Source organism: Aedes aegypti, chromosome 2 (genome assembly GCF_002204515.2).
Source record: "Aedes aegypti strain LVP_AGWG chromosome 2, AaegL5.0 Primary Assembly, whole genome shotgun sequence".
NCBI classification, from domain to species: domain Eukaryota; kingdom Metazoa; phylum Arthropoda; class Insecta; order Diptera; family Culicidae; genus Aedes; species Aedes aegypti.
In genome coordinates, this window is record NC_035108.1 from 313,284,274 (window position 1) to 314,389,778 (window position 1,105,505).

Genomic DNA, 1,105,505 nt, shown 5'->3' on the forward strand with positions numbered 1-1,105,505 from the left:
GTAAGTCAACCGAAATGACATTCGTGTTTACATTTCTTTTGAATCTTTCCGATGACATCACGCTTGTTTTGGAGCCAATTGATACCTACATAATTACATTTTTTTCAACAATCATGTGCTCTTGAATAAACTAAAGCATATTAGGAAAGTTTTTTTTATATTAATTATAGTGGATTTTTTCCCTGGGCGAGTTCGTCACTTTAGAAAAGTTATTGCCAATAGTATTTCATTATTTATCCAGAAATTACCCTTCTTTCAGATATTAGTTCTTCTTTTGAGTTTCGCTATTGGAATAAATCTCTGCACTGAAGATTTTGATATATTTAGTACAAATTTACCCTTCCTTCAAACGTTTTATGATTTTTATTCTAAATATGATGTAACCATAATTTAAGGTATAAAAACTTATTGATTTTAAATTTAAATAAATTTTAATTTCTTCTATAAATAGGCTGTTTTTTGGAGCTATATTTTTTAAATATTTGTTTCCGACTGACAAAAGGGTGGCAACCAATAATATTGATCTGGTCAAGTTATCAGCGAAAAGAGAATTGATTGCTGCAGTTACTTCGATGGGTTGTGCTTCTTTTGTCGGTCCCCGAATGTCGTTCCGTACGCCAGTTCCTTAAATGCTAGTTCCCCGACTGCCGTTTCCCCGATTAGCCCACTTCCCCGAAAAGTGTTTAGCACAAATAATTGTCGTAACTTTAAACATTTCAAGGTGGTGAACGAATTGGTCATCTAATATGCACCATTCTCTATTTATTTGGCGGTTCCTTCCAGATGATGAGAATTGCAGAATACCTCCTTCTTTTGGTTGTTTATCGTTCTTTCTCATTCACTATCTAGCCACTGAAGACTATTATAGCACCTATTGAAACTGCATCACTTTTCAGGGAAACCGGTAAAACGGGGTAATGACATTCGGGAAAAAAGGTCATTCGAGGAACTGGCATTCGGGGAACCGACATTCGGAGAAACGACATTCTGGGAAAAGTAGCACAATCACTTCGATGATTCTGAACACAATTTTTTGATGTCTTTTCGTTTTATTATGCAGCAAAAATTTTTGGCGTCTAATCTTCAATTGATTTAATCATAAATGTTGTCTCCATTTAAAAATAAACTGTTCATTATATTTATACTGTTTTAAATTTTATTATTAAGTGAAGCTAAACGTTAACCATTTTTATATTTTGCAGTGTTATCAATTCTTGCAAGACGTGCTGTTATAATGATAATTACTTTAAAACCTGCCAATATTCAACATATATATTTTTGAAAACGCATGATCTCCTTTCGAGATATGCCGGAACAAAAAATTATTTCAATCACAATTTTTTCCTTTTATCGTTAGCCGGTGTTTTTGTTGTACACTCCCAAAATTAAAATTTATATTGAATCGTTGAAAAGTTTTGCCAAAAATATTTTCTTTTAAAAATGTGTTGTTTATTCGACTTATGCTGTGAGAAGTTTTTTTTTGTGTTGGAGCCTTAAACATTTTAAAAGAAAAATAATCTGTTCTCTATGAGCGATTTTTGAATTTTGCTGCATCAATAGATCTTTAGTTTAGAGCTTTTAACATTGAGCAAATAATTTTTCGCTTCTTTTACCAAGTAACTTTCATCAAGTGTTACGTCCAAATTGGGACAGAGCTTGATCTGCAGCGAAATATTCTATGAGCATTATAATTTCCTTTATTTCCTTTATTTCCTTTATTATTAACTGTGAACTTTCTTTGTCAATTTAATATCTTCAAATCTGTATATCGCAACAAGCTCAAAGATAGAGTTCTGAAATGTCGAGAAAATCATTATTCCGAAAAGATCTTCCACCAGACCCGTCACGAGTTTTAGTAATTGGCTCGGTGGTGCTGATCTCGATAAAAAGCTTCAAAAATGCCGATATTCATTCTATGTCAATTATTATGCCAAACAGCCATTATGCCAAATGACCATTATGCCAAACCACTTTATGCCAAACGGGGTACCAACCATTTAGTGTCCCCTCCCCTCGACACATATTGATGCAAGGTGACAAAAGAAGAATTTAAGATTTGTTCCGGCCTTATTCAATAGTGCATGTCTGAAATCAGCATTAACATGACAAGTGCTCAAAATTGAAGTGAAATCGAAAATCAGCTCTTTTGCCACCGCTTGTTTTTGATAAGGCGATATGGACGAAATAGCACCCTCGGCAAATCCTGTTCAAAATTCAATTCCGGCCATTTGTTTTTCCAAGATTTATTCTTTATAAAATCATACAAAATCAAAATTGCTTAGGTTTTTTGAAACTACATTGTGAACCGAAGTATCTACAGGTCATAACCGAATTTGTTTTTATATGTTAGTTTCGCCCTTTTGAATAAATCATACAGAACTGTATTGCGGAAGAGTAAAAATGCGGGAAGGCTATCAACGTGTCGTGTATGAGCTGTTCGGTAATCCAATCCTCATGATTATTAAATTAATTAACTCATTACGCGTGGTAATAGGCAAACAGTTTCGCACTCGCTCTGCGCGTGTGTGTAGTAGGGTGCTGGATCCTATTCTTGGCACTGTTGATTCACTTAGGCAGGAGGGTTGTTTGAAAGCTACTGAGCTCATGCTCGGCTACAATATGCGTCATATTAAAATGCTTCTTATTGCGAAGTTTCAGAAAATTTGACCAAGAAACCACCCTCCCCTCCCCTGCGTCAAATAAGCCACGAGATAAAAACCTGACTGTACCATCATATGGTTGCGTATGGTCATTGGCTTTGCGGACGATATCGATTTTATTTGAATCGATTGCAGGGCAGAGAAAGAGACCTCTGAATAGGAAAATAGCGAGAATAGCCCTGATCATGACCTTGTGGTAACGTCCACGGACATAAAGAGCAGCCATGCTGAAGGTGTCCGTGTGCAATAAGGTTTGTGAAAAACTATGAGAAATTTGAAGCATTTGTTAATTTAAAACCAAGTCAGAAGTCAGCAGCCAATGTTCCCATTCCTCTCAAACGATACCAATTCAACGCACAAGTGAAACGAGCAGTCTGCCGGGAAATTCAAACATGCCCACAAAACGCAAAAATCCCACATCGGCAAACGGTTTCACCCCATGTCATCGGCAGAATCTCCAGGATTCACCCAATGCAGCAATGCATGACATAGGTTATGGGTCCACTGCCAGATGCCATAGAAAACGTTGACATGCTTCGGTCGTTCCCACTGTTTGAGGCTGATGGGGCAGTTAAATTACTGTGCGAAAGCGGTTGGTTGTCTTTGTTACCTACCCAGAGTGCAAGCAAAAGCCGGTAGAAAAAGAGCTCCAATGACAATACTTCAACCCGATGGCCATTTTCCAGCACGACCAAGTTAAGGCAAACGGCTGCTGGAGAGTTTGGCCTTACGAGTGGCATGAGCAGCCTATTTAATGCACTTATAAAATGTATGAAACATATCAAAAATAATCGAAAACAAATAAATAAGAAAAAATATGTTTCACGAAAAGGTTGAGTTGTACCGGTTATATAAGGAATTTTCTGAATAATAGAACAAGCATTGCCATCACCCCACAGTTCTGAATCAATCAGCGTTGAATTTAATCTTTTGAATTCAATATAGAAAAATATGAATCATAAAATTCCTATATAAATGCACGAAATTGTAATTTGGGTTTATAAACAATTAATAATGATAATAAATCTTCGACCTGCTTTAGTTAAGACTTCAGAGTCGAGTCTAGTACACGACACTCAATACTGCCTTACAGTTGAGGTCGAAATACGTGTATCTGTCAATGGATATATACTCTAGTGGAATTAAATGGTATAGTACCATGCCCACACAGTTACGGATCACCCACAGTGACGGATCACTTTGGCGTTCAACATCGGATAACTTGCTCAAAACATAAACGTTGCCGTAAAACATATTTTTCCTATGTTATACTATTTGTCTTCTACCATTTGTAATGTTAAGCACAACATTCAACCGCTAAATAACGATGTATTTGACAAATATTTAGTTGGTACCACACAGCTATCATTATATGGTCGTTTTCTGTAAGAAGTTCCGTCAGCATTCATAAGCTCCCACAGGTGATAAAATTCAAATGTTACAGCATAAAACATGCTCGTTCGATTCGATTTAGTATGAATTCATCTTTGGAAAACATTTTCCTTGATTGTTGATTCTAAATACCGAATATAAGTACCGTAAAACGGGGTTACTTTGATAGTTTTTTCGAAGAAAACTTGAATATTTTTGCATGCTGTTTCAAAGATTTACAATTCATATTTTAAAAACAAGTACTGGTATTCTAGCTATCGATTACAGTCGATAAATTGGCAAAAGATTCATTTTGAATGGATATATAATTTTTCATATGCAGCCATTCCATGAAAAACCGATCTAGTGGGTCACCGAATTCCGTGAAAATTTGCTATTTTGTTCCTTATCCGAAATAAGGATACACATATTTTTGGATTTTTTGATTAGGGTGACCATTTCCGAAATAGGGTGACCAGAAAAATCGTGATTTTGCAAAATTTTTATTTTTAAAAAAAATTATAACTTTTAAACCGTTTGACCGATTTTCAATCTTTTTGGACGAAATGAAGGCTAAGGATTTTGACTTTTCAGGAAAAATATAAAATTTCACAAAAAGTGTGTTTTTTACATAAAAAAAACTCAATAGTTTCCGTTTTTTTGTGTTTTGCAGGCCTCGGGACCAAAGGGGCTATTGCTGTTCTCATTTTTTTAGTTTTTGAGATATATTTTTTTGAAAATAAAAAATCAGTCATTTTTCATCGGCACACTGTAGGTCTCAGCGCATTAGATTTTTTATTTAAAAAAAAAAAAACATAACTTTTGAACTTTTTTTTGGAATGAAAGCTTAAAATTTCAACTTTTCAGACAAAATTGAAAAATCTGTTAAAAATATGTTTAAACGTGAAAAAATATAAAAATTTCTAATGGAAAAAAAATACTTTTCAAAGTTTTCTATTTTTTTTCTATTTTTTCTGAAAAGTTGAAATCTTAAGCTTTCATTCCATAAAAAAAAAGATTGGAAATCCGTTGAGCTGTTCAAAAGTTATGATTTATTTTAAACATTAAAAATTTAATGCGCTGAGATCTACAGTGTGTGCCGATGAAAAATGACTGACTTTTTATTTTCAAAAAAATATATCTCAAAAACAAAAAAACAAACATTGCTGAAAATTTGACAGTAAACGTAAAATTTTCTGAACTTTCAAGGAAAAATGAGACCAGCAATAGCCCCTTTGGTCCCGAGGCCTTCAAAACACGAAAAAATGGAAACTATTAAGTTTTTCCATGTAAAAAACACAATTTTTGTGAAATTTTATATTTTTCCTGAAAAGTCAAAATCTCTAGCCTTCATTTCGTCCAAAAAGATTGAAAATCGGTCGAACGGTTCAAAAGTTATAATTATTTTAAAAATAAAAAAATTGCAAAATTGCGATTTTTCTGGTCACCCTATTTTGGAAATGGTCACCCTAATCAAAAAATCCAAAAAAACGTGTATCCTTATTTCGGATAAGGGAAAAAAAGCAAATTTTCACGGTTTTCGGTGACCCACTAGATCGGTTTTTCATGGAATGGCTGTATAATCGGAAGTGGTTTTCTGTTTTGGGGTAACTTTGATAATGGAGTATGATTCGAACAAAATTGAATGAATAACGAACATTTGTAGGACATTGCATACCTCTAGACGTTTAAAGTTATATGGAAATTTCCAACTTAGATTACAAAAATGGTCCCAGTTTGTGAATATGCTTTTCGCTAAGAGATTTGAGATCGTATTCAAGTTCTATGATAACTAGGCTATCAAAGATAAGTGGCCAACTATTCAAAACTATATCAAATAGTGATCGTAAAACCGATTGTTTGTAAGCGTTTTGAAAATGATAAAATTGTGTAAATTTGTTAAATTCGTATAAAAAGCCTAAAAAGTTCTTGATTCAAATGAAAACCGCTCTTACATGAAGTGTCATACTAATATTCTTTAGTTTTCATTCGTTTTGCTTAACTGCTTAACAGAAATTATGATATTTCATTTAGTATGCGGTGGGTTACGCACTATCAAAGTTACCCGCATTATCAAAGTTACCCCGTTTTACGGTACTTCTAACACTTGATCCAAAATATGGACCAGGAAATGATGTTTACCACGGTTATGGATCACTTCCAAAGAATGTAGATTTCAGCCATTTTAAGCATTGGATTACACATTTTCAGATAATAGCACTAAGGATAAAACTAATAGAACATCAAGGTTGGTAAATTTCATTTTTAGCAGACAAAAATGGGTGGAAAACTTGGTGTGGAGCGAAAACAGTACAGTTACTCAGTTACTACAATGCAGTATCACAAAAAAGAGCATTTTACTCTTGTTTCCAGCTTTAACACTGCTAATTTTTGCAGTAATATGTGACGCATTGTTAATTTTCGCCAAATCATGCAATACAGATGCATTGAGTTGAAAATCTCTTGAGTTTGCGTACTGATCCGTAATATGTCACAATTTGATCCATAATATGAAAATTGATGCATAATATGCTTTTCAGAAACCGATACAATTTTTAATTTTTATGCAATTCTATGTAAATATTACACTCAAAACAGTTTACTAACCGAAGTTCCAATTCGATACGATTCAAATCGTGCTTTTAAATTACAATTTAACGTTTTCCATGTCGTTTTATTGAATTTTATAGGTTGGACTCCACACAATTTGATCCATAACTGTTGGGTCATGATACTAAATTCGGGTTTTCATTTACTTATTAATAATGAATAATCTCTGAAAGCGCTTTAAAAAAATCATGTTTAATTATAGAATTGCCCTTGTATTCAAGCATTGCTTAATAATCTTAAAATAAATTGCTGCTATTTTATATCTTACCATTACAAATAACAGTAGACAATTTGTAGGATTTTCAAAAGCATGTCTTACTTCAACCTATATGTTTTAAGGGAGATATTCGGTTTTAATGCCAATATTATTAAAAAAAAATAATAAATTTCAGCTATTTCACTAGAAAAGCAATATTAATTTTTGTTTGTTTAAATTAATCGGTCCGTGTTCAGACAGACCGGACTCGATGTTTTTTTGACGTTCTAAAGATACGTTATACTCATAAAAACACTCAGCCAATAATAAGAAGAACAAAAATTGTACATTAGAAGAAAAAATTTGAACGGTTTTGTAGGGTTTTTGGTGTCATTGCGTAATTTTAATATTGGTTATTTAGATAATTTTAATTAAAAATTTCAAATCAAGATTTCTGCTAGGGATTTTTAGGACAGAGGTGCAGAATTCTTTCAGGAATCGAGCCCTGTACTCAAATTTGATGGACAGTTCGTTTTCATAATAACGGTCTGGCAGGGCACCATGTTACTAACACTTTTTGAAATTTGTGAAGCTTTTGACATATTTCATTGTCGCAAAAACCGTTTCCCGAGTCGTAAGGCTACAATCAAACGCAGCCTAACGTAGGTCCGGAATGAGAGCAAAACAAACAGCCCCAAATCGTATTCCCGAAACGACACCACCGCCGCCGATGATTGTGTGAGAATTTTCGGATGCTTCCGGCTGAAAGGAGACGAAACGGTCCTAGAAATAAGGAACTCCTCGTTCGGCGTTCAGGTGAGCAAGATTGTAATGGGCATGCAATGCAATTTGGGCAGTCCTAGACGTTCTTCTAGTGGCGTTGGTGGTGCTCCCGTAACCCAGTGGCCGCCCATGTAGGTGATAATGAGCGAATGCTCAAGCTGAACTTCAAAGACTACAGTTGAATGAATGATTCTGTTGCTGGATAACGAGCAGTGTCAGAACGCATGCGTCGGAAGTTTCGTAGATAGCACCGATATACACGTTCGGGTGGAAGATTTCCCCTCTGTTTGCAGTTACTGATAAGCTCCCGGGTGAGTTCGGCTTCGCCACTGGTAGTTGATGCTAACGTTCCTTAAATTGTAACGCACCAAAGAAAAAACACACTGCTGATAACGTGTTTTCAAATATATCTCCGATGTTCTGGAGAGCTTGAGAGAGAGAGAGTTTGAGCAGTGGGGCAGTGTATCATCCGAGAATGATTATGTGTGCCATAGATTGATCGAATAAATATCAATCGGTATCGCAATAAAAACTTTAGGCGGAAAAAGATGAGAGTATAGGTGATTTTTTCTGTCTTCATAATTGATTGATAACATCGATAACTGTAGCAGCAACGAATGAAATGCTTGGCGTGAGTTTGGAAAAGGTATATTGCTATAATATTGCTCCTCAGGTCTCCAAAATAGGTCAGTGGCAGATCTATTTTTGCGACTAATATGCATTTTGTTGAGTTTTCTTGGGAAATGCTTTGAAGAACTCTATAAGCATACCTTGGTATTTAAATAAAAATAATATTTGCAATCCCATGGGAAGTCGTTGTAATGATTTCTCACATATTTTGCGGCAAGCGTAACTTTTGAAGGCATCCAAGTGGCTGTCTGATCAACTTGGTTAAAGACCACTGCTCTTGATCATATCATATCGCATAAAAAAATCTATAAATACTACTTATAAGTCTGTATCAGTGGTAGAGGTAGAAGTTGTTGTTCTTCGACCTTTCGCTATGGATTCGTAGAAGTAACGGGTTGAGGAACAAAAAATCGCCCAATAATGAAGTAAGCTAGTTTTTCGTATCGTATTCGTAACAATCTCAGAAATATGATATCGTTGTATCTTTGAAAAACTGACTACCTCCATTATAGGAATATGTTCCAATAATAATGGAATCTACTCACTTCTGTTCCTGTAATAGATGAAGATGCATAGAAGCCAAACCTCAAATTTTCAAGAGCTCAAATCAACAAAGCTGAAAACTTGATCGTTTGGTCACCACCAGCGTGTGACCAATCGATTGAGTTTTCAGCTCACACCGCTGGTTCTCTACAAAGCAAATTGCTTATCTTCAGTGCAGAACGCTGAAAAATCAGCAGGTTTCTACTGAAACTTAGCAAAAATGGCGTATAGATTTGTGCTCTTGGAAATTAGAGGTTTGGCTTCGATGCATCTTCACCAAAATACTCGCCACCGTCGATGAGGGTGACAATGAGTCTAGGGGGTGAGATTGGGTCAAAATGAGAAAATATGATTTAAGAAATATTCTAGCCAATATCACTCATATTACTGAAATTAATATCTCATATACTAGAGAACATATCATTAAACATCACTTATCAATATATACAGATTTAAAAATAGTAGTTTTTGTTTGATATAAACGTGTATGTTCAAACTTGAGAAAATTTACACTATTATTCTCCTGTGTGAAGTATCATGCATGTTCTTCAACATCTATTGTTAGAGGCCGTCCATAAATGACGTAGCAATTTTTTTACTGGTTTTTTTACACACCCTCCCCTCTCGTAGCATTTAGTCACAAACGCTGATACCCCCTCTTGGAAAATACGTAGCATATCAAGCACTCCCCCCCCCCCCCCCCCTAAATTTTGAATTTGCTTTCCTCATCGTTTGGATCAAAACGAAACATTTAAAGCCAGGAATTTAACACAGAGTCATATATTATTTGATATTAATTAATGAAAACATAAATCAGTTTACGGAACATCCTACATCCAAAGTATATTTTTTTCAAAAGTGTGTTGAAACCAGGGACGAAAATAATCAATCTACCCTCGCCTACATTGATACTTGCTGGGTAGAATCTTCGTTGATTTTTATTTGTTTTTATCCTCACCTTGACAAATCAACAAAGATTGGCAAAACGCTTGCGCAAGATTGTCAGTTTCCTTTAAACCTGCTGCTACTCAATCGCTTTTTGATAATCGGAAACAAAAAATGATATTCATTCTAACCAGCTTGACTTTTTTACATTCCCCTTCGGGAAGTTGTAATTTTTGCACGAGATACACTAAAGACGCGTCAATATAATCCATTCCGTGCATCGGATCCTTCATTACCCGTATAGCAGCATATTTTTTTAATTAATTTGAACCTCATTGATAATCAATTTTCTAAAACTGACACTCTTCTGCTTCTGATAATCAAAAACACCAACGACATACGGGCATCGTTGTTTGTTTTGCCCATCTACTTTTGTGCCATCTTCATTGGTACAATCATATTGGTGGTGGTGCGATTACTTTGATGGTGGCATAAATTCAGTGAATTGAGTATAGTGAGCATGATTTTTTTCGTCCCTGGTTGAAACAATGAAAACATACTGTTTGTCTTACTGTTAAATAAAAGTTGTATACGGTAAAATGCACATGTGAGTGTGTAGCGCAAATTGCAAGAAAATTTAGCAGAAGGTAGGGGAAGACGGGATAAGACCGCCCACCTAAGCAATTTAATTCATATGTCAAAATCAGAATCAATAAATTTCATGTCATAAACAGCATGTCGTTTTTTGAAGCCTTAGGCATGATAAAAAAATATCATAGGTGTTGTATTTCTAAAAAATATTTAATTCTGGGAGCTTTAAAAAAGTGATGTCTTATCACGAATAATTTTGGTGACGGGATAAAACCACCTACCCACGGGGTAAGAGCGACCACCACGATTTTCGTACACAATTTTGCAAAAAAAAATATCAGTTCCCAGATTCTAAAAAGTATAATGTTTTATGAATTCTACATTGATTGACGTGGATATTGAATCATTTTTAGGGTTAATTATTTCAGAAAACTCAAATATGTACTTATTATTACCTTGAAACACCCATATTTTGGAAAAACTATGCGAATTTGGCTTGTATTTTTCACAAAATTGATTTAATTTGATTTGAACAATAATGTACAATGTAGTTACAACTTTTAAAATGGTTCCCACAATTAGGGGAATTAGGGGCATAATGGACACGTTAAGCAAATGTCCGATTTAAGACCATAAAATGGAAATGTTTTTAATTAACCCCCAGCTAGTTTTCAAGTTTGATGTTAGTACGACGTGCTACATTAATTCATGATGATAAAAATCATATCATATGTCAGAAAAGCGAGATAGAAAATTGGGTCGAAAACAAGGCTGGTAAAAAGGTATCGGGGCGAAATGAACACTTGCATAAAATTTAGTGATTCCAATATATTTAATGACTGTCAATCGTTCCGATTTGTAAAAGGGCTCTTCCTCAATCATAATAGCTAAAATGAACCTTCATTGGTTCGTTACTTTGCTCAAACATTAGATTCTTCCACGGCCTTGCTTATGTGCTGATTTGAAACTGGGAAAAACTTTAAGTCAAATTTTGAAGGACAATTTAAGCAAAAAATATACTTCTATACAGTCAAACATTTAAAATGCAATACAGATTTCATGCAGTGTACGAACTTTTGATGAAGTATGCATATTCTCAGATATTGAGGGGGTGTCCATTTCGCCCCGTATGTTCATTATGCCCCTAATCCGCCTATTTGAAATAAATTAGGGGTGGCGGTCTTACCCCGTCAACAGTGGTCGGTTTTACCCCGCTTGCGCAATTTTCATAACTGTGGCCTTATTTCAAAGCTTAATAAAGCATATTTTTTCATTTCTGTTAAAGCATGGACGGGTAATTTGTTATGTTTTTCCAAAAAAAATCCCTTCCGAAATCCTCAAGTGAGCATCTGTTTAATTTAGATCAAATTCACTAAATGCTCCGAAATGTCAAAAAGCTTGTGTTTATGGAAAGTGCTTGGTGAACTTTAAAGAAAATTGCTATTTTCATGCCAAACTGAAGGTGGTCCGTCTTACCCCGGCGGGCGCTCTTACCCCGTCTTCCCCTAAGTTTATATTTCTACCATTTCTTAAGATTTTTTATCTTCGCATCATTCAACTATGTTTGGACACTTTGGAATATTTGTACTGCTTGGGATAGATTACTCAAACCGTGGTTTATAGACTAAAGGTAAAGATTTGCATTGTTTGACAGAAAAGCAACTTTTTGTGATACATTAACATTAACAGATAACTTTGTATGACTGTTCTGATCATTAGGCAAACCACAGACAAACAGACGTCACACTCTCATTATAGTCCATCAACCACCTTTTTAACGGTCGATTCAAAAATATGGTAGATGGTCAATTCACCACCAGCAGCGATCGCATCGTTTTTGTTCGTGTTTGACATTTATGCACTACTGCCATCTGTTGGTCCGTCGGCCAAACACATCGATTTTAGTATTTAGCGTACATGTCCTCGTGACTATGACTTTGTGCATAGGTCGATTTGTGAATTATGCTTTAATGTACATACTTTTGAAAACCGAATCCAAAACTTTTTGCATGCTTTCGAAGTTAGTTTAGTTATTCTCAATCTGTACATAAAACACATATAACTTCAAAATGGTTCAGACTTAATTATTCAACAAAAACGAATGAACAAATAATATTTTCTTGGATTATTTAAGTTTTCCGCTGGAAATAGCATTTTCACTATAAAACTAAATTTCATAAAGCATCTTGTTTAAAATACGAGTTGAAAAACTATTTAAAAATTGTTGCAATGCCTTTGGCAAAGGTTCAACAAATGATAAAACCACTTTCAGCTTTAAAGATAACGTTTTACTGACCAAATATTGAATAAAATTTCATGTTTTCTAAATAGATGAAATAACCGAATTTAGTACTATACCATTTAATTCCACTATAGTTTGTATCTTTTGACAGATACGCGTATTTTGACCTCAACTGTAAGGCTGTTTTGTTCATGTTTTCATTAAAAAATAATGTTTTTGTGCAGTTTTTGCTAAATAACTTGATCAAAACTTTTTTTTTAGTAAAATGTATTGTATACACAGTTTTAAAACAACTAAATTAGCTTCACAAGCCTGTGAACAAATTTGGTAGCGGTTGAGTACTCATGAAGTTGTGGTCAAACAAAGATTACATTTTTAGTAAAATGAGAAAACATATGGAGAAAACTACTATTTACTCAGAAAAGTTTTGATTTTAGACTAATTAGATGTCTAAAACAATGTTTAAGAATTTGATTTTGAAGAGAATGACGCAATGAGAAAAATTAGAAAACTGGTTGAAGAACAACGAAGTTATGAAAGTATACATATAGGTATTTTTTCATAACTTGAAAATTCACCTTCGCTTGCGCCACCTCTAAATGTTAATGTTAGGCTCCAATTTAGAAGTTTGTCTATCTATGCGATTTTAATTAAAAAAATATGCTGCTATAGGGGTAATGATGCACGGAATCGATAATATTGACGCGTATTTAGTTTGCTTCGTTCAAAAATTATAACTTCCCGAAGCGGAATGTATAAAAGTCAAGCTGGTTTGAATGAATATCATTTTTTGTTTTCTATTATCACAAAGCGGTTGAGCAACAGCAGGCTAAAAGGAAACTGACAATCTTGCGCAAGCGCTTTGCCAATCTTTGTTGTGTTGTCAAGGTGAGGATAAAAACAAATAAAAATCAATGAAGATTCTACCCAGCAAGTATCAATGTAGGTGAGGTTATATTGAGTATTTTCGTCCCTGGTTTAGGGACAAAATGTCGAAAAACAAAACATCACAAGCCAAAACATCGAATGCCAAAAGGCTGAATCCCAATACGTCGAAAGGACAAAACGTCGAAAGCGGCGAATTTTCTACAATATTTGCCAAGCATATTTTATTCACATTGGGGTCAATAAAATGGTCGGCGTTAAGTCAGAGTGGACCAAGTACAAAACATGGGAAAACTGGATTATTCTTTCATTAGATGCGAAATTACTTTACCTTTATTTCGCTTTGATCAGATCGGATGAATGTTGTAAACTACGAGAGTTATGTAACAAATTTTCTTTGGATGATCAATAAAAATCTAAAAAAAAGTATGCAGTCAGAGTGGACCAAGTGCTTATTACCATAACAGCGAGAATGATCAGCGTGCAGAGGAATGCGGGAAAATGAAAAACATTTCAAGATATTTGTCAGATTTTTCGACATCGAGTGATTCTTCTATTCATCCATCAATAGAAATTTATAGATATTACTTAATTCGATGCCTTTAATTTTGATTTTTGACCATCTACCATATTTGGATGAGTGGTCAGAAATTGCATCAATTTCCGTGCAGACAGAGCGGACCAAGTGTTGAAAAGCAATAAACTGATTGATTATTGATTTTTTTTGCGTAAATTTCAGAATCCGTTAGAAGTTTATGGTAGTTCTATGGTGTACGTATGGAATGTCCTTCTTCTTCTTCTTTCTGGCATTACGTTCCCACTGGGACAGAGCCTACATCTCAGCTTAGTGTTCTAATGCGCACTTCTACAGTTATTAACTGAGAGCTTACTATGCCAATGACCATTTTTGCATGCGTATATCGTGTGGCAGGTGATACTTTATGCCCTGGGAAGTCGAGAAAATTTCCAACCCGAAAAGATCCTCGACCGGTGGGATTCGAACCCACGACCTTCAGCTTAGTCTTGCTGAATAGCTGCGCGCTTACCGCTACGGCTATCTGGGCCCCGGATGGAATGTCCTAGAACCCGCTTATTGGACCAGTATATTTTGGTCGGTACTTAAGATTTTCACTTGGTCCACTCAGACTGAACGCATATTTAAATATTTCTGGTCTTCAATGCCCTCACTCTACAAAACCTTAATTTTCAAGACATCGTAATGCCACTAATTTCGGGATTGACGATATGGATTATTGAAGAATTTACAATACTGGTGTCGAAGGGTCTTGTTAATCTGTTTATCTAAGAGTTATGAACACAGTTTGACCATGCAAGCATTAAATGATTGTTATTTTTCTAGAAATTGTTCAGTCAGAGTGAACCAACTCACTAAACGGTGGTCTTTAGTTCAGTCAGAGTGGACCAAGTACACATTAGACTGATGCAAATTTTGAAGCTTTTGCTCCCCTACGCTTAAACGATGTCAATTATGATGAAAATGATCCTCCCAAAATTTGAAGTGATTCGGAAGAAATTTGGTTGTGCACAGGCTATTCGAAGTTTATATGGAGATTACTATGGAAAACACCAATCTTTTGTGTTCAGCCCTCTAACACGTCATCATAATATTTTAGGTAAAAGTGAACACACACATCTTATGTGAAAACCTTCCAGCTACAACTTTGCCGAAGACCACATTTCGATGGGATAAACTTTCCACCTTCGAAAAGCACACTTTATTGTTGAAAATTTTAGTTTGTTTGATATCAGAGGATGGAGGAGTTCTTAGAGAACGTGTTTTTCATGATCACAATAAAATATTTTGCCAGGGTGATAGTTTTGAGGGCATTTGCGTCTTATAGGTTTGATATGCCTTTATTTTTTGTTAAGGTTGAATAAAAAATAAATACGGAGGCCTATAACAGAATTTTGAGGATGAAATTTGTTCCTTCGGTTAGAGACAACTTATATCAATACTAGCTCAAAGGTTTTGAGCAAAACGAAGCCGCTTATCACACTTATACGAAGGTTGATTCAAAGCTCTCAAAAATGAGTCGTTTTTTCGAAAATATGCTTAAGTCTCCAATAACCCAGGTATGAACCAATTCTATCATTTGATATGGGCGTATGCTGGAGAAAAGGCCTGTGAAGAATCCCACGTCATCGTTGATGTTTTAGAAGCTTTCATCACACAGATATTCAACTCGACGTCCGCATGATAAAATTTGAAGGTATGCTTCCAATTCCTCTCTGATAAGGTGAAAGTAACAGATAAAGTCATATCCAAAGCAAAAAACTGAGTCTAAATAGATTTAACAATACCTGAACAAAAATTTTAACGAGTAAAAAAATTACAAAGTGTTAGTTAAAGTCATTTTTCTTAAAATATTCAAAATGTCACTTGGTCCACTCTGACTTAACACCGACCAAATTTGCTATGAAAACGGTCGGCACATAATTGATTATTTATTCTTTCGCAAGAGAATCATTCTTCCGCGAAATTTCGTTTCCATCATTTTTTTACTTTTCGACGTTTTGTCTTCTCGACATTTTGGAATTCGACGTTTTGTCTTTCGAGGTTTTGTCACCCAACCAGTTTTAATTGGCGTGCTACAAGGCAGCGTCCATAAAATATGTTACGCTAAAACTAAATTTTCGACTTATGAGGCCTCATCCTAATGCTTTTTGTATAAACAATATTTAAATTTTGTATGCGCCGTAACGCTTTAGCTTACCTCCTCCAACCGTTTCAGTAGTCTTGAGTATTAAAGAGTTAAATAATCCAAGGCCTAAACAAGCATTCCGTCTGACTGGAGTATCTCAAACCAATATTTGAGCTGCACCAGACGATGTGCTGAGCATTAGCATCACTGCCTTTACATTATGTTTCTTAAACCCTTTAAGTGCAAGATTCTCAGCCCGTTGTTCATTGAGCTCATTGCATTTTTCTTTGAAACACTGAAGCTGAAGCTATAAGGGTCAGATGTTTCAGTTAGGTAGGTTGCGAAACGCTCCGTCAACCATTAACGTGCTGAATTTCCCTCTACGGTATCGGATTCCATCTATCGTCACACCCGAGTGTCGTCATACTCGCTTGCTAGAATACCCATAGTCTACACTAACTCCTAGAGAGTGAGCTCCTCCATTCAAAAATTTTGTGCAGTGCCAAACATGTGACAACATTTAATGTCAGCCGGTATAGAGTAGCAGCTGCAGTTAGAATCAAATTCCACATTACTTTGTAGTCCACCTTTACGCTCTTGCATCTCTATAGCTAGTCATCTACATAGAAACGACACTACGGTGGTTGAAAGTCTATAACACAGTATCGGAATTATTTCGCTTTCCACTCTGATGCAGTTTTCCTTCTCTTGGACACTCGAATTTTCCAACTCAACTTCTGAGAGTGAGTGTCCCGTCAGCATGCATGTGGCATTGAATTCTCACTGCTCTGCTCACCGGTTTCGGTCTCTCTAGTCGGAATTTGATAACGCAGCTGCTCCACCCGACCGTCGGCCCAATCTTTGGTCTTAGGAGAAAGATAAACGATGGGAGGCTGGACGACCGGGAGCTGTGTCGCGCTGATTCAGAACCTGGCGTGCGATTTCGGAACTGGCTAGGGATGCTCATGCGACATGGATATGGATGGGTCTGTAACAGACTGCGACAGTCGGCTGCCAGGAAGTGGCCGTTCAGTTTCAATTCGTCGGTGGTTCCGTTCGGACGGTTTTATCGTAGCGCGCCTAGGACTCGTAGTAGGATTCACTTGAGCAGTTTAGGTTCAGGATCTCTGGATTGTTCGGGTGTGTAACCGGACTCTGACTGGCGGACACTTGATTTTGGCAGATTTATTGCACACGGTCATGAGATATTGATATCCGGAGTGTATGAGCGCGTCTCTTTTCGGTCCGATTCCGATAACTGACGGTCGATTCGCGATGGCCGATGCAAACAAGTGGAACTGACCTTGTTACGGGCTACCGTTGCCGTTGTATGGGATTACAGCTGTGGCAGTGGGATTAACAGCTGATTGCAGTGGATTGGGCTAGACCCGTATGGTGCGAATATGTTGCATGGATGGTAATGCGTACTGCAGAGGAAGATAATTAATGCTTTTGTGGATTGAAACGGGAAATAAAAGTGAACAAAACGCAAACCAAATGAAAAAAATTGAATCAAAAAAAGTATCGAATTAACACGAGAAAGTGATGAAAATTCAAGACAAATCCCTTTTTACTTAAACAAGTTCGCCAAATTTCCTAATTGGGTAGACTAGATTACCTCGTCAAATGACGCAAAAGAAGCTGAAGGTTGCCGCAAAAAAATGTATTTAAAGTGAAAGTGAAATCAGAAGCAATTCGCAATCGAGACATGCAGTCTTCTTTGCTCGAGCTTATCGTAGATGTTAAGCGGTGGTGACGGAAACTCGAGCGTAACGTTCTTAGTTGTGAAGTGATTCGACGAATTAAATTAGCATTCATTGAGCGAGAAGTATAAATTGGATTCGCAGCATCGGCACAACGACTACTGCAGTGCGTAGTTAGTGGAATAGCAAATTTTGTTCCCAAGCTTCCTTCAAACAGCTGGTTGGTCGAACCGCGGGGTGATATCGAATAGTTCAGAATTCAGTGAACGAATAGTGTGTTTGTGTTGTTTATAAATAAAGTCCGCTTGAACGCCCCGTCTATCGTCTATCGTCTATCGTTGGTCTGGGTGTGCACTGTGAAGTGTTGTTGAATGGAAAATACGCCCACTGAAGATTAAGTTGATAAAGTGATACGTCTGCACGGTGGAGACGTTCGCTGTTATAACAACACCGATCGGGTATCATGTTCTAATTTTAGCGGTTTAGAATCACTCATTGTGAAAGAAGAATCAAGCCATCGAGGTTGACAAACAGTGTGTGTTGTGAGGTGACAAACATCTGAAAAATTCGAGTGAAATACCAGGCAACGATTTTCGAGTGTATGTTGTTGCAGTTTTTGCCTCATTGGACGGCCATTGACGGTGACCTTAAGTGCTACACCTAACGAAAGAGCAACGACTTTCCGAATTGCTGTCAGTTGGTCAACAACGCCACCGAGGGACTACGCTGCGATCACACGGTATGGCGCGAAATGTAAATGAACTGAAATTTATGACTATACGCTATTTTTTATTGACTGTCCTACGTCGGGTTTGGCAACTGTTTTGGTTGCTGAATCGCCCTTCTGAGAACTAATTAGCACGGTTATTGAGCCTCTTCGATGCAATTGATGGTGCATGGAAATGAAATGAAACCATTACAAAACAGTCGACTACCAAGAATGCATTGCAAACGAATCATTGTTTTGGTATTCCTGCCTATATAAGTTTTCTTCGGCATATATTGAAAACATTCGACCTGTTCAAAACCTAAGTGCACCAAAGTTTGTCACTTTCGGTTTTGATTTTTGTAGACATAATTTCAAACTTCCTTTGTTTTTAAAGATTTGCAAAGACAGTATGAGATTTAACAAACTGTAAATAGTTTGATCCAAACAGCAACAGATATTTAGAAAATTGTTTCCAACTTGCAGTCCTCAAAAAAGCTCACTTCTTCAGGATAAATAATTATTCGCAACTGTCGAAAAAAAAATTAGCCTCTGTTGTTGTCGTATTTAAAAAATTTAAAAACTATATAAGATGTACACAGCTAAAACTATATTGTATAATTTAGTGTATTTTCATGCAAATATTTGAAATACCCAAATAAACAAATATTTCAGCTATAAATCAATTATTCGCAATAAAATTTGCATTACTTTTACACGATTGTGTTAAATTCAAGCATTTTTATTTCAAAATTTAATGTACAGTCAACTCTTCATAACTCGATATTGAAGGAACCATCGAGTTAGGGAAGTATCGAGTTACAGAACACAAAACCAATGCAACTGCGGTTCAAGGGACCATCAAAGTAGCCATGAAAACCATCTTTTACTATGGTTCTCTAACTCGATATCGAAATACCGAGTAAGGGAGAGATGACTGTATATCCAAAAAAATACCTGTACTGCCGTAACAGTACGTTAGTTTTATTTGTCATTATATCAGTCTTAAATTTACTTTAAATTGAAATTTTAATATATATTTTGGTATCAAAATTGTGATTTATATTTTTCACAATGTTAGCCAATCAATTTCCTTTTTTTCAATTTTGGCATAAACTTTATCATAAAAATAAAATAGTAATATCAAACTTTATTGACTTTTAATTAGATCTAGATTTAACTTCAATAGCGTTCGAGTGGTGGAAAAACTTGAGCAATATGCCAATATTTTAAGTTATTGATAAAAAGAAGGTATTTAAATCTATTCACGTTCCATGAAGGTTTATATTTCTAATTTTGTTTCGAAATTGGTGTTCTATGAGTTATCACCGAATCATAATTTGCATCTACAGTGAGATATCAGCATTTATAGAATGTACCACCTAGAATTTTCACATTTTCGCTTCCTCTATTCTTTGTGGTCCTTTCATAGCTTTGTTCAAATGCATCTTGATGATTTATCAGAATTTATTTTGATCTTTGTATACTTTGAGTAGCATACAAAAATGGTTAGCAGTAAGTCAAATTCTTTATCATTCCATACCATAATATTGAAATCAATTTTGAGAAAATCGTCTTTGAAGTGTCTTCAGCAATTGTATGGGAGTCAAAAAATAAAGTGTCCAGCCATTTTGCCGAACGCTGTTTGGCCGAATGCCGTTTGGCCGAAAGAAATCTGGCCGAACGGGTCGTTTGGCCGAATAACACACAAATCAATCAAATTGCCTCAACGCTGAATCTGCCCAATAAGTAATTGATTTGTTGATTTGTATGATGTGACGGGAAGTCATGTTTGTCACTATACAAGTGCTCCAAGAGAACGATAAAATTGACCCGTTAATTCAGGTCAAGACTCTAAGCCGCACAGGACTCTAAGTCGATGGTTGATTCACATCTGGGTTCCCAACGGTTTGCTAGGGTTTCAAGTGTCTTTAATAATTTCATCAGTAATGTTTCCTTCTTTCAAACATAGGCTATTCTTTCGAGTTATACTGGTTCCTTCACTATTGGCAATGACTTAGCTTATATTTCTATTGGGAAGTTTACCTTCTTTAAAGCATTGGCAGTTCCTTGTAGTTATACTGATAAAACGATTATTTGCATTGCACTTGCTTAAATTTTCTAAGAGATGTTTCCTTTTTTTGCTCATAGGCTGTTCTTTTAGGAGTGGTATTTTTCATAGTTATTGGAATTGAGGATTTTAATACGTTCATAAAGTGTCCTATTAAAAAAAAATCAGCGCGGGTGGTAAATAAGCTGAGATGTCATTATACTCTAAGTTTAAGATAGCAACGTGTGAACTGAACTCTGCACTATTGCTTGCGTATAGCGACTCGGTGAACACTTACGTAAAAGAAGCTCACTCTTTCTCCGTTGTGAAAAGAAGAAGCCAAAACTTATGGTCGCTAGAACTATGAAATATTTCATTTAGTATGATTCGAAGAAACTAAGCTACCCAATCCAGCAGAAGTACGAAAAAGTCATAAACCGTTTTAGTTACTGTCAAAAACTGACTACAAACGCGGTGCAGAAACCTCTGCTGGCAGCTATTACTTTTAGCAAAGAAGTTAATAATTGCTTACATGTAGGATGTTCTTCTTTCAGCAGTGAGCGTTCCACTAAAGAGCTAATTATTTGAATATCAACGATGATTTATCCTTCTTTTAAATATAAGCTGAATCAGTTCTTTGAAATTCATTACAAATGCATGTTCACTATTGTTTTTAATTTCGGCCAAACGGCATTCGGCTTAATAATCCTTTCGGCCAAATGGCGTTCGGCCAAATGACCTGGAACTAAAAATAAGCAAATCTCCTACAAATTCTGTTATTTTTTTCTATTGGATAAAAAAAATACCTCAAACTACAAATTTGTGGAATTGTTCTTGAATTAAACAACAGTGGAGTCTGTACAGGGTTTCTCTTAAAAAATCCGTCTCAAATTGCTTTACTTATCAACGTCAGCTAGGTGATTATCACCATTCAAAACCCGTGAAGAAATCTCTGGAAAACACTGCTGAGATAATTTGAAATTCATTAGAGAAACACTTTTGCTGTAATTCACGATAACTTATAACCATCGATACCCTTTCTGAACATTTTGAACCCCTCGATTTTGAAGCTATATTAGCGATTTAGTGTATCCTCGATCATATGGACTTACCATTCTGTATAATTTGATTGTATATACGTTTTACCTCGATTGATTCAAAAATTTTATATATCCTAAAATGATAGCCGTAGCGGTAAACGCGCAGCTTTTCAGCATGACCATGCTGAGGGTCGTGGGTTCGAATCCCGCTGGTCGAGGATCTTTTCGGGTTGGAAATTTTCTCGATTCCCAAGGCATAGAGTATCTTCGTACCTGCCACACGATATACGCATGCAAAAATGGTCAATCGGCAAAGAAAGCTCTCAGTTAATAACTGTGGAAGTGCTCATAAGAACACTAATCTGAGAAGCAGGCTTTGTCCCAGTTGGGACGTACTTAACGCCAGAAAGAAGAATATATCATTTTATGTGGTTTAACCAATTCTAAACATGCGTTATGTAAATTTTAAATTTGTAAGGGGGTTTTCCTCAAGTGCAAAATGATTGTATGACATTTGCCAGAAAACCATTTGCCAGAATCAATTTGCCAGAATGATTTTTGCCAGAAAACCATTCCCCAGAATGTACCATTCGCCAGAAAACCATTCCCCAGAATGGACCATTTGCCAGAAAACCATTCCCCAGAATCATTTTTTGTAATTCGTTTTTAACCTTGATATCAATTGATCGACATATTTGTGAAGATGCATCGAAGCCAAACCTCAAATTTTCAAGAGCGCAAATCTAGAGACCTAAACAGCCATTCCAGCTGAAAATTTAATCGATTGGTCACCACCAGCGTGTGACCAATCGATTAAGTTTTCAGCTCAAACCGCTGGCTGGTTCTTGAGGTTTATGCTCTTGAAAATTTGAGGTTTGGCTTCGATGCATCTTCACCTCAAGCCTACCGAAATTTTCGATATTTGTCATTTTTGTATCTTGAATATACTCATATTATTTGCACTTATAGCATGAAACATTGTGTAGTCAACTTTCACATTATTTACATCAAGAGGATTGGACTACTAGCACTGCACAGCTGCAGCGCAAAATTAATTAAAATTTAGCGTCACTTCTACAGTACTTCACTCGCATCGTAAATATTGCTCCAAATAATGTTTATATCTTTGTAATATTATAACAAGTATAAAACAACGCAACTGATCGATCCGTATTATTTAGTCTATGTTGTCAAAATTCTTCGCATACAATTTTATGCAATTTTCACTACTTACATAGCTGGTCTGAGAACAAAAAAGATGAAACGTTTGACAGGAATTAGTTTAGTTGAATAATTTCTGAAATATGAATAGTGTATCTTTGCGGAAAAAAATTGCAAAACAACTAAAAAGAACAGCCTTTGAGTGAAAGAAGGGAAAATTATGTTTGAAATATGATCAGTTTAGCGCCAATAATCATTGGAACAATAAAACTCAAATGACTACCCAATGTTCTTTCGGTCATATATTTAAATACATTATTCAGTCCTTGAAAAGAACGTTAAACTGTTTTATTCTTAATAATAATTTGAACCGCATTATTTATTGTTTTAAAGTAGTTTTACAACATTTGCGTCAGGCTGCCGGAAAACTCTTCAATCTTCAGTGTTTATCCTGATTGCTAGTTTTAGCTATCTGGAACCGGAGATATTTTGAAATTCTTAGCAGGACTGCTACGTGGCCATGATTAATGGTGGAAACCAAAAAAAAAAAAAAACACACATATATTGGTTTCTCATATTCTGTCGCTTGCTCTACGAAACAAGTCGGTTATGAAGATTAATGTTTTCGGAATCACTCAAGTAATCTTCAATGAAAAATTAGATGAAGGTCATGGTAAATATTCCATTATTGAATCTATTTCAATATAGTTTTTTTCATTTGAGGACATATATTGATTGTCCATTTCCCGATATTTGCATTTTTTCACATAAATCCTTTTTACAGACATTTTTATTGACAGCAGTCCAATATTGATTTTTTTAGCTGTAATTATTTAAAATTGAGATGACATAACCTTGTTTACATTACTTCCATTCCTTCTGTTAACTGCAGGCAGAAACACACAGTACAATTATAAAGACTAGCCAATAATATACAGAAGGGTAAATCTCCTATGAAGCATATAAGTCATTGAATTAGTTAGCCCTAAAGAACAGCCTAATCTTCAAAGAAGGAAAAATCATTAATAGAATGTTGAAAATACAGTTGCCTATAAGGGGTTGTCCATTAACAACGTGGTCAATTCTTTCGGATTTTTTACCACCACGGGGTCTTTCGTCCATACAAAAATTTAAACAGAATTGTTTGTATCATGGTCATTGGCCAGGCCCCCTACCATCCTACTATAAATGATCACATGGTTAATGGACGACCCCTAATAGCTTGTATAAAATTGATGACTATTTTAACATTAAAAAAAACCAGTTATTTCTCAGAAACTATGAAAACCTCGGAAATCTATTACACCTTCTTCTTCATATCTTGTGTTACGTCCCAACTGGGACAGAGCCAGTGGCGCAACCAAGGGGGGGTTTTGGGGGTCAAAACCCCCCCCAGAGCAGATTTTTTTTCATAAGAATTATCAAATATATTTTTGAAATTTAATACTAAAATCCACAAAACTGGAGCAGTAAGTTGTGTTAACAATTATATTGTTCTAAGTTGTTGCTTTCTTATTTGAAGACCTTCGAGGAGGACTAAATTTTCTCGCTTTTTCTGATAAATAAGCTACAGGTTTTTGAAGAGAAGTTTGTCAAACAAACATATCGAAACCGCTTTAAAATATGCATTTTTCATCAAAATTTGATCTTGAAAAAAAAAAAAAACAGTTGGCTCAGCATTTAGCCGAATTTTATGACTTCCAGAGAGCACGTGAATTTCCGGATAAGCAATTCATTAGTTTTTAATGATAACAAATAAAAATCCTATGAAAGATTAAGGCTCAAGAATCCATCATTCAATCATCAAAAACGAAAAAGCAGTTTTTTCGTTCAAATTTAAAGAAATCTTCATGAAAATCTATCATTGCAATCCAGATAGCAAATGTAATGCAATGATAGATTTTCTCGAGCATCGCATAAATTTCGAGCAAAAAACTGGTTTTGAACATTTGTAAAATGATGATGGTGATTTTCCTCTTCATGGTTCCGTTGCTGAAAATTCACAAATTTTCGTCTGCAATCTGGAAATGCTTCAATATCTGCAATGCTATTTTGCCTTCGGCAAACTGCTAATGATAGTCGCAATGCTTTTACTGCGACTTGCGCTGAAAGATCATTCTGTTCGTTGAAAAACTTGAAAACGTATGTAAGGAACAGAACAGACGAAGGGTGATTTTCAAAGCCAATGTATGTGCGTGCCTCCAAATGTAGCCTAGAAAAACTTCAGAACAAGCTACGAAGAATGAAGATATGAATGATATAAGAATATTTTAATCCTGTTTTGTCATACCTATTTTAAAATTAGAATCTAAGATAATATTTGTAAAGAACGAAATGTTCTTTGGAACCCGAAGATTTTTCCGTGACTAACAAACGTATTTCGGAAAACTTTCACTAGATAAAACAGTTTCCCTTTGAGAAGCGTTGTAACTCTATTTAAAAATGTATGTTCGAGGTACAAGAGAATAGCCTAATTTTGCAAATGGTGTTAAGTTTTTTGTTTAATGTTAATCTAGCAATATTTTGCAATTTTTCTCTTCGAATTTTTTGACACTCGTTTCATTTTCCCAAAAACACATTATCTTGATATTCACAAAACCCCCCCTAGAGCCAAATCCTGGTTGCGCTACTGGACAGAGCCAAATCTCAGCTCAGCTCAGTTCTTACGAGCACCTCTACAGTTATTAACTGAGAACTTTTATTGCCAATTGACCATTTTTGCATGTGTATAACGTAATGCCGATATGCATATGCTCTATGCCCTGGGAAATCGAGAAAATTTTCAATCCAATAAAATCTTCTCCCGGTGGAATTCGAACTCACGTCCGTCAGCTTGCTGAATAGCTGCATGTTTACCCCTACAGCTATCTATATAATAAGTTTATGATATCATTATTAGTTCAAAACATTTTATCAAACAAAAAGCTGAAAAACTTACGTCACAATTATTTTGCATATAATTATGTATCGTACGCTGAAAATCATAATGATTCGAAAGATTTTACACACCAAAATATTGCTACACAAAGCAAAGTAATGAAGTCATATTTTTTCTGGGAAATGGTCTTTCTGGGGAATGACTTTCTGGGGAATGGTCCATTCTGGCAAATGGTTTTCTGGCAAATGATCCATTCTGGCAAATTGATTCTGGCAAACGGCTTTCTGGCAAATGGTTTTCTGGCAAATGTCATACAACCGTGCAAAATGCTTATAGAGTGGGGTCAAATTTTGTCACAAAAGTTTAATAATTATACAACAAAACCGTTACAAGATGAGAACGGTTAAAAAATATGATGACTTCAGTGTGAATTCTTTAGTCCTTGGGACTGTCATGCTATTGTACTTTGTATGGTATCATTTGACTACAAAGATATCTATCGATACCAAACCAAAATGTATTCCTTAAGAATCTTGTTTACAGTATGACCCTTTATAATGCGGTAATATCAACAAATATATATAGAAGTCGCATAATAATGAACGCACTATATACGGTTCGAGCAGACTATAATATGAAATCGATATATTTCAAAATCCAAATAACTTCGAAGCATGTGGTCTGTAGTAAAGTTGTTCTGGAGGTGGAGCCAAGGGGCCGATATGATGGCCATATTTTGTTGCCTCTTATCGAACGCAAGCAGTGCTCACCAATACTATTACGCTATAAGCAATGCAGCTGGTGTGAATGTGGGAAAATGAACCTACACAGCTAAAAATATGTTGTAAATTTAAGTTTATTTTCATGCACATATTTGGAGCGTCAAAATAAACGTAAATTTCAACGACCATTAATTTTCAATTGAATTCACTTTAAACTTACACGATCATGTAATATTCAACTATTTTTAGTTGAAAATTAAATGTATTACAATTTAAATTTACATGATTCTGTAATAACACACGAATTTGATTCATTTCAACAGTAGACTTCAGTTTAAATCACATTGAAAATTAAATATTTTTTTTCTGTGTAGGCACACAAAATCTACGTATATTGTTTGTTATTATTTCCATAGCGTAGCTCGTGGTTTAAAATAAAAGTAAGTTTCATATATATTATCATAAAAACCACAATGAAGTGTTGTTTCCTTCTTTGGGTGTCGATTCTCATAATCAGAAGAACAATTATCACGATGATAACATTTCGCATCACAAGTTTCCAACCAATATCGATGCGCGGGATAGATGGCTAAATGCCATTGCGATCGCGGATTAAACCACTGATAAGTAAACCGAAGACTTTCAATGCACATTCTCACATACCAGCTTTGCGCAGTTTTTGTCTTGTTCGGCGCATTTTGTACCATTTTCACTCATACGGAAGGTAAACATTCAACAAATACATGAGTGTGCGTGAGAATTTCAACTTGAGTATAAATTTATGCTCCTGATAAGAAGGCACAACAAGACCTGTCAAATACCATAGTGAAAAACTATGATGCCATCCCTTTGGGTGGAGCGCTATCTGATTAAGCCACTAGGTGGCACTAGTGGGCATAAAACTTTCTCATTTGTTTTGCAAATATCTCAAGCCTGTTCATTTAGATAGATGGCATTTTCGACAAAGTTGTTCAGTTATTCAAGGGCAATCATTGCTCGAGTAAGTTGATTTGAAATTTTGCCACCAGGCGGTGCTAGTGAGTTTGAAATTTTTGTTTTGCGAATATCTCAGGATCCTGCCCATTAAGAAAGATCGTATCTAGGCAAGTTGTTTTTAGTTGTATTTTAGCCAATCTTCGAATCTTAAATAAGGATATCTATTGAGCTAATGAACAACTCTGCTGAAGACGTCATGTTTCTAAGTGATCGGACTACTGAGATAGTTGCAAAACAAAAGTTTCATGCTCATTAACTTCACCTGGTGGCAAAATTTAGAATCAACTTGCTCGAACAATGATTGCCCTTGGATTACTGAACAACTTTGCCCAACACGCCATTTTTATAATTGTTCAAGATTCTGAGACATTCGCAAAACAAAATTTTCGTGCATACTAGCGCCGCCTGGTTGAAAAATATCGAATTTTTTGGCGTGAATATTAATAGCCCTTCGCTTATTAAACAATTTTGCCAAAGACGTCATCTTTCTAAGTGTTCAGGATACTAACCTATCTGAAAAACAAATATTTCATACTCATTGGGGCCATCTGGTGGCAAAATTTTGAATCAACGGCCTTAAACAATGATGTCGATGAGTAGCTCAACAACTTTGCCGAAGACGCTATCTTTCTAAGTGGCCAGGTTTCTGAGATATGCCTAAAACAATTTCATGCGCACTAGCGCCGCCTGGTGGCAAAATTTGGAATTTCTTGGCTAAAATAATGATAGCCTTAGAGTGGCATCTTTCTAAGTTGGCAGGATCCTGAGATATCTTCAAAACAAAAGTTCCATGCCCACTAGCGCTTCATGGTGTCAAAATCTCGCATTTCTTGGCTCCAATAATGATAGCCTTTGGATAAATGTACAAGTTTGACGAAAACGCCATATTTCTAAGTGGTCATTGCAATTCCGAAACAGAATAATCACCGCATGTCAGCCCACGATCTCTTTAACAACTTTGTCGAAGATGGTTTTTATATATTTTATTTAGTTTGCAAGGATTTTCATATTGAACATGATAAACTTAGGGTGTTGTACAAAGTACAACGCGCGACAACTAAAAGGTTAATCACCTTAATTATTGAAATATAAGATGGCACAATATTGTTTATACAGGTCGGACTCGATTATCCGGGGACTCGATTATCCGGAATTTAAGACTCGATTATCCGGGATTTGCGTTTTGGTGTACTTGTTTTTCAATTTTCATGCATAAATGTTAGATAATTCGGTATTGCAATATACAATATGAATGTTTTTGCACTCTAGAACGTTTTTAAGAAAAGGGGGGTTAGAACAAGTGGTTTTTGTGTATGCTGGTCATAATTAGTTTTTCTTGTAAAGACTCCTACTGTCCCTAGAAAAAACTTCTGGCTACGCCACCGCGTCAGATAAATGAAAAAACAAAAAAAAAACATAATATTTAAGTTATTTTATCAAAAATTTCAATTTTTCTCTTAGTGATTCGATTATCCGGATTAAATAAAAAAATCGATACTCCGGATAGTCGAGTCCGACCTGTATAACATTCATTGCTTCTATTTGCTACAGGCAGCAAAGCACCTTTTCAGTACAATTATGAAGAGCAGCCAATGATATAAAGAAGAATTAATCTTCTACGAAGCATACGAGTCCAGGTTTCAGTTAAACCTAAATTATTAAGAAGGAAAAATCATCCATAGAACGTTGAAAATATAATTGGCTCTAATGACTTGTATAAAACAGTCTGGAAGATGATCATCATAACATTGAAAATAATAGCCATTTCTTAGAAACTATAGAAAGCTCAAAAGTCTATAATATTTTAAACAACGTCTGTTATTAAACTGTCGAACATAATATGTATGTCTTACTTGGAGCAAACTGTATATCCTCATATACCATTTAGTATTAGGTTGTGAGCTTAGTTGATTAGCAAATGATTGATATCCTCATGTTTCAATTTACAATTTACATGTCAGAGCTCTCAACTGTTTTTCCAATCGATTTGCTTGCGAAATTTACGAAAAAAAACAACATATGTATTCATATATTGTATCTGCTCATAACGTCCTTCATCTGTTCACAAATTTTTTCGTCTTCCGAGAAGGTCCTCATAGAATCCCATTTGCTTCGCTCCACACAGACGCCAAAACAGGTGTCTCCTGGGGAAGTAAATTGTCAACCCACTATTCGCTTTCAACATAAATTTTATACACTGTCAACACGGGGCATATCCTGTGACGGCGGCGGCATTTTTCTTTTCCGTTCAGCAAATCAGCATAAAAATAAACAAATAAAATAAAAAACACGGCAGATGGATACCCAAGCCCATGAATGATGACTGGGGGCTGCTAAGCGACCTCGACAGCTGTGGGGATTTCCAACGCTTTGCACAATACGCCGCTTTTGCGTCACTGCTGGGCTCTTAAGGCAATTTCCCTTCAGTTTTTTTTTTCGAAAGGACTTAGACGAAGAGCTTTGTCTAGCTAGATGATCCCGCTGTATGGTGAGAGTGCCGATAGAGCTTTTTGGTCGTAAATCTTAACGGAGGAAAACAGATACAGCCGTTGCCTTTACAGTACCAATCGGATAGAGTGGGGCTAGTTTGAGAGGATTGAGTAAAGCTGTAGAGTAAAGGATGTGTTTTGGTTCGGCTTATTATTTTGGTCCATTATTAAACAAGTTGTATGTAAAAACAATTGAAATACATGATTTCTTTTCTCGAGATTTTTAACCCTAAGGACTCGGGTCGAACGGCTACACTTTCTTTTCGAAGGAAGTCGTCAGTACAACCTTGAGGTTAAAGTTTTTTTTTCCACTTAGAAATTGACAGCAAGAAATTAGTTATTTCTTCAAGAGGAAAAAATGAACAAAAACTTTAGCGAATTTTTTATCAGCATCATAATTAAGCTTTTAGGACAAAAATGTGAGAAAAAATATCGATCAGCTTGTTTTCTAACTTTTATATTAATTCCGCCCAAAAATTCTTGCATAGTACTTTAGTTTACTTTATCTGTCATTTTTTCAAAAACATCTCTAAATTAATGGAAGAACATTGTTTCGGCATATTTCATAGACAAACGTCAGATCAAGCGTTAAGATGAATATCCATAGATCAGGATATAGGATATTATATTTGGTAAAGTAATACTTTTCTTACTTAAAGCAACGTAATTCTGCTAATACCGTTCTATAACACCACGTCTGCAATGGCAGTTGGCCAAGTCGGGTCAGAACTTCATGGGACCTTTGTGTGATTCATTGAACGGCTAAATTATTTTCTGAAGATACTCTTCTCCAAACTCTTGTCTATTTATAGCTGCTGCAGTAATAAAAACCTTTGGTTTGCTTCCACAACCACAGATAACTTTCAAATCATTGAGTTGCGTGTGAAATTGTCTGAACTTATCGGAACATCTACTTTACGTTTAAAAATGTAAAACAAAATCCCACTTATTTTGGGTTTTAATGTAAATGTGCAAAATTCTCATACATACTTATACGAATGAGTCAACTCATACAACTTATACGAATGAGTCTTACTGAAATTATTATTGCGGCGCTCAATTTATTTTTATATTTTCAATATAATATGCGCGCAATTCAAAATTCAAGTAGGCTTAGACATTTTCGTTCTTCAAGGTCGCGAATTTTCCAAATTTTCTTAATCTGAAACATTTGCGATTTTTATTATCAATGCGTGGTATATCGACATTTTCAGATAGTCGTGTTCCGTGGATTTTTTTTACAGAGCAAAGTTCAACTGTGAAAGCTATTCTTCCGGATCAAAAAGCAGTAAAAAATGTTTCACTATGACCACTGGAAACGCCATAGTAATTTAAAAAATGTAAGTGGAACATACATTTGGATTTTTCAAACAAAATGATCAACTTTGGTAGGCTAGATCTCTATTGTTTATGGACCAATATAAATAAAATTTTTGCAGCACGTCAGCATCTGAACTATAATATATATTCTTGAGTTCAAAAGTAATAACAATTGGACTGAAAATTTCAAATGACTTATCTCAAACTAGGAAACCCCCACACAAAAACTGTTTGGCAAACTTGTTTATCTTATCTGAATGTACAATGATGCTGAAGATATTATGAAGCTACTTCTTCAATTTTTGGTGTTACGCAAATTATTACAACTCACTTGCAAATCTCATGAATAAAGGTAACAATTTTATATACAACAATTTCTTTGACTTAGTTTACAATAAAATGGAAACGCCGAGGGTCCAAAATATGTACTTTGAGGTTCCAAAATACATTATGGTGTCTAAAATACTAAACAACAGTTTTTTTTTATGTACTATCCCCGACTAGTGGATTACAAAAGAGTTGTTACAGGTTTTGGTACTCAATAAGCGCGTTTTTTGTAACAAAATATGTTATAATTTTGGCAGGTTAGAATATACAATAATAAAATATAACACAATTTCCTCTACAGTGTAGAGTCTACACTTAACAAAATTGAAAAATATGTTATAATTAAAAAATGTAGTTTCCTCATTATGTCTCAAATCAAACAAAAATATAACTCATTTTTTTATTTCTTATTACTGAATTATAACAAAATTTGCTATAAGCAATTGCTCTCAATTTTACAATAATTGTGTTATAATTATGTTTTGGATTGAAACAAATTTGAAACAGCCTTTGTTATAACTGATTTTGTGTTTATTATGTTAAAAGTTCCTCCATCAATTCAAAGTGATTCTAACAAAAATGAAACAAAATTTGTTATTTGTAACGAATCTTGATATAATTGAGCTACAATTTTGTTCTAATCCATTGGTCTGGTATAACACTGTGAGCATTTTTATTTCCCAGAGGAAGCTTTTCTCTACATTTTGACATGTTTATTGACTTGGTTAAGCTGTGTGAATAATTAATTGGTACATAAACTCAAAATCACCATTACTCTATGTTTTTTAAAGGATATTTCTTAAATCTCATACAAAAAAGCCCTTTTTCTCATAATATTTCTTAGATAAATCGAAACACTCAAAACTTTGCTTCAAAACACTTAAAATAACTTTATTTTTATTTGGAGGTTTCTTGCATTTTTTTTCCAAATACTATTTCAAGGATTTTAACATGAATTTTTCGTACGAAATTCCTTCATGAATTTCTGCCGTCTCATGAGCATTGCAATATCTTTTTCTAGTAAGTACGTCGAGAATTTTTCACAAAACTTTAAGGTTTCATGAACTTGATCAACAGTATCTTCTAATTAGTCTTTTCATGATAAATTTATGAGCAATCACTCCAGGATTTTTTTCAGCCATTCGGGAAATTATATTTTAAGAGTTTTTGAACAAACTCACAAGATGGATATTTGAATGAATTCTTTCCAGTCATGAGTTTTAAGAAGTGAAGCCAAAACACCATTATAAGAAAGGTTATGTTGAAGCTTCAAGAATTCTTAAACTTAAGATCCTGATTTTTTCTAGGGAATTTCAGGAAATAAGTCTACACACTACTACAGGAACTATACCAGAAGTTTTACGATGATTAACCAGGAACTGCACAACGAGTACCAGGAGCTATAAATTTAATTTCTTTTTCTCTTAGGATTTCTTCATGTTTTAGAATTCCTTTACAAATTACTTCGAATATTTTGGAACGAAGGTGTTTCAGGAAAATTTGAGTTACTTGTAAGAAAACTTCCCTAGCTTTTGAATTATTCGAAAATTTTCTAAGATTTTTTTAGGATTATTTTGGGACTATGATTATTATTTCATGAAATTTGATAGAGGAATTGATTCTTTTCGAAAGTTGTTCCAAAAAGTAGTCTTAAAATTATTTCTACAGATATTACAAAGATTGTTCAAAATACATTCTACAGTTTTCTTCCAGAAATCAACTAATGATGTTTCTAGAAATTTCTCCAGGAATCAATTAATGATTAAAGAAGATCTATAAGAACATCTTGAAACACTCATCGCAGACGATGGAAAACTAAATATTCCTTCCTGGATTTCATTAAAATTAGTCCAGGAATACCCAAAGATTTTTCATTGGAAATACTTCAAATTTTTATGGAATTTTTTCCGAGGAATTTTAAGAGACGTCCTAAAAAATTAACAGATATGGCTCAGTTATTCTAAACACATTCCATCATGATAATAAATCTTCAAGCTGTTAAGTGAACTACCTGTAGAGAAATGAAAAACTGAATTAAGTACTACAGTAATACCTCGATATAACGTAACTCAATTTTAATTTCGTTACGTTATATCGAGGTTACGTTATATCGAAGCAAAATATTTTTTTTGCAATTCCGTTGCAAATCAATCAACTTTTCATTGAGAAGTTGATCAACATAACGGCCTACTTTTCCTACCGAAAGAAACAATGCTGAAAAGTGCTACTTTTCAGCACTCTTTTCGGTGCTGAAAAGTAGCACTTTTCAGCACTCTTTTCGGTGCTGAAAAGTAGCACTTTTCAGTACTGTTTTGATAGGCGTCAACCCACTCTCTTCATGCCATGCTTATTCTGCGCGGCGTGTGAGTCGAGACGAGTCGTTCTCACCTAGAGTGTCGTGAGGCGACTAATGTTAATTAAATGGAAAAGAGTCGACACCTCACCTACTCGTCTCGCACAGAATGAGCACAATTGCATCTAATTCTGTCGTATAGCAAGGTGGCAATTCTCGACTCGAGTGAAGTGACTTTCCATTTGGTTTACACGACGAGTCACTTCACTAGAGTCTACCTACATCCGTTGTGCGATCTGGTTCCGACACAGGTTACCGACTGATGTGGGATCAGATCGTCAGCTATTGTCTGAGCGTTCTTACCTGTTTATTCTTCCAATAGGGAATATAGATCTGCACGATACCGATGGTAGCGAGAAAATTTGTGACATTCATGGGTACTGCTGTATCACGGCCTACGTGATTGAAAAATACTAAATCGAAACTACGCTTGGCTGTATGCCCATGTGGGTTCTATTGATATGTTTTTTTGTGCTTCTAGAGTTCATCCAGTTGAAACGGCATTTTTCAAAATAGCAAAAAATGTTGTATGCAACTCGTTGCAAAACTCGATTTTTTCAGCACTCGTTGTATTTATCCAACTCGGCGAGCCTCGTTGGATAAATGTACAACTCGTGCTGAAAAAATCATCATTTTGCAACTTGTTGCATAAATAACTATTTTCTGAATTTCGTTCATCATGTATTGTTTGGTGAGAAAATGGGTCTTATATTGATATTATTGAACTAGCAGGCATTTTCAGTTTATCTCACATATTTTTTTAAAATATTTTTCCGGACGGGGTTGGTGGTCTGATGGCTACCGCTTCTGCTTCATATGCAGAAGGTCATGGGTTCAATCCCAGGCCCGTCCCTTTCCTCGTACTTTGTAGTTGTATATCTCTCACTTGCTTCTATCTTCCATTCTAAATATATCACACTCAAACTATTCGTTCATAGCAAACGCTAGAACCAGAGACGGACAAGAAACCGTTTCCCTAACGCTTCCTACTTCCACGTGCCTTTCTTACGCCTTTCTTACGCCTGATACTTAGGCAGTCTGCTAACCACAAAAGCAAACCTCTCTGCCATGCCTTTCCCCAAATCCATACACTCCCGCATGAACTGGCGTGGATGCAGAGGAATATACGGTCTACGTGGGAGCCAGTTCAATGCATCATCAATTCCTCCCCCTTCCCCTCATTGGTCTGCATTCTGACGTGGCAGGTGCCATTGTTGCCTAAAAATAGAAGATCACCAGCACTTATACACTGAGGATGCCTGTTAGTCCCAAGCAGTCATTCGGTTGGTTCCTTGTATAAGTGCAGCTGATCTGGCGATACTGGAGTGCATCCACGGGCGGCCAATCAAGCTCAAGCTCAAGCACATATTTTTTTAAAATATTTTTCCGTATGTAATTTTTTTTATTTTTCTTTTTGTTTTATTTTTTACTTTTACCTTTTTATTGCAGTAATCCCTAATGAAATGTATTCAGGAAAAAAAACTTTGCAGGAATCCTTGAACACTCGGAGAAACTATAAAAGAAATTCATAAATGAGATCTTTCAGAAATCTTTAAAAATGTTAATGTTGAGCAATCCATGAACATTTCTAGCAAGCAGTTATGGAATTTCAAGAATTTTGTTATGAGGAACTCGTGGTAAAACTCCTAAAGCAAATCTTTTTGTAATTTCTGGACAGAATTTTAAAATGAATGTCCCAAGAATTCTTTGAAAAATGTTTTTTTTAGAATTCATGAAGAAATCACTAGAAAACTATCAAAAACAAGAACTATCTTCGAGTAATTTTTCATGCAAAAGTTTCTGAACGAATACATTGTGGAATTTTCGGTAGTATTTTAGGAAAAATTTCTGGGGGATCTCAGGAGGAGGATGCTCAGTTTTTGAAATCCGTAAATATGTTTTTGTAATAAAAAAACATCCATAAAAAATTTTCTAGACTTATAGTCTTCAAGAATTACTTGAAGAACCCAATGAAAAAGAATCATTGGAATCTTTCTTAAGAAATTCGTGATGGAATCAATGAAAGATTTCATTTCACATAGAATCCTTGAAGAACCTAAAGTAGTATATAGAATGGTTTCTGCATGAATATTTATAAAAAGTTCTGCAGAAAATCATAATTAAATTGGTGGAGAAATGCCAAGAAAATTGTTCTTCAGATTTTTGGACGAATACCTGTACGGTTTTTTAAACAATTTGTAGAGCATTCCAAGAATTATAACTGGATTGTCCTTTAAAGTGACCGCTGGAAGAATTCATGAAAAAATGCTGAAATAATTTATAATTTTCTAGACTCCGGAAAAATATAAGGTATCATATGTGGAATTGTTTGAAGAATTCATAGTTGAATCCACTTTGTATCCTGGAGAAATTACACATGAATATCAGGAGGGTTAATTATTTTAAGAATAGGTTTTAAGTTTTATACATGAATACCACGACAGTTTAAGATAAGCCCATGGAGCAATTATTGGCGGAATATCTGGAGGCATCTTCAGAATCCGTCGAGAAATTTCGATATCGATTTATGACTGTATTCAGTGATAGTAAATGCTTGAATTGCTCTGATTTAGTATTGGTAGGTGTTTGAATCTTGAAAAATGTTTATAGCAGTTCATAAACCATGTTATATCGAGGTAAAAATTACGTTATATCGAGTTACGTTATGAAGAGGTTACGTTATATCGAGGTTACGTTATATCGAGGTATTACTGTATACCATTTAAAGGTTAAGGCAACTTTTTGTGTCACGTTAAGGCATCTCCTAGGTGTTACGGAGTTATGGAGAATGGTTCCCAAATATCTGTTAAATTTGAAGTTAATTTAACCAACTAGACCATGCTGAGGCCCAGATAGCCGTAGCGGTTCCGAACAGCATGAATAAATCGGGTCCGAATGAATAATTTCTCAAATAAATTTATCTGAGGTGGTCTTAATGGTCTTGAACTAGAGAATCATAACTTCTTTCGAAGTATCAAATAGATTTGAAGACGTTAAAATTGAATTGCAATTGACTGCCATTTCCTTGTGATTCGATGATATATTTCAGCGAAACATTTCAACCATATCGCCATACAAAAACTGAGTGTTCGGAATATGAGTCTGTTCGGAATTTGAGACAAAACGGGACATTTGCTCTTGCCGATTAAAATGAATATTCCTTTAATGACGAATAAAATTCAAAAACCCTGGCTAAGCAAAAACCGAGTCTATGCAGATTGAATGATATGATACAAATGGTCGGCGTTAAGTCAGAGGGGACCAAGTACAAAACATGGGAAAATTGGATTATTCTTTCATTAGATGCAAAATTACCTTACCTCCATTTCACATTGATCAGATTTGATGAATGTTGTTAACTGCGAGAGATATGTAATAAATTTACTTTAGATGACCAATAAAAATCGATAAAAGTATGCAGTCAGAATGGACCAAGTGCTTATTATCATAGAAGCGAAATTGATCAGCGCGCTAAGGAATGCGAGGAAATGAAAAGCATTTCAAGAGTTTTGTCAGATTTTTAGATATCGAATGACTGTTCTACTCATCCATCAATAGAAATTCAAAAATAATACTTAATTCGATGCATTTGATTTTGATTTTTGACCATTTACCATATTTGGATGTGTGGTCAGAAATTGCAACAATTTCTGTGCAGACAGAGCGGACCAAGTGTTGAAATCAATAAACCGATTGAATATTGCATTTTTTGAGTCGATTTCAGAGTCCGATAGAAGTTTATGGTAGTTCAATAGTGTATGTATGAAATGTCCTAGAACACGCTTATTGAATCATTATATTTTGATCGGTACTCAAGATTTTCATTTGGTCCACTCTAACTGAACGCATATTTGAATATTTGTGGTTCTCAATGCACTAACCCTGCAAAATTTTAATTTTCAAGCTATCGTAATGCCACTGATTTCGGTATTGAAGAAATGGATCCGATTGCAGTAGCGAATGATTATTTACAATCCGATTACTTACGAGTGGCATTCGTATTTGAGAGCTGATGAGCGCGAAATCCGTACATTCCCCTGACTGCATTCAGTGATTGAATGGCGAACGCGTTCTTTTGTGTCTCACATTTAAGAGCGGAACGGTTCTCTCTCCGCTCCGTGATTCTTTTGATTTTCGGTTTATCACAATCGTTTGCGATTCGTCGGGATTGCGTTCACCCTAGTAACGTTCGGCGATCACTGAACACTTGGTGACAGTTGATACCTTGTTATATTTTATCGGTAGCGTTCGGGTGAGTGAGTGAATTGTCCCATGCTTGATGAGGCCTTCCTTAGAGTTGCTAGAGTACGCTGCTACAAAGCAAAGCCATGCTGAAGGTCTATGGGTTCGATTCCAGCTGAGAGGCACTAAGCTGAGCTGGCATACTCTATCCCAGTGAGAATGTAATGCTGAGAAGAAAAAGAAGGTAACCAGAAACTAGGTTCTAGGGTGACTAGAAGTCAAAAATAAAAATGAACTTCGATGGTTTGCATAAGGTACCGTTCAAATTAGCACAATTATACCTACAATGCTTGGTCCCAAAAGGAATATACGAAAATTCGTTGTGCTACTTTTCTTAAAATCTCGGTTTCCCGACTGTCATTTCAATGAACGTCAGTTTCCCGAATACCCCTTTTCCCGCTTGGAACTCATAAATGTCTTTAGGGTCAAATGGTTCAAAATGCGCACATAGGGTAACATGGCTCAGTTTACATATCAATGAAATTAAGGATATTTACAGTACTTACCGGGTAGGAAATGCTTAAAATCACTCAATTGGTTGTACAGTATCATTCGGTTTCAGACGTTTTTTTTTTGCGACAAAATCCATAAATCAATAATCAGTGAATCAATAAAGTCAACCATCTTAAGCTCGGTGCGTATTCGATCAAAGCTAAGGGAACAACACGATAGGGATGTTCCGATATTCTCAATAGGTTGTTATGTCGATGCGAGTCTTTAGACAATCAACATTTTTAGAATCAAACATAAAGTGGATAGAATCAAGCTCCAGAACCGTTCTAAGTATTTTAATAGGAGGTATACCGGATACCAGAGATAGCGTAAGGAAGGAAGCAAATTATAAATCACCTTAATATCTCTCATTTTTGGCAAAATATATGTATATGTTTTGTTTCAAATATGCCTTTTCGAATTATGTGTTCAATAAGAATGAGTCAAATAGTAAAAAAAAACATTATTTTTTCAACGAATTCAGCAATTTTTATTAAAAATACTTTTTATTCCTTAAAAACAACGTCGATTGCTGGGAGTTGTGTTTGATCCTTTGACCTTGACGTTTGCTCTTGCGGGGGCCGGCGATGAGGGCAAGATCAAACATGTCGAGCGTCGGTCGAGTAAAGTGAAAAAGTGCCGTGTTCGATTAGTTCTTTTTGATCCTTCGACCTTGACGCTTGCTCCTGGGCAGTGCGTCAAGATAGCCCGAGCAGTCGTCAGTTTTTTTCCACACGGGTCGCGCGCCGTTTTTCTCTGAGTGCTTTTGTATAGCCGAGCAAACGAATGAAGCTGAAAGTGGATTGTTGCTGCTCAAGGATGACGGATCAATTGGTGAGCTCGTTTCATGCTACTATTTCTAATATATATAATATGTATGACTGCACCTTTAATCGTTACAACGGTGAGACGTAAATATGATTTTTCAACAAACTTTGAAAGGCTCGTCACTGTGAGTGTCGACATAAACTCTGATTCATAAATTATTTATGTCTAATTTTTTTTTTCAAAACTCCTTTTTCTTTTTATCTTTATTTTTGTAATTTAAAAACTTTGAATGGTTCGACACTACAAGTGTAGACTTGCGAAAGGTTCACTTTATTCAACAAACTTTTAAAGGTTCGTCACCTCAAGTGTCGGCATAATTTATATATTGAAAATATTATATTTACATATAAGCATGTTTATATCTTACAAATAATTATTTATCATGGTAAAATCGCTTATTAAAGTGAATCCTGTGACCCAACGATCCTTCCCATTAACAAACATCCCTCCCAGTAACCTTTGTGGAGATGCAGAGGCAAACACGGTCTCCAAATAGCAAAGGTTACACACTGACATTCCTTCCCCCAATCACACCTGACTGCAAGGACGTGGCCGGCGCCGTTATTGACCATGTATAAATAGAGGCACTGAATTATGCACACTGAAGAAGATTATGGCCAATCCCAGACGAACTTCTTGTTGATTCTTTGCGCATTTTCACTGACTTCGGTCAATCACGGAATAGCAACCATTGATATGTGTAGTCAGTCTAAGCTAAGCTAAGCTTAGCTTAAAAAACGTCGATTGCTGGACGGCACTGATGTCCATCTTCCAGTTACAATTCTGAACCCTCGACCAACTTGCCCCTTTGCCGTCCCATTGTAGATTTTTCGGCTCCCTCAGTGACCTAGTGTAAAAAAATAATTCACGGTCGACGAAGATCAGGAATTGGCTTGCTTGGGGGTATCCAGTTTTTCACATATTCTGATTATACGTTAAACATCGAGCCAAAACCCAAAATCTCATAACTTTACGTGCCCTGGAACTATGTTTAAAACACGTTTGAGGTTAATATGGAAATCGCTTTTAAATCACCCCTCGGAAAATTTTACTACGGGACAAGCTGTCATTATGTAAATTGAAATGTCATTGGATTGTCAAATTGAAATCTTTATTAATCATTTATAATGTCAAAATTTAGATATTGAAGCGCAATAAGATTGTGTTATGCTTAGAAAAATGCGCGCTTTCCATCGTGCTTCGAAAACCTGTAACTTTATTTATCGTTAAGGAACCCAATGGACTACATACATGTCATGATTCGCTACTCACCACATGCGCTAGTGTCTATGTACGAAAAATCGCTAACAGGTAACGCGAAAAATATTTGTATGGCGAAATTCATCTAACGAATTATTTCTCAAAAGTGGGAACTATTTTCGAAACAATATTTGGTTCCGGTTGTGCGTATTGATTATGGCTATCACGCCTGCCGAATACTTTTTTGATTAAATATTCCATTCACAAGATATTTGAATTAGATGCCTTTCCCCATACAAAATTAAACGAGAAAACTTTTGCTGATCATCTGTGGACATGAGCAAAGCAGGTAATCCATTGTATCCGGAAGATGGACGTCAGTGCCGTCCAGCATTCTTGTGAGAGCATCGCGACTAAGAGGCATTGCACGGCTGATCAGGCCCTTTCTCCAATATTCATTGACGTTTTTTTAAGAATAAATATTATGTTATTACAGTTAACTCTCCCTTACTCGATATTCCGTATCTCGATATCGAGTTAGAGAACCATAGTAAATGTTGGTTTTCATGGCTAACTCGATGGTCCCTTGGATCGCAGTTGCACCGGTTTAGTGTTCTGTAACTCGATACCTCCCTAACTCGATGGTCCCTTCAATATCGAGTTAGGGAGAGCTGACTGTTATAAAAATTACTATATTAATTGAAAACTGTACGATTCAAAAAATTTCCATTTTTTATCGAACACCCGTTATTTGCTAATAAAGGAGGATCGCAGTAGGACTAGCCGCGAACGGTCGTGATTTTTTTTGCTAGCCACGTTATATTTTGTGCTCTTGTTTATCGCGATTTAGCCGACGATTTGGCTGGTGCTACGCCATCCGGATGGCAGTTCGGAAGATGATATTGAACAAACGTCGATAATTAAGGCCGCACGGGACGTCATTATAAATTTGAGGAAGCAAACCTCAAGTACCACTCTATATATTGATGAGAACAATTTATCATATGATTCCTCATATGTAGTGCACAACCCATTTAATTTTCAGCCTCATCGGTTCACTAAAACTTGAGATTTGCTTCTGCAAAGTTTTGATGATAGTTGTTAGAGTGAGACAAAAGATAGGGAAAATAACACGGTCTCTCGTGTTACCTTCACAGTGAAGAAGCGTTTCAGACGCGTTCCGTATGATAATTTACAGCCGATTTTAAAAAGCTTTGTTAATTGTTGTGCATCCACGTGTTTTTTTCCGCATCTGCGCTCGCATTTCGGCCAAAGGTACTACGCCACCGTACGAATTCGAGAATTGAAAAAATAAGATATTTTTGTGGTTATGTTAATTGTCTATCTTATACAATATGCGCAAAAATAAAGCATAAATGGTGTTGAGCAGTGCCTTTGGTAAAACAAAAGCAAGCGGCTTCGTTTTGTTTTGCGACGCCGGACTCGAAGTTTTTTTTTCGTTTTCGCGTTTTGTCGGCAGTGTGGTTTGTGGATAGTCAGTTAGAAAAGATGATCAACTGCATTTTTTTTGTCGATTTCTCACGCGGGGCGAACATTTTGATGGGCAGTGCTAAGTAACGGCTCAAACAAGTGTGTTCGTTTATGTTAAATTGTGTTCACTGTTAGAAGAGCAGCAGATTGTAGAGGAACAGGAATTTGGTGTGTTTGTTCTAATCAGCAGCGCATGATTGCAATGCGTAAATAATACATTTGTCGACCAGAACGTCTACCAAACGTATCCCATGGCACTAGCCTTTCCATTAACATTCCACAACATCCCGTAATACCTATGAGAGGTCGTAGAGTTATCTGCATCTTTATTAAGTAGGTGTTCAATTGATCATCCTTTCCCATTCCCCAGCTTTGGCAAGGACGTGGCCAGGACAGCTCTCGACTGTTGGAGGCTGCGTCAATCTTGTCTAAGAGTTAAAGGTTAATTCCAAATCTCTTACTTTGGTAACGGACGGGATGGAGGCAACCCTCATACAATGGTCTAGAATTGCACCACCTACGAATTAATGCTAACGCTAACACCCGTTATTCGCTAATAAAAGCAACGCCTTAACGTGCTTAGATCAAATAGGGATAGGAAAAAATATGTATTCAGTTCCAGAATAAACATTTTTGTTTTTTAGGGTTCATAAATGAAAGGAAATTAAATACACATTCAAAAAAATCTCAGGAAATGCTTCTGTTACAGCTCACCACACGCTATGTCTGAACCAGACGATTATAAAAATCGAATGTTCATCGGATGTTTCCCACTAGATTTTAGTATTTGGGTTATATTTTCATAATCTGAAAGTTTTAAAATATTCCATCGGTGAAATTTTGATTTTTTTCACTTTTTAGCCATTTTCTATACTAAATCCCATGAAAATCAAGTTTTCGACACATTTCCGCTCATACAAGATGCATGGAAAAAAATTCACCGACGTAATATTTTAAAACCTTTCGAGTTTTTAAATACATTCGATTTTTATAATTGTTTGGTTCAGACATAGCGTGCACTCTAACCTTCCCACGGGTGTCCCATTGTACTTTGTACTTTGAACGAACAACCGGAAGAACGCGCCGATAAAGAAACTAGCTTCTCAGTTTTTGACCGGTCCCCTCTCTATGATGGCCCGTTTTTTTTGGCGGCTCAAGAAGGCGCCAGTGGAAACTTTAGTTTTATGACGCAATAAAAGGCTGCCTCGCAAAACGGCCGATTGACTTAATGGGGTTCGCTCCTCTAGAAAGAGAGAAAAAGAATGGAACGGGAGAGTGTATGAAGTTATGTATGATGAATGTGACTTTGACAAATTTGGTTCAGAAAAGGCATTTGCCAAATCCGGATGAAGATAAGAAGAAAGGCTAAGGGGGGAAAAAACTAGCTGACGATGATGATGATGACGATGCGCCATGTGGCGGCTTGCTTCTGAGGCGACGAAATTTCGTGTCATTGCTTCGAAGGCAATATGTCACAACGAATAAATGCGGTGGTATCTGGTACAAGGAGAGCCACAGATTAAGATGAATATAATGCTTTGATAATGTCCTGGGGGCTTTGAGGGTAGCGAAACAGTTCACCACAACATGGGATGTAATTTTGGTTTGCAAAGATTTGTGCATGAAATAAGAGACAACTATTGTATTTCAGTTAGGAAAGATCATTAATAATTAAAATTAAAATCCAAATTAAAAATTTGGATGATAGTGTTGTCTAACATAGAACACCTAGTGTTCGGACCCTTAACTGCTTTTGGACACTTAGCTCACTTTATGCGCCAAATGAATTCCTTTCTTTTCTATTCCGTTTAATTTCTTGACGCTATACACTTGACGGTTGGTTTTCAAAGAGTTATGCACTAATTTCTTCGTACGTTTGTAGCATTCTGGTAAGTATTTTCTTCTCTTCTAGGTTCACCAAGGATCAGGTAAGTTCACGAGGTATCTATCTTCTTTTCAGGTCACACAGAACACAATCGATGTAAAGGGAAAACAGGTAAATATTTATTCAACAGTTACTACTGTGCACTTTATTCTTCTAGGACCGGCGTATAGAAATACGTAATTAATTCGGCGAGCTAGAGAAAAACCGGCGACCGTTCGTGATCGATCTTTATTGCGTACTGATCATATGGCGAACAGAGCGATAGCAACAAAACCAAAAAATTTATTATTACCTAGGCGTATATACGCACCACAACTGATAGCGTTAAGCTTTTCGAGAGAGTGAATTTGGTTGGGAGAAATTATGCTACCGTCTAGGGATGCTCAGAAGGAGCCAAATATTAAACTAATAATGTTTGTACTTAACATGCCGGCCACCTAAATTCTCTAGAGCAATTTAAAAATTATACTGACTTGATCTACTTATTCTAACACATATTGATTAGCACATTTTACAATTATTTGATCATACGAACTACGTTGTGTTGATTGAACTAGAAGCGTATCGTGTTGGTTGATCCGTTGAAATGTTCTCGAACGGTAGCAAGCAGATCCTCGATGACTGTCGCTTATAGTCTGCACCATTCGGGGTTCGTACCTTCACTACCCTAACCACTCCGTCCGGGCCAGGGTAGACTTCGACGATGCGTGCAAGCGGCCACTCGATGACCGCATCTCCTTCCTCCTTCAGGACCACCATTTGACCCACTTTCAGTTTAGTTGCTTGTGGAAAACGTTGATTTTGATTGTGGAGTTGCGAGATGTACTCCTGTCTCCACCGCTTCCAATGTTGCTGTACCATTTGTTGCAACCCTTGGTAGTGTTGGAGCCGATTCACAGGGATGTCCGTGTAGTCTGGATCGGGGATGGCCAGCAGCGACGACCCGGTCAAAAAATGTCCAGGTGTAAGGACGTTGAACTCATCTGGATCCTCCGATAAGGGTGTAAGCGGTCGAGAATTCATCACCGCCTCGATTTGGGTGAGTATGGTCGTCATGTCCTCGAACGATAACTTCTGCTGGCCCAGTACTCGAACTAGAGATGTCTTAGCGGACTTCACGGCAGCCTCCCATAGACCGCCGAAGTTAGGTGCTCTGGGTGGTATGAATTTCCAGACGATTCCTTGCCGTGAAGTTTCGTTGGAAATCGCAGTCTTCGCATCTGGGTCGTGCAACAGGTCGTAAAGCTCTCGAAGATAGTTGCTGGCACCCTTGAAGTTCAGACCGTTGTCCGAGTGGATTTCAGATGGCAGGCCCCGACGGGCCACGAATCGGCGCAGTGCAGCAAGGAAAGCGGCAGTGGTGAGGTCCCCTACCAGCTCAAGATGGACCGCCTTCGTAGCGAAGCACACGAAAACGGCTATGTAAGCCTTCTGCGCTGCTGCTCTTCGGTGGACAGGTTTGAGGTAGACAGGGCCACAGTAGTCTACGCCCGTGACGGTGAATGCTCGGGCAGGGGTTGTACGAGGTTTTGGGAGTTGACCAGGGGGTTGAGTTATAGGGACAGGGTTGCTTCGAAAGCATCGGATGCAGTTCCGAAAAGTAAAGGTTGCCAGTGCCTTACCACGAAGGGGCCAGAATTCTTGACGGATTTGGGCCAGCGTCATACGGGGGCCAGAATGGAGTGACATATTGTGGTAGGCGATTGCCATTTGCCGTGTGAAAGAATGGTTGCTTGGAAGGATCATGGGGTGCCGAACAGTGTATGATTCACCGGCCAGGCGTAGCCGGCCACCAACGCGAAGTATGCCGTGATGATCGAGAAAGGGATGGAGCAGCTTTAGCGATGAGTGGGCAGGTACGAGTCGATGGCTGGCGAGCGCTTTTATTTCTGCGGCGAAGGGTTCCCGTTGAACACATCGTATTAGTGCGTATTTGGCTTCTTGTAAATCTGCGGCAGTCAGATTCGGGGATGCTGGGGGCAATCCGCGATGCTGACAATTCCGGATGAACTTGAGGCAATACGCTGTAATCCGCAGGAGTTTCCAGTAGCAAGAGTAACGGTCTAGAAGTGGATGGAGTTGAATTGATTCTGTTGCTACTAGAACGTCTTTCTTCTTCTCCAAGAGTTCCGCCGCTGGTGCCTCGTACGCTAAGTGCTGCTCATTGTTCCAGTGTTGGTCAAGCAGTGATAACCAGTGTGGACCGTGAAACCAACTCTGCATATCGACGAGGTCCTTCGGCATTACTCCTCTTGACGGAAGATCGGCGGGATTTTCGGTCCCCTTCACATGATTCCATCGATGTCCCTTTGTGAGCTCCTGAATGTGCGCAACTCGATTAGCGACAAATGTAGGCCAGACATATGGAGGCAGCTTCAACCAGGACAGCACAACCGTTGAATCTGACCAAAACCAGGTCTCGGTATCCTCCATTTTTAAGGCTTTGACAGTTGCACGGTAGAGTTTTGCAGCAATGTGGGCACCGCATAGTTCCAACTTCGCAAGAGTCGTCTTCTTCAATGCGGCAGGTCGAGATTTGGCTGCCAAGAGTTCGACTTTGATTTGCCCAGATTGATCGATAGATCTGGCGTAGATACACGCCCCGTAAGCAGCCTCGGAAGCATCTGAAAAGACGTGGAACTGGACCAACATGGGATGGTTGGTGAAAGCACGTCGTTCCACCTTGATGTTTACAAGAGCTGGTAGTTGTTCGTAGAACTTTGTCCACTGATCTGATATTTCCTTGGACAATGGATCATCCCAGCCTTGTACAGCTATCCATAACACCTGCATGCGTATTTTGGCCCAAGAGATTACTGGAGCCGTAATGCCGCTGGGATCCCATAGTTGAGCGATGACAGAGTACACCTTTCGCCTAGTCCACTGCCCGTTTACAGTGAGATTCGAAACGTCGATGCCCAACAAATCCGGCCCTGGTTGCCAATGAATCCCAAGCGTCTTTACCTGTTCTTGGTCGAAGTTCAGCGTTGACTGCGTTCCCAAATCTTCCACAGCCAGTCCTTCCAACACACGTTTTGCATTGGAAACCCATTTGCGCAGTCGGAAACCTCCTTTAGGCATCAACTGCTCCAATTCCTGCCGTAATGCAAGAGCTTCTTCCTCGGAATTTGCGCCACCGATGTAATCGTCGACGTAGAAGTCGTTTGTGAGCGCCGCTTTCGCTCGTGGATGCTGATCACCTTCGTCTTCCGCTAATTGATGCAAACACCGAGTTGCCAGAAACGAGGATGGAGCCAAGCCGAACGTGACCCGGTTCATCTCGTATGTTGTAATCGGCTCTGACGGCGAGAATCTCCATAGAATCCGCTGTAGAGGAGTGTCATCAGGGTGCACCTTCACCTGCAGGTACATTTTTTCGATGTCACCAACAAGGGCGACGGAATGTTTCCGAAAACGCAGAACCAGATCGAAAAGTGGATCTTGAAGGACTGGTCCTACCATCAGCGCCTCGTTCAAGGAATGGTTAGATGTCGTCTTGGCCGATCCATCGAATACCGGCCGAACTTTCGTCGTCGAACTCGCCTCTTTTATGACCGGATGGTGAGGCAAATAGCAAACGAGCCGCTTATCGTCCTTCAAGGCATCTTCTGGAACAATCTCCATGTGATTTTGGTCCAAATACGCCCTCATCGCTTCATTGTAGCCCTTCCGTAACTTTTCGTCCTTGTCCAGCCGCCGTTCCAACTGTACAAGTCTCCGCACTGCCATATCCTTCGATTCGCCGATCATCCGCTCGAAACCCATTCGCTTCGGCAGGCGCACTACGTATCTCCCCGTTGAGTCACGGGAAAATGTATTTCGAAAATATTGCTCGCAGTCCTGCTCTTCCTGGGTTTGACGGGGTACATCTTGCAATTCCTCGATCTTCCAAAAACGCTCGATTTTCTCATCCAGCGAGGTGTCAACCGTCACGTGGCAGCAAGGAACTGGATTGAGTTTGCCCAGATCTGCTTTACCGGCAGCGATCCATCCGAAAACGGTATTGACGAAGAGTGGAAGTCCATCACCCACGCGTTGTATTTGAACTCGACCGTCATTCAACAACAGGAACTCGTAAAAATACTCCAACCCCAGCAGAAGATCGATAGGAGCACGCTCGTTGAAGCCTGGATCCGCCAGAACCATATCCGAGGGTAGGTTCCATGCATCGATAGGAATTGTCGTTGCCGGTTGATCTTCTGTCACCTTCTTGAGGACCAAGAACTCCATTGGAACAGAATAATCCTTGATACGCGAAACTATAGTTGCAGACACAGAACTGCTTGTTTGAATCTGCGCGCTGCCGATTCCGGAAATAGGTACGCTAGCTCCTTTCCGCGGCAGTCTTAAAATCTGACACAACCTTTCCGAGATGATATTCGCCTGTGACCCGCTGTCCAGAAGCGCCCTCGCCGTATGTAATCGCCCATTGCGATCCTTCACCGATACGAGAACCGTTGATAGGAAAATATGCACCTCTCGAGACCCAACAGCTACGTTCGCCGCGTAGATGGTAGCGACAGAGCTCTGTACTGCCTGCCGAGGAACTTCCGTTGCCGATGAAACACCAGAACCGCCCGCTTGCGATTGTGCTGAGTCCTGAGCGCCTGCCGATGAACCAGAGCCCATTGCTGACACGCCAGGATGGAGTAGACTGTGGTGCTTCTTGTTGCACGTACGGCAACGGTACGATGACTTGCAATCCCGACTGTAGTGATCACGACGGAGACAGTTACTGCACAGCTTCTTGGAATTGACGATCTGGAACCGCTTATCCAGAGCCAGCTTTGCAAAAGCCGGGCAGTTGGTGATATAGTGTGGCCCGTTGCAGGATACGCACTTCATCGACGAATTATCCGACGCTGTATTCACCGTTAGCTTTGGGTTGAACTTCTTGAAGGACGTACCAGGAGCTGTAGGTTGAAAACGTTGAATATCAGGACGTTGATCGACCGCCACAGCATCCAGAATCCGGGTTTGACCTTCCAGGAACTCCATTACGTGCCGGAAAGTAGGATCCAGTTTCTTCAGCGCGTATTCTTCCCAATCCTTCTGAGTAGAATCATCGAGTTTCGACACCAACAGCTGCGTCAGCATCGCCCCCCAGCCCGCAGATACTTCCCCCAATTGATCCAAAATCTTTGTATGCCGGTCGAAACAGTCGATGACGTCATGAATCCCACTTGCTGACATCTTCTTTAATTTTGGATATTGCAGAAGTGCATTTACGTGGCGTTTCTTCTGCAGATACACGTTCGAATAACGTTTGGTTAAAGCAGCCCAGGCAGGCCCGTAGCTAGCCTCGCACATGGGAAAAGCATCGACAACCTTGAGCGCGTCTCCCTTTAATGACGCTCGCAAGTAGTGAAAACGTTGTATCGCACTGAGATCAGCATTGCTGTGGATCAGCGATTTGAAGGTGTCGTAAAACGGCAACCATTCGTCAAAATCCCCTTTAAATTCTGGCAAATTTATCTTTGGCAATTGTACGCTTGCACCTGCCCCCACAGGTGGAGTAGCGGAGGTGGAGGAGAAGGATGGGGTGGTAGGTGGCAACTTCGATTTCAACCCTGCCCTTACCTGGAAGTACAACTCCTCGAAGTCGGCCCTGATTTTCTTGTGATCGTCCGCTTTCTCCTCGTGTTCCTCCATCTCCTCTATCTGCGTCTGGATATCCTCGAATTCGTCCCATTTCTCGTCCAGCTTTTCAATGCGCGCTTGTACTTGGAGATCGTGGGTGGCTGGGTCGTAGTTCTTCAGAAACCGGACTGTCCGTTGAAGAAAGTCTATGATATTCTCCCGAACGTGTAGTTTCGGCTTCAGTTTCTTCACCATGGTATAGCAGTCGACGTCGGCAATCAACTGTGAAGAATTACGAAGCACAGCACCACAAAGAAAACAATAAATGGATTGGAATGAGGCTCACCTGAGAGCCTATTAAAATAGGCCTTGTATTTATTTATCAGCCAACTGGAAACTAACAGCAATCGTCCGAAATGTGCCTCTCAACCTGTCACCAATGCGACGCGCAGCGATGACGTCACCAGCGAGCTATCCAACGATTCTCCAAAGCCGTAGGATTCCTGAGAGCCTAATGAATTAGGCCTTGTATTTATCTTTCTGCCAACAGGAACCAATAGGAACCTTCTAAAGGTTCGTAGAATGTCAGCCAAGTCTACTATCCACAGCGAACAGGTCACCAGTATGCAGCAATTAATCGTCAAAACTCGTACATCGGTAGCAGCGCAGGACCGAGAATCAAAAAATTGGTTGCAATTTGATCCGTTGAAAAAGCGCTTCAGCCAAGTACTCACCGTGTGAGCCTGGCAGTACAGGCCTTGTATTGCAACCGTATATAGAATACGCGCCCCCGGTTACCAGCATCCGCTTATACTGATCCACCAGAACCACCGCTTTGGTTCTGTCCGGTCGTCGTATCTTCAATTGGTTTGAAATATCAAGGCGTACAGATTTAGGCACGACCAATCCGCACCCTCATCAACCGCAGGCAACAACGAAACGAAAAAAAAAAAACACACCGCGTGAGTCTATTCCCACATGAAACGTATAGCACAGACTTCGCTCACTCTACGGCAATATCGCACCCCGATGGTTTTCTAATTATCACAGCGCTTACGTAATAACACAGCCGAATAACGAATATCGTTAAGGTTCCTGACCTCTTCGTAGAGTCGATGACCGTAGATAGAAGCCGTCCAACAAAGCGAGGTCACTCACGGAACTACAATAGTCCTACGCTACCGAGACTTGGCGCACAAACGATGGCGGCAAGATGGGGTCCAAAATCACTTCCCGCGGCACATATCCTGGTCACGGCACCATGTTCGGACCCTTAACTGCTTTTGGACACTTAGCTCACTTTATGCGCCAAATGAATTCCTTTCTTTTCTATTCCGTTTAATTTCTTGACGCTATACACTTGACGGTTGGTTTTCAAAGAGTTATGCACTAATTTCTTCGTACGTTTGTAGCATTCTGGTAAGTATTTTCTTCTCTTCTAGGTTCACCAAGGATCAGGTAAGTTCACGAGGTATCTATCTTCTTTTCAGGTCACACAGAACACAATCGATGTAAAGGGAAAACAGGTAAATATTTATTCAACAGTTACTACTGTGCACTTTATTCTTCTAGGACCGGCGTATAGAAATACGTAATTAATTCGGCGAGCTAGAGAAAAACCGGCGACCGTTCGTGATCGATCTTTATTGCGTACTGATCATATGGCGAACAGAGCGATAGCAACAAAACCAAAAAATTTATTATTACCTAGGCGTATATACGCACCACAACTGATAGCGTTAAGCTTTTCGAGAGAGTGAATTTGGTTGGGAGAAATTATGCTACCGTCTAGGGATGCTCAGAAGGAGCCAAATATTAAACTAATAATGTTTGTACTTAACACCTAGAAATGAATGTAATGTTTAAAATGATGAATAACGATGATTCAGAAACACCTCAAACATGTCTGGAAATATTGAAAGGTTCTGTTCTAAGTCGAGAGAAAACTGAGACTGCAAAAACTCCAGTTAAAAATAAGTGAACCACATACAAAAGTTTCCGAGTTCATACGCGATAAAGATTCAAATCCCTCTATTCAGCTTCGCTCAGCACCACCTTTCACGCATTCAAACAACGCCAATCAATCCGGTTGAGGGTCCTAAAGAAACATTTGTCTGACTCCACATTAGGCGCGTAATTGTACACATGTATAAATCTTATCACGTTATCGCATTTATTTACCGGCAAAAGTTTGCCCATTTTCACCCATAGCAAATCATTTCCCGGAAAATTTATATCCTTTTCGATGTGTGTGTATGTGGGTGCGAAAAGCTGAACGCAGCAGCAGACCTCTCCAGCTCATAAATATTCCATCATCAAACGGCTGCTCCACTCGAGAAAACCCCCAAAAATAAAAAGTGAAAAAGGCGTGCGTACCTTTTTTTCTGGTCCTCACGCTCCGATTTTTACCGCAAAGCTGGAAGAAAACTTTATCAACCGGAGGAAGCCCCGGGTTATGATCATGGGCGTAGCTAAATGGGGGGAAGCCTTGCATCCACAGACAACGAAAAAGATTAAACAGCTATACGAAGAACTATTATTTTCATTGCTATAATGTAATTATTGCGTAATGAGAAACTTCGACATCTTTGATGTCCACCGAAACTCTATGCTTCTGCATTAGATCTTCTTATAGATTCCGCATGGAATTTTACATAAATTTAACCAAGTTTTTGTAAGCAAAACTACTATTTATCTTAAAATAAAACCTTTCGTGAAAACTCCAGGTGTTTTCTAACTTTTTGCTCTGAATTACTTCATTGCTTCTTTATGGCACTTTTCCTGATAATTGTCATTAATTCTTAAACTTCTGTTGATTCCTTTATTGATTTCAGATAATAATGTACATTGGTTCCCCAAGAATTTTCTCAAAATCTTTCCAAGCATGTCTCCATATATTTCACAGCGTAACAAAAACGACATTTTTGCGTGTCTCAAGGATCAAATTATGTGTCTCTAGTAGATTTGGGGCTGCTGAATTTGATGCCTTTCTCAGAAATGTACCTGCTCGTCACAATTTTTAGCTACATGTCGTTAAAGTTGCATTAAACACTGGTTTCGTTAATGTTTACATGAAATTTAAACAATGATTAATCAAAAAGGATTGTAATCTTATCCACCAAGCATGCAAAATAGGACTTTAACTTTCATTTCAGATATAATTTGGTTGAAATTGAACGGTTAAATTTGGGTTAAATCGATTTTTTCAACATGCTTGTAGTCTCTATACAAACTTCTTCGTTTCCCTTATATGGCAAAATACAATACTTTTCTAAACCATCGAAAAATAACTTTTGAGCATCGGAAGTATTATGAACTTTGTTGATAAGTATTGTTGTATACATGAAGCTTGAGTTCTGAGGCAAATTAAGCGAATAAAAAGCCATACAAGCTGGAAAAATTGCATGCAAGTTGGCTGAAAATTTAGCATTTTCAACAGCCATTATCTCAAAAACTAGACGTGCTATGATATTTCTGAGAATGGCAATGGATTCAGCAACCTTTAATTTAGTAAATAGCGGTATTTTAGTGTTTGAGACAAAACCGTGTTCCGTAGTGTTATCACACAGTTTGCCCTTTAAGATTTCCCTAAGGATTTCAATCTCCAAGAATTTCGCAGAAAATTGTAAATCTCCTTTGGATACGTCTTCTAATTTTCCTGGCATCCATTCTCACATCCAGGATTCACTCCAGATATTACTGTGAAGTATTTTTACAGTACCGTGACTGTAATTGTTATTTATGCAACAAGGTAAATACAAAATGATGATTTTCTCAGCACGAGTTGTACATTTACCCAACGAGGCTCGCCCAATCAGGTAGGCTGTGATTCATGCATTCTACATGACTGTCACAAATTTTCACCATCGAAGCTAAAATTACTAAAACTTATTGTTCGAGAGAAGCCAGGTAAGATACCGGATAACTTATAAAGTTATTCTTAATTTGCCAAATTGCCTACACCTGTATCCTGAATCAGTGAATGAAATTTTCGCGGAAATGAGACGAAAACAGGCATTTTTCAAGCAACCCGACAATTAGTTGCCGCCTTTATCTACGAGAAACAGATATCGTGAACTGCTATAATTGTTGATTGTACTGACGAAAAGCCAAGATCGATCCGATCATATGCACTGATCCAATTTTATCGGCTCTAACTTTATCGCGATAATTATCACAAGAAAAATAACAAAAATGTTTGCCGCCGACGGGGTTCGAACCCATATCCATGAGCAAGAACGCTTTCGAAATGCGCGTGCACCATAACCACTAGACCACGCCAGCTGTACGAAGAGGGAAAGAAATTTGGTATATAAAAGCTACATGCGGAGGCGAAGGACAATCAAAACGGCGAAACAAGATTAGAAAAGAAGGAAGCCAACTTCTCGTTTCTGGTGATAAAATAAATTCGCTGCTGCAGATCTCGTGAGAGCACACTCTCGCAGTGCTGGACGGGTAGGATATTAACGCATGTCTCTTTTCTCCGGAAAATCGGCTTGAGCGATAGGCTTATGATTATCGCCGTGACCGATAATTTCACTCCCTGATCCTGAACCGTGTAGATCCGCGCTTCCCAAACTCGGTTTTCGCTCGAACGGCTGGTGCGCCGCGAAAACCGTGTTTGGGAAGCTTTGGTTTGGACGCATTAAGTGCCGGTCTTTTTGAGGGTAAAATAGCTTAATGTATTGTCTCATCTACTTTTGCTAGACGATCCTATGTCGAATCAGAAACGCTCACCTGAGTCGGATTTGGATCGTTCAACGGATGTAAAATGAAATATCAATCATTGAAAAAATCAGAGCAATTCGATGAATGATTTTAGTTTGAGTTTAGTTGATTACCAAAACAGTACTGAAAGTGCTACTTTTCAGCACTGTTTCTTTGATTAAGAAAAATAGGCCGTTATGTAGTCCATCATCTTTATGAAAAGTAGGCCAATATATAACGGAATTGCAACTGAAATCAGTGCTGTAATGATTCATTACGCAACGCTTTCTCACTACGCAACTGTTTTGAGTTGCGTAATGAATCATTACACAACCATTTTTCAGAAATTGTAAATTGTAAAAACGATGGTGCATGCATCCTGATATAATTTCTGATACCCTTAAGTGGTCTTCTACGAAATTGCAAAAAAAAAAGTTGTACATAACTCGTTTCAAAACTCGTAGGATAAATTTACGAATCGTGCTGTAAAAATAATCATTCTACAACTTGTTCCGTAAACTACTATTACAGTGGCTCCATCCCATTACCCCGAACGCCACTACCCCGAAAGCCACCACCCCGAATGAGTCACAACTCCGAAAGCCATTACCCCTAATGAGTCATTACCCCGAACGCCACTACCCCGAATGAGTCATTACCCCGAATAGTATGAGATACAGTGCAGTATCTTGTTTTGCGGGCAAAAATACGTCTCTAATGAAAATTGGTAACTAATGGCGCGAAAAATTCGTCGTTTAAATGTTCATCATATATTTTTCTTCTTTTATATGTCAGCTTTTCCATAGAAATATCTAGTTGGCAACAATCTTCTTCTCATTCTTTCTGAGACAGTGCCTGTTTATCAGCTCAGTAGGTACTTTCGCAGTTCAAGGGTTCCTTCACAAATTTCATAACGCCAAAAATGGTCATTTTTTACACCAAGCCACCCCTCGTACTATTTTTTGTATGGGAATTCTACATACTGTGTATGGGCTGTAACATTTTGAGGACAACCACCTACAACATTTTTGCCCCCTTCAGCGTTTCGAAATTTGTGAATGGATTTTTAATAAAATAAGCTTATTTATTGACTTAAAGATTTCCTTGTCAATTTACCATTCTTGTAAGTGTGCCGCTATGTCCAGGGACGTCTAGGAAATGTTAAATGCATAAGATTCGCCACCGGAGGAATTCGAACCCATAACCCTTAATATGGTCTTGCTGAACAGCTGTGTGATCACTGGTATTTGGACTTCTTGGTGGTGTTCATATTTCAATTTTGGTTTTAAACAAATATTTTCCTTTCTTATGAATAAAGGTTGTGCCATAGCATCACGTTGTTACAGTGATCATTCACATCATAACTGCAAACATTTCTCCAGAAATTTGCCCTTCTTTCTTAAATAGGCTGTTCTTCTTCAAAGTTTTCGTTGGATAAGCTAGTCACTAATATTTCCATACAGAACAGGTTTTTTTTAAAGGAATATATCCTGAAGGCATTCACTAAAGTAAATCCTGCTATGATTCTCATAAGAAATTTTGCTTTTCTTTCATCTTCGTCTATTGAAACAGACAGGTTTCTTATGGATTTGCTTACCACTTTTATGCCATCATCATTTCTTCATTGTCTTGAATAATTTTTTTTTCTGGTTATTAATTCAAATTCCAAATGATTCCACAAACCAACGATAGTTTTTACTGTAGTGGCAATCAGAGGCCGCCGTTTTTCTTACATGTGCAAGTGTATTAACGTTTCCTTGGTATAGTGGAACGGTTGTCTATCAGGTTGATCTTTAAGCGGGTTCCATAGAACAACACTTGCAGCGACTATTTCAAGGTGATCTTCCATTGCCATTGTTTACGAAACAAAATTTTAAGAAGATCTGAAGGCATATAGCCCGACGACTACAAAAATGAGTAAAGGAAGTGGGTACTGACGTCCAATAAGAAACTTTACTCAATCCTAATTTTGTGCATATTATAGCTATCCTTTCCATAATAAATTCACTCTTCTTATTGAAATAGGTTGTTCTTCAGAGCATTGCAATGTGGCTGTGTAAATCTCACCATAATTAGAGGACAAATCCAAACATCTCTATGAAAATCTCCCAATCTCTGGAGTTCTCTATGAAAATCTCCCAAAAAATAAGAGAATTTCTGAATCGTCCCTGAAATATATTTTCTATGGATCTTTTGGCTGTTAACCAGAAATTCCACAAAGAATACCTCTGTGATTTTAACATCTTTTTGTACACCAAACATTTCTACAAAGTTTCGGAAATTTTCGCAAAAATTTCCGCTAGAATTGGTTTGGGAACTCGTTAAGCGATTTCACCAAAAATCTTTCTATGAAGATTTTCAAGTTTATTTTCATGATACTTCCATGAGTGTTTATCAGTAAACTTCTCGAAACGCTAAGTACTACAGAAAGTTAGTCAAGCATATCTCTAAAGATCCATCAAAAAAGTATATTGGAAGTTTAGAAAAAGCTGTTGAATACGTTTGTCTTGGATTTTACAAGAAGTTGTTTCAGAAATCACTGCAAGGTTTAAAATAACTTTTTTTCAGAATTCCTCAAAGACTCATTGCAGGATTCCTTTCTGTTTTTTTTTCAAAGAATATATGACAGGTTTCAAACAATGATTTATCTGAAGATATGTTCCTAAAATTTCTATAGAAATATTTGAAGTGTCGCTCCAGATATTTCTCTTTCAAGAAACAAGAAATCCATTAAGGATATTACCAGATTTTCCTTAGAGTTTGTGGTAAAAACTTCTGTGAGAATTTCTTAAGGAGTACTTAAAAATTTCTGCCAAATATGCTGCAAATTGTCTGTTTTTTAATATTTATAATATTTTCACTTAAATCGTTGTGGAAAGAGATCTCTGGAAAGGTTCTGATGAATATCCTGGAAGGATTCTGGCAACAAAACTAGTTTCCAATGAGAATCCTAGAAGAATTCTGATGCATATCCTAAAACAATTCATACCAGATTCCTTAAAGTATACTGTTGGTAATCCGAGTAGAACAGCGAAGAGAATCCTAGATTTTGATGAGAATTCTGGAACGGTTATGATGAGAGTCTAGGAAGGATTATGAAATTCTTGATTTCTGACTGGAATCCGGGAAAAAATTAAACCTCGAAGGATTTCGATGATTCTGACGACACTTTTGGAAGGATTTTATGATAATTTTCAAATCCTGGAAGGATGTTGACGGAAATCAAATTCTAATGAGAACCCTTGAACCATTCTGATTGGAATCATTGAAGAAAATTCTAGGAAGGTTTCAATGAGAATCGTAGAAGGATTCTGATGATAATATTGGGAAGATTCTTATGGCAACCCTGGAATAGTTCTAATAATAATCCGGTGAGGATATGGTTGAGAAATCAGAGAAGATTCTGATAAGAATTCCATGGAGAACTCCAAAAAAAATTGCATGAGGAACTCTGAAAAACTGCTTGAAGAATCTCCAGAGGAATTCCTGCAAGGACTCCAAAGCAATTGCTGGAGGAACTGCTGAATATTTTATAGAGAAACTCCGGAGAAATTCCTGAAGGAACTTTGGAGGAAATTCCGGAGGAATTCTGAAGAATATCCTGGTGGATCTCCACAGGAATTCCTGGAAGAGCTCCGAGGAATTGTTGGAGGAACTTTGAGAGAATTCCTGAAGAATAAATGAAGGAAATCCGAAAAAATACTCAGTGGAGCTCCGAAGGAATTCCCGTCGTAACTGCGGTAGAATTCTCGGAGGAACTTGGAAGGAATTCCAGGTGGAGCTCCGAAGGAATTTCCAGTAATTTTTTGAAAGAACTTTAAAGAAATTTATGGAGAAATTCAAAAGCCTATCCTAGAGAATCTCTGAAGAAATTCATGGAGGAATGTCCGGTGCAAATTTGAAGAAATTTCTGGAGAAACTATGGAGGAACTCTAGTAGAAAATTCCAAGAAGAATTTCCGGAGAAAATCCCTGAAATTCCTTGTGAAAACCTTAAGAGAAGTTCCTGGGAGAAATTCCTGAAAGACTTTCTGGAGGAAATCATCAGATCTATTCCTGTAGGAAAGCCTGGAAGAATTCATGGTTGAAATCCTCGGAAGAATTGCTATTGGAGTTTCCTGAGGAATCCCTGAAGGAAATTACCAGAGGAATTCCTTGTGAAAATCTTAAGAGAAGTTTTTGGGGAAAATCCCTGTAGAAATACTTGGAAAAATATCTGAAGGAATTTCTGAAGAATATCCCCGGAGGAAATCCCTGGAATAATTCCTGGAGCAAAACTGCGGGGAAATTGCTATTGAAAATCTCCTGACGGATGTCTGGACAAAATCACCGGAGGAATTTCTGGACGAATTGCTATTGGAAATCAGCTCAGGAATTCCTGGAGAAAATCTCCGGAGAAATTTTTGGTGCAAATCCCCAGAAAAATTCCTGGAGGAAATCTCCGGATAATGCCTGGAATAACTGGAGAAAATCCACAGAGAAATTTCTTAATGAATTTCTGGAAGAAATCTCCAGAGGGACTCCTGGACAAAATCTCCGAAGGAATCCTTGGTGGAGGAAAACTTCGAAAGAATTTCTGGAGATAGTTCCCGGAGAAATTCTTGGAAGAAAACCTTGAAAAAATTGTTTTAAATCTCAGGAGGGATTCCTCGGTGAAATCTCCGGAGGAATTTATGCAAGAAATGCTCGGATGAATTCCTGAAGAAAATATACCGAGGAGTTTCTGGTGGAAATCTCAAAAGGATTTTCTGGAGGAATTTGTGGACGAAACCCAAGGAGCAGTTTCTGATGGAAATATCCGTAGAAAATCCCGGAAGAAATTCCTGAAAGAAATCACCGGATTTTCGTAGAGGAAATCCTGTAAGGCACTTCGGTAGAATCCCTGGGAGATCTCCTGGAGATTTCTGTTGGACTTCGTTGAAGATTTTTCGGAATTAATCCTGTAGACATTCGTATTGAATCCTTGGACGAATTCCTCCAGGAATTTCTGATGGATTCCCTCGAGAAATAACCTTTAAGATTTTCTCTAAAAATTTAAATATTCAGAAAATATGCGCAGGTTTTCAAGAGTAATTCCTTCAGGGATCTGTTCAGGAATCGATTTCTCCAGTGTTTTTTCCGGTGATGTGTTCAAGCATTCCTGCATGCATTTCTTCAGGAAATGTTTCAAGAATTCCTTCACTCATTCATTCCTAAATTGTTGCTGAGATTTTTCCAAGAAATTATCTGAATAAAGACGTATGAATTGTTGCCTCTTAAGAAAACATATAAGCAATTCTCGCTGAAACCAGGCCGCCATCGGCACCTGTTGTTAGAATTCCAATTTTATGTGATTGATCGCTAGATTTCGATAAAACTTCAGGGTGGTCCTCTCGGTTTTCTCAAATTGGTGGACCCCTCGTACGCCAGCTAGCTAAACAATTTGACAAAAAGCCCATGTTTTCATAAATGTATTTCTACACGTGATATGTCTCATATTTCCCTTAGAACACATAGCAAACTTAGTGGCATCGTTTAGAGAAAGGATATAGCTTTCATTTGAAGTTGAAAAAAGTTCAACGGCCATTTTGAATTTTGTTAGAAAAATCGATTTTTCACTATTAGCGCACCGCTCGTTCTGAATTCTGAGATCATCATCAGAAAGCTGAGGCAAATTGCGTAAGAAAGGCTACTAGGTGAGCAATGGTATTTACCCTATGAAATGAACGATTTTCTAAATCATATTCCACGATTTTGACGTATATGGGTAGTGCAATCAATGCAAACATTATTTTGTGTGCAACAAAGAAACAATTACGCAATTACGCATTTTTTTTCTCAGCTTGATGATGGTGATCTCAGAATTTAAAACGAACGGTGCGCTAATGGTGAAAAATCAATTTTTCTAACAAAATTCAAGATGGCGGCCAAATTTAACATGGGCGCCAAATTTTTTTCAATGTCAAATGAAAGCTATATCCTTTCTCTATACGATGCCACTGAGCGGTTCCACAGAAAATGACGACTTTTTTCCCAAATTTCATTTTTATATATTTTGATTTGGATGAAATTTTGCACATGCTTTCTTTATGCCCAAAAATGCCTTTTTGCATCATCGGCTCGCCATTTTGACTATAGCCTTACTTTTGAGAAGGGCCTAAGAAAAAAAATCCTTAATAATTTTCAAAAAATTATAACTTAGAAACGGTTTGTCCGATCAGTGTTGTAATTTTTTATATATCGAAAATAAAGCTTAAAAATCAATTTTCTCAAAAATCGTATTTTTGTTTTTTTTTTATTTTTTTATATGTTAAAGTAGACAAAAAATGAAATCTTTTGCACAGTGGGTCAAGATGAAGAAATCATGGACAAAAAAGTTATGATTTTTTGAAAATAGGTGAATTTTTAAAAATGGTCATAATAAACTTTTTTTAATATTTTTCAGCTCGATTTTATGAAAGTACGCAAAATTTACAAAAGTAAACCGACATTCGAATTCAAATGGAACCGCTCCACTAAGTTTGCTATGTGTCCCAAGGGAAATATGAGACATATCACGTAAAAAAATACCCAAGATATATAAAAAAATGGACTTTTCGCAAACTGTTTAGCCAGCTGGCGTACAAGGGGTCCACCAATTTGAGAAAACCGAAAAGACCACCCTTAGGTTTTATCGAAATCTAGCGATCAGTGACATAAAATTGGAATTCTAACGATGGGTGCCGATGGCGGCCTGGTTTCAGCGAGAATTGCTCATATATGCATTTTGGGAATTCACTAAAGATTCCTTATTGTTTCCAAGTGGAACAAATTGTTCAGTGTTTTCCGCCAACATCTCTAATGTTTTCTACGTTAATTGTCTAAAGATTCTAGCAGGCATTTTACTAATGTCCATTGACAAAAGTTTTTCAGGGATTCTGCAATGAAAGAATTCATTAATATTACTTTAGAAAATTCTTCATTAATTCATACTGCATGAGCCCCATCAGTACAGTGTACATACATTTCCTTGCATCCTCTCTTCCTCATGTCCTCCCTTGCGACGCCTATCCACCTATTCATTTCATCATTTGTAAAAAATCTTCTATAGACTCCCTTTTCCTTTGAGTCGCATGACCGATATAGCCATAACAAATAATATAAAAACAATCACGGTCGATACCTTCTCTACATTATCGAATGCGTTTTGCAGGAATCCCTGATCGAATCTTTTGACGAACTCCTGAGAGGATCCAAAAATTCCATAAGGAATTCTACTTGTCATTTTCTTGTTATAATATCATCGTTTGAAGGCCATTCGAAGTCTTAAAAGTAACTTTACAATATTTGCTAGCTATCACATTGAAAACATTCCCAAATTTGAGTTGTTTTACGGGTTTAAATCGTGTCGAAAAGTTGGTTGGAAAATGGGAGTGGTTTAAAATGATGAAATGATTGGGATAGAATGCCATTTAGTATGAAGATCGAAGCGTCAGTAACCATGCTTTCCCATGAGTTTGCTCTGTGGCATGGAAACGCTTATTCGTTAATAAAATCATCGGAAAGGCTTATGACTTAGGCAAAAAAGTAAAAAATTGTGGAATTTCACCAGGAAATTAAAGGAAAATCCATGAGTTTATGTCGCAGGATTATTGCAGAAACTCTTGGGTAAACAAATTGAAACGTTATAGGAATGATCTAATGAGTCGGGCCATTTTACCCTATCAGTGTGTATTGAGCCATCTTCCATTGACATTGACGGATGCGTTAACGTTGACGTTGAAGTTGAAGTTAACGAACCATAGTGGCCAACGCTCACGGGTCACGGGTTTGTTCATTTGTTGTACTAAAACATTTCATTTCCAACCAATAGAACAGTGTTCTTCTTCTTTCTGGCGTTACATCCCAACTGGGACAAAGCCTGTTTCTCAGATTAGTGTTCTTATGAGCACTTCCACAGTTATTAACCCGTATAGGCCTGAGTGGAAGCCAAAATACTGAAACCCTCACCGCTCAGAGAATTCTTAACGGATTAAAATGATTTTTTGTCAGTTCACTGGCCCACATATCTAGTTTCTAGAAGTGGCCAGAGGAACTCGGAAATATTTCTGTGGCCGGAGTTATTCCGGTGGGTCACTGGGTCAAGTCGGGTAAAAAAGGGCAATTTTTTAGGACATGCAAAGTTACCTTCATTTATTTGCAAAGACAATCATTTTAATTTGCATAAATCATTAAGAATTGACATTCAACATTATAAATGAAGAGTTTTGCACCGTTTAAAATATACCGGATGTGGTCATTCGGACGTAGTGCCTGGAAGAACCGGCTATAGATTTGTTGGATACTAATTCGTTTCAATTCTCGAAAAGAAGAAATCAAACATAATTGTGCACTAAATTGCATTCCCATAAGCTTGTCACAGATGTTCAGATACAAATTGACCACTTTATCGTAAGTTTGAGGCGTCTCAGGACCCAAAAATGGTCATTTGTAGGATAAATCATATGCAATACTTATAGTTATTCAATTCAATCGTTTCTCAAAAGTTTTACACTGATGCAGTTTTCTTAAAATTCCGTCATGTAGTGGCCACATTATAACCGATTCCGGAAAACATCTGTGACTTGAAATTTGCCTACCTCAAGGGGCACATACGCACAGTACCCTTCTCACCCGACCTGACCCAGTGATCCACCGGAATAACTTTGACCACAGGAATATTTCCGCGTTCTTCTGTCCACTTCTAGAGACTAGATATATGTGCCAGTATACTGAGAAAAAATCATTTGAATCCATTAAGAATTCGCTGAGCGGTGAGGGTTTTAGAATGTTTGCTTTCACTCAGGCCTATACGGGTTAACTGAGAGCTTTCTTTGCCCAAGTTGCCATTTTCGCATTCGTTTATCGTGTGGCAGGTACGATTATACTCTATGCCCAGGGAAGTCAAAGAAATTTCCATTACGAAAAGATCCTGGACCGACCGGGATTCGAACCCAGACATCTTCAGCATGGCTTTGCTTTGTAGCCGCGGACTCTAACCACCCGGCTAAACAAGGCCCTTGCACTCACGGAATTGAAATTTCAATCGCGTAGTCTAAGGATTAATCCCCCCTCTCCATCTGATGGAAATCCTAACTGTGCCTATTGATGCCGACCGACCACGACCCAAAAGTGCGTAAAAGTACCAACCGAAGCAAATAGTACCGCAAAAAGTCGGGAAAAAATCCAACCCGTTTTTAGCTTCTGACCTGAGGTTAGATCAAGATTTGATGTTGATACTGCTCAACCCCCGAGGAATAGTTTCGATGGCTAATTTCTCATTTCCGCACCCCATAAGTAAGGCCAGAAGATGTGATGCGACTGGAAAGCGGTGATCATCAGTGTGACCTTCGGCGTGTAACAAAACGATGATAACAAGCAATTTGTCACTTCCCGTGCTTCCTCGACTGGCTGAAACTATCAGAAGTATAACTTGATGTGTTAGTTAGGGGCCCATATAGCCGTAGCTATACAGCAAGACCAAGCTGGGGGTCGTGGGTTCAATTCCCGCTGATCGAGAATCGTTTTGTAAGAGAATTTCTTTGACTCTCAGGGCACAGAGTATTTTCGTACCATGCTTAAATTGTAAATATTATCATTTTTGCCATACATCATGCCATCATAATAACTTATGATACAATTTTGTTATGATGATTGACAAAGCTTACATTATGTTTTAGTTACAATAAGATTGTTACAATATATGTTACATATTTTGTAAAATGACGTGTTATGAAATAAATTGTAACACATTCTGAAAAAATCTTTCTATGAGTCATTTACGGGAGAGTGTTCTATCGAAATATGGTATACTTATGATAAAACTCTGATATAATCCGATAGTCGGGATCCGTTCTTGACTTTCAACTTGCTCAAGATGATGATTCCGTACCGTCTGGCTGCTTCTGGAGGATGGATCGAACTTTCAACAGCCGGAGCATCCGTTCTTCGCAAATCAGCCCATGTATTGTGCAAATATATGGAAGAAACATTTTCTTGTCAGCCAGCTGCCAGGGAAAAGACGGAAAGACTACCACTCGCTTCTGCTGGCTTCCTTGAATTGTAAATCAGCTTTGACGCGCCACCGCCAACCCCGCTTTCTTATCGTCTCATCGTCGTCCGCAGGGAAATGAAGCGAACGAGAGAATGATTATTCGTCTGCTGTCAAGCGTGAAGGTTTTTTTTTCTTTCATGTGCGTCTCCTGGAATACTGGGTACGGTGTGTTCCACGACAAAGGTTTATTACAAAAAAATTGGCATCGCGAAATTTTTTACCATTCAAAAATATAGGGTTTCAACTTGGGACCTTCCTTAGCCGAGTGGTTAGAGTCCTCGATTACAAAGCAAAGCCATGCTGAAGGTGTCTGGGTTCGATTCCCGATCGGTCCAGGATCTTTTTGGCAACTTTGGCAAAGAAAGCTCTCGGTTCATAACTGTGTAAGTGCTCATAAGAACACAAAGCTGCGAAGAGAGCTCTCTTCTATTGAGGACTTAATTCCAAGAAGAAAGAAGATGTAGATTAAAAATACATTAGCCATGAACATGTTCCAATACTTGGAAGAGTGTTTCAAATCAAATTACGAGAATTACCAACTTGGAATTATGCGCTTTCGTCATTTTTTTTTTTTTTGAGTTTAAAGTTTTCATTTGACCAGTTCACTTTTTATTTATAAAATTAAGTTTTTGTTTAACCAGTGATTAAATTTGGATGTTATTGTTTATAGACAAAAATTTAAAACTAAATAAGGCTGATACAAATATTAAATTTCTTTTATGTCCGAGACCACTTGGAAGGTACGAGGGGGGGGATAAAAATAAATAAGGAACAAAAAAATATAAATGAAAAAAAAGTTATTTTTTCGAATTTTTATTTTTAATGATAGTTGTTAAACTGTTTTTAATCGTCCTCTGGATCATTATTTTACTTGTTTTTTACTTTGTAAATTGAAAAAAACCTAGCTGATGTCAAAAAAATGATGAATCTTTTTTTTTCTCCCCTTCAAAATTTTTGGATTTTCGAAGGGGGGGGAGACATAAAGGAAAATTAATATTTGTATCAGCCTAATTGGTGTGTTTTTTTGGGAACAAGTTGAAGGAAAGCTTTAAACCTATTTGTCAATACATGAAAGATTCGGCGATACCTATTTTTTGTAATAATATTGCTCTGTCAGACACGCCGTGCGGGATGTAACGGTGCAAACCTCGCCCGAGAATGATGTTCCCTGGGAGTTGGAATAATATTTTTCAAGAAGTTACCCCTCTTGCAGCGGTCTGGGTAATTGGGAAAAACTGTTGCTCCTGAGATAGGAGGTAAATAAGGTTCAAACAAATTTTCAAGCATTATTCAAAAAGTTTTCGTTCCTCTTGTTTGCCTCTGATACGACGAGTAAAGGACGGATGAAGAAAAGATTCAACCCTCTTGGAAGTCAATCAGGATCAGTAAGGATTTTGGTTGAATTTTGCGCTGAGGGGCCGTTATGAACAAATAGGTGAACCTATAGATTATAGAAGATAGTTGATTTAAGACAGTTGGGACAATTTTTATAGGCAGCGTATAAAATATAGCGATTGTTTTTGCTGTAGTTGGGGTCTTCCTTAGCTGAATGGTTAGGGTACGCGGCTACAAAGCAAAGCCATGCTGAAGGTGTCCTGGTTCGATTCCCGGTCAGTCCAGGATCTTTTCGTGATGGAAATTTCCTTGACTTCCCTGGGTACCTGCCACGCGATAAACGGATGCGAAAATGGCAACTTTGGCGAATAAAGCTCTCAGTTAATAATTGTGGAAGTGCTCATTGAACACAAAGCTGAAAAGCAGGCTTTGCACCAGTGAGGACGTTAATGCCAAGAAGAAGAAGATTTGGTGTAGATTGACATATATAAAAAAAAATTAAAAAACATATCTGCAAACACTTAATTATTATAATCTATGCTCATGCTTCGCAAAATGAACTTTCGTCTAAAATAAGACCACAAGTGCAAAAATAACACTAATTGATTTCAAAGACTCACACTAACACTCGTTATTGAATAGATAGCCGAAACTCGTTTGCAGAGGAAAACTTCTAACTCATGTTAAGAATAAGCATTTAACTTCTCCTTGCAATAACTTTTCCATGCATATCCAGCAGCGAATGTTGCACAAAAGATTTCCCTTGCTATTGAAATAAAGTTTTCCAACACACACGAACGATGGGATCAGGATCATCCGTAGTTCTGGAAATCACACGCTGCTATAATTTATTCATATGGCTTTGACCTTTTCGTTTCAATGTGAAAGAACTTTGAGGATGACCTTAAAAGCTTTGAAAGGAGCTTTAGTTCTTGCATTTCGGTTCTAATAGTGAAACCAAATTGTTGCTCTTAGGCTTGCGTATAGTGAGAAGTTTACCATGATTAGTGAAGGTTGAGATTTTTTGATACTAAACAACAAAAATCACCGTTATGTTGAAACAAAGGCATGCAAATTCTTCTGGAATCAAAGTCATGTTTTTATGTTTCGTTATTTTGATCTTTTTAACCAATTGTCTTCTTCATTTCGTAAATTAACATTCAAGCATACAATTTTGAAAGATAAGGACTATTCATTTTATAAAGTGGACACTTTGTTTATGCTATATCTTTTTTATTTATTGATAAAATCTAAATCGGTTTTCTGTGCATCGTTCAACTATTATTCTACATTGCTATGAAAATATAAGAACTTAGAGAATGCTTTTGGTTGGAGAGCTAAGCAGTTTTTCCGAAAACTCCTAAGAAAAGCTGTTCTTCAAAGTTTAACATTATTTTTCGCAAAACAAAAATCCTTATTTTTATGAACAAATTGTATGTTTGTATTCATTACTATTCTAATAAAGGTATGGCTTTAAAAAAAATCAATTATATTCCACCATTATCTGACATTAGGTAACTTTAGTGATTTACCCATTCATGTCCAAATTTGCTGATACACCATCCTTTCACTACCAGCAAAAGATAAAAGTAAAAAGCGTGCTCAAAACTAGTTTGGTTTACTTAAAAAACTATATTTGTACAAACGAGAGCTAAATCGTGCGTTTAAACCATAGCCTTAAGTACAAATTTTACTGTTTATGGTAGTTTTATTAATCTACAGCAAATCGTAAATGGCATTCTCCAAATATTTCAATTGGTAAACTCAGGATAACATATTATGAAAATAATATGTGGAAAATTAAATCGATTTTATTACAGCAGTGTTGCCAGTTTTGATGATTGTCAATGTATTTTGAAAGGTTTCCTAAGAATAAAGCAATTGTGTTTCTATTGTGCTTTAAATGTGACGTGGGGACTTAATAAGTAACTTTTTGAAGGCGTAAGTGATTTTTCATATTTATATTATATTAGGACTTCCGTCATGACATTCTTTTAACCAAAAAATTCTACTCATATCAGTTCCCTTCAAATTTAAAGAATTTTTCTCTAAAATATATAGGCGAAAAATGATTTTTTTTTTTTTGTTGGGAGGGTTAAGCCACTGCGTCCATTGGATTGAACTTTTGTGGCATGTCCCTTTTTACTATTCGCATCATTGAAGGAACTAAAACTGTCCACCATGAATCAAGTGAACAGCCTAAGCACTTTGACGCGTCTTTTCCCAGTCAGGCAAAATAGAGTTAAGAAAACCTACAACCTTACTGGGATTTCCAGTCCAAATTTCACTTGGTGGTAAATAACCCCCGTTTAGAAATTTGGATCTGCGCTTGTATAATGCACTACAACTGCAGAGCAGGTGTTCCGAGGTTTCGCGTTCCATATTACAGAAACGACAGATATCATTCTGAACCTGACCAATATTCTTTAAATGATATCTACTCGGACAGTGTCCAGTTAATAGGCCAGTGTATATACAAAGAACTCTCTTGTTGAGCTCTAAGAGTCTTTTTGTGATAGTTTCATTTGGAACTAAAAATCTTTTAGATTGATTACACCTTGTGGTGACCATCCAATTGGTCATCACCCTTTGTCGTTCCCAGCTTTTTAGTTCCATATTTAGTGCACAGTACGATATGCCACAGAATGGCTCCGGTCCAATGAACTGTGAATTTGAACCCTGTTTAGCAAGCTCGTCTGCCTTTTCATTTCCTACAATGCCATTGTGTCCCGGAACCCAATACAAATATACAGAGTTTTCTTGGCACACCTTTCGCAATGAGAGAATGCATTCCCAGACAAGTCTTGATGAGCATTTATATGCGCCCAATGCCTTCAACGCAGCTTGACTATCAGAAAAAATACAGATATTTGCATGTCTGTATTTTCTCTTAAGACAAATATTAGCGCATTCTAGTATGGCAAAAATCTCCGCTTGGAATACTGTTGGATAGCTTCCCATCGCCACGGAGACGTTTGTCCCAGGGCCGTAGATTCCTGCTCCAGTTTGTGTCCCAATTTTTGAGCCATCTGTGAAGAATTTTATGGAGCCTTGACGAACATTGGGACCTCCAACATCCCAATCCGTACGCGTCGTATCGCATACATTGTAAGGGATATCAGAATTGTCCACAGTTTTCATCCAGTCCTCATGCATAGTCATCACTGGCCCACAATGGATGTGTTGTGAAATATTCAAGTGCCCAACAAGATCACCTGATTTGAACTTATTTAATCTATTAAGCCTTAGAAAACTCTTCTCCGCTTCTAATTGTACAAATTCGTACAACGGTAGCAAATGAAGAATAGCATCTAATGCTTTTGACGGAGTGCTTTGCATCGCTCCCGTTATAGCGATGGACACATGACGTTGTACTTTTGATAGTTTTGCTTGTGTTGTGGCCTCTTTTGTTTTTGGCCACCACACTAGCGAAGCATATGTTAATTTTGGACGAATTATGGCCAAATAAATCCACATTATCATTTTTGGTTTCAAGCCCCATCTTCTGCCAAAAATTTTGCGGCATGCCCAAAATGAACTTGTAGCTTTATTAGTCACATATTCAATATGAGCATTCCAATTCAGTTTAGAATCCAAAATTACTCCTAAGTATTTGACTTGTTCACTAAGGTGCATTTGTACTCCTCCAAGCTTCAAAGCTTTTAGGTTGAACTTCCTTTTCTTAGTAAAAGGGACAATTACTACTTTTGAAGGATTTATGTTAAGGCCCTCCTGAATACACCAAGAATTGGTTATGTTTAGGGCCAGTTGCATTCGTTCTGAAATGATATTGTCAAACATTCCTCTCACAATAATGACTATATCATCTGCAAATCCTACAACTTCGAAACCTTTTTCTTCCAAGCTTTGAAGAAGATCGTCAACTACTAAAGACCACAATAGAGGCGAGAGGACTCCTCCTTGTGGACAACCTTTTGTAGCCCTTACTGTTATAGACGAACTTCCCAGCTCGGAAGTGATTTCTCTTTTTGCAAGCATATTATTGATCCAGTTAATGATATTCTTGTTGAAATTCCTTCTCTTCATTGCACGAGTCATTGAAGAATAGGAAGCGTTGTCGAAGGCTCCTTCAATGTCCAAGAATGAGCAAAGTGCTATTTCTTTCACTGAAAGAGTTTTTTCCACTTTTGTTGACTTACCAGATTGATAAGCAAACTGCGAGTCAGATAATGGACACTTGAGCATGTATGTTGAATTGATGTAATCATACAACACTTTTTCCATAGTCTTTAACAAAATTGATGAGAGACTAATAGGTCTATATGACTTCGGATGCATTTTATCTCGTTTTCCTATTTTAGGAATAAAGATAACCTTCACTGCTCTCCAATCAGATGGAACATAGTTTAATCTTAAGCTCGCCTTAAACATCTCAATTAGAGGCGAAATCAGCACTGCTTCTCCGTTTTGAATCAGTGCTGGGAATATTCCGTCCACTCCTGCAGATTTGTAAGGTTGAAAAGATCTTATAGCGTGTTTCACTCTTGCATTTGTAAATATTACGTCTGCAAGATCTGGTTCAGAAATTACTGTTCTATCAGATGACAAAGCTTCGACAGAACACCTTTCATACTCGATTGGTTCAGAGTTGTTTGAATCCACACAAGAAATTGACCCAGGAAAATGAGTTTCCATAATCAAATTTAAGGTTTCATCCGGAGTTTTCGTAGAAACTCCGTCCTCTCGTTTCAACGACCCTAGCTTGAACGTGTGATCTTTGGCCAGCGCTTTCTGTAGTCTTGCGACTACAGGAGTAGCACTTATATTTTCACAAGTTTGAATCCAAGATCTTCTCTTAGATTTTCTTATTTCCCTGTTGTATTCAGTCAAAGCTCTCCTGTATTGAGCCCAGTTTGTTTCGCTTTATTAAAAAGTTTACGAGAGAGTTTTCGTAACCTTTCAAGTTTAGTGTTCCACCAAGGCACGTCTCTACTAGAAGAAGATTGCTTCATAGGACAATTAGTATGGAACGAATGAATAATTTTCCCCTTTACTTCTTGAGAAAACGACTCTAGTTTTTTAATAGAATCAATGTTTTCATCCTTTGTAAATGAGTTGGAATTCAAGCACTGTGCATATTGTTCCCAGTTGGTTTTCCTGGGATTTCGAAAAGCAATACGCGGATAATCACCTCCGCTCCACTCAAACATAATGTGCTTATGATCGGACAGGGAAGTTTCTTCTGACACGTGCCAGTTTGAAATTTTATCATAAATTGCAGCATTACACAATGTCAAATCCAAAACCTCCTGTCTGATTGCATTTGAAAAGGTAGGTTCATTACCCTTATTACATATATCTATGTTACTAGAACACAGGTAGTCCAGAAGACATTCACCACGGCTATTAATATCCGTACTACCCCATACGGTATGATGTGCATTAGCATCACAGCCAATAATGAACGACTTATTGATTTTTCTGCAATGATTGACGAATGAAACGATCTCAGGAGGAGGAACCTCTAAAGCGTCACCAGGGAAATAAGCTGAGGCTATTACAACCTCTGTAAATCCTCTAGTGGTCGGTACCTCAACCATGACCGCAACTATGTCACGTTGTACGAATTCAGTTAAAGGGTAGCATTTCAAAGTGTTATTAATGAGTACAGCAGTTCTGGGTGAACTCTGATTACCATCATAAAATAAGTTACACTTATTGGTTTCAATTCCAAGTATTTTTCCTTTATTATACCATGGCTCTTGTATTAGTGCCACGTCCAATCCCTCCTTTCTGAACCTCCGACTCAAAACAGAAGATGCACCTTTTGCATGATGGAGGTTCACCTGCAGGAATTTGATGAACTTCATATTTGTGATTATTTATGTCACAGAAAATGTTTTATTGTTGTGTGTCTTAGGCAACCTTTATGACGTAATACTCTTGAAGAATTATAACCAACCATGTCACCTGTGACACAACTTTTAAAACTTATCAAGACGTTTATCATCCACAAAAAAAAAAAAATAAATAAAAATTAAAAAAAAAATGACAATAAGTTAAAAAAAAAAACAATAATAATAATAAATAAATAAATGAACAATGAGTTTAATATATTTTATGGATTACCGTTATTGGATTTTTTTTTTGTTTTTTACTTTTATTTTAAGCTTATAATTTTCCAGCGAAACTAGCAGCACTGATTTGATGCAAGTTTCACAGATGTCATATCATCCAAGTTTTGACAAAATGTTGCATGCAACTTACCATCCAAGCATATAATAGCATGCTATGCAAGAAAATTCTTGCTGTCACTATCATCATGCATGATGGCCGTGTTCTTCAATCGTTTTATATCTTTTATTTACCGTCACACCAGATTTTTGTATGAGGAAAAGTCGTTTATTTTCACTGTTTCTCACTCTTACACACGCGAAAATCTTCAAAGCGGTTTCTAATGCACCTTTTGCACTGCCACTCATGATTTTTATACCGGTAATTAAACATAGAAAGTCAATTTCTATGTGAGCCGGAAAAACACTTGTGCACTTGAGAACAATGGGCCACGAAAAAAAAAAAAAAAAAGAAAAATGATTTAATTATATCTGTAAAATTATTATTCCAAAAATAACTTGTTTTTTCCATCAGGCTTCTGACTGATGATGCTTTTGAAGAACAAGCCTTTTTTGAAAATTAAAAATATAAATTGTCGGATTTTCCAGCCAATTTCTAACAATCATTGATTTTGATAACCTCGAAAAATCGACCTTTCTAATCGTTGTTCCATATTCGTGTGAAATTTAATTATTTTGGAGAATTTTTATTATCACAATATTGTACAATACTAGTCGAACGATGTGCAGAAAACCGATTGAAATTTCATTTATAAATTAAATAGATACAGCATGCACAAGGTGTCCACTTTATAACTCAGACAAGTGAGTTAAAGTTAAATGCTCACAAAAATCGTCATCAATAAATGTTTTATCTGTATATAAATCAGTATATCTGATGAATGTACAACTTTTGTACCATGTACGCATAAACTTCGTCATACACCATCGATGCTAAAATAGATTAACATTCAGGTTGACGGTAGTTGGCTGGTGTATGTCAATTGCCGTTCGTTTCAGTTGTCTGAACACGCTACTTGCGGTCGCATAAAACGCAACGAGATAAACTTTGCTGCTTCCTCTCTTCAAAAAAGGATTCCAGATTAAATGTAGCTTCCGCCCGGTTAGTTGGTGGTTGAATGATATTCGTTATCATTGCAGCAATCATGCACTGAAGAAGAGTCATGATGTGTCAAATCATATCTCGATTACAGTCGATACCTTTATGACGATATTGAAATCGAAGAAATCAATTGAAATATGACTCTTGATTTTGAATTTGGATTGGATTTGGATTGGATTTGGATTGGATTTGGATTGGATTTGGGATTGGATTTGGATTGGATTTGGATTGGATTTGGATTGGATTTGGATTGGATTTGGGATTGGATTTGGATTGGATTTGGATTGGATTGGATTGGATTGGATTGGATTTGGATTGGATTTGGATTGGATTTGGATTGGATTTGGATTGGATTTGGATTGGATTGGATTGGATTTGGATTGGATTTGGATTGGATTTGGATTGGATTTGGATTGGATTTGGATTGGATTTGGATTGGATTTGGATTGGATTTGGATTGGATTTGGATTGGATTTGGATTGGATTTGGATTGGATTTGGATTGGATTTGGATTGGATTTGGATTGGATTTGGATTGGATTTGGATTGGATTTGGATTGGATTTGGATTGGATTTGGATTGGATTTGGATTGGATTTGGATTGGATTTGGATTGGATTTGGATTGGATTTGGATTGGATTTGGATTGGATTTGGATTGGATTTGGATTGGATTTGGATTGGATTTGGATTGGATTTGGATTGGATTTGGATTGGATTTGGATTGGATTTGGATTGGATTTGGATTGGATTTGGATTGGATTTGGATTGGATTTGGATTGGATTTGGATTGGATTTGGATTGGATTTGGATTGGATTTGGATTGGATTTGGATTGGATTTGGATTGGATTTGGATTGGATTTGGATTGGATTTGGATTGGATTTGGATTGGATTTGGATTTGGATTGGATTTGGATTGGATTTGGATTGGATTTGGATTGGATTTGGATTGGATTGGATTGGATTTGGATTGGATTTGGATTGGATTTGGATTGGATTTGGATTGGATTTGGATTGGATTTGGATTGGATTTGGATTGTATTTGGATTGTATGTGGATTGGATTTGGATTGGATTTGGATTGGATTTGGATTGGATTTGGATTGGATTTGGATTGGATTTGGATTGGATTTGGATTGGATTTGGATTGGATTTTGTAACACTTAAATGTTTTGTGCCAGTCTAATAATATTCCTTTTTGTTCGTAACCAAAAGATCAGCAAGCTTCAAGAGTAGCTTTTGTGCCCAAAAGAGTAAAGCTTAAGTAAGTGTTGCGCAAGGTGCATAACCAAAGGCGAATGAACTGGACGCTTAGGAAACAATCGATAAGTTATGGAATTTTCCGCAAATTAACTTGTACCTGGTCCTTTGAAATTCGAAAACCCACCAATCGGGAAAAGCGATTCAGTGGAAAGTTTTTAGATTATTTTGAGTCCTCCAGAGCTGACCAATAAAAAAGATCGTACAAAAAAGACTGTACACGATTAGGTGGAAATTACGTCGTAGCTTTAAGGCTCGAACAAGTTTATTGTGCGCTTTCCATTTTATTCTGGTGGAGTCAGTTAAAGTGAACGGATCATTTTCCGAAGTAGTAAGCTTTTCTTCAAAAGTGAAAGTCTTTGTTCGAAAGTGAACTTATCGTTAATTTTTGAGCTTTGAATTCGAACTCGAAGTAAGTTCGCGAGTTTTCCATAATTATTCGAATAAATTGTTTAATCGAGTGGTTCAGTATTTTGAATTTTCAGAGTTTAAATAGTTTGACCGGTAAATTGAATAAAGTGAATAATTTATTGTGATTAGTCAGGTAAGCCTTTAGTGAAGAATTATTATGAGATTCATGTTAGTGAGAATTTATCACGTTGAATAGGCAGCGTCAAGCCCATCCAACGTGGGCAGCTTGTCCAGGCTGGTGCAAGATTTCCTGGATTGACCTGAGTACCACGTGTTCCCGTGCGAAGTCCCTTCCTGCGTGTGATCGAAGACTGTTCCGACTAGTGGGCCATTGTGGGTGGAAAATCAGTTAGCTTTCCACCGGTTCGATAAGCTCGGACGTGAGCTTGTGCCCAAAGTGTGTGGCCGAGTCGTTGATCCAAAATCGAGCAGTGTTTCGACGATTGGACTCGTTTCGCCAAAGCGTGAGGCGTAGAGCATACGCAACCCGCTCTCACTCCACCAACCTCCAGGGACGCATCTACCCTAATGATATTGCCCACGCGCGAGTCAAACTACTAGCACACGTTCCAATTAGATTCCGACGAAGCTTTTCTGCCGTCGAGGGACGATCAAGCCATCGCCGTTGGAGCACCACACCGATGCAGCTAAGGTCAGATCCACACTAGCTCTTGAACTGATTAATAGTATCCGAAAATTGTATATATAGAATAAGAAAGCTAAATGCGTGACGTCACCAGACTAGATACTAGGTTTTAATGAATTTTCACAATAAATTGAGAGCTTGCATATCGTTTCAATAGGTCCTATGCAAATAACTCTCTAAATTCATTTTTCTAAAATAAATTCGTTTAAATTTACTTTGTTTCATAATATTTATTTCGAGTTCGGATTGAAAACGACTCTACTATTCTTTTACGTTTATTTTTAGTAATTATTTAGATTTGTTGGTTCCTTAAGTTAAGACCTTTTCTGCCGCTCAGTTCTGGTTGACTTTTTCTTTTCTTTTTTGGTTTAGTTTCCGGTTTTCAGTTGGTTTGTAGTTAAATTTTCGTTCATTTGTCCTTTCGTGTGTGCCATTTTGGAGTTTTTGCCTCTGTATTGAACTATTTGCGACCTGCCCTGAGAAGGGTCGTCTCATACCGGGCTTAGACAGAGTAACGGTCCTTCGGAAGTCGAAGGTGGCGCTAAAGCCGTTGCTTGAGGAGCAGAGAAGAACGTTACATTTTGGCGCCCAACGTGGGGCCTTCGAAAAGCAATAGTTTCCTATTTCAAACCAATTTAATTATTTTTCTTTGACTGGCTTTGTACATATTAAATTAAATTCATTGCTTAATTGAACTCTTACATAGTATTTTCAGTTACTTTTTCAACATATTCTGTCAATTTCATTTTGTTTCTTCATTACATGCGCGGCTAGGTTTAAGTTTGATTGATAATTTCGGTAATTAGTGATTAAGTCCGGTCGGTTATTAGTTTTGGTTTTCGGTTATTAGTGTCGGTTTTCGGTTATAAGTATTATCGGTTTTGTGTAAAATTTTCAGTGAATTGTGTTTGAATTTGTTAAAAAAAAAAATCTTTAATTTAAATTTTTTTTTTCTTTTGAATTGAATTTTGGTTTGTTTGACAATGGAGTGGTATAAAATAAACGCGTGTTACTTGGACGAAAGTGAACTTAATTATGAACTTTTGTTACGTGACTATTCTACGCGAGGATCGCTCGAAGAACGTAGACGAGATCTCCGTGCGTTACTTCGTGATCCACAATCGGAACGATTAGTGCGAGTAACGGAGCACATGATGGTTGATGACCTCTGCACAGTACCAAGCAAGTTGAAGGAGATTGCGGACATCCTGTTTCGTGGATCTGATCCTTCATGCCTTTCTCGCTTGGTGCACTACCATCAAAGGATTCGACGCTACCAGCCCCGTACTCGTCGTCAGCAAGAAGATGTGCAGTACTTGCTCGATCTGATTGCCAGGATAACCATGCATTACTATGGCCTTAACTTCGACGATACCGTGCGTTCAGTACCAATTGCTGAATCCACAGTTCAGGTACCTCGGTCAGACGGAAATACCGCAGGTGCACCGTTCAGTGTGATCATTGAACCTCAATCCATTTCCGAAAATACCGCTGTTGAACATGAGATTACGCAGCGTAATCAAGAGTCTCCCTGGCTCATGACCTGGAATGAGGCAGATGAAGCGGTTGGAGGGAACATGGAACGATCGGATGATACGACGGGTGTGATACCAGCACTCGTTGAAAATCTTTTGAATTTTCGGAACCAGGATCGAACACAGACTACCGGAGCGGTTCCGCGTCAAGCTAATCCACCGGATGCCTCCCCTGAGCAGTGTGGTAATCCTTCATCAATAGCACATGAAGAGGGTCCTACATTTGACCATGTCCACGGAGTGGAGACTGGAGCCGTAACTGAACCAAACGTGTTCCGTCCTGCAATTCCATTGCGGGGAATGTCGGCGACCATCGATCGTTCAAGGTCTGGTTTGTCAACGCCAGTTCCGAACCCTATCCGGTCTAGTCCGGTATCGAATGCCGTACCTGAAAATATGAATTTGCAGAATAATGAGTATGTCCATGTATCCGAGATTTCAACGTACGTCCAGAGATGCTTCGATCAGTTGGTTCGTCAGAGGTTCTCAACGGTTCGGTTGGACCCAGCCGTTGATGCACTTTCGAATAATCTGGCCGAAATGAATTTCCATCCTAGGACTCAAGCTCTACGTGACAATCGGAATACCAGTGTAAATCAGACATTCAGATTCCCTGATCCTTCGCCTCCGTTGCAGTTATCTGGTCCTACTTTGGAACATCGTAGTACCCCTGATCCAAATCTAAGTGGCTGGAATACGATGAATTCCACTAGTCGACCAAGAAATGATTTCCGATCCGCAGCTAACTCTGGTGCAGGAAACGTCACGTTTGCTCCGATGAACCAGATGAATTCTGGCAGGTCGTCTACAAGCGTTTACCCCAGACGTTTGCCGCATCAGCAGTGCAGCATAATAGAGAAGTGGCCGAAGTTCACTGGCGATACCAATTCGGTCCCTGTCACGGATTTTCTGCGACAAATAGACATTTTGTGTAGATCGTATGATATTACAAAACCAGAGTTACGAATGCACGCCCACCTACTTTTCAAAGATGGCGCGTACGTATGGTACACAACGTATGAGGAAAAGTTTACGTCGTGGGAAATGTTAGAATCTTATCTTAAGATGCGGTATGACAATCCCAACCGGGATCGCATAATTCGCGAAGAAATGCGGGCAAGAAAACAAAGACCTACAGAGTTATTCAGCGCCTATCTTACGGAAATGGAAATGCTAGCCCAAAGAATGATGAAAAAGATGACTGAAGCTGAGAAGTTTGAAGTAATTGTGGAAAATATGAAGCAATCGTACAAACGACGACTTGCGTTAGAACCAATTCACTCGATTGAGCATCTGGCGCAATTATGCTTCAAATTTGACGCTCTCGAGTCGAATTTGTACTCAACTGCAGCACATTCGAGGCCAGCAATCAATCAACTAGATTGTGACGAGAATTACGAAGATGAACAACGTGAACTTGAGGAGACGGAAGAATTGAACGCTCTCAAGGCGAGATTCAATAAACGATTTCCAGTGACCAAACCAACCCCCGGAGATAGCAAGGATAAAACTAAGCAAACGATGTGTTGGAATTGTCAAGGCGTTGGTCACATGTGGCGAGAATGCGATAAAAGAAAGACTATCTTCTGTCACATCTGTGGATTAGCCGATACTACGGCCTATAGGTGTCCAAACAAACACGAGTTAGGCCAGAAAGAGGAATTGCCAAAAAAACGAGTAGGCGTGGGCAATTCTGGGAATCCTTGCCCTCAACGCAACGATCCAGAGGTTCCCAAACCCTTCTATAACATCTTCAATAATGTTCATCGAATCAACACAAAGTTTTATCGTTGTCCACACTTGAAAGTCAAGATACTCTCAGAAGAAATCGAAGGCCTTGCAGATACTGGCGCCAGCCTAACTATAATTAGTTCGGTTGACTTAGTTAACAAATTGGGTTTGAAAATTCATCCGATAGCTGTTAAAATCTCGACAGCTGACGGTACAGCATACCGATGTCTAGGCTTCGTCAATGCACCTTTCACATATCAGGACAAAACTCATGTGATTCAGACAGTTATTGTTCCAGAAGTTTCAAAATGCTTGATATTGGGCGTGGACTTCTTGAATAAATTTGGATTTCGACTTCTTCCTCCATCTCCAGCAACAGTAGCAGGAGGTCAAGATGAAACAAGTAGTTCAAACACCATGCCATTTGCAGATGACTACTTTGGAGATCGCAGTAAAGAAGTTTGCTTCCAGATCGTGCCTAGTTCGGATAATAATTTGTCAGATCCTACGGAAAACATCGATGAGAGTTTGGAGATGCCAACCGTAGAATTACCACAGAAGACCTTTGAAACCTTAGATGACCTAAGTACAGAACCTCTCCTTTCGGACATGGAAAGAAAAGCCTTGTTTGAAGCGATCAAGCAGTTACCAGAAACTCATGAAGGCAGCTTGGGTAGGACGCAGTTGATACAGCACCGTATTGATCTGTTACCAGATGCCAAACCCAAACGTATTGCATATTATCGCTGGTCACCTAATGTCGAAAGTGTCATCGATGCCGAAGTGGAACGAATGGAAAAGTTAGGAGTTATTGAGGAGTGCCATGGTCCAGTTGATTTCCTCAATCCGCTTTTACCCATAAAAAAGGCAAACGGTAAATGGCGTATATGCCTGGACTCCCGCAGGCTGAATCAATGTACCAAGAAAGATGACTTTCCATTCCCGAACATGATGGGAATTCTCCAGAGAATTCCCAAATCAAAATACTTTTCGGTGATTGACTTGTCGGAGTCATACTACCAAGTGCCGCTCGAGACTTCAGCGAAGGACAAGACTGCGTTCCGTACGAACAAAGGTTTATACCGATATACTGTCATGCCATTCGGGTTGACAAACGCTCCAGCAACCATGGCCCGATTGATGACGCGTGTATTAGGTCATGATTTAGAGCCATATGTATACGTTTATTTGGACGATATTATTATCGTGTCCAACAGTATCGACGAGCATATAAGGCTTATTCAGATTGTGGCAGAGAGACTACGTAGAGCAGGATTAACGATAAACCTCCAAAAAAGCAAGTTCTGCCAAAAGAAGATCAAATATCTAGGCTACGTATTATCGGAAGAAGGTCTGTCCATGGACGTAAGCAAAATTCAACCGGTTCTCGATTACCCAGCTCCGAAAACGGTTAAAGATATTCGCCGGTTATTAGGACTTGCCGGATTTTATCAGAAATTCTTGCCAAACTATTCGGAGATTACAACCCCTATTACGAATCTGCTGAGAAAGGGAATGAAAAAGTTTCAGTGGACTGAAGAGGCAGACGCTGCTCTCCAAAAACTTAAAACGGCCTTAGTATCTGCTCCCATATTGGCAAATGCAGATTTTTCATTGCCATTCATAATTGAGACTGACAGCTCTGACTTGGCTGTAGGCGCAGTGCTAGCTCAAGTTCATGACGGAGTACGCAAACCTATTGCGTACTACTCCAAAAAACTTTCGAGTACTCAGCGACGCTATAGTGCCACAGAGCGTGAATGCCTAGCAGTTCTCTTGAGCATTGAAAACTTTAAACATTTCATTGAAGGGTCGCAATTCATCATCCAAACTGACGCGATGAGTCTAACGTTCCTAAAGACTATGTCCATCGAGAGTAAGTCTCCAAGAATTGCTCGATGGGCGTTAAAACTCTCAAAATACGACATGCTCTTGCAGTATAAGAAAGGGAGCGACAACGTACCTGCCGATGCACTCTCTCGTGCAGTTAACACTATTGATGTGACATCTAGTTCGGACCCGTACATCACCCAACTAATTAAGATGGTTCAAACCGTACCCGAACGTTATCCCGATTTTCGTATATCAGACGGAAAGGTCTATAAGTATATAATTGGGTCAACTGTATCTGAAGATCCATCCTTCCGCTGGAAATACGTTGTTCCAGTTGTTGAAAGGAGAGAAATCATCAGAAGAATTCACAGCGAAGCCCACCTAGGGTTCGTCAAGACACTTTCCAAAATTCGCGAAAGGCATTATTGGCCACGCTTAGCTTCAGACGTTAAGCGGTTTTGCAGCCAATGCGAGATATGTCGTGAGTCAAAAACACCCAACATTAACGTTCAACCAATCTGCGGAAAGCCCAAGCATTGCTCTCGCCCTTGGGAACTAATATCAATGGACTTCTTAGGCCCATATCCAAGGTCCAAGAGAGGTAATGTTTGGTTGCTTGTGGTTAGCGACTTTTTCTCAAAATTCGTCATGGTACAATGCTTGCGTTCTGCGACAGCTACGTCCACTTGCAATTTCGTTGAGAATATGATTTTCAATGTATTCGGCGCACCATCAATTTGCATTACAGATAATGCAACAGTTTTCAAATCTGAGCTGTTCCAGAAAATGTTGCAAAGATTCTCCGTGACCCATTGGCCCCTGTCCGTCTACCACCCCAGCCCTAATCCGGCTGAGCGTGTCAATAGAGTCATCGTGACAGCCATAAGATGCTCGTTGAACAGAGAAAAAGATCACCGCGATTGGGATAAGGATGTACACCAAATCGCGAAAGCTATACGGACTAATGTTCACGAAAGTACGGGTTTCAGCCCCTACTTCCTCAATTTTGGGCGAAATATGATAAGTTCTGGTAATGAGTACGAAGCCTTGCGAGAAAGCGAACCACCTAAAAGTCCCCAAGAAGTCAACAAAGACATGGAACTTCTATACAGCAAAGTTAAAGAAAACTTGCTTAAGGCGTATCAGAAGTACAGCCATCCATATAATTTGAGAGCTAATCGGAAACACCAGTTCGAGAAAGGAGACGTGGTGTACAAGAAGACCATGTATCTCTCAGACAAGTCACGAAATTTTGTAGGCAAGTTTGCTAACAAATTCGAGAAAGTTCGCGTGAAAGAAGTCGTTGGTACGAACACCTACGTTTTAGAACGTCTGGATGGCCAACGAATAGCAGGGAGCTATCATGGTTCATTCTTGAAACGAGCGTAATACGTAAAGCTATGTCGGTCCTTCGCGAGAAGGTACATAAACAACAAAACTATTACTGAAAATACTCAATGAGGTTCCTAAACTACGTCCAATGTTCGAGATGTCAGCTAGTTCTGTTTCCTCACATTGTCGACTAAAAATATTCTGTCCAAAAACACAAGCTATGACTGCATTACGGCCGCGTAATGCATATACGACTCCAAATCTAAAATACACATCTGTGGTGCAACGATGCAGTCCGATCTGAGACGTCCTAGTGTTCCCTCGATCGTTGACGAACTGGTAAGCAACTTGAAAACAACAAGCTATGACGGTGCATCCTAATAGGCACATAAACCAAAAGTTTGCAATGAAACACTCTTTGAGGTGAAAAATACATATTGCCGATGTTCGAGAAGTCATCCTAAAGGTTTCCTCACATCGTAGACCACTTTTAGGCAGTAGAATAAGTCAAACAAACCTAGAATAGAAATCCAATTAGAATTTTGTTTATCTCGTTCCGTTTATATTCGTGTTGAGCTGTGTTGCATTGCTTGCAACTTATATAGGTCAAAGATGCACTTCGTTGACCTTGACCAAAATCGAATAATTTCACTTTGTTTACAAATTGCAATAGCCCGGGATCACAAAATCTGTTCAATATTTCCAATGTTTAACCATAGATGTCATCCACAATTCACTCCATAGTTAGCATAAAGCCGTTTCAAAGTAGTTTCCGTCGTCAAATCGCAGTTTAAATCCTGAATTTTGAAGAAATTATAGAATTAGTTTACCTCCATTCCATCAGCACAGCTCGCGTTCGTTTTTTGTGTTGATCGATTTCGTGTTTCGTTTTTGACAGATCGTCAAAAAGCTTTCGTGTTAGAACCCGGTACTGAAAGTTCGGGATATGTGTGAAGCGTTTGTCGAGATGTTTATGCGTTCGTGATTCGTGTTTTTGCTATGACATTTTGAAATGAATGATTGCGGTTAATTAATAAATGAGTGATTTCGCGTATGATAAGTTATTAAGTAATCATGTATATTTTCAGACCATTGTTCTGAAGTACGTTGGTTATTCGGAAGAAAATATGCTCAGACATTTCTGAGGGTAATTCGGTTTTAGTCAGTAATTCGTTAGTTGAAGATGCTCAGACATTTCTGAGGTAAATTCGGTTTTAGGTATTAGTTTTCTCAGACGTCTCTGAGGTCATTTCGGTTAAGATAAGTTGGTTGAATGAGTACGGTTGTTTGTAACGCATGTGAGAGTTCAATATGGCATAGCAGGACCAATCATTTGTTGTATTTGTTTAGTTTACTAGTTCAGAATTCTTGTATGTTCTTCGATGTAGTTTGAATTAAATTAGAGTTTGATGTTTAATCTGTGAAATTAATAAAAATTTTGAAATTAATTTCAAAATTTTTATTATTATTAGTGTAGGCGAATATGTAACACTTAAATGTTTTGTGCCAGTCTAATAATATTCCTTTTTGTTCGTAACCAAAAGATCAGCAAGCTTCAAGAGTAGCTTTTGTGCCCAAAAGAGTAAAGCTTAAGTAAGTGTTGCGCAAGGTGCATAACCAAAGGCGAATGAACTGGACGCTTAGGAAACAATCGATAAGTTATGGAATTTTCCGCAAATTAACTTGTACCTGGTCCTTTGAAATTCGAAAACCCACCAATCGGGAAAAGCGATTCAGTGGAAAGTTTTTAGATTATTTTGAGTCCTCCAGAGCTGACCAATAAAAAAGATCGTACAAAAAAGACTGTACACGATTAGGTGGAAATTACGTCGTAGCTTTAAGGCTCGAACAAGTTTATTGTGCGCTTTCCATTTTATTCTGGTGGAGTCAGTTAAAGTGAACGGATCATTTTCCGAAGTAGTAAGCTTTTCTTCAAAAGTGAAAGTCTTTGTTCGAAAGTGAACTTATCGTTAATTTTTGAGCTTTGAATTCGAACTCGAAGTAAGTTCGCGAGTTTTCCATAATTATTCGAATAAATTGTTTAATCGAGTGGTTCAGTATTTTGAATTTTCAGAGTTTAAATAGTTTGACCGGTAAATTGAATAAAGTGAATAATTTATTGTGATTAGTCAGGTAAGCCTTTAGTGAAGAATTATTATGAGATTCATGTTAGTGAGAATTTATCACGTTGAATAGGCAGCGTCAAGCCCATCCAACGTGGGCAGCTTGTCCAGGCTGGTGCAAGATTTCCTGGATTGACCTGAGTACCACGTGTTCCCGTGCGAAGTCCCTTCCTGCGTGTGATCGAAGACTGTTCCGACTAGTGGGCCATTGTGGGTGGAAAATCAGTTAGCTTTCCACCGGTTCGATAAGCTCGGACGTGAGCTTGTGCCCAAAGTGTGTGGCCGAGTCGTTGATCCAAAATCGAGCAGTGTTTCGACGATTGGACTCGTTTCGCCAAAGCGTGAGGCGTAGAGCATACGCAACCCGCTCTCACTCCACCAACCTCCAGGGACGCATCTACCCTAATGATATTGCCCACGCGCGAGTCAAACTACTAGCACACGTTCCAATTAGATTCCGACGAAGCTTTTCTGCCGTCGAGGGACGATCAAGCCATCGCCGTTGGAGCACCACACCGATGCAGCTAAGGTCAGATCCACACTAGCTCTTGAACTGATTAATAGTATCCGAAAATTGTATATATAGAATAAGAAAGCTAAATGCGTGACGTCACCAGACTAGATACTAGGTTTTAATGAATTTTCACAATAAATTGAGAGCTTGCATATCGTTTCAATAGGTCCTATGCAAATAACTCTCTAAATTCATTTTTCTAAAATAAATTCGTTTAAATTTACTTTGTTTCATAATATTTATTTCGAGTTCGGATTGAAAACGACTCTACTATTCTTTTACGTTTATTTTTAGTAATTATTTAGATTTGTTGGTTCCTTAAGTTAAGACCTTTTCTGCCGCTCAGTTCTGGTTGACTTTTTCTTTTCTTTTTTGGTTTAGTTTCCGGTTTTCAGTTGGTTTGTAGTTAAATTTTCGTTCATTTGTCCTTTCGTGTGTGCCATTTTGGAGTTTTTGCCTCTGTATTGAACTATTTGCGACCTGCCCTGAGAAGGGTCGTCTCATACCGGGCTTAGACAGAGTAACGGTCCTTCGGAAGTCGAAGGTGGCGCTAAAGCCGTTGCTTGAGGAGCAGAGAAGAACGTTACAATTTAGATTGGATTTGGATTGGATTTGGATTGGATTTGGATTGGATTGGATTTGGATTGGATTTGGATTGGATTTGGATTGGATTTGGATTGGATTTGGATTGGATTTGGATTGGATTTGGATTGGATTTGGATTGGATTTGGATTGGATTTGGATTGGATTTGGATTGGATTTGGATTGGATTTGGATTGGATTTGGATTGTATTTGGATTGTATGTGGATTGGATTTGGATTGGATTTGGATTGGATTTGGATTGGATTTGGATTGGATTTGGATTGGATTTGGATTGGATTTGGATTGGATTTGGATTGGATTTTGTAACACTTAAATGTTTTGTGCCAGTCTAATAATATTCCTTTTTGTTCGTAACCAAAAGATCAGCAAGCTTCAAGAGTAGCTTTTGTGCCCAAAAGAGTAAAGCTTAAGTAAGTGTTGCGCAAGGTGCATAACCAAAGGCGAATGAACTGGACGCTTAGGAAACAATCGATAAGTTATGGAATTTTCCGCAAATTAACTTGTACCTGGTCCTTTGAAATTCGAAAACCCACCAATCGGGAAAAGCGATTCAGTGGAAAGTTTTTAGATTATTTTGAGTCCTCCAGAGCTGACCAATAAAAAAGATCGTACAAAAAAGACTGTACACGATTAGGTGGAAATTACGTCGTAGCTTTAAGGCTCGAACAAGTTTATTGTGCGCTTTCCATTTTATTCTGGTGGAGTCAGTTAAAGTGAACGGATCATTTTCCGAAGTAGTAAGCTTTTCTTCAAAAGTGAAAGTCTTTGTTCGAAAGTGAACTTATCGTTAATTTTTGAGCTTTGAATTCGAACTCGAAGTAAGTTCGCGAGTTTTCCATAATTATTCGAATAAATTGTTTAATCGAGTGGTTCAGTATTTTGAATTTTCAGAGTTTAAATAGTTTGACCGGTAAATTGAATAAAGTGAATAATTTATTGTGATTAGTCAGGTAAGCCTTTAGTGAAGAATTATTATGAGATTCATGTTAGTGAGAATTTATCACGTTGAATAGGCAGCGTCAAGCCCATCCAACGTGGGCAGCTTGTCCAGGCTGGTGCAAGATTTCCTGGATTGACCTGAGTACCACGTGTTCCCGTGCGAAGTCCCTTCCTGCGTGTGATCGAAGACTGTTCCGACTAGTGGGCCATTGTGGGTGGAAAATCAGTTAGCTTTCCACCGGTTCGATAAGCTCGGACGTGAGCTTGTGCCCAAAGTGTGTGGCCGAGTCGTTGATCCAAAATCGAGCAGTGTTTCGACGATTGGACTCGTTTCGCCAAAGCGTGAGGCGTAGAGCATACGCAACCCGCTCTCACTCCACCAACCTCCAGGGACGCATCTACCCTAATGATATTGCCCACGCGCGAGTCAAACTACTAGCACACGTTCCAATTAGATTCCGACGAAGCTTTTCTGCCGTCGAGGGACGATCAAGCCATCGCCGTTGGAGCACCACACCGATGCAGCTAAGGTCAGATCCACACTAGCTCTTGAACTGATTAATAGTATCCGAAAATTGTATATATAGAATAAGAAAGCTAAATGCGTGACGTCACCAGACTAGATACTAGGTTTTAATGAATTTTCACAATAAATTGAGAGCTTGCATATCGTTTCAATAGGTCCTATGCAAATAACTCTCTAAATTCATTTTTCTAAAATAAATTCGTTTAAATTTACTTTGTTTCATAATATTTATTTCGAGTTCGGATTGAAAACGACTCTACTATTCTTTTACGTTTATTTTTAGTAATTATTTAGATTTGTTGGTTCCTTAAGTTAAGACCTTTTCTGCCGCTCAGTTCTGGTTGACTTTTTCTTTTCTTTTTTGGTTTAGTTTCCGGTTTTCAGTTGGTTTGTAGTTAAATTTTCGTTCATTTGTCCTTTCGTGTGTGCCATTTTGGAGTTTTTGCCTCTGTATTGAACTATTTGCGACCTGCCCTGAGAAGGGTCGTCTCATACCGGGCTTAGACAGAGTAACGGTCCTTCGGAAGTCGAAGGTGGCGCTAAAGCCGTTGCTTGAGGAGCAGAGAAGAACGGTTACAATTTAGATTGGATTTGGATTGGATTTGGATTGGATTTGGATTGGATTGGATTTGGATTGGATTTGGATTGGATTTGGATTGGATTTGGATTGTATTTGGATTGGATTTGGATTGGATTTGGATTGGATTTGGATTGGATTTGGATTGGATTTGGATTGGATTTGGATTGGATTTTGGATTGGATTTAGATTGGATTTGGATTGGATTTGGATTGGATTGGATTGGATTGGATTTGGATGATTGGATTGGATTTGGATTGGATTTGGATTGGATTTGGATTGGATTTGGATTGGATTTGGATTGGATTTGGATTGGATTTGGATTGGATTTGGATTGGATTGGATTGGATTTGGATTTGGATTGATTTGGATTGGATTTGGATTGGATTTGGATTGGATTTGGATTGGATTTGGGATTGGATTTGGATTGGATTTGGATTGGATTTGGATTGGATTTGGATTGGATTTGGATTGGATTTGGATTGGATTTGGATTGGATTTGGATTGGATTTGGGATTGGATTTGGATTGGATTTGGATTGGATTTGGATTGGATTTGGATTGGATTTGGATTGGATTTGGATTGGATTCTGGATTGGATTTGGATTGGATTTGGATTGGATTTGGATTGGATTGGATTGGATTTGGATTGGATTTGGATTGGATTTGGATTGGATTTGGATTGGATTTGGATTGGATTTGGATTGGATTTGGATTTGGATTGGATTGGATTTGGATTGGATTGATTGGATTTGATTGGATTTGGATTGGATTTGGATTGGATTTGGAATTGGATTTGGATTGGATTTGGATTGGATTTGGATTGGATTTGGATTGGATTTGGATTGGATTTGGATTGGATTTGGTTGGATTGATTGGATTTGGATTGGATTTGGATGGATTGGATTGGATTTGGATTGGATTTGATTGGATTTGGATTGGATTTGGATTGGATTTGGATTGGATTTGGATTGGATTTGGATTGGATTTGGATTGGATTTGGATTGGATTTGGATTGGATTTGTGGATTTGGATTTGGATTGGATTTTGGATTGGGATTTGGATTGGATTTGGATTAGATTTGATTGGATTTGGATTGCGATTTGGTGGATTTGGATTGGATTTGGATTGGATTTGGAATTGGATTTGGATTGGATTTTGGATTGGATTTGGATTGGATTTGGATTGGATTTGGATTTGGATTTGGATTGGATTTGGATTGGATTTGGATTGGATTTGGATTGGATTTGGATTGGATTTGGATTGGATTTGGATTGGATTTTGGATTGGATTTGGATTGGATTTGGATTGGATTTGGATTGGATTTGGCTTGGATTTGGGATTGGATTTGGATTGGATTTGGATTGGATTTGGATTGGATTTGGATTGGATTTGGATTGGATTTGGATTGGATTTTGGATTGGATTTGGATTGGATTTGGATTGGATTTGGATTGGATTTGGATTGGATTTGGATTGGATTTGGATTGGATTTGGATTGGATTTGGATTGGATTTGGATTGGATTTGGATTGGATTTGGATTGGATTTGGATTGGATTTGGATTGGATTTGGATTGGATTTGGATTGGATTTGGATTGGATTTGGATTGGATTTGGATTGGATTTGGATTGGATTTGGATTGGATTTGGATTGGATTTGGATTGGATTTGGATTGGATTTGGATTGGATTTGGATTGGATTTGGATTGGATTTGGATTGGATTTGGATTGGATTTGGATTGGATTTGGATTGGATTTGGATTGGATTTGGATTGGATTTGGATTGGATTTGGATTGGATTTGGATTGGATTTGGATTGGATTTGGATTGGATTTGGATTGGATTTGGATTGGATTTGGATTGGATTTGGATTGGATTTGGATTGGATTTGGATTGGATTTGGATTGGATTTGGATTGGATTTGGATTTGGATTGGATTTGGATTGGATTTGGATTGGATTTGGATTGGATTTGGATTGGATTTGGATTGGATTTGGATTGGATTTGGATTGGATTTGGATTGGATTTGGATTGGATTTGGATTGGATTTGGATTGGATTTGGATTGGATTTGGATTGGATTTGGATTGGATTTGGATTGGATTTGGATTGGATTTGGATTGGATTTGGATTGGATTTGGATTGGATTTGGATTGGATTTGGATTGGATTTGGATTGGATTTGGATTGGATTTGGATTGGATTTGGATTGGATTTGGATTGGATTTGGATTGGATTTGGATTGGATTTGGATTGGATTTGGATTGGATTTGGATTGGATTTGGATTGGATTTGGATTGGATTTGGATTGGATTTGGATTGGGATTTGGATTGGATTTGGATTGGATTTGGATTGGATTTGGATTGGATTTGGATTGGATTTGGATTGGATTTGGATTGGATTTGGATTGGATTTGGATTGGATTTGGATTTGGATTGGATTTGGATTGGATTTGGATTGGATTTGGATTGGATTTGGATTGGATTTGGATTGGATTTGGATTGGATTTGGATTGGATTTGGATTGGATTTGGATTGGATTTGGATTGGATTTGGATTGGATTTGGATTGGATTTGGATTGGATTTGGATTGGATTGGATTTGGATTGGATTTGGATTGGATTTGGATTGGATTGGATTTGGATTGGATTTGGATTGGATTTGGATTGGATTTGGATTGGATTTGGATTGGATTTGGATTGGATTTGGATTGGATTTGGATTGGATTTGGATTGGATTTGGATTGGATTTGGATTGGATTTGGATTGGATTTGGATTGGATTTGGATTGGATTTGGATTGGATTTGGATTGGATTTGGATTGGATTTGGATTGGATTTGGATTGATTTGGATTGGATTTGGATTGGATTTGGATTGGATTTGGATTGGATTTGGATTGGATTTGGATTGGATTTGGATTGGATTTGGATTGGATTTGGATTGGATTTGGATTGGATTTGGATTGGATTTGGATTGGATTTGGATTGGATTTGGATTGGATTTGGATTGGATTGGATTTGGATTGGATTTGGATTGGATTTGGATTGGATTTGGATTGGATTGTTGGATTTGGATTTTGGATTGGATTTGGATTTGGATTTGGATTGGATTTGGATTGGATTTGGATTGGATTTGGATTGGATTTGGATTGGATTTGGATTGGATTTGGATTGGATTTGGATTGGATTTGGATTGGATTTGGATTGGATTTGGATTGGATTTGGATTGGATTTGGATTGGATTTGGATTGGATTTGGATTGGATTTGGATTGGATTTGGATTGGATTTGGATTGGATTTGGATTGGGATTTGGATTGGAATTTGGATTGGATTTGGATTGGATTTGGATTGGATTTTGGATTGGATTTGGATTGGATTGGATTTGGATTGGATTCTTGGATTGGATTGGATTTGGATTGGATTTGGATTGGATTTGGATTGGATTTGGATTGGATTTGGATTGGATTTGGATTGGATTTGGATTGGATTGGATTGGATTTGGATTGGATTTGGATTGGATTTGGATTGGATTGGATTGGATTTGGATTGGATTTGGATTGGATTTGGATTGGATTTGGATTGGATTTGGATTGGATTTGGATTGGATTTGGATGGATTTGGATTGGATTTGGTTGGATTTGGATTGGATTTGGATTGATTTGGATTGGATTTGGATTGGATTTGGATTGGATTTGGATTGGATTTGGATTGGATTTGGATTGGATTGGATTGGATTTGGATTGGATTTGATTGGATTGGATTGGATTTGGATTGGATTTGGGATTGGATTTGGATTGGATTTGATTGGATTTGGATTGGATTGATTGGGATTGGATTTGGATTGGATTTGGATTGGATTTGGATTGATTTGGATTGGATTTGGATTGGATTTGGATTGGATTTGGATTGGATTTGGATTGGATTTGGATTGGATTTGGATTGGCCAGTTGGATGGATTGGATTGGATTTTGGATTGGGATTTGGATTGGATTTTGGATTGGATTTGGATTGGATTTGGATTTGCGATTTGGATTGGATTTGGATTTGGATTTTGGATTGGATTGGATTGGATTTGGATGTGGATTTGGATTGGATTTGGATTGGATTTGGATTGGATTTGGATGGATTGATTGGATGGATTGGATTTGGATTGGATTTGGATTGGATGGATTGGAATTTGGATTGGATTTGGATGGATTTGGATTGGATTTGGATTGGATTTGGATTGGATTTAGATTGGATTCAGATTGGATTTTCTTATGCTTACCTGTCTGTTTTCAGGAATCCTGGTAGTTTCCACAGCTATCACGATTTCAACAATTCTTGGAATGGTTACGTCGCATCGCCACTTTTGCGAGAACATATAACAGAAGTTGGTGTCATTCGCCAGTCAATTTCAAGCATATTTTTGTCTTTTCTGCTATCATCCACAATGATGGTGGTTGCCTTCGATCTCACCTCAATGTTCTCCGAAAATGAGAAATGAGCCCCGACCATTGGGTTGCAACAAAATTGCATCACATTTTTATCAAAAGTTGTTAGAAACAACAAATTTTGTTTTTATTTTAATTTTTTGCTTGAGCCGTCTGAGTTGATTGAGGAAGTTATTACACATTTAAAAAAATTGTTTTAGTAACAAAGGCTGTTTTACATTTGTTTTGATTCAAAACATATTCATTACCGTAAAATGGGGTGTTAAGGACTCGTGGGGTTTTAAGGGATTGAACTTCTCAATCAAGTTCGACAAATCACAGAAACCTCGAAAATCGATATATAAGTCGTCTGAAATGCTCGATTTGTTCAGAGGATTGTGAACTGCATTATGTAATAGGAGCTGTCTATTAATATGAAGTATTGTGGTTTCTAGAATTTGAAAACCTTTCAAAACATTTTTGTTCGAATTTTATGGGCTAAATACATTTATCTACAAAACCATGAAATATATTTGAGAAAAATTCGCGAGTAAGGTAGAAGATAAGGAAATTTAATTGAGATCATAGTACAGACAAAAACTTCAAAAAATTATGTCTGGGTTTCAATTTTCAGAAACTTTTATGAAAAAAGTCTCGTTTTGAAAATAAGTGGGGTGTTAAGGAATTATCTATTCTAACTTTTCTAAGTAACTAAACTCATTAAATTTATGCCTTAATATATTTCAATACAGCTTTGAGTTGTTCCGTCAAGTTGAACTACAATGTAAAGTTAAGGGATCTATTTAGTAAGTCACAAGATATCTCCAAAAATGACTTATTTCAAAATTTGGTAAAATTGGTAGGAAAATCAAAATAAAAACTGATTAATGTGAATATGGTTTTTTTATGATAATATTTTCATAAGTTGTTCCATCACACTGGAGAAAAGTTTGCATATAGGAATAATTATCTTATTTAAAATGGTTATGGAGCTAATAATCCTTTTAAGTTTTGAGATTTATTGGCGTAATTTCGGTCCGCGGGTTACATTAATAAATAATCGTTTTGATAAAAGCCGACGTTTCGAGCATTTATTTGCTCATCTTCAGAGCAAACTACAATTTACAAAAATATATACTATTTGTCTGGTCAAGTCCGAAACATTGATTAATACTATTTACATCATTGATTTGTTTTTAAGTCAAGTGGGTTTGGACAAACATTGCTTGAATGGCTAACAACATTACACTTTTTTTTTTGACACTTTACACTGAAAGTGCATTCGTGTCATTTCATACAACTTACAAACATTCATTTTTTCTTCGATCTAGTGATCACTGTCCATTCTACATCAGATTTCTGGGTGCCCTGGTTACATGATCGTTTTGCAACATTTTCTTCTCTCGTTCCATTGCTTGACTCGGTTGACAACCGCCGCTTCGCAGAATCATTCTCCGCTGCCCTTTCGTTTTCGAATTCATCGTCGTTGTCGTTGGTATTCTCCTCTCCGTCATCGTTGTCGTCGTCGTCGTCGCTTGGATCTTTTGGTGTATCAATTGCGTCGCACTGTTTGCCGTTGTTCTTTTGCTCTCTAGCCGAGCTAGATGATGTTTTTTGTCGTAGCTGTTGTTCTTGTTTTTTGGTAGTACGACCCGTCGGACGATCGCTGTTGTTAGAGTAGCTAACGTATGTACCCTCGTTGTTCACAACTATGTGCGATGGTATCGGCTTGTCCATTCTCATTCGAACAATTCTTACTCCGTTCGGTATACCTGAGAAGTAATTCTTCCACAGTTCGTTTTGTATGGAAATCACTTTCCCGTACTGCTGTAGGTGTTCGATGATGGTATTGTTGCTCATTTGAGGAGGCAGATCGTGGATCCTCACGGTAGTTGTGGGTCCATCAACGTACACCGGGATGTAATAATTGATTCCTTCATGTATGAAGAAGTAGCGGAGGTGATGTAGCTTTTGTAGCCGTGGGGCTATGCCTGCGTCATTCATCTCGATGAATACACAGTTTTTGACGTTATGCAGTTGAATGTTCCTTACGTCGGCCATGTCAAGCTTAATGACATCCATAAGGAATTCTTCAACTTGTTCTAGTATTGGCCGTTTGGGGAGGACACTGAAGTCCACAATCAATGTATTTTTCCTGTATGACGACATCTTGCATTAATGCAAAATGTCTCGCTATAGGAGTCACTGTACACTTGATGAGCTTTGTAAAAATACGTCTGTCGCGAGCGAAGAGCGGTTGCCAACTGAACATTACACTGCAATTACAAATAAATTTCGGACATAATAACTTAACTCACATAATTTTAATTTGAACGGAGCACAAACTTATACAGCTTTCACCCGAGCACATCTAAACAGGTTTGACCTAAATTACGCCACTAAATCTCAAAACCAGTCTAGACGGTCGATATTCCATTAAATTTTTTAAGTATTACCTAGGTCCTAGATAAACAATCATAGTATGAGGTTATTTCCGAGCTTTTTTTTGGAAAATATATAGTGTGCGGTATAGTGTGAGCGATTCCGCTCTGTACTGGAAACTTTTCGTTAGGATTTTTCCCGATCATGCCACTGGGTGTTACATGCAAATCCGTTATTTAATGTGGTGCTTTATTTAAAAGGCAAATTGGACACTTACCCTATTCACATTTAAAGCTTGTTGAAATTATCCATCTTTTGTCAAGTCATGACAAGCTTGCTCTGCACTGTTCTAAAATACGAATACTGCATATAAGTATAAAAATCTTTTCAAGACAATTGTGCGATACACTGATAGCTTGCTTGAAAATGGAATCAATAGGTATGAGAGATTTAGCAGTTAAAATAAAATGATTAGCGTTTTCAGGAGTATCAACTTGAATTATATTGAAGTAATATCATCTTTAGATTTAACAAGACCTTTAGAGTTGAAGGGACACATCAACGATGTTGACCAAAATAATATTTTTTTGCTGTTGGCAGAATATAGTTTTATATACAAAGCTCAAATTCCATTTTGCATTTTCGTCAAAAATCACACATTTTTATGATTATCTCAGAAATCTGCCATAGGATCGTCTTCATTGTAATTGGCTTTTGATATACACGCCGGGAGAATGGTAGGACTATATTTTGTTCAATTATTGGCATACTAGAAGTTGCTCGAATTTTAGGTGGAATTTTTTTTTTCAGCCCTTACGGTATACAATTTGTTATAAAGAACTTGAGGTCAACACGACCAGAGGATTACAACAAAATTTAAGCACAATGACATTAAGGTTCGTTACAAATAACAAATTTTGTTTTATTTCTGTTAGAGGCACTTCGAGTTGATGGAGGAACTTATACCAGAGTTAAAACAAAATCAGTTATAGTAACAGAAGATGCTAAAAAAAATGTTTAAGTAAATTTGAAACATAATTATAACACAACGCAATTGCTTATAACAGATTTTGCAATTATTCAGTTGGATAAAATAACAAAATTTGTTATTTATTTCATATGATTTGAAACGTAATGTGTTACCTTCTTGTTTAAATTATAACACATTTTGTTTCAATCTTGTTAAGTGTAGAGGAAATTATGTTAGATTTTTTGTTATTTTTACTACTAATTCAGCCATTCCATGAAAAACCGATCTAGTGGGTCACCGAATTCCGTGAAAATTTGCTATTTTGTTCCTTATCCGAAATAAGGATACACGTGTTTTTGGATGTTTTGATTAGGGTGACCTTTTCCGAAATAGGGTGACCAGAAAAATCGCGACTTTGCTAAATTAATATATTTTGAGAAATCATAACTTTTGAACCGCTTGACCGATTTTTACTCTAACTGAGTAACAAAATCTGCTACAACTGTGTTGTAATTCACTGATCGGGAATTATTGCTTGTAGAATATAACAAATTTTGTTATAATTCTTATGTAGAAAATAATACAAAGAGTTATATTTTTAAATTTCAAACATAACGCGTTATATTATTGTTTAAATTACAACATATTATGAGCAATGTATATAGCCTGAACTAGAACATATTTTGTTCGAAAAAAAAATCTGTTATCTAAATAACAAAGTCTGTAATAATCCTGTTATTATCCACTAATCGAGCAGCCTTCGACGGAAGGAATAAGTGTCAAAGCATGCAGACTAACAACGAATGCCAGTGTCAGGGTCAAATGGGATATCACCGCATGACACGACCATCAAATTCATTATATAAATCGCTCGTTTTAGGGGGAAATCGACGGTGTCGACTGTGCACCCTCACACTTCTCGACGCTAAGCCAAGAAAAGAAAAAAAGATCTTCACATTCTTCCAAGTCAGTTTTTTGTGGGGGATCTTTCAAGTGAGGGGGACAGCACTGATACCAAAGTATTTTTGTGGTGTTTTTATCAGTCCATTTTTGTTTGCATTTGATGGGCTGACTGTTGAGGGCAGATTTCTCATTCTGTGGGTAAATAACTCGATGAGCTTTCCTTCTGGGAATTTACGCCACATATAAGACTCCGGTGGATGAAATGACAACGTGTCGAGTTCGGTTCCGGGAAAGAAAACTCGTCTCGAACGGGAATATGAAAAGGCCAAAAAACGTGATTAGGATTTGTGAGCTGAATCTGATTGGTTGGTATGGTTATTTTAGCTTCAATGGCAACTGAGTGATGATTGATGTGTATGGAATCTAAATTTTGATTAAGATATGCTTTATTGGAAATCTATGATAAAATAATAATTAACGATTTTGATATTTTTTTGTAAATTATCTTAAATTTTGCAAAATTCGTGTATTACCAGTGTACCAGTAGTCACTCATGTCCCCATTACCGCTCATTAATCTAATCTAATCTAAACTTATCTGAAAAGCCTGTTGGAAATATAGTCGAACGGATGACAAATAAAAATGTTATTAATTTTTGACAAAAATAGTTGCAAACTTCTCATGTTACGGTAAGCAGATGATTTCAAATCACCTCCAAAATTTTGAACTGCTGTCTCTTCATAAATTTAACTGAATCTTCTCATCTTAAATTTACGAACTCTTGATTCAATCTGCCCTTAATAATTCCCTTTCACATTCCATTCCTTCGACCTGTTCTGCACCACTTGAAAATACCTTAACAAGAATACCCTTATTAGACAGCTCGGGATAGGTTAAGATCACCGTGAATTTCACAGCTTATCTTTTTCGCTTCTCGTCGCGACGATAAACGAGACCGAGAGCCTACCTAACTACTATATAACCTTCCGTAGATAAAAAAGGGAGCATAAGCATAGCAGCTGGTGCTTCGAGTGGAAAATCTTATTAAAAAGTTTATTAAATATGTCCAGGATTAGATTTGATATAGCGAATAATTTCTCGACGTGATCCTTTCGGTAACCCCTCGGAAGCAAACCGATGGAAATCAGGCAAAGCATCCAGGACAGGGGGCTTCCAGCTGGATTGCTCACACTTGCTCGCACTTGGCGTTCCCGGTTGCTGCTCGTCCTTTCAGTAGCAGTTAGATATAACTTTTCCGGAAACTTGTTAATAATATTGCGTTTGCCTCTCCCTCTTCGGGCCCAGTCGCGTTGTATGCTCTCGGTCTAGAGATGGGTTCAGCTCAACAAATTCCGGCACACAAGGACCAACACCAGCGTCATCCATCGTAAGTCGGACAGAGTATCGGTCAGTTTCTCGGTCAGTCAGTCACGGTGCTCTTCACACCGTTATTATTAGAAAGAAATCTACATCAAATCTGCATTCGTCATACGAGTCTAGTATATGACACTGTGGAGACGGCCTTACAGTAGAGGTCGAAATACGTGTATCTATCGAAGGATATTAACTTTTTTGTTACAAGGGAATATTCTGCAGCCAGACTTCTGAGAACTCCACTCCACCGACGCAAGCGATACGGTATCTTGATTAAAAGTTGGTTTGATCTCTGAGCAGTATTTTGAGACAAAGTTTTGGGCTACCTTCTGTTTGAGATGTAACTGACAAACAAATATTTTCAAGTATTTTAACGTTGAGTGCAGTTGTTAATCGTCATTAAATATATTCATTGCCAAACCACTTTAACGGATATAAGGATATATTGAGGGCTTACGTTATAGTTATCGCAATTGCAATGTGCCGAGCATAAGGCGGACTAGGATTGGGGAAATGATCCTAGTCTCAACGGAAGATGCCAAGCAGAAGGGTGCTGCTTATAAGCGGCTAGTACAAGAAGTACTTGGTAACGAAGTTGAGGTGAGATCCTTGACTGTGGAAGCAACTCATCAATGTAATGGGTGTCCTCGATGAAATTGCCACACTATGAAATTGCTCCAACTTTTTAACCATTGGGTAGAATTTAATGAAAATTTGGGTGGATTTAGTTCATAGTGCATTATTTACATCCTGCAAGTTTTATTTTTTTTTATTTTATTTATTTGCTACATTCATCTAACATCATTGTCTACATGAATAAAACTTAAACTAAACAAACGCATTTAAAGTCCTATGATCAAAACTCGCGGAAATGGAGTCGGAAGAACAGCTCGTGCGTGATAAAATCTTGCGCATTCATCACGAGAACATGGATCTCTCGCATCGTTCCATCGCTAAAACGTTGGGAATCACGAATTCCCCAGTGTCGCGATTGATTAAGCGGTTCGAGGAACGATTGACCATCGATCGGAAGCCTAGAAGTGAAGGAAAAAGTATTCCTTACAACATCAAAAATCACAACCGCGTAGTTTGAGCCTTCAACCGAGACCCGAACGCCTTTGTTTGGGATGTAGCTAAGAACCTGCACCTAAGCCGAAGTTTTGTCCTGAAGGCCAAGACTAAGGCTGGGTTTCGAACGTTCAAAATACAAAAGGCTCCTAATCGCGACGACAAGCAGAACAAGTCCACCAAAACCCGTGCCAGGAAGTTGTACCTCAACATGCTGACGAAATTTGAATGCTGCATCATGGACGACGAAACATATGTGAAGGCCGACTTCAAACAGATCCCCGGCAACCTGTTTTTCACGGCCAAGGATAAGTTCAGCGTTCCGGAGCATGTCCGCACTCAGAAGATGTCCCAATTTGCGAAGAAATTCCTGGTTTGGCAAGCCATCTGCACGTGCGGGAAGCGGTGTGCACCTTTCGTGACCCAGGACACGATGAACGGACAGGTGTACATGAAAGAGTGCCTCCAGGAACGGCTGCTTCCTCTCCTGAAGGCCCACAACGTCCCAACAATCTTCTGGCCGGATTTGGTTCAATGACGCTCCGACGACTCAAGCCGGTGACTCGCTACTGACTACTCAGAATAGTTCCCGATGGTGGATCTATCCTACTCCGAAAATTATTTCCCCGACGGCGGAAGATCTCCCGATCCGATGTTATTCAGGCAGATGCCGAGGTCGGTCCTGCGATTCCGGAGCAGGGAAACTTCCGGTTCACAGCTGCCCCGACGACCATTTGCCTTTGCAACTACGTGATCTATTCAGCTAGCCCCCGACAGTGAACTTAACCTACTCCAAAGCTGGCCGAGCAGATGCCGAGGTCGGTCCTGCGATTCCGGAGGAGAGAAGCTTCCGATACACAGGCTCCCCGACGATCATTTGCCGGTGCTGTTTCGCGATCTACTTAGCTAATTCCCCGCGGAAGATCTAGCCTACTCCGACTCGATAGTGGTCGGTATGGTGCCGAGGTCAGTCCTGCGATTCGGGTGAAGGAAGCCTTCCGGTTCGCAGGTGCCCCGACTACTTATTACCTGAGAGAGACTCGCGAAGAGGAAAAATATCAACGTCATATGCAGCCCAGTTTCCTCTCTCACGAAACGTCAAATGCAGCCCACCGTTTTTATGGCTGAAAAAGTGAAAAGTATTGTGTTCAAAGTAAACTGTTATTAAAAACCTCAGTCGGCGGAGCAGTTTTTTCCAAAGTTGCTGATAAATCTAAGCAAAAGATTAATTATTTCTAATGGCTGCTACGTTTGCTGGCATGAAATTTCACTCAAACGGCTATCTATGATTCGATGTGATGCAAAATCAATCATTTTTTGCTGAGAAGTTCGTGTGAGGATTTGAACAGCATGCGCATAATTGATATAAACACAAAGTGGAATAAGAAAAAAACTCAGCAATCACAGAAAAAGAAGACCGTCTTCGCGAGTCTCGTCTCAGCTTATTACCAATACGACGCGAAGCTCGAACTACTCGGCCTATTCCCCGACGGAGGCGTTAGCCTAGTCCAATCGTGGCCCGACGCCCTCTAGCCTTCTCGCCATTTTTGTTGCAGCGACGACATGATATGCGTTATCGCTTTGTTCACCGCCAGGCTTGATAATACTCGTCAACATCATTAGAGTTCGGTGAAATACTCTAGAGCAGTGTGCTGCCTTTGCCTCTTTGCGAGGGAGCGAAAAAATGCTAAGCAGAGAAGCAACGAAAAATGAGCGAGGAAGATGCAGCACAAAACACAACAGAGTAAAATACCATCAAAAAAGGGTGCTCTCACAACTCCCCGAGGACTGTCTTGTTCAGGCGGCAGACTCAAGAGTTCTTTTGAAGTGTGAGTAAAGATGAGCATAGCAACAAGAGAAAGAGGGTACCTGAAAAAATCCTCGCATTTTTTGCACTCGCACTCGAATTGAGGATCTGTGTTGAAAATTTTGAGTTCAGTTTTTTCTCCTCAGAAAAACGGCAAAATCGCCTCCTCTTTGTATCGCAGAGGAGTTTCTATCAAGCCTGTACACCGCGTGCCACGTACTTACGTGTTGACACATTTTCCACAGGATGTTGTCGGGGTTTAAATCTCCGTCGCTGCTTCCGATTATTTCGTTCCACACTTCCGCGTACCTTGGACAGTAAAAAATTACATGTTGCGGGGTCTCCTAGATGTTTGGGCAGTCTGGACAGTGTGGGGATTCTGCATGCCCGATTCTATGGAGATACTTTCTGAAACATCCATGACCTGATTGGAACTGTATCAGGGATGAGCCGGTGGGTCCATCTTCCTTTCTTCGCGCAATCTCACTCGTGTTGTCACCTCACCATAGATCCGACCCTGGCCGTCTTCCGTACATTTCTGACGTCTCTTCGTTGGTAGCACTCGATATCCTCCTACAAAGTGATGCAAATGGGGATCATACCCGCTTTAACGCATACTGAATCTGACAATATCGTTCTATACGCACTCGCGATTCACACTTCCGTCAGCCGATTGCTTTGTTCAGCTTTTCGCGGTTCCGCTTTGTTTCTAGTGCCTTGCCCCAAGCAGGAACTCCATACCTCATTATCAATGACGAGACGTTAACTAGCAGACGCCTAGTACTGCTGCTTGAACCACCCAAGTTTGGCATGATTCTCCCTATTGCGTCCATTGCCTTCTTGGACCTTTTGCATGCGTAATCAACTTGACTGTTGAAATCCAGCCGATCGTCGATCATTACTCCCAGGTGCTTCTACCCGCGCTCCGGTGCTATTACATACCTTCCAACGTTGACCTCCATCTGCTAAATCGCCTTGCAGTTGATTACTAGCAGTACCTCTGTTTTGTTGTGAATTATCTGCAGTTTGACTCCGCTCATCCAGCCCTCGATTGCGTCAATCGTTTCCATGACTGACATCTCCACTTCTTCCAGCGTCTCGCCCATCACCGTTCGTGTCACATTTTCCACAAAACCAACAATCTTCACCTTCCTGGGTAGCCGCAGTATCAAGACTTCTTGGTACATCCCGTTCCAAAGAGTTGGACCGAAAATGCAACCTTGAGGGAGGCCCAATGTCACTTGCATTGACTTCTGCCCTTCATTTGCGGAATACAAACTGCATCTGCGACAACCCGCGCTCACTTTCTGTACACTTTGTCAGCTTTTTAAGGATTAATCTTTCCAGGAGTTTTTCAAGCGTATCCAGCAGACAAATGGGCCTGAACGAGGCTGGCTACCCTAGCTTTGGCAGCAGTACCAGTTTCTGGATCTTCAATATTCCTGGAAAGTTACCTTTTTCAAGAAACTTCCGCAACACCTTTCTGAACATGTCTGGATATGCCAGGATGGCAGATTTCAGCGCAACAATTGGTATTTCATTTGTACCAGGGGCTTTCTTCGATTTTAATCGCTTTGTCGCTTTTACAAGCTCGACACATGCCGTTCCATAGCGATAGCTTCTGCGTCTTCACCGTACGGCGTTAATGGCCAGGACGTTGGATCGTGTTTCAGGAAGACCCTCCACGATCAACTCCTAATAATAGGCTCTACAGTAAAGGAGAAAAAAAACTCCAGCTTGTCAGGGCAAGGCGTTGCAGAATTCGCTCTCATTTGAGTATGGAGCACGATCAAAGCAAGCAAAGAAAAACATCCCATCTGTTGCGGTTCACGATCGTCAATGTATCACAAGTTGTAACAAGTCGGATAAATGGAAGCAGCTACCGAGATCCCCAAAGAGAGAGCGATGATAAAATCCATTTTTCTCGCCTGTTTACCGTGAGGGGTAGGTACTGGCACGATAAACAATCCACGAACTTCCAATAGCATTAGTGACCCCCAGGTTTGGAGCATGTTTAGTGGGGTACTATCCCCCCAATCTTATTAAAGTTGTAGCAGTATACGATAAACAATCTCTCATAATGTGCAGCATATTATGATAGTTACAGAGAGCGATACGCGAGAGATTCTCTCAATTTTCTTAGGATTCAATCCTTGGTCAGGGCACATCTCAGCTGGTGTCGAAGGACCGTGGATCTTTGCCATAACGACTCGATACACATTACCCCACGGATTGGTGTCTGCCTCTCGGCACAGCTCCTAGTTGCTAGCTTCTCGAAAAGCCGTCCTTCGCTCCCTTCTCTCCATTCTGAGCCTTCCTTCTGGCTATGAGACAAGCAACACGAAGAATCTTGAGCATGTCATTCCACCAGTATGCTGGTCGCCGTTGATCCTCGGCTTCAGTTTTCGTGGCATAGTTGCGTCACAAGCCGTTACCATCCTTTGTGTTTGCTCGGTGGCGTAGGGTATCGTTATCGCCGTCTTGACAAAATGCCTCAACGAATACTTCCTTGTTAAAGGCTTTCGTCTTCCACTTCCGCTGGCTAATTATTCTTCCCATTGATGGCGCAGGGTTCCGTTGACCGATGTGATAGCGAACCGCTAGATGGTCGCTATGGGTATACTCCTCACAAACTCTCCAATTCATATTCGCCAACAGTGCAGGACTGCAAAATGTAACGTCAATGATGGATTCCCTTCCGTTTCTCCGGAATGTGCTAACGGAGCCTGCATTGCACAATCGTACATCTAACTTCGCTATGGCTTCCTGCATGATATATCCTCTTGTGTTGATCACTCTACTGCCCCACCCCACTGCCTAGGTATTGAAGTCTCCTGCAATGAGTATCGGCTTCCTTCCGATCAACTTGTCAGTTAGCTGATCCAGCATCTGGAGGTGCATAACAACTGCATTTATCACACCGTTGATTTTGGCGAAGACGAAGCCTTCACCTGAATTGTCCACTTTTTCCTGAATAGGGAATCTGCCCATAGCATGTATCGCAGCCGTTCCCGGAATCCGCCACCCAGTTGCCGTTATCAGGTGGAACTTGATACTGCAATTGCCATTCCGAGCTCTGTCTCTTTCGAAGGAGTCACCGCCCATTCAAACACCGAAGCTTCCGATCTCTTCGCCACCTTTTTCGAGAGTGTTTTTAGTAAAGCATCGCCCGTTCAACGTCGTGATAGTTTCGAGCAGATACCAGTTCATAACATAACTCTACCGTTCATTCAGTTTTCTGTAGAGGAAGTTCAGAATGCTCTTGAAGATCTGGATTCTACAAAAGGACCTGGTACAGATAATCTGCCCCCTTTGTTCTGGAAGAACTGTGCAGCTACGCTCGCAATGCCTATCACTGCTGTTTTCAACCGCTCGCTTCGTGACAGGAGGTTTCCAAGTGCGTGGAAGATGGCATCTATAACACCGATTCACAAGTCCGGAAGCTACAATTGTGTCGCAAATTATCGCGGGGTGACTATACTTTGCAGCCTAAGCAAAGTGTTTGAGAAGCTGATACACGCAGTTTTGTACCGAGCTGCTGCTCCGATCATCTCTGACAACCAGCATGGCTTCATGAAGCACCGCTCCACAACATCGAACCTTATGTGCTATGTGTCAGCTGTATCCCGTGAACTTGAATCAAGGCGGCAAATCGATGCAGTGTATGTAGATTTTGCAAAAGCTTTTGATTCAGTACCGCATGATATCATCTGCAGAAAACTCAGTCATCTTGGTTTTCCGGCGTGGCTTACTGACTGGCTTTGCTCCTACTTAACCGATCGTGAAGCTTTCGTGAAAGTGAAATCCACTCGCTCCAGGACATTCAATATTCCATCCGGCGTCCCGCAAGGAAGTGTCCTCGGTCCGTTGATTTTTATCATTTATGTAAACGACCTTTATGAGCTGCTTTATTCATTTAATCTTTCATATGCGGATGACTTAAAAATTTTCCGTGTGATTGCCTCCTCTGCAGATTGTGTCGAACTACAAGAAGACATAAATCGACTGCTTATCTGGTGCGACGATAATAGCATGCGCGTAAACAGTAAAAAGTGCAAAGTAATTTCCTTCTCACGATCCAATAGCATTTCGCTCCATCAGTATAACATGGGACCAGATTTTTTGGAAAGGGTTGACTCAATATGTGATCTGGGTGTTACAATTGACTCAAAATTGAGATTCAACGAGCACATAAGCATCATAACTGCCAAAGCATTTACCGTGCTTGGTTTCATCCGTCGCCATGCTTCCGGTTTTACCGATATTTATTGTCTTAAGACGTTATTCTGTTCTCTTGTACGCAGCATTCTTGAGTATGCATCACCGGTTTGGTCGCCATTCTAGGTAAAGCATAATCTGCAGCAATTGAACGTACCGTAATCCGGGGTAACATTGATCAGCGGGGTAAAATTGATCGCAATGACCCTCTTCGTAAAAAGCTCGAAACAACATTTGTTGATGAAATATTTTCAATGCATGAATGGCGATTCTCTTTCTTCTAATCATGAGCCAATAAACAATAGGGTTTTTGCGAAAATAAAGTTGTGTTCATGCGTAAATTTTTCAACTTTTGTAAACTATGATTTTCATGATTATGGATGACACCATAAAAGAATCATGTCTCACATGAGTTCTGTAAACGATATGAGCAAGAGAAATGCGGTTGTTACTAAAAATGACATCGCCGAAAACGGCTCCGTTGTCAAAATTTTCATAAATATGTTCAATAAAACATAATTCACAAATTATTGTAAAGCGTGAAGAATTTCCTTAGGAAATTGCATACATTCAGGCGTATTCCACAATTCAAGGTGTTTTTAATTTTAAAGTAACTCAAAAAGTAAATGACTTATAAGAGTTTGACCTTCATATTCGGCTTCAGGGACCATGATTTTAGTAAGTAATGATATTTTAAATATTACCGAACGATGTTTTCATGGTGTGATCAATGTTACCCCATATCAGCTAAATCAAAAACTCACTTAAAACATTTTTTTAAACATGCTTTAAACTTTCAGAAAACAAAATACAGTACATGAACACGAGCAATGGGTGGCAGTACTTGTTTTAAAAATATAAAATTTGCAACACATGCATTTTCAAATCAAATGTCTAAGAAATATTCAAAAAAATGATCAATGTTACCCCGGATTACGGTATCCAAAAAAGCTTTCTAAGGTTTGCTTTGCGTCATCTTCCTTGGAATGATCCGATAAACTTACCGAGCTACCCGGAAAGACTTAAGTTAATTAACTTAGAATCTCTCTCTGCAAGGCGCATCAGATCGCAGAGATTATTCATTTTTGACCTCATCACAAACAATATAGACTGCCCTGATCTGTAAGAATTGATTCCGTGGAATGTTCCTTCCAGACGTCTTCGTAATTCAGTGTTATTCGTGATTCCTTTCCATAGATCTAATTTTGGATACAGCAACTGTTTTCATATGTGTTTGCGTTCGTTCAATGATGTTTGTGACGAGTTTGATTTTAATATGTCCAAAAATGTATTCAGTGTTAGAATAAGAGGTTTAGATTAAGTAGTTATTAAGAAATCAGTCTGTACGGCGTAGCCGAGATGGTGCATAAAATAAATAAATAAATAATAGCCACGTCACACCTATTTTCTGTCGTTGACTGCCACAACAGCTGCTGTGCGGTGTCGCAGTGGTTCAGATTGATCAGCGTTATCTCCATTAACATTGGCCATCTAACGTCCTTTTTTAGGCAGGGCAATTGATGCCACCCGCTTGATGATCGTTTCCATCCTCTGGAGTGCACAAAGCATGCACTTTGGGCTCTGCGTGCAGTCTTTCACAAGATGACCCGTTCCTCCACAATTGCAGCACATTTTGGAACTGTCCTGCCTGGTGTCCAAAGCTTAAGAACTTGAAACATTTTTCTGGTTGCTTGTTTAATCGCAGTGCGACTCTCAATCGGCATTTCGACCATCCAATCGACACTTTGCCTACTTCCATTACCTTGTTCGCAACGTTCACCGATAGACGAAACATCGCTGTGCCTTCATACACCTTCCTCAATCGGATCGCACGTCGCCTAAGTTACACTGTGACTTAAGTGCATCAACTTTCTGTTTAACGTAATTTCGTCCAGATCCTTGCAGACAAGTACAATCTCCGCAAACTATCAATTGTAGGATTCGCCTTCAACTCAAAGAGTATCTCACCTTTTCGAGTACGTCTGATTTTGAACACGTTTTCGTCCAGATCCCTTGATAAAGGGTCTTCTCTGACGCTTTGTAGAAGCGCTGCGTACGTCGTGGCATCGTTAGCCTTGGGGGCGGCTTTAAGATAACAAATATTAACGGCGTGTTCTATTGCAGCTGTAACGCGTTCCCAAGGTGGTCGATTGAGGACTTTCCCGCATGGTCGACAGAATGATAACCGAACTAGCTAATCGGCAGCTAGTAGTGATAGCTGCACCAACCAAAAACTATAAGGGTACATCCCTATGGGGTTGTACGAACTGGAGATGTAGGACCACGATGGTTAATTTAACTGAATTTCGTGTCGTTCTTGTTGCTCGTTTTGACTTCATATTGTTTTCAGTGCTCGAAACTTTCGTAAATATTTATGCATATAACGATTTGCAGCCAAGTGTAGTGACTGCACTACAGATGAGTTTATCACGAGCCGAAATCTCTGATCAACAGCTCTGAAGGCTACTGGCTACGAGGTGCTCCTCGCTAAGCGTGTTCGGAGGAGCTCTTACCAGCTTGAAAGCGAAAATGGAATGAAACCGAATCCGGCGAAGGAAACCTGCTTTAAACCCTAAGATTAGCAGATGATGCTCCTCCCATTCGTGCTCTTTTCTTCTAGTCGACCAATCTGGAAAATGGGTATGTGCCAATAATGTGTTGGGCTTAGAATTACTTGAAAATTGCGAAAAATGATAATGCGTGAGAAATTGATCAAACAAGAATAGTTGAAATGCTTGACATTTACTAAATATTCTCTAGTTAGCTATTGATAATCAATAGTTTTCTTTAGTATGAAGGTGAATTTCTGACTAATGGGTTCCAAAATGATGAAAATTGTTCAATCAGAATTTCTCTTGAAAACCATTCTAAATATGTCGCAATTTTGTTACACGTGATAATTTTTATAATCGAACTGCTCCCATAAAATATGGCAAATCAAAGAGGCTGTTGGAAATGCAACTCTAGTTTACAATCGTTGTGAAATGTTGAGCACTCACCCCGACGGCACAGCAGCAGCGTCCAAGAATAGTCTCAAATTGTCGTGCCATCAATTATTCATAACAAATTAAATTTTGTACGAAGCTGCGAGATTGATTGAGGAATATAAGATGTAATAAGGTCGGAAATATTATTCCTTCAACTCTTTTCCACAAATCTGATGGCCCTGACAAAAGCCGATGGCTTTCTTAGCCTCGATATGGTCACAGATAAATAGCACTGCGGGATGTTATCAGTTGATTGCCATGGTCAAACGGGGAATTTGCTTATACGACGAACCAGCTGAATGGTTCGTGACGTGGATGGCGCACAACAGCAACGGGTTGTGGATTCCCTGGAACAAGTCGAAATCCAGAAACGATGCTCACTCTTGAAATCTTGAGCGATTTCACCAGTCCGATTAGCAGCATCTCCTCGGATCAGCAACTCTGGGGGCTTCTGGTTTCTGGTTCCTAACGGGCTTGCTTCTTGACCACCGATCACGAGTCGAAATCTGGGAGCGCGGATTGATTTGCGGCGGCGATGACGATGGCTTGGACGCTTCTCCGAGCGGCAGTAGTCCGCCGCTCGGAGAAGCGCCCAAGCCATCGTTTTCGCCGCCGCAAATCAATCTTGCGTCTTCCTCTTCCGACGATACAAATTGGACTGTGACGCGGGTGCAAACGCAAAGCGAGAATGACTCGCCCGATCAAGATTGATTGAAGGGAGGTTCAGTGATCTAAGCAGTCAGTGGGTGCGAAGTGAGGTCAGCGACAGGGGAGGTGAAAGAGACAGCTGGTGAGCTGGCTAGCTGGCGAGTATGTTTTCATGTATCGTTTCTATGGGAATGTTAGGGATTGTTTACCACAGAAAACAAATCTTACCGGTAAGTGAAAATTTTCTCCCGCATTTCTGAGTTACGTTTACATTCTTCGTGTGTAAAACGGGAGTGTTTTATTAATTAAAGTGCGGAAAAGCTACTAGAAAGCTACATTTCTTCAACGACTAGTGAAATTAAAAGCCGAGCGAAACGAGATGGAGTGTGGCTGTGAAAAATGTTTGGAGGTACGTCTTGAGTTAGCACTTTCTAACCAAAACAAACCCGCCAGCTGTTCCCTGTATTTCAAAATGGCGAATTCAGCATTCTGACACATTGAAGTACCTCCCTTCTAGATACCTTGCGCCCGATCGTGTTCGCAGTCCGACCGCAAAAAGAAGACTGAGGGAAGAAGCAGGGACCCGTTTGCTTTTAAGGCTCCCCCAAATCTACGCGACTTTTTACGACGACAGCGACAAAAAATCCTCGCGATTTCCTTGTTGTGTCGCTGCAAGCACTCTTCTATGAAACCATCTTGACTGACACGACGCGAATCGCTGCGAAATCGCGTCGCTGTGACTTAGATGCGCTCATCAAACAGTGCATGCAGCGTAATCGCGACGATTTATTGTCGCTGTCGTCGTAAAAAGTCGCTTAGATCTGGGGGAGCCTTTATAGTGGGAAGCGATACCGTCGAAAAATGCTCGAACGTGATTGGTTGGATAAGGAAGGGGTCAACATTTATCAAATTTTCAATTGTTAAACAAAACAAAATTCACTTATCAGATATATTACTTACAATGCGTTGATACATTTCTGATCGAATGATACTAAAATCGTAATAATTGGTTCATAAACAACTGAGTTATTAACGTTCAAAATCTCCCCTAATTTCGTTACATGTCTCATTTTCCATACCGTAATCCGGGGTATCATTGATCAGCGGGGTAAAATTGATCGGAATGAACCAGCTCGTAAAAAGTTCGTATCATCGTTTATTGATGAAATATTTCCAAAGTATGAATCGCGCTTCTCCTTCTTATGTTTATGAGTTAATGAAAATTAAGATGTTTTCGAAAATTGCATTTACTTCATGCGTAAATTTCACAACTTTTCGAAACAACGATTTCAATGGTTAACGATGACACTACTGAAGATTCATGTCTCACATAAGTTGTACAAGCGATATGAGCAAGGAAATGTGATTCTAACTCACATCGCCAAAAACGATTCCGTTGTCAAAACAATCATAAGAATGTTCTATTAGGCTTATATTGGCTGAAAATGAAATAGTCTTGGTATTGTCTAACTTCAGGTTGGTAGAATAGTCAACGGGCCAAATATGAGAAGAATCTTCGAACCCTCCGCGGGTCGTACGTTGGGCAGCCCTGCTCTACGTTCTTATAGAAATTTATCCCAGACCTGCACTGCCGAGAATCGCAAGTCAGTCCCATTTGCAAAAAGTAAGAACTGAGAAAATGGCGTGTGAAGTTTCTAAATTCGTTTTCCATACGGATATTCAAAAAATTCCATAGAATTGTAACATGCTCAAATCTGAATGAAACTTTCACAATTTGTTTTTCACTATGATATTTTTCTGAGAAAAATATTAAGATGATCAAAATACGATTTATTTTTGTTAATTGTCACACGTTGCGGAAATCTGTAGTGGGACTGATATGCGGATACTTTTCATTATGGGACAATTTGACTTGCTGTTTTTTCCTATTATTTTCGAACAAATCATATTATCTAATTAGTGCAGCTGAAACAGCATTGGAAGATGTGTAAAAAACTAAGCTCAACTCAATTTTGACGAAAATGCATATGGGACAGACTTGCGATTCACGGCAGTGCAGCTTGGCCATAGAAAATAGCTGGTGAGATTTCGTGGTGTCAATTTTCTGATAATAACGGCCTAGGAAACACCGCATCAGTGGCTAGGGCTCCAGACTCAATTTTCTGCTTCCCTGATGGAATGATTCGGCCAGCTGCGCTCTCATCGAAAGGAAGAGCCCTGTCCATGATGCACGAGGTTCGAATCAGACAAGGCCGGAGCAATCACTTTATGCTGAGCATTGTTTAAGAACTACATTTATCGAACGATCCTTCAAATGGGAAAAGTTATGTGGCTGCTGATGGGAAAACGAGAAAGGTTTTCGTTTCCATGGCCATGATGAGGCTGTGTTTGACATGAAAAATATGTGTTCAAAATGTAGTTGTTGATCTGAAGTTGTTTTTATGTTTGAAATTAAGAAATAATATACATCTAACGGAACAAATCTTAATGGATCATTGAATGTACAGTCACCCCACAGTTATGGATAGCACACAGATATGGATCAAAGTTGGCTTAAGGTGAAGATGAATCGAAGCCAAAGTTCAAATTTTCAATAGCACGGATCTGGAGAACCAAACACCAGTTTGAGCTGAAAACTTAATCGATTGGTCACTAGCTGGTGGTGACCAATCGATTAGGTTTTCAGCTCAAACGGGTGTTTGGTTCTCCAGATCCGTGCTATTGAAAATTTGAACTTTGGCTTCGATTCATCTTCACCTTAAACGGAGAATATCTCATCCAATAGAGCTGCAATTACGCAGAACATATTTTATCTACGTGAACCATAAATCTGTACAGCATTGCAATCAATCATAACATCTTCTAGCATATTTTATTCGTTCGTATGAAATAAAATGTTATCCGTATTCACAGAATCGTTGATTCATAACTGTGGGGCATTGAAACCCGTACCACAGTTATGAATCAACAATAAGACGATTCCGAAAGAAACGCCGGAACGTATACTATCACTAACACACCATTCGTTTACTTCACAGATAAATTGCTTTTATAGTGTTCTGATTCATAATATGAGTCGATTTGATCCATAATAAGGACCCTCCTGTTCCACTGATCCACATCTGTGGGATGGACAACGTTTGAAATTTCTATCGAAATCGACACTTTCTCGTAAATAATCGAAATTTTTTATGTGTTTTCTCGAAAACAACTATATTCGGCATAGCCGGGCGGGTAATTTTGTTTTGTACAAGGTCACCATGATTTGTAATCATATTTTATTCTAAAATATGATCCTTAGCTGATCCATAACTGTGGGGTGACTGTAGTTTTTGTCAGTGCTCACCGTAGCAAAACAAAGGCGCCACTGTATATGGGATTTAACATTGTGACAGCATTGCTGTCCTGTCAAACACACAAGGCTACGGTGGCGCTATCTATGCTTTCCATAGCGGCCGTTTTGGTTATTTTAATGATCCATTGCATCGCCGAAATATCTACATTTCAGCTCTAAAACCAAAAGCATGTTTCGGAACTTTTTTATATATGTTTTATAATATCGTCCTAGTAGTTGAAGAATGTACACCGATTTCGATTTCTTCAATATATAAATGCGATATAGCATAAAAAAGGCATTTATTGAGTGTCAGTTATTCCGATAAGTAAAAGAACTTCACAATCAAAATCTTCCCGACAGGTTTGTTACTACTATTTGAAAGAAAAAACTTCCTTAGGGCCTTCCTTAGCCGAGGGTTGTGCTACTGTTCCCCGAATGACGGTTCCTCGAATGTCTTTTCCCCGAACGCCAGTTCCCCGAATGCCAGTTCCCCGAATATCCCGTTTCCTCGAATAGCTCATTTCCCCGAAATAGATTTTGGCACGCATATTTGTCATATCTTCATACATTTCAGGGTGGTGAACGTACTGGTCATCTGATATGCACCCATTCTTTATTTAATTGGCGGTTCTTACGAGTTTTACCGTTCTCAGCATTTTTGGCAACATGTGTATAGTCGAGAATGACCAAACATGTACCTCCTTCTTTTGGTTGCTTATCGTTCTTTTTATTTACCATCCTGCCACTGAAAACTATTCTAGAACCTACTTGAATTGCAGCCACTTTTCGGGTAAACGGGCCATTCGGGGAAATGGCATTTGGGGAAACGGGTCATTCGGGGAACTGGCATTCGGGGAACTGGCATTCGGGAATCTGACATTCGGGGAAACGACATCCGGGGAAAAGTAGCACAATCTTAGCCGAGTGTTTGAAGTCCGCGGCTAAAAAGCAAAACCATGTTGAAGGTGCCTGTGTTCAATTCCCGGTCGGTCCAGGATCTTTTCGTAATGGAAGTGTCCTTGACTTCCCTGGACATATAGTATCATCGTGTCTGCCACACGATAAACGAATGCAAAAATGCGAACTTAGGCAAAGAAAGCTCTCAGTTAATAACTGTGGAAGTGCTCATAAAGAACACTACGCTGAGAAGCAGGCTCAATGAGGACGTTAATGCCAAGAAGAAGAAGTTGTAGGAAAAAGCGTAATACAAACAATCATTCATGTGCCTTAAAATACTCTATCTCAAATTACTTCGAAAAAAGTATAAACGAAAACTCCACATGCCGTCCCATTACCTAGAATCGCAAGTAGCTTATTTAGCAAATCGACTATACTGAGGTCATTATCTAATGATTTCTTTTATTCATTGTTTCCGTTCCCAGAATAACATTTGATCGGCGCTGAGTAAAAGCAACAGACATCATCCACCCACAAAGGGAGAAGAAAAAAAAAATGCTCCAAATAACTACAAATCATCGTCGCCGGTCATCGTTAGAGGAAAACCATCATGTCTTGGGCCAATCATCTCGATGTTTTGAGAAGCTTATCTGAAGGCGGTGGTCTATTGTTACAGCAAAATACCGGAACAGATCGGGCCCCGCCTCGCCGAAGCAACCTGGACAACAATCGTTCTGCGGAAAGTGGAGTAAAAGTGAAATCGAGCGTGGTTTAAATCGATACTAATCACCCGGGGTTTACTGATTGATTGAATGAGGAAAATATCGTCTGGAGTTGGATTATATTGGAATAGAACTACTATAACAAGAATAGACGTTAGGGAAAATTTGGCTTTTGATTAAGATAGTTTGCATTATGTTCAGCGAAAATTTTGTTTAGAGACATTGTCAAGGTGATACGGAAACAAGAATTGTTTAAAGTGTATTGAAATTGGGGATTAAAGTGATTTTTGAAGAATACATGCTGGAGGCATCCAACTGACCTGGAATTATATTTTGTGGTAAGTTTTTCTTCTATTGAGTTAATTCTGGTTAATTAATGCAATATGCTTCTCACACATGTCGGTCGTGTCATCTCTGCTTTTTGTTAGCTCCTTTGTTTGAATTATTTACGAGCAAGCAATCATCCCCCACGAGTCCTGAGAATTAAGCTAATGAAATTGAAATCAATCAAACGTTATGTACATAATGGACCACATTTAATAAGAATTTATGGTACATTTGCAAAAATTTATTTCACTATAACTGATATAGTTGGGCAGAGAGTATGCGACTGGTGATTTCGACATCCATGGTTCGATTCAAAGTGCCCTCTTATCTTTTTTTTTTACTTTTTTTCCCATTTATGTTGCAAACAGGCTTTGCTGCGGCGAAATGGTAATTTATTGGCATGAGCGTTGCCAGGATTTCCCAAGGATAGGAGTGCTACCTCAAGAATTCATTCCCGATTTTCATGCAAAACGATAATCAAACATAATTTCTGCACCCCCTTTTTGCCCGAAACAATAAATTATGATGGGCACCCTCCTTTTGGTTTAGTAGTGAGCAAAAAGGAGTTCAAATCGCTTCTTGGCTTAGCTTAGCTTAGCTTAGACTGACTACACATATCAATGGTTGCTATTCCGTGATTGACCGAAGTCAATGAAAATGCACAAAGAATCAACTAGAAGATCGGCTGGGTTTGGCCATAATCTTCTTCAGTGTGCATAATTCAGTGCCTCTATTTATACATGGTCAATAACGGCGCCGGCCACGTCCTTGCAGTCAGGTGGGATTGGGGGAAGGAATGTTAGTGTGTAACCTTTGCTATTTGGAGACCGTGTTTGCCTCTGCATCTCCACAAAGGTTACTGGGAGGGATGATTGTTAATGGGGAGGATCGTTTGGTCACAGGATTCACTTTGATAAGCGATTAGACCATGATAAATAATTATTTGTGAGATATAAACATACTGTAAATATAATATTTTCATTTGATATGAACAATATGTATGTTGAGAAAAATTATGCCGACACTTGAGGTGACGAACCTTTCAAAGATTGTTGAATAAAGTGAACCTTTCGCAAGTCTACACTTGTAATGTCGAACCATTCAAAGTTTTTTTTTTTAATTACAAAAATAAAGGTAAAAAAAGGAGTTTTGAAAAATAAATTAAGACATAAATAATTTATGAATCAGAGTTGATGTCGACACTCACAGTGACGAACCTTTCAAAGTTTGTTGAAAAATCATATTTACGTCTCACCGTTGTAACGATTAAAGGTGCAGTCATACATATTTTATAGATTAGAAATAGTAGCATGAAACGAGCTCACCAATTGATCCGTCATCCTTGAGCAGCAACAATCCACTTTCAGCTTCACTCGTATGCTCGGCTATATAAAAGCACTCAGAGAAACTAGGCGCGCGTCCCGAGAGGGAAAATAACTGACGACTGCTCGGTCTTTCTTAACGCACTGCCCAGGAGCAAGCGTTAACGTCGAACGATCAAAAAGAGCTAATCGAACGCGGCACTTTTTCACTTTCACTCGACCGACGCGTGACATGTTTGATCTTACCCACATCGCCGGCCCCCGCAGGAGCAAGCGTCAAGGTCGAAGGATCAAACACAACTAAACGATCACCTACACTTTATCGTTTTTTCTTCTTCCGAAAAACGCGAACCGAACACAATTGATCCAGATTCCGTCGCTCGCCCTCAAAGGAACGTGCAACAGATTCAACGGATCAAACACTACTCACAATAAATTATGATGGGCGCCCTCCTTTTGCTTTAGTAGTGAGCAAAAAGGAGTTCAAATCGCTTCTTGGTTGAATTTTTTGGCTTAGTAGTGCGTCCATTAAACGCTTCGGAAATTACAGATTGAAGAAGTTTGAAATTTCAATATGTAGAGTTTCTATTACGAGAATATAAAGATTTCATACGGTTCCTCCAAATACTCCCTAAGATTGATTCCACCAGCATTTCCTCTAGGAATAACACTCGAATTTCTCCACTCATCTAGCATGTATTCCTCCAAGGAATCTGATAGAATATCCCTCTATCTTAGGATTGATGATGATGATGGTCCCGCCACATACCCCTACAAAGGTTTGAGTTAGACGAAGATAATGATAATAATCATAATAATTATCAATTTAATCAGATATTGCATTTTAAAGAAGTTTTCGACATTCAACCAGAGAGCCTACTAATAATCCAAAAAATCCTTCAATAATGCAATTATTCAATTTTTTTTACAAATCATAAAATAGTCATTTATACCTGTATACCGCGCGCGCGTGTGCTGTAGGGATTTTCGAAGGACTGAATCGCATTATATCAATAGAAGCCTTTAAATATTTTTTTCTTGAAAACTTTCAGGAATGTTTCTGAGCACTGATTAAGATGCTTTCAATGTTTTTTTTTTTTGAGGAATTAATTTAACATATTTTTAGGGAAAAATCTCAAATTTCATCTTATATATTTTTCTTGTGATTCAAGACATTTCTCTAGACCAGCGGTTTTCATATGCAGCCTTGGCATGTGCTCCGCGAGAGTTTGGAAATGTGTACCAATGCCTTGAAATATCTCAACTTTTTGCTTAAAAATACAGTTTAAAAAAAATAATTTTCATTCAAGACCACTGTTTCGATCTCTAGATTTATGTACTCTTGAAAATTTAGGGGTGGCTTCAATTCATCTTCGCTTTATGATGTTTTCGACGTTAAGGTGAATAACATAACAATGTTTTTACAAGTCTTATACTCACGATGTCAGAATCTCTATCATTTTTGAAAATTCATGTAGGGTGCCGGTGCCATTAGTGGACTACCTAAACTATAAAAAATCATAACAAAATAACGAAAAGCCTTAACAGAGATTTTTCGGCGTCAACAGAAAGATTTCAACCTCTACTATATGGGAAAAATATAAAAAGAGTGATAAATCTAATTTTTTAACATAAAATCGCTTGAGCCACTATTGGTACACGTGTTCTAGTAGTTGCGCTAGTGCTCCAGTAGTAGACGTTCGGGAATGATACAAGGAATTTTTAACAAAATGGTAAATTTTTACACAGGTTTAACATTTTTCCCTCGAAACAGCAACTAATATCTTTCGAATGAAGCATAAAGATCATCTCTGGGACTTTTATTCATTTTTGTACTTCCATTTTAAAAACTGCTTCTATCCGTTGATCCACTACTGGAACACGACGGCGACTATTGGTGCAAGGGAGCAATTTTTTTGCGTAAATTTAATTATTTATATGACTTTTTGATAGAATAAAAAGCTGAAATTTGGCAAATCGACTAAACTAGAGGCGATCTATCCACCAAAAATAACACATGTCGTTTTTATCGCAAAATGTACGTTTTATTCCATAGTCCAATCTACTGGTACATTACAACCATTGGTACCGGCACCCTACCTCGAATATTTTTACGAAAACTTTCAACATTTAGGCTAAGATTTTGTTATTGAATGGTTTAAAATATTATGTTGGAGAAAATTTTCCCATGCATTTTGTATGGAACAGCTTTTACTACAAAATTGAGTTTAGCTAAATTAAGTAGAGAAAACAACACTTAATGTTGAAGAAATTCAATTTACCCTGACAGAATATTTTGAATTTTTCAGTGAGTGAAAGTTTTGTCGGAATACTTGTTCTCGTCGAAAAAATATCAGAGGAACATGCAACTTCGATAATAATTTAAATTTTATCGTGATATTAAATTAAAAGTATTTCACAAAAAAAAATATGAATATTTTCGTAAGTGCTGAACTTGTAACTAATCCCTTCAAACACATGATTAAAGGCTAAAAAGAAATATTTCGCTACAGCATTTGGTCGAACTGAAAAAAAAGAACTCAAAAATGTCTTAACGAAAGCAACTCTGCCGTATTCAAAACAAGAGTTTTAAAACATTGGACAACACATTTTTTCATTAAGATGCCTTATTATTACAGTTTAATCCTTAATTAAAAAAGCTTTCTCAGTCAAATAAAACAAATCTTTTAGGATTAGAATAAAAAGTTTAAAAAATCAAAATTAAGGTGAAAATTAATCGAAGCCAAACCTCAAAATTTCTCTAGCATAAATCAGGAGAATCGAACATCCCTCCGAGCTGGAAACTCAATCGATTAATCACCAACAGCAAGTGAAAAATCGATCAAGTTTTCAACTCAAACAAAAGTTTGATTCTCCAGAGTGTTCTTAAAAATTTCATGTTCAATAAAAGATTGGCTAGCATAAATCTTACTTCACGTTTTTTTGTAGGAATTATAGGGTCGATTCAAACTTGTAAAAAGCCTAGATTTCAAACGGAGGAGTGATGGAAAACAGGTGCTCCGCGCAACAATTTTATTTCAAAAAGTACTCCGCGAGCCAAAAGGGCTGGAAACTCCTTCTATGGACATTACTCCTGCTATTGTTTTCAGAGACTCTGTCACAATCTTTCCCAAAAGTTCTTCCATCGATCTTTTCCCAGAGTAATTTCTCTGGAGATTCACAATAAAAGCATCCAGATCTTCTTCTTCTTTCTGGCGTTACGTCCCAACTAGGACAAAGCCTGCTTCTCAGCTTAATGCTCTTATGAGCACTTCCACAGTTATTAACTGAGAGCTTTCTATGCCAATTGATTATTTTTCCATGTGTATATCGTGTGGCAGGTACGAAGATACTCTATGCCCTGGGAAGTCGAGAAAATTTCCAACCCGAAAAGATCCTCGACCGGTGGGATTCGAACCCACGACCTTCAGCTTGGTCTTGCTGAATAGCTGCGCGTTTACCGCTAAGGCTATCTGGGCCCCTCAAAAAAGCATCCAGATGTTTCTTCTAAATATACTGATGACATTCTATCAGGAATTCTTCGAAGAGTTTCTAAGTGTTTTTTTAAAGTGTCTCTTGCAGAAACTTGTGGAATCTAATTAAGGGGGCAGGATCCGTCATTGATTTTTGAATTTTCGAAAGCAGTTTTTTCGTTCAATATCAAGAAAATTTACAGGAAAATGTGTTCACTGTATTCTATTCTCCAACTGAAACACAGTGAACACATTTTCATCGAATAATTTTTAGTTTTGAACAGAAAAACTGCTTTTGAAGTTTCGATGATGACGATGATTACGATGACGGAGCGTTGATCGTTAACAAGATGTTGAGAATTTTTTTAGAGGAACTCTGGAAAATTTTCGAATTTACTATTAGAACTTTGAAGGAGTTTTTAAAGAAGTCCTCAAGAGATTTAAAAAAAATGTTCATGCATAAATATTTTGGAAAAAATCTTCTATAAAACCACAAGTATTGCCTGGAGAAATTGCTGTATGGATTGCCACAGGATCTCTTTATGCCAGGCCTACCCAATCTTTTAAAAACGCGGCAGGTCAAAAATTTCCCTATCTTTTGTATCGAATAAGAATAGCCAAATTTCTTTTGAAATAATCGACGAGTTTCTTAACAAATACGAACATCCCAATAATGATTTAGTAGGAATCCCACTCCATATTTTTGATGATCTTGTGAAGAAGCTATATTCATAATTATGAATTTAGTCCAGGAATCATGAAAAATCCTGATCTAAATTTTGTATAATAGTTATGCCATAGATGTTATAAGAATCCTACTCAGATATGTGACACAGTCTTACACGCCTTTATTTGAAAATCCTGCATAGGATTATGTGAGATGACATTTTCTAATAATCAATTTAACGATGATTTCTGTAAAATTTGTTTCTCGAATATTCACATAATCTGCATTCTAAAATCCTGTTCTGTAATCTCAGAGATATTTGTTTAGGATTATATATTCATCCTGTTAAGAATTCGGTTAGAAATCCATACAAGATTATGTGAAAACCCTGTCCATATTATTGAGAAAATTTGATTTTGAAGAATATGAGAAATGAATGAATGCTTATGGGTTTATTTATTTATGTACAGAATTTTGTAAGAATCAACTTTTGCGATGATATTTTGATCAACTAATCAAGCTTTATCTCATAATATTTTATCTTAGCTTGATTGAAACTCAGTTTGTCTTACTACTATTAAAGAAAAAATAGCAGATGGCAGATTATTCTTGCAATCTTAAATAAATATTTGTTATTATCAAAGAGAATGATTTTTTATGACTCTCAAATTCAAATATGTGTCGATTAATTTACACGCTCATTACTTCAAAGAAGAGTTCAGCCAAATATTCCAGTACAGTCAACTCTCCATAACTCAATGTTGAAGATGCCATCGAGTTAGCTGCCGTTATACGCATAATTGTCCCATGTTCCAAAATATGCAATCGAGAAAAACGCGTTTGAAGATTTTAACACATTTAGGCCTCGTATTGACCGGGTGTGTGGTAAATTAAATTAAAATCTTTACAATAGTATAAAGAATAGCGTGTTCATTAGAGTCAAGAGTTTGTGTTATGGGAAAAAAGAAAATTTTGTTACGAAATTCAAAGTGGGACTGTTATGCCTAGAAATACGGGGTTTTTGGTGAATTTCTACGCATAACAGTCCCACTGATTATAGTGACACATTATGAGCTAAGTATACTGCTGCGTTCTTACGTATAGATTGTACCGAATGTAGAGGACGTATATCCTCAAGACTATGTTAAGGCACCTAATGAAGGCTCAAGTGACATGTGCCAAACGGAGCCACGTGTGGGGATGTGAATAAAAAAACATTTTATAGTTTGGGAGCAAAAGTTTTCTGTATGTGTGATAATGAGAAAATGTATGAGTTAGTGAAAGAAAAACTGGATGAGTTAGTTAGAAAGTTCATAAGACGTAAAAATTCCTATACTGACTCTTCCAGCTGCAGGCTTGACAAAATCTCATCTTCGAATTCAAGGTTATTTTGCGGAGTAAATATTAGACTCAAAATACATTACACAAATCTTCACACGATTTGACATTTCTTTGGACTTGTTTTGCAAAACCATGATATTTGATACCTCGCAAATTAAGTTTTAGAACCGCAAACATATTTGCCACTTGCACCGAAGAACCAGTTATCCGTAATAAGCCAGGTCGAGGTCATCCAAAATCTCTTGAACTTTTCTTCTTTTGACTTGATTTGCAAATTCATGAAGTTTGATATGTCGCAAGATACATCTCAGAGCCGCCAATATAATTACCATTTCCTCTGGAGAACAGGATATCCAAATCAACCTGGCATGTTATCAAGTCATCCAAAAACGTTTAAATTACCTTTCTTTAGCTTTGATTTGGAAATTTATGAAGTTTGATGTTACCAGCTGGGTTTCGGAGCCGACAATTTAGTGACCATTTCCCTCTGGGAATCGAGAACTCGGAACAATCCGACATGTGGTCAAGTCATTTAAATACCGTTCAATCACCTTTAGACTTGGCTTTAGACTTGAATTCATGAAAATTGGTATGTCGCAAGCTAGGTTTCAGATTCGTCAATATAATGGCCACTTCCACCAGAGCAACTAAAATGCATAAATTGCGAAATTTCTAATAAAGAGCGAAAAACAAACCTAGACATCAATCATGGTGCATGGAGCTTTAACTGTCCAATCTACTTAAAAAAACTTAGGTTTTCAAGACAGTTCATTGACTATGCAAAATAGCAATCAAATGGTATCGCGGACATTATTTTTCTTAATATAGCTGGAATTACAGCCCATTTTGATGAGCTTGAGCTACTTGTGGACAAGAAAAAACCAAAAATTGTTATGCTAACTGAAACACATTTGACAGTTGATATCGATGTTACTGAATATAACATAAGAAATTACAAGATTTGCTGTTACTTCTCCAATTCAAGACACACCGGGGGAGTAATGATGTACATTCACGATTCTCTAAAATATCAAGAAATTAGTAATGAAATGGCAGGGCAAAACTGGTTTGTGGCTATAAAAGTAGTCAAAGGACTAAAAAAAGGAGTATTCGGTTTACTTTATCACTCGCCAAATGGTAGTGATAATGAATTCCTAGAATATTTGGAACAAGAGTGGCTAGAAAACATACTAGAAGACAATCAAATGAATTTGATTGCAGGTGATTTTAATATTAATTGGCGTATTTCAAATGACAGTAGGAATCTACGTAATGTTACACAATGTTTCAATTTAAGTCAAAAAGTGAAGGAAGTAACTAGACGCACCAGATTTTCGGAAACAATTATAGATTTGGTATTCTGTAATGAAGAAACGATTCAAGTGTCAGTCGAAGATGATAGCAAAATATCTGATCATGAAACGTTAGGGATTCGTTTTAGTGGCAATGCCGAGCCTGTTGATGATTTTTTGACTATTAAATGCTGGAAAAAATATACAAAAGAAGCGTTACTGACAATTCTAAGAGAAAAATTTCAAAATGATAGCCCTAGGTTATTAGACGAAAAAGCAGATATATTAAAGATTATTTTAGAAGAAAGCGTAAATCAACTTGTTGTAGTTAAAAGGATAAAATGTCGCTCTCGTAAAAAATGGTATAGTTTGGAATTAAAAAACCTGCAAATTTTAAGAGATGAAGCATACAAAACGGCGAGCTCAAGTTGGGATGAAAATTTTTTATTTATTTATTTATTTTATTTGGTCGGCCACCAGCGCAACTAGGGCTATATGGGCCGTCAGAGGACAGTTATATATACAATATTTCAATGATTAATACAATAAATATAAAGATACACTAATAATACAATAACACTAATACTATAATAATAACAAAGTGAATAATTAAAAACCTAACTTAACACCTTTAACTTTAGGAAACATACAATGCTTTCTATTAATTTCATATATTCTTTTTTCAATGTTTTGTTCTATATTAGATTGTACAGTTCAGTTTCTTTCATAAAACGAATAACATTTTTCATACCAACTAAATCATCCTTGAGAGTATCTATACCATGGATGCACAATTTTCTTCTTATCATGGAGTATTTTGAGCATTCATCAAAGATATGCCTGACAGTTATGGTTTGCTTACAAGAATCACAGATTGGCGGATCATCTTTAGACATCAGGTAAGAATGGGTGTAATGAGTATGGCCTAATCTTAATCTCGTTATGACAACCGAATCTCTTTTACCAAGCGTATTAATACAAGGCCAATAGTGTGTTGAATCACGAATCTGGCGATATTTATTGTCTGTGATATTTTTCCATACATTTTCCCAAAATTGTGAAAACCGCATTTTAGTAAAATTTTTGAAATCTTTAGCTAATAATTCTCCTTGCTGATCTGACTCAGATAATGCCTCTTTTGCCGCTTTATCCGCGATTTCATTGCCCCGAATTCCCATATGGCTTGGAACAAAATAAAATTTAATTGTTTTATTTTTTTGTTGGCATTTACAAATGTTAGCAAAAATATTTTGTATGATAGGATGATTAGAAAAGGGGTCAGATAGTGAAAGCAATGCGCTCAATGAATCAGTTATTATAATAAATTTGTCATAATCAGTGAAAATGATTTCTTCTATCGCATGTAGTATAGCTGTTAGTTCAGCGTTATACACAGAACAATTATTTGGAAGTCTGATTTTCTTCGTTATTTGTTTGCTTTCATCAAATATTGCACAAGAAGTGATCGAATTTAATTTCGACCCATCTGTGAATAAAAAACGATAATTGGAATATTTATGGACAATTTGATTAAACATGGACATGTATACCTTAGGATTTGTAGTTGTTTTACGAAAAACACTAAAATCAATATTGATATCGGGTTCAGAAAGCAACCATGGAGAAACTTGACTATAATGTTCTGTTTTAATAGTTGGTAACTCTACATTTAAACGATTTAAAATTTTAGTGCACCTAGAGTAAAAAGTTCGGTCTTTAACATTACGGCCTGCCGACAAATTTTGCATTAACTCTAGCATAGGATGGGTTTGATTTTTAAAAATTCTTGACATTTGAAATAGGGTATGCTGGTCTCTTCTTGAACTCAAAGGTAAAAAGCCAGTATCCACTAAAATACTAGCTACTGGAGATGATCGGAAGGCTCCGCTTGCTAAGCGAAGGCCTTGGTGATGGACGGATTCTAGAGATTTCAGAAGGTTTGATGATGCAGAGGAATATACACAGTCTCCATACTCTAAACGTGATAATACAATAGCATTGTGCAACTTAATTAATGTTTTTCGATCAGATCCCCATTTAATGTTTGACAATGTCTTGATAATATTCATAGCTTTTAAACATCTTTTCTTAACATTTGCAATGTGAGTTCGCCACGATAGTTTTCTATCAAAAATCATTCCAAGAAACCTTACTTCTTCAACTTCCTTGATATTTTCATCGTTGATACGGAAAACCAAATTTGTGCTGTGTTTCCTCCTTCTACAGAAATGAACGCAAGATGTTTTTGATATTGATATTCTAAAACCGTGATTTGAGAGCCACTTTTGCATTTTGTTGATTGAAGATTGGATTCGTTTCTTAATTGAATTCAGGAAGTTCGATGACATATACAACACGATATCATCGGCATAAAGCAACATTTTACATTTAGAGTCGATTTGCTGGAATATATCATCAATTGCTAGTAGAAACAAAGTAACGCTAAGAACAGCACCCTGAGGGATACCGTTTTCCAATTGATATGGAGCTGAAAATGTGTTTCCTTGCAGAACCCGAAATTTTCGATTTTTGAGAAAATTATTTATAAAGCATAACATGTTACCATCTATTCCTATATATTTCAATTTATTCAAAACATGGCGACGCCAAGTCATGTCATAGGCTTTCTCCAAGTCAAAAAATATCGCATAAGTATGATGTTTTTTGAGAAGAGCTTCTTGGATATCGGATTCAATGATAGTTAAACTGTCTGTTGTTGATCGTCCGCGGCGAAACCCAAATTGGTAGTTGGATAAAATATGATTTGTTTCAATGTGCCAGATTAATCTTTTGTTAACAATTCTTTCAAGGAGCTTGCAAAGACAACTTGTCAGCGATATCGGACGATAGCTGGAAGCCAAAGAAGAGTCTTTTCCAGGTTTATTAATAGGAATCAATATGGCTAGTCGCCATTCATTAGGAAAGATTTGTTGTGTCCATATTCGATCGTAAAATTTTAATAAATATTGTTTTCCTGATTCAGATAAATGTTTCAACATTTCATAATGAATCATGTCAAATCCAGGAGAGGATCCTTTAGTCGAGTTTAGGGCTGATTTAAATTCGAAAGTCGTAAATGGTTTATTATAGGCTTTTTCATTGTTCGTAATAATTAGTGGAGATTTTTCGATTATTGATTTGTGTCTTTGAAATGAAGAGGAGTAATTTTTAGACGAAGATATTTCTGAGAAATGTTTTCCTAAGAGTTCGACAATATCAGTACGGCTTGAGAGAATGGAGTCATTATGTTTTAATGCTGTTATTAAATTGGATTGGTGTCTCCCACTTATACTCCTTATTTGCTTCCAAATAAGTGTTTGCGGGACATTAGAGTTAATTGAAGCTACCATATTTCTCCATGATTGTTTACTGTGATATCGCATGAGAGCCCTTGCTTTAGATTTAAGGATTTTATATCGTTTTTCATTTTCAGATGTTGGATGTTTTTTAAAATAGTTTAAACTATGTGTTCTATCTTTGACTGCTTTCGATATTGTATCATTCCACCATGGAACTGACTTTCGTCCAGCTTTGGCAGAAGATTTTTTAATACAGTGATTTGCTGCATTTATTATCGTTTCAACAACGTGGGCATTCTGATCATCAATTGATTTATTGAAGAAAGCGTCATCAAAATTTGCGATTAGTGAAAATTTTTCCCAATCAGCTGTTTTTAAAATCCAATGAGGTCGCTTTTCATCAACTGTACGAGTGTTGAGAGGCGTTATGAAAATAGGGTAATGGTCACTGTTACAGGTATCATCAAGAACATTCCATGAGAAAAGGGTGCTTAAAGAAGCCGAGCAGATAGTAAGATCTATGCATGTTTCGTTACCGTTGGAAGAATTTAAACGTGTTCCTTTGCCATCATTGAAGATATTAAGGTCGAAATTAGAAAGCAGATTTTCGATAAGCTTTCCCCGGGTTGAATTCACCTTCGAACCCCAAAGGGAATGGTGAGCATTAAAATCTCCGAGAATAATAAACGGCTTTGGCAATTGAATTATTAACTTAGCAAGTTCATCATATTCGATAAGTTCGTTGGGAGGAAGATAAATGTTACATAGGGTAAATTTAAATGGATATAATAGTTCGACAACAACCACTTGAAGTACAGTATCTACATTGAAACGACGAGAGACGAATTGAGATCTAACCAATGTCATTACACCGCCACGCGCTCGGTCATTATCAGATGTAAAATCACATCTATAGAGATCAAAATTTTTAAAAGAAGCTGAGTTACGATGTTTAAGGTGTGTTTCTTGTAAGCAAATTACCATTGGATTATACTGGGCATCCAAGACTTTAATTTCTTGAAAGCTATTGAAGAATCCATTGCAATTCCATTGTACGATTGAGTTTTTACAGTCCATTACTGGCAAGGGAGATATCATAATCAGACGATCTACTACTACCGCTTGAAGAAGATGGGGCAGCTCTCATTCTCTTCACATCGAGTTCATGTTCATCTAATTCATTCGTATCTTGAGAGAGAGGACGGGATGTTTTCGCTACTTGGTATTCCATGCCTATTGCACCAACATGATCTGAGCCAGCATGCACTGAGCTCGGCAAAGCGAATTGAGAGTCTACTCGTTGTTGTTGAGAAGGAGAGCTAATCGATAAGGCTTTTGGTTCATCCACTGGAATTTGAGAGATCGAGTTCTGTACCTGTACCTGACTGTTCCTGACTATCTCACTAAAAGCGTGTGTGATGGTGGGGTACCTAGCTTTGTATAACTGTCGAGCTTCCCTAATGCTAACGTTCTCGGTGACCTTAATACGTGTGATTTCTTGTTCGGCCTCAAACACCTTGCATTTGGTGGACCATGACGCGTGTTCTGAGGAGCTACAGTTCCTACAGTGTGTTTTTCCTGAGCAATCATTGGACGTGTGACCTACCTGACAACAGTTACTACATACCTCTTCCTTCAAACAAAATTTGGACGAGTGACCGAAGAATTGACACTTGTAGCATCTCATCGGCCGGGGAATGAACAAACGCACACTCAGAACATGGTATCCGATTTTGACACTCTCAGGTACTCCCGAAGACTTAAATGTGAGAATGTAGCTGTTGGTGGCGACCAGCTTACCGTCCCTTTTCCGCTTCATGACTTCGACATTGGATACTCCTTGCTCTTGAAGATCTTCCATAATTTCCTCTTCCGTAGCGTACCTGAGGTCAGCACATGTTACGATTCCTTTTGTCTGATTGAGCTTGGCGTTTTCCTCGACAGCAATTTCCATGTCAAACATCATCTTACCACGAAGAAGCTGGTTGGCTTGGCTGATGTTTTTCGTTTTGACCAACAACGTTCCATCCCTCAACTTGATAATGTTAAGTGGTTCACCGCAGATGCTCTTGATCCCTTTGTGGATGAAGATCGGGCTGACCTTCTCAAAAGAACCATCCTTCAAATCCTTGCGTTTGATTACGATGAACTTAGGACCTTCCCGATGACCATCGAGCTTGGGTTGCACTTCAGTTGCCTTTTTTTTCTTACCTCCTCCCTTTGGAGGGGCCATTTTATTGGCGGAACTGTTCTCGGCGACAGCAGTTGGAATGTCACGACCTTCACAAAAACAATAGAGTAATACTTAACAAAGCGGAGTGTCGGAATAAAAAAAGTAGAGAACGATATTTCCAATCAATAGAGGAGCACACTTGATATACGTCCTATCCGAACGAGAGTTTAACTGCGAATGTGGGATGAAAATGATTGGCAGCATTATAAAGTATTACGAAATGAGTATTCACACTCTATTAGAAATGCAAAGGCAGAATACACACAGAGGAAAATAACTCAAAACAAACATAATAGCAAACAACTATGGAAAACTTTAAAATCGTTATGGAAAAATCGTGAAAAGCCAGCTAGGTGTGTCAGTTTCAATGGGTTGAATACAGAAAATGATCAAGAAATTTGCGATAACTTTAATTCATATTTTATAGAGAGTGTTCAAGAGATAAATAATAGTATAGAAGACGTTCCTGATACTTTCAGTGATATAAATTCTCAATTGCCAGAGAGATGGAGTGTATTTCGTCGTATTTCAATTGAAACTTTGAAGAATGCTATATATAAAATAGGTAACTCGTCAGGAATAGATAATTTAAATCTGCAGGTACTAAAAGACTCATTTGAAGTAACAGGTGAATATTTACTAAATATAATAAATGAATCCCTTGAAGCCGGAGAATGCCCAGCAGTATGGAAACAATCAGTTGTTATACCGATTCCAAAAGTATCTGGAACAACAAAAGCCGAAGAGTTTAGGCCCATAAATATGCTACCAATTTATGAAAAAGTATTGGAAATAATTGTGAAGGATCAACTGATAGTATATCTAAATAATCAAAACATATTAATCGATGAACAATCTGGATTTAGACAGAAGCATTCTTGTGAATCAGCACTAAATTTACTTTTGTATAAGTGGAAGCGAATGATTGAAGAGAAAAAGACAATTATCGTTCTTTTCTTAGATTTGAAACGAGCGTTTGAAACAATTTCACGCCCAATCTTGTTAAAAACATTACGTCAATATGGAATTGCTGGAAAAGTCCTGAATTGGTTTGAATCATATTTGTCAAATCGAACACAGTCCTGTAAATACAATGATACAACTTCTGCACCAAAAGTTGTACCATTAGGAGTACCTCAAGGTAGTGTTTTAGGTCCATTATTATTTATAATGTACATAAATGACATGAAAAATGGAATCAAATACTGCGATATCAATCTGTTTGCAGACGATACTGTTTTGTTCATTGGGGATGAGGATCCTGCGACAGCAATTAGAAAAATTAGAGAGGATATTGAAACGTTGGCTAAATGGCTGAAATTTAAGAAATTAAAATTGAATGTTCAGAAGACAAAATTTATGATTGTAACAAATAAGAAACAAATAAATCGTGAAGAATTTAAACTTGAAATTGATGAAGCTGAAATAGAAAGAGTAGACGTATTCAAATATTTAGGGGTTCATATTGACCAGAAGTTGACATTCAAGGTTCATATAGATAGTTTAGTTAAAAAAAGTGGCAAGAAAATACGGTATGTTAGTACGTCTGAAAAGTCAGTTAACATTTTGGAGTAAGATATTTTTATATAAAGCTTTGATTGCACCACACATAGATTATTGTTCATCGGTTCTATATCTTGCAAGTGACATACACCTGAAAAGACTACAAAAATTGCAAAACAAATTTATGAGATTTATTTTATGTTGTAATAAGTATACTCCTGTTCGTATTATGTTAGACACACTGCAATGGCAGTCCGTTAAACAACGTGTAACTTTTAATGTACTTCTGCTTATATATAAACTGACGAATAATCTTCTACCAAAGTACTTGTGTAACATTATTATAAGAGTAAGAAATATACACCAGTACAGGACAAGACATATTGATGATTTACGTGTTGTGCCGTTCACAATGACGACAAATCAAAAATCTATTTACTACAATGGAATAAAAACATATAATCAGCTGCCACAAGATGTGAAAAATGTACGAACGCTTAGTGAATTTAAACGAAAATGTTCAGAGTGGATTAAAATAAGTGAGCTTGAGCTTGAGCTTGAGCTTGATTGGCCGCCCGTGGATGCACTCCAGTATCGCCAGATCAGCTGCACTTACACAAGGAACCAACCGAATGACTGCTTGGGACTAACAGGCATCCTCAGTGTATAAGTGCTGGTGATCTTCTATTTTTAGGCAACAATGGCACCTGCCACGTCAGAATGCTGACCAATGAGGGGAAGGGGGAGGAATTGATGATGCATTGAACTGACTCCCACGTAGACCGTATATTCCACTGCATCCACGTCAGTTCATGCGGGAGTGTATGGATTGGGGGAAAGGCATGGCAGAGAGGTTTGCTTTTGTGGTTAGCAGACTGCCTATATATCAGGCGTAAGAAAGGCGTGCGCGTGGAAGTAGGAAGCGTTAGGGAAACGGTTTCTTGTCCGTCTCTGGTTCTAGCGTTTGCTACGAACGAATAGTTTGAGTGTGATATATTTAGAATGGAAGATAGAAGCAAGTGAGAGATATACAACTACAAAGTACGAGGAAGGGGACGGGCCTGGGATTGAACCCATGACCTTCTGCATATGAAGCAGAAGCGGTAGCCATCAGACCACCAACCCCGTCAGTGTTCAGAGTGGATTAAAATAAGTATAGATTAAGTTGTCATTTTATGATTTTTTGTTATTTCTATTTGTAACACTATGAAATTTTGTAAACTATCTGAAGATAAATAAATGAACTACTACTACTACTACCAGTGAACCGGTATTCGGAACAACCCAGCAGCGTTGGCTTTACATCCTATATGGGTGGCCAAGTCACCCATATAGGATGTAAAGCCAACGTAAGAAGATATTCAAAACGATTTTCCCAAACAACAGCTAATTAAAAACTGCGTACTGAATATTTTGTTTTAGATCAGCACTGCGAATTGTATAGTGTGACAGTTATGCGTAGAAATACAGTAGTGGGACAGTTATACGTAGAAATTGAACAATGGGACAAATTGACTTGACTTGCTTTTCATTGAGTTTGCGAACAAAGTTAATATTTGGTAAGTGTTTTCTAAAACTATACGTAAAAATAAACTGTTTAATGACAAAAAGTCAAAATTCACGAAAAGTAACATGGGACAATTATGCGTATAACGGCAGTTAGGGTGGTATCGAGTTACATAACTGTGATCTAAGGAATTATCGAGGTAGCCATGAAAACCAACTCTAACTATGGTTCTGTAATTGTAGTATCAAAAGTTGACATTATTTTTAATCAATCATTCATGAAATCAAGTAAATTTAGTAAACGTTATGAATCACGTTACTGAAATATTGACTTGTAATTTAATCGAAACTTCAAATAATGATTGGTATGTTCTAACCTTAAATTAGTAGAACAGTTAACAGACCAGATATGAGAAGAGTCTTCAAACTCGGACCGCACAAAATGACGTCGCGGGCCGTACGTTGGGCAGCCCTGCTCAATGTAGTAATGATTTCTAGAATAATCCGGAAATATATACAAGAGAAATTCCTTAACAAATTCCAATTATCGGAAGTATTCTGTTTTTTTTTTTACTTTTTTAGATGCTCAAAAGTTATTTCTGAGGATATTTGTAGAATTTCAGTCAAATTATTTCAAAGAACCCGTTGAACAATTGTATGATGATATCCTGCCTAAGTCAATTCTTGGAGATGTTCCTAGTAAAATTCTTGATCGAATCTCGATTTTAGATATAATATCTGTAGGAATCCTTAGATAATATTATAAGCTTCTACTTCTGGTGGAATTCCTCAGAATTATAATACAATGTTGGACAAACCATTAGCAAATTTTTCGATTTTCCGTACCAAATGACAAACATTAGTGGGCTTGAGTTATTTAAGGAGCGATTTGAATGAAATTTTCAAAAGATGTTAGGCTTTGAGTGATTTTTACAATCACAAAAAGAAATAACGGTTGGGTCGAAGTGATTTTTTTTTGACGTTGGATAACGTCTTACGGCAACATACTGGGGTACAATTTCGAAAAACGAAAATCGCTCGCGTCACGAAAAGTTGTTAGATTTTGACTGTTAATAAAATATAAACGCCCGGATAGATTTTCGAAATTCTTGCACCAATCGTTTGGAAATCTTTCTACAAATTGATTTCAATAATGAAAACTATTGATTTTCATGACTAAACTATTGATAAATGGGTAAATATCGAAGCATGTCTTATTTTCCATAGAAAAGCACATTTTTCTTGCTGTTATAAGGTTTTTAAGTGTTGAAGTTTACATGTACGGCATTAGAATGAAGAATCCATCCCGGTTTGCCTCGCATTTAGCGATGATTGAATAATGCCGTTGTCGTTGTCGCTACCTACATGTAAATGCATGCTAGAGCGATCAGTATCAACCTGAGAGTACCGTTTTGTCTCAAATTCCGAACAGCCTCATATTTCGAACAGTCGCTTTTTGTATGGCGATTTGGTTGAAATGTTTCGCTGAAATATGTCATCGAATTACCAGGAAATGGCAGTCAATTGCAGTTTAATTCAAACATATTCCAATCGATTTAAGATCTTGGGAGTAGTGATGATTTTCTAGTTAGAGGTCAGCAAAACTAGCTCAGGTAAATTAATTTGCGAAATTTTTCATTTGAATACGATTTATTCGCGCCGTTGAATTTGAATCTAGGTGTTCGGAATATGAGACAAAATGAACACAGGGTTCGGCATTTGAATCAAAATGTTGTTCCATACTTTTACATAAAAACAATACTAAACAAGCTTAAATGAACATTTTTTTCGGCACACTCAACAACTAACAGTCAGACTTTACAAAGAAACTTAAATTTACACAAATATCATCTAATTTATGCTCATGTGATACATTTGAAGTCACTGTTTGCCTCAAGTGTTCGGAATATGAGTCAAAACGGTATCAACTTGTCAAACAAAGAGCTAAAACTATTTCGCAACAGCCATTTCTCTCCGTTGGAAACCAATCAACCAAAATTATAATTGATAAATAAGTGAATTAATTAATCAATTAAAAGTAATACATCAACATCGATTTGAGCAACAAGGAGTTCGCGTACTTTATGGAGAAGTACCTCACCCACAAACTGGTTTCGGAACCCACTAAAGCAACCAATCTTTGTGGATCAGGTGTGGACCTAACGTTCAACCGGAATATTTGTTTGGAGAGCATGCTTCTTCTGCCATCGACCGATTCTATCGGTGTTGAAGTGTTAACCGAACCAACCAAATAATAACACACAATGTCCATAATAGATCAGAATTGACACGCAACAAATAGTCAACCCTATCGTCGTAAAATTTTAGCTTCTTAGTCATTCCCTTTTGAGGAGGGCGTTGCTATAGCCCAGAGGGCGGTTGTACTCCCGGGCGTTAATGAGGGAGTCTCACAAGAAAATTGTATCAAATTAATATATATTCCAAACATATGAGAACTAATATGCATTTGCACGTGTTTAGTTTGTGTTGAATGCTCATTCCAATTAAATTGTGAAACCGAAAAACAACTATAAATTTAAAAAAAAATGGATAATGCCGAGCCCTTCAGATATATCGGAATATCTTTAAAACCAGGGACAAATGATCAAAGTTCACACAGATTCTCGAAATGGAGAGCAGTGCTGGGAATGGTAATAGTAGTAGGCTTGAATTTTCGCGAAAATCACGTGGCTCTCCAGTACAGTAGTTCAAAAACGTGAATCTCATCAAGTAGTCTATGTTGGGTGCACGAATTTTCAAAACCATGAGTGTCATTGAAGGCTCTTAATGCGGGAAATGCAGCGGGAAATAGAACATTTTTCTACAGTAGTTTTGGGTTGCCCTTAGCAACGGGTGTTTTGCTATTTTCAAGGCATTTTGCCTACAGCAGCGATGGGCGTGAGTTTCACTGGCTTCGCTGACTGTGATTGGCTTTGCTTGGCTACTGTAGAGTGAATTTCAGATTTTTTCCCAACCCTGATGGAGAGTATTTGCTTCAAGTCAATTTGTCATTTCAACATGATAAGTATCGTCATACTAAATAACTTTTGCTTAATATCAAGATGGCGTCATAATACAATATAACCACCAGATTTTTTACCCAAAATTTAATCCCATTTTACAGTTTACTTGAGGAATGAACTAGCGATTGATTAAGATTACTTATCACATGTTGTTTTCATATATTTAGAAAATCGTTCATTTCCTACGGCTAATACCATTGCTCACCTAGTTTTTTCAGCTGTTCTAACTCAGTTTTTTCTTAGGAATGTTTCAAATATGACGTCCATCATTTTTCAGGATTTCTAGTCCCCCACCCCCTCACGCTTTTTCCAATACCTAATACATGCACTGTCACACTTTCGTAGACCACCCCTTTCCCTCAAATGATGGTTGTCATTTTTAGGTGACCCCTTAGTAAGCTTTTTGATGGTGACCACAAAATTAAAAACGAATGGTGCATGAATGGTGAAATTATTTTTCTGATGAAATACAAGATGATCAAATTTAATTACCAAAATTATTGCATATGAAAGCTACATACTTTCTCAGTTTGATTTTTGTTTTACGATGTATGAAAAGAAAGAAAAGTGAAGAAATACCTGAAATATACCAAAAAATGAGCTTCTCTTCAAACTTCTAGCTAGCGTAAGAGAGATCCACTAATATGCCTGCTTCCCCCTGACGAGATTTCCGAACAAACAATTTCGCCAGAGATGTCATTGATTGAAATAAATACGCCTCAAAATGCGGCTTATGTGGAATTACCGAACAGATTTGCCTGCAGTTCTTATGGGAAAGGCTGACGAAGAAAACGAGGATGCAGGCAATAGTCACAAATACATGAGATACTTGAAATATTGTAAAACGTTTCTCAAAAGTTTTCAACAAGCCTGTGATATTAGACAGGATTGAGCAGCGCATAAATTTAACAAACATAGTTTGTCTGCGTATATCCGAGAAAATTACAAATGAATCGTGGCATCGGCTTAGACTGCTGAAAATACGTTATATTACTTTATATAATAAATATTTTTTTTTTTCCTGTTTCTGTTCGGGATGAACCACTGCGACCAGTTTTCTTTGATCTTTTGTGGTATACCCGTGTCCTTTGTTTAGTGCATGTCGTTACTATTGAGAAATAATGAAGTAGTCGTTTTTTATACAAATATCATTCTTTACCATTTTGCATAAAGCCTCTTTAGAAAAAGATACCACTATTTATACCTTTTGAAGAAAACAGTTTGTCACCATTAAACTCTCAAAAGCGCGCCCCTTAATCAGGTTCGGCCACTAAGCAGGTTGAATGATACTGATTTCGGCCATGCATCGGTACTCTAACGTATCAAATTATTGCTTCTACTTATAAGGTTCAAAGTCGTTTTTTGAAACTGTGAACAGGTTTCATCCCATGAAACATTTAAATTCCTTGAAACAAAAAGCTTATTTTAGAAGTTAAGAGGTCTGCTACTCCACTGATTCGGAATCGTTTCCCTCCTAGATATCGAAAGATAAACTCTTGTACTCGGAAAGAAATTGTCTCATGAGTTGAAACCAACCTCAGAAGCTGAGCCATTTTTTCACTTCGACCTCCTCATTATCTAGGACAAATAGGTGGGTCTTAGTGCCTTGTTACTCTCTTACACTCTTCCGACCCGAACTTATAAGTACTCACAAGAACAGATACAACAAGAGTACAATATGGTAGATCTTACCCCGTAACGCACCTCGAAAAGGTGATCTACCCGCGTTACGGGCAAATAATAAATATAATCGAAACATTAGGTTCACGAACAAATCTCGCGAAACATTACTAAAGGAACAATGTACAAATGAGAGGCTCTCTTTGTTTACTTTCTCTTTGTTCAATTACTGAGTCACATAATCCTCTTCTGTTGTGTTTTTTGTTCGAAACGCTAGTCAAGGAAACAGCCTTTCGATCTGTAGTGAAAAACTTCCCAAAAGCTTTAGTATTCCACTGTTATAATAGAAAGATAGCGAGAGAGGAGAGAATCTCTCATTTGTATATAGTTCCTTTAGTAATGTTTAGCGAGAAATGCTCAAGGTGTCTTAAAGTAGGACATCTAGAAAGTTTGAACCTTATTTTTGGATTAAACAAGAGGTTCGAACTTCAGCCAAATATATCTTGAAGTGATACCAAAGTGCAAATAAATTATCAATTGCCCTGGATTTCAAAATATCACGCTATTGTTTATTATAATAGTTTGGAGTTGGATCTATTGAAGGATTTTAGAATTGTTAATTATTCATCACAGCAGGTTTTCAAACTCATTTCAGCAAATACCGTTTTTGATGAGTACTTGATAATGAATTTTCGTCACTATCGCATGAAAAATATTGGCCCAAAATTAACAAGAATACGAAATGATGTTTTTTTTCTGCTGCAAAATTCCATGTATCTCATCAAACTTTAAGAGTTACTAGAGATGATTCGATCGATTGTATCATGCTGTCGCAATTTCAACATATTTTTTCTTTTCACACCAAAGGAATATCAGAATTTCAGAATTCAGAGGTGACAAAGGGCCGTACAGATCAAAAATTTCAATTGATTTTCTACAGGGCGTTAATTTGCTCCTGATTACTCCATAGTGTTTCAACAGCTTGAAAATATCGATTGGTGTCCTACAGAGCGTAAAGTTGTGTCTGATCTATGTGGATTAAGGTGAAATTTCTGCAGGGCGTTGATGAAGCTTTGAATTTTAAATTATTGTTCTACAGGGAATTAAGATGAGCCATCTGAGACAATATCAAATTACTCCAGTGCGATAATACAGCTCGGGTTAATTCCGGCCCAGGTAACCAATAAGCATTAAAATAAGCCGCGCGGTAGACTGCTTTTAGCATTTTTATTGCTCCTTGCCCTAATAAAGAAGTTGGATTGCTTAGCTGCCTTTAATCGACAGAAGCAGTGCTCTTTAAAACCTCTCGGCTATTAATAAGCACTCAAAATGCACGGGATGTTTTCGAAACAGAGCAATCGAAATGCTTCTCTACTGCTGTGTGAATGTCATGAAAGAGGAGTACAGATGATATGTTATTGAAAAGACAACATCCTTTGTCTCTCCTCCTCTCTTACGGCATTACGTAGCCTTCTTCGTTTGTGTGGGCTGCTTTGACAATTTATTGAATCGATGCTATCGAGTGAAGGAGAAAGATGATCGTCAAGACGAAATACGCCAGCATAATTAACCATTCTTTAATTTCAATAGGAAGAGGTATAGAATAATAGATATCACAAAGATAAAAATATGCAATAAGCCGATGTTACAGCTACCGGGAAACAAAATTATTCAACACCCGATACGATAAATTACCATTTCGTTTCGATTTCAAATGATTCAAGGGTGTATAAAGAAATTGAGACATAGATAGTTTGCGCATAGGTGCACAACCAAAATTATTTCATGCAAATAAAACGTACCTTAAGAAGGTCATAATATCATTGCGCAGCATAAAATCTTATACAGCAGCTCCTGCAACGTGATGCATTGCCATCGGATGACGATATCTCAACGGGTCATGGTTTCGAAAAGTTACACTTTTTTGACAATCGAAAGCAACGTTCCTGAAGGTGTAGCATTAAAACAGCACGTTATTTCGCCAAAACCTGCATTGACAAAGCACTAATGGCAGCTATATGTTTAATGAGCATTTAATGCGTTGCTGTGAGGACACCTATAGTGCTGGATGGATGCTAGTTTAAGTGCTTTTTGGTTACTTGGGGATTGATGTCATAGAGGGCGTTAATATACAGCTGAACTAAAATTTACTCCAAAGCATTTATACAGCTTGACAATTTTGATAAATACCATACAGGGCGTTGATATGCATATGATCTTTGTGAATTAGGTCAATATACTTCAGAGCATTGAAAAAGTTTGGAATTTTAATTGATGCCCCACAGAACGATGAGATGCAGCCGATCTACGTATAATAAAGTCAAATTACTCCAGAACGTTGATACTGCTTAGAATTTTCAGCTTATGTTCTACAAGTCTGACCTAAATGAGACATGGTCAAACTCCATGACGTTAATGAAGCTAAATAATTTTGATTGATGCCATAAAGGGCGTTAATATGCAGCTGATCTATGTAGGATAAAGTCACATTACTCCAGGGCCTTGATACAGCTTGAAATTTTCAAATAATACAGGGTGTTTAGATGCAAATGGTCTACAAAAGACAATGTCAGATTACTCTAATGCGTATTAGAAGCTTGTATTTTACAATTGATATCCTTCAGGGCGTTACGATGCACCTAATCTTCTTGAAATAAGATCAAATTACTCCAGAACGTCGATACAGCTTGGAATTTTTAATTGATTTGGGACGTTAAGGCGCACTTTATCTACATAGGATAAGGTCAAATTTATCGTAGGTACCACTTAGAGTTTGCAATTGATCTTTATCAGGGCGTTAAGATGCAGCTGATCCACATAACACAAGGTCAAATAAATTCACTGTGTTGAAGCAGCATGAAAATTTCGATTGATTTTCCAAAGCGGTTTTAGATCCTCTAGATCTTGCAAAGATATAGGTGAAATAAAGTCAAATAACTCCAGGGCGTTGATATAGCTTACTAATTTTAATTGATGTAGGACCAATTTCAATTTGATACAGGACGTTCAAATACACCTGATCTATTTGGAATACTGTCAAATTTCTCTTGGGTCAATTGACGTTATACAGGGCGTTAAGATGCACCTAATCGACATAGGATAAGGACAAATTACTCCAGGGCGTTGATACAGCAATATATTCATTAAATGATGTCCTACAGGGCGTTAAGATACAGCTCATCTATTTGAGGCAAAATCAAATTACTCCAGAGCGTTGAATATCTCGATTGATGTTATACAGGGCTATGAGTTGCACATGATCTACATAGGATAAAGTCAAATAACCGTAGGGGTTTGATACAAGCAAGACTTGCTTTAGAGCGTAAAGATGACTTTACAGCGAATTAATCCAGGGCGGTAATAAAGCTAGGAAGTTTCAATTGATGTCCTACAAAGCGTCAAGATGCACCTGTACTATATGAAATAAGATCAAATTACTCCAGGACTTTAATACAGCATGGAAATTTCAATTGATTTTCTACAGGGCGTTGTTCTAGATCTCGCAAAGATCCATGTGAAATAAATTCAAGCTACTCCAGGGCGTCGACACGGATGGATCGATTTATGCCATACAGGGCGTTGAAATGCACCTGATCTACATAGAGAAAAGTCAAAATACTCCAGGGCGTTGATACAACTAGGAATTGATGTCTTCAGACCGTTAAGATGCACCTGATTTACATAGAATAAAGTCAAATTACACCAGGGCGTTAAAATAGCTTGTAATTATTAAATAATATCCTACAGGGCGTTGAACGCAACTGATCTAATTGAGACAAGGTCAATTTACTCTAGGGCGTTGGTACAGCTTAACAATTTTGATTGATGTTACACAGGGCGTTTAGTTGCACCTGATCTAAATGCAACAGAGTTAAATTAATTCAAGTCGATGATACAGCTTGAATTTTCAACTGATGTCCCAAAGGGTGTTAAGAAAAAAATCTGAGGAAAGCTTCTTAGTCGTCGACTAAGCGCGACTAAGCAGGACGACAGGGCTGCATAGTATGGGAGTTGATTGGATTTTTATCAGTATAAATGTTTCATAAGTTTATGACGGTCCAGGAAATAGAAGAAGCTAACGTTATCCAACGTCAACTTGGCGGTCGTATCTCGGAAACAACCTCTTACTTTTTTGAAATCAATTCAGATTTTATTCGTTTGAGATCCATAGGAATAATTTTGACGAAATAAAATTTGGGTGAATTGACGTCGGTGTCCGGTATTCAAAGCTTCTGGGAATTCTCATCAATTCCGTAGGTGCATTTTTGAACAACAGCAAAAAAGTAAATATAACCAAATTTATTTTTTCCGCTCTTGAAAAATACATTAAATTGATTCTGGGAAATGTCCCATTCTGGGGAGCGTCATTATGGAGTTTGACTTTCTGGGAGGACATTTACCATTTTGAAAGAACCTTTTTTTTGATGTTCAACATACTATCTGATTGGACTTAGTGGTCATGCAACAAAACCAAAAAAAAATCATAGAAACCCGTTTTTTTATAATTATCGATACTATGTTAAGAGTCTAAGAAAGTCAGTTGTCAGAATGTTAGTCCTTATTGTTAGTTTTATGTATTGAATGTTAAGTTTTGCAACTGTGGAAATCGATACATCTGCACTTATTCTAAGGCTTTCAAAAACCAGTCTAAAAGTTTCATCACTTGCTTTTGTTCTTTGGATAAAGTCATCCTGCAATGAATTATAGAAAGCAATCTAGATTAACCGGAATTATCAACAAGCTCTCATCAATGAAATTACGTGATTGGCATACTTAAGTAATCATCTCCTGCTAACACGTCCACCAAATCCGCTTCGTGGTAATCTTGGTGCTGCCCGACTGATATTCCTTACGGCTCCTTTTATTTTCCGTACATCAAACCCGGAAGATGATGGCATAACCCTTCGAGACCAAACGCCAAGAAAGCTTAGCAAAAAAACCACCAAGGCACCATAAATTCCTATTCCTTCCCGAATCGGTCTGCTCATCGTAGAGTCATCCAGCCAGTCAGCTTGCGTCGCACAGCCGGAACGAAAGCGCTGTTTCTGCCGTTTTTCGCATAACTAACAATATTCCGCATGTTATACATTATGAATATGATATAATTCAAGCACCAAGCTGGCACGATTTTTCCCCGACCCAAATGGGCAGCCAAAAATTCACCAAAGAAAAAAACGAAAGCTTTGGATCGGGAAGATGATGCACTCTTTCAAACACACATACGTGACTTACGCCATGTCGCATCCATTCTCTTGAACAAGTGAAGGGGTTATTTTTGCTGCCTTGGCCGCATATGTCTCTGGGCATATTTCGCTACGAAGAGACAACCAATTGATATGAAAAAAAACCCTTATTGGTAGCATTATTATGAGCGAATGCAAATCTCATCACGTTGGAAGTAAGTAATCTACTTACCTATGGAAATGTTTGAGTTTGACCTGTTAAACATAAGCGACAATCATTAGATCACTTCCAAACCAGGGACAATAATTTACAAAAAAAAAACTTTTATTTAAAATTCAATGAAAATGATGTATAAGTTGATTAAGAAAAAGGAATGTAGCCATGGAAGAAAAAAAAACAATCAAAATATATTTGTAACAATTCTCGAATCGAAGAAACTCGATAATGCACGTTTCCATTTTTAATGGCATTGGAAGCGAAATTAGGTGAATTATCAGGCTTTGCAGAATTCGCTCTCATTTGAGTATGAAGCACGATCAAAGCAAGCAAAGAAAAACACCCCATCTGTTGCGGTCCACGATCGTCATTGTATCGCAAGGTGTAACAAGTCTGATAAATGGAAGCAGCGAGCGAGAGCCCCAAAGAGAGAGCGATGATAAAACCCATTTTACTCGCTTGTTTACCGTTGGGGATACCGTTTTGATTCATATTACGGACACTTAAGGCCTCAGTGAAGTATTACCCAGCTTGGACCATACAAAATAAATCATTCTGTATGATTTTTTAGCGTTATCGAGCGTCGGAAGCCCTTAACTTCCGGATGGTGGGTAAAGAATACGCGTCCGCAACTTGAATAATTTTAAATAAATCAAAACGTGTGGCCTTTTCATGATTCTTATTTCGGACGCTCCCTCACTTTTGCCTCATATTCCGGACGCTTTGATTCGAATTACGGACAGCTCGTCATAATCATTAATGGAACAGTTAAATCATCAATTGAAATCGTTCAACCACTTAAGAGACGTCTAAGGTAGTTGGGCATTATAAATTTGCAATAATATTTATGGGAAAACCCTAATAAAACGAGCCTCGAAAATGAGAACTTTTGGACGGCGAAAATTGAAACATTTCGTGTGAAATGTTTCCCATACAAACGAGAGTGTCCGAAATTTGAAGCTGTCCGTAATATGAATCAAAACGGTAGGTGTTTTTCTTTACTGGCACGATAAACAATCCACGAACTTCCAGTAGCAATAGTGTCCCCCAGGCTTAGAGCATGTTTAGAGGGGTTTTATCATACACTACTGTCCCCCCAATCTGATCAAAGTTGTAGCAGTATACGATAAACCGTCTCTCATAATGTGCAGCTTGTTATGATAGTTACAGAGAGCGATACGTGAGCGATTCTCTCAATTTTCTCAGGATTCAATCCCTGTGAATTATATTTGCAGATAATTGACCTTGAGGATTGGGACTCACGCATTCGACGTAACAACGTTCGATCGAAATGCTATAGGTACGGTTCAATGCTTCTGATAGACAGTAAACCATTATTGTAGTTCTGGAAGCACGGCGGCAGTCCTTGGGGTCGCTTCTCATTAATCGGAACACGTATTGATCTGAAAGCGAGAATTTATTAATGCGTACACGGTCGAGCAAGACCAGGAAAGCGATGCCGCACAGTGGTTTAGGTTAGAAAAAATCATGGCAAAAACTACGCATTTTCAATGTTTGACAAGTTTTTATTATGACAAGTGTTTTGGAACATTTTTGGGGCGAATACCCTGTTTTGGTTTGGTATTCGTAGAACAAAATGCTGCTTTCCATACATTTTAAGGTGAAGATGAATCGAAGCCAAACCTCAAATTTTCAAGAGCACTAATCAGCACTTATCATTGAATGAAATAAATGCTTGCGAAATTATCGTCATTCGTGAGCAGCCGAATAAAACAACACAAGAACAGCTTAAGAAAAACTCACCACTTTGCAAGGTCCAATTCTCCGCTCCAATACCAATTTCTCACAAAAGCTACGCACCGATCACTCATGCACTATTAAACTCTTGATTTGTATATAAAGCACTCGAAAATACTGAATTTTTATGCTTCAAATCACAAATTAAAATTAATGCACTTTGCTTTCCTCGGCAATCACTTTTTATTACGGGAATAGGTTGCCAGAAAACCATATTCAATTGCGATGTATTTTTTTATTCACACTTTGAATTCGTTGAAAAAATCGAGCACAACTAATTAATTCGTTGGAATTAGGCAGCAAAGCATGCATTGGTAATAATTGAGCTTTTCAATACATTCCGTATCTGAAAATTGTAGCGCATAAACTTCAATATACTGAGAAACATATAAAATATACGCTTTCAATAGGTAAACTATTTTGGCAACACTCCTGTTGTTCTACAGGCAATCAGAGGATGATGTTTTTGTGTCAAGTCATAAGTGCATTGATTTGCAAAGGGGCTATTCTGATTTGTTCATACACTGAGAACAATATGAACGTAAAAAAATAGCCTGTAGAATTTTCAATTTCGCGTTATCTTTTAGCGATTTTTTGCGCATAGACACTAGGGTGCGGCTTATTTTCCAAAAGTTCTCAAAACCAAAAGTTCGTGTGCTCTTTTGAATTCAAATCATTTAAAAAGAGAAACCGCAAAGTTTGAGCCAAAATATTACGATTTATATATTTATTTATTCACCGTCTTTGACTACAGGTCACACAGACTGAAAACTTAATATTATGTACTTTACTTAAATTCTATCTCTTATCCTATGGACCGACGCACGAGTTCACTAGTTTGACGTTTGAGCGGTGCAAAATTCACTAGTTTCCATGGTCACATAAATAACACGGCACCGCTTAAACGTCAAATAATGACATCGTGCACCGGTCCATTAATAATTTAGGGGTGGAGCATGCGTCTTGAAGGTGAATTTTAAAGTTATAAAAAATGGCCTTCAGTGAAGTCACCATAGCTTCGGTTATTTATCACCAATTTCAAATCTTTTAGCATCATTATTTTCAAAATTAAATGTATGAAAACTTTGTAGAACATCAAATTTGTCTTAAATCGAACTAAAAGTAGTTTTCTCGAAATGTTTCTTCATTTTACTGGAAAATTCATATTTGATGACCATAACTTCATAAATACTCAACTTATTTCAAATATTTGTACAGTCGAAGCTTGTAATAACGACATGGCAAGGGAGCGTCGTAATAGAGAAATGTCGTTATAGAGAATAGTGATGACATTAAAATCTTTTTCAAGGGACCGAAAAATGTCGCTATAGAGAGCTTTTGTCGCTATTAAAGTGATCGTTATAACGAGCTTCGACTGTACATGTTTTTGAAGCAAAAAATAGTTATTTTCATACTGTTCATACAACATATGTTTCTAAAAATGGTTTTGGCTTAGTTTTGTAACAAAACTACCCAAAAACATGATTTTTTAAAGAATTTCTTTGTATTATTTATGTTTTTTCCCCAAAAATTACATTTTTCCTTTAGAACTTGTGTTTATAAAGCATTTTGTTTTAATTACGAGTTAAATAGTGCATATATTTTTTTTTGAGCAAACATATCATTGTTTCAAAATTATATAAAAATTGTTGACAAGTCCTTTTCAAAGGTTTATCAAATGAGGAAAACCAGTTTCAGCTTAAAAAATATTGTTTACCTGACAAAAATTAAAAAAAAAACTGACGTTTTTAGTTAAGAAATCATGGTTTTGTGCAGTTTTTGTTGAATAATTTGGTCAAATCATTTTTTTTAGTAAAGTTGAATAAAAAGTATGAAATTAATTAAGTAAGCTTCTAAACCATGCAAAAAGTCATAGAATCGGTTGAGTATTCATAAAGTTATGGTCAAACAAAGATATTATTTTATTGAAATGAGGAAACATTTGGAGTAAACTACTTTTTATTGAAACAAGTTTTGATTTTACACAAATTTGATATTCCACAAAGTTTTCATAAATTAAGTTTTTAAGATAATGGTGCTGAAAGTTTCCAAACTGGTTAGAAATTACCGAAGTTTTGGTGACTTTACTGAAGGCCATTTTTTAAAATTGGAAAATTTACCTTCAAGACGCTTGCCTCCTCTAAATCTTAAAATTTTTGACTTAAACTTTGAGGTTTCTCTTCTAATATAATTCGAATACATAAGAGTACAAGAATTGTTGGTTTTGATAGGCTTTGAAAAATAAGCTGCACCCTAATAAACAGTAGTGTGAGTAGCGAATAGGGGCATGCAAGTAATCCGATAATCGTGTTCCGTGGATTTTTCTTGCAGAGCACAATATTATGAATCAATTAGCCATGACGTCACGCTGCAACTTGTAGGCTGGATTCGCACTTGCTGCAAGACCATGACATGGCAATTTTTACAGCCGAAAGGCTGCCATAGTGAGATTGAATACAAAAAAAAATCGATAAAATAATTTAAGACCAAATTAGGCAGCGTCCATTTATGACATGACGTTAAAATGTACAATTTTCGACCATTCCCCCTCCGCAACGGTCTTTGCATGAAAAAAAATAAATTTTGTGTTTGAGCCGCAACGTTTGAGCCTTCTCCCCCTACCCCTAGAGCGTTACGTAATTTGTGGACGGTGCCTTAGTCTGCATAAATTTAGTGGCGTTGTGTATTCAATTTGACTCTCTGCTATTCTTTTTATAACTGCAATTCTGTTCTCAGTGTAGTCTGTATTTTTCTGCATTGGCTCTTTTAACGAGTAGAACATAATGAGTGACGTTTAATGTTAGGATTTTTCAACAAATACGAAATGTTACCAATACATAAACTAGTTTTTGCGCAGTTTTGGATTGCCGAAGTGAACATTTTTGTTGCCGAAAATAGTAATTGCATTGCCGATAAAAGAACAAGCGCCTCGTGACTTTGGTGAGGAAAAATAGAAGATTAAGAAAAAAAAAAGTGTTTTGTGTATAATAATTAACAAATGAAGAGTGCTCAAGAGTAGTTAAGGTGTCTACTGCTAATTTTTGTGCTCTATTGTTGCTTAAAATTGTCTTCTTAAAAGTTCAGCTGCTTAAGCTGCCAACAATACGTAAGTTATCTCGAATCTCGTAATTTTTCAGTCACTTTTATTTCGTTGCAGCTATTTTGACTTTAGAGATGTATGATCCTGAAACGGATATGACAATTAACAGAAGCAATTCATTGATTTGCTACCAAAAATGTTAAGTTACCTCGAATCGATCAACTTTTGACTATACACCTTTTGGCGAAAACAATAAACGACTGAAGGGTTGCCACGAGATGAACAGCGTACTGTGATCAAACATAGTAAATTGTTTGCACTTGAACACGGCTCTCGTGAGCTCTAGCACTGAACAGAACATGAACAGAACGCGTTCAAATGCATCTCTGCTGGGAACCAGGTTTATTATGTACATCTGCTTTGGAGGTCTAAAACTACGAATTAAATGGAGAACTATTTGTCAGAACTACTTAGATTTAGCATAGCCTACTGCTCTGCTACATATCCCCTCTAAGAACATGTTGAATGGGTCCTACCAGGTCGTTCGGATCAGCTTTATCATCAAGCTCAATCACTTTATTGACCACAGTAATTGCTGGATGCTGTTCGACATCGGTTGAAGTTGGTTGAGGCTGCTCATCAATGACTGCATCTTCAGCACAAGTAAGTATGTTCTTAATGTTCTTTCAGTAGAATTTGCCATATAAGTTGTTCTGACTGACAAACACAGAATTGTTCAGCACTGAATCGGGATCGCAACCTATTAGCATGCGACCTTGTCAGCTTATCACGAAAACCAAGATGCAGGAGCACGTTATAGTTCACGGAAACTTTTCGCTCTATAATTCATCCATGAATTCACGAATTCATGTTGTTCTGGTGATACTCAGCGTATACCATATATCTCCTGGATGGAACTCTCGTTTTACTGTTCCGTGCCATCTGTTGAACAGTATGTTTTGATATTCGTTGCTTTTTATGGGCACTTGAACAGGCCTCTTCAGGAGATCTATTGTTGTACGAGCTGCTCTGCCTAGGCACATCTGTGATGGTGTTTTCGTTTGAGGGATGCATTTGTTTGGAGTGTTTCTGTATGCAATCAGGAACGATTGAAGGTGCTCAAGTGATGGTGTGGTTTCTCTTTCACTAAGTTTCTTGAGTCTGCGCTTGAGAGAGTCAACGAACTGCTCAGCTTGACCAATTGATTGGAGGTGATACGGGGCTGTACGAAGATGGTTGATTCCATTCGCTTGGCAGAACTGCTGAAAATTTCCACTTAGAAATGGTGTTCCGTTATCCGAAACCAAAACTTCTGGATTACCATAACGGACCAAGGTTTCGCGGAGAATGCCCAAGGTAGCTGTTGTGGTGACGCCGCATGTTCGAAAAATGTCTGGCAATTTGGAATAGGTGTTCAATATAATCATGCAATAATATCCTCCTATTGGACCAGCGTAGTCTATGTGGACACGTTGTCTAGTTGGAATACATATTGGCCAGGATTCCAAAATGGTTTTCATTGGCTGTATTCACATACAAACTGTTGGACACCCTCGTCAATGTTTGGCCAGTAAACGTAGCTTCTCGCCAGTTACTTCATTCTGTCCATTCCCGGGTGTCCCTTGTGGAGATGACAAAGTGCTTGCTTGTGAAATTTGGCAGGAACTACGATATATCGTATCCTTCATCCGGCCGATTTTGGAAATACATAAATCTTGATAGGATATCGACACAATCAAACATGTTGGTCGATACATGCTGGATTGCAAGCGAAACGGTCCAACGTTGCAATCTGTTGGTAGTATAATCTGGAATTTCCTTCTTGGATCTTGATCAACGGTTGATGCAAATTGTCGAGGGAGGCTCGTAACTCCTTCGTCTGCTTCATGAATCATCCGTAATAATTGATAACTCCCAGATATAAACGTAGCTGCTGAACGTCATTCGGTGGTGGCATCAGATGTTTCTGGTCGAATGCGGTCTTTATTCACTATGTGTCCGAGGAACTGGACATTTGGAACGGCGAGCTTACATTGGTCGAGGTTCAGGTTAAATCAGTATTCATGTACCCATTCAGTCAAAGACTGCATTCAAACTTCGATCGTGTTCGCCAGGCGTCCAGCTAAAGCTTCACTCCAGGTATGCCAGCAACCATGCTGTCGATGATGCGTTGGAAGGCTTCTGGGGCTGACTTGACTCAACAAACATCTTTTCTTTTTATTGGTGTTGACAGTAAGAAATTTTCTTGATGATTCTTCTACTTCAATTTGCAGGTAGGCATCCGACAAATCCAAGTGAGTGAAGTAGCGAGTTCTCGATATTCAGCAAACAGATCATTAGGATTTAGAAAAGGATGTCGATCAGAGTGTCGTTTAATCCAGATACCGCACACATGGACAAATACGTAATCCGTTTTCCGCGTGACGTCTATCGGAGTTGCCCAATCCGAGACAGGCGAGCTGATGCCTTTGTCTTGGAGCCGCTGAAGCTCCGCGTCCACCTTGAGTAGAACCGTATTAAAAACCGGTCGCTCAGTGCGCATCGTACCTTCGTGCTGTGCGTACACGAATTCTCTCTGCTCTTGGAAGTTTTCTTAAAAACTACCTAAAGCAATAAAACAGTACTTTTTAGTGCTACATAAACAGTACTTTTCAGTGCTAAAATTAAAATCGGTACTTTTCAGTATTACTATTTTTTCTACTATTGATCCTTTCACGATCCTTGTTTGGACCCATGCCTTCGATTTTTCGTTAGACCCGTTAGCGAAAGCTAGCGGTGGTAATCCTTCTTGGACACCGTCTTGGGAAAAAAACCTCTCGAAGGTCACGTTTTCTTTCGTTTATTCACTAAACATGGTTGCAACTACAGGATCTCTGAATTCACAACTTCCTTCCAAAAAAGTGGGATTTAAAACTGTCACTACACGTGGCAAGAATGGAAAAAAGGACGTTTCTCCGGAATGCGAACTTTCTTCCAGGGGTGAAATGAATATTGTTGATAATTGTATCGAAATGAGCAATCAGTTCGATGCACTAGACAAATTTTCCGAACACCAAATCGAAGCAGTCTCTAGCCAAGGCGCTTTGATTCAAGTGAGGAAGCAAAGAGTGTCACCTATCGTGGTCAGTTGTTTCGAATTTGGGAGATTTAGGCAGGAGATCTTGAAACCTATTAGGGGAAACAAGGTTTCCTTCCAGATCGCAAAGAAAGAAGACTGTCGCGTTTTGCCGGAAACTCTTAAAAATCGCGAACTTTTTCTAAAGCATCTTGAAGATAGGAAGCACATTTTTTTACTTATGGCGACAAAACTGAAGGTTTGTTCAAAGTCGTTTTGAAAGGTCTCTCAAGTGACTATAAGTTTGCTGAAGAGATCAAAAATGGAATAAATGATTTACTTGGATTTTCCCCAGTCCAAGTAATCATTATGGAATAGAGAACTCAATCTGGCATTGTTCGGAAAGGGTTTTCTCAAGAATATTATTTAGTTCACTTTGACAAAAAAGATCCAAATAATATTAAAGCTTCAGAAAAATCTAGACTTATGTTTGATGTCCGTGTGACATGGGAACATTTCCAGAAACCTGGAGTAAATTACCAGAACCCCACTCAGTGCCGTCGGTGCCAAAAATGGGGTCATGGAACAAACAATTGCCGCATGGATGCTAAATGCATGATTTGCGAAGGTTCTTCTTACGCTAAGGACGTCTGTTCTGTGGAAGAAACAAATAAGTTCATATGCGCCAATTGCGGGGGCAATCATAAGTCAAATTTTTGGACTTGCCCTTCGCCAGTTAACTCTCCCATACTTGTTATTTCTTATTTCGATATCGAGTTAGAGAACCATAGTAAAAATTGCTTTTCATGGCTACCTCGATGGTCATTGGATCGCAGTTGCACTGGTTTTGTGATTTGTAACTCGATACCTTCCTAACTCGATGGTCCTTCAATATCGAGTTAGGGAGAGTTGACTGTATTAGGTTAAGTTTATTCAAAGCGTTTTCCCCTAATATGCAGATGAAATCAACTCACCTGCAAAAGCTCTAAACTCTTGCCGTAAATTAAGCGCAATATGTTGTTAACAAAATGTTAATAATAGCTGCATTAAGTTATACCAAATTAGGATGATAGTGTTGTTTATGAAATAACACCTAGATATTAAATAAATGTAACGTTTAAAATGAAACTTTAAATAAAAAGAAAAGATTCTACAGATTTGAAGAAAACCGTACCTCTGTGATGCCCGATCGAGAAGGAAGAAAGGCATTGCGAAACGATAGCCATGGATAAATTGAACTTTCGGTTGAAGCCATATCGCATTCGAGATACCGCACGTAAGACGAACATCGTTTGGGAACAAGTTGGCCAGAAACCAGCCCAGTGTTGGAGATTGAGATTTGCTTGGTTTGGGATTAAGTGAATGTGGGAATTGCTGTCTTACGGTACCAACAGACGTAAAGCAATGCATCGGTTGAGATAATTCGCCTCGGGGCGCTTTCTCTCCTCTGAGCTGGAGATAGGATTGATATTTGATTCATGCAACAACAATGCTCCAACGCAAAACCTAATATTTTACCATTTAGCCGTATCGTAATATCAGAAATGGGCAGCAAAATCTAGAAGCCAGCAACGCCGGAAGCATTTAAATTAATCGTCAATCGTGTTGAAATTAATGGTTCTGGCTATTTGTTCCCCATTTACCGGTTGGGTTGGTTGGTTCCACATCAAAAAATCAATTACGATTGGCCAACGACGACATGGAAGGATGACGAGACCCGGGTGGCTCTGGGTACCTTTCCCAATTCGTTTCCAGCTCTCAGGAATGGTTGCAAACTAATTAATTAGAATAGCTTCACAGTCAATTTTAATCCCGTCGCCATTAATTTTTCATTCAACTCGGATCGGACGAGGGATTTCAGCAATTCGACAAAGTTTGGGGAGGAAATCGTGTGTTGTTTGCAATTGAGCAATTGAATTGGCTTGCAGCGGACCGTTTGGTGAGATAATTTATCACAAAATAACCTACCGGGTAATGTGAATTGTTCACGTTTTGTTTTTGGGGATATGCTTGATGTGGCTTTGTGGCTTCATATTTCTATGGGACAAAGAATTGAAAAAAAAAAAAAACAGTAGTGCTGAGTAGATGTATTGTATATTATTAGGTTTGATTCAGTGTGAAGCTATCGCACTGTCATGTCTACCTATCTCAAGTGTTATTAATTGTTCCTTGAGGTTCTGATACCTTTTACTTGTTCGTACCTACGGGATTTATTAGCTATAAATATGGGCTGTCGTAGGCACAGAGGAGAGACTTCCCAAACTGTGGACTGATTAACATATTATTTTATTCATTATTTTGCAGGATATAAAACGCACATACAATACCAATTCAATTGCAAGAAACATCTAGAAATTAAACGGAAGGGATATTTGAAGTTTATAATAATACATAAAAAAAGTTTTGACATTATTGTAACAATTTATGTATATGTCTCAAACATAAAGTCTTTAAAATCACACAAATTTCTTAAATATTCTCTTTCTTAACGGCGATCTCTTTCCCCAAGATAAGGGTAAAAAATAAGTATAATCAACATACCTTCATCACCTGTCCAGGGCACTTATTTAAAGCTTCCGTTACTCTGCTTCCGAGTTGATACTTATCCAACTCTGTACCCATGGCGAAAGTAAAAAAAATATAATGGAGGCAATTTCATCCACTCAAAGTCAGAACATTTCTCCCCGAGAGCTTAACACTACTGGCTTGGTCGAGTATCCTGTCTCGCAGTCTCGACGACTTTACCCCACCATCGTATCGTAAGGGACCGAAAATAGACCGACATTAATGTAATTATTCACGTTCCTTCCAGGACCGGGTTTTTGTGTTTGTTCCAAAATACGAAGGAAAAAATCCCCAAAAGAAGATTTCCGTCATGAATCATTTCTGAGAAAATCCGCATTTGTCACGTTTTGTCCGCGATGACCGCGTTTGGAATGTTGGGAGCAAGGGTCGTTGCTGATTTAAAGATTAATTTTGCCTACCAAAAAGCTTCACCTTTTTGTCTTCTTTTCAGTAAGTGACCCAGAATGAAAGTTCTGCCATTGATTTTTTCTGAATGTTCAACGTATAGTGATTACTATTTTGATTCATATTACGGACACTTAGCCTCAATGAAATAACTTATCGAATAGCATATAAAATTAAACATTCTGTATGATATCTCATAGTCATGAATTTTTAAAACATTTGACTTTTGAATCGTTTGCTAAGATTTGGATTTAACAGAAACTTGTGACCTTTTATTGATTCTTATTCCGAATGCAACCTCACTTTTACGGACACTGATTAGAATTTCAGACAGCTTTTCTTCTTCTTGGCATTGACGTCCTCACTGGGACAGAGCCTGCTTCTCAGCTTAGTGTTCTTATGAGCACTTCCACAGTTATTAACTGAGAGCTTTCTTTGCCAAAGTTGCCATTTTCGCATTCGTATATCGTGTGGCAGGTACGATGATACTCTATGCCCAGGGAATTCAAGGAAATTTTTATTACGAAAAGATCCTGGACTTGCTTTGTATTCCTGGACTCTAACCACTCGGCTAAGGAAGGCCCCAGACAGCTCATAGAAAGCAAATTTGGAATACTCAAGTTATTGATTGAACTAATTTTTATTTTCGTGGATTGTAATAAAAATGCTTATTTAAACAAGCCTTCAAATTTTGAACTATTGAACGGCGAGTTTAGCAAGTTGTTAGTAAAAGCTTTCCCTTCAAAGTAGAGTGTACGGAATTTGAAGCTGTCTGGATTTTGAATTAGATTGGTACATCGCGTAAATAAAAATTATATTGCCTCTGGGTTTTGTGAGATTTTTAACTTTTCAGATACACGTTTCATTTCACTAGAAGCAAAAACACCTCATAAAGACAAAAGTACCAACCATCAAAACTTCTGCGACACATGTTTGCATTTATTTTATACTTTTTCGTAACAATAAGAGTCACATTATGAGTCGTTTCATTTCAAGATCTGATTAGTTGACTCGGAAGTAAGACAAATTTCTGTCTGTCTCAAAATGTTTTTGCGAGGAAATCTCACCAGAATGCCTCTGCCTCATGTCTCAAACACTCCAATAAATGACAATCACTCGTTGGGCCATACTTTCTCGCAAAGTAAACTATGTAAAATATCTTCAGCAAAACTTTTCACGCCCAGTTGTTTTACTTTTGGTTGACCAGCGAGGAGGAAAACTTTACATCGGAATCGTTTTTATTCCCGGCTGTGCACGAATGGCTGCTGGATTCCGAGAAGCACATCTGTTGCTTCACCCTTGAGCTCTGTGGTGCGAATTTTGTCGGAACATTCAACCTGAAAAACAAATCTTTGGGTTCAGCCCGTTTTTCTCGTTCGGAAAACTTTCCCCGAATGGCAAAAGAAACATTGGATTGATAACGTAGTTCTTGCGAATCTTGGACTCAACTCAATTAAATTCATATCACTTACAATTTCTTCTTTGCCATCTCGGCGTTACGTTTATACTGGGACTGATCTAGCTTCTAAGCTTAGTATTTTAAGAACATTTCCACAGTTATTAGCTAAGAGCTTTCTCAGTCAATGTTGTCATTTATGGATTGGTATATCGATGTTACTTTGTACTCAAGGGTATAAAGGGAATTTCTTTTGCAAAAAGATTCTGCACCGTCCAAGAATTGAACCCATTTAAGCAGCATGACATTGCTCTGTGATTGCAAACGTTACCACGAGGCTAAGAAAGGAAATCAATCATCTTATGAGAGTAAAGTTTCAACCCAAGTAAAGAACGCCCAACAATTGTTCACGAAGACCAGTTCCTCGAGTTCACGAATACCATCCTCAAATAGCTCGTTTGCCTGAACAGCCCAGTTTACCGAAACAAAGTACTCATTATTTTCATAACTGTACACTTTTGATATGCACCCTTTTTTATTTATATTTATCTGATTTGGGGTCATTTAAAGATAAACTGTCCTGAGAGTTTTTGGCGGAATGATTATATATATATATTTGTCATTGCTTCCTTTTTGGGGAACTGACGCCCAGGAAAATGACATTCAAGGAAAAGTAATATAATCTTACCACACTATATACACAGCAAAAAGTATTGAGTAAAATTTCTTCAATTATCGTGTGGCAAGCACTCAATATGAAAAAATCATTGATCAGTAGAATTTCAACTCGACACTCTCAGCTTGATAACTAAAGCTGCAATTATTGCTATTTGGGAATGGTTAGAGATCTCGTCAGAATGGCCAATCATGATTCCAATTTTCGTTTGGAATGAGTATTCCAATCCATACAATCTTCTGAGCAGGACAGCAATGTCGCAAACTCGTTTTTATTTTTTCGTGACATATACCTACCTTGATACCTTAAGGGCTACAACGTAGCATCACGCCATTGCCGGGCGTATTGTAGAGCTCCATCTTTGTCGGTCTTGGGCGAAACTTCTCCAGTTGTCCCGAACGTTTAGGGTCGCCAGGTCCTCTTCCACTGCGTACAGCCAGCGTATTCGTGGTCTTCCCTGAAGCCGCCGACCTCTACCTGGTTCCCTGCTGAATATTATTTTCGCAATTCTTTCTTCCGACATTCGCACTAAGTGACCAGCCCACTGAAGTCTGCCGAATTTTACACGCTTGATAATATTCGCATCTTTATACACTTGATACAACTCGTGATTCATGCGTCTGCGCCACACACCATTTTCGAGTTTCCCACCGAGTATTGTCCGCAGCACTTTGCGCTCGAAAACACCGAGAGATTTCCGGTCTGACTCTTTCAACATCCACGCTTCGTGCCCGTAAAGAGCCACCGGAAGAATTAATGTTTTATGCAGGGCGAATTTTGTTTCCGTTTGCAAATTGCGGGACCTAAGCTGGTTACGTAGTCCGTAAAAGGCCCTATTCGCAGCCACAACACGTCTTTTCACTTCGCGGGAAACGTCGTTGTCACATGTCACAAGAGTTCCAAGGTAAACAAATTCTTCAACAACTTCAAACACATCCCCATCAAACACTACCTCAGCACCTACACCACCATGCCTGACTCTATCTCTACCTGCAACCATGTACTTCGTTTTGGTAGAATTAATGGTCAGGCCTATCCTCGCTGTCTCCCTCTTCAGAGGCACGAAGGCCTATTCCACTGACCTGCGATCGATTCCAATTAGGTCTATGTCGTCCGCAAAGCCAAGGAGCATGTGCGACCTTGTGATAATAGTGCCATTTCTCTGCACGCCAGATCTCCTAATAGCACCCTCGAGTGCAATGTTGAACAGTAAATTCGAAAGTGCGTCTCCCTGCTTCAATCCGTCTAACGTCACGAACGAGGTTGACACCTCGTCTGCGATCCGAACACTTGAATTCGAATCATCCAGCGTAGCACGTATCAGCCTAATTAGTTTCGTCGGAAAAAAAAGCTCATTTCTTTTCACTGAGTCGTACGCCGCCTTGAAATCAATAAACAGATGGTGAGTCTGCAAGTTATACTCCCGGAATTTGTCTAGGATCATTCGCAAGCTAAACATCCGGTCCATTGTCGAACGGCCCTCACGAAAACCAGCTTGGTATTCGCCGACGAAGGACTCCTCGAGCGGTCTCAGTCTGTAAAAAAGGATGCGCGACAGAATTTTGTACGCCAAATTCAGCAGGTTAATTCCTCTGTAATTGGCACACTCCAGTCTGTGCCCTTTCTTGTAGATAGGGTGGATGAGGCCATCCAACCAGCCGGTGGGCAATTCTTCGTACTCCCATACCTTCAGAAGTACTCGGTGGATCGACTGGTAAAGCTGCTCGCTTCTGTGCTTGAGAAGCTCGACCGGGATCTCGTCCTTCCCAGCAGCCTTCAGCTCGCTGATAGCCTTTTTAACTTCTCCTATGGTCGGTGGGTCCACAGCTTGATCGTCATCATCTATGTTCATCCTGTTCCTCGCTACATTTCCATTCTCGCCGTTCAACAATTGCTGAAAGTGCTCCTTCTACCTGGCAGCCACCGCCGTTTTATCGGTCAGCAAATTCCCTTCTCGGTCATTGCACATGGCGGGCACTGGTACGGTATTGTGGCGCGCACCATTGACTGTTGCATAAAATCTCCGCATATTATTCCGGTTCATGCTTTCTTGAGCGTCAGCTACCACACTTTCTTCGTGCTGCCTTTTCTTTCTGTGGTGGATTCGCCTTTCTTCGGCTCTCGCTGTCCCGTACCGCTCTCTGTTCTGTCGGGTACCGGCCACAAGCATACGGCTTCTGGCGACATTCTTCATGTCTGTCACCCTCTGGCACTCTTCATCAAACCAGTCGTTTCGTCTTCGTCGTTGACCAGTGCCGATCACTTCCCGCGCCGTTGTTGTCACAGCTTCGTGGATAGGGTCCCACAGGCTGTCGACGTCTCCAGCAACATTGACTCTTCCCAACTGCTCGTCTAGTTGCTGACGGTACTGCGCAGCTACCCCATCAGTCGACAAGCGTTGTATATTGAAGCGTAGCGTTCTGTGTGTTGCGGAACTCGTGACGCTGGATAACCGCGCCCGAATTTTAGCTACAACTAGCTAATGATCCGAGTCGGTATTAGCGCCTCGGAAGGTCCTGACTTCAATGACATCTGAGAAATGTCGCCAGAAATGTCAACCAGGCATCGTCAATCGGGTGTCGCCAGGTGTGTTTGCGGATACTCTTTCGCGCGAAGTATGTACTGCTGATTGCCATCCCTCTAGCAGCAGCGAAGGTTACTAGCCGCAGGCCATTATCATTGGTAACGATATGAAGGCTTTCCGTTCCAATGACGGGTCGAAAGAAATCTTCTTTCTCGATCTGCGCATTTGCATCGCCGATGACTATCTTGACATCATGTTTTGGGCACTCTCCGTAGGCCTTATCCAGGCTCTCATAGAACTCATCCTTCATGTCATCGGGCTTATCGTTCGTTGGCGCATACATGCTGATCAGGCTGTAGTTGAAGAACTTGCCCCTCATTCTCAACACACAGATTCGGTCGCTTACCGGTTTCCACCGAATAATTCGCTTCATCTGCTTCCCAATCACTATGAAGCCAACTCCTCGTTCTGCTCTGTCGCCACCGCTGTAGTAGATGTGGTACTTGAATGAAGTGTTGGCGATGGGGTCCACTGCTCGGAATTCGCGTTCTCCGGTTCTCGGCCAGCGTATTTCCTGGATAGCTGCCACGTTCACACCGACATTCCGCAGTTCACGAGGCAGGAGCCCAACACGCGCGGGTTCATTCAAAGTTCTCACGTTCCAAGATCCAACTTTCCAATCGTTGTCCTTTATTCGTTGCCGTAAAATCAATCCGTTTGCTCTACTTTTGCCTTTCTTGGTTGATGAAGAGTCTTTGATAGGCCACCTAACCAGGGTTGCGCTACCATCGTGCCTCCTCGGTGCTGATACGATACAGCATTGTCCGCCTGTTCTTTACAAGATGGCCACGGTCATAGCCATCACAACCATCCACCTTTATCAGGGCTTTGGACCTGTAGCTCTGGTCCTCAATAGTTTCAAGTTCTTTCGGACATGCTACTATGGTGAACCGTCATGCGCTAGCGGTGTTATAAAAAAAATATGAATTATGAATCGCCAAAAGATGCTGATTCTTTATATTGTTTTTTCTAATTTATTTAAAAGGGAATGGTAGTAGAGTAGGATAATTTTATGTTTCGGAGGCCCATATAGCTGTAGCGGTAAACGCGCAATGCGCAAGGAAGGTTAATTTAGTTTACAACAATGCCGAAAAGTAGGGTTCAGAAGTGCGACTGAAAAAATCAAAGATTCTGCCTTCTTTCAACCAAGGACAGCTATTTTGAGTTACATTCTTCTTACAATTATGAGTGTTAAAGCAATACACATTTTAATTTAAAATTTAGCCCTGAAGTGACAAGCAATTGTTCCAAGATATACAGGCATGGCGATTCTTTGCGTTATAGCTGCTAGATCATCGCTTCTTGTAATCTTAGATTATTCTTTTTATAATTGACATTGCAGTGAATGCTAACATTATGATTTCAAAGTAGGTTTTTTTTAGTTAATTGTAACCTCTGGCGGAGTTTTGAATGAGATGATCGTCTAAATTTTGAGTTACGCCCTTTTTGAAATGTAACTAATAAAATCTCTAGTTTTGAATAGATTAATTGGGAATTCCAATACCGGTAAGCATGTTCAAATGTTTTCAGTGAAACATTGCTCTTAAATGCCGTCAAAGTCTTCACAATTGACTGATTTTTCATAGACTCAAGCGATATAAGTCATTAAGGAGCCAATTTTGTAATGTTTTTCTTCTTCTTCTTCTTGGCATTAACGTTCTCACTGGGACAGAGACTGTTTCTCAGCTTAATGTTCTCCTGAGCACTTCCACACAGCGTTGCCAACCTTCCAGATTTGTCTGGAATATTCCAGATTTTTGAGGTCCAATTTTACAAAAATCTGGAAGATCCAGATAAAATTTGAAGTGAATTTGTAAGGTTTTATAAATAATTTGTAACGTTCTCCATATACGACATGATCGATCCAGACTTTTCCAGACAAATTTTCAAAATCTTCCAGATTTTGGAAAAATTGACTTGCCATCCCTGCTTCCACAGTTGTTAGCTGAGAGCTTCTCTGCCAATGTTATCATTATCGCATTCGTGTAGCAGGTACGATTATACTATATGCCCTATGGTACGATTATACTCTATACTCTATCGTTACACTTGCAGAGCTTAATTTTACATGTCTTTCTTAAAAATCAATACTCAAATTAAAACTTTCTTGAAAAGATTCAACCCCATAACCTCGAATTTCATTTACCCGAATGTCATTCACCCTAGAATCATCACCCTGAACGCATCATTATGCAAAATGTGCCAAATTTATAATTACCTTGAATGACGTTGCCCCGTGATAATGGAGTTCGAAGTAATACCGTAATTTCGGGTGAAATTGATTATTTTTCACTGTTTTCCTGGTATGCTTTCTAAACTGTTATCAATATCATACAACTAAATGCAGGAAAACAAGTACGACGGTGAACCTCATTGGCTCATGAACCGAAATTTTTCAACAAATGTGATGTTAGTGCCAAAAATCTGGTCTAAAATTAAAAATCGGGGAATCCCATTTCGGGGTGAAATTGATCACTTGTCAATGTTATTATTGTTAGTTTCGAAATCAACTTTACATACTTAATTTGGGCCTCCTGAATCCAAATCTGCTTGCCAAATTCTTAACAAGACAATATTTATGGAAATAATCAATAATTAAATTTCAAGAATACCGCGAAAAACGCCTAAATGTAGGCAATTTCCAAAGGATTTCCCTACTTTGTTGCAGAAAATGAATTTTTCAACAAAACGAGCAAATTGGTAAGAGTTTTGATAGTAAAATCTGTTTTGGAGATATATTGTTAGCATCCTTACAAACTTTCAGGTTTACACCATGTCCAAATCCTTGTTTAGAACTAGAAGTTTATAGATGATGATCAATTTCACACTAAACTTGATTCTAGAATTATACATTATTTTCATAGAAATAAACATTCTGTGGCACAAAAAACTTCACTATACACAATTAGACAAACAAGGTTCATTTACTATTACTTGCAATGAGCTTGGTGCACTATTAGTAAGAAATAAAATCGCGTGACACGGTGATCAATTTCACCCTACTGAACAATTACACCCGAATTTACGGTACCATTCTAGGAACTGGAATTCGAGGTCATGGTCTTAAGGTTCATGGTATTCGAGGTAATGGAATTCAGAGTGGTATTTTTTTTAATAAGACTTCACTTCCAGTTTTTGTTACCAGAAAATCTTAAATTGTTCTGTGGCCGTGTTGGTTACCTGCTTATCTATCTACCATAACAGATTTTGAATCCTACGCAAACTGATGGTTTATCTGTAAACTTTTGTTTTTTTTTTTCGATCGAAAAAACTGTGTAGAGTTAAGACTCTCCCACTGCTTTAATTAGTGAAGACAAACGAAAAATAAATCATACTTTGCTAATCATACTTTTCATAGGTGACAAAGCCAAACATTTAAAATTAAACTCTGTAGTGCTACGATTTTAAATTTTGTTGAACAAAATAATAAGAGATGTACTATTCTTTGCATTATTTTTTTTTCCATTTTGTATCACTATATGACATTGAAAATATTTGAACATGCTTAACGGTATTATGATGTATAGTTAATATGATAAAAATTAGTGTCTTCAATTGTTACAAAAGGGCGTATTTCCATACTTTGTTGATCTTGTCATTTGAAACTCCTCCTAGAAGTTACAATTAACTAAAAACACTTACCGTAAAACGGGGTAACTTTGATAGTTTTTTCGAAGAAAACTTGAATATTTATGCGTGCTGTTTCAAAGAATTTTAATTCATATTTTTAAAACAAGTACTGGTATCCTAACTATTGATTGCAGTTGATAGATTTCCAAAAGATTTATTCTTAATGGATGTATAATTTTTCATATAATCGAAAGTCGGTTTTCTGTTTTGGGGTAACTTTGATAATGGAGCATCAATCGAACAAAATTGAATGAATTACGGAACATTTGTAGGGCGTTGCATACCTTCAGGCGTTTGACGCTATATGGAAATTTCTGGCTTAGATTACAAAAAAGGTCCCAGTTCGTAAAAATAGTTTTCGCTAAGAGTTTTGAGACCGACTTCGAGTTCTACTATAACTAGGCTATCAAGTCTAAGTGACGAATTCATTATCACTTCATCAAATAGTGATCGAAGAACAGATTGTTTGAGAGCATTTCAAAATTGCTAAAATCTAATAAATTTTCCATATTTGCATATAAATCCTCAAATGTACTTGATTCCAACGAAAATAGCTTTAACATGAAGTGTCATACTAATACTCTTTACTTTTGCATTCGTTTTGCTAAACAGATTAACAGGAACTTTGTTATTTCGTTTAGTATGTTGAGAGACTCACACTATCAAAGTTACCCGCATTATCAAAGTTACCCCGTTTTAAGGTACTTTGATTCAAATTCTGATGGTACCGTCAAACGGGGTAACGTGCAACAGGGGTGAAACTTGCAACACTTCGACATGTTACCGAATTGTCGTTTCGTTTAGCCTTGAGTTAAATTATTATAATTTATTCCGCCATTTATTGACCTCAGATATACAACAGAAGATTTTGGCGAGAGTTTGGATGTTGTTTTTTTATGGTTGGTTTGCTGGAGCGGAGGTATGGATTGTATGAAATAAATGCTGAAAAACGTTCCTCGTACAACACAAACAGTAAAAATACGTCATTCGAGACATTTACTATCAGTTACAGTACTTAGTAGTATACCAATTGACAACATAAAAGTTTTAACATTTTGATGGTTAAACACTATAAAAATTCAAAAACGTTTTTGACTACCCTTGTGGGATAACTTGCAACAGCAATTTTGATCTCAATTGTTTGGTATTTTTTGCCTTTTAAGCGTACATTTGTTGAGTAACAATAAAATATTTGCAGCTTAATCAATTATATACACATTTGGTACTAATTATTAGGAATTTTACATAAACCACATTATTATCAGATTTAGTTTTATTTTTTTCATGAAAATAATGAATTATTTTGAAAACCTGTATAAAAATTAACTTGCAGATCTGCCACTGGGAACGTTTTGCATGAAATATGATGAAAGTTATGTCAAAATACCAACAGACACCATTTTAAGACGCTTTGTGATACGTCGCTTTGATTTAAGTATGTTTAAAAATTAAAAAAAAATGTGAAGTATAACCTAAAATACTATTGTATTTGTAGAAAAGTTGCATTTAAACGTTTCAATGGCTTTCCAATAGCTTCAAGAATTATGAAACGCTAAAATTTCCCCGTGTAGACACCCGGTGCGATGCGAATGGAGTTGTCAATGGAATTGATTTAATACTCATAATTTAATCAATAATAACTAGTTTTCTAAGAGTAGAGTTACCTGTTTCTGATTATTATCATGCTTTTACTGCAGACAATTATTAAATGATCATAATAACACGATAAAGGTTAAGTTTTTCATAGTTTACTTTAGGTAGCACTGTGTGTTGCATGTTACCCCACATCAGGGGTAGCATTAAAAATGTATATTTTACGTCTTTCCTGATCCCAGAAAACCAAATACTGACAAAATTAATACCGAATGGCATTCTTTACGTGGCGATTAGAGTACCAGATGGCTTATGTCTCATCTGTATCCTCAAATTTTTCATCCATATAACTTTGAAGTTGAAAATTGTTGCAAGTTACCCCGTTTGACGGTATATTTCTTCTGATGATCACGGCCTATCAAAAACCGTTTAAATATCTCAGATTTCCATTCAATTTGTGGACTTATACAATCAAAAGGTTGTAACTCCAAAACGGGCCCAACATTTTTTTTTTAAATTTCGCCCAGACATGTAGCCCAGACATGGGGCCCAGATAGCCGTAGCGGTAAACGCGCAGCTATTCAGCAAGATCAAGCTGAGGGTCGTGGGTTCGAATCCCACCGGTCGAGGATCTTTTCGGGTTGAAAATTTTCTCGACCTCCCACGGCATAGAGTATCTTCGTACCTGTCACACGATATACGCATGCAAAAATGGTCATTGGCACAGTAAGCTCTCAGTTAATAACTGTGGAAGTGCTCATAAGAACACTTAGCTGAGAAGCAGGCTCTGTCCCAGTGGGGACGCAATGCCAGAAAAAAAAGAAGAAGAACATGTAGCTTAACTATAGAAACGACTGGTGAGCACAGATTCGATGGAGATTTATACTGATAATAACGGTCAGGGGAGCACCGTGGATCCGATTCTCGGTCGGTCCAGGTTCTTTTCGGTATGGAAATTTCCTTAACTTCGCTGAGCATAGTGTATCATCGTACTTGCCGATATACGAAAATGGCAACTTAGGCAAAGTAACTAAGCTCTCAGTAACTGTGGAAGTGCTCGTTGAACACTAAGCTGAGAAGCAGTCTCAGTCCAAGTGAGATCGTAATGCCAAGAAGAATAAGAAGACGAATTACGATAGGCACTGTTCACTTATCTGCAGCATTGAATCATGTTAACTTATACAGGATGATTGCATAATGTTAACTTAGACAAGAATGTCAATCTTCTGGAAGACTTACAGTCACACTTTCCACGAATACATTCATAATGTATGGCTCATCTATCTATATAAATAAAAATGGAGTGGTGTTTGTATGTCACGAAATAACTTGAAAACAGGATATCCGATTTGCAAAATTCTTTCACTATCGTCTTCTTGAAGGGCTCCGACGTGTTCGTGTGACGAAAAAGTTTAGGGAAGTTATTTGGTAAAACGGGGGAGTACTAATATGTAATTTTATATAGGAGATACCATGACAATTTTCAACAGCCTACTTGATGACTTGATGGCAAGACGAAGTTTGCCGGGACCACTAGTACCATCCTACACGAGATATGAGCTTCACATTTTGTTTCTGACATGTTATTCAAAGTTTTCCATTGGAGTCACTTTTCGGCCAAACGGCATTCTGGCAAATGATCTTTTCGGCCAAATGACCCAGAACAAAAAAGCAAGTAACAAAACATAGATAGAACTATATAATGAGATTTTAAGTGGATTATGGCTACATGGTGGCCCTCCAAGGAGTATTTAAATTTTCCTGATTCTGAAATAGAAGCTTTTGAAGAATTTGTAGATGATGCGTAAAAGCAAAAGAGAAAAATTATCGTGATGCAATTTTCTTTTTTGCATAAAGGGCTGAAGTTAAAGCGATCAATAATAATGTACGGGAGTTCACATATTAGTTTTTAAAAAACACTTAACTTTCCCGATTCAAGTTTATTCACTAAAGTTACATATCGCTTTTACTAAACTGCTTCTGATTCGTCGAATGTTCACTGTAGACTGTGTGTTCGAGCCTGACTTGACTGAGGGCGCACCTGCGTCCTCCGAATGGGTTCTATGTTGAATTCCTGGAGTCAGCAAAAGTCCACCGGATGGTAACTGGCCACTCTGTGCTGCGTTAGCTGATCGTTGTTTCCACGCATCGATTGCTGACAGTCATCAATTCGTGTGGCGTCAACAGAGTGTTGCCATGTAGGGTCAAAGTCCGATGTCACCAAGGGTGATAATGCTGACTGTGGTTGCCAAATTCCTTTAGGTCGGTTTTTGGGTATGAAGTGCGAAGTCAGCATCTAGTCCACGATCGATAGATGATTGAGTATCGTGGGTAGAGCTTGGATATGTCTATAACTCAATACCCCTACAATAATGGACAACTTATTAACTTCTTTTTGGTTTCACCTAAAAATGAAGTCCGAATAGAATGGCATTTTCTTGAAACTAAGCAGCTTGTTAAAGGGTGGCCTGTGGCCTACTAAGCAGCTGCATTATGTGAAGTAGAGCATGAGCATGATTGGCCGCCTCATTATTATAACAAACAAAAACGGCGCCGGCTGTGTCCGAATGCAGGTCAATTTGGGGATGGGAGGGAAATGTTGACGTGTTACTTGCTTTATAGAAGCCGAGGAGTCTTCTGTACTTCCACAAGAAAACACTGGGAGTTTGGATATGGGAAAGGATTCGTTTTGGTAAACGCTAAAGATATAAAACGCGCACAACGCGAGCGGACACGCTTGATTCGGATTCCATCGCTCGCCCACAAAGGTGCGTAGAACAGATACAACGGATCAAACACTACTCAAAGCTTCATTATCTAATCTAGTTATATGAACTTGAAAGTCAATAGAATGCAGTTGGATAGTGTTGAAATTGGACACCACAAGCATAAGACCAGTCGATCATGTTTCTAGCTTGTCCGTATGTTTGTTTCTTCAAAGTTTTGCTCTTTAAAATTTGAGGTTTGGGGCTTCGGTACATCTTTACCATAAACATATATTTTGTCTCCTGCCAGATCCCAGACAAATGTTCGACATCGTACACTGATAGCTATATATCTCATCAAAAACTTACATTTAATGTGCCATTATCGATTAATGCATCTACAACCAATCACTCACCTTACAGCACATCTGTTTGCTCAAAATTTTATCCTCGTCAGTACCTACTTACACCATACTTACACGCTGGAATTAAACCATAAACTTACTTTTCCAATTCACCACGCAACGCAACGACCCTCACGTACCACATCCGGATGCGGTGTAATGACTGAAACGTCGTCCCACTTCCCGTGATGAATGTTGACGCAAATTTATAGCAAAGTTAAATTGAAATTTGCACTCACTTTCCTGGGGGAAAACTTTTCCTCAGCAACAACGACAACACGCGACAGTGTCTCAACATAACCGTTCATCGTCGTCGTCGCCGCCGTCATCGTTGCTGAAGTGTTGGAGATCTGCCCAGTTGCGCTGTCGTGTTGCCTTGCACACGGAAGTGGAAGCCTGATATAATTTGCACCACCCCAAATCCATTCATTGTGCCATCAGTGCAAGAACAGCTCCGTGGGAACAGTGAAGCCCAGATATTAAAAACATTTCTATTCTGTTCTAATGAAATCAAAATATTTTGATCTTAGTTACATTGTATCCTTTTCATTCATTTAGTTGACATATATAAAAAATACACTGAATCAACAATTTTACGTCACAATGCAATGCTTTTTTCGTAGCCACATCACTCAAACCTCGGTCGCCACGCTCACCAAATAGTTTAGCATCATTCAGGTGTTCATTAAAGTGCTACTTCCACATTTCGATCACTTCACATTCGTTCGTCAAGATGGTCCCATCTCGGTTTTCTGCACGGTGCCTTTCCAGGATGCGTTGAGCTTTCAATAGTACTTCCATGTTTCTTGAAACTGACAGAGGTGCTTCATTTCCACTCCGCTTCCCTAAGGCGGTGTTCTATTTCTCGAAAGAGGTGAATCTGCCGTTCCACGTTCAGCCGGGCTCCTTGCTGCAGCGGAGCAAAAATAATGAAGAAACATTTGTTCATCAACTATATTTAGAATTGAAGATAGTTGTGGATTACTTCGTCGATATTGAGACGACGTTATGATGGAGTTTTTTTCATTTTGTCACCAGTTGATGACGCCCTAAAATGACGCACTGCATTTGTTCAACTTTGTATAAGAAAGATATCAAACTAGAAAATATCCTTGATTGAATCTAACTTCGTTTCGCAAAAAAAAAGATCCCGTCATAATTTCAAGACCTCACTGTATTTCTCAAGACGTTCTGCCAGAAGTTCTGTAGTTGCAATAAAGTTCCCGCGAGTTGTGGCGTCTGAATTTCCTCTGCCAAGGTGCTGATGATGTTCCGTCACCTTTCTCTCTCGCTCGCTTTTGTATTGCCGTCGGTCCGGCTGGATGCTCTGAGAAATTAAGACGGATTGCATATTTACCAACGACGAATCCTTACATTTGGCAAAACTTTCCCATTCGGTGCTTGGGCAAAGTTTAACCGGTTTTCTTCAACGAGCAGAGCCGATTGTTTCCAAGACGTTGATTGAGCTTGATTAGGAGAAAATGTAAAACTTTATTTCCATTTAACTTGGCTGAAAGTTGAAATCAAAGCATTTCGGTGTCGCATTATCTGATGGCACCAGGGAGAGCGAGAGAGATGGAGAGAACCTGGCAACGTTGCAAAATGTGATCCAATTTGGGATATTTCTTCCGCTAATGGCTGTACGGTCGGTCCGGGAGTAAGGGTATGCGGTTTTTCTGATTATTCACTAAAATACCGTGTAAACGGAGTTCCGCGAAAAACCAACGAAACCAATGAGGCAAAATATTTTTGTTATTAGATTTTGTCTTTTTGTCTTAAGCTAATCAATTTAATGTTATTTTTTGTTATACGCAAAACCAAACTGAATTTCGCGAAACATTGCACTGAACTCTGAAAAAAAAATGTCTATTTGGTATCTTATTCCAAATTTGTAGTGTCTTTGTGAATTTGTTTTCCAGGAAACGAGACCTGAAAAAAAAATTCTCCTCGCATTATAACGCATACTGAAAATTGGAGAAAAAATAAATAAATTTGAATATTTATTTTGCAACAGTAGAAAAGCATAACAAATTTAATATGGCGTTTAAACCATAAAATGGCGCTAAATTGGTACCATATCATCCTATATCTGCATGATGAGGTAAGTATGTTTTCTGTATAGTTCAAATTGGCGTAATTATTTGTGCCCACCTAACAAATTCTAATCTAATCCTGATCAACTTTCTAAAATACTGACACAACAAAAGTTTGAAATTCAAATATTTAAGGTGAAGATGAATCGAAGCCAAACATCAAATTTTCAAGAGCATGAATCTGGAGAACCAAACATCCTTCTAAGATGAAAACTTAATCGATTGGTCACTAGCTGGTGGTGATCAATCGATTAAGTTTTCAGCTCAAAAGGATGTTTGGTTCTCCAGATTCGTGCTCTTGAAAAATTGAGGTTTGGCTTCGATTCACCTTCACCTTAAAGCAATATTTGAATTATTTATTATGGACTGTTCGAAACATCTTCGGCTTTCATTTTTTTACTCTCTGTGCGTTTCTGTACATTTTCGAACATCAACATTGACATTTTAACAAGTGCTCAAAAGCATGATCCAGAGAGTAAGTTGAGTTGACTGACTTCCAGGCTATCGACATGAGAGGAGACACAATCTTCTATGGTGACAGAGGGCCCGATTGGTTTGTCAGATTAACCCGGCCCGGGATATACAGTCTACTGTCAACCGCTGCAGTTGAAATAGGGGATTTCCAAGGTATGCCGAGGATTCATCCACTTGTAAAAAGAAATCCTCAATCTTCTCTACCTCAAGAACCTCATCAACTAGAAGATTGGTGTCTTCGGCAAAGATATTCAGCAGATTGTGGGCTACCCGGAGGTAGAAACAGTAATGACAGTGCCATGGCCCAATGTTATGAAGTGTGCCATGGCCTAAAGCTGACTATGAAAACTACACATATCGCATACCCTTAGTCGGGAGGCCCGTCCACAGCGAAATTGCTTCTTTCGGCGGGTGCCGAAGGTAAACAGCTCATTCGTCCCCCGCAGCCAGAAGGAAGGCAAAATAAAATTAATTTTAATTGGTAAAAACCTCACATACACGCCGAGAGAGCGTAAAATGCTTTGAAGTTTTTCGCTGAATCGTTTCTTTTCCGGAGCTAAACGTGATGCCGTGGCAGCATGCAAGCTCGCTTCTCTCTCTCCAACGAAAGGCGATAGCCTAAGTGGCAAAGTTTGGGAGCTTTGTTTCGGCAATATTCTGCTCGTTGAACTCACGAGGTGGGGTGGCTAACTTTTATTTTTCGTTATTTGCAGACGAAAGCAGGCGAACCAGGAAACAGTCTTCCAATTAAATGCTATTACAGACCCATAAAATGGAGGTTTACGGTTCGGTGACGTGTTTTCTGTTTTCCGAACAATCTCACTTGTCCAAGTGAAGGGATTTCTGTTCGCCGGATAAGCTGGTTAGACGAGTTTAGGGAAAGTGTTATTCCGTACAAAGTGCTATCGTCTGCAACAGTGGAGAGGTTGCAAGGCCATTGGCCAATAACGTAATGATTAAGGCACGATATTTTTTAGGAATATTATACATATAACAGTTCTTACATAAACTAATTTAAAATCTGTATTCAAACTCAAAAGAGATCGAAACTTTTTTGTTTATCGTAATGGAGCATGTGGGAAGTTGCTATCATCATTCATAGGCTTATAAAACATCAAATATTTAAAATTATTAAAAATTTCTTGATATATTAAATGAATAAAATATTTGAAATGATACTTATAAATGAATAGAAAAAGCATACTATCAACGATGGGATGTAACCCGTAGTACAAACAACGCAGTGAATCCATGTTACACTCTAGAACAGTGTTGTTCAGACTCATTTCCCCGAAAATAACATTTTCCGAACAACGAAGCCACGAACTACTGAAACCATACTCTATCCTCCTAAGATAGAAAAGCAGATGATTAGGCTTGAGTACTGCACACAAAATCGATCAATTTTGATCCCAGAGAGCCACAATTCAAGTTTTGGTGAAATGAAATGAGTGAGTGAGTGGGTGGGACCATCAGGGCACCCGATTGAAGCGAGATGGATAGGAAGAGTGAAACTGTCAACTTCCTATCGCTAACATTTCGTGGAAAAAGGGCGGGCTCTTCTTCCCATCTATTGGGTCTTTCTGACAAGCAAGGGCTTGATTGTACGACTGTTCGTGTGAACTTACTTTTGGAAGGAGATTCTTTTTCCTTGCGGGTTTCGCGTAAGTGTCTCTGCTTACGGGTCCGCCATTCGTTTTTGGCCCTTCAGACAGGAGTATGATTGAATACGAATAGTCATACAATCTTGAACAAATTGTTTTGTTAGAATAGGCCATTGCTACCGGTGGATACCTTGCTACAATAGATGGCAGCCTATATCATCATCATCATCATCAATGAAATGAGTGAGTGAGTGAGTGCGAATCATTTCACCGAAACTTGAATTGCGGCCCACCGGAATCGAAACTTTCGGATCCCATGAGCAACACTCAAGCCCAACCACCTCCCCCTCCATCTCAGGAATACAACGCACAGTTATAACAGTTCATGGCTTCACAATTCGAATTTCGGGGAAATGAGTCTGATCAACACTGCTCTAGAACAGTCCAAGCGAATAATGAGATAAGATTATCACTTACATTTCTCTACACTAATCTGCCCAATTCGATATTAAGGGGAATTTCGTGTCATCAATAGAACCCCCAAAACATCTCACAACCTTCAATAAGGATATTCTCCCGGAAGTTATTTTCTATCATCCATTGGTATGACCTAGAATCGAGAAATGAAATCCCAAATGGGAAATCCCTCTGGTTAATTCCTCACTTCCAAGGCTGTGGCTTTTAAGGGCCCGTTAAGGCAACTGAGAACATTTCTGTCTATATCCGCTATCCACTTGAAGTTTTTGTTTGTTCGGTTGGGTGATCTTATTAAATGGGAAATGGAGACACGAACATGGAGTGCGGCATGGCATTCGGAGAAGATTTATTCGACCAACATCGACAGACAGCTCTTTATTGCGCCACAGCCTTTCACTTTGTTCGAGGTTGGGTTCATCGTTTTGCTGCGACTAAATTTTGTGACAGCCGACCTCCCGGGAATTGGTTATAGTTACGGTAGATGTACCAGTATTCACCATTTCGTATTATATACCATTCTACGATACAAGTTATGGCAACATTCTCAGAAGCCTTAAAATTTGCTGAATAAAGATAGAAACAAATATTTGTCTATAAATGTTTTGCTCCTTTGTTCCTTACATCAAAATAGTGTTTCTGTATGCGCCTGTATAGGAAATCAATTAGGATGGTCAAATCACGAGCAGATATTGAAAAGATGGCGAATACTGGTTCAAGATATCCTGTATTCACCACTCCAATCTGTACGAATAAAAATGGAATGGTGTTTGTATGTCACGAAATGGGTTGAGAATGGGGCAACAAATTTTCAACATTTAATTAATGTTCTGAATAGTTATTGTTCTTCTTCTTCTTCTTGGCATTACGTCCCCACTGTGACAGAGTCTGCTTCTCAGCTTAGTGTTCTTATGAGCACTCCCACAGTTATTAGCTGAGAGCTTTCTTTGCCAAAGTTGCCATTTTTGCATTCGTATATCGTGTGGCAGGTTCTATAGAACTCTATGCCTAGGGAAGTTAAGTAAATTTCGATTATGAAAAGATCCTTGAACGAGCGGGAATCGAACCCAGACACCTTCAGCATGGCTTTACTTTGTAGCCGCGCACTCTAACTACTCGGCTAAGGCAGTGTTGATAGACTCACACTCAAAATCTCAATCAATATGCTCTCCCGTGAGAGCAAACTCATTACAGATCTGCTTCGCAAATCTCACGCTTGAGATTTTGATGCAAAATCAACTCAATCAACTCAAACCGTAAAAAATGATTCAGTCGCAAAACCCGGCAAAAATTCGTGAAACCCGAATGATGTTGTTTACGTTAGAAAGGATTAACATATTTTTACCAGACTAACAAGAAATTATTGCCGTGTGTGAGTAAACTGTGGAAATACGAGACAATGAGTTAAAAAGGTGAGCAAACTCATCCATGATTTTTTGACTGCTGAGTTGCATGATTGACAACTCACACATAAAAAATCTCAAGCGTGAGTTGTGAGAAATTGAGTTTTTCACAAAACTGGGCTAATGGAGGCCCCAATACAGTAGTTCTTGTATTTTTCCTGAAAAATATGAATTTTGTTCAACGAAATTGTCTTGAATAACGTCAAGCCTTTTGATTGGTTTACGAAAAAATAATCCTTAGGGTGTTGAACACTGGTACGCCTACCCTATGTATCGACTAACAACAACTGATCGCCATTATCGGTTTGTTCGGTCGGTTCGAGTGTGCCCCCGCAGGGATGACAAACGGCTCGCAGGGAATGAAATGGTTACAACATTCCATGTCAATCACAACGTACGATTGCAGATAAAAATGTGGTAGTTGATGTGGCGCCACATTATTCTTTCAATATGTTCGAGTGGCTTTCGGTCTGCGAAATATGTCACCCTTCCAAGACAATTACATTTTAGGCATAGTTATAAATAATTTGATGGTTTTGGTCCATTCAAAATGAATTGTTAAGCAATCTTTCAACTGCAATCGATAACTGGAAAAACAATACTTGTTTAAAACTATAAATTTAAAATCTTTAAAATTTAATGCAGGAATGGCATTTTCGGAGGAACTATTGCATTATGTAGGGCAACTTCAATAGTGGTCCAAATCACCGATTGGGTCCAAATTTATGGACCATGTTGAAAAGTGGAACAGGCTAACTGTCTGGTCCATTTTTGGTCGGATTTGGAACAAGATTTAAGCTGTTCCAAAAACAATTTAATACGTTTGTTTACCCGATTCGGATTCTTCTCGCTGAAACAGCCACCGTCTTAGTTCTCACTCATTTGAGGTTGGTAAAACAGTTAATATTCCATCGCTGCTGTTCTTTTATAAAACAATGTTCATTCCTCTTCCATTTCCATTTCTTTGAATAATCCTCCAGGAATTCTAGCAGAGGCCTCCAGGAATCATCAGGTTATTCCTCCTTAAGGAATTTGTCCATGGATTCTGCCACGTTGCTACGGGAATACATCTAAAGATTTTTCAACGAAGTCCTCCTACAGAAATCTACAGGACCTGTTCCAGGAATTCTACTGTAGTTTCCTAAGAAATTCCTTTATAGATTTCCACCAGGAATTTCTACAAGGATATCTCTGAAGATTTTCACCAGGAATTTTTCCGAAGATTTCCTCCAGGATTTCCTTCAGAAGTTTCTCAGGATTTCCCCCAGAAATTTCTCCGGGGGTTTTCTCCAGTGATTCCTCTGCAGGTTTCAAATGATTCTCCAAGGAATTTCTCCAGATATTCCTCCGGAGATTTTTCAGAGAATTTATCCGGAGATTTCCTTCAGGAATTCCTTTAAGGACTTGCACCAGGAATTTCTCCGAAGATTTTCTCCAGGATTTCCCAGAGGATTTTGTCAAAAAATTGCTCTACGGATTTCCTCAAGAGATTTCAAAGATTCTTCTGGGAAATGCGGAGATTTCCTCCAAAAATTTCTCCGGAGATTTCAACTAGAAATTAATCTAGGGATTTCTCCCAAGAACACCTTCTTCTTTCTGGCAATACATCAACACTGGGACAGAGCCTGCTTCTCAGCTTAGTGTTCTTATGAGCACTTCCACAGTTATTAACTGAGAGCTTACTATGCCAATGACCATTTTTGCATGTGTATATCGTGTGGCAGGTACGAAGATACTCTATGCCTTGGGAAGTCGAGAAAATTTTTAACCCGAAAAGATCCTCGACCGGTGGGATTCGAACCCACGACCCTCAGCTTGGTCTTGCTGAAAAGCTGAGCTTTTACCACTACGGCTATTTGGACCCCTGGAACACCTCTAGAGGTCTTTTATCCCTGACGATTGGCTCCAGTTATTAATCCGGGGATTTTTCCAATGAGTTTCCCCGGAGTTCGCTCCAGAATTTTTTTTTTCCAAAAATTTCTCCGAGGATTTTCCCTAGTATCTACTATGGTAGTTTTCTCCAGGAATTCCTCTGAAGTTGCCAATAGCAATTTGTTTGGGGATTTTGTCCAGCAGTTCCTTCGGAGATTTCATTAGAAAATTTCTCAAGATATTCTCCTTCGGAGGTTTTCTCCAGAAATTCCTCCGAGGATTTTCTCCAGAAATTACTTCGAGGATTTTTTAAAGAAATTTATCCGGAGATTTTTATTTTTCCGAATTTTTTTGGGAATTTCATCCGGGAATTCTTTTGGAGGTCTTTCGGGAATTCCTTAGGACCCCTCTATTTTTTTCGAAATTTCTCCAGGAGTTCTTCGAAGTTCCTCTAGTAATTCTTTGGAAATTCCCCGGAATTCCACAAAGAATTTTTCGACATTCCTGCTATGAGTTTCTTTTAAGAATTCTCTCCATTTACTTCGGGAAATCCTCCATAGTTCCTCAGAAAATTTATAAAAAGTTTTTCCGGGAATTCTTTTAGACGTTCTGTGGTAATTCCCGTAGAACTCCTCGTGCCCTCCAGAGTTTCTCTTTTTCTTTATTTTTTTCCAGAAATTCTTCCGGATTTCTTACAGCAATTCCTTTGGATTTGATCAAGTAATTCCCCAAAATTTCCAGACTTCAACCAGGAGTTTGTCCAGAAACTCCTTTTGGGTTTTTTCCAGAAAATTCTTAAGAGTTCTTCCAGCGATTTCAAATGGAATTCAGAGAAGTAATTCCAGAAAAGTTCCTCCGGAGCTCCAGCACGATTTCCTTCGAGTTTTCTCCTTAGTTTCTGTAAGGACCGGGCATCCGGTGTTTCTCCAGGAAAATCTCTATGGTTCCTTCAGGAATTCCTTTAGAGCTTCTCTAGCATTTTGTCTAGAGTTCCTCCAGGAATTCCTCTAGAAATAACTTCAAAATTGCTCCAGGAATTCCTCTGGAAATTACCCCAGAGTTCCTCCGAGAATTCATTCGGAGCATCACCTGTAATTTCTCCTGTGTTGCTAGAGAAATTCGTTCAGAAGAACTTCTACAGAGTTTTTTCAGCAATTCTTCTAAACTTTTGCCAGTATTTCCTAAAAAGTTCCTCTTGAGCTCCATTCCTCTCAAGTTCCAACATAGTTCCATTTGGATTTTTCCGTAGTTTTTTCAGGATTTTTTTCAAGAACTTTTCCGGATTTTCCACATGAATTCCTCCAACAATTCTTCTGGAGTTACCCCAGGAATTCCTCAAAAGTTCCTCTAGGAATTCCTTCAGAATTCATCCGGAAAATACTTCAGAGGTACTCCGGGCATTCCTCCGAGATTTTTTTTTTTCAGTTTTCCTCCTGCAAGTATTGTGGAGTTCCTCCAGGAATTCCTTCAGAATTTGTTTCCAAATTTTTGCCGAGAATTGATTTTGAGCTCCACCGGGAATTCCATCGGATTTTCTCAACGGATCCACCATAAATTCTTTCAGAGTTCCTCTACAAATTTCTCGGAAGTCTACGAGGAATTCTTTTGAAGATACTTCAATATTTTTTACAAAGTTTCTCCGGAATTTCCTCCATATTTCCTTCAGGAATTTCTCTAAATATTATTCTGCAGTTCCTCCAGCAAATTCTTCGGAGTTCCTCCAGGAATTCCTTTGGAGATTTCGGAGAAATTCTTCGGATTTTTTTAGCTTTTATGAAATAATTGTACATTGTACATATGTATTGTAAAGGTAGAGGTATGTTCTTCCTATGTATCCGAGTACTAACTATGAACACATCTCTTTTCGCAAATCCATGTCTCTTTCGGACTTAGATGCCAAACCCCCAACACAGTTAGTACTCGGATTCAGTTTGGCTTTCTATTCCGCAGAATCATTAGGTGTTCTGTAGCTTAGTTGGTTAAAGCGCCGGTCTAGCGTACACGGAGTCGTGAGTTCGAGTCTCACTAGAACGCGTATTTTTTCGCAAATTCATGTCTCAATTTGTCAAACAAACACACTGTGTCTTCTGATTGCAAGTTTCCAAATACTATCTTCCAGAGTTCCTCCAGGAATTCATTCGGAGCTTCACACAGAATTCCACCTGAGTTGCTTGAGAGATTCCTTTTTTCTGAAATTCTTCTGGATATCATCCATAATTTCCTTCGAAATTCCTCTAGAGCTCTACCTTGAATTCCTTTGGATTTCCTTTATAGTTCCTTTCGGAATTTTTCCATAGTTTTTTTTTTTCAGGAATTCCTTCAGGAACTTTTCCAAATGTTTCCCAAGAATTGCTCCAGCAATTCTTCTGGAGTTCCTTCAGGAATTCCTCAAGAGTTACTCAAGGAATTCCTTCAGAGTGGCTCCGGGCATTCCTCTGGATTGTGTTTCTATATTCTTCCTGCAATTCTTACGGAGATTGTCTAGAAATTGCTTTTGAAGTTCTTTCAAAATTTTTACCGAGAATTAATTTGGAGCTCCACCGGAAATTCCATCGTATTTTTTCCACGGTTTCACCAGGAATTCTTTCAGAATTCTTCCAGAAATTTCTCGAAAGTCCTCCAGGAATTCCTTTGGAGAGGCTCCAGAATTTTTTACAAAATTCCTCCGGGATTTCCTCCAAAGTACTTTCAGGAATTTCTCTAAAAATTATTCCGCAGTTCATCCAGGAAATTATTCGGAGTACCTCCAGGAATCCCTTTGAAGGTTTCAATGAATTTCTTCGGAGTTCCTCTAGGAATTTGAGAGGGCTTCCTTCAGGAATTCTTCAAAGTACATGAATCGCTTAAGGAGTTCCTCTAGGAATCGCTCCGGAACTCCTCCACCGAATCCTCCGGAATTCCTCTATGATTTTTTTTCACATATCTTTCAGGGATTGCTTTAGAGTTCCTCCGGGAAGTCCTTCGAAGCTCCACCAATAATTCCCAAAGATTTTCTTCAGGGTTCCTCTACAAATTCTAAGGAAGTACTTCCAGTAATTTCTCGGGAGATCTTTCACGAGTTCCTTCGAAATTCTTCCAGGGATTCCTAAGGTGTTCCTCCAGAAATTCCTTCGAAGTTCCTCCTGGAATTCCTGCGAAGTTTCTACAGGAATTCCAGGCTTCCTCCATATGTTGGGCATATGTTTCGAAATCGTTCAATTCTTGTATATATCCATTCAGTAGTAAGATCTATCATTTTCTCCTTCGAACTGTCCAAGTAGAAACTTTCTCATCTATATCTCTCTGTACCGCACCAGCCAGCATAGCATCGAAAGCCCACCAGGCATCACGTCTTAATTATTGATTATCCACAAGCAATATTGCTCTTTACACGTGCCATCAATAATCTCACTCTGAGAGCAAAATATTCCTTGGCCTGCCCTGGGGAGACGAAATCTTTCCCTTTTATTTTCCAGGGCTCTATCTCGTTCATCTTCCTTCATGACTTTGGGGATTTACTACTGCATGAGGGGCTACACATCCACACGTTTAGCATTATTTCCTCGGGGCTTTCACTAATCCTCGACAGAGTTATGGTGCCGAACGACTTAATAATAGATTGCGTAAACACATTCGACACCGGACTGGGAGGGGAGGATGTACGATGTCTTATTGATTCAGTTCTATCAGAAGTGCGCACGATAAGAGTATATGAGGGTTTTGTTGGTTATTTGTGTCTTAAGGAGAGGGTTAGGTGAGTCCGAGTACATATCTTTAATTAAGTGATTGTCCATGTTCCGGAAACTTATGCACGTACGAGTCCAAGCAGAAAACTTCGCTTTATATTGTGAGAATGTATGCTGTCTCTGTACGACTAGAGTAAGTTTAAGTTTGGTTGAAGCTTGGAAGATAACGTTCATATTCTATCCATTATGGAATTATTTCCGAGGACAGCTTACAGCTTAATACACCAGTAGAAGAATTGCAATTACTCAATGGACGGGTGTTCAATAAAATATGAGATTTTTTTCAGTCATATAGTAAAAAACATTTTTTTTTTCAAAGAGTTCAGTATTTTTTTTTGTAATAAGAACATAACGTTTATTCTTGGAAAAAAAAGTCAGCCGTACGATGAAACTCAGTACCGATTCTCTTACCAGAGCGCTGGACATCACTGACGTCCATCTTCCCTTTTACAATTCCGGATCCTCGTGGAAACTGCTTTGTAAATTTGGCCCGCCAATTGTTTTTGTACACTAGGGCACTGAGAGAGCCAAAAAATCCTCAATGCGACGGCAGTTGGTCGGGTTCCTTTCCTTCGGCACGTACAACGTTCCGTAAAACCGTACAACACGCTCGTAGAGTGCTTGCTGTTTCGACGCCATCTTCGATTGAACCGACATACCACCCATTTTAAGGGACTCCACAGAGCATTTTTCTTGAAAAAAAACTGAACGATCCGTTAGTATGCACAGACCCAGAAGTAGAGTCGGAATTTGTACCTCCCGGAAAATAAAACTCGGATTGAAGCAGGAATTGAACTCTCTCTCCTATTAAACAATATACCTGAATGTCTGATGGTAATAACCCTATATAGCCCCCCCTATATAGATGGTAATAGCCCTATATTTATCAGATCTTATTGAAAGAAGCGGCTACACACTTGGAATAATACGCGAACAACATTCGATAAACTCTTTGTCCCACGACAAACAGTGCATCGGATGCTTCAAATATCCACTCTACGCGTGGGTAATGAGGTGTTCAAATCATACTGCTGCGAGAATAACGGCCCACTTAGATTATTCTAATACTGTGTTGTTGATCGCTAGAGACGATTTTTTTCCATTCTTGACGAGGAATGTAGGCAGATTCTGGAGGAGAAGAATGCAGCGCGGGCGGTCATGCTGCAGCAAGGGACCCGACAGAACGTGGAGCGTTATAGACGGAAACGGCAACAGCAGACCCGCCTCTTTCGGGAGAAAAAACGCCGCTTGGAGGAGACGGAGTGCGAGGAGATGGAACAGCTGTGCCGGTTTCAAGAAACGCGTAAGTTCTATCAGAAGCTCAATGCATCCCGCAACGGCTTCGTGCCGCAAGCCGAGGGATAAGGATGGGAGCATTTTGACGGACGAACGTGAGTTGATCGAAAGATGGAAGCAGTGCTTCGACGAACATCTGAATGGCGCTGAGAGCACAAGCAAGGAAGGACGGGACAACGGAGGAAATGCCTTCGTCAGTACTGCGGGCGATGGAAACCAACTTTTAGGGAGGTTAAGGATGCCATTCACCACCTCAAGCACAATAAAGCTGCTGGTGAGGATGGTATCGGAGCTGAACTCATAGAGATGGGTTCGGAGAGGCTGATAAGCACAGTCTGGGAAACAGAACAGCTACCGAAGGAGTGGAAGAATGGGGTTTTGCCCCATCTACAAGAAAGGCGACAAGTTTGATTGTGAGAACTTTCGAGCGATTACCATTCTAAATGCGTACAAAGTATTATCCCACATCATCTTCCGTCGTCTTTAACCTGTAGTAAACGAGTTCGTTGGAAGTTATCAAGACGATCGACAACGGACTAGATCTTTACTGTAAGGCAAATTCTCCAAAAATATCGTGATTACCAGGTCCTAACGCATCACCTTTTCATCGATTTAAAGGCGGCATACGATACCCAGACAACCAAAATGTACGTATAACGAAATCACCTGGAGGCTTTGTATGTGCAACATTTCACTTATAAGGTGTCGCGAAAAGGCCTTCTACATACAAAAGTGGAGGCGATATGCGTGCATACATTATGTGATGAATAATAACATACAATGCGAGTGTATAAATTTTCTACCGAACTAACCTGTGATCTTATCCGACTTAACTTATGATAACAAATGTTGATTTGACAGCTGCTACGGAGTGATCCGATTTTGTTTGTACTAGTGTATGAAACGAAACAGAATGTACAAGTGAACTCAGAAAAGAAGTGTTTTATGCGAGTATGAATAAGTATGAAATAGTATGAATAAACGAGTTGTAACGTGAACTTTCATGCGATTTCTGGTTGTCTGGGTAGTATTGCACGAGACTGGTAAGAGCGACGATGAAAGGTGTGCAAAATTGTGTGAAGGTTTCAGGCGAACATTCCAGTTCATTTGGATCCCGCCGGGGACTACGACAAGGTGATGGACTTTCGTGCCTTCAATATTGCGCCAGAAGGTGTTATACGGAGAGCCGTTCTCAACAGCCGAAGTACAATTTTTACAAGATCCAGTCAATTTGTTTGTTTCACGGAAGATATAGACATTTTCGGCTGAACATGTGAAAAGGTGGCAGACCTGTACACTCGCCTGAAACGCAAGGCAGCAAAAGTTGGACTGGTGGTGAATGCGACCAAGACAAAGTACATGCTAGCTGGTGGGGCCGAGCGTGACAGGACTCGCCTAGGTAGTAGTGTTACGATAGACGGGGATACGTTCGATGTGGTCGACGAGTTCGTCTAACTTGGATCCATGCTGACGGCTAATAATGACGTTGGCCATGAAAAACAGAGGCATCATCAGTGGGAATCGGGCCTACTATGGCATCGACAAGAAGCTGCGGTCAAAACAGATTCACATCCGCACCAAATGTATCATGTACAAAACGCTCTTAAGGCCGGTAGTCCTCTACGGGCAGGAAACGTGGACGATGCTCAAGGACCTGCAAGCACTCTTAGAACGTCGAGTGATTAGGACGATCTTTGGTATTGTGTGCCGGAAAACGGAGTGTGGCGGCGAAAGAGGAACCACGAGCTCGCCCAACTCTACGGCGAACCCGGTATTCAGAAGGTGGCCAAAGTCGGAAGGATACGATGTGGACAGCAACCCTGCAAAGATGGTATTCGTGTCGGATTCGGTTGGTACAAGAAGGCGTGGAGCGCAGCTTGGCGGACGGATGAAGTGTGCATTGGTTTGGCGAGCGTGGGGCAGAACCGAGGACGGAGAGATGCGGCCAACAACTGAGTATTGTGGTGTGGAATTGTTGATTCGGTTGAAAAAGATATGGGCACCCTAAACGTCCGGGGTAACTGGAGAAATATCGTCCACGACCGACGAAGATAGAGCTCTACAATACACCTGGAATGGCATGACGGCACACTGTAGCCATCAAGGTACAAGATAAGGTAGGTACAAGACAAATTTTCACGAAAGAAAGGCCCAGACACAGTCGTTGAACCACTTTGAAAATCAATCAGGTACGATAGAATTTGGTATTGCATGTGATAATCTCAGTGGGAGTAACAAGCATAACAGGTTAAGAAAAGCTCATTTGCCTTAGTGTACGATACTTGATATGTATAGAAATGAATATTTTCCAATACCTTTGACCCAGTCTATCTCAGTTTCTGCTATGTTCGGAATGAAACACTGACTGTGTCCCGTATCGTACCGTAGACAGATGCGGTTTGCGGTTTTTCTGTTTCTGGTCTCTTCCTTGTCATGCTGGCAGCAAAACATTGGACGGCGACGGATTCCGCTTCACGCTGTCGATAAAACCGCAAGCGCTCCGATAATATTGTATCGAGGGAAAGTGAGATCAATTTGGGGATAACATTGTTTACATTTCAAATCTCCTGTGTGTGTGTTTGTGTGTGTCTGGGGTGCCCAGATTGCGAGGGATGCGGGAAATGTTGGAGCTATGAAATTGAAAGGCTGGAAGGCGGCAACATAACGTAAATCGATTATGTTTTCGAGCACACCCACCGAGTGCGGGAGTTTGACGATGAATTTATTGGAAATGTGTTTATTGGTGTTTTTTGACATCTTTGGGTTCACCTTACCGTCATGGCCTTGCTCAAGTTTTGCCACTCAGATTCTTGATATTCATGCCATTCAAAAAAGTATATTGAAAAAAGACACATTCTCTCGAGCTAACCAAATTCGACGCTTCTACCCAGACTTCAAAGCATATAACACCAAAGGCAATACTAAAGAAACAGTAATTAGTCCTGCGTATTGTGAATATGTATCAAATACAGTTAATATCCAATAAATTAAACACATGTTCTGTCACACTTTCGTTCACCCAATCACTCCTCTAAAGCTACCGATAAATCCGCAAAGATATCAGTCAAACTAATAAGCTGCTAATCGCTTTGTGTTCAGTCGTCTGACACACGTTTCCGTTCCTATGTTCCTATGGGAATGTCGACAACACCACCGGCCCAGTGGCTGGTGAATGCCTGGGGATCAATCAAGACCGACATTATGCTGTATCATTATAAGCCGTGAAATGTGTGGGAGGTTGTCTCAAAGCATAAACTTGCCCTCTTGGACGACTGATGCCTCGCAAAGTGTTATATAGCATGTTGAACTGTACCTTAAGCTGGCTGTTCCATTAATTGCTTCATTAATAGCTGATCCTCGAACTGAGGAGTATTAGGTCATGATGCATATCATGATTTTCCGTCAATTGAAACTGTTTATAAGCTGTATTAAGATACTGTTTTAGTAAGTAAATGTGTAGCTTTGCTGTAATGCTGTATCTCGAGTATTCAGATTTCTGAGATAGCTTAACTGGTAAGTGTTGTGCAAAATTTGGGCAGTTGTACAACGTACGGTTCTAAATTTCTAAATGAATGTTTGTCCTCTGAATTCCTCTATCGGTAGCATGATATTTTTACCTTAACAATTTTTGAAATCACGAAAACTTATTTTCATTTTCGACATTTTTGCAACATCTTTCAAATTTTCTCGGAAAATCCATTTTTCAAGCATCTGTGATTTAATTCGCTGGTTATCTTATACTAACAATCAGTGCTGGGAATGGTAATAGTAGTAGGCTTGAATTTTCGCGAAAATCACGTGGCTCTCCCAGTACAGTAGTTCAAAAACGTGAATCTCATCAAGTAGCCTCTGTTGGGTGCACGAATTTTCTAAATCATGAGTGTCATTGAAGGCTCTAAATGCGGGAAATGCAGCGGGAAATAGAACATTTTTCTACAGTAATTTTGGGTTGCCCTTAGCAACGGGTGTTTTGCAATTTTCAAGGCATTTTGCCTACAGCAGCGATTGGCGTGAGTTTCACTGGTTTCGCTGACTGTGATTGGCTTTGTTTGGCTACTGTAGAGTGAATTTCAGATTTTTTCCCAACCCTGCTAACAATATACTAAAATTGGGGTACCGAAAATACTTATAAAAATACGTTTTTCTAGACCATGCTCTTTGATTCAAATGAGGAAGAAAAGAGTGCCAATAGTAGTTGGTATGCCTGAATTGGCTGGATTCAAGCAAATAAACTTTAATTCTATTAGAGGAATCAAGGTTTCCTTACAAATTGCAAAGAAAGGAGATTGTCGTGTTTTATCAGAAACTCGTAAAGATCGCGAATTTCTTCTCATCATACCCATTAGGTAAATTATAATCATAACTTATTCAAACTTATTTACTTAGAAGCAAAAGTTCTATTCACCAGGTTCGTCATTCCATATAAAACTTCTATTTTTTTTTATTGTGTTTCCAAGCTCCATCTATACGAACAGAAGAGTATTGGTTATCACTTATAGTATATTCTTCAATATGATAACATGACAAGTGTGTTACGCTCCACACCAGAAAGCTTATTTTAGTTTCTACCCACGCTCATCTGAATGAAAACCTTCCTTACCCCCCTCTGAAAATTGAACAAATTTTTCGCAGGAATCACATCATGCACGAAAAGCTCATCTTGTATGCATCTTAGGTGCTACATTTCAGGGTACCGTACTCCACTATCTTGCAGCTCTTCATTGCAAGCTACGGCGGGAACCTATCATCCCTCAAATCGAGAGACTTGAGCCACCGGGAAAGTCCTTCAACTCTAATCTGAAAACCGATTGTGGTTTATCTACACCGCCCCTCTTCGGCCAAGACACACCTTCTACTCCTGCTTCTTAATACAACACCGGTTCTCGAGGGCTGACGGCAATGGCTGACGATGATGTGCATATGCAAATAAGTGAGAGCGTCTTGGATTGGGTGTGCATTTGAAGCTTACTGTCGAGATGCTGTGCCAGAGGAGCTACTGTAGCACTGCGAAGTAGTAGAAAGAATCAACGCTCCTGCGCCAACAGAGCATACAGCCTTCCTCCAACAAGCGATACCAAATGCGTACTCATTAGGGTGCGATTCATTTTCGACCGTTCTTAAAATAAAACAGTACGGGTGCTTTTCTGAATTCAATTCCCAAGAAAGACCCTAGCAACCAAAAGTCTGAATAAAAGGGCATGAACAACTACCGTAAAACTAAACACTGCATATGCTTTACACTTGGATTAAATCGACAAATTCATGTGAAATTTCGAAAAAGTCACACGTCTCCTCGGTGAGAATCGAACACACGACTCCCTGTTCACTAGATAGGGCGCGTTATCCTTACACCACGATCGGAGTCATGCACGTAGACGTTAACCTGAATTCGATTTCAACTCGATTTCAATCACGTGGTCTTCTTTCGCAAAGCGCAAAATGGTAATGCGTAGGAAACTTAAACAGATAGTTTAGAGTTGGAGAACATTCAGTTAGAGAGGAATCGACTTACAGAAGGATCAAAGTATTGTAGATTGGAGGGTTAGAGCATTCCATTGAGTTGGAGGAAGCATCGAGTAACAGAATATTGAGAGAGTTGACTTATTAAAATTTTCATCAAATTCAAGTCTTAATTTTCACTTTGTGCAATAATGTTTCTTAACATACTAACTCAAGTTATAATAAAGTGTATGTGAACAGCAAGTATAAGATTCACCTTCCAAACTTCTATGAAATCAATTTTCTTGAAAAGTTCCTGGTTCAGACAAATCAGCAGAAGTATCCTCTCCAAGTAACGTGTGTTACTTCGTCAAAATCAGCGGCAATGTGCTGAATGATTGCTCAACACTCACTTGAGTGCCTAAGAACAAATATACAAGCTGGAAAAGTTCTGGATTGGAGGGCTTCATCTGCAGCCTATAATCTAGAAGTGTATCCGGCCCCAATACATTTGAATTTAGCTTCAAACACGAACCACAGGACATATGTAACAAATTTGGACAAACATTTCTAAAGGGCACATCGATATTGGTAAACATTGGCTTTACAAGACGGTGCTGAGCTCAATTCAACTCGATCACGCTCACCAACACCACTATCAGGAAGAGCTAACACCAATTTTTCTGATAGTGGTGTTAGTTTGCGTGGGCGGGCTTTAAAGGGCTCAACAGAAACGTTTCTGAACAAAGGCTCAAGGTTCTTGGGCCCTTTTCAAATGTTTGTCCAGAAATCATCGCGAATATATAACTGAATCACACTGCTTATCAAATGATGCTAAATAAGCTTCGAATGACTTGTCACCGGATAGAATTTCTCATTATTTGGAATGAATATATCTCGCATTCTGTTATACAAGTCGATAAAGTAGTCCCGATAATAGAAATAAATAACTAATTTTGATTTAATGCATCATTAAACTGATACTTACTAGAATGTAGAATGTAGACGACATCTTATTTATGGGTTCAAGGCGAAAAAATTGGAATTGGTCCAAAAACACCGTGAAAAAGGCCAGTGTCCGACTTTCGAAGCGTCCAGCAATTCGATGAGCTACTTGGGCACTTCCATGATTCACTTTGGCATGGGGTTTTTTTCTCGGTCGGATTTTATGAAACTTTGCAATAAGAAGCACTTCGATACGACGCATGTTGTGGCCAAATATGAGATCAATAGCTTTCAAAAAACCCCACAGCTGAAGTGAACCAAAAGTGCCAATAATTGGATCCGGCTCCCTATTGCTGCAAGAAACAAAGGATTGTTCTGTAGCTTATTTCTCCGTTCACCCATTTTCTGCACAATTATCAATGCCGAACTATCCTTTAAGTTTTCAAGCTCAAAGAGCGTTTCTCCCAAACTAAATAAAAATCTCTGAATGTTATCAGCGAACCTTCCAATTTCACAGTTGCTTCAGCCACTGGAGAATATATGATACAAAAGCGCTCTTTGAATTCCCACAATTCATCATCTATAATCATATCCGATTCTCCCGCTGACAATGATTAAATGAATTCTTTTTCTAATAACAAACTTTCAAGCATCAAATAAGTGTGTTTCATCGGGTTACGCAGATCCAGTTTTCGAACTTTCTTCTTACTGACCACTTTTTCTCAAGGTTTTAACAGCCTTTCGTGCTCTATAAAACAGCGGTTATAAATTCGCCTCCTTGTAAGAATTTTTCACGACCAGTTACAAAATATGTTCCGCACGTCGTACTCCCTGTAATATTGGCTCTAATATTTCCATCTTTTTCTCTGCTCTTTCTTCTAGGTACATTTTTTACGTTTTCGTTATCGTCGTTGAGCTGAGCATCCGAATCATCATCCTGAGATCTTGTATCTTGTATCACTGTATGTTCAGCTAGTCCAAATCAAATGGAAATCATATCATATGCATTTCAATCATTTCAAGGGTTTGAATTAATATTCGATTATTCTTTACATATTGGATGTTTACACATATGAATTTCCTTTCCATTCTTGTTGCCAGATCTATCTTCACTCATACAAATATGTCTTCAAGGTGAAAGTTCACTGTGCTCGCAGTAAGGTATTTCGTAGTATTCGTGAGATGATTCATGTCCCTTATGTCGGAAATTATGAGCTTTGTTCATTTCTAGCTCATGAGACGAAGCGCATAAGCCGAAGCGCACGAAACACAAGGCACATGTGCTATACTGCCGTTATACGCATAATTGTCCCATGTTACTTTTTATTATTTTTGAGTTTTTGTGTCAAACATATATTAATAGAAAACAATTTCTTAAAATGGTCGGCGTTAAGTCAGAGGTGACCAAGTACAAAACATGGTAAAATTGGATTATTCTTTCATTAGATGCGAAATTACCTTACCTCCATTTCACTTTGATCAGATTTGATGAATATCGTTAACTGCGAGAGAAATGTAACAAATTTACTACAGTTAGAGTGGACCAAGTGCTTATTACCATGATTTTTATTTTTGACTATTTACCGTATTTGGATGGATGGTCAGAAAATGCAACAATTTCGGTGCAGACAGAGCGGACCAAGTGTGAAAAAGCAATGAACTGATTGATTATTGCATTTTTTGAGACGATATCAGAGTCCGATAGAAGTTTATTGGACCAGTATATTTTGGTCGGTACACAAGATTTTCACATGTTCCACTCTGACTGAACGCATATTTGAATATTTCTGGTCTTCAATGCTTTGACTATTCAGAACCTTAATTTTCAAGCTATCGTAATGCCACTGATTTCGGGATATAAGATATGGATTATTGAAGAATACTGATGTCGAAGGGTCTTGATATACTGTTTGTCTTAGAGATATGCACCCAGTTTGACCATGCAAGCTTTGAATGATTGTTATTTTCTTAGAAATTGTTCAGTCAAAGTGAACCAACTCGCTGAACGGTGGTCTTTAGTTCAACCAGATTGGACCAAATGCACACAGTCCATCAAAAAATCGTACTATCAGAAGTTTGGATTATGATTGTTCATTATTATCACTTCACATCATATTGTTTGAAAGTAACACATAGACGTGTAGTTATATTGAACCAACATTTTAATGAGTTAAAAATTAAAAGGCGTTAGACTTTAATCCCATTTCTCCCAAAATATGAAAAATGTCGCTTGGTCGACTTAACGCCGACCAAATATACTTTGTTCGAAGTTTCTATGAAAAGCATTCCAAGTCAATTTGTCCCTCTGTTGAATTTCTACGCATAACTGTCTCGTTACAACGTTACTTCTACGTACCGTAATCCGGGGTAACATTGATCATTTTTTTGAATGTTTCTTTAATATTTCGTTTGAAAATGCAAATGTTGCATTTTTTTTATTTTTAAAACAAGTACGGCCACCCATAGCTCGAGACAATATACTGGATTTTGTTTATTGAAAGATTTAAGCATGTTAAAAATAATGTTTAAGGCTATATTTTTATTTAGCTGATATGGGGTAACATTGATCACCTATGTAAGCAACGTTCGGTAATACTTAAAATGTCGTTACTTACTCAAATCATGGCCCCTGAAGCCGAATATGAAGGCCAATCGCTTACAAGTCATTTACTTTTTGAGTTATTTTAAAATTAAAAACACCTTGAATCACGGAATACGCCTAAAGGTAGGCAATTTCCTAAGGGAATTTTACATTTTTAACAGTAATTCGGTAATGTTGCCTAATTGAGCATACTTATAAAAAAATTGACAACGGAATCGTTTTCGGCGATGTCATTTTTAGTAAGAATCACATTTTCCTTGCTTATATCGTTTGCAGAACTTATGTGAGACATGAATCTTCGGTAGTGTCATCCTTAACAATTAAAATCATTATTTCGAAAAGTCGACAAAGTTACGCATAAGATAAACGCAATTTTCGCAAAAATATAAACTTTCATTAGCTCATGAACATAAGAAAGAGAAGCACCATTCATGATTTGGAAATGTTTCATCAATAAATGATAATACGAACTTTTGATGAGATGAGTCATTCCGATCAATGTTACCCCGCCGATCAATGATACCTCGGATTACGGTATATCTGTCCCACTATATATATCTCAGCACCAATTTCAATCGAAATGCAAGATTTGTAGGCTTTATTAGGCTATGTAAAATCATGTTTACATCATTTTGTTACTTTGGCTTTACATCCCATGTGGATTATTATCTGTTTCACACCATAGTAGACTAAGAGTATTGTACAGTAGATAGACATAATGATTGATAGGCTAAACTATGCCTAAATTCAATAATTTGCTTAGCCATACATATTGGTAATTGTAGACCTTAGATGTTCCAGTTTTCCGAGTTCATGTCTAAATTACATTTCTTCTGTTGCTTGTATTTTTGTGCGGTGTGAAGTTGTATTGATGTTAATGATTTTCCTTGAAACTAGAACCAATTTAAAATTGAGTGCCGGTAGACGCATTAAGATTCGTTCGAAACCTCCCAATTATAGCCTTTCCAGTAAAACTGGAGCCGGAAAATACCATTAAGTCATTTTTGTTTTTCCAAATTCATCCATGGATATATTAGGAGTCGTCCATTAAATACGCAAGAAGTTAGGGTAAGAGTGGGGCTTCGAGATTTCTTGCGTATCATACAAATTATTAGTTACTGACAGTCAGATAACTCTGGGGCCATGTTCCATCGAACATTATATTCAAAGATTGATGATGTTTATCTTCAAAAGTGAAATAGCAACTTTGGCAGACGAATTTCTCCATCAATAACTGAGGAAGCACTCTAGTAACACTAAACTGAACAGATTTCTTCGTCCCAGCTGAAATGTGATGTCAAAAGTAGGAAGATTTTGAAAATTTGTCTGGAAAAGTCTGGATTTCTAATGTCGTATATGGAGAACCTTATAAATTATTTATAGAACCTTTACAGTTTTTTTTCTGGTTCATCCAGATTTTTGTAAAATGGGGCCTCAAAAATCTGGAATATTCCAGGCAAATCTGGAAGGTTGGCAACACTGAGTAGAGGATAATTTTTATAATTTTGTAAACTTTACCCGACATTGATAAACCCTAAGTTACATGTTGACTAAGACGTACAAAAATGTTCATGGTGTTATTTCTTGTCTTGACGAATAATTTTGTCCAATTTTCGTGATTATGAGCAAGTGCTTTATTTTGGTGGTGACTGGAGTTAAAAAATGTTTTCAACAAAAGAGCAACACAAAAGCATGGAGTTTTGTAGTAAAATGCCTTTTTTTAATGTTAATTATTCATATTGAAGCTTAAACTGGAAATTCCACTAGTTATCATAGAACTTGAACATGTTCTCAAATCCCTTAGAGAAAAGCATTTTCATAAACTGGGATCATTTTTGTAATAGGTAGGTATGCATTGCCCTATAAAAAAACTTCGAACAAACTATCGAAGCTACCCGGTTTTACGGTACTTTGTAGTTGTATCTTTTACTTGCTTCTATCTCCCACTCTTAATCTACCACATTTCAACTGCTAGTTCAAAGCAATCGTTACACGGAAACAGATCCATTCTCAGAATCTGGAATCGAAGTTATGATTTTGGGAATAAATTGTGTTTTATGTTATGAAAATTGTCCATAAATAATATTCACAAAAGCATGGATATTATCTTCGTAACACAAACCGTGCGTTACAATTTTTCCGTTGACAGCAAATCACACACTTAATTTGGAATGCCGAATCTCGGCTTATTTTAACCGAGATTTGCACAGCCTAGTAATCAGCAAGTAAATTTCCTGTTACATCAGAAAAGAAACCGAGTATCAGATAAAAGTGCTTCGTTACTAAGCAACTGGACAATTTGTTAGCTTAATCTCGGTTAAAATTGCAAAATCAAGATTCGCACAGCCGAGCTCGTGAACAAATCTAAGGGTGCATGACTATGATTCGCAAAATCATGAATAATCGAACTAGGAATCATGAACTGAATTCCGGAAAACGAAAGTATTATTCATGAGTATGAGGAAAAATCGTTTATAATTCGATGGCTTTTTTTGTAGGTCATCAATAAAAATCATGCATAAGGAATCCAAAATAAGGCTGCCTTTTAACTTACTCGCATTTTCTCGGGCATAAGCCAGCTGATTTATGCTTGCTGTAAGTAAGCAAGCGACGAGTAGCATTTGCAGCTCGATCTATTGAATGGATCGACTGACTTGTGCTGAAAAAATGCTAGTAGGTTGGAAGTCGGACATTTTTTGGATCCCTACTACTTTGCCTTCTACTTTTGCCACTTACCGTCTGTTCGGTCGAAATCCGGTCCACTGAGTTAAATTCGCAAACACTGCTTAGTATACAACAATAGCACTTCGCAAATCTATACAAAAAAAAAAACAATATATAGTTTCAATTTTAATTAATAATTCAGAAATTTCACATTTTCTAATTCTTACGAACAACACTGATACGTCCGATCGCCATCGACACAGAAAGTTTGCAAACTCAGGGTGTTAATGATTATTATTCATGAAAACGTTTGACTTGTTAATTATATCTTATGTTTTCGTCATGACATCATAAATTGGATTCATGATTTCATGAGATATTTTTTTATTCATGATAACGGGAGCAGATTTTTTCAAAGTATAAAAAGAGACGGATCGCTTCCGGCATTCTTCCATCATTATAGCACGCCTTTCCTTACGCTTGATACATAAGCTGTCTGCAAACCAAAATCAAGCCTCTCTTCCATAAAATTAGCTATATCCGGTCTGCTTTGGGCTAGTCATGCAACATCAATTCTTCCTTCTTCCTCTCATTAGTCAGCATTCTGACGTGGCAAGCGACACCATTGCCTAAAAATAGAAGATCACTAGCCAGGGTTGGTAACCATCGGTTTCGTCACTGACCGATGACGAAAAGTTGAAAAAAATATTCAGTGCGTAAAAGATCGTCATTTTCTCTGTCTCCAATGACTGACAAGGAGACCACGACGAAACAAAGCCGCAAAAAGTCCACGAGTAATATTTTTCGTCACTCTTCCCATCACCCCTCCGCACTGAACCAACATAAGTTTCTAATCGTCACCGAGCACACAATTGCAGACAAAGAGAATCTGTGCTATGAACTACTAGTCAACAAGGTGTCTTGTGTTAGCAATTGGGCAAGCTCATTTCAAGCAGCTGTGTTAGCCTTGCCGGTAGGCGCGTGCTACCGATAATCTAAAGGTTTTTTTTGGTCGGCTTTTCATTTGGCACCGATTATTTGTCTGTCTTTCTATTCAAGCTGAACATGTTCAACGAAAACACAGACAGAAAGAAACGGCAAAGATTTTTCGTCGCGACGAGGTGCTTGGTAGCTGGTAGTTGGGCGTCGTTCGTTGCGCTGAGCTGAGGTAGTGACGAAAACTTTTTATTTTTCATCACCGTCACTGATAGTCTGTCGAATCCGGTGACTAATAACAACCCTGTCACTAGCACTTACACACTGAGGGTGTCTGATAGTTCCAAACTGTCATCTGGTTGATTCCTTGCGTAGGTGCAGCTAATCTGGCGATATTGGAGTAGCAACCATATCAACGCCATCAAAAAAAAATAAATGTTCTGGGGTCAATGTCAAATAAATCATTGAAAACGCTTGAAAATAACGTCTTTTTGTATTGCTCAACGACGCAACATAAAGTTTTAGAAATGATTAACACTACTGTAAAATTTATTATTAACCCCTCCACCGGCAGCTTAATTTTTTACCACTAAAAAAAATATTCAAATCTCAATAACTTTTTTGTTTCTCGATATTGTTGCATCATTTTTTCACAAGATCTCAATCAAACTCTTATAGTTTAAGAACTCGTGTCGATATCAATCATTGATGATCTAGTTTTGAAGATATTCCAATGTTCCTTGGGGGACCGACATTCTCCATATAAAATGTCTTTTTGCTGCCATTTTGTTTTTGGTCAATTTATTAAATAAATAAAATGTGTACTATTAAAATTACATACAAATTGGTTCAGTATTCTTGGAGAAACCTGAAAATTACGATATGAGGTTTGAGAGTTTTCAAGATTATTATTTGTCCAGCATGCTACCAGCAACATAAATGCACATAACTCAAAGACGGCTACACTAAATTGCTTCATTTTTTCACAACACACTCGCATGATTGCATCATTCCGTGGACTTAGTATCCGAATACGATAAAAAAATCTGTAGCATGAGATATTTACGTGGGTTATGGCTACGCGTCGGTCCCCCTAGGAATTTTGGAATATCTCCGGATCCAGATGACCAATTATCAATATCGACACATATTCTTAAACTAGAAGAGTTTTTTTAAGGGTTTGTGGAAAAATGGTGCAAAAATATCGAGAAACAAGTTATCGCGATTTGAAAATTTTTTTAGCGGTAATAAATAAAGCTGACGGTAGAGGAGTTAAAACCATCATACATTGTTACTGGTAACCAATATTAAACTCGAATAAAAAACAATTGTTCTGCTTGAATCCTAATTCGAACCCAATCATTGTGTCAATGTTTGACACAATGTCACCAACTCGATGGGGTGAGAATGTAAATTTTTCATACATTCATAGTTATGTAAAAAAAACTAATTTCAATTATGGTTTTCAACATTTGCTAATGTATTATCCATGAACGTGTTCCCGTACTTAAAAGAATAGATAACAAGAGCTACCCAACAATCAACTTGGAGATATTTGACTTTTTGACCAATTCTCACCCCGGCGACAATTCTACAAACTTTCAGTAAATACAGTTTTCAAGTGAAATTTTCTAAGAGATTTTTTTTTTTAAAGACACTGACACGTTAATGCTTCCAGTGGGCATTTATGCCCTATGAAGGAAGCACCACACTAGACAACGGACTAGCATGCAACGCATTAGTGCATGCAAAATTAGTTGCAAAATAACAGCATTGTATGAACTTCACGAGGGTCTGTTTTATAACCCAAAAATTCAAGTTCAAGTCGTTTGCGCCAGTTCTGAAAGAACTATAATTTTTTACTGAAACTTTGAGGTTTCCCTCTAAATGTGATTTAAATTCAAAAAAGCTCTTCGTTTTAATAACTTTAAAAATAATCCGCACCCTAGTACCCACATTGAGCCTAGGAAGACACGGATGATGATGACAAGGAGACGATTCCAATGCAATGAATTTTTAAGACCAATGTGCACGTACCAACAAACGGATTTCACGAATGGCATGGGGAATAAGAACATGTTCGATTGTCAAGGTCGATGATCCGCCCGGAGACACTGCTGCTGGTCCGATCGGAGCCTTGTGAAATGCGAACGAACCGGTTTTATCTCCTGCCGGTGGTCGGTGGCGCCTTTTGATGTCGACAAGAAAGGAGATTTGCATGTCGAAAATTGCGAAGGAGGAAAAGGATTACTTTCCAGGGATTATGGAAAGGGATATAAATCAATCGGATTTCGAAAAGAAAGTATAGTTCGGATTTTTGTTATTGCTTCCAGTGTTATGTCTCATACTTTAAAAGATAGTTGAGGATTTTCCTCGAATTGAGTTAGAGAAATTACAAGTGAATGGTAAATAATTTTCACCAGGCAAAATGTTCCTAGAATGGAACGTCTGTACAGCTAGTGTTTTGAAACTTCTCACATACAAATACTAAAACGAATACGAGGAACATGGGAACTATCATTATTGATCATTATTACCGCTCATCTGTTTAGTATGAAACATTACAATTCGTTTGCGTGAAGGGAAATCCCAAAAGATGGACTTATAATTGTGCCAGAAATTTGCAGATGCAAACTTATAGGCATCTTCCATCAAATTTCCATCACAGAGAATGATCTCGGTAGCAACTAATGTAGCCAGCTCAAATTCGGGTGGGAATGTAGCTTTGGAGGAATATACCTGCGTATGATATCCATAGCATTTTTGAGTAGCATTTCCTCAAACAAACGGAAGCCCATGGTTGTGGTTGGCATAAATTCAATAAAACGCTTTTCCCCAAAATTCTGATGACGAGTGATTTTTTTAATATGAGATGATAAGCCTCATTGCAGCATACAGATTCAATGGATCAGATGATAAAATACAAATAAAAGTTGATCAGTGACACCAGTGATCCCTTACCCAGGTTTGCATGCACAGCAACACTCGTTCCACCCGTCCGCCACTCAATTTCCGCCAGAAGCTACCTTATTTTATTGGAATTTTACTCGTTTTCAATGACCTCCAGTCCAGGCATTTCGTTCGGATCGTAAAATTTACGCACCAGAAAAATTCACGGAAGTCTACCAATTTGTTACGGCCTTGCAGTTTGGCAAACAATAACAACCTTCGACATCGACACCGGCCGAAAAGAAGCGCCCATAAATAACGTCAGGCTTTCAGGAGGAAAAAGCCTTGAGGAATGTGAAGGTTCATCGAACAGTTTGAGAATATTGTACGTTTAGTGTGACACAGGTAATTGTAGGTTGAAAGCTGCCAATTTCTGCGTGACGTAATCAATGGACGTTTCCAATTGGTTGCCATCGGAATACGGAAAGTGGGTAAATAAACGCATTACACTTGCTGCGAAACGCGGAAATCATCTTTTATTAACGGCTATGAAATAAATTTAAATTCCTGCAATTAATCACCTTGGAAACGGAAGCCACGGCAGTGAGACTGAAGTCGAAAAAGTGAAGGGTTTTTTTGTCGATGTTTGAGTAGATTACTTTTATTTTTCTTCGCACTCTCGGAATCTGCAATTGACGTTGTAAACTTTTGATTGTATTCTCATCGTTTCAATCAAACTTTAATATATTCAAAGTTTGTTTCGCATTGTTGCTTAATCTTCGATAGTTATTGCATGTAAATTCTAGAATTAGCCTTGGACCTTATACAGACCTTATTATAGCGAATGACACTCTTGTTCACTTATCGTATGGATTGCGATTTGTTTTAAAAATTGATTCAGTCTAAAAAGCTCATTGTCGTGTCCAAGAGGAGCAGCTGATTTCACAGATGAATCGGCATTAGGACGCACATTGGTCCACATTTTCAAATGGCTGGCAAAAACCTCATTTCCTAAATTAGTTTTTAGTTGATAAACAAAGCAAAACAATATTCTACTATATCAGATAGTTGAGAATACGTACAAGAAGTTAAAAATAAACAACTTTTTCTACATGTTCAGACGTTAAATAGCTGCACATGTCCAAAAACTTATTTTTTTACTTCATAACTCAACTAATCAATTTTCACCAAAACCAGTGCAATTTTGGGTTTCAGCATTTTTTTTGTCGATTACTTATTATCATATAGATTTAACATCTTCGTATGCAAATTTATATTCAAGTGTCGTTAACCTTATCAAATTTTAATACTGTAGGTACTTCAAATATTTAAAGAAAAGCTTCTTTATACCGTACAAATCGCTCACCGTCACTCCCCGCGGAGATATGTTACCCCGTGTTTAAGACTAGGGAATCGATTGAAGAAGATTCTTCTTGCCTAAGTTTGCCTAAACAATAGTTTTTTGAAGAAGTTGAGACCCAAAAACCGTATGAAAACAGCATTATTGTTAGAAATTTGCTCTATGACATCCGAAAAGTTGTGATTATTCCCAAAGTAGAGTCTTCAACCCTAAATCATGTTCTAAATCACTTGTGATGGCTAAAAATAGTGAAATATTGAGAATGCGCAATTTCTGCCATGGTTTTTCTAAACTGGACCAATTTGGGACGGTTCAAAATTTAAAAATGTTTGAAATTCCAGTATCCCATACCTCCCTTACCACCCTAACCATAAAAATAGTGTACTGTGAAATTTTCAGCTTTCTAGGTGATGATTTTAAGGTGGCCCAAAGACAATGTAGGTTCGTATGGAAAATACCACGGAGAAATATTGAAAAATATTCTAAACACGATAGTACTGGAATGTAAGAACAAATTTATCATCCTTCAGTAAAAACTCATTCTTCAAACAATAATAAAGAAATTTTATGAAGACAGCAATTCAATCCGACGGACGGATAGGAGAATAGATATTCATGAGTTTGTTTACTATTGTCTAACTTCATTTCGGATTATAGCCCTGAAAACATCTACAAACACCTCAAACAAGATTAGCTCAAAAGGACTTGTTTCTTCAGTAACATCCTTCATTAAGGTTTGGAAAAAATAGTTTTCACTAAGGAATAATAAGTTTTTACTTACATTACCGTGCTGATGTGTTTCGAACATTTTTTTTTAAATAACTCAATAGTAATTTTAAATAAACCAACATTGCCTTTGGGCCACCTCTAAATCACCACAGGAATAGCTAAAAATTTCAAAGATCACTATTTTTATGGTAAGGATAGTAAGGGAGGCATGGGAAACTGGATTTTCAAACATTTTTAAATTTTGAACCGTCCCACATTGGTCCAGTTTAGAAAAATCATGGCATAAATTGCGCATTCTCAATATTTCACTATTTTTAGCCATCACAAGTGTTTAGAACATGATTTAGGGTTGAAGACTCTATTTTTGGAATAGTCACAATTTTTCCGATGTCATAGAGCAAATTTCTAACAATAATGCTGTTTCCCAAGTAGCACTGGTAACAAATGCAATATTTTAGAAAAATAAAACAAATCACATTGCAGTTGCATTTGAGAAAATTTGTAGCATGTCTTGTTGACGGTTTCCAATTTTGGTTACTAGGCTATTACATTGTAACTTATGTTTTGTTTACATTACATAGGCGTTGCATTTTGTCTCGCATGTAACTTATCCTAGAGCTGTCAAAATGAATAAGTTACATTGAAATTAAATTTGTGGTTGCAAAGAAACACATAATAAACTAGGTTACGTATAGATTGCTAAGTCACTTGTGTGTAACAACATGAAGTTGTATGTTTGGTTACAATGTGTCATAGGGGAAGAGGTGAAAAAATGAACAGGGTGGTGAAATGAACAACGACCTTGTCACGCATGAAAAACAAATTTCAATGATTTTTATGACAATAAAATATGTGAAACTCATCTATCTAAGTCTTAATTCGTGTCGCTGCGTTAATAAACATCTCTATTTTTGATATTGTGCGATAGAACTAATTATAATAAACAAATTAATAAATTAGGGAAAATTTCGCGAGTAGACATATCACAGAACATTGAGTTACATTTGTAATGTTCTCTTTACTACTTTTGTGGGGAACGTCAATTTTTGAGACGGATGACGAGGTTTGGTTTACGGAGGCAGGATCCGTCATCAACATGATAATTTTCAGGTTTTTCGTTCAAAATCATGAATATTTTCATGAAAATGTGTTCACTGTATTTTATTCTGTTGAAGTTTCGATGATGACGATGACGGATCCTTGAACGTTAAAATGTTTGGGTCCTCTAGTCAATCCCGTTAATGACTGTATTTTGTTAAGCTCGATGACTTTTAGTCGACAGCAGATCAGTTGTTGTCTTCGTTGTTAAAATTTATTATAGGTCCATTTGTGCACTGTCATAGTTTGTATTACGTGCAAAAAAATGTTAAATTTGCCCTTAAAAAACTTATCCAAGGTGCTAAATTTTAATGAACTCGTGGGGGTTAAACCCCCACCCCCTATTTAATAATACCAAAATCGCTGTTGAATTCAAATTCTACCAAACGTAATACCACGCTGAAGTAACGCACAAATTGGAACCTTACAAATGTATATTTATCGCATTAGCACTATTCAACAATAACATCACTAATCACAAACGCCTGCATTATATCTGCAAGCATGATCGAGTGCGTACGTTTACTGCACCACTAACCGTCTTGCTTCTAAGGCAGCGTCCATTTATTACGTAACGCTAAATTTGGAAATTTTGACCCCCTCCTCCCCTTGAAGTGAAAAATTGCTAACAAAACCGCATATTGTCACCTTTATTCACAGAAGAGAGGATCGATGAAGAGAAATCGATCATTGGACTGGCGCCCTCTTTCGAGCTATTTGAGCACGTCACAAACCATGTGCATTTTTGGATGGAGCATTTAATTTTCATACCTTTGTTAGGTTCCACTTAATTGGCTTGGGGTTTTTTTGTACATTATTTTGTGATTCATCGCAAATGCATCATTTTCCCATTAGAAGCAAGACGATATCCTTAAGGTGTTCATTTTAACACTCCTTCCCCTATTGACAGCATTGTAATTTAATGACAGTTTCAGTATAGTTACACATCAGTTTCAAAATAACATAAGATTTCTGGGTAACTGATGTGTAACAAACGAGTAACTTGCTGACAGTGGTCAACACTACAGACCAAAAATGTTCATATCTATCGTGAATTTTGATATAGAAGCTTGACTAGTTTTTGACCAGTTATTGTTTTCATAGATATTTTTCCAGTGATGAATTCAAATTGTTGGATTCACAATATGCAGCCTTTCTAACAACTTTTTAATAGTTGTCATCACTTTAGATTGGCTGTCTTCAAACAGTTATTCGGTAGTGTATATGCAGCCAGATGAAATTAAATGGCGGTTAATGATAGGCAATCAAGAAAATCCAACAGCGGGATACGAAAAACGTGATTTTGGAATCACAAACAATGAAATACAAATGAGAAACACTACTGATTTGAGTAACAGTGTAAATTTCCATTTTTAATGGCATTTACAATGGCATATTATCTAAGCAATCCACGTATCATGTATTATTCAATTTAAAATTAAAAGATATTTCATGAGCGCGTCAATTTTGAGCAAGTAAAATGATTGATTTCACCACAAATCTAAATCTGCATGTTAAATTTAATATGTACTTGTGAATAATTACGCGTTCCAAGATCATAAGCATAATATTTGTTGACATTCAATTCTAAAATGGTTGTTCGGTTTCGAAACTGTCAGAATGAAACAATAAGTTCAACGCCGTTCCTGTTATTTTGTCGCAGGAAAACCCATGCGTCATCAACAAATTGCATATCCGTCGCCAGTAAACTTCTTATGTAACGACCAACATGTTACATAAGGCTCGACTTTTTGCGCTTTTTCGGTTACATAGCAGTATGTTTCCATGTTACAATGTTTCCTATTGTAACTATTGAATATGTTAAGTAGTCGTTGCTGTTACTTACTTGTAACAAAGTGTGCTGCTTGGGTTTTCATATGGTTTTTAGCTCTCAACTTCTTCAAACAACTATTGTTTAGGCAAACTTAGGCAAGAAGAATCTTCTTCAATCGATTCCTTAGTCTTAAACACGCGTTTGGGTAACATATCTCCGCGGGGAGTGACGGTGAGCGATTTGTACGGTATAAAGAAGCTTTTCTTTAAATATTTGAAGTACCTACAATATTAAAATTTGATAGAAAGATTAATCGCTAGAATTACGGTTTACAATATGTATAAGGTTATATATTCTGAAAACTGACAGTTACTTGACGACGTCATTCCTATCTACCTAAAACAAATTTGTTGAAAAAATTATCCAGTGATCCAGATCTTATATGCTACGATAGGAATGACGTCACATGTTTACAACCAAATTTGATGTTTACATGAGTAAAAGTCCTTGCCTGTGTATGCCGTGGCTAGAACAAAATTGTTGTGTGCGATAAGTGCATTTTTCCTACATCTCCGTTGCGAAAATAACCGTGGTATAAAAAGCGTCCTGCAAATATGGTTCCTAAAATTTTAATTTTCTGGATAATGCAAACATAATGATAATGAATTCCCTTATAAGATTTCGTTAAGGTGAAGATGAATCGAAGCCAAAGTTCAATTTTCCAAGAGCACGGATCTGGAGAACCAAACGCCTGTTTGAGATGATAACCTAATCGATTGGTCACCGCCAGCTAGTGACCAATCGATAAAGTTTTCAGCTTAAACGGATGTTTGGTTCTTCGGATCCGTGCTCTTGAAAATTTGAAGTTTGGCTTCGATTCATCTTCACCTTAAAGAAATAATGTATTGATTTCTTTAGCGGAATTCTATAAAGGAACCATTTTTACCGGACACTTTGAGCAGGGCTTCCTTCAAAACCAAGGGAAATTAAACTTCTAAAAAATATCAAAATAACTAAATGAATTTCTTAATAGATAGCGAGAATCTTTGTATAAAAATAAGGCTTAATTCATATCAGATCTTTCAAAAATGGGCCAAGCTTGAACTACATTTTTCAAAAAAAAAGGTTTTGAAATCTAAAATAATTAGAGGAACATGGTCGAATTCGGACCAAGTAACAGTTTTTTGGACATACCATTGAAACACGATAGACGGCATGGAAAGTTTTAAGTTTTCGTGCAAGCCTGATTCGGCGCGCACAGTTGTCTCAGAGAGATACAGAGTTTATACCTATCTACAATCGGAACAGACACATTTTTTGAAGTCTCTTTACGACATTTCTTGAAGAATTTAAGTGTCATCAAAATCCTCAAGCAATATTGAAAGGTGGCTTCTGAACTTTTGCTATGAATCTCATGGAAATTACTCAAATAATGTCGTGAATTTCTCCTGGAAGAATACAACTCCTTCTTTGTCTACTTTTACCCACAAACTGATTCCGGAATACATTCCCGGATTCAACTTAAAATAATTTACCTAGCCTTCCAAAGTTCCAAAATTTTCCAACGCGATTCCTCTAAAATATCATTGATTCTGTGAATCTCAAACTGATATATTTTGCTAAAAGTACTACTAGAAATTTTTCTTTGAATACTTCTGAAAAGTTTTCTCAAAAATGTTATAGCAAATTCTTTTGCGAAATATTTCTAATCTAAGTCCTTCATATTTTTTTCCAAAATACATCAAAATTAGCATCAGAAATTCTTCTGTTTTTTTTTCAATTGTGCTGCGGCTCTCCGGAATTTACATGGACTATTGACGAGAAGTGTTTTTGAAATATCTTTTGCCTTCGAATCTTCAGAGGAATTTTGTTGAATTACCCTGGGAATACTTTTGCTTCCGAAATAAGCATAGCAGTAAAGCAATCTGTAGCAAAATAAATTGTAGGGATTCATAAATAAACTGGCACGGATCATTCTTTAAACATTTCTTTAGAAATAGTTTTGTCGATTATTATAAAAATCCATATTCTGATATTAAACTCTCTTGAAATTCCGAGAAGGAATTCCTAGAAGAGTTCTGGAAAAAAATCTGGGGAATCCAGAAGTAAATGAAAAAATTTTGCTCAGTTTCAAGGATAATTTATAAAGAATATTCTGATGTAGCTTCTTGAGAAATTGTTTTTTTCATCAAAAGAAAGGTTTTAATTATTCTGCAATAGTTCACCTCTTTAGAAAGGATTATTTATATAACTTATTTTTTGTCGTTTCATGTCATATGTGCTGTTTCTCCAGCTGCAATTTTTTTGTTGTTCCTGCTTCCTTCGCATGACGCTTTATTGAGAAATTTAAAGAAAAAAATGGTAAATACTAGGTGCTTTGAAAAATTGCTGAATTCTTACACATATGGTTCTTGATATCTTAAAGTCCATCAGGAATTCCTCAACAAATTTTCAAAGTATAGTGAAACCTCCGTGAGTCGATGCTCAATGACTCGATATCGACTTTTGGACTACTAGAGACTCAAACTCATGGCTACTATGATGGTCCCCTCAAATAGCTTTCCTAAGCCTTTTTCTTTCATGACTCGATATTTCCATGAGTCGATGGTCCTTTCAGATATTGACTCATGAAAGTTTGACTGCAATGTAAAAATTTCATTTAAAACTTAAATACAGTAAATTCTTACATTACATTCTACCACAAAAAACTTATAATAGTTTCTCAAACGAAATTGTTTGAAATTTTTGCAAGTAGAATCATATTGGTTTCTACATCAACTGTTAGCCATAGTTTCATGAAACTTTGTAGTATATGAAAAACATTTTCTAAGATGTAAGATAAATAAACATTGGTAAACATTCACCCCATTTCAACATAAATCCATCCATTATTCATTTCCTAAATTGTGGACAAAAAGCGAAAAATGCGTCGGTTTTTCTCTGTTAATCGATTGATTGGACTATGAGCAATAGGATGCGGCTTATTTATCGAAATGTCCCGAAACCGAACTTTCGTATGCTCTTCTGAATTCAAATCACATAAAAGGGGAAACCTCAAATGTCGAGCCAAAAATACTAAGGTTTAGAGGTGGCGCAAACACCTTGAAGGTGATTTTTGAAGTTATGATATCAGAGCTTTATTGATGTCGTCATAACTTTGTTATTTTCCAATAAATTTTGAAGTTTTTAGAATCATTCTCTTCAAAATTAAATTTATGAAGAGATTGTAGAATATCAAATTACTCTAAAATAAAAACTAGTATAAGTTCAAAGTTGTTTTCTCTATTTTTTTTTATATTTACTAAATAAAATCATTTTTGTTTGACCATAACTTCATGATCACTCAGCCGATCCCAGATCTTCCTATATGATTTTGAAGCTTAACTAGTTGGTTTTTATAGTATGTAGGGAGTCGGGTTTTATTTTTGACACTTCACTTCGGCAGTGAGATTTTTTGAAGACTACCGAGCTCATGTTTGACTAAAATATGCGTCGTATTGAAGTGCTTCTTATTGCAAACTTTCAGATATTTTGGACGAGAAAAACCCCCCATGACAAAGTGAATCATGGAAATTCCTAAGTAGATCTGCACCCTATACAACGATTTTATTTATAAAATATTTTGACTTAAGGCATATTTCTTCAAATTTGCTTAAACCGTAAACCACGTTTACCCACACGATTAAACCAGATTTAAGGCCAAAGCGGTGGTGAAGAACTAGCTTATTAGTTTTTCAACAAAAACTACCTAACATGAGTTTTTATGAAAAATCTCTTTTTTTATTGTTGATGATTTTTCGCTGGAAATTTTATTTTTACTGTTAAACAAAAGTTTTTGAAGCATCTTGTTTTAACATAAAATTGAAAAATGCAAACGTTAATTTAAAAAAAAAATTGTTATAATATTCATGAAAAATTGCATCCTTCTTGAAGATTTTAGAAGGTGAACGCCTTTTTGAAGGTTTAACAAACAAGAAAATCCAATTTCTGCTTAAGTATTAACAAATAACTGGCAAAAATGTGAAAAACATAATATTTTCCGTTGAAAGTTGATGTTATTGGGTTGTTTGAGCGGTAATGAACTAGGGAAGAAATAATATTCACAAAGTGGATACGTTTGAATCCACGGTTTATTTCAGACTGACTTGACCTTTGCCAACTGGGTGTTATTTATACTGCTCGTTTACAATAAGCGTTTGGAATTTTCCATTGGTTCAATACTTTATTGTTGCCTTGCTTATTATTAGCGTGTTCGCGAAAGCAAAGTGTAACCTAGCCTGAATCTTCGAACATTCTAGCATACTGTCAAAACAATCAAAGCAAAACAAAAACAATAGGTAGCTCTAGTGTGTTCTGTAGGCATAAAGGTAAGTATGATTTCAATAGCTATATTTCTATATTCTAATAACTCAATTCTCCTGAAATAATCTTCAGAGACAAAATTATGCATGTGAAAATACCTGTCGTTTGAAAAATTCGTGAACGAAAAGTGTCGAAACCTAAAAAAAAACTCCAGGAGTAATCGTTGAATAAGTCTTGTACATTAATATTTGAAAGAAAACTTCACAGGAGTTCCTAGAAAAAGGGAATACTTGACGGATTTTATGGTGAATCCTTTAAAGAACTTTTTGTTTTGAAGTTATTACTGAAGCAAAAGCTTTCACATGAAGATGTCATTTTCACGAGATCCGGACAATTTGTTTGCTTCGCGGACGACATGGATATTATTGGGAGAAAATTTGAAACGGTGGCAAATTTGTTCATCCGTCTTAAACGCGAAGCGACAAGAGTCGGAATGATATTAATTGCGTCGAAAACAAAGTACATGCTGGTTGGCGGAACTGAGCGCAACAGGGCCCGCCTAGGAAGTAGTGTTACGTTAGACGGGGATACCTTCGAGGTGGTGGACGAGTTCGTCTAACTCGGATCCTTGTTGATGGCTGACAACAATGTTAGTCGGGAAATACAAAGGCGCATCATCTGTGAAAGGCGTGCCTACTATAGGCTCCAGAAGAAAATGCGGTCAAAAAAGATTCACCCCCGCACCAAATGCACGATGTACAAAACGCTCATAAGACGGTAGTCCTCTACGGGCATGAGACGTGGACTATGCTCGAGGAGGACTTGCAAGCTCTTGAGACGCTCTTCGGCAGCGTGCAGGAGGACTGTGGCTGCGAAGAATGAACCACGAGCTCGCCAACCGCTACGGCGAACCCAGTATCCTGAAGGAGGATAATGCTGGAAGGATACGCTGGGCAAGGCATGTTGCAAGAATGCCAGACAACAGCCCTGTAAAGATGGTGTTTGTGTCGAATCCGGTCGGAACAAGATGGATTGACCAGGTGCACCAGGACCTGGAGAGCATGAGTCGAAGCGGAGGATGGAGAGAAGCGGCGAGTTTTTAACAAGTTAATTTATGTAGAACGAAATAAATAATAATTTCTACTAATGTTACTTGGGGTGTTTCATGCTGAAGTGAAGAATAACCTCAAGAAGAATATGAAAGATGTCAATAATAGTCAGTTTGTGAGAAGTTCAGAAATATTGCCTCTGAGGTCGTTCTTTTCCTCTGACCCTCTGATGGAAATCCTGGGCTTCGGCCAAGGCAATGTTTCAGTTGATTGTGCCTTCTCGAAATTATTTTGTTCGCAGAAACCCATCGTCGTCATATTTCAGTATGAAGTGGATGACCCTTCGCTAATTATTCATCCGTACATTTGCATTTCCCATCCTTAATATACCCGTAAATGGGTTTTCAACTTATTTGATAACTTCCTTCGCCCACTCTAGAACCTGATTACCAGTTAAAAAATACCCAGCTCTGATTAGCATTCGCGGAACCGGAGTACAAGCATGCTTCAATTAACAGCCTTTTCGAAAAAAAAGACCTTTGTTACGATCGATTGATTTTGGATAGAAACCATTTTGAAAGCGTAGTTCAACTCCCACTTGTGTTGCTCAATTCCATGCGAATGGCGATTACTAAGCAAATGCCCTGCTACAACCAATGCCCCTCGATTTAGGGCTGTGAATCAACAGCTGCAGCCGGCCATAAGGGGTGGTGGACAGTTTTCAATTGCCGGAAAATGGAAAATATTTTCCCTACGAGCTTGATCCGATGAGAAATCAATCAATTGTGAATTTTTGATGGATGGTAAGCAATTTGGAAAAGACCAAATGTCAACTCAGTCAGATTGAAACTGATTGAATTGTGTGTGTGTTGGTCTATGATATTTCCGCTTGAAGTAGGATTCGATGTTTGGGCGTGACCTATTGATGGTGAAGGAAAATGTTTCGCTTTTTGTCCGGGGCCAAATTGCACAAGCGAAATGCTGTGGCCGAAAACGATGAGAAACTGAAGCAAAGCTAGTATTATTTTAAAGTCAAATCGGTCAATTTAGATTATAATTGAGAAACATCCTGAAGAGCACAACAATAAAATTCTTCCGTTAGAATAACTTTGGGAAGTGTTTGAAGAGCGATGTTCGTTATTTAAGTCTCCAATAGCACAACTACTTGCAAAATAATTTCTAAAAGTTAGTTTGATGACAGTAATACCCAGTGCATTGAAAAGGCAAAAAGGCAGCCAAGAAAGTAAATTTATCCAATTGTGTTTTCACAGAAACATTCTAAGTTTTAAAAGAATTAGTTTAAAATGACAAAAAAGTTGATAGTTGATCATCCATGAGTTATCCATCCAGGTTTCAAATAAGTTTCGGTAATAACTGTGATGTGTATGAAAATATCTGAAATATACCTTCTTTTAAAACATGTCTGCCTCTGATTTTGATTTCTCATTAGAACAATTGGAACAAATGAATTATGCAACGTGCAAAACCACAAAAAAACTGTGACAAAGTGACTGATAAAATTGTAATTAAATAATATTACTACAATGAATTCATCATGCTGTGTTTGCTAGTCATTGCTTGAGAAAAGCAAACCAGGTTGTAAGTAGCCATTCCGAGTCATATGTGATATGTAAATAACCTTAGCGGATAAGAAAGAAAAGGGTAACTTTTAATTGAACGTAACTTTCATTGTAAAACCCTTTTCAAATATGTAATCTTCTACTTATCAGCAATACAAAGCGCAATGAATCTTAGCCAGACCCTTACCCAAAAACAGCAGCTTCTGCCCTAAGCTATGTTCATACGATTATTTATTTGATTTTTCAAAGAATTTCCACAAACTCTGACCTGCTTGATAACCAAACAAACCTTTTTCCAAGCTACTGTCGCCGTTTTCTAACAAAGCACACGTTGCCTTCCGGAACAAATCGTAAACGAAACCGTAATTGGTTTGCTCTACCGATTCCACAAGCTATCCAGGGCAGTTTGCTGCGAGCGGAAAAGATAAACCAACACGTGATTTGCGCTACGACCCGCTACAATGTGAACAAGACGCACAGTGGTTTGATGTAGAACAAAGTCAGCAAAAACCTCAAACTATAATTAGATAAGTAAATATTGTTGTATTCCTGCTTAAATATTTAAGTTGACGTATTTTCTGCTATGCTTGAGTATCGTGGAAATTGATTTTCATTTTTTTATATTTCTTGGTTTGGACTATTTATTAGAATATAGGTAATAAGATCCTTCACAACTACATTTTGCTAGTACCAATTTACCATTTTATTTATTTGGTTTTACATCAACTAACTTGATAAAACCTCGCCAACAATATTTCGCCAAAACACTCGGTTCATGACCGCTTCTTTCCATTCACGACTGCGATCCACACTCTCCAGATCCTGGTACATCTAGTCAATCCAATTAGCTCGCCGAGCTCCACTTCTTCTTGTTTCGACCAGATTCGAAGCTGTATTCCGGAATTTTTGCAACAAGCTCTGCCCAGTGTATCAATCCAGCTTTAGCCACTTTCTGAGTACTGGGTTCGCCGTTGAGCTTGGCAAGCTCCTGGTTCATCTATTGCTGCCACACACCGTTTTTTGCACGCCACAGAAGATGTTCCTAAGCACCCCGCGTTCGAAACCCCCAAGAGCTTGCAGGTTCCCCTCGAGCATAGTCAACGTTTGATGCCCCTAGAGGATTACCGTTCTAATGGGCATTTTGTACATCGTGGTGCATACCTACCTAATTATATGGTCCCTTCAAGATCGAATTGTGAAGAGTTGACTGTAGTTTTATTTCATTTTTGGTGTATAAGTGGACAAACCAAAACAGCTTTAATTAAATAACACTAGATAGATAACTGTAGACAAGTTTAAATATCTGCCGTGGTAGAACATTTTAAGATTAAAGGGTGTCTCAGAAAGTATGGGCACGACTTCACTATACTACCATTTGAAAACTAGTGAAGATAAAAATTTGATTTTTACATATTTGATTACTGTGCCCAATAAGAGTAGATTGCGATTATTTAATAAATAATTAAATTATAATTGTTTTGATTACGTAACATTTCTTTGAAACATCTCTTATCAGTTCTGCACAAATCGCATTATTTTTGAGAGAGTTTGTTTTACAAATGTTGTTCTATGTCAGAAAGTGCGTATAATACAAATCTGAAAAAAAAATTATCAGCGACGATATGATAATTGATCGGACTATCACTTATTCAAATTGAAATTTTAAACTTAAGCATGTAAAGTTTGTATTGGAACTAGAAATCCGAATCCAGTCGTAGTCGATTTTAAAAAGGTCAAAAACAAATCCTTATATTTACGTAAAAACATGAATATATGAATTGATAAAAACATATTTTACAAGTCATTTTTCAACAAAAACAAAATGTAGGGTCTGTGCTGACCAGATAAGAATTGATTTTCTTAAATCGAAATTTTCAATGTATACGATTTTAAAATCAAACAAATTTATCATAGATTCTGGTTGAAATAGCCTCTAAAAAATACAAGTATATAAAAAAATTGATTTTTTGGAACAGTACTATGATTGTTATTATCAAAGTCGTACCCATACTTTCTGGGACACCCTATAATACGACAGGAATAAGCGCTTGAGATGAAGAAGATCGAAACCTAAAAACGATAACAATTCATTCATTCATTTATTTAGTTAACATTTAAACAGATAACAATGAATCAACAATTTCAAGCCACAATATTCAGTTCGTGCCCTCATCCCTCCATCCTGGGTTCTGCTCCACGCTCGTCAAATCGATGAGCACTTGAACCGCCCACCTAGAACGCTGTGCTCCATGCCTTCTTACACCTACCGAATTCCAAGCGAACACCATCTTTCCAGGGTTGCTGTTCGGCAATCTTACAACATGCCCTGCCCATCGTATCATTCCAGTTTTAGCCACCTTCTGGATACTGGGTTCGCCGTAGAATTGGGCGAGCTCGTGGTTCATCGTCCGCCGCCACACACCATTTTCCTGCACACCACCAAAGATCGTCCTAAGCATCCAACGTTCGAAGACTCCAAGTGCTTGTAAGTCCTCCTCGAGCATCGTCCACGTTTCATTCCCGTAGAGAACTATCGGCCTTATGAGCGTTTTGTACATGATACATTTGGTGCGGATGTGAATCTTTTTTGACCGCAGCTTCTTGTGGAGGCCATAGTAGGCTCGACTTCCACTGATGATGCACCTCCGTATTTCTCGGCTAACGTTGTTGTCAGCCGTCAGCAAGGATCCAAGGTAGACAAACTCGTCGACCACCTCGAACGTATCCCCGTCTATCGTAACACTACCCTGTCGCGCTCGGCCCCACCAGCTAGCATGTACTTTGTCTCGGTCCCATTCACCACCAGTCCAACTTTTGCTGCCTCGCGTTTCAGACGGGTGTACATGTCTGCCATTTTTTCAAATGTTCGGCCGACAATGTCCATATCATCCACGAAGCAAACAAATTGACTGGATCTCGTAAAAATCGTACCCCGGCTGTTGAGCCCGGCTCTCCGCATAACACCTTCTAGCGCAATGTTGAAGAACAAGCACGAAAGTCCATCACCTTGTCCTCGGCGGAATCCAAACGAACAGGAATGTTCGCCTGAACCCTTCGCACAATTTTGCACACCTTCCATCGTCACTTTTATCAGTCTCGTGAGCTTCCCGGAAAAGCTGTTCTCGTTCATGATTTTCCATAGCTTTACGCGGTCGATACAATCTTATGCCGCCTTAAAATCGATGAAAAGGTTATGCGTTGGGATCTGGTTTTCACGACATTTTCGGAGGATTTGCCGAATAGTAAAGATCTGGTCCGTTGTCGATCGGCCGTCAACGAAGCCCACGAACTCGTTTACTGCAGGTGACAGACGACGGAAGATGATCTGGGATAACATTTTGTAAGCCGCATTTAGAATGGTGATGGCTCGGAAGTTCTCACAATCTAACTTGTCGCCTTTCTTGAAGATGGGGCATATAATCCCTTCCTTCCAATCCTCCGGTAGCTGTTCTGTTTCCCAGATTGTGCTTATCAGCCGGTGCTAACAAATGGCCAGCCTCTCTGGGCCCATCTATATGAGTTCAGCACCGATACCATCCTTACCAACAGCTTTATTGTTCTAGAGCTGGTGAATGGCGTCCTTAACCTACCTCAAAGTGGAGGCTGGTTGGTTTCCATCGTCCGCAGTACTGTCGAAGGCATTTCCTTCGTTGTCCCGATGTCCATTTCCTGCTTTCTCAGCGCCATTCAGGTTTTTGTCGAAGTTCTGCTTCCACTTTTCGATCACCTCACGCTCGTCCGTCAAAATGCTCCCATCCTTATTCCTGCACATCTCGGCTCGCGGCACGAAGACGTTGCGGGATGCGTTGAGCTTCTGATAGAACTTGCGTGTTTCTTGAGACCGGCACAGCTGTTCCATCTCCTCGCAATCCGCCTGATCTAGGCGGCGTTTTTACTCCCGAAAGAGGCGGGTCTGCTGTTGCCGTTTCCGTCTATAATACTCCACATTCTGCCGGGTCCCTTGCTGCAGCATGACCGCCCGCACTGCGTTCCTCTCCTCCAGAATCTGCCGACATACCTCGTCGAACCAATCGTTCCGTCGCCTCCGTCCCATGTACCCGACTTTGCTCTCATCTGCATTGTTGATGGCTGCCTTCACTGTTCTACAGCAGTCCTCAAGAGGGGCTTCAACCAGCACACCCTCTTCCTGTAATGCAGGCTCGAGGTGCTGCGCGTATGCCGCTGCGACAACCGATTGCTTGAGCCGCGCTAGGTCGTACCGGGCGGCCGTCGGTACCGTACGTTGTTAACGACGTAGAGTTTTGGGTGCAGTTTGACCATCACCAGAGTTCATGTTAGCGCCACGATAGGTCCATATTCTTGGAGGCGGCGAAATAAATTAGTCGTAAGCCGTTTTCGTTCGTCAGTCGGTGGGTGCTGATCAATAGTCTCCTATAATGATTTTGACGTCGTAGCTTGGGTAGCTGTCGTACTCGCGATCGAGCTACGCGTAAAAAGCGTCCTTATCATCATCAGTGCTTCCGGAGTGAGAACAGTGATAGTTTGTTTTTTTTCTGATTCAACATTAGATATTCTATGTAACTCATTGGTACTATACCAGACAGAAAGCTTCAGAATCATTTTCAAAATTTTATTTTGATTCCTCTGCTGAGCTTTCTTCCTGGTATTACAACAGCTGAAAATTTGTTGGCATATCAAAAGCTTGTTCTTAAAACAAAGTTGTGATTTACTATAAATAAGGGGATAGAGACATTTTACATATTTATTACTTTTGGCTTGAATGCCCTCAATATGATTTTTGAAAGTATAATTCTTATCTAGCATGAGCCCTAGATGCTTAACTTCATCTGACCAATTTATTGGAACTCCTTTCTACGTGACAACATGTCTAGTTGAAGGTTTCAAATAAAGAGCTTTTGGATTATGTGGGAATATTATTAGTTAAGTTTTGGAAGCATTAGAGAAATCTTCAGTTTTTGCAAGTATGAGAAAAAAATATCCAAACTTTTTTGCTATCGACTACAGATGACACGCAGACTTCGTCCTTGGGCAGAGAGACCTGTGTCATCCGCAAACAAGGATTTTTTACATCCCTGAGGTAACTTGACAGATAACTTTGAATTATTTTAACAATTTATGTTGGAAAATCAAATTTTTTTAATTTCACAATCAAACTTTCATGCCAAACACTGTTGAATGCTTTTTCTATGTCTAGAAGAGCAAGACCAGTAGAATAGCCTTCAGATTTGTTGGAACGGATCAAATTTGTTACACGTAAGAGATGATGAGTGGTCGAATGTCCATGGCGGAATCCAAACTGTTCATTGGCAAAAATTGAATTTTCGTTGATGTGGGCCATCATTCTGTTCAAAATAACCTTTTCAAAAAGTTTACTGATGGAGGAAAGCAAACTGATTGGACGATAGCTAGAAGCTTCTGCAGGATTTTTGTCTTGTTTTAAAATTGGAACAACCTCAGCATTTTTCCATTTGTCAGGAAAATATGCTAATTTAAAACATTTGTTAAATATATTCACTAAAAATGAAAAGCTACTTTCTGAAAGTTTCTTGATGAGAATTCAGAAAATTTCATCATCGCCAGGAGCTTTCATATTTTTTAATTTTTTAATAAAAGTTCTAACTTCTTCTCCAAATCAGTCTCACAGGCATTTTTGAAAACGTTCTCTTGATTGAGAATATTTTCGAAGTCCTGAGTAACTTGATTTTCAAGTAAGTCTTTCAATTGTGCGCGTTTTCAAACTGCATGGCAAGCTTTTGAGCTTTTTCGCAATTAGTTAGTAATAATTTGTTTTTCTCTTTCAATGCCGGTATTGGCTTCTAAGGTTTATTGAAAATTTTAGATAATTTCCAAAAGGGCTTAGAGCCAGGGTCCAATTGAGATACATTATTTTAAAAATTTTTGTTTCTTAATTTTGCAAAACGTTTCTTTATTTCTTTCTTCAAATCCTGCCATATAATTTTCATATCAGGATCACGAGTGCGTTGAAATTGCCTTCTTCTCATGTTTTTAAGACGGATCAAGAGTTTAAGATCATCGTCTATAATCAAGGGTTCAAATTTTACTTCACATTTTGGAACTGTAATGCTTAAGACCAAGGCAATCATAGATGGATTTCTAGAAGAGGAAAAACATGTAGGGCTATCAGGGTATTGAATTGAGAAATATCCTGAAGAGCACTCATCAAATAAAATTCTGCCGTTGGAATTACTTTGAGAATTATTCCATGACCGATGTTTGGCATTAAAATCACCAATGACAAAAAATGTTGACTAATTCCGAGTCAATTTTCGCAAGTCAGTTTGGAGCAAATTAACTTGCTGTCCAGAGCATTGAAAAGGCAAATAGGCAGTTATGTAGGCAGTAAGAATTTTCGGTAGACGAAGAGGCGGAGTAGATGTTATCTGTGGCGGTAGGGTCTTTTTTCCATTTGATTTGAAACAAGTAGAATGGGTACTCATAGAACGAACAGGGGAGGAGTTCAAATTACTTGCTACGATATTGGCAAAGGATTTTCCATGGGTAGATACATTCGAAACGGATAGATTCGAACGGCTATCCGACGGGTTAAAATTTGTTTGTGAATGAGCATGATTATGATTTTCCTGATGGATCAAGCTACCTGTTAACTGAAAAATGAGTATTGTTCGATACTCTACCAGGGAAATTCCGGAAATGACCGTTATCGTAACGGATATTATCTTTCATCTGCCTGGCACGAGCCTCGACGACTCTCCTTCGCGAAGGGCAATCCCAAAAATTGGACTTATGATTGCCCCCGCAATTTGAGCATATAAACTTGGTGGTATCTTCCTTCACTGGACAGACGTCCTTAGCGTGAGAAGAACCTCCGCAAATCATGCATTTAGCATCCATGCGACAATTTTTTGTACCATGACCCCACTTTTGGTACCGACGGCACTGAGTGGGGTTCTGGTAATTTCCTCCAGGTTCCTGGAAAAGTTCCCATGTCACAAGGACATCGAACATAAGTTTTGCTTTTTCTAAAGCTTCAATATTATTTAGTTCTTTTTTGTTAAAGTGAACTAAATAATATTCTTGAGAAAGCCCTTTCTAAACAATGCCAGATTGGGTTCTCTTTTTCATAATTATTACTTGGACTGGGGAACATCCAAGTAAATCATTAATTTCATTTTTGATCTCTTCAGGTCACTTGAGAGATCTTTAGAGACGACTTTGAAGGTGAAGATAAATCGAAGCCAAAGTTCAAATTTTCAAGAGCACGGATCTGGCGAACCAAACATTCGTTTAAGCTGAAAACTCAATCGATTGGTCACTAGCTGGTGGTGATCTATCGATTAGGTTTTCAGCTCAAACGGGTGTTTGGATGTCCAGATCCGTGCTCTTGAAAATTTGAACTTTGGCTTCGATTCATCCACACCGTGAACAAACGTTCAGTTTTGTCGTCAGAAGTTAAAAAAAATGTGCTTCTTCTCTTCAAGATGGTTGAGAAGAAGTTCGCGATCTTTAAGAGTTCCCGGCAAAACGTGACAGTCTCCCTTCTTTGCGATTTGGAAGGAAACCTTGATTCACCTAATGGAGTTCAAGATCTCCTGCCTAAATCCCCTAAATTCGGCGATAGGCGGCACTCTTTGCTTCCTCACTTGAATCAAAGAGCCTGGGCTAGAGGCTGCTTCGATTGGGTGTTCGGAAAATTTGTCTAGAACGTCCAACTGATTGCTCATTTCGATACAATTATCAACATTATTCATTTCACCCTTGGAAGAAAGTTCGCATTCCGGAGAAACATCCTTTCTTCCATTCTTGCCACGTTTAGTGACAGTTTCAAATCCCACCTTTTTGGAAAGAAGTTGTGAATTCAGAGATTCACCCTTCCTTTTGTTAGTTGTTGATACCATGTTTAGTTAATAAACGAGAAAGACGTGACCTTCGAGAGGTTTTTTCCCTAGACGGTGTCCAAGAAGGATTACCACCACTAGTTTTCGCCAACGGGTCCAACGAAAAATCGAAGGCACGGGTCCAAACAAAGGTCGTAAAGGGATCAATAGTAAAAAAAGTACTGAAAAGTACTATTTTAGTAGCACTGAAAAGTACCGTTTTTAATTTTAGCACTCAAAAGCATTGTTTTATTGCTTTAGGTAGTTTTAAAGAAAACTTCCAAGAACAGAGAGAATTCGTGTACGCACAGCACGAAGGTATGATGCACACTGTTTACATATAGTTGTTGATCTCCAATGTCGAAGATTGTCCATATGGATCACGAAGGCATCAGGTTTAGGGCCAGAAGGGTTAGGCAACGGATTATTGCACACGATGAAAGTCTGATCAAATGATGAGAGCGCGATGGGTTGCCATCTCGAAGGCAATGGCTTCGGTCAATGAATGTTTCGCTCGTGGAAGCCTCGTGGATGATGACGATGTAGCGTATGTGGTAGTCGTTTCGCAGATGATGATGGTGGTACCACCTCGGAGGCAATAGCTTAGGGCGACGGAGTGTCACGCATAACGTTCCGCTTGACGATGGTGACGATATTAATTCAAAAACGATAAATACTCTCGGAGGCAGACGAGTCAGACAACGCAACAGTCACAGAGATAGTGCACCGAAGATAGTATTTATAGTAGTAGTCATTCCAGTAATTGCATCTGGCGCAATCTCTTCGACAGTGTTAGAATGATGATGAGCAGAAGTGTGGAATGAGTAGCACTACTGCATGCTTGTTGATGTCCAAGTAGTGTTGTCGATTTCTAGTGATGATATGGCGGTCGCACAGACTGTCATTGAAACTGCGTAGTCAATGCTCTAATGAAAATGCGTGGTACTTGCGATGACTGGACAAACTACACTATCGTCTGCCGGTGCGGTGTAATGAAAACACCCCGGCAGCTTGCTGAAGGCCTTAACATGTTCCTCATGTGGCCCTGATACCAGTAGAGGTAAACGCGCAATTCTTCCGCAAGACCAAGCTGAGGGTCGTGGGTTTGAAAATCACCGGTCGCAGATTTTTTTGTAGAGGAAATTTTCTCGACTTCCCTGGGCATAAAGTATCTTCGTACCTGCCCAACGATGTACAACTATGCAAAATTAGTAAATCGGAAAAAAAAACTTTCAGTCAATGACTGTGGAAGTACTCATATGAACACTAAGCTGAGAAGTAGGCTCTATCCCAGTTGAGACGTATCACCAAAAAGAAGAAGAAGAAGTGTACTTTATGTATCTACAAACAACGTGAAATATGAACTACAAAAATTAATTCTCTTGAAAAATAGGTTGCGTTAATTCAAATTTCAATGAAGTTTCATTACTAGGGCAAGTGTACCATTAGTGGTGCACCTAAGGGAAAACTGCTAAAACATTGTGATAAAACCATGAAATATATGATTTTAATGTATCAATCGATAGATCTCAAATCCTCCTATCACTCAAATGTATAAAAATCACGATTCATTTAAAATTTCACTGCAAACAGCCTTGCACCAATAATAGGAACACTGTTCCTTTAGTGGGCTGCAAAATGGTGAGTCGACGGAGTCCTCACAAGTTCCTACCTCATGCTTCCACGGGTCGACGGATGACAAATGACCACCAGCTAAGAGTTGCGTGCTTAGCTGGTAGTGCAGCCTGGGTCATGTAGTCCTTCTGACTTCAGCTAGATTCAGGAGGTACGTCCACCGAGCGTCTGTTCACCAAGGAGGTGCGGCTCAAACAGCGTCTGTCTGGCATCCAGCGGTTGAATAAGAAATGCTCTTCCCCGGAAGCTACACCTAAGATGGCAGCTCCATCACGGCGGATAGGGAACCTTAGGCTAACAACCTACTGTCCCCGAAACATCAAAAAATGTTCAAGAAACCGATAGAGAAAGATTACGAACTGATTTAACGGCAACGACTTTTAGCGCGAAACAACGAACACGAATTGGAACATGGAACGTACTAACCCTAGCCCAGCAGGGTAAACTGGCACAACTCGCCAACGAGGCGTGTCGCATGAAGCTGGAGATCCTAGGACTGAGCGAAGTCCGTTGGCCAAACTTTGGAGAACACAGAATACCATCGGGACAGATTCTGCTATATTCTGGCCTGCGAGGTGAACACGCTCCTCGGCACCGTGGGGTTGGCTTTTTGCTCAGCGCCCAAGCTTACGCCGCGCTTATGAAGTGGGAGCCTATAAATGAGAGAATAATCGTCGCCAGATTTAAAACACGGGTCCGAAACCTTACCATTTTTTTTCTGTTCGGAACATAAACCACTGCGACTAAGATTTGATCTATTGTAGTATATCCCGCGTCCTTTGTTTAGTGCATGTCGTGTTACCTTATCACTATTGAGAAGTGATAAAGTATTCGGTTTTCTTACAGTTGTAATTCCTAACTTGATCGCAGGAAAGCATTCTAATTGAAAGGTTCCGCTATTTATATCCTTTGAAGAATGTGGTGGGTACACTCTCCACAGGTGCGCCCCTTTATCAGTCAAAATCGGATCCCTTGATAAAGCCAAGAAATTACACCGATATTGTCCATGCATCAGAATCCTAGTCCTTACTTCTTCAAACTAGAGAACTAAAGAAATTAAAGATTAGAAAACAAATTGTTGTATTCGACTCATTTTTTTCCTTGTCTCAAGATCATTCTCGGCAACCGGGAAAACCGAGACTTTTCACTTTCAACAAGGTTTACAATTGTAATAAGGACTAAAAAATGTTCCTTTGATTACTATAATATCCTGTCCTCTTCGTTTGAAGCAGTCAGGACTAGGGTTCACTGGTAGATCTTTACCCCATAACGCACCACGAAAAGGTGATCTACCAGCGTTATGGGTCGAAACCTTACCATAGTCCAATGTTATGTGCCAACCGATGCTGCCGAATTGCAGGACAAAGAGAACTTTTACAGTCATGAGCCTATCATGGGACGCCATGGTCTCGGAGAAATGAGCGAAAACGGAGAACTGTTGGCAGAGTTTTGTGGCAATAACGACATGGTGATCGGGGGATCGCTCTTCCCCCATCGTCCGGTTCACAAGGTCACGTGGGTCTCCCGTGACGGCTTTACCGAAAATCAAATTGACCACATCTGTATCAGCCGAAAGTGGAAACGGAGCCTTCTTGATGTGCGGAATAAACGTAGCGCTGACATCGCATCCGACCATCACCTCCTCATCGGCGAGGTGCGTCTGCGCATTGCGCGGATTCGTCGACAGGAGGAAAGAGTCGGACGTCGATTTAACACACGCCGACTGGAAGATGCCACAGTGAAAAGGTCCTTCGTCGAAGAACTTGAGACTCGTGCTGCTAATATTTCGGAAGGTGGCAGCGTAGAAGAGCAATGGACCGCCATCAAGAATGCCTTCATCACTACCAGCGAAAATAATCTGGGTGAGCTACGCACTCGGAGAAAACAGTGGATTACCGATGAAACCTGGAGGAAGATGGAGGAGCGGAGAGAAGCCAAAGCCGCGATAGAGCGAGCGAAACCCGGAGGAGCCAAGGCACTTTCCCGTCAACGATACTCGGCTCTAGAAAGGGAAATTAAGCGCTCATGTAGGCGGGACAAACGAGCGTGGGCGGACTCCCTTGCTGACGAAGGTGAGAAAGCTGCAGCAACCGGCGACATTCGTCTTCTCTACGATATCTCACGACGCCTTAGCGGGGCAAAGATGAATACGACGATGCCCGTGAAAGACACGACTGGACAACTGTTAACCGACCCCACTGACCAGCTAAAACGCTGGTTTGAGCACTTCGAACAACTTATCCAAGTGTCAACCCGGCCATTAACACCTCAGCATGATCCGCCTAGGGTTCGGCGTATTAGTCGCGTTAACACCGAAGCTCCATCACTGCATGAGCTAGAAACAGCCATCCAAAGTATGAAATCCAACAAAGCCCCTGGGGTCGATCGCATATCAGTCGAGATGCTCAAAGCAGACCCCGCAATATCCGCTCAACTGTTGCATCAACTATTCAGCAATATCTGGGACACCGCGACTTTTCCGGCCGACTGGATGCAAGGCGTGTTAGTGAAGGTACCCAAAAAGGGTGACCTCACTGTATGCGATAAGTGGCGGGGCATCATGTTGCTATGTATTGTTCTCAAAGTTCTATGCAAAGTGATCCTAAACCGGATCCAGGAGAAGATCGATGCGACTCTCCGTCGACAGCAAGCGGGATTCCGTGCCGGACGATCCTGTGTGGACCATATTGTCACGCTCCGTATCATCTTGGAGCAAGTCAATGAATTCCAAGAGTCCCTGTATATGGTATTCATTGACTACGAAAAAGCTTTCGACCGACTCAATCACGAAAATATGTGGGGTGCCCTGAGACGCAAGGGTGTTCCTGAGAAAATCATCGGCCTCATCGAAGCGCAGTACGAGGCCTTTACGTGCAGAGTATTGCACAACGGGGTCTTGTCTGAACCCATCCGGGTTGTAGCTGGAGTGAGGCAAGGATGTATACTATCACCACTACTGTTCCTCATCGTGATTGACGAGATCCTGATAGGCGCCATTGACCGTGAACAAAACCGTGGGCTGCTGTGGCAGCCTATTACCATGGAGCACTTAAATGATCTCGATTTGGCTGATGATATTGCTATACTAGCTCAACGGCGCTCTGATATGCAGAGTAAGCTAGACGATCTTGCCGAACGCTCCTCAGCGGTAGGTCTCAACATCAATGTCAACAAGACCAAATCGTTGGATGTAAACACGGCCGGCCCTTCCAGCTTCACAGTAGCCGGGCAAACAGTGGAGAACGTCGAAAACTTCCAATATCTTGGTAGCCAACTGGCGTCTGACGGCGGTACCAAGATCGACATAGGTGCACGGATCAAGAAGGTGAGGGCTGCTTTTGTGAGCTTAAGAAATATTTGGAAGAACAGTCAGATTAGTCAACGCACCAAAATTCGAATATTCAATTCCAATGTCAAATCTGTGCTGTTATACGCCAGTGAAATGTGGTGTGTATCAGCGGAGAACACTCAACGGCTGCAGGTGTTCATCAACAGATGCCTGCGGTATATAATTCGGGCATGGTGGCCACACAACTGGATTTCTAATGCTGACCTCCATCGTCGGTGCCACCAGCAACCGATACAAACCGAAGTTCGACAACGAAAGTGGGGGTGGGTCGGCCACACTCTACGTCGAGGCGGAAACGAAATCTGCAAACAAGCGCTGGAATGGAATCCAGCAGGACATCGCAGCAGAGGCAGACTCAGAGGATCATGGCGGCGCAGCCTCAACAAAGAAATAAAAGAAGTCGACGGCAATTTGACCTGGCCGCAGGTCAAGGCGATAGCTGGTAATCGCCCAGGGTGGAAATCTTTCACGTCGGCCCTATGCACCAGAATGGGTGCCCAGGATCCATAAGTAAGTAAAAGTAAGTTCCTTTAGTGGAGGTATGTTTTAAGAATGGTTCCTTTAGTGGCGCAAACCATTATTGATTTCTAATGGGACACTCCACTGTGGGTACTGATGCACTACTATAGGTGCAAAAGAGCAAAAAAATTAAGCAAAATAATTGTTTTAAATTGTTTTTCGGTTAAAAATCATGGATATTATTCTATTACTCGCATCATTTTCACATCTTACATCATAGAAAAATATCACATAATCATTTATTAGTGCGAAACATGCTAAAACACACTACCTCCACTATTGGAGCTACCTCCACTAAGGGAGCGTTTGCCCTATCCATACTTTAGATTTAAACCACACAAGTTTAAAAAAAACGGGAAAAATATAAACGTTCAAATAAAAATCGTTCTGATTTCTAAGATGTTGACCGCTTTCGAACCACTGTGCAGACGGCGCGAGCACTCGCTGCAGAAAACTCAACAAATGCGCAAAGTAAATAAATGACATCGACGATTTTTCGCGTGCCCCACGTTTCGAACCCCTCCGGGGGACATGGCGTTTGAGTTGCGAAAATTAAATCAAACGTTTCCGCGGCGCGTACGGTGTGATGTTTCGGGGAAAAATTGCGGAAAATTTGCTCTCTCCACTCCGACCATATGCCATCAGTCGAGAGTTTGTCGAGTTGACGGGTGAATAATTTAGGGAAATTCATAGAATTCGGTTTTCGGATTTGCTGCCGCTCCAGGGTCGGGGACTTGTCTCTAATCCGGTAGAATGGCATGATGAATGATCATCACGATGACGGTGGCATATGTGTTGAAGCGTGATTTCGAAGATTTTGCGTATGTGGGGTTTTTATTTTTGGGAAAATTTGAATAAAACGGAATATTCACTTAGTCGTTTAGACGTGCATTCATTGAAACGTATGAAAATCTTTGAGCCAACGTGAACGACATACCGAATAACTCTTGCATAACTATTCAGAAGAATCAAAGAACTGTAACGAAGCATGTTAGGGAAGAACAGAGCATTCGGAAATGGTAAGAATATAAAATAATTCGACTTCGTAAATACCGCGGTAACGTTTCGAATCGCCACGAAATATCGCATACCCCCAGAATAGGAGTTGTCTTAGAGACAACAGAGAAACTTATCGCTCTTTAGAAGCTTTAGCAAACTTTACCAGAATTTCAGTCATGTAAGAGCATACATATGTGCGACCTACATCACCGCCAGATGTAACATTTTTTTTAACTTCATCCTCCCACCAGAGACTGGTAAAATATTCACCAGGCTTCACATCGCATTCTCCGGCGTTCGGAAACGCTCCGCACATGTCCCGAGTTTTTTCCCTAATTCAACTATGCATCATCACCGTATGTCACCGGCAGCCATCAGCATCAGGGTGAGGGCATAAAGCTTGCCCGTGAAAAGCCGATTTTCATCATCGCATCGCCGGCAGTTTACAATGGGATCCCGATTAAGAAGCGGCCAAAACTTCCAAAAATGAATTTAAGATTCCTTATCTATTTTATGAGGCCTTCCTTAGCCGAGTAGTTACACACTCAATCACGATTTGCTTGTTCGGTAATTTTTTATACTGGGTACGAATTGTAAATCATAATACATACCGAACTTTCAGCTTTTGGATTGAAAACTTCTGAAGTTCAGTAATAATTTTAACTTTTTACTGAACTACGGTAGCTGTCGGATCCAATTTTGCAACATTACCAAACAGGTCGAAAAGTCAGTAATAGTAGTTTACGGAACAAGTTGCAGAATGATGATTTTTACAGCACGAGTCGTAAACTTATCCTACGAGGCTTGCCGAGTGGGATAATTACGACGAGTGCTGTAAAAATCGAGTTCTGCAACGAGTTGCGTACAACATTTTTTGCAATTTCGTAGAAGACCACTTGAGGGAATCAGAAATTATATCGTAATGCATTCACCATTATTTTACAATTTTCGAAAAAATGTTGGGTTATGATTCATTACGCAACTCAAAACAGTTGCGTAATGAGAAAGCGTTGCGTAATGAATCATTACAGCACTGGTTTCAGTTGCGTAATGACTATTCCCGCACTGCATACTTCAGTGCAGGAAAGCAGGCCGTTTTATGACAGATTGGCGTGATGAAAAACAGCCTATTACGATGAGAAATTGCAAAAAAACAATTACCGACTATTCAGTAGTTGATGATTTTTACTGACTTGTTGTCAAAATCAAATCAAAACAAACTGATGCGCATGCGGAAATGTGTCAAATAAGAATCTCCTGCTGTAGAATCATCCGGCGCCAGGAAACACGTCTTAGCTTTCTTCTTGAATTCCGTTCGAAACGCATCGTGTAGTGTAATGTAAGAACTCTGAATGTTGTTCAATTGGAACGAAGAACTTTATCTCGTATTCGCTTAACAGGTTGATGAACCCCTTCCATCTGACTACCAAAAACATTCGGTATTGTACGTGCGAGGAACGTTCCCGGAGGATACTACCGAAGGAGTTATTTCGTGGAGAGGTATCACGATTGGAATGCAGAAAAGCTTATTGGACTGCCTTGAAATGCTTTGCCAGTTGTCGGAGGTGTTCAACACTGAAACTCGACCAAGCGCAAGCAATTTTTTATTTTCATCAAGGCAATTTTCATGAGTGTGGGAAATATCACTACAACTGGTGAAACTTTTTTGCGCCGAATCAACTAGTTTCGCCATAGCTTAGTTAAGATGGTTGAGATGCTCATGATGGGCTTGAAATCAAATTAAATGAGCAGACTTATAAGAAACAAACATAAATACATCTAAAGCAACCTATTCTAGCGTTTTATTTTATAATGCACAAAACCAATGAGAGAAAACAAATAATTACTGGGCAAAAGGGTTCATATTCATTACCGTGCAGTCGGTAAAACGACGAAAACAAATTTTTCTAAATAACTGGGTATCACGGTTATATCGGTTGTAAACAAACGAAATCATTACCGACCACACAGTAAACAAAACATGTCAAAAAGCTTTTCTGTTTTCTGAATGTTCGGTAATATTAAGAAGAGCATTTCATTTTACTGGGAGATCCGTAGTTCCAAAACCCAGTAAAATTTTACTGGGGTCGGTAATCTGAATTGGCTGTGTAGAGTCCGCGGCTACAAATCAAAGCCATGTTGCAGTTATCTGGGTTCGATTCCCGGTCGGTCCAGGATCTTTTCGTAATAGAAATTTACTTGACTTCCCTGGGCATAGAGTATCATCGTACCTGCCACACGATAGACGAATGCAAAAATGGCAACTTTGGCAAAGAAAGCTCTTAGTTAATAAATATGGAAGTGCTTATAAGAAGACTAAGCTGAGAAGCAGGCTCTGTCCCAGTGAGGACGTAATGCCAAGAATTTTTTTTACTACTTTTCAACATGTTATACTATATTCAAGCATGGGAAAATTCACTCACTCACCCGAACGCCACCGATAAAAAATAGCAAAAAATCTGCTGCTACCGAACATTCAGTGATAGCTGAATCGTACTGGGTGGAGTGTAGCATGAAAGCGTCAAAACCGATTGTTTAAAAGCAAGAATCGGAAGGAACACGAAGAGAAGTGAATACCAATACACTTGTATCTGCGAGGCACGAGTGAAAGCATTAAGCATCCATTCGCCGAATGCATTGAACTGAGTGAGCGGATTCCCACTCACTGAATCATTCCGTGGTGTGGATTGCCAGTCAGTGAACACTCATCAGCACTCAAATCCGAATGCCACTCCAACGGAATCAGAATGTAAACAATCATTCGGTATGCATTCGGTTGCCTTCGGCTTTTAGAATCGGTAGCGACTCAATCAGTTGCCGTTTTTTGTTTCGCTTGGCGTTCGCCGAAGAAGCAGAATGGGCACTGGAAATTGAAACGTTCGGCTTGGTTAGAGAAACGACTTTCTCGCTCCCGACTGTGCGTGGAAGCGAGTGAGGGAAACACAAGAACTGAGAGAGTGTTTCCCATGCTTGACTATATTACTTATTAAACTCTCATGACCTTTGATAGAAATTGTACTTAAAATTAAATTTTCTCAACTTTTAGTAATATTATATGTTAAACCTAAGAAATATTGATGATTTTTAACTAGAAAAACCGACTCATGTCGCGTCATGTCATCTCCAATTTGTATAGTACAAATTTTAAAACACCTTTACATCTCAAGAAGCTTTTGTATTAACAATATGTATCCTTTCTTCACTCTTCACAAACTGCATTCATTCATCATAAAACATATCATACAATCACACATTAAAAGAAACGTCAGTTTGTCTTTTTGAAACAATCAAATAGCAAAATAGCACGTTAAGATTGGATATTTCTTCGGTTAGGGCGAGGAATTAGTTTCGGCCAAACTTTTTTTTTATTTCCGACCATTGTGCAGTTGCCAAAAGTGAATGCAAATACTCATCGTCAAGAGTACGGCAGAACAATATCCATTTAGCGGCATACGTATATGAAGGAGCCAAATGTTTGACATGATTTGAAGAAAAATACGAAAACAATCTCCTTCCGTTTACTGGAATTGGGAATATCATAAGAATTGCACAAGATTGGTTACAATGCATGTTTTGGTCCTAGATTTTTTCTTATAATATTTTCATAGCTCAATTAGTAGATACACAGCTTTCATCCAATATTTGTTGAATTTTTATTTCGGTCAACATAATAAAATCTACAGTCGAAAAATGAATATTTGAATGGATAAATTTGAAAACCGAAGGGTGTTGTAATATATGCTTTTCGAAAAAGTTATATTATTAATTTTTGTTCTAAACATTATTTTTTGGATTTTTTTTTTAATTTTATCGTTTTGTTTTGAAATTTTTCTTGGGCTCTTAAATTTAGATATCTAAATCAATTAAAAAAAAATCACAAGATTCACATAGGGCGACTTGTTGTACTGTTTTGTTAGCTCAAAACTTGCATCGACACTTTTAGCATATAAGTGCAAGCTAATGCCGAATTTTAAACAATTTGGTCGGCAAAACACCCCCTGACGAAGAAAACAATGAAGACGAAAATACTTAATTTCCCCTATTTTAGGCCAGCTTAAATAGCAAGAATCAAGTTGAAGAAAAACTCAGAGTTTTGTCTCACCCTTAAAAACATATCCACACGTTCACATGACCGTGGAGACAAAACCTCGGTCCTCGGAATTCTCCGGGCAGAATGAAAAGCGGTATCATCTTCTTGCAAGATGTGAAACTGTGGAAAAAGTGGGCGCCGTTTCCTGACATCAAGCCCCCCACTAGGAATGCTCAAACAAGCAGGCAGAGCAAGCATGAGTTACTGTGCCAAAGGCAGCTCAAAGAAGAAACACTTAAAATTTGTTATACGCAGTAATGAAAAAAATAAATGAATAAAATAAAATAAAAAAATCGTGGGTACAAACCCAAAACAATTAGTTCCAAGGAGTTCATCACGCATTGCCCAGGAATCACATCACATTCCTTCTTTTTTCTCTTCTTCTTCTTTCTGGCATAACGTCCCCACTGGGACAGAGCCTGCTTCTCAGCTTAGTGTGCTTAGAGAACTCCCACAGTTATTAACTGAGAGCTTACCATGCCAATGACCATTTTTGCATGTGTATATCGTGTGGCAGGTACGATGATACTTTATGCCCTGGGAGTCGAAAAAAATTTTTTACGAAAAGATCCTTGACCGGTGGGATTCGAACCCACGACCCTAAGCTTTGTCTTGCTGAATAGCTGTACGTTTGCCGCTACGGCTATCTGGGCTCCACACCCTTTCGGATTCCTTAAGAAACACAAATCCATCACCAAAAATTGCTCCAGGGATTTCATCTGGACTTTTTTCAGGGCTGCCTCCTAGGATTCTTAAGATTATACTGCGGTATACGTTTTTGTCTTAAGCACCCTAAAAACGCTATTTACTTAATAAAGGATTGCTGAATCCAATGCCGTTTTCAAAAATATCAATGCACGTCTAGTTTTCGAGATATTGGCAGTTGAAAATGCAAATCAGACGACGTAAGACAATTTTCGTGATTTTTCAACCCCCCTCCCCCCATGGTAAGATTTTTTGTATGAAAATAAAATATAAATTGTATGACGCATAAGAAATCTGAACCAACCCCCTCCCCCCGTAAACCCTTACGTAATTAATGGACAGCCCCTAAGTGATCAGGCTACTGAGCTATGCGCAAAACAAACATTCCATGCTCACTAGCGCCGCCTGGTGGCGTAATTCCGTGTCAGAATGACCACCGCATATCAGCCCTTGAGCTACTGAAGAACTCTTCCGAAGACACCAACCTTCCAAAACATCAGGATCTAGAGATATCATATGTTACAAATTTTGCATTCTTATCCCTCATAGTTCATATAGTGCAAATCAGAAAAAGCGCCCCTACCGATCAAGTTCTGAACTACAAGGATGATCCTCAACTCCTAAAGGTAGATCGTATTGTGCATTGCGCGATTATTTATGCTTGTAGATCGCCGCAGGTACTTCAAATCGTTTTGGTGCCTTCTGCGCGATTATTTCTGATTGTTCAATGCATGATCGCGCAGAAGACACCGAAACGATTTAAAGTACAAGCGTTTTTTTAAAGACACTACACGTTAATGCTTCCAGTGGGCTGTTCGCCCTTTGAAGGAAGCACCACTCTACACAACGGACTAGTATGCAACGCCCAGTGGCACAGTCGAATAACATTCCTCATGAAAAGTTATTCGGCATGTATCGGGAATCGAATACACACTAGATAGTCGGCGCGAGAATTTTTCGCGCCACGCATAATACTTAGCACTGAAACTTCGCCGAAGACAGTACTGTGCTATCTCTTTTGGCATACGAGATATTCAACAACACCCCCAAAGTGATGAAATCCCATAAGCCCTGGGTCTCATATAACGTTCTGGTGTGTCTTATAGGAATGAGCGTAATAGGAGTGCATGTTATAGGAGATCCGACTGTATTTCGGCTACCACCACTAACATACACTCTTTCCTACCCGATCCTCACACACACTGCTTAACGCAACCCTACCGACAAACTTGAGCTCTCCATCATCTCACCGCCCAACGCATCGCCAACTGTCTTGCGCTGATTGGTTGGCGCCTTTTCCAGTCAACATTCAGGCAGTAGTAGAAAGAAGAAAACGTTCATTATAAATAGTGCATCCATTCTCGAAAGTTGGTTCAACTGTCTGAGTCGTCTGTGGGCTGCATTAAGGTTATAATGACGACTTCTTTCGGAGAGGAGATAAAGTCGTTGGTCCCTAGATGAACTAGCCCAGGGCTAAAAATCTCGTGTTTAGACGGGGTACACTTTGGTATTTTGTGTATTTTTTCGTTGGTCGGAAATCAAAATAATTTTATTTTTGCCTTAAACCATGGGTCATGACACGCATATAAGAAAAGTTTTTATTGACTTTTGAGACTATTTTGTATTTTTGAAAATTGTTTGAAAAATTGTGTTCTTATATACTGTGATATCATACCTTTTATATGTTTCTACGATCAACCTATCACAGAAGAAGAGATTGATGGTTTAAAAATAATTTCAAGCTTATTTTTCCGTTATTTACACGATCCAGAAAAAAAATTAATAATTTAATATATATAAAAGATCTGTACCTTATCCCACTAACCCAATATTCTTTCCATGACAACTGTGGAGATGCAGTGGTGATCTCGATATCTAGTGACAACGGTTGTCTAACTAACATTGTTTGCTTTCCCCGATGACTGTAAAGACGTGGCAGGTGCCGTTATTGACTTTTGGATTTTGTGCTCTCGATTTGTGCACATTGAGAATGGTAAGCTAATCCCAATCACCATTCATTTAATCTCTGTGAAACTTCGATAATCAAAAATTGAAAAAAATAAATAAACAAGGATTTGTTAATAGTTTTGATTTTTAAAATATTGTTTTTGTTTTGAAAGATTGTTAAATTTGTAAATGTTGTAAATTTTCCGTTTTTTTTAGTTTTGTCAATATTTTTACTTTTGCAAACATTTATTATTTTGTAATTTCTAAAAAATTTACGAAAGTTGAACGTTTTGTATCGCACTAAACTACTTTGAAGCACCAGTTAACTTTCGTCCTGTTCCTGCAGCAGTACGTGTCTAACAAAAGAACAACGACGGAAGAAAGTGGAAAAAGAATAATATTATTTTCCCATATCGCTATCACTAGGGAAGGGAATCCGGCACGGGGGAGTCAAGCGTGACGATTTCTCCTCGGTTGAGGATTGTTCCATTTAATATTAAATTCCATTTCATTTGATGTTGATTATGGCTTGGTGATTATGCTTATGGTTATTATGATTTCGATCAGATTTTTACTGTTTCTAGCAGGCCACTTGTGCGGATATGGGCGAAAGTAATAACCCAGCGTCCAAGTGGAATGCCTTGCTTGGTTCAACACACCCATTAGTCGTCATGGCTGGTGCCGTTTCCATTGATTCCGAGAAATGAATTTCAGAAGTTTTTAATTGCGAATTGCAGAAAAAGTTGACGACATAATCAGCGACGAAACGGTAACGAGTTGTTTGGTGCTTCGTCTAATCAGATGAAAGAATTTCCACAGAATTCGAATGCTGCTTTGCGAAACGCACAATCTTGTTGATTTGAACTTTCGACCGTGGAGTTTTGAACAACCATAATTATCCTATTGGAATGAGTAATCGTTTTACGTTGAAAAGTTTTGAGGAAGTGAAAAATTATTTCACACGATACTTGAACTGATGAAAACTTAGATTCAATCTACAATCGCTAGCCTTTTAACTGAATAGAGTATGGTAGGGCCAAAATTCGAAATAATCAATATTCTCAGAAAAAAAAAGTATAATGCGCATTATTCGTGACAATAGAAGGTTGCAACAATTTTTGTCAAAAACTATTAATAATTTTATTCGACATTTGTTTCATTGTTCAACGTCGGGTATTCTATGTAACTCATTTATAACACATATTGTACTAGGGAGGGAGCTTCAGAATCATTTTAACAATTTTTTGAATCCTCTGCAGAGTTTTGATTATCTGTTGATAAGTTAAAACAGACATTTTATATATTTGGCTTGAATGCCCTCAATGTGATTTTTAAAAGTTATTTTTTTTAACTTTAACTGACTAATTTCATTGAACCTCTCCCATCGTGACAACATGTCTACTTGATAGTTTCAAATAAAGAGTTTTTGGTTTATGTTGGAATATCTATTATTAGTTGAGTTTTGGAAGCATTAGCATTACATTTTTACAAGTATGAAGAAACAATTTCCAAACTTTCTAGCAATCTACTAAAGATGACAAGCACGCTTCGTCCTCTGGCGGAGAGGCCTGTGTCATCCGCAAACAAAGATTTTTGACATCCCTGAGGTAACTCAAGTAAGTCAGATGTGAAATATTGTAAAATATTATTCCCAGGATGCTACCATGAGGAGCACCAGCTCGTAGAGGAAGTTTTTTAGACTTGGCGTTCTAATAATTAACCTGAAGGGTACGATTTGACAGATGACTTTGGATTATTCTAACATTGTATGTTGGAAAATTAAAGTTTTTTTTTATTTTACAATCAGTCCTTCATGCCAAACACTGTCGAGTGCTTTTTCTATGTCTAAAAAGCAAAACTAGTAGAAAAGCCTTCAGATTCCTTGGATGAATAAAATTTGTAACACGTAAAAGTAGATGTGCAAAAATTGGAAAAGTTCAAAGCATCCTTCCGATAAAGCTATCACTTCCCTTACAAAAATGTCCAATAATATTTAATTTTTATTTTGTTCCTTGTCATGAATTTAAGATCTAAAATTACAGTTTCCACGTCTAAAAACAACGACAAACTATCTTTGATTGCAAACGATATGGTGCGGAAGTCTCTTTCTTCAATAGCATTGCATTGAATTGAGCGAAAACTCTCAGAAATAAATGTTTGCCCCACCTGACCCTATAAAAAATATCTTCTGTGTGGTGATGTGTGATATTTGGTTCCTTTAATAAATAACGAAAAGCATCGTGCAAAAAAACCCCAAGCTATTTCCGATCATAATCAAACCCATAAAATCCCTACCTAATCGCACCCAAAACACCCGGCTAAGTAGGAGGAAAAAAAGGCTTAGTTTGGCCGCAACTTCCAATACTCCATTCCCATAGGCAACCGCATTTCACCCGGCGCGGCAAGGACTGCGAAGGTCGTTTTCGGCAAATAAGCCGGAGGCATAAAATCTCATCAAACTCGTCCTCTAGGAAATTACATTGAGATTCGTTTCTGAGAGGGAAAACTCTGTACATGGAAATGAAAGTGGAAGTATGGAGCACAACGTGATGCAATCCGACTTCAATTTCTTTGGCCGGATGTCGATGGTTTTCCGCACGGTGTCTTTCTCATGTAAATTTAGAAAAAAAAAATCATTTTTTGGAAAAAATAAAATTACCCATCGGATGGCCTGCTGAAATATTTGTCTATTCTACAACTAAAGAAGCGTCAAAATCTTGTGGATTGTGTTAAAGATTTTAAAATACAGAGGAATGTGGTCTCAATTTCCCTTCTCCTTCACTCAAAAACACCCTTGTATCCAACAGCCCATGAGAAAATCTGATTTTCGCGAGTAATATCAAATAAATATTACTAGTTTAAAATTGCGTAAACTCATATTTCTTATATGTTTTGCAAACTTCTTGGGATCCAAACTATCTTCTAAAATCATTGAACTGAATGTTTTGCACAAAATTTTGCATACTGACTTATGAAAACATTATATTTTTCAACACATTTTAACTTTATATCGTCATAAGTGGGTGGCAAACTAGTCGCTTGTATTACTCTTTATTTACGGAAAGATGGAAAAATTTGTAAGAAAAAACTTTGCCAAAGACATCATAGTTTTAATTTAACGCTTTTTAGAGTTGTTCGAGATTTACTGAGGGAGAAATGTGGTTTTCTAGGTAAGATACAAAGAAATTTTTCTAGTTTCAGAATCTGTGTTAATATTGATTATTGGTCTGGATCTGTAGATATTCCAAAAATCTTTGGGGATCCGACGGGTAGCTATAACCCACGGGAATTTCTCAGGCTACAGAATTTTCACCGTATTCGGATAATGAAGAAATTTGGTGAATCCGTCATATAGTAATTTTCAGAAGAATACTTAACCGATTTGTATGATTTTCTAAGAGTAGCTCGTTGTTACCTGACAATGAATAGTCCACATTTTTTTTTTTTTTTTTTTTGATAAAATGACAAAAAAATGGCCGCCAAAGACATTTTCCATGGTCCCCAAAGAACATCGGATTATCTTGAAATTCAGATCACCAATGATTAATATTGAAAGGGATTTTTAAACTAGAAGAAAGTTTTGAGAACTTGTGAAAAAATGGTACCGTAAAACGGGGTATCTTTGATAATGCGGGTAACTTTGATAGCGCGTAACCCACCACATACTAAACGAAATATCATAATTTCTGTTAATCGGTTAAGCAAAACGAATGCAAAATTGAAGAATATTAGTATGACACTCCATATAAAAGCTGTTTTCATTTGAATCGAGACCATTTGAGGCTTTTTACACGAATATTAAAAATTGACACAATTTTAGCATTTTTGAAACGCTTACAAACAATCTGTTTTACGATCACTATTTGATGTACTTTTGAATAGTTGGCCACTTATATTTGGCAGCCTAGTTATCATAGAACTTGGATACGGTCTCAAATCTCTTAGCGAAAAGCATTTTCACAAACTGGGACCATTTTTGTAATCTAAGTCAGAAATTTCCATATAACGTTAAACGCCTATAGGTATGCAATGCCCTACAAATGTTCGTAATTCATTCAATTTTGTTCGATGCATACTCCATTATCAAAGTTTCCCCAAAACAGAAAACCGACTTTCGATTATATGAAAAATTATATATCCATTCATTATAAATCTTTTGGCAATCTATCAACAGCAATCGATAGGTAGGATGCCAGTACTTGTTTTAAAAATATAAATTATAATTCTTTGAAACAGCATGCATAAATATTCAAGTTTTCTTCGAAAAAACTATCAAAGTTACCCCGTTTTACGGTACAAAAATATTGAGAATCAAGAAAGTTATAGGGGACGGAGCTGGTGTAGTGGTTAAAGCACACGCCTCTCACACTGAGGACCTGAGATCGAATTCCATCCCCGAGAGAGTCACAAAAAAGTAAGAGATTGTTTCCGAGATACGACCGCCAAATTTACGTTGGATAACGTTAGTTTCTTCTATTTCCTGGTTTGAGACCGTCACGAACCTATGAAAGATTTCTACTGCTAAAAATCTAATCAATTTCCACACTATTTGTTGCATGTCAATTCTGACCTATAATGGACATTTTGTGTTATTATATGTTTGGTTCGGTTAACACTTCAACAATAGAACCAGTCGACGGAAGAAGAAACGTGAGCGGTAACTTTTGCTCTTGAAACAAATATTACGGTTGAACGTTAGATCCACGTACATTTTTGGTTTCCGCTTCCCACTACACGTAGCGAAAAATTACGTACGAATTTCATAAGAGAACGCTTGTGAATTGCTTTCTAGAATTGGTTTCCCTCTTTCATAATGAATGATTCTTATGAAACACATAACGTCCGGTAATCACAAGAAGTTCTTGTCGGTATCATTAGAGATCTTATGAAAATCTCTCTTTTATTAAATTCAAAGAGCGATTCTCTAAATACATTATAGTCCTAAAGAATTCCATAATTGAAATCTATAATCCTTCGTAAGAGTATCTTATGATATTACACTCATTTGTATTATGAACGCAATGATCGATGGAAGTTCACAAGTTTATCTTATGAGTCCCATTAGCTGAAAGTTTTTTCACAAGTGTAACTAATCATTGTCATACGCACACTTATGAATCTCTATTTATATTATTAGGGGTATTCACTAAAAGCTGCGTAAATGAGAGCCAGCGTAAAGCAAGCAATGAATTGTTTCAAATGAAATATGTGTTTTCGTTTGAGCATATGGTTGTTTATTTTCGATCTTGCACTTATTCCAGACTAGAACTCCCATACTATTTCCGGAATCATAATTTATTTAGGTGAATTTATGCTACAAGTCAACCTTTCAGTATTGTTCAGCCCATGACTAGATATATATAAACTCTATTCATGTGACAGGTAGAAAACCATATGCATTTGATTATTGTAAAATAAAACAGACAATTTGAGGTTCAATAAGATAAGTTGTTATTTATTTTTTTCGGGAATTCACAACGTTACTGAGGAACAACGTTAAGCTAGCCTGTGAAAAACCGTGGAAGACCATTCTATGCAACGCACATTCATCTTTTCTCCGGCTGCTTTCTCCATCTTCGAATCCCAGAATGAAACTTCTCTTTAGTCCAAATAATGCCACACTATTATGTACAATGTTCAAGACACATTTTCTGCTGAATCTTTTGCACAAACAATTGCTTTTATTCATGTTCCTTCCGAAATTATCACGTTTAAGCAATCAATTTTCTGAAAATCAAAAAATTATATGTTGAAATTCGTTTGTATGGGTTCCTTACCATGACAGTTACTAGAATAAGCTTCGCATTCTTCGATTGGAAATTTTCTCATTCCAATCATTTGAAATGTTCCATTCATACGTTTAAGAAAAGTCATGAAATATTTCAAATACACAGTTTAGCATGATATACGCAGAGATTTACGCTTTTAAATAAATACCCCTATTATGTTATTGACATCGCGTAATTCATAAGATTTAGGCATGATTTTTTTTTACAAAAATCGAACTTCATTAGAAAGCCAACGATCAATGCATATGATTACCAAAAAGAGTTTCTTATAAAATTATATCTGCTTATGTTGTGAGTATTGTTTCATAAGTCTTTTATGGGATATTATAAGATTCTCGAAAGAAAAAAATACTTCTCATGTCGTTATTCCATAAGAAAATCTAATGTACCTCATACGTTCCATTTTCTCAGTGAATAATATTACTGATAGAAATTCAGGGGGCCCAGATAGCCGTAGCGGTAAACGCGCAGCTATTCAGCAAGACCAAGCTGAGGGTCGTGGGTTCGAATCCCGCCGGTCGAGGATCTTTTCGGGTTGGAAATTTTCTCGACTTCCCAGGGCATAGAGTATCTTCGTACCTGCCACACGGATATACACATGCAAAAATGGTCATTGGCATAGTAAGCTCTCAGTTAATAACTGTGGAAGTGCTCATAAGAACACTAAGCTGAGAAGCAGGCTCTGTCCCAGTGGGGACGTAATGCCAGAAAGAAGAAGAAGAAGAAATTCATAAGTGTGCGTATGACAATAATTAGTAACACTTGTGAAAAAGAGTCAACTTCCTATCAAAACGTAGGAATTTCATACGAATTTCTTATGGAATAAAGACATAAGAAGCAGCTTATGAGACTCATAAGAAACTTGGGAAGTTCCATCGATCATTGCGTTCATAATACAAATGAGTATAATATCATAAGATACTCTTATGAAAGATCAAAGATTTCAATTATGGAATTCTTTAGGATTATTATGTATTAAAAGAATCGCTCTTTGAATTTAAGCAAAGAGAGATATTCATTAGATCGCTAATGACAACGAGAAGAATTTCTTGTGATTATCGGACGTTTTGTGTTTCATAAGAATCTTATGAAAGAGGGAAACCCAGTCAAGAAAGCAATTCACAAGCGTTCTCTTATAGAATGCGTACGTAATTTTTGGCTCCGTGTAGTGGGAAGTGGAAACTAAAAATGTGCTTGAACGTAATTGGTTAGATAAGAAAGGGGTCAACATTTTACGATTTTTCAATAGTTTGTTGCTAATAATCATTAGTGTTCTCCATTTGAATCAACGCGTAGGTAAATTTCCGATCGATTGATGGATACATATTGAAAATCTATCGATAAATGGCGGTCAGAACTTGACCATTTTTCATTACCGTAAAACGGGGTAACTTTGATAATGCGGGTAACTTTGATAGTGCGAGACCCCCAACATACTATACGAAATAACGAAGTTTCTGTCAATTAGTTAAAAAAAACGAATGCAAAAGTGAAGAGTATTAATATGACACTTCATGTCAAAGCTATTTTCGTTGGAATCAAGTGCATTTGAGGATTTTTATGCAAATATTGAAAATTTACAAGATTTTAGCATTTTTGCAACGCTTACAAACAATCTGTTCTACGATCACTATTTGATAAAGTCATAATGAGTTCGTCACTTACCCATGATAGCCTAGTTATAGTAGAACATGAATTCGGTCTCAAATCTCTTAGCGAAAACCATTTTTAGAAACTGGGATCATTTTTGTAATCTAAGTCAGAAATTTCCATACAGCGTTAAACGCCTAGAGGTATGCAACGCCCTATAAATGTTCAGCAATTCATTCAATCTTGTTCGATTTATACTCCATTATCAAAGTTACCCCAAAACAGAAAACCGACTTTCGATTATATTAAAAATTATATATCCATTCAGAATAAATCTTTTGGCAATCTATCAAGTGCAATCGATAGCTAGGATGCCAGTACTTGTTTTAAAAATATAAATTGTAATTCTTTGAAACAGCATGCATAAATATTGAAGTTTTCTTCGAAAAAACTATCAAAGTTACCCCGTTTTACGGTACATGCTCAATTTTTCGTGTTTTGGAATTCAGGGTGTCGACCCAAATTTGAAAATAAAATTCCCTGACTTTCCCTGACCTTCCAGTCGTTTACCAGAAAAATTCCAGACCATATTGTTTTGTTTGTTTGGTAGAATTTATGTATTAGGTCGTATGAATAAATTTAGCAATAGTGTTTACGATAATTTTCTTCAAGTTGATATGATAAAACTGACCAGTTGGGTATGCACTTTTCAAACTTGATAATTCATATTAATAAACGGTAAAAGCTGAGTAGAAGCTAAGTAAATTCTGAGTCATCTACTGATCATATTGAAATCTTCAAGCGCAAAAGTTGCTTTTAAAATTGTAGTAAACGATGTATTCGGATATTGAACTACTTCAGATATAATTTCACAAGTTTCAAGCATAAAGGACAATTTTGAACACCTTTCAACCGGATTTTTCAACACAATTTTTCATACATAAGACGTCATTCTATTAAGATCATTACTATGCTTTTTTATTGGAAGGACTTTCTTCCTGAAATTTGGCTACTTCTGTTACAATTCTGTTACAACTTTCTTTGAAAAATGGATCAAGGAATTCAACAAAAAAATCTAAGAAATTCCAATTTTAATTCATAATTTTATTTTTCCAAGTATTCCTCCAATACTTCTTTCTCCAGGAACTCCTCTAACATTTCACCCAGAACCTCCTTAAATGTTTTATCCAAATATATGACTTTAATATACAAAGAATTATGTTTTAAGAACTCTTAAGTTGTTCCTCCATAAATTAGTCCAAAGAATTTTAACTAGTTTAAGATTTCTATAGTTACACCTCCAGTAGGCGAATTCCGGCGCGTATTTTCTTTGAAGAAAAAAAAAATCTTGCTGGTGAATAATGGAAGAAAATTTCTTCTCTTTGAAGAAATTGTTCACCTAAAGGAATTTCTATAAAATATTGAAGAATTTCTTCCAGACATGATTTTCTTCCTATAAATAAATTTAAAATTCATAGGAATATTACAGAAATACTTCAAAAAAAAATGTTCAGGGATCACATAGACACCTTTCCAAAATGTATTCCTTTTTTTTTTTCTAAAACTCTTCACCATGATTCTTTACAGGTAATTTATTTTAGTTAATTTTTAGAATTCCTATGTGATTTTTTTAATTCAACCAACCGTTCTCCCCGAGAAATTTTTAACGGAATGAGCTTTGGAATTGAAAAACGCGCTAATAATAAGTTTTCAGATGTTCATTTTAATGTGTCGTGCCTCCAACAATCCTCGATTTAACTCCACCAAGAATGAGTATTCAATGAGTATCTTCCAAGGGGTCATGCACAAATTACGTCATGCTCCAAGGGGGGGAAGGGGTCGAGCCAAGCGTGACAAGCCTTACAAAATTTTCGGAGGGCTCATACAAAAAGTGTGACAAAGGGGGGGAGGGGGTCGAAAAAGTTGAAATTTAGCGTGACATAATTTGTGTACCATCCCCAAGTACTTTTTTCGGGGGTTTGTGCTAACGTAAGAACTTCATGTACACTCACAGAACACGACACGAGAAGGGACATAACACATATTGTTCTTACAAATAAAAAGGAATTAACTACGGGACGATGTCCGAGTACCTTCCAAGTAATCTCACAAACTATTAAAGGATTATCGAGCATCCTTCAAATTCAATTCCAGAAATGTCTGCTTCCATGTATTTTATGGATTCACTCAGATATCTTAGATAATGATCTACTTATTTTGTGAAGAATTCCCTGTATATTCTGAGAACAAAAAACAAACTGGACATATCTGTAAGTAAGCTCCTGAATAAGATCCTGTAGTAACGCTTGGAATTAACGATATTTTCAGTAAATTCAGGAAAATTTTAATTGAAAAATCAAAATTGAAATAGATAGCAAAATGGATAAAAATAAATATCAGAACCCTTTGCGGTATTATCTTTATTGTTTCCAGAAACGACATGATAAAAAATTCAGGAAATATCATGCTTTGCAGATTTATGCTTTTAAAATTTTGAGATACGGTTTTCATCTTTATCTAAATACGAGAATCTTCATTGGTTCTCTATATTTCGTTTTATCAATTTAACTTGGATAGTTTGGGCAAACTTGTAAAGATTGACATGATTTGATGAAGTGGATTCCATTTTTTCCTCAAGATTTTGAAGAGAAGACAATTATTAAATCAAATTTTGATCTAGGAAACTTGAGAACTAAATAAATATAAAGCAAACTACGCCAACTTTGAAGACATTGTTCAGAGAGCACTGTTGATGCTTGTCATTTCAGAAAATTTTGGATTCTAAGAATAAGTATAGGTAGTAAAGTACAACTTACTCTCATATGCATATAAGTTTTTTCTCAATCAATTTTTTTGATGTTGTGGTATTGAATATTTTTCCCTGACTTTCCCTGACTTTCCAGGTCAAAAATCTAATTCCCTGACATTCCCTGACTTTCCAGGTTTTTCCAGGTAATCGACACCCTGTGTAATTACACATACATGTATTTTTTCCTGTTCTGGCCTACAGATATCTGTGATCACAGATCAAAGATTTTTGAGATGGAAAAGATTTTTAAGATTTTTGGACATACCGTAAAACGGGGTATCTTTGATAATGCGGGTAACTTTGATAGCGCGTAACCCACCACATACTAAACGAAATATCATAATTTCTGTTAATCGGTTAAGCAAAACGAATGCAAAATTGAAGAATATTAGTATGACACTCCATATAAAAGCTGTTTTCATTTGAATCGAGACCATTTGAGGCTTTTTACACGAATATTAAAAATTGACACAATTTTAGCATTTTTGAAACGCTTACAAACAATCTGTTTTACGATCACTATTTGATGTACTTTTGAATAGTTGGCCACTTATATTTGGCAGCCTAGTTATCATAGAACTTGGATACGGTCTCAAATCTCTTAGCGAAAAGCATTTTCACAAACTGGGACCATTTTTGTAATCTAAGTCAGAAATTTCCATATAACGTTAAACGCCTATAGGTATGCAATGCCCTACAAATGTTCGTAATTCATTCAATTTTGTTCGATGCATACTCCATTATCAAAGTTTCCCCAAAACAGAAAACCGACTTTCGATTATATGAAAAATTATATATCCATTCATTATAAATCTTTTGGCAATCTATCAACAGCAATCGATAGGTAGGATGCCAGTACTTGTTTTAAAAATATAAATTATAATTCTTTGAAACAGCATGCATAAATATTCAAGTTTTCCTCGAAAAAACTATCAAAGTTACCCCGTTTTACGGTAACACGAATTTTGGGTACTATTCTGGAAAATATACAAAATGATGTCATTATTCTACTTACGTTTTTCTTAAATACTTATTGAAGTAATTCATACATTTCATAAACAATCAAATATCTTCTTGTTTTGGTTGTGTTGCAAGGTTTGCAGTTCACTTGGTAGTTAACACATTTTGCATTAATAATTGTCAACCTCTCTAGAACATGCTGGATATGTTTACAAAACTTCTTGTTAACGGGTTTTTGTCGCATCCCAGATTTTTACTAAGATTTTTGGAGGTTAACTAAAGATGAAAAAGATTTTTTCAACTAAAATCACAGATGAGAGTCGAAAAATATGCGGCAACACTGATTAGAATGAAGAATCCATCCCGGTTTGTCTCGCATTTAGCGATGATTGAATGACGCCGTTGTCGTCGTTGCTACCTACCGTAAAACGGGGTAACTTTGATAGTTTTTTCGAAGAAAACTTGAATATTTATGCATGCTGTTTCAAAGATTTACAATTTATATTTTTAAAACAAGTACTGGCATCCTAGCTATCGATTACAGTCGATAAATTGGCAAAAGATTTATTTTGATTGGATATATAATTTGTCATATAATCGAAAGTTGCTTTTTTGTTTTGGGGTAACTTTGATAATGGAGTACCGTAATCCGGGTATCATTGATCAGCGGGGTAACATTGATCGGGATGACTAACCTCATCAAAAGTTCGTATTTTCATTTTTTGATGAAACATTTTCAAATCATGAATGGTGCTTCTCTTTCTTATATTCATAAGCTAATCAAAGTTAATATTCTTGTGAAAATTGTGTTTACCTTATGCGTGAATTTGTCAACTTTTCGAAATAATAATTTTAATTGTTAAGGATGACACTACCGAAGATTCATGTCTCACATAAGTTCTGCAAACGATATAAGCAAGGAAAATGTGGTTTTTACTAAAAATGACATCGCCGAAAACGATTCCGTTGTCAAAACTCTTATAAGTATGCTCAATTAGGCAACATTACCGAATTACTGTTAGGAATGTAAAATTCCCTTAGGAAATTGCCTACCTTTAGGCGTATTCCGTGGTTCGAGGTGTTTTTAATTTTAAAATAACTCAAAAAGTAAATGACTTGTAAGCGTTTGGTCTTCATATTCGGCTTCAGGGGCCATGATTTAAGTAAGTAACGACATTTTCATTATTACCGAATGATGTTTATATAGGTGATCAATGTTACCCCATATCAACTAAATCAAAAAATCGCCTAAAACATTTTTTCAACATGCTTAAATCTTCCAATAAACAAAATACAGTATATAGTCTCGAGCTATAGGTGGCAGTACTTGTTTTAAAAATATAAAACCTGCAACATTTGCATTTTCAAACGAAACATTGAAGAAACATTCAGAAAAATGATCAATGTTACCCCGGATTACGGTATGCATCGAACAAAATTGAATGAATTACGAACATTTGTAGGGCATTGCATACCTATAGGCGTTTAACGTTATATGGAAATTTCTGACCTAGATTACAAAAATGGTCCCAGTTTGTGAATATGCTTTTCGCTAAGAGATTTGAGACCGTATTCAAGTTTTATGATAACTAGGCTGCCAAATATAAGTGGCCAACTATTCAAAAGTACATCAAATAGTGATCGTAGAACAGATTGTTTGTAAGCGTTTCAAAAATGCTAAAATTGTGTCAATTTTTAATGTTCGTGTAAAAAGCCTCAAATGGTCTCGATTCAAATGAAAACAGCTTTTATATGGAGTGTCATACTAATATTCTTCAGTTTTGCATTCGTTTTGCTTAACCGATTAACAGAAATTATGATATTTCGTTTAGTATGTGGTGGGTTACGCGCTATCAAAGTTACCCGCATTATCAAAGATACCCCGTTTTACGGTACTTGTAGATGCATGCTAGAGCGATCAGTATCAACCTGAGATTTTCAACTTGTCAAACAAAGAGCTCAGGCTTGGGAACTGTGATCACAATTTACCATTGATTCTGCCAGTCAACCACAACACAAAGCAGCAGCCGCAGCAGCAGCATCAATACCACCAGGCGTTGCGCTGCCAACGGTTCACACACTGCTTGAATGTTTTTGTCTCTCCACTATGATCGTTTTCGGGCAGCCATCCCGAGGTGAATGATTGAAAAATATATTAAACTAGCTTACCCGACGTGGCTAGCCACGTTCCAACGAAATTTTAGAGCAAAATGCTACGTATAATCTTTCAAATCGCATGATACTGATGACCGCAAAATCGCCTAAATTTATGTTCTGGCCATACTCACTGGCCATTTACTAGAACGAGGGTTCAATACTGTTGTAGTGTTCTAATCTGAAAGAATTATATCCTTATATGCTGTTGTAGTGATTCTTCTGCTGTGAAATATTTCAAAGTTACAGAATCTTCTAGCATATTCTCCCGAATAGCTGCTACAAAGTAGTATGATTCATTGATATTTTTCAAAATCACAGTTGTGGTGAAAAGACCATCGACTCAGTACAATATCGAGTCAAGGAACAGGAATGTTTTGGAAATCTGCAATTTGTTTTAGGGCGAAGTAGGTCGTCATTGAAATTTGTACGCATCGTTGATGATTGTTGCTAATTCATATCACGATTTCGAATCAAAGAAAATCAGTTGGTTTAGCACTGACACAGCTGAAAAAGTATCAAAATACTTAGCGCGTACAGTGATACATTTTCAAGTCAATATGAACTATCAAGACTGAGTTTTATCACTTTGAAATGCAAGCTGAAAAGTCATCATTGTTGTCAAATGAATGACGGGCTACTTAGCCTTAAGTATGCATCTAAGAGTCGATATCGAGTAATTAAACATCATGGAGATTTCGCTGTAAATTAATAAAATCGTATATTTGGCGAACATTCATCTTTATCTTGCTTTTAAATTTGTCAAACTCGTTTTTGAATCTGAGTTGGAACTGGGGGCACCCGTTTCACATTTTCAACTCCAATCCGATTCAAGTTCGACCAAATTACAATTTTCTTGAAGTTGATTTGTTCACGTTATAGGCATCAACCAAATTCCTATACAGACGACAATGATGAAGTGTTCGAGAATATTCTATGAATTGGAATGAACAAAGTTTCGGAGAACTCCAGAATATTCTGTCAAAAAGCTTTTGTAGGGCTCTACATTTTGCAATTGTAATATTTCGATATTAAAATTGACCGTTGTAGTGCTCTTAAATTACTGTTGTAGTGTTCCACGAAACTTTTCGATGAAACATTTCAAAGCGTTACTGACAGACAGACAACGCTGGGATTTTATATATATGATAATTCAATCGCTAATATATCGCTTGTGTTTTCAATTAATTGAAATCTATTAGTACTAACAGCAAGAGCACAATAATTCTGTTGCGATACATATAGACAAGTTTAATCATATGCCGCCTTTACCGAGCAAAACGTCAAAACCTCGAAAACCGGGAAAATCGTGTTACCACTGTGCTCGAGTCTTTTCATGTTCGTGTTTGAATAAACGTTGGGAAGAAGAAGATTACAGTTTTGAAGAGCCGTGACATTTTTTTTTTGTTTTAAAGTTCAACGCTCCGTCATCGTAATCATCGTCATCATCGAAACTTCAAAAGCAGTTTTTCTGTTCAAAACTGAAAATTATTCGATGAAAATGTGTTCACTGTGTTTCGGATAGAGAATATAATACAGTGAACACATTTTCCTGTAATTTTTGGTTGTTTTGAACGAGAAAACTGCTTTTGACAACTCCGAAATCAATGACGGATCCTGCCCCCTTAAACGGTCATGGTTTGCTTTGGATTTTGATGGTCGCGTAGAAAGATGTGAATGTAGAGGTGGTAAATGTTGGCTACAGTACATTTCCCATCCCTGGCTAAAACTATTCAGCAACAGTTTTGGTGATGTTTTGATTTGGTAAGAAATAGTCGATCGAATCGAAATATGCACACAAAGAAGACTGCAAATATGCTACCGCCGCCCGACCCGACTGACGGGAACCTAGGTAAAACTTTGCCATTTATCTCTGTTGAAAACTAATCATCCAATATTATAATTGATAAATAAATTAATTAAATAATGAATTAATAGTAATAGATGAAATGTATCTGGTTGTAACTCTTTTACGTCGAATGCATTGTTGTTGGGCCGTTTTGTTTGAAATTGTTTTGCAATTCAATTTAAGCGCGTTCTAAACGGATACGACGAGCCAGCTGGATGTCCTTCGGCATGATGGTAACACGCTTGGTGTGGATTGCGCACAGGTTGGTATCCTCAAACAAACCGACCAGTTAGGCCGCGCTCGCTTCCTGCTGCACCATGACGACCAAGCTCTGGAATCGCAGATCGGTCTTGATCAAGAAGTCCTGAGCGATTTCACGGCCGGGCGCTGGAATGGCAACAGCGCTGCCGAGATCAAAATCAAAATCAAAAGGAGATCATGCCAATCATCGTGACAGGCTACTTCAACATCGATTTGAGCAAAGAGGAGAGCATGGAGTTCGCGGACTTCATGGAGAAGTACCTCAACCACAAACTGGCTTCGGAACCCACTAAAGCAACCAATCTTTGTAGCTCATGCGTGGACCTAATGTTCAACCGGAATATTTGTTTGGCGAGCAAGAGTTATCGCTCATGCTTCTTCTTCTTCCATTTTTTTTTTTTTTTTTTGTTTTTTACAAGGGGGAAATCTGCAAACAGATCCCCTGAGAAGATAACTCAGGGAATGCGGGGATGACGCACCAACGACGACCCGCTAAAACCAGCCTATGCACTGTGCATGAGCAATTCATTTAGAATTGCTCAAGTGGTGAACAGTACATCGACATGACCCTTGGACTCAGACCCTCATCTCCCCGGAACCACCTTACGGTATTTCTTCGGGAAGGGACCAGTGCATATAGCACAACACGTGTAGCAGAAGTAGCCTAGGCAAACTGCTTCTCCTAGCCGACTTAAACAATGTTACAAGGGACCAGCCTCGGCAGGGCTAATCCTCTGCAGCCAACTCTTGGTCGGCGCGCCATAGACGCTGCAATTCTAACATAATGTGAGTGACAGCCGTAGTTACTGCATTCCAGCACTCGGCATCCGCACACATTCTCTCTATAATATTGTCGGGGGACGTGTCCCCTCCGCATGTAGTGAGCATGCGACCTCTCACAACAATGAAACGGGGGCAATCGAACACGACATGCTCCGCTGTTTCCTCTACACCAGCACAATTGGGGCACGCAGAAGATTCTGAGTGCCCGAACCTATGCAGGTACTGTCTATAGCAACCATGTCCTGACAGAAACTGCGTCAGGTGGAAGTTCACTTCCCCATGGCTTCTACCATACCAATCTGACACATTTGGTATTAGTCGATGGGTCCATCTACCCTTAGTGGAGTTATCCCATTCCTGCTGCCAGTCTTCTTCTTCCATCGACCGATTCTATCGGTGTTGAAGTGTTACCCGAACCAACCAAGGTCAGAATTGACATGGAACAAATAGTATGGAAATTAATTGGATTTTTATCAGTAGAAATCTTTCATAAGTTCATGACGGTCTCAATCCAGGAAAAAGGAAGAAGCTAACGTTATCCAACGTCAACTTGGCGGTCGTATCTCGGAAACAACCTCCTAATTTTTTTTTTTGGGACTGCTCAGGGCAAACCCACCGTGTTCCGCTCCACATCATCGGTTCAGTTAACAGGCAGCGTACTCCTTGTTTCACTGAGGGTTGATTGAAAAGTTGAATGCAGCACAAAACGCATGTTAGATACCTGCTGCTTGCTGCAAACTGGTAACAATTTCGGTTTCGTGTGCTTTGATCCAGAAAAAGGTTTTAGGGGATTGCTTTCCGGTTCCGTTGTCGTGGACAATGTTGACCCGCATTGGAAATGAAAATATCTGCGATTGGTGGATCCCATACCATGGAACCGGTGAATTGTTTGAAAGCTGAACCGGTGCTTGTGCGTTTGATCAGAGAAATGGTGGAATTTCTGTTTGGAAACGAAAAAAAATTTACTCGCTTGTGTTGAAACGTGCACTTCAACTTTCTTGACGGCCGTTCTATTCATGACGGAGCTGTCTATGATCGCTGTTTTTCCATATGTAAAACTTAATAATCTCTTTAACAAATGTAATATATTTTGTTCATAAACTTATAAATCATGATAACATATTTATTTTCCGAAATTTTGGCACCATTTATGCAAGTTCTCAAAACATTCTTCAATTAAGATTTTTGTAGAGCTATTTATCTTAGTACTTTTACTACACAGCTCGATTTTGTTAAAAAATTATAGAAATACATAGCTGCGCTCAAAATAGTGCTACTATAGGAATCGTGAGTTTTTGTAAAATTCACAATCACGAGGGGTGGTTGCAGGGATCAAGGAATGAATTCTTCAACGCTGATTGTCGCTTTTAACACTTGGTGTGCAATAATCTATTTCACATTTCGTCTAAAATTGTTTCTTCTTTTTTCATTGCAGGGTATGTGATCCTAACAGTGATTGAGTAAGTATATGCATCTTCCGTTATGTTCCATCCCAAATAGCTGTTCCTATTAAGTTGATGCTTTATAATTGACAAAAATCAAATCTGAAATTTACTGTTTTTTAATAAAACCGCAATAAAACATAAATTGTCAGTAGAAATGTACCGTAAAACGGGGTAACTTTGATAGTTTTTTCGAAGAAAACTTGAATATTTTTGCATGCTGTTTCAAAGATTTACAATTTATATTTTTAAAACAAGTACTGGCATCCTAGCTATCGATTACAGTCGATAAATTGGCAAAAGATTTATTTTGAATGGATGTATAATTTTTCATATAATCGAAAGTCGGTTTTCTGTTTTGGGGTAACTTTGATAATGGAGCATGATTCGAACAAAATTGAATGAATAACGAACATTTGTAGGGCATTGCATACCTCTAGGCGTTTAACGTTATATGGTAATTCCTGACTTAGATTACAAAAATGGTCACAGTTTGTGAAAATGCTTTTCGCTAAGAGATTTGAGACCGTATTCAAGTTCTATGATAACTAGGCTGTCGAAGATAAGTGGTCAACTATTCAAAACTGCATCAAATAGTGATCGTAGAACAGATTGTTTGTAAGCGTTTCAAAAATGCTAAAATTGTGTATTTTTTTTAAATTTGTATAAAAAGCCTAAAATGTTCTTGATTCAAATAAAACCCGTTCTTACATGAAGTGTCATACTAATATTCTTTAGTTTTGCATTCGTTTTGCTTAACTGATTAACAGAAATTATGATATTTCCTTTTAGTATGTGGTGGGTTACGCACTATCAAAGTTACCCGCATTACCAAAGTTACCCCGTTTTACGGTACCATGTATTTGAGTACTCCCAAGAAAAGTATCGAGGCAGATAGTGAACTCTAATTTGATTCCCTTAAGAAAAGGAATATTAAGTCAGCTGTATAAAATATGTCTCAGACATTGAAATGTGTTCACAACATTACCACATTTTTTTTTATAATTGCTTGGAACCGGTGGTGTTCTGTCGATGAACACATTAGTATGTAACAAACGTAAAGCTGTATGTAAAGAAACAAAATGCGTACCATCCCGGGAAGGAGCCTTCCTTAGCAGAGTGGTTAGAGTTCATGGCTACAAAGCAAAGCCATGCTGAAGGTGTCTGAGTTCGAATTTCGGTCGGTCCAGGATCTTTTTGAAAAGGAAATTTCCTTGATTTCCCCGGGCATAGAGTATCATCGTACCTACCACACAATAAACGAATGCGAAAATGGCAACTTTGGCAAAAAAAGCTCTCAGTTAATAAATGAAGAAGTGCTCATAAGAACACTAAGCTGAGAAGCAGGTTCTGTCCCAGTGAGTACGTTAATACCAAGGAGAAGAAGAAGATGACCATCCCGGGAAAACAGCATTCATGGAATCGAATGCAGGTGTAAGCTGCTACCAGTAATTTTCCGATCTTATTATTCCGCTGACTTCATCCAACTAGGATTTTACCCGCACTGCTCCATACATTCGGTGCTTTTTTTCCTCCTAATGATGCAAAAGAAAATTCTTTTCATCCCAGATTTTTATCAAACCAACAGACGTGGTTCATTGCCTTCCTATACGAATTCGCATTTCAGTTTCATACGGGAAAAAAACAACCTGCGGGGACGACAGACTACAGTGAGATAACAAGCATGAATGTTCAGTCAGAGTGGACCAAGTGACATTTTTCATATTTTGAGAAAAACGGGCTCAAAGTCTAACGCTTTGTATTTTTTTTATCTCAGTAAAATTTTGGTTCAATATTTCTACCCATCCTTGTGCTACTTTCAAACAATATAATGTGAAGTGATGAACATGAAAAATCACAATCCGAAACTCTGATAGAACGATTTTTTGATGGACTATGTGCACTTGGTCCACTCTGACTGAACAATTTGAAGAAAAAGAACAATCATTCAAGCCTTGCGTGGTCAAACTGGGTGCATATCTTTAAGATGAACATATTATCAAGACCCTTCGACATCAGTATAGTAAATTCTTCAATAATCCATATCTTCAATCTCAAAATCAATGGCATTACGATACCTTGTAAATTAAGGTTTTGAAAAATCAGGGCGTTGAAGACCAGAAGTATTCAAATATGCGTTCAGTCAGAGTGGACCAAGTGAAAATCTTGAGTACCGACCAAACTATACTGGTCCAATAAGCGGGTTCTAGGACAGTCCATACATACACCATAGAACTACCATAAACTTCTATCGAACTCTGAAATCGACTCAAAAATGCAATAATCAATCAGTTTGTTGCTTTTTAACACTCGGTCCACTCTGTCTGCACAGAAATTGTTGCAATTTCTGAGCACCTTCTCAAATACGGTAAATGGCCAGATATCAAAATAAGATCCAAGAATTATGACATGTTTATGAGTATCTATTGATGGATGGGAAGAAAAATCATTCCATGTCGAAAAATCTGGAAAATAACTTGAAATGTCTTGCATTTTCTAGACTTTCTCAGCGCATCGATCGTTTTCGTTGTTTTGTTAAAAAGCACTTGGTCCACTCTGACTGCATACTTTTATTGATTTTTATTGATCATCCAGAGTAAATTTGTTGCATATCTCTCTCAGTTTTCAACATTCATCAAATCGGATCAAAGTGAAATGGAGATAACGTTATTTTGCATCTAATGACAGAATAATCCAATTTTCCCAAGTTTTGTACTTGGTCCGCTCTGACTTAACGCCGACCAAATATGAAACACTAGAAGAAAGGAAAATTATATGCGCGAACAAACATCAGGGACGTCTGCTAGTTTTAATAACAATGTTCAAACAATAAAGAGAAAATGAAAAAAATATGTATTTCTTCCGACTTTTTAGAGCATCCATAATATTTTTCATTCGAATTTGTTAAAACAATTAAGTTTTTTTCCAAACTAAAAATGAAAAATATGGTTGAAAATGTGTATTTTTTTTTAGGGAAGTATAAACTTCGGCAAACTTCGTCTTGACAAAATGATATATAAGTCTTCTCTCTTTTTCCTGATCTTCGGAGACTTTCCAAAACTTTTTTCTGGCACTATCACGTCGCATCCCTTTTCGAGTGCAACTGCCAAAAACTTACGCCAATCCGTTCATCCGTTCTGTAGCCATTTCGTGACATGCAAAAACCACTCCATGTTTTGATTATGTAGAAGATAGTTCAAAATTACGTCTTTTATGCTTCTGGAAGCTTTTTGTTAATGACTTGTTCAGTGCGCTTAGAATACTAAGCCTATCAATCAGGTTCTGTAGCAGGTAACCTCTGTCGCAGTAAGGATTTAATTCCAGAAACAAGTAGGGTCTGCTTAAATAGTACCGTAATCCGGGGGCAAATTGATCACTTCTTCACAACTTTTTGTTGTGTTATCCTTCGGAATTCAAATATTGTCAAATAAATTTCGACAAAACCAGTACTTCATTGATCTTCATCAGTTTATGAAATCGCTTTTCATTGGAATAATATTTAACATATCATAAAAATTGTTTAAATACCAAAATATTAAAATGACACATTGAGGCGAAATTGATCACCATATCACAAAGCAGATTTTAGAATTAAAAATGTCCTCATCTACTAAATTTGCGTCTCCTGAATCTGAAAATGATGTCAAAGTTCTTATTACTCGAGTATTTGATCAGTTTATTGCAAAATTTAACTTTGAAAATCTGCCTAATACGCCTAAATGTAGGCTAAATTTCCCTTTGAAATAAGCACATTATTCGAGATTAAACGGTTTTATAAGCAAAAAACTATATTTGCTATGCTGTATGGTATCAAAAATAAGTTCAGTAGTTCATACTTAATACTCGTCCACTTACCTATATCCCTTTGGAATCGGTGGACCAGGAGGCACTAACGCCGAACCATTTCTTGTTGGGAAGCTCTTCTGGTGTAAAACAGTTGCCAGTTCTTCCAACAGACTACCGTACGACGTTGAGAAGTAGTTGGAACATGGCGATGCATTTGGTCGATGAAATGTAGAGATGGTGGATATCGGAGTATCTTCCGGTGATTTCACGCCGTTGCAAATGGTTCGACCACGTGAGGGATTTGAATGAAGGAGACCTTGTGCTGGTGGTAAATGGAAACGTGCGGAACCAGTGGATTAGAGGACGAGTTGAACAAGTTGTAGTGGGAAAAGATGGACGAGTGCGGCAAGCATGAATACGCACGAGAGCTGGAGTCGATCGCAGGTCGGTAGCAAACTTGGCTCTGCTCGTGGAGAACAGTGAACGATGGTAGCGGTTCACGGGAGGGGGGATGTGATGTCTAACGGCCGACAGCACCTTTCGTTTCAAGTGTTTCTGTCAGAGGTTGCGATTCGACAATGAATGGAAAAGAAAACGAGGATATAAAAAAAAAAACAGCGTTGTGGATTTGAATTGAATTGAATTACTGTTTATTGAAGAAATTTTCTGCCGTAGGCAGGTTCATCCCCAGAACAGCGTAGTGGTAGCATAGTGCGCATAGCTTTCATCGAGTGAATTAAGCGAAGCTTTCCAAGTTTAAACGTTTATTTCCATCTTATTAATCTTTATAAACATAACTTTATACTACTATTTACAATTAAAAGTAAGTAACAATGAATATATTAGTTAATAGAAACATAAAAACGGAAATTTGAAATTTGTAGCCTACTTAATCTAAACGTTGTCTAAGACTAAGAGGGAAGAATTTTGAGGTACAAAGGTTCCTGAAAATTTGTAAATAGAGAAAGAAAAAATGTAAGAACATCATCTTAATAATAAATAATTACAGCTAAATGTATAAAAGGTCTCTGTACACTTATTAACAGTTAATCAAAACATAATTTTATAAACAAGCTTTTGATCTTCTCACAAATTTTCAGGACAGCTTTACCAATATGGACTAGCTGTTCTAATACCAGGAAGAAAACTCTGCAGAGGATTCAGAATATAATTTAAAAAATGATTCTGAAGCTCCCTTTTTGGTATAGTACTTATGAGTTACATATATGTTGTTAACAAAATGTTTATAAAAGCTTATGTAAGTTTTACCAAATTAGGGTGATACCTATTCATAAGAAATGAATGTTATGTTTGGAATGACACCAATGAAAGATTTGAAAAAAATCAAATGATTAATTGGCCAAATTTTTTTGGGACTATTGAATATCCTTTCAACTTATGTACAGTCCGTCCGTCTTGCATCAATCTAAATTCGTCTTTATATATTATATCCTTTTTAAGTAACATACATCTAACTTTTGACCACTTTCCCCTACATGCCGCTTACAATCTAGTTGCAATGCAACGCATCCACATTGATACAAATGCTCCCTGCCAGCTGCAGAGAGATGAAAGCTCGAATACATCATTTTGGTGTGTCCGGTATTGAAGTTTTCGTTCCGTAGGTCAGCATTACGATAGTGAAGACGAACATATTCGACTGACGGGTCGGGTCGGAGAGATAACCTCGAGCTTTTGCTTTCCAAACCATTTCCGAAAGAAAAAATGAATGGTTGGTTGGACTCGGACGATGAAAACGGACTTAGTCGAGAGGACAAGTGGTAAAGTAAATCCGCGCCACTGTGGACCTCTGATTCCGAAGCATCGTGGTGTTTTACCAGACTGTGCTAGTTTTGCCCGAATATTGATCTGAATTTCATTTGCCCGAACGCCAATTGCCCGAATATCATTTTTCCTAGAAGGCAATTGCCCCGAAGAAACCCGATAACCCGAAACAAAAATTCAGTTGAAAATGTGCAACAATAGTCTACACTACTAGAAAAACTGTGATTGCTTATAGGAAGGATATATTTTATCATTCTCGACCCAACATTGCTAAAGACGTCAATACCGGTGAAACTTTAAAGAAACGCCAATAAAAAAAGTGCATATCATATGATTGGTTTATTAATCACTTTGGGGGACCTTCCTTAGCCGAGTGGTTAGAGTTCGCGGCTACAAAGCGAAGTCATGCTATTCGGGGAAATGGGCTATTCGGGGAACTAACATTCGGAAAAAGTAACACAACCGCTTTTTCAATTGCATATCCTTTGTAACATTTTGAATGATCATTGTTCAGTGAATTCTGAACGTGGGATTTGCGTTGGAGTTGGATTAACGTCTTGAAGGTTTCAGCAACGGATTTCGATTCTGAGAACTGCTTAGGTATCCTCGAAAAGTTTTTTTTTTGCGACGCATTGTCTGGAAAAGTTTGTCTACGTCCTATTTCAGATTCAACGTATTAAAAGTTTTACCACAAAGCCGAAGGAGCCTTCAGCCAATAATAATCAAAATTGATGGCCATGTATCGCTCATATTTGAACGCCATCCATCCATACCACATACCGTTTTCGGTCATGCTATCGGTGAGGGAAAAATATGAAGCCAAATACCAAAGCCCAAGAGGTCGTACCAATGCTTCAGCCGTCGTGTTTGCGAAACAAGGAGAGGGCAAAACCAATCAAAGTATCATCAAAATCCGCACATACTCGTTTACCCTTGGAAACTCCGCTTCTGGTGACGTTTTCCATGGATATTGGGAATAATGGATCAAGGTGCCACAATTTCAAAAAAAAATCCTCAACGAAATAATAATTTTAAGGCTTTTACAAACTATTCTTTCAACGCTTCCCCAATTGTCTTTACTGAATAATTTCTGACGGTAGATATCGCTAATAGAAGGAATTTAATGTGGTTATCATAGGCGCATTTTGTCCAACTTCCCCAAATCTTCTGGTCTGGTCGACCCGATATTAACGATGTCTTTCATAAGTGGAAAAGCACCCCCAATGAAGTTGACGACAATGATTATATTGGATCGAGCATGGGTTGAATCACATTTCGGTGTGCACAGGAAGGTTGCGTTGGAATCCTGCCTGGTATTACTGCCGCTGATGAAAGTTCCATACCGTTTGCTTGAATCCAGCCCGAATATGAGAATAAGACCACAACAAACAAAAAACTAATCCGCCGTGATGCTTCATATGGGAAAAGTTTCGGGACGGGAAATATGTCATTTAACTTTGTCATCAGTGCCAGGCAAGGAGGTGACTAATCGGGTCCTATTAAGTGACTTAAATCTTAATTACCACTTATCAGCGGAGCAATCCAAAATTACGGGACACTTTATTGGGGTGTTGCAGCTTGGAAAATGTAAGAAGTTGATCATTGGTGGAAATGGATTATTCTCGGTTAATTATTTTCGATTGGGGACTGTTCGTTTCATAAAGTGGACATGGGCACCTTACTGATATGCTTTTTTTTAATTATTATGAAATTATATAATGTTTTCTTTCCAGATACATAAAAAATGATTTTGGTTGAAAAACTAAAAAGTTTTTCCATAAATACTCAAAAGAATATGTTGTACAGAGTTAAACATTACTTTTCGCAAAACAAAAGCCCTCATTTTAAGGAACAAATTATATGTTGGTATCTCTAGATATAATTGTTGGAAACCAATAATTTTTTTCACGAATCTTCAATACTAGGTCATGGACCTAGGTAGTTACGGAATTTCAAGTATTAAAGAATGTTCTTCCCTTGACAGTTCAATGTTACCCCAAATCAGCCGAATCAAAAATTCAATCAAACAAAAATTCTAAAATGTTTTAATTCGCTACAACTACGTTTCCATATTAAATTTGAAGGAAATATAAAAAACTGATCAATGTTACCCTGAATTAAAGTATTTCGATATTGTTGGCGTACTGTCACTTTAAAACATAGCTCCTAACGGAGCTCATGTGTGAAAATTTAATCCCAGATAAATCGATGGATACACAAAAACCGAAAACTGTTCACGCTTTCAATCAGAGACTAATTGCATCCGGAGTCAATTCAGTTTAAATTAATTTGCAAACTTCCATTTGAAGTGGATTACTTCGGGCTAGATGTTTGCCGTTTCTCGGAGTAGCTTTGTGCATAGGTACCAAATAACGTATAAACAAAAAAGCTGCCTCGCAGCTACCGTCGCTACTGTGATCGAACTCTCTGGTGAATGTGGGGACCAATTAGAACTTAATTGGCAAAGTTTTACTGGGAATTGGTTCACGCAGCCCGCAGCTTTGAATCGGATATAGATGGCAGGGGGAAAAAATCATCGACATCCCGGACCAAAGCTGACTGCGAAAATAAAAATCATGTTCATGCTTTACTAATTTACAATCTATTGTAGGTTGAAACTTTTGCCAATGGCGTTGTGCATATGTTAAACAGCACAAAAAAGGTTCACGAACGATACATGATGAACAAGTACACAGCAAAATATGGAGGCTATGCACCAACAAGACCGATACATATCTGTTTTTTTTTTGGTTACGAGTAAAATTTTGCCTTTTGAGGCAGTATCAAAAGCATGTATCAAAATCTGTTGAGGAATAGTAAGGTTCTTCACAAATTTGCGCTACGGAATTTAAGAAAAAAAATCCGTGAATTCTTCTAGCGTTCCCTACAAAAAAATTTCCGCCTTTTTACTGATTTTTTTCCACGGCATATGCTTGCAACTACTACATGAATTCTTATAATAGTTCTAATATTCTTGCATAAGGGGCCTTCCTTAGCCGAGCGGTTAGAGTCCGCGACTACAAAGCAAAGCCATGCTGAAGGTGTCTGGGTTCGATTCCCGGTCGGTCCAGGATCTTTTCGTAAAGGAAATTTCTTTGACTTCCCTAGGCATAGAGCAGTGATTCCCAAAGTGGGCGAATTCGCCCCCCGGGGGGCGATTTTCAGGTGCAAGGGGGCGAAAATTTATAAAACTGAATTTGGGGGGCGAAAATGTTAGAAAGGGGGCGAAAATTATGGTATGACAGCAATTGAATAACAATAATTAATTCAAAGTTGGTAAGAGACATTCATATTTCAATGAAAGCATCTACATCTGAAAACAAAAAATATTTAACTCATTTCATCTGTTCTTGTGTGTACCTCTAAACGCGCTTGATTTTTAATTATGATAGACAAATTTGACGATTTTAATTGAGATCTGAATGGTTTTTGACTAATATATATATGTATTTTGAAAAAAGAAAATATGTGAGAACTTCTAGCGATATTTTAAATATATTTCCAAGTTTAATGTGATGTTTGGTAGATTTTTGGCGATCTTTGGAATAAGGCAGATTAAGTTTTTATTGCTTCTCACGCATTTGTTTCACTACTCATTTTGATATTTTGTTTTTAAAAATAGGCCTTGGTGTCATAAAAGTGCATGGATCAAAGCCTGAAAAATAAAATTTGCGCTGAACGTTATATTACGGTAAATGGAAAGTTGAAGAATAGTCTGAATTTACTTATATTTTTTTATAAATTGTATTATTTTTATATTTGCGATAATTTTTGCAAATTTGTACAAATCTTTCCGAAATTTATGAATTTTAAATCAGAACAGACTTTAGATTGGGCTGTTTCCAGAACTGCCGAAAATGTTAAAAAAATTCTTAAATGTATTTCTACAACCTAATAAACTTTTGAAAGAAGACAAAAAAGCAAAGTGAACTACAATGGTTTCGTTGATCGAACAGTAGCCAAAATAATAGATTTCTTGATACGAAAACAATTGATGCATAATATAGATATTGCACAACTCTTTTATGGATATACAAGTAGAAGACGTTCTCTTTGGGGTATTTTAAATGAAGTATTATGATTGACTACTACACCCTTTAAATTTGACCAATTTTCAGTACACTTATGATGAGATTTTGATCAATACTCCAACGTAAGTTTACTACTTAATACAAATGATTAAGTTTCGTATCAGGGGGGCGATTCCAAAAAATATTGATCTAAAGGGGGCGAAAGTCAAAAAAGTTTGGGAAACACTGGCATAGAGTATAATCGTACCAGCCACACGATATACGAATGCGAAAATGACAACTTTGGCAAAGAAAGCTCTCAGTTAATAATTGTGGAAGTGCTGGTCATAAGAACACTAAGCTGAGAAGCAGGCTCTGCCCCATTGAGGATAAAATGCCAACAAGAAGAATAATATTATTGCATGAGTTTTTTCAGGACGCTCCTAAAATTGAGTTGTCGATTTTTCAAGATATTTCAAAACTTTCACAAACTTCATCAAACTCTAAGGTCTTCACGCACCCCTGTCTCATCCGGTAGTTTTTCCTATGCTGGTAGATCTGAAGTTCTGGGAGACAAGTTTGGTTACGAAACTAGTGATCGTTAGTTTGTCATATCTGTTTCACTGTATTCCTAATACAGAAACTGTTTTCAGGAATTTCAATTTTATGTATGTGGATTCTATCTATTCCCCGAAAACAAATGTAACAAAATCTCTCGTCCAACTCATCAGTTCAAAATCACAAGACATCCATCACCGCTGCAATCTGCATATCCACCTTGTACCTCATTTGGTTGCAAACAAGATTCACTTCATCCACTTCTACTGCAGCATCCAGAGAAAACAGACAGACGGCTGTAATTTGTGCTATTCAATTCGGCATTCGTGTTCCACCTTTGGGATGGATGTCGTTTCAGGTCCACGTGAGGTATTTCCTTTTTCCGTTTTTCCCGGTCGACCAAGTTACAGTTTGTTAGTTTTCGAGTAACTTTGCTCCCTTTTCGAGCACCAGGTAAGGACGTCATCGGTTGATGGCTACAGGTGCTCCTCTGGCCGTTATTATCGGAGAAAAATCTCCAAATCAAACTATCTAGAATAATATACAACAAAAGTTTATTTAGTAAAATGTGGAAATTGGCTCCGCAATGCCTTATAGCGCTTGAGCCTATGAAAAATCATTTAATTCTGAAAAACTTTCAAAACATATAATTGCGATTCGTTATTGACAACATTTGGACATGCTTGACGGTATTGGAATGCCTCATTTGACTATTCAATATGTATTGTTATTAGAACGGTTCAAAATTAAAAAAAAATGAAAATCCGTTCTTCCAAATTATTCTTACCATCTTTTCCATTAAAATAGTATTTTTCAGCTTTCTAGGTGGTAATTCAAAGGTAACTCAAAAAAATGTAGTTATATATGGAAATTACTATGGATAAATTTAAAAAATGTTCCAACCACGATAGTACTCGAATGTAAGTGAAAACCTTTTATCAAAAAGTGAAAATTCATTCTTCAAATCCAATCGCAACGTATAGGAGAAGAGATGTTCATGAGTTTGTTTGCTTTTATTTAGCTTCATGAGGGATTACAGCCCTGCAAACATCTTCAAAAATCCCAAACAAAATTAATTAAAAAAGGATTTCTTTCTTCAGCTATATCTGTCAAAGGTTTGAAGAATAAGGTTTTACCATGGGATAATAAGTTTACTCTTACATTCGAGCACAAGCGTGGTTGGAACATTTCTACATTGTAATTTCCATATAAATTTACATAAATCAACATTGTTTAACAATACACGCAAACGTCCCAAGATGGATAATTATATCTCGATAATAATCGTTAACTGAGCGTTGACGAAGCAAAGTGGACACCAAAATCATACATCGAACTTGGTTGAAGCGATTAATTTATGGTGATCATATCCTGAGTGAAAGTGTGGTCCAAAATAGAACAAAAAAAAATCATTCGATAAGTGATATTTCGTTCTACTTTAGTTAACCCTCCACTCCCGTCCCCACAAAAGGACCACTACCATTTTATTGCGTTCTCAATCTGTTATGTTTGGCAAAATTCTCTGACATTGGCAGTTGGCCTATTCGTGCATGAGCTCCTCTAGTGGCGGCGGCCTAGGAGGGCCGTCAAATAGACATTTTCCCAGTTTTTTTTTTTTTTTTTGAGGAATTCAGAGCCGTGACAACACTGTTTCTGACGGCCATAAAAGGAAGTAGTTTACGCGACGATCCATTCATGATCGGTAATAGTGTTGAGGATTGGGCTGGACCAATAGAGCGCTGTACCAGCGAAGATAGAGACTCAAAATACGTTTTGCGAACAAGAAACCGAGCTCGCCGGTAATGGCAGTTATGCTGAAGTGGCAGCACAGCCGCAGCTTGATCAAGCGAGACTCGATGCTCTCGAGCAATCATTGAAGGAAAAGCAAACAAAATTCGATTTGTTGGAAAAAGAAATTGCAAAACGGCAAGCATTAGAAGACAGGCTGAACTAGAGGGTCTTGTTTCCCGGACTCGAAAAAATCCCGGGATTCGGGATATTATTTTTAAAAATTTCGGGACAAAAATCAAATGCTTCCAAAACGACTATAGAACGGCCGGAGCGGGTATTGAAGCAATGTTTAGTTTTATAGAGCAGTTCCATAATAACCGAACCTGTTTTTGAAGGTTAAGTTGAAATATAATAGAGATTTCATTCATCAATATTTCACCTATCTGCAATTGAAGTCAATGGGCTTTTGTTAAACTTAATTTGAAATGATAATCAAACGTGATGCATAAAGTATAGGTACCTGTACTGCCGAGAATCGCAAGTCAGTCCCATCTGAATTTTCGTCGAAATTGAATTAAGTACAGTTTTTAACATCTCTTGCAATGAATGCTCTTTCAGCTGCTCTTATGAGATAATTAAGATTGCTCGGAAAAAATATGAAAAAAAAACTGCAAGTAAAGTTGTCCCATAATGAAAAGTGGTATTTTCGTAAATATTCCGGGATTCGGGATTTTTTAGATCTCGGGATTTCTCGGGACAAGACCCTCTAGGCTGAACGAATTTATCGAACAAAGCAGGGCAAAAGTCGCCAAAATAGATGAGCTCCAGAATAAAATTAAACAGAGAGATGAGAGAATAAAAAAATATCGAAGCGCAGAATCACAATACGAAGAAAATTATGTATGGAATGCAAATATAATCAAGGAACGATTCGAACAGTAGCCAACCGCAATCAGATACAGAAGTCAACAAGAAAAAGCACAAACGTCAGAGCCCACCTACTCTTTAAGTCCGATTAGAACCAGATACGGGTCAAATAGCACCCTGGAAAATCTTGAACGCGTCGGCAACGCCGACAGCCGAAATCGTGGTAAGCATATGGATCCTAACGTCTAGCAACCCTACGGACCAAGAAAATCAACACAGTGTATCGCCTACAGTCAATCCAAATCATCCTTCCACCAACCAATTTTTGAACACGAACTTACTAAAACCCCGGTTGCGAGTCAGATTTTTCTCCAATCAATCCTCCCCAACATTTCAAAACTCCCTCGCCAACTCAGTGTTTCCAATACTCAAGCAAGAAAATGCACATGATCAATAGTTCAGAATACCACAACTGCCCCAGTCCAATTGACCATTGGCAGTCACAAACAACCAACACGCAAGCCAATAACACTGCGGAACACGTTTTTGTCTCAAGCATCAAAATACCGCTTACTTTACTTTTGCTGGCTCTACGTCCTTCAAGACATCCTGCAATTTCTCGATCGCCCCACACTTCCAAGATCCGGCTCCACTTGGTCAAACTACCTAGCTCGTTGCGCTCCCCTTCGTCTTGTACCGGCCGGATTTGAGGTGAACACCATTTTTGCGGGATTGTTGTCCGGCATTCTCACAACGTGTCCCGCCCATCGTACCCTTCCAGCTTTGGCGACTTTTTTTGATACTGGGTTCACCGTAGAGTTGCGCAAGCTCGTGGTTCATTCTTCTCCTCCATACGCCGTTCTCACATACTCCACCGAAGATCGTCATAAGCAAACGTCGTTCAAAAACTCCTAGCGCTTGCAGGTCCTCTTCGAGCATTGTCCACGTCTCATGCCCATAGAGGACTACCGGTCTTATTAGCGTCTTGTACATGGTACACTTAGTACGGAAGTGAAGTTTACCAGACCGCAAGGTCTTGTGGAGTCCGTAGTAAGCACGACTTCCGGCAAATGATACGTCTTCGAATTTCTCTGCTGCAGTTGTTATCCGACGTTATCAATGATCCGAGGTAGACAAATTCGTCCACCACCTCGAACTCATCCCCGTCGATCATCACGCGTCTGCCAATGCAAGCTCTATCGCGCTCGGTTCCTCCAGCCAGCAGATATTTCGTCTTCGACGTATTTACCTTCAATCCAACACGGTCTGCTTCACGTTTCAGCCTGGTATACTGTTCAGAAACCACCTGGAACGTTTTTCCGACAATGTCCAAGTCGTCAGCAAAGCAGATAAACTGGCTGGACTTATTGAAGATCGTGCCCCGCATGTTGAAGCCCGCCTGTTTCATAACACCTTCTAGCGCAATATTGAACAGGAGAAGTCCTTTGCGTGTTTCAAACGGGTCCGATAATGCATCCGATATTTTCACACAGCACTGTACACTATCCATCGTTGCTTTGATCAGTCTAGTCAGTTTCCCGGGAAAACCATTCTCGTCCATAATCTTGCATAGCTCTTCGCGGTTGATGGTATCATAGGCCGCTTTGAAATCGATGAATAGGTGGTGCGTAGGGACTTGATATTCGCGACATTTTTGGAGGATCTGTCGCAACATAAAGATTTGGTCTGTTGTCGATCGTCCGTCCAGAAAACCGGCTTGATAACTTCCCACAAATCTGCTTGCCAGTGGCGATAGACGGCGGAAGATGATCTGGGAAAGCACTTTATAGGCGGGCTGGTGATCGCTCGATAGTTCTCACATTCTAACTTGTCACCCTTTTTGTATATTGGGTATATTATTCCCTCCTTCCACTCCTCCGGTAGCTGTTCTGTATCCCAGATCCTGGCTATCAATCGGTGCAGACAAGTGGCCAACCTGTCCGGGCCCATTTTAATAAGTTCCGCTCCAATACCTTTCCAGCTGCTTTGTTGTTCTTGAGCTGTTTGATAGCATCCTTAACTTCACCTATTGTGGGAGTTGGCACGTCTCCCTCATCCACCGTACTGATGAAGCCATTCCTCCTGCTGTCCTGATCTTCCTCCTCTGCGCCGTTTAGGTGTTCATCGTAGTGCTGCTTCCACCTTTCGATCACCTCACGTTCGTCCGTCAAGATACCTCCATCCTTATCCCGGCACATTTTGGCTCGCGGCACAAAGCCTTTGCGGGATGCATTGAGTTTCTTTTAGAACTTACGTGTTTCTTGAGAACGATACAGCTGCTCCATCTCTTTGCACTTCAACTCTTTCAGGCGGCGCTTTTTATCCCGGAATAGATGGGTTTGCTGTCTTCGCTTCTGTTTGTATCGTTCTACGTTTTGACGGGTGCCTTGCTGCAGCATCATCGCCCACGCTGCATTCTTCTCGTCCAAAACCGTCTGACACTCCTCGTCGAACCAACCGTTCCTTCGATATCCTTCCACGAACCCAATGGCACCTTCCGCTGCGTTGTTAATGGCTGCTTTGAGACTACTCCAGCAGTCCTCAAGAGGGGCTTCGGTGAGCTCTCCCTCTTCCGGCAACGCTGCCTCAAGGCTTTGCGCGTATTCAGTTGCGACTTCGGGTTGCTTGATTCGCTGCAGATTGTACCGGAGCGGGCGTCGGTACCGAGTGTTGTTCACAACGGAGAGTCGTTGGCGCACTTCAACCGTCACAAGGTAGTGGTCCGAATTGATGTTTGCGCCGCGATAGGTTCTGACGTCGATAATGTCCGAGAAGTGCCTTCCATCAATCAAAACGTGGTCGATTTGCGATTCAGTCTGTTGGGGTGATCTCCAGGTGTACCGATACGGGAGGCTGTGCTGGAAATAGGTACTACGTATGGCCATGTTTTTGGAAGCGGCGAAATCAATCAGTCTAAGGCCGTTTTCGTTCGTAAGCTGGTGAGCGCTGAACTTCCCTATAATCGGTCTAAATTCCTCCTCCTGGCCAAGCTGAGCGTATAGATCTCTGATTACGATTTTGACATCATGGCTTGGGAAGCCGTCGTATTCACGTTCCAGCTGCGCATAGAAAGCGTCCTTATCGTTATCGTCACTTGCTAGGTGAGGGCTGTGCACGTTGATTATGCTGACATTGAAGAAACGGCCTTTGATCCTCAACTTGCATATTCTGTTGTCGATTGGTCACCACCCAATCACGCGCCTCTGCATTTCGCCCAACAAAATAAAAGCTGTGCCCAGCTCATGTCTGTTGCCGCAGCTCTGGTAGATGGTATAACCATCCCTATACGTATGTACCGTCGACCCTTTCCAGCAAACCTCCTGCAGCGCTACGATGTCGAACTTGCGGACCCTCAATAATTAGGAAAGAATGCGGGTACTTCCCAAGAAATTGAGAGACTTACAGTTCCATGATCCAAGATTCTAATCGTTAGTCCGTTTTCGATGCCTGGGTCTATGCCGATTGTTCCGGTGTGAATTTACATTGTATGCTTCCTGTACTGATGATTTATACGGCTGGCTTGTAAGGCCTGCACCAACCCCCTGTCTCGCCGGAGGATCATCGTGCACAGCACTGTTTAGAGTCCCACGCTGGCACTAGGACGCTGATCAGCCGCTCCTAACATGGAGAACAGACGCTCTGATAAGGTACACCCTCAGAAGAGAGAAGCCCCCCTTCCCTGTCAGCATATGACCAAGGTCCCACCAGGGTTGGTTACCCGATCTTCCCTACGGTTACTCGTTCCCAGGCGGCACCACGGGGAGGTAGGGATAGGAGTTACTGGACAAGAGTCTAAGGACCACACAAAGGGGTCTATTTTATACCTGCAGGTACGCGAAGCACCAATGGTACGAATTGTCCAGTCATTTACCACCCTAAAAATAACGCTATTCACTTAACTAAGGGTTGCTGAATTCAATGTAGTTTTTAAAAATATCATAGCACGTCTAGTTTTTGAGATAGAGAGCCGGATTCTATTCTTGGCACATTTGATTCACTTCGGCAGTGGGGTTTTTTGAAAGCTACAGAGCTCATTGTTTGCAGCAATAAGCGTCGTACTAAAGCGCTCATTATTGCAAAGTTTAATACAATTCGGCCGAGAAAAAACCCCATGCCAAAGTAAATCATGAAAGTGCCCAAGTGGTTCCGCACCCTAATGGCTGTTGAAAATGCAAAAAATTACTATATCAGAAAACTTGCATGCAAGTTTGCCAGCTTGTAAGGTAATTTATTTGCTTAAGGTGAAGATGAATCAAAGCCAAACCTCAAATTTTCAATAGTAAAATAATGTGTATTACTATGAAAATGATTTAAAATTTTAAAATTATGCACGGTGCAGTATTGACAAACACCTATGAACTTCTATTTCTAAGCAAGGATCTGAACACGGTATAAACCTAAAAGTTTGTGATGATGCTTAAGATATACCCCTAAACCAGATTTCATTACCAAAACACGTACCAATTAGCATATGGTTGAAATAATTGAATTTCTTTTAGATATCGCTCAATTCCGTAGGAAATTGCATACATTTAGGCGTTTGTCGCATAATTCTTGAAATTTAACTGTTCGTTATTTATATAAATATTGCATTGTTATGAATTTGACAAGCATATTCGGATTCAAAGAGCTCAAATTTATCAGGTAGAGTTGTTTTGAGAACTAACAATAATGGCATTGGCAAGTGATCAATTTCACCCGAAATGAGATCCTCTAATTTTTTATTTTAGAGATATTTGTTAACACTAAAATGACATTTGTTAGAAAATTTCGTTACATGAGTCAATGAGGCTTACCTTCGTACTTGTTTTCCTGCATTTAGTTGTGTGGCATTGTTAACATTATAGAAAACACACTAGAAAAACCGTGAAAAATGATCAATTTCACCCGAAATTACGGTACCGTAAAACGGGGTAACTTTGATAGTTTTTACGAAGAAAACTTGAATATTTTTGCATGCTGTTTCAAAGATTTACATTTTATATTTTTAAAACAAGTACTGGCATCCTAGCTATCAATTACAGTCGATAAATTGGCAAAAGATTTATTTTGAATGGATATATAATTTTTCATATAATCGAAAGTTGGTTTTCTGTTTTGGGGTAACTTTGATAATGGAGTATGATTCGAACAAAATTGAATGAATAACGAACATTTGTAGGGCATTGCATACCTCTAGGCGTTTAACGTTATATGGAAATTCCTGACTTAGATTACAAAAATGGTCCCAGTTTGTGAAAATGCTTTTCGCTAAGAGATTTGAGACCGTATTCAAGTTCTATGATAACTAGGCTGTCGAAGATAAGTGGCCAACTATTCAAAACTGCATCAAATAGTGATCGTAGAACAGATTGTTTGTAAGCGTTTCAAAAATGCTAAAATTGTGTAAATTTTTTAAATTCGTATAAAAAGCCTAAAATGGTCTTGATTCGCATGAAAACCGCTCTTACATGAAGTGTCATACTAATATTCTTTAGTTTTGCATTCGTTTTGCTTAACTGATTAACAGAAACTTCGTTATTTCGTTTAGTATGTGGTGGGTTACGCACTATCAAAGTTACCCGCATTATCAAAGTTACCCCGTTTTACGGTACCTTAATTTGTCACAGAATTTAAAGTTCATGTTATCAATAAAGTTCATAATACTATCGATGCTCAAATTTTTTGTTGTGTTTAATAAAAGTATTGTATTATGCTATACAAGAGAAACGAAGAGTTTTGTATGGCAAGCATGTTGGAAAAGTCGATATAATCTAAATTTTATCGTGAAATTTCAACCAAGTTGAAATGAAATGAAAGTTGGAGTCCTTTTTTGCATGATTGCTGGATTAGATCACAAATAAGTTTGATAAATCATACCTTAAATTTCATGTGAACATCTATAAAACCAGTGTTTTATTCAACTTTGGCGACCTGTGGCTAAAAATTGTGACGCACAGGGACATTTCTGAAAACGGCATCAGATTCAGCGACCCCAAAACTAATAGAAACACATAATTTAATCCTTGAGACACGCAAAAATGTCATTTTTGTTACGTTGTGTAATCTTTGTGACAGAAGAAGTAAGAAACCTACCCCTTCCCAGAAGAAGGAGTGAATGCCCAAGGTGCAGAAATACAAGTGCCAATACCCATACGCCTTCCTGGGGTTCAGCCGAAAACACGTTAAGGGGTGGTCCATTAATTACGTAAGGCAATTTTGGCAGCTTTTTGACCCCCCCTCCTCCCCCCATGGTAAGATTTTTTGTATAAACATTAAAAATAGGGGTATTCACTTAAAGGCCAATTCTGCGTAACTTCAGCAATGAAAAATTTCAAAATAAATATTCCTTATATGATTCGGTGGAATGTCAAATGAGATATTTATAATCTAGTTGTCTATGGATCGAGGCACTGTTAACGTCAAAACTTCATTTCATGATTTTCCTATTATTTCAGCTCGAAAGTGATCATTTTTCAAGGTTTATTCAGGTTGAATTTTGCCATTTCGTAACGTCATGATTCCGGATTATCAGGGATAATCAGTTGCCTAATATGTGGTGGAAGATAGCCCAGTAATCTATATTTCCTTGAAAGCATTTTTTGGCGACTCGCATGAGACGATTACGGGAAATTTTATGCCCGACTTTAGAACTGTCTAACACTGCATTCAGGTCATCGTTTACCTCACTCAATCGATATGAAGCAAAATGACCAAGCTATGCTCGGAGATTTTCTCAGAACAAATTTCACGAAACCCTACATAAATGTCCTCAACCAAGATCTATGTATTCAATAAGGATTTCCGGTTCATGATAGAGGTTTTCTTTGGCCACGTGAAGTTCCGATTTATGGTGCATGTCCATCTTGCTTCCAGCTGATTATCGAAACTTAAAAATATATTCTCCGTATATGTTCCAACAATAATGACATTTGTCAGTTTGCCAAAGCGTTCTTGGATTGAAATCCCGTTGTATTTCATCATCCCGAAATGTTTCATTGGCAGTTTACGCCTAGGACAGGACGTGACAGCTCAACTAAGACTGCCCAGTTGTTTTTCAGTCAATAACCTTGACGATACAAAAGCCAGTGCTGCCAGTATTCTTTTTAAGCAAATCTTGTAAACAAATTCAAATATCAAGGCCAATAATATAATTGTTTCTTGCACGCTTCATCAATGTAATGCATAAAAGTATGCTATCTTTCTTAAAACTCAGGTTTATTTTCAAAACTGACGGTATTTTTAGAGAAAATTAACACAATTTCTATTGTATTGCTTTCAATTAAGTTTTTTTTTTTTTGTATTTTAATATTGTAGGAGCACATGCCATAAACTTAACATCGAATATAAATAGATTTGAAACAAAAGGAATTCATGAAAACATTTCAAACTTTTGATGAACACTTTAATTTAAGATCTAGCAACACGGCCGGGCTAGCAACAAAGTGCCCTGTTGCAATTCAACTCAACGATGTGAAAGTAGGCCTTTACCATAGGCCTTTTCATGTGACAGATCCGTCTATGCATTTGTTTACGTCGGTGGAGGACCGGTGCTAACACGGGCCTGTCATTTTCATAGAAGAACTGTCAAAGTGCTTCCCGATCAGCTGATTTGAGACGTCATGTGAATAGGCCTATAACGACCAATGAGAAGTGGTCTTTTTTGACAGGCAATTGGTTTCGTGTTTGTACTTTGACCTGTCACGTCTTGTCTTAGGTTTACGCAATGTCTTGAAATATTTAGGATAACCAATTTAGTAGGACTTACGCAGTGGTTTACGCCGTTAAGTGAATACCCTTAATAATTTATATGGCGCGTAAGAAATCTCAAACCCAGCTCCCCCCCACCCCCCACAACCCCTTACGTAATTAATGGATCGCCCCTTGAGACTCTTCCCACTGCGGCCTCTTCCCGTGACAGCACAGCACACACTCCTGAAACAACACAACGACCGAAACGGATGTCCGACGATGTGATTCGCAATTATCAATCCGGAGCGGGGTCCGTAAACCCCACGCAAGTCCTCGCGCTGGCTCTGACTATAGATGAACGCATTCCTATAGCGACAGCTGGTGCGAGGAGACTTGCATCTTCTAAGACAAGTACAATACAATATCCCTCTGAAACAGTTTCTTCTGCACCGTCAATCCCTTCTTCAGACCCACACTAAGAATTGAAATCAAACAACAGTACCAGCTACATCGGAGCGGGGTCCGAAAACCCCAAGCAAGATCTCACACCAGCCCTGACAACAGATGGCTCCATTTCTGTAGCGGCAACTGGTGCGAGAAAACTTGCATCTCAGGCAAGTAGACAATATTCTCAATGCGAACAGCCCTCCTTCGCCTCATCAATTCTCTCTCCAGCCACCAACCAATCTCTGTGCCAAGACGCACCAGATGACATCACCGAAACCTTTACAATTCAATGGAACGTCCGCAGCGTTTGGAGCAACTGCAACGAATTCCCGGAAACTTGTAGAAGACCGTTTGCCCATCACGATATGCCTTCAAGAAATGATGACGAGCCAAGCCACAAACCTGCTAAGGAATCGTTACTGGATCATCTACAATCAGTCTGAAAATCTAGGAAATGGCATTACTGGTCTCGGTATCCGCAATGGCATCCCTTTTCAAGTCATACCTCATGATTCTGACTTGCACGTCTGTATTGTCTGAGTTGGTAAGCCATGGAACATTTCAGTGATACCGTCGATGGGGGTGACAATGGGTCTAGGGGGTGAGATTGGGTCAAAACGGAAAAATATGTTTTGTGAAATATTACAGCTAATAACGCTGATATTACTAATAATTATAATTCATATGTTAGGGAACATATTATTACACATAATTCATAACAATATACATTTTTAGAAATAGTAGTTTTTGTGTACTACATCAATAAACTTGCATGTTGAAACTAGATAAAATTTACAACATTATATTTCTCCTGTACAAAGTATCACGCATGTACTCTAGCCTCTATCGTTGTATTAGTAGAATGTTGAAAGTCTTTTCATTACACATCACAGGTATTTCTCGGAATCTGTTTGATTTTCCAACAAAAAAATAATTTTTTTCGGTACGATGTCTAAAACATTGAAAATGGGGGTGAGATTGGGTCAAGCAAGAACGATAGTAAATGAAATTCCAAGTCCACTTTTTTGACATTTTACGGTGCCGGGTGCTCTCTTTTTTCATTCAGATGTGTTTATTCTTTCTAAATACAGCATCTCTGAAACATCAAACAAGTCTACTTGAGCATTCCGTGCATTGAATAACAATACAACGCATTTTGACAACTTCTCAAACCAGCAACTGTGTTTCGTGCGCAGCAACATCGTAAATTTTTATCAAAAGGGTGTTTTTTTTTCTAAATTTGATTATTTATCAGTGTTTTCATATTAAAGAAACATCTCACGGAAGTACAAATGAGTTGGATCGCTGAAATACTGGGATTATGACGTCAACTTCTGCTTGAAATTTATTGATCGTGGAATGTCGCACCGAAATTTAACTATTTGCGAAGGTTTGAACTAATCACTGTTTCAGTACACCTTTGGGGAAACTGGATGGGCTTTATAGCAATGGGGATGAGGCTTTGAGGACAATTTGAGGGTAAATTTATGTAAACTTGACGATAAATGTTGGGTTTACAGATTTTTTCTCATAGCTCTTCAATTTTCAGTATAATCTTTCTTTTAAGTTGGTTTATCATACTTGTGAAACATCTTAGATATCTTTTTGTCTTGTTTGCATCGTTTTTTGTCAATATTTTTCAGTTGTGAATGGTTTTGAAATCATATTCTCAAAAACAAGTTATTTCAATTATAGTGACCCAATGTCACCCCCTCTATGGGGTGAGATTGGGTCATTTTTCATTCACTTGTGGTGCCGCTGTGAATAAATATTTGTCTTTAATTTTTTGAACAGTTGTTAATGTACCATCAAAGTACATATACACCAAATTTGAAGTTTATTGAAGTTAAATTGCGATAGTTATTCAAAAAATAAATCGCACATATCCCTTTTTGACCCATTGTCACCCCCAACGACGGTATTCATTTACAAGGATGGAAAAAAATCAGCTCTAACGATAAACAACACGGTATCTGAATGGTCCAAGAGGGCCGTCGCTCTTGCAGCAACATGATTTCAACACCTCACCTGAGACGAGACTCGCGAAGACGGTCTTCTTTTTTGACGTTGGATAACGTCTTACGGCAACATACTGGGGTACAATTTCGAAAAACGAAAAATCGCTCGCGTCACGAAAAGTGGTTAGATTTGGACTGTTGATAACTTACTTAACGCCCGGATAGATTTTCAAGATTCTTGCACCAATCGATTGGAAATCTTTCTACGAATCGACTCCAATAATGAAAACTATTGATTCTCATGACAAAACTATTGAAAAATAGGTAAATATCGAGGCATGTCTTATTTTTCATAGAAAAGCACATTTTTCTTGCTGTTATAAGGTTTTGACGTGTTGAAGTTTACATGTACCGTAATTTCGGGTGAAATTGATCATTTTTCACGGTTTTTCTAATTTGTTTTCTATAATGTTAACAATGCCAAACAACTAAATGCAGGAAAACAAGTACGAAGGTGAGCCTCACCAACTTATGTACCGAAATTTTCTAACAAATGTCATTTTAGTGTTAACAAATATCTCTAAAATAAAAAATCAGAGGATCTCATTTCGGGGTGAAATTGATCACTTGTCAATGACATTATTGTTAGTTTTCAAAACAACTCTACATGATATAGTTGAGCTCCCTGAATCCGAATATGCTTGTCAAATTCTTAACAATGCAATATTTATATAAATAACGAATAGTTAAATTTCAAGAATAGCGCGGAAAACGCCTAAATGTATGCAATTTTCTAAGGTATTCAATGATATCTAACAGAAATTTAATTATTTCAACCATATGAGCTAATTGGTAAGAGTTTTGGCGATGAAATCTGGTTTAGGGTTATATCTCAAGGATCCTCACAAATTTTCAGGTTTATACCATGTTCAAATCCTTGCTTATGAACAGAAGTTCATAGGTGTTTGTCAATACTGCACCGTGCATGATTCTGAAATTTTACATTATTTTCATAGTAATACACATTCTTTAACGCAAAAAACTTCACAACACACAATTCGACAATAGTTACGACAAGCAACGTTCATTTACTGCAGCTTACATTGATATTTGTGCTCCATTGCGAATAAATAAAATCGTGTGATACGATGATCAATTTCACCCTTCTGATCAATTACACCCGATTTTACGGTACCGTGATTACGGGTAAAATTGATCATTTTTCATGGTTTTACTTGACTGTTTTCAATTATGTTCAAAATGCCAAACAACTGAATGCAGGAAAACAAGTACGACGGTCAACTTCTTTGACACATGTGTCAAAATTTTCTAACAAATGTGTTTGACGTTGGATAACATCCCTCGTACAATTCCAAAAAACGGAAAATTGAGCATGTAATGAAAAATGGTCAAGTTCTGACCGCCATTTATCGATAGTTTTTCAATATGTATCCATCAATCGATCGGAAATTTACCTACGCGTTGATTCAAATGGAGAACACTAATGATTATTAGCAACAAACTATTGAAAAATCGTAAAATGTTGACCCCTTTCTTATCTATCTTTCTTATCTTATTCAAGCACATTTTTTAGTTTTCGCTTCCCACTACACGGAGCCAAAAATTACGTACGAATTCTATATGAGAACGCTTGTGAATTGCTTTCTTGACTGGGTTTCCCTCTTTCATAAGATTCTTATGAAACACAAAACGTCCGATAATCACAAGAAATTTTTCTCGTTGTCCTAATGACATCTTATGAGATATTCATTAAATTTAAAGAGCGATTCTCTTAATACATAATAATCCTAAAGAATTCGATAATTGAAATCTATGATCTTTCATAAGAGTATCTTATGATATTATACTCATTTGTATTATGAACGCAATGATCGATGGAACTTCCCAAGTTTCTTATGAGTCTCATAAGCTGCTTCTTATGTCTTTATTCCATAAGAAATTCGTATGAAATTCCTACGTTTTGATAGGAAGTTGACTCTTTTTCACAAGTTTTACTAATTATTGTCATACGCACACTTATGAATTTCTATCAGTAATATTATTCACTGAGAAAATGGAACGTATGAGGTACATAAGATTTTCTTATGGAATAACGACATAAGAAGTATTTTTTTTTCATTCGAGAATCTTATAATATCCCATAAAAGACTTATGAAACAATACTCATAACATAAGCAGATATAATTTTATAAGAAAGTCTTTTTGGTAATCACATGCATTGATCATTGGCTTTCTAATGAAGTACGATTTTTGTAAAAAAATCATGCCTAATTCTTATGAATTACGAGGAGCGATGTCAATAACATAATATTACAAATAGAGATTCATAAGTGTGCGTATGACAATGATTAGTAACACTTGTGATAAAACTTTCAGCTAATGGGACTCATAAGAAAAACTTGTGAACTTCCATCGATCATTGCGTTCATAATACAAATGAGTGTAATATCATTAGATACTCTTACGAAGGATTATAGATTTCAATTATGAAATTCTTTAGAACTATTATGTATTTAGAGAATCGCTCTTTGAATTTAATAAAAGAGAGATTTTCATAAGATCTCTAATGACACCGACAAGAACTTCTTGTGATTACCGGACGTTATGTGTTTCATAAGAATCATTCATTATGAAAGAGGGAAACCAATTCTAGAAAGCAATTCACAAGCGTTCTCTTATGAAATTCGTACGTAATTTTTCGCTCCGTGTAGTGGGAAGCGGAAACCAAAAATGTACGTGGATCTAACGTTCAACCGTAATATTTGTTTCAAGAGCAAAAGTTACCGCTCATGCTTCTTCTTCCGTCGACTGGTTCTATTGTTGAAGTGTTAATCGAACCAAACATATAATAACACAAAATGTCCATTATAGGTCAGAATTGACATGCAACAAATAGTGTGGAAATTGATTAGATTTTTAGCAGTAGAAATCTTTCATAGGTCCGTGACGGTCTCAAACCAGGAAATAGAAGAAACTAACGTTATCCAACGTAAATTTGGCGGTCGTATCTCGGAAACAACCTCTTACTTTTTTTAGAAAAATTGGCCTGTATATTAAGATTAAAGTGTAAATAGCAGTTCAATCAATGCCATAATAAATAAAAAAGAGCTCTATAAGCAAAAAAAAAAATTACCACCGAAAAAGCTGGAAATTTCACGGAGCACTATCTATATGGTAAGGAATCCTAAGGATGGTAATAAAGATATGGGAAATTGGATTCTCAAACATTATTAAATTTTGAATTGTTCTTATGCTTATTATGGTTATGCTACAAAATGAGCGAGCTCAAAATTTTATTTATACATAAAACCAGGAAGCTACACATAACTAAAAAACACACATTGAATTAAGACTTCTATTCAATTTGTGGATTCATATCAACAAAAAAGACGTACCGTAAAACCGTAGGTATGCAATGCCCTACAAATGTTCGTAATCCATTCAATTTTGTTCGATGCATACTCCATTATCAAAGTTACCTCAAAACAGAAAACCGACTTTCGATTATATGAAAAATTATATATCAATTCAAAACAAATCTTTTGGCATTCTGTCAACAGCAATCGATAGCTAGGATGCCAGTACTTGTTTTAAAAATATAAACTATAATTCTTTGAAACAGCATCCATAAATATTCAAGTTTTCTTCGAAAAAACTATCAAAGTTACCCCGTTTTACGGTAACTTCAAAACATGCACTTCATTCATAGAAACCGATAAGTGAGCACAGATATGATGGATATTTTTCAGATAATAAAGGCCAAAATAACACCGTGGTATTGTGTAGCAATATACAATTTTCATGGCTGCTTGCACATCGCAAATCGTATTGCAGAAGCTTTCGTTCCGGTTCCACGATGCCAGTGTCTTTCAATGGTAGGTTCGATGCTTTCTTTTCCTGCTCGCTCACAAAACAACAGAACCGATTACGATTTTCCTGATTTGGACACACGTCTGCTGGTTGTGTTTGTTCAATTGATTGGATTGTTTTGTTTTACGTGAATGTGTTTGCCATCGGATGTGCATTGTAGAAATTGGAAGGAAATTTGAACCCATAAAGGAAAAAATCTGTTGAAACAATATTCAATTTGATCGACTCAAGTGTCACGGTACCAATTCTGCAGACATGTGAAGGCGTTGAATCGGAATCAATGCGTTGCAATGCTTCTCCCTCAACACCATATAGAAATCCAATAAACGTCAGTCTTTTTTCTGCGCTGCTAAACTCCAGTGTCACTCCCCTTAACTGACAACCATTCGAAAAGACTCATTTATCAATCATCTTCCGCCCACAAGCAGATCCTTGGTCTTTGCGACAATCATCACACACAACTGGGGGCATTATCATTTGTCGTAATCTCACACTTGAATCTTTCCCAAATCAATCACGTAAACACGATCGATTTCCATATGACATGGCCCCGATTGGCAGAGTCGTTCCATTCTGCTTCCGATACGCAGGAGGTGGTATGTAATGGAAATGTACGATGATGGAACCTGACGAGTTTCCCACTCCGGTTTCAGCAGGAAAAAATCCCTATTCGAAATAACGAGTCTATAAGAACCTACCGATGCACAGAGGAGTAATTAGAAAAAAATCGAGGCAATAATGTCAAATTTAAAAAAATATATAAATGAAAACCGATTTTTGTACTACAACATTTAATTCCCCTGGAATGTGTATCCTAGGTCCAAACGCGTGACGAAAACTAAGCTGCTATTGTCCTTTAACACCGAGAAAAGCCAATAAGTTTCCACACATATTTTGCAAGTTATTCGTTCCAGCTCAGGTATTTTGCCATGATTGACCCAAATTACTCCTGTATGCGACGGAACAACCGCCTTCTTCATGCAGCAAGGTGCTTGTTTTTTTTTTCTTTTGGCTTGCTGGCTGTCATCAGGCATATTCTTCTCGTTGCAATATTGCCTAATCAAAACGTTCTCCAGCGTCAACCGTCGACTGTCATGCGAGATGAAACGCCACAATGTCGTCGAGGGCTTCCTTCTGGCTTTGAGCCACCCATCGAATGACTTCCGCAAGCCCTCGGTGTTTTGGGTGGAAGCCAGAACGGATAAATCAGTTAGGAAATAGACCTGGCTGCCTCCCACACGTATTTCCACTATGGGCGAACGGGTGGACAAAATTCGGGAAAAATGACTTGTTCTGAAAAGTTTTCTTGTTCATTGTTCCATACTAATTACTTCTATGAAGATGTTCGGAGAATAGCGGAGTAAGATATTTTTGTAGTTTTGTTGATACAGTGTGTTAAAATTAGAGTTTGTGAGAAGAATCAGGAGTTCATTAACACACAAGTTATGTGTGGAATGAAATGTAGTACAGAAAAATAATATTGTATACAGTTTTTGGATACTTGTGAAAAAATTATTGAGGAAAAATAAAATGACATAAATATTAATACAGTAAGGCTGTTAAATGTAAAGACTACACTGAATAAAAAAATACATTTGATATTTTTTATCAAAGCTTAAAAAATCTCTAATTTTTAATTCCAAATTGTCCCATGCTAAAATGTGTTTTTAATACTTATTTCAGATGTATACAGGGCCCAGATAGCCGTAGCGGTAAACGCGCAGCTATTCAGCAAGACCAAGCTGAGGGTCGTGGGTTCGAATCCCACCGGTCGAGGATCTTTTCGGATTGGAAATTTTCTCGACTTCCCAGGGCATAAGAGTATCTTCGTACCTGCCACACGATATACACATGCAACAATGGTCATTGGCACAGTAAGCTCTCAGTTAATAACTGTGGAAGTGCTCATAAGAACACTAAGCTGAGAAGCAGGCTCTGTCCCAGTGGGGACGTTAATGCCAGAAAGAAGAAGACTAATTATTAAACTTAAGGTCCAATTCAAATGTTTGTCTCGTACATTTTGGTTTTTGAAAACATAATATCGAATTTGTATAACAAAACTCAAAAATAGCACATAAGACGGTAAACATATTTTTGACCGTTGACCGGATTTGGCGGAAAATCTCTCTAATAAAGATAAAATAAATAAAAAATGTTTGACTGTCAGACTATATGAAAACTGCCCATAGTGAGTACCTCAGGCATCCGTGTATGTGGGAACATAAGTATGGCACATGGCAAAGACGGTGGTGCAGTAAAAGTGCGCATCTTTTACGTGCCTCTAATCCGGTTTCCTTGTAAGTGTTTCTCTCTGTGCTTTATCTTACCATCATTGGAGAGGAACTAAGGATGGGAAATTGGCTATAAATTCAATCTCCCGGATGATCTTGCATTGCGATAATCCAGGTGGCGTAACCCTTCAGGAACCAAGAATCGAGTGCTTACGTGAAATTAGGGGGTAATATTTGTCACATTATATAGATATAATGGAGGTGCAAATAAATTGTTTTTTTTTATGACTTTATTATAGTGATGTAAGATGTAAGTTTTAAAACAAATACTTCTTGTAATAATCAAGTAATCTTCGTGAAGAAAATTATAATGGATTAATGCCAAGATTTCTGGTGAAGCGTTTAAAAATGTTTATGCCTATTCTTTGATGGAGTTTTGAGATATTGGTTATGGAGTGGTTTTCAATATATCTGTTAAGATTTAAATTCAGGAGGTAAGAAGCCAATTGGTGTAAGTGAGAAAAACCTAATTTTGTGTAAATCAACTGTGTAGTTCTTACAGCATTTTTCTATTCCATAAAAACTGTATGTAAGCCAGAAATACAGTTCAATCTTCTACGAACTATGTAACTTTTTTGGCTTGAACTAGCGTGTTTAGCGATCCTTTGATTTTTTAAAATGGCACAGGCCCGTATTTATTCATAGCCAGTAAAATAAGTATTGTTATAATTTGTACCGATGTCATTAGATCCTCCAAGTACTTCATCGAGCATAGGCCTTAGGGTTTACTAGTGTGATCAATAGTCTATCGATTTTCGTCATCTCCTCGTCGTACCCGTTTCGAAAATATCCATATTGCATGGTTTTCCAACGGATTTCCTCAAACGGAGATCATTCCATTACATAATTTCCCACACACTTTTCTAAACTCAATTTATGCACTTCATAAAAAAGTGACGTAAACTGTATTAACTTCGTAAAAAAGTAACGTAAACTGTCTGCGTGAAAAAATGAATTCGTAAATTGAGGTTTTGTGCATTCAATTCTCAATGTCAGTGCCTTCAAGGGGTTACCGTACGGAACGTTCCCCCAGATTTCGGCGAAATCTCTTTGCACCGAGTTAGTGGATCACTGGTTTTTCCGTTATTCGGTACCAGCTATTGTGCTAACGGATAATGCTACTACCTTCACGTCCCGATAATTCCGCAATCTGCTGGACCGCTTCGAGATCCAACAGTGGTTAACTTCACGTTACCACTCTCAAGCGAATCCGGTGGAACGCGTGAATCGCGGCATTAACACGGCAATCCGCTCTTATGCGCGTGATAATCAGAGATCCTGGGATTCTCGCTTATCAGAAATTGAGGTAGTTATTAACTCTACAATACATTCCTCTACTGGCTACAGCCCATTCCGGGTAGCCCGAGGAGAAGAGGTAATTTTGAAAGGAAGTGAGCACTCTCGTGTTGCGAGCGAAGGTGAAACCACGCTGGAAGAAAGAGTAGCCCGAATTAAAGAGCAAAACCCTCAGTTGTTTGCCCTAGTTCAAAAAAACTTAGTAAAGGCACACGCAACATCCACCAATACATATAATTTACGCAACCGTAAACCTGCTAAGCCTTTTGAGGTAGGCAATACGGTGTATAAAAGAAACACGAAGCATTCAAATTCTAACGAATATTACAATTCGAAATTAGGAGCACAATATGTACCTTGTACAGTTGTTGCCAGACACGGTTCGTCGTCCTACGAATTAGTTGATGCGCACGGCCGCAATATCGGCGTATGGCCTGCCCAGTTGCTGAAAGCCGCAGGACAATGACCTTTGACGCTATTGTTGTACCCTGTCGGACGATCGTAGAGGATCCGTTCCCGATCACTGAGTCCGGCTTGTAGCGAACCTAGAATAATAAATTATGAAAAATGACCTTCTCTAGTAATTTTCAAATTGATAAGCCTACCATCTGTCCTTAGCGCATTTTTCGTGGGTGCTCGCTTACCGCGGAGCGACTCCTGACGAAGTTCACGCTTGTTAGGAATCTGTTAGGAACAATTTCAATTACGTTAATTGTCTGCCGGAGGAGACATCCTCAAACGGTGGCATAAAGGATTAGACGCGCGCGGACTCCGTTCCACAGTGGACGAGAGTCAACCGAATACTGAAATCCGGATTTGAATCGATCGACTCACGAGAAGTCGGTCTAAGCAGTTCGCGCAACCGAGCAACTGTTATACGATCGTTCGTACGTACGACATACCGCCATACGCGAGAGTTTGTCTCACGCCATACGCATAACTCTCACGCAGCTTGCGCACGTGTAAGTTATCACGAATACGTCTTGTGATAGTATTTACGGTCACAGTAGACTTCGTTAGCAAATAGGCAACTTGTCTCTGATCACATAATTAGAAAATTAGTTTCATCGTGTCCTCCGTCCGAGTCGGTCCTGTCCCGCGAGACAGTCGGTGGCGTATTATAATGTTTAGTCCAGGATGTGTAACTGGGATCACGGACGTAAAGTGGAGGTTTGTTCTATATAGTTTAGTGTCGACACCGCCCTCGAAAGCCTAGGGAGGTTGTGAGAGGTGAAGATAGTATTGTGATGCTGGTAGTTTTGACTTTCTGGTAATTAGCTTTCTCGCGATGAATTCCCTGCAATGTGCGTTTCGTTCAATTTCGTTTTCTTCTTCAAGTTACTATTATTTTTCCGTATTTAGTGCTATTGTTTAATAAGATATGTACAGTTTAAATATTAGTTTCCTAGAACAAAAAAAGAACAATTGTAAATTATCCTTTTTTTTTCACTGACCAGAGGGGGACTGTTACCGTACGGTAACCTTTTGATTAAAATAGATGTGGGTCTGTAGGGTGATAGACGATGTAAAGCAAGTTAACGTGCAAATTGAATGGTGCGGGCGGCTGGCTAGCTAACGCTCCAAACGCAGTTTAACTAATGGGTGGTTGCGTAACAGTGGCTGCACCAACAGACCGGATGGGGGAAAACGCAGCAACAATACGGGGAAAATGTATGTGTTGAGGCCGCTAAGATGCGACAGAGCTGAGAGGCGAGAGTTGAAAGAAGGCTACCACCCGGGAAAGACGTCCGATTTGGAGAATTTTTACAGCTTTAACTCGTGGCAAGTGATAGCAGCTCGTGGTCGCCAAGTCAGTGGGTGAAACTTTGGTCGACCGCATTATATCTGGGTCGCCAACCAGTAAGCCGAACCAAAATCGGGGTTGGTACCCCACACACCATAACCAAGCATATCGCCTAGTGACATCCTGGGAGCACGGTGCTCTAACCCCAGCAGCGGAGTGCCAAGTCCTGTTCTTGAGGCCCATCAATCCCGCACTGCCTCGGAGTCACCACGTTGAACGGTAAACCCTCTGCGATCCTCAAGCAATCCTCAGCCGTCGTCAGGCCCGCCGGCCAGCCCCTCGATTCCGGCTACTATCGAAACTCGCCTGTAGATCGGTCGCCGAAGACTGCTTCGCCCGCCTTCAACGAACACGCTAACCTGTCCGCCAGCGGAGACGATCCCAGTGAGTGACCGCATGCAGCCACCCTTTGGCGTTTGCCAATCGTGTCGACGATACCCCATCGCGTCAGCATCCCTTTGTGCAGTCCGCCACATAGAGTCCGGCATACTCTGCGTCGAGCAAAAGTGGGAACCTCGCCACCGTCCAGCACCGAAAGTGACCAATAAATTGATGTAAGTTGAATTCCATTCAATTACTGTAGGACTCCCACATCCGAAACTCTCCCCTACTAAACACGCCCTGGGACCCGGGAGACATAAGACGGCCTTTGGTGCCCACCCCGGAAGCGGCCGTTGGCTCAAGACCAGCTGCTTGGGGCTTAGGCCAGTCCCCTTCTGGGACTGAGCATCTTCTCCCGGGGTCAACTCGTTTCAAAGGTAAAAAGGTGTAATACGCCCCCCTTAAGGAAATACTGCTTTATCGCAGTAGCAAATGCATCACTTCTAAAGCGTTTTATGTAAAGGTGTTCCTTATGTAGTTCGTCATGCTCTGCACGCAACTTTCTCTTTGGCAGCGTCCATAAATGACGTAGCATTTTTTGGCCAATTTTTGACACCCCCTCCCCCATCGTAGCCTATTTTCTCATACCTAATACATGGTTCGTAGCTAAATCGTAGACTCCCCCCTCCCCCCTAAAATGATACGTCATTTATGGACGGTCCCTATCCAGGTTACTTCAAAAAAGTGTCCAAGATGTTTTTTGTAATCGTTCCCAATGTTTACGTTTCAAAACAACCTGGGCAATATGCCCCTCCGATAGAAAAAGGTCCACAGCGTTGTAGAAATGTTTCCGAGGAGAATTCCACCACCTGCTAAGCTTACAAGGGTCCATTAGCAGTCGTCTCCCGGTAGAAGTTTTTGTTATAAGTACAATACTAAAGAATGGTTCTCATTCGCCCTGAGGCTTGCTTATCAGAAGCAAAATTTTAAACCAAAAACCTGATTTTTGATATTTTTAGAATTTCTATTGATCGTTTATACTTCTCAAAGAACATATATGCGCAACATCATTTTTTCGCGAATATTTAAGATGTGTAATCATATTTACGTGTGAAAGAAGCCTCTATCCCGTGAAAATGAAGAAGGGCGTATCACACCGAGTTACCCTAGGTGAAATTTTATATTTGAAAAGACGTCAACGGTAGGTGAAACCGAATGGTGCGTGTGTTGCACTCACTCATCGCATTCGCTCTCACTTTCTCGCTGCATTCGCTCTCAAAATCAGACACGCTAAGCCTGCTCAACGGAGCCCATGTGTTAAAACTACACAGAATAAGGCAACCAATGCAGGACTCTCTGGCTGAGTGAAAATTCTGAGTAAGTCGCACTCATGCTATGTGTAACCGATGTGTTGGCCATTGGCTGTGCGTGGATCGATGGAAATGGAACTGTAAGTCATCTCCCGCGCGAGCAAACAGTTGGCCGTTGGTAAGATGGGGAGTTTTCAGGGATTTTTTTCAGCGAAAAGCCGGAAGATGGTCGCAAATGAGAAAGTTTTTTCCCCATTTGCTTCCGCTTCGGCTATTCGAATGAAAAAATCTCAAACATGGAAGTGAATTCCGCATTCCAAGCGTTCCTCCTCTGTGCGTATTTCACTCATTCGGTTTGTTAACTGTGTACAGCCCCCTTTGCACAGAATCTGTGCTGCATGAAGAGAGGCCGATTTTGTGTACTCGGCACTCATTTTTGAGCGGATGAAGTTTAGCGTGGATCGGCTTCATGCTAACGGAGTTTGTTTTTGTTCGTTTTCGCCCTGATCAGGAATAATTCGGCTAAATAGATCATTGAAGGCTGGCACGCTCATTTCATTTGGCACGCACCGCATCAAATAGTGACCGTTTTGGCTATTTTAATGATCCATTTTTACGTCACTACCGTCAATTCTCAAACTATTTAGCAAAGCCATGCAGAGGATAGTGGTTTGGTTGAGGATTTTTAGGGATTTGGAACTTCCCTGTAATATATTCGAACAGATAGCCAAGACCATCTCAGAGATACAGGAATGGAAACGATAATTGAGAAATGAGAGATAAACCACGATAAACGATAAAGTACGATGTACCGGTTACTACTATAAACGCAGCCTGCTATCGGTCGAAAGTTAAACCTAATGGTCATGTTTTAAAAATGTTTAAAAAATTGAACAATACTCTCGGTTCTGATGAGATGATCAAAGGCATTTATAAAAATAATATTAAAACAACTTAAAATATCAAATTTGGAAATACCAAACGCGTTATAATTTTCTATAAAGTATACGATGTCAAAGATTTTATTTTATTAGGTTGGTACTTGTTTGGATACTATTTGCAAGGTAAAACAACAAACAAATCTTTGTCAAATGTATGTTCACCTGTTGATTTCTTTACTTAAGGCTAAGTAACCCGTCATTCGTTTTGGCAGCCATGTTTATTTTACAGCTTGTGATTTCAAAGTGATAAAACTCAGTCAACATATTTATGTAATATTGACTCAAAGAAGTATCACTACATGCGCTTACATGCAGAAAGTATGCTGACACTTTTTCAATTATTTCAGTGCAAAACCAAGTGCTTTTCTTCGATTCGCAATCGTGAGACGAATTAGCCACAATGATCACCTGAGCCGCACGCACATAATTTTTGTCAATATCTCTGTCATTTTTCAACCGATTTTAATAGTTTAAAGCTTTTTTGAGCGCAAATAATGGCGCGTACATGATTGGTTTGAGATTTCACAGATTTTTCGTGTAAGTAAGTTCAGGTGAACCCAAACTTTTGCACCGTACACCATACTGAGGGGTGATCCCAAACTTTTTCACGATGACTTGACTGGCTGTGTCATTGATTATGAATACTTTTTAGATTTTTCCGCCAAAATTTCGTGGGGCCTCTTTAAAGAATATAAGATTACGATTCTAAAGACACTTTGATTTAAAATTTTGGTCGATTCAATGTTGAGGAAATTCGATATGATTTTTCAGTGAAAAATGTCACAACTTCAAGTAAAAATTTAGTATACAAAGTTCAAAGAATGTTTTTGGAGAAATACATACGAAGTAAGAATAACTCTTTACCTTTCGAATGCGGCTTAGAGAGTTTCAATTGAACGTGTAATCACAGAGATATGGTCTGAACACTTTTGTATGTTTTTTTAGGAGGTGAATCCAAACTTTTGCACGGGAGTGTATGTATTGTTTAGTTTTTCGGTAGTTATTCAAAGTATGCTTTCAAAAACTACAGTTGACTCTACCTTACTCGATATTCGGTATCTGGATATCGAGTTAGAGTCCCATAGTTTTTTTTTTTTTTTTTTTTTTTTTTTTTTTTTTTTTTTTTTTTTTTTAATTTCTTTATTAGTATCATTTCAAACATTACATACATTTCTTATATCTAGGTGTTCTGTGTTATTTGACAACACTATCATTCTAATTTGGTAAAACAAATTTAAGATTTAATTAACATTTTGTTAACAACATATTACATTTCATTTGCCGTAGCAGTTCAGTTTTTTTTACAGGTGAGTTGATTTCACCTGCTTATAAGAGAAAAAAAAACGTTTTTAATATACTTAACCTAACTTAACCTAAACATATAACGCATTAATCGTGGCAATAGAAGATTGTAACGATTTTTGCCTGAAATTATTAATGATTGTATTTGACATTTGTTCCAATGTTTCAACATTGGATATTCTATGTAACTCATTGGTACTATACCAGGGAGGAAGCCTCAGAATCATTTTCAAAATTTTATTTTGAATTCTCTGCAGAGCTTTCTTCCTGGTATTACAACAGCTAGTCCATATTGGTACAGCATACAACATGGCTGGCCTGAAAATTTGTTTGAATATCAAAAGCTTGTTCTTAAGACAAAGTTTTGATTTTCTATTGATAAGGGGATAGAGACATTTTACATATTTATTACATTTGGCTTGAATGCCCTCAATGTGATTTTTGAAAGTTAAATTCCTATCTAGCATGAGCCCTAGATACTTAACTTCATCTGACCAATTTATTGGAACCCCTCTCATCGTGACAACATGTCTACTTGAAGGTTTCAAATAAAGAGCTTTTGGTTTATGTGGGAATATTATTAGTTGAGTTTTGGAAGCATTAGGAGAAATCTTCCATTTTTGCAAGTATGAAGAAAAAATATCCAAACTTTTTTGCAATCGACTACAGATGACACGCAGGCTTCGTCCTTTGGCGGAGAGGCCTGTGTCATCCGCAAACAAAGTTTTTTGACATCCCTGAGGTAGCTCAGGTAAGTCAGATGTGAAAATATTGTATAATATTGGTCCCAAAATGCTGCCTTGAGGAACACCAGCTCTTACAGGAAGTCTTTCAGATCTGGAGTTCTGATAATTAACCTGAAGTGTACGATTTGACAGATAACTTTGAATTATTCTAACAATGTATGTTGGAAAATTAAAGTTTTTTAATTTCACAATCAAACCTTCATGCCAAACACTGTCGAATGCTTTTTCTATGTCTAGAAGAGCAAGACCAGTAGAATAGCCTTCAGATTTGTTGGAACGGATAAAATTTGTTACACGTAAAAGTTGATGAGTGGTCGAATGTCCATGGCGGAATCCGAACTGTTCATTGGCAAAAATTGAATTTTCGTTGATGTGGGCCATCATTCTGTTCAAAATAACCTTTTCAAAAAGTTTACTGATGGAGGAAAGCAAACTGATTGGACGATAGCTAGAAGCTTCTGCAGGATTTTTGTCTGGTTTTAAAATTGGAACAACCTTAGCATTTTTCCATTTGTCAGGAAAATATGCTAATTGAAAACATTTGTTAAATATATCAACTAAAAATGATAAGCTACTTTCTGGAAGTTTCTTTATGAGGATGTAGAAAATTCCATCATCGCCAGGAGCTTTCATGTTTTTGAATTTTTTAATAATAGTTCTCACTTCTTCCAAATCAGTCTCCCAGGCATTTTCGAAAACGTTCTCTTGATTGAGAATATTTTCGAACTCCTGAGTAACTTCATTTTCAATTGGACTAGTAAGTCCTAAATTAAAATTGTGCGCACTTTCAAACTGCATAGCAAGTTTTTGAGCTTTTTCGCAATTAGTTAGTAATAATTTGTTTTCCTCTTTCAATGCCGGTATTGGCTTCTGAGGTTTTTTCAATATTTTAGATAATTTCCAAAAGGGCTTAGAGCCAGGGTCCAATTGAGAAATTTTATTTTCAAAATTTTTGTTTCTCAATTGAGCAAAACGTTTCTTGATTTCTTTCTGCAAATCCTGCCATATAATTTTCATAGCAGGATCGCGAGTGCGTTGAAATTGCCTTCTCCTCACGTTTTTAAGACGGATCAAGAGTTTAAGATCATCGTCTATAATCACGGATTCAAATTTTACTTCACATTTTGGAATTGCAATGCTCCGGGCTTCAACAATGGAATTTGTTAAAGTTTCAAGAGCATTGTCAATATCAAGTTTATTTTCTAAAGAAATGTTAACATCAAGATTGGAGTCAACATACGTTTTATATATATTCCAGTCGGCTCGTAAATAATTGAAAGTGGAGCTGATAGGATTGAGAATCGCTTCTTGGGATATTTGAAATGTAACAGGGACATGATCAGAATCAAAATCAGCATGAGTAATCAGTTGGCTACAAAGATGACTAGAGTCGGTTAAGACCAAATCAATCGTAGATGGATTTCTAGAAGAGGAAAAACAAGTGGGGCTATCAGGGTATTGAATTGAGAACTTAGAGTCCCATAGTAAAAAATGAATTTCATGGCTACCTCGATGGTTTCTAGGATCGCATTTGCACTAGTTTTGTATTTTATGATTTGATACACCTCCAACTCGAAGGTCTCTTCAATATCGAGTAAGAGAAGCTTGACTATGGACGGATAAATAAGTTCAAACGTTTTTGAAGAAACCGATAATGAAATCATTGAATTAAAACCTGTAGAAATTCAAAACGTTATTATTGGATTTTTTTCCTGCTGGCGGAATTGATGAAGAAAAATTTGGTAGCGTTCTTAGAGAAGCTCCTGTAGGAATTTTAACGCAATCCTTGGATGATCAAGACAGAATGTCAGAGCAATCAGGAAAGTGGTGGAGAAACACCTCGATAGTTTAGAAATTTTTAAATAAATCTCTCTAATTTTCCAACGTTTTCCTGCAAGCATCAATGCAGAATTTGCTTAAAGTAGACGTTTGATTGTGAAATGCTAAAAGAAACACTTTAAAGAGTTCCCGAAAAAATATCTTTGGAAAAGTGGCAAGAAGAATATTTTGAACAAACTCTGTAGCTGGAATAATTCGTCTAGTGAGTCCACAATGTTGAAAAAGTAAAGTATTGTATAAAATTCTTGGCTACTCATGGTACTATGAGGAACCTTTTTCAAAACGACCACTTCGGGGTCATTTCGTCTGATAACCTCATGAAACAGAAATCGAATTCTTAGGCCAGCCATAGCCCTACGGGTACACCAGAAATAATTCGATAATTGACAGAAGATTGCTCGTCATTTTTTTCTGTGATAGCACATATAATTGCTTGTTGCAAGCCGTGGCCCAAGGAGAACCAGTTTTGGAATTGTTATTCTAGAATCAACTTTCATAGAAATAAACTCCTAAAACAATTTCCTGAAGTTTGATACCGATTCATACCATTCGGGTTTCACAGATAAATACGTGGGGCCAACAATAGACTCTCGGTTAACATGTCCTAGAATTGCCACGTCTAGATCAGCACATCAAATGAACTACCAATAACAAGTGGGCTGGTCGCAAAGCGTTAATGTCTGAGATGCATATCGAGCTCTAGATAAGTTTCTGAAACTTGTTTTAGTTATTTGAAGCATAGAGTTGATGTGTTTGTAACAATAATCAGATAACAGTAAACATCTTTGTGATCTACAATTTCGTAAACCTGATATATGAGAGTATTTTCAAATCCGTGGGTAATAGTTTCTCGTATCGATTTGACGAAAATCATCAAAATTATGCTAAAGCAAACCTAAATGAAAATAGAGTGGTTTAAATGGATAGGATAATGATTGATTATTACTTTGTATTTATAAAACGAAATTTCAAAACCATAAATTCCATGGACCATTGCTCTATAGTTGGAAGGGTGTTTATTTGTAATAAACAGACCTGAAGTCCTTGGTAACATTGGTAGCTGAATAAAAGTTTATGCAGCTGAAAAAAGGCTTATGAAACAAAAACATCAAATATATTGTGTACATCTATATTTACTACTATTAATAGAAATTGAGTCATAAAATTGACAAGTCATTTAGACAATAATCGAATTGCAGAAGAAATCCCAGATATTTCTGTACCATACATGATTTTGTGAACATATTGTAGTTTCTTGAACGAACATCCACCAACAATGTTCAGCAAATTTGTTTCTCGAGAACATAAAAATTGTTTGAAATATGCCAAAATTCATCAGAAAAAAAACGCATTATTCTAAATTATTCACAATTTTCTGAAAAAACTGTACGTTCTTTTAACAGAAAATTATCACCACTATCGCTCGAACCGTTTAAGGATTTGTGTGCACTATCGCTCGAACCGTTTAAGGATTTGTGTGTTTTCAGTTTAATTTTTTCTCTTCAGAAAACAAACCTCCAAATCGCCACCCCATCTAGGATGTGACTATTGTGATTATTGTTTCTATACTATCGAAATATTTCACCCAATCACTGTTTCTGTTGTTTCTATCTTGCATCAAGAAAATAATTCAGTCGTGCATTATTGTTGAATTAGATTTCTGCACTTTATTACCTCTAAATTTTACGAGCTTAACAACAAGAATGTACTGATGGTGACCTTCAAAAATTCAAGAAGAGTAGTAATGGTGAAAAAAACATTGATACTGGGATCGAACCCCGCTTTGCTTCTAATTACTTTTATGCCTAATGCTGCATGAATGCTTCATTTAAATTTGGATAAAATCAGCGAAGATCGACAGCAAATGTTGTACTTCATTATGTAACCTCGTATTGAATGACCTGTATGTAATAAATTGAATTTTCTCCCACCGGTTGGAATCATATCGTTATATGAGATTTACCGCAGTTCGAGGAACATTGATTACGTTCGTTCCAGGAAAATGTCTCCATCAACAAGAGCGTCGATCCAATGATGTGGAGACATAAGGGTTTGCCATATTATATATTCTTATGGATACAGATAACGCAATGATGTAGGACACGTTGGTGGCTTCTGTTTTGCATATCGGCTGCCAGCTGTCGTGTATACTGTCAAAGTTCTGCATTGTTGTCTCATCAGGTTGTAATTTGAAAACTTGATTGCAATTTTTGATTATTATTATCCCTTACCTTGATAGAGTGATATTGTTATATTTTTATTGTTTATTTTCATTTTTGAAATTTTCAGCTCATTGCGAAAATAGTCAGCAGAGGGAATCATGTGTTAATAATAAACAATCTTGAGGTATTGAGTGTTGTTTTCCGATTTCTAGTGCAACTTGATCTTGGATTTATAGATTCTGAAACTTAAACTATAGGGACCATTCATGAGCTTAGCTAGGGGATGCTGGTGGGGGAGGGGGTCGGTTGTCTACATGACCGACGCAAAATACATTAAAAATTTGTTTGCTTGTGACTAAATTAAACCCTCTAATACCCTAATTTTCATTTCCGATCTAAATATCATTTTTAGTTATCTAAAATCGTTCTAAACACGTCGTGGACAATGATATATTTTTATTCACAAATCTATTAATTTTGGTTTTTGATTTTTATAATTTTTATTTTTGAACATCTCTATCCGTTTTCATTTTTTCTTGATGTTTATTCTAGTTACTGATTTTTGGCAATAATAATAATTTACGGTTTTTACAAAACTTTTGAAAGTATTGATTTTTTTTCTGTATTTTTTTTTAATTTTCCGTGTAATTAACGGAAAAACAGGTTTGAATTTTGTTTAATACCACCTCTTCTTCTGTGATAGGTTGATCGTGGAAAAATATAAAAGGTTCGATTTTTCATATTACACGTTGAATGAACCCAAGGCATTTGTAGATTATATAAGAATACAATTTTTCAAACAATTTTCAAAAATGTTTCAAAAGTCATACAAAACTTTTCTAATATGCCTGATATGACTCAAGGTTTAAGCCTAAAAGAAAATCATTTTGATTTCCATGCTACGACAAAATACACAAAATTCCAAAGTGTACCTACCCCGTCTAAAGGCGGAGCTAGGTATTAGAGGGTTAATATACTGTTTGAAAATCTAAAAGACCTAAGAAATCTCGAAAAACCCGTAATAATATTAAATGCTTGACGTAGTCATAACTTTGTATATCAGATTGACCACCGCAAAGAGACATCATCATGTCAAATGTGAACATAATTTCAAAACTATGTAATTTGCACTTTCAGTACCGGAATTTTCGATAAGCGGTATCATTTACCGTCGTGCATACTTTCAGGGGTGCAAAAACTAGCGCCAGCAATGTGCGCTCTCATCCATGGACTGCAGAAACTGACGTGAATCGTTAAATTCCTCGGGTTTCCGATTTATTCAAGTGGAAAATTACATTCAAGTATGGGAGGTGCAACCCTCTTTGGCGTGGAAATGAAAATGAAATGGGAAACATTTCGAACTCTGATTCTGTCGTGCGTTTTCAAGTGGGATGAAAATTTATTCCAGTACTTGTTCTCGAAACGCAACATTGTGAATGTGTGCCAGGGTAGTTGACGAAGCGAAATCATAAAATTTAAGCTGCCACATTGAGTTAGCTTTGAGCGTTCGCAAACACGATAATAATCCTATCCTATCCTATCTGCTTTGAACAAACATGAATACCAGCGTCAAGTCAATTAATGATTCAGAATATTTAAACACCGATAATAGCTCACCCATCGGCTGCACCCACCACTACACTGTGTGATCTATGAGTTATGACTGGTGATAATAAAAACCTTTCAATCACCTATGCACCTGTTCACCCACTTTTGCAGTTAGGGTTAACCGCGTTGTCCTGTTGATGTTGCTTGCATGCATAATTGATTTTGCCATCGCTACCACCAGGCAGAAAAAAAAACTGTACCCTTTTACCTTTCCGGTTGGTTGGCCCTAAGCTACCGTAAAATACTCTACACCTACTCCATAATTGATAACGCTTCCGTTTTAAGCCACAGATGGGAATTTGTGGTGACACACAAATGACTCTGCTAAATTGGAGTGTAAAACTGATGAGCGGTTAGTTTCCTTCGGATAATTATATTAAACTATGTTGAATCTGTTATCACTGATTTTTGTGGACATTTTTGCTTATCAAAACTTCAAAATATTTTTTGCTGCTTAGACGAATTAACCTACAATTTGTGGTTTTCCGGAAGACAAAGTTGGTCATGAACATTGATGAACGTTCAAATTGTAAAAAATGTGATGAGAAGAAACCGAATTTACCTGCTACAATATTTGGCATACGAAAATTTCGACGGAATTATAGTGTTTTATTTCATCGAACTGTTCAGCTGTTGAGATTACGGTGAAATTCACCGTATGAGCTTAGTGTGTAAGATGACTTCACTTTTGGCATAGAGAGCACTGAATGGGGTTCAAAAAATGTCCTCCAGGTTTCTGGAAATGTTCCCATGTCACGCGGATATCGAACATAAGTCATGCGTTTTGTGAAGCTTTAATTCACTTTTGTTAAAGTGAACTAAAAAATATTCTTGGGAAAGCCCTTTACGACGAATGCCCGATTGAGTAATCTTTTTCATAATGATTACTTGGACTGGGAAAAATCCTATTTTATATTAACCTGAACACATCTCTTATTTCATTCTGAATTTCTTTTGAAGAGTTTACTAGCTCATTATCCTGAAAATTAATTGTTTACTCCTCATAGCCACACATTATTACTCTATGCCGGTAACTCTTCCGGCCGGAAGCAATATGATTTAAAGGAACTGGAGAAAGCAAACCATAAAAAAAAACAAAGAAGATATTAATCCCACCTTCAACCGCTAGAACCCAGTATCAAAAACTCATCCGCAACACTAAAGTGAAAGTATTATAACAGTAATAACGGGCACCGCTTTATGAATAATTAATACAGAATGGCTGGATTTTTTCCCTCAAAACTCCGGCTGACCATGGAACAGGATTCCCCGTGTTTTGTTTCCGGCTGTTGTTTTATGCAGGTAAATGGAGGTGCTTAACGACCAGCAGAGAATTATTTTCCTGATGAACGTCGTTTTTCTTCTGCTGGAAATTGTCCGTTTCCGGTGGAACGTAAGCTCACCCTCGAACGGATGTTCTTTCTCGAAGGGCTGAGAGCCCTGAATCTGACATCACACCGCGAAGCTTTTCTTTCGGTGGGGGTGGGAAAAGGGAACTTACTAGCTTATCCTCGCTTGACGCCACACTTGATAATTGAGGACAAAAAGTTAACAACTGAACCGGGTGGATTCTAAACGAAGCTGACCACACCTTTTCCGTACGGATGAAGTGGTCAACCCTGAATGTTTTCATCGCCGAAGGGAAAGCTTACATCATTTATTATCCTCTTTGCACCTCTTTATTGTTGAACATCACTCGTGGGAATTGTTTGAGTGATTTGCAAAAGGTATTTAATAAAACGAAGTTTAAATCAGAAGAGGGGAAACTTCTCTACAAAAGCGTTCATTGCTGTCGGATTGCGACATTGAGTGTGTGTCGAAAATGACAAAATTAATCTTTTTCCTATGTTTCTGTTTTAAACGTGAACAGAACACTACACAGAAAAAAATATTTAATTTTCAATGTAATGTAAACTGAAGTCTACTTTGAAAATAAATCAAATTGGTGTGTTGTTACAGCATCATGTGAATTTAAATGAATATACATATAATTTTCAACTAAAAATGGTTGAGTATTACACGATCGTGTAAATTTAAAGTGAATTTGATTGAAAAATAATGGATTGGTCGTTGAAATTTAGGTTTATTTTGATGCTCCAAATATGTGCATGAAAATAAACTTAAATTTACAACATATTTTTAGCTGTGTAGAAGTTTCAATCAGTGTCTTCGGAATCATAAAGGCTTTTTCCTTAAATATAATCTAGATTTGGCACCATGCGATGAAGAGTTAACAAATATCAGTTCTTCAAAGATTTTCATAGAAATTCTTCAGCGAATCATCTAAGAGTTTTCCTTACAAGTCCTTCAGGATTTTTTCAAGGAACTTGAAAATTACTAGAAGTGCAAAAAGCCTTCAAGGCATTCTTTATTAGGTCTTGTAGGAATTTCTCTCACTATTGTCATCGAAATTCTTTCTATCTGAAATTTCTCTAACGTTTCCGTCGTGAATTTCTCTGACAAGTTCTGCTAAGATTATTCCAAAGTCCGAAAACTAAAGTCTTTCCTTCAGGAAATCTTTCGAGCATTCATTTTGACACTCCAGACATACTATTTAGGTTTTCTCTGATATATCTTTGTATTTCTTAGCGCTGCCCATTTACGGGTTTCTTCAGGTATGTATTCCTTCACACATTTTCTAGAAATTCAGACATACCCTAGAAATTCATTCAAGCATTTTTTCAAAACGGCAGATAATCTCCATGACATTCTCCTAAAATCCTTCTCAATTCTTCTTAACCCGTATAGGCCTGAGTGAAAGAAAAATTACTAAAACTCTCACGAGTTTCATAAATTCTGTTGCCAAGGTCACTTGTTCTTATCGAAAGTTAAGTTTTATGTGATGCATCTGAAGCGTTCTTAAAGAAGTGTTTAAAACCAAAAATGGTTCAAGATCATTTCTACTGGGTGAACATCACTATAAAACCTAGAAGAATATGAAAATCTTCAATAAAACCTTCATAAAAATAAACCAGTTAGAATCCAAATTGTTTCTTGGGAATGGCTTATTTGTCAGTTGGCTCAAAATTATGAGCAATCGTCGTCGTACTACATATTAACATTAACAACTTCCTACAAACATTACAAAAAATCAGTTACAATACACATTTTTCAAAGATCACTTGGTCAATATTAGTTACTGTCATATAGAACGAATTAAAAACGGTTAAATTATTAAAATATTAATGTTTTTTCGGACAAACTGTTTTATCAACCGTCGTTTGGTTGCTACTCAGCTATAACAATGATGCATTCAAGTGGGCAACAAAAATTGGATATTATTTGGTGGAACATGTTCCTCGTCTTCCACATGATGTCGTGATAAACAAGCAACATCTGATCGTTTGTTTATAGTGCGATCAGTGTTCACTATGTGGCAAACTTCGAGCACAGGTAATGCAAAACTAAGACGATGATGATCAACAATTTTTGCGTTGTCGAATGTAAATCGATGGTTCCTCCACATAATGATGGATTAGAGCCGTTTTTTCGTTCATAGGAAGTGGTACGGCTTTCAGGATCGCGTTCTAACAACATCGGATTAACGATTTGAAGTCGTTTTTTTTAAATAGTGGTAGTAAATACAACGTAACTCGCATCACAGCTGTTGCACGGGAGTCTGTATATCAAGCGTGTGCTAGAATAAGGGCGTAAGTCGCATGATCGATTTCTCTTCATCGATCCTCTCTTCTGTGAATAAAGGTGACAAGATGCTGGTTTGTTAACATTTTCCACTTCAGGACGCTAGGCAGCGATGCAATCTTGCGCCCTGAGGCGAAAAAATGCTGACAAATCCACATCTTGTCACCTTTATTCCGGCAGTTCGTTCAGTCCGTGTTGCTAGTACGATATGTGGATGCCGTAAACCGGAGTAACATTGATCATTCTTTTTGAATACAGGTATGTTCCGTTTTTATCAACACGATCGGCGATTTTCAGTTGACAAAAACGGAACCGTGACAAAAACGGAATTATTTTCTTAGACAAAATATTTTACAAATATGAAATGGAAATTGCAGTTTCGTCAGGATAATACACATATTCATCATATAAATGCACAGTATTGATGTTTAGGAGCTGTGAGTAGGTGTAGGTTCATAATAAAAGTTGATTGCAGAGTCCTATCAATCAATATGATTTTGTAATGATCCATTAATAGTTTTGGTTTTCTTGGTTAGAATCAATAAATGTAATATAGAATATTAAAACGATAATCACATAAATGTTCTTTACATCACAAGGTTCGTCATGTTTGTAAAAATAACTACAAGGAAGTGGGGCAAGCTGATCATTTTTTTAAGAAAGATTAAACAAGAAACATATGTTTTTCTACTGTTTATCTTCATCTTTTTGCTTCTTCTTCTTTATGGCATTACATCCCAACTGAGAAAGAGCCTTCTTCTCAGCTTGATGTTCTTATAAACACTTCCGCTGTTATCAACTGAGAATTTTTTGCCAAGGTACATTTTTTTGAATTTTTGGGCAACATCCGACTGATGATTAAATGTGAAGTTATGATGCGAAAGTTTTGAAAATTGAAATGAATATTAACGGTTTCCTGTGCTTTGAATTGACAAATTTAACAGTAAAATAATGTGTTGATTTTTCTTCTAAAATAATAACTACCGATTTCGACAAGGATGTACTAATCGTCCATCTAGAACAGCCCCACCATCGCCTTTTAGCTTTACGTTAGATCACAAATAGACTGGCAATAAACAAACCTTAAGTTCTAGTTTTTGTTGAGTAAAATAGTACCGGGTACCCCCGTTGGTTTGACCTCATTTAATATGAACACTTTTTAATCTGTACCCCGTTAATTTGCACATCGTTCAGATTAAAAATGGTTCAAACGTCATTTAGCTCATGGAACGGAGTGAAGTGAGATGGAACACTGTGGAACGGAACGCAGAATCAAAACAAAACAGTGAAAGAGGTAACCAGAAACACGTTTCTAGGGTGACTAGATGTTCAAATTAAAAATGAACCCCGATGGTTTGCATGAGGTACCGTTCAAATTAACGGGGGTGCACGGTATTAAATACTAGTGGTCCCGTCAAGCTTTGTTTTGCCATCAAGTAGGCTGCTGAAAAATGGCGTGCGATCTCCCATACAAAACGACAGATTAGTCTCCAGTTATTCCAGGTGATTTTTCAAATCGTTTCATTCACTCAAACACGTGGAAACACTTGACCAATGCAACAGTAAAATAATCACTTAAGTCTATTAGGCCGTTCCTAAGACATTTCGTGACGTACAAACACCATTCAATTTTTATTTATATAGAAGTTCATCAAAAAACACACAAGTGTACAAACTCTAGAACCAGCATCACCAAATAAGAACTTTTTGTTAAGAAACTCTTTTGTAAAGTTTTCTGAATAAGCGTATGGCTGTTGGTATAAGAATCCTAATTTAACTTTTAGTCTCCATGTGGGGAACCCCTGTCTGCTCAAAGCTCAACATTCCAGCAGATTTGGAATGACAACAAAATCTTCTACAGATTGCTTAGTTTTGCTGGACCTCTTCCCCTACCCCTTGGAACAGGATCTAATCAATGTTTGCAATGCTATCGAGTTTGAGAGATGAAAGATAACGTCCAAAATTGTCATATTGTCGACAATCTTATCAAAAATAAAATGCCCAAATATTCTTGAGTTTATTCCCAAGTGCATCCCTTATCAAAAATAACTGAAAATAAATGGGATCGTCCATTAATCATGTAAGCGTTTATGGGTGGAGCCAGGGGGATTTGAGATATCTTATGTGCCATACAAATTATTTTGTATTTTCATACAAAAAATCATACCATAGGGAAAGGGGGTAAATATGTCTATCAAATTTACATAGAAAATTCTTTTATGCCATGTTATATAAGAAAAAGGAAAGGTCTCTGCAACTCTCTTAAAGGAGTCAAACCTTATCGAATTGTATATGACTTGACACCATGTATGTACCATGTATCGTAGATGCTCAATATTGACATATTGTCGAAAATTCAACTCTGAGGCTATCAAAAAGCATTTCAATTGCTTCAAAATAAGTAATTAGTTTATATTCCAAACATTTTGAAAATTTAAAAAAAATATTTTTTGTGTGATGAATTTCGTTTGAGAATGCAAATGTTGCCAATTTTTTATTATTAAAACAAGTACTGCCACCCATAGCTCGTGATTGTATACTGTATTTTGTTTCTTGAAAGATTTAAGCATGTTTAAAAAAATTTTTGAGCGACTTTTTGATACAGCTGATATGGGGTAACATTGATCACCTAAGTAAACAACGTTCGGTAATATCAAAAATGTCGGAACGCCAAAATGTAGGCAATTGCCTAAGGGAACCCTACATACTTAGCAGTAATTCGTTTATGTAGCATTATTGAGCATACTTATGAAAGTTTTGATGCCATTTTTAGTGAGAACCGCGTTTTTCTTGTTCATATCGTTTGCAGAACATATGTGAGACATGATTCTTTGGTAGTGTCGTTCTTAAGCATTGAAATCATTGTTTCGAAAAGTTGACAAACTTACGCATAAGGTAAACGCAATTTTTGCAAAAATCATCACTTTCATTAGCTCATGAATATTAGAAAGCGAAGTACCATTCAAGATTTGGAAATGTTCCACCAATAAATGATAATACGAACTTTTTACAAGATGAGTCATTCCGCAAATTAAGGTATAAAGCTGCTTTTGAATACACATTTCGTATATATCTGTTTGATTGTTTTGATGAAGATGGTATAATAATGCATTATCTTGTCAATTGAAAAACATATATAGCATTTGACTCTTTTACCCTCAGTTTTTCTATGAAGATGGATGCAGAGAGCAAAATAAACTCTGTAGCATATAATTAGGCGAATTGGTGATTAATGCAAGCGGGGGAGGAAAATGATAGACATATTCACAAAAATAATGCGCAAATTAAAATTTGTTGAATGTGAATGGCAACGAGTATCGTTTTGTCTCAAATTCCGAACAGACTCATATTCCAAACACTCGGTTTTTGTATGGCGGTTTGGTTGAAATGTTTCGTTGAAATATGTCATCAATTTACATGAAAATAGCAGTCAATTGCAATTCAATTTGAACGTCTTCCAACATATTTTATACCTCGGGAATAGTTATGATTCTCTTGTTCGAAACCAGTAGAACCAGCTCAGATCAATTTATTTGCGAAATTAATCATTTGAATACGATTTATTCGTGCTGTTCGGAATTTGAATCAAGGTGTTCGGAATATGAGACAGAATGGAGACAGTGTTCGGCATTTGAATCAAAATGGTGTTCCAAACTATTACTAAAAATAATACAAAACGAGTTAAAACTAACATTTTAAACAGTACACTCAACAGCTAACAGTTAGACTTTGCAAAGAAAATAGAATTTTCACAACTATCAGTTAATTTATGCTTATCAGATGCATTTGAAGTCACTGTCACAACCTTAAGTGTTCGGAATATGAGTCAAAACGGTATTTTATCTGAACGTCGATTTATGTTATTGAAGATGAATAAAACAGCATATTGTAAATTTTTATATTCATTATTTTGAACACGTACTAAATGCGTATACAAACGTCATTCAAACACAAAACCTGTATATTCTATCCCTTACTGTCATGCTACAGCACCGATCATAAAAATTAATGAATGTAGAACTTCTATTGAAAGCAATTTCTAGCACGGCAGGCCATGAAGGTGTTCTAACCAGCCAACATGTTTGAAAGTTTTTAAATATTATTCACAAAATACGGACTCTTGAACAAAACAAAACATACAAACCAAATAAATTATCGTAGGTGCTAAAACTAATAACCATAACTAAGAGTTTTTACCTACCCTGTACGCATCTGGTGGAATCCACCACCTTTCCTGCTTGTTCATTCTGTAGAAAATATTACACTATCGGTAGTTATCACGGAGCACGAATTGCAATTGCGCATCTTATAAATGGCGCATGAAATTACAAGGAGTTCAGCCTTCAGGGGCCCAGATAGCCGTAGTGGTAAACGCACAGCTATTCAGCATGACCATGCTGAGGGTCGTGGGTTCGAATCCCGCTGGTCGAGGATCTTTTCGTAAAGGAAATTTTCTCGATTCCCAGGGCATAGAGTATCTTCGTACCTGCCAAACGATATACACATGCACAAATGGTCAATCGGCAAAGAAAGCTCTCAGTTCATAACTGTGGAAGTGCTCATAAGAACACTAATCTGAGAAGCAGGATCTGTCCCAGTTGGGACGTAACGCCAGAAAGAAGAAGAAGAAGCCTTCAGTTTTACCGAAAATCTAACACTGCATATAAAAACCATACCATACATGCACAAAGGTTATTGATATTCCGAAACTCTCAATTTAGTTTAAAACAAATCCCGGCGAAATTTCATGCAGTAAGATATTTTGTTTTCATCACACTACTTGCACTACTTGAAATCAATGATTAATCTGTTTTTGTTTTTACTTTTTTTGACAGCTCAAAACATTTCAAGCAATACACAATGTGGGCTTGTATTCTAGCACGACAAATTACGTCTCTATAACATGATTATTACTTATTTGTAATACTGATGTATGGTATAACTAAGATACCGTTTTGTCTCAAATTCCGAACAGACTCATATTCCGAACACTAGGTTTTTGTATGGCGGTTTGGTTGAAATGTTTCGCTGAAATATGTCACCAAATAACAAGGGAATGGCAGTTAATTGCAATTCAATTTTAACGTCTCCAATATAATTTATACCGCAGGAGTAGTGATGATTCTCTAGTTTGAGACCATTAGAACAAGCTCAGATTATTTTATTTGCCAAATTATTCATTTAAATACGATTTATTCATGCTGTTCGGAATTTGAATCAAGTTGTTCGGAATATGAGACAGAATGAACCCAGTGTTCGGCATTTGAATCAAAATGTTGTTCCATACTTTTAAGTAAAAACAATACTAAAACTATTAAAATCAACATTATTATTGGAACACCCAACAGCTAACAGTTAGAATTTGCGAAGAAATTAAAACTTACACAAATATCAGCTAACTTATGCCAATCAGATGCAATCAGAAGTACGAAATAAGTATTGGAAAACATCCAATTGAACTATGAGAGATGTTTCAAAACCTTCAGTGTCTGCGATTTTTCGGTTATAAAGATGTTTGAAATTTAGTATTGTACATTCGAACCAGAACAGCGGCGATGTATGAAAGATGTATTTTGGCCTTATTTATGACAAATTGTGTTACTTGGATTAAGCATTAAATAAATCTTAATAAGAATTCGAGTGATTGAAAGTAGTGTTGATAGCAATGGATAGTTGAATTTGTGCTACAGCAGATATGCAATAATGTTACCTTTATAATGTTGTTTCAATTTGGTTTTGAAAATATCACGATTATTTGTCTGTTCAAGGTATTCCGGGAGAGTATTGTTTTTCAGAGGACCGAAATAAGATAATTTTGTTTGTCCAAAACTAGTCCGTGCTCTCGATTGCGCTAAGCTATTAGCTTGTCTTGTGTTGTAACTATGATCGGGTGTTGTAAGAACAAAATTATGATGCAAGTTTTGGTTTTTAAGTATATACACAAAAAGAGACGATTGCAGTTCGCATAGACAATGTATGGATAGGATACTGTGCAACGTGTTAGCAAAAAAGATGCAGCAAAAGATGGACCGTAGGATAGAGCAGTGGCAATTTCAATATGATTTTTAAACATCGATTTTGTAGGACTTGGAGTTTTTTAAGTTTGGATTAAGAAGCATGACCCCACGCAATTATGGTGTATTGGAAATGAGAATGTACACAACCGTAATAAAATGTCATCAGTGCGTGACGAGGAACAAAGGAGCTTACACGGTACATCATACCACAAAAAAAGCAACTTTACTTTTTACACTTTTAATGTGATTTTCCCAAGACAGTGTTGAGTCCAAGGCCAAGATACTATTCCAAAACATGGATGAACATGATTTTTGATGTTATTATTTTTTTGTTATTATTTGTTTGGATACCGGATAGTTCGACCAGGATTTCGTTCTACCCAGTAGCCTAATAGTGCTTCAGCTCGCTGATAGCCATTTTGATCTCTCCTACTTTGATTCTTCCCAACTGCTCGTCTAGCTGCTGGCGGTAGTGTGCAGCACCCCATCAGTCGACAAGCGTTGGATATTGAAGCGCAGTGTTCTGATGGTTCTGAAATTCGTGACGCTGGATAACCGTGCTTAAATTTTAGCTACAACGAGATAATGATCCGAGTCGATATAAGGGTCTAGAAAGGTCTTGACATCTGACAAATGTCGCCCATCAACTAGCACGTGGTCTATTTGCGGGCAGGCATCACCATTCGGGTGTCGCCAGGTGTATTTGTGGCTATTTTTGCGTGCGAAGTAGGTACTGGTGACTGCCATCCCACAAGCAGAAGCGAATGTTACAAGCTGCAGGCCATTACTTTTTGTAACGGAATAGAGGCTTTCCGGTCTAATGACGGGTCGAAACTAGTCTTCTTTTTTTCTGCGTCGATAACTATCTAAACACCTTAATTTGGGCACTCCCCGTTGGTTTTATCTAGGCTCTTATAGAGCTCATCTTATATGTTATCGGGCTTATCGTTCGTTGGCATATATATGGTGATCAGATTGTAGTTGAAGAACTTGCTTTTCATTCTTAACATTCAGATTCGGTGGCTTACCGGTTTCCACCGAATAACTGGCTTCATCTAGGCTTACGAGATGAACATTTTCGAAAGGAGGACATTTCGTGTGGCTGGCTGTGAAAAAGGAGGACATCGATTTTTTTTTTCACAACATCGTGAGATGCTCTGGCCACGTCCTTGTGACAGGTGGCTTAAGGGATTTTAGCGTAAAATATGGTTTTGGGATTGAAATCATGGCCTTCTGTTAAATAAGCTGACGCAGATGCCATTGGTTCTTCTTCAACATCCCGAATGTCAGTAACCCATATAAAATCTGATTTTAAGCACACCGAACTAAAGAAAAGAAAAAAATACAAAGGAAATGAGAAACCAGAAACAATTCAATGTTTTTTATAATGAAGAATAACGATTCGAACAACACAACACAAGCGTTTGAAAACCTGGTTAATCTTGAACAGGGTTTATTTAAAACAAAAACGTGGAAATATTTGAACAATTAGATAAGTAAGTTATGAATGGATTTCAAATATTAAATTTTCTCATTTTGAAAAAGGACGACATTTTCAACTCAAGGGAGGACGGGAGGACATATGGCCAAAATGGAGGACATGTCCTCCCAAGGGATACCATCTGGTAACCCTAGCTTCATATAAGTAAGTAGATGACAAACCGATAAACCGAATTTAGTACTATACCATTTAATTCCACTACAGTTTGCATCCTTTGACAGATACGCGTATTTCAGCCTCAACTGTAAGGCCGTATTCAGTGTCGTGTACTAGACTCAAATAACACAGTACACTTACTTGCAGTGTACGTACACGGCACTGGAGACGGCCTTACAGTTGAGGTCGAAATACGCGTATCTGTCAAAAGATACAAACTCTAATGGAATTAAATAGTATAGTACTAAATTCGTTTTTGCATCTACTTATAGGTATTCCACTAAACCGCTCGAAGATATATCGCTTCATCTGCTTCCCCATCATTATAAAGCCAACTCCACGTTCTGCTCTGTCACCGCCGCTGTATTATCAAGTGAAAAAATGCTACTAGGAGAGAGAAAACGTCCTCAAATGATCGCTATACCTTTACCAATTTATAGTTAAGAGCCTCAATTTTCTAAATAAGGAGACTTTTATAAAGGCAGATTTTTTTGCCAGCAATCATTTTATTTATTTTGCGAAAAGTCCGAAAAATGTCGGTATTTTTTTTAAGTTAGATAAAACAAAACCTAAAAAATGGGTAACAAAAATTTCATCTGATTGGATTCTTTGAAATGTTGCGGCATTTCATTTCGTACGGTATTCGACGAAATCATTCTAAATATCATACTCTTAATATTTATTGCAAATACTTTACTGCCGTTAAAACCTTAGACCAAAACTTTAAATGCCAGTTAGTTCACATAGATGTTCTGCTCTTCTGGGCAGATTAAAAAAATATTGCTATTAGCAGGCTCAAGCGTAATTGATGTCAAATTAGTTTTGTAATTATTAACAATATCATTTTCAGCGTAACAGCCAAAGGCTGTTCCCATAGAATTGCATTCAAGTGTGAAACACTCGGGACAAAATTGAGAAGATGTTTGTATGTTTTTCTAAATTCTAAATTCTAAATTCTAAATATCATACTCTTAATATTTATTGCAAATACTTTACTGCCGTTAAAACCTTAGACCAAAACTTTAAATGCCAGTTAGTTCACATAGATGTTCTGCTCTTCTGGGCAGATTAAAAAAATATTGCTATTAGCAGGCTCAAGCGTAATTGATGTCAAATTAGTTTTGTAATTATTAACAATATCATTTTCAGCGTAACAGCCAAAGGCTGTTCCCATAGAATTGCATTCAAGTGTGAAACACTCGGGACAAAATTGAGAAGATGTTTGTATGTTTTTTTTTCAGTGATTTCTGTCATTGATTCCGCCATGACATGTTATATATACTGTATGAAATTTGGTTCATTGAACTTGTTTTGCTTCTTTGTTATTTTATAAAATATTAAATAAACCTGAAGTGCATCTTCAACGTGGTAACATCGGAGCATTCGAATGACAAACGCTAGAGAGCTTCCTTGAGTTATCTCGGTGATCTGAGCTCACAACAATCCAATCCTGCAATGTGGTCACCTTGAAGCTCACTCTACCGTCTCTCGACTCCGTGTGCTCCCAGCTCTCAGAAACCACCGAACAGCAAAGAATCCAACCGACAGAACCCAGAAATTCTCCATTCTGCTGGAGCACCAATCATCATCATAAATGCAAAACAAGTACCCAAAGCTAGCACAACACTTTGCGGAGGATAACAAAAGCTCGTTGTGGCGGATTTCGGTTGTTGTGCTCTTTATGGTTGCGCTTATGAACGATTTTCATATTTCTTTGTTGGATGGCAGCAGCCGTCCTGATGCCTGTCGTACTTTCCATCCTATCCTATTTCGCGTCTCGACGAAAGACATTATTGCCAGCCTCCAGAATAGACTAACAGAAGCAGCAGCAGCAGCAGCAGTGTGGCAACCGACAAGTAGCAAGCCATCACCACTTTCCTTCCGGCTAGTTGAGGAGCTAACAGGAGAAAATAGCGAAGCGACCTTTTCCACATTTTTGGTAGACTGCTGCTAAGTCCAGCGATGCCAGATTTTCAGAGCATTGATTCCGTAGATTTAACCAAGAAACCAAATGAAATTTTTGCGTGTCCCAAGGATCAAATTATGTGTCTCTAGTAGATTTGTGATTGCTGAATATGATGCTGTTCTCAGAAATGTTACAATTCTCAGCTACAGGTCGCCAAAGTTGTTTAGAACCTTGGTTCTATTGATGTTTGCTTAAAATTGAAGTTATGATTTATCTAACTTTTTTGTGCTCTAATCCACCAAGCATGCAAAATAGAATTTTAACTTTCATTTCAGATATTCTTTGGTAAAAATTGCACGACTAAAATTTAATTTGATAAATTTTTCGACATGCTTGCAGTGATTTAGCGTCTTTTGGATGCACATAGAAGAATGACGTAATTTTGTGTCACTTTCAGTGATTGAATGTCTGCTGATCTGGAACAAAAACAAAACCTGATTTACTCGCATCTGTCTTGCTCGCGAGTAAACGAAAGTAAATTGATTTTTTAACGTATTCGAAGCTATTCAGAGTCCATTGCGCTTTTTGGATAAAATTTCTGGTTTTCAAGGGGTTTTAACTACAAACTGATAGAGAAAAGAGAAAAAATAGAGAAACTTTAAAGTAGATGGAGTACCGTGTACCTTTTAATTCCGCTCCTAAATGCTTATCTTTGACAGATACGCGTATTTCGACTACCACTTGCAGTCTTCTTCAGTGTCAGTTACTCGTATCCACTTGATACGAGTGGATACGAGTAACTGACACTGAAGAAGACTGCAAGTGGTAGTCGAAATACGCGTATCTGTCAAAGATAAGCATTTAGGAGCGGAATTAAAAGGTACACGGTACTGCATCTACTTTAAAGTTTCTCTATTTGAGATTCTGCTCAGAGGATTCGAACATTCATTAAAGAGTTACAAACTGATAGTTTACTGTCGATTTGGTGGAAATACGATTGATTTGTCTGTAAACTCCACCTTGTTCAGTTATTCGCAAATAACGGGTGCGGGTGTGCAAAGCGAGGGCATTTATTCCGTTGTTGGTAAAGTGCGGTCACTGGTTTCCTTGCGGCACTTCTCTCTCGGGCTGTCACACGGCGGAGCACACGATTGTTGGGCACCCGAGAGCCGAAAGTTGTGCTATTTCGTGCACACATAATCTGTTTTATTGCTATTTTTATAGCATGAATATTTTGCCTTTCCAGGATGACAGCAGAGTCAACATCAAGATCGCCGAACGCCGTCTGACTGAGTTTACTTTAAAGTAACAGAGCACTGCAACGAGTGGTGTACTTCGCCGTGAAAAAAAGCTGTCTCAAAAGATGCTATCGTCAATGTCAGAGAGGAACCACTTTTGGGTTGTCTGGCCTCAGGGAATATCACAATACACCGGGACTACTTGCATATCTGATATATTTGGAAAGATTTATTGTTGAATAGTAGTTGACCTGTCTTGGGATGCTTTTGTCAACGTGTTGTGTACCTACAACCTTGCAGGGATATCCCCTCTAGTATCTCGATGATTATTTTTAATAAATAGCACTCTAATAGAATTAATAAAAATTTCGGGACTTCCGCAGGAAGTTTGTATAATCATAATTAATAAGGTATTCTCATATATGAACTTCGGTAACATATTTATTGAACGCTTAGTGGTTTTATTTTTGGAAACACATTACCAAAGTGGTTTATGGTTTTCGCAGTCAAAACGGAAAGTTTGGTTTTGTTCCACGTTACGGCCTTTATCAAGAGTAAAACTATCGATTTTCGATCTCAAAGTTGCAACTTGTGAAATGATTTGCACAAGGTTGACTGCTTGTTACCACAAGGGCACACAAGTACCAACAAGGGCACACTGCAGTGATATTTTTTTTTTTCTTTTCATCAATATTCTTTTTCGCTAGGCCAGGCGATTGTTTTCATCAGTTATCTCATACTTAGTAGCAAATTTGCTTTGTCCAGTTGGCGAATTCCGGCACGTATTTTCTTTGAAGAAAATAAAACTTTCTTGCTAGTGAATAGTGAAAGAAAATTTCTTCTCTTCGAAGAAATTGTTCGCCGGAATTTACCTACAGGATTAAGAAATCTAAAAGAAACGCCTGCGTTTTGCGTAACAACTCGAAGGAATAATTTATGCAAATCAATCGATCACTGTAGACACGCCATAATGGTAACTAAACTTAAAATATGATTGCTGATTTCCAATTCATTAGATAAAACCGCAAACACTCTATGTTTTCTCAATGACACACTAGTATGAATAAGCGGTAAGCGCGCAGTTATTCAGAAGGACTTGCTGAGGGTCGTGGTTTCGGATTCGAACCAGTCGAGGATCTTTTCGTAACGGAAATTTTCTTGACTTTCTTGGTCATAGAGTACTGTTTTAGTTTCTATTACAGAGATTTTAGGCCTCAGTGAAGTTTAACTCATCAAAAAGCATATGAAATAAACCATTCTGTATGATAACTTTGCGTTATCAAGCCTTTAAAACACTTAACTTTCGTATGGTGGGTAAAGATTTTGATTGTGCTCCTACATTAATAATTTGAATAAAGATAAATATGTGGCCTTTTCATGATGCTTATTCTGGACGCTTTTTGCTACATATTCCGCACACTTTGATTCGCTTTTAGGACAACTATTAAATGTTATAAATAAGTAAAGTAATAACATCAATTGAAATCCTCAAACCACTATAGAGACATCAAAGGCAGATGGGCATTACAAATTATCATAGGTATCCATGACGTATGCTTATTAAAACAAGACTCAAAGATGAGAACTTTAGAACAGCAAAAATTAAAACATTTCGTTTGAAATGTTTCCCTTACAAATTAGAGTGTCCGGAATATGAAGCTGTCGGTAATATGAATCAAAATAGGGGACGGACCTGGTGTAGGGGTTAGAACACACGCCTCTCACGCCGATGACCTGGGATCGAATCCCATCCCCGAGATAGTCACTAAAAATTTCAGTGACGACTTCCTTCGGAAAAGAAGTAAAGCCGTTGGTCCCGAAATGAACTAGCCCAGGGCTAAAAATCTCGTTAATAAAGATAGAATAAAAATATGAATCAAAACGGTATCTTCGTGCTTGCCACACGATTAACGAATGCAAAAGAAGCTCTCAGTTAATAACTGTACAAGTGTGCTCACAAGAAAAGCTGATAAGCAAGCTCTGTCCCAGTTGGGTTCTAATGCCAGAAATAAGAAAAAGAAGACTTCTAATGAAATTACTACAAAAAAAATCAACACAGCGAACACAATGTATCTTTTTAACAATAGAGGAAACATTTTACATATATCAATCATTGCATAAATATTTTATTTTCAAATTCAAATATAATTCGTACTAGAAATTACTGACTCAAAAAGACTATTACTAGACAAAGTTATTTGTTTTGTGAACGTTAGAAGCATGCTGAACGAAATATTTTGATTGATTTTCGAGTTGTTTGTTTCGAGGAGTTTGTTCGAATATTTTATCACACTGTTACAGACTGTATTTATAGCCTCTAAATTGGGATTTGAATGCAAATTTCTCGTAAATCTTAAATCGCAGAAAATTTCTATATGTTCACAATTTCTTAAAGAAAAATCTGCATTTTATACAATTGTTCAATTTTTTGTTATAAAATAAAAAAAGAAAACTTTTATGCAATCATCTCTATCGAACCCAGTAACATCTAGAAGCTGCGACTCCTTTGTGCTTCTACAATCATCCCGTGGACTTCTATGAATGAACGTAGAGGAAGTGGTGGCAAAACGAACAAGGGTGGTAAAATGAACACCGCGCTTTTTACCGAGAAAAAACAAATTGGATTGAATGTTTATAACGAACGGATGATTTAGAGCATAAATCGTAATTTTCGGGTTGATACGTAGATCAATTGAAATGAAAATATCAACGAAAACTAAGATTTTAGAAAACCACGTTTGAAAATTAGAACTGACTTTACTTTTAGTTATGGAGTCTTGAGGTTTTTCAGTGAGGTGAATATCGTTATGATATAATGTCAAATCTGATACCTTCAGATTTTTTTTTGAATGGTTTACAATCATTAATGAATATATTTGCGGGAATGCAATGAAAATTTTTAAAAATATTTGTTTTGCTCAAGTTTTTACATGATGTTCGTTTAACCACCAACAGCTGTTCATTTTACCCACATAGTGCAGGTAAAATGAACATTTGCATCGTTTTTTGGTAGCGATAAAAATATGTGAAAATTCAGCTATTTCAGTTTGAATTCGTGTCGCTGCTATAGATAACATCCCCATTTTTGATATTGTGCGATAGAACTATACAAATTTCTCGCTTTTCCATCAGAAACAAGATGATATCCTTAAGGTATTCATTTAACCACCCCTTCCCCTATTTCTTATTGGCATAATGACATTGCAAGTTCAGTGATTGTGAAGGTAAAAAAATAAAAACATAGGTCATGTATATAAGAGTGTATGAAATATGAAAAAAAAATAACTTCGCTGACAGTGATCTCTTGCAACCCGAGCGACATAAGTTATTCTTCAAATTCATTTATCAATCGAGAAAAACTACACTTATTAACAACGACTTCGCGGACCCCCTATTAACCTTTTGATTTCCGATAAAACTGTTTAAGAGACTATGGGCTGATATTCGGTGAAAATTCAGATTCGGAATTCCGCGCTTCCAAATGGCGCTAGTGTACGTGAAAATTTTGTTATGCAAAAAATCTCAGGAGTCTGTCTACTAGAGTGATGCAAATTTTGAAATGTTGGCTCCCCTATGCTTAAACGATTTATATTAAGGGAAATAGCATCCTCCAAAATTTTGAAATGATTCGGAAGAAATTTGACAGTGCACAAGCCATTTGAAGTTTATATGAAGATTACTATGGAAAACGCCAACTTTTTGTGTTCAGGCCTCTATCTCTTCGACATAATATTTTATGGAATAGTGAACAACCTCAGCTTGATTTAGACTTTGTTATCATTAATAACAAATTATGCTTAATTCTTATCAAAATGTGGTCTTCGGCAAAGTTGTAGCTAGGAAGATTTCACATAAGTAGAGTTTGTTCACTTTTCCATAAATTATTATTATTACGAGCAGTTAGAGGACTGAACACAAAAGGTTTGTCTTTTCCATAGTCATTTCCATAGAAACTTCAAATGGCCTGTGCACAGTCAAATTTCTTCCAAATCACCTCAAATTTAGGGAGAATGATTTTCATCATAATTGACACCGTTTAAGCATAGGGGAGCAAAAACCTCAAAACTTGCATCAGTCTACTGTTCATCTAAAAAGATGTCATCTTTGGCACAAAGTTGTTTAATGAGTGAAGGGCTATCTTTATTTGAGCCATGAAATTTAAGATTTTGTCACAAGGTGGCACTAGTGAGCAAAAAACTCAAACTGGTGTCAAAATTTTAAATCAACTAGCTCGAGAAGTGATATCCCTTCTCTTACTGAACAACATTACCAAAGACGCTATCTTTAAAATGGGCAGAATCCTGATTTTCTGCCGAATAAATTTTCCATGCTCACTAGCAACGCCTGGTGGCAAAACCTCGATCAGTTTTGCCAAGGACGCCATCTTTCTAAGGGCTCATGCTCCTGAGATGTCTGCAAAACAAAAGTAAAAGATTGATGCCCACTAACGCCACCTAGCGGTACCATTAGATAGCGTTTCTCCTCCAGAAAAACTTTACTGAATACCCCAAGTTTCTAAATTATCTGGATTTTAAGATAAAGCGGTTTCAAATTATAGTCTACTCAAACTCGAACCATATACACGGTGTGTTGTATAGAACAATTTCAAAAAATGACAATGACCGTGCGCAAGACTCGATTTGTGCAAAATGTCAAAATAAGGAGAAACTGATAACTTGCCAGTCATGTAGACAGCAGCAGTTGAACAGAAGAAAATTGTGCTTTAATATTGAATTGGAATATCCTACTGAGTCGAATAGTTATGCCTAATTTCTAGTTTGCTCTGTAAGTTGAACTAATGTCCAGAGACAATTTTATTATTGAACTACCCTAGGTTTGCTTCTCAAATATATTTGCTTAGTATTCTGGAGTTCTCATCCTTTTGTCTGCGGTCGCAAGAGAACGATATTTCAATCGTAAGTTCTAACCCATTCATATATATTTGCCTAAGATTTAAATATGATCTTTCCCAATTTAAAGGAATTTCTCTATAAGGAAACACGAATGTAGTAGTAGTAGCAATGACTTCGATGAAGTTAAGATTACATCATTTAATAAACGTTATTTACAGCTCATAGAACTCAGCACAGAACAATATCGTGCAACTTCTGTAAAGTGGTCCGAAATGTCCCAAAAATAAGTGAAAAGAATATGTGAAATGATCGGGAAAGTTACATCAGAATAGTGCTTTTAGAATTTATTATTCTATCTTCCTTATAAGTTTTTCAAAATGTATCTAATTCTCAGTCCCCAATTTGCATCGGTTCATCCATGTGCATAGTGTTTTTCGCTCAAAATTGTTTATTCAGGAGAAATTAACAAGGTGCCATTTGCCGCGAGAGTGTATATTACCGCAGGAACCCTTATCTGCAGAAATAACGAAAATGCGGTAGTTTTGCAACATAAAATTGGAAAAGTTAATGCTAATTGGTCACTCTGTAAGCTAAATTCAGAAACTTGTTCAACGAAGTATTTGGTAAGAAAAAATATGCTGAAAATTGTAATGAAGCTTTCGTCACATTACCAGATTATGTCAGTATTAGGGTCTCAGCCTTTTCCTTCTACAAATACATTCGACGTTGTTGCTAGCAAAAGGAAGGCTGAGAAACCCTTATACATGTAAGTGAATTGGTCTATTGGATTTATGAATGATTGTTTTGCGGCTGTCATGGGTTTCGAGCTGATCATAGAAAGCTCTCTGATACTAATTGTGGAAGTTATTATAGAACACTTGACTGAAATGCAGTCTTAGTTCCAGTAAAGATGGAAAGCCAAAGAGGAGCGGTTCCACAGAAAATGACGACTTTTTTCCCAAATTTCATTTTTATACTTTTTGATTTGGATGAAATTTTGCACATGCTTTCTTTATGCCCAAAAATGCCTTTTTGCATCATCGGTTCGCCATTTTGACTCTAGCCTTACTTTTGAGAAGGGCCTAAGAAAAAAATCCCTAATAATTTTCAAAAAATTATAACCTAGAAACGGTTTGTCTGATCAGTTTGGTGTCTTCCGCAAAGTTTTAGGTTATTGTTGGGACTATTTGTAAAAAAAATATACACTGTAAAATTTTTTTGTAATTTTTTATATTTCGAAAATAAAGCTTAAAAATCAATTTTCTCAAAAATCGTATTTATTTTTGATTTTTTTTTTATTTTTTTATATGCACAGTAGGTCAAGATGGAGTAATCATGGATACAAAAGTTATGATTTTTTAAAGAAAGTTGAATTTTTGAATATGGTCGTAATAAACTTTTTAAATGTTTTTCAACTCGATTTTATGAAAGTACGCAAAATTTACAACAAAAAAGGTACACGGGAAAATCAGGCTAACTTTTACCGTTTTAAAGATACAGCGATTTTAATACAAAATTATGATATAATTTTCAATATTCGGTCATTTTTGACTGTTTTTCGAGACTCATAAGCCTAAAAATTTGTTCATTCTCTGAACGAGCAGATAATTTTGGGATAAAATGTTTGAAAAAATATTGATTTGGTAATTTTTCATGGTATGAGGCGAAATAAAAAATGTGCCCTATATAAATGATTTATTTATTTTTTTAACGAATCACAACTTCAACATTCAACATTGTGATACTTTGATATGTAATTATCAAGAAAAAATGGAACAAAATGTTAAAAGTAAAAAAAAAATAACAAAATAACGAATATAAACCAATCAATACGTGAAATGCATTTATATCGATTTAAGATAATGAAATATTTCCATTCGAAAACAAAAGCTTTATAAGTAGAGGAGTAACGTGCTCAGTTGTCTCACACAAATATACCTGATGTTTTCTTAAAGTACAGCACGTTGGTATATTTTTGTGGTCGGACAGAAACGTACATAATAGTTGATTCAAGTACCCATGTTGGTATAAAAAAGAGCTGATGCAGCAAAGACACAAGCAAGTGATAATCAAGTGAAAAGTAAAAGATAGCTTAGTACAATGAAGTATAAAATGAACACCATCAACAAAGGTTGTGTAAATGTGTTTTCAAAAACGTGTTCAAAAAGTTACCGAAATCTCACAAAAAGTAATATTGCCAAATTAGTTGAACTAGGATTTGCAGATGAAAATCGGCTTAATAAACAATTTAAAATTTGCGATTCGTGTCGTTTACAATTGGCCAAAAGAACAGCATTATCAAGCAGTGATGACTTATCAAGTAGTGAAGAGGAAGATGTTTGCATGGAAGAGGAAACAATAGAAGCATCAGCAACTTCAATACAGTCAACGGATTCTAATATGAATATTCCTAGTCAGTAGTCATTGGAAGCAACGTCAGCAACTTCAATAGAATCAACGAACTCCAACTTGAATGTTTCTAGTAAGGAGACATTAGAGCAAAGTCAGCAACATCGATTGAGACAACGGATTCCAACGTCCCTGAGTACATCCAAAAAGTGAATATCGATATTTTCAATCGAGTCAATATCAAGTATACTCGTAGCGCCAATCAATAAGACAAAAATTAGTTCTACTTAATATGTCACGAAAAAATATCACGAGATAGTCAACAGTATTAGAGAAAACATCTTTGCGCTAAATAAGAAAGCTAAATAGGATGAAAATAGAACCGGCGAATTCTATGAAATAATTGAGCAGCTCAAAGAAAAGTTTACAAGTTAAGGGACGACAAGGGCAGAGCAATTTCAACTCTTAACTGTTTTGCCTAAATCATGGACAGCCGAGACAATTAAGAACACATTTGATACAACTTTATACACGGTAACGAAGGCAAAACAATTACTGAACAAAAGCGGCGTGCATTCTACTATGGGTCCGAGGGCAACCACTGGACTGGATGAAAATATCAAGCACGCGGTTATGCAATTTTACGAGGATGATGAAACCAGTTGAGCAATGCCTGGTCAGCGTGATTGTGTAACAATTAGGAAGGACGGAAAACGCCAAGCTGTTCAGAAAAGGCTCATGATTACCACATTGCGAGAGGCCTAAAACCGATTCCAGGAATTGAACACTGAAATACAAATCGGATTTTCATCCTTTGCTAAACTTCGGCCTAAAAACTGTAAACTCTTGACTAGCTCGGGAACTCACAACGTTTGTGTATGTACCATTCACGAAAATGTGAATCTCATAACCCACAGCTTAAAAAATACGGTTTGTCTAATGAATTAACGCAAAGGGCCCTGCGATGCATTAGGGGAAACAATGAAACGCATGGCTACAAGGGCTAGTCTAGCTAAAGAACGTGAACATCCCATCAAAAATGCCAAGGAATTATTTGATTGGGCTCAAAAGCGAAAGGAGGAGCAACTAACACAAATTTTCTTTTCTTATGCAACTACAGCAGAGTATGAACATATCAAGGAGCAGCTTAATGAACAATATTCGAAAGCAATAACTATTCAGGGAACACAAAAATACCATTAATTTATTCCAGTTTCCGTAGATAAAATAGAAGTTAGACAATTTTTTTTTTCTATCTTTATTAACGAGATTTTTAGCCCTGGGCTAGTTCATCTCGGGACCAACGGCTTTACTTCCCTTCCGAAGGAAGTCGTCACTGAAATTTCTAGTGACTATCTCGGGGATGGGACTCGATCCCAGGTCCTCGGCGTGAGAGGCGTGTGTTCTAACCACTACACCAGGTCCGTTCCCAGTTAGGCAATTTTCAAACTGTAATGATAGTAATAAAATTGTAAACATTATGAAATAGTAAGAAATCTGTATCACAATAGGACGCTCCATCATTGTATAAGAACATGAAATAAAATGCTTTCAGAAAAAAAAAATCCTTATCTCGAAAAAGATCCGAAAACAACCAAAAGTTGTGAATTTTCAATAAATTTAATTTTAAAATCACTGTATCTCGGACACGGTAGCAATTAGCAAAATTTTCTCATATACCTTTTTTGTTGCAAATTTTGCGTACTTTCATCGGGTCAAAAAGCATTCAAAAAGTTTATTTAGACCATATTGAAAAATCAACCTTTTTTTTTAAAAAAAAATCATAACTTAATAGTTTCTGAGTTTTAATTTTTTGAAAATTGTTAAGGCTATTTTTTTTTTTAATTTCTTTATTAGTATCATTCCAAACATTACATTCATTTCTTATATCTAGGTGTTCTGTGTTATTTGACAACACTATCATCCTAATTTGGTAAAACAAATTTAAGATTTAATTAACATTTTGTTAACAACATATTACATTTCATTTGCCGTAGCAGTTCAGTTTTTTTTTACAGGTGAGTTGATGTCAACTGCTTATAAGAGAAAAAAATGTTTTTAATATACTTAACCTAACTTAACCTAAACATATAACGCATTAATCGTGGCAATAGAAGATTGTAACGATTTTTGCCTGAAATTATTAATGATTGTATTTGACATTTGTTCCAATGTTTCAACATTGGATATTCTATGTAACTCACTGGTACTATACCAGGGAGGAAGCCTCAGAATCATTTTCAAAATTTTATTTTGAATTCTCTGCAGAGCTTTCTTCCTGGTATTACAACAGCTAGTCCATATTGGTACAGCATACAACATGGCTGGCCTGAAAATTTGTTTGAATATCAACAGCTTGTTCTTAAAACAAAGTTTTGATTTTCTATTAATAAGGGGATAGAGACATTTTACATATTTATTACATTTGGCTTGAATGCCCTCAATGTGATTTTTGAAAGTTAAATTCTTATCTAGCATGAGCCCTAGATACTTAACTTCATCTGACCAATTTATTGGAATCCCTCTCATCGTGACAACATGTCTACTTGAAGGTTTCAAATAAAGAGCTTTTGGTTTATGTGGGAATATTATTAGTTGAGTTTTGGAAGCATTAGGAGAAATCTTCCATTTTTGCAAGTATGAAGAAAAAATATCCAAACTTTTTTGCAATCGACTACAGATGACACGCAGGCTTCGTCCTTTGGCGGAGAGGCCTGTGTCATCCGCAAACAAAGATTTTTGACATCCTTGAGGTAGCTCAGGTAAGTCAGATGTGAAAATATTGTATAATATTGGTCCCAAAATGTTGCCTTGAGGAACACCAGCTCTTACAGGAAGTCTTTCAGATCTGGAGTTCTGATAATTAACCTGAAGTGTACGATTTGACAGATAACTTTGAATTATTCTAACAATGTATGTTGGAAAATTATTGTTTTTTAATTTTACAATCAAACCTTCATGCCAAACACTGTCGAATGCTTTTTCTATGTCTAGAAGAGCAAGAACAGAAGAGTAGCCTTCAGATTTGTTGGAACGGATCAAATTTGTTACACGTAAAAGTTGATGAGTGGACGAATGTCCATGGCGGAATCCGAACTGTTCATTGGCAAACATTGAATTTTCGTTGATGTGGGCCATCATTCTGTTCAAAATAACCTTTTCAAAAAGTTTACTGATGGAGGAAAGCAAACTGATTGGACGATAGCTAGAAGCTTCTGCAGGATTTTTGTCTGGTTTTAAAATTGGAACAACCTTAGCATTTTTCCATTTGTCAGGAAAATATGCTAATTGAAAACATTTATTAAATATATCAACTAAAAATGATAAGCTACTTTCTGGAAGTTTCTTTATGAGGATGTAGAAAATTCCATCATCGCCAGGAGCTTTCATGTTTTGAATTTTTTAATAATAGTTCTCACTTCTTCCAAATCAGTCTCCCAGGCATTTTCGAAAACGTTCTCTTGATTGAGAATATTTTCGAACTCCTGAGTAACTTCATTTTCAATTGGACTAGTAAGTCCTAAATTAAAATTGTGCGCACTTTCAAACTGCATAGCAAGTTTTTGAGCTTTTTCGCAATTAGTTAGTAATAATTTGTTTTCCTCTTTCAATGCCGGTATTGGCTTCTGAGGTTTTTTCAAGATTTTCGATAATTTCCAAAAGGGCTTAGAGCCAGGGTCCAATTGAGAAATTTTATTTTCAAAATTTTTGTTTCTTCATTGAGCAAAACGTTTCTTGATTTCTTTCTGCAAATCCTGCCATATAATTTTCATAGCAGGATCGCGAGTGCGTTATAATAGCCTTCTCCTCACGTTTTTAAGACGGATCAAGAGTTTAAGATCATCGTCTATAATCACGGATTCAAATTTTACTTCACATTTTGGAATTGCAATGCTCCTGGCTTCAACAATGGAATTTGTTAAAGTTTCAAGAGCATTGTCAATATCAAGTTTAGTTTCTAAAGAAATGTTAACATCAAGATTAGAGTCAACATACGTTTTATATATATTCCAGTCGGCTCGTAAATAATTGAAAGTGGAGCTGATAGGATTGAGAATCGCTTCTTGGGATATTTGAAATGTAACAGGGACATGATCAGAATCAAAATCAGCATGAGTAATCAATTGGCTACAAAGATGACTAGAGTCGGTTAAGACCAAATCAATCGTAGATGGATTTCTAGAAGAGGAAAAACATGTGGGGCTATCAGGGTATTGAATTGAGAAATATCCTGAAGAGCACTCATCAAATAAAATTCTGCCGTTGGAATTACTTTGAGAATTATTCCATGACCGATGTTTGGCATTAAAGTCACCAATGACAAAAATTTTTGACTTATTGCGAGTCAATTTACGCAAGTCAGTTTGGAGCAAATTAACTTGCTGCCCAGAGCATTGAAAAGGCAAATAGGCAGCTATGAAAGTATATTTTCCAAACTGTGTTTCAACAGAAACACCTAAAGTTTCAAAAACTTTAGTTTCAAATGATGAAAACAGTTGATGTTTTATACGCCTATGAATGATGATTGCAACTCCCCCACATGCCCCATCAAGTCGATCATTACGATAAACAAAAAAGTTAGAATCTCTTTTGAGTTAAGATCCAGGTTTTAAATACGTTTCGGTAATAACTGCTATATGCACGTTATTAACCGTAAGAAAATTAAACAGCTCGTCCTCTTTACCATTCAGAGAACGAGCATTCCAATTTAAAATATTTAAATTATTATTTGGATCCATTAGAAAAACGTAATCCAATAACAATTTGATTTGTAAATTTTACACCTACTTGGACTGCTTCAGTCATAGTGGTGGCTTTGAACATTGCATCAATCATTAGATTCAATTGTTCAGTTAGAAAATTAAAATCAGAGGCAGACATGTCATGTGATTTCCCATTGGAATTTCCGGTAGACGAAGAAGCGGAGTTACCTGTGGCGGTTAAGGGTTTTTTCCATTTGATTTGAAACAAGTAGAATGGGTAACCATGGATCGAACAGGGGAAGAGTTCGAATTTCCTGCTACGATATCGGCAAAGGATTTACCGTGGGTAGATACATTCGAAATAGAAAGATTCGAACGGCTACCCGACGGATTAAAATTAGTTTGTGAATGAGCATGATTATGATCTTCCTGATGGGTATGATTCATGATCAAGCGATCGTTAACTGAAAAATGAGCATTGTTCGATACTCTACCAGGCAAATTCCGGAAACGACCGTTATCGTAACGGATATTATCTTTCATCTGCCTGGCACGAGCCTCAATGACCTTTTTGCGTGAAGGACAATTCCAAAAATTGGACTTATGGTTAGCCCCGCAATTACAACATATGAATTTGGTGGTATCTTCCTTCACTGGACAGACGTCTTTGGCGTGAGAAGAACCTCCGCAAATCATGCATTTAGCATCCATGCGACAATTTTTTGTACCATGACCCCACTTTTGGCACCGACGGCACTGAATGGGGTTCTGGTAATTTCCTCCAGGTTTCTGGAAATGTTCCCATGTCACACGGACATCAAACAAAAGTTTTGCTTTTTCTAAAGCTTTAATATTATTTAGTTCTTTTTTGTTAAAGTGAACTAAATAAAATTCTTGAGAAAGCCCTTTCCGAACAATGCCAGATTGGGTTCTCTTTTTCATAATGATTACTTGGACTGGGGAAAATCCAAGTAAATCATTTATTCCATTTTTGATCTCTTGAAGTGATTTATAGTCACTTGAGAGACCTTTCAAGACAACTTTGAACAAACGTTCAGTTTTGTCGTCATATTGCGCTGTTCCCACCAAATCGAACTGCACACTTTGAAAGTGTGACACTTATAAGTGTGACGGCAAAGTGCAACCTCGCGATCTGACAGCATTTTGACAAAGAGAAATGTCATGCAAAGCCACGTGCTACCAAATTTGCCTTTGTCTTTCTCGGTTTTGTTTTGGTTTTCGATCTTCCACCACCACCGAAGGGCGAGCAAGGTTGCCAGATATGTGATCTTTTTCGTTTATTCCATTGAAAAAGTTTATTTTTGAATGAATTTGCGTCATGATTGTTGGCAACCCCCTCCAAGCAAGAAAAAAGTGTGATCAACGAAGTGCACTGAAAATCCATATTTCAAAGCAACCTGCAATAAGTAAAAAATTTGTGCTTCTTCTCTTCAAGATGTTTGAGAAGAAGCTCACGATCTTTAAGAGTTTCCGGCAAAACGCGACAGTCTCCTTTCTTTGCGATTTGGAAGGAAACCTTGATTCCCCTAATGGAGTTCAAGATCTCCTGCCTAAATCCCCCAAATTCGGAACAACTGACCACGATAGGCGGCACTCTTTGCTTCCTCACTTGAATCAAAGAGCCTGGGCTAGAGGCTGCTTCGATTTGGTGTTCGGAAAATTTGTCTAGAGCATCGAACTGATTGCTCATTTCGATACAATTATTCATTTCACCCTTGGAAGAAACTTCGCATTCCGGGGAAGCGTCCTTTCTTACATTCTTGCCACGTGTAGTGACAGTTTTAAAACCCACTTTTTTGGAAGGAAGTAGTGAATTCAGAGATTCACCCTTCCTTTTGTTTGTTGTTGATACCATGTTTAATTAATAAACGAAAGAAGACGTGACCTTCGAAAGGTTTTTTTTCCCAAGACGGTGTCCAAGAAGGATTACCACCGCTAGCTTTCGCCAACGGGTCCAACGAAAAATCGAAGGCACGGGTCCAAACAAGGATCGTAAAGGGATCAATAGTAGAAAAAATAGTACTGAAAAGTACTGTTTTAGTAGCACTGAAAAGTACCGTTTTTAATTTTAGCACTGAAAAGTACTGTTTTTGTAGCACTGAAAAGTACTGTTTTATTGCTTTAGGTAGTTTTTAAGAAAACTTCCAAGAGCAGAGAGAATTCGTGTACGCACAGCACGAAGGTACGATGCGCACTGTTAAGGCTATTTTTAGGCCCTTCTCAGGATAATGTATGTGTGTGTTACTATTGTGGACGTCGTTTGTTTTTGCTCTTCGGAAAATCTGTTGCAATCGTGTGAAAAACTCTGCAGCTGCTCATCGAATGAACTTCAATTGTTGGCCGATCTGATTTGGGATATTTTGCGTGCATACTATGCGCAAATTGATAGTTTCAACAACTATAAACGCGGATAAAATCTGTTCATGAAGCGATTCTGAAGTTTTCTCACCGAACCATCACACAACATCTGTCGTCTGTATTCATCATTGTTGATTGCTACCACTGACTGTCATTAAAATTCACCCGCGCGACACCTGTATCTGAACGTCTCAACTGCGCACAACACGGAAACAAAAATCTATTCGAATATGGAACTAGAATGTGGCAAATGTAAAAACGAGTGTTTGGAAAGCGATACTACAGTTGTTTGTGAAGGTTTTTGCGTTGGTTTTCATCGTTTCCATGCGAGATGTGTTGGTCTGACTGATGACGAGGGAGCTACTTGCTTACATCGCAACGTATTATGGATGTGCAACGATTGCTGTGCGCTTATAGAAGATTTCAGATTTCGTGATACCGTAAATGTAGTTCGATCGAAAGACTGCCCAGTAAAAAACGAGGTTGCAATTTTGAAAGCTGAAGTCCAGAAAATGAGTGAAACCTTAGATTGCTTAGTAGAGAGGGCTGGATTTGTATCGAGTATCGTTTGCACCGCAACTACTTCTAAATGTCCGAAAACAGATGTCCCGCAACACTCATCGATTGAAGATTCACCTCCGTTGACCTCAACAAGGACTGTTTTTTCACCGCCTGTTTGCACGGATGACTCAACCGTCAAATTGCATCTATCGAATATAGCTAACGATGTAACTCAGGATGAAGTTGTTCGAATGATTGCTGATTCGATTGGAGTACATGAGATCATCAGTATCAAATGCCTGAAACCAGTATGGAAGGATGTCTCTACAATGGATTCCATTTCTTTCAAGGTCGAAATTGCTGATTGTCATCGTTCAAGCGCGCTGTATTCTTGGAGGAGGCCAAAGGGTATTAGATGTCGGGAATTCGTTGAATTTTCGAACACTACATGGAGACCTGCTCGTTAATAATATAAAATGATTTTTGCGCCCGTTTCTGTTTTTGTGTCTTTGTGATTCTCGTTATATTTTGTATTGCGGATACGTTAAATGTTGTGTTTTATGTTGTATATCATATTTTCAATGAGACAATCATTTGTCAGTTGAAATAATAGCAAAATAAATAAATAAATAAATAAATAAATAAATAAATAAATAAATAAATAAAAGTAACGTTAGGGTAAAAATGGCGAACCGATGATGCAAATAGGCATTTTTGGGTATAAAGAAAGCAAAATTTCAGCCAAATCAAAAAATACAAAAGTAAACCGACATTCGAATTCAAATGGATCCGCTCAGAGGTGAAATTGGTCCAAATCCATTTTTTTTGTTATAAAGCTATATTGAAATGACACCGTGTTTATAGTGCAATCATTATCATACGATGCCTATGCTCATGTGTCGATTTTACCGCATTATTTAGGGCCATTCTGTAAAAAAAACTTCTGGGTGTTGCAAATGATTGAAGAATACTTTTTGGTTTAGCATCTATATATACAGTATGGCCCATAAAAAAATGCGAAAATTATTTGAACGTATATATAGCATCCACAGGCGTTATTTTCATTGTTTTTGATAGTGAATGTAATTTCTGATTATTGTAGTATATTCTGACATAACTTCGCTATCCAGGACAATTGTTTCTCTTACTGTTCTAAATAATGTAATGAAGCAAATAAGTTCAAAGGGATTTTCCGCCCAAAGCTAGAAACAGCGTCTGGTTGTCGTATACTCTGGTGATAAACTTTCCACCTTCAAAAATCACACTTTATTGTTGAAAATTTTAGTTTGTTTTGTATCAGAGGATGGAGGAGTTCTTAGAGAACGTGTTCTTCATGATCACAGTAAAATATTTTGCCAGGGTCATAGTTTAGAGGGCATTTGAGTCTTATAGGTTTGATATGCCTTTATTTTTCGTTAAAGTTGAATAAAAAATTTATACGGAGGCCTAAAACAGATTTTTGAGGATAAAATTTGTTCCTTCGGTTAGAGACAACTTATATCAATACTAGCTCATAGGTTTTGAGTAAAACGGAGCCGCTTATCACACTCATATGAAGGTTCAATCAAAGCTTTCCAAAATGAATCGTTTTTTCGAAAATATGTTTAAGTCTCCATTTACCCAGGTATGAACCGGTTCTATCATTTGATATGGGCGTATGCTGGAGACAAAAACTGTTAAGAATCACACGCCATCGTTGATTTTTTAGAAGCTTTCATCACACAGATATTGAACTCGACGTTCGCATGATAAAATTTGAAGGTATGCTTCCAATTCCTCTCTGGTAAGGTTAAAGTAACAGATAAAAATCATGTCCAAAGCGAAAAACTGAGTCTTAATAGATTAAACAATACAAGTAATGAACAATATGTATGTTTCATTCACATTTTCTATGTAGAAATTACCATATAACATGATATGACGATTTTCGCATTTTTTTATGGGCCATACTGTAGCTCTGTTGAAAATGGCACCATAATTATCACAACTGTTGTACAAAGTGCAACAACGCGATAGCCTGAAGGTTATCAAGATACAAGTTTGGAGGAATGAACAATTTATGCCTAATCGAAGTTAAACTTTAACAAAAACTCTTGTTTTAATAAACCTAAAAATAGAAAATTGAGAAACACGTTTAAAAATGTATATTTCTCTTGTTTGTTTGAAGATATATATTGATCAGTGTCTCACTGCTCAATTTTATGGATTTTTACGGTACTATGGGTCACCTAATTGGGGCCTTCCTTAACCTAGTAGTAAATTCCTCGGCTACCAAGCAAAGCTGTGCTGAAGTTTTATGGGTTCGATGCCCGGTCGGCCCATGATTTTTTCATAATAGGAATTCCCTTGACTTTCCTGAGCATTGAGTATCATCGTACTTGTCACACGATGTACGATTGCGAATATGCCAACTTTGACAAAGAAAGCTCTAAGTAGAAGGAAGGAAGTGTCTATAAGAACACTAAGCTGAAAATCAGGCTCTGTCCCAGTGGGGTTATCTAATATTATCAAAATTCCTCCCAGAAAAAATTTGTGAGTACGCCACTATCGGGAGTCGTATTTTGTTTTTGAATATCCGGTTTTTTTTTTTGGCACGACGTTTTTGAAGCTTGGGTGTGTATTTGGCCACAAAAAAAGTGCTTCGTAATGCCAAGTTTCTGATCTGAAAATCCTCACATGCCTAACTGAACCAGGAGTCCCAAGTAATTCTCTGCTCTTTATCCTTACAAGTACATCAAAACCACACAATGGAAATGATTTGTCGATATTGCGTCTATACATCCGTAAAAATTTGTTTACTATTTATCTTCAATTTTTCCTCACACAAGCACATGTTGTTTTCATCGTAAAACATTCGATGATTTGATTATTGCGAGGAACAAGCGTTTAATTGCCAACCGACGTACATTCAATCTCATTTCATTTTAACCCTTCAATCACTGTTCCCCCACGAGTCATAATATTTTCTCCAAAAACATCAATATTGCGTTTCAACTTTTATCAATTTCCTCCACATCTCTCTCTCTCTCTTTCAGGACCGTGCCTGCCGATGTAAACCGCAGATGATTTAATGTCATTTCAACGAGTCATCCATAAACACTGCAAATAATTGCATCGCCACCACCACCAATAATCAAACATTGGCAATTGGAACAAGCGATAGCCTCGGTTTCGATAACACCACGTCAACAAACATGAAAAATCATTAGACCAATAGATAAATGTCAGCGGCTCCGGATAACACCCATTAATGCAACCGAGTGCAATCGAATGTATCGCTCCTATGCCGCTTTGCTGCCCCCCGACCCGTTACTCATCAACGATGCAATGGTAATATTGACCCATCATTAATATTCTGCGCCCATGCTTTGCCCACCAGGTCGGTGAGATTATGTTGAATTGTGTTCGACCGCCGGCCACTTCCGGGAAGCTGTCGATGACAACTGGTGGTGCATCGGTCGAGCTGTTTCTGTTGCTGCTGTTGATCGTGCTGGCGAGTAGTTCCGGAGGCGACGTTGGAAGCTCCGATGGAGGAATTGCCATGGACGATTTGGTGCCGTCGCTGTCCGCTTCGTCGCACCTCTGCGGAGGAACGCTGACGGCCAGCCATGGCATCATCCAGACGCCCAACTTTCCGGAACGGTTTCCGGTTCCTATTAGCTGCACCTGGATAATCGATGCGTCCACCGTGGTCGGCAACAACGTGTCCATTGTGGTGTACCTGACGCAACAGTACGTGCTGAGTGGGCTACGCTTTACGGAGTACATGTACTACAGTGAGGACTACAAGGTGCCCAGCATGAATGTGTTCGAACTGAGTGAAGACGATGTGACAAATGTGCCGTGGATAAAGTTCAATAGCCCGTACTTGGAGATTAGATTTACGATGGATAATCTGTATGGGACGCATTTGCGAGCGCTGGATAGGCTGCTGGATGTGTACGGGTTCAACATAACGTACGAAGTGGATACCGTCAAGCAGTACCAGTGTAACGCGTTGCAGTGCCGATTTCTGGGGAACTGCTACGCCAAACAGGATTTCTCGTAAGTATTAGATGAAAATAAATAAAGTACAATTCATTCACCTATTGGCAATAGAGCATTTTTACGCCAATTTTGCAAATTACGCTTTCTTATTCTTAAACGATGATGGTTATTATAACAATCATTCTTCCAGTGTAAAATTGATTTAGAGATAACTGGTTCTGAATACGCCATTTAAAGATTTAATGGCAATTGTTTTAGAAAACACCATTTGGCTTCAATTAAAATTTTATGTATGTATGTGTATGCAGGTAGCCACCATCCTTGCTTGAGTCTTGCTCTGCTTGTGGTTCCACTCAACAGTAGAGTAAAGTGGGGCAAAAGTTCGAGTGGGGTAAGAGTTTCTTTTTAAGATTTCTAGCGCAATTCAAAACAAATCTTATAAATGTCACGGTGGTTCGAATGCTATTCAAGTAAGAGACTTTCAATCCAAATATCATAAAAATCGATTGAGATTTGGAAAAGTTAAGGCTATTTGTTGTTTTTCGACGTGAATATTGTAATTTTTGGTCAAACTTTCGTGGCATGGAACCAATTGAAGATAAAATATTTTTCAATATTTTATGTAAGGGCGTTTCTAGGCCAATCATAAGGTTGCTTTGAGGTGTATTCGTTTTTGCATAAATGCTTGAAAACAATTTTTGGCCCATAGTGGAGTAAAAGTTCGAATCAGCGGGGAAAAGTTCGACCTATGTATAAAATCACGGAAAAATTTGCAAATTGCCTAAAATCCACATATTATCTTCAAACTTAGTTAAATTAGTCTGATCGTGTGAAAACTGTCACCAAAATTTTACATTTCTTCTTAGTTTTGCGAAAAACTGGTATTTTTGAGTATATTACAATTAACCCGGTTTTGGGTAATATTTTGATGAAAATTTAGTGTGTATTTTTCGTCAAACTTAAGTTTACGACTGGTGTAAAGTATGTCTGTCATAAAAGAATTGATATTTAGTGTTTTAGCCAGCGAACTTTTGCCCCACACTAGATTCGAACTCTTGCCCCACCGGTGGGGCAAAAGTTCGAATAAGACAATCAATTTTGAAACTGTTATAACTAAAAATGGGTAAATATTTTGACATAAGTTTGTTCAGCAAAATTATAGCCAATATGTTGAAGGCTCACTGTATGGTATTTGTTTTGTTTTAACTGCTATTGGTTTTCTGGAAACTTTGATTATACCACTACGGTCGAATTTTTTCCCTACCTTACTCTAAGGTCAAATTTTATAACCAATCTGATTTCAACATACTGCTGTATGAAGGGCCAAAAAGGGGGGTGGCGGACCCGTAAGCAGAAACACTTACGCGAAACCCGCGGGAAGTAGAGAATCTCCTTCCAACAGTATGAACCAACAGATTGAGCATTGGAAATTGCAGTACTTGTCGAGCTTTCCACGGGATGGTTTGTTAGAAGAAGGGCGCGTCAAATCGATTACAACTGTTGGAGAGAAAAATATTTATCGCGAGCGACTAACATTCTTCCTCCTGACTCCGATTGGCACTCCACTTCATTGTCCAGTTGCAACTTCAATGATGCTCTGATGCTCCCTCCCTTCCCAGTATATCGTCAGTGTTATGTAATATATAGTAAGATATAAAAAATAATATAATATGAAGAAAAATAAAATAATATAATGAAACATAATAGCACATAATATAGTATTTATAATCCGCTGACCCAGTATCCTGAAAATGGCTATAGAGCGGTGGACAGGGCATATAGTAATAAATACATATAACAATCCTTTAAACACGAATTCACGAAACGTTTAGTCCACTTCATTGTCCAGTTGCAACTTCGATGATGCTCGGATGCTACGTCTCTTCCCAGTATAATGTCTATATAGTACATATGTTATATAGTATATAGTATAATATGAAGTAATATAGAACAATATAATTCAATAAAATAAAAATAATTTAACATATCATAATATAATATAATATATCATACAATAATAATACTATAAAACAATACAACATAATATAATATAACATTATATTGCATAATACGCCGATCAAAGTATATACAAAATTACTAAAGCTGGAAGTTGACTTAGTTCATGTAGTAAGAAATCGAAATAATAATTTGGTGAAAACGAAGTCCTGGACGCAGTGGAATAAGAAGATTAACAAGGCGCAACTGAATCTGAAGAACGTGCTTTGTTGCCGAAGATAAAGGACGGCAGCCATGATCCAAGTAAATTGGCTAAATATTGTGGCGATGTTTTACATAGATAATGATGCAGAACTGATTAAATAATAACTCAAAAAATAAATAATTTAACTAACTAAAAATAAAATACCAAACTGATTAAAATTAAATAATAGTAAATATTGATATAATATGGCCAATCGAGTCCCATTTGTCCATAATATACGCGAGCTGAAAAGCTTAATATGCCTGAAACAGCTTTTTGAAATCCAATATTCGTTGTATGAAAAACATTTGCAGGAACATCTTTCAATGCGGTGATCTTACAGTATGAATACTGACATTCCGAATACCTGCACAGCTAAAAATATGTTGTAAATTTAAGTTTATTTTCATGCACATATTTGGAGCATCAAAATAAACGTAAATTTCAACGAACAATCCATTATTTTTCAATTGAATTCACTTTAAATTTACACGATCATGTGATATTCAACCATTTTTAGTTGAAAATTAAATGTATATTAATTTAAATTTACATGATAATGTAATAACACACGAATTTGATTTATTTTTACAGTAGACTTCAGTTTACATCACATTGAAAATTAAATATTTTTTTCTGTGTGTATATAATTGTAGAACAAATGGTATGAATATCATGTTTTTCCGTTGGAATGAAAATTAGCCTGAGGATTGAGAATTGGAAGCAAATTATTGTAGTAGAGGTCTAGTGATTTGATACAAATGAAAATATGTTCATTTTATAACATTCATCTAATAGCTACGTATTCAACTGTTTTTTTTTTAAATTATTAAATAAAAATGAATAACTAGGATTAGAAATTCAAGGAATCAATGATTATTTTCGTCCTTGGCTGATTTTCGCCCTTAACGCGGACAATTAATAATTATGCTAAATTATGTCGTTAGTTGTGTGTAAAAGTGTACCTTTTCATTTCAAAAACAAGTTCATATATTATCTACGCAGATGGAAACCTTTTTTGTCTTAATGTACCTGAAACAGAAGTGTTGTGAAATCTGAATATTTTTAAATGTTATAAAAATCATTATATACAATATAGTTTTCTGGCACCGTTCCAAATTACGAATCGCTATTATTGATCGATTTTGCCCCATTTTTTCCCTTAAGTGATATATTTTGTATTGATTGTAGTGCCACCATGACCCCCAATACGTAATTTGTAGGCGATGCCTATTATATTCATAATAAAAAAAATCTATTAGTGAAATATTACCGATACCATATTTTAGAAGTAACGTCTGAAGAATATGTTTCAATCCTAAAGCCTACGACATCAATCAGTGATCTGATTTCACTAGGTATCGTTCAAATATTACGTTACGCCTCAGGGGCAGGGAGGGGGTCTTACGAAGTGTTACGGTCAATACAAAAAAATACAATTTTCCATACAAAGGTTGTTACGTGGGGGAGGGAGGGGATCTAAAATTAACAAATTTTGCGTTACGTAATATGTGAATGAACTCCTAACGACATTCTTGTTTCCAAAGCGCAGTCACCTTTCACACGCTCTTCGTATCAAATCTCCGGCCGAAAAGTTACCTATACACACAAAGGCGCTGAAAGAATGAAGATGGTATTAGTTTCCCACCGCCATCACACCAACATAATAGAGAGCATCTTACTGCAGAAACTACATGCCATTGCAGAAAAGATTAGAGATTCAGATGAGCAACTATCACGCACACCACTTTATTTATGTTTATATACGTTTCTGCTAAAAAGTAATGACGCTGACGCTGATGATGATGATGATTATGGTGATGTGCAGGCGCGAGCATTGCGGAGTTTTGTCGTTATGATAGCCATTAGGTGAAGTTTTTCGTATATCGTGCAACAATCCAGAGATATGCACACAATGGAATATTTTTTAGCTATATCTAACGTCGATATAAAAAGCAATAAAATATGATCAATTAAGTCATAAACTTACACAACAATTTGTTGTAAATAAATAGCAGCAATATAATAACACATATTGATTACTTAACAAGTCAAGATATGCACGAAACTGTCAACACGTACATATGATGAATATGAAATTATCGAAATTATACTTAGCTTCGCCCTGCCAATAATTGGCAATATGGAATTATTCCTCATCTCCTAGACGTTGATTACCGCTGCCGTTATCATGCTGCATTCGGCATGATTTTCCACATCCAGATAGGTATACTTCACGCATACACGCTTACCACTTCTTCCGTCATCATTTAACCCAAACGGCGCAATATCTCTGGATTGAACTCGATGATGATGCTGATCTCACCACTACACACATACTAGAACCATTACACAAGTAGCTCCTGAAGGCGGATGTTTTTTTTTTCCTACCACTAACAGCGCTCTGATGCCATTCACATTTTGTCAACATAAATTTTGCACTTTTCCACTTTCAATTCATGTTCAACTTCACTATTTCTATCTTGTTTGACACTTTCCATCTCTTTTACTGAAATCCAACTATGTAACACTCTTCGCAATAATGAAATTAAAGCGGAACAAAAGTTGCTTTGAGGAAAGACACGCATACACGACTTGATCGATTAAGGGAACGAACCGAACTGAGCACCATTTGGCTTCAATTAAAATTTTATACGCAAAAAATCTTCTTGTATACTGTATATCATATGTATATATATATCAAATTGTAGATATTGATCACTTTGATATCGAAAATTGATTCGATAAGTTTGATAACGGGCAGTCATACTACATACTTTCGAACAAACAAATATTTTTATATTTTTAGTTTTTTTTTGTTTATAGTATTTAAAATGCCACCTGCGATAGTTTTGATTTATCTAATAAAACAATCGAAAATTGTGTTTTTAGAAAATCAATTTTTATCTGATCAGCACACAAATTAAAGTTCTTGAATATCACTTTTGTTCATATTAGAAAACATCACGAAACTATAACTTGTCAGACATTTTCAAGAGCAAAAAAAAAAAAAGGATTTGGTGCAAAACTGTTAAAAGATGTTTCTAACAAATGCGATGAAACTCGTATAATCGTTCAAAATTCAAAACCTACTCTTGATGGATGCATGTATTAGTTGTGGTAACCTTCGGGATATCGTGCTGTTGTACTTTGTTGTTGATTTATATGCTATCATTTTGCAATATTTTTTATAAATCTTCATTTACGTGAATTTTATTTCAATCTGTCGACATTCAACCAGAATGTGTTCAGGAATCTTCTTAAGAACAAAACTTGACATTATTGGTTTACAGTATAATTTAACAGTGTGATCGTTTTCGTGTCCAATACAGTGGGATTCCGTTTTTGGCAACAAAGTTGAAATTTTCAGTTGCCAAAAACGGAACCGTGCCAAAATCGGAGCCCATATTTTAAATTTTATTTTTCAACTATTGTTTTGAAAACATCATTAGAATGTTAATATATCATCTTTATGGAATCATAAGGCATCGAGACTTCGAAAAGGTTCAGTTTGAAGCATTTTTCTACTATGCTATGCAGGGTTCTAATGCTATGAATCTATAGCCCCGTAACGTTAATTCTGGCAAACGTTTTTCTGGTAGCGTTTTTACGCCTCAACGTCTTCAAAGTTTCTAAAAAATAACTTTATGTACACTTTTTGTATAAGTGGGCTATGTGAAATCAATAATCGCATAAGTGACCTTTATTTAAAAAAAAATAAAAATTTAAAATTCAGTATGTTTAGAATTGCTCCTTTAATTTATGTTTCTGATAAAGTAAAGCATCTAATAATGAATAATTGACAGCAATCAAAAGGGCATACATATACATGAGATGATCCATAAATGCGAATTGTATTTTAGTAGGATTAAATTTTTTACTCGAAATAATTTTTAATTGAGCTTGATATATGTTTTACATCTACCTTATGAAAAAAAACGGAAATTTACAGGATCCTTTTATGAAACCTCATGAACCAGATAAGAATCAGGTTCTTATAGGGAATCTACAGAAAAACCCTAGGTCTCTGAAGCATCTTGCCAGGCATCCATAGGATCTCATCTAGAATTCTCAGAATCTTGCTAAATATTTTGCTTGGAGTTAACATCTTGGGATTTCGCTGCGATATTGCTGAAAATGCTCAAGTCTCCGATAAAAATTTTCAAATGTTTATTATTGTTAGGCTGCCACTAGCACACCAAAAATTCCTCTGGAAATCTTTTTAAAATCCCCAAGTTTTCGCCAGAAACACTCAAGATACCAAGAGAAATTAATATTATCCCACCTTCAATTTACAGGACGCCCTACAAATCTTAAGAGTTTATTCGAAATCACCAGATTTTGGACAAAATCCCCCATAACCAATTATACATTTATAAGATCCCTCAAGAAGCCCTCAGTGTCCACTTGGAATCTGCAGACGTCCTCATGAATCCGTTAAAATTTCTGAAAAGTCCCCTAAGAACCAAGAATCCCCTAAGGATTCTCCAGGGTAGAGTGAGGAAACTCATAGACTCAGCTCGTTAGGAACATGTTTTTGATGTTGAGATCCGTATCCTTGATTAACAATTTTGTACAGAATTCTGGATCGTCTAACAAATCTTACGCCTTACAGAGTCTTTAACAAAGAGGGAACGTAGCTCTAAATAGTTGGCAAAGAAATATCAATATACACACCAATACCACAGACAATAATTTAAAACACTCTCAGTCATATTTATCGCACGCTTCAATGATATTATTGAGAATATATTGAAGTTTGGACTGTATTCGCAATTATCATGGAGCCGGTGGAGTTCTCAAAAAATAATACATATTTTTACAGTATGAATTTTTTATGGATTACATGTTGACACTTCTTCAGTTCTCCAGCATAACGCAATTTATTTAATGTAATTTCTTAGAAGTTATGATACACGATATTTTGCTGTTTTTGTTTCTATTTCTGCGGTGTGTTTTTACAAGCGCAATGCATGTAAATCCATAATAAAAAAAAGACAGTGAACCAAAAAGGTGAGACAAGATTTATGATTGTAACTCTGTGTGAATTATAGGTTTTTGGTTAATCTTATGTCGGTGCTTGTGTTTTATTCAAACAAGCTGTTCCAAATCTGAAGAATAGTGTTTTTTATTATATCACCTACTGGCAGACTCAAGTGGGCTGGTCACTCAATATGAATGCCTAAGAAAAATTATGGGTCTCTAGTTGAGATACTAGTGGAGATCAGGCATTGCAGAATTAGCTCTCATTTGAGTATGAAGCACGATCAAAGCAAGCAAAGAAAAACATCCCATCTGTTGCGGTCCACGATCGTCATTGTATCGCAAGGTGTAACAAGTCTGATAAATGGAAGCAGCGAGCGAGAGCCCCAAAGAGAGAGCGATGATAAAATCCATTTTTCTCGCTTGTTTACCGTTGGGAATAGGTGTTTTTCTTTACTGGCACGATTAACAATCCACGAATTTTCAATAGCAATAGTGTCCCCCAGGCTTGGAGCATGTTTAGAGGGGTTTTATCATGCACTACTATCCCCCCAATCTGATCAAAGTTGTAGCAGTATACGATAAACAGTCTCTCATAACGTGCAGCATGTTATGATAGTTACAGAGAGCGATACGTGAGAGATTCTCTCAATTTTCTCAGGATTCAATCCCTGGTGGAGATTATTGTCCTCATAAAACGTTGCGAAAGCATGACCAATGACCATCCTGAAGTAAATAAGCGCGTACGCGAGTCCTTAGTAGTGGGTGAAATTTGGGAATATCGACGAGAATGGAGCTCTGGAATCTAATTGGTGTAGATTTGACATGCTTTCCAATTGACTAAAGCAACAGACACGATAATATTTACAAAAAAATTACAAATTTTTATGGTATTGAAAAATGTTGCCAAAAACGGATCCATTTTGTTGCCAAAATCGGGGGATGCCAAAAATGGAGCATGCCAAAAACGGAACATGCCAAAAACGGAATCCCACTGTATATATTCAAGAACAAGTATTTGTGTCGTTCTCTAACTCACATCATGCCATTCAGATATAACATGCATTATGTTCACAGTTATTTCCATATTTATTGCAATCGATTTATCACGAAATCCTGATTATTTTGGAAATTGTGGTACCGTAATCCGGGGTAACATTGATCAGTTTTTAGGATATTTCTTAAATATTTTATTCAAAAATACAAATATTGTGAGATTTATATTTTTAAAACAAGTACTGCCACCCATAGCTTGTGACTATATACTGTATTCTATTTTTTGAAAGATTTAAGCATGTTTACAAAAATGTTTAATGTGATTTTTTCATTTAGCTGATATGGGGTAACATTGATCATCCATGTAAACAATGTTCGGTAATATTGTAAATATCGTTAATTACTTAAATCATGGCCACTGAAGCCGAATATGATGTCCAAATGCTTACAACTCATTTACTTTTTGAGTTATTTTAAAATTAAAAACACCTCGAACAGCGGAATACGCCTAAAGGTAGGCAATTTCCTAAGGGAATTCTACATTCTTAACAGTAATTCGTTAATGTTGCCTAATTGAACATACCTACAAAAGTTTTGACAGTGGAATCGTTTTTGGCGATGCCATTTTTATTGAGAAACGGCATTTTTTTGCTCATATCGCTTGCCGAACTTATGTAAGACATGAATCTTTGGTAGTGTCATCCTTAACCATTGAAATCGTTGTTCCGCAAACTTGAAAAATTTACGCATAAAGATAACGCAATTTTTGCAAAAATCCTAATTTTCAACAGCTTATAAGTATAAAAAAGAGAAGCAACATTCATGCTTTGGAAATGTTTCATCTATAAATGATGATACCAGCTTATTACGAGATGAGTCATTCCGATCAATGTTACCCCGCTGATCAATGATACCCCGGATTACGGTATTCAGTAAAGTTGTTCTGGAGATGTAGTGCTATTTTATGATGCCTTATTTAATTTTGAATTTAGCCGCTAGGTGGCACCGATGAGCATGAAATTTTCACTTTTGTTTTGCAGTTATCTCAAGAGCTTGTCAACTAAGAAAAAAATGTCATCTTCGGCAAAGTTGTTTAGTATCTCAAGGGCAATCGTTGTTCAAGTTACAGTTAGGTCTCCTACTAGGGACTGCCACCCACTTTACGCTTACCGCTATTTTTAAGCTGTCGTCCTATCGATTTGGATGAAATTATGTAGGTAATAAAAATCAGCTCCATCCCATTAAAAACAACTGAGAAATTGCGGTGGAAAGGAAGTGGGTGGCATGGTCTCATAATTTGGCCACTACCTTGTGAAACTTTTGTTTAGCGGTGCCGTGTTATTTATGTGACCATGGAAACCAGTGAATTTGGTCCAATGGCTGCGTTCGTTACATGCGATGCTCGGTATCCAAGTTGCAAAACAACTACTTAGTAACGAAGAGTCTCTACAACTATTTTTACTTTGCTATGCAGGTGTCTAGATGGTCTACATGATTGGTCGAAGACGCGTGATCCGGGTGTTTTAATTTCGATTCTCGTTTTAAAATGTTGTCTTCACTTCAATTATTGCGCTGTTTTTGAACAGTACATTCGGCGGAGCGCATGAGACGCATTGAGAAATATCTCAAGATAAACGAGGAACACTAACATTGGTGTCTCAAAATCTACAGTGCACGGGTAAGCCTGAAAGGATTGTGACTCTTGCACATAAGACTACAGTACGTACACAGTAACTCTGGATGCACTACGACCTGAAAAGTCAAACAAAATTTCACCCCAAAAAGATCGTGTACCAGCTAAAATTGAACCTACCTCAACACGGTCTTTCTGCAAAGATGCGCGTTTCCGTCACGTCTATTTAGCTGTAGCACTTTTGCTTAGTGTAGTGACAACTTGCTTTTTATCTATAGAGCCTTTTGTTCTTCCGATTTTTATTTGTTCATTCAACCTTTTGTCCATTCGACCTTTTGTCCCTTTGACCTTGTGTCCATTCGACCTTTTGTCATTCAACTTTTTGTCCATTCGACCTTTTGTTCTTCGACCTTTTGTCATATATTCCATTATTTTAGTTAGTTGATTTAAAATTTTGCCACCAGGCGGTGCCAGTGAGTATAGCATTTTTGTAGATATCTCAGGAGCCTGGATATTTACAAAGGTGGCGTCTTTAGCAAACTTGTTTATCAAATGCGGGAACACCAAATGCGATAAAATGTTTAACAAGGAAGGTGAAGTCAAACATTGGTTTTCAATGCTAGGTTGCCGGTGATATGGTTTATGTTTACTAAGCATCCTTTGGTTACTTTGTGTTACCGCATTTGAAGCTCAGTCAGACAGAAGTTGCACTTCAAACGCAAACAGCAATACACAGCGTAACAAAAATGCCACTTTTGCGTGTCTCAAGGATCAAATTATGTGTCTCTAGCAGATTTGGGGTTGCTGTATATGATGCCGTTCTCAGAAGTTTTCCAGCACGTCACAATTTTTAGCTACAGGTCGCCCAAGTTATATGAAATTTTAGGTATGATTTATCAAACTTTTTTGTGTTCTTATACACCAAACATGCAATACGCTAAAACTTCAATTTACGAAGTCTTTTTTAACGCTACCCAAATTTAAGTCACTTTTTATAGGAAGTAAACTCAATTTAAGTGACTTTTCTTACGCAGTGCGATGGGCACGATGAGGGGATGACGAAAATCGATGTCCGACGCCATTTTGGAATCCAAGATGGCGACCTCTGGTTTGGGAGAACCGTTGGAAACCCATACACTATGGGTATTTTCGGAACAGGCACGACGAGGGGATGACGAAAATCGATGTCCAACGCCATTTTGGAATCCAAGATGGCGACCTACGTTTGGAGAATATTGTTGACGAAAATCGATGTCTGACGCCATTTTTAAATTCAAGTCACCAAAACCTCAATCAACGAAGTCTGTTTTTACGCAAATTCAATTAACGTCACTAGTTTAACGAAGTAAATTCATGAACATCAGTACATTGATCCATTTGCTTATATTAAGGCGAAGTAGGCCGTCATTGAAATTTGAACTGGGCATCTATGATTGTGGCCAATTCGTCTTACGATTGCGAGCTAAAGAAAATCACTAGGTTTTGCACTGACATTGCTGAAAATGTATATACATACTTTCTATATGTAAGCGCAAGTAGTGGTACTTTTATGAATCAATATTACTTAAGGTGCCTGAGTTTTATCACCTTGAAATTGCAATCTGCAAAATCAACACGGCTACCAAAACGAATTAAGGACTACTTATATATGGATAATATGGACAGTAAGAGGCCTTTGAAATATTGAAGAATTATCTGTTGATGATTAGTTACGCTTGTATATCCTAATGCCCATATTCGATAGAGATCTTAGAGGACCAAGGACATCCGCACAAATTATTACAATACACCGTTTACTCACATGAATGGTTAGGGGCCTGTGAAGCATTTGAAAACTAACCTCTGATCTCCTATTACGGTCATAGATCCCAAGTCCAATATTCAATGGAGTCCTTGGAGGACCTAGGACATCCGCAGAAATTATTACAATACACCGTTTACTCACATGAATGGTTAGGGGCCTGTGGAGCATTTAAAAACTAACCTCTAATCTCTTATTACGGTCGTAGATCCCAAGGCCTATATTCAATGGAGTCCTTGGAGGACCTAGGACATCGACACAAATTATTAAAATACTCATTTTACTACTATGAATAGATAAGGGCCTGTTCCGTATAAATAAACATCAATGGATCGCTAAATATGCCAATAAATTTCAGGTATATATTCTAGGAAGTTTTTGGATGAACTAGAACACCTGTTGTACTCACTTAATTACCAAAACTTGGATCTGACAATACAAACGCTTCTTAAAAATATAACAATCTTCTAGGGTCCAGTATCATTAGACATTCTACTACATAGAAATGATAAATTGATCTCCGTTAACTCATGTAGAATCTTATACCCAACCTCCAATGAGTTCTTGGAAGACCTTAACTTGCACACATTTTAGCCTGATTTACAACCCAATGTATTAATATTATGTTGATGGTGCTTAAAGAGCATATTTTTTCTAAATAATATAAATTAAGTTCATACAAGTAGACTTCAAACGGCAAAACCTTGTTTTACGAACTGAGCTCCCTCGATTTACGCACTGATTCAATTTACGCACCAACTCATTTTACGCACCCCCGATCTAGTTCGTAAATTGAGGTTGTAGTGTATATGACTTGAACTTTCAATTCAGATGTAATTTGGTTGGAATCGCACGAATAAATTTAAATTAAATCGATTTTTCCAATATGCTTGCATCCTCCATTCAATGTTCTTCGTTTCTATTATATAATAAAATACAATACTTTTCTAAAACATCAAAAAATAACGTTTGAGCATCGAGAGTATTATAAACTTTGTTGATAATGATTGTTATACACATGAAGTTTGAATTCAGTGGCAAATTGAGGGAATAAATTGCCATACAAGATGGCAAACTTGCATGCAAATTGACTCAAATAGTCCAATTTTGCTTTTTCAATAGTCAATATCTCAAAAACTAGACGTGCTATAATATTTCTGAAAACGGCAATGGATTCAAAAACCAGTGCTGGGAATGGTAATAGTAGTAGGCTTGAATTTTCGCGAAAATCACGTGGATCTCCCAGTACAGTAGTTCAAAAACGTGAATCTCATCAAGTAGCCTAAGTTGGGTGCACGAATTTTCCTAATCATGAGTGTCATTGAAGGCTCTAAATGCGGGAAATGCAGCGGGAAATAGAACATTTTTCTACAGTAATTCTGGGTTGCCCTTAGCAACGGGTGTTTTGCAATTTTCAATGCTTTTTGCCTACAGCAGCGGTAGGCGTGAGTGTCACTGGCTTCGCTGACTGCGATTGTCTTTGTTTGGCTACTGTAGAATGAATTTAAGATTTTTTCCCAACCCTGTCAAAAAACCTTATTTTAGCAAAAAGAGGTATTTTGGTGCTTTAGACAAAAACGTGTTACGCAGTGTTATCCTTTCCTGTTAGGGCAACCATTGATCGAGCTATTAGATTCTAAATTTTGCCACCATTTTTTTTTTTGCAATTATCTCAGGAGCCATTGAGAGATAGAGCCTATGGCTTCAGGTTCCATTCCTGGTTGCCACAAAATCTTCAAATCCTTGTATTCTTATTTCGGTGGAGATTTGAAGGTGGCCCAATTACAATGTAGGTTTATATGGAAATTACTATGGAAAATTTTTGAGAAACGTTCCAAAACTAGCGTGTTTGTGATGTAAGTTTAAGCTCATCATTTCATAGTGAAAAATCTTTCTTCAAACCTCAGTGAAAGATGTTGCTGAAGAAACAAACCCTTTTTGAGGTAATTTTGTTTGAAATTTTTGTAGATGTTTGCAAGGCTATAATATTATATGGAACAATATAATAACAAACAAGCTCATTAATATTGAATTTGGATTGAATTTCTATCTTCAGAAAATTTCTTTATTATGGTTTACTATGGGATGATAAGTTTGTACTTATATTCCAGTACTAACGTGTTGGGAATATTTTCCAAAATTTCCCCATAGTAGTTTTTTAAGTTCATATCTTACATCATCTTTAATACACCAACTATAAAGAAAGCTGATATTTTTCCGAACACTATTTTTATGGCAAGGGTGGTAAACAAGATATGGGAGATTGGATTTTTAAACATTTTTAAATTTTGAACCGCTCTATTGTAACATCTCATAAAATGGCTCGTTCAAATATCCTTCGGTGTTCTCGTCCTCTCGTGATTGGTAACGCGACTGTAAAGCCAATTGGGAGTCATGGTTCATTTCTACCCGAGGAGACATGTTAATTTTTTGTAAATCCCACTATAATATTCCATTTAATCCGACAGTGAAGTGTATGTAATGTCTAGATGTTAACACTTCTGTTGGGACAGCTGCGGAAAGGTATTTCGGACGATCTTGTAGCACGACTCGTTTTATGTTGGCACATGAGTCAGCTTTTTAGCTGCAATTAATTTTAATTCGTTTAGTTCATAATTTCATTTTAAACTGTGTGTTACTTACATTTCTAATCCTCTATTGGTATCTTGTCCACTGTCCAACAATTTATTTTAACAATTTCAGTAATTTTAGCTAGATTTTAACTAATTTTAAGGGAAATTCTATCAACCCAATGTTCTAGTTATAAGCAATTTTTTATCGTGTTGTGTTTTGCCCGTATTTAGGTAGACAATTCAATATATTGGCATGACATTTCATTCCACATCGTCGTATGTGTTGACGTTACTTGTCGACTATGATCTCCTGCTGCATGTGGATCGAGTGACCCTTTCGCACCACGGTGCTGGATATTCGTCGTTCGGAACAACTTCCATCCCACTGGCTAAACCACAAATAAGAAAAATTAAAATAATTATCTATAATTTATAATTTTTGAAATAATCTTTTTTTATGTCGTTATGATCTTATACAGAATCTGCTTCTCAACCGAGAACTTTCATAGTGATTAATTGAATTTTTTTACACAATCATTATTTTTGTTTTGTATTGGTTTGTCATTTGGCGATCTTTTTAATACTCCATCCCAAACCCTGAAGCCGTTTTGGAAAGAATTCATAAAGGTTTAACGGGAAGATAATCCACTCCCTTCTAAAATTTAAGAAGAAAGACACATGAAATAAAAAATAATGCAGAAATATCTGGAGGAATTCAAGCAAAAATTCGTAGATAAGTCTTGAGAAGAATCTCTGGAGGATTTCCTGAAAGAATTACTGAAAAAGAAACAAAATAAAGCCGTTTCTTGATGACAATCGTTGGAATCATTGGATTTATCCCTAAATTGATTATCTAAAGAAATTTCCTACAAAAATCAAGAAGAACTTCATGAAGGAACCCTAAGGGAGATTCGTGCTCGAATTTTTGGTTTTCACATAGATATTTATGGATAAATACTGGAGCAATACTTGGTACAATCTTTCAATAAATTGTAGGTCTAGTCACTCAAATTTCTCAGATTTATTATTCGCGTCTCATTTCTTAGAAATTCCATAGAACTTTTTTTCTCGTATTTCCTTACAAAACACCTGTAGCATTCACCACTTTTATTGTGGGGATTTTTCTGCAGGAATATGCCTTTTCTGCAGAAATTACTAGCAGTGTTGTAAAGGTGTTTCGGAGCAATTCCTGCCAAAATCAATGTAAGAATTCTTGAAATTAAAAGAATGCCAAGAGGAGATTCTTGAACAAATATTTTATTTTTTATTGGTTTTTCTAGAAGAAATATTTTAGTAGAATTCCTGATGATTTACTTTCAAGAATTTCTGTAAAAAACTTCACTGAAAAAAAAATACAAAATTCTTGAGATTACTAAAAACCATTACAGAAAATCAGTTTTTATTTTGTACATCCACCGATTTTTATTCAAAGTTCCTTTTCTGTGAATTCACAACAAGATTCTTATTAAACTACTTCTGAAACACTCTCAATATACAATTAAAAAACGCTCACTAACATTCTGCATACTCTAAAGAAATTGCTTTTGGAATTACTTCAGAATTTTATCTTGGATTTTTTAATAAATTGTTTTAAAGATATCTTTTGAAATTCTCCAAAGAACAACTCTTACCCCTTTTTTGAAATTTTATCTGAAATTCTTTTGTTTCCTTGAGCAAATAAACCAATATTTTTGAAGAATTATTTAAAACAAAATTTATCTTTGTATTTTGTTTGTAATCAGAGTCGGCGGCTACAAAGCAAAGCCATGCTGAAGGTGTCTGGGTTCAATTCCCGGTCGGTCCAGGATCTTTTCATAATGGAAATATCTTTGACTTCCCTGGGCATAGAGAATCATCGTACTTGCTACACGATATACGAATGCGAAAATGCCCTCCATTACTTACGCAAGGGCTCATGGGGGGAGGGGGTTATTGGGATTTCTTACGTGTCATACAATTTATTTTTAATTTGCATACAAAAAAATTTACAATGGGGGAAGGGGGGCTTAAAAAAGCTCAAAATCTGTCCTGCGTAATTAATGGACCGCCCCTAACCAGTTTTCTCCATGATTTTCTCAATATTTTTCTCTCAAATTCTCCCAAAGGTTCTTCTATGAATGCAATATATTGGCTCCAATATATTGGCAAATATTTTTCCAGAAGTTCTTCCAGGAATAAAGGAATAGAGGCTGGATATTAACATCCATTCATCATGAACATTTTCAATATGTATTCAATATATAAAACTTCATCTGTTTTTTTCTGAAATGTCTACAGATTTTCCTGTCCAGAGTTTCTCTTGCAGCTCTGACATAAAGCTCTTCATAGGTGACTCCAGACATTCCCCAGAGAACTCCCCAAAGTTGCACCATATCTGGCCTTGGTTGCTGTCTTGGTAGTGTTATTCGAACAACACGACAATCCGTTTACATAGGGGACGTTAGCCAGAAGGAAGGTCGTTTCCAAAGTGCGCAATTCAATCAAATCGAGCCCGTGTTATTAGCGGATTCATTTTCTAAATATCAAAAATTAAGTGTTCTGTACACATCAACACGACTTTATGTAATCCGACACTCTTATTCACACTTCCATTCACATGAAAAACAACTGTAAGCTAAAGACATTCCCCCAGTAGAATAGTTTTTCACACCCGATCCTCAAGTCTCAATGATTGACTCAATTGGAATCAATTACCTAAACCAGAGGCCTTTTTCTGCAGATCCATCCCACAACGGTTGGTTTCCCAGGTTCCGATTGGAAATTTTCTCCAAGTGTTTGCCTTGAAACACAAACATATAAACAACAAAGTGTCGGCCCATTCCGCTCCGACAAATCGGGGCACCATCTGGCATCCTGGAAGCATTCCTTCAAATCTGCACTCGTAAAAAAACAAATGTTCTGCAGCAAATGCACAACCATAGCAATGCACTCTCTGCCGCACCAGAGACGGAGTGTAAGTACGGTGCTTGGACTGGGATTGCTTTTTCACCTCTGATGATTGCTGTTGTATTTTATGGAGATAAAAAAGTTGCTCTCCTGACTTTCGTTTGAATTTATATAGAATTGCACAAGAACACTCGAGCCAAAAAGCGGAACATGTGTGGCACAATGTGCAGATCAAAGTGTTCATTTATGTTTGAGAAGGGGGGGGGGGAATTGGGAGGGCGTGGTTTATAACAGACTGGTTGTCTAGTATATTACATATGCCGTTTGCTTATTTTTTGTTTCGAGATACCACAGTGATAGTAACTTTGATCTTTTGCGTTCTTGTTCAATGAATGCCACAGTAGTTCATTAAAGTTGGGAAGTGATAAAGAAAAGTAAAACCTCCCAGTATTGGGCATCTTAACGATCAAATTCAAAACCCTGAAACAATTAAATTTATGAATTCTTGTAAATTCTAGTAAATATATTCAATCTTGAAGAAAATTTAAATCTATTTTTTCAATATTATTTTCTACATTACTTTCATTTCGTACCTTAGGGTGTTCTGTGTAATGCAACATTATCATCTTAATTTGTTAAAATTAAATTGAGCTTTTAATAAACTTTTTCAACAACATACAGCATCGCATTTTCCGCAGCAGTAGAATCTTAATGTGTGAGTTAATTTCACCATCAATCGGAACAACAGAAGATTCCAACCATTTTTGTCAAATATTTTTACTAATTTTATATGACATTCTATGCACCTCATTGGTACTTTACAAGGGAGGGAGCGTCAGAACCATATATTTTGAATCCCCTGCAGAGAATACTTCCTGGTATTACAACAGCTAGTCCATATTGGTACAGCATACAACATGACTGGCCTGAAAATTTGTTAGAAGATCAAAAGCTTGTTCTTGAGACAATTTTTTTGTTTTCTAATAATAAGTGGATAGAGACATTTTACATATTAGCTTAGCTTAGCTTAGACTGACTACACATATCAATGGTTGCTATTCCGTGATTGACCGAAGTCAGTGAAAATGCACAAAGAATCAACTAGAAGTTCGGCTGGGATTGGCCATAATCTTCTTCAGTGTGCATAATTCAGTGCCTCTATTTATACAGGGTCAATAACGGCGCCGGCCACGTCCTTGCAGTCAGGTGGGATTGGGGGAAGGAATGTTAGTGTGTAACCTTTGCTATTTGGAGACCGTGTTTGCCTCTGCATCTCCGCAAAGGTTACTGAGAGGGATGTTTGTTAATGGGGAGGATCGTTGGGTCACAGGATTCACTTTGATAAGCGATTAGACCAAACGATTATTTGTGAGATATAAACATACTTAGAAATATAATATTTTCGATTGACATGAAAAATGTTCAAGTATGAGAAAATAATGCCGTTACTTGAAGTGACGAACCATTCAAAGTTTGTTGAACAAATAGCTAAAAGCAACATTCCTACAGCATATTTTACTCAAATTGAAAAAAAATATCGATTGGCTAGACCATCACATAATATTCTTATGCCGACACTTACAGTGGCGAACCATTCAAAGTTGAATAAAATGAACGTTTTGCAAGTCTACACTTCTAGCACAGACCAAACCATTCAAATTATGTATAAAAATAAAGGTAAGTGATTTTATATAAAAAATATAAAACAATAAAGTTATGAATAAGAGTTTATACCGACACTTACAGTGACGAACCATTCATAGTTTGTTGAAAAATCATATTTATGTAACGATTAAATGTGCGGTCATACATATTATATAGACTTGAAAAAAAAGCATGAAACGAGCTCACCGATTGATCCTTCATCCTTGATTGAGCAGCCACAATCCACTTTCAGCTCACTCGTGTGCTCGGCCATATAAAAGCACTCAGAAAAGAACGCGTCATCCGAGAGGGAAAAAACTGACGACTTCTCGGGCGTTCTCGATGCACTGTTCCTGGATTGAGACATTTTACATATTTGTTACAAAGTTATTTTTTTTATTTAGAATACTTAACATCATCTGACCAATGTATTGGAACTCCTCTCATTGTGACAACATGTCTAATTGAAGGTTCCAAATAAAGCGCTTTTGGTTCATGTTGGAATATTATTAGTTGTCTTTTCAAACTGTTAGGATAAATCTTCAATTTTTGCAAGTATACTCCATTATCAGAACTCCAAGTCAGAAAAACGCCCTGTAAGAGCTGGTGCTCAGCAAGGAAGCATTTTATTAAAATAATATTATACAATAATTTTATACAATATTTTTACATTTGCCTTGCCTGAGTTACCTCAGGGATGTCAAAAATCTTTGTTTGCCTCTCCGCCAGTGGCGCGGGAAGTGCGTAGGACAGGTAGGACATGTACTACGCACATAAACATCTGGGTAGGACAGTCAATGGATTGTCCTACCCACGATTCAACAAAAACAAAAAAAAATCGCAAGTTGAAACATAAATAAGATTATTCTCAGCAAAGCGTGACATGGTTTGTGCGTGACCCCCAACAAGTTCAGGCTCGTGTGAAGAACGTTTGAGAATATCTTTAGTGAAAATCTTGGGAAACTAACTGTAAGAATTGTTACAAGAAATGTCTTTAACCGTTAGAAAAATAAATGGAGAAATCGTCTCTGGCATTTCTGAATCAATCAATGGATGGTTTCTTGAAAATATCTACGCCCAAACCTGTATATGTTCTGGGATAAATTGCCGTGAACATTCCTGGAAGTAATTCTTGTGAGGTCTCTAGAACATTCATAGAGAATTATCAGAAGATTCTTGAAGAATATTTGAAAGACGAAATGGATTAAACTAAGACCAGTCGCATCGTTTTATACTTACCCAACTAACATTTAGTGCAAATGTAAACGTTCTCTAGGCCCTCTTTATACGACTTTATGCTGAGTAAAGGCGCTGTACATACGAACGAAAGCTTCTATGCGATCTTTTTACCAACAAATCTGGCGAATCTACTCAGCTACTTTTAAGCTGTGTTGGCAGCTCTTATTCATACCGATCATTGCTCTATCTCAACAGTTATACGACAAGTAGCTGTGTAACATCTTCGGAAGGCGCTTTCTCAACCATTTCGCAACTGTTGAATAAGTATTATACAGCTTCGCTGTATTATCGATTAAATATTATTTTCAAGCTGTTTCACAGCTTCCGGAATTCATATCATAAGTATCTGAATTTAATGTTCCCAACGTTACCTGCCACCGCCTGGAATCGAACTCACGATCTCTGCATCCACAAGTCTCGACGCTATCCTTGTTGCCACCACAGTCTATATCGAAAGGCAAAGAAAACACACCGTTTTGATCTACATCGAAAACGGTTCACACGATATTTTATAATGATCGTAAAAGATGCCATAGCCGCGCTTACACCACTTCATCAGGCTGTATTGCGCTGTTCCCACCAAATCGAACTGCACACTTTGAAAGTGTGACACTTATAAGTGTGACGGCAAAGTGCAACCTCGCGATCTGACAGCATTTTGACAAAGAGAAATGTCATGCAAAGCCACGTGCTACCAAATTTGCCTTTGTCTTTCTCGGTTTTGTTTTGGTTTTCGATCTTCCACCACCACCGAAGGGCGAGCAAGGTTGCCAGATATGTGATCTTTTTCGTTTATTCCATTGAAAAAGTTTATTTTTGAATGAATTTGCGTCATGATTGTTGGCAACCCCCTCCAAGCAAGAAAAAAGTGTGATCAACGAAGTGCACTGAAAATCCATATTTCAAAGCAACCTGCAATAAAAAGATGCGAAACGTCAAACGCAAACGCGCCACAAGTTGTTGTTTTACAGCATACTGCTGTATGCTCGCTGTATAACCAACGACAAAGCGCTTCTTAAATATATATTGAGTAGCATAACAAATCATATTGTATAGAAGCAGCCGGATTGATGATGGCGAGTTTTATTCCACATCATAAGGTGGCTATCTTTTACGGTGTTGAGTTACAGCTTAGTGAAAGCAGCAAAAGCGATAACACTGACGAAATTTATTCAGCTAAGATTTGTAGCTGCAAAACGTTTGCGTTACAGCTGTATTAACGCTAATCGTTCTATTTTTGACAGCTTTCATTTTTTGCTGCGTTCGTTGCTTCAATTCAACTGTTATACAGCACAAAGCAAATAATCTTGGCTTATAGCGCTAAAATTGTTAGTTGGGTAGTACGAGTGTGATGGTGCTAGCGAGTTCTAAACGTGCTATCACTCTTGACATTATCTATCAAAGCATTGTTACACTAATAACCAGATTTTTTGCTGTTCGTCAATTTGGTATCTAGACATAGATGAGGAAATTTGAACAATTCCACTGCTAGTAAAGGCAAGTCTATTTTTGTCGAATTTGTTTGATAAATTGGTTGGATAGGGTTTAAATATGAAGGATACTGTTATTTATTCCTTATTATGCTCGCATTGAATCATGATGCATAATTATACAGGTTAGACTATAACGGGTTCACCTGCCTCTTCGTAAATTTCGACTTAGATTCCCCGAGAAAAGACTTCAGGAATTATCATATTGATTTTGACATTTTTCGGGTGTTTTCAACCCACCTCTCCCCCCATGGTAAGATTTTTTGTATGAAAATAAAAAATAAATTGTATGGCGCGTAAGAAATCACAGACTCCTTCTCCCCCCATAAACCCTTACGTAATCAATGGATCTTTCTAAAAAAAATCTTAAAGAATTTTTGGAGGAATTCCAAACTTTCCTGAAATAATCTTAGGAGAAACTTCTTTCTGTGTTACTCCTTGGGAAAATCCAGTTTGAATTCATGAGGTATCGATAACGATTTTTTTTTGGAGAAATTCCCTAGGAATATTCGTGGAGAATATATAATTACAAAATGTACTCCTTTAAAAATTTCCGGAGTAATATTTGAACAAACATGAAATAATTTCTGATGAAGTACCTAGATAAATTCATGAAAAAACACATACACAATACAAGCAGTAATACTTGTCGTTATGTCACTGGAATTCTCAAAAAATGAGTCTTATATCTTAGACAAATATGTGCTCTGATGGTATGAAGAATCAAACTCTTATCTCCTGGCTCCTATTAGGTTTCGTTTTGTTTTGTTTGATTCCTGTTCAGTCTTTTTTTCAGTTTTTCGATTCGTTTCAGGTCTCTTTTTTTCAGGAAAAGAACTCTAATTTCCTATTTTTAAGATGTTCAATAGCTACCAGGCCTGTAAGCACTTTTTTAGTCTGGTGGTAGCGACTGGCAGCCTTTGCGTTTTAGTCCCTTTAATATAGTAACTTTCAATTTTCAGCCTAGGATAACATAGGATTCTTTTTTCTTTACTTCACTGTGCTCAAAATATTAGTTAACGTTTGTCCTACCCATGATTTGAAACGTGGACGCGCCTCTGCTCTCCGCCAAAGGACGAAGCCTGCGTATCATCTGTAGTAGATTGCAAAATGCATATATGAAGAAAACATATCCAAACTTTTTTGCAATCTACTACAGATGATACGCAGGCTTCGTTCTTAGGCGGAGAGGCCTGTGTCATCTGCAAACAAAGATTTTTGACATCCCTGAGGTAACTCAGGCAAGGCAAATGTAAAAATATTGTATACAATTATTGTATAATATTATTATTATAAAATGCTTCCTTGCTGAGCACCAGCTCTTACAGGGAGTTTTTCTGACTTGGAGTTCTGATAACTAACCTGAAGTGTACGGTTTGACAGATGGCTTTGTTTTTCGTTTCAAAGTTGAAATTACGACAAGAATAACTTTGATTTATACATATCACACATGTTCTCTGTGTACATATAAACGTCAAAACATCAGAGCATTATAATTCCTTGGGCTGGAATTGCATAATACTAAGCAATTTATATATCCAATGATATTACAATTTGATTTTTGTTGTGTTGTACAATAATGTCAGTACGCTAGAATCGCATTAAAGGTAAGCCTGTTTGTAAGTTTTCCTGAAACTTTCAGTATTGAATATAAACTCATAATCTTCACCTATGACAGGTTTGCTGTATTATATTCCATACCCTTCCCACAGAACAAAGCCTGCGGAACAATAGGTTGGTGGATATCGTTTTGCGGGGGAAATTACGGTGAGCAGAAGATGAATAATGCACCCCAGGCACGTTGAGCAGAATAGCGTAAGGTGATCCTTTATTATTTTACAATTTTTGCACCATTTAGCTCCTTAAACCTGGCCAAGGTTCGGTGGAGTGGGTTAAGTCGATGGATCGGAATTTTCCGCTTTAGTTATACTGGGGTTTTACTCGTTGGTACTCGTACCTGATTCCTAGCAAAGACAGGAAGCTACCGTGGTAGAAAAAAATGAGGACTGGACAGCAGAAGGAAAAAAACAGATAATGTCGACCATTTATTATATGGGACGCTTCACTTCATCATCTATTGTCAGGTCAGCCTCGCTATTCGTGTCCTGCTGGTTGGCACTGACTGTGAGATAATGTGACACACTGGGCTGGGCAGCGCTGGTAAGGATCAATTTAGTTCATTACTATTAGAATTCCTTGCGAAATTACTCCTAACAGTTGGAACAGTGAGTGCTTCCAGGACGCTGTTGGAGAATTACTTGAGTTGTTAACTTAAAGACTTCATTTGGTTCGGTTTCTCAGGTAATGGCAAATTTATGTTCTTGATTACTAAACTTCTTGTTGTTTTTTTTGTTTAAAAGAAGAGTTAAAATAACTATAAGCTTAGCTTAGCTTAGCTTAGCTTAGCTTAGCTTAGACTGACTACACATATCAATGGTTGCTATTCCGTGATTGACCGAAGTCAGTGAAAATGCACAAAGAATCAACTAGAAGTTCGGCTGGGATTGGCCATAATCTTCTTCAGTGTGCATAATTCAGTGCCTCTATTTATACAGGGTCAATAACGGCGCCGGCCACGTCCTTGCAGTCAGGTGGGATTGGGGGAAGGAATGTTAGTGTGTAACCTTTGCTATTTGGAGACCGTGTTTGCCTCTGCATCTCCGCAAAGGTTACTGAGAGGGATGTTTGTTAATGGGGAGGATCGTTGGGTCACAGGATTCACTTTGATAAGCGATTAGACCATGATAAATAATTATTTGTGAGATATAAACATGCTTATATGTAAATATAATATTTTCATTTGATATGAACAACATCTATGTAGAGAAAAAATATGCCGACACTTGATGTGACGAACGTTTCAAAGTTTGTTGAATAAAGTGAAGTGAATAAAGTTTGGAAGTCTACACTTGAAGTGTCGAACCATTCAAAGTTTTTTTTTAATTACAAAAATAAAGGTAAAAAGAAGAAAGTGTTTTGAATAAAAAAAAAATTTAGACATAAATAATTTATGAATCAGAGTTTATGTCGACACTCACAGTGATGAACCATTCATATATTTTTGAAAAATCATATTTACGTCTCACCGTTGTAACGATTAAGGGTGCAATCATACATATTTTATAGATTAGAAACAGTAGCATAAAACGAGCTCACCAATTGATCCGTCATCCTTGAGCAGCAACAATCCTCTTTGAACTTCACTCGTTTAATAGGCTATATAAAAGCACTTAGAGAAAATAGGCGTGCAACCCGTGTGGGAAAACAACTGACGACTGCTCGGGCTTTCTTGACGCACTGCCCAGGAGCAAGCGTCAACGTCGGAAGATCAAAAAGAACTAATCGAAAGCGGCACTTTTTTACTTTACTCGATCGACGCGCGACATGTTTGATCCTGCCCTCATCACCGGCCCCCGCAAGAGCAAGCGTCAAGGTCGGAAGATCAAACATAACTCCATGCCATGGAATCGGAAGACCACACACTACAAACGCGAATCTCTTTTCGCACTCGCGCCACGCGGACCGAAAACAATTGGTCTTGATTCCATCGCTCGCCCTGCAAGAGCATGCTATGGAATCGAAAGACCAGACACTACTCTAAAAGAAGAGGTAAAATAACTATAAATAAAAAAACTAATATTGGTCATTCAAAGAACTGAACTTGCTATGCTAGGAAAAAAAAAAAATTGTTGTCCCCATGGGAAGTGTAGCAGTGGGGTAAGTGGATCACACTTAGATTAAATTACTGGGGTCGGTTAAATATTACTGGGTTTTTGGAACTACCGAAAAATTCAGTCAAATGAAAACTGTCGCCACGCGTAATTGAAAAGCAAATTTCACCATGTTTTATTTTTTATCGATATATGATATTAAAAGAAAGCTCTCTGCAAAATTTCAGTTAAAAATCTCTGTTTTTGACATTTTTTTTAGTTTACTGACTTTTTCGTTAGTTCCAAAACCCAGTTATTTTTACCGAACAGATTGAGAGTGATTATTTGACCATAATAAGCATATACACTTGAATATTTCGAATGTTTTCACACCTTTGCTTCATTTTAGGTTATATTCTCATGTACGCACTGATACTACTGCAAAACTGATACAACACGTGCACTAACACAAGTAAACTTGTTGACTGCAAAAATCAATTCATTTTAAAGTTGTTTTCTGTCGATAAAAAATCCATTATATCTCTGCCTAAAATCGAATGCTATTAGTTTTTTCAAGACATGGTGAGCATTTCAGTTCTAATTGTATGAATCACAATGCAAAAAATGTATTTTTCATAAATAAATACAGATTTATTGGTCATGGTACACTTACCCGCACTTTTTAATGGGATGGGGTAAGTGGATCAAGTATTGTTATCAACTATTGGCAGACTACTTACGTGAATTTGAATAAGTTTTAATGTAATCAAATGTTGTTTTTCTTTTACATTTTTCATTCCTAGTTTGAATTTGCCAAATTGACCTGAGAAAATTTCAATTAATCCATCTTAAAGTGTTGTACAGTCTTTCTAGTATAAAAAAATAAAATTTAAAAATTCAAACTAAATTTTTTGTTGTTTATTTAAGCTGAAATGCAAAAGAGCAAAATATACAAATTCTCCAACGTTTATTAATCGTATCGTACGTTTTTTTGACCAAATCGATTGTTCCAGACAGATGATAAAAATATGTCCATAAATAGAATGAAAAGATTTCAGTATGTCAAACAAAAGTGAATTTAATTAACGAGTGTCTTTCGAAAACATCGTTAGGAATAATCCTCAATTCTTCTGGATAACTCAGGTGTATAAAATGGATGAATTTCCCCAAGATATTCTAATTGCAATGTTTATTTCTGTTCGAATAAGTGTGAACTAATGTACAAATATTTTTCATAATATTTTGATAGAATAAAGTTTTTTTTTTTAATTTTAATGCTATCAAAATATGTAACATAGCACTTATAACAAGAATGACAGTAATATCATTCTTACTATACAAGATTACATCACATTTGTTTTTGGAGTAAAGCTTTTTATAGGTGATCCACTTACCCCACCATGACGTAGGGAGACTTACGGCTTCGGCACCATTCGACTATTATCGGCAACCAAATTTCAAACGCCAAATACACAGTATTTTTCTATCAAAACACATCAGTGGAAACATTCAGATGATTCAGAAGTTCCCCTATAATAAAACTTTTGTGTTATGCGATGCTTATGTGTACAAAGTTTCACGTATAATATGTCGTGAAAAGGCCTTATGCGTACACAAGTGGGGGCGATACCCGAGCAAAGTCGAATAACAACCGCATAACATAGTGATAACAAGATGTACATCATGATTTCATTTTGTTATTTTTTGTTATCAATACGAAGACTCTTGTTATCAACGAATTTTAAGCTGTCAGATCGAGAATGCCACCGAGCTTGAATGACGTCAAATGTTTGTTATCATAATTCGATATTTATAACTAATTGATAACATAATGAGTTATCAATGAGGTAAATTGGCTGGATAACAAAACCTGTTATCAATGTGTTTCAAATGATAACACAAAGAGATATTTATATGATATCTTTAGTATAAAGTTTTGTTATCACGTTTGTTATGTTGCCTGCTTATTCAACCAAAATGATAACAAAGTATGTTATCAAATGCTTGTTATCGGATAACACAACTTGTTATCGTTTTGTTACCCAACTTTGCTCGGGATACACTCCCGTGCATAAGTTTGAGTTCACCCCCTCAAAAACATGCAAAAGTGTTCAGTCCATATCTCTGTGATTACACGTTCAATTGAAACTCTCGAAGCCGCATTCTTTGTATGTATTTTTTCAAAAACATTCTTTGAACTTTGTATACTAAATTTTTACTTAAAGTTGTGACATTTTTCAAAAAACACACTGAAAAATCATATCTAATTTCCTCACTGAACTTACTTAAATCTGTGAAATCTAAAACCAATCATGTACGCGCCATTATTTGCGCTCAAAAAAGCTTTTAACTATTAAAATCGGTTGAAAAATGGCAGACATATTCACAAAAATGATGTGCGGTGAACCCAAACTTTTGCACGATTTGCATCATACTGAGGGGTGAACCCAAACTTTTGCACGATGACTTGACTGACTGTTTCATTGATTTTGTATACTTTCCAGATTTTCCCGCCACAATTTCGTCGGGTCTCTTCAAAGAATATAAGATTACTATTCTAATGACACTTTGATTCAACATTTTGGTCGATCCAAAGCTGAGGAAATTAGATATGATTTTTAAGTGTGATTATTGAAAAATGTAACAACTTTAAGTAAAAATTTAGTATAAAAAAATCAAAAAATGTTTTTGGAAAAATACATACGAAGTAAGAGTAACTCTTTGCCTTTCGAATGCGGCTTAAAGAGTTTCAATTGGACTTGTAATCACAGAGATGGGGGCCCAGATAGCCGTAGCGGTAAACGCGCAGCTATTCAGCAAGACCAAGCTGAGGGTCGTGGGTTCGAATCCCACCGGTCGAGGATCTTTTCGGGTTGGAAATTTTCTCGACTTCCCAGGGCATAGAGTATCTTCGTACCTGCCACACGAAATACGCATGCAAAAATGGTCATTGGCATAGTAAGCTCTCAGTTAATAACTGTGGAAGTGCTCATAAGAACACTAAGCTGAGAAGCAGGCTCTGTCCCAGTGGGGACGTAACGCCAGAAAGAAGAAGAATCACAGAGATATGGACAGAACACTTTTGTATAGTTTTTAGGGGGTGAACCCAAACTTATGCACGGGAGTGTACGTGCATATTTTATAAGACGAAAAATAGCATGCTATGGGAATGTGTTGATATTATTGCGAACTAATCTGTACTCTTACCCAGCTTTATTTATAATTACAAAATTTATTTGCCAGCTGCTACAGATGGATCCGATTTACTATGTACGAGTATGCGGGTATGCGGGACGCACGAAATATACATATGAACTCGTGAAATTGCATTTTATGCGAGGAAACTCATCGATGAAACGATTTCATCCACCATTTAGTGCGGATATGATGCAATTTTATATTTTTAAAAAGGCCATTTTGAACTGATTAAATTAAATTTTTGCAAATGAACAGATTGGATTCCGACATAGACATTAAACCTCATCAACTTTTAGATGCAATACATTTGATCCGATCCAAAAAATCTGAAGGCTGTACTACTGATCTTTCTCTTCTAGACATAGAAAAAGCTTTCAACAGTTTTTTTTGTCATAAAGTCTTTCATGTAAAATTATAAAAATACAATTTTCCAACATACATTGTTAGAATATTCCAAAGTTATCTTTCAAATCGTATAGGTTAATTGTCCTTAAAAATTCCGGTAATGGCAGGTTTACCTCAAGGCAGCATTTTTGAATCAATATTATACAACATTTTCACTTTTCATTTGCCTGAGTTGCCTCAAGGATGTCAAAAATCTTTGATGTTCACAAAAGTTTTTTTGGAACATACAATAATTAATTATATTAATAATACAGGTATGTTCCGTTTTTATCAACACGATCGGCAATTTACAGTTGACAAAAACGGAACCGTGACAAAAACGGAATAATTTTCTTAGACAAAATATTTTACAAATTTGAAAAGATAATTGCAGTTTTGTCAGGATAAGACATATTTTCATTATATAATAAATAAATAACAATGATAAACTAACCTAAAGTTCTAGTTTTTGTAAACTGAAAATAATATTCAAAACTAGTGGTCCTGTAAAACTTCGTTTTGCCATCAAGCAGGTTGCTGAAAAATCTCATGCAACGCAAAAAATGACAGACCAATCCATTTTTTTATTTAGAAGTTCATCAAAAACACAAAAGTGTACAAACTCTAGAATAAATATCACCAAATTAGAACTTTTTGGTAAGGAACTCTTTTGTAAAGCTTTCTGAATAAGCGTATGGCTGTTGGTATAAGACACCTAATTAACCTTTTAGTCTCCATGTGTGGAAGGAGTTCATGTCTGCTCAAAATCAATATTCCAAAAAAATTGGGATGGCAACGTGCATGACGAGGGAACGTACAGTATCAACAGTTTCTTAAATTTGATCCATTTCAGCCCTTTACCCAACTCTTTATGAGGATTACTCCTTTTACCCCTTTAGCAAACTGATTATATTAAGATTCCAAAATTTTCTAAAGATTTCTTAGTTTTGCTGAAACTTTTCCCTAACTGGAACAGGATTCAATCAATGGCTGTTGGCTATTATTTGTACAATGCTATCGAGTTTCAGAGATAGAAGATAATGTCCAAATTATGATGGGGTTTACAGTCTTATCAGAAATAAAATAAACTCGATCAAGTCTCTTGCCGTTGCGCAAACATTCTTGAGTCCGTTCCCAAGCGCATCCCTCATCAAAAAGAACCGAACATATATGGGATCGTCCATTAACTCCTCTACCAGCAACTGCATTTTTTACCGCAACAAAAAATTTAAATTGCGACAACTTTTTTGTTTCGCTAAATTTTTTCACAAGTTATCAAAAAAAAAAACACTCTTCTAGCTTAAGCATCCGTGTCGATATCAATAATTAGTGATCTGGTTTTGAAGAAATTCCGATGTTCTTGAGGACCAAAATATTCCATATAAAATACCATTGGCGGCCATTTTATTTTTGGTCAATTCGTCAAAAAATAAAACGACGTGGGTTATGGCTATGCGGAATTTTGGAATACCTCCGGATCCAGATGACCAATAATTAATATCAACACAGATTCAAAACTAGAAGAGTTTTTTGAGAACTTGTAAAAAAAATTGTGCAAATACTGAGGAACAAAAAATTATCGTGATTTGAATATTTTTTGCGTTAAAAAAAACTGCTGTTAGAGGGGTTAATCATGTAAAAGGGTATGGGGGATGGGGAAGTTCGAGATATATTAAGTGCCATACTAATTGTTTTTTATTTTCATAATTTCATTGGGGAGGGAAGTCGAAAACCGCCAAAATTGTCTTACGTAATTAATGGACAGCCCTGATGTCAATCAAATTTACATTGAAAATTTTATGCCATGTTATGTACGAAAAAGAAGGTCTCTGCAACTCTCTTATGTACGTATTCAACTAATCAGAATTTCTAGGTGTTGCTAGGACGTGGCCAGAGCAACTCTCGATTGTTGAAGAATGGGCCAATCTTGCCCAACAGACCATACTTAGTTTTAAAATTCCAATTGATTAGTGGATAGGAGTCAAACCTTATTGAATCGTATATGACTTGACACCTACCATGTACCGCAGATGGTCAATATCGACATAATGTCGAAAATTCAACTCTGAGGCTATTAAAACGCATGTCAATAGCTTCAAAATAAGTTTTTAGTTTATGTTTAAACATTTTTATAATAAAAAAAAAATATGTGTTGATAAAAACGGAATAATTTGTTGACGAAATCGGAACGTACCTGTATTTAAGATAAATGTTCATTCGTGATATTTTATCTCTAATGTTAGAACCGAGAATTCATTATGGCTTAAAACTTGTAAGACTGGTTACCATCAGCGAGTGACGTTTGGTTCTTCAGATTTGTGCTCTCAAAAAAAAAGGATTGGCTCCCATTCATTTTCACCTTGAGATTCGCCAATACAGTGGTAAGCAGAGGCATACACTGGTATTTGACAAAGTCATCCAAAACCTCAACAACAATTTTCCTATTAACATTCCTTATTTATATATTAACATTCCACCCCCGAAATTATTGGCACTCTTGGGAAGTAACTCGTACCGGGTACGAATAAATAGAGACGTCTGTTCTTAACTGAGAGGTGGATAGGAATGATTTATTTCTGTGAAAACTTATTTAACAATAATCAAGGAAGTCAACGATTACTTCGATACATAAATGAGCTGCGTTGCAACTCCAATACTCCTCCTCAACGCTGCTACTCCAATCCGCACTGCTTCCGTAGCTGCTGAATCTTGACTCGAGGTAATGGCTTGGTCAGAAGGTTAGCCAACATCAGTTCGGTTGGACAATAAACGTAGTTGATGGCTCCAGTCTGCTTCAAATTCTTGGCAAAGTGAAATTTTGTCGCTATGTGTTTTGTCCGATTGCTGAACTTCTCCGAATCCGGCATTTTAAGGCAGCTTTGATTATCCTCGTGTATGGTAACGGTTGGTTCATCTTCTCCGAGGTCCGCCAGCAACCGCTGCAGCCAGAGTGCTTCCTGCGAGGCCTCCGATAGTGCAACAAATTCTGCCTCCGCTGTTGATAGTGAGACGCACGTCTGCTTGCGGGACGCCCAGGAGATTGTTCCGCCGTTGAACTTGAAAACGAATCCACTGTTCGACTTGCGATCATTTCGGTCTTCCGCCCAGTCTGCATCCGCGTATCCAATCAGTCCCGAACGGTCCTCGTGGTGGCTCAGTCTCAGCTTCAGGTTGATAGTTCCCTTCAAGTACCGGACCATACGCTTCAGCTCCGTCCAATCTAGCTGGGTGGGACACGTTATCTTCCGACTCAAAATGGCAATCGGTGCAGCTATATCAGGCCGAGTGTTCACCGCGATGTACAAGAGTTGTCCTACTAGCTTCTGATCAGGGATTGAATCCTGAGAAAATTGAGAGAACCGCTCACGTATCGCTCTCTGTAACTATCATAACATGCTGCACATTATGAGAGACTGTTATCGTATACTGCTACAACTTTGATCAGATTGGGGAGATAGTAGTGTATGATAAAACCCCTCTAAACATGCTCCAAGCCTGGGGGACACTATTGTCATTAGAAGTTCGTGGATTGTTTATCGTGCCAGTAAAGAAAAACACCTATCCCCAACGGTAAACAAGCGAGTAAAATGGGTTTTATCATCTCTCTCTCTTTGGGGCTCTCGCATGCTGCTTCCATTTATCAGACTTGTTATATCTTGCGATACAATGACGATCGTGGACCGCAACAGATTGGATGTTTTTCTTTGCTTGCTTTGATCGTGCTTAATACTCAAATGAGAGCGAATTCTGCAAAGCCTGCTTCTGATACTGCTTGTTGTCTGGGAGAGGAATTGGATTATGAGTTTGCTTACCATAGCCAGTGTCCAACGGAATGTTAGACATTCTTGCTTCTTCCAGACCAACAGACTTCACCACTTCATCGATGTATTTTCGTTGGCTTAGGTGAAAATCTCCTGCTTCATCTCGTAATACTTCCATGCCCAGGTAATACTGGACATCCCCGAGGCTGCTGATTTCAAAGTTTCGCTTGAGGGCTTGTTCCAATGGTTTGATGATCTTCTCATCCTCGCTTGCTACAATCAGGTCATCAACGTAAACGAGGACGTAGCACCATCTTCCGTGAACCTTTCTTCGATACAAGCAAGGATCCGATTCGCACCGTTGGAAACCAGCTTGCTCCAGTACCTCGTTAAGTCTTTGGTTCCACGAGCGTGCAGCCTGTTTCAAACCGTATAGGCTTTTCTTTAATCGGCAGACCTTGTTTTCCATTCCAGCAAATGCAAATCCAGGGGGTTGTTTCATAAAAATCTCCTCCTCAAGGTTGCCATGAAGAAACGCCGTCTTCACATCGTACTGCTTCACCACCATTCGTCGCTTCGCCGCTACAGACATCAGGGTACGGAATGTTGTTTGCCGGACCACAGGCGCGAACACTTCGTCATAGTCGGTCCCATAGCGCTGGCTAAAACCTTGAGCAACCAGCCTCGCTTTGTACCGGGTTACTTCACCGTTCTGGTTCCGCTTCAGCTTGTAGACCCATTTACAACCAACAGCACGTCTTCTAGCGGGCAGGTCAACCAGGTCCCACGTCTCGTTGGAATTGATCGAATCCAGTTCCTCCGCCATCGCCTGTTTCCACTGGTTGCGTTGGGAACTGGCCATTGCTTCCTTGAAATCACAGGTCCAGCAGCGCACACGTACCTGTCTGGTGGCTTACCTTGATTTGTCCTGGTAGATCTGCGAACTTCAGGTTCATCTACTTGCTCGTCATTCGGTTCATCTACTATCATCGTTATAAGTTTCTGGATCCTCCCAAACTTCATCGTCATCGGATTGATCATCACATGGTTCGGTTGGTTCGTCACGTTCTTCAATCTGCTCCAGAGGAATATTACTTGAAGGAATCACCAACTCTTCCATTCTAATTTCATCCACAGGTTGGCAGCTACCCAGGAACTTGACGTCACGACTCACGGTTATTTTTCCGCTTCTTGGATCCAACAAACGATAGGCCTTCGAGACTTCACTGTACCCAACGAACTTGAGCTTGATTGCTTTGCTGTCCAGCTTCCCACGTTTTTCGGTCGGAACATGACAGTACGCATCCACTCCAAATTGTTGAACATGTCCAAGGTTGGGCTTCTTCTTGAACCATCGCTCGTACGGTGTTGAAGGGATTGAACGAGAGGGCAGGTGGTTTTGCCGATATTTACCGGTCACCATTGCTTCTCCCCAGAACCGGTGATCCATGTCACAACGGGCCATTTCCACCAGGTATCGGTTTTTCCGCTCGGCCACCCCGTTTTGTTCCGGAGTATATGGAGCAGTGAATTTGCCGATGATCCCGTTTCGCTTCAGATACGCTCTAACGCGCTTGCCAGTGTACTCACCTCCATTATCGGACCGCAGGATTTTCGGTTTCTTGTTGAACTGCGTTTTTGCCATCTCAACGTACTCTTCCAGCTTCTCCAGGGCTTCAAATTTGTTTCGTATTATGTAGACGACCGTATATTTGCTGTAGTCATCAATAAAGTACCTCCGTCCTCCAATGGTGTAACATGTGCATCACACATGTTAGTTATCCTTTCAGTTCTTCCAAAAAATGACCACACCAATGGTACCCATTTCTGAGAAATATTTGTTCCTATGCCATCGAACTGCCTATGCCATGAAATGCAAACGAGTGCATAATAGGGTGCGGCTTATTTTTCAAAAGTTCTCAAAACCAAAAATTCGTGTGCTCTACTGAATTCAAATCACATTAAAAGAGAAAACTCAAAATCTGAGCCAAAAATATTAACATTTAGAGGTGGCGCAAGCGTCTTGAAGTTGAATTTTCAGGTTATAAAAAATGACCTTCAGTGAAGTACTCATAACTTTGTTATTTTTCAACCGATTTTAAAACTTTTAGCATCAATACCTTCAACATTAAATTTGTGAAAACTTTGTTGAAGACCAAATTTGTCTAAAATCAAAACAAGTTTTAGTTAAAAGTAATTGATTCAAAATTTTTCCTCATTTTACTAAAAATTTCAACTTTGTTTGACCATAACTTCATGATTACTCAACCGATTCCAAATCTTTTTACATGATTTTGAAGCTAATTTAATTGTTTCTAAACCTTCCATATATCACATTTCACTAAAAAAATGTCTTGACCAAGTTATTCAGCAAAAACTGCACAAAAACATTATTTTTTACGAAAAATTCCAGTTTTGTCAAATTCTTGGCAGTTAAATATTGTCTCTTAGGCTGAAACTAATTTTTCTCATTTGTTAAACCTTTGGGAAGGACTTTGCAGCAATTTTTATATAATTTTGAAACAAAATTATGTTTGCATATGTTAAAAAATATATGCACTATTCAACTCGTAATTAAGGCAAGATGCTTTATATATTTAAGTTTTATAGAAAAAAATGCTATTTCCGGCAAAAAAACTTAAATAATCCAAAGAAATTTAATTTTATCATTGAAAAATCATGTTTTTGGGTAGTTTTTGTTGAATACCTAAGTCAAAACTATTTTTTAGAAAAAAATGTTGTATGTACAGTTTTGAAACAATTTAATAAGCTTGAAAAGCATGTAAAAAGATTTGGAATTGGTTGAGTAATCATGAAGTTATGGTCAAACAAAGTTGAAATTTTTAGTAAAATGAGGAAAAATTTGGAACAAATTACTTTTAACTAAAACTTGTTTTGATTTTAGACAAATTTGGTCTTCAACAAAGTTTTCACAAATTTAATGCTGAAGGTATTGATGCTAAAAATTTTAAAATCGGTTGAAAAATAACAAAGTTATGTGTACTTCACTGAAGGTCATTTTTTATAACCTGAAAATTCAACTTCAAGACGCTTGCGCCACCTCTAAATGTTAATATTTTTGGCTCAGATTTTGAGGTTTCTCTTTTAATGTGATTTGAATTCAGTAGAGCACACGAATTTTTGGTTTTGAGAACTTTTGAAAAATAAGCCGCACCCTAGTGCATAAGCATGGTCGATGACTTCCAACTGTGCCCAATAAAATACTCATATTTCACGCAATGCAAACTCGGCGCAACGTCGTCAAGCGACTTGTTGCTAAGAGCCTTCTCCGTATGTTCTCTTGCTCACTCTCTCCGCCCAAAATTTAGTATCGATCACTGATTGGTGATCGAGTAAATAATGAAATGAAATAACTGATTCCCACTACCTCCTTAGGCTAAGCAGGATAACTTGAATATTCTCAATAAATATTCTTGATCAACGATCAGTCCGGGTAGCACGTATTCCTTACCATGAACTGATGACATCCGTAATCAAGTGTTAATGATTCAACTTAGAAAACTTAGAACTCAAAATAGTTCTATATGGCTGACCGCGAACAGGTGACAAAAGTCTGCAGCAAAAGTGCTTAAGAAAAGAGCAAGTGTTAACAAGTGTTACCCATTGAGACATTTTAGTAACCCAAAATCAATATGGGAAAAACAAATTCAAAACCAGTTAATAACAGTGGGGATCCACAATTTTTGATCCAAAACCAGTTAGAAACGCTGAAATGCATGAAAGCCACGACTTGAAATTAACGGTGATAATGGTTATCGTGTGCCTCCAATTAGCCATCACAGTGTACGTGATGTATAAAAAGCACTCCCGTAGAGAGGCCTTGAAAGTTGCAAAATCGGTCGCCTCATTACAGGTTTAAATCAAAGACGAAATAAGAACTCAAAGTGTCTAAGACAAAACGCTAATCGAAGAAAATTGTTAAAAGTGAAAACCCCCAGCTAAGGGACAATCACAACCAATGTGAGTGATACAGAAAAATAAACAGTTCAAACGAAGCCACCATCTATGCCGTGTGCCTAAAAATATCGAAAAGTGTTATCAGCGATGAAGCTAATCAAAGCCCACGAAAATACCGAACGAGTGTTCCTGCGTACTGAATACCAACAGGGGTGAGCGTTGAGGAGAGCGCCTCCGCCATCCACTATCTACTAAACCATCAAGGTGTTGAGGAGAGCGCCTCCACCTGAAATACACTCGTGTGGAGACGCGAGCCAATGTCGTTCATCAGCAAGCAGCAGAGACAGGAAGTTTTCAACAAATGCGTGGGTAAAACGCATGTATCGTGGGTAGTTTTAAAAATTATTTTTTCAAACATTGTTAGATATTTGGTAAATTGTCATGAAAGACAAATACAACTCTTTGAAATTATTATTAGAAGAACTAAAGTCAAAGAGTGAAGTAAGGTCTTCAACCAGAATTCTAAATAAAAGTTAGCTACAGCTACGGAATTATACAAACAAATTACTAGTAAATTAGGTGATAGCGAGCAACATGCACTAATATTTGAAAAAACAAAATTAGTATACGAAACGATAATAAGATTAATTAAAGAGAAAAAGCAAACAAACCTAACATCATTCAAAGGAGTGGCTACCGCGATTATCTTCACAAACAGATTGAATAATCATCTAAAGATGGCGAATATAATGGAAATAGTGAAAATTATTCCGCAGTTAATTTTGCCTTTTAATGGTGATGGAGAGAAATTAAATGGTACCATAGCAGCATTAAATGCATGCAAGGTACTTATCACGAATGAAAATCGTGCTGTCGCCATTCAGGTCGTTCTCTCACGATTCGAAGGCAAAGCCAGAGCGGCAGTGGGAGATAACCCACAGAATATTGATGAAATAATTGATAAACTTACGAACAAGTGCAAAATAACAGTTGCACCGGAAACCGTTATTGCGAAATTGCACGCCACAAAACAAGTCGGTGAATTAACAAAATTCACCGAACAAATTGAGAAGTCAACGTTAGATCTCGAAAGATCATATCTTAATGAAAAAGTCCCGGTGGATACGGCCACAAGAATGTCGGTCAAAGCCGGTGTAAAAGCACTCGTTTCCGGGTTAAGGAGCGAGGAATCTAAATTACTACTAAAAGCAGGGCAATTTACCTCGTTGTCCTCTGCTATTGAAAAATAACAGAAAATGAACCAATACCGACCAACAACGTCTTACATGTCCGCTCAAACAACTCTGGACACAGAGGTAACAACTACGATTACCGAGGAAATGTTCAAAACTCACGAGGACGTCAGCGTGGAAGTGATAGAAGCTTCAGAGGACGTAACCAACAATCAAATTATCGTACAAATTACAATTATTCAAATGGGAACTATCGCGGATACAGTCGCGGAAACGGTCGTGGAAATAGCCGTGGTAATTTTCATAGTTATAATTCAAGAATTTTTTACAATTCCGCACAACCAAATCAAATGCTTCAAGGAATTCAAAACTTTCAACATGAATTGGGGTTTCAACAACCACTACCCCAACAACAACAGATTCAAGCGATACATACTCAACCACAGCAAAACCAAGTGGCACTAGCCCAATTAATACCTCGACGTTAAACAAAATCTTCACTGTTCAAACCGTTTACAGCAACTTTATTTCATTAGGCATAGAAGCTGCACATAAATACTGCACCTTTCTCATAGATTCAGGAGCAGAAATTTCTTTAATAAAAACTGGAAAATTAAAAACATCTGAATTAGTAAACATACAAGAAAAATGCAACATAACAGGCATAAATCTCGAATCCATTGAAACCTTAGGAACAATTTCCACTCTAATAAACTTACCTAACGGAAATAAAATACCACATAAATTCCAAATCGTGCCCCTAGAAATACCTATACCGACAAATGGTATCTTGGGTCGAGACTTTTTGGTCAATTACAGATGCATAATTGATTACGACACTTGGACGTTATCTGGTTACTCTAAACAGTCAGAAAATTTTGAACTAACAATTGAAGATACTTTAAACGGTGATCTAATTCTCCCTCCACGATGTGAAGTCTTCAGAAAATTAGACACACAGCACTTGAAGGAAGACTTTGTCTTAGATGCAACTGAATTAAGAGCAGGAGTTTTTTTGCTCAAACGCTATTATTAGCTCAAAAAATTCAATTGTTAAAATAATAAACACTACAAATAATACGGTAAAAATTAAAAATACTTGTCCAACAACAATTACACCGTTAACTAAATATGACATTTTAACATTCGATCAAACTAAACAAGAGTTAAGGAATGAAAAACTCTTTGAAGAACTTAATGTAAAAGACATTAATATAGATACCAACACAAAACGAAAACTGATTCAACTTTGCGAAAAATATAACACTTAATTTGCGTTACCAACAGACACGCTAACGCATAACAACTTCTACAAGCAACAAATTAATCTTAATGACGAAAGCCCGGTCTATATCAAAAATTATAGATTACCGGAAGCACACAAACAAGAAATAAACGAACAAGTAAATAAACTACTAGATGATGAAATTATTCGGAATTCAATTTCTCCGTATAATTCACCATTACTACTCGTTCCAAAAAAATCCCAAAACAATGAGAAAAAATGGCGTTTAGTTGTCGACTTCAGACAACTAAACAAGAAGATTATAGCAGACAAATTTCCTCTTCCAAGGATCGACGATATCCTTGATCAGCTAGGTAGGGCAAAGTATTTTACTACGCTCGACCTAGCATCAGGTTTTCATCAGATCGAATTGAAAGATGAATCCAAGCAATATACAGCTTTTTCAACAAGCACTGGCCACAACGAATTTAACCGACTACCGTTCGGATTAAACATTTCTCCTAATAGCTTCCAGAGGATGATGACCATCGCTCTGAGTGGACTCCCTCCGGAATGCGCATTTCTTTACATTGACGATATAATTGTGATTGGATGCTCAATAAGTCATCACTTTTCAAACCTGGAAAAAGTCTTCAAAGCTCTTCAAAAATACAACCTAAAACTCAATCCCAAAAAGTGTAAATTTTTTTGCCCAGATGTAACCTATTTAGGACATCAAATTTCTTCTGAAGGTATTCAACCGGACAAAGCCAAGTATTCAACAATTTTGAACTTTCCAACACCAAGAGATGCAGATGAAGTAAGAAGATTCGTCGCATTCACAAACTATTACCGTCGATTCATACCATATTTTTCGGACATCGCAGCCCCTTTAAATAACCTATTAAAGAAAAACGCTAAATTTGAGTGGACTACAGAATGCCAAAATGCATTCGAGACACTTAAGCAAAAATTATTATCACCAGTCATTCTGAAATTCCCTGATTTTACACAAAAATTTATTTTATATACAGATGCCTCCAAAATAGCCAGTGGAGCTGTACTTACGCAAAAACACGGTGACATTGAACTCCCAATTGCATATGCGAGTAAAAATTTTACTAAAGGCGAGAAAAACAAATCGACCATTGAACAAGAGCTTACAGCCATTCATTGGGCGATTACTTATTTTGGACTATATTTATATGGGAGACGGTTTACTGTGAAAACAGACCACCGTCCACTCGTATACTTATTCTCTATGAAAAATCCCTCGTCAAAATTGACACGGATGAGACTCGAGTTAGAAGAGTACACATTCGATATAGAGTACGTGAAAGGCAAAGAAAATGTCAGCGCTGATGCTCTTTCGCGAATTTTTATCGACTCTGATGAATTCAAAAATATTTCGTGTTTACCAGTTCAAATGAGAAACATGACCAAAAAACGAAATACGCAACACAATGATACGACAAATACTAATTCACTTGTCACTGAGATTGATCACCTTAGGGCATATGAATCAGTCAATAACTTAGATGCTTATAATATGCCGAAAGTTATTTTTGACTTTGACGACAATAAGTTATGCATACACATTTTAACAAAGAACCAGAAAAGAATAATTGCTCAAGCGCAAATATTCTATAACGGTAGCAACATTGAATTGCAAGAAAGTCTGCAGACCCTAGATAATATGGCCAAGAAAACAGAAATAAAAACGCTAGCTATGAAAATGAATGATAAAATATTAACACTGATTTCTCGAGAAACATTCAAAAAAGCATGCAACGAAATTTTAAAATGTGCGAAGATAATACTTTACCTGCCAGCACAATAATCTCTGAAAACCATGACACACCTACGGGAGGTCATATTGGTACTGGTAGGGCCCAGATAGCCGTAGCGGTAAACGCGCAGCTGTTCAGCATGACCAAGCTGAGGGTCGTGGGTTCGAATCCCACCGGTCGAGGATCTTTTCGGGTTGGAAATTTTCTCGACTTCCCAGGGCATAGAGTATCTTCGTACCTGCCACACGATATACACATGCAAAAATGGTCATTGGCATAGTAAGCTCTCAGTTAAAAACTGTGGAAGTGCTCATAAGAACACTAAGCTGAGAAGCAGGCTCTGTCCCAGTGGGGACGTAACGCCAGAAAGAAGAAGAAGAAGATTATTAAAATGACTAAAATCAAAATATTACTGGACAAACATGAAACGTACTATCGCAGAGTACATAAAACGATGCGATAAGTGCATAAGAAATAAACACAGAATAAGAATTAAAGAAAATTTTGTAGAAACAACAACTCCGACCAAGTGCTTTGAGTTAGTCTCAATTGACACCATCGGACCACTAACAAAATCAAAACTTGGGAACAGATACGCATTAACTATGCAATGCGATCTGTCCAAGTATATAATAATCGCACCAATTCCAGATAAAAATGCACAGACTATAGCGAAAGCTTTCGTCGAAAATTTGATTCTGGTATATGGTTGCCCGATAGCTATAAAATCAGATCTCGGAACAGAATTCAAAAACGAACTGTTCAAAAACATTTGTGAATTTCTCTTAATCAACCAAAAATTCTCAACAGCATATCACCCAGAAACCATAGGTAGTCTTGAAAGGAATCATCACGTTCTTAACGAATATCTTAGGCATTTCATTAATGAACAACATGATGACTGGGACACCTGGTTACAATACTACACGTTTTGTTACAATACAACCATACATTCAGCCCATAATTTCAGCCCTTTTGAATTGGTTTTTGGTAGAGTAGCTAACACACCAAGCTCCATCGAAAACATCATATCCATAGATCCGCAATATAATTATGACTCGTATTTAACAGAATTGAAATACAAAATTCAAGTAACTGCGCTTAAAGCAAAAACACTTTTGGAAAAAAGCAAAACAACTAGAATAGTAAAACACTCTCAAAACGCAAACCCTATAGATGTCAAGTTACACGACAAGGTCTATCTGAAAAAAGAGAATAGAAGGAAACTGGATAACGTATATTCAGGCCCATATGAAATAATTGCAATACAGCACCCTAATGTTACCATAAAAAATTGTTTAACTAACGAAAACCAAGTAGTACATAAAAATCGAATAATTAACCTTCCGCGGATGTTAAGAAAAACAACTTAATAAGATACTGGGGTCATTATGACCCAGAAATGTATACCCCTATAAATCAGCGAAATATCAACCGAATAATGAAATTTATGCCGCATTCGAAAGATATACTCCTCAAGATTCTGATCACTACCTGGAATACCGGTTCCGGATCCAGTGGCCACCGGGAATCGGCTACGAAGGGGACCATGTTGGCCACGTGGAATTTCAGTACACTCAGTCCAGAAATCTGCAGTCATCACCAAATTGTATAAGATGCAGGCCATATAGGAATGTACTGTCTTCAGCAAACTTGCTTCGGGGACCAAGAACTTCCACATGGGATACAATTTAGTTCAGAACTTGACCACCGCGTGGCGCTAGCGTCGATATGAACTTCCGGTATGGGCTAATTATGCGATAACTCGAGATTGCGAGCACATAGAAGGATGCTGTCTTCGGCAAAGTTGCTCAGGAGAATATGGACTTCCACATGAGATACAATTTAGTTCAGAACTCGACCACCGCGTGGCGCTAGCGTCGATATGAACTTCCGGTAGGTACTAATTAAGCGATAACTCGAGATTGCGAGCACATAGAAGGATGCTGTTTTCAGCAAACTTGCTCAGGAGGATAAGAACTTCCACATGAAATACAATTTAGTTCAGAACTCGACCGCTGCGTGGCGCTAGCGTCGATATAAACTTCCGGTAGGAGCTAATTATGCGATAACTCGAGATTGCGAGCACATAGAAAGATGCAGTCTTCGGCATAGTTGTTCAGGAGGATAAGGACTTCCACATAAGATACAATTTAGCTTAGAACTCGACCACCGCGTGGCGCTAGCGTCTATATAAACTTCCGGTAGGAGCTAATTATGCGATAACACGAGATTGCGAGCACATAGAAGGATGCTGTCTTCGACAAAGTTGCTCAGGAGGATAAGGACTTCCACATAATATACAATTTAGTTCAGAACTCGACCGCTGCATGGCGCTAGCGTCGATATGAACTTCCGGTAGGGGCTATTTATGCGATAACTCGAGATTGCGAGCACATAGAAGGATGCTTTCTTCGGCAAAGTTGCTCAGAAGGATAAGCACTTCCACATAAGATACAATTTAGTTCAGAACACGACCACCGCGTAGCGCTAGCGTCGATATGAACTTCCAGTAGAGGCTAATTATGCGATAACATGAGATTGCGAGCACATAGAAGGATGCTGTCTTCGGCAAAGTTGCTCAGGAGGATAAGGACTTCCATATGAGATACAATTTAGTTCAGAACTCGACCGCTGCGTGGCGCTAGCGTCGATATGAACTTCCGGTAGGAGCTAATTATGCGATAACTCGAGATTGCGAGCACATAGAAGGATGCAGTCTTCAGCAAAGTTGCTCAGGAGGATAAGCACTTCCACATGAGATACAATTTAGTTCAGAACTCGACCACCGCGTGGCACACAGTTATTGTCCGTGCATCAGAATTATAGTCCCTACTTCTTCAAACTAGAGAATCAAATGAAACAAATTGTTCAATTCGACTCCATTTTTTCTTGTCTCGATCATTATCAGATCATTCTCGGCAACTGGGAAAATCGAGACTTGTCACTTTCAACAAGGTTTAAAATGTAATAAGGACTAATAAGTGTTCCTTTCATTACTCGAACATCCGGTTCTCTTCGTTTGAAGCAGTCAGGACTAGGGTTCACTGGTATATCTTTTCTCCATAACGCACCACGAAAATGTGACGTACCCGCGTTATGGGTCATTTAGAAGGATGCTGTCTTCCACAAAGTTGCTCAGGAGGATAAGGACTTTTACATTGGTTACAATTTAGTTAAGAACTTGACTACCGCGTAGCGCTGGCGTCAGTATGAACTTCCGGTAAGAGCTAGTTATGCGATTACTGGAGATTGTGTGCATATAGAAGGATGCTGTCTTTGGCAAAGTTGCCCAAGAGGATATTTTTTTGTCTCTTATAATGAGATTTTTAACCCATAGCAAGTTTATCTTGAGACCAACGGCTTTGATATCAAAAGTGATCATCAAGGGTATGTGATTTGATCCCAGGTCTTCAGCGTGAGATGTTTGAGAACCAACCACAATATTAGGGTCCGCATCACAAAAGAATAAGGTATTCCACTTGGGCTACAGTTCAGTTTAGAATTCGACCACCCGGTGGATTTGACGTCGATTTGTATTTCCGATAGAGGTTAATTATTAGAGGGCGGTTTCACATTTTTTGAGCCCAAACACGACCCGTACCCGACTTACTTAATTTTTTTAAACCCGGACTCGACCCGTACTCAGACCTGATCCGAACCTGAAAAAAAAATCCACTGTTCAAATCCGAATCTGACTCGAAACCTAAACATTTTTTGTAAGAAAAGACCGAGTTTTAAAAATAGATAAATTCATCGTTTCTGATACATAAGGAAGCTTTCCGATTGTTACTCTTATCATAACTCTTACTAAAGTCCACCTTAATCCGCATTTTTACAAGCCCGATTCCGACGTACTCGAAAAAAAAAAAATTCTTGCCTTCAAATCCGACCCAAACCATTCGAGTTTGGGTTTGAAAACCCGAGACCCTACTTATAGAAGGATGCTGTCTGCGGTAAAATTGTTCGAGAGAATAAGGGATTAGTCATGATCATACTTTTATAATTTAACCAGCATTTGGTGCTGGCGTCTATATGTATTTCCAGAAGGAACTCTTTTTTGAAGGTTTTATCTTCGCCAAAGTTGTTCAGTTTTTTTTTTAATTCTGCGTAGTAAATTCCTTGTGACGCTCGTCATTATATTGCTCTTATATGATATGAACTACACGATCCGACATGAAATATATGTTACGATATAAACTACAGTTGACTCTCCATAATATATTCAAGGGACCATCGACTTATAGAATTATCAAATAATAGAATATACCGACACAAAATCGAAGGAACAAATTTCTGTATTTCCAATATTTTTATTATCATTTTTGCAAGAAATCAATATTATTCTGTTGATATTTCTTTACAAACTATTATTTGAAAACATTTTTCGAAGTGCTCGAAAAATCACGTTATTTTTACTGACAATAGTTTTTATCATTTTCATGTCATTACAACTTGTAAGTATTTATTCACCTTCAAACAAAAATTAGATCACGTTTCCCCAAAACATAAAAAAAAATAAAATAGATATTGAGTTATGGAGAGAAATTCACATCTCACGTAACATCAACTTGTGGAGATATCGAGTTACAGAAATATCGACTTATGGAGAGCACAATGTATGGACAGTTGAAGGAACTGGAAAATCCGTCTAGTTATAGAGTATATCGGGTTATAGAATATCGAGTTGTGGAGAGTCGATTGTATATAATATAAAATGAGCTCTATGATATGATATGAACTATATTGTAGTCACTTCTAAAATTCCAACAAGAGTTCAGATACAGATAACGTCATGAAATTGCAAAAAAAAATTACTTCTAGTTTTCTTTAGAAGTTGTTGCAGTATATGTGCACTTTAGTTTTTAATTGGATCCGGAGGAATATTATGACTTTATACCAGTATTTCCTTCTGGATTTCCTCCAAAAAGTTATCTGGATCTCAAGTCGTAGTTCACATCGGAGGTATTCAAAGGATAAAGTCCAGTAACCTTAAATGATTTGTATGATGGATTCAACAGTTATTTACCGAGAGCTTATCCGATGGAATACAAACCCATGCCCTTCTGTCCTCAAAATATCTCCAGAGACTCCCTCAGATATTTCTCCAGGAAATTCTTCGAAGATTCCTCCAAGTATTTTACCAGAAAATAATCCAAGCTATTCTTTACCTTAAGCTCCACAATGATTTCCTCTGGGGTTCCCTAGGACTTTTGCCAGAGATTCTTTCAGGAAGAACTTTTGTTCGCCATGCATGCAATATCTTCCTCCAGGGAGTTGACATGGAATTTTTAAAGGATTCCTACAAGAAAAAATATGTATAAGGATTTCTTTAGAGATTCTGCAAAGGTTTCCAGCAAAGGTTTTTTATTTATTAGATTTTGCAAAGGTTTTTTATTGGGATTCCTAAAGGAATTTTTCCAAGGATTCCTCCAGGATTCGTTTCAGGAATACTTTGAAATTTCTCCAGAATTTTTTTAAGTTATTTCTTCTGGTATTCCTCTATAAAATTTTCCACAGACTTTTGCAAGGATTCCTCCAGGAAAGTGTCTACAAGGATTCTTGCACAGATATCTTCAAGGCATTCTCCAGGAATTCCTCTTGGAGTAACACTTAAAACAATTTCTTCAAAGATTACTAAAGATGTTTCTCTAGTGATATCTTCAGAATTTCTTCCGAGGATTCCTCCACCGATACATACAAAGATATCCCCAAGCAGTTCTCTCGAGATTCGTTCAGAAATTATTCCGGGATTCCTCCAGGGATGATTCTTCGAGAAAATTCTACAAGGATTCCACAAGGAATTTCTGCAGGTGTTCTAAAACTCACGAAGTCCTCAAGGAAATTCCATGAAACGCCTCAAGAATTTCTCAAGATAATCTTCCAGGGATTCCCCAAGAATTTCTCCAGGGATTCGTACTGGGTCTCCAATAATACTCCATGGATTCCCCCAAGAGTTCTTCTTAAAATTTCTCTAGAGATTCTCCCATTAATTCCTGTTAGAACATTATCAGAACTTATGCTAAAATTTCTCCATGGTTTTCATTAAAAAAAATCTCTACATATCCTCTTATAAAATCTCCATAATTTTTTTTTTGAAAATCTATTCATAGATTTCTTTAGATTTTTCTCCTTAGATTTTTCGAGAATTTTTCCATTTAAATATTCCTATAAGGATTCTTCCAGGGATTTATCCAACAAAAATCTACAAAGGTTTCTCCAGCAAAAAATCTACAGGGGTTTTTCCTGGGATTTCTCTAGCGATTCCACCAGCAAAATTTCTACATCGATTCTTCCTGGGATACCTCGAAGGATTCATCAGTGATTCCTCCAAAGATGTCTCCAAGAGTCCTTCATGAATGCCTACACTGCCCATAACTGCTTAACAGCCACATTCGACATTTTTGACAAATTGGAGTTAATACCATGGAGAGTCATCAAATGATAAATACTTTCGATCAACTTACTGAAATCTGTGGGATTGTTCTAGAAAATTCGAAAAAAATACCAAGTTGTTTTATCACATTGGTAATTATAACCGCATAACAGTAACATTGAGATTATAAATGAGCCTCGTAATGTAACAGCAATGAAATTTATACCAGAATTATTTTCTGACTATTCACCTAGTATGCGATATGAGTTGTACAAAATATCAGCCTCAAATAAGCACTCTTGAGTTCCTGGTAATTTTTAGGAATTTTAGTTTCCTCCCATACTGCCATGAAATGTACACTTGGTATTCCATTTACTCAATGCCTACTTTTGTCGAATGTTACAAATATGCAGTTATGGGCAGTACATGAGTCTATCCAAAGACTCCTCCAGAGATTTCTCTATGCAAATCTTTATAGGAATTCCTGCAGAGATTTCTCCAGTTTTTTCTTCAGGAATTTCTCCAAGGATCGCTTCAGAAAAATCTCTACATGGTTTGCTGTAGATATCGTTTCAGGAATGAACTGGTAGAGATTTGACTGTATATATAAATGAAATATGAGTTTCGTCTAAGCAGCCATCATTATAAATAGAACGTTGAAAAAAATAAAGACTGCGTAACTGAAAAGCATATATGATTTTTCGGGGATTTTTGTAAGGAATTCCTCCAGAGCTTTCCTCGAGAATCTCTTCTTGGGCTCTTGCAAGAATTTCTCCAGCGATCTCTATAGGAACTCATTAAATAATTTCTTGTAAAATCCCCAATTGAATGGTAGAATCTCTGGAATAATTCGTTATAGAATTCCTGGCGCGATCCCTGGAGGAAATCTTAGGAATAAATCCTAGAAGAATCTTGAGGGGACTACCAGCGGAATTTCTGAAGAATTCACTGTGGAAATATTTTAAGTAATCCTTAGAGAAACCTCTGACATTCTGCAAAAATCTCTGTAGAGATCTTCTTGGAGGAATCCTTAGGGGAATCTCTTATTTTAATTAGAGGAATGTCAGGAGAAATCGCTTGAAGAATCTTTGGAAGAATCGCTGGAGAAGTGCTTGAAGTAATCTATGCAATAATTCCTGGAAAAGTTCCCTGAGGATGGATTAATTCCCGGAGAAATCTATCAGGAGTGAATTCTTCAGAGTTTTTGCAATTCCATCACAGGTCTTTTTTTATTGAATTCTTCTACGATCTAATTTAAAAACTGTTTTCGGTATTTCTCAAGTTATTATTTTTGGATTTGACGGAATAATAGTCTGATTTTTTTTCTAAAGGATGATTTTGAATTTTCTCAAGAGGATTTTTTTAAAACACTTCAGAGTACTTTTTGATAATGCGTCCCAATGAAGCTATTTCTGGAATTCCTCCAGCTGTTCTTTCTAGTATTAGTCCATAAGATATTTCCAACATTCGTTCGAGTTAATGTATGAATTCCTCCACGGTCATTTATTCAATTGTTCCAGAAATCTATTGAAGGTCTTATCGAAGTTCTACATGAGTCTTATTTGATTCTTCTAATACTTTGTTATGGAATTCTACGAGAAATTTTAATTTTTGGGATTTTTTCATTGGTGTTTGCGAAATCGCTTAATTTTTTTTTTACAAATATTCTTTCATGATAATCTGACGAAGTTTTTCTGAGTTCTTCCTGGCAATAATGTTTTAATACAAAACCTTTATGCAAATTCTTGTACGCGAGATTTGTTGAAATTTCTGCAGATGCTGATTCTAAAGAAATGTCCAGAAATTAACGGAGAAGAATGTTTTATGTTGTCGTTACTATCCTGTTAATTATTTTTACTTACGCAAAACTAATTGATTCTGAATCAAATCAACTACTTCAGCACTAAATTTTACGTTAAATCAAATTCACACACTCAATATTTACATGAGTCAATGGGCCCTTCAATATCAACCCATGGAGGTTTCACTGTACTATAAACTTTTATTTATCTCAAAAACAATATTGATAATTATCACTATCCGAACACATTCACATCTTTATACTTCAAGTCATGCTCGCAAATCTACTTACTCTAACTTGCGAAGAATAGTGTAGGTGATAATCACAACTCCAGCAGAGGATTACGTTCAAATTAAAGTTTATGACGTGCACTTTTTTAAGTAGGGGTAAAAAAATGTAGGAAGTTTCTTATAAAATGTGCTCAAGAGTTCCTTTCGGAATTTTATCTCTTATTTCTTCTAGGGATACGCCCCAGAATTTTTTTTCAGGGACATCCTTATAAATTATCTCCTAGGAGAGACACCCCTAGTACTCCTCAAGGCGTAAGTTTTATTTATTTATTTATCCAATGATTTTAAAAATTTCTCCTTAAATTACTGTTTAGGTCATTTTGGAGTTTCTAACGAATTTCTTTCAGCAATTTGTTTATTTGTTTTCATTTAAAATTAGCCACGTGGTGGTCGAGTTCTAAACCAAATTGTTTCTTTTGTGGAAGTCCTCATCCTTCTGAGCAACTTTGCCGACGACAGCATCTTCTGTGTGCTCGTAATCTCATGTTATCGCATAATTAGCCCTACCGAAAGTCCATATCGACGCTAGCGCCACGCGGTGGTCGAGTTCTGAACTAAATTGTATCTTATGTGGAAGTCCTTATCCTCCTGAGCAACTTTGCCGAAGACAGCATCTTTCTATGTGTTCGCATTCTTGTATTATCGCACAATTAGCCCCTACCGGAAGTTCATATCGACGCTAGCGCCACGCAGCGGTCGAGTTCTGAACTAAATTGTATTTCATGTGGAAGTTCTTATCCTCCTGAGCAACTTTGCTGAAGACAGCATCCTTCTATGTGTTCGCATTCTCGAGTTATCGCATAATTAGCCTCTACCAGAAGTTCGTATCGACGCTAGCGCCACGCGGTGGTCAAGTTCTGAACTAAATTGTATCTCATGAGGAAGTGCTTATCCTCCTGAGCAACTTTGCCGAAGACAGCATCCTTCTATGTGTTCGCAATCTCGTGTTATCGCATAATTAGCCCCTACCGGAAGTTCATATAGACGCTAGCGCCACGCGGTGGTCGAGTTCTGAACTAAATTGTATATTATGTGGAAGTCCTTATGCTCCTGAGCAACTTTGCCGAAGACTGCATCTTTCTATTGTTCGCATTCTTGTATTATCGCATAATTAGCCTCTGCCGGAAGTTCATATCGACGCTAGCGCCACGCAGCGGTCGAGTTCTGAACTAAATTGTATCTCATGTGGAAGTCCTTATCCTCCTGAGCAACTTTGCCGAAGACAGCATCCTTCTATGTGCTCGCAATCTCGAGTTATCGCATAATTATCCTCTACCGGAAATTCGTATCGACGCTAGCGCCACGCGGTAGTCAAGTTCTGAACTAAATTGTATCTCATGAGGAAGTGCTTATCCTCCTGAGCAACTTTGCCGAAGACAGCATCCTTCTATGTGTTCGCAATCTCGAGTTATCGCATAAATAGCCTCTGCCCGAAGTTCATATCGACGCTAGCGCCACGCAGCGGTCGAGTTCTGAACTAAATTGTATCTCATGTGGAAGTCCTTATCCTCCTGAGCAACTTTGCCGAAAACAGCATCCTTCTATGTGCTCGCAATCTCGAGTTATCGCATAATTAGCTCCTACGGGAAGTTTATATAGAAGCTAGCGCCACGCAGCGGTCGACTTCTGAACTAAATTGTATTTCATGTAGAAGTTCTTATCCTCCTGAACAAGTTTGCTGAAGACAGCATCCTTCTATGTGTTCACAATCTCGAGTTATCGCATAAATAGCCTCTACCAGAAGTTCGTATCGACGCTAGCGCCACGCGGTGGTCGAGTTCTGAACTAAATTGTATCTTATGTGGAAGTGCTTATCCTTCTGAGCAACTTTGCCGAAAACAGCATCCTTCTATGTGCTCGCAATCTCGTGTTATCGCATAATTAGCCCCTACCGGAAGTTCATATCGACGCTAGCGCCACGCAGCGGTCGAGTTCTGAACTAAATTGTATCTCATGTGGAAGTCCTTATCCTCCTGAGCAACTTTGCCGAAGACAGCATCCTTCTATGTGCTCGCAATCTCGAGTTATCGCATAATTATCCTCTACCGGAAGTTCGTATCGACGCTAGCGCCACGCGGTGGTCAAGTTCTGAACTAAATTGTATCTCATGAGGAAGTGCTTATCCTCCTGAGCAACTTTGCCGAAGACAGCATCCTTCTATGTGTTCGCAATCTCGAGTTATCGCATAAATAGCCTCTGCCCGAAGTTCATATCGACGCTAGCGCCACGCAGCGGTCGAGTTCTGAACTAAATTGTATCTCATGTGGAAGTCATTATCCTCCTGAGCAACTTTGCCGAAAACAACATCCTTCTATGTGTTCGCAATCTCGAGTTATCGCATAATTAGCTCCTACCGGAAGTTTATATAGAAGCTAGCGCCACGCAGCGGTCGACTTCTGAACTAAATTGTATCTCATGAGGAAGTGCTTATCCTCCTGAGCAACTTTGCCGAAGACAGCATCCTTCTATGTGTTCGCAATCTCGAGTTATCGCATAATTAGCCCCTACCGGAAGTTCGTATCGATGCTAGCGCCACGCGGTGGTCGAGTTCTGAACTAAATTGTATCTTATGTGGAAGTGCTTATCCTTCTGAGCAACTTTGCCGAAAACAGCATCCTTCTATGTGCTCGCAATCTCGAGTTATCGCATAATTAGCCCATACCGGAAGTTCATATCGACGCTAGCGCCACGCGGTGGTCAAGTTCTGAACTAAATTGTATCCCATGTGGAAGTTCTTGGTCCCCGAAGCAAGTTTGCTGAAGACAGTACATTCCTATATGGCCTGCATCTTATACAATTTGGTGATGACTGCAGATTTCTGGACTGAGTGTACTGAAATTCCACGTGGCCAACATGGTCCCCTTCGTAGCCGATTCCCGGTGGCCACTGGGTCCGGAACCGGTATTCCAGGTAGTGATCAGAATCTTGAGGAGTATATCTTTCGAATGCGGCATAAATTTCATTATTCGGTTGATATTTCGCTGATTTATAGGGGTATACATTTCTGGGTCATAATGACCCCAGTATCTTATTAAGTTGTTTTTTTGTGGCGCCATCTTAGAATCACCTTAAGAAAAAATTTTTTTGGTCTTGCGCTTCGTTTCCACAAAATATTAAAAGTCAGGGAATTTCAGAAAGATCCGTTTGATAACAACAGAGATATTGCAAGTTGAAATTCGATTTTGGGTCATTATGACCCCAGTATCTAACTAAGGTTAAATAAGCGAATACATATAATCTTGCAAATGATTTTAATACATAAAATCATTCTTTAGAAAGGGAAGGAATACACATACATAAATATATATCTACATAATTAATACTTACAATAAATAAATAAGAGAAATTGTGAGAGGTTGTCGGAATCAGAATTATACGTTTTGAAAATGCTAATATTCGGTAAACTATTTTTCCTTAGGGGGATGGTGTAACATGTGCATCACACATGTTAGTTATCCTTTCAGTTCTTCCAAAAAAGGATCACACCAGTGGTACCCATTTCTGAAAAATATTTGTTCCTATGCCATCGAACTGCCTATGCCATGAAATGCAAACGAGTGCATAAGCATGGTCGATGACTTCCAACTGTGCCCAATAAAATACTCATATTTCACGCAATGCAAACTCGGCGCAACGTCGTCAAGCGACTTGTTGCTAAGAGCCTTCTCCGTATGTTCTCTTGCTCACTCTCTCCGCCCAAAATTTAGTATCGATCACTGATTGGTGATCGAGTAAATAATGAAACAACTTAGAAAACTTAGAACTCAAAACAGTTCTATAATGGTTTTAGTCCTCATCGGTCCACAAATGTCGGTATGCACTAGATCCATCACCTCCGACGTCTTGGATTCGGACATTTTCGAGAATTGTTTCCGATGCATTTTACCTTGAATACATGCCTCACATAGCTCCTTGCAGCTGCATCCCTTGACGTACACTCCTTGGGCAAAATCTTTGAGCTTCATCACAGCGTCACAATCTCGATGGCCGAGCCGTCTATGCCAGACATGAACACACTCGCTGGCCGATGTCACCAAGGATGCAGACTCTCTGCATTGTCGCACCACGAACAAACCTCCTTCAAGTTCAGCAGTTGCACCAATCGTTCCGCTTCTGGAAATTTTTTGCGCCACTTTCATCAAACATCACGGTGAAACCTTTCTTCACCAACCGCTTGACAGAGAGAAGGTTGGACTTCATCTCCGGAACATACAGCACCGCTTCCAGTGTTATCACTCGGCGGTTGCCTGATCCATCCAGCACTACCATTTCACCAGATCCGCGACCTCTTGATTGCGTCTTCATTCCGTTGGCAACCCAAACTGCTTCCAGAATCGTCTCGTCCAGGTGGTCAAAGAATTCACGCCGGTTTGAGATGTGGCACGTTGCCCCGGAATCTAAGATCCAATGATCCTCACGCCGCGACGCATTTCCGGTACAGAACGCCCAGTTTCCCGGTTCGTCGTCATTTTGCACCACGCTGTTCACCTTCTGTTACTTGGTTACCTTCGAATGTTTCTTCTTCTCTGCTTTCCAGGCCTTGAATTTTTCACAGTTCGCTTTCAGGTGTCCCGATTTCTTGCAAAAGAAACACCGGTCGGAATCCGCCGCTTTCGGTCCCGTCGTCCATCTTGCTACGGCTTTCCCGCTTCTGCCATTCATCGATCAGTTTTCCCTTCACCAGGTTCAAAGTTAGATCTTCTTCCGGTCTTGCCTCCAGAGCGGTAACGAGGGTTTCGTATTCTTCCGGCAGGCTGCTGAGCAGGATAGACACCAGCCACTGGTCGTCGAGAACATTTTTGGGTTGCAGATCGTTCAGTTTTTCAAACAGCTCCGTTAGGGTCGAAATGTGAGCTTCCATGTCACCGTTCTTTTCTAGCCGCAAACGACAAATCTTGCGCATCACGGATACCTTCGTGGTGAGCGTTTTCTTGACGTGGAACTTCTCGAGATTTTCCCAAGCTTCGGCAGCAGATTTGGCCTTCCTGATGTGTACCAACTGGTTGTCTTCCACGGCCAGTCCGATTGTCGCCAACGCTTGATCGTCCTTCGATTTCCAGGCTGTCGTTTCGGGTTCGGGCTTCTTATCCTTCACGGCGGTCCAACTTCCTTCCTTGACCAAAAGCAGCTTCATACAAAAACTCCAGTTGTCGTAATTGGACCCGTTCAGTTTCGCAAATGACTTCTCCATTTTCGTTCTTCAGTTGAAAAAAAATTTCTTCAGACTTCGCAGGTATCGATTCGGAGACTGGGCCCATAACCTATTGGCACTCTTGGGAAGTAACTCGTACCGGGTACGAATAAATAGAGACGTCTGTTCTTAACTGCGAGGTGGATAGGAATGATTTATTTCTGTGAAAACTTATTTAACAATAATCAAGGAAGTCAACGATTGCTTTGATACATAAATGAGCTGCGTTGCAACTCCAATAGAAATCCCTCCTGATTTGAAAGCTGTTATCAGTAGAATAAACTGCGTCAACATTTTGTGGGGCAAACGTTTCTTTTTAAGATGTCTAACGCAATTCAAAATTAATATTATGAATATCACGGTCGTTCGAACGCTAGTAAGAGACTGTCACTCAAAACTATGGAAAATCGATTATGATTTGGAAAAGTTGTGGCTACTTAAAATTATGTGATGTAAATATCGTGATTTAACATCTAACTCACAGAGCACAGTACTTAGTTGTTTGAAATATCTTTTGAATTTTTTTTTAATTTCTTTATTAGTATTGTTCCAAACATTACATTCATTTTTTATATCTTGGTGTTCTGTGTTATTAGACAACACTATCATCTCAATTTGGTTAAACAAATCTAAGATTTTTTTAACATTTTTTTAACAACATATTACCGTTTTGATTCATATTACGGACACTTAAGGCCTCAGTGAAGTGTTACCCATCGAAAAGCATATAAAATAAATCAGTTTAAATGATTCCTCCACGTAATCGAGCCTTGATAATTCTTAGCTTTCGAATAGTGGGTGAAGATTTTGATTCCGCAACATGAATGATTTTAAATAAATGAAAATGTGTAGACTTCCCATGATTCTTATTCCGGACGCTTCATTACTTTTGACTTGATTTCCGGACACTTTGATTCCAATTCCGGACAGCTCATGAAAATCATACATAGAGAAGTCAAATGGTCGATTCAAATCGCCAAACCACTTAACAGACGTCTAAGGCAGTTGGGCATTGTAAATTTTCATATATATATTTATGAAAAGTGTTTATTGAAACAAGCTTCGAAAGTGCGAACTTTTGAACGGCAAAAATTGAAACATTTCGCGTGAAATGTTTCCCATACAAAGAAGAGTGTCCGGAATTAAAAGCTGTCCGTAATATGAATCAAACGGTACATTTCATTTGCCGTAGCAGTTCAAATTTTTACAGGTGAGTTGATTTCACCTGCTTATAAGAGAAAAAAACGCTTTGAATATACTTAACCTAACTTAACCTAAACATATAACGCATTAATCGTGGCAATAGAAGATTGTAACGATTTTTGCCTGAAATTATTATTTATTTTATTTGACATTTGTTCCAATGTTTCAACATTGGATATTCTATGTAACTCATTGGTATTATACCAGGGAGAAAACTTCAGAATCATTTTCAAAATTTTATTTTGAATTCTCTGCAGAGCTTTCCTCCTGGTATTACAACAGCTAGTCCATATTGGTACAGCATACAACATGGCTAGCCTGAACATTTGTTTGAATATCAAAAGTTTGTTTTTAAGACAAAGTTTTGATTTTCTATTAATAAGGGGATACAGACATTGGAACCCCTCTCATCGTGACAACATGTCTACTTGAAGGTTTCAAATAAAGAGCTTTTGGTTCATGTGGGAATATTATTAATTGTGTTTTGGAAGGATTAGGAGAAATCTTCCATTTTTGCATATATGAAGAAAAAATATCCAAACTTTTTTGCAATCGACTACAGATGACACGCAGGCTTCGTCCTTTGGCGGAGAGGCTTGGGTCATCCGCAAACAATCAATTTTTGACATCCCTGAGGTAACTCAAGTAAGTCAGATGTGAAAATATTGTATAATATTGGTCCCAAAATGCTGCCAGCTCTTACAGGAAGTCTTTCAGATCTGGAGTTCTGATAATTAACCTGAAGTGTACGATTTGACAGATAACTTTGAATTATTCTAACAATGTATGTTGGAAAATTAAAGTTTTTCAATTTTACGTTCAAACTTTCATGCCAAACACTGTCGAATGCTTTTTCTTTGTCTAGAAGAGCAAGACTAAAAGAATAGCCTTCAGATTTGTTGGAACGAATCAAATTTGTTACAAGTGAAAGTTGATGGGTGGTCGAATGTCTATGGCGGAATCCGAAATGTCCATTGGCAAAAAATGAATTTTCGTTGATGTGGGCCATCATTCTGTTCAAAATGACCTTTTCAAAAAGTTTACTGATGGAGGAAGGCAAACTGATTGGACGATAGCTTGAAGCTTCTGCAGGATTTTTGTCTGGTTTTAAAATTGGAACAACCTTAGCATTTTTCCATATGTCAGGAAAATATGCTAATTGAAAACATTTGTTGAATATATCCACTAAAAATGATAAGCTACTTTCTGGAAGTTTCTTGATGAGGATGTAGAAAATTCCATCATCGCCAGGAGCTTTCATATTTTTGATTTTTTTAATGATAGTTCTCACTTCTTCCAAATCAGTCTAACAGGTATTTTCGAAAACGTTCTCTTGATTGAGAATATGTTCGAAGTCATGAGTAACTTGATTTTCAATTGGACTAGTAAGTCCTAAATTAAAATTGTGCGCACTTTCGAACTGCATAGCAAGTTTTTGAGCGTTTTCGCAATTAGTTAGTAAAGCCTGTCCACGTTAAATTTCGGACACCCAAATAATGGCAGCAAAAAAAGTTACTCATAATTCAACAAAAACAATTGTTTATTTCAGAATAAAAGAGTTATATCTACAAAATAAACAGTTGACAAGGATGTTAATCCTTCTTTCTGTAAAATTCTCGAACTTTCTGTGGTACACCCGCCATCCGTGTCCGAAATTTATCGTGGACAGGCTTTAATAATTTGTTTTCCTCTTTCAATGCCGGTATTGGCTTCTAAGGATTTTTCAAAATTTTAGAAAATTTCCAAAAGGGCTTAGAGCCAGGGTCCAATTGAAAAATCTTATTTTCAAAATTTTTGTTTCTCAATTGTGCAAAACGTTTCTTGATTTCTTTCTGCAAATCCTGCCATATAATTTTAATAGCAGGATCGCGAGTGCGTTGAAATTGCCTTCTCCTCACGTTTTTAAGGCGGATCAAGAGTTTAAGATCATCGTCTAAAATCACGGATTCAAATTTTACTTCACATTTTGGAATTGCAATGCTCCTGGCTTCAACAATGGAATTTGTTAAAGTTTCAAGAGCATTGTCAATATCAAGTTTAGTTTGTAATGCAATGTTAACATTAAAATTAAAGTCAATATACGTTTCGTATATATTCCAGCCGGCTTGAAAAATAATGGAAAGTGGAGCTGATAAGATTGAGAATCGCTTCATGGGATATTTGAAATGTAACCGAGACATGATCAGAATCAAAATCAGCATGAGTAATTAATTGGCTACAAAGATTACTAGAGTTGGTTAGGACCAAATCAATCGTAGATGGATTTCTAGAAGACGAAAAACATGTAGGGCTTATTGAATTGAGAAATATCCTGAAGAGCACTCATCAAATAAAATTCTGCCGTTGGAATTACTTTGAGAATTATTCCATGACCGATGTTTGGCATTAAAGTCACCAATGACAAAAAGTAAATTTTCGCAAGTCAGTTTGGAGAAAATTAACTAGCTGTCCAGAGCATTGAAAAGGCAAATAGGCAGCTATGAAGGCAGTAAGAATTTTCGGTAGACAAAGAGGCGGAGTAGATGTTATCTGTGGTGGCAAGGTTTTTTCCATTTGATTTGAAACAAGTAGAATGGGTACTCATAAAACGAATAGAGGAGGAGTTCAAATTACCTGCTAAGATATTGGCAAAGGATTTTCCGTTGATTTTGACTTATTGCGAGTCAATTTTCGCAAGTCAGTTTGGAGCAAATTAACTTGCCGTCCAGAGCATTAAAAAGGCAAATAGGCAGCTATGAAGCTATATTTACCAAACTGTGTTTCAACAGAAACACCAAAAGTTTCAATAACTATAGTCTCAAATGACGAAAACATTTCATCATTCATAGGCGTATAAGACATCAATTATACGCCTGTGAATGATGATTGCAACTCCCCCACATGCCCCATCAAGTCGATCATCACGATAAACAAAAAAGTTAGAATCTCTTTTGAGTTTATATCCAGGTTTTACATACGTTTCTGTAATAACTGCTATATGCACGTTATTAGCTGTAAGAAAATTAAATAGCTCGTCCTCTTTACCATTCAGAGAACGAGCATTCCAATTTAAAATATTTAAATTATTATTTGGATCCATTAGAAAAACGTAATCCAATAACAATTTGATTTGTAAATTTAACACCTACTTGGACTGCTTCAGTCATAGTGGTGGCTTTGAACATTGCATCAATCATTAGATTCAATTGTTCAGTTAGAAAATTAAAATCAGAGGCAGACCTATCACTTGAAGTGGGTCCATTTGATGATTTCCCATTAGAATTTTCGGTAGACGAAGGGGCAGAGTAGATGTTACCTGTGGCGGTAGGGTTGTTTCCATTTAATTTGAAACAAGTAGAATTGGTACTCATAGAATGAATAGGGGAGGAGTTCAAATTACCTGCTAAGATATCGGCAAAGGATTTACCGTGGGTAGATACATTCGAAATTGAGAGATTCGAACGGCTACCCGACGGATTTAAATTAGTTTGTGAATAAGCATGATTATGATGTTCCTGATGGGTATGATTCTTAATCAAGCGATCGTTAACTGAAAAATGAGTATTGTTCGATACTCTACCAGGGAAATTCCGGAAACGACCGTTATCGTAACGGATATTATCTTACATTTGCCTGGCACGAGCCTCAATGACTCTTTTGCGTGAAGGCCAATTCCAAAAATTTGACTTATGATTGGCCCCGCAATTAGAGCATATAAACTTAGTGGTATCTTCCTTAACTGGACTGGACAGACGTCCTTGGCGTGAGAAGAACCTCCGCAAATCATGCATTTAGCATCCATGCGACAATTTTTTGTACCATGACTCCATTTTTGGCACCGACGGCACTGAGTGGGGTTCTGGTTATTTCCTCTAGGTTTCTGGAAATGTTACCATGTCACACCTCACTTGAATCAAAGAGCCTGGGCTCGAGGCTGCTTCGATTTGGTGTTCGGAAAATTTGTCTAGTGCATCGAACTGATTGCTCATTTCGATACAATTATTCATTTCACCCTTGGAAGAAAGTTCGCATTCCGGGGAAACGTCCTTTCTTCCATTCTTGCCACGTTTAGTGACAGTTTTAAATCCCACTTTTTTGGAAGGAAGTTGTGAATTGAGAGAGTCACCCTTCCTTTCGTTTGTTGTTGATACCATGTTTAGTGAATAAACGAAAGAAGACGTGACCTTCGAGAGGTTTTTTCCCAAGACGGTGTCCAAGAAGGGCTACCACCGCTAGCTTTCGCCAACGGGTACAACGATAAATCGAAGGCACGGGTCCAAACAAGGATCGTAAAGGGATCAATAGTAGAAAAATAGTACTGGAAAGTACTTTTGAGTAGTACTGAAAAGTACAGTTTTTAATTTTTGCACTGAAAAGTACTGTTTTTGTAGCACTGAAAAGTACTGTTTTATTGCTTTAGGTAGTTTTTAAGAAAACTTCCAAGAGTAGAGAGAATTCGTGTACGCACAGCACGAAGGTACGATGCGCACTATTTTCTTCATAGTAATTTTCATATAAACCTACATCATATTTGGGCCACCTTTAAATCACCACTGAAAATGCTGAAATTTCACATAACACTATTTTTATGGTGAGGATCATAAGAAAGATATGGAGATTGAATTGTCAAACTTTTTTTAAATTTGAACCGCCCTACTATTCATGCGGTTGAAATATACCGTTTTGATTCATATTACGGACAGCTTAAAATTCCGGAAACTCTACTTTGTATGGGAAACATTTCACGCGAAATGTTTCAATTTTTGCTGTTCAAAAGTTCTCAATTTCCTCGTTTTAATAAACTTTTTCCATAAATATCTTTGAAAATTTATAATGCCCAACTACCTTAGATGTCTCTTTGGTGGTTTAACGATCTCGATTGATGATTTGACTGTTCCATTAATGATTATCATGAGCTGTCCGGAGTTCGATTCAAAGTGTCCGGAATATGAGGCAAAAGTTAGGAAGCGTCTGGAATAAGAGTCGTGAAAAGGCCACACATTTTGATTTATTTAAAATTATTGAAGTTGCGGAAGCGTATTCTTCACCCACCGTTCGAAAGTTAAGGGCTTCCGAAGCTCGATAGCGCTAAGGAATCATACAGAATGATTTATTTTGTATGCTCTATGCTGGGTTATATTTCCCTGAGTCCTTAAGTGTCCGTAATATGAATCAAAACGGTATTATGTTTTCGCAATTCAATAAGGGCGATGTTCAGCACTACTTTAGTTCTTTATTTATTTATTACCTTATCAAAATATCGATATTTCAGAAGTTTCAGAATGCCCTAGACCATCACAATAAAATCATATGGAATTTTGCTTCGATTCTTACTACCGTTTTGAATCATATTACGGACAGCTTCAAATTCCGGACACTCTACTTTGTATGGAAAACATTTCACACGAAATGTTTCAATTTGTGCTGTTCAAAAGTTCTTACTATCGAGGCTCGTTTTAATAAGCTTTTTCCATAAAAATCTTTGCAAGCTAATAATGTCTAACTGCTTTAGACGTCTCTTTAGTGCTTGACAACTGCAACTGATGGTTTGACTTATCCATTAATGATTTCCATGAGCTGTCCGGAATTCGATTTAAAGTGTCTGGAATATGAGGCAAAAGTGAGGAAGCGTTCGGAATAAGAATCATGAAAAGGCCACACAAAAGGATTTATTTACAATTATTCAAGTTGCGGAAGCGTATTCTTTACCTTACCTAAGGCCTTAAGTGTCCGTAATATGAATCAAAACGGTAGATTCTATTTGAAAATAAACTCATTTAGTGGCAGCATCTTGACACAATAAACTCACCAGCTATGACAGTTTTTTAGACACGTTTCATGGTTTACCTCCATTTCGTGGTAACTGCCATTATCAGCTGACACGATTCCATTGTGGCTGGATTTCACGGTACCTCTCTTCCCCCCTGTCAAACCGGCAGGAGCAACACGGTTCCGAAGCAATCTCAGAGTCTATTGTCCTAGGCTATTAATTAATTGCCACGTCAGGTCAGGTGTCGTGCTGGACGACTATCAACACCGTCATCATTGTCACCATCTAGTATGGCAGCAGGCATGGGCGTAGCTGGGATTTCCATCAGAGGGGGTGAGCCCGTCAAAAGTTCATTCACGAATTTCAGGCAAAATGATCATTATGCACAATCTTCGCACGTTAACTATGGAAAACATTCACATCCTTGTTTAGTGAGTGGAATTCTCCAAGAATTTCCTAAAATAGATTCACCAGCATTTTTTTCCAGGTTCTTTTTCTTCTTGGCATTACGTTCTCACTGGTACAGAGCCTGCTTCTCAGCTTAGTATTTTTTCTTTGCCAGAATTACAATTACAAGATCCTAGACCGACCGGAAATCTTACCAAGATACAGCATGGCTTTGCTTTGTAGCCGCGGACTCTGACCACTCGTCTAAGGAAGGAACTGTAGATGAAACCTTCGAATAATTGCTGGTAAGAAGAACGACAACATTGCATCCCCTGGCTACGTTCATGACAGCAGGTAAAGGACTACTACCAGTCAGAGTAGGTAGTAGAGTGGCATCGCACCGTTGACGTCCCTTTTTTCCATCAGCGGGTACTCCGTCAAAAAAGGCAACCAACTGGGGCGTAGTATAAAAAGTGGCTCCCCGTGAAAACATGGATCCAAGTGAGATGGACGCCTTCGGTGAGACAAGGACCGAACAATGGGTTGGGAAATAGACTCACCAATGCCTTGGCGGCGGTGCTGGTCAGGTTATGTCAACCAGAAAACGGGTCCACCGCACTGCAACGTAACTTGACTGTGCTCTTCCGGTCGGTCCCTGGGAGATAATTTAACGGTCAATTTGCTGTGGAATTAAAGACTAATGGCTGGCGTGGATGCACGTTCCATGCAGCGATTTTTTTTTGTCGACCGCTGTTCGGTAAAGGATGCTTCTGAGTGATGACGCAAGAGCGGTTGAAAATTTGTCAACCGTGATTTTGCTGGAAAATCGACAATTAGGGTAAGAGGCGTCCTTTTCCCACAACGTGAGTAGATCCCTTTTTCGTGTTGTGCTACCGAATGAGATTTATCACATTGTATTCTGGTTTTTTTTTTTTGTATAAACATGTCAGGATCATTGTGATTTTTTTTCCATTTTGAATGGCTTGATACGATAAATATATAACTCTATGACTTAGTTTATTTACATATGTCCCACGCTATGTTTAGGCCAGCAGATTATGAAGATCGAATGTACCTCGGATGTTTCCCGCTAGATTTCAGTAATTGGTCTATAATTTCATAATCGAAAGGTTTTAAAGTATTCTAATCAATTTTTTCCCATAAATACAATCCATCTCGTTTAGTTACTCTCATGTGAACATGCATAGAGTCTAATAGTAACGAATGATTCATTTTAATTACTAGGTACAAATACAACGCTTGCTGCTCCAATATAACCTGACAGAGATCTGATCGTGAATCCACAAAGGTTTCCAAAAGATTGTTAACAGATCTTAAAAGGACTTTAATAATTCATTGCTGCAAATTCACCTAACCATGTTTTAGATTTATCATTTTTGTACGGTCAGTTTATCCACAGGTTGTCTAGAACCCAAGGAAAACAAAATCATTCAAGATTCAAAACATAAACACCCAAACAATTTCCATACGATTTGTTAATATGTTTGTCTGACATCAAAAACAACAAACCCGATTCAGATGACTGGCTCCCTGTTTTCAGATTTTTCGTCGATGAAAAGCGCCGAAAGCGCTCCGTAACCAAAAAACCAGCCACAACCGATTCTGTCCGCCTCTACGCCGAGCACAGAACAGCATTTGACCCGGAGGACGTTTTCCTACTACACAAAGCGCCATTTATTTCAGCATTAGCTCTGTGTACATGTTCAACAAAACTGCCCGGGTAAGCCACTTGGACAGGATATGTTTGCTTGTTATGGTGAGGTTTCCAAAAAAAGAAGAGAAATATACATACTAAAGCTAAAAGCTAACAGGGGACTGGCCACGCGGTGCCGCTCTGGGAGCCCGGATTAAGTTGTTCCGAACGATGAGGAGGCGTTGAAAGCTAGACGCTTTTCAGCTTTTCAACCGAAGCGCCCACATAACCACCATCAGCACCACGGTGCTCCTCAGAACGTAATTATCTGGGAAAAACTGAATTCACCGGTCGTTTTCTTTAGCTACGCCGCGAGAATGTAGGGGGACTGGGGGTAATTTGCCCACGTTAAGGAAAACAGTGATTTTAGATGTGAAAAACATTGTTTTGTGCTATTTTTAAATTATGGTCGGATAAACAAACATGTTTTCTTTCAAATAGTAGAAACAACTATCCATTTTAGCCTTTCTGGGGTTTATAAACTATTTTTTTAAAATGCTTGCTTAACTGCATATGTATTGTTTTGCGGGGTAAAACGCCCAGCTTCAGTTCAGCGTTAGCCATGCTGTAAACGTACGCACACAATCATACTTGTTTATAGGTTGCATACATCCGGGCGTTTATTCAGATGTTATTGTTCAATAATAGTATACATGCTGATGCGAAAAATGTACATTTGTAAGGTTTCAAATTGCGCGTAACTTCAATATGGCATTACATTTGGTAGAATTTGAATTCCAACGGCTGTTTTGGTGTTATGAAATAGGGGTGGGCGTTTTGCCCCCAGAGTTGATTAAAGTTTAGGTCCTTCGATAAGCTTTTTTAGGACAAATTGACCATATTTTTGCATGTAATACAAACTATGACAGTGCACAAGTTGGCTCTCGGCGATAGTTTTAAAAATTTGGTTATTTATCGACCTAAAATATGACCTTGAAAATCGCACAAAATTGCAACGAAAACAGCGAAAAACGTTTTTATAAGTTTTTATCGATTTTCTTGAGAAAAACACATAAAAATTTATCAATAGAGGCATTTTTATTCATTTGCTATAACCTAGGGCAAAAAAAAAGTATTCTAAACCACACCGTTCGTCCAAATCGAGGGTGGCGCGTTTTGCCCCCTATGGGCATATTACCCCCAGTTCCCCTAATCAGCTTGCTGTCCTCCATCCTTTTTGAAAAGGTCATTTTGAATGGAATGGTGGTGCACATCAATGAAAATTCCATTTTTGCCAATGAACAGTTGGGATTCCGACATCTTCTTCTCTTTCATTATCATCTTGGCATTACAGCCTGCTTCTCACCTCAGTGTTTCATTGAGCATTACCATAGTTATTAACTGAGAGCTTTCTTTGTCTAAGTTGCCATTTTCGCATTCCTATATCGTGTGGCAGGTACGATGATACTATATGCCCACACACTAAAAAAATCTTAATATTAAAGGTGATTTAAGTCAATAAACTGACGCAATAAACCAGGTCACAAATTAGTAACAGACTTATTTTTGTGTCATAGTTGATGTAACGTCAATTGAAAGAGTTCTCTTTCAAAATTATAGCACACACCTTAATTTTAAATTCTAAAAGACATAAATTTACATGACTATACCATATCAACGACCTACGCGTTGTTGAAACGTCAAGTTTGTTTACAATCAGTGGCGTGCCGTGCAACAAATCGATGTCCAATGGAAATCATTAGATTTCTGAACATTTCCTGTGTCTCGTGAAAAGTTTTCTTCCTGCAACATTCAATCGTGAAAAGCTATGAGATGCAGTCACCAACAGGATTGTAGAAGAAAGTTCGCGCTGTGTTCTGGGAAAACAACTTACGGAGGAAGAAATTCGAACGACGGAGGAGGACAATTGCGTATTTCTTTCAATTTTTTGACGGGTATTGATGGATTAGTGCTAGCAGATAAATAAAGGGAAATATATGATTACAAATTGTTTGTTTTTTTTATTATTCTTTCCGATAGTTGAATAAATATTTGGGCAACATTATTACAGATTTATTGAGGTTATGTACAAGAACAATGCGTGTATTAAAATTACACACACGATCTGTGGGTTAGTAAAATTACAAAGTTCGTCCTTTCCATCATCGTGTAAAAATAAGATTGAACATAATTTTGTGTCATTTAGCTCGCTTTAATATGTCGGTGCTAAATGATACAAAATTACAAAGTTTTTTCGAAGTGTGCAGGACATTCAAGGATATTTCAATTACGAAAAGATCCTGGAATCGAACCCAGACACCGTCAGTATGGCTTTGCTTTGTAGCCGCGGACCTTAATCGCTCGGCTAAGGAAGACCCTTTCCAAGATACATTATTATTTTAGGGACTTCAAAACGGGGACATAGGACACAACTGATAAGTACACTGCCCATAACTGCATAACCAGTCACATTCGACATTTTTGACAAATCAGAGTTAATACCATGGAGAGTCATCAAATGATAAATACTTTCGATCAACTTACTGAAATCTGTGAGATTGTTCTAGAAAATTCGAAAAAAAAAATACCAAGTTGTTTTGTCACATTGGCAATTGTAACCGCATAACAGTCACATTGAGATTAAAAATGAGTCTCGTAATGTAATAACAATGAAATTTATATCAGAATTATTTCTGACTATTCACCTAGTATGCGATATGAGTTGTACAAAATATCAGCCTCAAATAAGCACTTTTGAGTTCCTGGTAATTTTTAGAAGTTTTAGTTTCCTCCCATACTGCCATAAAATGCACACTTGGTATTCCATTTACTCAATGCCTACTTTTGTCGAATGTTACAAATATGCAGTTATGGGCAGTACAGGTTTGATGTAGATTTTTTTCTGGTATTAACGATCCGAGAAGCACCCTGCCACCGTTTGAATATCATCGACCCGATCGTGCTGGGCGGTGGACAAACTGGATGTGGGCGGAGGGCAACCGACGCGGCGGCGAAGATGGACTTCCCCAGAAATGAAATAGGACATTCGGGTGGAAGCAACCCGAACTTTTTAACGAGTGTGGTGCAACATATGGCAGCTCTTTGTATGGGATTCGACGGAGATTGCCAGCCAGGCTCTCTCTTGAGGGTGTTTCGTGTTTATGGAAGGAACTTGTGGGCGAATCGTGCACTGGTTTCGTTTGCAAGTACCCATACGGATGTGCAACAGATTTGTGCATTGCTGCTTCGATGCGCTCCGGTATTATATTGTGAGCCATATGTATAATTGAATACAGACATGCTAGATGGCCAGAGCCAAAGTGTGTGACTCTGAAAGGAAGCCGAACAAGTCATAATTAAATATCAGTTTGCGTTTACGGAATGCTGCTCTGTCACCAGTTGTTTGCGTATGATAATTTTAATGAGTTTATAAATGGAAATGCTTGCAGATTTTAACCTGTCATCTACAAGGATTGGCAAGTGAAGTGCTTGTTGACTGTTCCATAACATTTTACCTGGGTCATTTAGGTGAAAATTGTCAGAAAAGAAATACATGTTCAAATCATTGGTACACGCAAAACTTATACGTTCTGTCCATGAACATTTCCTGAAGCCTTGCGATAATTTTAAAAACCCCACTCAGTGCCATCAATGTCAACTGTGAGGTAATGGTACCAAACATTGCTACATGGATCCTTAATGTACGATTTGAGGGGGGGGGGGTGTCTTTAAGGATTCTACCCCATTACCCCGAATCCCATTACCCGAATGCCATTAACCCGAACGCCATTACCCCTAATTCCAAAACCCCGAATGATCCATCACCCCGAATGACATTACCCCGAATTCCAATATCATGGGGAAATGTCATCAATATCATCATGTGAAGATAATTCTAAATTCGGGGAAAAAGCATTCGGGGTGATGGAATTCGGGGTAATGGTACATTGGAGGTAATGGAATTCGGGGTGGTGGCATTCTGGGAAATGGCATTCGGGGTAATGGGGTAGAATCGGTGTTAGCTGTTTTCAATATTGGTAGGAGTCGTCCATAAACCACGTGATTATTTATGGGGGAAGAGGGAGGGTCTGGCCAATGACCACGGTCCTTACAATTTTTTTTTTGTATGGACAAATAACCACGATTCGGGAAAAAATAACTACGTGGTTAATGGACAGCCCCTAATTGGCTTTAAAGGCACAAGCATGGATATTAGAGTGGTTCAAAAAATCGTTTTTGCTCCACACCGCTCATTCGATTCTACATCAAATTCTGAGTGTCCTCCCAAAATTTGAGCTCATTTGGATGAAAACTGAGACTGCACAAGCCCTTTAAAGTTTGTATGGGAATTACTATGAGAAAAGCAACCAATTCATTCAATCGGTCATAGTGTTTGCCCATGTGCTCTTGCGGATTAGAACTATGTTGATACTGTGAGATACAATAATCAGCTACAACTTTGCCGAAGACCGTTTTCAAATCGGACGACCCAGTAATTTGTTATTGATTTTAGAATGAGTTGTAAAACTTTGGCTATAATTATTGGGCTGTTCTGCAGGCATCACTGGATATATGCAGTAAAACATAGTAGCCATGATTTGTGCATGCTCTCTTTCGCGCCAGGTGTAGCAATGTTGCCTGTTCAGAAGTTAAATGAGCACTGCTGAAGAATTTATGATTGGATGTAAATCAATAACTAATTACTGAGGCGTCCGATTTGAAAACGGTCTTCGGCAAAGTTGTAGCTGATGAATGTATCTCACAGTATCAACGTAGCTCTAATCCCCAAGAGCACATGGGCAAACACTATGACCGATTGAATGAATTGGTTGCCTTTCTTATAGTAATTCCCATACAAACTCTAAAGGGCTTGTGCAGTCTCAGTTTTCATCCAAATGAGCTCAAATTTTGGGAGGACACTCAGAATTTGATCTAGAATCGAATGAGCGGTGTGGAGCAAAAACGATTTTTTGAACCACTCTAATGGATATTCCCTTTTATCGTTTACCCATATATCACTGTTGCTTTATTCATTTGCATTGAAGACGTCATTAGTTTAGGAGGAATATATTTTTCTTTGAAGCATTAGCTGTTCCTTCTATTTTACCTTTTCCACTTTCGAGGACTTCTAGTGAGTTTTACTGCCATTCACAATTGAAGATTTTAATGTTTTAACTAGAAAAGAAAACTTTTGAACATTGGTTTCAAGGCCTTATTATTCATTGGGACTATAGTTGGTTTTGTTTTTATCAATGATTTATCCATCTTTTCATCTATGCCAGCTCTTTAAAATGATAATGAAACTACAGTTGGCTATATTAAATAGTTCCTATCCTTTTCTCTGTACTGAAGACCCTGAGAATATTCAATATTCAATTTTGGACAGCTATCGATGCTCTCATTGCTCTTATTACTTTATTATGGCATTTTGTCCTATCCGCGAAATCCCTATGAGGTTCGACCCACTTCTGCTCAGGCTGAGAGTACACAAACAAAAATTGAGCAGGATAAGCGACTACGAATTATAATATTTAGTGTATTCACAATTTCCCAACTGTACCAGGGGAGTTTTTTGAAATTTTCCACGAACACGTCAAAGTTCTTGACAAATGCATCATTGAAAATATCTATAGTGTTTCCTGCACTTTGACGATAACTTCAGAAAATATTTCAGAGATTCCTCTTAATATATTTTCAGGATTTCCTCCAGATATTATCTAGGAAACTTTATAAGTTTCCAAAGAATTTCCAGGTATTCTTTCACAAATGTCTCAAGAAAAAAAGTTTCGGAAGTTTTTTGGATAAACTTTCGAAAAAAAAACTGGGTTTAATTTCTTAAGTACCTTCTGATCAAACTTTTGTTAATTCTAAAGTAACCTTTGATAAATTCCAATGGGATAACTAAAAGAATATCGGATGCAATCCCTGTGGAAATTTGTGTTTTAATGATTGGATGAATTACTGGAATAATTGCTATAGTACTAACTGGTATGAAACCTTAGAAAAACTCGAAGATTCCATGAGGTTTTACATGAGACATTTCTCGAAAAAAATTTGGAAGATTATGAGTAGTAATCCTAAATGAAATTCCCAGGACAAGTTTTTGGAGCAATTTCTAGGAGTAGCTGTGGATGAATTCTTGAGGAAAAACAAATTAAAATGCCTGGAATAATAACAGGGAAATTGGTGTCGTTAGAATTCTTGTGGGGTTTTTTCTATGGAGAAACTTCACCGAATCACCTTATGTCTAAAACTGGCGGACACTTTTGTATTCCTAGATATGGGTTATGGAGATCACGCAAGTGAATCTCAATCATTGCGACACTGCACAGCAACTGTTGTGGCAGTTCACGACAGAAACCAAGTGCGATGTAGCAATAATTGCGGAGCCATATCAGGTTCCCCTCGAAAACGGTAATTGGGTGGCTGATAGAGCAGGTATGGTGGCAATACAGGTGATGGGCAGGTTCCCCATTCAAGAAGTAGTCGATAGCTCACACGACGGCTTTGTTATTGCCAAAGTCAACGGAGTCTTCGTATGCAGCTGTTATGCGCCTCCGAGATGGACAGACGAAGAGTACAATAGTATGTTGGATTTGCTCACAGATACGCTGGTGGGAAGAACGCCGGTAGTCATAGGAGGAAATTTCAACGCCTGGGCCGTAGAGTGGGGCAGCAGATTGACCAACGCCAGGGGGTACAGCTTACTCGAAGCTCTGGCGAAGCTAGATGTGAGGCTGTGCAACGAAGGGGCTTTCAGTACATTCCGTAAATACGGTCGGGAGTCCATCATCGATGTTACGTTCTGTAGCCCATTGTTGTTGGATGACATGAATTGGAGGGTGAGCAAGGAATATTCCCACAGTGATCACCAGACGATTCTCTACAGCATCGGCCGGCGAATCTCCCCAGCGCCGATGAGAATGAGGACATACGAGCGGAAGTGGAAGACAAAGGACTTCGACAAGGAGGTGTTTATTGAGGCGCTGTATGTTCGAAGCAGGGCGAACCTTGACGCAGAAGAGTTGACAGAAGTGGTAGCAACGGCTTGTGATGCATCGATGCCGAGAAAGTTGGAGCCTAGGAACCGAAGGCGCCCAGCGTACTGGTGGAATGAGACGCTTAGTACCCTCCGTGCTGCATGCTTCCGAGCCAGAAGACGCGTCCAGAGAGCAAGAACCGAAGTAGAGAGAGAGGAACGGAGAATCGCTTTCCGTGAAGCTAGAGCTGCTTTCAAACAAGAGATTAAGCGGAGCAAGTCCAGCTGTTACAAGGAGCTATGTCGAGAAGCCGAAGAAAACCCTTGGGGCAACGCCTACCGTATTGTGATGGCGAAGTTTAAGGGTCCGCCGACATCAGTCGAAACATGTCCAGACAAGTTGAGGATTATCGTGGAAGGTCTGTTTCCGCATCATGACCCAACAGTGTGGCCGCCTACGTCATACGAAGACGAGGAAGAAGAACCCGAAGGTGTGCGAATCTCTAATGAAGAGCTACTAGCAGTGGCGAAGGGTCTGAAGGTGAAGAAAGCTCCTGGTCCGGATGGGATCCCCAATGTAGCACTAAAAACCGCGATATTGGCGTTCCCGGATTTGTTCAGGACGACGCTGCAGAAACTCTTGAATGAAGGCTGTTTGCCAGACAGTTGGAAGGTTCAGAAGCTGGTGTTGGTGCCAAAACCAGGGAAGCCACCAGGGGACCCAGCATCGTATAGACCTATATGTTTGCTGGACACACTTGGTAAGCTCCTGGAAAGGATCATCCTTAACAGGCTGACACAAAGCACAAAGAGCGAGAGTGGCTTATCGAAGAGACAATTCGGATTCCGGAAAGGGGTCTTGACGGTGGATGCAATCCGGACAGTTGTGCAGAATGCGGAGAAGGCATCCAAACAGAAGAGGAGAGGCAATCGGTTCTGCGCCGTAGTGACGATTGACGTCAAAAATGCTTTCAACAGCGGCAGCTGGGAGGCTATAGCCTTAGCACTGCATAGAATGCGAGTTCCTGGCTACTTGTGCAGTATGCTAAAAAGCTATTTCCAAAACAGAGTCCTGGTATATGAAACGAAGTTGGGTCAAAAGTCGATCAGGATCACGGCAGGAGTGCCACAAGGCTCAATCCTTGGTCCAACGCTTTGGAACGCGATGTACGATGGAGTATTAATGCTGGAGCTACCTAACGGAGTGGAAATCGTTGGATTCGCAGATGATGTCGTTCTAACGGTGACTGGCGAGACGTCGGAAGAGGTCAAAATGCTGACGACGGAAGCGATTGACACGGTTGAAGCGTGGATGACTGGAGCAAAACTGCAGCTGGCTCATCATAAGACGGAGCTAGTGCTGGTTAGCAACCTCAAAGCTGTTCAGAGGGTTGAAATCAACATCGGTAGACAAGGCATTTCATCAAAACGTGCTTTGAAGCATCTGGGGGTGATGGTAGATGACCGTCTAAATTTCAACGCTCACGTGGACTACGCCTGCGAAAAGGCGTCGAAGGCGGTCAACACGATAGCAAGGATCATGCCGAACGTCGGAGGACCGAGAAGTAGTAAAAGGCGTCTCCTAGCGAGTGTAGCGGTCTCTATTCTCAGGTATGGAGTCCCAGTCTGGGCCGCAGCGGTTAAAACCAAGCGTAATCGGAGGATGTTGAACATCACATTCCGATTCATGGCCATACGAGTAGCGAGCGCTTATAGGACGATTTCATCGGAGGCAGTATGCGTTATCGCTGGCATGATGCCCATCTGCATCACCCTGGCCGAGGACGTGGAGTGTTATGAGCGAAGAGGCACCAGAAATGTGAGAAGGATCGTCAGAACGGACTCGTTGGCTAAGTGGCAGCAAGAGTGGAACAACGCGGAGAAGGGAAGGTGGACTTACCGTCTAATTCCAAATGTATCACTGTGGGTTAATAGGAAGCATGGAGAAGTGAACTTCCATCTGACGCAGTTCCTGTCCGGACACGGCTGTTTCCGGAAGTATCTGCATCGGTTCGGACATGCTTCTTCACCTTGTTGTCCGGAGTGCGAGAATGTGGAGGAAACACCGGAGCATGTAGTCTTCGAATGTCCTAGGTTCGAAGAAGTGAGGAGGGACATGCGAGGAGTCACTGTCGATAACGTTGTCGAAGAAATGTGCCGAGAAGAAGGCATCTGGAACGCTGTCGATAGCACGGTATCGAGAACAATGTCCGAGCTTCAGAGGAAGTGGCGTAGCGACCAACGATCTGCTAGCTAGAGTGAACGCATGAAAAGGAAGAATGGCTGCTCGGTTTCGGGAGATATTCCTTTGCCGGGGAACTCTCTGACGGAGTAGGCTAGATCCACCGCCGGGGACTAGCTGAGTAGACTCGGCGTTGCACCGGTCCCGGGTCGTAGGAGCACCAGTGTACGATAGGCTTCACCGGAATCGCTGGACTGACTTCGGCACCCTACCGGTCGTCCCGTAAAAAAGTGAAGATCAGCAGTAGCAGCAGCAGCAGGAGAATCGGTCTCGGGAGAACTTCCATCGCCGGGGAATTCTTCGTCGGTGTAGGCTAGGTCCACCGCCGGGGACTAGTTGAGTAGACGTGTCACAGCGCCGGTTTTAGGGTCGTCGGGGCACCAGTGAACCGAAAGCTAGGCTCCACCGGAATCGCTGGACTGACCTCGGCACCCTTCCGGTCAGCTCGAAACGTCGAAAAAGAAGAATCGGTCTCGGGAGAATTTTCACCGCCGGGGAATTCTTCGTCGGTGTAGACTAGGTCCACCGTCAAGGACTAGTCGAGTAGAGTACGTCGGGACGCTGGTAATGGGTAGTCGAGGCGCCTACGAACCGAAAGTTATGCTCAACCGGAATCGTTGAACCGACCTCGGCATCCTACCAGCTGAACAAAGAAAAGGAGAAGGTCGTCGTAACTGTGTGAGTACGCGCTCTGAATGAGTGCAGAGTAGTGTACAAACTGGAGCCGAAGGGCTCAGAATGTTGCATGTAGATACTAACAAATTGACGGGTCGCCAATGGGCGAAAATAGGAACTAAAGCCTGTCCACGATAAATTTCGGACACGGATGGCGGGTGTACCACAGAAAGTTCGAGAATTTTACAGAAAGAAGGATTAACATCCTTGTCAACTGTTTATTTTGTAGATATAACTCTTTTATTCTGAAATAAACAATTGTTTTTGTTGAATTGTGAGTAACTTTTTTTTGCTGCCATTATTTGGGTGTCCGAAATTTAACGTGGACAGGCTTTAACAAATTACTAACTTGAGGAGCCGAAGGGCTCAGCATGAGGCAGAACGTTGAACGGTTTTAAAACTGCTAAAAAGAGCCGAAGGGCTCAGCATGTAGAGTAACAAATTGAAGAGGTGCGCTCAGCACGTTAGCCTCCCCTCCGAAGTAATACTGGAAGGTGGTTCCGGAGGGTTATGGTACTAAACCTAGGAGAGTGTTTTTAGTGGGAAAGGCACTTTGTGGATCCCACACCGCGCCAAAAATTACACTGGCATGCGCATGAACATATACAGGCCAGTCTATGAAGATTTTTTAACTCCTAGTTGCATGGAAAAAAAAAGATATGGGTTTGGGATCAATGTGCAATGATAGATTTGCACAAACTATGCTAATTGAGAAAGTTAGTTAAACATTGATGGTTATGTTCTTAACTGAGATTTAAATGCCCAACTTTGAAATACTTGGAAAAGGTAAACAATAGATTTTTCAAAACTTCGCCTGCCCCAATATCGTCCGATTCTGCCGAAGTGTAATCTCAATAAGGTGTGTTAGTTCAAAATTGTATACACTTCACCATAGTGAGATAATTCACCCGAAACCGAGAGGATTCGCGCCAAATCACTGTTTTCAATTTTCACACTTCTACGGGTATTGAAAACTGATACGGTTTCCGGTTTACCCTTTTGTACTGGATTTCAATTTAAAGTTCCAACCCTCTTCCCCGGTTGCTTGGCCGGTATACAGCGAGGATCAAACGACAAAGCTTCCGGTTTATCAACGAGTTGCGGGCGGATTGTATTTGCATTGACCGGTGAAACGCTGAAAAGCTATATGTTTTGCCTCTCATATTTTTTCATTTTTCCTGCCAATTCCCAAATGGTTTGTCGGCAATTGTTATTTGATTCGACTACAAAGTTCTACTCCGAAGGGAATACTAGGAAACTGTTTTTTATTTTTTTGGGGTTAGCACTTCATGCGACTCTGCAGCAGTATATTTACTTTTGTGTAGGAAGAGCAATTGTGAAATTTAACTTTTTTCTATTGGGTAAAAACGCATATCGATGATGATCCGGATGAATGGTTTTATTGTTTGTGTGAACTATCTATTTCAGGCTAAGCTAGTTGGAATGAAGCCGCACTTGTGGAAAATGCCATACGTTCCATGAACCAATAATGTGAACCATGCATCAAACAGTGTTATTCGCTTTTTTGTACATAGTACAGTGTGCAAATCTTCAAAAGGTAATCCCACAGCAACAGCACATTTTGCTTTCTATCGATACTAAATATCACCTGCACGGAAGTGAATTGGAATTCAGAAAAAAAAACTGACAAAGCTATTGCGAATTACATTTCCATGTTATATGAAAGTGGCTCAAAACTTATTAACAATATACCATATTGAAGTTTAGAATAAATTGAATGAATTTAATCATAATGATAATAAATCTTCGAGCTGTTTAGTGGAATACTTACACATAAAAGAAAAACCGAATATAGTAATATATGCACGGTGTCTCTGGTAGAAAACATTAATATATGAGTTAATTAATTTAATAACCATGCGGACTGGATTACCGAACAGCTCAACATAAGCGTCAATTTAACATTAATATAAAAAATCAGTCTTCGCTATACCACCTAGGACAGGACGTGGCAGCTCAACTAAGACTGCCCCGTTGTTTTTCGGTCGATAAGCTTGACGACCCAAAAGCCAGTGCAACTAGTATCCTTTTTAAGCAAATCTTGCGAACAAATTCAAATATCGTGGCTCACAATTTGGTTGTTTCTTGCACGCTTCATTCATTCAGAGCAATAGAATAGCTTATTTAAAAATCAGGTTTATCTCCAAAACTGGCGGAACTGTTAAAGAAAATTGATACAATTTCCATTACATTGCTTTCAGTTAAGTATTTTTTATTCATTTTAGCATTTCGAATATAAATGTTCCGAAAAAGAATTATTTCATAAAAAATTTTCAAACTTTTGATAAAAACTCTATGAGGCATATATTTTATGAACTTGCAACACTGCTAGGCTAGCAACAAAGTGCCCTGTTGCAATCCAACTCAACGATGTGAAAGTAGGCCGTTGCCAAAACGACCAATGGGAAATGGTCTTTTTTGACAGGCTATTGGTTTCGTTTTTGTACTTAGACCTGACACGTCTTGTCTTAGTACCACCTTAGAACGCGACATCTCAAGCAACACGGCCAAAACAAAAACAAGTTATTATCATGGAAATATTTGTCATGTCATGTCCATATGTTAAAACAAGTACCGTAAAACGGGGTAACTTTGATAGTTTTTTCGAAGAAAACTTGAATATTTATGCATGCTGTTTCAAAGATTTATAATATATATTTTTAAAACAAGTACTGGCATCCTAACTATCGATTACAGTTGTAAGATTGCCAAAAGATTCATTCTGAATGGATATATAATTTTGAATATAATCGAAAGTCGGTTTTCTGCTTTGGGGTAACTTTGATAATGGAGTACAAATCGAACAAAATTGAATGAATTACTGAACATTTATAGTGCGTTGCATACCTTTAGGCGTTTAACGCTATATAGAAATTTCTGACTTAGATTACAAAAATGGTCCCAGTTTATACAAATTGTTGTCGCTAAGAGATTTGAGACCGAATTTATGTTCTACTATAACTAGGCTGTCAAGGATAAGTGACGAACTTATTAAGACTTCATCCAATAGTGATCGTAGTTTGTGAGCGTTTCAAAAATGCTAAAATCTTACAAATTTTTAATATTTGCATATAAATCCTCAAATGTACTTGTTTCCAACAAAAATAGCTTTGGCATGAAGTGTCATACTAATACTCTTTACTTTTGCATTAGTTTTGCTTAACTGATTAACAGAAACTTTGTTATTTCGTTTAGTATGTTCTGGGTCTCGCACTATCAAAGTTACCCGCATTATCAAAGTTACCCCGTTTTACGGTACTAGCATCTTAGGTACACGCTATGCCTGAACCAGACGATTATAAAAATCGAATGTACATCGGATTTTTCCTCGCTAGAGTTTAGTATTTGGGTTATATTTTAATAATCTGAAAGTTTTAAAATATTCCATCGGTGAAATTTTTTTTCAGTTTTTAGTCATTTTTCATACTATATCCCATGAAAATCACGTTTTTTAGACACATTTCAGCCCATACAAAATGTATGGAGAAAAAATTCATCGATAGAATGTTTTAAAACCTTCCGGTTATGAAAATATAGACCAAATACTGATCTCTAGCGAGAAAAAATCCAATGTACATTCGATTTTTATAATCGTCTGGTTCAGACATAGCGTGAGGTATCGATTGTAGTTGATAGATTGCCAAAAGATTTATTTGGAATGGATGTATCATTTCATACAAACGAAAGTCGGCTTTCTGTTTACCAATAACTTTGATAATGGAGTATAAATCGAACATAATTGAATGAATCACGTAACATTTATAGGGCATTACATACCTAAAAAAAAAACAACGTTTAACGTTATGTGGAAATTTCTGACTTACCTACATTGTTAGATTAATAAAATGGTCCCAGTTTGTGGAAATTAAATTCGAGAGATTTGAGAAGTTCTTTGATTACTAGGCTGTCATAAATAAGTGACCAACTATTCACAACTACATTAAATAGTGATCTTAAAACTGATTGTAAGCGTTTCGAAAATGCTAAAATCGTATCAATTTTTAGTATTCGTATATAAAGCCTCAAATGTTCTCGATTCAAATGAAAACAGCTCTTACATGAAGTGTAATACAAATATTCATTAGTTTTGCATTCGTTTTGCTTAACCAATTAACAAAAATTATGATATTTCGTTTAATATGTGATGGGTAACGCACTATCAAAGCTACCCATATTATTACGGTACGTCTGAATAGATTGTCACAGTGGCTTACAACTAAAGGTATACTGTAGATTCAGAACCAAAGTGATATGCATACATACTGCGTGTAGTATGTTCTGAGCTACATATTCCGCACTGCCGAAAATCACGAATATTCCTGTATCCGCTCTTGCTGCACCTACGCTACGATTTGGAGTTGCAAGGAAATGACCCCAAATTTGTTTTTAACAACATGTTAACAACATTTTACATTTCATTTGCCGTAGCAGTTCAGATTTTTTACAGGTGAGTTGATTTCACCTGCTTATAGGAGAAAAAAAAAACGTTTTCAATATACTTAACCTAACTGAAATTATTGATTATTTTAATTGGCATTTGTTCCAATGTTTCAACATTGGATATTCTATGTAACTCATTGGTACTATACCAGGGAGGAAGCCTCAGAATCATTTTCAAAATTTTATTTTGAGTTCTCTGCAGAGAATACTTCCTGGTATTACAACAGCTAGTCCATATTGGCACAGCATACAACATGGCTGGCCTGAAAATTTGTTTGAATATCAAAAGCTTGTTCTTAAGACAAAGTTTTGATTTTCTATTAATAAGTGGATAGAGACATTTTACATATTTGTTACATTTGGCTTGAATGCCCTCAATGTGATTTTTGAAAGTTAAATTCTTATCTAGCATGAGCCCTAGATACTTAACTTCATCTGACCAATTTATTGGAACCCCTCTCAGCGTGACAACATGTCTACTTGAAAGTTTCAAATAAAGAGCTTTTGGTTTATGTGGGAATATTATTAGTTGAGTTTTGGAAGCATTAGGAGAAATCTTCCATTTTTGCATATATGAAGAAAAAATATCCAAACTTTTTTGCAATCGACTACAGATGACACGCAGGCTTCGTCCTTTGGCGGAGAGGCTTGTGTCATCCGCAAACAGGGATTTTTGACATCCCTGAGGTAACTCAGGTAAGTCAGATGTGAAAATATTGTATAATATTGGTCCCAAAATGCTGCCTTGAGGAACACCAGCTCTTACAGGAAGTCTTTCAGACCTGGAGTTCTGATAATTAACCTGAAGTGTACGATTTGACAGATAACTTTGAATTATTCTAACAATGTATGTTGGAAAATTAAAGTTTTTTAATTTTACGATCAAACCTTCATGCCAAATACTGTCGAATGCTTTTTCTATGTCTAGAAGAGCAAGACCAGTAGAATAACCTTCAGATTTGTTGGAACGGATCAAATTTGTTACACGTAAAAGTTGATGAGTGGTCGAATGTCCATGGCGGAATCCGAACTGTTCATTGGCAAAAATTGAATTTTCGTTGATGTGGGCCATCATTCTGTTCAAAATAACCTTTTCAAAAAGTTTACTGATGGAGGAAAGCAAACTGATTGGACGATAGCTAGAAGCTTCTGCTGGATTTTTGTCTGGTTTTAAAATTGGAACATTTAGCATTTTTCCATTTGTCAGGAAAATATGCTAATTGAAAACATTTGTTGAATATATCAACTAAAAATGATAAGCTACTTTCTGGAAGTTTCTTGATGAGGATGTAGAAAATTCCATCATCGCCAGGAGCTTTCATATTTTTGATTTTTTGAATAATAGTTCTCACTTCTTCCAAAGCAGTCTCCTAGGAATTTTCGAAAACGTTCTCTTGATTGAGAATATTTTCGAAGTCCTGAGTAACTTGATTTTCAATTGGACTAGTAAGTCCTAAATTAAAATTGTGCGCACTTTTAAATTGCATAGCAAGTTTTTGAGCTTTTTCGAAATTAGTTAGTAATAATTTGTTTTCCTCTTTCAATGCCGGTATTGGCTTCTGAGGTTTTTTTTTCAAGATTTTAGATAATTTCCAAAAGGGCTTAGAGCCAGGGTCCAATTTGAGAAACTTTATTTTCAAAATTTTTGTTTCTTAATTGAGCAAAACGTTTCTTGATTTCTTTCTGCAAATCCTGCCATATAATTTTCATAGCAGGATCGCGTGTGCGTTGAAATTGCCTTCTCCTCACGTTTTTAAGACGGATCAAGAGTTTAAGATCATCGTCTATAATCACGGATTCACATTTTGGAATTGCAATGCTTCTGGCTTCAACAATGGAATTTGTTAAAACAAAGGGGCATGATGCACCACAACATTGAGGCAAGATGCACCATCGTGTTTAAACGTTATTTTATTTATCGTAAAAACCCGAGTTTTGGATGATTTTCGCCCACAAGATGATACAATTGTGCATAAATATGTTAGTAAAGACTTCAAATGACCTAGCTTTTATGATTGTACAGTCACCCCACAGTTATGTATAGCACACAGATATGGATCAGAGTTGGATCAAAACGGAAATATCTCGTCGAATAGAGTTAAAATTACGCAGAACACATATAACCTACATGAACCATAAATCTGTACAGCATCGCAATCAATTATAATATGCGTAAGCATATTTTTTCCATCTGTAGGAAATAAAATGTCAACCGTATTCCCAGAAGCGTTGATTCATAACTGTGGGCATTGAAAACCATACCACAGTTATGAATCAAAGATAAGACGATTCCGAAACAAACGCCAAAACGTATGCTTTCACTAGCACACCATTCGATTAACTCGCAGATAAATTGCTGTTATAATGTTCTGATCCATAATATGAGTCGATTTGATCCATTATACGGATCCTCCTCTCCCTCAAAAAATCGACATGTTTTCGTCAATAATTGCGAATTTTGAGGTATATTTCAAAAACCAAATGTATTCTGCAGTACTAGGGAGGTTGTCCAATCGATTGGAAATCTTTCTACAAATTTACTCCAATAATGAAAACTTTTGATTTTCATGACTAAACTGTTGAAAAATTGGTATATATCGAGACATTTCTTATATTCCATAGAAAAGCACATTTTTCTTGCTGTTTTAAGGTTTTTACGTTTTGGAGTTTACATGTACCGTAAAACGGGGTAACTTTGATAATGCGGGTAACTTTGATAGTGCGGGACACGCCACATACTAAACGAAATAAGATAATATCTGTAAATCAGTTAAGCAAAACGAATGCAATACTAAAGAATATTAATATGACACTTCATGTAAGAGCTGTTTTTATTTCAATCGAGAACATTTGAGGCTTTTTATACGAATATTGAAATTTGACACAATTTTAGCATTTTCGAAACGCTCACAAACAATCTGTTCTAAGATCACTATTTGGTGTAGTTTTGAGTAGTTGGCCACTTATCTTTGACAGCGTTGTTATCATAGAACTTGAATACGCTCTCAAATCTTTTAGCGAAAAGCATTTTCACAAACTGGGACCATTTTTGTAATCCAAGTCAGAAATTTCTATATAACGTTAAACGCCTAGTGGTATGCAATGCCCTACAAATGTTCGTAATTCATTCAAGTTTGTTCGATTCATACTCCATTATCAAAGTTACCCCAAAGCAGAAAACCGACTTTCGATTATGTGAAAAGTTATATATCTGTTCAAAATAAATCTTTTGGTAATCTATCAACTGCAATCGATAGCTAGGATGCCAGTACTTGTTTTAAAAATATAAATTATAATTCTTCGAAACAGCATGCATAAATATTCAAGTTTTCTTCGAAAAAATATCAAAGTTACCGTAAATTCGGGTGATATTGATCAGTAGGGTGAAATTGATCATCGTGTCACTCGATTTTATTTCTTCCTAATGGAGCACAAATATCAATTTAACCTGCAGTGAATGAACGTTGTTTGTCGTAACTATTGTTGAATTGTGTGTTGTTAAGTGTTTTGCGTTAAAAAATGTTTATTTCTATGAAAATAATGTAAAATTCCAATATCATGGGCGGTGCAATATTAACAAACACCCATAAACTTCCAGTTCGAAACAAGGATTTGAACATGGTATAAACCTGAAAGTTTGTGAGAATGCTTGATATACAGTCACCCCACAGTTATGGATCAACTAAGGGTCATTTTTCAGAACAACATATGATTAAAAATCATGGTGACGCTGTACAAAACAAAATTACCTCACTGACACTGCAGAATATAGTTGTTTTTGAGAATACACCTCAAAATTCGCGGTTCTTTACGAAAAAGTGTCCATTTTGACAGAAATTTCAAACGATGTCCACCCCACAGATGTGAATCAGTGGGAGAGGAGGATCCCTATTATGGATCAAATCGACTCATATTATGGATCAGAGCACTATAAAAGCAATTTATCTGCGAGGGAAACGAATGGTGTGTTAGTGAAAGCATAAGTTTTGGCGTTTGTTTCGGAATCGTCTTATCTTTGATTCATAACTGTGGTATAGTGGTCAATGCCCCACAGTTATGAATCAACGCTTCGGGGAATACGGTTGACAATTTATTTCCTACGGTCGGAAAAAATATGCTTAAGCATATTGTAATTTATTGCAATGCTGTACAGATTTATGGTTCACAAAGGTAAAATGTGTTCTCCATAATTGCAACTATATTTGATGAGATATTACTGTTTCAATCCAACTCTGATCCATATCTGTGTGCTATCCATAACTGTGGGGTGACTGTATATCCCCAAACCAGATTTCATAACCAAACCTCGTATCAATTGGGTCATTCGGTGGAAATAATTGAATTTCTGTTAGATATCGAGATATTCCTTAGGAAATTGCATACATTTAGGCGTTTTTCGCGTAATTCTTGAAATTTAACTATTCATTATTTCGATAATTATTGTATTGTTAAGAATTTAGCAAGCATATTCGGATTCAGGGACCTCAAATTTATTATATAGAGTTGGTTTGAAAACTAACAATAATCGCATTGACAAGTGATCAATTTCACCCCGAAATGAGATTTTCAGATTTTTTATTTCACCCGAAATTACGGTACCGTAAAACGGGGTAACTTTGATAATGCGGGTAACTTTGATAGTGCGAGACCCACGACATACTTAACGAAATAACAAGGTTTTTGTTAATCTGTTAAGCGAAACGAATACAAAAGTAAAGAGTATTAGAATGATACTTCATGTCAAAGCTGTTTTCGATGGAATCAAGTACATTTGAGTATTTATATGCAAATATTAAAAGTTTATAAGATTTTAGCATTTTTTAAACGCTTACAAACAATCTGTCATATGATCACTAATTGATGAAGTCATAATGAGTTTGTCGCTTATCCTTGACAGCCTAGTTATATTAGAACATAAATTTGGCCTCAAATCTCTTAGCGAAACCCATTTTTACAAATAGGGACCATTTTTGTAAATTAAGTCAGAAATTTCCATATAGCGTTAAACGCCTAGAGGTATGCAACGCCCTACAAATGTTCCGTAATTGATTCAATTTTGTTCGATTTATACTCCATTATCAAAGTTACCCCAAAACAAAAAACCGACTTTCGATTGTATGAAAAATTATATATCCAATAAGAATAAATCTTTTGGCAACCTATCAACTGCAATCGATAGTGAGGATACCAGTACTTGTTTTAAAAATATAAATTATAACTCTTTGAATCAGCATGTCTAAATATTCAAGTTTTCTTCGAAAAAACTATCAAAGTTACCCCGTTTTACGGTACCCCGTTTTACGGTACCTACCGTTATTTCGGGTGAATCATTTCATGGTTGTTCTTGTCTAATTTCAATGCCAAACAACTGTTGAAAATGCCAAACAACTGAATGCAGGAAAACAAATACGACGGTCAGCTCATGTGCCCAAATTTTCTAACAAATGTATTTTTAGTGCTAAAAATCATCCCTTAAATAAAAAATCGGGGAATCCCATTTCGGGGTGGAGTTGATCACTTGTCAATGCGATTATTGTTATTTTTTGAAACGACTCTACATAATGAATATGAGCTCCCTGAATCTGAATATGCTTGCAAAATTCTAAATAATGCAATATTTAAAGAAATAATGAGTAGTTAATTTCAAGAATTGCAATGAAAAAGCCTAAATGTAGGCAATTTCCTACGAAAATCTCTGATATCTAACAGAAATTTTATTATTTCAACCGTATGAACTAATTGGAACGAGTTTAGAAGATAAAATCTGGCTCGGGGATATATTTTAAGAATCCTTACAAACTTTACTTACTTTGAATAACGCCGTTGTCGTCGTCGCTACCTACATGTAAATGCATGCTAGAGCGATCAGGGTATCAACTTGTCAAACAAAGAGCTAAAACTAATCAGCAACAACTTTGTTGATGTTTTGATTTGGTAAGAAATTGTCGATCGAATCGAAATACGCACACAGAGAAGACTGCAAGAATGCTACCACCGCCCGACCCGAGGGACAGGAACCTAGGTAAAACTTTGTTGGCCATTTATCTCCATTGAAAACTAATCATCCAAAATTATAATTGATAAATTAATAAATTAATTAATCAATTAATAGTAACAGATTAAATGTCTCTGGTTGTAACTCTTTTACGTCGAATGCATTGTTGTGACCCTGAAAAAGGCCGTTTTGTTTGAAATTGTGCTGCAATTCAATTTAAGCACGTTCTCCACGGATACAACGAGTCAGCTGGATGTCCTTCGGCATGATGCTGACACGCGTGGCGTAGATCGCGCATAGGATGGTATCCTCAAACAAACCGATTAGTTAGGCCACTCGCTTCCTGCCAAACTATGACGGCCGAGCTCTGGAATCGCAGATTTGCCTCTACATATCCCCGGATACCACGACGAAGCAGAAGAAGTTCTTCATGGTGCGAAATTTCTTCGAGTATCAAAAGGAGATATGCCAATCATCGTGACTGGCAACTTTAACATCGATTTGAGCAAAAAGGAGAACATAGAGTTCGCGGACATCTTGGAGAAGTACCTTAACCTCAAACTGGCTTCGGAACCCACTAAAGCAACCAATCTTAGTGAATCATGCGTGGACCTAACGTACAACCGGAATATTTGTTTGGGGAGCAAGAGTTATCGCTGAAGTGTTAATAACACAATGTCCATAATAAGTCAGAATTGACATGCAAAAATAGTATGGAAATTTATTGGATTTTTGTCAGTAGAAATCTTTCATAAGTTCCTGACGGTTTCAAGCCAGGAAATAGAAGATGCTAAAGTTATTCAACGTCAACTTGGCGGTTGTGTCTCGGAAACAACTTCTTACTTTTTTCAACAGTGTTGTACAAAATACAACAGCATGACGACTGAAGTGTCAACGATTTAAATCAAGTGAACAAATATTCAATGATTAACATTTATTGTAACAAAAATAATCGTAATAACCCTTGTCATAGAATGTAGACAAAGAAAACGGGTGAATCAAAACTTTTAGCCTCGACTTGACTTTTAATATATTTTACATTTCCATATAACAGTGTTCTTTTTCTTTCTTTTTCAGGTCGTATTACTGTGATTGCTATGCCGGATTCAGTGGAATCGATTGTGGCTATGGGCCACTCTGTAAGGATTCGCACATCTGCGAAAATGGAGGCACTTGCAAGTAAGTTAATTTTGAAAGATAAATTCACACAATTCCGCTCATAAACCAGGTGATTTATCGGAAATAAGTTGGAAATGGTGGTAGATCTCTAAACTGAATGAATCTTTTGTTTCAGGTTTTCTGGAATTCTGGAAGTTTCACATTTGGGTTTATTCTACGAGTGGCGTGAGGTGAGAATTGTCGGTCTCGTATAGCGAGGGGACAATTATCGACTCGAATGAAGTGACTCGCCATGTAAATCAAATGGAGAGTCACTTCACTCGAGTTGAGAATTATCACCTCGCTATACGATACCGATAATTATCACCTCACGCCAGTCGTAGAATAAACCCAATATTCTGAATGCACTGGTTTGCAATAATTCGGTATTTTTAAACCCATTCATCTTAACGTGAAAGCTTGCTGCATTTTAACTAAGGCTAGCGAGGTTGCATTTGCGCTGGAAAGAATTGCCCTATGGGCGGTAAAAGTTGCACTGAACATACATTCAGAGGTCACTCTGAAAAGCTAAGGAGCAATCTTATTGCATTATTCTTATAAATGTTCTACAAGACTAGAAAAAAGTTACACGAGATTGTCATAATTTACTCATAATCGTGAAAACCAAATTAACGCAAAATTTGTGCTGAACTTCCACTTCACTTTTTGGATCTCTTGCCGGATCTATTCCTACCTCTATCTCTACCTGCAACCATGTACTTCGTTTTGGTAGAATTAATGCCCAGGTCTATCCTCGCTGTGTCCCTCTTCAGAGGCACGGAGGCCTCCTTCACAGACCAGCGATTGCTTCCAATAAGGTCCACAAGTCCAAGGTAATGATAGTGCCGATTCTCTGTACGCCAAATCTCCTAATAGCAACCTTGAGTGCGGTGTTGAACAGAAAATTGCGTCTCCTTGCTTCAATCCGTCTAACGTTACAAACGAGGTTGACAGCCCATAGGCAATCCGAACACTTGATATTGAATCGTCAAGCGTTGCATGTCTAATTAGTTTTAGCCGAAAAACCATGTTCGAAATTATCTGGCACAGCTCATTTTTATCACTGAATCGTACGCTGCCTTGAAGTCAATAAACTTACTTGTAGATTAGACATATGAGGCCACCCGATCAACCGGTAGGCATTTCTTCCTCCTCTCAAATCTTCAGAAGTACTCGGTACCAATCGACCGGCATCTCATCCTTCCCAGTAGTCTTACAGTTCTTCAGCTCGCTGACAGCCTTTTTTTAACCTTTCCTTTGATCGGTGGGTCTACAGCTTGACCGTCTTGATCAACATTCACCCTGTTTCACGCTACATTTCCATTTTCAACAACAGCTGAAAGTGCTCCTTTCACCTGACAGCCGCCTCCGTTTTATCGGTCAACGAATATCTTTCTCGATCATCAGTATTGTACCGCGCGCCATTGACCGTTGCTTAAAATCTCCGCAAATCATACCGATTCATGATAACTTGAGCATCAGCTACCACACTTCCTTCGTCCTGCCCTTTTTTATGCAGTGGATTCGCTTTTCTGCAGCTCTCGCCCTGTACCGCTCTCTGTTCTGTCGGGTATGGCCACAAGCATGCGGATTTTATCTAAATTCTTCATGTTTGTCACTCTCTGACACTCTCCATCGAACCAGTCGTTTCGGCTCCGTCGTGAATCAGTACCAATCATATCCCGCGCCATTGTGGTTTGAGTTTCATCGATAGGGTCCCATAGGCTGTTCACATCTCCACATCTGCTCGTCTAGCTGCTGGCGGTAATTTGCAGCTACCCAATCCATCGACAAGCGTTGGGTATTGAGGCACATCGTTCTGTGGTTTCTGGCACTCGTCGATATTAGGGCGCGAAAGCTCCTAACATCTATGACATCTGAGAAATGTCGACCTTCAACCAGCACGTGGTCTATTTGGGAGCAGGCATCGCCATTCGGGTGTTGCCAGGTGTGTTTGCTAATATTCTTGGTACTGCTGATTGACATTCTTTTGGCAGCAGCAAAGGTTACAAGGCGCAGATCATTATGATTGGTAACGGAATGGAGGAAGCTTTCCATTCCAATTACTGGTCGGAATAAGTCTTCGAGCTGTGCGTTTGCATCGCCGATGACTATCTTGACATCTTGTTGTGGGCACTATTCGTTGGCCTTATCTAGGCTCTCATAGAACTCATCTTTCATGTAATCGGGCTTATCGTACGTTGGGGTAGATATGCTGATTATGCTGTAGTTGAAGAATCTGCCCTTCATTGTCAACACACAGATTCGGTCGCTCACCGGTTTTCACATAATAACTATGAAACCAACTCCACGTTATTCTCTGTCGCCGTCGCTGTAGCAGATGAAGTGTTTGCCACCCAGAATCAAGTGCTGTATACGCACGATTTCATTCAAAGTTCTCACGTTCCAAGATCCGACTTTACAATCGTTGTCCTTTATTCGTTGCCGGGTCTGTTGCCGTAAAATCAAGCCGTTTGCTCTACTTTTGCCTTTCTTGGTTGGTAAAAAGTCTTCGATAGGCCACCTAACAAGGGTTGCGCTACCTACATCGTGCTAGAGGGACTGTCCGCAAGTTCTCTACATGATGGGCGGTCATCATGTAGAGTTCTTGTGTTCTACTTTATGGATCCGTAAACAGTTGAGTAGAAAATGGAGGAATAAAAATAAAATAAAAATTCAGAAAAAAGACATGCACAATAAGGATAAAAGTGGCGAAAAACAGGCAATTTTATTGAAGTTCTGCGACCCGGATCGTTTTTTTTCGGATTCTACGCCCGTGTACCAGAACGGGCTAAATTCTGTATGCTGACTTATGTTGCCTATGCTGTGGGCATGATAATTCCTTGAGAAAGGCACAATAAAAGTGTCCGAAACGTCGGATGAACACATAAAATCCGTTTTTGAGCATAACAGATTGAAGACCATAATCTAGAACATAATTATCACAGTGAATTAAAGAAAGGTGAACTCGATTGAGATAAATTGATGACCGACTTATGATTTCATTTAATTTCTTGTACTGAGACCTTTACATCACTGCATGCAGAATTTAGTTACCATTTAAAGTGAACCTTTCTATGGAATTTCAGTATTGAGAGTTGCTGAAAATATTTCGATTTGGAGCACAAGGCGTATCATTTGGTCCTTTGGGGCATCGTCAATCACATGACAACCGCCCAGAATTCTGTCACTGCCCTTTACTTCTTTAAAATGAATTCAGATCCATTTTTAACATTTTTTTTTCTTTTCTCCCTCTTTCTTCTCATATTTCCAGACACATCGGCGACAACGCCGTTACCTGTATTTGCCCAGCCGGCTTCAAGGGTAGCAAATGCGAGATCAGCGAATACGATGAAATCACAGGTAATTGCGTCATTTATCTAGCATAGTCCTCATCATTATTATCATCATCAGACGGAGAATCCAGACTGAGCAGAAAATCCTTTTCTTGATTCGTGCATCGGTTCTATCCCATCATGTCATCACTAGGTACAGTTGGTCCTCGACGTAGGACGTTCTTTATCTAAGCGGTTTCCATGTATGATGATAACTTTTTTATTTTTTATTTCTTTATTAGTATCATTCCAAACATTACATTATTTTCGTATATCTGGGTGTTCTGTGTTATTAGACAACACTATCACAATTTGGTAAAACAAATTTAAGATTTTATTAACATTTTGTTAACAACATATTACATTTCATTTGCCGTAGCAGTTCAGATTTTTTACAGGTGAGTTGATTTCACCTGCTGATAATAACTTTGTAGAGTACTATCCCATAGCATATGAAATAAAAGACTTTTAGTCAAAATGTGAGTTAGCTCTCATTTTGGTGAAGGCAAACACATTGAAGTTGTCATACGGCACCGTATTGAAACCAATAAACAAAGATCCAAAATTTTAAACGTTCCTCATCTACGTAGTAGTGTCACGGTACTATATACCTGAGGCGAAGACGGTCTTCTTTTTCTGTGATTGCTGAGTTTTTTTCTTATTCCACTTTGTGTTTATACCAATTATGCGCATGCTGTTCAAATCCACACATGAATCTCTCAGCAAAAAATGATTGAGTTTGCATCACATCGAATCATAAATAGCCGTTTGTGTGATATTTTATGCCAGCAAACGTAGCAGACATTAGAAATAATTGATCTTCTGCTAAGATTTATCAGCAACTTTGCAAAAAACTGCTCCGCCTACTGAGGTTTTTGATAGCAGTTTACTTTGAACACAATACTTTTCACGTTTTCAGCCATAAAAACGTTGGGCTGCATTTGACGTTTCGTGAGAGGGGAATCTGGGCTGCATATGACGTTGAAATTTTTCCTCTTCGCGAGTCTCTCTCAGCTATATACCATCCCAAACGGAAGGATAACTGTATAACTCATCATTTTCGTTGAACCTTATTACCATGAAGCGATTCAGTGGAGTGTAATTTATAATTCCGAATCTCGATCATCGTTGCTTCACTAGTAACGGCGTGTTCAATATTGGATGACAAGCACGGAGCGTGCTTGTCAGGCAGTTCGTTAATGTCACATCTTATTAATTAGCAATTACTCAGGTAAGCATTTATGCTAGTGCATATTTTATGAATGTTAATTGGTTGTAAAGAGTACAACTTTTAATGCAGCGTTATCTAGATGTGAAAGTAAAATCTAGGGCATGTTCATTAAAAATGCATGTTATTCATCATCTCTAAATATATTTAAATACAGTTTCAAAATATATTCATCGCTCTCAAACGCATAGACATCACAATAACTCAGCTCCCTTTTTGAAAATGGTTTCAACAGTGAAATGAGCATGAGCATGAGCATAGATGACTGTACAATTCGTAGTTGCTACTTCGTGATTGATCGGAACAATCGAAGTTGCACAGAGATTTAATGAACGGGGATGCTTGGGATTAGCTTATCATTCTCAATGTGCACAAATCGAGAGCTCAAATTTTAAAAGTCAATAACGGCGCCGGCCACGTCCTTACTGTCATCGGGGAAGGGAAGGAATGTTAGTTAGACAACCGTTGTTACTAGAGACCGAGTATACCTCTGCCTCTCCACAGTTGTCATGGGGTTCCGGCTTCCACCCCATGCAAAAAAAATAAACCAAATGCTGTATTCTCGCATTGGTCCGTTATTTGGAGTCTAAAAATGTCTATAACCTATCGTTCAATATTGGTTTCGTTGTCAATGTTGTAAAAACGTTACTAGGGAACACTTATTTCCGTTTGAAAAACATTTTCAGACCTGAACTTCCGGTTTGAAAACCCCCCTATCAAGAAAACTAACTCATCTAATTGATTATAATGAAAACCGCATTCCATTAAACCTATTTGTTTCTGACCACCAGCCGATTGAAAAAAAGGTCTGTCCCAGGGCTTTGCGGGTTAAACTATGCAGATTAACAAAATATTAATCGTGTACTACTTGATTGAAATTGAAAACACCTTTTTAATTGATCGATTCAATTGAAGACAAAATATTCATTAAACAAATTAGTTACAATTCCTAAATACAATAATACAAATACAATAAATACAAAATTAATGAATTATTCAGTCATTATTTGTCATTTGTAAGCATTTAAAATATTAGCAAGTTTTTTTTTTTAATCATGGGTCATGGGTAAACCACATCAACAACAAATTGTGATTTTCAGTTATTAAATTCTGATTGCCAAAACAAGCGCTTTTCTAGTAATGTCAGCCATCGTTATCCTCTAAAATGTTCTTGGAAAATAATGTGCAGCGATATCGTTACACGGAACAACAACGATATACCTACCTTCGATGTGCCTTGTCTTCGTGTTCCGTCTTCAAACGGATTACTTCCTATGCTCCATATCAAGGGATCACTGTCAAATAATACGCAGATGGAGCCAGAGCCATCGACCGTTCACGGCTATCTGTTGAGGAATCATTAGCTAAATTAAACAACACAATTTTCAGTTATGGAGAATTGAGAACAGTAGGGACAGCAACTTGGGATGTTCTCACTTGCTTCAAATTTTCATGCGTCTGAAATCAGTTGCTGTTTCAGACACTCCGAATTGAATCCAAACTGTGGAAATAACAACAAACAAAATCAAAGTGCAACGTTCTCGAATAACTCGAACATGAAACGATGAAAATTGAACTCCATCCTTATATATGGGAGTTTTGAAAAGAAATCATAAAGCAGTATGAAACAGAACGATTTTACACCGAACTGAGCTCTTCATTTAACCACACATGATTTACGAGAGCCATGAGGCACTAGCTTTCAAACACTACATGTTTGGATTTAGGTTCAATGATCCATTATTCGTCATAAAGTTTCTAGCTCAGTTCAAAACAAACTGTTTAAGGTTATCAATTTCCCCGGAAAAAATATATATCCATGCAAGATGAAAACTTATGTAAAGTGTTTTTTTTTTATCTTCAATGACTAATTGAACCTTTATATCAAGGTTATAATCATTTTTGTTCACCATTCTCATACATGTATCATGTCAACACGACAGAGTCAATGTTGGAATGAACCGGCCTCTCCACAGGTAGTGGATGATATACTCGTTCATCGGTTGATCGAAATGACTGTTCTTTGAACTATATTCAATTTCCAGCAGTTTCGAGAAAGTCTATTGCAAAATTTCAAGAAATTTTATCCAATACAAGGGAGGCACTTAGTCTGTTCTATGAATGAGAGTGGCTGGGACAGTTACTGGAATCTATTGTAAGCAAGCTCATACTTAAATGGATTCTGTTCCAGAATGTGTAATAAAACAGAACGCACAGGTAGGTTGAACTACATAGAAAAGACATAGGCACAAATATCCATTTACATTCAGATTTCCTTTTTGGGCGTTTCCACCCACTTTACTTCTACCGTTATGTCTCAGCTGTTGTCCAATAATTTTTCATGAAACCAGGTAAGTAATGCACCGTTTGATTTATATTACGGGCCTCTCTGGAGTATAACTCACCGAAAAGCATATACAGCGTTGTCAAGCTTTGAATGGTGGGTTGAGATTTGGATGCCGCAACATTTCATGGTCCTTATGCTGCATTCTTCTCCACTTTGGCCTCATATTCCGGACAAATTAATTGAAATTCCAGACAGCTCATAAAAATCATAATTGGAAAGTCAAATCATCACTTGAAATCACCAAACCACAAGAGAGACTCTAAAACAGTTGAGCAACTTATATTTTCATAGAAATTTATGGAAAATACTTAGTAAATGAAAGGGGGAACTTTTCAATGGCAAATATTGAAACATTTCGTGTTAAATGTTCCCATACGAATTTGAAGCTATCCGGAATTTGAACCTCAACCGTATTACATAATATGAACAATAAAACATTGCAAAAAAATGCCACAAACACAGAATAAGTTTCATCTCATTAAAACTAATGAGGAAGTGTGTTCGGAGGAAAGTAGGTGGCAGCGTCTTAAATTCTAAGTTATAGGAGACCTGACTATATATAGTAAGAATTTACAAGTCCCTATCCCTACCTCCTTGTGGTACTGACCGCGGAAGTTCTATCAGAAGCTCAACACATCCCGCAAAGGCTGCGTGCCACGAGCTGAGATGTGCCGGGATAAAAATGGGAGCATCTTGACGGACGGACGCGAGGTGATCGAAAGGTGGAGGCAGCACTACGATGAACACCTGAATGGCGCAGAGAACACAGGCACAGAAGGTCAGGACAGCGAAGGCGATGGCTACGTCAGCACAGCGGACAGTGGAAACCATCCAGCTCCCACGGTGGGGGAAGCTAAGTATGCCATTCAACAGCTCAAGAACAACAAGGCCGCTGGCAAGGATGGTATCGGAGCTGAACTCATCAAGATGGGCCCGAACAGCTTAGCTGCTTGTCTGCATCGGCTGATAGTCAGAATCTTGGAAACGGAACAGCTACCGGAGAAGTGGAAGCAAGGCGTTATATGCCCTTTCTACAAAAAGGGTGACAAACTGAAGTGTGAAAATTATCGTGCAATCAACGTCTACAAAGTGCTATCCCAGATTCTCTTCCGTCGTCTATCACCTTTAGCAAACGAGTGCGTGGAAAGTTATCAAGCAGGTTTCATCGACGGTAGCTCGACATCAGACCAGATCTTTTCCGCGCGGCAAATCCTCCAGAAATGCCGTGAGTACCAGGTCCCTATGCAATGGTGAATGCATCGAAAACAAAGTACATGCTGGTTGGCTAAACTGAATGCGACAGGACCCGCCTAGGAAGCCGTGTCACGATAGACGGGAATACCTTCGAGGTGGTGGACGAGTTCGTCTACCTCGGATCCTTGTTGACGACTGACAACAATGTTAGTCGGGAAATACGAAGGCGCATCATCAGTGGAAGTCTTGCCTACTATGAAGAAGAAAATGTGGTCAAGAAAGATTCACCCCGCACCAAATATACCATGTACAAAACGCGTGAGACGTGGACTATGCTCGAGAAAGACTTGGAAACTCTTGGGGTTTTCGAACGCCTAGTGCTGAGGACGATTTTCGGCGGCGTGCAGGAGAACGGCGTGTGGCGGCGAAGGATGAACCAACTCTACTGCGAACCCAGTAAGCTAAAGCTGGAGGGGCATGTTGCAAGAATGCCGGACAACAGCCCTGTAAAGATGGTGTTCGCTACGAATCCGGTCGGAACAAGAAGGCGTGAGGCGCAGCGAGCTAGGTCGATTGACCAGTGTACGTAGCCTGGAGAGCGTGGGTCGCAGTCGAGGATGGAGAGAAGCGGCCATGAACCGAGTGTATTGGCGAAATATTGTTGGCGAGGTTTTATCAAAATAATTGATATAAAACTAACTTAATAAATAATAAATGCTTGCGCCACCTCTGAAACTTTTAGGTTTCTCTTTTTGTGTCTTTTCAATTCAGTAGAGCATACGAATTTTCGGTTTCGAGAACTTTTGATAAAAAATGCCTCACCCTACTGGCGAGATATGACAATTGGCTACTTGGGTACTAAGGTTACCGTACAACATTCATTCCTGGCAACACTGTTTAGCGGGTCTTCAAGAAACTAATATATTTTGGCCTAAATTAAGATACGTATTTTTGAGTCTATGGGGCTCTGCACAAAAATCTTTCTCTCTCTTTCACCCCTTCACAAAATGTGTAAACAACAAGGCCAGTAAACGTCATAATCCCATGCAAATTCAAAACAGTGCAGAGCCCCATAGGGTGTCCCAGAAAGTATGGACACGACTTTGATAACAAGAATCACAATATTTTTTCATACAACTACATATTTTTATATTATTATTTTTTCCTTGAGCATTTTATATGTTGCCTGTGAAAATTTTGTTTGATCAAATTACATTTGACATAGAATCTCTTGATTTTAAGAAATCAATTCTTATCTAGCCAGCACACACCAATCTTTTGTGATTTGTTGGAACTTAACTGGTAATTAATGTTTTTGTCTTAATCCTTAGGTGTGGTGAGTTCTAGTGCATTGTATCTAAGATGTTTCTAAATGATTTTTGTTTAAAATTTTATTTGGATTTGCCAGGAAACATTTGATTAAATGGTGAAATTCTCAAAAATCATTAGTTTTTCTCTTCACATAAGAAAACTTCACGAAATCATAGCTTTTCAGGAATTTTCAAAATAAATAAAAATTATTAATTTCAAGTTCACTAATGTCAAACATATATACTTTACGATAGGCAACACAAATTTTAGATTTTTACATGCTTTAACAGATTTACAAGGACGTTGTTTTAACCATTTTAAATATCGATCAAAGCTGAAATCGGATTTTTGGTTTCCATTCAACTTTTATATACCTAAATTTATAATTTCCAATAAAATAAGTGGTAGTCTCTTTATTTATCGCATCGGCAATAATTAATATGCTCTTAAGATATTTATTCTACGCATCTTGTGACCAAGAATAAATTTCGTACAGCAAAGTCGCTCAGACATAACGCGATTTGTGCAAAGCTGATAAGAAGAGCTTCCGAGAATGTAACACAATCAACAAACTGGTAATGAAAAAATCGCTCAAAATTCGAAATCTGCTCTTTATAGGTGAAATAATATAATGTCTGAAAATAAGATTTTTATCTGCGCTGGTCTCGAAATGGCAAAATGATAAAATCGTGCCCATACTTTCTGGGTCACCCCATACGTTTCAGATGAAAACCAACGTGATTTTATAACACAATACACGTCTAGCTGGGCAATCATTGTTTATACTGTGTAGGAACTTCGAATTCAAAATACGTAGCATTATATCTTTCGACCTATATACAATATGGCTTCGAAGACGCTAGTATTTATCAGGTTCAGGAAACTTAAATTTAAAAGATTCTGTCTAATTACGTCGAATTTCATTGTGGCTTTGACTCTCTGTAAAAAAAGTAAGAGGTTGTTTCCCAGATGCAACCGCCAAGTTGACGTTGGATAACATTAGCTTCTTCTACTGGTTCTAGGTTCCCCTTACTCGGGTCGGGTGGCGGTAGCATTTTTGCAGTCTTCTCTGTGTGCGTATCTCGATTCGATCGACAATTTCTTACCAAATCAAAACATCAACAAGGCTGTTGCTGAATAGTTTTAGCTCTTTGTTTGACAAGTTGATATTCTGATCGCTCTAGCATGCATTTACATGTAGATAGCGATGACAACAACGGCATTATTCTAAGTAAGTAAAGTTTGTAAGGATGCTTAAAATATATCCCCGAGCCCAATTTCATCTTCTTAACTCGTACCAATTAGTTCATACGGTTGAAATAATTAAATTTATGTTAGATATCAGGGATTTCCTTAGAAAATTGCCTACATTTAGGCGTTTTCAAAAATGAAATTAACTATTCATTATTTCTTTAAAAATTGCATTATTTAGAATTTAGCAAGCATATTCGGATTCAGGGAGCACATATTTATTATGTAGAGTCGTTTTAAAAAATAACAATAATCGCATTGACAAGTGACATTATTTAAGGGAAGATTTTTAGCACTAAAACACATTTGTTAGAAAATTTTGGCACATGAGCCAGGAGGCTGACCGTCGTACTTGCATTCAGTTGTTTAGCATTTCCAACATTATTGAAACAGACAAGAGAAATTATGAAAAATGATCAATTTCGAATTACGGTACATGTAATCTTCAAAACGTCAAAACCTTATAAAAGCAAGAAAAATGTGCTTTTCTATTGAAAATAAGACATGCCTCAATATTTACCAATTTTTCAATAGTTTAGTCATGGAAATCAATTTTCATTATTCGAGTAGATTCGTAGAAAGATTCCCAATCGATTGGTGCAAGAATCTTGAAAATCTATGCGGGTTTTAGTAAGTTATTAAGAGTTAAAATCTAACCACTTTTCGTGACGCGAGCGATTTTTCGGTTTTCGAAATTGTACCCCAGTATGTTGCCATAAGACGTTATCCAACGTCAAAAAATTCTCGGTGATATTGTGATTTTCACGAATGATTAGACTTTCATGACGTAATTGAGAAGCTGCCAATAATGTACTCATAGTACATTTTCAAACACCATTTACCTTTCGTCCTTGATTTCAGTCGCTACCAGCTGATTTCGACACGACAACACAACCAGCTGGTTCATGAGAACAATGACGATGACTGTAAACATCGGAGGACCAGCTGGTTTTGTTGTGTAAACAAGACCAGCTGGTGAGTCGAGAACAAAGAGAAAATGGTAAACACTGAGCCGGCCGGAGAAAACTGTCATGAACATCAGGATAATTGCATGGGCGGCGGTGATCGAAAAGGGGCAGCGAAATCTGAAAAAGACGAAATTCAGATCACTAAAGTGGTGAAAAAAATCGCAATACGACTGTGATGTTTATGTTCTAGGTTATGGCATTCAGTCTGTTATGCTGAAAAACTGATTTTACATCGAAGCGTAGCATAGACTGACTGTAAATGACAATGGTAATCATAAGCATGAAACGATCTCATCATTTGGTAAACCACCATTGACTGAACTGAATACCTTTTCGCACGTGAACAACGTGAACCGGAAACGATTGATGTTGGTTCCGTCGTTCACCCCACTGGAGCTTATAACCGAATCAAAAGACCTCACTCTTCTCCATAACAGACTGAAAACCAAAACCTCGAACATCAAAATAACGTTAGATGATTTTATTCGGGTTAAACGAAAGGCCATATTGGTGACACCAACTCTCAAAAACCTGAAGAGCACTTTGCATCAGATTGAACAGGGTGCTTATGGACATAGCAGCTATCAAAGCTAGCTAGCTGTCGGCAAATCTTTAACAGAAAACCACTAATGTGGAGTTGCCTCAGGGAGTATATGCTTCGAGATTCCACAAAAGTAAAGTGGTGATGGGGAGTGTTATCAATTGGGGGCATCTGCAAGCTCACAATTTCCGAATCTCAGTTTCAAGCTATTCCATGAAAAGGTAGTGGTTTTTATACACTCAGGAATCCAATTGCAAGTGTAATAATGGATTTTTAGACCCTATTAGTAATTGATTTTTTATTGTAGTCTCAAATAATTAATTGCACAGAGTAACCAAGACTATGTACACAAAAAGAATTTTGTGTATGCTAAGCACATGATTAGTAAATCCAAAACATAACTATGGGGCCTTTCTTAGCTGAGTGGTTAGAGTCCACGGCTACAAAGCAAAGCCATGCTGAAGGAATCGAACCCACTCCCGGTCGGTCCAGGATCTTTTTGTAATGGAAATTTCCCTGACCTCCCTGGGCATAGAGTATCATCGTATGCGATTGCGATATACATACGATATACTTATGCGAAAATGGGAACTTTGGCATAGAAAGCTTTCGGTTAATAACTGTGGAAGTGCTCGTAGGAACACTAAGCTGAGAAGCAGGCTTTGTCCCAGTGAGGACGTACTGCCAATAAGAAGAATAACTATGTGCCAAACCAAATCTTCCTTGAAAAACCCCTTAAAACCACATGGTCAGCGTTATCCTGAATGCCCTGCAGCCCACGCGAAATATGTAAAGAAAACAATTTATTGCCCATTAAAATAATTCCATTACGGTGGACCCCGTCACGTAAGCGGATATGTTTCTACCGGTTGACGGTAATTCCCAGGGAAATCCATGATAACAAATTATCGTCATAACTTGATTTACGGCGGTAATTAATCTGTGCTGCCATTTTTATTTCGCAACGGCCGCCATCCTTCGTTCAACTTTCAATCGACCGAAGAGCGAGCGAGACCAGGGAGAGAACAAGAGTCCATATTTTATCTGTGGCGATTTGCCTCCCGGTATCATTACCTTCGAAACCACCACCGAGATTGCCACCGCCAACGCCAATAAACGAACGAACCGTGCAATCAAAGAACATCATCGTCTCGCAACTCGACGGAAGAAAAGCCATCAATACGCAGCTATTGGCGTGTGATGTCGATGTGGTTGGAAGGTACAGCTAGGTGAGTAGGGGAAAGTGGTGCAAAATGCACTCATGGGATTTACTTTAATTTATGTTTGATTGCGCTACGTCCTTCAAGACATGACCTGTGCCACAATGTTACGCCAACAAACTCGGTCCATGGCTGCTTGCCTCCAGTTTCTCGATCGTTCCACACTTCCAAGATTCTGCTCCACTTGGTCAAATCACCTGGCTCGTTGCGGCCACTTTGTCTTGTATCGGCAGGATTTGAAAAGAATACCATTTTTGCGGGATTGTTGTCGGGCATTCTCACAACGTTTCCCGTTAATCGTACCATTCCAGCTTTGGCGACTTTTTGGATACCGGGTTCATCGTAGAGTTGCGCAAGCTCATGGTTCATTATTTTCCTTCATATGCCGTTTTCACATATTCCGCCAAGTCGTTCAATAACTCCTAGAGCCTGCAGGTCCTTTTCGAGCATTGTCCGCGTCTCATGCCCGTAGCGGACTACTCGTTTTATCAGCATCTTGTACATCGTACACTTAATACGGAGGTGAAGTTTACCAGACCGCAAGGTCTTGTGGAGTCCGTAGTAAGCACAACTTCCGGCAATGACACGTCTTCGAATTCCTCTGCTGCTTCGTTGCTGGTACGTTCTTCCGACAATGTCCGATAACTTGCCCATAATTTCCCATGGCTCTTCGCGGTCGATGATAACATAGGCCGCTTTAGAATCGGTGAATAGGAGGTGCGTAGGACTTGATATTTGCGACACTTTTGCCGCATCACTGCCGCATCATAAATATTTGGTCCGTTGTCGATCGCCCATCCACGAAGCCGGCTTGATAAGTTCCTTCAAATCTGCTTGCTAGCGGCGATAGACGGCGCAAAATGATCTAGGAAAGAACTTTATAGGCTGCGAGAAGAATAGTGATCGCCCGATAGTTCTCACATTCTTGCTCAAAGATACCGACACGTTAATGCTTCCAGTGGATGCTTATATATTAAATATATTAAAGGAAGCACCACACTAGATGACGGACTAGCATGGGGTCCCGACGAAAAATATTCCGGTCTGAATCGAGAGTCGAACCCACACTACTTGGATCGATTAGGCTTAATGCTTGGTAACACTAACTGTACGGCCACGATGCTCACAAAACAACACCTCTAACTTGTCATTCTTTTTGTATAATGGGTATATTACACCCTCTTTCTACTCCTCCGGTATCCCAGATCCTGATCATCAATCGGTGCAGACAAGCAGTCAATTTGTCCACCGTACCGATGAAGCCATTCTTCCGCCTCTGTGCTATTCAATTGTTCATCGTAGTGCTGCTTCCACATTTCAATCACATCATGTTCGTCCTTCAAGATACCTCCAACCTTATCCCGGCACAATTTCGGCTCACGGCACAAAGCCTTTGCGGGATGCAGTGAGTGTAGAACTTACGCGTTTTTTGAGAACAATACAGCATGGAGCAGCTTTTCAGGTTCCAACTCTTCCAGGCGGCGTTTTTTTTTATCACAGAATAGATGGGTTTGTTGCCTACGCTTCTTTTGTTATTGTTCCACATTTTGACGGGTACCTTGCGTCCAAACCCGTCTGACATTCCTCTGACCTTCCGTTCCGTCGATTTCTTTCCACGAACCCAATGGCACATTCTGTCGCATTTTTAATAGCTGCTTTGACACTACTCCAGCAGTCCTCAAAAGTGGGAGAGCTCTTCCTCATCAGGAAACGCAGCTTCAAGGTTTTGCTCGTAATAAGTTTCAACTTCGAGTAGCTTGTGTCGTTCCAGACTATACCGTGGCGGGCGTCGATACCGACTTATACTGCAGTAAAACCAATCCCATACCTTTTTTTCAGATTATTTTGAAAATTTGCAATTGCTTCGATAAAAAAATTTTGTTTCTACGATGCTTCGATTGAAATATGGGTTTTCAAAGAAAGGCTTATATGGTCATTTTCCACAAAACTGGCCATAAGTCAAAAACGAAAAAAAATACAATTTCAAAAATTTCAGCGATTAAAGCTTATGAAATTACCTCTCAAAAATATTTTTTTGAAAATTTTCCACGAGTTGGAGCATGGTTTTTCTGGCTTTTCTTTACGAATTTTCTCAACGGTGGAAAATTTTGTGGAAAACTTTTTCCTGTTTATTTTTATTTATTCCTGAGAAAATTTGCTTTCATTTTCATAAAAAAAAACTTTGTTTCTATGATGCTTCGTTCTTGAGTTATGATTTTTCAAAGTAAGTAGTGTCAGGGGAAAACAAAAAATATCAAACTGAGTTTTCCGGGAAAATATGCGACCCTGAATTTTTCTCATTTTTTTTTATTCATATATTGATGAGCCCTGCCTATGGAAAAAGTGACATGATAATCTGAGACCTTTCGGCCCAAACCCAGCGACATTCTCCCTCTATAGTTTATTATTCATATTCTTCCACCACAGTTTGATCTAAATTCCGTTTCAAATAAATTTTGTCATTGATTTAACATCAGCTCTCCTGTCCGATGGTGAAGCAAATCAAAAACATATTTGTGGCGATCTGTGATAATGAAAACAGCGATAACGGCTTGTTATCAACCAAGAATTGATTTTTCGAAGTCTGCGATGTAATGATTTCTTCAAAAAATTCACCAAGAAATATGTCAGATATTTTTCAGAAATTCTTTCAATGACACCACCTAAGAGATGGAGAAATTATCATAGTGACTCCTCCAGGATTGCACCAGGGATTCCTGCTGCTGTTTCTCCAAATATTTTCATTTTTTTCCTCCTGCAATTTATCCTGGATTTCCTCTAGAAAATCCTTCAGAAACTTCCCAAGGAACATCTCTATGAAAATTTCACCGACAAATAATTCAGAGTTTCTTTCGAAAACTTTTTCAACGATTTCAGTAATTCTTAACAAAATTTTACCTTGACATTATTCAGATATTTTCCAAAGATTTCTCCTAATATTTCCGCCCGCTTCTCGAATTCATCCACAGATTTCTTCAGAGATTGTTCCAATAAATCACAAAGGGACTCCTCAAGGAGAGAGTCCTCCAATTTTTCGAGGGATTCTTCGACAGAATTCCTTTAAGAATTCGTCTAGTAACTTCAACGATTTTCAAGGAATTGTTCTAGGCAAATTTCATCGCTCAATATTTCAGAGATTTTCTCGAAAACTCCTCCAGGGATTTCAGTTATTGCTTCAAAGATTTCACCTCGACATAATTCAGAGGTTTTCCCGAAATTTCGCCAATTTCTCTTTCGAGAATTTCCTCCTGAAATTCCTCCAGAATTTCTCCAGAATTATTTCCAGAGATTCTTCCAAGACTTACTCCTTCATTTTGTCCAGGGAGAGGATCTTCCTGGCGTTTATCCTGGATTTTCTTAAGTGATTCCCTCGGGAATTACTCAAGAATCTACTTCAAAGATATCTCGAGGAATTTTTCTAAGATAATTTTGCCAAGAAAAAAGAGACATTTTCGAGAACTTTCCGGATATTTCTTCGAGGCTTTGTTCAAAGAATGAATATCTGAATAATGTCGAGGTAAAATTTCTAAAATTTCTGAAATATCTGAATAATGTCAAGGTAAAATTTTGTTACGAATTACTGGAATCGTTGAAAAAGTTTTCGAAAGAAACTCTGAATTATTTGTCGGTGAAATTTTCATAGAGATGTTCCTTGGGAAGTCCCTGAAGGATTTTCTAGCGGAAATCCAGGATAAATTGCAGAAGGAAAAAATGAGAATATTTGGAGAAACAACAGCAGGAATCCCTGGTGCAATCCTGGAGGAGTCACTATGATAATATCTCCATCTCTTAGGTGGTGTCATTGAAAAAATTTCTGAAAAATATCTGACATATTTCTTGGTGAATTTTTTGAAGAAATCGTTTAAATATAACTCTCCAGAGAATACTTTAGAAATTCTACCAAAGATTCATCATCATCTCTTAAAATTTCTCCTCCAGAAATTCCTAATGCAAATGTCTCCAGAGATACCTCGTCGAGAAAATCCTTCAGTGATTTCTCAAGGAATTTATCTAGAGAAATCTTTCCATGAAATAATTCAGGGATTGTTTTGAAACGTCTCCAAGAATGTCAGCAATCCTTTCAAAGAGTTCACCTAGACCTAGACATAATTCAGATATATTCTAGAAATTTCTTAACGGGTTCTTCCAGAGAGTCCTCTAGAAATTTCACCAAAAATTCCACCATGATTTCGTCCAAAGATCCCTCCAAGCATTTCATCTGCAATTTCTCTATTTTGCAATTGCTTTAAAAAATTTCTCAAAAGGATTCCTCCAGGACTTAGTAATAGGATTCCCTCAGATATTCTTCAGAGATTCCTTAGAGATTTTTCACCATGTAATATTTTCGAATGATTTCTACAAGGATTTCTTTAAAAAAGGATTTTCATAGGAATAACTCTAGAAGCTCCTTCAGGGATTCATTTAATTTATTTTGTAAACATCTACACAGATAACACTGAATCAACAATATCACGCCACAATACTCGGTTCTGCCCCACGCTCGCCAAATAGATACGCACTTGATTCGCCCATCTAGCTCGCTGCGCTCCACGCCTTCTTATACCGGCCGTTGCTGTCCGGCATTCTTGCAACATGCCCTGCCCATCGTATCCTTCCAGCTTTGACCACCTTCTGGATACTGGGTTCGCCGTAGAGTTGGGCGAGCTCGTAGTTCATCTTGCGCCGCCACACACCGTTTTCCTGCACACCGCCAAAGATCGTCCTAAGCACCCGATGTTCGAAGACTCCAAGTGTTTGCAAGTCGTCTTCGAGCAGCGTCCACGTTTCATGCCCGTAGAGGACTACCGGCCTTATGAGCGTTTTGTACATGGTACATTTGGTGCGGGTGTGAATCTTTTTTGACCGCAGCTTCTTGTGGAGGCCATAGTAGGCCGGACTTCCACTGATAATTCGCCTCCGTATTTCACGGCTAACGTTATTGTCAGCTGTCAGCAAGGATCCAAGGTAGACGAACTCGTCGACCACCTCGAACGTATCCCCGTCTATCGTAACACTGCTACCTAGGCGAGCCCTGTCGCGCTCGGCCCCATCAGCTAGCATGTACTTTGTCTTGGACGCATTCACCACCAGTCCAACTTTTGCTGCTTCGCGTTTCAGGTGGCTGTACAGGTCTACCACCTTTTCAAATGGTCGGCCGACAATGTACATATCTTCCGCGAAGTAAACAAATTGAGTGGATCTCGTAAAAATCGTACCCCGGCTCTCCGCGTAACATCACCTTGCCGTTTTCTCCGGCGGGATCCAAGCGAACTGGAATGTTTGCCAGAAACCTTCATACAATTTTGCACATTCTTCATCGCCGCACTTGTCAGTCTCGTGAGCTTCCCGGGAAAGCTGTTCTCGGCCATGATTTTCCATAGCTCTACGCGGTCGATACTATCGTATGCCGCCTTGAAATCGATGAAAAGGTTTTGGAGGATTTGCCGTACAGTAAAGATCTGGTCTGTTGTTGATCGGCCGTCAACAAAGCCGGCTTGATAACTTCCCACGAACTCACTTACTATAGGTGACAGACGACGGAAGATGATCCGGGATAATACTTTGTAGGCCGCATTTAGAATGGTGATCGCTTGAAAGTTCTCACAATCTAACTTGTCGCCTTTCTTGTATATGGGGCATATTACCCCTTCCTTCCACTCCTCCGGTAGCTGTTCTGTTTCCCAGATTGTGCCTATCAGCCGGTGCAGACAAATGGCCAGCCTCTCCGGGTCCATCTTTATGAGTTCAACTCCGATACCATCCTTACCAGCAGCTTTATTGTTCTTGAGATGGTTAATGGCATCCTGAACCTCCCTCAAACTGGGGGCTGGTTGGTTTCCATCCTCCGCAGTACCGAAGAAGGCATTTCCTCCGTTGTCTTGACCTTCATTACCTGTGCTCTCACCGCCATTCAGTTGTTCGTCAAAGTGCTGCTTCCACCTTTCGATCACCTCACGCTCGTCCGTCAAAATACTCCCCCCAGTAAACACACCATCGTATATGATGGGATATAAGAGTACTAATGTGGAGGCGATATACGTACATCTTGCACGCAGCCTTATGGCGCATGTACGTATATCGCCTCCACATTTGTACTCTTATGCGCTATCGTATACGAGTTTGTGTTTACTGGGCCATCCTTATGTCTGCAAACCTCGGCTCGCGGCACGAAGCCGTTGCGGGATGCGTTGAGCTTCTGATAGAACTTGCGTGTTTCTTGTGACTGGCACAGCTGTTCCATCTCCTCGCACTCCGTCTCCTCCAGGCGGCGTTTTTTCTCCCGAAAGAGGCGGGCGTGCTGTTGCCGTTTCTGTCTATAGCGCTTCACGTTCTGCCGGGTCCCTTGCTGCAGCATGACCGCCCGCGCTGCGTTCTTCTCCTCCAGAATCTTCCTACCATCCTCGTTCAATCAATCGTTCCGTCGACTCCGTCCCACGTTTCCGACGTTGCTCTCAGCTGCATTGTTGATGGCTGCCTTCACTGTTCTCCAGCAGTCCTCAAGAGGGGTTCATCCAGCTCACCCTCTTCCGGTAATGCAGCCTCAAGGTGCTGCGCGTATGAAGCTGCGACATCCGGTTGCTTAAGCCGCCTTGGGTCATACCGGGGCGGCCGTCGGTACCGTACGTTGTTGACGACGGGCAGTTTTGGGCGCAGTTTAACTATCACCAGATAGTGGTCAGAGTCTATGTTAGCGCCACGATAGGTCCTGACGTCGGTAATGTCGGAAAAGTGCCGTCCATCAATCAGAACGTTGTCGATTTGTGATTGTGTCTGCTGTGGTGATCTCTAGGTGTATCGGTATAGAAGGCTGTGCTGGAAGTAGGTGCTACGAATGGCCATATTTTTAGAGGCGGTGACATCAATTAATCGTAAGCCGTTTTCGTTCGACAGCCGGTGGGCGCTGAACTTTCCAATAGTCGGTTTGAACTCCTCCTCCTGGCCAACCTGAGCGTTTAGATCTCCTATGATGATTTTGACGTCGTGTAAAAAGCGTCTTTGTCATCATCAGTGCTTCCGGAGTGAGGGCTATGCACGTTTATTATGCTGAAGTTGAAGAACCGGCCTTTGAGCCTCAATTTGCACCCCCCGATCACGCGCCACCACCACCATCATTAGGAATTTCAGTTATATTTTCCAGAAATTTCTTCAAAAATTTCCTCCAGATACTTATCCAATGGTTTCTTCAAGAATTCACTGGATTTTTTCCAAGGATTTCCTCAGGAATTTCTCTGTATGTTACTCTATGTATTTTTCAAGGAATCTTTCTAAGATCTTTTCAACAAAAAATAGGTGATATTTTCGAGAACATCTACAAGGATTCCATTATTTTTTTTAACAATTTATTCAAAGATTTCACTTAGAAAAATATTCAGAAAATTTACTGAAATTGCTCCAATAACTCGGGAGACTGCTGCGAGAATTACCCCTGGAATTTCTCACAGAGTTTCATCAGTAATATCGCCAGGGAGTCCTTCAGTAGACACTCCACAATTTCTCCAGAAAATTGCTTTAGTGATTCCTCCAGAATGCGGTCTTCCTCGGAGTTTCTCAATGTGTTTTTTTTTCAGGAAATCTTCTAGGGCTCCCGTCAAAATTTTTTCCAAGGATTCTACCAGATATTCTTTCCGAAATTCCACTTAAATCTTGTCATAGAAAGTTGTATGAACCGTAGTATTTTTCCAAACCCACCAGTAAGAACTTCAGTAATCTCACCAATATCCTCAGGAACTCAAACAAAAATTTTTCCAGCAATTTTATCATGGATTCTGCCAGAAATTACACCTGGGGTCCTTTTAGAAACTTCACCAGCAACCCCTCCATTATTTCTAATTCCTTAAGGAGTTCTCCAGGAAATTCGCCAAATTTTTGTCGAGAAAGTCCGTCAGTAATTCTTCCTGGAAAACTGCCAGAGATTTCTCCAGGAACCTCGCAAGGTATTTTTCGAGAAGTCGCTCAAGGATTCTTATAGAAATTCACATCAGCATTTCACTATAAATTGTATCAGGGATGGTTTCAGAGGTTTTACCGGATATTCCTAAAGAAATTCTATCAGGTATTCCACTAAAAATTCCTCCAGGGATTCCTTAAAAAATTTTCCAGGAAATTTGCCAAGATTTTCTTCAGTAATTCCGCCAATGATTGGTTCAGGAATTTTACCTAGGATTGCTTCAAAAATTCCGTCAATGTTTTTTTTTATTAAATTTGCCCTAGTTTCCAAAGGAATTTTCCTTGGATTTTTTTTTAAGAATTCTACCTGGAGTTGCTTCAGAAAGAGCACCACGGAGTCCTCCAGGAATGATAAACCGCTGAAATTTCGAATTATTAAATAAAACGACATAAAAATAGGGCCCATATAGCCGTTGCGGTAAACGCGCAGCTATTCAGCATGACCATGCTGAGGGTCGTGGGTTCGAGTCCCGCTGGTCGAGGATCTTTCCAAGGGAAATTTTCTCGATTCCCAGGGCATAGAGTATCTTCGTACCTGCCACACGATATACATATGCAAAAATGGTCAATCGGCAAAGAAAGCTCTCAGTTAATAACTGTGGAAGTGCTCATAAGAACACTAATCTGAGAAGCAGGCTTTCTCCCAGTTGGGACGTAACGCCAGAAACAAGAAGAAGACATAAAAATTAGGTAAAAAACTGAGTAATTTAAAAAAAACGACGTAAAACGACGTTTCATGACCGTACGAATCATATGGTAGAAAATTGTTTCGAATAATAAAAAAAAATATTGCGAAGGTCAATATTATTTCAATAAACTGTTTTTAGGAAAAAAATTTGATTTTTCATATGAAATATTGAAAACAACTGTGTTGCGTTACAATTCTTTTGTGTAACTTTGTTACATCTTTGTTAATTGTGATAGAGCCAAAGTTACCATTTTGAACCACCTTCCCCTACAACGGAAAGCAGTGAATCACTTTTGCTTCAGCAATTTTCTCGACACTCGGGCCATCAAACTGTAATTCAAACCCACAGCAGCAGGCAGCCTCCGAAGCAACCGACTGTGTATTTTACCTCCGGGAGCAAAAAAACGAACAAAAATCTCTTCAAAGCATCCCCAGCTGCCATAAAGTGAATTATTGACTTCCGATCTAGTTCAGATCACGGGCCAAAGGGGGAGGGGGCTACTTTTCCATTCGCATTGTAGAACTTCTGAGCGAAGTGCAATTTGAGTGAGTTTGCTGACAGGCATTTCGGAGCCGCGTGGAAAGGAAATCGACGACTCTTGGTCCAAATTGGATCAAAGTTTGAAACGTTTCCAGTCGGTGGTGGCGGTGCTAATGACGATCCTGCCTCAGGGTACCAATTATTCCGGCACCGTTTGCCAATCAGGGAAGCGTTGTGAAGAGAATATTGGTACCACTCAATGATTGCCGTTCTGGAATTGGCTTTCGGAGAGTGATTGTGCTTTTATTAAGAGCATTTCTGACAAATTGGAAAAGAATCACTTCGCTGTCTTTATGTTTCCAGTTGAATGGATTCTACTTCAACTAAAAAGATTTCGTTGGCCAGTCAGGACAGTATAATAGAACAGACACTAGAGTGCAGACCACGTGTAAGTGTTCAATGACTCCGCCAGTCGCATAGACTGAAGGAAGCTTGAATGGAAGCATTATTTCCACGCCCAATAAATTATGAAAGTTTCTTAAATAAAATAGCAATAAATCTCGTTAATTTGCTACGATGGCGAACGACCAGACTACATTTTCGCTAAGAGTGTGAACATAAAAGGTTCAATGTACCTTTTGGAAAAACGGCAGACTGTGGTTGCGAGACACGTTCCGGTCTGGAAAAGAAATGGTTGACGTGGGACGAGGATGAGCATTGCCTTATACTAGAAGCCTTTGATAGATTGCTTTAGTGAATTGTCTTACTTCGATATGCTTCATTATAGTTGTCCTTGAATTGAGGAATAAATCTAGAGAGTATCTATATAGTTCACGGTGTGCCAGAAACCGTTATTAACAGAAAAAAATGTCCATGAATTCGGCACCTACCATTCGAAAGATATAGTATTCAAGCATCTTCTCCGTGAATTTGAAAATATTCTAACGAGGGAATCGAAAGTTATCGTGATTTGAAGGTTTTAAGCTATTTTGCGTGGGATATTCATATGTTTAAAAATATTATTCAACGGTGCATCATTATTAACTTGTAAACAAGCCAAGTAACCATCAGCTTTGCATTAAGCATTCAAAACATGTGATATCCAAGCATCTTGCCTGTAAATTTGAAATCATTACGTCGAGAAAATCTGAAGTTACAGCGATTTGTATATTTACCATTATTTCTATGAAGTCTAAATTAGAGCTTTTTTATGGCTTTTTTATATTAGTGCACAGAATTTGCAAATAAAAATGTCCAAATGACTGACATTCGGAATTCAAAAAATGATTATTCAAGCATCTTCGCAGCTAGTTTGAGAATACTTTATCTAGAGACAATACTACTAAAGCACTTTGAAGTTTTGGGCCTATAATAAAGTAAATTTTAAGTATTCAATTACCACGTTCAATGTTTTTACCACTACTAATTGCAACAAATTCTTATCAATATGTTAATCAATGTGATTTAATAGCAAGATTGACCGCCTACTGTTGCTTCTCCGTTATTACAAGAGCAACTATACATGCACAAGGAACCAACGGATGTTACTTAGGATTAGTCGCAGCACTCTCAGTGTGTAAGTAATGGAATTCTCATTCTTTGTACTAAGCAATACCGCGTCCTGATGCGTCCGAATACATGTCAATTGGGGTTATGGAATAAGTATTTACGTGATACTATCTTTGAGGAAGCCGTTGGAATCCTCTGCACTTCCACGAGAAGTCAATGGGAGTTTGGAAAATTGGAAGTGGTTATATTACAGATTCGTCTTGGTAAACAAAACGCTTAATTACAATAGTCCTAGGGATCATCACATCATTTTCACTGGTTATACCCTGATATACCTCTCTTAAAACATAATGAAGTCATCAACATAAAATAAAAAATAAAATAAAAAGTAATCCTTTTATATGCACAAAACATGACTGAATCGATATGACGATACCTTTGATGACGAACTTTTCAATGATTTCGCATGATGCAAATCATGCAGCATCAATCCAAAAAGTAATCTATCAGTATCTAAAGGAAAAGTCGACGCTTATAGTATCCAATAATTCTAGGAACTAAACAAAATATGAGGCTTGTTGCACATACATATTTTGCAAAACATGAAACAAGGTTAATTTATACAATAAACTCCTAGTAACTATTAATTGAACAAACACATATATAAACGTATCCCCTTCGCTGTCATGAACAAAATGTGAACCATCATATTTAACTCATTCAAAACACTAGCACAAAACAATCTCACTAGTTGATAATCTAACCTCGACTGAGCAACATGGTGCCACTTTCAAATTGTTCAGGTTCGCCAATATGCTTATTTGGGCCATAACGAAACACTGCCCCGCAAAACGCGCAGAAATGAAAATTCACAAAAACGAACCCATATGCTTATCATTTAACACTGCATTTCTTCAATGTAAGATATAAGTTGAGTGCAAATCTGTTAAGTTAATTTGTGTCGAAATTATTAAATGCGTGTTGCGAACACTATTTTAAAAGATTTAAAATAAAATCTTTATGACTTCAAAACATGAAAGTACTATAGTTATGTTGTCTTTTGATAAAATAATCTAAAACTAACTGCGAAGATAATTGACTATTATATTTATTGAATGATATCTCAGACGCATATACGTTTTGTGGAGTCTAACAACAAATTCAATGTCTTTACTTCATAGTACGTCTATGAAACATACAAAATCATTCGATCTTTCCAGCGAAATATGCATTTGAAAAACTGTTGTCCGAATGCCTATTATGGACCCTCCCGGGGTCCATAATAGGATTGTTTACAAATTTGACGTTGCGTATTATGGACCCTCCATTTGATTAACATGTAATCCGGCTCGCTGCTGACGAGCCTACTATGGACCCACCTGGAAATGCGTATTATGGACCCTCTTGTGTGGTTTCATTTACAAAATTGTGCAAATATCTGTATTTATGCGTCTCAAACCAAATATTTTGCCTGAAACTGCTGACTAACAATGTAATCGAAGTTCCTCCGGTGGATTTTCATAGGAATAAAGTTGCTTTGAGTGTTAATTTTATGTTTTTCTGTAGAGGGTCCATAATACGCAAAGGGTCCATAACCGGCATCGACTCCCTAATCATAAAAATACAAATCACTGTAACTTCAGATTTTCTCGACGTAATGATTTTGAATTTGCAGAGAAGGTGCTTGGATATCACATGTTTCGAATGCTTAATGTTAAGCTGGTGATAACTTGGCTGGTTTACAAGTTAATAATGACGAACCGTTGAGGAATATTTATAAGCATGTGAATTTCCCTTCCAAAATAGCTCAAAACATTCAAATCACGATAACTTTCGATTCCCTCGTTAGAATATTTTCAAATTCACGGAGAAGATGCGTGAATACTATATCTTTCGAATGGTAGGTGCCAAATTCATGGACATTTTTTTCTGTTAATAACGGTTTCTGGCACACCGTGAGTTCATATGGCTACATGAGGCATGTGATAATGAACACACTTGGTTTCGTTTAGCTTTTTAGAAGTAGTTAACTAGCACCCTAGCCCAAACTAATAGGAGTGCCAACCAGCACAACAGGATTGATGCCAGTAACATCCTGATTATGGTATGCTGGTCGCGATACAAACGTACAAGGCATGGAACTACGAGTAGGGGTGCTTCGCACATTGCACACTGGGCCAGGAGCAGAATTTAGCCAGACAAAACCTCTAGCGCTTTAGGAGTGCATTTTTTCGGGTTGGTGTCAAAGGAGACTTATCTTGAATTTGTTTGTTCTTCAATTTGATGATAAAAGATAGTTGGAAATTTCGCCGCATAGGTGGCGCTGCGATGCAAACTTTTTTGTTTGGCGTCCTAGAGCTTTCGCGTCTTTGGCAATGTTTTAGAACGTATAAAAATACGACAAGTTGTCGAAGACACCAAAGTTCTAGGACTTCAAATAACAAAGTTATGGTAAAAAATGTGAAAATCACTTAAATTTTACGTTTTTTTCTAATTTTTGCGTCAAAATCGTAAAATGTTTCATTTTAACAACCATGCGTCGCTTAATTTCAATAACATGCATATACTTTATGAAAAAAAAAATCTTATTTTTATATAAATATTTGAATTTTTGAACAAATTATTGTAAAAATATGATAATTTTTAACATAACTTAACTCAAAAAGTTGCAAATTTTTGCAAAAACTTATCAATGATCCCAAATACGCTATATTTCATCTACCAAATGTCAAAGTTTGCCGGATGTATATTTTGGTATATTTGAGATATCTGAATTCAAAATAATCACCGTTGTCATATAAATAGAATAGACTTATTATCAATTTTATCATTGTGCTACAAGATTGTTAGACACATTGCGTCAGTCAAGTTTTATTAATCAAATACTTTTTATTAGTCAGGTGTTACAGTATCTAGATATTTTCATATTGTTGTGTGGCTCTTATGTCATCTCCAGCAACTGTCTAATTAGAACTTCGCTATGGCCTGCTATAATTCATTTTTTACATCCTGTTATGACCGCGTCGAGACAGTTCTCTCTGACATAAATCACAATTTACAAATCACTAGTATCAAAATAAAAGTATTTGATTAACAAATCTTAACTGACGCAATGTGTCAAAAATCTTGTAGAATAATGATAAAATTAATAATAAGTCCATTCTATTTATATGAAGAGATGGCTATTTTGAATTAAGATATCTCAAATATATCAAAATATACATCTGGCAATCTTTGACATTTGGTAGATGAAATATAGCGTATTTCGGTACATTGATAAGTTTTTGCAAAAACTTGCAACTTTTTGAGTAGAGTTATGTTAAAAATTATGATGTTTTTACAATAATTTGTTCAAAAATTCAAATATTTATATAATAATAAGATTTTTTTTTCATACAGTACAGGCATGTCATCGAAATTAAACGACGCACGGTTGTTAAAATAAAATATTTTACAATTTTGAGGTAAAAAGTAGAAAAAACGTAAAATTTTGGTGATTTACTCAGTTTTTACCATAACTTTGTTATTTGAAGTCCTAGAACTTTAGTGTCTTCGACAACTTGTCGTATTTTTACACGTTCTAAAACATTGCCGAAGACGCGAAAGCTCTAGGACGCAAAACAAAAAAGTTTGCATCGCAGCGCCACCTATGCGACGAAATTTCCAACTAACTTTTATCATCAAATTGAAGAACAAACAAATTCAAGACATGTCTCCTTTGACACCAACTCGAAAAAATGCACTCCTAAAGCACTAGAGGTTTTGTCTGGCTAAATTCTGCTCCTGGCCCAGTGTGCATTGGGATCAATGCCAGTACGGCCTCAATTATGTATACTGGCAGCGCACGACTAAGGATAAGTAACGGTATATGTACTGGATAATTAGCGTTGTGGCTTAATAGGGTCGGGTGAAACTGGCCTGAAATGGCTAATGGCGCAGGCTGCCCCCTTCCCGTAAAACCGTGGCAGGCCTAGAATACGTTCCAAATCCGTCGCCCGGTTGTTCCAACGGGGCGGGAGTAGGCTCAGATGCTATTACCTGACTTGCGCCGATCTGGCTCTGAACATTGCACCCCATGAGGGAATAGCAACCCTAGCATAACTCCCTTGCTAGCATAGATTACCATGGAGTCACAAAGGCGACTATTTCAGCGGAGATGGATAGCGGCTTTTAGGGGGACCCATAAGAAATAATCCATCAAAACAAACAAATAACGAAATGTGAAGAGGCTTTTGGACCCATCAGTAACTGGCCAAGGTTCCCGCCAAAAAAGGAGACGACCAACATCAACCTAAGTGAGAACAGTGCAGTGTGGGCAAAAGCCTAGATACTGTGACGACGGCAGGCATTGGCCGCTGCAGTGCAACATGTGAGGTGACCGATGGCCCGGGACAAATCAAAGCTATGGATCACAACAGCGAATACCTCCCGAAAAATGCAGGTAGCTGCTGAGCAGCTCGATGTCATCATCGAGTTCGTTTAGAACAAAAGCAATATCAGCAATGAATTGAAAACAATTCTACTGAAATTGTGACAATCAGTCCTAGCTGCAAAGCAGGACTACGAGAAAGCCAAGGTACAACATGGCAAGGTGGAAGGCAAAAGATAGACACTGAGTCGTGCCAGACTAAAGTGTTTCCCTTCACAGGCAACGCGAATATATCTGATGATATTATTCGATACGCGATGCGAAAGAGGGGACCTTCCGAGGATGAATACGTGGCGAAAAGACGTATGGTTGCTAAGGGAAAAGTGACCTATGCGACCGTCCCGGAGCGGAAAAGCTGGCACGAGCCAAGCGCCGCGATCAAGAGGACATGATTACACTGTTACAAACACCAAGCCTAAGGCCAAGAACACAAAGGCAAAAGAGCCACGGGATAGCCCGAACTAGACAGTGCATCCACAGGAACGACGGGCGAAAGGCAACAGCAAACCGTGGATACGAGTTGTAAATAAAAAACAACAGAGAAACCCGAAAACGGAGCACAATGAGAATGCTGAACCGAACACAACGAATCGTAGGAATTAAGGAGAGGCCCTCGTTATCAAAACAGAGGAAGCGAAATACGCCAGAGTTCTGAAGGCGATGCGAAGCACGGAGAAGTTATCGCCATTGGGCGCAGATGTGCGGAGCATAAGGCGGACTAGGATTGGTGAAACGATCTTGTCTTAAAGAAGGACGCCAAGCAAAATGGTACACCCTATAAGCAACTGGCACTAGAAGTACTTGGCGACGAGCTTGATGTAAGATCCCAGATCCCAGATCCAGTGAAAAAATCTGGATGAGGTTACCGATGGAGCGATGGGCTACCCTCAAAGAGTAGTGTGACATCGACGTAGCCAGTAAGGCCATCCACCTTAGAAAGGGCCCGCAGGTCACTCAGATGGTGGCGATCAGGCTGCCGGTCGCAGAGGCCAATAAAGCGAAGAACTTGGGCATATTCCAGGCAGGCTGGTCGGTTTGCCGGCTGAGCATACAACATCCACTTGAAATTTGCTTCAAGTGTTTCGGGAAGGCCCATGAGTCGAGGAATTGCAATAGTCCCGACAATAGTAAGCTGTGCATAAATGCGGCACTGAAGGCCATAGGGCAAGTATTTGTAAGCAAATCACTAAGTGCCTAATATATATCGATAGAGCAGACAACGGACACTTAACGGGCGGACCCAAAAATCCGGGCACAAGAGGAGTATCAAAGCAGCCAAAATGGCAATAACACTTAAATTGAAACCACTGCGATGCATCCCTGCAGTTGCTTTGGCAGTCTCGGAAACGGAAGAAGACTGACGTGGTGTTACTATCGAATCAGCCAACAACGGGAACTGGGTGGCGGATAGGTATCAACAGCTAGCAGCTATAGAGACGACAGGACGATACCCAATCCAAGAAGTATTCTCTATCTCACAGAACGGTTTGGCGATAGCAAAAATCAACGGCGTGTTCTATTGCAGTTGTCACGCGCCCCCAAGGTGGTCGATTGAGGAATTTTCCCACATGGTCGACAGGATGATAGCCGAACTAGCTAAACGGCAGCGATTAATGATAGCTGGTGACTTTGATACATGGGCAGTGGACTGGGGTAGCCGCTGTACAAACCAAAAAGGCCAACTATTAAAATAAGAAAAAAAAAGTAAGAGGTTGTTTCTGAGATACGACCGCCAAAGTGACGTTGGATAACTTTAGCTTCTTCTATTTCCTGCCTTGAGACCGTCACGAACTTATGAAAGATTTCTAAGAGCGCAGCACCAATTTTCGACCCAACAATAATTTTCGACCGATTTTCGATATGGTTTTGGCCTACTTTGTATGAAAATCCGAAAATTGGCACAGAATTCTTGTAGGTCGAAAATAAGTGCTCTTCTAATCAATTTTCACACTATTTGTTGCATGTCAATTGTTCCGAACGAAGATAAACCAGCACCCAGATGTGATAGGGTCACCCGTTCAGCGCACAGCAAGAGGCCACAGTAGAGGCAAGATTCAATCATGCGGATGTATTGCCTTCTGCTGGAGCTGTCACGCTGGATGATTGTATTGAACTTAACTATAGACACACACAAAACAGATTAAAATCTACTAAAACTAGGAAGTGAAACTGAATTAAATTAAAACTATTTGCTAAATTATCAGCTAAAATTTGTACTTATAATAGCTAAACTTGTTGGACAGTGGAAAAACACATCTAGGACTAGAAATGTGAGTAGCAAGACATAACACAAACATGAATTTATAAACTAATTAACGAAATAATAAAATTACAGCTATAAAGCTGACTCATGCACCATGCAAACACGAGTCATGCTATAAGAGGTCCGAACACCTATCGCTGCTGTCCCAACAAACTTTATAGATTTCTAACGAGAAATCTTACGGAGATGCCGGGCAGTGGGATGCCAATGCACCAACAGCATCCAGAAGGTACCGATCTGCAGAGGGAAAGCGATCCTAACCCCAATGTTGAGGTTATGACTGTGCCTGCTGCATCGATCGACACCCGTTCCAGAAGGAGCCGATCATCAAGAGCTAGCTCTCGCGCGTTGCGTGCTTCCGTCGATCTGCAGCGGCTCGAAGAGGAAAAACGACTCGAGAAGGAATTCATCGCCAGGAAGTACGAGATCCTCCAGGCCCAGCTTCAAGATGGAGAAGGTAGCGGCAGTAGTGGTAGAACACGTCGATCCTCCCATGGCAGTTCACAGAGAACGCACGATTGGGTACAGAGCCAATTAGTCCCGATTACCAGTACCACCACCGGACCAACAACGATTCCCGTGGTTACTCAATCCCGGACAGGCACTGTTCCGAAGGATGTTTCCCCAGTAGTGGTTCCAGTGTCAAGCAGTGCCATGACCATGGACGAGTCGAATGCCATCGACATGCGATCTTTGACCATCAACACGATCCCAGTGGTTCCAGCGGTGCCACAGATGCAGCAAACTGCAAGCTCATCGTTTGCTCCGACACGTCATCGGCTTGCACATCTGCAGGCAAGGAACAACGAGCAAGCTTCAGCGATGAATACCAGCATCGACTGTGATGGTGCAGCAGGTGGCTTCACAACAATTTCGACGGATCATCATGCTCTGCCGACCACGGTGAATTTCTCTGTCTCGCCAACACGCACACCAGAGGCTTTGATGGAACAGCTTAGCGAGTTGCAGAAACATGCGGACGATCTTCAACGACAGCTGATGAGTAAGACAGACCGCCAAACTCAGGATTCTGTTCGGCATGCAGATAGTGCTCGGCAATTTCAGCCAACCCAGTCATCGACAGTGAGCGGTATCGCCGAATATATCATCAAGCCACCGAATGTGCCAAGGCCAGCGCGCATCGCCGCTTACGAATTTCCGATCAGCGACGGTAATATCTGCATCACCAGTTCGGTAAGTCAAACGTGCTCCAATACTATTTCAATATTCGCTCCGCAATTAAATGCTGTGAGCTCGATCAATTCCTTATCGACTCGAGCTGTTGATCGTATAAATAAAACACCTCCTCCGGCTGCCGGGCCATGCTTACTTCCCCCCATTCTGCCATTCGTTCCGGCGCATATGAGTACTCCTCAAGCCCAATCTACTCCCCCCTCCGTGCACACAGTCTCGTCTCGATTGTCTCCAATCACTTCGTCTATGATTCCCACATCTGCTCCCATCGCCGCTTCCATGTCTGCTGCCAGTGATGTTGCTCGGCGGCAGTTATTTGGTGGACCAAACTCACAACAACTCGCTGCCAGACACGTCGTGCCCAGAGAGCTTCCTGCTTTCACCGGTGATCCAGTCGAGTGGCCGTTGTTCCTGAGCTGCTACCAAAATACGACCGACATGTGTGGCTATTCCGATGGTGAAAATCTTATGCGATTGCAGCGGTGCCTAAAAGGAAACGCATTGGAGGCAGTACGAAGTCATCTGATGCATCCTTCGTCTGTACCGATGATCATCGACTCGTTGAAGACGCTGTACGGACGCCCAGAGCAGATAATCAACGCTCTCCTCATCAAACTACGTGCAACACCAACGCCCAAGCCGGAAAATTTGGAAAGCCTGATCGGATTCGGTTTGGCGTGCAAAAATCTGTGCAGCCATCTACAAGCAGCGGGTCTTCAGGAACACCTTTCGAACCCCTTGTTGCTTCAGGAGTTGGTGAGTAAGCTTCCAGCCACGCTCAAGCTAAATTGGTCACTTTTCAAGCGCCAGCAAGCCAACGCCAATCTCACCACATTCGGTTGCTACATGGATCAGATTGTGACGGCTGCAAGTGAGGTGACGTTTATCAACGAGACGGATGGGCATCGTAGCAAGCAGGAAAAACCGAAAACGAAGGAGAAGATGTTCGCGAATACGCACGCTTCAGAAGAAAAGAAGGCGTCGTACAGCATTACCGATCGCAAGGAGAACAAGCCGAAGCCCTGTGTTGCCTGTCAGAAGGACGGCCACAAAATCAAGGACTGTCATTTTTTCCAAAAGATGACCCTTGGTGATCGCTGGAGACTCGTTCAGGAGCGTTACCTGTGTCGTCGGTGCCTGGGTTCTCACGGAAAGTTCCCTTGTAAAGCGAGCTTCTGTGGAGAGAACGGCTGTGAGGATCGCCATCACAAGCTCCTTCATCCAGGAAATCCACAGCTACCCCTATCTTCTGAACCTCCAAGAACTATAAGCACGGTAACAGTTCATCGTCAGTTCAAGCAGCCCGTTCTTTTCCGGATACTTCCGGTGTCGTTACACTGGAATGGCAAGACCATACGCACATTTGCCTTCCTCGACGACGGTTCATCTCGAACACTAGTGGAATCGAGGGTAGCTGAAGAACTTGGAGTGACTGGCGACGTGCATCCACTCTGTCTACAGTGGACTAGTGGAATTGAACGAGTGGAAGACGAATCGCAGCTGATACAGTTGCAGATTTCAGGAGCTATGAACACCACAAGGTTCGATTTGAAGGAAGTGCACACCGTTAAGAGCCTCAACCTCCCGGTACAATCATTGGACTTCAACGAGCTTTCCAGGCAGTTCCCGCACCTGCAAGGCTTACCAGTTCAGAGCTACACCGGCGCTGTTCCAACGATTCTAATCGGTTTGGATAACTCGTTCGTGATGGCTACACGGAAGAGTAGAGAAGGAGTAAAAGGTAGCCCAATCGCAGCCAAAACCAGGCTAGGCTGGGCGGTCTACGGAAGCACGTCTCCAGATGCTGAACGGTCCGTGCATCCGTTGTTCCACATTTCTGTCCGTTCACCCGATCAAGAACTCCACGACCTTGTTAAGGAGTTTTTCGCTATGGAAAGTGTTGGCATAATATCATCTACGATGGAAAGCGACGAGGATCGTCGCGCAAGGAAAATTCTCGAAGCCACTACAGTTCGTACGGAGTCAGGCAGGTTCCAAACAGGATTGTTGTGGAAGTACGACGACGTGGAATTCCCGAATAGCAGGCCCATGGCGGAAAAGCGATTCCGCGGTCTCGAGCGTCGTTTAGCTTCAAAGCCTGAACTGTACGACAACGTGAAGACCCAGATAAGCCAGTACCAAGAAAAGGGGTACGCTCATAAGGCTAGTGAAGAGGAATTAGCCAGCTTCGATCCCAAACGGACCTAGTTTCTACCGTTGAACGTCGTAACCAACCCAAGGAAGCCGAACAAGGTGCGACTAGTGTGGGACGCAGCTGCAAAGGTTCAAGGCCAATCGTTCAACTCCGCCCTTCTCGTTGGACCAGATTTTCTCGCCCCGCTTCAAGCTGTTTTGTCTTCATTTCGTCAGTTCGAGGTGGCCATCAGTGCCAATATTTGCGAGATGTTCCACCAGATCCTAATCCGGCCGGAAGACCGATCAGCTCAGCTGTTCCTGTGGCGCGACGAACCATCCAAGTCATTCGAGGTGTTCGTCATGGACGTAGCGACGTTCGGTTCCACCTGTTCACCCTGCGCTGCCCAATTCGTAAAAAACCGGAACGCCGAAGAGTATTCGGAACAGTTTCCACTGGCGGCAGAGGCAATTATAAAACATCACTACGTGGACGATTTTTTGTGCAGCGTTCACTTGGAACAGGAAGCGGTTGAACTTGCAGAGCAGGTGAAGCTTGTGCACTCCAAAGCCGGATTCGTCATTAGGAATTGGCTGTCGAACTCCAAATCCGTTCTAACACGGGTCGGGGAGCAGCAAGCAGTGCCGGAGAAGAAAACGTGGACCGACAGATCGGTTGTGAACGAGCGGGTCCTCGGTATGATCTGGAAGCCGGAACCGGATGTCTTCGTTTTCCAAGGTGTGTTCAGGGAAGAAATTCAAGCACTTCTGCTGGATGACACTGTTCCGACCAAAAGAGAAGTTCTGCGAGTTGTCATGAGCATCTTCGACCCCATCGGATTAGTTGCGGTTTACGTTGTCCACGGAAAGGTGCTCGTGCAGCACATTTGGCGTTCAGGGATTGGCTGGGACGAGCGCATACCTGATGGACTATTGGAGCAATGGAAGCGATGGATAAAACTTTTGCAATAGCTTGATCACGTTGAAATTCCACGGTGCTACTTCCCTGGCTACTCTCCCGAACACTACCGAGCCGTGGAGCTGCATATTTTCGTGGATGCATCTGAAGAAGCCTTCGCTGCAGTAGCGTACTTTCGCATCGTCGAAGGAGCCCAAGTTCGCTGTTCTCTGGTGTCGGCGAAGACGAAGGTTGCGCCATTGAAGCTACTGTCAATCCCGAGACTCGAACTATCAGCAGCTGTTCTTGGCGCAAGGTTGGCGAAATCTGTAATGGAAAATCACACGATTCCCATCAGCCACAAAGTATTCTGGAGTGATTCTTGCACCTTCCTCTCTTGGTTGCAAGCGGATCCAAGAAAATATCGACAATTCGTGGCATTCCGACTGGCAGAAATCCGAGAGTTAACGCGAGTCAACGAATGGCGCTGGGTTCCCTCCCGTTTGAACGTTGCCGACGAGGCGACAAAGTGGGGCAAAGGTCCCGAAATCACCTCTGATAGTCGCTGGTTGCTAGCTCCGAAATTCCTCTATCAACATCCGGACCTGTGGCCGCAGCAAACAATAAAAGAACAGGAGTCTCTGGAGGAACTTCGTCCGATTCATCTTCACTGTGACATCGGCAAAGAACAATTGCTAGAGTTCGCGAGGTTTTCAAAATGGGAGCGCCTGATCCGTGCTGTAGCCTACGCAAGTAGGTTCCTGAACAATCTTCGTTGCAAGATAAAAAAAAGCAACCACTCAACAACACGGAGTGGCTGAGCAGAGATGAATTGCTGAAAGCGGAAACATTCGTTTGCAAGCAGATTCAGCGAGAAGCGCTTGGTGATGAGTTTGCCATTCTACAAGGAAACAAAGATCGTCCTGTTGCTGAACAAATGAAGCTAGAGAAGACCAGCAAAATCATCAAATTATCTCATTTCCTGGACGAGCAAGGAGTTATTCGTATGGACGGAAGAATTGCGGGCGCTCAGCAGGTTTCATTTGACTTTAAGTTTCCTATCATTCTCCCCAAAGGACACTGCGGAACAAAGCTAATCGTGGACTGGTACCATCGGCAATACAAGCACTGCAACTCTGAGACGGCGGTCAACGAGATGCGCCAAAGATTCCACGTGTCGGAGATGAGAGTCGCCTTCAAACAAGCCGGAAAACAATGCCAGTGGTGCAAGATCTACAAAGCGGTTCCGGAAATCCCACGGATGGCTCCACTACCTCAAGCAAGGATGGCGTCACACGTCCGGCCGTTCACTTACGTTGGCGTTGACTACTTTGGGCCGATGTTGGTTAAGCAGGGACGCAGCGAGGTGAAACGTTGGGTCGCCCTTTTCACCTGTTTGACCATACGTGCAGTGCATCTCGAGGTGGTCCACAACCTGACAACAGAGTCCTGCAAGATGGCGATTAGGCGCTTCATCGCACGGAGGGGGGCCCCGCGGGAAATTTTCAGCGACCGAGGGACAAATTTCGTGGGTGCTAACCGGGATCTGAAGATGGAGCTAAGGCAAATTAACACCGACCTAGCAAGCACTTTCACCAATACGGACACGCAGTGGCGTTTCAACCCTCCTTCCACGCCGCATATGGGGGGATCTTGGGAGCGCATGGTCCGGTCGGTCAAAAGCGCGCTGGCATCACTGTCAACGGGAGGTAAGCCGGACGATGAAACGCTTCGTACGCTACTGGCTGAGGCAGAATCTATCGTCAACTCTAGGCCTCTTACATACTTGCCAATCGATTCTGAGGAGCAAGAAGCACTAACGCCGAACTGCTTCTTGATGCTGAGCACCAACGGAGTCAATCAGCCGGCTAGGGAGCCGATCGAAGAAAGGACGATGGCACGCTGCAACTGGGACCTCTGCAGCTAACTGTTGGATAAGTTCTGGACACGTTGGATCAAGGAGTATCTGCCTACGATCACTAAGCGTACGAAGTGGTTCAAGGACTGCAAGCCTGTTCAAGCTGGAGATCTGGTGGTTGTTGTGGAGGACCGGCTCCGGAATGGCTGGCTGAGAGGTCGGGTACTACGCGTGTTTCCGGGAAGCGACGGCCGTGTGCGGAATGCGGAAGTTGCGACAGTCAGTGCAGGAGTGCTGGTTCGGTCAGTGGCAAAGCTGGCAGTTCTGGAAGTCGGTGGTACTGTTGAAGTAAACTTCGATCAATACGGGTCGGGGGATGTTCCGAACGAAGATAAACCAGCACCCAGATGCGATAGGGTCACCCGTTCAGCGCACAGCAAGAGGCCACAGTAGAGGCAAGATTCAATCATGCGGATGTATTGCCTTCTGCTGGAGCTGTCACGCTGGATGATTGTATTGAACTTAACTATAGACACACACAAAACAGATTAAAATCTACTAAAACTAGGAAGTGAAACTGAATTAAATTAAAACTATTTGCTAAATTATCAGCTAAAATTTGTACTTATAATAGCTAAACTTGTTGGACAGTGGAAAAACACATCTAGGACTAGAAATGTGAGTAGCAAGACATAACACAAACATGAATTTATAAACTAATTAACGAAATAATAAAATTACAGCTATAAAGCTGACTCATGCACCATGCAAACACGAGTCATGCTATAAGAGGTCCGAACGCCTATCGCTGCTGTCCCAACATCAATTCTAACCTATAATGAACATTTTGTGTTATTATTTTATTGGTTCGATTAACACTTCAACCGGTCGATGGAGCGGTAACTTTTGCTCAACAAACAAATATTCCGCTTGAAGGTCCACGCATGATCCACTAAGATTGATTGCTGAAGTGGGTTCCGAAGCCTTTCGATACTCGTCGTATCCGTGGCGAACGCGCTTAAATAGCATTGAAGCACAATTTCAAACAACTGCCCTTTTCAGGGCCACAATTGATTAAATAATTTATTTAGTTATCAATTATAGTTTCGGATGATTAGTTTTCAACGGAGATAAATGGCAAATAAAGTTTAACATAGGTTCCCGTCGTTCGGGTCGGGCGGCGGTAGCATTTTCGCAGTCTTTTCTGTGTGCGTATTTCCATTCGATCGACAATGTCTTACCAAATCGAAACGTCAACAAAGCTGTTGCTGATTAGTTTTAGCTCTGAGTTCGACGAGTTGATACTGATCGCTCTAGTATCATGTAGGTAGCGACGGCGACAACGGCATTATACGATCATCTCTAAATGTGAAACAAACCGGGAGGAATTCTTCATTCAAGTGCCGTTCGCAGTTTATCCGACTCATGCACACACTGTCGACGATTGCCCCACGCGCGCACAATGGGAAATTTATTTCCCATTTATGGTTGCGTGCAAATTAGCGATGGACGATTTTGAATCGATGTTCCGGAAATCGATGTTTTCATTCCGATTAATCGATTTTTTGAATCGATGTTTGGGACAACTGAAATCAGGTGAATTGATTTTCTTCACTCGATTTTTTATTTCATTCAACTTGGTGAATATTTCTTAACGAGCTGATAAAAAAGAAACCAAATTTTGAACTGGCCTTGAAGTAGTAAATCTATTCTATTGAATTTAAAAACTGATTTATTCTCATGAAGTTTAAATCGAATACAAATGCATTTGGTCTGATGTAATTCTAATTCGATTCGAATCGATTCAAAAAAATCGATTCAAAGGATTCGATTAAATCGGTGAATCGATTCGGCAGTTCAAATGTAAATCGATTCAGATGTTATAGACAAATTTGCCCAACACTAGTGCAAATGACTGACCAAAATCTGAATCAATCATCAGTAATGTCGCTCTTCACGGTGGAAAATTCTCACAACTCTTTTAAAATGAAATTGTCGTCCTGAAAAGGACGGTTGGTGGTAGTCACCGTCGATCAAACTGGGTTTTCATTCGATTGTTAGACAGAAACACACCAAAAGATCACCGAAGACGATTAGGGGAAGACGGTGTAAGAGCGCCCGCCGGGGTAAGACGGACCACCTCCAGTTTGGCATGAAAATGGCGGTTTTCTTGAAAGTTCAAGCATTTCGCATAAACACAAGATTTTTGACATCATAAAGCATTTAGGGTGAAACCAACATTATTTTTTCAATGACAAATATCAAAAACAAAGTTTTTGCTCGTAGATACTGAATTTGATCTAATTTTAACAGATGCTCACTTAAGGATTTCGGAAGGGATTTTTTTGTCAAAACATAACAAATTACCCGTCCATGCTCTAACATAAATGTGAAATATGCTTCAGTGAAGTGAAATAGGAATTGCAAATATTTAGCATTGAAATGAGGGCCTACTTGTGAAAATTGCTCAAGCGGGGTAAAACCGACCACTGTTGATGGGGTAAGACCGCCACCCCTAATTTATATCAAATAAAATGTCTAAACCATTTTAAAAGTTGTAACTGCATTGTACATTACTATTCAAGTAAAATAAAATCAATTTTGTTAAAAATACACACCAAATCCGCATATTTTTCCAAAATATGGGTGTCTTAAGGTAATCAAAAGTATATATCTAAGTTTTTTGAACTAATTAACCCTTAAAATGATTCAATATCCAAGTGATTCAATGTAGAATTCATAAAACAATATTCTTTTTAGAATAACAGGGAACTTTTATATTTTTTTTCGCAAAATTATGAACGAAAATCGAGGTGGTCGCTTTTACCCCGTCGCTAAAAATAATCGTGATAAGAAATCACTTTTTCATGCTTCAAGAAACAAATATTTTTTTAGAAATACAACACCTGTAATATTTTTAGATCATGCACAAGGCTTCAAAAAATGTCATGCTGCGTCGCAAAAGGATTTATTGATGCTTGATTTTGACATGTAAATTAAATTGCTTAGGCGGGCGGTCTTACCTCGTCTTCCCCTAAATTAAAATAAACAGCAGCAGCAGCGACGAACGTGTAAAATTTATTCCGATATGAGTCCTTCTCCGGTTGCTGGTCAACTGAACACGAGATAATAAAGAGAAGTAAGAAGAAGACCGAAAGGGGCGTTTCCCTTTGAATGACGAAAGTGGCTAAGATATCGCGCAATGATGTCTGTGTCAGGAATACACAAGAAAAATGTGATTTTCTATGAAAAATAAGACATGCTTCGATATTTCCCAATTTTTCAATAGTTTAGTCATGAGAATCAATAGTTTTCATTGTTGGAGTAGATTCGTAGAAAGATTTCCAATCGATCGGTGCAAGAATCTTGAAAATCTATCCGGGCGTTAGTAAGTTATTAACAGTCAAAATCTAACCACTTTTAGTGACGCGAGCGATTTTTCGTTTTTCGAAATTGTACCCCAGTATGTGCTGTAAGACGTTATCCAACGTCAAAAAGACAATTTACACCTTCTTCAGCCATAGGCTGCACAGACTGAACATAACTAACATTAGACAACGGACACATGGAACGACCAGTGGACCAGTGAAGAATTTTTCGTTTGACGAAAAGTTTTCTCCGACTGGGGCGGGAATCGAACCCACACTCCGTAGCACAATACGCCTAAACGACTGACGCCGCTAACCGCACGGTTACGAAGCCCATTTGGAACTATTGTTGGAACGGAACACTCTGGACCTGAACGGTGAAGAGCTAGTTGCTGATATATCACGAGCTTGTGATACTTCCATTCCGAGGAAGGCCCCTCCTAGAGAGAATAGGTTGCCAAAGTACAAAGAGGAGAACGCGGTGCAACATTCAGAGAGGCAAATTTGGCTCTCAAAAAGGAAATCAAGAGTAAAAAACGGGCATGTTTTGATATTCTATGCGAGAGTTCCAATTCGAGTCCATGGGGTGACGCTTACAGAGTGGTAATGGCTAAGACCAAATGGTGCCATAGCGCCCCAAGAGAAGTCGCCCGAGTGCGATCGATAATCCTTCCCGCATCATCCCACAAGCCCATGACTCCCAGCGCCGTATGCAGCAGATGAAGGAGAAGAAGTAGCGAGCATGACGAACGAAGAGCTGGCAGAAGTCGAAAAATCATTCGCATCAAACAAAGCTCCGGGACCCGATGGCATCTCGAATTTTGCCTTAAAAGCGGCAGTGAATGCGGATCCGGACATGTTCAGAATCACGATGCAACGCTGCATAGATTCAGGAATCTTCCTCGGTGTATGGAAGCGACAGAAATTGGTGCTACTACCAGAGGCGGGGAAACCACCAGGTGACCCGTTGGCGTATAGACCTATCTGTCTACTAGACACGACGGACAAGTTGTTGGAGAGATTGATTCTCAACAGGCTATTTAGTACCGTATATGGAAGGCGCGGCCGACCTGTCCAACAACTAGTTTGGATTCAGAAAAGATATATAGACTCTGGACGCTATCTAGTCTAGGTGACAATCCAGCATAAAAGGAGTGACATCCGTTACTGCGCGGTTGTCACTGTGAATGTGAAGAATACGTTCAACAGCGCAAGCTGGGAAACGATAGCCCACGCACTTTACTGCTTCAAGGTACCGGTGCAATTGTGTAAGCTTCTAGAAAGCTATTTCGATCGAAGAATTCTACTGTATGGCATAGAGGAGGGGCAGAAAAGCGTTCGAATTACCACGGGAGTACCTCAAGGTTCAATCCTGCTGTTATGGAATGCGATGTACGATGACGTACAGAGGCTGACCCTCCCGGCGGGAGTTAAGATTGTTATTGCCCCTAGTGGTCTATGGCGAATCGATGGAGGAACTAGAAGTGACAGTAGCGCACTCTATCTCCATAGTTGAGGAATGGATTAAGTCTAGTAAACTAGGTCTGGGCCATCACAAGACTGAGGTGGTGGTAGTCAACATCTACAGGTCCGAGCAACGGACGCTAATCTCGGCAGGTTGCACCATAGAGTCCAAGCGATCTCCTATGCATCTTGGGGTAATGATCAATGACAAGCATTCACTAGCCAAGTTGAACATGCGGGTAAAAGGGCATCTACGGCTATAGCAGCGCTTTCGAAGATGATGTCTAACAGCTCTGCTGTAATTGCCAGCAAACGCAAGCTTCTGGCAGGCGTCGCTCTATTCATACTCATAATCAGGGAAGATGTTTAACCAAATAAAATACCAGAGGAGTCTACAACGCGTGTAAAGAGTAAGAATGGAATAACTCCACTAAAGGTAGATGGACCCATCGGCTAATACCAAATGTGTCAGATTAATATGACCTGACGCAGTTTCTGTCAGGATTGGAAATATTGCAAGGAAATTATTACTTACCGTTGCATACATTTGTCATATCTATTTTCATATCGATCGTAATAAATTTTAATTGGTTTCACAACTAACGGCTCACTGTGATATAATGAATGGTCAAAATGCACCAATGCAACGTTATAATGAAAAGTTTAACTAGATTATTTAATAGTGGAACATTTCAAGTTTGATACTACGAATAAAAGTGCTTGCGATGAAGTAGATCGTAACCTTATTAAACGATTCATCTGCCAGTAGAACTCCACAAAACTGGAGTCCATATTTTCCCGGCAGAAATGTCATTAAAAAAATCTACCTTGTATCAAGAAGAGCAATAAACCGCTAAATAAGCACAATAAATTGCGCAACTGCGTCCCCGCAAATCTGTCTCCACAGCACTTTACAACCTGTTATGGAAACACTACTGACTGGCTCCCGACGACTGCCACCAAATGACGAGCACCGAATTTGCCAACTTCCGGTCCACCCGCTCATCAACCTACCAATGATGGCTATAAATTTTTCATTATGATGCTATTGAGCTGCTCGATCGCTCGGATACTCGAGAGCCAGCAATCGTTCCACGTCAACTTTTCTTTTTCTTTTTCCGAATCACAGTGGTTTGGTTTGTTCTACGAAACGGTTATAAATCATCTTACATAACATTTGATGAAAATTAACATCAGAAATTGCTAAATCAATTATGTTTCGATCATCGTTAGAGTTCGATTTGTTAGTAGCGGCTTAGACTATTTGATGCCAATGGTCAACACAATGAAATTTTTATGTTATATCATCTACATATTGTGAAGTCATATATAATAGAATGGTTGTTGTACCAAGTTTTGTTTTCTTTTTGCTCTTACTAAAATAAATTTATTATTTAAAAAAAATTAATACACTGCAAGCATAATGATATTCATTCGCAATATTTACAGTGAAATTTTCTCTATTTTTGGCCTATGGTTGGTACAACTGTGCCACCCAAGCATAAGATGTCGCCAACCATCGAAAGTTGCTGGACTCGAACCGAGAACTGTGTTCAACATCGTTCGTTCCAAGTTACACAGGAGGAACAACTCGACGAAATGGTTTCCTGACCTCGCCATAGACGGGGGATAGAAAGTTGAATCTTGATTGTGTGAAAACGGAAGTGAAGGAAATAAGACCCGTTCGGAATCGAAGGGAATTCGTTTGTCCATGCTTCGTCATCGTCAGAACCGAGCTGAGGAGGGCACCAAATTCGATCGGAAATTATTGAATGCCAGAGAGCGGTACCACCTACGAGACGGAATATTTTTCCCAAGCACTTTACGAGTTTTATCATTGTTTGGTCGTTTTTTTCTTCCATGGATGAACCGATGGATTTGTTGAGATGAGGGCGTTGGTAAGTTTACTTCGGGGTTTGACTTTTTATTGCACTCAAGTAGAGTCATAAATTTGATGGCAATAAAAGACGCTGAGTGAGCACTTCGCGAACAAATTAACTATATGGTTTGCGTTTAGAGATCGAACTGCTGAGAATGATTTATTGCTAACGTCCGAATCTGGTTACGTTGAATAATAAAATTTTAGGATATTTATTTTTTTCCATTTCATCTGCCACATTTTTCAATACAAAATAGAACAACGCTAGTAAGAGCCAAACCTGCTTAAGGTGAAGATGAATCGAAGCCAAAGTTCAAATTTTAAAGAGCACGGATCTGGAGAACCAAACATCCGTTTAAGCTGAAAACTTAATCGATTGGTCACCACCAGCTAGTGACCAATCGATTAAGTTTTCAGCATAAAAGGCTGCTTAGTTCTCCAGATCCGTGCTCTTGAAAATTGAACTTTGGCTTCGATTCATCTTCACCTTAATCTGTAATAGTAATCCACAACCGTCGTGCGTTGTGATAAGGGTGATTTTGGACCAAGATTTTTACAGCAAACTAAAACCAGAATAATGAAAACCTCAAGAAAACTTTATGAATAGCCACTGGATGGTCATGGATTAGTGACTCACGTCATGACGTCATGGTCATGACTCACGTACACTGGAAACATTCTACAAGCTCGATCAATGTGTTTCACACGTGAATTTCGACTAATTGTAAAACACATCATTCGATGGTGTAAAACTAGTCGCTATCGGCAATGTGTATTCACATGTAAAACACGTTAATTTACAAATTTTTAAAAAAGTTTGCTGTAAAGTGTATTAGCGATGGTTTGATTTTATAATACCAGGCACCCATTACGGGCGCACGGTTTCCCAAAAATCACATGTCAATAAACATGTCCCGCGTGGATGGTAAATGTAAGTCCTTGTCATATTAGACAAACTAGTTCTACTAGTGATTTATATCACAATTCTAAAACACGTTAAAATTGTATGTAAAAGCCTTTGCTATCAAAGCAAAGTCAAACCTTAACAGAATTACAAGTTTTACACGTTATCTCACCTTGCCATTAGACATGACAGATCCACGTTGAAAAGAATTAGGATCGAACGTGTGGATTATTTTCAGTGTAGTAGCCATGTGATGCCAGTGTAGTAGCCATTGGGCCCAGATAGCCGTAGCGGTAAACGCAGCTATTCAGCATGACCATGCTGAGGGTCGTGGGGTCGAATCCCGCTGGTCGAGGATCTTTTCGTAAAGGAAATTTTCTCGATTCCCAGGGCATAGAGTATCTTCGAACCTGTCACACGATATACACATGCAAAAATGGTCAATCGGCAAAGAAAGCTCTCAGTTAATAACTGTGGAAGTGCTCATAAGAACACTAATTTGAGAAGCAGGCTTTGTCTCAGTTGGGACGTAACGCCAGAAAGAAGAAGAAGCCATGTGATGCATAGAAGAGGGCGATGAAAGTCACCCCCTAGGCCCAATGTCACCCCGCACGGCGGTAATAATTAGCAAATCACAGCATAAAAAATAACAAGGCAGGCCCTTGCCTGATGTAAATATCAAGTTTGATTGTAAACATGATACGTCACTCCTATCGTACCATATACCTTCCGCACCACTAGATCATTTTTTTCGCAAATTTGTTCGAGGTGGATAGGAATGACGTCGTCAAGTAGCTGTCAGTTTTCGGAATACATCACCTTCTTAATAGACCAATCCAGTTGCCTGCGTAATAGTGCAATGTTGACAAAATTTTCTTTGTTTGCTGTGAGAACTATCACAACATTGCTTTTGTTTGCTGTGAGAATCCAAATATAAACAGAATTGCTGCAAAACAACTACTTCCTTGTTGTCCTGCTGTTGACCGAAAGCTCAATAACGTCAAACAAATATCGATACCTTTTCATTCTGAGGAAATCGACTTGTGTAAGATTGATTGTGCGTTGGTGTTCGTGGCAGTTTGCTTGGGGACCTCTATATAGTACACCGTGCAGCAAATAAATACTGCATATAGGGCCTCCCATAAAGTGTGGACACTACCAAGGTATCTAGAAGGAAGGTTGTCCGCCTTTTTCTGACTTTTTCTTCTCCACATAAATGGCAATGATTCTTCTTGTGTCAACTTCAAGATTTGTGAACTTACGTTCCACCGGGGATATCAAGATGAAGCTCTGCTCCGCCTCGGCGATGTCGTCCGAGAGGCATCGTAGCACGGCGTCGATTTCTTCCATCGTCGCCATTGGAGGGTCCTCAGGAACATGGTCCTCGATGAATAGCTGCATCTGGGGCCAGTTCGCTCGATGGTAGTTGCGCCGCTGGTACTGTTGACACTGGTTGGTTGCGTGGTCCAATGCGAACATCACCGGAAGGTGGTCCGATCATCGGTCGGTCACGGAGCGGAGGGGAGAGCAAATTTCCACGTTGGTGTGAACGATGTCCAGGGTCTATCCTACGGCAGCCGGCGACTATAAAGACGGCGAATCAGCTAGCACTATGCCATTATTTGTTGTTCCTGGAGTTGCCCCACAGAGCGTGCCGAGCGTTCAAATCACCAACGATGATACCGTCAAACGGGGTGACTTGCAACGGCGGGGTGACTTGCAACACATTGTAATTTAAAACTAAATTTTACTATAAAACACAATTTTCAATAGAAAATTCGTTTTAAATCGGTGCTTCAATACGTGTGACTCACAATTCAAGTAGGAGCCACGATTAAAACTGTTATTATAAATATGTTCATACAATAAACATAATTCTTTTAAATGTCTGGAAAACTGATACTTGATGGAGGTTCGAAATCGTGACCTGAAAACATGAGATAGATTTAATGTACAAAAGTAATATTCTACATGTTGTTTCTATAACTAATAAGTGATAATATGACGAACTTTATTTTACAAAATTGTAGCAACAACAATTTTAATAAAAATATTTTTTATACACATGTGCCTATGCGGGGTGACTTGCAACACTTTTTTCTAAGCAATTTAGAGTTTTATAAAAGTTAAAAACTTTTGTGTTAGGTCTACTTTATAATCAAAAGAGTAATAATTCATGAATCAACTACAAACACTCGTTAAAAATATTGTTCAGTTAAGATATTGGACCTTGATGATTTAACGCCTCTTTTTCCCATACAAAAAAAACTCAATTATTTTCTTACAAAAATGTATTCTAAATGTTCTTGTACTAGTTCGAATGCTTTAAATACATGAATAACAATAGTTAATAAGTGTGACTAATGAAAAATATCAATATTTTGTTGGAAAAAACTAAATTAGCAGTGAGTGTTGCAAGTCACCCCGCACAAGGGCATTTAAAAAATTTCACCTTTTTGATGACTTTTGATATGACAAAATAATTCGATTCAATTTTCTATCATCTCATTCTGTAGGCGAGCCGGCCATTCAAAGTTCCACAAGGAATTTAGATTTTTAGATTACGTTTAGATCATGGTTTTGGTTGATTGAAGTTGAAAAGTGTTGCAAGTCACCCCGTTTGACGGTATATTTTTGCGCCCGCCGGGTCAGCTTCTGGATGTCGCTCTTGAAGCGCGCTATGGAGCCGTCGGAGTCTCTGCGCTGGAAGGGACAGTAGGCAGCAATGATGGGCCATCAGATGACATCAGCTCGGTGGCCACGCCACCGCCTTGTTGATGGCTTAGCTGGTCGAGTCGGACGATGGTATGATGAGGGATGGAGAAGCTCTTGTTTGGTACAAGATGCTTCTCCGAGCGACACGCCACGCCAATTTATTTGGATTGCAGGAAATCAATGATTTCCGGCTGTTTTTGTACCACGAAGCGGGCGTTCCGATTAAGGAGCTTTAGGCTGCGCATTGCATTGCATGTAAAACTGCATCATTTGCATGAGCCTCAAATGGTTCAGCATTTGCGTCATGGCATCCGGGGGCGATGGCGGCGGTTGTCCTTGCTGGATTGACGAATTCGGCGGACCGGCTGCGGGTACGCTTGCCAAGCAATTCCGGAGGAGGTCCAGTGTTGCTTTTCCTGTGGGATTTGGGAACCAGGATGGTTCCCATGGAAGACGCCAACTCCGGGAAGTTGCCGAGATCGATGGTCTCTTGCTTCTTTGGGCGACGGTTTCGCTGGTACACTTCCCGTCGGAACTAAATAAATTCAGCTCGCTTCGGGCAGGAGCGGCTTGTTAACGCGTGCTCTTGGCCGCAGTTCACGCAGATGAGCTGCGGTTCCTCGGCCTCGCAGCCAGCCGAAGCATGATTGGCCCCGCATTTTTTGGCGGTTTTTGGCCCCGGGGTCAAAGTACAAGCAGTTAGAGCACTGCGTCACACCCGGTAGATCGGCTTATATCGTTCCCATTGGACGATGTGGTAGACGAGGGCATGGATGCCCTGCAGTTCCTTCAGGGACGTGGAACCCTTGGGGAAGTGGACCAGGTACAGCTGGTCACGGTACCGTAATTTCGGGTGAAATTGATCATTTTTCACGGTTTTTCTTGTCCGTTTTCTATAATGTTGACAATGCCAAACAATTGAATGCAGGAAAACAAGTACGAAGGTGAGTCTCATTGACTCATATACCGAAATTTTCTAACAAATGTCATTTTAATGCTAAGAAATATATCTGAAATAAAAAATCGGGAAAGCTCATTTCGGGGTGAAATTGATCACTTGTCAATGCGATTATTGTTAGTTTTCAAACCAACTCTATATAATAAATTTGAGGTCCCTGAATCCAAACATGCTTGCTAAATTCTTAACAATACAATCATTATAGAAATAATGAATAGTTAAATTTTAAGAATTACGCGAAAAACGCCTAAATGTATGCAATTTCCTAAGGAATATCTCGATATCTAACAGAAATTCAATTATTTCTACCGAATGACCAAATTGGTACGAGTTTTGGTTATGAAATCTGGTTTGGGGATATATCTCAAGCATCCTCACAAACTTTCAGGTTTGCACCATGTTCAAATCCTTGTTTAAAAAGAGGAAGTTTATGGATGTTTGTCAATATTGCACCGCACATGATATAGGAATTTTAAATTATTTTCATAGAAATAAACATTCTTTAACGCAAAACACTTAACAACACACAATTCAACAATAGTTACGACAAACAACGTTCATTCACTGCAGGTTATATTGATATTTGTGCTCCATTAGGAAGAAATAAAATCGAGTGACACGATGATCAATTTCACCCTACTGATCAATTTCACCCGAATTTACGGTACCGCTTGTTCGCAACTAGTGTTTGGATTTTGATCCGAATGAGCCGATCGAACCATATTCGGAGAGTATAACAGTTCGCGAACCATAACAGTTCGTGGCACATCGCATTCTAAGAGCCCTATGAATGTAAACATTCTCTCTCTCATTTGGTATGTGGCACGAGAGCGTTCAAGAGCAGCAACTCTCACAGACTGCAGCAGTATCCAGCCATTTGGGTGATTTATGTTTTGCATAAAATTGGTAAAAACTTTCACATTTTCTGGTAATGCAGCTTTTAACAATCTAATTATAATCTAATGGACCGTAGAACACCCTTTGGTTGCAAACATAGCACAGAAAATCAAAATATCTTCTTCTTTCTGGCGTTACGTCCCACTGGGACAGAGCCTGCTTCTCAGCTTAGTGTTCTTATGAGCACTTCCACAGTTATTAACTGAGAGCTTACTATGCCAATGACCATTTTTGCATGTTTATATCGTGTGGCAGGTACAAAGATACTCTATGCCCTGGGAAGTCGAGAAAATTTCCAACCCGAAAAGATCCTCGACCAGTGGGTTTCGAACCCACGACCCTCAGCTTGGTCTTGCTGAATAGCTGCGCGTTTACCGCTACGGCTATCTGGGCCCCTAAAAAAAATCGAAATATATTCGCCTCTGTTTTTTTTTTATCAGAATGAGAGTGTGTCAGCGAATGTTACAAGTGTTGACACACAGTGATCGGCGCCAAACAGTGAGTGGTGTGTGTCTGTCTTGTTTTCGCTCATGAATCATTATCTTCCACGAACGATAAAGATCATGCGTATGTATGAATGTAGGCGGATAAATGGGATAAAATTATGGCTCGTGTGTCAATGATCGTTAAATTTTCCAAAGCCTGCACTAGGGTTAAAAGGTTTTTTACTCCTTGTGGCGTTTTTGTCGACCACTTGAACATCAAACATGATCAAAAGTGTCAAGGTTCAAATTTGGACAAATTTTTGAAGTTAAAGTCAAAAAGGGGAACTGTAGGTCAAATGAACAGGGGAGGTAAAATTAGTAGGATTGTGTTTTACGGTAAATATGTTACAAATCTATGTAAAACGTAGCACAATCCTTGATTCTCAGACTAAACAACTATTTCGACAGCGATATTATAATAATGTTGATAAAATCCTATTTTTATCTATTTTTCTATATTTCAACTGGGGACAATGCATTAACATCAGGCATTGAAAAGGCTCAGTTCATGAGCAAAGTTCAGCCCATTTTAGGGTAACTTGATGCTCATTGAAGGGGTAGGCCGTGATTAGTCAAACTCGTTGAGCGTTGACGCACGAATTTCGTTTCCAGATTTACCCAATTATAATGCATTGAAAATACAACCCAGGCGCCTTTGCCGAAATGTTTTAGGTTAAAGGATAATATAGGCTTCCACGTCACATTTATCTATTTTGGCGTTCATTAAAAGATGCCTTATAAACATTTGTTTAATTATCAAACATTGCAGTTCATTATGTTGAAGGAATGTTATAACGCACGAACGTTCAACATGCATGGGGTAATAAATTGGAATCTTAGTCGATTTTTTAACATTGAACTTCTTTGAAATCAGTTTTTTCAAAACCACTGACGTTTAGAAATCAATATAGTTTGCTTTGATTTCAACGTCCTACTCAGTAGTTGTGATCAAGGTATTTAAAAGGGAGGTTGTTCAATGTGTCAAACAGGGCATTCCGCCATATTGGAAAACACTCAGACAGCTGGCTGGTTTGTTATGCTTTATCAGGTCAGCAAGCCTTGAGATCCTAGCAACATGTTTCCCCTTAAACCACTTCACTTTGTTTCGTGACAATCAACCGCATTTTGAGAATTCTGTTTTCGAATTACTTTAAATTATTCAGTGCTGATCATACATTTTCATTACAAAAAGCTGACTCGATGGTAATGCAATTAAAGACCTTAATATCTAATGTAATTAACTATATGTAATGTAACTCCGAAAAACGATCAAAATGAGACACCATTTCAGCGACATTCATGCTATATTTTGTCTGTCACCGTTGCAAGAAACAGTCTGAAAAGAAGAATATAATTTAGTTTTCAATCATAACCACCTTCATAGCTCAAAATTTAGTTCATAATTCGAAATAAAACCGAGTAAAACACAGTGGCCAATTGATGTCTCAAACAAGCTGACATTTTCCATTTCACATCAGATTAGCAGCAACAGAATGAATGCATGTAGGTCCTTTTCGAGTATGATTTTCGTTTCAATGCACAATCACGACATTCTAGAACAAGATAATTGAAATAAGACATGGATTTAAACCAGAAAATACGCTTACCAACTTTTCTACTCAAAATCTGTCTCTGCTAGAGCACATATGTTCAATTTGTTTATGAAAACATAATAAAATAATAATTGTGCCATGGAAACGAGATCAATCAGCGGAGGGGAAAGGAAGTAGCCAGTCAGCCAACTCACCAGCTGTCATTTTCTACCCCCTCGCTGCTTATCATTCCCCGCATCCACTGACTGTTTAGATCAATGTACCTTCCTATAAATACCTTGGTTGTGATAGCCATACACTTTGAGGTTGCCAAGTGATATTCCATGCTCATTGTTTATCCCTACGGTGAGCTTTCATGATCGCTAACTACAACCTAACTGAGCAGCGCAGTTCGCTCGCAGCATAAGGTTGCTTTGATTTTTTAATGATCATGCTCATCAAGCTCGCTCACGTCTTCAATGCCTGATTAGACTGGCCCTTAAACAAAAAAGTTGTAAAACTTAACGGGGCACCCCCTAGATATGAGCCTTAGCGTAAGAAAAATGCTCTCTCAAAATTTCAACTCAATTGGTTGCTCCACCAGCTGGCGCAATCGATATGAAGTTTGTATGGGATATTCGTCTCAAATATATTGAAAATTGATCCTATGTCACTGTTTCGTTCCGTATACTAATTGTTTGCGTCCAAATAAGCCCAGAATGACAAATACACTAGTTGATACCCTAATGAACATAATTGCAGAAGGTTGTATCTGGATTTAATCTCATTTTCATTACTTTTTCAGTTGTTGAAAGTTAGGCTTAGATCAGCACTCCCGTACAGTCACTTATATGCATGCGACATGTGCCTCAGCTCGCCCAGCGTCATAGGTGGCTATGATGCGCTTAATGGTTACCTCCAAGCTATGTTGAAGAAATACAAGCAGTATTGCATGATATACTTCAGATGGTTAAAACACCAACTTTATTAATTTTGATCATGGTACAATCTTCTACAATATTCTTCGCTATTATATCAAGTAGTGTTTTTGACATTCTGGGTCCAATTGAACGCGATCATCAATATTTCTGAATCAAACAATAGATGATGTGCTGTTGCTCATATGTTTGAGCTGAAAATCCCATATTAACTTCAATTTAAATGCGCCAGCTCATGGAACGACCAAATGAGCTGAATTTTTCAGAAAGGCTTCATCTAACCCCAATAAATAATCCTAGGGGGTGCCCCGTGGAATCATACAACTTTATTTTTCTCCCATACTGAGCTGGGCCAGTCTAATGCCTGATTAACATCCTTCGTTAACCCTTTAACGCCTAAAGTATCCCTCATATGTGCTTATATCCCGAAATTGTTAGTTACGTTTCCATAAAATAAACACAGTTTCACCAAAAAATTTCAAATCTATGGTGTGGATCCAAAAAAAAATCTTGAAAGTGTGTTGTCGATATCTGATAGCTCCGTAGAATTAACTTTGCATTGTATTGAGACAAAATTAATGCTAGTTGATCCTTTAGAAACAGTAAGCGTTGTAGAAAATATTTTCGATTGTAAATATTCAAGTCTTTCATTAGCACGGGGGAGAAAACTTAAGCTTACAACAAAGGGACATGAAATAAATAAAAGTTCAACTTTGACAATGCATATCTCCGTCGTTTTCTAAGGTGATTTTCAAATCTTTTGCAGCAACGGAATTGTACACTATTTGAAATCAAAATCCATTTAAATTTTATTCAAAAAGATAGTAAGGAGTGTATCGAAAAGTAGTCGCAAACATTCAAAACAGTCTCAAAAATATTGGGTTGAACCTACAAACAATTTTTTGATCAGAATTGCTTTACAAAGTAGGTATATGAAAATTATGATGCGATGATATTGTTTCAATAAAGTGGCATTTCGTATGATAATTTTGCAAATTACTAACAGATGTCGATGAAAATCTTGCACATCTCTGAAAAAATTGATATGGTAATAAATGTGTTTAATTTTAAGAAAAAAATATTTTTGTTTATGCTAATATATTCTGTGCCACAACTCTCATGACATAGCGTAAAAAATATTATGAAAAAATCATTAACAAGCATTTGAGAGCAAACAAAAATCGAAAAAAGTTGATTTTTTAAGGAACTCGTTTTTTTATTTTTTTTTCTTTCTACACGTTAATGGTAATATCGAACGATTGTAACAAATAAAACATTGTTCTTTGGTTGGAAAAGTTTCTTTGCTCTATATAATTAACGCTGTATATGACAGAGTTTCAAAAGTTGATTAAACAAAAATAACTTTCTAAAACCGACCTTATTCCAATAATTGCCCTTTTTTAGACCAATTATTTATTTTTTTGAAATCCGTTTTACATGCTGTGTGAAGTAAACATATTTTCATATAGAATAAGTATCTCATCCTATTTTGTTTGATATACATTTTGTTCAATACAAATCATTGAATCCTCAGAAGACATTTCAAAAACGTAATTTTATGCAAGATTTTATTTTCTATGCTTTATAAACCTTGTTGTTTTTATATCAAGACTGCATATTATTAAATATTTTTTAAGTTGCTGCAATATTTGATGACATGATGAAAATATGCGTGAAAAAAGCTTTCAAAAAGATGAACTATACTCTGAGATATACCGTTTTGAATGTTTGCGACTACTTTTCGATACATTCCTTTATTCAAAATTTTCAACAAAAGATAATTTTTAGTGTTATTCGCTAAGGATTTGTGGCACAAATTAAGCAATGTAACAATATTTAAAGTGATAGATCATGGATTTTTTTGTAAAAAAAAAAACCGGAATCATTACTCACATGTTTGAGCTGAAATATTAATTTTTAATTGCACTCATTTTTTGACGTTGGATAACGTCTTACGGCAATATACTGGGGTACAATTTCGAAAAACGAAAAATCGCTCGCGTCACGAAAAGTGGTTAGGTTTTGACTGTTAATAACTTACTAACGCACGCATAGATTTTCAAAATTCTTGCACCAATCGATTGGAAATCTTTCTACAAATCGACTCCAATAATGAAAACTATTGATTTTCATGACTAAACTATTGAAAAATTGGTAAATATCGAGGTATGTCTTATTTATTATTGAAAAGCACATTTTTCTTGCTGTTATAAGGTTTTGACGTGTTGAAGTTCACTTGTTAGGGGCGATCCATTAATTACGTAAGACAATTTTAGCGGTTTTAAGACCCCCCCCTCTCCCCATAGTAGGATTTTTTGTATGAAAATTAAAAATAAGTTGTATGGCGCGTAAGAAATCTCATGCATGCTAGACCGATCAGAGTATCAACTTGTCCAACAAAGAGCTAAAACTTATTAGCAACAGCTCTGTTGATATTTTGATTTGGTAAGAAATTGTCGATCGGGTTGGTATCCTCGAACAAATCGATCAGTTAGGCCACTCGTTTCCTGCAGGAACATGACGACCGAGCTCTGGAATCGCAGATTTGCCTCTACATTTCCCCGGATACCACGACGAAGCAGAAGAAGTTATTCATGGTGCGGAACTTCTTCGAGTATCAAAAGGAGATCATGCCAATCATCGTGACTGGCAACTTTAACATCGATTTGAGCAAAGAGGAGAACATGGAGCTCGCGGACTTCATGGAAAAGTACCTCAACCTCAAACTGGCTTCGGAACCCGGATTCTATCGGTGTTGGAATGTTAACCGAACCAACCAAAATGGGCGGGACGTTTCGCATAAGGACATGTCGCATAATTTTATGAGCGTATATTTCGCATAATGGACGTTTGGCATAAAGAGAATTATATGCCTTCTTTGAAATGCTACCTGTTCTTATATGAAACTGCTTTATGCGAAACGTCCATTATGCCAGACGTCCTTATGTGAAATGTCCTTATGCGAAACGTCCTTATGCGAAATGGGTCACCCCCCAACCAAATAATAACACACAATGTCCATAATAGGTCAGAATTTACATGAAACAAATAGTGCGAAAATTGATTGGATTTTTATCAGTAGAAATCTTTCATAAGTTCGTGACGGTCTCACGTCAGTAAATAGGAGAAGCTAACGTTATCCAACGTCAACTTAGCGGTTGTATCTCGGAAACAACCTCTTACTTTTTTTTACTCAAGTATTCTTGAAAATCCCTGTTTTTAAACATTTTTCCTTTTAAATCGCAAAAACTTTTAGGTAGCAATATAAATTTTGGAATGCAGTCAAAATATTTTTTCATTGAAAAAGCTATGATTTTTTGATCACTGTTCGCCTATACACAGCAAAAAATTCTCAAATTTACATGGCACGTAATTTTTTATGATAATCATGTAAAACGAGTTGCAACTGAACATTCAACGATAATTAATGTAAACTGTCTCATTGCATTCGATAATGCTTGCAAACTTGAGTGAAACTGAAACATTTCATGATCTTCCATCCAACATTCGCCAATGTTGCATGCTATCTTACATCTTGAAAGTGAAATTGCAAACAAGAATTATCGGTTTACATGATTCTACGATGAATATTCTGTCAAAAATAATGCACATGGATGGATCGAAGGCTTGTCATTCCATGTGCATTATTTATGATTGAATTTTCAGCGTGAAAATCATGTAAACCGTGCCGTTTTGCATGCAACATTCTTCGAGAGAAGACGTTTCGCGTTCAATATTAAGGATTTTGGTAACAATGTTGTATATAATAGATGTGTTTATAGGTTTTATCATTGAATAATACATGAGAAATGGCTTTGCATGATTGAGGCTAATATTACGTTACGTGTAAATCTAAGATTTTCTTGGTGTGTACATTAAATTGCAAAGCAATAACTGGTGGATTTCTCTACTAAAACATGACTGCTGAAGTTGATTGAATATATTTGTGCAGAAATATGTTTTTTTGATTACACTCTAAATTGGTTTCAATTTTGAATATGACAAAAATCCCAGCTATTTGCCAACACATCAAAACTTTATGCGATGACATCTTGTTTTATCGCTATAAATTTTATTACAGAAGTCTGGTGAACTTCGTGTGGGCTTCATGGCCGTTCGTTTAGCATAGAGGGTCTTGTCCCGGGAAATCCCGGAATCCAAAAAATCCCGAATCCCGGGATATTTTCGAAAATTCCGGGATTTCCCGAAAATGCATGTTGAACTAGAAAATGCTGTTGTATTATTTTCAAATAATGGCACAAAACAAGCGGCATGTTTTTTTTCAGCAGTGCAAGAATGTATTTATTAGCTTAGTCAATAAGAGTTGTCATTGATATTTAAGGCCACTTATGCTTAAACTTGTATTTCTTAGGTATGTTTGTTACGTAATTTTCAATTAACTATAACAGGTTTCTCTACGGTTAATTCCACTTGTCAATAATTGATTTAGTGGTTGATTTTTTTATCTTCCCGTAATCGTTTTAATTTGCCCGGTGTGCCTTACACTTCTCGTCGTCTAACATGTCTAACGAGGCTCGAACGTCTAACGTGGCTGTTATGCCAATAATGATGATTCCAACAATATAAATAAATTACATAATCATGAGAGTAGATTTTGAAAGATTTGTTGGTAAAATTTGAAAGTACCTTATGAATCACGATTGATTTTCGTTTTAAATTAACTTTGATAAATGGCCATTGACTTCGACTGCAGATAAGTGAAATATTGATCAATTTAATCTAAGATAGCACTGTTCTTTCATATAACAATTCAATTTAACCTTCAAACATAGGTTCGGTTATTACGAAACTACTCTATGAAACTAAACATTGCTTCAAAACCCGCTTCGACTGTCCTATAGTCATTTTGGAAGCATTTGATTTTTATCCCGGGATCCCGGGATTTTTAAAAATAAAATCCCGAATCCCGGGATTTTTTCGTGTCCGGGAACCAAGACCCTTTAGTTTAGAGCGTCAGTCGTTTAAGCGTATTGTGCCACGAGAAGAGCTTTTTCAACTTTTTGCTTGCAAATCAAAAATTAAAATCAATTTTTTTGACTTCCACGCTCTCCGAAAAACGATCTTAAGAATGTTTGAAGCTGTTTCTCTTTCATTTCTTGGCGAATAATGAAATTGTATTTGTATTTTTATCATGGATTCAGTTTTAGTTTGTAAATGGTAATAATTGTCAGACTAGAATGAGTTATACATCATTGGGATCTGTTTTTTTTCTGTTGATGTCATCCGATTATAAAAATAAAACAAAGACATTTTTTTTTGTAAAACCATATATTTCGACTAGTTAGTTATTAACATTAACGTAAAATGTAAAATTATCTAAACCTATTACATTTTCTGGTGTTTCAATTAGATAGGTAAAGTAAATTGCTAAGGTTTTAATAATATACTGCTTTGAATCGTGATTAATATTCCTAAGGGTTGGATAAATGAATTCTTCGGGTTCTAGTCTAGCTAAACAAGATTCGTAACGCAAAAGTTCTCTTCTTTGGTATCTCCAGATATCTCGTACATGTTGACACCGAAAGAGTTTATGTACTACAGTTTCTGGTTCTTCGGGACATACATCACAGGAGGGATTATCGATGACTCCTCTGCGATAAAGTAACTCTCCATGTTTTATTTTGGAGTGTAAGATCATGTACCAGATGGAACGCTGCGATGAAGACAGTAGTTTGTTGTGCACGTGTTTGAAGATCACTTTCCATTCTCGTTGCTCCGCTGCCACAAAACCAGGATCTGGTCGCATGGCTAAGGCATGATGATACATCCGTTGTGAAGATGGTGCATCAATGATGGACTCCGGCAGCTGTTGTATTTCTGCTTTTACTAGCGTTATATGGTTAAACATCGATGGAATTGGGATGTCCTGATTTTCCAAGAAGCTGCTCAAGAACGGAAGTTGCGGAGCAAGTGAGAGTAAACGGTTCAACAAGAGTGCTTTTGATTTTATTTCTGGACAATGCAGATTCAGTCCTCCTCGGTTTTTAGGTAAGATTAAATTGGCAAAAGCAACTCTCTGCAAGGTTTGTCCATGCCAGATGAACTTACCAATTTCTGTCCTGATTTTGTTCAGAATACCTTTAGTAATTGGCAGGTGTGATGCCATATACCAAACTTTTGAGGTGATATATGTGTTAATCAGGATCGTCTTCTGAATCAGATTTAGTTTCCTTGGATGATTAAGCCAGAGGCGTGATCGTAATCCATTCAAAACTGACTGCCAGTTTAGTTTCTGCGCTTGTTTAATGTTGTTCCCGAACTGAATTCCAAGAATGTTCACAAAGTTTTCGATGTTGAGCCACTCGGTTTCAGCGGTGAGATTCACGTTTCCAATCATAACTGCCTTCGTTTTCCGCTTATTCAGAATGGCTCCAGAGATCAATCCGAAATTCTCGAACATGCTCACAACGTTCACAAGTGAACGTTCGTTTTCCAGGAAAATAGAAATATCGTCTGCATAAGCTTTGATCACGGCACTAGGAATTTTCTGAATAATGGCATCAAGTAGTGGTTGCAAGTACAACACGAATAAGTGCATCGACAAAGGATCTCCTTGTCGCACTGAACGATTTATCTGAAATTCTTGAGTCAGATGTCCATTGATGAGAATCCTCGAGAATGATCTACCCCAAATTGAATGTAGGAGATCTACAAATTGTGGGTTGAAGTTCATCCTTAACATCGTTTGTCGGAGGAATGGATGGCTCACTCGGTCGAAGGCATGATCAAGATCAAACGACACTAGTAATGCGTTTTTACGGTGATGTTTCAGTTGACATAGCTTATCATAAATGCAGCATGTTGCTTCATAGATGCTTCGATTTCCATTTGAACATTTTTGGTTTTCTGATAATACTAGTGGTAGCAAATTATGCATTCGTTGCTTCAATATTCTAGAGAATATCTTGTAATCGAAGTTCAACAGAGATATTGGGCGGTATCCATGTACAGTTTGATCATTTCCCTTCTTTTTAACAAGGACAATGATGCCGTCATGAAATTCCTTTTTGGAGTTCCCTTGAAGAGCATCGTTAATGACGTTTGTGAACTCAAAACTGATAATTCGCCATGCCTTTTGGTAAAATTCTTTTGGCAAGCCATCTATCCCAGGAGACTTCCGAGAACAGCTGCCCTTGATCGCAGTAAAAGCTTCATCTTGTGATATCGGTTGCATCAAATTGTCATTTTGAACGTTGTTTTCGGGGATCCTTTTTGCAGGCAAAAAGTCACTTGAGCAGGCATTCGGTGCAACAGCATCATACAAATTTTCAAAATAAGATCTTGTTGTGCTTCTAATTTGCAATTGATCACGTAATACCCCTCCGTCCGTATCAATCCTTGATATTGTACTTTTCGTTTTTTTCGCTTGAATTTGCGCCACATGGAATAAAGTCGTTGATTCCCCAGAAATAAATGTTTCGTTATTTTTTCGGAAACTCGCCGAAAATTGTTTTTGAAGGCGAAGCATTTGAGCTTTAATGTGATTGATGATTATCAACTGTTCAGGGTTGTTGAGATAATTTTCATAGGCATTTTTTAATAGCGATCGGTATAGCTCAATCGCGTCTCTAAATTCACGGTGCACAATAGAAGTTTTCCACTTCAAAAAGGAAATCAGTTTAGGTTTCGTATGGACAATCCACCACTCCATCCAGGTGGTATAATTTGATTTTGCTCGTACCCAATTATGCCACTTTCTAGATAATTCGTGCAGGACTTCTTCGTTGTCGAGTATTTGAGTTTGGAGACGCCAAACACCACGTCCAGGCGGAGTACCAAGGTGTGGTAGAACTATTCGAATCATATATGCTTTATGATCTGCAAACGATGTTACAGCAAAATTTGCGGTTCGAACTTGTGATTTCATTGAGTTTGAGATCAAAATGCGATCAAGGCGTGATGCTGTGTTTGATCTAATGTAAGAAAACTCGACTCGATTACCGTTCAGTATTTCCCATGAATCTGTTAAATGAGCAGCATTCATAAGTTTCTTGCACATTGGACTCATGTTACTGGATCCTGTTGCATCTTTCAGATTTACTATCGCATTAAAGTCGCCACCCATCACCACGTAATCCGTGGAATGGCGAAGATAGTGTGCTACTGAAGAGTTGAAGAAATCTTCTCTTGCGGTTCTCAAAAGAGCGCCAGATGGAGCATAAATATTGATGAAGGTAACATGTCCAATCCTCATCGAAATTATTCGGTTGTCTAAGCTTTTCTCCACATGGTGCACACAGAATTGATTTCTTACTGCAGTAGCAGTACCGCGTTGATGAACATCAACATTGAAATATAACGTGAAACCTGGCACGAATAACTGCTCGTTATGCACTTCTTGCAAGAAAATTACGTCTAAATCCGCAGATCGAATGAAGGATCGCAAAGCATCTAATTTTGTTTCATTCGAGATGTTGCAGATATTGATCGTCGCTATTCTATAACTGAATAAATCCATCACCTTAATGTTGTTGGAGTCCCACCTTGTAGAAACCTTGAGTACGTTCCCAGTCTCTGACAGCAAGTGTGCAATTGACAGACACATGGCGTGACAAATCGATACGCAAAACACTTGTCAAAATTATCAGCTGTGTTGTTGTTTTCGCTCACCTGGAGTTGATTGCTGTGACTAGTTGAGATGAATGGGAAAAGACGGTATTCATCACTCCAGTTTTGATTTGCTGTTTCCACAATTGGTAGAAGTGTTGATGAGCGCTGATGAAGGATGGATGAGCTTCGAAATGACAACATCGGTAGTGCGAAGACTGGTGCGTTTCTATCGTTCTTTGGTGGCGGGGCATGGCGGTTATTTTCTGCAAGAATTGGGGTTTCTAGTGCGACGGCAGTATCTGAGGACGCTTCGACAGGACATATACTTGTGGAGCTTACCTCAGTGAATGAGAAGCTCTCATTAACAGCATAGTGGTCGTTGATGTTCATCATGAATGGATTTAATGAATTGGTGGTACCGATTGATGATTTGACTACATTTTCAATCCATTTTACTTGCATATCTCCGTTCCAATGAAGTGGAGATGTGGTGCGCTCCGAAGATGAGTAAAGATGATATGATGTGAAATACAGAGATGAAGTTTGCTTGAGATGGGTGGTAGTAGCTAAAGAGGCTTCGACGAGACATATACTTGGGTTTACCTTCCATGAAGAAAATCCCCCGCTGTAGCTCGTATCTCTCGATAGCGGTGAACGTCGGAGTTGATATTTTGATATGCGTGATGTTTGGTTGATGTTGATTCTGGAGTTTGATGGGTTGGTTCGACAAATTGAAGGAGGGAAAATTGTTCTCCCATGAAGCGATGATGACGTGAAAAACAAGGTAGATTTTTTCTTGAGACGGACGGTAGTATCTTGGTTTGCTTCGGCTAGACATATATCCATTGCAAATCTTACCGGGAAGAGGAGTTGTGTTTGCTGCTGCTCCTGCTCTTGCGTTTCACTTCCACAAAGGGGGTTTCGTTGGTCTCCAAATTCACTGGGGAGCGATGTCTTTTTGATGAACCAGGGTTTGCCATTTCTTCATCGGCATCATCAGAGATTTCGAACTCAGTTGCATTGGGATGCGATGTTGAACGTGTTACCACCGTTTTGATAGTGGCTGGTGAACTGGTCCTGCTTGTTCTGGCGGCTTGAAGTTTCCCGGGTGGGTGGCGCGTGGTAGATGAAGATCTGGTCTGAATTGCTGCTGTTGCCGTTACGCAGTCCGTTGCTGTCTCAGCAAGGGGTTTAGCTTTGCTGCTGTTGCTCTCGATTCCGGGTGTTTCCATTTCTGCTGAAGTGTTCGGCAAGCTTGACGATGATGGAGGGTCATCTGTGTTTGGCAATGATTGCGTTGGCAGAATGTTTCCTTGTACCACCTGTGCCGCGGTGAGGCGACTGTTTATATCAATGCCCAGCTCTCTGCGTGCATCGTTACAGGTACGACCGATATGCAATGGCCTTACGCAGTACCTACAGGTGCGAATTTGATTGCGGTGACTGATGTAGGCAGTGTGTGTTGTCATCGGAATGAAAGAAGGGATTGGTTTTTGTATTCGCATTCTCACCAATCGCACTCCGGTCGACAGGCCGGGCCAGAAGTTCTTCCATACCTCATCCCGTGTGGAGACAACTTCGCCGTAGGATGCTAGATGCTTGATGACTGTTTCCGTAGATACGTAGGAAGGCAAATCGGATACCCTAACCTCAACCGTATTGTCGTAGGGTACTAGTGGAATAGCATAATGTTTGTTGTTGTGCTCGACAGTATGCTTAGAACTATGCTCCGCTACGAGTTCTTCCACGTACGATTGTGCTTTAAGTTCGATTATCACTCGGGCCTTTGTCATACTCGGCTGGATACAGTTTACCTTGGTCATGTCTAGGTTGATCTTTTTACTGATGAGCTCGTATACGGTGTCTAGTTTTGGACGGACTGGCATTCCGCTGAAGTCCAGGTAGAGCGAATCCTTGCGGTAGTCGTCCATCATTACGATGAACCGGCTTTGGAAGCGCCGAATTTGGCGTTACGCCTTTTAGATTTGGCCAAAGGCACTATGTTTTCGAAAATATTTTCACTTAGCGATTGTCTCAAAGTGTCTGCTCGATACGAAAGCTAAATGTCAACTGTAGACATGGAATGTTTTTACACCAATCAACTTATAGGAGACAATTGAAAATTTATGGTTTGAAATAGAATGTTTTAGTATGCTTAAATTTATTGTACTAGAACATCGAAAAAAGTATTTACGTAATTGTTTGTTTTTTTTTTTACCATAATTTAATGCGATGACTCTAGGGGGGTCTGTAGCCTTGAGCTTACGCTTTCGCTTCATGAGCGGAAGGTCATGGGTTCGATTCCCAGCCCCTCCACAAAAAAAAAACCGTCCAGCCACCAGAAGACGCCTCTCGGAGGACCGTGCTTGTGGAGTACATCCATCCTCCGTCAGTATCAGATGGTGACTGAGACAAACTGACCCTCTTCGCAGGCAGCTGCCTCACTAATAGCAGAGCTCTCTCCTACCTGCTCGGTGTGAGAGTAAAAGAGTAGGAGAGAGTGAAAGTAGATGTAAATAAAGATAAGTTAAAAATAGTTAAAAATTCGCAGAAATAAACATCTTATGCAAACAAAGTTAAGTCGAAAGAACAACATGTCATCGCTTTGAATTTAGATTTAAAGTAAAAAAGGTTTAATATTAAATTGTTTTAGGTACAATAATTTATGAGTGTTATATAAAATTTAATTCGTGCTCAAACATGTTCACTAGACATCTAAAAGCAAAGTATTGAAAAAAACAACATATCATCGCTTTTTCATTTTGATTTTCCTTAGGTAAAACAAAATATTGTAAACAAAAAGCTTCGTTTCTGCTTTAACGCGTTGCCTAGGCTTCAACAATGAAAAAATACATGTAATTATCATGAATTTTAATTTACAAACAAACAGTTTTAAAAAAAATAAAGTAGTTAGCAGGTAAAGGATATTTTGAGTGTTTAATAATAAATTATTTTTTTGCTCAAAAATGTTTTCTAGATTTCTAGAATGAAATTTATGTCGAAAAAAAAATGAATATCATCGCTTCAAGCTTGGATTTACTAGCAAATAATTCAAAACAATGAATGTTTTCTCAATTGTTTAGCAAAATAAATTTTGAGTGTTATCTAAAATGTTCATTTTACTCCAAATATGTTAACCTAACTTCTATAAGCAAGTAAATACAGAAAAGATATGTGATCGCTTTTAATTTCGATTTATTGGCTAATAAGTTTAAAAATTGAAATTTTAAATCAATATACATTTTGAGTGTAATCGAAAAATTCTCTTTCTGTTCAAATATAATCAGTGTTCTTGTATTATAAAATATATAACTAAGAACTACATGCCATTGCTTTGCATTTCGATTTATGGGCATGCAGTTATACAAAATAAGTTTTTTAGATGGTTATTTTTGGTATGATAAATTTGGAGTGTTCTCATAATTTAATATATCTTTCCAAAGATGTTCACTGAATTTCTACAAGTAAGTTCATGCCAAAAAATATATACCATTGCTTTATACCTATATTGATTTTAAGGCAAAAAGATTGAAAATCTAAAGTTTTTCGTATTTTTTTTATAAAAATGTTTTATGTGTAATCTAAAATAACTATATCAGCTCAAATATGTTCGCTGGACATGTACAAGCAAATTTACACTGAAACAGCTTGATATCATCGCTATGAATTTTGATTTACATGCAAACAGATTGAAAACCTAAAGTGTCTCGTAGTTAATTTTGAGTGTAATCAATAATTTATGTTTCTACCCAAAATTGCTCACTGAACTACTTCAAACAAATTAATGTCAATGAAACTACATCTCATCGCTTTTAATTTTGTTTTATTAGCAAACAGTTTCAAATAATGAATATTTATTATAATTTTTTTAAGTGAAATAAACTTTGAGTGTTGAAAAACTCTATTTCTGATAAACAATTACACTGCACTTCCATTTCGTGTCGAAAAAATTTAATGTCATCGCTTCGAAATTCAACGTTTTATTGTTGTATTTTACAGGGTGTCCGCAAATTATCCGTACAAACTTTGAAGACATGGCTCTATACAATCAAGCATAATAAATTTAATATTCTTGCATGGTTTTAAACATTGGCTTATTATATTCTTAAGAAGTAAGTTTTGACACATTTCCGATTTCAAATAATTGCAAAACCAATCCAAATGTATTGAGGTGTCTTAAAGGGAGCTGTTTTTTCGATCTTTATGACGGATGAGAAAAGTCCATAGAAATCACTGGATTTGAACCGTACAATTTTCTATTTCCAGTCTAACTTGAAGCCACCAACCTGTAGATTACTTCATATAATAATAGGACATTGGATTCATCTCTTTTTTGTTTTAGGCATAATGAATCTCCAGTATATCTAACGGCCCTTAGAAAAAACGTCTCCGAAAAATTTGAATTTGCCTATCTAAGAAACAAGCAATCATCTCTAAATTTTTTAAAGTTGTATTTTGTGGTAATATATAGATGTTTCATAAAAGGTACATGGACAATGATTTTCATTGTTTCAAATGCGAGATCATGTTTCGAATATTTTGCTGTTCGGATAATTTGCGGACACCCTGTATTTCCAACTTGGAAATTATTTTTGGAAGTGTCTATTGCTAAATAACTTTCGATAAACGCATTTATTTCGATACAATTAAAATGGACAATGATCTTGAATAATGTTCGGTTCCATTGCTGTAAGAATTTTCAAAATCGCTCTGAAAACAACAGTGATATGCATTGTCAAAGTTGTACTTTCGAGTTTTTCAGTGGGCCGGTTGTGCAGGTATGAGGTATATTTGATCATGCTTTTAGCGCCACCTGGTGAGTGAATTCCGAAATATAATGCCCACTAAGTGGAATATATCAGGTCTATGACCAAGTTCTACAAACATGATATCATTATATTTTGTAACGGTTTCAAGTTATTTGCGCTGCCTTTTGAGAAAGATCTCTTTAATTAATCACTCAAAGGGGTTTTCCCTCTTCTAAATTTTAGTGAAAATAAATAAATAAGTTATTTGCGCAGATCACTGTTCTCAAAGTAGGACGCTGGGGCGTTAACGGGTTAATTCTGAGAAATTTAGAAAGCATCTGACAGTTTCATAAGCAAGAAAACATGAACATTACTTGGGGTGTTCATTTTATCCCCAGATTCCCTATGATATAGCCCTTATCTACCAAAATAGCAGCCAGAAGAAGCTCTACTATGTGTTGTTTGGGAATCTAGGAAGTGTGTCAAAATAATGGAAACGACATCATAATTAGAGATATTGTGAAAAAATGGCAGATAAAGTAGACAATAACTGAGTGAGAGGAGACAGCTGGCATAGAATGCGAGCTCCCAAAAGACAATGGGAACCTGACACCAACTGTCTAGGGAAAACCGCACACTCGTGTTTTCCGATGATTTCGCATTTCAACAAGTTAAATACCTAATTGTTTGCAAACTTCTATTGATTTTTTTATATTCATATCCTTTTCATGGTGACCAACAAAAAGGGACTATGAAAAATAAAGAAAGAAGTCAAAGAATGCAAAACAACATGCCAATTGACAATGAGCTGTCTCCTCTCTCTCTCTCAGGATAAAAGTACTGTGCACAAATTTATAGATGGAATTCTACAAAAGTTAAAAACTCAACTCAAAAGCTTGTGCATATTTTTTTTCTTGAATTTTCCTTAATGCTAAATAAAAATGCTACAGAATGATGTGCTAAGATTTTTTTTTGATTTTTTTCATCTTAGAGAAATCGCTTATTTTTTTGCAGCCAAATTTTAAGTGAAACAGACTAGAAATGTTTTCCGTTGTTTTGATCATCATTGTCTGTGATTTCAGTACCAATCAGAAGCTCCTTCAAGCTCAATCTCTTCCGCTTATGCAGGCACGAGCTGCTGCGCTTATGTTAGAGGCGACATCTGATTGCTTAGGCTCTAGGTCATATCGCAGTGGACGTCGGATCCGAACATTACTATATTACTAGCTATTGGTCAAAGTCAAAGGATTGAAAATAGCAAGAATGTTTTTATGTTCTATTGATCAAAAGTGCCGTCTTTCTATACTTCTTAGCCTTATAGATATGAGCCATGCGAAATACAGTTTCTCCATACTCAAATTGACACGAATGACCATCATATTATTGAAATAAATGACTGCCACTAAATTGGAGAACTTTTCCGTCTACTGTTCCTCCTTTTTTCCGGAAGCTGTTCTGGAGCCATAACAATCAGTTTGATGCTAGCGATTGAGACTGACGCACACGTGTCGCTTCTGTCCTTTTTTCTCCCAGAAGTGGTTATCAAGGTCTCTGTGCACTGGTCCACTTGATGGCAGAATCTTCTTTCCACTCTTACGCACACGTGGATTGCAGGGTGGTCATTCATATTCTTATCCATGTTCATTTTTTGTCTCCATTGTATAAATATATGATCGAAATCGTACTGAATTAGAGTTCAAAATGTTCTAAGTCTCAAATTACATTTGTCTACATAAAATATATCAATCCAGTCCTAGTCAATCAATCTATCAACTCCTAGTTTGGTAGATTCAAAAATACAAAAGTCTACTTCAATTACATTTTGAGAATCGTAAATTCAATATCCACTCTATTGGAAACAATTCGCCCTCAATGGTGTACCTTGGTTCTTAAAATGGTTCCGAGTAACTTCCCTAATAGAGTACCTTTTATTCGCATGTTTGTCTGGTCGCAAGACTGCCAGACTGTTAGATACCCAGAGGAAGAAATTTGTCATGAACATTCTGCAACACCAATAACCATAAAATATTACGATTACTACACACTATAACAGTACAGTCGAACATGTATCGTGTGCCCGACCACACATCTTGAAGCGGAAGTTGAAGCGACACTTCTCTCGAAGATTGTCACAATCAAGAGCTGGGCAAATAGATGAAAACTGGGTCACAAACTCATCATGGATATACATTCCGGGAAATGCAGCGAGTGAAATTGTGCTACGATTTTTCTTTCAATTTTGCTCTGATTCAATATGGACTTTATTTCGTTCACCGCACCACACTCAATTTCCGGTAGACAAATTCAATTCGACCCTTCTCATACGGCTAGTGTTCGTCTCCTGTCGCGAACTTGAGAAAACCAGCTCCAATTTGTATTTTTCGGCAAGAAATAGTCAAAACAAACTTAAGTATAGTCTTACAAACTGCTTCCAACCAACAAGCTGCTCTTATTTGCGTATCAAATTAGAATCTTCTGCTCGTGGTGCACTTGTTTTTTTGTTTCCACTACATCAGCTAACAAAGTGATGCTGACTGGTTGGGATGGTATCCAGTACCTGGATATAACTTCACAGTGAGCCACTTTTTCGCATAAGTACCCTACAGGTTGAGCCATTAAAAATTTCGAATCAACTAAGTACTGTTCAATGTTTATTATATAAAGTGGACACCTTGTGCATGTTTTATTTTTTTGATTTGATAATGAAATCACAATCGGTTTTCTGTACATCGTTCTACTTCTATAATAAAAAAGCCACCAATATAATTAAATTTTACACGAATAAAGAAACAACGTTAAGAACGGTAAATTTTTGAAGGTATCAAAATGAATGATTGGAAAAAATTGGCTGGAAAATTCAACAAGCTTTATTTTTTATTGTTCTTCGAAAGTATTGACAATCAGAAGCCTGCTGAACAATATTAAGTCAGTAGTAAACATTTAATGAACAAAATTCAAAACATGTTTTTTTGTCAAAATACCTACGAAATTGTTCATTTCTTCTGTTTGACTGTATTACACTGTGACTAATAATAAGGTACTTCTAACGATTCTACATAGAGTTTTCATCCTGGAACATCCCGGGACAAAATCCTAGGATTTGAGGAATTTCGGAATTTCCCCGTTATGAAACTGGTAAATTTAGATGCAAAACAATGACATTTTTTCGCAGACTCAAACTTCATCCCATAAAATAGGCCAGGAGAAGATGTTCACCTAAAAGGAATGAGAAAAAGTAGATTGTGTTTGAAACATTGACAAGTACTTGAATGATAAGTTCATTCACTTCTCATATAGGTGAACGAGTGTAGGTATAACAAATGAGTAATTATTTTCATGAAAAGGCTACACACTCAATCTGTTCGGTAAAAATAACTGGGTTTTTGAACTACTGAAAAAGTCAGTAAACTAAAAAATGTCAGAAATCGAAAAAACAGAAATTTTTCACTGAAATTTTTGCAGAGAGCTTTCTTTTTTATATCATATATTCGATAAAAAAATAAAACATGGTGAAATTTGCTTTTCAATTACGTGTGGCGACAGTTTTCATTTTTACAGACTTTTTTCGGTAGTTCCAAAACCCAGTAATATTTTTACCGACCCCAGTAATTTAATCTAAGTGTGTAAGTTACCAATGAGTGAAAATATTCTTATTTTAGTCTAGATGCAATGGTCTTTTACTGCGTTTCTTTACAATATTACTCTCATAAATAGCCAATCTGAAAGTACATTCAAGCTTCTCATTTGCAATTATTTACTTTTATTATGATCCAGTACAGCACCTTCGAGGATTGAAAATGTTTTTCTTGTGATAAAACGTTACAATTCAGAAATTCTTTACGTATTTATTTATGATATAATATTTTTAAAACTTCCCAAACATCCCCGTAATTTGTTATGGTAAGCTTTGATTTTAGTTTAGTAACTTTATTAGAATGAATTTGCTGTAATAGATTTTATTGATTTGATCTGTTCAGCTTGAAACAAAAATCTTTCTTTTTATATATAACATAAAACTCATTGTAAAGTAGAGATTATACTTCTCTTTCAATAAAAAAGTTTTATTAACCTTTCTACTAGAAGCATCATTTTTTACAATAAAAAAATATTCACTTCATAATTATTGTTTTGTTTTTCTACCACTTTTAATCATTGGTCGTCTGTATTGAGAAATATTCTGAAATTCCTTGAGGGACCAACGCGTAGTTATTACGCGCTTCAATATCCAAGGCTTCAGATTCTTATTTTGTTAAATGATTCACGTTTTGAAACAATACTTTGATGAGAGTCTGTTGTAAAAACTTTGAAGCGATTTGATGCGATCGTTTTTTTTTTAAGATATGAGCATTTATGTTTGTGGTACCACTTTGGCTACAGTAAAGATACTCGAAATCTTCAATAAACAAATAAATCATAACTTGATGATTTCTTGGAGACAACAAAACCGATTTGTATGATTTTTTCCAGAAAAGCTTGTTATACCAACATCGTATAGCCCATATATATTTTTTATATTTAATTGACTAATAACAAAATGGCGGCCAAATTTATATTTATATGGGGGATGTCGGTCCCCCAAGTCGACGAATATCTTAAAAACCAGATAACCGAGGATTCAATAGCGACGCAAATTCTCAAAACAGAAGATTTTTGGAAGCTTGTGAAAAATAGGTGCAAAAAATATTTGAAAAAACAAAAAAGTTAAAGCGATTAGAATGGTTTTTTATGGTATACGCTCGATTTTTTTGTGTTTAATTCTCCACGCCGATGTACCGCGCCATCGTCGCCGCTGCCCGAAAATTGTTAACGTCGGGACGTGGATGACGTCGTTCGCCGGTGCAAAGGTGCTCTTATGCCACCGCACAGTGGGTTCGATCTAGAACAAATATCGGCCAAAATCCCAAACCTTCTTTAAAAATAGCTGATATCATAATTATGACATATTTTATGCCATATTTATGTATTATGTAACTTTTATTTTTTGAAATTTTTTAGTTTTGGATGGTATTTAGAACAGAAAGGTTTGGACAAATACATATGCAACTTTTTCAACTTTTCATACCAAAATGGTAAACTTGAGCAGGCTAGTTCTTCAGTTATTCATTGACGGATTTAAATGAAATTTTCAAAGCATGTCAGGCATTACATGAATTTCAACATATTTTTGAATATTTTTTCCATGCCAACTCCAATAGTAAAATCCACTTGACTGAAGTAAATTTTTTGACGAATTCTTATAAACGATTTAAATTATTAAAATATGTAAGCTCTACACAAAAAATCAAAGTATGCAAATTTGTTCATCTCGTCCAAATTTGACAACTTTTTTTTCTAAATGACAATTATTAAAATTCGTAATAAAATCACTACGGTGAACTCGTGATTTGAAAAATCACTCAAACATATATGTTGCAATTCAATGTATGTCCTCAAAACTGTAAAAAAATCATTGCAAAATTTATTCATTAATATCTCAGATCTAATCCTGCTTCCACTGCAAGTATCATCCATTTCATCAGTATCAGCATGATTGCCATGTCTATAGCTCTTGACTGTTTTCAAACATACGTTGGCATCAAAAGCTTACTTACTTACTTTGGTATTATACCAAAATATTGTATGCATGAGGGTGGCAAAGAACCGTAGCAGAGCAGTAAAGTGCTAGGATGGACGGGTTCGGATCGGGTACGGGTTTGAAAATTTTTAATTTTTCGGTTCGTGTTTCGGGTTCGGGTTTGAAGGTTAAAAAAATATCGGGTACGGGTCGGGTTCGGGCTTGAAAAGTCGGGTTTAGCCGGGGTTTTGGGTCGAGTTGGGGGATAATTGTTCACAAAGTAAAAACCGGAAAGCTTCCCTATGCATCAGGAACGATGAATTTATCATCTTTTCGAACTCGGGTTCTATTCGGGTTTTTCTTAGAAAACTTTCTCAGGTTTCGGGTCGGGTTCGGGTTTTGAACAGCGAAATTTTCTCGGGTTCGGGTCGGGGTCCGGGTTTGCTTTTTAAATTTTTGTCTCGGGTTCGGGTCGGGTCCGGGTTTGAAGGAATAAAATAAGTTCGGGTTCGGGTTTTGAAAAATGTGAAACCCGACCATCTCTAGTAAATGCACAGCTTTTTTAGCAAGACCAAGCTGAGAATCGTGGCTTCGAATTCCACTGGTTGAGGAATCTTTTCGTAAAGTTAAATTTTCTCGACTTCTGTATGGCATAAAGTATCATCGTACCTGTCACATGATATACACATGCAAAAATGATCAATCGGCAAAGAAAGTTCGCAGTTCATAAGGCTGATACAAATATTAATTTTTCTTTTATGTCACCCCCCCCCCTCTTCAAAAATCCGAAAATTTTGAAGGGGAGAAAAAAAAGATTCATCATTTTTTGACCATCAGCTAGATTTTTTTTCAATTTTTAAAGTAAAAATTAAGTAAATAATGATCCAGAGGACGTTTGATAAAAGTTCAACAGTTATCGTTAAAAATAAAAATTCGAAAAAATAACTTTTTTATATTTTTATTTCTTTGTTCCTTATTTATTTTTGTTTTTTGAGGTTTTGACGCCTTTCGAGACCATAGTGCACGCCAATCTAAAGTATGTCGGCGCTCAGGTCTACTTCGGAGCTATTGAGGGAAAATCGTTTAAAATCTAGAAGAAATGTTTGTTTATGCTACAGTGTTGCCAAACATACTACTTTGTTTGCAATTTGAAAATTTTGGATGGATTTTTCGTCGACTAAAGTATTATTAGATCACAGTTTTTTTTTTTTCGAATACATTGTGTTTATCATATTGTTACAGTCGAAAAACCACTTAACTTCCTAGGTTTTGAGTTAATGTCGAAAAATTTTGTTTTTAAGTAAAAAAATCTTAACTTTTCATAAAAACATACCAAGAAATTTTGTATTTCAACGGGGAATTTATCTCTCCATGATATGTTATGGTACCCTGGGCTGATGAAGAACTGAACAGAGGTCACAACAGTGTTGCCAGAACATATGTATTTACAACCGTTCTTTTATTATTTGTATTTTCAATCCACTTGATTATATTAAGTGACAAAAACTTGAATCAAACCAAACACGAGAAATTGAATTTGATGATCAATAATTAAATTACCGTGATGAATCAAAATCCAGACGGTATCAATAGCGGACACTTAGATTTTTTTATTCAATTACAAGTTAAATGGAATAGGGGGGGTCCGTAGCCTTGAGGTAACGCTTTCGCTTCATAAGCGGAAGGTCATGGATTCAATTCCCAGCCCCTCCAAAAAAATAACCCGTCCAGCCACCAGAAGACGCCGCACGGAGGACCGTGCTTAGGGGGAACACATTCATCCTCCGTCAGTATCAGATGGTGACTGAGACAAACTGACCCACTTCGCAGGCAGCTAGCCTCAAACGACTCAGGAACACGGCAAAACGAACCACCGCAAGAGCAATTGACTATGGCTTATGGAAATCGATTGGACCAACAGCAGAGCACTCTCCTACCTGCTCGGTGTGAGAGCAAAAGAGCAGAAGAGAGTGAAAGCAGATGTAAATATAGATTAGCTAAAATTAGAACTGTATCGGTAAGGAAGATAACAGATAAACTGATTCCGGCACAGTAGTGGCCACGAGCACGGAGTGCCTTAAAAAAAAAAAAAGTTAAATTGAATGTTAATATAATCTGATTGTACCACTTAATTAACCACTGTTATCAAACGTTGATCATTTTCCTTTCATTTGGTAATCTAGCTACCATTGCCAAACAATAAATAGAAATGAAAACAAAATTGCACCCCCCAGTTAGACGTTAAGTCATTGTCAGTACTTGTTAAATCTACTATAAATAAAAATGGAGTGGTGTTTGTATGTCACGAAATGGCTTCCGAACGGGCTAACCGATTTGAATGATTATTTTTCCATTTTGTTCGTCAAGTGTTCCGACGTGTTTGTGTGTATAAAAATCCCAGGATATTCACCGGGAAAGTCGGAAAACGAGCGTGAACGAAACTGTCATTTTGTATGGGACGATCCATAGCGTTTTTCAATAGCCTACTTGATGGCAAGACGAAGTTTGCCGGGCCATTAGTTTTAAAATAAATAAATAAATAAATAAATAAAGTGAAGAGCAACGATTATTCAGGGATTTGGCTACCAAGCGGTCTTAAAATATCTCGCATTTATCTTGAAGATAACGCCCCTAAAAGCCATTGGTAACCATGTGTGTAGCTCGTTGTTTCTGAGCAAATGATTGAATAAGCATCCAAACCAACACCACCAGCAGGTAAAGAATGATCCTTTCTTCACCATAGAGGTGTTAAATTGACGTGTAAATCTATTCAATGCTCAGAAACAACGAACTACACACATAGTTACCAATGGCTTTTAGGGCGAGATCATAAGTTGTGCGAGATATGGTGTGTATTGTGTGCTTTGTAACATTTAAAGTAGTGAACGAAAGCTGTCCGGGACCTCCGGCAAGTGGTTTCAAATCCGGACAACATTTTAAATCCACATATTTTAGGTTGGTTGGTTTGACTTTATTAACGAGATTTTTAGCCCTGGGCTAGTTCATCTCGGGACCAACGGCTTTACTTCCCTTCCGAAGGAAGTCGTCACTATAACTTTTTACGTCATAAGTGACTATGTCGGGGATGGGATTCGATCCCAGGTCCTCGGCGTGAGAGGCGAGTGTTCTAACCACTACGCCAGGTCCGTCCCCTCTCACATATTTTACTTGTTCGAGCTTGTATTTAAATAAAATGAATATAATACAAACACAACATTATTGTAGGAAGTGTTATTAGTGAACAGAAAGCCTTTTTTTGAAGTCACTCCGTGCTCTTGGCCACTACTGTGCCGGAATCAGTTTATCTGTAGCTTCCTTACCGATACAGTTCTATTTTTAACTAATTATATTTACACGCTAAACTTGTCACGCTTAGAAATGAGTGCCGAGTACACAAAAATCAGCCTCTCTTCATGCAGCACAGATTCTGTACAAGGCTTAGCGTGTACATCTTGCTTTCACTCTCTTCTGCTCTTTTGCTCTCACACCGAGCACACGCTAAGCCTGCTCATCGCAGCGCATGTGTAAAAACTACACAGAATGAGGCAACCAATGCAGTACTCTCTGGCTGAGTGAAAATTCTGTGTAAGTCGCACTCATGCTGTGTGTAGCCGATGTGTTGGCCTTCGGCTGTGCGGGGATCGATGGAAATGGAACTGTCAATCTCTCCCGCGTGGCAGCAAACAGTTGGCCGCTGGTAAGATGGGGAGTTTTCTGTGATTTTTTCAGGCGAAAAGCCGGAAGATGGTCGCAAATGTGGAAGTTTTTCCCCATTTGCTTCCGCTTCGGCTATTCGAATTCGAAAATCTCTGAAAATTGAATATTTGAATTTTTTTTAAGGTTTTCAGAAGCAAAAACAAAAATGGAAGCGAATTCCGCATTCCAAGCGTTCCTCCTCTGTGCGCATTTCACTCATTCGTTTTGTTTACCACCGTTTGCACAAAACTGTGTACAGCCCCCTTCGCACAGAATCTGTGCTGCATGAAGAGAAGCTGATTTTGTGTACTCGGCACTCATTTCTGAGCGTGACAAGTTTAGCGTGTTGGTCCAATCGATTTCCATAAGCCATAATCCATTGCTCTTGCGGTGGTTCGTTTTGCCGTGTTCCTGAGTCGTTTTAGGCTAGCTGCCTGCGAAGTGGGTCAGTTTGTCTCAGTCACCATCTAATACTGACGGAGGATGGATGTGCTCCCCCAAGCACGGTCCTCCGTGCGGCGTCTTCTGGTGGCTGGACGTGTTATTTTTTTGGAGGGGCTGGGAATTGAATCCATGACCTTCCGCTTATGAAGCGAAAGCGTAACCTCAAGGCTACGGACCCCTCCTTAGAAAGCCTTTTGTTTGCCTAAAAATAATTTATTTGCATAATCACGGAATCAAACCCGCAGCGCTAAATCAAATATGTTTTGCCTCAAGTGAGGTATTCAAAATCAAAAGCTGTTTATTTCTTATGCAATTATGTAAGTTGAAGCCAAAAATTCTTATATATGTGGCATATATCTATTGAAGCTAAGTCCGGATTTAAGGACAAGACTTACAAGCAATTTACACGCTCCAATTGTAATTTTTTACGTTAAATGTGTCATTATTAGCAAGATATAATGTAAAAATGTCTGTTGGGCAATTGGTCTTCAACTTGACTCGATGAAAAATAATTCAAAACTGAATTTGAAGATTTGCCCTTGCTTATGCGTCCGGGTATTGATGCATCACGGTTTATATTTTATTTTATGCGTTCAATTTCAATTTGAAAGACATATGTCGCACGTTTAGCAACACTGCAATTTTAAACTTAACTCAAGGTGAAATATTCATTGAGCACGTAAACATAATGTTGCCACTCACTCGAACCACCCGCTTAAGCAGCCACCCAACAAGGCGGGAAAACCAATGTTATGTGCGTCGGCCAAAAATAAATATACATGTTGCATGTATACCTAAACCCACAGAGTTATGAAGGCAGTATTACTTGCACACGTTTCATACAAAGGTATTATTGTCGATATGAATTTATCAACTTCATAAAAGCTCAAAATCAAAATTTGTTTCAATTTGGTAGCGAAACATGTTTTTTGACCAAAATATTAAGCATTTTTTCACACCATGCGTGTGTTGTTTATTTTTTTGGCAGTTCTTCAGTTAACTTAACTTAAGTTAAAATTAACTCTCTTAACACATACAAAGATAAATATTTCTTTGTTATTTGTTTTTTTTTGAATACATAGAATGGCTTTAAAGACATGTAATATGAATTAAATTATTGAATGGGAAAATTAATAAACTTTTTGTGGGGTTTTTTTGCTTCTCAATATGTTTACGGAATTGGTTTCATTCACATCGTAATTGAATGCATTACATAATCTACGAGTGCTGTATCAACATTTAACGTTTCTCATAATTACTTCATTTTAGCTCCCGAATTCAAACCCAGGACGCTCATCGCCTCGAAAAACTTGTTTACCACCAATATGCGCGTGGGGAAGAAGGCGCATTGAGGTTGGATTTCTATCAATATAAAAGAGCGCAAATTAAAAAAACGTTATTGATGGGTTGAATAACGTTTCAAACCAGCATTACTGTTATCAATTTAAGCCAGATCTCTCAACCGTTTGACTATGGAAAAGAAACTCAGTCAGGAAAGATCAATAATGGTGATTGAATTGCATTTTCAACAGCATGAGAATAATATTAATTTTTCAGTAAACAATCATTTAGTTAATAATCATACTCGTCAGATAAATTATAATCATGCTTATTCGCAAGCTAATTTTCTTCCGACGGGTAATTCAATTCGAATGGATTTACCCAAAGAAACTCGTATGCCGATATTGTTGCAGGCAGTTTCAGCTCCTTCTCTTCAAATTTTCTTCCAACGGATAACCGTTCTAAATGTTTCAAATCATATGGAAAAATTCCTGCTTCTGCAGGCAATTCCTATTCCGTCTCTTTATTAATGAATAATCCCAACAAAAAATCATCAGAAAATGCACCTACTTCTAGTTGAATTTTTGCTTCTGATTTTGATTTTTTAACCAGTACAAATCGAATCAAACGATTGATGCAATGGTTGAAACCAACACAATTGTTGAATCAGTCCAAGTTGGTGTAAAATTTACTAATAAAATGGTTTAAGGATTACGTTTCTCTAATGGATCCAAACATTTTTTTAATATTTGGAATTGGAATGCTCGTTCTTGAATGGTAAAGAGGACGAGCTGTTTAGTCTCCTAACAGCTAATGACATACATATACCAGTAATTACTGGAACTTGTTTGAAACCTGGATCCAAACTCGGAAGAGATCCAAACTTTTTTGTTTATCGTAATGATTGACTTGATGGGGCATGTAGGATGAGTTGCTATCATCATTCATAGGCGTGTAAAACCTCAGCTTTTTTTCGTCATTTGAAACCAAAGTTTTTTAAAAACAAAGTGACTTGCGGAAATAAACTCGAAATAAGCCAACATCTTTGTCATTGGTGACTTTGATGCAAAACATCTCTCATGGAATATTCCCCAAAGTAATTCCATAGGCAGTATTTTATTTTTTATGAGTGCTCTTCAGGACATTTATCACTTCGATACCCTGATAGCCCTACATGTTTTTGCCTCTTCTAGAAACACTCCTACGATTGATTTGGTCTTAACCGACTCTAGTCATCTTTGTAGCCAATTAGTTACTCATGCTGATTTTGATTCTGATCATGTCCCTGTTACATTTCAAATATCCCATGAAGCGATTCTCAATCCTATCAGCTCCACTTTCAATTATTTTCGAGCCGACTGGAATATATATGAAACGTATATTGACTCTAATCTTGATGTTAACATTTTTTTACAAACTAAACTTGATATTGACAATGCTTTTGAAACTTTAACAAGTTCCATTGTTGAAGCCAGGAGCATTGCAATTCCAAAATGTGAAGCAAAATTTGAATCCGTGATTATAGACGATGATCTTAAACTCTTGATCCGCCTTAAAAACGTGAGAAAAAGGCAATTTCATCGCACTCACGATCCTGCTATGAACATTATATGGCAGGATTTGCAGATAGAAATCAAGAAACGTTTGCACAGTTAAGAAACAAAAATTTTGAAAATAAAATTTTCTGAATTGGACCCTGGCTCTAAGCCCTTTTTGGAAATTATCTAAACTTTTGAGTAAAACCCCAGAAGCCAATACCGGCATTGAAAGGGGAAAAATAAATTATTACTAACAAATTGCGAAAAAAGCTCAAAAACATTGCAGTTTGAAAGTGCGCACAATTTTAATTTAGGACTTACTAGTCCAATAGAAAGTCAAGTTAGTCAGGGCTTCGAAAATATTCTGAACCCGAAAATTCCTGGGAGACTGATTTGGAAGAAGTGAGAACTATTATTAAAATATTCAAAAATATCGAAGCTCCTGGTGATGATGGAATTTTCTCCATCCTCATCAAGAAACTTCCAGAAAGTAGCTTATCATTCTTAGTTGAGATATTTAACAAATGTTTTCAATTAGCATATTTTCGTGACAAATGGAAAAATGCAAAGTTTGTACCAATTTTAAAACCAGACAAAAATCCTGCAGAAGCTTCTAGCTATTGGCCAATCAGTTTGCTTTCCTCCATCAGTAAACCTTTTGAAAAGGTCATTTTAAACCGAATGATGGTCCACATCAACGAAAATTCATTCTTTGCCAATGAATAGTTCGGATTCCGCCATGGACATTTGACCACTTATCAACTTTTACGTGCAACAAATTTGATCCGTTCCAACAAATCTATTGGTCTTGCTCTTCTAGACATAGAAAAAGCATGCGACAGTGTTTGGCATGAAAGTTTGATCGTAAAATTAAAAAAACATTAATTTGCCAACATTTGTTAGAATAAATCAAAGTTATCTGTCAAATCGTACACTTCAGGTTAATTATCAGAAATCCAGGTCTGAAAGACTTCCTGTAAGAGCTGGGGGTTCCACAAGGCAGCATATTGAGACCAATATTGTACAATATTTTAACATCTGACTTACCTGAGTTGCCTCAGGGATGTCAAAAATCTTTGTTTGCGGATGACACAGGCCTCTCCGCCAAAGGACGAAGCCTGCGTGTCATCTGTAGTCGATTGAAAACAAAATGTTTGGATATTTTCTTCATACTTGCAAAAATAGAAGATTTCTCCTAATGCTTTCAAAACACAACTTATTATATTTCCACATAAACCAAAAGCTCTTTATTTGAAATCTTCAAGTAGACATGTTGTCACGATGAGAGTATTAATATGGACTAGCTGTTGTAATACCAGGAAGAAAGCTCTGCAGAGGATTCAAAATAAAATTTTGAAAATGATTCTGAAGCTTTTAACCAATGAGTTACATAGAATATCCAATTTTGAAACTTCGGAACAAATGCAATAACTTTGGACAAAAATCGTGCAATCGTCTATTGTCATGATTAATTTGTCATATATTTAGGTGAAGTTAGGGTAACTTAATAGAAAGCGTGTTTTTTTTATTGCTTTTATAAGCAGGTGAAATCACCTGTAAAAAGTCTGAACTGCTACGGAAAATTAAGTCTAATATGTATGTAACGAAATGTTAATAAAAGCTTAATTTTGTTATACCAAATTAGGATGATAGTGTTTCTAACACGAAACATCAAGATATATGATATGAGTGTAATGTTTGAAATGGTAACAAGAATTTAAATAAAGTATTACAACCAAACAAAGACGAAGATGCTTTAGTTACATTTCATGAAGAACTGATGGATATTTCCTTTGAGGTTCCCCCACCTGATGAGAATTCTGGCTACATCCATGGTTCTTACCAGCTTTGGAGCGGCTCATCGATACGATGTCCAATTTGCATCAGGCATATCATTTTCACAGACAAGCAATCAATATGCACCTTTAAGTTCAATATTTCGTCGAAACATCCTGTCAATCCTTGTTCAAAGGGAATACTGCCAGCCTCATCTACATACACCCTACAACTCAGGACCAGTGAATGAAAATGTAAGATACAATATTCATTCACTTTCCTTTGCTGGAACTTTTCCACCTTCTTACTCAACACCCGAAAGCCAGAAGCCGGGTCTCGGACCGTAAAAAGAATACAACAGCAGTAAAGTTTTCACCCAAGACATCACACCCGTTTTTTTTTCTTGTCTGCCTCCTTTCAACACCCGCTCATCTTATCGTATTTCTCCTCTCGTTTTTGGTACAGGTTGCAATCTGGATGGCGGAGGCGAGGACTGCTTTCGACAGTGCATCTACGAGGAAGACGGTGCCAAAGGAGCCTGCAAGTGTGATCAGAGCATATCGTCATCCTGTAAGTATATGGAAGGTGCTGCAAGCTGGTCTGGTCTGGTGGAATTTCCCGGCTAGCCAGCCAAGTTTCTGCTCTGGTCCTAGGCTGAAGGTTGGCTAGCAGATGGTTGCATATTTGATGATGTTTTAGTTGAAGACGGTAATCAATTTTAAAGAGTTTGGGAGTTAAGATGTCGAAGTAATTTGTTGTTCTAGAAGTTAAGTGGCCCGGTCGTGATTTGTATTTCGTTAGTTGTGAGAACGGTGAACCGGGTATGAGTTTGGTAATGTTTACGTATTTTGCTAGTCAATTTTACCCAACGTTCTGACATGATTGATTCTTGATTTTAGATAGCCTAGGATTCCACACCGATAATGTTTGCATGGACGCATTCTCAAAGTAATATACATTTCACATTAAAACGGCTGTATTACAAATAACGTTCATTTGAATGTTATTTCGTTTGAAAATCAACTGCCATTTCATTCCTATTCAAGAAGGATCGAAATGAAAATTGGCACAAAACCACACCATCGTTTCACTAATTGTGAAAGCATTAATCGTCCTTATCGCATCAGCTCCAACCAGCTTTTTGTTAAGAGGTCCAAAAACATAGTCACTTCAATCCAAAAGCACGAGCCGGAAAACTCGTTATCTCATTTTCAGCCGATATTCACTTTACATTTTTCAACTAAAAACCAGAAAACCTTGACTCCTTTTTGCTCATCTCAAATCCACAGAATGTATGGCCGCCAGGCAAAAGCGAACAACTCTCGGCTAGTCACTCGTAACATAATTCCGAGAAAACCTTAATTTTCGCATACCTAATGATCTGATAAGAATGTCATTACCCGTTTGCCCCCAATATCTAACCTTCTAACAGTGGAAGTTCCACTGAATGAAACTCTGCTCGTCCAAATAACCCAGTGAACCAAAAGCCCTCATAATCTATTCACTAAAACCACCACCAAACGCGCGAAAAACTATTACCCAGCAAAAAGTCGTCTTCTTCTTTCTTCTGGAAATACGTCCCTACAGAGACAGCGCCTGTTTCTCAACTCAGTGTTCTTATTGTTCTCTTCCATTGTTATTAACTGAGAGTTTTCTTTGTCATTAACCATTTTTGAATGTGTACACGTGTTATTACGATCCTCAATCATCGGCATTCGAACCAACGACCTCCAGATTGCTCTTATTGAATAAATGAGTGTTTACCGCTACGACTATCTGGGCCTCCATACCAAAAACTCGTCCTGCTCCGATGGTCATCCAGCGGGAAAAGCACAGATTAGCTACCGGAAAGCTTGCGCCAGTTGCTGGATACAAAAAAAAAAGAAATCGAGAGCTACCGCACTCGAAAACGAAACTAATTTCACGAGCTTGCTCTCCAATATTTTTTCACACGGTCCCTCCGGTCCGGTTATTCTGATTCCGATGATGCTGCCAGATGTGAGGACAAAGGTGAAGTCGGAAAACTTTTGCGATGCTTGTAATTGGTGGTTTGATTAGTTTTTTTGCTAGCGAATTTTTTTTTTCATAATTCTGTTAGATGTTACCAACAGGGTATTTGTTACGGCAGTGTGTAACTTAATTAGACTCCATTGATGTTTTTGTGACTGAATGTAGGGTTACGAGACGTACTTTTTTAAGAGTACATTTACTCTTTTTTGTCTTGAAAATTTGCGTACTATTCTTTTTGCTAAATGGGTTCAAAAGTACTCTTTTGTAGTTGTAACTGACGATTGCAGAACAAATCAAATAATTTTTCGAAGAAACCTGACATTGCCCATGAAAACAGGAATCCAACGATTTTCGTTAAATTATATTATGTATACGACAGAAATAAGGACAAACTTTTTTTTTGTATATTTTTTCTCAATCTCCAAGCGTCGCGACTAATATTTGAATACTGCGCTGTGTTCATAAACATCGTAAGAATGCAGCGCCACACATGTCATTATGACAGTTATGTTGGGAACGAGTCAAACGTCGCGTGTCCCACACGCGCGTTCCGATTTAGTGGGCGCGCGACAATAGTTGATTTGAATTGGTACGATTAGCTCATTTAGCTCAATTAGTATTCATAAGCTCATATATCTCACTAAATATAGATAAAAGTGACCTAACGGTAAAACTTTTGTTAAATAATTAACTAACTGTTGATGTTTAGTTTATAGTTCATTATTGATTATTGATTTAGTTTTGAACAATTTGAAACAACTTTTGCTCAGGCACTTTTATTAGAACGTCGTTTTCCAATGGTCCAATTTGTTTTTGGTCCAATAATTGACCATAGCTGTGGGAATGGAAAGTTTTAACTTTCAAATATAGTGCCTAAGAGATGAAATAAACTATTAAGGTGAAGATGAATCGAAGCCAAAGTTCAAATTTTCAAGAGCACGGATCTGGAGAACCGAACATCCGTTCAAGCTGAAAACCTAATCGATTGGTCTAGCTGGTGGTGACCAATCGATTAGGTTTTAAGCCCAAACGGATGTTTGGTTCTCCAGATCCGTGCTCTTGAAAATTTGAACTTTGGCTTCGATTTATCTTCACCTTAAACTATTTAAGCTTGCGTCTTCTATATTGCTTCAACAATTAAAATTAATTTTAATGACAATACTCGAGATTTTTTTCAGATCCAAGGTTTGAAAAAGCACTCTTCTCAGTTCTAGTTTCCTGTACAAACCAATATTGTTCTACATTTGGTATAGAACATTCTTGCTAAGTACTTAACAATAAATGATAGACTTTAATATTACCAAATTTCAAATGGCTTTCTTTATGGAATGCGTCATTATAAAAAACGACTGAACAAATCTATTAACATAGAATCAAGTCATTAAAGTAAATGTGAGCAACTACATAAGATAAAAAAAAATACATAAATGATAAAAAAAAAATGGAAATTCAGATAAACACGTTAGTAAAAAACACATTTTCAAAATTTTAAGCTGTTAGGCTAAGGCTCTTTAGGCTCTTTAGTACTCTTTTATAGAGTTCGAAAAAATGTACTACTTACGGTAAGAGCAAATATGGTAACCCTAAATGAATGCGATATTTGACTTTATGTTCGTAATTAGTAACGCTTTGGAAGTTCACTGGCATGATTTGATTAGTCAAGTTGGCCAACATCAAACGAAAGTGATTAGTGATACTACTGTCGCCTTGCTTTCATACACAATTATGATACTAAGCGGCATATACTCTCATGGTACTGGATTGGGCTAATCATATGACGATTATTGGGCGGTAATTTTTTATGAGTTGTGTGGCGATTCCAACACGTATATATCAAACACAGGTGAAGACAAAAGTAACCAACTTCATCCGATTGCTACGAAACTTGACTGGACCAACCGATCAACTGTACGGTAATGCTGATGCAAACTCATTGGGAGACGATTACATAATTGCAATGGCAAAATCTGCGTTCCAGCAGTACCTGCTGAAACATGTCCAGACAAGATTGGAGATTATTGTCGACGAGTGTTCTTACAATACGAGCCAAAGGTGGTTCAGGGTTGTTTGAGAGGGTTGGAGTTGGAGGGGTATGTCCTGAGGACAAGTACAGAAGAGAATATGAAATGTCGGTCATGTAGTTCGGATTTCGGAGAGGGAAGTCAACGATACGTAGGTGCCATCAAAACGGTGGTCGACACAACCGACAAATCAAGACCAAAAAAACACCAATTGTACCGATCATAAGATCGCTGTGAATAACGCATTCAACTACGTAAGCTGCCCAAGTAATCACTAGCCCGCTAATTCGTCTATTTGTGATCATAGAGCTATCATACGGCTAATGAATGTTGCTAGTATCCAATCTACGAAGTATACCGTAACTACGCTAACGCCAATGCTAACGCTAATAGAGATATCATACGGCATGTACGCTGTGTAAAAGCACTATATTAGCATGCATGGCAGGTTAAAGTGCTATTTTTTACATGAACGTTGCATTAGATAAGGGTTCATGAATATTTGTACAGGATTCTTAACAGTAATCTCAGGGTTCGACGCTGTGGAACGCAATGTACGTGCAGTGCTGAATTACAAACTATTGAGAGGGGTTTTAATAATTAGATTTGTAGATGACATAACATTGGTGGTGCGATAGTCAGTGAATCAATGGAAAGAGTAAATATGTTTGCCACAGAGGCATAGTTGAAAACTGGATTCGAAAGGTTATCATAAAACTGGATTAGTGCTTATCAACTGCTGTAACCTGGTTCATATGGCAGCAACCACAGTCGGAGAACACGTTATAGCCTCCAAACGTGAGCTGAAAAATCTCGATGTAATGGACGGTGATCGCCTCAATTCTAATGGCCATGCTGATTATACCTGCTAGAAGGTTGCGAAGGTGATTATGGCACTATCCCGCATTATTTCAAACAACTCTGAAACAAACAGTAGCAAGAGGAGGTTATTGACTAACATGTCCTCATCCATCCATAGGTAAGCTAGTCCTGCGTGGAAAGTCACGTTGAAGAGGAATACAGTTCTGTTTACAGTAGGTTCAGTGTTATGAGGCCAGGGGTACCAGAGGATTGGGAGATTGCACAGTGGCGTCAACATTTGTAAATGGATCTTCGAAGCCATGCTCACGAAACCATTTTCGAAACCATGCTTAGCATCTCATATCGAATGATTGACTACAATCAAAAGTGCAGTGAGCTCACACAAATAGGGAAGAGACCGAAAATCATAACCTTAGATTTAAAAATGACGTCAATTTTCGTAATCACCTCTTCGTGCTCGTTCTGAAGATACCCATATTGTATGGGTTTTCAACAATTTCCTCAAACCGGACGTCGCCATCTTAGATTTCAAAATGGCGTCGGACATCGATTTTCGTCCCTTGTCGTGCCCGTTCGGATAATACACATATTGCATATTGCAATCCGAAAGTTGCCATCTTGGATTTCAAAATTGCATCCATCAATTGAAGAGAAATAATAGTATCCCCATCGCTACCCATTTAATTTATTTAGTTAACATCTAAACAGATAACACTAAGCCAACAACATCACACCACAATACTCGGTTCGTGGCCGCATCTCTCCATCCTCGGTTCTGCCCCACGCTCGCCAAATCGATACGCACTTGATCCGTTCACCTAGCTCGACACTCCACGCCTACTTGTACCAACCGAATCCAAAGCGAACACCATCTTTGCAGGGTTGCTGTCCGGCATTGTAGCAACATGCCCTGCCCATCGTATCCTTCCAGTTTTGGCCACCTTCTGGATACTGGGTTCGTCGTAGAGTTAGGCGAGCTCGTGGTTCATTATTTGCCACCTTACACCGTTTTCCTGCACACCACCAAAGATCGTCCTAAGCACCCACCGTTCGAAGACTCCAAGTGCTTGCAAGTCCTCCTCGAGCAGCGTCCACGTTTCATGCCCATAGAGGACTACCGGCCTTATGAGCGTTTTGTACATGGCACATTTGGTGCGGGTGTGAAGCTTCTTGTGGAGGCCATAGTAGTCCCGACTTCCATTGATGATGTGCCTGCCAGCAAGGATCCAAGATAGACGAACTCGTCGACCACCTTGAACGTATCCCCGTCTATCGTAACACTGCTACCTAGGCGAGCCATGTCGCGCTCGGTCCCACCAGTTAGCATGCACTTTGTCTTGGTTAGGGTTCCTAGTACCGACCCCTTTTGGCGAGTACCGGTTCTACGGTACTGTCACTCTCAGTACCGGTAGTACCGGGAAAATACCGGTACTGGAAGATTTTTTTGCAATAACATACTGCATTGGACAAAAAAATTGCAAATTTTTCGAGTTCGTTAATAAACACAGGTTTGCTGAAGCTTATTCTTCATTTTCACGAATTATTCCACTAACAAAATATGGTTATCAAATAAAAATAAGTATACCGTTCTTACTATATAAAGCTAAATATGCTGTTTTGCTCAGGAAAAGTAAAAATTTCTGCGGAAAAGATGGTCAAGAAATTTTCTAGAGCAAGTTTTAAGAATTTTTTTTCTTCTCAAGTGCATAGTCCTCATAGCTCATGAAATACTGAAAAACATGTGTTGCAATTCAAAATTTGTCTGGACCACATTCATTCAAATCTGTTCTTTGACCATCCACAGTTGACAGTTTTATAGCTAATAAGGTAGGATAATAATTATTCTCAGGGTTACATTATTAAATTTATTTGGGTTCCTGCTCATTCTAATATTTATGGTAATGAGCAAGCTGATTCTTTAGCAAAATTAGGGGTTTGTTGTGGCAGTATGTTCAACAGACAAATTTCTTCGTCTGAATATTTTACAGATTTAAAACAATATTCTTTAACACTTCAGTCGTCGCGCTGTTGTATTTTGTACAACAGTAGCGAAAACACCTCGCTTATCGTACACAGAATCAGCGTGGTGGTTCTGACGGTGGCAAACCGCGCGACGACTGAAGGGTTAAATAATTGGCAGCTTTCATGGGACTTAAGTGATAAAGGACGATGGTGTCATTCAATTTTACCTAATATTAGTCGATTTAGTTGGTTTAAAAATTTTGCTGTAGGAAGAAATTTTATTTGTACATTGTCGAGGCTTATATCCAATCATTATGTTTGTAATAGTTATTTATATCGTATAAATATCAATGATTCTAATTTGTGTGATTGTGGTGTTGCTTATGAGGATATTGACCATATTGTTTTTCATTGTACGCGTTTTGCTATACCTAGAATTGCTTTCTTTAGAAATTTGAAAATATATCATCGTTTGCTCCCTCAATCTGTTCGTGATATTCTGGGAAGTAAATTCTTACCCTCGTTAAAAATACTTTATAGATTTTAAAATGATGCTTTGTATTACGTATGATTCTGCTTCTTTCTTTTTCTTTTTTTCAGGTTTGATGGAAACATTTTCAACACACCCATTTAATGATGGCATCAAGTAGTTTTCGAGTCATGGCCTTTTTTTCAAGATTTTTGGCTCTGTAATATTTATCCACCGCCTGAGCCTATAGATTTATATTTTATTATTATTATCATTTTATAATGTTATTTTGAAAAGATAAAGAGGTTTTGTGCCTTTTTGAGAAGATAAGTTTGGAGAAGTTAATAAGCATATAATATATTATGTTTCTGGTACCACACTGGACAAATAAAGATCTTGGAAACTTTAAAAAACCTCATATCGTAATTTTCAGATTTCTCCAAGAAAACAGAACTGATTTGCATGATTTTTATTACCTGGCATTCTATAGTACACATTTTATTTTTTTGATAAATTGACCAAAAACAAATTGGCCGCCAAAGACATTTTATATGGAGAATGTCAGTCCCCCAAGGAACATTGGATTATCTTTAGAACTAGATCAACAATGGTTAATATCGACACGGATTCTTAAACTAGAAGAGTTTTTTGAGATCTTGTGAAAAATGGTGCTAACATATCGAGAAACAGCCGGTAGAGGGGTGTGTGGAAGTGCTCATAAGAACATTACGCTGAGAAGCAGGCTCTGTCCCAGTGAGGACGTAAATGCCAAGAAAAAGAAGAAGAAGACATTTTTGTGTGAGCTGCATCCAGCGTGCGTGAAAAAGTGTTTGACAGGTCTCCTGGTCGATTGGAATTACTTTGACAGAAGATTTGGAATTGCAATTTGAACAACTCGTCTCTTTGCTAACAGTCTCTTTAACTCACACCCAACAAAACAATCGTCTAACAATTTCTTAACGATTGTTAAATGATGGGGCATTCTTTGATACACAGAAAAAAATATTTAATTTTCAATGTGATGTAAACTGAAGTCTACTGTGACAATAAATCAAATTCGTGTGTTATTACAGTATCATGTAAATTTAAATTATTATACATTTAATTTTCAACTAAACATAGTTGAATATTACATGATCGTGTAAATTTAAAGTGAATTCAATTGAAAAATAATGGATTGGTCGTTGAAATTTACGTTTATTTTAATGCTCCAAATATGTGCATGAAAATAAACTTAAATTTACAACATATTTTTAGCTGTGTAGAGATAACGAGAGTTGCAGAGACCTCTACAGGCATCACGAGAGGTAGAGTGTTTTAGTAGGTAGGACAAAGACCATAGATTCGTTTGGTAGACGTTATGACAAGCACAAAAATATTTTTTATGCAATGAGGGGCTGTCCATGAACCACGTGGTCTTTTAAGGGGGAGAGGGTTGTCTAAAAAGGTCCAAAAAGGTGTTCTGAAAATCCCTATAAAATGATACCGTGGCTTATGACCAGCCCCTTTGCCAGATATTGGAACTAGCTCACACAATTCTTCCTTGATTTGTTCTTAAATAATGGCAAGTAAAAGTAAGGTTGCACATCTTCTTCTTCTTCTTTCTGGCGTTACGTCCCCACTGGGACAGAGCCTGCTCCTCAGCTTAGTGTCCTTATGAGCACTTCCACAGTTATTAACTGAGAGCTTACTATGCCAATGACCATTTTTGCATGTGTATATCGTGTGGCAGGTACGAAGATACTCTATGCCCTGGGAAGTCGAGAAAATTTCAAACCCGAAAGATCCTCGACCGGTGGGATTCGAACCCACGACCCTCAGCTTAGTCTTGTTGAATAGCTGCGCGTTTACCGCTACGGCTATCTGGGCCCACATAGAGGTTGCACATAGAGTGTCCATTTCCCGGCCATTTTGCTCGTTACGGGATTCGGGACAAAAATCTATGCTTGTCCCGGGAAATCCTGGGATTCCGGGATTTATCAAATTTTCCAATAAAACTAGCCTTTCGGTTGAAATGGAAGTACAAATTTCACAGTACAATTTTTTTCAATGAAATTAACTGATAAATATACTTTTCAAAATAATATGTTAATTATAGCAAACCACATTTCAGGTAAGACTTTCTTATTCTGATGAAGTAACCTAACAAAAATCAAAACTTATTACGGGTTTGCAAAAAAAAAAGCAATTTGCTACAAATATTTGAAAAGTCATAAAATTTTGGAACAAAAGAAACGAATAAAACTCATTGTTTAACCCTTTGGGCCGGCGCGGTCATATATGACCGCAGTACAAAAAAGGCTGTAAAATAAGAACCAATGAACAAATGTATATACTGTCTTCGGCAAAGTTGTCCCAAATATACTCTTTTATCAGAGAAAAATATGAAGTATATGCCTTTATGACCTAATTGACAACCTAGAACATCCTGAAGTTTGGAAAATTGAACTATAAGTACATACGAAGCGTGAAATGCTGTTTGTGAACATAAATGATGTTCAGGCTAGATAATACAGAACTACTCTTTTAACGAAAACACTATTTCACTTGCTTTGCTATGTCCTGGGATGTTCTAGGACGTCCAAACTGTCCTGAAGCACACTCTTTGAAATCTACAACCGTAACAGTAATTGTTTGGGTTAAAAAAATTAACATAACAAATTCAAATAGAATCTACCAAACTCTGAGAATCTCAAGAGCTATTTCAAGGAACGTTTGGGATATTCCAGGCCTTCCAAATTACCCTGGAGTTCAGAACTTCAGATCTACACTTATTCCAGTATTTTTTCTTGCTAAACTGAGTAAACATATATAACTTACCAAGTTTACTGAACCTGGTCACTGATCAATAGGCTAATTCAAGGATCGTTTGGGGTTTTCTAGGCCCTTCAAATTACCCTGGAGTTCAGAACTTCAGGTCTGCACTTGTTCAAGTAATTTATCTCGCTAAACTGAGTGAAGTTATAAAATCTAACATGTTCACTGAATTTTCTCACGGATCAATTAGCTGTTTCAAGGAACGTTTGGGGTATTCCGAGCCACCCAGATTACTCCGGAGTTCAGAAATTCAGATCTACAATTGTTCTAATAATTTTTCTTACTAAACGATGAAGTTATTTAATGTTCACTGAGCTTTCTCACGAATCAAAAAAATATTTCAAGGAACGTTTGGAGTATTCCAGGCCCTCCAAATTACCCTGGAGTTCAGAACTACAGGTCTTCCCTTGTTCCAGTAATTTTTCTTTCTAAACTGAGTGAAGTTATATAATCTACTATGTTACTGAACCTTCTCATGGATCAATATGCTGTTTCAAGGAACGATTAAGGTATTGCAGATCCTTCAAAATTTCCCCAGGACTTCAGAACTTCAGGTCTACTATTTTTCCAGTAATATTTCCTTCTAAACTGAGTGAAGTTATATAATCTACCATGTTCACTGACCCTTCTCACAGACCAATTGGCTATTTCAAGGAACGTTGGTGATATTCCAGGCCCTCCAATTTACCCTGGAGTTCAGAACTTCAGGTCTACCCTTGTTCCAGTAACTTTTCTCGCTAAAATGATCAATGTTTTCCCTTTGGGGCCGGCACGGTCATTTATGACCACAGTTTGAAAATGGCTGTATAAAAAGAACCAATGAATAAAATTTACTGTCTTCGGAAAAGTCCTTGCAAATATACTTCCCTGTCAGGGAAAATTTTTAGGTGTATGCCATAATCTCCTACTTGGCAACCTAGAACATCCTGAATATGCAGAAGTCTGACAAATAGAATAAATAGTATAAAAGTAGCTTAAAATACCTTTTGTAAATACAATTGATGTTCGTACTTGGTAATACATACCTATTATGTCAAGAAAAACGCTGCTTCACATGCCTTTTCATGTCCTGGGATATTCTACGACGTTCAGACTATCCCGAAGCTCAATTCTCGAAATTTACAGCAGTAGTTGCTTGCGCTAGAAATAATCAGCGATGCCAGATTTCTTTAGAAATCATTCCGTAGACGAAAAGTGATAAGCGGGGGGAGAGATCCCCGGCATTGCAATTCCGTAGATTTCCGTTGGAAAAATCCGTAAATTACCGTAGAATAATGAGAATTTCCGTAGCTTTTGTAGAAAATATACATTTTCCGTAGAATTATCTTACGGATCCGTAGAAAGTGCTCAATTCCTAGATCTACGGAAATTTCCGTAGATATGGCAACGCTTCAAATAATAATATTTTCAACTCAAACGGAATCTATTGACCTTTGAGAATCTCAAAAGCTTTTCCAAACTATACTGGAGCTCAGAACTTCAAATCTGCCCTTGTGGCAGTGTTTTTTTTTCGCTAAATAGAGTTCAGTTATATAATCTACCAGGTTATATAGGGCCCCATAGCCGAAGCTGCAAAGACGCGGGTATTCATCATGACCATGCTGAGGGTTCTGGGTTCGATTCACGGTCGGATGTACCATGAGCTTCTCAAGAGTGATATGTCTGTTTGTCTGTGACAGTACAGTAGTGACGCCTCTACACGGATAGTCGTGTTGCACGATTGCAAAAAAGAAGTAGAGCTCAAGATTTGTATGACGATTACCGGATCTTTTCGTAAAGAAAAGAGTCTTGATTTCCTTGGGCATAGAGTATGGGCGCATGCCTGCCACACGATATATCCATGCAAAAAGGTCATTAGCTGAGAAAGATCTCAGGTAATAAATGTGGAAGTGCTAAACTAACACTAAGCTGAGAAGCCAGCTACCTCCCAGTGGGAACGATGTGTCAAGAAAAAAGAAGAAGATTCGTCGACAAGCACATATATTCAAAACGTGTTTCTACTCGTTTACGCATTTAGACTCTACTGACGTTTTCACAAATTGTTCTCAAACAAAAGGTGAAAAGCAGGGGGGTTGAAAATAGTTTATTTTTACGTGACATAATTTATGGATGCTTCCCAATAGATGTCGCTAATTATGACTGGAAACTTTGTCGAATACACCATGTTTCGGAAGTGCTTCGTTTCGTGGCTATTAATTTATTACCACTAAATCCTGACTCTCATCGCGTTGTAGATCTTATGTACTGAACATCCCGACAAGTTAGATAATCTAGAACATTCGAAATGATCTGATAATATTTGCTGAACACTCAGAAGGTTCAAAATGTACGGTAGATTACAGTTCATCACCTTGTATGATGAACAAGGTTGTTATTACAAGCATAGACTACAAGTTATGAACTCAAGAGCAGTTTGGAAGACCTAGCACCTCCCAAAAAATATTTGTCATCATTTCTTGTTATGTTTAGCATTTTGAGCACCAAAACTATTGAAAGGCGTTCAAAAAACTGTATAATAGTTCTTGGAAAAAATCAGGCCCCAAAGGGTTAAAGTTAAGTACCGTAATCCGGGGGCAAATTGATCACTTTTTCACAACTTTTTGTCATAATTTACTTTGGAATTCAAAAATTGTCAAATTTATTTCGGTAAAATCAGTACTTTAGTGATCTCTATCAGTTGATGTAATCAATTTTTAATGAAATAAAATTTAACATTTAATAAAATTAGTTTGAATATCAAAAATTGAAATTGATACATTGGGGTGAAATTGATCACTATATAATAAAGCATATTCTAGAATGTAAAATTTCCCTATCTACTAAATTTGGGTCTCCTGAATCTGAAAATGATGTCAAAATTCTTACAACTCTTGTATAGCATCATTTTATTGCAAAATTAAACTTTGTAAATCTGCATAATACGCCTAAAGGTATGCAATTTCCCTTGGAATAAGCACTTTATTCAACAAAAAACGGTTTTACGAGCAAAAAACTATTCTTGTAATACTGTACGATTTTAAAAATGAGTTCAGCAGTTCACATTGAAACTAACACAGCATTTTTAGCACTCAAAGTTTACATGCATGCTTAGCACCAGCGGATTGTTTAGTACCGAGATTTCCAACAGTATTGCTAACACCTTCTAAAACTGTGGATATTTCTATGCAAAACTGACCTTAATAAAAATAAAATAGTTTATAACCATCATTAGACATATATAAACTAGAAAACATGGAATGTCTATGATGGCAACGAAGTATGAGGCACCCTTGAAAGGAAATGCTATTTGGTACCGACCTGGTCAAATTCACCCCAGTGATCAATTTGCCCCCGAATTACAGTACCTAAAATTATTGACCGAGGTTCACTGCCGTGAATCGCAAGTCAGTCCCATCTGCATTTTAGTCAAAATTGAGTTGATATCAGATTTCATTATATCTTCTAATGATCTTTCAGCTGCACTAACGAGAGATCACTTTTTGTTCAGTAAAATTAGGAAAAAACACCAAGTCGGATTGTTTCATAATGAAAAGTAAACGCAAGTCAGTCTCACTGCAGATTTTCGCACCGTGTAACACAAAAATGAATCGTTATTTGGTCATCTTTATATTTTTCATGGAAAGGTAACAGATTGAATAGCAAATAGTGAAAGTTTCATTGAGATCGAAACACGGATTTTTTTGGGTATTTGTATGAAAAACTAGATTGAAAACTTCTCAGTCACTTTTCTCAATGCCTACTTTTTACATATGGTACTGACTTCCGATTTGCGGCAGTTTAGGTGTACTTTCAAGTTTGTTATATCAGCATAGGCTTATAAAAACGGCTAATGTTTAACAGAAAAGCATTAAAACTTTGCAACTAGACAAATAAAAATGTGTGTTTCTCACTTGGTAAATTGATTTTTTAGTGTTCGTATGAGCACTTCAGTAATTGACTGAGAGCTTTCTTTGCCATAGTTGCCATTTTCGCATTCGTATATTGTGTAGCAGGTACGATGATACTCCATGTCCAGGGAAGTCAAAGAAATTTACATTACAAAAAGATCCGGGAATCGAACCCAGACACCATCAGCATGGCTTTGCTTTTTGGCTGCGAACTCTAACCACTCGGATAAGGAAGGCCCCAAGACGGCACTTCTTCGACATAACTGACGTCAGAAACTATCGTAACACTAACATTGACTCCCAACACTAACTGGTGATAATGAAACTGAGCACAAAACTATCCGTCATCAACGATGTACGGTACTGACGCCTGCCACGATACATCTTGAGCCAGCGGCAGAGGTGGAATGCTAAGAGATGGAGTTGCTGTACCGTTCTCAAGAAACTCGGAAGTTCTATCAGAAGCTCAATGCATCCCGCAAAGGCTTTATGCCGCGAGCTGAAATGCTATTGGAAAAGCTCGTGGGAAGTTATCATGCTGCACAGAAAAAAATATTTAATTTTCAATGTGATGTAAACTGAAGTCTACTGTAAAAATAAATCAAATTCGTGTATTGTTACATCATCATGTAAATTTAAATGAATACACATTCAATTTTCAACTAAAAATAGTTGAATATTAAATGATCGTGTAAATTTAAAGTAAATTCGATTGAAAAATAATAGATTGGTCGTTGAAATTTAGGTTTATTTTGATGCTCCAAATATGTGCATGAAAATAAACTTAAATTTACAACATATTTTTAGCTGTGTGGTTTCATCGACGGCTCCTCGACAACGGACCAGATTTTTTTTCCGTACGGCAAACCTGCAGAAATGCCGTGTGTACCAGGTCCCCACGTACCACCTTTTCATCAATTTCAAGGCGGCATACTACTGTATTGACCGTGTAAAGCTATGGCAGATCATGGAGGAGAAAAACTTCCCCGGAAAGCGCACAAGATTTATTAAAACAATGATAGACGGTCTGCAGAACTCTGTGAATACACTCCAAGCCGCTCGAAATTCTCCGGAGACTAAGACAGGGTGATGGACTTTGGTACCTGCTTTTGCGCTTGAAGGTATTATGTGCAGAGCCAGGCTTAACAGTCGAGGCACGATATTCGTGAAATCCGGACAATATTGGGAGTACATTTGAAACGGTGCCAGATTTCATCCGCCTGGAACGAGAAGCAACGAGAGTCGGACTGTTGGCGAATGCGTCAAAAACAAAGCACATGCTGGAGGCGGAACTGAGCGTGAAAGGGCTCGCCTAGGAAGCAGTGTCACGATAGACGGGGATACCCTCGAGGTCTTGGACGAATTCATCTACCTCGAATCCTTGCTGACGGCTGACAACAATATTAGTCGAGAAAGGCGTAGGTGCATCATCTGTGAAAGTCGTGCCAACTATGGGCTCCAGTAGCAACTGCGGTGAAGAAAGATTCACCTCGCACACAATTCACTATGTACAAAACGCTCATAAGACCGTTAGTCCTCAATGGGCATGAGACGAGGATTATGCTCGAGGAGGACAGGCAAGCTTTTGGGATTTTCGAGAGCCGAGGACGAAATGCTTCGAATGCGAAGGACGATCTTCGATGGCGTGCAGGGGAACGGTGTGTGGCGGCGAAGAATGAACCACGAGCTCGCCCAACTCTACGGCGAACCCAATATCCTGAAGGTGGCTAAAGCTGGAAGGATACGCTGTGCACGGTATGTTGCAAGAATGCCGGACAACAGACCTGTAAAGATGGTGTTCGCTTCAATCCCGGTCGGAGCAAGAAGGTGTGTGGCGCAGCAAGCTAAGTTGTTGTTGTTCTTAAATGAGGGGGACTTTAACCCGAAGGTCATTCGCCCCTAACAAGCTAAATGGATCGATCTGGTGCACTCGGATCTGAAGAGTCGAGGATGGAGAGATGTGGCCATGAACCGAGTGTTTCGACGAAATATTGACTAGGTTTTATAAAGATAATTGATGTAGAACCAAATAAATAATAATGATTCTAACAAATTTCACATAATCTAGGCGATAGTATGTAATAAACTGCTTACCAAATTTACCATTTATCCGTAACACAATCCTACTTATATTTGTCAATTGCATATCTCAATCGAATACAATCGAAACTCATGCTTATTTTAGCTGCTAAGCACCTGAGATCTCAACACTATCCGGCCAAACCAGCACACTGTGTTTCGATATTTACCAAACTTCCAATAGTAGAGACAGAGCGTTAATGATTAACCGGTCTCAATGATTGATTAAGTGATTAATGATTAAATTCAATTTTATCATGATTAATGATTATGATTAATGATTAAAATTTTTGAAGTCATGATTAATGGTTGTGATTGATTATTAAGCTAAAGTATGATTAATGATTATGATTAATGATTAAATTACAAATTTAGATGATTAGTGATTATGATTAATGATTAAACTCAGTATGATTAGTGATTATGATTAATGATTATGATTAACCCTTACGTGCCTAATATCAAATTTGATCAAAATTTTCAATTTCAAAATAATACGTTTTTTTAATAAACATTTATCGTTTTTATATTGAGAACGTCGCGACCCATTGTGAGCACTATAAAAATCTCGTCCAACAAGTCGTTGGCGAGTAGTGTGTGATTATTGAGTTGAAATCGAATTCAGGTTAACTTCTGCGTTCATGAGTTTTCTCGTGGTGTGTCTCGATTCTCATCAAGAAGACGTGTAAATTTATCGCAAATTTCACTTTTTTACACATTTTCATTTTTCCATTTAATCCAAATGCGAAGTGTATATAACGTTTAGTTTGACGGTAAACGTAATTCCGAAAATATTAGGATTGCTGTTTGTCTATAAAACTAAGGGTATCGGGTAAAATTACAATAGTTCCGAATTCCAGTACTGGGAGTACTGGAGTAGTCCCCCCTAAGAGTCAGTAGCCACTTTCATATCGTGTCCCAAAAGTTATTAACGATTAATCAAGCTTCATTTTTGGCAGACTGAGTCTAAAGAAGTATGGTTCGAGAGCAGAGCGTAAGTTAACCATGATTGAAAAATCACTATGAGAGCTATTTGATTCATATTTGAAGTGTGAATTCGAGAGAGTGATGCATTCGTTGCATACTTAAATGTGTTTTGGGCATCTCAAGTCATTTATTTATTGTTTTTATGATTAATCTTTGATTAATCATTAATCATTCATCAACTAATGATTAAATTCCCGAAAAGATGCACTAAGCGACTTGAAGTATGCAACCAATGGGTTATACTCTAAGACTAGATAATGATGATGATATAACTCATGATTAACAAACAATCCTATATAAAAATCTTTTGAACTTCGTTATGGCAAATTGATCACAGTGTTTAATTATAAATCAAGAATAATTGCTCTGGTTCAAAAGCCAGTATCCTGGAGGTAGTGGTCAATATATTGGATTTGCGAAGCGTAGCTTGTGACACATCCAACTTCATGAATATCAAGTTTTAAACAGATGTCTCAAGCGTTATTGATAAAGAAGGATGCCGGGTTGTTAAGGTTTGTCGATTTCCCGGAGAAAGTATTCAAAATATTGGTAATTGAATTTCAACACTTCACTTCAAGTTAGAAGAGTGTTGAAAACTCATTAGTAAGGCGAGCAAACCCCGGTAAACTCTAATATGCTGCTTATCTTGTGATTATAACATTATCATAGGGGAATAGCTCAAATTTTTGACCAACAAGCATTCTTTGCCAATTTTCGGATTTCTATACAATCCTATATATAAAAGTTTAATGGTATTTGCTCGCCTTCCTAGTGATTACTAGTATTGTTTTGTAAAGTGAAGTGTTAAAATTCAATTAGTTGTTTATTCATACTCCAAAGTGAAAGTAAAGCACTATATTGACAGTTCTGAAACCTAGCTTTCCATATATTAAACTTAATGAATTTTTCAAACCAAGCCATTCTCAAGGGAATTATTAAAGTATCAGATATAAAATTATTCGGGAGAATTTGCTTGTTTAGGAGTATCAAGTTTTATGTATATTCTGAATCTACCTAAAACTATTTTAATAACGCGTTTAATATTAGTATGAAAATCACTTTTGAATTACCCCCGGCAAATTTTTCTTCGAGCGAGCTGTCATTATGTACATTGAAATGTCTTTGAGCAGTTGAGAGTTGATCTTTTGAACAAGCTACAAAGCACTGCAAATATTTCATTACTTCTTCTTCTTTTTGGCATTAACGGACTCACTGGGACAGAACCTGCTTTTCAGCTTAGTGTTCTTAAGAGCACTTCCACAGTTATTAACTCTATGCCCAGGGAAGTCAAGGAAATTGCAAAGAAAGACGTTTAGTGCATAATTTCGGGCATTTAATCATTAGCCTTTGAATGATTTACCATTAATCAATGATTATTTAAAAAAGTAATGATTAAATGGCATTTCCCTCAGGCACCGTCCACAAATTACGTAATGCTCGAAGGGCTCACCGTATGAGCCTCAAATAAAATGTTGAAAATGTTTATACAAAAAGCATTATGGAGAGAGGAGGGCTTTCCCCGGGGTTCAAATTTTTAGCGCTATGTAATGAATGGATGCTACACGCCTTGGCCTATGCAACGAATGAGCCATAAACACTTTACCCATTATTGAAGAGAACAGTTCAAGTTGAAAAGCTTTAAGCATGATTTATTGTTTATAATCATCAAATGTTTAATCAAGATTTACTTAATGCTCTGCTATATTCAGTGGATATCTGCAGGCGATGTTAGATTGCAAACATCAAACGTGAAGATAAACAGCGAGGAGCTTTTGACAGGAATACTAGGGGAAAAAGAATAATTTTTGATCTCGAAAATGTTGCGCCAATTTTCGGAATTTCATACAAAGTATACACAAATCTTATGAACGGCTAAAAAGCTAGTGCTAGGTCGAAATTTGGTGATCTGCCCCTTCATGCAGAATGGTACCACTCACAAGCTTCCAACTGGATCTTCGGATTCGGATCAAATACAACTGACAAAATGCACCGTCTTATTTGAAGGATACATTTAAATAAGGGTATTTTTAGTCTTATGGTAACGTCCGCGGATACCAAGCAAAGCCATGCTATACCTACTTGTTTGGATTTGGAACTTCCTTGGGCATAAACTATCATTGTTCATGTCATAAGAAATAAAAATGCAAAATTTATTTTGGAAGGCAATTTTGTAAAATTTGTTTAATTTTGTTCAATGATTGATTGATGATTGATTAAATGTTTGACTTATGATTAAGATTATGATTACTGAATAAAATTAGCGATCTTTATGATTATGATCAATGATTAATGATTAAATCATAATATTTCAATGATTATGATTAATGATTAATGATTAACTTTTGATTTTTTGTGATTAATGATTAACATTTTTGATTAATCATAATCATTAATCATTAATCATGATTAAATTTATGATTAATCATTAACGCTCTGAGTAGAGATAATAATTATCCACTAACATTCTCTCTCTCCTTTTATTCTTTTCTACATAGCTCGTGGCCGGGCAAAATATGAGATAACGGTACGTCTGGCCAACTCATCACACTTCGAGTTGAACGAGAACGGAGAACGTCAACTGAATGAGAACAGTGCTGCACTGCTCGAAAAACAAGTAAGTAAAAAGATGCTAAGAGACAAAAGGATTTTCGTTTTTAGTTCAACAATGGAAAAGTAAGTCCTTGAAGAAATATTATTTATTGTAAAGATACAGTTTTCCCATCCACCAAATAGTTGATTATAGACGTTATTATGTTACTGGTTTTTTCATAGAATATTTTGCGTAAGATTACTTCTCTCCTCGTCATCCCTTCCGTCAGAAGATAACGATTGACTCAAACGATGAGGAGCGTTGGCAATTGAGTTCAGCACTCGCCTAACGTTACTGTTTCGATCACTCCAGGAGTTCGTTCGATGACCGCTTCCTCCCGATTCGCGAATCGTTGGCATTGGTCCTACCGAACTGGTATTGCCACCTTGGGAGTCCTTCTTCCGGATAGAACTTGGCAGCCGGAACGAACGGGACATGGGTCGCAAACGTTGCATCATCGATCCTCGGTTGCCACTAGTTGATGAGTCCTGCGACTCTAGCAGAGACGTGACCAATTTTTCCAGAAGTTTAAAGTCTGCTGTATTCTTCGAGTTTCGAATAGAGCTGGAGCTTTGCGGTAGATTGTTGTTTCCATTATTAGAACTGGTTCCTGATAGACCAAAGAGGCGTTCAGCGATCTGGAAAGATAACATTAAAACATATCGTGAATGAAATAATTGCAATATAGATCTTTTTGGTTATGTACATCGAAAGAAGTTTTATAGCACGTGTCAGGATATATTTAGAAATTTCGCACATGACTGCCAAAATTAAGAAAACGCCAGCAAAACTCAAACTTAGACTTCGAAACCCATCTTCCTTCCTCCCCATTGAGGATCATAAATCACAAAATACTTGTTCCCAGGCGAATGGCATTGTACCTACATTAGGAGCAGAGCCGGCAGAACGGAAATCAACTCCATCCCTTCGAACCAACTATCCCCATACAGAACATTTGGCACGCGGACGGACTTCCAATGCGAAATGGTGTTTCTCCACGAGGGGCACTTTACCGGCAAATGGCTTTCTTTTCTGTTTCGACGTAGGCTAAAGAGGGGTAAAAGTTTTGTTTTCAAGATTTCTAGCTCAATTCAAACAAATGCTATAAATGACGTGGCAATTCAAATGTTGTATAAGAAAGAGACTCTTACTCCAAACATTAAATAAATCGATTCAGATTTGAAGGTGTTATTTTTGACATGTTGTTGGTTTTTGACAAGAAAATTATAATTTTCTGTCAAATTGGACAAAAAAAGTTTTATTTGAATTTTCATTTCTAGGCCTATCATAAAGATGTTTTGAGGTGTATTGGTTTTTGAATAAATGCTTGAAAACCATTCTTGTCCCATAGTGGGGCAAAAGTACGAGTCATATAATACTTCACAGAAAAACATACAAATTGCCTAAAATCTACATATCATCCATAAATTTAGCGACATATGGCATACTAGTTTCGAATTATTACCCCACCGGTGGGGCAAAAATTCGTTAATGAAAATCAATTCTTAAATTGTTGTAACTGAAACTAATAAAATAAAATTAATACAAGTTTGTCTAGCAAAATAAAAGCCAATCAGTGGAAGGATCACTGTAAGGTATTTATTTCATCGTATTTGTTCTAGTTTTTTTTCTGGATGTATGGATTATTCCACTAAGGTCGAACTTTCGCCCCACCTTTCTCTAACCATCGACCGACGGAATGTCAGAACAAGACGCCGTGAATCTTGGGAGACTCAACCGGTGGCGAGCAAGTTTGATTGGCAATTTTTTAAAATAAATTACTCTCTGGAGCTTTGCCGGTAGGCGGAAGTCAAGCACACTGCTCGGTGGGATTTTCCTTTTTTTCCGCTGATATCGTTCGATAAGTTTTGCTTTTGATTGATGTAATGTTAAGTAAGACTGATGCTTTGCAAGCGTTCATGGAAAACGTTAAGCTACTGTGGTCGAGAAACAAAATAATCGTTATTAAACATCATATGCAACAGTATTCAAAGTAAGCTCTGCTAAGACGCCGATTATTTCTTGATTAGTTTGTAATGCGAGAGAGGAAAAGATCTACTTTTCTTCTTACTAATGGGCTGTGAAGTTTCTTAATTTTTTTTTCCATACCGTTTTGATTCATATTACGGTCAGCTACGGACTTTGAAGTCATCTGACTAAACATCTGTGAAGACTTCTGCGGGGTCCTTATATGAGATTTCTTGTGAAAAATCTTTTGGGAAGATTTCTTTGACAACAGCTTTGAAAGAGACTCATGTGGATAATTTTGCGAAAACCTCTATGAAATAATCCTGCGGAGGCCACTAGGGAGACTTTTGTAGAGATTACTGTAGAGATCTCTATATAAATCCGTTGAGACCAAATTGAAAACTTATGTGTGGAGCTTTATGGAAAATATGTTCTGCAGAGCTTACTTTGAAATCCTGTACGGAGAACTTTGTGGAGAACCCCGTTAAAGCTTTAATGATATCCTTAGTTAGGATTACTAAGGAGACTTCATCTTAGTCGAAAGCTACTTGGGCAACTGATCAAAATTGAAGATAATTTTAGAAGCCTTTTTTATTTGAAGAATATTTGCAGTAATCACTGAAGAAATTTTTGGAAAAAAGCTCGTATCAAAATCGCTGAAAATAATCTTGAAAGATGCTTGAAGGAATCCAAGTAGGAAATTCCTGAAAGAATTCCTGATGTATTTCTGGAAGAAATTCCTGCAGAAATTACTAGAGGAATAATTGTGGAAGATCTTGAAACTAACCTCTCAGAAAAGACTTGACAAATCCATGGAAAACTAAAGGAAGAAACATTATAGGGTACCATGTAGGAACCTGATTAATTTAAAAAGGACTCTCTGAAAGGAACTTCCCAAAGTAATATTTGCATGGGGATTCCAGGGAGAGCATTAAAAAGTCGCGGAAGCAGATTTAGGAGAAAGTCATAAAGAAATCTCTGAACAACCACAACATTATTATTTTTCGACTTTAAAAAAAAAAAAAATTCTGAGGTACTTTGAAATACCCTTAGGCATATTTCTGTTTAAATCTCAAGATAGTGTTTTTTATTTGATTTTTTGATTAATTCTGACTAACAAAATGATTATTAGGAAATGTTTAGGGAATTGTTAAAAAAAAATGATATCCAATTTTCCAGAACAGCTCCTGAAAAAATCCCTTATACAATCAGAATTTAGAATGAATCACTAAAGAAACTTCTTACGAAATTCCTCGATATTTATACTCGGAAAGAACCCTGAAAGGTAACCGAAGAGATAAATGCGGAATAATTTCTAGAGGAATTTGTATATAATTCCTTGAAACAGTTTCTTGATCCATTTATAAACAATATATGAAAAAATTCAAGAAAATTCTGGCTGAGTCCCTTTCAGGATTTAGAATCCCGAAAGGGTTTCCGTATTTGTCGTTAGAGCGTTTCTTGAAAAACTACTACTGAAAGTATTTTTTAAAGATTTTCTCAAGAGTAATACCTGAAGAATGAATTGTGGTTTACGTATAAATTTCATCGTTAACGATATTTTAGGGATTGAAGCTTAACCTTCCTAATACATTAAGAAAAAGATACACATTATGCATTAAAAGTCAAAAAGACCCTTGACTTTAAAACGCTCTGAAAAATCCATTTTTGAATCGATTTTCGTTCTTTTAGCCTTATATGAAAGAAATATAAAAAAACTCTAAAATTTGGGTTTGGCCATTCTGGGCACAAGGAAACCTTGAACCTGTTCATATTCAGCAGCTCATACCTACACATTTTTAAAACGACGGTTCAAATTTCATGATTTTTCATTATGATTTGCAAGAGCACCAAGACGACCAACATTGTGAACGTTTTCATCATGTGACGGCTCAAAATACACGATTTTGCATCCAGATGTAAATAGACCCCATGCTTAATACCTAGCATTACGTTCCTACTGGAACAGAGCCTGTTTCTCAGCTTAGTGTTATCATAAACATTTCCACAGTTATTAACGGAGAGCTTTGTCATTTGACCATTTTTCCCTATTTATAACGTTTGGAAAGCATAAAGATACTTTATTCCTGGGTAGTCGAGAAAATTTCCAACCTGGAAAGATCCGCGACCGGAGGGATTCTGAAACTTTCCTCCATAGTCCTTACAGCAATTTCTTCACTAGGGCTTTTGCCAGAGATTCCCTCAGAAAGTATTTTTTTCGTCATAATACATTTTCAATCGATTCCAAAATGTTTACAGGAATGTTTTAGCAATTCTTCTAGGAGTTTTTCCAGGAATTCCATAAGAGATTCCAGCAAAACAATATTTACAATGATTCCTTTAGATATATCAGAAAAAATACCTGGAGGAATGTCTGAATTGATTCCTCCAAAGATTCCTCCATTTAAAGTTTTACTTGGATTCTTCCAGGAATTTTACCCAGATGTCCTCTAAGATGTGTTTAAGGAATTCTTTCAGGATAGCTCCGGAATTTCTCCAGAAATTATTAGCCTTAGAATGCTAATGTCGCGACTGTTCGTGTGACCAACATCTAGTTTGCTGCGATGTGACAGCGTGAGTACCGGGCCTCAAAGCGTCAATGGCCAAAACAAAACATTCTCTGTTGCGTAGGATCGATCAATTAATGAAAAATAACAATTAAAGTAATAATTAGTTAAATCAATTTTGTGACAACAGAGCCACTAGCGTGCTATTACTAATATTTCTATTTTCTAGACAGACCATAGCTAGCACAGAAATAAACGCTGTGTATAATAACGGTTTTCAGCTGAAGGTGGCTGGGTTCAGTAGAAGCATTAACCTAAGAATGCTAATGTCGCTACTGTTCGTGTTACCAACATCTAGTTTGCCACGCGCTGACAGCTTGAGTACCGGTCCTCAAAGTATCAAAAAAATTTTAAAATCATCCACTACAACATGGCATCGAACAAACAATGAAAAGATACAGTTAAAGGTGATAATAAACTAATTCAGTTTTGTGAGAACAGCGCCATTAGCGTTCTACTACTAATATTTCTATTCTGGGTTCGAACATCGTGCTGATTTCCTTGACGTTCCTGGGCATAGAATATCTCCCATAGATTATCAGCCTTATTCTTGTTTATGGCGTATTGAATCTTATTCGTTCGAATCCATGTACCATCTAATTTTGCTGGCGTAAACGATTTTCGAACAAAAGTATACCTGGGTGAAAACTAATAATTTCTTTGAGTACCAGAAATCGTTTAAATATGAGCGGTTCCATTTGAATTCGAATGTCGGTTTACTTTTGTATTCTTTGATTTGGCTGAAATTTGGCATATGCTTTCTTTATACCCAAAAATGCCTATTTGCATCATCGGTTCGCCATTTTTACCCTAGCGTTACTTTTGAGAAGGGCCTAAGAAAAAAAGCCTTAACAATTTTCAAAAAATTAAAACTCAGATACTATTTGTCTGATCGGTTTGGTGTCTTCCGCAAAGTTTTAGGTTATTGTTGGAACTATCTGGAAAAAAATAAACACAGTAAAAAAAAATTTTTTTTTATTTGGAAAATTAAGCTTAAAAATCCATTTTCACACAAAACGTTTTCTTGATTTTTTTTTATTTTTTTATATTTTAAAGTAGACAAAAAATGGAGTCTTTTGCACAGTGGGTCAAGATGGAGAAATCATGGACAAAAAAGTTATGATTTTTTGAAAAAAGGTGAATTTTTGAAAATGGTCATAATAAACTTTTTAAATATTTTTCAACTCGATTTTATGAAAGTACGCAAAATTTACAACAAAAAAGGTATACGAAAAAATCAGGCTAACTTTTACCGTTTTAAAGATACAGCGATTTTAATACAAAATTATGATATAATTTTCAATTTTCGGTCATTACAATATAACTTAGAAACGGTTTGTCCGATCAGTTTGGTGTCTTCCGCAAAATTTTAGGTTATTGTTGGAACTATCTGAAAAAAATATACACAGTAAAAAAAAATTGTAATTTTTTTTATTTGGAAAATAAAGCTTAAAAATCCATTTTCACATAAATCGTTTTCTTGTTTTTTTTTTTATTTTTTTATATGTTGAAGTAGACAAAAAATGAAGTCTTTTGCACAGTGGGTCAAGATGGAGAAATCATGGACAAAAAAGTTATGATCAAAAAAAAAGGTAAATTTGTTGAAAATGGTCATAATAAACTTTTCAAATGTTTCGATAGCAATTAGCAATATTTTCTCTTATACCTTTTTTGTTGAAAATTTTGCGTATTTTCATAAAATCGGGTCGAAAAGCATTCAAAAAGTTTATTTAGACCATATTGAAAAATCAACCTTTTTTAAAATATTATAACTTTTTTGTCCATGATTTCTCCATTTTGACCCACTGTGCAAAAGACTTCAATTTTTGTCTACTTTAACATATAAAAAAATAAAAAAAATCAAAAATAAAATTTTTGAGAAAATTGATTTTTAAGCTTTATTTTCGATATATAAAAAATTACAACTTTTTTTTTACAGTGTATTTTTTTTTCCAGATAGTCCCAACAATAACCTAAAATTTTGCGGAAGATTCCAAACTGATCGGACAAACCGTTTCTAAGTTATATTATAATGACCGAAAATTGAAAATTACAGTGATACCTCCATGAGTCGATGTTCCATGACTCGATATCGACTCATGGAACCAAACTAAAAACAGAATTTCATGGTTACTATGATGGTCCCTAGAAGCCACTTTCCAAAGGATTGCTATTCCATGACTCGATATTTCCATGAGTCGATGGTCCCTTCAATATCGACTTATGGAGGTTTCACTGTATATCATAATTTTGTATTAAAATCGCTGTATCTTTAAAACGGTAAAAGTTAGCCTGATTTTTCCGTATACCTTTTTTGTTGTAAATTTTGCGTACTTTCATAATATCGAGTTCAAAAATATTTAAAAAGTTTGTTATGACCATTTTCAAAAATTCACCTTTTTTCAAAAAATCATAACTTTTTTGTCCATGATTTCTCCATCTTGACCAAGGGGTGGATCACTTGTTCGGTGCACATCTAATGTACATCGATTTGCATTAAATGCATTTTTTCGACATATGCATCAACTTAGCCCTGGCTCGTAGTATCATAGTAACGCGTCATTGTTTGTTGTGGAAGTTTGATAATTGTTATATTCTGCACTGATTCTTTTTCAACTAATCCCAAATTTCATTTGTTTCAGATAAACAAGCTAGATTACAGTTGTGTAACTATTAAACGATAAAATATATTAAGATGAAGATTTATCGAAGCCAAACCTAAAGAACCAGACAAACGTTTGTGCTGAAAATTTAACTCACTGGACACCACATGGGAGAGAAAAACCGATAATGTTTTTTTAGCATCATAATTTTTAAGGACTACAATAACGATCTACAGATATGTTGGATGTACTGTGAAAAATATATGATTGATTGCTGGTATGCATTGTCCCACCTAATCAAGATTAATCAGAACCCTTGAAACTTCCTTCCCGAGGAACTTACAGCTTTTGACTTATTGGTAGGAAATAAAATCCGCATCGATTCTCAAATCAAAGTCAAAACATAACATAACATTATTTGTTTCAATAACTTGTTTTATTTCTTGTAATGTTGGTTGGAGATCTTGGGGACAAGAAAGGTACGATAAGCGCTTAAGGTTGATACTCTCCTCCTTCCAGTCTCTCTGCCAGAATGAATGTTTCTTTATCAGAACTTTGAATCACTGCAACGTTTGGATTAGATCAAGAGAGGTAAAGGAGCCCCTATTTGTGTATGGGCCGTCGAATCCCGAGGAGGAAAGAATAACTCGCCAATAACTTATGCATACCATATTTTGGTATCATACCACAATTAGGTATTATTCAGTTATCAATACCTCATTTTGGTATTATAATGGTATTTAAAAAAATGTTTAAAACAATTAAAAATACTTCATTTTGGTATTCGACAGCTATTGAGGACTGCTGGAGGTATTGAACTAGTATTGAAAAATTTATCTTTTATATGAAAATCCATCAAGTATTATTGAGGTATTACAATACCTGATCTAATTATCAGCTTGATATTTGTAGAATATGCAGATGTTATTATTTGAGGTATTTTACCTCTTATGCAGGGCTCATTCATATCTCATTCAGGTTGTAAGTCTTGGAAATTATCTGGTATGGAATACCTCAATTTGGTATTCAGTAGTTATTTTCTTCTGCTCGGAATATCAGACCTTGCCCTGAAGACCACAACTATAAAAACAACGCCTTTGGGTACTCTGCCACTGCTCGGTCCAACTTACAGTTTTACAGGAGATAACGGTGATGGATTTGTACTTGAGTTTAGGTCATTAGTGGATAAAGGATTAGGATAATATCTATTCCACATAGGAGAGTGAAGTCCAAAATGACAATATCCGATGCTCCACTGAATCCGAGGAGTGTGAGCAGCTACTTCGAAGGGTCCATTCCACAGCTGGGCAAAAGTATTAGGGTTTTGCAGGCCTGGATCAGAAAATAGCAACTTTTCACCCATGAGTATGTGGGAGGCTTCACTCTTTGTCAGTCAGAGTGAAAGCTGACCAAGGCCGGTTACGACAGGGAGTGGTAAATTTGTTGGGTGAACAGCAGCTTTTCTTGATATTATTAAAAAATGAGTTTGACATTCCGACAAGGATAACAAATAAACATTGAAGCAAGCCATGAATTGAAAATTTTCTGAGTGTGCATTTAAATGCATTTAAATAATTTCGATGCATCAGAAGTGATCCACCCCTTGATCTTGACCCACTGTGCAAAAGACTCAATTTTTTGTCTACTTTAACATATAAAAAAAAAATCAAAAATACGATTTTTAAGAAAATTGATTTTTTAGCTTTATATTCGATATATAAAAAATTACAAAATTTTTTTTACAGTATATATTTTTTCCAGATAGTCTCAACAATAACCTAAAACTTTGCGGAAGGCACCAAACTGATCGGACAAACCGTTTCTAAGTTATAATTTTTTGAAAATTATTAAGGATTTTTTTCTTAGGCCCTTCTCAAAAGTAAGGCTAGAGTCAAAATGGCGAGCCGATGATGCAAAAAGGCATTTTTGGGCATAAAGAAAGCATGTGCAAAATTTCATCCACATCAAAAAATATAAAAATGAAATTTGGGAAAAAAGTCGTCATTTTCTGTGGAACCGCTCATATATACTATACCTACGAAAAAAAAAGTTTAGTTCAAAATGTAAAATTCATATGTTATAAACGTTAATGGTGAAACTTGACTATCGGGGCATTATGGAATTTGTTTATCGGGTTAAATGGACTTAGAAATTGAGTGTTAGAATAGAGACGCGTATTATATGCAACAACAATTTATTCCATGATTGTTTTATTTGGTAGATTTTTTTCAGATATTCCACGAACATTTTTATTGCCACAAAACATAGGATAAAATATTGTGAAGTAATGCATAACAGAGTGTTAAAGATCAGGGTCCGTATAATATAGCCTTGTTCTAAACGGTGCAATAATAGTTGGCCTCCGTGAAATGATCCATGCCTCCCACAGCGCTACAGAGGTGGTGTTCCTTTTCGATCATGACGCCAATGCCATAAGCATGCATAATGCATATTTGATAAAATATCATTCCATTTTCGTAGGAAAAGAAAAAGGAAATTGATTGCGGATGTAATAAAAAGATGATTACATTAACGTTTATATAGAATACATGAGCAAATTCAACTGATTCTCAATAACAGGTGTAGTAGTGCGCAGAGCAACAACCATAGACAACTTGAATTCTGAATAAAAACTCTGTTCACACAACATCGTGTACCATTTTGATAAATATTATCACTTGTTAACCATTGACGCGCACTTCGTGAATTCGCGATGAAAAGAAAACAGTGTGCGTTGCTAGGCCAACCAGCAATGCTTGTTATCCCCCTGCAGCTTAGTCTACCTTGTTGAATTAGTCACAAATAATTCAGAAAAGTGATGCAGTATTTTCACAATAGAAATATTAGTAGTAGAACGCTAATGGCGCTGTTCTCACAAAACTGAATTAGTTTATTATCACCTTTAACTGTATCTTTTCATTGTTTGTTCGATGCCATGTTGTAGTGGATGATTTTAAATTTTTTTTGACACTTTGAGGACCGGTACTCAAGCTGTCAGCGCGTGGCAAACTAGATGTTGGTAACACGAACAGTAGCGACATTAGCATTCTTAGGTTAATGCTTCTACTATTTTCACCGAACTGATAGGATCAAATCAAAGCCTTATTGGATTGAAAAATAAGGATCGTGCATTCTCTTTCTCGTTGTTTTATGAATCAAATCAACGCAAAGCAAAGGCAAATTTGAAGACTACCCTAAATGCGAAGGAGATGTGCACGAGTATATTTTTTCTGGACTGCACCCTGGCAGTGGTGACTCGCAATGTGCTTTGGGATGCGTGGTATCGAGTTGTCTCATTTTCACTCTTTGCGTTCCTGCAAACAAATGCTACAAATTCCTCAAGAACTCAGGAATTCTCCCAGAGCTACCACCAGAGTTCTTCCAAGAGTTCTTCTTGTAATTCCATCAGGAATTATCCTAAGAATTACTTCAGGGATTATTTTGGGAAAATCTCCACGAAAACTTCTCCAGCAAATTAATTCCTTTAGGGAAATTTCTTCATGGAATTCTCCAGAGATTTCTTCTGACATTTCTCCAAGAATTATTATAGGGATTTCTCCAGAAAAATCTCTACAGGGTTTTATATAGGGATTTCTCTACAAATTCCACCAGCAAAATCTCTACACTGATTCTTAGTGGGATAACTCCAAGGCTTCTCCGGGAATTCTTACAGAAGCCCTTTAGCTTGTTTTAGCACGTTTTCAGAAGTTAGGAAAAGTTAGAAAATTTCAGATTTCTATCTCTTTTCTTTAGAAAGTTACGGCTCATTTAGCATGACGATTGGCCAAAAATGACCCCAATACACAAGGAAGGTTAAGTAAGAAAAGTTTAAATATGTAAGCTTTTTCAGCTTCGGCTAAGCCTCTCGTTTAGGTTGCATAGATGCCTTTACCTAGATCGTTCAATCTTCTCCACTCTTCCAACAATGATTTTTTGTACAGGAATTATACAGGAATCCTTTGAGGATTTTTTTTTTGGTGAAATTTTAAACGTTTCCTAGAAAAGCGGAGATATCATTTTGGGCAAGCCTGTAGGAATAATTGCATAAAAAACTATAGACATTCAAACAGGGAGCACTTTAAGGATACGTCAAATTCATGAAGAAATCCTTGGAGGTGTTTTTAATAAAACCCTTAGAGATTCCCAGAGTAACTCCTTGGCGAATCGTAGCAGGGATATTCAGGATTTTTTTGCGGAAGTTGCAGAAAATTCTATGAGGAAATTTTGAGTCAAATCTAAAAACTTTGCAGGATGACACTTCCTGCTTAAATCCCTTGAGGGAATAAAAAAAATCTAATTCAGACTTATTCACCGTAGATTCTGAAGGAATCCCTGGATGTTGCTACGTTTCTGGCATGAATTTTGGAGCAATTTGTGAAACGAGCTTCTGAATTTGGTCCTGCATGCTTTTAGGAGTTCATGATGAATTCTTAGAAATTTCTGGGGAAGTTCTTTCGTTTCTCGGAATGAAAGTGAAATTGGGACAAAATATGTATAAATTCCTGCGAGAATCTTTAGAGAATTGTTGGGAAGAATTTTTAAGGTACAACTGAACAAATCTAAAAAAAAACTTGAGTATTTCTGAAGATCTCTCTTTGAAAAAATCTGTGAATCTGTGAATGAATTTCTGGAGAAATCTGTTGAAGAAGTCTTAGAAGACCATAGTAACGGCATCGTTGGAAACATTCTGAAATTGCTGGAGAAATTTTTAAAGGAATTTCTAGGAGATCTTTCTGAAAGTCCTGTAGAAATCGTTGCAGATAACCAGAAAATTAGTTCTTGGTATAATGACTGCTAGTATCTTTGAAGGGGCCTTCCTTATCCGATTGGTTGGAGTCCACGGTAACAAAGCAAAGCCATCCTGAAGGTGTCTTGGTTCAATTCCTGGTCCAGCATCTTTTCGTTATGGAGTTTTCCTTATGGACATAGAATACCATCGTACCTGCCATACGATATTGGAAACCGAAAATGGCATCTATGGTAAGAAAAGCTCTCAGTTAATGACTGTGGAAGTGTGCATTGAACACTAAGCTAAGGACACACTAAGGACGTAATGCCAAGAAGAAAAACTCGATTGCTTCTAACCCCCTCAATGATGTCCAGTCAACGGTTGACTAAATAACGACATCTTTGATGTAGATTTATCAAGTCATCAGAACACACAATTATATTACAATTCATCCAGCGTTTAGCATTTGTAATAATTTAATTTATTTTCATAGAAATATGTAGCGTTCATACTGCAGTACACTGATTGCAAACGCGAAAACACAAGTTGACTTCTTTTCCCCCGAACATGATGCATAAATCTCCCTCGGCAATGTCAACTGAATGGGAATGTCATGTGGCATTGTTTTCCGCAACTCAATCACAAAATTATCTGCTCACATAAAATAACTAATGACACCACTTGAGCGAAGGGCATATCTGAGCCAAAAACAATCCCTTAAACGAGAGCGCTAGCTGTCTTTCCGCACCAACGACAATAAAAGCTAATATGAGTGACATCTTGTACTATTAGCTTTTTGTGGGACGCATTTTTATCGCTGTGCTCTCAGAGCACTCGCTGTCGTCATCCGCTTGGCCCCAATAAGAATGCAGCGCTGATAAATGCATCCCCATTATGCACAGTTTGCTTCCCCTTTGTTGGTCGTTACGAATTATTTGTACCGCTTCCTGCTGGTATGGATAGTTTCTTTTAGCGATGGCACTGGATAGAAATCGTCGAGTTGCTACATATAGTTCCTCTTGGAATTACGTCCCCAATGGGACAGAGCCTGACTCTCAGCTAAGTTTTAAAAGAGCACTCTTACAACTTTCAATTGAGAGCTGCTTAGTCAAAGTTTCCGAATTTGAACTCGTATAAGGTCGATTTACTATTAGTCGATCTCTTGAGCACAAATATTGAGCCTTGAAAGTGAGATCATTTGAATGGCAAAAATTGAAACATTTCGTTTGAAATGTTTCCCATACAATATCGAGTTTCTGGAATTTGAAGCTGTTTGTAATATTAATTAATATGGATTATAACAGTAGTTCATGGAAATTTTAAGAACGTCCTAGACATCTCCCTTATTACGACTTTGCTTCATAGTCTCGAAAGATATCACTTGGCCTATGGGAGGCCACGAGATGTTTCGCATTGTTTCCAACAAATAATAAAAACAGAAGCATCCATCTCCTGCTGAGTGCTGCTGAACCGATATAGCTTCTTGGAAAATGTACTAAGGAAACCGAACAGTAGTGTTTGAGTGAAATTTATCCACAAAGGAGCAAGAACTATTACGAACGGCACGTGCGGAAAAGGTTAAGTCTTCAATGGACGCAGTGTCTCCCCGCCTAATGGATTACAACCAAATTGTATACCAATTATATCGAAATTTGTTACAAATAACAAATGTTGTTAAATTTTTATAAGAAACACACCAAGTTGGTGGAACAAACTAGAGATGGGCTCATTTTAATGAACGGATCCGATCCCAATCACTCATTTGAGTGAACCGGTATTTTTAAACGGTTCAGTGGCTCAGCGGTTCGCAATATTGGATCATTTAAGGTAACTCTTTCGGCACTCATCGCATCAAAACAGCGGCGCCACCGTATATGTGATTTAACATTATGACAACATCGCTGTTATGTCAAACACACAAGACTACGGTGGCGCTATCTGTGCTTTTCCTAGGGGCCGTTTTGGTTATCTTAATGATCCATTGAACCGAGTAAACGAAAAAAGAGCAGTTGACTCCCGTTGCGCGACATACGATTTTCCTTTCGTATATTTCTCTCTCCAATTCTTCGTACATTCTTCTCCAGAAGCTAACGATACACTCGGCTGATTTCCCATACCCGAACGAAAAGGAAGAAGTCAAAAATGTGCTTGCCATTCAAGTGGATACTTTTTCTCTCTATCTCACACCTTCCTGTGTGCAAGTGAGAGGGGCGAATTTGTCCTTCCATGCACTTCATCACTACAAAACAACAAAATTCTTCAAAAGGACAACACAACTATCGCAACGCTCTCCGTCAGCAACTGTCTTAGCTGCAGTTGCTCAATGCTCCCAATATGATCCAAACGAACGCGCTCAACAATGACACGCTTCAAAAACTTTCCCCCCGTTGTTCTAACGTGATGAAAACGAGTGCAAATCGTGACAAATGTGCGATTGCGTTTTTATAAAGTTCCGCGTGCGCGCATTTTTTCCATCTCATTTTCCACTCGACATCAGCAATAATTGCACGTCATTCAAAGTGAACGAAAGGCGACGTCTTTGACCCATTCGAATCCCTACAAATGGGTGCCATCGGAAATTAGAAATGGGGGCAAAACCTAAACTTTTATCATTGCATTCGCGCGTCCCGCGCCTTCACGAAGGGCAACCCTTGGCTATGACCAGTGGCGTAATCAGATAGAATTCGCACTTTCATCCTACAACAATGCAACAGTGGTTTTAAAAATTTGTTTGGGCTGTTTCAAATTTAAGACTAACGAAATTTGTTATTAATTGCTTACTATCCCAAGAAGCCATCCTTACATGTTTACAAATCCTCCCGAGACCAAAATCCTGGTTGCACTACTGGCTCTGACTGTTGAGCACTTCCCTTCTGCATGGCACTTTAGAAAAGTCGAAAACAGAGAACGTCAGTTGCACCATCCCAGGTCGAACAGCGGCAGAAGCAATCGCCATAAATATCCGCTATTATCATCTCTTAACGCTTTGCTCCAATCCCGGCTGTTGATCGGGCAGCGATTGGGAAGGACTTATTTATAGGTGTTTTGCAGTTGTTCGGAATCGATGCACCAGGGTTGGATGAGTTGAACGAGTTTAGGTCGAATAGCTTCGATGTTACTTGGATGTTTAATGGGAATTTCATGAAGAAAAAAAAATATACAAAGTTACTGGAATGATGTTGAATATTATTGTTTTGGATTTCAAAAATAAATACGATAGAACTTTGATGTAATTGTTCCTATACTCTGGGTAGTCATGTCATATATAAAAAAGCAGAAAAATTGCCAGCTGCTTATTTGAAAATATTGTACTATTTAAACAAGGATTCCGTAAATCCGTTTCCAGCATTGCAAAAATAAAATGCAAACATTTATAAAACCACCAAATTGTGCATTTCCCCATCCATTTTTTTCACGCATACCAAACCTTAGACATCTAATTCGACTTATTCGACCTAATGCGTTTTGACGTTTCGTACAACAGTCAAAGAACATACATACCTCACTGGCGGCGTTGCCCGAATAACTCATCCGTTTCACCTTTCGGTAGGTGTCATCGTCTACGGCTTCCTTCAGTGCCTGCTCCAGAGCCGTTTCCAATCCACGTGCCTTCGGATGGTTTTCCACTTCGGCATAGCTGTAAAATCGAACGGAAGCATGGGATTGAGAGGTATTAGAAATATTTCAACATTGCTTGTCGTAGTCGTCGATGTTTGAGAATGGAACACACCGGATGTGTTGGCTAGAATAGATCGGAAGGATAAAGATGCTACGCCATATCGCTTCCAGGTGCGGAAGATTGCACGGTGCACTATCAAGCTAGCAATACTCGCACATAAAAAGTTGAGCCGCTGAATCGGATGCGATTTTTAGATCAACATAAGCTGCACGGGAAAAATATTGTTTCGTTAAAAATAGTTTCATTCAACCCATGGAAGCTCTACTTTTGTTTGTAGCTGTATTAGAACTGAAAAGTACTGTACCTTTAGTGTACACCGTGTCTAATATATTCTTACATCACAATCATACATACGTTATAATCACCATTGATGTGAAATACGAAATATTTTCACCTTGAATTTGTATTTGTCATTTGTCAGTGGTCATTAAAATTATCACAGTTGGTATAAAATGAGAAACGATTCTCATAAAGTCCTCTTTTGTTTTTGTTGGATCGTCCGAAACTATATTCCAACGAAATTGTTCTATCTGAAGGTATTGAAATTCTTCAATGCTCTTTTTACAGAGGGTCATCCCTCAGGAAGTCGATGCAATGACCCTCAAGTAGCAGGCGAAAGCAGAAAAAACTAAATACCAACCTGCGATTCCCGTGAAAGTTGTTCTTCCGCTTGGTTGGTAGAAAAAGAGCCAAACGAAATCGAGACATCTGCCAGCTGGGGGATGGTTTCATTGGCCGGGAACAAAAAGACTCCGATCGGAAACTTAATAAATATTTGCACTGCTACTGCTTGAACGGACTCAAGGGGGCTCCATGACTTTTGCTAGCACTCTCAGTGTAGAAGTTGTGCACAGGTTGAGAGCACTGTGGGCAACAAATGTTCAGAAACCTGCAACCGCACCGTGATGGGGTTTCAGCGAAAAGCACCTTGGCTAAATGGTAGAATTGCGAAATAAACAAGGTTTCATCGCGAGAAAGGTAATTCTTTGTAATAGGTATTTTTAATCGTACATAAACCAGTTTAAAATGAAAACGCAAACAGGCTTCTGACAATTTGCCCTTGCTGTGTTTTTGCTTCATTTCTTGGAACTGATGTACATATCATAATTAAATGGATAAGCCATATTCAGTCAGCTTTATATTGTTCTGATAATTGATGAAATAGTTTGAGGGATAGAAACTGTATGATATTTATCTAGCTTGCTCATTTTAATTTGCAAACAAAATTCAAACTCATATGCAAGTCTAAAATCAAATAGCTAAACTTGGAAATCCATCCAAAAATCAAATGTTTGCTGAAACCTCCGGGCAAAGGTATCTGGAAAGAGAATTTCACGTATGTGGGATTCGTTTAACAAAATGAAGTTCTCACCTTCGAAGGTTGTATGAAAATTCGTAGAATAATACCAAATAGACTTCAACCCGTAACGTGATTAGTTCACCTTCTCGTGGTGCGTTACGGAGTAAGATCTATCAATTTGAACCCTAGTCTCATCTTGTTTATTGGGCTAGGGTAATATCACATAACTTAAGTAGAACTCGAGCTCAAAATAGTTATACCCATTTTAATATTTGCTTGCTGGTATAAGAACATCGAAATGTCGAATGAGTTATACCACCAATACATTAATCGGCATTGTATTGAAATGAACCAAAGATAACATATATCCAGAGTGGCAACGAAGAGAATGGCAATAAATATTGTTGTTCAACTTTAGAATATTATTTACGCCACTCATATACGAGATAAATGAGTCAATGTGTAAGGTATATGTGTTGTTCCTAGCATATGGTATTATTTAGGTGAATGAAGTGAAGGATTTAGGAAAGCAAAAGCTTTTTCACGTTATGAAACAAGAAGTATTTTAATAGGAAATATTATTTCCGATAAGATCACATTCTGTAATAATGAAACATAACTATTTGAGAGTCAGGCATAAAACAATTACATTTCATGAAAAAATAAATTATATTGACCTTCTGACATTGCTTCCCAACATTGACGAACGTTCGCCGATCTTAATGTCAGCAATCTTTGCAGCAACTAGTCTACTGCTCGAATCATATGGTTTTTGTTTACCATGGACAAAAGCACGAGTTCATTATTTGACGTTTTAGCGGTGCCGTGTTTTTAACGTGACCATGACAACGAGTGAGTTCGACACCGCGCAAATGTCAAATTAGAGAACTCGTGCATTGGTCCATTGGCAATACAGTTTGATGTCTTCTATGGAACTTTGCACTGGTTCACTATTTGACGTTTTATGCCGTTGTCATGGTCACGTAAATAACACGGCATCGCTCAAACGTCAGATTGTGAACTCGTACATCGGTCCATACTAGAAATACCACTTGCCAGCAGCTGGAAGTGGGTACAACTTTTAAAATTGGCTGTCACTTCTAAGTTCCACATGTGTTATGTGGTAATATCAAAGACAAATTAAAGACCTCCATGTCCCTTGCAGTTGCCCAAAATTTTATGGCTCATAAGGTAATCTAGAATGCCGTGAAAAGTGTACTGAGATCTGTCAAACTTGGGTACCTTTTGCACTAACGAGGGACCAAATGCAGTACTAGAAGTGGTACCCAATCTGAGCCCGAGTGCGACGGACCTGGTAATATGTTCTGGTCATACAAGGATTTGCGGTACACAGTCTGTGTTTTCTGACAACAGTTTCTGAAATTGAATCTATTTTTCCTAGCAGATGATTAAAAACTCGGAGTTGATCAGTCCCAAGACTACACTTGAAGCCAGGACAACTTTCATGAGTATTAACTCAACAAGCAAAAAAACCGTTCTCGTATCCGTCAACAGCAGACGTGAACTCGTCAACAAGCAAAAATACACCGTGAACTAGATCATGTATCCACGGTAGAAACAACAAGGTAGGCTCTTTCCACGTGTAAACAACGATTTTCCATCAAAACATGTGTCGTCATTTCTATCGTCAAGCATAAGGCCTTGAGGATAGTAAAGGAGAGCAGGCCTTGCTTTCTTTTGCACTCGTTAGAGTTTGCGATAGGAATGACGTCACTGCCAAATGTCATTCTTCGGAGTATAATACCTTGCTTTTTTACCGTGTCATGTATCTATGAACGCGTTGCCTAGTTCCGAGAGCGTTCATGTAAACATGATGGTAGTTCACGGTGTATTTTTGACAGTTCACGTTTTCCAGAACGCTTTTTTTAGCGTGTGTTAAGTACTGGTAGTTCAAGGACTCACGTGAATTCTGATTCCTAAAAAAATATCCTGGCTTGATTCGGTTTTGCTGCTGGTACAAAGCCCCTTTTTCTAGTATTTTTCTGGGACTAAACTAAAAGTGAAACAAGAATGGGAATAGAGTTTTGTTGCAAAGTCAAATGTCAGTAGTACCGATTTTATTCCTTAGAAATTGATTCAAATATGTTGGCTGAGGGGCACGCTTCGCTGAGATGTCAGTCTCTATGAAGCGTGTAAATAGCGGGATCTTTTCATCACATTCGATATTTATCAATCTCTGAGGAATCAAAACAAAAACTGTAGAGAAATCGATGCTTCATTACCTATCAATGGAAATTGAGTAATACGACATGCACTATACACTAAAGATACGGGTAATGCCACAATAGATCTAAATAATGGTCATTGTGGCGCATCCGAACATAGAGAAAAAAGGCTTGGGCCTTCCTTAGACGAGTGGATAGCGTTCGCGGCTACAAAGAAAAAGCAATGTCATGCTGAAGGTGTCTGGGTACGATTCTTGGTCGGTTAAGGATCTTTTCGTAATGGAAATATCCTTGACTTCCCTGAGCAAAAAGTATCATCATACTTGCCACACGATATACGAATGCGAAAATGGCAACTCTGGCAAAGAGAGCTCTCAGTTAATCACTGTGGAAGTGCTCGAAAGAGCACTTAGCTGAGAAGCAGGCTCTGTCAACATTTGTTCCAATAGCTGTGTTATTATATTCACCAAAATGGTTTTGATGTGTGAATTTGACGGATAGCGCCAAAAATGTTTGTTCCATAGGATTCATCGCATGTAGTGCGGTTGTTGCACCATGGCCAGACTCAATTCTCGAGCTCATGCACGGAAAGTAATAACAATTGTGTTTGAACACTAAGAAAAAAAAGTCGCCGAATAACTAAAGTTTATGCCATAATTGTTATTCTCTATTCTTCTTTCATTTATTTTGGGATTCTTTTGGAAGAAATTCAACAAATCCCACAGCTCTCTGGGATTTTTCAGAAAATTCTTCTGAGGTTTCTCGGAAAACCTAACTGAGATTTTTGCTGGAACCCCTAATCAATTCTTCCGTAAATTGCTCTGAAATCATCCCAAAAATCTTTGAAGTTCTTCCGGCAATCCTCATGGAATCCTTTATATGAAATTCATCTGAAATTTACCAACCTTCATAAACCTATCTCGAAGTATTTCGTATAAATCTCCATTCTTGATAATTCCGGAAATACTTCTGGACCTCCTCTTGCATTTTTTTTACGATACTACAGATTTTTTTTTCTGAGAATGTTCCAAGAATCCCTGTGAGATTCTTCCGACAAAAACCTTCTGGGATTCTTTCAGAAACCTCTCAGAAATTCCTCTTAGGTTTTTTTGGAAATCCTTCTGAAACTATTATAGTAATATCACTGATCCTCTGTGATTCTTTCGAAAATCTTACTTCTTTTGGATTATCTCGGAGACTCCTGCCATTTGGATTTTTTTTTGAAAATCCTTCCGGGTTTTTTTTCCGTAAAATTTCCCGGGAATTCTGCCGAAAATGTTTCTATGATTTGGAATGGGATGGAATTCTTTAAAAAGATCTGTGATTCTTCTGAATATGACTTGAATATTTTCCCAGAAATCTTTCAAGATTTGTTACCTTTATTATTGCTCAGGATTTCTTCCGGAAATCTATCCGAAATTATTATATTGAACCCATTTGAAAATTGAAACTTAAAATTTTACCAGAAATCCAGCAGTAACTCTTAAGTGAGTTTGGAACTTTTTTTTTGATATTTCGATTAGATTCTTTCAATATTATTCCATTTCTTCTGGAATTCTTCCAGAAATCCGTCTGAAACTATAGTAATATATACATACACATATATACTTATATGTATATATTCTTTCACTGTCAGATTATTCCGTTTACATTCTTGGAATTATTCCAGAAATCCCTATGGAATACTTCCGGAAATCATGTTGAAATTCTGCCAGATTTCTCTTGGGGATTTATTTCAGAATCTTTTTTTTTAATAGAAATACAAAAAAAACAACAACAAAATTACAACGAAGTATTTTCTCAGAAATACTTCCGAAAAGAATCTGGCAACACTGCTGTGCTGATTAGTTGTGTTCTTCTGTTTGTGTCATCGATTTTTAACTTACTTGACGAAATCTACACCCGAAATTGCTAAACGCTGCTGAATTCATCCCACAAGTGCCCGTTCCGTACTGCTCACAGTTTGTTTGCAACACACAGTCAGGTAGGATAAGTGAAATTGCATTTTCCGAGCTGGCTTGAGTGTGGTTTGAGTAAGCCGCCCACCGCCATTGCCCCCCTATAAAAAAATCTCCCACCTCGCCGCTCTCCACCTGCACTGCTATAGCAACACTGCACTGTGGATTGCGCCACCAAAACATAAACAATAACATCCAGCATCTGTTCACTCTGCAAAGCCTCGCAATCAATCGATATTACGCCTCCATGTACCCACCTGTGTACCATTCATGCAAATAAACAACGCCAGCTTCTGCTCATCTTCTCATTCTGCAATCCGAAAAACCCATCAGCGCTTCGTCCGCAACATAGTCGTCCGCAATTCCGCATCGCCGTGTTCGCTGCCAATCATCATCGATAAAAAAGGTAAACAACCGTGTCATCACGTGCATGAGTTTGTGTGAGTAGAACGAAAGCAGACAACAATCATCTTCGCATTGTTTGAGTTCCGTCAACACTCCCCTGTCATCGATCAAGTCTGCGTAGCCATCTGTTTGTCAGTGCCCAAACTAACGTTAGAGCATCTCCACCGGTGTTGTTTTGCAACAGCAAATATCAAATGGCTGCTTCAGAAGTTTGTCATAGCTGCGCGCGTGGTATGACTGCCGTCGAAGTTGTTTGTGGCGGTTTTTGCAAGGCAACTTTCCACTTTAGCTGCGCAAATATAACGGAAGACCTTTACAAGGAAATTCATGGTAAACCCGCTATTTTCTGGATGTGCAATGGCTGTCGGGAACTGATGAGCAACGCTCGTTTTAAAAACGCGTTATCATCTATGAATGCCGCTGCAATTGAAGTGAATGATACCTATCTAAAACTGATTGAGGAAATGAAGAGCGAGATTAAAGACAGTTTAATAGCCGAGATCAGACAGGAAATCAAAGGTGGATTCAACCAATTATCTCCTGCGGTGCTATCTCCGCTTCCTCGATACTTCAAGTTCGGTCATGCCAATTCCCCAAAGAGAAGACGTGACGATGAGGCTGTGGCGTCTGATCAACCCTCTAAAATCCTTCGTGGTACGGGACCTTCGACAGCCGACATACCATCAATTCACATGGACCGAACAAGCGACAAGTTCTGGGTGTACTTATCGAAAATATGTCCAGAAGTATCCGAAACGGACATTGAAAGACTCGCCAAAGATTGCTTGCACACGGATGAAGTTGTTGTTAAGTCGCTGATACCGAGAGGCCGCTCACTGTCGACGCTGTCTTTCGTTTCGTTCAAGGTTGGAGTCAGCCTCGAATTGAAACCTAAGGCCATGGATCCTGTATCATGGCCACAAGGAATTGAATTTCGCGAATTCATCGAGGACGAAGGACGAAAGACTCAGCATTTTTGGAAGCCGGTACTGTCTGTAGACTCAGGACCAATGGCCAGCTCGTAGAACCAACCGAATCAAGCAACATACCAAACGTATTGCCTGCCTTGTCCGATCTCGGTTTACCTCGGAGTCAATTAACTGTTTATTATCAAAACGTCCGGGGCTTGAGAACCAAGACAAATGCGCTACTCCAGCAACTCCTTTCCTGTGACTTCGACGTCGTAATCTTCACAGAGACGTGGCTTCACACCGACATTTCCAATGCTGAATTGACGAGTAACTATATTATTTACCGCTGTGATCGAAGCTCCCGCACCAGTGCATTGCGTCGCGGTGGCGGCGTGTTAATTGCAGTGAAATCGGAGCTGAACTGTAAGGCTGTACATCTTGTCGATTGTGAAAATCTCGAGCAAGTTGCTGTGCATATTACGTTGCCACATAAATCGCTATTCCTATGTTGCATCTACGTTCGTCCCTGTAGTCATCCCGACATCTACATCAAGCATGCCGAATCCGTGCAAGAGCTTCTTGACAAAGCAACTCCATTTGATACGACTATTATTGTGGGCGATTACAACCTGCCTAATCTTTCCTGGGATTATGATGACGACGTACAGGGTTTCCTGCCTCGAAATGCCTCAACCGAACAAGAGCTCGTTGTGGTCGATTCCTTACTGTCGACAGGGCTTAAGCAAATCAACGATTTAGTCAACGATAACGGAAAGCTGCTCGACTTGGTTTTTGTGAGTGACACAGAATCGATGGAATTGTTCGAACCGCCGTCTGCTATGCTGAAAGTAGATCGTCATCACAAGCCACTAGTTTTGAAACTTAACAGTCAATCTCCTCCATTGGCTCCCGCATCAGAACGCAGTGAGTATAATTTCGCAAGGTGTGATTTTAATTCCATTAACGAGAGATTAGCAACCTTGGATTGGATGCAGTTACTTAACCTCCCGACTGTTGATGCTGCCGTATCTGCTTTCTACGACAACATTAATCAAATAATTCGCGAAACTGTTCCGTTGAAGACTCGTAGGCCTACTAAGCTTTTCAATCAACCATGGTGGACCCCACAATTGCGTAATCTGCGAAACCGTTTGCGTAAGGCTCGGAAAAGGTACTTTCGCTGCAGGAGTTTGGAAAATAAGTGCAATGTACAGCTTGCGGAGGCCGAGTATGCAAGCTTACATGAAATTCAATTCCGAGACCATATTAAGAATATACAGACTGGCTGCAAGGAAAATCCGACATCATTTTGGTCTTTTGTCAACGCTCGTAGAAGATCTTCTGGCATTCCGGTCGATGTATCCTATTGTGATCGAAGTTCCTCCACCGATACCACTTCCGCTAACCTCTTTGCTGAGTTCTTCCAAAGCGTATTCGAAATCACTGAATCACCAGCACCGCTGCAATATGTCGACCAGCTACCAAGCTTCAACATTCATCTACCTCAGCCAGAATTCAGTCTTGACATTGTTTACAGAGCGCTATCATCAGTCGATGCATCGAAGGGCCCTGGTCCAGATCGTCTTTCACCTGTTTTTATCAAAAATTGTGCAGCATCTTTAGCTACTCCTATCATGTGTATTTTCAACCGTTCTCTCCAAGAAGGCGTTTTCCCAGATGTCTGGAAGCTTGCATCCATTACACCAATATTCAAGTCCGGAAATCTGCATAGAGTAGACAACTATCGACCAATCTCGATCCTGAATTGCTTGTCCAAGGTTTTCGAAAGACTGCTGCACGACATGTTGTACCCAGCAGTTCAACCATTGATCTCGGAATTCCAACACGGATTCATGAAAAAACGTTCGACACTTTCCAATTTGATGACTTTTACCAGCTCCGTTGTAGAAAACGTTGAGAAGCGCCAGCAAGTAGATGCGGTTTATGTAGATCTTTCTAAAGCCTTTGATAAGGTTCCTCACGACCTTGCTGTAGAAAAGCTAAGCCGCCTTGGGCTTCCTCCGTGGATCGTAAACTGGCTGAAATCGTATTTATCTTCTAGGAAGGCTTTTGTCAAGATTCGTGATTCTTCATCCAATGTTTTTGAGATTACATCTGGTGTTCCACAAGGAAGTCACCTGGGACCGCTTATTTTTATTCTATTTATAAATGATGTGTGTGACCATTTAAGATCCTCTAAACTGCTATTTGCAGACGACTTGAAAATTTACCGTGTGGTAAAATCAACTCTAGATTGTTGTGTTCTTCAAGCTGACATCGAAAAGCTATTATCGTGGTGTCAGATCAACGGAATGCAGGTGAATGCCTCCAAATGCAAGGTAATCACTTATACTCGTGGACAGTCACCGATAAGATTTGATTACACGATGAATCATGCTCCGCTTGAACGAGTTTACTCTATTAAGGATCTGGGAATCATTCTTGACAGCAAATTGAGATTTACTGAACACATATCAAAAACAATCGCTAAGGCAAGTTCCATGCTCGGGTTCATGTGCCGCAATGCCGCAGACTTCGACGACGTTTACGCTCTGAAGACATTGTACTGCTCGCTAGTTCGAAGTGTTCTCGAATACGGAGTTCAAATATGGGCTCCACATCATGCTGTCCACGAATTGCGTATTGAACGCATCCAAAAACGTTTTGTACGATTTGCTTTACGGCGGCTCCCTTGGACCAATCCAGATAGCTTACCAGCATACGAACATAGATGTGCGCTTATCGGACTGGAAACGCTGTCAAAACGCCGTACTTCGCTGCAGAGATTGTTCATATTTGACATGATAAATCATCATATTGATTGCAACAGCGTGCTCCAGAAAATCAATATTCATGCCCCTCTCCGACAACTGCGCAACACTAACTTCTTATGGACTCCTGCACACCGAACCGCTTATGGATATAATAACCCATTGGACAGATCTTGTAGATTATTCAACGGCGTTTACGATTTGTTCGACTTCAATATTAGTAGATTAGTTTTTAAAAATAGAATTAAGAATATTTAAGCAGTCTGTGTGGCTTCCGCCAAAGATGTTGAACTAATAAATAAAAACTACTCAGAAATTGTAGGGAAATCCTGATACTTTTCTAGATATCCTTCTTCAATTTTAACGGAAATCCTGTTTAAGTTTTTCCAGATAGCTCTCTGGGAAAATTTCTAATATCCGTTTGGAATTATGATATTCTGATACAATCTCTTGATTCTTCGGGAAATGTTCTTGATTTTTTGATTTATTAGTTGATTTCCATTTTCGATTTATTAGTTTTTCTTCATGAAATTACTCTTGAATTTAAATGGAAATCCATTACGAAAACTTCCGAACAGCCCTCTGAGGCTCTTAGAAAATACCACTGAGGTTCTTATGGAAATCTTCCAATACTCTTATAAAAGTTACTCTGGTAATTCCATTTGAAACTCTTCGGTATATCTTTCTGGAGTTGCCCGGACATCGTTCTGGAATTATTCTGGAAAATTTTCTGGAATTCTCCCGGATGTCTTTGCGAATTCTTGAAAAACCCTGGGAATTTTCAGAAAATCTTCCAAATTAACTTCTTTTGGGTAATACTATGAAAAACTTCCAAAAATTCATTTGTAATTCTTCCAGAAATGCTAATGGGGCTTTTTTAAGATTTCACGGAAATTTTTAAGTAATTCTTCCAGAAATCCTTCCAAAATTCATTCAGATACATCTCTGTGATTATTTTGCAAATTATCCCAGGATGCTCCCGGGAATCTTTCTTCCCCAATGGATTTTTAGGAGAACTCCAGAAAAATATGCGGAAAAGTCCTAGAATTATTGTATGATGAATCCCAATGATATTTCCGGAAGAATACCAGAAAGATATCGGTAGAATCGGTCCGTTAGCATCCTTGAATGATATCAGGATGATATGGTATTTCCGGATAAATCTCAGAAGCTTAACGGAAGAGTAGAAATAATTCTCGAGCAAAATTTCCGAATGAAATCCATGATTATTCCAGAAGAATTTCCGAAAGTATCCTAGAGAGATGCTGTATAGAATAATCACACGAAGATTTCTTAAAAAAAATCTAAAAGGAATGCCCAGAGGTATCCTAGAAGTAATTCCGGAAGAACCTATAAAAGAATATTCGAAAAAAAAAAACAAGTAGGAAATATTCAATGGATCTTTAAAAAGAATCCCATAAGGTTTTCATAAAGAAAGATATCCGGAAGAGTTCCAACAGCGTTTTCGGAAGAATACCAGAAGTATTATAAGGATATTGACGCAATTACGGAGACATTTTAGAAGAACTCCAGAAGGATTTTCGAAAGTATCCTCGAAAGATATCCGAAAGCATTCCAAAAATAGTTCCGAAAACGTCTCAGATGATTTTCCATAGAATCCAGAGGAATCCCAGGAATCCCAGGAGTATTAGCGGAATTATATTAGAAAGTTTTTCGGAAGAATCGCAGAGTTTGGGGAATTCTAAAAGAATTTCTGTTAGAGACCTAGGAAATCTTTGGAAGTATCCTTTAAAAATTTCCGGTAGAATTGCATCAGGGTTTTCGATAGAAACTTCCGTAATATTTCCGAAAAAAAATCTAAGATTTTAATTTCCAGGATTCAAACAAAATCCCGAGAATATAAATAAAAATATAAAAAATAACAGAGGGAGTTCTGCAAGAATCCCAAAAATATGCTAAAAAGAATCACAGAGTGATATGTAGAAGAATTCTATAAGTAAGACCGGAAGGATTCTAAAAATTGTTAGAGAATCTCAGAGCGATATTTTCAAGTATACATACTGGGGTTTCCAGAAGAACTCAGAGAGGTATCATAAATAATCCCAAGAGCTCCAGAATAATCCTAAAAAGGTTTAGGCGAAATTCAAGAGCAATTTAAGGAAGAATCCCAGGGAAATTTCCCATAGAATTTTAGAGCAATTTCCTCAAGAATAGTTAAGAATGTTTGCCAATCATATGTATAAACCGATCTAGTGGGTCACCGAATTCCGTGAAAATTTGGTATTTTGTTCCTTATCCTGAATAAGGATACACTTGTTTTTGGATTTATTTTTTATTAGGGTGACCATTTCCGAAATAGGGTGACCAGAAAAATCGCAATGTTGCAAAATTTTTGTTTTGTAAAAAAAATATAACTTTTGAATCGTTTGACCGATTTTAAATTTTCTTGGATAAAATGAAAGCTAAAGATTTTGACTTTTAGAGAAAAATATAAAATTTCACTTAAAATTGTTTTTTTACATGGAAAAAGAACAAAAATTTCCATTTTTCGTGTTTCGAAGTTCTCGGTACAAAAGGGGCTATTGCTGGTCTCATTTTTCTTGAAAGCTAAAAAAATTTTACGTTTGCTGTCAAATTTTCAGCGATGTATGTTTTTTAGTTTTTGAGATATATTTTTTTGAAAATAAAAAAATCAATCACTTTTCATCGGCACATACCGTAGGTCTCAGAACATAAGATTTTTTATTAAAAAAAACATAACTCTTGAACAGCTCAACCGATTTCCAATCTTGTTAATGGAATAAAACCTAAAGATTTTAACTTTTCAGAAAAAAAAAATACAAAACTCTTAAAAAAAAAGTTGAATTGAAATGTTTAAAAATTTCCTAATTTTTTTTTTTAATTTTTCCATTGTGTAGCATTGGATTTGACTGTAGACTAATTCCATGTAAAATCGGTCAGTCACAGAACTTGACCATCTTCGATTTGGATTAAATTTTGCACATGTTTTTGGTATGGTAGGATAAGTGTTTTCCATAGAAAAAATGATCATTTTGATTCAAGTATAACTTTTGCAAATGGCCTATAATTTTTTGCATGCAACATATTTGAAAAATTCTAACTCCGAAACTGTTGTTTTAAGATAAAAATGTTCTATCAAGAAGTTGCAGTGAACCGTTTGGACTATAAGAAAAAAAATATACTCTGAAAAAATATTTCATTCATTTTCATTAAGAAATCAAAAATAAAACTTTAATTTTGAATTACACAAAAATCCCATTTTGAATATTTTTCAAATTTTCACCATAAAATCTTGATAGTAAAAAAATATTTGGGATCAAGTTTCATGATGGAGAAATTTTTAATAAAAAAGTTTTTTTAAGAACAGCTTTTGGTCGATTTTCAAAATTTCGATTTTCTTGTCAAAATAAATACGTTTTGATTGAACAGTTAGCACTTTGAAATGATTCTAAGCCATAATGATTATATGGATAATTTCTCTAGAAGTAGCCATTTTCGAAATATATCAAGTTTAATGCAAAAAATATTGTTTAAATATTTATTTTTTTTTTGTCTTTATTGAAAGATTTTTAGCCCTGGACTAGTTCATCTCGGGACCAACGGCTTTACTTCCCTTCCGAAGGAATTCGTCACTGAAATTTTTAGTGACTATCTCGGGGATGGGATTCGATCCCAGGTCCTCGGCGTGAGAGGCGTGTGTTCTAACCACTACACCAGGTCCGTCCCCTGTTTAAATATTAAAATATCTCCATTAACAACAATAAGTTTTCGAGAGTTAAGCCCATATATCTTTCCACTTGCTTATTTTCCTTGATGGAGAATCGCGAATAACAATATTTATATAACCTAATAACCTTTTTTAATATTTAAATAACAGTTTTTGCATTAAACTCGATATAATTCGAAAATGGCTACTTCTAGAGAAATCATTCATATAAACATTATGGCTTAGAATCATTTCAAGATACTTACTGTATTTGTTTTGCTAAACGTATTTATTTTGACAAAAAATCAAAATAATGCAAATCGACCAAAAGTTGTTCCTAGAAAAAAAAATTTATTAAAAATTTCTCCATCGTGAAACTTTGTCCCAAACACCTGTTTACTATCAAGATTCTATGGTGAAAATTTGAAAAATATTAAAAATGGGGTTTTTGTGTAATATAAAATTCAAGTTTTATTTTTGATTTTTTTATGAAAATAAATAAAATATTGTTTCAGTGTATATTATTTTCTTATAGCCCAAACTGTTTACTACAACTTCTTCATAAAATATTTTTCTCTAAAATCAACAGTTTCGGAGTTATATAATTATATAATAATAGTTATAAATTACGGAGTTATAAATTTGTTATTTGATGATACATACTTGAATTATATTGTATCAAAAATTTACAATTGAAAAATAATTATAAAAATATTGTATACATACCACGGTGCCCCGACAGACCGTTAATAAGAAAAAAAAGTGCATGAAATCTGAGCTCAGGGTTCGAATCCAGACGTCATTCTGCACCTTTGGGCCAATTTAAAAAATCCCTAGGAGGTATCTCGAGAAATCTTGATTTGAAGCTTTTGACTTAAAAATTCAATAAAATCCATATTAAATTTTTGCAATAGCACTGAAAATACCTGCAAAAACACTCACAAAGTGGGCCAAACTGTTCTTAACTGGTATATAAATGTTTCCATTGTTATAATTAGAAATATTTACAACTGATTTAACTTACCAGACTGGCTTAAATATGTTTTACATGGCTCAAACCAGTAAGCTTAGTTTAGTAGAATGAAATCTATTAAATAAATTTCAATATATAATTGATGTAAAATCCGACAAACGTGAAACATACATTGCTGAATAATTTTAATTACCAGTTTATTTTTCGACTTTCTCATAAGGTGACCAGCCCACCAGAGTCTGCCGTATTTATTTTGCCTTATTAAATTTGTTTCTCTGTACATCTGGTACTACTCTTGATGTTTACGTCTAGTTTTCCGCCGAATATTGCCCTCTGCACTTTATGTAAAAAATATCCTATTCAACATTCTCAGCCACAACAGGATTATAACTACACGGAAAACATGATTGTCATATGTCACAAGTTATCGAAGATTAGCAAAGTATTTACCAACTTCAAACAAACACCAATAAGTACTACTTAAGTATCAGCATAACTAGGATTTCCACTCTATATACCTGCAACCATTTACTTCGTTTTATTTTTTCCGAGATTCATCGTCAATCTGTTTGTTGACTTCTACAGTCAGTGAGAAAAGTTAGTAACCAAATGCTGCTTTTCCATACAAACTGTCCAAGCTTGGGGATCTGTATCTCATGACGACGACGGATGACGATCTACAAATAACCTGAAGTTATGTGTATACTAAGCTCACTAAGAGGGTTGGTCAAAGAAGTAACCGAGAGATTTTCCTATTTAATTTAAAAACGGTAAGTTTCAGTTGATTAGTTTCTTAGGCAAAGTTGTAAACTATCGGAAACTTGCAGAACACACCAACCTGTAAGTGGTTTAATCAAATCGAAAAATCTCTCGGTTTTTTTACTTTTCTCTCAGACCAACTCTCTGAAACTCCTCGGAAAATTACTGAAATTTAGTTAGCTCAGTATACAAAAAAAAAACTTTTGGTTTTATATTTCGTCATTCAAATTTTAGCCAATTCGGCTTACTAGAAACTGAGATACATATCCCCAAACATGGGCATTTTGTATGGAAAAACTGCATTTAGTTACTAAATTTTATCACCGACTGTAGGTCACGTTCGACTTAGTAACGAAAAACTAGCTGTTGCAGGTAATATCAATGACTTAAAAATTAGACTTAAAGCTGATTAAGCTGACAAATATAATAAAGTTTCTGAATTTACTGCTCAGTATTGCGTTTTGTCGCATATACTCCTTGATTTTGCAGTGCAGTAAAGCAGAGTTTCACTATTTTAAAGATGGACAACTAGGATAAGCTTGTAATGCTTTCTACTCTTTCCAATCGTATATGGTTTCATGTAGAGAAAAAAGCAGGTTTAGATGTGTTGGTGTTGAAGCAGTTCTTTATGGAGACGGAGATGAATTTGCTGAAGAGCGTTATATGGCTCTGTGACGTATGATAATAATGTTCCCCGTGTAGTAAAAACACGTGCTTTGGCTGCGAATATCTTCTATTGCGGATTATGTAACCAGCTTAGGGACTCACAACTTGCAAAGAGAAACTACATTTCTATACTGTTGCTTGATAAGGGCTTATCTGATTTCATGGATCCATTGTTTCGTTAATAACTTCGCCAAAACACCTCATGATCATCTGTCGTACAAGTTTGAAGAGTGTTTCGAAAACTAAATCAGTTTTCAATAATAATATACTAATAATGAATAGAGAGCAACGATGAATGTAAGCATGTCTAAATGAAACATCATTGCCAATTTGCTCTGTCTTCTTCTTCTTCTTCTTTCTGGCGTAACGTCCCAACTGGGACAGAGCCTGCTTCTCAGATTAGTATTCTTATGAGCACTTCCACAGTTATTAACTGAGAGCTTTCTTTGCCGATTGACCATTTTTTGCATGTGTATATTGTGTGGCAGGTTCGATGATACTCTATGCCCTGGGAATCGAGAAAATTTCCTTTACGAAAAGATCCTCGACCAGTGGGATTCGAACCCACGACCCTCAGCATGGTCATGCTGAATAGCTGTGCGTTTACCGTTACGGCTATCTCGGCAATTTGCCCTGTATAAAACGCTTATTCTTGGCTCTCTAAGCACATTACAAATTCAAGCAAATAGGCTAACTTCAGTGAGCTGGTCATTTAGTGCGAATGCCGGAACAAATGAAGGCAACCAAATCATTCCAGATTTGAAACTAACTGTTTATACTATCTTTAATCGACTATAACTTCAGTGCTACTCCAAAATTTTAATAATGCCTATAATGAAATTTTTAGTCATAAACTTCAAATCAAGATTTCTCGAGATCCTAGGGATTTTTTTTTTAAATTGGTCCAGAGGTGCAGAATAACCTCAGGAATCGAGCCCTGTGCTCAGATTTGATGGACAATTTTTATATCAAAACAACGGTCTGTCGGGGCACCGTGCATACATTAACAATTTTAATTTCTCCCATACTGCCCATAAAAGCATAACTGTTCCATATAGATTTTCGAAACAACACCTTTTTTCATCGCAAAGTTCATGTTTTAATATATACTTCACTGTGCTCTTAAAAAGGAACATACATTGTTTAAGAAAGGCATAACAGTCTCTAAATGAACTTTCAACTTGTAGAGCAACCACAAAACGTGAATTTTGTACATGCTTATATATTTTGCTGATGAGTAGAAGCAAAATGAGTTATATGTGCGGCGATTCTAAATAAATATATCATGCAGAAATGTACTAGAAAATTATAAATATTTGTATGGAAAGACCAACATGAAACTTTGAGCGTTAATTTCTCAACGCTTTCTAATTCCATATTGGACAGTTATGCTTTTATGGGCAGCATATTTGGATGACAATTTTTTATTGAAATGAGCCTCCTCCACATATGCATGATTAAGTGGGTTCGGATGATTGAGGAGGATTTTGATTCTTCATAAATAATAATTTAATATATTGAAATTCATTAAATAATTAATTGAAATTATTAACCCGTTAACGCCCAAGGTATCTCACAATTGGAATTCAGCTCCGTTTTTGTTATTCATAGTCGTATTCATATAAATTAAAACTTAATTCACCAAAAAAATTCAAGTCTATGGTGGGTATCCAAAAAAATTCTTGAAACTGTGTCGTCCATATCTAGCTGTTCTATAAGTTTATTTTCGAGGTTAATCAAATATATTTTCATGCAGTTCGACCCATTACAATGTAAACAAGTTGGAAAAAACTGCTGGTGAGGGGTAATACATAAATTACGTCACGTACAGAAGAGGAAGGAGGGGGTTACAATGAAACGTGACTACTCATATAAATATTGGAATCCATACAAAAAGTGTGATACAGAGGAAAATTGAGGAGGATGAATATGGCAAAACTTTGCATGACGTAATTTATGGACGTACCCTGATAAAGAAATTGCAACATAAAGAATACAAATTTCAGAGGTGAAGGGTGCATGCCAGAACTAAATCATTTAGTGACTTCAATTCAATTTCTGCTCTACCACGTAAGAAAGATACAGACATACATACATTTCCATACATGAACATGTACAATTATGCACACTTAAACCATTTATACCAAAAACAAAATAAAATCTTACATCAAATATTTTGATTTAGAAAAAAAATATAGAATAGTCTTTAAAAAGATTATATAAAACTTGCTAGCTGATAATGGAAACATAACTATCAAAATATTTTTTTCTGGGTCAAGTTATTAGTATACAATGTGACTCGGATCTGACAGTGATTGAAACATATATTTGGCAATATCAGAATTTCGTTAGTGCTGATCAAAAGTTAGTTCTTCAGTCCAATGACAGTCAAATATTGGACTCCAACTATTACATGCTATACAGATGTGAATACTTGAAGCCAATATATTCGGCTATAACGTTGAAGTTACTGCATCACTGATGCATATATTCACATATTTACCGATAGAACCGAATCCACGCGGTCCAAGATTTTTGACACTAGAGCTGGCCAGAATACCTGGGCAAAGATATACGTGAATAAAGTTTTGGCTCACTAGCGCCATCTTGGGAGTGTTTTCCGAATTTATAAGGTTCTATGCGAATAGGTATTATTTAGTTGTTCAACTTTGTCGAAGACACCATTTTTGTATATCATCGCTAGACTGAGATATAAACGAAGCAAATATTTGTACGCTGGAAAGTTGTTTCATATGTTGCTTATAAATGCGACATTTGTTGGCGTCTGTGCGCCACCTGGTGAGTTAATTCTGAATTAAAATAGTTACCAAGTGGAAATCAGCAGTCCTGTGATCAACTTTGCAGAAGACAGTTTTCTCCTAAACCTCTTTATTTTCAAGATATTTGCACTACAAGTACTGTCCTATTTATAGGACGCTGGGCGTTCGGGGCTTCTGTCCTATTTTTAGGACGCTGGGCGGATATGGGTTAATTAATTGAAAATGGTAAGTCTTCTGTAATCAATTTGTATCAACAACAGCACTAATGTCTCAACATTGGATATTCTATGTAACTCATTGGTACTATACCAGAGAGGGAGCTTCATAATCCTCTGCAGAGCTCTCTTCTTGGTATTATAACAACAGCTAGTCCATATTGGTGCAGCATACAATATAGTTGGCCTTTGTGGAGAGGCCTGTGTCATCCACAAACAAAGATTTTTGACATCTCTGAGGTACTTCAGGTAAGTCAGATGTGAAAATATTGTATAATATTGGTCCCAAAATGCTGCACTGAAGAACACCAGTCTTTTTGACTTGGAGTACTAATAATTAACCTAAAGTGTAAGATTTGGAGTATTCTAATAATGTATGTTGGAAAATTGAAATTTTTCAATTTTACTTTCAAGCCATTATACCAAACACTACCGAATGCTTTTTCAATGTCTGGATCTATAATTCAGAATTGTCTTTAAAAGTTTCGAATTGTTCACCCCGGGTAGCATACGGAGCAATAAGCAGCACGCCCGGATTTCATCGTCTGCCAATCGATTTGTCAAGACAAAGAACCTTGCTGCTCTTATGTGGCGTCTTGCAACTTTTGTAAACACATTCTTCGATCAAAGAGCGACGACAGAAATGGAATGAACACTGCATCAGACGATGGGTTCGGTTTTGGGGTTTGAATCCCAGACACACTCGCAGCACAGCATCACGATTTTGATGGAGGAGAAAATGGGATTATCAAATCAGAATGGGAACGAACGGTGCCGAAAATAAGATTTCACCATTTCCATTGCATATGAAAATTAATTTCGCTCTGATCCCGTTGAAGTAAATTGAAGGAGATTGAAAGGCACCTTGTGCGTTGAATATACTGAATAAGGAGCATTTCCAGCTCAAAATGCAAATGAAAATGCCATTCTCAGACTGTCTTTTGTTAATGTTTTGCTTTTAAATGTGACATTTCCCATCGAAATTTCGCACAAAAATTTCAGAATTCGTTTAGAAAAAAAGCTGTAAAAATGGATTTCTGCACTTTAAAATCCTTTATTGCTTAACTTAGGACATGACTTCAAGTTTCTCAAGAAAAATAATAAAAATTATCGCAGGGTATGATTTTCAGTAAATAGATAATAGTTCTTGTTATTTATCAAAATTTCTGCGAAGACGCCGTCTATGACTTATAATTTGTCAAATTATAGAAAGCCTCCTTTGTAGGCCCTTTTCAAAACGACTGGGAAATTCAGCTACATTTTGATGGAGAATGCCATATTGCAAAGTCACTAATACATGTACATAGTTTCTTTCAATTCAGAAGAGATAGCATCCATACAATTTGCATTTTGGGCTGGAAGTGCTCTATGGGGCGTTGCTTAATCCAACGCTCGTTTCATATTCATTCAAGCTGCTTTTCGAAGTGAGGATGAGACGTTCCATCCGCTGTAGTACCATCCGTTCATGAAGCGAACAAGGATGCGATAATGATCTGTGTGAGTGCGGCGGAGTCCACCTTGTTAGACGGTGCAGTGCAGTCAGTGCAGACAACGAAGTTCAAACTCAAGTGGCATGAAAATTTAGAAAGCATGTAAAAAATACTCCCCCATCAGGTGACGATGGAAAAATGATGCTCGTTATGCACCCGTGTGTAGGTAGGTATGTGCCAGCACAGACTGTCAGTGTCAGTCTAGTGGAGAGACGTGCAACTAGGTGCAGTCAGCACCTTACTCGCAAATTGGTTCAAGCTAACGTATCTTTTAGAGCTTTGACTTTCGAAAGGCGGAATATCACTACTACTCTATATACTACTACTTGAGCTGATTTCTATCATAATGAAGTTTTTCTGGTTTTGGATAAAAATTCGTTAAAAAATGGATGAAATGTCATACTGCCATTTACCGGTAACGATTCATCAGAATGAGTTTTCAAAAAAATAACATTCCAGGTTTGCCACAAACCCGTTGCACGGAATGTTTTTTAATTCAATTATAACCTCTTTTAATTTAAATTTTTATTAACAAGATTTTGAATTCTAAGCTACTTTATCTCGGAGCCAACAGCTATACTTTCCTTCCGAAGGAAATCGTCACTATAATCTTAAGGTCATGAATTACTATCTCGGGAATGGGATTCGATCTCAAATCCTCGGCGTGAGAAATATGTGTTCTGACATCAAAACCATGGTAAATGGCGGGGCATGGCGTACCATTGGTACCTCGCGTACCTACAGGAATAAAATAGACCCCATTGTGTGGTCCTTAGCCTCTTACCCAGCAACTCCTATCCCTACCTCCTCGTGGTACTGGCCGGGGTACGAGTAGCCTTAGGGAAGATCGGGTAACCAACCCCGGTGGGAGCTTTGGTCGTATGCTAACAGGGGCTGCTTTTGCTTCTGCAAACCTGGAGCGTCTGTTTCCCATGTCAGGGGCGGCTCATCATCGTCCGAGTGCCAGAGAAGGACTCTAAGCTAAACTGCGCACAATGGTCCTCCGAACATTTAGGAGCAATGGTCCTTCGGAAATCCGAACGTTTAGAGGTACCGTAAAACGCGCGCATAGTAGGAATTTATGGAGTACCCGATGCATTGCTTGTCACGGGACAAACTGTTTGTCGGTTGTTATGAAAATCCAGTGGATAATCGTGAGCCACAGAAGGAATTCATATTAAAATGACTTGATGAACATCAATATGTACATTGAAGCTTTTGCAAGAGTTTCTGGACAAATAGTTAGTAAAAAAGTTTTCATGTTTCTGGATTTATATCTGTAGAAATCCTTGAAAAAGTCTCCAAAGAATGCATTGAGAAGCTTGAGACAAAAATCCTGAGGCAATTATCAGAAAACTGGCAAGCATTTTGTATTGTCGTTGGAGATTTCTTGGGAGTATTTTATTTCTTAATGAATCAAACTTTGCTGCTTTGGTTTGAAATTACCACCGAAAGTTCTTAAGTAAGTTCTCAATCAAATATCTTCATTACAATCCTCACAAAAAAAATGGTTATCTGTAAAATTTTAAACTTCTTCGGTGGGGGTTTAATGGTGGCCTAAAGACGTTGTTGGTTTATATGGAAATTATATTATGTAATTATAATGTGGAGGAATTTAGAAAAAATATCCAAACGCTGGTACTGGAATGAAAATTAAAACTTATCATTTCATAGTGAAACACATTCTTCGAACCATAATAATGAAAGTAACTGGGGAGAGCAATTTAATCCGACAGATGTGGGAAAAGATATTCATGAATTAGTTTGTTATTACTAAGCTCCATATGAGATTATAGCCTACAAACATCTGCAAAAATTCAAACGAATTTTACTCCCAAAGGATTTGTTTTCTCAGCAACATTCTTCATTAAAATTAGAAGAATAAATTTTCACTATGGGATGGTAAGTTTATACTTACATTACAGTACTAACGTGTTTGAAACATTTTCCAAAATTTCTCCAAAGTAATTCTCATTATATTTTTATATATAAACCAACATTGTTCTTGGGCCATCTATAAATCACCACCGAAAATGTTGAAAATTTAACAGAACACATATTTTATGGTATGGTGGTAAGGAAGCTATGGGAGATTAGATTTCCAAACATTTTAAAATTTTAAGACGCCCTAGTACAGACTTTTTTTTGGATTTTTAAGGATTTCTGTAATCTTTATAGAAGGGTTACTTCTTGAAATTCTTAGAGAACTTTCTGCAACATCTTTCTCTTAATTTATTTTCTATCAAATTCCATGGAAGAGCTTTAAGAAGTTACTGTAGGTATCTCAGAATATCCCACTATTCTTTTTTCAAACTTACAACTGCGACTCAACAAAAGAAATGCACCCATCGGTAACAATGGTTAGAAAACTTTGTTCTGGTATCATTTTAATTGAATGCATTCAACCGTAACTTTTCTACCCGACATTCAATTTGATTGATTCCGCTGAAAGTTCTCTCCCAGACCGGGTCATGTGGTAAACAATATTGTAGTTTCTAGAATATACTCACGTCGACATGGCATCCGCCTCGCTGGTTTGTTTCCTCCTGATAGTGGTTCGATTGGCAGTCCGAGCGGTGCGGATATCCGTTTCCCAGAATCTAAAACAATTGATATTCGGGTTGTAAATTTGGTTAAGAAAATTTATTGTGGGAATAGATTTTTCGGTTATTGAAATTCGGTGTTCGAGAGTACAAGTGCTGATAAAGTTGAAGTATATGGGAGAGAATTCCATCTGAACAATATGTACACCAGAAGAAAAAAAGTCCAATTTTCGCATCCAAAAGTTGCTTGTTACTTGTCTTGAAACCGAATTTCAGAACCATGATCCCTTTGATTGACCGTTTCTCCGATGGATTATTGACCCACAAAATGATTTTTCAACAAAATTAATATTTGAACGATTTGATTACTGAATTATTTGAGAACCAAGAAAACTTTAAAGGGTCCTTATTGGTGAAAAATATATAGTACAAACCTGCGCAGGTCGGGACTGGAAGTGTATGGGGCAGCAACCTCCTTTATCTTCAGTACAATGATGGCCGTAATAAAGATGCAAATAACGTTAATGACCGTGAGCAGCCCAGATACGATACCGTTGATGAGGAATTCCGTCGGGATGTAATTGGTGTACACAAATTCGTAACTCGAGTTTCCGGTATAAGCTTCGCCTTTCAGATGTGGAATTTTGATGTCCTCGTAGATTAACCAAATGCAGGCCAGTGCCCAGAAAAGACCCTGTGAAAGTTGAAACAAATCTTCATTGACGTAAGTATGGAAATATAATCAGTCGTCGTTCCGTCTCCAAGCCGATGAAATTGGAATCTATTTCCGGGTCCTTCCTTGGCAACATTGTTCGGAACCGCATGGTGTCAATGGCACACATTAATGGGCGTTTTATTTTCACTGCAGCGCAATATCCGACTCGTCATAATGAAGTGAGCGATTAAAATTTAGAACGACAGCTGCCAGCAAGGGCTCCATTTCGGTCCCCGATATGTTCTCGGCCTGTGGATCAGTGCAATGACGGCAAGGACAAACGACGAACTTTTCGGCTCGGGCTTGCTAATCAAATTAAATTTTACGACACTGTTTATCAAACTCCTCGTATAAAACAATAGCCTTCCGGAGCCGTTTTACTGAGCGGCTGCCTCTCGGGATCAATGTTGCGTCGACCGATGGAACGATGTAACGCCGTCGGTTGCTCTTCTCGGTGATTGCAGATTAATGAGGATACGTTCAAACAGTTGATTAGGAAAAGATTGATTACTGATGGCAATGTGGTAATTCAATTGAGTAAAATTGGGATACGTCTCTAGGCATAACGTGTTCCTTGTATCGAATGGAAAATGATTTCAGGTGACACCCATCATATTGGTACAGGTTCTTCTTCTTCTTGAAATTTACTTCCTCACTGGGACAGAGCCTGCTTCTCGGCTTAATGCTCTTATGAGCATTTCCACAGTTGTTAACTGAGAGCTTTCCTTGCCAAACTTGCCATTTTCGCATTCGTATATCGTATGGCAGGTACGATGATACTTTATGCCCAGGAAAGTCAAAGAAATTTCCATTACGAGTTGTGTTTGATCTTCCGACCTTGACGCTTGCTCCTGCGCGGGCCGGCGATGAGGGCAGGATCGCGCGTCGGTCGAGTGAGAGTGAAAAAGTGGCGTGATCCGTTAGTTGTGTTTCAACCTTCAACCTTGACGCTTGCTCCTGCCGTGGCCGGCGATGAGGACAGGATCAAACATGTCGCGCGTCGATCGAGTAAAGTGAAAAAGTGCCGCGTCGATCGAGTAAAGTGAAAAAGTGCCACTTTCGATTAGTTCCTTTTGATCTTCCGACGTTGACATCTGCTCCTGGGGAGTGCGTCAAGAAAGCCCCAGCAGTCGTCAGTTGTTTTCCCTCACGGGTTGCGCGCCTATTTTCTCTGAGTGCTTTTATATAGCTGAGCAAACGAGTGAAGCTGAAAGAGGATTGTTGCTGCTCAAGGATGACGGATCAATTGGTGAGCTCGTTTCATGCTATTGTTTCTAATCTATAAAATATGTATGACTGCACCTTTAATCGTTAAAACGGTGAGACGTAAATATGATTTTTCAAAAAAATATGAATGGTTCATCACTGTGAGTGTCGACATAAACTCTGATTCACAAATTATTTCTGCCTAATTTTTTTTTATTAAAAACACCTTCTTCTTTTCACCTTTTTTGTAATTAAAAAAAAAACTTTGAATGGTTCGACACTTCAAGTGTAGACTTCCAAAAGGTTCACTTTATTCAACAAACTTTGAAAGGTTCGTCACCTCAAGTGTCGGCATATTTTTTCTCTACATAGATATTGTTCATATCAAATGAAAATATTATATTTACATATAAACATGTTTATATCTCACAAATAATTATTTATCATGGTCTAATCGCTTATCAAAGTGAATCCTGTGACCCAACGATCCTTCCCATTAACAAACATCCCTCCCAGTAACCTTTGTGGAGATGCAGAGGCAAACACGGTCTCCAAATAGCAAAGATTACACACTAACAGTCCTTCCCCCAATCCCACCTGACTGTAAGGACGTGGCCGGCGCCGTTATTGACCATGTATAAATAAAGGCACTGAATTATGCACACTGAAGAAGATTATGGCCAATCCCAGCCGAACTTCTAGTTGATTCTTTGTGCATTTTCACTGACTTCGGTCAATCACGGAATAGCAACCATTGATATGTGCAGTCAGTCTAAGCTAAGCTAAGCTAAGGAAAGTCAAAGAAATTTCCATTACGAAAAGATCCTGGTCCGACCGGGAATTGAACCCAGACACCTTCAGCATGGCTTTGCTTTGTAGCCGCGCACTCTAACCACTCGGCTTAAGAAGGCCCCCCTCGTACAGGTTCTATTTTATCTTAATATAAGTTAAATATAGAAAGCATCTTATTCTTTCGCTTTCTATTCACTTTGGCAGAGTGTATTTTTTAAAAGCCACTGAGCTGACGTATCATATTTATCATAAGTTTTACAAAATCTAAAAAACTCCCTAAGCCCAAATGAATTAGAGTGTCTTGAAAAATTGTGCTTCTATTAATCGAATGTTGTTTTCCTAAACGCCAGTTCCCCGAACACCCATTTTCCCGAAAAAAAAATGTAATTCAAAAGGAAGCTTCACTCAGTCACAAGTTACAGAGTGATAAAACGCCAAAAACATATCTGTTGACTGAAGCTTAACCTTTGTGCCCCTAACCTATTTCAACCAAATTTTTCGAGATCTTTTGATCATTTTTTGACACTACACCACAACACCATTCAAGTTTTTGACCTGTACTGGGAACTCCAGTCGGATGGTCGGTTCCGAATTCATACGGATGTTCCGTGGGGTCTGTCCAATGGTCATTTGAGACATTTCCATAATTATTTTGCACGGGTCAAACAAAACTACAATGTTTGTAACCATAAACCATTAGTATATTCCGACTCTTTCATTCTGATCGGTTTCGAATACCCTGGTATCGGTTTTTGGGCCATCAGTTGGGGACCCAAATGTGATCAGCGCAAACCATATCATGCGACACTAGTAGTTTACGGAACAAGTTGCAGAATGATGATTTTTACAGCAAGAGTCGTCATTGTATTCTACGAGACTTGCCGAGTAGGATAATTACGACGAGTGCTGTAAAAATCGAGTTCTGCAACGAGTTACGTACAACATTTTTTGTAATTTCGTTGAAGACTACTTGAGGGTATCAGAAATTATATCGGAATGCAGTCACCATTATTTTACAATTTCTGAAAAAATGTTGTGTTATGATTCATTACGCAACTCAAAACAAATTTGTTTTTGCAATTTCTCATCGTAATAGGCTGTTTTTCATCACACTAATTAGTCATGAAACGGCCTACTTTCCTGCACTGAAGTCATTACGCAACTGAAACCAGTGATGTAATGTTTCATTACGCAACGCTTTGCTCAGCATTTTTTGTGGCAATCCGTAGCAGAAATAAAGTGTGACGTAGCTATCATCTCTGAGCCATACCGAATCCCACCTAGAGATGGGAATTGGGTAGCAGATATAAGTAAAACAGCGGCAAGTTGGACGGTGAGAAGATACCCTTTTCAGGAAATGGTGGGAAGCGCAGAAGAAGGTTTTGTAACCGACCAAGTTGATGGTGTGTACATATGTAGTTGCTACGCACCTTCGCGATGGCCATTAGAACAACACAAGAAGACCACCCACCCACCCCCTAAAGTGTTATGAAATTAGTGAATCAGCCCTAGACAGATTATCGGAAGAGCTTACCGATCATAGACCATAGCCGGCGACTTCAATGCTTGGGCAATCAAGTGGGGAAGCCGCAAGAGGATGCAGTTTGCTAGAAGCATTAGCAAAGCTAGATGTTCATGTAGCCAACGTACCTCTAGCACATATCGTCGGGAAGGCAGAGAATCCATCATTGATCTCACTTTCTGCAGCCCGGGGTGATACACATGAAATGGAGAGTGTGTGAAGAGAATACTGGTAACAACCATCAGATTATCCGGTACCGCATCGGGGGGGAGGTTCCAGCCAGTATATTGTGAAAGTCAGGCAGACGTACGAAGGTGGAAAATGGTGGACTTCAAAAAGACGTGTTCGTCGAAGCGCTTGGAATTGAACACATCACTTTGAACCTCAGTGCAGAAGAGTTAACGGTGATGTGAGTGCGATGGAACCATGCCGAGAGTTGGGAAACCAGCTAACGATCGCTGTCTAGCCTACTGATGGAACTTGACCATTGCCGATCTACGTGAAAACTGCCTCCAAGCCAGAAGAAGGATGCAACAACGCTGAAAGAGAGGAACATAAGCTCTTCTACAGAGCGACAAGATCCGCACTTAAATGCGAAATCAGGCTTAGCAAAAAAGCTTGTCTTCAAGACTCTGTGACTCTGCGACAAAGCAAACAAGAATCCGTGGGGCGATGCGTACAGAGTAGCCATGGCGAGGCAAAAAGAATCAACCATGCCGCCAGAAAAGTACCTGGAGATAATGAAGGTCATTATTGACGGACTGTCAGTGTGGTGAAAGCCTTGGACACAAAGAAGCCCCAGGACCAGATGGAATCCCAAATCTGGATCTGATAATAGCGATCATCGAGAACCCCGATATGTTCAGGACCACATTGCAGAACTGCATTGACGATGGCAGCTTTCCAGAAGCGATTGCAGTGTAGTTTCCGGCTAAGAATAGAACTACGGATGACCTGTTCCGGGGTAAGAGTCCACCAAACAGGGTAACCCCTATTCAAGGTGTCAAGCGAAAATAAAACCGCGCCAAGGAATGAGTGGTCGTGGGGGTGAAAAAGATGCTCGATCGTTAACGGAGCCTGTGGGGCACCTGGGCACCCCTCACAGTAAATTGTCCCTTACCGCGTTAATGCAGGGCTCTGGCGTGGTGGACCTCTTTTTCCGTGCAACTCGTGGGATCCTTAATGATCCAAATTCAAATCAAAATAGCAGTAGTAGCGTAGGTAGCAGTAGTAGGAAAACGAACCCCTTCGCAAGAAGTGGGTTAGCTAGGTCTACGTTGAGGAGAGCGGAAGCAGGAGGAGGCAGCTGCGCACGTAGTGCCAGTGCTGGACACCATATTTCATCCCCGGCTAACGTATCGGGTGAGGTTATGGATGGAGCGTGGTTGATGAAGGCCATCAATAAAAGTAGAGATAGGCTCTCTGCGATGGAAGTGGCTGCACAGCAGCTTGACTCCATCATTGACTTTGCGTCCTCGAAGTCCAACATCAGCAAGGACCTCAAGCAGGCCCTGTTGAGACTTCATAAGTCGATGTTGGTGGCCAAGCAGAATCATGGTTAACCCATGGCGACTGTGGCAGCGGCAGAACCCGTGGAATTGAAGTCTACCCAGACGGAGCCCTTCGTTTTTGCGGGTAGCCCTATAAGTACCGAACGAATGCTTATAACAAGCAATCGCAGAAGCGTGCGAGGCAGCCGTCAGGAGAGGGGCTACCCGGCGGCGCTCGCAAGGCTAGGCGGATATTAACCCCGAAAGTCGGCAGCAGTGCCGGAAAGTCGGACCCCAGCCAGGCGTCCCGGAAAGCTGAGAAGGGTGGGCCCGAAAAGCCTGGCCCCTCGCGGATTGATGGGAACAGGGGGTTGCGACCATTGAAAGGTCCTCAAACACCACAAGTTAGGGTGGATCAGGGGGAGGACGACAACCGTAGAGCGAAAGAAGAGGAACAAGAAGCACGAAGTGCAGGAGCGTAGTGAAACCAGGCCAAAGAAAGGTAGGAGGGTAGGTGCCAAGCGTGAAAAGGGTGATTCGATCATCATCAAGACGGAAGAGTTCAAGTACTCGGAAGTCTTGAAGGCGATGCGCAGTGACGCGAAGCTCGCAGATCTAGGAGCCGACGTACGCAGTGTCAGACCTACTCGTACAGGTGAAATGATCTTCGAGCTTAAGCGCGACAAGGAGCGCAAGGACGCCGCCTACAAAAGTTTGGCGGAAGAGGTTCTTGGCGAGGGTGTCGAGGTGAGGGCTCTAACGCAGGCAGTGACTCTAAAGGTGATGAATCTTGACTAGATCACTGACGCAGAAGAGCTCGTCACATCACTGCGGCAACAGTGCGTGGTACAGGTGCCCACCGCTGCCGTTCGGCTACGGAAAGGTCCGGCAGGAACTCAGGTGGCCTTAGTACAGCTACCTGTGGCGGACGTTAATAATTCCGCTAAGGTAGGAAAGATCAAGGTGGGTTGGTCAGTATGCTCATTGACCATACACGAGCAACCGGTGATCTGCTTCAGGTTTAGGGAACCAGGACATAAGTTCTGGGGCTGTAAAGGCCCTGATAGGACCAAGTTGTGTAGGCGATGTGGTGAGGAAGGTCAAAAGACACTAGGCTGTAAGAACCCTCCCAAGTTTTTGATTTGTTCTGGGAAGTCCGTGAACAACAAGCATCCAACGGGAGGCTCAAAGTGCCCGACCTTCAAAAGAGCCATAATTGAAAAGTCACAGTGCAGGTAACGTGGCTGAACCTAAACCTCTGTGATGCAGCTCAGCAATTACTGTATCAGGCAGTTGCTGGGTGAGGGACGGATATCGCCATCATATCGGACCCATGCCGAGTACCCGCCGGCAACGGCAACTGGGTCGTGGATGGATCCGGAAAAATGGCGGCGATATGGACGACGGGTAAATACCCCATCCAGGAGTTGGTGTCTACTACCTTAGAGGGCTTCGTGATCGCCAAGGTAAACGGGGTCCTCTTCTGTAGCTGCTATGCGGCTCCAAGTTGGTCGACCGAGCGGTTCACGCAGATGCTGGACTGTATGACGACCGTGCAGGACGAAGGCCAGTAATAATAGCGGGTGACTTCAATGCCTGGGCCGTGGAATGGGGAAGCCGTATCACGAACCAGCGGGGTCAAATCCTGCTAGAGGCACAGGCCGTGCTAGATGTCGATCTGGCTAATGTTGGTACCAAAAGTACCTTCAGCCGAAACGGAGCGGAGTCGATTATCGACGTTACTTTTGTAGTCCTGGCCTAACGAGTAGTTCGAACTGCAGGGTAGACAATGCCTACACTCACAGCGACCACCTGGCGGTTCGCTACAGTATCGACTACAACAACAGCAGGCAGCGAGTACAGGGAGTGGCTAGGTCAAGGCCAAGCCCTCGTAGGTGGAAGACATCGTACTTCAATGACGAAGTACTTACAGAGGCACTCCGCCGTGAGCGTAACCTACTCGGCCTAAGCGGGGACGAGCTGGTAGCGGTGCTCTTGCGTGCATGCGATGCGACCATGCCTAGGAAAGTCCACCCTAGGAATGGGAGACCACCGACGTACTGGTGGACTCAAGCGATTGCGAACCTGCGCCGTGCTTGCCTACGGGCCAGGAGGCGAATGCAGCGAGCACGTACCGAGGAGAAGCGTGAAGAACGACGAGTGGTGTTCACCGCTGCCAAAGTCGCGCTGAAGTCCGAGATAAGGGCAAACAAAAAAGCCTGCTTTGAGGGACTCTGTCAGAGTGCCGATGCGAATCCGTGGAGCTATGCCTACAGGATCGTTATGGCAAAGACAAGAGGTGCAATGGCTCCTGCAGAGCAATCTCCAGAGATGCTGGAGGGGATCATCGAGGGGCTCTTTCCGTGCCACAACCCTAGCCTTTGGCTTCCTTTCGTAGGACAGCCGGAGATTGGGGCTGGCGATGAGGAGAGGGTAACCGATGAGGAACTTGTAGGGATTGCAAAATCTCTCAGTATAGGTAAGGCACCAGATCCGGACGGAGTTCCAAGCCTGGCCCTCAAAGTCGCAATCTTGGAGGCTCCCAGGATGTTCAGATCTGCTATGCAGATATGCCTGGACGAGGGAGTATTTCCAGATGCGTGGAAGAGGCAGAGCCTGGTACTATTGCCAAAGACGGGGAAACCACCCGGTGACCCGTCGGCGTATAGATTAATATGCTTGATCGACCCCAGACAACCAGAAGTCGCATAAGAAATAACGCAACAACTCGTTTACTTGTACAAATAACATCACACCCGCACAAAACGGTGACAGAAATCGTTTGAGTGACGAGTTTTCTCGCATAAACCGTTATTTTCCGAGTTCATCAGTGCATTTTGTTTCGTCCCGTATACTCGTACATAGTAAGTCGGATCAATCCGTAGCAGCTGTTAAATCGACTTTGTTATCTTAAATTAAGTCGCATAAGAGTTCACATTATTTCGCAATAAAATCTACACACTCGCATTGCATGCTATTTTTTATCATATAAAATATGCACATATATCGCCTCCACTGTTGTACGTATAAGGCCTTTCCGCGACATCTTATACGTGAAACTTTTCACATATAAGCATCGCATAACATAAAAGGTGATTTCATTATACGTACATTCTGGTTGTCTGGGACACGGCGGGGAAGGTGCTCTAGAAGATCATCCTCAACAGACTGTTGAGGTACACCGAAGGTGTAAATGGTCTCTCAAGCTACCAGTTCGACTTCCGGAAAGGGAGGTCCACCGTAGACCCTATTCTGACGGTTAAAAAAATCACTGAGATAGCACTCCAGCGTAAGAGGAGGAGGATTCGCTACTGTGCAGTAGTGACTCTGAATGTAAGGAACGCATTCAATAGTGCTAGTTGGGCGGCTATTGCTTATGCGCTCCTGCGTCTGGAGATACCCGAGTTCCTGTACAAGATTCTCGGGAGTTACTTCCAGAATCGGGTATTAGTCTATGACACAGAGGTGGGTCGGAAGTGCTTTCACATAACCTCAGGAGTCCCTCAAGGTTCCATTCTGGGTCCGGTGTTATGGAATGTTTGTACGACGAGGTGTTGAGATTAGAATTCCCGGCGGGTGTGGTCATCGTTGGCTTTGCCGACGATATTACGCTGGAGGTCTACGGTGAAACGATCGAAGAAGTGGAATTGACTGCAGCCCACTCGATCGCAATTGTGGAGGAGTGGATGAGCTCCAGGAAACTGGAATTGGCTCACCACAGAACTGAGGCGGTTGTTGTCAACAACCGAAAGTCGGTGCAGCAAGCGATGATCAGTGTAGGCGTCTGCACGATCACTTTGAATCACTTTGAAGCACGATCACCACGTTGATTATGCCTGCAAGAGAGCCTCCACAGCTATTGTGGCACTGTCCTGGATGATGTCCAATAGCTCTGCGGTGTACGCCAGTAAGGGTAAGCTTCTGGCCAGTGTCGCCTCGTCCATACTGAGGTATGGTGGCCCGGCTTGGGACACGGGTTTAAGTACCAACAGCTACCGTAGCAAGCTAGAGAGTACTTATAGGCTAATGTGCCTGAGGATTGCGAGCGCGTACCGTACCGTGCCACACGATGCACTCTGCGTCATCACCGATATAGTGCCTATTGGTATCCTTATCATGGAAGACATAGAGTGCTTCGCAAGGCGCGGCACAAGAGGCATACGCAGGACTGCCAGACTGACCTCTATGATCAAATGGCAGCGTGCGTGGGACAGTTCCACCAAGGGAGTGTGGACTCGCAGGTTGATTCCGAGGGTAGATATCTGAGTCAATAGGCGCCATGGGGAACTAACATTCCACCTGACACAGGTCCTTTCGGGCCATGGTTGCTTTAGACAGTATTTACACCGTTTCGATCATGTGGCTTCTCCCGAATGACCAGTTTGTGCAGGTTTAGAGGAAACGGCGGAACACGTTTTGTTCGTGTGCCCGCGTTTCCGCACAATGCGTGACCGCATGTTTGCCACATGCGGTCGGGACACGACTCCGGACAATTTGGTCCAGAGGATCTGTAAAGACGAGTTTTGCTAGAATGCCGTTTCATCGGCTATCATCCACATCGTCTTGGAACTACAAAGGAGGTGGCGAGTGGACTCAAGGAGTGGCTAGTGCAGACGCTAAACAACAGGTGGTCCAAGGGTTCGCAGTCGGTTACGTAGGTCATACCGGTGCCCTACGGTCGAAATCGACCCTTACAGCGATTAAGTGGCCGCGGGGAGAACATCCTGGTAGCATTGCACAGTGGTTCCATTTGTTCTACGAAGCGTTCATAAATCATTTTACTCAATATCCGGTGGCAAATACCATGAGAAATTGCCAAATTAATTATTTTTGACTGTTGAAACTCCGTCGAGATTGATGTCGTAATTCATATCACTCCAAAAATTCTGATTAGGATGCGGAGATCATAATGCGAAGGCTCTGTTATATGAATGATCATATGTGCGTAAAACCGACTTTGCAATTATATCTCCTTCCGTGTCCAAAATTAACTTAAGTATTTAAAATCTTGAAAAGGACCATGAAATCTCTTCATTAAAAACAATATATCAGGATTTTTTTTTTCAACTTGAGAAGATTCCCTGCTCAGAGTTGCTTCACATGATCAAAAGCCTAGTTTTTAGTATATGGATATAAAAAGCTATTGAACACTTTTCTAAGTGCCGGAGATGTATATACCAAATAAATACTTGAAATATTTATTAATTGATAAAGCCAATTTCACATCAAATCTCTACCAAAATCGAATAACGAACATGTCACCTAATGTTATTAACCCTATGCTTAAAGTACTTAAAACTAAGAAAAAATTAATGAATTATTTGTTAATATATTGTTGCTTCCTAATATATTTTTTAATCTCAGTTTTATTTTTTCAGTGCTGGATCTATAGATACTGGTATTTTGTTGAAGATCTTGTTTTGATGTACAAAATAAATAACATTTTCATTTTGTTCCTCCCACACTTTGGGAAGTCATGTCAAAATATTAGAATGGCTGTTGTTCCATTACTAATATATTAGGATTTTATTGTCTCAGCGCTCACTAAAACTACTCATTAAATCAAAGTACAATGTTGCAAGTGTATTCATAGTGAATTGACGTATTAGTAGTAAAAATTTAATTATTTTGTCCATTCATTCCAGTTGGCTACAAGTATACTGGTATGTAATAAATTCTTTGAATATTTTTTTCTTCGCCATTATTGGTAAAACTAACAACTTTGAAGGCACGCTGCTAACTTATTTGCAAATATTTGCAGCTAGAACCTTTACAGGTTCATTTTCCTACTCAAACATGATCATGTGAGGGCAGAAGTTTTATTAAATGTGATTAAGAACATACTCAAAAACGTACTTCAAAAAAAGGGATGTTGTTACCAAGTGAGTATATTTCTATCCTCATTACTCACATCAATACTGACTCATAGATGTTACATAACACTCTAAAATGTATTGGAAGTGATAGATATACATCTGTACTAAAGTTCTGTAATCTAAACTGATTGAAAAATCAATTGATTTTGGTTTGCGAAGCCAATGAACAAAGTGCTAATATCGCTCAATTTTCAACGTATTTTTAACACATGAAATATACACTCCATCATTCATAGCCCTACTATGAATATTATACAGGAACGCCATCAATATTTATATTTTTACAATCTTGAGATCATAAATGATCCATGAAAAGGTAAAGGAGTGACAAACAAGACATTTCGTTTTTTGATTTATGACCTATGGGCGGTACCACTGTGCGTTGCTGTCGTGGCGCCAGCCTACTGGGTTGGATACGAGCCTCTGGTTGTTCAGGGCAGGTGGAGGCCCCTCCGTCAGCAATCCCAGCTGGTGCTAGCTGATAGGGCCTGAGCCTTCAGTAGGTGAAATTGCGGAGTCCGTAGTATCAGTTCTTGATACCTGCGGTGCAGCTGGGCGCGGGCGTTGTGGTTGACCCTGCCCGCCTTCAGCGGACAATGGGAGGTAAGGACCACTTGGGAAGCTGGCAAAGCGCTAGCATGCTACCTTGGTGGACCCCCCTAAACGTGTCATCGATGTTTGTTGATGCATGCCTACGCAGCTAACCTGGAGGATGCGATGTGCAATAGCCCCTCTCCGAAGCAATGCCTTCTTGGTGGTCCCGGAGAGACGAAGGGTTTGGCGGCAATGGGAATGGTTTAGTGGGTCGGGGGTGTAGTATTGTTTAATGCTTGCATGTAGTAAATGGTCCCCAACCCCACACTCCTGGACCTTGGTCCAGGGTCTGTTTAGCAGATTATGCCCCCATTGCTAAGGAGAAAAAAACGACTCCTGGAAGCGACAAAAGATGGTACTGCTGCCAAAGCCGGGTAAAGGCTTGGCAAATCTTCAGCGCATAGGACGATATGCTTGCTGGATACGTCCAGCAAACTGCTCAAGAGAATAATCCTGAACAGCCTTACGAAGCATGCAATTCGGCTTCCGGGAAGGAAGGTCCACTGTGGACGCCATCCATGCTGTTGTGGAAACCATGGAGACAGCTTAGAAGCAGAAAAGGAAGGAAACCTTTATTGTGCGGTGATCACACTAGACGTGAAGAACGCTTTCAAAGCAATCACCGAGTCGTTGCACAGCATGAGAGTACCTGAGTACATGTGCCGGATTCTGAAGAGCTATTTTCAGAACCAATTACTGATATACACTACCCACCAAAAGTATGGAGTCGCGTATTGCAACACTCATACTGAATATAGCAGCACCTTGAAAACTTTAGCATCACTTAATATGAAGATTATCTCGTAATTCTGAAGTGCTAGATCAATATATTTTTGAGGCCATCTTAAAAAATACGTCTTAAAGCCCCTGCGATTTTTAATTTTTGTTGAAAAAACTTTTATCACTGAGTAGATGAAAAAACCGAATTTAGTACTATACCATTTAATTCCACTAGAGTTTGTATCCTTTGACAGATACGCGTATTTCGACCTCAACTGTAAGGCCGTCTTCAGTGTCGTGTACTAGACTCGACTAGTCGAGTCTAGTACACGACACTGAAGACGGCCTTACAGTTGAGGTCGAAATACGCGTATCTGTCAAAGGATACAAACTCTAGTGGAATTAAATGGTATAGTACTAAATTCGGTTTTTTCATCTACTTATAGGTATTCTACTAAACAGCTCGAAGATTTATTATTTTATCACTGGATTTTGGGTGATGCTAATTTTTAAAGTGCTGCAATACTCAGAATTGCAACGATTTCATACTTATGGTGGGTAGTGTACGAAACAGAGTAAAACGTACTCAAATTACGGTGGTCATTCCTCAGGGCTCTATTCTTCGCCCGACTCTGTGGAATATTATGTACGATGGTGTGCAGAAATCGAATCTTCTCAGAGGCGTTAAGATTGTTGGCTTTACAGACGACGTGGTGCTATTGGTTATCGGTGAATCAAAAGAGGAGGTAGAGGTACTCGCCACCGAGACGATCGATACTGTTGAAGATAGGATGCGGGACAAGAAGCTGGCACAAAACTGAAGTGGTTATGGTCAGCAATCGTAAGGTAGTGCAGCACTGCCATAACTGCAAAACAGTCACATTCGACATTTTTGACAAATTGGAGTAATACCATGAAGAGTCATCAAATGATAAATACTTTCGATCAACTTACTAAAATCTGTGAGATTGTTCTAGAAAATTCGGAAAAAATTCCAAGTTGTTTTGTCACATTGGTAATAATAATCGCAAAACAGTCACATTGAGATTATAAATGAGCCTCGTAAAGTAATGGCAATGAATTTCTATCAGAATATTTTTCTGACAATTCACCTAGTATGCGATATGAGTTGTACAAAATATCAGTCCAAAAAAACAGTTTTGAGTTCCTGGTATTTTTCAGAAATTTCAGTTTCATCCCATACTGCCATAAAATGCATACTTGGTATTCCACTTACTCAATGCCTACTGTTGTCAAATGTTACAAATATGCAGTTATGGGCAGAGCAGACAAGAATCACATTTGGTGGTTGCATCAACGACTCTAAGCGCGAAGTTAAGCATTTGGGGGTGATGATTGATGATCGGCTTAATATCTACAAACATATCGACTATGTCTGTGCGGAAGCGGCGACCCAGGTAACAATTTGAAGCTGCTCAAACGCTTTTATAGCTAATTCAATTCAGCCTTTGTTTGAACAAAAGCTGTTCATAGCCTGCATTCACTGTTGTTCAGCTGTTAAACATCTAATTCTGGCGATTTAATTCAGCCTTAAGCTTAATTGAAGCTATATAGAAGGCTGAATAAAGGTCTAGCATGCGCTTATTCAGGCCTCTTTCAATAACCATGATTCTATGTTTAGAACAGGTGGCAACCTTCGAAAGCTTAACAATCGCTTATTCATCCATTATTCAACAATTAACCAAAAAAAAAAAAATTAAAAAGTATTTACAGGTTAATAGTTTTGGGTTTTATCAACGCAACTAACAATTTCAAACACATAGTGTAGAAAAGTGCTGGAATTTAAAGATGAAGATTAGTGAATATGTGCCATTGAGATTTGAACTGGGATTCGCTGATTTATAACCACTTACCTTGACATCTGCTCCACATGATACTGTGTGAACATCATCAACAGCAAGGGAATAACATATTGTTTTATCTGTATAAGGGCTATTTTAAAGGCTGCATTGAGGCTGAAGAAGTGATAACAGCGCTATGCAAAAACACTTGAGTTAGCTGTCAAAGTGTGTTGTGATTTTTGTTTCAAAATAGAATCCTCAGTAATTTTTAATTTCTGCTATTCAATTGTTGTCAACGTAAGTTGGTAATGATTTCGATTTCGTACAGTTAATTAAAAATGTTACGAAGAAATCTGTGTCATCGAGTGTAGTATTCTATCTTGTTGTTACACAAGGTCATCGATGCCAGATTCAGCATTTTTTTCGACAAATGATAGGCCCGTGAGCGTTTACAGCATGTCTGCTTCGGGATGTGAAAAATTTGTTGTTCGATGAAACAGTTTTATAATAATTATTTCAGTGCTCGACCCAATGTAGGTATATATATCGGTATGTATATTTTTATCAACATACAGGTGCACAATCTTTCGACAATGGCTGTTGATTTGATTAAAGCTTTAAATAACCTTTAATCGATATCATTCAGGTTGGCTGAACAAAAGTTAAAACTGTAGATGAAAAATAGTTTGTTCAACTCAATATTCAGCTTTGAGTATACTGCTGAATAAGAGTGTTTGATAAGCTTTTCTTCAAATTATTGTTCAGCTGTCACGGTGTTCAGCCTTGTTCACCATTGATCAGCCAATATTCAGCAAATACTCTTGCTGTTCAGCTTTCATTGTTACTTGGGGAAGGCGATAGCGGTGTTATCCCGGATCATGGCAAACGACTCGTCGATTAAAAGCAGCAAGAAGCGGCTGCTAACGAGCGTCACAACATCGATCATCTGAAATGCAAGTCCAGCATGGATGACTGCACTGAAGACCGAAAGGAATCGATCTCGTCTGAGCAGTACGGGGTCGTCGGGGCGTCGATGAACACAAAGTTATCCCCCAACCGGAATCGTTGGACCGACCTCGGCACCTGATAAGCCAGCCGACGAAGAAGAAAGAGGAGGGTATGTAGGACACCGACAGTGCAGACGTCATCCCCAAACCAGAACAGCTGAAACACCTCTGCAACAAGGAGACGAAGGTGCCCCACAGTGCGGCCGCTCGAACGCGAGTAAGACCGCTGCTCAAACCACGATGTCAAGATCATCATAGGATAATTGAACACTCAGGTTGGCCAGGAGGAGGATTTCGTACCGACAATTGGCAGGCTCAGCGCCCAACGGCTGACGAACGAGAACGGCCTACTACCGATTGATTTCAACGCCTCCAAGAATATGGTCATTCGTAGCACTTATTTCCAGCACAGCCTCTCGTATCACCTGGAGATTACCTCAGCAGACAGAACCGCAAATCGACCACGTTTTGATCGATGGACGGCACTTCTCCGGCATAACTGACATCAGAACCTATCGTAGCTTTAATATTGATTCCGACCACTACCTTGTGATGGTGAAGCTGCGCCCAAAACTATCCGTCATCAACGATGTACGGTACCGACGCCCGCAAACAGTTGGACTGGTGTAGAATGCATTCAAAACAAAGTAAAAGGAGGAACTGAGTCCGACAGGGCCAGCCTAGGTAGCAGTGTTACGATAGATGGGGATACCTTCGAAGTGGTGGGCGAGTTCGTCTACCTTTGATCCTTGCTGACGGCTGACAACAATATTAGTCGGGAAATACGAAGGCGCATCATCAGTCACCCCCATACCAAATGCACGATGTTCAAAACGCTCATTAGACCGGAAGTCATCTACGGGCATGAAAAGTGGGATATGCTCGAGAAGGACCAGCAAGCTCTTGGGGTTTTTATAACGTTGGGTGCTAAGGACGATCTCCGGCGGCGTGCAAGAAAACGATGTGCGGCGGCGAATGAAGAACCACGAGCTCGCCCAGTTATACGGCAAATTAGTATCCAGAAGGTGGCCAGAGCTGTAAGGATACACTGGGCAGGACATGTTGCAAGAATGCTGAACAACAGCTCTGTAAATATGGTGTTCGCTTCGAATCTAGTCGGAACAAGAAGGCATGGGACGCAGCGAGCTAGGTGGATTGAACAGATGCACCAGGACCTGTAAAGCGTGGGTCGAAGTCGTGGATGGAGAGAGGCGATAATGAACCGAGTGAATTGGCGATAGGTATATGGTTGGCAAGGTTTTATCAAGTTGATTGATGTAGAACCAAATAAAATAATAATAATAATGTTGAAAAAAGTTCTGTCAGAACTACTGAAACCGACTTAATTAACAGTAAAAAAATAATAATAAATTGTAACCATTCAATTCCACACAAAAAAAATATACTCACACAATTAACAACCGGTGGAAGCAGTGAGGCGGAAATTGCCACACCAATCAGTGGTCCGGCCGAACCTTGAAGTAATGCCACAGCAACGCCACTGCCCGAAGTCAGTGCCCAAAGGATTCCCATCCACAGTGAGCGGGCGTTTCCACTGTTTAATCATGAAAACGAAAAAAAAAACACACACACACAAAATGGAATAAATAACGCTACCACCAGACGGTTTTGCAGAAGCAATGAAAAGCGCAATCATGGTGTTTATTCGAATGAATTTGGAATCAATGCAGTTTGGTGAAGCAACATGTTTTCTCGGATTAAACCAAAAGTGATACTGATAGAACTAGATGTAAAGCTGCCTACCAAGAAATGAGACCATTATCGATATCGAATCAAGCATGGTAGAATTCATATAAATGGTTACAAGATCGCATAGAAAGAAAAATATTGGAGTTTTGAATTTATCGGCATAGGTGTCCGATACCGGGAGATCTCCTTCTATACAATCTATGTTTTTGCCACAAAAAGCTCCGCATGATTTTCTCGGTAGTTACCTATTATATTATTTTTTTCTAATTGTGTACAGAAACAGTCCCCACTTTGCATCTCTCAGACCAAATGTTTGAAGTGCCTCTCGAAAGAAGAAAAAAAATCTAACCCCACGCAAAGCACACAGATGAAAAGGCTCATATTGTTTCGCGTTAGAAGACTCGGCGGGAGCCACTTCATACACAGCTTTGGTTGTCATTAATTTTGCACGTGCTCTTGTATTTTCTTTTAATTAATTTCCATACTGCTTTCGCAGTCAGATTTATTTTCACTCGTTATTCATCTACAGCAGCAGCAGCAGGATAGCAGCATCAACAGCGCCCAGCATAGGAAAACCGGTCAGGGAAATTAAACATTATGTGTATGCTCAACTGCCGGGAATGTTCTCTAACGATGGGCGCTTCCAACCTAACCGAATAACACGGTGTTCCTCAGACCGTCAGACAGTCATTTTGTAGGGCATTTTTCATGGTAGGCGTCCAAGAATTCAAAGAAATTTTTTAGTGTTTCCGTTCAACTAGTTTAAAGTTTGTTTGTTTAGTCATTTGGAACCTCTGGTCAGAGTTTTGCATTAATGATGCATATGTCTGTCAATCTTTTTTTATTAAAACTTAACCAAGCTTTTGAAGAAATGCATTCTGATAGCCACGGTAAATGAAAAACTGTTTGATCATTTCTGATTTCTTTTGAATTTTTGGTCCTGCAGCTCATTTTATTTTTCTGATAATTTCGGTCTGAAGCGCACCATGTAGCCATATTTTCCAAGGCCGGTGGTGGTGGCGCGAGGGAAATTTGAGCTTGTTGTGTGCGTGTGTTTTTGTGTGTTTATCCCCATGAAAAATTCCACCCAAGCGGAGGATGCTTTGACCAAAATGGAAACGATTGCTGCAGCTGCTGCTATAAAATGGCTTTTGACCTCACCTCGGTGGAGCATCGTTAGCTTTCGGGTTGTAGTACATACACAAACACAACCCAACTTACCGCCCTTTCATCTCCTCGGTGGGAAAGTCTCCGAATCCCCACGGCATCTCGGTGGTGCCCAGAATCAGTCCGAAAATGAAGCCAAACAGAATCGAGATGAACATTCCCAGTGCGAGCGATATGAAGCCAACTTTCTGTAATTGAAAAGACAGTTAATTAAACACTGATAGGTTAGCGTAAGATGAGCTAACAATTAACATGGGTTTGTTTCAATAACCTGTTGTCCCGGTGGGGTTTACGCTGTTAATACTAATTGTTACAGAAAGTTTTCCACATTCCTGTGGGGAAGTTTGAGGTAACCTCCTTAAAACATACATAAGTGTTTTGACCATATCTCTGCAATTGTATATCCCATTGAATCTATCTATGGCTTATTCAGAAGCTAATGAATTCATTTTATTTCATAAATATGTTTACCTTTTTTTTGTATTCTGCCTACCAAATTTTTACATGAAATTGTGACATTTTATAAATGTTACACTCAAAACAAACATGGTTTATTTTCTCAGCATCCGATCGACCAAACACTTAAATTAATAGGGTCAGTGTATTCTTAGTAGACAGTCCCACACAGTCGCATTAGTGAATTTTAACGGTCGTTTTGCTATAATACGTTGCACAATATTTTTTGACGTGAAGGTCAGGAACTATTTACCGAAGTACGATTGATTTACAGATCGTTTTTGTCCAAAAAAATTATCAAAATAAATAATTCTGTTCCCTCGCACCTATAGTAGACCTATAATAACACTGAAAAATGAAGGAAGAATTATCATCACCGTGATACATTAAAGCCAAGCGCAAGCAATTGTTGCTCATCTCTTCTGCTGATTCATCATCGCCGTATATGGTCCGCAACACCTTCCGTTCAAAAACACCAAGGGCGCGTTGATCCTCTGCACGTAGGGTCCATGTTTCGTGCCTATAGAGGAGTACCGGTCTAATCAGTGTCTTGTAGATGGTTAACTTGTGGGGCCCACATAGCCGTAGCGGTAAACGCGCAGCTATTCAGCAAGACCAAGCTGAGGGTCGTGGGTTCGAATCCCATCGGTCGAGGATCTTTTCGGGTTGGAAATTTTCTCGACTTCCCAGGGCATAGAGTATCTTCGTACCTGCCACACGATATACGCATGCAAAAATGGTCATTGGCACAGTAAGCTCTCAGTTAATAACTGTAGAAGTGCTCATAAGAACACCAAGCTGAGAAGCAGGCTCTGTCCCAGTGGGGACATAACGCCAGAAATAAGAAGAAGAAGATAGTTAACTTCGTGCGACTGCGAACTTTGCTCGTTCAAAGCGTTCTGCGGAGTCCAAAGTAGGCACGATTTCCAGCACCGATGCGTCTCTGGATTTCTCTGCTGGTGTCGTTGTCGGCGGTCACCAGTGAACCCAAGTACACGAAATCTTCGACAACCTCGATTTCATCACCTCGAGGTGGGGGGCGTGCCGTGTCTTCTCTTGAGCCCCTCGCTATCATGTACTTTGTCTTCGACACATTGAAGTTCAGTCCGATTCGCCTAGCTTCAGCCCTAAGTCGGATGTACGTATCCGCCATCGTCTCAAAGTTGCGTGCAACAATATCAATGTCGTCGGCGAAACCAAGTAACTGAACGGACTTTCTGAAAATCGTGCCACTCTTCCCCGCTCTTCTTATTACACCCTCTAACGCAATGTTGAACAGTAAACACGAAAGGCCATCACCTTGTCGTAACCCTCTGCGAGATTTGAAGGGACTCGAGAGTGTCCCTGATACTAGGACTAGCACATCACTCGCTCCATCGTCGCCTTGATTAATCTTATTAGTTTGTCCGGGAAACCGTATTCGTGCATAATCTGCCATAGCTGTTCTCGATCGATTGTATCATGAACCGATCTAAAATCGATGAATAAATGATGTGTGGGTACATTGTATTCGCGGCATTTCTGCAACACCTGGCGGATGGCGAATATCTGGTCCGTTGTTGCTCGTTCGCCCATGAATCCTGCTTGATATTGCTCAACGAATTCTCTAGCAATTGGTGATAGACGGCGGCATAGGATTTGGGAGAGTACCTTGTAGGCGGAGCTCAAAATTGTGATCGCACGATAATTGGCGCAATCCAACTTGTCACCCTTTTTGTAGATGGGACATACGACACCTTCCATCCACGCCTCCGGCAATACTTCCTCGTTCAAAATCTTGGAAATAACCCAGTGCAGCGCTCTTGCCAGTGCATCACCACTGCACAGTGGTCCAGGAATCAGTTTTACGCGGAAAGATGCATTTTGAGCTTTAGAATGAAACATTAGACAAAAACGGTCTTCTACAAAGTTGATTGTATTAGTTAAGCCCTTTGTTTGGTGTTATTGAAAATTAGGGTGGACCACATTTTCGTAGAAATTGTGTTACTAACTTTCTTATTTGTACAAATTATATTAGAGTAAGGTGGGGCAAAAGTTCGACCTTAGTGGTATAATCAATGTTTCCAGGAAAACAATAGCAGTTAAAACAAAACAAATACCATACAGTGAACCTTCAACATATTGGCTAGAATTTTGCTGAACAAACTTGTGTCAAAATATTTACCCATTTTTAGTTATAACAGTTTCAAAATTAATTGTCTTATTCGAACTTTTGCCCCACCGATGGGGCAAAAGTTCGAATCTAGTGTGGGGCAAAAGTTCGCTGGCTAAAACACAAAATATCGATCCTTTTATGATAGGCATACTTTACACCAGCCGTAAACTTAAGTTTGACGAAAAATACACACTAAATTTTCATCAAAAACTTGCCCAAAACCGGGTTAATTGTAATATACTCAAAATTAGCAGTTTTTCACAAAACTATGTGGAAATGTAAAATTTTGGTGACAATTTTCACACGATCAGACAAATTTAACTAAATTTGAAAATAATATGTGGATTTTAGGCAATTTGTAAATTTTTCCGCGATTTTATACATGGGTCGAACTTTTGCCCCGCTGATTCGAACTTTTGCCCAACTATGGGCCAAAAATTGTTTTCAAGCATTTATGCAAAAACTAATACACATCAAAGCAACCTTATGATAGGCCTAGAAACGCCCTTACATAAAATATTGAAAAATATTTTATCTTCAATTGGTTCCATGCAACGAAAGTTTGACCAAAAATTACAATATTCACGTCGAAAAACAACAAATACCCATAACTTTTCCAAATCTCAATCGATTTTTATGATATTTGGATTGAAAGTCTCTTACTTGAATAGCATTCGACCCACCATGACATTTATAAGATTTGTTTTGAATTGAACTGGAAATCTTAAAAAGAAACTCTTACCCCACTCGAACTTTTGCCCCACTTTACTCTATACATGCTTCAGCAAAGTTGTAGACCATTCAATTTCAAGCAACTTTGTCAAAAAAATTTTTTTGTATCTCTTAAATTGACCGATTTAGAGCTTTTTTCCTGCAGTGACATAGGGTGGTCCGAACAAAACTGGTTTTCTGGCTCTAGAGTTTTCAATTCAAATTTCTCATCAAAGTAGTCTATGAGACACTTTTAGAGCTTTAAAAAATGCGTAATTTGGTGAGTAAAGAAACTCGCTATCTCCTTTCGTTTAGGAGTTATTGTTGTTTTTCTCTCAAAAACATGCCTACTTTGATTGTGAATATCTCTGATTGGGGCAAATATAAAAAATATCTTTTGACGGCATTTAAAAGACAAAATAAAATTGTATATTATATCAAAAAATTACAGATGTGTTATTTTTGTAACTTTAATAAAATGCCTTGAAAACAAAGGATTTTAAGCAGAAAAACTTTAATAACTTTTGAACTAAAATAGATATCATCAATATTTTTGTATGAAAATTTGCGTTTTGTTAAGTTCTTAAAGTCGTTCATAGACCGCTTTGCCGAGAAATCTGAAATAAGAAAGATAGGGCTCTAAAACTATTTTGAAGATATTCATAGTATGTATTTCTTTATTATTTTGCATTTTGAGCATGAAAATGGAATTTAAGACAAAAATGATCTTCTACTAAATTGTTTCTAAAAATGTAAGCTTTCATACTGTGTCATTTGAAACTAGGATGGTCCACAATATTACACATATCATGTAATCAACTTTTTTATTTGCAAAAATACTGGTATATGCTCTTAGGCAAAGCGGTAGAACTTGAAATTTTGATCAACTTTGCCAAAAAAAGTTTTTCTGTAGCTCAGCATTTGACCAATCTAGAGCATTTTTTCCTAATCATCGCAGGGTGGTCCAACAAAAATAAGTTTTTCAACTCTAGTTTTTTTAATATTATTTTCTCGTCAAAGTCGTCTATGTACGACTTTTAGAACTTAACAAAACGCAAATTTTCATGCAAAAATATTGATGATATCTATTTTAGTTCAAAAGTTATTAAAGTTTTTGTGATAAAAAATATTTGACTTTCAAGACGTTTTATTAGAGTTACAAAAATAACACATCTGTATTTTTTTGATATAATATACAATTTTATATTGGTTTTTGAATGCCGTCAAAAGATATTTTTTATGTTTGCCCCAATCAGAGATATTCACAATCAAAGTAGGCATGTTTTTGAGAGAAAAACAACAATTACTCCTAAACGAAAGGAGATAGCGAGTTTCTTCACTCACCAAATTACGCATTTTTTAAAGTTCTAAAAGTGTCTCATAGACTACTTTGATGAGAAATTTGAATTGAAAACTCTAGAGCCAGAAAACCAGTTTTGTTCGGACCACCCTATGTCACTGCAGGAAAAAAGCTCTAAATCGGTCAATTTAAGAGATACAAAAAATTTTTTTTGACAAAGTTGCTTGAAATTGAATGGTCTACAACATTGCTGAAGCATGTATAATATAATTTGAACAAATAAGAAAGTTAGTTACACAATTTCTATAAAAATGTGCTCCACCCTAATTTTCAATAACACCAAACAAAGGGCTTAACTAATACAAACAACTTTGTAAAAGACCGTTTTTGTCTAATGTTTCATTCTAAAGCTCAAAATGCATCTTTCCGCGTAAAACTGATTCCTGGACCACTGTGCACTGTTGAGACAGCAAAGGAAAGATGCTTCGGATAGTCTTAATAGCATGACTCGTTTGTACTGGGTACATGAATCAGCTTTTTAGCTGCAATTTATTTAGAACTAATTAATTTCAAATTCTGCATGATATAATAAATTCAATTACATTTGTAGTCCTTAATAGCGAGCTTTTCCACTGTCTAACAGTTTTAAACTAGTTTGAAGTTCAGTTTTAAATAGCTTTAAGATATTTTTAACGATTTAAACGTTTTGTGTTCTAGTCGTAAGCCAATTTCAATTTAATCTGTTTGCATATACTAGGTAAGAGCAAATTTAATTCTATTTATTATGCATGATAGATTGGTGCGCATACATGTATCATACACTCGGATTTCTCCTGCGTGTAGATCGGGTGACCCTGTCGCAACGGGGTGCTGATTTCTCGTCGTTCGGAACATCCCCCGACCCGTTTTGCTTGAAGTCTACTTTAGCTGTACCACAATCTTCTAGAACAGCGAGCTGCGCAACCGATCGAACCAGCACTCCTGCACTGGCTGTCAAGATTTCCACATTCCGTACGCGACCGTCACGTCCCGGAAATACACGAATAACTCGTCCTTTCAGCCATTCGTCCCGGATACGGTTCTCCATCACAACAACCACAACACCACACCAAAGCTCCAACTTTTATGAGCTTGCAATCCTTAAACCACTTCGTGCGCTTGGTGATCGTTGGGAGATACTCCTTGGTCCAGCGTGCCCAGAACTTATCCAGTAGAACTTTACAGCGAGCTATTGCTCGCTCTTCGATCGGCTCTCTACCCGGCTGGTTGACTCCGCTGGTGTTCAGCATCAAGAAGCAGTTCGGGGTGAGTGCTTCCTGCTCCTCCGAATCAATTGGCAGGTACGTTAGTGGCCTCGAATTCACGATGGATTCTGCTTCGATCAGGAGTGTGCGAAGAGTTTCATCGTCCGGCTTGCCTCCGGTAGACAACGAGGCCAGTGCGCTTTTCACCGACCGGACCATGCGTTCCCAAGACCCGCCCATATGGGGCGTGTAGGGTGGATTCAAGCGCCACTGGGTATCGGTGTTGGTGAACGTACTTGCGAGATTGGTAGTGATCTGCTGTATCTCCTCTTTCAAGTCCCGGCTAGCCCTCACAAAGTTGGTGCCCCGATTGCTGATAATTCTTTTGGGGCCCCCCTCCGTGCAATGAACCGCCTAACCGCCATCTAGCAGGACCCCGTGGTCAGGTTGTGCACCACCTCGAGATGCAATGAGCGTTTGGTCAAGCATGTGAACAGTGCGACCCAACGCTTCACTTCGTTGCGTCCTTGCTTAACCAGCATCGTCCCGAAGTAGTCCAAGCCAACGTAGGTGAACGGCCGAACATGTGATGCAGTCCTTGCTTCAGGCAGTGGGGCCATTCTCGGGTTCGCCAGAACTGCCTTATAGACCTTCACCACTGACAAAGCTTTCCGGCTTGCTTCAAGGCGATTCCATCTCCGAAACGTGCAACCTTTGACGCATCTCGTTGACTGCCGTTTCAGCATTGCAATGCTTGTACAGCCGATGGTACCAATCAACGAGAAGTCTCGTCCCTTCGTGTCCTTTGGGAAGAAAGACGGGAAACTTGAAGTCGAACGAGACCTGCTGCGCGCTTGCAATCCTTTCATCCATCCAGATAACACCTTGCTCGTCCAGGAAGGGAAAAAGCTTGATTATTTTGCTGGTCTTCTCGATCCTCTTTTGTTCTTCAACTGAAAGGTCTTGGTTAACCTTGAGGATGACAAGTTCGTCGCCGAAAGCATCTTGCTTGATCAGCTTGACGATGATTGCTTCCGCCTTGACCAACTCATCCCAACTCAGCCATTCCCGTTTTCCTGATGATTACTTCTTGACCTTGCATCACAGATTGTCGATGAACCTGTGTACATACGCAACAGCTTGGACCAAACGTTCTCACTAAGATAATCTTACAAACTCTTCTTGGAATCGTGTGATTCTCGGCAACGGTTTTCGATAATCTTGCGCCGAGAACAGCTGCCGATAGCTCCAGCCTTGGTATGGACAGCAGCTTTAATGGCGCCACCTTTGTCTTTGCCGACACCAGGGAACATCGTACTCGGGATCCTTTGACGATGCGGAAGTACGCTACAGCAGCAAATGCTTCTTCGGATGCGTCCACGAAAATGTGCAGCTCTACGGCACGGTAGTCTTCAGGAGAGTGCCCAGGAAAGTAGCATCGCGGGATTTCGACATGATCCAGCTGCTGCAACAACTTCCATTGCTCGAGCAGTGTGGCTGGTATACGCTTGTCCCATCCAAGCCCAGAGCGACAGATGTGCTGAACGAGCACCTTTCCGTGGACGACAAAAACAGTTACTAGTCCGATGGGGTCGAAGACGCTCATTACGACATGCAAAACTTCCCTCTTCGTCTGAATCGAGTCATCCTGTACAAGCACTTGAAGTTCTTCCCGAAATACAGTTTGGAAGACAAACACATCATGTTCTGGCTTCCAGATCATGCCCAGGGCACGTTCGTATGCGGCCGACCTATCGACAAGAAGTTTCTTCGGCGATTCTGTTTGCTGTTTCCCGACCCGTGTGAGAACATTGAATGAATTCGAAAGCCAATTGCGAATGGTGAATCCAGCCTTCGAGTGCACGAACTTCACTTGCTCGGCCAGTTCCACTGCTTCATCCTCCGTGTGGACACTGCTTCTGCTGCTCGTGGGAACTGTTCGGCAAACTCCTCGGCATTCCGATTTTTCACATATTGGGCCGTAGATGGTGAACAGGTGGAGCCAAACGTGGATACGTCCATCACGAAGACGTCGAAAGTTTTGGACGGATCATCCCTCCAAAGGAACAACTGTGCCGACCGGTCATCTGGTCTAATCTTAATCTGGTGTAACATCTCGCATATATCTGCACTGATGGCCACCTCGAACTGCCTAAACGAACTTAATACTGCTGGCAGGGGAGCGAGAAGATCTGGACTGGCAGCCGCATCCCACACCAACCGTACTTTGTTCGGCTTCCTGGGGTTCGTGACGACGTTCAACGGGAGAAACCAAGTTCGCTTTGGGTTGAAACTGGCTAGCTCATCAGGACTTGCTTTATGTGAGTATCCTTTGAGCTGGTACTGAATGATCTGGTTCTTTACGTTGTCGTACAGTTCGGGCTTTGAAGCTAGACGACGTTCAAGGCAGCGGAATCGCTTTTCCGCCATGGGTCTACTGTCCGGGAACTCCACGTTGTCGTATTTCCACAGTAAGCCTGTCTGAAACCTGCCAGACTCTGTACGCACAGTGGTACTTTCGAGGATCTGCTTTGCACGGCGGTCTTCATCACTTTCCACCGCAGAAGATCCAGGCCCCACACTCTCTAGCTCGAAAAATTCCTTCACGAAGTCGTGCAGCTCTTGATCAGGAGACCGAACCGAAATGTGGAATAGTTGATGATTGCTTGGCTGCCCAGTTTCCGCTGCGGAACTTCCATAGATCGTCTATCCAGTTCTAGTTTTGGCAGCGATTGGGCTTCCCTTGGGTTCTTCTCTGCTTTTCCGGGTTGCCATCATGAACGAGTTGTCCAACCCGATGAGGATCGTGGGGACAGCATTGGTGTAGCTTTGCACCGGAAGGCCTTGAAGATGCGGAAACTGTTTGCAGAGCTCACCGAAATCCAACGATTAAACTGGATGATTCAGGCTCTTGACGGTGTGAACTTCATTCAAGTCATGTCGTTTGCCGTTTGCGATACTTTAAATACCACTCGTTCACTGAAGGCAGAGTGGATGGACGTCACCAACCACTCCAAGCTCTTCTGCCACCTTCGACTTCACCAGCGTCCTGTAGGAACCGTCGTCCGTGTACGTGTACGTGTCGATAGTTTTGCCGTTCCCATGTAACGACACTGGAAGTATCCTGAATAGTAATCATTATTTCGTCGCGTGGGTCTTTGCCGATTGTTCCAGGTCGTATTATCTCCTATGTTAATGGCTATGCAATAAGGTTTTTTACGGGTGGTTTATTGGGCCTACGCCAACACTCCTGTCTCGCCGAAGCGCCATCGTGCCAGCACTGTTTAACGTCCCAACTAACACTAGGGCCATCGCGATGATGGGGCTACCACCTTGGATTTAGATGTGCGCGATTCAGCATTTCTTGCTCAACCGCTGGATACCAGAACAGACGCTATTTGAGCCGCACCTCCTGGTGAACAGACGCTCGAGACGTACCTCCTCAATTTAGCCCAGGCTGCACTACCTCAAACAGTGCCCAGGCTGCACTACCAGCTAAGTACGCCACCCTTAGCTGGCGGTCTTTGTCATCGTTTGACCCGGAGAAGCGTGAAGTAGGAACTTGTGAGGACCAGAGCTGTGTTAAAAACTCCTTCCTAGTTGTCGACTCACCGTTTTGCAGCCCAATCTCCGTCAGTCAAGATGCTTCCGTCCTTATCCCTACACATTTCGGCTCGCGGCTCGAAGCCTTTTCAGGATGCGTTAAGCTGCTCGTAGAACTTTCGCGTTTCTTATGAATGATGTAGCTGTTCCATTTCTTCACATTCCGCTTCTTCCAGGCGGCGCTTTTTGTCCCGGAATAGGCGGGTTTGCTGCTTTCGTTTTCTTTTATATCGCTCCACGTTCTGTCGCGTTCCTTGCTGCAGCATTGTAGCCCGCGCTGCATCCTTCTCCTCCAAAACCTGCCTGCATTCTTCGTCGAACCAATCGTTACATGTCCTCCTTTCCACGTACCCGGACGATGCTCTCGGCTGCGTTGTTGATGGCTGCATTTATGTTGCTCCAGCAGTCCTCAAGAGGGGCTTCGTCAAGCTCGCCCTCTTCCGGCAACGCTACCTCGAGACGCGGCGGCGACGTTCGGTTGGGCCAGTCGCGCTAGGTTATACCGAGGTGGGCGTCGATATCGTACATTATTGATGACGGATAGTTTTTGGTGCAGTATCACCATCACTAGAAAGTGATCAGAGTCAATGTTAGCGCCACGATAGGTTCTGACGTCAGTTATATCGGAGAAGTGCCGTCCATCGATCAAAACGTGATACTTGAGAATAGACTAGAAATTTTTTAAGGTTCTTTCTAAGGTTTTTATTATCAGAAGCCAAACTACCTTATAACGTTTGAAAAATGCTTTGAATCTCTTATGCAGGTAAACCAATTTTTAGTTTAAATTATTGCAACTAACTTTTTTTTTTTCAAATATTGTATATATATGTATATGTTTTATATGTTTACAGGTTAAGTTCAGCAATTTTTTGGGGCTTATTGTTTTTCAGCAACATAATGCATTTGATGATTCCCTTCTATTGATACCTTGATTCAAATTATAATCATTGTATTCTTGTTTCAATATTCAATTTGTTGAACGTACAGATTAATTTAACAGTTTTGAGTTAAAGAAATTGGCGTAGGGTTGGAAGCAGGACATTTTTCTAGAGATTTGAAGTCTATTTCAATGCAATTCTCTAAGAAGTATTATATTTTTTATGAAAGGGCTTCGTGGCTTTGCGGTTAGTGACGTCAGTCGTCTGGGCGTATTGTGCCACAAAGTGTGGGTTCGATTCCCGCTCCAGTCGGTGAAAACTTTTCGTCGAACGAAAAATTCATCACTGGGCTGCTGGGTGTTTCGTGTCGTCCGTTGCCTAGTGTTAGTGATTGTTCAGTCTGTGCAGCCTATGTGCTGAAGACGGTGTAAATTGTCTTTTTAAAGTCTCTATTTCAATCAAAATGGTTTTCAGTCTCCTTTTTCCTTATGGGTCTCTTTTCATTTTCTTTTGTTTTAAACTAAAGGGCTCTTTAGTTCCTATATTTAAGGCACTTTATCACTACGAGCCATGCAGTGTGATCGATAGAGTCATTTAAATAAATGTTTAAATAACAATCCTGTTACTTGATCTGCAGATACATAAATTGTATTCGAACATAGTCTTCAACATTCAGAATGCTTTGGTTAAAGTTGGAAAAGTCACATTATAAAATCGTTAATAATTGATGCAAAAGGATGGCCTCTACTTCTGTATCCAAATCATTTTTAAATCTTTCCTAATATTGTTGTTTCTCGTGAATTTAATAAAATCTGCACCAGAATGTTGTAATATTTTGATTTAGTAATTTTATTTGAGTTGATTTGTATAAATTTCGACCATTATTCCAGATTTATGGAAACACTTCGAATCTATTAAATTACCCAACTAACATTCACTCATTTATCAAACACCATTATGGCAGTTTTATTCAGCATCATGCTTAACAACATTTTAATTATTTTCATGGCCAACCTTTGTTCAGGCGTTGTTCACACAAATTTGGAGAAACTTTAAAGCATGTCGTCGAATTCCAACTTTATTTTTCAGCTTTTAAAACGTTTTACAAGCATTTAGTTCAGTTTTTATACGACTGGTTCAAAAATAATTAAAAACAAATACATATTTTTCTAGGCACTTCAAACGAAGTGTACACAATTATCATGATATAACAACCATATTTAAAAATCGCCTAGATACTGGATTCGAATTCGAGACCTTCCAATCGTCAGCGGTATGCCTTGCCATCTGCGCCATCCTAGAATTGATGAATAAATCGTCCAGCGCAAAATATAAACCTCTCATAGCTGAATATTGGGTTGGTAAATGGCTGGGCATGGCGTACCATTGGTACCTCACGTACCTGAAGGAATAAAATAGACCCCTTTGTGCGGTCCTTAGCCTCTTGCCCAGCAACTCCTATCCCTACCTCCTCGCGGTACTGGCCGGGGTACGAGTAACCTTAGGGAAGATCGGGTAACCAACCCCCGGTGGGAACTTTGGTCGTATGCTGACAGGGAAGGGGGGGTTTGCTTTTGCTTTTGCTTTTGCTTCTGCAAACCTTGAGCGTCTGTACTCCATGTTAGGAGCGGCTCACAATCAGTGATGGAAAGTAGCGAACATTTCTGCTGAACTGGAACAAAAACAAAACCAAACGCTCCCGAGCGTCAGAGCGCTGGTTTACTCGCATCCGTCGTGCTCCCGAGTAACCGAAGCTATAACACGCAAAAAAATTGTGCGGTAAAAACTACCATTTTAGGGGGTTAACTTAAGCACTCGCACCGGCAATTTTCAGCAGACCAGAAATGCGCTTGATTTTACCATGTCTGTAGTTGGAATCAGATTGTTGTAAATTATTTCTGTCAAATATACCAGTAATGCAGTGGGGTGTACCATAAACATAGTAAATTGGTCTGAATTTCCATGGTAGTTTTAAGAATGGGCGTAGTCAGCTAAAATAGTTATTTTTACCACAGAATTTTTTCCCGTGAAGTGATTCGCGAACGTGTTCGGAGCTGTTCAGAGTCAAATTGTGTTTTTGAGAAAAAAAAAAGCTGCTTCCCCTCCAAGATTTATGGTTTCCAAAGGTTTTTGACTACAAACAAGTAGTTTATTGTCTACTTGATGGTTATGCAATTTATTTGTCTGTCAGAACCATAATAAATCACATCTTGTTCGGTAACTCGCGAGTAAACGTTCCCGAGCTTGTTGCTACTTCTTTAGACATGTTCTCCCGAGCAGGCGGGTGCGGATTTACTCACACCTAGCCAGTTCGCGAGTCTGTGATGTTTGTTATGTGTTGGTATACACTCGTGAGCTGCTTCGTGATGCGAACTTTTCTAGCACTGCTCACAATAGCGTCTGTTCCCCATGTCAGGGGCGGCTGATCATCGTCCGAGTGCCAGAGAAGGACTCTAAGCTAAACTGCGCACTATGGTCCTCCGGAAATCTAGGGGGTTGGTGTCAGGCCCTGCAAGCCAGCCGTAAAAAAATCAAGCAACGAATAATCAACGAGAGAATACGAACCGGGACAATCGGCGAAGACCACAGCGACGTAAAGGGACTGTAAATCTCTCAACTTCATCGGGAGCACACGCATACTCGCCGACGTGCTGAAGGACCGTGGATTCGGCATCGTAGCGTTGCAGGAAGTGTGTTGGAAGGGATCAATGGTGCGAACGTTTAGAGGTAACCATACCATCTACCAGAGCTGCGGCAATACACATGAGCTGGGAACAGCTTTTATAGTGATGGGTGATATGCAGAGGCGCGTGATCGGGTGGTGGCCGATCAATGAGAGAATGTGCAAGTTGAGGATCAAAGGCCGGTTCTTCAACTTCAGCATAATAAACGTGCACAGCCCTCACTCCGGAAGCACTGATGATGATAAAGACGCTTTTTACGCGCAGCTTGAACGCGAGTACGACAGTTGCCCAAGCCACGACGTCAAAATCATCATAGGAGATCTAAACGCTCAGGTTGGCCAGGAGGAGGAATTCAGACCGACGATTGGAAAGTTCAGCGCCCACCGGCTGACGAACGAAAACGGCCTACGACTAATTGATTTTGCCGCCTCCAAGAATATGGCCATTCGCAGCACCTACTTCCAGCACAGCCTTCCGTACCGATACACCTGGAGATCACCACAGCAGACAGAATCTCAAATCGACCACGTTCTGATTGATGGTCGGCACTTCTCCGACATTATCGACGTCAGGACCTATCGTGGCGCTAACATCGACTCTGACCACTATCTGGTGATGGTCAAACTGCGCCCAAAACTCTCCGTCGTTAACAACGTACGGTACCGACGGCCGCCCCGGTATGACCTAGAGCGGCTCAAGCAACCAGATGTCGCAGCGGCATACGCGCAGCAACTCGAGGCTGCATTACCGGAAGAGGGTGAGCTGGACGAAGCCCCTCTTGAGGACTGCTGGAGAACAGTAAAAGCAGCCATCAACGATGCAGCTGAGAGCAACGTCGGGTACGTGGGACGGAGTCGACGGAACGATTGGTTCGACGAGGAGTGCCAGGAGGTTTTGGAGGAGAAGAATGCAGCGCGGGCGGTCATGCTGCAGCAAGGGACCCGGCAGAACGTGGAACGCTATAAACGGAAACGGCAACAGCAGACCCGCCTCTTTCGGGAGAAAAAACGCCGCCTGGAGGAGACGGAGTGCGAGGAGATGGAACAGCTGTGCCGGTCTCAGGAAACGCGTAGGTTCTATCAGAAGCTCAACGCATCCCGCAACGGCTTCGTGCCGCGAGCCGAGATGTGCAGGGATAAGGATGGGAGCATTCTGACGGACGAGCGTGAGGTGATCGAAAGGTGGAAGCAGCACTTCGACGAGCACCTGAATGGTGCTGAGATCACAGGCAATGAAGGACGGGACAACGGAGGAAATGCCTTCATCAGTACTGCGGAAGATGGAAACCAACCAGCCCCCACTTTGAGGGAGGTTAAGGATGCCATTCACCAGCTCAAGAACAATAAAGCTGCTGGTAAGGATGGTATCGGAGCTGAACTCATAAAGATGGGTCCGGAAAGGCTGGCCATTTGTCTGCACCGGCTGATAGGCACAATCTGGGAAACAGAACAGCTACCGGAGGAGTGGAAGGAAGGGGTAATCTGCCCCATCTACAAGAAAGGCGACAAGTTAGACTGTGAGAACTTTCGAGCGATCACCATTCTAAATGCGGCCTACAAAGTATTATCCCAGATCATCTTCCGTCGTTTGTCACCCGTAGTAAACGAGTTCGTGGGAAGTTATCAAGCCGGCTTCGTTGACGGCCGATCGACAACGGACCAGATCTTTACTGTACGGCAAATCCTCCAAAAATGTCGTGAATACCAGGTCCCAACGCATCACCTTTTCATCGATTTCAAGGCGGCATACGACAGTATCGACCGCGTAGAGCTATGGAAAATCATGGACGAGAACAGCTTTCCCGGGAAGCTCACGAGACTGATAAGAGCGACGATGGAAGGTGTGCAAATTGTGTGAAGGTTTCAGGCGAACACTCCAGTTCGTTTGGATCCCACCGGGGACTACGACAAGGTGATGGACTTTCGTGCCTGTTGTTCAATATTGCGCTAGAAGGTGTTATGCGGAGAGCCGGGCTTAACAGCCGGGGTACGATTTTTACGAGATCCAGTCAATTTGTTTGCTTCGCGGATGATATGGACATCGTCGGCCGAACATTTGAAAAGGTGGCAGACCTGTACACCCGCCTGAAACGCGAGGCAGCAAAAGTTGGACTGGTGGTGAATGCGGCCAAGACAAAGTACATGCTAGCTGGTGGGGCCGAGCGCGACAGGGCTCGCCTAGGTAGCAGTGTTACGATAGACGGGGATACGTTCGAGGTGGTCGACGAGTTCGTCTACCTTGGATCCTTGCTGACGGCTGACAATAACGTTAGCCGTGAAATACGGAGGCGCATCATCAGTGGAAGTCGGGCCTACTATGGCCTCCAGAAGAAGCTGCTGTCAAAAAAGATTCACGCCCGCACCAAATGTACCATGTACAAAACGCTCATAAGGCCGGTAGTCCTCTACGGGCATGAAACGTGGACGATGCTCGAGGAGGACCTGCAAGCACTTGGGGTCTTCGAACGTCGGGTGCTTAGGACGATCTTCGGCGGTGTGCAGGAGAACGGTGTGTGGCGGCGAAGGATGAACCACGAGCTCGCCCAACTCTACGGCGAACCCAGTATCCAGAAGGTGGCCAAAGCTGGAAGGATACGATGGGCAGGGCATGTTGCAAGAATGCCGGACAGCAACCCTGCAAAGATGGTGTTCGCTTCGGATCCGGTTGGTACAAGAAGGCGTGGAGCGCAGCGAGCTAGGTGGGCGGATCAAGTGCGTATCGATTTGGCGAGCGTGGGGCAGAACCGAGGATGGAGAGATGCGGCCACGAACCGAGTATTGTGGCGTGAAATTGTTGATTCAGTGTTATCTGTGTAGATGTTAACTAAATAAATGAATGAGCTGAATATTGATCATGTTTGAGCTTCTATTCGACATCGTCTAATCAACACATGGTACGCTAATCAACAACTGAACAAGCATATTATTCAGCTGCTGTTTAGTTCTGATCCAAGCTGAGTTCAGTCGGCTATTTATAGTGCACAGTGAGAAAATTTATGTCAATGATGGTCAAAAATAACGTTTATATACACAAAGTGAAATCAGTATGAGATGATTAAGGTGAATATGCATCGAAGCCAAACCTCAAATTTTCAAGAGCACATTAATCTAATTTCACAATAAGTTTAAATTTGTTCAAAACTTCAATTTGAATGATTCATAAACTTAAATTGAAATTCATTTATTTTATAAATCATATTTGTATTAATTAATTATATTATTGATTTGACTTTTTCATAAACCTATTATGCATTAAAGAAATAGTCCTCTGTATGAATATATTTAAATTATTTGAAGTATTCTGAGGACTATGGGCCTAAATAGAAATATGTTCGAATATCTTGACGCGTGGGATTTTTTTCCAGAAATGGCCAAGTAAATCATTTTTCTTAGATTGCACTATTCAGTTGTGAAGAAATGTCATTTCAAATGTAGCTCGCTATAGAAATTTATTTAATCAATTCTGTCAAAGAAATTTCCACTTTTCTTGTACGGAACAACATCCCGAGCAAGCGAAAAGAGCTAAGCAATAGCAAATAATAATATGGATAGCTAAAAGTGATATTAACCAGATAGATATAATATATAAAGGATCTGGAAACGACATCTGAAATAAACTTCATACAAAAAACAAACAAAATTTGGATGTTGTATTTAGATCTTTTATGTCAATCAAGTCAATATCACGCTTTGTTTGTTAGTACTTCGCTCCTACTAGGAATACTTAGCTCAAATGTTTGTTTTTGTTTTTCAAAATAATTCTACATTTCTGGAGGCTGACCATGTTTATTTTCTGAACGATTATTTAAAAAGTTATGAGAAAGCATAAGTTATAAGCTTTGAAATGCTTTCCGAACTCAACACGAATTTCGGATATTTTGTCCATTTTATGAAATTTAGTTATAGTGTGATCGCTTTTACAAGGCTTATTTATTGCTGAACAATGTGTTTGTTAATCGTCATTTTGGCCTCTATTGGATCAACTGTTCTTATAATATACTGAAGCTGAATTAGGATTTTATAAGATACTTATTCAGCTCTTATTCATGCTTATGTCAAACATGTGGTAATAGCTGAAGTGCGACGCAAGTAAAACGTTAATTCGTCTTCTGAATATCCTTTTATACATATACATTTGTTTAGTGGAATATTGGCTTTTTAATTGGGGGAAACATGCCTTGTTCAGCTCATTAGTAAAACAATCTTGCCTAGTCGAATGAGAATCTTTGGAAACGTTTAATAAGTGGCGATTTAACTTTTGTTCATTCTTATGCATAACGTTGAACATTGACCTAAGTTTGTGTTAAAAAAGCACCTTCTCAGCTCTGTATAGAGCAATATTTTTATTCAGCTGTCATTACCATTATTGAACAATGATTAAACATGCATGCTTGTTTGTGGCTCTGAATTGTTAGTTGGGTATACGATGCGATTCCAAAAAGTATGTACTATTACAATGGTTCTAATTATTCGTAAAAGATTAACTATAAATATGTTCGTCAAGCAGGCATTGCAGAATTCGCTCTCATTTGAGTATGAAGCACGATCAAAGCAAGCAAAAAACATCCCATTTGTTGCGGTCCATGATCGTCATTGTATCGCAAGGTGTAAAAAGTCTGATAAATGGAAGCAGCGAGCGAGAGCCCCAAAGAGAGAGCGATGATAAAATCCATTTTTCTCGCTTGTTTACCGTTGGGGATAAGTATTTTTCTTTACTGGCACGATAAACTATCCACGAACTTCCAATAGCTATATTGTCCCCCAGGCTTAGAGCATGTTTAGAGGGGTTTAATCATGCACTACTATCCCCCCAATCTGATCAAAGTTGTAGCAGTATACGATAAACAGTCTCTCATAATGTGCAGCATGTTATGACAGTTACAGAGAGCGATACGTGAGAGATTCTCTCAATTTTCTTAGGATTCAATCCCTGTCGTCAAGATTTGTGAGGGCCCAGAGGCCATTACAAAATTAAAAAATCTTAAAAAAAAATCTCATAGAATCCCAAGAGAATTCTTCCAAGATATCTCAGTAGATTCCTTATAGCACTTTAAAGTATCTCTGTGGATCATTTGGACTGGAATATCAACTGACTTGCTTTTACATTAACCATGTTTTTTTATTCTGCGTACTGATATTTCGATTTGATACAAAACAACAGTTCCAAACCTAGGGAGAAAACTACGATCTGAGTCCTGAAAGCAGAGCACACTAGCCGCACCAATTGTTATCTTCTGTAATGTTAAATAAACCACTAGAGAGCACATTAAACATTCCATCCAATCGCCACAGAGCAAATCAAATCGTAAATTTTCCCATCGCCGCATCCATAAACACCTCCAATCAAAAATTTAAATTCGATCATCGAACATTCCCACTGCGTCCCGAAAGCCAACGAAACAGTCAATCGAAATAAATCGCCTGGAAATTGTACCTACCACCAGTTCCCGGTCGGCAATTATTGTTCCGAAGGTAATCGACATTACCGGGCCCATCAGAGGTGAAACCAACATGGCAGCAACGATGTTCGGTGCATTGTTTTCTACCAGTCCGAGGGCAGCCAGCGAGCTGCAGCCCCGTTCACACAATGGGTCCATCACATGGCAACGGTCGCCATATCGTAATCATCGTCGGGTTGAAGTGAGCGCGATCGCCACCCGAACGACGGGGCGGGAGAGAGGGTAACAGAAAGTGAAAATCAATTAGATTGGTTTCATTTGGTGTCGCAGTGTGTCTGAAACCGATATTAACGAAAATAATGGCCGTCAATTCTGCAACTATGACTTGAAACATTTGATACTATGGCATTATCTCCGGTCCAAAATTAAATATGCTCCTTGGCCTCGGCTCTTATCCGTTAAGAGCTTCCGGAACAAGGCTCCGGCTTTCTTCCAATGCAAGAAAATAAACCAAAAGATGTATTCCTTCATTAGTCCGTTATTTAAAGTGTAAAAATGCCTAAATGCAATCGTTAAGGATGTTAATTAAGATATGAAAGATAGAATTCCTTAATTGTTTTTTTTTTTAATTTTGAACCGCCCTTATACTTTTCTTACGAATGGTGGTTATCGAATTGATAGTCATTATTATCATTAATAGCGGTTCTGGACATACCGTGAGAAATTTCGATGGAATGTTTGGTCCCACCGCCACGCTTCGAACCCAAAACGGAACAGAAACCAAAATCGCGCAATAATACTCACTCGGCCGTAACGATAAGCAGCAGATAGTCGAACGATAACGAACCCCCGGCTCGAACCCCGTCGACCACCTGTTTCACCGTCAGCTTCGACCGGATCGAGTCGACAAAGTTGTTCCATTTGGAGTTTTCCTCGCCTGCATCGTCGCTGCAATTAAAATTCGGAATGGATTCGATGAAAATGATTGCTCCGAGCCTAGCGGATGAAAAACAGTCAGTGGCAGGAGAAAGCTAAGTTTTTGAAAATTTATGATTTGGGATTAGCCGGGTAACGAGCAGAAGCGCAGTTCGATGAATAATGCTGACTTTAAATGGAAGCGGCCTAATCAAATGATAAGCTAACTAAAAGGCAGTTATGCATCAGGCACATTGGAATATAATCATTTGAGTGAATCGAACGGAGAGAATATTTATGAAGCGGTTTAATTTTACTTTTAAGCTACTTACGTTGTATGTGCGTTTCATGTAAAATTTGATATATTTTGTAAATTTGTCAGTAACCTTTAATCTCGCTGTGATAACCAGATTAGCCAACCAATATTGACGCAGATAATTTATTTTATATTTCAAATAAAATATTTGACATTGTAAGCTCGTGCTATACGCACAAAATATTTTTATATTGACACAAGTTTTGAAACTACTTCTAGCAATGAAACAGTACTGCCCAGTTCTATTTTTATACCTATTGATATATTTTCGATCCTTGTTAAGAACCGTGCCCTCGATTTTTCGATGGACTCGTTAGCAAAAGCTAGCGGTGGTAATCCTTCTTGGACATTAGAGTGATGCAAATTTTGAAATTTTAGCTCCCCTATACTTAAACGATTTTAATTATGGTAAATAGCATCCTCCCAAAGTTTGAAGTGATTCAGAAGAAATTTGACTGTGCACACGCCATTTGAAGTTTATATGGAGATTACTATGGAAAACGCCAATCTTTTGTGTTCAGCCCTATATCTCTTTGTCATAATATTTTATGGATAAGTGAATACACTCATCTTATGTGAAAACTTCCTAGCTATAACTTTGCCGAAGATCACATTTTGATTGGACGTCAGGATAAATTATTATTCATCATCATAAAGTTGGTTTGCATGTAGAATGCTTCACCAACTGTTCGGCAGGCAACAGTGGTGCTCCTGGCGGGAAGAATAGATCATAGTAATCAAGGCTACTATGTTCTACAGCAAAAAGGCAGTGTTGCTCTGAAAGTAATTAAATGACCATCTCAGTATGATAAAGACTTTGTTATCAATAATAACAAATTATCCTTACATCCCATCAAAATGTGGTCTTCAGCAAAGTTGTAGTTGGGAAGTTTTCACATGAGATGAGTGTGTTCACTTTTCTTTAAACTATTATGACGAAGAGATAGAGGGCTGAACACAAACGATTGGCGTTTTCCATAGTAATCTCCATATAAACTTCAAATGGCGTGTGCACAGTCAAATTTCTTCCGAATCACTTCAAATTTTGGGAGGATTATTTTCATCATAATTGACATCGTTAAAGCATAGGGGAGCAAAAACTTCAAAATTTGCATCAGTCTATTGGACATCGTAGTGGAAAAAAAAACTTCTTAGAAGGTCACTTCTTCTTTCTTTCATTCACCACTAACAAAAGGAAGGATGAATCTTTGAATTCACAACTTCCTTTCAAAAAAGTGAGAGTTAAAACTGTCATTTAACGTGGCATAAATAGAAGAAAGCGCGTTTCTCCTGAATGAGCAATCAGGTCGATGCTTTAGACAAATTTTCCGGACGAAAATTGAAGTCTTGAAGAAAGAAGCACATATTTTTAATTATGACGACAAAACTGAACAAAGTCGTTTTGACAGATCAATTTAGTGACTATAAGTCACTTAAACTAGTCCAATTAATCATTATGACGAAAAAAACCCAATCTGGCATTCTTCAGATAGGACTTTCTCAAAAATATTATGAAGTAAATTCTAACAAAAGTGATTTAAATAATATTAAAGCTTTATAAAAAGCAAGACTTATGTTCGAAGTCCGTGTAACATGGGAAAAATTCCAGAAACCTGGAGAAAACTTCCAGATCCCCACTCAGTGCCATCGGGGACAAAAGTAGCGTCATGGTACAAAACATTGCCGCATGGATGCTAAATGCATGATTTGCGGAGGTTCTTCGTCTTAGCCAAGACGCTAACAACGTCTGTCCTGTGAAGGAAGGTACCAACAAGTTTGAATGGACAAATTGCGGGGGCAACTATAAGTCTAACTTTTGGGAATGCCCTTCGCGTAAGCGAATCGTCGAGGCTCGTGCCAGGCAGATGAAAAACAATGTTTTTCGTTCCTAGAATTCCCCTGGCAGTATTTCGAACAATGTACGTTTTTCGGTTAACGATCGCTTGCTTAGGAGTCATACCCATCCTACCTTGATACCTTGATAGCTACGGCGTAGCGTCACGCCATTGCCGGGCGTATTGTAGAGCTCCATCTTGGGCGATACTTCTCCAGTTGCCCCGAACGTTTAGAGTCGCCAGGTCCTCTTCCACTGCGTACAGCCAGCGTATTCGTGGTCTTCCCCGAAGCCACCGACCTCTTCCCGGTTCCCTGCTGAATATTATTTTCGCAATTCTGTCTTCCAACATTCGCACTAAGTGACCAGCTCACTGAAGTCTGCCGTATTTTACACGCTTGATAATTTTCGCATCTTTGTACACTTGATACAACTCGTGATTCATGCGTCTACGCCACACACCATTTTCGAGTTTCCCACCGAGTATTGTCCAGCACTATAGGCTCGAAAACACCGAGAGCTTTCCGGTCCGACTCTTTCAACGCTTCGTGCCCGTAGAGAGCCACCGGAAAAATCAATGTTTTATACAGGGCGAATTTTGTTTCCGCTTGCAAGCTACGGGACCTAAGCTGGTTACGTAATCCATAAAAGGCCCTATTCGCAGCCGCAACACGTCTTTTTACTTCGCGGGAAACGTCGTTGTCACATGTCACAAGTGTTCCAAGGTAAACAAATTCTTCAACAACTTCAAACACATCCCCATCAAACACTACCTCAGCACCTACACCTAAGGGTATGCGATATGGATTTTTTCCATGTCGATACGAAACGAAACGATACGCGGAATATCTTGCGCTGATAATGACGAAACGAAACGAAATTTAAAAATGTTTTGGTAAGACTCTTTTCTGTTTGTTTGAAATTTTCTTAATAACTTTATAGGGTTTCATTTCAACATATCTGACATTAATTTAAGGCGAAGTAGGCCGTCATTGAAATTTGTACGCGTCGTTGATGATTGTTGCTGATTCATCACACGATTTCGAATCAAAAGAAAACCAGTTGGTTTTGAACTGACACAGCTGAAAAAGTATCAGAATACTTTATAAATGTTAGCGCGTACAGTGATAGTTTTTCAAGTCGATATAAACTATCAAGACTTAGTTATATCACTTTAAAAGGCAAGCTGAAAAGGCATCATTGTTGCCAAAACGAATGACGGGCAACTAAGAAGTGGGTCGAAAAGCAGTTACAAACATTTAAAACAATCTCAAAAATATTGAGAGGAGCCCAAAGTTAATTTGATTTTTAGAAATGCCTTACAATTTTTTTAATCATGTGGATGTGATGTTATGCTAATATATACCATAAAACATGGAATAATGGTTTTCCTTTTTTTTTCCTGTACTTTATGCTTTGTGGCATGAATGAATGAGATTGGGGACACAAGTCGGTAAGTGATCATGAAAACACTAAACTGAGAAGCAGACTCTGTCCCAGTTAGAACATAACGCCAGAAAGAAGAAGAAAAATAAGTAGAAAAGAGGCATAACTGGAATATTTGCTTTAGTATTTGCTGGAGTATTGAATTTAATTAAATTTTAAAGCATCCATCAACACATACCTAAGAAATCAATCAAGATAAATTTAAAAGAACTGCAAAAGTAATAAACTCCAAGAGATATTGCGGCTGCAACTTAACCAGGATTGCCTGTTGGGGTTAATTTAGAAGTTCCTAATAAATTTTCCGGAAAAGCCTTGCATAAACTGTGAATTAATTCTTAGAGGGATCAAATCTGGACGAAAGCAAACTTTTAGAGTGAACCTTGTAGAAAATACTGAAGGTATTTCTATTATTTTGAAGAGCAAATACTGGAGAAATGATCCTATTCCAAAATCTGTGAAGGAATTTCTGGACGATTTCTGGAAGAATTAAGGATTGTTGATATTGTCTCATTTTCAGATTCTTTGTTTAAAACTGACTACAAAATCACATTTTCACTAAATTTTGAGCCTCGAGAGTATTTTAAAAATATTTGAAAATTTCGAAAAAAAAGTTTTGAACCTGGACTTCATAGCACAGAGGAACCGCAAATAAGACTGACAAGTTCACCCATGTTCGTTCAGACAATACGTCTTTCAATGAGCTAAATTTAATGTTTGGCTCATTTTTTTTTCTCGGGATTTAGATGTCGAAAATCGAAAAAGAAGTTGCGCTTTTCCATTGTGAAATACCCTAGGTACCCCACCAAACTTGAATCTATATCCGGAACCAATTTTGATGCAATGCATGAATCAAATTTATAACTGATTTGTGATTTTTCCCGGAATAAATCATCAAAATCGATCGACAGATGGCGAAACTAGAAAATTTTGAAACTTGATGTCGGTATTGAAAAGGTTAACAATTTTGCTTTGCGGCATTTGGCTTCTAATACTTGTAATGATATATTATCAATATTCGCATTTTTTTTAATTGTGGGTCGTGAGGAAATTATGTCACGTTATAAGTGGAGAGAGGAGTTGGTGGTGTGGTACAGCGTGAATAAACCTAGATTCACTTATCGATAAAAAATAATGTATGCATCTTCCTTGTTTAAGGTGAATATAAATCGAAGGCATACCGTAAAATCGGGTGTAATTGATCAGAAGGGTGAAATTGATCATCGTATCACACGATTTTATTTATTCGTAATGGAGCACAAATATCAATGTAAGCTGCAGTAAATGAACGTTGTTTGTCGTAACTATTGTCGAATTGTGTGTTGTGAAGTTTTTTTGCGTTAAAGAATGTTTATTACCGTAATCCGGGGTATCATTGATCAGCGGGGTAACATTGATCGGAATGACTCATCTCGTAAAAAGTCCGTATCATCATTTATTGAGGAAACATTTCCAAATCACGAACGGTGCTTCTCTTTCTTATATACATAAACTTATGTAAGGGAGGATTTTTGCGAAAAATTGCGTTTACATTATGCGTAAATTTGACAAGTTTTCGAAACAATGATTTCAATGGGTAAGGATGATACTACCGAAGATTCATGTCTCACATAAGTTCTGCAAACGATATGAGCAAGGAAAATGCGGTTCTTACTAAAAAGGCATCGCCGAAAACGATTCCGTTGTCAAAACTTTCATAAGTATGCTCAATTAGGCAACATTAACGAATTACTGTAAAGAATATAGAATTCCCTTAGGAAATTGCCTACCTTTAGGCTTATTCCGTGGTTCGAGGTGTTTTAAATTTTAAGATAACTCAAAAAATAAATGACTTGTAAGCGTTTGGCCTTCATATTCGGCTTCGGGGGCCATGATTTAAGTAAGTAATGACATTTTCAATATTACCAAACATTGTTTACACAGGTGATCAATGTTACCCCATATCAGCTAAATAAAAAAATCACTTAAAACATTTTTTAAACATGCTTAAATCTTTCAAAAAACAAAATGCAGTATATAGTCACGAGCTATGGGTGGCAGTACTTGTTTAAAAAATATAAAATTTGCAACATTTTCATTTTCAAACGAAATATTTAAGAAATATTCAAAAATATGATCAATGTTACCCCGGATTACGGTACTATGAAAATAATGTAAAATTTTAAAATCGTGCACGGTGCAGTATTAACAAACACCTCAGAACTTCTATTTCTAAGCAAGGATTTGAACATGGTATAAACCTGAAAGTTTGTGAGGATGCTTGAGATATATCCCCAAACCAGATTTCATCTTCTAAACTCGTACCAATTAGCTCATATGGTTGAAATAATTGAATTTCTGTTAGATATCATTGAATTCCTTAGGAAATTGCATACATTTAGGCGTTTTCCGCGTAATTCTTGGAATTTATATATTCGTTATTTATATAAATATTGCATTGTTAAGAATTTGTCAAGCATATTCGGATTCAGGGAGCTCAAATTTATCATGTAGATTTGTTTTGAAAACTAACAATGATGGCATTCACAAGTGATCAATTTCACCCCGAAATGAGATCCCCTGATTTTTTATTTTAGAGATATTTGTTAACTCTAAAATGACATTTGTTAGAAAATTTCGGTACATAAGTCGATGAGGCTCACCTTCGTACTTGTTTTCCTGCATTTAGTTGTTTGGCTTTGTTAACATTATAGAAAACAGACTAGAAAAAACGTGAAAAATGATCAATTTCACCCGAAATTACGGTACCCTCAGAATTTCAAGAGCACAAATCTAACGAACCCGACAGCGGTTCAAGCTGAACACTTCTCGCATAACTTCTGTTCTCGCCCTAAAAGCCATTGGTAACCATGTGTGTAGCTCGTTGTTTCTGAGCATTTGAATGGATTTTATTGCTATTTAACAACGATATGGGGAAGAAAGGATCATTATCTACCTGCCCGTGATGTTGGTTTGGATCACCCAAATCAACGCGATTTTTTACGGCGACAGCGACAAACAATCGCTGTCATTTCGCTGCTACATGTAGAGTTTTATGACACAACAACGAAATCATGGCGATTTTTTGTAGCCATCGCGGAAAAAATCGCGTTGATTTGGGAGAGCTGCTCTTATGCTGTGTTAAAAGTGACGTCATAGCGGGAAAGCAAGAGAGAGAACTAATGCGCGCATCAATAATCTGCACCAACTGAGCAAATCCAGAACATCAGGGACTCACGCTCCGCAGCTTTTTTACATTTTTGTACAAACAGTTTTTGCGATATATTAACGGATTTGCTCAACAGGACACGCGATGTTTCCCGGAGGAAACCATGGTTTTTGCTTTCTTCATTCTTATGGAAGATAACATTGCGGTAGTTCATCAAATGCAGTTGTTCCTTTCCTGGGCTATTCGCCGCGAGGAATTTAGGGCAAATGGGCGTTTTTGGAAACTTTACAACGGCAGTGCAGTTTATCACATCCTGCGGACCAGTCAATACTACAGTCATCCAACAGTTATGGATAGCACACAGATATGGATCAAAGTTGGATTAAACGGGGAATATCTCATCAAATAGAGTAGCAATTACGCAGAACCTGATTTACCTACGCGAACCATAAATCTATACAGCATCGCAATCAATAATAACATGCTTAAACACTTTTGTTCCATTCGTAGGATATAAAATGTCATACATATGCCTAGAAGCGTTCATTCATATTTGTGGGGCATTGAAACCCATACTAAAGTTGGTCGGTGTTCAGACAGACCGGACTAGATGATATTTTGGCGTTCTAAAGATACGTTAAGGACTCAATCAAATGTGATTTTTCCTATGCTATTTTTATACAGATGTATCATCAAATAGATAAGTTCCATTATTACAGCAAATAACACAAATATTTGGATATTTCGCATGCCTGGGGAACGTTTTTCTGGAACCATGAAAAAACACTTGGTTCAGTCTGTCTGAACACCGACCAGTTATGAATCTAAGATAAGACGATTCCTAAAGAAACGCCAAAACTTATGCATTCACTAGCACACCATTCGTTTGCCTCGCAGATAATTTGCTGTAATAGTGTTTTGATCCATGATATGAGTCGATTTGATCCGTAATACCAGGCTATCGACATGATGGAGACACCATCTTCTATGGTGACAGAGGGCTCGATTGGCTTGTCAGATAGATCGGGCCCGGGACATCCTGTCTACTGCAAATCGCTGCAGTTGATATAGGGCATGTCCATTGCCTGCGTAATACGGACCCATTTTTGACAGTAGCAGGAGTAGAAGCGAACGCTTTGCCTTTTTTTCGTTCGAAATTAAACTCGAATTTCGCGAAATTCCGTTTTATTCCGTTGGTTTTCAATTTTCCGTGGAAATATTTTAACAATTTGACGAAACGAAACGAAATAGCAAAATACAAATTTCGCCTGTGCGAGTTCCGTGGAATTCCGCGGAATTTCGTTTCGAAGCGTATTTGGCGGAATCATTCGGTATTTCGCATACCCTTACCTACACCACCATGCCTAACTCTAGCTCTACCTGCAACCATGTACTTAATTTCGGTAGAGTTAATGGTCAGGCCTATCCTCGCTGTCTCCCTCTTCAGAGGCACGAAGGGCTCTTCCACTGACCTGCGATCGATTCCAATTGGGTCTATATCGTCCGCAAAGCCAAGGAGCATGTGCGACCTTGTGATAATAGTGCCATTTCTCTGCACGCCAGATCTCCTAATAGCACCCTCAAGTGCAATATTGAACAGTAAATTCGAAAGTGCGTCTCCCTGCTTCAATCCGTCTAACGTCACGAACGAGGTTGACACCTCGTGTGTGATCCGAATAATTGCTTTCGAACTATCCAGCGTAGCACGTATCAGCCTAATTAGTTTGGTATTCGCCGACGAAGGACTCCTCGAGCGGTCTCAGTCTGTTAAACAGGATGCGCGACAGAATTTTGTATGCTGAATTTAGCAGGGTTATTCCACTGTAGTTGACACACTCCAGTCTGTGCCCTTTCTTGTAGATAGGGCGGATGAGGCCATCCAACCAGAAAGTAGGCAATTCTTTGTCCTCCCATACCTCCAGAAGTAATCGTAGGATCGACTGGTAAAGCTGCTCACTTCCATGCTTGAGAAGCTCGATCTCGTTCTTCCGAGCAGCCTTACAGTTATTCAGCTCGCTGATAGCCTTTTTAACCTCTCCTATGGTCCACAGCATGATCGTCATCATCTATGTTCATCCTGTTCCTCGCTACATTTCCATTTTCACCGTTCAACAATTGCTGAAAGTGCTCCTTCCACCTGGCAGCCACCACCGTTTTATCGGTCAGCAAATTCCCTTCTCGATCATTGCACATGGCGTATTGTGCCGCGCACTATTGACCGTTGCATAGAATCTCCGCATATCATTCCGGTTCATGCTTTCTTGAGCTTCAGCTACCACACTTTCTTCGTGCTGCCTTTTCTTTCTGCGGTGGATTCGCTTTTCTTCGGCTCTCGCTGCCCTGTACCGCTCTCTGTTCTGTCGGGTACCGGCCACAAGCATACGGCTTCTGGCGACATTCTTCATGTCTGTCACTCTCTGACACTCTTTATCGAACCAGTCATACTCATCAGGTAAATTATAATCATGCTCATTCATGAGTTAATTTTGTTCGACGGGTAGCCGTTCGAATTTTATCCATGGATGTAATGTTTCACATTTCTTGATAAGATTACAAATGGAAAAGTTGTAGATCTAGCTGGAACTTATAACTTTGCTGAAGGCAACACGCCGTTAACTTTAAAATCTAGTGAGTTACATGCAAATTTTGAGTTTCAAGTCTATTTTCGAAGTAAAATTTCTCAATTTACATAAATGAAGATCACACAGTTTTTGCAGCAAAAGTTGCCTTTCGAATGCTGCTATAAGAAACATTTTATCCAACCAACTCCATGAGCTATGGGCATCTAAAGATAGCATAGTTTTTCACATCTATTTGCGTTCCGGAAGAAGAAGAGAAGAAATGAGCAAGCCGGATTTCTGCACACGCACAACGTCGAAGACAACGGAGCGGTCCACCAAGTTCCGCAACGGGAGAAGAAACCATGCAGGATTTGCAGCGGCCGCAATCGGATTCGGAACTGCGACACGTTCAAGAGGTTGCGTCTGTCCGATAGATGTGAGCGGTACGGAAGTGGAAGCTTTGCTATATGTGCCTCAACGAACACGGGAGCGCACGATGCAAACGAACGTCACCATCCGCTGCTGCACTTCGACCAAACGGTTAGTACGAATTGCAACGTGCATCTGCATCGCCAGTCGGTGATTTTCTGGATGATACAGATCACTACAACGGGAAGCTGGCCGTAGACACTATTCCTTTCCTTGACGAAGGGTCGTCATACACGTTGCTGGAAAAGTCGTTGCAAGCCAGAGCTGTGACGCAGCCGCTCCGAGTTACTTGGACAGCTGGCGTGTCCCGAGTGGAGAAGGATTCGCAAAAGGTAGAGATCTTCGTGTCAGCCAGAGGATCGAAGCAGCAAGTTTGAAACTACCGGAGCAAACGGTCGCTTTGTGGGAAGTCGTCAACGGCCATCCCCTTCTGCGAGGTTTGCCGGTGACTGAATTCCATCTAAGAGTCCCGCAAATCTTGATAGGACTGATGAAACGCGCCTCTTGAATCCAGGATTGGTAAACCGGATGAACCAATCGCCGTCCGATCAGAGCTTAGTTGGACGATCTACGGGCCTAAGTGTGCAAGCCGAGCCGAGTCTGGAATAGTTGGCCATCACAAATGCGAAGTGGTTTCAAACCAAGAGTTGTACGACATGCTACGAAGCCACTACACCCTGGAGGAGTCGGTACACTGCGGTGATTTTCGTGCCGATGCTACCGGAATTCGAAGAAGATAAGCGAGCGAAGGCGATTCTCGGCAATGCGACTGTGCGAATTGGTGACCGCTTCGAGACGGGGCTATTGTGGAGGAGGATGCAGTACGGTTCCCCGATAACTACCCGATGGTGATGAAGCGTTTCCGTTGTCTGGAAAGGCGGCTAGCGAAAGACGATCAGCTGTGCAAGGAGGTAAGCGAGTTGATTAACGACTATGCAATGAAGGGCTACATACACGTAACGACATAAGGGGAGCTAAGACAGTTCGAGCCTGACAAGATGTGGTACTTGCCGATCAGCGTGGTGGTCCATCCCAAGAAGCCGAGAAAAGTGCGCCTGGTGTGGGACGCGGCTGCGGCGACAACCGTGTGTCACTGAACTCGAAGTTGTTGAAGGGGCCGGACATGTTGACTCCGCTTTCCAATGTTCTAGCGAAATTCCGTGAGCGAGTAGTAGGTTTTGGAGGCGACATCAGGGAGATGTATCTGCAAGTGCGAGTGCGTGCAGAAGACAAGCGAGCGCGGCTCGTTTTCCGCGAAAGCGCATCGGAGGAGATTAAGATTTACATAATCGACGTGACGATGTTTGGCGCGACGAGTTCTCTTGCACGGCGCAGTTCGTCAAGAACTGTAACGCACAGGAATACGCCGGGCAGTTTCTGGAAGCGGCCAGAATGATAGTCGAAAATCACTTCGTGGACGACTATTTCGACAGCACGGACACAGTTGAAGAAGCAGTGAAGCGGGCCCAAGAAGTGAAATTCGTCGATTCCAAGGGCGGGTTCGAGATCCGAAACTGGGTGTCGAATTCGGAAGAGTTTCTCCATGGCATCGGTGAGCGCACACCCGACCAAAGCGTGCAGGTCCTGCAGGATAAAGAATCCAATCTGGAGCGTGTGCTGGGAATAGTGTGGAATCCAGTTAGCGACGAGTTCACCTCTCTGGCGAAGTTTTGCGAATATCTGGTGCCGTATTTTTCTGGCGAACGTCGACCGACTAAGAGGGTGATGATGAGCAGCGTCATGAGTCTGTTCGATCCGCTAGGCATGCTGGCAACATTCGTGATTCACGGGGAAATGCTGATCCAGGATCTGTGGCAAAGCGACAGTGACTGGGATCAACCGATCGACAACGGAAGCTGCGAGAAGTGGGATCGGTGGATAGCTCGTCTCCCGGAGATTGAACAGGTGAAGACACTCGCACACTCGCTTGACATCAAACAACGGTTCATCTGATCGGACTCAAGAACAGTCATCTCCTGAATCCATTCGGAGCAGCGGCGGTACAACCCTTTTGTGGCGTTCCGGATCGGCAAGATTTTGAGCCTCACGAAGCACAGCGAGTGGCGTTGCAAATAGAAGAGTGGAAATAGCCTGGACTCGAATAGACCGTGGTTTCGGGGTACACGTTTTCTGTACCAACAGGAAGATCGATGGACGAATCAAGAAGCGGTAGAAGCGAATACTTCTGATAAGGTACGGGCGTGTCATCTGCTTCACGACATTTCGATAGTAGAGCCAATGGTCGATGAGTCGTGCATTTTCCGTTGGTAGGTGTCGGTCAGGGCGGTTGCATGCGTCTACCGGTTCATATCCAACTGTGACCGGAAGAGCAAGGCTCTGGCGATAGAAGCGATTCCGGCAATACTTAGAGTGCGCAGTTTGATGAAGAGAACCATGCCAGCGGTGGCAGGTCCACTGAAGCGAGAAGAGCATCAGCGAGCGGAAGCCTACCTTTGGCGGTCGGCTCAGGCCGATTCTTACGAGATAGACGATGGTGAAGAACCGTGAAGTACCACGCAGCGAGTGGCAACCGATCGAGAAGTGCAGCAGTCTGTACAGCGACAGCCCGTTTTAGACGAGGATGGTGTACTAAGGATGGAAGGCAGAGCGGCACAGGGTTCGTTCCTCCCTTTCGAACCCCGGTTTTCGGCGTAGACTATTGCGGTCCGATCATGGTCAGGGTTGGGCGTAGGTCAGAAAAGCGCTAGATCTGTTTATTCACATGCCTGACAACGAGAGCGATTCACCTGGAAGTGGCACATAACTCGACGACGCTGGCGTGTCTGATGGCGATTTGACGTTTTGTGTGTCGCAGAGGCAAACCGGTCGAATTCTATTCCGACAACGGGACAAATTTCCAGGGAGCAAGTAAGGAGGTAATTCAGAAAATAGATGTAGAATGCGAAGAACCGATGTCGGATGCTCGGACTCGGTGGACCTGCAATCCACCAAGCGCGCCCCACATGTTAGGTGTCTGGGAGCGACTAGTCCGAACCGTAAAAGCAGCATTGGTAGTATTGAACGATGGTAGAAGGTTGACGGGTGAGGTCCTGCTGACTACATTGGCCGAAGCAGAGGACCTTGTGAATTCATGGCCGTTGACGTACGAAGGTTTGGGACCAGTGTTGATAGAATCACACTCAAAATCTCAATCAATACGCTCTCCCGTGAGAGCAAACTCATGAGAGATCTGCTTCGCAAATCTCATGCTTGAGATTTTGATGCAAAATCAACTCAATCAACTCAAACCGTAAAAAATGATTCAGTCGCAAAACCCGGCAAAAACTCGTGAAACCCGAATGTTGTTGTTACCGTTAGAAAGGATTAACATAATTTTACCAGACTAACAAGAAAGTATTGCCGTGTGTGGGTAAACTGTGGAAATACGAGACAATGAGTTAAAAAGGTGATCCAACTCATCCTTGATTTTTTGACTGCTGAGTTGCATGATTGACAACTCACGCATGAAAAATATCAAGCGTGAGTTGTGAGAAATTGAGTTTTTCACAACACTGTTTGGGACCCGAGGCAGCTGAAGCGTTAACACCAAATCACTTCGTGAAAGGTGTAGACATGGCTTTTGACCAGGTTTCGAAGACAGCGAACGCGGATGTTTTGCGAGACCTCTACAAAAGGTCGCAGGTGTTGGCCGATCGGATGTGGGACCATTGCGGAATACGTGCCGGGGATCAACAACCGTACTAGATGGCATGCAGAGAGGATCTGGTGTAAATTCCGAAAATCCGGGTGCTGATGGCCGAGTGAGGCAAGCGTTGGTGAAGACGACGAAAGGAGAGTGCCGGAGTCCGGTTGCGAAGCTGGCGGTGCTAGAAATTCAGGAGCGTAACTCTGGTGTTGGAGTAGCACCCAGCATTACGGGGAGGGGGTATGTTCACACCACCCGGAGCGGAATTGTGTAAACTAAAATCGAAAAGTGCTGTGAAAGGAGAAATAGCAGTTCGGAATTGGTTTTCGAGATTTTGTATTTAGCTATTGGTGATCAAGCCCGAGCGAACGAAACCTGTAAAGGTCCGAACAAACAACTACTAATTGCGAAAAATCTCAAAAAAAAAAAAAGCTGCTAGGCAGTTTGATAGCGTGCATAATTCTTTATTTAGGACTCACTAGTCCAATTTAAAATCAAGTTACTCAGCACTTCGACTGCATTCTCAATCAAGAGAACGTTTTCGAAAATTCATGGGAGACTGATTTGGAAGAAGTGAGAACTATTATTAAAAAATTCAAAAATATGAAAGCTCCTGGCGATGATGCAATTTTCTACATCCTCATCAAGAAATTTCCAGAAAGTCGCTTATCAATCTTAGTTGATATATTTAACAAATGTTTTCAATTAGCATATTTTCCTGACAAATGGAAAAATTCTAAGGTTGTTCCAATTTTAAAACCTGACAAAAATGCTGCAGAAGCTTCTAGCTATCGTCCAATCAGTTTGCTTCCCTCCATCAGTAAACTTTTTGAAAAGGTCATTTTGAACAGAATGATGGCCCACATCAACGAAAATTTAATTTTTGCCAATGAACAGTTCGGATTCCGCCATGGACATTCGACCACTCATCAACTTTTACGTGTAACAAGTTTGATCCATTCCAACAAATCTGAAGGCTATTTTACTGGTCTTGATCTTCTAGACAGAGAAAAAGCATTCGACAGTGTTTGGCATGAAGGATTGATTGTAAAATTGAAAAACTTTAATTTTCCAACATACATTGTTAGAATAATTCAAAGTTATCTGTAAAATCGTACACTTTAGGTTAATTATCAGAACTCTTCTGTAAGAGCTGGTATTTCTCATGGCAGCATTTTGGGGCCAAATACGACTACTAACGAGTTACATAGAATAACATTGTGCAAAATATAGAGGGTTCGATTCCCGGCAAATTAAAAAAAGATAAAACTGAACGGTATTACTGATCTAATTTTATGTTGATCTTCAAAATCGTCACTCATTACATCTTAGAGCAATTACATATTTGTATTATTTTAAATTGCATTTTAATGCCATTATCCACCAGTTAAAATACAGAAATCATTCTCCACTCTTGAAAACGTGACCCCGTCGTGCTACAAAGCGTTCTCTACCTTCAACCATTCACCCCGTTTCAAACACATGCCGTCCTTTAGTAGTAGCATTCACGTTTTCTTTTTCATGTTTTAATGAGATTCATGCATAATGAGTGCAGTTCCAGAGCAAAACTATATAAATCTACTTGGTACCAACGGTTACGGCTCGGGTTTTTCTTTGATACACCGGAGGAGTTATGCTTCTGCTCCACCTCTGTATATGGTACGCGTCAGCAACTGACTTCTAGTGGTGCAGTCTAATTTGGATTGTCAGTCAGTGTGGCAGTGGGTGCACTGACTGGGCTTATACTCGGGCTATACACACACGTCATTACTGAATGGGATTAAATTTCAAAGAACAAACCACACAACTATCCTCTGGTACACCGCTGCCTGGTCCAGCCAAGACTCGAACGCTATTTGTTACAGCCGTAACTCGGTTCCGCAAGAAGTTAGTTAGTGGCACTAACTCGACCTTACTGCGACTGCATGCACACAGCCGACAGACCTTGTTCCGGTGCCGGGTCTTGTTATTGTGACGTCGCCGTCCGAAACATGAGTCGTGTCGGAAAGTGAAGGGGCTGGGGATCAGAAGAAGGCTGTTTGTTTTCTTGTTAACGAGTTGGTCCTGAATTTGAATCAAATTTGGTCAGTTGGGAACCATGTGACACAAAACAATATTTTTGGAATTGAACCTACACGGATACGGGATTCAACTTAATTTTGGGTTGTTTCAACGCAATCCCGTAGTTGAGCCCGATTACTCAATTTTGGCAAAATATCCAAGGTTCCCACTAGATAATTTGCCTTCAATTCTATTAGAAAAATATACTCAATTTTTGGTTGATTCAACACAAAATTGAGTTCTTTCAACTCGAACATAAGGCAAGTTTCTTTTACCCAATTTTAGCTTAATGGTATCCTCATTGGGTAGATGAAGAGAAAAAGAATAGAGTAAGGTGGGGCAAAAGTTCGACCTTAGTGGTATAATCAAAGTTTCCAGGAAAACAATAGCGGTTGAAACAAAACAAATACCATACAGTGAACCTTCAACATAATGGCTATAATTTTGCTGAACAAACTTGCGTCAAAATATTTACCCAATTTTAGTGATGAAAGTTTCAAAAATGATTGTCTTAAACAAACTTTTGCTCCACCGGTGGGGCAAAAGTTCGCTGGCTAAAACACATAATATCGATTCTTTTATGACAGGCATACTTTATACCAGCCGTAAACTTAAGTTTGCCGAAACATACACACTACATGTTCATCGAAAAATTGCCCACAACAGGATTAATTGTTATATACTTGAAATAGCAGTTTTTCGCAAAAGTAAGTTTAAATTTAAAATTTTGGTGACATTTTTCGCACGATCAGGCAAATTTAGCTAAATTTGAAGATAATCAGTGGATTTTAGGCAATTTGCAAATTTTTCCGTGAGTTTATACATGGGTCGAACCTTTGTCCCGCTGATTCGAACTTTTTCCCCCTATGGGGCAAAACATTATGTCCAAGCATTTATGCAAAAACTAATACACCTCAAAGCATCCTTATCGTATGCCTAGAAACACCCTTACATAAAATATTGAAAAACATTTCATCTTCATTTGATTCCATGCAACGAATGTTTGAACGAAAATTACAATATTCACGTCGAAAAACATTAAATAGCCATAATTATTCCAAATCTCAATCAATTTCTATGATATTTGGAGTGAAAGTCTCTTACTTGAATGGAATTCGAACCACCATTACATTTACAAGTTCTGTTTTGAATTGAACTAGAAATCTTAAAAGAAACTCTTGCCCCACTCAAACTTTTGCCCCACTTTACTCTATGTACCGAGAGATTTTGGGTTGAAAGTTGCATAATGGGGCTTTGCACAAAAATCATCCTCTCTCTTTCACTCTTTGTCCTCTAGAGATTCTTTCAGGATTGACATCAGGAATCTTATCAGGAATTCATCCAGGGATCTATGAGATTCTATAGAGAATCCATTCCATAAAATATTTCGAAGGTTTTTCTAAAATTTCCTTTTTCAGGGTTATCAAAAATTCCTCCAGGGAATTAACTGATATTTACTCAGAGGATTTAACAAAACATTTCTCTGAATGCCTCCAGCAATTTCTTGAGAAATCTTTGGAGGTTATCATTATAGAAATTTCCAGAGTGCTCCGTGGAGAAATTCCTTAATATACTTCTGGTATAACTTATTAGTAGTAGGTTATTGAATTGATTTCTGCAGAATGCCCAGGGCGAATGCCTCGTAGGGTCCTTTCAGAGATACCAGGAAGAATCTTTGAAGGGAACACTGGTGGAATTTATAAAAGAATTTATTGAAGGTTACCAAAAAGAATGACGAAGGATAAAATTGGGGAACCTCTAACAAAATTGTAAACGGCATCTCTAAAGGAATTCCTGCTTATTTCCCATGTGGGAAGTTTTTATGAAATATTTTCCAGTATTTCTCGTGAAGTTCTCTGCGAAGGCGCAAGCTGTCCGATTCATTTTTCGCACGCTCGGAGTGTTTTTTCGGATGGGTTTGTTTGCTTGGGTAATGCCTTTTGAAGCCCCAAGCTATCCGATTAATTTTTCGCCCGCTCACAGGTTTTTTTTCCAGTTAGCACTTCATTCGTGAGCCATCGGAGAGATTTCATATCCCTGCTTATGCGTATTAATGCTTAGATTGTGACTGTTCTGGAGGATAGATTACCAACTGGTGAGCTCGTTTCATGCTTGTTATAAAACATTTGTATCATGGTATGTATTTTTTATGTATTTGTTAAACAAACTATGGATGGTTCGTCACTTTAAGTGTTGACATAAGCGCTAATTTATGTTTTATAAAATTTCGAGATTCAAACCTTTGAATAGTTCAATGTTTAAGCCGACGTAATGATAGGTAACTTTTTAAACAGAGGTTACATGAATCGCATAACTTACCAAGGCGAATCCTTATCATAAAGCTTTTAAGATGTACATATTCGGTGTTTAGTAACAATGGTTGTCATATTAACATTCCTTCCCTTCCCCGATGACCGTAAGGATGTGGCCTCGATGTACATTGAATATGGTATGCTACTCCCAAACTACATATGTTTGTTCCCTGTACAACTTCGATTATTCTGGTCAATCACGGAGTAGCAACTACGAATTGTAGGTCATCAATGCTCATGCTCATTATTTTGCAGTATTTCTCGTAGTATCCCTGAATGTTTTCTTGAAGAAATTCTTCCTGCATGTATTTTTGTGGGAATTTTTGAAGGCATTTCTTGAGAAAATTTGTGAACGATTTTCTGAAGGAATCTTTGAAGGTATCTAGGGAAATCACTAGAAGAACCACTGGAAGATTTTTGATAAGAGCTGTTCTTGTTGGAATTTTTTAAGGGATTTCTTGAGCAATCTATTTTGAATTCCTGGTGGAATCGCAGGAAAAATCCAGATTCGAATTTATTGGAAAATTCCTGAAGTTTCGCCGAAGGAATTCCCAAAAAAAAATCTATGGAGGATTTTTTGTTGAAATTCTTGCAGGAAGCATTGGATAAATCACTAAAAAAAATCCCAAGAGACGTTTTTATATAATCCTTTAAAAAATGTATAAAAATTACAAGACAGAATAGCTGAATAAATTCCTGTTAGAGTTTCTAAAGCAACTCCTTGTGGAATTTAGGGAGGAATCCTAAGAGAAACCCCTGAAAAAAGTCCTGGTAAAATCCTTGGGGCAATTTATGATGATGATTTTTTTTATGAATCCATTGAGAAGTATCTGAAAGAATCCGTGATGTGATTTTTGGGTAACGCGTGATGGAATCCTTGGAACAAACTTTTAGAGAGATTCCTGAAGGAATCTTCTAAGAGATTGTTATAACAACCCCTCGAGGAATTATTGGAGACAGCCTTGGAGTAAGCCCTGAAGAATTACTAAAGAAATTACTTCGGGATTTTTTTGAATTGATCTTTGAAGGAATCTTTGAGGAAATCCTCAACAATTTGTAAAGGAACCTTTGAAGGAATCTTTGGAAGAACCTGAAGATATCCCTAAAGGATTTAATAATTACATAAGTAGAATAACTACTGAAAGATGCCTGATAGAATATTTGAAAAACTTCCCATAGCCATTCCCATATCGATGACTGCTCAGAATGTTCCCTGACAGAGACCTCTCATAATTTCAGAGTTTTGTCGGAATACTTCTTGTGCATTTTAATTAGATTTTTTTATCAATATACATTTCTTCCGGTACTTAAATATCGTAAGTTTTGCTCTTCCTTACTACTACTATTGCCAAAAAATCGTTCAAACATTCTCCCCACCAGCCATAGAATTCGAAATAATAACAATCATACATTCAATGGACTTGCCGAGATCATTCAAAATATGTGAATAAATGTCGTGCTGCAACGAACATTGACAGTCGGTCAAACGGTTGAATCAACATAAACCGGTTTGACCAACTTGGTGGTGGAGTCAATGTTGGTCGAACCGTCTGAGCGTCTGGGGGCTGCATATAACTTAAAATTGACTACATGAATCCTAAAATGATTCGAGTAAGTGTGAGTGAGTGTCGCATCTTCCTCGCTCCTTTTGCGTATCCTCTCTGCTTAGTATTTTTTCGCTCACTCTCAAAGCATGCTAGCGAATTCTGGTGATGTTAAGAAGTATTAAAAAGCCTGCTCATCGTATTTATCAGTTATTTATGCAACAAGTTGCAAAATGAAGATTTTTTTAGCACGAGTCGTACACTTAGCCAATAAGGCTTACCAAGTTGGATAAATTCAACGATTGCTGAAACAATCGAGTTTTGCAACGATCTAATTTTTTTTTTCAATTATGAAAATTGTTGTTATAGTTGTATTATCTCTAGGCTCATCAATTTTATTTTTACTCAGAATCCCTCACCTGAGTCGAGATCGTCTAATTAATTGATGTAGAAGCAGATGCTGGTTGACTAAGTTATTGAGAAATCCTGTGAAATTCAATGAAAAAATTTAGATATTAATTTACCAACTCCCAAAACCAACTTTAACTTAAGAAAATTATGTGTTTGAATTACGAAATCAAAAGTTGTTTTCTTCAAAAAAGCAGTTTCGTACAATGTATGTAAACAACTTCGTACACAAATTCATACTACAAATCAAGACAAACAATCGATTTTATTATCATTCAGGCGTATACGTAGTGATCAATTTCTCTTCGTCGATTTTTTCTTAGAATTACTACATGAAAGTTGCAATCGATATTGATAACGATTCACTTGACGGAGGACGATGAGTTCTTTCTACTGACTCGGCAAAAGCAGTCATAAGCAGTCGCGCAGACGAGTAGTTTGCAAAAGAGAAAATCTATGAAGAGAAATCGATCATTGTAGTTACATCCTTATGGTACTGAACGCGAGAATTGTTATATTGTAATACACATTGTGTAGTAGAAATTAGAGAACGAACACTGAAACACAATATTCGAATCATTTTTGAGAAGTACATGCATTTTAGAGCAGTACCACAGCACAAATTAAAAAAAAATACAGCTGACGTAATTTTTGGCATATCTGGTCTTCATTCTATATTTGCATAATCTGAACATGACCAATAACGTAAGACGAAGGACTCTAAATGAACATTCAGTAGCTCAGTGCAGAATGTTTAATTTTTTTCAAACCTCCTTTCGAATGGAGCGGAAATGCATCCTTCATGTCGTGGAAATCACAACGCACCTAAACGAATAATGAGAAATTCTAAACTATTTTTTATATTAACCATCCGTATCAAATATTTCTGTGTCCTTAAAATAGCTTGGTATTCTTTTTTTTCTCAAACACTTTGATGAACCTGAATCTATTAGCAATTAATACATATTGAATTTGGGGCCCAGATAGCCGTTGCGGTAAACGCCACAGCTATTCAGCAAGACCAAGCTGAGGGTCGTGGGTTCGAATCCCACCGGTCGAGGATCTTTTCGGGTTGGAAATTTTCTCGACTTCCCTGGGCATATAGTATCTTCGTACAGTCACCCCACAGTTATGGATCAGCTAAGGCTCATTTTTTAGAATAAAATATGATTACAAATCATGGTGACCTTGTACAGAACAATTTTACCCGCCTGGCAATGCCGAATATAATTGTTTTCGATAAGACACATTAAAAATCGCGGTTATTTACGAAAAAGTGTCGATTTCGAAAGAAATTTCAAACGTTGTCCATCCCACAGATGTGGATCAGTGGAACAGGATGGTCCTTATTATGGATCAAATCGACTCATATTATGGATCAGAGCACTATAAAAGCAATTTATCTGTGAAGCAAACGAATGGTGTTTTAGTGAAAGTATACGTTTCGGCGTTTCTTTCGAAATCGTCTTATTGTTGATTCATAACTGTGGTACGGGTTTCAATGCCCCACAGTTATGAATCAACGATTCTATGAATACGGATAGCATATTATTTTATATGGACGAATAAAATATTCTAGAAGATGTTATGATTGATTTCAATGCTGTAAAGATTTATGGTCCACGTAGATAAAATGTATTCTGCGTAAATGCAACTCTATTTGATGAGATATTCTCCGTTTAAGCCAACTTTGATCCATATCTGTGTGCTATCCATAACTGTGGGGTGACTGTACCTGCCACACGATATACACATGCAAAAATGGTCATTGGCATAGTAAGCTCTCAGTTAATAACTGTGGAAGTGCTCATTAGAACACTAAGCTGAGAAGCAGGCTCTGTCCCAGTGGGGACGTAACGCTAGAGAAAAGAAGAAGAACATATTGAATATATACTAGGGTAGGTGTACCAATTATGGATGCAATAGGTCAACAGTATGAATTAATATCTGATTTGAACCGCGTTTCTAAAACGTAAGCATGACTTGTTCATGTTAATTACTAGTGTAGCATTCATATTCAATCTCACAGCATAAAACTAAACCCTATCACATCACATAGTCACATTCCAGAACTTTCCACAACTTTCTCTTTATTTGCATAATTGAGCGACGACCTTCAAACGTTGCAGTTCTTTTCTGCTTTCTTTTTGTTGTTGTCATAAAAGACCATTAAAGCAAAACACCCCGCAAAAGCAAAAGCAAAGCACCGACAACCTTGACCATTTTCTTAATGCTGATGCAAGCGCAACTCAACAGCTGCGCGACACATTGACACGCTTAACCCTGACGACCGACGCATCACGCTGGCTCTGTGTTTTAGTTATACCTACCCTTTTTGTAAACTAGTTATAAAACAGTCAAGCACCAGAAATACATGATTCATTCTGAAACGCCTCGTACTTCGTGTAAGTTCTTTTAGTCACAAAGCCTTCTCCGGCACCTCACCACGATTTGGCAACCGTGAACAGTGAGCTCGAGTGAAAAACCAAAAGCCAAAAGTGTCTAACGATTTTAGACCGGTGAAAAGCGTAACGATCTTAAGGGGACACGGGAGACCGTGTTATTTTCCCTATCTTTTGTCTCGCTCTAACAATCATCATCAAAACTTTGCCGAAGCAAATCTCGAGTTTTAGTGAACCGATGAAGCTGAAAATTTAATCGATTGTGCACCACATATATAGAATATAGTGATAAATTTTTCACATCCATATATGGAGTGGTACTTGAGATCTGCTTCTTCAAATGGATAGGATGATTATAATGACGTCCCGTGCGGCCTTAAGAAAAGTTACTAAGTGTTCTCACTAATAGTACTAATCAGTTCAGTGAAGAACTTTAAGGTTCAGTGCCATAATTATGAGCTGGTCTTCAGACACCATTATCAACAAGACTGAAGTAAGCCTGAGCACGACGGAGGCGAGAATCATCGCCAGCACCATCGTCTTTATTGCATCAGTGTTAGCCCTGTTCCTGTGCTTGCGTGCACACAGTAAATTCGCGAAAGCAAAAATGCGGCAGACAGCACAGCGAGAAATTCGTTTAAACAACGTGAAAATCCAACAGTGAAGAAATCTGTGAAATCAACTCAAGATCTAGTGCTAAAGTGCAAAGAAAAAATACTAATCGATATCAACTGCAGGCGAGACCACTGCCGATAACCATCGGCAGGCGGGTTTGAAGGACGAAATAGTAGTGGAGGATGCAGTTCGACGACGAGAGTACCTACCAGGCCGCCGATGTTCAAAGCTGAAAAAAAAATACGTAAGTGGAGTGCAATAATTTTAGTACCCTAATTAATGGAAGTAATAGAGGCCAACATCGAACATTTGAGGAAAATTGAAAACAATTTCAAAAAGGCCCCCAATAGAAGCTATTCAAAACTATTTCTAAATCAAAAGTTAGACCAAGTTAGAGAGTTAAGGAACATAATTGTAGACGATCTTGCTACCCTAGAGGATGTTTTATCTCAAAAATACGTAGATTCCAAGTACGTTGAAGTAAGAACGGTAACTAGCCGAATTTTTCACTTTATCGAGTTACGTATTGGCAGTGCACGAAATACAAATTACACATTTGAAACCCTTGCTCGTCTTGCGATAATCTGTAGAAAACTTAGAAAAGATCCAATACAATCCACCACAATGGCAGAACAATTTGACATTAAAACAGCAACCGCTATCGTACAGACGTACGACGGAAGCTCCGCCAATTTGAATACATTTATTGATGGAGCTAACCTCCTCAAAGAATTTACGAGTCGTAATCATATGGAGATGGCAGCAAATTTTTAAAGACACGCTTGACTGGTAAGGCAAGACAAGGCCTACCTGAGGATGTAAAGACAATTGATGATATTATTACAGATGTCAAAGCACACTGTACCGAAACTATCACAGCACAAAATATTATGGCCAAACTTAAAGCAAGTAGCCAAAAGAACGATCTAGAACAATTTTGCACGGATGTTGATTCACTAACCACTCAGCTCCAAAACATATATGTGTCCCAAAAAATACCGACAGAAATTGCTAAATCAATGGCTGCTAAAGCAGGTATTGATACATTGATAAACGGTATCAAAAATACCGAAACTAAAATAATCCTGAAAGCTGGCAATTACTCGTCAGTAAGAGAAGCCATTCAAAAGGTGAACGAAAACACAACACAAGAGGCGTGCGAAAAACAAATATTCCACATGGTTGGTCAAAAGTTTACCAACAGGAATCGTCAGTATTTTAATGTTCAACGCGGAAACTATCGTGGGAGTTATGTAAACCGCAATACAAGATTCAATAATAACAACAATAATCACAACAATAATAGGCAATATTCTGGAAACTACGGACGGGACCAAAATCGATACAATCCAGAAAATCGATACCGTTACAATGACTACAATAGACGGGGTAGTAGTCAACGCAACCATCCTAACAGAAATGTGTTTTACTCGGAAAACGGCAATCAACCCTCGACTCAACCCCAGGTCGAGACGGAAGCGGAGCATGGGGATCAAATAATTCATCCAAGGAGATAAATCTCTTCAATATAAATATGAATTATTCTATATTTGTAACAGTCAAACTTGAAATGTGCGAAAAAATTTGCACACTTATTGTAGACACGGGTGCAGATATTTCAGTAATCAAGGAAAATATCCTGAACCCGAATCAAAATATATATCCCGCACAAAAGTGCATCATAAACGGAATAACCGAAGGAAAAACTGAGAGTATTGGACTCACATATACTAATATTAAAATTGACTACAACAAAATACCCTCGAATTTTCAGGTCGTAGATAAAAACTTTCCTATTTGTACAGATGGAATCTTAGGAAGAGATTTTCTAGCGAACTACGGCTGTAATTTATGTTTAAAATCTTGGTTATTAACATTTAGTTACAAAAATGAACTATTCGAAATTCCTATCGAAGACAAATTTCAAGATCACCTCGTAATTCCACCTAGATGCCAAGTGGTCAAACAAATATTTATTCCTGAGATAAAAGAAGACAGTGTAGTTATAGCTGATCAAATAAAACCTGGAGTATTCATAGGAAATTCAGTAATTAACAACAAGATTCAGTTCATTAATGTACTCAATGTAAATAGCAGTACAAGAACTATCCCACATACATTTAAACCCAAAATAGTACCACTTAAAGATTACCTATTAGTTAATCCGAATAAACAAAAAGAAACTTCGACAAGAAGCTATCAACTAATTGATGAGCTAAATCTGACGACTATATCGGATGAAGAAATTATAAGCAAATTAAAACAACTTTGTCTGGATTTTAATGATATTTTTGCCCTGAAAGATGAACCGTTATCGGCAAATAATTTTTACAAGCAAACCTTAAAGCTAAATTCGGATAGCCCCACTTATATCAAGAATTATCGCATACCAGAAGCTCATAAAGCAGAAATGGATAAACAAGTGCGAAAAATGGTCCATGATAAAATAGTCAGACCATCAATATCTCCTTTCAATTCGCCAATTCTTATAGTACCCAAGAAATCCAATAATGACGAGAAAAAATGGCGACTAGTAGTGGATTTCCGCCAACTTAATAAAACCATTATTGCAGACAAATTCCCATTACCAAGGATCGACGAGATGTTAGACAATCTTGGACGGGCAAAGTACTTTACAACTCTTGATCTTGCATCTGGTTTTCACCAGATCGAGTTAAACGAAAATTCTAAACACTACACAGCTTTCTCGAGCTCTTCCGGACATTATGAATTCAATCGTCTTCCCTTTGGACTTAATGTTTCTCCCAACAGTTTCCAGAGGATGATGACGATTGCTCTCAGTGGGTGCTGAGTGTGCCTTCTTGTACATCGATGACATCCTTGTAGTCGGATGCTCGGTAAATCACCATTTTAAAAACCTAGAAACAGTTTTTAAACGATTAAGGCAATATAATCTGAAACTGAACCCAGCAAAATGCAATTTTTTCAAACATGATTTTACCTATTTAGGACATCATATTTCAGAGAAAGGCATTTTACCGGATCCATCAAAATATAACGTGATTAAAAACGTTCCAATTCCCAAAACCTCAGATGATGTTAGAAGATTTGTTGCGTTCTGTAACTATTACAGACGCTTTATTCCCAAATTTGCTGATATAGCACACCCACTTAATAAACTTTTGAGGAAAAATGCAGTATTCGAATGGAACGAAAAGTGCAAAACAGCCTTTGAAACGTTGAAAAGGAAATTAATTTCACCTCCAGTTCTGAGATTTCCTGACTTCAAGAAAAGCTTTGTCTTAATTACAGATGCATCGAAAGTAGCATGTGGTGCAATCCTTGCCCAAAGTTATGATAACGTTGATTTACCTATTGCATTTGCAAGTAAAGCATTTACTAAAGGTGAATCAAATAAATCTACAATTGAACAAGAATTGACAGCCATCCACTGGGCAGTGTTACATTTTCGACCCTACCTAATAGGAAGAAAATTCACAATTAAAACAGATCATAGACCTCTAGTCTATTTGTTTTCAATGAAGAACCCTACTTCAAAACTAACTCGTATGAGATTAGAACTGGAAGAATTTGATTATGATATCAAATATGTACAAGGTAAAACAAACGTGGGAGCAGACGCTCTCTCACGAATTCAACTCGATTCAGACATACTCAAAAACATGACAGTGCTCAAAGTTTCCACTAGAGCCATGTCCAAGAAAACGGAAACACAACCGAGTGTACAACACAATACTGTGAAACAAAATAGCAACGAGACTGATCACCTCAATGCGTTTGAATCACTCAACAACACCGAAATTTATGACCTACCAAAACTATATATAGAGCGCTATAAAAATAAATCGTATATATACCAAATATTGAAAAAAAAATTTAAAAAGGTCTTGACACGAGAGTCAAGTACTCAAGTACCCAATCTAACAAATATGTTCGAACAAATAGAGAAATGGGCAAAAGAATTGAATGTTGAAAAAATAGCTCTAGCGCTATCTAGTACAACATTCGAATTTATTAGTGTACACGAATTCAAAAATCAAGCCAATGAAACGCTTCAAAAACTACAAATGCTGCTGTATATACCGCAGCAAGACATACAAGATACAAATATTATAACAAAAATTATTGCTGAAAACCATGAATCTGCATTTGGCGGACATGTCGGCATAAACAGACTATATCGTAAACTGAAAACAATGTACAAATGGCCTAATATGAAAGCCACTATTACAAATTATGTTAATCAATGTATCACATGTAAACAACATAAGCACACTATTAGAACTAACGAAAATTTTATGCATACACCTACTCCGCTAAAATCATTCGAATCAATAGCCATGGATACCATTGGACCTTTTCCAAAGTCTGATTCAGATAACAGATACGCCTTGACAATTCAATGTGATTTGTCTAAATACGTCATAGTAAAACCAATCAAAGATAAGCAAGCATCCACAATTGCTAAAGCATTTATTGAAAATTGCATTTTGATATACGGAACACCTTCGATCATACGAACAGATCAAGGAACCGAGTACAAAAATGAAATATTCAATAAAATCTCTGAAATGTTGCAATATACGCATATCTTTTCAACTCCATACCATCCCCAAACTATCGGAAACTTAGAACGGAATCATCGCTGTTTAAATGAATATTTGAGGCAGTTCGTTAATGAATCTCAGACCGACTGGGATGAATGGATTTCTTACTATGCTTTTTGTTATAATACCACACCATGCACAGATATCCCTTATACACCATATGAACTTGTTTTTGGAAAAATGGCAACGTTACCCAATAACTTAAAGAATCCAACACGTATAGAACCAATTTATAACTATGATCAATATTATGCAGAATTAAAATATAAATTACAAGCAACAGCAATTAGAACTGGAAATATCATTGACAAGGTTAAGAATAATCGAAATACAAAACAACAAGTCACAGCAAAACCAATAAACATTGAAATAGATGATCTCGTAATGCTAGAAAACCCAAATAGAAATAAACTTGACAAAGTATATAAAGGACCATATAAAGTAATCAATATAACACATCCAAATATAACAATACTGGATGAAGCAACGAATATTCAGCATACAGTTCATAAGAACAGAGTAATTAAAATTTAATTCATTTATAGGCTAAGTGTATAATGTAACGTAATGGCGAAATTAAAAGTTTATATTATTAGCATTTAAATTACTTGTGAAACATAAAGCCAGAGAGACATAAACTTTTTCAAGACTGGTTACACCACTCTTCCTTCAGGGGGGAGGTGTAGCATTCATATTCAATCTCACAGCATAAAACTGAACCCTATAGTTCACAATCACATAGTCACATTCCAGAACTTTCCACAACTTTCTCTTTATTTGCATAATTGAGCGACGACCTTCAAACGTTGCAGTTCTTTTCTACTTTCTATTTATTGTTGTCATAAAAGACCATTAAAGCAAAACACCCCGCAAAAGCAAAAGCAAAGCACCGACAACCTTGACCATTTTCTTAATGCTGATGCAAGCGCAACTCAACAGCTGCGCGACACATTGACACGCTTAACCCTGACGACCGACGCATCACGCTGGCTCTGTGTTTTAGTTATACCTACCCTTTTTGTAAACTAGTTATAAAACAGTCAAGCACCAGAAATACATGATTCATTCTGAAACGCATCGTACTTCGTGTAAGTTCTTTTAGTCACAAAGCCTTCTCCGGCACCTCACCACGATTCTAGGTTAAGGCCTTGCGAAACAGTTGAATTGAGCAGCTTTAGTATTAAATTGGCTTAAAGAATCTAAAAAAATAGCGACATAAAAGTGTTCCAATTACGAGCTATCGGATATTTACACGAAATGGACTCAAATGCCATCCAGAGCGAATGATAATGCAACACTAATAAGTAATGAAGTGATTGCTCAAAAAAATTTCCGATGATTTTGTGTTTTATGTCTATGTTAATAAATTTATCGTCAATGGGTTCATGGGAGCGAATTATTTTTTTTTTAAAGGAGTCGAAATGTTGTGAATGTTTAAAACATGATGCAAAACAGCATTGATGACCTCATATTACCATTCCAGAATCCAATTTTAAGGAAACAAGAGCGAAATCTCAAAAATCGAGTATCACTGAAACAACTATCTCTACCATGAAATTATCAGCAGCCGCTTACGAACTTGTCCGAACGGTTGGTTGAAAAATCCTTGTAATTGAGCAGAAAACTTGAAGATAATCATTTACCGAACCGTCCCATCGTGGAAGTCACCCCTAAAACAGCTTTATTTCTTTTATTTCACTGATCAAAAAATGTAAACAAACCGCCTCTAGAGTACCGTCGATGGGGGTGACAATGGGTCTAGGGGGTGAGATTGGGTCAAAACGGAAAAATATGATAATAAATCTTCGAGCTGTTTAGTAGAATACCTATAAGTAGATGAAAAAACCGAATTTAGTACTATACCATTTAATTCCACTAGAGTTTGTATCCTTTGACAGATACGCGTATTTCGACCTCAACTGTAAGGCCGTCTTCACGACACTGAAGACGGCCTTACAGTTGAGGTCGAAATACGCGTATCTGTCAAAGGATACAAACTCTAGTGGAATTAAATGGTATAGTACTAAATTCGGAAAAATATGATTTATGAAATATTTCAGCTAATAACGCTGATATTGCTAAAATCAATAATTCATATGTAAGGGAACATATTATTACACGTTATTCATCACAATATACATTTTTAGAAATAGTAGTTTTTGTTTACTGTATCAAAAAACTTGTATGTTGAAACTAGATAAAATATACAACATTAAATTTCTCCTGTGCAAAGTATCACGCATATACTTTAACCTCTATCGTTAAATAAGTAGAAGGTTGGAAGTCTTTTCATTGCACTTCACATGTATTTTCCGGAAACTATTTGATTTTTCCACAAAAAAATCATTTTTCTCGGTACAGTGTCTAAAACATTAAAAATGGAACATCAAACAAGTCTACTTGAGTAGTCCGTGCATTGAATAACAATGCAACGCATTTTGACAACTTCTCAAACCAGCAACTGTGTTTCATGCGCAGCAACATCGTAAAAATTTATCAAATGGATTTATTTTTTGGAATTTAACTACTTATCAGTATTTTCATATTATAGAAACATCTCACGGAAGTACAAATGAGTTGGATCGCTGATATATTGGGATTATGACGTCAATATCTGCCTGAAATGTATTGATCGTGGAATGTCGCATCGAAATTTAACTATTTGCGAAGGTTTAAAATAATCACTGTATCAGTACACCTTTGGGGAAACTGAATAGGCTTTATGGCAATGGGGATGAGACTTTGAAGACAGTTTAAGGGAAAAAAACAAGAAAATTTATGTAAACTGACGATAAATGTTGGGTTTACATATTTTTTTCTCATAGATCGTCAATATTTTGGTATAATCGTTCTTTTAAGTGGATTTATCATACCTGTGAAACATCTTAGATATCTTTTCGTCTTGTTTTCATCATATTTCATCATTATTTTTCAGCTGTGAATAGTTTTGCAATCATATTCTGAAAAACAAGTTATTTCAATTACAGTGACCCAATGTCACCCCCTCTATGGGGTGAGATTGGGTCATTTTTCATTCACTTGTGGTGCCACTGTGAATAAATATTTTTCTTTTATTCTTTGAACAGTTGTTAATGTAACATCAAAGTACATACACACAAAATTTGAAGTTTATTGGAGTTAAATTGCGATAGTTATTCAATAAATTAATCGTACATACCCCTTTTTGACCCATTCTCACCCCCAACGACGGTATTGTCATAATTGGGCTCTCATACATTCTTTGTACCAGTTATCGACATAGTGGAAATAACACGATTTCAAACTTTAAAAGGTAAATTTGATTGCGCACCAGCTAAATTTGTTCATTTGTTCTCACTAGGAAACATACATTTATCGGTTGAAGCTATTTTACTGGAAGAAAACATAATTAGTACTTCTACCCTACAACTGTAACGCACATCCCTATTTCCGTTCAAAAATCAAAATCGCTTGCAGCTCGTAAAAATGGTGGCCCCATGTGACAAGCAAACATTCAACACAGGAAAAAAAGAGCACAAAAGTAAACTCAACATTACCCATATTCATCATCGTTCCCGTCGCTGTCAAGTGTGGCACCATCGTAGCTGACACTGCACGGAAGGACACTGAAATTGAAAAACAACACAGGAAAAGACTATCGGAGTACAGTTCGAAAAATCTGGCAGCTGTGACACTGGTTCAAAACACACACAAAAAAAAACAAAATTCGAGCAGTTTTCATTTCAAATGGCCGTCAGCAAAAACAAGTATCTTTCCGAAGCACAATCATCGATACCGAACAAAACCCGCCCCTCCAGATCAATTGAGCCGGCAAACGGAAATAATCTAGTTTGGGGACAACATTCCAACGAAAACCATCGCCACAGTGGAGAGAATTTGAACCAAAAGTGGTACCTTTCATGAATGTTTATTATTGATGCTCCAAATATGTGCATGGCAATGAACTGAAATTCACAACATATTTTTAGTTGTGTTGTCCATCTCATTCGAATGCACAACTTTACTTAGGTACCATATGGTTATTTTTTTTTCAATTTTTATGTTACTCAAATATAAAAAAAAATGCAAATTGTTCCTAATTCCAAACAAACAGCTTTGTTTTATTGGTAATTAGGGAAAAAGTGCAAGATTCCGGTATTACAATGACCACAAGATTTATTAATATTTTTCTTCATGGAACATAAAATTGTTCAAAAATCGCAATCAATAAAAAATAAATTAGTTCTATGTCCATTCTTTCCCCACAGTGGCCTCACAAGATTTTAAACAACTGCTGCCCTCTTGTTCCGACCAGTGTCACAGAGTGCCAAAAAGTCATCGCAAAAAATATCATCTATCTATCTATTGCCATGTAGAGTGCTTACCTGACGGTCGAGTTGGCCCGTACTCCGATGCCCAGCTCGGTCAAACAGTGAAGAGTGGTTTCGCATGGATCGCCGGCTGGCAACGGGAACAGCACCTGATAATAGTGACCGACTCGGTCCGCTTGCCACAGCACGTGCTCAATCTCCAGCTTTTTCAGCAACTCGTCAAGAACCTACACGGCGAAAAAATAAATTAATATTGACTGACGTAATTTTTGAATATATATCAGTAATTTGACTTAAGGTAAATCGAAGTCAAGCCTAAAATTTTTAAGAGCACGAATCTGGAGAACTAGACATCCATTTGAGATGAAATCCTAATAAATCGTTTCCAGAAACCCATTTCGAGTAACAACACAAAACTTGTAGCAAATTAAGCATACTCCCTTCAGCGTGGTCAGATGGCTTTAAGGTACTCTCACTCATTAGATCAGGGTTCAAGTCCCATCCAAACTTCAACAACTTTTTTTGTTCATTAATCAAATTGGTTCTTTCGATTGCTAGACCCTGATTTTCAACTGTCATCAGCTGATTTTGTACTTTTTCAATAAGTTATTGTGCATCATATTTGTGAGTGAAAATAACGTGATATTACAGTTTATTTTTTGCTGTGTATACAGCCACATATATGCGAACAGGCAGGCAGGAGGGAAGAAACGGTGTGTCCGGTGATTCGATGCATGCACGAAAAACCGATAGTGCAGAGAGTTAGGGAAGCTGCAGAGATGTTATATAGTTGGAAATCAATGACCGTAAAGTTCTTGAAATGGGCTTCCTATAACCTGCGGGTAAATCACTTTCCGAGTGGTGGGGCTGCTGCTGATGATGAGCTGTTGAAATTTTCAATTGAAGTGGACCATGGCGAACGGAAATGGATTGGACTGAGGTTGAGCGGTTTAGTGGGAGCTAAGTCATCTGCAACATGCTGTATTGTGCTGAAAATTGCTGAACAAAGATTCAAAATCACATTTTACGTAATTCACGTCTTCTTATTCCTATTTTTTGCATTACATCGTCACTGGGACAGCACATGCTTCTCAACTTAGTGTTCAATGATCACTTCCACAATCATTAACTGATAGTTTTCAGTGCCATTGTTGCCTTTTCTTGCATTTGCATATAATGTGGCTTACACGACAATACTCTATACTCACGGCCAGGATCACACTTACAAGGGTGAGGAGGGAAGCGAGGAGGGCATGGTCCCTGAACCTCTAAATTTTGGGGCCCCACAAATTACGACTAATATATTATAGAAGATTTGAGAACCATTACAAATCGATGAAGTGGTACATACTTATTTGAAACACATCGAAAGATTCTAAATATTCAAGGTGTTTCCATGAATTCAAACTATTCAAAGCAATTTAAAAAAATAGTCAATATCTACTTGAAACACCTTTGAGTTGCAATTTTTCGATTACGTTATTTTGAAAAAGAAAATTGGGTAGAAAGTTTGGCCCTTTCCAAATGATGACATTTGGTGAAAATAAGTATGCTTGGCTTATTTAGTCAAGATCTATACAACCTCATCAGTTGAAGCGTCTCATATTAAGACAAAAAAGGTATAGATATCCAGAAAGTTTCATTGAAATCTGAGGGAGTGCTACCAATATTCGAGTTAGCGCTAAATGCGTCATAATGCGTTTCTATTTGAAATTCTCAACCACACACCTTGACCACAAAGCGGTAAACCACCAGAAAGTGTGACACCTATTTAAATTATCCCGTTTCCAATGCAGTGACTATTAAGCTCGATTCAAATAACCATTATCACTTATCGTCTTCGAAAGCCATCCATTTGATAACTCTTAAAATCTCAGTCAGCAGTTAGCATTCGCACGACGGCCAAGAGCATAGAAATTTTCCAAATCCAAAACCGACATTACTATCTCTGTCCAGATCTAGATAAGAGCTGTTACGAACTAAACTTGGAAAAATCAAACGATGATAACTTGGAAACCAATGCATCTATATACTTCAGGTTTTTCGTGAATAAACAGTTTTATGATTGAAAAATTTGTTTTACTACTTTGGTAAATGAAATGTGATATGTTAATAAAAGCTTAATTCAGTTTAACCAAATTAAGATGATAGTGTTGTGGTTGACTATCACAAAACAATGTATTCCACTATGACAACAAATGACACTATGGCCAAAATTGGTGCATTTACCATACTGTTTGTGCTCATGACGTAAACATCTCTATTGTTTCACATTAATAACTTATTGGCATAAATTGAGCAAAGAAAAGTCATCAAGAAGTTTGTTAAATTTCGGGAAAAATGTTCTTGTTTTTGTTGCAAATGGTCAGAAAATCAAGTTGCGATCCTCATGGCAAAAGTTTGTATGATGTTTAAAATTATAAATGCAAAAAACTTCCACTTATGGTACAATAATTCTGGAGCACATTTTTGAACTACAATAACATTTGAATTAGATCCATTTGAAAATGTACCACACTTTGAGATTTTCCATATTTAGTTCGTCACAGTCCTTAGTCACACCCGACAATAAAACCATTTTCCACGATTTAATCGCATAAATTCTCACCTTTTCCATCGGCACAAAGCACTCGTCGTTGCGCTGCTTGACCCCACCGCCTCCCATGATCTTCCCGTAGGCCGGTGGTGGTGGCGGAAGGGAACGAGGTGCCTTCGCCGGCCTTCGATTATTGTGCAGCGCGTGCTTATCGCGTAGTTCAACCTCCAACCGCAAGATGGCATTCACCGCTGTTTCGTTCGCTGAAGCCGATTGAACTGCATTTTCCGGAACGTTGATGTTCAGATTGCGTCCGGGACTGGATTGATGATGGGGCGGAATCGGAGGTGAAGCCGGTGGCAGCAGTTCGCTGTTGCCGTAATCGAGTCCTGCAAACGATGGGCAAGGTAAAGTTTTACAAATTTATTTCCAACGTGCAGGTGGAAATTTGAAAAGCAAATAGCGTTTTTAGGCACTGGAAATGAATGTATGCAGCAGTAGTTGACCTAGTTTGAAACGGTAGAGTGGAGCTTCAGGGCCGCTTTCGCAATGAAATGAATAATTCAACAGCAATTAACCAATCTGCGAACAACGCAGCTTGCGAGATGGAAGTTATTTTGGAGACGATATTTTACTTCATCCAGGTATTTGGGAGTATGCTCCAGTGGTAAAGTTTCCTCCATTTATAATATTTGTGCGATTGCTATGAATACGTAGTCAGTCTACATGGGAAGGTAGACGGACACAATGTAGCTATACAAAGGGTTGGGTGATTCGAAATTCACTCAAAAATCCCTCGGAAAATTGACATAACTTACCAAAAGTTCAATTTATCGACAATTAATAATATTTTTTGCTTTGGTTTACAATGCAGCCTTGCAAAATTGGAGAAAAATAGAACACACTTATATTATTTTACGGATTCAGGTGAAACCTGAACATCTGAACAATTCGGTATAGTAAATTAAAGAAATACGGTGATTTTTTACAGTTTTCGGTACAAGTTCACTGGAACATGTTAATTTTTACAAACTACAGTGTTTTATTTTACCGAACTGTTATACTATTCATAAAATTCCCGGAATCCTGTAAAATGGACTGAGGGTGTATTTTCTGACGTTTCCAAATCCAATATACATTGTGCCGAAACTTCGGAAAATAATAAATCGCTGTTTTCCCCTGATTTTAGAAGACTATATATCAAACCAAAGCATTATTACCAATGGGTTTTCACGGTTTCTCCAAGCGTTCAGAACACGGATTTACTACCCACCACAATAATATATTTACATATTTTTCTTATTCTCCTTTCTAACAAAACATCTCTCTTGAAATAGTGCCTTATCTTAGTTTTGTATTTAATCAGCAATTTCATGCTTGTTAGTTCCTCTACCAGCAGCAACGATTTTTCAACAAAATACTATAATTTTTACTACAAAATAATTAAATTGAGATGCAAAATTATGAGGAATAATGGAAATGGAAAATTTCGACCATAAAACTAGCAGTACGCTAGATAGGGCGCGTAAATCAAACTACGCCACAGAAGGTAACGACTCTACAGCGCCGTCGGCCAACCTGAATTGAAAGTCCTACACGAACCCATATTATCATTCACACCTGTGCATCTCCTTCGGTTGAATTTTTCATCTAAGAGAGCAAAGGATATGTTAAGTTGTAAAATAGAATTTTGGGGTTCACGAAAAATATGGCTTATTTTCTCAGCATGAGAGCGAACAACATATAAAATAAATGTGGCATTAGAATCGTGAAAGCACTTGTAAAATTTATCCTTAAAATCTTGAAATTATTAAAATTTAATAATTGACTGGAATGACAGTCATTGTTTAAAAGTAATGCATGGAAATCATTTTTGTCAATATCTTTACCATTTTCCAATTACAAAAGCATGTATGAGGGGAGGTGGTTTGAAATTTCTTACGTGCCATTCAATTTGTTTTAATTTTCATGCAAAAAGGGAGAGGGGGGTTGAAAATCGTAAAAATTGTCTTACTTAATTAATAGACAGCCTCCAACCGATGTCAATAACAAGTGCTTAATAGAAAATGAGTTTTTTTAGTCATTGTAGAAAATCCAGTAGAATTGAACCCCATTAACAAACCCAATGTGTATCACCCTAATAAAATCTTCCAAATTAATAGACCATTTCCGTCAGATCTAACCCCCAGTTTTTGTATTTTTCTTCGAAAGACAATCATTTTTAATGAATGTTAACGCTTTCAGATTTTGTTTATATGCACTCCTGATTTTCTTACAAATGTTTGAAAACATGAATGTGGGAATAGCATCATAGACAACTCTAGGTGCCCTCCTAGCTACGCACTGCAATACAATCACCATCAAATCCAGCAGGCAGCTAGGCTGCGACGACAGTGTCAGTATTAAATAGTGAGAGCAATCGTTCGGTCGTGTTCGCTTATTAGTAATATAATTGAATTCAATCAAGAAGTTAATCTTATTGAAGTTACGATGTCCGAAGTTATTGTCCAGAACGCGTATTTCCCTATTTCCAGGTTGGAAAGTGTAGTGAAATAATCAAGATTCCTACATGAATACTCACCACATTTTGAAAAATAATTCGAGATGTGGCACAGTTTGTTCAACCCTATGAGTATCAGCGTGGTGATTTTGCAACAGTTTTTCGATTCCACCCCGCCAACGAAACTAACCTGAAATTACTCAAACAAACGTTTTTGCACCAGGTTGGAACTGGCGCAACCCATTCTCAGTTTCAATCACAGTTTCAACTCCAACCCGATTCAGGTTTAGGAAAATATATTTATGTTCCTCCACAGATTCAAAAACCACCCCCTAACAACAAATCTCTCATCCACCCAAAAGTTACGGTATCGCTAGTTTTATTAGAGGCTATTTTTACTATTCATGTCGGCAAATGCCTAAATCTATCTGTTGGCTGTTGATCAGGAAGATTTCCGCCTTGAGGCAGCAACAGCCGCGCAAGGAAATTTTGAGCGGCTGTTGCTGCCTCTAGGCGGGAATTTCCCGGCTTATTCAATCCTCGTCGGCACAAAACAGAGAGATCAGGCAACTGTCGACTACGATCCTTGCGTTACAGAACCGTGTAGTATTCGCCGGGTGCGGTCATAACCGGCCGAAGCGGTGAAGGTGGTTTTCGCGGTGATTACGGAGACTTCAGGAACCGTGAAGGAAGGAGGGAGTGAAACCAGCGGAGCCCATTATGATGAATGAAAACATAAACAAAAATCATCTGGTCATGTCAGCTGATCCTCAATTCACCACAACGTGGTGGCAAAAACCATAGGGAAAAATGGGGTCTGCATTTTTTGGAGGTGAAACAAATTATAGGCTACCGAGGGTGAACTAACGTGCCGCAAGTTTTTCATTGTTTTCTAATAGTTAAAGGCTCCTAAACATATCGGTTCCTTAGGAAAGTTTGTGTAGTAAATTGACCGAAAGCATATAAACCAATAAAACATTTTCACGGAAATGGTCTATTGTTTGAATCAATTCAACCATTCTCAAGCCTTCACTAGTTGACTCAGAGTCACGAGTTGGCTTCACGAGGACGTCTCAATACTTGAAATATGGCTCAGAAAAGTAATATCCCATAATATTTGGTTTAATTGAATTAAAAATCATAACACATGCTAACACTCACTGCATTGATTTGCTTTGTAGAACAATGTTTAATCTACTATGGCTACCATTAGAGTTGTGGCCAACATTTGTGCTTCTATTCTGTTACGCAACGTACAGTATGTACACTATGGTACAAATTTTCGAATAAAAACAAATTACACTTCCCAAATTTGTTGATTCTATACCATTACACGGAATACAATTTACCGGAAGATCATCTACCGGAAAACCAAATCTTACATTTCCAACGACTTTTTATCCATACATTTCAATACAATTATTGTTCTCTTTAAATGATACTTAGCACAAATTATATCACGTTGTTGGTTAATGTGCTGCTACCATAATATGGTTTGAATACAACACAAACTGAAGATTTCTAACATCATTTTTTTTCGATCGCAAACTGTGCCTGTGAAGTTAAGACTCACCAGCTGCTATAACCAGTAAAAACAAACAATCATGATTTGGGAGCTTGTAGAAGCGAGATTTCTTTGAAAAGTTTGTTCAGGTTCAAAATTGCTGTCAATTAAACTTTTTAGAATCCAAGATGGCGGCCTTAAAAAAATGGCGATTTTCGGTCCATGAATCTCAAGTATCTCAAGATCCTGATCATTTAGAAGAATGATATTTTCTACAAGTTTGTCAGGTTGAAAATAGTTTTCAATTGAACATTTTGTAATCATAGATAACGGCCTTGAAAACAAGATGGTGACTTCCGGTTTATGTAAATCATTGCATCTCAAGATTATAATCATTGAGAAGGATGGTTTGTTTCCTGGGGGGTGCGGGCTCGAATATTTGGATCGTTCAAATTGCACACAATCTTTCCTACGAGTGCTAACCATTGTTTGCAACCATGGCACTCTTAAAATTATTCACACAAAGCATAATTAATTCGATGTAAGCGATAAACCCAATAAACAGACTTAATCAACCATTTGTCAGTTATTGAACGTCAGTCATTACAATTTATTTAATGTCTAGCCTAAGTCAATGCCTACTGTGATAGCTACATACTCATTTATTACTACAAAGGGTTACTTGCTTTATGGAAGCCGAGGAGTCCTCTGCACTTCCACAAGAAAACACTGGAAGTTTGGATATGGGAAAGGATTCGTTTTGGTAAACGATTAAGATATAACATCCGCACAACGCGAACCGGACACGATTGATCCGGATTTTGCCGCTTGCTCATAAAGGAGCTTGCAACAGATTCAAAGGATCAAACTCTACTCTATATAAAACTTCACGATTCTGAAATATCCTCAAAACAAAATATGGGTTCTTTTCACAGCTTCGATTTCAATTTGTACATTTGACACGTGTCTTGTCATGTGCAGGTAAATTCAAAACATCAAAACCTTATAACAGCGATATTTCTTAGGCTGTTGTTGTTGTTGTTGTTTGAGAGGGACTTTAACCCGAAGGTCATTCGTCTCTTATTTCTTAGGCGGGAATTGCATATTAGTGTGGGACAAATTTACATTCTCGCTCCACTCCACTTTTTGGATTGCATTAAAAACTATATTTTAGCGCCAACCGTTCATAGTTTGTATGGGATTTACTATGGGAAAACTAACTGAGTAGTGTTTGATCCTTCGACCTTGACACTTGCTCCTGCTGGGGCGGGGGATAAGGGCAGGATCAAACATGTCGCGCGTCGGTAGTGAAGCGGTGGAAAAGTGATCGGTTCGTTAGTAGTGTTTGATCCTTCGACCTTGACGCTTGCTCCTGCGGGGGCGGGAGATGGGGGCAGGATCAAACTTGTCGCGCGTCGTTCGCTCAGAGAAATGAAAAAGCGCCGCGGATCGCTAGTAGTGTTTGATCTATTGATCGCGTCGCTTGCTCTTGCGTGGGCGAGTGACGAACACTTGTTCGGCGTTTAATGCGATTATCGAATTATTTCGCGAATCCGGTTAGGCGTGATTATATCATGGATCGCATCACCAAACATTGGTGACTCCCAGATCTTTACCTTATCCCACTAACCCAATATCCTCTCCATGACAACCGTGGAGATGCAGAGGTGATCTCGGTCTCTAGTAACAACGGTAGTCACACTAACATTCCTTCCCTTCCCCGATGACCGTAAGGACGTGGCCGGCGCCGTTATTGACTTTTGAATTTGAGCTCTCGATTTGTGCACATTGAAGAATGGTAAGCTAATCCCAAGCCCCATTCATTAATTCCCTGTGCAACTTCGATTGTTCTGGTCAATCACGGAGTAGCAACTACGAATTGTACGGTCATCTATGCTTATGCTATGTATGGGATTTACTATGGGAAAACTAACTTTTGCAAGGAAAAATCGCCAGAGGTTACCAACTGACCTCTACAAAAATTCTGAACACAGACCTTGAGAGGTATTTTTACGAGGAAGAATATTGCCGAAGACCGCGAAACAATCCGGCACTTGTTAAAAAAGTTATTGAATGAAAACCTTTTAGCAAGGCGACGTTGATTAGCACGTAAAGGAATAACAATAATAACAAAACTGGGCAAAAATTACGAATGGTCTATGCTTGATAACTTTTTTCACAAGCATAGGATTGCTTTGCGGTCTTCGTAAAAATAACTATCAAGATCTGTATCTGTAATATATATTTCCCATAGTAAATCCCATATAAACTTTGAACGACAGGCGCTAAAATATAGTTCCACCGATTGAGCTGAAATTTTTCACAGTTGTTATGGGACCCAAATTCAATCCAAAAAGTGGACTGGAGCGAGATTCTAAATGTTTCCTATAACCGTGTCCCAGGCTATTGCATATAACTCGAACATTAATTAACTGTGCAATATCCTCAAAACAAAAGTTTTATGTTCACTTACGTCACCAAGTTGAGAAATATTGAATCTCAGGACTTGTATACAGGTATTCAGTTCTGGATCTCCTTCTTGGTTTGCAAAAAAAGGAAAAAAAAGACAATTTACAGCGTTTCAAAGCAATCTGTACTGTTGTGCGGCTTAATTTATGATAACAAAGTTGATTTGACAGCTACTACGGATTGGTCCGATTTACTGTGTACGAGTAAACGGAACGGGACGAAATGTACATATGAACTCATAAAATAGAGTTAAATGCGAGAAAAATCATCGATCAAACGATTTTATCCGATATGTAGTGCGGGTGTGATGCAATTTATAAATATAAACAACTTTGTTCGTAAACTGTTATGCAATTTCTGGTTGTCTGGGCTACAACATAGCATTACAAGAACGTAACACATCCATGTTCATCATCTTATTAACGAGCCCGGTCCAAAAATACCCATTACGCATATATTCCAACGATTTTCATGGACCGGAAATCTTGTATTCTAGGCTGCCATCTTGGATTCCAAAATGTTCAATTGAAAATAATTTTCAACCTGAACAAAGTTGTCGAATAAATCGTCCATCTAAACGATCAGGATCTTGAGATACCAGCATATATATGTAGAGTTCGTGCATAGTTTGTATGCTCACTTGAGCCGCCTAGCGGTTGCATTCCTAAAAAATTGGCTCACCAAGAGGTAGTCCTTAAACTAGGTAACAACTTTTCTCAAGACACCGTTCTTCTATCTAGTGGAAATCACAAGAATGTTTAACATTGAAGTAAAACTAGTTTCAACAACTACTTGGCACCTCCATCCAGCGGGCGGTCATGCGGAAGATGGCATTGCCACCCACTTTTCTACATAAAATGCATCGTGATGTCAGATTAAAAAATGGCAAATCATGCGTATACAGTTTTCGGTGCTTACAAATTTTATAACTCGTTTATTTGAAGAGCTACTAGAAAGTAGTGTTCTAACAAAATGTCCACTGTTTCATGCCCTAAATTATCAGCTAAGGAGAGAATTTTTAGTACGTCCTTGAAATACCTTATTCTTCTTATTTTTGAAAGGGTCCGTTTTCCCATACTGTATAAATCATTTTCCCATACTAAACTTCAAATCGCTGGCCGAGTAGCAAACGATTTTTTAGAATTTTTCAATTTTGCAGGGTTTTGTTTGAGCCCATTTCCTACCATTTGTGACTATGCAGTTTTTCAATTTCGAAAATTTTCCAAGATCGACACCTACTCCAGCAGTTCTCAGTATATGTATATATATATATATATATATATATATATATATATATATATATCAGAAAACAACATTTTTTTTTTATCAGTTATCAAATTACTTCTGGGTTTAATAAAAGTTTAGCCCTTATCATCATACTTCCTGAGGATTTCTTACTAGGGTTTCTAGTACAGATCACTGAGTACCAGTATTACAGTACTGCAATGTTCGGTACCGGTAGTACCGGTAAAATACCGTTGCTGACAGTGATTAAGTCTTGCTGAGACCTTCGCACTACACTTGGTCTTTCAAAATGTTCAAATATTAGCTATCCATTCTCAATGTAAACAAATCGAGAGCTCAAACTTTAAAAGTCAATTACGGCGCCGGCCACATCCTTACAGTCATTTGGGGAGGGGAGGAATGTTGTTCTGCATCTCCACAGTAGTCATGGAAAGAATATTGGGTTTGAGCGATAAGGTACAGATCTGGGAGTCAACTTTAGTTGGTGATGCGGTTCGACGTTTTGCAATTCGACATTTTGTAACTGAAAATTTCTCAATTCCAGAGTTGTTTACTTGTTCATACTAATGCGATATGGAATGTGCAGCAATCAAATTATTTGGCAAATTGCTCACCAGATTAATCTTAATATTTTCTGATCCGTAACTAGAAGTAGATTCACTGGAGCAAGTAATCAAGATAAGATTCATATTGCATAAATATTAATAATAGGCCCAATGTCCTCACGCCAGCAGTGCTAGTAAATATCTATCCTAGCATCTACTTGGCACAACAACCATTACCATCTCGCAAGCACTTAAAAGCAAGTTAAGCGGAAATATATTTCTTACCGTTAATTAGAGCTCGTTCATAATTTGCCGTTGGCACACTAACCAGGAACACCACCCCTGGCATCTTTCTTCAGTGTGGCAAGTGCACTACGGAAACAAACACCGTCTGTTCAGACTGCAGGAGGAGCAACACTTGGTACTGGTGATGATACTTTTCTTCACCCTTAAGCTGTTTTCTTGGTGGTCTTTTTGTAGGGAGAGGGCAACCAAGGTATTAGAGGCAGGAACGTCACCAGCACTTGTCGCGAACACACACTCGAGTAAATCCTGAGCAGCAGCACCTCCTATTCTAGTGGTTGTTTTGGCGAGCCTCTCTAAACTCAAAGGGTTAAACTAATCCTTACTGAATAGAGTTCTCTTGTAACGGTTGCAGTTTGCCACTGTTGTTGAAACTATCGTGTCAGATGCGCGGTACTCGTGTGTTCTGAACCAGCCTAGCACTAGGGAGGTTCAAATAACAATAGAGTTTGAAAACCTTATCTCATATCCTTTACAATTTTCATAATAGAAATAGAGTTTCATAAATTTTAACCAATTTTGGTGAGTAATTTTCATAAAAACCTACATTATCTTTGAGTAACCTTTAAATCACCACCGTAATAGCTGAATATTCGAGAGAGCTCTGTTTTCACCATAAAGCTTGTAAGGAGCATATGGAAGATAAGATTTTCAAACTTTTTAATTATTTGACCCGCCCTAACGAGCACTACCTCTGAAGTGCGCTTTTCTGTGAACTCGATGTTTGTGGATGCAGAAGAAGGTGATGATGCGCTTTGTGCACTGCACTACTGACTGCAGTCTGCTGCTTCGAACAAGGCTCGGAGGTGTTTATTCTTCACTCTTTCGAGTATGCAATAGTGCATGCATGCATGGTTGCAATCCTCCAGTGTAGTTTGCACCGGGATTGTTTAGCTAACAACTTTGCTTAATGTGCACTTAAACCAAACTATCCACCAGGAGGCGGCAGGCAGGGGATGAAGTTAATATTCACCTAACAGGTGTATACCGACCGGGCCAGAGTTGAGAATCCTTTATCCTGGAAAATTGTTTTGCGTTAGTTTAACTTCTAACAAGCAAAGTTCCAGCAGCTCTGACGATGCATTTCAAAAGGGATTTGAGGAGGTGCTTTGACCCGTAAATGCTCAGGATGATCTTATGATGTAGCTTGGTGAGCTTCTAATATTTTAGGTGCATTTTTTTTTGTAATCAAAGTCAACATTACATTCATTTATTTTATCTATGTATTTTGTGTTAGGCGACACCATAACACGAATTTGATAAAACCTAATTAAACTTTCATTACCATTTTGTTAACAATATATTACATATCATTTGAATTATTCGCAGAACTTTCTTTCTAGTATTGTAACAGCTGGTCCATATTGCTACAGCATACAACATGGCCGGCTTGAAAATTTGTTTGAAGATCAAAAGCTTGTTCTCAAAGCAAAGTTTTGATTTTCTGTTAACTAGTTCATACAGACATTTTATTTATTTGTTTCATTTAACTTGAATATCATCAATGTATTTTTTGAAAGTTAAATGTTTATCTGGCATGCGCCCTCCATACTTAACTTTATCTACACAATTTATTGGAAACTCACTCTTCTTGACAACATGTCTACTTGAAGGTTGCAAATAAAGAGATTTAGATTTATGTGAGAAATTATAGGTTTACGGAAGCATTAGGAGAAATCTTCCATTTTTGCAAGCATGAAGAAAAAATATTCAAACTTTTTTGCAATAAACTTGTTATATGCAAGTTCCTTCTTTTCTTCGCTGAAATAAAATTTATTTTTAATGAACGCAAAAATTGTATTGCTATTAAGGTAAAGATGAATCGAAGCCAAACCTCAAATTTTCAAGAGCACGGATCTGGAGAACCAAACACCCGTTTGAGCTGAACACTTAATCGATTGGTCATCACCAGCGAGTGACCAATCGATAAAGTTTTCAGCTCAAACGGATGTTTGGTTCTCCAGATCCGTGCTCTTGAAAATTTGAGGTTTGGCTTCGATTTATCTTCACCTTAAGACCTGATGATTCCAAACCCCTTAAATCTTAAAGATATATGTACGAGGGAGAAATATGGATGGACATCACAATGCCAATAGATTCAGTTGCAATAAACGCCAACATCCTGACTCGGCCGAAGAGCAGATGGTCGCCTGCGATGCATGTCAAGAATGGGAGCACTTTACTTGCACCGGTGTAGATAGAACTAGAAAAGACCAACCATACTTTTGCTGCGTATGCCAAAACGCGTGGCCTTGAATATTCATGTCACTACTATTTCTGTGCCGCGGTTGGAGTCGAAAGCTGCCGTTCTTGGAACTCGTCTCCTGGAATCGGTAAAACAGAACCACACAATCCCCATTCTGTAGTTTTTTTTTTCCGTGGATTGATTCCAAAACGGTTCTTGCTTGTTCAAAATCGGAACACCGGCGCTACCACAAGTTTGTTGCAGTTCGCTTTAATGAAATATTGCTGTCCACCGACGAAGATAACTGGCGATAGGTTCCATCTCAACTGAATCCGACCATCAAAGCCACTAAATGGAAGAGCGGACCGAATCTAAAATCAGACAGTCCGTGGTTTCGAGGACCTAATTTCTTGAAGTGTCTGGCCAACACAAATACTGCAACAATACAGGAGGAAGAACTGCCCCGCAAGGTTCAGCAAATGGACTTAATTGCAACAAGCGATCGCATATGTCTTGCGGTATGTTAACAATCTGAAGTGCAGGGTGGAAGGACGTCCACCAATCGACGGAATACTTAGCCATGAAGAGCTGGCAAAGTCAGAGAAGTTCCTTTGGAAAACCGCACAAGCTGAAACCTTTCATGACGAAATTTCAGCACTTCAGAAAACTCGAGGACCATTGCTCAACATTGCGTGGCACCAAAATCCAGTCGCATATACAAGCGATGGCCTGTTCTGAACGCAGACGTTGCTCTACGTATGCGGGGATGAATTGGTTCGGCGCCTTTCATACAGTATGAAGCAAAGTATCCTGTTATTCTGCCATATAAGCACCCAATAATAGTACTGCTCGTGGAATCATTTCACTGCAGATTTCAGCATGCAAATAGAGAATTGGCAATTGTGCCAACGAACTAAAACAACGTTTCGACATCCCTAGGCTCCGAGCAATTATTGGTCGAGTAATGCAAAACTGTAACTGGTGTAGAGTAGAAAAGCATATCCCAAACCATCGGTAATGCTCCTTCTGCCAGAAGTTTGTTTCAGACGCTTCATCCAGTCCTTCATATATGTGAGTTTGGACTACTTGGGCCGGTATTCGTAAAAGTTGGCAGAAGCTAGGCAAAGCGTTGGGTAACACCCCAAGCAAAGTCGGATAAATGGATGACATCAAAATGATAACAACTTTCATTATCGCTGTTATCATTTTGATATTCTCTTATCATTGATAAAACCGATTGATAACATTTTTTATCATTGTATCCGTGACAGTTATTTCTGATAACAGGTTGACAGCACACATTTTCCCCATAACTTTTTTTATAAAGCGTGTATTATTAAACAGAGTTGACTTTCCGGCAAACAAAATTTTGTAAAATTATTTGAATCGTTCGGTTAATCCAAATGATGATCTTTTCCGTGTTTTATGACCATAAAAAAAACATGATGATGCTAATTCAGTTATCAACTTGAACTCATTGATAATATGATTTATTCTAACTTTGTTATTCGTCAAACAAATTTGAGTTTTGCTTTATATTTTGTTGGCTGTTAATTTAGCCAAGATTAGGCTTTGGAAAATTTAACGATCATCGACACACGAGTTATAATTTCATACCATTTTCCACCTGCATTCATACAACACGCATGACATTTATCGTTCGTGGAAGATAAAGAGCCATGAACGAAAACAAGACAGATACACACCACCCACTGGCGCCTATCACTGTGTGTCAACATTTGCAACATTCGCTGATCCACTCTTATTCTAATCTAGAAACAGAGGCGAATATTTTTTATTTTCTGAGCTATGTTTGCATCCAAAGGGGTGTTCAGTAGTCCAATAGATTATAATTGGGTTGTTGAAGGCTGCATGAATCTATGACAAAAGGTCGAAAGGACAAAAGGTCGAAAGATAAAAGGTGTAAAGGACAAAAGGTCGAAGAACAAAAAAGAAGAGTCAAAGGGTCGAAAATCTTTTTTTCAAAGAAGGAAAAAATTCCCACCATGCAAATCGTTTTCAACCTTTTGTCATTTAGACCTTTTGTCTTTCGACCTTTTGTCCATAAATCCCTGAGAGTTCAATCCTACACCATGGTTCACGGAAGGGGGTATGTAACGACAAGACACGTTATTCTGGTGGCACTGCCACAAATCAATAATACCACTTTCCATCCGTGCTCGACTCACAGTGGTCAATTTGGATGAGTGGCAGGATAGGTCGATTGAACAGCGAAGCGAGCCGAGTGATTACCAAAGAAAATATTTATTGATTTTTTTTGGAATTTATAAATAAAACAGAATCACAATTACTACAATCTTTTTTTTTTCTTCAAATAGTATAATAGTGTTTATAGTATAACAGTACTTACAATCTTTCATTATACGTTAAAACCTAAATCTAGCATGCAATATTGTAAAATTTTAAATCTAAATGTAATGTAAGTACGGCTAATGAAATATGCAACGCAACATAATATCTGTTCGGTACACCAAATATGTAGCTGTCTAAATGAATTTGCTGAAATGAACTTTATTTTAGCTTTAAGCTCACAAACGCAAACATTGTATTGCTATCAAGAACTGGAGAATCCTTACCCACTACAGACACAACTACAGATCACACACAGGCTTCGTCCTTTGGCGGAGAGGCCTGTGGCATCCGCAAACAAAGATTGTGCTGATATTGGTGGCTTTGGATTATTCCAACAATGTATGTTGGACTATTAAAGATTTTTAAGTAGATGATAAAACCGACTCTAGTCTATTACACGACACTGAAGACGGCCTTACAGTTGAGGTCGAAATACGTGCATCTGCCAAAGGATACAAACTCTAGTGGAATTAAATGGTATAGTACTAAATTCGGTTTTTCATCTACTTATAGGTTTATACTAAACAGCTCGAAGATTTATTATTAAAGATTTTGAATTTCACAAACAAGCTTTCATGCCAAACTGCCGAATGGTTTTTCTATGTCTAGAAGATCAAGACTTGTAGAATAGCCTTCAGATTTGTTGGAACGAATCAAATTTGTTACACGTAAAAACCGATGATTGGTCAAACGTTCATGTCGAAATCTGAACTATTTATTGGCAAAACATGAATTTTCGTAGATGTGGACCATCATTCCGTTCAAAAAGACTCTTACACAAAGTTTACTAATGGAGGAAAGCTAGCTGTTGAATGATAGCTAGAAGCTTCGGCACGATATTCAGAATAGTTGAAAATTGCTCATCTGAGATTAGCAAACACAATAGTTTCGAAAAATAAGGAAACAAGCCACATACTTTTGGGCTACCAGAAAAATGGAGGAGACACCATGCACTTGTTAGCAAAACTTATTCCCTTGATGTTAATGAAAATCGTGCCTATAAATTTCAGAAAGCCACAAATTCATAGCACTTTTTTGCAAATTCGTACCGTCCTGGGTATTCACGGGTTAACTTGATTTTATGCTTCGTGAACCACTTTTGCTCTTGACATTTGACCTATCTCATATTGATAATCTTCTTTCAATATTCACACACACTCGAACTTTCTTCCGCCTAATCCTTCAAACCACAATATAACGATTTCAGCCACAAAATTTCGGCTCAACTGTCATAATCACATCAGCATTTTAAAACTCCGAACACGGGTCACCGGTGACCGAAATCCCGTTTTGTCACTTCCACACAAAAACTACTCGAAACCGAAAAAGTTAAAGTTCTCGACCGACCCTAAGCACACTGAACGACGACGATCCCCACGGGGTGTGCCAAGCAAAATGCTCTAGAAATGGAGCATCATCGGTACGCAGTCATGGTGCCCCCTTCCACATCCGCAGGCTGGGCGATAATCAGCACAGGCGAGGTTGAAAGCCAAGTGACTCCCAACCATGGCCTCTCGGGTAGTGTATTCTCTTTTGGGCGGTAGTGTTACTACCGGGGCAGTGGTTTCCCGTGGTTTTAGGAAGACCACGAAAACGCTGGCTGTACGCAGTGGAGGAGGGCCTAACAAAGGTGGAGCCCGACAAAGATGGAGCTCTACAATACGTCCGGCAATGGCGTGACGCTACGCAGTAGCCATCAAGAAACAAGTAGGTATCGTGAGGCAAGCACGAAAATACTTAAAAACACGACACCTACTTATGGGGCCTTCCTTGGCCGAGTGGTTAGAGTCCGCGGCTACAAAGCAAAGCCATGCTGAAGGTGTCTGGCTTCGATTCCTGGTCGGTCCAGGATCTTTCCGAAATGGATATTTCCTTGACTTCCCTGGGCATAGAGTAGAATCGTACCAGCCACACGATATGCGAATGCGAAAATGGCAACTTTGGCAAAAAAAGCTCTGAGTTAATAACTGTGGAAGTGCTCATAAGAACACTGAGCTGAGAAGCAGGCTCTGTTCCAGTGTGAATGCCAAGAAGAAGAAGAAGAAGAAGACACCTAATTACAAGGGCTTGAATCGGTACGACTCCTATGAGGTCTGCGGATCACCGATTGGGAACTCCTGCTCTTAGAGATGGTGCCCTCTGTGTATAGCGGAGCCCTAGCAGCTCGGCTTCGGCTGGAATATGGGTGATAAGTTATGATGGAAGCGGTTCAGCCAACAGCCAACGGAACTAATTAGAACACTAAAGCACCTCCTACAACTTTGCATGCAGGTTTTGCGGGAGTGGGTTTATGAGGGCTTCTTACTCGACGACTCATGGGACGAGAGACTAAAGGGTTTAAACGCCGTGGAATGTCTTTAAGTGCCACTAAATATTTACATGGGAATGTTATCTTGGATGTGTGTGAGCTAACAGAGTTTTAGGTGCGCGGCTGTTGTTACGAATTTACTAATTGAAAATTCTGTAAACTACTACATCTAAGTTAAAATGGGCCATACCACCCCATTCTAACTTAGATGTAGTAGTCATACGATGTTTGAATAAAATGAGAACTTGTGAATACTGAATACTACAGTTAATGTTCCCATTAAACGCTGTCATCTTTACGCCCATTTCTACACTTACTAAGCTTTTTCAGCTGTCGTCCAATAGATTCATGACAAATTCGGTTGATAATAGGTTCATGTATTGTCTAACTAACAAACAAAAAATCTGCTTCATCTTAAAAAGAAAATTGCTGAGAAATTACGGGCGCAGCAAAATGGGTGGCAGCGTACTATAAAAGACCTGACTTTATTCCTTGGAGGGCATGAAATTTTGATTTGCGCTAAGAAAGGGTACACTGACTTGATCAAACCGGCCCTGCAAATTATAATCAACATTTGTCTATAAACCTTTCAAACTATTTTCCAAGGCAGGGCCACAAAATACTAACAAAATTTCCGGAAATAAATAGAAAATTTTCGTGAAATCAAAAATCAAAAGAAAGTCAGCATTTTCTACATTGCAGGTTTCATTAATAATACTGTCTGGGATTCGGTAAAAAAATTGGATCGCATTCAGGGCCGGATTTGAGCTTTTGGGGGCCCTGGTCAGATCTCTTTACGGGGGCCCTGGTACAAAATGCTTAGTATTATAAAAATAAGATATTTGTAAAACTCAAAAAAAAGTAATATTATTCGAATTTGACTATACGTTTTTTTTACAATTTTGCTGCAAATATTTCCATTTGAGAACTTGAACGACAGTCGTTATTGAAGCAATAAGCAAATCGTTAAGTATTTTATTTTATTGTGTAGACATTTTCTGATTTCCTACCATTATTGTTAAAAAATGGTTTATATCGCGACAGGATAAAACAATATGCTCTAAAATACTTAATTTGATTTTCGTAACAGTGAAGGAATGAACTATTGTTTAACTTTACTATAATCAGAGCATCATCAGCAATTGCTTTCAGAAAAGCACTATCGGACAACTAACAACTTCCACAACAACAATATGAGCCTTCCTCAAGGCTCAAGTCTTAGTTACTTTCTTTATGATTTTAATGGTCTCGGCATTGACAACATTTTGCAAGAACTATGCACACTTAGACAACTAGCAGATGATGTTATAGTCTCTGTAAATAGCCGTCGAGCGAAAATCCTGCAAAAATCATAGCAAAATTATTTCGTTAATCTACCAGTTGGGCTAGTAATTTAGGAATGCATAATTGTACAATTGTGCATAATTATACAATTGGGGGCCAAGATAGCCGTAGCGGTAAACGCGCAGCTATTCAGCAAGACCAAGCTGAGGGTCGTGGGTTCGAATCCCACCGGTCGAGGATCTTTTCGGGTTGGAAATTTTCTCGACTTCCCAGGGCATAGAGAATCATCGTACCTGCCACACGATATACACATGCAAAAATGGTCATCGGCATAGTAAGCTCTCAGTTAATAACTGTGGAAGTGCTCATAAGAACACTAAGCTGAGAAGCAGGCTCTGTCCCAGTGGGGACGTAATGCCACAAAGAAGAAGAATTGTACAAAAAATCTGTAGATTTGAATCCAAATTATTATTTTTTTCTATCTTTATTAACGAGATTTTTAGCCCTGGGCTAGTTCATCTCGGGAAAAACGGCTTTACTTCCCTTCCGAAGGAAGTCGTCACTGAATTTTTTAGTGACTATCTCGGGGATGGGATTCGATCCCAGATCCTCGGCGTGAGAGGCGTGTGTTCTCACCACTACACCAGGTCCGTCCCCTGAATCCAAATTATGATATATTCTAAAATCTTAGTGAAAATTGCAATATTCAAACAAATTTTGTGGATTTAGGTCAAAATTGTAGTAAATTCTAAGCTCTTAGTAGAAATTGCTATATTACAACAAAATCATGAAACTAATAATACAAATTAATTAAAATCTGGCACAAATGGAAAAGAGTACAGCAGAATATGTAAATTTCAAAATTACGGTAGGATTCAAGTTGTGTTTGATAGAATAGTAGCTTCAGTATCCTGATAGTAAACATAAGAGAATCTATGAATTATTGAGTTTCTTCGTCTTTCACAGATCATTCCAGAACACAGAGCATTGTAATTTTGGCAGTATCTTTCCAAAAAGCTTGATATCATTAACCTGTGAAAAAATATAACCTTAATGATTTTCATAAGTGAATAGAATGATTTTTATTGGAACTGAAAAATTGAGACATAGATCGTGAATTACTCACTTTAAAATAACACAATCTCATTTCATAATATCTCTGTTAGAAATCGTATTGAATTTACATTTTAAATTTAAAATCATTAATGTAAAATTCATTCATTGATAGTATTTACCTTTTTTTCACTTCTCGGGGGGGCTCTCCACTGCCCCTTCGGCACCCCCCAAATTCGGGCCTGATCGCATTTGAATCTAGTCTAGTATTCATTTGAAAATCCAGCTACAGACTCTTTAATAAAAATTTTATTTAAAAAAAAATTTGTTAGTTCGTCGGAGATCTGTTGAGAAATTATTCGAGAATTTCCGAAAAAAAAAATCCTAGCAAAAACGTTAGTTGGAACCCCGATGAAAATATTAAAGAAATTGTTGAATGATCGTTTTCCATTCCCAGCTTTTGCAAGAACGGAGCCAAGACTGCTTCCGTGTGCTGGAGAATGATTCAATCTTGTTTGAAAGCCAGGTAATAGTCCTAAATCTCTGCCTTATGTAAAGGGCGGGAAGAAAGCACCTCTCATTCAATAGTCTAGGGCTGTGCCATATAGAATTTGTACAACTTGCCTGATGCTTATTTTAAATTATTGAACGAATCACAGAGAGAGTAAGTTGAGAGGCTATCTCTGGAGCAATTCTCGTAGATTTCTTCAAAAGAATCTTAAAGAGCTTACTGGTACAAGTTTCTGGTTGGAATGATATCTGAATGCCCAAAAATAGAAGAAAGTTCTTACACTTTTGATTGCAGCAACATAGCCCTTACCAGATCTATGCTATGCTGTGACTTTTTTGAAACATATGTGCTAATTGGCCTGCGGGATAAATATTAGGAGGATTTCATCGAAAACTCGCCTAAAAGTTTCAAGAGAGATTAAATTGCCTAAGGAATGTTTTGTTCATGCCAGTAGAAATATTTGGCGGAAAATAGAATTCTCTAAGCAATCCCTCAACAATCTCAGGATGAACTTCCAGATATTTTGCTTGTAAGAATGGCATGAAATGTTCTAAGTGAGTTCATTGGATAATTTTTTGAATGATTGGTTTAACTATAGATCAACTGATGTACATTTCGAGTATTCCATGTTAAAAATTGAAACTTACAGATTGTGTTACTTTGCTCCAAATGTCATATCTTCGAATGTAATTTCCCCGAATGTCAGTTCCCGAAATGATCCGTTTCCCCGAAAGCCATTTCTACGGATAACCCGTTTCCCAGAAAAGTGATTCAGTTCAAAAAGCTAACTGGAAACTGGAAAGAACAATATGCAATCAAAAGACGGAGATATTTGATCCTTCTTGACTAGACATATTATGTTGAGGGCGGTGTGCGGTACTTAGAGTTGATATGTTGAAGAATTTCTGAATGTGAAGATAACCCATCATTATTTCATGTATTTATTTAAGTGTGTATGACTTGTTTGTCAGTGAACAATATATTTGACCTGACGTGAGCGTGATCTTAACTGACGGTTCGAAAGGCAAGAAGCGCGAAAAACGGTTTGAGCTTCATCGCGTGATCGGGAAGTCAGTATGATGAAGGATTTTGTGGTGGTTGATTGTGCTTGTTTGAACCCAGCATATCATCAGTATATTTGGCCGATAGCGGAATCGGCCGAAAGAAATGTGTTTTGTGGAGCCAGACACTGGTGAAACTTGAATGAACCGTAATCCGGGGTAACATTGATCGTAATGACTCTCCTCGTAAAAAGTTCGGATCAACATTTATCGATGAAATATTTTCAATGCATGAATGGTGATTCTCTTACTTCTACAATTGATTTTTGTTCATGCGTAAATTTATCAACATTTCGAAACAACGATTTTTATGATTATGGTTGACACGATCAATAAATCATGTCTCATATGAGTTCTGTAAAGGATATAAGCAAAATATATGCGTTTGTTACTAAAAATGACATCGCTGACAATGAATCCGTTGTCTGAACTTTCATAAATATGTTCAGTTAAGCATAACACAGCGTAACAAAAATGACATTTTTGCGTGTCTCAAGGATCAAATTATGTGTCTCTAGTAGATTTTGGGTCGCTGAATTTGATGCCGTTTTCAGAAATGTTCTAGCACGTCACAATTTTTAGCTACAGGTCGCCAAAATTGTACAAAACACAGGTTTTATCAATGTTTACATGAAATTTAAAGTATAATTTATCAAACTTTTTTGTGATTTAATCCATCAATCATGCAAAATAGAACTTGAACTTTCAGTTTAGATATAATTTGATTGTAAATTTTGCCATTAAATTCAGTTTAAATCGTTTTTTTAACATGCTTGCAGTCTCCATATAAAATTCTTCGTTTCTCTTATATGGCATAAGACAATACTTTTCAGAACCACCAAAAAATAACATTTTACCAGCAGAAGAATTATGAACTTCGTTGAAAAGTATTGTTTAACACATGAAGTTTGAATTTTGTGACAAATTAAGCAAATAAATTGCTATACAAGTTGGAAAACTTGTATGCAAGTTGGCTGAAATCGTAAAATTTAGCATTTTCAACAGTCAATATCTCAAAAACTAGACATGCTATGATATTTTTGAAAATGGCAATGGATTCAGCAGCCCCTAATTGAGTAAATAGTGGTATTTTGGTGCTTGAGACAAAAAAGTGTTCCGCAGTGTAATTGATAAATTACAATAATGAATGCAAAACTTGTAGGCAGATTTTGGAGGAGAAGAACGCAGCGTGGGCGATCATGCTGCAGCAAGGGACCCGGCAGAACGTGGAGCGTTATAGACGGAAACGGCAACAGGAGACCCGCCTTTTTCGGGAGAAAAAACGCCGCCTGGAGGAGACGGAGTGCGAGGAGATGGAACAGCTATGCCGGCCTCAAGAAACGCGTAAGTTCTATCAGAAGCTCAACGCATCCCGCAACGGCTTCGTGCCGCGTGCCGAGATGTGCAGGGCTAAGGATGGGAGCATTTTGACGGACGAGCATGAGGTGATCGAAAGATTGAAGCAGCATTTCGACGAGCACCTGAATGGCGCAGAAAGCACAGGCAATGAAGGACGGAACAAAGGAGAAAATGCTTTCGTTAGTACTGCGGGCGATGGAAACCAACCAGCTCCCACTTTGAGGGAGGTTAAGGATGCTATTCACCAGCTCAAGAACAATAAAGCTGCAGGTAAGGATGGTATCGAAGCTGAACTCATAAAGATTGGCCCGGAGAGGCTGGTCATTTGTCTGCACCAGCTGATAGACACAATCAAAAACAGAACAGCTACCGGAGAAGTGGTACAAATGTGGAGACGATATACGTACATTTTGCATGCAGCCTAATGGCGCATGTACGTATATCGCCTCCACTTTTATACTCTTATGCGCTATCGCATACGAGTTTGTGTTTACTGGGTCGTGAATACCAGGTCCCAACGTATCACCTTTTCATCGATTATAAGGCGGCATACGATAGTATCGATCGCGTAGAGCTATGGAAAATCATGGACGAGAACAGCTTTCCCAGGAAGTTCACAAGACTAATAAGAGCGACGATGGAAGGTGTGCAAAATTGTGTAAAGGTTTCAGGCAAACATGCCAGTTCGTTTGAATCCCGCCGGGGACTACGACAAGGTGATGGACTTTCGTGCCTGTTGTTTAATATTGCGCTTGAAGGTGTTATGCGGAGAGCCGGACTCAACAGCCAGGGTACGATTTTTACGAGATTCAGTAAATTTGTTTGCTTCGCGGATGATATGGACATTGTCGGCCGAGCATTTGAAAAGGTGGCAGACCTGTACACCCGCCTGAAACGCGAGGTAGCAAAAGTTGGACTGGTAGTGAATGCGTCCAAGACAAAGTACATGCTAGCTGGTGGAGCCGAGCGCGACAGGGCTCGCCTTGATAGCAGTGTTACGATAGACGGGGATACGTTCTAGGTGGTCGACGAGTTCGTCTACCTCAGATCCTTGCTGACGGCTGACAACAATGTTAGTCGGAATATATGAAGGAGCATCATCAGTGGAAGTCCTGTCTACTTTGAGCTCCAGAAGAAACTGCAGTCAAGAAAGATTCACCCCCGCACCAAATGCACGATGTACAAAACTCATAAGACTGGTAGTCCTCTACGGGCATGAGACGTGGACTATGCTCGAGGAGGACTTGCAAGCTCTTGGGGTTTTCGAACGCCGAGTACCAAGGACGATCTTCGGCAGCGTGCAGCAGAACGGCGTGTGGCGGCGAAGGATAAACCACGAGCTTGCTCATCACTACGGCGAACCCAGTAACGGTAGGTTGCTAAAGCTGGAGCGTGGGTCGCAGTGGAGGATGGAGAGAAGCGGCCATGAACCGAGTGAATTGACGAAATGTTGTTGGCGAGGCTTTATCAAGCTAATTGATGTCAAACCAAATAAATAAACAAATAAATATTAGAAGAAAGCAACACTCATGCAATTGTCTAAGGCTATTCCACCTACGAATTTACTCGACTTGCTTGATGCTAATGCCATATTTTAAACGAATCTATGGGAGAATTATTTAAGAGACCATCTTTGGAGGAATTCTTTAAAATATATCGAAAGCCGTCTCATAGAGTTTACTTTAATGGAAGCGTGTGAAAATTTAATCAGAACGTCTAAGTAAATTGCAGGAGAAACTTCATAAACATGAACATTTGGTCTTATAACAAATTCTATGACTTATTTGTAATATTTGTGTTGATTGATTAGGTTTATGGATGAATATCAGGAGGATTTGATCTAAAACCCACGAGTAAGGAATGTTTAAATTATTTCTAAAGAAATATTTGGGAAATCCCTGAAAGACTTTCGAGAAAAAGAATGGGAATACTCACAACAAAGTTTTTGTAGCAATTCTAAGACGAATCTCTCAGTAATATAAGGATGAATCTTCTGTTAGAATTACAAGGAATTTCCTACTTCGTGGCATTACGTCCCCACTGGCCCCGAGTCTGACTCTCAACTCAATGTTCCAAGATCACTTCCACAATTATTAACTTAGAGCTTTCTTTGCCAAAGTTGCCAGTTTTGAGTTCGTATCGAGTGACATATACGATCATACTCTATGTCCAGGTAAGTCAAGGAAATTTCCATTATGAAAAGGTCCTAGACCAATCGGGAATCGAATCCAGACACCTTCAGCATGGATAGTCTTTGTAGCCGCGGACGTAACCACGGAGATATGGAAGGCCCTAATGACAAGAATTATTTTTGCTGAATTCGATCGACGAATTGTAGAAGGTGTTAATTTTACTAGAGACAAACTTAAAAATTAAAAATGCAAATTTACAAATACTGATGATGGCTTACAGCAATATCAGACAAAACGATGGGTCCGCCTAAATCATTATGGAACCAATTTGCTGTTGTACAAGTAGGTGTTCACTTATTTTGGTGAACGAAAACTCTCTCTGGTGAATGTATGAATTAAAACGCTCCAGGCAAGCTATTTTAAGCCCATAACTGCTCATGAAACGCAGTTAATTAGATGGTATGTTTTCGTTTATTAATACAAAATACAAAGGATACGTTTTGTTGGGTTTCATTGCAATGCGTTCATATTTATCTCATTTCAAATATAGGATTGAAGTTCAATCTGTTCTTTTTTGTTGCTCTTCGGTGTTAACATGTATCATAACGAAAAAGAACAGAATCAAATAGAGCAATTGTTCCATTTCAAATAGAATGTGTATAACAACATTATAAGAATGAACAGCTACGCTACTCGTGGCTGATGACAGTTGGGTCATTTGTGTTTTTCTTTGTGCTCCGGTGATTAATTTAATGTGGATGGAACGTTTTTATTTTAAATTTCCCGATAATAACTCTCCCTTCTTCATCTTCTTTCTGACATAACCGTACCAACTGTAATAGAGCCTGATTTCAATATAATAATCTGGGAGCACTTCCACAGTTATTAACTGATGGCTGTCATTGCCAACTGGCCTTCTTTGAATTTTTATAGGCGCCGTTCACAAATTACGTAATGATCAAAGGTAGGCTCAATAACCTTTGTTTGAAATTTTCAATGCAAAATGCATTTCGAAGTGGAAGGCGAGAAATAATCACCAATTTTAGCGTTATGTTACGAATGGACGCGGCAATAACGGTTATCCTAGGAAATCTAGAACATATCCAACCCTAGATGATCTACGATTGTCGGGATTCGAACCCGCCCCCTTCAGCACTGTGCAGCCTGATAGCTGCAAGTTTTTTACACGCTCCATATCCAGTTTAACACATTTACGCAATTTCGATCTTCGTTTGTTTCGAATAGACTGTATTCATTAAATGGGACTCCAAAAATGGGATATCGCTGAGTCATGGTGATTGTTGTTATGATACCGTGATGGTACCAATTTACCGGAGTGCCATATGCTATGAATCCTGACTAGGGTGGATCATTCGTTCTGTAGAAATAACCAGGATTGATAATAGTCCTCAAGATCACCAGAGTTCAGTTGCATGCTCTAGAGCAGCGAACTGTCTTTGCCTTTTTGTGAGAGACCCAAAAAATACTAAGCAGAGAGGCAGCGTCGAAGAGGCGACACAAAACAAAGTTTCATCACAACTCCGAGAGGCCTGTTTTGTTTGGACGGGTCACTCATGTTTTCTTTTAAAGTGTGAGTAAGGAATGTTCATTTTATAAAGTGGACACTTTGTTTATGCTATATCTTTCTTATTTATTGATAAAATCGTAATCGGTTTTCTGTGCATCGTTCAACTATTATTCTACAATGCTTTGAAAATATAAGATCTTAGAAAATGCTTTTGGTTGAAGAGCTAAATAGTTTTTCCAAAAACTCTTAAGAAAAGCTGATTGTTAAAGTTTGACATTATCTCTCGCAACACAAAAATCCTAATTTGTATGAACAAATTGTATGTTTGTATCATTTACTATTGTTCTAAAGGTGTAGCTTGAAAAAAAAATGAATTATATTCCACCATTCACTGACATTAGGTGACATTAGTGATAATTCCATTTATGCCCAAATTTGTTGATACACCATTCTTTCACTCCCAGCAAAAGAGAAGAGTAAAAAGCGTGTTCAAAACTAGTTAAGATTACTAAAGAAACTATATTTGAATAAACGAGAGCTAAATCGTGAGTTTTAAACGAAGTCTTAAGTATATATTTTACTGTTTATGGACGTTTTACTAAAAAAGCCTCATACTTTTAAAATCATGTTCGCATGTTCATCGACTAACAGCAAATTGTAAACGTGTTTCTCCAAATATTTCAATTGATAGTCTCAGAATAACGTATAATGAAAATAACATGTGGAAAATAAAATCGATTTTATTACAGTAGTGTTGCCAATTTTGATTATTGTCATTGTGCTTCGAAAGGTCTTCTAAAAATTTAGCAATTGTTTTTCGATTGTGCTTTAAATGTGACGTGGGGACTTATTTACTAACTCTATGAAGGCGTACGTTAGTTCCAATATTAAGACAATATTAGCACTTCCGTCAGAACGTACCTTAAACCAAAAAAAATTCTACTCATATCAGTTCCCTTCAAATTTAAAATATTTTTCTACAAAAATATCGGGGAAAAATGATTTTATTATATCTGTAAAATTGTTGCACCAAAAATAACTTGATTTTTTTTTCATCAGGCTTCTGATTGATGTTGCTTTTGAAAATAAAAATTTAGATTGTCGAATTTTCCAGCCAATTTTTAAAAATCATTGATTTTCACAACCTCAAAAAATCGACCGTTCTAAACGTTGTTTCATATCCGTGTGCAATTAAATTATTTTGTGGAATTTTTTTTATTACAACATTGTACAATACTACTCGAGCGATGTACAAAAAACCGATTGAAATTTAATTGATAAATTGAAAAGATACTACATGCACAATGTGTCCACTTTATAAAATGAACAGTCCTTAAAGGTGAAAGGAGAAAGAGTACTAAACAAAAATTCTCGCATTTCGATGTTCTCTCACTCAAATCCTTTGAGGATTCGTGTTGTTCTAATTTGAATTGCGATGGAGTATCTCATCGTATTCAAACTCTAACTATCTGTTTGTAACAACCAAGAATAACGAAAAAAGTTCGATCTGATAAAATGCTCTCATTGAACCACCCTAGTCCCCATTTACGCGGTTTGCAGCCACGTGTTGTTAATTAGCTTTTCATCTGCCGGCTTTTTCAATTCATTAAATTTGGAGACCCTTGTATGCTTGTTGCTTAAAAAAAGGGCCCTTCCCATTGTTGTTTCAATCAATTTGCGCACATAAAACCCAGGAAATATATTGCACAATGTGTGGAGCACAAATGCATATCCGAACAGAAAATCATCGTGTTCAGTTTCAGCGCCCGATGAAAAGAATTTAATTCATCAATGAAACTGCAAAATCCAACTGGCAGGGTGATTTTTTTTTTTCGTAGAATGGAACGATGGGAAATCTTGATAGCCTGATACGATGAAACAGCCTGCAAAATAAAAATACGTAGAAAACAAGCTGTTGTTTACGGCAGTATGGCATAATATGCGACTGACCGTTCGATGGCAAGCTCGAGCTTGCGATAACCACATTAAATCTGCTTAATGTGCACCACATAAGATATCTTCTATAGTCCCAATTGTATTTAATACGAGCACCGTTTTCACTGGTATGTTATCTGGCAGTTGCAATCGTTCACCATTCCTTCCCGATGTCAAGCATTCCCTTTCTTCATTTATGCGTCTTACTACAACGACTATTTAAAGTTGTCCGAGAACTACTTGGAGTAGTTCTCAGTTCTAGATCAGATCTACAAGCGTAACGAAATTTTGTAAACAATAATATCTAAATTATAATATGCAGGCTCATATATTTAGGTTTTGAGTTCAACGACTATTCAAGGTTTATCAAAACCTTCTTTAAGTACAGATATTCAGATCAACAAGCATAACTACAGATCTTGAAGGTTTATGAACAGCATATATCCGTATGCAGGTTGGACTCGTTTATCCGGAGAATCAATTTATTTTCTAGTTATACGACCTTATATATTTTTATTCTACCAAGATTTGAGTTCAACGACAGTCCAAAGTTATTCAAAAACTACTTGAGAACAAGTCAACAGATCTACAAGCGCAACGTGTGAATTTCCAAAACCTTTCAAATAATATCCACATAGGTACATATAATTAGGTTTATCAAGTATTGAGTTCTGCGACTATTGCAGATTATCCTAAAATTCATTTGAGTTTGGGTCTTCATCTATAAGCATAACTTGTGAGTTCTCAAAGTTTTTGAGCAACATTTATACACATATAAACCCATGAACATTTCGTCTTCTTCGTCTTCTTCTTCTTTTTGGCATTAACGTCCTCACTGGGACCGAGCCTGCTCCTAAGCTTAGTGTTCTTATGAGCACTTCAACAGTTATTAACTGAGAGCTTTTTTGCCAAAGTTGCCATTTTCGCATTCGTATATCGTGTGACAGGTACGATTATACTCTATACCCAGGGAAGTCAAGGGAATTTCTTTTACGAAAGGTCCTGGACCGACCGGGAATTGACCCCAGACGCCTTCAGCATGTCTTTGCTTTGTAGCCGCGAACTCTAACCACTTGGCTAATGAAGGCCCCAGCAAAGGCCCATGAACACATGTTGCGTAAAACTTTGAGTTCAACAACTGTATAAGATTGTATGTAACCAGTGAACTTCCGTAGATTTATGAATAAGAAGAATTTCGTTAAACTATTTTAAATCCCAAAAGGAATGAATTTGAATTACCAACAGTTTTCATACAAATTACACCTAAAATAAGACAATTATTATTCAAGACTCAATTTCATCAGGAATATCAAAACAGTGGTCCAATTCCCCCGTTACACATTTCCGTTGACAACACATTTCCTCTTCTACCCTGCACTACCCATCGTGGGAACGACCCGCCATAAAAAACAACAACCGCCAAACTGCCAACTGGGAAGAGCCGAGTTGTCGACTCACGCCCGTACGCGAATCCGACGAAGTGTGGAAACCAGTGTTCCAGAGCAAATACTTCAATTAGCAAGTTATTAAAAACGAGTCAACTCACAACTACCCAGCGCGCGCGAAAAAAAAAAGAACAGGCTCTGAGCAAACGCTTTCGTACACCTTGTTAGCATGTTCGACAGTGACGATGAAAACCGCTTTCGGAATTCGCGCCGATTTGGAGTTTTTTTTATTTCATAGGGCCTAAGAGAACGATTTCTGGGAGCTCTTCGGTTACATGCTATGAGCCTGCCACTTTGCCATTTAGGGTATGGGGATTTTTTTTTATTATCGGACAATTTGGGCCGGAGGTTCTCCGATTTGCATGAAATTTTCACCAGAGTAAGAGCTCGTGGATACATGACCAAAAGTGAAATTCAAAAATATTATAGCGGTCTATTTTCCCGGAAAACTCTAGATGAATTTTCACGATTTCTCTATATACCTCAAACTTTGAAAATTCATATCTCCTGAACTATGCATCGTAGAACAAAAGTTTTTTAGTGAAATCGATAGCAAATTTTCTCAGCAATCTATTTAAAATATAAAAAGAAAAACATTTCTCGGAAAATTTTTCACGATGGAGAAAATTGTCGGAAAAACAGCAAAAAAACTACCGTCTGTATCATGAAAAATTTTCAAAAAAATATTTTTTGTTTCATCAATTCATACTCTAACTTTCGTCCATAGACGCCAAAGTGGTATCTTTTACCGTTTAGGCGCCATAACTGAAAAACCGATGACCACCCGCACGCTTCCCATAGGAAAATGTGTTCTATTGTGGGCCTCATAACCGTGCTCTAACGGCGGCAGTAATTTACACGCATTGTAAGTGTAACGCAGTAAACCATCCTTTCCTTTCCAGTCAGAAGAAGCTTTTCGTCACTCGGAGCACTCTTCTTTGGTCTGTTGGGTGTTTTGTATGTCCTTTATTCGTAACCTTTACTATTGAGACCAACAGTCTTTAATTGAAAACGATCCTAACATTTAATAATATAGGTAATAGGAACTGACCCTCAGCAAGCATGGGAAAATTCACTCACTCACTCGAACGCCACCGATGAAAACTAGCAAAAAATCTGCTGCTATCGAACATTCAGTGATAGCTGAACCGTCCTAGGCGGAATGTAGCATGAAAGCGTCGAAACCGATTGTGTAAAAGCGACAATCGGAAGGAACGCGAAGAGAAGTGAGGCACGAGTTAATGCACTTAGCATCCATTCGCCGAATGCATTGAACTGACTGAGAGGATTCCTACTCACTGAATCATTCCGTGGTGTGGACTGCCAGTCAGTGAACGCTCATCAGCACTCAAACCCGAATGCCATTCGAACGGAATCAGAATGTAAACAATCATTCCTGGACAAACATTTCAAAAGGGCACATCGACATTGGTAAACATTGGCTTTGCAAGCCGCTGTTGAACCCAATTCAACTCAATCACGCTCACCAATACCACTATCAGGAAGAGCTAACACCAATCTTTCTGATAGTGGGATTAGTTTGCGTGGGCGGGCTAAAAAGGGCTCAACAGCAACGTTTCTGAAAAAAGGCTCAATACCTCTTGGGCCCTTTTCAAATGTTTGTCCTTTGACCGAATTTTGATATTGCATTCGACTGATCAGATGCCGTTTTTTGTTTCGCTTAGTGCTCGCCGGGAACTGGAAATTGAAACGTTCGGCTTGGTTAAAAAAATGGCTTTCTCGCTCCCGACTGTGCGTGGAAGCGAGTGAGAGAAACACAATAACTGAGTGAGTGTTTCCCATGCTTGACCCTCAGTATCATATAGTTGCCAAGCAAAAAGGATATTTATGCATACATAAAGTGCTATTTGTAATTTTCTTGCTTTTTTCAAATTTTGTTCAATTTATCAAATGCTTAGATAATTAACTATAAGCGCGCGAATAAATTTTCAGTTTTGTTTTCTATACAAAGTGATATATTTGATATAAATTCTGATTGTTCCTTGGAAGAATAAAGTATAGTATTTACATGTACCGGGTACCGTTGGTTTGACCACATTTAATCTGTACCCCGATAATTTGCACATCGTTCAGATTAAAAATGGTTCAAACGTCATTTAGCTCATGGAACGGAGTGAAGTAAGATGGAACGCTGTGGAACGGAACGCAGAATCAAAACAAAACAGTGAAGAGGTAACCAGAAACACGTTTCTAGGGTGACTAGATGTTCAAATTAAAAATGAACCCCGATGGTTTGCATGAGGTACCGTTCAAATTAGCTGGGGTTCACTGTATATAATATCAATCAACTGTATAACACTCAGGGACGCTATCTATTGTTCCATTGATGGCTGCTGTGGAATATTTCACTGCCAGTCAGCGTGCAGCCTCTACAGTTGGCGCCAACCCAACAGCGCGCCAAACTGTACTGAGAAGCGTACGCGCGTAATGAATAATTATTTTATGTTTTGTCTGGCCGTATCGTGCGCCTATATAAGGCGCACCCATTGAATTTGTAAGAATGTAGTTTCTTTTGTTTCTCCAGTTTCTGCCTCTCAGTGGTAATAAATTTGTTCAAGTGAAGCCGTTCGCTTGATTTGCCGTCCGTTGTATCGTAAAAGACACAACGTAGGAAAGACGTCCTGGCCGAAACAACATATTAACAATATATTCATAAGTTTTCAAAGAAAGTGGATCTTGAGATTTGATCCTTCAAACGTTACCATAATGATTGATTGTAACAAGAACTTCCCGTGCGGCTTTCATAGAGGCTGTTAGCTTTAATACTAAATTACGTTGCTGATGAAGGGCACACAAAACACCCAACTGACCAATGGAGAGTGGTCCGATTGACGAAAAGCTTCTTCTGACTGGAAAAGAAAGGATGGTTTACTGTGTTACACTTACAATGCGTGTAAATTACTGCCGCCGTTAGAGCACGGTTATGAGGCCCACACTAGAACACATTTTCCTATGGGAAGCGTGCGGGTGGTCATCGGTTTTTCAGTTATGGCGCCTAAACGGTAAAAGACACCACTTTGGCGTCTATGGACGAAAGTTAGAGTAGGGTGCTTTTTGCTATTTTTCCGACAATTTTCTCCATGGTGAAAAATTTTCCGAGAAATGTTTTTCTTTTTATATTTTTAATAGATTGCTGAGAAAATTTGCTTTCGATTTCACTAAAAAACTTTTGTTCTACGATGCATAGTTCAGGAGATATGAATTTTTAAAGTTTGAGGTATATAGAGAAATCGTGAAAATTCATCTAGAGTTTTCCGGGAAAATAGACCGCTATAATTTTTTTGAATTTCACTTTTGGTCATGTATCCACGAGCTCTACCTCTGGTGAAAATTTCATGCAAATCGGAGAACCTCCGGCCCAAACCTGTCCGATATTTTAAAAAAATGCCCGTATGCGATATTTTTTTTATGATTCCGTCCACTGCCCATAACTGCATATTTGTAACATTCGACAAAAGTAGACATTGAGTAAATTGAATACCAAGTGTGCATTTTATGGCAGTATGGGAGGAAACTGAAATTTCAAAAAATTACCAGGAACTCAAAAATGCTTATTTGAGGCTGATATTTTGTACAACTCATATCGCATACTAGGTGAAAATAATTCTGATAGAAATTTCATTGCTATCACATTACGAGACTCATTTATAATCTCAATGTGACTGTTATGCGGTTATAATTACCAATGTGACAAAACAACTTGGTATTTTTTTCGAATTTTATAGAACAATCTCACAGATTTCAGTAAGTTGATCGAAAGTATTTATCATTTAATGACTCTCCATGGTATTAGCTCCATTTTGTCAAAAATGTCGAATGTGACTGTTTTGCAGTTATGGGCAGTCCAGTATTGTACGAAACAAAATGAGTAGAATTCCACGGAATCATTTGAGGTGAAATTTTGTTCTACAATCGAAATACAACAAAATATCGTGAAATATCGATTTTGATTATTTGAAAAATATTGAATTCAAAATATGTTGCTTCAGTTAAAATAAATTAACCCCCTAATAAGTGAATTTCGCAAGCCTAATTTGATATGAAAACGCATTGGCAATGTTTTAGAGTGCGTCGAAAAAGCCCGAAGCAATCCCAGACTGGGATTTCCAGTTTATTTCCTTGTTCTCTTTTTGATTTTGAGTGTTTTGATATAGCCCGAGTCCGTTTGGTGCCTCAATGTTGTTGTTTTTTTTTCGTTCTTTCGGCTTGCGCGTATTTTTCTGGGCAGTGCGGTGGGACGAAAATAAGACTTTTCAATTAACTATAGATAGTTTATCACTGAGAGTGACGGCATAAACTCTTATTCATAAATTATTTATGATTCACATATTTTTTCAAAACACCCCTTTCCTTTTACCTCTTTTTTTTGTAGATAAAAAAGGACTCTGACTCTTGCAGTGAAAACTTGCAAAAGGTTCACTCTATTCAACAAACTTCAAATTGTTCGCCACTGCATAAAGGGTGTTCTGTGATGGTCCAGCCAATCGAGTTTGGATCGTAATGGAAATATTCGCCTCTGTTTCTTGATCAGAATGAGAATGGGTCAGCGAATGTTACAAGTGTTGATACACAGTGACCGGCGCCAAACAGTGGATGGTGTGTGTCTGTCTTGTTTTCGTCCATGACTCGTTATCTTTTATGAACGGTAAATGTCATGCGTGTTGTATAAATGCAGGCGGATAAATGGGATGAAATTATGGCTCGTGAGTCAATGATCGTTAAATTTTCCAAAGCCTGGGGAAGATGCAAACCAGTTTTTTTATTTACCACTCGTTGCTTTTGGCCATTCTGCAGAAGCAATAGCTCGTTTTCTATAGCAAAATTAGGAAGGTGTAACTTAAGAATTCTTTACTTTTTTACATCTAGACTGTTTCTTCTTGTTCCTCACAAATTTAAGATTTTTTGCTTATCCATAAATTATTCAACATAATAATATTTGAAGCCTTACATAAACAACGTCCACAATGTTTATGGTCAGGTACGACTATAATCCCCCTGAATAACTTTTCTCATAAGAATTTGTTTTTATTTTTTTCCAAAATCATGGAAATTCATGAGTATGTTCAGATTTTTTTTCGACAAAAAAAAAATATTCGTAGTTTATGCACGGTCCCAAACTACTTTTGAGCACCGGAAAAAAATATCATTGAAAATTATTTGAAACTTAGAATCATGTTTTAAAAATACTAAGTGCTAGTAGTTTGAACGCTGGTTCATATATTGTGACTGGTGTGTATATTTCCCACAATTTAATGATCAAGTATTTTATTCAACAATCTTAGCGAAATCCGTATAAATACGCATTTATCCCTCATAGCTATGTTTATTGAATCTGTAAATGATGTCTGCGGCTTAATTTATTACAAAAAATCTTTGACACAAACTTTAAAACGTCGTTACTAGCTAAGCGTCAATAGGCACACAGCTTACAAAGCTGACCAAAAATACAGCCCAAATAGCTGCAAAAAGAATTTAGTAATATTTTGGTCCATACCGCGATCAGGAGCTATTTTACTGAGATAAAAAGACTTGAAATGGCTGAACACTATGTGTTGCGTATTATTGTTAAAACCTAGCTGTAAACTTGCAGTTAAAAATGTAGAAAAAAAAATCTTGTGCAGATTAATAAAACTAACAGCTATGAGTAAGGGAGGTTTTTTTTTTAATGATTCGTGTTGGAGAAATAGATTTCAGTAAATATGATCAACAAAATTCCTTAATTTGGAATGGATCTCCGTCATTATTCTCTAAATTCAAATCCATTCAGCAAATAGTTACCAGATGGAGAAAAAAAAAACAATTGTAATATATGGAATGTTTCAAAAATCAGCTATTTTTATACAATCATCTTTATTTATATTTCAACTAAACTTTATCATCGTCACGCATACTGAAATATTCTTACACAACTCATAATGACAAAATGAAATAATGAAAATGCTCTTTTGCTGAATTATGGCGTTTTCCAACAGCCTACTTGATGGCAAGACAAACTTCGTCTTCGCCGGGACTACTAGTATTTACATAAATATTTAAAGCTTCACAAAATCTGTTTAATTTCAGGAAAATTAAAAATTTCTTAGTAAATTTAAAATTTTGAAATTTTTTTTAATCTTATTATATTGATGGTTCGAAGCTGAATCATAACTTTACAACTTTTGTGAAACTATTGTGAGTCGACACTTTTAGTGTCGAACCATTCAAAAGTATTTCTGTAATGACAAAAATTAGGTCAACAAATAAGGTATGTGTTTTCGAATGCTAACGAGATTTTCATTGATTTTCGTAGTCTGTTTATGAAAAAAATGCTAAAAAGTGGTAAAAATCTAAATTTCATCGATGGAATATTTTAAAACCTTTCGATTATGAAAATTTAACCCAATTACTAAACTCTAGCGAAACAAAAAATCTGAGGTGCATTCGATTTTCATAATCGGCTGGTTTAGACATAGCGTGCGTGGTTTATGGAGAAGATGTCCGAAAATTTTATAAATCTTATCGCGATTGCTCGATATCAGGAAATATTAGCTCATTTGCCCAAAATTCCACGCGGTGTATGCTAGCCGAAAGGAACGGCCGCGCTTACATGAAACACCGCACTGACTGAATCTGTCATTTCATATGTCATTTTTATATTCACAATCATTGTTGTTGTTGTTGTGCACTATAATGCAAATAGTACCTGAAAGGAAATTTAAGAAGTACTTCGAGATTTTCTTGAGTCGTAATGGTCCATGAAGACGTTTTGAACCATGTCCAGCATCGACATGCGAGTGTTAACACCATCTATCACTGCATTTATGCCTTTTATTTCCTGGGAATGGATCGGCAATGGCTTTTGGAACTGTATTACAACGAACCTGTCCTGCAGAGATAACTTGGAAACAAAATTGAGTGACGAGCAATACAGATTCGTAAAGCAGACATTCTGAAATACGCTGACGAGTTGGATTCCATAAAATGGCAGTTTCATCAACTTATTTTCCTGGACGAAGTATCGTTTGACTCAGGAGACATGCTTCGGAATCATGGGTATGAGGTTAAAGGGCAAAAAGTTCTCTACCGTGGAGAATTTAATCGAAAACCTCGTGAATCTTACCTTTGCTTCTTGGGTCAATCAGGGATGTTGGAATCATTTCGGACCGAGGGGACTTTTACCGTAAAAAGTTTTTCGATTGTTTGGTAAAATTTGCTACCCAAATCCGAAAAGTTGATACGTTTCCAGGCCACTCCATATATTTTCTTGCGGTTGACACACAATCCGTTCTTTTGCCTGGTGTACTTTTTGACCATGAAATCAGCCAAGAAAAAAACTTCTTTTTATGTTCCGGATCGCCATTCTTGTTCTCGTCAAGGACCTCTTCAGATGAACTGGAATACCAAACTTCACTAGCATTCAAATCATCGGGAATAATCGGAGCTTGGCCGTAACAATCTTGAAATCCGTACTCAGTTTCAAGTGGGCATCCTCCTCCGGTTCATCATCCAGATATTTTGCCTCTTCTGCACATTCTCCAGGGTCATTTTCGAGATGATTCATCGCTGTGAATTGTTGGAATTAAATAATAGTGTAATAGTTTAGAAAAACATATTAGCATCTTACCTGCTATCAAAAAATACAATTTTCTATTTAGTAATCTAAAAACAAAACACAACTGAGAAAATTTGTTTGCTGCGCGATCCAGATTTGACATTTTTTTTCTTTATTAAAACTCGTTAATAAAGGAAAAAAAAAAAAAGATTTGACAGATGTTTATTTTGATTCTTTTTCTTGAAACAGTGTTACCGGTTTGAGTATGTTTCTGGCAAAAGTGTACCGGTGACACGAATAATTGACTAGCAACACTATGGACCGATACACGAGTTCACTATCTGACGTTTGAGCGGTGCCGTGTTATTTATGTGACCATGGCAACGAGTGAATTAGGCTCCGCTCAAACGTCAAATTAGTGAACTCGTGCATTGATCCATGGACCGATGCACGAGTTCACTAATTTGACGTTTGAGCGGTGCCGAATTCACTTGTTGTCATGGTCACGTAAATAACACGGCACCGCTCTAACGTCAGATAGTGAACTCGTGCATAGGTTCATAGCGGCATTTCGAGTAAATATGTGTGCAGTTGGTGCAGCGTATACGTTTCAGCGAATGGCTCAATATGTTCACAGAATCAAAATTAGTTATTTGACATGTAACAAAATACATCTGTGAGCAAAATGGCACCGCTGAACAATGTGTCATAGGGACCACCTCTAAGAGTAACAAGCATCTTCATGTAGTGAAGAACGTGATGCTTATTTTTCCTTTTTGAGGCACAGCATCTCTGTGTACTAATCTGAAGGTCGAAGGCTCGATGCTGGTATTGACTACTTGTTTTGTCAATTCTTTATCTTCTGTTAGAGCGTATAAACTAACCAGATTTTTGTTAATCTCATAATATCTTAACAGAATGTTGTTTAATATTTCTTTATACTTGTTCTAGACATTATTTTTGATCTTGCTCGAATATGAATTCCATGTATCGTTTCGATTCGCATCGATTAAAAAACGATATCAAACACCCTTACATGCCGTCTCGTGGAAGCCACGGTTCGTAGGCGTGAAAATTGGCGGTAGCGAAACGTGGTTCTGCATTGGCACCAAAGGTGTGTACGTATCGGGAGGAACGCCGCTGTAATAAGCTCTACTTTGCTGGCTTTTGAAAGCCTTTATTTTCTCGGTGGAAACAGCTAGAGAGCGAGACGCGGAAGTTTAATCGAAACGAATGCCTAGCATGTGGAACAGATTCAGCGAACTGTGACAATGGCAGGGCGAAAATGAATGGTTATTGGAGAGAGCAAATTTCCGTCTGGTGAAGGGATTATGCGCTAATTAGGCTCACAAAGTCGTGCTTCCGGTAAGCTGCTTTCACACAGACACGGAAATTAGCTTACTTCCCCTTTGGCAATAATGGTAGCGGGATGCTCAAACCTGAGACGTAGATGCTCGAACCGCAACAGAGCCTTCAAAAGCGATTCTGATTGATGGGCGTACGTGAAGCAAGTCGTCGCCGCAAGCAATCGCAATCATGAGTAGAAGAATGTACTCAAATTCGCCTAAGCCGGCAGACACCTATCTACCTACCAAACCAAATTCCAGAAAACTAACATTAATTGCTAGTTTTCAACCAAAACACTATGTACCAGTGATCATCCTTAGTCCCCTATTCAGAAACGTAATTCCAATTCATGAAAGAGAACGTGCTTCCCGGCACCCCATAATCCATTCAGTAATTTAATCTTCAACCCACCCATTTAAACTTTGTGCACGTTATCCGGTTGGGTGTGTCGTTGTAATAAGTGGTCTGTGGAAAAATATTGCCCTTTGGCTTGTAAGCTACTTTGGTACCCGTAAGTTTCCGGAGCAGCCACTCTACTCTGGTCGTAGGTCCTCGTCCTGATCATCACCACTTCTACAAAGTTGTTTCCGTTACTGGTGGGTGGTGGTAGCTGATGGCAAACTTTAACTATGCTAGATCGAAATTCAATTTTCCCAACGGAAAATTTAATAAAATTCAACACAAAACTTCCCCATCTATGTGACGTTCCACTGCTTTGCCAAGGGCCCGTATATCACCTAGTAGGTGGTATCTTCCACATATGAGATATTGTTTTTTTTTCCTATCGCCAAGTAACGGTGATATTCACCCCATTTAGATTTAGCTCTTTATAGTTGACAACGGTGAAGACTTTTCTAGCTCAGCAGGTAGACGCACAAATAAATGCTGGAAGCGAGTGGGTTTAAATCCCGATGCGGGTAAGGATCTTTTAAGGTTGGTAATTTTACGCCTTCCCTGAGTATTACCATTAGATCGAAAACGCATATTTAATAGTAAATGCTCGCCAGTTCTAACCTAGGTTGAAAGAAGTATTCGACATAAGGGATTCTATTGTTTTTAAGCTTTCTTACGGTATTTTTCCAAAACATGGCGTGTTTTTTCTATTAAAAAAAAACAACGGCCTTCGCGTATTATTATTCTGCCCAGTACCTACTGTCTATAACGTCAACTTCCCAGATTCTGCACGAATACATATCGTTATTTTTAACAATTGAAAATTAAATGTAAAAATACCTCATAAGCTCCTTTAACCCAATCAACTCTTGCCTGACCTATTTTCTTCTTTCTGCTTTCTCTATTGTTCCAGATTACCCGCTCCCTGAGGAACGCCAATCTATCGAAAATAAATGACCTAGAAGTATTCGCCGGCAAGTAAGTAGCATCGAATTCACGTTGGCACATACTGGAAGAGCCAATGGAGCGTGTTTAGAATGGCGTCGAAGATTGCCTCCATTAAGGAAGGCTTTTCTTGCGAATTTCACAAGTGTAGTCAAACATCGCCAACCAATAATAACCCCATCCCTGTTCTACTTCCCTTCCACAAACAAACATCATCCCATTGATTGCGGTGGAACACCAGAGGACAGGCTGACACAATGCAAACACGATTCGGCACGTGAGAGATTCATCTGGGACGAAAAAAGAGACATAACATTTTGGAAATTCTTTAGAGTTTTGGCTTTCGATGATGACTAAACGATATGCAGTGGCCCAAAGCTGGCCAAAAGTAATACAAATTCCTTCTTGGATATTTCTTATTGATTTCTTTAGTTTTGAATAAGATTTCCCTAAAGTTTAAGATCGAGCGGTGTATATTTTGATTTTTTACACCATGTGACCTATAAAGATGTCAGAAGAAATGGACCCTATTGAATTTTTCAAATTTCGTGAATATAGTTCAAAATAAATTGAAGTTTGATTCTACCCCATTACCCCGAATGCCATTACCCCGAATGACATTAACCCGAATTCCAAAATCATGGGGAAATGTCATCAATATCATCATGTCAAGATAATTGTAAATTCTGGGAAATCACATTCGGGGTGGTAGAATTCGGGGTAATGGAATTCGTTGTGATGGCATTCGGGGAAATGGCACTCGGGGTAATGGGGTAGAATCTACGATTGAATGCGCTTTCGATCGAAAACCGTTTTGCATTCTCGTTTACGCCAGCACAATCAAATGGGCCATGAATTCGAACGAATAGGATTTGATGTCAATCGAAAGTTGAATCCGTCGTAAACAAGAATGAGAGTGCACCTTATGCTTTGTTTTGAAGATGCGAATTATATTTGTCATGTATATCATTTCAGAATGTCAACAAGTGTATCATATAGTCCTTTCAAAAAAGGGAATTTTCCATATGTGGTGAAAGATATCTAGGATACGCTATAGAATGATCATTTACCCCTCAACGTGTGGCAAATATTCCATAGTGATCGATGTACTGTGCCCAAAACTCTCAAATGTCATGAATATCTAGTGACTTTGATAATTAAATATCGATAATATCAAATATGCTATTTTAAGGTGAAAATGAATCGAAGCCAAACTTCAAATTTCAAGAGCACACATTTTGAGAACCGAACATACGTTTAAGCTTAAAGCTTCATCGATTGGTCACTACCAGCTTGTGACCAATCGATTTAATTTTCAGTTAAAACGGATGTTTGATTCTCCACATTTTTGCTCTTGAAGAATTGATGTTTGGCTTCGATTTGTCTTTACCTTAAACCAATTCGGTCAAATGTATCGGAAATATAGATTTTTCGTTTCAGCGACTATTTCCATCAAATTTGGCTTGCTCCTGCGGGGGCGGGTGAAGCGGTCAAGCAGGATTAAACGTGTTAGGCGCGCAGTGCAGTTGGGGGGGGAGAAGAGTGGCGTGATTCGCGGGCTTATTTAGTAGTGTGTGATCCTTTGACCGTGACGCTTGCTCCTGTCGGGGCAGGTGATGCGGTCAGAATCGATCATCTTACGTGTGCAGTGTAGTGAAAGTGTGTAGTATTTTGCGGTAAGCACAGTGCTGCGACGGGAGAAACAGCGTTAGAGTAAAGTGGGGCAAAAGTTCGAGTGGGGTAAGAGTTTCTTTTTAAGATTTCTAGCTCAATTCAAAACAAATCTTATAAATGTCATTGTGGTTCGAATGCTATTCAAGTAAGAGACTTTTACTCCAAATATCATAGAAATTGATTGAGATTTGGAAAAGTTATGGCTATTTGTTGTTTTTCGACGTGAATATTGTAATTTTTGGTAAAATTTTCGTGGCGTGGAACCAATTGAAGATAAAATCTTTCTCAATATTTTATGTAAGGGCGTTTCTAGGCCTATCATAAGGTTGCTTTGAGGTGTATTAGATTTTGCATAAACGCTTGAAAACAATTTTTGGCCCATAGTGGGGCAAAAGTTCGACCCATGGATAAAATAACGGAAAAAATTGCAAATTGCGTAAAATCCACATATTATCTTCAAATTTAGTTAAATTTGTCTGATCGTGTGAAAACTGTCACCAAAACTTTACATTTCCACTTAGTTTTGCGAAAAACTGCTATTTTTGAGTATATTACAATTAACCCGGTTTTGGGCAATTTTTTGATGAACATTTAGTGTGTATTTTTCGGCAAACTTAAGTTTAAGGCTGGTGTAAAGTATGCCTGTCATAAAAGGATCGATATTTTGTGTTTTACCCTGCGAACTTTTGCCCCACACTAGATTCGAACTCTTGTCCCACCGGTGGGGCAAAAGTTCGAATAAGACAATCAATTTTGAAACTGTTATAACTAAAAATGGGTAAATATTTGACACATGTTTGTTCAGCAATATTATAGCCAATATGTTGAAGGTTCACTGTATGGTATTTGTTTTGTTTTAACTGCTATTGTTTTCCTGGAAACTTTGATTATACCACTAAGATCGAACTTTTGCCCCACCTTACTCTACATCCTGGTAAATTCATTCTTTATTATTATTTACTCACCTATTACCCTATGAAACTAAATACGTGCCAGGGTCGAAAATTTAATTTTCGATTCGGGAAGTGTAAAAACATTTCAGATATCCATTTGATATCTGGGTGCTTTTATGCGGGGCTTACTGTATATGAAAATGACCTCAGAATGTGTGTGTATTTACTGCCATTCTTGAAATGGGTCGTTGGAATTTCAGTAGAGCTATCACCTTTCATCTCCTGGGCTAAAATTGTCTGCAGATATAAAGATATCGAAGGGTATCAATAAATACATGCATATAATTTTCTTCCATAAAAGCACTGCCGGTCAGTGGGAGGTGGATTGTATACACACACACACACACACAGCGACTATTTCCATCAAATTTCCCTAAAAATTCTGTCATGTCATGTAATTTGCATTTTGATTGAGAATTGTATTTTTGGCCAGTTATGGTATGTAAAGTGGCCACTGTGCGATATGAGGAGAGAGGCGGAGCTTGGGGCAAGTGTGCTGTAGGTTACCCCAACTTTTCACATCAACGCTGAAATATGTTTATTCCTTGAGTATAAGGCCGAACGGTCATTGTAATCATCAGCCATTACACAGCCCATTTGAAAAATCAAATCTCAAATTAAATTTTCAATTCATTTCAATTTTCTCAGCCCTTTTTTCGGTGGTGTTCTGCCGAATACCATTATTATTTATCTGGGTTTCCATCAATTATTGATAAAACCTCACCAACAATATTTCGTCAATTCACTCGGTTCATGGCCGATTCTCTCCATCCTCGACTGCGACCCACGCTCTCCAGGTACTGGGGCACCTGGTCAATCCACCTAACTCGCTGCGCCCCATGCCTTCTCCCAAGAGCTTGCAAGTCCTCCTCGAGCGTCTCATGCCCGTAGAGGACTACCGTACATCGTGCTTTTGGTACGGGGGTGAATTTTTCTTGACCGCAGTTTCTTCTAGAGCTCATAGTAAGCACGACTTCCGCTGATGATGTGCCTTCAAATTTCCCGACTAACATTGATGTCAACCGTCAACAAGGATCCGAGGTAGACGAGCTCGTCTACACCTCAAAGGTATCCCCGTCTATCGTGACACACGGCATTTCTGGAAGATTTGTCGCACTGAAAAGATCTGGTCCGTTGTCGAGCGGCCGTCGATGAACCCTGCTTTATAACTTCCCACGAACTCGTTTGCTATAGGTGATAGATGACGGAAGAATATCTGGGATACATTTTGTAGGCAGCGTTTAGGATAGTGATTGCACGATAATTTTCACACTCCAGTTCGTCGGCCTTTTTGTAGATGGGGCATATAACGCCTTGTTTACACTCCTCCGGTAGCTGTTCCGTTTCCCAGATTTTGACTATCAGCCGATGCATACAAGCGGCCAACCTGTCCGAGTCCATCTTGATGAGTTCAGCTCCGATACCATCCTTGCCAGCGGCCTTCTTCATTCTGGCGTTACGTCCCCACTGGGACAGAGCCTGCTTTTCAGCTTAGTGTTCTTATGAGCACTTCCACAGTTATTAACTGAGAGCTTACTATGCCAATGACCATTTTTGCATGTGTATATCGTGTTTTTTTTTTTTTTTTTTTCCTTCTAAGCAATGGGGGGATAATCTGCTCAACAGACTCCGGACCGAGGTCCGGGAGTGTGGGGTTGGGGACCATTTACTACGTACAAGCAGTAAACAGGACTACACCCCCGACCCACTAAACCATTTCCATTGCCGCCAAACACTTCGTCTCTCCGGGACCACCAAGAAGGCATTGCTTCGGAGAGGGGCTATTGCACATCGCATCCTCCAGGTTAGCTGCGTAGCCATGCAGCAACGAACATCGATGACACGCTTATGGGGGTCCACCAAGGTAGCATGCTGGCGCATTGCCAGCTTTCCGGGTGGTCCTCACCTCCCGTTGTCCGCTGAAGGCGGGCAGGGTCGACCACTAAGCCCGCGCCCAGCTGCACCGCAGGTATCAAGAACTGATACTGCGGGCTTCGCAATTTGACCTACTGAAGGCTCAGGCCCTATCAGCTAGCACCAGCTGGGATTGCTGACGAAGGGGCCTCCACCTGCCCCGAACAACCAGAGGCTCGTATCCACCCAGTAGGCCGGCGCCACGACAGCAGCGCTACCAGGATGTTCTCCCCGCGGCCACTTAATCGCTGTAAGGGTCGATTTCGACCGTAGGGCACCGGTATGACCTACGTAGCCGACTGCGAACCCTTGGACCACCTGTTGATTAGCGTCTGCACTAGTCACTCCTCGAGTCCACACGCCATCTCCTTTGGAGTTCCGAGACGATGTGGGTGATAGCCGATGAAACGGCATTCCAGCCAAACTCGTCTGCACACATCCTCTGGACCAAATTGTCCGGAGTCGTGTCCCGACCGCATGTGGCAAACATGCGGTCACGCATTGTGCGGAAACGCGGGCACACGAACAAAACGTGTTCCGCCGTTTCCTCTAAACCTGCACAAACTGGACATTCGGGAGAACCCGCATGACCGAAACGGTGTAGATATTGTCTAAAGCATCCATGACCCGAAATGACCTGTGTTAGGTGGAATGTTAGTTCCCCATGGCGCCTATTAACCCAGATATCTAACCTCGGAATCAACCTGTGAGTCCACACTCCCTTGGTGGAACTGTCCCACGCACGCTGCCATTTGACCATGGAGGTCGTTCTGGCAGTCCTGCGTATGCCTCTTGTGCCGCGCCTTTCGAAGCACTCTATGTCTTCCATGATGAGGATACCAATAGGCATCATACCGGTGATAACACAAAGTGCATCGTGTGACACGGTACGGTACGGTACGCGCTCGCAACCCTCAGGCACATTAGCCTATAAGTACTCTCTAGCTTGCTACGGTAGCTATCGGTACTCAAAGCCGTGCCCCAAGCCGGGCCACCATACCTCAGTATGGACGAGGCGACACTGGCCAGAAGCTTATGCTTGCTGGCGTACACCGCAGAGCTATTGGACATCATCCGGGACAGTGCCACAATAGCTGTGGAGGCTCTCTTGCAGGCATAATCGACATGGCTACCGAAGGTAAGCTTGTCGTCGATCATCACCCCCAAGTGTTTGACGGAGCGCTTCGAAGTGATTGTGCAGTCGCCTACACTGATCACCGCTTGCTGCACCGACTTTCGGTTGTTGACAACAACAGCCTCAGTTTTGTGGTGAGCCAATTCCAGTTTCCTGGAGCTCATCCACTCCTCCACAATTGCGATCGAGTGGGCTGCAGTCAATTCCACTTCTTCGATCGATTCACCGTAGACCTCCAGCGTAATATCGTCGGCAAAGCCAACGATGACCACACCCGCCGGGAATTTTAATCTCAACACCTCGTCGTACATGACATTCCATAACACCGGACCCAGGATGGAACCTTGCGAGACTCCTGAGGTTATGTGAAAGCACTTCCGACCCACCTCTGTGTCATAGACTAATACCCGATTCTGGAAGTAACTTCCGAGAATCTTGTACAGGTACTCGGGTATCCCCAGACGCAGGAGCGCATCAGCAATAGCCGCCCAACTGGCACTATTAAATGCATTCCTTACATCCAGAGTCACTACTGCGCAGTAGCGAATACCCCTCCTCTTACGCTGGAGTGCTATCTCAGCGGTTTTCTTAACCGTCAGAGTAGCGTCGACAGTGGACCTCCCTTTCCGGAAGCCGAACTGGTTGCCTGAGAGACCATTTACACCCTCGGTGTACCTCGACAGTCTGTTGAGGATGATCTTCTCGAGCACTTTCCCCACCGTGTCAATCAAGCATATTGGTCTATACGCCGACGGGTCACCGGGTGGTTTCCCCGCCTTTGGCAATAGTACCAGGCTCTGCCTCTTCCACGCATCTGGAAATACTCCCTCGTCCAGGCATATCTGCATAGCAGATCTGAACATACCGGGAGCCTCCAAGATTGCGACTTTGAGGGCCAGGTTTGGAACTCCGTCCGGACCTGGTGCCTTCCCCATGCTTAGGGATTTTGCAATCCCTACAAGTTCCTCATCAGTTACTCTATCCTCATCGCCAGCCCCAATCCCCGGCTGTCCTACAAAAGGAGGCCATGGGCTAGGGTTGTGGCGCGGGAAGAGCCCCTCGATGATCCCCTCCAGCAACTGTGGAGATTGCTCCGTAGGAGCAATTGCACCTCTTGTCTTCGCCATTACGATCCTGTAGGCATCACCCCACGGGTTCGCGTTGGCACTCTGACAGAGTCCCTCGAAGCAGGCCTTTTTGCTTGCCCTTATCTCGGACTTCAGCGCGACTTTGGCAGCGGTGAACACCGCCCGTCGTTCTTCACGCTCCTGCTCGGTACGTGCTCGCTGCATCCGTCTCCTGGCCCGTAGGCAGGCACGGCGCAGGTTCGCAATAGCTTGAGCCCACCAGTATGTCGGTGGTCTCCCATTCCTAGGGTGGACTTTTCTAGGCATGGTCGCATCGCATGCACGCGTAAGCACCGCTACCAGTTCGTCCCCGCTTAGGCCGAGTAGGTTACGCTCACGGCGGAGCGACTCCCTAAGTACTTCATCATTGAAGTACGATGTCTTCCACCTACGAGGGCTTGGCCTTGACCTAGCCGCTTCCTCAACCCGCTGCCTGCTGTTGTTGTAGTCGATACTGTAGCGAACCGCCAGGTGGTCGCTGTGAGTGTAGGCATCGTCTACCCTCCAGTTCGAACTACTCGTTAGGCCAGGACTACAAAAAGTAACGTCGATAATCGACTCCGCTCCGTTACGGCTGAAGGTACTTTTGGCACCAACATTAGCCAGATCGACATCTAGCACGGCCAGTGCCTCTAGCAGGATTTGACCTCGCTGGTTCGTGTTACGGCTTCCCCATTCCACGTCCCAGGCATTGAAGTCACCCGCTATTACAACTGGCCTTCGCCCTGTCAGCGCGGTCGTCATACAGTCCAGCATCTGCGTGAACCGCTCGGTCGACCAACTCGGAGGCGCATAGCAGCTACACAAGAGGACCCCGTTTACCTTGGCGATCACGAAGCCCTCGTAGGTAGTAGACACCAACTGTTGGACAGGGTATTTACCCGTTGTCCATATCGCCGCCATTTTTCCGGATCCATCCACGACCCAGTTGCCGTTGCCGGCGGGTACTCGGCATGGGTCCGATATGATGGCGATATCCGTCCCTCACCCAGCAACTGCCTGATACAGTAATTGCTGAGCTGCATCACAGAGGTTTAGGTTCAGCTGCGTTACCTGCACTGTGACTTTTCGTTGGTGGCTCGTTTGAAGGTCGGGCACCTTGAGCCTCCCGTTGGGTGATTGTTGTTCACGGACTTGCCGGAACAAATCAAGCACTTGGGAGGGTTCTTGCAGCCTAGTGCCTTATGACCTTCCTCACCACAACGCCTGCACGACTTGGTCCTATCAGGGCCTTTACAGCCCCAGGACTTGTGTCCAGGTTCCCTGCACCTAAAGCAGATCACTGGTTGCTCGTGTATGTTCAGTGAACATAGTGACCAACCAACCTTGATCTTACCTACCTTAGCGGACTTGTTTGCGTCTGCCACAGGTAGGTGTACTAAGGCCACCTGAGTACCTGCCGGACCTTTCCGTAGCTGAACGGCGGTGGTGGGCACCTGCACTTCGCACTGTTGCCGCAGTGCCGTGACGAGCTCTTCTGCGTCAGTGATCTCGTCAAGGTTCATCACCTTCAGAGTCACTGACTGCGTCAGAGCCCTTACTTCAACACCAGCGCTCCTGATTCTCCTGTTTCTTCTTCTTCTTCTTCCTCACTACGGTTGTCCAGGGGGCGTCCCCCCCTGCTCCGCCCTGACCTGTGGTGATGAAGGACCTCTCAAAGGTCGCAACCCCCTGTTCCCATCACTCCGTGAGAGGCCAGCCTTTTCGGGCCCACCCTTCTCGGCTTTCCGGGACGCCTGGCTGGGGTCCGATTTTCCGGCACTTCTGCCGGTTTTCGGGGTTAGTATCCGCCTGGCCTTACGAGCGCCGCCGGGTAGCTCCTCCCCTGACGGCTGCCTCGCGCGCTTCTGCGATTGCTTGCTGTAAGCATTCGCTTCCACGCTTTTGGGGCTGCCCGCGAAAACGAAGGGTTCCGTCTGGGTAGACTTCGGCAGCTTCAGTTCCACGGGTTCTGCCGCAGCCACAGTCACCATGGGTTCAGCATGGTTCTGCTTGGCCGCCAACATTGACTTACGAAGTCTAAACAAGGCCTGCTTGAGGTCCTTGCTGATGTTAGACTTCGAGGACGCAAAGTCAATTATGGAGTCGAGCTGCTGTGCAGCCACTTCCATCGCAGAGAGCCCATCTCTACTTTTATTGATGGCCCTCATCAACCACGCTCCATCCATCACTTCACCCGATGCGTTAGCCGGGGATGAAATATGGGTTCCAGCACTGGCACTACGTGCACTGCTGCCTCCTCCTGCTTCTACTCTCCTCAACGGAGATCTAGCTAGCCCACTTCTTGCGAAGGGGTTCGCTTCCCTACTACTGCTACTACCTGCACTACCACTACTAATCTGATTGTTATTTGAATTTGTACTCATTTTGGATCCCACGAGTAGCACGGGAAAAGAGGTCAACCACGCCAGAGCCCTGCATTAACGCGGTAAGGGACAAAATACTGTGAGGGGTGCCCAGGTGCCCCACAGGCTCCGTTAATGGCCGAACATCTTTTTCACCCCTTCGACCATTCATTCCTCAGCACGGTTTTTCGCATCACACCTTGAATTGGGGTTACCCCGTTTGGTGGACTCTTACCACCGGAACGGGTTGTCCGTAGTTCTATTCTAGACGCCGGAACTACACGGCCATGTGTATATCGTGTGGCAGGTACGAAGATACTCTATGCCCTGGGAAGTCGAGAAAATTTCTAACCCGAAAAGATCCTCGACCGGTGGGATTCGAACCCACGACCCTCAGCTTGGTCTTGCTGAATAGCTGCGCGTTTACCGCTACGGCTATCTGGGCGGCCTTGTTGTTCTTGAACTGTTGAATGGCATACTTAACTTCCCCTATCGTGGGAGCTGGATGGTTTCCACTGTCCGCTGTGCTGACGTAGCCATCGCCTTCGCTGTCCTGACCTTCTGTGCCTGTGTTATCTGCGCCATTCAGGTATTCATCGTAGTGCTGCTTCCACTTTTCGATCACCTAGCGTCCGTCCGCCAAAATGCTCCCATTTTTATCCCGGCACATTTCGCGGCACGAAGTCTTTGCGGGATGTGTTGAGCTTCTCATAGAACTTCCGCGTTTCTCGAGAGCAGCAACTCCATCTCTTGAAATTCCACCTCTTCCATGCGGCGCTTTTTGTTTTGGAATAGGCGAGTTTGTTGTTTCCTTTTCAGTCTGTATCGTTCCACGTTTTGTCGCTTTCCATGCTGCAGCATTCTGCATTCTTATCTTCTTAATCCTCATGGCACTTTTCGTCGAACCAATCGTTTCTTGAGCTCCATTCCACTTATCCGACAATGCTTTCGCAGCGTCTCTAATGTTTTGACTGTCCTGTAGCAGTCCTCAAGAGGGGCCCTATCGAGCTCGCCCTCATCCGGTAACGCTGCCTCAAGATGCTGCGCGTACGCATTGGCGACATCCAATTGTTTCAGTCGCGCTAGATTGTACCGAGGTGGGCGTCGGTACCGTACATCGTTGATGACGGATAGTTTTGGGCGCAGTTTAACCATCACCAGATAGTGGTCAGAGTCGATGTTAGCGCCACGATAGGTCCTGACGTCGATAATGTCGGAGAAGTGCCGTCCATCAATCAAAACGTTGTCGATTCGCGATTCTGTCTGCTGAGGTGATCTCCAGGTGTACCAATATGGGAGGCTGTGTTGGAAATAGGTGCTACGTATGGCCATATTCTTGGAGGCGACAAAATCTATTAGTAGGGGAAGACGGGGTAAGAGCGCCCGCCGTGGTAAGACGGACCACCTTCAGTTTGGCATGAAAATGAAAATTTTCTTAAAAGTTCATCAAGCACTTTCAATGAACACAAGATTTTTGACATTCCGAAGCATTTAGTGTGATATTTACATCAAATTTTTCATAACAAATGTCAAAAACAAAGTTTCTGCTTGTCGATAGTGAATTTGATCTAAATTTAACAGATGCTCACTTAAGGATTTCGGAAGGAATTTTGTTGGTAAACCATAACAAATTTCCCGTGTATGCTTTAACAGAAATGTGAAATATGCTTCGGTGAAGTGAAATATGAATTGTAAATATTAAGCTTTGAAATAAGGCCATAGTTGTGAAAATTGGGCAAGCGGGGTAAAGCCGACCACTGTTGACGGGGTGAGACCGCCACCCCTGATTTATACCAAATAACTGTGTAAACCATTTTAGAAATTGTAACTACGTTGTACATTACTGTTCAAGTGAAATGACATCAATTTTGTGAAAAATACAAGCAAAATCCGCATAGTTTTTCCAAAATATGGGTGTTTCAAGGTACTTATAAGTATGTATTCAAGTTTTTAGGAATAATTATTCCTAAAAATGATTCAATATCCACGTTTATCAATGTAGAATTCATAAAACATTATACTTTTTAGAATCACAGGGAATTGATATATTTTTTCGCAAAATTGTGTACGAAAATCGTGGTGGTCGCTCTTACCCCGTGGGTGGGCGGTTTTACCCCGTCGCTAAAAATAATCGTGATAAAACATCACTTTTTTAAAGCTTCAAAAAATAAATATTTTTTAGAAATACAACACCTGTGATATTTTTTGATCATGCCTAAGGCTTCAAAATACGACATGCTGCGTCGAAAAAGGATTTATTGATTCTTGATTTTGACATATGAATTAAATTGCTTAGGCTTACCCCGTCTTCCCCTAATAGGCCGTTCTCGTTCGTCAGCCGGTGGGCGCTGAACTTTCCAATCGTCGGTCTGAACTCCTCCTCCTGGAAAATCTGAGCGTTTAAATCACCTATGATGATCTTGACGTTGGGTTTGGTGAACATTTGACTTACTGCGAATGATATACAGTACTGGACAGAATAAAGTACGCATTGGTCGTTTTTTTCATACAAAATTATCAAGTTTGGAGTCTTATATGTCGGTTTCTAGTTGTCCGATTGACCTGAAATTTTCACTGCAGCTTGAAAGTAACTTCAAATTTCTAGGCTAGAAATTTATAGTTTTTCAATAACGAACTTTTAAGTTATCGCAAATCTCAAGTTTTGATAAAAATGACAAAATTTTAAAGTAAAAATAATTTTTAAATGAAAATACTTAGAGCAATATGTCCTTCTGCAAAAATGTACAGTTTGATAAGACACACAAGTTTGCAGAACATAATTTTTTTGTAAAACTGATTGTTTTCAAAATATTTTCAAAATTAAATTTTGCAATTTTTTGCAAATTGAGAGATTTTCAATAATTTAAAAGATTGTGTTTCAAATGCAGTGATATTTTAATTGAGTAAAATCTATGTTATATCTAGGCTGTGGTGAAAATTTCGGATCAATCGGACCACCAAAAGCTGAGATTCAGATCTCCAAACATGACCATTTTGTATGGAAAAACGGCCAATGCGTACTTTATTCTGTCCAGTACTGTACATACCTTCTTTAAAATGCAACGACTTTAAGCACAACTGGTCGATGCCGTAAAATTAGCCCATTTGCTATGCTTTTGCTATTCTTGGTTGGTCAAAAGTCTTCAATAGGCTACAATAGGTTGCGTAATACATTTTTATTCATGTCGATATTAAACAGAACGGTACACGGAATTAATGTGAAGATACAACGAAGGCAAGGTTAATGGCTGGGCATGGCGTACCATTGGTACCTCGCGTACATGCAGGAATAAATAGGACACCTTTGTGTGGTCTTTAGCTTTTTTGCCAGCAACTCCTATCCCTACCTCCTCAAGATACTGGCCAAGGTACGAGTAACCTCAGGGAAGATCGGGTAATCAACCCCGGTGGGAACTTTGATCGTATGCTGATAGAGAAGGGAGGTTTTGCTTTTGCTTTTGAGTCTGTACTCCATGTTAAGAGCGGCTCACAACAGCGTCTGTTTCAAATATCAGGGGCGGTTGATCATCGTCCGAGTGCCAGAGAAGGACTCTAAGCTAAACTGTGCACTATGGTCCTCCGAACATTTAGGGGGAATGGTCCTCCGGAAATCCAGGGGTTTGGTGTCAGGCCCTGTAAGCCAGTCGTAAAAAAAATCAAGCAACGAATAATCAACGGAAGAGTGCAAACCGGGAAAATCGGCGAAGACCCCTGCGACGTAAAGGAACTAGCGAATTTGGAAGCTCGGTACGTGGAACTGTTAATCTCTCAACTTCATCGGGAGCACACCACACCACATACTCTCCGACGTGCTGAAGGACTGCGGATTAGGCATCGTAGCGTTGCAGGAAGTGTGTTGGAAGGGATCAATGGTGCGAACGTAACCATACCATCTACTAGAGTTGCGGCAACAAACACGAGCTGGGAATAGCTTTTATAGTGATGAGTGATATGCAGAGGGACGTGATCGGGTGGTGGCCAATCAATGAGAGGATGTGCAAGTTGAGGCTCAAAGGCCGGTTTTTCAACTTCAGCATAATAATCGTGTAGAGCCCCCACTCCGGAAGCACTGATGATAATAAAGACGCTTTTTACGCGCAGGTCGAACGCGAGGACGACAGCTGCCCTAGCCACGACGTCAAAATCGTCATAGGAGATCTAAACGCTCAGATTGGCCAGGAAGAGGAGTTCAGACCGACTATTGGAAAGTTCAGCGTCTACCGGCTGACGAACGAAAACGACCAACGGCTAATTGAGATCGCCGCCTCCAAGAATATGGCCATTCGTAGCACCTTCTTTCAGCACAGCCTTCCATACCGATACACCTGGAGATCACCACAGTAGACAGAATCACACATCGGCCACGTTCTGATTGATGGACGGCACTTCTCCGATATTATCGACGTCAGGACCTATCGTGGTACTAACATCGACTCATTTGGTTATGGTTGAAATGCGCCCAAAACTCGCCGTCGTTAATAACGTACGGTACCGACGGCCGCCCCAGTATAACCTAGAGCGGCTCTAGCAACCGGATGTCGCAGCGGTATACGCGCAGCACCTCGAGGCTGCATTACCAGAAGAGGGTGAGCTGGATGAAGCCCCTTTTGAGGACTGGTGGAGAACAGTGAAGGCAGCCCTCAACAATGAAGCTGAGAGCAACGTCGGGTACGTGGAACGGAGTCGACGGAACGATTGATTCGAAGAGGAATGTAGGCAGAATCTGGAGAAGAAGAATGCGATCATGCTGCGCGGGCGGTCATACTGCAGCAAGGGACTCGGCAGAACGTGGAACGTAATAGAAGGGAACAGCAACAGCAGACCCGCCTCTTTCGGGAGAAAACGCCGCCAGGAGGAGACGGAGTGCGAGGAGATGGAACAGCTGTGCCGGTCTCAATAAACACGTAAGTTCTATTAGAAGCTCAACGCGTCCCGCAACGGCTTCGTGCCGCGAGTCAAGATATGCAGAGCTAAGAATGGGAGATTTTGACGGACGAGCGTGAGGTGATCAAAAGGTGGAGGCAGCTTTTAACGAACACCTGAATGGCGCTGAGAGCAAAGGCAATGAAGAACAACGGAGGAAATGCCTTCGTCAGTACTGCGGGCGATTGAAACCAACCAGCCCCTACTTTGAGGGAGGTTAAGGATGCAATTCACCAGCTCAAGAACAATAAAGCTGCTGGTAAGGATGGCAACGGAGCTGAACTCATAAGGATGGGCCAGGAGCAAGGATGGAAAAAATCGTCTCTAGCGACAAACAACACGGTATTCGAACGGTCCAAGAGGGCCGTCGCTCTTGCAGCAGCATGATTTGAAAACCTCGCCACGCGCGCATTGTACCGACATAAGGGGCATCCGATGCAATATTTGTCGTGGGACAAAGAGTTTACCCAGACAACCAAAATGTACATATAACGATACATATAAAAATATTCTACCAAACTAACCTGTGATCTTATGTGACTTAACTTATGATAACAAATGTTGATTTGACAGCTGCTACGGATTGATTCGATTTACTTTGTACGAGTGTACGGGACGAAACAAAATGTACAAATGAACTCAGAAAAACAGTGTTTTATGCGAGGAAACACATCAATCTGACGAGTTTATCCACGGTGTTGTGCGGGTTTGATGTAATTAGTATGAATAAACGAGTTATAACGTGAACTTTCATGCGATTTCTGGTTGTCTGGGTATCGGATGTTGTTACAAGTAGCGATCAACTTGAATCATGGCGTATTAACGCTCAACAGATAACAATGGAACAATCCTCAGAATGATAAAACTTTATGGCTCGCAAACATTTAATCGCTAGCCAACACGCAGAACGATGCATTAATCGCGGAGCGTAGTTTGTTGTGATATCTTAACGACAAAAGGTTAATCGTTGTTGCTATGATCGCACGATAAAGAACAACCGAGATACATCATTTATTTTGTCATGATCACTAGATTTCCATCCTTTGCCAGGAGAGGCTGGCCAATTGTCTGCACCGGTTGATAGGTACACTCTGGAAGACAGAACAGATACCGGGGGAGTGGAAAAAATAGTAATATACCCCATCTACAAGAAAGGCGAAAAGTTTGATTGTGAGAACTTTCGAGCGATCACCATTCTAAATGCGGCCTACACAATATTATCCCAGATCATTTTCCGTCGTCTGTCACCTATAGTAAGCGAGTTCGTAGGCCGATCGACAACGGACCAGGTCTTAACTGTACGGCAAATCCTTCAAAAATTTCGTGAATACCAGGTCCCAACGCATCACCTTTTCATCGATTTCAAGACGGCATACATAATATCGACCGCGTAGAGCTATGGACCACCATCATGGACGATAACAGCTTTCCCGGGAAGCTCACGAGACTGATAAGAGCAACGATGGAAGGAGCGCAAAATTATGTGAAGGTTTTAGGCGAACATTCCAGTTCGTTTGGATCCCGCCGGGGACTACGACAACTTTCGTGCCTGTTGCTCAATATTATGCTAGAAGGTGTTATACGGAGAGCCGAGCTTAAAGTTCAACGCTCCGTCATCGTAATCATCGTCATCATCGAAACTTCAAAAGCAGTTTTCCTGTTCAAAACTGAAAATTGTTCGATGGAAATGTGTTCACTGTGTTCCGTTTGGAGAATAGAATACAGTGAACACATTTTCCTGTAAATTTTCTTGAATTTGAATGAAAAAACTGCTTTTGAAAACTCCGAAATCAATGACGGATCCTGCCCCCTTAACAACCGGGGTACGATTTTTACAAGATCCAGTCAATTTGTTTGCATCGCGGATGATATGGACATTGTCGGCCGAACATTTGAAAAGGTGGCAGACCTGTGCACCCGCCTGAAACGCGAGACAGCAAAAGTTGGAATGGAATGCGACCAAGACAAAGTACGTGCTAGCTGGTGGGGCCGAGCGCGACATGGCTCATCTAGATAGTAGTGTTACGATACCCAGACAACCAGAAGTCGCATAACAGTTTACGAACAAAGTCGTTTACTCATACAAATTGCATCACATCCGCACTAAATGGTGGTTGAAATCGTTTTCGATGAGTTTCCTCGCATAAAACGCTATTTTACGAGTTCATATGTACATTTCGTTTCGTTCCGTATACTCGTACTAAGTAATTCGGATCTATCCGTAGCAGCTGTCAAATAAATTTTGTTATCACAAATTAAGTCGCATAAGAGTATAGATTAGTTCCCAATAAAATCTACACACTCGCATTGAATGCTTTGTTTCGTCATTTAAAATATGCACGTATCGCCTCCACTTTTGTACGTATAGGGCCTTTTCACGACATCTTATACGTGAAACATTGCACATATAAGCATCGCATAACGCAAAAGATGATTTCATTATACGTGCATTCTGGTTGTCTGGGTAGACGGAGATATTTTCGAGGTGGTCGACGAGTTCGTCTACCTTGGATCCTTGCTGACGGCTGACAATAACGTTAGTCGTGAAAGACGGAGGCGCATCATCAGTGGAAGTCGGGCCTACTATGGTCTCCACAAGAAGCTGCGGTTAAAAAAGATTCACATCCGCCCCAAATGTACCACGTACAAAACGCTCATAAGGCCGGTAGTTCTCTACGGGCATGAAACGTGGACGATGCTCGAGGAGGACCTGCAAGCACTTGGAGTCTGCGAACGTCGGGTGCTTAAGACGGCGGTGTGCAGGAAAATGGTGTGTGGCGGCGATGCTCGCCTAACTCTTCGGCGAACCCAGTATCCAGAACCCAGTATGACCAAAGCTGGAAGGATACGATGGGCAGGGCATGTTGCAAGAATGCCGGACAGCAACCCTGCAAAGATGGTGTTCGCTTCGAAGTCGGTTGGTACAAGAAGGCGTGGAGCACAGCAAGCTAGGTGGGCGGATCAAGTGCGTATCAATTTGGCGAGCGTGGAGCAGAACCGAAGATGGAGAGATGCGGCCGCGAACCGAGTATTGTGGCGTGAAATTGTTTGTACAGTGTTATCCGTTTAGATGTTAAATAAATAAATGAAAAGGAAAATGAATGAAACGAAGGCAAACCTCTAGTTTTTAGGAGCACACATCAAGAACACCAGATAGCCAATCAACCTAATAATTTAATTTATTGGTCCATCACTGGTAGTGACAAATCGATCAAATTTTCAACTTGATTAATTGTTGGGTGCTCTAGTTTTGTGCTTTTCAAAACGTCAGGTTTGGTTTTGACTCATCTTTACCAAGAGCAATGTTAATGACGAAACGAAACGAAATATGAAAATGTTCTGTGAAGCTCGATAGGAAATCTGATATACGACAGAATTTTCACATACTATATTTTTAGAATTAAGTTTTGAAGACAACTTCCATTTAGGAACTGCATGGACCAAATAAGAAATAAACATTGTCTTTTCAAATACTGTTCAATGTTACTTTGGGGAGATCCGATATAAACAATTGAAACTTGAAATTAAAGTGTATGTTGGATCAGTTCGTAAAATGGAGGAAATTAGTTCATAAGCTGAGGTTTTCGACAATGTATCCAAGAGAACAAATAAATCTCGAAGAAAACCAGGTGCTCCCTACGCACTCTCCAACATCACCAATGAGTTTTGAAGGCATTTACAATAAGGTTGAACAAGGTTTCCATAAGTTAACCAATAAGGTTTTGAATACTTTTAAATCGATCCCAAAAGGTTATCAAGGATTCTCCTAGTACTTCCAAAATGGTTTACAAAGTTTTTCCAAGAGACTCCAATATATTCCCAGGTATTCTCAAGGGCTTTTCAGCTATTTCCCCGAAGCTTCAGGGAAATTGACGAGGATTCAATAGGTGTTTTTGAAAATAAAAGAAATTTTTTAATCTTGTGTTTTCAGAAAAATCTAATAAGTTGAAAAGATGGCCCCAAAGATCCTCAATGAACTCCATGGGTTACCGAGTGGCTTGCAGCACCAGAAAGCCAAGTTGGAATAGAAACCTTAGAATACTTCTCTTTACTTACAGGAAAAATTTTGAGAATCTCTTTCGAACTTCTTGAAAATATTTTAATATCCTTATTAAGGGAAACAAAATCCTGCCCACGTGATTTATACTTTTCATCAGACATTTTCTCGGCTGTACCTACCATTGGAGCATGCTTGTCCTTTTTCTAATGATGAGTTTAAAGTCTGTGCAGGTAAAGAATTAGAGACGGAAGCCGTGTACTTTTTTAAGCTAATACACAGTGCCCTAAACTTGGCCATGTTTATTGGAAAACAGCATTTGATTACTAAGTTTTGTCACTGTCTGTATAAACCACTTGCTTACCAGTCTACTTCAAGAATACCCAGTTTTTCTTAAACTCCGTTCCTAGTATCAATTTTTCCAACCAGATGAAACCATGACCTCAATCACACTTCCACAGATTTAACACCTTTCCCGTCACCTTCAATCCTGAACTCTCGTATCACACCAACAGCGCTTCCAATTCACCTCTAATCCACCCTTTCCAGCGCCATGCCATGATGTGAAAGAGCCTAAGCCGGTGTGAAAATTTTCATGCTCACCCTTTCCCCAGTAATGCCGTTGTCGCCCACACTCACGCGATCTCTTCTATTCTGTATTCTTTTTCTTTTTTTCCCATAACACCCTCCCACTTCCGCCGGAACCATCTCTCAAGGACTGCCAACGAAGTAACGTTTCAATTTTTCGGCGCGAAAATTGATTCCACCCGGATTCGAGAGACGATGGACCGGATGGTGGAGCAGCAGCAGCGAGGAAAAGCCAACGGCAACATCAGCTTCGCCCCGCCTTACAAACCCATCTTTCGCCAGGATGTCGGCCTGATGCTGCAGGTAAGGCTGGAAAATATGCCGAGTGGAATGTGATTTTCTTCTTCGTTTTCTATCCTTGCGGTATGCTGTGCGCTGGTGGGATGATGCTTCGGGGCGAGAACATTACTTTTTGGGGGATTTTGTAACAAATGCCCGAAAACGATTTATCCGAAAACAATTAACCCAAATGCTACACAGAATGGTTCAAGTCGGATCTGATTATCCCGGAATTCAACGATCCTTGAAAAAGGTAAAATATATTACCGAAACCGTCGGATGTAGATGGGAAATTGTTTTTGCTGTTACTTAGACTGCTAAGGCCGATAACATCACAATTCCGGATCAAACCACAGTCGTCCAAACTACCTGTCAGTCCAAGTAACAATTTTGATTTTTCGAATTACTTCTAGGGTGCTATAAATAAACTCTCTTAAAACCATTCTATCTTCATCGCATCTCCCATCTCCCAGTAGAATATGCCTGGTAAACTCACTCTAGAAGAGGATATGAAGTATCTGTTTAGCCATGCCAAACTTATGAAGCAGTTTAGAATCAATGGAAGCTAGGGTTTCAATGCTAGTAATGGACCCCTTAGTAGCTGAAATTCATTCTAGACGCTTTTCCGCAATGATATCTCAGACGCATATACGTTTTGTGGAGTATAACAACAAATTCAATGTCTTTACTTCATAGTACGTCTATGAAACATACAAAATCATTCGATTTTTCCAGCGAAATATGCATTTGAAAAACTGTTGTTCAAATGCCTATTATGGACCCTCCCAGGGTCCATAATAGGATTGTTTACAAATTTGACGTTGCGTATTATGGACCCTCCATTTTAATCCCATGTAATCCGGCTCGCTGCCGACGAGCCTAATATGGACCCACCTGGAAATGCGTATTATGGACCCTCTTGTGTGGTTTCATTTACAAAACTGTTCAAATATCTGTATTTATGCGTCTCAAACCAAATATTTTGCTTGAAACTGCTGACTAACAATGTAATCGAAGTTCCCCCGGTGGATTTTCATAGGAATAAAGTTGCTTTGAGTGTTAATTTTATGTTTTTCTGTAGGGGGTCCATAATACGCAAAGGGTCCATAACCGGCATCGACTCCCTACTTTTAGTTAAACTGTTCAAGATGAATATCTCTTTTATTTCAAATTTGAGAAAATCTGTAATACTTGTGATAACATCGAAACATATAATGTCTTTTTTTTGTTATTTTAGCATCTCATCAGGTATTTTTTTTTCTACACAATCTGTTATAAAATTCTGTGAAATCTATATCCCAGACTGCTATCATTTTGTAAGCCACTGTAACGTTTGGATGTCATTCGGGTAAATACTTTTCGGGTATTTGTTATAGTACCCTTTCTTGGGACTACCGCTATTGCCTACCTCTACATTATGCATGTGTTTCCTACGTGCAGAATACTGAAGGAATCCAGCACAGTTTTTTGGGGTTTTCCAACTGTGGTAGCTTGAGGTTGCAAAATGGGAATGGCCAACGCCAACACACTATCGTCGGGTTTTTGGCACGGTCGAGTCCATTAAACATTATGATGTTTCAATAACGATTGCTTGGCTAACAGTGTATTTTAGTGGGTGGTTACTGGTGTGTTGACTACGTAGTTGACGGTGAAAATGCACATCATTACTTTGAATGTAATGCTGCTCGGCGTTCGGAGCTTTCGATATTAAAATTCAGTACGGTTGTGTTGCTTGATATTTATGATGAAATGAAATGCGTTACTGCCGCCATAGGTTCCAAGGAATTCAAAATGGATATTTTGATACTAGTTTTGAGCATGTCGACCGTACGATTTTTGGATTACGGAATCAAAGACACGACAAACGGAATTGCATAGAATATTTAAGGTGTTCATCATTAATTTATTTCGTTTACTTAGATAACATCTAAACAGATAACACTGTATCAACAATGTCACGCCACAATACTCGGTCCATGGCCGCATCTCTCCATTTCCGTTTCTGTCCCACGCTTGCCAAATCGTTGCGCACTTGATCCGTTCACCTAGCTCGCTGCGCTCAACGCCTTATTTACCAACCGAATCCAATGCGAACACCATCTTTGCAGGGTTGCTGTCCGGCATTCTTACAACATCTTATCCTTCCTGCTTTAGCCATCTTCTGGGTACTGGGTTCGCCGTAGAGTTGGGTGTGCTCGTGGTTCATCATTCGCAGCCACACACTGTATTCCTGCACACCGTCAAAGATCGTTCTAAGCACCCGGCGTTCGAAGACTCGCAAGTGCTTGCAGGTCCTTCTCGAGCATCGTCCACGTTTCATGCCCATAGAGGACTACCGGCCTTATGAGATTTTTGTACATGGTACATTATGTGCGTCAGCAAGGATCTAAGGTAGACGAACTCGTCGACCACCTCGAACGTATCCTCGTCTATCGTAACACTGCTACCTAAGCTGCCCTGTTGCGCTCGGCCCCACCAGCTAGCATGTACTTTGTCTTGGCCGCATTCACCACCAGTCCAACCTTTGCTGCCTCACGTTTCAGGCGGGTGTACAGATCTGCCATCTTTTCAAATGTTCGGCCGACAATGTCCACATCATCCGCGAAGCAAACAAATTGATTGGATCTCGTAAAAATCGAGAAGAGCTCGGCTTAACACGGTAGAAGGTCATTTGGCATAAAGTCGTTTGGCATAAAGCCGTTTGGCATAACGGTCGTTTGGCAGAATGGTCGTTTGGCATAATAGTCGTTTGGCATAATGAGTCTGAAACCAAGAACTTCAATTTTTTAGGATTGTACCCCGTTTGGCATAAAGTCGTTTGGCATAAGGTCGTTTGGCATAAAGCCGTTTGGCATAAAGCCGTTTGGCATAATGGTCGTTTGGCATAATGGCCGTTTGGCATAATGATTGACTTGAAATAAATATCGGCATTTTTTAAGCTTTTATCGAGATCAGCACCACCGAGCACACAGCAAAAAATTTTGGTAGGTTCTAAACAAGCGTGGTGTTCGTTCAGAGATTATCCGAGCTAAGAATTTCAAAAATTGTTGTGATATTATAGAGCATTACTAAATAAAACTCGTGACGGGTCTCTACATCTCAGAACATAGAGTACTCTTGAGCTTGTTGCGATATACATATTTGAAAACAGTAAATTGGCAAGGAAAGTTCGCAGTTATTCATCAAGGGAACGCTCATAGAATATTTCGCTGCATATCAAGTTCTGTCCCAGTTTGGACGTAACACTCGCTGAAAATTACTTGATAAAAGAATGATTTTTTTTTGCAAAATATCAAAAGTTCTAATCAAAAGATCTATTAATGCGACTTAATGTAAAAATAGCCTTTATCTGCTCTCGAGATTATTTTTCGTTAAAAATGTTTCAGACTCTAACGCAAAAAAAATCTTTTCACAGCATAACTCAAATGAACAACACATCTTTAAAAGGAAATATTTGTGGCAAAACTTTTCAACGGTTCAATATAAATTCTAATTTTGGAAGTGTACATCAAAACACCGTCTATTATCGAGAAAAGAGAAAATTTGTGATTGAAATAATATATTTTCCAGCAAATCTCGTAAGGAGATCACGCGTTTGCCCCAAAAAAAAGTATATATTGAATATTGGCAGGTTCTGAAATAATTATAATTCTAACAACACATCTGGCTAGAATTGATAATAAAAATGGTTCACAATTAGCTTTACTAAATAATTAAATTTATAACAGTATAAACATAAAGAACAGCCTATTTTTAAAAGAAGGCAAAATTTACAATTAAACCAATACAAGAATTGACGCCAAAAATTATTGCGGCAATGACTGGTTCCCCCGAAAAGTGGTGACGAGAAAGAACGATAAACAGTCAAAAGAAGGAAGTATTCTGTCATTCTCGGCTATACACATGTTGGCAAAAATGCTGAAGACGGTAAAACTCGAAAGAACCGCCAATTAAATAAAGAAGGGTGCATATTAGATGGTCAGTTCGTTCACCCCCCTGAAATGTATATAGTTACGACAATTATGGGTGCTAAAAATTTTCTGGGGGAGTGGGCTAGTCGAGGAAACGGGATATTCGGGAAATGGCATTCGGGGAAACGACATTCGGGGAAAAGTAGCACAACCCATCAAAGTAACTGCAGTAATCGATTTTTCTTTTCGCTGATAATTTGAGCAGATCAATGTTATCGATTGCCGCCCTTTTGTCAGTTGTATACAAAAATACTTAAAAAAATATAGCTCCAAAGAACAGCCTATGCATAAAAGAAGGAAAAATTTTTTGAAATTTAAAATCAACAGTTTTCATACCTATAATAATGGTTACATCATATTTAGGAAAAAATAGAACAATTAATAGAAGGGTAAATTTGTGCTTAATATATAAAAATCTTCAGTGCATAAATTTGTACCAATAGCGGAACTCAAAAGAAGAATTAATATATGAAAGAAGGGTAATTTCTGGATAAATAATAAAATACTATTGGCAATAATTTTCCTAATATGCTTAAATTTATTCAAGAGCGAGTGATTGTTGAATAGAGTATCATTTTGTATCAATTGACTCCAAAACAAGCCTTGTGTCATCAGAGAGATTCAATAGAAACGTAAAAACGAAAATTGAGAAATTCTTGGTTTCAGACTCATTATGCCAAACGACCATTATGCCAAACGACCATTATGCCAAACAACCATTATGCCAAACGACTTTATGCCAAATGACCATTATGCCAAACGACTTTATGCCAAACGGATTTATGCCAAACGACTTTATGCCAAATGACCTACCACCATTTTTTAGATGACATTCGTTTTTACGTTTCTTTTGAATATTTCTGCTGAAATCAGGCTTATTTTTGAGTCAGTTGATACAAAATTACACTTTATTCAACGATCATATGCTCTTGAATAAACTAAAGCATATTAGGAAAGTTTTTGCCAGTAGTATTTTATTATATATCCAGAAAATACCCTTCTTTTAAATATATTTTTTCTTTTGAGTTTCGCTATTGGAATAATTTTTAACACTGAAGATTTTGATATATAGCACAAATTTACCCTTCTTTCAAACATTCTATTTTTTTCTTAATATTATGTAACCTTAATAATAGGTAACTGTTTATCTTAAATTTAAATAAATTTTACCTTCTCTCATACATAGGCTGTTCTGTGGAGCTATATATATTAGATATTTTTTTGTTTCCAACTGACAAAAGGGCGGTAAACGATAACATTGACCTGCTCAAATTATCAGCGAAAAGATAAATCGGTTACTGCAGTTTATTAGATGCGTTGTGCTATTTTTCCTCGAATGTCGGTTCCCCAAATGTCGTTTTCCCGAACACCAGTTCCCCGATTATCCTGTTTCCCTGATAAACCCACTTCCCCGAAAAGTTTTTGGTACTAATAATTGTCGTAGCTTTATACATTTCAGGGTGGTGAACGAACTGGCCATCTAATATGCACCCTTCTTTATTTGATTGGCGGTTCTTTCGAGTTTTACTGCCCTCAGAATTTTTGTCAACATGTGTATAGCCGAGAATGAAAGAATACCTCCTTCTTTTGATTGCTTATCGTTCTTTCTCTTGCACTATATAGCCACTGAAGACTATTATAGCACCTATTTAAACTGCATCACTTTTCTGGGAAACCGGTCATTCGGGAAAAGGGTTATTGGGGGAACCGACATTCGGGGATAAGCAGCACATGATTTTTGATGGCTTTTCGTTTTATTATGCCGTTCAATCTTCTATTGGTTCAATAATAAGTTTTACCTTCTTTTGAAAATATGCTGTTTTTCATATTTATACTGTTTTAAACTTTATTATTTAGTGAAGCTAGGAAACGCGTAGGTTCTATCAGAAGCTCAACGCATCCCGCAACGGCTTCGTGCCGCGAGCCGAGATGTGCAGGGATAAGGATGGGAGCATTCTGACGGACGAGCGTGAGGTGATCGAAAGGTGGAAGCAGCACTTCGACGAGCACCTGAATGGTGCTGAGAGCACAGGCAATGAAGGACGGGACAACGGAGGAAATGCCTTCGTCAGTACTGCGGAAGATGGAAACCAACCAGCCCCCACTTTGAGGGAGGTTAAGGATGCCATTCACCAGCTCAAGAACAATAAAGCTGCTGGTAAGGATGGTATCGGAGCTGAACTCATAAAGATGGGTCCGGAAAGGTTGGCCATTTGTCTGCACCGGCTGATAGGCATAATCTGGGAAACAGAACAGCTACCGGAGGAGTGGAAGGAAGGGGTAATCTGCCCCATCTACAAGAAAGGCGACAAGTTAGACTGTGAGAACTTTCGAGCGATCACCATTCTAAATGCGGCCTACAAAGTATTATCCCAGATCATCTTCCGTCGTTTGTCACCCGTAGTAAACGAGTTCGTGGGAAGTTATCAAGCCGGCTTCGTTGACGGCCGATCGACAACGGACCAGATCTTTACTGTACGGCAAATCCTCCAAAATGTCGTGAATACCAGGTCCCAACGCATCACCTTTTCATCGATTTCAAGGCGGCATACGACAGTATCGACCGCGTAGAGCTATGGAAAATCATGGACGAGAACAGCTTTCCCGGGAAGCTCACGAGACTGATAAGAGCGACGATGGAAGGTGTGCAAATTGTGTGAAGGTTTCAGGCGAACACTCCAGTTCGTTTGGATCCCACCGGGGACTACGACAAGGTGATGGACTTTCGTGCCTGTTGTTCAATATTGCGCTAGAAGGTGTAATGCGGAGAGCCGGGCTTAACAGCCGGGGTACGATTTTTACGAGATCCAGTCAATTTGTTTGCTTCGCGGATGATATGGACATCGTCGGCTGAACATTTGAAAAGGTGGCAGATCTGTACACCCGCCTGAAACGCGAGGCAGCAAAAGTTGGACTGGTGGTGAATGCGGCCAAGACAAAGTACATGCTAGCTGGTGGGGCCGAGCGCGACAGGGCTCGCCTAGGTAGCAGTGTTACGATAGACGGGGATACGTTCGAGGTGGTCGACGAGTTCGTCTACCTTGGATCCTTGCTGACGGCTGACAATAACGTTAGCCGTGAAATACGGAGGCGCATCATCAGTGGAAGTCGGGCCTACTATGGCCTCCAGAAGAAGCTGCGGTGAAAAAAGATTCACGCCCGCACCAAATGTACCATGTACAAAACGCTCATAAGGCCGGTAGTCCTCTACGGGCATGAAACGTGGACGATGCTCGAGGAGGACCTGCAAGCACTTGGAGTCTTCGAACGTCGGGTGCTTAGGACGATCTTCGGCGGTGTGCAGGAGAACGGTGTGTGGCGGCGAAGGATGAACCACGAGCTCGCCCAACTCTACGGCGAACCCAGTATCCAGATGGTGGCCAAAGCTGGAAGGATACGATGGGCAGGGCATGTTGCAAGAATGCCGGACAGCAACCCTGCAAAGATGGTGTTCGCTTCGGATCCGGTTGGTACAAGAAGGCGTGGAGCGCAGCGAGCTAGGTGGGCGGATCAAGTGCGTATCGATTTGGCGAGCGTGGGGCAGAACCGAGGATGGAGAGATGCGGCCACGAACCGAGTATTGTGGCGTGAAATTGTTGATTCAGTGTTATCTGTGTAGATGTTAACTAAATAAATGAAATGAATTTAGTGAAGCTAAGTGTTAACCATTTTTATATTTTGCTGTTTTATCAATTCTTGCAAAACGCGCTGTAATAAGAATAAGAGTCATCATTACTTTAGAACCTGCCAACACAGACAAACAGACGTAACACTCAGAACAAATCTCGATCAAAATCATAGTCACGAGGACATGTACGCCCAATGCTAAAATCGGTTTATTTGGCCGACAGGCCAACAATGATGAGAGTGTGACGTCTGTTTGTCTGTGCTGCCAATATTCATCATATTTTTTTTCTTGCAAATACATGATCTCCTTTTGGGATATGCTAGTAAAAATATTACGTCGATCAAAAATTTTGTTGTTATCGATAATAGAAGGTGTTTTTGATGTACACTTCCAAAATTAAAATTTATATTGAATCGTTCAAAAGTTTTGCTACATATATTTTCTTTTAATAATGTATTGTTCATTTGAGTTATGCTGTGAAAAGATTTTTTTTTGCGTCAGAGCCTTAAACATTTTAAACGAAAAATAATTTGCTCTCGTAAATAGGTTATTTTTGCATTATGCTGCAATAATAGATCTCTGGATTAGACCTTTTAATATTTTGCAAATAAATTTAATTTTCTTCAGTAATGCTCTCTAATGTCAAAATAATTTTTGACATTCATTGCTTGGAAAATCTCTGAACAAACACCACGCTTGTTGAGAACCTACCATAAACATTTTGCTATGGGCTCGGTGGTGTTGATATTGCTAAAACCTTCAAAAATGTCGATATTCATTCTAAGTCAAGCATTATGCCAAATGACCATTATGCCAAACAGCCATTATGCCAAACCACCATTATGCCAAACGACTTTATGCCAAATGGCTTTATGCCAAACGACCTTATGCCAAACGACTTTATGCCAAACGGGGTACAATCGCATAACACCTTCTAGTGCAATATTGAACAACAGGCACAAGAGTCCATCACCTTGTCGTAGTCCCCGGCGGGATCCAAAAAATAACTGGAATGTTCGCTTGAAACCTTCACACAATTTTGCACACCCTCCATTGTCGCTCTTATCAGTCTCGTGAGCTTCCCGGGAAAGCTGTTCTCGTCCATGATTTCCCATAGCTCTACGCGGTCTTTACCATCGTATGCCGCCTTGAAATCGATGAAAAGGTGATGCGTTGAGACCTGGTATTCACGACATTTTTGTAGGATTTACAGTACAGTAAAGACCTGGTCCGTTGTCGATCGGCCGTCAAGGAAGCCAGCTTTATAACTTCCCAAGAACTCGTTTACTACAGGTGACAGATGACGAAAGATGATCTGAAATAATACTTTGTAGGCCGCATTTAGAATGGTGATCGCTCGAAAGTTCTCACAATCTAACTTGCCGTTTTTCTTGTAGATATTGTAGGGGCATATTACCCTTCCTTCTAGTCCTCCGGTAGCTGTTCTGTTTCTCAGATTGTGTCTATCAGCCGGTGCAGACAAATGGCCAACCTCTCCGGGCCCATCTTTATGAGTTCAGCTCCAATACCATCCATACCAGCAGCTTTTTTGTTCTTGAGCTGGTCAATGGCATCCTTAACCTCCCTCAAAGTAGGAGCTGGTTGGGTTCCATTCTCCCGGGAAATCCCGGGTTTTTGATTGAAATAAAAAATTATGGCTTTCCAATAATTATAACAAATTATATTTCATACATGGTTTTCGTATTCTGTTGAAGTAACTTAACAAAAATCAAAACTTAGCTTGACTAATTATGAGTTTGCTAAGGCTTTTTTTTTCAAATTTTCTATAATACTTATGAATAGAAGTATAAAAAATAATTAAGCTATAATATTAAAGCAATTTGCTTCAGACATTTTAAAACTCATCAAAACTTTAGAACAAAAGAAGCAATTTAAAATAAATGAAGGTGTTATAGAATATCATGCTAAAGGTTAATAACTGAAAATTATTGAATGATGTTTAGTTGTACTTTCAAATTTGCTATCCCAGAATTAGCTTAAAAAAATGGCAAAAGTTGAAGAGAAAGGCATTAAAACTTTGCAACTAGACAAATAAAAACATGTATTTGGGGAATTAGGGACATAATGGACACGTTAAGCAGATGTTCATTCTAAGACCATAAAATGGCAATGTTTTTAATTTACCCAAGGCTCGATTTTAAGTTTGATGTTAGTACGACGTGCTACATTCATTCATAGTAATAAAAATCATATAATATTTCAGAAAAACGAGATAGAAGGTTTGGTTGAAAACAAGGCTGGTAAAAAAGTATCGGGGCAAAATGAACACTTGCGTGAAATTTAGCGACTCCAATATATTAAATGACTATCAACCGTTCCGATATGTAAAAGGGCTTTCCCTCAATCATAATGTTCGTTACATTCCTCACAAATTAGATTCTTCCACCGCCTTGCGTATATGCCAATTTGAAACTAAGAAAAACTTGAAGTCAAATTTTAAAGGACAGTTGAAGCAAAAAATACACTTTTATACCGTCAAACATTTCAAATGCAATACAGAATTCAGGTAGTGTATTAAGTTTTGATAAAGTATGCTTTTTCTCACAGATAGAGGGGGTGTCCATTTCGCCCCGTGTGTTCATTATGCCCCTAATCCCCCTATTAGCCACAATCATCGATGCCCAGTACAAATTTCAATGACGGTCTACTTTGCCTTAATACTTCGCCTTGAAACCTTGCAACTAGACAAATAAAAATACGTGTTTCTTACCTGGTATATTGGTCTTACCTTGAAAATAATTATCCTTTTTTAATGATGCTGTTGTATTTATTCAAATAAGAAAAATGTCACTGTTTTTCATTGAATTGAAAACGGGCGGTTTTCATCAAATTATATGTACATTTCGGGAATCCCGGGATTCCCGGGATGTCAGAACTAATATCCCGGGAAACGGGAAATCCCGAAATTTGTCAAATCTCGGGATTTTTTGATGTCCCGGGATGGACACTCTAATGCCGAATTCACGGTCCTTCAGCACGTCGGCGAGTATGCGTGTGCTCCCGATGAAGTTGAGAGATTAACAGTTCCACGTACCGAGCTTCCAATCGCTAGTCCTTTTACGTCGCTGTGGTCTTCGCCGATTGTCCCGGTTCATATTCTCTCGTTGATTATTCGTCGCTTGATTTTTTTACGGCTGGCTTGCATGGCCTGATACCAACTCCCTAGATTTCCGGAGGGCCGTTCCCCATAAATGTTCTGAAGGCCATAGTAAACAGTTTAGCTCAGAGTCCTTCTCTGGTACTCGGACGATGATCAGCCGCCAGTTCCCCATTTCAGGAACAGACACTGTTGTGAGCCACTCCTAACGTGGAGTACAGACGATCCAGGTTTGCTGAAGCAAAAGCTAAAGCAAACCCCCCTTCCCTGTCAGCATACGACCAAAGCTCCCACCGGGGTTGGTTACCAGATCTTCCCTAAGGTTACTCGTACACCGGCCAGTATCACGTGGAGGTAGGGATAGGAGTTGCTGGGCAGCTTTGCATCCTTTGACAGAACAAAGGGGTTCATTTTATTTCTTCAGGTACGCGAGGTACCAATGGTACGCCATGCCTAGCATTTACCAACCATCCACTGGATCATCCAAAACATTTAAAACCTACTACAGGATATCTAAAAATACGACCTCAAAAAACCATCATCCGGATCATCCGGATCCGGTTCCTTGTGGCAATTGAAAATATAAAATATTATTTGCCGTTCCAATGAACATATTTCATTGCGTCGATGTAAATTCGGATTCCATCATAAAAATGTATCAACTTTTACGATTCAGAGCATGAATTAAACACTAAACCTAGAAATCGTTCAATCTGAGTACGTTGATCGCTAGAGAGCCTTAGACCGCCAAGAACTACAGAAAAAAAATCATTTTGTTCTTATATGAAGTTTTCTCTTCAGAATCCGGATGCTTGATGTTCATTTCATTGTTTAATTTATTAATGTGGGTGTTATAAATCTTCCATCATACTTGAAGATTTAATAGCGGTAAAATGAGTTCGTGTGTGTGAGAGACCGTCTGTTAATCCTATAACAAAGATTCTATTTCTCCATTCCAACACGGCAACGTTTAACATTCTACTTTTGCTAATCAACTCGTACGAAAGTTCTCGCTTCACACATTAGGCAAAACATACGGCGAAACGTAGGTACACTCTACCAAGAAGGCTCACTTTTGCTATGATTTCAATTAGGCTCCCAACTCATTCAGTATTCCACATGAGTAAGCACTCTTGGGGGGCTCGTGTGGGAGCAAAGAGTTCAACAACAACCCTGCCCGAGGCGCAACGGTTCGTTGAAGACGACGACGACGCGACACTTAAAACTTGCCCGATGACTCATTATTGTGTAGTGTTTCTACTAGGGTAGGTGTAGCGGTATTAGTCATAGTACCAGTATTATTTATCATTTTGATGTCAACACGCATAAATCGTTCAAAGTTCATCGAATTTTTTTGAAATAGACCAACAATATTCTCGGAAACCTTGAAATTTTTTGAGAAAATAATAAGAAATCATTTCCTTAAAATTTGTTCTCATTTTTAACTAACTAAAGTAAGTGACTTTTTATTATTTTTTGCTTGTAAACCTAGATTGACAGCTTTCGTTTAACGTATTGTTAGTATTTAGAAGACTATTGACTGATTTATGACAAAATGGGTTTTCTTAGGGTGGTAAATACCGGTACACCTACCCTATAGCTAGTCCCTTGTCGCCGTCGTCGTGTGCCTTCTTGTCGGTTGCGGTGCCCTCCGGTTCCATTGAAACTTTGGGTCTTCAAAATGACGAGTTTCCTTCCTTCTTCCGTTTCCACCGGGAGCGGTTTTGCGGTTTGCGGTAGTGCATGCAAAAGGGTTTACAAATCTCGGAGCGATCTGACGGCGACGAACGACTCGCCAATATGCACCCTGGTTTAGAACCTGAGAAACGTGCGTTATTTAAGCTTTTGATTTTTATTCTTTATTACTTAGATGGTGGCCTTAAGATACAGTCGACTGTCCACATCTCGATGTTCTACATCTCGATATCTCTCCCTATGTCGATGATTTCATAAGTCCCTTCAGTCTGCATACATTTTCACTCTCCATATCTCGATATCCTCCTTATCTCGATATCTCCATATCTCGATGTGTTTCTGTTGATGTTTCGTTCTAAATTTTCTCTCCGTATGTCGATATGACCAATATTGAAGGTTACTAGACCAAAGTTTTGGGATTGAAAACAAATTAAGAGCGCACCATGACGTTTGTTTGTGTATTAGTTTCTTGGCAACAGAGTGTTTTTTAATCTAGTATTCATCAAAAAATTGTTCTATGTCTCGATCTCTCCCTATCTCGATGGTCCTTTCGATATCGAGATATGGAGAGGCGACTGTAGTTCATCTCCGGACTAACGGCTTTTTTTTCATTCCTGAAGAAGTCATAACTATATAACCTCAAGAATCTAAGAGATTATCTCGAGGTTGAGATTCGAACCCAGGTCCTCGGCGTGAGAGGTATGTATCTTCTAGACACCTTTCTACGATTGATTTGGTTTTTACTGACTCTAGCCCCCTTTGTAGCCAACTGGTTACTCACGCTGATGTTGATTCTGATCATGTCCCTTCTACATTTCAAATATCCCATCAAGCGATTCTCAATCCTATCAGCTCCACTTTCAATTATTTTCGAGCCAATTGGAATACATATGAAACATACATCGATAATCATCATGATGTTAACATTTCATTGCAAACATACTTAATCTTGACAGTGTTATCGAAACTTTAACAAATTACATTGTTGAAACAAGGATCCAAGACTACTGCACAGACACTCTAAAACCACGTTTAGACATCGAAAACTTAAAAATGCACATTTTCCAAGTTCTAAACCAGTGTGAGACAGGGCAAAAAGGTTGAACCAACTTTCGTATCGGAGGGCAGAAGGTGGTGGTACCACGCAAAGAATGGCAAGTAGGTGGGTACGCTCTCACTCGGAACAAGAACACTTTCCTTGCACTTTCTGATGAGCGGATTCGCCGTTCAGGGATGTTGTTGTACGCTTTTATGTTTACATAAATTATTACAGGCAGCTTTCTTGACGATCATCGTGTGGGTGGTTTCTTGAAAGTTTGCTTCCACTTGGCGGCAGCAAAAGAGTGTTGTTCACCGAAGGAAGCTTCCTGAAGGGAAATAAAAGATAGTGTAAGTTCAACATTGTTTGGCAGTTTGCAAAGGATAATGAGCATATGATGTTTTGTTGACAGATAACTTTTTCAAGAAGCTTATGTGGAGCTTTTTTGTTCCAAATTCTTTACATTGTTAGGTAACTAATAGCTGCACGTTTTCCCCTACATTTGAGACCCATAGTAGACTGTTATTGTTAAATTTACTTTGAAATAATAAATCTTCGAGCTGTTAAGTGGAATACCCAAAAGTAGATGAAAATCCGAATTTAGTACTACACCATTCAGTTCCACTAGAATTTGACAGATACGCGTATTTCGACCTCAATGTCGTAAGGCCGTCTTCAGTGTCGTGTACAAGACTCGACTTCCCAAAGGATACAAACTCTAGTGGAATTAAATGGTATAGTTCTAAATTCGGTTTTTCATCTACTTACTTTTGAGAGTCGAATATTTGTCCTGTGTGATCCACAAGCAACATTTTTTTCTGAGCTATTAATGATATTGCTTTTATGGGCCGTCCATAAATGACGTAGCATTTTTTCATTGATTTTTGACACCCCTCCCCCCTCGTAGCATTTAGTCACAAATGCTGATACCCCCCCCTGGAAAATTCGTAGCATATCAAGTACCACCCACCCCTTTTCATTTTTTATTCGTTTACCTCAGCGATTGGGCTAAAACAAAACATTAAAATCCAGAAATTCAAAGCAAAATTTGATATTAATTGGTAGTTATTGATCGATATTAACTACTGTCGGAAACGTCAGCATAATCTAACGAATGATAATATGACCGACTTATTTCCTGTTTTATTTTTAATTATTTTGGTTCTCAATTCGTACAGGTTAAGGTGAAGGAAAATCGAAGCCAAACCTCAAATTTTCAAGAGCACAAATCTGGAGAACCAAACACCGGTTTGAGCTGAAAATTTAATAGATTGGTCACCACTAGCTAGTGACCAATCAATTGAGTTTTCAACTTAAACGGATGTTTGGTTCTCCAGATTTGTGCTCTTGAAAATTTGAGGTTTGGCTTCGATTCATCTTCACTTTAAATCCAATTTGTAGTACTTTTGATGTTGATGAAACCTTAAACAAATTTACAGATGAAAATGTATAAAAAAAGGTACAATCTTGCACGGGTTGATAAAGCTAACAGCAGTGAGTAAGGGTTCAAAATATCCTCGACCGGTGGGATTCGAACCCACGACCCTCAGCTTGGCCTTGCTGAATAGCTGCGTGTTTACCGCTACGGCTATCTGGGCCCCGCCACAACTTATAATAAAAAACAAATGGCATAATAAAAATACTTATTTTTAATGATAGGACAATTTCGATTACACTAGAATTTGGTGTACCCATTATTATCTAGCCTGCTCCATCAAGAGCATTGATATATCGAAACAAATCGATGAGTTGACTGAGTGGAGATCTCCTGCAACATTGAACGCATTGAATAAATATCTTGTTTTACTATAATAACGTTAATGTTTGCCCTAAAAAGCATATTGCACTCTTTTGAAGAATTAAAGCTCCAACAGAAAATATTAATAAAACTAAAACGATTTATTCTATATCTTGTAAACATATGAAAAAAAAAATGTCCTAGTCAATTAAGCATAGATTTTCACTGAACTTATTAAATTTCTAATTATTTGATTTATAAATAAAATAGTTTAGACACGAATACAGTTCAATATTCACATAACTATTTAAAGTTTCATAAAATCTGTATGATTGTATTTGTCAGGAAATATTTAAATTTCTCAAATAATTTTCAATTCTATCATATTTATGTTTTGAAGCTGAATCATCATTTTATAACCCAAGTTCAATAAGTCAAACAACAAAGTTTGATAAAAAAAACTCACTTTTTTCAGCACTACTCTTTTTACCGAAATAATGCAAAATGCTACGTCCACTAGTCGGGACCCCTCCCTCCCCCTCGACACACATCGTCACGAGTTCGTGAAGACCCACCTCCCCCCCCCAAATGCTACGTCATTTATGGACGACCCCTTATCATGCATCACCATAAGGTTGTAGTGCCTAAACTGTAATTCATTAGAATAGAAATACAAAAATTAACACTTTTGACAGTTGAATCAACTTTTTTGGATTTTAAAATAATGTTGAGGATTGGAGGAATGTTTCGAAGAAGTTCAAAGTTTTATTTATGAACCTCTAGGATCGTTTGGAGAGTGGTTTCCGAGGGAATTTTTAGAGATAACCATGGAAAAACAATTGGACGATAGTTCTCAACCAGGATCTCTCCAAAGAGCATAAAAACCTCCAAAAATTCCTACAAGAACACTCCCAAAATAAATTAAAAAAAAAAAAACTTTTCCACAGATTCCTCCAGGTATTTTACCATGAAACGAATTGACCATGGGCTCAGTCCCAGAAGATGACTGGCCTACGTTCTAAGCAGCTGGTCTTGAGCTAATCCCAGGTGTTCAGTAGGGAGACCTTCGCATGTGGGACAAACCTTAAGCCTGTGGGTTATATTATCTACTGCTCCACATTTATCATAAGCTGCAGCTTTACGAACATTGTTGGCATAGAGTTTTTCTCCTGTAGCTATCAAATTGTTTACAAAACAGAACACTTTGGAACGATCATTTAAAGAAATAAAATTTTGATTTACATTTTTCCATAATGTCGGCCAATCAATGTCGATTTTTTCTTCAAATCTTGGCACAGAATTGTTCATACCAACAAAATAGTCATATAATAACTTCGTTGAATTTAACTGAGGTCTAGATTTAACTTCAGTAGCGTTTACTAGGTGTTCTTAATTTAAGTAAATAGTTTTCCTCAATGAAGTATCCATATATGTCTTCATTATAGAGTATTTTTTTTATGAAAAGCGCTTTCATTTTTGCCTCGGGATCAATTAATCTTAATCCTTCCTTGAAATAATCAAGATAAAGTTGATTCCTTTCCACTCTATTTATCAAACCATTCCAGATAAAATATCCACAAATTTTCCTTATTTCAGCAATATGTCGATTTAGTGGCGAAAAAACCTGAGCAATATACCAAAGCTTTGATAAGATGAAGGTATTTAAAACAATACATCTTTCATAGAGGTTCATGTTTCTTATTTTATGTTTCTACAAGAGTGATTTTATATGAATCATAATTTGCAACTACTGTGAGATACCAGCTGCTATAGAATGTAACTCCTAGAATTTTCATATTTTCCGCTTCCTTTATTCACTGTGGTCCGATCATAGCTTTATTCAAACGCTTATATGATGACTTCTCAAAATTTATTTTGATCTTTGCATATCTTGAGTAGCACTCAAAAATGGTTAACAGTAAGTCAAATTCTTCTTCACTCCGCATTATAATGTTGATATCATCAGCAAAGACAATAACTTTAACGAACTTGTCATACACCCAAAATCCTTGAAAGTTTTCTGAAATTTTCCTAATGAACGGCTTTAAATACGGAACGAATAAAATCATTCTCATAGGACAGCCCTGTCTAACCGATCTTGTGATCCTAAAACCGTCCGTAAGAAATCCGTTTACTAAAACCCGAGAGAAAGCAATATCATATAGATTTTTAAGGCAATTCATTAGTACTGGAGGAAACCCAAATTTGTCCAATACATTCCATAAGTATTCATGGTCTATTCCATAGCTTCCCAAACTGTGGGTCGCGTCCCCCTGGGAAGTCGTGAGCTGTTCTCCGATTGGTTGCGAAAATAAAATCCTTGTTTGAAATTACCTCTATGGTTTTTGAATGTCTCCTCAAATTAATTTAAAATTTGGTTATTATATTTTGATTATATACAGGGTGATTACTAATTCATGTCAGTAAAGTAAATGTTCGTAGATAAAAGATGTATGTGTGAATTATAATTTCCGGTGTACATCCTGTTTTGCACATCTATAAAGTTTGTTTTGACGAAGTAAAGATTAAATCTTTTTTCATTTATCTTAGTTTTTAGTTATATGTGTTGTTTTAAAGGCATTGCACCTGGCACGCACGTTTCCCACAGATATGTATTTTTGACTAAACTTCGCTGAAAAAATTGCCTGATTGAAACAGCATGTTACCACAATCTTTTATACTTACTAGGGATTAGAATGAGACTGATTATGGAAAATTCTAGCGAAAAAAATATGTATTTTTTGGTCAAAATATATGCTTTTGAATAACGTGCGTGTTAACTGTAATGCTTCTGAAACAATGCTTGTGGCTGGAAATTGAGGTAAAAAAATTAATTTGTTATCTATGTATAGCAAAGACAAATGTTATAGATGTCCTAAACTGGATATGCACTGGTAATTAAAATTCATTCAACCATTTTTTTTCTATGATTACTTATTTTACTGACAGGATATAGTAATCACCCTGTATTCCAACAATCTATCAGCGAACAGGTATTAGGTCAGTTGGCAGTAAAAATCAATACTATTTAAATTATCAGGGTTATGTTAAGTTTCAACATCTTAATAGCAATTCTCAAACATATTTATTACAATGAATATTCAAGAATAGAATCAGTTAGTTCCAAATAAATTCCATAAGTATATTAGAAAATTTTGCAAAAATATAATCAGTTATTTCACATCAACGCTACTACACGAAATTTCTATAGATGTCGAGACGTGCACACAAATTGTCTGTGTCAGGTTTAAGAAAAATATAAAATTGAAGATAAATGCGTGATTTATACCAGTTAATTTATTAATTTATTCAATTTTACTGATTATCGATACTCTTTTGGCTGAAATAAATATTTTCGAAAAATCTTTGTGTTCTTACAACTAGTGAAATAAAATCGAACCTCCATGAGTCGATATTGAAAGGACCATTTACTTATAGAATATCGTGGCATGTAACAAAAATACTTTGTTAAACTGGGATCATGATAGTAACCATCCCGAGCAGGTGGAAAAAGCTGACGAAGATCATAATTTGTTGTTCTAAAGTAATTACTGACGATTATAATAAGCTATTGGTTTGTTGGAGATAAGAGATAAAAGATCAAAAATAATATCAAAAATTTATATGGAGAAGTATTGAACAATATCTTTTTTTTTTACCAATTCATTTATTTAAGGCTCTATCGCGTTTAACGCTTTATGGAGCCGAGATTCATTTTTGTACTTTTTTACAATTGTTTAACTTCTTAAGTACCAAGTTTAGTCCGGGTTGGAGCCAGGGTACTCGTGGCAACTCCAGGTTAGTGGTCACAAATATTTTTAGGATGGGCTAGGTTGGGATTGGGTAACAGGGTTCTTTGCAGCTCATCCGGGTGGTATTTCATGGTTGCTCGTTTGTCGTATCATGGCGTATACCAACTTCATGTAGGTTTTCGATTGCCGGATGGCCAGGAACATCAATCCAACACAAATGGGACAAAACACAGAGAAAAAAAAAAACTGGGGAAGAGAACACAAGAGAATTAAACTTTTATACAACACAAGCGAAGATAATCGTAAATCGACAACATGTAGATGAGATCGCGGGAGCCCAACACATCTCTAACTGAAACATAGGGTTGTCTACCTCGGGCCGCAAGGGTATCCATAAGTTGTGCTCTGGAGGCGTCCATACCCGGGCACTGCCAAACTACGTGATCGATGTCATCATAACCGGAACCACACCTATTACATATATTGCTCAGCGCGAGGTTGATCCTGTGCAAATGTGCGTCTAGCGAGTAATGGTTGGACATAAGTCTTGACATCACGCGAATGAAATCTCGACTTACATCCCAACCTTTCCACCACGCTCGCAAGGAAACTCTAGGGATTATGGAATGTAATCACCGTCCCAGTTGGTCATTTAGCCAGTCGCTTTGCCAACCGTGAAGAGAACTTTGACATACTAAATGAAACAATTCATCGTGTGAAATTCTTCTATCATATATCTCACCTTCCTCAGCGCCCACCTTTGCGAGAGAGTCCGCCTTCTCATTGCCATAAATTAAGCAATGTGAGGGGACCCATACAAAGGTAATCTTATATGATCTTTCGACCAGTGCACACATCTGCTCTCTTATTTTTGTAAGAAAGTAAGATGCATGCTTTACAGGTTTCATCGATCGGAGTGCCTCAATAGAATTGAGACTATCCGAGAAGATGAAGAAGTGGTCTGCGGGCATGTTAGAGATCATCCCCAAAGCGAAGTTGATTGCTGCCAGCTCAGCAACATAAACCGTGCAAGGTTCCTGAAGTTTTCGGAAGGCGGAAGAGTTTTCATTGAAGACACCGAAGCCAGTGGATCCATTTATACGTGACCCGTCAGTGAAATATCTCTTGTAGGAATCGACATTCTGGAACTTTGCGTTGAAAATACGTGGAATAGTTATACATCGAAATTAATCTGGAATTTCATGAATAGCTTGTTTCATGGACAGATCATATTCAACAGAGGAACTGTCATTGGTGAAGCGTACACGTGGAGGGTTATAACATGGAAGGCTAATGTCAGATGACATGTAGTAGAGATAAACTCTCATGAATTTTGACTGAGTGTTCAGTTTGAGCAATTCTTCGAAGTTTTCGATGACGAGTGTGTTGCTCACTCCACACTTAATAAGTATTCTTAGCGAGAGCTCCCAGAATCGGTTTTGTAGCGGTAAAACCCCTGCCAGAACCTCTAGGCTCGCATTATGTGTCGAGTGCATACACCCTAAGACGATACGCAAACAACGATATTGAATTCGTTCCAATTTAATCAAGTGGCAGTTTGCTGCTGAGAGAAAACAGAAAGAGCCATACTCTAGAACAGAGAGAATGGTTGTTTTATAGAGTTTTATGAGGTCTTCCGGGTGAGCACCCCACCATGTTCCGGTAATTGTTCGTAGAAAATTGATCCTTTGTTGGCATTTTTCCGTTAAATACCTAGTATGAGTTCGCCAAGTGCCTTTTGAATCAAACCAGACCCCAAGCTATTTTGAAGTCAAAGACTGGTCGATGTCTGTTCCCAAAAGCTTAAGCTTTAGTTGGGCAGGATTCCGCTTCCTTGAAAATACGACCAGTTGAGTTTTTTGCGGAGCAAACTCGATCCCCAAATTTCTAGCCCAAGTGGATAGATTATCAAGGGAATTTTGCAATGGTCTTTGCAAGATTTCCGCTCGTGGGCCCTTCATAGAAACCACAGCATCATCTGTAAGTTGTCTTAGCGTGCATGGTTCTTCCAAACAGTTGTCAATATCTTTAACATAAAAATTATAAAGCAAGGGACTCAGACATGAGCCTTGGGGAAGGCCCATATAGCTAATTCTGGAAGTTGTCAGTTGACCGAGAGTGAAGCTCATGTGTTTTTCTGATAACAGATTGTACAAGAAATTATTCAATATTCCAGGTAATCCACTATTGTGCAGGCTTTCTGACAATATTTCTATGGAAACTGAATCAAAAGCGCTCTTAATATCCAAGAAAACCGAAGCCAATTGCTCCTTGTCCGCAAAGGCTAGTTGAATATCTGATGAAAGCAACGCTAGACAATCGTTTGTTCCTTTGCCCTTGCGAAAGCCAAATTGTGTACTGGAAAGCATGTTGTTTGATTCTACCCAGTGACAGTGCTGGAAAAGTTCGCATCACGAAGCAGCTCACGAGTGTATACCAACCCATAACAAACATCACAGACTCGGGATCTGGCTAGGTGTGAGTAAGCCCGCACCCGTCTGCTCGGGAGAACATGTCAAAAGAAGTAGCAACAAGCTCGCGAGCGTTTACTCGCGAGTAACCGAGCAAGGTGTGATTTATTATGGTTTTAACAGACAAATTAATTGTATAACCATCATATCGATAGTAAACTACTAGTTTGTAGTCAAAAGCCCTTGAAAACCATAAATCTCGGAGGGTAAGCAGCTTTTTTCTCAAAAGCACAATATGACTCTGAGCAGCTCCGAACACGTTCGCGAATCACATTTTGCTTCAGTTACTCGGGAATCGACAGATGCGAGTAAGCCAGCGCTCTGACGCTCGGGAGCGTTTGGTTTTGTTTTTGTTCCAGTTCAGATGAAGCGTTCGCCACTTTCCATCACTGCCCAGTGATCGAGTCGGGAAAGGATCATTTTTTCTAACAATTTCCTTAAACATGATAACATAGCGATCGGGCGGTACGAATTATGATCAGACGCTGGTTTCCCAGGCTTTTGAATAGCTATTACTTTGACCTGTCTCCATTCAGGTGGAACAATGTTGTGCTCCATGAATAAGTTGAACAGGTCAAGCAACCGTCTTTTAGCGATATCAGGGAGATTTTTAAGAAGATTGAACTTAATCATATCGCGTCCCGGAGAGGAGTTGTTTGATGAAAGAAGAGCCATAGAAAATTCCAGCATAGTGAATGGTCTGTCCAACGCATCGTCTCTCTGGGTTTCCCAGAATGGCGGTTGAGCTGGAACTGAGTCTGGACAGACCTTTTTTGCGAAGTTGAATATCCAACGATTGGAGTATTCGTCACTCTCATTTGAGGATGAGCGGTTTCGCATGTTGCGAGCCACTCTCCAAAGCGTCGTCATTGAAGTTTCTCGTGAGAGGCCATCGATGAAACGTCGCCAATAGCTACGCTTCTTCGCTTTAATAAGATTCTTCAGTCTTTTTTCGAGCTTCGAGTACTCTAAATAAAGTTCTGAGGTACCATATCTACGAAAAGCTTTAAAGGCATTAGATTTTTCTCGATACAACTGAGTGCATTCATCATCCCAACCAGGTGTGGCTGGTCGTCTTTTGAAGAATGCACTTGGAACTCGTTGCTTTTGGGATTCTAATGCACTTTTATAAATCAATTCTGTTAGGAATCGATACTCATCCAACGGTGGGAGAGTGTTGAATGATTCGATACCAAAGGTTACCGCTGATGCAAATTTTTGCCAATCGATATTCCTAGTGAGGTCAAAAGGAACCTGAATTGACTGTTCTGACCTTTCAAAATTATTTCTGATAGAAGTTATTATTGGCAAGTGATCACTACCATGGGGGTCATCGATCACCTTCCACATGCAATCGAATGATAGTGAACTTGATCCCAAAGACAGGTCAAGACGGCTTTCTTGGCCGTCGGATGAAATACGTGTCACTTCACCTGTGTTCAAAATGTTCAAGTTGAAATCGGCGCATAAGTCATAGAAAATAGCCGCTCTATAATCGTCATAAGATTCGCCCCATCCAGTACCATGTGAGTTCATATCACCCAGTATTAAAACTGGAGATGAGAGCATGGAGACTGCATTCCAGAGATGACGGCGGTTTATTGAAACTCTTGGAGGAATATAAACAGAAGCTACGCAAAGGTCTTTACCCTTTACGCTTATTTGGCAAGCAACGATTTCTATGCCTGGATGAGTCGGGATGGGGATTCTGTAGAATGAGTGGCACTTTTTGATCCCTAAAAGCACACCCCCGTAATTATCATCTCGATCCTGGCGTATAATGTTAAAATCGTAGAAGTTAAGATCATCTTCAGAAGAAAGCCATGTTTCACAGAGTGCAAATATATCACAATCGGAGTTGTGAAGCAAAAACTTAAATGTGTCTAATTTAGGTTTTAGACTATGACAGTTCCACTGTAGCACAGTGATCATATCTTGTACCTCACTCGATGAATTATCCATCGAAAGATATGATCGAAGCAAGGAGGGGCCACGAAATAGTCAATTCCCTGAGATACTCTTCTATTGCGGGGAGAAAAAGGTCGAGTATGCCTCTGAATGAGTCTGAAACTCCGAGGGCATTGCATATGCGATCCACAAGGGCCGTAAAAGTTATCAATCCTCGCTTGGCCCCGGGGGTTTTCGAGGAAGAGCGAGGGACTTCAGTAGCTTTTTTCTTGCTATCTTGTCTAGAGCTTCTTTTTGAAGTATATTTAATCGGTGGAGGCGGGGGCGGCAGATCTTTGCTGCAACACGGAACGGAAGCATCAAAGACCTGTTTCTTCGGCAATTTCAAATTTGCCCCACCTCCTTTTGAATTGGGCAAACTTTTGAGGGAAGATTTCATTACCTTTCGGCGCAGTCCCGGAGAAGATTGAGACTTTCGTTTACCGGGTGCGTGTACCTCCGAAGAATCTCCCCCATCGGTTTCGTCGTCGTTCGCTTCATCGGAAGACAACTCTTGAAAAGAGTTACCAACTGGGATGGCTGATGAAGACTCTTTTGCGGACGGATTTAAAGATTTTACCATTTCCGCGTATGTCTTCTTGGAGCGCTTCACAATTGAGCGACTCTCATTTCGAATGCGTCTTTTATAAGCCGAGCATTTCTGCAGGTCATGAAGTTCCTCGCGACAGTAGCTACATTTTTCGGCTTCCTGTGTGCAAGCATCTTCCAAGTGAGCTTGGTTGCATTTGCCACAACGGGGCTTGTTGTCGCAATAGCTAGCACTGTGGCCAAGCTGCTTGCAGTTGGTACAATTGAATACCTTCGGCACGTAAAGACGCACTGGGTAAAAAGCACTGTCAATACAAACAAATTTCGGGAGGACGGAACCGGGGAAAGTCACTCGAAACGAGGCTGACGGCGAAAACACTTTCTTATTTCCTTCCATGGAAACTGTTTGTAATTGTTTACAATCCAGTATAGCCACATCAGGAATGGACCGGTTCTCAAAGACGCCTTTGCCAGTCTTAATGTCTTCGCATGTTAGACTTGCGTCGATAATTTTCCCTTCCACCTCGACTTCCCGTGCCGGCACATAGACGCAATATTCCACAGTAAAAGCCTCATGCTGAGCAATTTCATTCGCTGCTTTATAACTAGGTGCAGTTACACGCAGCTTGGATTCTTTCACTTGGTGAATAACGGTCCCAGGATATTTACGCGTCAGCTCCCGAGAAATCGAGAGCACGTTCAAAATCTTCTTTTTGCGCCGGAAATAGACAACCCAAGGCCCAGCCGAAGACGGTTGATAGAACCGCGTTCGAGCAACGAGATCTCTAGGAGGCGTATCGCCTCCATCCGATTCATCCATGCGGAAAAAAGCTCAACCGCAACCAAATGAAGAAAAAAAAAATAATAAAAAAAAAAACAAAAACAAAAAAAATATATGTGTAAAAAAAATTATCAATGAGTGGACTATTTTGTACACACCTCCCCTAAATGGGTAAATCAAATTCACAAAAAAAAGGAAAAAAAATTAACCAATCAGTGGGCTATTTTGTACCCAACTCCCCTATACGGGCAAAATTGCACCGGGAGAGAGACAGAGGAGAAGCGAAAAACAACCTTGAACTCAACACTGTTGTTCGGAGATGCGAAAGCAATTCAATAGATAATGGATACTTATCCGTTCTACAGCAGGAGAACGTCCACGCGCCGTAGGTAGTAGACCGACCGGGTCGGCCTTCTGCCTTGTTGTTGTTCTCGGTGCGGGAGAAAAATCAATCACCGATAATTTATGATGGGCGATGATTTTATTGCGGTGGAACGATACTAGTTTCACTAGTTCGCTTCCTTCGCAAAGCGCAATCGTCTAAGCACTCACTTTGCACAAAACTGAAACTTGATTAACTCACTAATTAAACCAAAAACCCACGCGGGCGGTGGGGAAAAAGGCCTAAATGAACTCTGCAAAAAGTGCCGTACGATGAGACCGGGATCCTGTCGACCGACTCGTTCAAGCGCTAAGCAAGGAATGATGAACAATATCTTGTTAAGATATTATAAGATCAAAACAATATCTGGCAAGTTTATTGATTGACCAACAAATTAATATCAAAATGTGATCTGACAGATGGCGAAGAATAGAAAAAATAAAAAATGCTAGTAATCAGGATCGAACTCTCGACCTTCAGATCTATACACAGAGATGCTAACTATTCGACTATCCCTCTCGGATGTACGTTCAGGGAAATAAGAGCATCAGCTTTTTCGCTTTTTGAGACTGCTCTTTGCTCCACAAGGTTGCTTCAACGTCTCACTGTTCAGTCCGGCCATTTTATGTTTTATTCCATGTTGAAGATCTAATTTTGATCTTGTATACATATTTTAAGATGTTGAGCTATAGCGCTGAGATTTATAAAATTTTCGAACATCTTTCCAATATCAAATTGAGATATGCGATCATAATTTGTTCTTTTTGAGATGTGATTTTGATTTTTCCGTCTGCCCAGGATGGTATTCAATTTTTAGTATGGTTCCATGAGTCAATATCGAGTCGTGAAACGGAGAGGTTTAACTGTATTTTTCATTTTCAGTATTAAACTCGTCACATTTTAACTTTTCAGCAATGTATTTTTTAATGTCTCATGATTTCAATAGTGACTCTCTGATTCATTTATTCATCTCTCAAAACGCAATTTGATTATGAAACATGACATATCTTTAATAAACATATCTAGGTATGACATCAATCAAGCTGTTGTGAAATTAGGAACGAAAACTAATTACTTCACTACCTGATACATGCAAATGTCGTCTTGTAATCTAATATTGTTTTCAAAAAACTAACGAGTGATCTCAAATGTTTTAGTATGAAACCTTTTTTCACAATTTTTCGCTTGTGGGTCGCGAGAAATATTCCTGACTGCTAGGTGGGTCGCACATCCGAACAGTTTGGAAACCTATGATCTACTCTATCAAATGCTTTGTTCAAGTCAATGCTCACCAAACATGCTTAAACCATTTATTTTCGCAGGATTTCGTAAGAACTCTTCTTAATTTGTTTAGGTTATCTATACAAGATGTCTTCTGGAGGCACGCTGTTTGACCCATTCCTAGTAACTTACGCATCTTGCTCTGAATCCTTTCTGTTAGAATTTTTTGAAATTTTTATAGTCGCAGTTCAACATGGAAATCGGTCGATAGTTATCCAAGCATACTTTATAACTTCAAAGTTTTGCGAATAAAACTCATAGGTCAGTCCATCTGGACCGAGGGATTTTTTCTTCTTGGCTAACTCTAAAGAATCTTTCAACTCTTCTAAACTTTTAGGTGACACCTGCTGCGCTCTATTCTCATCATCCAAACAATTTGTATGATTCAAAGAATCTTCAATCTCTCTCTGGTTTGAAACAACGGTTTCCTTTTTAAATTGATTTGAATAGTAATCGTAAACGTGTTTCCTGAGATTTAGTGAATCAGTAATTACCACATTATTTTCTTCATGTATTGAAATGTTATTTCTTTCTTGGCGCTCAATCTGGGCAGCAATCTGAAAAACGTTGATTATTTCACCTTGAAGCAGGTTTTGAATACTAAAACTGTTCTCCGAATGGTTCAGTCTTTCAGTTTCTATTTCCATTATCCTATATTTAATCACTTTAATAACCAAATATGTATCATCATGCTTATTTATTTTCACCATATATTGTTTCATTTCACCATAAAAATATCGTTTTTCGTTTGTTATCCTACTTACCAATTCCCTACTTTTTTATTTGTAAAACTGTTTGCATTTAAGTTTGAATACTTCATACCACCATTTGTTTTTATTTAAATTATACACATACCTCATCTTCCATGAATCGCAAGCCTCTGCAAATAGTTCAGAAACTCTATCATCTTTTAGAACAGTTGAATTTATTTTCCAAAATCCTCGTCCTCGGCTAACTATCATCGTTTGATCTACTTTTATTTTCATGACTATCCCGCAATGATCAGAAAAAACAACCGGCTCTGTTTTGAAATCAAGAATGTTACTAATGAAGTTTTGTGATACCGTTTTGATTCATATTACGGACACTTAAGGCCCCTGTGAACTGTAACCGATTGAAAAGCATATAAATTGAAACATATTGTATGATACCAGTGCGTTATCAGACTTTTGAAACACTCAACTTCCAAACAGTGTGCGAAGCTTCGGATTCCAAAGCTTGAATTACCTAAAATAAATAGAAATTAATGATCTTTCCACGATTCTTATTCCGGACACAACCTCACTTTTGCTTCATTTTACGGACACCTTGTTTGAAATTCCGGACAACTCACGAAAAGAAGAACTTCAATAGTTAAATTATAAATAATCTCCCACATTCGTAAAAGCAACGTCAAAACAAGTTGCGCTTTATAATTGTCATGGATTGCTATTTGAAATTCATATTAAAACGCGCCTGAAAGTTGGGAACTTTCAAACAAGAAATTTTGAAACATTTCAATTGAAACCTTTCCCATACAAAGTAGAGTGTCCGGAATTAGAAACTGTCCGGAATTTGAATCAAAACGGTACATAGAAACGGTCCAATCGGGACGCAGAGTTCGCTCTATGAAAAGTAAACTGTTTCTTTTTCAATTCCCACTCTATGTCTTTCCATCCAAATGCCTCAATTAATTGTCGTAGCCCTCCTACACAGTAGCTTTTAGAATTTCCCAAGCAATCAGAACTGTTGATGACAAAGTTGAAATCTCCTCCCACAATGTTCGTAGATAAATTTGCCGTCAGGTCATTTAGGAACAACTCATCCCTCTCTTTTCTGCGGTTAGATCCCGAAAATGCATATACGTTCACAAAAATTATGTTCTTAATCACGATTGAAGTTATTCTTCCATTCAAACTGAATAAGGTTTGACTTGTCTCGAATGAATTCCATATCAAAATAGCAGTTCCGGATTCGCGCTCATTTGCATTGATATACGATATACGGGATATGTGATGGAACAAACGAAAAATTTGAATAACAGACTTCTTGCAAAAATATTACATCAAAATCATTGTGGAAAATTAAATCCTTCAACAGGTTTTTGTCGACTAAGTTCGCACTGCTATTTAAATTTACATTTCCTATTCTCATAACATGACTCATCTTGGATACCATTGAATGGTTTGAAATTCTACAAAATACAAATCTAGAAAACTACAACTTGCAAATTAACAAATCTTCAAATTCATCTACAATACAATCTACAAATCTACAAATCTACAATTTAAAAAGTCTACAAATGTACAAATTAATATCAAATCACATCTAATAAATCTACCCAATCTACTTATCTATTAATCTGCTAATTACAGATGATTTTATTGATACGCGATTGAAACCATTTTTGAAAAGCATCTCTTTGGAAGATGTTTCGTGTGCTACTTGGGTGGTGATTGGTAGCAAAGTAAAGAGATGCCCTGTTCATCCGTTTTGGTAGCGACAAACGTCAAACTTTTAATTTATTCGTTTCCCTTATTTTGTAGTGTTCAGACATAAGCTAAGTATGCTGTTCCGCTTAAGAAAAGTAATAAAATTCTGCGCAAGAAATGGTCAAGAAATTTTCTACACTGAGCTCCATTTGAATTGACATTTCTCATCAACTGCGTACTGCAATCAAAGAAAAATGCTTTTCTTGAGCATTTCTTGCAAGAAATTTCCCACACATCGATATAGGGTATTACATTTCTGTGGAAGTGCATACTTCGCTATAAAAAAAAGACATCTACTGTAAAACCTGTTTTTTCACTGCTGCCAACAAAAACCATTGGAGAATCATCGGGAGTAATTTCTGAAGAGATTGTACATAAAGTCCTGAAGATATCTCTGCAAAAACCCTGTAGAGATTTCCTGGATCAATCCTTGGCGAAGTCTCTGGAATAATTTCTGGATGAATCTCTGAAGGAATGACAGGAGAAATCACTTCAAGAATTCTTATAAAAATCTCTTATGGAATCTATAGAGCAATCTCTGGAAGATCTTCTGGCAGAGTTCCTGGAAAAATCCTTGGAGAAGCTGTATTTCACAAGGACGAATACGTACCGAACGATTTTGATTAGCGATCGACTGGGCCACGCCACCTTCAGATTCACATTTCTTCTTGCCTCATGTGTGACTTACTTCACCGGGAACTTATTTACACAATGGAAAACCTTCGTACTTCTTCACTGAAGGATTTCATTCCAATCACACGCCGTAAAACTTCTATAATTCACGAAATTATGATATTCCCTCAACGAATACACCACATATAATTCAGAACGTTAACAAAGTTTTTATCCGCCTTATTGAGAAAAATACTTGTACGGATCAATGAATTTGTTCGGTCAAAACTCAAAAGGAATTGTGCTTATATGTTTTGGCTGTATTTCGATAGGGATTCATTTAAAGGGAATGAAGCAAAAATATGTAAATCCTTTGCTAGGAACATTTGTAATGTTCAAAATGTACCTTCATAAACGAACAGCAAAAATGTATAATGAATATTATCTGGAAAAAGGTTCATTTCTTCGATTTCACCGTTTCCCCTCGTTGAACTAATTCAGGTCTTAATTCAGAATGCTCTTGGAAAACGTATCGTAGTAAAATTTACCAACAGCCTCGGAAATCCTCGTGAGGTTTTCCTAAGAGCAAAATGAAATTGATTTCCCATTCTTCGCGTCCCACAGCAAACAGAACCGCAGCTGCTCGTTAGATTAATTTTCAATTTACTTCTGTCTTTTATGCTGTCTTTTTCAGTCCGTGGTAGTTAACCAGAGAGGTCCCGTCCGAGAAAATACCGAGTTCATCCTGTCCTGTGTGGCACAAGGCTCATCAACGATGACCTTTCGCTGGTATAAGAATGGTTTCTTTGTGAACGTGACAAAGGCAACTCGGTAAGTAGCAAATAATAGTCTGGAATCGCACAAATCGGAGGACCTTCCTGTACGTTTGCACACCCACGAGTCGTTAACAGGGAAATAACAGCCACTTTGCCTACTTGCCATTTCTTTATCGTGTCACGTGGCCTTCTGGCTTGCCACTGCCACGCTTGAAAGCAGAATGTCACCAAACCAAGAATGGAGAGCAGCACAAAAAGCCTTATCCCTGCGACCTTCCCGGAGAGAAGAATCCTTTGAAATGTAAACTTGTCACTCAGTCGTGTCTTTTCCGGTATTCCTTGACCGACCATCCATTGCCTCCCGCAGTTTGTCTCCTTATCACATGCTAAAAGTTATTTAATCTCGTTCTTATTTACGTGTTCTTCTTTTTCTTCCTTTGCCGGGACACACGGCTGCGGCTCTCGACTTGTGCCTTTTCATCTTGACTGATCCGCTTTGATGACCTCCTGGCGATGGCGGCGGCGGTGGTTTCTGACGGGTCCGACCTACTCAACCCACATCTCGGCGTCCCGACAACGATTCCGGACGACACCCACCCACACAAAAACACACACATACAAACCGGTGACACGTCATTAATTCAGAAACATGTGGATCCGTCTGCTGCCACCGGACTCAAGAGATCACTATACCGCCCTTTTGGGCATTACCAAGGCGAGCCGGCTTGATGAGGGCATCTACACATGTCAGGTAAGATAAGGAGGAGTGGGCTATTCGAGGACCAGCAGCAATGCAGAACGGCCCGTCAGTCGCTGGGCTGTCTTTTTCGCAACTTTGTACGCTTTGATGGCTTTGTGGCGTTGATTATGAATACGGGTCACTTTTCGGGCATCACGTAAGTATAACCAGTTGATATTCCATTGTTAATTGTTGGAAACACAAATGGAGAACTTGTTTGCTACGGTGAAAAATGAGATTTAGTTCTTTGGGCAAAACTTAAAATACATGGTTGCAATCTTCTCAAGTGACCGTTACTCGCACCCACATGCAAAAAGGTCGGAATTAAAACGTATAGGCAATATTGAAATCTACTTTTCATCTTCTCTTTATTGATATTCTGTTCATGTAGGAAAAAAATCCAAAATTTTGAGATTAGAGTCGAGAAAATTTCCTTTACTAAAAGATTCTCGACCGGTGAGATTCAAACTCACGACGCTCAGCTTAGTCTTACTGAATAGCTGTTCGCTTTTCTGCCTCCCTATGGAGGTTTGATTGTACAAAATATGTACCAATCTGTCGAATTAAAACGTTCTTTTACTCTTGTGTTGTCACCAACTGTGATCAACATTTCATTTTAAACTCCATCCCATTAGCATATTGAATAAATGTACCCAACCAGCATCTTCGTTACAGAGCAGTAATTGTGCCCTGTTCTTAAGACACCCTTCAACCAGAAACAATAAGCACAGTTAATTCCCGTGCAATTTCACCCCAATCTCGGTGTCAGCTGTCATCTCGCCTCGCCCGCCATAGATAGCAAAGTCCATGATGAGATGTAATAAATTTTATAATTACTGTTCCCCACCCACAAACCTCCACAACCCCTTCGATGCAATTTACCCCGGCCCTGGCGGGTAAAACCATTGAGCTGCATTTCGCTCTTCCGAGGCAGCCACCACTATTCGAAAACTACGGACGTCATTCTCGTGACGGAAAGATCTTACTTGCAAATGCGCGCTTTTCATTTTCAGCACGCGCATCAGGCACAATTTTGCCTGCCGTCATCTGCCAGCCACGGAATGGGTAGGCTTCCAACCATCCAACCGCTGCACATAGGATTGACTGGACAAAATACCTGGTTAGAAGTCGAAATAATTTTTGGAGATTTAACGCCCTTTTTTAAGATACTTGAAAACATGCTACATATATTGTAACAATTAAAACGGGGGAGAAACTTAAAAGTAGATGGAGTACCGTGTACCTTTAAATTCCGCTCCTAAATGCTTATCTTTGACAGATATGCGTATTTCGACTACCACTTGCAGTCTTCTTCAGTGTCAGTTACTCGTATCCAGAGGATTCGGATCGAATTAAGAAGAGTTTAAATTTTAAATTTTTAAAAGGGTCTAACTGAGTTAATCCCACTCTAAACAGGGATTAACTTGACATTAAAGGGCCTAACTGAAATTTTTAATCAAAGTCAGATTGGCCCTATTCGTCTCACATTTAATTTCAATAATTTGCAATAATTGCCCGTGGAATTAGCTAAAGTTGCGTTATTTCGAGTTTACCTAAATTTAAGTTGTTTTAACCCACTACAGAAACTTCAAAAGCTAACGCTGGTTCAAAAATGAAACTTTGCTTTGAGCTGGCTTCCATCGTACAAATCGCTACTGAATCCGTATGGGTCATTCAGATTTAACTGTTTTTGTCATTGAAAATAATATAGGGCGAATGTTCTAATAGTTGAGGTACGTAGCACGGTCTAAGATCATTAATAGCTGAAAAATCAAGGTGCACATGCGCTATGAATGTATATATTATTGAAGTAACGACCATTTACTTAATGAGAAAAATGATTTCATCGCTGTTACCAATGACACGTCAGTGAAAAATAAAACCTCCACTGTTGGTACACTGTTCCTTTAGTAGCGATGTATTTTTAATTCGTATTCTAATAATTGCAGTACTGCAATGCAGTATCCGTTGTTTCCTTATTGGATCCTCCATTAAAGGAACACTTTATCGCAGTTATTGGTTCAAGAGACAAGTTTTAGCAGTTTTGGTCAAATTTCATCAAATTTAAAGCAACTCAAACGATGTGTTCAACTATTTCGTGTATCAACAAACTAATACGTCGATTGGTAGTGTCAGTTCTGTAGCAAATTGAATGAAAACAATATAAATGACACTCCCGCAACTGTACGAACACTCACAACAGGGTAATGACTGTTTATTTTGTTCTCAAACGCTAACAGTTGGCGCCAGCGGCAAAAAATACAGACAACAACCTTTTTCTTACCGGCGACACTGATGTTTGTATTCCACTCACTGATCGCGCTACGCGGGATTCTCAAATTTCTCAAACTTTCAACACAAGCGCATGGAAGAATGGTTGTTGGAGAACTGTCAAAACGTATGGAAAATAATTAAAATCTTTAAATTCTTACAATTAGGAAACTGGATCAAAAAAGTAGTGATTAGAAATCAAGTGTAAAGTGAATACATAACTTTTTGTGTTTACTTGTTTTAATTATGAATTTTGTGTTTAGTTCATCTTCCGTGGTGCTTTCTTTGCTTCAGGATTTCGTTTTTACTACCATTGAAAAAGAGTCATCTATTGTCTTTTCAGTTTTGAATATCGCCCTACTAACAGAACACTCATCCAAAACCAATCTTCTTGACAAAATTGATGTTTTTAAGCAAAGGCCAAACAGGCCTCCTTATGAAGTATTGTCGGTTCTGGAACAGGATTAGCTTTAGAGAACAAAATGTCACTCAAAAATTATAAAATGCATCGGTAGTCGTACGATTTTTCACTTATCTCTTGGCATCAGCTTCGACGGGTACCTTCAATGCTTCTTAGCTGCATAATTTTGATCCAACTAAAGATAATTGTGCACGACAGTGTTGCTCCTACTATTTCTAAGGCTGACTTTCTGCAAAAGTTACTTGATCACGTCAAAGCTTGATCACGTAATGCTGCCACTCTGCTTCGCTCAAACTCGATTAGCTGTTGATTTTTCTTTCATTTTGCTAGTAATTTCCGTTAATAACACTCTAACTTAACTTCTCGCCAATATTGTTTGTGCTTACTACTATCATATTTCAACTATTTAAACTCATTCAAAAAACAACTTTTCAGACTTTATTTTGCTCACCTTGCTTACTGTGAAGCTCCCCAAACACCTCAGGGATGTTGTAAATCCAACCTATCGTTTTCTGGTGAGTTGCAATATTGGTTGTAGTGATGGTCGCGCTACACGAAAAATGTTCATCTGCAAGAACGAGACAGCTCACCAATCCATCCCGAGGTGGACCGTGCTGAGTTGTTGAGTTGTGAAGGAGAACTAAAGAAGGAAGACACAAAAGTTTGTTTTGGCAGCTCTGCAGAAAGCACGCGCTCACGGAAAGAGACAGGCGCTCGATTTGAAATGATCGGTTAAAATTATTTTTCCGCCATTGGATGTTCTATGGTTTAGTTGATCGATGTAAAAGTTTGTATTAGAAGCAGCTCCACTTATTTTGCAACATGTTGCCGTGTACAATAGTGAACAACATAACTAATTGAATTGAAATGATTTGAAATTATAATTAATACATAAGGTACCGCGGGGCAAGTGGGGTAAGTAAAAACAATTGATATATTTTACTGAATATGTGAATTAACGTTTTAAACTCATGCGTAAACCTTTGAGGCCATTGAGAACATTACGATAGGTAAGAAATTTCTGAGATTTTTCAGCCATTATTGCATAATAGAGTTAACCTGTCAACTGTTACTCCGTAACAAGTTGGCAGCGTACAATCTTATTTTAATATTTTTAGTGGAAAAAAGTTGCGGAAAATAATTTCCTGTACCACTTCTTAGTTGTCCTCTGTGACAGTTTCAAACTGCAATAAACAAAGTTTTATAATTAATTCGAAACACCGTCAATTTTCTTATCAGGTGGGGCAAGTGAAAAGTTTATCATTAGGGATTGAATTTGTGTTTTCTCTTTAAGTCGCCATAAGTAAACATATAAGCGGTGGAAATTCTACAGAGCAGAAATGCAATTGCTGTCCTATAATGTAAGAACTAACATTGGAAACGTTGCAGTTATAATGTTGTCGAATCATTTCAACTAACATAACTGAACAGAAGAAAATTGAAATGAAAAGAATAACATTTTCTTTGTTTACATGTTACTTATGTTATTGTTCATTGGGAAGCCTTAACAAGTGTTAAAGCTAATAGAAATCGTGAATATAACTTTTAGTTTTTGAATTTATTATTCAAAACGGTAAACTTTTCACTTGCCCCACTTTTGGGGCAAGTGAAAAGTAAGAAGACATTTTTCAAAAACTTTTTCTGTATTTTTTTCTTCAATTTTTCATAAAAATCAATTTCAGCATGCTGCTTATATATGGTGGAAGTCAAGCTAAAATATATACACAACTTCATTTGTTTCAATTCAAAGTCTCTAGAATTGGAAGAATCTCAACTATGCGAACTCGTTGTGGGTTCATGTCGAAGGATTAACATGTTCGGCTTAACAAATCGTATAATAAATATCGAATAACAAGGCATGGAATTCAACAAGTATTTGATAACAATAGACTTTTTATATTTTCAATTCTAAATCACTGCGAAAAAAAATATTTAAAGAGAATGAAACTCCTCCTGAGAAGGATGATGTGGAGGAGGCCCATCTATATAAATAAAAATGGAATGGTGTTTGTATGTCACGAAATGGCTCACGAACGGGGCAACGGATTTGGATAACTCTTCCCCCATTTTGTTCGTCAAGGGTTCCGACGTGTTTGTGTGTATAAAAGTTTCAGGATGTTCACCGGGAAAGTAGGAGAAACGGGACTGAACGGAACTGTCATTTTGTATGGGACGATTCATAACGGTTTTCAACAGCCTACTTGATGGCAAGACGAAGTTTGCCGGGACCACTAGTTCTAAATAAAATTGTCATTCCATTATTGGGAGAAAGTAGAATTGTTATTGTTTCAAACATACATAGTTTTATAACTAATTATAAATATTGATACAATATAATTCAAGTGTATAAAAATTAAATAACAAACATAACCATATCCTCGAAAACTCATAAGAATGGTATTTTTTTCTTTGAACTGTCATTCAATTTATAAATAAAATTTCATATTTATGTTACTAGCTGTGTCTAGAGTGAAATTTAATGCTACACATGAACTTAATTTGAATAAGTATTTTTATATATATCGTATGAAAAATCCTCAATTATTGTTAGAGACATTACTCTAGAGTTCTTCGGGCATCTCTTGGAATTCTTCCTTAAATCACTCATGAATCCTTCAAAACCCCTCTGGGATTGTACTGGAAATCTTGAGATTATTTCGGATATCTCTCCGAGTTCTTCTGGTTATCACAGAATTCTTCCAGGCATCGCTTTGTAATTCTTCCAAAGATAATTTTGTTATCCTACCGATATAACTTCAGATATTCTGCTGTTCTTTTTGTGAATCTTTTGAGCATGTTTTTTGAACTCTTGCTCTGTGGTTTTTACGTGTATGTCCTTAACTTTTAAAATCCTGGAAATAACATTCTTCGAAATTCTTTCGAAAACACTATGGAAAATCTACCAAAAATCTGGTGCAATTTTTCCTGATATTTTTAGACGATATCTCCAAACATTCTTTAGATAATAACTCTGAAATTGATTCCGGAAATACTTCTAGGATTCTTACGAGAATGCCAATAGAATTTTTCCGGAAATTACCTGAGATGCTTTCGGATGCTTAATAGAATGCTTCCGAAAATCTTTTTGAAATTATTCTGGGATGTTTACGTCAATATTCTTGAAATACTTTGGGACTCTTCCTAAAATCCCGTTGGAATTCTCCCGGATATATTTGGAGGATACTTTTAGAAAACCCTCTGGGATTCTGTCGGAAATCTTTTCGAGGATCCTCCAAATGTTTCCTACTTGATTTTTTCGAGGATTCTTGCAGAAATTCTTTCCAAAGTAGCTGTAGGATTCAGGAGCATCCTGAATTTTTCAAGAAACTCTCTGTGATTAATTTTTTGAGTCCCAGTATTAGTAAGTCTATAGCTATGGGATGCAGCCCCACTGTATTTCAGGCTGAAATTCAGGCAATTTTAGAATGCACTAATGTTTGTCTCAAAAGGAATTACAGGTTTGCTAAGATCTGTATTTTCTCGGACAGTCAAGCAGCATTAAATGCGCTAAAGGCATTTACATGTCAATCGAAGTTAGTGTGGGAATGTATTCTCTCTTTGAAGCAATTGGCCAGTAGGAACGAAGTAACGTTGTACTGGGTTCCCGGCCATTGTGGTATTGAAGGGAATGAAATCGCCGACAATCTAGCAAGACAGGGTGCAGCTTCAAGCTTCGTCGGCCCTGAACCATTTTGTGGAGTTCCTAAGAGTACTCTTAGGATGAAACTAAGAACTTGGGAAATGTCCATGGTAGAAACTAATTTGAATGCCACGGATACAGCCAAGCAAGCGAAAAGATTTATTAGACCCAGTCTGTCAAAAGCGCGGGCCATATTAAATCTTAATCAAAAGAATACCAGGGTAATAACCGGTCTGATGACTGGTCACTGCCCGAGCAGGTATTACCTTTACAAGATTGGAAAAGTCCAATTCTCAGAATGTCGATTTTGTTTGAACGAAAACGAAACCGCTGAACACTTGCTTTGCAGCTGTGGAGCATTGTTCAATCAAAGGTTGTCAATATTTGGAAAAGGGTTACTAGAGCCCTCCGAAGTTTGGCAATGCAATCCAAACAGGGTAATAAACTTTATAAAACGAGTTGAGCCTAGTTGGGATAACGTGCTCCATCAACCATTGTCCACCACATCTCAATTGTGAGAGGATATTTGATGAGCACAAAATTAAATATGGGTCATACCACAATAATCCTAATTATTGGACGCAGTGGGTAAAAGGAAACAAGGAAAAAAAAATTTTTTTTTTTTTTTTTGAGTATTTCCTTACAATTTTTTTTCTGAAATTCTTCTGCAAATCCCCTAGATTTCTTTCAAAAATCCTTCAAAAAAAAACGACGTCTCTCTGGATTTTTTCTAGACCTACCGGAAGTTTTTTGAGATTCTACGTAAATCGTTCTGGCATTTAGAAATATCATTGGAATTCCACCAACCGACCAAGCTGAGCGTCGTGTGTTCGAATCCCGCCGATCGATGATCTTTCTGGGTTGGAAATTTTCTCGACTTCCCAGGGCATAGAGTATTTTCGTACCTGCCACACGATGTATACATGCAAAAATGGTCAATTGGCATAGAAAGCTCTCAGGTCATAAGTGTCGAAGTGCTCATAAGAACAATTTTGTCCCAGTTGAGACGTAACGAAAAAAGAAGAATCATTGAAATTCTTCGGAAGAAAATCTAGAAATCTAGAAGGATTTTGGGAAGCATACCAGGTTGATTTACGTATTGAGGTATTTTCGTAAAAATCTTAAAGAATCCCTTGAAGATTTTCGGAAAGCATTTTACAATGATATCCAAAAGAATTCTAGAAGTAATTTCGCGAGAATTCCTAAAAGGTCTTCAAGAAATTCATAGACATCCAGGCAAATTCATGAATATTTTCCAGAACAATTCCAGAGCGATGTCCAGAGGAAGTCCAGAAAGATTTATAGAAGAATTTCAAAAGGTATTTCCGTAACATTTCAAGAGTAACTTTCAGAAGATTCTAAGGAAGATTTTCGAAAGAATCTCAAGGTATTTTTGTAAGGTCTAGAGGGCTGTCTGGAAGTTTTCTTAAGAAATTTCCCTTTGAATTACAGAAGATTTCACCATTGATTTTAGAAAATTCCCAAGGAATAAACTGACAAATCACAAAAAAAAATCAAGAACATTTCCCGAAGAATCACAGAGAGATTGTATCAGGATATTAGAATTCTAGATGGATATTCGAAATTTTCCCAAAAAGATTTTTGGAAAAACTAAAGCGGGATTTCTTTTAGAATTGAAGAAGGATCCCTAGAAAAGGACCAGAAGGATTTCCAAACAATTTCTGGAGAGTTTTCGGTACAATTTCTGACAAAATTCTTGAAAAATATATCCCCGACAGATTACTGGAAGAATTTCAACAGGATTTCCAGAAGTATTCCGTAGAGATTTCCTGACAAATCGGAACGGAATATTCTGACAGTAAAAGAAAAGATTTTTTTTACAACAGTTTCAGACGGATTTCTGGGAGAATCCCAGAAAAATCGGATTTATCCTGAGAAAATCAAAGAGTAATATAAAAAAAGTCGCATGGACATTCACGATAGAATTACTGATAGATTTCTGCAAAATATTTCAGAGAGTTTGATATAATAGATTCGGTTGGATTTCCGGAAAAACCCTAAGAAACCCGAAACCCCGTAAGACTTCGGGAAAAATCTTCAAAAATATTCAGAAGAATCCCAGATCTTTTTAAGGAATTCCATTTTTCTGGAAAGCAATCATAGAAACATTTTCGGCAAAGTTCCAAGGAAATTCAATGGAAGAAACCCGGAAGGATTTCCTGAGAAGTGATTCAATTTATAATCTCAGATAAACTTCGGGAAGAATCCCAGAATAAATGAAAGGAGAATAGAAAATAGTCATTAATACATAAACTTTAGTTAATCGGTGACTTTTTTTTTCTAAGTGTTCAATAACAATTGTTATATTAACCGTGCACGCACTCGAGAAATTAATCCGACCATAGTGCAACAATCGCGCTTAATCAACAACAATCATCAACAACGCGTACTAATTTCAATGACGGCCTACTTCGCCTTAAGCCAAACTTGGGTTATCGCACGGAAAAGCCAATTTGAGTGAAAAGAAGGCAAAGTTAGGTTGATTTGTGACTTCGTGCTCAATCAAAGAGCCAAACTGAAAAAGTGTGGAGATATAAAAAGGCCAATCTGAAACTAGATCTGAAACATCAGCGAAACATCTAAATCAGCGTGAAGCATTCCAATTTTAGTAGAAAAACATTCACCTAATAAAGCTTCATTTATTTATTCGTTCAAGTTGATTTAAAATAAATATAAACAATTTATTTTTCCATCTCGATTTTCAATGCGATAGAAGGTTTCTGCTCAGTTCCGATACTCTTATACATGATATCAATTGTAGGATTTATTTTCCGAATTTGCGATATATTTAGAACTTCCCATATGTTTTAGAAAACAATAACTTCTTAAAGGATAACCTAAATCGGCGTTTATTTCTAAGTGAAAAAGTGATTTGGTTTGAAATAGGACCAATGAACATGGCTCATAATCTTGGCTCGAGCATTTCTCAATGTTAACATTTGGTAGATAAGATCTTTTCCAATGCTACACTTGGCAATGCGATATTATAAACACAGCCAAATGAAGCCATATGATAGTCTTAATATTCGACAAATGCTCACAACTACTTCAAATCAAGAAGGCGTCAAAATCCAAAATTATCGCCAAATTTCACTCAAAATAATACTCATATTCTTTACTTGACTCGAATAAACCAGACGTTAAAATCGTAGAATAAGATATAGAAAATTGTTCATTTCATAGGCTAAATACCATTGCTCCCCTAGTTTCTGTAGCATACCGTTTTGTCTCAAATTCCGAACACTCGGTTTTTGTATGACGAATTGGTTGAAATGTTTCGCTGAAATATGTCACCAAATTACCAGGAAATGGAATCAATTTCAATTTAAACGTCATCCAATTTATTTTATACCACGGGATTAGTGAGGATCCTCTAGTTCGCGATAAGTGAAACTAGCTCAGATAAGTCAATTTGCAAAATACTTATTAGGTAACGATTCTTTATTATTTATGTTACCATGGAAACGAGTGAATTCGGCACCGCTCAAAGGTCAAAATAGTGAACTCGTTTATCAGTCCATGGACCGATGCACGAGTTCACTAATTTGACGTTTGAGCGGTGCCGAATTCACTGGTTTCCATGGTCACATAAATAACACGGCACCGCTTTTTAGTCAAATAGTGAACTCGTGCAGTGGACTCTAACCACTCGGCTAAGGAAGCCCTTAGCTTCTACAGCTTATAAATGTAAAACAGGCCATATCAGGGATGGGAATTGTACTGTAGCAAACATTGACCACCTCGACATTCACATTTTTCTACATGACCATCAAAATCCAAAGCAAACCATGACCGTTCAAAACAAAAAAATGTCACGGCTCTTCAAAACTGTAATCTTATTCTTCCTAACGTTTTTTCAAATCCGAATGCGAAATGACTCGAGCACAGTGGTGACACGATTTTTCAGGTTTTCGGTTATTTGCATTTTTGCTCGATGAAGGCAGCATGAAATTGAACTTGTTTATATGTATCATAACGGAATGATTGTGCTCTTGCTATTAGCGCTAGTAGATTTCAATTAGTTGAAAAAACAAGCGATATATTAGCGATTGAATTATTTGACATTTTTTTCAATCATTCACCTCGAGATGGCTGCCAGAAAACGATCATAGTGAAGAGACAAAACATTCAAGCAGTGTGTGAACCGTTGGTAGCGCAACGCCTGATGGTATTGATGCTGCTGCTGTTTTGTATTTTTATTGACTGACAGAACCGATGAAATGTGGTAAATAGTGGTCACAGTTCCCTAGCCTCGGCCATATAACTGTCATCGAGACTTTTGACCAAGAAATTCATCCTGTTAAACCTATGTGCGCCCCGTTTGACATCCGCTGCAGCAGCCAGCCGCTCGTTTTCGCTTTCCGTCGGAAAATAAATAGATCAAGTGCACGCCGCGAAAAACAGCGAGCAGCCTGCGAGCTACAAGAGCGGTGCTCCGACTCCGTCGGTGATGATGAACCAGAACAGCATGATGACGGCAGACGACCAGAACCTCCCTCGGAGGCCAGCGTAGTGGCGGCAAAGGCGGAGGTAACGATGACGATACCCGGGACCGACCGACAACAACAACGATGTGATAATGAAGAAAATTGCAAAAATAGTTTTAATTTTCATCCCCATCGCAGTTTCTCTGTTGTTCGCGATTTGTATGACGCCGGGCGTCAATCTGTTCTAGAGCAGAAGGTTTCTCGGCATTGCAAGTGAGCCGCCCGAGCGCAAGGTTGTCAGATGCTTTTCGATATTATATGTTTATGGATTATGCTTTTTCAAGTATTGTGCTTTAGTATCAGTGTCACTTTCCATATGGTACTAATCTGTATCTACCTATTTGGCTATTTGAATAGCTTCAAAATAGGATAATGTTGCAGTTTTGCATATATTTTTTGGTTCTCAACTTTTTCGAACAACTATCTTTTAGGCAAATCTTCTTCAATCTATTCTTTAGTCTTAAGGTGAAGATGAATCGAAGCCAAACTTCAAATTTTCAAAAGCACAGTTCTGGAGAATCGAACACCCGTTTGAGCCGAAAACTGATTCGATTGGTCACCACCAGCTAGTGACAAATCCTTTAAGTTTTCAGCTTGGACGGATGTTGGGTTCTTTAGATTTGTACTCTTGAAAGTTTGAGAATTGGCTTCGATTCATTTTCACTTGAAAAGCGCGTTTGTACAAGATATCTCCGCGGAGAGTGGCGATTTGCACGGTAAAAAGAAGCTATTCTTTAATTATTTGTAGCACCTACAAAAATAAGTATTAATTTTATAAGGTTCACTACACTTGACGATAAATTTAAATCCGAGGATTCTGAATCGATAAGATAATGAGTTATCGACTAGAAAAAATATGCAGAAACCCAAATTTGCTCTGGTTTGGTGAAAACGAGTAAGTTGAGTTTTGAAGCAAAAATTTAGGTTTTTGAACATTTGAGGTTATTTAACGTCTGAAGATGTAGGAAAATATTTTTATTCCTAAATTGTCGTATGTACTCTTAATTATCTGATTTGGTCGTTGAATATTTGATTTTGTTTTTAAACTTAAAACTAAATTTGTAAATTGGATTTTTACCATCAATTTTGAAATCTGGACCTCTGTGCGGCATAAACTTCTCCAGTAGTTCATTGATTAAATACACATTTTTGGTTAAAATATCTACGAAGTAAGACTAATCCATTGCTTTTCGAATGCGCCATAGAGAGTTTCAATTAGACGTGTATAAACAGAGATATGAGTAAGTTTTGAGAAAACCATTAAGGCGGCATCCACAAATTACGTAACGCTCTAGGGGGAGGAGGAGTAGGCTCAAGCGTGACGGCTCATAAAAATTGAAATATTTCATACAAAACCGTTACGGAGGGGTTAGCATAGCATAGCATTAACGACTGTACAAATCGTGGGTGGCTGTACAATGCTCAACTCTATTGGTTTTGAGAAATCTATTTGTAGTATCGCAAAAAAACGTTTGGGGTGAACGTCTTTTTCTACATAAAAGAAATACACAAAACAAGCATCACATTGTACACCTAGCCACGTCCTCACAATCGCTAGAGGAAGGGAAGGAATGTTATTTCAACGTCTACTTAAGAAGATACAGGGAATTCAAACTATCTTCATAGACGTCACGGGATAGGGAGATTGTGTTAGTAGGGTAGGGTTAATATAAGGATCAGCCCAATTCGACAATTTAGAGCATTTTTGGTAACGGAAATAATAATATGTATTGATTTTGGATGTACCTGATCATTTCTGAAAAAGAACTTATTATTAGTATAATAGGAATAAAACGCTAAAATAAACTACGGTCGTCTCTTCAAGACTAAGCTTGCCGATTGATCTTGCTTCTTCTGCTCACACCCGCAGGGGCAAGCGACACTACGGAAGGATCACTCAGTCCTACTGACACTCGCGGCACTTTTTCACTCTAACGCGAACGACGCGCGACATCTTCGATCCTGCCTCGTCGCACGCTCCGCAGGAGCAAGCATCAAGATCGAATGATCAAACACTACTCTTACGAAGGTGGGGGATGTTGTGGTGTTGTCGAAAAATTTCCAATTTTAGCGTTACGTAATAAATGGACGCTGCCTAATTGAACTTTAACACTTCACTTTACTTTTGCAAGAGAAAAAAAAACAAAATAAAAGTTTTCGCGCGTCGTAGGAGTGATTTTATATCCTTTATAGCTTTTGTATGTTGATTCCGTCGAGAATGGATTACCACTTCATGAGCTCATTTCATGCTTGTTATAACACAAATTTGTATCTTGGCAATGTTATAACTAATTAATCGTTAAAAAACTGTGGATGTTTTGTCACTATAATTGTCGGTATGAGCCCTTATTCCTGTTTTATGAAAAAATGACGCACTGATAGATAACTTTTTAAATTGATGGTACATAAATCGCATCACTTTTCAAGGTAAATCCTGATCATGTAGCTTTCAAACCCTTTCACTAACAAAACTCCTTCCTGTGAAACCATCGAGATGCAGAGGTGATCTCGGTGTTTAGTAGCAATGGACGTTCCACTAATTCCTTCCCTTCCCCGATGACTGTACTGGTCGCATGGTCGACATTATCATCAGCATTACCATTGCTTGGAAAATGCGGTTTTGTGCTCCCAGCTGCATTTTTGAATCTTTTAACAATGTCGGTCAAATTATCTGTGCATTTGTTAAACATTAAAATTTAAAAGTTGAATACGGGAGACTTTTTGATTATTTCGTACTTTTTACATCTGCAAACGCATACGTTATTTAATCCGGCTAATCAGTGAGTTTGATGAACGATTTAATGGATGAATTGACGTAAACACCGGGACACTGTCATAACTACCTGGTTTATACGCTAAAATATCCTAATATACACTAGGCAAACCTAGTGCTTATTCGGATAAGTTGGTGTATGTATTCATGTCTCTTTTAATTTTAATATTTCAGAACAAATAATTTCTTTCTGTTTTGCTTTAAAGAAGGCATATCAATGAAAATATGTATTTTGGTCATATTGGCACTTTCATCGATTATGCAAAAATGGGCAGTGTTAGGACGAGTCCAGCGCCATTATTGACATTACAAAGTTTGAAGTCCTCGAAATTGTACATTGAAGATGGTACGCTAATTCCAAGCTGCATATGTAGACAAATATTCTCACATGACCGTTTTAAAAAAAATCCTTCAAGGATTTTTCCAAGAATGCCTCTAAGAGATCCTAGGCCTAGGCTGCAGTTTTTCTTCCTGGAATTGGTTCAAAAATTCCTCTAGAGATCATTACAGAAAATCATATAAAAGCTCTTAAAAAACTTGCTTAAGAAATTTGATCAGAGTTTCCTCATAGAGTTCCTCCTCCTACATGAAGGATCATTTCTCAAATAACTTCTCAAGCAAAGTACCAGGGATTCCTCAAAAGTTGCTTTTAGGTTTTACAACAGCAACTACTGTAGTACTTATTCTATTAATATATCCTATCATTTATACACACATTTTTTTAGCAATTCCATCCGACGTAGCTCAAGGGATTTATTTAGAACATGATACTGTCCAGAGATACAGGAGATAGGTAGAATTTTGCCCAAATACAAATGCTCATAACTTTTTTTAAAAAATGGATGAAATGAAATGCATCTGGAAGCATTCGATTGCAAATTCAGTCTAGTTTCAGTAAACCTTGCATATTGGCAACCGGACACCGGAGATGTTCTGGATTTTCCGAAGCCATCTTCAAATAACACTTTTTCTGTTTTTGTTATTTTGTGCGGTGTGAAGTTCTATAGATGTGAACGTTTTTCCAAGATACTAGATTCAATTGAGGATTGAATGCAGGTAGACGCATTAAGATTTGTTTTAAATTTTCCGAGATACGGTCATTTCCGTTAAACTAGTTTCGAAAAATATGATCAGTCACGTTTAATTCTTTGATCATGTATATCAACCAGAACTATATCCAAGTGGGCATCAAACTTCAAGATGTTGCTTCAGATTAAATATTCAGAAACATTGACTAATCTATATTAGGTTCCAGGTGCCCTGGTGGAAGAAGCCCATTAGGAACATGTGCGAACATCCATTTTTGAAAAGTTGTAGGCACATTCTGTATAAATCCTCTATGTTATTAAAGCCTTAAAAACACTTAACCAAATGATAAGTGAAAATTTTGATTCCGAAACATGAATAGAAATGTGAGAACTTCTCATATTTCATATTCCGGACGCTTCACTACTTTTGCCTCATATTCCGGACACTTTAATTTGAATTCCGGACAGCTCAAGCAAATCATAAATAGAAGATACTTCTTAGTTATCATTTATCCGTTTTACGACTAATCAGCCGAGTGGAAGTTTAATAACTAACGTAAAACGAAACATTACATATACTTTGCAATCGGATTATTTATTTATTTATTTATTTCAATTTTAATTTGAAAAAATAAACACAGGAGTTGTCGTGATTTAAATAACGTATGTGTGGTTTAGATTGCAACAGTTGTGCATTTTTTAACAATAAGTGTCCTAAGAAATGAAAAGTATGATTTCCACCCTATTAGAATGGCAACTCTAAACAAATAAACTTCTGGTGAGAGACAGATAAGGTGCAGCAGAAAAACCACTTTGGGTTGATGTCGCCGACCGCAGCAGACGGCGAAAGCTCACCTCTTCATCACCCCGCAGAGACAGACTCTGTGCTGTGGGTTCTAGGAATCGGACATTACCTATAGGGGTATCTGGGGTAATATGCATCCTCGGAACAAAACGTTTTTAAGGGTGTTTGTCAATATTTTGGCAAAAATTGAGACAATTTTCGTGTCGGGAACCCTTCTTGTCCCTGGTGAAAAACTGTTCCCAATTACTTCGCAAACTGCCTAGACAAACACCGTGAGTAGTTTTGTCTCAAGGGTTTATGTTACCCCAGATTCCCTAACTACTAGAGCGATGAATGTCACTCTGGTGATGATGAGTGCAAGCTTGAGTATTACAGGGCTTCAGTTTAATTAAGCTTTTCTTCCTAATTGAGTGATGCGCAGTTCATAACGAGCGGCAAAGTAACGATTGGTGGTTGTAGAGCAATTTACGGTTCGGTGTGAATGATCCCATTCCAAAGCGACAGATGATGAAACTGTTCGCCAACTCGAGTTGCATTTTTTTTTAGCATCATGTTTAATTCTAGCATATTCAAATGAGTTTCACCATCTGTTGTACCCCTTTCAACTATTTTTTGTCTAATTAGAGCACATTGATGCCTCATGTTTGCTGCCTGAGTATGTAACAAAGTTTACAGCTTTGCGCTAACCCTTCTACAGTAGAGAAATCTGGCAAAATATAGCATGTTTCGGTATTTCATAACCACTTTGTGCCACAAATGCCAACAGTGGGGTCATGACACCAAATTTTACTTCATGGATGCTAAATGTATGATTCGTGGAGGTTCTTCTCGCGCTAAGGAACTCTGTTCTGAAAATGAAGATACCAAAAAATGTGCATGTACAAACTGCGAGGACAACAATAAGTTTAACTTTTGGGATTACCCTATACGCAGACGAATTGTGGAGGTTTGTGCCAGGAGTGGGGTCATGGTACAAAACATTGCCGCATGGTTGCTAAATCTATGATTTGCTGAGGTTCTTCTCACGCCAAGGACGTCTGTCCAGTGAAGGAAGATACCTATATGCTCGAATTGCGGGGGCAATCATAAGTCAAATTTTTGGGCTTGCCCTTCGCGTAGGCGAGTCGTCGAGGCTCGTGCCAGGCAGATGAACAGTAATATCCGTTACGATTACGGTTGTTTCCGGAATTTGCCTGGTAGAGTATCGAACAATGCTCATTTTTCAGTTAACGATTGTTTGATTAGGAATCATACTCATCAGGTAGATCATAATCATGCTCATTCACAAACTAATTTTAATCCGTAGGGGAGCCGTTGGAATCTTTTAATTTCGAATGTATCTACCCAAGGAAAATCCTTTGCCGATATCGTAGCAGGCAACTTAAACTCCTCCCCTATTCATACTATGAGTACCCATTCTACTTATTTCAAATCAAATGGAAAAAACCCTGCCTTGTCGTCTACCGAAAATTCTAACGGAAAATCATCAAATGTACCCACTTCAAGTGATGTGTCTGACTCTGATTTTAATTTTCTAACTGAACAATTCAATCAAATGATGGATGCAATCATCAAAGCCACCACTATGACTGAAGCAGTCAAGATGGTGTAAAATTTACTAATCAAATTGTTATTGGATTACGTTTATCTAATGGATCCAATAAATAAAAATTTAATTTTTTAAAATTGGAATGCTCGTTCTTTGAATGGTAAAGAGGACGAGCTGTTCAATTTTCTTACAGCTAATAACGTGCTATATGCTATTATAACTGAAACATATTCAAAACCTGGATCCAAACTAAAAAAGATTCGAACTTTTTTGTTTATCGTAATGATCGACTTGATGGGGCATGTGGGGGAGTTGCAATCATCATTCAAAAGCGTATAAAACATCAACTGTTTTCGTCATTTGAAACTAAAGTTTTTGAAACTTTAGGTGTTTCTGTTGAAACACAGTCTGGTAAATATACTTTCATAGCTGCCTATTTGCCTTTTCAATGCTCTGGACAGCAAGTTAATTTGCTCCAAACTGACTTGCGAAAATTGACTCGCAATAAGTCAATTTTTTTTGTCATTGGTGACTTTAATGCCAAACATCGGTCATGGAATAATTCTCAAAGTAATTCCAACGGCAGAATTTTATTTGATGAGTGCTCTTCAGGATATTTCTCAATTCAATACCCTGATAGCCCTACATGTTTTTCCTCTTCTAGAAATCCATCTACGATTGACTTGGTCTTAACTGACTCTAGTCATCTTTGTAGCCTATTAGTTACTCATGCTGATTTTGATTCTGATCATGTCCCTGTTAAGTTTCAAATATACCATGAAGCGATTCTCAATCCTACCAGCTCCACTTTCAATTATTTACGAGCCAACTAGAATATATATGAAACATATATTGATTCTAAATAAAACTTGATATTGACAATGCTCTTGAAACTTTAACTTCCATTATTGAAGCCAGGAGCATTGCAATTCCAAAATCTGAAGTGAAATTTGCATCCGTGATCATAGACTATGGTCTTAAACTCTTGATCCATCTTAAAGACGTGAGAAGAAGGTAATTTAAACGCACTCGCGATCCTGCTATCAAAAATTAAATGGCAGGATTTACAGAAAGAAATCAAGAAACGTGTTTCACAATTAAGAAACAAAAAATTAGAAAACAAGATTTCTCAATCGGACCCTGGCTCTAAGCCCTTTTGGAAATTATCTAAAATTAAAAAAAAAACCTCAGAAGCCAATATTGGCATTGAAAGAGGAGTACCAATTATTACTAACAAATTTCGAAAAAGCTCAAAAATTTGCTATGTAGTTTGAAAGCGCGCACAATTTTAATTTAGAACTTACTAGTCCAATAGAAAATGAAGTTACTCAGGACTTCGAAAACGTTGTCAATCAAGAGAACGTTTTCAAAATTCCTGGGAGACTGAATTGGATGAAGTGAGAACTATTATCAAAAAACTTCCAGAAAGTAGCTTATCATTCTTAGTTGATATATAAAACAAAAGTTTTCAATTAGCATATTTTCCTTAATTGTGGGAAAAATACTAAGGTTGTACCAATTTTAAAACCAAACAAAAATCCTGCAGAAGCTTCTAGCTATCGTCCAATCAGTTTGCTTTCCTCCATCAGTAAACTTTTTGAAAACGTCATTTTGAGCAGAATGATAGCCCACATCAACGAAAATTCAATTTTTGTCAATGAACAGTTCGGATTCCGCCATGGACATTCGACCACTCATCAACTTTTTCATGTAACAAATTTGATTCGTTCCAACAAATCTGAAGGCTATTCTACTGGTCTTGCTCTTCTAGGCATAGAAAAAGCATTCGACAGTGTTTGGCATGAAGGCTTGATGGTGAAATTAAAAAAAAAACTTTAATTTTCCAACATACATTGTAAAATAATTCAAAGTTATCTGTCAAATCATCTGATCTGAAAGACTTCCTGTAAGAGCTGGGGTCCCTCAAGGTAGCATTTTGGGACCAATATTATACAATTCCTCTACATCTGATTTACCTGAGTTACCTCAGGGATGTCAAAAATTCTTGTTTGCGGATGACACAGGCCTCTCCGCTAAAAGACGAAGTCTGCGTGTCATCTGTAGTCGATTGCAAAACAGTTATGTTAAATGTTATATGTCTCTTATTAATAGAAAATTAAAACATTGTCTTAAGAACAAGCTTTTGGTATTAAAACAAATTTTCAGGCCAGCCATGTTGTATGCTGTACCAATAGCTATTGTAATACCAGGAAGAAAGCTCTGCAAAGAATTCGAAATAAAATTTTGCAAATGATTCTGAAGCTTCCTGCCTAGTATAGTACCAATGAGTTACATAGAATATCCAATGTTGAAACATTGGAACAAATGTCAAATACAATCATTAATAATTTCAGGCAAAAATCGTAACAATCTTCTATTGCCACGATTAATGCGTTATATGTTTAGGTTAAGTCAGGTTAAGTATATTCAAAGCGTTTTTTTTCTCTTATAAGCAGGTGAATTCAACTCACCTGTAAAAAATCTGAACTGCTACGGCAAATGAAATGTAATATGTTGTTAACAAAATGTTAATAAAATCTTAAATTTGTTTTACCAAATTAGGATGATAGTGTTGTCTCATAACACAAATCACCTAGATATAAGAAATGAATGTAATGTTCTTAATGACACTAATAAAAAAAAATCGATTAACCAACAATCATACCAATCACTGTATAAATTTTATTAGTGCTCATCAACAAGCTATTTTTTACTATCAACGCAGTGAACTCGCATGGAGCTACAAATACCAATGTTATTATGGGTACACATAATTCCAGTTCTATCTCTTCATCAACAAAACATTCCCAAAATTTACCTACTTCTTGTGCTATGTTGATTTTTCATCTGAACAGTTACAACAAATGGTTGATGCAATGTTTTAAATTGCTAAATCAAGACAATTCTTCGACGTTTAATATTAGGTTTCAAATTTAAATTGTTCAAAAGTTAAGACGAAGATAAGCTAAAAGTTTTATTGTAACACAAATATGGAGTATTTTGCTACTTAAAAAAAAAAGTTTAAGATATTCTTCGCAACATGCAAAACACTTCCAAATAAAAGCACTAAGTACTTTTCATAACCATATTAATAATAAAAGAACCCAATTGCTTAAACCATTATCACCCGAAGGGTTTTTCACCTTCTATTGACCATTTTGCAATCAATCATAGGATTACAGGAAAGTGAACCTACACACATCTGGCGGCAGTAGCAAGGCAAAATCAATTTCGCTTAATACATCTCAAGAGTCAATTTGAGATAAACAATCATCGGTAAACCGCTTAGTTCTTCACCGAGGAGCAATCCATGTGTGGTGTGGTTTCGGTGCATGTTGGTATCTATCTATCTATCTATCTACCTACCTTTCCGTCGCATATCGGTTCATTGTTCTGCCGAGCTTCTGTCGGTTCACTTTTTCCCAGAGCTATCTATCGTGCGCTCTTCCAGCAAAATCAACAACAACATCAAGGGCCATCATTTTGCTCCCGGTTCAAATTTAATCAACTGACAGTCATCTCCGCACTGCACTGCCACACTGAACTGGCGTCTATATTCGCCCTCTGGAGCACTGGCTAGCGGAGTTTGGGGCAAGTGTGTTAAGCACACTTTGACGAGTTTAACAGTATTATACCTTATAAGTCTGAGTACAATGTTTAAAATATTATGAAAATTGCTATACATTTTTCCTCGTATTCTTATCGATTTTTTGTATGCAGTTTGGTCTCAAATTCCAAACAGACTAATATTCCGGAAATCGGTTTTTGTATGGCGACTTGGTTTGAATGTTTCGTTGAAATATGTCATCAAATTTCCAATCGCAATTCAATTTTATTGTATTTGAATCTAGTTTATACTTTGGGATACGTAATGGTTTTGTAGTTGAAACCTGGAAAAGGACAATTTAGAAAGGCCTTATTTTCAAGCTTTTTTTTTCAATGATTTATTGAAAATAAACTTCTAGCTCCAGGAAGTTTTTTTTATGACATCTGTACTGCCCTTCTACGCTTACATGTCCCATGATCTATGTAAACCTTATGGACCACGGGACAAATGTGCGTAGAACGGCAGTGTAGATAACTTCAAAGAATACTACATTAACATTTTATATTGATATTCCCAGTACAGGCTGAGATATTTCAGATTACGCTTTGGCCTAATGTCCCCCGACGGCGGTACATGTTATATTCTATATTGAAAATTGGTGTGCTATTCGTTTTTGTTTACGGGCTCAAGTTAATTTATCTAAGATATTACTGACTATTTCCCAACCTGTTGAAGAAACACGATTACTCTTCCATGATAATACTGATTCCATGATAACACAGATAATCTACCGAATTTCGACAAAAAATGGCAAAAACATAACGGCGAAATAGTATTTATCTGAGAGAGAGGAGACAGCTCACTGACAGTTGGCATGTTTTCTTGCCTTCTTTGACTTCTTTTTTAAATACTTAGGTTGTGCACAACGGTCAGATGAACTTATTTTGGTCAAAATCATATTCCCTTCTTGTTGTTCATTATGAAAAAGGATATGAATATAAAAAAAAATCAATAGCAGTTTTGCAAAACACAACTATATTTAAGTTTTTAACTTTTTTAAATGTGCAATCATCGAAAATCACCTAGAAATTTTGATTAATTTTACTTGAATTTTGACGGTTTTTCACTCTTTGCCCTTCAAATGTGCCGGTTTTCCAATGACAGTTGATGACAGGTTCCCGTAACTTTTCGAAGCTCGCAATCTAAGCCAGCTGTCTTCTCTCTCTCAGGTATTTATGTTTTATCTTTCTCACACATTATATAACTAAGTGACCTAATGGTAAAACTATTGATAACAATCAACTAACTATTGATTTCCAGTAAAAAAAAAAAGTTTGAAGTGATTTAGAATATTTCAGTTATTTTAAACATTTTCTATTCAAGTACTTTTTCTAGAAACGTCATTTTGGCGACGCAATTTCTTGCTGAACAGAACTATGATAATTTAAGTATCAACTTTGAAAAGTATCGAAAACATAAAATCAAACTATTGAATCAATAAGGCTTCTATCTTTAATAACGTTTCAAAAAGTCCTAAGTATTGAAGACAATAAGTGAGGTTATCTTCAGATCCAAGGTTTAAAGATTCACTTTTCTTTTGGCTCCTTTGCAAACAAATATTTTTTGTACATTTATTGTAGGAAAATATTGATTAAGTCAATCGATTCTTTAATTAAATTCATATTAAAGAATGTACGCAAAATATCAGTTTGAATTCCTTGATATTTATAATGAAAAGTAGACATTTTTCTCTACTTTTCATTATAAATATTAAGGAATTCAAACTGATATTTTGCGTACATTCTTATAAACTGAAATATAATTTAATTTATGAATCTGATAATTGTTTGCATTATTAAGGCAAAAAAGTGTCGTAATAAGTAAATATTTTTTATCATTTGTTTGCTAAAAGGGTTAATGCAACTAACGACTTAAGAATTTCGAAAGCAAAAGTGAAAAACACAAGAATATTAAGAGAAACACATCATATTCACAATTGGCACTGGATTCCTCGAAGAATAACTTAAGGAATTCTTCTAGTGAGGTCTACAAAGATCTCTTCAGTTGGCAGCGATATATAATGCTTTAATTATCATCCTTAATTTATCGGTTGGCAGCTATTACATATTTTCCGACAGTCTTAGCTCTATTGAAGCTTTAAAATCAATAAAACCACAAAATGCAACATATTTTATTATTGAAATAAGAAAACTATTGAATACATTAACAATGCGCTCTTTCAGCATCACTTTCATATGGATACCATCGCATTGCCTCATCAATGGTAATGAAAGGGCAGATATTTTAGCCAAAAGAGGTGCCATAGTAGGTGAAATTTTTGAATGAAAAATTTATTTTTAGGAGTTTTTTCAAACATGTCGTCGGAAAGCAATTGCTGAATGGCAAAGATCTTGGGATGAAGGATCTATGGGACGTTACTTATACGGTTTTGCACCAAAAATATCAAAAAAATCATGGTTTAAAGATTATAATCTGACTAGGGACTTTATTAAGGTTATTTCTAGACTAATGTCGAATCATTATAGATCTTACGCTCACCTTAAGCGTATTGGTTTAAGTGATACTAATTATTGTGACTGTGGTGAAGGATTTGAAGATATAGAACACGTTGTTTGGGTATGTTCTAAATATGAAGTAAAAAGACAAGAATTGATTGATTCCCTTCCTGTTTTATGGAAACCACCCAACGCAACAGTCCGCGATGCTCTGTTTTCTCGCAATCCCAATTTCCTAAATCCTATATATAAATTTCTAAAAGCTATTGACTTTCCTATCTATTTTTTGTCTTTAACAGTGAATTACTACTACCTGCGACTTGAGTAATTGACGGATGTCTTAAGCCACATATCAAACCGATTCCGTTTCCTCAAATTTTCCTTAAGCCACCATTTTGAACTGCACGACGCCTCCAATAATACCATTGAGCTGATCATCACGATCTCATCTGAGCAACTTCACAAATCCATTGAGAAGATGGAGTGACAAGAGAACCGTCCTACGATGCATCCCAAGCCCCGAGTTTAGAACTTCTAACTTGTCGTGAAAGCATGACAAGATGTAGAAGCTAAACAAAATTAATACAAAAACTGTATATAACGTTATTCAATCGGCCCCTAATACTTTATGGTAAGGGCCTAAATAAAGATAGGTTTGAGGGTTTTATGCCCATAGGAGAAGAGATTTTTTTTCACTCTTACAGGCCTCCCTTATTCCAAAAAAAAAGATCTCTTCAAGTATACTTCTGGGATCTTCTTCAGAAATTGCTCAATTGATTCCACCACCAAATGTCAAGGGTAGTTCGAGTAATTTCTTCGTCATTTGCTCCAGCAAATCAAATCCATGAGCACTACAACACTACTCTTAACTATTTTGATTTCCTCAGTTGTAACTGTAGAAGATCTTACAAAGTTTCCTACAGGTGATCATATTTTCAGGTTTTTTTTATATGGATTCCTTCAAGGATTCATCCACATGTACCCTAGGAATTGATCCAAAAAGTTCTCCAGGGATTATCTGAGGAAACATATTTAATACTCATCTAGGAAATCCTTTTCCACAGTTCGGTTTGTTCTCTCAACCTATCAAGTCGTGTGTGCGTGTTGTTCCTCACCGCAACTTTTTTTTCGCATCGATGAAGTTTAATTGTATGATTGTGAATAGTGTTACATAGTTGGATTGCAGTAGAAAAGATGGAAAGTTTTGAAAATAACAGAAATTGTGTGGATGAACGTGAATAAAATGTGGAAAAGTGATAAATTAAGTTGAGAAAAAATGAAGGTTGAAGGCGTCAGAGCGCTGTTAGTGAGAGTGAAAAAAAAACATCCGCGGATATAAGCTACTTGTTGTGACGGTTGTAGTGTGTGTGCAGTGGCGAGATCATTATCATCTTCATCATCCATAGATATTGCGCCGTTTGGGTTGAGAGATGACGGAAGAAGTGATTAGGGGGTATGCGTGAAGTATCAGTATGTGGAAATCACGATGAATGCAGCGTGATTACGACACCAGTACCTGGTGTCTAGGAGATGAGGAATTGGAGTGCTTATGGCACGGCAGGCAATTCATAGAAGGCCCGAAGCTAAGTATATTTTCATATTTTTTTAAGTATTAGCGGGCACATCTCCAAAGCGTGTCGCAAAATTACAAATGACTAGTATCATATCGACAAACCCCCGCAACGCTTGCGCCTGCACATCACCATAATCATCATCATCAGCGTCATTAATTTTCCGCTAAAACGTAGATAAACAGAAATCAATTGGTGTGCGTGATAGTTTGCTCGTCTGAATCTCTATTTTCTTTTGCAGAGCTGATGCATGTAGGTAGTTGCTGCAATGTGATGCTCTCTGTTTTGTCGGTTTGATGGTGGTGGGAAGTCAATATCGCTTTCATTCTTTCAGCATTTTTGTATGTTTAGGTACCTTGTCGGCCGGAGAGGCGTAGAATACATATGGACTTATCCACGGTCTTCTTTTATTAGCGATTTTCTTTTTCTTTTCCACTCTAAATGCGGGCCGTGTTAACATAAAACGACATCCGGACCGACATCCAGTGAAGGAATGTTCATCGGATGAACATTGAGGGGATCGTTCATTTTTTGTAAACACGGCCCGCAGTAAAGGTTTTCTTCCCGTTGGAAGTTGCAGCGTGACGTCATCGTAGATTAGTTCATATAGGCATCGTATACAATTTACGGTGGCACTACAATCAAAACAAAATATATGACGTAGGGAAGGAATGGGGCAATCAGTGTTAGCGATTCGTAATTTGGAACGATGCCACATATCTATATTACATATAATGTTTGTTTAAAATATCCAGATTTCACAACACTTTTTTTTGTTTCAGGAGCATATGGAGAAAAAGATTTTCAGGCTTATGCGTAGATATCATATGAACTTTTTTTTCTAATGAAAAGGTACACTTTTATACACCATAAACAAAATAATAATATTTATACCATTTGAATTACAATGATATTTTCAAGTATTCTCAATTTCAGCATTCATAGTATAGGATCACCACGTTGGAAGGAGTTTGTATAAATGTCTTTAATAAAACAGAATGTTGAATTTAAATAGCTGTTTAAACTCACGTGTTGTATGGACACGTTGGAAGCGATAGACCATATTATATCAATATTTACTATTATTTAATTTCGGTTGATTTGGTTTTTATTATATTTTGTTTTACTATAATATATGATGTTTTATATATCATATTACATTATATTGTATTAAGTTATTTCATATTTAAATACTATTTACTAAATAACATATATAATATACTGACAATATAATAGAAGGGACAGAGTACCAAAGCATCATTCAAGTTGCAACAGGACAATGAAATGGAGTTACTGAAGTGACGTGAACTTTGGTTGTACGGTATTGTTATATGGAATAATTACTATATGCCCTGTCCAGCGTATACTTACAGCATTAATCATTTTCAGGATACTGGGTTGGCAGATTATAAATACTATATTATATTACATAATGTTTCTTTATATTATATTATGCTTTATTATATTATATTTTATTATGTTTTACATATATCATATTATTTTTATATCATATAATATTATACTATATAACATTGACAATATACGGGGAAGGGAGGGAGCATCAGGGCATCATTGAAGTTGCAACTGGACAATGAAGTGGAGTGCCAATCGGAGTCAGGAGGAAGAATGTTAGTCGCTAGCGATCAACACTTTTCTCTCCAACAGTTGTAATCGATTTGACGCGCCCTTCTATTAACAAACCATCCCGTGGAAAGCTCGACAAGTACTGCAAATTCCAATACTCAATCTGTTGGATCACACTGTTGGAAGGAGATTCTCTACCTCCCGCGGGTTTCGCGTAAGTGTCTCTGCTTACGGGTCCGCCACCTCCCTTTTGGCCCTTCATACAGCAGTATGTTGAAATCAGGTTGGTAATGAAATTTGACCTTACTGTTGAGTGGAACCGCAAGCAGAGCAAGACTCAAGCAAGGATGGTGGCTACCTACATACATACATACATACATCTAGGAAATCCTTTTCCAATTTGACATGGGACTCTTAATTAAGCTCCTTCAGAAATTTATCTAGAGATTTCTCCAACTTATAATGTGAAATAACTCCTGCATTTCTTCTAAATTTCTCGTGTATTTTTCAAGTAAAATCTTCATGGTTTCTTCAAAAAATCATTTGAAGTTTCACAACAGCTCAAACTACAGTGAATATTCCATAAATTCCCATAATCCAAGCATTTTATTTACGAAACCCTCAGGAGCCCAGGAATTCTTTCACATAATTTCGTGGGAATTCTTCAAGGGTTAAGGTACCCCGGGGCAAGTGAGAATCCGGGGTAAGTGGAGCGTTTCGTCATAGCTCAACTAGTAAAAGTTTTTCATGGGGGTATTCTTCTAGAAAGTTGAAGATACAAGGAATGTATTGAAGTTGACAAGGAATGTATTTAGTACTAGACATATTGTTATTTTTTACCATCTGGTTCATGTAACAGTTGTCAGTTCAGCGCCAGTTTCATTTTGCATGACAAATTGTGACACGTTTCACGTCTTGCATTGACTCGCAAAAAATAAATGTGTTTTAAATCGAATTTCCATCAGTCAGCTTTAATTTTAGGTATTATTACAAGCTGCTAACGATAAACCAGTATTTTGTTTTTATTTCATATGAAATTTTCGATGGTCTATATTACCCCAAAATATATTTGTACCTGGGGTAAGTTGGACCTATCAAAACAAAAACCAGAATCAAAACTTTTCGTGCACGTTTCATACATTTTACTGAAGAGTAGCACTAAAACATTCAAACAAATGATTTTTATAAAAAAAAAGATCAACCTAAACTTACGTAATTGCATAAGAGGGAGAAGAAAAGTGTTATTATTCTTTATTTTTTTTTTTTTTAAATACGTCTTCAAAATTGAACAAACACACAGCTGAAATTTGAAATGCATCATGAGAACGATTACTTTCTATGTTATTTGAACTTTATTTGTTATTTCTACCAAATTAAGTAGTGATGGAAGACAATTCCATCCCATAAAGTGGTTTTCTGCCATGCATATAAATAATAACAAAACATATTTATAATTTCGTCAATTATTGATTTTTTATGTGCTACATTTTAATTAACAACTTATAAATTATATATTTTGAACCTGTTGAATTCCTCTTTACGCTTTTATTGAGGAACTTCCAGTTAATATTAAATGTGAGGTGACATACTATTAAATAAAAAGTTTCTTCCTAAAACGTAACATATTTTATGGTTGATCCCTTATGTACATCAAATATGTACTTAAAATTAAAAATCTATGACTTATCAATCCTATTATTGTAATGGTTGACTTAGTGATGTGGATTGATGCATGAAACTGGATGTGTCCCACTTGCCCCGCTTAGCGAGGTAACTGCGTCCATTGGCTCATTCTAAAACTTTCTTCCAAGGTTTTCACAATTTCGAAATTATTCGATTATACACCAGCAAATATGTTGCCTAAACGTGATTGTGTTGATGGATTTGAAAAATATTGACATTTGAAAATTTTATTGAACAATTTGTTTGAACTATCGTTTTTTTCGTTCCCACTTGCCCCGCGGTACCTTACTTTTAAATTTAATCAAGTTTCATCAGATGTTACTTTGGCATTTCTTTCTGAAAAATCTCCCGGATTAAAAAAAAATCATCAATAATTTCTGAAAAAAACCCTTGGTCCTTTTTTTGGAGATATTCCTGAGAAAATGACTTGGGAAAAAGTTTTAAGTCATCTTTGGGATATTAAGAATTTCTATAATAATCCCTGAAGGAATCTTAAACGGGAATTTTGGTGGAAGTTTTGAAAAATCGATGGTTTAAACCATTAGATACATTCCTGGAGTATTTATGATGGTAACTTCTATGGTTATCCTTAGAAAAATTCTATGTTTAATTTTTGAAGATACTCAAAACGTTAGGATTGAGAAGATAATGAAAATCACAAAATGAACTCTTGAAGAAGTTCTTTTTTTTTATTTATTTTAAGCAAACCTTAGGCAAATTTAATGTTTTTTAACCCGCTTTTAGGCCTAGGTGAAAGAAAAAAAAATCTAAAACTGTTACCGCTCAGCGAATGCATAACGGATTTCAATTATTTTGCATCAGTGTGAACCTTTTGAGAAACGATTGAATTGGATATCTATGTGCCCTGCATTTGATTCTTCATTTTCAGATTTCCGGGACGTTTCAAATTCACTCTAAAGTGGTCAATTTGTATCGTAACATCTGTGCCCAGCCAATGGAGACGCAATTTAGTGAACTTATATGTTTCATCTCTACTTTTCGAGAATTGAAACGGTTTTGTATCTAACAAACTGGTTCTTTAGGACATAAACTCCGAGTTGCTACATCCGGTACATTCTAAACGGTACAAGACTCTTTATTTATAATGTTGTATTTCATATCTTTATGATTTATGCACATTAAAATTAGAGTCCGCGGCTGCACAGCAAAGTTATGCTGAAGATGTCTAGGGTCGATTCCCGTTCGGTCCAAGATCTTTCGTAATGGAAATTTGCTTGACTTCCCTGGGCATAGTGTATCATCGTACCTGCCACATGATATACGAATGCGAAAATGGCAACTTTGGCAAAGAAAGCTCTCAGTTAATAACTGTGGAAGTGCTCATAAGAACACTACGCTGAGTAACCGGCTCTGTCCTAGTGGGGACGTTAATGCCAAGAAGACGTAAGGCCGTGTTCAGTGTCGTGTACTAGACACGAGAGAGGAATTTTTGAGAAGTTTAAAACTAATACTTTAAGAATTCATTTTCATTTCAAGTGGCATGAGAAGACGTGAAAGTAACATTATGATACACATCAAATTGATAGGTCTGCTAAGCTTTGGACAGAGCTAGCGAGCAAATTCACAAGGTGGCATACTTGCCCCAAATTCCGCTACCTGCACATACTGTTAGTTTATCAGTCGTGTTGATGATCATAGGGCTGCACATTCCACTTGCTCCCTGTCGGTCATGTACAACACGAACATTTTTGTGCGCCCTCCGGTGCAAACCAGATGATGCTCCGAAGTGGATAAAGCTTCTAATTTACAAGTGACTTCTTGCCGGGGAACACTAGTCCCATGTTGGTGAAATGCTTGGGCACAGTGGTCCTATCTATAGAGATATGCTATATTTTACATAAATTATAAAGTAAAGTATTATTTGCATGATAATATACACTAAATTTTGATAGGAAATGAGCTCATAACATAGTAAGCTTTAATAATCCCGTGTATTATTTTTTGCAAAATTCAGGCAAAGCATGAAATTTGGAGCAAGCAAATTTCACTTACATTATATTATATTATATTCTATTATGAGATTAATCATAATTCGAACCACTATGCCAAACCAATCCGGTTCGCCGGGGATTTCTTTGAATGGGCTCTCCAATTTAAAACCAACCAACCGATGTAGACGCTTTTCCAAAAGATCTCCACACGCAGTAAACCCCCATCCGGACACCGGGAAGAAAGATCGAAACCGGCTGATAGAGCCAACTATTACATGACCATTTATCTCCTGCTGACAAGGAATTAAGAATCGAAGAATACACGGCAAATAAACTGAATGGATGTTTGCCTTTTCCCTATCGTGGAATCCGCTTTCAGCGCACCCTTAAGGCTCGACGCTCTACTAAAGGGTTGCACTTAGACACTTCGGAATCTGTTTGCGATCGGGTTAAAGAAGATGGGATGAGAACGGTACTTGTCCATTGATTTCTATTTTTTTTTGTTCAATAAAGATTGAAAAATAAATCGATTTCACTGTTGTTGTCGTCGATGACCATACAAAGGAAGACATCGGTGTTGCAGATTTTGTTTATTATTGAGATTCTTGCAGCTGATAATTGTTCATTACTTTTCGGTTGAGCAAGGTGGGGCAATATTCAGCACTAATACAATAGCCTCAAGCACCAAAATATGACTTAACCACTGGTGTACTAAACTAACACGGTCGAAGAATTTTGACACTAGAGCGGGTCCAGATCACGTGGGGAGCATACGGGAGCGTGCCCCGCTCAAGTGTCACAATTCTTGGACCGAGTGAATTAGGACACCGATGGATTTGACCATATTGCCGTGATCAGAAATGTCATAGCACGTTTGGTTTTAGAAAAATTGGCTGTTGATACACTGGGGAACACGTTTTTGTCTAGAGTACCAAAATTCCGCTATTTACTCAATAAATATTGCTGAATCTATTACCGTTTTCAAAAATATCATAGCACGTCTAGTTTTTAAGATATTCACTGTTGAAAATGCATTTTTTTCTATTTCAGACAACTTGCATGCAAGTCTGCCAGCTTGCATGGCAATTTGCTTAATTTGTCACACAATTCAAACTTCATGGGTAAAATAATACTTATCAACAAAGTTCATAACACTTTCGATGGTAAAAAGCAGTGATGGAAAGTGGCGAACACTTCTTCTGAACTGGAACAAAAACAAAATCAAACGCTCCCGGGCGTCAGAGTGCTGGTTTACTCGCATCTGTCGGCTTCCGAGTAACCGAAGCTAAAAGTGATTCGCGAACGTGTTCGGAGCTGTTCAGAGTCATATTTTGCTTTTGGGAAAAAAGCTTCTTCCCCTCCGATATATATGGTTTTCAAGGGCATTTGACTACAAACTAGTAGTTAACTGTCGATATGATGGTTGTACAATTAATTTGTCTGTCAAAACCATAATAAATCACATCTTGCTCGGTTACTCGCGAGTAAACGCTCCCGAGCTTCTTCTTTTGACATGTTCTCCCGAGTAGACGGGTGCGGACTTACTCACACTTAGGCAGTTCCCGAGTCTGTGATGTTTGTTATGCGTTGGTATACACTCGTGAGCTGCTTCGTGATGCGAACTTTTCCAGCACTGGTAAAAAGTTATTTTTTTGTGGTTCAGAAAAGTCTTGTGTTTTGCCATAGAAGAGGAACGACGAATTTTGTATGGAGACTGCAAGCATGTTGAAAAAATCGATTCAATTTAAATTTTGTCGTGTAATTTCAACTAAGTTATATCTAAATTGAAAGTTTCAGTCCTATTTTGCATGCTTGATGGATTGGATTATTAAAAAGTTTGATAAATCACACTTCAGATCTCATGTAAACATCAATAAAACCAGTGTTTTATACAATTTTGGTGACCTGTAGCTAAAAATTGTGACGTTCTGGAACATTTCTGAGAACGGCATCAGATTCAGTGACCCAAAATCATTTGACACATAAATTGATCCTTGAGACACGCAAAAATGACATTTCTGTTACGCTGTGCAATGCATTATTTATTCTTTTAAACCGACTTGCATGCAAGTAAATCAGCTTGTATGCTGATTTATGTGTTCAATTTTAAATTGACACAATTTTAGCATTTTCGAAACGCTTACAAACAATCTGTTCTACGATCACTATTTGATGTAGTTTTGAATAGTTGACCACTTATCTTTGACAGCCTAGTTATCATAGAACTTGAATACGGTCTCAAATCTCTTAGCGAAAAGCATTTTCACAAACTGGGACCATTTTGTAATCTAAGTCAGAAATTTCCATATAACGTTAAACGCCTAGAAATATGCAATGCCCTACAAATGTTCGTTCATGAGAGCAAATTAATTTTCGAAAAGGAGTCGAAATGTAGTGAAAACGCAAATTATGATGCAAAACAGCATTAATAAACTCACAGTACCTTTTCAGCGCCTAATTTAAAGGAAAAAAGAGGGAAAATTCAAAAATCGAGTGTCACTGAAAACCCCCCTCTACCATGAAATTAGCATCTACCGCTTGCAAACATTTTCGAACGTGTGATTGAAAAATCTTAGCAATTGAGTACAAAACATGAAGATAATGCCTTACTGAACCTTCCCGTCGTGGAAGTCACCAATAAAACAGCTTTACTTCTTTTATTTCACTGATCAAAAAATGTAAACAAACTGCCTCCAGAGTATCGCCATAATTGGGCTCTCATACACTCCTTGTACCAGTTATCGACATAGTGGAAATAACACGATTTCCAGCTTAAAACAGTAGATATGATAGCTCACCAGCTAAATTTATTCATTTTTTCTTACTAGGCAACATACATTATTCGGTTGAAGCAGTTTTTCCGGATGAAAACATACATTTCGTAAGTGGTGTCCTTTAGCAAACTGCTAAGAAGGTGACATATGTGTGAGGCAAAATTTTCAAATGTTCATTTTTCGAAGCTTATTGCACGAATGTTCTTATCAAGGTTTAGTTACCATCAAAAACAAATAGGTTTATCATTCCTATGAATATAAGCCGTTATATTCTAGTGAAACAATAAGAAAAATCTCTTTTTGTTCCCACTATTGCCATAATTGGTGCTATAGCCATAATTGGTACTTCTACCCTAATTCATTCAATTTTGTTCGATTCATACTCCATTATCAAAGTTACCCCAAAACAGAAAACCGACTTTCGATTATATGAAAAATGATATATCCATTCAGAATAAATCTTTTGGCAATCTATCAACTGCAATCGATAGCTAGGATGCCAGTACTTGTTTTAAAAATATAAATTATAATTCTTTGAAACAGCATGCATAAATATTCAAGTTTTCTTCGAAAAAACTATCAAAGTTACCCCGTTTTACGGTACTGAATAATACAAAACAACAAAGTTTGTTATAATTTCGTTACTAAAAAGTTTATGTCTATATGAAAGAAACAACGAATTTTGTATGGAATCTGCAAGCTAGATAAAAAATTCGAATAAATTTATATTAGGTACATCGGGCAATTCTAATCAAACTATGTCTCAATCAAAAGTTCAAAGCCGCGGTTCAAGGCTCCCCCAAATCTACGCGACTTTTTACGGCGACAGCGACAAATAATCGTCGCGATTTCGTTGTTGTGTCGCTGCAAGCACTCTTCTATGGAACCATCTTGACTAACGCGACGCGAATCGCAGAAAAATCGCGTCGCTGTGGCTAAGACGCGCTCATCATACAGTGCATGCAGCGAAACATCAGCGAAATCACTACGATTGCTTTTCGCTGTCGCCGTAAAAAGTCGCGTTGATCTGGGGGAGCCTTCAATCTTTGGTGCAAATCTTCGATTGCATCCAAGGCTCAGAACGATGACACAAACGAACAGACAGAAAACAGGTAAGGGGCTGTCCATTAATTATGTAAGGGTTTATAGGGAGAGGGGGGGTTTTATGATTTCTTACGCGCCATACAATTTATTTTTAATTTCCATACAAAAAATCTTACCATGGGGGGAGGGGGGGTTGAAAACCCCCGAAAATTGTCTTACGTAATTAATGGATCGCCCCTAATATTCACGTTTAGCAATTTCTACTTATCGTGTCTTATAGTATGATATAGTAAAATCCTTGGTTTTTTCATAAAGTTACCGCTAAATGTTATTTGAAGTATTGATCTTAGTTGATCTGCTTAAATAAAATTATTATTCAAGCCTCAAGGGTTTCGCGATTTTAACAAAGAAGTTCCATATATGATCGTAGAAATTTATCCGCGTGGATTTCAACCGTTCCCCGTTCAACTGCTTTGTGCCATTATTTGAACCATAGTTTGAACCGAAGTACACATGTACCAGGTTCGGTTTGAAACACTGGTACAGAGACGAAGCGCGTTTGCGGTTCAACACAAGTTGCAAGATTCAAACCAAAGTTCACTTCGTTCACTGAACACTATTCCTAGAACACTGGTTATGCTTGTAGAAGTTAAGGCTTGTAATACAAAGAATTCTGTTTGCTGACGACATCAAAAGAAATTCAAAGAATTCTTTTTGCTGACGACATCAAAACTGTTGTAGTTGTTCGTTGCGAGAACGATTATCTGATGCTACAACATCTAATCAACGTTTTTTGCGAATGGTGCGATAGGAACTTCGTCACCATAAGTGTTCAAAAATGCAACGTTATCAGTTTTCACCGCAAGCAAAAGCCAATTATCTTCAACTATACCATTGATGATCTGCCACTACATCGTGTAGATACTATTCGAGACCTAGGTATCACGCTAGATTCAGCTCTAACTTTTAAGCCCCATTATCTGGACACTATCGCCAAAGCTAATACACAGCTCGGATTTATGTTCAAAATTGTGGATGAATTCCGTGACCCTACCTGTTTCAAAGCCCTTGTGCGTTCCATCATAGAGTTCGGATCCGTCATCTGGTGCCCATACCAAAGGGTTTGGATAATGCGACTAGAGACCGTACAAAGAAAATTTGTGCGCTACGCCCTTCGGCATCTGCCGTGGAGAGACCCCACAAGTTTGCCACCATATGAACATCGGTGTCAACTGTTGAGTATTGACACTCTTGAGAGCAGAAGGTCTACAGCTCAATCAGTGTTTGTAGCTAAAGTTTTGGTAGGCGAAATTGATTCACCTGAAATTATTGCCAATCTGTCAGTTTATGCACCAGAACGGCCACTCCGTACAAGAAGTTTCCTACATCTCCCTGCTCGGACAGTTAATTACGAATTACATGACCCTATTCGACATATGGCAACACGCTTCAACGAGCACTATCACCTCTTCGATTTCGGCTTGAAAACTTCTACATTTCGACAACGGATTGAACGAGTGTTACGCGAAGAAGAACGGGATGATAATTGATATTTGTTTGACGTATTTTTAAAGTGTTAGAATTAAGTTATTCGTTGTCTTTGTCTTCACTATGCGTTTCAAATAGTCGATTTTTTTTAACTTTAATTGTTCATTTAGACACATAGTCAGATTAATCAACATACAGTCATCCCTCCATGAGTCGATGTTCCATTACTCGATATCGACTCATGGAACCATACTAAAAACATAAAATCATGGTTACTATGATGGTCCCCTCAATCAGCTTTCCAAAGAATAGCTGTTCCATGACTCGATATTTCCATGAGTCGATGGTCCCTTCAATATCGGTTCATGGAGGTTTGACTGTATATACAAATACAAATACAAATCCTTGAAGAATCAAGAACATCAATACAAAACTCCGTTCACTTATAAGAAGAATTGAGTTATCTCATAACTAAATGCAACTGCTTACGCTTGTAGATCCTAGGATCTATATTCCGTGATATCCTTGAAGTACCTAGAACTGCTAATGAATCAGTACAAAATTTCGTTAACTTACATGTAGGATTCAGATTATATGCTATAACTTAAAATTACAACTAGAGTACTCGTCACACTTGTAGATCCTAAGGCCTGTTTTACATGGAATTATTGAAGAACCAAGAGCATCAGTACATATCGGTACATTGATCCATTTACTTATATAAAGAAGTAAGGTTTTTTTGCCATAACTAAATAATACCAATATACAACTGCTTACGTTTGTAAATACTCAGGCATATATTCCGTGGAGTCCTTGGAAATCCAAGAACATCGACACAACTCAATGCAATACTTCGTTTAATAATATAGATATATAGGGGCCTGTGCCATATGAAAAACATCTATTGATAATTGGTTACGCTTGTAGATCCTTAGGCCTATATTCGATCCGTACAAATTAATATAATACACCGTTTACTCACATGGTTAGGGGCCTTTGAAGTATTTGAAAACTATTTATTCAATGGAGTCCTTGGAGGACTAAAAACATCCGTACAAGCTAATCAAATATTCCGATGACTTTGAAAAAACTATCGATAGACCATTGATTACGTTCGTAGGTTCTAAGATTTATATTCGATGAAATCTTTGGAGGACCTAGGACATAGGTACAAGTTATAAAAAATATCATCTTACAAGCTGGTAAACTTGCATGCAAGTTTATTGAAATCGATAAATAGTGCATTTTTTATATTCAATATCTTAAAAACCAGACGTGCTACGACATTTTCTAAAAACGGTAATAGATTAGGCAATTCCAAATTTAGTTTATAGCGGTACTTTTAAGCTTGAGACAAAATCTTGTTCCACAGTGTAATAATTTAATCAATGGAGGAAGTATGAAGTGTAGTGATTCAACACATGCCTATCATACCGAGGTCATGAAATCGAATCCCAAGGGGAATCTGAAAGTGTCATCTTATTCCTAACAAAAATAAAACACTCCAATTCGATAGAGGATTATAAATTTCGTAAACTAAAATGTAAAGGAACCAAAGTTGTTTTGAAATTAATTTCAAAGTCATACTAACTCTAGTTCATTATAGTTTTCATTTTTAGCCAAACGGCATTCGACCAAATGATCCTTTCGGCCAGATGGCGTTTAGGCAAATTAAATTAGATCAAATGGAATTCGGCCAAATGACACGAAACCGTTATAAGATCGATAGAGGATAAATAGTTATCTGCTATGAATCAAATGACCAATTTTGAAAAAAAAACTCCTTTTATTCTTGCACTCACACCCACATCCCATAACTGGAACCTTTAAGCTACCAATCGCCATCAAAGCGGATAATTGCGAAGCCATCTTGTAACTGCAGCGTTAGCGTATAGCGAAAATCTATTTTCTTTTCATTTATATTCATTACCTTTGTGTACCTTTTCTGCCGTCGTCTATCATTCCGCTCGGCTGCTCCACGGTGCGATTCCGAAAATGGAACTCGGTCACATCCACCCAGGTAAACGACATGGGAATGCAGCAGTGCCGTTCGACCAAAGTGCAGATCCTTGGCGCACCCCAACTTCGGGTGGATCCTCCCAGTGTAACCGTTTTCCGAGGCGAATCACTGCTCATTCGGTGTCTGTCCCAGGACTCGGATCAACAGTACGGCACCCTCGGGTACAGTTGGACAAAAAACGGTGCTCTCTTCCAATCTGACCCGACCGCCGAAATGTGGGAAGACCTCTATCCGGACGGCAGCATTCTGAAAGTGAAAAATCTCCAGGTAAATGAAGACAAATGGCAAATGGAATTTCCCAGGAAGCGTGCTACTAATGACGAATTCCATTTCAAATCGGTCGGTTGCAGAACTCGACTATCTTCGGTTTGCAGTAAAATTAAGACATATTTTCAGTATGATGAAATAAGTGCTTTCCATAAAAACTTATTGGAATCAACCTAAGTTACTATCAAACGGTTTGAAGAAAATCAATTGGTAAGAACCAAAACCATTTTTCGAAACTGTTTTAAAATCATTCCCCTTTTAAACCATTTTTTTAACCAAAGGTTACAAAACTACATTCTCCCAAAAAAAATTGCATGTGAAAACTCATAGGCCATTTTCAGAAGTTATTCTTGAGCTAAAATGATCGATTTATCTATAGAAAACACTTATTCTTCCCCTACTAAAAACATGTGTAAAAATACTATCCAAATCGAAGATGATCGGGTACGATTTTTAACAATTCAGTTTCATTCTGCATGGAATTCCTCTAATGGGTCCAATTTCATTCCCGATTTTTTGCTCGTTTACAGAAATCTGTTGTCTACACCTGTATCGTATCGAACTCCGTTGCACCGATATCGAAGAGCGTCCACGTGACAGTGGTCGAACCGGGAACTGTTACGTTGTGTCCGAAGATTTCGGACTATGGCGTAAACTGGCCGGCGAGCGCATCAGGGCCAGCAGTTTTGGCCGACTGCCCAGGACGAGGAGAAGGTCAAGCTAAGAGGATCTGCGAGCAGCGAGACTTTGGGCGTCCGGAATGGCTTACACCGGACTTTTCCCAGTGCGTTCCGGACGCTGTCAACGAAATCGAGAGAGAGGTAAGTTTCTGTTAGTTGAGAACCAGTTAAGGGTATGCAATATACTCGATGATTTCGTCAAACACCTTTAGAAACAAAATTTATTGAATTAATCAGAATTAATTGAAGCGATTTTTTTTTCAATCTCGTTGAAATGAAAATATATCGCAGATAGGGAGCCGGATCCTTTTCTTGACACTTTTGATTCACTTGGGCAGTTATTTTTTTATTTGGTCACAATATGCGTCGTATTGAAGTGCTTCTTACCGCAAAGTTTCAGACAATTCGGCCGAGAAAAAACCCCCATGCCAAAATGAATCATGGAAGTGCCCAACAGATTCTGCACCCTATTTCTCGATAATAAATGAAATATTACGGAATTATTGACAAAAGATGAGCTGCTATAGTATAACTATATAATATACAGTATAAATTAGTATACTGAATCAGTGATTGTTTTAAACCTTCCCAAATAGTTAAATTTCGGTTCGACATTTACGATCAATGCATTTCAGTAGATATTGACGTCATAATCCCGGTATTACAGCGATTCAACTCATTTGTAATTCCGTGAAATGATTCTATAATATGAAAATAGTAATAAATAATTAAATTTCAACAAAAAAATCCATTTGATAAAAGTTTACGATATTGCTGCGCACGGAAAACAGTTGCTGGTATGGGAAATTGTCAAAATGCGTTGCTTTGTTATTCAATGCACGGAATACTCAAGTAGACTTGTTTGATGTTTGAGCGATGTTGTATTTAAAAAATATAAACACATCTTAATGAAGAAAGAGTACACACGGCACCGTAAAACGACAAAAAATTTACTTGTGATTTCATTCACGGTCGTTCTTCCTTGACCCAATCTCACCCACACTTTTAATGTTTTAGACACCGTATCGAAAAAAATAACATTTTTGTGGAAAAATCAAATAGGAACCGCAAAGTACGAGTGAAGTGTATTGATAATACTTTCAACCTTTTACTAATATAACAACAGAGGTTAAAGTACATGCGTGATACTTTGCACAGGAGAAATTTAATGTTACAAATTTTATCTAGTTTCAACATACAAGTTTATTAATATATTAAACAAAAACTACTATTTCCAAAAATGTATATTGTGATATATAATGTGCAATAATGTGTTCCCTAACTTATGAATTATTAATTTTAGTAAAATCAGCGTTTTTAGCTGAACCATCTCATAAATCATAATTTTCCATTTTGACCCAATCTCACCCCCTAGACTCATTGTCACCCCCATCGACGGTATATCGAAAATACCTGAAAAGCTATGACTTCGTGAAGCTATCTTGTTGGGAAAGAAAAACTAGCATTTTTTTAGAATTTTACCATTTTGCCAAATTTGTTTTGGGGGCTTGGTATTATAATGGTTACCGCTTCAGCTTGGTAAGCAGAAGGCCTTGGGTTCAATCCCAGGCCTCGTTCGTAGGTAGACTAATTTTTAGATATGTCTCTTGGTTGTGCAACCTGTATCTATCGACATCTTTCACTCTTTCAGCTTACACTCTTTCCACGCTCATTCATATGGAGTTCAACAGCTATTGAAGGATATCCCATAACTACTTAGAGAACATTTCTGATATGAAAGCGTATCAGGTAATCTCTCTAAGGTTTAGGAACAACATTTATACCCAGGATATAGCATGAGTATGAAGTTGATTCAAATATTTTGATTGATCTTTGGTTATGCCTACAGAAAGAACGCCTATTAATCTTGTAGATCAGAAGGCCAATATTCAGATAAGCTTCTGAATAACCTTACACTTAGTTTGACTCAAATCTTGTGAGATCGTAAAATTCCAGCAGCTTGTTGATTAGAAGGTATGTATTCAAAGCAATTTTTTAACTGTTGTAAGCAATAGTTTACTCGAAACTTGTTAGATTTTGTGAGCATAAATCATATTTATTAAGCTTAGAGAGTTCGCTTGTTACGCCTGTTGATTCGAAGTCCTGTTCTCAATACAGTTCTTGGAACAAGTCACAGGACTTAAATATAAGTAAGACATATTTTATTACCGTTTTAAGTATGCTCCTTACTTGTTAATTTTCAAGAAATCACCGGTTATGATTGTAGACCTGAAGAACTTTACTCAAAGAAGTTCAAGGGTAACCTGGAAGCGTAGTCAGAACCACAACCTGATTTTAAGAGTGTATGATCATTGTGAACCCATCATGAAGCGTTTGTTTTTATCCGTGTCTGTTTTTAATTTTGCTGTTAGTGAATATGCTGTCAGCTATCGAGCTTTTTTGGATGCTGTCAGTTATTATGCTGACCGCTACTTTGTTTCTGTGTTACTGTGTTTCCTGCCCTCATCGCTCGCCCCCGCAGGAGCAAGCATCAAGGTCGAAGGATCAAACGCTACTGACACTCGCGGCACTTTTTCACTACTACGGGTCGAAGGATCAAACACTACTCACTCGTGAGAATTATTTGGCAACTTCTAAGAAACTCTGAATTCATTTTAAACCACTTCTTGTATTTCAAAACCACATAGAGAATCTGTGCATTTTTCTCGAATTTTGTTATAAACTCACGAAGAATCTTTAAGAACCCATGAGAACATCTAGAAACCGCTAGGATACTGTTTGAGATTCTTCTGTTAGTCCATTGTATTGGAGACAATTCCAGATTATCTTTGGGAAGCACCTGATAACCTTTTCGAAACCCTTTGGAAGATTTTAAAATCTTATTGAGACTGTTTTGAACCTATGAAAACCTTATTGTAAACGCCTTCAGAACCTTTTGTGTATTTTTTAACCTTTTAATACTTTTCGCAAACCCCTGGTTCATTTTGAGGAATATTTTAATCCCTTCGGGTACATAGAGTAATCGAATTCTGCTCGCCTTCGAATGGCCAGGTCTCCTAAGGGTATCCTCAGCTTGTAGGTTTATGCGTCTGTCTAACGGATAAGGAGTCATGTGTTCATATCTCATCTGATGAAGTTGATTTCATTTTGCAATTCCAAATTCGATTAATACCTATGACACAAGTATTGTGTTATAAGTACAAGGCACAGATCAAAGCATTAAGAACCTTAAGATCTCGATTTACGAACTAGTTCCCACTTTTTACTGATAGAAAGAGATGTGTAATGAAAGAGCATATCAGTAGCATTATGACTCTTACATACGACTCTTCAGTATAGGAGAGTAGGCCGTTTCATGATGGATTGACGTGATTGTAAACATGCTATTACGATAAAAAAATTACAAAAGAGTTGTTGACGTACGAGATGCAGAAAAATGATTTTTACAGTACGAGTCGTACGACCAGCCTCGCTGGATTTTGACAATGATGCAGTAAAAATCGAGTTCTGTAACGAGTTGGGTACAGTATTTGGGACGCATTGAACATTGTTATTTCTGAAAAATATTGTTATTGATCCAATACGCTATACAAAGCAGTTGCGTAGTTAAAAGGCGTTACGTGATTGTCATTACCCAACTATTATGACACTGCATAATTCATACCGCATACCTTTATAACCAGTATCGTGCATTATTCATGAATTTGTTAAACACCGTGCGACCCAATCAAACATTCCCCGAACAATTTTTAAATTCTATCCACAAGACAGCAGCGATGTAAATATTCATCACCAGTAGGAGAGATCCGGGCTCGCCGATTTGAATTCGTACACCTTGACGTTTGCTTTAAACAGCACCATTTACATTCATCGACGACAAATGTCCTTCCGTTTTGGCAGACTCCGGCCCACTTTTCTTTCTTGGATGGTTTACCGAATGGTAGCGGTGCTGAAAAGAGGAACGTGGTGGGCTTATTTTATCGTTATCGATTTGGAAGGATTTGCTATGCAAAAGAGTATCTTTTGTTATTTTCGAGTGTTATTTGCAACGTTCCTTTTCTGTTTGTTGCCTTTTGGCAAATATTCGCAACCTCTCGAGGGAGTATCCGCTGTTCAAGAACGGTATCGTACAAAAATGACGTAATGGTGAGGGGAAGTGGATCAACTCTAGAGGTACGTACAATAAGGATTAGAAGAGTTGGAACGGGGATCGAAAGAAGCCAATTTCAGTGTTACGTGTTATTTGTATACCAAGCCAACCCACCAAGTTCATGGCAAAACACAGTGCTCCCCAGACCGTTGTTATCAGAACAGAAAATGTCCATAAAATCGGAGCTCACACACAAGTCGTCTCATGAGCTTGAGCTGCATGTCTTGGTAGAATTTGGAATAAAACAAACGACGAACCGCTTTTACATGCCGTAGAAGTTTTTCTACGATCAACTCATTTTTCACAGGCTCAATCGCGATTAGACATTACGACATTTATATTATGAAAATCATAGGCCACAAAACTAGTGCTTCTAATGGCTACGCCTCAAAAAAAGGGCGTAACTTTAAATTTTGTTGATGTTATGATTCTTAACCCCGCCAAGAGGTTATAAACTACAAGACAATCCAACTATGATGGTTTATTTCTTCTGATAATCACGGTAAATGAAAAACTGTTCAAATATCTTTGATTTCTTTAAAGGCATTCAGCTCAGTCATAATCAACGACCGGTGAGCACATTTTCGGTTTTCCTGATAATAACAGTCTGGATAGCACCGTGAAAAAGGATTCAGATAACGCACTGGGATGGTATGAATATGGAAATATAACCTCTTGGCATCGGAATTGCAACACAGGTACGACGACGAAACTGTGTTAGTGGATGCGAAAGACAATACAAACGGTGTCATTCACTGGGATACTGAAGTTGGAGTACTTCGGAGTGGAAGTTGGAGTGTATAAATATTTGCTTTTGGCCGTCTAGGAAAGCGTGGGGTTCAAGAGTATCCATATTCCATACGGCACAATGCATAATTTAGGCAAGTAATGTATATGTACATCTTTAATAGAGTTTATGTTTATTGTACACTGCAAAATTTTGTTAGAGGATTTTTCTGAGTTAGACAGATTTTAAAACAACATTTTGCATATTATTTAACAAATAAGGTGGGGCAAAAGTTAGAGGGGGCAAGAATTTGTTTTTCAAATTCCTAGCTCCATTCAAAACTAATGATATCAATGTTATGTTGGTTCAAATACTATTTAAGTAAGAAAGATTTACTCCAAATATTACAGCAATCGGCTGAGATTTGGAAAACAATATGACTTTTTGCTGATTTTAGACGTGAAAATTGTAATTTTCACTTGAATTTTATTGCATGGATCAATATAAAAATAAAATCTAATTCGATTTTTTATGTAAGGCAGTTTCTAGACCTATAGTAAGAATGCTCTGAAGTGGATAAGTTGTTGTATGAGTGCGTGGAAACCATTTTCGGCCCACATCGTCAAAATTCAAATCAGCAAAATTTCGAGCCACATGTCAACTCACAGAAAAAAGCTTTAAATTGGTTGAAATCCACATGATATTTTTCTTTTTCTTCTTCTTCTTGGCATTAGCGTCTCCACTGGGTCAGTACCTGCTACTCAGTGTTGTGTTCTATCTGAGAGCACTTCCACAGTTATTAAACTGAGAGCTTTCTTTGCCATTTTCGCATTCGTATATCGTGTGGCAGATACGATGATGCTCTATGCCCAGGGAAGTCAAGAGAATTTCCATTACGAAAATATCCTGGACCGACTGGGAATTGAACCCAGACACCATCAACATGGCTTTGCTTTGTAGCCGTGGACTCTAACCACTCGGCTAAGGAAGGCCCCACATAATGTTTTTAAATTTAACGATTTTTTTCGGGTTGTGCAAAAAGAAGTCACTAATGTTCCATTTTTTACTAAGTTTTACAAAAAAACCTTGTTTGGTGTGGTACTAATTCATTTGTTTGTTAAATTGTTATAGTTTCTCTGGAAATAGTGATCATTCCACTAAGGTCGAACTTTTGCCCAACCTCGCTCTAATACGTGGAACTTTATTCTATCTAAACACACAATTGTTGACTAGAGGGATAACCATTCTTCCATCGTGACCTTATAAATATTTTCAGCGTATAATCGATATTTTTCACGCTAGCATCTATTTCACAGATGGCAAAGAATACATTATTGTAGACTATGTGAGCCAACTCAATTTGAACATATAAATAACTTTCTTAATTCTAGTGATGTATAAGAAAGCTCCATAAATCTCCTTTCAATTAGACATTGGGACAATTCAAATAACAAAAATGCATAAAAATTTCGTTCTAAGACTAGTTCTATTGCAACAGCCTATTATCAGCTTTAAAGTGAGGATTTAAAAATGGCTCAACGGTGCTGACCAGCATAAATTTGAATGCATTCATATTTGTGATTAATACTTTATATCTTTTCCCCTCTTATTATATTTCCTTGGGATTATTCATATAGAAATATATTATGCCTAAATGACCTTAAAAGTTCATTCAGGATTTTGACATGAAGACGAACATTTCCTATAGCCTCGAATGGTTATCCCACGGATCGCAGATTCGGAATCAACTTCTGTTCTTCATTGATCAAGATGTTGTGCTATATACATCGTTTCTGCAAGCATATTCAAGATATTCTCCTGAAGAAATTCTCTTAATCAAATGGTCACTTACTGGTGATGCCCAATCGATTAAGTTTTCGTCTCATACGGCTGTTCGGTTCTCCAGATTTGTGCTCGCCTACCAACAAGCGTCCTCATACTAAAGTTTTCATAAATGTGAACTTGACCAGAGAAACCCGTTCAATTTTTCGAGAAGCCAAATCTCTCCGTGGGTCCCACGGGTATAAGTATGTGTGGTGCAATAACGGGAACAACTACTGCAAGAAAGATGACTCTGCGGATGTCTATATCATTGATTCTATTATAGAGCTCAAGAAATTGCGCTCATCTTTCATAGCTAAAACACATGTAAATGAAACTTTTACCAATACTAAAATCAACTTGTTGTATATGAACATAAACTCAATACGGAACAAACTAGCAGATTTATTGGTTTACATTTCTAATTTTGGCTCAATCGTTCATATAATATGCATAACTGAAATAAGACTGAACCCGGACGAAACTTACATCTGCAATATACCCAATCATGACGTAGTTTGCTGTCCAAGATCTAATAGATCTGGTGGAGGTACCTGTATGTTCATTCATCAGTCTATACAGTTCGATGTGACGAAAAATGATGAATTTTTGGATGGTAGCTGTATTGCGGTATCACTAAGGGAGCCTAAACTGAGCATTGAAGTTATATATCGGCCTCCACATGCTAGTTTAAACGACAGTATATACTACTTAGATTCTTTTCTGGAATCTGCAGGAAAGTTGGTATGCGTAGGTGACTTCAATATCAGCCTTCTTAGTACAAATTCTAGCAACTATGTATCGATGGTAGAGTCAAACGAGTTTTCGTTTTTAAACAAAATTGACCACAACATCGCAACGCATGGTAATGTGCCTACAGGAACAATAATAGATCATTCATTCACCAATTTATATTCGCAGAAGTTCTGTATGTGTATTGACAACATTAGCTTCACGGATCATAAAGCTCTCTTAATTAGTTTCGGCTCAAACAATCGTTTATCCAATAATGTAAAGATTACTATTATCAAGAAGTACAACTATGGAGACATTTCTCACGATCTAGCGCAATTTGTAGTATCTGCAGATAGTTTGGATAATTTAAACCAACTGATAGAAGATTGCATGTCAAAAAAATCATATGTAATCCATTCCCATAGAAAATATCGACCCGAAGCACCATGGATAGATGAAATAGTTTTAAGACAAATACGACACAGGGATCAATTATACCAAAGAATGGTTCAATGGCCACAAAACTCCACTATCCGTAATAACTTTAAAAAACAGAAAAACTATGTGACTCGAATTATTAAGCATAGGCAGAAGCTTTACTATCAAAATCAAAAGCACTGAATCGTTGCAACATAAGAAAGTTGTGGAGCATTTTAAATGAAATTGTATTTCGTAAACCATCTAGTAATACAACTATCTCAAAGATACTCATAAACGATAGGATATTGACAGATAAATCAGAAATATGTGATGCGTTTAACTATTATTTCAAAAACATTCCTAATGAACTGTTTTCAAATTTGACCCAAACATTCAACAATACACCTCGAAATTTCACTTTAGATAGATCTATTCAAAATTCTATTGTAATGCTGCCCGCTTCGAATAATGAGATAAGTAATTGCATTCGTAACCTCAGTAATACAGTGCAGAAGGAGTGGATGGTATTCCATCAAAAATTTTAAAACAAAATGAGGAAATTATGGCTTTTTAATTAACCTGTTTAATAAACCAAGCCCTCGACGAAAGCGTTTTTCCGAATTGACTTAAATCAGCAAGAAAAGTACCAATATACAAAAGCGGAAATTATAGACCAATACCTATCCTGCCAACTTTGTCCAAACCGTTTGAAAAAATCATTCATCAAAGACTTTTTAATTTGTTTTGATCATCACAGCATAATCAGTGCACACCAATACGGATTTCGACCAAATTTAAATACTACTAGCGCCACTGTAAATTTAGTCAATGAAATTCAATTGAACCTAGACCAACGCAAATTATGCTCTGCAATATTTCTAGACGTGTCAAAAGCATTCGACTGTGTTCCTCACACTATATTATTACAAAAACTTCAAAACTATGGTATAAGAAATAAGGCTTTTGCGCTGCTTGAATCGTATTTAAAACTAGAGTCCAATGTATAAGAATAGGTTACAACACTAGTACATATTTAACTGTTGATTCTGGTGTACCACAGGGCTCGATATTAGGTCCACTGCTTTTCAATGTTTTTATTAATGACATTTTTGATTTGCCTTTGAGGGGAAAACTCCAACTCTATGCAGATGATGCTGCCTTAGTTTACAACTCAAGTAGTGTAGAATCCCTATACCAAGATATGCAGCATGACTTAAACTTAATATATCTCTGGTTTTTTCATAATGTATTGACGATTAATGCATCTAAAACGAAGTATATTGTATTTTCCAGTACTGACCGCTTAAACGTTTTACCTGACTTGTGGTTAGGTGAAGAGAAACTAGAAAGAGTTTTTTTTTCTAACTTACTTAGGACTCATAATACAGCAAAATATGAAATGGAACTTACATATTAAACAGACTTATAAGATAATAAATTCTCGGTATACAGAGTAGTTATAATTTATCCATTAAAGAAAAAAAATATCTGTTTGACGCTCATGTCCACTCACAGATTTGTTACTTAAGTGTAAAATGGCAAAACGCACCCAATTACGTTATTAGTAAAATTTCAACAACATTAAACAAATTCATGAGAATTATCTTTTGGGAAGACTATTTAGACCTGAGTATTATAACTGCAGATCTATACAAAAACAACAAAATAATGAACTTTAATCATATTAAATATTTTGACTCGGTTTTGTTTGTGTGTAAAGCTAAAAATAATATTAAACATAGTTTAGATTTTCAATCTTTGAGTGAGCTACACCGATTCAATACTAGAAACATGAACAATATAAGAATGATAACACCAAGGACTAACTATATCAGATACGGTTGCCAGTGTTGTGAAAAACTCAATTTCTCACAACTCACGCTTGAGATTTTTCATGCGTGAGTTGTCAATCATGCAACTCAGCAGTCAAAAAATCATGGATGAGTTGGCTCACCTTTTTAACTCATTGTCTCGCATTTCCACAGTTTACTCACACACGGCAATAACTTTTTGTTAGTCTGGTAAAATTATGTTAATTCTTTCTAATGTAAACAACAACATTCGGATTTCACGAGTTTTTGCCGGGTTTTGCGACTGAATCATTTTTTACAGTTTGAGTTTATTGAGTTGATTTTGCATCAAAATCTCAAGCGTGAGATTCGCGAAGCAGATCTCTAATGAGTTTGCTCTCACGGGAGAGCGTATTGATTGAGATTTTGAGTGTGAGCCTATCAACATTGACGGTTGCATTTACCCGGCTATATCGAACTTCAATGATTCACCTCTGAATTTGAAAAACATTCCTTCCTCCATTTATTCATTCAAAAAAGCACTGAAGATGCACATACAAAACATTGTTTAAAACTTATATTTTATTAGAAATACTTAGAATACTCTCACTAGCACGAAATACTCTACAGTCCTTAGACTGTCTGAGGCCTACCATAACTTTATACGTTAGTCGTTAGGGGAAGAAAACAAGATTATCGAAACATTGTAAATTACTATTGTGAAAAAAATAGCTTATTAATAGCTAATTTTACTATTATAGCTTAATGTGGACCTTGATGCATCAGGTCATTATACTACTCCATATGATAGCTAGCAACTAAAAACAAGTCAAGTTATTATAGCTTAGTTTGGTATGTGGTTGTTATAGACTTGCTCTTCAATCAATATATCGATTGTACCCCGTTTGGCATAAAGTCGTTTGGCATAAGGTCGTTTGGCATAAAGCCGTTTGGCATAAAGTCGTTTGGCATAATGGTCGTTTGGCATAATGGCCGTTTGGCATAATGATTGACTTGAAATAAATATCGGCATTTTTTAAGTTTTTACCGAGATCAACACCACCGAGCCCACAGCAAAAAAAATTGGTAGGTTCTGAACAAGTGTGGTGTTTGTTCAGAGATTATCCGAGCTAAGAATTTCAAAAATTGTTGTGACATCATAGAGCATTACTAAATAAAACTCGTGACGGGTCTCTACATCTCAGAACATAGAGTACCCTTGAGCTTGTTGCGATACACATATTTGAAAACAGTAAATTAGCAAGGAAAGTTCGCAGTTGTTCATCAAGGGAACGCTCATAGAATATTTCGCTGCATATCAAGTTCTGTCCCAGTTTGGACGTAACACTCGCTGAAAATTACTTGATAAAAGAATGATTTTTTTTTGCAAAATATCAAAAGTTCTAATCAAAAGATCTATTAATGCGACTTAATGTAAAAATAGCCTTTATCTGCTCTCGAGATTATTTTTCGTTAAAAATGTTTCAGACTCTAACGCAAAAAAAATCTTTTCACAGCATAACTCAAATGAACAACACATCTTTAAAAGAAAATATTTGTGGCAAAACTTTTCAATGATTAAATATAAATTCTAATTTTGGAAGTGTACATCAAAAACACCGTCTATTATCGAGAAAGGGGAAAATTTGTGATTGAAATAATATATTTTTCAGCATATCTCGTAAGGAGATCACGCGTTTGCCCCAAAAAAGTATATATTGAATATTGGCAGATTCTGAAATAATTATAATTCTAACAACACATCTGGCAAGAATTGATAATAAAAATGGTTCACAATTAGCTTTACTAAATAATAAAATTTATAACAGTATAAACATAGAGAACAGCCCATTTTTAAAAGAAGGCAAAATTTATAATTAAACCAATACAAGAATTGACGCCAAAAATTATTGCGGCAATGACTGGTTCCTCCGAAAAGTGGTGACGAGAAAGAACGATAAACAGTCAAACGAAGGAAGTATTCTGTCATTCTCGGCTATACGCATGTTGGCAAAAATGCTGAAGACGGTAAAACTCGAAAGAACCGCCAATTAAATAAAGAAGGGTGCAAATTAGATGGTCAGTTCGTTCACCCCCCTGAAATGTATATAGTTACGACAATTATGGGTGCTAAACATTTTCCGGGGGAGTGGGCTAGTCGAGGAAACGGGAAATGGCATTCGGGGAAACGACATTCGGGGAAAAGTAGCACAACCCATCAAAGTAACTGCAGTAATCGATTTCTCTTTTCGTTAAAAATTTGAGCAGATCAATGTTATCGATTGCCGCCCTTTTGTCAGTTGTATACAAAAATACTTAAAAAATATAGCTCCAAAGAACAGCGTATGCATAAAAGAAGGAGAAATTTATTGAAATTTAAAATCAACAGTTTTCATGCCTATAATAATGGTTACATCATATTTAGGAAAAAAATAGAACAATTAATAGAAGGGTAAATTTGTGCTAAATACATAAAAATCTTCAATGCAAAAATTTGTTCCAATAGCGAAACTCAAAAGAAGAATTAATATATGAAAGAAGGATAATTTCTGGATAAATAATAACATACTATTGGCAATATCTTTCCTAATATGCTTAAATTTATTCAAGAGCGAATGAATGTTGAATAGAGTGCCATTTTGTATTAATTGACTCCAAAACAAGTCTTTTGTCATCAGAAAGATTCAATAGAAACGTAAAACGAAAATTGAGAAATTCTTGGTTTCATACTAATTATGCCAAACGATTATTATGCCAAACGACCATTATGCCAAACAACCATTATGCCAAACGACTTTATGCCAAACGACTTTATGCCAAATGACCTACTACCAATATATCAATGGAAAGAACTGGATTACAGACGTTGGACGCCACCTTAGAATGACTTTCACTTCCCACCGCGTTATATTAATTGTTCCCTTATCAAATGAATCTTTATCCGGTACGAAGTACATCTGATAATCGAGAAAATTCGGTTGGATTTTAGAGGGAAGTATGTGTGCATATGGACGGATTGCTGTCCAGTCAATAAATGCATGTCAGTCCCATGTTTGTTGGAGTTTACATGGGGCAATTATACGTTTATGAACCATGTAAGTCGCAATGTTCTTTTGCTCTACATCTATCAGACCTTGTACAACACAAAGCGATCTCCTGGTACAAAATTATGCAATTGAAACATATTTTGCAGACCAAACTTTAATATGTATTTACTAACCTCCATAAAAATATTTTCATTGCAATGTTCCTTTCTTTTCGTTTCTTCTCCCACATTGTGCTTGACGATCATCTACGGATTCACCAAACGATACACAATCCACTTGCGAATTCACCCGAATGGAATTATCAAAAACGAAAACAAATATTACCACCGAACGAACCTTCATGGGAAAATAACAATCCTCTCGAAACAAAAAAAATACCCCCGAAAAACCACATTCCGAATACCACGCCGCAACGTCGGGCTCATAACTGCTTCTGTGATCCTACCCGTAACACATGGCACAAAACAAAAAAATAACTACAAACCTCACGCGAAATGGCCCACTTCGGGATCGCTTTCATCACAATGCAAACACCACAACAGTTCCGGGGGCTTACGTTCGGCTACCAGAAAACCAACGGCACCAGCGTTCTGCAGTCGTGTCTGGAATATGCGATGAACCACTACGCCGGATTCTTGCCGGGAGAGGGCGGGGTGCTGCTGGAACTGCTGCAAGAGGTAAGTGAGCTTTTTCGTGCGAGTGTGGGTATGAGTGCTAGAATATTGTGTGACTATGGTGCACTATGGGGCACTTTGGTTGGCCAAACCTGGAGAAGTGTCAAAGATGTCAAAATAATATGGTTGAATAGACTGACGACTGTTTATATAGATCTCTTTATTTCCTTCATTAGTATCATTTAAAAGTTTTAAAACATTTCATTTATTAATTTCAAAATGTTCAGTATTTAATAGCCCTATCATCTTCTGAATCTATGTGTAAATTTGAACTATAACCCAAAGTTTCGAACATTTCCGTGCCCTGGAACTATTTTTAAAACGCACTAGAAATTAGTACGGCTAACACAATTAAATCACCCATCGGAAAATTTTACTTCAAGGCGAGCTGTCGTTGCACAATTTGAAATGTCATTGAGTCTACGAATTGAAATCTTCTTTAACAATTATGATATCAAACTCCGGATATTGAAGGGCAATAAAATTGTGATACACTTAGAAAATGTACTCTTTTGTTAATTATTTATTACTATACAACCCAAATTGATAAAACTTAATTAAGCTATTATTACCATTTTGTTCAAAACTTATCACATTTCATTTACCATAGCAGTTCAGAATTTTTACAGGTGAATTTAATTCACCTGCTTATAAGAGAAAAAAATGCTTCCAATTAATTTATTCTTACCTAACCTGTAACTATTTTTTACAAAAATATATAAATAATTGTATTCAAAATTTCTTCCAATATATAAAGATAAAAATTATCTACAAAACTTGTAAATTATCTAGATTAAAATCACATCCCCAAAGCGCGAGATGTTTTGGACCCTCAAAGAAGGTCTCTATCCCATAGTGCGCTGCTGCTCAAATGTGGCACAGAAATCGGATAAAGGCACCCTTCGCCTTTCCTTCCGTATCCGGTTTCGAGTGGGATAAGAGCGGAAGAGTGGGCCCAGGGATTATCTCTGCCACTGTTGGTATTTGTTTATGTAACTAGAGGAGCAGTGTTAATCTAATGAGACTGTCAGTTCATAGGTACTGTGTAGTCGAATCGAAGTTCGTGCTTTCCGACTGAATTGCGTAGAAATGCGTAAACAGAAGCTTGTTTGCAATTCAAAACAAACTTCTGCTGGTTAAATAAAGCAATTTGAGATATTTGCGATAAATATTAGGATAGATTATGGGCGATGATCACCTTCAATGTGATAAGTTAATTTAGTTGCCATTTGTCATCGACACATGTGGTATTCAGATGATTTTAAGTGACATATTACATTTTACGCATTTTATGATTCGTAAGTGACAGTCAGTCATCACAGTTACAGTCACCGTTGTGTAGTTTAAAAATACATACGGATTGCAAATATTCCAGATTTCACAGGGCATACAGTATCTTCGTAGGGACCAAGCTAAGGGATGTGGGTTCGAATCCCTTCGGTCGTGGAACTTTTCGTAGAAGAAATTTTCTCGACTTTCCAGAGCATAAAGTATCTTCGTACCTGCCATACGATATGCACAGGCAAAAATGGTTAATCGACAGAGAGAACTCTCAGTTGAAAACTGTGGAAGTGCTACTGGAAGAACACTAAGCTGAGAAGCAGACTTCATCACAGTTAAGCCAGCAAGAAGAAAAACAGTATTTTTGTGCTTGCCACACTACAAACACATAAAACAAAAGATTTTGATTTTGATTTTTGTATAAGTGCTCATAAGAGAGCTAGATAAGCTGAGAATCACTTGCTACTGCGTTGATTTTTTAATCTTTACACAATTAATACTATACACAGTAATGGTTGATTGGAAAGATAAGGACTATTTTTCTGTGTTTGTTGAAACTACACCTATTATGGCTTTTGATCCTTATAGGAAACAAAGTAGGCTTATTTTATGTCAACCGTATTCATTTCGGTTTTAACTAATTTGTGGAGTATTGGACAGGTGCCGCTGAAGAGACCTATACACACGAAGAACATGTATTTAAAATTATTGTTAACTACATTTTTACTTTAAGTTGCAACATTTTTCAAAAACAAATATGTACATAGTTTATTTTCTCAGAATTGAATCGACCAAAACTTTAAATCAATGCATCTTATATTTCTTCGAAAGCACTTGCAAAAAAATGTAAAAATCGGAAAACTATTTATTATTACCAAAAAAGTCATTCAAGTTATCATACAAAGGTATGATGACACTAGTACTTACTTAAAACACAAATTATTTATGCCTTATTATTCACGTTTTGATAAGTTAAGTCGGAAATTGGCAGAAATATTTAGAAAAAATAAATTGCACGGTACATACATCATACTTAGGGGATTTATCAATATTAAATAGTTTATAGCATTTTTGTGCCAAATTTCGCAAAAACAAAAGTTTATGGTTTAAATGATGCATTTATTTAAATGTTTGGTCTATCCGATGCAAAGAAAATAAGCGATGTTTTTTCAGTGTTATTTTCGAAAAACGCTTTAGAGAGTTACAATTAAACGCCAGAAAGATTCGCGAATCAGGCGAAGCTGACAAAATGTACACAATTTAAGAAAATATAGCGTTGAAATTGTAGCTCGATTATCTATTTACTGCACTTGAACTTATTCCCTATCGTTAATTTAACTATTCAAAAAACGCAAATTTGTAGAAGACGAAACTTCACCTCATGCCAAACCACACACTTTATTGATTACGCCTGTGTTTTTGTTTATCAAAGTGATGAGCGCATCTGAAATCGAAATCAAAACACGGCGAGAGTAAACGGCGACACTGCAAACAAACATGGCGGGCTTAATTGAAACCAGAATGTAAACACGGCGCAAAAGTAATAGGCGATACTGAAAATAATATCGATTACAGGCTCATAACATTGGGCGATACTGGCATCCTTGAGTGCGTTTAAGGCGAAACCTTATAATATTTTTTTAGTACGAAATAGCTAGGGAAATTGTAGGAGATGTGTTTGGTATTTATGAGGATTTTAAAACTAGGTTTATGAAATGTGTATTAAAGTGGAAAGGTTAAAGTTTTAGTATATTTTCTCCAATTGGGATTAAAAATAATACATGAGAATTTGGTTATTTTCTCATTGTTATTAATTTGTCAGATAGGCCCTTATCGCGAATCCCTCTCGAACGAGTTGACTCAGAGATATGCTGCCTATATTAGCATAATACATTAGCATAATACATAATACATCTATACATGGGATAGTTATGCGAATATGGTCAGTATGGACAAAATACTTTAGCATGTTTCAGGGTGTGATTTCAAAATTTTGCACGCTAATATAAATGTCATGTACAAAACTAATGTTTTATTAGGGCGATATTCAAAACTGAAAAGGCAATAGATGGCTCTTTTTCAGTGGTAGTAAATACGAAATCCTGCAGAAAGAAAGCACCACGGAAGATGAACTAAACACAAAAAGTTATGTATTCACTTTACACTTGATTTCTAACCACTAGTTTTTTGATCCAGTTTCCTAATTGCAAGCAATTTACGTTTTTCATTATTTTACATACGTTTTGACAGTTTGCCGACTACCATTCTTCCATGCGCTTGTGTTGAAAGTTTGAGAAATTTGAGAATCCAGCATAGCGCGATCAGTGGGAGGAATACAAACAAAAGTGTCGTCGCTCGGCGTCCAGTGAAAGAAACAGGATGTTCGAAAGGTTGTTGCCTGTACTTTTTGCCGTCGTTAGCGTTTAAGAACGAAATAAACAGTCGTTACCCTATTCGATTAACAAACGTCAAATAACGTCAAATTGGATTAACAAACGTCAAATTTTACGCCAAAATAGTGATAATTAAGATCCCCAATTGTTTCAGATTTAGCAAATTTGGAACATTCGCGTCCTTGAAAAACGAAAAAATCCAAGTCTATTTGTAGACGATGCGTTTGAATTGCGCGCATATTATCAGCTCGTAACCGCCGCCACTGGATGTGAATTTTAAATGACTGCCGCACAATTTTACCGCTAAAATAACGGCTATATCATATTTAAAATTTTATGAAAAAATGGGTTCAAATTCGAACCTTGATACTTTTGATCATGTTCGACGTTCACTGAGTCGACTGAGTCGAAGTTTTACTTTTTAACACCGCGAGGATATTCATGATATTTCAGAAGGAACACGATAAACGAAATACATCCAAAACTTGAGTTTTAGCCAAGAGGTGTTACTGAAACCAACGCAAAATATTTAAAAACTGTGTAAACATGTATTTCTTGTCTAGGCTAAAGCCTTTGGTACTGAAATTTGGACAGGAATTTGGGAGCATGTTGTCAAAAGATTTTATTAAAATATAAATATTTTGCACGGTTTACTTAACATTGCTCTACAGTTGAAAAAAAAATCGGAAGAGATTAATTGCTGTTTTACCGCATTAAAAAAAAACTTAAAAGAATCATAACAAATTTCAAGTTGCCAAGCCATTTTCCCCTAACCATAAATCGCCCCTAATTTGCCTTTATAGACTGTCAACATATTTACAGTTGATTTTGCCGAATTCAAATTCCAACAGCAAAGCCTTATTTTTTATTACAAATTTAACCTTTCTCGATCCAAACTTTTCTCCGTTTTCGCGTCTCTTGATGATCAGTTTCGAGCAATTAAGCTGTTTATCTCGCATCTCTAGAGTGTTTTCTAACTCAGCTTCCCTGTACGCGTTAAACGAAGATGCAAGTGATTTGAGCCTGCTCATTTAAAAATGGAGGATCAATTGGTCGGTGTTCAGACAGACCGAACTAGAGGGTATTTTGGCGATCTAAACATACGCTAACAACTTTATCAATTCTGAATTTTCTGATACTATTTTGATACAGATGCATTATCAAATAGATAAGTTTCATTATAACAGCAAGCAATGCATATATTTTGATTTTTCGAATGCCTGGTATACGTTTTCCTGAAACCATTTAAAATCACTTAGTCCAGTCTGTCTAAACACCCGATCAATTTGCGAGCTTATTTCATACTTTTTTTCTTATGTGTAAATTATGTATGACAACACATACTTTAATCGTTTCTAAATGTTAGGAATTCAATAAATTATGAATATCGACTTTAGGTTTTATTCATGAATAGGGCGATATTCAAAACTAAAAAGGTAATAGATTTCACTTTTTTATTGGTAGTAAGAACGACAGCAAAGCAAGCAACGGAAGATGAACTAGACACAAAAGGTTATATACTCGCATTACGCATGATTTCTTCTCACTAATTTTTCGATCCAGTTTCCTAATTGCAAGTAATTAACATTTTTAGTTTATTCAGAACTTTGAGAACCGAGCAAAGCGCGATCAGTTATCGAAATACAAACATCAGTATCGACGCTCGGCGGCCAGTGAGAGAAACTGAATGTTCGAAAGGTTGTCGTATGCAAGGGTGGAGGGCGGCTGTCAAATGGGAGTAAAATTGAAAAGCCGCCAACCTAAGTCCAGAACCAGCTTAAAGGCTTAACGCGGAAAAGTAAAAAATATTATTCGCAAAATTACAGGTAATTAATGCGCTTGAAGGATATTGTTTGCAAGCAGTTATTTGCTACGTGCTACTGCAGTGCGCTGTTGGCAATGTAATCAACAAATTCGGCCTAATTCCCAAAACAAATGTTTTCTTTAAAATTGATTACGCCTTCACCATTGTTTGGTCGGAGTTTTGTATGGTTGTTTACTTTTTAGAACCAGCGACACGTAGGGGTAGCAGTAAAGAGCCGCCAGTTCCACCCTTGGTCGTATGTACTTTTTAACGCTAGCGCCAACTGTTATTTAAGAACGATGTAAACAGTCGTTATGCTATGAACTAATCTACGATGACGTCACGCTGCAACTTCCAGCGGGAAGAAAACCTTTACTGCGGGCTATGTTTACAGAAAATGAACGTTTTCGCAGCACATTCATCCACTTCGTGTTCATTCGGTGAACATTCCTTCACTGGATGTTGGTCCGGATGTCATTTTATGTAAACACGGCCCGCATTTAGAGCGGAAAAGAAAAAGAAAAATCGACAATAAAAGAAGACCGTGGATAAGTCCATTGCAAAAATCATAACGAAGGGCGCGTCGACAAACTTCGATCTGCAATGGATATCTTTTAGATGAGAGTTTAACCAACGTGTCACCTACACTATGGGCCTCTGCACTGTTTTGATTTTGCATGGGATTTTGACGTTTACTGGCCTTGTTGTTTACTAATTTCATGAAAGAGCGAAAGAGAGCGAGTGATTTTTGTGCAGAGCCCCATTCTTCGTAAGTTAGCACAGCATACAAAATTAAAAAGGCAGGCTATTTACTAGTGTAAATAATCAATTTGGTTGTAAACATGTGACGTTGATAGGAATATCGTACCATATACCATCCGTGAGTAGAAGCATTAACCTAAGAATGCTAATGTCGCTGCTTTTCGTGTTACCAACATCTAGTTTGCTACGATGTGACAGCGTGAGTACCGGGCCTCAAAGTGTCAAAGGCCACAACAAATCATCCTCTATTGCGTGGGATTGATCAATTAATGAAAAATAACAATTAAAGGTAATAATTAGTTAAATCAGTTTTGTGACAAAAGCGCTACTAGCGTTCTACCACTAATATTTCTATTCATCCGTGCCACTAGATCAAGTAGCTGCCAGTTTTCGGAATAGGTAGTAGGTGATCTATATTGTGCACCGTGGCAAGTTTGAAATAATAAAATTTGTGAGTATTGATTGTTTAACGAGAAACTTGCGACGACCGACGCGCCCCCATTATTCATATAATGGTTGGTGTTAGAACTAAGTTGGAGGTGATGATTTCGTATTTTGGAAGAAAACATCACCTCCAAACACTAGCGATTTTGCGGTGGGATTTTGACGTTTGATCACGAATAGCTTGAACTCAAAAGATACAGATTTGTTGCAAAAGCCATGATTCAAGTGTGTGCTAGAATAAGGGCGTAAGCCGCATGATCGATTGCCCTTCATCGATCCTCTCTTTAGTGAATAAAGGTGACAAGATGCAGGTTTATTGAAAGTTGTTCACTCCAGGAAGGAAGATTGCATCGCTGCCTTGCGTCCTGAAGTGAAAAATGCAAACAAACCCACCTCTTGTCACCTATATTCACAGAAGAGAGGATCGATGAAGAGAAATCGATCATGCGACTTACGCCCTTATTCTAGAACACGCTTGAATTTGGGTTTGTTGTCGATCACTGTCGTGAAATTGATCGTCCCTTAATGCGCCTAGTGCAAACATGAAAAAAAAAATCTCTCTATTATTCCGTTTATCTCACTAACTTCTTCATACGGTCAGGAGCGAGGTTGGCGCTTCTGCAACTGAGCAGATCATTTCAATTTCCGATGCGTACTTCCAATGTTATGGATTTTACTTATGGTTTAAAATCCACAACATTGGTCGAGTATCACGCGATGGAAATATCGGCATCAGGATCAGGGTTGCCACATTTAAATCTGTATTTCATCATTGTATAGGCCTATTCACATGACGTTTCAAATCAGCTGATCGGGAAGCTCTTTGACAGTCCTTCTATGGCGATGACAGTCCCGTGTTAGCACCTGTTCTCCACCGATGTAAATAAATGCATGGATGGACCTGTCATATGAAAAGGCCTATTATCTGTATTTTGTATCCTAGGGCAAAATATCTGTTTTCTAAATCTGTATCACTAAAACTTAGGATAGTCATGAAAATTACGCAAGCAATTCAGGGAAATACCAGTCCTTTGCAACTAAAATGCTGAATTGTCACATCTCAGCTTAAATTTTAAGGTTTTCAAAAGTATGTTTTTAAATTTTTGCTCAAAAATCTGTATAAAACTGTATAATTTTGGTCGAATTCTGTATACAGAATTTGTACATCTGTATTGTTCCCAAAAAACCTGTTATCTGTATATACAGATTCTTGGTCACAAAATATTCGAAAAAATATGTAAAATACAGGTAAATCTGTATATATGGCAACCCTGATCAGGGTGAGTGCCGAAGGTAACCGATCACAATACCGAATGATTGTCTACATTCTGATTGCGCCCGATTCGCAATCGGTTTCGACTGCTGATGAGTGTTCACTGATAGACAATACACACCAGTGAATGATTCAGTGAGTGAGAATGTGCTCATTCGGCTCAACGCATTCGATGACTGAATGCCGAACGCTTTGTTTGTGTCTTGCGGATACAAGAAGATCGTGGTTGGCCCGATTTTCGCCTTCTCGAATTCGGTTACGAATCTTGAGGATAGCGCTCATCACAGTACAGTTCGACTGTCACTTACCATTCGGAGACAGCAAATATGTTGTTATTTTTTATCAGCAGCGTTTGGGTGAGTGAGTTAACTTTCCTATACTTGGCCTAGGATACGACTGTTACCCTAGCTCTGTTGAACTCTGTAAGGAAGTGATTTTGGGTTTTGTACCAATTAATTATTTTCACAATGTAAGCTTCGTCTGTGAAATGAAAATGCTCTCTCAGTCTTCTATAGTTCAAAATACGTCGAAAATAGTAAAATTTTGAAGCACTGTTTTTTAGTATCGTAATACGGGGTAACTTTGATAGATTTTTATAGAAAAATCTGAATATATCTGCATTCAATTCAAAAGTTTTTTATTTGATATGTTTAAATTAAGTACTGGTATCTCAGATATTGATTTCAGTTGAAAAATTTCATAACGATTCAAATTAAATGGAACGATAATTTTTTAAATAATTGAAAGTCGATTTTTGGTTTTGGGGTAACTTTGATAACACAGCACAACAAAAATGACGTTTTTGCGTATCTCAAGGATCAAATTATGCGTCTCTAGTAGATTTGGGGTTGCTGAATCTGATGCCGTTCTCAGAAATTTCCCAGCACGTCACAATTTTTATCTACAGGTCGCAAAGTTGTATAAAACATTGGTTTTATTGATGTTTACATGAAAATTGAAACATATTTTATTATTTGTTTTGTGATCTTATCCACCAAACATGCAAAAGAGAACATAAACTATTATTTTAGATATATTTTGGTTGAAATTGTACGATTAAATTCAGATTAAACCGATTTTTTTAACATGCTTGCAGTCTCCATTTAAAATTCTTCGTTTCTTTTATATGAAGAAATACAAAAGTTTTCTAAACCATCAAAAAATAACTTTTGAGCATCAAAAGTATTATAAACTTTGATGATAACTATTGCTGTACACATAAAGTTTGATTTCTGTGGAAAATTAAGCAAATAAATTGCCTTACAAGCTGGCAAACTTGCATGCAAGTTGGCTGAAATAGTCAATTTTTGCATTTTCAACAGCCAATATCTCAAAAATTTGACGTGCTTTGATATTTCTGTAAACGCAATGGATTCAGAAACCCTTAATTAAGTAAATAGCGGTATTTTGATGCTGGAGATAAAACCGTGTTCCGTAGTGTAATGGGTATGTAAACATGTGGAAATCGTCAATCAAGTTGTTGTTTGACATTATTTCAGTTGGAACTTGGTTGAAGAATCTTAATTAAGAACATGGATTAGATTAGGTTCAAAAAATTACAGAATCTATAGAAAAATTTACCTACAAAATTGTCTTAATATTAAATGTTGTGCATACACCGGTATAAATTCGTGTAAAATAATATTTCTGATATTTTTTTTTCTTTTTGACATTGAATTCAACATAGATCACACGTTTTTAGAATTAGAAATGTATATTTCGAGCAAATCCGAATAAATGACTAAGAGCTTATAGGGCGTAGCATACATTTAACATTAAATGGAAATTTCTGATTTCTATTACAAAAATGTACCCAATATGGAGGAATGCTTTTCGCTGAGAGATTTGAGACCCGATTCATGTTTAACTATTACAGTTCTTGTTGTAACTGTTTTCTTTTAGAAGTCCCGTGGGTAAAACTCGAAGTTGGTTGGGACAGCTTTAGCTGTAATTAATTTATTTTATAATTGTTGTATGTTTTAGGATAACAAATATACTTACAATTTTAACAGTTTCTTCATACTAATCCTTTAGTTTTACAAATTTAGCTAACAGTGTGTGTTTGATGTGTCGTACCTAGATTTACAAATTCATATTAGGTAATTAATAGGTGTTTTTATATGTTTAGTGTTACACTTACATTTAGGTTCAAATTCACTCAACTGCATATTAAATACTAGCTTTAAGAAAATTTAGAAAATTAGGACAATTTGTTTCTTTTTAGATCTACCACTAAGATTGAATCTCTCACAAATTTGCAACGTAATCGATCGTGATGTTTTGCCCATTCTGACAGGTTTCTGCTCTCTGACATTTTTTCTTGATATTCGTATGCGCCCTGTGATAATTTACGTCCGTACATGCCGAGGGGTGTTCGTCGTCAGAGGTCTGTTGGGGATAAGCGAGGTACTTTCAAAAAAATATATCAGATAATGATCGTTATAAGCGCACCCGCCGATCATCGAGCCCATTGTGCTTCGTCTTCCAATGTACTATCCAGAAGGAGAACCATCCGTATGGCGATGTCACTCGTAAATGATTTGCAGAAAACTTGCATACTATTTACTAAGTGCTTTTCTACAATACTCTAAATCTCTTAAGCTGTTTTTATAGTATACGTGAATTTCTTAAGATTTAATTGAATTTACCTGCTTAGACTATAAAATTAATCTTAAACTAAGCGTATATCAGGTGAGAAGATTTTTACATGCAATGTGGAAAGTGTACTTATTGATATTTTTTCTTCATAGCTCTCAGCTATCAACGGCTGCAGTACACTATTCGAAGTAATCATCTTACATTTTTAACAATAACGGTAGAAATCTGACAATAGTGAATTATCAGTAATTAAACAAATCATCTACTATTATTGTGTGTATAGTATAACAGCTAAATCTAGTCACAGAGCAATTGTAATGCTAAGGACGAGTTCGTTGGGTCCTCTTTTTCCGTGATTGCTGAGTTTATTCTTATTCCGCTTTGTGTTTATATCAATCATGCGCATGCCGTTAAAACCCTCACATGACCTTCCCAGCAAAAAAATATTGCGTTTGCATTACACCGAAGCATAGGTAGCCTTTTGAGTGAAATTTTATGTCAGCAAATGTAGCAGACATTGAAAATAACTACGTTGTGTGTAGATTTAACAGCATCTTTGGAAAAAAACTGCTCCTGCTGGCAGAGGTTTTTAATAACAGTTTATTTTGAATACAATACTTTTTACTTTTTCAGCCATAAAAACGACTGGCTGCATCTGACGTTTCGTGACAGCGGAATCTGAGCTGCATATGACGTTGATATTTTTCCTCTTCGCGAGTATCTCTCAGGTGTAAACTATGTACGACAACACATATTTTTTATCGTTTTAATGATAGGAATGCAACCTTCAAGTATTTCTTCAATGAATTATGGGTGTTTCATCAGTGTGAGTGTCGACTGAGACTTTTATTCAAACATCGTTTATATTTTTCACAGAAACTATTCCTGATTGTTTTTTTCATAGTTCATTTTTATCATTTTTCCTTCCTCTTTTAATGGATCCAAACACAAAATGTTTCAACTTTCAATAGGTTCTTAAATTTGTTTTCAATGACTGATGAGAGCCTTTTCATATTGAGGTCCCATGAATCGCATCACTTACCGAGGTGAATGCAGATCATGTAGCTTTCGAACCCCTTTCCAATAACAAAACGTAGTTATGCCCGTGCTCTAAAAATCAAATTTTTGATCATAAAAATGTTGAGTATTAACTCCATGTATTTAAACACAACGATATAGCTGGGTGGTTTTCATGTTTTCAGTTTCAAGATCCCATTCTGCTATGCCTTCATTTTGTCGTGTGAATTTTATCCAAGTTTTTCCTGATATATCAATTTTTCACTGAAAGATACAATCCTTTGACTTTTTTTTATCATTGTTATAGAGGTTTTCAGCTTTCGCAGCTGATTAGCCTCTTCAGACGTTTAAAGCTAATTTTTATATTCGTTGAACAATTTGGTTTCTTTGAGAAACTTCGATAATTTCTCTTCTTCATTCACATCATTGCTTAACACGGTTCTTATACTATCTTGCAAATTCAAATTCTGACGTATTTCGGCATATTTTTGACAGTTTTTTTTTTTTTTTTTATCTTTATTAACGTGATTTTTAGCCCTAGGCTAGTTCATCTCGGTACCAACGGCTTGACTTCCCTTCCAAAGGAAGTCGTCACTACAAATTTTTTGTCAGTGACTATCTCGGGGATGGGATTTGATCCCAGGTCCTCGGCGTGAGAGGCGTGTGTTCTAACCACTACATCCGGTCCGTCCACAATTTGACAGTTTAGTAAAATATGTTCAACAGTCTGAGGGACTGAACAGGTTTCACAAGTTGTTTTAGTTGAACTGGAGATATAGTGCGCATGTGTAACTCTTGTGTGCCCTATTCTTAAACGAGATAAGATCTGTTCTTTTCGATTTTTTCTGTCTGACCATTCTGACACAGTATTTTTTATTTTTCTCAGAAATTCACCATTATTGGATTCCCATCTTTGATATCATGCATCCAGTAGTGCATTCTGGATTATTAATTTCATATCTGCCCTAGGTATGGACCGATGCACGAGCTCACTAATTTGACGTTTGAGCGATGTCGGGTTACCATGGCCATTAGACTGATGCAAATTTTGAAGTTTTTGCTCTCCTATGCTTAAAAGATGTCAATTATGATGAAATTGATCCTCCCAAAATTTGAAGTGATTCGGAAGTAATTTGACTGTGCACACGCCATTCAAAGTTGATATAGAGATTACTATGGAAAACGTCAATCTTTTGTGTTCAGCCCTCTATTTCTTCGTCATAACATTTTATGGAAAAGTGAACACACTCATCTCATGTGGAAACTTCCCAGCTACAACTTTGCCGAAGATCACATTTTGATGGGACGTAAGGATAATTTGTTATTATTGATAACAAAGTCTATATCATGCTGAGATGATCATTCAATTACTTTCAGAGCAACACTGCTTTTTTGCTGTAGAACATAGTAGCCTGGATTACTTTGATCTATTCTTCCCGCCAGGAGTACCACTGTTGCCTATCGAACAGTTGGTGGAGCATGCTACATGCAAACCATGTTTATGATGAAGAATAACAATTTATCCTGACGTCCAATCAAAAAGTGGTCTTCGGCAAAGTTGTAGCTGGGAAGTTTTGACATGAGATGAGTGTGTTCACTTTTCCATAAAATGTTATGACGAAGAGATAGAGGGCTGAACACAAAAGATTGGCGTTTTCCATAGTAATCTCCATATAAACTTCAAATGGCGTGTGTACAGTCAAATTTCTTCCAAATCACTTCAAACTTTGTAAGAATGCTATTTACCATAATAAAAATCGTTTAAGCATAGGGGAGCTAAAATTTCAAAATTTGCATCAGTCTAATGGCCATATAAATAACACGGCACCGCTCAAACGTCAAATAGTGAACTCGTACATTGGTCCAAGGTATCTCGAAGGGAGGTACTTCAATGTGTCAAAATGTTGAATTCGCAATTTTGAAATACCAGGTGAAAGCTGGCGAGTTTGTTTTGGTTTGAAGGTGCTAACTCAAGACGTGCCTCCAAACATTTTTCACAGCCACACTCCATCTCGTTTCGTTCGGCTTCACTAGGCATAGAAGAAATGTAGCATACTAATAGCTTTTCCTCACTTTAATCAATAAAACACTTGCATTTTACAAATAGAAATATTAGTAGTAGAACGCTAATGGCGCTGTTCTTACAAAACTGAATTATCCGTTCAACTGTATCTTTTCGTTGTTTGTCCGATGCCATGTTATTGTGGATGATTTTAAAATTTATTTGACACTTTGAGGACCGGTACTCAAGCTGTCAGCGCGTGGCAAACTAGATGTTGGTAACACGAACAGTAGCGACATTAGCATTCTTAGGTTAATGCTTCTACTATTTTACATCTTATAAAACACATGAAGAAGGTAAACGTTACTCAGAAATGCGGGAGAAAATTTTCACTTACCGGTAGGATTTGTGTTCTGTGGTAAACAATCCCTAACATTCCCATAGAAACGACATTATGAAAACATACTCGCCAGCTAGCCAGCTCGCCAGCTGTCACTTTCACCTCCCCTGTAGCTGACCTCACTTCGCACCCACTGACTGCTTAGATCACTGAACCTCCCTTCAATCAATCTTGCATTGGTCCATTCCGAGATTCCATTTCCTTTGACTTTGTATAACGATACTCTCTAGTTGAAAATTGCTTCGGGTGAAAATTGAAATCTCAAACGCGCAGAAATCCGCCAAATGTCAGTTCGTATTGCACCGCATTCCAAACCGAATAGACTCGCTCTCAATGTGAGCTTTTAATATTTCATTACGGCGAAAGAATTAAAACTCAAATAAATAATTCGCTCGTAATAAAGAGAATGAATATTTAATTCCAGTAAAAAGTCGTTCACCATAGCTGGTGGTGGTTCTTGGAAGCTGTGTTAGCTGGAAAATGTCGGGGATTTGTCGTGGAAGTGCAACAGTGGAGTGAGAAAATAGGGGAATTAGGAAGGGGGGCGTGCGCTCATATTTTTATATCATTATAATTTCTCGCGGAAGGCATTTGGTCTCTGCTAGCTCTTGATCGCATTTTATCTTGGTGGTTCAGTACGAACTGTGAGTTGTGTATAAAATTTCAGCTTTCAGTGCTTTCCAGTTGTGGAGTTATGTGTAGGTGGACGGGTCCTGGTAGCAGAAGGATACAGAAATGGTTGATGCTGTGGCCGACCGACTTGTTGCAGGAAATGTAAAGAAGAGCCGGAAACAAGTGGGGATGCGATTTCCATCAACATTCGTGGTTCGGTCTTAGATGAAATAATATATTTATGGCGGACCGGATTGTTGAAAGCCGGAAAGGGATGTGTTTTCATTGTTTTCAGAAATTCTATGAACATGCGAAAGCGTAAAATAACGGCTTGTAGTTGGTCGGTGGATCGTTATGATTCATTTGCGTTGTGGTGAATATGGTGGTTTTCGAGTGTCTAAATTGTTTTCGGGTGAGATTCTGCAATATTTGCATCGTTGTAATTTATTTGCAAATCTCAGAGCGCAGGAAGCAAGCATTTATCTGTGAATAAAATGATGAAAAAGGCATCGCTTCAGAGCATATGTCTGATTTATCCGAAATCATGAGCTGATTCCCCTTGTAGTTTTAGCTGCAAGCTTCATTTGGAATTTCAGTTATCTGATGAGTTTCATTGAAAACATCTGTAGCGAACCTTTGTGGACCTCAGAAAGAATTCTAGACGGATTTCTGTCAAGGTCATTGTAGTTTATAGCTAAGTATCAATAATTGCTAGCAATTTAATTTAGTCATATTTATTATGCAACAATATCCTGCTCAAAATCCTGAAGCCCCTGTTTGATTATGTTTCCGTTCAAAGTCATACAAACAGGGCTTCAAGCACGTTTCTCGCTAATTGGGAGATTTGTGCCAAAAAGAACTTCAGGATTTTGAGCGAAGTATTGTTTTCAATTAAATTGACTAAATGGAATCTATGACAAAAAACCGAATGAACTAATATTTTATGACCGTAACCGCTAACTGATAAGGGGTAGGGGAACATGGCAAAAAGAATGCCGAAAAAAGTTTATAGGATGTTGTTACAAGTAGCAATCAACTTGAATCATGGAGCATTCGCGCTATTATTTTTCGCGAAAATCATGCCCGAATGATTTTAGACTCTCAAACGCTATATCCGAAGGGAAATCAACAGATTAAAATGGAACAATCCCCAGAATGATAAAACTATGACTCGCGAACACTTAATCGCTAGCACACATGCAGAACGATGCATTAATCACCGAGCGTTGTTTGTTGTGATATCTTAACGACAAAAGGTTAATCGTTGTTGCTATGATCGCACAATAAAGACAACCGCGATGCATCGTGGATTTTGTCATGATCACTTGGTTCCATCCTTGATTCGGAGCTTAACTTTTAGTGGATTACACTCAATATGAGTTCCATCACAGCAGGCCTATGCATGCAGCGAATATCATCCGACTCACTTGCTGTTTCTTACTCCAGGTCAGACGTGCTGCGCTATGGTGTTACGCTGGGTGATCCCTTGTCGGTGAATATTCGGTCACAGAGAACAGACATGGAGGCTCGAACAAAATTTCATCTGAACCATGTGTAAAGGTTCGAATCAACCATCAGCGCCGCCAACGCAGACAGCCCGACATACAAACTCGTTTCGACAAGACGATGCCACTAGTGAACGTCAAAATGCATTAGCACACAAAGCAACGCTAGCGACAAGTGGCAATTTTTGATATCGACACTAGCGCCAAAGTGTAAAAAGCGGCAAATTTGTAGCGTTCTCAATCTGACGACAGCGCCACGTAAGAGGAGCATAACGACATACTTTGAAATGACCAGTACAAGCTTTACACACGCTGACAAGAAAAGATGAACGTCTGTTCTCTGTGATTCGGTCATTCACCAGCTCGATATAACATAACGTTTCTGTAACATAACTCAATAAGCAAGGTATGCTGCTCTGCTCAAGAAAAGTAAACAAATTCTGCGAAAGAAATGGTCTAAAAGTTTTCTACAGTAACATATGTTGCGCAAATTTTCGCTAGATGAGGTTAAGATTAACCGAAACTTGACAGATAAATCTTCAAATTAAGACTAGTGTAGTTTGTGTGCGAGTGTGTGCTCTCATTCAAAACGTAGAAAAATTTCATTTGGTTTTCCCCATATATTTTACAAAGAAGCCAAAAATACGATTACGTCGGTCATGTTCTTCAAAATGCTCTAGAAATCTAATTCTTACTCATTCATCATGAAATCTTGAAGAAAAACTATTTAATCATCGTATAAAATACAAAATATTTTAGGAATAACTATTTTCCGCTCTCGCATAACTGTGCGGTGCCATTCATATGACCAAAACAATGAAACTTGTACAAAAAAATCTGGGATACTTCCAATATAGAGAGATTGAAACCGGATCAGACCTGTTGGACGCAATTTTCTTTATGTTTTTATGTCTAACAAAAATTGATCAAGAGGTTTTTCTGAGGAAATTTGTTTTACATGTCAACACATTTTCTGCACGATTTTTTCGATGTTTAGAGCATTTCGTTCCGCTCTTCCGCGAATCTTAGGCAGTCAAAAAGTAAATGTTGAGATGTCTCCTCAATGTTTTGGTAACCTGGACAGTGTGGCGACACTGTGTACCCGATTCTATGTCAGTTAGAAATTCACCTGTCCTTGTTTCCTATTCATCCACGTAGATATCGGTGGGCCATCTTCCTTTCTCCGCGCAGCCCTACTCGCCACCTCGACATAGATTCAACTCTGACCATCTTCCATACGATTCTAACGACTCTTCGTTTGTAGCACTCGATATCCTCCGCCAAAGTGATGCAGATGGTGATCACATCGGCTTTAGCGTATACAGCATCTGACGATATCGTTCTATACGTACTTGCAACTCGCACTGTCATCAGCCGAAACGCATTGTGCTGCTTTCCACGGCTCCGCTTTATTTCCAGTGCTTTGTTCCAATGCCCAAGCAGGAATTACATACCTCAGTATCGATAACGAGATATTAGCTAGCTGATGCCTCGTACTATTGCTGGGGCCGCCTAAGTTTGACATGATTCTCCCTATTGCATTCATTGCCTTCTCTGACTTTTCGCATGCGAAATCAACGTGACTGTTAAAATTCAGCCGATTGCCAATCATTCTCAGGAGCTTCAATACGCGGTTCGGTGCAATCACATACCTTCCGACGTTGACCTCCATCTCTCCTGAACCGCCCTGCAGTTGCTGACTAGCAACATCTCTGTTTGGTGATCAGCTATCTGCAGTTTGACTTCGCTCATCCTGCTCTCGATTGCGACAATTGTTTTCATCACCGTCATCTCCGCGTCTTCCAACGTCTCACTCATCACCGTAAGTTACACATCATCCGCAAAACCAAGAATAGGGAATGTGTACCAGTTATGGCCATAGTGGTTCCCTATTTGGCCATATGCAAAATTCGGTTAACTTTCGAATTTTTAATCTTTTCGAATGTTTTAACATCAAGATATATCCTTTATCTTACTGCTAAAACACAAAAAACTTTTCAAAATGTTGAGACATTCAAGTTATCACGTATGGCGAAATAGGGAACCACTATGGCCATAACTGGTACACCTACCCTATGTACCTTCCCGGGCAGCCGCAATGTCAAGACTCCATTATATGTACATCCCGTTCCAGACCGAGAATGAGACGCCCGCTGTCACTTGCATTGACTTCTGCTCTTCATTGGTTTCGTACACCAATATTCTGTTCTGGAAGTAGCTGTTCAGGATCTTACACAGATAGTCGGAGATCTGAATTATATGCAGTGTTGCGCGGAGGTTGAATACGTTTTTCACATCTATTGTAACCACAACGCCTAACTTTTCATTAAAAATGAACTTTTAAAAATCATAATTTAGCTAGTTATAGACCGATTTTTGTTCTTTTGGTTTCAGACAAACCGCATAGTCTTCAAAATTTCTTATGTTCCCAAAGTAATGGAATTGGCCACTTGGTTCCAGATTGGTTCCGGATTCAAATGGGGTATATTCGTTCCGAAAGTGATCGTTCATGAAGATTTTCCAAAAGATTGACGGTAAGAAAATTTATTAATTGTGTACTTTCTATTAGTGAAATCTGCCAGATTGTTGAATAACATTGTTTCTCATTGATTTTGGCCATTTCGGATAACCGGTCACCTGGCACCGGTTCCTGAGAGTACCCAACGGGGACATTTTCTGAAACTTAAAGAACAGTACCGTGCGAGCTCAAAGTTCATGATTTTTTATCCTGAACTACATAGATTTAATGCCAAGGACCAATATGAGGTTCTGACCACATCCGGAGCGAGTAGGATTACAAAAGTGTCCCTCTCAGGTCCTATCGGAACCGCTTCCGAGGTATCGCAAAGTGGTCAGAACCTCATATTGGTTCATGGCTTTAAATCTTTAAAGGTCAGGATAAAAAATCATGAATTTTACGCTCTCGCACGATATGAGTGAGTAGGTTTACAAAAGTCTCCCTATGGGGCCCTGCCGGAGCCGATTTCTGGTTATCCGGATGTGACCGGAACCCATGTTCAGGATGATCAGGATAAAAAAATCATGAATTGTCGCACGATATGAGTGGGTAGGATTACAAAAGTGTCCCACTGAAGCCCAATAAGAACCAACTCCGGGGTATCTGAATGTGGCCAGAACCTCATATTATGCAATGTCATTATAGCTATGATGTTCAGGATATGATTTTTTATCCCTCGCACGATTTGAATGAGTAGGAATACCAAAGTGTCCTACTGAGGCCCTGACGGAACCGACTCTGAGATATCCGGATGCGGCCAGAACCTCATATTGGTCCTTGGCATTATATCTTTGGTGATCAAAATAAAAAATCATGGGAGTCGTCCTACGGTACTATTCTTTAAGTTTCAGAAAATGTCCAAAATCAATGAGAAACAATGCTATTCGACCTTCTGTCAGCTTTTTACTAATAGAAAGTACTCAGTGAATAATTTCCTTACCGCTAATCTTGCAAAATCTTTGCGAACCATCACTTCCGGAACGAATATATGTACTTCATTTGAATCCGGAATAACTCCGGAATCAAATGGCCAATCCCATTTCTTCGGAAACATAATAAACCTTGAAGAGTATGGGGGTTGTTTGAGACCAAAAGATTCAAAATCGGTCTATAACTTATCAAGTTATGATTTTTAAAGTTAATTTTGCATGAAAATCTCAAGCATGAAATATGCGAAGATATGTTCTATTGAGTTTACTCTCGCGGAAGAGCTATCCGATTGAGATTATAGCACAGAGAACAGACATGGAGGCTCGAACAAAATTTCATCTGAACCATGTGTAAAGGTTCGAATCAACCATCAGCGCCGCCAACGCAGACAGCCCGACATACAAACTCGTTTCGACAAGACGATGCCACTAGTGAACGTCAAAATGCATTAGCACACAAAGCAACGCTAGCGACAAGTGGCAATTTTTGATATCGACACTAGCGCCAAAGTGTAAAAAGCGGCAAATTTGTAGCGTTCTCAATCTGACGACAGCGCCACGTAAGAGGAGCATAACGACATACTTTGAAATGACCAGTACAAGCTTTACACACGCTGACAAGAAAAGATGAACGTCTGTTCTCTGTGATTATAGTGGGAGACTACCATCACTAGTTTTATTTTACTGTCATGATAAACAATCCCAGAATAGGGAGCCGGATCCTATTCTTGACACTTTTGATTCACTTTGGCAGTGTATTTTTTAAAAGCTACTGAGCTCATATTTGGCTACAATGTGCGTCGTATTGAAGTGCTTCTTATTGTGCAGTCTCAGACAAATCGGCCGAGAAAGAATCCACGTGCTAAAGTGAATCATGAAAGTGCCAAAATAGCTCTATATATATGGTTAAGTATTTAATATTTGCTTATTGCTATTATAAGCACAAAATGTAATAGCTATGGTAAAGCTCGGCTAACTTCCGCTACAAAGTTGAAACATTACGCCAATTTATGTGTCGCACGTGCGCCTAGCTTGAGCGCGTGGCAAATTCAATCCAACCCTGACTTCGTAATCACCTCTCTCCCGTTCTTCTTCTTCTATTTCCGTTGCAGATTTTCCGCTACATCGAACAGACCGGTTCGCAACACGAACAGGAAATCGCCTCGGACATCATTCTGCGCGTGGTCGATGTCATTATGCAGAATAAATTATCGCTGAACAATCAACAGGTGGGTCACATTTCCTGACGGGAAAGACCAATGATGGTCTTTTCTGGCGTTTGTTGTTTTTTCTATCCCGTTCTATGTTTGAATCGAGAGAGGCAAAGGCAAATCGTCAATTTCCATCGGAAGTTCCATCTATGTGCTAATGAACAGGTTTCACTAATTAGTAGGATGTATTCAAAATTACATTTGATTCAGTCGATACCCGAGAGGCATGGGAGATAATTATATTGATGTTTATTTGTTTGCAAATAGCGTCCATTCGATTTTCGGAATGCATTCATAGCCGAAAGGGTTTATGTCAATCATTTCAAACTTGCCGTTGTTTGTTTATTTTTGATGTGCGAAATTCACAGCAATGGAATCATGTTGTTTAAACGAAAAACATAATAATTTGATTTATAAACTGTTCACAACAAGCAATCGGTAAACAATTGTTGCTAAGCACATTGGAATCTGTTCTACCAAAGAGCCTTGAGTGAAAAAAATCTGTTAGTCAGAGGCATTGAAAACCAAACAGAAGTGTTCGATTGCAATTTCATTGTGTAGGGTAGAAGTACTGGTTTGGTCATAGCACTAATTGTAGCCATAATTTCTCCTAATAATAACTGAGAGCATTCTTTGCCAAAGTTGCCATTGTCGCATTCGTGTATCCTCTGGCAGGTACAACGATACTCTATACCCAGGGAAGTCAAAGAAATTTCCATTACGAAAAGATCCTGGACCGACGGGAATTGTACCCAGACACCTTCAGCATGGCATTGCTTAGTAGCCGTGGACTCTCGGTAACCACTCGGCTAAGGAAGGCCCATAATTCCAGCTCTCGTGAAATATACTTTCACTTATTTTCACTCCATTCGCTCCTGTTTCGGATGTCGGATAAAATAATGTCGTTAGAATATTATTATATAAGGCTACATGTCTAAAGTCCTAATTGTTTTTAAGTGGTGTCTTGGGCTGGTCAAAATCGGTGCTTCTACCCTAGAATATTTTCTTCTAGTGAGTTACACCGATGACGAGACCACATGGAACAGCAAAACTCCTACGACGGCCATCCTGTCTCCGTTGACGATGGATTCGCAAATGCAAACCCTGTCTAATCTATTATCTCGGTTTCATTTCCCGTTCATTTTTCCTCCAGCAAATCAAGCAACTGCAGGACCTAGTCCAAGCGGCAGCTTTGAACCGTGAAACGACAATGGCGGCTCCGATCTCATCCTCGTCGTCCTTGTCATCGTCCTCGACGGCCTCGAAAGCGTCTCTGGCAGCGACCACCACCGTGACGCATCAACTCAACTCGTTCTATTTGTACACGGAATCAGTCAAAGGATTGCCATTCAATTTGCAGATCTACGGGTAAGTGAGTGAAAAGATGAAACCCTAGTTTCTCCGTTCGAGTCGATCGAACAATCGTGTGGTGGGCAGATTTTAATTAAATCCTCCATTCGTGGTGAGAGTGATGTTTAACTTTGCTTCTGGGTAGCATGTTGGATAGTTGGGTGCGCTGTGACAACCGGCGACAATCAACGGTTCAATCAACGTAATCGCCAATTAGATACACGGCTAATTACATCCCTTTCATTGCACAATTAAATTTGTTTCGAAGATACATGCTGACAAATAACTGAGCTAAATAGCTAGATGATACACAATTTTCATCTGTATCTGCTGAATTGAATATCTTTAAGGCAATTTATTCATTCTGTTCTCTCATAATCATAAACGGGTGTCGTTAGAAAAGAGTTAAAAATTATATATTTTCAAATACAATGGAGATGCATTACAATTGGATATTTTGTGAATCCTCAAGTTCCGATCATCTAAGCCTCTAAATTCATCATTTCAAAATTATAAGTTTTATGAGATCCTTCTACCTATTGAGCATGAGAATGAATGACCGCCCCCAGGTGCTACTCCGTTATTGTAAGAACAGCTGTACTTACACAGGAAACCAACAGACGCTACTCGGGATCAGTAGCCTTCTCAAGGTGTAAGTACTGGTGCTCTCATGATTATAACAAACAAGTCGACTGCATCCGCATGCAGGTCAATTTAGAGATGGGAGGGAAATGTTGACATGTTACTTGCTTCATGGAAGCCGAGGAGTCCTCTGCACTTCCACAAGTAGACACTGGGAGTTTGGATGTGGGAAAGGTTTGGGTAAAGGATTCGTTTTGGTAAACGATGATTATATAATTTCAAATGAATGCACCTAATTGGATTAGCGATATTACTCGATAAAAGCATTGAACGCCGAAAAAGTGTTCGTCGCTCGCCCTACAGAAGCAAGCGACAAGATCAAAGAATTAAACACTACTAACGCGATCCGCTACTATTCCACCGTGATGTAGGTTTCGTCATCCATTATCGCATATTTCGGTTTCGCTAACCACTCTCGATACAGCTTCCTTGCGCGGAATTTGCCCGCCGTGTTTGTTGATCACGCCGGTTCGGTGCCTTCCGGACCATGAATTCACGAAGCTCAGCTTGTCTCATGGTTTTCTGAACGAACCAAGCGGAGCACTTGGCCTTCAGAGGCGCGTCGCGAATCGAAAGGTTCGGATTACGCTTGAAATAATCCAACACCTTCCGGGCCTTCACAGGGTCAGCTGTCTTCTATTTTTTTCCACTTCCAGCCCGTCGCTCAGTCGTCTGATTTTACAACCCGAGAGACAGTTATATGGATGATTCCCAGTTGTCTTCCGATCCATCTCATGCTCGCAGTCGGATTTACCATGACGGCGCACAAAATTCTCCGGCTTTTTTTCTTCTTGTTTCGATGCCATCTCAATAATCACTGGGCCGATTGTTATGAAATTCTGCACATGTAAACAATGCACTCCAATCTAATTAGACCCAGATTTTCATCAAATTTTACCCACAGTCAAGAAAGTTACACTCGGATAAAAGTGGTGCATTTTTTTTTCGAGTACAGGCCTTATTGAGGGAAACCCGATTTTTGTCCATAACATGTATATCCTTAAAGAGTTTTCATATATCTAATAATCTACAACATTGTAGAACATTTTATTGTGCTATCTTTTGAACCAAAAAAAAAAGTTTAGGAGCGTATTTCAAAAGCTATGAAATTTGACGCTATGGAAACTTATGCATATAACGTGCCTTGCTCAGACAAGGAAATGTTCAGAAGACACCAAAATGCTATCTCTTATATTTTTCAAGTTATTAATTTATGACTCTATGACACTACCCCGGACGCCATTACCCCGAAAACCATTACCCCACTTCCCCGAATGCATAACATTTTGAGACTAATTCTAATTAGAATATGGGAAGATAATTGTACGATTTCTTATGAGTATTGAACAAGTTTGGGTTAACATTATTTTTCATAAAAGTATTAGAAGAAAAAAAAGCTAGATTTTCAGCAAATATTTTTTACATACTAAGTTTTGTTTTGATTTCTGAGTGCTTTGTAGAGCCCAAGCCGGTTTTCACGCGTCTTTAGCAGTACTTTGTAGAGCCTATGCAGAACGGTTCGTGTTCGTGTCGCCGGAGTATTTTTAGGTTTTCGCGCGTCTTCTGGTAGTGCTTCGTAACGCCCAAGGAAAACGGTTCGTGTTTGCGTCACCGGAGTATTTTTTTGGTTCTTGCGCGTCTTTTGGGCAGTGCTTCGTATAAGGCCAAAGCAGGACGGTTCGTGTTTGTATTGAGAGGCGAATGACTGCTTTTGCGGTTAAGGTGACACGGTTTGGAATCAACTTCTAAGATTGCATTGAAACTTCAAAGGCACAAATGTCGCGAAGAAAGCATCCAACAACAGTGAAGTTTTTATTTTGGCTTTGTGCACTAGCAGAAAGCTTAAAATAAGAAGATCAGAAACGTTTGCAAACTATTTCTCCAGTTTAGTGCCTTTGAAAACGTGAGTAGGGGCACAAGTCGGCCATTGTGACGGCCATCTTTGGATTCCGAGATGTTTCACCTTAAAGCCTCGTTAAACCAAACAACCAACCAACCTTCGTGTTTGTATCGCCGGAAATGTATTTTTCGTTATTTATTTCCAAGCGTGCTGGTGCCGGTGCCGCAAATGCAGTGATTTGGAGCTCCCTTGTCAACGGTGGATTATCTATTGCTGAGCTCGTTTCATGCTTCTATCACAGAGAACAGACATGGAGGCTCGAACAAAAATCCATCAAAATCATTTGTAAAAGTTAGAGTCAATAATCAGCGCCGCCAACGCAGACAGCGCGACATACAAACTCGTTTCGACCACACGATGGCGCTAGTAATCGTCAACAAACATTGGCATACAAAGCAACGCATGCAACAAGTGACAATTTTTGATGGTGAGACTAGCGCCAAAGTGTAAAAAGCGGCAAAATTGATGCTCCTATATTTTGATGACAGCGTCGTGTAACAGGACATACTTTAAAATGTCTCGCGTATAATGTCTCGCGTATAACGACATACTTTAAAATGTCTCGTACAAAGCTTTACACACGTTGACGATTAAAGATGAACGTCTGTTCTCTGTGCTTCTATCCTAATGAGTAAAATATGTTTTGACACATATTTATCGCGAAAATGGTTTGAATTTATTAAAGGACATATACATTTCACTTTGAATAGTTCGACACAAGAAGCGTGAAAAAAACACAAGAAGTGTGGACTTTGTTTTTTCATCCACTGATATAATGTTTCGTGAATCGAATCACTTACCAAACGCAACGAACTCTTTGAATGATTCGTCACTAGAGATGTTGACATATTTTTGAAGACTATGTAAAGAGATAACTTCTTCAACTGAGGTTACACGAGCCGCATTTCTAACCAAGGTGAATCCAGATTGTGTAGCTTCTGAATCCTTCCCACTAATAAAAACTCGTTCCCGTGACGAGCATGAAGATGAAGAGGTACTATACATAAGAGGTATACTCGGTCTTTAGTAACAATGGAAATCACACTAACATTCCTTCACTTCCCCGATGACCGTAAGGACGTGGCCGACGTCGTTATTGACATTACTTATTTCAGAGTCCTCGAAAATGTACATTGAAGATGGTATGCTACAATTTCGATTATTCTGGTTAATCACCGAGTAGCAACTACGAATTCTACGGTAATCAATGCTTATGCCAATGCTCATGCTAAGTTTCGTTTGGACTTGTCCTCTAAATTTGATAAGATTCACACCGCCACACTGCAATGCTTTGAAGAACAGCCTATATAGAAAATAATGGTGAATTTATTATGAAAAGGATAGCTATAATTTGCACAAAATTAGGATTACTCTCGTTTTGGACGCTGCTATACACTTACTTCATTCACATTTTTAAAATGACGGTCTACTAGCATTAGCATCATCTAAACGATTTTACTTCGTAAATGATATGTATATATGTTAGAAAAACGGTGACCTTTGATTGCCGCTACTGTAAAAACTTTCGTTGGTTTGTGGGTTCATTCAGCTGAATTTAGCTGAAGATAACCACAGAAAATAGTTGTGTTTGATAAGATAAAACAGCGCAAATTTCTGGTAAGACTTAAAGCAGGGCTAACTTCAATAAATGCCTTAAGGAAATATTGTGGTCGAAAAATGCTGTTCCATTTGAAAATATTAGTGACTAGTTTATCCAACGAAAACTTATAAGAACAGCTTTTTTAAGTAAGAAGGGCAAATTTCTGGTGAAATGCTTGCAGCTAAGATGTGAACACTCACTGCAACAACATGATGCTATTCCACAACCTGTATTCATAAGAAATGAAAATCTTTGTTAAAAATAAAATTGAAATATGAATACCACCAAATAGTCCAAATACCAGTGAGCACGCAGCTGTTCAGCAAACCCATATTGAGGCTATGGGTTCGAATTGCTACGGTGGTGGATCTCAATGCATTGGAAATTTCCTTGACTTCCCTGGGCATAGAGGCACATGTACAAGAATGGTAAATTGGAAAGGAATAACACATTTATTTTTTGCGAGTCAATGCAAGACGTGAATTGTGCCTCAATTGATCATGCAAGTTGAAAATGGCGCTGACAACTGTTACATGAGCCACATGCAGTGATGGCATTTTCCTCAGTGTGAGAGAGAGCGGTGCGTTTTGTTACACGCACTCTTGATTTCAGAGTGAGAGCACACTCACAAGTTAATATTCACCACCGCTGATATGGTGAGCGCACTGACTAAGGGAGAAGAGATGATCACTTGTATCACTCAATACTAGCATGCACTAGGGTGTAATTAAAGAGTTGATTAAGCACCTCAATATTAACTCATATAATAATGAAGGGGAAGGCCGCGGTGCTTACTAGTAAGCGCATTTTATGGACGACCCCTAAAATGCGCCGACATCTCTATTATTTCTATGCCGTCATGCATCTTATAGAGCATAATTTGTTCCTTCATGTTTGTTATCTTTCAAACCGAATTTTAAAAACAGAGCTCAACATGTCGTATGAGACCCTGCTGAGGATGCGTTCAAATAGACATTGAATGTAATAAACCATCGTAAGCCAACATTGAGCGAAGAAACTCCCCTTTTGGTTTGTAAATGCAACGCACCTTGCGTTTGGGAACAAAACAGGTTACACGTTGCAGTTTCCGTACTTCACATTAACGCGAAATATTGTTCGCGCCCAGCAGGGAATTAACATATCACCAAGCATAGAATAGTGCGCTCACCAGCCATGCCATGCACTGCAGTGCCGCACTGGCGTGGATAACACTGGTGAGTTCGCCGGAGTGAGAGATCTAGAGCGCGCGCAAAATTCATTTCACCAGTGTGGTGAGTTTCTGATTTCTCTTTGCTCTCACCACACTCGAACTCGCGCGCTCTTGAATGCGTGGTTCACCACAGTGAGTGTATGTATTTTCTCGTATGTGGAGCGACTGGATGCTCCTCAGTGAGACAGATTCACTTACACGCTAGTGCTACACACTGGTGAAATGCCATCACTGGCCACATGGTAATAAAAATAACAATATTTGTATACTTAAGACATTCCTTGTCATTGTTTATTAAACTTTCTAGAAGGATACCCCCATGATTTTTTTTTCCTAACTGAGCTATGACGGAAGGCCCCACATATACCACGGATTCTCACTTGCTCCGGGGTACCTGACATGAATTATCAATCCTTTATAACAGTATGGGCAACAGTTTTGCCCGAAAAAAAACAAGATACTGCGCTCTATCTCGAAAAATTCGGGGTAATGGCTCATTCGGGCTAGTGGCGTTCGGGGTAATGGGATGGATAATTTATTCCATTTAAGGCCGCACGGGACGTCATCATAATTACCCAATTCGTTTGAAGAAGCAAAACTCAAATACTACTCCATATATCGAAAAAAAATATCACTAAGGGTATTCACTAAAAGCTGCGTAAAGTGTGTATCTGCGTAACTTTGGCAAAGAAACATTTCATATGAAATTTTCCTTTTCTGATTCTATTTGACGTCAAAAGAGATATTTATAATCTAGTCGCCCACTGAAAGTGTCTCATTATAATGTCAAAAATTGCTTGAACTTTATATAATTCATTTCATATAAGTTTCAAAATACGATCTAAACGTAAGATTCATCCGTTATTATTGAAGGTAAACATTCAACCTAAAGCGAATTGTGAGTCCAATAATATATTCATAAAAATACCAATATTTGTTTCTAGGGCTTCCGTGGATTCTGGAGCTGGTTCAGGACCATCAACGACTTTCATTCCATTAATTAATGGCGATAAAAATAAAGTTACCCAACTATGGACCGATGCACGAGTTCACTAATTTGACGTTTGAGCGGTGCCGAATTCACTCGTTGCCATGGTCCCGTATATAACACGGCACCGCTCAAACGTCAAATTGTGAACTCGTGCATAGGTCCATAGCTGAGAGTTTGATCTGTGTTGTGAAATGATATGTTTTGTCGGTCGCTTTTAATAAATGTTTAGCTTGATACCGATTTCAGGCTTCTGCATTATGTATGACAGTGTTGTTTGTCGTCAATCATTGGTCGAGTTTCGTCAAACACCACCCCCTCTCCGACCCAAATTTGATAGCTCCCTCCAACCAATGCATATATCAAGAAAAAACAAATAAACTCCTCCTAGAGGGCACTACTTGTAGACATAATATGACGTTTGGCATTCGCCAATATTCCATACTTATTGGGACACATAATAAAACCAACTATATAAGCTGCAAACCACGTAAAAATCAAAAAAAAAAACGGGGGTGAAATAGGTATGGTATATTGCATGTCACAATTAATTGTTTGCACTTGTACTTGTAGTCAAGTATTTTTGTTCATTCTGTAGGTTCTTTTGCTTTCAGCCACACGAAAATGTACGAAAATAAAATTGAAAACGTTTATTTGGATTGGCATTTGTCATTTTTCCGAAGAGTTCTCAGCTTTCTTGGATTGAAAGACCATTGAACGTCATAATTCTGAAATGTTTCATTGGTTATTTACGCAATATCATGAAACATTTAAGATAATCAATTTACCATGATTTACGCCGCACTTTACGTTGTTTAGTGAATACCCCTACTATATTCTATATATGTAGTGTATAACCCTTTTAATTTTCAGCTTCATCGGTTCACTGAAACTCGAAATTTGCTTCCGCAAAGTTTTGATGTTAATTGTTAGAGTGAATCTCCCGTCAGTATGCAGATCAATGAAGTGAAGGGGGAGGAATTGATGTTGCATTCAAAACTGGCCCACAGTAGACGACCTGAAATACCCCTGCATCTGCACCAGTTTATGTGTGAAGGCTTGTTTTTGGTTATCGAACTGCCTATGTGTCAAGTATGCTAAAATTATGGTTGTATGGAAGCGTAGGGCAACGGTTTCTTGGCCGTCTCTGGCTCAAGCGATTGTTATGAACGAATAGTTAAAGTGTAATAGGTCATGATTGGAAAACAAGAAAAAATACAACAAAAAAGTACGTGGAAAGGGACGGGCCTGGGATTAAGCCCATGACCTTCTGCTTATGAAGCAGAATCGGTAGCCATTAGACCACCAACCCCGTCTAGATCACCAAAAACGATTTAGTAGTCAATTTTTATTAGTTCAATTTAATTCAGTTAAATAAATGAATCACAGTAAAATATGCATAAATTCTTCGGAAAATTGCCTACATTTAGCCTATTGGTCAATTAGTTTTTCCTCATATGATGTTGTTACTGTGAACACTATATAAATGAAAGTAAGAAACTAGGAGAAGAAAATACATGTTAGTAATTTGTGTTAACATAGCACGGTAATGATATCTATTATTAACGGGTTCAAGCTTAGTTAATTTAGCCAGGCGTCTATCTTAGTTGATTTTTGGAACATAAAGTACACTGCTCGCAAAATGATGGGTCACCTAGTCACGGTTATAAGTCTCTCTGTTCCACATGCGATTTAAATTTAAATGTCCCATACTGCCCATAACTGCACATTTGTCACATTTTTAACATTTTTGATAGTTTCGAGTTAATACCGTGGAACGTAGTAATGCTACAACATTAAGCAATGAAATTGCTATCAGAATTATTGTCTGACTATTCAGCTGTACAAAATATCAGCTCCAAATAGGCACTTTTGAGTTTATGGCATTTTTTTAAATTCCAGTTCCTTCCAGTGCTGTTAAATGTCAAAATTTTGAAAAAAATGAAATGCTTATAACACCCTTCCATGAGAAATAAAGCATCAGCAAATATGGCCAACTGATAGTAGTTCACAACATTCATGACATTTAACAGCACTGGTTCCTTCCCATACTGCCATAAAATGCACACTTGTTATTCCATTTGCTTTAGGCATTGATGCCTAGGGGAAAATCACCAATTTTCGACCCAGCACTAATTTTCGACCCATTCATACGATTTTGGCCTACTTTGTATGAAAATCCGAACATTGGCACAGAATTCTTGTAAGTCGAAAATTAGTGCTTTTACCCTACTTTTGTCGAATGTTACAAATATGCAATTAGGCGGCATCCATAAATTACGTAACGCTTTAGGGGGAGGAGGGGAGTAGGCTCGAGCGTTACGGCTCATACAAAAATTTGAAATTTTTCATACAAAAAGCGTTACAGAGGGGGGAGGGGTCAAGAATTTCCAATTTTAGCGTTACGTAATAAATGGACGCTGCCTTATGGATAGCATAATAGTGAGTGACCCATAGCAGTGTGTACATGAAAAATCTAAGTATGCCACAGTCTTCACATTCAAACAGATTCATTGAATTCTGAAGGATATTGCCAATTCCCTTGTTGAATTGGCGTAAAATCCATCAAAAGATTCCTTCATCAGATAATCAATAAGCCCCGTGATTGATGTATTGTATCTCTCAGCTCTCCAACCCTTCGAACACAGGTGCTGCTTAATAAAACAGCAGAGATTTATGAGGCCAAATTTAATTAACGCTTGTGTCATCATCCCGTTTCTGTCTCGTTTCTCATTTGCAGCGATCAACTGTACTCGGATCAGCTTTACATGGAAATGGACGTAACGAGCTCGCTGCTGGACATCGTTTCGAACGGAACCGTACTCGTGACCGTCATATCGTACAAAAACCTCACCAGTTTCCTGCCCCGGTTCTACTTTGCCAAAAATAGGTAAGCAAACAGCACTGTCCAATTAAATGGTACCGTGTGTGCGGATAGTAGGTTGAGTGATTTGTAAATAAATATCGCACCGGTTGAGCGGCCCATCATTTGTTCGCATTTTAGAATGAGATGCAGGGAAACATAATATTGATTGACCTAATACAAATAGCTAGCGCTCTACGGTGTACAGTAGCTCTCATGTGAGATGGGCTCATTCTGGAATGTTCCGGCCATTTATTTTTACATCTAAAGCAGTAGTACAAAGCCTAAATATACAAACTAACATTTAGAATCAAATTAAACAAAAGTTCTAAAAATACATTATTTTATATCCTTACTCTAACACAGTGACGCGGAAAATGGGTAGGACAGGTAGGACATGTACTACGCACAAAACACCTGCGTAGGACAGTCAAAGGATCGTCCTACACATGACTCAACAAAAAAAAACTACGGTCGACTCTCCACATCTCGATATTGAAGAGACCATCGAGATAGGGAGAGAGAACAAGGACCAAGGGAGACCAAGAACAATGTTTTAATGATTGCTAGATCTACAATGACTCCATTGTCAGGAAAATTGGAAAAATAATAAACATGAAGACGTCACGTTGCACTCCCAAATTATTTTGAATTAAAAAAAAAATGGTCTAGTATCCTTATATCCATTTATACGGAGAGAAACTTGGGAACGAAAAATCAACAAGAACACATCGAGACATGTAGATAATGAGAAAAGGAGGATATCGAGATTTGGAGTGGAAAATTCTATGCAGAATGAAGGGACCGGAAAAATCATTGACATAGCACGCCATGTCTAAACCAGCAGATTATAAAGTTCGAATGTACCTCGGATTTTATCCCGCTAAATATCAGTATTTGGTCTATAATTTCATATTTAGAAGGTTTCAAAATAATCTATCGGAGAAATTTTTCCCATACATTTTGTATGGGCTGAAATGCGTAGGAAAACGTGATTTTAATTGATTTTCATAGGTTGTACCGTGATGAATCAAAATCCGGACGGTACCAATATCCGGACACTCTGATAATATTGATTAAATGAATGAAAAGTTATATGTTAGTATGTTAAATTTTGTGCTTCACTTTTACCTTTAACATTGTTTATCATTTTCATGAAACATGTGATCTAGTAATCATTGCCAAACAATTGATAAAAATAAAAACAGAAAAGTTGTTCCAGTCAGACACTTTTTCTTCGCAGTGCAAGTTCTTCTCGGTTAAGCGTCGATGGAAGCTCCATCAAGTTCGGATTGAAAATAATGTGATTAATTTCAATTATTTGAATGGAGTTTTTAGTATAAGTGCAAACGGGACTATACATTAACAATACAGTGACACAAAAATGGATAAATATGGTGAAAATACTACTTTATAAGTGTTGGAATAGACTGTCCGGGATTGAAGAACAGTGGCTCGAAATCCGGACGAGAGGAAATGTTCCTCAATTTGCATATGTTAAAGAACATTTTTAAAGTAATATGAAGAGAAAACTTGAAGCTATTTCAATACAAGTGTTTTGTTATGTGTTCACTTCGTTTTAATTTAAAATAAAATGTGCGATTTATGTATTGCTGCAGCTTAAAGACACAAGCGTCTAACCGAATATCTATTACTTCGATTGAGGTAATGAAAACACTAATATACATACATTTCACATTTTGTGAGCAACGTAGAGTAAATGAGTGCATCACAAGCGAAACAATGTGGAGTTTAATTGGATTAAGGTAAGCCTATTATCTATTTTACACAAATATTTCATGATGTAATTCTGCTGTCCGGATTTTGATTCACAAGTGTCCGGATTTCAAGACAAGGCTTGTTCCAAGTGTCCGGATTTAAGGACAAGACAAGCATCATTAATTTGACTATTTAAACGATAAAATCTTCATTTTCAATCAAACACTCATTATCGTCACTTAGACAAGATGTGAATGAATGTGTAGCAGCACAGAACATTATATATTTCTAGAAAAAATCTATTCAAAATAGAATTTGAACATTGGTCCCAGCTTAAGCGTCCGGGTATTGATGCAGCACGGTATGTATATGAAAAAATGCTGAAAAGTGAAAAAAAATCAAAATTTCACCGATAGAATATTTTAATACCTTCCGATTATGAAAAATTAACCTAAATACTGAACCCTTGCCCAGATAGCCGTAGTGGTAAACGCGCAGCTATTCAGCAAGACCAAGCTGAGGGTCGTGGGTTCGAATCCCACCGGTCGAGGATCTTTTCGGGTTGGAAATTTTCTCGACTTGCCAGGGCATGTACCTGCCACACGATATACGCATGCAAAAATGGTCATTGGCATAGTAAGCTTTCAGTTAATAACTGTGGAAGTGCTCACAAGAACACTAAGCTGAGAAGCAGGCTCTGTCCCCGTGGGGACGTAACGCCAGAAAGAAGAAGAAGAACTGAACCTTAGCGGAAAAAAATCGAGGCATCTGCTGGTGTAGACATAGAGATATTGAGATGTAGAACATCGAGATGTGGAGAGCCGACTGTACATACCAACTTGATCAACGTCGTACTCATTCTTATGGAGGATGCAAGACATGATAAGGGTTTTCAAGGCATTCCATGCACCAACATTTCTGGCTCGTGAAAAGAACGATTGAGAATATCGGAATCCTCAGAAACTAACTGATATAATTGATACAAAACATTTTCCTCGTTAGAAAACAAATGGAGCAACTTTCAATGGCATTTCAGAATGAATCAATAGATGGAAGATATTCATCGCATCGTATTATACACAGCACGAGTGTGATGGTGCTGGCGATTTATCAAGCATCATAAGCTTATCCTGTTTTTTTGCTATCTACAATTAATCCACATAAACTAACAGAATTTTTGCTGTTTATCTATTTGTAATCAAGACATAGATGAAGAAATTGATACAAACTCACTGGTTAAAAAAGCAAGCAGTTTGGTCTATTGTTTTCAATGTTTTTTAATAGGAATAAATATGTATAAAAGTCCTTTGAAGTTTTAAATGACCAAAAGAATAAGTTGCTCCAATGAATGGTCCTAAAGGATTGATAGCAGGTTTCTTCTTAGAGACTTGGTCTTTATTTTAATGCAACTCTTTAAATAGTCTCTATTTTTATGGAAGATCTCTAGAGTATCTATTTTAACCATAATGGTCTCTAAAGTATATTTTTTTATTACTCTACTTGCATTGAATCCTGATGCAAAATTCTACAGGCTTCAGAATCCTTCAAAGACTATAACGGGTTCAAAAGGCTCTTCAAAAATATTGTCCCAGATTTTCCGAGAAAATGCTTTAGAAATTAGCAATTCCAGGGTATCTCTCCAGAAATGCTTTTAAAGGTTTCTCCACAAATTCTTTCAGAAATTCTTCCAGTAATTGTTCAAAGGATGCTTAGAAGCATTTATCCAGAATTTGATCGTTGAGGACTCCAAAGCTATCACCTCAAGTAGTTTCCTCAAGTATTATTTTGATTTTTTTTTAAACTATCCTAGTATTTCCTCCAAATATTTTATTTACTAACCCTTCAACCACATTCTCCAGTTGTGACTCTAAGAAATCTTCCGAAGATTACTTTATTTCTTCCGAGGAATTCAACTCCAAAAGTAAAAAAAAGGCTCAAGGAGTTTTCAAGAAATCCTGAAAGAATTCCTCCGTCTGGTCATGTAGATTTCTTCAAGAAATCATCCACGTTTCCTCCCATAAATCCAAAATTCCTTGAGGGGATTGGATTGTTTTTTTTTTTATTATCTTAGCAAATCAATTAGGAAATCTTCCAGAACTTCCCCAAGAGTCCAACAGTTATTTCATAGATCCTTCTTCTTCGAGACTGACTTTTGAACTTACACAAGATTCATCAGAGGCAACTTTAGCATTTTTAAAAATACCCCACAGATATATTTTTCAGAAAATAAATCCATGACATGCTCCTGAAAAAGCTCTCGAAAGAATTCCTGAAAACAAACCTTCCAAGCAGTACATAAAAAAAAGTCTCGAATAAATAGTGGAGAGATTTCTGTAGAAATCTTAGAAGGAATCTCTGGAGCATCTTTAGAGAATTCCTTAGTTAAAATCTTATTTAAATCTTGAAATACAATTCAAGAGAAAATCCCTAGAAATTTCTGGAGAAGTTTTTGATTTTAGAATTTTAGAAGATTATTTGACCGAAAATCGAGGAGGAAGTCCCGTGGAAACCGATTGATGAATCACAGGAGACAATCTTGAAGAAGTTAGGACTTTCTTCAAAAATTTCTTAAAACATTCTTGGAGGAATTCAGATGACTTTTGAAATAATCTTTAAATAAATTAAATTTATGTGGTTCTCCTCGGGGAAGTCAATGAAAAAATGTCTGCTCTGATGCTATGAAGAATCAAACTCCTATATCTCGACTCCTTTTAGATTTCATTTTGTTTCCTATTTGGTATTTTTTCGGTTTCTTTTGGTTCCTCTTTTTTCAGGCAAGAGGCCTTCAATATCCTATTTTTAAGGAGCTTAGTCACTATCAGCTCTGTGAAAACGAAAAAATGTCTTAGTCTTGTGGTAACGACTGGCATGACAATGAAGGGGTTAAAAGTAAAGGGGTGTTAGTGACCAAAACCTAATTCTGAGAAAATCTATTTTGAAGTTTTTTCAGAAATTTTTCATTCTATGGGGAGGCGGATCCTATTCTTATGATTCACGTTGGCAGCAGTGGAATTTTCAGAAAGCTTCTGAGCTCATATTTGGTCACAGTATGCGTCGTATCCAAGTGCTAAGTTTCAGACGAATCAGCCGAGAAAAACCCCCCATGTCAAAGTGAATCATGGAAGTGCCCAAGTAGCTCTGGACCCTACAAGTTGTATGAGAGTCAAATAAACAAGTCAATCCTCTAAGAATTGTATTATTTTTTCCGTTGAATGGAAAACCGTTTCCTCAACTCAACTGAAAACCCATCAAAATGTCACTTACACTTCTTAGCATTTGGGCCCCTCAAATATTGTAATTTTTAATCTCCAGTCTAGGATTCCGCAGGGTTAAAATTTTTCTTAGCCTCACTTCTACTGTGCACAAAATATTTGCAAACGATTGTCCTACTCATCGTTTTGAACATGGACGCGCCTCTGCTCTAACACATTAAATTGATTTCTGAGCATAATTGTATTTTTTTTTCTGAATGTTTTTATAATATTTCAAAAAACAATTAATGTGCTCTAGATAAATATCAGATGATAACCCATAGTTATTTAAAACACAATTTACACATCTGAGCACAGGGTGGTTAGAAAAAACGGAAAACCCAATCTCACATAGGGGAATTTATGTATTCTCAGCAGTCTAAGCCAATGCCGCGATTCTTTTGTAATTTTCTCGGATACCAGCAGACAAATTACAATCCTCTGGCAGCCTTATTCTCCCCGTCATATTTCTCGTATAAATTGCAAGCAAATTTATTCGACAGCTCCATATCAGTCGCATTTTGAGGAGTATTCATGTGAATTGATGACATCACTGATAACATTGTTTGTCCAGTCTCGGAAATCTCGTCAGCGGGAAGCTGGCAAAACAAAAATCACCTGAATTTTTTCTCCAATTGAAAATCAAATTACTCAGGAGTTCGAAAATATTCTCAATCAAGAGAACGTTTTCGAAAATGCCTGGGAGACTGATTTGGAAGAAGTGAGAACTATTATTAAAAACTTCAAAAATATGAAAGCTCCTGGCGATGATGGAATTTTCTTCATTCTCATCAAGAAACTTCCAGAAAGTAGCTTATCATTTTTAGTTGATATATTTAACAAATGTTTTCAATTAGCATATTTTCCTGACAAATGGAAAAATTCTAAGGTTGTTCCAATTTTAAAACCAGACAAAAAAAAATAGATTATTTTGAACAGAATGATGGCCCACATCAACGAACATTCAATTTTTGCCAATGAACAGTTCGGATTCCGCCATGGACATTCGACCACTCATCAACTTTTACGTGTAATAAATTTGATCCGTTCCAACAAATCTGAAGGCTACTCTACTGGTCTTGCTCTTCTAGACGTAGAAAAAGCATTCGACAGTGTTTGGCATGAAGGTTTGATTGTAAAATTGAAAAACTTTAATTTTCCAACATACATTGTTAGAATAATTCAAAGTTATCTGTCAAATCGTACACTTCAGGTAAATTATCAGAACTCCAGATCTGAAAGACTTCCTGTAAGAGCTGGTGTTCCCCAAGGCAGCATTTTGGGACCAATATTATACAATATTCTCACATCTGACTTACCTGAGTTACCTCAGGGATGTCAAAAATCTTTGTTTGCGGATGATTCAGGCCTCTTCGCCAAAGGACGAAGCCTGCGTGTCATCTGTAGTCGATTGCAAAAAAGTTTGGATATTTTTTCTTCATACTTGCAAAAATGGAAGATTTCTCCTAATGCTTCTAAAACTCAACTAATAATATTCCCACATAAACCAAAAGCTCTTTATTTGAAACCTTCAAGTAGACATGTTGTCACGATGAGAGGGGTTCCAATAAATTGGTCAGATGAAGTTAAGTATCTAGGGCTCATGCTAGATAAGAATTCAACTTTCAAACATCACATTGAGGGCATTCAAGCCAAATGTAACAAATATGTAAAATGTCTCTATCCCCTTATTAATAGAAAATCAAAACTTTGTCTCAAGAACAAGCTTTTGATATTCAAACAAATTTTCAGGCCAGCCATGTTGTATGCTGTACCAATATGGACTAGCTGTTGTAATACCAGGAAGAAAGCTCTGCAGAGAATTCAAAATAAAATTTTGAAAATGATTCTGGTATAGTACCAATGAGTTACATAGAATATCCAATGTTGAAACATTGGAACAAATGTCAAATAGAATAATTAATAATTTCAGGCAAAAATCGTTACAATCTTCTATTGCCACGATTGATGCGTTATATGTTTAGGTTAAGTATATTCAATGTTTTTTTTTTTCTTATAATCAGGTGAAATCAACTCACCTGTAAAAAATCTGAACTGCTACGGCAAAAGAAATGTAATATGTGATTTATAAAATGTTAATAAAATCTTAGATTTGTTTTACCAAATTAGGATGATAGTGTTGTATAATAACACAGAACACCTAGATATAAGAAATAATGAATGTAATGTTTGGAATGATACTAATAAAAAAATTAAAAAAAAATCTGAATTTTTTCATTTGTTGTTTTTGGTCGTCAAATCAGTTGACGTTTGAAATTTGGTTGTCGATAATAATCGAATGGTACCGAAGCCGTAAATCACCCTATTTTACTCAATTTTCAGTGATTAAATTTTCAGTATTTTTGATGGTATTATAATGATATCCCAAAGATAATGTAGGTTTAATTGAAAATTTGGAATATGTTCTGAACATGTTACATCTCATAAGCAAAACTCATTCTTCAAACCTTAATAGAGGAAGTTGCCGAAGTGAACAATTCAAACGGCGGATAGTAGAAGAAATATTCATGAATTTGTTTGTTAATATTTAACTCACTAACGCTAAGTGCCCAGCCTACAATTTGACTGGTATATCGAAATTGGAACTCATGTATAACACCGAAGAAATCGTATTTACTGCTACGATTTCGGAACCAACACACCAGAATTAAACGATTCTTCTGATCAAAATATACGACACGATTAAATCTTATTTTTACGATTCTACGTATTCATATACGACAAGGACTTGCAATAAAAAAAATCTGACCGTATTCGAGACTGGGTCATTTGATTTTTACCAGCGCTCTAACTGTCTGTGTCACGTTTTCTTGTTGGAATGAGTCTAATTAAATTTAAACAGTTGAATTGAAGAAAACAGTTGAAGTGAAATGGAAGAGTCCACAACTTGGGTGTTGATCAGTAGCATAATGAGCAATTCTCGCTGAAACCAGGCCGCCATCGGCACCCATCGTTAGAATTCCAATTTTATGTCACTGATCGCTAGTTTTCGATAAAACTTAATGGTGATCCTTTCTGTTTTCTCAAATTAGTGGACCCCTCGTACGCCAGCTAGCTGAACAGTTTGCGAAAAAGCCCATTTTTAGATAAATCTTGGGTATTTCTTCACGGGATATGTCTCATATTTCGCTTGGAATACATACCAAACTTAGTGGCATCGTATAGAGAAAGGATATAGCTTTCATTCAAACTTGAAAAAAATCGATTTTTCACCATTAGCGCACCGCTAGTTTTGAATTCTGAGATCACCATCAGAAAGCTGAGAAAAAATTACGTAAGATAGGCTACAAAAACTAGGTGAGCAAAGGTATTTACCCTAAGATATTTATTTATTTATTTATTTATTTATTCACCATCTTCGACTTTGTCGTACAGACTGATTTCTTAAAAACTATATTATTCTATACTTCTTATTCTAAGTTTGAACATATTTTTCGAAAGGTTAAAATCAAATGCGTTGCTTACATCGTTAAATGATCTTAAACACGAGTTTAAAGAATTATTTGAACCATGGTTCGTTCTGTGGAAAGGGACAGCAAACATTAATGTATTTCGGAAGCGTCGAAGTGGTGTGTTCCACGGAATCAGCTGGATAAGTTCCGGACCTGTTATAAGGTCAAAGATAAATAGTCTTTGCAATTTGGTACGACGGGCTGAGAGAGTTTCTAGGTTGATCAGTTTGCAACGATCAGGGTAGCAGGGAAGATTTTGAGGATCATTCCATGGTAATTGTCTCAGAGCAAATCTCAAAAAATGTTTCTGGACATGCTCGATGATCAATATATGCGTTGCATAATAAGGCGACCAAACTGGTGTTGCATACTCTAAAATGCTGCGAGCTAGTGAACAGAACAGCGTCTTCAGACAGTACACATCGTTAAATCCAGATGCATGCCGACGTATAAAGCCCAGCACCGTGAATGCCTTGGCAACTATGATGTTGATGTGTTCATTGAACCGGAGCTTCGAGTCAATAGTGACTCCCAAATCACATATTGAGTTTACTCGTTCAAGTGGATTTAAACCTATACAATATTCATAGTAAATCACGTTACTGCGGCGAGTGTAAGATATAACCTTACTTTTCTTCTCATTGACACGCATGCCATTGTCACCACACCAAACTAACAATAGATCAATATCAGCTTGAATATCGAAACAGTCAGCTGGAGAAGCTATGGTTCGGATAAATTTTAGGTCGTCGGCAAAGGATAGTTTGGAACAAGACATCAGTTCGCTCAGGTCATTAATGTAAATAATGAAAATAAGTGGTCCAAGTACGCTACCTTGCGGTACTCCGGATGGAATGCTAAAATATCTTGATCTAATCGAATTTACTTTTACAAAAGCGCTACGTCCAGAGAGGTATGAGTACAGCCACTTTGTAAACCAGTCGGGGAAACCTAGATGCTTCATTTTAGCGATGATCAGATTTTGCGGTACTGTGTCGAAAGCTTTCGCAAAATCCACATAAACTGCGTCGACTTGGTTTTTGGTTTCCATGCCTCGGGATATTTCTGACACATAGCACATCAGGTTTGTTGTCGTTGATCTGTTCTTCATAAAACCATGCTGACTAATTGAGATATACGGAGCAGCAGCACTATACAGAACTTCGTGAATCATTTTTTCGAACACCTTGCTAAGACTGCACAAGATAGATACACCACGATAGTTGGAGACACAGTTGAGATTCCCGGATTTGTGGATCGGTACAATTGCCGCCAGTTTCCATGCCTTTGGAAAAATTCCATCTCGGAGCGAACGATAGAACACAGCAGCAATGGGCAATGCAAGTGTATTGGCGCAATTCTTTAGTAACACTGGAGGTATGTCATCCGTGCCAGGTCCTTTCGAGGTGTCCAGTCCTACTAGAACCTTCCGTACCGCATCTTGAGAAAACTCGAAGCGTGGAAGATGTATGTCGTGAGACGTTATCTGGGCAAAGTGGTTATTACGTTGGACGGGTGAGGTTCTGCTAAAACGCCTTCAAAAAATGAGGCAAAACAATTGGCTGCTTCCACATTCGAACGAGATGTCACTCCGTTGAAACTGACCGAGAAAGGAATGCGGTTGTTGGATTTCCGTTGCTTGACAAAGTCCCAGAAGTGCGAAGGGTTTTGTTTCACAGATGACTGAATCCTTAGCAAATAATTCTCATACGTTGACGAAAGAGCCTGTTCGTACTCAGCTTCACGCTGCCGCAGCTGAACTCTGTCGATGTCACTCTTTGAGAGAAAATAACGCTCACGCATTTTTCTGAGGCCATTACGGAGATTTCTTAGCTCAGGAGTCCACCACGGTTTGCTAAAAACGGAGACAGACGCTTGATTGCTGACAACATCATTGAGTAAAACATAGAAAGCGGCTAACATCTGATCTACTGTGTCACTGAACAATTGAACTGCCCATACTCGCATAACAGTCCCATATTCTATGGGATTTCCTATATAAATGGGACTGTTTTGCGAGTATGGGCAGTGAAGATCCCAGTCAATTCATCCGAAATTAAAATTAAGCAAATCAAAGTCGCAGGTTGCATAGTCAAAATTAAAGCAGTTTAGCTGGTCGTCAAGTAAGGTCGGAATTTCGCTGTTGTCAAGTAGTAAAACGAATGGAGTATGGTGATTGTCAATAGTTAAAAGTGGAGAAGGCGGCGCTACCAAGTCAAAATACTCTGGAAGGTTGACGAAAACGGGATCCAGAAGTCTATCATTTACGTTAACAAAACTGTTGACCTGTCGGAGACTGCAGGCAAACAACCCTTCAGTTAAACATCTCTCTGTTTCTGTGAGTGCATTCATGGGGATGTATCCATTAATATCCTCGTCCAAACACCATCGCAAGCTGGGAAGATTGAAGTCACCAATCGACAGGATGATGTCATCGGCTGACAATCGATCTGTCATTTCTTACACTGCCTTCGCATGAGCGGTGTACAGCTCAACGTTTGAATTCGGTGGAAAGTATACAGCAATTAAGCACAGCGACCGTTGCCTCAATTTCACACAAACTGCCACTTGCTGGAGTTCGTCACAATCATTCAAATGAACTGATTCACAGTTCAAGACATTTTTGACAGCTATCAGAACTCCTCCTCCACGCAAATGTTGGCTTGTCCTAGAACTTCGATCGCACCTAAAAATTGCGTAGTCGGAAGAGATTTCACTGCTGTCAATATCCTTGCGTAGCCATGTCTCAGTGAAGACAATCACGTCGTAGTCACAACTGGACATCATCAAACGCAAATGAGCTATTTTGGTGCGCAATCCCCTAACATTTTGATAATAACGAAAACATGCGCTCTTTGACACTATCCTCTGCGGCAGGTACATCTCCTGATTCAATGATTTCAATAGCTCCGTCATCCAAGCGAGCTTCCATCGGAGCTTGGCGGCTAGAATCGATAGATTGTACTGAACGAGAATTGTTCGACACGTGCACATACTTGCCTGCGGTAATGGGTTGGAAGACCTCCTCTACACACTCAAACTCAGGACCGGGATGACTGCTGGTCGCTGGCGGGAGTGGCTCGACTGAGATGAGAAGATTGGTGGCTTCCATGAGGCTTGCAGGCGTGCATCCCGGGGCCGGAACGATTTTCCTGGACGATGAAAGTTGATGATGTGACGGATGATTGAGAACGTTGAAATGACCAGGTGCAATATGATGGCTAGAAGCGATGGATATTACTGGACGAGAATTGTTTACTACTTGCACAAACTTGCCTATGAACGATTCTCTAAATCATGTTCTACTAGTTTGACGTATATGGCGAGTGCAATCAATGCAAACATAATTTTTTGTACAACAAAGAAACAAGTTTTCAATCGTTGGTGTATTATTTGAGACAGATGAAGAAAAGGAGTTTTAATTTGAGTGAAAAAATCTGGCGGCCATCTTGGATTTTGACGCCATCTTGGTTTTAAGTAGTAGAATGAGTTTTCACCTTGTTAGCACTCAACATGTTGAATTTCAATGCTACCGTTACACTTATTCTTCTTCTTGTTCTTCTTTTTTCACACGTTACGTCTCTACTGGAACAGAGCCAGTCCTTCAGCTTAACTAGTTATAAAAACAAATTATCAAATAGGATTTTTTTAACGCTTATTTGCTACCTGAATGATTCTTCTGCATATCTTCGAGTTGTAAAATAGCATTGTTTCTTTCATTTATTTGGTCTAAAACCATTGATAAAATGAACAATCAGTTTATCAGCTGAGATAAGATAAGAAAGATAGAATCTGATTGTTTTTTTAACGGAGGCCTTATAATTCAACATGATAAGCACTGAGATGGTAAAAAATCATGCAACTGCTAAAAACCAAGATGGCGTCGAAAGCCAAGATGGCCGCCAGTTTTTCTAACCTCGAAATTATATACCTGCTTTTCGGCATTACGTCCATATTAGAACAAAACCTGCTTCTCATCATTCAATTTCGCTATTTTTCACATACATGTAGGGCGGTACTAAAAACGATACTTTATCACTTAGAAAATCAAGGATATTTTTTGCCTCAAAATTTAAGACTTTCATTATAAATTAATGTAATTTTGTCAATGTTTTACGTTAGAACTACACTGCCCATAACTGCATATTTGTAACATTCGACAAAAGTAGGCATTGAGTAAATTGAATACCAAGTGTGCATTTTATGGCAGTATGGGAGGAAACTAAACTTTCTAAAAATTACCAGGAACTCAAAAGTACTTATTTGAGGCTGATATCTTGTACAACTCATATCGCATACTAGGTTAATAGTCAGAAAATAGTTCTAATAGAAATTTCATTGATATTACATTACGAGGCCCATTTATAATCTCAGTGTGACTCTTATGCGGTTATAATTACCAATGTGACAAAACAACTTAATATTTTTTCGAATTTTCTAGAACAATCTCACAGATTTCAGTAAGTAGATGGAAAGTATTTATCATTTGTTGACTCTCCATGGTATTATCTCCAATTTGTCAAAAATGTCGAATGTGACTGTTATGCAGTTAGTGGCAGTACAGATATTACCACAAGGCTTACTAATGTCCCAACACGCAATCTATAAACTTCATACAATGAACAACAATGCATAGGGTAAAAAATGTGTGTTTAATACAATCAATCTTTTTTGACGGTTTTCATTTATTGAATTCAAAGATAGGGTAGGTGTACCAATTATGGATGCAATATGTCAACAGTAGTAAAAAAAATCAAGTTGTAACCGCGTTTCAATTACTAGTTTAAAGCCTTGCGAATCTGTTGATTTAAACAGTTTTAGTACTAAATTGACTTTAAACTTCTAAAAATGGATTTTAAAAAGCGTTGTATTTGTACCAATTATGGCAATAGCGTTCCTAGCATTCGACATAAAAGTGTACCAATTATGGACTATCGAATATTTGCACGAAATGAACTCAAACGCCATGAAGAGCGAATGATAATGCAACGCTTATATGTAATGAAGATATCGCTCATAAAATTTTCCAAAAATTTTGGGTTAAATATATGTTAAATCAATTTTTTGCAATGGGTTCATGGGAGAAAATTAATTTTCGAAAAAGAAGTCAAAATGTAGTGTAAATGCAAATGATGATACAAAACAGCATTAATGATCTCACATTACCTTTCCAGTGCCAATTTTTAACAAAAAAAGAGGGAAAATTCAATCGAGTGTCGCTGAAAACCCCTCTCTATCATGAAATTAGCATCTTCCGCTTGCGAACGTTTTCGAACGTGTGATTGAAAAATCTTAGTAATTGAGTACAAAACATGAAGATAATGCCTTACCGAACCGTCCCGTCGTGGAAGTCACCAGTAAAACAGCTTTATTTCTTTTATTTTACTGATCAAAAAATGTAAACAAACCGCCTTCAGAGTATTGCCATAATTGGGCTCTCATACACTCTTTGTACCAGTTATCGACATAGTGGAAACAACACGATTTCCAACTTAAAACAGTAGAATTGATTGCATACCAGCTAAATTTATTCATTTGTTCTCACTAGGTAACATACATTCATCGGTTGAAACAGTTTATCCGGATGAAAACATAGATTTCGTAACGGAGGTCCCTTAGCCAACTGCTAAGAAGGTGACATATATGTGAGGCAAAATTTTCAAATGTTCATTTTTCGAAGCTTATTGCACGAATGTTCTTTTCAAGGTTTAGTTACCATCAAAAACAAATAGTTTAATCATTCCTGTGAATATAAGCCATTATAGTCTAGTGAAAAAATAAGAAAAATCTCTTTTTGTTCCCACTATTGCTATAATTGGTACTATAGCCATAATTGGTACTTCTACCCTATGTCGAAGAATTATTCTGTTGTCAGACATCGCATTAAAAAAGAAAATTCCTGTTTAATAACCTGGATTTATAACTAATAAAACTGAGTATCAGGCTCGGTTCCAGTAGGGACGTAACGTCAGTAAAATGAAGAATAATAATAAGAAGAGAATACGTAACCTTTTTTATTGGTAGCCTCTAAATTCGACATGCTGAGTGCTATCAAGGTGAAAAATTAATTCTACTACCTAAAATCAAGATGGCGTCAAAATCCAAGATGGCCGCCAGATTTTTTCACTAAAAATAATATTCTTATTCTTTACTCGACTCGAATAAAACACCAAAGGTTGAAAACTTGTTTCTTTGTTGTAGAAAAAATGATGTTTGTATTGATTGTACTCGTACACTGAGAGGCAAAATAAAGTGCCCACCTCACCAGTTTTCGAATTTCTCTCATTGATTTGGTTCAAATTAAAGTTAACACACTTAAATCTTTTTTGATATTTTATTTTTGATATTCTTTTAAAGTTGCACTTACGAAATTTTGATAAAAAAAAGAATTTTACTCAAAGAAAAAGAAAATCAATTTGTATTGAAAAAAAATAGTGACAAAATAAAGAGCCCACTTCCTTCTTGGCCCCAGAAAAGATTATTTAAGAAAAATAAAAAGCAATTTAATAGTTAATGTGTCCTCCTTTGGCCTTAAGGACTTGCTGGAGGCGTTTCGGCATGCTTTTCACCAGGTTTTGTAGGTGTTGTGGTTCTAGTTCTTCCCAGGCGCGCTCCAAGGCTTCAAAATAATTATTTTTGTTGGTAACACCAGTTTTGTCAACCCTAGCATCGAGAATCGCCCACAAATTCTCGATGGGGTTGAGGTCTGGGCTTTGTGGAGGCCATTCCAGCGGTTTAATCCGACAAGATCGGAAGAAAGACTTGGTCTTCTTGGCAGTATGCTTCGGGTCGTTGTTCTAGAGCAATATGAATTTCTCTTCAAGGCTCGTCTGGATCAGCGAAATCTCCAGATTTTCCCGCAAGATGTTGATGTAGGAATCTGCCGTCATTATTCCGTCGATTTTCACGAGGTTTCCTACTCCACTCCATGAAAAACACCCCCAGACCATCACATTTTCTCCTCCATGCTTCACCGTTCCTTGGATGTGGCGCTCTGCACCACACACGAGCCCGCCGCTTTCGGTTTAACAGCTCGAGCTTCAGGAGCGCTATATCCAAGGAATGGTGACGCATGGAGGTGTGATGTGATGAAATGTCTGGATGTGATGTGATGAAATGTCTGGGGGTGTTTTTCGTTGAGTGGAGTAGGAAACCTCGTGAAAATCGACGGAATAATGACGGCAGATTCCTACATCAACATCTTGCGGGAAAATCTGGAGATTTCGCTGATCCAGACGAGCCTTGAAGAGAAATTCATATTGCTCTAGAACAACGTCTCGAAGCATAATGCCAAGAAGACCAAGTCTGTCTTCCGATCTTGTCGGATTAAACCGCTGGAATGGCCTCCACAAAGCCCAGACCTCAACCCCATCGAGAATTTGTGGGCGATTCTCGATGCCAGGGTTGACAAAACTGGTGTTACCAACAAAAATAATTATTTTGAAGCCTTGGAGCGCGCCTGGGAAGAACTAGAACCACAACACCTACAAAACCTGGTGAAAAACATGCCGAAGCGCCTCCAGCAAGTCCTTAAGGCCAAAGGAAAACACATTAACTATTAAATTGCTTTTTATTTTTCTTAAATAATCTTTTCTGGGGTAAAGAAGGAAGTGGGCTCTTTATTTTGTCACTATTTTTTTTCAATACAAATTGATTTTCTTTTTCTTTGAGTAAAATTCTTTTTTTTATCAAAATTTCGTAAGTGCAACTTTAAAAGAATATCAAAAAAAAAAATATCAAAAAAGATTTAAGTGTGTTAACTTTAATTTGAACCAAATCCAAGGCAGAAATTTGAAAACTGGTAAGGTGGGCACTTTATTTTGCCTCTCAGTGTAATATACGTCAAAATCGTATAACATGATTTGGAAAATCGATCATTTGATAGGGTAAATACCATTGCTCTCCTAGTTTCTGTAGCCTATCTTACGCAATTTTTTCTCAGCTTTCTGATGGTAATCTCAGAATTCAAAACAAGCGGTGCGCTAATGGTGAAAAACCGATTTTTCTAACAAAATTCAAGATGGCGGTCAAATTCAAAATGGCCGCCAAAATGTTTTCAAGTTTAAATGAAAGCTATATCCTATCTCTATACGATGCCACTAAGTTTGGTATGTATTCCAAGTGAAATATGAGACATATCCCGTGAAGAAATACCCAAGATTTATCTAAAAATGGGCTTTTTCGCAAACTGTTCAGCTAGCTAGTGTACGAGGGGTCCACCAATTTGAGAAAACAGAAAGGACCACCCTTAAGTTTCATCGAAAACTAGCGATCAGTGACATAAAATTGGAAATCTAACGATGGGTGCCGATGGCGGCCTGGTTTCAGCGAGAATTGCTCAATGATAAACTTCATTGAATACCAAAATAATTCCAACTTGTAGTTTATTTTAAGCACATTTTTCTTGTTTGAAAAATGATAAAATAATTTTGCTTGCAAATATATAATTATACTTCTACACAACATTTCCAAAAATTTCAGTTTCAAAGTTGATACAATCATGTTTATGTATTATGATTGCTGCTTTGATGAAACGCGTCAGAGATATCATTACCGACTGCAACTATTGTGTTCCCATTTTTAAATAACAATTCAGGGGTAATTTGTACATTTTTACGATTTCATAACTCCATATATGTACGACTGTGTCTATTCTGTTCTAGTATATACGAGTTCAGTTTGACAGGTTTGTTTAGTATACATAACTCTTAACGTTATATACGATAAGTTTTATTTCGATTGCAATAAAAACCATATTCGTGGCCGTGCGATCAAACATTGTGTTTTTCATAATCAAACATGACCAGATATACAACATTTATAGACGGATCCGTGTGTCAACTAAACTGTTTATCTCTTTACGACTTCTGATTGTATCCAGTATCGTACGATTCTGTTCAATCCCTTTAAAATTTGATATGATTCTGAGAAACATAGTTGTATCATGATTTAATATGTCAGAAAATATGATTTTTACCATCTTTGACAGTTCATATACACATCGATAAAGTATTCCGATAAATCTGGCTATATCGTATATTGATTGTATACGGATATACGATGTGTGGTTTGCTGGTTGATATATTTTGATATCAGAAGCCTCGAACGCCCATCTGTTTTGAGTTCAGTTAATTTTTTAGACAAAATAGATGGATGGTATCCTCGGCAAAGTTGTTGAATAGTTCAAGAGTAGTCAAATGACAGTTATTTTATTTCAGATTTTTTCCACTAGGTTGCGTTGTAAAGGCTGGTTTGCTACTGACAAGAAAAGGAATCGCCTATCTCGGTGCGTTGAAAATTTCTTACCAGAAATGGTCCAGAAAATCACATTTCTCTGATCGCAGTTCGCAAATTAGGCTCTCTGTAAGAAATTACTTGACCCATTCAGTCAAGGAATTTCTTTACTTTTCTTGAGCGAATAGCATACTTAGCTTAAGCATAAAATATTTCATTTTTTAGATGTTTTGTCAGCATTTCTTGTCGGCATCACTACGCTCATCTTATGTTACAATAAATGTGATTCCCAAATCAGAGATTCGTTAAAGATTGTAGAATGGATTCTGAAAGCCAGTATGAATTCCAAGATTCAAGTGTGAATTCTGAGATTTCAGAATGGATCAAGTGATTCCAGTGTAACTCCTGGAATTTCAGTGCAAATCATGAGATTCCAGTGTGAATCCTAGGATTTCAGTTCTTCCACTGTGGATCCCAGGATTGATGGGTGGATTGTAAGATTTCAGTGTGGACCTTGGAAGTGTAGTGTGGTTCGCCGAATTTCAGTGACGATCCTGGGATTCCTGTGTAGTTCTGGGATTCCTGGTGCATTCTAGAATTCTTCTTGGTATTTCAGTATGGATGCTTTAATTTCAGTATGAATCCTTAATTTGAGGTGTGGATCGTAGCTTTTTGGTGTGGATCTTGGTATTTCAGTGTGGATTTTTTTTTATTTCAATTTTTGGGATTGTACAGTAAATCTTAGGATTTCAATGTGCATCCTGGGAGTGTAATGTGGATCGCGAAATTTCAGCATGCACTTAGGATTCAAATGTGAATTTTAGTGTGGGCCCGGAACTCCAGGGTGGAACCTGGAACTCCAGTTTGAATCCTGGTGTGATAGTGTGAATCTTTTGATTACAATGTGGGTCCTGGAGTTGTAGCATAGATCAGATAGTGTGGATCGCAGGATTTCAATGTGGATCTTGGGATACCAGTATGGTTCCAAGAAGTCTAGAGTGGATTATGGTACTTCAGTGTGAGTCTCTTTATTCCAGTGTGAATCCTGGGATAGTAGTGTAGATCGAAGGATTGCAGAGTGGTACTTACGACTGTTATGTGGGTTTTGGTATTCCAGTGTAGATCTTTGGATTCTAGTGTGGGTATTGCGACTCCAGCGTGGACCTTGGGATGTCCAATTAGATCCTAGGACTCCAGTGTGTATCTTGTGATTACCAGTGTGGATCCTGATATGTCTGACTGCATTTTGGTATCTCAGTGTGGATCCTTTGTTAATGGGGACTATGCACCTGAAAAGAAAAGTAATTACCTATCACGATGCGTGGGAAGTTCCTTGCAATAAGAAGAGCATTTTTCTTTGATCGCAGTACGCATTTATAAAGCAATTACATTTCAAATGGGGCTCGCTGTAAAAAATCTCTTGGCCATTTCTTGCACAGACATTTTTACTTCTCTTGAGCTAGAACAAAAAAATTCTGAAAACCTTTGTAAATATTCAAATTGAAACTCCTTGCAATCCTTGCAATTTTTTTTTTGTTCTAGCATAAACATCTGTTATCTGTGGTTCGGTTTTGCGTCGTCAGATAGATTTAGTTCACGGTTTCGCGCGTGTTTTCGTCGCTGGAGTTTTTTTTTTTTTTTTTTTTCCTGTTTTGGAGCGTCTTGCTGAGTAGTGCTTCGTGAAGCCCAAGCAGGACAGTTCGGTTTTGCGTCATCAGATAGATTTAGCTCACGGTTTCGCGCGTGTTTTTGCCGCCGGAGATTTTTTTTATACGCGTATCGTTATTTTATACAATCCGATGACCCTGGAGGGATCGGTTTTGCTTTTTACTGGTTATTGAGCAAAAATATTACTGCACAATCGACAAGCATTTCGCGAAATACTATTTATACTATAAATAAGCTATTGTTTTCTCTTTTGATTGCCGGCATTCAAAAAATTAATTTGAAAACGCTTAAATAACAAATATTTATGATCTATCGCCAGCTTTCTAGGCGAATCCTGACAATATACCTTCCCCAACCTCCAACTCCGTAGCACTTATGAGGGTGTCGCTGAGTCGGTGGCCTCTCATTAAGTAAGTGCTACATCAACATTTCCTTCCCCTATCCCAAGTTACGGTAAAGATGGGCGTGGCCGGGAATAGCGATATTCATGCTTTTAGCTTTCTTGTTTATGATTTGAACAAGGTATACTCCCCTGCCTTGTTCTTGAAGGTAGTCAGGATGAGATTATTAAAAAGAAACATGAATGTTGCTAGTATCCAATCTACGAAGTATACCGTAACTACGCTAACGCTAACGCTAACGCTAGACATTTTTACTTCTCTTGAGCGGAACAGCTTACTTAGCTGCGTACTGCGATCAAAGAAAAATGCTTTTCTTGACTATTTCTTGCAGGAAATTTTCCGCCCATCGAGATAGGAAATTACTTTTCTTTTCAGGTGCAAAGTCCCCATTAACAGTGTAAATCAAAGGATTAAAGTGATAATCTAGGAATTTCTGTATGGAATTATTGGAATTACATTGTGGATTCTTAGATTCTTTTGTGGGTCTTTTGATAACAGTGTAAATCTTGGGATTGAAGTGTGGATCTTGAAATTTCTGCATGAATTCTGGGGTTTCAGTGTAAATACAGGGATTACAGGGTAGAGCTTGGATTTCGAGTGTAGATCTTGAGATTCTTGAATGAATTCAGGGATTGTAGTGTAGACCGTAGAATTTCGATGTGGATACTGGGATTGTAATGTACAGCCCAGAATTTCAGTGGATTTCGGCAGGAATCCTAGGTGTCTAGTGTAGATTCTTAGATTCCCGAGTATTCCAGTGTGGATTATGGGGTTCCAGTGTGAATCCTCAGTGTAACTGATTCCGGTATTCCAGTAAGGATTTAAAGTTTGTAGCGTTGATCATAGCATTCCACTGAGGATCCTAGGATTCCAGTGTGGACCCTAGGTATCTAATTTGGGTCCTGGGATTGCAGTGTAGATCCTGAGAATCAATTGTTTATCCTGGAACTCTAGTGTGGATCCTGGGACTCCAGTGTGGATGATGGGATTCCAATTCCAAAGATACAGGATTCCGTTATTGATTTCGGTTTCCTTTGTGGATATTTGGTTTCCAATGTAGATCCTGGGTTTCCAATGTAAATTCCGCTATTCTAGTGCAGATCCTGGGAGAAAAAAAAGTTCTTTGTTTTTTAGCAGAAAAATATAGAATATATTTTGAGTTTAAAACATTCAAAAAGATTAAAAATTTAAAAGTTCTCTAAATTTTGCATATGGCCAAATAGGGAACGACTATGTCCATAACTGGTACACTTTCCCTAGCTGCACATGTCCAAAAACATTAGATTTTGTTTAAAAACTTAAATAATTTATTTTCACCAAACCCCGTGTCAAATTGGGTTTTATCATATATTTTTCTAGTCGATAACTCATTCCCATATAGACTCTGCAGCCTCGAATGAAAAATTTATATTCAAGTGTCATTAACCTTATTAAATTAACACTTTCTATTGCAGATACTTCAAACAATTAAAAAAGAGCCTGTTTATACCGTACAAATCGCTCCCCGCCACTCCCCGTGGAGATATCTTGCTCACACGCGCGTTCAAGATTAAGCAATTAATGTAAGAAGAATCATCTTGCCTAAGTTTGCCTAAACGATAATTGTTAGAAAAAGTTGAGAGCCAAAATATGTATGAAAAACAGCATTTTTGTTAGAATTTTGCTCTATGGAAACCAAAAAATGTGAATATGCCCAAAATAGAGTCTTCAACCTAAGACCATGTTCCAAAACACTAGTAATGGCTAAGACAGTAAAATAGTGAGAATGCACAATTTCTGCCATGATTTTTTAAAACTGGACCACTGTGTGCCGAACTTTTTTGAAATTTTGAACACTTCTATTTTCCGACATGCTCGAAAGAATCTGTAAAGAAAATCACTAAGGTATCTTAAAAAACACTTCAGAGAAATTCATAGAGTAATCCTCTAGCAAGTTATCTACTCAGCCCCTGAGAGAATATTGGGAGAAATCTTTGGAGACATCCTTTGTGAATTTTGTGTGGTATTGAATCCGCATTATTACAGCCCTACGCTTACAGTGACGTTCTGAGTGGGGCTCTGCACAAAAATCAGTCTCACTCTTTCACTCCTTCGTCAAATTAGTAAACAACAAGGCCAGTAAACGTCAAAATCTCATTCAAAATCAAAACAGTGCAGAGCCCCATACTCTCAGCGGCATCCTAGTAGCCAAAAAATGTGAAGAAGACACCCGGCTGTTAATCAGGCTATCAAGTAGGCATAGTGAAAGAACCAACTCCTCACTCTTCCAGTAATGTCAAAAGCAAAGCGTCGAGCTTTCGGTTGCGCTCCCGTTTGTCCACATCAATTATGAACCCCACAAAATTATAAGAGAAATTCCTGGAGAAGTAAGGGATGAAATTCCTTGAAAATATTCTGGAAAAAAAAACTAACCCATAAACGTACTATCTCGTTTTCTTCCTGGCGTTATGTCCCAACTGGTACAGGAGTTTGACCCGGAAAAGTCCTTGACATTCATGATTCGAACTTTCGACCTTCATCCTGGTCTTGTTGTAGTTTACTGCTACAGTTGTATGGGCCTCAACTTCCTTCAAAAATTTTGTGGATTAACACCTTTTACCAATTTGAAGAAAAAGATTCTAAGTTATTATTGCAAGAAGTCTTAATGAATACCTTAAAGAATTCCCAAAATTATTGTTAAGAAACGGTTTGAGGGAACTGCTGCTTCAATCCCATAAATTTCAGCAAGAATCTTTTAAGTGTTATTAATTAGAGATGGGCGAACCGTTCGCGAACGATTCAAAAGAACTAGTTCTTTGCGGTGAACGAATGAGTCGTAGTTCTTTTTTTGAGAACGGTAGTTCAGCAAGAACGGTTTACTGAACTCGAACTGCGAATGAACGAACGCAACGAACTGGAGGAGAGAACTATTCGGCATGCATTCTTCCATCATTCTCACCGAACGAACAAAACGAAACGAAGCAAATGAAGAACGCTACACTCCGCTTTTGGCATGCCCTGTCCTTTCTACGTCCACAAGACGCTGGTTATGATTATGTGCGACGAATGAGCAACGAATGAAATATGTTTGTGTGAATGATGAGTCCTCGTCGCTTCGCTTTAATCATTTCAATCATTCAATATTTGTTTGGATTAGCTGGATAAGGCTAAATACGGACTGACAAGGCTTGGCGCGCAAAGAAAAGCGCAAGGAATGAGCTTATCTATTTTCATTTTATAATTTATTTAACAATAAATCTTTTATTCTAGTTTCCAAATAAATGCATTCTGTTCAATTTTCTCTTGTCAAAGTTTTCTAATTGTAAACAGAAACATAATTTAATTAATCATAATTATTAATAATTAATCATAATTTAGTGGAAAATTCCAGCGCTGACTAAAAAAAAATCTAATAATAATATTAGTAATACATTATTTAAAAGGCGAAAAAAAAGATTTTTTTAAGAACGAAAGAACGGTTCAAAAGAACTAGTTTTCTTTCGAGAACGGAACGAATGGGAACTGTTCATTGAAAAGAACTGTTTTGCCCATCTCTATTATTAATAAAAAGAGCTGGAATCGAATAAGTATTCATGAAGTTATTGTCGAACAAAGATGCATTTTTTAGTAAAAAGAGGAAAAAATTAGAGAAAACAACCTTTAACCAAGACTAGTTTTCATTTTGGACAAATTTGATGTTCTACAAACTTTTCATAAATTTATTTTGAAGAGAATGATTCCAAGAGAATTGATTGGAAAATAAAAAAAAGTTATGAAGACTTCACTGAAGGTCATATTTCATAACTTGAAAATTCACCTTCAAACCGCTTGCCCCAGTCCGAAATCTTAATATTTTTAACTCAAAATTTGAGGTTTCCCATTTTATGTGATTTGAATTGAGAAAAGCATACGAACTTTCGAAAAATAAGTCGCACCCTACTGAGCATCGTGAAGTTAGAGAAAATTGGACAGAAACCAGTTAAAAATGTATCAAAATATTTCAATACTGTTCAGTAATGACTAAAACAGATACCCACCGAATACAAGTACAATATGCTCCTTCAACTATTCTCTTCCTTAGCCACTAACCGCAGTTAGATAACCAACCATGAACCCACAAGTTTCACCCACTATTTTCCAATTTTCCTGGCCGCCGCTTGGACAAACAAAACAACACCACACCTGGACTCGCCGCCAGCTTCGGCACCGATATCGATTACATCCCGGCGTCGAAAATCATCTCCACCTGGTTGTACTACGCCAACCGCACCGGATACGAACCAAATCGGCCGCTGCACGTGCCCCTCGAGTCGGCCCACGTGGAAATTATCTTCCAGCACGAGAACTCGCCGACCAGCGAGTGGATACCACTTTGCGGGTAAGTTTTTTATCCCGTTCCTTTTTTATAGTTTTTGCGTGGGAAGTTTTTCCTTTCGGATTCCAGCTTGGTCCTATCGTTTCCGCCAAAAATAGACCGCCTGCCGTCCGATGGATTGGATATCTGATCGCCTGCGGTGCACATTGGGCCAGAGTGCAAATTTTGGAAGAAATAAATGATAATAAATCTTCGAGCTCGTTAGTGGAACAACTATAAATAAATGAAAAATGAATTTCGTACTATACCATCCAATTCAACAAAAGTTTGTATCCTTTGTTAGATACGCGTATTTCGGTTACAACTGTAAGGCCATCTTCGGTGGCGTGTACTAGATACCACTTCTATTTAGAAATAATTTGTTTGTGTAACTTCGGCAAAGTAGTTCAAATGAAGTCCTTATAATATGTTTAAATTCTACCGAAGACACCTTTGCTCTATAAATTGATTCTCATAGTCAAAATCTGTGCTGGGAATGGTAATAGTAGTAGGCTTGACTTTTCGCGAAAATCACGTGGCTCTCCCAGTACAGTAGTTCAAAAACGTGAATCTCATCAAGTAGCCTCTGTTGGGTGCACGAATTTTCTAAATCATGAGTGTCATTGAAGGCTCTAAATGCGGGAAATGCAGCGGGAAATAGAACATTTTTCTACAGTAATTTCGGGTTGCCCTTAGCAACGGGTGTTTTGCAATTTTCAAGGCATTTGCCTACAGCAGCGATGGGCGTGAGTTTCACAGGCTTCGCTGACTGTGATTGGCTTTTTTTGGCTACTGTAGAGTGAGTTTCAGATTTTTTCCCAACCCTGATCAAAATAATGTTTTTCTCCTAATTTTGCGATCTGGCCCAATGTGCAGTGTGGTTTCCATTCAAACGGGATGAGAGATGCACTCGTTTCGATTGCCATTGGAGGTTTGTAGGCACGAGCCAGTAAACCGATGTGTTTTATGTAACTTAGTTTTGTCGGAATTAATCGATTGGAAACGAACAACGAATAGTGATGGTTATGTTCGCAGTTACAGTTGTTTTGTAAGACGAGGACACTTGTTTTAGCTTAGTATTGGACTGTGTATAGCTTTGATCTTGTCGCGAAGGTATTATTTCCCCACAATACAGGTACTTTGTGGACTCAAATATTACAGTGCTGGAATTCTTCATAGATTATTTAGAGGTTTGTTTCAAAATGTGAAATATTTTGACGCAGAATTCGTTTTCAATTGATTTCGAAAGGGCTTTCCTTAGCCGAGTGGTAAGAGTCCGCGGCTACCAAGCAAAGCCACGCTGAAGGTGCCTCGGGGAAACCTCAAATTTGTATCCAAAAATAAAAGATTTAGAGTTGGCTCAAGGGAATTTCTTTTTTATTTCCGTACAAAGTGGGCCGAACCGTCTCAGATTTTCATGAAACTTTTTCCACAGGCAGGGCTCATCAATATATGAATAAAACAAAATGAGAAAAATTCAGGGTCACTTATTTTCCCGGAAAACTCAGCTGGAATTTTTTTGTTTTCCTCCGACACTACTTACTTTGAAAAATCATAACTCAAGAACGAAGCATCGTAGAAACAAAGTTTTTTTTTATGAAAACGAAAGCAAATTATCTCAGGAATAAAAAAAATATTAACTAGAAACAGTTTTCCACATAATTTTTCACCGTTTAGAAAATTCGTAAAGAAAAGCCGGGAAAACTATGTTCCAATTAGTAGAAAACTTTCAAAAATATATTTTTGAGAAAGTAATTTCATAAGCATTAATCGCTGAAATTTATGAAATGTACTTTTTTTTCGTTTTTGAGTTATGGCCAATTTTGCGGAAAATGACCGTATAAGCCTTTTCTTTGAAAACCCATATTTCAATCGAAGCATCGGAAAAACAAAGATTTTTTACCAAAGCAATTGCAAATTTTCTAAAACATCTGAAAAAGAGTTATGGGATTGCACTATGGGCCAGGGACGCAATCTGGCGGGACATAATTAATAACTCGGTAACGAAGCGTTTCCGGTATTTGGTGTCTTCAGCAAAGTTTTTTGTAACAACGAGGACCATCTACTGACATAAACGGATAGTTCGTAAATCGTCCGCATAGGTGGCGCCACAATCTAACTTTTTACTGTGACGTTCTAGAGACTTGTCATGTTCGGCAAAGTTGTTCATTTTGATAAAATAAACAACTCTCTCGAAGACGTCAAAATTCCACAGCCTACTGTTTTCGAGTTATTGGCAAAATTAGAGAAAATTAGTGAAAAAACGATTATTTTCACAGAATTTGACATTTTTCCTAAGAACCATGTCATATAATATTTTTTGCTGATAAATATATAACAAACGCAAGCTTTGGTGGAAAAATTTTAATAATACGACGCATAAAACTTAAGAAATCAAGAAAAAACATGACAAATAGACCATTTTTTGAACCTTAATAACTCCAAAAGCGCAAAAAAACGCAAGCTCAAATTTTGATACTTGATGAAACGGATGTCAAAATTCCAGAGAGGAATATTTTGGTGTTTTTGAGATTTTTTAATTTTTTTACGGTTTTCTTTTCATTACGTGATTAATATTTTCGTGGCAAATATTTAAGTGTATTTTAAAATTACCGGAAAAACATATTTTATTATTTCATGAAATTGTTATATCTGCTCACAGTACAAGCTGGCTTTGGATTTCATCTCGAATTCGTTGTTACAATTTTCCGAACGCCCAAAATTTAAGCAAATCCGTTGATTAAACACATATTTAAGGTTAAACAACCTAACAGTTCTCAAAATCGAAGGAATCTCCAAATTGATACCTTTGATCTGTATCCTCTGCTTCGAAACATCCAAGGATCAACGCTCTTACCACTTTGAAACAAATATACAAGCTCCGGACAAGAGATCGTGCGCTCTGAAATTTTAGTATTTAGAGATATCGACATGAATATGCTTTAAAATTTGATTTTCCATGTTAAAAGTAACACATTCACAAAATATATTACTCACCTCGAACCATGATGACAACAATTAACTGATACATGATCAAGTTTATCATGGCATACTATACCATTTGAATTATTGAAGAAAAAAAATGTACCCAGTTTTAATCTACACTTTCATCTACATTACTCGATATCAACTCAAGGAACTGCTCTTAAACTGAATTTCATGGCTACTATCATGGCTTTTTTAAACAGTTTTTCGAAAGTTTTTGTTCCACGACACGTTATTTCTTAAAGTCGATCGTCCCTTCAGATTCCTCATGGAAACTAACTGTATTGGAGTAATATTATCATTGTAAAAAAATTGAAAAATCTCAAAAACACCAAAATATACCTCTTTGGAATTTTGACTTCCGTTTCATCAAGTATTTCTCTAAGTTGCCTGAAAATTTGAGCTTGCGTTTTTTTGCGCTTTTGGAGATGTTAAGGTTCAAAAATTGCTCTATTTTTCAAGTTTTTTCATGATTTCTTAAGTTTTATACGTCGTATTATTAAAATTTTTCCACCAAAGCTTACGTTTGTTATATATTTATCAGCAAAAAATATTATATGACATGGTTCTTAGGAAAAATGTCAAATTCGGTGAAAAAATCGTTTTTTCACTAATTTTCTCTAATTTTGCCAATAACTCGAAAACAGTAGGCTGTGGAATTTTGACGTCTTCGAGAGAGTTGTTTATTTTATCAAAATGAACAACTTTGCCGAACATGACAAGTCTCTAGAACGTCACAGTAAAAAGTTAGATTGTGGCGCCACCTATGCGGACGATTTACGAACTATCCGTTTATTTCAGTAGATGGTCCTCGTTGTTACAAAAAACTTTGCTGAAGACACCAAATACCGGAAACGCTTCGTTACCGAGTTATTAATTATGTCCCGCCAGATTGCGTCCCTGGCCCATAGTGGATTGGTTTTAATGAAATATAAGTCGGAATGGAAGATATTTTTCATGAAAAATTACACCGCTAAGAAAAACTGAAAAAAAAACTGTTTCTGCCTCAATTTTTCATAACACTGAAAAGGGATTCTTTCTTTTCTATGGAACAAATAAGATTATTATTATTTTTTTATTTATTCAATTATTCAGTATATAACTTACATTTTCATCTTAATACTATCACCATCTTAATACTAACACCAGAAGATTTTCGTTTCTGGTTAATCATAACCATGCACTTCATGCAGATTTTCATCTTTTCCGTAATCCACCGAACTCCATTCGAATGAAACTTGGTCAGGCCATGGCTAATCGAGCGTAAATTTGTCCTTACTGATTTGTGGCCGTCCAGTCTAACCCCTTCGGACTTATAGCATAGCGAATAGTATTCGTAGTATTGAACTTTGTCCATTTCAACAGCTTCGGTAATAACGAATAATATACAGCTGACAGCACTTGCACTTTCTCACTGCTCTTTGTTAGTTTTTTGGTAAACTTAAGATTCTCAAGCCATTTCAACGCTTTAAACCAGAATTGGTAAATACCTAATAGCCATATTGTCTACCCGACTAAGAGTACATAACAAAATTATATCAGCATATGTTATTATGTTATAAGGTTTTTTCGAACATAGGTTGTTACAAACTTGATGCAGGATGTTGTTAAAATAACTAAAATTATAACAAAAATTGTATGACTAGTAACATAAACATAACAAAATGTGTTTCAATTCTATCAAAAACATATCAAAACAAGTTATAATGTTTGATACAAAGTATCAAAATTATAATACTGTTCGATATACGATAATATTCTATATAATTGAAATGCATAACTATCTATTTATTTTGTTATAAAGTTGTTAAAAATGAACAAAAAAATATCTTAAAGGGAAATGAAACACATTATGTTATATTTCTGTTTTATTATGTTCTATGGATAACGGAGCCTAACAAAATTGTATCATAATATGATATGCATATCATATTCTGATAAAATTTTATTATATTTTTGTTACAAGCCTCTAGTCGGGTATCCATTGATTTAACTGTCAATTTTGTAGTTACCTAACAGGTAGCTGGAAAAAATGCCTGCATTATGATTGAAGAAATCTTTGTTTCTATGCTGTTTCGTTCTTAAGTAGTTTTGTTTATAAATTTATAAATTTGAAAATAAGTTTTTTAAACTTATAATGTATAAATTTGTAAACAGCTCATCTTGGCAATATTTGATCATGTTTTAGGATTTAAAAATAAGCGTATTTAAAAAATGTTTAGGATTGGATCTTATTGATCGCTCTTTTCAAATATACATTGTTTGTAAGCTGGAATAGCTTATCGGGTTATCATTATTTATTTTCCTTAACGGTGAAAAATTTCCTGGGTAACTTATTCCATTTCATGGCATGCATTTTTTTTTAATTTCTTTATTAGTATCATTCCAAACATTACATTCATTTCTTATATCTAGGTATTCTGTGTTATTAGATAACATTATCATACTAATTTGGTAAAACAAATTCAAGATTTTATTAACATTTTGATAACAACATATTACATTTCATTTGCCGTAGCAGTTCAGATTTTTTGCAGGTGAGTTAATTTCACCTGCTTATAAGAGAAAAAAAACACGTTTTCAATTTACTTAACCTAAATTCGTGACAATAGAAGATTGTAACGATTTTTGCCAGAAATTATTAATTATTTTATTTGACATTTGCTCCAATGTTTCAACATTGGATATTCTATGTAAGTCATTGGTACTATACCAGGGCGGAAGCTTCAGAAACATTTTCAAAATTTTTATTTTGAATTCTCTGCAGAGCTTTCTTCCTGGTATTACAACAGCTAGTCCATATTGGTACAGCATACAACATGGCTGGCCTGAAAATTTGTTTGAATATCAAAAGCTTGTTCATAAGGCAAATTTTTGATGTTCTATTGATAATCGATATTGATCAGACATTTTACATATTTGTTAATTTTGGCTTGAATCCCCTCAATGAGATTTTTGAAAGTTAAATTCTTATCTAGCATGGGCCCTAGATACTTAACTTCATCTGACCAATTTATTGAAACCCCTCTCATCGTGACAACATGTCTACTTGAAGGTTTCGAATAAAGAGCTTTTGGTTTATATGGGTATATTATTAATTGCGTTAAATAGATTGTTGATGGTTTTAGTCATAAAAACCTTAAATTCCAGGAAGGAAAATTAACATCACATGAAAAAACCGAGAGGTGTTCTTTGATTTTGTTTACTATTCCAGCTTTTGACAGTTCTAGATCGCGCTAGAGTTGTTAAAATAGTTCCTTGGTCTGAGGATTGAGGATGGTGCAATGTCCTGCATAGATTTATAGCATAATTACCGTAAAACACAAACCTGTTCATTTTACCCCCCCTGTTCATTTTACCCACAGTTCCCCAACTACTTTCTGGAAGTTTCTTGATGAGGATGTAGAAAATTCCATCATCGCCAGGAGCTTTCATATTTTTGATTTTTTTAATAATAGTTCTCACTTCTTCCAAATCAGTCTCACAGGCATTTTCGAAAACGTTCTCTTGATTGAGAATATTTTCGAAGTCCTGAGTAACTTGATTTTCAATTGGACTAGTGAGTCCTAAATTAAAATTGTGCGCGCTTGCAAATTGCAAAGCAAGTTTTTGAGCTTTTTCACAATTAGTTAGTAATAATTTGTTTTCCTCTTTCAATGCTGAGGTTTTTTTCAATTTTAGATAATTTCCAAAAGGGCTTAGAGCCAGGGTCCAATTGAGAAATTTTATTTTCAAAATTTTTGTTTCTCAACTGTGCAAAACGATTCTTGATTTCTTTCTGTAAATCCTGCCTTATAATTTTCATAGCAGGATCGCGAGTGTGTTTTGTAACATGCATGATGAATAGCAGCAGCGAAGGAGAGCCCCAAAGAGAGAGTGATGATGAAACCCATCTTTCTCGTTTTTTGGTGGTGTTTTACTCTACTGGCATAATAATAATTCCCGAACATCCGATAGCAATAGTGTCCCTCAGGATCGGAACTTGTTTAGATGGGTTTTATCATGCGATGTTAGCTCCCCCACGGTGCTCCACTGACCGGTATTATCAGAAAAAAACCTCCATCAAATCTGTGCTCACCAATCGTTTTCTATAGCTTAGTTGCATGTCTGGGCAGAGTTTAAAAAATCGTAGGGCCCGTTTTGATGTTACGCCCTTTTGATTGTAATATGGTTACATGATGAAATTAGCTCCATAATGCCTTAAAGCACTTGATCCTATGAAAAATAAGTTGATAGTGAAAGATTTTTGTAGCATGTAAGTGCAATGTGTCATTGAAAATATTTGAACATGCTCAAGGGTACTCGAATGCTCATTTAATCTATTTAAAATAAGTGTTTTCAATGGTTACATCTTAAAAAGGGCGTAACTCCAAACTTCGTCTATTTTTTCATTCAAAACTCCACTAAGAGATTACAAATTACTAAACAAACCAACTTTGAACCAAATTTTTATGGTATCTTTCTCCTGATAATCAGAGCCAATGAATATTCGTTTAAATATATCAGATTTCCTTTGAATTCGTAGAATTATATAATCAAAAAAGCGTAACATCAAAATGGGCCCTACGATTTTTTTTGAATTTTGCCCAGAAATGCAAATAAGCTATAGAAAACGAATGGTGAGCACAGATTTGATGGAGATTTTTTCTGATAATAACGGCCAGGGGAGCACCGTGCCCCCGATACAATCAGAGCAGTAGCAGCCCTGTCGTCCTGCTTAGTCGCGCTTAGTCGACGACTAAGAAGCTTTTCTCAGATATTTTTGAATTTTTCACCCGAAGTCATAGAAAAAATGTGCAAAATTAACAACAATCTAACGCCCCATAACATATCAATCGAAATTTCCAACCTGTACCTACCAACGCTCTATTACCCTATTTCTTTCAGAACTTCATATAGAACATATTACCGCCCTGTAAAAATTCCATCGCAATTTTTGAGCTGTATCAAAGCCCTAGAGTAATTTCACATTATTCCACGTAGATCAAAATTGAAAACTACAAGCTGTATCAACGCCCTGGAGTAATTTTACTTTGTCGCATATAGATCCGTAGCATTCTAACGCCATGTATGACATCAATTAAAAATTCCCCCCTTGATCTCCCTTATGTGAACCAAGTGTATCCTTACGCCCATCTTTACGCCCCACATCACTTGAATATTTTAAGCATTATCAATGCCCTGGAGTAACTTGTACTCGTGCCATGTAAATCAGCTGCATCTAAACGCCCTGTGGGACAAATGTCAAGATGTACATACGCTCTTGACTGATTTGACCTTGTCTCACGTAGATCAGGTGTACCTCAATGACCTGCATCGATTGAAAGCTACAATCTATTGACGCCCTAGAGTGATTTGAACTTGTCTCATATAGATCAGCGACATCTTAACGTACAGGGCTGTATTAAAAAATTTCAAGCTGTTTAAATGCTCTAGACTAATTTAACCTCATCCCAAGTAAAACAAGTGCATCTTGACGCCCTGTGTGACCTCAATAGAAACTCCAAGCGCTATCAACGCCCTGGAGTTATTTGACCTAATCCTATGTCGATCAAATACATCTCATCGCCCTGTAGGACATCCATTGAAAATTCAAGCTTTATCAACGTTCTGGAGTAATGTGACCTCATTTTACGTGGACCAAGTGCATCTTTACGCCTTGTAGGACATCAATTGAATATTCAACGCCCTGGAGTGAATTGAAATTGTTACATGTAAATAAGCTGCATTTTAACGCCCTGTGGGACAAATGTTAAGATGTATATACATAAACGCCCTTCAATTATTTGACCTTGTCATACGAAGATCAGGTGCACCTCAATGCCCTGTATCGATTGAAAATTCCAATCTGTATTGACGCCCTGGAGTAATTCGACCTTGTCTCATGTAGATCTTAGATAAGGTGCATTAACGCCCTGTAGAACATCAATTGAAAACAGTGCAGTGTCAACGTCCTGGAGTAATTTGGACTCGTGTCATGTAATCAATTCATATTAACGCCCTGTTCGATATCTATTTTCCTTCTCTTACAACCTTGTCCAATGACCTTGTCTTACGTAAATCAGGTGCAACCTAATGCCCTATATCCATTGAAAATTTCAAGCTGTATCAATGCCCTGGAGTAATTTGAGCTTATTTTATGTAGATCAGGTACATCGCAACGCCCTGTAGGACATCAATTAAAAATTCCAAGCCTTTGCAACGCCCTGGCGTAATTTGGCCTTATTTCACATAGTTCAGAAACATATATATAACATAAAATATATCAACGCCCTGGATTAATTTGTTCCTTTCTCACGTATATCTTAACGTCCTATATGCCATCAATTGGAAATTCTAGCCTGTTCAACGTCCTTGAATATTTGAAGCTTATCTTATGTAGTTCAGGTGCACTGGAGTAATTTGACCTTATTCTATGTAGATCAGGTAGATCTCAATGCTCTGTAGGTCATTACTTGAAAATTCCAAGCTCTATCAAAATCCTGCAGTAATTTAACTTAAGTCCACATTAATGAATTGAATCGTAACGCCATGTAAAAATCAATTAATTTTTTTCATTATGTATCAACGCCCTGAAGTGATAATACTTTGTTTCACGTAGATCAGCTGCATCTTAACGCCCTGTAATAAAAAAATAATTTTGTTTGCTCTCTGACCTTAACTAACGTATATCAAGTGGAGAGTAGTATTTGGTACTTTAGTTGCGTCATCTGCTCTTGCGAGAACGAGTGATGCAATCAAGATCAATGTTGATTGTGTGTGCTGAGCAATTTGTTTATTATATTTATTTATTTATTTATTTATTCATTTATTTATTGTCGTCAATATGTTTGTAGACCGTTACAGAGAGTTTATTATGCGCTAGTTACACTGTATTATTGGTGAATTGTTTCCCTTTTATAGGGCTCATTTATTTATTTCATAACGCTAAAATTGGACATTTGGACACCCACCCTTTTGTAACGCTTTTTGTGTGAACATTATTCAATTTTTGTATGGGCCGTAACATCCTTAAGACACCCACCCACCCCCTCAAGCGTTATGATATTTGTGAATGGGCCCACACGTTGTTTATAATATCCATATTTTGTCCCATATTATATTTCCATACTATTTGTCAAACGATTTTGCTACTTTTCCTCGAATGTCGCTTCTGCGAATGACAGTTCCCCGAATAATCCTTTTCCTCGAATCCCATTTTTCCGAATGACCTGCCACTTTGAGAAGTGTTGCAGTTCATGAAGGTGCAAGAACAGTTCTCAGTGACAGAGTGCTACCAGATGACTGGTCCGTTCACTACTCTGAAATGTAGAAAGTTGTGAAATATTCGGAGAACAGACATTCAAGGGACTGACGTTCGAGGAAACGACAATTGGGGAATCAATATGTAGGGCAAAGTAGCACAATCTCTTAATTAAATGGGCTGTATGCGCTTAATTAAATGCGCTGTATCCCAAATATTCGGTATTATTAAAGAAATTGTTGGTTTAATTATCTTGAGAGATCCTTCGATAACAGCACGTGATTATTAAGAGGCCCAAGACCACTCTAGAAGTTTGATGAAATATGTTAATGTTTAAAGCTGAAAAAAATTTCAACTTACCATCAAACGGGGCTTGTTTTTACATTATTTCCACATTCTTTAACATTGAGGATTTGTAACTCTTAGAATTATTGATAGATATTGATAATTCTTGCCTATATTTAAGTTGTATATGTACGTAACAAATGTGCAAAATATGAGGCAAATCCATAAAGAAATGACAAAAATGCTTGAATAGCGAAAAAAATGTGTCCTTCTAGACAAAAAAGGGGCTACTTTGGACATTTTCACATTTTGATAATGAAATGATTTTTCCTTATAACATTCAAACTGATTCTATAGATTATCGTCCTCTGTAATGTTATTGAACGTTTTTCATTGATAAACATAATTTAGAAAATTGCAAAGCTAGAAACAATTACACATATAAAACCAATTTCAACGAAACATGCCATTCACTATTCTCAGTTTGCAGTATGAAACTTTAACTTTCAACTTCCTCTTAAATGGAACTATCAGTTACCAATGATTGATTTTTAAGTTGACAAACGAACGATGTAACTACTAGGCACTGCGATAATTAATAAGTTATGAACAAAAACTGTTTTTTTTTTCTATTCTTACTGTTATATGAACGATATGTAGAAGGATCACATTAATACCAGTAACTAATTTAATACCAGTAATTTTCATTAAAAACGCAACCTGTGAAATAACGTTTTTCAAGATCGTAAAGAAGTAAGTTTGCTTTTGTATTATGCTTTAAGCTCCTTTACAGTTTAGAGCTGGCTTAAGAGTAGTTTATTTTAAGCATTTGAAGGATTCAATTGTTTTGTACTGTGAATTCTTGTAAAATATGACGGAAAATATTTTTTTTAGAGATTGTGTTGTGAACTTGTCATTGGTACGTATTGAAATATGTGTGTTTTATGTCTATTCACTTTTACAAACATTTATTTTATTTTTTTATGTTGTAAAATATACAAACCAAAACATTATTATAAAATAAAAGCCATAAAAATAAGACCTTTGATACATTACTTTAGTAAAACAACAATTTTAAACAAAACATACAGTCGAAGCTCGTTATAACGACAAAAGCTCTCTATATCGACATTTTTCGGACCCATGAAAAATATTTCAATGTTATATCTATTCTCTATAACGACTTTTCTCTATTGCGACGGTCCCTTACGATGTCGTTATAACGCGCTTCGACTGTATCACAAGATTTTCATGACATGACATGACAATTCGATAGTTTTGTAATGCTCCCAATAAGTTTCCACGACATGGGTAAAATTCAAACAATGTTTGCATAGCCAATGTTTCATACCTTGTGAATATTTATTCGGACTTTTTTTAAATGTTTTCTTGTTTATCCTGTTATTATTGATGTTGTTCAAAAAAAAATCATGCCTAGTAAGGGTATGCGATATGGATTTTTTCCATGTCGATACGAAACGAAACGATACGCGGAATATCTTGCGCTGATAATGACGAAACGAAACGAAATTAAAAAATGTTTCGTGTAACTCGATACGAAATCAAATATCTCACGGAATTTTTCGAAACGAAACGAAATTTTTGAATTTGTTTCGCGGAATACACGTTTAAGTTGTTTTTTTTTTTCTAGTCAAAAGCTGGAAATTTGACAATAGGCATAAAAAACGTCTTTTTAAATCCTTTACCATATGTAAACCTTAGCGTTGCTCAGTGGAATCCTTACATGTTTTGGTAAGACCCTTTTCTGTTTGTTTGAAATCTTCTTAGTAACTTTATAAGGTTTCATTTCAACATATCTGACACTCACATAATGCAATGAGTGCGTTTAATTTAAATGTTAAACCTAAGAAGTGGGTCGAAAAGCAGTTTTAAACATTTAAAAAAATTTCGAAAAAATATTGAAATTAATTTCATTTTTAGAAATGCCTTACAATTTTTTTTAATCATTTGGATGTGATGTTATGCTAATATATACCATAAAACATGGAATAATGATATTCATATTTTTTTGCTGTACTTTATGCTTTGTGGCTTGAATGAATGTGATTGGGGACACAAGTCGATAAGTGATCATGAAAACACTAAACTAAGAAGCAGACTATGTCCCAGATGGAACATAACGCCAGAAAGAAGAAGAAAAATAAGTAGAACAGAGGAATCACTGAAATATTTGCTTTAGTGTTTGCTGGAGTATTGAATTAAATTAAATTTAAAAAAATCCATCGACACATACCTAAGAAATCAATCAAGATAAATTTAAAAGAACTGCAAAAGTAATAAACTCCAAGCGATATTGCGACAGCAACTTAACCAGGATTGCCTGTTGGGGTTAATTTAGAAGTTCCTAATAAATTTTCTGGAAAAGCCTTGCATAAACTGTGAATTAATTCTTGGAGGGATCAAATCTGGATGAATGCAAACTTTTAGAGTAAACCTTGTAGAAAATACTGAAGGTATTTCTATTATTTTGTAGAGCAAATACTGAAGAAATGATCCTATTCCAAAATATGTGCAGGAATTTCTGGACGATTTCTGGAAGAATTAAGGATTGTTGATATTATCTCATTTTCAGATTCTTTGTTTAAAACTGACACATTTTCACTAAATTTTGAGCCTCGAGAGTATCATTAAAAATATTTGAAAATTTCGAAAAAAAAAGTTTTGAACCTGGACTACATAGCATACTTACTTACTTATATGGCTTTACATCAATTATCTTGATAAAGCCTCGCCAACAATATTTCGCCAATTCCCTCGGTTCATGGCCGCTTCTCTCCATCCTCGACTGTGACCCACGCTCTCCAGGTCCTGGTGTACCTGATCAATCCACCTAGCTCGCTGCGCCCCACGCCTTCTTGTTGCGACCGGATTCGTGGCGAACACCATCTTTACAGGGTTGTTGTCCGGCATTCTTGCAACATGCCCTGCCCAGCGTATCCTTCCAGCTTTAGCTACCTTCACGATACTGGGTTCGCCGTAGAGTTGAGCGAGCTCGTGGTTCATCCTTCGCCGCCACACGCCGTTCTCCTGCACGCCGCCGAAGATCGTCCTTAGCACTCGGCGTTCTAAAACCCCAAGAGCTTGCAAGTCCTCCTCGAGCATAGTCCACGCCTCATGCCCATAGAGGACTACCGGTCTTATGAGCGTTTTGTACATCGTGCATTTGGTGCGGGGGTGAATCTTTCTTGACCGCAGTTTCTTCTGGAGCCCATAGTAGGCACGACTTCCGCTGATGATGCGCCTTCGTATTTCCCGACTAACATTGTTGTCAGCCGTCAACAAGGATCCGAGGTAGACGAACTCGTCCACCACCTCGAAGGTATCCCCGTCTATCGTAACACTGCTTCCTAGGCGGGTCCTGTCGCGCTCAGTTCCGCCAACCAGCATGTACTTTGTTTTCGACGCATTCACCATTAGCCCGACTCTTGTTGCTTCGCGTTTCAGGCGGGTGAACAAATCTGCCACCGTTTCAAATTTTCTCCCAATAATATCCATGTCGTCCGCGAAGCAAACAAATTGTCCGGATCTCGTGAAAATCGTGCCTCGACTGTTAAGTCCGGCTCTCCGCATGACACCTTCAAGCGCAATATTGAACAACAGGCACGAAAGTCCATCGCCCTGTCGTAGTCCCCGCCGAGACTCGAACGAACTGGAGTGTTCGCCCGAGATCTTCACGCAGTTTTGCACACCGTCCATCGTTGCTCTGATCAATCTTGTGAGCTTCCCGGGAAAGCTGTTCTCGTCCATGATTTTCCATAGCTCTATGCGGTCGATACTATCGTATGCCGCCTTGAAATCGATGAACAAATGGTGCGTAGGGACCTGGTACTCACGGCATTTCTGGAGGATTTGCCGCACGGAAAAGATCTGGTCCGTTGTCGAGCGGCCGTCGATGAAACCTGCTTGATAACTTCCCACGAACTCGTTTGCTATAAGTGATAGACGACGGAAGAGAATCTGGGATAGCACTTTATAGGCGGCGTTTAGGATGGTGATTGCACGATAATTTTCACACTCCAGTTTGTCGCCCTTTTTGTAGATAGGGCATATAACGCCTTGCTTCCACTCCTCCGGTAGCTGTTCCGTTTCCCAGATTCTGACTATCAGCCGATGCAGACAAGCGGCCAACCTGTCCGGGCCCATCTTGATGAGTTCGGCTCCGATACCATCCTTGCCAGCGGCTTTGTTGTTCTTGAGCTGTTGAATGGCATCCTTAACTTCCCCCATCGTGGGAGCTGGTTGATTTCCGCTATCCGCTGTGCTGACGTAGCCATCGCCTTCGCTGTCCTGACCTTCTGTGCCTGTGTTCTCTGCGCCATTCAGGTGTTCATCGTAGTGCTGCTTCCACCTTTCGATCACCTCGCGTCCGTCCGTCAAGATGCTCCCATCCTTATCCCGGCACATCTCAGCTCGCGGCACGAAGCCTTTGCGGGATGTGTTGAGCTTCTGATAGAACTTCCGCGTTTCTTGAGAACGGTACAGCAACTCCATCTCTTGGCATTCCACCTCTTCCAGGCGGCGCTTTTTGTCCCGGAATAGGCGGGTTTGCTGTTTCCGCTTCAGTCTGTATCGTTCCACGTTTTGCCGCGTACCATGCTGCAGCATTGCAGCCCGCGCTGCATTCTTCTCCTCTAAAACCTCCTGGCACTCCTCGTCGAACCAATCGTTTCTTGAGCTCCGTTCCACATATCCGACAACGCTTTCGGCAGCGTCGTTAATGGCTGCTTTGACTGTCCTCCAGCAGTCCTCAAGAGGGGCCCTATCGAGCTCGCCCTCGTCCGGCAACGCTGCCTCGAGATGCTGCGCGTACGCATTGGCGACATCCGGTTGTTTCAGCCGCTCGAGATTGTACCGGGGCGGGCGTCGGTACCGTACATTGTTGATGACGGATAGTTTTGGGCGCAGTTTCACCATCACCAGGTAGTGGTCGGAGTCAATGTTGGCGCCACGATAGGTTCTGACGTCGGTTATGTCGGAGAAGTGCCGTCCATCGATCAAAACGTGGTCGATTTGCGATTCTGTCTGCTGAGGTGATCTCCAGGTGTACCGATACGGGAGGCTGTGCTGGAAATAGGTGCTACGAATGGCCATGTTCTTGGAGGCGGCAAAATCTATCAGTCGTAGGCCGTTCTCGTTCGTCAGCCGGTGGGCGCTGAACTTTCCAATCGTCGGTCTGAACTCCTCCTCCTGGCCAACCTGAGCATTAAAATCTCCTATGATGATCTTGACGTCGTGGCTTGGGCAGCGGTCGTACTCGCGGTCGTAAATGCGTCCTTGTCATCATCAGTGCTTCCGGAGTGTGGGCTATGTACGTTGATTATGCTGAAGTTAAAGAATCGGCCTTTGATTCTTAACTTGCACATTCGTTCATTGATCGGCCACCACCCGATCACGCGCCTTTGCATATCACCCATCACTATAAAAGCTGTTCCCAGCTCGCGTGTGTTGCCGCAGCTCTGGTAGATGGTATGATTACCTCTAAACGTTCGCACCAATGCTCCTGTCCAGCACACCTCCTGCAGCGCTACGATGTCGAAACCGCGGGTCTTCAGTACATCGGAGAGTATGCGAGTACTTCCAATGAAGTTGAGAGATTTGCAGTTCCACGTACCGAGTTTCCAATCGCTAGTCCATTTTCGTCGCTGTGGTCTTTGCCGATTGTTCCGGTCCGTATTCTCTCGTTGACGTTCCTGTGCTGATGTGTTTTTACGGCTGGCTCGCAGGGCCTAACACCAACCCCGGATTTCCGGAGGACCATTCCCCCTAAATGTTCGGAGGGCCATAGTGCGCAGTTTAGCTTAGAGTCCTTCTCTGGCACTCGGACGATGATCAGCCGCCCCTGACATGGGGAACAGACGCTGTTGTGAGCCGCTCCTAACGTGGAGTACAGACGCTCCAGGTTTGCAAAAGCAAACCCCCCCTTCCCTGTCAGCATACGACCAAAGTTCCCACCGGGGGTTGGTTACCCGATCTTCCCCAAGGTTACTCGTACCCCGGCCAGTACCACGAGGAGGTAGGGATAGGAGTTGCTGGGCAAGAGGCTAAGGACCGCACAAAGGGGTCTATTTTATTCCTGCAGGTACGCGAGGTACCAATGGTACGCCATGCCCAGCCATTTACCGCGCCATAGCATAGAGAACCGCAAATAAGATTGAAAAGTTCACCAATGTTCGTTCAGACAATCCGTCTTTCAATGAGCTAAATTTAATTTTTGGCTTATTTTATTTTCTCTTTAGATTAAGATGTGCGACAATCAAAAAAAAATTTTTTTTTGCGCTTTTCTATTGTGAAATACCCTAGGTACCCCACCAAACTTGAATCTAAATCCGGAACCAATTTTGATGGTGCATGCAATGCATGAATCAAATTTATAACTGATTTGTGACTTTTACTTAAACAAATCATCAAAATCGATTGAACGATGGCGAAACTAGAGAATTTTGAAACTTGATGTCGGTATTGAAAAGGTTAAGATCTTTGCCTTGCGGCCAAATTCCAATACTTGTAATAATATATTATCAATATTCCCTTTTTTTTAATTGGGGGTCGTGAGGAAATTATGTCTCGTTATAAGAGTAGAGAGGAGTTGGTGGTGTGGTATACAGCGTGAATAAACCTAGATTCATTTTTTGATATTAAATAATGTATGCATCTTCCTTGTTTAAGGTGGATATAAATCGAAGGCATACCTCAGAATTTCAAGAGCACAAATCTAGCAAACCCGACAGCGGTTCAAGCTGGCCATCGAGTAACCAATCGATAGAGTTTTCAGCTTAAATGGAGTCTGGTTCTTTAGATGTGTGCTCTTGAAGATTTGAGGTGTGGATTTGGATCACCCAAATCAACGCGATTTTTACGGCGATATCAACAAACAATCGCTGCGATTTTACTGCTACATGTAGAGTTTTATAACACAACAACGAAATCGCGGAGAGCCTTTACTCATTGATGCGTGCTATTCGTGATCAAACGTCAACATCCCACCGCTAAATCGCTAGTGTTTGGAGGTGATTTTAACCTCTAAATTGCCAAATAACCTCCAAATCATCACCTCCAAGTTAGTTCTAATAACCTCCGTTATATGAAATACGGTGGCGCGTCGGTCGTCGCAAGTTTATCGTTAAACAGTCAATTAGTTTTATCTTCTATTCTCCTGCTGTTCTTATGCAGAGTTGAAAGTGACGTCATAGCGGGAAAGCAAGAGAGAAAACTAATGCGCGCATCAATAATCTGCCCCCCTGAGCAAATTCAGAACATCAGGGACTCACGCTCCACAGCTTTTTGGACATTTGTGTACAAACAATTTTTGCGATATATTAACGGATTTGCTCAAAAGGACACGCGATGTTCCCCGGAGGAAACCGTGGTTTTGCTCTCCTCATTCTTATGGAAGATAACATTGCGGTAGTTCATCAAACGCAGTTGTTCCTTTCCTGGGCTATTCGCCGCGAGGAATTTAGGGCAAATGGGCGTTTTTGGAAACTTTACAACGGCAGTGCAGTTTATCATATCCTGCGGACCAGTCAATACTACAGTCATTGGCGTAAATAGGGAGGGGCCAGGGGGGGCCTGGCCCCCCCGAACCATGGGCTTGGACCCCCCAAAAAAATTGAGAAGAAATGACAATACAGAACCTTAAAACTAGTTTTTAGTACCAAACACTTATGATACTAGACGCATTAAATGCATTTTGAATATAAATTTATGGATGATTATTGTTTGACAAACAATAGCAATATGTAATTTTAAAACGTCACCTACTGTTTCTTTTCTGCCTTTCCCGATATTGAAATTCATTGAAGCATGTTTTAGAATTAGAAGAACTGGCTTGATCCATTTGTAGTGGTATTATTAATTATAAAATCAAAGTCTATTCATATTTTAAAACAAGCTGCGATATTTTGTTATCAGTTATCTAGAACGAGTCGTTGTTACTGGGAAATGTTTGTGTATGAGAGTTATGGTAAAGTTTTACAAAAAAAAAATATATCTCGTAAATAAACAATGGTGCACTAAACGAACGTTTGTTTGTATACATTTTTCGCGAACTTTTAAATGTTTCATATTCAAATTTATGAGCTATTCGATAAATTTGACTCCGCGACGTCGGGAACAGATATAAACTGCTAGAAAGTAGACGACAGTGAAGCAGTTGCATTCAAATGTGACAGCTGTGAATATTCAAATTCCTTTACATATAGTAAGATAGTTGCGGATTCGTACAAAAAACCACACCAAACCGTGTAAAATCGTAGATGTCGCAACAATTTTTTTCAGTGTTATGTTGACACCAATTTTCTGAAGTTTTAGATTGAAAAGATAATAAGACCATGTTACTATTTGTTTCTGTAGAATAAACGTAAAACCTTATTCATACTGAAGATTGTTTTAAGACACGCATTCAATTCTTCTATAAGTGTTTGAAATATGACCTTTTTTTTTATTTTTTAAATTTTTTTCTTGTGCCAATTTTTAGGCGTCTTACATAGTTTAAATGGGCATTACATCAATTCTTTTTGTTTGTCTTTGTTAACGAGACCAACAGCTTCACTTCCCTTCCAAATGAAGTCGCCACTATTACTTTTTGAGTCATAAGTGACTACCTCCAGAATGGGATGCGATCCCAGGTTCTCGACGTGTGTCCTACACCAGGTCCGTTCAGAGATGTTTTTTTTTTTTCGTTATAAACATATATCCATTCATGTAAAATTTCTGTAATTAGAAGACGTTGCGTTATTTGTAAGAAAAATAGATAAAACTTGTTTCTAGATTAATGATAAGATATTAAATGTTTAGGATTTCTTTCTCAAATCAAATCAAAGCTTATAAATGACATAGTGTTCAAGTAAGAGACTTTCACTCAGGCATTGCATTTCATCTCATCATTTGATCATCTGAGAAAGATATGGATCGAATAACCCAATATAATCTTGGAGCTCTTTGATCGATCTTTGATCAATATCTTTGACTCATTTGATGCTCGATGAAATCTTCAAAACACAGTAATCAATGCGGTTATGGAAAACAGTTTTGACAATGACACCGTATGACAATGGGTTTGGAAGGCAAACGGCAAACGAAGGTTAGTGAAAGAAATACATTTTAAAAAAAAGCAGTTTTTCATTTAATATTCTTATAGGTTTTCCAGCATGAGACAGCAGTGAACACATGATCCAAAGTCCCATCCAAAGTTGCGCGTTCTACTTGAAATTGAATATAAATGCTGGAAAAAATGGAAGCCAGTCCTAGGGCCCCTCAGCTGGACATTTTAAATATATGTATTTTAAAAATTTGTTCCTTTGTGATTCGTTCAGTTGAGATGGATTGAAGCTAAATTCTAATAAAATATCCTTCAAAAACCAATGCTGCAATGACATATTTGCTTATATCTCCTGCATACATGCCAATAAACTTGAAATGCTTTGGAATTGACAGCAACGGAATGAAGGAATATTTTAAGCATTGTTTGGCAAATGAACTCTCTAAGTTTGTTTCACAGATTCCGGTAAATTTTTACTGGTGGGCATTTTTTTTTTATTATCGGACAGGTTTGGGCCGGAGGTTCTCCGATTTGCATGAAATTTTTACCAGAGGTAGGGCTCGTGGATACATGACCAAAAGTGAAATTCAAAAAAATTATAGTGGCCTATTTTCCCGGAAAACTATAGATGAATTTTAACGATTTCTCTATATACCTCAAACTTTGAAAATTCATGTTTCCTGAACTATGCATCGTAGAACAAAAGGTTTTAGTGAAATCGAAAGGAAATTTTCTCAGCAATCTATTAAAAATATGAAAAGAAAAACATTTCTCGGAAAATTTTTCACCATGGAGAAAATTGTCGGAAAAATAGCGAAAAATCTATCGTCTGTATCATGAAAAATTTTCAAAAAAATATTTTTTGTTTCATCAATCCATACTCTAACTTTCGTCCATAGACGCCAAAGTGGTATCTTTTACCGTTTAGGCAACAGAACTGAAAAACCGATGACCACCCGCACGCTTCCCATAGGAAAATGTGTTCTATTGTGGGCCTCATAACCGTGCGCTAACGGCGGCAGTTATTTACACGCATTGTAAGTGTAACACAGTGAACCATCCTTTCCTTTGCAGTCAGAAGAAGCTTTTCGTCAATCGGACCACTCTCCATTGGTCAGTTGGGTGTTTTGTGTGCCCTTCATCAGCAACGTTATTTAGTATTAAAGCTAACAGTCTCTATGAAAGCCGCACGGGAAGTTCTTGTTACAATCAATCATTATAGTAACGTTTCAAGGATCAAATCTCAAGATCCACTTTCTTTGAAAACTTATGAATATATTGTTAATATGGTGTTTCGGCCAGGACATCTTTCCTACGTTATGTCTTTTACGATACAACGGACGGCAAATCAAGCGAACGGCTTCACTTTAACAGATTTATTACCACTGAGAGGCAGCATGCCTACTCGGTGGAGAAACGAAAGAAGCTACATTCTTACAAATTCAATGGGTGCGCCTTACAAATTCGGATAAACGACAAACATTTGAAAAGGGCCCAAGAGGTCTTGAGTCTTTTTTTTTTGAGAAACGTTGCTGTTGAGCCCTTTTTAGCCCGCCCACGCAAACTAACCCCACTATCAGAAAGATTGGTGTTAGCTCTTCCTTATAGTGTTATTGGTAGTGTGATCGAGTTTAATTGGGTTCAACAGCGGCTTGCAAAGCCAATGTTTACCAATGTCGATGTGCCCTTTTGAAATGTTTGTCCAGGAATGATTGTTTACATTCTGATTCCGTTCGAATGGCATTCGAGTTTGAGTGGAAAGGGTTCATTCAAATATTACGTAACGCAAAATTTGTCAGTTTTTGACCCCCTACCTCCCCCACGTAACAGCTTTTGTATGGTAAATTTTAAAATTTTGTATGGACCGTAAAACTATATAAGACCCTCCCTCCCCTGTTGCGTTACGTAATATTTGAACGATCCCTAATGAGCGTTCACTGACTGGCAGTCCACACCACGGAATGATTCAGTGAGTAGGAATCCTCTCAGTCAGTTCAATGCATTCGGCGAATGGATGCTAAGTGCATTAACTCGTGCCTCGCAGATATAAGTGTATTGGTATTCACTTTTTTTCGCGTTACTCCGATTGTCGCTTTTACACAATAGGTTTCGACGCTTTCATGCTACACTCCACCTAGGACGGTTCAGCTATCACTGAATGTTCGATAGCAGCAGATATTTTTGCTATTTTTCATCGGTGGCGTTCGGGTGAGTTCGTGAATTTTCCCATGCTTGCTGAGGGTCAGTTCCTATTAGCTATATTATTAAATGTTAGGATCGTTTTCAATTAAAGACTGTTGGTCTCAATAGTAAAGGTTACGAATAAAGGACATACAAAACACCGAACAGTAGAAGCATTAACCTAAGAATGCTAATGTCGCTGTTGTTCGTGTTTCCAACATCTAGTTTGCCACGCGCTAACAGCTTGAGTACCGGTCCTCAAAGTGTCAAATAAATTTTAAAATCTTCCACTACAACATGGCACCGAACAAACAATAAAAAGATACAGTTAAAGGTGAAAATAAACTAATTCAGTTTTGTGAGAACAGCGCCATTAGCGTTCTATTACTAATATTTCTATTCACCGAACAGACCAAAAGAGAGTGCTCCGATTGACGAAACTGGAAAGGAAAGGATGGTTTACTGCGTTACACTTACAATGTGTGTAAATTACTGCCGCCGTTGGCGCATGGTTATGAGGCCCACAATAGAACACATTTTTCTATGGAAAGCGTGCGGGTGGTCATCGGTTTTTCAGTTCTGTCGCCTAAACGGTAAAAGATACCACTTTGCCGTCTATGGACGAAAGTTAGAGTACGAATTGATGGAACAAAAAATATTTTTTTGAAATTTTTTCATGATATAGACGATAATTTTTTCGCTATTTTTCCGACAATTTTCTCCATGGTGGAAAATTTTCCGAGAAATGTTTTTCTTTTTATATTTTTAATAGATTGCTGAGAAAATTTCCTTACGATTTCACTAAAAACTTTTTGTTCTACGATGTATAATTCAGGAGATATGAATTTCCGCCTATTTTTTCCGGGAAAATAGGCCACTACATTTTTTTTGAATTTCACTTTTGGTCATGTATCCACGAGCTCTACCTCTGGTGAAAATTTCATGCAAATCGGAGAACCTCCGGCCCAAATTGTCCGATAATAAAAAAAAATCCCCAACAAATTACTTTATTGGATAATTTTCGTCAGCAAATTGATTTGCATAGCAAAGAGTTGTCAAGATAATCTCTGGATGTATAAGATTGAAAGATGGAATCCTTCCAATGCGCTCTTGGATTGAAGATGCTATCTTTCCACCATATGAAGATGATCTCTACGATCAGATGAGATTGTAATGCCTGCTTTCACTTCAAATATCATAAGAATCGATTGAGATTTGGAAAAATAATGGTTATTTGTTGTTTTTTGACGTAAACATTATAGTTTTTGATCAAACTTTCATTACATGGAAATAAATAAGGATAAAATCTTCTTTAATTTTTTTTATCTAAGAGTGTTTTTAAGCATCATAAGGATGCTTTGAGGTGTATTAGTTACTACATAATTGCTTGGAATAAGTTTTTGGCCCATAGTGTGGCAAAAGTTCAAATCAGCGGCCCAAAAGTTCGACCCATATAATCTAGCAGAGAAATTTACAAATTACCCCAAATTCACATATTATCTTCAAGTTTAGCGAAATTTGCCTGAACGTGCGAAAAAAGTCACCAACATTTTACATTTTCACCTAGTTTTGCGAAAAACGTTCTTTGGGCAACTTTTTGATGAAAAATTAGAGTGTATTTATCTGTGAACATAAGTTTATATAAAGTATGTCTGTCGTAAAAGTGTCGAGCCCCACCGATGGGGCAAAAGTTTAAGATAATCAGCGAAATTATAGCAAATATGTTGAAGGTTCACTGTATGGTATTTATTTTCAACTGCTATTGTTTTTATAAAATTTTTGATTATACCACTAAGGTCGAACTTTTGCTCTGCCTTACTATGATTGGATATAAATAAATCCATGAGTAAAATACCTTCCATCTCAAACAACTGTTATCGTACGAATTTGCTGACGACAGCTTTATTTGAATAAAAAAAAACTTCAATCCTTCAATATGATGGTAGCGAAACAGCTTAAGGATTTAAAGTTTCTAACAAAAAAGGTATTATTCATTCCTATGTACAAATTTTGGTTTCGAGATGTTAAGAGAAATGAATCGTTCGCTACAGAAATGCTGAGCAACAATAATCCATATTTTCAAACCAGCAAGCATTTTTTTCTTCAAAGGCTTGGGTAAGACATTTAAATCTTTATCTTGTTTTATAACTTTGCAAACATCTAGTTCAAATCGAATTGGAAAGGTAAATCCTGATAATAATCTGCTTATAAATCCTTGTATTCTATTCGAGATCTATAAGATTGGGTTGAATACGTCATTTTAGCAATATAAAACGAAAACATAGATTTTTAAATAAATGTTTACTATTTTTCCATAAAAGTGACATTTGGTATATAAGAAAGTTGATCAGTCGGTTTTAGACGATTTTTAGGTTTTGATCTACCTCTGTATGAAAGTGCGCCACTATAATCGGTTCACAAATATTATCGAAACAAGCATTGTTAAGCTATCTAACTCCTTTACGACTTTTATCTCTCATGAGAAGGGGCCGTGGCCCCCCTCAAGTTTGATGGCTATTTACGCCCATGACTACAGTCATCCCACAGTTATGGGTAGCACACAGATATGGATCGAAGTTGGATTAAATGGAGAATATCTCATCAAATAGAGTAGGAATCACGCAGAACCAGTGAATCTAATTGTCATCAAAATAGACGAAAAATAAACAACAAAGCAAGCTCGCTCACAACCGTTTGTTGCAACTGTTGCGGATAAGGACACAATCCAAAGCAAAATTGTCATGACAATCACAGGGCGCAACATTGTTGCAACCTTTTCAACTCGCGATTAATCAGTTATTTTAAACACAAAAACAAATTTCTTTTATGGATGCTGTTCCATAGTGTGTCAATGTTTACCAACATGAAGAAAGTGCTCGAAATTGCAATGCGAAGCCCACAAAATCGCTGCGCACGTGGTGATCGATCTTTGTCATATTCTGTTCAAGTGATGATAAACTGATGTTGCGGAATTTTGCAACAGGAATAGGAGATGGCAATGTATTTGTTGCCGCGTGTTGGGTGACAATTGATTCACTGCGCAGAACCCATTTTACCTACGCGAACCATAAATCTATACAGCATTGCAATCAACAATAACATGCTTAAACACATTTGTTCCATTCGTAGGAAATAAAATGTCATACATATGCCTAGAAGCGTTGATTCATATTTGTGGGGCATTAAAACGATTAAAACCCATACCACAGTTATGAATCTACCTATGATAAGACGATTCCTAAAGAAACGCCAAAACGTATGCTTTCACTAGCACACCATTCGTTTGCCTCGCAGATAATTTGCTGTTATAGTGTTCTGATCTATGATAGTCGATTTGATCCATGATACGGACCCATTTTTGACTGTAGTTGCTAGGAGTAGAAGCGAACGCTTTGCTTTTTTTGTTCGAAATTGAACTCGAATTTCGTGAAATTCCGTTTTATTCCGTTTGTTTTCAATTTTCCGTGGAAATATTTTAACAATTTGGCGAAACGAAACGAAATAGCAAAATACAAATTTCGCCTGTGCGAGTTCCGTGGAATTCCGCGGAATTTCGTTTCGAAGCGTATTTGACGGAATCATTCGGTATTTCGCATACCCTTAATGCCTAGTGGTTGAGCATACATTGGTTAATAAAAGTGCTGAAGACATAAAATTGCTCAGATTAATATTAACACTGCTAATAAATAGAAAAGGTGAGTGTCCAAAGTAGCCCCTGGAATCAAAAGTAGCCCCGTCCGACGGTATATGTTCTTATGACAGTCAGTTCATATCCTTGTTTATTTTGGACCAATAATTTTCAAGTAAACTTTCATAATCAAGTATGCAAGAAGAGTAGCATTTTCGTGTTATTATATTTGATAACATTCTGTAATTGATACTTGACAATTCCAAGATTCACAAATAAATCCAACGTAAAACTACAAAAGATAAAACCATTGCGAAATATATTGAAATCCAGAGCAATTGTTGACTTTTTTTTTCATTTTGATATCACTTCAAGAGCGATATTTTATTATAATTTAAGCCAGCCGTTTACCGCGCGCAGCTATTCAGCAAGACCAAGCTGAGGGTCGTGGGTTCGAATACCACCGGTCGAGGAACTTTTCGGGTTGGAAATTTTCTCAACTTCCCAGGGCATAGAATATCTTCGTACCTGCCACACGATATACGCATGCAAAAAATGGTCATTGGCACAGTAAGCTCTCAGTTAATTACTGTGGAAGTGCTCATAAGAACACTAAGCTGAGAAGCAGGTTCTGTCCCAGTGGGGACGTATTGCCAGAAAGAAGATTTGGCTGAAAATTGAACACCTCTTCTTAAAGTTAAAAAAAAGTTCGAACGTTCTAGATGTCCTGCTTTTAGAAAACTCAAAAAAAGTCTTTGTTAACTTAATTATTTGATTTATTTTTTTAAAGAAAAAAAAAATAATATTTTTCTATATGTATGAATAATATATGAATACTTTACGTTCAAATATAATCAATCATTTGAAACATTGAATATTAAGTATTAATTTATTATTGCTTAACTTTAAAACTTTTTTTTGCTTCCTAATCAAATTTTCTTAGTCTGACAGGACTGAGAATACGCATAATACTTCGTAATAAATGTTTCGAGTTATGGTTGAGTAATGATCGCTGAAATGTGATTACCATTGGCATACATAATTAGAATTACAGTTTGTGTCGTATTTCGCTTCAATTTCATAAAACTAGAGGAGAAGCGTTTTGGTTAATTAAAATTGCGAGGCGAATGAACTGGCTAATCAAGTTTAAACCATCATAAATAAAAAACAAAAAAAAAATAACTCAAAATGCTGAACCCTAGGCTTGACAGTTTGCAAAAAGCTCAGTTTTTTGAAAAAAAATCTATGTATTTCTTCACGTATCTTTCTTCTCATATATTTCTTGAAACACAAAGCAATCTAAGGAGCTTTTGAATTCGACTCCATATAGAATTTTATCAGAAAAAAAAACGTGTTTCACCGTTAGCGCTTCGTTTTGAATTCTGAGATAAGCATCAAAAAGCTTATAAAAACTGAGTTTGAGCAGCTGCATAAACTGTCCAATAATATTAACCGAATGAACGAATTTCTGATTGAATACTTACTTACTTATTTGGCTTTACATCAATTATCTTGATAAAGCCTCGCCAACAATATTTCGCCAATTCCCTCGGTTCATGGCCGCTTCTCTCCATCCTCGACTGTGACCCACGCTCTCCAGGTCCTGGTGTACCTGGTCAATCCACCTAGCTCGCTGCGCCCCACGCCTTCTTGTTCCGACCGGATTCGTGGCGAACACCATCTTTACAGGGTTGTTGTCCGGCATTCTTGCAACATGCCCTGCCCAGCGTATCCTTCCAGCTTTAGCTATATTCACGATACTGGGTTCGCCGTAGAGTTGAGCGAGCTCGTGGTTCATCCTTCGCCGCCACACGCCGTTCTCCTGCACGCCGCCGAAGATCGTCCTTAGCACTCGGCGTTCTGATTGAATCCAAACATCATATTTTGTACAAGGCCATTTCGCTCTTAGTCAATTTATAAAACAAAAAGGAATACAAGAAAGTCAAGTAATAAAAAATATCATACTATTAAGTTATATTGTCAAAATTATGCTTTTGACTTTTGACTGTTGCAACAATTTGCTCAACTTTTTCACAATTTTGTTCAAAAAGCGAAATGCAATAACAATATATTGTTTTAAAAGCAAAATGCCGAAAATAAGAAAAAAATTTAAATTTGAGGCGGACACAAAAACGTTTTCAAATAAACGGTACGATGTGGTTTTTGGATTTGCACTCGATGATCCGTTTTACATTAAGTGATAGGTTCTAAATACTGAGTTTATTTCATGGATTGAGATAAATTTGAAAGTGCACATCGTAATAGTCTTAGTTGTTAGACTCTAATAAATAGTCACAGGCACTATTATGGTAGTTTCAATTGGTATAAGGAGTAAATAATTTTCAATTTTTACATTAGCAAATTTATCAACTGAATCATGTTAAGCCCATGTACTTGATATCTTCGTTCCATATTTTAATATAAATGGAATACAAACTAAATACGTGCAAAAGCATATTAGTTCTCCTTTGTTGGGAATGTATATTGAAGTATTTGTGATATTTGTAATATTTATACATTAAATGTTGCTTAGGGTTTTTTGATTTCCGTTTATGATATGTACACACTAAAAGTCGAAACCCCATAGCAAATATATCCTCCGTCATATTTGATCCCTATGTACTAAAATATGTGTGATATTTCTTATGAGAAAACATCATAACGCCTGGAAATAGAAGCGCCCTCTGGGCTATAGTAACGCTCCCCTCAAAAAGGGACGACTAAGAAGCTCAAATTTTACGACGACAGGGCTGAGCAGTAGACGGTATATAGACTCTCATGATGAGTAACGGATCATGATTGTTACAGAGAGCGATAAGTGAGAGATACACTCAATTTTCACAGAGTTCAATCCCTGTGTATCATGCTTGTTTGAACATGAAAAATTAAGTTGTAATATTGGAAACAAAAGTAAGTTTTTTATAGCTTCCTGGTTTTAAATATTTGAAATTGGTTAACAGAGCATAAATCAAGATCCTGTTGAAAAATATGAGTAAGTAAAGCGGCAGTAGGGTAGATGTACCAATAGTGGAGGTACTAAGCACGATTGAACTTCAGTTAACCACCTAAATTCAAGCAGCGCAATTAATGTACATGTTAATGTTGTAACGGGAAGTAACGACCATTGACATAATGAGAAATATGATTTCATCGCAGTAATCCACGACATGTCAGAGAAAAATAATACCTCAACTATTAGTACACTGTTCCTTTAGTTTCGGTATATTTTTAATTTGCGTTCCTATAGTTGTGGTATCCGTTGTTTTCTTATGGGTTCCTCCACTATAGGAACACTTCACCGCAACTATTGGTACAAGTAAGAAAAGTTTTAGTATTTTTAGTGATATTTCATCAGTTTTGAACCAATTTGAACTCTCTTTTCAACTACTTCATGTATCAACAAGCCAATACATCGATTGGCAGTGTCGGTTTGGTGGCTAATATAACAAAATCAATGAAAACGGCATTACCGCAACTATAGTAGCACCCACAACTAAGGGAACACTTACCCTATAACATAAAAACAAAAACACGAAAAAATCGACTATTTTAATTTTTTTTTGTCGATGAATGGTTTCTTAAGCTTTTTCGGTAACCAAGTATCATCGTGCCTACCACACGAATGCGATTGGACAATGTTGAATAAAGTTATGGAAAACATGCTTCTAAGTTGCACAGAAAACTTTCCATTTTCAACAGAGAATAATGTCAACCTGCCACGTGCTGTAATTGACGAATGAGACATGGGAAACCAAATCAATGTTTATTTCATTCATGTCTTGCTTCAATTTCAAAAACTAGACATGTAATCCTATCTTCTTAGGTATATGCCCTTGGCCTAGCATCGGCAAAAAAAAAAGTAGCAAACAGACAGCGAGACGTCTTCCATCTCCAATCAAGCCTCCGTGGCATGTTGTTGGTCTGTCTACTACCTAGTGTGACAAGGGAGTCCCATCCAAGAAAAGAGTGTAGCATTTATTTGTGTTTTGCACAGTGATGACCATCGGAAGAAAACAGTCCTTGGGTGATAATCCTCTTATGGTTGAAGGAGGCTTCTATTTCGGTCGGAGGAAACAGTAACACAAACATTGATTCCACTGTATTACAACGGTTACGGTACATGCATACATTGAGATCCGTACCACCGCAATACCAGCTACATGTCAACTACAGAGTCTTTGCTTTATTCCGAGGAAACAAGCCTGGGACTTGATTCGTGTTCAAATGCCGTGAAACTGCCGTTAAATATGGCATGAGAACTCGACAGCTGATGTGTTATAAGACGACGATTCTATGAAATAGCACAGCTTCGGCTTCTATTTTACTCCACTCATTGGTCGGTTACATATTGTAAATCTACGAAGTGAATCATAAGACACTGAGCATTAATCTTCCAATGTTTGCTAAATGTAGGTTTTATCTTGACATCTTTCTAGATCAGAATGCTAATAGAAATCAGCAAAATGGGGATTCAAAGCTAATGTAATTTTGGACAGTGTGCATCTTTATCTCGTGCTGTGCAATCCAATTCATTTCTGAATATTTATCTTGCTACCATGAACAATTTGAAAGGAATTCAAGTGATCAATTCGATGTTTAAGACATATTGTTCGACCAACATATCGAAGCTGCAAGTGAAGAAGCAAAGGGCGCCACCATTCGTGTCTAGTAATTTCAAATTTGCTGGATTTAGGCTGGACATCTTAAACTCTATTATTATCTTCGCTTTGGTTTGGCATCCAGTCTCAAGGAATCAAAGGAAAACAGTGATTTTCTATTTTTATCTCTATTATTATCTCCAAATTACCCTGCATTCGAGCGCATCCGGCGCCGTTATTGTTTGTTATAATCATGAGAACACCAGTACTTATACATTGAAGATGCTTCTTATCCCGAGTAGCGTCTGTTGGTTCCCTGTGTAAGTACAGCTGTTTTTGCAATAACGGAGTAGCAACTGCGAGCGGTCAATCATGCTCATGTAACCATTAAAAATATATATTGAATATAATAAAAAAAACTCACCCCTTCAATATAGTACTCACAGAAGTTTACTACAAATTATCAACCGTCATTGAATGCACTCACAATTCGCTTTCTCATTCTCCACCCTTTTTTTCCGCAGATACGACGCCAAGGCAACGTTCGAACCAACGTGGCGAACCGACCTGTGCATCACCGAGAATTTGATGGAAAACATTACGAGATGCATTTGCCCATTATCGGGCACATTTGTGGTACTGCTGGCCAAGAAAAACTACAACGTAAGTATACTTCACTCCTCACGCCGCACCTATCTCTCTGGATTGAAGAGTTTGCAAAATGGTCCATAATGGATGGACCATTTCTCCCTCAGATGCACTTTTGCCGCCCCCTTTGGAATGAACCACACTTTCCAAAAGTTTCCCTTTTCTGCGTTTGGGATAGCGTCTGTGATGGGTGTAAATTTCAACTTGTTTCTGCATTACAATGCCAGTCTGAAGTTGGGAATAGACTTGGGCGCCGACATACAGCCAGTGACAAAAGTGAGTAACCAAAAATTGTTTTTCATACAAAATTCCCAAGTGTGGGGATTTGCTTTTCAGCTTCTGGTAGTCAGAATTAGCTGAAATTTGGAAGACAAACTGTAAAACCTGAAATGTTGTCTGTAGTGACATCATTAAATTTCAGTCAGTTTTCAAAGATTTTCAGAAGGTTGCTCGAAAGCAAAGATAAGTAACCAAGAGATTTTTTGATTTGATTCGAAAACGGTAAGTTGTGGGTATTTACGTGTATTTAGTGACGCAAAAATGCAGAACAATCCAACCTCTTAAAACTAATTGTTTTTAGTTGAATTTAAAAATCTCTCGGTTTCCGACTTTTGCCTTTGAACAACTTTCTGAAACTCTTTGAAAATTTATTAATGAATTTACTACAGACAAAACTTCAGGTTACTTGTAGTTTGTCATCCAATTCGGACTACCAGAAGCTGAAAACAGATCTTCGAACTTGAGCACTTTGTATGAAAAAAAAAACAGCATTTGGTAACAAACTTTTGTCACGGACTGTATTTTTAATCGGCGATTGCCACTATGAGGTGGCCAATAATCGCACAAATGACTTGTTGTTATAGTTTTTCTCGGACATCATGCCATGGTTAACACTTTTATTAAGATATCCATGAAGTATCATGGAAAGATCTTTTGTAGTTTCATTGATACAGTGTGTCAAATTTAGATATTTTTAGAAATATAAAGAGTTCAATGCAAACACAAGGCATACTTTGAATGAAATATGCTACATGATCGTAATATTTCATACATATATTTATACACTGTACCTAAGCGTACTCAAAAAGCTTTCTTAGGAAAATAAAATGAAATAAAAATTCGTACTTTAGTTTAGGTTTATGTGGTGACTACACTGAAAAAAATTGTGATTGCTATCGACCGTGATAGCATATTTCTTTCTGGTTATTGTTGTCTCTATCAGTCGTTAAGTAGCTAAAACACTTCTGCTTCAACCTTTCGACGTTTCAGCGTATGTTTTGCCTTATTCAAGGTTTTCTATGATTTAGTTATTAATTGATTTAATTGATAAAATTTTGTTTTGTTTTTTTGTGTTGTGTGCTTTAGAGTGGGTTTTGTTGTATGTTTTAATATCTGATTTATCTTGAGATTTGCTGAAATTTTCAATGACGGCTACTACGGCCAATATTGGGAAAATATAAAAAAATAGAAAATATTTAACTTTTCACTCACTTTTGACGTATCAATATAGGTAACTCCCGACACGAACGTCCTGACGAGGGTAAAGTGTCGTTAATAAAAAATATAGGTATCCGACCACATATTGTACATCAGAATTGTAGCACAGACTCATTGATCCCAACTTGTGGGTAGTGCTTCGTGAAGCCCAAGCAGGACAGTTCGATTTTGCGTCGTCTGATAGATTTTGCTCACGGTTTCGCGCGTGGTTTCGTCGCATACGGTTTGTTTTCGGGACGCCAAGAAGTTTTGCTGTCAGTGTCAGTTTTGTGTTCAGTCGAGGATGGATTACTAACTGGTGAGTTCGTTTCATGCTTGTGATAACACATTTTTTCTTGAAAGCGTAACTTTTAAGTAATATTAAAACAAACTTTGTATGGTTCGTCACTATAAGTGTCGGCATTATGCTTTTTTTCTTATTCATTTTCAATATACATATATTTTTCTCTTTTTGACATTATTAAAAATTATCTTTTGAATTGCTCGACATTGTGAATGTTGACGTATTTTTTTAAAATTCCTACCATATCGAGACAAAATGCACAGTAATACTCATATGTAATTTTCAAACAAACTATGTATAGTTCGTCACTACAAGTGTTGGCATTATTCCTGTTTCATATAATTTAAAATATATACATGTAATTTCCAGTTTTCGTCATTTATAAAAACATCTTTTGAATTGTTCGACATTATAGATGTTGACGTATTTTTTAAAGCTTCTACCAAAAACTTCTCGAGACAAAAATACAAAACTAGCTTTAAATATAAGTCGTATATTTCCCTTTGTCCATGGATCGCATCATCGACCAGAGGTGACTCCCAGATCTTTTCCTCCCTCACTAATAAACACCCTTCCCGTGGTGATTGTGGAGATGCAGAGGTATTCTCGGTTTCTAGAAGCAACAATCATTACACCCTAACATTCCTTCCCCATCCCAACTGACTGTAAGGACTTGGCCGGCGCCGTTATTGATCAATAATATTAGATCTGCTAAATTTGCACTTCGAGAGTAAGCGGAAACTCCCATCCCTTATTCATTTGGAACGTAGTGCAATTCTTACCAGTTCCGATCAATCACGGAGTAGCAACCATTGACATGTACAGTCAGTCTATGCTATGGTATGCTATGCTAGACTCATTGATCCCAACTTGTGATTATGAGGGTTTTAAAGCAGTCAACTTTTGGTAATGAGAACCTTATCCATAACATAAAGCATAAAACTTATTAAAGAAAATACCTATGAGAATATACTATAGCAGTGGAACTCAGCCTGGTGGGCCATCTCAATGCCTTCAAAAATTTCGCGAGGCACAAAATCAGAGAGAATTTATTCAAATGGCATTCTATGGGATAATAATTTTTTAACACAGGGACGAGCTCCTCGATTCTTCAATACACTTTACAAGAGAAGAAAATGATTAAGGTGATTATAGAACGAAGCCACACCTCAAATTTTCAAGAGCACAAGACTTGAGAACCAAATTGCGCTCCGCGTTGAAAATTTATCCCATTGGTCAAGCGACTTGATTGATTTTTAACGCAAACTGTTGTCAGATTCTCCAGTCTTGTGCTTTTGAAAATTCGAAGTTTGGCTTCGTTTTATAATCACCTTAAAACCATGAAACCATAAAGAGAACAAAATGATTAAAACCATAGTTTAAATCATTTTGTTCACTTGTAAAGTGTATTAAAGAACCCAGGAACTCGTCCCTTGTTTAAACAATATTTTTAATCTTATTGATAACCGTTTAAATAAATTCTCTCTTATTATGTGCCCCGCGAGATGTCCTATGGCGATATTTTCATAATTTCATGAATTCCTTGAACTTTTGATTTCACTAACCGAATTAAAACACAGAAATTGATACATCAATCTACGTGCTTTCCTGTAAGGCTTTCAAGGCATATTTAACTTCAATTGAAATTCCATCAAAAACAGGCTGTTTGAATTATAGCGAATCGAAGATTTTTTTTTTGTAATATGAGGAAAATTGGAAATATTTTAGATTACTAAAAAGGAAGCCTATTTCAAGATGTATGCTATATTTGAAAAAAATAATGATCTTAAACCAATTTTAAGATGCTCATAGGCGTATTATAAATTACAGTTAATTTCTTGGTAGTGTCATTCTCAAAACACACCCAAGCCGTTCCCATAGGGGACGTTAGCCACAAGGAAGTGACGTTTCAAGTAATACTGTTTCATATGGTATGCCCTCTTCAACATCTAATCCAATTTCTCTCGCCGTTCCCTAACGGTACCTATCCATCTAGTATTCATTGCTTTCTTCTCCATGCTTCCTCTTCACGGTGTCTCTGGTAGAAAACATTAATATAAAAAAATCAGTATCGCTGAAACACCCACCAAATGAAAGCTTAGGCTTTCCCTTTTCATTTGAGACCGGTTTGGAAATGTTCTATCGGGGGGTCCTGAACATTTTTTTTTAATTTTAGTAAGAGATACGTACCATAGGTGATCTTCTTCCACCAAAAGTATGATACAATGAATCGCTTGTACCATATGATGAAAACTCAATCGAACCGTAGAAGGCCATGACAAATATTTCTGGACAAACATTTGATAAGGGCTAGAGATCCCTATTTAGATTGCCCATGCAAACTAACACCACTATCAGAAAGATTAGTGTTAGTTCTTCCTGATACTAGTGTTGGTGAACGTGTTCGAGTTGAATTGGGCTCAACAGCATCTTACAAAGCCATTGTTCACCAATGTCGATGTGCCCTTTTTAAATGTTTGTCCAGATTTCCATAAAACAAGCTTGTTTTTGTTTTGGCAGTGTTGCTGTTCAGTTGATTAAAAATTCAATAAATAGTAAAAATGTATATTTTTCATGGGGCCCAGATAGCCGTAGCGGTAAACGCGCAGCTATTCAGCAAGACCAAGCTGAGGGTCGTGGGTTCGAATCCCGCCGGTCGAGGATCTTTTCGGGTTGGAAATTTTCTCGACTTCCCAGGGCATAGAGTATCATCGTACCTGCCACACGATATACGCATGCAAAAATGGTCATTGGCATAGTAAGCTCTCAGTTAATAACTGTGGAAGTGCTCATAAGAACAATAAGCTGAGAAGCAGGCTTTGTCCCAGTGGGGACGTTACGCCAGAAAGAAGAAGAAGTATATTTTTAATCAAAATTTATTTATTTATACAAAACTAAAATGGTTGGAAATAGTATTTAAAGATATTGCTTTTTATGATAAGTAATAAACAAAGCGTTTGAGAAAACATTTACTCACGGATCATTACATTACAAATGGTTTCACAGATTGCACAAACAACTAAATTGGCATCAATAGTAGGGAAATCAGCGCTGAATTGCTTAAGTTGTCGCATTCTAAGGTGGTATAGCGAAAAATTGGTGATTATGTCGCGTGATAAGTTTATAAATTCATTGTTTTGGGTCAACATTTTGGTTTGCTGATTAGACTTATGCCTGTTAATAATTACAATAAATATATCCCAATTTCACACCTATTAATAAATATATATTTACGCTTCACTCTGTCAGGAGACCTGAAACATGAAACTAAAAAGCCACGAATACAATCGTTCGAAGATTTGCGTATTGTGTTTAAAGAATATGTGTCTGCAACCGTTATCAGCAATAGTGGTTGATATTATTGAACAGCACATTTTTCACGACATCAGGATTAAAGTCTGCTATTGTCCTACAAAAATATGTCGAGCTTGCACGTTTATTCGTTCAGTAATCAATTTAAACTTTTGAATATGGCACTGTATAAATATAAATACAATTTAAAATCTACCATTCGAATCATGTAATGATGTGAGAACAACAATCTCACCAAAACTAAAGGCAAAACGTGGTAGACACAGTAATGCAAAAAGTAAGTGTCTATTGAATTGGTTGGTTGTCGAATCTACACGGTTTACCACCCAATTTGCAACATAAAAAAAAAACATTTTTTTGGTGATGACTTGTTTTTGATTTAAAAAAAAAAGTGATTTGAGCACCAGATGAACGTTGCAGTTGAGCAGCTGTCTAAGGAGTTTGGATGTTGCAATCGCCCCAAACATCGCCTTCAAAATCAGCAGACTTAACCAATCAGTTCAGGGGTTTTTAGAGGTATCACATCTGCACTTTGATTTGAACGATAATGCAGAAACTGAATTAAAACCTGTAATATACTGTAATAACGTTCAGGGGTTAGTTGATTATGTGACGTCCAAACAGGGGGGTTGGCCTGGGCAGTTCAATCTGCAAGCGATGGAGAAGGGTCCTTTAAGGTTACCCTCTCGATTAACGAGCATAATTCTGACGTCATCGGGACTCAAGGCCGTTGTAAGGATACTGGCGTAAAAAAATGTTGCTGCTTGCTGTTGCTTCTGGTGTTTCAGATAAATATGGCAATATTGAGAAAATTTGGAAGACAATGTTGCTTTTGAATAATTTTAGCTGCTTCATTGCTGTAGATTTTAAAATCGTCAATCTGTTTTGCGTAATAATGGGAGATAGTTCAACATTTCCTTGACCATACTGTACCACACAAAAAAATATCTATCCAATGTAGCTGCTCATCCACGAATACTAAGTTACATACGCGGCCGCGAAATGGAAAACTCTCGGCTCGGATCATAAACTGGAGGAGCAGTTCTGCAATTGTATTTACTACTGCTCGATAGATCACCCGACGAACAAATTGCCTGCCACCTTCCTTGCATATTTCACTAGGTGTTGTCAATCCAATTGACAAAAAAGTATAATACATTGATCCAAATAATGTCGAGGAATGGGTAAGCATCAGCAGTTTGATTGTTTGATTCTTTTATTACAGGTGAGGATCATCAGTTGCCTAAGCCACAGTAAATGTGGATTCACCAGCTGAAACTGTCAGAAGCTTTTGAAAAATAGGCATGTTTAGGAAGTAAAATGGGATCCAAGTTTGCTAGCAATTGGAATTTATCGTACTGTTCTGTAAATTATCAATTTTCAATGAAAAAATGTATTTCAGGCGCTTGATCATTTTGATCAGGTACATAAAAGTTGTTTTCAAAGGAGTCTGGATGATGATTTTGCAGAAAAGGTTGAGAACTTTTCACTCACCCAATAGCTGGAAGTTCCACATTGGCGCTATCATATCCCGGAGTTTTGTAAAATCACAATAAGTGGTTTGAGGAAATACGGGAAACAAGCCAGTGAAACCGTACATTTCGATCTTCAAGTTGCATGAAATCATGTTGAGGTTCCGGAGAACTCCGAAGCATGTGATCGACAGCATCTTTGAGTTGTAGTAATGTACAATAGTGCGCATTTGTAGGCCGTATTAACCGTATTTACTTTATCGATATGTCGTGTTTGTAATTGGTTTAAATAGAATGGTATAATGATAAATCCTTTTTATTAATTGGTTAACTATTCGTATTAAATTTTCTCATGGCTACCTAGATAAGCATGAAAGAAAATGACTATGTGAATCATAATTTAGAAATCAGTACTGAAAAAAACAGCATTGTACTGTTTTGAAAAAAAATGTTCAGGACCCCCCGATAGAACATTTCCAAACATGTCTCAAATGAAAGGGAAAAGCCTAAGCTTTCATTTGGTGGATGTTTTAGCGATACTGATTTTTTTATATTAATGTTGTTCTACCAGAGACACCGTGTCTTACTTCGAGCAAAATAGACCGATATGCCGATAAATAAATTCAAAGTTTATTGCTTCATTCGCAAGATTTGTGCCTTTGAAGTTTAGGTGCAAGCTTAGACGTTGGATTTAATTCAAAAATTGCTCCGCGTACCTAAAAGGCTAAAAATCCCTGTTCTAAGGATACCTTCCGTGTAAGAATTCTTACGTAAAGTATTTTCATGCTGAAATCAGAAAATAATATCCTGGAGTTTCAGCATCAAATTATGAAATATTTCTTGGTGAAATTGGTATTAGAATCCCTGTTGTTTTTTCTCTACGAGTTCTAACGAAGATATTCTCGAAAGAATCTGGTACATAGTCCTGTCAGGAATGTTGGAAGAATTTATTCGAGAAATTCTTGCAAGGAATCCATGAAAGAAAAATTTCTTAGGTTATGCTCGGAAAATTTCGTCAACACTTACTGAAAGGACCTTGAAAAATTAATTGAGGAACATGGAGAAATTCTTGCTATAATATTGGGTGAAATATTCCTCGGAAAATATAGATGATTTACTGAATATAGTTTAAGAAAAATGCTGATCATTTTTGCAGGAGGTTTTGGGAGAATTTCTGAAAAAAATATCTTAGGAATGTACGATTGAACCACAAACTAAATTCGAGAATACTTAAGAAGAAAAAAATAACCAAAATATGTGATAAACATTCCCCAAGGCTCCCTAAAAAACTCTTAGAGAATCTCTAAGAAACATTTAATAAAATCTCTGAAAAGTAACGCTCACATGTGTCAGCGTTACTGGAAGTGTGACAGAAGGGCTGTTAAGATTAACCCTAAGAGCATACTTAGAGTGATTCTTAGTGGTATTTCAGGAGAATGCTTTAGAATGCTTAAATAGAGTGCATAAAACAATCTCTTGAAGGATTTCTGGATAGATCTCGTATGTATAAAAAAAACCAGGAAATATACTTTGAGAAATCACTCCAAAAATTCCTGAAACATTTGTAAAAACTTCAATAGAAATACCGTTATGTGCAGTAACTCATTGACATTTCGAATGCATTTTGATTAATGTTTGCTAATTTTGCATAGCAAAGGCGATATTTTTTAAGCATTGGTAAGGTGAAGAGATTGCTGCATTGACCCCAAATCAAATTGATAGTACACAATCTTCGACAACCTTCTTTAAAGAGTGTTTGAAAAAAAATCTCAGCGTATTGTTAAGAAGTATCCCTAAGGAATTTCACCGATAAATTGCAAGGAAAATACATTGATAAATATGGAAACAATACCAGATAGATTTTATTTCTAAAATTCCCTGGTGAAATGCAAAGAGAAAAAAATACTGAATGAATTCTTGAAAAAATTCTTGGAATAAAAACAATAACAAAACCATGAAGGATGCATCCTTTAAGAATTTTTTTTAGGAATATCTCTTGTACCAATTTCTGGATTGTTTCCTTGAATACTTCAATTAGATTTTTTAAATACCTGGATGAATTCTAGGAGATCTTTTTTCCAATAAAAAGCTCTTATAAATTCTAGTACACCGTAAAGTTGGAAATTTCCCAAAAAAAAATCTGGATGAAATTCCATGAAAAATCCATAGTAGAGTTCCTTTTAAATCCTGAATTTTTTTTCTATGGAATTTCGGAACAAACACCTAGAGTAATTTTTAGATTGTGTAGCAATTCATGAACAAATTACTGGAATAGTTTCTAACAAATCCCAGAGAAATTATTGAAGCAAATTCCTTTGAAAAGTTCCAGACCTTAACCTGGTGATTTTCTTGGAACAATATCTGGAGGAATTTCTGGAAAGATTCTGGAAGAATACGTACTGGAACAATTTACACAAGTAATCCTTACAGAAACTCCCGATGAAAATCTTCGAAGCATTCTTAATGGAATCTTGAGAGTAGGGATCTGAAAAAATTCGGGGAGTAACTAACAGTGTTTGGATTTTGATCCAAATAAGCCGATCGAACCATAATAGTTCGTGGCACATCGCATTCGGAGAGCCCTATGAAAAGGCGTCGGTAGGCGCGTGGTGTACGCACGGGCCTAACGATCGCAAGGTCCTGGGTTTAATTCCAGGTTGACGCGAAAACATTTTTGACGGGGTTGGTGGTCTAATGACTACCGCTTCTGCTTCATAAGCAGAAGGTCATGGGTTCAATCCCAGGCCCGTCCCTTTCCTCGTTCTTTGTAGTTGTATCTTTCACTTGCTTCTATCTACCACTCTTAGGTTGGTTCCTTGTGTAAGTGCAGCTGATCTGGCGATACTGGAGTAGCAACCACGGGCGGCCAATCAAGCTCAAGCTCAAGCAAGCGCATTCGGAGAGCCCTATGAATGTAAACATTTACTCTCGTTTGGTAAGTGGCACGAGAGCGTTCAACTCTCATAGACTGCAACAATATCGAGCCATTCGGGTGATTTATGTTTTGTATAAAATCGGTAATAACATTCATATTTTCTGGTAGTGCAGCCTTTAACAACGTAATTATAATCTATTGGGTCATTGAACACCCCTTTGGTTGCAAACAGAGCACAGAAAATGGGAAATACAAGCGTTGACACACAGTGATCGGCGCCAAACAGTGGGTGGTGTGTGTCTGTCTTGTTTTCATGGCTTGTTATCTTCCACGGACGATAATTGTCATACGTGTTGTATGAATGCAGGCAAATAAATGGGATGAAATTATGGCTCGTGTGTCAATGATCGTTATATTTTCCAAAGCCTGGTAACTAATGAAGTCATCTTTTAAAAATCAGTGGTGGTTGCGTACAAGACACGACCGCTTGACGTTAACTACGCCATAATATTTGTGCGCTCCATACAATTTGGTTTTGGTTTTCATACAAAACATTTTACCATGGCGGAAGGCACCCCCCCCCTTTCCGAAAACCCGAAAATTGTCTTACTTAATTAATGGACAGCCCCTTAATAGTTTCTGATTTCAATTTCGTGACGATCCATGATTTCTTCATAATGAAGGTTTTCTTGACTTTTCAGGCATGATACTACAAACATCCTATGCGAAGAATGGAAAAATTGAAAAAATGAGAATAATCGCTTTGAAGAGAATCGCTCTAAACTAGCCTTGCGTCCTTAGCGTTAGACGCCGTCCACAAATTACGTAACGCTCTAGGGGGAGGGGGTAGGTTCAAGTGTTACGGCTCATACAAAAAAAAAAGCTTACGGAGGGAGGTAGGCAGTCAAAATAAATTCAATTTCAACGTTGCGTAATAAATGGACGCTGCTTTATACGTTCCACCCAGTCCAAAGTACCTAAATACACAAGTATCTCGCAATTTTTTATACATCACTCAAAATAGAAACAAGCAAAAATAGTAATGAGATTTGCTTCATATTGAATTAGAGTATTCGTTTTTCAATTAATTTCCAAGGAATTTGGACTTTAAACAACTGGTAAAACATAGTATTATTACATTTTTGACGAATAGAACATCCATACAATAAAACTGGATAAAAATAAGTTCGAAATACATTTTACATGCTTCAATCCAATTCCAAACGCAAGACCATCAATTTTTACATGCAAAAAAATGATTAAACAGAGCAAATTTTGCTGAATAATATTTCATTACTAACGCGGATGTGTTGGTGAGCCCATTCTTGGGAATCCAATACCTGTGTATTAAATTACTTTGGTCCCAAGCAGTGCTGTAAAACGGTGAACAGAGTATGTTCATGCACACCAGAAAAATGCCACCGCATCGGTGGTTCATTTTGTGCGATTGCGTTCTTGCTTTCTTTGCTCACGATCGCCCGAGCACATATACTGTAAAGGGATTCTTATGGATTCTCGATTCTCGATAGAATCCATAATAGAATCACTGGAAAAATCCCTTGACGGAATCCTGTGGAAATTCTTAATCTATATAAATAAAAATGAAATGGTGTTTGTATGTCACGAAATGACATTTGAACGGGTCAAAGGATTTGCATAATTCTTTCACTGTTGTATTCGACAAGGGATGCGACGTGTTCGTGCGGGGAAAAAGTCTAGGAAAGTTTTCGGAATAGTCAGGAAAACGGGAGAAAATTAATCTACCGTTTTGCGTGCAAGGTTTCATGACATTTTTGAACAGCCTACTTGATGGCAAGACGAAGTTTGCCGGGATCACTAGTACGAAATATTTCCTGAAGCATTTTATTTCGGTGAGAATGTTGTCATTTTTTGTTTCGAGACGTAAAATGAATCTGCAGCGGCGGCACACAGGTCTGGTTAGAAACTCCGGATCACATCGTGACTGGACAGAAAATCGTAGAGTCAAGAGCTCAAAAAACTATTCTCTTCCGACACTTGAAATGTGGTCGAGCATGTTCTTGACGGGATTGAATTACTCATCGTTGATGGTTCCTGTCCGGGTAGTGGACCAATGGACGAACTATACGATTCGTTTCTAGTACCTATTTCCGCCAGCCAGGAAGCCATTCCGGGAAGCAACACAAATCATCGGACTTCAACCCTCCGTAGTGCATTGGATCCGAGCCATATCCTGTTGCTACTGACTGCAATTGCTACTGTTGTTGTTTGATGCAGTCTGCTTCCCATTAGGGAGATGTTGAAATCAATGCTGAGTGTGAAAAATTGATACGATTGAGAATTGAGGGATGGATAGCGATGAAAAACGCAATTGAATCATTGAGAGCTAGATGAGAGTTGAGATAGAAGTTCTCCGGAAGAGATATCAATCGAAGTTTTTCGTCGAAAGCTGCTGGAATTATTTAGCCAATTGTTATTTTGATTCACTATTTTTTAGTGAAATGCAGCATTATGTGATTAGATAAAAATAGACCAAAATACTTTTTAAGATATTATTCGTGTAGTGAGTCTTCTCTGTCTTACCTACTATATTCAATCTTAAACTCTCCAAATGTATCTCAGAGGATAACTTTATCTCGGTGAACGAACGGTGAACCACTATGTGGTATTATCAATTTACAAATCGATTTCAATTATCTCAACTATTTGTTGTTTTATTTGTTTAGTAAAAGTCAATACAAAAAGCACTGAACTAATAACTTCACGCCAGTGAAGATAATCCATAACTTCGTTATATTCCAACCACTTTTTGCATCTTAAGCACAATTCTCTTCAAAATTAAATTTCTGAAAGTCCCGAATTTGCTGAATAATTTAGACTCGAGACATTCTGTCTACTGTAATTTATTGCAGTTGACATAAGCCGTATTTCTTAGGAGCTTCTTCTACCAATGCAACAAAATTGATAAGCAGATCGAACACTTCAATAATGCTTTATTACCATCCTGCATTACAACCTCTCAATGAGAGGTCGTGGTAGTGCAATTTCCTAATCGAGTTAAAACTTTACAGTAGTAATCGGACAGAATCATTTCCTTCTTTTAACGAAAAATAAAAAAGCTTTAACAGATTTCCCAACACACACAAAAATCCCATCTACTTTCCCCAGTAACCTCAATAACCAAACCAGAGTCGCTGGTTCATAGTGATTTTCTGGCATTTAAACACTTCCCTTACATCCAAGAAGCTCATCCATGATACTCCCAACAACCATAGCACCAAAGAAAAAAAACAACAATAACTCACTGCTCACAGCAATAAATTCCCATTTAATTCTGCTTAATGATACTTAAGAAACCATTTAAAGTACATTCCTCTCTCTGTGGAAGCTCTCGCAGATAAATACGAAACGAGATAAAACACACGACACACGAAGCCAAGAGGCGTGTAGGCGGCCAACAGCTCAAACGATTTCGGCTCTGATGGTATTTCCGGGCAGAATTTCCAAGGAAGGAATGTTAAGTTGCTTGTCGGTTGCCAACGTTCCAACGGCCGACTTTTTCTTTCCGGCTAAAGCTTTTACATCGCCACATATGCGCTCGATGCTGGTTGTGAATAAATGTTAGAAATGGTGAATGGACTTTTAACCGGGGGAATGGGGACGCCTGTTGAGCCTCATGACTAACTAGGTACTAAGTGCTGCACGTTACCGGTGAAGAATGTACTGAGCCGGCACAGGGCAGTGTATTCATCAAAGAGAATACTGGACTTGACATGAATGTCGGTTTATTTGCAAATGGTTTAGATCTGTCCTACGATATGGGATACTAATGCAAGAGGAATGTGATAGTGAAAGAGAGACGGGTAATCCTGACATGACTTCTCCCTGGGGTGAAAAGGCCATACAATATTTTTATTGACAAAAATAATATAATATTCATATATCAAGATTCCTTCAACCATTCAATTCAAATATTTCTAAAATGCGCACTAGCCCGTTCCAATTTTCTGTGAATTTAAACATTTAGTGAAACACATATAACTAGGTCAAAAAGAATTCAATGAGTTACCTGTAAGATGGGTTTTTACTACCGGGATGCCTATTCCGGTACGTAGTATTATATTTTGTACTAATTGAAGCAACTGCAATATGTAATTATTGTTGTTAATGCCAATTTTGAAGTAATTTTGTCGCTACTTAACGGAGATTGAAAACAGGTCATTCCATACCAAACATCCACAGCACGTGTACCTAATCACCATCACCGAATGTTTACCAACTTATAACATGCAAAAAACATACACAGTGTGCAACGTTTGCTTCAATCTCATTATAATATCAAATGCCATTTCATCACTTATCTCTACATATTATCATATTTACGCAATCAATAAATAAGCTAATTTTACGTAATGTTCTGCAGCAAATCAACGAACAAGAGATTTCCCTAATGACAAGCCAACCATAAAGCAGCAAGAGATTATATTGGATCATTACTTCTGAAAGCGCTATGCTGTAAAATAAAAAAAAGCTCCTCACTCTCCATTCCTCAAACTTCTCCAACTCAAAGTAGCAGATACCCAAGTTGATTGATGACACCAATAAAGATTTCATAAATCATGCGAATCTATGACGGTCGTTGATCGGAGACCGCCATAATAAAAAAAATACCAGTTTTTCTCAACTTCACTGGGCGGATTGTTCTCATGGAAAAGAACGCACCCTTAAATACGTCAGTTTGTCGCCGGAGAATTTTTCGACGTTTATTACAACACGCCTCACCGCGTTAAGAACAAAAAATGATTTTTTCGCTCAGAAATTTAGCCAAGATAAACTTCACGGTAAAATTATCAAACTGCTGAAACTTCCGAAAAGATTCCACAAGAATGTCCACTCTGGCCAAAGCAAACATTCCCTTGCTTTCAACACGGCAAAGCTGGTCGGTGGAATAAAAGACAAATAAACGCCACCAGCCAGCCAGGGCGGAGCTGAAAATATCTGCACCCCACTTAGCAACGGTTCTCAGACTGAGCCGATGCACACAGGAGTGATTTGGAGCAATCATGGCCAAAAATATTTTCTGGTCTCAATGATTTTCTTCTGCCCTAGTATTGACTAGTAAAAGTGTTTTGCCTCATTAGATTTATTGTTGAACCATTACAGGACACGTTTCCATCTATCAGTGAAATTGTATTGAAAAACAAGTCGTTACAGACAAACACTATTTGAGTTATTTTTTTATGACCAATCGTTTGAATATTTTTGTGGATGAAAAATAGTTTTGTTTGACATAAACTGATAAGCCCCTAGGTTTTTTTATGGAATTTTTGCACTTCTAGCAAAGCTAGAAGCTTTTACCTATTCCGGCTATCTGGGGAGCACATGGGGTTTAGGCTCTATGGTTCTAACTTAACGGTCTATTACTCAACGGTCTGCTGTGTATGCACGTCTCGAGTGCAGTAACAGAGAAAAAGGCGGAAAACAACTCTGAACCACGCCATTTTTCTTTGGCTTGGGCTACAAGTCCGATGTCTTCCTGGAACCATCTCATGGTATTACTCCAGGGGGGCGAAGGACTTGTTGAGCCTCTACGCCAATTTGTCTCTTCAACGTCACTCCCACGGCCTTGTGAGACTTTTTTCGATAGATTGTAACGGGCGACTAGATTCGAACCCGAATCGGTTGGATTAACCCCTTCGCTTAAGCGCCAAGCAAGCTTCAAGTTCCACTTGCATGCGAAGAGGCGAGATTTGTGTACCCGGCGAGACTCTCAAAGCGAGTTCTTCAAAAAGAAAATTACAACCGAACAGACGATTCGCTCCACACCACTAGCTCCAAATCTTAAATTTAGACGTGATAATCAAAGGGGAACCACTGTAAAAATTAATTTACGCAAAACGAACTCAAATTATCAAAACTTCTATCCTCTATCGACAGTCATTGAATGGGTTGAACTTGCACAACCTATTGTCGGGGTTCTGCTTTACCCACTCTCAGTGATTAAAAATAACTCCAACTGAATTCGTCTACCGGTAGCTACCGTACTGTCCCTCTATTTTTACCAATTTGTTATTCTTAAATGGGCTTTTCCCGCTGATTACACGTGTCGGGGTGAAATACTGGTTTATAATTTGTTAAATTGCCTAAAAGAATGTTCTGACCTGTTTTTTCGCTGCGATTTGCCGATGACGATCGACCTGTTGCTCCTGTGCTGTCAGTGGTTCGTGCCTCGGCTACGATGGCTTGCCGTCTAGAACCACACGTGTACACGGTTTTTGCTTGATGATGGCGGGCTCGCTGAATCCACTCGCGAGTGTCGCTTCGAGGCCAACAATGGAGTGGAACCGGCAATTGGCGACCGATTATCACCCCGGAAGTAGTGGCAACTTCCGATGACCCGTAGATGCGCTGAGGCTGGATCACTAACCCGCCACGAGACCAGCTACAAACGGTCGGGTCTTCGGACCTGCCCAGAAGTCACGCGGCGTGCGTAACATCCTACACCTACCCGGACGAAACACCTTCACTTGAAGGATAGTTGGTCCTTCAAGCAATAACATATTAATATTACAATTTTGGTCATCCCGATTAACAAATTTTGTTCTGATTCAAATAATTACCTTGACCTCGAGCGAATTTTGCTGTACGATTTCCAAAAGTGTGTGTGTGTGTGTGATCCAACTAACACCCACTGTCCGGCAGTGATATTACGGAAAAAATCTTTCTGCAATGTTTTTGGATGCTCTTGCAGAAAGCTTTAGTCCAGGAGTTAGAAGGTGATAGCTCTATTGCAGATCCAGTGACCCATTTCAGAATGGCTGGAGAGACACGTCCATTCAGAAGTCACCTTCACTAACAATAAGCCCCGCATGCATGCATTACCGTTATCAAATGAATAATTGTAATGCAAACACACTTCCAGTTTTAAAGATGTTTTCTTTAAAACTGGCACGTATTTAGTTTATTTAGTAAGAATCATAATCAGAACAATCTCACCGAAAATCATCAAAGGCGGCATTGCCGTCACCATGGTAACCTTCGACTAAACCAGCTCTGGTATCGTCTTTCTTCTCTTTTCGCCTTTGCCACCTATTCGTTCGTCTGTACACCACACAAAAACCATTTTTTCAATGTCTAGTATTGCACTACGTTTCTTTTTCGATTCACATCAACGCATTTTTCTCTAACAAACCAAATCACTGAACGCGGCTTTTGTTTCTTCTAATTTGCTCCATTTGGCGGTAGAACCATATTCACAATTTCGTACACATTTTTCGCAGGAACAAATTCACTATCTCGTTGCAAAAGGCCGAGAAACGGTACATTATAACGTGAAACTCCTTGGGCTTTCTATGATTCACTCTCAACATAAAATCCGGATGGCATAGCGCCAGCCAGTTTCGGCGGAATCGCGAAAAACGGGACCACAAATAAAAGCACGCGGAGCAAAATAAAACACGACCGTTCGCGGCAAAGCCTGCTGCGTCTCCTTGCTGTACGATTTCCAAAAGTGGTAGAAAATTTTAGAGCTTGGTTTGAATCTAACATAGAACATAGAACAATAAGGTTACACAACGAGACCCTAGAATTCCATACTCACTTGACTAGCTCAATAGACTTGGCTCACTTGGGCCTATAATCACGGTCTCAACCACTAGACAATACTCTCGATTTCTACAGAAAATTACAATGAACATTAATTATTGGTTTCTTTGGATTCACAGGTACAACTCACAATTTTACTATCGACTGACTAACACGAAGTTTTCTAACTATATCTTCCACTATGTTTTGGGGACTACGTCCTTTCACTACGCCGATCGAATCGAGAAAGAACGCTAATTTGGCAAAATAAGATGGTCTTCAATTCTTGGCCTTCGCGAACATCGTGGGGTTCCAAGGTCACACATACACTCTAAAAATAACATACATCTAAAAATAGCAATTGTTTTTCTCTGAACCATTGGCTATAATGCCTATTTTTAGGATCGGAGCGATGTGATCTGTTTCGCGATTCGTTAAAAATGGGTGTTTCAAATTCTCGCCACAAATGGCGTTGCGATCGGCTAAAAGTGCTCGAATACCAAATATCGTCTCTTATTGACTGTTTAACGATAAACTTGCAACGATCGACGCGCCACCATATTTCATATAACGGAGGTTATTAGAACTAACTTGGAGGTGATGATTTGGAGGTTATTTGGCAATTTGGAGGTTAGAATCACCTCCAGACACTAGCGGTTTTGCGGTGGGATGTTGACGTTTGATCACGAATATACAATCTTTTTTTCTACTCTCAGCTCTTTCGTAGCCCGAGAAGTAGTCGATCCAACGCATTTAAAAATTTAATTTCGATACATAAATTGGTATCTCTTGTAACATTGTTACTAGATGCTACTGTATTTGTTGGTACACTTGGCTCCATTCATCTGCTCATTATGCTCTACGGGCGGACCGGTTGGATGCTGAGGTCGGTCTTGCGATTCCGGTTGAGATGTGACTTCCAGTTCTCAAGCGCCCAGACAACTCAAAGCAGGCGTGATTGATGCTACTCGACGTAGTTCCCGACGGCGAAACTAGCCTACTCCGATTGAGAGTACCTCAACGGTGGCATATCTCCCGAAAACCGATAACGTTACGCGTTGTTCATACTCCGTTGTTGGCCGGTAGAATGCCGAAGTAGGCCCAGCGATTACGGTGGAAGGAAGCTTTCGGTTCACAGGCGCCCCAAAGATCATTTGCCGATGCTACTCCGCGATCTACTCAGCTAGTCCCCGACGGTGGACTTAGCCTACACCGAAGCTGGCTGAGCAGATGCCGAGGTCAGACATGCATAAACGACGTGACTGTTGAAGTTCAGCCGATCGTCTAGCATTACGTCCAGGTGTTTCAGCTTTCGATGTGATGCTATGACATGTCCCCCGACAGTGATCCCTCCGTGCCTAACTGTTTTGCAGCTGCTAACTAGTGGTACCTCCGTTTTGTGGTTGGCTACCTTCAGCTTGACTTCCTCCATCCAATCTTCGATCAGACCAATTGCCTCCGTTGCCAGCATTTCTAGTTCCTACTGTGCCTCATCTATTATCGTAAGGATGACGTCATCGGCGATCTCAACCCCCTTGGGTAGCTCCAGCGTTGGGTCCCATCGTACATCGCATTCCACAGCGTTTATCTCAGTATGGAACCTTGTGGGACTCCATACGTTATTCTTAATTCTTTCGGGCCGGCATCGGTTTCATACCCCAGTACTCGGTTTTGGAAGTAGCTCTTCAGAGTCTGGCACAAGTTGTCGGGAACCCGCATTCTGTGCAGCGCTGTGACAATGGCCTCCCAGCTGGTGCTGTTGAACGCGTTCTTCACATGTATCGTGACCAAGGCACAGTAACGATCCCCTCTACGTTTTTGTTTCAGTGCTTTCTCGACCTTCTCCAGCACTTTCCGAATTGCGTCCAACGTCGACCTTTCTCTCCGGAATCCAAACTGTTTTTATGATAGCCCTTTCTCGCTCTCTGTGCATTTCACCACCCTGCTGAGGATAACCCGTTCCCCCCGTTCCTACCCATCACCTGTATCGCCGCTATTCCCGTGCTGTCCGCCACCCTGTTGGCATTATCGTGCGATACTCGATACGGCTCAGCTATAATCACAACGTCGCTCTTTGCTTCCGTTATTGACTACCACAACAGTTGCTGTGCAGTGTCGCAATTATTCAAGTTAATCTGCGTTACTTCCAAAACTGCCGTGATGCGATCGCCTTCTTATACGCAGGACACTTCAAACCGCCCGTTACATGGGCGTTTCCTTCCTCCGATTTACAGAGTAAGCATTTTGGCCGCTTCGTGCAATCTTTCCCGAAGTGCCCTTTCTCCCCGCATTTCCAGCAAAACTTGGATTTTTCGGGACCGTTACAAATTGCCGCCTAATGTCCGAAGTCCATGCACTTGAAGCACCTCATCGGTGGCCTCTCGACTCGGGGGACGAGTCTCAGCGGGCAAACCGACCATCCAATTTTCACCTTTTCCTTCTCCACTAGTTTGTTGGCTGCGGCCACTGGTAACCGAATCGTCGCTAACCGTGTGTCATCGTACGACTTTGAAAGTCGGATTGTCATGGCCACATCTCCAATATCGCACTGTGATCGCAACTCCTGTTGCAGATCATCATTGGATGTGATCTCGTCCAGATATCTGCACTCAACCACTGCCTCCCGAGTTAAAGCTTTTACGCTTGCCTCGTTTGCCAACGTATCAGCAATCAACTCGTGGTAGGCCGAGCTCTTGATCACCGGATCGTTCTTGAGCTCGAAAAGCATTTCTTCTCTCTGAGTACGCCTGGTTCTGACCACGTTCTCTCCGAGGTCTTTTGGCTTCGGATCATTTCTGAGCTTACGAAGAATCGCTGCGTACGTGGTTTGATCATTTTCCTTAACTAGTATGGCGTCCCCTTTCGACCACTTACGCCGCGGACGGCTAGTCACTTCCTTTGCTACCCCCTTTTTTCTCTTCCTTCGCCGTGCTTTTCCAAAGACGGGGTTGGTGGTCCAGTGGCTACCGCTTCTGCTTCATAGGACATGGGCTCAATCCCAGGCCCGCCCCTCCCCTCGTACTTTGTAGTTGTATCTTTCACTTGCTTCTATCTGCCACTCTTAATAAATGACAGTTGATCCACAGACAAACAGACGTCACACTCTCATCATTGTCTATCGACCAGCTTTTTAGAGGTCGATTCAAAACTGTGGTAGGCGGCCAATCCGCCATGCGCAGTGCTCGCGTCGTTTTTGTTCGCAATTGACGTTTACCCACTATCGCCATCTGTTGGCCCATCGGCCAAACACACTAATTTTAGCATTGGGCGTACACGTGACTATGTTTTTGGTCGAGATTTGTTCTAAGTGTTACGTCTCTTTGTCTGTGGTTGATCCATCACAGTTCATAACATTTGCTAGAACCCGAGATGGACAGAAATGAACCGTTCCGTACGCTTCCATTCTTATAGCACGCCTTTCCTTATGACTGATACATAGGCAGTCTGCTAACCAAACCAGCAAGCCTCTCTGCCATAAAAATTACCACCCCTTCACCCTTTCCGCATGAACTAGCGAAGATGCAGTGATATATAGTCAATACATAAGTATATACGGTCTACCAGTTGAATGCATCATCAACTCCTTCCCCTTTCTCTCATTGGTCTGCATTCTTACGTGGCAGGTGCCATTGTTGGAGACTCCTGACAGTTTGCCGTTCTTCATTGTTTTCTGCTCCGTTGAATGAGTAGTTGCCCTGCTCGTTTTTCTGCTTTTTCGAGCCCGCTCCTGGCGAATCTCTACCACGCTTCTTCGACGGCTTGGTGGTATGTGCCTTAGGGGTTTTAGTCGCGTCAGCAACTGTTTGTTCCATAGCATTTGTAGTGCCTTTTCGGCAGCCTCTGTTCTCATTTTTAGTGCTTCCTGTTCGTTTTTGGCTGCGTTTATGGCGGATTTTATGCTCGTTACTAGATTACTAATCTTGTGGTGCACATTAGTCCTGCCCTTCATGTACTCGTAGAGTTCATTGACATTCATTTGTACCTCCATCAATTTCAAATTGCCCGTTAGGCTTCCTGGCAAATGATGTTGCTTGATTTCGGTATGAACGATGGGCTTTGAAATCCTAGTCCTGATTGGAGTCTAGAATTCTCACCTTGTAACGCCTTGCTGCTACTTGCTGGTATCTCCTGCTGTGCTACAGGCGAAACGTTGTAGCTTTCCGCTTCTCGCGAACACGTATGCGTTGTCGCCCTCTGCTGCTTCAACCTCCATTATGGAATTGTGTGAGATGTTCTCCATTTTTTTGGGTCCCCCTTCAAGCCGCTATCTTCCTCCGTCGTAAGTAGTCGCATACGCGATCCCTTGGTGATCTTTGCAAGCAGTGAGAGCCATGCTAGGGTTGACATGGTCGCTCATGGGGTACCATGTTCAGAGCCAGAGGCTTGCGAAAGTTTCAACGGGACGGGAGCAACCGCACTATTAGCCCACTCGTCGTTTCGGGGAGGTGTCATCCATCCTTACTAGGGAAGTGAAATAGCACGGCTGTCAGCTCTGCATCAACGGTGTCTATACGTATTCCGTAATCGTGTCCATATTGGTTGCAGCCAGTATATCATAATCAGGCTAGTGAACTGTGACCACTATTTACCACAGTTCATCGATTCTGCCAGTCAACAAAAACACAAAGCAGCAGCAGTGCCGAAAAAAAGGAACCCGACCAACTTGCCCCAGTGCCATCCTTTTGAGGATTTTTTCAGCTCCCTCAGTGCTCTAGTGTGTAAAAATAATTAGCGGGCCAAAGATACGAAGCAGTTAACTACGAGGATTCGGAATATTATCCGGAAAATGGACGTGAGTGTCGTCCAGCGCTCTTGTGAGAGCATTGCGACTAAGTTGCGTTGTACAGATGATCGGGGCCCCTTCTCCAATATTCATTGACGTTTTTTTTTTTTTTTTTTTGAAAAATAAACATTATGTTTTGGCTCGGGCCACATTTCAGAAACAATATTATGTGGCGCGCCAAAATTTCGGTTATTAAAAAGAAGATTCTGGTGGACAAATTGAAAAACAAGTCAGGATTCTGTGGAAACTCTTCCCAGGATTTAGTAATTATCTTCTGAAAATTACTCCGAGTCATATCAGACTCTACACAGATTCCACTTAAAAAACAATTCAAGGTTTTATAAGAATCATACTTTCTGTCAGAAATTCGCAAAGGATTTTGTCAGAATTTAAGCATAGTACACGAGAACTCTGCACTAGATTTTGCGAGAAGTTTGTCCAAAATTCTATACGAATTGTGCGGAAAATTTTGACAAAAACTTTCCTTTAGATTCCTTACTGGAATCCGTGAAAATTCTATCCAGAATTTCACAAAATGCTGTCACAGAATTATATGAAACCCCTGCCCAGGGAAATATGAGATGTTTGACCTAGATTCGGTGATGATCTAGGCATGAATTCTGTGGAAAAATGCTAAAATTGTTGTTTTCGTTTTGCCTAAGTTTATGTGAGAACGCTGGTCAATAATTCCTAAAAATAATATAAAATATTCTGTAAGCGTTTTATTCAAAATATTGTGAGAGATTCTATATAAACTGCTTCCTGGATTTAGTAAAATGAATGATCATCATTTTGAGAATTATATGATTATACTTAACAAATCCAGGCTTTTTGGTTTTCTTAGGTATGATAAGAATTCAGTTTAGTCAACGAATAATGCAGAAAAACATTGAAATGAAATCGATCATGAAATAAAAATTTATCTATCATTGAAATTACTCTGTCTGTTCTTACAATAAACTTTGAACAGATCGTCGCAATCTAGATTTACGAATAGAACATTTCTAACGGATATTCAACCTTGAAGTAAAGAGATACTGAAGCTCCAAGTAAAAAATAACCAAGCTGAAATATTAGCATGAAATTAAACCATGAATTTAATTAGTTTGTCTTGGTAAATTCTTAATTTCAGTTGACAGAAGAATCAACATGCCAGATATGAGAAAAGTCGTCAAAGTCATCGCGGGCCGTACAAAATGCAGTGGGCCGTACGTTGGGTAGTCACAACATGCGGGATACTATTAGTAATGCCTAAAATACTGTAGGATCGAAAATATTACTTTGTAAAATATTAAATTTATCCCAGGAATTTGCTCCAGTCACTCAACTGTGCGACGTGACGAAAGCACTAAGCATAGAAACAAGCACCAGACATCGTCATCGGCCTGGAAACCGCTTCGAACAGAAGCGGATGGAAAATTTTACGACCATGTGCCTCATAAATCCTTCGGCTGTCATCCCTTCTGATTCGTTCCTTTCTCGAATAGATCCTTTTTTATGGAGCTCGATTTCATTACCACATTCAGAAGGCATCTTCAGCGCGGAATGGTAGCCGTCTATTAGTTACCACCCCAACGTTAACCCCGTCCTCCCCAAATAATAGTGTCCATTTGCGAATTTTTATTCCCACGCTCATTCATCCATGTGAGAAACCGTTTCACTATGGGCTGTTTCAATGGAGTCTGGCGGCCAAAATATCTTTTTTTTCTTCTTGACATTACATCCCCACTGGGATAGAACCTACTTCTAAGTTTTCTAGGACCACTTCCACATTTTTTTGCTATAGTTGTCATTTTCGCATTCGTATATCGTGTGGCAGGCACACAGGAAAGTCAAAAAAATTTCCTTCTCGAAAAAATGCTGAACCAACTAGGAATTGAATCCAGGCACCTTCAGCACTAGGCTAAGAAAGGCTCCATCTTATGTCATATTCAACATTTTGTTAACAACATATAACATTTCATGTGCCGTAGTAGTTCTGATTTTTTAAAGATGAAAATAGAAAAATACAGCTTTGAATTTACTTAACCAGAATTGATAATCGTCACCGCCAAATGGAAAAAGTCGGCGACGAAACTAAAAGAAGCATCGTCATCGTCACTTAACCAGCGTCGGATGAAGATTTGTCGCTGAAATCCGATCACATAGGCTCGGCGTCATGAACAAATACGATTCCTTCGTTACGGGCAAATTTCGGGAGCACTGAACAGGCTAAAAATATGAATCATGTCTTTTAACAGATTAAGAGCATTTTTTGAAAAAATAAAACAAAAACAAAACACGTCTGGAATTGAACAAACGATCTCCACGTTCTTACCAACAGAGCTATTATAGATATTTACAGTGTGTTCATTTGACAATACAAGCAACTATGTGATGGCGTTCGTTGTTTGGTTCGTCGTAGCAAGCGAATATACAGTAAACGCCTTCTTCTTACAAGCGGAATGAAGAAAAAATTTCTCATTGACAATTTTGGATTGAAGTTAGTCGTGCATTCTTTCGTCGATGACGAGACGACGACCTGACAGTTATTATACTGGATGAAGAGTTTTTTTTTTTAAATTTCGTCACCGACGAATCTGACGATTGTCTGCCCTGAACTTAACTTATAGATACAACGCATTAATCGTGGCAATATTCGACATCTTTTCCAACGTTCCAACATTGAATGTTCTAATGTTCTTCAGAATAATTATCAAAATTTCTGAAAACGTTCTCTTTGTTGAGAATGTTTTCGAAATCTTGGGTTATGTTGCCGCTAGTTGACAGTTTTACTAATCCTATCCATCTCACTTCAATCGAATGCTGTAATGATCCCACCTAATTTAAAATGCATAATATTAGAAATAGTACAACCCACCATGAAAAGATCTCAAACATTCCTCCAGCAAAGTTTACAGTGGTTCTTCTTGGGATTTCTAAAAGGAAGACTCCATAAATTTCTTTAGGGATTCCTCCAGAGATTTCTTCATGGATTCTTTCAACAGGGAATCCTTCAAAGATCCCTTCAGCAAATTGCCCAACCCTTCAGAGAATCCTTCAGCATTTTACCCAGGTACCGTAATTTCGGGTGAAATTGATCATTTTTCACGTTTTTTTTCTAGTCTGTTTTCTATAATGTTAACAAAGCCAAACAACTAAATGCAGGAAAACAAGTACGAAGGTGAGCCTTATCGACTCGTGTACCGAAATTTTCTAACAAATATCATTTTAGTTTCAACAAATATCTCGAAAATAAAAAATCAGGGGTTCTCATTTCGGAGTGTAATTGATCACTTGTCAATGCCATTATTGTAAGTTTTCAAAACAACTCTACATGATAAATTTGAGGTTCCTGAATCCATATATGCTTGTCAAATTCTTAACAATGCAATATAAATAACTCAATATTTAAATTTCAAGAATTACGCGGCAAACGCTTAAATGTATGCAATTTCCTAAGGAATTAAATGATATCTAACAGAAATTCAATTATTTCAATTATTTCAACCATATGGCACGGCTAATTGGCACGAGTTTTTGTGATGAAATCTGGTTTAGGGATATATCTCAAGCATCCTCACAAACTTTCAGGTTTATACCATGTTCAAATCCTTGCTTAGAAATAGAAGTTCATAGGTGTTTATCAATACTGCACCGTGCATGATTTTGAAATTTTACATCATTTTCGTAGTAATAAACATTCTTTAACGCAAAAAACTTCACAACACACAAGTTGACAATAGTTACGACAAACAACGTTCATTTACTGCAGCTTACATTGATATTTGTGCTCCATTACGAATAAATAAAATCGTGTGATACGATGACCAATTTCACCCTTCTGATCAATTACACCCGATTATACCGGAGTCCTTTACAGATTCCTACAGGATGTTTTTCCATGGATACCTCCAGAAAAATTTCTTCAGGTTTTCCTCCAGATATTTCTCCAGCAATTTATTCAAGAATTTCATAAAATTCCATAAAATTATAAAGTGATATTTTTTCTAGGGAATTCTCCAGAGATTTCTCCAGGAATCTCTTCATGGATTCCTCCAAGAATTTATCCATTGATTTCTGCAATTTGCTTGCTTCAAGGAAGGTGTTCCTGGGGATATTCCTGAGAAAATGCTTACAAGAATTTTGGGGCTATTTCTTATGATATCCCTGCCGAAATTTTAAGAGGAATTTCGGGAGTAATTCTTTAAGGACCAGAACAAATTTTTGTAGAACTTTCTGGGGGAATCTTTGTAGGATTACCTGAAAAAAATCATTCATGCAGTGATTTTTCTGGAATAATTCCTGCAAGAACTGCTTAAGAAATCCTTTAAGAAATTCATGAGGTAATTTGTTGTGGAATTCCTGCAGAAATTCCCAATAGATTTCCCGGAGGACTCCCTGAAAATAAATCCTTAATAATTCCTGGAGGAATCTTGAAAATGAAAAGAAAAAAAACTTGAGGAAATCCATGTAAGTATCTTTGGAGGAATCTGACAATAAATTCTAGGGAAAAGTTTTTACCATGGAATACTTGACAAAAAAAACTATCGAAACAAGTCATTTTTGCAACCTGATCACCCATGGTGCGGTCCACTTCCAGATTACGTACCTACAAAGCAACAAACGCCAAACGGATGGCTGGGAATGCGATTAACGCTACGGTTGGCCGCAAAACTGTTTGATAGTTGTGCTCTTTATGGCCGAAACATCCACACCAAACACTAGCTCGCGGTTCAGTCGGGAAGAAACGTAAGGTCCAGCGCTACAATAGATCTTCGTGAAACAATGGATCTGTGCTGGTTGCATTGTGGTTTTGTAGGGTCATAAAGCTTAAATGCAAATAAAGTGAGATTATATTTGCTATGTTGATGTAAGGGAAGGTGGTATTTGGGAAGATTGCGGTGTTGAAGTTCGGATGCATAATTGCATGAAATTGTATTGAAATAATTAATTAAATGTTTGGAATTCTCAGTTGGCCAAGAAAGCTCTTGGTGAGAATTTTTTAAAGTGCTCTTGGAGCAACATATGATTTTATGTTGTATTTTATGTTAATCATACACAATGCACTCTCAAACGAAACCCCACGATTTACAAACAAAAAATGAGGGAAATGACACCACTGATGTAGTAGTCAATACAATACAAATACATGTCATGGTCAAAGGACGATTTCACAAAAATCGAAATGTCTGGGATTCAACCAGTCACCCTCTAGTCCTGATTGCAATACTAAAACAAACTACCAGACAAAGATTAGGAGGTGCCTCAAGTCGAATTTGTGTTTTTTGCTAAAACTCTAATGAGAATTTGGAAAAACGAAAATCAAAATAAATACTACTAGTTAAACGTATTATTAGTACTTGACAACTTTTGAGAACACTATCTGCCGACTAGAGATGGTTTTGACCTCATAAAATTGATTTCTGTTCATTGAAGTACCGTTAAGTCATCAGTCACCGTGCGGCCTCCATTTACCGTGCACATATACAAATTCCTACAGAATATTCATACAAATTTTACAAATTATTCTTTTGCTAGCATAATAAGATAAAACTGATGAAATGAAGTAGTTTTTGCAACAAAGCATTTTAAAACACCTAGTTTATGTAGTCAAAATCATGTGAATTCTGTTTGATAATGATATTTTTCAACACTCTTAGTAGAAACGCCAAAAAATCCCATTTTTTCATTTCAACGATACAAGCTAAACTTCATCCGCTCAGAAATGAGTGCCGAGTACACAAAATCGACCTCTCTTCATGCAGCACAGATTCTGTGCAAACGGTGGTAAACAAACCGAATGAGTGAAATACGCACAGACGAGGAACGCTTGGAATGCGGAATTCGCTTCCATGTTTGTTTTGCTTCTGAAAACATTATAAAAAACATTCCGATTTTAAAGTTTTTCAGAGATTTTTTGCAGAGACAAGCCTGCTCAACGCAGCCCATGTGTTAAGACTACACAAAATGAGACAACCAATGCAGGACTCTCTGGGTGAGTGAAAATTCTGTGTAAGTCGCACTCATGCTATGTGTAACCGATGTGTTGGCCATTGGCTGTGCGCGGATCGATGGAAATGGAACTGTCAGTCATCTCCCACGCGGCAGCAAACAGTTGGCCGTTGGTAAGATGGGGAGTTTTTCAGGGATTTTTGCCAGCGAAAAGCCGGAAGATGGTCGCATATGAGAAAGTTTTTTCCCCATTTGCTTCCGCTTCGGCTATTCGAATGAAAAAATCTCTGAAAAACTTTAAAATCGGAATGTTTTTTATAATGTTTTCAGAAGCAAAACAAACATGGAAGCGAATTCCGCATTCCAAGCGTTCCTTCTCTGTTCGTATTTCACTCATTCGGTTTGTTTACCACCGTTTGCACAAAACTGTGTACAGCCCCCTTTCGCAGAGAATCTGTGCTGCATGAAGAGAGGCCGATTTTGTGTACTCGGAACGCATTTCTGAGCGGATGAAGTTTAGCGTGTATAGAAACGGGTTCTCCCGCCACGTACGTTTCGTTCATTCGCATAAACATGTGCGAAAAGTTGCGTTGAAGCGCCAACATTTTGCCTTTTAAACGGTTGATGGTGGGTAGTATTTCGGGATGCTGGCAGTACCCGTCGTACGCTAGCCGCAGCTCCGCGTATAGACGCTGATGCGCGTCATGGAATTCGTCGAGAACGATCCGTGATTTACGTTTAAAAAACGTTTTGATTCTGGGCTTCGCATACGTGATCCACCACTCGATCCACGAGCCGTAGTTTCTACGTTGCCGGGTCCAATATTGCCACTGTGTTTGGAACTCGGCAATGTTTTCGTCAGTCAGGAGATGCGGTCGAAGGGACCACAAACAACGGCCCGGCTCATGGCCTAGCTGGGGGAGGCACAGACGGAGTGTCAGCGCTTTGTGGGTCCGTGAACGAGCAGACATGCGTATGTGCTATACGCAAATGCTCCCACAACCCGCTGCTCACATAAATGCGATCGCGCAATTGTGCGTTTCGGCAAACGTACGTAAAGCCGGCATCCCGCGGGCGCAACTTTTCCCACGCATCGTGGAGTTGCAGCTGCTGAACGGCAGTTTTGAATGCAGGGCTTGTGTTTTGGGGCTGGACGAATCGCATGAGCGAAGCACGCAATTGAAGTCGCCAGCGAGGATGACGTGCTGAGTGGCATGACGGAGATAGTAGGCGAGAGTGCCGTTGAAAAAATCTTCCCGTGCTGCGCGCTGTGCAGAGCCGGAGGAGCGTAGAGGTTACAAATCGTGATATCATGCACTCGCACAGCAATTAGGCAGCTATCCAGGCTTTTCTCAATGTGATGTACCGGTGATGGTGCCGATGTTGATGGATGCGATATTGTAGGATGTGAGAGCCCTTACGGTTGGGAATCCTCATCCTGCTCGTCGTCATCGTCTTCTCGGCGGGGCTTTTTGCAGGGTGGTCGGCCTCTGCTTCGCCTGCTGCTCGTGGATGCCCGATGATTCGTCGGTTTCGTTGCTGTTGCCATTCTTGCTGTGCGATCGCAGCGCATGGATCGGATTTTTGAACAAGTCCACCACAGTAACATTGGGTTGGTTAGCTTCGGTGGCTTGATGAGTCGATCGGTGAGACGACGACGAACCGTGCGCGCGTTGCTGTTGCATGCTGGGGAACACCGTTAAGTCAATCTTATCAGATTGACTGTTTGTTTTTGTCACCGGGGCAGACTGTTCGGTCCGACTCAGAGGCTTCGGCAGCTCGGGGAAAGCAGCCGAAGAGGTAAGTGATGGCGCGGTAGGACCTACCGGTTTCATGCTCGGTGGTTTCATACCGGACGATTTTTCGGTGGCTGACGGTTGCCACTCTGCTTCGCTACGTTGGGCGTAGCTCTTCTGCACAAGCAATTTTTTTATTCTGGACACATGATATGCCAGAGTGTGCCTGCTCTTTGCAGTGTTTGCATGAGAGCACCTGCCCCTTGTACACCACGTACGCCTGCTGCCCATCGATGGTGACCCACGAGTCGATGTTTCGGTTTGAGTAGCATACGGGCCGACCATATGCCGAGCGGTACACCGGCGAACTCGTAGCTCTCGCCCCACGTAAGTTCGTGAATCGAGATCACTTCACCGAACGCACGCAAGAACTCCACGATCTTCTCCTTCGTCACGTTTTCGGGGAGGTCATGGACCTTCACTTCGACACTTCCATCCTTGTTATTCGATGGTTATTCGAAGCTTGTGCTTCTTCCCGTCTATTTCTACTTCGTGATGTCCATCGTGTTCTTCAACAATTTTCTGTGCGAGCGTCAGGTCGCCGACGGCACAACGGAATATCGATAGAACGATCTGAAAAAAATGCCTGACTAATGATAACCGCAAGCGTATAACCGAGCAAAGCAATAGCGCCAAAACGGCGTTCACACTGGGCTGTGTGGAGCCAATACCAAACAGCTCAACGTTTTGCAGCAGAAGCTCATTCAATTGTTTTTTTTTTAATTTCTTTATAGTATCATTCCAAACATTACATTCATTATTATTTATATCTTGGTGTTCTGTGTTATTAGACAACACTATCATCCTAATTTGCTAACACAAATCAAAGATTTTATAACATTTTGTTAACAACATATTACATTCATTTGCCGTAGCAGTTCAGATTTTTTACAGGTGAGTTGATTTCACCTGCTTTAAGAGAAAAAAAACGTTTTTAATATACTTAACCTAAACTAAAACCTAAACATATTACGCATTAATCGTGGCAATAGAAGGATTGTAACGATTTTTGCCTGAAATTATTAATTATTTTATTTGACATTTGAATTCTCTGCAGAGCCTTTCTTCCTGGTATTACAACAGCTAGTCCATATTTGTACAGCATACAACATGGCTGGCCTGAAAATTTGTTTGAATATCAAAAGCTTGTTCTTAAGACAAAGTTTTAATTTTCTATCAATAAGGGGATAGAGACATTTTACATTTTTGTTACATTTGGCTTGAATGCCCTCAATGTGATTTTTGGAAAGTTAAATCTTATCTAGCATGAGCGCTAGATACTTAACTTCATCTAACCAATTTATTGGCTGGCCTGAAAATTTGTTTGAATATCAAAAAGCTTGTTTTAAGACAAAGTTTAATTTTCTATCAATAAGGGATAGAGACATTTTACATATTTGTTACATTTGGGTAAAATGCCCTCAATGTGATTTTTGAAAGTTAAATTCTTATCTAGCATGAGCGCTAGATACTTAAACGTCATCTAACCAATTTATTGAAACCCCTCTCATCATGACAACATGTCTACTTGAAGGTTTCAAATAAAGAGCTTTTGGTTTATGTGGGAATATTATTAGTTGAGTTTTGGAAGCATTAGGAGAAATCTTCCATTTCTGCCAGTATGAAGAAAAAATATCCAAACTTTTTTGCAATCGACTACAGATGACACGCAGGCTTCGTCCTTTGACGGAGAGGCCTGTGTCATCCGCAAACAAGGATTTTTTGACATCCCTGAGGTAATTCAGGTAAGTCAGATGTGAAAATATTGTATAATATTGGTCCCAAAAGTCTGCCCTTGAGGGAACACCAGCTCTTACAGGAAGTCTTTCAGATCTGGAGTTCTGATAATTAACCTGAAGTGTACGATTTGACAGATAACTTTGAATTATTCTAACAATGTATGTTGGAAAATTAAAGTTTTTTTAATTTTACAATCAAACCTTCATGCCAAACACTGTCGAATGCTTCTTACTTTACTTGTTTGCTGGGGGGTAAATGACGGTAATTTCAGAAAATTTGGACATAAATGGATAAATCAATGAAGTGCCTCAGTGTTAGAGATTGGTGGAACATTATAGGTGTTTTGAAAGTGTACCTTCAGTAGAATGGTAAAGGATACCAACATACAATTTGATCATAAAAATGCGAATTTTCATGCGCAAATATAGTTTTAACTTCGAAGAACAGCTTTTCATGGGAGTTTTTGGAAAAATTATTTGGTTCTTCAATTGCAAGCATTTTCTTCTTCTTATTCTCCTCTTGGCATTACGTCCTCACTGGGACAGAGCATGCTTCTCAGCTGAGAGCTTTCTTTGCCTAAGTTGCCATTTTTCGCATTCGGTAAACCGTGTGGCAGGTGCGATGATACTTTATGCCCAGGGAACTCAAGGTGGAAATTTCCTGGACCGAACCGTGAATCGAACCCAGACACCTTCAGCATGGCTTTGCTTTGTATCCGCGGACTCTAACTATTCGGCTCAGGAAGGCCCCTCGCAAGCAATTTTAAGATCTTATATGAAATATATTAGATCACTCCATTTAGATTCCATAATTATAGCAAATAGAAATTAGCTATAGATGTCAGTGTCTCCTATCTCCTATCTTGGATTGTAAACAATTATCCTTGCTTTATTCAAATGATATCCGGTCCTACTCCTATATAAGGCCTGCACCAATTTAGACTAAGCCTCTTTTGTATTTCGACTGTATAATAAACCACATTGGTAAGTGTATAGAGCGGTCTCGTCTTTCATTCCCTCCGTCCATACAGATCAGTTGGCGACGAGGTAATCGGTAGCGCGTGGTTCGTAGTTTGTGTAGTGAGTCGGTCAGTGCGTCTAAAGTCCAATCACGTGGTCGTGAAGTCATGACAAGTGTCGAAGGAAGCAGTAAAAGGGTGAAAATTCGAAATCTGCAATACCGTCAAACGGGGCTTCTTTTGACATTATTTCCACATTCTTTAACTTTGAGGATTTGTAGCTCTTAGAATTATGGATAGATATTGATAATTTTTGCCTATATTTAAGTTGTATATGTACGTACCAAATGTGCAAAATATGAGGCAAATCCATCAAGAAATAACAAAAATACTTGAATAGCGAAAAAAGTGTGTCCTTCAAGACAAAAAAGGGGCTACTTTGGACATTTCCACAATGTGCTAATAAAATGATTTTTCCTTATAACTTTCAAACTGATTCAATAGATTGTCGTCCGCTGTGATGTTATTGAACGTTTTTCATTGATAAACTTAATGTAGAAGATCGCAAAGCTAGAATCAATTACACATATATAACAAATTTCAACGAAACATGCCATTCACTATTCTCAGTTTGAAGTATGAAACTTAAATTTTCAACTTCCTCTTAAATGGAACTATCAGTTACGAATGCTCGATTTTCAAGTTGGACATAAACGAACGACGTAACTACAAGGTACTGCGATGATAAATGAGTTATGTACAAAAATTCTTTTTTTTTCTATTCTTACTGTTATATGAACGATATGTAGAAGGATCACATTCATACCGGTAACTAGTTTACTACCAGTATGTAATTTTCATTAAAACGCAATCTATGAAGTAAAGTTTTGCAAGATCGTAAAGAAGTAAGTTTGCTTTTGTAATATGCTTTAAGCTTCTTAGCAGTTAGATCTGGCTAAAGATAGTTTAATTAAAGCATTTGAAAGATGGCAACTGTTCTGTACCACAAATTCATTTAAAATATGACGAAAAATAGTTTTTTAGAGATTATGTTGTGAATTTGGCATTGATACGTATTGAAATATGTGTGTTTCATGTTTATTCACTTTAACAAACAATTATTTTATTTTTTCATGTTGTAAAATACACAAATTAAAACATTATAATAAAATAAAAGTCGCCAAAAAATAAGACCTTTGATCAATTATTTTTGATAAAACAACAATTTGAAGCAAAACAAATCACAAGATTTTTATGAAACATGACGATTCGATAGTTTTGTGATGCTCCCAATAAGTTTCCACGACATGGGTAAAATTCAAACAATGTTTGTATAGCCCAATGTTTTATACCTTAAGAATATTTATTCGAGCTTTTTTTAAATGTTTTTTTGTTTATCCTGTTATTGTTGATGTTGTTCCAACAAAAAATCATGCCTAGTGGTATAGCATATATTGGGTAATAAAAGTGCTGAAGACACAAAATTGCTCAGATTAATATTTACGCTGCTAATAAATACAAAAGGTGAGTGTCCAAAGTAGCCCCTGGAATCAAAAGTAGCCCCGTTCGACGGGTACCGGTGATCGTAAATCGTGGAGGAATGATCGGAAGCATTGAGCCTTACGTCCCTGGTGAGTGCTTCGGAGAGTACAAAGAGCGTCTCGAACTATTTTTCGAGTTAAACGATGTGATCGAAAGCAAGCGCGTGGCTATGCTAATCACATTGATCGGTCCGGAAACGTACAAGATTTTGAAGTCGTTAGTGATCCCCGCGGAACCTAAAACGAAAAGTTTTGAAGAACTGGTGACCGCGTTAACAGGCCATTTTGCGCCAACAGTGAATGTGATTGCAGAAAGGTACAAGTTCCACCAGTGCACTGTGTGTGCAAGCATCGTCAGAATCCATCGCGGAGTACATTTGTCGCGATAAAAGCACTGCTCAGTCGTGTAAGTTTAATAATTTCCTGGATGACGCTTTGCGAGATAGGTTTGTGGCTGGAATCCAAAGTTCGGGTTTACGAGCAGTTCTTCTGAAAGAGAAAAACCTAACGTTTCAGTCCGCGTGTGATTTGGCCTTGAACTACGAAATGGCTGAGTCCGGCAACACCACGTTGCAGCATTCGTCGCAGCAGTATGTGAAAAGGTTAGGTTTCAAGCAGTCACGTGTTAAAGAAGAAAAAACGGTACCGCAAGTGAGCAAGAGTGATATCCGGAAAACGTGCCATTTGTGTGGAAAATCGCACGAACCAAAGGGACTGTCCAGCACGTAACTGGGAGTGTTTTTCGTGCGGGAAGAAGGACATACGTCGTTGGTATGTAGATCCAAGCCGAAGAAAAACGTGAAAAGTGTGCTGAAAAAATCATCGAGAATCCACGAGGTCAAGCAAAAGTGTCCGATAGTGAAGAAGAAGGAGAATTTTTCGCTATGAAGTTGATTGAAGAAGAAGAATGTCCAGATCCAGCGTCCGTCAACGTAGTCAGCGAGGTCTGCAAGCCGTCAAGCAGTGCGAGTCCTGTAGCCAAGATGGAGGTGCTCATCGAGGGAAAAGTCGGTCGTCATGGAGGTCGACACTGGAGCTAGTGCGTCAGTCATACCACTAGAAAGGTATTTATCGCTATTTCAGTGAAATCCCAGTCCAAAAATGTCCAAAAACGTTTGTAACGCTAACAGGAGATAAGATTCAGATAAGTGGTCAGATTAAGGTTAGGGTTAGGCTACCAGGAAGTTCACGTGCCTGTTGAGTTAGAACTTGTCATTAGCGAGTGTAAAAAGCCGTCTGTATCGAAAATGCCATTGATTGGTCGTCCTTGGCTCGATAGTTTGGTCCCCGAGTGGAGGCAATTGTTCGATTCTGGTGTGTCACGAATCCAGTTGTTGAGCAGTAAGTCTGTCGATTTGGTTAGCATCCAAAAACGATCCCCAAATGTGATATCTCGTAGTCTGTCTGATAGAATCGTTGGTTATGAGGCGGAAATAGTGCTAAAACCAGATGTCGTCCCAATATTCCACAAAGCGTATACGGTCCCTTTTGGAATTAGAGAAAGAGTGGAACATGAGCTAGATCGAATGTGTCGTGAAGGTGTGATAGTTCCGGTAAAGTCTAGTCCGTGGTCTCGCGATAATATTTGCAGTGACTCGTTTTCACAAATACTTGTACGGAAAAAGCTTTACTCTTTGCTCAGATTCTGAAGCCCTGAAAGAGATATTCAACCCAACAAAAGGTACATCTATTGTTTCTGCGTCAAGGTTACAGCGTTCACATCACAGGTCAGTCACATTGTCTATGTACAAGTACAAGTTCATCCATCGTCCGGCACGAGAGATGCGCCATGTTGATGCATTATCTAGATTGCCGTTACCAGATCCTACTGGTATTGATGATGAGTCTATACATCGTCTGTCTGAAAACTGTCCACTTGATTTTGAAAAGATTAGAGATGCGCAAAAGCGTGATCAGTTGGTCCAGAAGTTAGTTGCCTGCGTACATGATGGTTGGCCCAAGAAAGTCCCTGATTGTTTGCAAGTTTATTACAAGATCCGTAACAACTTTAGCATTGAAGATGATGCTTTGTTCTACATTGATCGGATTGTTGTTCCAGAAAGCCTCAAAAGTAGTGTTTTAACTGTTGTACATGAGCCTCATTGCGGTATAGTGCGCATGAAAATGAATGCTAGGTCGTACGTGTGGTGGAAAAACATCAATGATGACATTGACAATTTTGTTGCTTCATGTCTTACTTGTCAGCAAACACAAAACTCAAAATGCGTGAGAGATACCGTTGAGTGGGCCAGAGTCGGTTAGACCGTTTTCAAAGAATTCATGTCGATTTCTTTCATTTTGAGAAGTTTTACTTGTTTGGTCATAGTCGATTCATATTCAAAGTTCATTGACGTGAAAGAAATGAACAAAACTAATGCTGCATACACGATATGCAAGATGAGGGAATTCTTCGCGTATTTTGGTTTGCCTGATCAGATTGTGTCTGACAACGGTCCCCCTTTTGGTTCCAAGGAATTCGTTGAGTTTGGAGAGCAAAATGGTATCAAAATGACTCGAATACCCCCGTACCATCCAGAGAGTAACGGATTGGCTGAACGGGCTGTACAGACTGTCAAAGGAGTTTTGAAAAAGGTATATCTGGATTCATCGAAACTGTCGAAAGCTTCCCTGTCCGAAATAATTTGCAAGTTCTTGATCACTTACAATAATACCTCTTCAACAGTGACAGGAAAAGCTCCAAATGACATGATCTACTCATAATAACCAAGAACATTACTAACTAAAATGAATCCAAAGCATAATGAGAAAATAATTAATGAAACAAGTTGTAAATCAAAAGTATTTATGTACAAAAACAAGAAAAGAAGATTAATGACGAAACATTCAAAACTAATGAAAAAGTAATGTACAGAAATGTGTTTAAAAATTATGTTAAATGGATTCCTGCAAGAGTTGTGAAGAGAGTCAGTCTTTGTACATATTTGATTAATGTAAATGACAATGTTAAATTTGTGCACAGAAATCAGATTAGGAAGTCTAGTTTAGATGATAAGTTCCATCCTGATTATTTGATTCATAATAATGATTTTATTAGAAAAGAAACGAACAAATGAAGATACTGAGCTCAAGCATAAAAGAAAAGAAGCAAAATTGAATTCGCCTAAAAAGGTCAGAAGATCAAGTCGAATTAGGAAACGGCCTTTGAGATTTGGTTTCAAAAGTTATAAGAAATATTGATAGTCGAATATAAGAATCTTCAAAAGTGGGAGGATGAAATATATTAGATCACTCCATTTAGATTCCATAATTATAGCAAATAGAAATTAGCTATAGATGTCAGTGTCTCCTATCTCCTATCTTGATTGTAACAATTATCTTGCTTTATTCAAATGATATCCGGTCCTACTCCTATATAAGGCCTGCACAATTTAGACTAAGCCTCTTTTGTATTTCGACTGTATAATAAACCACATTGGTAAGTGTATAGAGCGGTCTCGTCTTTCATTCCTCCGTCCATACAGATCATTATATTGTCGTAACATTGGAGAATAGATGATGAATGATGTACAGAAAACCGATTGCGATTTATTATTAAATAGATATATATATATACCATAAATAAGGTATCCATTTTATAAAATAAACAGTCCCTTAGGCGTTCGTATGGACCGATGCACGAGTTCACTATTTGACTTTTGAACGGTGCCGTGTTATTTATGTGACCATGGAAACTAGTGAATTCGGCACCGCTCAAACGTCAAATTAGTGAACTCTTGCATTGGTCCATTGCAATAATAGTTCCACCCGAAGTTTCTTGAGGGGAGGTTCATCAATCTAAGCAGTCAATGGGAGCGTGGTTAGATCAGCTGCGGGGGAGGCGGATGTGCCAGCTGGCAAGCTGGCGAGTATGTTTGCATGTTTCGTTTCTATGGGATTGTTTATTAAAGAAAACAAATCCAACCGGTGAAGTGAAAATTATCTTCCGCATGCCTGAGTAAAATTCGCCTATTTTTGTGTTTGAAATAATGTAATTAGCGATTTTGATCTTGAAATCTTAAATACAAGCCTGTTTGAAGAACTTGTTCCAATAACTAGTGTTTGAACCTCACAAAACATTGAGATAAAGTATAGTGAGACATAGCTTTTTCTAGCATCCTCTAACCAAAACAAATTCACCAGCTGTCACCTTGTATTTCAACATGGCGAATGCAGTATTCTGACAGATTTAACTACTTCCCTTTTAGATACCTTGGTTCCATGTTTAGTAAGGCAATATGTATAAATTTCGATAGTCCAGTTCGCTGCGTGCATGGACCCATGGGGTGAACCGTCAAAAGTTAGGTAGAGGAACTGTGGGTAAATTATCAGGGAGTTAAAATTAACGGGTTTGTGTTTTACGGTAATTATGTTATAAATCTTTGCAAAACATAGTACCACCCTTATTTCTTAGACAACGAACTATTTCGACAACTCTAGGACAATCTGGAGGCCCAAGGAGCCCAGATAGCCGTAGCGGTAAACGCGCAGCTATTCAGCATGACCATGCTGAGGGTCGTGTGTTCGAATCCCGCTGGTCGAGGATCTTTTCGTAAAGGAAATTTTCTCGATTCCCAGGGCATAGAGTACCTTCGTACTTGCCACACGATATACACATGCTAAAATGGTCAATCGGCAAAGAAAGCTCTCAGTTAATAACTGTGGAAGTGCTCATAAAAACACTAATCTGAGAAGCAGGCTTTGTCCAGTTGGGACGTAATGCCATAAAGAAGAAGAAGATGCTGAGGGTCGTGGGTTCGAATCCCGCTGGTCGACGATCTTTTCGTGAAGGAAATTTTCTCGATTCCCAGGGCATAGAGTATCTTCGTACCTGTCACACGATATACACATGCAAAAATGGTCAATCGGCAAAGAAATCTCTCAGTTGACAATTGTGGAAGTGCTCATAAGAATATTTATCTGGAAAGCAGGCAGGACGATCTAGAACTGTCAAAAGCTGGAACACTGAACAACAACAAAGTATATCTTTCCGTTTTTCTCATATGATGTTAATTTTCACTCGTAGAATTTAAGGCTTTTATCAATAAAACCCTCAAAAATGCACTGAATTGCGTATCACATCATAGCTTTAAAGTATTTATAATTTGTGGGCGGAATTTGGAAGTATTTTTATTTACCTAATTTTTGAAGCAAATGATTTCAAGATGTTGATTTTTTGGGGGGTGAGGGTAATATGAACACCGGGCGAATATTGGCGGACATGGCGAATATTACCGAACATTATTTAAGATGCCGAAAGTTTACCGGAGAGTAATACAAAGACCGACATGACAAGCAGAGTTTTGAGAGTTTTGTGGCTGACTCGAAATTCTATGATTTAAATTCTTTCGTTTCCGTGATTTACTTCATTTACATAATGGTTTAACTCGCATGCCCTCTACTTATTGCGTAAAGGAAAGTTTTTTTTTTCATTGGTATTTCATATATTTATAACCATTTGTATTTCATATTTTTATAACCATAAACCAAAAACAATTTGGATATTCTTTTGATTGGTGTTAGTTCTCAATATTAACCTCTTTGTTGCAGGGCAAATCTTCACACAACAATAACCATTCCAACATGACATGTGAAAACAAATCTTCCGATTACAACAGTATTGCAAATCCCTTTCCAACAAGTGCATCCCGTTATGTGTACAAACTTTGCCCATAAAACTTTGAAGCTTTCCTCGAAACCGTACTAGAATCAACCACTGCATTCAACAATTCCGCGCATTATAATACCAGTTACCAGGTCCTTTGCCGGCCGAATGACGTTCACTTTTTAAATAAATGAAGAAAAGATTACTGTTTTCAGCCAACTTTTTCCACTGACAACCCATTCTCGTAACATTTTACGTTCGTTTTCTCCGACCGCAATTGCTGCTAGTCAGCCGAGTTGAATACATCCTGATGGAAAAAAGTTCAATGTGGGTAGCGGCAGTTGGGCAAGTGAGCTACCTTGGGCAATTTCTTCTCTACTTTGTTCAAAGCACTAAATAGTTTTAAAATAGAAAAGAATTCTGAAAATTATTTGATTCATTGCTTCCCAAATATTATAACAGTGACGCATTATTTTAGAATTATAGGGCCAAGATGCCCATCGAATATATTACTTAAATATCTTGTCGTCTTTAGATAAACATAGCGAACAAATTGCTTAAAGTGCCACACTTTCCCCAAACTCCGCTAGTACCGGAATCAAGAGGGAGGAAAATTGCTCTTTCACCGAGGCGGCGGCGGCGCACTTTCTGATACTAACCGATTTTTCTTGCTTTCTTTCTTTCTCTTCCACCATCGGCTCCCGATGGAACTTTCTTCTACATGACTAAACCTCATCAAACAACAAACGACCGGCCCCTTCCATGGCGTCCGCGGCAAAACAACGCTTCTGCTTGAACACGGGCAACGTTCTCGCACTGCAGGCATCGGTCACGAAAACCTCAACCCGACCGATTCTGGTGGTGATAAGCTGCGGATGTTGCTTTCTGCAGTCGTGCATAGCGTTTGCCATTCATGCTGCCGATCCTGTACCAGAGGAGATGCTGTGTGACCTTTTTAAAAATGCAATTCTGCTCCGCCACATCGATGGCGATGGCAATATTCATCCTGGGACTGCTACAACTTTTCCCACAAGTAAGTTTACGGAAACCCTTATACAGTATAGAGTAGGCAAGCAAGAGGCCATACACTCAGCCTGACAAAGCGCAAGGTTGTGGTTGACTTTTCCTACATAGAACCACTCAGGTCTACAAGCTGTGGAGAATTTTTCCCTGTCTGGCAATGGGTAAGCATGGAAATCTGTGCTAAGGGAGTGGTTCTCAACTCAGAAGCAGTTACTTCTTGAACAATTAACTCTTAATTTAGTTTGTCGTGATGTGAATGGTGATCTCATATATTTTTAGCACATGAATTTATTTAATAGGTTGAAATAAGGTAACTTATCAGGTGCTACATGAAAGTCTAATAATTAAAACTAGCAACAAGAAGTATTTAAACCAATTTGTTTATCATTGCGTTATTAACTAATAATAATATCAGCCACAAAAATATATAATTCTTGTAAGATCACATCCAATATGGCGGAAAAGTTGTGTAAAACCAAACAATATTAAATTTACGTTATTTTACTCGCGTTTTATATATCGGTTGTTTATAACCTAAATTATCACGGTTTTCAACCCTGTAGTTATTCATTCGCGTGTTATAAAATAAAGAAGGTAAATTGGTTTACATCAGATTTGACTGTTTAACGAGAAACTTGCGACGATCGACGCGCACCATAATTCATTATAACGGAGGGTATTAGAACTAACTTGGAGCTGATGATCGCAATTTGGAGGTTAAAATCTCCTCCGAACACTAGCGATTTTGCGGTGGGATGTTGACGTTTGATCACGAATCGGTCCGGCTATTCGGCTTTGAAAAAAAAAATGACCATCAATGTCAACTTCTGCACTCGGATAGCCTCATAAGCTGTATAGTGTCGATTTGAAAAAAGGCTAGAAATGCCGTAACGGAATTGTTTATTGCGGTGGTAGAAATCCATTATACAGGTGGCCCAAATTGGTGTCATGTCATGTATCTAAAAGCATACTGTGTCTCAGGACATGAATGGATAGTGGGGTCATAAAAAACTTACCGTGAACGGTGCCCTGTTTGGAGTCCCGGGTGCTATCCGCGTATCCAATGGCGCAGTTGAACTCGTGTTTTTTTTTTCGAAATATGACTTAACCGCTCAAAGTAGTTTCAAAATCCAGAGGTTTAAACGAGTGGAGACAATGGTAATATAAACATTGAGCATTTAAAAATTATCCAGGAGATGTAATTGAGCCTGCCTTCGGAAAAAGATTGTGAACTGCAAGGTTTGTAAGTTTGGATTCCATTGTCGGATCACAGAACAAATCCGATTCAGTTTAAAAGCTGGATCAAAAAATATCGGAAAGGCTATAAAATAACCCAATGAACCACCAGTCGGTATCTTATTTTCAGTTAATAAATAGAGAATGTGTTTATCGATGCACCGTTACTGGCTCGCCTTCACATATGCAGAAAGCCTGGGGATTATTTGACAAATGATCTCAACCTCTTGAAGCAAAGTAAATTTTAGGCTTTCTTGAAGTGTTCTCTAACACCAACTTTATATAACCAGTAATTCTTAACACCCATCAACCCTGTCATAAACCTCTCATAATACTAAAGAGACCTATACTAGAGACGGTGTTAGAGAACAATGTTCAAGTATCGTATCACTTTAAAACATATAATCAAGCACTCATGACAATCCTCTCTTCAATAAACCTACTATAAGTGGTTATCAAGAAAAGTTGAACTAATAATATGTTTATCATGTTGGCTTGGTCAACAAATCAATAAATACTTATTCATAATATTGCCTAGCAGTCGTACATAAGCCACGTGGGCTACCCGAAACAATAGTACAAATGACCTTATGTTTCTCCTAGATAAACGGATAGATGCTTTTCTAAGTCTCCAGCCTGATGCTAAATATGAGTGAGATTATGAATATGTTGTTATTTAATTTAAACTATCACCTATATGGATTCGAATTTTTGAGTTTTACACGTATACTCTGTGTTTATTCACCTTCGACGACTTCAGCAGATACCTATCTGGTTTTTTCTCTGCTTATCCTTTTCGTGCTAAGAATGCAAAAAACTTAATCCTGCCTAGTTTTGGTTGTGACGATTGTTAGGATAGCTCAGACCAATCTTTACAGACTCATGCAAATGGCCCGAATTATTTCACATTTGTAGTAATCACCTGATTCTTTCTGGAGTATCGCAATTTGATAAGAGAATGCTAAAACCGTAATTTAAATGGAAATCTACGGTCACATTTTGTAACAGTACACAGTATTGGTCGGGATCAGTCACGAGTTGACGATTTAGCATGTATCAGATGAGAAATCATTATCTGATCACCGCTATATCTTCTTTCAACATTCAAATGTAACTGTGCATACTTTGCATTTTCGGAATCCACGATCAACAAACTGGGAGCTCTACATTGAATAAATTGCGACCAAATTTCATGGATATTTTCCGTCTATTGAAAATTTAAGTGATTTGGATGATGTCGTTGATACAACATCCTACATTATGGAAACTTTTGAAGAAGCATGTATGTGGTCTGTGAAAACTACAAGAGGTTCCCCATGGTGGAATTCCGAACTGACTAGACTTAGAAATCGGCTCGCAAGGCATACAAGAAGTCTCTTCGATCTACTGAATGATCCGACTGGAAAAAACCTTTGAACAAATGTTTTCAGTTTGAGTGAAATCAGTCGGCTGAACAAAATCTTTTCAAAATCTAAGGATTTCCAAAAGAATGAAATTCGCTTACCTAATCATGTTTTTACTCCTTCAGATGAAAATGTTTAAGAATGTTTATTCAATACACTGTGGACATAGCATCTACGGATGAACCAAATATGGTATTTTCATGTAGTTATGAGTCTCTGGCTTTCGGCTCGCAATGTCGTAACTACTAAATCGATTCAATGGGCACTCAATAGCTTTGCTCCTTTTAAATTTCCTGGAGCAGATGGGTTTTTATCCTGTTCTGATCCAGATGGGATTTAAGTTTATCTAACATATTTTGAAAAAAGCTGCTTGTAAGCGGTTTTGCTACTGGATTCCCAGATCTTGGCGTGATATTACCTACCTTGATACCTTGATGGCTACAGCGTAGCGTCACGCCATTGCCGGGCGTATTGTAGAGCTCCGTCTTCGTCGGTCTTGGGTGAAACTTCTCCAGTTGCCCCGAACGTTTAGGGTCGCCAGGTCCTCTTCCACTGCGTAAAGCCAGCGTATTCGTGGTCTTCCCCGAAGCCGCCGACCTCTACGCCGACCTTTTCGCAATTCTTTCTTCCGACATTCGCACTAAGTGACCAGCCCACTAAAGTCTGCCGTATTTTACACGATTGATAATATTCGCATCTTTGTACGGTCTGACTCTTTCAACATCCACGCTTCGTGCCCGTAAAGAGCCACCGGAAAAATCAATATTTCATACAGGGCGAATTTTGTTTCCGTTTGCAAGCTGCGGGACCTACACGGAGACGGAATTCAACTCAATTTTGGGTTGTTTCAAACGCAATTCTGTAGTAAAGCCCAATAACTCAATTTTGGCTAAATTTCCAAGGTCCCCACTAGGTAGTTTGGCTTTAATTTCATTAGAAAATATACTCAATTTTGGGTTGATTTAACGCAAAATTGAGTTCTTTCGACCCAAACAGAAGAAAAGCTGCATTAATCCAAATTTGGCTTATTGACGCAAATTTGGCTTATTAGGTAGACGCAGCTCTCTCTATTTTTGACAACATTCGTGTGAAAGAAAGAGAAAACCGAGAGATTTTGGGTTGAAACTATAATCGATATACTTAAATTTGGGTAAAGTTAACTCAAAAATTAGGTAAAAATATTTCTCCGTGTAAGCTGGTTACGTAGTCCGTAAAAGGCCCTATTCACAGCTGCAAATGGATTTCATTACAGCAGTGTTGCCAATTTTGATGATTGTCAATGTACTTTGATAGGTCTTCTAAGAATAAAGCAATTGTGTTTCTATTGTGCTTTAAATGTGACGTGGGGGCTTAATAAGCAACTCTATGAAGATATAAGTTTTTTTTTTTTCATATTAAAACTATATTAGCACTTCCGTCAGGACGTACTTTTAACCAAAAAATTTTACTCATATCAATTACCTTCAAATTTAAAATATTTTTCTTTAAAATTATACGGGAAAACTGATTTAATTATATCTGTAAAATTGTTGCTCCAAAAACAACTTGATTTTTTCCATCAGGCTTCTGATTGATGATGCTTTCGAAGAACAAGCCTGTTTTGAAAATATAAATTATCGAATTTTCCAGACCATTTCTAACAATCATTCGTTTTGATAACCTCCAAAAATCGATGGTTCTAATCGTTGTTCCATATTCGTGTAAAATTTCATTATTTTAGAAAATTTTTATTATCACAACATTGTACAATACTAGTCGAAACGATGTGCAAAAAACCGATTGAAATTTCATTGATAAATTAAAAAGATACAGCATGCACAAGGGGGGCCCAGATAGCCGTAGCGGTAAACGCGCAGCTATTCAGCATGACCATGCTGAGGGTCGTGGGTTCGAATCCCACTGGTCGAGGATCTTTTCGTAAAGGAAATTTTCTCGATTCCAAGGGCATAGAGTATCTTCGTACCTGCCACACGATATACACATGCAAAAATGATCAATCGGCAAAGAAAGCTCTCAGTTAATAACTGTGGAAGTGCTCATAAGAACACTAATCTGAGAAGCAGACTTTGTCCCAGTTGGGACGTAACGCCAGAAAGAAGAAGAAGAAGCATGCACAAGGTGTCCACTTTATAAAATGAACAGTCCTTACAACATCTATTGTTCTTTTTAGGGAAAGACTGAACCGCAAAATTTGACCTTTTTGCACTGAGATTAATTTGACTAATCAGGTAAAGTTCATCGGAGTCATTCTAGATTCCTGAACTTTCCTGGACACCTCACATTGATTTCAAAATCAAGAAAGCTTGCATGGCATTCGGTCAGTGTCGGCGAAACTTTGGTGAAACTTGGGGCTTCAATCCCAAGTATAATAAGTGGATTCACACAACAGTTGTTCGATCTATATAAGCATATGGATGCCTTGTGTGGTGGCAAAAGGGCGAAGTGAGAACAACCCAATCAAAATTGAGCCATCTCCAAAGAATGCGCTTGATGGCGATGTCTGGTGCATGATCTACGACTCCCACAGCAGCGCTCGAGGCACTTTTCGAAGTTATTCTACTACACATACATCTTGAACAAGAAGCATTTTCTTGCTCTTACCGTTTATGGGTATTGGATCTAAAAATCCAGTGAATCGTAGATCTACACACACTTCGTAGTTTCCACTTTTGGTGAATTGGGACAAAATTGCACTTGCTCCAAGTGATCTCAAAATTGCTTGTCACTTTCCTTACATAACATTTACCATACAATTCCCTTCACGGGAAGAGTGGACGTCTGGCTATTTGGAAAGGAGTATATCAAACAATATAGTATGTTACACTGATGGCTCCCTTCTTGAAGGTAGAGCTGGTGCAGGTGTATATTCTCGTGAGCTACGGCTGGATCAGTTTTATTCACTTTATAGACACTGCACCGTTTTTCATGCGGAAATATTTGATCTTATAGGTGGAATGTAATCAGTACTTCAACAGCACGTAATGGGCAAAGTAATATACTTCTGTTCAGATAGTCAAGCTGCTATAAAAGCTCTTGCTTTGGCCGACTCAAGGTCGAGGCTTGTTATCGCATGTCAAACTCAAATTGAGGAACATAATTCAGTCAACTCTGTAAAACTTCTATGGCTACCTGGCCATTCTTCCATCGCTGGGAATGAATTAGTTGATGACCTAGCTCGCCCATGAGTATAGCATGACTTCATTAGCACTGATTCAGCTATTCCAATTTCGAAATGCTGGGTGAAGCTTCAGGTCAATCCTTAGACGGAAACTCAGCACAAACTATACTGGTATAGTTTGGAGTTGTGTCTGCAAACAAAATTGTACATTACTGAGCCATCTCTAAAGATGACGAAGTATTCAAAAAATCTGTCACAGCAGAATTGCAGTCTCTTGGTCAGAGCGTTGACTGGCCACTGCCAACTCAACTATCACATGGCAAATAATCAGCGTGCTGACTCATTTGTGTATGATGGTTGTGATTCCGATTATGGAACTTCGTATCATCTGATATGTGCCTGTCCAGTTTTTGCACAACTGCGATTGGGATTACTTGCTTAACACTTAGTAAGTGAAACTGATTTCAGAAACCTGAATCTTCAGGATATTCTGTTTTTCTTAACCCGTTGATGTAACAAACTATAGGCTCTCTTTACGCTCATGCATTTTGCACTGCCCTCCTATTTCCTCTCCTTTCCTATCCCATCGGGTAGATGAAGAAATAGGCTCAAATATGACAATGGCACAAATCACTCAATTGGGTCCTAAAATTTTTAATGAAATCTTGTTTTTATTCAATAACACGAAAGAGCATCTTACTGCAACTACTTTAGCAATATTTCCCGCTCAAATAACGGCTATATCATGTTTAAACTTTAATTTAAAAATTGGGTCCATAAATGAACCTTGACACTTAAGATCATGTTTGACGTTCGCTTAGTCGACAAAAACACCACAGGGGTTTTAGTTTTACCACTGGGGTTGTTCCTATCTGACATTTCGGAAGGGACACGGAAAACAAAATACACCCAAAATTTTAGTTTAAGCCAAGGAGTGCGACAAAATCTAAAAAAATGTTTTTTTGGACTCAAACCAACGAAAAACATTAGAAAATTGAGTATACATGTGTTATTGGCCTAAACTTAAGCGTTTGGCACTAAAATTGGGACAGGGCTTTAGGACCCTATTGGTGGGAAACGTACTTCTGGAACCATAATACATTTCACTGAACTCTGGCTAGTGAAACAAATTACACTGGAGAGTTCTTGGACTCAAGTCGATTTTGATGAGGTCATCAGCATGATCGTTGTAAATATGTGATAAGATTTAGTCGTTTTTCTAAGAAGAGCACATTTTCACGTTTATTTATTTATGTACATATACCTTTTTTTTGTATAAACGTGTTGCACTTGAATTAGTTGCCGCTTGATACGTAATACTTAAAATTGAGTAATGATAGTTTCAGCTTTGGTGATCGTCGTAAACAGACTCAGACGCTGTGCTGTAAATGCAATCAGTCAATTAATCAGATTCAGAAGCTCACTGCCTTACATGGTGCATTTCCAGCGATATTGATCATGTAAAAAATGAGGAGACCACTGGAACTGGTTGCATGCATTATCCGAAGGTTGTGCGCCGCATGTTCAGTAACAACTTCCGTGATTAACAAACAGGTCGGCGAGTTACGATTTATGATTTAGTGTGCTGATTCTAGGTCAAGCCTATTTAGAGATAAGTACTTGAGTTTCATAAAACTGTTGTCAATGTCAATTGTTCTTATTGGAAATGCAGTTTTATATGATGCATTCGAAGTATACTTGTTTAAATGTTTAGAACCAAATAAGGTCCAACATCATTTGTACTGGATAAAATTTACTGTCAAACCAAGAGGAATTCGTAAATCTACAATTAAACTACCATCAACCATAAATAAATCCACTTAGGGTCGATTCTTCACCTTCGCTTAAGCCGTAAGCCACGTTTACCCATATGATTGAACTAGGGTTAAGGCCTGAGCGGGTGGTGAAGTAACCGCTTATTAGAAACTAAATTGTTACTGGGGCCCTTATCATGCTCGATGTCTTATTCAGCAGATGTCCTATTCCGCAGACACAGATTTGCCTTGGCGGCATGACAAGCTGGCAGAACCGAGCAAGAGCAAGTAAAAGATACAACTACAAAGTACAAGGAAAGAGACGGGCCTGGGATTGAACCCATGACCTTTTGTTAATGAAGCAGAAGTGGTAGTTACCAACCCCGTCTTCTGCGTTAAGTAGGAAATAAGAAAAAAAGTTAAGCTCACACAGTTTTCTTTTGTTGGAGCTCAATTTCAATTCTCGAAAGGATTTAAGCATCTTAGAGTTACTTTAGTTAGGAAATTGAACTACAAATCTAATCTAAACCAGGTGATAACTAAGTGTACTGATTCCCTATGGGTCTGCATTAAAGTCCTAGGGAAAACGTTTGGACTGTAACCAATATGTTACACGGGATTCATTCAGCAATAGTTCGACCAAAAATTACTCATGCTTCATTGGTATGGTCACCCAAGGCAAATTAGGTAACCTTTCAGAAGAAGTAGGCTGAATTGCAAAGGCTGGCTTGTATATCATTGACAAAGGATGATGTTTTACTTAATATAATGCCTTTGATCAAATCATTGACCTGCAAGCTGAAAAATTGTTTCGCAGTTTTATCAATAAAATACTAGATAATGATCTAACAAGACACATGAAGGTCATCAAGGAATTCAATATAAAATCAGATATACACTCCAACCTCTTTTTACGACCGTTATCGGGGGGTCGTAAAAAAATCGGTCGAAAAAAAATCAGGGTTATAATTATGTTGTTGCAAAATGCAACGTCTAGATGCGGAAATACTGGTTCGAGATCTTCGGCAAAGTTGAAGTATGGGTTGAGAACTTTCCAAAATGGCCGTTCAAGTTTTCATATTTTGGTAAAAGATGGCAACACTGCTCAATTGTTATCAAAAGAGCCAATTTTATGGGGGTGTGATTTGCAAATATCAAAAAAATTAAAGATAACGATACCGAATGTTCACCAAAGTCGAAGGAAGTGTTGCGTGCCATACAATCGGCCGAATCACAAATGTTCATGTGGCTGGCAACACTGTTTAAGAAGAATAAAGTAAAGATCAAAACCATCAAACTTGAGCTGGACAGAAATATATAATGCTTAGCAACATAGCAATACTCTTCAACTGTAATCCAGTTTTTCATGAAGGGTTCAAATTTGTTTTCGTATCTGGCAACACTGCTTAAGTGAAATTGCGCCACCACGCAGTACAAGTGTGCATGCAACTATTGTTTTGCGGATATCTCAGGATCCTGACCACCTAGAAAGATGGTGTGTTCGGCAAAGTTGTTCAGTAGCTCACAAGGACTATCATTATAAACGCTATGAGATTCAAAATTTTGCCACCAGGCGGCGCTAGTGAGCATGAAACTTTTGTTTTGCGGATATCTCAAGATCCTGGCCACTTAGAAAGATGGCGTCTTCGGCAAAGTTGTTCAGTAGCTCAAGGACTATCATTATAAACGCTATGAGGTTCAAAATTTTGCCACCAGGCGGCGCTAGTGAGCATGAAACTTTTATTTGCGGATATTTCAGGATCCTGGCCATTTAGAAAGATGGCGCCTTTGGCAAAGTTGTTCAGTAGCTCAAGGACTATCATTATAAACGCTATGAGGTTCAAAATTTTGCCACCAGGCGGTGCTAGTGAGCATGATTTTTTTGTTTTGCGGATATCTCAGGATCCAGGCCACTTAGAAAGATGACGCCTTCGGCAAAGTTGTTCAGTAGCTTATGGACTATCATTATAATTGCTATGAGGTTCGAAATTTTGCCACCAGGCGGCGCTAGTGAGCTTGAAACTTTTGTTTTGCGGATATCTCAAGATCCTGGCCACTTAGAAAGATGGCGTCTTTGGCAAAGTTGTTCAGTAGCTCAAGGACTATCATTATAAACGCTATGAGGTTCAAAATTTTGCCACCAGGCGGCGCTAGTGAGCATGAAACTTTTATTTGCGGATATTTCAGGATCCTGGCCATTTAGAAAGATGGCGCCTTTGGCAAAGTTGTTCAGTAGCTCAAGGACTATCATTATAAACGCTATGAGGTTCAAAATTTTGCCACCAGGCGGCGCTAGTGAGCATGAAACTTTTGTTTTGTGGATATCTCAGGATCCTGGCCACTTAAAAAGATGGCGCCTTCGCAAAGTTGTTCAGTAGCTCAAGCGCTACACTGAAAATAATCCACACGTTTGATCCTAATTATTTTCAACGTGGATCTGTCGTGTCGAATTGCAAGGTGAAATGACGTGTAAAACTTGTGATTCTGTGAAGGATTGGCTTTGGTTCGATAGCAAAGTCTTTTACACACGATTTGAACGTTTTTTACAATGGCGATATTCATCACTAGTAGAACTAGTTTTCCTAGCATGACAAGGACTCACATTTGCCGTTCACGCGTGACAGGACATGTTATTTTTTGGAGAAATCGGGTGCCCGTAATGGGTGCCTGGAATCAAAAAACCAGGCAATAAAATTTTGAAAATGATTCTGAAGCTTTCTCCCTGGTATAGTACCAATGAGTTACATATAATATCCAATGTTGAACATTGGAACAATAAAATCTTAAATTTGTTTTACCAAATTAGGGATAGTGTTGTCTAATAACACAGAACACCTAGATATAAGGAATGAATGTAATGTTTGGAATGATACTAATAAAGAAATTATAAAAATAAAAATAAATCAAGCAATCGCTAATAAATCCTACTGCAAAGTTAACGATAAATTGTAAATTTACGTGTTTTAAATTTGAATTTGGAGCTTATAGCGACTGGTTTTACACCATCGTTTGATAAGTTTTACAATTAGTGTAAATTCACGTGTGAAACACATTGATCCATCTTGTAGAATGTTTTCAGTGTATCATTATAAAAGATATGAGATTTAATATTTTGCCACCAGGCGGCGCTAGTGAGCAGGATTTTTTTTTTGAGCTACTGAACAACTTTGCCGAAGACGCCATCTCTCTAAGCGGTCAGGATCCTGAGATATCCGCAAAACAAAAGTTCTATGCTCACTAGCGCCGCCTGGTGGCAGAATTTTGAACCTCATAGCGTTCATAATGATAGTCCTTGAGCCACTGACCAACTTTGTCGAAGACGCCATCTTTCTAAGCGGTCAGGATCCTGAACTATTCACAAATCAAAAGTTCTATGCTCACTAGCGCCGCCTGGTGGCGGAACTTGGATCTCATAGCTTTTATAGTGATGGCGCTTGAGCTACTGAACAACTTTGCCGAAGACGCCATCTCTCTAAGCGGTAAGGATCCTCAGCTATTCGCAAAACAAAAATTCTATGCTCACTAGCGCCGCCTGGTGGCAAAATTTTGAACCTCATAGCGTTTATAATGGTAGTCCTTGAGCTACTGAATAACTTTGCCGAAGGCGCCATCTTTCTAAATGGCTAGGATCCTGAGATATCCGCAAAACAAAAAAATCATGCTCACTAGCGCCGCCTGGTGGCAAAATTTCGAATCTCATTGCGTTCATAATGGTAGTCTTTGAGCTACAGAACAACTTTGTCGAAGACGCCATCTTTCTAAGTGGTCAGGATCCTGAGATATCCGCAAAACAAAATTTTCATGCTCACTAGCGCTGCCTGGTGACAAAATTTTGAACCTCATAGCGTTTATAATGATAGTCCTTGAGCTACTGAACAACTTTGTCGAAAAAGCCATCTCTCTAAGCGGTCAGGATCCTGAGCTATCCGCAAAACAAAAATTCTATGCTCACTAGCGCCGCCTGGTGGCAAAATTATGAACCTCATAGCGTTTATAATGGTCGTCCTTGAGCTACTGAACAACTTTGCCAAAGGCGCCATCTTTCTAAATGGCCAGGATCCTGAGATATTTGCAAAACAAAAAAAAAACTTGCACACTAGCGCCGCCTGGTGCAAAATTTTGAACCTCATAATTTATAATGATAGTCCCTGAGCTACTGAACAACTTTGCCGAAGGCGCCATCTTTCTAAGTGGTCAGGATCCTGAGATATCCGCAAAACAAAAGTTTCATGCTCACTAGCGCCGCCTAGTGGCAGAATTCCGCAATTCAATGACCACCATATGTTAGCCCTTGAACTACTGAACAATTTTGCTGAACATCATGATCCTCCGTTTTGAATACCTTTTAAGATAATAATCATTTATAAAAACGGTCGTTAATCTGAATTTCGGTCGTAAAAAAGTGGTCGGAAAAAGAACCGTCGGTAAAAAACGGTCATAAAAAGAGGTTGGAGTGTAAAAACATTAGAAGATTGATTGACAATGAAGACCAACTATGATGATCCCTTAAAAGCGATCAAATCAAGCCGCCATTTATTATTCTTGTGATCGAAATTTTCGGCCAGATTTTTTTTTACCGACGGATTAAAGATGGGCGACAATATTGGAGCTGCAGATAATCACTATGGGGCACAATCCCACTGTGTTCCAAGCTGTATACTGCGTATTAGACCTGTTCATATTTGAAAAATTGTCTGGAAATCTACCGGTCAAGCAGTATTCTGAATTTTCATACTAAGAACAATGTCTGGTCAAATTTTAAGCTAATTTGATAGAGATTTCAGTATGCTTCAAGTTAAAAATGTGTTTTAGGGCTAATTTCAAGGTTTGAAAAATCATAACTAGCATGTGGAATTTCAAAACCACTTGCTATTACCACTACTTGAAAGCTAATTTTATTCTGTTCAAGTTTGTCAAACACGCAAATAATATTAAATTGAGTTTAAACATTGTTTGTTCATGATTTGTTCTCCACAGTACCCAAAAATCACAGTTTTCTGAATATATATGGATGAAAAAACACACATTGACATTAGTTTTTCAAACCCTAGTCAACAGGATTCGAACGATATAAGTCTATGGATTCATTAACCATTAACAGTTTACATGTTACTTTAGGCAATAAATTACCAAAAAATCCCAAAGATCGAACACCGCATCGCAACCTGATGATAGTTAATTCACGCATAACACATGTACCAACCAATAAATGAATTGAACAAGTTAGCATTGCTTTCTCTTTCCGAGTGATGATTGTTTGGATCGCATTTCATTGACGATTCAGAACGATTTGAAAACAATCATCATCATCGACTGAGAAAAAGCAGTGCTAACGTGTTCATTTTTCACACCCGCCAAAGCTCACGGTGGTGCTCTTGGCTCACCAACAGCGGATTTATAAAAGTGCTTCCTAATTTCCTATTTTTCATAATTTGTTTTCGTAAGATAAATTGTAACTTAAATCGGGATTGAGTTTTAGATATGTAGAGTCATCATGTTCTGGAAATTAACAATCCGAAATTTTCATACAGGTATGTTTTTCGGAGAGAACACTCCCTAAAAATAGTGATTTTCGAGAACCTCAAAGTACAAATCTCAACCAAACTGTGTTAAAACTTGCTCCAATCATAAAAGTGTGTTCGACAAAAGTTCGTAGAAATGAATCAACTATTATTTAGAGGTATTTTCGATCATTTTTGGTGTTCCGTTCGATAGTTATGAATTTTTAAAGCTTGAAATTAGCTCAGAAACACATAATTGATTTGAAGCACATCTAAATTATCTCCAAAATAACTGAAATTTTGACCAGAAGTTCATTTCAACATAAAAAATCAAAGTATTGGTTGACAGGGAAATTTCCAGACAAATGAATAGGTCTACGGCGTATACTGTACAATTTTTTGCCATAAAAAAACAGCAGGTTTGCAAAGATCTGAATTTTTTTAGACAGTCAAACAACTTTAAAGATATTTACTAAATTTGGCTTTGCAAAATAAGGATAAAATAGTCGGCGTTAAGTCAGAGTGGACCAAGTGACATTTTGAATATTTTGGGAAAAAAATGGGCATAAAGTCTAACACTTTGTAATTTTTTAACTCGTGAAAAATTTGATTCAATATTTCTACACAGTACGACAGCTTGAAAATTAAAGTTTTGCGGGGCCAGGGCATTGAAGACCAGAAATATTCAAATATGCGTTCAGTCAGAGTGGACCAAGTGAAAATCTCGAGAGCCGCCCATTCCATACTAGTTCTAGGACATTCCATACAGACATCATAAAACTACCAAAACCTAAATTAATTAACTCATTACGCGTGGTAAAGATGAACATATTACTCAGCGCAACAAAAATGACATTTTTGCGTGTCTCAAGAATCAAATTATGTGTCTTTTGTAGATCTGAGGTTGCTGAATCTGATGCCGTTCTCAGAAATTTCCCAGCACATCACAATTTTTAGCTACAGGTCGCCAAAGTTGTATAAAACATTGGTTTTGTTGATGTTTATTTAAAATGTGAAGTATATTTTATAAAACTTTTTTGTGATCTTATCCACCAAGCATGCAAAAGAGGACTTCAACTTTCTTTTTAGATATATTTTGGTTGAAATTTCACGAACAAATTTAGATTAAACCGATTTTTTAACATGCTCGCAGTCTTCATACAAAATTCTTCAATTACAATACTTTTCTAAACCATAAAAAAAACTTTCCCTCCTCATAAGTATTATAAACTTTGATGATAAGTATTGTTATACACATAAAGTTTAAATTCTGTGGCAAATTAAGCTAATAAATTGCCTTACAAGCTGGCAAACTTGCATGCAAGTTGGCTGAAATAGTCATATTTTGTATTTTCAACAACCAATATCTCAAAAACTAGACGTGCTATGATATTTCTGTAAACGACAATGGATTCAGCAACCCTTAGTTAACTAAATAGAGGTATTTTGATGCTGGAGACAAAAACGTTTTCCGCAGTGTTATGGGTGAAATTATGAAAAAAATCCACGTGCTCAGCTGGGATTTGAACCCAGGACTCTTGTATGCTAGACGAGCGCTTTACCAACTAAGCTACCGAGCCACTTGGTGACCCAAAACTGAGTTGATTACAACTTTAGAATTCAAATCCCCACAGACCACGCAGACCTCTTTCATAACCCATACTATGAATTCTAAACTTGTATCCAACTCAGTTATTGGGTCACCAAGTGGCTCGGTAACTTAGTTGGTAAAGCTCGTCTAGCATACAAGAGTCCTGGGTTCAAATCCCAGCCGAGCACGCGGAGTTTTTTTTTTAATTTCACCCATAATTTGTCCATCTTTGCCATGCGTAATGAGTTGATTAATTTAATAACCATGCGGATTGGATTACCGAACAGCTCAATATAAGTGTCAATTTACCAAAACCTTCTATCAGACTCTGAAATCGACTCAAAAAATGCAATAATCAGTTAATTACTTTTTGGCACTAGGTTCGCTCTGTCTGCACAGACATTAATATTATTTCTGACCACCCATCCAAATATGGTAAATGGTCAAAAATCTAAATCAAATGCACCGAATTAAGCAATATTTATGGATTTCTATTGATGGATGAGAAGATGAATCATTCGATATAAAAAAATCTGACAAATCACATGAAATGTCTTTCATTTCCTCGCATTCATCAGCGCGCTGACAATTGGGTCCTAAAATTTTTAATGAAATCTTGTTTTTATTTAATAACACGAAAAAGCATGTTATTGTAACTACTTTAGCAATTTTTCCCGCTCAAATAATGGCTATAACATGTTTAAACTTTAATTTAAAAATTTGGTTCATAAATGAACCTTGACACTTTTGATCATGTTTGACGTTCGCTTAGTCGACAAAAACACCACAGGGGTTTTAGTTCGACCACTGGGGTTGTTCCTATCTGACATTTCGTAAGGGACACGGAAAACAAAATATACCCAAAATTTGAGTTTAAACCAAAGGATATGACAAAATCTAAAAAAATGTTTTTTGGGCTTAAACCAACGGAAAACATTAGAAAATTGAGTAAACATGTGTTTTTGGCCTAAACTTAAGCGTTTGGCACTAAAATTGGGACAAGGCTTTAGGACCCTATTTTCGCTGTTATGGTAATAAGCACTTGGTCCACTCTGACTGCATACTTTTATGGATTTTTATTGATCATCCAAAGTAAATTTGCCACATATCTCTCGCAGTTTACAACATTCATCAAATCTGATCAAAGTGATATTGAAGTAAGGTAATTTTGCATCTAATGGTAGAATAATCCAATTTTCCAATGTTTTGTACTTGGTCTGGCTTAACGCCGACCATATTGAAGTCGAGTGTAGTACACAACACTGATGGCGGCCTTACAGTTGAGATTGAAATACCCGTATCTGTCAAAAGATTCAAACTATAGTGGAATTAAATGGTGTAGTATTAAATTCGGTTTTCATTTATTTATAACATTGTTGCCTAGCACAGAGCACCTAGATATTATAAATAAATGTGATACTTAAAATAATATTTACAAAGGAATTATGCAAAACTACTATCGTAAGATAGGAGCTTTATTGACGAAATATTATGTTTTATTCCAACTATTCAGATTTATAAAATATCTATTGTATTTGTAACATGAATTTAGTGAACCACTGCCAGTAGTAACACATCCTGTTACAATATCTACAGTAAGCTCGGTGAAATCGCGCAAAACTTATTTTCGTCTGAACACGTCGTCATCGTCGTCGACAACGGCACAGTTAGTCTCCCGCCGTCTTTCGATGTCGTCATCGCTTCAGAGCTAACGCAAGGGGAAAACTTCACCCATAGATGGTTGCTGGAATAGTGTCATCTCCAGCGCAAGTGACAATAACAATAACGACGATAGCAAAGTTTCCATTTATTTATAAGCCAAATATTAAACAGCTGGCATAAAGGATGAAAAGCACATGTTGGTCGTTGGTACACAGGCGCGGCGTGATGCTGCATTCAAGTAAGCGACAAAACGCGAACTGGTGCTTTGCTGAAATTTGCAGACCAATTTCGAGCGGGGAAAAAAACGGTAGGCATATTTGCTTTGAGCCTCCGTCTATTCGATGCAATCCGTTGGTAAGCTTTCAGGCAAGCGACGTTATGCTTTGAATTACTTGCATAAAAAATAAGCAGGTCTAATGAAGTTTTTCGAGAAGCAATCATTTTTGTTTTTGTTCGTTGGAATGACTTTATATTTGGGTTATGGTGACCCTTCTAAAATATTTCTCAAAGCATTTTTTAATGAAAAATCTTAAAATATTTCGAAGACCCATCACACTGATGTCTGTATTTTATATATATATATATATATATATATATATAATATATATATATATATATATATATATATATATATATATATATATATATATATATATATATATATATATATATATATATATATATATATATATATATATATATATATATATATATATATATATATATATATATATATATATATATATATATATATATATATATATATATATATATATATATATATATATATATATATATATATATATATATATATATATATATATATATATATATATATATATATATATATATATATAGCAGCACTTTCAACACGGAGCGATTTGTAGCTAGCCTCCATTTAGCCTTCAAAACAATTTTGCTGTTGTAGGGTTCTTGGAGGCTAACTACAAAATGCTGGAGGCTAAGGCTTCTCAAAACGCAAAGAAAAAAAAACCCCAAAACGCTCCAAAACCTTAGCCTCCAACATTTTGTAGTTAGCCTCCAAGAACCCTAGAACAGCAAAAATTGTTTTGGAGGCTAAATGGAGGCTAACTACAAATAAATATCAAAGAATCGCTTCGTCTAGATCCCAGATAACTTTCCGTGTGCTGGGTTCATCAATTCACTCTGCCAAAACCTTAGCCTCCACAGTTTTCGTGATTTCTGTAGTTAGCCTTCAAACTTGCATACAAGTTGGTAGGAGAATTTTGTTTTTTGTCATATAGCCGTAATTTTCAACCAAAACTCAAACTTTTTACACTTATTTCGATTGTAAATTGTCTGATCTTTCGATTGGCGTTATTAGTTTGTCCCCAAAACGCTCCAAAACCTTAGCCTCCAACATTTTGTAGTTAGCCTCCAAGAACCCTAGAACAGCAAAAATTGTTTTGGAGGCTAAATGGAGGCTAACTACAAATCGCATCAACACGGCCGTATTTTTTCTTTGCGTTTTGAGAAGAAAGCTAGGAATTACTCAAACGGAGCATTGGATCTCATGCCAATATCCATCATATTCGGAAATACTGGCCAGGAAGCAAAGGATCTTCCTCACTCCAACCAAAGAGTATAGGCTAGGGACTGCTTCCATTTGCTGCTCGGAAAGTTTGTATAAGGCATCGACATCTAGGAAGAAAACGCGTATTCATTTGAAACGCCCCTCTTTCCATTTGTATCACATTTAGTGACAGTATTGAAAACCCACTTTTTTGGAAGAATGTTTTCAATTCAATTCTAAATTAGCATTAGCAATAGATTGAAACTATCGAGTGGTATGTCAAAATCAATATTCTTTTTATCAAAATATTATGACTGCTTCTGATTAGTTACTGCACAATCAGCACAATTGCCGTAGATGCATTTGTTTTGGAACTATAATTGTTTGAATATTACAAATTAAGTTCCTCGCAGTCTGCAGGTGTACATTGAGTTTATTAATATATGAGACAGCAAAAAATCAAAAAGGGCCATCATTCTAATATTTCAATAGCAGAAGCACATAAAGTAATTAGATTTTCGTAAGAATCCCCGATATAATTTTATTTCATTGAATTTCAGCTAGTTTTTACGTTTTTCGTAGAAATGTTCTCAAAAAAATACTTAGAAAAACATTAACACCTCCGCTGGAAGAGAACCCGATATTATTATCAGCTCAAGCTGTGAGATCATCAGCTCGTCTTAAGTGGATATAAACCGTTTGAGCAATGTTCTTTCGAAATGGTAGCTCAAAATGAAAAGCCCCGAGGGCTCATATCATCAACGGTTTACTCTGGAAATGATATCCGGTAATTTCTCATCTCAACACAAGATGAAGACTAGGTACATGCCCACAAACACTTCGGCGGTGCAAGACGAGGAATTCTTTGTGCTTCCCCAGACAGCTCTTAGCGCGGGATGATAAATAAATTTCCCAGTCAAACGAACAACAAGTGGTGGCGTTGGAAGAATCCGTAGATTAAGCTTCATCATTCTTCAATCATATCCGCTCTCTGGAAAGTTCTGAGAGGAAAACTATTCAAATCCTACCTACTGCGAAAAGTTTTCCACCCTCGGAAACATCAACATGTTCTTTTGGTACCTATCTCTTGGAAGCAATAAACATTTCAAAAAGAGATGTTTACGCTTAGTCTGGGTTTCAGTAAACGAAATAAGTTTTCTCAAGATATTTTTGTACTTGAGTCGTTTCATTGTGCAACAACGAAGTTATTTGTATTTCGATGCCTTATTTGTTAAAGTAACTTCTTTGGGTTCGATAATTTTCAATGTTTGATGAGAGCGAGCACTTCTACAAAATTGCACGATGTGCTTATTTCTACGCACGTACTTGATTAGGATGACGAATTTTGAATAACTTTGAAGGCAGTCGGAAAATAAGAACCGCAGAAGCACGCAGCAAATTGTTTTCGAGATTCGGTAAATCACATTCCGTTATCGAGATACTGGTTTTGGGAAATAGGATCTCATTTTCTGTTTCTGTAGCTAATTCATAATTGAACTTCAATGTAAAAACATGCGATGAAATTGCAATCTAATCAATCAAATGTTCTTTCACAAAGTTTACGCAAAAATTTTGATTTTTTAATAATTTAATAAAAGATATCAATTTCAGATTTCGCATTTATTGAGTTGAGCTGTAAAAAGCTTTCAATCCATTGGAGATTTACAAATTATGTGTTTATCTTAATGATGATTCATTTTTCGCATAATTCTTCCTATACACTTGGAACAAAACATAATAGATTTTTTTTGATTGGGTTTCAATCTGATTGATCGATTTTTAAGCCATAGCTATTATTACGGAATACCTTCCATTTGTAAGAGGCTTGAGTTTAAAAATTTTCCAAAACTTGATGTTTAGATTGTGATTCAAGCGAGCAACTGTTTGTAACACAACACTGGCACCATCTTTACCAAGACGCGGTACATTCGGAACACTTACAATTGTACGCCGAAGATGTGTAATATGCATGTAGGGCGCGACCGTGAAATCCGGAAAATTTAATGATTCCTGAATAACTTTCAATCAATGGGTGAGCCATATGAGGCTATTATTGTCTGCAGCATGAAACAGGCCGACCCCTAAAGAGTGTCCTGATCCTCTGAAGCACGGCTGGGATTCATGTACTATGGTACCAGCTACAGCATTTTTCTAAGCTCAATTAGCAACTTATCGAAAAAAAACGTCGTCAACATCACCCTAGATGCGTTTCATGTTGGCCTAATAATCGAGATTTTAACCATAAGTAAAGAAACCCAAATAAAAATGAAATAAAAAACATGGCTTACCATTTTTAATGATATGTATATGTAACGAAATAATCACTTGGTTAAAGCACAAAGCACGAAACTAAGAAAACCAAATACCACCGAATTACAGGAGAAACAATATTCTTCAAACATGTCGACTCAGATGATGTGGTGGGGCATCTAAAATTTCCAACGGTATTAAAACATATCATTGTTTCTACAAGGCAGGCATTTATAGAGCTGATATTTTCAAGTTCGATATATCGCGTATAGGCTAAATCTTGAGATTAAATTATTCATATTTTAATTAAACTGCAGTGAGCATTTCCTTTCCGTAAACCATGCTATGTACGACACAGCATTGCATTGTTTTGATCTCTCAGTTTTCTTAGAATTGATGTCATGAATCTTGTCGACTGACAAACAAAACTGATGGTGACACTAATACCAGGATGATGAAAAAAAAACATCACAGGCATAAAAAAACATCAAAATTAATAGATTATAAGAATTGAAAACTTAACATACCCACTCCATATATGTCAATGCGTAATTCAAATACTGGCAATTCAACATACACGCTACAAATATGCTGATGCTTAGAACGAACTTACCTAATACATCCAGGTTAGGTGTAAAAACTGGTACGTCTAACTCGGGCTCAGATTAGGTACCACTTCTAGTACTGCATTTGGTCCCTCGGTAGAGCAAAAGTTACCCAAGTTTGCCAGATCGCAGTACACCTGCGCAGTCACGGCATTCTAATTACCTTACGAACCATAAATTTTTGGACAACTGCAAGGGACATAAGGGTCTTTAATTTGTCTTTGGTAAAAATAAATCACAGAGGTTAGCTATTGCAGCACACAAAGCCATATAGTCAGTCACCAGTAATTCACAGCACAGAATCATAACGAATTCATCAACTATATTCATCATACTGCAGCACAATTCCTTGAATTTCACAAGAACTCGAAAGTATCGACACTAATAAAGGGATGATACACAAATTATGTCACGCTAAATTTCGACTTTTTCGACCCCCTCCCCCCCTTCGTCACGTTTTTTGTATGAGTCCTTCGAAAATTTTGTAAGGCTTGTCACGCTTGAAGCGTGACGTAATTTTGTGCATGACCCCAAATAGATTTGAGAACCAATTGGGGTTTTGGAGCACGACAATAACTTATGAATTTTGAAGTTTTCTAAGGATTCATCTTGGCGCCATCTTGGATCCGTACTTGGTCGTAGATAAAAAGCTTCGTCATTACTTAATTATAATCTTTTAAATTATTTATCATTTAACTACATGAGCATTGAGTGCCCCCGAAATTGAATTGAAAACAAATTACACGTTATTTAACAAAGCTACGATGAAGAGAAGGTCTTCCTATATCTCGCAGTGGTGGTAGTTTTGTCATAGCTCATTAATTTGTTTAAAACCAACAACCTACACTCTGCACACTCGGTTACCAACAGCTTTTGGGGCAAGATCATGCGAGAAGTAATTGATCAAGGAAGCGCTTTTTCTGATCGCACTACGCAGTTGAAAAGAAATGTCAATTCAAACGGAAGTCGCTTTACAAAATTTCTGCAAGGAATCGGCGAGAAATGTCTTTAGCGATTCTTTTTCAGCAGCAAATCGGGCTTTAATTATAAATTTATCTAAGAATTCCTTCATTGATTGCTTTATGTACCTTTTAAAGTATTTCTTTCATTATTTTTCCGCGGAATTCTCCAGTGATAGTTCATGAAACTTATCCACAACAATATCGTGGGGTTCTTCTAAGATATCATGAATCTATGCCTCTAAGCATTCCATGAATATACATTTAATTTTTCACCACAGGTTGTTTTTTTACCACAAATTACTTATTCAATTAAAATTTATTCTTGCCACTTCTATTTCCTCTAAAAGTTCCTTCAGAATTTTCCAGTAATTACATTTGGAATTCTTCCAATATATTTTATTTATTTTCCATGCCGCTACGATTTTTTGGTTATTTTTCCAAGAAAACTGCTAAAAAAATTTCTGAAACATTTTTAAAGAAGTAGTCCATGAGCTCCATGATTTTTTTTCGCGTTTTTTTAGGTTCTCAAAAAATTTAGGCAAGTATTTCTCATACAAATAAACTAATAGGTTAGGAAAAGTGAATGAACAAGGATAAATCTGTCATTCAAATACATGTCATAATTTCGTACAATATCTACTTTTTCTTAGCGATGAATTCATCCCTCATTCCCCTAGCCTATTATAATTACTTCAGGAATTCCTCCCTGAATTTCCTGCGCTAATTGTATATCGATTACTTGTTTTTTATTTAAAAATTTCTTAATGAAATCTTACAAAAAATCTTCAGCGGATTTCTAATTGAGTCTGCTGAGAAATAATATCTGGAATTTCATTAAAATTTAAGATTTTAACCCTCGAGAAGGTTTTCTTTTTTAAACACAACTTAACAGAAAAAAATATCGAAGATCGTTAAAAGTTCTCAAAGAATTTTTCCAGGCATCTATCTACGGACAACTTAAATGATTTCTCCGGAAATCCCAAATTATGAAATTACAAAGGGCACTTCATGGAAAGTTTCAAGACGAATGAAAAAAAAAACAACTTTTAGAAACTTTTGCAAAATCTCTCATGACGCAATAATCATATATTAAATATGAGTGCCAGAGATAAGCTAGGTATGCTGTACCGCTAAAGAAAAGTAAAAATTTCTGCTCAATAAATGGTCAAGAAATTTCCTACAGTGAGCTCCATTTGAAATGACATTTCTTTTCAACTGCGTACTGCGATCAAAGAAAAATGCTTTTTGCAATTCCGTTGCAAATCAATCAACTTTTCATTGAGAAGTTGATCAACATAACGGCCTACTTTTCCTACCAAATAAAACAGTGCTGAAAAGTGCTACTCTTTTCGGTGCTGAAAAGTAGCACTTTTCAGTACTGTTTTGGTAGGCGTCAATCAAACAACCCAGTGTCCTAGTCTCTTCATACCATGCTTATTGTGCGCGGCGTGTGAGTCGAGACGAGTCGTTCTCACCTCGGGTGACGTGATGCGACTAATGTTAATCGAATGGTAGCGAGTCGACACCTCATCGACTCGTCTTGCCTTACATGCCGCACAGAAAGAGCACAATTGCATCTGATTCTTGAGTTTGTTCTATGTCTGGCGTGAGGTGAGAATTGTCGGTGTCCTATAGCGAGGTGACAATTCTCGACTCGAGCGGAGTGACTTTCCATTTGATTTACACGGTGAGTCACTTCACTAGAGTCTACATCCGTTGTGCGATCAGGCTCCGACACAGATTGGCGATACCGATGAGGGGTCGGATCGTCCAGTATTTGTAGTTACTGTGCTTTCTTACCTGTTCATTCCTCTAATCGGGAATATAGATCTGCATGATACCGATGGGAACGAGAAGAATTGTGACATTCATGAGTACTACTGTGTCACAGCCTACGTGATTGAAAAATACTGAATTGAAACTACGCATGGCTGTATGCCCATGTGGGTTCTCTTGCAATGTTCGTTTGTGCTTTTAGAGTTCATCGAGTTGAAACGGCATTTTTCGAAATAGCAAAAAATGTTGTATGCAACTCGTTGCAAAACTCGATTTTTTCAGCACTCGTTGTATTTATCCAACTCGGCGAGCCTCGTTGGATAAATATACAACTCGTGCTGAAAAAATCATCATTTTGCAACTTGTTGCATAAATAACTATTTCTTGAGCATTTCTTTCATGAAATTTCTCACGCATCGAGATAGGCGATTACTTTTCTGTTGAAGTGCATATTTCGCTATAATCTGAAAAATTCAAACACCAAATTAACTCCTTTTAACATTTTTTCCATTGACCATGTTTCCTGCTATCACAAAAAAAAATCCTTTGCCATTTAGATGAATTTTATTTTTCTTGACTCATTTTTTCCTCACGTAGTACCAGAAGTTCTTAGTTCCTGGCTATTATTCCTTGCGTTGTTTATAATGCTGCCCTCGCAAAATTTTGAAGCAAGACGCTCCAACAAAGAGTTGAAAGTTGCGCAAAAAAATTCAGCCAAGAAGAAGCTATTCTTTTCTAGCTTTACCTTATGGCCGCCGCACAATGGGGGTGGGTTCGGATTTGGCTTGGGGCCGTTTTCCGGTGCACTTTTTTTCATTCCCGTTTAATCACTTTTGTTCCGAGGCGTCAGAATAACACAAACAAACGCCGGCTTTGTTTGAAAAGCCCGAGGCCGTCAAATAATACCGGTGCAGAGATGGCGCAAATACGAAAAGTGGCAGTATTATCGCATTTTTTTTTTTCAATTGGATGTTGGACCTATGCTTTTTTATTCAATCACTTTATTCCATGAAAAAGTGTTCAATAAACTGCCTCGGCTTCACTGATTGAATAATTTAAATGGCGTTTTGGCTACATTTTCTGTCTTTTGGTTTCAAAGTTTTTCTAGATGGGTGTTGCTTTGACATTTTTTTTTCTCAAATGATTTGATTGCTTTCATAGCAATTGAATAACATATAGATGTATGTAGTTATTTGAGAATATTTTCTCAAAACGTCTTTGCGAGCCAAAATTAGACCAATAACTGAAGGTAGCTTGTTTCTTGGTTTCTAACCAGTTTTTCCAAGCCTGCTTATTATAAGATGATGTCTGAACAGATTATTTGAATACACTTCCATTACTTCCTTACATTACTCCCTGTATCTACTCCTTCATTCAAGGAAGTGTTAAATTAGTGTTTCTTTTCATTGGCGATAAAACATATATATAAATATATATATATATATATATATATATATATATATATATATATTTTTTTTTTTAACGATATTTATTAGCTCTATTCATATTTAACAGGTTTAAAATTCTTAACTATTTTTTTTATTTATCCGAATATTGTATAAAGTAACATGTCCTTAAACTTGGAAGGTTTCTTCGATGCACGATTTGGCCTTCTTTGTACATCCTCTAGTATGGGGCATTGCTCTTGATGATCACTCGATTTTGAACAACTTCAATGGGAGTTCGTGATTAAACCTTCTGGTACCCTTTTAGCATCCTGAACGTTCCTAGAAAATTGAACACCACGGTCGCTACAAACAACTATTTTGGCTCCATCTCTAGCAATAACAATGTACTTTTCAGAACTGAACGTGGGGTCACTTTTACATCGTTTGGATCTGCATAATACCACAGTATCGCCAACCACTATATCCGAAGGCTTTGCTCCTCGCTTCTCGTCTGCATATTGCTTGCTTTCCAACTTTGACATAGCATCTTTTTCTCGTATTTCCGACCGATCCAGATTATTTTCATGTTCGTTCCAAAGATGAGGAAATGTACCACGGAATTTCCAGCCTACTACAAGCTCGAAAGGAGTTACCCCTAGACGAGATAACGGCCTTACTTTGTTGTGCATATGTACGTATCGGTCCAGAGCGGATTTCCAATTTGCTTTATCGATTCTTGCTGCCGCAAGCGCTTCCTTGATTCCTCTATTTTGCCTTTCTATTGCTCCGTTTGATTGGGGACTCAGGGGAATAGATTTCCGTACTTTCACACCTTTGTCCTCCCATGTCTTGATAAATTTCTCACTTTGAAATGGGGGGCCATTATCACTCTGAATGGCCAATGGGTATCCCCATAGTTCAAAAATTCGACTCAAAGCTAGATTAGTAGCATCGGCATCAATTGTTCTCATTTCGACAACGTAGAGATATCGCGAATAAGTGTCGACTAATACTAAGAACTCTCCATATCCAAAGTCCTTGTCCGTGAAAAAATCAATTTGAAGAATCTCCCATGGCCCGTGTTCGACTGGACAATGGAATTGGCGGGTTTTTATGCGATAAAAGAAGACATGTTTCACACATTTTAACATACTCGTCTGCTTCTTTGGCCAACCCTGGCCACCAGAAGTATTCACGAAGAATACGTTTCACAGAAAGTGCTCCCATATGGCCTTCATGAGCAGATTTCACTGCTTTGCCGTGTAGCTTTCTTACTGTCTTTGAATACCAGAGGACCTAACAATCTAAGGTTCTTGGCCTCGGACTCAAATCTTCGCAATCCTTGTTCCCATTGTCCGGAAGTTAAGGCGTTTCTTACTTTTTGGAGTTCTTCATCTATTTCAGCTTCGATTGTAATTTCGTCCCATGTGATTTCCATCATGCTCACGTCAAGAAAGTAAAGTAAATGTTTCTCATGCGTTTCATCGAACGATTCTGATGGCACAGGTTGAATCTAATAATAAAGGCAAAAACATATTCTTAAATAATTTATCTTTTTATGAAAAATACGAAAATTACCAATCTTGAAACTGCGTCTGCAATATTCATGTTTCCAGGGACTCTTTTAACGTTGAAATCGTATGTTTTTAGGCGCAAAGCCCATGCTTCAGCTCGAGATGCAGCTCGTTTTCCAATTCTGTGTTGCCCGTTATATATAAATTCATTTGCTTCAGCGTCAGTCCTTACAGTGAAAAACTTACTGGTGAGGTATATTGAAAACTTCTCAATTCCCCACACGATTGCCAACGCCTCTTTATGTGTATGTGGATATCTTTGTTCAGTTTCCGAAAGAGCTTTAGAAGAACACGCAATGATCCTTGCTTTGTATGAACTATCATACTGGACCAAGACGGCCCCAGTGCATACGGGGACGCATCAACATATAACTCGGTTTCATCGTCCCGACTGTAATATCCTAGAACTTCGATCGCCTTTAATGCCTGATCTTTGAGATAGTTGAATTCAAATTCTAAATTTGTATCCCAATAAAACTGGTCAGACTTCACCAAATCTCTCAGATTTTTAGTTTTGTCTGCCCTATGATATATGAACTTCTCAACAAATGTAAGGGGTCGTCCATAAATGACGTAGCTTTTTAGGGGGGAGGGGGGGCTTCACGAATTTGTGACGATGTGTGACGAGGGGGAGGGAGGGGTCCTAGCTAGTGGACGTAGCATTTTGAATCACGTCGGTAAAATTAGAGGCGCTAAAAAAATAATATACGATTATTATTTATCAAACTCCTTTTTTCTTTTTTTGACTTATAAAGTTGGGTTATAAAATGATAATTCAGCTTCAAAACATTCTTAGGACAACATTGAAAAAAAAATCTGTAGTACAATCAAATAGATATTTTTAATGCTTTAAATAATTATGTGAACATTATATGCATGTCTTAATAAATTAATTTTTAAATAAACAAATTAAAAGATGAATAAAACAATTAAAAATCAATGATTTAACAACTTGTATTGTTTTAGCTTTATTCATATTTTCTCTAAGAGCTTATTTCTTAAAAAAAAAAAACAATTTAAAAATGTTGCAGAAGATTTCCACCCAATCAACTCATTGATTTGTTCTTGATTGAATAGTCTGAATACAACTTGGTGGAAGAGCCTGAACAACAGATTCGAGTTTTATCGAAAATGTTATATCATTCAATATGAAGAAAGATTATTTTTAGTATTCAATTGGTTTGTTATAGGTTATGTAAGATTTTTTCAGTATGGGGAACGATAATGAAGTTAAGCTGAAATATTAATAAAGATAAATAATTTGTATAATACTCGCTAAGATTTTCTGAACCTTCCAAATATTACAAGTGTAATCTTTTCTACATCTGGCACCTAATTGCCAAATGGATTTCAATTTAGATTATAATGACGAATATCCATTTCAAATTAAGCTATATTGTTGATTATTTTCATTGAAATCTATTTTCTAAAAACGAATAATCAAAAAACAATTCTCTAATATAACGAATTTTTTTTTTCAACAAATTATAAAATCTATTGTACCCTAACTCGTTACTGTTAGCTTCATCAATCCAATCAAAGATTTACCCATTTTTCTATATTTTCAGCTGTAAACTTGTTTTCATTGTAATAACAGCAAAATTAATACAATGTAGCCAACAACTTAAACAGGGAAAAGTTTATTTAAAACTGTTTTTCAAATTACTTTTGAGCACTACTGCAAATCAAACTTTTATTTGTTAGATAATCCTTACGTTTCAGTCAGTAATTATTTATTTATTTATTTATCTTCGATATAAAAAAACATCGCACAGACAAAAGTAACTTATGAACTGGACATTTCAAAAATATTAATATCAATTAATATCAAACTTTTTATTGAACTTCTGAATTCCATTTTTTTTAACCCAATTGCTAAGGAAAACATATAGGGGGGGGGGGTGCTTGATATGCTACGTATTTTCCAAGGGGGGGTATCAGCATTTGTGACGAAATGCTACGAAGGGGGAGGGGGGTGTAAAAAATCAGTGAAAAAATGCTACGTCATTTATGGACGGCCCCTAATCAGACCAAGGAAGCTTTTCACTTCTGCCAAAGACTGCGGCCTTCGAAAGCCCTTGATTGCACTAACTTTCTCTGATTCTATGCTCCAGCCTTCTGATGATAAAGTAAACCCAAGAAAATCCACTGAAGCCTGTGAATTTTCGATTTTTGCTGATTTATCTTGACATTGTGATTTTCAAACCGATGCATAACTGAAATTGGAAAATATACTCAAAACTCTGCGTGGCTTACGTAAAACAATAATGAATTTACCCTCACGAAGATTTGCGTCATGTTCTTCTTTAGTATCGCCAAAAATTAGCACGTCATCTAAATAATTAACCACCCCTTTGCAGCCAGCAAGGATGTCTGTTTGCATTATCTCCTGAAAAATATCAGGAGCGTTGCATAGCCCGAAGGGTAGTCGGCAGTATCGGTACATAGTATCTCCAGCGAAAAAATTGGTCAAGTGACGGGAATCTTCGGCCAGCGGTACGTAATGGAATGCGCTTGAAAGATCAATGGTCGAAAAAAATTTTGCACCATGAAGTTCCATCAGGATTGACTCGAATGTTGGCATTTTGAAAGGTGTACGAAATATGCATTTGTTAGGCCCACGAAGATCGATCACTAGACGAATATCGGCCTTTCCTTTTGGAACTACCAACAAGGAGGAACAGAACGATCGGTCCATAGATTCAGTCACTTTTTCAATAATACCTGCGTAATGAAACATGAATGTATGATAACTACAGATATAGCTAAGAAGGCGTAACAGAACAAGCAGTCCATGAATTCATCAGTAATACCTGAAGATAAAAGTTCCTGCAGCATGTGTTTTGTCCTATCCTTGAACGCTGGTGGAATATGCGTAAATATGTTCCGAGCTGGAGCAATTTCTTTGTTATAATGTAGACGAACTGGTGCGATATTGAAGATTGGAAACTTCTCTGATGACACGGAACGAATATAAGGTGCATAAAGCTCGCATGGCCATGCTAGATCATCTGTATCTCGAATCGGAACGTTGAGTCCAACTGCCAGAACACTATATCTTGATGCTGTGTTGAAACCCAACAGCGATCTGATTTCATTCACTACGTAAAACTTCTCCATCGACACTGGACGATCATCCGATATGAATAAGATAGCACTGAACGTAGCTATAACTTCGATATTGCTGCTTGAAGCATATGCCTTTAGAGGTTTATCCGTTGCATATTTTAAATTATAAATGTTATCTGGATTAGAGAGTATAAGATCGAAGAAATTTTTCGTAATGGTGTTGACCTGGGCGCCTGAGTCAATGAAGAATAGAATTTCCACACCTGCCACGCTAGCTCGAATCAATGCTTCGTTTTCAGATTGGGGTTTGTTTGAAGATATACCAATTTTACCGACATTGAACGGGACTCTGTTTAAACCTTTTTCGTTGATTGCTGAATAATTATAACTGTTCTTGGAAATGTGATACGCCTCGATATGGGTTGTTGCAGCTACGATTGTCTTGCAGTCCTGCAAACCAAAATCATGTTTTATTGTACAACTAGTTCATTTGCATTTATTTTATTTTATTAATCATGATATAAAATTTCATTGCTGCTATTATTTACAAAAGCTTTTTTTTATCAAATTCAAGTAACAACAAAAGTCAAATATGTTGTTAGCATTTAAAACGAATTACTCATCATTAGCTGAATCCAGTACCTGTGTTGATTCCTGTGGTTGGTCCTCCACCTTCGAAATGATCGCTACTTTTCGTGACGGTTGTTCATCAGTATTGTCACTTGAGCGTTTCTGTCCTGTCCGACCTTGAACCAATTGTTCCGTGCAAGCACGTGCAATATGCCCCATTCGATTACATATTCGGCACACTCTGTCAGCTAGGGGACATTGCAGCGAAGAGTGGTAAACGCTCCGACATCTCCAACAGAATTTCGTTCGCGGGGAGCCCTGACCGCGTGACTCAAATCGTCCTCTTCCATTGCCACGAAAGTGTCGATTACTGCCTGTTTGTCTTTGCTGACCATAATATTTCTGAGCAGAGTTTGTTCCTTGATGCGAAACTGCCGCAACTACAGCGGGTTGAACCGGTATGGCCGATTTTTGCTTACGTTGAAATTCTTCCTCGTTGAATTTTTCTATCTCGCTATCTCGAACCATATCTATGAGATCTTTCATTGATCCTTGCTTGGTCCAGTTTCGATATGCCAGTGCACGCAAAGTACTGTCATTGGTGCCTTTCGTAATTGTTCTCGCAATCGCTTCCATCTCTTCATCGCTGGTGTACTCACATAACTTGGCTGCGACACCGATTCGCCGCACGAACTGTATGTTTCCTTCGTTTGATAATTGGCTCAAATTCATCAATTTGCTTCTCTGTGATAGTAAGTACGCTCTTGATCCATAATAGTTGTCTAAGCGAGCGATGGCGTTCGAGTAGGGAAATACCATTTCATCAGGCATGCCCGGAGCTGAAACTGTTCCATTGAAGATTTCCAACAGTCCTGCGCCTGCCTTGATTTTAAAAATTCCCATCTTCATGTGCTCATCCGTCGTGTTGATTAAATTCAACGATGTTTCCAAAATGTCCTTCCAGCGTAGGTATGCTTGCTTGTCAACTTCGAATTCTCCATCGGACGGCTTACATTCCGGAACACTCAGCGTACTTAATGAAAGATTATTCATAGAGGCCATCATCATCGACTCGCATGTAGCAGTCTGCCGCTCGGTGCGTATTTCACTGGATTGTGCCGCCGGACTATGCTCACCGAATTCCGACACAGAAGATGTAGCGAGATTCACGTTATTGGCCATCTCTTGAAGTTGTGCCCTGAGTGATGCGTTTTCTGCTCTCGACGCTTCTAGTTCTTTCTGGAGCCTTTTTTTCGATGCCGTTTTTTCACCTGCCTCAGCCACCTTTTTTGAAGCCGTATGCTGGTCACTACATAAATTCAAAATCATATATATATATATATATATATATATATATATTTTTTTTTCTCCAATTAATCTTGAAATGCTTACCCATTTCTCTTCAATTTTCTAGTTTCCATGATCCAATATTGAAATTATTTATCTTAAATCAGATCTTTAGATTTTTTTTTTCGCTTATGTACAGCCTTAACAACTGAATGCCTGAAGTGATTTTTGTTCGTATGCGCATACTATGTTACGTTTCCAAGAGACAGGAAAACAAATCATATATCAAAACGACGCGAAGCGTCGCCTCAGCAGTTTACACTGAATGAAACACATTGTCGTATTTATCACGTATTGCCAATTGACAATTTGTTCACTTGTTCTTTTATATATCTACAATTAATATCATGTACTTTTTTTTAGTATTATGTATAAAATGAAATTTGCAACGATCTTGCAACAACAGATTATTTTTGAGGCTTTTCTTAAACAATGATATCAAATTCTTATTTTTTTTTTTTTTTTTTTTTTTTTTCAGGCCAAGTTTGTTATTTCCATGGAAACCTCTAGAAGCTCTGTTTAATTTGCTCATTGATTCAACATTTTATTTTCTGTCCGAATTCAAGCTATTTTCGACTACCATCGGAAGCCATTTTTTTTAGATTTCTGCCCATTTCCGTCAGAATCTATTTTGCGGTTCTCTGCCTTTGTCTATCAGAGACCATAATATTTTCGCGAATTTCCGCCTATTTCCATCGGAAATCGCTCATTCGTCTCCGCCCATGTCCGTCGGAGACTACTTGTTTTATATGTACAATTTTGAGTTTCTGCCTTTGGCAATCAGAAAACTCACTTTTTTCTTATTTTACTCTACTGACTGCGCCAATGTAGTTATTTGAGAATATTTTCTCAAAACGTCTTTGCGAGCCAAAATTAGACCAATAACTGAAGGTAGCTTGTTTCTTGGTTTCTAACCAGTTTTTCCAAGCCTGCTTATAATGTCTGAACAGATTATTTGAATACACTTCCATTACTTCCTTACAATGTATTCTAATCCTTCTTGGACACCGTCTTGATAAAAAAAAACTCTTGAAAGTCACTTTTGAATACGATTCTTCTTCTTCTTTTTGGCATTAACGTCCCCACTAAGACAGAGCCGGCTACTCAGCTTAGTGTTCTTATGAGCACTTCCACAGTTATTAACTGAGAGCTTTCTTTGCCTGAGTTGCTCCTCGATGATTTCAGTCGTCTGAAATTTTATTTACGTTTTTACGTTATTTTAACGTGAAGATGCATCGAAGCCAAACCTCGAATTTTCAAAAGCACAAATCTAGAGAACTAGACAACCATTTGTGCTGAAAATGCTACTCACTAGTCACTCGCTGGTGGTGACCAATCGATTAGATTTTCAGCACAAACGATTATCAGGTTCTCTAGATTTGTGCTCTTGAAAATTCGAGATTTGGCTTCGATGCATCTTCACCTTAAACGTAAAGTTTTAAAAAAAGTTTTAAAAAAAGTTTTTTTTTGCGTTGTGAATGAATGTATTCCGTTGAGTGGCGGATGACCAAACAGTAGCGAATGCTTCTTTTCTACAAGCATCGAAATGTGCTTTCACCTTGAGAAGTGCAAAAACTCAACGGCTTTTGAATAATTGACCAGGCAATATTTTCACCGCCCGCATGGAAAAAAAATTGCGCAACTCCCGAAACAAAGTGAAACTGAACGCCAACAAACCGCAAAATCGGCATATTTACTATCCCAACGTAACTCCTGCAACTGGTTTCACAATTTTACATCAACGTTAAATTACTCAACCAATGCTTTTTTTGCATCGTGCACTTGTCGGTTCTTTCGCAACCCATGCCATCCCATCCAACAGTTCCAAAAGCCAAAATGCTGTCAGAGCTTCAATTGCTGCCCAGCAGCCCCTTTATTATTTGCGGATCATCCGTGAATGCAGAGTGTGTAACACTGGCTTATCCGCACTAGGGTGGCCCAGAAAAAAAAACAAAAATAAAAAAAAATTGCATGATACTCGAATGAAATGTTTTTTGGTTCTACATCAATCAACGCATTCAACATCAGTCAGACTCTTGGTGCTTCACTTTTCAGCTGTCCTGATCAGGGATGGGAAAAGTACTGTAGCAAAAATTTACCGCCTATACATTTCCAGAGGAATTCGCGATTAGGGCCTATCTGACAAATCAATAACAATGAGAAAATAATAAATTAAATTTTCATGTGCAATTTTAAATCCCAATTTAAGAAAATATACTCAAACTTTAACCTTTTCACTTTAAAACATATTTCATAAACCTAGTTTTAAAATCCTCATCAATACCACACACATCTCCTACAATTCCCCTAGCTATTTCATATTCAAAAAATCTTTAAAGGTTTCGCCTAAAACGTACTCGAGAATGCCAGTATCGCCCAATGTTATGAGCCTGTAATCGATATTATTTTTAGTGTCGCCTATTATTGTTGCGCCGTGTTTACATTCTGGGTTCAATTAAGCCCGCCATTTACGCCTTGTTTATTTTTTGTTTGCAGTGTCGCCGTTTACTCTCGCCGTGTTTTGATTTCGGTTTCAGGTGCGCCCATCACTTTGATAAACAAAAACACAGGCGTAATCAATAAAGTGTGTGGTTTTGCATGAGGTGAAGTTTCGTCTTCTACAAATTTGCGTTTTTCGAATAGTTAAATTATCGATAGGGGAAAAGTTCAAGTGCAGTGAATAGACAATCAATTTTCTTAAATTGTGTACATTTTGTCAGTTTCGCCTAGTTCACGAATCTTTTACATGTTACAGCATGCCAAAGTTGAGCATTTTGTATGAAAATTGGCTTCCACTACTATTATTCTGAACACAACTGTAGATCACTGGTTTCAGAAAGCTATTTATCGGTATTTACACGGGTTAAATGTGTTCCTGAAACCACGAAAATCAGTCGAGAAGGAAAATTCGGAGAACCAATCGCCACAAAGACACGCTTAGGCTGGACCACGTGTGGCAATTTGGGATCGGGAGACTCGCTGAGCATGTTTTATTACAGCTTCAACGCTTGCACGTTTAATGAGCAGGTTCGATAAAGACATGCATCAAGCGATGAAGGAGTGCTTCGCAATCAACAGCCTAGGAGTCAATAATGCATCCAAACTACTTCTGTCAGTCGAAGATTAGAGAGCCGAGACGCTGTTGAAATCTCTTAAACACTTCGTAAGCGATCGCTACGAGACAGTACAAAGTACATCCGCAAACTTTCACCGGACGAAGTTGAGCAGTAATCCAGCATGGTTCTTGCCCGTCTTTCATGCTACATGTGCTACAACAACGTCCGTATGCCTGATACCCGGCCAATGGCTCTTTGTCGACACCGAAGCTTAAAGAAACGCATGGCAAACGATCTTCAATTCGCAGAAGTTCAATCCACCAGAAAAGGCCGGTATCGTAGCGATCGCTTACGAGTGTTATAGATATTTCAGCAGCATCTCGGCTCTTTCATCTTCGACTGTCAGAAATGGTTTTGATGAACTATTGACTCCTGGGCTGTTGACTGCGAAGTACTCCTTCATCGCTTGATGCATGTCATAATCGAACCTGCCCATTCAACGAAAAAACCTTGAAGCTGTAGTGAAACATGCTCAGCGAGTATCCGGATTCCAAATCGCCACAAATGGTCCAGCCTAGGCGTGCCTTGGTGGCGATTGGTTCTCCAAATTTTCCTTCTCGGTTAATCCGCCTTCAGGGTTAATCCCAATGTGCATGCTTGATTCAGATCAAAATCCGTGGACGTGTATCGTGGTATGACGAAATTGGTGACCCTTCCAAATAGTGGTATGATTGTTTCAGCTTATCGAAATCTAGGGTCTGCTGTAGTAGTCGTAGCTCGGTTACGGTTTCAACCTCCTCTAAAGTGAACTTCGCTGCACCTTCATACTATCCTGCGACTTGGAGGTGAACGATACGCGAATCCTTCTCGCTTTGCTCTGTGCCGCTGGTCCAGCGTAGGCATATTTGACTAGGACTACCGTCTAGTTCAAGTTCGTCGACCAATTCTTGGTCCAACAGCGTTGCTCCTGATCCTTCGTCGAGGGAAACGAAGGTATGAATCGTCTTTCCCGGTCCGAACTGAAACTGTTTGGTGCGAATTGCAGCCCAGATCAGCGCCGCTGGCTGCCGGCGGAGGAACTGGATGGTCGGCCGTCTGGCCAATAATTTGCTGCTTTAACTTCTATGTATTGCGCAACAGCTCGTGATGCCTGAAGGAGCATCTTTGCCACATGGGTTGACGAAGACAAATTCGGCAGAGTTCGAACTCTCGGATGACAGCTCATTTGGAATCTCTCGAAAACTCCAAGAAACGCTTACATACGTCCACAGACTTACAGTTTCCTTTGCAAACTGAACAGGTATTCTTCGCCAGCGTGGTTGTGGGCGCTTGCGTTGATTCAGTGGCCAGGATGGAGCTTGTGAAGGACTTCGTTGGTGTTTCTTAGTGGCATTGAGGTACGCTTCTCCTTTTCCTTTGTTCCGGACGAGCTTTGTTCCGGATCGGCTTCGACTGCAACGGATCTATCGGAAACGTTACTGAGCTTGCTGCTTCCGCTAGCGAATAGATCCATTCGCCGAAGGTCGCCAGGTTGACCGTTAGCTGTGTCTTCAGGTGTAGCGCCCAATTCAGCTTAATCGAAGGCGGCAGCTTGGCAATAAGCTGATGAAGGAGGGTCATGTTATACATATATTACAGCAAAGTCCACCTACATTTCAAGACGATCTTCCCGGATTGGTGGTAGAGCGCTGATCCTGCCAATCCACACCCAGACAACCAGAATGTACGTATAACCAAATCACCTTTTGCGTTATGCGATGCTTATATGTGTAAAGTTTCACATATAAGATGTCGCGAAAAAGCCTTATACGGTACAAAAGTGGAGGCGATATGCGTGCATATTTTATATGATGAAACATAACATGCTATGCGAGTGTGTAGATTTTTCTGCGAATTAGTCTGTACTCTTTTGCAACAAAACATTTTTTTTTTTTAATAAACATTAACAAATATCAATTATCTAATACTGTGTACAAATCATTGGCATGTCTTGTCATAGGAGGAGTGATATTTGACAGCTGCTACGGATTGATCCGACTTACTTTGTACAAGTATACGGGACAAAATGGAATGTACATATGAACTCATAAAATAGCGTTTTATGCGAGGAAAGTCATCAAACGATTTCGTCCACCATGTAGTGCGGAGTGATGCAGTTTGTACAAATAAGCGACTTTGTTCGTATACTGCTATGCGACTTCTGGTTGTCTGGGCAATCAACGATGATCTCCGGTTGGCCGTATAACATTTTCAGGGTATTTACCTTGGACGTTTCCAGGATGCATCAGCCGACATTTGACTGCTTCGTAGGCTTTTCCCTTCAAGCTCGTTTGCAAGCGTACAAGGTTTTCTTACTCCGTATCCACACATAGCGGTCGTACTATAAGGCACGGATAGAAAGTTCGGTCACTCCTCCAGGTCACCGGAAAATTATGGCAAGTCCCTGGAAACCACCTGTCTTACGCAATTTATGACCGTGATAGCTGAAAAGCGGCGTCGTTGTTCGGCAGCTCGGTAAATGTAGGGTTATGGCCTGAAGTAGCATCTCGATTTTGCCACAGAACTGTGGATTTTACTAGAGATCGCAGAAGTCGGACCTGCACAGACTGGATTTGCGTAGACTGAGGTTAAATATTTGGGTTGAAGTATTTGGACATTCTGATGGCTGCATGCTGGCGTTGTTCAAAATCCTGCGATGCTGAACGCTGGTCTTGGTGACCTTGCATCTGCTGTGCTGGTGGTTCATGGAACTGCTGCGCTACCTCCTGATGGCATTCTTTCTCAATCCAATCCTCCACTCGTCTCTGAGAACATACACTACCGGAATATCTACATGATCCGCTTTCGCTCGCCAATTCATAGAGAATTTGGTGCTTTCTCTCTAGAAACTCTCTGTGCTTCTCCGCTTCTAGCTGTTTGGCTGCCTGTCGTCGCTCTGCTTGCTGCTGTTAGAAGGCTTGTTCTTCTTCCAGCCGGTGCAGCTGTAATTTAGCGCGATTCCGAGCCAAACGCTGTGAGGAAGTACAGGAAACTATCGATGATGCTCCGTCCAACTGGATGGTTGGCACCCCTGCCAGCGATGGAACAAACAACTTATTTCCAGTCCCTTTCGGAGCCGATGGTTTCAATAACTCTGGTATGCCGCTCGATAAATTCTGATCCCGGTTGAAGAAGCCTGTGTAGGCAATGGAGTACGCTTGTACGGAAGCGCCTTACTTGGCTTTCTGCGCTGGAACTCCATTAGATTTCCGTTGTTCGCTGATTTCATGTAGCACGGTAAAAAGAAGCAAGGTATTATACTCCGAAAAATGACATTTGGCAGTGACGTCATTCCTATCGCAATCTCGAACGAGTGCAAAAGAAAGCAAGGCCTGCTCTCCTTTACTATCCTTAAGGCTCCATGCTTGACGATAGGAATGACGACACATGTTTTGATGGAAAATCGTTGTTTACACGTGGGTATAGCCTGCCTTGTTGTGTCTACCGTGCCATGTAGAAGTCTTGCAATGGGGCTCTGCACAAAAATCTGTCTCTCTCTTTCCCTCCTTCATGAAATTAGTAAACAACAAGGCCAGTAAACGTCAAAATCTCATGCAAAATCAAAACAGTGCAGAGCCCCATTGGCACAACGCCAGCTTCGATTGGCAACTTCGTCCGTTACACCAACGCACCCATAGTGATGCCATCTGTTGCACTTGTCGCACTGCACCATGTCATCCGTATCACGTCCTCTACATCTCCTACAGGCGTGTCCATTGACAGTCTTTTCTATCTCTTCCACCACCACTACCACATCATCGTTTACCACGTTATCAACCAGGTGTAGTTCCTAATGAGCATTGGAACACGACGGAACAATGCCTGATCATTAGCCTAAAAGAATATCTTTCAGATGGAAGTTGCTTGGTTTGCCGCTTTCTATGATATTTTGAGTCAAAAAATGACTATTTTTTTATTCTTAATAATTTTAAAAGAAGATGACATGGAAAGTTGATGTCTTTGATAAAAACAATGAATTTTCGATTGTTGACAAATTTCTAGAATACACTTTTTGCTCAAACCGTTATGTAAAAAGTTGCTTGAAAAAAACTGGTTTTAGGAATATTTTATACAAAATTCTCCGTAACTCTTGAACAAACGTTTGTACAAAGTTGGTGCCTTAGAGGAAAATTTTTCAATTATGATTATCTATAATTTTGCTGAAGACTGCGGTCAAAATGAAGTTTAAGCAATATCCTCCAACTCTTCAGAACATACCACCCTTCTAAAATCACGTTTAGACATCGAAAAGTAAAACATTTTTGTAGAACATATCAATTTTCTAAGCAACTGCTTAGAAGTTCCGCCAGATCCATGTGATTTTTTAAACTTAATTTTTATCTAACATGAGCCCTAGATACTTAACTTCATCTCCAACTATTTTTTTCGAAACCCATTTATTCATGGAACATGTCTACTTGAAGGTTTCAAATAAAGAGCTTTCGGTTTATGTGGGAATATTATAAGTTGATTTTTTTAAGTATTTGGAGAAATCTTTCGTTTTTGCAAGTGTGGAGAAAAATGTCGACCGCTCAAACTTCATAAGTATGATTTATTATCCAACTGGAAGAAACGTTGCTCAAATTTGTTTATGTTTAGTTCGGTATGAAAAAACTGAGATCACTAATTTCATGCAGTGTATTCAATATCTTCTATTTAAATGCAAATTATTTTATTATCAATGCTTCTAAGTACCGTTTTGTCTCAAATTCAGAACAGACTCATATTCCGAACACTCGGTTTTTGTATGGCGACTTGGTTGAAATGTTTCGCTGAAATATGTCATCAAATCACTACGATTAATTTTGCAATTGCAATTAAATTTTAACGTTTTCAAATCTATTTTATAGCTCTGAAGTAGTGATGATTCTCTAGTTCAAGAACAGCAAGACTAGCTCAGATAAATTTATTTGCGAAATTATTCATTTGAATAAGATTTATTCGTGCTGTTCGGAATTTGAGTCAAGGTGTTCGGAATATGAGACAGAATGAACACAGTGTTCGGTATTTGAATCAAAATGTTGTTTCATACTTTAACGTAAAAACAATAGTAAACAAGTCTAAATAAATATTTTTTTCGGTACACCCAACAGCTAAGGGTTAGACTTTGCGAAGAAATTTAAATTTTCACAAATATCACCTAATTTATGCCTATCAGATGCATTTGAAGTCACTGCTGACCTTAAGTGTTCGAAATATGAGTCAAAACGGTATCAGTAATTGGCTTATATGGTGTTAGAAATTTGATGTTTATAATGCACCTGTAACGATGGCTAAAATCTTATCAAATAGATAAATTTAAAAACTGTAATATTTTTCTCATTTGCTCAAACGGCAATACTTTAATCCTTGACAATATTGTTTGACCTTTCTTCGCGAAAATGTTTATTATACGTAGTGAAACCGAAAAGAGGTTTCAGGTTTTGAAATGAAAAAGTATGCATATATTTCATATATTGAATAATTACCAAAAAATAACTTGAAAATCGATGTTTTACAGATTCTGAAGAGTTTTGCAGATGTGAGAATTTAATGTTTTTATAAGAATATCTTTAGATCTAAGGTTGAGCATCATGACTTTTTGAACATTGTTGTTTTTTTCTGGGACACCCTAATCCGCACGCAATGCACTCGTCGAAAACGGGTAAAAGGCCTCAGATGCATGGGTCTGCTGTTTGTCATTGTGGGTGTGCCGAAACGTGCTTTTACGGGGGGCAATGGGGCTGGGTGGAAGATTTATGTTTATTACGCATATGGGTGCATGGAATCAAAAGCGCCGTATTTAAGCTGGGGAATCATGATGAGTCTGTTTGTTTCGCTCACAAGCCTATCTGATTAAGGCGGTTGGCTGGAAAAATCATCTCCCCAAAAACCATGCAAATCCATAATGGTGCTTCAGTTAAATGAAGCATGCTGAAATCCGTTTCGAGATGGAGATGGATAGCGTTGAGCATTACAAATATTAACTAGGGGGTGGATCATATATGGCAATCAATTCTTGAACACACACTTGTGGGATTCACTAATTTATTTCTACATTTCAATGTCAAACTGAAACTTTTTTTATTTCTGTATCTTATCTCGAGTCAAGTTGCTAATACGACGAATTTGGAGTGAAAAATCACATCTTCTTTGTTTCTTCATGGCGTTACGTGCTTACTAGAAAAGAGCCTACCTCTCAGCTTGATTACAACAATAACCTTTTTGATGGTCATAACTGACTATCATGGGGATGGGATTCGAACCCAAGTCATCAGCGTGAGAGGCATGAGTTCATAGGCCTTGAATTTCTATCACGATCTCTTTAAGAGGAATTACTCAAATTTAAAATATTCTGAGACAATTGCCCATTTATGTATTTTTTTTGTGGTCAACATTCTTAATATTTCTTAAACATTTCTTAAACAAACTGGGCTATATGGTTTTAGTAAATGATATAGCGTTTTAAAGCAAAACATAATTCTGAAACCACCATCATATGCTCCCTAGAATACACCTCTGAGTGAAATAAAATTTGTGTGCAGGGATGGGTGGTACTGGGTTTGTTGCAGGAATAAAACGTACATAATTCAAGCGGAATGCGTGCTTGGTAAGCAACAATTGTTACCGTATTGGTGACTGGGTGCTGAAGCTATTTAGGGATGGAAACTTTACTCAAACCTTCAACATTGACCCTTTTTTATCTGCCGGCGATTTCACTGACCACCGTCTGAAAGGATAATGTAGGAGAAAATTTACGAGTTTTTTTTTCGGGCATAATTTTTTTAACTGCCCTATTTCCATCAAGCGATCCGCAGAGAATAAACAATTTGAATTTTATACGTGCTTCATTTGGCAACGTTACCGCGTATGAATTGTATGCACACATACGCGATTTTTCGCAAGTGTGAGTTGTGACATCTGTTAATTTATCAAGCTATGGTCACTGCCCGATGACGAATGGTCATTTCTGTCTGTGTGAGTTTTTACGAGCAATAAACTTAACTCGATGACGACATTGTCTGCTCGTTCTGGATTCGAACCATTACCCAGAGAATCCGTAAAGGCAGAGCTAATCTGGTTCGTGTTGTCCTTTGGTACGTGACTTGATTTGGATTGGAGATTTTTTTCGCCCACAGTAGGACACTGGCGAAAAAGGTTTGTTGTGCAACATAATTGATTCAGCTAAGTGTTAATTTGTTAAACAGATTAGTTGAGTAATGGGTCCACTCAAAAGTATTATCTCATTCAGCTTTGACAAAAGTGTTGTAAATTTATCAGTGTTTTACTAGCTGGAAATAGACGCAATAAACTCGATGCACTGGGCTGGAGACAAACTCACAGCAAATGCAGTTCCACGTTGAATAATCTTTTGTGCATGGTGTCAGCAACTTACAAGAACGTGATACAATATGCGTTCATTGAAATAAATTGTGCATCATTAATTTTCACCAACAACTCTGTACCACGCCACCTTTCTTTCGTCACTCACATTTTGGGGCCGGCCAAAAGCCTGGAATTTTTCGATAGATGCTACTACGCTTGACTCCATTTCGTACTTTCCACTCGTACTACTCAGAATAGCCCCCGATGGTGGGTCCTCCTACTCCGATGGTGGTCGGCCAAGCATCAGGGTCGTTTCTGCAATTCCGGTTGGAGGGTGACTTCCGGTTTGCAAACGCCTCGACGACTTTTTACCGTTACTACGTTACCCTCGTTCAGCTCGGTCTAGTGCCAGAAGGAGGATCTAGCCTACTTGAATCGCGCCTGATGGTCTCCTGTCATCAAGTGCCGAGGTCAGTCCTACAATTCCGGTGGGAGGTTAGCTTCCAGTTCATCAGCGCCCCGACGACCCGACGTCAAGCGCTGCTTTCTGCGTCTCGTTTCGCTGCTCTGCTCGCCAGTTGCGCTGTAAGCCAGACATTATTTGCACAAACATTTTGGTCATCTTATTCCAAAGATCGGAATCGCTTATCATTCCATGTACCTACCACTTTTTCTACGCTGAAGTACTCACCAAAAGCAGTCGCCACAGTGTTCCGTACTATGTTGAACCTCGGGCAGTCGAAGACAACATATTCTAGCGTTACTTCAATCTCCAAGCATTCAGGATAGAATGGTGAAGACGCATGGCCGAATCGATGCAGATACTGTTTGAAGCAGCCGTGACCTGACAGGAACTGTGTCAGGTGGAAGTTCAGATCTCCGTGCTCCCTTTTCATCCAGGCCGATAGATTCGGGATGAGCCTGTGTTTCCACCTTCCTATCTCGGAGGAATCCCATTCTTGCAGCCACTTAGGCAGCAAACGAATTCTTGCCAACTTCTTCGCCTGCCTGGTTTCTTTTTGCTGATAGCAGACGATGTCTTCGGACATGGATGATCGGGATCATCCCAGCGATTACGCATGCCATCTCCGGCGATATAGTCCTGTACGCGCTCACCACTCGCATGGTGATGAGTCGGAACGCGCTGTTTGACTTATCCCGATTCCGTTTGGTTTGTAGCGTATCTTAGTAGCGATGTTGATACGACGGCCAGAAAATCTTCTCGCATGCATAATCGACGTGACTGTTGTCTTATTGAAGTTCAGCCGATCATCTAATATTACGCCCAGGTGGTTCAGCTTTCGCTGTGATGCTATGGCATGCCCCTGACAGTGATCTTACCGTTGTTGCAGTTACTATCTAGTAGCACCTCCGTTTTGTGGTGGGCATCTTCAGCTTGACTCCCTCCATCCAATCTTCGACCAGATCAATTGCCTCCGTTGCCTGCATTTCTACTTCCTCTCGCGTCTCACCTATTACGGTTAGGATGACGTCATCAGCGAAGCTGACGATCTCGACCCCCTTGGGTAGCTCCAGCGTAGCTATTCTTAACTCCTTCGGGCCGGCGTCGGTTTCATACCTCAGTACACGGTTTTCAAAATCTGACCCAAGTAGTCGGGAACCCGCATTCTGTGCAGCGCAGTGGCAATGGCCTCCCAGCTGGCGCTGTTGAACGCGTTTTTCACATCCATCGTGACCACGACTCAGTAACGATCCCATCTACGCTTTTGTTTCAATGCTTTCTCGGCCCTCTCCAGCACTGTCCGAATTGCGTCCACCGTCGACCTTCCTTTCCGGAATCGAAACAGCCTATCTGATAGCCCGTTCTAGCTCTCTGTGCTTTTCATCACCCTGTTGAGGATAACCCGTTCCAAGAGTTTATCGAGTGTATCCAGTAAATATATAGGCCTATAAATGTGACCCTGGATCCCCGGGCGGTTTTCCTGGCTTCGGCAACAGTACCGGTTTCTGAATTTTCCATATTTCTGGAAATTGACCTTCGTGCAAGCACTTCTGCATAACCTTCTTTATCATATCTGGATACGAAAGAACCGCTGCTTTAAGGGTCACGTTGGGGATTCCGTGCGGACTCGAGGCCTTGTTCAGCTTCAGCACTTTCACAGTTGCTATAAGCTCCTCGTTGGAGATCTGACGAGTTTCGGCATTTCCTACCTCTTTATTGTCATATGATGTGGCTGGCCACATAGTTGGGTAGTGCTTTGGGAATAGACCCTCGACGATGACTCTCAGTTTGTCCGCACATGTTTCGACTGGCGTCGACGGGCTCTTGATTTTCGCCGTTATGACTCGGTAAACATCCACCCAAGATGATAATAAATCTTCGAGCTGTTTAGTGGAAAACCTATAAGTAGATGATTTAGTACTATACCGTTTAATTCCACTAGAGTTTGTATCCTTAGACAGATACGCGGAATTCGACCTACACGAGTACACGACACTGAAGACGGCCTTACAGTTGAGGTCGAAATACGCGTATCTATCAAAACCCAAAGATTAGCATCAGCTGCTCGGCACAGCTCTTTGAAGCAGTTAGACTTGCTCAGCTTACGTTTGAAAGCCGCTCTTACTTGCTGGAGCTCAATTCTCCGCTTTTCTCGGACTTCCTCGTGTCTCGCTGATATCGGCTCCTGGCTTTGAGACAAGCGGAGCGAGTGCCTCGGTCCACCAGTATACGAGACGCTGGTTGTTCGATGGCTCGTTTTCTTGGCATTGTTATGTCACACGCTCTGACCATCGCCCTTGTCACCGCATTGAGATCTGGGATATCACTGTCTACACGAAGTACTTCAATGAAAATGTTCTTGTCGAAGGCCTTCGTCTTCCACTGCTGCGCGATTGTTTCTCGGCGGTGCCGCGCAGTCCCGTTGGCCAATGGTATAGTGGATTGCCTGGAGATTGCTATGGGTTGCTCCTCACTTTTCCTTCAATTCATGTTGCCAGCGATTGGCTACACCATATAAAATCGATGATCGATGCTCGTCCATTTTTCCTAAATGAGCTTACGGTAACTTCATTACACAGTTGGAAATCTACCTTTGCCAGGGCCTCCAGTAGGCTGTAACCTCTGGTATTGGTTACCCTGCTACCCTCAGTTTTTGGATGTAGGTATGTATGTATGTATGTATGTGCACAAACATTTTTTTAGAGGAACTGTATTCAAACTTAATGTAACAAACTTCATTGAATTATTAATAGTGCGTACCGAAAAACTAGGTAAAACATGAAATGTTGGTGACCTTCTTCCCACGATCAGGTAAACTTCACTAAATTTAAAGAAAAATATGTGGATTTTATGCAATTTTCAAATCATTTTACGAGATAATATAAGGCTTTTGGCCTTTGATTCGAATTTTTGCTTGCATATAGACCCAAAATTGTTTCAAACATTTATGCAAAAATTAATACACTTCAAAGTATCATTATGATAGGCCTAGAAACGCCCCTTCATAAAAAATCGAATAAGAATTGGTTTTCTTTCTATTCCATGCAATGAAAATTTGACTGAAATTTATACCTTTCACGTGTAAAAACAACTAGTAGCCTAACTATTCCAAATCTCTATCGATCTATGTACTGTTTCGCGTGATCCTTTAGAAAAAAAATCTATGAAACTATTAAAATCTGAACGTCTTTATTCGAGTTTCATTCTCGTCACCACTTGAAACTGAATTATGCATTCCAGAAACATTAGTTTCCTATCATACGGGTTGGTTTACGGGTTTTAGGAAGAAACTGATTCGAAATAAAAAAAAAATCTCAGACTACACACACACTCCCCGCAAAAATACTTCTCTCAGATCTGATGCACCATGACTACAGCCAGAATACAGATACCTAGGAATAATTTCCATGGTAGGATGGCCAGTCGATCGTAAAAACCATAGAAACATTCACTCCAATTTATGTAAATGGAATTGCAATCTACAAGTGCCCTTTCAATAGCATTTGCATCCTCCTGTGCGTGTCGTTTCGTTAAACGAATCCACAATATCCGAACGCATTTATGCAATTGATATCGTGTTTTATGGTTTTTGCGGTTCGTTTGATGATTTTAACATTTGCATATGAACTGTAGGTTCACTGTAGGTTGGGAGAGCAAAAAGAAAAAAATCGTGTGGAGGAAATAGTTCATTTGCATCGAACGGTTCACCCACCCGAACCAAACCACACCATCAAAAAACTGCCAACTGGTGGTTGACTCGTTCACAGTCACAATCTTTTCGATCGATGACCATCACAAAACCATGGAAGAAACGTAATTGAACTAAATTTCACCTTGATTTGATATTCCGTTTTAGAAAAAAGTAGTGGTTAGTTGCTTATACGAGAAGGCAATAAACGTTCTTGAGGATATGCAAAAAAATTACATGTTGAGTGAATATATAGTTGAGTTGCCAAAAAGTTTATTTTTGTATTGGTGATTTAGGATACATTTTGACCTACGAACTATCTTTGGCAATGCCTAAAATAACCTGAAACAAAACTTTTGGCTCGTTTATTTTCCCAGCAGGGCACAGAAAATGATTGCTGTTTTCACAAACCAGCAAGAGCAACAATAACCAAACCGAAAAGACCTACATCGACGAACCATATCAAGATTCGCTTTTCTTCGCCGAAAACTTTTGGCTCGGTAGATTGTGCGGGCGTTCTACTTAAGCCCCCCGTTTGATTAATTTTCACCAACTTTTGCGTTGGCAATTCTCATTCGGCAGCCAAATTAACAACCATTTAAAGAATGGAAAAACTCTGTATTTAATTCAGCAATAGTCAACAAAAAAAATAAGAAGTAAGCAATAGTTTGGAAAATGGTAGCAAAATAAGTAAAAATAGCAATAAAAAATATATGACACTACTAATTAATCGATAAAATAATCAAGTATATATTGGAAACAAGCTACAAAAAAATCAATCAATATGTAAATTAACGAAAAAAATAAAAAATAGTAGTAATCAATAAAGCATGTTAAATATTCGAAGACAAAATAATAATTTGCACTGAACAACCAAAATATTCCTATGCGGAATATAAAACATGCACTGAAATATTTAAAACGCCAATAAAAAAACCGGAACTAAAATACCAAAAAGTATTCATTTGAATCTGCAAGAAAAATATTTCTATTTATAAGATATTTTTCTTTGGAAAAAATCCTATCTTGTGGTGCAATTTCAAACACACCCAATTATTAATTGTTTCTAATTATTTCATTGACTGTTTTTGTATAAACTAGTGATGGCTATAATTATATTTTTCCCCTTTTTCATTCCAATCCGAACGGAAGCAACCGGTTGAGTCGATTCCGCACGCCACGGTAAATCGAAAGGAAGCGTGCAAGAACTGTAGCAAATTTCCGCTTTCCGCCCTTGTTGAATGACTGTGACGACGACGATGGCGGCATCTATCGAGAGAATTGCCCGCAGGTGTGTTCTTTGGTAATGGAAATTTTCTGTTGAAGTGAAAATCGTTTCCAAGATTCGGTCGTGCTGAATGGTCGGAACGAACAATGAACTGGAGTGGCGAATTTGTGTTTTTGACGAGATGATTTTCTTTGTTTTAAAAAGAGGGCGACAATTGTTGGGTGAAAATGTAAATAGCGGTAAATTTGACAACAGTACAAACTTACGACGATTGAGATTGTGCAAAGTACGATTTCCAAAAGGAATTTGTTTGAGGGGTACTAATTAGGTTTTCTTTCTTGTTAATGTCGAAGATGCTTGTCGACATTATCAGCTATAGAAATCCTTCTATAGCTGAAAATGGTAGTCCGTGGTTACACAGCAAAGTAATGCTGGGTTCGATTCCAGCTCGGTGCAGGATCCTTTCGTAATGAAAATTTCCTTGTCTTCCCTGGGCATAGAGTATAATCGTACTTGCCTTGTCAGACGATATACGAATGCAAAAATGACAACTTTGGCAAAGAAAACTCACAGTTATTAACTGTGAAAGTGCTCATTGAACACTAAGCTGAAAAGTAGGCTCTGTCCCAGCTTTTCATTTTTTAAGGTTCAAGAATAATCAGCATTCATCAAAAATTAAAACCAATTTTTTTCATTCAAATTTAAAAAATTCCTCATGAAAAACTATCTATCGTCGCAATACAGAATTTCAAGTAAAAAACTGAAAATTTGTTAAACGATAATGGTTGTTTTCCACTTAGAAAAATTGTAAAACGTACATCCGACAGTGAAACATGTAGTGCAATTAAAATCAAACAATCCCGCTACCTGAAATCAGACGATACCAGTATCCGTTCACTACCACCTACAACAGATTCCGCAAATATTTAAAAGAAATACCGGCAAAATGACAGGCTAGAAGTTTTAGGACAAAAACGATCAATTTCTTTAACCCTGAGGAAGATCCCAATCCAGGATCGTAACGTCGAAGCGAGTAGAATTTTGTTCGCTTGATTTTTTAATTAGGACTGCCGAGCTAGTCCACCTGACACCTTAAAGAATTGTTTTGTCGTCAATTCTCTTTACCTAAAAAATTACGGTACTTGAATTAGATAAAATTTTGTCTAAAAATTATAACATAACAATTGGCGTATCATATTACATATTACACAATATGAAATAAATCGGAAAACAACTTTTAATAGCTATATATATACCAATAATTCTTGAAAAGAAACATCAGGTGTTTTATCAACATTAAAATTGAACATTAATTTCAAGCTCATAAACAACTTCAAAGTCTTTCAATTGGCAAACAAACAGCTCTAATTCCCCCATACATATTTGGCTCAAACAAACTAAAGTACCGCGCCGGTATGATTGACCCGACAACCAGCTGCAGGATTATTTCAATTTCTCTATCAGCTCGTTTCACGCTGTGTGACTTGACAGCACCAATTATGCATTATTAACATAATTTAACACACGGCGGAAAACGGTGGATGGTGGCATGGCAGTATCATCATGATCATAATCATCATCATCGACACCATTGGCAGCAACAGAAGCAGAAGGTCATCCCCTTCCTTCCTGCGCGAAGGATCTCCTGTAGGGTGTCCCAGGAAAAAAATGTATGTTCGAAAAGTCAAGGTACTCGACGCTAGAATGGAAGATATGCTCACATATAGTATTTTTGTAGAACATGCGAACTTTCTAAAAGCTCCGTCAGATCGATAGATGGAAAGTAAACATTTTTAATATATATTTTCCTATTTGAACGTTTTGAGAGTAGATATATTCAAAGCCAGCTATTTTATCGATGTTTTTTTTTCTTTTCTAGCAGCGTTATTGGGCTTTCTTTTTATTTTTTGCCTAAAGAACTTTTTAAAACAGGCCTGCCCAACGTACGGCCCGCGACTCCATTTTGTGCGGTCCACGGAGGTTTCATAGATTCTTCTCATTTTCGGCCCTTTGACTCTTACCTACTTGAAGGTAAACTTACTAAGACTAACTGTTTTAGTTTTTCATTTAGCTTGGAACAAATATTTTAACTGAGCAATTATTTATTTTGTTTTGGAATTTTCTTATCATTCAAATTCCTTGAAATCATTCAAAAATGTTGTCTTAAATCCTTTGCAGCATAATTTCGGTACTGTCGATTGAAGTTTAAAAAAACGTAAAAAAATATTTAATCTGCCAATGATTCTAACTTGAGAAGTTTGAGTTGAGATTCATCATAAAAAATCAATAAATTTGATTCATCTTGTTAAAAATTCAACAACATTTTTCAATCTTGACTGCCTTCTACATTCGAAATTAAGCCAAAACATAAATTATTGCCGAAAGGCTTAATTTTCAAACAAAACTGTTTTGATTCTTAAAATTCTCCCAGAATCCTGAAAATAAGAAAATAAGAATCTTCAACAAGATTCCACATTGGTATAGTACTAAATTCGGTTTTAATATACTTTATATTCCACAGACATTTAGCCAAGATTTACATCGAGTTTAATACGTAAGTTTCTAAAATCCTGGATAAGCTTAGAATGGAATCTCCGACAGCATTCTCATAGATTTCTAGTTAGGATTTCTTAAACAATATTAAGCAAGATTCTCAAGAAATCCTAGGCGCAATTCTTGTGTAATCCTGGGCAGAATTCTGAGTGAGTTTTTCGCAAAAGTTCTCCATTCCGGGTCATGAGCCTCACACAATCTTATGTAGGATTTCGAATCATAGGGAGCCGAATCCTATTCTTGGTATTTTTGATTAACTTCGGTAGTGCGGTTTTTTGGAAGCTACAGCTCATATTTGTCCACAAAATGAGTCGTATTGAAGCGCTTCTTATTGCAAAGTTTCAGACAATTCGCCCGAGAAAAACAAAAATTACATTTTTGCGAATCTTAAGGATCAAATCATGTGTCTCTAGTATATTTAAGAAATTTTCCTGCACGTTCTCAGAAATTTTCCTGCACGTCACAATTTTATGCTACAGATCGCCACAATTGTATGAATCACGGGTTTCATTGATGTTTACATGAAATCTAAGGTATGATTTATCATTTATTAAATTTAATTTAATTTAGTACAAACTCCACGATTAAATTTAGATTAAATAGACTTTTTCAACATTCTTGAAGTCTTCATACAAAACTCTTCGTTTCACTATATGGAAAAATACAATACTTTTCTTAATCATCACAAACAACTTTTGAGCATCGAAAGTATTATGAACTTTGTTGATATGTATTGTTCAGCATATGAAGTATGAATTATGTGGCAAATTTAACAAATTAATTGACATACAAGCTCGCAAACTGAAATTGAAAAAATCTGCATTTGAAACAACAAATATTTCAAAAACAAGACGTGCTATGATATTTTTGAAAACTGCAATGGATTCTGCAACCCCAAATTAAGTTTATAGCGGTATTTTGATGCTTGAGACAAAAAAGTGTTCTGCGATGCTTTTGATCACAATTAAGGGTCATGCACAAATTACGTCACGCTCCAAGGGGGGAGGGGGTTGATCCAAGCGTGACAAGCCTTTTCAAAAAAGGAGGGGGGGGGGGCTGGTTGAAAAAGTTTAAATTTAGCGTGATATAATTTGCCTTACGGATTATCAGTAATATTAAAAATGCAATTACTTACTGAAATCATGGCCCTGAAGATAAATATAAAGCCAAATTTTTACAATTATGGAATTCAGGTAGGTAGGCAGTTACTATGAAAATTCTGCATGTTTTCGTAAATATCGCTGAATTGTAAGAACCTATAAAATCTGAAAACGCAATCGTTTTCGGTAATGTCATTTTTATTATTTTCACATTTTCTTGCCTGTACTAATTTTGGCAGTGTCATCCATAATCATAAAAATCATTGTTTCGAAAAATTGAAAAAATAACGCATGAATAAAACTCATTTCATGCCAAAACCCAAATGTTTTTTTTTTTCAATTTCTTTATTAGTTTCATTTCAAACATTACAATCATTTCTTATTTCTAGGTGTTCTGTGTTATTAGAAAGCACTATCATCCTAATTTGGTAAACCAAATTTAAGATTTTATTAACATTTTGTTAACAACATATTACATTTCATTTGCCGTAGCAGTTCAGATTTTCTACAGGTGAGTTGATTTTACCTGCTTATAAGAGAAAAAAAACACGTTTTCAATTTACTTAACCTAAACATATAACGCATTACTCGTCGACATGATCAGAATCAAAATCAGCATGAGTAACTAATTGGCTACAAAGATGACTAGATAACCAACTCTACTAGACGAAGTCAATCGTAGATGGATTTCTAGAAGAGGGAAAACATGTAGGGCTATCAGGGTATTGAATTGAGAAGAGAAATATCCTGAAGAGCACTCATCAAATAAAATTCTGCCGTTGGAATTACTTTGAGAATTATTCCATGACCGATGTTTGGCATTAAAGTCCCAATGAAAACAAAATTGACTTATTGCGAGTCAATTTTCGCAAGTCAGGTTGGAGCAAATTAACTTGCTGTCCAGAGCTTTGAAAATGCAAGTAGGCAGCTATGAAAGTATATTTACCAAACTGTGTTTCAACAGAAACACCTAAAGTTTCAAAAACTTTAGTTTCAAATGACGAAAACAGTTGATGTTTTATACGCCTATGAATGATGATTGCAACTCCCCCAATAACAATTTGATTTGTAAATTTTTCACCAACTTGGACTGCTTCAGTCATAGTGGTGGCTTTGAACATTGCATCAATCATTAGATTCAATTGTTCAGTTAGAAAATTGAAATCAGAGGCAGACATATCACTTGAAGTGGGTACATTCGATGATTTCCCATTATAATTTTCGGTAGACGAAGAGGCGGAGTAAATGTTACCTGTGACGGTATGGTTTTTTTTTTTCATTTGATTTGAAACAAGTAGAATGGGTACTCATAGTACGAATAGGGGAGGAGTTCAAATTACCTGCTAGGATATCTGCGAAGGGCTTTAGGACATGTCTTCGAATGACATTTGGTCGAATGACGTTTGGTCGAATGACATTTGGTCGAAAGTACATTTGGTCGAAAGGATATTTGGTCGAATGGACATTTGGTCGAATTGTTTTGGAACATTTATTTTGGTCGATTGATGTTTAGTTGAACAGTAATTTGAATGAAATCTTATTGTGAAATAGTTTATTGAAAGATCATTTGGTAAAATTGGATATTGTTTTCTAAATGTTCATAAGATGGATTAAACAATGTTGGTGAGATAACGTATTCTCCTGAATGATCTGAATTATTAGCTGTTGTTGAATAAAAATGGGACATTTGATGTAGATTTATTTTTAAATTAGTCAAATGAACTTTTTACAAGTAGTTTTTGTTTTGTACATTGACTGATATATTAAGCTCTAGTGAATTTATTATTCTTTGGAAATATCATCATTCTTTGAAAAACTGCTCAACAAGTTTTTTATTTTATTACTCAACGATGTGAGCATAATGATTTTATTATTTATTATTCTTTTGAAATGTCATCGTTTTTCGTAATGAACTGCTGATTTCCATCTGATGGAAGCATTCGGAAAGAGTATTCGAGATCTTTTTTTGAATTCCGGGTCTTGCAGCTTACGGACGTGGGTACAATTTTTTGAATGCGGGAATCATAACTAAAGCGAGCGGAAAAATTTTCTTTGTGGATAACTTTTACGGCGAAGTGAATGTTAGGTGTATGTAATTCTGCTTAAGGTAATTTAGCTTATTGTGAATTCCAGATTAAGAACATTCCTCAGGCAAATATATGGCTCTGCTGACAGTGTTGATGACCTCGGGTGAATAACAGTGTGTGTATTAGAAGCTTTGAAAACTGTGCTAATTCTATGTGTCGGATAAAAGAAGACAAGTTGACTGAGATGACAAAAATTGGCTTGCTTCCATTTAAGTTCAGCTTATCTTGAATTGTAGAAACGCAAGAGGTTGATTAATATTTTGGGAGAGCGTCCATTAACTTGGATAACAAAATTTTGCTAATCGCATAGAGATTGTTGGTAAAATTTCAATCACTATTGTATAAGCGACAAAATGCTACTCTCGACGATAGTCAGATCAAATGTAATACTTTATTTCCATACTATTTAGATTCGACCACCATCCTTTCCACGAAATGTCGGTTCGATAAAAATATCATATGCTTTCTGTTGCAACTAAACCTTTTCGACCAAATGTCCATTCGACGAAATGTCCGTTCGACCAAATGTACTTTCGACCAAACGTCATTCGACTAAATGTCATTCGACTAAATGTCTTTCGACCAAATGTCATAGATTCGATTCATGATCAAGCGATCGTTAACTGAAAAATGAGCATTGTTCGATACTCTACCAGGCACATTCCGGAAACGACCTGGCACGAGCCTCAATGACTCTCTTGCATGAAGGGCAATCCCAAAAATTGAACTTATGATTGTTCCCGCAATTTGAGCATATAAACTCTTCCTTCACTGGACATACGTCATATATACATAGTTTATATGCTCAAATTGCGGGAACAATCATAAGTTCAATTTTTGGGATTGCCCTTCACGCAAGAGAGTCATTTCCAGAATGTGCCTGGTAGAGTATCGAACAATGCTCATTTTTCAGTTAACGATCGCTTGATCATGATCCATACCTATCAGGAAGATCATAATCATGCTCATTCACAAACTAATTTTAATCCGTCGGGTAGCCGTTTGAATCTTTTAAACTCGAATGTATCTACCCACGGTAAATCCTTCGCAGGAATCTATGACATTTGGTAGATACATTCGAGTTTAAAAGATTCAAACGGCTACCCGAGTTCAAGATCTCCTGCCTAAATCCTCCAAATTGTGAACAACTGACCACGATAGGCGGCACTCTTTGCTTCCTCACTTAAATCAAACAGCCTGGGCTACAGGCTGCTTCGATTTGGTGTTCGGAAAATTTGTCTAGAGCATCGAACTGATTGCTCATTTCGATGCAATTATCAACGTTATTCATTTCACTCTTGGAAGAATGTTCGCATTCCGGAGAAACGTCCTTTCTTCCATTCTTGCCACGTTTAGTGACAGTTTTAAATCCCACTTTTTTGGAAGGAAGTTTTGAATTCAGAGATTCACTCTTCCTTTTGTTTGTTGTTGCAACCATGTTTAGTCAATAAACGAGAGAAAACGAGACCTCCTGAGAGGTATTTCCCAAGACGGTGTCCAAGAAGGATTACCACCACTAGCTTTCGCCAACGGGTCCAACGAAAAATCGAAGGCAAGGGTCCAAACAAGGATCGTAAAGGGATCAATAGTAGAAAAAGTAGTACTGAAAAGTACTGTTTTAGAAGCACTGAGAAGTACCATTTTTTATTTTGGCACTGAAAAGTACTGTTTAATTGCGAGATTTTGGGTACGTACAGCACGAAGGCACGATGCGCACAGAACTATAGCTATAAATAGACATATCTTTCCTTGTAAGTTTTTGAAACCATTGACTATTTGAACATTGATTTTTCTGGGACACTCTAACATCCAGTCAGGGTACACAGTAGGCTCTCGCCAATTTGCTGCTGTATATCCTGTTTCACCGGGATCACCGTCAAAGGGTTTCAGGCCCTCGGTTTCGTAGTGGTGGTAATGAACGGCGCCGAAGCAAGGTGGGGAAACGTGACTGTTTTCCCAAGCGTGCCACTATCATTGCACCTTGCGGCAACAAGAGCATTGACTCTGATCCGGGGGAGTTTGGCTCGTTTATCATCAATTAATTATCTCGAGTTTCCTTCTCACTGAGCAGCGGGGATTTTCCTCCGTTCATGTTTTCCCGCGTAGCGTTCGGCGAGAGCTTTCCTAAAGTGCTCGGTGCCCTACTCTGTGCAAAAGGCTATCCATAGTGAATTTGAGCAATGAACGATGATGATGGCGATAGCTACGGTGTAGGATTATTATTGAGCACCACTGTTCGAGTTAATTACTTTAAGATTCTAGTTAATTTTTCGAAATGTGATGACACGCGCTGCTCACGTTAAAAGTGGCAATCAATTCCCATAGTCTTTCTTGTTTACAGCGAGTAAACATCAGTAAATTGAATTGAAAAGCTGCTAACTACACGTCGCCCATGAACTGGAAACTCGTTAGGTCGCCAAACAAGCCTTTTGGAGTTCTCACAAGGTTCAAGCAATTCTATTTCGGTGCTCTGATTGCGGTATGCTGATCACGCCTGGCACGGCAGGGTCATTTGTCTGGCATTACTCTGACCGTTATTTTCAAGAGCACGCGTAGATTACCGCCGGACGTTTGTGACTGTGGTGACCCGAGCATCATCTGCCTCTAATTACACTTCCGAAGTGGTTAGGAGGAGGCGAAATTTTCGGGGTGCACTGAAATTAAATTAAAAAAACACAAAAAAAATCTAAAAATATAGTTCAGAATATCATTTAAAACTTATTTATATATTTCTGTTATGGTTTATTAAGGCATATTTCTGGGTCCGAACAAATTTTCCTATTACAGTTCTATAATACTCATACCATTTCCCTGTTAGTTTCTTACCAATTAAGTTGGTTTTAATTGTTTGCAACAAACTCTCGTTAGACAGTCTAACAGCAAAATCAACTTACCAAGTATTGTCAAACAGTTCCATAAGGCATAGCAAAGTTTCCCTTAACAGCTAGGCAACATAAACTATATAACGCACATTACTGCTAAAAACTTTCTGCATTCATCCTAACTGGTGAAACTTTTCCGTGTTGTTCTCTCATTTCATTCAGCCTTTTCCCTGCCACCTCAAAGGAGATTTAGTATCGTTACGCACATCCGCAGTCCACTTTTCGTAATGACCATCCAAATAAGGATAGACTAAAATTGTAGACAACAAAAACATCACATCAACCGCAATCCCACAATGGTCGACGATGGACCTTTACAAATGAGTTTCACACAGCCTCTGATCATTTCTTACGCTATTTAGTCAAGAAATCGGAAACATAAGGCACCATACTGCAAAGGCGTTCTAACCAGTTAGATTATTGTTTCAGCTCATCGCCAGCTGAAAAAATCTGTAGATTTTTGAGTCCCTATCAGAATCTACTCTTGTTAAAAAAAAATCTTTATTCTTAAAGAGACTGAACTCCTTTTAGCAGGAAGACCACTCCACAGCATCGCACATAGTTGACCCGAAGCGTGTAAATAAGATTAAAACTTAAAGCTTTTTCGATTACCGCCGAAAGGCGCAAATGTACGTTCGCAAAAAACGTGCGCTGAAAATTGATTTTCCCTTTTCCCATCGCTTTGTTCTCGGCCTGTTAGTTCCTGCCGACTGGTCTTACGAGAATCCCCGCAGAGAACGTGGAGATTTTCCACTCTGTTATTTTTTTCACTGGCGTTCACTTGGCGTTCTATGCTTGATTTTGGGCTGCAATGTTTGAAATGTTGCAAACGAGAAAAACGGAGATTTTCACGGGTATGTTAACACAGAAGAAGTTCGGTCTACACTATTCACATAATTTTGAGAATGTTTGAAGCTAACGGAGGTGCGTTATCTTCCTCTCCGTGGCTTTACATTTCCTACGGTGCTTATGGTTTGCACATCCTTCGTAGTGATGTTTTGAACTCTCATATTTATCAATTTATGGACTTTTTTTGTAAGCCTTCGCATAAATTTGAATATAAATATAGACACCAATAATGAAAAAGTGTTATATTTTACCACCTCGAAATTTTGAACTTAAAAATAACTACCGTTTTGATTCATATTACGGACAGCTTCAAATTCCGGACACTCTCGTTTGTATGGGAAACATTTCACACGAAATGTTTCAATTTTCGCCGTCCAAAAGTTCTCATTTTCGAGGCTCGTTTTATTAGATTTTTTCTATAAATATCATTGCAAATTTATAATGCCAAACTACCTTAGACGTCTCTTAAGTGGTTGAACGATTTCACTTGATGATTTGACTGTTCCATTTATGATTATCATTAGCTGTCCGTAATTCGAATCAAAGCGTCCGGAATATGAGGCAAAAGTAAGGGAGCGTCCGGAATAAGAATCATGAAAAGGCCACACGTTTTGATTTATTTAAAATTATTCAAGGTGCGGACGCGTATTCTTTACCAACCATCCAAAAGTTAAGGGCTTCCGACGCTCGATAACGCTAAAAAATCATACAGAATGATTTATTTTGTATGGTCCAAGCTGGGTTATACTTCACTGAGGCCTTAAGTGTCCGTAATATGAATCAAAACGGTACTTAAAGTTTAATTCTGCAATCAACCATCTTGAAACCTAGATTTTCAAAAACCAAAATAAGGGGACGTTTCATCCAACCATATTTAACAGACACGATAATTTCAAATTTTTTGTGCTTCATATCTCACAAACAGAGGCGCGCGCATCGTTTCCTTCATGTTTGATGTTTCACACTAGCGCCATCTCCAGGTTTTGCTGCTAATAATCGTATTTCATACAACAAGGCCTCCAAATAATGATTGTGTATCGCTTTTTTTTCTATAACGCACTGCCACAGACAAACAGACGTAACACTGATGAGGTTTCCATCGACCACACAATGAACAATCATTTCAAATTCGCAATGTTGTAAACTCACAACCAGAGGAGCGCGCTTCGTTTTTTCTACGTGTTTGACGGTTCACACTAGCGCTGTCTGCAGGACTTTTTGCACAAAACAGTGTTTCGAGCAACATACTCATGAATTGAAATATGCGATGGATTTCAATGGAGTTTGTGCTAATTGTTAAGTTTGTTTCTCTGTGTGGCCCATAGACAATGTAGGTTTATGTGGAAATTACTATGAAGAAATTTTGGAAAATATTGAAAACACGTTAGTATTGTAAAGTGAGTACTAAATTATCATCCCATAGTGAAGACTCATTTTTCAAACCTTAATTGCTGAAGGAACTGATCCTGTTGAGCTGATTTTGTTTGTGGTTTTTGTAGATATTTGCATAGCTATAATCCCATATGAAGTTAAATAATAGTAAACAAACTCGTGAACACCTCTTCTCCTATCCATCGGATTGAATTGCTCTCTTCAGCAAATTTCTCTATTATGGTTTGAAGAATGAATTTTTACTATAGGATGATACGTTTGTAGTTACATTCCAGTACTAACACTTTTGGAACATTCTTTAAAATTTCTCCATAGTAATTTCCATATAAACCTACACCGTCTTTACTCACCTTTAAATCACCAACGGAAAAGCTGAAAATTCCGCAGAACACATTTTTTATGGTTAGGATGGTGAGGATGATATGGGACACACTCCCGGGCAAAAGTTGGGGTTACCCCCTAAAAACATACAAAAACATTTCCTCACATATTGCTGCGATGACACATCCAGTTGAAACTCATTTTGGCTCATTTGATTTGAATAAACTATAAGTTATTGAAACGTCAATTATGAGGTGTGTATAATTGGTTTAGGATTCAACAGAATAGTCGTTTAATAAGAAAGTTTAAGTGAACCCTGTTGCACGATTTAACAAACTGAGGGTTAACCCAAAGCTTTTACTCGAGGAATAAAATGACTATTTTAATGGTTTGGAATACTTTTCAGATTTTAACTAAAAATGTTGCAAGTGCTCTTCAAAAAATTAAGATTACGGTTCTAATGCCGTACTGGTTTTAAATTTTAGTCGATCTAATGCTGGAAAAAATAGCCATGTTTTTTCAGCGAAATTTTTGGAAAATGTCACAGTTTTAAGTAAAAATTTACAAACAATTAACCAAATGTTTTTGTCCAGATACCTACGAAGTAAGATTAACTCATTACCTTTCGAATCAACCATAGAGAGTATCAACTAGACGTAAATTACAGAGATATGGCCGAAAACTTTTGTATGTTTTGGAGTGTGGCCCTAATCTTTTTCAAGGAAATGTAATTCTTCTTCACTTTAGCTTCCATCGTCCGCAGTACTGACGAAGGCATTTCCTCCATTGGCCCGACCTTCATTGCCTGTGCTTTTAACGCCATTCAGGTGTTCGTCGAAGTTCTGCTTCCACCATTCGAACTCCTTGTGTATTGATATAGCCGACTTGAAAATATATGTGTAAATCAAAAGTTTAAAATAAAGTTTTGATAATATGTCATCGATTGGATACAGTAATTTTATATATTTGTTACCTTTTGTTCAACTTGTATTCATTATAATACAGATACAACTTTGTTCTGAATAATAGCAGTGCATTTAGATTTTATACAAAATGCTCGCTCAACTTTGCCATGCCCTAGTTTTATTCCCTTTTAAACAATCGATCTGATTTTATTTTTTACAAAGCTAAAAATTTGTTAAATTTTGTTATTACAAAATTTCAAGTGTTTCTCAGCCCGTGCCTAGGTGTATTTTCTAAAAATAATATCAGTTTTGGATATTATATTTGGTATTCTTTTTTATTATTATTTTTGATTTGATTATACATTTGTCAATTAAATGGAGCTAATTAATGAAATAGAAACCACAGCAAAGCAGAATTTCCTATTTTTTAGATACTGCCATTATTTCGAACTATTTCAATAATTATCTAACTTTCGGCTGGGGTTTAAAAATATTTTTTTTTTTTTTTTTTTGATACAATGTTGAACATATTCGTAGTTTTGTGGCAAAAAAAAATAGCTAGTTGAGTGCTTCAAGCTATACTGCCCTTATACGCCTACTTGTCCTATGTTCTAGTAAACTTTATGTACCGCGGGACAAATATGCGTAGAACGGCAGTATAGCATGCATAAGTTAAGCATTCCGTATGAAAATCGACATGCGCTGCTATTGTTCAGAACAGCAGAACACTTTTTGCCCCAATCTAAATGTTGATATGTAAAAAACTGAAGGCTATCGCAGGTTGCGGATTTTCGGTGCACTTCGTTAATCACACCTATTTTCTTTCTCGGAGGTGGTTGCCGATCATCATTAAACAAATTCATTGAAAAATACATTATTTTTCAATGGAATTAATGAAAATAATCGCATAACTGGCAACCTTTCTCGCCCCTTGGTGCTAGTGGAAGATCAAAAACAAAAACAAACCAGTCAAAGACAAAAAGAAAAGTTGGAAGCACGTTGGTTTTCATGACATTTCTCTTTGTCAAAATGCTGTCAGATCGCAAGGTGTCACTTTGCGTAACAATTTCAAAGTGTGCTGTTCGATTTGGCGTGAACAGCGCAATATAAACAACAAGATCCAAATACATGCAGAAATGTGAATGTTTGACCATGTTTGGAAATCCATAAGAAAACTGTATGTACATTGCATGCACAATAACTTCGTCCAAAACAAATTGTGATAGTTAAAGTTGAAAAAAGTATAATGTTGGTTTATATATATTTTGATATTGCACTGTAGTCAGGAAACGTTGCTTAAATCGGTATTAACAATGAAATATCTGAGTAAGACTTGTAATATATTTTTTACAAATTTGAACACCACACAGTGCACTGCAGTGGTTCCATCTGTTCTACGAAGCGATCATAAGTAATTTTACATAATATCCTATGGCAAATACCATCAGAAGTTGTCATTTTTTTGTTTAAGATGGTTCTGTTTAAGCTAGCTTCACATGCTCAAAAGCATACATTTGATATTATGAATATATTCGAAAAATGCATTTTCTTGCGCATACTTAATTAACATTGGCGATACTTTTCTTATTAGAGGGTTTTCTAATACCGATCTAAATATCATTTATCGTTGTCTAAAATCGATCTAAAAACGTTTTTGGCAAAGATTCATTTTTATTCGCAATTTTATGAATTTTAGTTTTTAATTTTTATAATTTTTATTTTTGAACATCCCTACTAGGGTGTGCTGTTTTCCCCGACCATCAAGGATTTGGGTTCCCCCTAAATCTATAGTCTTCTTTTGTTCTTCGTTTTGCAAAGTTTCAGTTCATCCCAATGAGTCTTTAGGAATCTGGTATGTTTAATACTTTGTACATAAAGTTGCATGTGAGCATCTTGCATGCAAGAATAACCTACGCAGTGTGCAGTGATATTTCAAATGAAAACAAACACCAAATGTCGAAAACTTATTCAAACAGACTCAAGTCAGAAAAGTTAACAAACTTATTTTATCAATCCTACGTGTTTCGCATGTGAAATTCAACACGTTCCGCTCTAAACCAACTCGATTTTTCACTTTTGGAGTCTAATTTCAGAATTTACCAAACGGCCTAAGTAAGATTTTCAACTTTCGTCACCTAACCATTACTTTCATCGCTCTGTTGTATGGAGAGATACAGTGATTTAACCATGAATCAAAACAAAAAACTACTAAAGTCGATTTTACACTGGTACAAAAACGACGTAAGTAACTGAAAGAGACGGCTTATCATTCTGTCACACAATTTTTGTGGGAAACGATAGAAGTAACCTAGTATTTGAACGCGAGCTGATTGCATGCAAAATATAAGCGATGTACACGGTGAAAAAAGGGATTCATTTTAAAACAGTTTTAGAAGACAAGTTGTGATTCTTCTTAATTGATTTTCTCCAAACCGTATGAAAGTTACTTACGTCGATTTGAAAAAGAAATCGAGAAATATATCTGACAGAAGAACACTTTTGAGAACACAATTGCATTGTTTGTCAAACGACTAATAGTATTTATTTCTTTCAGCATCCAAAGACACGTTTAGTTGTTATGGTATACCCTTTTTCATTTCTCCTAAAGCTTGTGCTGGTTATTAATTTTTGGCAATAATAAACATGGGTTATTTGTAGGAAAAACCCTTGAAAATAATAGATGAAAACTCGAATGGATTCCAGATAAGATGTTTGATGAACTCCTGGCTAGATTGTTATTTAAATACTGATGAAATTCTTGACAAATTGTGAGAAAAAAATATTTCACGAGGAATTCCTCCATTCGTAAATAAGTGATACGATTGACTGAATGGACGTTTGGTCGAATTTACTCTTTAAATTGGTAAAAGTTTGTTCTCTTTATTAATACTGTTAAAATAATTATTGGCAGTAAATATGCCAAAGGTCCGTATGTCAAAGGGATATCATATGGTGTATGCATGGGGTGCTCTATAGTTGAGTTTTCAAACAAATTTATTGAGAAACCCTGAGCGGTTAATTGCGAACAGTTTTGATGATATTGATAAATGTTTCAAACCTCATAACGGATTGTTGGTAACATTCTAGCCAAAACTTTTTTAAGATTCTTGTTATATTTTTGATGATGTTCTAAACAAACTTCTGGTAGACCCCTGATTAGATTTCTTTTCAGTTCTCTACTGAGTTCTAACTGACAAGGTTACTGGCGCACTCATGAAGATCTGCATGACAGATTTTCCAAAAATCGTAGAATCTGTTCTAAGAGATCCTGTCTAAGACTGCATCAGTGAAGCAAAGCTAACCAATTTGTATGCATTTCATCATAGATTTATTTGAATACTTTTCAGAATTCATCATGCTTAACCCGTGGAACAACATGTGTTGTGCACATAACGGAAAAGTTTCAAAAGAGAGCAGTCAGATCTGTTGGTAGTGAGTTCTTTCTAAATTTATTGAGATTTTTTTTTCTATTATATAACGGTAATGTCGCAAAATAGACCCTTATGGAATTTGTGCACTGGTCTCAAGAGTGGTGTGGAGTTTGGAAATGAAGAGGGCAAACGGGAGAACCACCAAACGCATGACACCTTGCTTGTGACGTTACTGGAAGAGTGAGATGTTGGTTTGTGTAATGCCTACTTGATTGCCTGATTTAAGATCGGGTTTCATCTTCACTTTATTTGACTAGTAGTTTGTCGCTAAAAGTTATCAAAACGCCACAGAAAGCATAGGGTTCCAACAATGTGGATTGATACCACACATTCTCCCTCTTCTCAGGATTTTTTTTTTGAAAAACATGATTATTTTCTCAAATCAGCATCTATTTCCTTTGTTACAAAAATATATAGATTTGTGTTTTTTTTTTTTTTTGAAATAATATATTTTTTATTGTTTCAATATTTATGAATAATTGATTACAAGCAATCCTTCTCAACATTTTTGAAAAATTTGACGTAGGGATAGGGTATTGACGGCTATGTTTGAATTGGAGAGGAAAGCTGCTGCTTTGTAATTGACCAGATTTAAAAAGTCAAGGGAAGGAATGTTAGTTATTCGACCGCTTTACTAGAGATCGAATACATTTCTTTATTCCAACTGATGATGACTATAAATTAAACCTCTACGACTTAGCTAATACAAACAAATTTCGAAATATATATCTCTATCTGTCGTACTGCTAAACGATTTAGTGTATGTTGGATGGTGTAGTTTGAATCCAAGTTTGAATCGCATAGTGAGGAATTCTGTGAAAAGTACTGTTTTTATCGTTCTCTCGGAGAAAATAGCCAGTCTATTTTAACTACTAATTGTTTGGTAAAATGCTTCAACGAGTTAATCACGTGGGTATCATTTTGAATTTCCAACTACTTAAATCTTTCTATACTTTATTTGTACATGCAACTTTACAATATTGTTCCGCTGTATGGTACCCACACTATCAGATCGGCGTCGAAATGATTTTATCGGTTGAACGTCGTTTCATTCGTTTCGCACTTCGCCTACTTTCTTGACGCAATTTAGACGGATTACCAAACATTGAAACCACAGACAAACATAGGGTTCCAACAATGTGGATTGATACCACACAAGTGGCAACATAAATATGTTCACACAGCGACATGTTCTATCGAATTCACGAAGATTGAGACCTTGCGTAATAGGTTTTGGACATGAAGCTAATTTGTCCCCTAAGAAGCCTTAGCGGAACCAGTATTAGGTACTAATGAGTGACCTTCCCAAACAACCAGAAGTCGCATCAAAGTTCACGTAATAGCTCGTTTATTCATTCAATTCACATCAAACCCGCAAAACACGGTGGATGAAATCGTCAGATTGATGAGTTTCCTCGCATAAAACGCTTTTTTCAGAGTTCATTTGTACCATGCCCACACAGTTACGGATCACTTTGGCGTTCAACATCGGATAACTCGCTCAAAACATAAACGTTGACGTGAAACATATTTTTCCCATGTTATACTATTCGTCTTTTACCATTTGTAATGTTAAACACAACATTCAACCGCTAAATAACGGTGTATTTGACAAATGTTTGGTTGGTACCACACAGCTATCATTAAACGGTCGTTTTCTGTAAGAAGTGCCGTCAGCATTCATAAACTCCCACAGGTGGTAAAATTCAAATGTTATAGCATAAAACATGCTCGTTCGCTTCGATTTAGTATGAATTCATCTTTGGAAAACATTTGTCTTGATTGTTGATTCTAAATATTAGCATTAGATTCGAATATTAGCACTTCTAACTAGTGATCCATAATATGGACCAGGAAATGATTGTTTACCACGGTTATGGATCACTTCCAAAGAATGTAGATTTTTGCCATTTTGAGCATTGGATTGGATTCGACATTTTCGGACAAAAATGGGAGGAAAACTTGGTGAGGAGCGATAACATTTCATGTCTCAGTTACTATAATGCAGTATCACAAAAAAAGGCATTTTACGCTTGTTTCCATCTCTAACACTGCTTTTTTTGCAGTAATATGTGACACATTGTTATCTTTCGCCAAACCATGCAATACAGATGCATTGAGTTGAAAATCTTTTGATTTTGCGTACTTATCCGTAATATGTCGCAATTTGATCCATAATATGAAAATTGATCCATAATATGGTTTTCAGAAACAGATACAATTTTTGATTTTAATGCAATCCTATGTAAATATTACACTCAAAACAGTTTACTAACCAAAGTTTCAATTTGAAACGATTCGATTCGTGCTTTAAAATTACCATTTTACGATTTCCATGTCATTTTATTGAATTTTATAGGTTGGACTCCACACTATTTGATCCATAACTGTGGGGTTATGGTATAAGCTAGCATGATTGTGTGAGTACGTTCACAGCACGAACTCAAGCAGGACGTTCTATCCCACAAAACAATACATATGAAGTTTTTCTTTGCGACCGTGGACCTTTGAATAGTCGCAAATCAACGGGTGGCGGCGTTCTTGTTGCAATCAAGCGGAAATATAAACCAAGCGTCATCAACAGCGATGAATGGGTTAGCATCGAACAAATATGGGTGAGCTTCCAGCTCTCAAATCGGAAGGTGTTCTTGTGTGCAGTTTACGTGCCTCCCGATCGAACTCGCGACGTGGCACTGATCGATCTTGCCCGGGATATCCTGGCAATCGTCTGACAATGGTTTCCTACACCCGAATCCAGCATATCGGAGCATCAAAACTTCTCGACAGCTACAGCTCTGCTACGTTGCAACAAATTAATTACACAACGAATGAAAACGGTCGCTCTCTAGATTTATGTTTCGTCAGTGCACAAAATACCGCTCCATCAATCTCAGTTGCTCCATCGTTTTCGGTCAAACAAGTATACCATCACCCTGCTTTGGTCCTCATTCTAAACGATTCGAAAGTACCTGAATTGAAGTCGGTTGATCCGATTTCCTACGACTTTCGTAACGCAGACCATGATCGCATTGTCGAATTCCTTTCTGCGATTGATTGGGACCTTGTACTCGATGGTCGTGATGTCAATAACGCTGCCCTAACTCTCTCGCATATACTAGGACATGTCATTGAGCGCCATGTGCCTAAAATATGTCATCCAGCTAAAAGCAAACCATGGATGACCCGAGAACTTCTTATGCTCAAGACAGCAAAGAAATCTGCTCTAAGGAAATATTCCAAACACCACACAGTCTCGCTGCAGGAACACTACAGAAAACTAAATTCCGCCTACAAAGTAAGCAGTCGAAATAGTTTCAGACGATACCAGCAGAATCTTCAGCGCAACTTAAAGGCAAACCCGAAATTCTTCTGGAAGTATGTGAAAGATCAGCGGAAAGAAGCCGGTTACCCTTCAACCATGACGTTAAACGGCGAAGTAACCAGTGAACCTCGACGTATTTGTCAGTTTTTGCCGACAAGTTCTCGAGCACTTTTAGTAACGAATTTGTTTCCGAAGAACAAATTATCCAAGCCGCTAGCAATGTTCCACTTCTGGCAGGTGACAGCTTTGGTACACTCAACATCGACGACGCCATGATTTCTAGGGCCGCTTTACAGCTCAAATCATCGACCAATACCGGCCCAGACGGAATTCCGTCTGTTTTTTGTTAAAAAGTATATCGAAAATCTTTTAGTCCCTCTCCGTCACGTATTTAATCTATCTATGTCAAGCGGAGACTTCCCATCCGTATGGAAAACCGCCGTCATGTTTCCTGTTTATAAGAAGGATGAGCGGAGGGATGTGAACAACTACCGTGGAGTCACGTCTCTGGGCGCAATTTCCAAGTTGTTCGAACTCGTCGTTATGGACCCATTGCTCTCGCATTGCAAACAGTACCTTAGCGACGCCCAGCATGGGTTCATCTCCGGAAGATCAACCGCTTCGAATCTTCTTTGTCTGACGTCACATATCACCGAAAGTCTAGCGGAAAGAGCCCAAACCGACGTCATATATACTGACTTGTCTGCGGCATTCGATAGAGTAAACCACGCAATAACGATTGCTAAACTGGAAAGGCTCGGAATCTGTGGCAGTGTATTAAGATGGCTTCATTCATATCTCACCGGCCGCAAGCTAACCGTAACTGTTGAAGACATTATCTCGGATGAGTTTTTAGCCACTTCCGGCATACCGCAGGATAGTCATCTAGGCCCGTTGATTTTTCTGCTGTATTTTAACGACGTCAATTACGTACTCAAAGGCCCTCGTTTAATCTACGCAGACGACCTGAAGATCTATCGTAGGATTCGCTCCGAGTCCGATGCAAGAAATCTTCAGCAGGAGATCGACACCTTCACGAACTGGTGTACCTTGAATTGCATGACAGTGAATCCAAGCAAGTGCTCCACAATTATGTTTGCTCTGATTCGACAGCCAACTGTTTTCAACTATAACCTTCGAGGCAACGAAATTGAACGTGTAGACCATGTTAAAGATCTTGGCGTGATCCTTGACCCCCAGCTAACTTTCAAGCGACATGTGGCTTATACAGTGGAAAAAGCTTCCAGAACCTTGGGATTTATTTTTCGTATCGCCAAGGACTTCACCAATATGAATTGCCTCAAGTCGCTGTACTGTTCGCTCGTTCGTTCGACGCTAGAGTACTGCTCTGTCGTTTGGAATCCGTATTACCAAAATGGTACGGAAAGGATCGAATCCGTTCAGCGGCGTTTAATACGTTTTGCTCTTCGTCGACTTCCATGGCGAGACCCGTTCCGGTTACCGAGTTATGAAAGTAGGTGCCAGTTGATTCACATGGAAACTCTCCAGGTGCGCGCCGTAACATCGCCAGAGCAATGTTTGTAACCGACACGCTACAAGGAAGGATCGACTGTTCGACTATTTTGAGGACGATTGATCTAAACGTTCGTCCCAGAGCGCTACGTAACAACTCACTGCTGAGATTGCAATTTCGACGCACAAACTATGGCCAGCATAGCGCCCTAAATGGAGCGCTACGAGTCTTCAATAGAGCAGCTTCTTGTTTCGATTTTAATTTGTCCCGTGCTTCAATCCGTCGTAACCTTTCTGTTTTCTTTTTAAGAAGAATGGACGAATAACGATTTAATTTTATTTTTGTGTTGCGCACCATGACTTTTGTTAAATTTAAGATAGTTTAATCACCATTGGGACACAAATCGTCTGTTGGTGTAAGATAATAATAATAATAAAGTTAAGCAAGCATTTTTTTAATTGATTAATACAAACCCAAAACAAAAGTTAAAATGGATAGCTGTTTCTACTATTTGATACATTTTGATACATACTATTTGGTATTTACATTTTGTTTCGTCCCGTACACTCGTACAAAGTAAGTCGAATCAATCCGTAGCAGCTGTCAAACCAACATTTGTTATCATAAGTTAAGTCGCATAAGATCACAGGTTAGTTCGGTAGAAAATGTATACACTCGTATTGTATGTTATTATTCATCACATAATATATGCACGTATATCGCCTCCACTTTTGTACGTAGGAAGCCATTTCGCGACATCTTATAAGTGAAATGTTGCACATGCAAAGCCTCCAGGTGTTATCGTTATACGTACATTTTGGTTGTCTGGGTTATTGGTAGACACCAGGATCATTCTTTATTAATTGACATGTTCTTTCGAATCCACGAAAACTGAGACGTCACACGGCTTATCCCCAGTGAGGCCCTGGTGAAACCTGTTCTTGGAGCTCTGGAGTGGCCAAATTAGTTGATATTAAGTTGCTTATTCTTTTATTAAAATGTTCTTAAGAATTCACAACGATTGAGACGTCCCATAGCAGGTATAGACTTAAAACGGAAATGAAACCAAAGAGGCCCTGGTGAAACCTGTGACAGGAGCTCTCGTTCCGAGTTTTTTCTTCCTTTTTACTGACATCTTTTTCTTCTTCTTTTTGCATGTGTATATCGTGTGGCAGGTACGAAGATACTCTATGCCCAGCGATGTCGAGAAAATTTCCAACCCGAAAAGATCCTCGACCGATGGGATTCGAACCCACGACCCTCAGCTTGGTCTTGCTGAATAGCTGCACGTTTACCGCTACGGCTATCTGGGCCCCTTACTGCCATGCTCCTCCAAATTCATGAAGATTGAGATGTCGTACGGTATGTTTTTGACATGAAAGGATATGTCCCCAAAGGGGACTAGCGGAACAGGCTACGGTGTACCAGAACGGTCCACTTATTTAATTATGCTTAAATGATGACTAGGGACAATGGAAATTCGCGATTTCGCGGAAGCCGCGAAATCCGCGAAATTTGGCCTTGGGCGCGATATTCAGGAAATCCTGCGAAATGCCGCAAATTTTCTTAAATTTGGCTAATTCATATGAAAATCACAGTAAATATCAGTTTTTATCCTATGAAATGGTTAATTTATTTTGAAATCAAGGTTCCACCAACAATTTTTGTACTATTTAGTTTTTACTTGGACCTCTTCAGGTTTGCTTGTTTTGTTCTAAATTTTAAATTGTCACTCTGGTAATAAACTTATTATCTTAATCTGTAAAATTAAAATTACTAAAACACAGCTAAGTCTACATATCAAAAAAAATACTTTCACTGAAAACATGGCATTTTAATATGAAATTTGATCAAAAGTTTTTCGATCACAACAAAGCCGCGAAATTTCGGTTTTATCGCCTGAGACATCCGCGAAATTTCAAGAATTTTGCCGCGAATTTCCATTGACAATCGATAATTAATTATTTTACATACAAATTCTGGTGTTGTAACTGCAATAAGTAATAATATAATCACATTTCCCCAAATTTAACACACTCATGACCTCAGTGCAACCCGGAATATCTCAGGTGTGGTACCGAATTCAAATAACTGGTACCTTTTTAAAGTCAACTGAGGGTGGTTTCAAAAAAAATCGAATCGAAATTGACCAAATGGCAGCTTTTTGAAACTGCCTTGTTAGTGGTCGGGTACGTAAATGTTAAGAACGTATTCAAAAATATACTTCAGAAAAACTGATGTACTTATGAAGTAGGCATATTTTTATCCTCATCACTCACATCAATACTGACTCCTAGATGTGACATACCCAACAAACATTTTAGTGAAATAAGAGTTAAATAAACCCCTCTGAAGCTTATATCAGCTGAATAAACTGTTATTCAGCTACTATTTTTTTCTTGGGTAATACTCTAAAATGTATCGGAAGTGATAGATATACATCTGTACTAAGGTTCTGTAACTCAAATTGTTTGATAGTTCAACTGATTACGGTCTACGAAGACAATGAAAAAATGCAGACAACGATGATTAATTTCAAATATTTTCAAAACATGAAAAATCTACTTCAACAGTCATGGCCTTACTATGACTATCATATAGGAATTTGTATAAAATGTATGGTTTTACATTTTTGCGACCATAATTGGCAATTGGCAAGGTAGTACAAAACAATACAGCTTATTTTTCGATTTTTGGCCTTTGGTCAATACCACTATGCACCGTGTATATTAACAGTCATCCATGCACCCTAGTGGTACTCACGGTTTTAGTCAATTTATGCCACCCCTTACCCTTGTCGTGATCATTTAGACAAACGAGAAAATAACCAAAACTATGAAATCGTAAGATGCTTGCAGTCGGAATGAAACTCAAGAACATTTATTGAAATCATATAATCAACAGTTGTAAAGTGAAAAGTAATCAATAATAAAAACTTTTTAATCATGATGCAGTAAAATGTGAAATGCCTTCACAATCTAAAATAAAACACATTCTCAGTTCAAGTGAAAATTTGAAAATGACTGGCTGGCTTTGGTGTTTGACGCCGTTTTAAGTGCAAATACTATCAAATTAACGCTATTTATCCTTTACACCCATTATTTTGCTTAACATGAAATTTACGTCAATTTTTCGTAAATTTTTCGTATTCGAAAAAATATTATTTCATATTCCTCTTATCACCACCTTCCAATGCAATTATCACTCCTGTTCAAACACCACTCCCCCTATGTTAGCGTTCAACAAAGGTGCAAATTAAATCCATCTACGATTGATTTGGTCTTAACCGACTCTAGTCATCTTTGTAGCCAACTGATTACTCATGCTGATTTTGATTCTGATCATGTCCCTGTTACATTTCAAATATCTCAAGAAGCGATTCTCAATCCTATCAGCTCCACTTTCAATTATTTACGAGCCGACTGGAATATATATGAAACGTATGTTGACTCCAATCTTGATGTTAACATTTCTTTAGAAACTAAACTTGATATTGACAATGCTCTTGAAACTTTAACAAATTCCATTGTTGAAGCCCGGAGCATTGCAATTCCAAAATGTGAAGTAAAATTTGAATCCGTGATTATAGACGATGATCTTAAACTCTTGATCCGTCTTAAAGACGTGAGGAGAAGGCAATTTCAACGCACTCGCGATCCTGCTATAAAAATTATATGGCAGGATTTGCAGAAAGAAATCAAAAAGCGTTATGCTCAATTAAGAAACAAAAATTTTGAAAATAAAATTTCTCAATTGGACCCTGGCTCTAAGCCCTTTTGGAAATTATCTAAAATCTTGAAAAAACCTCAGAAGCCAATACCGGCATTGAAAGAGGAAAACAAAAAATTAATAACTAATTGGGAAAAAGCTCAAAAACTTGCTATGCAGTTTGAAAGTGCGCACAATTTTAATTTAGGACTTACTAGTCCAATTGAAAATCAAGTTACTCAGGAGTTCGAAAATATTCTCAATCAAGAGAACGTTTTCGAAAATGCCTGGGAGACTGATTTGGAAGAAGTGAGAACTATTATTAAAAAATTCAAAAACATGAAAGCTCCTGGCGATGATGGAATTTTCTACATCCCCATCAAGAAACTTCCAGAAAGTAGCTTATCATTTTTAGTTGATATATTTAACAAATGTTTTCAATTAGCATATTTTCCTGACAAATGGAAAAATGCTAAGGTTGTTCCAATTTTAAAACCAGACAAAAATCCTGCAGAAGCTTCTAGCTATCGTCCAATCAGTTTGCTTTCCTCCATCAGTAAACTTTTTGAAAAGGTTATTTTGAACAGAATGATGGCCCACATCAACGAAAATTCAATTTTTGCCAATGAACAGTTCGGATTCCGCCATGGACATTCGACCACTCATCAACTTTTACGTGTAACAAATTTGATCCGTTCCAACAAATCTGAAGGCTATTTTACTGGTCTTGCTCTTCTAGACATAGAAAAAGCATTCGACAGTGTTTGGCATGAAGGTTTGATTGTAAAATTAAAAAAACTTTCATTTTCCAACATACATTGTTAGAATAATTCAAAGTTATCTGTCAAATCGTACACTTCAGGTTAATTATCAGAACTCCAGATCTGAAAGACTTCCTGTAAGAGCTGGTGTTCCTCAAGGCAGCATTTTGGGACCAATATTATACAATATTTTCACATCTGACTTACCTGAGCTACCTCAGGGATGTCAAAATCTTTGTTTGCGGATGACACAGGCCTCTCCGCCAAAGGACGAAGCCTGCGTGTCATCTGTAGTCGATTGCAAAAAAGTTTGGATATTTTTTCTTCATACTTGCAAAAATGGAAGATTTCTCCTAATGCTTCCAAAACTCAACTAATAATATTCCCACATAAACCAAAAGCTCTTTATTTGAAACCTTCAAGTAGACATGTTGTCACGATGAGAGGGGTTCCAATAAATTGGTCAGATGAAGTTAAGTATCTAGGGCTCATGCTAGATAAGAATTTAACTTTCAAAAATCACATTGAGGGCATTCAAGCCAAATGTAATAAATATGTAAAATGTCTCTATCCCCTTATTAATAGAAAATCAAAACTTTGTCTTAAGAACAAGCTGTTGATATTCAAACAAATTTTCAGGCCAGCCATGTTGTATGCTGTACCAATATGGACTAGCTGTTGTAATACCAGGAAGAAAGCTCTGCAGAGAATTCAAAATAAAATTTTGAAAATGATTCTGAGGCTTCCTCCCTGGTATAGTACCAATGAGTTACATAGAATATCCAATGTTGAAACATTGGAACAAATGTCAAATACAATCATTAATAATTTCAGGCAAAAATCGTTACAATCTTCTATTGCCACGATTAATGCGTTATATGTTTAGGTTAAGTTAGGTTAAGTATATTAAAAACATTTTTTTTCTCTTATAAGCAGGTGACATCAACTCACCTGTAAAAAATAACTGAACTGCTACGGCAAATGAAATGTAATATGTTGTTAACAAAATGTTAATTAAATCTTAAATTTGTTTTACCAAATTAGGATGATAGTGTTGTCAAATAACACAGAACACCTAGATATAAGAAATGAATGTAATGTTTGGAATGATACTAATAAAGAAATTTAAAAAAAAAAAAAAAAGGTGCAAATTACTTATTAAATTTCAATACCCTCCCCCGTCATATCGTCATCGTCACCGGTTGCCAACGGTCGTAAGATAACCAATAGAAAATCCCCAAAGAGAAGGCCGGAAATCTGAGGCGTGTTTATTTGAATTGATGACATCTCTGGCGATACCGTAATTTCGGGTGAAATTGATCATTTTTCACGGTTTTTCTAGTCTGTTTTCTATAATGTTAACAATGCCAAACAACTAAATTCAGGAAAACAAGTACGAAGGTGTGCCTCATCGAGTCATGTACCGAAATTTTCTAACAAATGTCATTTTAGTGTTAACAAATATCTCTAAAATAAAAAATCAGGGGATCTAATTGCGGGGTGAAATTGATCGCTTATCAATGCCATTATTGTTAGTTTTCAAAACAACTCTACATGATAATTTTGAGCTCCCTGAATCCGATTATGTTTGTCAAAATCTTAACAATGCAATATTTATATAAATAATGAATAGTTAAATTTCAAGAATTACGCGGAAAACGCCTAAATGTATGCAATTTCCTAAGGAAATCAATGATATCTAACAGAAATTCAATTATTTCAACCATTTGAGGTAATTGGTACGAGTTTTGGTGATGAAATCTGGTTTGCGGATATATCTCAAGCATCCTCACAAACTTTCAGGTTTATACTCTGTTCAAATCCTTGCTTAGAAATAGAAGTTTATAGGTGTTTGTCAATACTGTACCGTGCATGATTTTGAAATTTTACATCATTTTCATAGTAATAAACATTCTTCAACGCAAAAAACTTCACAACACACAATTCGACAATAGTTCGACAAACAACGTTCATTTACTGCAGCTTGAATTGATATTTGTGCTCCATTACGCATTAATAAAATCGTGTGATACGATGATCAATTTCACCATTCTGATCAATTACACCCGATTTTACGGTATTGTTTGTTCAGTCTCGGTAATCTCGTCAGCGGGAAGCGGGCAGAACAAAAAATCATCTGGATGTTTTCATTGATGTGTTTTGATAGAAATATATTGTGTATTTGGCGTTTGGAATTTGGTTGCCGATAATAGTCGAATGGTGCCGAAGCCGTAAGTCTCCCTACATAATTCTAACTTTAGAAATGGTGTAACGTTTGTTTGTCTTTGATAAAACCAATTTGTGGCGAAAACCGATTCCTTTCATCTCCAGGCTATATCCGGTGTTTCGGCGTGGTTCCGGATGACATGACCGTCATCATATCGTGAGACCATAGTGCGGTGTACCGATGATTTGATGATGACACGCTCTCTGTGTGGATGGCACCTACTGCTATCCTCATCAATCTAAAGAAAACAGAATTCATGGCTTTCCACCCCAGCACCGTTTATCTTCAGCCTAATCGGAAACATTTAGCAAATGAATGATTGACCGATGGTTGACATTTACACACTGTGGTACTGTGACATTCATTGGAATTAGAAGCGTATCAATCCATTGGACTCGAGATTAATGCTAATCAATTAGCCCGAGAACAATGGAAATAATATTTCGACACGAAATAATCACCAGATAAGAACAAGCGTTTATTTACTTATGGTATTGAGGACAACCTCAAAGATTAAGCTCTATGTTGACACATTCATGATTGTATATGTCGTTTTTTATAAATCAAATTGTATAAAGCATAGTTTCTAAACACGCCCAAAACAAAATTATTTAAAAATTATGGGAGTGAGATACGTCTTCACATTTATTTTACAAATTATAGAATTTTCAAGACTCAACACTGCATTACATTAGTTGCAGCGAGAATTGAGCTCTTTTTTAAGTAAATAAAAACCGAATTTATTACTATACCATTTAATTCCACTAGAGTTTGCATCCTTTAACAGATACACGTATTTTGACCTCAACTGTAAGGCCATGTAAGGTCATTTTCAGTGTTGTGTACTAGGCTTGACTAGTCTCGAGTAAATTACTGACTGTAGTGTTTGTTTATGAATTTAATATAGTTTATGTTCATAAGTTGATACTCCTACCCTAAATGGCAACAATTACGTTCTATCACAGGTACATTACTGAAATTTAAGTCAGTTTGCTGCTAGTCCAACATATCTCAATTGATCGATAGGTACATACTGAATTTAAATGATACAAAATTGTATCGATTTTTAATTATCATTGCAACTTTGATCTTAAGTGATAAACTTGCATATAAGAGCTAAAGTGAAGTACTCATCGCTCCTCAATTCATTCTCTTCTAATCATCTTGAGTGGCACACGAGTGGTTCGTTAATTTTATAAACCAATTCCCCCTTTCCTCGCCTTATCTGCCAAACATCATTCAGCACTCTTCTTTAATGCACAAACTCTTGTTCCATATCGTTTCAGGAATGGTTCAACGTAGTAATAGCCCTGCTCACCGCATTCCTTCTGCTCAGTTCGTCAACCCTGGTCGCCATTACGGTGCTGGTCACGACTGAGTTGGGCCCTCGGAAACTGACCGCTGCCACCAGTACCTTGGCCACCGGCATTTCCGGCAGCATCGGCCTCAGCTGGTTCCTGCCGACATTGTGTGCCACGTCCACTCCGCTAGTCTACAGTGTCATGTTCGAAACGCCAAACCACTGGTGGCACACGACGGATTCCTTCGGTTTCATCCTCTTCATCGTCATCGAGTCGCTGTTTGTGATATTGTTTCTACTGTTGTTTCTGACACTGATGAAAAAACTTTTGTACCTCGCCAAGAAGCACGATAAGCACAACACTTCAATCCTGAGACGGTAGGTGGAAACAATTACCATTATCCCCGCACATATACCAGCACCAGGGCCGGGGATCACAGTGAATTAGGGGCATTTTTGCAATGAAGCTTTTCCGATATTATAGAATTTCCCAAGTGATTATTTCTCAATTTTTTTTTTTATTTTTGGTCTATGTTCTGGTTAAGTTTATAATTACCAGCGGAACGTGTTGAAATGCTTTAGAAGTTTTAAATTAAAACCTCACATATGTAACTTTATACATTATACATTAGGTGGCCCATCTTGCACCTCCTTATCCTAAATATTTTTAACCATTATTTGTAGAGGGGGCAACAATAAGGGGACCCTGGGCCATAAATACGACCCTGACCAGCACTAAGACCCCGCATTCTGCCACCAAACCGAAGCTAGTCGGCAGACTTCAACTATTAAACCATTTTATTGCATGTTGAAAGCCGTAATTGTGGCATCTGTGACAGAGCTGCAAATTGCTGTTTTATTCGAAAACATCAGCAATCCTACAATTATGTGGCGATAGAGGCTACAATGGTGCATGGTGGTAAAGAATTTGTGCAATCGCTTTATAGCCAGCACTTTGAAATTTTATGACTCCAGCTGTCGGCTGCATGCTTCCAGCAGAGTCAATTAAGGCTCTGCACATAGCTTGGGATGAAGCTATAAAAATCTGAGCAGTTACGTACAATCAATCTTGTCGAAAGGATTGCATTCAGCAGCAATGGGGTTCTACATCAACGCTTGATTTCTAAACGAAACATGCTGTTCATAGAGCAAAAAGGGACTATCATATAGCGATCAGTTCCAATTGAGAATTATCAAAATTTGACAAATACAGATTCTGTTCTTACGAGGTGAGTGAGATTGAAATTAATGAGATTACGAGATAACGGTATTAGTTTTAAGGATAAAGTATGACATTTTATTTTGGTAAATAATGAAACACATGCATTACATGGTGTTCAATCTGAAAGCTCAAGTGAATGGTCCATAAAAGCATACTTGTCCCATGCAATAAAGTAAATGTCGCTCGATTTTCTGTTAACAACTGAATATTGACATTTTATATATTTGTAAAATTAGACTTGGATGCCTGCAATGTGATTTTTACAGCTTAATTTTAACCTAACTTAACTTAACTTTATCTGACCAATTTGTTGGAACTCCTTCCATCGTAACAACATGTCTGCTTGAAGGTTTTAAATAAAGAGCTTTTGGTTTATGTGGGAATATTATAAGTTGAGTTCTGGAAGCATTAGGAGAAATCTTTCAATTTTGCAAGTATGAAGAAAAAAATATCCAAACTTTTTGTTCAATCTACTACAGATGTCACGCAGGCTTCGTCCTTTGGCGGAGAGGCCTGTGTTATCCGCTAACAAGGATTTTTGACATCCCTGAGGTAACTCAGGTACAGTTGTGTTCAGAATAATAGTAGTGAAAGCCGATTTTCATACAAAATGCTCAACTTTGGCATTCTGTAACTATGTTTCCATATGAGCAATCGGCATGAAATTTTGGCAGTGAACTACAAATATGCTCAATTTCATTATTCCAAAATTTGAAAATTTTCACACTACCGGCTAAAAAGTTAAGCACCAGGTGAAATCGCTCAAAATAATAGTAGTTTTTCTTTTGTAAATTTTTGTTCAGCAACAATTTTGTAAAAAATTGTATTGTTTATACATTTAAAGCTTGGGTGGAAATGGTTGAAACGATGAGTAAAGAAAAATTCAAAAACTCAAAATACAGTAAATATTTAAATTATTAAAACTACTATTATTTTGAACGATTTCACCTGGTGCTTAACTTTTTAGCCGATAGTGTGAAAATTTTCGAATCTTGTGATAATGAAATTGAGTATATTTGTAGTTCACTGCCAAAATTTCATGCCGATGGCTTATATGGAAACAAAGTTACAGCATGCCAAAGTTGAGCATTTTGTATGAAAATCGGCTTTCACTACTATTATTCTGAACACAACTGTAAGTCAGATGTGAAAATATTGTATAATATTGGTCCCAGAATGCTGCCTTGAGGAACACCAGCTCTTACAGGAAGTCTTTCAGATTTGGAGTTCTGATAATTAACCTGAAGTGTACGATTTGACAGATAACTTTGAAATATTCTAACAATGTATGTTGGAAAATTAAAGTTTTTTAATTTTACGATCAAACCTTCATGCCAAACACTGTCGAATGCTTTTTCTATGTCTAGAAGAGCACGACCAGTAGAATAGCCTTCAGATTTGTTGGAACGGACTAAATTTGTTACACGTAAGAGTTGATGAGTGGTCGAATGTACATGGCGGAATCCGAACTGTTCATTGGCAAAAATTGAATTTTCGTTGATGTGGACCATCATTCTGTTCAAAATGACCTTTTCAAAATTTTACTGATGGGAGAAAGCAAACTGATTGGACAATAGCTGGAAGCTTCTGCAAGATTTTTGTCTGGTTTTAAAATTGGTACAACCTTAGCATTTTTCCATTTGTCAGGAAAATATGCCTACTGAAAACATTTATTAAATATATCAACTAAGAATGATAAACAACTTTCTGGAAGTTTCTTGATGAGGATGTAGAAAATTCCATCATCGCCAGGAGCTTTCTGAGTAATTTGATATTCTATTGGACTAGTAAGTCCAAAATTGAAATTGTGCGCGCTTTCAAACTGCATAGCAAGTTTTTGAGCTTTTTCGCAGTTAGTTAATAATAGTTTGTTTTCCTCTTTCAATGCCGGTATTGGCTTCTGAGGTTTTTTCAAAATTGTATATAATTTCCATAAGGGCTTAGAGCCAGGGTCCAATTGAGAAATCTTATTTTCAAAATTTTTGTTTCTTAATTGTGAAAAACGTTTTTTGATTTCTTTCTGCAAATCCTGCCATATAATTTTCAAAGCAAGATCGCGAGTGCGTTGAAATTGCTTTCTTCTCACTTTCTTAAGACGGATCAAGAGTTTAAGATCATCGTCTATGATCACGGATTCAAGTTTTACTTCAAATTTTGAAATTGCAATTTCTCTGGTTACAACAATGGAATTTGTTGAAGTTTTAAGAGCATTGTCAATATCAAGTTTTGTTTGTAAAGAAATGTTAACATCAAGATTAGAGTCAATATATGTTTCATATATATTCCAGTCGGCTCGAAAAAAATTCAACGTGGAGTTGATAGGATTGAGAATCGCTTCATGGGATATTTGAAATGGCTACAAAGATGATGGATAATCAATCGTATATCCTGAAGAGCACTCATCTAATAAAATTCTGCCGTTAGAATTACTTTGAGAATTATTCCATGACCGATGTTTGGCATTAAAGTCCCCAATGACAAAAAATGTTGACTTATTGCGAGTCAATTTTCGCAAGTCAGTTTGGAGCAAATCAACTTGCTGTCCAGACCATTGGAAAGGCAAATAGGCAGCTATGAAAGTATATTTACCATGCTGTGTTTCAATTGAATTACCTAACGTTTCAAAAACTTTAGTTTCAAATGACGAAAACAGTTGATGTTTTATACGCCTATGAATGATGATTGCAACTCCCCCACATGCACCATAAAGTCGATCATTACGATAAACAAAAAAGTAAGGATCTCTTTTGAGTTCGGATCCAGGTTTCAAAAACGTTCCGCTACAGTGAGTCACAGTGAAAACCGTCCACCTAGAACATTACCAGAAATCAGAAAAGTAATTCGTACTATTCATGTATAGAACAAGAATTCTAATTAAATGGCTCGTTACGTTAGTTCGGCAAGGGTCTTGATAATTGTATGCAATTCAAGTCATTGAATATTAAAAGAATAAATTAAGCTTTAAATTTGTAAAAATAATCAATAATAAGGTCACAGTGAAAATCGCCCACCTTGCCGTTATGCATGATTTTTGGGATTAATATTATAAAGTTTTCATTCATATCATTTCTTTAACTCGCGCACACACATATATTCAAGCACGATCTGCTATGCAAGAATAAGAAAGGTTTAGTTTTTTATAGTATTTCTATTAACATGGGACGAAATAAACAGGCATCGTCAGATATAAGAAAACTTGTGATAAAACTACACAAAAATGGCAAAAATCAACTGAAAATCACCAGATTTGTTGGAAAAGGGTGTACTACCGTATAGAGCAGTGGTGCTCAAGCTGGAGCACGTTGCGGGCCAAATCGTGATTTTTCATCAGCGCAGCGGGCCGCATTGGGATATTTGAATCTGAGAGGTGCGGTCTCCAACATTTTGGTCATTCAATTTGAACACAATTTTTTCTACCAGTGCTAACCGTTGTTTATTTGCTCGTCTCGCAGGAAACCATTTTCAAGATGCACACTTAAAATACTACACACAAAGCTTTTGCAGTTTGATGCAGGCAATAAGCTCAATAAATCAGCTGAATTAGATAGTTTCTGACCGTATGTTAGTTAAAAATATATTTCACAAAAGTTCTGAAAAACTTACGCATCAATAATACCAAGTAAATGTTTTTCCAACAGTTTATAGTATTTGTGTGACATAAAATGTAGCACGATAGATTTCTTTCTAAAAATTTGTCTTCTGTGAATAAAGGAGAGAAGATTCAAATTTTTCGGAATGTTTCCATCTCAGGACGTAAGATTACTTCGCAGACTAGCATGAAAAAGGGCTAAGAAACTTGTCACTTTTATTCGCAGAAGAGAAGATCGATGCAAAGAAATCGATTATGTTAATTATGATTTGAATAATGAAAAAAAAAGTGTGCTTTTCATATAAAACAAAATAAATGGACTGATTGACTTTCCCAGCTATTTTTAAATGTATTAACAAAACTCTCCTTATCACTGTTAATTTCTCCTGCGCATTAACCTTTTTTTTCTCATGGTAGCATTCATCGATAAATAATAAACAAACAATTAATTTCGATTAAAAAAAAATATATATATATATATATATTTTGAACAGTTTAGCTTCTTTTCAACAACTTTTGCTCAAGAACTTATTTTAAAAACGCCATATTAACAGATAAAATGTCGACCAAAACTGTGAGGAAGGGTTGAAAAATTTTATTGGTTTTGTTTCTAAGAAAAGAATCAGAATGATTTGCAGATTAATTGTTTTGATTTTTATGAAAGATTCTGTCTGTGAATACAAACATTGAAAATAATTAATTGTGAACGAAACAGATTCAGAATCAAGATCAAATTCAGATTTTTTAAATTATTATGAAAATATTCATATTTTTCAGCATTAAATCAGTTATTTGTCTGTTACATATGATAATATAATTTTTCCCAACGACGTATTTAACAAGAGATCCCAAAACATTTAAAAAAGAACCACAAAAGTAATAATGACCAGTACGAGTTTTTCCCCATTTCTTTGGAAGTATTGGAAGTCCTTACTAAATGTTATGCACTTTTGTAATTGTAGAATAAGAATTTTCTTCTTTTCTCAAAAAGTGTTCCGCGGGCCGTATTCTTGGGCTCAGAGGGCCACATGCGGCCCGCGGGCCGCAGGATGAGCACCACTGGTATAGAGTATAATAAATCGCTACAAAATTAACCATTGAAGTAAAATCAAATCCAAAACATCGTTGAAGAAAATTATCAATGGAGCGGTTGAGCGTTAGCTTCTTTGCCAGGTTGATGCTGACCCCAAGATAAGTGCACCAAAACTCGCAATTGAAGCGAAAAAGTATCTCAGGAAGCAGGTATCTCAGAAAAAGTATCTCATAAAGCCAGAAACTATGCGTAGAGTGCTTCGAAAACATAACGTTTCATGTCCGAGTTGCAAGTCGGAAGACGTTTGTATCACCGAAGTACGTGAAATGTCGTATGGAGTTTACAGAAACACACGTTGGAAAGGATATCAACTTCTGGAAGCACTTACTATTCACAGATGAGAGCAAGTTTAATATTTTTGGACCTGACGGCAGGGTTATAGTTTGCTGGAAACCGAATGAAAAATCTCTGTGAAACTGCTAAGCATGATAGTACTTCCGTGATAGTTTGAGGCTTCATGCCAGTATCTGATGTTAGTAACTGGCACTTTATCGACGGGATCATGGCTCAATACGTCTATCTTGATTCATTGAAGAAGAATGGAAAGCCTAGCGTAAAAAATGGCTTTTAATTTACCTATCTACCTTATCTAAAAAAAATGGGCATTACATCTACCAGGATAAACATCTGCAACATACAGTGGCCAAACCGAAAGCTTGGTTAAAAAATGCCCATCAATCATCAATCTGCCGAGACAATCTACAAATCTCGATATAATCGAGAACTTGTGGCATCTGTTGGATGTTTAAATCAGGAAACACCAAATAACGAGCAGTTATACTTTGAAAAGTGCGCTTACTATTGAGTGGATTGAGATCGCTAAAACTTAAACTGAGAAACATGTGCGATCTATGTCAAATCGTCTCAGGAAAGTTTTAAAGAGCAAAGGCTTACCAACTCGATACTAGTTTATGGATTGACACCTGAAAAAATGACAATTTTTTTAGATCAACTATAAATTGATAGCGATGGACGATTTTCACTGTGACTTATATTTGAGGTTTAAATTTACTTTATTATTTTTCGATTCCATTTTGTTTTTAATATTTATAAAAACAGTGCCAAAATGGAGTAATGTAAATATGCAAATAATTGTATGAATTAGAAAACCACAGCTTTTTTATATATAATAATAACTGAACTTTGAAAGGAAAATATGAGGGTGGACGATTATCACTGTGACTCACTGTATATGCACGTTATTAGCTGTAAGAAAATTAAACAGCTCGTCCTCTCTACCATAGGAACGAGCATTCCAATTGAAAATATTTAAATTTTCACTTATTGGATCCATTAGAAAAACGTAATCCAATAACAATTTGATTAGTAAATTTTACTCCAACTTGGACTGCTTCAGTCATAGTGATGGCTTTGAACATTACATCAATCATTAGATTCAATTTGTTCAATTTGAACGGGTACTCATAGTATGAAAAGGGGAGGAGTTCAAATTTCCTGCTACGATATCGGCATAGGATTTCCTTGGGTAGAACCATTCGAAATTGAAAGATTCGAACGGTTACCCGACGGATTAAAATTTGTTTGTTAATGAGCATGATTATAATCTTCCTGATGGGTATGATTCCTAATCAAGCAATCGTTAACTGAAATATGAGCATTGTTCGATACTCTACCAGGGAAATTCCCGAAACGACCGTTATCGTAATGGACATGTTCATCTGCCTGGCACGAGCCTCGATGACGCCTACGCGAAGGGCAAGCCCAAAAGTTTGACTTATGATTGTTCCCGCAATTAGCGCATATGAACTTATCGGTAACTTCCTTCACAGGACAGACGTCCTTAGCGTGAGAAGAACCTCCACAAATCATGCATTTAGCATCCATGTGGCAATTTTTTGTACTCTGACCCCACTTTTGGCACCGGTGGCACTGAGTGGGTTTCTGGAAATTCACTCCAGGTTTCTGGAAATGTTCCCATGTCACACGGACATCGAACATAAGTCTTGCTTTTTCTAATGGTTTTCACCCTTGGAAGAAAGTTCGCATTCTGGAGAAACGTCCTTTCTTCCATTCTTGCCACGTTTATAGTGACAGTTTTAAACTCCACTTTTTTGAAAGGAAGTTGTGAATTCTGAGATTCACCCTTCCGTTTATTTGTAGTTGCAACCATGTTTATTGAATAAACGAAAGAAGACGTGACCTTCGAGAGTTTTTTTCCCAAGACGGTGTCCAAGAAGGATTACCACCACTAGTTTTTGCTAACGGGTCCAACGAAAAATCGTAGGCACGGGTCCAAATATGGATCGCAAGAGGATCAATAGTAGAAAAAATAGTACTGAAAAGCACTGTTTTAGTAGTACTGAAAAGTACCGTTTTTAATTTTATCACTAAAAAGTACTGATTTTGTAGCACTGGTACCTTTTTTTTTGTTTTATTACTTTAGGTAGTTTTTAGAAAACTTCCAAGAGCAGAGAGAATTGCACGAAGGTACGATGCGCATAAATAAAATACGCTCAACCTCAACGCCTGAACAGGAACTAAAGTCTATTGTTTCATACAAAACCCCTGAAGTCTATTCAGCACACCCTTCCATGTCTTCTGCGGACAACAAATTTACCCTCCTACTCTCCATTTCGTCTATTGTGCATCCAAAATGAAACACAGTTGCAGGACCACAAATTTCCCTCCAAAATAACAGGATCCCCGATTCACTCCCGCAGATCCTCTTTATATTCCGGGGTTTGGCGTTTCCTTGGATTTCTCCGTCGTCGTAAATTTCGACATGCCACAGAGTTCGACAGCTCGCTCTATAGGAAAACTGCACGACAAAAGCCTTTTCTACCAAGAAGATATAAAACGAAACTTTCTCGTGCTGTCGTGCAGCTCAACATTTAATGGAGCCAAGGTCCGGGTGGTGAAGGCGACCGAAGTGGATAAGAAGTTCGACTATGTTGTGTATGTCACGTAACAATCTGAAAAAATGAATCAGCTGCCTTAAAGTTGGACATTGTAGCTTTTGTTGTTGTTGTTCAGTACTTTTGTCTCCGACTGCAGCTGCCAATGTATAGTCTGGAAGAAAAAACTTTAAGCCTCAACGTGCATTGGCTTGCTTTTTGGCTGCCTCTGGTCTCTTGAGTGATAAAGTGTGAAAACGAGTTTCGTATCTATCATGGTTTATTCGACTCCTTTTTCTGCGTTGAAAAACACAGCACCCAATGTTCCTGAAGGAGTGTGCTCAACTTTTTCGGATGTGGAAAGGAAATTCATATCAGTGACTTAAAGTTTATTTTATGGTTCATTGATTTAGAATTTGGCAGATGTGTTGGCGTTTTTGTAGATGAAATATTGTATTGTAGTCTTTTTCGTCGCTGACTGCTGAGGCTTATGTTTTTTTTTCGACTTTTTCTTAATCTTTGTGGTTTTGTTTTGTCCATGACTCTGTGCTTATCTTAGGAACTTTATATTCACCTGGTGCTTCTAACTAACGACGAATTTTTTAACTGCGTTGAAGTGGATGACGTTGGGCGAAAGCATAATTCTAAAAATTTAATCACAGCAAAAAAAAATACATTTACACTACTTTGTCCCTAATCGATTGTGTAGTTCAAACGTAGTGAAATGCTAAAATACATACCCAAAAACAAATTTCCGGTCAGACTATTCTCCTGCCATACGGTAGTCTGAACGTTCAAACCAAACGCATCGAAAACTTTGTTTTTCACATTAAAAAGAACATTGGGGCATCTGAAGAAGGAAAGTACAATATACATGAATATGAAACGATTCTTTACTATCATCAACCCCAGATTCCTGTAGTTGTATGAAGCCAAATTCACTAGTAACATCATCATCTTCACATGATTTAAGCTTATTAATGGTATACGTTTCCCTTTCTAAATATGAGGGAAATTGTTTCTACACATAACCCCAGTAGTTGTCGTTAAACTTTTATCTTCAACTTTTATACATTAGAACGTGGGCCTTCCTTAGCCGAGTGGTTTTAAGTCCGCGACTACTAAGCAAGGCCATGCTGAAGGTGTCTGGGTTCGAATCCCCTTTGCTCCAGGATCTTTTCGTTAAAAAAATTAACTTGTCTTTCCTGGGAATAAAGTATCATTGTACCTGCCACACCATATACGAATGCGAAAATGGCAACTTAGGCAAAGAATGCTCTCAATTAATAACTTTGGCTGTCCCGGTGAGGACGTTATGCCAAGAAGAAGAAGAAGAACATTCAAACGTTCCTTTTTTATAGTCAATTGCAAAACACATGATGACCACGTGATATTGCAACTGACGAGCACAACAATTTCCAGAACGCATTCAACAAGTAGATTGAGAACTCTGCAAAGCTTTGTGCATGTGAACAACACTGCGGAACACGGTTTTGTCTCAAGAACCAAAATACCGATATTTACTAAATTAATGGTTGCTGAGTCCATTGCCGTTTTCAGAAATATCATGGCACGTCTAGTTTTTGAGATATTGACGGTTGAAAATGCTAAATTTGACTGTTTCAGCCAACTTGTATGCAAGTTTTCCAACTTGTACGGCATTCGTTTGCTCAATTTGTCACAGAATTCAAACTTTATGCATAGAACAATAATTATCAACGAAGTTCATGATGTTTTCGATGGTAAAATGTTATTTTTTGGTGGTTCAGAAAAGTATTGTATTATGCCATATAAGAGGAACGAAGAATTTTATATGAAGACTGCAAACATGTTGAAAAAAATCGATTTAACCTAAATTTTATCGTAAAATTTCAACTGATTTGTATCTAAATTGAAAGTTCAAGTCCTATTTAGCATGTTTGGTAGATTAAATCACAAAAAGTTTGATAAATCATACTTTAAATTTTATGTAAACATCAATAAAACCAGTTTTTTATACAACTTTGGCGACCTGTAGCTAAAAATTGTGACGTGCTGGAACATTTCTGAGAACGGCATCAGATTCAGCGACCCAAAATCTACTAGAGACACATAATTTGATCCTTGAGACACGCGAAAGTGTCATTTTTGTTACGCTGTGCAATTGATGAATGCAAATTTTTGAAAATTGGAAAGCTTCTCATTGATTTTCCAGGCCTATTTTACCATAGGGAAATTTGTTCTATTTTCGACAGTTTCGTTGTCTTTGTCCTGGGTGGATTGGATTAAAGGACACAAAATTAGCATCAATAATTGCTAATTTTTAGACGATTTGGCCGATGAAAACTCCCATGACGAAAAGCACAAAACTGTAACAGATTTGGGAGATTTGTGCTATCGCCATATTTGAGCCTATTTCATAGTCTATCATTATTGCAATATTTTATGCAATATCTATCATTATTGCAGTACATAAAAAACACATTCCTCATATACGTCCACAAATCCTACTACAGCACCCGTTCAATTTTGGTAACATATTTATTGTTTAAATCGAACCGTGCCAAAATCGAAAGGTTGTTTTTATTAAAACTATTATCACTCTAATAATGACTACGAATCAAGTTACCTTTTTTGAGCACGGCAAGCCTTAACAAGGCCTACAAAACATTGAGATAAAAGGATTGCTGACTAACCCTAGATCCATTTTTTTTTGTGTAAGCATTTCCGTGTTGCCAAAATCGAACGGATTTGTTGTCAGAATCCAACCGAGCCTAAATCTTTACCGTGCCAAAATCGTGCCTAAAACAAACCGCGCAAAAACCGAACGGGGACTGGTTTTAAAAATGCCTTGCCGAGGGTCGGGATCTTAAAGGTTAACCTGCAAACCGTACGCAAACAATGTATATATATGTGCATAACTGTAAAAGTTTAGCGAGCAACTTTCTGTTTCAATATTAGGAAAAGTTTAACCACTTGTAATATTCGTCTAGTATTTTAACTGTTTTGTTCTGTTTTGGCTCTGGTCTTAGAAACCACACAGCCACAACGATAAAATTTCCCCCTTTCTAATAAAAACCCCAATTTTAAACAGTGTCAACCAAGCGAAAATTTCAACTATTAGCAAATGCCTGCCTCTGATTCAGTCGTGCAGTACTTTCAGTCTTAGATTCGGGAAGGGCTGAAATTGAGTTCCTTCTCCCCCCATTATACTGGACGCCCACAGCTTCCTTCCTTTTTAACGGTTATGTTTTTACCTCTCCACAGTTTGTTCTACATGTTTCCTTTCTTTTGTCGTTCACAGGATAGGACTGCTGTACAGGACTGCCATGCTGTTCGTTTCCAACGTGTTGTGCCACACGTTCTACTTGGTGTACTTGAACAGCGAGGACCTGCTCGGTGGTTACGCTTTCAGTGCCAGCAGTATTATTTTGGTAAGTAAATTACTACACCGTCGTTGGTTCGGGATAAAATTTATGGCACGTCCTTGAAAGTTAGTAGTGCTACCAAAGGGTCCACCAAGTGCAGGAAATAATCTCCGTCGAGTCGCACTTTGTGCAATAAATTTTGCCTCCGCAATGTCAATGCCACGTGGTTTACTGTGTCGGTGTTGGACGCTGGTGAAGCTGATGGGGAAAATAAAAATCAAAGAAAGTTCAAGTACCGAAACATTGACCGGGTTTTAAACTGTATTGATTTTTCTTCCATAATTAGGAAAAGAATAAGAATGAAACTTAATGATAAACTACCGTTATCGGCGGTGAGAATGGGAAATTCAGAACGAGCTGTTTAATCTTCTACATACCTATAGCAGTTACTGAAACTTTTTTGAAACCAGAATTCAAACTCAAAAGAGACCCATACATTTTTGTTCATCGCAATGATTGACTGGATGGAGCATGTGATGGAGTTGCAATCATCATTAATAGACGTTTAAAACATCAATTTTTCGTCATTGGAAATTTAAAGTTTTGAAACATTGGGTGTTTCTATTGAACACAGCTTGGTGAATATACTTTCATAGCTGCCTTTTTGCCTTTTCAATGCACTGAGCAGCAAGTTAATTTGGATCTAACTGGCTTGCTAAAATTGATTCGCAATAAGTCAAAATTTTTGTGATTGGTGATTTTAATGCAAAACATCGCTCATGAAATAATTTGCTAAGCAATTTCAACGGCAGGATTTTATTTGATGAATGTTCTTCATGATCTTTCTCAATTTATTACCCTGATAATCCTACTGGTTTTTCCTCTTCTAGAAACCATTCTACGATTGACTTGGTCTTAACAGACTCTAGTCACCTTTGTAGCCAACTGGTTACTCACGTTGATTTTGATACTGATCATGTCACTGTTACATTTCAAATATCCCATGAACACACTAAGCTCATTTTACAGGAATCCGTGAATTGTTGAGCTGTGGAGATTTTACAGGAATCCGTAAAATAATTTAAGTGTGAAGCGATTCTCAATTTTATCAGATTCACTTTCAAGTGACGGATTTCACGCCAACTCGACACGCGATTGGCAGCACCCCTTCAATGGAACTTTCTGGGTGTCAGAAGTATGTGAAACTAAGATATTTTGCATATTTTGTTGTTTTTTTTTCAAAATCGATCTAGACTAACATTTGGAAAGGGTCAAAGTTTTTTTTTACTTTTTTTTATAAACCCGTACAACTCGAAAACGGTAAGACCTACAAAAAAGTGTTGACTGTCGTGAAATTTTATAAAGTTTTAGAAAACAATATTGAAAAAATAAAAAAAAAACATTTTCTACACTGAAAAAAGATATTCAAAACTTCAAAGTCGATTTAAAAAAAAACAGCCATTTCAGATTTTGATCATCCTTAAGCAAAAAGTTTCGTAATTAAATTTACTAAAAGTAGTCCATACATTGCAAATTGGGCATATTTTAGGGAAAAAAGTGTTTCTTGCATCGAATTTTTTAAGTCCAAAATGATTTTATTATTTTATTTTTATTTTGCTTTAAATAGTCTAGTATGATCATATTTTCAAGTGATAAATGAGTTTTAATCACAAAGTTGATTATATTTGTTTTATTGGGAGTTGTTAATAGAAATTAAACAGAATTATACAGAGTTATTTTTTTTTAATTAAATACAATTGATCTTGCACCAAACCGCATATGAGAAAATCAACTCCGTCTAACAATCCGATTGGTTTTTTATGGTTGTATTTTTCCAACCATAAAAAACCAATCGGATCGGACCAATAGGATTGTTAATATTTCATTTCTTATTTAGTCAAAGCCCATCTTAACAGGTGTCTGAAAAGGGTCAATATTATGCTTATGAAAAAAGTTGTGGTTTGTTTTTATCATGCATTATTATTTCTATTATTGCTATATATCCTGAAACGTAGTATCTGCACATGGATATTTACATTATTTTTGGGTTTTACTGAATAAATTGAATATTTTCGATTCATCCTCTGAATTGGTATACCGTTTGGCTGCAATTTGTGTATCACTAATAGGCATAAAACAATGATATTTTTGGGTACTAGGCACAGTTTAAACCTTATCAAACAATTCCACCAATTCCTCTGACATTTTAACATATTTTTCATTAGATATATAACAGAAACTTAATTTGGTGATTATATGTATCAGTTTGTTTCACTGCCCAGTCGAATAGTTCTCGCGGAGTTGCGATTGTGTTTCCATAGTCTTTTGCAAGACTTGCTCTTTTTGCCATTCGCTTGAGAACGCCACCAATAGCGACACAGGGGCCTTGCCGTGGGATGTGGCAAAAAAGTGCCACTCAGCTTACAATCCATGTATTTTCTTGAAATTACATAAGCTGGCAAATTTTTTTTTATTTTTATTATGAGCTGCCGCTTCATCTGACATAAAAATAACTTTTGAGAAGTTTATTTTTTGTTTAACAAAATTTAACAATTTTGAAATAAATAGCTAAACTGCTACTGTGACTTCTGATATTATAATAAAACTAACGTTTTACAATTTATTATCTTTTTTATGGTAAATCTCGAATGGGTGTATCGTTGCTTGGGAATTATTCCAGTGATATCCTTGAGTGGCGTTTTGTATGATAAAACTACAATTTTCAGAAAAGTCGCTTTTTACCAGTATTTAACCTTGTTCTAATGAGTCTTTTTTGTTTCGTAGAAAAGAAGACTGTTCTTTGCAAATAAAATCAATACGTAACAAATTCTTCAACAGTCTTTATTAAAGTTTCTAAGTTACAGCGATCGGTGGTGGGCCATTGCTGGAAAACTACATCTTCTTTGTCGCTTTCCTCTAAAAGCGAGATTTGTTCTCCTGCAATATTTTCTTTGGAATTACCATTTTCACATTCTCGAAAAATACAATCAGTCGTTCTTACAAAAACATCGCATTACAGTTTTTCACTAATTTCTGCCTGAGAGACAATTCCTAAACTGTTAAGCATTAATTTCTCATTTTCGTGGTATGTACACACACCAACATTGTGAATTCCTGTGCTATCGAGAAGCCTACAATGTTTAGGCCTCAACATAGTAAACAAAGTAAAACCAATTTATACATTTTGGCATCTTTCTTCAAAAATCATGTACGCCTCTTTAAGAGACATCATCAATAGACGCTTTTGAACTTGTTCTTTACTAGCATTCCGGTACTCAGAAACGAAGTTATTGGCTCCTGGCATAGGCCTACTAATATCATCACTATCAAAGAAATCAATAACAACCTGTTTATCTGTTTCACTAATTGCATGCCCACTTCGAGCTCTTGTGGTTTTTTTACTTGTCTTACTATGTAAATTGGTGACTCGAACTCCTCGACAATTTTGTTGATCAACTACGACTTAGGATGAACCGATAGAGGCGAAGTCAATTGATTGCCTTCTTTTAAAAAACATAATCACTGTATAATTCCGTTTTTCAACTATTCTCAATAAAAATACAATATATATTCTAATTCAAACTCATTTATCACTTGAAAACACGATCATATCTGACGGTTTAGAACAAAATCTTTGAAAAAAAAATTGTGGACTTGAAAAATTCGTTGTTAGAAAATCTTTTTTTCCTTTAAATATGCCCAATTTGCAATGTATGAACGACTTTAAGTAAACATAATTGCGAAACTTTTTGCCTAAAAACGATCAAAATCTGAAATGGCCTTTTTTTAATCGATTTTATAGTTTTGAATCATTGTTTTTTTTTTCAGTGTAGAAAATGTTTTTTTTTATTTTTTCAATATTGGTTTCTAAATCTTCAGGAAATTTCACGACACTCCCCCCATACAACACTTTTTTGTAGGTCTTACCGTTTTCGAGTTATACGGGTTTATAAAAAACTTCGACCCTTTCCAAATGTTAATCTAGATCGATTTTGAAAAAAACAAAGTATGTAATATATCTTAATTTCACATAGTCTTCACACCTAGAAAGTTTCATGGAATTCTGAAGGGGTGCTGCCAATCCCTTTGTCGAGTTGGCGTGAAATCCGTCAATTGTTTTCGAGCCGACTGGAATACATATGAAATATGTATCGATAGTAATCTAGATGTTAACACTTCTTTATAAATAAAACTTGATATTGACAATGCTCTTGCAACTTTAACTAATTCCATTGTTATAGCCAGAGACATTGCAATACCAAAAAGTGAAGCAAAGTTCGAATTCTTCGAAATTATCTAAAATTATGAAAAAACCTCAGAAGCCAATACCGGCATTGAAAGAGGAAAACAAATTATTACTAAAGCTTTGATTACACAGCGCGTGCAATGAACGAACATTTGTGCTAGTTGCACGAATGTTTGCGGGAGCTGTGTAATATGCGCACGAACTACCTGCAAGCATTTTGTGCATTAAAACATGTTGGTTCCTTGATCTTGCGTTGCATAGCAACCGTTGAAAATTGAGAAGTATGAAAGGAAACCAAATTGATAATTTGTCTTAGATTGATAATGAAAACAATGGTTTTTGAAGAGAATTTCTCCAGAGGTTCCTCCAGAGAGTTCTCCAGAGAGTTTTTTTTTTTTCAAGACTCTTCCAGTTATTTTACCAGAAATTAATCCAAGATAAACTTTGCAGTAATCAATACAACGATTTCTCCAGAGATTCCTTCACGAAGAACTTTTGCTCGCAACCAGATCTTTTGAACCAGATCAGATACGACAACAGGAGTACTTTCAGCAATTCCTCAGAAAAACTGCCTCCAGGGATTCTTCAATAAATTTCTTTAAGGATTATTCCAGGAATTCCTCTGGGAGAATATCTATAGGAATTCCTCTAGAGTAGACCTGTTCATATTTTAAAAAATGTCTGGAAATCTACCTGTAGGGAAAGTGTACCAGTTATGGCTATAATGGTTCCTATTTGGCCATATTAGAAATTTCGATAACTTTCACATTAAAAATCTTTTTAAATGTTCTTACATCAAGATATATCTAAAATATCACTACTACAACACTCACAATCTTTTTGAAATGTGAAGACATTCAAGTAGTCACGTATGGCGGATTAGGGAACCACTATGTCCATAACTTATACACCTACCCTAGAAATGTTGTCACGATGAGATGCGTTTCAATAAATTGGTCAGAAAAAATCAAGTATCTAGGACTCACGCCAGATACAAATTTAACTTTAAAAAAACATTTAGGGCATTCAAGCCAAATGTAACAAAGATATAAAATGTTTTTATCACTTATTAACAGAAAATCAGACCTTTGTCATAAAAACAAGCTTTTGATCTTCAAATAAATTTTTAGGCCTAGCTGTACTAATATGGACTAATTGTTGTAATTCCAGGAAGAAAGCTCTGCAGATGATTCAAAATAAAATTCGGAAAATAATACTGAAGCTCTCTCCCTGGTATAGTAATAATGAGTTACATAAAATATCCAATGTTGAAACATTAGAACAAATGTATTTTTATATTTTTAGACAACAATCATTACAATTTTCTTCGGCCACGATTAATGTGTTACATTTTAGGTTAAGCTAACTGAAAGTGTTTTTTTTTCTCTTACTAGCAGGTGAAATCAACTCACCTGTAACAATTCTGAACTGCTACGGCAAATGAAATGTAATATGTTGTTAACAAAATTTTAATAAAAGCCTAATTTAGTTTTACCAAATTAGGATGATAGTGTTGGCTAACACATGACACCTAGATATAAGAAACATTAAATAAAATGATACTAATAAAAGAATTTAAAATAAAAGAGGACACCTGTGAAGTGGACTTTTACCACCGGAACAGACAGTTCGTAGTATTAATTCTAATTCAATTGAAATAACCGCAGCCGAAAATACGCGTATATCTAGGCTGATCGAGTAAAGGAGGCTACTATTGGACTCGTGTCTCCTTTTGGTACGCCCGTGCTTAAACTCATATAGTTGCAATTGGTTCAGAATGGTGAGATAAACATGAGCCCAAATTGTTAATGCGCGCCAATATCGAAACGACAGACATTTCCGGTATTGAACAATTGTCTGAAACTTTTATTCATCACTTCCATTTCAGAAAGTTCCATCCCTATTGAAAGATATGATGAAATCAATATATACCTAAATATTTCCATCAAAGACATTGCATGTTTTGAATATTCTCATGAGCACTAAGCTATACCTACAAAAGCCCCAGTTAAGAGATAAGAAGAACTGCACCTAATGCACCTGCACTAATCATTTGACAATGGAAAAAAACTCTCTCTAAAACTCAAACAAAAAAGCAGCTTCCGCTTCCCTAGGCTGCTACATGCCAATGGCAATGTGAGCTATATAATACGGCTGATACGTTCTAACTCTGCCGGTTCCTGGTACCCGACCCGGATGTAGAAGTGGAAAAACTCCGATTCCCGGTCCAGCTCAATCCCAACCAGAAGTGCTTGCAGTTTATTAACGAGAGAAAAATGGTTCAACTCGCTACAATGAACTTATACACCAACCGCACCGATACGAAATCAGAAGCACCATCGTCATCAGGGGAAACATGCTTCACTTATAAAAACCGAGGCGAAATGGGTAAGCTTCACCTTGCTTGCATGAAGCAGCCCACTTGCAAAGGATTACGAAGACGTTTTCCAATGTTTTTCTTCTGTTTTTATTTCCAATCTCAGCTCCCGGAAGCATTTACGTGGAATGAATATTTCGCACTAAAATAAGTATTTTATTTCGATTATTTATATACCCAAACCGTGACTCACTTTCTCGAATACAGTTCATTCTAGCAGAAGCAACGGTCTTAGTCTCTAGAAACTACTTATGAACGACGTTTTATCTATCCCAAAATTCAATTCACTGTTTTTCATTGAATTGCAATTTGTAGATTAAACTTGCTCCGATGAAATATTGCCAGTTATGCTTCCCGGGAGCATTCAACATCCCAGAGCTACGAATGTAAGATGAAAGACCCTTTTCAAATGAAGATACGCTTTTGTATTTTTTTTATATAAATCCCAAAAGACCTTTTGAAAGGATTTCGTGCTTATACTTGCTGATTGATTTTATCCTTTGCTTGCTACACACAAACACAAATCCATATCCCCATCGTCTGCTCCGAACGGCAGCACAGAACAAATCCTATTCCTTTTAATCAGTTATGATCCTGCCTTTCGAGTCAAATATCATCATTTCTCAATGGTATCTGAATCACAATGCGAATTCTTTTCCCAAGCGAAGTCAAGCGAAGTAGAACTTCGAATGAATTCGACATTGTAAAATTTCTTGCAATTTTATCTTTTTGCAAATGCCAACAAGTGTTTCCAACAGCAATGGTTAAGTTCAACCAGCAAATACTGTAAAGATTATGTAATTAATAATTACAAATAATTACACCCCTGGAGCTGGCTCAGTAAAGACCAAATAAATCCAAACAATTCCAGTATTATCTGTGGCCCTAAGATAGCTAGCTAGCCAAAGAGGTCATGCAATGCTCCATTGCGAACTAATCGTTCTGCAAATTCATTTCCATTCATAAATTAACTCGAGATTTTTCGAGAATTGTTTTCTAGAATCCCACCAAAAGTATACTAATAAATTCATGGGGTATATTCTATCATGAATTATATTATATTTTATCTCTATGAATTCCACAATGTACTCCTCAAATGATTGTACCGGAAATATTTCTAGAAATCTCTCTGTATTGCTTAGGGTTATCATCCGTCCTGATTTAGCTGGACATGTCCTGATGTTGAGACTCTTTTGAGGTGTCCTGAATTATTTTTCATATTTCAAGTTTGGTCATGCTTTTTCCTGGTTGGCAAAAACCTTGGAATGTTAAAAAATTTCGAATAAGGAGAAGCTTTCCAAAAAACAGCAAGCAACATGTTCAAGTGGTATCGACCCCAAAATCCATGATCAGTTTTGTGGTTTAGAAATCGATTTCAGACACATAGGAAGTTGGGAATGCATTTCATACATCCACAACACTTTCATGTTCAGTCGATGTTTGACGACTCTGGTGTTGTTAAGGGGACAGGATCCTGATAACAATGACGAATTCTTGAATGTTAATAGAATCATTTGGGCTTTTACTAAAAACAATCTATCATATTTAGTATACTTTCACAGAATTCGATTGAAATAATTCTCTCATTATTTTGCCATATTTTTGGAACTTAAAGAAATACCAAATGAGTAAGCTTGTACGATTGCTGCCATCATTGAAGATGTAATCGAAAAGCACAATTTTTAGTTTCAGTTGAGTTTTTTTCCTGTGTTGGGCGTATTATCACTGCGACCATTTGGCTGATCTCTCAGTGGAGTTGCTGTTTTTTGACATTCTTATTAATTTTCTAGCGAGATCTTGATCAGACACTAAGCAGATTTCTTTAAAATTCAACGGCAAATTGCTGGTGAGATTGTTGCATTATTTCCTGGACTACATAGATACATTGATATTAATAAACCTTTATTCCTCGTCTGTAGAGCCTTTTTACCACTGCTTCCATTATTTAGGAATATTGTGGTAGAACCCTTGGTAGATTCTTGAAGGGTTCCTGGTGGCAAATTCCTGACGAGATGCTTGATGTTATTTTAGGCGAAAGTCTTATAATGAGCATTCCACCTGTGGTTTATAACAGACTTCAAACAAAGACCTTAAAAAAATACTTGTTAGATACTAGGCAAAATCCAAGAACACACTGTTAAGTTTTTATTACAGTTTTATTTTTTTCACATCGTACAACAGATTACTACTCATTATTGTTTAGTGTCATGCAAGCAAATCAAATTCTCAAAAAATTCATGTTTTGCAAAATTGATACTTCAAAATTATTTTTCATCTATCACAACTATTTTTTCCTTTTGTGTGGCTTATGTGAGTTACAGACATGCTTGTTTATGTATGATATGTTTAAAATGCCAAATAGGAGGAGTTCTTAGATAGCATCAACGCAACCCAATCAACCACTGACCTATGCACAGTGGCGGCCCTTCATACAAAGGTCGGACAAAACCTCAAAAACGTCCCAAATCGCTTGATAATGGTAATCTATTAACTATCTTGGATGCCTGATATCATTCCGTTGGAAATACTTGTCAAATTGAAAATTCGATTTTATGCCAAGAAGAAGAAGAATATGACAAAACCTAGCAAATCCGTAATTAGTCAAGGTAGGCTTTTATTTTTGTTTAATTATTTCATTAGAATAAACAAGTCATATATAAAGTATTATGTTATAATTATCATTTTAACTTGAAAATTCACATTCACTTTATATTTCATTGTAAAAATATTGTATTGTTGAATATTTACTTCCATTTCAACAAAAATACTGGTTCTATTGAAAATCTGAGAAATCCCGGGATCTCATATTCTCTAATATGTAAATGAATGTATAGTAAGTGTTAAGTCATAATATTAAAACAATTCACTTTAGACACTAAACAAGTTATCAAAACTTTGAAAAACAAAAGCAACGACTTAGGATCATTGTAGAGGATAATGCTAAAAATTAGATGCTGAAAATTATCGGCTGAAGTTTAAGTGGTCTATTCTATAAATCGAACAGATTCATGTGTTTTGTCTATAGTTATTGTCGATCAAAGTAAGCATGCATATTACAGATGTCAACCGTCGACTCTCATGGTAATATAGTAATTTAGAGTGACAATTGTCGAAAAACTTAAGTGACAGAGCCATATCGAGCGAAATTTTTGGTCAACTTCGACTCTAGTCGAGTCATTTTGATCGACTTGACTTATAAAATAGACCCCTAAGTTTAGGTGTATTTTAAGATTGGCTTTCTCAGCTTAGGCTTACAAAAACGGCTAATGTGAAAGCGAATAGCAATTAATACCCAACTATTCAAACTGAAATATGTTTCACCATATTTGATAATTTGATCTTTTCATAACAATAATAACCTATTTATTCTCTTTTCTCTATTATGCCTTTTTATTTGATTGATTATTCGAGTTTATTATTATCATTATATAAATAATAAGAATTGAGCTTGAGAAAAAAATCATTGTTTTGAATTGAAATTAAGTAGTTTCATTCAATTTTACGTTAATTTCGGGAAACCCGAACTTATATCCCTGGAAACGGGAAATCCCAAAATTTGTCAAATCCCGGGAATTTTCATCCCGGGATTTCCAGGGATGGACACTCTAATGGATACCAGTTTATTCTTCCATCGATAGAAATTGTTGGCGCGTTAATCCGTGGCCAACTCTGGTCGGGTCGGAATGGACTGTATTTCGGATGAAAATATTCGACACCACTGGTATACTAATCACTACACTTTATTTACTTCACTACTTCACTACTTTACTATTACACTACTGTTCACTATACTTTCACTTTTGGGACACTTCACTCGATGTATAATTCGCGGCGGTTAAAACAAGAACTGAGTCTGCTACGCATACGGCTCGCGTATATATAGCACCGCGCTCGCAATCTAGAAACACGCGGAAGCTTCTAGAAGCGCGTGGAAGCGTCGCGATGCGTGTGCTGCTACCGTCACTGCCACTGTACGATGAACTCCCGGATGAACCATGCAATGAGTGCCACGATGACGATGACGCTGATTGTAGGACACTCACTGTTGGCACTCACACTCGATGTGGGAACTCTCTCTCTCAGTGACGTAGGCAGTGTGGGTCGTATCAGGGCCTGCAATTGGGTGAGTTCATCGTGTGATTCAGTGACGATAGAATGTGTGTCGCTGTTTTTCATGCTACTGCGGCAGTGATTTGGGACACTCGTTCCGTACGGAACAGAAATTAAATGGTTTATTAGTAAACTCTTAATGCAGCAACGCATGATTTTCTTTAAGCCAGCTATTAGGCTTTCAAAGTGCAGAGGGAAGCTTTTTTTTCATTGTTTTTTTATTATACTATTTTTTAACATTTCTATTTACAACATATATTACAAAGTTAACAATTTTCAGTTTCATTTAACATATGTTCAAATAGTGTTTAAAGTGTTTTGCGAAACTTATCTTATTATTCCATCTTGCTTCACGTATAATATTTTTGAATCTTACAAGTCCATCTGTACAGTTTTTACCATAATTTTCTAAGTTAAACTTTATCATCTCTCCTACAATCCACAAAGCTGCTTTTGTTTTACAATCTCTATCTGCGATATTAAATGATAGAATTTCATCAGGACTCACGATCAAAACTTTTAGTCTATTTCTAATAATACTTTCTACCCATTTCCATATACATTCAGAACTAACACATTTTTCGATGCTGCATTATATCATTATGGTTACATATTTCACTAATGGAATTCTGAACTCCCGATGTATGATGTCTGAACATTTTACTTTTTGTTGGAACTAAGTCATTTAAGACGAAGAATAAGCTAGATTTAGCTGATGTTCAGACTCAGCAAGAAGTTCAGACTCAATTTCTGCCAAATTGATACCCAATCTAAGCTAGGTAACTTGATCTGTATTCTCGGTGTTATATGTTTTTCGTTCATTAAATAGCTGCACATTAAACTTGTGTTTAATACGGTTTGTTGCTTCATTTGATCAGCCGCCAATAACACTGCGGAACACGTTTTTGTCTGCAGCACCAAAATACCGCTATTCACTTAATTAAGGGTTGCTGAATCCATTGCCGTTTTCAGAAATATCATAGCACGTCTAGTTTTTGAGATATTGACTGTTGAAAATGCAAAAAATGACTATTTCAGCCAACTTGCATGCAAGTTTGCCAGCTTGTAAGGTAATATATTGGCTTAATTTGCCACAGATTTCAAACTTTATGTGTATAACAATACTTATCATCAAAGTTTGTATTACTTTCGATACGAAAAAGTTATTTGTTGATGGTTTAGAGAATTGTTGTATTTTGCCATACAGAAGAAACGAAGAATTTCGTATGAAGACTGCAAGCATGTTGAAAAAATCGGTTTAATCGAAATTTAATTGCGCAATTTCAATCAAATTATGTCTGAAATGAAAGTTCAAGTTCTATTTTGCATGTTTGGTGGATTAGATTACAAAAAAGTATGATAAATTGTACTTTAAATTTCATGTTAACATTAATAAAACCAGTGTTTTATACAACTTTGGCGACCTGTAGTTAAAAATTGTGACGTGTTGGAACATTTCTGAGAATGGCACCAGATTCAGCAACCCCAAATCTACTAGAGACACTTAATTTGATCCTTGAGACACGCAAAAATGTCATTTTTGTTACGCTGTGTAACCATTCTAGTGTTTCTAGTAACATTTCGGTTATTGATTTGTTGAAGCATAAATTCATAAACATTCAATTGCGGTTCTTTGCGCATGTACAAAATATTTCTCAAAAATAAACTTTTTGCTTTGCATTCCACATCTTCCAGCGCATAGCCACCTTTGTATGCTGGAAGGTAAAGTTGATTTTTGGCAACATTGTAAAAGTGGCCTTTCCACAAAAATCTGAAACAAATTTGCCGTATTTGAGCAATGTGCTTGTTGTTCGGCGGAAAAATTTGTGCAATGTACCAAAGCTTAGACAGGACAAGTGTATTAATAATGATCGTTTTCTGAAAAATATTCAAATTTCGACGCTGGTTCATGCCAACTAAGTGATTGATCTTTGAGATCCGATCACTGTAATTACATTCAACAATCGTGTTGTAATTTGTGTGCAATTTGACTCCTAGTATTTTAAGGTAGTCGACCTCTTGTATCAGGTGAGGCCCCGAGTTACAAATGTTAAACCGCATAAATTTTGATTTAACAATGTTCAGCCTAATTTTAGCATAAATGCTAAAGTAGTTAACTAACTCCAAGACCTTATCAAACTCGTGATTGTTACGGATTAGGACATTGATGTCATCCGCGTACGTAACTACTTTCACAAAGTAGTTACTGATCAGACATCCACCAACCGCATCATACAGCATGCGTACTAGGGGCTCGATGTACAACCAAAACAACGCCATGCTCAAAGGACATCCCTGTCGCACGACATTTTCGATTGGAAAAGGATTCGTTAGAAAACCATTGAATAAAACCCTTCATGTAGCGTTTTTGTAAAGGCGTTTTAGGCAGTCAATAAACATTGCTGGAAAATTAAATTTCTCTAGCACCAACCATAAAAAGTCATGATCGACACGATCAAAAGCCTTTTCTAGGTCTAGGCTTAAGATCATTCCTTTGAAACGTTTTGTATCTTTCGCTTTAAGCACAATGTTTCTCAGAGTACGGACGTTGTTGATACAAGATTGTTCAACAACACAGGCTAATTGACCTGGACCTAATAAGGCGGCATCCATAAATTACGTAACGCTCTAGGGGGAGGGGGGAGTAGGCTCAAGCGTTACGACTCATACAAAAATTTAAAAATGTTCATACAAAAAGCGTTACGGAGGGGGGAGGGGGTCAAAAATTTCCAATTTTAGTGTTACATAATTAATGGACGCTGCCTAATTTACTCAACAGTGGCTGCAGTTTTTCCCACAATAGTTTAGTGAACAACTTGTAATCCGTGTTGAGCACACTAATGGGGCGCCGATTATTCAAATCATGACTGTCGCATTTTTAGGAATTAAAGCTATACCAGCTGAGAAAAGGCGACTTGTGTCAAATATTGATTGAATAGTTGCAGTAAGTCAATTTTAATAATATCATAGCATTTTCTATAAAATGCATACGATAATCCATCTGGGCCGGGTGAAGTATTTTTTGATGCGCTTCGCACAACATCGTCCAGTTCGGACATTTCAATTGGTTTGACTAGTTTTTCCTTATCTGCGTCCGTCAAATACGATCTTATGCTGCTCAGTACATTGCCGACGTCATGATTATGATCATGTTGTTTTTTGAAATTTTTTGAGCAGTAATCAAATAGACCGGCCTTCAAGACTATTGTATCAGATGTCAACTGTCCGTTTAAACGCAGTTTTGCGAAGGATGATGGTGTTGCTTTTTTTAAATCTTGCAGGAATTTGAAACAGACTTATTTTCTCATCTTGTAGAATGTTATCACTGTGAAAGGTTCCTTTGTAAAACGCCAACTTATGTTACTCAATTTGCATTAGTTTAGATTTAACAATTTTCATTTCGCTGTCAACAGATTTGTTATTTTTTGTTCTGTGAACAGCTCGTTCAAACATTTGTAATAAAAGCTTTTTTCCCTATTTATTTCTTGGTTACAGTGGAATGACTCATTTTTAAAAAACTTTTTAACGCTTGACTTGAAATATTGCACCAATAGCTAAGATTGTTGTACGAACTACGAGTTTTCAAACAATTGTACATCGTTTCAAATCTCCTTAACGTTTCATCTTCGGCCAAGAAATATGAGTTTAGCTTCCAATATCCGCGGCCAGTAAAAATCGTGTCTTGGTTCTGGGGAACATTGATTTTCAGAATCACGCTATGGTGATCTGAGAACGATAAAGGTACTGTTTTTATTTCACGCACCACGTGGATAACATGTTCTGAAGCCTAGAAACGGTCTATTCGAGATCTGGATGGTCCCCTTACAAATGTATAATTTATCTGATTTTTTTTAAAGTACTCTTTCGACATCTTTCAAATCAAGTGATTCTACTAGAGTATTTAGACCACTGCAAAAATTTTTAACCGAACCAGACATATCGTCCCCGTTAAGCACACAGTTGAAGTCTCCCACAATCACATTCTCTCTTCCATGAGCTAGATGAACGAGTATATCATCCCGAAACAAAATATCCCTCTCCTTTTTGAAAGCACTTCCCGAATGAGCGTAAATGTTAATGTAATTTATCGAATCGACAGTTAGCGATGTGATCCGTCCGTTGACATTTAGGACAACGTCGGAGTAGTTTAAGTTGTTGCGTAGAAGAACATCAGTCCCTTTTCTATCTTCACTGATGTTGACTATGGCTGTATGGCTACTTATTATTATTATTATCTTTATTAAGGAGATTGTCAGCCCTATGGCTGGTTCATCTCCGCTATGGCTACTTATAAACGCGAAATTCTCAAATGCCAGCTGTGAACAAAAATGATATCGAGGTCGTGGTTCCAAATGAAGTCTCTCAAAAGAGATTTTTTCACCGGTGAGTTGATTGCATTCAAGTTGATTGTAGCTACATTACGAATGAGTGGCATCGATTGTTTTAAATTTACTGAGTACATAATGAACTCACTACAAAAGGCTGTCAATCAACCGATATGCGGAGACAAGCTTTATGCTTGCTCTCCACTCTCCTTGCTATCTCTCCTAAGTTCACGCTTACCCGTACCGCGAGACCTCGACCTTCCTGACAACTGCGATAATAGTTACTCCATGCGATGTTCAACAGTTTTCTTGCTCCGGGAGCGTCCTCTTCTTGATGATAGCATGCCGGGGGAACCACTGTCGACTTGCGACACCTCAGTGGCCGTACACTCTGCGTCCGTGTGATGTCGGTGATTTCCATATTCTCACATCCCTTTTCTCTTTCCCGCTACGTGACTTCCGATGAACTCGTTGCTTCCGACTTTGCTCTCGTTGAGGGTCCGGGTTGATTGGCTCTATCGTTTGGTTTTGAAGCGGTTCCATTGTTTTTCGACTGCAATGGCGTCATGTTCAGTTGGTATTCGTCATCTTTGGAGAGGTTATTGGCCAGAGCTCCCATCACTACCCCGCTATATGATCCGACGGTAGCCGACGCCTTGATGCTTTTAATCTTGGGACATTCGGCCTTCAGATGCCCTTCCTGCTTGCAGAAAAAGCACCTGTTTTTCAGGCCTCCATAGTACAAACGTGCTTTGAAGTGCCAGATGTACAGGTTAGCAGGTATTTATTTACCGATTTCCATGTGGACTCCGCGAATTCCACTGAAAACTGCATAGCCGTAGTCAGCGGGATAGCGTTCTCGAACATGTTGCCTTATCGTTCCGAATTGGCTATGCGCTGCGGCAATGTCCTTGTCGTCCACCGGGTCGTCCGGCGGGAGGTTAAAAATCCTAACGTATCGGAACAACCGACTTGCTACTTCATGTTTCACGAACGTGGATTCTCCATCACCGTATTCGATTCCAGACACAAAGCAATTGAAATCCGGCTCATCCAAAAACTTGATGTAAAAACATCGATAGTTTTCATCCTTGTAGATCGTGTGTACCTCTGGTGCAGGAATTTTCAAAACGTTCGCCGTGAATCGAATAACGTCAAGATGAGCCGGTGTTCGAACTCCACTCGCGAAAACTACTTTCAACGTATTCTTCCGTGCTTTGTCCATTTTATTATCTATTCAGCGAATAGATTCCGTTTAAAGAAAAAAGAGAGATGCACTAAACGTGCGGCGCAAAAAACACTTCTCAGCACTGCCGATAAACACGTGTTACCGCATCGACGTCCGAGTGAATACTGAAGCTTCAGATCAATTCAAAATTGTTTGTTACTTATCTCCTAAGGCGGCAAAGTATTAAACGAATCTGTTGAAGCAAAATTTCGATATCATGACCAATGATTTCAATGGATTCTACCGACTCAACTATAACATCCGAAAAATCACAACGCTAGCATACAAATATGTCATTTTAATCTTTACAAATTGTTAAATGCAGTAAAAAATATTTATACTTTGATTACTTCTTTTCATTCACAGGGATCGTGTATCCTGCTTAGTTTCGTGATAAAGGCTGAAGTGAAGCATGAGTCGGAGTCTACCAGTAGTAAATCCAGTACCAAAAATAGTTTAGACGACAACTGTTGTTCGGGATCAATAAATAGTCCGTTAAGTTGTAAGTTCACAGCAGCCGCGAAACCACCGCTCAGTGTCATTAATAACTCGAACCGCTCTTTGTGCTCTTATGCTTTCACAGTTTATACAACTCAAGATCTAGATAAGGATAATGAATGTCTCCCTTCGGGCGGCAAAACAACGAAAATTCCGCTGACAATACTGCCCTCACCTCACTCGCAGTATCAAATGGGTCATCAGGCAGCCCAGCCTCAGCAACACCAAACGCAGCTGCCCACGCATATCACCACTATCGAGCCGTGCATTCATGGCGAGGGCCATAGCATAGAGACCTTTTTGGGTGGTGGTAGCATACCGACGGGAACGACCACTATTTGTAATATTGTAGCCCACGAGTATGAAACCTCACCGGGGGTGGCAACTGCAGGTTTGTGCAATTTCAATACAAAAACCCGCTGCTATGAGGTGATGGGACAGCAGCATCATTCGACCAGCAGTGGACTCCCGGTGGAAAATCCCAGCATTTTAGCAACGTCAGCAGTGCCTCCCGTGTCTAGTGGTGTGATAGGTCAGTTCGATTGGCACCAACAACAGCACCAGCCACAATCGTCCATCGTGGTGGGGATGGTACCTTGTAGTTCGATGGGTAGTGCTGCCTTTACGGTACAGTCTGGTACCAGCCCCACTGCAATGTGCTACGTCACTCAGCCACAACAGCAAGAGACTAATGAATTTGTCGGTGTCGGTGGCTTGGATATACTGCAAGGAGTTGGGCAAGGTAATTTATTCATTATGCTTTTTGTTGTTTTCGTCTAATCAATCAGGGTCTCTGTTCATTATTACTTAAATTAGGCGTTGAGGGATAACTGTAGTTGATGAAGTATTCGGAGTGGCCTCCGAAATTTGTGACGTGCAGATAAATTTGGTTTTGCTGCAAATCAGTCGTGGTAATGAACTAATATATAAGCAAATTTATTTTATATCGGTACAAACTATTCAGGATCATCAAGATGGGATTTTAGATATAGGATTACGAACAATCACAGACTAGAATGATTTTTTTTGTTATCTTTTAATGAACGTTTATCAATTAGAACTATTTTTGAAAAATTGTTCATTTTCAATTCTTAATAGGGCAATAAACATAATGCAGAAACCGCCCAACATAAGCCTTTCTATATAATTCATTAGTACTATTGGTGCAGCATACAACAAGGCCGATCTGATAATTTGTTTGAAGATGAAAAGTTTGTTTTTAAGACAAAGTTGTTTTTTTACATATAATGCCTACACATACGATAGAAAGTATAACATTCATATGAAATTTTGCGCTCATTGTTTCTCCCTTTGTTGCAGACAGCATAATTGGCATCCGGAGCAAAGGCTTGGATATTTCCGAATCCGTCACTGTGGCAGGCAGTAAAAAAATGTCTGATACAATATCCGGTGCGCAACTGTCAACGACATCACCCGCAGGAGCAGCATCACATTGTATGCTGCAGCATCAGCAGACACAATCACCCCAGCAGCATTCAACGACGGGCCCCGGTTTTGCTTCCGTTCAACCAGTTGGGCCATCCTCTACGACAGCCCCGGTGATAACGGTGACCAGTGCCGAGGATCCGGATCGCATCAACGGTATGCTGGATCGCATATCGCACGATTTGGACTACCTACTGAATCGTACCTCTGAGGTGCCTACTGTAGTATCTATCCAACTAAGGCCAACCAGTGGCAGCACTAGTGCAAGTAGTAGTAATAATATTAGTAATAGTTGTAATAATAGTGTAAACGCCAACGGAAGCAGTAGTTGTGGTGGACCATCGAGCGATAACTCCACCAACCAGGGAAGCGGATGTGGCACAGTGCCAGTGGGGACAACGCATTCGATGCCACCCCCGCCACCTCCACCTTGTACGCAAAAAGTGCCACTGATTTCATCTTGCCACAGTGTTCATGAAGTAATAATCGAGGAGTCTGAAGAAGTAGATAGCTAAATGGCCATGTTTCAATGGTCAGCAAAGGTCCACATGGGTGTTTTTGTTTTCAATCGAATATGGGTTCACTCGATATCAAAACAGTTGTATCTCATGCTGCTGCTTCTTTATTACTGGGTACAAGGAAAACATGCGACATGTCCTATGCAAAGGGTACCGTAATCTGGAGTAACATTATTAAGTATTTTTGTATAATTCTTCAAAAATTCATTCAAATACACAAATGTAGAAAGTTTTATATTTTTGAAAGTTGTAGTTCATAACGGATGTTAAATAGAAAATATGATTTTTTTAGTCATATAGTACAAAAAAATCAACGAATTCAGATTTTTTTATTAAAACATGTTTATTCTTCAAAAAAGCATCAACGAATATTGGAGAAGGGACCCTGATCAGCCGTACGACGCAACTTAGTCGCGATGCTCTCACAAGAGCGCTGGATGCACTGACGTCCATCTACAATTCCGGATCTTCTTGGTCAACTGCTTCGTATCCTTGGCCCACCAATTATTTTTGTACACTAGGGCACTGAGGGAGCCGAAAAAATCCTCAATGAGACGACACTGGGGCAAGTTGGTCGTTTATGCTTCAACACGTACGGAAAACCGTACAATACGCTGGCGGAGTTCTTGCTGCTTCGACACCATTTTTGATTGAACTGAAAGCACCCGAGCGAAACCAAATATGTCACCCATTTTTGGGGAACCCGTAGAGCAATTCTCTTGGAGAGAAAATGAAATTTATGCTGAAAAACGTTCCCCATACCACACAAACGGTACAAATATGTCATTCAAGGCATTTGCTCTCAGTTACAGTACTTAATAGTGTACAAATTGACAATATGAAAGTTTTGATAATTTGATGCTTAAGCACTATAAAAATTCAAAAACGATTTTAACTACCCTTGTGGGGTAACTTGCAACAGAAATTTTGATCTCAATTGTTTGATATTTCTTGCCGTTTGTTATCTAAAACACATGAAAAGGCAAAATTTAAACATATATTTGTTCAGTGACATTAAAATGATTGTACCTCAACCAATTTAATGCATGTATGGTAATAAATATTGAAATATTTACATAAATTCATTATTATTAGATTTAGTTTTATTTTCTTCATGATAATAATGAATAATTATAAATATCTGCATAAAAATTAACATGCAGATCTTCCATTGGGAACTTTCTGCATGAAAGTTATGTCAAAACACCAACATAGACCATTTTATGGCATAAATATCAAAATGTCGCTTTGGTTTAAATATGTAAAATAATAAGTTATGTAAACTAAACCTAAAACACCATTGTATTTGTGAAAAATTTAATAATTCAATTAGTTGGCTTTCCAATAACTCTCAATACTCATGATATGCTAGAATTTCCCTGTTTGGAAAACCTATGCAATGCCAATGGAATGGAATTTCGATCGAATTAGTTTAATACTCATAATTCAATCAATAATTATTTTTCTAAGGATAGAGTAGCCTGTTTCTGATTATTGTCATGCTTTTACTGCAGAAAATTATTAAATGGTCATATTAACACGATATAGGATAAGTTTTTAATAGTGTACTTTAGGTAGCACTGTGTGTTGCATGTTACCCCACATCAGGGGTAGCATGAACAATGCATATTTTTCGTCTCTCCTGATCCCAGAAATCCAAATACTGATTAAATTAATACTGCGTGGTATTCTTTACGTGGCGATTAGGGTAACAGATGGTTTTTGTCTCATCTGAATCCTAAAATTTGTTATCCATATAGCTTTGAAGTTGAAAATTGATGCAAGTTACCCCGTTTGACGGTATTGAAATAATTCTCATTTTTTACTGAACACCAGTTATTTTACCAAATTGTCTCAAATTTTCAGAACTTGAAGATTCCAATAAGTAAAATCAAACGTAAAGAATTTCATTAGTTTAGAAATTTTCTTCTCATTATGATTTGGTTTGAAAGATATAGGCAGGGGATACTTGATCCCTTTACTAAAATACTTACATTCTTATTGTGGCGCAATAAAATTTTATTACAAAACTTACTCTAAGAATTTTGATATCTTTGTACACCTGGTTTATAGATACATTTTCGGTGAGCGAGCAATTTTTTTTTTTTTCGTCATTGGGTAAACTTTGGCAGGACATCTTAGAACACTCCAGATTCCACTACACTAAATAATACATGTTCTAAATGGAATAAAAACCCAAGAGGCGCTTCTAATCGATGATACTCTTGATTGTCATTCATCCAAATTAGACAACCAACCCATTCAACGGCGCAGACGAAATTAATTAGTTCAAATTAGGTGAAGATAACTGAAGATGATTTCTCTGCCAGATACCGAAAATCAATGATACGTGGAACCAACCGGGAGCCTGCTGGTAATCATCCGTGTAACAGAAACCTTTATCCGGAAAATCGAACAGAAGAACACACGTGCGAATCACATCCTAGGGTGCGGTTTTTGAATTACAGGTTGTGCGATATGAATCCAAATTTTCAAAGTTCAGCATTCTTGAGAGTAAAAAAAATTTGAAATATCTCCCAGAGGATCACAGAGTCAAAATATTCCATTTACAATTGCGCGTGAACGGTGAATTTTAGACCATTTTTTCCAGTTCGACATAATAACTGCATTATATGCGCATACAGGGCAAATATTTATGCATTATTGAATGTATTGAAGTCTAACTCATGTCTAGCCAAACCTGAAACCCATTAAAAGTCGTGTGTTGATTATTCAATATCAGGTCAGAAATAGAATGGATTTTTTAAGGCTTCACAACATTTTTTAGACAAGTCTGCTGCATCTGATACATACCAAAACTAAAAATATTCCTTATTTTAACATTAGAGAAGAGAAAATGGAATTTTAAAATGTCAATTTTATCATTATGTAATAAATAAACGCTGTCAAAAAGCTGCGTTGCTTTAAAATGCTGTGTTCAGCAAAGTTGCTTGTGATTATTAACCTTTATAGTTCTAGGTGTTGACATCGAAGTTTCAAAACTCTGGTACTGCACAATCGTTCATAAGATTTTGATTAGATTTTCAGGAAAATTCACAAATGAGTTATATTTTTTATTCATGAATTGAAAATTTCGAATTCGGTGATGGTTTTGGACTTAAGTCCAAATTTGTATAGGTACCTAGGGTATTTCAAAATGGAAATGATATGGAAATTCAAGAAAACTTATCAATAATTTTATAAAATTAGTGTAAAATTGATCTTCTTTGCCGAATGCATCAACTGTTTGGAGTTTCAATAATATTGCATACAAATACGACAAATGGTAAATTCGCGAAAAATCATGTTATTGAATCCGTCCCACGACAACTGCACAAGAGATCCCAAAAGTGGCACTTTGAAGCCCTATCGGAATTTGTCACCGAATTGCCGAATATGATTAGAACCACATTACAATTCATGATATGGTATTTATTCACTTATGGGTAGCAAATCCTGAATTTTGATCCGTCGAAAGGTATCAGTGCATGATATTTTGGAAATGCCGCTTTTGGGTTCCTAATAAACCCGATATCTGGTGACCATTAGCCTGGGACACGGTTATATGAAAAATTTAGATTCTCGCTCCAGTCCACTTTTTGGATTGCATTTAGGTCCCATAACAACTGTGCAAAATTTCGCACAGTTGTTATGGGACCTAAATGCAATCTAAAAAGTGGACTGGAGCGTAAAACTAAATTTTGTCCCACACTAGTGACCATGTTCCCGGACCACAATAGTCTCCAAATTGAAACAATAAAAATCGGACAAACGATTACAAAGTTACAGAATTTTGAAACTTCGACATCGGCATCCAGTACTGTAAAGGTTAATAGTATATTTTTGTAAAAAAAAACAATCTTGCTATAATATAAACTGTTTATGAATTTATAATCAACATGTGTAGAGAATATGCCGTTTTCAAAATGTTTGTATTAAAATAAATGAAGAAAAAGAAATACCACCACGATATGCTCACAAAAGTTGTGTCCTTTTGTGTGAAGAAAATTTCATCCCAAAATTGCAATGAAAAATTCCAAATAGTTTATGAGATATAGCCGCACTAAGGAAAAGTAAAGCTGAAAAAATGAAAAGGTGCCAATAAAGAGCGGCACGCTGCGTGTCCTCGTTTCTATATTGGAGCATCCTGTATACGGTATGTTCGGCTTTATTGCTTCCATTTGGCGCGATAATTCTGTTTGCGGTTAATTAATATGTGACAAAAATACTAAAATGCTACTTTTGGGTATAGTATTCGCCATATGTTGCTACATATAGAGCCAGATGCCAGTGAGCACTTTCTGACTATGATACCTTGTAGACCGCAATTAGATATTGAATTTTTAATACATGGTTTTCATTAGACGTTCAATAGAATCTACTCAAGTTGTCGTATGCTCTATACAATTGATTAAGTTTTGCCATACTAGCTCAAGGTATATTAGGTTCGCCTTTGTGTAAGTTTCGTTTATTTATTTTTTGATTATTTCTACTTTTTATGGTTTTGATCGCCAACGTTTCCTTGCTTCAGCGAGGCCTACATGTTTTGTGCGTAAATTCAGGTGGCTTTCAGTTTATAAGTATGGAACACTTCAATGATAACTTTTTTGTTAGCATTCTATTTAGTTGACTAGTAATCGCTGTTTCGGTGGAGATAAATAATCCCCCCTTCCTTGTTTGTTGGCTACAGCGCAGCGTCTCGCCATTGTCGAGTTCTGTTTGATCTTTCGACCTTGACACTTGCTTTTGCCGGAGCGAGCGACGAGGGCAGGATCAAACATGTCGCGCGTCGGTCTCGTAAGTGAAAAAGTGGCGTGATCGGTGAGTTCGGTTGGAGAAAGTGAAAAAGTGCCGCGATCGGTTAGTTCTGTTTGATCTTTCGACCTTGACACTTGCTTTTGCCGGGGCGAGCGACGAGGGCAGGATCAAACATGTCGCGCGTCGGTCTCGTAAGTGAAAAAGTGGCGTGATCGGTGAGTACGGTTTGAGTAAGTGAAAAAGTGCCGCGATCGGTTAGTTCTGTTTGACCCTTCGACCTTGACGCTTGCTCCTAAGCAGTGCGTCAAGAAAGCCTTAGCAGTTTTTTTTCCTTTTCGGGTCGCGCGCCTATTTTTTTTCCTGAGTGCTTTTTTATAGCCGAGCAAACGAGTGAAGCCTAAAGTGGATTGTGGCTGCTCAGTCAAGGATAACGGATCAATTGGTGAGCTCGTTTCATGCTACTATTTCTAATCTATAAAATATGTATGACTGCACATTCAATCGTTACAATGGTGGGATGTAAATATGATTTTTCAACAAACTATGGATGGTTCGTCACTGTGAGTGTCGACACAAACTCTGATTCATGATTATTATGTTTAACATTTTTTTTTTTCAGAACACCTCTTATATACCTTAATTTTTGTAATTAAAAAAACTTTGAATGGTTCGACATTACAAGTGTAGACTTGCGAAAGGTTCACTTTATTCAACAAACTTTGGATGGTTCGCCACTGTAAGTGTCGGCATAAGAATAACAGTGTTCTATGATGTCCCAACCAATCGAGTTTTTTGTTTTTCTTTTCAAATGAGTAAAATATAATAACACATGCTTTCGTCCTGACATCAGGAATGTTAATTTAGGTATTTGTTCAACAAACTTTGAATGGTTCGTCACCTCAAGTGTCGGCATAATTTTCCTCTACATAGAAATTGTTCATATCAAATGAAAATATTATATTTACGTATAAGCATGTATATATCTCACAAATCATTGTTTATCATGGTCTAATCGCTTATCAAAGTGAATCCTATGACCCAACGATCCTCCCCATTAACAAACATCCCTCCCAGTAACCTTTGTGGAGATGCAGAGGCAAACACGGTCTCCAAAAAGCAAAGGTTACACACTAACATTCCTTCCCCCAATCCCACCTGACTGCAAGGACGTGGCCGGCGCCGTTATTGACCCTATATAAATAGAGGCACTGAATTATGCACACTGAAGAAGATTATGGCCAATCCCAGCCGAACTTCTAGTTGATTCTTTGTGCATTTTCACTGACTTCGGTCAATCACGGAATAGCAACCATTGATATGTGTAGTCAGTCTAAGCTAAGCTAAGCTAAGCTACAGCGCAGCGTCTCGCCATTGTCGGGCGTATTGTAGAACTCAATTTTCGTCGGTCTTGGACAATACTTCTCCAGTTGCCCCGAACAGGATCGCCAGGTCCTCTTCCATTGCGTACAGCTAGCGTATCCATGGTCTTCCACGAAGTCACCGTCCCCTATCAGGCAGAATATTATTTTCGCAATTCTTCATTCCGACATTAGCACTTAGTGACCAGCCCACTTTAATCTGTCGTATTTCACACGCTTTATAATATTCGCATCTTTCTACACTTGATACAACTCGTGATTAATGCGTCAGCACCACACATCATTTTCTAGTTTCCCACCGAGTACAGGTATGTTCCGTTTTTGTCAACACGATCGGTAGTTTTCAGTTTATAAAAACGGAATAATTTTCTTAGGCAAAATGTTTTACAAATTTGCAAGTAAAATTGCAATTTTGTCAGGACAATAACATGCGTCATATTTGTAAAAATAACTACAAGGAGGTGGGTCAAGCTGATCATTGTTTTTTTTTTCTCAAGGAAGATTAAACAAGAAACAACTTCTTTTTCCACTGTTCATTCTCATCTTTTTGCTTCTTCTTCTTTTAAGAATTATATCCCAACTGAAAAAGAGCCTTCATTTCAGCTTAGTGTTCTTATAAAAACTTCCGCAGTTTTTTTTTTGGCCACACCCGATTGTCAATTAAATGTGGAAGCATAAATCGCCAATCTAGGACAGCGCCACCATCGAATTTAGCTTTTCGTTAGAACACGAAAAGACTAGCAAAAAACTAACCTAAAGCTCTACTTTTTTTTAAGTAAAAATAATACTAAATACCTGGGGGGTACGGATTCAAACCCTTAGGTCTTTCAAATTGAACACGATATTTTCCCAAATGCACACTTAAAATGCATCACACAAAGCTTCTTTAGTTCAATTCAGGCACTACACTCAATGAATGGATTTAATCAGAAAGTTCCTGGCCATATACCAGTTAGAAACATATTTAATAAAAGTTGTAATAGACTTATACATAATTTGAACTAAGTACCACTTTTGTTAAACAGTTGGCGAACTTTGTATAACATTTATTAGCGTGACGAAATCATGACCGTACCGTAGGCATTCTCGAATCATTTTTACAAATATTTTAGCTTGACCACAGACAAACAGACGTAACAGCTAGAACAATTATCAATTCAAAACATAGTCACGTGAACATTTACGCCCAATGCTAAAAAATACTTCATTTGGCCAACCACGAACTAAGTGGTGCTAGTGAGCAAACGTCAATCTCGAATAAAAGTGATGCGAGCGCCACTAGTGGCTCATCGGCCAACTACCAAATATTAGAATTAGGCGCTGTTTTGCTGTGCGATGAAAATAATTAGAGTGTTATCTCTGTTTGTCTGTGCAAAAACCATTCCATTTTCAATTTATATATAAGTTCATCAAAAATACAAAAGTGTATAAACTGTAGTCAAAAATCACCAAATTAGAAGTTTTTGGTAAGAAACTCTTTAGTAAAGTTTCATGAATGTTGGTATAAGACTCTTAAGTAACTTCAGTAACTTAAGTCTCCATGTGGGAAGGAATTCATGCCTGCTCAAAGATCAAGATCCCAGTAAATTTTGGATGGTAACGTGCGTAACGTGGGAACGTCCAGTATCAACAGATTCTCAAATTGCCAGCCATTTCAGCTCTTTACCCTCTTTCTCGATGCAAACTTATTATATGAAGATTCCAAAATTGTCTATACATTGCTTGGTTTGCTGGACCTCTTCCTCTACCCCTTGAATAGGATCTAATCAATGGCTGTTTGCTATAATTTGTGCAATGCTATCGAGTTAGAGAGATAGAAGACAATGTGTACAATATGACGGGGACGATAGTCTTATCGAAAATAAAATAAACTCTTTAATGTCTCTTGCCGTTTCCCAAACATTCTATCAAATTTTCATAGAAAATTCTTTGATGTTAGATAAGAAAAAGGAGAGGTTTCTACAACTCTCTTAGGTACGTATCCAACTAATCACAAATTCCAGTTGTTGCTAGGATGTGGTCAGAGCAACTCTGGATTGTTGAAGGATGGGTTAATCTTGTCCAACAGACCATGCTATGTTTGAAAACTCCAATTAATTAGTGGATAGGAAGGAGTCAAACCTTATTGAATCGTACATATATGACTTGACACCTACCATGTATCGTAGGTGCTCAACATAAACATAATGTCGAAAATTCAACCTCCGAGGCTATTGAAAACTATTTAAATAGCTTCAAAATAAGTACCGTAAAATGGGGTGTTAAGGGATGACAAAAAAATTCGACTCAAATTTCAAGCAACTTCTAGTATGTTCATAATTGAACAAAGGATAGCCCTTCCATTCTCTCGTCGTGTATATCAAAAGCCGAATACTATTAAGAGGATCCTCTGATAGATTTCTGAGATAATCATGAAAATGTGTGATTTTTGACGGAAATGCAAAATGGGGTGTTAAGGAATTTGAGTTTCGTAAATAAAACCATATTTTGCCAACAACAAAACAAAATCTTTAATAATAATTTTGATGATTTCATTCAATTTCATAAGTTATGTTCAACCTTAATCAGATAATAGATCAATATTATTGAGCTTGGAACTCCTGCAAATGCAAACCGTTTCATTTTAACTGCTAAATCTTTCATAGTTATTAATTCTATTTGGAAACTATCAATACATCGTAATTTGTCTTGAAATGATTTTTATACTTGAATGCAACAGGATCATAACCTATATATTTGCAGTTCACGAATCCTATAAGCTATGCAGAGCAACTGTATAAATAATCCATAACATAATTTCAACAAGCTTTTAGTTTTAATAGGGGAAATGGCAAATTTGCCCTGTAATTAAAACACTACACTGAAAAAAGTATTTGCATGCAACACCCAGTGGCATGGTCGAAAAAATACTGAAGAGTTAAGATGTTCCAGTATGGAGCAGAAATCTAACGCTCACTCTATAACACAATGCGTTTAGTGCCAAACGAGGCCGCAAAGTTTCTTAAAAAGATCTCAGAAATAACAGAGTCTATACACACAGAGTTGCGCGAAGAGGCTTCTAATAAATTATGGATCTTCTTCGTCTTCAAAAATAGCTCCTCATTGTTTTGCTGGTCTGCTCGATAGGTAGACGATTTAACAGTTCGATAGGTAGATTTGGTTTCACTCTTCGCGCAACTCTTTATTTATAGTATAGACTCATTTATAGACTTATAGAGAAATGACAAAATATTATTATTGTTTACCACTTCATAGGATTACCACTGAAAGGATCAATGACTTCAAAACCATTTCCAAATAAAATAATCATCCAAACTTTCCATGTGTGATCCAAACTTTCCATTGTGTGATCAAACATGTTTTGGAAATAGTATCAAGTAAAATCCCATATTTATTTTAAAACGTTGTTATCAATATTTCCCTACCAGTTTTAACGATTTTCGAGATTAGACCTTTTGGTGATATTCAGTAACAAACAAAATAGACCCCTTAACTTTTACAATGCAGTTTCACTTCACGGAACAAGCCAAAAGTATATTGGAATATATTACGGCATAAATCGAATGAGTTTAGTAACTTGTAAAAAGTAGAAAAGATAATCCCCTAACACCCCATTTATTTTTAAAAAGAGACTTTTTCCATAAGAAATATTAAAAGTCGAAATCTAGTTAAAATTTTCAAAAGTTTTTGTCTGTCATGTGATCTCAATTAAATATACTTACGTTCTAACTAACTCACATATTTTTATTAATATTGTTTCATAGTTTTGTAGATAAATGTATTTTGCCTATAAAATTCAAACAAAAATGTTTTGAATCGTTTTCGATATCTAGACTCCACAATACTTTATTCCAACAGACATCCCCTACTACATAATGCAGCTCACAATCCGCCGAACAAATCAAGCCTTTCAGATGACTGATATGTCGACTTTCAACGTTTTTGTGACTTGTCAAACTTGATGGAGAAGTTCAATCCCTTAAAACCCCACGAGTCCTTAACACCCCATTTTACGGTAATTGGCTTATATTCTAAACATTTTGAAAATTAAAAAAAAAATTGCGTGTTGTTAGAAACGGAATAATTTGTTGACAAAATCGGAACGTGACAAAATCGGAACGTGATAAAAGCGGAACATACCTGTATTGTTCGCAGCACTTTACGTTCAAAAACACCGAAAGCTTTCCGGCCTGCCTCTTTCAACGTCAATGCTTCGTGCTCGTAGAGAGCCACCGGAAGAATCAATGTTCCATATAGGGCGAATTTTGTTCCCGTTTGCAAGTTGCGGGACCTGGTTTCAAAGCCCATAAAAGCCACAATTCGTCTTTTCACTTCACGGGAAACGTCATAGTCACATGTCACAAGTGTTCCAAAGTAAAAAAAAAACTCTTCAACAACTTCAAACACATCCCCATCAAATACTACGTCAGCACGAACACCACTAAGGCTACCTCTATATCTACCTGCAACCATGTACTTCGTTTTGGTTAAATTATTAGTCAGACCCGATGTGTTGGTATTAATAGGTGTGGTCGAAGAATCAAATTATTATTTGTGATAGCTTCAGTTTTGAAGTGGTAGTTGTACAATGTCAACTTCGGAGAGCCGAAAGTTCACGAAGTTGCCGAAGAAGACATAATATTGGGCAAGTTGCGAACAAAATTTTTGACAGACTTGTCGTCACCTGCACTGTAGGATCAAAGTACCCTTTAAAAGGTAAAAAAGTACCCTCTTTGAAAGAAACTAGTTTAACTCATAAAAAGAGTAAAGGGCCTTTACTCATTAAAGAGTAAACGGCTTGTACGTCAGATTAACGAGTGAATTTTACCCATTATCCAGAAACTTTTTTCTAAGAAACAGAGTAAAATTTACTCTCTTTGAAATATATAAAATGCAAATCGATTTTAATGTTTCATTTCTAAGATAAATAATCAATAGAAAACTATGACCATAAAAACATTTTATTGAATAATATAATAACACATAATTTAGTCCGATGCGGGAGCATTGTTTATTAAAGGCTGACTTGCTGGCCTAGTACTGCTGCTACCGGAGGTTATGTGCAGCGGAACAAGCATACGAGACTTGGCATCAAAAGTCTCGGGCAAACATCCTGTGAAATTTGATTGTTTTCATAGTAAGAACACGATTGGAAAATAATTTGAATGCACATACCTTGAAATTACTGGCTATTCTGGTTTTTATTAAATTGTTACGGGTTTGTGTACAAAAACTATTATATCTTGTACAGGGTCTGAGAGAGAAGTTAAATCTATTTTTAAATTACAAGGAAATTTTCACCCATTAAAGAGTAAATGGCCGGAATATATAAAAGGGTACTAAACACCCATTATTCGAAAAAATAATTTACCCTTTATTTTGACGTCTTCATATATCAGAAAATGATGGGTATTTTTTCCACATTGAAGGGTAATGACGAGTTTACAGTGTGGGAGGGAGGCACCGATACTACACACGAAATTTGATACAATTTTTTATTACTCCAGTTTGCCAACGACAATCAAGGCAGGCTTGGTGAAAATCGCTAGTTTTCATTTGTTGTACCTTCGATCTTTCTGGACAAACATTGAAAAAGGGCCACAGTTTTCTATGCGTTTAATTTTCAGTTTTTATTGAAAACAGTAGAAAGAGCCCCATTACATTACGTTATATTTAGAGTGTCCATCCCGGGACATCCCGGGACAAAAAATCCAGGGATTTGACCAATTTCGGGATTTTCCGTTTCCCGGGATTTTAGTTCTGACATCCCGGGAGTCCCGGGATTCCCGAAATGTACGTAGAATTTGATGAAAACCACTGAATGTCAATGAAAAATAATTACATTTTTCCTCACTATCAAGCCCTATTTGATAAAATAGAAAAGCATCATGAAAAAGAGAATGAATGAGTAATTATTTTCATGAATAGACCAATTTACTTAGTAAGAAACACATATTTTTAATGGCATCCGGCCCGCGACCTCATTTTGTGCGGCCCGCGGAGAGTTCGAAGATTCTTCTCATATTTGGCCCGTTGAATATTTTGCCTACCCGTAGTTAGAACGTACTAAGCCTGTTTAATTTTCAATTTAGTTTCAACCTAATATTTCACCATTGTTATTATTTAATTTGTTTTGTGTTTTGACCTTCTTAGATATTTATGAACGATTGAAATTCTGAATCTCAATTTTGAGAGTTTTAATAATGTTTCTCCCATGAATTCCATCGACATTAAAACAAATGCAGCCTGAACAAAACTTAAGGATAAAAGGCTGAAGTTTCATACATAATTTAACTGAATCATAATGCCATATTCTCACAGAATCTTGGAAATAAAATTTATCAACATCTGGACGTAATTCACGCAGAATCCTTCACAGGATTATAAGGAAGGCAGGCTTTTTACAAAATCTTGAATATGATTTTTTAACAATTTTGGACACGATTTTCACGGATAACATTGACAAGATTTTCAAAGAATTTTTACCAGGATTCCATATTCAAGATTTTCAACATTTCAAAATAATGATTGAGTAGTGAGATTCTGAAGGAGCAACAATTTCGTGAAAGCTTGATCAGGATTTTAGCACATTCCGGCTCATATTAAATAGGCTGGATTCAGGATTCGGAGTACGATTGTTATAATCCTCGGCATTATTATCACCACAGGATCCAACATTTCTGGGTAGATTCTTCCAAATATTCTGGACTAGATTATTATATAATTTTGAAAGGGACTCTCACAATGTCCACAAGAATACTTAGGAGCAATTTTTCGATTTTTCAAATGAAATTTACTCTATTTACTGATTTTTGTCAACTTTATGGATATTTTTGTACGTTTAAAAATGTGGCCCGCGACACAAAATTATTTCTGCGATTTGGCCCGCAGTTCAAAAAGGTTGGGCAGGCCTGGTCTAGTTGCAAAGTTGCAATGTTTTTTCTTCAACATTGACCGGTCTTATAATTCTAGACTGAGAAAGCAAATATGAAAGTACAATAAATTTTGGGTAATTAACTTTTTGCATTATCTTCTACAATACATACCCTTAATGATCTTGAATCGTTTCTTTAGAACAGTTTTGATGAGTTTTCAAATGTTTTTTAAAAATCCTTAGCTTACCCGTAATTAGTCAAGCTAAGTTTTGATTTTTGTTAAGTAACTTTATTAGAATAAGAGAGTCATACATGAAATGTGATTTGTTATAATTAACATGTTATCTAAGAAAGTCGCATTATTTTCTCCTGTCATTAAAAAAAGACATTGTATTGTCGAATTTGTACTTTTATTTCAACCAAAGTACTAATTTTTTTTTTTTGAAAATATGAGAAATCCCGGGATCCCGGGATTTCCCGGGATAAGCTAAGATTTTTGTCCCGAATCCCAGGACGAGCAAAATGACCGGAAAATGGACACTCTAGTTATATTCAATTAGAATAAATGGTGCTCTCGTGACGTTACTTTTGAATGTGCATGAATTGATTCTAATTCGATTTTTGCTACTTTTGGTGGAATGTAAAAATATTATTTGGCTAAATACGCGCTTTTATCATGTTTGTCCTTTGTTTAAGATCCGGGCTCACAGTGACAGTTCGTGACAGCAAAATCTCGGCTCACTGTGACGTAGAGAAATTTTGCATTGGTTTCTCCCTTCCAGGTCGTCACCATCAGCTGATCGTTTTGTTTATTGTGTATCCCTTCATAATAACTCATTATTCAATCTTATCGGAATAGACACCCCTGATAGTGATGCATGACAGTATTTTGTACGCCAAATTCAGCAGGGGTAATCTGTCTGTAATTGGCGCACTTCAATCTATAACCTCATCTATGGTCGGTGGATCCAAAGCTTGACCGTCTTCGTCAATAGCAATACCATTAGCGTCAATAGCAAGAAACAGGGTGAATTCTTGCTATATTTCCATTTTCGCCATCCAACAACTGCTGAAAGTGCTCTTCCACCTAACAGCCATCGCCGTTTTATTCGTCAGCAAATTCCCCTCTTGAGCATTGTTAACTGATACGGTATTGTGCTACTCGCCGTTGACCGTTGCCTAAAATCTCCGCATATCTTTCCAGTTCATGCTATCTTGAGCTTCAGCTACCACACTTTCTTCGTGCTGCCTTTTCTTTTTGCCGGGATTAGCTTTTCTTCAGTTCTCGCAGCCCTGTACCACTCTCTGTTCTGTCGGGTACCGACCACAAGCATACAGCTCCTAGCGACATTCTTCACGTCTGTCACTGTCCGGCACTCTTTATCGAACCAGTCGTTTCGCCTTCGTCGTTGATTAGTGCCAATCACCTCCCGCGCAGTTGCGGTTACCTAGGACAGGACGTGACAGCTCAACTAAGACTGCCCCGTTGTTTCTCAGTCGATAACCTTGACGATGCAAAAGCCAGTGCTACCAGTATCCTTTTCAAGCAAATCTTCTGAACAAATTTAAATATCAAGGGTCATAATTTGCTAGTTGTTTTTTGCACGCATCTTTCATTCAATATAATAGAGGATGCTAGCTTTGAGAAAAATCAGGTTTATTATTGAAATCGGCGATATTTTTAGAGGTAATTGAAACAAGTACCATCATTTTGCTTTCAATTATTATTTTTAATTTGTTTTAGCATTGAAGGAACACTTGCGGTAAACTGGACATCGATTTTTTAAAGATTTGAAACAAAAAGATCTATTGCAAAATGTTCAAACTTTTGGTGGAAACCCTAATTTATGAACTAGCAGCACGGCCTTGCTAGCAACAAAGTGCCCTGCTGCAATTCAACTCAACGATGTGAAAGTAGGCCTTTGCCAAAACGACCAATGAGGAGTGGTCTTTTTTGACAGGCGATTGGTTTCATTTTTGCACTATTGCCTGACACGTCTTGTCTTAGGCGGTTACATGTTCAGGATAGGGTCCCACAGCCTATTGACATCGCCAGAAACGTCAATTTGTTTCAACTGCTCGTCTATCTGCTGGCGATATCGTGCAGCTATCACATCCGTCGACAAGTGTTGGATATTGAAACGCATCTGGAACTAGTGACACTGGATAACTGCGCCCGAATTTCAGTAACGAGATGATGATCCTATTGGATATTAGGTCCTCGAAAGGTCCTGACATCCATGACATCTGAGAAATGTCGCCCATCAACCAGCAAGTGATCTATTTGGGAGCAGACATCGCTATTCGGATGTCACCAGATGTGTTTGCAGATATTCTTGCGTGCAAAGCAGGTACTGTTGATTGCCATCCCTTTAGCAGCAGCGAAGTTTATAAGCGGCAGTCCATTATAATTATAATATATATTATAATTATAATTATCATCGGTAACGGAATGAAGGCTTTTTATTCCGATTACAGGTCGGAAGAAGTCTGCCTTTCTGAACTGCGCATTTGCATCGCCGATGACTATCTTGACATCTTGTTTTGGGCATTTTCCGTTGGCCTCATCTAGGTTATCATAGAACTCTTATCGGGCTTATCGTTCGTTGGCGCATATATACTGATTGGGCTGTAGTTGAAGAACTTGCCCTTTATTCTCAACACACAGATTCGGTCGCTTACCGTTTTCCACCGAATAACTTGCTTCATCTGCTTCCCAATCACTATGAAGCCAACTTCACGTTCTGCTCCGTCGCCACCGCTGTAGTAGATGTGATACTTGAATGAAGTGTTGGTGATGGAATCCACCGCTCGGAATTCACGTTTTCCAGTTTTCGGCCAGCGTATTTCCTGGATAGCCGACATTCCGCAGCTCACGAGCCAGAAGCCCAACACGCTCGGGTTCATTCAAAAATCCGACTGTCCTTTATTCGTGGCTGGGTCTGTTGCCGTAAAATCAATCCGCTTGCTCTTGTTCGTGGCTGGTGAAGAGTTTTCAAAAGGCCACCTAACCAGCGTTGCGCTACCTATATCATGCTGGAGGGGCTGACTCCTCGATGTTGACACGATGCAACATTGTCCGCTTGTTCTTTGCATGATGACCACGGTCATAGCCATCACAACCATCCTCCTTCATCAGGGTTTTGAACTCGTAGTTCTGGTTCATAATAACTTAAAGTTCTTTCGGACATGCTGCTATGGTGACCCGTCATGCGCTAGCAATGCCAAAACAATACAAACATATTTAAGATAAGCTACTTAACTGGGATCGACTGTTTGATTTTATTATATCTAATGGACTTTCGGCTTCAACTGTCTTCAAAATTAGCGTTGATAATTTGCTAGCTCTGACGATGTTTCGGTCCATGGATCGAATCATCTTCAGAACAAAGTTGTCACAATTTTTTCAAGTTACTTATTATTGTGGTTCATGCTAAGCCAATTTCTTATTTTAACTCTTTTCACGTATTCAAACCCACTGAGCATAATCTTAAAAAAGAGAATCAAAAAACTAGATTTGAGTACGTTGTACCTTTCAATTCCGCACTAATTGCTTATCTTTGACAAATACGCGTATTCCGCTTACCACCTCGTATCCACAGGCTACAAGTGGTAGTTGAAATATGCGTATCTGTAAAAAAAAGAGCAATTAGTGCAGAGTTAATAGGTACAAGGTACTCAAATCTACTTTTTTTTTCGAAACTCTTTCTTTTTTCAAGTCAGTTTTAGAAATTGTTTTCAGTTTACTCTCCATAACTCAAATTCAGTTTCATAGAAGAGCTTTCCAAGAATTTTTATGAGGAGTAAATGGAAATCCAAAACCATAAAATGGTTCAAAACGATACCCATTCATTAAAAAGAAGAATCTTGGAAAATGCAAATACATAATGTGTGAAAGTCCAACGTAAATCAGAAGCATTGTTGCAGCGTTCTTTTTTGGAGCATTGATTTGATGATGATTTGATTTTCTTTATTATAGGGGCTTTCAGCCTTAGGCGGGTTCACCTCTGGAGCATTGATTTTCCAACTTAATTAAAATTGTCATTCAAGTCACTTCAATGTTATATTCAAAAATACCCATGTGGACACTCTTGAGGGAAACAATCACTAGAAGATGATTCATGAAACGAATACGAGGCAGCATCAAAACAAGCAGGAATTTATTTTAGTCTAAACTCATCTGTAAATAATAGTCGTTTTGTAAATAACATTTATAAATAACAGATCTTCTAAAGAAAAACTAGTGAAATTTTGTACATATTTTTGAACCAGTAAGAAGGCAGGAAACTACATCACAATGACTGTATAGAATATCTAATTAATAGGAACCGTACAATAGCGAGGAAAAAATCAGAACCCCTTGTGAATACATCTTATTTAAACTCTGCAGAGGGTTAGGCCCGAAATGAATCTTTTTCTACGCCGTCACTTCCCGGTAGGCGAACGGAAACCCCTATAGAAGCCTTTTTCCATCAATTGTCTGACAGAGAAAATGGAGCAAGTGAAAAAACACAGGAATGAATGAAAAAATCAACCAAGAGAAACGAAACATTTTTCTAACTCTATTGAGTGAAAATCTGTCTTACAAGCGAATTCAATTAAATTTCGATTTTGTACACGTCGGCTAAGAAAGGCGACCATCGTCTGAATGTCGGACAGAAAAGAAACTGGTGGAATAAAAAGTGAAGGCTTTTCTTTTTCCCATCTTCAACACTCTCGTCGGAGATGGCGAATGACGACAACGATGATGATGATGCCCAATCCGAAAATTTCCCACAAACTGACTCCTGTCCGTCTTCTTGAAGATTGACTGTTAGACGCACTTTTCCTCATCACCCGCAACCATTTGAGCGAAGTAAGAGTGGCAAATTAGTTCAGGCGTCAATCATGTGGAAGAAACGTGGGTGGCACACTAAACGAGTCCTGACGAGCGTTCTTTGTGAGACGTTAGGCGGCAAACAAGTGACGAAGGCCCAAATATGGTGGAGCAGTCCTCGACTGAACTAACCTGGTAAGTTTCCTTTCTTCCCCGTGAATTAAATCTATAAGTTATTCAACGCAACGCACGCTACTATCAATTGTAATCAATACAAAAATGTTTCTTTTGTCATATCTAACCTGGACTACCACGCGTCTCCATGGATAAGCATGTAAAGGGTAAGGGGATGAATGATACACTAGACTGATGCAAATTTTGAAGTTTTTGCTCCCCTATGCTTAAACGATGTCAATTATGATGAAAATGATCCTCCCAAAATTTGTAGTGATTCGGAAGAAATTTGGTTGTGCACACGCTGTTTAAAGTTTATATGGAAAGTACTATGGAAAAGACAAACCTTTTGTGTACGGTCCTCTAACTGCTCGTCATAATAATCTATGGAAAAGTGAACACACTCATCTCATGTGAAAACTTCCTAGCTACAACTTTGCCGAAGACCACATTTTGATGGGACGTAAGGATAATTTGTTATTATTGATAACAAAGTCTATATCATACTGAGATGATCATTCAATTACTTTCAGAGCAACACTGCTTTTTTCCTGTAGAACATAGTAGCCTGGATTACTTTGATCTATTAGGCATTTCACGGCGAAATTCTCTCTCTTTCGCTCTTCAACAAAACTTGAAAACAATGGTGCCAGTACCTGTCAACTTAAACAGGTACTGCCACCATTGTTTACAGATTTTCCGAAGGGGGGAAAGAGAGCGATTTTCTGATGACGTCACCGTGCAATGGGCAATTCTTCCCGCCAGGAGCACCACTGCACTATGGTTCGAAGGCGGTCAAAACCTCAAAATTCAAAGATGTTTTCTCCGAACGGTAATATTTTTCCCAACTTCCTTAACATATTAGTGGTTTAAATCCAAAGTTTGAAGCAGATTAATTGAATTTTGAATTTTATAAAACTCATAATATATTTGATTGAATTTATTAAAAGTGAATTTAGGCAAAAATTTCTTCAAAAAACATATCTCATATGAGCACTTCCGCAGTTATTAACTGAGACCTTTTTTTTCGTTAAATCATTTTTGCATGTGGATACCGTGGGGCTGATACTTTATGCCCTGGGAAGTCGAGAAAATTTACTTTACGAAAAAATCCTCGACGTGTGGGATTCGAACCCACGTGAGCTTGGTCTTGCTGAATAGCTGCACGTTTACTGCAACGGCTCTCTGCGCCTCAATGAAATTTTGGAATTATAGCTTGATTAAATATTGATCACACTTTATTTTGTATTATTATGGTATTGAAGTGCTTTGAACGAGAATCTGAATTGGTACCCAATAATATATTTACCAAATAAAATAACACATATTATCTCGCCTTCTTAGCATGGTCGAACGAAACTATTTTCTTCGAATGCAGCCTCCAGATAATATTAAACAAATTGGAATAATCATTCCCTACGTGGATTTGCTTTTGCTACCAAAGTAAGTACGAAAACAGACTTAAGCTATAGACATGACAATCATGCTGAAACTGGTGAAATTGATGATATTTGCATTGAGGCATGGTTAAATCTAGGATATTTAGACATCACATGAATTGCAACATGTATTTTCGAGTAATTTTTCAAATCACGAGTTTACCGTAGTGATTTGTTTTACAAATTTGAATAATTGGCATATTAAAAAGATAAAGCTGTAAATTTAGACGTAATGAAAAAATATGCTTATGATGGTTTTTGTGTAGAGCTTCCATATTTTTGGATAAATCGTTTTCGTCAAAAAATTCACATTGTTGTTTTAGCTATTGGAGTTGTGTATGGAAAAAAATATTCAAAAATATATGTTGAAATACAACTTATGCCTGACATGTGAAAATTTTATTTAAATCCTTCAGAAAAATAATTGAGAACTAGCTGCCCAAGTTGACCATTTTGTATGGAAGATTGAAATAATAGCAAATGTATTGTCCAAACTTGTATATTCTAATTATCAATTCAAAACTACACAGGTAAAAATATGTTGTAAATTTCAGTTTATTTTCATGCACATATTTGGAGCATCAAAATAAACTGAAATGTCAATGACAAATCGCTTATTTTTCAATCGAATGCACTTTAAATTTACACGATCATATAACATTCAAGCATCTTAAGTTGAAAATTAAACGTGATGCTGTAACAATAGATGAATTTGATTTACTTTTACTATACTCTTCTGTTTACGCTACATTGAAATTTAAATATTTTTATCTGTGTAGAAACATTTGAGAGAGTATGAGGTTTTGGCCGACATTTATTCTAGATCGAACCACTGTGCACTGTTGTCTGCCGAACAGTTGGTGAAGCATGCTACATGCAAACCAGTTTTATGATGATGAATAACAATTTATCCTGACGTCCAATCAAAAAGTGGTCTTCGGAAAAGTTGTAGCTGGGAGGATTTCACATTAAAAGAATTTGTTCACTTTTCCAAAAAAAATATGACAAAGAAATAGAGGGCTGAACACAAAAGATTGGCGTTTTCCATAGTAATCTCCATTAGACTGGCCCAGCTTCGTATGGGAGAAAATTAAAGTTGTATAATTCCACGGGGCACCCTCCAGAATTATTCCTTAGAGTTAGAAGAAGACTTCCTGAAAGTTTCAGCTCATTTGGTCGTTACATGAGCTGGCGCATTTGAATTAAAATTAATATAGGATTTTCAGCTCAAACATATGGGATTGAGCGCATCATCTAATGTTTGGTTCAGGAAAATCGATGATCGCGTTCAATTGCACCCAGAATGTCAAAAACACTACTTGATACCATAGCAAACAATATTGTAGAAGGTTGTATCATGATTAAAATTGATAAAGTTGGTGTTTTAACTATTTGAAGGAGATTTGCTAAGCTCATTCTATACTGCTTTGTATTTCCTCAACATAGCCACTAAGCGCATCATAGCCACCTATTACGCTAAACGAGCTGCTGCACAAGGCGCATGCCTATATGTGACTGTACGGGAGGCTGATCTAAGCCTAACTTTCAATAACTGAAATGTTAATGAAAACGAGCTCAAATCTATATACAACCTTCTGCAATTATGTTCATTAGGGTATCAACTAGTGTATTTATCATTCTGGGCTCAATTGAACGTGATACGGAACGAAACAGTGATATTGGGTCAATTCTCAATATATTTGGAACGAATATTCCATATAAACTTCAAATTGAATGCGCCAGTTGGTGGAGCAACCAATCGAGTTGAAATTTTGTTAGCGCTTTTTTCTTACCCTGAGGCACATATCTAGGGGGTGCCCCGTTGAGTTTTACAATATTTTTGTTTTAGGGCCAGTCTAATCTCCATATAAACTTCAAATGGTGTGTGCACAGTCAAATTTCTTCGGAATCACTTCAAAATTTGGGAGGATGCTATTTATCATAATTAAAATCGTTTAAGCATAGGGAAGCTAAAATTTAAAAATTTGCATCACTCTAATGATGCACCCTAAGAGATTTATATTTTTTCTGTAAAAAGTTATGAAAATTAATTCTAAGTTTTCTTACATGTTGGTATTTAATTTACACACATATTCAAGCTAGTATAAATGCAACTAAATCGGCGTGAAAAAATCACAAAGGCGGGCATCATTCTTAGAGTGATTATTTTTATATTTTCGTACAGTGGTGGGTGGTGTTCTGGGTGGTAAGCGAGCACTCAAATCCATGTGATTACACGAACTGGCACTGCACTGTAGCAATTTTATCACTAGGTGACCACGGTAGAATTTATACAAGACATTTTAATAAATTAATAAACTTGTTCCTACTTGAACGTTTGTCTGCGCTATTGCCTTAATTGGTACAAAGACAACGCTTTTTAAAACGAATTTTTAAGAGTTTTAAGACAATTCAAGCCGGTTTTTCGTGTCATGGATTGTAAGGATTGTATTGTAGGGTCTTTTTTCTTAACCTTTGCGTCCCTGGCTTATTTTTACAACCCAGCTTTCGTGATCTTTTGACTCTAATTTCATTATTTTTCAGCCGATTTCAATAAAATTTTGACACAACACCCCAACACTATTCAAGTTTTGTGACCTGTACTGGGAACCCCAGTTGGACAGTCGGTTTCGGATTTATACGGATGTTTCGTGGGGTCTGTTTGAAGGTCGTTTGAGACATTTCCAAATCTGTTTGGACGGATTAAAAGAAACTACAGTGTTTTTAACTGAATCATAAATCGTTTGTATATTCCGACTCTTTCAACTCATTTGGAATCATTCTGACCGAATCAGGATTCCCTGGAACCGGTTCCTGGGGCATCAGTTGGAAACCAAATTTTGATCAACACAAACCATGTAATACGACACATCTAACTTCAAGATTTTACAACAGAAGTATTATACAATGCATATTGTATGCAACATAGGGCCATTTACAAGTGCTTTCGGAATATTCTAGAGCCGATTTCAGGACCCGGGAAAAGGGCATTAATCCGATGATTGCAAAACCTATCGTGCGTAACATCAATCTTCAAGTTTTATTGCTAAGAGCATAAAACGGAAAAAAAAATTAAAAACAGATTTTTTAAATTTGGCTGAAAATTATGAAAAGGTCAAATCAATTTGCACATTCATCAGTTTAAAAAAATCCATTTTTAATATGGACAACATATCATGTTAATGAATTATGTTCTCAAATGCTTAAAAGAACTTCCTTTGGAGTAATTATCCAACAATTCCAATTGTTGATTCTATGAACATTATTTTCAGGAATACCTATATTAATATTTTGACGAGAGCTTTTTAAGCTTTATATTTTTCAGAACTAGCTCCTAAAAAATCTTACAACTCATCCAAGGATTACTGTAGTGTTTCTTGCTGATGTTCTATAAGAGTGTTCTGTGGAGAATTCTACGGATTTTTATTCTGAGAACCTTCCTAGAAATTTATCTGCTTTATTTTGTCAGATACCACTAGTAATTTCGTTTTTTATTGTCCCATTATATTTCTCCATAATTATCTTGAGCACATGATTCATAACTTCTCTAATAGATTTCTCCATTTCTTCTACGATGATAAATCATTGTATTTTTCAAGCTGTTTTACAAACTTTGGTACAAAAAAATCCACAGTTTTCCCCAGAAATGAGTTTTAGGATTCTTCTTCAAATGGAAAGATTATAAAATACTTTTTTAAGAGAAATGTTCTGAAATAACTTTCAAAATCAAAGATGAATTGAACATAGTTCTTTTATTTGATTCTCCATGAATGTCTTCTGGGAATCCATCAGGTATATAATCTTTCTTCAAATTCTGTTTCTTCAAGAGCTTCTCTAGGACTTCAACATATATTTAGAGATATTTACTTGAATCTCTCTAAGAATCACTCCATAAATATTACCCGATATTTTTGAGTATAGATTTTTTTCTTGATATTTTTCATGGATTAATCTTGGGATATTTTTAGGGAAATCAACAGTAGGGGGAGATCCCCCAGTACCGGACACCGTCGAAAAATTGAGAAATCATGGTTCAATCAAGAGGGTGTATTAGAAGAAAAGTAAGCTTTTATAGAGACTAATGGTTTCGTAGAAAAACACATCTTTGAAATATGCACACTTCTATAGAACAGTAGAGATGTTTGAAAATCGATGAAAAATTGACGTAGCTCCTTAAATTTGAACTTATTTGGTAATGATTTTGAATATTTTTGGAAAATAGTTTGGATCTCACAAGCATAATGGAAAACTATCATAATTTGCAAGTAAGAATGTGAACTAAATATGGTCAAACTAAATTTTGGTCTAGCAACTCCTGTCCCCCAGTTTCGGACAGCTCATTTCGTTACATGATATCTTTGTATTTTTTGTACCAGTGTCTCCAAATACATTCATATTTCATGGATACCGAAGATGCAACAAAAATAAGGGTAATGAAATTGTAGAACAACATACAAAAGATGTTATTTTCAAGGATGTTTTCTCTCGCCTCAATTCACACTCAATCCGAAATTATTGCCGAATCGATTGTTACGCTTGGAGAGGGCAACCGAGTTCACCCTCTCAGGCGAAAGGCGACATGGCAAAGAGAACGTTGAAATGAACATTGCGCGAGAGTCAGCATCGTTCGATTGGCACGTATGTTCATTGCAGTCTACTTGTGTTAACTGGTGATCCATTCTCCAGTGCCAGCAGGCTGTTCATTATCGTTTCGTGATCCGATCCTTCGCGTCATTTTGCATCGCTCGATCGGATCACTATTCGATTGTGTGAAGATACTATCGGTACCTGCATCAATGCATTGCAATGCGTCGGTCGCTCGGGCGCTCTTAGGAATATTTGCGACCATATAGGGTAAGTGATTCCTTAGTTGTGGGTGTTCCTATAGTTGCGGTAGTGCCGTTTTCACTAATTTTATTACATTAGCCACAGAACCGACATTGCCAATCGACGTATTGGCTTGTTGATACACGGAATAGTTGAAAAGAGCGTTCAAATTGCTTTAAAACTGATAAAATCTCACTAAAATTGCAAAACTTTTACTTGCTTGTACCAATAGTTGCGGTAAAGTGTTCCTATAATGGAGGATCCCATAAGAAAACCACGGATACCGGAACTATAGGAACACAAATTAAAAATATACCGCAACTAAAGGAACAGTGTACCAATAGTGGAGGTATTATTTTTCACTGACATGCCGTGGGTTACTGCGATAAAATCATTTTTCTCATTATGTCAATAATCGTTACTTCCCGTTTCAATATAAACATGTACATTAATTGCGCTTTTTAATTTAGACGGTTAAATGATGTTCCTTCGTGCTTAGTACCTCCACTATTGGTACGTGTACCCTACAGGGGGTTGTCAAAATAACTGGGACAGGCAAAAATTGGGCCAACTTTGAAATGCTGTAACTTTGACAAAAATTGACCGATTTCAATTCTTTAAGAAGTAATGGACGGTCAACTAATCTAGTTTTGAGGTGCATCCACGGAGATGAACTATGACCACCCGGATAAAAACGTATCATTCAGTGAATGGAATAAACCATTAATGTACAATATAACGTATTGGATACAATACAGCGTATTGTAATTGAATGTCGAAGCAATATTATTCTTGTTTGGATATACAATTCAAAAACAATATAATATATTGTAACAGAACATTGTATTGTTTTTAATTGGTTTTATACCTTACAATTTTGGTCAAATTCCTATTTTCGCGTAAAACAACTGTTGCTTTTTTCTATGTAGCTTTGCTGAAAGAAATAAACAAAACAAGTTCAGAAAGCAAGAAATGTTGGGTGAAAAATATTCAAAAAGTGAAAATAAGTAGTTTTTTAGAAGTCACTTGACATTAGCTGTAACGACGAATGCAACCATGATACAGTTCGTTGAATTGTTTTTAAATTGTACAACAATACACGAATTGCTAATCAAGACAATACATGAACATTATATCGTATTGTATTTTCAAAATGTTTGTATGAGAAAATATCTATATTTGTATTGTTACGATACTTAACCACCCATACATTATATTGCAAAAATCTCATATACCATACAGTGAACTGTTCAAAACAATATATTGTACTGTAATTGTATTGTCATTTTACATATACTGTATTGTATTTCCAATATATTGAATGGTACTGTTACAATACGTTATATTGTTTTTGTATTGTATTTTTTATTCGGGCACCGGATACCGGTGATAATCCGGATTTCCGGTAGCATGTCTTATGCAGTAAAATTATGACGTGTTTTTAGCAAAGGTCTCGGCTAAAAAATCAAAATTTTACTACACATGAAGATAGAAGATCAAATTCTGAAGCGATTGGTGCGTCAAGTATTAAGATCGGTCAAGAAACAACCAAGATATGGCCATTTCCTCGGAATCGGTGCCGGTAGTGGATCCGAATTGGGATCAAACAATTTATTCACTCAAAATATGTCGCGCAATATTGTTTTCTCCCTAGCTTATCTTAAAATACCCTATTATAAGTTGAAAATGAGTCTTGTACAGATTTGGCCACTCAAGGCGCCGCCAAGTGCCCCGGGGGAACCTTGCATAGGTGACATTTCGATTTTGACACCAAAGCATATCATGCGACGGCTCATTCTTCATGTCTTGTCGTAAATAGGGCAACTGTAGACTCAAAATGGATAGTTGACTACAGTGACTACTTCCGGGACCACCGGATGTTCCAGAGGGAACCTGTAATTAGGGACAATTGAAATTGAACTTTTATACATATCGTGCGACGCACAGTGGCCCAAAGCTGGCCAAAAGTCAAAAAAATAAAGTTTGCAAATTCCTTCTTGAATATATTTTCTTGATTTCTTCAGTATTGAATAACAATTCCCCAAAGTTTCAGATCGATCGGTGTACATTTCGATTTTTCACAGCATGTGACCTGGAGAGATGTCAGCAGAAATTGACCCTTTTGAATTCTTCAAATTTCGTGAAGGTTGTTCTATAGAAATTGCAGTTTCTGTACTAAATCATGACCAAACCTTTCTCAACCGGTCTCATTCGAAAGAATATACCTTAAGCTTTGTTTTGAAGATATTTTAAACCATATTTGACATGTTTACCATTTGAGAATGTCAAGAAGTGTGTAACATAGAGCTCCTTAAAAAATAAGTCATTTTTTCAAAGGTAGTGCAAGATATCTGGGAAACGATCTAAAATGATCAATTACCCCTCAATGTGTAGCAAATATTCCATAGTTTTCGATGTACTATGGCTTCACTTGCGCTTTTTTGCGCCAAGATAAGAAAAATTATTTTTAGTTACACTACGAATCAGCCCATTAGACCATCATACTTGATATAAATATCGCATTTTTTACCTTTATAAGCTCCCGAATAGATTCAAAAACCATCTTGAGCTTGCCCACGATATTAAACTTCAAATTAGCATCAAAAGAATGACGTTTCATTTGATTTTGATGTGGATACGGATTTCATTGATTGAATTACAAAAATGTGCTATTTTAAACAAATTCTGTCAAATGTACCGGAAATATCGATTTTCTGTTTCAGCGACTATTTCTATCAAACTACCTCTAAAAATCATGTTTTGTCAAATATTTAGCATTTTTAAACGTTTTGAGTGAGAATTGTACTTTTGGCCAGCATTTGTATGGGATGCGGCCACTGTGCGACGGTTCATTGTTGTATGTCTCGTGCTAAATAGGGCTACTGTAGACCTTAAGTGGATATTTGACTACAGTGGCCATTTTTGGGACCACCGGATTACCATGAGGGAGGCTGTGATGTCCCCAATGACAGATTCCTCCGGGAATTTATTTGATTTTTAGCCGAGACCTTTACTAAAAACACGTCATAATTTTACTGCATAAGACATGCTACCGGAAATCCGGATTATAACCGATATCCGGTGGTCATAGTTCATCTCCGTGGATGCACCTCAAAACTAGATTAGTTGATCCGTCCATTACTTCTTAAAGAATTGAAATCGGTCAATTTTTGTCAAAGTTACAGCATTCCAAAGTTGGCCCAATTTTTGCCTGTCCCAGTTATTTTGACAACCCCCTGTAGACGGTTCGTGCCAGCAAACTGGCAATGTTTCGAAAACTCGACCCGTTCGTCACGTGTTTTTAAACTTTTTAACAGAATGCATAAGAGACTCCTACGGTTTATAAGAAGATACCTATCATTTATTGGCGTGGAAGAGAATTAGAAACTGCCTGCCGAATCTAGGATGTGATTCTTATGATTAGAATTCAAATGTATACTCTTACATTCGCTGGTATTAAGTAAGGCATCTCGCACGGATTCCAAGATTTGTTTCCTTTAATTACTATGCGAATAAATATTTCAACAATTTCAGGAATCGTCCGTTGTTTACATAAAAGATTATGTTTACAACATGTTTTCAATTTTTAAGCATAAAATCTTTCACTAGCAATGGAGAAGAAGGGTTCGAGAAACCGACAAAAAATCTAACGTGAACAGTCCTTTAGTTTAAGGTGATTATAGAACGAAGCCCAGATAGCCGTAGCGGTAAACGCGCAGCTATTCAGCAAGACCAAGCTGAGGGTCGTGGGTTCGAATCCCACCGGTCGAGGATCTTTTCGGGTTGGAAATTTTCTCGACTTCCCAGGGCATAGAGTATCATCGTACCTGCCACACGATATACGCATGCAAAAATGGTCATTGGCATAGTAAGCTCTCAGTTAATAACTGTGGAAGTGCTCATAAGAACACTAAGCTGAGAAGCAGGCTCTGTCCCAGTGGGGACGTAACGCCAGAAAGAAGAATAGAACGAAGCCACACCTCAAATTTTCAAGAGCACAATATTTGAGAACCAAGCAGCGCTCCGCGTTGAAAATTTATCCCATTTGGCACCACCAGCTAGCAAGCATTTTTTTTTATTTTGAACGCGAACTGTTGTCAGATTCTCCAGTCTTGTGCACTTCAAAATTCAAAGTTTGGCTTCGTTTTATAATCACCTTAATGTTTTCACAAGCGATTGTGATATTTGAAGTATCGTCTTCATCTTCTTGTAGATTTGAACTTTCAATTCAATCTTGTGACATGACTTAGCAAGCTAAACATTTCTTTTTCCATTGGTAATGAGCATTTGAACGAATTTTGATGCATAGGGAAAGTTAGTCATATTGATATAGATAATCAATTTATAGCAATTGAATGGTTCTGTTGGTAGGAGTATGACATATTCACTGAAATTTTTACAATTTAATTTTTCTTCATAGCATTATTAGTGATATTCATATTCATCCAGAAAACTCCTATCACGAAGTTTTCTGGATGAATAACGTTCGAATGTTTCATTATACAATGCTTTAAGAAAGCTATGAATTAATTATATGACAATTTATCCATGTAATTCATAATATTGTTGACAATAGCTGTCATTTTTTGATTGGAATAGAATATTGTGACTGGTGGTGGTAAACATGATTTTTATTTTTTTTTTAGTTATTAAACTTTCAAACCTTGTGATATTATGTAATGTAGACAAATTCAATTTCTGCAACATTTAATTCCCTTCAGAATTTTTCATTGTGATTTACTAATTCCAAAGTTTAGTCACCGTGCGTTTGTCATGATAATTGACTTTTCAATCAACTCTCCCTAACTCGATATATAATGGACAATCGCTTTAGGTTGGTATCGAGATACAGAACACATATTTTCCAAATCTTTCTAATATTCTTCAACTTTTAATTATATTGACAAAATACATTCAAAATAGTAAAATTTTAACATTTTTATCTACGTGACAATTTTTAAGCAGCATTCAAAAATTTCAAATTTTGTTGCCCTGAAATGAGTTACAAGCCTTTTTATAACTAAGGTACCGTGGGGTAAGTGGATACAGAAAAATCAATAGTCAACTTCATTATTATGTACAGCTAAGGTGAATTATGTAATTCAAACTTTTTCCTATGGATAACAAATTATGTATAGTAGGAATGATATTACTCTCGTTCTTGTTATTAGTGCTAGCAATGTAACATTTTAATACTTTAAAATTGAAAAGTATCTTTATTTAATCAAAATATAATGAGAAATATGTTTGCATTAGTCCACTTTAATTCGAACAAAACAAATTGTAACTAGAATATTTTGGGGAAAATCCATCCATTTATACACATAAGTTGTACATAAGTATTGTAGGATTATTCCTTACGATGTTTTCGTAAAACACTCGCAGTTTATAAATATTAGTTACATTTACTTTTGAATAACAAACTGAAATCCTTTTATTCTATTTATGAATATATTTGTATCATATGTCTAGTACAATAAATATAATAACCATGAAAAGCTTCGTGTGAATTTTGAAATTATTATTCTTTTATATATTTTTTATACCAAAAAAGTTTAAAAAAAACTTTTAGGTGGATTGATTTAAACTTTCTATAATCAATTTGACAAATTTAAGCTAGAAATGAATAAAATTAAAGGAAAACAACATTTGCGGATATTCAAATTTATTAAAAATCTCGTAAGCAGTCTGCCAATAAATAATAATAATATTTGATCCACTTACCCCACCCCATTAAAAAGTAGGGGTAAGTGTACCATGTACAATATATCTGCATTTATTCATAAAAATCACATATTTTTCTTTGAGATTCATTTAATTAGAACTTAAATGCTCATCATGTGTCGAAAAAACTAATAGTATTCGATTTTAGACGAGGTACAATGGATTTTGATTGATGGAAAACAATTCACAAATTAATTGATTTTTGCCGCTAACAAGTTTGCTTGTGTTAGTGTACGTGTAGTACCAGTTTTGCAATAGTTTCAGTGTGGGCGTAAGAATATAACTAGGGACAATGGAAATTCGCGGCAAAATTCTTGAAATTTGGCGAGTGACTCTGACGATAAATTACAAATTTTGCGGCTTTGTCACGGCCCCGTATTTTTGACCATACTTTACACAAAAATACACATTTTCAGTAAAAGAACAAGTCTTTATATGTGTAAAATTCATGAAATTTCAATCAATTGTTTATTTTTACAAATTTAGATTATATGTTTGAAATAGGGGTGGTTTTTGCAAAATTTAAAATGAAAATAACTAGCAGGACAACGTTGAAGTTAAAACTAAACAGTTATACATTTTTTATGGAACTTCGACTCCAAGATGAATAAACCATTTTCAGAAGCAATAAACTGGAATATACCTTGATTAGCATACAAATTTCGCGGCGAAGCCCAAATTTCGCGGAATTCGCGGCTGCCTCGAAATCGCGAATTTCCATTGTCCCTAAATATAACCTAAAATGAAGCAATGGTGCGAAAACATTTAACCACAGATAACATATTCATCTGTGATTTAACATATTCAAGTATTTATGCCTAATATTGAATTGACGAATGATCCACTTGCCCCACTGATACACTTCCCCCACTGTACCTTATTAAAATAATCATAACATCTTCTTCTTCTTCTTTCTGGCATTACGTCCTCACTTGGACAGAGCCTGCTTCTCAGCTTAGTGTTCAATGAGCATTCCCACAGTTATTAACTGAGAGCTTTCTTTGCCAAAGTTGCCATTTTCGCATTCGTATATCGTGTGGCAGGTACGATGATACTCTATGCCCAGGGAAGCCAAGGAAATTTCCATTACGAAAAGATCCTGGACCGACCGGGAATCGAACCCAGACACCTTCAGCATGGCTTTGCTTTGTAGCCGCGGACTCTAACCACTCGGCTAAGGAAGGCCCCGTAACATTCAATTTAAAAAAAATATTATCATTTGGAGGATATTTGTAAATTTTCATGAAAATATCGATTAACCTTTATAGGAAACTGAAACAGATCCCATCGAATTAGGTAACATCGACTTGGAGAGGTATTGACTTAAAGAAGAAACATTGCACGTTTTAAGGGTAAGTAGCCCATCATTCGTTCTGGCAGCCATGTTGACTTTGCAGCTCGCAAATTCAAACTAATAAAACTCAGAGGTTTTATTTAATATTGATTCAGAAAACCATCACTATGTGCGCTCACATGCAGATAGTATGCTTTTTCAGTTAGGTCAGTGAAAAACCAAATGATTTTTAATAATTCGTCGTGAGATGAACTAGCCTGACATCGATGACGCATACAAATTTCAATGACGGCCTACTTCGTCTTAAGGCTAAATAGCCTATCATTCGTTTTGGCAGCAATGATTATGTTTCATCTTGCATTTCAATGTGATAAAACTCAGTCTTGACAGTTTATATTGACTTGAAAAGGTATCACAATACGCGCTAACATGCATAAAGTATGCTGATACTTTTTCAGCTGTGTCAGTGCAAAACCAACAGATTTCTTTGATTCAAAATCGTGAGATGAATTAGCAACAATCATCAACGACGCGTTCAAATTTCAATGACGGCCTACTTCGCCTTAACCATCATCTTTTTGCTAAGCTACATGAAGTTGATACTAGTGAAATTTCACTCCATCATTGCCCCTGCGATAGGTCTGGACGCAATCCTTCCGACTGCACAACGTTTGACAATTTATAAACAAAGAACATATGGGTTGATCGAATTGCATGGTAATTAATGTTTATGTTTAATCTGAGTTATTCTCTGAGTTTAACAGCAATTTGAATTCGACATACTTCATCCGTCGCTGTGTAATTCTTGCCGCATAGAGTGTGCGTAACCTTTGTGTGACTTTAGGCACTAGTGGATTTTTACGGCCGTTTTGCTAAAAATCATTGCAAAATATATATTCCGAATATCCCGAGATTCGAGATAGGGAGAGATCGAGACATAGAACATATTTTTAAGGAATATCACTTCGTTACTAGGAAAGTTGAAAACAAACAGACGTCATTTCGTCTTTGCAAATTGTTTAGAATTCCTAAAATCTAGTCTAGTAACCTTTGATAATGGGCATATCGACATACGAAGAGAAAATCGGGAATGAAAATCACATCGAGATAGGAAGATATCGAGATAAGGACATCGATAAGGATCTCGATATCCAGATATGGAAAGTGAAAATGTATGCAGATTGAAGGGACCGAAAAAAATCATCGACATAGGGAGAGATATCGAGTTATAGAACATCGAGATGTGGAGAGTCGACTGTATAATCATTGAATCCGTATTATAATTCACTCAAATGTTTGTAACTTATTTCAAAATGTCCACCCTTCCAAAAGTTTTATGATGTAGGTCGTTCAAAATTTGGCCCTTATTGCAAACGAAAATTGTGAAAATAATACGAAATAAATTGCAGAAATCATTTGAACTCCCGTTTTTTACTAAACAATCCGAGCAAAATTGGATATTTAACAAACAAAATAAAATTAAATCAGTTTTCTTCAACTTTTGAATAAGCAGAACGCTTTGTTGAATGCGAAATAGTGCGATTAAGTATTGCAGTTTTATGTTTGAATTTAAACTGTTTAAACTTGAAATTTGTCGTGTAACAAATACTATCAAAGATTCCTCACGTCTTCTTCTGCAGTATTTAAATCATAGGTTATAAAATCTTTTTCAACTGTTTCGGATTAAAATAATTTAACTGCATTTATGCTCTACGCTGAAGGAAGCGGCAAATGATTGTCCTCATGATATTAAAGTTAATACAATACTGTCGAATTAACATACAAAAAGCATTATAAAGGGGTGAGAATTGCAGCGTTGTTGAATTTGTGTTGTAAGAAAGTCAATTATACGCACGCACAAGCTGTCGGAATTGCAAATGCATTGCAAACGGCCAGATCCTAGGTGCGAGCCGTGTCCAAAACGAACAACATAGCAAAGAAAAAAAAAGTATCGCAATAGGTACGAATAATGCGAAAACCGCCATGGAATGATTACGATCAAATGAGTGAAATCCCTCTCTTTTTTGAAAATTATCGGGCGGCGATTCTCCTGTATGCGATCTGTATAGGCCAGGAGAAGTGGATGAACTTGTCATTCATTTTTCTGTCAAATCTCATACAAAATCTACTTTTTCTTTGACAGAAATTCACTCTAGGTGAACCACTTCCCCTGGCCTATGCAGCCGCTATCATGGCATGAATCAATCGGCTACGCTGTGTATCTTTGTTCATTTGCAAGAAGAGAAGAAAATGAACAAGTCAACCGAATGACACAATCCGTTCATTTATTGACTTGCCCATGCGCTGCTTCTCCTACCACCCGGTGGGAAGAGGGAAGGTGAAAAAGAGAATAATTATCGTTGGCTCTCGCTGATTCTCTCGCCGATCAACAACAAAATAACTTATTTTTCATCATAAATGAAAAAGGTTATTTGATGGACGACTCTCAGATTAAGTAAAACTCAAATTACTCTTTTGAATTATGCAAATGCATTGAATTGGCAACAAAATACTAATCCTAGAGTAAAAAAAATAAAATAATAAAATATTCAATTATATACAAACTTACAGAATTCGAGATGTTTCCAGATCGTGTCCGGTATTAGGTGTCACGTTTTCAGATTGGCCAATTTGATAAGGTCTGTTCATTTTATAAAGTGGACACCTTGTGCATGCTGTATCTTTCTTATTAATCAATGAAATTTCAATCGGTTTTTTGCACATCGTTCGACTAGTATTGTACAATGTTGTGATAATAAAAATTCTCCAAAATAATTAAATTTCACACGAATATGGAACAACGATTAGATCGGTCGATTTTTTGAGGTTATCAAAATCAGTGATTGTAAGAACTTGGCTGAAAAATTCGATAATTTATATTTTCTATTTTCTAAAAAGGCTTGTTCTTCGAAAGCATCATCAATCAGAAGCCTGATGGAAAAAATCAAGTTATTTTTGGAGCAACAATTTTACAGATATAATAAAATCAATTTTCCCGTATATTTTTAAAGAAATTTTTTTAAAATTTGATGGGAATTGATATGAGTAGAATTTTTTGTGTAAAAGTACCTCCTGACGGAAGTCCTAATATAGTATTAATATGAAAAATAACTTACGCCTTCATAGAGTTACTTAGTAAGTCCCCACGTCACATTCAAAGCACAACAGAAACACAATTGTTTTATTCTTAGAAGACCTATCAAAGTACATTGACAATCATCAAAATTGGCAACACTGCTGTAATAAAATCGATTTTATTTTCCGCATATTATTTTCATAATATGTTATTCTGAGATTACCAATTGAAAAATTCGGAGAAAACTGTTAACAATTTGCTGTAGATCGATAAATATGCGTACATGATTTTAAAAGTATGAGACTTTTTAGTAAAACTACCATAAACAGTAAAATTTATACTTAAGACTGTAGTTTAATCTCACGATTTAGCTTTCGTTTATACTAATAAAGTTTCTTTAGTAATCCAAACTAGTTTTGAACACGCTTTTTACTTTTCTCTTTTGCTGGGAGTGAAAGGATGGTGTATCAGCAAATTTGGCCATAAATGGGTAAATCACTAAAGTTATCTAATGTCATAGAATGGTGGAATATAATTGATATTTTTAAGGCTTTACCTTTAGTAGAATAGTAAAGGATACAAACATACAATTTGTTCATAAAAATAAGGATTTTTGTTTTGCGAAAAATAATGTTAAACTTTGACGGACAGCTTTTTTTAAGAGTTTTTGGAAAAAACTATTTAGCTCTTCAACCAAAAGCATTTTCAAAGATTTTATATTTTCATATCATTTTAGAATAATAGGTCAACGATACACAGAAAACCGATTACGATTTTATCAATAAATAAAAAAGATATAGCATAAACAAAGTGTCCACTAGACCTGTTCATATTTGAAAAAATGTCTGGAAATCTACCGGTCAAACAGTATTCGGAATTCTCATGCCAAGAACAATGTCTGGTCAAATTTTCAGCTCATTTGATAAAGATTTCAGTATGCTTCAAGTTGAAAATGTGTTTTTGGGCTTATTTCAAGGTTTAAAAAATCATAACTAGCATGTGGAAAATCAAAACCACATGCTATTACCACTATTTGAAAGCAATTTCTATTCTGTTAAAGTGTGTCGAACTCGCTAGTAAGATTAAATTGAGTTTTAACATTGTTTGATCCAAATTTGTTCTCCACAGTACCCAGAAATTACAGTTTTCTCAATATACATGGTATATAAAACACCCATTAAAATTATTTTTTCATGCTCTTGTCAACGGGAATCAAACATAATACATTTATTACTTCAATGACCATCAACAGCTTACATGTTGCTCAAGGCAATAAATTACAATAAATGCCCAAAGATCGAACACTGCATCGCAACCTGATGATAATTAAATCATGCATGACACATGTACCGAAAACGAATGAATTGAAGAAGTTAGCATTGCTTTTTCTTTCCGAGTGATGATTGTTTTGATCGCATTTCGCTGATCATTTAGAACGATTTGAAAACAATCATCATCATCGACTGAGAAAAGGCAGTGCTAACGCGTTCATTTTTTGTGTTCTTTGAAGCTCACGGTGGTGCTCTTGGCTCACCCACAGTGGATTTACAAATGTGCTTTACAATTACTAATTTTTTACAATTTATTTTCGTAAGATAAATGGTAACTTTGAACGGGATTGACTTTTAGATATGCATAGTCATCATGCCTGGAAATTAAAAATCCGAAATGTTCATGCAGGCATGTTTTTCAGTGAAAACACTTCCCGAAAAAAGAGATTTTCAAGAACCTCGAGATACAAAACCTCAACCAAACTATGTTAAAACTTGCTCCAATCTTAAAACCGTGTTCGGCAAAAGTTCGTAGAATTAGATAAACTACTATGTAGAGGTATTTCCAATAAACTTTGATGTTTCGTTCGGTAGTTATGATTTTTTAAAGCTTGAAAATAGCCCAAAACACATAATTGATTTGAAGCACACTCAAATTTACTCTAAATTAAGTGAAATTTTGGCCAGAAGTTCATTTTGCAATGATAAATAAAAGTATTGGTTGACTGGGGAGTTTCCAGACATTTTTGAAAATATGAATAGGTCTAGTGTCCACTTTATAAAATGAACAGTCCTTAGTAAAATACATCATCAAAAGTCATATTATTGTTTTCAAATTTATTTTTGTACGCTACAAAAATGATAATATTTTTCATATTTGGACACCAAGACCGCATAAAATCAATAGTTTTTTTTAATTACGGATTTAGCGGCTTAAGTGTCCGATACTGGGGGATCTTCCCCTATTTTTGTGATTTTTTCTAGATTTGTTTACAGGATTATAATCAAAGAGGAAATCAGATGTACAAACGTAATTCCGAGGCAACATCAATATAAATGTTGATTAAAACTCTTTACGGATCTTGATTTCTTGGACAAAGATTTTATTCTCTGAGCAATATCTGGTGGATTAATTTGAGTTTTTTTTTCGCGTTTTGAGAATTTTTAATGAAAATCCAGCTGATATGTCTTGCCGACATCATTTTTAACACAACTACTGGCGAAATTTAGGAAGCCATCGAAATGGAAATTTTAGACGTTTGTTCCAGCAAAAATAATCTGATAATAATTCTGAATCGTTGAAAGAATTTCTGCTTCCATAGTTTTTAGCGAAGTCCATGACAAATTTTCTGAATGAATTGGTTTTAATCTACTTCCACTAATTCCTGGTCATTTTCTTGAGCTTTTTTTGTTGTTTTGACAAAAGTCGTATAAATTAATCTGATATTTTTTTAGTTTTTAAGGAAATTATAAGCGAACGGACTCAGGAGCTTCTAAATAAATCAACAAAGGATTTTTCACTGTATTCTGATGAAATTAATTAAGTACATTTTCAATTATTTCTTGTGGGAAAATTCACAAGAAGATATTCAACAAAATTTGTTTTTGTGATGAAATCTTTGATGTGATTTTCAAAAACATATCTGGGAAAGACTCACCTTTCAAAATACCAGATGGAGAAACCAAGCTCAAAATCTAAAAAATCCCCCACAAATTATTTTATGATCATTATTTAATTATATTTGTTGAGATAGATTGAAGCATGCCTTTAGAGTTATGCTGCTCCTTCAGAAGTTCTACCAATTTTGAATAACAACAATAACAACATCTAAAATTACCTAAAACAAACTTTATTACTTCTCGAATTCTACCAAGATATCTGCCAAAACTCCTTCTTTGAACTTCTAGATTCTCCCAAAATTTACCAGCAATTTCTGGAAGAACTCTGCTGACAAATTTCACCAGAATTATATCCCAACTAGTTGAGAAAAATTGCATTTAAACTCGACAAGATCTATTTTTTTTTTCCTAATACATGAGGAATTCATAAGCTATTTTTATGATTTTCATTATTAAAAAGAAACCCGGATTTCAATTCATCTCTAATTCAACTTTTGGCGTGCAGTAGTTATGCAAAACTTTTTGGGAAGATTTTTAACGGAGTGTCTGGAAAAAATCTTAACGTTGTGAGTGGAAGAACTCTTTCAGATTATTAGCGACATCTAAAGAAAATTTTTAAGGAGGCAGGATCATCAATTCGTGAATTTTTAAAAGCAGTTTTTTCGTTCAAAATTATGGAAGTTTTTGATAAAAATGTGTTCACTGTAGTCTATTCTTCTAACGGAGCACAGTGAACACATAAAATATTTTTGTGGTATAAGTTTCAGTTTTGAACAAAAAAAAACTTCAATTGAAGTTTCGATGATCAAGATGATGGATCCTCGAACGTTAAAAGTATCTTAGAAAAACTTCATTCAAACCATTTACATGAAAATTCTCAGCTTTGTGTTCAATGAGTACTTCCACTGTATTTAATTGAGAGCTTTCTTTGCCTTAGTTGCCATTTCGCATTCGTATATAGTGTGGTAGGTACGATGATACTCTATCACCAGGGAAGACAATTAAAGATCCTGGTCCGACCGGGAATCCAACCCAGACACCTTCAGCATGGCTTTGCTTTGAAGCCGCGGACTCTAATCATTCGGATAAGGAAGGCCCCCAAAAAGAATTTGAAATGTTGCCATCAATAGCATAATAAAGCGAGAGTTTGTCAATTATTACTCCGTCGATAGTTGATTAAGTGTGATGTTTTTTTTGTGTAAAAAAGTTACGTTGTTTCACTCATAAGTTGCCCTTATAATTTTTAGTATTTGAATTTAGAAAAGCTAAATTGAAACACCAATTGTTTTGCAACTACAAAAAAGTAAGGTAAGTGATTTTTTTTTTTCATTAGAGACTGAATACGCTTTTCAAGTAGCCATGAATAAGCAACAGCAAGGTGCGCAATTATAATAGGAAATCAGATCGTACTATGCAATGTGCAGTGCACATCCAACTTCACAAGGAACTGAAGACTTCCTTCGGACATTACGATGTTATGATGCCTTCTTCGAACACCCGATTTGTAGAAAGACTTAGAATAAAAGGTTTCAATCTTAACAGGGAAATAACCATCATTGTTTAACAAATTTTCAAAACCAGTGTTTTTGCTCAAAATCGAAGCAAAGTTCATGAAAATCTATCATTGCATTGTCCTTGCTATCTGTAATGCGATGATAGATTTTCATGAGTTTTAAGTTTTGATGATTGCTGATGATTGAATGATGGATTCTTGATCCTTAAAAAAGATACCCGATGGAAAGTCGAAGCAAAGCTAGTTGCAAACATAAAAATGGAGATTTGGACTATCCACTCAATAAATTTAACTTTATTACTAACTGTACTCATGCAATCAATAGGCTTGTTTAGGGGCATCCTGTTTTTTTTAACATATTCTGATTCTACGTTAAAAAACTGAGCCAGAATCCAAAGTTTCATAATTTTTCGTGCCCTGGAACTATTTTTAAAACACGTTTTAACTTAGTATGGAAATCGCGTTTGATTCATCCCTCGGCAAATTTCACTTCGGGACAAGCTGTCATTATGTAAATTGAAATGTCATTCAGTCGACGAAATGAAATCTTTTAAATCATTTAATATATCAAAACTAAGATATTAAAGCGCAAAAAAATCGTGTACACATAGAAAAATGTGCTCTTTCTATCAAGCTACAAAAAAACACTAAGCAACCTAATTGAGTTTTAATATCTTAATTTTGATATAGCAATAGGGTCCTAAAGCCCTGTCCCAATTTTAGTGCCAAACGCTTAAGTTTAGGCCAAAAACACATGTTTACTCAATTTTCTAATGTTTTCCGTTGGTTTAAGCCCAAAAAACATTTTTTTTAGATTTGGTCACATCCTTTGGCTTAAACTCAAATTTTGGGTGTATTTTGTTTTCCGTGTCCCTTACGAAATGTCAGATAGGAACAACCCCAGTGGTCGAACTAAAACCCCTGTGGTGTTTTTGTCGACTAAGCGAACGTCAAACATGATCAAAAGTGTCAAGGTTCATTTATGAACCAAATTTTTAAATTAAAGTTTAAACATGTTATAGCCATTATTTGAGCGGGAAAAAATGCTAAAGTAGTTACAATAACATGCTTTTTCGTGTTATTAAATAAAAACAAGATTTCATTAAAAATTTTAGGACCCAATTGATTAAAACAGATTTCATTCCGTTGACTAAATGACATTTCAATTTACATACACGCAAACAAATTTTGTTGTATAATCTACCGAATCCATGGTAGAATTAAGAACCGCACCAACAATTTTCAACCGACTACAAAAATCTGTTAAGTTTACTATAATCTGGTAAAAATCACTGAGTCGTGTAGTAAATGTGACTATGTCCATAGTAGCCGCGACTACAAAGCATTGTATTTCAATCCGTGACACCCACCGTACAACACAGTATGGTGAAAAGTACAATGCCAAACTTGTCAAATCTAGAATGTTTCTGGTTAAATAAACAGAATATATTTTCTTGTTGACTATGTTATGGTAGAGTTAACAGATTAATGTAGTCGGTTGAAAATCGTTGGTGCAGTTCTTAATTTTACCATGGATTCAGTTGTTTCTACAATAAAATTCATTTCAGTGTAGTAAAGAGAGATTCGCGGAAAATTCCCCGCAGTTATGCAATCGCAATGCATGTGCTCTAATTATTTTTTTGTCCGACAGTATTTGCTCTAAAAATATTATACGTTAGTGCACAAACTACGTAACACTAATGAAAAATCATAAAGGGCTCATTAATAAATTTCATAAAGCTGAAGGGGCTGGGTGGGTGTCCTTAAGGAGGCAGGATCCGTCATTGATTTCGGAACTTTCAAAAGCAGTTTTATTTTCCATAAAAATCAAGAAAATTTTCAGGAAAATGTGTTTACTGTATTCTCTTCTCCAACCAAAACACAGTGAACACATTTTCATCGAATAATTCTCGCGTAACAATTCTAAAGGGCCAATGATCAAATTGTAAACAAATCGGGTTTTGATACCATTCGATAGCATCTCCCAACACCCACAAACTATGCAAACATTGTCAACATAATCATAAAACTTACCGTTATAAACTCGGTTTTCAAAACGGCCAATGACCGCTTTTTTCCAAATCATTCATTGGCCCCCGCTCGAAAAGGCCAATGATTGGTTCTCGCTCCATCAAGAAGGCCTACAATCGGAAAATTTCGCAAACTGTCATTGGCCTTAGCATGGTGAGAGGCCAATGACTCTCTCTTGCTCATTCATTGAAAACCGAAAAGGCCTAGCCTTGGGCCAAGCACGCTAATAAAATTCTATTTTGGCCAATAAAAAAGGCCCATGCCTTGATGAAAATCGAAAATGGGCCAAGCATTTAAACTCATCATTTTTTCCACATTTTTGTCAGTTTTCAGAATAAAATCAATTATTAGTGTGTAGTAACAGTAAATCGTCACTCAACTAGCAAGAAATCACATTGATTGATTTGAAATCTGAAAAATAGGAATTGAAAATGTGGTGAATGGAATTCAAATCGAATTTTCTCAGAGTCAACGATCTGAGGATTGGCCCTTTTGAATTGTTACGCGAGAATTCTTAGTTTGAAGAGACAAACTGCTTTTGAAGTTTCGATGATGACGATGATTACGATGACGGAGCGTTGATCGTTAACGATCAACAATCAAGCTTTCTGTTTCAAAACTAATAATTATTCGATGAAAATGTGTTCACTGTGTTTCGGTTGGAGAGTAGAATACAGTAAACACATTTTCCTGTAAATTTTCTTGATTTTTAAGGAAAAACTGCTTTTGAAAGTTCCGAAATCAATGACGGATCCTGCCTCCTTAAGATGTTACAGCTCATTGCGTTACGAGGAGGCGGGTGAGTGTCAAAAATTAACACTTTTGGTGTAATGAAATTTGTGAATAAACCCAAATGTGCCTCGTAATTCTGGTTTACTCAAACTTTTACACTAGATGTTTAAGCTTTTACAGACGCATTAGGATCCGTTCAAATATTACGTAACGCAACAGGCGGAGGGAGGGGGTATTACACAGTGTTACGGTTCATACAAAAATTCAAAATTTTCCATACAAAAGCTGTTATGTGGGGTTGTAAGGGGGTTCAAAATTGATAAGTTTTGCGTTACGTAATATTTGAATAAACCCTTAACAAAAATGAGAAGTGAACTAACATGGTGTAGTGGTTAGAAACAATAGAAATAATAAACCATAGAAGAAGAATGTCGCTGGCGTCGCCGTCGGAACATCTTTTGCTGGCGGAGATAGGCGGGGCTATAAATGTCAACGCGAAAACGTATGCAGTTTGACAGTTATGTACCCGACATGTTTCTGAGCGAGAACAATGGGAACAGCAGCGACATTCGTCCTCTATAGTTTTCTATCTCTATTTTAGAAACACAAGCCTTTCACGCCAAGGAACTGGGGATCGAGTTATACAAATTTACAGTGGCGACTTCCTACGGATGGTAAGTCAAGCCGTTGGTCTCAAGATGAGCTACTGGCCCAGGGCTAAAAATCTCGTTGATAAAGATAGAAAAAATAAACATAGATGAATTATGTTTGCATCGTACCGAGCTAAAACAAATTCTTGGAGTGAAATTAAATATTAGCAAACGAAGTAGATATATAGACAAGATAGCGAAGCTGATGAAGGTCAAACTAGATGAACGAGAATTAAAAGGCGCAAGGGCTACTGAAGGAGGCGAAAAACCGAGGGGCGCAACTGTTCTAAATTTTGAACAATGGAACATGATTTTTATTTATTTTAACAAGTTGTTCAAAATGTAAAAATATATAAAATGTTTTACTACAAATGTAATGTTGTAATGAATCCTCTGTATAGAATTTTTTTAGATCAGAATAGGGTCCTAAAGCCCTGTCCCAATTTTTAGTGCCAAACGCTTAAGTTTAGGCCAAAAACACATGTTTACTCAATTTTCTAATGTTTTCCGTTGGTTTAAGCCCAAAAAACATTTTTTTTAGATTTGGTCACATCCTTTGGCTTAAACTCAAATTTTGGGTGTATTTTGTTTTCCGTGTCCCTTACGAAATGTCAGATAGGAACAACCCCAGTGGTCGAACTAAAACCCCTGTGGTGTTTTTGTCGACTAAGCGAACGTCAAACATGATCAAAAGTGTCAAGGTTCATTTATGAACCAAATTTTTAAATTAAAGTTTAAACATGTTATAGCCATTATTTGAGCGGGAAAAAATGCTAAAGTAGTTACAATAACATGCTTTTTCGTGTTATTAAATAAAAACAAGATTTCATTAAAAATTTTAGGACCCAATTATTAGATAGACCCTTTTTTAGATGATTCGCTAGAGTTCTTCCTTTTATGGCACCTGGCAACAATGCCTTTGACAGCTGATTTCGCGCTAGTCCGACAAAAATCCCCAAGCTTACAAACACAACCACGGGATCAAATTTTTGAATTCGCAACCACCGAAAATAAAAGCGATTTCGAATCTCACTCGCACTCACAGAAACTGTGGTTGTAAAACTGTCAACAAACGCAAAGGTAAAAGCAAAAAGTATTCCTCTCTCATTTCCTCCAGTCAACATCAAGGTTTGTCGGAATAACGTTCGTTTCACTTGCCGGTGGTTGTCTCGTCTTGCGCCGAATCCTTTATTCGTCCGCGCATTCAAACGGTTCTTGAACTCCTTCGGGCAAGGAAGTGCTCTGTGACCAGTTTTTGTTGTCCTTGCGTGTCCTTTCAATTGGAAAACGGTTGAAGTTGTAATTCGTTTTATATTATTGAGCTTTTACCATTTGGTGCCTTTGTTTTACTGAATAAGCTTACAAAGCAACATAATTAAGTGTTTTAGATAATTTTTGTCAATATTTTGGATCGCATCTTGAATCCCATACGGTAAGTGAAAATGGCAGTTGAGGTTATTTTCGAACGAGACAATGGACGATATGGAATCATTAATACTCATGATCTTTACAGAAATGAATACGGAAAATGCAGGAGCACCCAACAGCCGTTTGGCATCCTACAAACATGGAGTCAAAAGCAATGCGGTAAGTTGGTTTAAGTTAATAGCTCCTAGTTCAGGGTTGGTAGCCGGTCCCTTTTTAGGGACTATTTCTATTTCAATGCAAGTCTCTGTTTTGTGGGCTTTGTGGCCTTGCGGCTAGTGTCGTCCCGTTTTAGGAGTTGTGGGCTTGAGACCCGCTGCAGCCATTAAAACTTTTCGATAGGAATGTTTCTCGGCAGTGCCACTGGAGAATGCTTTTCCGTTGTCTAGTGTTAAGTTACAGTCTGTACAGCTAAATGGTTGAAGAATGGTGTCCGTGCTGTTTAATGGTAGGTCTCTAAAGTATCTTTATGACCCAAGGGTTTCTAAGGCGGCATCCACAAATTACGTAACGCTCGAAGGGGGGGAGGGGGTAGGCTCGAGCGTTACGACTCATACAAAATTTAAAAAAAAAATCCATACAAAAAGCGTTACGGAGGGGTCGAAAATTTCCAATATTAGCGTTACGTAATAAATGGATGCCGCCTAATGTCACTTTTTTCCTTTTCCTTGCAATGAATTCGGATAAATTTAATTTTATTGACTCTTTTTTATGGGGTAATTCATCCCGAGCTGGTTCATCGCCGTGAATTCAGATTGAAAACACCTAACCAGGAATTTCTACAAGGATTAATCTGAAAATTATTCAGAATTATATTCTAGGATTTTTTCAAAGATTTTCCTATTTCAACAGGAGCAGTTTCAAGAAAATTCCCAAGGGTTTATCCCAGATTTTTTCGAAGAAGATTGTTAGGGTTTTTCATGAATTCTTACAAGAATCCCTCAAGAGTTTCCTACCTTTATTTTTTATGTTACTTCTCCATCTATTTTCATATGAACATCCTTGTGAATTTATATAGGGCGATCTTAGGAATTGCTTCAAAATTCTTCCTTAAAACATGCCTGGAAATCTATTGAAAACTCTTCCACGAACTCTAATAAATTTCACCGTAATCTCAACAGTTGAACAGTTCGGTGAAACAAAACACCGTAATTCCGTCGAAATTTTACAGATTCATCCGGTGAATATTTACCAAATACTGTGAGAATTTACCCTACTGTGAACGTACCTTATTTGACGCGGGTCCAAACTTGACGCATTTTCTAATTAATTTTATCATAAATTATTTCTAGTTCAGACTAGCACTCGAAAATGTATTGTTTAACCCTTCAGTCGTCGCGCGGTTTGCCACCGTCAGAACCACCACGCTGATGCTGTGTACGATAAGCGAAGTTTTTTCACAACTGTTGTACAAAATACAACAGCGCGACGACTGGAGTGTTAATCTTCATTCACATGTTATTGAAGGATTCCAATTAAAAAAAGTTTATTTTTAAATAATAATTTGCAAAAAAAAAATAAAATTTATTTGAAAATGCATCTGACAAGTGCGTTATTATTTTTTCATTCCTTAGTGAAGTGCTTAAAATTGTTGATAAATTTTCGTAAAAATATTGTGCTGTTTTACAGCAATATCATCAACAACAGTCAGTAATATTCTCTTATTCATGAATTGACGTCGAAATGTTTCTATTTTTGTTTGGAAATCTTGTGCGTCAAGTTAGGCACCCAATGTTCCTTATTATTTGCTATTTTGTTCAGCATGTTTTGTTGGATCGAAAATAGGAAAAGAAATATTTACGGTGCTTGCATTCGAAAAAATCTGTCCGCGAAACAACCCAAAGCTTTAGTAACGTTTTAAGGGAGAGGAGGGGGTTCAGGGAAACGCAACGATTCATACAAAATATTCGCACTTTTCATACATAAAATGTGGCCAAGGTAGAGAGGGGTTAAAAATGGTAAAATACAGCGCGGTTTATGGACGTCCCCTAATGTTTCAAGGAAGCTTCAATAAATCACGTTAGGAGGTGAGGTGTTGGTTCAAAGGTTGGTATAGTAAAATGTATACAATAGGGGGTGCCCATAAGATAGGTATCACAAAAACATACAATTTTCTACAACAACCTCGCCCATCTGCCCTTTGTCAAACTTTTTATATGGAACCTTCAAAAATTAACCGCGTCAAGTATGGTACGTCCACGGTACTCCGTTTATTTATTTTACCGAACTGTTCAGCTGTTGGAATCCGTAAAATAATTTATATTGTATTAGGCTGATACAAATATTAATTTTCTTTTATGTCACCCCCCCCCCCCCCCTTCGAAAATCCGAAAATTTTCAAGGGGACAAAAAAAAAGATTCATCATTTTTTTGACATCAGTTAGGTTTTTTCAATTTTTAAAGTAAAAAACAAGTAAAATAATGATCCAGAAAACGTTTGAAAAAAGTTTAACAATTGTCGTAAAAAAAAAAATTTCGAAAAAATAACTTTTTTTCATTTTTATTTTTTTTTGTTCCTTATTTATTTTTATCCCCCCACCCCCCCTCGTACCTTCCAAGTGGCCTCGGACATAAAAGAAATTAAATATTTGTATCAGCCTTATAAATATTTGATAATGTGGGTAACTTTCACAGTGTGGGACACACAGTATACTTCTGGTAATCAGTTAAGCAAAAAATGCTAAAACAAACAGCATTATGAATTTCCATGTCAGAGCTATTTTCGTTGAAATCGAGAACATTTGAATATTGAAAATTGAAGAGATTATCGTATTTTGAAAATGCTTACATACAATCTATTCGATGGTGTTATAAAGAGTTCGTCACATATCCTTGACAGCCTAGTTGTAATTGTAATTGTAATTGTAATTGCTCAATCCACACCCTGGCAGACAATTATCCGCCAATCTAGACACGGGCTGGGTGAGGACCTACCAAGCCTCCCCCGTTAACATGTCCTATACCGTTTAGCACACCGGGTTCTTCCACAAGCAGGCGCCGGAATTAAAGCGGTCCCACAAGTTTCAGATACATTAAATAGATATAGTCCCTCTGTCACTAAACCGAATAGCGCCCTCCACCTCATCACCAGCACTGCCCATCCCGCACACCAAACAAAATGTCGGAAGTGGCGTGCCGTGTAGCACATCAGATGTTCTACAGAGCACACCACCTCCGACACCATGCTCAACGTACAGCAAAGACAGCGCTAATAAAAGCGGAATGCGCCATTCGATTCAGTACCAGATAAGGGTATGCGAAATACCGAATGATTCCGCCAAATACGCTTCGAAACGAAATTCCGCGGAATTCCACGGAACTCGCACAGGCGAAATTTGTATTTTGCTATTTCGTTTCGTTTCGTCAAATTGTTAAAATATTTCCACGGAAAATTGAAAACCAACGGAATAAAACGGAATTTCGCGAAATTCGAGTTTAATTTCGAACGAAAAAAAGGCAAAGCGTTCGCTTCTACTCCTGCTACTGTCAAAAATGGGTCCGTATTACGCAGGCAATGGACATGCCCTATATCAACTGCAGCGATTTGCAGTAGACAGGATGTCCCGGGCCCGATCTATCTGACAAGCCAATCGAGCCCTCTGTCACCATAGAAGATGGTGTCTCCATCATGTCGATAGCCTGGTATTACGGATCAAATCGACTCATATCATGGATCAAAACACTATTACAGCAAATTATCTGCGAGGCAAACGAATGGTGTGCTAGTGAATGCATAAGTTTTGGCGTTTCTTTAGGAATCGTCTTATCTTAGATTCATAACTGGTCGGTGTTCAGACAGACTGAACCAAGTGTTTTTTCATGGTTCCAGAAAAACGTTCCCCAGGCATGCGAAATATCCAAATATTTGTGTTATTTGCTGTAAAAATGGAACTTATCTATTTGATGATACATCTGTATAAAAATAGCATAGGAAAAATCACATTTGATTGAGTCCTTAACGTATCTTTAGAACGCCAAAATATCATCTAGTCCGGTCTGTCTGAACACCGACCAACTTTAGTATGGGTTTCAATGCCCCACAAATATGAATGAACGCTTCTAGGCATATGTATGACATTTTATATCCTACGAATGGAACAAAAGTGTTTAAGCATGTTATTATTGATTGCGATGCTGTATAGATTTATGGTTCGCGTAGGTAAATCAGGTTCTGCGTAATTGCTACTCTATTTGATGAGATATTCCCCGTTTAATCCAACTTTGATCCATATCTGTGTGCTATCCATAACTGTTGGATGACTGTAGTATTGACTGGTCCGCAGGATGTGATAAACTGCACTGCCGTTGTAAAGTTTCCAAAAACGCCCATTTGCCCTAAATTCCTCGCGGCGAATAGCCCAGGAAAGGAACAACTGCATTTGATGAACTACCGCAATGTTATCTTCCATAAGAATGAAGAAAGCAAAACCATGGTTTCCTCCGGGAAACATCGCGTGTCCTGTTGAGCAAATCCGTTAATATATCGCAAAAACTGTTTGTACAAAAATGTAAAAAAGCTGCGGAGCGTGAGTCCCTGATGTTCTGGATTTGCTCAGTTGGTGCAGATTATTGATGCGCGCATTAGTTCTCTCTCTTGCTTTCCCGCTATGACGTCACTTTTAACACAGCATAAGAGCAGCTCTCCCAAATCAACGCGATTTTTTCCGCGATGGCTACAAAAAATCGCCATGATTTCGTTGTTGTGTCATAAAACTCTACATGTAGCAGCGAAATGACAGCGATTGTTTGTCGCTGTCGCCGTAAAAAATCGCGTTGATTTGGGTGATCCAAACCAACATCACGGGCAGGTAGATAATGATCCTTTCTTCCCCATATCGTTGTTAAATAGCAATAAAATCCATTCAAATGCTCAGAAACAACGAGCTACACACATGGTTACCAATGGCTTTTAGGGCGAGAACAGAAGTTATGCGAGAAGTGTTCAGCTTGAACCGCTGTCGGGTTCGTTAGATTTGTGCTCTTGAAATTCTGAGGTACCGTAATTTCGGGTGAAATTGATCATTTTTCACGTTTTTTCTAGTCTGTTTTCTATAATGTTAACAAAGCCAAACAACTAAATGCAGGAAAACAAGTACGAAGGTGAGCCTCATCGACTTATGTACCGAAATTTTCTAACAAATGTCATTTTAGAGTTAACAAATATCTCTAAAATAAAAAATCAGGGGATCTCATTTCGGGGTGAAATTGATCACTTGTGAATGCCATCATTGTTAGTTTTCAAAACAAATCTACATGATAAATTTGAGCTCCCTGAATCCGAATATGCTTGACAAATTCTTAACAATGCAATATTTATATAAATAACGAATATATAAATTCCAAGAATTACGCGGAAAACGCCTAAATGTATGCAATTTCCTAAGGAATTCAATGATATCTAACAGAAATTCAATTATTTCAACCATATGAGCTAATTGGTACGAGTTTAGAAGATGAAATCTGGTTTGGGGATATATCTCAAGCATCCTCACAAACTTTCAGGTTTATACCATGTTCAAATCCTTGCTTAGAAATAGAAGTTCTGAGGTGTTTGTTAATACTGCACCGTGCACGATTTTAAAATTTTACATTATTTTCATAGTACCGTAATCCGGGGTAACATTGATCATATTTTTGAATATTTCTTAAATATTTCGTTTGAAAATGAAAATGTTGCAAATTTTATATTTTTTAAACAAGTACTGCCACCCATAGCTCGTGACTATATACTGCATTTTGTTTTTTGAAAGATTTAAGCATGTTTAAAAAATGTTTTAAGTGATTTTTTTATTTAGCTGATATGGGGTAACATTGATCACCTGTGTAAACAATGTTTGGTAATATTGAAAATGTCATTACTTACTTAAATCATGGCCCCCGAAGCCGAATATGAAGGCCAAACGCTTACAAGTCATTTATTTTTTGAGTTATCTTAAAATTTAAAACACCTCGAACCACGGAATAAGCCTAAAGGTAGGCAATTTCCTAAGGGAATTCTATATTCTTTACAGTAATTCGTTAATGTTGCCTAATTGAGCATACTTATGAAAGTTTTGACAACGGAATCGTTTTCGGCGATGCCTTTTTAGTAAGAACCGCATTTTCCTTGCTCATATCGTTTGCAGAACTTATGTGAGACATGAATCTTCGGTAGTATCATCCTTACCCATTGAAATCATTGTTTCGAAAACTTGTCAAATTTACGCATAATGTAAACGCAATTTTCGCAAAAATCCTCCCTTACATAAGTTTATGTATATAAGAAAGAGAAGCACCGTTCGTGATTTGGAAATGTTTCAATAAATGATGATACGGACTTTTTACGAGATGAGTCATTCCGATCAATGTTACCCCGCTGATCAATGATACCCCGGATTACGGTAATAAACATTCTTTAACGCAAAAAACTTCACAACACACAATTCGACAATAGTTACGACAAACAACGTTCATTTACTGCAGCTTACATTGATATTTGTGCTCCATTACGAATAAATAAAATCGTGTGATACGATGATCAATTTCACCCTTCTGATCAATTACACCCGATTTTACGGTATGCCTTCGATTTATATTCACCTTAAACAAGGAAGATGCATACATTATTTTTTATCGATAAGTGAATCTAGGTTTATTCACGCTGTACCACACCACCAACTCCTCTCTCCACTTATAACGTGACATAATTTCCTCACGACCCCCAATTAAAAAAAATGCGAATATTGATAATATATCATTACAAGTATTAGAAGCCAAATGCCGCAAAGCAAAATTGTTAACCTTTTCAATACCGACATCAAGTTTCAAAATTTTCTAGTTTCGCCATCTGTCGATCGATTTTGATGATTTATTCCGGGAAAAATCACAAATCAGTTATAAATTTGATTCATGCATTGCATCAAAATTGGTTCCGGATATAGATTCAAGTTTGGTGGGGTACCTAGGGTATTTCACAATGGAAAAGCGCAACTTCTTTTTCGATTTTCGACATCTAAATCCCGAGAAAAAAAAATGAGCCAAACATTAAATTTAGCTCATTGAAAGACGTATTGTCTGAACGAACATGGGTGAACTTGTCAGTCTTATTTGCGGTTCCTCTGTGCTATGAAGTCCAGGTTCAAAACTTTTTTTTCGAAATTTTCAAATATTTTTAAAATACTCTCGAGGCTCAAAATTTAGTGAAAATGTGATTTTGTAGTCAGTTTTAAACAAAGAATCTGAAAATGAGACAATATCAACAATCCTTAATTCTTCCAGAAATCGTCCAGAAATTCCTTCACAGATTTTGGAATAGGATCATTTCTCCAGTATTTGCTCTTCAAAATAATAGAAATACCTTCAGTATTTTCTACAAGGTTCACTCTAAAAGTTTGCTTTCGTCCAGATTTGATCCCTCTAAGAATTAATTCACAGTTTATGCAAGGCTTTTCCGGAAAATTTATTAGGAACTTCTAAATTAACCCCAACAGGCAATCCTGGTTAAGTTGCAGCCGCAATATCTCTTGGAGTTTATTACTTTTGCAGTTCTTTTAAATTTATCTTGATTGATTTCTTAGGTATGTGTTGATGGATGCTTTAAAATTTAATTAAATTCAATACTCCAGCAAATACTAAAGCAAATATTCCAGTTATGCCTCTTTTCTACTTATTTTTCTTCTTCTTTCTGGCGTTATGTTCTAACTGGGACAGAGTCTGCTTCTCAGTTTAGTGTTTTCATGATCACTTACCGACTTGTGTCCCCAATCTCATTCATTCATGCCACAAAGCATAAAGTACAGGAAAAAAAAAGGAAAACCATTATTCCATGTTTTATGGTATATATTAGCATAACATCACATCCACATGATTAAAAAAATTGTAAGGCATTTCTAAAAATCAAATTAACTTTGGGCTCCTCTCAATATTTTTGAGATTGTTTTAAATGTTTGTAACTGCTTTTCGACCCACTTCTTAGTTGCCCGTCATTCGTTTTGGCAACAATGATGCCTTTTCAGCTTGCCTTTTAAAGTGATATAACTAAGTCTTGATAGTTTATATCGACTTGAAAAACTATCACTGTACGCGCTAACATTTATAAAGTATTCTGATACTTTTTCAGCTGTGTCAGTTCAAAACCAACTGGTTTTCTTTGATTCGAAATCGTGTGATGAATCAGCAACAATCATCAACGACGCGTACAAATTTCAATGACGGCCTACTTCGCCTTAAATTAATGTCAGATATGTTGAAATGAAACCCTATAAAGTTATTAAGAAAATTTCAAACAAACAGAAAAGAGTCTTACCAAAACATGTAAGGATTCCGCTGAGCAACACTAAGGTTTCCATATGGTAGAGGATTTAAAAATACGTTTTTTATGCCTATGGTCAAATTTCCAGCTTTTGACAAGAAAAAAAACTTAAACGTGTATTCCGCGAAACAAATTCAAAAATTTCGTTTCGTTTCGAAAAATTCCGTGAGATATTTGATTTCGTATCGAGTTACACGAAACATTTTTAAATTTCGTTTCGTTTCGTCATTATCAGCGCAAGATATTCCGCGTATCGTTTCGTTTCGTATCGACATGGAAAAAATCCATATCGCATACCCTTAGTACCAGAGGGACTATAAATGTAACGAAGAGGAAATGAAAAGATAGTAGAAATGGTTTGGCTGTTGGATTGCTGGAACGAGAAGAAAGAAATAAAGTTATTACGTTAAAATGTGATTTTTATAGTTGAATAAATGTATCGATAGTTTCTCATCTGTTTCTTTTCCGTATCGTAGTTCCGTCGATTCTATCCACCTCGAGTTTTGTCGACTCCGCTCGGGCAATGAGAACCGTGATGAAATGAAAAATATAAAAATATGAGCATTAGTGTTTATCTATTATTTAATGTGGTTCTCATTTGCTTTCAAATACCTAAGTAACATGTGAACTCTGCCTCTATTAGAAAATTCTAATAAATCATAATTTATTCTCCTCCACTTTCCCTAACACAAAGTATTCCTATTTAATAAGACAAGTGCAAAAGCACAAATAAAAGTGTGAGACCGCATCGAATCATGTTGATGCCCTCAGAGCACTCATTCTTCGATTTGCGAAATATGAGTCCGCTGAAAACACCGACCCGACTCGACGCAATCGCGCACCTCTACCGGCACCTCCGCACATGTAAAAACTTCTGCGATAATCCTGTGGTGTGAAAGAAATGCGCAATATTATTTTGATTTCAATCCTAACTTCATGACCCGTAGGCTCTACGCGTATGATTGTTCATTATTTAGGCTAAATATACCTGTTTATACCTGTACATCAGAAAAAAAAAAACGAAAAACGACTACGAATATCTTGCAGCGTAAAGTTTAAGTGATCAAATATTCATCCTCTCTTCGACCCTGCACTATAATAACCTCCTAATATAACGCCGAGCTAAAGATTCTTTCTAGCGTTACACAATCTGAACAAGAAACCATTTTCAAATACTTCCATAATTTATGCGAAGCAAAACAGATTCCACTTTCTACGTAATGTAACCCAGCATAAACAACTGCCCAACTCTCCAGACCAACGCCCTCCAAGATCCAAGGTGCTGCTGCCTTACGTTCAAAACTTCTTTCCTCAAAGTCTGTCTATCAATTCCGAACTCTATTGCATACTACAATACCAATCAGACCCTATTCCTGACAAGACACAGAGTCACAACCCCAATGTGATGGATTTACCCACAACCTTGTCATAACCCCTCTTACGTTTCGCTATCCTCGGAAGTCACCCATATTGATGCTTGGCAAAAATATCAGTATTCAATCCACAAATCCCAGATTACACCACATTACGTTGGTCCGTTTGGCGTCGCCGGTGGATACCTGTTCTGACATTCTTTTCTTTCAAACCCCATTTCAAGCCTGTCCCCCCACTTTATCAATAAGAATGTTGACGAATCACGATAATCTGAAGATCGTGACCAGAACGGAGGTAGGATTTATCACTAGGGACCAACCACCACCGTCACATATCCTTGACAGCCTAGTTGTAGTAGAATTTGAATTCAGTCTCAAATCACTTAACAAAAGGAATAAAAAATAGGAGCCGCTTTTGTAATCAAAGTAGAAAATTTCCATAAAACCTATTCCAGGATGTCGACAACCTGGGAAACCTGGAAAGTCAGATAATGTAATTGCTGATCTGGCAGGGGAATTTAACTAGATGTCAGGGAAAAGTAATTAATATATTGCAACATCAAATGAGTTGATTGTCTGCAATGTAATCGATTAGGTCAAGCGCTCCAGATCAACGCATTGCCTAATTTCGCACGTTTTGCTCAAAATCTTGAGAAAATGTAGTAAAACTTGTAAAACGATATAAAGAGAAAAACAAAAGAGGTTTCTTGTATTTAGGTGAAGAAAATCAAACTGTGTCTCAAATTTTCAAGAGCTTTTAAATTTAAGGTGTGAGGTTCTGAAAAGTATATACCTATATATATTTTTTAATTACCTGAATATTGTTGGTTTTATTTTTTTTTAAATATTGCTGATTTAGGATCATTATTTTAAATTGTATCAGGAGTTTTGTTCCTTCTTTATTATTATTATTATTGTTTTAAGAATATACTCAGGAAATCCTTCCGAAATTCTGGGGCTGCATCATGAAGTTTCTTCCTGAATAATAATTCGAAAGAAATTGTTTTTGGTAATTTAGAAAATCCATAGAAAGAAGAAATTCTAGAAATTTAGCTTGAAGAAATGCATTAAAATTTTGTGAAAGTATTCATAGAAGATCTTGAAGAGCTCCTTAGAGCATTGCTGGAGGCACGGAAAACCCATATTTGAGTATTTTTAATCTACTTTTGAGTTATTTTGCTCCCCTTATTTCATTCGCACCTTATATTGTTGTCAGAGAACGAAGAGCAAAACAACCCAAAAACCGCACCTTTGTACGTTTTTGTAGGTATTTTTTTGCATGGCTGCAAATGGAAACAACTTCTACCTCATCAACTCAAAATAAGGTTAACGCACGAACGCTTCGAATGGACCTATAGGCCTTTTCATATGACAGGTCCGCCTATGCATTTGTTTACATCGGTAGAAGACCGGTGCATACACGAGGCTGTCATTTTCATAGAAGAACTGTCAAAGAGCTTCCCGATCAGCTGTTTTGGAACGTCATGTGAATAGGCCTATGCACGAGTTCATTATCTGACGTTTTAGCAGTGCCGTGTTATTTATGTGACCATGGAAACCAGAGAATTCCACCAGCACCGCTCAAACGTCAAATTAGTGAACTCGTGCACCGGTTCATTGAGTGGAATGAACTCACTTTTGAGTAAGTCCGCGAAGTCCGCAGCTGAGACGGGACTCGCAAAGACGGTCTTCTTTTTCTGTGATTGCTGAGTTTTTTCTTATTCCACTTTGTGTATATTCCAATCATGCGCAAGTCGTTCAAACTCTCAGCAAAAAATGATTGCGTTTGAATCACACCAAATCATAAATAGCCTTTTGAGTGAAATTCCATGCCGAAGACGCCATCCTTCTGTATGGTCAGGACCCTGAAATATCTGCAAAACAAAAGTAAAACTTCTATGCCCACTAGTGCCACCCTGGGAGGGAGGCACAGATACTACGCACGAAATACAGAACAACGTTTGTTTGAACTGCAAGATAACTTCAGCTTGTCAACAACAATCAAGGCAGGCTTGTGGAAAATCGCTAGTTTTCTTTTGTTGTGTACTTTCGATCTTTCCCGACAAACATGGAAAAAGGGCCACAGTTTTCTATGCACTAACTATACATTTTCATTGGAAAAAGTAAAACGATCATTTTTCAAAGCTTTATATTCAATCAGATTGAAAAGTGCTAACGTGACTTTACTTGCATTATGTGCATGAATTCTCGCATAACTTCTGATCTCGCCCTAAAAGCCATTGCACATTGGACCGAATCGACAATTTAGCCGGAAAAAAGTTTTATCTCTGTTCTCGTCGATTTTAGACGTTCGATGTCTTCAGAGAAGTTATTCGTAATTTAGTTTTGCATCATTTAAGGAAAATTTAAATAGGGTGGCCCATATTTAAGCTAAAATTTCGACTCAAACTTTTTTGTTTGATAAAATTTGTGGCTGCGATCTTCTGCAAACTTTTAGAAAATGTTATTTTGAGCAACTTTGTCGAAGACACTTTTGATCTAACTCTTCATTTAAGCTAAGTAAATTGATTTTGAAAGTTTTAACATAGGGTGGACCCAAAAAATCAGTAATTTTGATCTAACTTTTTTGTTTTCAGTTTTACGTGAATGTGGTCTTCAGAAGAGTTGCAGAAGAAGTAAAGATACACATTTTTGCTGAACATCGCAAGTTTGTAATTTATGTGATTTTGAAGTTATGAGCAAATTTAAGTTAAAAACTCTGAAATCTTTAGATGCCCATAACTCATGGAGTTGGTTCGATACAATTTTTCTTTTAGTGGCATTCGAAAGGCCATACAATAGGCAACTTTTGCTGCAAAAACTGTGAGAACGTATTTTTTGTAAATTTAGAAAATTCACTTCAAAAATACACTTAAAAAACTAGAAATTGGCTTGTAACTCACAAGATTTTAAAGTTAACGGCGTGCAATCTTCAGCAAAGTTGAAGAATTTCATTAGATTTACAAATTTCCCATACACCAATTTTTAGAGAAATGTGAATCAAAATATGTAGAAATGGTGATACGATTCAGATGTAGGTCACCTTATATTAATTACTATAAAACATTCAGTTAGTATATCAGCAGTCGCTTCCATATACTTGCTGTTGTAAACTTTGTATGGTATTATGTATTTATTATTATTTTATCAGTACTCAGTGATATAATTCACGTATAATTCAAAATGTAAAATGATGCCAATGCAATATAAGAAACTTTAACTATTTCGTCATTGTGACTGCTATTATTGTAACTGAATACATACAATAGTGTCCTGGGATACAGAACTGTGGAAATGGTGGAATAATCTAACATTATTGAAGAAGACAAAGTAATCAAAAAGTGTGCAGGTTTGGAAAATCATTGATAAAATAAAAGTACAATTATATTGCTACTACTTGAATAATTTTGTATTAACTAATAGTAAAATGTATTATAAGTTCAACATATTTTTGTTTAACATTTCTCTTAAAATTGGTGTATGGGAAAGTTATAGATCTAGTTAAATTCTACAACTTTGCTGAATACAGTGAATCTTGTGAGTTACAAGCAAATTTCGAGTTTTTTAAGTATATTTTTGAAGTGAATTTTCTCAACTTACAAGAAATACGTTCTCACAGTTTTTGCAGCAAAAGTTGCCTATTGTATGGCCTTTCTAATGCCACTTAAAGAAAAATTTTATCGAACCAACTCCGTGAGATTTCATAGTTTTTCACTTAAATTTGCATATAACTTCAACATCACAAGAATTACAAACTTGCGATGTTCAGCAAAAATGTGTATCTTTACTTTCTCTGCAACTCTTCTGAAGAACACATTCACGTAAAACTGAAAACTGATTTTTTGGGTCCACCCTATGTTAAAACTTTCAAAATCAATTTACTTAGCTTAAATGAAGAGTTAGATCAAAAGTGTCTTCGACAAAGTTGTTCAAAATAACATTTTCTAAAAGTTTGCAGAAGAGCGCAGCCACAAATTTAATCAAACAAAAAAGTTTGAGTCAAAATTTTAGCTTAAATAAGGGCCACCCTATTTAACTTTTTCCTTAAAAGATTCAAAACTCAATTACGAATAACTTCTCTGAAGACATCGAACGTCTAAAATCGACGAGAACAGAGATAACACTTTTTTCCGGCTAAATTGTCGATTCGGTCCAATGTGCATTGATAACCATGTGTGTAGCTCATTATTTTTGAGCATTTAAATGGAATCACATGTTGTTTTACAACGGTATGGTGAAGAAAGGATCATTCTCTACACGCCAGTGATGTTGGTTTGGATGCTGATTCATTCATTTGCTCAGAAACAACGAGCTACACACGTGGTTACCAATGGCTTTTAGGGCGTTATCTCAGATCATGCGAGAATTGATTTTCATTCGATTTTTGTCACTTTTGATGAAATGCGAAAATGTGTTTTAATCAGTTACGCGCTTTTTCCATGTTAGTCCAATGTTTGAGATCTGGGCTCACAGTGACAGTTCGTGACAGCGGAATCCCGGCTCACTATGACGTACAGAAATTTTGTATTGGTTTCTCCCTCCCAGGTGCCACCTAGCGGTCAAATTCCGAATTAAATGAGGGACCATCAGATAGCGACTTCCACTTCCATGAACATTTGTAAATTTTACCGCAAAAAAATCCATGAATATTTGTAAATTTTACCGCATCATAAAGGGTCATACTGTAAATAAAAACTGTCGAGTATTATTCTTAAGAAGATTCCTGAGCAATACATTTTGTTTTGGTGTCGATTGATATCTTTGTTGGAAAATGATAGCTTATAAATCACAACTGTTGTACAAAGTACAGCGCGACAGCCCGAAGGTTAAAAAATCACTAGATGAGCACTCCAGGTTAGTCAATTAGTTTTTTTTTAAATAATATTTGAAATAATCCCTGAAACAATAATCTTGGTAGAGTATTTGGAATAATTTTAAAAAAGGGATGGTCTCTCATTGGTTCCTGTACGGTCTCTTATTTCAAACCTAAGGTATCTAAAGTTCCTATTTTAAAGGCAATTAGTCGTTACCAGCCCTGTAAGTGCTATAAAAGCTAGTTTCTTGTGCATTTTTGATTTCATTCGGATTATCCACATTCTAATGTATCTGTTTCTCAACTCGCAGGAACTCCGCCAACGTCGTCACGAGGTTACTGTCGAACTGCGCAAGAACAAAAAGGAAGACCAGCTCTTCAAACGTCGGAACATCACCAGCGAGGAACCAACCGTCACCTCCCCACTGCAGGAAAGCAATGCCCAAAGTCCGGTTGCGCTCAAGTTCGAGGAAATACTCGCCTATGTCAATAGCGGTAATGCACAGAAAGAATTTGTCGCCATCCAAACGGCCAGAAAAATGCTGAGCCGAGAGAAAAATCCCCCCATTGACAAGATGATCGGTCTGGGACTGGTGCCGATTTGTGTGAAGTTCCTGGAATGTTTCGATCGGGTAGATCTTCAGTTTGAGGCAGCTTGGGCACTGACCAACATCGCCTCCGGCACTACGGAACAAACCAAGGCCGTGATCGATGCTGGTGCTGTTCCGAAATTCATCGCTCTGCTTAGTTCTCCCTCGAACAACGTTGCCGAGCAGGCGGTTTGGGCTCTGGGTAACATTGCCGGAGATGGCTCCAAGGCTCGTGATATCGTGCTGAACTTTAACAGCGTAGAATCGATCATCTATCTGGTTCAGAACACCAATACTCAGCTATCGTTCTTGCGGAACATAGTTTGGTTGATGTCTAACTTGTGCCGCAATAAGAACCCGCCTCCACCTTTCAACCGAGTTGAACCGATGATTCCGATTCTATCCAAACTATTGGACCACGAGGATTCACAAGTGCTTGCCGATGCATGCTGGGCGTTGTCCTACGTGACGGATGACGATGCCGTTAAGATTGAATCCGTAGTTGCTTCCGGAGCAGTGCCTCGGCTAGTGCGATTATTGGGATGTGAAAATCCGGCCATTATTACTCCAGCCCTAAGAAGCGTTGGCAACATCGTCACAGGGAGCGACACCCAGACGGATGCTGTCCTTGCCGCGGGGGCCTTACCTTTCCTAGGGAAGCTATTGCGCAATAGCAAAAACAGTATCGTCAAAGAGGCAGCTTGGACCATATCCAACATAACCGCCGGGAACCAACAGCAGATAGCGCAGGTCTTCGATTCCGGCATCTTCCATTTGCTGATCGAGGTGCTCATCAAGGGTGATTTCAAGTCCCAAAAAGAGGCGGCATGGGCGATAACCAACACAACCACCGGAGGATCTACGGAACAGATTATCCACTTGGTGGAAAAGTATCCCATTATGAAGCCGTATTGCGATCTGTTGGAGGCCAAGGACAGTCGAACGGTGCGAGTAGTTCTAAGTGGAATTTCCAACATTTTCCAATTCGCCGAGAAAATCGGTGGAACTGAGAACCTTTGCACGCTCTTCGAGGAAATCGGTGCCCTGGATAAACTGGAAGCATTGCAGAACCATGAAAACGAAGAAGTGTACAAGAAGGCTTTCCAACTGATCGAATCCTACTTCACCGATGCGGTACATAAATTAACAATTCATAACAATTGCTCTTGTATAATAATTATTTTTCTTTCCAATCTCTACAGGAGGATGTTAACCCCGAGTGTGCACCCAAGGAAAAGGACGGAGCTCTAGAGTTTAATCCCTCCGCACAACAGAATGGGGAAAAGTTTACGTTCTAGAAATCCACCATTCTCCATTGGTTTCGCATCACAAATCCACCCTCGAGTATGCATCTCATCGTTAAGCAAAAGTGAGATTAAGACTGGAAATTTATACTCCTGTTGTCCTGTTTTGTTCTTCCGTTCTCTTCTGGCCATTTCCCACCCCATCAATCGGTTGTAATTATCCCGCGTCGCATGAAAAATATTCATTCCCATTGTCACTGCCTACGGTATTCAATATTGCTTTCCAATGCGTAGCACTTGTTGTATACGTTCTTTATGTGGTAAATAAATAGTTAGCTTTACATTGTAAAATCCCTACGTGTTTTGTTCGTTTTATTTTTTATAATATCAATCCTTGATAACCTCAATTTAGTAGACCCTTGATTTTATACAAATTTTACCTCGAACCAAGAACGGGAAGAGCACGTGATACACACACGTCAATCGACGCTCCATTAATTTACTTGTTTACGTGTTTATTAAATTGATCATTCTTAGAATTAATTAATACATAAGATGATATTATTTGTTTCATAAGAGCTCAATTTTAGTTATTTTTTCATAAAAAAAATAAACCATTGTGTCTTTATGTAGGATATCTTTTAGTAAAGGGCCACTATTTGACTACCTCATGTGACGAGGATCAAAATGCTATTGCGCATTTAATAAATTATTCAGTTATTGCGATTCCCAGACAACCAGAAGTCGCATAACAGTATACGAACAAAGTCGTTCATTTATACAAAATGCATCACTCCCGCACTACATGGTAGATAAAATCGTATGACCGATAATTTTCATCGCATAAAACGCTATTTTATGAGTTCATATGTACATTCCATTTCGTCCCGTATACTTGTACAAAGTAAGTCGGATCAATTCGTAACAGCTGTCAAATAAACTTTGTTATCATAAATTAAGTCGCATAAGAGTACAAAATAATTCGCAAGAAAATCTGCACACTCGCATTACATGTTATGTTTCATCATATAAAATATGCACGTATATCGCCTCCACTTTTGTACGTATAAGGCCATTTCGCGACATCTTATACGTGAAACTTTGCACATATAAGCATCGCATAACGCAAAATGTGATTTGGTTATATGTACATTCTGGTTGTCTGGGTTATTTTCCAAGGCTCACAAAAATTTACCCGAAATGCGTAGGGGGAGTCCTCTATGGCCGGACAGTTAGAATTTTCCAAAAACGAATAATAATATTGAGATTTTAGTATTCCAGGATTATACCAAAACTCATGTTTGCAGTGTATACAAACTACCGTGGACGTACCATATTTGACGCGGTTAAGAAAATTCTAAATTCAAACACTTGTCAAATCGTCTAAATCTATTCGATTTTGTTGAAATTTGAATCTATACTAGCTCAACTATTATAGAATTAGGGAAAAATCAGTAAAAAAATATTAAACGATTTTTTCTTCATGTTTGATTGACTTTTTGTGGAACACATTAGGTTCCTTAATTGACGCATCAATTCCTCAATGTGCCTAATTTGACGCATTATGTTCCTTATTTGACGCACTTACAAATAATTGCTAAAGTTTAAAATATACAACAGTTTCAGTATTCAATAGTTCAATTAATTGAAAAAAAGCGTTTTAGAGAGGACATAAAAGTTAGAACCTTTGGAAAAAGTTTTGAATGACGTCATCCGGTAGTCACTTTAGCTATGTGTTTAGTTAGTGTAGAAAGTAAAACCGGCGATTGAGTTCAATCCATAGTTAAGCATTATTGTTTAGTTTAATGTATCTTCGTCGTGATATTAAACAAGGGAAAGATTTGAAAACTATGTTGCGCTGGAACGGGGAAGGTAGTTGCTAAAATAAGGACAAATTGGTCAAAAACTAGAACGAAAACAATCGGTTCCAAAAATGGCCGTTTGATAATCTTCGTTACTTATAACACGTGAACTACGCCTACTTGTCCCATGTTCTATGTCACCCTTATGGACCGCGGGACAAATATGCGTAGAACCAACGGCAGTATGGGCCTCGAAATAGATCGAGAACCATATATGGGTCATACATTGAGTACGTCATGTTATTAGGGGTAAGGAGGTGTTCTGCAAGATGTGACGAATCATACAAGTTTTTTGAAGGCTCCATATAAAAAGTGTGAAGTAGGGCGAATGGGCGGGGTTTTTGTAGAAAATGGTATGTTTTTGTGACACGTATCTCATGGACACACCCCCTATTGTATAAATTATACGAAACAAATCATTGAAGCTACACCTCACCTCCTGACGCATTTATTGAAGCTTCCTTGAAACATTAGGGGACGTCCATAAACCGCGATAAATTGTACAATTTTCAACCCCTCTCAACCTTGGCCACATTTATTTTATGAAAAGTGCGAATATTTTGTATGAATCGTTGCGTTTCCTTGAACCTCCTCCTCTTCCTAAAAACGTGACGTAATCTATGGATGACCCTTTACATCCGATTACATAAAGCCTCGGATTGTTCTGCGGACGGATTTTTTGAATGCAAGCACCATAAATATTTATTTTCCTATTTTCGATTCAACAAAACATGCTGAACAAAATAGCAAATAATTAGGAACATTGTGTGCCTAACTTGACGCACAAGATTTTCATACAACAATATGTCTTAAAGCTTAAAAGTAGAAAACTTTCGACGTCAATTCATGAATAAAATAATATTACTGACTGTTGTTGATTATATTGCTGTCAAACAGCACAATAATTTCACGAAAATTGATCAACAATAGTTAGCACATTCACTAAGGAATGAAAAAATTGACGCACTTGTCGGATGCATTTTCAAATAAATTTTATTTTTTAACTATTATCAATCAAATATAAACTTTTTTCGATTGGAATCCTTCAATAACATGTAAATAAAGATTAAGCAATACATTTTTGAGTGCTAGTCTGATCTAGAATTAATTTATGATAACATTAATTAGAAAATGCGTCAAGTTTGGACCCGCGTCAAATATGGTACGTTTACGGTATGACGTTTTCATGTCCAAACGAAAACAAATAGTAGCTGTTGAAAGTTTCAATCTATCAAAAATATATGAAACAAAATTTCATACAAGTGTAGCCACAAATGTTTCTTATAATTTAAGCGGAATTGTCTCCGTACGTTGACTTCAGTAAGTTTTGCATCAATCACAATGCGAAATTTTATAGAAAATGTAGAATTTCAAAGAAAAGCAAACTTTTTTGTAAATCATTGCAAGTTCTCTATGGCTGGACATTGCAAGTCCCCTATGGCCGGACAGTGAAAATGTTAACCTAATAACTGGGATCTAATTCATAATTCACTTTTTTTGTTGAATGTAGGGTACAAAAAAACAAACAGCAATACAAATAAAGCATAAACAACAAAACTTTCGGTCCTTGGAGGCCTTACAAAGTGCTGGAAACATAATGCTTTTAAGGCAAATGAGCGCACGAGAAGCAGCCACAAGATATGATGTGCCGTTTGTCTCAAATTCCGAACAGACTCATATTCCGAACATACGGTTTTTGTATGGCGATTTGGTTGAAATGTTTCGCTGAAATATATCATCAAATAACCAGGAAATGGCATCAATTGCAATTCAATTTTAACGTCTTCCAATCAGTGTTGACCAGACTCATTTCCCCGAAATTCGAATTGTGAAGCCATGAACTGGTATAACTGTGCGTTGTATTCCTGAGATGGAGGGGGAGGTGGTTGGGCTTGAGTGTTGCACATGGGATCCGACAGTTTCGATCTCGGTGGGCCGCAAATCAAGTTTCGGTGAAATGATTCGCACTCACTCACTCTCTCATTTCATTTTACCGAAACTTGAATTGTGGCTCTCTGGGATCAAAATTGATCGATTTTGTGTGCAGTACTCAAGCTTAACCATCTGCTTTTCTATCTTAGGAGGATAGAGCATGGTTGTAGTAGTTCGTGGCTTTGTAGTTCGGAAAATGTTATTTTCGGGGAAATGAGTCTGAGCAACACTGCTTCCAATCTATTTTATACCTCGGGAGTAGTGACAATTCTCTAGTTCGAGACCAGTTAAACTAGCTCAGATAAATTTATTTGCGAGATTATTCATTTGAATACGATTTATTCGTGCTGTTCGGAATTTGAATGAAGGTGTTCGGAATATGAGACAGAATTAACACAGTGTTCGGCATTTGAATCAAAATGTTGTTCCATACTTTTGCGTTAAAACAATACTTAACAAGATTAAAAAAATATTTTTTACGGCACACCTAACAGCTAACAGTTAGACTTTGCGTAGAAAATAAAATGTTCATTGATATCAGCTAATTTATGCCCATCAGAGGCATATGAAGTCACTGTTGGCCTCAAGTGTTCGGAATATGATTCAAAACGGTACATTCATCTCTCCATAATACGATAATGAAGTGACCATCGAGTTAGAGAGATATCGTGTTACAGAATATTAAACCAGTGCGATTATGCGATTCAAGGGACCATAGCAATCAACACCAAATTTTACTATGGTTCTCTAACCAGATATTGAGATACGGAGCCGAGTAAGGGAAGTTGACTGTACTTAAGAGCACACTTCAACCTTCGAGCTGACAAATAAATTGTGAAGAACTATAAACGCGTCGAATTCCCGAAGACATTTTCATCTGAATACGAGCAACCGCTAACGCAACAACTGATATGGCAAATCGATCTATGGCGCTGATCAAGAAGGAGTTTATGGAACTGACCTATAATCTCGCTAATATGCTTTATACGCTGTACATCATGCAAAGATTGGCACAAGTCATGTGCTGACATACGAAGCACCCCTTGGCATTTATCTGGGTTTGGTGTAAACTTTGATGGTGAAAATTATAGTGTCCGAGCATAGAGGACACATTTCAGTGCACACCATTTTTGGTAGGGGCAATGGTGGCAATATGAGCCACCCCGGTTTTGACCTCAAAAACAGTGTTTTAATTGTGCTTATTCTGCGCGGCGTGTGAGTCGAGACGACTTGCTCTCGCCGCGAGTGACGGTTAATCAAATGGGAGCGAGTCGACAATTGTCACCTAATTCGACTCGTGTCACCTCACACGCCGCGCAGAACTGGCACGAATGTCTAGTGTCATTAAGATCTGCTAAAGGATGCCTCAAGTAGCCACCACAATAAAAACCGTAAGAATATTCGTTTGAACACTCAAGATATTTACAAAAATGTACAAATTTGTCCTTCGTCATGAAAAGCTTATAATTTTGGCAGTGTTTAATTAAGCCTATAAGACAATTATATTTATAATTCTGGTAAATTTTACCAATCCATTGAAACTTCTGATCATAATGAACAGTTCGTGAGCGAAATTAAATTTGTTCGTAAACATAATTATATATAAACAATATATTATTTTCAAGATGAAGGTGCGGGCAAAATGAGCCATCTAGATTTAAGCAAAACAAACGATGTTTTGAACATAAAAATGCATTAACTAAATATACTCCCTCCCTTGGTTATGCGACCTTGCCGCGATGGGAGGGCATAATCCATTAGCCCATATGATGGAAACCAAAGGCGTAACCTGTAGTGGTGGTATCACATTTTGGCACTTTTTGCTTAAAGCCGCGTCATAATTCATATGGCATAGACGCAATAATATCTCGGATGTGATCCAACGGACATTCTGCGTCATTGATAGAATTGATGCCCATTTCAAATAATAAATCTATTCGAAGTGGACATTAATACTATTGGTGACGTTCAGTTTGCCTTTTGCTAACCAGAATGATCCGTAGCCACTCTTACTATTAGCTAGCTAGATACATCGTTATCATATACGACGTAGGGAATACATAGGAACTCTTAGGAAAATGACTAGTAGATTCACTGAGTAGAAATAAGTGGCGACAATCTTATTTAAACATGGTTTTTACATTGCCATAATAAATACCTCTTTTGTAACAGCGGTATAAATAATCTAATTCCAGCTTCATTTTCGCAAAATTTACAAGTAGAAAGTAGGCGTTGTGAAGCATTGCATTTGCCACCGAAAAGTGAATCATGTAGGAGACTGTAATAGAAGCCTAAGGAAACTTTACTTTTCAATATTCACTATAAAATGACTGTGGAAAGTAAGACGCTGAGATCGATCATTAGGGTACACTTGCTAGTTTCGAAAAATTGTTGAACAGACAAGGAAAGCGACTTTTTTCTTCAAGGATATATGAACGTAATGACCAATAAATACTTTTAACAACAACAAATTAAATTAACTAGAACTACTACTAAACAGCCTAATTTTGTTAAAACTTGACGACAATTGACATTTAAGACTCTAATCTAACGTAAAAGACAGAAGTAATCAGAATAGCACTTGAATGACAAATTATTCAAAACCATTTCGACTAAACAGTATTAGTAATGACACTACTACACTACTATTTCAAACAAATTCTGATGGAGCTGCTGATTTTCACAATGCTTCCTTTTCTCAGAAGCAAGGGAATATGGGTACTTTTCAAAAACTATCACGTCACAATACTTATAAAAAACAGTGTTCATGTGGGCGCCATTGCCTAGTCCGTCTGAGTATTGGTCCTGGTAGAGGGGAAACTTGGCAAAAGCCAGACCGAGGGTTCAGCCTTGACAAGTTAAGCTGTCAGGCAGCTCCAACTGAACACCATACAAAAAAAAAAAAAAAAAAAAAAAAAAAAAAAAAAAAAAAAAAAAAAAAAAAAAAAAAAAAAAAAAAATGCATTAGGGTCGATGTACCAATAGCCGCATAGCTAAGAACAAATATTCGAAAGCTTTTTATCTTGGTTTTGTGGGAAAAATATGAAAACTGCGAAAACTCATATGTTTGCATTTATTATCGCTTGTGCCACTATAGGAATACATGTGCCTATAGTAGCACTATTTCTAATTTCTGTTCCTATAGTAGCACTAGCATCACGGCGTTGGCAAAATACTAATCAAAACCGTATTTTTACAAAGCTTTTATATTTTTTCTTGAAAGTGTGGATCGAAAGCTTTCGTTTGATGTAAAAAAAGTACATAATTCATTAATTATTTCGTATAATAAAAAATAGTTTCTCTCAGTAGTGCTACTATAGGAACAATAGGTTAACTATAGGCGCAAGGGAGCTCAAATTTTAAGCAAAACTAATTATTTCGACCATTTTTTGAACAAAATCAAGCTGTGTATCAATGGTACTTAGATAAATAGCTCCTGACCTTCATGTCAAAAAATATTTTGAAAAGATTCATAACAAAACGGCCGTAAAAAGCCACTAGTGCGACTATAGGGGACTGTCCACTAAGGGAACACTGACGCTAACTAAATATACCAGATTTTTTTTTTACTGCATAGTCATCTGTCTGCCATAGTCATGCACCACTACAAGTGGAACACTTTGCTAGAAAATACTTTGAACCAAGTATCGCAATTTAGTACTAGTATACCATGGGCTGTTTACTATGTATTATGTATCTTTTAAAAATAAGCCGCTAAAATCAATAATTTCAAGCAAAGCTAATACAATTCCCTTTCCAATAATGAATTCTTCACCACTAACTCTTCTCTATATTGTTTTAAATAAAAATCATTCGATTGAATGAGGTGGCTCATACTACCCCGTAGGGTGGCTCATAATGCCCCATATGGTTTTCCATAAGTTCGTGAAATAATTTGCAAGTTGATGTTAACATTAATTATCGACGTAATAAGGAAGATAGCATTTCACAGTACAAGTCACTTGCATTTAAACCATATTTTTTGCTGTTTTTCTATGCATTCCATGACGTTTTCCTTAGGCGTCCCACATTGCCCCGATCACCCCTACATATTGTAATCAACCATAAAAATTAATTACCTATAAAGGTTTATTTTTGTTCTCATGTGAGTTTTTACTTAAAATAATGTGATTTTTTTGTACTGTACCAAAATTAACGGTAAAACTAATGTAAATTTTGAAATATTACCAAAAAAACAAAAAGTGTCCGGGCATAGAGGACTTCCCCCACGTGCCATCGCAGCAATCACCCGAACGCCTCTCAATGTGATGAACTTGTTCTAACAATTCTCTAAGAGCTCTATGATGGTGGGGATTACTCATTAAACCGCCTCATAGTTACATACTATTTGGTGCTGGGTGTAGTTCTTGTTTTTCCAGCTGTATTGAAAAGCATGAGCCATAGTCTTTGGCATACAATCGGATCTTTCTTTAGCAGAAAAGAATCGAAATGTCTATCGACGACCGGTGATTGGTAGCAGATATAGTGGAGAGCTTGTCTTGAAATGTTCATTGCTTCAAGCTAGTTGAAAAACTGAATACACTGATTGCCTGTCGATCAGAGCCGAACTAGGCATAGATCGTACACATACATCTAAATCTGCATGTCTCCGATGTATTACATAGTTCCAGGTGGGAGTTATCTGATATATGAATATGGTATCATAACAGAAATTCTCATCTGAATGAAGTGACAAATCATAATATTCCGCAAACTATATCACACATCTAAAGAATGTATTGCGTGAAGTTAAGGCCGCACGGGACGTCATTATAATCATCCTATCCATTTGAAGAAGCAGATCTCAAGTACCACTGGATGTGAAAAATTTATCACTATATTCTATATATGTGGTGCACAATCGATTAAATTTTCAGCTTCATCGGTTCACTAAAACTCGAGATTTGCTTCGGCAAAGTTTTGATGATAATTGTTAGAGTGAGACAAAAGATAGGGAAAATAACACGGTCTCCCGTGTCCCCTTAAGACACATCAGAGTATTGGGTACAGAGGACCAAGTCCCTGCCGGGTAGCGCGAAACTGATGAGCGATAGACAATAGAATCATCAACACTATCATATGGGATAGTAAGCATGTGACTATTGTCGAAGTTATCATTTATTCATTGGCGTAGCTAGGATTTTTTTCTGGAGGGGGCCTAGGGGGGCCTAGCAAATACTTGTTTTACAGAAGTAAAGTCGGTCGCAATAATCAAGATTTTCACAAATTTCGTAATTTTAACAGATTTGTATTGTTTTATTTATTTGTCTCATTTCGTGGTACATCATTTATATTTGTAAATTTCAATTTTCGCTACGGAAAAGATTCATTATTGTTGTAATCCAGTTTAAAATCCTTTAGGAATTCTAACAAAAAAAAAAACTCTCAAAGAATGTCCTTTGTGATGCTTCCTCGATTTTTTCAGGTATTCAACCATGTGCTTTGAAAAGATTCCTCTGTGAATTCCTACGGGAATTTTTTCATGAATTATTTTCGTACTTTTCAGTGCTGTCTCCATGACTCCTTTACCAGTTTTCACTGAGTTCGCCTGGATTTCCCACAGAAAATTATTCCCAGACTTTCTGATCACCATAAAATTTGTCGAAGATTCTCTATCGAATTGCTTAAAAATCTGTTGAAAAATTCCACCAGAAATTCGTTAGAAATTCTTTTAATATTTTAGACTGGAATGTCCTCTACGTACTTGTTACAATTTACTTTTTATCAATTGTTACTTTAAAGTATCCTCCAGTTGTTCATTATTGATTTGTTAATGATTTTCAGGAATTACTGAGGATTTCTCCAAACAAAATAGTATATTAAATTCTAGAAGTCTCACCCAAAATGTCATATCACCAAGCAAGGATTCATTCCACGAATTCTTCAAAGAGTTTGCCAAAAGTTTTTCCAACTTTGGTTTTGAACTTCGTTAGCATTCCTGTGAAAAAATCGTAGAAAAAAATATCCAGACTTCCTGCAAAAAAAAAAAAAAAAAATCTTCCAAGATTCCTTGTAAAATCCACAAATATTTCATGAGTAATTAAAAGGAATCCGATTGGGAACATGTTTCTCAAAGAAGTTGTCCGCAGATCTATCAGCGTTTTTTCACAGATAATTAGTTTTTTAGATTTCTCTAACATCAATGAGCAACATCCTGCATTCCTTCAAAACCCTCTCGAAAACCCTGACTAAAAAATATTTATAGAATTCTAATTCTCCTATAAAATTTCTAGCTTAAAACGTTCTTTCTTCTTTAAAATTTCTAGCCTAAACAGTTCTTTCGAAAACTCTTCTGTGAAAATACTCAAAGATTTCTGGAGTAATTTGTTCAGGGATTTCTTAGAAAACTACACTATTGTTTCCTAAGATTCTCCAGAAAAATTTACCAGAGATTTATTTAAGTATTTTCCAGTAAATTTCAAATCACACTAACGATTCTTTTGGGAATTTTTGAAGAAATTTTCCATCAAATTCACTAAGATTTCGCAATTCATTCTTGAACTTCTTAAAAAAAATCTCCAGAACTTTCGTCGAGAATTCTATCAGGTTCAATAAATAAGCCCAATGGTAATCTCAGGATTCTTCCATAAATACATGTTTTATTTAAAAATGTATACACTCTTTATTTTTTGGTTCAAAAACTACTCCAGGAAATTATCAATATTTTTGGGGATTGCTTTACAAATTCCTCTACGAATCACTCCATACCAGATTTCCAGGGAAACACATGTAAAAAAAAATTAAAAGAATTTTGTTGGTAAATTTGTTGAAATTTCATGAACATATTGATGTAGAAAGAACCATACCTTAAGAAATTTCAAACAAACTTTTTCAAAGTGTTTATTACCGATCATTTTGTAGTACTGTAGAAGTTCAACGCGAAAATATTGCCGGTTTTTTTTAAGAACATTACCAAAGATGTATTGAGATTATATTTGTAGTGTAAGATGTTAATGAATTTAAATCTTAGGAGAAACTTTTGCATTACTTTGCAAAATTGTTGAGGAATTCCTGATGAACTTTAAAAAAACAGGATCCATACTATTAGAATTCGGTAATTTTTTAAAACTGCTATAATTTAGCTTATTTTTAATTCTTTAAAATGATGCTTTTTGAAGTATGGAAAGCTTTTTGTACAAGGTTCCTCAAAGCGTCATGCGAAGGAAGGAGAAGCAACGAAATATTGAAGCTGGGAGAACAAAAGGTAACAATGAAAAATAATTTATAATCTTTTCTCTAGAGGTAAATTACATGACTGTTAAACCTCTGTAATGAATTTACAAATAAAACAATTTCCTCAAGAAGTTCTATCAGAATCTTTTTGAGAATTTATCCTTGAAATCGATCCTTCCTTGACCGCTGGTTTTTAGAATCCTGCCAGAAAGCCTCTAGAAATTCTGCCCTCGTATCGCACAAAAATTCAAACCAAGAATATGGATTCTGACAATAATTGGTAACATTATTTCTAGAGAAGTGTTTTAAGGAAGATCAATACTAATTTCTTTATGAATAAGTTTATAAATCGTTTCCCTTTTCCCAGTTATTTCGGTACACGTTTATCTTCAGATTCCTTTACCGCTATGCTAATTTCGAAAGCAAAAGTTTTCCTGGGGGTTTTCAACAAATTTTCCCTGAAGATTCGAAGGCAAGAGACATTTAAAAAAATCTTTCAAATTTTTGAATAAACCTGAAAAAAACAAAAAAAGTAGACATAGTTGGAATGGATGTCCACCAGGAGGAATTGAAGCTTTGAAAGTATGAACATGTCCCGCAATATTATTTGACTAAGTTCCAAGAGATTTGCAAAACTTCTGAAGCCACCTTTCAATATTCCTTGAGGATTTTGATTAAACTTAAGTTCTATTGAGACTATCGAAAAGTTTTATGACAAAATTTTGCTATAAAACTGCTGAAAATCATTCAAATAATCTATGAAATAATAAGTTTATTTTTTTTAAATTGAGTTGAGCAATAAATTTTATCTTGCGAAAATACTTCAAACATTGAATTGAAAAGAATTTGTCGTTGGAATAAAACACTATGGTCGATTTTGCTACATTTTTTTCGCACCAGGTTAAAATACTGCCATTTATCTGAAGAAAACTTGGCCATGTCGAAATTCCTTGAAGGTTAAGCCTCATTTTTCGACAAAATTTCCCGCTATGTCTAAAAAATTCCTTTAGTAGTTCTGTCTAATTTTTCGGACATTTTACGAGTTGAAGTTAATGTTCTTGTATTTGTAATCTTAGTAATATATATTCTTCAGTGAATTCTCATAGGGGAAACCATCATTACCGAACACATGAGAAAACACAATGCAGTGAATATGCTGCTTAATGCTCAAACAGCATTATTTGGATTATTCAGAAAAAATAATTTTAGAAATCAAATTTCCAGGATATTGACGCTTTTTTGTATCACGGTATTTTAGCAACGGAGATGTCGAAAAAAAAGCACTAATCGCATACAATAAGAAGCTACTTCCAACAGTAACTAATCGATCGACAGCCAGACGATTAAGCTTTCGGTTGTCGCGCGATTCACCGAAGTCAGAACCGCCACACTGATGTTGTGTAAGACAAGCGAGGTTTTCTCTAAAATAAAGTAACTACTTACAGAAGAGATTTTTGTCAATAACAAGAGCCATGTACATTGATTCAAAAGTTTTTGGTTCGTCTTATGTTGTTATTTTTTTAATTTCAATTTTTATTATTATCAAAAATTCTGGGGGGGGGCCTGGATGATCCTGGAGGGGGCCAGGCCCCCCTGGCCCCCCCTGTTCCTACGCCAATGCATTTATTAGGCAAATCAATATCTCAAGATCAAAATGTTTGTTGCAACCCAATGTAGGTATTATTAAATTAGGCTGATAGATTATCAACTTTCCGTTCGTCGTGCGATTGTTTACCGTTAGAACCACCAAGCTGATATTATGTACACTGCATGTAATACTACTCAAACCAGTTAAACGCATATGTCCTCAGAGTAACATGTGACATGTGTAACGCTAAAAGAACCAATTCTGAAGATCAATTTTGTTAAGTGCTTTCCAGACGACGCAGCTTCTGGTTCATCTGAAAATCCCAGCATGGAACTGATGTCAGCTCAGCGCACTTTGCAGCCAGAAAATAAAGAAACTTAAATATCAAAGTGCATTTTTGGACGCATTTCACAGTCGATGCCATCATAACGCTGCGGCAGCAACATCCTTGGTATGGGCCAACAGTGCAGTCCGGTGCAGTGGCACTTTATCTTGAAAGTCCAGCCACAGAGTGCAGATGCTGATGTTGCCATTCCATTGCATTGCTCTCTACATCATGCCCGCTCATACTTACATATCGAGATGAAATTATTCAAATTTATCTGGGATATAAATTTTGCTTCTCTTGGTACAGACTCCCATTGATATAAGAGAAACTACTGCACGAGAACTGGAGTTCGTCTCCGGCGGCGGCTCTTACCCACGAAAGTAAGAGATTGTGCTACATTATGAGGCGATATTTGTATTAGTGTGTGTGTCGCTGAGAAAGGCTCCAAGCCTTCCAAAGGATGATATAAGGCGATTATTTATCCTTGCCCTTTTGCCGCATTATGCAGAGTGACTAGAAATCGGAAACTGTTTCTTGTATCCGAGGTCTAGTAGGACGTCCTTATTCATATTATGCTGTTGAGAGGTGCATATCAATTCAAAACTGTGATATTATCTTATTAGTGTCAAAATAGAGCACTTTAAAAGTAGTTAGGTAATGCTCAATATTTTGATTGATATTCTATGCTCGGAGCCATGACTTTGGAGCCATGATTATAAAACGAAGCCAAACCTCGAATTTTCAAGAGCACTAGTCTAGAGAACCAAACAGCGCTCTGAGATGTAAATTTGAACGAACGGTTGTCAGGTTCTCTAGATTTGTGAACCTTAAAACACCATAAAGATTCTTCTTCTTATTGTCATTACGTCCTCACTAAGACAATGACTTTCTTAGTGGTCAATGAGCACTTTCATAGTTATTAACTGAGAGCATTCTTTGCGAAAGTTGTCATTTTCTCATTCGTATATTGTGTGAGAAGTACGATGATACTCTGTGCCCAGGAAGCCGCGAACTCTAACCACTCGTGCAATTGAAGGATTGTTGGAAGATATGTTGGAAACTGATATCAATTTAATTTATCTTGTGATTCATAGCAGTGGCGCAAACTGGATACAATCGAAGCAAGGAACACTTCTGGGATAATTGTAGTACCTATTACTAAAGAAGCTGAAGATTCTTGGTAAATGGTTCAAAGTGCAGAAAGTCCTTTAAGAATTAAGAAATACGTTGGAAGTTTAGATGCATTTTCCTGATTCTGTACTGCTTAGTAGTAATGATGAAAACATGTTAGAAAATATTATCGGTAATGAAACAATCGAGATGAACATTCATGGTGAACACAGTAATAACTTCTCGACCTCTTGTTGTGACGCAAAAAATATAGCTAAAGCAAGTATTATATTTGGATACATACCTAGTAGACTGGCCCAGCTCAGTATGGAAGAAAAATAAAGTTGTATAATTCCACGCCCAACCCCCCCCCCCCAGAATTATTCCTTACGGTTAGAGAAAGACTTCCTGAAAATTTCAGCTCATTTGGTCGTTCCATGGGTTGGCGCATTTGAATTGAAGTTAATATGAGATTCACAGCTCAAGTATATGGGAAACAGTACATCATCTACTGTTTGGTTCAGGAAAACTGTTGATCGCGTTCAATTGAACCCAGAATGTCAAAAACGCTGGGCGAGCTGCTGCGCAAGACGCATGCATATATGTGACTGTACGGGAGTTCTGATCTAAGCCTATCTTTCAACAACTGAAATGTTAATGAAAATGAGCTTAAATCCAGATACAACCTTCTGCAATTATGTTCATTAGGGTATCAGCTAGTGTATTTGTCATTCTGGGCCCAATTGAACACGATCAATTAGTATACAGAACGAAACAGTAACAAAGGGTCAATTTTCAATATATTTGAAACTAAAATCCCATACAAACTTCAAATTGAATGCGCCAGCTGGTGGCGCAACCAATTGAGTTGAAATTTTGGGAGACCTTTTTTCTTACCCTAAGGCACATATCTAGGGGGTGTCCCGTTGAGTTTTACAACTTTTTTGTTTAAGGGCCAGTCTAATACCCAGATCATGGCGACAGATTCGAGTGATTTTTATTCTGAAGGCTAACAAAAAAGATAAGATTTCTCCCAAATCATTCAGATCAATAAATTTGTCATCTATAATGCTCAAAATTATGGAAAAACTTATTGATCAATATGTTAAATCTACTTATATGAGAAAGTATACTCTAAATAATAATCAATTCGCTTATCAAACTGGTAAATCAACTACAAGTGCGTTACACGCACTTGTAACTAAAATAGAAAAAAAACGTATGAAGCAAAAGAAATTTTAATAGCAACTTTTCTAGATATTGAAGGAGCGTTTGATAATGCGTCTCATAGATCCATGACGAGGACAAAATTAAAGCGAGAGTTTGACATATGTATCGTTCAATGGATCATTGAACTGCTATCAAAACGTGAAATATCAGCAAAACTCGGTAGTTCATTAATATATGTTAAAGCAGTGAAAGGATGTCCACAAGTGTCTGTGTTGTTGTTTGTTCAATCGGTCGGTTGTCGGTTTTCTTTCACTGTCGAAATTGTTAATTTATCGCTGTAACTGAGTCTGAAAATTCACAAAATCGCTCTAAAACAACGGATCCGGAAGAGCTTGATATTTGGTGTGGCCGATTATCAAATATTAAAGGCGTATTCTCGTGTAAGCAGTAAATTACTTGCTTCAGTCGTACCGCCATGGACTGCAAAAAGTGCTTTGCTCCAGTTGCGACAAAAGAAGAGCAATTCATTCATTGCAACGGGCCGTGTGCTGTAATATTTCATGCCGCTTGTGTTGTGTTAAGCCAAGCTGATCTCGCTGCTGTGTCACCTCCAAAAAGAAATAGTTTTTGGCTTTGTGACGAATGTTTGGCTGAGTTCGTGCTATGGAGAACTGAACGTAAGGAGGAGAAAAAGGAACCGACCGCCCCAACGGAAACTGAGCCGAAATCATTACTTCAACGTGATGTAGACGATCTGAAGGCAAAAGTTGATTGCATACTATCCGTGCTAGCTTCAAATTCTAACTGTCCAGTGGATACCGTGATGTTGCACTCAACTCCTACCTCCTCACGGCAAATTCATAACAAGTTAAGAGAGGCTGTTTGCGGTGAAACGTCATGTGTAGCCGATGCGTCAGAACGATCTTCAAACACAACGGACGGGGATGAAAACTTTTCTTTGCTGTTGACGAACATCGATAGTAGCGTTTCAGAGGAAGAAGTGCAAATGATGGTTTCTCAATGCTTGGGCGCTTGGGTGTCTGTGCCGCAGAATGTAAATACGTGAAGAAGCTTGTTCCACAATCGGTTGATAGCAGTGCTTTAGATTACATCTCCTTTAAAATAGTTTTAAATCGCAAATGGAAACCTATCGCAATGCAATCATCTACATGGCCAAAGAATGTAAGGTTTAGAGAATTTAGAAGAAGACATTGTACGTGGAAACCCAACTCGTTGTAGTTTTGTTATTGTTAATGATTGTAATTTTTGAAGATTCTGCTTGATTTTTTTGTTGTATGTTATTTGTTAAGTATTTATTACCGTATTATATATAATGTCATTTGTATTCGAATTTCATCATTTTATATTAAGTATATATTCAATTAGACTACAAAAGGTCCGTTGAATTAAACAAATAAAGAAGAAAGAAGAAGGAGGCGTTCTTTCGCCTCTTCTCTGGTCACTTGTTGTTGATGAACTACTGGCAAGTTTAGAAGCACAGCCTGTGCTGCACAGGGATTTGAATTAATTGGGTTTGCAGATGACATTGTTATTATACTCAGAGGAAAACATGACAATATCATTGCAAGCAGAATGCAAGTAGCTATAAACTACACAATTAAATGGTGCGAATCTGAAGGACTGGACATCAATCCCCAGAAAACAAGCATCATTCCGTTTACTTACAAAAGAACATTCAAGAAATCTGATCTTCGTATGAGAGGGATTTTAATGACACTTTCATCGAATGGTCAATATATGGGAGTCATTTTAGATCGTAAATTAAACTGGAGTAACATACTCGATAAGGCAACTATGGATAAGTAGGTAACAGAACTTTTGGAAATAAATGGAGACTGCGGCCAGCTATGATCCACTGGATATACATGGCTATTGTGAGACCCAGAATTACGTAGGTATGCTTCATTAGTATGGTGGCCAAAGACTTTGGAAAAGTGTGCAATAAAAAAAAATTGAAAAAATACAAAGGGTGGCTACTATATCCATAACAGGCGCAATGCGCAGCACACCTACAAAAGCATTAGATGCAATGCTTAATCTACTCCCTCTGTATCAATTCGTTCAACTAGAAGCCGGAAAAGCCGCACTACGGCCTAAACGAACTACGGTTTTTTTATGATGGTCACATAAAAGGTCATTTGGAAATTTTGAAAAAAGTTCTAATTAATCCATTAGTTACAGTCAACAATGACTGGATGGAAACGACATTTAATTTTGATCGTAGGTACAATGTAGTAGAGCCGGATCGCTCTGTCTGGGATGTGGGAGGACCACAAATTCGCTCAGGTTCAATAGTCTTCTATACCGGTGGTTCCAAACCAAAAGGATCAAGTGGGAGCTGGTGTTACAGGTCCCGGTGTATGTTTATCAGTCTCAATGGGTAGATGGCCAACCGTCTTCCAGGCTGAAATATAAGCTAAACTATCTATTTGCTTAAAAAGAAAATACAAGCATTCCAACATACGCATTTTTTCTGATAGCCAAGCAGCACTCTCTGCTTTGAAATCATACACATGTACTTCAAAGTTGGTTTGGGAATGTACTCTTTTACTTCAAAAATTATCGGTAAATAATACTATAGTTCTGTGCCTGGGCATCAGGGAATAGAAGAAAATGAAAAAAACAGATGAGCTGGCAAGAGTTGGATCATCTCAACATTTACAAGGGCCAGAGCCTTTCTGTGGAGTCTCACCATGCTCCATTAAAATGGAACTCAGGAACTGGGAAAAAGCCAAAAAAAATACCAACTGGAATAAAACTGTTGAAGCTCGCCAATCTAAAAAGTTTATAACACCCTATAATTCAAATACACAAAGACTTCTCGCCTTGTCAAAAAAAAAAAAGACCTGTGTGCATACACAGGACTAATTACAGGACATTGTTTAGTTAAATATCATTTACGACTAATCAAGAGAATTGAAGATGATATTTGTCGCTTTTGTAGAGAGGAAACAGAAACCTCTGAACACCTTCTGTGAAACTGCGTTGCACTTTTTTCTGTGAGATTAGAGTATCTTGATCAAGGGTTTCTACAGCCCTCTGATATATGGTCCTTAGCTCCATTCAAAGTAGTTCGGTTTATACGACATATTATTCCCCATTTTGAAAATACCGAAATCATGAGTTGAGGATAACTAATCATAGTAATCTATCACCTTGAATACGGTTATACATTAAAAAGGGTGTGTATTAGGGTGCCAATGGAATGTATGGGAAAAAATTTTGCCATCGAATTTCAAAAAATGGTAGTGCTCAAAAGTTTTGTCTCCTCGAAAAAAGTCCCCATGCAAAATTTGACTTCATAGTGGACCCCCAAAGCGGTCAAAGTTTGGCTTTTTAGACCCATGAAAAATCTACGCGGGAGGGGGGGTACATGAAATTTCCGAAATCGAATTTTTTTTTTTTTGATGCCAGATGTCTTAGAAATGCATGAAACGTCGAGATCTGGTGTTTTTTTTTTGAAAAAATCGACCTTTTGGGACTTAGTAAATTTTTGAGTTGGGGGAGTGAATTGAATTTGAAATGAACGATTTGAATTCAATTGCTGAGAAATTCAAGGCAATAGTATTGAAACATATCCTATATCATTGTTGGCCACTGAAAGCATATTATATGTGATATTTCATTAGGGTGGTTCATTTACTTTCCATTAGGGTGGTCCTTTTTGTTAAAAAATAAAAAAAAATAAAAAATAGAATTTTAATAGAATATTGAAGACAATAGTATTGGAACATCTCTCACATTATCGTAAGCCATTTTCTACATTTAATATGTGGTATTTTATTAGGGTGGTTTACTTATTTTCAATTACGGTGGGCCTTTCTGTCGAAAAATCATAATTTGAATGGGATATTAAAAACAATAGTATTTTATCACCTCTTTCACCATCGTAGGCCATTTCCTTCATTAGATTCGTGATATTTCATTGGGAAGGCTCACTTATATTCCATTACGGTGGTCCTTTAAAAAAAATTTAGAATTTGAATGGAATAATAAATACAAGAGTATTTAAACATCTCCTATGTCATCGTAGGCCACTGTTAACATATAATAAGCGATATTTAATTGGGGCTATTGTCCTCAGTTTTGCATAAGGGTGATCATTAAATTTGTAAATTAAAAAAAAAATATTCTCAACAGATCTAACAAATCAACTTTGTTCGTATAGTTTTGAATCATGATTCTTCATTGGCATGCAACACTTCGTTAAGATATTTTCATTAATGTTTTCTTTTGAATAGTTTAAATAAAACGTTCCAATAACAATAATCAGTGAATTCAGTGAAGCACAACTCTAACTGCCATAATCAAAATACAGATAAAAAAGGAATGAAATAATTTTTGATGTATTCAAATTATGACAATAGCTTGATGGGCGACGATGAAGGGCAACAAAAGTGTTTAGTTTATGTTTTCAAAAGAGATTCTCAGCCTCAGGCTCCTTCATTCCCGAAACAAAAGTACGTTGTCTTCTGCTTGCTATAGTACACGCGATTCGGTTGTGACAATGTAGGCAATTCCAGTTTTAACAATCAGTTCTCGTTTATTCTTCAAAGATGTAACGAAGTTCCTTTTAAACATTTTTATTGGACTTTTCTACGAAATTTCCTTTGAAATTTTCTACGGAATTTTCATCAAAATTGGAAATTTATCCTGAATTTGCTTCGGAATATCCTGTGGAATTTTCTTCGGTATCTTTAGAAGTGCCCTTTTGAATTTTCTGTGGTATTTCCTTCGAAATTTCCTATGAAGTGTCCTTCGGAGTTTTAATTCTGAACTTTTCATTAGAATTTTCTTCGAAATTTACTTCGGAGTTTCTTTTTGAGTTTCCTTCGAAATTTGCTTTGGAATTTGCTTTGGAGTTTCCTTCCGAATTTCTTATAGAGTTTGTTTCGGAATTTCCTGTGTAATTATTTTTGGAGCTTCCTTCAGAATTGTATTCGAAATATTACTTGTAATTTCTTTCGAAGCATTGGAATTTACTTTGGAATTTCCTTCGAAATTTTCCTTGGAGCTTTCTTCGGAAATTCATTTAGGATTTCTTTTGGAACTTTGAAATTTAGTGCGGAATATTCTTAGAAATTTCCTTTACAATTTTCTTTGGAATTTCTACAGTTTTCTTGAGAATTTCCTTGCAAATTTGCTTTGGATATTCCATAGAAAATTCCTTAGAAATTTTCTACGAAATTTCCTTTTAACTTCCTTTTTTCATTGCAATTTGCTTCGGGATTTGCTTTGGAATTTTTTTTTTTGGAATTTCCTTAGAAATTCCCTTTTGAATATGATTTGGATATTTTTCAGAATTGTCGTCGGAATGTTTTTTGGAATGTGCTTCAGAATTTCTTTTAGAATTTTATTCATTTTTTTTTAATTTTTTTTTTCGGGATTTCCCTTATATTTTGAAAGTTTCCATCGAAGTTTCCTTTGAAATTCCTTTTGGAGCTGTAATATTTTCTTCGAAATTTCCCAAGAAATTCCTTTTTGAATTTCATTCGGAATTTGCTTTGAATTTTTTTTATGGAATTTCCTATGGAGCTTTTGGAATTTCCTTTGGAATTTTCCACGGAATTTTCTTCGGAATTTCCTTTGGATTTTTTCGGAATTTCCTTTGGAATTTTCTATACAATTTCCGTTAGAATTTCCTCTGAAATTTGCTTCGGAAATTCCGTTGGATTTTTTTTAGTTTCCTTCGGAATTAATTTTGGAATTTCCGTCGAAATTTCCTAAGGAGTATCCTATAAAATTCCTTTGCAGTTTTCTTTGAGACTACTTATCAAATTTTCTTCAGAATTTACTTTGGAATTACTTTATTACTTCTTTCAAAATTCTCTTTGAAATTTCTTTCGGAATTTCGTTTGAAGTTTACATCCAAATTTGTTATAGAGTTTCATCGGAATTTCTTCTGGAATAACATTTGGAATTTCCTATGGAGATTTCGGAATTTTATTTAGAAGTTTTGATTGGAATTTTTTACGGAATTTTCCTTTGGACTGTTTTATGTAATTTTCATTAGAATTTCCGTTGAATTTTCTCGGAATTTACTTTGGAATTTCCTTCGAATTGTTTTTTTTCTCGGAATTTTCTTAGGAGTATCCTTTAAAATTCCTTTGTATTCTTCGGAACTTCATATCTCATTTACTTCAGAATTTCCTTTGGAATTTCTTCATGAATTTCTTTCAGTAAGTTGCTTCAGGAAGCTATTTTGGATTTCTTTGGAATTACTTTCGGAATTTCCTTCTTCAGTTTTTCAAAATTTTCTTCGGCGTTTCCTTTGGAATTTCTTTCGGAATTTCTTCTGGAATTGCCTTCGGAATTTCCTTTGGAATTCGCTTCGGAAAATCCTTTGAAATTTCTTATGGAATTTCATTTGCAATTTCTTTTAGAGCTTCGGAATTTCATGTGGAATTTTCTGCGCAATTTTCGTCCGAGTTTTCTTTGGAATTTGCTTCGGAACATCCTTCAAAAATCCATTCGGATTTATTTTTATGGAATTTCTTTCGGGATTTGCTTTGGAATTTCTTTTGGAGCTACCTTCGGGGTTTGATTTGGAATTTTCTACGTTCTTCCTTCCTTCTGGCGTAACGTCCCCACTTCTGTCCCAGCCTGCTTCTCAGCTTAGTGTTCTTATGAGCACTTCCACAGTTATTAACTGAGAGCTTAATATGCCAACGACCATTTTTGCATGTGTATATCGTGTGGCAGGTATGATTATACTCTATGCCCTGGGAAGTCGAGAAAATTTCCAACCCGAAAAGATCCGCGACCGGTGGGATTCGAACCCACGACCCTCAGCTTGGTTATGCTGAATAGCTGCGTGTTTACCGCTACGGCTATCTGGGCCCCAATTTTCTACGTTATTTTCGTCGAAATTTACTTTGCAATTTGCTTCGGAATTTCTTCTGGAGTTTCCTTCGGAATTCCTTTTGGAGCTTCATGCTAAATTTGATTCGGAATTTCATTTGGAATTTCTTTTGAAGCTTTGAAATTATTTCGGAATTTTCTTCGGAAGTACCTCTATAATTTTCGTTTCCTCTGGAATTTCCTTCGGTATTTCCTTCGGAATCTTCTCTGGAATTTCCTTCGGAATTTTCTCTGGAATTTCCTTCGGAATATCCTCTGGAATTTCCTTCGGAATTTCCTTTGGAATTTCATTCGGAATTTCCTTCCGTATTTCCCCAAGAATTTTCTTCAAAATTATCTCTGGAATTTCCTTTGGAATTTCCTCTGGAACTTCCTCTGAATTTCCTTCAGAATTTTCTGTAGAATTTCCTTCGGAATTTCCTCTGGAACTTCCTTCGGAATTTCCTCTAGAATTTCCAGCGAAATTTCCTCTGGAATTTCCTGAGAAATTTCATCTGGAATTTCCTTTGGAATTTTCTCTGGAACTTCTTTCGGAATTTCCACTGGAATTTCCTTCAAAATTTCCACTGGAATTTCCTTCAGAATTTCCACTGGAATTTCCTTCGTAATTCCCTCTGGAATTTTCGTTGGAATTTCCTTTGGAATTTCCTTCGGTATTTCCTTCAGAATTTTCTCTGGAATTTCCTTCGGAATTTGCAAAACTAAATTGGAAAGGTCACTGAGGCTCAATGCTTTATCTCTGAGATGAGTGCATCTGAAATCACGAAGTAGCAAGCGAATTTTGTATTAGACGAGGACTCCGAACTGGTTCAGCTTAGTGAAGTTTGCATTCCGAATGAAAATCACGCAAAACTTTCCAAAAGGACCTTTCTAACAATGAGAGGCTTTCTAGAAAACTCTTTTGTTGTTAACAAAGTTACCTTTACATTTTTCGTCGAACATTACGCAAATATTATGTAGTAGTCCACACCATAATCTTTCGGTCTGTAGATATTAAGGTTGAAATTTTTACAATGACATCATAATTAAGGAAAGTGGACGAGACTTTTGCGAGAAATCATGGTTTCAAACTGTACGAAAAATGATGCACCCTAATGGAAAATGAGAGAAACTCTCTAATGAAATATGTTAACAGTGTCCTACGATGATGTCGCATATCAAATGGAACTAGAGGCGCATGAATTCAGAGGAATTTAAAGCCTCTCTAAACAAAAATGAAGACAATGGCCTACGATTATAAAAGAGGTGTTAAAATACTAAAAGAATCAAATTCAAAATTTCTTGAATTATTTTTTTTAATTTTCGACAAACACCAATGGAAAATAAGTGAGCCACCCTAATAAAATATCACGAATCTAATGAAGGAAATACCCTACGATGATGAAAGAGGTGATAAAATACTATTGTTTTTAATATCCCATTCAAATTATGATTTTTCGACAGAAAGGCCCACCCTAATGGAAAATAAGTGAACCACCCTAATAAAATACCACATATTAAATGTAGAAAATGGCTTACGATAATGTGAGAGATGTTCCAATACTATTGTCTTCAATATTCAATTAAAATTCAATTTTTTATTTTTTTTATTTTTTAACAAAAAGGACCAACCTTATGGAAAGTAAATGAACCACCCTAATGAAATATCTCATGTAATATGCTTTCAGTGGCCAACAATGATGTAGGATATGTTTCAATACTATTGCCTTGAATTTCTCAGCAATTGAATTAAAATCGTTCATTTCAAATTCAATTCACTCCCCCAACTCAAAAATTTACTAAGTCCCAAAAAGCCGATTTTTTCAAAAAAAAAAAAAATGTTTTCCAAATAACACCAGATCTCGACGTTTCATGCATTTCTAAGACATCCGGCATCAAAAAAAAATTTCGATTTCGGAAATTTGGAGATTTTTCATGGGTCAAAAAAGCCAAACTTTGACCGCTTTGGGGGTTCACTTAATGAAGTCCGATTGAGCTCAAATTTTGCATGGGGACTTTTTTCGAGGAGACAAAACTTTTGAGCACTACCATTTTTTGAAATTCGAAAAATCGATTTTCATTGGCACCCTAGTGTGTATCACAATAGGTCGAACAAATGGTCGCAGTGATTATACACCCAACACAGAAAAAATGGTCTCTTAAGTCTCATTTTCCCTTTTTCTCCTTGTAGTAAATCCAGGTGCAAAAAAAAATGAATTTCCAAAGAATCCATCAGAGACTCTAACGCGATAATATTACAGATTCTTCAGGAATTATTTCTCAGATTCCTCGAAGAAAGGCTTCAGAAGTCTTCTAAGTGATTTCTCCAGAAATATGTTCTGCAATACTTTAGGGGACTCTTCCTGCCATTCATTTAAAAGATATTCTAGAGATTTAGCACAAATACTACCTAAAATTCATTAAAAAATCATCTCGTACTAAAAAGCGAGCTGCTGAGATGTCAGGGCTCGCAAAATCCATGTTTTGAAAATAATGGCTTAGATGAATTTATGTAGAATTTGCTCCAGGAAATCCAACGTATTTACCTCTAGTATATTCCACAGGGATTTGTTTGAAAATTTTCCCAGCGACTATCTCAGGATTTCATTCAGAGATTTTTTCGTTAAGTTACTTTTGTAGATCTTCCAAATATGTTCAAAGGTACTTCGAAGGTTTTCTACCAAGAAAATATTCAAAAGTACTCAAAACCATGCACGATTTACTCCAGACGTTCCTTCGCCGAATTTTCCATTTATTATCTAGACATATTCAAATGGATTCCAAGCATTCATCCACGGTTTTTCCTGGAAATTGCTCCAAACATACATGCAGAAATTTTCACGGGAAAATTATTAAGAATATTTCCAGGACTTCCCAAATAAATTTGACCAGGAATTCCTCATAAACGTTTCTCCAGGATTTCATCAAGAGATTACATTAACAGTTCATTTAAACGCTTCTCGAGTAATTTTCTAAGTTCCAGTTCTCAAAATTCCTTGGGTTCTTTTAAATTTGATGTTATATTTCACCCATTTTTTTTTTTGTATTTTTGAAGATGTCTTTTACGAGAATCTCAGACGAAATCCTAGCAAAATTTATGGAAGAATCGTTGAATGGATTCTTGGAGTTCTATGGCTTTCTTGAGAAAAATTGTGAAAGAATCATTGGAGAAATTCTTGAAGACATGTCATGGGGTTGATCCTTAGAAAAGTTCCAGGTTGAATACTTGAAGGTCTACTTCTTCTTGGCATTACGTCCTCACTGGCGCAGAGCCTGGTTCCCAACTTTTAAATATCCTTTAAATGCACATCCAAAGGTTTTTAACTGAGAGCTTTCCTTGCCAAATTTCCTGTCTCAGTTGGGGACGTAATGCCAGAATGAAGAATAATACATAAAGAAAACTTTAGGCAAATATCCGAATTTGTTTAGTTTAAATTCCTGAAAATTAACATTCAAAAATACACACAATAGAACCAACAGTAATAATTTCAACAGTAGAATCCTCTAAAAATCCTTACACAAACTTTTGTCTCCTAGTTTTAGTTTGTATTCTTGTTTTTTTTTGCCATTCTTTTGTCTCATTTTGATTCCTTGGTTTCTGTTTAAACTATTTTTGGTCTCTAAAGTTCATATCTCAATCTATCACTACCAGTTCTGCGGTTTATCCTTAATTAAGTGGTTCAAGTCCTCCTCACAAATCAAATACGAAGAAATTCGAGATATACGAATGAAATATGCAATACCTTGAACAAAAATTGATGGCCTCCATTTTGTGAAAACAATCACACGCTGTCAGCCCATTTGAGACGACTAAAAAACGTGACAAATAAGTAAAGTGTAAGCCAACTACATCTTCCTTACTTACAACTTACAACTGACTGACTACGAAGCATCCTAAAATGATCCATAGAAGGCAACACAAAGCCAACTGCATTATTTGTTTGCTTGCAACCAACATCCTCCCCGTCATTCTGCTGAGCATACAATAATGACAGCGCAGAGCGTTACGCCAGGTGAGCAGCAGATACCTTTCCCATGCAAAGAAAACCCCAAGACAAAGCATGAAAAGTTAATGATGCAGAATTTAAGACATTTTTCTTTTCTCTGCAATATCCCTCGACGAGCAAGCGTTCGGAGGAGGATGCCTACAGTATGGCCCATAAAAAAATGCGAAAATTCGGAAATACGAAATGTATGTATGTAGTGACGTGATCTGACGTCGATGTCCAGCATAAAAAACGCTTTAATTCGAAAAACGACATTAAACTAGACCTCAAGTTTTTCGACGTTTCATGACCATACGAATCATAATGTAGAACATTGTTTTGTATGAAAAAAATATTTTTTTACTCGAATTTTATTAACGTCGGTTTTTGTATTACCGCGGTTTTATACGTTGTTTTGTGAATTACGGCGATTTGTTACGCGGTACCGCTTACAAATCTTCAGTGTACATTAGACGATTACACAAAAATCGAAATGTATGGGATTCAACCAGTCACCCCTAGTCCTAATTGCTATACTAAAACAAACAACCAGACAAATTTTCATCCAATTTCGTGAAGATTTGGAGGTGCCTCAAGTCGAATTTGTGTTTTTAGGCTATTTTTTACATTCAAAAAATTCTAACGAGAATTTAGAAAAACGAATATCAAAATAAATACCACTAGTTGAACGTATTATTAGTACTTTACAACTTTTGAAAACACTGTATGCCGATTAGAGATGGTTTTGAACTCATAAAATTGATTTCTGTTCATTAAAATACCTGTAAAACATACATTTCTTTACAGTTTTTGTTCTACGAGATTCTTAAGGTGAAGATAAATCGAAGCCACACCTCAAATTTTCAAGAGCACGGATCTGGAGAACCAAACATCCTTTTAAGCTGAAAACTTAATCGATTGGTCACTAGCTGGTGGTGACCAATCGATTATGTTTTCAGCTCAAACGGGTGTTTGGTTCTGCAGATCCGTGCTCTTGAAAATTTGAAGTTTGGCTTCGATTCACCTTCACCTTAACCTCATACCTAATCATAAAAATTCAACCGTAATATTATTCCTTTGCCATTTCTGAACATTATTGTAGTACATCATTTTTGTATCCGAATTACAGATAAATTGTAAAAAATCGTCGTAAATACGACATTCTCCATTTCCCGGCATTTAGCAATGATTTACCAATGATCAGAGGTAGACAAATTTATCTACTACGTCGAACTCATCTCCGTCGATCATCACACGTATGTTAATGCGAACTCTGTCGCACTCGGAGCATCCAGCCAGCAGATATTTCGTCTTTGACGTATTCACCTAATATAATCCTTTCTGCTTCACGTTTTAGACTGGTATACTGCTCAGCAACCACCTGGAACGTTCCTCCGACAATGCACAGTGGTCCAGGAATCAGTTTTACGCGGAAAGATGCATTTTGAGCTTTAGAATGAAACATTAGACAAAAACGGTCTTCTACAAAGTTGTTTGTATTAGTTAAGCCCTTTGTTTGGTGTTATTGAAAATTAGGGTGGACCACATTTTCATATAAATTGTGTAACTAACTTTCTTATTTGTAGAAATTATATTATACATGCTTCAGCACAGTTGTAGACCATTCAATTTCAAGCAACTTTGCCAAAAAAAGTTTTTTTGTATCTCTCAAATTGACCGATTTAGAGCTTTTTTCCTGCAGTGACATAGGGTGGTCCGAACAAAACTGGTTTTCTGGCTCTAGAGTTTTCAATTCAAATTTCTCATCAAAGTAGTCAATGAAACACTTTTAGAGCTTTGAAAAATGCGTAATTTGGTGAGTGAAGAAACTCGCTATCTCCTTCCGTTTAGGAGTTATTGTTGTTTTTCTCTCAAAAACATGCCTACTTTGATTGTGAATTTCTCTGATTGGGGCAAAAAAATAAATATTTTGACGGCATTCGAAAGACAAAATGTAATTGTATATTATTTCAAAAAATTAAAGATGTGTTATTTTTGTAACTCTAATAAAATGCCTTGAAAAACAAAGGATTTTAAGCAGAAAAACTTTAATAACTTTTGAACTAAAATAGATATCATCAATATTTTTGCATAAAAATTTGCGTTTTACCAAGATCTTAAAGTCGTTCATAGACCGCTTTGACGAGTAATCTGAAATAAGAAAGATAGGGCTCTTAAACTATTTTGAAGATTTTCATAGTATGTATTTCTTTATTATTTTGCATTTTGAGCCTGAAAATGAAATTTTAGACAAAAATGATCTTCTACAAAATTGTTTTAAAAAATGTAAGCTTTTATACTGTGTCATTTGAAACTAGGGTGGTCCACAATATCACACATATCATATAATCAATTTTTTTAATTGCAAAAATACTGGTATATGCTCTTAGGCATAGCGGTAGAACTTAAAATTTCGATCAACTTTGCCAAAAAAAAGTTTTCTGTAGCTCAAAATTTGACCAATCTAGAGCATTTTTTCCTAATCATAGCAGGGTGGTCCACCAAAAATAAGTTTTTCAACTCTAGTTTTTTAACATTATTTTCTCGTCAAATTCGTCTATGAACGGCTTTTAGAACTTAACAAAACGCAAATTTTCATGCAAAAAGATTGTTGATATCTATTTTAATTCAAAAGTTATTAAAGTTTTTGTGATAAAAAATATTTGAATTTCAAGACATTTTATTAGAGTTACAAAAATAACGCATCTGAATTTTTTTGATATAATATACAATTTCATTTTGTCTTTTGAACGCCGTCAAAAGATATTTTTTATGTTTGCCCCAATCAGAGAAATTCACAATCAAAGTAGGCATGTTTTCGAGAGAAAAACATCAATAACTCCTAAACGGAAGGAGATAGCGAGTTTCTTCACTCACCAAATTACGCATTTTTCATAGCTCTAAAAGTGTTTCATTGACTACTTTGATGAGAAATTTGAATTGAAAACTCTAGAGCCAGAAAACCAGTTTTGTTCGGACCACCCTATGTCACTGCAGGAAAAAAGCTTTAAATCGGTCAATTTAAGAGATACAAAAAACTGTTTTTGGCAAAGTTCCTTGAAATTGAATGGTATACAACTTTGCTGAAACATGTATAATATAATTTCTACAAATAAAAAAGTTAGTTACACAATTTCTATGAAAATGTGGTCCACCCTAATTTTCAATAACACCAAACAAAGGGCTTAACTAATACAAACAACTTTGTAGAAGACCGTTTTTGTCTAATGTTTCATTCTAAAGCTCAAAATGCATCTTTCCGCGTAAAACTGATTCCTGGACCATAGTGCAATGTCAACGTCGTCAGTGAAACAGATGAACTGGCTGGATTGAAGATCGTGCCCCTCATGTTGAAGCATGTCCATTTCATAACACCCTCTAGCGCAACATTGAACAGCAGCCAGAGGTGGCAGGAAAGGGCCATTAGAGTATTTCCAATAATTTATTTTAGAGATTGTTCTTAGAGTAGCTGTAATTTCTTCATCAAGTCCTTAACAATATCTCAAGATAATTTTTCTATAAAATGTGTACAAATATTTCAGCATTATTTTTGTCTCAGGATACCTAGGAAAATTTATCTGTGGTTTCCTGACATAATTTTTGTTTTTATAATACTAGGGTTTACATCATAAATAGTTTCAGTAATTATAACAAAGAAAATATAGGAAAGTTTGTAGGGATTCATCCACATATTATCTAAGATGCTAACTTCGGGAATTCTTCTACATATTTTTAAAGTTATTTTTATCATGTATTCCCTCTGCAACTTGATTAGAAATTACAACCAAAATCAGTTTTTTAACTCTTTAATGAATGTTCGAATCCTCTGAGCAGAATCTCAAATAGAGAAACTTTAAAGTAGATGGAGTACCGTGTACCTTTTAATTCCGCTCCTAAATGCTTATCTTTGACAGATACGCGTATTTCGACTACCACTTGCAGTCTTCTTCAGTGTCAGTTACTCGTATCCACTGAGTGGATACGAGTAACTGACACTGAAGAAGACTGCAAGTGGTAGTCGAAATACGCGTATCTGTCAAAGATAAGCATTTAGGAGCGGAATTAAAAGGTACACGGTACTCCATCTACTTTAAAGTTTCCCCAGTTTTTTAAGTTTTTTTTTCTTAAAAATCCTTGACGAAATTGAACCTGTAACTAATCAAAAAGTTTATTCTGTATATACCTGTGAGAATTCGTCTAGAAGTTCTTTTTGAAATGCTTCCATATATTATTTATCCCTTCCGATAATAATATAGAATTTACATCAACCCAGGAGTTTCAAGCATTGTAAAAAATATTCCAAGGATTTTGTTTAGATTTGTTTTAGATAATTTACAAAATAAATTTATGTATGAATATCTTTAAGAACATTCCCAAACATAATTAATCGAAATCATAAGGAAATTTACCAAATTAATGCTCAAAGGAGATCCCGAGAAAAAAAGTTTGGAGTTTGTAAAAAAAATCCGCAGAGTTTATTTGTATTAAATTTTGTAAAAATGTTGGTGATCCAAGAGTAATTTAAGATTCTTGGAGCCGTTTTTGGAATTATTTCTGAAATTCCAGAAATGTTAAAAATATTCGTGATCAAATATTATAGCAATGTTTTTCTCAAAGACAACCCTGAAAAATCTTTTGGAGAAATTCTTAGATGCATTTTATTAAGATGGGAAGAATCCTTGGTAAATTTCTGAAAAAAAAAATACTAGGAACAATTTCTGAGGAAACGATCTTGACGATATCCCAAGAAACATACATAAATAATTTCTAAAACAGTCCCTTAAGAACTTAAAAAAAAAATAATTGAAGGAATCTGTTGAGAAATTGAACATATCATTGGTGGAATTCTTAGAAAATATTACAGGAATCCAAAGGGTAGTTTACGGAGGAAGCTTTGCAACTCCGGAAGCACTGATGATGACAAGGACGCATTTTACGCGCAGCACGAACGCGAGTACGACCTCTGCCCAAGCCACGACGTCAAGATCATCATAGGAGATTTGAACGCTCAGGTTGGCCAGGAGGAGGAGTTCAGACCGACGATTGGAAAGTTCAGCGCCCACCGGCTGACTAACTAGAACGGCCTACGACTGATAGATTTTGCCGCCTCCAAGAACATGGCCATTCGTAGCACCTATTTCCAGCACAGCCTCCCGTATCGGTACACCTGGAGATCACCTCAGCAGACAGAATCGCAAATCGACCACGTTTTGATCGATGGATGGCACTTCTCCGACATAACCGACGTCAGAACCTATCGTGGCGCTAACATTGACTTCGACCACTACCTGGTGATGGTGAAACTGAGCCCAAAACTATCCATCATCAATGATGTGCGGTACCAACGCCAGCCCCGGTACAATCTCGAGCGGCTGAAACAACCGGATGTCGCCAATGCGTACGCGCAGCATCTTGAGGCAGCGTTGCCGGATGAGGGCGAGCTCGATAGGGCCCCTCTTGAGGACTGCTGGAGGACAGTCAAAGCAGCCATTAAGGACGCTGCCGAAAGCATTGTCGTATATGTGGAACGGAGCTCAAGAAACGATTGGTTCGACAAGGAGTGCCATGAGGTTTTAGAGGAGACGAATGCAGCGCGGGCTGCAATGCTGCAGCATGGTACGCGGCAAAACGTGGAACGATACAGACTGGCAAGGATGGTATCGGAGCCGAACTCATCAAGATGGGCCCGGACAGGTTGGCCGCTTGTCTGCATCGGCTGATAGTCAGAATCTGGGAAACGGAACAACTACCGGAGGAGTGGAAGCAAGGCTTTATATGCCCTATCTACAAAAATGGCGACAAACCGGAGTGTGAAAATTATAGTGCAATCACCATCCTAAGCGCCGCCTACAAAGTGCTATCCCAGATTCTCTTCCGTCGTCTATCACCTATAGCAGACGAGTTCGTGGGAAGTTATCGAGCAGGTTTCATCGACGGCCGCTCGACAACGGACCAGATCTTTTCCGTGCGACAAATTCTACAGAAATGCCGTGAGTACCAGGTCCCAATGCACCATTTGTTCATCGATTTCAAGGCGGCATACGATAGTATCGACCGCGTAGAGCTATAGAAAATCACGGACGAGAACAGCTTTCCCGGGAAGCTCACAAGATTGATCAGAACAACGATGGACGGTGTGCAAAACTGCGTGAAGATCTTAGTCGAACACTCCAGTTCGTTCGAGTCTCGGCGGGGACTACGACAGGCGATGTTGCTTCGCGGACGACATGGATATTATTGGGAGAAAATTTGAAACGGTGGCAGATTTGTTCACCCGCCTAAAACGCGAAGCAACAAGAGTCAGGACCCGCCTAGGAAGCAGTGTTACGATAGACGGAGATACCTTCGAGATGGTGGACGAGTTCGTCTACCTTGGATCCTTGTTGACGGCTGACAACAATGTTAGTCGGGAAATACGAAGGCGCATCATCAGCGGAAGTCGTGCCTACTATGGGCTCCAGAAGAAACTACGGTCAAGAAAGATTCACCCCCGCACCAAATGTACGATGTACAAAACGCTCATAAGACCGGTAATCCTCTATGGGCATGAGGCGTGGACTATGCTCGAGGAGGACTTGCAAGCTCTTGGGGTTTTCGAACACCGAGTGCTAAGGACGATCTTCGGCGGCGTACAGGAGAACGGCGTGTGGCGGCGAAGGATGAACCACGAGCTCGCTCAACTCTACGGCGAACCCAGTATCGTGAAGGTAGCTAAAGCTGGAAGGATACGCTGGGCAGGACATGTTGCAAGAATGCCGAACAACAACTCTGTAAATATGGTGTTCGCTACGAATCCGGTCGGAATAAGAAGGCGTGGGGCGCAGCGAGCTAGGTGGATTGACCAGGTTGCACCAGGACCTGGAGAGCGTGGGTCACAGTCGAGGATGGAGAGTAGCGGCCATGAAGCGAGTGAATTGGCGAATTATTGTTGGCGAGGCTTTATCAAGATAATTGATGTAAAGCCAAATATTTCTTTTTTAATTTTTCATTTTACCCACATAGTGCAGGTAAAATGAACATTTCGATCATTTTTGCTATCGATAAAAATTTTACCTGTCTTAGCCTAAATTCGTGTCGCTGCTTTAGACAACATCCCTAAATTTGATATTGTGCGAAAGAACTATACAAATTCCTTGTTTTTCTATCACAAACAAGACGATGTCCTTAAGTTCATTTTACCACCCCTTCCCCTACAGAATTTTATACAAAATTTTTGAAAAAGAAATTCGTTTCTTTGGTTAGAGACAACTTAGTTTAACACCGGCTCATAGTTTTTTAGTCATGCAGAGCCGTTTATCACAATCAAATAAAACCTAAATCACGTTTCATCAGAATACACCATTTAAGGTGAAACAGTTTGGAATCACCTTCTAAGATTGTACTAAAACTTCAAAGGCACAAATCTCGCGAAGAAACAATTCAATAACATTGCACTTCTTATTTTGGTTTTGTGCGCTAGCAGAAAGCTTAAAATAAGAAGATTAGAAACGTTTGCCAACTATTTCTCCAGTTTAGTGCCTTTGAAAATTTGAGTAGGGGCACAAGTCGGCCATTGTTGTCACCTTTAGCTAAAACATATTTGTGCCTCAAGCGCTTCAGATATAAATAACTTGTGAAGAATTTCACCAGATCGTCTTAAAAGCCTGATAAATTAAGAAGGTATGCTTCCAAATGCTGGTAAGGAAAAATAGACAGAGATCATGTCCAACACGAAAAACAGATTATGAAAAAATCAACTTATAAATAAAATTTATGATTCGTTTTAATTTTCCATATAAATACTCCCATAGAACATGATATGACGATTTTCGCATATTTTATGGGTCATACTGTAGTGAAAACTCATCCGCTTTTCTCACTTCATTATTCTAAATCAGCTGTCTACACGGCTCGGAAGAAAGCAACACAGCCCCTCCAGTTAAACACTTCGGACGGTTTTTCCCGCCGATGGCTAGATGGCGCGTGGAGCCCTGAAATTTATGGTTCTCCGTGCGGGATAGCCGGTACCTACCAATCTATTCTTCCTTACAACAAGCATGTTTGCTGTGGTGGAAAATACTACGAGCCAGGTACGGTACTAAACTTGAGTGCCGGGAAATCGTAAAAAGCTTAAAAGCTTAGCCGAACTCAGTCCCTGCTGTATGCGGAGTGCGACAATTATCAATAGACTGCAGAAAATGGAAATTACGACATAAAATTGCTCAGAAGAATACAGTTGCCTTTTTTGTTATCTACAAGTGGCTATTGATGCGAGAAAATGAAATGGATTGGGAGGGAGAATTGAATATTTGCGATTGATGCTATCATCCATTCATTAGCTTCAAAATGTAGAACGTTGATAAGTAAGTAAACAGAAAATGTTTTTTGAAGCGTAGATAGAATAATATAGTCGCCTCTCCACATCTCGATATCGAAGGGACCATCGAGATAGGGAGAGATCGAGACAAAGAACACATTTTTGATGAATACTAGATTGAAAAACACTCCAGGAAAGTAATATACAAACAGACGTCATTTTGCGCTCCTAATTTGTTTTGAATCCCGAAACTTTGGTCTAGTAACCTTCGATATTGATCATATCGACATACGGAGAGAAAATTGAGAACGAAAAATCAACAGAAACACATCGAGATATGGAAATATCGAGATAAGGAGGATATCGAGATATGGTGAGTGAAAATGTATGCAGACTGAAGGGAATTATGAAATCATCGACATAGGGAAAGATATTGAGATGTAGAACATCGAGATGTGGAGAGTCGACTGTACTTGTAAGACAGGGCAATTTTTTAAGCGTTAGTTTAAGATTAGTTGAATAGAGATTTCGGAACCTGACTGAAATGCCCAAATATGTAGCCTGCTTCGCAGCTTAGTGTTCTTATGAGCACTTCCACAGCTATAAGCTTTCTTTGCCGATTAAGCATTTTTGCATGAGTATATCTTGTGGTAGGGTAGAAGCACCGGTTTTGGCCATACGCCAGTTGTAGCCATATTGGATTATACACCGTTTTACATAGCCAATCAGCATGAAACCTTTTGTGTGCAGTAGATCACATTCATATGATATAGCTACATTGATTTACTCGTCCAAATTGATTCAAAACATAAGGAAAACAATTAATTTTCCTTATAATTTTAACTCCCATACACCTAATTTGGCCAGGGCACTCCTAATTTGGCCACTCTTGTGAGAAATCAATGCAATTGGCCAATTTAGGAACCGAAGTTAAATTTCTGGCCGAAACTGGTTCTGTTGGCCTATATTGACCAACGGGATTTTCAAAGCGAAAAAATTGTTTTGGCTCAGTTTTGATATTTTACACATATAATATGGATTAAATGCTTGCATTTGACATATTTGTTGTATAAATACGGCTACCCATTCAGTTTTTATTGACATTTTCTCTTAGGCTGGCCAAAACCGGTGCTTTTACCCTAGGTACAAAGATAATCTATGCCTTGGGAAGTCGAGAAAATTTCCTCTACAAAAAGATTCTCGACCGATGAGATACGAACTCACGACACTCAAATTAATAATATAATGCAAATTAATAATAAATATAATTAACGCAAATTATTAATATAACTAATAATAAAATTTGATCACTAAAGAACAACTAATATAAAAAAAGTAGAACCTTGATAAGATTATTCGCAAGTATTCACGCAATTTTCTAACGGTGGAAGTGTTCATGAGGACATTGAGCTGGAAAGCAAGTGATCGGTTCTGGAGCTTAAATGAAGCCAATTCATCAAAAATTGTCGATATAATAGCATTTTTGAGTTTTGTCTTTTTGTGTGGCGAATGTAGGGTAGAAGCACCGGTTTTAGCCATACGCCAGTTGTAGCCATAGTGGATTATCTACCGTTTTACATAGCCAGCAGCATGAAACCTTTTGTGTTCAGTAGATCACATTCACATGATAGAGCTACATTCATTTACTCGTCCAAATTGATTCAAAACATAAGGAAAACAATTCATTTTCCTTATAATTTAAACTCCCATACACCTTATTTAGCCAGGGCACTCCAAATTTGGCCACTCTCATATAAAATCAATGCGATTGACCAATTTAGGAACGAAGTTAAATCTATGGCCGAAACTGGTTCCGATAGCTTATATTGACCAACGGGATTTTCAAAGCGAAAAAATGGTTTTAGCTCAGTTTTGATATTTTACACACATATTATGGATTGAAAGCTTGCATTTGACATATATGTAGTATAAATACGGCTTCCCATTTATTTTTTATTGACATTTTCTCTTAGGCTGGCCAAAATCGGTGCTTTTACCCTATACGAGATACAAAAAGGAGATACGAATTTGCATATGGAGGGATTCCACGGAGGCATGCAAGTCGATTCTGATCGACCATTTCAAAAATATCTGAAACTTTGCACAGTTTTTCAGTTCCATCTAAATCGTCATTTTCCGATATCAAATCTTCAAGTTGAGTCACGACTAACTTTTCAAAAGGGTGTATGTGAAAATGGTTCAAAAATATTCAAAAAGCTGCACAGCAAAAACGGTTCGTTCGATTGTTAGACAACTAAAAAAACAAAGTTAGACAACTAAAAAGTTATGACATTTCAAATATTTCACAAATTTGACACTTAGTGAAATTTTTTTTTTTCATTGTTAATTTTTTTTAGGACCGCAGTTTGTTGCTGAATTTTTTGTTAAGGGTACCACATGAGGTTAACAAGTTGTTTTCATGATATTTTATTTAATTATTCATAACTATTATAGCATCTATTAGAAAGTTGGACGCGATCCAGTGTTGTGATCTAAAGTCTTGATAGTGTCATATTTTTTATTGTACGTAACTGAAGAAAAATTCTCTCAATAGTGTTGAAACCTTTTGATAAAAGAAACCTATAAGAAATGTAATATTGAAGACAAAAGCTACAAAAAAAGTTTTCTATACAGGTATACGACTAGTTTACCTGCAAAAAGTTTACCTCGTAGAGAGCAAGGCGGGTCTATACCCAGGTGATCTAGTATACGTAAAGCAGGTCGGTTTTCTCGGCGCTGGTTTTCTCCACAAAGTTAAAATCTGATTACACCTGGGAATAGACCCGCCTTGGTAGAGAATAGACTTTGTTAATCATATTTGGGAGAAAGCGAGTAACTTCAACAACATCAAAAACATGATAGGTACATACCATGAACATACTCACGAAAAAGCTAAAAATATACTACCACTATGGTTATAAAAGATTTAATTGTAAAATTTTTCTTCAGTCAAACAAACGACACCAAACTAGTCAGTAAAAACTTGTGTGATTTTGTTTATTAAAATCTAACGAGCAACATGAGTAGTCGCTTTCTCAACTGTTGCAGGCCGTTTGCAGAAAAAAAGTGTTCGAAAGAGCTACGAAATCTCACCGAAAGCACCATAGATAAACTGAAAGCGGCTGGTTATGCTCCAATGTCTACATTGAATACAAATTTACGCATTTGTACGTCCTGCCGTTTAAACGTTGACAAACGGGCAATCTGTACATCATCGGTGGATCAGGTTGCAGGAAGTTCGAAAACAACAACAACTGAGGAATTACTAGATGCACCGACAACAACTGAAGAGTTACCAGAAGTACCAAGTGCAGATAGTCTTGCCACGGTACCATCAGCGACATCTGTTTCAATAAATCAATCAGAAGATGAGTGCATCCAGAAGATCAACATCGAACGCTTCAACGAAGGGATAGCTGGAATAAAAGTGACTCCGATTAAATGGACGAAGATGGGTTACGTCAATTATCCCGAGAAAAAATACCGTGAAATCAACGAAGCTGTACGAAGAAACCTCTTCAAATTAGGACCTGAGGATGTGGAAAATACAGACTACGATGAGGTAATTATGAATATGAAGGAAAGGTTCTCGAATCTAGCCACGACAAGGAAAGAAAAATTATTGATTTTGTCGATGCTGCCAAGCTCGTGGTCTATTCAAGACGCCATTGATGAGTTTAAAACCAATAGAAATACAGCAAAAGAGGCAAAACAATTCAAAAATAACTGTCTTGCAACCAAAAATGCTAGGTCGAGTACTTCATTAACAGATGAGACAAAAGAAAAAATAATTCAATATTTTGAAGACGATGAAGTAAGTAGAGCTATGCCTGGCCAAAAAGATTATGTATCTGTAAAAAAAAGATGGAAAGCGTCAAGCAATCCAAAAACGATTAATGATGACTACTTTGAAAGAAGCGTATACACGCTTCAAGGAAATTAATGAAAAAATTTAAGGTAGGTTTTTCCTCATTTGCAAGCCTTCGTCCAAGGCAATGCAAGCTTCTATCCATTTCAGGAACACATAATGTTTGTGTGTGCACAACAATATTAACCTTATCTTACATAGTTTGAAAAGAATCAATTTATCAAAGGATATTAAAATGTTAACTGGTAGTCTTTTGTGTGAAAATACAACATCAAATTGCTATCTACGATCTTGTTCGGATTGTCCAGATTCTTCATCATTGGAAAATACTTTATTCGCTGAGTTTGAAGAAAATTATATTGATCAGTTATCATTTGAGCAATGGGTGACCACGGATAGGTGTGACCTAGAAACTATTGTAAAACTTGTAGATGAGTTTGTGTCATTTTTTTGCTTGAAATTAGAAAGTTTAATTCCTCATGACTTTATTAAAACAGAGCAATCCCGCTTTTTAAAAAAATACGAAAAATACATTACAAGATGGTGAATTTTTAGTCATTTGTGATTTTTCTGAAAACTATAGCTTTGTATTGCAAGATGAAGTGCAGTCCCATCACTGGAACCTACAACAAGCTACAATTCATCCATTCGTTATTTATTTCAATGGAAGTACGCAAATTGAACATTTTAGTTTTATTGTAATTTCCGAAGATTTAAGACACGACTCAGTATCTGTAAATTTGTTCATTGCCAAAATGATTAACTTTTTACGCGTTGATAAGGATAAAGAAATCAGAAAGATATATTTCATGTCTGATGGAGCAGCATCGCAGTACAAAAACCGTAAGAATTTTTCGAGCCTATGTCAATTTAAATCAAAGTACGGAATTGATGCAGAATGGCATTTCTTTGCTACGTCACATGGCAAAGGTCCTTGTGATGCTATTGGAGGAACCATAAAGCGCGTGGCCACAAGAGCAAGTTTAGCCAAAGAACGTGAGCATCCAATTAAAACTGCAAAAGAACTATTTGATTGGGCGAATCGCAGAAAAGAAGAAGATTTAACTAAATTATCATTTTGTTTTACTACTACTGAAGAGTACGAATTAACGGCATCAGAGCTCAGCGAGCAATATAATAACGCGAAAACGATCCAAGGAACCCAAAAATTTCACTGTTTCATTCCATTGTCAGAAAATAAAATTAAAGCAAAACTATACTCGAACTGTACTGATAATGATGCAAAAGTGTTCGATATTGTAAAAAAAATGAATAACAATAAATAAATAAATAAGTATTAATAAAATGTTTTCATGATCTCATAACGCATACCCAAATCCAAAACTTTTAAAGTTTACATATAACATTTAGAAACTCATCGATCATACTCTAAAAAAAATATCCTGGTAATTTTTTTTTTATTTTCGTGTAATCTGTTAATTCATTTTAATTTATACATATATACATATACATATAATATTTATACATATACATAATATTTATACATATAATATACATAATACTAATGAATACATGAAAACGACTTGTTTAATTCACGCAAGGCCCTTAACAATAAAATCAGCAACAAACTGCGGTTCCCGTAATAATTTACACCGAAAAAAAATTTTTTTTTCTACTAAATGTGAAAATTGTGACATGTTTGAAATGTCATAACTTTTTTGTTTATTGGTTTACCATCACCAAATTTTTATGGTAGATAGCTAGTATAATGGACCGTTTTCCCTCAAAAAATTACGTTGGTATTCCGATAGGGTTTTGAGATATTTGAGTTTTTGTGTCAAAAATTATGTTTTTTAATGCAAAAAAAAATTTTTTTTACTGTGTGTATTTTTTTTGGAATTTTTATTTAGTTGTCTAACTTTGTTTCTTTAGTTGTCTAACAATCGAACGAACCGTTTTTGCTGTGCAGCTTTTTGAATATTTTTTGAACCATTTTCACATACACCCTTTTGAAAAGTTAGTCGTGACTCAACTTGTAGATTTGATATCGGAAAATGACGATTTAGATGGAACTGGAAAACTGTGCAAAGTTTCAGCTCAATATAAAAAAATGAATTAAAAAATTTTGGTGCTGTTGCTTGGAATCATCACTCTATGGAGTTTTGATCTTGAAGACATGGACCATTGAACTCTTAGACATATCTCAAAACTCTTGAATGGGATCACACATAAATCAATAAGCTGCCTCTATCGCCAGCTGAAATGCTATGAACAAAAGTTTGCACCATGCATACCCTCGCGTTTACAGTAAGAAATATTATTGCATTCATACTTTTCTGTTCGTTTTACAAGAATATTTCACACCCGAGTGGAATTTCCGCCGAGTTCAATTGGAATTTTTGGTATCGAGAATGCGTCACTGGTGTTGCCGAATCGACGCCGCCATCGTTGCAACGTGATACGAATGCGAGCAAAGTTAGCATTTATTTTTTTCCGAGCTTTTCTTCAAGCCATCTTCGTTGTGAGAATCGTGGCGTGGCGGAAAATTTCCATTTCCTTTATTCGATGCATATATACCGTAGAGGAGAACGAGCAGAATTTATGATAGAAATCCTTGATTTCTTTGGTTACATACTATACATCATAGATGAAGACGTTGAACATTTGTATAGGTGCGTCTGGAAAATGCTATTTAAAATAGCTTGATGCAAACCTTATCTCTGCTATGAGAATCCATAGTATGCAAAAATGTAAGTTTTGGCAAAGAAAGATCTCGAATAATAAGTGTAGAAGTGTCAAAGCTGAGAAGTATGTTTTATGTCAGTGAGGATGTAATGTTATTTATATACGATAAGACAATTTATGTTATGGTCAAACATGTGCTTAGTAGCTTTTGAAAAACCACCCTGACGATTCAAAAATCTGTCATAACGAAAAACAAACGCCTCGAACATTCGTAGGTGTGATAACTTTCTCTAACCCAAATTTAGAGTTCAGAATATTATCTACATTCTTACATGGTGTATTCATGTAATGAGACATGTGTTGTCCAATGTAATACTGACGAATAATTTTTGTTTTTATTTTTATGATAGCCACTAAATTGAATAACTTGATCCATACAGAAAAATCAATTTTCATTGTTGTTCTTAACGTTTTTGAGGGTTTTAGAATGTTTAATCTCTGCAGAATATCAAGACAATTTAGATATTTATTCACCTAAGTCATTCAAAATCAACGGAAAAATTACCATGAGCTTTAATGTTTGCCCTATTTAGAATATTCTATGTAATTCAACCATTTTTTTATTGACATAACAGTATAACCAAATGGAATGCAATATTTCGGCTGCCTAGTGGCGTTTATAAAGTGGGAGGGTTGGAGGGCCTAAGCATCAAAATGCATGTCTACAGTCAAAATATCTTTTATATGGGTAAATTTCACGGAATTTTTTTATTTCTTTTGAGAAATTGATATGATAAGTTTAATATCATATCTCGCGTTTAGTATCGTAGGGCGTAACTGCAGGGTTCGATTTCTCTTCATCTACTTTCACTTTTGATTAGTGCACGAAATTCAATCTATTATTTTAGATGCAAGATGACAAAGGACAATAAAAACTTTCTCTTGAATCAAAAATAATAGTCGAAAAACATTTGCCCAGCCAAAAACTGATACTAAACGCTGCAAATGCAAATTACAAAATAAAACAAGTAAACCAGAAAGATGTCCAACTTAAAACTTAACAGTTATAATGTTTTTGATGGAACCTCGACTAAAAACGAATGGCCGCTTTCATAAGCAAAAATCTGAAATTTGCATACTGCGATTGTAATATAAATTCTGCAAATTTACCTTATTTTGCAAATAATTTCGAAGGATTTAATTTCACGCCAAAGGCTAAATTTCGCGGATTTCGCGACTTCCACTAAATTACGAATTTCCATTAAGGTGAAGATAAATCGAAGCCAAACCTTAAATTTTCAAGAGCACGGATCTGGAGAACCGAGCACCCGTTTTGAGCTGAAAAATTAATCGATTGGTCACCACCAGCGAGTGACCAATCGATTAAGTTTTTAGCTTAAACGGATGTTTTATTTTCCAGATCCGTGCTCTTGAAAATATGAGGTTTGTCTTCGATTCATCTTCACCTTAACTGCAATTGTTTATCGTATAGTATATAGGAGCCTGCCAAAATAATTACCATATGTCTTAAAATATTCTTCTTCTTTTTTCTTGGCATTACGTCCTCACTAGGACAGAGCCTGCTTCTCAGCTTAGTGTTCTTATGAGCACTTTTGACAAAGTTGCCATTTTCGTATTCAAATATCGTGTGGCAGGTACGATGAAACTCTATGCCCAGGGAAGTCAAGGAAATTTCCATTACGAAAAGATCCTGGACCGACCGGGAATCGAACTCAGACACCTTCAGCATGACCTTGCTTTGTAGCCGCTAAGGAGGTCCTTAAAATATTCTCTCAACCTTAAAGTGTTAAAACCAGCAAAATGTGTGCAACGATGGCAAAATATTTTTAGCAAATTACGCTTATATATTCTAAGTTTTCAATCCTATGGTAAATTAATTTAATCAAGATGAATCTATGACAAAAGGTCGAAAGACAAAAGGTCGAAAGGACAAAAGGTCGAAAGACAAAAGGTCGAAAAGACAAAAGGTCGAAGAACAAAAAAGAAGGGACAATAGGTCGCAAATCTATTTTCAAAGAAGGAAAAATTTCCCAACATGCAAATCATTTTCGACGTTTTGTCCTTTCTACCTTTTGTCTTTCGACCTTTTGTCCATAAACCGATTCATATGTAGTAGTAGTGAATGATTCTTAATATGCATTTTAGTTTCTCGAGGATACGACTGTGATAATTATGTTATATTTATGGCCTTCAGTCTATTATGCTCAAAACCGGATTTTATGTTTTCATCCGACGTTTCGGACACATTTATTGTGCCTTTCTCAAGAAATGATGAAAAAATAAAAAACTTTTTTTGAGCATAATAGGCCATAAACTAGAACAAATATGCATTATAGGAATTGCAAAAATAAAAATAAAAACTTTGAACTGATTTAGTTGTTCGTAGCAGGGCTTCAAAAATATATGAAATTGGTTTAAGCTAGAGATCAGCATTTTGTTTTCATGTGATATTTTTGCTGGAAGTTTCCGTTGATTTTTTTTTTCGGGATTTATGACGTAAATGCAATTTCAGCGTAAAAGCAAAAAGAGCAACTTGGAGAACCACCGGTCATAACAGTTTTGTTCTTTAAAAGTCAGATAAAGCGTTTGATCGTCATATACTCTGAATATGACCTTTCCACCTTCGTAAATCACACTTACTGTTGAAAATATTAGTTTGATTGGTATCAGAGGATAGGAGAGGTCATAGAGAACGTGTTTTTCATGATTACAATAAAATATTTTGTCAGGGTCATGGTAGGGAGCATTTGAATCTTAGGAGATTTGATGTACCATTATATTTTGTTGTAATTTTAGTACTAGCTGGTGATCAATCGATTAGGTTTTCAGCTTGAACGGATGTTTGGTTCTCCAGATCCATGCTCTTGAAAATTTGAACTTTGGCTTCGATTCATCTTCACCTTAATTTTCCGTCATCATGATATGGTGTCGAAAATAAAAAAAATATATATATATATGCCAATTTTCATACAAATATGTCTTGTTTAGAGGTCTGTAGTTCAATCATCTGAACTACATTTAAATTTGGCGGCGAACTAGCCATAGTGTAAATTTACCAGTTTTGTTAGCTTTGAATATTTTTGTACACATGCTTTCTAGTTTTAAACGACTTCAATTTGGAATAAAAAAGTTAACAAAATCATTGTCTTATGACTTTTGAAAGAAATAATCTAGGTAAATTTTTTATACCCATAATACCATTCACTTCTGATTTTAGTTAATTTACATGGGTGTTTTTTATTTCGGATCATTACACACTGAGCTACAGGCCTCCAAACATGACCATTTTGTATGAAAATTGGCATTATTTTTCTTTAATTTCAATACTGTATTTATAGAGTAAGGTGGGGACAACAGTTCGACCTTAGTGGTATAATCAATATCGTCAGAAAAACTACATCAGTTTAAAATTAATAATAAATATCACACAGTGGACCTTCAACATATTGGCGAAAGAGCTCAAGTGTGGGACAAAAGTTCGCTGGCTTAAACACAAAATATCAATACTTTCGTGCGAAGAATACCTTTTACTCTCCGTAAAAGGAAATTGAGCATGAGCATAGATGATCATACAATTCGTAGTTGTTACTCCGTGATTGACCAGAACAATCGAAGTTGCACAGGGAATCAATGAATGGGGCTTGGGATTAGTTTATCATTCTTCAATGTGCACAAATCGAGAGTTCAAATTTTAAAACTCAATAACGGCGCCGGCCACGTCCTTACGGTCATCTGGGAAGGAAAGGAATGTTAGTTAGACAACCATTGTTACTAGAGACTGAGTATACCTCTGCATCTCCGCAGTTGTCATGGATAGGATATTGGGTTAGTGGGATAAAGTAAAGATCTGGGAGTCACCAATGGTTGGTGGGTGAAACAGGGTGAAACAGGATGACGCTCGTTCTAACTTGCTGTTTAACATAGCGCTCGAAGGTGCTATCAGGAGAGCCGGTGTGCAGAGAAGCGGTACCATTATCACACGTTCTCATAGCTCCATGGTTTTGTGGACGATATTGACATCATCGGGATTCGCCAGCATGAATCACACCATCTCGACTGAGCTGTCAACGAATGAAATTGAACCAACACTGAGCCGAGAAGCATGTTATGGTTCATGCTGGCGAACCGGTTCCGCTTTCCGTTACCGTTCCGCTATAATTGCCCAGGACCGAGCCCAGTGAAGAAGGCTCATCCATTCGGCGCAGATTCATCGTAGCGAATTGTAGCCCATCAAGTATCAAGTAAGTATGACCACAGAGACAGACGTTCATCTTTACTCGCCATCGTGTATAAGGTTTGTACTGGTCATTTCAAAAGTATGTCGTTATGCTCCTGTTACGGGGCGCTGTCGTCAAATTGAGAACGCTACAAATTTGCCGCTTTTTACACTTTGGCGCTAGTGTCGATATCAAAAATTGCCACTTGTCGCTAGCGTTGCTTTGTGTGCTAATGCATTTTGACGTTCACTAGAGACATCGTGTTGTCGAAACAAGTTTGTATGTCGGGCTGTCTGCGTTGTCGGCGCTGATGGTTAATTCGAACCTTTTTAAATTGATGTCCAATCAGTTATGCAAAAACTTTTTTTTTTTTTTTTTTTTTTTTTTTTTTTTTTTTTTTTTTTTTTTTTTTTTTTTTTTTAATTTCTTTATTAGTATTATTCCAAACATTACATTCATTTCTTATATCTAGGTGTTCTGTGTTATTTGACAACACTATCATCCTAATTTGGTAAAACAAATTTAAGATTTAATTAACATTTTGTTAACAACATATTACATTTCATTTGCCGTAGCAGTTCAGTTTTTTTACAGGTGAGTTGATTTCACCTGGAAAAAAAAAACGTTTTTAATATACTTAACCTAACTTAACCTAAACATATAACGCATTAATCGTGGCAATAGAAGATTGTAACGATTTTTGCCTGAAATTATTAATGATTGTATTTGACATTTGTTCCAATGTTTCAACATTGGATATTCTATGTAACTCATTGGTACTATACCAGGGAGGAAGCCTCAGAATCATTTTCAAAATTTTATTTTGAATTCTCTGCAGAGCATTCTTCCTGGTATTACAACAGCTAGTCCATATTGGTACAGCATACAACATGGCTGGCCTGAAAATTTGTTTGAATATCAACAGCTTGTTCTTAAGACAAAGTTTTGATTTTCTATTAATAAGGGGATAGAGACATTTTACATATTTATTACATTTGGCTTGAATGCCCTCAATGTGATTTTTGAAAGTTAAATTCTTATCTAGCATGAGCCCTAAATACTTAACTTCATCTGACCAATTTATTGGAACCCCTCTCATCGAGACAAACATGTCTACTTGAAGGTTTCAAATAAAGAGCTTTTGGTTTATGTGGGAATATCATTAGTTGAATTTTGGAAGCATTAGGAGAAATCTTCCATTTTTGCAAGTATGAAGAAAAAATATCCAAACTTTTTTGCAATCGACTACAGATAACACGCAGGCTTCGTCCTTTGGCGGAGAGGCCTGTGTCATCCGCAAACAAAGATTTTTGACATCCCTGAGGTAGCTCAGGTAAGTCAGATGTGAAAATATTGTATAATATTGGTCCCAAAATGCTGCCTTGAGGAACACCAGCTCTTACAGGAAGTCTTTCAGATCTGGAGTTCTGATAATTAACCTGAAGTGTACGATTTGACAGATAACTTTGAATTATTCTAACAATGTATGTTGGAAAATTAAAGTTTTTTAATTTTACAATCAAACCTTCATGCCAAACACTGTCGAATGCTTTTTCTATGTCTAGAAGAGCAAGACCAGTAGAATAGCCTTCAGATTTGTTGGAACGGATCAAATTTGTTACACGTAAAAGTTGATGAGTGGTCGAATGTCCATGGCGGAATCCGAACTGTTCATTGGCAAAAATTGAATTTTCGTTGATGTGGGCCATCATTCTGTTCAAAATAACCTTTTCAAAAAGTTTACTGATGGAGGAAAGCAAACTGATTGGACGATAGCTAGAAGCTTCTGCAGGATTTTTGTCTGGTTTTAAAATTGGAACAACCTTAGCATTTTTCCATTTGTCAGGAAAATATGCTAATTGAAAACATTTGTTAAATATATCAACTAAAAATGATCAGCTACTTTATGGAAGTTTCTTGATGAGGATGTAAAAAATTCCATCATCGCCAGGAGCTTTCATGTTTTTGAATTTTTTAATAATAGTTCTCACTTCTTCCAAATCAGTCTCCCAGGCATTTTCGAAAACGTTCTCTTGATTGAGAATATTTTCGAACTCCTGAGTAACTTCATTTTCAATTGGACTAGTAAGTCCTAAATTAAAATTGTGCGCACTTTCAAACTGCATAGCAAGCTTTTGAGCTTTTTCGCAATTAGTTAGTAATAATTTGTTTTCCTCTTTCAATGCCGGTATTGGCTTCTGAGGTTTTTTCAAGATTTTAGATAATTTCCAAAAGGGCTTAGAGCCAGGGTCCAATTGAGAAATTTTATTTTCAAAATTTTTGTTTCTTAATTGAGCAAAACGTTTCTTGATTTCTTTCTGCAAATCCTGCCATATAATTTTCATAACAGGATCGCGAGTGCGTTGAAATTGCCTTCTCCTCACGTTTTTAAGACGGATCAAGAGTTTAAGATCATCGTCTATAATCACGGATTCAAATTTTACTTCACATTTTGGAATTGCAATGCTCCGGGCTTCAACAATGGAATTTGTTAAAGTTTCAAGAGCATTGTCAATATCAAGTTTAGTTTCTAAAGAAATGTTAACATCAAGATTGGAGTCAACATACGTTTTATAAATATTCCAGTCGGCTCGTAAATAATTGAAAGTGGAGCTGATAGGATTGAGAATCGCTTCTTGGATATTTGAAATGTAACAGGGACATGATCAGAATCAAAATCAGCATGAGTAATCATTTGGCTACAAAGATGACTAGAGTCGGTTAAGACCAAATCAATCGTAGATGGATTTCTAGAAGAGGAAAAACATGTGGGGCTATCAGGGTATTGAATTGAGAAATGACCTGAAGAGCACTCATCAAATAAAATTCTGCCGTTGGAATTACTTTGAGAATTATTCCATGACCGATACATACAAGACGCGACGCGAGACAAGACATAACACTTATCGTTCTTACAATCGTCAAAAAAGTTAAAAAAAGTTAAAAAAAATTTTACCTTTGTCGACCGGTTTCGGGCGCGATGTAGCCCATCTACAGGACAATGTCCGACCATGACCGATGTTTGGCATTAAAGTCACCGATGACAAAAAATTTTGACTTATTGCGAGTCAATTTACGCAAGTCAGTTTGGAGCAAATTAACTTGCTGCCCAGAGCATTGAAAAGGCAAATAGGCAGCTATGAAAGTATATTTACCAAACTGTGTTTCAACAGAAACACCTAAAGTTTCAAAAACTTTAGTTTCAAATGATGAAAACAGTTGATGTTTTATACGCCTATGAATGATGATTGCAACTCCCCCACATGCCCCATCAAGTCGATCGTTACGATAAACAAAAAAGTTAGGATCTCTTTTGAGTTTAGATCTAGGTTTTAAAATACGTTTCGGTAATAACTGCTATATGCACGTTATTACCCGTAAGAAAATTAAACAGCTCGTCCTCTTTACCATTCAGAGAACGAGCATTCCAATTTAAAATATTTAAATTATTATTTGGATCCATTAGAAAAACGTAATCCAATAACAATTTGATTTGTAAATTTTACACCTACTTGGACTGCTTCAGTCATAGTGGTGGCTTTGAACATTGCATCAATCATTAGATTCAATTGTTCAGTTAGAAAATTAAAATCAGAGGCAGACATGTCATGTGATTTCCCATTGGAATTTCCGGTAGACGAAGAAGCGGAGTTACCTGTGGCGGTAGGGTTTTTTCCATTTGATTTGAAACAAGTAGAATGGGATACCCATGGATCGAACAGGGGAGGAGTTCGAATTTCCTGCTACGATATCGGCAAAGGATTTACCGTGGGTAGATACATTCGAAATAGAAAGATTCGAACGGCTACCCGACGGATTAAAAATAGTTTGTGAATGAGCATGATTATGATCTTCCTGATGGGTATGATTCATGATCAAGCGATCGTTAATGAAAAATGAGCATTGTTCGATACTCTACCAGGCAAATTCCGGAAACGACCGTTATCGTAACGGATATTATCTTTCATCTGCCTGGCACGAGCCTCAATGACCTTTTTGCGTGAAGGACAATTCCAAAAATTGGACTTATGGTTAGCCCCGCAATTACAACATATGAATTTGGTGGTATCTTCCTTCACTGGACAGACGTCTTTGGCGTGAGAAGAACCTCCGCAAATCATGCATTTAGCAGCCATGCGACAATTTTTTGTACCATGACCCCACTTTTGGCCACCGACGGCACTGAGTGGGGTTCTGGTAATTTCCTCCAGGTTTCTGGAAATGTTCCCATGTCACACGGACATCAAACAAAAGTTTTGCTTTTTCTAAAGCTTTAATATTATTTAGTTCTTTTTTGTTAAAGTGAACTAAATAAAATTCTTGAGAAAGCCCTTTCCGAACAATGCCAGATTGGGTTCTCTTTTTCATAATGATTACTTGGACTGGGGAAAATCCAAGTAAATCATTTATTCCATTTTTGATTTCTTCAGGTGATTTATAGTCACTTGAGAGACCTTTCAAGACAACTTTGAACAAACGTTCAGTTTTGTCGTCATAAGTAAAAAATTTGTGCTTCTTCTCTTCAAGATGTTTGAGAAGAAGTTCACGATCTTTAAGAGTTTCCGGCAAAACGCGACAGTCTCCTTTCTTTGCGATTTGGAAGGAAACCTTGATTCCCCTAATGGAGTTCAAGATCTCCTGCCTAAATCCCCCAAATTCGGAACAACTGACCACGATATGCGGCACTCTTTGCTTCCTCACTTGAATCAAAGAGCCTGGGCTAGAGGCTGCTTCGATTTGGTGTTCGGAAAATTTGTCTAGAGCATCGAACTGATTGCTCATTTCGATACAATTATTCATTTCACCCTTGGAAGAAAGTTCGCATTCCGGGGAAACGTCCTTTCTTCCATTCTTGCCACGTGTAGTGACAGTTTTAAAACCCACTTTTTTGGAAGGAAGTAGTGAATTCAGAGATTCACCCTTCCTTTTGTTAGTTGTTGATACCATGTTTTAATTAATAAATGAAAGAAGACGTGACCTTCGAAAGGTTTTTTCCCAAGACGGTGTCCAAGAAGGATTACCACCGCTAGCTTTCGCCAACGGGTCCAACGAAAAATCGAAGGCACGGGTCCAAACAAGGATCGTAAAGGGATCAATAGTAGAAAAATAGTACTGAAAAGTACTATTTTAGTAGCACTGAAAAGTACCGTTTTTAATTTTAGCACTGAAAAGTACTGTTTTTGTAGCACTGAAAAGTACTGTTTTATTGCTTTAGGTAGTTTTTAAGAAAACTTCCAAGAGCAGAGAGAATTCGTGTACGCACAGCACGAAGGTACGATGCGCACTGTGTTATGCAAAAACTAAAACTCCTCATAGCATCCTTACGATAGGCCTCGGTAAGCCCTTACATAAAAATTCAAATAATAATTTATTCTCATTTGATTCCGTGTTATGAATGTTCGACCGAAAATTATGATTTTCACATAGAAAAGCTATATAATAATCGCTATAACTTTCCCAAATCTCTAACGATTTTTATGATATTTGGAGTGGAAGACCCTTACTTGAGAAGCATTCGAACTACAACATTTAAAACCTTTGTTTTGAAATGAGCTAAAAATCGTGAGAAGAAACTGAGCCAAAGCTCACTCGAACTTTTGCCACACTTTACTTCTCCAAAAATTTCGATGCAAAAAAAAATAAGCTTAGAGAATAAGCATCTTGAATGTGACTTATTATTTTTCGTTACAGTTTTTATTGTTAAGTAAGCAGGAAAAACGTTCCTATCCGAAAAGATCCTGATTTTTTTTCAGTATATAAATAGCTAGGGGGTATGAGAGATCCAAGGGTTTAGCTGGGCTTAGCATCTCCATTGAGCATGGGTATGATACTGAAAATAATACAATCAACTGATCATTTTAATTGCTGTTACTGCTGTATAATATAAATAAAGCATCTAAATGACAGCTTTATATGCTGATTCTGCTTAACTTCTACAACTCCAATCCGATTTTATTTGCACAAAACTTCATTTCCGTAAAAAAAAACTAAAACATACCTTCATGGACTAACAAAGAGTAAATTTCAATAACCGCATCTGGCAGTGAGCCAGTCAGCAGTATGTAACACAATAAAAAAGCGAGCACTGACTCAATCGCGCTCGTCTAGTTTCAAACTTTTCTTATAAATTAGTTCAATTCCCTCTTGGCTATGGAACATTTCCTTTATAACAATGCACCAACCACCCATCCATCGCAAACGATGTAAAGTATACGATCGTGAAACTCTAAAGACTTCTTTTTCACGAGGAACTGCTTTAGCGGGAAAAATCTGCGTGGCAGGAAGGCAAAAAACGATTCCGAATATGCCCTGTAGGGCGAAAAGTCATGCAAAGAACAATTTTGCATCCCTCGGCCCACCCTGCCCAACGCAACAGCTCTTCGAAATTGTTAGTGTTGAGTGCTAAGATAGAGACGCGTCCGGATGTTTGATAGAGATGGAAAAGGTCGAACAATATGTTTAATTGATTAGATTAAAAGTTTTGCGCCAAATTTAGAGCGTACTTAACGTAATCTTTTTGAACTTTCCATCATGTTGCTTTATTCACAAAAGTCTAAAGAGGCAGGTTTATTCCTGTTTTTATCTTTGAATTATTCGGTAGGGGTGTAAAGATGAGCCTAGCAATGCGTATTTACTCAAATAGGGTATTTATTTTTTTACTTAAATAGGGTGACTTGTTGTATTTTCTGCATTCATGTGTGGTTTTCCGAAATCTGGCCAGCTCAAAAGTTGCAATGCGAGGCAACTCAATGGTTTATCATGGTGTGGAAGGGTTAGTTCAATTAATTTGTCGGAAACCTTAAAAATTTAGTGAAGTGATTGGGAATAATAGAACTCGAGGAGACGCAAACAGCTGAATAAGATCATAGTTTGTTATTCTAAAGTGAATTACTAAAGAAAAGATCATAATCATCTATTGGTTTGATGAAGATGAGAAATGAAAGAACTATATGAAATATGTTCTGACAGAGGACAACGAATAAAAAAATGTCGAAAACAAGCATCAAACCTTCGAACTTGATATTGAAAAAAGAAGATACTAACCACTCAGCTGATAAATCTGAACATATTCAATTCGAAAAAAAAAATGAATTCACTTCTTCTATCACATCGTTTATCTTAGTTGAATTCAAGCAACTGGCAAATGACATAAATTCAACTCAATTGCTTGCAATCTACCACCATTGATCAATCTAAATTTAAACTTATGTCACAACTGAGATCTATTCAATAAGGTTGGCGTTCAATACATTCTTGTCATCTAAACGCATCACGCAATTGAATTGCCTTCGATTCAGTTGCATTCAAGTCAGTTTCTTAGCTCAGTTGCACGATGTAAACTCAACTTCACACAGCCTGTGTGTTTCATGCAACAATTTCCAAACTGAAAGATTCCGAAGCTACCGAACCCAGTCAACCAGAAAAATCTTTGCTTTCTATCTGCACAACATACAGCTGATCCACGGAAAGATACCATCTGAATGTCCCCAAAGAACACACATTTCCATGCTGATACTTTTTAGCTGTCGGCGTCTTCAGAAATTGTGCAGCCGATAAAAGAAATCAGAGCAAATAGGTATATAATCTCATCCTTCACATCTGAAATCGGGTCAGGCAATAAAAGCATTTCGCACTGCTGACTGCAGCAGTAGAGTTCAACGGAAAATGCTGTGTCTGGGTGTAAACGCAAGAACCTGCTGTGAACCCATGATGGAAACCAAGAAAAGCGACCCGCCGGGGGAGCTTAACTTTTAGCACCCGAAATTGAATTAGAGAGCAATGAGGTACTGATCTAGATACGGAAAGAAAGATTTATGGGTGGAAATTTTCGGGGACGGGAGGGCAGGGTGCTATTGAATGAATTTTATGGCCAAAGTTCTGTTCGAGCATTTTGTGTGGCGTAGGTTTGTCGTTGGGAGGATTGCTATCTTTGTAGAATGTGGGACGTGGTAGGATTCTGCTTATTCGTGGTGATGAATATATATCAGAAAAGGGGGGCATGTGCGGGATTTATTGATATTTGTATTTGGGTTAGCAGCACAATTGCTAAGAACGGGATAAAGTAATCAATTTTCCTTCAGATTTGAATATCCAGCAATGTGATATATTTAAGCAGATATTGTAGGAAACAACTCATTAAGTGTCCACTGGCGTAGCATCAGGAGGGCTAGGGAATAGGCTTCCCATATTTTTTTCTTAGCCGAGTGGTTAGAATATGCGGCTACAAAGCAAAAACCATGCTGAAGGCGTCTGGGCTCAATTCCCAGTCAGTCCAGGATCTTTTCGTAATGGAAATTTCCTGAACTTCTCTGGGAATATCATCGTACCTGCCACACGATATACGAATGCGAAAATGGCAACTTTGGCAAAGAATGCTCTCAGTTGATAACTGTGGAAGTGGTCATAAGCAGGCTTTGTGTTGCTCCCAGTGAGGACGTAATGCCTAGAAGAAGATTTGTTTTCGGTTGTTCATTTCCTCTGGGATACGCCGCGTGTCCTTTTTAAGCAAATGCGCTAATACAACTCTGGTTTTGTCCCTAAACTATTCGGGATAATCACTAATTCGAGGTAATGGCTATCCAGGCAGTGATACATCTGGGATTGTGGTGTTCTGGGTAGTTGCATTCGAGGTATGTGATGGGTTGGAGCTGTTTCTTTTTACTTCGCTTTACTTTACTTTACTTTACTTCCTGCATTTACCACCCACGTTGATTGTCTATGGGAGCTGGTGAATTTAGTAACACCATGGCAAAATAAAGTGCAAGAGAGCTACAATTCAAAGTCGTTTATTGAACACTAACATTTGTCCGCCTTTTTGCATATGGATATGGATGAAAACTGAGACTGCACAAGCCCTCCTAAGTTTATATGGGAATTACTATGGGAAAAGCAAGCAATTCATTCAATTGGTCATAGTGTTTTGCCCATGTGCTCTTGGGGATTAGAACTACGGTGATGCTGTGAGATATATTCATCAGCTACAACTTTGCCGAAGACAGTTTTCAAATCGGACGCCTCAGTAATTAGTTATTGATTTATATCCAGTCACAAATTCTTCAGCAGTGCTCATTCAACTTCTGAACAGGCAACATTGCTGCACCTGGCGCGAAAGATAGGATGCACAAATCATGGCTACTATGTTTTACTGCATATATCCAGTGATGCCTGCAGAACAGTCCATTAATTATAGTCAAAGTTTTACAACTCATTCAAAAATCGATAACTTATTACTAGGTCGTCCGATTTGAAAACGGTCTTCGGCAAAGTTGTAGCTGATTTCCCTAAGAGCACATGGGCAAACACTATGACCGATTGAATGAATTGCTTGCTTTTCCCATAGAAGGGCTTGTGCAGTCTCAGTTTTCATCCAAATGAGCTCAAATTTTGGGAAGACACTCAGAATTTGATCTAGAATCGAATGAGCGGTGTGAAGCAAAAACGATTTTTTGAACCACTCTAATGACCATAGTGGTTCCCTATTTGACCATATGTAAAATTCCGAAGATATTCACATTTAGAATATTTTTGAATAGTTTAGACATAAGTGAAGTAAGATATCACTACTAAAACCCATAAAAAAAAACAAAAAATTGAAAACTATAAAATTATCACGTATGGCGAAATAGGAGACCATTATGTCCATAACTGGTTCACTTACCCTACATATATCTTCACCAGTGGCGCAACCAGGGGGGGATTTGGGGGTTAAACCCCCCCCCCCCCAGATCCGAAAAAAATTAAGGATTACCAAGTATATTTTTGAAACTCATTACTACACATCTTATGCAACCACGCAGCAGTAACTCAGTTTGGTTTTTACAAACACTAAGAGTTTCACTCTAAGGTTTCATCTTCAAAATTGTGTTTTTTTTTTCAACTCTTATAAGTATTTGTTTTAAAAAAGCTCATAAATAACGAAATTTTCTTGCTTTTTCCTAATACCAAATTGAGGGCTTTGTGTGAGAAGTTTGTCAAATATTTAGTAATCAGTTAAGTATTCTTAGGGAAATCTGAAAATTACGATATAATGTTCTTTGAAGTTCTCAAAATCTTCATTTGGCCAACGTGGTGCCAGAAACATAAATGCTCATTACTCAAAAGTGGCTGCACAAAATTGCTTTTTTTTTCACAACAGGCACTCATAAATGTATTATTTCGGAGAGCGAATATCCAAAAAACATAATAAATCTGTGACCTGCGATGAGTGGGTTATGGCTACGCGTCGGTCCACAAAGAAATTTCTGTATATCTCTAGATCTAGATGACCAATCATCAATATTTGATCAATAGTTTTTTGAGAACTTGTGAAAAAATGGTGCTTAAATATAGAAGAACAAAAAAGTTATTGCAATTTGAATACTATTTTTTGTAGTGAAAAAATGATGCTGCTAGTAGAGGAGTTAACCAATAGGACTACAAAGTCATCAAAAAACAAAATTTGATGGTCCTATTGAAAACAACAAGATGTTCGCACATATTTTGTTATAAAATCTTAACAGTGAAAGCAAAACTCGTTTTCGACTTTTATAATCGATTCTCTTAATTTTTTAATATTAGACAGTTATGCTCGCACTGGGATTTAGCTGTTGCAATGCTGGTTTGCTTTCGACCGGCTGTAACAGTAGTTGCAATGATTTCTAAAGCAAAAGTTTGCGCTTAAAGATCATTCTCATCGTTGAAAATATGAAAATATGTTTGAAGAACAACACAGATGGTTGACTAAACGGTGTCGTGTCGATGTATTGTAAACTTGTTCAATCAATTTTTACTATGCGTGTAACTAGTTCACTCAAATCTTCAAGTCGATTTTTTCTAATTAAAAATACTCCCTCAAATTCAAATTTTCAACTGTTATACAATAGACGATTTTTTTTTCAACTGTTATACAATAGACGAATTGAATATTCTCGAACTGTCAGATAATGACACAATGCACGATAGATAAACAATAACAATGCAAATTCAATGTTTGGATCTGGAATGACCTCGATGGTAAGTAGAAAGTTAGTTGAATAATAATTATATCTCTAACCTTTTCTATTCGTTTTAGGCAGAGTTGCTCGCTGTCACTATCAATGCTTAAAATTTGCTGATTTGTACAGGCCGACTACGATACAAATCGGATCATACCATATCACATCAACATCATGCTGTCTACTCCATCACCAGTGCATCGATACAATAGTATATACTTTTCGAAAACGAATTATATGATTTTGAATTTTTTTTTTTATTAAATCCGTAATAATGGCGAACTTTTTGGAAATAACCTCTAATATGTAAAATTTTTAGAACAAAATATTCAAACATTCAGAATGGTATTTTTTGACTACAAGAAATAAGAAGATCATGGAAGATTTAAAAACGAGTTGGATAAACAAATGGAGTGCCATCCTTTTGCTTAAATTCTGAACGAAGAACAGAATTCTTAACATGACTTTTACAAATACAACGGAACGAAGTTTAAGACTAGCTTCGAATGCAATTTATATGTCTGCAGATCAAGTAAAAGGACCTTATTATTTAATTATTTATTTTTAAAATTATTCTTTGGATCATATTGCAGACCTGGTAGCGTTTAAGTGCCTTGAATATAGGAACTTCAGAGAACTCTAGTATGAAAAAAGGCACCAAAATGAGACCAGACAATGAGACAAAAAAAAGACCGAAAAAGGATCAAGCAGGAATCAAAAAACAAAATGTAACCTAAAATGAACAAGAAGAAAAGACAATCAGGCCAGACTTTTCTATTTGTTAATTCTTCATTACGACATTACGACAGTGTTACTGCTCGTATTACTGTATGTATTTTTTCATGATTTTTTCTAGGAATTTCGTCAGAATTTAGGTATTTTTCCAAAGATTCAGAAATTATTATGAAGATTGAGTTATTATTTCCTGTGGAATTCCTCCAAGAATTATTTAAAGGAATTTCTCCAAGAACTTTGTTTCGGATATCTGAAGAATATAACCTGGATTTTATCAAGGATAACTATAGAAATTACCCAGGAATTTCACCAAAGATTCTTTTAGATATTTTTCAAAGAATACCTAAGTCCTCTATGATTGTAGCAGGTGATTCTTCCATCGATTTCCTTAGTAACATCTGTAAAATTCGGTTGAAGGATTAGTGAAAAAAAAATACCTGAAGGAACTCCTAGTATAATCTTAAAAACAAACTCGGGGTAATCCCTCAGGAAATAACTGGAGGAGAATTGTTGGAGTGCTCAAGGTTTTCTTCGAGAAAGTCCTAAGCATCCTTTGCAAAATTGCTGGAAGAATTTCTGGGAGTATTAGCAGAGGAAACTCTAGAATAAAAATTTTGAGAGATCCCAGTATGAGTCCCTGAATGCATTTCAGATGAAATCTCTGGGAAAATCACTAGAAGATTTCTTGAAGTTTTTCCATGAGACATGTGAGAGGGAATTCCTAAAGAACCTGCTGAAAAGCTGCATCAAAGTCTATGATTTCTTTTTCTCTAGAGCTCGTAGAATTTCCCATCAGGATTTACTGCAATGAGGGAAAAAGAGACTCTATAGTGCATATTGATTAAAATAGATAATCTCTTACATTAAACTAGAGACTATTCAAAGATTTTCATTAAAATAAAGACCTACCCAATAGACATTAGTTGCTGAAAAACAGTTTATTCAGCTGAAACATGTTTGAGAGTGGTTGGTTCAACTCTTATTCCGTGAATTTTTTTGATGCTGTCTACGGCAATTTCTTCAACTCAAAACTTTGAAATAAATCTGTTTGTTCAAAAAATTGAATATTAAACATGAATAGAATACGCATAATTTGAATAAATATACATATAAGAAGAGAATTTCCAAACAAATTTTGTTGTTAACATTGACAAAAACATTGAATTTACCCTGTAAACATATGAAATTTATTAAGATGTATTAAGTATATAAAAACATTACCTTCATTTAATTAAATTTCAAATAGGTTTACGTTCATGGGGGATATGCAGTATTTTTTAACGTTATTGAATAATTTGACTCTGGTAATGAATACCTTATAAAAACATTACAAATATCTAATCTATGCAAAAGTATCAAAATGTTTTTTTTTTTTTTCTCTCGGAAAAGGGCCCCCACAAGATAATGGCCCCCGGGCCCCCACATTTGTAAATCCTGAGTTTAGCTTTAAATTAAGCAGATAAAATGGTAATTTATCAGTACCTACGATATTTTTGACAGTATTGCAGATAGACTGAAACTATGTGTTGGTCACTGAAAAACATTAATAGCATGGATAATGACCACGTGATCACTCATTCTGGTGTGATTATGATCTAGAGTGCGATGTCGCATCACTGCTGTTGGTTGTCAAATCAAAGTGATATTGATAGCTCGCAAGTGATATTGATAGCTCGCAAGTGATATTGATAGTTTTAGACCATCAGCCATCAGCTGATAAGATTGATATTAGGCAACTCTGGTTTTAGGTATGAATAATATTGAATCGTATGCTTTACATGTAAGTAATTTCAGTGGTGGAAAGTGGTGAATTTGAAATGTTTGTGGCCGGCAGCATGAGGTATGCTGCGTCCACTGGTGTGGTGCTGTATTAGGCACCCCCTGACCTGAACAGGCGGATTTCGTTGAAACTTTGTTATAAACCTTTGAGCTACATTTCAAAACTACAGTCGACTCTCTACATCTCGATGTTATTTATCTCGATATCTCTCCCTATGTCGATGATTTCTCCGGTTTCTTCATTATGCATACAATTTTCCTGTACATTTTTCGATATTCTCCTTCTCTCGATATCTTCATAGCTCGATGTTTTTTTTTCATTTTCACTCTCTTCGTATGTCAATATCGATACTAGACCAGGTTTTGAACAGTTTATGAACGGTAAACGATGTTTGCTTGTTTATTATTTTTTCAATTTTCCTGACAACGGGTCGGTTTTCAATCTAGTAGTTATTAAAAATGTGTCCTTAGCCGCGATATCTCGATGGTCCTTTCGATATCGAGATGTGGCCACAGAACCGACACAGTCAATCGACGTATTGGCTTGTTGATACACGGAATAGTTGAAAAAAGCGTTCAGATTGCCTTAAAACTGGTGGAATATCACTAATTTGCTAAAACTTTCCATACTTGTACCAATAGTTGCGGTAAAGTGTTTCTATATTCGAGGATCCCATAAGAAAACAACGGATACCGCAACTATAGGAACACAAATTAAAAATATACCGCAACTAAAGGAACAGTGTACTAATAGTGGAGGTATTATTCACTGATATACCGTGGGTTACTACGATGAAATCATTTTTCTCATTAAGTCAATGGTCTTCACTTTCCGTTACAGTTTGAGTTTTTTTCTTATTCAATTTTGTGTTTATACCAATCATGCGCAAGCTGTTCAAACGCTCACATGAACCTCTCAGCAAAAAATGATTGTGTTTGCTTCCACCGAATCATAAATCATCTTTTGAACGAAATTTCATGCCAGCAAACGTAGCAGACATTAGAAATAACTAATCTTGTGTTTAGATTTAGCAGCAAATTTAGAAAAAAACTGCTCCACCGACTGAAGTTTTTAATAACAGTTTATTTTGAATACAATACTTTTTGAATACAATACTTTTCACTTTTGCAGCCATAAAAACAGCGGGCTGCATTTGACGTTTCGTGGCAGCAGAATCTGGGCTGCACATGACGTTGTGACTCAGGTTTTTATGGCTGAAAAAGTGACAAAAATAAAACAAATCGTCATCAAACTTCTAGTCATATTGACAATTTGAAGTTCGACAGTCAAAACTTCGGCGAAGCTCGGCGTTGGCATTCTAATTTGGTGCTTCGCCGACGCATATGGATTACCTTTGTCGACGTGGCACTTCGGTAGAATGCCGACATCGAACTTTGGCGAACTTTTGTCGGTGATATTTCACTTCTCTTATGACCTTCGGTCTAAGGTTAATCTGAATGCACAAGTTTTCCCTAGAAGTGCGCTATGATTTCATTTTTTGATAAATTTCTTCTTGAATTATACCAGCAAATAGCAATTAGACATGTGTAACACCAGTAACACTTTTGGAAAATCTGTAAAATCGATTATTTCGACAGGATTTTTTTTTTCGAACAAATTTCGAACTGTTACGAAGGAATACGAATTTAATTTATATTTCTCCAGGAAATTTCTTTTAAAGTTTTACTTTTTATTTCAATTGAGATTTCTCTAAGAATTCTTTTATACATTTTTTCTGGTAAAATAAGGAAAAAACTTTACACAATAAAATCTTATTCTTCCGGGCTCAAACAATCTAATGACTTCAATGCATTCCAAATGTCAACGAAACAATAATAGGTTTGCACATGTACTATCATTTTTTAACAAAACTCCTGCGGAGATAGGTTAACAAAATCATTAAAAAGTAGAAATTGAAATGTTATTTTTATCTTATTATACAGCCGAATGTAAAAAAACAGATCTAGTGGGTCACCGAATTCCGTGAAAATTTCCTTATCCGAAATAAGGATACACGTGTTTTTGGATTTTTCCATTTCCGAAAAAGAGTGATCAGAAAAATCGCGACTTTGCATTTTTTTTTAAGAAATCATAACTTTTGAACCGTTCGACCGATTTTTTATTTTCTTGGACGAAATGAAAGCTAAAGATTTTGACTTTTCAAGAAAAATATAAAATTTCACGAAAAATGTTTTTTTTTTCACATGAAACAAAATCAAAAATTTCAATAGCAATAGTTGCTTTGGCCCAAAGGCCTTTTTTCCGGAATTCCTGAAAGAATTTCTGGAGAAATACTCGGTAGGTTTTTTCATCAATAAATGGAAATTGTGGAGATAATGTTGAAAGCATTCGGAACTTTTAAAGGGATTTCTGGACGTACTCTAGGATTTATTTCACGAAAGAAGCCCAGTGAACCACGTATCGTATAAGAATGTGTGCCAAAAATCTCATATTCATACGTCAAAAATCAGAATCGCACAATATGCCAAATCAAAACGAATAAATGTTAACACAAATTGTATATAATTGTCCACTATGATTCATTGTCGACAAACTTTGTTGACAACAAACCAATAATCTAGAATCGCGTCAAGTTGTATAAACTGACAGATCATATATCAATGCAGACTAGCATCAAATGAAATCGCAATAACTTAGCAAAATTTGCCACCCGAGGTTGGTATCTTCTGGCGGTGGACTTCAAAGAATAACAAAGCGTGTGTGTTGTAGAGCGAACTTCCTTTGATATTGGCAAATAATCACTCATTATTCAAGCAGCAGTCTGTGGTATAGTGGTAAGGTACTGGGTTTGAGATCCAAAGGTCTGGTGTTCGAGTCTCATTGGAAACTTTTTTTTTCATCGGAATTTTGTGGCATCGTATTGCTGACCATGGAAAGTCTGAAAAAGTCGTAGGAAGTGCGTATATGGCCTCCACTTT

General features: G+C 38.0%; 3 protein-coding genes and 2 long non-coding RNA genes across 11 annotated transcripts; 3 read left to right on the forward strand and 2 right to left on the reverse strand.

Annotated features, from left to right (window-relative positions):
* Positions 1-316,975: 316,975 nt before the first annotated feature.
* Positions 316,976-953,426, forward strand: LOC5563749. The gene is made up of 19 exons (XM_021845713.1): positions 316,976-317,979; positions 402,567-402,668; positions 405,922-406,010; positions 482,656-482,760; positions 501,740-501,858; positions 650,070-650,134; positions 668,886-669,060; positions 699,166-699,302; positions 699,893-699,998; positions 737,161-737,427; positions 737,958-738,248; positions 751,301-751,435; positions 772,083-772,199; positions 773,335-773,549; positions 782,612-782,761; positions 806,658-806,837; positions 837,319-837,457; positions 877,621-877,831; positions 953,239-953,426. Exons 1-19 carry the CDS (start codon positions 317,327-317,329, stop codon positions 953,328-953,330), a joined length of 3,348 nt encoding a protein of 1,115 aa, XP_021701405.1. The 5' UTR covers positions 316,976-317,326; the 3' UTR covers positions 953,331-953,426.
* LOC5570300 lies at positions 501,923-626,680 on the reverse strand. 7 transcript variants are annotated; one of them, XM_021845720.1, is made up of 14 exons: positions 626,405-626,680; positions 621,383-621,708; positions 620,673-621,112; positions 612,197-612,513; positions 609,643-609,815; positions 608,815-608,883; positions 577,860-578,003; positions 577,095-577,224; positions 558,681-558,814; positions 557,160-557,304; positions 540,460-540,719; positions 539,993-540,082; positions 517,203-517,338; positions 501,923-502,472 (listed from the first exon to the last, which is right to left on the reverse strand). In XM_021845720.1, exons 3-14 carry the CDS (start codon positions 620,734-620,736, stop codon positions 502,011-502,013), a joined length of 2,124 nt encoding a protein of 707 aa, XP_021701412.1. In that variant the 5' UTR covers positions 620,737-621,112; positions 621,383-621,708; positions 626,405-626,680; the 3' UTR covers positions 501,923-502,010. The 7 variants fall into 7 exon arrangements, with proteins under 7 accessions (XP_021701412.1, XP_021701411.1, XP_021701408.1 ...); XM_021845719.1 differs by having other exon boundaries at positions 626,366-626,680; XM_021845716.1 differs by having other exon boundaries at positions 620,673-621,052; positions 626,298-626,680.
* On the forward strand, positions 826,210-826,710 carry LOC110676726. The gene is made up of 2 exons (XR_002500657.1): positions 826,210-826,429; positions 826,487-826,710. It is a non-coding gene; the product is annotated as an uncharacterized LOC110676726 (long non-coding RNA).
* A 74,028-nt stretch (positions 953,427-1,027,454) lies between the features above and the next one.
* LOC5577048 (importin subunit alpha) lies at positions 1,027,455-1,044,377 on the forward strand. Its single transcript, XM_001663095.2, has 4 exons — positions 1,027,455-1,027,717; positions 1,027,799-1,027,872; positions 1,042,498-1,043,910; positions 1,043,979-1,044,377. The coding sequence occupies exons 2-4, from the start codon at positions 1,027,801-1,027,803 to the stop codon at positions 1,044,072-1,044,074; spliced, it is 1,581 nt and encodes a 526-aa protein (XP_001663145.1). The 5' UTR covers positions 1,027,455-1,027,717; positions 1,027,799-1,027,800; the 3' UTR covers positions 1,044,075-1,044,377.
* Positions 1,035,212-1,045,486, reverse strand: LOC110676727. Its single transcript, XR_002500658.1, has 3 exons — positions 1,045,339-1,045,486; positions 1,040,474-1,040,476; positions 1,035,212-1,035,225 (listed from the first exon to the last, which is right to left on the reverse strand). It is a non-coding gene; the product is annotated as an uncharacterized LOC110676727 (long non-coding RNA).
* Positions 1,045,487-1,105,505: the final 60,019 nt, after the last annotated feature.

Excerpts from the sequence above, each read along its gene's own strand:
- LOC5563749 (XM_021845713.1), top strand. The coding sequence starts at position 317,327 with ATGTTGAATTGTGTTCGACCGCCGGCCACTTCCGGGAAGCTGTCGATG. Across the intron at positions 699,999-737,160 it reads AGGGCATCTACACATGTCAG|GTAAACGACATGGGAATGCA; the intron begins GTAAGATAAGGA and ends ACATCCACCCAG. Across the intron at positions 806,838-837,318 it reads GAGTGGATACCACTTTGCGG|ATACGACGCCAAGGCAACGT; the intron begins GTAAGTTTTTTA and ends TTTTTTCCGCAG.
- LOC5570300 (XM_021845720.1), bottom strand. The coding sequence starts at position 620,736 with ATGCCAGGGGTGGTGTTCCTGGTTAGTGTGCCAACGGCAAATTATGAA. Across the intron at positions 578,004-608,814 it reads GGGAACGATGATGAATATGG|CGACGATGCAGGCGAGGAAA; the intron begins GTAATGTTGAGT and ends TTTTAATTGCAG. Across the intron at positions 517,339-539,992 it reads GAGGCGGATGCCATGTCGAC|CTATGCCGAAGTGGAAAACC; the intron begins GTGAGTATATTC and ends TCGATTTTACAG.
- LOC5577048 (XM_001663095.2), top strand. The coding sequence starts at position 1,027,801 with ATGAATACGGAAAATGCAGGAGCACCCAACAGCCGTTTGGCATCCTAC. Across the intron at positions 1,027,873-1,042,497 it reads ATGGAGTCAAAAGCAATGCG|GAACTCCGCCAACGTCGTCA; the intron begins GTAAGTTGGTTT and ends CTCAACTCGCAG. Across the intron at positions 1,043,911-1,043,978 it reads AATCCTACTTCACCGATGCG|GAGGATGTTAACCCCGAGTG; the intron begins GTACATAAATTA and ends CAATCTCTACAG.